General features: G+C 42.8%; 2 protein-coding genes across 2 annotated transcripts; both read right to left on the bottom strand.

Annotated features, from left to right (window-relative positions):
• Positions 1 to 173,689: 173,689 nt before the first annotated feature.
• LOC102571831 (tigger transposable element-derived protein 1-like) lies at positions 173,690 to 177,059 on the bottom strand. Its single transcript, XM_019479719.1, has 3 exons — positions 176,015 to 177,059; positions 175,626 to 175,930; positions 173,690 to 173,761 (listed from the first exon to the last, which is right to left on the bottom strand). The coding sequence occupies exons 1-3, from the start codon at positions 177,057 to 177,059 to the stop codon at positions 173,690 to 173,692; spliced, it is 1,422 nt and encodes a 473-aa protein (XP_019335264.1).
• A 77,996-nt stretch (positions 177,060 to 255,055) lies between these two features.
• RYR2 (ryanodine receptor 2) lies at positions 255,056 to 1,130,471 on the bottom strand. Its single transcript, XM_059715710.1, has 104 exons — positions 1,130,199 to 1,130,471; positions 882,314 to 882,433; positions 849,051 to 849,155; positions 790,077 to 790,151; positions 789,184 to 789,262; positions 787,323 to 787,435; positions 763,713 to 763,812; positions 758,011 to 758,107; positions 738,592 to 738,666; positions 728,269 to 728,425; positions 708,646 to 708,810; positions 697,165 to 697,286; positions 689,106 to 689,289; positions 686,083 to 686,218; positions 683,781 to 683,876; positions 665,726 to 665,844; positions 665,265 to 665,398; positions 661,530 to 661,771; positions 651,175 to 651,367; positions 647,316 to 647,532; positions 644,699 to 644,803; positions 639,088 to 639,191; positions 628,641 to 628,724; positions 604,595 to 604,754; positions 597,660 to 597,755; positions 588,502 to 588,649; positions 570,424 to 570,632; positions 567,864 to 568,038; positions 549,338 to 549,546; positions 542,914 to 543,263; positions 541,122 to 541,236; positions 540,231 to 540,391; positions 539,626 to 539,785; positions 539,269 to 539,355; positions 536,480 to 536,706; positions 528,955 to 529,756; positions 528,310 to 528,510; positions 527,082 to 527,187; positions 524,077 to 524,220; positions 513,815 to 514,088; positions 507,870 to 507,984; positions 507,044 to 507,176; positions 503,947 to 504,050; positions 503,109 to 503,244; positions 499,131 to 499,317; positions 498,280 to 498,385; positions 495,239 to 495,359; positions 491,605 to 491,774; positions 489,112 to 489,332; positions 484,976 to 485,066; positions 476,647 to 476,787; positions 474,529 to 474,692; positions 470,929 to 471,007; positions 470,220 to 470,309; positions 466,636 to 466,773; positions 455,538 to 455,615; positions 452,183 to 452,258; positions 448,698 to 448,824; positions 444,949 to 445,064; positions 438,471 to 438,535; positions 436,877 to 436,998; positions 434,193 to 434,242; positions 426,368 to 426,428; positions 424,870 to 425,108; positions 421,609 to 421,690; positions 419,561 to 419,691; positions 414,666 to 414,986; positions 412,818 to 413,058; positions 412,341 to 412,428; positions 408,013 to 408,105; positions 403,814 to 403,984; positions 402,951 to 403,010; positions 396,257 to 396,391; positions 382,536 to 382,648; positions 381,130 to 381,226; positions 373,152 to 373,255; positions 372,173 to 372,224; positions 371,979 to 372,032; positions 370,291 to 370,314; positions 355,081 to 355,180; positions 353,795 to 353,874; positions 352,138 to 352,214; positions 347,371 to 347,444; positions 333,474 to 333,554; positions 331,214 to 331,302; positions 326,220 to 326,348; positions 323,455 to 323,559; positions 320,924 to 321,005; positions 318,260 to 319,563; positions 317,793 to 317,860; positions 316,274 to 316,421; positions 314,739 to 314,825; positions 313,007 to 313,225; positions 310,743 to 310,873; positions 307,797 to 307,839; positions 306,465 to 306,598; positions 291,295 to 291,355; positions 288,562 to 288,708; positions 283,885 to 284,019; positions 270,763 to 270,919; positions 267,648 to 267,712; positions 266,317 to 266,417; positions 264,688 to 264,739; positions 255,056 to 258,208 (listed from the first exon to the last, which is right to left on the bottom strand). The coding sequence occupies exons 1-104, from the start codon at positions 1,130,244 to 1,130,246 to the stop codon at positions 258,113 to 258,115; spliced, it is 14,955 nt and encodes a 4,984-aa protein (XP_059571693.1). The 5' UTR covers positions 1,130,247 to 1,130,471; the 3' UTR covers positions 255,056 to 258,112.
• Positions 1,130,472 to 1,153,433: the final 22,962 nt, after the last annotated feature.

Genomic DNA, 1,153,433 nt, shown 5'->3' with positions numbered 1-1,153,433 from the left:
TCTAGTCTCTTTTTATGACCAGGTTACGAAACGCCTGGACACAGGAGGAGGGGTGGATGTCGTATACTTAGACTTCAGGAAGGCCTTCGATACGGTATCCCACCCCATACTGGTGAAGAAGTTAAGACGCTGTGATGTGGATGACTGCACAGTCCGGTGGGTGGCGAATTGGCTAGAGGGTCGCACCCAAAGAGTCGTGGTAGATGGGTCAGTCTCGACCTGGAAGGGTGTGGGCAGTGGGGTCCCGCAGGACTCGGTCCTTGGACCGATACTCTTTAATGTCTTCATCAGCGACTTGGACGAGGGAGTGAAGTGTACTCTGTCCAAGTTTGCAGATGACACAAAGCTATGGGGAGAAGTGGACACGCCGGAGGGCAAGGAACAGCTGCAGGCAGACCTGGATAGGTTGCACAAGTGGGCAGAAAACAACAGGCTGCAGTTCAACAAGGAGAAATGCAAAGTGCTGCACCTAGGGAGGAAAAATGTCCAGCACACCTACAGCCTAGGGAATGACCTGCTAGGTGGCACGGAGGTGGAAAGGGATCTTGGAGTCCTAGTGGACTCCAAGATGAACATGAGCCGGCAGTGTGACGAAGCCATCAGAAAAGCCAATGGCACTTTATCGTGCATCAGCAGATGCATGACGAATAGGTCCAGGGAGGTGATACTTTCCCTCTATAAGGCGTTGGTCAGACCGCAGTTGGAGTACTGCGTGCAATTCTGGGTGCCACACTTCAAGAAGGATGCGGATAACCTGGAGAGGGTCCAGAGAAGGGCAACTCATATGGTCAAGGGCCTGCAGACCAAGCCCTACGAGGAGAGACTAGAGAAACTGGACCTTTTCAGCCTCCGCAAGAGAAGGTTGAGAGGCAACCTTGTGGCTGCCTATAAGTTCATCACGGGGGCACAGAAGGGAATTGGTGAGGATTTATTCACCAAGGCGCCCCCGGGGGTTACAAGAAACAATGGCCACAAGCTAGCAGAGAGCAGATTTAGACTGGACATTAGGAAGAACTTCTTCACAGTTCGAGTGGCCAAGGTCTGGAACGGGCTCCCAAGGGAGGTGGTGCTCTCCCCTACCCTGGGGGTCTTCAAGAGGAGGTTAGACGAGTATCTAGCTGGGGTCATCTAGACCCAACACTCTTTCCTGCTTATGCAGGGGGTCGGACTTGATGATCTTTTGAGGTCCCTTCCGACCCTAACATCTATGAATCTATATGCATATAAATCATATTTCTTATTAAAATCATCAGAGTGCTTAGGAGCTCCAGTGAGTAAACAGCTACTTGGAAAAGAATACAGTGATGAATGAGTGCAGGTACCCTGAACTAAAATGCAGGACATGAAGAGGAGAGAGCCTATGTCTTAAAAGTTACTCCTGCACTCTGAGAAATAGGATCACACAACACTGCTGGTGTCAAAACAGGAATGAGAAGAGAGCAAGCCAGAGAGAAAAGTCCAAAATATCAAATATCAACAACAGATAAACATATTTAATAACTTGTTCTCAAATCCTGAAATTAGTAGGATGATGTTAAATAAGCTTTTGGAGGGATTCTCACATTGCAGATTTAGAAAAGAAGGGTGTATCTGAATTAAAGATGGAAAACATGAGTTAGCATGCCTGAGAAAAATACAGCAATCAATATGATTTGAAAATGGGCTTTTTTCTGATCATCACACTTTCTCATTATTTCATCTTGCAAGCATCTGTTTAATAACCTGGATGTGTTAGATATCCCTGGGAAAAACAAATATAACCTGCAATCTATAAATAACAGGAACTACAATAAAGCTCATTTCCAGAGAAACCAAAATTGTAATAGGATGTATAAAAGATATAATCATTCTCAAGTTTTCTTTTAGTGCAGTTTATCTGTGCCATGAAATTAGTACTTATATTACATGAAATTAGTGCTTATAATTAGGGGGATTCAAAATTTATATTTTGGAGTGTAACAAAATATAGGCTACTTTAAAATTAGAATAGGAAATTGTTCAGGCTTAGTGATGTAAGGAGGAAAGAAAGAAAAAAAGGGTTGTATGCCTTCCTAATCTCCTCACAGAAACCTAGTAGTACTATATACCATTTGGTGGGCACAACTACAAATGGCATGTTTAAATACAACTCCATCAACTGAACGACTTCATTTATTGAAACCAGAACACAACATAACAAGCATTGGGTCTTCTTCATTGCTACTCTTCTATGCCTCAAAGACAGCAAGCACGTTTTATTGATTTGGGACAAGAGGTGCCAGTGATCACTTTATCTCAAACAGGAGACAGGCTTAAAGAAAAAGGTGCATGGAAAACCCTGCCGTGAACAAGTACGGAATAGCCTTTCTGCATGTGGTAGGAGAGTTGGATTTCTTTCTCATATCCATAAAGTAGATTTTGAATGATATCTTCAAGAAGGGGAAAGTCTTTTACATTATGGGCTTCATTTTGTCATTGTTTTAAAACTGTATGATGCAAATGTGAATGTTCACCAAATATGTAAAGAGTTTCATATTCTTTTTTCAGTTGTTGTTCAAAACCACTTGGTCTCATTGATAACTTGGAGAATTGCTTGCCACTAGATAATTATGCATTTTATAGCTATTGGCTTCCATCAGTTTATGGCCTTCTGTTATTTATAATGAATTCTTAATTCAATACCTATTATAGTACTTAAAAAAGGAAGCTTACTAATATGAATAGCAGTTTGCAATGGTTTGCATGAAGAAAAATTCTTTGCTTACACTTTTTCCCTTTCTTTCTCTCAAACTACTTTCTTTTCAATACTCTGCTTTCTATTTTGAAATATTTCCTTGAAATATTTCCCCTCTTCAAAAAATACTAGGGAAATACACAGGTCCATCTAGCATACTCTATATATGCTTCTTTTATCTCCAGAAAAATAAATTGTCTTTTTTTTTTCCTATGAAAAACAGACAATTTAGAACTGAATGCAAATTAGGCAATTTATCTTAATGAATTCATATTTTAATGTTTCTCTGAGGTCTGACCTGACCTTTTCTCGGAGGTCTTCTCCCTATTGCAAGTTTAAGTGCCTCCAGTCACAGGATTAAGAGTCAGCAAGTGAAAAACACATCACAGCAAGCAAAATTGGCCCTCTGATATTCAACCCTGCATTGAGGTACAAGCGTCCTCTTTGCTAAGCTAGGTCACAAAAGCAGTAGTGAAAAGGGACATTTTTTAAATGAAAACATTACACAAGTTTCAAAGTGTCAAAAGCATCACACACTAAGTTAAATGGGCCAGATTTTAGAAATGTGTAGGGCTAGATCCAATAAAAGGTTTAGGCATCTACAAGTTAAATGTAACACTGATCTCTTGGATAACCTGCATGCAAAGTGAAATCCAAAACCAGGACTAAAATATGTAGTCTCCTGTCTAGAATGAAGTGTTTCAGAAAGACAGTCTTTTGCTCCTGAATAAATATATACAAACATGTTGGTTTAGAACCTTTCAATAGCAAATGCAAAGCACAGTGCTGAATCTTAACTCTCCTTTCTCTGGAGCTTACTCGCCTGAATCAGGGCTGCAGGGAGCTGCCTCAGTTCTGTCCCTCCCATAACCTGCCCCCCCACCGGTAAATGCTCAAAGCGGTGTTTCTCAACCCATAGGTCATAACCCAAATATTGGTCACAAGAATATATGAAAGGGTCATGAATAAACTTTAAAAATGGATTCTACTTTAAAGGAGATGTTTACAAAGGGTTTCTGGTACAAAAAAGGTTGAGAGCCACTGCTCTAAACACTTGACTACAAAGCTAAGCTCCCTCCTGCTTTGCTTTCCCTCCTGCAGAACAAAATCCAAAACCCAAACTGAGATGTGTAGAGTTAAGTGTTTCAAAAAGACAATCTTCTGCTTTCAAATAAATAATACAAATGTTAGCCTAGAGCTGCCCATGGCCCAGTAGCAAACACTGCTGAATCTTGCTGCACAAATGGCAGTTTTATAAAAAGGGCTATACAGTGTCTCCATCTAGAGATTTATTATCTATAAACTGGTGGTTCAGGTGCTCTTTCAGGATTTAAGGGATGTGGGTTTGAATCTCCACAGCTATAATTGGGCTCTCATCTTCCGGGTAACTGCAGCATTTTAAAAATAAAGCAGCTGTGGCTGCACTTTGTTAAAAGCCCAGTTCTTTCGATGTGTGTTATGCTTGCTAAGAGAATACCCTACACACCTACTGGATTGGGCCCTATCAGGACAGAGGCAGGAATGAATCAGGTGCTGGGACAGCTGCCAAATCAGGCTGTCCTATTAGGCTAAGACAGTTCTGGGCATGCACAGAAGCAGAACTGAGTTCATCTAGGGAAATTTCAGACTGAATGGGGAGGTAGCTAATGAGACAGCCAATGGTTGGGTGCTGTGTTTTGGGGAAGGGCAGGAGGAATGGGGGTGGGGAAGGAATGTAGATTGAAATCTAGGATTTGGGCACTAGACCCCCATCTATTTTATCTCAAACAGTGGTGCCCAACCTTCTGGATGGATGGCATGGGTTCAGTCCACAGGGCAAATCCTGCATAGGGTGGCACATGGGGCTGTGATCTGGTGTGCTGTTCGAGTCCTGCACTCACATGCCCAGATCCATCTATGGAGCAATTCTGTTGGACCAACCAAGAGCCAGTGCAATCTAATGTGCAGGGTCATGCTATCCAGACCAATGGGCTCCCCATGGGTCCAGAAATTCGGCAGCATGGGTGTGGCAATTAACAATCTCACCACCAAATTTCTCCATGTGCTGGATCTGGTGCACCACTGATCTCAAGTTACCTGTTATGTGTCAGAAACATTTTTGCTACTTAAGCAGATTTTAGATTCTATTCTTATTTCTAGACTAAACACTCTTAAGATACACACCTATATGAGGTATGTCAAACATACAGGCTGTGGGCCATATCCAACCCACAAAGTCATTTCCTGTGGCCCACAGGACTCCTAGAGGGGCAATGAGTTCAGGGACAGGGTGAGTGGGAAACAGGGCCTGCTATAGTAATTGGGGCTGCAGGGCCCCATTGGGTCTTTGGCAGCCAAAGGGTAGGCAGCAACTGTGCCAACACCATGCCACTCATCCTGCCACTTCTGCTGCCTGTTCTGTTGCTACTCACTCCACTGCTGCTTGGTCCAACCCATGAGGAGCCCCGTGGTCTGGATCCAGCTGGGCCATGAGGTGAATTTCACACCTTGACAATAGATTCTTTTGTCATTCCTGGTAGTGTATCTCAAGAATCCTTGGGAGTTGATAAGAATAAAGTCAGGCCATATTCCCAGTGGTGGCAGTGGGGGCAGCGGTGGCAGTAATTCCTCATGGTCAAAGATGATCATTTTCTACTGGTCAAGTAAAGGATTGTAGATGAGTCTTTTCATGGCTAAGAAGGCTGGTCCTAGAGCCACAGACTCTCTAGCAGATGTCAAAGGTAGTGGCTAAAGGGACAGTTGGACTATAGATTTCTCGGTCTTGTTTCCTTCCCTTCCATTTCTGTTGTTTTTCTGCCTCTAGGGTGAGATTTTTTTTCTCAAAGTAAGACATACCTTCTTTTACAAGGCGTTGCCATGTAGCCTTGTCCTGGGCTAGTTTTTCCCAATTTGTGAAGGTGTTCCAGGCTTTTCAGCTGGTCCCTGTAAGTCACCCAAGCTTCACAGCCATAAAGAAGAGTTGGGGTTACAACAGCTTTGTGTAATAGGACCTTTTTCAAGTCCTGATGTTGCGATTGTTGAATGCATGATGATACAGTCTTCTGAAGGCACAGCTGGCACATCAGAGCCTCTACTGGATTTCCTCGCTGATGTTAGCCTTTTTGGAGAAATGGCTGCCAAGTTCAACATTTTCCACCTCCATCACTGAGGGTCTTTGCCAGGGGAGTCAATTAGCCTGGAGCAGGCTAGTGAAGCATCTTTGTTTTTCTGATGTTAAGGGCCAGGCACTGATTTGCATGTGAGAAGCTGTTAGAGGCCATTTGTAGGTCCTCCTCAGTGAGCACACATGCACAAGACACTTAACTATGCAGTAGTGTAGCTGACTGTGTAGTAAGCATGTGAAGTAACTGAAAATCTAAGTAAAAACAAATCCTAAAATACTTATCTCAGGGCAGCGTTTTCAGGGCCCTGTGCCTTAGATGTGTCAAACTCCTTTCCTTAGCCATCTCCAAATTTTCACATTTAAGGAATGTTCACCCCTTGTGCATTTAGGTGGTTACTAAAGTCCTGATTCTCTGGCTGAAGGATCAGCTCAACAAATCCATTTCAAATCCTTTTTTGCTTTCTCCCCAACCCAGGGTTTCTTTCTCCTTTGCTTGGCTTGACATGCTTCTCTGCCTTTTAAACCTTCTTTCCAGTCCAAATCTTCAGTAAATCTCTTTTAAAGTGATTTACCTCCCAGTAGGGATGCCTCCTGGACATTTTTCCCAGACTAGTCACTGGAGGATAAATGAAGTGAGTGAAGATACTAATGGCAATACTTTCCAGAAGTCTCTCTGCAATATGAGAAAAGGATCTACCATTTATATTTTGTTTTCCTTGTGAAAAAAAGGAAAACATCCTGTTTTCCATCTCAGCTAAAATTCATAGGCTGAAAACAAATTCCAGATATTTGTCTTTAAAAATCAGTACACGCCATTGTTCTAAGACTATTCTTCCAGAGACTGACAATTATAAGAAAGCTGAAGTTGAACAAGATCAGCTCTTCTTCCCTTCAGAAAGATCAGTAACAGCTTACTGTGAAATTGGATGGAGTCTCAGCCCCTTTGTGTCAGAAGAGATGACTGGTGTTCCCCATTAGGCACTGTCTGGTTTGATAAACCTGACAAAGCAATAGCATAACCAAGCAGATCAGAGATTGCTCTTAATCTCACAATAGCAGGCCCCAAATCAAGCATGGGTAACTCCACTGTTCCTGAGATAATCTGATCATACTCGCCCCATTAGAGAAGTACGATAAACATGTTCTTCAGCAAATTGAGTAATAACTCACTAGCACCAAGTCTTCAGGGGGTTCTCTGTACTTTCATTTAATACCCATCAAAGTATGCCCAAAGTAAAAGACACCCTTTAATAGGCCCTTGATTTATGAGACCATCGGCAGCTAAGAAATACTATAATGCCTATTTGCAGTTTCAACCTTAAGTTAACACTCCTTAAGATTCCAAGGATCACCAACACACCAGAGAATGTTTTCTTCCATCATTTTACAGTCGTAGAAAGATTTACTAACCATAGCCTTTAAAAAAAGGTTAGGATGTCATTGAAGCTGTGATGGTCCAGGAAATGTGCAAGAAGCAAGGTTTTCTTGGTGATAACTTTTATTGGATGAACTGCATAGCTGAAAAAGATGTTAGACAAGTACCCTTCTTCACATCTGAGCCCAGACACTAACAAAGTAGCTGGTAATTTTATTTATGCTAACTCAATATCTGTTACCTATATTGCTACCCCTTATTCCACTTAAAATTTTGTTTTCATTAAGTCAACTGTCATGGTCAAAAATAAGATTTATATGTCTTCATGAAGAAATTATAAATGGTAGAACCCTAGTTACCTACTATAACTGTTAGTTAAATAGACAATGAAAAGAGAATAGAAATTAATAGCCCATGTTTCTCCAAATGAGATAAGAAACATGTTAGGAAGCACTGACCCCATGAAATTAAAGGCATGATCCTTTTCCATTTTATATTCATTGCTTCAACTAGTATGATCAGCAGTCATAATTCTAATCATATGAAGCAATTTTAATCATATTTGAAGGGAAAAAAGCAATAGCAAAAATTCACTACAGCTGTCTTGGTTTAAATCCTCCTGTAATAAATGTGTCTTTTATAAGGAGTGCATCATACTATAGTCAATTTTGCAGTTAAGTGATAATCTTTACTGCTTTCTAGTAAACAAAATGATAAACAGCTGCTGTGATTGATTAAATACTGAAGCAAAGCTGAGGCTGTAATCAAATGCAAAAATAAGTTTTTCATATACAGATGGGTAAACATTTAAAATACAAGAACAAAATAGGCCAAATTAGAAATATTAAAAACTATTTGTGAATTCCAAACCAGTTTTTGGGACACCGTTTATGATCTTGGAGCATGAGAAATAGAGAAAGAAATACAAAGATTTAGCAAGGAAACAATGAACATAACAATAGCAAGATATCTTTAACCTGGTTTCCACATGGAGTCTGGAAGAAATTTTTTCTCCCCTTTTGTTGCTACATGTGTCAGGGGGTGGGTTCACCTTCCTCAGACACGTCGGGTGTTGGCTGCAGCCAAGGCTGGACATTTTGACTGGGATTAGTCAATGCTCCTACTGAGACTGAAACCAGGAGGTCTTGCTCTTTGCTCAGGGTTAGACCAGCTGCCATATTTGGCACCAGGGAGGAATTTTACTTGATGGTAAGATTGGTATGGACTGTGGTGGGGAGAAGGGGTTTGCCTTCCTCTGCAGTGGGGAGCATGGCCCTCATCCTGGGATCTCTAGAGCATATTGTTAACAACCTTTGCAGCAACAGGATGTTGGATGCTGTAGTTCCCCCCATAGGAATGTAGGGTCGAGCAGTGTGGTAATGCTCTCTGGTGATCACCAGGCTCCTGCCTTCTCCAATTCCTGGAGTCCTTTCTTCTCTCTCACTCATCTGCCACATCTTGGATGTTATTTGAAAAGTAAAGGATTGGGCGGCAGTCCAAATCTCCCAGGGAAACCACTTATCTAGACCCTCTACCTCACTCTGTCTTGGTGCCTCTTAACACCAGGTGCCTTAAGGGCTGGGTTTCTGGCCTCCTATCTCCCCTACAGCCATGACCATATCTCACTGGTGTTACTTTTCAGCCACCTTCCTGTGTTGGGGCCTTGATCTTCTTAAATTCTGCCCCCTTTCCCTCACTGGGCTGTTTAGCTTATGTCCACTGTCCTGGACCCAGCTTCTGGCCTCCAGCCCTTGTCTCACCTACTGTGTCTCTGTGCCCCGATTTGGGCACTCAAACCCTTGGCCCCATCTCTGCCCTGCTCTGGGCACTGCTGGAACCTTCTCCACCCCAATAGTTTAAGCTTAAACCACCAGTCTTAAACTACAACAAAGGAATGAGCCCACTGGCTATAACTAAACTGAGGGTCTAGTTAAAGTTCAGGCCTTAACTAAACCCTCTTCTCACTGGGTGAGTTGACATTGTAAAGAAAAAGTCAAGCTATCACTTTAACACAAGCAAAATCGTCCCTGCTCAGAGAAGGGTGCTTCTCACTAAGCTTTAACCTCCTTCAGGCATTTCCTAACCCAGGTCTCACCCTGCTCACAAGGCTTCTGTCTACTGCCTGAGTTCCCCAGTGGTTTCTCTCTCTGGCATTAACAACTCTCAGGCAGGGCTCCCAGGCACAGTGTCTATGCTTGCACCCAGAACCACTATTGTCTGAACTGGGGCAGAGCAGCCTTGGGCTGGCAGCAGGCTTGAGAGTTCAGATCTAGGCTCCAAGTGGCAGCCTCAGCTGGCAGAGAGGCTGGCTGGGGCATGACAGTGCCCTAGACAGTAAAGCCATGTGGCTAGGTGGTAGGTAGGGGCCTGGTCCTGCTGCCTAGACTGACCAGGTGCAGTTTATGCCTGGGTCAATGTTTACATGAGAATTTAGGTGCAGTTTTTTTTACCCCTATGAGATAGTACTGTCCCTGACCGTACATACAGTGGCAAAAATTAATTTTCTGCAGTCTAATAGCATTGCACGTGTAGACTGTGATACTTTATACCACAGAAAATTAGTCTACTAAACAGTTACACACACGTGTACATGCATCCAAAATTTACTATTCTGGGCTAGGGGCAGACATTCAAAAAGCCTGAGCCTGAATTGATTCAATCTTTGCAGGTTAGTCTAACTTGGCTACGGTGAACCAGTTTGCAACTGCACAGACATCCCATCTGGACTGAGAAAACGTACGCACATGCCTGCAGTGGCTCAGGCTAGAAGCCTGCTACCCAGTGAGGGAGCCAGCAGGGAGTTGATAACATAGCGTTTAGCACCCCATTAAGAAAAAAAAGCCTCTCTCATTAGTTCAAGCTCTTTTTAAACAGCTTTTTCCAAAGAAGAAAGGGAGGGACATTACCAGCTGACCTGTTAATCAGCTCCAAAAGGCCCTAAACAGGCACTGTCATGTTTGCCTTTGTCCTGTCTTACACAGATGCCTCTCAGCATTAGCTAGCATGCTGGCTATGGTCTGTGCTGGGTGGGGGATCCCTGCTTGAGCAGGGAGTGGCAAGGTGGGGATGGGGCACAGGGAAGTCATGCAACCCTGCTGTGCCTGCAGTCTCTGCCAGAGCTCTTTTTAGGGAGCAGAGGAATGGGGCCAGCCCTGCTCTGAAGCAGACAGCCCTGCCCAGGGCTGCAAAGCATCTGGGATGCTGGTTTAAGTTAAACCAGGAAGGGGTCTCGGACAGACATTGCATAAACCAGTTTGACCCAAATCAGTGAAATCTGATGCTACATTCAACCAGGTTCATCTCAAACTAGTTTATGTGCACGGAATGTCTGTTCTGTTACAGGTTTAAACCAGTTTCTGATAACTTCAGTCGATTTATGTGTAATATCTGTCCTTAGCCTTAGCGTTAAAACAGCTACTGCTTTCCAACATGGTATTAAGCTATAGCATGGCATGCATTATCAGCTACTGGTTCACAAGAACTGGGTTGAATGAAGCATAAGCATTAGGTAGCAGAACACTGTAGCTGAAAAATCTGGTTCTAGCTGAGGTATGTAGGAGAAGGATAAAAATCTGAATTTCTGGCTAATCTGAATAAAATGATCTATTGACTATTTTTGTATGTGAAAAATGCTCTGCCCTAGAGTCCAGGCTGATGCACTAATTATCCAGAGCCACCCTTTTCCCACTAACTGAACCTTCTATAAGTGTTTTGAACTGATATCAGCATGCAGGCCTTTGCTATACTGTTTAGATCACTTACAGTAAAGTGTTCTTCACTAAATCTCATTCTTCACCCACAAGGAAAAAAAGAGTAACATATAAAAAGCACCATGTTAATACAGCTATTCCTTCTGAATCAGGCTTTTTACAGCATAATGCTCTGGAAATGAGTTTTTTTCCAGTGTGGGGAGGGGTGGTTGATATAACTTAATAGCTGTATGGGAAAGAAAGCTGACATATATTTAGGACACAGACATATATTTAGAATGCCAAAGGTTAAGCACTTTAAATGCATTGTTCCTTGCTGGGTCCTTTTCTCATTTCCTCTTGATGGGCTTGGAAGACTTTGGGAAGCTGCTCCTGTTCAGACATAAACATCCTTTGTGATTCATTTAGCGTAACAAAATTTGCCATAATGTCTTCCATTCCTTCTCCTAGAAAATTATATTTTCTGTTTTCAACAGAAAATAGAGTTGTCAGCCTGCAGCCAGCAAGTAAAAGATCAAAATTCATTAAATGCTTTTCTTGATCTTCCCTAATAACCAAATACCACCTTAGCAGCAAGCCAGAAACAGAGGACAATCATTTTCCTGCACTATAGGAAAGGTTTCCTTTTCCTCTAACCATCAGGTTGAGGTACAGCACAGGATCTAAGGAATGAATATCCCTTTTTGGTGTGAAGAGGCATAAGTAGGCATTTTGGCACCCTGGGCAGAAATGCTGGAGACTGGGAAAGCAGGGGCATTACTAAACCCCAGAGCCTTACAGTGCGCCTTGGTAGACTCTTACTATCAGAACCCAGGTTTGGTGCCTGACTCACCCACCCCTAATTATGCTACTGCAGGTGTAGCCAGTTTTATGCAACAACTTACTGAAAAACCCAACTTCTGCTGGGTATCAGTTGTTTTACTGTATTATATTCATTCTTGATCTACCAAAGTAGACATTTTAACACCTTTTTCACTACATGAAAAAGACAACTACAGCAAAAAGACAAACAGATTTTGATTGTTAATTAGTAATTTGAGAAGTTGCTATTTAATTCCTAAAGTCATAGTGCATAGTGCATAGTGAAGCAGCAAAATATGAAAAATGCAATTATTTGCTGTATTTGGCAGCTTGGGAATGTTGAGTTAACAACATAGCAATTGACAAATGGATTTACCGAACATAATTAACTTTCAATGAGTTCTCTCTTTTGGTGCATAAGTAATTAACATATAATAATGGACTTATTAAATCTAAATAATGCTTTGTTGCATTAGAGCTTAACTGCTGCTCAAAGTAGTATTGACTTGCCTACATGGTTTGTAAATAACTTACTACCTCCATATTTTCCTCAAATATTATTTTTTAGGGGATAGTAAGGATAACCTCTTCTCCTGTAGTTTAACTGTTCCTCCTAAACTTTGCTGTCATCTAACTTCTTTCTATGCCATCCCCATGGATTTGCACATCTCAACAGCACTGTTTTCAGAAGCATTCCTATATTCAGTAGGAGCTGAGGAACTCTGCTGAATCCACTGTTTTTTCTACACTATTAAGCCTGTGACAGCAGCATCCTGTGATGGGAAAACATTGCATAGGTTTCTGGCATATCCAAGAAATGAAAATCCAATTGAGGAATATTTGGAAAGGTAGTGCTATAGGGAATTGCATTAATTAAGAAAGCCAGAACTGTTCAGCACTGTAGTTAGCTGCCTATTAGACAGCTGTTCTTTGCCAACCAAACCCCTTGTTAGCTAACTCTGGCTATAGAGTTGAACTCTTCTACCACTCAACAGCTGTCATATGGTTCTCAGCACATGAAGAACAAAATGCCTACAGCACTACTTCAATATCCATTTCAAGTTATGCAGATGAATAATCTTATCCCCCCCCCCCACCATTCCCACCAAGTCCACCTAAAAGTAGGAGAGGAGGAAGGTATTCCTAGACACTAGAACAGAAATTCCATTTTCCAGTCAGCCCAACATGTATGTTTGTGTTTTCTTAGTAAAAATAGAGAGAGAATGAGCTCCTCTACAAAATGGGATAATTTGTTTTCATCACTCCATCATCTAAAATATATTTTTGTCATTTGTGACAAGGCACTTAGCACACCTGTCACTTTGAGAGGAGAGAAGGGTCTAGAACAGAGGTGTTAAAATCCAGCCTGCCAGGCCATTCTTTCTGGCCTGAGGGGTCCCTAAAAAATTTAGAAAATATTTATCTATTCCTGGCTGCCTGTCAAAGATAACAGGAGCCAGGGGCAGTAGGACCCAGAGGGAACCTACAGCAGCCCAGCCCTGCTCCACCCCCAGGCAGTTCCCTGCTTTCCTACCCCTGCACTGATCCAGCACCATGTGGCTCCCAGCTGTGTTGCCAGAACGGGGAGCACGGGGCTGTGCTGGTACCCCGGGGGAGGGGGGTATGTATAGGGAGTGTGTATGTATGTGTGTGTGTGTGTGTTCATAGGGTGAGTCCCACATACACACCCCACCATACACATGCACCCACACCCCCTCACACTGCCATACACACAGCCTTCCACATCCACACCCCCTCACACATCCCAGCCATCCTCCCCCACACACAACCTCCCACAAACCCCATTCTTACCCACACCCCACATATCCACACACATGCATACACATGCTGCCTCACCCAACACACATCTACCCCACACACCCCCCTCACTCCTATCCACCCCACACAGGCACACCCACATCCTCCCCCACACCCCACAAACCTATACCCACCCTCTCCACACACTATACAAGAGTAAGACTTCATTTTAAACTATTATATACAATCAACTCTATATACACTATACAAATGGATGTAAACCAGGACAAAATATTTTTTTAAATCAAATTAATGAATGTTGTAAATGTTCACTTTTTAGAATACAATTTGGCATTTTTCTGGTTCTGAGATGTTAAAACCCCTTGCTAAAAGGAGTATATCTGGGGGAGAGGGAAGAGACTTCTGGCAGCAAAAGTCAGGGGTTAAGGGGCAGGATTTCCAGTCACAAGATGGTGACCAGGGGGCGGGGCACCTGTTAAGGGACAAAGCTGCCCATGCAGCCCTCAACAGCTTACCAAAATTGATAAGCGGCCCTGTGCCTGAAATAATTGCCCATCCCGGTCTAAAAACAGCTCAGGCAACCATCAGAGAAGATACATGACCAGAGGGGGACTGGGCTTGAGATATTGAGATATATATATAAGCCCAGGGCCTGAAGTAGGCAGGCAGTCTTATCCTGAAAATTGACAGGGAAGGAGCTCCTAAGCAGACTGCTGAGAGAGTGACTCTGGCTCATAGCCAGTATGCATGTGGGCACACAGCCTTAAAACTGGGAGTTCAGCCTTTGGGCTGGCAGAACAGCTAGCATGCAGCCATTGGGCTGAGGAACATCTCATGGTTTGTGGAAGGAACTAATCAGAAATAAGGAGGTCCCAGCTGGCCCATGGAGAGAGGAGCCAGAAGGTTAGAGGGCTGAGAAAGACAATAAAGGGCTGGAGGCCCTTGGGAGAAGGTTGGGCCAGATCTTATTGGCCTAGGAGTGGGGCCAGGGGTCAGGAAGGGCTGATGGCTAAGTATGGCCACAGCCAGAGGCTGGTAGGGCTGGGATCAATTATCTGCGGACTGGGGCCAGGATCTAAAGAGAAGGACCAAAGGCCAGGAGAGCCACAGCTGGAGACTTGAAGGGGCCAGAGTGCCCACAGCCCAGAAAGCAGCTGGTGTAAGGATGAACAGAGCCAGGTACCTGTAGCCCATAGGGATGATTATGATTTAGTGTGTGTGACAGCTGTGAGGCTTAGGTGTGGCTATAAGATGAGACAAGCAGGCCACATAATTAGCTATTAAGGTGGTGAGCAGTGACGCTGGCACTCATGAGTGAGATTTGGCATGGTGAGCCTCAGGAAGCCTCCTGTTTCCAAATACTGATATAGCAAGGCGTGGCTGGTAAGTAGAAGGGGAGATCACCAAAGAGGGAGTTAAAAACATTGAAGGTTGAGGGGTCTCCATGGGTGTCATGGACACCCCTGGGGCAGGGCCCCATTATACACTACATTAGTTCACATTTTCAAAGCCTGGAAAACAAGATTATAATTATCTAAGGCTTGGTCTTAGTATTACAAAATCCAGACTTCAATACTACTGAGATTTTACAAGCAACCTTCTGACTTCCTTTATTATCTCCATCAGAAAGAAAAAACTAAACCAAGTAGATGAACCCAAACTGGTTAATGGAGACTATTTTCCAATCCTTTATATATGGCCCAAAACAGGCAACACTGGCCAGTTTCACTTTGTACCAAACATTTTATGATACTTTTCTTTTCACAAGCCAATATTATATACAGCAAAATACTTTACTATAGCCATAGGATCAAGGAGGAAGCAGAAAAGGATTGTGTTTCTCTCAATTCCTTCTCTGTACTGCTTTTGGAGACTAATATTTGAACAATATCCTTTAGATTGAGAAGCTAAAAATGGACTGTCTCAGAACTGATCCAGTTTGAAATATGTGACTTTGACTCTTTCAATTAGAGAGACTGAAATTGCTCTTGTAATCCTTTCACTGTTTAGAAGTGGGTTTTGTTATACAAAATGGAAAGCAAGACAAGAAGCCTCCCATTGAATACTCAGCATTCCAGGCTCTTCCTCCTCTTTTTCAGTGCAAAACCATTGTTCAAAGTAAAACAATCATCACTGGAATGATTTTTTAATCTGAACATGGTTCTTCACGTGATAAAAGCAAGTAATGTATTGCCACTCAGAATCAATATTTCTATATATATTCTCTACAGTCAGAGAATGCAGTGGTGAATTTAATCCATTATAGCCTTTTCTTAGCAGGTGTTTTAGCCCATTTCAAGATGGAGTGTGTTTCCTAGGACCCAATATCCAACAATTTACTCTAGTAAAGGTTCCTTGTGTATCATTTATTTATTTTCTGTAACTTGCTAGATCTATCAGATGACTTTGGCCCAATATTCAGGTTTTTGGTTTTTTTTAAGTTTGCAAATGTATAACCAGGATAACAATATATCTTACGAAATGCATTGTGAAGGGATGATTTGTCCACATTACCATCACTCTACTTCTCAAAGTCTCAACAAAAACAATATAACTAAATCCTGCTAATATTATTCAAATCAATAGTTCTATTGACTCCAACAGGATATTCTGAGTATAGTTCTTCTGCACAAAATATAATATAAATAATTAAAGAAATTTTAAATGCAGTATATTTAATACAATTTCAGAAACAACAGTATCTATATTTTGGGGTTAGGATAAGGGCCATTTAATCACATGTCCCATATGAGCAAATGCCAATGAGCCTTTTAGTAGCATGAAACAAAGAAAATCCCAGAGGGTGCATCCACACATGAAATTAAGGTGAAGCAATAAACTCCAGAGGTGTTTGAACTGGAGTAAACTGCTCCCAGGTACAGCATCTACATGTGCACCCAGGATAGCAGCAATTTGAGCCAGGGTGGAGCAGGCCTGGGCTAGCAGGGGCCTGTGCATAGAGGGGTGGGGGGAAGGGTCATCCCCAGGCTTTGGGTGACAGCCTCAGGTAGCAAAGGGCCTGGCTGAGGCACAATGGTGCAGAATCTGCAGAGCTGTGTGGCTAAGTGCAGCCAGGAGTCTGGTCCCCAGTAGGTCATCATCTACACATACATTTCAGTGCAGTTAATTACTCCCCAACAGTACTATCTTATGGCACAGTTAATTAGTCTATTGCACCCTAATACTGGCACACATGTAGATGGTGACACTTTACGGCATAGCTAATTAGTCAACTGCAGTAAAGATCATGTGTAGATTAACCTAGTAGCAGTTTAAGCCATAAATTTTGGTGTTCAGAAAGGGCAAAGTGGAAGTGCTGGGAAAATTAGGAGTATTGACTTTCCATCAATCTGAGATGTCTAGAACAATGGACAAGATGGGTACAAGATACCAAAACAGTGCCCAAATCATCCTGGTAAACAGTAGGGCTGTGTGAAGCTTTGGTTGCTGATTCAATTCAGAGGAGATTCGGCCCAATTCGGCAGATGAATCTCCAAATCCAAATCGAATTAGGAGACCCATTAATTGGAAGCCTCCAATTTGATTCAGAGAGATTTGGAGAGATTCAATTATTCAGCCATAGACACAGCTTTATATGTTTTTTCTACATACCTCAAGGTACCAGGTGGCTTGTGACTGCTGAGATGGTGGGGCAGATGGAGTGTCCCATGGGAGTGATCCCCAGCATGCTTGGCAGCAGACCCAAAAGTGGACCAGAAGCACTTCTGGTCTACTTCCAGGTCCACCAGGGAGCGCACAGAGGACCCCTCCCCTTTCCTCACAGCTCAGTGACTGGTGCCTCCTGGGCCTGAAGGGGGGCACCTGGGGTCTCTCCACAACTGATTGCTGAGCAAGGGGAGGTTAAGGGGGTCCCCTATGTGCTCAACAGCAAACCCCAACGTGGACCAGAAGTATTTCTGGTCCACTTCCAGGTCCGCCAATGAGCACGCAGGGAGGGGGGGCCCCATACTCCTGTGGGATGCTCCATCTACCCCATCATCTCAGCATTCATAAGCCATACCTGGTACCTCGAGCTATGTAGAAAAAACATTTAAAGCTGTGTCTATGGCTGAATTGCTTATTCTCTGAATCAGAATTGAATCTTCAGATTCAGATTCAGCCATATTGAATCGGGACAGTGATCCAAATCAGCGAATCAAATCACTATCCCCCTAATTGGGCCAAATCCAAATCTGAATAAAATATGGCCTGCTTTGCACACCCCTAGTGAGTAAGAACTAGGAGGCATATGTTGTAAAGATAAAGTTGTTTTGATCTTGTTTAAAGGGACCTTGGGAACTGTGTATACTTTTCACTGAGCTAGGGGCCATATTTTATGTTGGTGATATCTCTCATAAATGAACCTTGCTGACACCATGCTTGATGTATGATGTTAATGTCTGACTGTGAATTATAAAACCCAATGAGTCTTTCTTACTAAGAACTGGACTATATGCTCTCTTTGTTGCAACTAATGAGGTTTCTTCAGTATTAAGGATATAGTATCACTGACAGTATCCTGACAGCATGCACACAAACCATCCAAAAAGAGGGACCCTGATGTGACTGGTACTACTACACCCCTGCCCACACCTAACAGGTGTCTGATAGCTGTACAGTCTAAGTCACTAACGACACCTATAATGGGACGTGCCAGGCATATTATTATAAGACCATGATTTCAGTTTATAAAAAAAAAAACTCTCACATGTTGATCGCTCAGGTTGATATTTACCAAGCTGGATGCCTGCCTCAAGGTAAAATTTTATGTAAAATTTCAGTTAAATGACATTTCAGCCATTTCAGAGAGTGACATTTGAGAAAAAGATGCTGTTCTTGCCAACAAACATGCTTCCAATTCTTCATTCAGAAGCTTCAGCATCTCCAACCTTTAAATTAGAGACCTATCAAGCAGGGTTGGCCTGCTATTCTTTATGAAAAGTCATCTGTATTTGGCCATGTTATACGCATCACAACAATTTCTATTTACAGTACACAGTAAACGTGGTATGTTTGGTAGCTAAATTCACTGAAGATTGAGTCTGTACTGAGGATACTCTATTCCCTGATGGATCCTACATGCAACTACAGTAAGCACATCCATCAGCCCCGCAAAAAATAAAGATCATACTTCATACTAGTACTTCTACGAGGATGGACTTTTTCCTACATGCTCTCAATGCTAGTCCTGCTCTCATTCAAACAGTGAAGGGGAAAAGAAGGAAACACAAAGATGATAAAAGACCTGGGTGTGCCCAAACATAAGAGGAGAAGGAAGTGGACATCTGCACAGAAAGAAAGAAAGCAAGTATAAGCCAGAGATGGAAACAGAAGTTGTCAAAAATGGGACATAGGAACATCATGGACTTTGTAAACCTACTCTTCTGGAATTGAACCCAGAAGTCCCAACCCTCACCATTCTGATGTTCAGCAGATACTTTGCCTGTGGGTTTTATAGCTGTGTGTCATGCCCTTCTTTTGGCTGACCCACAAAGAACTGTAGTGGGCAATTACTGTCCATTAGGTCAAATAACTTAGGTCATCTATTGGCAGAAAAATCTAAACTTTACTTTGAATCCAAGCTGACAGCTAATAAGATGCTACGTTGTGGAATTTGGTTTTTATTCTTTAATTTACATCTAAAAATTATGCCAAAATATTGCAAAGTTACTTAAACGGTAAGAATGCCAGAATTAAGATTACTTATGCAACCTGCAATTTGTCCTTCTGTGTATATAAATTCCAGTACAGTCTTGACATTTAATGATTACATGCAACTTGGGTAACTGGGACATCCTGGGTTTCTGGGATGATCAAGGTCAGTACATAGATTATGGAAACTGGGACTACAGATTCTGAAGCAGCCCACCTAAGAGGATACTCAGAAACTGGGAGCTCAGGTTGCTGACATGACCAGGAACCCAGAGAGCTAGGGTTCAGGGCTTTCAAATTCTTTGCTCTCCATCAGTCTGCCAAAGAGCTCAGTCCACAAACTGGTGGGAAACTAAGAAACATGCTTACTAGGCGCAGATTTGTGAGAAATGTGCCTGGTTTCCATTTTATTTCTGTCAAAATCCACTTGCTGCAAAGGCACATTGGGAGCATTTTTCTCTCAGACAAATGCTGTTAGAAAATTTCCAACCAGCTGTAATAACTAATTATATGCTTAATGAGGCAGGAGTACTGTAGGGAAAAAAATAATATGAAAACATGTAATTAAAGGATTTCATAATGCATATGAACATAGGACTTAATTGAGGTTACATAGACAAGCTTAGTTTGGGATTTTCTTAACTTTTCTGCACTCCACATTGGAACCTTAAAGTTATCTTCATGTAAATTGTTTTGTAGATTATTATCTTTACTGTGTTTGAAGAAAATATAGTTAGGTTTCATACATTAAGCTTTAGATATTATTTAGAAAGTGACTTTTCACTCATTCATTTCACTGAAATTAATTTTTTAAGTGCAGATGATAAAAGTAATTTCCATTTCCACATGGAGTTTCTAATTTATTTCTCATCCACATTAATTCCAGAAGCTCAGTGCCATTTTCAAAAATGGGAAATCTGGAAGGGAGGGAAGTCTGTAAAAAACTAAAGTACTCAAAAACTCTTTCCCCACCTTCTTGATCTTCATGGAAGAGTTTCTGGCAAAGTTTTGTCATTTTATTTAAATATTAGTCTGACTTCTAAAGTTGTACATTTAAAAATCCCATCTATCCAATCTACTCCAAGAAATGGTAAAGATATTCCACCTCTAGCCAGGCAAGGTTTAGAATTGGTCACTGAAAGAAAGAATCTAGTATTATACCTCAGAATAGTCATTAGCAGCAAGGAATCACAAACAGTAAATTAGATTTTCACCATTCTTTTATTCTCATAATTCATTTGTAGCATGCAAAAGCATTCTAAAAGTGGTAGTACAAATAACGCTTTTTTTTTCACTGAACAAACAATGAATATATTGTATGTAAGTAGAAATATGGCTCTTAACTCATAAAAACTCACCCCCTATCCTTCATATTGAAGATCTGCATTTCAATAGATATGACAATTTAGATACATCCTATTCCACAGAGATATTTGCCAAAGGGCAAATATCTCTGTGGAATAGAGGAACACTGGCAATAAACTACATACTCGGTCTAAGATTTGCACCCATCAAAGGGCAAATATGTGTTCTGTTCACTACTGATCTAAACCATGTTGCTTACAGAAAACCACATAACTTAGAGCAATTTCTGCCTTGGACTTTTTGAATGTCTATACCTAGTCACTATGTTAAAAGAGTTAATACAATTTGGTTTATACAGTATACTCTCATAATACAGGATCTTCATTACCCGGGGCATTCTAGTTACACTTCTATGCCACTATTCCCATTCAAATCCATCTTTCTTAAACAAGGGTAACCAAAATTGTATGAATGACTCCAGACAAAATCTTGCCAGGGTCGTTATAAGTCTTACATCTACCATCCCAGTAGGAACCTCAGGGGAAGTTATGCCAATATCTGCCAATGGTTCTCAACCTTTTTAAATTCAAAGTACCCCTCATTCTCTGTTAGTTTTTAGATTCAAAGAACCCTTCAAAATAACTGTTCCATAACTTTTTTATGAATTAAGTGGCATCCCATTAAAAAAATAATGCATTTATTACAGTGCTTACCTGCTTGGAGAGGGGCCAAGAAGTGGGGGCAGGGGAGAAGCCATGCAAGGAGAGCCTGAGCCTTCCCTTATCTGCTTATCTGCTGTTAGGTTTGGGAAACATTTCATTTTATTTATCTGAACTATTGAGGGTTTTTAATTCACATGTAATCCTTAATCAAATGCAGAATAGACAACACATTTTTTAATGTTTTGCTGTTAAAATATAAGCAATAGTTACTGTATGATCCTTTTCAGTACTTCAAACTACATTATATTCAAAGTCAGATATGCTCTCTTTGGAAATGAAATATTTTACTGGTCCCATGTATTTTCTTGACAATCTTCCCAGAGCCTCCTTCCCCATGAGAACCTGTAGACTTGTATCTTATTATTCTATTTTTCAGTTGTCTTTAACCCTGTGTTTAAAACTCCAGTTTAGCCAGCCATTTATCTGATAGGATTTTATTCAACATTCCTGATTAGCTCTTTTGAAATGTACCTCTATAAATTCTCAAACAGAGAGCTTAGCCATAAATCCAAAGAAATTGTATTATTCTTGGTATTAAAAAGTAAAGTAAGAACATGAAACACTATCTCAAAAGAAGGTTAAACAGGGCTTGAAGAGTGTAGTGTTTGATTTTTCTTCTTCTTGCTTCAGGTACTCTATTACATTCCCAGACATTATCTTCTGTTCCTTACTTGTATATTATTTATTTATGTCTTACTGTAATGCCCAGAAACCCCATCTGAGATCAGAACCTCATTGTATAACCCCACTGTTACAAAACACTGTAAGGGAACATCTCTATAACAAAGAACTTATAGAGTTTAATATACGACAGCCAGAAAGTGTGAAGCGAAGGACTGGAACAGAGAGGTCAAGTGCTGGGCCAAGATTACACAGTGGCTTGTAGCTAAAGGCCCTACCCACGGCCGCTCCTAAACATTCCTCAAAACTTGGTTTAATTAACTGATTGAATATAAGAATGAACCCCATCCCTCATCCCCCCCCCCCCCTCAAAAAAAGCCATCCTTGGATAACAATTTAGCCACAGTGTCACGCCAACATAATATACATTAATGCATCCATTGAGACATTTGTTCATTTACTAGAAGAGCTAATTTTTATCCGATTTGCTATGGGCTGGTTCAGGTTAACAGAACATGAATAAAATACTGCATTCACATGGTCCAGGATTTTGTAAAGGGGTATGTGGGAGCAGCAATGGACACTGCAGGGGTTGCTGAACCCTCTCTTCCCAGCCTCTGCTGCTTCTACAGCAGCACTGACTGAGACAGGGGGTGTCTTCTCCACTGTACCTCCTCTGGATCCACCAGCTCCTCAACCTACCACATCTCCCCCACATTCATATTTATGAATACCCCTGTTTGTTTTGCATAAGCATGCCCACAACTGAGAAAAGACATATCCTGGGCACACATCAAATGGCAGCTACATCATATTTTTCAGGTTGTAGTAAATATGGAATGGATACGTTGTGGCTTTACTATGGCACTCCTTAGCATGGCTGAAGTTGATACACACATGCTCCAAAGGCAAGATCCTATTCTGCCTACTAGGGATCTAAGTGACCTTAAGCACTAGATGCAATTCTGTTCCACCCTGCTGAGAGGTGGATAAGGGGCCTAAATGACTCTCAGTGGGCCAGTCATGGGGTCCAAGTGACTTTGAGGAAACTGAAGCCTTGTTACAAGCTGCAATAACGTCATTATTCTATGGCCACAGTTTTACTGTCTTTACCTTGTGACAGTCTCACTTAAGTCTCCTTGTGAAGTTGCATATAAAGATACTTTCAGTGGTGGGTTTGCCATGTACTGTGCAACATCTTCAGGATTCAGACTTCCTACAAGATAGATCAAGCAAGGACATACCTTTCTGACAGGGTGGTTCCTTTGGCACCACATGCTCTGTACTGTACTAGCTAATGCCTCCATACTTACAGATGGACCAGAACTCTGGCATCCTCAGGATCCCATGAAATAGCATCTTTAGAGCACATGACATTAGTAGGGTGACTTGCATCCTTGGGCAACCAGGGTCCCCTGGGGAACTCTGCTCCCCCCTCACTGGGCAGCCCCTTCAGTAGCAGCTCTCTTAATGGGGTGATCACCAGTTGTGCTCTCAGAGCTTATTTAGGCAACACCCCCAGGATGCAGGCTATTCCACGGAGCAGTGGCATTAGGTAACCTTGAGGGTGGCTCTAGGACAGTGCTGCCCTGCAGAATCCTGGTCTTTGTTGTGTGTCCAGTCCAACCTTTCTATATGGTCTTCTCCCAATATTTTGCACAGGCCACTGCTTCTGGTGTTGGTGTTGCCAAATCTCGTGGGGTGCACTGTGGTGCTACGGGGCATCTCAGGAGATGATCCATGGTTTGCTTCTCCTGATTGGTTGTGTAGAGGCCCCATGATTTCATGGTAAAGTTGCATCTTCTGAGACTGATTCTCAATCTGTTCAGGCTCCACTATATGTGCCATTTGTAATTGGAGCTGGATGCTAACCCCTCCCTGAGGGTAATTCTGCACCAACTCAAATCAACAGCTTTATTGCCTAGTTTCTCCCATTCCTTTTGTCAGAAGGTAGTCCTGGCTGATTCCAGTGATGTGGTCAATGATATGGTAGAAAATAAAAAGCTTTTTCTTGGTAAGAGATGATGGTATACTTGTTCATGTGCATATAGCGGGTGGCAGTTGTCCTGGTGTCATAATGGGATGCCAAGTGGCTGAGGACTTATTTTGGGATAGTGACATTGGAACCCCATATTGGAATGCAACACTGAGCACCCAGACCAGAGGGCTCAGTGTAGGGCAGCACTGTGGCACACAGGGCTGCATGAGGGGTGTCTTGCTGTTTCTGGGAGTACCCACCATGGAGGGCTTGTTGAGGGGCAGTGATTGGGTCAATCCCGCTCTAGAGTCTCTGGACCTGGAGTTCATTGTGGGGATGGAAGTCCTGGTCTGGGGCTGCCATCCTGGGCTAGGCCCAGGCAGCGGCATAAATAACTTTTTACTCTGGACTAAACCTTTCTGTGACCTGAGGTATGTGGTAGGGTACCAAGCACCAGAGATCAGTGAGAAGGAAGGCATGGGTTAGTTTTACCTGTCCCAGACATGCAGAGACCTGAGCTCCTGCCCTTGATGTGATCTATACCCACCTCCTACAGGGAAGAGAATAATACAACTTTTTAATACCAAGAATAATACCCATGCAGAATGAAGCTTTTCCCTTTTCCCCTCCCTCCTTTCCCTCTCCTCCCCCAGTTTGGTGGCATCAGGCTGTTCCCTCCTCTGCCCCTCCTGTCAGCCAACATGGGGCTTCCCCTCCCCACCACTTACTGTGCATAAAAGATTAAAAAGTCTGAGAGTTCAGTGAGGAGTCAGTGTTGGAGGACACCAAATCCTAGACTGCAGCTTCATTCAACCTCCCAGTACAAGAAGGCTGCCTCATTAACTCTGTTGTTAGCTATAGCCCAATAGTTTACCTGTAAAGGGATTATATTGTGTTTTTCCATAAAAAAAATCAGTTAATCCTGGTTCTCCTGAAGTCTCTGTCTCCCTTTTTCCCTGTTCTACTCATTCACTCTTGAAAGGGTGAGGGAATTCCATGGTGAACTTAGGTGCTTAGAGATGCAAATAGTAACTGTGAGAGTCTGTATCCACTGTGCCTATCTCACTAACACAGTGACCCCCAAAGGGTGTGCCATGGCACATTCATGTTTGGCAAGAGCAACAGAAGTGTGCCATGAGATTCCCGTGTGAGGAGGTAAATGCTTTCCTTCCCCATCCAACACACTGCACCTGTCCTAGCTACTCCAGCAGTACCTGCAGCTGCTCCTCTGGAGACTTCTGCCAGTGCTGCTGCCTTCCCCTACCCTTCTTATCCCAAGGCAGCCCCTGCACTGGCCCTTTCCACACTCTGAGAAGCACACTCTGCTACAAGCTGATGAGTGGACAGATGCAAAGACAGAGCTACCTTTGCAGCTTGGCTCATCAACTGTACTCTTCTCATGTTCCAAGGGCTAAAGCATGCCTAGAAGAAAGAGAAAGGAACAGAAACAGCTACCTGTTCCCCTCTCCAACTTGCCCCCTTTGTACCTACCCACCCTCAGTCTCTGGACACTACTTTACTCTGGCCACAAACATTTCCTGCTCACTCCTTAACCCCCCACAATGCTTTTGCCTTGGGCTCCCCCCTCTCTTGCCCATTTCCCCTCCCAAGCCTCTACCTCCCCCCTGCTCCTCCCTGCTTACCTGTACTCTGGTGCTGGCAGGCTCCATCCCTGCTCCAGTCTGGACACACAGCAGGGCTCCAGCCCAGCCCCATAGCAGCACTGCAGAGCTGGCACTGCTGCTAGAGACCTGGGTTGGGGCCTTGCTCCATGCTGCAGTGGGGATGGAGCTTGCTGGCACTGGAACAAAATAAGGGGTGCAGGGGACAGAAGTGTCACAGAGGCAGATGGGAGAAAGGGGTGGGGAGGCGACAGTGGCCCAAGACTGCAAGGGAGGAGCAGAAGAGGCTGCACAGGTGATATGGGGGAAGGCAGCAGCTGTGGCTCCAGCCCTGACCAGGGGTTGGATCTGGAGCCAGAGCCACAGCAGCTGCCTGCCTCCCAACCCTCTCATATTCAATTCTAAGATGAAGGGCTTTATTCCCTCCATGTTAAATAAAGAAAAAAAATCCTCATCTTGGTGTTGAGTAAATACAGTGTATGAGGAAAGCTGGAAAGAACTTGGATTAATTTAATCAAGAAAATAAATGACTGAGGGGAGATTTGATAACTGTCTTCAAATACAAAAAAAAGTTGCTATAAGGAGTACAATAATTGGCTGTGTTTTGTCCCATCCTCTGTAGATACAAGTAAAGGGCTTACATCACAACAAGGGAGATTTAGGTGAGATCTAAGGAAAAGCTTTCAGATCCAGAGTGATTAAGCAATGCAACAGACTATCCAGAGACATTGTGGAATCTCTGCTACTGAAAGTTTAAGTGCAGATTACACAAGCATTTGTCTGGTATGGTTTAGACTACAGGTTGCCAGCCTGTGGCACATGCACCACAAGTGGGCACACAGCCTCTGTATGTGGAAGGCAGCAGACTGGAAAGGGAACAAGTAACAGGTAGGGCAGAGAACAAAAAGCAGAAACAGGGGATCAGAGTGACACTAGAAGAGTGTGGTGCGAATTTGTGACATGCCTGCCAAAATTTTTGCACCCCATGCCATTGGTTTAGACAGCAGTAATCTTGATCATAGATTTAGACTGGATGACCTCTTAAGGTGTCTTCTTGCCTTATTGTTTTAAGGCTGGGGAAAGAGCTTTCCGGAAGTAGGTGTTAGGTGGCATGTCTACACATGCAATTAATGCAACTGAATATACTTCAGCTCAGTTTGAGCTGGAGTAAACTAATCCCAACGTCACCACCTACACATGAGTTTAAGCACAATAATTTACTGTGCTGCCAGATTCCAGCTGTATCTGACAGGACTATCTGGCAGTGCAGTAAATTAGTTTACTGTGCCCTAATTGTGGCACATGTGTAGGTGGTGATGCTTTACTGTGCAGCAATTTAGTCTGCTGTGCAGTAAAGCATCCCATATAGATGCACCCAGGAAGATGGACATCATTTTAGTCAAATGGTATAGGGATCTAGAAATATAGGAGTGAGAGAGAGAGAGAGATCAACATACCAAACATAAAGCACTTTGTCAATAGTGGAAGGGGAGCCAACTTCCCAAGATTTTAAAAAGCAGATAGCAAAAACAACAGGGAATGAAAGGATTAAGATGCACTAAGGTCCAGGGAAGACAGGAAAAATATGTTGAGGTGACTATGAAAGGCAATGGCTGGATCAGACAGATGGAATGGCAGCCTGGAAAAGGAGAAAAATAAGGGAAATTACATGTTTTGTGATCTACCCAACTGGGTAAAAAAAGAAAAAAAGAGTGAGAGACTGACTCTAAGGGTAGGAAAAAAGGTGGACCCAGAAAAAAATACATACTGAGCCAGCAAATGATCACTAGCAAATTGCTACCAGGAGACTAGCAATGAAAAGTTAAATTGCCTAGCTTGACTCTATTATTAATGCTAGTGCTATGCGTCAGCTGGTAGCATAATCAACAACTGCATCTGAATACTTAGTATGCAATGTAAGTGATCTCCTGGATCATTCAGTTAGGGACTCCCCAAATTCACATTAACATAATGCACACTAACTATACCCAGGGAACCATTATGAAATGTTATATCTATATACTGCAATCCAAGGACTCCCCAAGCAGGAATTATCAGGATACACTGTAAGGCCTTCATTGGAGCCGTTTTAGCATATTGTATCTAAAATCTGTGGATTAAAAACTCCCTTAATAATCTCTATTGTGATTAAATGTAGCAGCTACTACCTTTAATGTCAGTCATCTATGGGTAATGGAAGAAACTAATACTCTTCCAATGGGATTGAAAAAAAACCAAATCAAACTGAGGCAAGAAACACAATCACTATCAGTGCTACTCAAGGTTGTAATGGAATCAGGTTTCCTAGTAAGATTTAAATGAGCAAACTGTTTTTACATTACCATAAAACAGTCAGTTAATCAAAAAGATAATCTCTCAGAAATAAAAACACCTATTGCAAAAGCCCTCAAAAATGTACATTCAAACAAAATGTTTTTCTTCATTCTCCATCTATTTTTGCGGGGAATGAGAGTCCATGCTTTTATTTTGGGAGCAAATGTTGCACCACACCTCCAAAAGGTCTTTTTGAATTGTAAACAAATTAGTAAGTGTGGTATTTTGCATATTAAAATTATGGTATGATTGTTACTTGAAAAAAATGTTCTTTTTTTCATTCATTTAATTACTTCCAAAATTTATTTTGATACTTTTTCCAAAAATTTTCTAAAATTTATCCCTAAAAAAGTGAGTCTATTCAGCCCATAGTAAAATGTGAAGAAACTCTTTGCCTATTTAATTAAAACTAATTATTAGTATTTTAAACACATCTATAATGCTTTGATAACTAGATCATGTTGTACAACTATATACAGTTCCTTTGCTATAAAAAACACTACACCTCAATGCTTCAAGTATGCAATTAGGAAAAACTCCAAAATGGAAAGCAGCAAAGAAATTAAGTAAAAACACGAATTCTATCTAGTTATATCTAGACTAGCAGTTTACCAAAGTTATCAATAGCGCATGTTAACTGATGGTATTGCAACAGTGGGAGATCCCATAAAATAATTTTCTAATATAATAAAAGGCTTAGTTTGTCTGTGCTTCTATCTGTATATCTGTCTGTCCATAATACTTCTGGCCAACTGCGCATGCACCGCCGAGAGGGCAGGTGGTGATTAGCTGAGCAGCCTGTGCTGCATGGGCCCAAGTCTGTGCCACTGCCAGGGAAATTTGGTGGTGGGGAACACGCCCTGGCTGTCAGAGTGACAGGGCTTCCCCCTGCCCCTCCACGTCTCTGCCTGAGGGCAAAGGGGGTGTCACGGTGATGGTGCCCAGACACACCCCAGAACAATTGGCAGGGAGGAGGAGGCCGTGGGCAGGGAGAGAGGGGAGCAGGGAGGCAGGTGGATATGGGCCAGGCAGACCCAGAGCAGCAGGGGGGAGGGGGAAAGCAGGGTGGGATCCAAAGCAGTGGGTGGGAGAGGGGATGGAGTGGGGCCAGACCCAAAGTGGCAGGTGAGGGTGAGTGGTGTTGGACCCAAAGTGGCAGTAGGGGAGAAGCAGGGTCAGAAGTGAAATGGTAAGGGGGAGTGGAGCAGGGCCTGAAGCAGCTGGGGGAGGAGGGCTGGACCAAAGTGGCAGGGGGAGGGGGGATGGAACGGGGATGGATCCAAAGTGGCAAGGGGGTGGGGGTGGAGCTGGGCTGGCCTGACGCAGTGGGTGGGGAAGGGGGAGAGCGGCCTGGACCAAAGCAGTGGGGGCAGGAGCAGGGCCAGACCCAAAGAGGAGGGGGGAAGGGAAACAGGGCTAGAACCAAAGTGGTGGGGGGAAGAGGGGGAACAGGGCCGGACCTGAAGTGGCAGGGTGGGTGGGGCAGGGGTGGACCTGAGGAAGCAGGAGGGAAGGGAGGAAGCAGGAGGGAGAGGGGGAGCAGGGTCAGACCCGAAGTGGTAGGGGGGAGAGTGGGGAGCAGGTTCAGACCCAAAGCAGTGGGTGGGTAGGAGGAAACAGGGCCAGATCCAAAGTGGCAGGAGGGGAGGGGGGGAGCAGTGCTAGACTGAAGTGGTGGGGAGGGTGGAGTTAGGTCAGACCCAAAACTGCAGGGGGAGGAGGGAGTGGTGGGGAAGAGGGGGAGTGGGGTTAGACGTGAAGCAGCAGGGGGGAGGGGGAGATTGGGGCCAGACCCAAAGTGGAGTGGGTTAGGGGGGAGTGGTGGGGAGGAGGGGGAGAGGGGTCAGACCCAAAGCAGTGGGAGGGAGAGGGGGAACTGGGTTGGACCCAAGGCGGGGGGGAGGGGGAAGAATGGGGTTGGACTTGAAACAGCGGGAGGGGATAGGGGTAGTGGTAGGGGTAGAGGAGTGATGGACAAGGAGTGGTGGGGTGGGTGCGGGTATAACGGGGCTGGACCTGGAGCGACTGTGGGTGGAGCAGGGTCGGATGAGAAATGTGGGGGGGAGTGGGGGGAAGGGGCTAGATGCATGGTCCGTCCCTGCTGCCCTGCTCCCCCGATCAGTCTTGATGGGCAATTTGCTAGTACTAATAATAAAACTACAACCAAGCTATCTTGGATACATCCATTCAATAACCTTAGGTTTCAAGCATTCTGTTTCCTCATGGTACTAGCAGAAAAACCATTAGCTTTTACTTTGGTCATAAAAATAAAAGTCAAGTCTATTCTAGAAAAAGTAGCTATAATAAATCTTATTGTAGATGTAGCATACACCAAATGAGTGTTTTGGGGAATGTAGTTTTTACAGGTTCACTAAGCACTGAAGCAAACATACCTTAACGCCAGTTTAACTGCATATATTCCAGGGCTACTTCTTCCAGTGAAACCCCTAACAATCATACACTTAGCTGATACCATTATACAATAAAATGTTATATTAGAAAAAAAAGTGGAAAAAGGCTTCAAAAGAAAAATTGAATTGTCTTGAATACTGTAAACATCTCAACTTGCACTACCTCTATCTTTTCTGCCAGTGAATCTCACCCACAGTAGTAGATCACACTAGCAGATCATAATGAGTTTCTGAATCTCATTATATTTTATTTAGTATTTAAGTGAAAAAGGCTAGTGCTGAAGAAAGTGCTGCTAAGGCAAAACATTCAAGAACTCAGTCAAGGTCCCATAACTCATGATTTTTTAAATATTATGATTCAAGATTGGGTTTTATATTTTCATCTGCTTTTGGATCATTTAAAAGGTCATCATTTTAGGTTATTTTATACAGCATGCAAGGCTATAAATTTGCTTCCAGTATCTGAGACTTTAGCCTAAAAAAGGAATCAAGAATCAGTCCTAAGAATCCAGATAAAATGAGATGGCAACCTTGAAAAGGGCAAATGTTACATGTTGATTTTAGGTGGAGCTAAAATTTTAGGAGCTCTTGATCCCTGGATTGTCCACACATTCATACCTGAAACTAGTTTTAAGTACTTGTTAGGTGGCTTAAAGTTATGCCACTCCAGCCTAGGTTTATCTATAATTCATGTTCCCTATCTCATGTTACACTAATGTGTAGCCAGTCTAGGCTACACATTAGTGTAAAAAACCCACCTGTCTCCCCTCACCCGCTGGCTCTGATCAGCCCTCTTCCCCCCACCCCGCAACCCTTCTCAACCCCCTAGATTCCTGCTCACTTCCACTTGCCTGCTTACTTGTGGCTGTCTGGGCTATCTGATCCCAGGGAGCAGTCAAAGAAGGGTTAACCCTCCTGCCCAGCAACCTCTGCTGCTGCTGTTACTCTCTGAGCAGATCTCAGCCTACAGCAGAGCAGCAGCCCAGCAGAGGCAGGAGTAGGGGCCAGACAAACAGGAGCCTGGGAGGGGAGGGGGAGGGAGCAGGAGAGAAGCCTGGAATGGGACAGCAGGGGATTCTTACCTTTCAGTCCTCCAGGCCCCTGATGGCCTGAATGTGTGATTGCTCCAAACCAGAGCTAGCACCAACACCCATCAACATTTGAACAGCTCACAGTGTAATGTATAACAAGGCTCCCAGAAAATATCATGCTTCAGTCCCAGCAGAAGTTCCCCACATAAGTACATTTCATAGTAATAAAAATCATTCATAAGTGCAAGCTATTTAGATCCTTTTTTTTCAGCCACACAAGTAATTTAGGAGACTAGATCCCATGTTAAAAGTCACTTACCCTAAATCTCATTGGAAGTCAGTGGGATTCCTTGGAAGCAATGGTCTCAAACATACCACTTATTCATACCGGAATGGAAGCACCAAACCCCAAAATGTGGTGGTGAAGTCACTCCAAAGGTATCCCCAGGGTTCCTCTTAAAACCTCTGGAGGATGCCACCAGAGAAACTTTCCCATGTGCATTTCCAGGTCTTTCATGGTTGAATGGGAGCAGGTAGATGAGGTGTGCTGAACTGCATCCCTCCCCAGCTCTGAAGTGTCTAAATCATTTATAGGGCAAAAATTTCAGAAGTCCTTAAATAACTATCAAAAGAGAAGCTCTATACTGAATTCCTGATCAATAGTCTATAGCCAGACCTACAGACCGCAAATATAATCAAAGAGAAATATTTTTATATTACAGAGAAACAAAAATTAGGCTAGGGGAAACTTAATGTCATGTGCTATCACAGAAAGTGATGCCTCAACTGTATGACTTGAGCTGAGACATCACATACAGAAGTGGCTGTATCTAAATGAAACAAGAATTTCACTCACAATGGTAGCCATGCTTCCTTTCTAACATTCATAACTTCAGTACTGGCTTCTACGAATGAAAACAGAAACCTTCTCTTAGTGTACCTTCCCTTTCTTCGTCATGTGCCCAAGCATTATGGCTCAGCTGATGATATAACAGTGACCCCACTTCTTCCATACCAGTTAGAGCAGTTGGTTATTTCAAAGTCTGTGGCTTCACTGTCACTCTCCCTAAACTTCAACAGGTGATCAACAGAGGAGATATGCTCTTCAGCCATCGCAGCCCCAGTGTCCTTCTGGAGCCCTCATTAGTACTGAATAGTAGGACAGATACTAAAAATATTTTTCTTCAACATGACAGAACAGAAGGCTATAAAATTACTTTAAAAATAAAATGCGGTCACGGTGATACATCCAATAATGTGTTTCCTCCAGGCTTGACTACAGGAGGATGCTATATACCTGTTAAGGTTCAGCAGTATTAACCTAACTTCTAAGCATCATAAACTTCCACAAATATATCAGCATCATTCTTCAGATGCTGCGTGAGTTCATCAATGACTAGTTTCTGTAAGGTTATGTACCTAAGAACTGCTGTCTAGGCCTTTGTTTGTTTGGCCTAGTTTTAATGAATTAGCAATGATGCTTCTTCTCTCTTCCCTCAATGACTATTATGTCATCTAATAGATCTCTTCTGGAATATTTAGTTTAAATATTCCTTTTCTATATTTTGACCAATCAGTCAAAATTAAAACTTTGCAAATAATGTCTACCACTTCTGGTTCTTCCCTTTCTTTTTCTGGAACTACAGGGACCTGTTTAAAGATCCATGCACATAAAAAGTGTGTGTGTGTGTGTGTGTGTGTGTGTGTGTGTGTGTGTGAGACAACTGTTGGATACACACACACACACACATATACACACACACTGATGTTTAAAAAAATCATACAAATATGTTTTTTACATTTGCCTTATTCTTCATAAAACGACAAAAACTCACCAATATACTGATATACTGAAATTGTGAATATTGTTTAGAATTGACTGGTGCCAAAAAATGAACATAACAGAATACCTGATATCCAGAGCAAGCTTCTTAGACAGTTTTTTGGTCTAATACTAGATGTAAGTATGGATGTGCTGCGAAGTGCCTAACAAGGAAAATGAATGATGCACTGTCTGGAGAATAACATACAATGTAAAGCCATCAAGGGAATCATAAACTAATAAATGATATTTGTCAGATGATTAAAACAAAAGCCATCTGAAGAACATCAGTGGAACCATATCAATCATCTGATTTAAGACTATAATTCAAAAATTGGCTTTGCCTAGATTACAAAGTTCTGCTGGAACAGCCAGGTCAGCTACAGGGTATGAGAAGATCATGCCCCCTAACTGACATAGGGGTTCCAAAAAACCTGCCCTCACCTCATCTGCAAAAGGGATACATCTCTGCCAGCAAAAGAAAGCTGCTGCCATTCAGGGTGTCAGATCACCCTGGTGGTTGAAAAACTCCGACTGAAAGAACATTAACACCAGTGGCCCGGCCTTTGCAGCAGTGCTACTGAAGTTGAAGCTGAAGTGGCTGCAGCTCACAAGCAGTTGTTAAACCAGAGCTGTCCAGCTGGAGGTGTGTGGGCTCCATAAAGCCCTTAAAAGAGATGAACATGTGGCCCTGAGCTCCCACTCAAGGCCATGCTCCCCACATCACTTCCCTGCTGCTGCTACGGGAGCCTACAGGTTTCTCCACATCCTTCAGCTTCTCTTATTTGCCCCCCACCGCAGGGGACTCAGTGGTGGGGTGTGGCTCATAGGGTGGAGGGAGCCCACGGCCAGGGAATTCAGCAGGACTCGGGAACTCTGCTCTGCACGGTGCAGCTCTGGGGGTCAAAGGGAATCATATGGAAGAGCACAAGGCTGCCGGTGTAGTCTGAAGGGGGAATGGGGAGGGGGCATGCCATGTGGCATATGGCTGGGGGCTTACGTGGCTCTCGACCACTCAGAAATTGGATAGTGCTGGGCTAAGTCGTTATGAGGCTGAAGCCATTGCAAAGCAGATATAAAATACTCACTTTGTGATTTGATAGCATTTTTACACTCAGTTTTCAGAGCTAAAAATAAGCATGGCAATTACAGAGCAATGTGTAATCTGGCCCTTAAACACTTTGGAACCATTTCATCCATGCCATTGGTTGCATTTATGTAACAGCTTGTTCTGCTGCCTGATAAAAAAAAAAAAAGAATATCAAGATTGCTCTTGGGGACTTAATGCAGCATTTATAACACAAAAGTTGGCTTCAGAAGCATGCAGGAATATAGCAACTTCTGATAGAGATCAAAAGTATCAGGAAAAAAGCAGACTGCTGCTATTGCTACTTAGCTTAAATGACAATAAAAAGAAAGATGACTGAAATTCTCAAGCCAGAAGGCATTAAGGCAATAGCCTTGAAAGAAAAAACAAAACACCTAGCTCCAGATGGTTGTCACTTCACAGGCCCACCTCAATGGTTTGTGACATGTAGCCTGAACTTGTGCCAAGCTTTCAGCAATAGTTTTCAATGGTCAACCCAAATCACAAAGGCTGTTTCTGAACATCCATGGTAGAGTGTCAAATATGTCCTTAGAGTCTCCTTCCTTGTGGCTACAGTACAGCATAGCAAAACACACACATCTATCAAATACTTTCAAGGGAATTTAGGAGGTCTAAGTATTATTCCCCCTACAGTATGAGATGCACAGAAAAAAACAAAAACAAAAAACAACACACCTGTGCTACTAGTGATTCACCATATATTATACACCCATACAATGGCATAATATTAAGTATCAGTATGCCTTGTCAAAAGATATTCCTATTTTATAGACATTACAGGAACTACCTGAATACATTTATTGTACATTTTAAAAGACCAAAAATCTTACCTGATTCATGAAAAAAGAGAAAGAAAAGTTTTACAGAGACACTACCAGGCACAGAGAGCAGCAAAACAATTTTTTCCCAAATGCTCCACCAGCAGTAGTGCTGGCGGGGGTAAGCATTGAAGCAGTTTTTGCCACAAGGGTGGTAGACTTGCAGTATCTCAGGGTCCTTAAGGTGATGTGCTTTAATTGAAATTATAGGGATTTCTATAGTCTACATACACAAGAAAGAATGGTCAGGATATATCCATGATTCTCTCCTTTCTTAAACTAAAGGCACCTTTATTAGACTGTAGGCATTCCTTCAAAACTGACATCTTTTTGCTTTCACTTGACTACGGAAGAATAATAAATCAATTCTGTTACAAAGAACCAAGAAAAACTGCAACAGGTCAGAATCTTTTTAACTCAATGGATTCTGTTTGAAACCTCTGTGTTTTTCTTGTGAACCATGTGTAGGTATTTGCACACCTAGCAGTGCTAATATTGCATGGAAAACCACAGCGCTCTTACAAAAATTTTATGGCATCCTAGGATGCCACCGCACTTTACATGGGAGTCACTGGGCTACAAAGTGGTCACTGCTCTTCCTGGATTAGGTTCCTCTCCTTTTTCTACCTCCTTCATGGCCTTTCAATATGTTTTTGGCAATTACTGCATTGTATTACATTTCACTTAATTATATTGTAGTTAATCCTGCTTCAAGGCTTTTTCTGGTCACCTGAAGGAGCCATAAAAAATTCCTTCCCCCATACCCTCAAAATCATTATTTTTGATTTGGGGGTGGTTGTTTGCTTGTTTGTTTGCTTCCATCTCCCACTAATGCAGATTTACCACAGCTACAGATGAAAGGTTAGTTCATGGGCACATCCAGACAAGCAGGAGTGTGCACTTTGCAGCACCTCAAAGGCTTTTGAGTCAACAGAAAATGCACATGGCATGTGTCAAAAGGTTTTCCATGCTGCATAGTTGCATCACAGAGCCCAAATTAGATACCAGAAAACCCCAGTAGCTAAAAAAATGCACCAAAAAAAGGGGGGCAGCACATATAGCTGAAGTGTGCACTACCCAAAACCAGAACCTGACTGGCCAGAGCTACACCCTGGCTGCCGGCCAGGCTCTGCACACCCAGATCACCATTGCTGCAGCCTCATGAGGCCTGCAAGATGCCAGGAAAGGCTGCTGGGGCCAGCCCAGGTGCTGGACCCAGTCTTTCCTACCCCACCCAGGGGAGCGTGCATGCAAGGGCATTCCCTGGAGGCAAGTAGCAGTGGCACTACTAAATGCTGCTATTTGTCCCCAGGAAAACACATGTGCATGTTCATGGGGATGTGCCCCATGAGTGCTCCTAATAATGCAGAAGGACATCCTAGATGCCTGGTCAGTGCCCTTTAATTTGCCTATTATTATTATTATTATTTGAATATAATGCATGCAACAGCAGAAGGAACCAGGGTGCAGTCTGTAGAGCTGTGCTAATTGTTAATTTGGACTACAACTCCCTGAAACCCCCAGGGCCAAGGGGCAAGGGAAAAGGGAAGAGGAAGCTTGAGGCTGGAGTAAAGTGAAGAGAGAGCAGTGTGCACATGGAGCCTGGCCAGCCCAACATAGAGGAGTGCACAGTGGAGCTGGAGAACTCATTGTCTTGGTCAGCCAGGACTGTGGACTGAAAAAGCTGGACTCAGACTTAGGGGCAGCTGCAGGCTGATGTCTGAGTGCTATGGGAACTAAAGGCATGTTTGGGGACACCTCCAGAGGCTAGGGGGAGGGGAATTAAGGTGCTGAGTGTATGTTATCAAAGTGTTGATGTTTCTTTACCTTTTACCTGTTCCTTCCCTTTGGTCCATGGGCTGGTGACCCTAACCCCTATGATTTTCTATATAAAAGTGGAAAATCTTTGCTTTTTGTGCCCGTTTTTGGGGCTGCAGGGCTGGCATATTATAATTATTTTAACTATCAGTTGAAGCTGGGGCACTGCATTTAAAAGCCACTGGATAGAGTGGATAGAGAACAGGGAGGAAGTTTCTTCCCCACCTCGAGAATCAAGAGCTGGACTCAAGAGTTGTGCCCTTTCAGCCCAGCATCCATCTCATTGCACCACACTCCCTCTAGCTGCTTCTTCTCCTTCTGGCCTCACATATCTCCCTGTCTTGGCTGCTCAGGGCCCCAGCTTCAAAAGTAAAGTTGGAGAAGTGACTGGATAATACTTAAATGTGGTTAACATTTGTGCAGGGACCAGGACTCCCCCACCGAGATTCAGGACAGACTCAGGAGAGACACCGCCATGCCTAGGGTCAGGGAGGATCAAGTTAGTGAACTTCTGGAGGGGCTGGATGTGTTCAAATCAGCAGAGCCAGATGCTCTCCACCCCAGGGTTCAAGGGAATTGGCAGGGGTTATTGTGGGGCCCCTGGCACAGCTTTACGAGCACTTGTGGTGCTCTGGCCAGGTGCCAGATGACTGGAAGAAGGCCAATGTGGTCCCCATTTTCAAAAAAAGGAGGACCCAGGCAACTGTAGACCCGTTAGTCTTACTTAGATCCTGGGGAAGCTCTTTGAGAATATTATCCAGGAGCACATCTGTGGGGGACCAACAGGGGGGATGATGCTCAGGGGCAACCAGCATGAGTTCATTAGGGGCAGGTACTGTAAGACCACCCTGATTGCCTTCTATGATCAGGTCACAAAATCATTGGATGCAGGTGATGTGATGGATATAGTCTTTCTGGACTTCAGGAAGGCCTTTGACACTGTCTCCCACCCCATTCTCATTAAAAAGCTAGACGACTGTAGCACTGATGGGTCACAACTTGGCTGAGGGGCCACACCCAGAGAGTGGTGGTGGACGGATCATATTCAACCTGGAGGGATGTGGGCAGTGGAGTCCCCTAAGGCTCAGTCCTTGGGCCCGCACTGTTCAGTTTCTTTATTTGCGACTTCGAAAAACACCCTGTTCAAATTCACTGATGACACCAAGATTTGAGGCAAGGTGGGCACACTAGAAGGGAGGGAGAGGATACAGCTGGACTTGTACAGGTTACAGGGGTGGGCGAATGAGAGTAGGATAGGATTCAATACTGACAAGTGTAGGGTGCTGCACTTGGGCAGTAAGAACCAGCAGCATACCTACAAGCTGGGGAACTCCCTTCTCAAAAGCACACAGGCAGAAAGAGATCTTGGAGTCATTATTGATTCCAAAATGAACATGGGCTGCCAATGTGGGGACACGGTCAGTAGGGCTAACCGCACCTTGTCATGCATCCACAAATGCATCACAAGCAGGGCCAAGGAGGTGATCCTCCCCCTCTATGCGACACTGGTCAGGCCGCAGCTGGAGTACTGCATCCAGTTCTGGGCACCTCACTTTAGGAGGGATATGACCAGCATCGAGAGAGTCCAGAGGAGGGCCACTCACATGATCCGGGGACAGCAGGGCAGATCTTATGAAGAGAGGCTATGGGACCTTAACCTTTTCAGCCTTCATAAGAGAAGGCTGAGAGGGAACCTGGTGGCCACCTATAAACTTATTGGGGGTACCAGCAGGGAATGGGAGAGACCCTGTTCCCTCAAGCAACTCCTGAAGTAACAAGGAATAACGGCCATAAGTTGTTTGAGAGTAGGTTCAGGCTAGACATTAGAAGCAACTACTTCACAGTCAGGGCAGCTAGGATCTGGAATCAACTTCCAAGGGAAGTGGTGCTGGCTTCTACCTTGGGGGTCATTAAGAGGAGGCTTGATAATTACCTGGCTGGGGTCATATGAGCCCAGTATTCTCTCCTGCCCAGGGCGGGGGTCAGACTTGAAGATCTATTTAGGTCCCTTCCGACCCTACATCTATGACTCTATGAAAACATCCTGCTAGAAAGCTTGAAAGATACAGATTGAAGGTCTTGATAATGAGGAGGAGCCTGAAATCTGAGTTTCTTGCTTCCTGAGTAAGCAACCCAACCATTTGGCTACCAGTTCTGCTGTTGGGACTAAAACAAGGCACATCCCTCTCCCTCAGCAGTGCCTAACACCCAGTAGTCATGACCTTTTGTCCAGCTGCAGTGTTATTACCTACATGGCTACACTTGGTGTGTTTACGTACCTGTGTACCTGGCAGGTGCCTAGGCTGTCTTTTGCCCTCCAAGTGACTGGTTTCTATAGTTAAACCACTGATGCAAACAGATACAGCCGATTTCTGAACACATCTAAACAGTCTAAAGTAGTTTTCTGTATGGCAAGTTATGCTTTCAGTGATGGATTTCACTAGAGAGTGAAATTGTCATGGAACTATATGAACAGTAAATATCAGGAGATTCCCTGAACCATATATTCCTCATAAGATTCCTCATAGTCCTAGAGCCTTAAAAACGCTGCTTTCCTACAGAAAATACACTTTTGACACAATAATTCAGCATTTTTCAAAGGCATGGGACCTGGCTGTAGGTCAAATGGAATGCTAAGAAAATACAGCATTGTGCTGTGAAATCTGCTTACACTGGTGTCCCTTGACTCTAGAAAAATCACCTCCAGCAAGTATAAACCTCCCTCGTCAGCCATTAGTCTCTCTCTGCTGAGAATACAAGTGCAATACAAACACTTGTCTCCAAAGAACAGGTGTGAGCTAACCAGCTTGTTTTATATAGGTCTCCAACAGACTATTTGTTCCAATATGAAAAGGAAGGAAATGAAGAGATACTTTGAAAAGAAGGTGAAACAGATGGGACAGTATAGCCTACATTTATCCGAGCGTCCACAAAGAAAGATGAGTACCTGCTGTTTAAAATCACTTCTAAAAATCAATGCCACATGCTGACATGTGCCACTGCTTTTTCTGGAATCAGTCAGTCAAAGATGTTTCCTGACATGGCCACTTTACTTTCAATACTGACAAAAAACCCTGCTGTTTTCTCTGGAGGAAAGCTTCTTGCCAAAAAAACAAAAACAAAAAAAATCAGCCAATATGTCTAAAGTCCTCCATAAGCAAAGCACTGCTGCCTAAACTGACAAAGGATGCTATGGTTTCTGATGCAAATTCAATTTCAGGAAAGGATTGTGCATAATGAAGAATGAAGTCACAGAAAAGTCACCTCTTGAAATGTGTTGCCTTTGAGGAAAGCTAGCTAGATATTTATGTTTCTCGTATTTATGTTATATATGTATGTTATGTTATGTATCTTTGAGGTTCTCGCACCATAAGTGGTGTGATGTTGTGCCTTATATTTTGTGAACTCTCATGTTTGCAAAGCAGTAGATGACTAGAGTCATAAATTTAAAACTTTGACTAGGGCTGTGCTGAGACCCCCTTTTGGAATTATTCACCTGTTGTTTATTTTTATTGTGGCTTATTTATTGTTCACCTATACTTACCTATAGTTTGTCTGTTGGCTATCTATGTTTATTTTGGGGTTTACCTGTTTCATATCAGATACTTACCTGTGACTTACCTGTATCAGGAGCACTGGTATAAGGTTTTATAGCATTTACCCAAAGGGTATTGTTATGTTATTTGCTTGGCGATATCTATCTATCTATCTATCTATCTATCTATCTATCTAGATGCAAATAATATAACGATAGATAGATAGATAGATAGATAGATAGATAGATAGATAGATAGATAGATAGATAGATAGATAGATAGATCCAAGAAAATAACTTATATAAATAACTAGATATATCTAGTTAGTACATATGTTTATGTCTATGTTTCTTTTCCTTGTGAAAAGTTAATGTAAATAAATTTGTATATAATTAAGTTCCTTGACTGTCCTGACCTGGTTCTATAGGGGCAGAAGGAAACTGAGCAGTCTGCAGTTCCCCCACAACACACCTGCCAGCTAACAAACATATACTGTATGTATATGTCCCAGCGGAGCTGGAACGCTGAAGGAACCCTGGGGAAACAAAGAGTCCCACTTACCTCCCGCAGAGCCGGAGGAGGCACGCGCGCCGAGAACGCCGGCGTGGGTGATCAGCCGGGCATTTATCCGGCTGCTGCAGAGCAGCAGGGGCGGAGGACGCTTCCCGGAAGGAATAAAAAGCGGCCCCGCCAAGGCAGCGGGGTGGCTGATAGGAGGAGACCGGAGGAGCGAGCGAGCGAGCGAGCTCCTGCGAGGAGGGGATCAGCTGCCACACTGAGCGGCAGGGAGAGTAAGGGGCGGAGCCAGAGCAGGCTCCGAGAGAGCTAGCAATGCAACCGGCAGCAGTGCTAGTGGAGGAGCCGGCTCCGCGGTTGTCGGCAGAGCCATTGAGGGTACCGGCTGCATCACCGGCAGCAGAGCCGGAGGAGGAGCTGACTGGGTGACGGGAAGCAGAGCTAGTGAGGAAACCGGCTGCATTGCAGGCAGCAGAGCTGGTGAGGTAACTGGTCGCGTCATAGGCAGCAGAGCCAGTGAGGAAACCGGTTGTCTCACAAGTGCCAGGGTCGGTGGAGGAACCGGCCGCATTGCAGGCAGCAGTGCCGGTGAGGTAACTGGTCACACCATAGATAGTAGAGCCAGTGGAAGAACCAGCTGCATCACTGGCAGCAGAATTGAAGCAGGAGCCGAGGTGGAAGGGCCGGGCTGGTGCCCCAGTAGGCTGTACACCAAGCCTGAAGACCTTTTTTTGACGGCCAGCAAGTCAGGGGCAAGAGGGTGGCAGGCCGAGGACAACGTGGAAGCCAGAGGAGGTAGAGCTTAAGGTGGTGAGTGGCCGGGGTGTAGGAGAGGATGAAGCCCCGAGAGTACCCACTGGGAAACGCGTCGACCCTGGTGGCTGCCCCAAGGGAGGACCTCCCCACTGAAGTTCCATCCAAAGTCGTGGCAGACGAGTTAAGGGGTCCTCCTGATGTCAGCAGGGGTAACCTCTGGGGTCCACCCATAAGCCCAGGGCACACAAGATCTTGGGCCCAGGCAAAGGTGGCGTGGGAACACCTATTAGAGCGGAGGCAGGCACAACGTGGTGCATTGGCTGGGAACATGGAAGACCCGGACATGGCGGCCTATGCCAATGCCCAACCCGTGCCTATGACCACAGCTGATGTTCTTGGGCAGAATTTTCAGGCCCTCACCCAAATCCTCAATTCCCGGCAGCAGATGTTCGACCGCCAGCAGGACTGGCTCAGACATAGCCAGGTGTCATTCAAAATGCCGAAAATGATGAAAGATGATGACCCCGAGGCTTACATAGAGGGCTTTGAGCGCCACGCCCTGATGACAGGCCTTCCCCAGGACTACTGGGCCAGCCAGTTGGGTGCCCTGGTGGTTGGTAAAGCACAGGCTGCCTATCGGGCCATCCCGAGGGATGAGGCCTGAAACTACGAACATGTAAAACAGGCGATACTTTATCAGCTAGAGATCAGCCCTGATCACTATTGATGCCTGTTCTGGGCCAGAAAAGGGCCCAATGAGAGACGGCCCCGGGTACTACTGCAGCTGCTAGGGGACCTTCTTGACAAATGGGTGAACCCCGTGGGGTCCGAACACAAGGACCTGGCGGATCAAATCGTCCTTGAGCAATTCCAGAATGACCTGGAGGAAAGGACGCAGCGCTGGGTTCAGCAGCACTCCCCACGGAATTGTGAAGAGGCTTTGAAACTGGCAGAAGCTTTCACGGCTGCGGAGGAGAGCTATCTGAGGGAAAGGAGGAGCCCAGGACCAATGCCGGTGTTGCTGAAGGAAACAGAACGGCAACGCCCCCCTATTTGGGGGGCTGGCAGGGATGTAGTGTGTTTCTGCTGTGGGCAGAATGGGCACCTCTCACGAGAATGCCCCAGCCAGCCCGCTGAGCGGTGGGTTCCGGCTGACAAACCCAGAGGCTTCCCTGACCAGCACCGCGGCCCGGAGGCAGGTGAACCCATGGATTGTAGTTATGCCAGCTGTGAGGGAAATGCAACATGGAGCCGCCTGATCTGATAAGGTCCGTCAGCAAGTGGGAAGAAAGGTCCCACCGGTGATGGTGGCCTGCCTCCATGGCGAGCTTGAGCGTGTAGGAAAGCAGTGGGTCCAGCTGCGTGTCATGGAACACCAGGGGGAACTCCTGGTGGGGGTGGTGCCTAAACTGGCATGTGAGATGTTGCTAGGCAGGGATTGGACACCCATTTACGACGTGCTGGAGCGGGTGAGAGACATGGAGCAAGCACGCAAAAAGATGGGGAATTGTGAAGGATGGTTGGGGGAGTTAGAGGAGGACCTTGACGCCACTGCGGAAGCCATAAGCCTCGACCTAGATAATATCACCAGCAGCAGACAGTTTCGGGAGGCACAGGTCGAGAACCCAGAGCTCGGAACCCTCTGGAGACAAACCCAAGGTGCCAGGGATGAGGCCGAATCATCATCGGAAGAGCACCCCCGTTTCGAGGTAAGGAATCACCTCCTCTACCACATACTGGGGCATAGTTGGGAGGGTCCTGTGGAAGTGCAACTGGTGGTGCTGAACCAATTCTGCCAGGTCATCTGGCAATTGGCCCATGCGAGCCCTGTAGGAGGCCATTTAGGGTGAGATAAGACCCTGGCGAAGGTGAGCCGGAGGGTCTTTTGGCCTGGGATGGGGGAGGAGGTGGCTCGACGGTGCGCGGCCTGCCTGGAGTGCCAGAAGACCCGGACCGAACGTCCAGCCAGGGCACCGCTACAACCAATGCCAGTCATAGACACCCCCTTTACAAGAGTGGCCTTAGACGTCATGGGACCTTTACCCCTCAGCAGCTCCAGCCACCAGTATATTTTAGTTATGGTGGACTATGCAACGCGTTATCCAGAGGCCATCCCGTTGCGGGCAGTAACTGTTCCTCGGGTGGCAGAAGAACTAATAAAGTGGATAGCAAGGATGGGGGTCCCGAGGGAAATCTTGACCGATCAGGGCAGAATTTTCATGTCGGGCATCATGAGAGTGGTGTGTAAAACACTGCAAATCCGGCAGATACGTACCTCGGTTTACCAACCTCAAACCAATGGGCTGGTAGAGCACCTAAATGACACCATCAAGAGGGTATTAAGGCGTTGCATTCAAGGGGACCTTTGGAAATGGGACCTACTTTTGCCTCTGGTACTATTCACTCTTAGGGATACCCCTCAAGATTCCTTGAAATTTTCCCTGTTTGAGCTGGTTCTGGGGCATCGACCTCGAGGCTGGTTACAGGTCCTACGGGAGGAGTGGGAACAGGATAGCAGGGTGCTACAAAATCCGACGGGGGATCGCCAGGAGTTCCAACAAAGGATAAGAACAGCCCAGGACATAGCTTGTGAAAATTTGAAAGAAGCTCAGGCTCGACAGAAGGAAAAATACGACAGTAACGCTAAGGAGCGAGTTTTCAAACCAGGACAACGAGTGCTATTACTGCTCCCTACATCCACGAGCAATTTTTTAACACAATGGCAAGGCCCGTTTGAGATTCTCTGAAGTGTCGGGCCCGTGGATTATGAAATACACCGGCCCGGCCATCTCCAAGAGAAGCAGATCTTTCATGTGAACCTGCTGCGGGAATGGAGAGAGTCAACGGGCTGGGTTACCTTTGTAGAGAATGACGAAGAGGATTTGGGGCCCCAAGGGTCAGGACAAGATGCGACATCCCCTGAAAAGGTAGAACAGTTAATTGGAGTGGGGGAGGACTTGTCCGAGCCACAGAAAAGGGAGACGCGGAAGTTAATACGCGAATTCCAGAATGTTTTCCGCATAGAGCCAGGATGGTTCCAGGGTGCGATTCATACCATTAAAACTCCACCGGGGGCTATAGTAAGGGAGAAGTGGAGGCCCATTCCCCACCACTTGCTAGAAGCCGTACGTGAGGAGGTGAGCTCCATGTTGAGACTAGGAGTGGTAAGACCGTCCCGAAGCCCTTGGAGAAGCCCACTGGTTCCCGTACGCAAGCCGGATGGGTCGCTTAGGCTGTGCGTTGATTACAGAAAACTGAATGCTCTAGCAGTCTTCGATGCATTCCCCATGCCTCAAGTAGACGAACTGATAGAAAGGATCGGAGAAGCCCAATATATATCGACTCTGGATCTCGCCAAGGTGTACTGGCAAATTGCAGTGGCCCCGGCAGATCGGCCAAAGACAGCCTTCGGCACACCCTGGGGTCTCTATGAGTTTGTGAGAATGCCCTTCAGGCTACATGGAGCAGCAGCGAAGTTCCAACGGTTAATGGATTGGCTGCTGGCCCCCCACGCCGGGTATGCAGCGGCCTACATTGACGATATCATCATATACTCGCCTACCTGGGCACACCATAAGCAGGTCCTCAGAGCTATACTATCAGAGCTAAGACAGGCTGGTCTCACAGCAAACCCACAGAAATGCACCTTGGCCAAAAGGGAAACTAAGTATTTAAGGTTCCTGGTTGGCAGGGGCACTATCAGACCCCTGGCCGACGAAGTGGAGACAGTGCAAAATTTTCCAGCCCCCCAGAATTGTCGCCAGCTACAGTCATTTCTAGAGCTGACCAATTACTACCAAAGATTCGTACCTCACTTTTCGGAGCTGACAGCCCCCTTGATGGAGGCATTGAAGGGGAGGAGGAACGGGACGGTAAAGTGGACAGAGGAGATGGAGCAGAGCTTTGGGAAATTAAAACAGGCACTCTGTGAAGACGTAATAATGCACACCCCTAATTTTAGGAAAACTTTCATTTTGCAGACAGACGCCTCTGAGACGGCAGTGGGGGCCGTCCTCACTCAGGAGGAGGCGGGAATCGAGAGGCCGATAGCATACGATAGCAAGCTGTCATCAGCAGAGAGGAGGTATGCCACAATAGAGCGGGAGTGTCTGGCCATCCGATGGGCCATGGACCATTTCAGATACTATTTAATGGGCCGGGAGTTTAAGTTAGTAACGGACCATGCCCCTCTCAGGTGGCTAAGCACCGCTAGAACCGATAATGCCCGAATCACCCGATGGGCATTGGCCATACAGCCTTATAAATTTCAGATTGTGTTCAGACCAGGAAAGTCGAACACAGTGGCGGATTTCCTGTCTAGGTGTGACAGCAAGAATTTGGGCGAACGGATGGAGCACCGGACGGAGAAACCCGCCAACCCACCAGGTATGACTCAGAGAGGTAAAGTGGAAGCGCCCCAAGGCATCTTGAGGGGGGTGTTGTGTCCCAGGGGAGCTGGGACGCCAAAGGAACCCCGGGGCAGCAAAGAGTCCCACTTACCTCCCGCAGAGCCGGAAGAGCCGGAGGAGGCACGCATGCCGAGAACGCCGGTGCGGGTGATCAGCTAGGCATTTATCTGGCTGTGGCAGAGCAGTGGGGGTGGAGGACGCTTCCCGGAAGGAATAAAAAGCGGCCCCGCCGAGGCAGCGGGGTGGCTGATAGGAGGAGATCAGAGGAGAGAGCTCCTGCAAGGAGGGGATCAGCCGCCACACTGAGCGGCAGGGAGAGTAAGGGATGGAGCCAGAGCAGGCTCCAAGAGAGCTAGCAATACAACCGGCAGCAGTGCTAGTGGAGGAGCCGGCTCCGCGGTTGTTGGCAGAGCCATTGAGGGTACCGGCTGCATCATCGCCAACAGAGCCAGAGGAGGAGCTGACTGGGTGATGGGAAGCAGAGCTAGTGAGGAAACCGGCGGCATTGCAGGCAGCAGAGCCGGTGAGGTAACTGGTCGTGTCATAGGCAGCAGAGCCAGTGAGGAAACCGGCTGCCTCACAAGCGGCATGGTCGGTGGAGGATCCGGCCGCATTGCAGGCAGCAGCGCTGGTGAGGTAACCAGTCGCACCCTAGAGAGTAGAGCCAGCAGAAGAACCGGCTGCATCACTGGCAGCAGAATTGAAGCAGGAGCTGAGGTGGAAGGGCCGGGCTGGTGCCCCAGTAGGCTGTACACCAAGCCTGAAGACCTTTATTGACAGCCAGCAAGTCGGGGGCAAGAGGGTGGCAGGCCGAGGACAACGTGGAAGCCAGAGGGGGTAGAGCTTAAGGTGGCGAGTGGCCGGGGTGTAGGGGAGGACGGAGTCCCAAGAGTACCCGCTGGGTAACGCATCGGCCCTGGTGGCTGCCCCAAGGGAGGACCTCCCCACTGAAGTTCCATCCAAAGTCGTGGCAGGAGAGTTAAGGGCTCCTCCTGACATCAGCAGGAGTAACCTCTGGGGTCCACCCATAAGCCCAGAGCACACAAGATCTTGGGCCCGGGCAAAGGCGGTGCAGGAACACCTATTGGAGCGGAGGCGGGCACAGTATACAATATATGGAAGTGATGGAATGGATAACATAATAGGGGTTTGCGAGTCCAATTATTTATTGTTTGTGGTTATATCACTTGATCCAACAGTTCTGAACATTATACTGTCTGACTCCAGCATCTCAAATGACAGTTCGACATAGGATGCCTAAAAAGGAAATTATTTCAAATAAATATGTTTATTACTGGCACTTTTAATGCATTTCAAAGGACAGCACTTAGATTTTAAGCCTGGAGTCCTTAACTATTATTTATGGCTCTGGTATTTGTGTGGAGGTGCGGAAGAATTGGACATTTGAGAATATTCATTATCCTTCACAGTAAAAAATGAGTGCATGTGTGTATTAGAGAGAGATTGAAGGGGGAACATGGTCTGCAGTTTGAAGTATTGTAATTATACCACCTTTCTCCTTGGTATGTTTCCTGGAGTGCTGCAATTACTGAGCAGCCAGTTCAAAGAGAAAGGTTTTTGCTGCAGGAAATGAAATAATTTCAAATTAAAGAAAAGGGGAAAGATTTAATTTAATCGGTGGGGCTAATACAACTTTACACGACTAAGAAAAATTAACAAGAAGGGGCAATAAAAAAAAGAACATCTAATTGGCAACAATGGACTTGTGCCTGTTCAAGCACTTGGATTTTTGTGCATGATTAAATCTGAATAGCACATTCAAAGCATGAATAGCAACATCAGCACAAGTGAGGGATGGTCTTTAAGAAGATTTACTATGGACAAGCTCCTTAAAATCCAGATGCCTTTTCAGATCACCTCTAGCCCGTTTTCTACATTCCACTATTCTTCCACTCCCTGCCATTCCAATTCTTGCCATCACCCTCCAACAGTAATCTCTGTGGCTGACCCTTCCACCACAGGCAAGAACTGGATACCAGAGTAGCATTTCTTTCTTTCTTCTTCCCCCCACTCCAAGGTTTCTGTGCCAGACATGTTTAAGAAATGGGAATTAATGGTAGGTGGCAGCATTATGGCAATAAAAAAGTACTGACTCTTCCTGGAAAATGTTTATATGCTGAATTAGGAAAGCACATAAAGGCCCTTCTGGCCCAATGACAGTAAATAGTATGTTAAAATCTAGTCACCCACATGACATCAAAGATCATTAGCTTCTTACAATTTCCCTAGTTCTTTATATTTCTTCAAGTTAGTCTACCATGGCATTTTCATAAGTTTACACTCAGCATTGGTCTAACTCTGCATTTATTTGAATCAAGTAGGAGTTTTACCATAATTTCAGCCAGAGCAGTTATAACAATGCAAAATGTTTTTTGAAAATCCTTACCTTTAATGGATTATATGCATCTTGAAACTGCATCTGTTTGTCAGTGAAGTTTTGGCCCTGCTTAATTCAATGTATTAACTCCCAGCGATTTCTACATGGCCCACATTTCATCCTAAGTGTATAACTTACTAAATGAATAAATTACATTAAATGCTCAAGCACATGGGGAATTTAGGACTCTAATTTCAGGTGGCACTGACTTGGGGTGGGAGGGTGGGGAATGCAAAATAGGAGGCATCACCGCTGCATAGGACTCCCAACCACTGCACTACTGCCCAATGGTGGCTGCCGTCCTGTATGCCATTACAACCCAGAGCACAGAACTGCCTACTTATGCCTCTGGGTTGAGGAAAAGAATTGCAGATTTCTTTCAGTTTCTTTGTTTCCAAAATTTGCTTAAATATGCTAAGATGGGAAAATGTTTGAGAAAAAAAAATGAAACCTTACCTTAACATTCTAACCTACCCTAAGTTTTAGGAAGAATTTGAGAAAGATCTTGTTTAAGATACTGACATTTTCAAATGAGTTTACTCCGCTTCAGAATTTTGGCCCAAGATCCAAACTGAAAGTGTTTTAGTATATAGCATGACTAGAAACTGAAGCACATGGAATCTGAAGAAGTTCATTCTTATATATTTTCCTGTTTTTGGAGATGCACCAAGACTGTAAAGCACATATAAGAATCCAAAGTTTTGGATGCATATACTTCTTTGTTTTGCAGAGGGAGGGGGCTCCTTCCTGAAAAAAATCTAAAATTTTCACAGGTGTGTCACTATGATTTCAATGTGTGATCAATACAGACTATGCATCAAGACAAAATGAATCCTAATTTTTCCAATTTCTAAGTGTATTTTGTTTTATTTTTCTCCTTGACATGAACATGCAACTGTGGGATGTGTTTTTCTAAAACACAAAATAAGCATGTTTGCAAAGATATGAGTATTGTACACATCATTGTACAGTCTTAAATAATGGCATCTTTTTAATTTTACACTCTCTCACTTCACAAGAACATACCCAAAGATGTTCATGAATCATTATTTTGCACTGGTTAATCCAGATTTTCTAGAACTCCTTGCAGTATCATCACACAAGAATTACAGTAGTAATCTGACTACAGTACCATCAACTTTTAGATGCGTTAGGATTTCCAAGCATGCTGAGCAGTGTTCAAAAAAGTCCTCAGGGCAGTGATGGATGGTTCAGTTTCTATAAATGTTTACAAGCATGGATACCTCTCCAAAACATATCCAAATTACTAGAAACATTTTGAGGGGATCCATGTTACTTTATTCAACATTCCAATCCTTTTGTGAGCAAGCTCCTCGTGCCTGTCTTCTGGTTGGTTACCTCTGGGGAGTGGAGTGGCATGTGCCCATTTGACACTTCCTATCAAATTCTTCAGCTGATGGGATATCTATGAATCTCTGTCCTCCTCTCACCCAACAGGTCTCTTTGAAAAGAGCTGATTGGGTGGCTCTCACTCTCTCCTCCATCCTCCATTAGCAGTAAGTAGGTGATAAGATTCAACATCCACCTTAATGGTTTCTAGGTTTCTTTCCCCTTCAGTCCTCTACATTCCAAAGATTTATAAGGAATTCAAGTGTCATAGGCTTAGGGTTATCCATGTAACACTGAAACAGTTTTAAAAAATAAGAGATACTTAGATTAATAACTTTATGACATTCATTTTAGATACAAGACACATACCAAGATGATTCTACTGTATCACAGTACAACATAACAATGTTATACAACATTGTGTAATATTGTATAGCATTGTACTATATTGTGTTACATTGTAAAACATTAACAACTCATGAGATAGTAAAGTTAAATTCAAAATGTTTCAGTCAAATTATATATTCTCAGTTGGTCAAATTCTTACCTTTGGTCATACTCTTGCCAGTACAGAAAGTACATGTGAGAAATGAGAGGGAACAAATTGCAATGCAAACCACTTTTCAGAGCTGGGCCTATGAACTGCACTTCATCAGCCTCCTAGGTAGTAGGTACAGAAACTCATGGACTTAATATACACAGTGGAGTTCTGGCACACTGCGACCTGCCAAACATCTGACACCCCAGGCACTTCTGCACTTTTACCTGCACTGCTACATCACCCTTTCCTCCCTACCCCTCACCCCAGTCTGTCTCTCCCCCCCGACGCCTCCATTTCCATTTTCACTGACTGGCTTTCTTGCCTGCATTTTGGGCCAGGCCAGCCTCTGGCTTCTTTACTATTCCTTCCATTCAGGACCAACTGCAGGTACTTCCTCAGCCTGACAAAGGGGTTTTCAACCCCAAAGCTGGCATCCTGGGCAGCTAAGCTGAGCTCACCGGGAGCCTCACAACTGCACTGCAACAACCAAGCATCAGGCTTGTCAAAGACGTGACAGGTCTTTGCATGTTTGTGCATTAGCTGGAGGTTATGGTGCCTGCCTTTCACCAAGGGATCATTGGTCCTGGTATTTACGGGGCTGCCACACCGGCAGCAGTCCCACCAGGCCTCCCTACCCTGGCAGGGTGCAATTTTAGTGGTCGTGTCCAGGACCTGGGGCCGCCTCCTTTCCCATAGCCCCAATCCCATACCTCCAAGTTCATCCTGGCAGGTGAATGAGGTCAGCAGGGACATGTTCTTCCCCTGCTGGCTGGTGATGCAGTTAGTGCCCCCTCCAGCTGAGAGTGGGGCACTACTAGGCTTTTAAAAAACTCAAAAAAGGAAATTGGTACAGGCAGAGTGAGGGTAGCACTCAGTCTATCTGCAGGTGGAGCTTGGGGAACCCCAGCAGTGGGAGGTTCACTTTTAGGAACACCAGCTGCTCCACCAACGTAGGATCCAAGGAGGTGCGGTGGGATGTCACAACATCCCTAGCAATGCTGAACACCCTCTCGCTTGGAACATTGGTTGGTGGACAGGACAGGTGTTGCCAGGCAGCTATGGCCAGATCCTGCCACATCTGGCTGCAGTTTACCCAGTAGGCCAAGGAGTTGCAGTCCAGCAGCTCCACATCCTCAGTGAGATAGGTAGTCACTGAAGCCTCAGTGCTACCTGCCTGAGGCTGGGGTCTGGTGCATTTGGACCCCAGCATTGAAGCCATGCCCATGGCCTACATTGGCAGCAGCTGGCATGGAGGAGACTGGCTGGTGCTGGTGCTGTTAGTGCTGGCACGGGAAAGTGGATCCCCAGCTTCCACATCCCCTCGCCTCTGCACCTCGGCCTCCCTGACTTTGTTGATCAGCACCTGCATCCAGTGATCAAGGGTTTGGGGACTGCCAGTGCACATGTTCTCCTTCACCTTTGGGTCACACATGCCAGCCATCATGTGGACCGTACTGGACCACAAGGGATCCAGCCAACTCCTGATGCCTTCCTTCAGCCGCCTCACCAGTGGCTGTACATCGGGTGACAGCAGCCTGCGCCAGCCAGGAACATTGATGCCCTGGAACTACTTCATTTGGTTCTCCAGTTTCCTCACTATGGGGATCACCTGGGTGAGGAGGGCATTGCCAGTGCTAAGGGTCTTTGTGGCCTTGAGGAAGGGCTTGAGGACCAGCGAGATCTGGGAGATGGTACCCCACTCAGCTCTGTTCAGGGGGCCACTGATCCCAATCTCCCCAAGCAAGGCCATCTCCTGGATGGCTTTCTGTTGCTCCACCAGCCTTTCAAGCATCAGGTATGTGGAATTCCACTGAGTCTCCATATCCTGCATGATTTTGTGCTGCAGGATGCTCAGCTTGGCCTGTTTCTCCTGCAGCATCTTGCCCCCCTTGATGCTGTGGTGGAAGTAGTCCACCACCTTCCTGCATTTCAAAATCAGCTGGCTTGTAGCAGTAGTTGTGGCAGTGCCATCACCAGCAGCCCTGTCCCCCTCCAAGGCATCCTTCACTATTGGGTGCAGCCTGTGTACCACACAGCAGATGTCAACAAAGTTGGTATCATGGACAGCCTTCACCATAATGGCCCTGTTGTCAGTGACCATGAACCCATGGGTGAGCTCAGCCTGCCCAATGAGCCACCCCTGCACCATGCGGTTCATGGCCCCCATGATCTCCCTTGCCATGGGGGACTCATCCAGCAGCTTGGCTTGCAGTAGAGCCCACCGATGGTCTGACTGATTACACCAGTACCCTGTGAGGGAGAGGTAGGCATGATCACCACCCCAGCTGCTCCAGATGTTGGAGGTGAAGTGCAAGGCTACCTTTGGCCCTGCTTTGCGCAGCTCCTCCCTCAAGTACTCCCTGCATGCCTCATACAGAGAGGGCACCACCATCCTGCTAAAGGTGGTGCATGTGGGCACTTTGTAAAATGGGGCCAGAAGTGCTATGAACCACCTGAAGCCTGGCCACTCAACTAGAGAGAAGGGCTGGCTATCCAGAGCAAGCATCTCCCCAATGCTCTGGCTGATCTTGTTCGCCTTCGGAATGCACCCCGCTTTCTGTCCACCTTTCTGCCACTGGTCCAGGGCGGCCTGCCTCTGCTTTGGGGGGAAAGGGGGCTTTGGAGCAAAAAGGGGGCTTCCCTTTTGGCACACTCACACTGGTGCCAGGCTGAGCAGGAAGAAGGGCAAGGGGGTGATGCCTCCTCAGATGCAGCAGCATCTCCATGGTGGAAAAGTGTCTCACACCCTTGCCATGGCTCATGTGCCTTTGGCAGTGCTGGCAGATGGCAAACCTGGGATCATCTGCCAGCTCAAAATGCTCCCACACTACACTACTCCCCCACTTATGGGTTGAGGGTGAGGATCCTGCCTTATCCCACTCCTCAGCAGGCTGAGGCTCGACAGCAGGAGGAGCTGCTTCAGCTGAGCCACTTGCCTCCACAACCTCATCCTCCTCCGAGATGCTGCTTTCCAGAGAAGACCTGGGTCTAGGGGTGTGGAGCACAAACTATGATTCCCCCTAAGTCCCCAGAATTGCTTGAGCCAGCGCACTCAGCATCCCTGGTTCCAGCTCCAGCTCCTCCTCTGGCAGTGGGAAGCTCACACTGAGAGATGAAATTGCAGTGGAGGAGCCAGTGATTCCACTGCTGATGCCTTCTTCTGAACTGAGTGGAGGTGGTGCATGTGCAGGGACGTCAGGTGCAGACACTGCTCCCACCTCCTTGCTTCCACTGGCAGCACTGATGTCATGGCTGCTTGGGAAGAGAATGCATCTGTGTTTGGCGGATGGGGGCGCTTGCAGCTTTAGCTCTCCCCCTACCCCCTCTCCCTTCCCTGCCAGAAGACCTGGCACCTGCCTTTCCAGCATGCTTCATATTGATCTTTCCTGTGCTGTAAAAGGTCTCTGTGTGTGTGTGTGTGTGTGTCAATCCTTTTGTATTGTGCATTTTATTCCCTCTGTTGTGTGCGTGCACTGGACTCTTCTTTGATTGTTTGCTTCAGTGTTAAAAGTTATGTAAAAATTGTTTGCTGTCTGTCTGTCTGCTGTCTGTCTGTCTTCTTCTCCTATGAATATCTGATTTTTCTTCTTTATATTGTGTGTCTGTGTGTCTCTGCGTGCCTCCCTGCATAGTGATGGAATCACACTGGCAGGGAAAACACAGCTTTCTTTTTTCAAAGTTAAAAAAAAAAAAAAGAGCAAGTATAAATTCAAGGAAATGAATTGAATAATAATAGTAATAGTAATAGAATAGCTAAGATAAGATAAGATAAATTCTACCCAATCCTTTCTAACAACAAAAAGGAGCAGGTGAGTTCAACTATTGAGTAAAGCAAGCAAGCTGAAATGCTTGAGTCTGAGGGTTCCTTTCTCACGCAATTCCTGAGAGGGAACAAGCTAGGAAAAGGCACAGCATGCCTCCAAACAGAGGCTTTTATGCTGTTTCTAGGTCCCTTCCCCAGGCTCTGTCATTGGAAAGGCAGCCAGAGAGAAATCCTTCTGACTGGCCACCTACTTATGTCAGTCTTCCCCACCGCTCCCCCCCCTCCCTCCCACCCTCCCCCTTCCTCTTCTAACTGTCACTTTCAGTGTCCAAAGCATCCAAAGCATTTCCAAAGCACTTCAGAAGCTCCAAACCACTTCAGAATTCTTAACTGACCCTGCACTTCACTCCAGGCATGCTGCTTCAGACGCCAAAGTGTCCGAAGCAGCCCCAGATCTGAAGCGCGATCCAAAGCCTCACACAGCCTTAGTTGGTACACACATCTGCCATGATCCTACAGTCTCCCAGACTCAGAGGTATGTGAAAGCACCTATAAGTTAGTACACAATTTGCAGGTCTAACTTTAAAGACAGTTGGAACTTTTTGTGGCATAATAGGTCATTTGTACATGTAGCTAGTTTAAAGGTAATTGCATAATTAATGTGCAGTGGCATATCTTTCATCAGTTTAGAAGGTACTTATGGCAGTTTAACACCCTGTAACTAATGAATGTTCTTGTTTTCAATTCCTTTATGACATTTTTAAGGTAACCTGTGCCAAAGCCCTTAAATACCCAGCAAGTGGGACAGGTGCTAGCCCTTAAGAAACTACACTCTCACATTAGAAATTAATATCTCAGGTCAGAATATGGCTGTAATATGTTGTTTGTTTTTATATTTTCTATATACACCCCTGTCATTAATTAAATCTATTGATCCTGAGTCCCATCTCATACTTATTCTACACATGTGCAAGCCTAGAAGGCCAAATTAACTGTTTCAGTCTACTCCAGCAATGAAAAACAGCTCTGAGTTCAGATTTAGTGACCAACTAAATAATGTTTATAGCCTGTAGCCTATGGTGCCATCAGCTGTAGCTAATGAATTTCAAATCAGCTGTACCTAATGAATTTAAAAGAGTTACTATCAATTCACACAGTGGGGAATCAGTATTGTATCCTTTGTGCTCCAGCACAGTCATGTAAGGTAATATAGCTTTGTACAAATCAGGGTAATATAATCTTTATACAATGACATTTTAACATGACATGTCATTTTTGTTCACACAATGTTTTCTAAAAAACACAGTAAAGGCCACAGGGTGAATTCATAATACTAGTGAAAACAAACACTAAACTCCAATTGACTTCAATGGGTCCAAGATTTCATTCTTGTTCCAGAATACAGACCCATTTTTATGGAATAAAGACTCACAAAAGGCTATGCAAGCCCCCCTAAAATACAGACAAAGATGATTTGCACAGCTTTTGGGAGTGTGTAGTGTGGGAATTAGTAAATGTTTTAATGTGCTGGATCTGACCCTACACTCAGCAGACTTGCCATTTGAGAGCAGGTGGGACTGTCTACATGTGCACTATGCACTTTTCCTAATGCGCATTAAATTTAGTACCTCCGGGCACTTTTACGTATGCTTTAGGGGGCAGTAGGGGCAGTGCTTTAATTAGAGCAGGTCTGAGAGCCACTATAATTAAGGCACTTCAGTGTCTCATGATTCAGTATCCCTGCACTTAGAAATGGTGGCAGGGGTGCTTGAACTAAAGCTCATTCAACGAGCTTTAGTTTAAGCACCCCCGCCTCAATTTTAAGTGTGGGGATGCTGATACATGAGACACAGGAGGCTACTGGAGCATGGTATTTGCCACACTCCAGTAGACTCAATTAACTGAGCATTTTAGTACCTCACATTGGAGGGTGCCTGTACATGAGTATGGAGGTGCATCAGAGCAGACTCGATTAAGGCATTAGGCTGCTCCAATGTGCAGTAATGAATACACTTGTTTTTTAAGTGAGACTTAAATTCACAATAGTCTATTTTATTGCACATTAGTGTAATAGCACAATTTTTAATGTGATGTTTTAATGTGCAGTAAAATAGTCTACTGCACATTAAAGTACACGTGTAAATGTGCCCTACTTTATCTAGTAATATCTTTAAGGAGTTTGAATGTTGCTGCTTGCTGATCAAACAGAGGTAGTTAGCCTTGTTAGTCTGAAATCAGGCAGAAGGCAGGGCATGGTGGCACTGTAAAGACTAACTGATTAAAAGAGGCATATGCTTTCACAGGTTACATTCTACTTCATCAGATGACTCTCTAAACCAGAGGGCTCCTATACATGCGCACAAAGACTGCTCCAAAGCACTGGAACTCCGGCACATTAGAAGAGACTTGATTAATTGAGTCTGCTGTAGCACGAAAATTGTCGTGCTCCGGCAGCCTTTTACACCATGTAAAAATGCCATAAGGTGACACCTTGCCTGGCCTTCTGCCTGCTGATCAAAGGAACAGAAGACCAAGCGTAAAAGCTGAACTCAAATAAGAAAACTCTTAATGTAAGGGCCTTGTTAGACCTTACACTGTAAGCTGCACAAATGTTAACCACTGTGCCCACCTCTGCTCTAGCAGGCGTTGTTGTGCGGCCTTAGCCCGGACTATCAATCTTGCCTGTCCTGGGCTTGCAAGCGGACCCCAAAGGCTACCCTGGCTGATGTCCGGGGATCCCCTTAACTCGTCTGCCATGACTTTGAATGGAACCTCAGTGGGGGGGTTCACCTTCGAGGCATCCTCCAGGGTCATCATGCCTCTCGGCGGGCATCACGGGGCTCTGACCTCCCCTACACCCTGGCCACTCACCACCTTGGGTCACAAGTCTTCTGGCCCTTTGGCATCCGTGGTTCCACTCGGCTTCTTCCTCAGCCTCCCGTGGCCCTCCAGCCACGAGTCCCATTGTCCCTGGGGCATGGTTCAAGCATGAAGGCTTCAAGGCCCTTGGACCTAGATCTGACTAACCTGTATCCCTAGTGCCCTATTCCAACCACCATGTGATGTATCGTGCGATCCCCCCACCACTATGACTGCCGAAGAGATGCGACCAGCGGACCTGGAGGCCACAAAGGAATAAACAGTGCCCTTAACCTATGGGCCCCGTGTTTTCCCTGTTCCTAGGTGCCCCAGCCCCAGTTGCTTACCCCATTCAGGTATGGCATCCCGGCCAATTCTTCTTGGGATATTGTGGGCCCATCCAACGCTTAACTGTCCCTGCTTGGGGTCTTCTGCCACACTCCATGGCTATCCCCGTTGGGATTCCCGTCAGCCCTGCCCTTGTTACCTCCTCTCCGGGGCTTCCCTGCCAGCTTGCCAGTCGGCGTCCCTGCAGGCTTGCCAGTTAGTGCCTCTGCCAGTTCTGCAACTGGCTTCACTGCCTCTGCCTCCGTCAGCCCCACTGCCAGTGCTGCTGCCGGCTCCGCTGTTGGCTTCTCTGCCGGTGCCTCCATAGCCTTTGCTGTTGGTGCTGCTGCCGGCTCCACTGCCGGCTTTCCTGCCGGTGCCTCCACAGGATCTGCTGCCGGCTTTTCTGCCGGTGCCTCCACCAGCTTCACTGCTGTTGCTGCTGCCGGCTCCGCTGCCAGTGCTGCTGCCGGCTCTGCTGTCAGCTCCACTGCCGGTGCCTCTGCCAGCTGCGCTGCCAGCTTCTCTGTCGGTGCCTCCACAGGCTCCGCCCCCTCGTCCCAGGCTGTCCAACGCAGCAGCTGTGCCCCTCAGGGTGTGGGCTTCCCCATCAAGCCTCCGCTCACCAGCCGCCTTCCTGTGCTTCCAGGGCCGCCTTTTGTTTCCACTGGGTGGTGTCTCCAGCTGACGTCCCCTGGCCCCAGCTGAATATGAACGTGGCTGACGAGCCACATGGGCGGTTTCTCACTCCTTTCGGCCCCTGCAGATGGTAAGTTGGGGCTGTCTTCTATTTTGGGTTGGGGTTCTCCTGCAACCCCTGCATCCCTGGGACAACCACCTTAGTGTTGTTCTGCTTATTGGAGCAGTCACACCTTAAGGGGAAAAACCATCTCTGACTATCCTTGAGTCAACTATGACTTATCATTAGAGACTTAATGAGTAGGGGCAGAACTAGGAGCAGATCCAAAGCCAAAGTTTTTAGTTTAGACCCTGCCACTTTTCTTCATGCCAATGGGCCATCACAGAAAGACCATTCATTAAGAACTATAGTTCCCTGACCCAGCTTGTAGCTCTGAAGAGCCTGAGACTTTTTGGAGTTCAGGTGGCACCTGGCCAGCTGGCAACCCAGGTGGGGCAGTGCAGAGCGGTGGGCTCTGGAGAAAAAAAAAGGATTTGGGGGGCTTTGAGGGCTGATGGGGTATACCCAGAGAGTAGTGGTGGATGGGTTGTACTGAACCTAGTGAGATGTGAGCAGTGGGGTCCCCCAGAGCTTGGTCCTTGGGCCCACACTGTTTAACATCTTCATCAGCAACTTGGACAAGGAGGTGGAAAGCACACTGTCCAAATTTGCTGATGACACTAAGATATGGGGCCAGGTGGACACACTTGAAGGGAGAGAGAGGCTGCGATTAGATTTAGACAGACTACAAAATTGGGCAGATGAGACTAAGATGGGGTTCAACGTAAATAAATGCAGGGTGCTGCACCTTGGGAGAGGGAATCCACAGCGTACATACAGGCTGGGGAGTTCCCTTCTTGAAAGCACAGAGGTGGAAAGGGATCCTGGAGTCATTATTGACTCCAAGATGAACATGAGCCGCCAATGCCAGACTGCAGCCAGCAAGGCCAGCCATACCTTGTTATGCAAAGATGCATCTCAAGCCAGTTCAGAGAGGTGATACTCCCCCTCTATGTGACTTTGGTCAGGCTGCGGTTGGAGTACTGCGTCCAGTACTGGGCGCCGCACTTCAAAAGCGATGTGGCCAGCCTGGAGATGGTTCAGAGGAGGGCCATCCACTTGGTGAGAGGGCAGCAGGACAGGCCCTATAAAGAGAGACTGAAGGACCTGAACCTGTTCAGCCTCAGCAGGAGAAGGCTGAGGGGGGACCTGGTGGCTGCCTACAAGCTCATCAGGGAAGATCAACAGCAAATAGGCAGAGCCCTTTTCTCCCCAGCACCACCTGGGGTGACAAGGAACAATGGTCATAAGCTGATGGAGAATAGGTTTAGGTTAGAGATCAGAAGGCAATATTTTACAGTTAGGGTGGCCAAAATCTGGAACCAACTTCCCAGGGAAGTGGTCCTCACCCCTACCTTGGGCAAATTCAAGAGGAGTTTGGATGATCACCTGTCTGGGGTCTGGTGAACCCAGCATCCATTCCTGCCTGTGGCAGGGGGTCAGACTAGATGATCTGTTCAGGTCCCTCCTGACCCTAGCTACTATGATACTATGAGGGGCACTTCAGGAAACAAAACTATGTGAATTAGAGATAACCCTGCCCTGGAGCGGTATAACTTTAAACTGAATAACAAGTGCTTTAAACCACTAAAAGCTGTTAATGTACAGCCAGTCCAGGGGTTAAAAGCTCCAGAACCTATCTAAACTTACTGCATAACAAGGCCCAAAGTATCATTTGGAAAGCAAGATTTACTTCTATAGTGGGCATTAATCATTTACTTCTATGTAAATCACAAGGTTATGACTGCTTTCTTTTAAGATATGGCAGGTAGAAGGCAGGACAAGGTGGCACCTTTAGACATTAACTGGTACAGAGATGCATAAGTTTCTATAGGTGACAGTCTACTTCATCAGATATTTCTTCAATTGCTCTCTAACCTGTAAGATACGAAGGGTTAAACCTATTTCACCTTTATGCACCTAAATAGCTGGTGTGTAGTTTTAATCATATTTAGCTTCATTCATCTATTCCTCCCTTATGAGCATTCTTAACAGGCTGCACTTTGCATGTCTAGATTTCAGGGAGGAATAAAATTACCCTTATATGAACATAATGTTATATAAATGCCAAACCTTGGATTGCAAGAAAATTATGACTGAGAGCAAGGGCAGGATCCCACCTTTTAGCCCAGTATCTAGGACCTTCCATTTAGAGTTGTTGACCCAAGTTCTAACCCTCCAATCTCCCATCATCCTGAATCTCAGTAAAGTGCTTTAACAACTAGGCCACACACTAGGCATTGTTCAGGGTATGCTCTAGTTCTCCTCTTGAAGATGACCCACTAAGTTTCTAGAGAGGCAGATAACTGCAGTCAAGAAGAAAAGAATAAGTTACAGGAAAAGAGGCTTGGTGACCTGGACATTGCCTTAACCCCATTAGAGCAACAGCTACCCCAGTGCTGTTCATCTGTGTTAAAATGATGGATGGAGGGGCCTCTGCTCAATGCCTAGTCCACAGCCTCGTGCTTCAGGCACTTTCCTAAGGCACTTCCTGGAGGGTTAGATTCAAGTCCCTTCTGGGTAATTGGGGCAAGTGCCCTAATCACTAGGCTAGTAGGCTAAAAGGTAGCAGTGCACCATAATCCCTTTATTTGCCGCAAGCACAGATACAGTGTGTCTACATGTTCATTAATGCACAGTAGTTACTGTGCATTTAGTTTAGTACTTGCTTAATAAAGTACTAACTAAATGCACAGTAACTACAGTTACTATGCAGTAGCACTGGCATTTTTTTGGTGAGACTTACTACTCAGTAGCCTAATAACACTGTGCAGTAGCTTATTAGTACAGTTTTTGACCAGCACGCCACTGCAGTTTTATTAGGCTACTGCGCAGTATGTGTCTTGTGTAGATGAACCTAGAATGATCCTATCATACCACAGATAGAAATAACAACCAAATTAAGTCCCAAAAATCATCATTATGTGGTTACGTAAGTGTTATTTAGGTGTGTAAATGTGAAATTAGATTTAGCCCAAAGAGTTATGTTTACCATAGCTAAGCTGAAGGCCAGGTAGAGGTGCACCTTATAGATTACTCAAATGATCTAAAAAAGCTCTATCTGAAACAGGCTCACCTTCTGAGATCTCTCAGTCACCATTCTGCAACTCACCTGCGTGCTTAGAAGTATTCCTAAAAGAAAAGATGAACAATTAGAAGTTAATCATGGAAATTCATTATTGTTTGTCCATATGTGCACTGAAAAAAAGGGGTTGTGTCAGTAGATGTCCAAAATTAATTAACTATGCAGGGCAGTTGTTACAGAGCATTAGTGTGCTCATTTCTAAGTACTTTCAATTATTTTAACAAAAAAGGACATAAACCTTCTCACTAGCCCTTCTCCAACCCCCAAACATTCATTTTTTGGAGTTAGTAGGATTTGGCTCATTTCTCCAGTATTCTGTTGTGTCCTTGGTCCTATGTTTCTACTATGAGAATCCCTGCTCTCCCAGTAGAATATAGGAGCATGCAGGTATGCATTCAATTTCTACCAGAGGAAAAGTGTCACCCTAAGAGAAAGATCTTTTAGGTTGACACCTGAAAGATCTCCCTTGTTAGAGAAACTTTCTAACAGAAAATGAGCATGTATACATTCCCTTCCTGGTCTGGTCCAGGAGTGGAAGAAAACAGCAGGGCAATGGACCTTAGCTGCCCAGGTTGCCCTGGCTGAGGACAGGCTGAGAGGATTGTCTCACTGCTCCCTCTGCTCCACACCCAGAACCTGGAAATAGAGTGAAGGAGGGTGATCCCCACCAATTTACCAGACCTTTATCTGGGGAAAGTTCAGGGAGTCTTTCTTCATCACTCCACTTCCCCTGGAGGAGGACCTGCTGCTCCACATTCTCCCTAGACTGGTCCAGGGTCTTGTGACGACACAGAGGACAGGGGAAAGGGGGTGGCTGTAGGCTTTATGCCTATACTGCTTCCTTCCCCAGAATTTATGAGATATTGCCACTGCTAGAAATGAATGTCTGTCCATAGCCCTTTTCTCAGTTTTCACATGCTTTTCTACATGCTCCCATGGGTAGTAAGAGGAAATTACTAAACTGTTTGAAGAGGCTGTTGGTGTAATACATTCAAACACAGCATTTGAGGTACAAATCTGAATTAAAATGGCAGCTGAGCTTCAGGTCCCAAGGTTTTTTTCTTACTTGGAAACAGTAGTGTAACTAGGGCAGGGTGACTGAGGCAGCCACTCTGGGTGCCAACTTAGGAGTGGGGTGGAGAGCATAAAAAAACCACTGCCATTTCAGCTGCACATCTCACCAGTGTCATGACAGCAACCAGAAGTCACTGCTGCCTCATTTCACATCTGCTTGGAAAACTTTTCCCTCTTACTACTTTACCTTCTCAAAGTATTTTGTCTAGATACTTTATTTCAATTCAGGGTGAACACTGTCATAATCTTTTCCTTCAAAGTAGGGATTTCCATCATCTGCTGTAGATTCCTCTCTGGTTCCTGAAGTGATTGTAAGACTATTTCTTATAAACTGTTCAAAGATTTTATTTTCCACTAGAGTTCTGGATGTGGGTAGCTCATTAGCTTTCATATTCAGGGGTTTATGACTTGAAATAGGCTTTCTTACTTGGAGGAAACATCAATATTAACTTAATTATCTGTCATTCCTGTCAGTATATCCCCAAAGATTCTCAAACTGTACCTATGGTATGTAGAACCAAAACTTTCATGACATGGGAACCAAATTTCCTGCCCATTCTTGCCCATGTTTTCCTAGGATTGTTCTCCACTTCTCTCCAGGTATTGATGGCATATCTTAAAACAGGGTGGACAACCTGCAATATAAGGCAGCTTCCGTGTGTGACCCACAACAGAGTAGGGAAGCAGCAGGCAACACGGGGGCAGATAATGTGGGAGCAGAAAGCAGAGCAGCAGATTGGGTAGGATGTACAGGGAAGGAAGAGGAACAGATCAGGCAGGGAAAGGAAATCAGACTGGCATTCAGAAAGGGTGTGGGGCTTAATTTGTGCCAGGTTTCTTAAAAACAGTTGGCTCCCACTGGCTTAAAATGTGGTGTTTCCTATAACTATTTGGAGTTCTCTAATTAATTCAATCTTTGTGTCCTCAATTTAAACACTTGTGTGTCTTCATGTCATAATGTTGCATCTGAGTCTTTGAATATGTAACATCCTCTTCTTATAATTCTGCATCATGACATCACCATATCATCAGAATGTCCATGATACAGTTTCAGAAGGAAAAGAAATATTGTTTGATTTATTGTTTTTTTAAGTTATAACCATGGCATACTAAACCAGGGTGGAATCACCTGTACAAGCTTGAAAACTTCCTTTAATCTATATCAAGACAATCCCACTAAAATCAAAACAAAGTGCCAGTAGAAATTTACAAGCTGAATACAAATTGAAGCACTACCATGAACTGAGTACAACTGTACTATTTTAAAATATCACTTTACAATCACTATTCAGAGTACATCTATAATGTGGTGGTCCAGAAATAATTTCTCAGTAACTTGTGTATCAGATTTGTTCAATTATGAAGACTATTTATGCTATTGGTAACTGTCAGCCCTGCAGTCACATGCTAGCATCTGAAAGGTCAAGCTTTGTTATTTCTGGCTTCAGAACAAGCAGCAATGATGATTATCCTCCAGAAAAGAGGTCAGTTAAGAATTCTTTTCATTATGTAAGAGGCTGGATCCCATCTAGCTTACTCTCACAAAGCTGAACTGACCCTACATAGTGAGTCAGAATAAATGTAGCAAAAATCGACTTTTTTTTTGTCTATGAAAAAATGATACCTGATCTACAAATGGGTAAAAGTCCTGGTTGTATAGCAATATGTCTGTTTTCATGGTTGAATTTCTGATACCTCATCATACCAATAAAAGAAAGAGTTTTATAGATTTTTATAGATAGAAAGATTTTGTCTGTCCCTAATATGGGTGTTCAGGGCAAAACACATCACAGTCACTCTAAGAGTTTCCTTGTAGGGAAGAAGAAATTTCAAGAGGCCATTTTTACCAATGAAAAGCCATTTTTCAAATTGTGGAGCTGGTGCAAAGGTGCTAGAGTATTCTGGAGAATCTGGAGTAGTGGGCAGTAATAAGGGATTTATTTCAGGTAAATCAGGGACTTCATTCAGCATAGGATGATTAAAGCCATGTACTGACATTCCCAGGATCTGATCTATAATCACACCACCTACTTTAAGTGGTGTGATTGTATATCAGGTAATTGGATATCAGGCTAATTGTAGAGACATTCACCAGTACTGGGAGCCTGTTCTAAGTAAGTCAGGATGGGGGGCAGTGGCAGGTAGGATCTGGGGGCTGTGGAGGGGGGCTAGCATAATCAGGGCAAAAGTTCTGCAGGGGGGTTGATGGGATCTGGTTGGGGGCTAGTAGGTTTGTGGGGGGGTGCAGTTGTTAGATCTGGGAGAAGTTTGGCAGGTTTAGGGGTTAGTGGGGCTGGGGGTTGGTGGGTCCATGATGGGGTTGTCCATCTTCAGGTGAGGGGGTCAGAGGATTAAAGATAGCCCAGTGTGTGGGAAAAAGAAAAGCACAGCCCCAGGGCTGGGGCAAGTGCCTGGGCCTTCCCAGCCCTGGGGCTGCACCATGAACATGTACACATGTTCCTGGAACCCAATCTACAATTCTACCTCAGTTTAAACTGCATGATCGTAGATTAGGTCCTGCATGTGCACATGTTCTCCAGTGCCAGGAGGTGTGCCAGGAACACAATCTAAGTAAGTTGGGAGTCTGGGAGGTCTAGCAGGTCTAGCAGGTCTGCGGGGGGAAGAGGGTGCATTAGTGGGGCCATGGGAGGGGTTGGAAAGTCCATGGAAAGGTTGGGGGGTCTGCATGGGGGTTGCCCATCTGAAGCTGTGCTGGTACACCTATTCTTGTTCAACTGGGCACAAATTAACCCAATCTACATAGTTCTCCACCTCATTTTTTGGCCCAATTTAACCTTCCCAAACATTTGCACAGTTTGGCACTTAGATAGACAAGCCTAGCTAGCGCAATCCAAGTGCAAGGTATGCACTAAGTTAGATTAGGCATCCATTTTTTTGCCTGATCTAACCTCCCCAAACACGCATACAGTTCAGCACTTGGGCTGACCTAACCCTAGTTAAGTCGATCTAAGTATAACATCTGCACATGCCCCAAGGTGACTCTATGTGACTATCGGAAGCTACTTGTAAGGTTCCTGCCCTGCAATCTGAATAACTGGGTCTGCTGTGTAAACCTAAGTCAAGTTTCTGTCCTGCAGCCCTTGTAACTGGATCAGGCATACTTCAGAAACTAATCAGGGCTAGCTCACCCCCAGCCCCTTCCCTCTGATTGACTCTGGGGCTGCTTATAAGGAACGTTCCAGCACCTGAGCTTTGCTCCAGAACTGCTGCTCTCCAGTCCTTGAGCAGCTCCTGCCCCAGCCCCTTGGACATTGATTCCAGTTTGATCTCAATTTGCTCTCTCACCCCCAGATTCTGGTTAGTTCCCTGGCCTTGTATTTGGGTTTAGACTCCTGGTTTTGGCTCTCAACCCCAGTTTGGAACTCAGGCTGCCCTTCATTGCTCCTAAATAATTGCTTACCCCTGCAATCTCCTGGGTTCCCACCCTCAGCTTTACTGTTTGGCCTGACGTCCCTGTGGACGATGACACCATCTGACATGCAGTCCAAAGCTTACTGGCAGAGTCATAACACAGAGAGTGGTCATATTTGAGAGAAGAATGGCAAACTCTTTCCCCAGGGACTACACAATTTAATTCTGCATTGTTTGTACATTAACGCGAAACAATCAATTGCTTCAATATTTTTATTTAAAAGGAACAAATCATTCTATTCTGCTTTCTTTAGTTAGTGAAGCTGTTATTACTCCCTTACTTAGGCATGTCATATGCTAGGTAATATTCAAGCAGACAGTCTCTCTGATGTAGTTTTCTTATTATTTCTTCCTTTGTTAAATCAAGAAAAAAAGTAAGTGTTTTGAACTATTTTGAAGTGTGTGTTCCTTTTACTCACTTTGCACAAGTTACTCACAGAATTGGTGTTACAGAAGTTAATGGGGCTATTCATGTAAGTTCTAGAACTGCCACCAAGCCCAGGTTTTCAAAAAAGCCATGCCTCAGCCTGTAGCCCCACCAAAAAAGGATGAGATTTTGAAGAGCATGTACATCTGGGATTCTTTCTTTTTTTTGTCACCTTCTGGTTTTTGAGCCTCTAGGGCATACCTAAATCACATATCCAGGATTTTCTTCTCAAACATGCAAAAAAACCAACCAAACAAAATTTGACATGCTCACCTACCCACATGATTCCAGGAGCTGGAGCTTCAAGAAACACATTATATATTGCAAAGCTCACAATCAAATTGATAAAGTTGGCAGCGCTGCAGTGATCCACTATATGAATATGGTAGCAAAAAATGGTTGTTGGGGATTTAAGTATTAACCTGGAAGCAGAAGTGACTTGAAATTTATTTTCCCAGAGATTATCCATGCCATCAAATTTAGTGATCCATCTTGCAAATGAACAGAATAAACCAGCCTTGTTTACCATTTTTAAAATTGTATTTAACACTGTAAGAGAATAAATGTATACCAAAACATGCTCACTTGTTAACTAATTGTACTAAACTAATTAAACCTGAACAACACAATGAAGGACCACAATCAACACCAAATCAATAAATCAGTAGGTTCAAGTAGTCAAATCCATGAATAAATATGGCAGGTAAACAAATCAAATTATAACGCTGACACCAGAAGAATTACTTTGTCTTATGTTTGTCTTGGGGAAAATTAAGCCACTTCTTTTTCAGCCTAAGTCCCCAACCATATTTTAGCCAAGTCAGGGGATTGAGATCACTAGTAAAGATTTTGGGTAGTCATAGGACCTAATGTGTGTTTTGTCTTAGTTCCATGCCAAGGGAAATTGCCCACTGGAAATGTTGAGGATCCATAGAATATGTTAATATAGTATGCTGAGGTGAGTGATTCAAAAACTCTATTTTCCCATTTCCCCCTTAATTCTGATTCTTATTGCATATAATTGTCCTGGTCCTTACTACAAAGTAGGTGATATTGAATAACAGTGGGCACATCTACATGTTCATTAATGCATCATAATTATGGCATATTAAGTTTAGTACCTGTAATCATAGGTACCAACTTAAAGCATTGTAATTAGAGCTACTGTGCATTAACACTGGCACATGCTTTTTAAGTGATGCTAATGCACAGTAGACCAGTTCTACTGTGCAATAGTGTGATTTTTTTAATACTATGCTAATGAGAAGTAGAATTAGTCTACTGCTCCATTAGCATCTCATGTAAACATGCCCACTGCTTTTAAACCAGAAAAATCTGCTCGTTTTGAGGTTACATTAGCATTTTCTCTTAGGAAACCTTTAAACGCATCCTTCAGATACATACAAGGCATATCTACACATGCACTTTAATGTACATTAACCTTTTTTAATGTGTATTAAAACATCACTAAAATGTGCTATTTAATGCACTTTAAAATAGGCTAACGTGCATTAAGCATCACTTAAAAACCATGCTCTTCAGTTAATGCTCATGAAAACAGGCTAATGTACATTTTCCTGTACACTGTCCTTTTGTTAAAACAAAGGTGTAAATAAAAAGATTGAACACTATCTGTTTCTTTTCTTGTGATTTTTAACTCAAGTGATTCTCATCATTTTTTTATCTGGAACCAGTCTGTGGAGGTTTTCTTGGAGCTCTTATTGTCTCTCCAGTCTCTCCTACGGTTACAGATGAGGCTGCCATCACAAGTGATTCAAGCCTTTTGCCTCTTCTTTTAAATAACCTCTCCAAGGAAAATGGGGGCATACAGCTGGAGGTGTATGTCTCCACTTCATGCTGTGACAGGCATGACAGAGTGACAGAACCACTGTTTTTTCAATATGCTATTTGTTTTCTAGGGACTGATTTCTATTTAATCTACCTCAGGGACCATTTTCCTAATTAGGAGCCATTTAGGTGAATCCAAGAGTAAAATATGGCCACTGTAGAACAGTATTCTTGAAGTGGCTAATCTTTAAGTCACCATAAAATTTTCCAAAAACAAATGATCCTTGATTCGATCTTAGCCAGATCACCTCTTGGCAAAACTGGTTAACTGTGGCCTCAACCTTACCACGATCTGCTGGATGGGGAATTGACTCTGCGGCAGGACCCAGAGGATGGTGGTTGATGGAAGCCAATTGTCTTGGTGCATCCCAGTGGGGTCCCTCAAGGCTCTGTCCTAGGGCTTATACTGTTTAACATCTTCATCAATGATGTGGACATTGATGTCAAAAGTGGACTGGACAAGTTTGCCGACAGCACCAAACTCTGGGGTAAAGCATCCACTGAGGACAGGAGGGTGATCCAGGCAGATCTTGACAGGCTCATGAAGTGGGCGGATGAGAGCCTGATGGTGTTCAACACTGAAAAATACAAGGTTCTCCACCTTTGGAGGAAAAACCTGCAGCATGCTTATAGGTTCAGCAGTGCTATGCTGGTCAGTACTAGAGATGAAAAGAACTTGGGGGTCATTATTGACCACAAGATGAACATGAGCCTTCAATGTGCTGCTCCAGCTAGTAAAGTGAGCAAAACACTGGCTTGCATCCATAGATGCTTCTCAAGCAAATCCCAGGACATCATTCTCCCATTGTACTTGGTCTTGGTGAGGCTGCAGCTGGAGTACTGCATCCAGTTTCGGGCTCCACAATTCAAAAAGGATGTAGAGAAGCTTGAGAGAGACCAGAGGAGAGCCACGCACATGATCAGAGGTCAGGAAAACAGACCTTATGATGAGCGGCTGAGAGCCATGGGACTCTTCAGCCTGGAAAAGCACAGGCTCAGGGGTGATCTGGTGGCCACCTATAAGTTTATCAGGGGTGTCCATCAGGATCTGGGCATCTGTTCACCAGAGCGCCCCAAGGGATGATGAGGTCGAGCAGTCACAAACTCCGCCACGACTGATTCAGGCTGGACATAAGAAAGAACTTCTTTACTGTCCGAGCCTCCAAGGTTTGGAATAGACTGCCACAGGCACTGGAGGTAGTTCAAGCACCCACTTTGAACGCCTTCAAGATGCATTTGGATGCTTATCTTGCTGGGATCCTATGAGCCTATGATCCCTGCTGGCTTCCTGCCCATGGGGCAGGGAGCTGGACTCAATGATCCTCTGGGGTCCCTTCCAGCCCAAACGTCTATGAATCTATGAATCTATGAATTTCATCAAATGACCATTTACTGCTATTCAGATGATCTTTCAGAAACATGAAAACAAGATATGAGATCTCAGCTTTTGGGCCCAGATAAGAAATATACTCATCAAAAATTATTTTTTTCATAAAAATAACTAATAATCTATAAAAAACAGATTGTCTGCACGTACGCATTTCTTCTCCTGCCAACTACTTCACTGTTGTCAGCATTTTTAAAAATATTTTTGACTTTTTTCCAACAAAGAAATAGGGAATGGATTATGAACTCCTCAGTTATTCTAAAGACTTCTGACCAGTGGTGTAACTAAGTGGGGATGACTAGAGTAGCAACCCTAGGTGCCACCTTTGTGGGGCAGGGTTGCAAAAAATAGCCACTGCTACACCAATGGCTGACCATGACGTTGTCATTAGCACAGCAGCAGCTGGCACTGATATGCCATAGCTACATAGGGTGTGGAGTGGCTATGCTACACCTCTGCTTTTGACCTCAAAAAAACAAGAGGTCAGGTTCAATTCCAACTATTAGTCATGTAAGTGAACTGAGGCATCTAGGTGTGATTCTATTCCACCTTATTCAAATACCTGAAAAACAATGCAAAAAGAGATGTGAAGCCTCCTTCTCATAGGTTTTTTTTTTTTTTTTTATGTTGTAAGGGTAACAACACTGGATGTTACAAAAGTAGATTCATTAATGGACTTTCAGAAAAATATTTTTGTACAGCTATAATCTAATTATCTGATGTACACACTGCAAAGGAAAACCCTTCATAACAGTCTATGCCTGTAAAAATGACAGGCATATGGTAGGGCATGGTGGTACCTTAAAAACTAACTGGTTGAGAGAGGTATGAGCTTTCATAGGCAACAATGAGGGTTGCAATCATCTGTTAATTTACAGATAGTCACTAAAAATTCAAGTGAAAAATGCCTCCCCTTTCTAGCTGCCACTGCTGCTGCTTCCCATCCGGTAATATTGCTGGGTTGAAGGCTGGCTTCTTGAGGAGTCAGTGGGTGTGTCTACACATGCAATTAATGTATGCAAAGTTTACTGTGCAGTAAAATACTGCACAATGTTTTCCATTAAAGCACATCTACAAATGCACTGGTCAGGAGAAAATTTGCTCCTTCACAGGAGCAGTTCAGACCAGAGATACTCCTACCTTGTTCACCTGCCATATGGCAGCCAGGGGGAACTGTAGGCTTCTCTGGGTGCCAGCCCAAATTGGCAGGGGACACCATGGCACAGGGAACAGCTGTTTCGCAGCCCTGTGCCCCAATCCGCTGAACAAGGCAGGGAGCTGGAAACCTGTCCACTCCACTGCAGATGTTTCCCACCTCCATTCCCCAATCCACCTGCAGCTGCTTCCCACCCCCCTGCCCTGACCCACAAATTGGGGCAGGAAAACAGCTGCGGCGGATGAGGCAGGAGCACAGAGTATGAAGCCCAGGATCTATGTCCAGCAGGATGGCTGGAGTACAGAGCTCAGGTGATCAGGATGTGGGTGTGTGAGATGGGGGGGTGGGGACCCCTCCACACACACCCCATGGTGCACAGCCCCCACTATTGGCCGCAGCAGCAGGTGTGGTCCCTTGGGGCACTCATGACTCACTCAGGCACAGCCACCCAACAGCACATGGCTCTAGCCAGTTCCAGGAGCTGCACATGACAGCAAGGAGAGGAGCCAGGCCAGACCGCCTCTATTACACAGAGCTTCTGGAAATCGCACCCCACTGGGGGAAACCCTGCACAATGTAGTTTGTTGCCTTCCATGCTCCTTGCTGCTATGTGCAGATCCTGGGACTCCACTGGAAGTGGCACGGAGGCCTGCCCCTGCTTCCCACAAGAGTCCCATCAGCTACATGTGGTGGCAGGGAGTGGGGAAGGCAGCCAGCTCCATTGCACAGGGCTTCCCCTTGGTGGCACATGAGTCTCAGGAGCTGCATGTAAGCCCCACACAAAAAGGCAGGCTGGCCTGACTCCACTTCTTGCCACCACATGCAGTTCCTGAAACTGGTTTGAGCTGCACACCACTGGTTGGCTGCACCTGCACAGGCTGTGAACACCTTGAGGGCCTGCTGCTGGTGCCATGTGGGGGGCTCTCCCACCCCGCACCCTCCCTCACATCCCACAAACCCCACACAACCACACCTTGCCCATATACCTCTCAAACCCCTCACACACACCACACCCTACACCCCCATAAACATAGTTATATCCCCTCAGAACCTCACACAACCCCATACACACACCCAGGTACATTCCACATACAATATGTGAATCAGACTTCATTTTTGAGCTATTATGCAATCACCTCTATAAAGACTACGCAAGCACGCAAATCAAGACAAAAATATATCATTCAGTATAATATGTTATCTGCACACCTCTAAAACTGATACCATACCTATCATGAGTCTTAATGAAAAATGAGGAAGTTTATATGTGTTGTCCTGGGGGGTCAGGCCAACTCTCATGATCTCAATATTGCACTGTTAGAAAGGAGGGTGTGACATAATCGCACATATACAAAATACACACAAATCAATTAGGTGCATACACACACTACCAGCTCAGGCACAAACATATCCAAACCAGCCTAGGCACATGCATACCTATCACTGATTCAAGCACATACACTATACACCTCAAAAGTTAGACACAGATCACTAATTCGTATATCACGCACACAATGCCGTATATATATATATATATATATATATATATATATATATATATATATATATATATACTCTCTCACACACACACACACACACATACACACACACACACACATATATATATACATACATATATGCACACACTCACACTAGCAACTCAGATACACACACATTCAAAATAACCAGTCTAGGTTCATGCACACCAATCATCAGTTTAAGCCCATACACGCTACACACACCAGATTTAGACAGAATCAGTTACCAACATCTGCATATTCAATACACATACATGAATTACCTATTCATATAACACACACACACACACAATGATATCTGTATATGTATATATATATGTGTATTCACTAATTTACACACATACCACCCACCTACACATACACACAGGTGAGTTCCTAAGTTGGGTGTTGTGATGTGTATGTATGCATGTGCTTGGTGTACTTAGGATACCTGGGGAAAGATTAAGGTAGAAGTGTAGGGAGCTAAAGTTACTGGAAATGAAAGTCACCAGGACCAAGATAAGAACCAGTACACTAGAGGGGCCTGGGCTGAAGAACTGAGGCTCAGAGGTAACTTTAGGTTAATAGATCTTAATTGATAAAAAGACAATGCCCAAAGCCTGCAGAACAGGAAAGCATGCTGGCACAGAAGCTAGGACTGGAGCCAGAGCTAAGGAGGAGCTGAAAAGGTAGGTGGGGAGAGGGGAAAATTTGGACTAAGGGAAAGTGTGGATGTTAAAGAGGGGCTTTGGGTATGGGGAGCCAGAGGATGGCTCCAGGGCAGCTAGAGAAGTTGCAGGGAGCGGCAGTAGGTGCTGGAAGCTGGAGCAACGCTCCAGCTGCTGGCTAATAGAAGCTAGGAAGCTGCAGGGGCGGTGGGGGCAGGGATTACAGAAGGTGCGGGGGAATCCTGAAAACAGAGAGACAGACAGCAGAAAATCACAGGAAAAGCAGCAGGTGGCAGGGCAGCAGGAAAGCAGAGAAACGCAGCAGAAAGTCACAGGGAAAAGGCAGCAGGAGCATGGGAAGGCTGAGAGGTGGCAGAAAAGGGGAGATGGAATTGGGAGGAGATCAGGAAACTAGCAGAGAGAGTGGGGACTGGAGCTGAGAGAGAGAGAGAATGAGGCTGGAATTTAAGATAGGGAAGGGACTGGGATTCAGTAAAACATGACCCAACTTGAGGTTGCAAATGACAGTGGTTTTATTGAACAGGGGAGATGGTGACAATGTCAAATTGGTTCCCTTGCACCCACGCACACACACACACACAATGGCAGCAGGGGTTAGAGAGGCTTGGTGCAGGGGCTGAAGTCTACTGAAGTCCAGGAGGAGAGAGAGTGTCCAAATTGTAGGAGGAGGTGTGCAGGTAATATCTACCTATCCAGGCTGGAAGGGGTCCTTGTCCAGTAGATGTTGTCCAAAGTGGGGTTGCCGGCAGGGCCTCTGGGTGGATAGATGGAGGGCCACTGGTCCAGATGGAGAGGGTGTCCCACTGGGTCTGTCTTCACTGCCCCTTTTTATGGGGACAGACCTTGTGTGACCCTAGTGACAGGAGGCAAGCCTAGGCAAGGGTCAGCCCCCGGCGTACTGAGCATGTGTGCTCCATGCAGGGATGTGCAGTTTCAGGTGTCTGCAATGGTGAGAGTTGTTGGTTCTGCAGGGTCCTTTGTCTTTCAAATGCTGGTCTTATCTCTGTTCCTGGATGAGGTCCATGGTTCCTGGGTGAATCAATGCGAGGTGATGGCCCAATCATTACAGACCATTCAGTAGAGGCCTGCTACCATTGTATTTCAATCATTTCCAATCACACTCATTCATCGGGGAACCAATTTACATGGGAGGGGTACGTGACACATACAGTTGCAACATGGGATGCCCAGGCAGAGGACAGAAGATGGAAGCTTGACATATAAAATGGAAAATTAACATGACTTTGGTTCACTTACAAACACAGGCCTAAACCATACAATATCCATATGAAACAATAAAAATCAATACAAAAATTATAATAATACAATATACAACAGTAAGAAGCAATACAAACCTAATAATAATACAATATAAAACAGTGGATATCCAAAACCAAAGACTTGCTACCAAAATAAAAATGTTTAAAGCTTATCCTAAGTCTGAGCTCACTTATACTTATCTATAGGAAATAGAGAGGGAGAGAAAGGGTCAGAAATGGTTGGGGAAGGGGTGGGAATCCATTTTAAAATAAATACAATTAAAAAAAGGAAAAAACGGGGGGGTTTGCTACATATGTATAAAACCTTTTTATAGTTTCTATCAGCATAGCAGGTAAAATTAGGAGCAGTACATGCAGAAAAATACGCATAAAGCCAAGATTGTCTGCATAGTCAACTTCTGCATATTGACCTGATTTTACTATAGTAATTCAAAACCACAAAGCTAACTCTTAATCCCTTAGTCAAGGAAAATGAGAATGTTGTATAGTTGGTAATTTATGCTACATATCATCTGTGTAAGATATTTAATACAATCCCAGTTCAACAAATATTGCCTTCCAACTAAACTGGCGAATGAATGTCAGCATGTGCCCAGTTTCTATGTTTAGTTTGTCTTTGAGAAACATTGGCTGTTGTATATTCTCTTGTTAGTGCCCTACCCTGCAGTAAGCAATTTATTCTAACAATGAAATGATTTAAATGCACACCTAAGAAAACAGTAATAATTTTGTTACAATGACAGACCAAGAGCAATCTTAATTTCATTTCCTATTTTTAACACACTTCGTCTGCCTGTTGTCTTTCTGTGGATCAGTATTTACCCATATGATCACAGAGTGTCAAGAGAAAAACAGAAAAGCTTGATCTTTCCTGCGGGTTTTGGCTGACAACTTACATTCTGAGCACAGCTTGAATCAGAACACATTTGGGATCTTATCTTTCTTGGAGATAAAAATTGCCTTTAGTTGATTGAATGCAGCTCTAAGGATGTTGAAATAACACAGTGGCAGTCACTCTAAATACAGAGGCATATTAACATTTTTCTGCTTGCTCACAGTATAATATGCTGCCATTCTTTAAGAGTGAACTCATTCCTACGCAGCAAAAGCACATTAAACTTGCACTTGGATTAAAATGGTTCTCTTTTTAAGCTAAATAGGAGGTATAAAACTTAAATTTACTAAAAGGTATTACCCCTCCCAATTAATAAACAGACGAAACTGTAATATCAGGCCTCATTGAGTATCCTTTGGTTGTTTAAATGGTTTGGTTTTCTCTTTTTGTGTGTTCTCCCTCTTTTTATAATTTAACAACTACTGCATTAGAAATCCAGGCCACAATATCAGACACAATTGTTTAATGTAATGATTCATATTTATCCAATAATTTTTCAAATACAGAAAAGCTTTCTAGGTTGTCAAGTGTTCAAATGTCTCAAGAATGAACAATGTATTATATGGTACAGAAGGGCTCTTAAGGAAGAAGAAAATTGATGTTCTCTGTGAATTTGGTTTCCCAGCACTACAATTTTTAGGCTCTGATCCAGTGTTTATTAAGTCAATAAGACTCTTAATGAATACAATGGGAATTTGATGTGCCATTCAATGAGTTTCTGTTGCTGTTGTATTTTTTATTTTTTCTTAATTCTTGGATTTCCCTACAGAAATCTTTTAATCAGTATCATACAAGTAGATTACAACTGCAAAGTATAAGGGCCAAAGCTGTGAAATACAGATGTAAATTTTCTAAAATGTCACACTGTGTGTATGCAAATCTGGTTTGGGTCAAGCTCATTTCCAGAAAAGAAGTCTCAAAAGATTCTCATAACTTGGATTACATTAGCAGTGCACCTGCAAAGATAGGGAAAAGACTTGCTGTGTTAACACAAAATGCAACAAGCTTCATAACAGTTGTAAATTGTTGTCAAACTTTCTTTCATGTGACAGACATTTGGGCTAAAATCCAAGACCCTAAAATCAGAGTATTGCCATTGACTTCAAAGGGACTTAGGATTTCATCCTGGATACTATTTAGATGTGTATCCAATAAAAATGAGTGAATAGGTTGGTACTTATTTTATGCCAACTGAACACCATTTTATCAAATCAAACTGATTCTGATCTGATCTGAGATGAAAATAGTGTTATTTATATCTCTCCATATGAAATATTTCACACTGAATCTAAAAGTGTGAGTATCCAGGTACTGTATTAAGAGGGTTTGAATCCCCTTAGGGTGAGGTGGCCATAGATCTCAGATTTCCCACTTTTGGGGCATATGCTTTTGTCACTGGGCTATGGGAAAAAAGTGAGCACCATTGTCATTTTCTACTGAGCTGCATGGAGTCTCAGAATCACTCATGCACTCACCATGGTCTGTCTCCACTTTAGCAACTAAATACGCAGGCAGATTGGATTGGATTTCCAATCTAGTTAGGATCACAACATATTTTAGACAAAAGTAAGGTGTTTAGGTGACTGATCCCAATTTTTTTTGGTATGCACAGCAGCCCAGGTATAGGCACTTAGAGATGTTTTTGGGTCAAAAGATCTGGGCACCTAAGTATCTAGAAGGATCAATTTAGAGAGTCCTTGATGACTTGGTTTTATTCCACTTAAGTCTTGTTTGGTGTCTTGGAGATTGATCATCATCCAGCCCTATGCTTGGAATTCCGAACAAATAGCAAATAAAATTGCTAGATTTATTGTTATTTTCTTCCCTAAGATCCTTGTCTATTTTTCCTTAAAAAAAATCAAGGTTTAACTTGAAATTTCATAATTTGCCAATTAAATAACTACAGATTAATCTATTCAAATGTTCTCTTCCTTAAATCTCGCTCCACAGCTTCCCTTCTTTCCTTGGCCTTCCTATTACCAATGATTCTGCATGGAAGAGGGTCAGGACCACAGTTATTTTGTTGTTAAGCATTCTTTGCCTGTATGTTCCTCTTCTAGTTAGAATCCAATGAAGAATGTACAAGTGATGGGAGGAAACAAAAGGAACAGTTGTCTAAGATGAACTAAATGGTATAGTCTGTAGTCGATTTTTCATTTAACAGCATTTCATATCATGCATGGGGATATATGTGGACATTCACCTGCACTCTTCAAGTGCCATTTTAATGGTTGGCTATTCAACATGATAATTATTAAGATGTCTACATCTTCAGAGAGATTTCAGAAAAGGATGCAGAGTTCTGCCCAATAGATGTCATTAACCTATGAAATCCATAATTTTAGCTGTAACGTACCTATACATTCTCCTTGTTTATGCAAAGGCATGTGGTAGGCTGATGGTTAAATCTCAGTGCTGTTACCTGTCTATTTTGCAGTATCTCCCAGAGGACTCCAGCTGAGTTCAGTGTCAGTCTCATTGTGCTAGGTGTTCTACACACATATAAGAAACTAAAAGATAGTTAAAAGCCAGACATAAAAAAGAAACATGAGAAAAAGGAAAAGAACATATTACAGAATAAAGTTTATCATGGAGCTACAGGGCTGGATTCTCATATATACTAAGGCCCCTTATGCCTTTCTGGTAGTGGGAAATGGTTTCAATATGGCAGTATATTATATTTAAACATACTTTAAGAACATTTTATACTGCTGGAACTCTAAAAAGGAACACAAAAGGAATACAATTTTGAGAGACCTACCCAGAGCAACACAGAAAAGCAGAAGCAGAGCCTGGAATTCTATCTAGACCTCCTGGCCATGTCCACACAAGCTTGGACAGAAGCAGTGGCACACCTTGTGCTGCTGCTATTTGCCCCCAGAGAATGCCTGTGCCACGGGCCCTCTGAAGCACGGCAGGTTACCCAGACTTGGGTAGGGGACACTGGGGCCAGCAACGATTACCTGGGGTCCTGGGGGCCCCAGGAGGCGGCAGCTATGGCATTCCTGCAGCTGGGAGCCTGGCCAGCAGCTAGAGCATGGCTCTGGCAGGCCAGGCTCCAGTTTTGGGTGGCACATGCTGCTACCACATGTGCTGCCTCCCTTTTTTAAGGCACAGGTTTTCTCGACCCTGGGATCTCCTGGGGTCAACCCCCCCCCACCCACCACCACCACCACCACACACACACTGCAAGGTAGGAGCTTGGCAAATGCCTGCATGTGTGGTGTGTGGCACTGCAGTCAGGTCTGTGGTGTTACATACTGCATGTCCATGTTTGTCTGGATGTGACCCCTGTATCCTAATCCAACTCCTTCAGCACAAGATCCAAAGTATTAATTTAGATTATCCATTAGAACTGATGTTTTTAAATAAGTTATATTAAAATATTTTAGAAGATGTGCAATGGACCGTCTTACAAAACATATTTTCTTTAATACTGTTTTGGACAAAATGTGTTATCATAAAAAATGCAGACAGTCTTGTCATGAAGAACTTCTCAAGATGGAAGTTTTAGAAGCTTAAAGACTTTTTTTACTAGTTTGTTTTAAATGATAAAATTAATACAAGTAACTTGTCTATCTGTAGTGGGTCATCAGACATTGTCTTATCTTTTAAGTATACTCAAAAGCTAACAAAGGTCTATCATAAATAAGTGATCTAATAGGGGATCATGTTTGACATTTAAAGCTCTCCAAAGGTCAAAGTAGACATTGTTTCAAGAAAAAACCATGCACAGAAAAGCAGAATAAGTTTTGTCCCCTAGGACAAATATAAGACAAATACAAGAACCTGCTGTCCTAACTACCAGCTCTTTCTTTATTCATATACTGAGTATACTAAGGAGGGACCATGTAGGTAATGAAGGATAGACATTCTGGCCACATCTACATGCCAGGTGGACTGCACAATTGTTACTGCACAGTCATTTAGTCCTTGCATAAGCAAGGACTAAATGACTGCACAGTAACCAGCATTACTGCACAGTAGCATCCGCACACATTTTTTTTCAGACACTAATGCACAGTAGCAATGAAGTATTGTGCAGTAGCTTGTTACTATTGCACAGTAGAATCCCATCACAGTTAGTGTCCACCAACACTACTGCATAGTAGTATTTTGTGTAGACGTTCCCTCTGTGTACTAAAATTGTAGTTCATTCATATAATGTAGAAATGGTTAACCACTGTCCTCAGTACAGTCACCAATTCTACTCACCCAACCTGCGTCATCCTACAGGCACATTTGTCCTTTGGATATTGAACAGAAAGTAGAGTTGAACTTACTTAGAAAATATTGAAATTCCATGTCTCTGTTAAAAGAAAGCTTCTTTCAGAGCAAAAGGGAAGTTACTTCTAGATGAAAAGGTTCAGAAAATAAAGGAAACCTGGATTCTGGTTCATCTTATTCCACTTCTTGTTAACTCAGAAGTGTACTTTTGGATAGTAAACAGGTATAGGTATAATCTGTCTCAAGTTTCAGAGGAAGAGAAAGGAGATGAAGTCCTAATGAAAGCAAGAAAAATTAGATTTTACCTCATAGCATTTCTAGGTTTCATTTACATGAATTAAGGTTTCTGGAAATCTTATCAATTTTTCTTTACTAGTCATTTTTATGTAAAGTGTCGCCTTAGAAGCAGAGTAAGGAACCATAAAACACAATTCCAGAAACCTGATTTCTTTTTCTTTATCCACCCTGCCAGCATACCAGTAATGCCCATTGATCACAATGAGAGTTTTTCATATACCAATGGTATAGACAGGAATGCTGGGTCATTTTCCTACTTAAATACTAGTATGCTGTGTAATCTTGGGCAAGCCATGTAGCTATTCAGTTTAACCATGGGTAAAACAGTTGTAATAAGAATACTTATCTAGGTCTTGATAAAGTGATGATAAAAGAATTAGTCAATTTTGGGAGGAAGGGATTGTAAGCATACTGGAGGGCAAGTTCAGAATTGAAAATGATCTTTGACAAACTGAAGAAATAACTACAAAATAATATAATAAGTGTAAAATAGGTAGGAACAATCAACTACACAAATACAAAATGGGGAATGGTTGATTAGATATAGCCCTAGAGTTTAGAATAAACTGTAAACTAAATGTATGTCAATGTCATATTTTTGAAAAAGCAAAAATCTTGCCAGGATCTATAAAGTGGAATACTTTATATAAAACACACAAAGGTCCACATTGCATTGGTAAGGACTTAGAACTGGATCTGGTTTAGGGCACCTTACTTTAAAAGCAATGTGGACCTGTTAGAGAAAGTCCAGAGGACAGCAGCAATAAAATGATCACAAGTCAAAAAACATGAGCAATAAAAAAAGATTGAAAGAATTGTGTTTGTTTATTCTGGAGAAAAGAAAACTGAGGGTACATATGATCAGTGTCTATAAAAGGTGACCACAGAGATTATTTACTTATCTCTTCGGCCATTGCTCATAAAACAATAATAGGTATAAATTGCCACAAGGGAGCTTAGGGTTAAACATTAATGAAATTTTTCTAACATATAGTTAGATGGATTAGATCAAGTATGGAGGTTGTAGGATCTTTATTACTGGAAGTTTTAAGAAAAGCTTGGACAAATATTAGTTTAGAATGGTTTAGGTAGAGTTGGTCCTGTTTTTGGTAGAAGGTACAATAAATGACCTTTTCCAGAATTATTTTCTATTAATGTACAGAAAAAATATCTTTGATCATGTTCTCATCCATCATTTTTAAGCAACAGGCAAAAGGCAGGATGATATTTTAATAAATATTTAGTCTCCATGTCCAATGACTGGAATGTGAATGGAATTTAGTTCAGCTCACTGAGGTACCTCATTATAATGAGCTCTCATAACGATGCCAAGAGAAAAGTTCTTTAGAAAGACAGCATTCACTTTAATAAAGTAGTAATTTTTCTATATCATAATAGTGAAAAAGTCTACTCTTGCTGTCAGGATTGTTAAAAGCACGAGATCATTATAAACAGGATTTGTTATGATGAGTTTGTAATGAACATTTGAGTTTCAAGTCTGGTTCCCTTATGGAATGGCATACTGGGCTACATTAATGGGAGCACTGACAGCAGATCGAGGGAACTGAATATTGCTGTCTATTTGGTATCTGCAGTACTGCGTCCAGTTTTAGGCCCCCCGCAACAGAAAGGATGTGGACAAATTAGAAAGAGTTCAGCATAGAGCAACGAGAATGGTTAGGGGGCTGGGGCACATGGCTTCTGAGGAGAGGCTGAGGGAACAGGGCTTATTTCGTTTGGAGAAGAGAAAACTAAAGGGGAATTGAACAGCAGCCTTCAACTACCTGAAAGGTGGTTCCAAAGAGGATGGAGCTGGTCTGTTCTCAGTGGTGGCAGATGACAGAACAAGGAGTAATGGTCTCAAGTTGCAGCAAGGGAAGATTAGGTTATATATTAGGAAAAACTCTCTCACCAGGAGGGAAGTAAAGGACTGGAACAGATTTCCCAGAGTTTATGAAATCTCCATCCCTGGAGGTTTTTAAGACCTGGCTAGACAAAGCCTTGGCTGGGATCATATAGTTGGAGATGGTCCTGCTTTGAGCAGGGGGTTGGACTAGATGACCTCCTGAGGCCCCTTCCAAACCTATTTTTATATGATTCTATAATTTAGTATCCCTGCTTGCCTACACTTGACCTGATAAAGACGGTTTTGCATTTAAAAGCTTGTCTATCCCAACTACTTAGTTGTTCCAGTAAAAGATATCACCCTAAGAAATCCTTGTTCCTTGAAGTGTTTTGAAAGAGCTCCATTTAGTGCTGGGGACAAAAAGGGAGACATGCTTCAAATGTCACCATAATGGGGAGATGGTCCGGTCATCCCTTTAAAATACCTCACAGGATAGAATGCCTCCATCCCTGCACTCCAAGAAGACAACACTGAACGGGAGAGTGGAGCATGTTGCATAGGATATGGGAAGTAATGAGGTATGATCCTTAACTGACAGAGCTGTGCCTGCAAAATTCCTTGTTGCAAAATCAGTTATGGTGTCAAAATTGTGCCGGTGCTGGTATAGCTTATTTCACTCACTCACAGAGTGGTTGAAATAAATTGTACCAGTGGTGCTCAACCTTGGGCCTGTGGGCCAGGCCCAGCCTGTGGACCCTGATCATCTAACTTGTGGCACTTTCCATGGGTGTAGAACAGCGGTTCCCAACCCTGGGTCACGACCCAAATGAGGGTTGCAGGGGTAACGCTGGCGGTGCCGCACAGAAAAGACGAACTGCTCCACGAGCTGGAAGCAACCTCATCCCTACCCCCAGGCCCCCACCACCGCCACTTTCTGTTCCCAGCAGTGGGACAGAGAAAATAAAGGTTGGAAACAACTGGTCTAGAAATGTATTGGTGTGGAAACGGTGACAATGTTAATTGAATCTGTCCTGCTGCCTTATTTCTAGACCTGTGGGAAGTCCCATGGGCCACATTATCTACCCCTGCATCACTGTTTCATGGCCAGGTCCAGCACATGGGGTCAGGTTGACATATGGGATTGCACCTATTCCTGCACAAGGAATCTGGGCAGCAGACTAACCTTGCAACACTCATCCAGCCATGCAGCCAGAAGGTTGAGGACCACTGTATTATATCACTGCAGCTGTATTACAAAAGTGCTCCTAGTGTGTATCCAAACTGTCTCAAAAAATGTTAAGGGAAAGAAAATTAGGTAGGTGTGTATGTATATATATATATATATATATCGTAGCGAGAGTCCATTGAAAGTCTCCATAAAACAGCAAGGGTATTTCTGGCATATTTCTTCTCCAAGGCAGAGATAGTAATGTTGTATATGAAGAGTGAAATTCCAGGTTATTAGGAATACCAAATATCCCTCTCAGTCCTGCTTTAAGGCCGACTGCCATTTTTACATTAAAGAAAAATTATCCATCTCAAGGTTTATTCTTTCTTCAAAACATCATTAGTTTCCTATATTTGCTGTTGTAATAGTCCAGAAACTACCACAAATCCCCTTGCAAAAATGTTAATCTCCAATGTAAATATGATATTTAGCTTAGAAAAAAAATTAAGAATCTGATGAAAATTACTTTAGATATGTGTTCGAATAGCAAATAAATAACTATTTGCAGTGAATAATGAGTACTAAACTGAATTACTAATGAGTTAGTAAGCCATTTGATAACAAGATTTGGTTAATGGGTTTTGCATTCCATTTCAGAAAAAAGAGAGTTCAGAGAATGTATTTACAACTATCAATCTTGTACTGTATAAGCCTTTTCCAAAAATTATCATAGTCATAGATTCATAGATGTTAGGGTCAGAAGGGACCTCAATAGATCATCGAGTCCGACCCCCTGCATAAGCAGGAAAGAGTGCTGGGTCTAGATGACCCCAGCTAGATGCCTATCTAACCTCCTCTTGAAGACCCCCAGGGTAGGGGAGAGCACCACCTCCCTTGGGAGCCCATTGCAGATTTTGGCCACTCTAACTATGAAGAAGTTCTTCCTAATGTCTAGTCTAAATCTGCTCTCTGCTAGCTTATGGCCATTATTTCTTGTAACCCCCAGGGGAGCCTTGGTGAGTAAAGCCTCACCAATTCCCTTCTGCGCCCCCATGATGAATTTATAGGCAGCCACAAAGTCACCTCTCAACCTTCTCTTGCGGAGGCTGAAGAGGTCCAGGTGCCCTAGTCTCTCCTCGTAGGGCTTAGCCTGCAAGCCCTTAACCATACGAGTGGCCCTTCTCTGGACCCTCTCCAGGTTATCCACATCCCTCTTGAAGTGCGGCACCCAAAACTGCACGCAGTATTCCAGCTGCAGTCTGACCAGTACCTCATAGAGGGGCAGTATCACCTCCTTGGCTCTGTTTGTCATGCATCTGCTGATGCACGATAAAGTGCAGTTAGCTTTGCTGATGACTTTGTCACACTGACAACTCATGTTCATCTTGGAGTCCACTAGGACTCCAAGATCCCTTTCCACTTCTGTGCTGCCAAGCAGGTCATTTCCTAGGCAGTAGGTATGCTGGACATTTTTCCTACCTAGGTGCAGCACTTTGCATTTCTCCTTGTTAAATTGCATTCTGTTGTTTTCTGCCCATATGTCCAACCTGTCCAGGTCTGCTTGTAGTTGTTCCCTGCCCTCCGGCGTGTCCACTTCTCCCCACAGTTTTGTATCATCTGCAAACTTGGACAGAGTACACTTCACTCCCTCGTCCAAGTCACTGATGAAGACACTGAAGAGTATCGGTCCAAGGACTGAGCCCTGTGGGACCCCACTGCCCACGTCCTTCCAGGTTGATACCGACCCATCCACCACCACTCTCTGGGTATGACCCTCTAGCCAATTTGCCACCCACCGGACTGTGTAGTCATCCAAGTCACAGCCTCTTAATTTGTTCACCAGTATGGGGTGGGATACTGTACCAAAGGCCTTCCTGAAGTCTAAGTAAATGATGTCTACCCCTACTCCTGCGTTCAGGTGTTTTGTAACCTAATCATAAAAAAGAGACTAGTCAGGCATGATCTACCTGCTATGAACTTGTGCTGGTTTCCCCTCAGCATAATTTTTCCTGCTGGGCTCTCACATATATTAGCCTTAATAATCTTTTCAAAGACTTTGCCAAGGATGGAGGTGAGACTGACTGGCCTAAAGTTGCCTGGAACCTCCTTCCTCCCCTTCTTGAAAATAAGGACCACACTGGCCCTTTTCCAGTCCTCCAGGACCTGCCCGTGTGCCATGAGTGCTCAAATTTTCTTGCCAATGGCTATGCAATGACATCAGCCAGTGCCTTCAGTACCCTCAGATGGAGCTCATCCAGGCCTGATGACTTAAATGCATCCAGTCCTTCCAAGTGACTCTGCAACATCTCAGGGTCAGTGCTTGGTAGTCTGGTGCCCTGCTGTTGCCTCTCTATAATCCCATTGTGAGACTTGTCTTGTCCCTCGTTTAGGAACACTGAGGCAAAGAACTCATTGAGGAGTTCCACCTTGTCCCTCCTGTCTGGCACCAATTGCTTTTGCCCATTCAGTAGTGGTCCACTCTGGGACCACTGCCCTGGGCCTTCCTTTTACTCCCTATATATCTGAAAAACAATTTTTTGTTATCCTTAATTTGGGATGCCATCCTCAGCTCCATGGTAGCTTTGACCTTTCTAACTGCCCCCCTACAACTGCGAGCTGAGCAGGTATACTCCTCTTTAGTAATCTCTCCCTATTTCCACTACTTATATGCCCTGATTTTGGCCCTTAGGCTGCTCTGGATTTCTGTGGTCAGCCAAGAAAGCCTCTTGTCCCATTTTCCCCTTTTTTCCCGCATCGGGATCATCTCCCTCTGTGCCTGAAGGATCACTTCCTTAAGGCACAGCCACCCTTCCTGGGTTCCCATCTCGCCAAATCTCTTACTCTGCAGTGCATCATCAACTGAACGCCTGAGCTCACTGAAGTCAGCCTTCCTAAAGTCTAGCACTTCCACCCTACTAGTTACCTTACCCACTCTACACCTTATGGTGAATTCTATTATTTGGTGGTCACTGTCCCCCAGGTGACCACTGATCTGTAGGCGTCCTACCATGTCATCCCCCATTGCCAATACCAGGTCCAGTAAAGCATTCCCCCTAGCAGGACCATGTACCTCCTGCATCAGGTGGAGGTCCTGTACACAAGATAGGAACCTGCATGAACGGTGGGAATTTGCTGTCTGCATCATCTCCCAGCAGATGTCAGGGTAGTTTAGGTCCCCCATGACTACTGCTTCCCTAGTCTTTATGGTCTCCGAGAGCTGCCTCAGGAGTTCCAAATCTAGTTCTTCCCCTTGGTGTGGGGGTCTGTATCAGACCTCTACTACCAAATCCCTTTCCTCTTGACCTCCATGTATCCTAACCCACAATCCTTCTACTTTCTCCTCCTCCAATTCCATTTTGATAAGGGTCAATGTATAACACTCCTTGACATAGAGCGCAACCCCTCCCCCTCTCCTCCCCACTCTATCCTTCCCATACAGATTATAGCCCTCAATGTGTACCGCTCAGTCATGGGTAGAGTCCCACCAGGTTTCTGTTAACCCCACTAAGTCGTAAGTGTTTTCTGCAAGCAGGAGTGCAAGTTCATCCTGCTTGTTCCCCATGCTACTAGCATTAGAGTATAGGCACTTGAGCTCTGTGACTGGTGCCTTTGTTGCCCCCCTGGCTCTGATGCCCAATGGGCCCCTTATTGCTTACCTGCTTATTGCTTACTTGTGCTGTACTGCTGGATGTCCCATGGATTTCAGGTTCCTGATGTTCTCCTTCTTCTGCCTCCCTGTCCCCTGTCTGAGGTAGTTTAAAGCCCGACGTAGGAGATCAGCCAGACTGTTGGAGAAAAGACTTTTACCTTTTGCTGAGAGGTGAAGTCCATCATGCCCCAGGAAGTCCCTTGCCAGGAAGTGTGGATCGTGGTCCAGTAAGCCAAATCCTGCACTATGGCACCGACTCCTGAGCCGTAGGTTGACCTCTCTGATGCAGGTGCTGTGATGCCTACCACGACCTCTGGCTGGAAGGATGGACGAGAAGATGACCTGGGCCCCCATTTCCCTAAGCCTGGCCCCCAGGCTTATCATCACACCTCTATGAGACATTCTTTCAATTTGCATGGTAAGGACATTATAGGTACTTGACACACAATTAGTTAAGGTAATGAGGTCAGGCCAGAGCCCTGGACTCAGCCACTCCCAATCAAAAGATCATAACTGAGTGACACAGTCATGGCAGCCATTTTGCTGAAGCCTCAGGCAACACACCCTTACCCATTCCAGCCCCTAGAAGCCAGACCCAGCCCACATTATCCTTGTTTGGACAAAGGTAACAGTTTTGGGCTTGGGACCCTGCGTGCACTTCTTTGCTGGTCTTCTAGTTTTGACTCCTGGCTCTGACTCTGGCTTCCAACTCCAGAAAGTCCATTGGCATTCCCAAATACTAGTTTCCTCTCATGATTTTGGTTTGACCTCCAGCTGTAGCTTTTGGTTTCTGATCCTTGTTAACCCATGGCTTACCTTGTCTATGGCTTTGGCTTCTGGCTCTGGCTTGTCCTGACTTTGGCTATGAATACAGTTTATCTTATGAATCCAGTTCCAACAGCAGACCCCTCTGGATCCCCAGCCTCCTGGGGACCCAGTTTAGCCTACACCTGCATTTTGGCTAACTAAACCCTAGGCTAGACTACCTATGCTCTGGTGCATAACAGTTAATATATGTCCTAACACATTGCCAGCAGCTTCTTTTTCTCTGTTCTCATTCCTTCCTCCTCTCCTCATGCCCACAGAACTCTGCTCCCATACTAGAGTTTCTTTCACTGGTTTTCCAAAAGTCTAAACCATACTACATTGCATTCTAAATGCCCCTTTAGTAGACAGGAAAACTTCCTATTATTCTGTAATTGTTTTGTCATTCTATTGCTCATACTTTGATTTACAAAATAATTTTAAAAGAATTTAACATTAACCATAACTGGTATGATGAAAAAAACAATTTATATTTCACGCCTAGTCAGCCTTGAACCTTGATTGCAAGTGGGTCTGTTAATTTGGGCCTCCTTTTGGGGGGAAATCAAGCATCTTCTTCAAACTATTCACATTCAGATCATTTGGATGCATAGTCAAGCTACCCAAGATGAAGCCTTAGAAATCTGAGACCAGATAGATCATTCAAAATAACTTTTTTTTTCCTTATTTACAAAGTCACCTCCTTTCTAAGGCTGTACAGAACTTCAGTTGCTGGTTCAATTTGGAGGAGATTCAGCCCTATTCAGCGGCCGAATCTCTGAATCCAAATTGAATCAGGAAACCAACATAAAGGTTTGAATCAATTCAAAGCCTCCAAATTCATTTGGAAAAGCTTAGGAGAAGATTCAGACAGTTCCCACTCACCACTGCAGGGAGCTAGACAAGGACTCCATGCCAGTAAGTAGAAGGCTGGGGTGGGGGGGGGCAGGGGGAGGCTGGAGGAGGAGGAAGGGGGCCATGGGAGGATCCCTGACAGGCCCCATCCACTGCCTGCTCCCTCAGCCCCACTGAATGCCCCACAACCCCTGCCTGTTGTCCTAGCCTCATCAATGGCTGCCCCACCCAGTCCCAGTATCCCAGTGCTTTGAAAAAAAAAGCCCCACACTCACCGGCTGCTTCACCTCTGGGGACTCATGGCAGAGCCCCCCTACACAGGGCAGAGGGAACCACCTCCCCCTACCCTCCACCTGGCAGGAGCCAGTGACTGAGGGGCTTTTTTGTTTGTTTTTTTAAGTGCCGGAAGGCTAAGCCAGGTGGGGCCACCATTGGTGGGGCTGGGAGAGTGTGTGAGGCATGGGGCTGTTTGATTTGGAGATTCGGCCAGTTCAGCGGTGGCCGAATCTCTGAATCAGATTTGGCCAAATCAATTCAGGGCAGTGATTTGAATCACTGAATAGAATTACAGTCCCCTGAATCAGCCAAATCTGAATCTGAAGCGAATACTAGCTGGTTTGTACAGTACTACTCCTTTTCTATTGACTTCAAGGGCAGCTTACAATATCCATCCCTCCCTGACTGATATCACCCTCAGATAAAAGAGATAAATTTCATCTGCAAATATTGCTTTTCCTCCTTAGCCTCACTGGAAACTAGCAAAGATTTGTGCCAGCTTTTCCATGTGAGACCACTTATAAGAGAAGAATTCATTTATCATATTTCCAGCAGCATGTCAGGCTTGCTGCAGCACACTACACAAAAGATTAATTTCTTTTATTTTGCATTAAGAAGTTACTATAAATTTCATTGAAAAGAACCATGCAAGTCATCACAGCTCAGTATCTTCCAGAGAGCACTGATGGGATTTTTTTTCATCTTCATTCAGCTACTACTGTACCTACTTTAAACAAGTTTTGAAGTTGGCAAGCTTTTGTTTTCCATAGAAGCATCACTTCTATGCCTTTTTCTGCCTCCAGACTTGATAGAGAAGTTTAAACAGCTTTTCCAAAAAACTGTGCCTTGCTTTTTTTGAGAGAATCAAGGAAGACATTTGGCCCAGCTCTTTTCCTCATTCTGTCACCCCAGTGTGCTGCTGAAAAGTTGCCCTAACAAAACGCATACAAACAGAATCTCTCAGTGGCATAAAATGATAATATATAGCCACCTTTATACATAAAATGCATCTCTGGACAAGAGGGTATAGGCTGGAATCTCTAGGGAAATATTCAAGTCAGTAAAGATTAGAGTAGTGCTAAAGATGCTCTAAATTATGCTGAGAATCAGTTCAGTCTCTCATTGGCTAAAGTCTTAACCCACAGCTAGAGCCATGCTGTGGCTGCTGGACAGGCTCCGAGCAGCAGGAGCACCACTGCTGCAGCCTCAAGAAGCCCCAGAACACCAGGTAAGGCTGTTGGGGCAAGCCCAGCGCTGGCCTGGTCCTCTCTTACCCACCTAGTGTAACCTGCCATGTACCGGAGGGAGTGTGGAACAGGCATTCCCCGGGGAAAACTAGCAGCAGCACAAGATGTCCCATGACTAGTTGTCCCTGGGGAACCAAATGTCCACACACATGTGGACATGGCCAAGGGCAGTACAGCCAAACCTAGAGATTTAGCTCATGGTAGAGCAGTCTCCAGCTCCCAAGAGTCAGGTACTGCAATACACATCTTCTGCCAGCAAAATGGGGTCAGAGGAGGGGCAAGCTGAGGTGCTCTAGGTCAAGATACAAGGGGGTCGTGGGGAGAGGGATTTAATGGTGGGGGTCTACTACAGACCCCCCAACCAAGGGGAGGAGCTGGACCAGGAATTTTCCGGCCAGCTTGCAGAGGCACTTAAGGCAAGGGATATAGTTGTCATGGGTGATCTAAATTACCCAGACATCTGCTGGAAGGAGCAGTCAGCCAGGTTGGACCATTCTAGGAGGTTCCTGGCTGAGATACAGGACCTTCACTTAACCCTGGACGTGCACAGTCCCACCAGAGGAAATGCCCTGTTGGACCTGGTCCTGGTCACAGGCGATGATCTGGTAAGGGGGCTCCAGGTCCTGGACCACCTGGGTGATAGCGATCATTGCTTGCTGGAATTCATCATCCAGCGCAGGGTGTCAAGGGCCTACAGCAAGGTGGTAGTCCTAGACTTCAAGAGGGCCAACTTCAACAAGTTGAGGAGATTGGTGGGAGAGGTGCTGGGTTTCTCGAGGGCAGGGGAACTCAGTGCCCAAGATGAGTGGTTGTTCCTTAAGGAGACGATACTCAGGGCCCAAGAGGTGACAATCCCAACAAGAAGCAAGGGGGGCAAGAGTGCCCAAAAGCCTCCCTGGCTCACCAAGGAAGTCTGGGAATGCCTGGTTGCCAAAAAGGCGGCATACACCCAGTGGAAGGGGGAGACTATCTCCAAAGAAAAGTATACGTCCACTGCTCAGGCCTGTAGGGGGGCTGTTAGGACAGCTAAGGCGGACATAGAGATAGGACTAGCGTCCATGATCAAGGATAATAAAAAGTCATTTTTCAAATATATAGGGAGGATGAAGAAGGCGCCAGGAAGCGTGGGGCCCCTGCAAGATACGTTGGGCAATCTGGTGGTCGTGCCAGAAGAGAAGGCAGACATCTTTAACAAATTCTTCACCTCCGTTTTCTTGGGCAGGGACTGGGACTCCCCCACCGTGATTCAAGACGGACTTGAGGGGAACGCCCCAAGACTTAAGGTTGAGGAGGACCGGGTTAGAGTGCTTCTGGAGGGCCTGGACGTGTTCAAGTCAGCCGGTCCAGATGCTTTCCACCCCAGGGTGTTGAGGGAGCTAGCAGGGGTTATTGCAGGGCCCTTGGCACGGCTTTACGAGCGCTCGTGGTGCTCGGGCCAGGTGCCAGATGAGTGGAAGATAGCCAATGTGGTCCCCATCTTTAAGAAAGTGAGGAGGGAGGACCCGGGCAACTATAGGCCCGTCAGTCTTACCTCAATCCTGGGGAAACTCTTTGAGAAGATCATCAAGGAGCACATCTGTGATGGGCCGGCATCAGGGGTGATGCTGAGGGACAACCAGCACGGTTTCATTACAGGGCAGGTCATGTCAGACCAACCTGATTGCCTTTTATGATCAGGTCACAAAAGCATTGGATGCAGGTATCGCCGTGAATGTAGTCTTTCTGGACTTCAGCAAGGCCTTTGACACTGTCTCTCACCCCATCCTCATCAAAAAAACTAGGCAACTGTGACATTGATGCCTACACAGTCAGATGGATTGCTAATTGTCTGAAGGGTCATACTCAGAGGATGGTGGTGGACGGGTCATATTCAGCCTGGGGGGAAGTGGGCAGCGGAGTCCCCCAAGGCTCGGTCCTTGGGCCCGCGCTGTTCGATTCCTTTATCAGCGATTTGGACGATGGGGTGAAAAGCAACCTGTTCAAATTCACTGATGATACCAAAATCTGGGGTGAGGTGGGCATGCTAGTAGGGAGGGAAAGACTGCAGAAAGACCTGGATAGGTTGCAAGGGTGGGCTGACAAAAACAGGATGCGTTTCAATACGGACAAGTGCAGGGTGCTGCACTTGGGCAGTAGTAACTGGCAACACACTTATAAGATGGAAAACTCCCTTCTTGAGAGCACGGAGGCAGAAAGGGATCTCGGAGTCATCACTGACTCCAAGATGAACATGGACCGACAATGCGAGGTCACGGTCAGCAGGGCTAACCGGACCCTATCATGCATCCACAGGTACATCTCGAGCAGGGCCAAGGAGGTGATCCTCCCCCTCTACACAACACTGGTCAGGCCACAGCTGGAATACTGTGTCCAGTTCTGGGTGCCCCACTTCAAGAGGGATGGGGACAACATTGAGAGAGTCCAGAGGAGGGTCACCCGCATGATCCAGGGACAGCAGGGCAGACCCTACAATGAGAGGCTACGGGACCTGAACCTGTTCAGCCTTCACATGAGAAGGCTGAGGGGGGACCTTGTGACTGTCTATAAACTCACTAGGGAGGACCTTGTTTCCCCCAGCGCCCCCTGGGATAACAAGAAATAATGGCCACAAGTTGTTGGAGAGTAGGTTTAGATTAGACATCCGTAGGAACTACTTCACAGTTAGGGCGGCTAGGATCTGGAACCGACTTCCAAGGGAAGTGGTGCTGGCTCCTACTCTGGGGGTCTTTAAGAAGCGGCTCAATGCCTACATGGCTGGGGTCACTTGAACCCAGTTTCTCTCCTGCCCAGGCAGGGGGTCAGACTTGAAGATCTACAAGGTCCCTTCCGACCCTACTTCTATGATTCTATGAAACTATATGCAAATAAACATCTCCCTCCCTCTGCCAACATCCACAATAAAAGCTCACTAGACAAGTTTAAATGCTTTGTTTTCTCTAAGCATTTATCTTTTATTTATAGCTTTTAAGGCAAAAGAGAGTATTATCATCTCATCTACCTTCTTACTGACTTCTTACATAACACAAGCAATAGAATTCCCTGAATTGATTCCTGATTCAAGTCCAGTTGTTGTATATATATGGTGTAACATATTTCAGGGAAAAAAACATACAATCTTGATTAAAATATTTCCAGTGATGGAAAATCCATCACACCTCTAGGGAACCTCTTCAGCTAGCTAATTATCCTCAACATAAAAAAAAAAACCTGCCCTATTTCTAGTCTGAACTTGTCTCATTTCAACTTCCTGCCATTGAATCTTTTAAAAATGTTATCTATTTGCTACACTGAAATCCTTTTATTGTTGATTTTGTTTGTCAGTGTCCTCCCTGGCTCATGGGTGGCCAAGTGGGGACCATTTAGGGACTGAGGTGCTGACCAGGGTCAGGGAAGTGGAGGATCTGACCCATGGGGCAAGTGGAGGATCTACTGACCCCAGTTTGCCAATACAGTGCCAGGATGTGGGAATCAGACTAGGCCCTTCTGGAAGCTTTAGGCTAGCCTTGACCAGCCTGTATTGGCATGCTAAAATGAAGACCCAGGTTTGAGGTTGAATCCTGACAGCCAGGCATGTATTTGTAGCATATGCTTAAGGCAATTCAAAACTATATCTAGATTGAACTCTTGGAGCTTCTCACTATCAGGTACATTTTCCCAAATTATCATTTTTCTCATGATTCTGACATCAAAACTGGACAGTGTAAATGAGTGGTGGTTTAATTAGAACAAAATACTGATGTAATATAACCTCCTGGGTCTTTTTTTAATAGTCCACTGTTCATATGGCCTAGGATCACATTGAGTTATTGACCAATGCACTCACCACTCATGTTCACCTGATTATCTGTCATGATTCCTAAGTCTCTTTTAGAATCACTGTACCCCAGGGTGGAGCCCCCATCCAGGAGATGCAGTCTGCATTCTTTATTGCTAGATACACCATCTTACTTTTGGTTATGATTCTCTAACCTTTCAAGTAGTCAAACACTATCCAATATGGTCAATTAATTCACTTCACAAATAAAGCAATTTCAACTTGATTGATATCCCTCTGGAGTTTCTGTGAAAGGAGTCTGAAATGAGTATCTAACTCTCTGGGTTCCTCATGCACTTTCAGTGAAACCCAGTGAATGTGAATTTAATTAACTGTGATATTTTGCTAACTCACTTCAGGCTTCTTAAATATTATCAACACAATTAGATCCCTCAGAGACATTAAAGGGCAACATTTTGGGCCTTTGAACATAGAAAAATCTAGACCTCCTGAATAAGAACATGTTATACTCTGGTCTTTAAAGTTTGGAAAAATGTGAAAAATATGGGAAAGAAAGCAATAACCACCCTAGAGAAAAAAGGCCAATTTACCCAGTCAGATTGCAAGACTGCATTATTTGCAAGCTTCGGTCACTGAGGAGTGACATGTTTGGCAATTGCTTTAGTTTGCATTGAATGTGCCGCTATTTTCAGAAGTCATAGGAACAAAAATCTTAAATTTGGAGGTTACACTCAGATGGGTTACACTAAGCTAATTAAGAGCAATTCTAACAATACAAGTTAATTACAGCAGCCAAAAGAATCAAGGTCAGGCAGTTGGATCTAAAAAGAGTCTAGTGTAATGGAATTGACAAGTCACCGACATCACGGGGGCATCTACATGAGATGCTTACTGCAGGGTTGCCTAATTAGCTCCACATTGGGTTCATCTACGTGACATGCTACAACGACATAGCATCAGCAGGCATGAACCGTGATGCTGATACTATTGTGCAGTAGCTCATTGCTACTGCATACTAGGGTCAGAAATGACCCGTGCACTGCTGTGACTGTGCTAAAGCAAGTACTAAATGACTGCGCAGTAACAACTGAGCAGTTAGGCACACATGTAGACACACCCAGTAAAGCATCTGTCTACACGTGTGAAACTGTTTGGCTGGAGTAAACTAATTAACAATGTCGTAGGTTAGTACTGGCTGATACAAGTACTATCCTATGGTGGAGTTATTTAATCCACTGTACTGCATGTGCAGACAGTGACAGGGCTGGCTAGGGCATGAGGGTGCTACAGTGTGGGGGTTACCTGCTGATTAGCCCAGAACTGGAACACTTTTGTGCCCCAGCCAGCCCCTCTGCAGCACATTAAGCCAGGTCAGAGCAGCCCTAGGTTGGCAGGCTGACCCCCGGGACATTTTGCAGTCCTGGGCACATGTGTAAATGCTGCCCCTGGGAGCAATACATTTTGGCATGAACTGTACCAGAGTCTATTACGTCACGCTAATTTAACATATAGATGAGCCCCTTGTCTCCCGAAGTATTCCAATGCACTAAATGGAGCTGTAAATTAACTCATTTGTTTTTTATCAGATTTCTTACAGGTGAGATATTTTTCTTATCAAGATGTTGCAGAAATGTCCTAACAGCTAGGACTTACGTAAGTCAAGATACTTACTGACTTATATAAATGTAGCAGGTTTTTACTTTGGCAAATTGCTGATTAAAAAAACAGAAAGCAAACACAGCTCTTCTGTCTCGCTTGAAACATCTGCAAATATAGAAGCCTTTACATATATTAACAACACATATTCTACAATCTTAGAATGTTAGAGGTAAAAAGAAAGGAGGAAGTGAAACACTCATGATCTGTAAATGATACAATGGGCAAAAAGTTGCTATTTCAAGTTGAATAAGGATCACTGGCCACATTTCAGTTTGGTATATCTTTGTCCTCATCATTTTTGTCCTGCCTCCAGCATATTTTAAGGACCAATAAGGTCTTTAATAGTGGCTGGGGTGGCATAGGCGCTAAGTCACATAGTTGATAGTCCAGAGGCCCCAAGTTTGTAGGCCATAGCAGAAGTGCTCAGAGTGCAGCCCTGTCAGATTCCAATGACTGAATTCTGCAAATTCTAAATATCTTGTCACAGGGACATAAAAAAGGAAAGAAAGGTCTTTAATTCTGTCCCAGAGGACAGATACATGAAGATATTGTCACAAACCCACAATATTTTGAGGTGTTTGTGGAATATTATGCATGTTTTCTTGAATTTGTTTTACTCATGTAGCATACGTAGTTTCTGTATATAGGTAGCAACAAACCTATTTAATCTCATCAGTGTGTATGAATTGTCATATTAATGTAATTTTTGTGTCATGCTTTGGCAAAGATTGTCTAGTAGGACAATCGTTAAGTTTCCTCCCCTATTCACACTTGGGAGAAGTAATTGCTATGAATTAGCTTCTTATATGGGTAAGTTTAACACCTAATCAAATAGACCCTTGAGGACCTGGTCTGAGACTCATGAGTCAGGCCCTTCCAGACAATGATCAATTTACATTTGAAAAGGAGGGGACAGTTGCAACACTGATGCTCAGCTATTCCCAGAAGGACATTTCTCATAGTGGGGAAATTAAGTGAGAGACAGTATCTTTAGCATATTGTATTAGTAATCTTTATGTCTGAAAAGGTATACATAGTTTTTAGGTCATAATGAAATCAGAAGAGAGTTCTAGTCTGGTAAACAAATACATCCTTGGAGGGAAGGTATTCAGGTTGTAGCCATGTGTATCGAGGAGAACTTTTACAATCTTTGCTCTCTCCTACGCCAGAAGAAATCTGCCTGTGTCCGCAAGCTTGCAAATTAAGAATTTTTTTTGCAAATCTAGTTGGTTCTAATAAGAGGTATTGCCTCTTCCACGAATTCTGATTCCTTTGGAGGGAAGGAAGTTATATACATATTAATGGTCTCTTTAAGAATCTAATGGATGATGTATGGAAATGACCAGATTAGAAACCAATTTAAATTTTGCCTTGACCGCAAATGTTTGTCTTGGATTTTCTGGGCATAAGGTGCTATGGTTCCTCAGCTAAATGGCTAGGTAATCTGGCTGGGAGCAGAAATTTCAGGGAGCCCTGTATCAGGAAGGTCAGTGGCAGGAGCAGCTTTCTCTTAATATAAGTGGAAACTGAATTTTTAGGTTTAAGAAGCAGGGTAAAATCAGATCAGTGTTCTAGTATTTCCTTTTGTTTCTGTTTACACTTACATCTCTATCTGTATCTCAATATTTTGTTACTGATTTCTTATGTTTGTACTTGTATTTATAATAATTATTTTTGTTATCTTTTATATATTACTTATTGTCAAAGGATAAGAGTGATTTCAGAGTATTTGGCCATAAAGGTAAGCCTCTTCTATGGAAGAGGGATATCCAAAATGTCTTATTACATGGCCAGACACTGGTGTCTGCTTAGAGCAGCAAGACCTAAGTGAGCCAGGTAAAGATGGGGTGCCATCAGTCAGGGAGGTGACCTTTGGAGCATCTTTATTGGTTCCCTGTGCTTAAGTAGCAGACAGCAGAGAGGACAGTTATGGCTGAAGGACACTCCTGAAGGTGTGAGAATGCCCTAGGAGTGTATCTCAAAGGTGCATCTGACCACATCTGGGGGCAGGGTGTGACAGATATAAATATACCTTAAGTTGCTGAAGGATAACTTTTGAAAACAAGATGAGTCCTGCCGCTTGAACAGAGACTTATTGCTAGGAGCTTAATTTTGTTTTCCCATTTCAAATCAGATGGAGCATAAGACTAAAAGAACAGAAGTAGAAACTCCGTCATTCAGATCAGATTGTTTGGCCCTTATTCAGGTGCACAGCACACGGTAAGGTAAAGGAGCAGCTGTCTGTTCTCCTCACAGGAGGGCTGGCCATGGCCACACCCTCCACTCCAGACAGTGGTAGAGAGCACACTACCACTGTTCTAAAAGACTGCAAAAACTCTTGATATACAGACAAATTAAGAATTTTGTGCACTAATAAAATCAGCTCTCAAAAATTACTCACAAGCTAGCTTAGAATTACAAATACCATGTCTGTTGGAAATGAGAGGGGGAGTATCCTCCCCCAGGCAGTGTCTAGAATGAATGTTATTGTAGCCAGCAAATAAACTAGGACCCTTGTAGCTCCATAAGTGGCAGCTCTATTAAGTGAGACAAAAAGAATCTTCCCCTGGGCTAGTCCCAGGGGAGCTCTATTAAGCTTGTCCCAGCTGGAAGTGACTCTATATATGCTAATATGTTGTAGCTAGAGGGACTTTATTTATTAAAATAGTCAATCTCTCCCAAACATGGAATTTAGCTTTAACCCAGGAGAGCTAGTAGCATAAAATGCTTTGAAGAAGGATTCATCCAGGTCTTCAGCTGGCGTAAATCCAAATAGGGGCACTAAAATCATTGAAGCTACGCTGCTTTACACTGTCTGAGAACTTGACCCAGGTTACCAAATGAGCAACCCAAAGGGAAGTAGGGGGCAACATCTGTCTTGCCTAGAGGATTCCACCAAAACAGGAGGACTCCCAGTTGTCAGAGTCAGCTTAACTGATTCCTACACACGCCTCTCACATTTATAGATATGCTGGAAGTGACAATAAACCTATTTTCTATGGGAAGCCGTGGGAGTTGTAAAAGCTCAGTCTATCTTTGAAAAATAGTCTCAATTTCCTAAGTATATTGCCTAACTTTACATATCTATGTTATAAAAATTTGGCCCAACCTGAGAACCCAGGTTCACTTAAGTACTGTCAGTTACACTTATCTCCTTTGCTGAGCTAAAGATCAATCCATCATTTAAGTCTTTCTGGACTCTTTTTGCTACTGACAATAGAGAGGCCAAAACTTTCCTACCTATTTAGCCATTTATTTCTATCCTCAGTGACAAATCTGTTGTAATTTCACCTTTGTTTTGGATAAAGTATTATGCTAAGTGAATAATCTCCAGCTATGACCTTATTCTCTTAAAAGGGAGTAAAGCTTGGTTCTCTGCCTACACATTTATTGGTGTCTCCAGATCTTTCCAGGGTAAATTGATAATTTCACATTTAGAACAATGAACATAGTAAGAAGATTTTTTGTAAGTGATATGCAGGCAATATCAGAGCGCAGGCCTATAGGATTCTGACCCCAAGTTTGCTTGGTCTTTTCTGAGCAGAGAAAAAAATGGTGATATATTTTGCTAGGTCAGATTCAAGACTACCAGAATTCTGTGAGTAGCAATATCATACTACCCTCTCCATCTATGCCTGTTTTGCAAAAGAAAACAAAACAAATTACCCTCCTTCTTAAATGCAAGATATGAAGTGGTAGCTGCTGATAACATTTTAATCTCAGACAGAGCCAACCCTAGAAGGTGTGCAGGGCCCAGGGCATATCAGCCTGTGCAGAGAGGAAGGGGGGTGGTAAGTGGCCAGAGTGGGGGGGGGGGAGTCTCAAGCATCCGGAGCACAGAAAGACAGTGAGAAATGTTGAGAAAAAAATTCATGGCAATAAACCCATTCTGTTGAAGTAAGTCCCTTTACCATTAACTGTTGCCCAGTTTTACTGTGTGTGCGCGTGTGTGCGTGCGTAAATTAAGTTTAAATGCAGCCAAGTGCAACAATCTGTATAGGCTCCAGGGACATAAAAACTAAGCTACAGTGAGAAATGTTTTTACTCAGATATTTTTAAATCAACAACAATATGTTCACCACTAAAAGTTTGTGAGAAACTTAGTGAATATTGTCTTATATCTATAGAAAGGGATGCCTTAAATGGATTCTTGTAGCAACTAAAAACAACTCAGCTCTTTCAACCTGTTACTGAATTGTGAAGACAGGATTGCAAGCTTTTGATTTAGTCTATAAGCTCTTTGGGCAAGCAGGGGGCTTTTTGTTTTGGGTTTGCCTCATGCCTAGCATAATGGGGTTCTGGTCCATGTCTGACACTCCCAGCCACTCCTCAATAATCATGCAGTTATTGCTCATCAAAAGCTCTCCCAACCATGCCATTGGTCCCATAAGAGAGATCACCCACAAAAATCCTTCCTTCTCTCATATTTTCTGGAGCTACAACATTCTAACATCACTATAAAATATCAACCTTTTCCCAGGGTCTTTTACAAAAATTATGAGCTTAGGTACCAAAAACTGTGGCACAAGGTAAAATTTGACAAATTGTAGAGGTATGGCTCAGCACTGGTTTTTGTCAGTTGTAGAAAATCATGCAAATTCAAAATCATTTAATGTTTTTAATTATAGTAATAATTCATCCTAATGCACACACTGAAAGAACACTTATCACTGTAGTATCTGAACACATCTTAGAAAGCTTAAAATTGGCTCAATTATTTTTTTTTCCCCCCAAGTAAGAAGAGCAGGTATAATACACTCCCCTGCTGCCCACAGATGGAATAAAAAGCTTGCTGAGTTCCCAGGATTTCAGAGTTGCTGAAAAACCAGAATAAAAACATGCATCTTAGCTTTCTCCCGGAATGTGGCCAGGTTCAGGCTTATATGGATTCCCAGTATACGCTATGACAAACCAAGCTTTCTGGTATTTGCAAACTCAGAGACAAACACAGTAGGTGAACCACAGACTTCTGCCCTTAATGAACAGACAACTGAATTTCACAGCACTCTAACAGAAGTCTCCAAACTGCTTGCTTGTGGAACACTCACAAATGGTTAATAAAGAAATAGTTCCTCTTTAACATCCAGCTGCTAAATTCTACTAAAAGAAGCTAAGCTGTATTTAATTATTACATTGATATTTTAATATAATTGCTAATAATTTTCCATAGAAGCAATCTGAAGTTTCACACGAATATATATTAATGATATATGTGAGAAATCACGATCCATTGAATGCAAGTTACCCATAAGATGGAGTGGACCACACCTCAATGAATAGATCTATCAGAAAATAATTTAAATAACTCCCATCCTAATTGTAAAGCTGCATTTGTCATATCACATTCACGTCCACAGCAACAGATGATCTCACAAATGCAGAGCAATGACTTTCACTGAAGCAGAAGGAGCAGCTGGGCTGTGAAAAAGCAAGCTATTATTAGCACCTTGAATATCTGACATAGCAAAAGGAACATGAACAATGACTGCTCCAAGGAAATAGCTTTCTGTAATGATACTTTCTTCTTGCAAGCTTACTTCAGAATGAAGTAAAACTTGAGTATGAAGTAAACTCGTTCTAAAACTTTAGGCCTAGTTAGTCCCTTCCAATTGCCATGAGTGAAACTACTCAAGTAATTCCTACTGCAAAACTGAAAAAGTACCTCTATTCCAGATACCATCCCATAATACTACAGAATCCCTTTCATAGTGTTTCCTGCAGTCAGCATTCTGCAGGGCTTTGGAAGAGGGGAGAAGGGAGGAATGATTCTTTACAATGATTCTTTCTTCCTATTCAGGTAATAAATATCCATGGATAAATGAATTTTTAAAGTGGACTTAACCATATCGGAGTCCTGGCATCCTTCTCTGAGACTGGCATTGTGTGTAGTCTTTAGAAAGAACATCTCAACAGGTGAATAAGGGAGCGTAAAAGGAGAAGAGGAGTATAGGTAATGAACCAAGGAACATTTGAGTTTCCAGGTGTCTGGAAGGAATACTGTTTCAACTGGGCCATTCTCCTGGCAGTTTAAAGAATTTCATAATTTATCACCATTGGGATCATGATCCCTACATTTCCATAGGTCACTGTGCATCAGAGATGGACCTTGTATGGATAAAGCAGCAGGGAGGACAGCTTGAAGCATCTATGTTGCAAGATGTATGCTTAGTCTCATGATCAACCTTCCTGAAATCTTTGTTAAAGTACTACACCTAGACTGTTCAGAGAGCTTAAGAAGATACCTCTGCTTTTACCAGAGCATTTGCAGATAGTTTTATAAAAGAAACTCGTCCATGTGATGGAGAGGTTGATAAAACCAAGTACCAAAAACAATTAACTAAATAAAACCTGTTCAAGATTCTCTTCTTCTTAAAGATGCAAGAAGTCCTACACTTACGAAGGGTTTGCAGGAGACCTTGTGGATTCTTGTATTCCTCCTGAGAGGATTCTAGCCAGGAGGATACATCCTGGTCCTTGGTTATTTCAATTAACTAAGAAAAAGCAAACAAAAATGTTTACTGACTAGAATTTCCTGTACAGATAACAATCAAGATATCTGATCACGTTTTACACAGCAGTAACCTTTTGCCTTTCAGATCTCTTTCCTTTCTTCTTGCATAGTTGTCTTAATTTCAAGATGATCAATGAGGCCAGAACTTTAGCAGCACTTCAAATGTAATTTTTGTAAGATTCAAAAACTATTGGTCTTCTCTGAATGATAATACTATTACTGTACTGGGACTTTGGATGATCATTTGAACTTTCCCTAATGCCTCAGTTGAATAGTTTCCTTTCTGCACATTTCATGTAATGTAATGTAACATAATGTAATGTAATGTAATGTAACTACAGCACATTGGAGTAGATTCGATTAATCAGCTCGCTGCAGCAGCCTGTGCATCTCATGTATCAGTGTCCCTGAACTTCAAAATGGCAGTGGAGGCACTAACTAAAGTTCATTCATTTAGTGAAAGCACCTCCACTGCCATTTTGAAGCCATTCAAATTAAAGCACCCCTCCCCCCCACCCCTGTAGCACATGTCAAAATACCTCAGGTTGTTCTCTACTTTCACTGACATTCATCCATTCATAGAGCCTTGAAGGTAAATTTGGGGAAAAAAGATATCCTCCATAACTACCGAATTGACAAGTTTTTGCACAGGTTTTCTGTACTCTACCGCTCTAGAGTCTGGTTCTCCACTGGTTTGCATCTTATGCAGTCACTAAAATTATGTAAAGCTCTGCCAAATAAAACTGGTAACTTTTACACTCATTTTGCATATATGAAATTAACTAGACAAGGTGGAGAACTAAGCCCATTATGTGTGCACTTTACTCTCTAGGTTTAATTCCTCAGTAGTTATTAATACAGAAAAGTGACTAGAGCATAATTCAATGAGTAAAACTACCATATTTAGAGATGACAAGTAAATTCTCAATAGTGCTTAAGGGCTAGATCCACAAAGTTATTTGATTTTCCATTGAAATCAATGCCCCAAAGGTGGTTAGAGGGCTAAACACCTCTCACATAAAGAGCTTAGTTGTTCAAGGTTTATCTGAACTGTACAATTCAGTGTAGTATAGAGATATCTGGACTAGTTCCATTACAGTAAAGTACCCAAAGTAGAACACCACATTAATGTAGCTAATATTGCTTCCAGTACTCAGGCTAGCGAGGACACTTCTATACCAGCACCATGTTGTGGAGCAGAGAGCTACCCTTAGGCACATTTGATAAATCTGTGCAGAAAATAGATAAGTATTACTTCTAGTAAAAGAGATTAAAATATCTATCCAAAAATAGTAGTAAAATAGGTAGTAACATTACATTCCAAATTCAGAATTGATCACAAGTTGCATCTTACTCATCCACAAGGTGAAATAGAGTTCTGTCCCGAACGTAAATCTCCTCTATAGGATTGCATCTGATCTAAGAATGACAGCTACCTCTGCAGTAATAACAGGATTTCTTTTCTTATTCATAAGTTTAGCTTTGTTGGCAAATGCAGGTGTTATTAGATAAAAGTTTTATACACTTAGGCCCCTGCCACACGTTATACTTAAGATGTGATTAACCAACTAATCATGTCTAGGAATCTACTCGATTTGTGATTTTGCAATTTTCACAGGAACTGCAAAAACAGGCGGTTTCTATGATCACTGCAAAAATTGCATTCCCCACTGGAAGCTAGTGGCTGCAGTGGCCCGGCATCACAGCCTGCTGGGAGTAGGAGGGGACTCCAGTGGCATGAAGGGCAGCAGTCAAGATGGTGGTGGTGCGGCCTCCCCCCCCCACCCCCACTGATTGGCTCAAAACATGAACGACACATGCCCCCGGTGCCTGGGGGGGCATGGTGGTGGTGGAAGCACGGTAGCAGTAAGCACAGAGCTTCTGTAGACACCACTGTCAGTGGCAGTAGCGGCCAGTGGCAATTGCAGACTGCCTGCAGACAGCACCAGCAGTGTCAGCAGTGGTGTGCTGAGCAGCAACCACCTGCAGGTGCCACCAATGGTAGGGCACCTTTTTGTAGGAGGCACACCGCCACACTCAGGGGGTGCACATGCACCCACATCCACCCCTACACATCACCCCTGGCTCAGAGGGCTGTTATTTGTGCAGCCCCACCACTTTCTCCCAATCAGTGGCAAGGGCCAGAGCCATATGAAAGGCCACCCTCTTTATCAATCAGTGGCGGGGGGGGCTTGCTGCAAAAGGACTGTGAAACTGGTGCCAAGCATCATGAACAGCACACAATTTCTACTTCACCTCCATGCACTTTAAGTAGATCTCTAACCATGTCTTAAGTTCTGACCCAGCTGCATATTTAATCAATTAATGGTTGATAAAATGAGAAATAAGTCACAAAGTTATTTTATAAAACGTGTGATAGTTTTGTGAATTATTCCTATCATACCACCATTAATTCAACATGTGGCCAGGTGCTCCTTTGTAGCTGGGAGTCCCATCAGCTAATGGGGCTCACAGCCATGAGGGTGCTCTATGACATGGCTAACAACTACAGGGGCACTGTGAGGCTTGCAGCCCCAGGGGAACACATGGGGTGCCCCTGTAGCTGCAAGCTCCATCAGCTGTGGGCTCCTCACCACAGGACTGCATGGGGTGCACATACAGCTGCAAGCCCCATTAGGTGACTGACTATATGCTTCTGTGGCTGGAAGCCCACAGCTGATGGGGCTTGCAGGAGCTTGCTACCTGACAGTGCAGGGGGAGCCCAGGATCATGATCCCAGGCTCCCCCTGCACCAGCACTAAGGTATGATGGGATCTGATACTGGATCCCACAATCATGTTTCATGCAATTCATGTGTGGGACAGCAGGAGCCATGGCTGTGTGGATAATGCATCAGATTATGCCTTTACCTATATGTCTGGCAGAGGCCTTACAGAAGCATGTTAACTAATTCTTACAAAAACTTAAAAAAAACCCAAAACTTTAAGTATAATATAGGTTAGTTTTCATGTAATATCCACCTATACTAACCTCTGAAAGAAAGCCCAGTTAATGTGTTTTTCCAGAAACCTTAACTGTTCCACATTGTAGTAATAATTGTAGTGATAATCTCCTCCCCTCTATACATAACTTCAAATGCTTCTAACCAGCAAACCCCCACAGTGCATGTGCCATATTCCTTCATTGTGCTGTAATACAAAACCTATCTTTCAACCTCAGAAAACCAGCATGCATGCTGCTTGATATTTGTGCCTTGGTGAAGGACCAAGAGCACAATTCTGGAGCCACCATTAGGGCATCCAAAACATTTCATGCAGAGACAGACTTAATACAGATCTTCTTTTTCATCCTGTCACAGCAACTGCATCTCTTGCGCATAGTTGTAAAAAATTGTGCATGTAATCAAGGCAAAATTCACTCCCTAAAAACTGAAGTCTACAAGGATGAAAGCTGTTTCCATTCAGGCTAAAGATGAATTCTGCCTCTTTTGTATATATATAAAATCTGCAGATAGAGCTAAAAATAATGTAACCTTTATTTAATCCTTAATCCCCTTATGCTATAGATATGTCTTCTACTTTAAGTGGCGTTTTGTATTTTTATAAACTTTAGCTACCAGCAGACTGTCAATAGATGACAAGAGTTTATCAAATCTTCATACTAACTTAAGTTCAGTAATCACTGTATATAAACACTGGGAGTGCATCCAGACAAGTGCAGCTGTGTGGTATATGGTGCCGCAAACACGTCTGCAGCACCACATACCGCACAGTCTGGTATTCTTCACGCTGCAAGGCTGTGCAGCTCATGTGTGTGCTGCTTCATTTTGGGTTTTTTTCCCCATGGTTTTTTTTGACCCCTGGATATCCAGGGGTTAAAAAAATGCACAGGGGAAAAAAAAAATTGGAACAAGGCAGGTGGATGGGAGCAGGTGCTACCCCACTCACACAGGCCAGGTCCCATCAGCCTGCCTTGCTCCCACACAGCAGCAGCAGCACCTGACTGCCCACCTGCCTAGCAGAGAAACACACCATGCTTCTCTGCCTCCCTACTGGACTCTAGTCCAGGACTTTTGACCAGCTGGCAAGGACTGGCCTGTGGCATCCTGGACTGTCTCAGCCAAGCCAGGATGCATGGTCACACTATCCTTACCCAAACCATCCAATACAATCTATAATCTAAACTCTACATAAGACTACCATCAACCCTAATATAACACCCTAACTTGCCACAGGTAAAGCAGGGGAACTATGGTAGCCAATGTCCTGCTTCTATGAAGTGTTGTCAATATGCAGTAAAAGTTCTGTTATCCGGCATCTTACAAGCCAGCATGCTCCACTAACAGGCATGCCAGCTTGTAAGATAAAGTGAAACTAGAAGTGCCACCATGGCACTTCCAGTTTCTCCGAACCAAGCTCCCACTGCTCGGAGCAAAGCAGCCTGCTCTGCCGAGCCCCCACAGCTTGGGGGCATAATAGGCTGTGAGGGGCTGTGCAGAACCCACCTCCCTGTCCCAGCAGGAGGGGTGGAGGGATGCCCCGACGCGGCGTGAGAAGCGGCAGCTGGGGCCTCTCAATTAACTGGCATATTTTGTTATCTGGCATCCCCCTTTTCCAGGGGATGCCAGATAACAGAGCTTTTACTGTATATCCAAAAGATCCCAGATAGATGGCCATGCCCCCCACTACAGAGGAAGGCAAAACCCCCCATGACCCATACTAATCCAACCGTGGGTTAAAATTCCTACTTGAGCCCAAATATGGCAATCAGTCTGCCCCTAAGCAAAGGGGAAAGACCCTTTAGCCAGGAACCTCTGACTTTGGTCCCAACAGCAGCCCTGGCACACCCTAGTCAAATTCCTCAGCCTTGGCTGTACCCAATGCCTCTGAGCAAGGCTTACCATGACACTTGTAGCAGAAAGGTTTTGCATCTGGATTAGGAGCTATTCCTAAAATTCCTCTGCTCCAACCAACTGTTCTGGGATTCAAGGAAAATAAAGATCTTTCCTGATTCCCAACCCCATTCTCTCTCAACACCTCCAGGAGGCAGTTAATTCACACAGCCATCTCCAATGAGGTGAGGAGGATTAATAGAACAATTTTTAAAATCACAAAAAAATCAATTTATTTTATAAAGAACCAAATCTGGAATTTTGTGACACTCCTTTCTGAATCCAGATTTGAACACATTAATAGATCCCTATCGCCATACTGAACCAAACAAAACCTCAACATATGAACACTCCTGAAATTTAAGCTATCAGTTCTGAATCAGACTCTAAACTTAGTTTTACCCCTGATATTTTTTCACCATGAACTATCAAGTACAATTTATTTCAAGAATGTTTCCCTGTCAGAAAAATCTTATTCTTCTGAAGTTACTATTTAGTAGAGTTATGACGTACTATCCACCATATTTGACTACAGGCACAGACTCCTTTAGCTCATGAGCCTATAGTCCACAGAATGCACTGCCAGTGGAGACAACTCTTGTCTATTCCTTCACTGAAGCAACTAGTTAAGATCATTGCAACAGAGAATCTGCCAGCTGTGCAGGCTGGGAGCGATCCGCAGCCTGTCTTGCGCACGTGGGCTGTGGCCAGCAGCCCGGGCACGCGGGGTCGGAGAAAACCGGTGGCGAGCTAGAATTAGTTACGGATGCTTAGTGGTTGATTCAAGATTGTTTACTTATACCAAAGATGGTCGTGGTGTAGGCTGGACAGTTTTCCAGGCACAGCTCCGCTTAAATCCTCGTTTGAGGATTACGACAAGCTCAATCTCCTACGGAGTTGTCGAAACTCCGTGGGTCCGTCTCTTTTTGCGCGCAGGGAGGGATACGTCTAGGAATCTATCAGCGATGGGGAGAGGCCAGAGGCTGATCAGGCCCCTGTTGCCTTTTAAGAAATGCGTTGGGTCCGTAAGGATCCGCAGCGCTTAGAGATCTTCACGCAAGGTGAAGGTTTTTTCTCTCTTTCTCTCGAACTCCAACTCCGACTTGGGCGGAAACCACCCAAGCTCTTTATACAGCTAGCAAGCCAATCGCTAGCCGCCACGTATGCATAATTTAATGTGAACCAATAATGTGGCTCGAATTTCAATACAAATGGCGGGAACTCTTTGCTCCGAGCATTTGTTAGATGCAAAAAGAAATGCACCCTGCAAAGAAAGCTACAAGTTGGCGGGAATTCTCTGTTGCACCGGGGTTCTCGTCTGCAGCAGAAAACTCCACTTTGCAAAGAAGCTGCAATTTAGCTGGAAAATAATTTAGCAGTGCTGAAGCAGACACAAAACACAAAATCACAACTTTGGGTTGTGACACCAGCAATGAAGAATGTCTCAGAGTCACAACATAGTACATGATGGTAGGTAGTAGCCATTTACTGTTCACAATCTGTTCTATAGAAGTAAAACCTGTGATTTCTAGGATTTTAGTAATATAAATTAATACATACTGAGAAAAACTGATTCCCAGTGTAAATCATTCATTAAGAAAATGCAGTCATTCTGGTGAAACATAGCAATTGTTCGATAATTCACTGTAAGCATTTCTTGAAGTGAATGCCTTATCCAATTTTTTTAATAAAAAGGTCCACAGTAATTTTAATGGGTAGGATCAGTGTCCAGTGTTATGTCTTACCCATAAGGCAACATGGATGCTGAATAATTGCAGCAGTACCAATTTAAAATCACCTAATGAAATTTCCATATACCTTACTACAACACCTATTCTTGAAAGGACCCTATTGAAGTACTGACTGAACATGATGCTATCCATTAAGGAATTAATCTTTTCCCTCTGGTGTCAATGGGAATAGCCTCCTGGTGGCTACTATTACCCTCAGTAGTGTAAGATTTTCATACTTGTTTTCAACTTTTTTTTCCAATTCAATTTACGTGATTTTGTTCTAATGCATTCTGTTCTATCCCATCCTTTCTCATTTCTCCTAATCAAAGATATGGCATAGTACACCAGACAAATGTTCTGTAGAAAATTACAAAGAAACCTGCCATAAATTGGAACCCCTCTCGAGACAGATGTCACATATATTGCACTGAAGAAACCAATAAATGAGCTGAAGTTTCAAAGAACTGAAATGTTCCAGATGAAAAGTACAGCACAGTAGGCAGACAAGGTGAATTCTCTTGGAAAGCATAATCAACAGGATCAGAGGATTTTGCTTCACAGATCAAACCAATGGGTTGTATTACCTGCCTCCACTAAAGAACAGTACCTGCTATTTCAGTGGAAGATGATGTTCTCCTCCCACATAATTCACCTAATCAGTGCCGTAGTTTGCCAGAGTGAAATTCCTTCCATTTCTTTCTGCTAATGCCCTGAAGAACCAGATTTGATTTCCCTTACATTACTCTGTGCAACATCACTGACAATAACGTTGTTTGGTCATTTCTTTGAATCCTCCACAAGTATTTGATTTGAAGGTTTCCTGTAGCAATCTATTGCAAAGACTGATTATGCACTGTATGAAAAAATTACACACTTGTAAAGTGATGTATTTGTTATTTGCACACCATGTACCTGTGGGTGTGGTATCACTGGTTAATTTGCAGAGCCATGTCTCACCTCCTACCCACCAATCAATCAATGATTTAAAAAATAAAACAAAACAAAATTCTGTCATAATTTTTTTCCTTCTTTCCGTCAAATATAGAATTACCAACATCATCAAAGCCTGGTAAGACGCATCGTAAACCTTAAAGCTTATACTGCTAGTATCATAACTCCAAATTTGCTATTTGTTTAAAAACAAATTAAAATATCACTAACAAACAAATTCTGAAATAAATGATCTTTTTCCTCACCTACTAATGCTTAACAAAATACTACTTATCCTGTATGGAGCTGTAAAGTATTTTCCAACCAAGGATCACAAGAAGCTTTACAAATGTGAGTTGGAGAGCCTGATACCAGAGAAAGATTTTTTTTTCTGGAGTGCAAGCAATGAAGTGTTACACTGAATAAATTCAGCTTTTCACTCCTTTTGAGATATAAGGAATGTGCCAGAGAAAGTTCTGAGATTTCTATGAGGCTGCTTACAGCTCACTCTTTGAATGTGCCTGGTGTATCTGCACAAAAACACAACGGCAATTGTCATTCTGGCCATTCTGTAATTTGCATGTAAATTAGACTTATCATTTCAAATTTTTAACTGAAAAAGTCTTCAATTTTTCATGCCTCAGTAAATTCATGTGGCATGTGTCATCCCCAGTAACCAGGAAGAAACTAGTCTCTGAAGTTATAAATATTTTGCCTTTACATAGGACAGTGAATCTTCTTTTTCCTTTCTCAAGTTTTCACTTTGTATTCCTTTCCCTAACACATACCCTGTGAAGAGAAAGCGACACCATCAAGTCATAAAAATATATCAAAAGACAAAAGATTGCGTGGACCAAAATAATATTTAAAGCAACTAACTTCTGTAATAAGCAACTGGAAAATAACGATTAGTTTTCTAATAACCAGCACATTTCTATTAAGTGTCAACATCTTTTGCAATTTTGTGGTTGACATATCCAGGCAACTTTTAATTCTTGACCTTCTTTTTTAAGATTTAAAATGGCTAAAATAGTGTGGCATCTTTATATTAAATAGAGGGGCATGAAATAAAATAGATGATTATGAGCCTGAATAGGTCGGAAGCAATGGTACAATAATAGCTTTTATGTCAGGAGTAATTTTTAAACAGACAGCCATATCTGGAGGCACTCTCTATCACTTCGGTCCAATCTGTTGAAGGTACATCCATCATCCAACAAAATTGTTATAATACCAGATGTATGTTCTTCCCATTTACCCTGCAGAAAATAAAAGGCACTGATAAATAATATAGAAACCTGCCTCAATGGATGTTAACTCCTTATGTGCCAAGAGATCAAAATAAAATGGTCAGAGGCCAAAAAAGTTTTTCTTCCATTGCTTCAATATTTTTCCACAAAGTGAAAGAGGAAGACCTATGGCAATTACTAGGGCTTTGCGAAGCTTCAGGTGCTGATGCGATCCAGAGGAGATTTGGCCTGATTCGGCAGCTGAATCTCCAAATCCACATTGAATCAGGAGACCAATTAAAAGGGCTGAATAGATTTGGAAAAGATTTGGAGAGCTTCTGAGATTTGTCCAGTCTGCGCTTACTGCTGCAGGGAGCTGGACCCAGATACCATGCTGGTAAGTAGGGGGCAGGGGAGGTGGGACTAGAGATGGGGGGAAGGGAACATGGGGGGACCCTTGCCAGGCCCCATCCCTTGCCTGCTACCCCCCCCCCCCGAGTGCCTCCAACCCCCACTTGCTCCCCCAGGCTCCCCCCCACCAAGGCTGTCCTGCCCAGCCCCAGCTCCTGGCTCTTTAAAAAGAAGACCCCACTCACCAGCTGCTGCCAGGTGCGGGGGCAATCCCCACTGCCCCACGCCACATGGAGAGCTCTGCCATGAGCCCCCATCCCCCACATGGCTTCCCTGCCTGCCCCAGCTTCTGGCTGCTTAAAAAAAAAAAAAAAAGCCCCACACTTAGTGGCTGCTGCAGCAGCCATGGGGGCTCATGGCAGAGCCCCCCACACAGCATGTGGCAGTGGGAGGCAGCAGGAATCCCCCCTCCTGGCAGCAGCTGGTGGGTGCCAGGCTTTTATTTTCAAAAAGTTGGGAGCTGGGGCCAGGCAGGGCAGCCATTGATGGGGCTGGGAGAGTGGGCAGGGGAAAGGGGCGATTCAGAGATTTGTCTGAATCTCCAAATCAGATTCGGCTGAATCGATTCAGAACAGTGATTCAAATCACCAAATCGAATCGCTGTGCCCTGAATCAGCCGAATCTGAATCCAAAGTGAATATTAGTCGCTTTGCACAGGCCTAGAAATTGCTCCATAAGATGCAAGGAGGAAGTCCTTTCAGTAGGTGGGCATGATTTTCTTTTCTCTTTCTTGCTAAGGAAGGTATTAAATAAAATATGTTTGCCTACATGCAAAATGTGATATATCTTAAAATTAAATGTCCATCAATATACATAGAATGGCATGTCTAACACCTGAGAAAAAGTATAACTGAAAAATACCTACAGTGGAAAAGCTAAAGTTCATCCAGGGTACCAACTGATTGCATTGAAGAGTATGACAGTGTGGACTGGATAGCTCCAGGCAAGGAAGGGATTAGAGAGAGCTTCTGGGCTGGGTTGGCCCCATACCAGTATGACTGCAGCCAAGGCCAGGCCTGGAGAAATGGTAGAAAAGGGTAGAAGCAGGGTCAGAGAGGGAAGGAATTTCAGTGCTGCCTGAGCCTGGCTTCAGTTCAGATGTCCCCTGAAGAGAGAACACTGGATTCCCAGATCAACGTGGGTATCTGTGGGTAGACTGCAGCACAGGGTGTGGGGAGCTGCCCTATTGCCCAATTACAGAGACACCGGGGCACTAAATGCTGTACAACTGTAATATTTTTTTATAGAAAAAAAAAAAAAAAAGAAAGAAAACCAAAATGTATGGCTTTTTCTATCTAAGTTGACATTTCCTATCATTATAAGTCTCAGCTTTTAAATATAATTTAGGAAAACAATAATTTATCAATATTTATTATGTATTTATTCTGTACACCAAGAACTTCCCAAGGAAAAGGACCAGGATTCTGATTTGTATCACCAATTTGTCATCCTAATTGAAACAACCCTGTGTACTCCCAAAATGTTGGCTGATGTAGACAAAATGTATAACTATACCCTTTTGTATTAATAATATTATATATTTTGTTATTAATAGCATATAACACACAACATAGTACATAATTATGTATAATTTGTATTTATATAGCCTTTTCCACTGAAGCATATCCATCTTGGAATTTCTTAGTATGTTAACAAATTACCACTCATACTATCTTGGGGAAGTAATGCCAGTTTTACAAGTGGAGAAACTGACTCATAGAGCAGGCCTACTTTGTCAGACTTAAGTGCTTAAAGTTCCACAACTGAATAAAAATGTCATTTTTTAGACATGAAAGGAACCTGCATCTCTGAGTGAATTCCTTGAGACTCAAACCCTCTGATTATCAGATAACACTTCATAGGTCTAGTATGAACACTTTTTCAAAGGGAACACTGATCTCACACTGGGCAGTTGGTAAAGGTCCCAGTTGAAGTCTCAGCAATGTGCAAATGTAACCGGTAGAGCCACTGGATGTGTGGGTGTTTCTAATATCCCAAAAATAAATTGACAAGCATGGCTTTTTCCAGTCAAACTGTTAAATCTGCTCCCAGATTAAATGTCCACCTCCACTGGATGTGTAATAACAGCATTTCCAGGAGAGACAGCCAACAACTTTTCTCAAAGACAGAAAAGTGTGAATAGTGGAGGAAGTTCTGGCTCTTTCCTGTGCTATAAAAGAAGTGAGAGAGACAGGAGCACAGATGAAACAAAGCATAAGCCATTGAGTGAGCATGCAGAAGTATAAGTGACAGATCAAATACCCGAGGCAATATGACGAATTCATCCTTCCCTGCTTCCCAGCCAGTTCCTTCTACTGGACAGATGTCCATATCGCAAAAAATGTCCCACAGCTAACAGTCTGGAGAGAGAGAACAAAACATGAATGAACCTGGAGGATGAATTATCTTTTTATATGTGGCTCTTTAGATCAATAGTGAAGTCTGCACTGCTGCTTTCCAAGTTTTAACCACATTCTCATTGCTACAAAGAAAGGTGCTGCCAATCAAATATTAAATTACATTTTCCCACTATATATGAACATCTTAGTAGGTGGTACAGTTGTTTTTCTGATTATCTTACAAGAAAAGAAATCATAATCTCTAAAGACAAAAGCAATCTTTTAAACCTATAGTTCTTCAGCCAACTATAGATTTTTCATTACTCCAGGGGTAAGAGCAGACTCTTGAATCATAATAGATTAATTTGCTTTCAGAAAATTGAAGGGGTGCTGGAAGAAAAATAGAATTGTGCATGGAGGGAGCAGGGTAATTTTTAGTAGTAATGTTATTGTCTTTACTTTCTGTTCTATGGAGGAAATAGTATTTTGAGGATTACCCTGAATTATTTTTAAAAAGCATATTTGTTTTGCCCTGCCAGAAAGACACTGCAAATATCCATTTTTCATTAACAGCATTTTAATATACTATGCAGTATATTCCAACTAAGGTGTTTATCAATTCAGTGCCAATGTGGGAGATTTTAATGAGCCAAGCCCATAGTCTGTCATAGATTACATCCATTCATTATCCAATGCCTTGGCCAATTTGAGTCTCAGTTCCCCAAACAATCTGCCTCCAGCTGTTATCTGAATTTGTCCTTGTTTTCATCAGTTCTGAAGAATTTCATAGAACAGGCTGAGAAATTGTTTCACATTGTTGGGATAGGCATGGATAGATAATAAAAAGAAGGCAAAAATTGGTTAGGCTTTGTTTTAGTTAAGCCCTTATGCATGGGAAAGTCCATTCCTATTCCTACATCCAAAGAGCCTTAAGATCTTTATACACATGCTCCAGGAGTGTGTGTGGGGTGGGGGGAGGGCACTTAAATTAGAGCGGCTCTGTGAGCCACCCTAATGAAAGCACACTAACTGTACCATGTATCAGCATCCCTGCACTGAAAAATGGTGGCAGGGGTGCTTTAACTAAAACAAGTTCCACTTCCCAGCAGCTCAAGCATGTATTTTTGCATTTGGTTAGTCAGAGAGAGAAAGGGGGAGAGGGAGAGAGAGAATGAACTCATCTACAAAATGGGACCATGTGATATATTTTTCATCATTCTATCCCTCTAACTTCCTTAGCCTGATGAAGGGTTTTTGAACTCGAAAGCTTGCTTAATAACTATTCTCCAACTATTTGGGTTGGTCTAATAAAAGATATCAAATTCACCCAAGGAACCTTGTCTGCCTATCCCTCTAATATATATTTTTGTCATTCCATCAGTTCACGTTTTTTAAGCTGTTGCAGGATGGGTCCTGGAGCAATCGTGGCATCCCTAGGGCCATCCTAATCCCGCCTGCACTCCTGCTGCTCCCTATAACCTCCCGTTTGTTTCATCTGCCACACCTTGATGTTACTTTATTATAAATTGAGAGGCTACCCCTGAGTCCTGGAGTGCTCTCACTGTCCTCTGCCAATCTAACCAACCCCTCAGAGCCTCTGGGTCCTTGGATCAGTAATCTAAACTACTCTGTTCTCCACAGGTATCTCTCTCTACCCAGGTGGACCTAGTGTGTGGCTGGAACTATGAGCTAGTAGTCACCACCTATGGGCACAATGGCCCTTATTTAAACCTTAGGGCTCTTGATCTTGGCTTTCTGCTGCCCCCACAGCCATGTCCATGCCTCACAGATGCCACTCGGACACTGTTTGCCTTCCTGTATGGGCTTCAGCCTTCTTTGCTGTAGCCTACAGGTTGACTGGTTGCTTAGGCCCAGTAGTTTTGACACGGGCTTTTCAGTTTCTCCTCTTGTTGGTCTCAAGCCACCTCTATTGCCCCCTCTGTGCTCAGGCTCTGGCCCTCTTGTCTTCTTCCTGCCCGTGCTCTACACCCCTGCCCCTGACAGGGCTCAAAACCTAGCATGCCCCTCAGGTGTCCCCATCTCCTCTTCCTACCCCTACAGCCACACCCTGTCCTCCAGTACAAAACTAGAATAAAAATACAAGCAACCACTTTAAATTCAAAATCCCTGCTTTGGGTCATCATACTACTGCCAAGCCACCTTCCCACTCAGACTCTTTCAGTCCTGGCAGTACCTGCCGTGGCTTGCAGGTCTCAGCCCACACCAGCCTGAGCTGATAGGAGCCCCTCTCCCTGCATGGCTCAGGGGTGCACTGCCCTCCATCTCAGGGGCCTAGACTTACATCCTCTGCGCTCCTCCCCTTCTGGTCAGGTGCTCTTCTGACCAGCTGCAGGTGAGCCCCCTCAGCCTCCAGGGAAGCTTACAGCTGTTCCTCCAGCTAAACTATAGCAGTGCCCTTGCTTCCTAACCAGGGTGCTAGGCAGCTAGTCCCACAATAGGCGCTTGCAGCCTATGGGCCCCTAGCTGCCTACTCCCCTGCAACTAGCCCAGAATCAGGTGTCTTCCCCCACCTCAGGACATACCTGCCACAGCTTCTCTCTTAAAGCAACAGGAACCTGGAGAACAAGATCATAATTATCCAAGTCTTGGTCTTAGTTTTGCAAACCCTTAGTTTCCATACTGAGGTAAGCATCCTCCTGATGTCCTTAATTATCTCCATCTGAAAGAGAATATTAAACCAAGTGCATTAAGCTGAACTGGTTAATTGGGACTAGTATCTTTTCCTTTACAAATTACCCCAAGCAGGCAACAGTGGTTAGTTTCACTTTGTACTAAACATTTCGTGTCACTTTTTTTTAAATTCTTCTGTATTCAAACCAGTTTCTACTTGATAGACTGCTCTGTGCATGTCTTTTCACAGTATCTGATAAAGCGAGCTCAGGCTCCTGAAAGCTTATGCTATATGTCTCTGACTTAATTAGTCTATAAGGTGTAAATCTACTCTGACTTTTGCCTTTTTTCTCAAACCACCATTCCTAGATCAGCCTGGGTACCTGTGGGTTGAATGTAGCACAGGGAGTGGGGAGCTGCCCCAGCACAGGGACACTGGGACACTGAATGCTGTACAACTGTAATATTTTGGTGTAGAAAACAAAACAAAAAATAAGAGAAAGATACAGCAGACACAGTTAGCCTAAATTTTCTCTTGAAACCATTGCAGCACTCACAAAATACCAATCAAGCACACAAAGCAAACAAAGTCTCACCTCTCACTTTTATGTCCAGACCTGGAGTTAATTCAGTGGAGATAGAATCTGGAGAATTTATCTGCAAAACTCTAGTGAGTCTCTAAAAAATGTATGCCAACTGCAATTTTTCAAAGCCTTGTAATTTGACCAAATTTGGACAGATTTTCACTTAGACAGCAGTGGCACATCCCTGACACAAAGGTCTACCAAATTTAGGATTGCTCCTCCAAAACATGGATGGGGTTGGGATTTTCATTTTTCACCCTAGACAAAAAAATGTGGACCTTCATTTTCAGAAATGACTGACCCATTTTGCTGATTTTTTTCAGAATAATTCAGCCTGAGTCAGAAACCCAGCAGGGACAACTTCAGACCTCCAATAGTAAGACTATCCAGTTAAGAATGCCCCATGACTCAGTTGTTTCACAGTTGGTAGGGTCGGAAGGGACGTGAGCAGATCATCAAGTCCAACTGCCTGCCATGGCAGGAAAGAGTACTGGGGTCAAATGACCCCAGCAAGGTGTTCATTTAGCCTCCTCTTAAAGACCCCAAAGGTAGGAGCCAGTACCACTTCTCTTTAAGTTGGTTCCAGATCCTAGCTGCCCTGACAGTGAAGTAGCACCTCCAGTTGTTGATTTCAGTTGTTGGCTGAAATCCCCTATTCCTGTGTGGATGAATTATGGAAGAATCCTTTTCTACATGATATCATGCTATTTAGTCCACAGGACTAAGGTTAATACCTTGTAAAAAACTAATATTGGGAATTCAGTTCACTGAAGTCTACCTCCTTTACTTAGTCTGGATGGAGTCTTCCAGCAGGTTAATAGGTAGCATGGGTCTGTCTTTCAGATGAAATGTTGACATTGACATCCTGACCACCAATGGTCATTTAAGATCCTATGATACTGAACTTTTATCAGTGAAGAACTGAAAGCTTCCATTTCTCAAAGGGTGACTGTAATAGTGTAGTCTGTCCCTTTAGGAAGGACCAGTCCTGTTGAGAGAGTTCAGCTGCAAGGCATTTGGATAAATAGGGACTATCCTTCAAGGAACTATAAAAAGCTTCCAGAAGAGGATACTGGAGAGGAATTCAACTGGTTGATGCCAGAAGTAGCTAGGCTGCTATGCTGGCAGCCAGAGCCAGAAGATTCCTCCTGGAGTGCCTGGGATGAGGCATAAGGATTTGGTTTTGTTTTTCTACTTTTTGCTTGTGTGTATCTTAAGGACTGTGTCTTCTCAACGACTGACTGAGAAGCTCCTCGGGGTGGGGGGCAGGAATATGACTACAAAAGCCAGTAGGTTCTATTTATTCCTCCTGAAAAAGAAGCGAGGAAGATTTTCTCATTCACCAGGATCTCACCTGATATGATTTTTTTTCCTCAGGGCAAAAAAAAATGCTATGTTTTACTGTACACTTCTTCTTTGTGAGCTTTTTCTCACTTAGGCACAGATTACTTTAATTTAGAGCAGGGGTGGAGGAACCCCTTCTGACCATTTTTCTGTTTTATTGGGCAAAACAATGCTATGGTTTGCAGCCAAAAATTCAGAGAATATGCAATCTTTTTACAGTCATATGGCTTCTTTCTCCTTCCACTGCTTCCCTTCTATGCATTTGGAAATGTGAACATGTATGCATGCAAACTGACCTCGAAGTACAACATCTAAGAAGATTTCATTTCAAGAGAAAGTAACACTTCCAAACATTGGAATTAAAAATGTTATATGCTTAAGGATAAACCATGAATGTTGTTTTAGGGGGGAGTTACTGTTTGTTTGTTTTAAATCTGACCTTTTATTTGTTGTCCACTTTTTTTGCCAAATCTCACAGAAGTCACAAGAGGTGGATTGCTAACACTGGCATCCCAATAAAGTTCCAGTTTCACAATTTTATTTTGTTGACCTAAACTCTCTTTCTGATGTATCTTTTGGAATTTGTGTTCAATTTCCACCTCTGATCCGAAATGGTTATGTTGTATTGTTTATACGTTTTCAAACCTACGCTAATCCAACTCAGAATTGAATATACTTCAGTCAGTGATGTTCACAAGATGCTGCATACAGCTGGTATATTTTGACAAACAAACTTTTTGCTGTCAAAATATGCTATCCCGCCTCTGGAAGCCAAGCTTGTTCACACAACGTACTGATTCCAGCAAAGTTTTCAATCGGAAGTTTTCTGAGGTTCTCTATGAATATGAGTGACCCAAATTAAAAATATTTTCCATCAAAAATACTGGTTTGATATAATTCTAGTTTTAAAAATAAACAAATAAAGCTGTTGGATTCTTTCCAGCACAGAAAAGAGCAAGTTTAAAACCTCCAAAATTAACCCTAACTAGAATTGTCCTCCAGCCAACTTCAAAGCAAAATAAATTGGAAAAGCAATTCAAGCTCATCTCCTAAAAACTAGGTCAACTAACCCTTCAGAATGTCTTGTCAGAAATGCAATACTGAGACCCAAAGAAAAGATACAAAACATATGCATAACTAATTTAAAATAAGATAAAAAGTCATGGAGGGACAATGGGACTACAAAGGAAAACTCCAGAGAAAATACTTGGAAGCAGTATTTATGATGCAGTAAAAAAAATAAATAAATAAAAATAAAAAAAAAAAAAGGATGAAGGCTCAAAAGCACAAATGTTGATAAGCCTACAACAGGAGATGAAATAGCTGCTCTGCTTCTTTATATCAAGAAAAATGTCACATTTTTTCTAGTGAAAACCCCCAGTAATACACAAAAGATACATGATGGTACCAGTAGATGAAATTAATGATTTGGGTGTTCATTTTGGCTTACGTAACTATCCAGAATTATTCAAATTATCTGGAACTTTCAGGCTAAATGCCCAGATGCACTAAGGTTTTCAGGTATCTACATCACCTAAATTTCTATAGCAATTAGGTGCCCAAATAGGACTAAGGCACATTTGTGAATCTGGTCCTAAGAAGCATCTCATGCCCCTTCATCTTCCACTGACCAGGTGCAACAGGTGTCAGTGCATACACCCCAATAATTGATGCAGATGATAAAACAAAGGAAGAATTTTATTCTAATCCAAGTCAAATCCTGTTATCGGCCCCCAAAGAAGATAAGATAATTTTTCTTCATGATTTCAATGTTAGAATAGAAAGGGACTCTAAGATATGAACAGGAACACTTGGAAAGGAAGGGATGGAGAAAGATTTCATTCAAATTGGCTCTCCTGAGAAAGTGTTCAGAACAAGATTTCATTGTCACAAACTCCTTACTCCATCAAAGTAACAAAGGGAAGACATGACAGGGAGTTTGTACACACCACAGGGGTTTACTTCGATTTCATTCTCCCTTAATTAAAGTGGTGGGTCTTTAAAAACACCGTTTCAATTTAGGGTGGAGTAACCCCCTGTGCCATGTACACAAAGGTCAGGCCCAACTCTCACTTGCCTCTGGAGGCAGGGAGGAGAGGGTAAACTGCCAGTGGGCTGAGCAGTCCCTGAGCCGGGGGTGAGGGGAAGCTGGTGCCACCTGCAGTGGCAGCACCCTCGCAGGTGGCACCTGCCTGCAAGCACCCAGCCTGAGCAGTCCTGGAGTGCACTGCAGCTGCAAAAGGAAGCACCGGGCCCCCGCGCAGCTCATACAGGCAGGCAGGCAGGCTCCAGGGTGAAAAAAAAAGATCAGGCTAGCACCTTTTTTTTTTCTTCAGTGGAGCCTGCCTTCCTACGCTTCCAGGGACTGCCCTGTACAGCCCCTGAGATGCACAGGGCCTGGTGCTTCCCCCTGCGGCAAACGAAACCACCTCAGAGATTCAGAGATATTCAGGTCGGAAGGGACCTCAGTAGGTCATCGAGTCCTACCCCCTGCCCTGGGCAGAAAAGAGCACTGGGGTCAGATGACCCCAGATAGGTTCTTGTCCAGTCTGCTCTTGAAGAACCCCAAGGTAGGGGAGAGCACCACCTCCCTTGGAAGCCCATTCCAGACTTTGGCAACCCTTACTGTGAAGAAGTTTTTTCTAATGTCCAACCTAAATCTGCTCTCCATCAATTTGGGGCCATTGTTCCTAGTTACTCCAGGGAGTGCCCTAGTAAATAGAGCATCTCCTATTCCCTGCTGCCCTCCACTGATGAATTTATAGGCAGCCACAAGATCACCTCTCAGCCTTCTCTTGTGAAGGCTGAAGAGATCTAGGTCCCTCAGTCTCTCCTCATAGGACCCTGCAGCAGGCCTCTGATCATATGAATGGCCCTCCTCTGAACCCTCTTAAAATTCTCCCTCTTGAAGTGCTGTTCCCAAAACTGGATGCAGTACTCCAACTGTGGCCTAACCAGTGCTGCATAGAGGGAAAGCATCACCTCCCTAGACCTGTATGTCATGCATCTGCTAATGCATGATAACGTGCGGTTAGCCTTGTTGATCACTTTGTCACATTGATGACTCGTGTTCATCTTGGAGTCAACTATGACTCCAAGATCCCTTTCTACTGCTGTGCTACTGAGAAGGTCACCTCCCAGCCTGTAAGTGTGTTGCTGGTTCTTTTTGCCCAGGTGCAGCACTTTGCACTTGTCTTTCATAGATTCATAGATGCTAGGATCGGAAGGGACCTCAATAGATCATCGAGTCCGACCCCCTGCATAAGCAGGAAAGAGTGCTGGGTCTAGATGACCCCAGCTAGATACTCATCTAACCTCCTCTTGAAGACCCCCAGGGTAGGGGAGAGCACCACCTCCCTTGGGAGCCCGTTCCAGACCTTGGTCACTCGCACTGTGAAGAAGTTCTTCCTAATGTCCAATCTAAATCTGCTCTCTGCTAGCTTATGGCCATTGTTTCTTGTAACCCACGGGGGCGCCTTGATGAATAAATACTCACCAATTCCCTTCTGTGCCCCCGTGATGAACTTATAGGCAGCCACAAGTTCGCCTCTCAACCTTCTCTTGCGGAGGCTGAAAAGATCCAGTTTCTCTAGTCTCTCCTCGTAGGGCTTGGTCTGCAGGCCCTTAACCATACGAGTGGCCCTTCTCTGGACCCTCTCCAGGTTATCCACATCCTTCTTGAAGTGTGGCGCCCAGAATTGCACGCAGTACTCCAACTGCGGTCTGACCAGTGCCCGATAGAGGGGAAGTATCACCTCCTTGGACCTATTTGTCATGCATCTGCTGATGCACGATAAAGTGCCATTGGCTTTTCTGATGGTTTCGTCACACTGCCAACTCATGTTCATCTTGGAGTCCACTAGGACTCCAAGATCCCTTTCCACCTCTGTGCCACCCAGCAGGTCATTCCCTAGGCTGTAGGTGTGCTGGACATTTTTCCTCCCTAGGTGCAGCACTTTGCATTTCTCCTTGTTGAACTGCATTCTGTTGTTTTCTGCCCACTTGTCCAACCTATCCAGGTCTGCTTGCAGCTGTTCCCTGCCCTCCAGCGTGTCCACTTCTCCCCATAGCTTTGTGTCATCTGCAAACTTGGACAGAGTACATTTCACTCCCTCGTCCAAGTCACTGATGAAGACATTAAAGAGTATCGGTCCAAGGACCGAGCCCTGCGGGACCCCACTGCCCACAACCTTCCAGGTCGATACCGACCCATCCACCACGACTCTCTGGGTGCGACCCTCCAGCCAATTTGTCACCCACTGGACTGTGTAGTCATCCAAGTCACAGCCTCTTAACTTCTTCACCAGTATGGGGTGGGATACCGTATCAAAGGCCTTCCTGAAGTCCAAGTATACGACATCCACCCCTCCTCCTGTGTCCAGGCGTTTCATAACCTGGTCATAAAAAGAGACTAGATTGGTCAGGCACGATCTGCCTGCCACGAACCCGTGCTGGTTTCCCCTCAGCATAATTTGTCCTGCTGGGCTCTCACAAATGTGAGCCTTGATAATTTTTTCAAAGACTTTGCCAAGGATGGAGGTGAGACTGACTGGCCTATAGTTGCCCAGGTCCTCCTTCCTCCCCTTCTTGAAAATGGGGACCACGTTGGCCCTTTTCCAGTCCTCCGGGACTTGGCCTGTGCACCACTAGTGTTCAAATATTCCCGCCAGTGGCTCTGCAATGATGTCGGCCAGTGCCTTCAGCACCCTCGGATGGAGCTCATACGGGCCTGCCGACTTAAAGGCATCCAGTTCTTCCAAGTGACTCTGCACCATCTCAGGGTCTACGCATGGAAGTCTGGCGCCTTGCTGCTGCCTCTCTATAACCCCAGTGAGAGACTTGTCATGCCCCTCGCTTAGGAACACTGAGGCAAAGAACTCTTTGAGGAGTTCAGCCTTGTCCCCCCTGTCCGTCACCAATTGTTTCTGCCCATTTAGCAGGGGTCCTATTCCTCCCTGGGCCTTCCTTTCACTCCCTATATATCTAAAAAACAATTTATTGTTCTCTTTTACTTGCGTTGCCATCCTCAGCTCCATGGTAGCTTTGGCCCGTCTAACTGCCTCCCTACAAGCACGAGCAGAGGACGTATATTCGTCTTTGGTGATCTCTCCCTGTTTCCACTTTTTATGTGCTCCCCTTTTGGCCCTTAGGCTGCCCTGGATTTCTCTGGTCAGCCAGGGAAGCCTCCTGGCCCCTTTCCCTCTTTTACCTCGCACAGGGATCGTCTTGCTTTGTGCCCAAAGGATCCTTTCCTTAAGGCACAGCCACCCTTCTTGGGCTCCCATCACTTCAATTTCTTTGTTGAAATACATCCTATTTCATTCTGACCATTTTTCCAACCTGTCCAGATCTGCCTGGATCCACTCCCTACCCTCTGGAGTGTTAACTTTGCCCCATAATTTCATATAATCTGCAAACTTGGACACAGTGCTCTCCACACCCTCACCCAAGTCACTGATGAAGATACTAAATAGTACCAGTCTAAGGACCAAGCCTTGCAGGACTCCCTTGCCCCCATCTTTCAAGGTCAATATTGATCTGTCCACCACCACTCTCTGGGTGAGACCCCCTAAGCCAATTTGCCACCCACCTGACTGTAACCATCTACATCACAGCCTGTCAGTTTATTTACAAGAACAGAATGCGATACCATATCAAAAGCCTTTTTAAAGTCTAGGTAGATAACATCTACCTTAACTCCTGCATCTAAGCATTTTGTGACCTGGTCATAAAAGAAACAAGGTTAGTCAGGCAGGATCTACCTGCAACGAACCCATGCTGATTTCCTTTCAGCATTATTTCCACTGGTGGGCTCCCACAAATGTAATCCTTAATGATTTTTTCCAGAGTTTTCCCAAGGATGGAGGTGAGACTAACTGGCCTATAATTTCCTGGTTCCTCCCTTTTCCCCTTCTGGAAAATAGAGACTACATTATCCCTTTTCCAGTCCTCTGGGACCTGACTGGAGTACCATAAGTGCTCAAACACTTGTGCCAGCAGCTCTGCTATGACACTGGCCAATTCCTTCAGCATCCTTGGATCAAGTTCATCTGGGCCTGCTGATTTAAACACATCCAGCCTCTCCAAGTGCCCTTTCACTAAGTCTGTGCTAACAGTTGGTGGGCTGGTGTCCCCAGCGGGGACACATAGGGGGTGCCAGTGGGGACAATTCAGTGCTTGAATCTCCCAAGTATTGATCTATTACTAAGAGTGCCAGTGCACCCCCTGATCAGCCACACTCGCCACTTAGGTGATGGACAGGGGAGGCAGGCAGGAGCGCTGATGCCCCCCCTGCAAGCGCCAGCCAATCGCTGCAGCCCTGAGCAGGCAGCAGGCTCAGGTTGTCCAACCCAGGCTCTGGGTGGTGGCGTCAGGCTGGCTAGGGCATGACCCCCATGTGGCTGACCCCCTGAAGCCTGCTGCCAACCCAGGTCTACTCCACGCCAGCTCAAACTGCTGTGGTCCTGGTCACCGTCCACACATGCATTTCTGTGCAGTAAATGACTCTGCAATAAGAGAGTACTGCCCCCAAAAGATAGTACTAATAGATAGTTGTAATATAGTTCTGTGCCCTGAAAGCCTTGGAATGATAACATCAGCAATGTCTTCAGAAAATCCTCCATATCAGCTGGAAGGACAGAAGCATAAATGCCAACATTCTGGGTGAGGAAAACACCATCAACATTAAAGCATATTTTGAAGACACCAGAGCTCTTGGATAGCACATGTCATAAGGATGCCTGGCAACTGGTTCCTAAAACAGGTCCTACATTCTCAACTCACCAATGGTCATCCCTCTAGAGGTAGGCAGATGAAGAAACTCAAGGACACCTTGAAGACCAGTCTGAAGAAATTCAATATTAACATCAATACTTGGGAGATTCAAGCACTGAACTGTCCCCAGTAGCAATGTGAAGTACATCAAGGCATCAACCATTTTGAACTAACTCACCTCACTATGGAGGCAAATAGGAAGAGCTGTGACCCAACATCACCAGGATCCATTCCTTCATTCTGGAACTGTATGCCATGTCTGCAGTCAAATATGCAGATCTCAGCCTGATCTCTTCAGCCATCTCCAGACTCAACAATGAATTCCCTATCTACTGGAAGACAGTCACGCTTGTATGAAGGGACTACCAGTGAGGATAACAATACTGACCTAAGTACATTAGAACAAGAAAAACAAACTGGGAAGTTAACAATGTTAAATTAAGAAACAGTCTTAATACTCTCACTTTTGTTTATAGAAGAGTAAAATGGCATAAGGCTGTGTCTTTTGAGACCTAGATTTTCGAGACCATGAGAACCATATCGCTTGACCATATGGGCTCTGAGAGCTGTCTGTAGAATTCCAGGTCTAGCTCATCCTCCTGGTGTGGTCGTCTATAGTAGACCCCCACTACCAAGTCCCTTTTCCCCTGACCCCCTTGTATCCTGACCCACAGTAACTCAGTTTGGCCCTCCTCTGATCCCATCCTGATTATAGAGGATGTATGTTGTTCCTTAACATAGAGAGCAACACCCCCCATGCCCTTTTCCCCCACTCTATCCCATCTGTACCACCTGTAACCCTCAATGCCTACTGCCCAATCATGACTAGGGTTCCACCAGGTTTCAGTTAGTCCAACCAGGTTGAAGTTATCGCTTGAAAGCAGGAGTGCAAGTTCCTCCTGCTTGTTCCCCATGCTCCTAGCATTAGCATAGAAACACTGAAGCCCCCTAATGGGTACCTTTGATAACCCCCTGTCCTGATGTCTATTGGGTCCCTTAGTGTTTACCTTAGTGCTTACCTGGACTGATCCAGTGCATTGCTTGTGGCTTGCTGCTCCTGGGTTCTCCTTATGCTCCGCTTCCCTGTCCCCCAATGAACCTAGTTTAAAGCTCTCTAGAGGAGATCAGCCAACCTGTAAGAGAACAGAATCTTACCTTTAGAAGAGAAATGAAGAAGATCTTGTCCCAGGATGCCTTTCTCATGGAAGTGCGGATCGTGGTTGTAGAAGCCAAAACCCACATGATGGCACCAACACTGGAGCCGCAGGTTGACTTCCCTGATGCAGACATCCTGATGCTGATGGCCACCACTGACCAGAAGGACCATAAAACCACGTATGCCCCCGACTTCCTAAGCCTGGCCTCCAGAGTCCTGTAATCAATCATGATGCCGTCTGAACTACTCCTGGCCGCATCATTCGTGCCCACATGGACAAGGAGCTTGGGATAGTAATCAGAAAGCTGGATGAGGTCAGGAATCCTCTCCATGATGTCCTGGCTCCTGGCTCCAGGTATGTAGCAAACCTCCTGTGCCATGGGGTTCAGTCGACAGACAGGTCCCTCCATGGGGCTTATCATGAGATCTTTTATTTTGCTGAGTCCCAAAGTAATTTAGTGTGCATTACACCACCGACACTTGCAAACAACCCACCGTTAGAGCGCATTAAGCTGCTGACCCATGCAAACAGCTGCACCATTAAAGCAGTGCAAAAGGGCATTAAGCCACTTTAAAGGCCAGTTTTGTGGTGTGTACAAATGGCCATAGATGCACCCCCATTGAAAATACTGGCATCTGATTGACTACTTGACAGTGTGACCAGGACTGTTATCTAAGCTATGAACAGCACAGATGACTGCTGGATTGATTATCGTTTGATATATTCCATAAGTCCATTCATACAGCTTCAAAATGACATAATCAAAAGAAGCAACCAAGAAAGAGGTTCAATATCAAGTGCTTGAAAGAGCCTGCTAAAAACAATCATCTCCAACATCTTCTTGTGCGCCCAGGACTGCAACAGTTTGAACCTGGGTGGAGCAGTCCTGGACTTCCTTCTTGGGGCAGGGGAAGTAGCTCCAGGAAATATGGATGGTTGGGGGAGGCACTCCACACACCCCAATTCCAAACCATTAAAACATGAGACCTTCTTTATTTTACTCCCTCTATTTATTTTAAAAAAACATTCTTTTAAAATTTTATCTTTTTATTTTATCCTTCAGTGGCTGACTTCCTTCATTTCACCACCCAGCCTCTATTCCCATTACTTTTCTACCTCCCATTTCATTACCCACCCCCATGCCATTTACCTCTCCACCTCTCAGCTTCATGTCCCTCAACCCATGTATCACACACCTCAACCTAAAGCAAGGATAGAAGCCTCTCCAGCTCTCTAGTCAGAACTCACAGTTATAGCTCCTAGTCCAGCCCCTTCTCACCAGCCCTCCAGTAGCAAGTCACAGCTGTACAGGTTGCAGACAATCAGAAAAAGATTTTAGCCTTAAGGTGTGGCTGTTCCATATTCAATCTAGCACTAACACAGATAAACATTTGAGCAGCTCAAAGTGCAATGTGTAACAAGGCCCTAAATAGGGAAAGAACTGGGAGATATGATGAGAGAAGTAACAGGTAGAAAGGAAATATTTGGAATAAAATCACTGTCCCGGAATTAAAAGGACTGAGTTTTCTTTCTGTGTGAACACTGAAAGGGATTCAGGGACCTGAGGAAGAAAATGTTCTAGGTTTGTGTAGGCAAAGCTGAAAGTTACTAAGAAACTAGGAGAAATCTCCTGGAATCACAATTTTGTTGCTGAACATCTTTAGATTTTGGATGATAGTATTCTGGTTATTTATTTGAACTATGGAGGAGAAGACATAATCAAGAGCCTGTAGACCTTTACAAAAGACCTGGTGTCTTGACCAAGATGAGAATAGAGGGTTGTGATGTGAAAATACACTCAATTTTTACAGGAATGTATAAAGCATAGTTTCAGTAAAGAACCATATTTACCCACATACCACCCACACACTTTTCCCCAAAAAATTAGCCTTCCAAAATTAATGCCAATTTAAAGTGCATTAGCCATTTTTAAGGTGCATTAAGAGTGTGGGTCTATATGTGTGTGCCCTTAATGAATCTTAAAATGGTGATTTTAGGCTATTTGCACCCAAATTTTGATACCTGTAAAAGCTTTAGTCACATGTCCATCCACACACCATGTTAATAAGCCTTAGCACATGCACATGTAGACACATGCCTAAATCACCTTAATATGCATTAGGCAATGCACATTGAGTTTAGGCACACGTAAAAGCATGTGTAGACATGCCCCATGTGTCTTAACCCACCGTTGTGGTTCAGTGGTAGATTCTTTGTTTGCCACACAAGAGAACTAGGTTAAATCCTGGATGCACTTAAAACTATAGCCATTGAGACATGCATATCCGAATTCAGTCTGACCTTTGGATTCTGTCTCAATGACATTTGGATACTGCCTAGGCATCTGCATCAAAGGTCCTGGTGACTTCTCACACCTACACCATGATCCAGAAGGATTGCCGGTTGCCTTCTGTACATGTCTTCTATACATGCCTACTATACATGTCTTAAGTAGGGATGCTGATTTTCTGCCCAGAACAGTAGCAATGGTATTTCTATTTGGGCATCCCTGAGGGAGTCACTTGACTTCATGGATCATTATATAATCTATTTGGTTCCTGCTAATAACTCTTTCCTCAGCAAATGTTAATGACCCACGCACCATTTTAAGGGACTTAATGATTCACTAATCAACCTATCCCTCCTTTAGCACTTTTACTGAAGTAGTTGCAATTTAGCTACTCCTGGTCTCTCTTCTCTTATTTCACAGCCCTAAAGACTCTTTTAGCTGTTTTCAAAATCCTAGATCTGCCCATGGAGTCAAGTCTTCAGCAGCAGCTACAGTTTAAGCTTTTGGCCAAGAGCTGCTGACAGGGTTAAAACTGTAGCTTTTGTCTGAGTAGGAAAGGAAGGGTGAGTAAGCTGTAGATTAGTCTCTGTTCCTGCTGTATTCAACCACAAATGTGGAAAAACCTTTTTATTTAAGCATGAGCAGCATATGGTATGCAAGCAAATATGATAATAGACTGTACAGACAGCATCAGAGGACACTGTCTACCATCCATAAGCTTTAGCCTCGACTAGTTGTTGCTTGGCATTAAATCACTTCTAACTGCTCTGCCAAGGGTTCATTCTGGGTAGTCTCTCACTGAGGGTTGGTTGTTTTTGGGGGGGTTTTTGTTGGGGGGGGTTGTTTTGGGGGTTTTTTGTCCAAAATATCACCCACAATATATTCTCTTGTCAGAGAATTTGGTCTGTATTTTCACTTTCTTTATATATTCTCATTTCAAAATATATCTCTTTCACTCTTCATAGAGTGCATTATTTCTCACATTTCTTTAAAACAATTTCATAGTTACACTCCTTTGCCTGAGTGAATTAACTGAAAACTAGTAATTACATCAAGTGCTTCAGCCACTGCCAGAAATAAAACTATCTCACGATTGTCTTCCTTTGTCTTCCCTTCACTTCAGGACACAGAACATAGTGCTGTTTAAAATCTCTCCATGCTATTGTCCTCCAATTTTCTAGAGAATTTCAGTTTTAACTATTTAATTCTTCCACTCAAGTTATTTCTTAGCCCATTTTATTCCTGATACACTACATTGTTTAGCAACCACTGAAAACCAAGGAGTTCAGCTGAAGTTTGCTTCATTCTCCATTTGAGTTCTAACTGGTCAGCATTGGGTCATATGAGCCTCTACACACAATACAACACAACACAACACCCAGCTCTAACTGGCTCATACCAGGGCCTTTTAAAGGTGTTATTTCCCCCAAACAACAAACAACAACTGCGCACCAGAATGAACGCACACTGGAAATCTATCAAAGACAGAAATACCCAATTACCGGTGGGGGCACATTTCTCACAAGAAAACCACTCTCTCTCCAGTCTCTCAGTCCTGATCCTCAAAGGAAACTTACACAACACTTCCCAGAGACGAGCCTATGAACTCCATTTCATCAACCTGCTGGATACTAAAAATCATGGACTAAATATAGACTCTGGATTTTTGACTCATTATAATCTGCCTGACATCTGACTCCCCAGCCCAGCCCCTGGCTTCTTTACGTTTCATCCCATCCAGGAAGAGCACACACCAACTGCTGAAACTTCCTTAGCCTGATGAAGGGTTTTTGAACCCGAAAGCTTGCTTAATAACTATTTTCCAACTATTTGGGTTGGTCTAATAAAAGATATCAGATTCACCCAAGGAACCTTGTCTGCTTATTTCCCCCAACACTTTTGTTTTAAGTGATTTTTTTTCTGTATGGGTAATAGACATAATTTCTATCATCAGCTTAGTTTTTAAGAGCTAAATATGGATCCATTTTTTTTCTGAGCTGATGTAAAACTACTGACTTCAATCCCAAGGTGGAGGTGTAAATATTGCTCCCAAGCTATTCTTATATTAGCATACAAGAGCTCCACACCTCAATGCAAATTAAATTTGTATCAAGTTTGACAGAAATTGAGTTAAAATTTGAATCAATTTACCAACAGGAAGGAATTAAAAAAGACAATCTGTAATGCATACTATTTAATATAATTGCAGTCATGCCTCATAAGAAACCTTTTAATTTTGTACATATGTATTTTCAGATATGCAGTCCAATACAGAGCTTTAAACTGGATCTAAAGCTATCCCCTGACAGCATTATTCACATCAGCAGATTTGCATGAATACATCCCAAAACAGAATTTAAATGTTTTTAAAGTGCCAAGGTACTGTATTTTTGTTTTAAATCACTTTACTGTGCATATAGCAGACTTTTTTTGTGCGAAAACATAATTTTAGTGGCAGCGCCATGTTGTAGTCTGATAAGATTCCAAATATAAGATCTCATTTGAAATCCATTATGTTCTCTACATTAAACTGCATTTTTAACAGGATCTAAGCACTCATTCAAAGCTGGACTACTGAATAATGCATGTTTCAAAAAGCCTGCCATAGACTATTTACATGACAGTGGCTAACAACTCATATCAAGCAAGCACTCTGCATTTTTAGAAGTCTGTGACACGTAGACAATCTGCAATAGTTTTGAAATTGCATTCAGGGGCAATCTTCTGAATGAATTTAGTTTTGTCATGTCACTTTTTCCTTTTTTAAATTTTTTTGTTGCCTTTTTTTGCTTTTTCTCCATATTTCAACTAAGGTAAGGGCACATGAAGCATTTGCCATGAGTTAAATAAGAGCATGAAATTATACTTGGTCAGCTGCTCTATAGGAACCGCCTTTGATCATGAATTCTTACCTCATGTAACTGAAAGCTCACCAATGAAGCTACTGTGAGTTGGCCCAGTGAATGAGGAGTAACTTATGTGTTAGCTTTCATTGTGTGTTAACTTACACAGTAAGTTATTGTGTGTTAGCTGCAGGTAAAAGCCTGCACTCAGACAGATACCACAGAGTAGCTGAGCCATACCAAATCCCCATGGTAATGACTTTGTATGCCCATACCCTTGTTTAGGTAAAAACAAGGAAGTTAAGTAAGATTAAAGTATGTTAAGAGTCTTATTTAACCCAATAGAAAGAGAGAGAGAGAGAGAGAGAGAGAGAGGGAGAGATCAATCTGTGTGTGCAGTGGCGATGAGTAGGAGGTGCACGTGCACCCCCTGAGAGTGCTGGCGCACCCCCTGACAGGCCGTGCTCTCTGCTTAGGCAATGGGTGGGGGAGCAGGTGGGAGTGCTGGTATCCCCCTGTGAGCTCCAGCTGGGGAGTGGGGGTGACAGGTGAAGTACCGCTGGCACTTTTAGGAGCACCATGGCCACTTCCCAGTTGGCACATTTGGCCACAGGGGCCAGCAAGATTGTATGTGTGCATATATATATTTCATTTACAACTATTGATCCAAACTCTTTTCTTTTTTAACCACATTAATCATTCTCTTGTCTCTCTCTGAATGCATCCACCTTAACTATTATGCCCCTGACTTTGACCTTTCCTATGGTAGAATTCTATGATTCTCCAGCCCTCAGTCTGGTTCCCTGGGAGCACATCCATGCTGCCTCTATAGTGAGCCCAGGAGCAGCACCAAGAAGCATGCCCTTCCTACTTGCTCCCATTCAACATGTAACAAAACCCAGAAATTAAACAGATCAGTCACTTTAGCATAGCTCAGAGCCCATACCAAGTACAACTGAGACAGAGAGCCTGAGAGCAGCTGTGGGCATGTGCTCAGTGCTGTTCTGAACAGGATACATTGCATTATTTCTGTGTTTTGGCACCGTCTGCGTTAACGTAAGTGGGCATGGTGTGCTCCTCAGTGGTGCATCTAGGCTTGACACAGAGCAGCATATACATGTGCTGATAGCACTCTCATTTACCAACTGTGGTACATCCAGAGGCCCAAATGCTTTCAGCTGCTCCTTTGGATCTTCTCTTTGGAGAAAGGACTAGTGAGGGATTCAAATTTGCTTCCTCAGAACAGAATAGTATTCAATCTTAGTAAGAGTCAAAACATATAACTAGAAAAAGGGCAATTCACACAACAAATTGGTAATATTCCCTATCTTTGCTAAAGATAGAATCTGCCTAACAACTTAAGCAGCTCTAGCTACCATCCTTGCAGGTTCTCTTTGTTAGTCTACTCCCCTCAAGCCATACCCCGACAATACGTTCTTCCTGTTCTTTATGGATAGACTTCTTATTAATTCCAAAGCTCTGTGTTTTAGGTTTCCCACCTACATTGCCCAAGGCCCCCGGTGCCAAGCCAGGTTATTTAAACCAAAATATCCAGGAGCTAAACTTCAAAGGTATTGACCCCTTTATTATCTTGTTGAGAAATGGTGATTGAGTTTTCACAGATTCACACAGAAAGTTTAGGGCTGGAAGGGACCTTGTGAGATCATTGGGTCCAGCCACCCAGAATTCAACAAACCCCTCATACCCATGTAGCAGACACCACAATAAACCAAAGCTAAAACACATTCAGCCCCGAGTTAGGTGTCTCTTATCAAGAAGCAAAGAGAATACCCAAAACAGTCTTTTTTTTTTTTTTACTTGGTATAATTCGTTCATCATCCTCCACCTGAAATGAAGAGGGAGTGAATAACCAAGAAGCTATGTTGGGGAAGTTATTCTTATCCAGCTAGGGTGTGCTCTTCCTGTCCTCCCCGTCCCACCCCCTTTTTCCCCTACTGCCAAATTTGTCAGTAAGCAAGGAGGTAAAGGACAGAGGGTAAGAGGGCAAGCAGTAGTAGCATTCACTCACTAGTTCTGGAGCTGTGCCAATGCAGGCAGTGGCAGAACCCACGTTGACAAGCTGGTGAGCTCAGAAAGCTCATTGTGCATGTGCTGAGTGACTGATGGCTGAGTGCTCCCCCTTGCATGCTCCTGGATCTGAAAGGAAAAAAAATCTGAAAATGCAGCCAAGGTGAAATAAATAACGGGTTGACAAGCAGCTAGCATTGTTATAATGATGTCTTATTCCTAGAAGTTACACCTGTTGAAACAGAAGTGGAAACTCTCTTTGTATATGCTACGGAAGGGGAGTGATGGGGAGGAGCTGTGCAGGATTGCTACTTACGCAAACCAGAGATGACAGAGGGAGCTTCCTATGCTATAGTCCCTGGCAGCAGCATATAGAAATGTTCCAGAGCTTCCTTCCATATGAAGCCCTCCTAGGTATTCTCTCTGCAGGACCTGACCTCCCCAAGAAACCTCCAGGGCCAGTGGGTTCCTTGCAAGTATAGATTGCCGAACTATAGACTCATATAAAGTCCCGCAGGTGAAGACTATGGCTTTGCAACTGGCTGTTGCTGCTGCTTCTTTGCTAGCACTCCCCTTTATCCCCTGTAATCAAAGATACAATTCAACTTCAAGATGTGTACTAACTCCTGCAACATCTGCTGTTGTTCAAGCCCTAGTAAATCCAGCCCTTCGGGTTCTTTCAAATCTTATGCACTGCAGCCCAGATTGGAGTGATCATATCACTGAACTTTTTTATTATATTATGCCACTCTCAGGGCGGTACTTCCTTTCTTGAGGGGTTAACCAAGATGCCCCTGTCCTAGAGTCCCCATCACCCAGGAGGTGGCCAATTGTGCCCTGAGAATATAGTCGCACTCAACAGAAAACTGCTGAGTACTGTTTTGGATTAAGGCTTCACAATTTATTTCCCATTTCTGGCCTGAATTCTTCAGATTCCTGCATGTAAATCTACATAGCTCTTCAGCTTATCACATAAACCAGGTATCAGAGCAGTACCCCTGATATGTCCACAGCTTCCATCAGACCAACTGGATTTCCTTCTGCCATTTTCAGGATTTGCCTACAACAATTTGGACCATGCCTCTACACTAACTAGAACTCCATCTCTGTTTTCACCTAGTTCTGTTGCAGGGGTGGACACTTATTTGGGCCCACAGGCAACATAGGCAGTCTGGGGAACTGTCGTGAGCCAGTCAGCATCCCTCCTCCCCCAACAACAGCCCAGAGCCTGTGTGCCCTGAGACTCCTCCCTGCCACTAGCACCAAGCAGCCGCTGAGCACACAGCCTCAGCCTACCGCACAACCGCTCGGGACTCACCCCAGCCAGAGTGTACTAGATCTGGACCAGCCAGGACACACGTGCACAGCCCCAACCCTGGGCTGCCCCATGCCTGCTCCAGACTAGTTTGCCCACAATGAGATGCAACAGCAGCAGCAGCGGCAGCTAGGCAGAAGCTACTGCTGGGCATGGAGGAAAAGCAGCCACCTCTGCCTCACCACTGTTGGGTCCTTCTTGCTGCAGCTGCCCATAGCCCATGCCCGATCTTCCTTGTGGCTCCTCTCCACTGCCCCTTTGGGTGGCCCAGAGGCAGCACCAGTGGTGGCAGCAGTGGAGAGGAGCCACCACTGTCTAGGATGCCTAGAAATCCAGTCCAGACGCAGAGCCACCCTTGCCCCACTGCATACCCAAGGGCAGCGGGGCACACCACAGGCCAGACAGCACCTGGGCTAGATGGGACCGAGGGATCTGCTTCAGGCCAGACAAAGCACCACTATGGGCTAGATTCAGCCTGTGAGCCATCTTTTGCCCACCCCTGCTCTGTTGGACTCCTCTCAAATCTCCACCTCTCTGAAACTGGTGAGCTACCCAGAAGAAATCCATCAGGAACTGTAAAGATAGTTGAAACATGCCAAAGATTCATACAAGAACTTTGTGGTCTGATGGCTCAGAAGTACCTAGTTTCTCTGGTGACAAAGTGTGGTTGTTATTTCAAAACTTTAAGTCTGTTCACCCTTCAGCTAAGCTTGATCATCAGTACCTGGGATCTGTTCCAAACCAAGACACTGATTAACTCAGTATCATGTCAATTACATTTTGTGGAGTCCACGAAGGTCCACTCAGTTTTCCCTTTGTGCTTGTGTTAGCCTTACCAATACAACCCCTTTCTAAGCTATTCCACTCCTACCTATCATGGTCCAAGGCCAGGAGGAGCTCTTAGTCAAACATATCCTGGACTCTAAAGCTGCACCCACATAAGCATGAATGTTTGGTTTCCCAGGGACAGCTAGCAGCAGTGCACCTTCTGCCGCTGCTAGTTGTCCCTGGGGAATGCCTGTGCCATGCACCCTCTAGCACACAGCAGTTACCCCAGATGGGACAGGGAAGTCTGGGACCAACACTGGATTAGTCCCAGCAGCCTTACCTGGGGTTCTGGGGGCCTCCTGGGGATGCAGCAGTGGTGATCCTGCTACTTGGAGCCTGGCTGGCCACTACAGCATGGCTCCAGCTGGCCCAGCTCCGGTTTTGAGCAGCACATGCTGCACCTGCATGTGATACACTGCGCTTTTTTTGCATGGGGTTTTTGACACCCCCTGCCCCGTGCTGCTCCCTTACAGCACAGAGAACACCTGAACATGCAGTATGTGGCACAATAGATGTGTCTGCAGCACCACATACAGCACAGCCACACTCATCTAGATGCAGCCTACAAGGTCACATAGCAGATTCCTCTTTTGGTTGACGGGGAAGGCCAGTAGACAGATCACAGAAACTGAGTATTTATGCATTCAGTATGGTGCAAGCATTCCAGTGTGCTCATTCTGGCATGCTTGGTACAAGGGCACTAGAAGGCACCCTTCGCAAAAAGGGGTTATGTGATGAATGATACTCCAGTTGTCATCCTTTGCATATGCAGTCCCTTGCATACTGCTGTGCTTGTGGGCAGTTAGTTACACCCCAAATGCAACCTTAAAAGCAGCTGTCTCTATTCACAACAAGGCTGTAAGTGAGCTTTGTCCCCTTTGTTCCTCACCTTGACTTTGACATTTTATGTGGTTACCTGATTTTGTTTTCCCAATCCTGGCAAGGTCTGTGATGTATTAATATCAGCTTCCTGACACTGGCTTGACATGCAGCTTCCTAATTCTGGCTCTGACTTGTCCAAAACATCATTCCAGATCCTTGAATTTGATATCTGGGCTGTAGCTTGACCACTAACTCCAGACCCTGGCTGTGACCCTGCCCCGATTCCTGGCTCTGGACTTGGGTGCCAGACCCCACGCTTGAATGCCCATGGCCTAATCATGACTATCTACTCACAAGCCCAAAATGTAAAAATGTTGATGGTAGTCCCTTTGCATACAAATATTGGGTTTAGCTGTTGGCAAAAGTCATAGTAATGCTCATCTTTGAAGGAAGATCAGGATTTTAATTTCCTTCTTCTCTGAGTATAAATCATTTTAAAGGATTTGCTGGATATGGTTAGTTTACTAATTATTTCCCTTTATGTAACAGCTGATCCCTGAAATCATACTAATAGCCCATTAGCAGCATTTAATTAAGCAAAATTAATATCAACACATTATAAGGGGAGTGAATTTGTTATAGGGTTGAGTTCCAAAAAAAATGGTTTAATAAGAATTTACATGCAGCTTTGGTGATTGAAGTTAGCATTTGTAGCAGGTGATCTCGTGTGAAAGCTATTTGCAGTGCTGCAGAAACTTAACATTATGGTCAGTTACAATGTACACCTTATTTTAGAGCCATGAATTTATGAGCTTGGGAGTTGTTAAACTGGATCACACCACTGGTTTATCTAATATAGTATCTCATCTATGATAGTGATTCCCAGGACAGGGTTTGTGTCCATCTTTATATTTCTACTTCTTTTAGCATAATCGGATTTCAGTTAAACTCCAATTTTTAGCATTTTATTATATTATAAAACATGAACAAATAGAAATTTCAGGGGAAAGTATGACACTCCCAGAACATTCAGAACCTAGTAGATTTCCTAATGTTAAAGTTCCTCTCTAATTTTAAACTATACATAGTTTACATCATGAACATGAGGACTCATAAATATAACATTTCATATAATTGCAATAATATTCTTATTAATCATCTCCATTCCTCATGTAAAAACTTACTAAACTCTTAGCCTCTAGGAAATGTGGCAGTGAGTTTTGCAGGTTAACATGTTGTTCGTTTGAAATATTTTGCTTTTTAATACCCATAGCATGTGTATCCTTGCTCTTATATCAAAAAAGATAATATATTATTAACTTGTTTTTTTATGTTGAAAAACAAACATATATGCCTTGTCTCCTTCCTTTCCATCAGTTTTTAAATTCATGAACCTTACTGCATTGCCACTGAAATTCCCCTTTTAATGTGTGGTAAAGGACTTTTTTCAAAGACTTTGAAAGACCCAAATAAATTATTTCTAGTGGCTCTATAGTCTATAATAAATGATAAAGAAACAAAATGGACCTTGCCTTACTATTTGTTCTCTAAAGTGACTGGCATGCTTTGGGGTATTGTAAAACTAATAATAAATCCACTGGTTTGACGACTGAATAAGATCAATACAACTTTCAGGGGTGTAAGGAGAACCAGGCTATTCATCATTATGAAATTGTTGCCCTGAGGGGTCAGGCCAATGCTCAGGACCTCAATATCATGCTGTTAGACAGGAGAATGTGGTGTACAATTGCACATGCACACATAAAAATCAATTAAGCACACATACACTCACTAGGTGCATACACCCCTACTAGGCATACACACTCACACTAGCAACTCAGATACAAACACGTTCAAAATAACTAGTTTAGGTTCATGCACACCTATCACCAGTTTAAGCCCATACATGCTACATACACCAAATTTAGACAGAATCAGTTACCAAGACCAGCACATCCAATACACATACATGGATTACTAATTCATATACCACACACACACAATGATATCTATATATGTATATATATGTGTATTCACTAATTCTCACACATACCACCCACCTACACATACACACAAGTGAGTTCCTAAGTTGGGTGTTGTGAAGCGTGTGTGTGTGTGCACGCGCGTGCGTTTGGGATACCTGGGGAAAGGTTAAGGTAAGAAAGTAGGAGTGTAGGAAGTGAAAGTTGCTGGGAGTGCAAGTTACCGGGACCGGGATTAGAACCGGTAGACTAGAGGGGCCTGGGCTGAAGAACTGAGGCTCGGGCGTAACTTTAGGTTAATTGATCTTAATTGATTAAAAGACAATGCCCAAAGCCTGCAGGGGAGCAATGCCGGCACAGAGGCTGGGACTGGAGCCAGAGCTATGGGGGAGCTGAAAAGGTAGGTGGGGAGAGGGAAATGGGACTACGGGAAAGTGTGGGTGTTAAAGAGGGGCTCTGGGTGTGGGGAGCCAGAGTATGGCTCCAGGACAGCTGGACAAAGGCTCTGGGAGCTGGAGAAAACTGCAGGATACCCATGAGAATCTGGGAAGCCGGGAGAGGGGGAACTACAGAAGGTGCAAGGGAAGCCTGAAAACAGAGAGAGGAACAGGAGAAAATAACAGGAAAAGCAGCAGGAGAGACCTTTCCTTCTAGCAAAGCCAGCAATTAAGCAACTAGGCAACAAGCGATCTCCCCCAGCCTAAACAACCTACTCTATACCCTTGGTTAGATAAAATACTTTTTCCAAACATACAACGCTGTTCCCAAAGTATAAAAAAAACATATAAAAGTGTCAAGGGTACTCATCACTGATAGGTGGCAGAAAAGGGGAGATGGAATTGGGAGATCAGAAAACTAGCAAGGAGGGGGGCTGGAGCTGAGAGAGAGAGAGAGAGAGAGAGAGAGAGAGAACAAGGCTGGAATTTAAGATAGGGAAGAGACTGGGATTCAGTAAAACATGACCCAACTCAGGGTTGCAAATGACAGTGGTTTTATTGAACAAGGGAGATGGTGACACAATGTCTTATTGGTTCCTTTGCATCCACACACACAATGGCAGCAGGGGCTAGAGAGGCTTGTTGCAGGGACTGAAGTCCAAATTGTAGGAGGAGGTGTGCAGGAAGTATCTACCTATCCCAGGCTGGAAGTTGATCCTCGGTGGCCAGTCAGGGTCTCCTTCAGCTTGGTGTTGTCCAGGGGGGGTCGCCGGCAGGGCCTTTGGGGTAGGTAGGTGACGTGAAGCTGGTCTGGTCTGGGTGGAAATGGTGTTCCCACTGGATCTGTCTTCACTGCCCTTTTTTATAGGGGCTGACCTTGTGTGACCCTAGTGACAGGAGGCATGCCCAGGCAAGGGTCAGCCCCTGGCGTACTGAGCATGTGTGCTCTATGCAGCGACGTGCAGTTTCGGGTGTCTGTAATGGCTGGGTACAATGGTAGAGTTGCTGGTTCTTCAGGGTCTTTTGTCTTTCAAATGCTGGGTTCTTGTCTCTGTTCCTGGATGAATAAATGTGAGGTGATGGCCTGGTTGTTACAGGCCATTCAGTAGAGGCCTGCTACCATTGTATTTCAATCATTCCCAATCACACACATTCATCCGGGAACCAATTTACATGGGAAGGGTACATGAATCATACAGTTGCAACACAGGGGATGCCCAGGCAGAGGACACAAGATGGAGGCTTGACATACAAAACGGAAACTTGACACGACTTTGGTTCACTTACAAACACAGGCCTAAACCATACGATATCCATAAGAAACAATAAAAATCATTATGAAAATGATAATAATACAATATACAACAGTAAGAATCAATACAAACCTAATAATAATACAATATAAAACAATGAATATCCAAAACCAAAAAACTTGCTACCAAAATAAAAATGCTAAATCTTATCCTAAATCTAAGCTCGCTTATGCCTGTCTATAGGGAATAGAGAGGGAGAGAAAGAAAACTCAGAGATAGTTGGGCAATGGGAGGGAATGCATATCCATCATTTATTTATTTATTTATATTTCTATATATATAGAAAAGAAACTGGGGGTTTTGCTACAAAATACATTTATGAGAAGCTGGCATGGTGATGAGTGGCTGGCAAGACTGGCATCATCACATTTTAGAATTTAATTTTTTAGACAAATTACACATTGCTTGCATCTTTTAAATTGGATAGTCCTGCAACAATGTAACCTGAAATTCAGATCACCTTTACTGTTACACATTACAGTATTATTGATAAATTAACCTACTAGAAGATTCTCTTCTTATAAGAGACTACCTGAATTAATTCCGAGAAAATGAATATACGTGCCAGGTTCCAATGGATCTTTTCCAGTAATTTTCCAGTAGTTTTACTGCATCTTTTCTAGTAATTCTCCCATTTTAATATGTAAATGATTTTTGTGGAAGAAAAATCTAAAAATTTTAGAATTTAACATCCTCTGTCGCAATTCCTTCACAAGAGCAACAACTGTTTTGCACATTGCTTATAAAACTGATTGTACATTCTTGCAACTCTGTACCGGATGTTCTATGAGCATTGTATAAGGAAAACAATGATTTTAAATGAAAGATCTAGAAAATACATCATTAATTAAAGAAGGCATCATTGACTATCTTGAGCAGACTTACTAACAAATAAATAGCTTTCATCTGTCACTCCACAGAACATAAATTTTAGAATATTTCCAATGCAAACAATTGTGTCAACCATACTATTTTAACTAAATCATAGGCTGAAAAGGTTTATACCCGATAAGAAATAGGATTGCCCTGAAGCAGGGGATGGACTAAGTGGACTTCCTACACTTTAAATCAATGTATATCAAAATAAAGGGGCACACAGAACCTTCATCATATCAGCTAATGCTTCACTTTAAGGTGTGATCTAAGGCCCCTGAAGTCAATGGAAAGGCTCCCATTAACTTCAATCTAGCTATGACTAGGCTTTTCCTCTTTGTTAAGTCTCTTTTCTCAGTAGTCCAATTGAGTTGTTTGCTCCACCAGTGTAGTTCACAAACCCTCATCTTCACAGGGGGCTAAGGAAACTAACCCTGTGAAAAATCGGAGTTCTATTGTATTGCTAATAGTGTGTCCCAGAAGTATTTCTATTTGAAAACAACATATTTTTATCTCACGCTATTCTCAGGCAATGCTTCTTTCACGAGGATGATAAAGATCTTGCACATATATAACACTTTTCTTTCAAATAGTTACTCAAACTTTACTGATTGACATAGTGCAGATAGAAATCACACTTTGAGGCCTACTGAAATGTAGTTACAATTCCTGTTTTATAGCAAAAAGAAATTGAATAAAATGGAAAGGCAAGTTAAGTGACATTTGACACACAGAGTTTAGTCTATTAAAACATTCTCTCTTCTCCTCTATAGGCTACAGAGTAGCTGAACTGAGCCCTGTCATCTTTGTCTATACAGTTTCTTCAGTTCAATAAACTATGTATTATGGGGCAGATTTGTCTTGATTCTCTACCAAGTGTCAGACTACATGTGCTATTAGCATGGAGCAATAAACTGGTGCATATCACTCCAGAGTTTATTGCTTCTGGGTGCTGCGCTTATATATGCACCTGGGACTGCATCACGTTGAGCTGGGTCAGAGCAGCCTCGGCTGGCAAGGATTCAGCCTGCCAGCCCAGGGCTGCTTGGACCCAGCTCAACATGCTGTGGAAGGCTTGGCTGGGACCTGAGGGTGCTCCAGTGCAGGACTAGCCAGTAGGCAACTCCCACACTGAAGCAGCCTCATGCCCCAGCCAGCCCTGTCAGCATTTACATGTGCATTGCTGTGCAGCAAATAATGCCACCACAGGATAGCACTTGTATGTACAAGTACTAACCTATAGCAGCATTTATTAGTTTACTGAAGCCAAATAGGGCTGCATATGTAGATGCAGAAACTTTATTGTGGAGCTAATTAGGCAGCTCCACAGTAAATGTGTCCTGTACCTACTGTGGCGTGCAATCTCAGCAGTGACTAAGGAAAACATATGCCTCCTGAAGATTAGAAATATATAAGCTGCTGTTTTGCTTTTATTACTCTGGGGTGGCTGTGTGCCATGCTGATCTCCTAACATAACTTAGAGCAGCCTGAAGGTCTGGGCTAGATTTCAGTGCCATAGCATAAACCAAAAAGCCTGCCATTAGCAGAACTGTTAAGCCTGCAACCATGTTTTCATCTCTCCAGTTTCCTCACCCTCAAGATTGGCAAAAGCTGAGTTCATCAATTGCACAAGCTCACCAAGCCTATGGTGAACCTGTAACAACTAAAGTTAAGATGAAGTTTTTGATCTTGTAGTCAGCCAGAAAAAGAATGTAACAAGACATCACTTTGCATGGGTATGAGTGATGTACGAGTTGAAGCATGATGATAAGGCTTAAGTCAATAGACATAGGGGGATTATCATAAACCATGTATATGAATTTGATTAAGTAAATAAAGCTAGTAAAATGGTAAGGGTGTGGAGACTGTAGTCAGGTACCTGCAAGATTGCTAACGTAATGTGCTTCTGTCCCATAGCACCTAAAAGGCTCTTCTCAATTCCCTTAGAATAAGACATTTTGGCTGCTTGCAGATCTGGGGGAAAAAAAAGGCACTTTAACCTCAGAGCACTTCCGCACCAAGCCTAGCACATTCCCAGAAGAGGCATGGCGTTAGTTGGACCCAGCTTTCCCAATGTCTGTAGAGATCGGGTTCTTTAGTGGGACTTGTTGGGCAATTTTATCTAATGGCTGATAGAATCAGCTTGAGCACCAAAAAGCCCCACTGAAGTGCCCGATCAATACTGCAGAGCATGTTCTGGGGGGGTTCCACATCTGTCAGCACCCCTTAGCAAGGTCACTAATCCATTGCTTATTAATTTATTGCATTTCTACAGTGGTTTGCTTCTCCTTGTATCTCAAACCCAACCATGCTTTAAACACAACTGCTTGGATAACAGTAAGGGCTGGAGATTGTTTTTAAGTCTTACTTTTTTTTTTTTTTTAAGGAGTTCTAGCAAAGGTCTGAATTTTCCATTTTGACTCCTGTCACTTCAAAACCTGCTTTCATTCACTTACCTCTTCTTAAAATCTACCTGGAGCAGAAGCTGATTCCCAATTCTGTTTCTTCTCCCTTTTATCTGACAAGATTTTATGTTTAGCTTCCTTTTCTTTTAAAGTGTTTTTTGTTTCAAATTATCTCCTCAAATGAAGCTGAATTTTTATTGTGCACTCTCATTCTTCAATTTACTTGTTCAAATCAGCAATCTGTAGCTTTGTGACCTCTGTTTCTTCTTCCATTTTCCCATATATGAAATATTCTGTCTGCTAAATGAACATTCAGACATGATGCAGTCATTCTTTAGTCTGAGGGGCTTCTTAAAAATGCCAACTCTACTTTGTCATCCTGTTTCCATCTGACAGTTTCTTCCTGCTTTATCCATGGATTATAAAGACGCTAAGGACTCCAGCAACATATGAACTAACTTCATAAAGCCATGGAAAATATGACCGTACCCTTTATTGTACCGGTGTGGGTACTGTTTATTCACAGAGCAGTGACTAAAACATGGATTTATTATTATGTGCTGACCTGGATTTTACCTCATCTTGAAAGTATAAAAGGTTACATTCAATTTGATTTCTGTTGCAACGGGCAATGCTACAAAACGGCAATATGGTAACTGGGCTTCTTCATCAAACCTACTGAAAACCCCTCAAAGAATATTTTTTCTCCCCATGTGGCAAAATTGTAATGAAAGGCCTGGATAGCTGCCCAGCAAAGGATTATTTAATACAGTTATAATCAGCCAAGCACTATACAGTAAAGGTATTCAAGCAAAGCTAAGAGTGAAGCTGACTATTAAATAAAAACCAATCAAATAATACAATCACAGGTTTTATCTCTGATCATTTACTGTGGCACAATTTTAATTAAAAACACTTAACAGCAATAGTCAACCTCATAACTTCACAAAACAGGACATATTAATTACATCATGTTTTTGCTTTCATAATTTGTCAATAATTTACAATTGTCCTATAACATATTGCACCAAATTCATCCCCAATCTAATTTAATAGAAGTTTGTAGATCTAAATGAGGAAGGAATTGGGTAAATTGTGAATTAAGCACAATACAGCACAGATAGAAGAGTTACTTTTGTTTTAACAGATATTACAACTTAATGCCGTTATCTTACAGTAGCCAATGTATAGTATAATGTTTCAAAATCTTTTTAAAAAATAAAAGGAAAGAAAAATGGGCACTCATCATCATCATCTTGCTGAGATACAACAGCATAAAGACATACCTTTATGTGCCATGGCCCCTCTGAGTGCTAGATGGAATAGCCCATCCTAAGGAATCCCAGAAAGATTGCACCAAATATTATGAAATAAGGCATTGTGAACCAACTGTATCAACAAAAACACTTCTCTCTTGGAGAGAGGCAGCTGGCTCCATGCACCCTGTCCCACTCCCACCACCATGGATGGGCCTCAGTATACAAAAGGTTGGGAACCACTGATGTAATTGGTGCAATAAAAGGTATCACTGACAAAATGACTTGCCTTTTAGGCTAAAAACAGACATTACACAAAAGCCAGTATAAGTGACTGGAAATCAATTTAAACCTGTAACAGAACAAAACTGCAGTGCACATAGACCAGTTTCAAAATGGTTTCAGATAGACCTGAATGGATGTAGGATCAGACTTAACTGATTTAGGTAAAACAAGTCTATTGAAATTCTGTCCCAGATCCCCTCCAAACACAAGTTAGGTCTCAGTTCCCCAGTCTCCTAGGATACATTGCAGCCCCTCCGCTAACCCTCACTTGGTGGCATGAGCTAGCCTCCACCCCTGGTTGTCTCCTCCACCCTGGCTGTCACAGAGCTGAGCCCTGCCAGTGGTGACAAGAGGGGGGACACAGACATGGCCCCAATTCCACCCACCCAGGTTCTGCACAGTGGGAGAAGCAGGGCAAGCCCCTCAAGATGGAAGCTTTCTCCCCTGCCAGAATGCCCTAGTCCTGCTCCCTTAACAGCACCCTGCCTTGTCAATCTCAAAAGCTTTTCCTTGCCCACTGCACTGTGCAGACCCTACCTGGGGAACCAGAATGGGGATCCTTTCCCCTTCCACCTGCCCCCCACTGTTGCTGGAGGGGGGGGGCTGAAGCATTTGCAGCCCAGTGGCACTGGGAGATATGTGCAAATACCTCTTGCCTTCTGACCTGGGCCGGTGCAGACATCTGATGAGTTAATGTGTATTCTGTTCATTAACAGTCCAATCTGCACAGTTAGAGAAAGCTGCAAAGATTGAATCAATTCTTCCTTGGGCTTTCTGATCATCTGTACTTAGCCTTAGAGAATTACAGCCACTTTAATTCTGAATTGATGCGTCTACATGGGTATTTTAGGAACTGTAATTAATCCACTTTAAAGTTAATTAGGATTAATTCCAGCATGTCCCCAAAAGACAGTCTTTAGATATATGCACTTTATATTTTACCTCAATTCTCAGGAAGGCAATGGGAAAGTATCAGAATGGAAATTTTTATGTTATTACATTACAGTCATGTAGTCAGGAATTGATTACTATAACCAGTATTGCTTTGTTGAGCTAGACATATTATCAGTCTATGTTTGCTTTTCTTCTTCAGTATGTAGGCTAACTTTACTGGAAAAGAATATGCAACTGGGAACAATGATTGCATTGTACTGAAATGTGGGCCACTTCCTGCCACGAATTTGAAGACAGGTTTTTAAAAAAAAAATGTCATGACTAATGCTATCATCAATCCTCATAGTATATTTGTCTGTGAAATTGCATTTTCTGGCCTGAAGTTTTTATTCTTTCATTACTGCTGTGCCAGGGTTATTTGGCTCAAGAGACTGAATTTTATAAACAGTTCTTAACATATTCACAGAGTCAATAGGGTCGGAATGAAGGACAGTTAAGTCCATGTATATATAAAATTCAGCAGTTTAACCTGTCTAAATTTGCTTTGTTTATTATAAATTAATGTTATTCATTGTGAGTTTGGATTTGTCTGCCATACAATTTTCTAAGGTAATATAATGTTTTTATGCAAACAAGGGCACATTGCTGGAAATCAGGTTCATACAGTCTACTAAACTTTAAATGAATGATTGAAATGGCAAAAGCAACTCTGTCCCAAGTAGAGTTGGATCAGAAAAAAGAAACCTGTCATAAGAGTGAATAGAAATTTAAAACTATTAGTACATTGTGGAGCAGTAATTAAGAAAACTGAGAAGATTCAGTTGTATAATCACTGACACAGAAAGAATCTGAAAACCTCATTACAGAACTGTATGGACTGGGTTAATAAGACTATGGCCTTGAAATATTATTCCCTCATGCTTTTCTGTCAGAAGATGGCAGAAGATAGTAAAAATTTTCATTTATGATTTGAACTAACTGTGGCAACGTGGGACTCCCCGACTAGTCACAGTGATAGTTTCCCCACTCGTCTTTGGGCACGTCCCCCACCCAACTCTCCTGCCATGCCTTGTTGTTAATTAATTAAGTTGTTAATTAATTAAGGTGGGAGGCTGCCCATTATTGCTCCAATGCCAGGGGGCGCTATCTGTGGCTCCGTTCCTCCCTTACACTGCAGCCCAAGTCTCGCAGATGGCATCCAGATGACACAATGCTCCTGGCCTACAGCCAGACCAAACTTAGGCCTCGTCAGGCCTCAGACACACTCACATTCATACTGCCTTCCTCTCACTAGGGCCTCACATACTCCACCCTCTCATAGGGTCTCTTTCTCGCATTGACAACGTATACTGCCTTGCTCCCTCTTGGAACAGGCCCCTTATCCCATAGGCTTTAATTAGTTTGTAACTTGGGTGGCAGACATACTGTCTTTTGGGCCTCTCCCACGACCCTCACCAGGCTAGTGGCCAGCCAATTACCCGGCCGGGTCTAAGCTTGCTCTGGTCCTTTCCAGGGCAACTCTGAACACTCACTCACTCTGGGCTCTCAGCCTTCTGGTTCTTCTCCCCACCACAGGAGTCACTCCTCTCTGCCCCCTTTCTAGGGCCACCCCTCACTGGGGTGTTCTTAACTCACACCATGACTGGTGTTCTGGGGTCTCACAGGGACTCTCACTCCCCGCCTGGAGCAGCAGGTCATTGTGCTCAGCTACAGGTCTTGCTTTTGACCCACACTCAGTCTGAGAGAGAGGGGTGAGTCCTGGCCCTGGTAAGTCCTCCACCACTGGGAGGCTGAGTCCCCTTCACTTGGTGTCTGGTCCAAACTACAGCCTCAGGTATCCAGAGACATACATAGAGGCCTACTCCCCTCACTAGGGCTCCACTCCAACCCCCTCACTGGGGCCATGGGGCTTCCCTCCCCAGTGCGCTTAGGTGGCCATAGCCATGCCTGGCCCCAACTACCTTTCCTCAGGGTCCTACACCCCACAAGGCTCAGGTGGCCACAGCCATGCCTGGCCCCACTTTCTCTGATGTTATATAACCCACCCAAAAGGTCAGGGCTAGGATTAAAGCCCAGGACCAGGAGCCTCCTAGCCATCCCCTACAGCTCCTGCCCTTACCTCCAGAATGATACATGAAGCCTTGCAGTCAGGCGATGTTGCTGCTGGGGCTGCCAGCAGTGAACTGCCCTGTTTATATGGGTGGCCAGAAAAACGGCCACCACAATCAAGCACCTGATGGCTGCTTGGCTCCGCTCTGGAAGTGTCAGGCACCAACAGTGCCCTGCCACACACCTTCTCCCTTTCAATAGTTCCTTGGGGAGGTTTCTCCTGCTGCTCCTCCAAAGCAGGCTCCCCTCAGAGCCTATGAAAGCTCTCAGGCGGGGAGCACTTCAAAGGTGCTCTGCCATACTAACCTATGCTGGCTTTCTTGTAAAGGAAAAATTGAGGGAACATGACTGAGGGCCATTTGGGAATTTAAATGTCACTAAACAGGATAAATAGACTTTAAAAAATGCTCAATTAAAGTATTAAAATTAAAATAGTAGTGGCCACTAATAAAGTCCAAAAGAAAATTGTTTACAGATAAATGAGTTTCTATTGCTTGTCTTTGATTACCTTAAATAACCATTACAAAGCTGAAGGGCAAATGCACATTTCCAGGGACAAATTTTAGATACCTTAGAAAACTATTAGACCTTGATATCCTAGGTGATTTCTTAAAGAGCTACATGTTATTAATCCCTAGAAAGAAATTGTATAACAAACAGCAAAGATTTTTTTAAGTCAGTTTGAAAAGAAAAAGTGTTTCAGTGGCTTATTAAGTGAAGAGAAGTGATGCCCAGAAGAGACGGGGCATCACACTTTCCCACAAACCCCACAACCACACCCTCCCCTACACACAAACACCACATCCACCCACACTTTCCTTCACACCCCTGCCCACATACACACGCCCAGGTGCTTCTGGGGAGAGCCTTATTCACTGCTCCATGCACACACCCCACCACATACATATCACATAAACCCCACCCACACCCTACCCACCCCCTCCACATTCCCCAGACCCCCACAAACCCACCCACACACATACCCATACATCCCCACAAACACCCCCCACAAGTCCTCCATACCCACTGTTGCGGGATGGGGTCCTGCAGGATGGCCATGATCTCCCCCTTACCATACCAGGTTGGCCCAATGGGCACTCTCTGTTCTCACCCACCACGTCTTTGATGGTATGAATGATAGGGAGACTGCCTTTAAGTCCTCTTGGACATGGTCTTGATTTGATTCTCTAGACCCCGTGGGTTTCTGGACCTCTAGTGGGTCCTGCTCAAAAATAGATGTCACAACGGGTGTTTCAGGGCACCCCAGCCTTATGGGCTATGCATGGCTCCAACCACCCCTTTACCATGCCCCAAGCCTCGCAGATGGTACCAACATTGTTTGGTCTGGGCCTTGTTGTAATTTGGCCCCTTTGTCCTCCCTGGGCTCTCTGCAGCCCTGTCTCACTCTGCACGTCCCTGGCACCTGAGGTCTGTGCACCCCAATTGCTGCACCCTCTCTGGCACCTGGGGTCTCCACACTTCCGTGGGCCCTCCTCCATCCCCTAACAGCCTCACCCAAACCACTGGTCTTATACAACAATAAACAAAACACAAGCCCCTGGGCTGTAACATAAATTCAAGCTGCCTGGCTATAACATCATTCAAACCCTATCGGGGAATGCTCCATCCCTCAACAGTATCAGAAGCTTCTCCTGCAGTCAGGCCTCTCCCCTTTGCTTGCTTTGGGAGAGCTCCTTCCCCTTTGGCCGCTGGCAGGGAACTGCCTTCCTGGCCTCAGTCCTGGGGTTTATATATGAGCCAGGCCCTGCCCCTTCCGGTCAGCTGACCGCTGGCAAGTGTGGGCCACTATCTCGTTCTGGCTGCCCTGGTAACCAGCAGTTGGGGCTTCCAACTCACTGCTAGGGCTCTCCCCCTAGCAGTTTCAGCTCTTTAAGAAGCAGGGCACCCTAATGCCCTGCGACACCCACCTACCCACATCCACACACTCTCCCCACACACACACACACACACACACACACCCCCACAGCCCCCCACAAACCCTATACCTGTCCCTCCCCCCAACAAACTTGCAATATACAAGAATAAGACTTTATTTTTAGATATTATGTAATCACCTCTATATACACCACACAAACACACAAATCAGGACAATTTTTTTTTAATACAATTAAAATATGTTATTGTCCATGTTTGATTTTTAGTATATAATTTGTTTTCTTTCCAGTTTCAAGATGGTAAACCTCCTTCCCAAAAGGAATACTCCTGGGGGCAAGGGGAGGGACTTCCGATGGCAAAAGTCACCAAAACACAACAGTTCACCAAAACTTATTAAGGGTCCCTCCAGTCAAAATAATTGCCCACCCCTGGTTTGTACTGTGCCACCCTGCAACCTCAGAACCTGACACAAGCAGCAAGTGGGAGTTCCCACTTTTATATAGAAAATCATAAAATCATAGGGGTTAGGGTCACAAGCCAAAGGGATGGAACAGATAAAAGGTAAAGAAACATCAACACTGTGGTAACATACGCTCAGCAGCTTAATTACGCCCCCTTCCGCACACACACACACACACACACACACATACACACCCACCCACCCACCCCTCTGGAGGTGTCCCCAAACAAGACTTTAGTCCCCAGAGCACTCAAGCAGCAGCTTGAGGCTGCCCCTAAGTCTAAGCTCAGCTGCTTCTGTCCACAGTCCTGGCTGACTGAGTCAGTGGACATCTACAGCTCCACTGAGGACTCCTCTGCGTAGAGCTGACCGATTTCCATGTGCATGCTGCTCTCTCTCGCCCCCTTTCTCTAGTCTCAAGCTTCCTCTTCCACTTTCCCTTGCCCCCCAGCCTCTGGGGGTTTCTGGGAGTTGCAGTCCAACTTGATATTTAGCACAGCTCTGCAAACTACCTCCTGGTTCCTCCTGCTGTTACATACATTACATTCATATTACAATACCTTTCTAAGGGGCTGTATAACCTTGACAAAGTGAAAGGGTTGTATTTACATGAACAATAGATTTGCTGCCAGAGTGAATTCCCAAACACAGGTAGAAAAATAGGGACAAGACTAAAGAAGAATCCACTGGTCCAGAATGCTAGAAGTTGCATGTAAAGTTAACCTTCTTATCCTCTAGAAGCATGATTGTTATAAAACTCTCAAATAAAAGACAAAATATGTTATTAATACATAATCACAGCTATGGAAAAAGAAAAGAAAATTAGGAACACTGAATATTTTGAGTAGGCCAGAAACCCTCTGCAATTAAGATTATGATTTGTATTATGCAGCCTTGCAAGAGAGAAGATGGCTGGGGAATGGGTTTCTGTAAAGTAGCTTGTCCACTCTTATATAGTGGAGAAAAAAATATAAGACATGAGCTTAAAAAAAGGTTTCATAGAGAGTAAAATACTATCAGCAGTTACTGACTTTGAAGTGATCAATAAATAAATCTTCTCTTTGAGAATAAAAGAGAAATGGCAAAAAATTGACCATAAGCATGCTCCCACTGAAGAACAAGTATTCAATGAGGAACTTGAATTACTATATATTTGTCTTCAAAACATGACACTAGAATTCTCATCTGTAACTGCAGCACTAAAGACGCAGTCAAAATAAAGATGCATGAAAAAGTAACTATCGGGGATGAAAGTCTTAATTTATATTTATAACATATGACAATACAATGTGATTTCACTGCTTTGAAGAAAGGCACTGTATTTCTTCACAAGAATTTTTACAAGTATAGATCAGTATCCAGAGATGGAGTTACTATCTGTCACAACCCAAGGGTGTGATTTTGTTTGTGCGCGCTTCGGCACTGCTAAATTATTTCCCACCACTTGGAGCTTTCTTTGCAGGGTGCATTTCTTAGTTGCAAGGAGAAGTGCACGGTGCAAGGAGTTCCCACCACCCACATGCAAATTTGTGTCCCACTATTGGCCAGTTCTAAATTATTCCCACATGGCAGCTAGCGATTGGCTTGCTAGCCGTATAAGAGGCTTCAGCAGTTTCTGTCCAAGTTGGAGGACTCCACAACTATCAGGAGGAGGAGAACTTCACGTCTCATGAAGATCTCTAAGCGCTGCGGAGCCTATCGAACCCAGTGCATACCTTAAGAAGGCTATAGGGGTCTGATCAACCTCTGGCCTCTCCCCATTGCCGAACGATCCCTCTACGAACCCCTTCCCTGCGCGCAAGTTCCACGGAGCCTAGCAAACTTTGTGTGAGTGTATCCAGAGCTCTGTCCGGGTTCGAGTCCTGCAGGTTTATCTTCCCGTCGCCGAAAACCCATTGCGATGTACTCTCGTGTTTTGCATCTTCCCGTCGCCGAAAACTCCTTGCAATGTACTCTCGTGCCCTGCAGGTTCAAGTTTTGTTTTGTTTTGTTCTATAACTGCAACTCAAGCAAGTTTTCCTGCCTGCACCGCGACCATCTTCAGTGTAAGTAAAATAATCTTTAATCAACCGCTAAGCGTCCGTGCCTAATTCTAGTCCACCGGCCTGCATTCCCCGACCCACGTGCCAAGGCTGCTGGCCACAGCCTGCCGTGCGCCCCCGAGAACCTGGGACCGCTCCCGGCCCGCACACTATCAATCAGACTGACCATATGCTTATTGATTTAAGACCCAAGAGTAGCATCCCTAATATTAGAAGCTTAGGGAAAGTCGATTGTTACCCAGACACTGTCTTGTAAGAACGGTTGTGGGAGTTTTGCTACAATAGAAAAAAAATCAAACAAAAGAACTAAGCTATAGATATAATAACTCTTTAAGGAATACAAATAAAGAATATCAGAGACTAGTTAAAGGACAGTTTAAGGCTTTAGAAGATTGTTCTATGAAAGTTACAGAGGATGTTGAATAGGGAGAGATAAAAAAGAAAAAAGGATTGGTGGAGGAACTATAGGAAATAATACTAAGGTATTAAAAAAGACAGTTTATGAAAACTGCATGTAAAGCAATTTAAAACTGAAATGCAACAAGGGTTATAATAAGGTGGTCTGGCCCTTCAATTGGGAGCAGACAGCCTGTGGTAGAAGCCCAGTTGCAGGCTGCTAGATACTCATGGAATACCTGCTGGCTGTTAAAAACCTCAGAGAGCAGAGAGAGAGAACTGGGAGGAAGCAGTGGTTCACAATTAGACTGAAACCCAGAGAAACCTACTACCAGGAACCGGCCAGAGCAGAAAAGTTTCTCCCACAGTCTGAAGAATGGCTAGAATTTAGGTATTCTTATTTGTTTGAAAACACAGCCCTTAAACAAATGACCAGTTGAAGAGTCCCCTCAGAGGAAACCCATTTAAAGACTTAAGGTGCAGACAGAAGTGCAGCTCCCCAGTGCACCTCACAGAAAGCACCATGAGTTAGACCAACCCTCCTGATCCAACAGATGTTCACTGATGGATTGGGAGGGTGGCTGATCAAGTGTCACTTTGGAGCTGATTCAGGGAGAAAGATTTCATATCTGCAGTGTCTGTCCCATAACCCTGTCCCCCTCTCTAAGCTCCTGCGCTCTCTCAGGATGGGAGGTGGAAGGCAGAGGAGGGAGGTCCATTCTGGGGTTTGCCACACCATGCTGGAGTAGTAGAGAGTGGGTTGGCATCCCCCCACCCCACCCTTCTCATCAATGCTGAATAGAGGGACAGGATCACTTCCCTTGATCTGCTGGCAATGCTTTTACAAATGCAGCCCACTATGCTGTTAGCCTTCTTGATAACAACAGCACACTGTTGGTTCATATTCAGCTTACTGTCCACTGTAACCCCCAGGTCCTTTTCTGCAGAGCTGCTGCTTAGCCAGTCAATCCCCAGCCTGTACCTGGGCATGGGATTGTTCTCTCCTAAGTCCAGAACTTTGCACTTGCCTTATTGAACCTCATAAGATTTACTGTAGGTTGAATATTGCCAATTCATCTACTTGAGAAAAGGTGGGAATGTGTTCTGAATACACATATTTTTATAGATTTTAAAATTATATATTTGTCCACAAGGCCAAAATAAAATAATTTAAAATCCTTGAGTAAACTGGTGCGGAGACAAAAATAAGTGTTTGTGGCTTAGACAACAGAGTAAGAATAGAGAGGGTAATTTCAGCCGATCTTGGCCTCCAAGGAATTAAAGAAAAGAAGATGTACTTTTTCTAATGTTTTTAACATGAGTATTGAAGAAGTAGTAAAATGTTTCCAATATTCGTAGGATATTGTAAATTTAAATAGTTTACACCAAAATTTTGGTTACAAAGATGACGTGGCTTTCATAGGTAAGACCATAAGACGTAGGAAAGGATGGTAAGACAGGCCAAGGGATTGGCAAGAAAACTGAGACTTCAGGTTACTAAAGATAAACTAAAGAAAAAAATAAATACATTATTGTAATCTGATAAGAAGACCTTTGGTAAATCCATATAACAGGAAGTAATCAAAGATATCAGATGGTAGACAATTTATACACATAGAAGCATAAAATTCAAATAAAATTTGATGGGAAACTAAATTGAAACATGGGATAATATTATTTTTGCCTATAGGGAATTTGTATTTCCAAAAGATTATTGAGATAAACTGTGGATATAAAAGACTATACTGAGGCTTAATGCTTTGATGGAAGTGAGACCTGAGTTCATACTGAAAAGAAAGACAGACAACTAATCCTTTTAAATAAAACCTTGAGATAAATTTGGCATTCAGTAGAGGAGAAATGTGGAAAAGAAGGCTCTGAAGACCAACTATAATGAAGTATAGCTTTTCCCAAAGCCTGACAAAGGGACTTTGATTCCCGAAACCTTGCAGAAAAGGACAAATTTCTTGCCATTTTCCAGTTGGTCTAATAAAAGATATCATTTTGGAACCAAGAGTTCTAGTTTTTTGTATGAAATCCTAGGGCACTCGTACACATGACTATCATCACGGTGTTCACATTACAAAATGTAATTTGTGTGGCTTAACGGCATCACGCATTACGTGTGTGCCAGTTTTGGGGGATTTAAATGACTTTTCAATGTTGCAAAGTGAAATGATGCAGCTGTCAGCTCATCCCCCAGCCATGGGAGACATGGGCAGGCTCCACAGAAAAAAAGGATCAGGCCCCTCAACGCTTCTGCCTTCAGTAGGCATCTGGCTGTTATAGGCCCCTGCTGAAGGCAAAAGCAGTGAGGGGCCTGATCCTTTCTTTTTTTCATGGAGCCTGCCTGCCTCTCCCATGGCTGGGGGGGTGAGCAGCCAGCAGGCTGAGTATTCTCTGAGCTGCAAGGGGCCCTGGTCTGTCCCTCCATGGTGGTGGCAACCACCAAGGTCACCTGGGCAGGCCACTAGCAGGCAGATGCTGCCCCAGCTCGGAGGCAGCACCCGGTCAGATCCAAATCTTCCCTGATCCCACCGAGGCTTCCAGCACCCTGTGCACTGTCCCTGCTGCCTTCCTGCTGCCTGGAACTACCTGGGAATGGGTAGGTGGGTACACTGGTAGCCAGAGAAGGCAAGGATGGTGCACAGGGTGCTGGGATCCTGGGCAGGCTCAGGGAAGCACAGGCTTGTGCACCATCCCTGCCATCTTCTCTGGCTGTCAGCAAACCCAGCCACACTCCTGCTGCATCCCTGCACTGCCCCAGGACCAAGCCAGCCCATTCTCAGGTGGTCCCAGATAGCAGGAAAGTGGCAGTGCACAGGGAAGCCCTGGTGGGCTCAGGAAAGAGTTGGATCCAGCCAGGTGCTGCCTCTGAGCTGGGGCAGCACCCAGCCCACTAGCAGCATGCCTGGGCAGCCTCATGGTGGAAATACCACCATGGAGGGAAGGATCAGGCCCCCCCACAGCACAGGGGCTACTCAACCCACAAGCAGTTCACCCCGTGGCCATGGGTAAGCCCCGGCTATAACCAAAAAAAAAAAAAAAGGGGATTGGGCACCTTGGTGTAACATGATGTAAAAATTGAAATGGTGGGTTTCAATTAAAACCTCATTTCAGTTCAGGGGTCATAAAATAAAAACTTGGGGATTAAACACCTGTCACATGTACAAGTGCCCCTAATGACTTCAGGGGGCAGAACATGGGCAAGGCAGGCTAGATAAGCATCTCTTGAAAGGCCACTCAAATGCAGTTCAGGCTTAGGGTGACCAAGATCAATTTTGAAGGGGCAATCCTGATTAAGATTTAAGGGTGGTTAATGTGAATTACCAGCAATGGCAAAAACATGATCCTGACAGAAAGAGGTGGGGAGAGTTGTAAGAGTGGCCGAGGACCTGGTAGGGTCTATGGATCCAGAGAAGAAGAGTAGTAAGAAATGAGTTTGTATGTCAATGAGGAAGGGAGCATCTTTTGCCCTGTGTTGTACTGCACTTAACCCAATGAAATTTTTGTTCATGACTGTGGCTTCTATGTACTAAAATAAAAATAACAAGTATATAATAATGATAACAATACAATGAATAAGAATGAAAGAATAGGTTCAGAATATTGCAATGTTCAAATTAGTCAGCTGTAACAAAAACAATTACTAAGTAGAGAATGTTATTGAAATTTTGACTATTTAAAAGAAAATTAAATATGGTAAAGGGAATCATTCAACTATTATCTGTCATATTAAACAACCTGACAGGTTAAGCACTTTGTAGATCATTGCCCTGTATTAGTATATCAGTGGCATTTAACGATAAAGATGAAATAAATGTTCAATGCTTCACAGTAAGCTATAACCATTTATGTTTTCACTGTAAGTTATCTAAAATGCCTTTTCTTTGCACAGCTATTTGTTTTTTTGTGGAAAACGCAGGGTAAATTGCTGTGTATGATTCTTTTTTGCAGTGCAGCTTCATCAATTTTATAACTACAATGCTTTCACAGTGACACTTTAAGACTTTTAATGACAGAATTTACTTCACTCTCTGAAAAGGCTTTCAAAGTGCCAGAATACAAACACTAGCCACCCTTGTTCCTGTCACCATATATCATCCCAGGGAAATAAATATTGTTATATACAGCTTTCTTTTATGAAGATGATTACTGTGAAAGTTCTTTCGTATGTCAGAGCTATAAGCTATGCAGAGACTGTATGACTGTGCAGAGCCTGTGATTTCACCTCTAGGAATGCATTGGTTGTTCCAACTTTATCTTTATAGCATGCTACAAAGTCCACCTTCTCTCCCAAGGGTTTTGCAGAGACGGGAAAATTATGTAAATGGTTATGGGTGGATGATGGCAGGAGAGATCATTTCTCTTTCTGATTTTCCTGGGTTTTGCTGGTTGGAATTAGATGGCATTGCTGACACTACAATGAGTAATATTTTGATGACTGTATTGTCAATAATCTCAAGGGTGCCTAGAGCAAATGGATATGTGCTCTTATTTATAAATCAAGATAAATAAATAATAAGCTCTATATGGTTGCCTCAGGTTGTTATTTTTTTTCTTTATCAGCTGATTGTGGATTAAAGAAATAAACACTGCAAATCTTATTTCTCTGTAATTTGAAATCCAGAGACCAAATAATCACTTCAAGTAGGAAAAAAAACTGTTGGAGGCCTAAGATCAAGATAAATTATCTGACTCTCCTGAAATCCCATGCAGACACCTTCCCTTCTGTAAAAGATATCTATAACCACATACAAAGAGCTGGAAGCATAACTGTCTCTGCACATCCCATGATATAATGACATTTCATAAGGTTTGCCAAAGGCAACAGGGCAGCCAAATGAAAGGCTTATCACTCCATCCTTTTTCTTGAATCCCTTTCTGACTCCTCATAGATTACTTCTGAACTGTAGGGGCACATCTACATGTTACCGTATGGAGACATTGCTACGGCACCATGCTTTAGTACTTCCTTTTGGAAGTACTGAAGCATGGCACAATATGGGCAGTTACTGTGCCATGCATGTGGTGCACAATTAGATTTCGCCACCACAGCGCTGTAGTGGTCCGCTATACCAGAGGAGCACACTGCTATGGTTACATAGCTGCTGATCGTGTGTAGATCCACGTGATTGCTACGTCGCTGTAGTGTGCCATACAGCAATGTAGTGCATTGCTACATCGCTGTAGGGTGATGTATAGATGCACTGTAGGAATACAGACTGTGAACTGTATCGGACTCGGTTTATTTACTTTTGGAGGATAAACAGCAGGAATCAAAATGGTTTCCTTGGAATCAGTGGGCCTGATTCTGGTTTCACTTGTTCTGGACTTATAGCAGTGTAGCCCCTTTTCTCTTCCCTGGAGACGTATCTGCTTTATACCCCTGTAACAGAGAGCAAAAGCAGACTCTATTCATTTTTAACTTGGTACTTAAACAGAAAAAAGTAAAGAGAAATCACTGTTTACTGGCTAACTCTCAGATGTGGGTGGCTTTACTATGCTTAATTCATTTTTTATCATTTTATACAAACTGAGGGATTCCTTCAGTGGATTTTGGTAATTTGTATCAGTGCTAGTAACATGTGAACCACCTTAACTCATGTTAACAAATTTCATTGTATAATAATAGTACATTTGTGCGCAAACTTATACAACAACTAAGCTGTGACCCCTGCATACATCACACAAGCCATTCAAAGTAACAATGATATGAAAAAAGAGAAAAGAAAGAAAGAAAAAAATTACTGCCAAGTTACTGATTATATTACTACAATTTACGTATGCTTTTGGGGACCAGTATCAGCCCAGCTGGTTTTTAAATGACACATTTTTCTTTTGGGCATCTCTTCTATGCTTAGCTAATTGGCAGAAAGGAAAGAAGAATTGTTGAACCTCAAATTAGCCTCCTCTGATAGTATGCCACATCTGTTTATTTGTCAGTGTGGTAATGCTTTAAGAGTGCTGAATAATTTGTTTACAATAAACAAACGATTAATGTTAAATTTTAGCAGCCTAAGAGCATCAGGAGAATAACAACATTCCAGGAGCACGTATGGACTATGCAATAACCTTTGCAGATCATTAGTCAACATAACACTAATGGTTTATCTTTGCTGCACTGTTAAATCAAATTTTGCCCCAAATCCAAAGCAATGATGCTTTGAAAGAAGATCACTAACTAAAATGTATTAACACGTTTGTTGCTCTTGGGTCCAGCAGTCACATCAGGTGTACCTGCACATGCACTTTACTGCAGAGTAGACTAATTAGCTTCACAGTGACTGTATCTACACATGCAAATAATCTGGGAGCAGTTTATTATCGAGTAAATTACTTGTGAGTAAATTCTCACGGGCAGTTATCTACACATGCAGGGATGCAGGACCAGATGTGCTGCTTCTAGCAGTAGACTGCTCCCGCACCCTGTGGCCCTACAACAGGCCCCCACACTAGTCCCTGTGGACTCAGTAGGCCCTTGCTAGCCAGTAAAGAATCTCATGTAGATGCTCCCAGTAAAGTGTCACCATCTACACATGTGCTGGTATTAGGGTGCAGTAAATTAATTGACTCCACTATAAGACAGTTCTGTTGGGGACAGTTGTATCTTACAGCAGAGTAATTAACTGCACTGAAATGCACACGTAGACACTGACCTGGGGGAAGGGGTCAAAAATTGCTCCCTGTCAGCCCAGTCAGCCAAGGACCTTCTCTGACCTGGCTCAAATTGCTAGTGTCCTGGGCACATGTGTTGATTCTGAGCCAGGGAGCAGTTTACTCTGACTCAAACTGACCAAGAGTTTATTGCTTTACTTTAATTGCATGTGTAGATGCATCCAGCATGGCATTTACAGAGAACATCCATGCTATGAATTGACAAGAGACCCAAAAATGGTTGTCTCATCTCATAATTAGAGATTGTCTATACTGGAAATGTACTGAAACAGCTATTGTAGAATAAGTTCTGTGGATGAAAGGAACTTTTAGGCTAGAATTAAACTGCCCCCAACAGAGAGTTATTCTGCCCCACATAGAATTTTAAATTGCCACACAACCTCATTCTGGAATAACTTTCCCATAAAGGCAGATCCCTGGATTATAAACTCATCTGGCCAATTAAATATTTTGTTCTGTTTGTCAGTGCTTATAACAAAAGAGCCAAAGGTGTTACCTTATGGCTCCTGCCACAGTATTAATAAATAATTAAAAATAAAAACCCTTAGCCTTTACCATATTTGAAAATAACATATAGATCTTTATTGCTCCTATAATAAAAGATGCAATCTTTGAAATGACTGAATGAAGAGTCCTCCTTGGAAAAATCAGAGCTCTACTCAAAATGATTAACTAGTGCTATACCATACTACTGTTTCTCATTGACATATCATTCAACTATTCCTTATGGAACACCCTAAAAGAAGTTAGTAGAAAATTGTAGATTGTTGAAGCCATATTTTAGATTTAAAATCTAAACTAGAGCTACGTTTGAATAGCCTGGATACAAGCATTATAGGGAAGTTACGGTTACCTTAGAAATATGTTTTACAAATGCCAGACATTCATAATAAATAAAATATAAATCTTGACATTTAAGAATATAAGACCAGAGAGTTAAGGGAGGCAAGCAATGTTAATTCTTTTCAGCGATGCCATACAATAACCAATCAGACTTATTAGGACATACCCCTTTCTAGTCCCAGAGTAGATTAAAAAGATTTCCTAAGTTTTCCAAGACCCATTTGATTTCTTTCTTCCATATTTTTATGCTTGTGATGTCAGTTACATTGGTTAAGTATATCTCACAGTGGCATAACAAGGACAGGGCAACTGGGACATCTGCCCCAGACACCAACTTGGGGGGCAAAGGTGGCTGGAAAAAAATGGCCGTCACTGCAACTGCCCCAGGACACAACTACATTGTTATGCCTTCAATATCTCACTCCTTTCTGGCACATTAAGAGGACTGTGGGAGAAATTAAGGGGAGTAAAGGGAGACAGTCATTCATGAAGGATAGCATTGCATCACAAAAAGAAAGGGAAATGAAGGAATACTGCTCTTTCAGGCTCAAGGAAGACAACTAGAATTTATACTTTAGAAAGTTTGACTTCTTAGAAGAATGGGAGTTCACATGGTCTTGCTGAGCTGCATTCTCACCTTTTTTTTGCTGTTCCCTCAAAGCAAACTAAATCTTTGAATTACCTTTTTTTTATTAAGTTCACTTGTATCTAAGGCTCAAAACCCTGCTTTGACAAGAAACCAAACTTTCACTATCTCCCTTCCTTCTCACATGTACACCATGAGAGTTTCCATTTTTGCATCAGACACATGGCATGATCAAAGATTGGCTTCTGCTGTATAGCAAGAAGCTGGCATTCAAGAGGATGCAGCCTTGCTGTGTTGGGTGGCTTTGAATTTTTGTTTGTTTGTTTGCTTGTTTCCTCCTTAGTCAGATACCAGTCTCAACTGTTTTTCCAATTGGGAAAACAGAGGCTGAATGAACTATACAGCTCCAACAGAGAAAGTGGTAGAAGGACAGGAATCAATTAATTGCAATTACAGAAGGCAAATGAAATTATATGAAAACTCAGCCCCACACCAAGCGTTCTTCCCCAGATTTGTGGAAAATCTCATGTCTTTCTTTAAAGGAGATGTGTAAATTAAGGCATTGTGGCTGAAAAGCAAGACCTGCAGCGGCCCCTCATTCGAGATGCAGGCCTTTAAAAAAAGGAAACATTTGATTCAAAGATGTAAGGGGATGTCTCTTTTTTTCTAGAAAGGAATACCTTCCATACACCCTGGGCCAGGAAAAACTCTGCTTTCTCTCTCTCCAGTTGACCAGCAAGGGAAGTTCAGATGATACACATTTGCAACTGAATTCATAAACCTGCTGGAATATAGCCTCTTGTGAAGGCCAGGAATAGCTGTCAGATAGTCCTTCTAAGTAATCTGGAATAAAATTATGTATCATAAAGAATCTTTGTGTCAAAACATATTTACCCCATTCTACTACTGAGAATTAAAATTCAGAGACACATACTCTCATGTGCTATAAGTTTAATCAGTGGCTTAGTTCCAGCTCCACTGCATCTATTTTCCATGTTGTCAACAAAATTCTTACTGCAAAATAAAAGTTTCTTTGCCTCCTCCTCCCCCATGCCCTGGAACCAACAAATGATACAGCAAAGACAGGATTGCAAACTGTGAATGTGTAGCACCAAACAAAAGAAAGACAGGAATTTTAAATTTTTTCCATGCATAATAATTTTTTAATTTAACAGTTAGATTTATACTACTACCTGTAAACATAGTTCTTCATTTAATAATGCATTGGACAGTAGCACATCGCTTAAAATTTTCTGAGTTGACCAAATCAATTTTACTTTTAAGAATTTGTTTCCAGTTTTCAAAAAGTCTTGGCACCAGCCTCCTCCTCCTCCTCCTCCTACTACACACACACACACACACACACACACACACACATATATTCTATTATCAAATTAAAACAAAAGGAACAAATCCTGTATCTTTTCCTCAGTTTTTAATCACTCAAAAAGAGTTTCTTGAAATCAGTAAAAAATTGAATGAAGATTTGGCCCACTGTTAAAATGAAATTAAGGTGAAACACATCTTATTATTTTCCCTCTGTCGTAGTAAACCCACACATTTTGAAATTGAATGCATGAGCACTTTCAGAAAAGCTAATATTCCTACCTCAATCTGGTAAATGTGTTTCACCTCAGTAGATTCAGTTAGAAGAAAAGCACTCTCGATGGGTCACCACAATCTGAGCTGGAGTACAGAGTAATTTATTTCTGTTCATTTTAGGTTTGATTAGACATCAAGAAAATGAACTGACCTTCCCACACTCACTATATTCTTCAGTAAAGGTTTCTAAACTGTCAGGTAAAAGTACATAGGGCATTTCTACCAAAATGAACATAGCTTAGGAGCTTTCCAATATTAATTTCAATAGGAAATAATAGACAATCCAGAAAAATATCTTAAGCAGAGAATAATACTAATCTTAACTATAATGACAACTTGGGGTCACTTCCTGTTTATAAAATAATAGTTGGCCATGAACAAAGAAGAATAGATCTGCTGACCATGGAGGGGAGCTGTGGGCAGGTGAGGCCAGTGCCCGGGCAGGTGCTGTGGAGGGCCACTGTGCTGGAGGCTCCTGGACAGCTTGGCCCTAAGCGCCACCCACGGTGACTGTTCCTGGTGCCTGGGGGGCTCCAGTGGCCAGGCCCCTGCAAAGGGGACAGTTCTGCCCCACTCGTGCCATGCCTGGTGCACAGAGGCTGAGCTCAGAGCTGGGAGCCTCCCAAGCCTGGTGTCCTGCTCAGCCAGGCAGCATCCCCTCATGGGCAGGACAGCTGCGGTCCATCCCTGTGGAGCTGCATTGGCCAGGGTGGGCCAGGCCAGGCTCCACCTCAGGTCCCCCTGGACACCCCTGCCTGCCCACCACAGCTGGAGTTTATGGAGCTCTGGGGCAGCCCCTGGTGCCACCCCCATTTGGGTGGGATGGAGTGTCTGTCTGCCTGAGCCCATCCCAGTTTTGTTTTTCTGGTGTGCCGGCACTCCAGCACTTTACAAGATAAACATTGTGGGGTTTTTGGCTCTCTGGTCAAAAATGTTGCCTACCCCTGTTCTAGATCCTTACTCACATCCTTTCAGAAATGTAGATGACTTCCCCAATGAAAACTAGAGGGAAGCTTACTGCAATAATCAGTGAGTGAATAATGCAGTGAAAAATTTAACAGAATGGTCAAAGGGCAGAGCCCACCCAGTTCAACATATCACAAAATTCCTGAATATCACAGTCCACCATATCTCCACTATGTTTACCAACATTAACTTGTGTCCCCCAGAGCTCTTTAGATGTTTGTTTCCCTATGCAATGGCACATACATATTGGAAGGCTTTGAGCACTATTTCCATTGCTGATGATAAGAGCAAAACTTTCTGAGGTTAAACAACAACATTCATGGCTGGTAAGCAGCAGGTGGAGAAAAAAGCAGAGAGACTCAGGTGTTCTAGGGACAACAGTGATGCTACAAACCAGAAGAAAGCAGCTGGAATATAAATAGGATCAGATGCACCAGCGAGTAAAAGAAAACAGATGAATTAGTGACCTGCAATTCCACAGGCAGAGACCAAGAAATAAGAGGACTAATTATACAAGGATGCCTATCAAAACAATTTATGATACAATCCACTAAGACTTTTAGGTAACTTGTCCAAGCCCTGGAGTTCTTAGTGCTTAACAAACAAATCAAGGAGACACCTTCCCTATAGTGTAGATCCATCCACAAAATAGTGCATCTTCGTTGCACTAGATACTTTTCTCTCAGTCCCTCCTGCCTATCATTTTCCAAATGCTCTAGGAACATTTAAGTCCTGAAACTACTTCACATACTCTAAAAAATTATTTTCTAATGATCCTCAGGGACTTGTTGCACAGGAAACATATGTTAAATACATATACATATGTTAAATATGTAGAATTTTATTTGGTATTAAAGTTAAAACATGTTCTTAGCAGACACATAATAATATTCATTATGAATCCTAGCAGGCACATCTCGTGTTCCATTGCTAGAAGACTGGCAAGCAAGCATCCTGGCATGCCATGCTGGAGTGACTTTTTCTCAGTTTTCTGACAGAAGCTGAAAACAACCAAATGCAGAAGACATCCTCAATTGGCCAACACTCTCACTGGTGATATGAATTCCCAAACCTTTCTGGCCTGGCATGGGATATCTAATCCCTCTTTGACTGACTGTCCCAGCTGGGATCAGAGCTCCAGCATCTTTCTGGAGATGATGAGTAGCAGAACTGAACAAGGTTTCCCTGATTAGTCTAATCAGCACGCACGCTGTGCTTCGGCAGTGCAATCTCCTGTCCCTAGTAAGGTGCTTCTTTGAGGCGCATGATGCTGCCATGGGCATCACACTGGCCCAGTTGCAGTAGGCCCAACACGATGCCTTGCAAACAAGGGTGCTGCTAGTCCAGTATTGAATGCCACCTTGTCACTGCTCAGAATTACCAGTGAGCTCAGACTGGTAAGAGCATCTCGCACTTGGAACCTGGGACAACAAGCAGTGGTGGCAAAACTTTCTGGTGTCCCATGGCACCTTTGTGCTAAGCTGGCCTCCCTTCTGCTACACCATGACTTTGGGCTTCTGTATCTTATGTCCATCAAGAGATGCATGGTCCTAATTATTTGGAAGTAGGTGAACACTGGCAGCCTCTGTTCCATCACCAGCTAGTTCAGTGTGAGGTAGAAAATGGTGGCAGTGCACAAAGTCTGCAACACCATACTTGAGAAGCTAGGGATTCAGCTCATCCAGCTCAGGGACCTACTGGAGGTTATCACTGGGTTTGGACAAGTGGGCTTCCTGAACTGCATGGGGGCCCTCAGTAGAACCCATACATCTATTCTGAGTCCTTCTCACTGTGCCTTGGATTACATAAATCATAAGGAGACTCTAGGGAGTCATGGGCCACTTCACTAATATGAATGTTGGGTCATCAGGCTGGGTACTTGATACCCATACATTCAGGAAATCTGTTTTACTAGATCAGGTAACTCGCCACCTGGATAAGGAAAATGATGTTAACGTCAAATACTTGGATTTCAAAAAGGCCTTTGACTTTGTCCCCCACAGTGTCCTCAGGGTAAAATTGTCAAGTTGTGGGCTCAACAACTTAGTGGTCCAGCGGCTGAGAAACTGGCTCCAAGGTCGGACCCAGAGAGTGTTAATAGATGGAACCGACTTGACGCGGTGAAAGGTAGTGTCCCTCAAGGCCCAGTACTCAAACCAGAGTTTTTCAACATCTTCATCAACAATTTGGACATGAGTGTGGAAAGTGTACTGGCAAAGTTCACAGATGACACCATCTGGGTTATGGGGAGGCACAGTCATGCTGAAAGACAGGTTGAGGGTACAGGCTGACGTGGACAGGCTTGTACAGTGGGCAGATTTAAACCTGATGATGTTCAAGACCAGAAATGTAAAGTGCTCCATCTGGGGGGAAATCACCCACAACATATTTACAGGCTCGGTGGTGCAACATTAGCCAGCACCAGAACAAAAAGAGACCTGGGGGTCACAATCAAACATAAAATGAATATGAACCACCAGTGCAATGCTATCGCTGGCAAAGCAAGCAACACTCTGGTATGCATCAACTGTTGCATCACAAGCAAGACCAAGGATGTCTCTCTCACACTCTACTCATTGCTGAGGCCACAGCAAGAATACTGCATCCCATTCTGGGTGCAGCAGTTCAAGAGGGATACGGATAGTGTCTGGGCCAAAACAGCACTCCCAAATGAGCATCACTTCCAGGCTGTTCTGATCACAAAAGCCTTGGCAGACAATGTTCTGGGACAACCTTCTGGCACACATTTGCGATCCCTTTCATTCAATGCACTGTACCTTTAATGTGCTTTTCTAAAGTATTTCAGCCATGAAAACAAAAGCCGTAGCACGAGCAACTGTGATGAGCTTAAACCTCATGACATTGTGAAAACTAAGAGCCTTGTTACACCTTACACTGTGATCCACATCTGTTGATTGGTGTTAGTACTAGCTTGAGTCTGGAGCAGTCACACTGCAGGCCAGGAGTGACTTGGAGGACTGAAATGTAATTATCTGCACCAGCTTTCCCAGTTGCTCCCCACTCCTCAGGGTTCCCCCCTGCTCCCTCCCCCCACTTACTTGTGGCTGCCTGTTCTGTCTGCCTCAGGAGAGCAGGCAAAGAAGAGTTAATCTGCTTGCCCAGATCCTGCTGCCACCACTTGGACTGCTGGTTTTCTCAGGGGTGAGCCTACCCAGACAGCAGCAGCTACAGTGGTGGTTGAGCAGGTAGATTAACCCTTCCCTGCCTGCTCCCCAGGACAGAGTGTGGGCAGCCACAGGTAAGTGAAGGGGAGTGGAGGGAGGCAGTGAGCAGGGATCCGGGGTGGCAGTGGACCTGATCTGAGCCAATGGAGGGGATGGTTTACACTAAGGTGTAGCCTAGAGTACTACACCTTACTTTAACATGAGCTGGGTAACACACATAGGTGCTGAGAACATAGGGGCCCAAGGGCCATGGCCCGCCCTTGGGAAGAAGGTAGGGTGACCACCCATCCATAATTGGGCAGGACAGTCCTGAAATAAGAACATCAAGTCCCGTTCCCAGGTTTCATGACTCTGGGATAGCATTTGTCTCATATTCCAAGTACTGTGCAGGGATCCAGGTTTTCTGTTCACAGCAGAAAAAGGTGGAAAATGGAGTGTTTCCCCTTGCAGACTGACAGAGTTCTTCTCACAGGGAGTGGGATGCAGGGGGTGTCACATGCATGTATGCGTGTGCACACACTTGCAAGCTGCCAGGGAATACAGCCCCAGGCAGTGGCACAAAGAAGCTCCTCCAGCTGCCTTCAGGTAAGTCGGGGGGAGCACATCGAGGCCCTCCACAGTCAGAGAGGGATTGGGGCAGGCTCTGGGCCTGGGAGCACTGCTCAGCCAGAGCAGTACTTGGGGCCCAGGGCTGGGGTAGAGAGCGAGACAGAGCCATGCTGGTCCAGGGGATGGGGGCGGGGAGCGCTCCATGCTGCTGTGTGTGCTCCCAGGGAGGGGGCCATGGGGTAGCATGTGGCACCCAGGTTTCTGCATGGGGTGGGTGTGCGGGTAGAGGCAGGCTACCTGCTGTGGCCTAGGGGCACCCCACCCTGCTGCCCTTCCCCCCAAATCCCTGCACCTGCCATGCCAACATGGCAAGGTGCCCCCTGCCCAGCTAACAGCTAAAGGGGTAGTGGCATGGAGTTGTGCCCCCCTCTGCTGCTAGGTGGGAAGGGGGTGCCTCACCATGGCGATGCAGCTGGCACAGGGCTCCTGGGAGAAGCACAGCAGGTTGGGGAGCCCCAAGCCCACAGTGGGCAGCCTGTATCTACTCCCTCCCTCCCCCCGCCCCCCCCCATGGGCTCCACTGAGCTCTGTTCTGGCTATACCACTGGGGGAAGGACGAGGACATCATCTTAGGACCCCCCCAGCAGAAATAAAAGTTGGTACCTATGGTAACATGGATCAGAGGTAATCCTGCCCTGAAGTGCCATCACTTTGAGCCACATAAAGGGTGCTTGAAACTAGTTTCAGTTGTTAACATGAGGGACAATCCAGGGATTAAGAGCTCCAGGAGCTACCCAAAATTGTGTAACATGGCCCTAAGTGTATAATTGCAGTAAATGTGGGGTGGGGTTGTTTGGGGTCCAACCAAGTCACTTAACTACTGTGTACTACTGTTGACTGGGCAGGTCCCTGGGAATATTGTGGCATGGCCCTGGGAATACCCTTCCCCTCTCCCCACATACCACCATCTGAGCCAGATGGCTCAAAGGAGCTCAACAGATGTATCTCCATGGGTAGGTGCAACTCCACACTGCTGGGTGTTAACTGGATGGGGCAAAACCATGCTAGGGTCCATCTTCCTGCTTCATCATCGAAGTTCAGATACATTTTTTTTGTGGTGCTGCCCCCCTACTGCTGACGTGCAGGCATCTGGGAGGAGGTAGCATTCTTTTTCTCCCCAGGGGGGCCACCCCTGCTGTGGCATTCCTTATAACTGTTGCTCAGACCTCCAGTCTCTAATTGGCATTCTGCCACAGTGCGGGGATGTAAAGCTCTGGGCAGCCAGGATGGCTGGAGTATGGGGAGGTTTCCATACAGCATGCCTGGCCAACATTCCCTTGCTCCCACTGACTGTCTGGCAGCAGTTGCTGGCCAGGAAAGGGTGGAGAAGGAGGCAGCCAGTCTCCATGACAGCATAAGCTGGCATGAGGCTGGTGCCATTTCTTCCAGTTGGGTTGGGAAAGGTAGGCGCTACAAGTGACTGCAGCCTCATGGTCATGGCATAGACATACTCCTCTACAGCAGTAGTGGCCTGATCCAGGAAGGGCTGGCATGACTCTGCAATGTACTGGAGGGCTGCACGGGTCTGGAGGGCTGATTCCTGAACCCTTTCTGAGTCCTCACCAGTCCCTGCACTACTTCCAAGAACTAGCACTCATGAGTTGCAAAGGAAGGCTGAAGAGTTCTTAGCAGTTCCTCTGACTAGTCCTGCCAGCTCTCATAGGCAGCAAGCCAGCTGTCAATGATGTTGGCTCAGCATACGAAGGACTCCACAGGCTCTTCTAGTATCTGATCTTGCTGGTTCTGCTGACATTTTCAGCTATGGAACATTGTCTTAGTGGCAGTGATACTTCATGTCCTTAGGGAACCACCCCAAGCTGTCCCAGGCTGGAGCAAACTCTGAGGGGTGTACAAAGTAAAATCAACCTTGAGTGTGTTTCCATAGTTAACAAATACTTTCTCTCACTTCTGGAATTCCCACAGATATGCTGACAGATGTGCAGGCAACAGTTCATTGACAGCAAAGCAGACCTTGAAATTGTTACAAGCTTGTAAGATACGAGCAAAAGCTGATGAGTCTCACTCTCTCTGATCACTTCCACAGACAGCTTGACAAAATGCCATGGTAAGCACTCTCTCAGGTAGCTACTGACTACCCTGATCCTTCCCTCCCCAGAGGTTCCCAGAAATAGGTGGGAATAACTCATTTAGAAGTCACCACCTCTCATTCAAGAATCACACCTCCCCATGTTAACTTGTCTATCCCTATCTCAGGACATGACTTCTCTGGTCAATAGCTCCTGGGTAAGTGTGTCCCAGAAGTCCAGAGCATAGCTCTTTGAACTTACAGGTGGCAACTCCACAAGATATACCCTGTTGCTCCTGTGAGTTCTTGTGCCAGCACCTGCCATAGAGTCCTGGAAGGGAATAGCTCATTATGATGGCTCCTTGGGACAGGTAGCTATTCCATGGAACAGACATGGGTATTAGGAAACCTTCCCACCCCTGCTTCATAGCATTTCCTGTCCTCTTAGCAGTTAAAGTAGCATTGACATTTCTCATGCTAAACTAGGGATCACTTCCTCCCACAAAAGCTCTCCCCTGAAGAATGATATCCGACCCCACAACCTCCCTCAAAGTTTTGAGCCTGCTGTTGCCAAAACTATGAGCTGTGAGGGGCATCCTGAAGGATGACAGCTGTCACTACTACCCAAAATAGCTGCAGCCAGTATTCCTAGGGTGATGGAGGTGGCTGCCATGCCACAACCTGAGTGATGACAGTGTTCCCTGGTGCTGGACCTGTCCATGGCTTGCTGCCATAAAGAAGCATATGGAACTGCCATCAGCCATACCAGAGTTTTTATGGGATGGAGATACAAGGTAGCATAGGGCTATGGCCTATTTTATACCTCCCCTCCTCTTCTGGCTTTAGTCCCTCAGCCATCCCTCTACTCATGCTCAGAGGTGCCAAATCCTTTAATTGTGTGTTTCTGTGTTGGTGCCCCAAAAAGCTGCCATTGGGGTTGGACTCTGGTCATCTAGGCAAGAGCCCTACTGATACCACTTCTAGGTACTGGCACATGGAATTTGACCAGCAGTAACTGTTATCAGGAGACCAGGAAAGATATGGCCTCCATACACCTGAAGAAGTTGTACATAGGGCATCTGGGAGGGGGATGGACTGTGAGGTAGGGCAGGAAAACCTAGGATTGGGGAAGGTGGATTAGGCAAATTGGGTTTCCACTCAATGCTTTATACACTTGAATTAACTCATAACTAGGGTTAATTCTAACTGGCCCAGCCAATGAGTGCCTTAGTTGACCCATCAAGCCTTAACCATTGGCTTATAAACAAAAGCATGCATGCGCCAACAATTCTCAACGTTTCCGCATTGGGCAGAACACAGTGACCCCTTCCTTCTGGTAAATTCCGGGCATAGGGTCAATCTGTACTGATTGCCACCCTCCTCACTTAGGCACTTCCATAAGCCATTCACCACCCCCAGAGTTTTGAGTTACCCTGGAGTCATGCACCATCAAAAGAGCTCAGAGCACTCCATGAGGTGCTTTTTCCCTCGGAGTTGATGAAGCTTACCAGCAGCTGGTGCTGGGTGTCCATGTCTGCCCTCTCAATGAGGGTCTTGTTTGAATTGTCACTATCTTGTACATCCTGTGTCTAGGTCTGGGAATAACTCTACTGAGTGGGTGTCCTCTTGCACCTGCCTGGCCATTTTGGTAACAGGTGGTAGAGAAGGGATTCCATTATCATTTTCATCATCAGCATCATGCCATATTGGGCCCATGAGTGTGCAGTGCATGCTGTGGTGGGAAGAAATGGCATGGTCCTCCTTGAGGATCCTGGACAGATCCCCATGGAAGGGGACTATGGTCTTCTCTGTACCTGAAACCTTGTTGGCATTCCTGCCCCAAATGTACCGTGACTTCGTGAACTTGACTTTCGTTTGAATATGCTGCTAGTTCTGCTGGTGCCCCAAGCTACAATTTCATAGATTTCATAGACATTAGGGCTGGAAGGGACCTCGGAAGATCATCAAGTCCAGCCCCCCGCCCAAAGGGCAGGAAGTCAGCTAGGGTCATAGGATCCCAGCAAGATAAGCATCCAGTTTCATCTTGAAGGTGTTCAATGAAGGCGCTTGAACGACCTCCGATGGCAGGCTGTTCCAGACCTTGGGGGCTCGGACAGTAAAGAAATTCTTCCTTATGTCCAGCCTGAAACAGTCTTGTAGTAGTTTGTGACCATTCGACCTCGTCATCCCTTGGGGCGCTCTGGTGAACAAACGTTCCCCAAGATACTGGTGGTCACCCCTGATAAACTTGTAGGTGGTCATCAGATCACCCCTGAGCCTGCGCTTTTCCAGGGTAAAGAGCCCCAGGGCTCTCAGCCTGTCATCGTAGGGTCTGCTTCCCTGACCTCTGATCATGCGCATGGCTCTTCTCTGGACTCTCTCAAGCTTCTCCACATCCTTTTTGAATTGTGGAGCCCAAAACTGGATGCAGTACTCCAGCTGCGGCCTCACTAAGGCCGAGTACAGGGGGAGAATGACGTCCCGGGATTTGCTTGAGAAGCATCTATGGATGCAAGCCAGCGTTTTGGTCGCTTTACTAGCCGCAGCATCGCATTGCAGGCTCATGTTCATCTTGTGGTCAATGATGACCCCCAAGTCTCTTTCTTCCATAGTGCTAGCCAACATAGCACTGCCGAGCCTATAAGGATGCTGCAGGTTTTTCTTCCCAAGGTGGAGAACCTTGCATTTATCGGCGTTGAACACCATCAGATTCTCGTCCGCCCACTTGCTGAGCCTGTCCAGGTCAGCCTGGATCATCCGCCTGTCTTCTGGTGTGGATGCTTAGCCCCAAAGTTTGGTGTCATCTGCGAACTTGGCCAGTCCACTTCTGGCTCCAGTGTCCACATCATTAATGAAGATGTTGAACAGTATGGGTCCAAGGACAGAGCCCTGGGGGACCCCACTGGTCACCGGACACCACGATGAGTGACTTCCATCAATTACTACCCTCTGGGTCCGACCCCGGAGCCAAATTTCCAGCCAGTGGATCCTGGAGGACCCAAGGCGACAATTGGCCAGTTTCTCCAAGAGACGATCATGGGACACCAGATCGAAGGCTTTTTTGAAGTCAAGATATATGACATCAATCTCATCTCCCTTGTCCAGGTGATAGGTCACCTGGTCATAGAAGGAAATGAGATTGATCAAGCAAGACCTACCCGCAACAAACCCGTGCTGGCTATCCCTTAAGATGTTGGCGTCGGCCAGTCCATTAAGGATGGCCTCTTTAATAAACTTTTCTAAGATCTTCCCCGGGATAGAAGTCAGGCTGATGGGCCTATAGTTAGCCGGATCCACTTTCCTCCCTTTCTTGAAGATAGGCGCCACATTGGCCTTCTTCCAGTCTTCGGGCACTACACCAGAGCGCCAAGAGTTTTCAACGATCCGCGCTAGAGGCTGGGCTATGATGCTCGCCAGCTCCTTGAGTACCCTGGGATGAAGATTGTCAGGGCCGGCTGACTTGAAGGTATCCAGCTTCTCAAGATGCTCCTTCACGAAGTCAGCATTAATGGAGGGCAGGGGATGACCCTCATCCGGACTTCCCGGCCCTGTAGCGGGCATGGGCATCCCATGGGGCTGATGAAAGACTGACGCAAATTACCTATTTAATAGGCTGGCTTTTTCCTGGGCATCAGTTGTCAGCTGCCCCATCTGGTTCAGCAGGGGTCCAACATTGCCCCTGCTTTTCCTCCGGCTCCCCACGTATCTGAAAAAGGACTTTTTTTTGTCCTTGATGCTCAAAGCTAGCTGGAGTTCAGTTGCAAAAATCTGCTCCATGATGTGCTTGTAGACCACATGGTTTTGTCAAATGCCCTTAGTGGCCTTGGAAGTGGTGGTAATGGTTCTCTTCTCACCCCCAGATCATGGTATGGTCCAGCACCTTGCCACAATTCCAGTTCACAATCTTTCTGCAGGAGTCTGAGGAGGACAGTTTCTGGCTTGGTTCAGTTCATGAAGGTAGGTGATCACAGTTTGCACTGAAGCACTCAAGCAAAATGGCAGGCTTTGGTGAAAGATTTCAATGGGCGCTTGGGGTGGTGCCATGTAGGCTAAGGTCATACGCCACTCCAGGGCAGGTGGAAGTGTCACCTTGGAGCCATTATGACCCCATGGGTGCCAGCACCACCATTCCCCCCAGGCAGTAGAGTTCTGGATGGTAGACAGACCAGCCCTTGGAATGGGAGTAGGGGAGCTAAGAGCTGAGGTGCTGGAGGACCACAAATTGCTCATATTATTGCCATGATGTAGGCAGACAGTAACTGAACACATATCACATATTTTTTAATATGATCTTAAATATCCCTTGCCCAAAAAGTCATAAGTTTGCTATGATGCAAGCTCACTTAGCAAATGTTTTACTGCTTGAATGCGTTGCTGTTCACATTTTAGGTGCATTTAACATATACTAATCGTCCCATGCAACATGGCCCTCTGCAGGATAAAAGGGCTGTGCGAAGCTTTGGGTGCTGATTCAATTCAGAGGAGATTCGGCCTGATTTGGCGGCCAAATATCCAAATCTGAATCAAATCAGGAGACCAATAAAAAGGTCCAAATCAATTCAAAACTCTCCAAATCTATTTGGAAAAGATTAGAGAGCTTCAGAGATTCAGGCAGTCCCTCCATACGTGGGGAGAGGGAGTGGAGGAGGGCCGAGGGGATCATGGGAGGACCCCACCAGACCCTATCCCCTGCCTGCTCCCCCAGCCCACTCTCCCTGCCCCATCAATGGCTGCTCCACCTGGACCCCGCTCCCAGTTCTTTTAAAAAAAATTAAAAAGCCTCACACTCACCGGCTGCTGCCAGGTGAAGAAGCAATCCCTGCTGCCCCCCACTACCCCGTGCTGGCCCCCATCCCCCACCTGCTATCCCAGCCCAGTTGATAGCTGCCTCACCCAGCCCCCACTCCCAGTTCTTTAGAAATGCCCTGCACTCACCGACTGCTGCAGCGGCCATCGGGGCTTCTGGGGGCTCATGGCAGAGCCCCCATGCAGCACAGGGCATTGCCCCCCCCCCTCCCCCGACCAGGCAGCAGCCAGCGAGTGTGGGGATTTATTTTTAAAGAGCCAGGAGGCTGGGGCCAGGCAAGGCAGCCATTGATGGGGATGGGAGAGTGGGTGTGGGATGGGGCCTGTTCGATAGGGCCAAATCGATTCAGGACAGTGATTCGAATCACTGAATCAAATAACTATCTCCTGAATTGGCCAAATCCAAATCTGAAGTAAATACTAGCTATTTTTCACAGTCCTACAGGATATCATCCCTATCTACTGCTGACTAGTTTTATTTCCAAGTTAATGATCACATTTCTCTTAAAATCCATTTTTCCCTTTCAGTTTTCTTCATCAGCACATTCTACTTCCCCTATATCACAGAGATTTCTGCATCTGTGAAAAGATTCCCTTGTAGGAAACCATCTGATATTATTTTCACATATTCATTTCATTGTCCCTAACCTTAATGTGGCCATTTGGATGAGTAATGGGGAGTAAGGAATTTCCTTCACCTGACATGTAACTGTTTGGCCTTCCAGATTGTAAAACTAGCTCTGGAGTACAGATAGTAAAACATGTTTCACTTTCAATACTTCTATTCTTCAGCAAGTAGAAAGAAATCTGCAGTTTCCCTTCAAGTGCTCAGTTTAGACCTAATGTTATATGAAACTTGTGTATATGCCAAAAAATTGACCAATTTCTGGATGCCTTATTATGCCTTCTTCATTCCTTTTGAGTGCAGCCTGTACTGTTATAATGTTTGCTTTCCCACATCTTCTGTGATAGCTTGAACTTCTGTGTAAGGGAAAAAGGGATTTGAAAAAGCTTACCCACATAATAAAGTATGTTATCAAAATCAGTAAGCTGCTGCTTCTATCCATTACAGAAAAGTTCTCAACATGAAAAGACGGTAATGATCAGGCTATTCAGAGATTAATGTAGCAACCATTGTGGAAGAAATTAGAAAACAAAATCATTGCTCCTGAAGCAGCCTTGTTCCCTTCATCATCTAATATAGATACAGCACTGAAATCTTGTTGCCTTAGGCAAACTGGAAAATGTCCACTCTTCTCTCAGTCAGTGGTTACTCACAAACTAAATACTCACTGAATAGTTCCTTGTTCCCTAATGCTTTGCTATGCTAATCCATTGCCAGCTATCTTGACAGTGGAGTGCAGGTGGTTTAGGGCACGTGATCATTCTGTCTTTTTTTATTTGAGGAAAACCGAATTACAACTTTGAAAAACAATTTATAGTAGGATCAGACAACGTCTCTGAACAAGTTAACTACCCTGTATTACTCCTTACTGTTTGATCTAGGATACAAACATTTGCTTAGTGAATCGGTTTAAGAAAATAGCTAGATGTGACTGAGGGCATTCGTTGACACTTAGAGGACAGCTCTACACCTATGCTTTACTGCAGAGTTGACTAATTAGCTCTGTAGTAAAGCATCACCATTTACACATGTGCCAGTATTAGGGCACAGTAGATTAATTAACTGCATCTTAAAATAGTACTGCTGGGGACAGTACTAACTTAGGGTGCAATTACTTACTGTGTCAAAGTGCAGATGTAGACGGTGACCAGGGCTGACCATAACATAAGGGGGCTAAAGTTGGGGGGCTGCCTGCCACTGAGCCCTGCACTTCAGCACCCTCATGCCTCAGTTAGCCCCTCTGCCACCCAACACTGGCACCCAGAGCCTGGGGCTGACCTCCCAGACCTCTGCCAGCCCAGGACTGCTCTGCTCCAGCTCAAAGTGCTGTGATCCTAGGCACAGTGTCTGCACATGCATCCTGAACCACAGCTGTTTGAGCATGCCATTAAGATGCTGTGATAAACTCTGATGTAAACTGTCTCAGAGTTTATCACATCACCTTAATGACATATGTAGATGCACCCAGTAAGTGTTAAATAGGAGTGGTATTCCACTCCAAATGTGTTGAGCAGTCACAGAGTAATGTTTACTACAATCTCTAACACGCACAGCTTGCTGTTAGAACCCTCTGGAGCTGTGGAAACCTGCTTTTAACTTAATCCTAGAGGAACCTGACAAGTGAAAGATCCTCCTGACGTGTGGGTTTTCCTTGTTCCACCTGCAGGTATGGCACAAAAGAGGGGTCCCCAGCTGATGTCATAGCTGTGTGAGGATTGCTGTTTGCTCATATTATCTCTGTGGACCAGTCCAATAAGAGATGAACATGTGTTACGAGCAGTCCTCAGACTTACGACACAATTGGTTCTGAAAACCACGTCTTTAAGTCGAAATGTTGCAACTCAGAACACATTTTCCCATAGGAAACAATGTTATAAATGGGCGATTGGTTCCTGAACAAAGGCTTGATACCCTATTTTCAGCCAGAATAATGCAGACTTTTGTACAGTACTCAAGTATATAAAATAAATAAATGTAGCTATATTACTTGTCTATATGTATTTATTTATGTATTTATGTTGTAAATAGCAATCATATTTATTTGAAAGGACTTTGAGGTGACTTTACTGGACTTTTTGAAGGGTTCTTGGCTGGAGTCTTCTCAGGAGCCTTTTCTGCTTTCTTAAAGAAAGTGCCCAAGGAAGTTTGGACAGATGTTCTCTTCTTTTGCTTGTAACTTTCTCTATAACAGCTGTACATGCTGGATATGCCCCTATTCACTGATGCACTGCATTCAATGTCGGGGTCATGTTCCTCAAACAGGGACATAGCAGCTTCCAAATGTTGAAATGCCTCAGCCAACACTTTTGTTGTCAAGACTTTATGAGGACTAGTCTCTTCAACAGTGGGTACATCTTCTTCCTCTGCCACTTTTTGCTGTTCCAATTCAAATAGGTCCTCATTGGTTAATTCTTCAGAATGGGATGCCAGCAATTCATCAACATCTTCTGGTGCAACGTCTACGTTGAGTTCTTTGCCCATTTCAGCAACATTTTTGGTCACCTCTTCAACAGTGTCTGTAAAGCCTTGGAAGTCAGACACAAACTTAGGACACTATTTTCTCCAAACACCATTCAAATGTGATAGCTTGACTTCATTCCATGCCTCACCAATGTTCTTAACTGCATGGTAAATGTTGAAGCCCTTCCAGAATTTCTTCAGAGTTGGTCCACACTCCTTCTCACTTGCTCTGATGGCCTGGGCAAATGTGCACCTAAGATAGTAGGCCTTGAAGGATGCAATTACTCCCTGGTCCATAGGTTGCAACAATGAGGTGGTGTTGTGGGGCAGAAACACCACTTTGATGTCAGGATGCATGTCATCAAGGATGGTTGGATGACCAGGAGCATTGTCGAGGATTAACAATGCTTTAAATGCAAGATTGTTTTTGATGCAATAATCCCTGACACCTGGCACAAAATTATGATTAAACCAATCCTCAAAAATGTTCTTATTGACCCATGCCTTAGATTTGGATTTCCACATCACTGGGAGAAATGCCTTGGAATGTTTCTTCAAAGCTCTGGGGTTTTCTGAACAGTACACAAGTAAAGGTTTAAGTTTAAAGTCACCTGCAGCATTGGTCCCAAGCAAAAGAGTGAGCCTATCTTTAGCAGCCTTGTACTCTGGCATGGATTCCTCCTCTTTGGCAATGTAGGTTCTCGATGGCATTTTTTCCCAAAAGAATCCAGTTTCATCAACATTAAAAACTTGCTGAGCACAATAGCCATTTTCTTCAATTATTTCAGCCAATGTCTCAGGAAAAGCATGAGCTGCCTCTTCATCAGCACTGGCAGCTTCACCCGAGACCTTGATGTTATGTAAATTGGCTCTGGCTTTAAAATACATAAACCACACCTTACTTGCAGTAAAAGGCTCAGTGTTAGAACTCTCCCCATGTTGTTTCTTTAGATCATCATAAGGACTCCTAGCCTTTTCCTGAATTATACCTAAACTCACAGGAGCACAGCATTTATTTTGATCCTCTAGCCAAATGATTAACAGTTTCTCAGCCTGAGCAATAAGTCCAACACACTGCTTAGTTATCGCAGTTGAGTGCATAGGAGCTGAGTCCTTAACATGCTCCTGAATTCTTGCCTTGTCTTTCAGGATGATCACAATAGTTGTTCGGGGGATATCCAAAGCTCTACCCATTTCAGTTGGGGGTCTCACCTTTTTCAGACCTCTTAATTATTTCCATTTTTGTTTCCATAGTAATTGTTCTATGTTTCTTAGAAGAAGAAACATCACTTCCACTGGATTTATGCTTTTTTGCCACTATTATGGGCAGTTTGGAAGAAGTATGGAAACAGAACAGTGCACGGGCAGCTCAGTGAACTTGTTGTAAAGTACTGTACTGTACTTATTCTTTATTCAGTACAGGTACAGTAGTGTACCATAGTGCTGTAGTGGTAGCAGCAGCAGTGATGATTGATCACCAGAGGATCTGCCTAGCAAATGGTTCCCAGATGAGCGGCACACTGATGCTCTGGCCACGTGTCCAGAAGGGCATGCGGGGGGAGCATGTGCACCCAGATCTGCCCCGAGCACAGCCCGCCCCTCCCCAACCAGACCAGATCTGGGGTTCACACATCCCTCCCCCACCCCATGCCCTCCTAGACAAGCACTAGGAGTTGCTGGACAGGCTGCAGCTTCTCCTGCAGACGCCCAGCTCAGCCCCAGAACTGCTTGCCTCGCCCCGGTCAAGGCAGCTGGAGGAGCAGGCAGACGAGCCGTGGCTTGAGCTGCGGCTTCTCCCACAGCCACCCGGCTCAGCCCTGGATCTGCCCCCGGCAGGGGCAGCTGGGGGAACAGGCAGATGGGCAGCAGCTTGAGCTGCGGCTTCTCTCACGGTTGTCCAGCGCAGCCCTAGCACTGCCTACTTTGCCCCAGTGAGGGCAGCTGAGGGAACAGTCAGACAAGCTGCAGCTTCTCCCACCATGCAAAGCCACCACGCCCAGAGCCCAGCGCAGCCCCAGGTAGGCAGTGTTTGTCCCACCCCCTATTCCAGCCCCAACCTCCCCACCCCCCCCGCAGGGGCCCTGATCTGCCCCTCCCCCCAATGGCCCTTTCCTTCCCCCTCCCCTTCCACCAACAGACCTGTATCCAGCATTCAGTGACGTAAAGTTGAAACCCATGTTGGAACTTCGAAACCCAGGTGTCATTTTACAAACATTGTAACTGCAGTTCTTCAGAACTCGAACTGTCGTAAGTCAAGGACTGCCTGTACTTAATACAATCTGGAAATACTGTTCAGACAGTGTCATAACTTTGCCACAAAAAAATCACACTTAGTATGTGTTTTGCTGCTTAAATGTGTGTATGTTTGCATTTTAAGTGCATTTAATGCACTCTAAGTATAACATGCAACATGTCCCTGAGTCATTAAAGGAAAAAATGCAAAAAGAGTCACTAAGCTTTATAAGTCCTTTGCCTACCAACCCCAATTCCTATAAGACTTAGATCACATAATCATAAGCTAACAAGATTGGACCCTAGACTCCTAGCAGTAGTTAAATTCATTCCTATATTTCCCTCAAAGGAACAGAATGAAACTACATCATGGCTTAGAAAAAGTGGCTGCACTATGTTTAAAAGATTCACTGCAGCCCTGAGGTAGGGAAACCTTAGATGGTTTTTCGTAACCTTCACACACCCCCAGTACTAAGCTGCTCTGGGAGACTGGAAGCTGTACATAGCTTGGGGGCCCTGGACAAACTCCTGCGGTTGTTTTAAGCACCACAAGACTGCTCAGATTTTTGGCAGAAGTCCCTCACCCTGATATATTAGCCCCACCATAAAGCCCTGGGTTTCTTGGGAAAGGGACCTTCCAGATAGTCTTATGATAGCATGTGCAGATATAGGATTTTGTAAAGGGGGTGCAAAAGCAGCAACTGGTGTTGCAGGGATGGCTTCACACCTTCTCCTAGTTTCCCTTCCCCACAAGACTGATTAGACCACACTGCAAAAGCAGCAGCCAGGAACTCAAGTCCCTGAATCAGGCAATAGTTTCCCTCCCCCCACACCACTTTCAGCACCCTCTCTCCCCTCCACTCAGCGACACAGCCCCTCCCAGGGGTGACTGGGGACTCCCAAGTCTTGGGGGCACAAATTGTGGGTGTGCCCAAAGCCCCATATCCACTCCTATACTTCTGTGCCACCGGTTACGCCCCCCCCCCACCCACATGCCACCGACCTGCACAGCAAAAAAACTACCCCATCCTGAGCAGTGCTGAGTCAATGTTCCCCCTACCAGTCACCTGTGTCCTCTCCCCTCCCAGTTTCCCTCACTTGCTGTCTCCAGTGTCAATATGGTCCCTGGATGACCAGGGGTAGAGTGAGACCCAGAGCCACTCCTGCCACACTCCAGCAGGTCTACACAAGGAGCTGGACTCAACTGGGAACAGCAGTCGTGGTGGCAAGTTAATTCTTCCTTCCTGCTAAGTCCACCTAGGTGTTTTCTGCCAGCCTAAGACTAGACTCAGTAAGAAGGGATTTGTCCATGATTGCCACCACTGTCCCCAGCTCAAAGCACCAGGTTGGAGCAGGGCAGGAGCAGCTCTGGAGAAGCCTGGTCAGCTGGGGGCAGTGGTGAGCAGGGAAGAGAAGGAATGGGAGAAGAGGGGATTTGCCACTGAGCATGGAGAAAAAGAAAAATAATTCTTACCTGCTTCAGGAACTAAAAAGTCTGCAGCTGCTGCTCCTGTGGTGTGATCCAAAAGGAGGGAGAGTAATGACCATGCCATGGCACCCCCCTCTGGATCTACTCCTGTATGATAGAGTTTTAAATCGTGTGCAGCCGGGAAATGCAGCCATTTACAGAGAAGACTGGAGAAGTCTTCAGCTCTTACCTCACTTACAGGGCTAGAGAGAGGCTGAGGACTGATGGTGCCAATGGTTTTGTCTGACTGGACACTTCATTGAAAAAAATCATATTATTACATTAACCTCTTTTTCTTGTAATATCTATCAACTCTTTCCTGCAGTATCTGTCAACACTTAAAATAAGTAAATATCCACAAAAAAAAGTTCTGAAAAAGTCTGAATAATTGGGTAAGAATAAAAAATTAACACACTTTTACATTTTGGAAGTAAAGAAAGAAAAATTCATACTGAAAATACAGAACAAATTTTAACAGTGAGGGGAATCAACCATTGGAAGTGCATGAAAAAGAATGTCAGTTTTTAAATGAAGACTTAATCCAGTCTGTCTTTTAAAAAAAATTCTTGTTTTCCACGAGCAAAATAAGGATAACTTTGGGTAGGGATTACTGTGTGTAATTCTAAGACCTCTCTAGAAGATCAGACCAGGTAATCGTACAAATCTATTCTGTGTTCTTTGAATCCTTTATTGACTCTATAAGAACCTTTTACCTTGAAATTCATCACGTCTTGTAGAGATTCCATAACTATCCCTCACTGGAAATATATAATAATAATTTCTGTGCACGTCTGGAAAAGATCATTTTATATATAATTTATAACATATATAATAAAATAAACCCACTCAGTAAAAGAGATGTTAAGCTGTATAGTCCTATTATATAGAAACAAAATATAAAAGAAACATAGGATAATGGAAAAGAAAGCTCAGACAGAAAGAATAGCTGAATTTTATTCCTGGCTCTCCCACTGCTTTATTGTGACTGTGGGCTAAACACTTAACCTACCCATTTTTTATTATGTGCTTTGAAATCTACATATGAAAGGCTTTTTAAGTGCCAAGTATTATAATGATTAAAGTCAAAAGTAATCTTGCAGTCACAAAACAAAACTGCAAACAAATTGGATCACACCTTCAAACAGACTATCTCCTCCCATTTGGTTGCTGAAATCCAATGCACGTCGCTCAGCAGCTGTTGCAAAATATAAAGCTAAAGAGAGAAAAAGCTGAAGTATCTTTTTATGCTCCATTTAGGCAAAGGAAGTTGCTTATCTCTTTTGAAAAATAGGGTCTGGTTATATGGGCATCTCCAGATTATATACTTATCTTGCCAGTGGCTGTGATCTTCATCTGTACTAGGGAATTTAACCAGTATTATGAATATTTATACTCAATAATTAAATAGCGGAGATAATTACAGAGCCAATGGGGAATTTATAGAGATTGATTGCTACTTTATAAAAATGATTTGCATTCTAACAGGTGTTTTATTATAGCGTCTGTGCAGCTTTCAGATGCAAGCACCTGGAACACGCTCTATGGCTCCATGCCACCACATTCTTCTTCCAAAAAACTGAGTATTACAAAGCAGGATATTTGTCAGGAGGTGAGAGAGAGGAAATGGCACATAATTATCTTCACTAGCAAGAGGTTTGTCTCTATTCTAATACCCTCCCTATTAAATGTAAAAGTGTAATGATGCCAGGAAAGCAATGTTGTGTGACTTCCATTTTGCCACTATCCAAGTCACTCATTCAGCGTTACCTTGGGCTGTGGCTGCCATGCCGAATGAGGTTAACGAACTGTCCACTGTGTTTCTTTCCCATTCCTAACATATGGGACAGAACAATGCAGAACCACTTGGAAGAAGCAGATGGGGAAATCTGTCCAAGTGAATTAATCTGTATACCTCAAAGAGAACAACAGGTAGTATGCTCTATCCACACTTTCAATCCAATTTCTGAATATTTCTTCTTTGTTTCCCATAGTCTTCAGAGATTATTTGCAATTTTTCAACAATTGTTTGCCTATTTCTCTTCCATGCAATTACTTTAAGATGTTCTTACTGTCTGTCTAGCTTTTCAGACCGCATCCTTCAATGCACCTCTGAATATGACATCAAAATTAATTTATATTGATTTTTAAACTAAACTTTAGTAACATTTTTCTTTACTTGTTTATATGTTTTGTAACCAGGAAAATCTGATAGGTTCTTTTTCACAGAAAAAGAAGAAAAAAAACACAAAAGAAAAAAAATGTTATGATTGAAGAGAGAAATATGAATAAGGCTGCCAGCAAACTTCTCTTTTTTGCTGGCTGAATCACTATATCATATTTAAATATTCTAAAATTTGAATTAGTAGTTTATGAAGGTTGAATTAGGATCCAGAAGTACAACAGTCAAGGTAAAAAGTTCTTGGATTTCCAGTTTCTGCAGGCAGATTTTAGACACATGCAATTTGGATCCAGATTTGGAAAGTATTCTTGAACTATTGATTATATTCAAGTTTGGGTAGGAATGTTGTTGTAACCATGATAGTTCAGATAATTTGTGAGAAGCAAGGGTTTTATTTGTGATGCTTTTTACTGAAATAACTTATTAGAAGAGATGTTATACAAGCTTTCAGGCTTTTCAGGTCCAAACCTGAAGAAGGACACTTTAGCCATATACACACATTACACTTATACTGGTATAAGCGATCAGAAACTGGTCTACACCCAAAAATGGACAGAAGTTCAGTGCACATAGACTGGTTTTAAAGTGGCAGAACCCTATCTAAGCTAGAGCTGGATCAATGTGGTATCAGACTTAAATGATTTATGTTAGACCAGTCTATCGGACTTCTGAACCAGATCCCATCCTGACTCAAGTTAGATCACTGTCCTCTGACATCCCAGCCTGCTTTCTGCTCTCCCGCTAACTCTCTTCACAGGGAGGTGTGCTGGAACTCGGCTCAAGCTTGGCTATTCTCTCTGCATCTTCAAGTGTCTAAATACTTTGAAAATATGACCTACCTACCTATCTACCTACCTATCTATATGACTTTTTCCTCTTTAAAACAGGTGGAATAGTATGTACAATTTTCCATCTTGGAAAAGTGTTTTGATATTCTCACATAAAAAGCCTTATGAAAATTTAAGTATTTTATTATCATCATTATTCACTTCTTTTGCCATTGAAGGCCAGTGATTTTATGAGCCTGACCTATTTTCTAGTGATGGCAACCTCATATGCTTCATCATATAACCAATTATGTTTTTAATCAAGTTAATCAGAAGCACCATGCATTATATTGCAAGTGAGTCTGTCACTTAGGTAGAATCAACCATACGATAGCAAAGAATAATTACTGTTTATTAAGACTACATTAAACTTTTCAAAGAGCAGTTTTATAAGGTCCCATAAGGTCATATATTTGCTACCATCATTAATCTTCTCTGGGTATCTTTAATCAGAGGACTCCATAAGAGTCATTAAATATTATGTTAGTCCTTAGCTCCTTAATTAGAATGCCCAGATTAATTTTTTTAAATGAACATATTATCAAAGGAATCTCATATACACAATTATTCCTTGCTTCAAGCCAAGGATGACATTTAGAATAAGGTCCCCTTAAAAAAACTCTATGTCCTTTTTAAGCATAATTTTGGACTCTGTGGGGAAAACATCATACAATCATGAAAATGTGATTCTACAATTTAAAATGTGTTTTAACAACAAGAGGTCATGAGATATGCGGCTTATTCTAAAGGCAAAACAAAGTACCAGAAATCAAATATGTAACATTTAATTTTGTCAGTTAAACTGCATAAGTATAAAGCAATAAATATAAACTCCTTATTTAAAAACAAACCAGAGTGAATGCTACAATGATGGGCATGCTTAATTACAATAGAAGGACAGAATGAAGCCAAGTCTCATCAGGTCCAATTATACTGGAATTCACATAAAAATCTCCTTTCCAATTCACTGTAGTTTTCTTTCATTGAACTCATCTACTATATTCCTACCATTTGATTGGCACTTTTGCAGTGACACGCTCTCAAACACTAAGTTTAAACAGACAATTAAAATAACAGCCTTTTTTTTTTAACCTAGATCAACAAAGATGCCTGAATCAACGTTCCAGCAGATTATGGAGACTTCCAGGAGGAAAGAAAAAACTTGAATTCAAATACAAATCCTAAAGTCTTCTCATATATTCATATGCAAATAAATATATTGCTTTCTGCATCACCTAGTAAGAATTACAAGCAGAAACAATTATGAAAAAGTAACAAAGAGCTTCAAAATATGAGTGGGAAATCAACTAAAGAGTAAGAAATGTGCTCTCTTTTATTTTAAGGCTAGTCATTATGAACTATACAAACTATAGGCTATTATATAATCATATAATAATAAGATGTATAAAAAAAAGTACTAAAATCAAAAGAAAACCTGTCATTTTCCCCTCATGATCTATAAAGGTACGGGCACATGAACCATTTCCCATGGCTAAAAGGGGACAAGCCTTTATTGAATATCTGCTACTCTATGGTAATTATGTGCATGCACTTATCCCTTGTTAAGTGGAAGCTAAATAGCATTAGTGTCACCCTCTGTAGCTATGTCTATACCACTTACGGTACCAGAGAGTGTTATACTGAGACAGGTCATGCCCATTCCATATAAGCTACTTTTCCAACCAGGAAATAGAAGACTTAGTATGGCATTGTGTGTCCCTTAATAAGCTCTTTCTTTCACTAATCCAGGGGTTTTCAACCTTTTTGGATCAGTGTACCCCTGGTGACTGGCCATGGAGCAGTGTGTGCTGGCAGCCAGACCTGGAGTGGGGTGGGGGGGCACACAGCTGAACGCGGAGCGGCAGCAGCCGCCACATGTGAGCCTCCCCTGTTCTCCACATCCGGCCAGGCAGGCAACACCTGCATGGCAGTACACCATTCCTGCCTGCCAGCACATACCCAGTAGGGCCTTCTCAAGTACCCTCAGGAGTACTCGTACCCCTGGTTGACAACCCCTGCACTAAGCTATACTAATTGAGCATGACAGAATGATACCATAAATGAGCAGTTGATAATTATACTACAAACTAAGCTGTGATGGATTAGTTTCTACTTACTGCACTTACTCAAATCCAGACCAACTTTTAAGTTTCCAAGTATATAAGCTTGGAAACAACTTCTAATTTTCCAAGTATAAAATCTAATTCTTGGATGGCTGTCTTAAATTCATCTCATCCACCACTGTGGCCAGAAGCAAACATCAGGGAAAATAGTGGCAGGCTAGCAGGCAGCCTACCCCCTGCCCCTTGTCCTGCCCACCTGCATCCCCCATACCAGGTGTCCCCCATTGGTGCCTGCCCTATGACTACTTTTCCCCCTTCAGTCTCCCCCTGCCCCCCACCAGTGCCTCATCCCCCAGCCACTTGCTCACCCCTGTCACCCGCACCCACCATCTCCACCCTGGCTCTGGCTCCAGCTTTGGCTTGGGACATGGAGCATATGGTGGCTCCAGCCCTGTCAGGCAGCACCAGTAGCTGTAGCTCCAGCCTCAGCTCCAGTCCCAGATTGGGGCAGTAGCTGGGGACAGGCCCACAGCAGCTCCCCTGCCACTGCGTAGTCTCTCCCATGCTTTTCTCCTCCTCATTGTGTAGTTTCCTCATTGGTCGTCCACAGGTTGCCCACTGTGCAATCTCCTCTGTGCTCATCCCCCTCACCCTCTCCACACTGTGCAATCTCCTCTGGGTTGGGGGTGGAGCCTGCCCTGGGTTGTACTTGAATCCAAAATGAGGTTTCTTTTCCCACCATGTTGACTGGAGAAAGGAATCTTGTCTTGGATTTGAGAGATTATGGATTGGAGTTAAGAACCTGGACAAGGGCAGCTATTGCAGAGCCACTGGTATAAAGTCCCACCCACTTTCACCTTATAATACATTGTTCCTATGCTCATACTCAAGGAGCAAAACAATTAACAAATGCATGTTTAGATATGAATATCACAATGGTAATAGTTACCTCATAAATGTTTGAAAACTATTTTCTCCTTTATTACTCTTCTCAACACATGAATTCAGCATCCCGTGTTTGTATCCTCCAGTAATTATGTTAAAACAGTACACATAAATTCATGCAGCTCTCCAACGTCCCCTCTTGTGGACTGAACAAAGAAAATGATTCCAGTTTGCCACCTCTTCCTGGTACTTTCATGCAAAACTGCAGAAAATCAGTTCAACTTAGGATCAGAGTCTCTAAGTCCTTTGAAGTATGGCCTATCTTCATTTTGTATTGAATTGAACTGAGCATATTATTATCACTTGGTAATTAATAAATTCTTTGTTTTCTAGAAATGTGAGGAGGCAGAACCATCATGGCAGAAGATCAGTTTTGTACTCTTGGGCTAGGGACAGACATTCAAAAAGCCTGAATTGAATCAATCTCTGCAGGTTAGTCCAACCTGCCTAGGCTGAACCAGTTTGTAACTGGACAGAAATTTTCTCTGGATTGAGGAAATTCAGTAGCACAAGCCCCACCCTGCTTCTTTATACTGTCTGCAGCAAACTGACAGGCAAGCAAGCCAGCAGGGGGCTGATAACAGTGTTTATCACCCCATCAGTAAAACAATAGCCCCTCTCCATTAGTTCAAACTCTTCTTAAACAGCTTATCAGCTGACCTGTTGATTAGCTCCAAAAAGCCCTAAGGGGCCCCTGTTCTTTCTGCCTATCCCACTGAATTTGGAGAAACACACACAGATACCTCTCAGCATTAGCTAGCATACCACATGCCTAGTGTCCATGGAGCTGGGGTCTGTGCTGTGGAAGAGCGGAGGGAGGAATGGGGAATCCCTGCATGAGCAGTGAAGGTGGGTAGGGCAGGGGGAAGCCAGGCAGACCCCGCTGTGCCTGCAGTCTCTGCCAGAGCTGCAGCCAGGGGAGGGGCCAGCCCTGCTGTGGAGCAAAGAGCCCTGCCCAGCCTAGAGAGCGTGCCAGGATGCAGGGGGACTCTGGCTTATCTTAAACCAGCAAGGGTTCTGGGACAGACGTTGCATAAACCAGTTTGACCTAAATCAGTTGCTACATACAGCCAGGTTTATCTCAAACAGGTTTCAGCCATTTTGAAACTGGTTTATATGCACTGAACTTCTGTTCTGTTACAGGTTTAACCCAGTTTCTCATCACTTAAACTGATGTATGTGTACGGTCTGTCCCTAGCCATGATAAAACATTTTCCTAGAACTCCCTACTTGTAAATTAGGTCAGAAATTTTATAACAACTGCCTCAGATTAGATTTCAGCCAAAACTACAAAGTGCAGCTGCAGGGGCAAAAATAAGCTCGTTTTAATATCTGTAACCTAAGAAATTCCATCTGGGTCAACATAAGAATTGGGTAAATGTTCCTACAGGCCAGTATTTCATTATTCAAGCCTGTTTTCCCACATTTAAGAGAATAGAAAGATCAATGTTTTATGTTCACTTTGTTACTATCTGGAGCAAACTTTACTTATTACTGTCTACCCTAGTCTCTCATTTGTCTTCAACAAAAGTCGGAGTTGTTCACAGGAAGGGAGATCTCAGGTGTTAGACAGTTTTCACCATTGTCAATGATAAAAAAGTAGGACAAAATATTTAATCAATAACCTGAGTTATTTATGGTAGCCATTAGAAACCCATATGTACCTATCTTTGTTCATACCACTATAAAGGTACTTGTTGACAATACCTACTTTTTATGAGAGGCTGCTTAACAGTACTGGTATAACAAGGGAAAACTTAATGACATGTGACACATTAAAATATGCTTACAGGACCATTGATTTATTCTGTGACCCAGGGACCACCAAAATTATAGTTTTTAATTTCAATCAAATTAAAGGTCATTCAAATTTTTAATGACAAACTGCAAAAAGCAAGATATCCCATATGTGTAAATAGATGTTAGTTTTCTGGGATACATTAGACATTGGCAACCTTTTGGCAGTGGCAGATGCAATTAATGCAATTTGGTCCAAAAGCTGGCCATGCTTTGTAACCTGGCTTCTGTCACTTCCGCCACCACCGCTTCCCCACTGCTGATTGCCATTGATTTCTCCACTGCTTCTTCCCCCATTGCTGATTTCTGCTGTCATCCTGGCATGGCAGGGCAGATAAAAAAATCTTCACAGGTCAAATCCACCCCTCAAGCTGTAGGTTGCCAACCCCTGGGAAACATCATGCTGAACTTGTCAAAAACCATGAATGTTTGCTGGGTAATGCTACCACTTGCTCACAGATTAGAAGATTTGCCAAGTGCAGAATGAAGTGATTAGAAAAATCATAAAACACAAGAGTCAAGTATCATCAGAGGATTTAATAGTACATGGTTTTGGGCATTGCCAAGTACATTGTCCAGAATATTTTTTTGTAATGGATAGGATTGCCAAGAATTATTATGCTGGATCTTTTGCTTCTGGCAATATATTTTGTGTAGCTTCTTATCCTATCATTATTCCATGTCAGCCACTATTGCAGAACTGCCCCCTGAGTTTTAAAGCTACACTAGAAAGCTATTATTATCTAATATTCTTGGTTATTATAATAAAGGAAAAGTCAGAAGGAATGCTGAAATATTTTTCTCCAAGAAAAGTAATGATAATGAATACATGCACTTTCTTACCTTACCTTGCCTTGTGCATATGTCTTGTGAAAAGCTTCCTCTTTTTGGATCTACTTTTACCTACCAAAACACTGAAGATGAGATTTAAAATTTTCAATTACTGTGCTTATTTGATTTTTTTTTCTAAATGAATTTAGTAATTCTGAGCAGCAAGGAGTTTTTTTTTAATATCTTTTACTGAACCAGTCATATAGTTGGGATAAAAGTAGACAAACTTTTGAATGCAAGGCATTTTTAAGACATGAATATGGAATCCCATAGAGAATGTGGTTTTTTGCCAACTTAGACACAAAATTAAGATATAATTACAATTCCCTTGATGAATGCTCCAGGTTAACTCTAAGTCATCACTAGTTTTGGTGATTAACTGCTTCAATTCTTTTGTTTTCCTGGATTCAGAAACAGCAGAACTCCCCTCCCCCCAAAACATCCACACCCACACACACCCATGCGCACGCACATATGCATATGCACATGCATACACCCACACCCATGCACACTAAACGTCCCCTTTCATCTCTTATCTAAACATAACCCCCTTTGTCACCTTACCGTAGTCAGTTAACAAAGGCACACCATTATTTCAAAACAATTCTAACTGGATGCAGTTCAATTTTTCTTATCAAAAGGCAAGACAACAGGATACAAGCATTACTTTCACCTGCTAGTAGCAGTTTCCAAAAAAGCAATCAGCATGTGGCCTAACTTAATTCTAGTGGCCTTGATCAATAATGTTTTGTTTTTATTCTGCTTTCACAGGAACTCTTGCCAGATGTGGCCTGAAAAGGGGCCTCAGACCCCTAACATCTGTTATTTACTCTCTGCTAGTTATTGATTACATGTTGAGCACTTCTTCTAATTATCATGCATGCATTCTTTGCACAAAATGAATTCTGCTGCATATGGACAAGCTAAAACATATTACTATTTAGAGGCTCCTTTAATGCTTTGCCTCTGTCTCTATGCACTTTAATCTTGCTAAAAATACATGCATGTGCATGCCATAACTAAGGCTCAAGCTAAGGCTGAAATTTGCACCTGTCATTGCAACATTTCTGTTACTAGTCAGTTCTTCCGCCTACAATTGATTATCTTCCATTTATCCATCAAAGCACATGGGCAGCATTGACAATGAAGGCAGAATTCTATTTCACTTAGTGGAGGACCAAAGCTCAGTTTGTGCACTCAGCCATAGAAGCTGGCGTGTCCATATTTTGGCACGCTGGAGTCTTCCTCTGCCTGGATGCTTTCTGGGCACCAGTCTCAGACCATGTCCTTGTCCTATTTTCTGGTCTAGAGGTTTCATCACTGCCATTTGCAGGTGCCTGGCCTGAAAGTAGAGGAGGATAAACAGGAGGTCATTGTTTTCCTCACTGCTGCTCTGATTATATGAAGAATTCCTCAACAAAAGCAGCAACTTGTAAGGCCAGCCAGCCAGATAACTGTCTCATTCATCCACCAGACTCTCAACTGGTAAATTTGCTCTCCCCTGTGTTCCTTAGGGACACTGAAAAGTCAAGGGCACACTTGGTCAGCCATGGGGCAAACAGGCATACAGCAGCCATGGGGTACAGCTAGGGTGCCATATAAAGCCATAAAGCCATATATAGCCATAAAATACAGCAGGCTAATTAACAGCAATAGGGGTGGTCTTCTGAGTGTTCTCTGTTGCATTTGGACCCCCTAATATCCCTTTCTCTATAGTCACAGGACACCAGCACACTGGTTGATGTCACGCTAATCAAGGGGTGGGCAAAATGCTCCTGGCCAGTCTCCATGGAGACCCCGGGAGTATGGGCCATAATAGTATAAGGCCATGCACATGCATGGCCACAGAACAAAGGGCTCCACTCTGGCCTGGCCCCACATTGTCATGGCCCAGTGCAATCATAGCCCCATGCTTCTGGGGTCTCTCTCAAGAGTGACTAGGAGTGGCATGGGCAGGTCACGTGGTTGGGCAGGGAGCTGCTCCAGAGCCAGGACCAGGATCTTGGGGTAGTGACAACACAGGGCTGGGGCCAGGGCACAGCTACGATCTGCTCCCTACATGCCACTGCTTGTGGAACTCATGCTCATTGCAGAGGCATGCAGGCAGCCGATCATGGCTCTACCCTGGCCCCACCCCAGGATCCCAAAGTCCTCCAGCCCAGCCCATCTGTCTCACTCCCAGCTGCCCAGCTGCACACCCTCCCTGCATGGGTCCCAACCATGACAGTGGTTGCAGGGCAGACAGTCAGGATGCCCAGACAAGTGGGACTGGGTCCAGTGGCAGCAGCCAGAAGGAGCCATCACCATGAGAGCTGCTGGGAAATAGAGTTCACTATGGACCAAACTTTGCCCACCCCAGCCCTAATCTATCTTACTCCACAGAAGAGATGGAACCTGTTCATTGCTGCGCGAAACAGTCCAGTAGTCTTTGCTTGCCTCTTGCTGCAAGAGATGGTGGTCCCTGATGATTTTGACTCATAGAGAAGGCAGGCATAGTATGAAGGGCCACAAGTGTGTTTGGCTCTTCCCTGGAATGTCAGGGAAAAACTGATGGTGTACTTCATTAGCTTAACTGTCAGCCGACAATCACAAAGATTGAAAAAAGGTGGCTGGTATACTGCTAAAAATGCACAGCTGGAGAACGCAGAGGGGGTAAGCATCCCCCTCCCTTGCCCACTTATGCCTTGACAGGATCAGCAGACAGCTGCTGTGAAAATAACAACTGTACCAGCGGTATGCTGTGTGCTGAAGGATTCTTTTAGGGGAGAGAGTCTGCCACCACCTCCTCCACCCGTCCTCCCTGCAGGGACTCAGGACCTCAGCCTACCCTGTGACCCTTCCCCTCCTGCTGTGAAATTACCTTGGGCTGCACACCTTGGGTGTTCACAAGGGTGGGGAGGCCACAGGGATTTCAGACTGACTTTCAGCATTTAGAAAACAGTACAATCAATGCTGTGGAACTTGAACTGCCATGGTGGCCTGAACAAATTATCTAAGCAGCAGACCTAATGATTTATAAGCTACTTTGTTTCTCATTTTCTTGATCACTGGTTTGCAATACTTTCCCTGTAATAAAGTACCATTATCTGTCCCTAATGAGTTGTTTGCATGGGGGTGAAGGCCATTCCTACTTTCTCAGGGTGGAAGCTAAGTCTGCACAGTGACCATTAAAGTTGCTCCTCCAAAAAATACCATTTCCACTAATTGCCCACTTTGCCAACAATAGTATCTTTTACCTAGACTGACCATAAGAAAATCCAGGACATCCAAGACACTGCCCCTCCCAGCCCCCCACTCTCCTAAGTCAGCAGCGCTGCTGCAGGCAGAGGCAGGGGATAGAGTGGCATGGTGTGCAGGGCAGGTGGGTGCTCACCTGCCTTCCTGCCATGCCATGCCACTCCAGCTCCCTGCCAGACTGCGCCACATGCCCTGCATTTCCAGGATGCACATTTTAATTCATACCAGGCAGCCATGACCAGCCTCCAAAATCCAGGACTGTCCCAGTGAAAATGGGATATATGGTCACCCTACTTTTAGCACATCACACTCTGACATAGGATGAGAAGACATGGGAGTAGATCATGGGGGAGCCGTCCCCAAATGCAGCCATGTGGTTGCAACTCAGTCCCAAACTGCATTTCCCCAAACCTCACATATTACAGCCCCAAACCCATCTGTAACAGTGACCATCCCTGGGATCTGTCCTGTCACAGGCTAATTCTTGTGGGGCTGCCCCAGGTCCATGTGGTACGCTGAATGTTGCGGGGTGGCAGGAAGTTCCAGCTCTTCATTGTTCAAGTCTGTGTCCATTTCAGAGTCTGCACAGTTCAGGCAGAAGGCCAACTGAATCCAAGCAGCTGAGCAGGATGAACTGATGAGCCTCAATCTGGCTCATCACACAGGTTGCCACACATACCTGTGAGGGCTGCATGTCTTCACCCTCCCCCCCACGTTGTGTTGGAACCCACAGCAGACTACTATATCCACTGTTTTTTTAGACCATGTTGTTGACCACAAAAATACAGGGGAGTTCCTTGTAATGGATGCATATGACCTGCATGCACCAGTGCAGTTGCTTTCCTCACAAACTACTGCCTCACTACAGCACAGAGGCCAGTCACAGCCATGACCCTATGTTGCCATTGCCCTGGCAATCCACGGATAGAGCAAACATGTTTTAGTGGATTGATCAGAGTACCCACTGATTCTCAATCTCATCACAGATGGCAACAAGATCCATTACCTCCTCCCTGGCCCAGTTACTGCCATTTCTTGTTCAGGGCACTAGACTCATTGAAGTGAGGGACCATGGGTGGAGGGAGGATGGTATGTGGGGGCATGTATTTCCTGGATGGTTTTGATGAGTCCTGGAGGTGGTGGTTTTCAGTGGTTGCAGGCCTTGATGCTGTTCTTAGGTGAGTAGTGAGAGTGAAATGGCTGGCAAGTCACTGCATATGGCATTTAATAGATGCAGCATCCACCTGGAACCAGACACCTCTGGGCAATAAAATTATACCATCAGGGCCAGCAAAGCTAGACAGAGTTCAAGGGGGGCCAGGATTAGGGCTGAAATGGTACATTGTGGAGTGTCTGAAGGTTCAACTGGTTGGGCAGCCCTGCAAGAATATTCTGGGATTCACAAATCCCTTGTGATAGAATGGGATAAAGTGTTAGTACTTCTTAACGTGCAAACCTTTTGGGAGATTTGTCCCATGACAAGTGGCAAAGACTGCTGAACACTCATGCTTTGTTCCACAAGAAACCATTTATCTCACACAGCAGACATTCACAGCCCACATGAAATGCAGGCCAGGGGATTTCCATGAAATGCTGAATTAACTAACCTTAATCAGAGTGTAGTAGAAATATTTTGCTACCAAAGAGGGGTGGGATTCTTTCAGACCTGAGTTATACTGGCAAAGAGGCTTATTGTCTAGCGTCACTAAGACTAGAAAAAAGGATCCTTTGAAGGGGAGAGGGTGGAGAGGAAAGGGGGAGCTACTATAAGTTATGTTGGCTGAAGAACCCTTTTGCAGGTACAAACTGTTTTCTTTTGTGCCCTTGCTACATACCTATACTGGCAAAGTCTTTCTAGTACAGACAAGGACTTAAAGGTTGCAATCAATTCTTCACAGTTGCATTGCAGCCAGAGGAATGACTACATAAATTTTACCGTATCATCAAGGTATCTCAAGTCTGTTTTGAAGAGATAATTTAGTTTCCATGCTAAGAGAACCCATTTTTTATGCTCAAGCTGCTTAAGGTTTCCACTTAGGGCCCACTCTAATCAGTCTCACAGAACTGTAGCCTAACAATATTATTAGAAAGCATTGAAAGTGATCATCCTTAGAAATGTTCATATACCAAAAGTTGGAAATTCTAGATTTTGAAAAAAAGTCTCATGTATGTAACCAAATGTTTCACCTTAGGGATCATGAGCCAAGTATGAAGACAAAGTTTAATTAGGATTTTCTGTGAGGTTCTTGTGCTAATTTGTGAAGTGCAAAAAAACCCTAACATTTGAATTGTGAACAAATTGTGGACACAAAATGGCAAAACTGTAGGTCATTTCCATTTCAGGCCATAAATGTTAGGGCCAATTTTGCACATTTTATGTTAAGCATTGCAATGTCTAATGTTTAGACAATAGCATCGCCATGCAATAAAAAAAATCCTATTTTTGTGAAACTGAAATAATTGTTCTGTGCCTTATAAACAGATAAAAGTGGAATTCAACATGGGTTGTATACAGAAGTTACATTTTCTTTTGTGCAATTAGGCCCCTGACAGCACTCTGTAGCTGTAACACAACAAACTTTCATGAGTGCAGAGCACTTTTAAAATAGCCGATCACACAAAATTTGAACCCTCATTTGATGTAGTATCAGAGAGAGGCACTCCAGGGCAGTCTTAGGGAAACTACAGGTTCCCTGAGAGTATTAATTTTGGGTGATTCTGCCCTCATCCCATGTGGCTTTGCAGGGCTGGGCAAGCATGAGCCCAGCCCTAACCCTGGCCTGTCACAGAGAGGAGACAGAAAACCAAAGAGTCACCAAAGAGTTTCTGCTAAGCCAAGCTGGTTGCTTGCCACATTTGCTATTCTCCGCGCACATTGGGATGGTTTGTTCTTGTGCCTTCAGTAAAGTTTCTTTAAAATACAACCAGCTGACATTGACTCCTTTCCTGCTCAGACTGGCCTCCCAGGGGATCCTGCCCATCAGTTCCCTGAAGGAGTCAAAGTCTGCTTTTCTGAAGTCAAGGGTCCATACTCTGCTGCTCTCCTTTCTTCCTTTTGTCAAGATCCTGAACTTAATCATCTCATGGTCACTGATGCCCAACTTGCCACCCACTTCTACATCCCCCACCAATTCTTCCCTGTTTATGAACAGCAGGTCAAGAAGAGCACAGTCCCTAGTTGGTCTCTCCAACACTTGCACTACAAAGTTGTCCCTGACGCTCTTCAAAAACTTCCTGGATTGCCTATGCACTGCTGTATTGCCCTCCCAGCAGATGAGGGGGACTTCAATCATCCTGACAACAGGTCTAATCTCCAGTTTCATATGGTGCGCTGAACAATCTCTTTTACCCAATAGCTAGTAATTAAAGAATTCAAGGGGAATGTAGGAGATATGCATTTATTTCCCACCTCTGCCTGAAGGGATTTGATTCTATATTTCTCACAGTAGGGCTCTAACAACCAGGCTCTTTTGGTGTAAGTGAACATACAAGGAAAAATTAAATAGCCATTGGGCAAGGAGAAAGTTCATGTAGTTACTAGAGCACAAGAAGGAATGAACTATACTTTACTGTTTGGTGCTTAGAACACTCAGCCAGGGAACAGAAGACCCAGCTGCCAGTCCCTGCTGCACTGAACATTTAATATAAAATACTGAATATGAGGTGAAGCAGAGACTTACGTATCCCTCTTACTAGTTAGTGCCCTAGGCACTGACAAGTAAGCCCCTGAGTCTCTCTATCACTCAAACCCCAGGTTAACATTTCAGACGTATTTCGTGAGGAAAATGAAAGAGTAAATCTGTTCTTTTTCCAGGAAAATAAATCGTTAGTCTACTATCCAGCTATACTCATTTGCAGCTGCCTCCTAGACCATTAATGGTCCCTCAACAGTGCTATGCTTTTACATGTTGTAACACATTTCAGGCATTGTAGGAACATTAACTCATTAATCCACCTATCATTTCTATCTCTGCTTTACTGAAGGGGAAATTTGCTAATAGACTGGCTGCATTTTCACACAAGAGTCAAGCAGAAGTCAACGTCAAGAGAGCTAAATGCCCTGTGCACTAGCAAGTAAATAATGCTCTCTCTCCTGACTAGTCTGCTCTGGCTACCACATTGTAAGAGGGGATTCATCTAGTATAATGAATTAGCAGCCAAAAATCAGACAGCTGATAATTACACACAAGAATTATGATGAAGGGAAATATAAGGCAGTGGACAAACTGAGGGAAAAATAACAAGTGAAAAACTACATTTTAAATGTCAAACACCACACTAGGGGAATTTGGCAATGGGACAGTGACAGATGCCATTGAAAGAATGAGCTCTTTTGAAGATAAAGAATCATCAAAGGAAAGGAAGAATGGTTCCCAATTACAATATAATTTTTACACACATAATCTGTCCCTTTGAAGCCACTTGAATAGTGCTAAATTAAGTTTTCTTTCTGTGTTAATGAAGTTACTAGGGATCAGAATATCTAGAAGTAATTACAAAAATAATCTCCAAATGGATAGAGGCAGCATTGTACAGGGTTGTTTTTTTTTGTAAGATAAGTGCCCAGAACATATTATATAAGCATGCAAGTAGTATCCTCCATTTACCCATGATCCCTTTTTAAGTGTAAGCCCCTAAACCATAGTATGTCAAAATACACAGCAAAAATGTTGCTGATATTCCTTTTCCTAATCCTCCACCAAGAGAAGGGAAGGAGAGAAACTTAAGAAAATTAAACAGGAGTAAAATGGGAAAAAGCAATATATAGTTGTGACAATCATGAGCAGTCCCTCAATTGGAGGACAGTCTTCCAATAAACAAGGAAGTCAATTGGTGAGTCAAGAGATGGCTTAGAAGGACAGTCCACAATCCTCATGTTCAAATGGAAACTGGTAAATAGTTAAATAGTAAATTGGTAAATGGTAAATAGCTCTGGGAGGAATTAGTGAGTCCTGGCAATATCAGGTCACAGCTCTTTTTCTGAAGGGTCCTGACGTGCACAGTTTGGGAGAGCTTCTCCTGCAGATCTCTCCCGCCCCGTGCACATAGCAACTAGCTCTGTGCCCAGCATGGCTTCCCTGTGGCTGGCCAGGGCCTGTTCCCATCTGGGTCAGGTCCTAGCTAGCTCTGGGCTGTGCCCCTTCCCCATAGCTATTTCCCAGCCCTCTGCCCCAACTGAGCATCGGGCCAGTGAACTAGACAAAGTCCCCTCCCCTGCAGGAGTTTCCCAGCCCTATGCCCTGATTGGGTAACTGGGGAACAGGGCTGAGAAGAGTCCCCTCCCCCACAGCTCTTTTCTAGCCCTGTGTCCGGATTGCCAGATTGGGGCATGGAGCTGGGAAAGAGCTGGAGCAGAGGGAACTCTTCCTAGCCCCCTGCCCCAATCACCTGATCAGGGCATGGAGATGGGGTCAGCTGCAGGATAGGGGCAGGCCCCAGCCCCCTATCCCCATCTACCAGTGGGGCAGCTAGCAGTGAGCTCCTGGCTGAGCAGGGATTCTCTGCTCAGCTGGGGGCAACCAGAACTTGCCCATGGGACAGCTCCCAGCCACCCCCTGGCTGAGCAGAGAATCCTGGCTCAGCTGGCGGCTGGCCCACCCGTAGCTCGTCAATTCTGGTACTGCTCAGTTTCTCACTCCTGTGGGGAGCCAGGAGCCACACAGTGCCAGGATGGCAGGGGTGGGGGGAGAGTAGATAGAGACCCAGTCCCTGTGGTGATCGGCTCCCAGCTACAATCACAGAGATGGGGCCAGGAGTTGCCTTCTGCCAGGGCAGAGGGACATTGTCCTGGCCTGGACTCCAAGTTCAGAACCTACCATGGCAAACAGGCAGCTCCTGGGGGAGGGGATTGTTCTTCTACCCCTTGCTACCTAGGCTATCTGGGAGCAAATTTTCTCCCAGTCGCCCATCTACACATGGGCTACTGTGCAGCCACTACTGTGCAGTTAATTTGTTAACTGCATCTGCAAGTAAAAAATTAACCTAGCCTCAGATTAGGCTCCAGGAACAGTGAGAGATATGAGGATGAAAGCCCGCTGCACCCACGCTCTCCTGAAGCCTCCCAGAGACCCGCCCCCAGCAGCCGCGGAGCCCCCCACTGACCCCCAGCACAGCTGGAGGTAAGCAGGGCTCGTGTTGGGAAGGGGTTAACCCCTAGAGAGTGGGAGGAGGTGGCTGAGTGGGAGCCGGGCCAGGTCTTGCCCCACCCAGGCCCCTACTTTGCCCAGCCACCCAGGGAGCCACACAATTGGAGTCACATAAACAGGCTGTGCAAACAAGCACACTTGTCTGCCGGTGCATGAGTTAGTGTGGAGTTTGCGCAGGAGGGTGCATGGGAGGCCCCAAGGCCCTGCCTGTGAGCCCCCTAGTATAGGTAGACTCAGGCCCAGCCCACCTACCCACAGCATGCCACAGGTGGGCACTCACTGCACCCCGAAGGTCCCCTCGGGGTCTGTGGCCACCCCCCACCCCCAGTGCCTCAGAGATGGCCACCCAGATGGAGCTCATGGTTCCAGGCTCCACGCAGACAGAGCCCCTGGCTCTCATCTGTGGGGGCTGCCTGTCCCTTTTTCAGGCTCTGGGGCCCGGGAGCATGGCTACCTCCCCTTGTGGGGTCTGCTCCCTTTTGGAGTCTCTGGTGCGCCAGCTAGAGGAGCTCCAGGCCACAGCCCAGAGACTGCATGCCAGCAGGGACTGTGAGCAGGAGATAAACTCCTACTGCCCAGCCCTTCTCCCCTGGGAGCTAGAGGGTAGACCACAGTCTCCCTCCAGGACAAGGGAGGACTCCAGGACTCCCATTCTGTCCAGTCAGGGGGATGGACCAAGGTGGTCAGGGGCCCTAAGGCCTGCTGCACCAAGACCCTGCTGGAGCTCAGCAACAGGTACAAACCTCTTGCAGCCCAAGCAGAGCCCGCTAAGTTGCCAGCTCCCGCAAGCAACACAGGCTTAACTGTAGCTACTGCCCCCATTCTACCCAAGACAAAACACAAAGTGTTTGTCGTGGGAGACTCCATCCTGAGGGGGACAGAGGGGGTAATCTGCCACCCCGACCCCTAGCCCGGGAAGTCTGCTGCTTCTCAGGGGCCTGCATCTGAGACATTGTGGAGAAGATCTCTAAGCTCCTCCAGCCCACAGACCACTATCCCATGCTCCTTATTCATGGGGGCATCAATGACACAGCTCAGAACACTCCCAGCTGGGTCATGAGGTGCTACAGGGATTTGGGAGTGGGGCTAAAGGGTCTGGGGGCACAGGTGGTGTTTTCTTCAATCTTCCCAGTCTCAGGGTATGGGCTGAGGAGGGAGAGGAGGATCCAGGTAGTGAACCAAAGACTGCAGTGCTGGTGTCATCGGGAAGGCTTTGGCTTCCATGACCACAGCCCACTTTTTAGTGAGAGAGTCAGCAAGCTGCTGGGAAGAGATAGTCTCCACCTCTCTCTGCTGTGGAGGAGGCTCTTCTTAGCCAAACTGGCTGACCTGCTCCACCAGGCTTTAAACTAAGCCCGCTGGGGGACAGAGGGACTACCGCCACTGTTGGCCCACTGAGCAACACTTGCAGGACAAGGCACTTAAGGGAGCCCACCCCTGCCCCGGCCCAATCTGTGGGCAAGGCAAGCACCCCCAAGGGGACACTTGCCTGCCTGTACACAAGTGGCAGGAGCTTGGGGAATAAGCAGGAGGAACTCATCCTCCTGCTTAACACAAATAATTACAACATCATAGGGATAACAGAGACCTGGTGGGACTCCACCCATGACTGGACCACAGGTATAGATGGCTATACTCTGTACAGGAGAGATCAAATAGATAAAAGGAGCAGGGGTGTAGCTTTCTATGTTTAGGAAAGCTACGCGTCCCTGCAAGCTAATATTGGTGACCAGGGTGGATGACTGGAGACCCTCTGGGTTAAAATCCATGGGGAACATGGCACAGGGGACACAACGGTGGGAGTCTACTACAGACCTCCCACCCAAAGTCAAGAGCTTGACCAAGAGTTCACCCGGGAACTGGCTGAGGCCACGTGCTCCAGGACCATGGTTGTCATGGGTGACTTCAACTACCCAGATATCTCGTGGGAGGATCACTCAGCAAAACCTGAGCGGTAGCAAAGCTTCCTATCATGTGTGGATGACCTCTACCTGAGTGGTAAAGCACTGCTCGACCTGGTACTGGCAACTGGGGATGACCTAATCAGCGACTTAGTGATCGATGGGAAGCTGGGTGACAGCTACCACGAGCTGATCACCTTCACCATCCACCATAAAGCTGGCAAGTCAGTCAGCAATACTGAAGTCCTTGACTTCAGGAAAGCTGACTTTGACAAGCTCAGGAGGCTTGTCAGTGATGCCCTAAGGGACTACAACCCCAGGAGGATGGGAGTTCAGGAAGAGTGGTTGCTCCTCAAGGGAGCGATCCTCAGTGCACAAACTTATTTTATTCCATCTCGGAGAAAAGGCAGCAAGAGGGCACAACAGCCCCCCTGGCTCTCCAGGGATCTAGCAGACCTCCTGAGGCTAAAAAGAAAGGCCTACAAAGGATGGAGGATGGGATTCACCTCCAAGGAGGAATATTCTGCTCTGGTCCGGTGCTGTAGGGAGCAAACCAGGAAAGCCAAGGCTGCAACTGAACTCCAACTAGCTTCAAGTATCAAGGACAATAAAAAAGTCCTTTTTCAGATATGTGGGGAGCCAGAGGAAAAGCAAGGGTAACATTGGGCCCCTGCTAAACCAGATGGGACAACTGACAACTGACACCCAGGAAAAAGCCAACCTATTAAATGGGTAGTTTGCATCAGTCTTTCATCAGTCCCATGGGACGCCCATGCCTACTACAGGACAGGGAGGTTTGGGTGAGGGAGATCCCCTGCCCTCCATCAATGCTGACTTCATGAAGGAACACTTTGAGAGGCTGGATACGTTCAAGTCAGCCGGCCCTGACAATCTGGACCCCAGGGTACTCAAGGAGCTGGCGAGCATCATAGCCCAGCCCCTGGCACAGATCTTTGAGAACTCCTGGCACTCTGGTGTAGTGCCTGAAGACTGAAAGAAGGCCAATGTGGCGCCTATCTTCAAGAAAGGGAGGAAAGTGGATCTGGCAAACTACAGGCCCATCAGCCTGACCTCTATCCTGGGGAAGGCCTTCGAAAAGTTTATTAAAGAGGCCATCCTTAATGGATTGGCTGATGCCAACATCCTGAGGGATAGCCAGCATGGATTTGTTGCGGGTAGGTCTTGCTTGACCAATCTCATTTCCTTTTATGACCAGGTGACCTATCACCTGGACAAGGGGGAAGAGATTGATGTCATATATCTTGACTTCAAAAAAAATCTTTGATCTGGTATCCCATGATCACCTCTTGCCAAAACTGGCCAACTGTGGCCTGGGGTCCACCAGGATCTGCTGGCTGGGAAATTGGCTCTGTGGTCGGACCCAGAGGGTAGTAATTGATGGAAGTCAATTGTCATGGTGCCCTGTGACCAGTGGGGTCCCCCAAGACTCTGTTCTTGGACCCATATTGTTCAACATCTTCATTAATGATGTGGACACTGGAGTCAGAAGTGGACTGGACAAGTTCAGCGATGACACCAAACTCTGGGGCAAAGCACCCACACCTGAAGACAGGACTGTGATCCAGGCTGACCTGGACAGGCTCAGGAAATGGGCAGATGAGAATCTGATGGTGTTTAACACTGAAAAATTCAAGGTTCTCCACCTTGGGAGGAAAAACCTGCAGCATCCTTATAGGCTCAGCAGTGCTACACTGGCTAGCACTATGAAAGAAAGAGACTTGGGGGTCATCATTGACCACAAAATGAACATAAGCCTTCAATGCAATGCTGCAGCTAGTAAAGCAACCAAAATGCTGGCTTGCATCCATAGATGCTTCTCAAGCAAATCCCAGGACATCATTCTCCCCTTGTACTCAGGCTTGGTGAGGCCATAGCTGGAGTACTACGTCCAGTTTTGGGCCCCACAATTCAAAAAGGATGTGGAGAAGCTTGAGAGAGTCCAGAGAAGAGCCACTCATATGATCAGAGGTCAGGAAAACAGACCTTACAATAACAGGCTGAGAGCTATGGGGCTCTTTAGGGTTGATCTGATGGCCACCTATAAGTTTATCAGGGGTGACCACCAGTATCTGGGAGAACGTTTGTTCACCAGAGCGCCCCAAGGGATGATGAGGTTGAACAGTTATAAACTACTGCAAGACTGTTTCAGGCTGGACATAAGGAAGAAATTTTGTTATTGTCTGAGCCCCCAAGGTCTGAAATAGCCTGCCATCAGAGGTGGTTCAAGCACCTAAATCGAACACCTTTAAAAGAAATTTGAATGCTTATTTTGCTGGGATCCTATGACCCCAGCTGACTTCCTGCCCCACGGGCAGGGGGATGGACTCGATGATCTTCCGAGGTCCCTTCCAGCCCTAATGTCTATGAAATCTATGAACCCTGCAGTTGACTAACTGACTGTACAGTAAGTATTGGCACACGTAGACGGTGACACTTTACCACACAGTCAATTTATCAACTGTGCGGTAAAGTGTCTCATGTAGATGAGTTTAATGAGTCCAAGCATTCCATACACTTCATAGAAACAAATCAAGGGTGACCAGTAGGATTTCAAATGAGTGGACACACATGACACAATTATAAGCATACCAAAGATCAGTAATGGAAGTGTTGGGTTTTTTTTAGAACTTTCATAGATTCATAGGTGTTAGGGTCGGAAGGTACCTCAATAGATCATCGAGTCCAACCCCCTGCATAAGCAGGAAAGAGTGCTGGGTTTAGATGACCCCAGCTAGATGCCTATCTAACCTCCTCTTGAAGACCCCCAGGCTAGGGGAGAGCACCACCTCCCTTGGGAGCCCGTTCCAGACCTTGGCCACTCTAACTGTGAAGAAGTTCTTCCTAATGTCCAATCTAAATCTGCTCTCTGCTAGCTTGTGGCCATTATTTCTTGTAACCTCCGGGGGCGCCTTGGTGAATAAATGCTCACCTATTCCCTTCTGTGCCCCCGTGATGAACTTATAGGCAGCCACAAGGTCACCTCTCAACCTTCTCTTGCAGAGGCTGAAAAGGTCCAGTTTCTCTAGTCTCTCCTCGTAGGGCTTGGTCTGCAGGCCCTTAACCATACAAGTGGCCCTTCTCTGGACTCTCTCCAGGTTATCCGCATCCTTCTTGAAGTGTGGCGCCCAGAATTGCATGCGGTACTCCAACTGAGGTCTGACCAGCGCCCGACAGAGGGGAAGTATCACCTCCTTGGACCTATTCGTCATGCATCTGCTGATGCACGATAAAGTGCCATTGGCTTTTTTGATGGCTTCGTCACACTGCCGACTCATGTTCATCTTGGAGTCCACTAGGACTCCAAGATCCCTTTCCACTTCCGTGCTACCCAGCAGGTGTAGATAAGACAAGATAACGTTAAAGAGATTCCCATCTATGAGATACTGGATGCTGACTCCAAATGAAAGTCTATCAGCAATGAAATGCAGAATAGTGACAATATAAATGGAAAAGAGTGTCAGTGCAATCACAGAGCCTTGTTTGACTCCAGTTCTAATGATAAAGGGAGGCATTTCCAAACCAGGACTGCTATTGTTGTGGTGTCATGAAGAAGTCTGATCATGGTAAAAATTTTTGGCAGTCATCTGAATCTTGTCAGGATATTCCATAGGGCCTCTCTCTGTTGAATGAATCAAGGACTTCTAGTCAGATTAGTAAAGGTCATGTAAAAATCTCAGTGTTGTTTGTGGCACTCCTGCAGTTGCCTACTGACAAAAATCAGATTTATTGTACCTCTGAGTGTTCTGAAACCACACTGAGACTTGAGCAGAGTTAATTGTTGAGTTAACTAAGGAGAATGTTGGAAAGGATTTTTCCCCTTACAGACAGGAGTAAATACCACAATAATAGCTGCAACCTGATCTATATCCTTGAATATGCTAACAATTTTGGTATCTCTTAGGTAACTGGGAAGCTGTGATTCTAGATTTTCAGAATAACAGCATATAGTTAGTGAGAGAACCTTGCTTATTAATTTCAGATGGCATTCCATCTGGACCACATGCTTTGTTGTTTTTCATGCACTTAATATCTTTCAAGTGCCTTGCTGCTTCAATTCTAGGGAAGAAAAATCAGCTTCCCTGCTTAAAAAATGCACCTGCTTTTGGAGTGCTGTTTTTTTTGAGAAAACTGTATGTGGTACATGAGTAAATATGATATATTGTCACTACTGTCTCACATGGATTGCAACTGTGATGTGATGCAGAGGACTGTGCGCCATCAGCGACCTTGAGAGTGACACTGTCTGAAGTTTTTGTACTCCTTCTAGGGTAAGCCATGGTTGATAGTGAGTTTTACAAACTAATAGTAATCCAAATATCAAAGTCCTCAATGGTGTAACAGGATGATGAAGAAAGGTAGATGAAGGCTGCACTGTGACCCGATTGATTACATCATAGTACGATTACATTATTTTGATGTCCATATCAGCAGAGCTATGACCAGCACAGATGACTACAGGCTGGATCATTGTCTGACATGGTCCATCATGTTCATTTTCATCACCTACAAATGATGTAAATAAAAGAATCTATCAAGGAAGGTTTGATATCGAGGGCTTGAAAGATCCGGCTAAGAGCTATTATATACAACAGTGCCTAAATTGTCTGACCTCCCTGACAATCGTGACACAGTGTGCATCTACACAAAGTGCTTACTGCGCAGTAGCTTGTTACTACTGCATAGTGGCATCAATGGGCACAAGCTGTGAAATGATGCTACTGCATTGTAGTAACAAGCTACTATGCAGTAAGCATTACTAGGCAACCGTGCTGTGATACTACTACACAGTAAAGCTGATTACTGCTCAGTCATTCAGTACTTGGTTATGCAAGTACTAAATGACTGTGCCGTAACAACCATACAATCAGAGTCTCATGTAGATGCAGCTACAGAGAACTTCAAAAAAAGACCTAAGGCATGTAAAGAATCCCTAGGCTTCTCCAAGACATATCAAGAATGGTTTGATGAGAATGATAGGGACATTCAAGTTCTCGCTGACAGAAAAAAAGAGAACCCACAAAGCTTGGCAGAATCATATCAACTTCAAACAGAAGCAAGGCATTTCTCACCACTGTAAAGCAGAGACCCAGAGAACAATTTAAGAGCAAAAGAACAAGTGGTGGGAGGACAAAACAAAAGAGATTCAAAAGCTTGCCAACAGCCACAACATGCATAGTTACTCCAGTACAGCCAAAGTTGTCCATGGGCCAGCACACTAGGAGCCTTCCCTCTGAGGTTCAAGGATGGAACAACACTCCCTAGAGGCATCTCCATCATCAATGCATAGTGGAAGAAGCACTTTCAAGAGCTCCTGAACCAAGATTCAGATATTGAAGACAACACCATGAAAGTCTTTCCACAGTATGGTCCACCTTGTCCATACTCTAATGGCTTCTAAAACACTGGTGGGGTCCAGTATTAGAGGTGCCAACTCTAACTGAAACTATTCCAGGAGATTTTTTCCCCCCAACATGATGTAATGTCATTAATTTAATTTTCTTAAAATATCCTATTAAAATTTCCCAGATTGCTTTCAATAGTCACTGGGAGATTGATGCCGATTCTGGTAGACTCCCAGCCAATCCAGGAGGATTGGCAACCGTAAGTGTTAACCCACTCCTAGTGTTGGTATGATAATAGCATTTTATTATTTATAGGAGGCTGTGTTCTACATGGGAAATATGCTAGGAAGCCTCCCCTGAGACACACAACCTGCTCACAGTGTATTTTGAAGTTGGTTAGAGTTAAGATGTAAATGGAAGAGCTGCTGGATGACATGGTGGCATTCAGATATTCCATGGCAGTTGCACAGAGCGCTCTGGGCAGATGTCAGATAAAATGTTGATTCCTAAAGGTTTTACAGCACTACCAAGAGACAATTAAGTTGACAGAGATTAAAAAAACCCAAAACCTTAAACGTCAAGGGGCCTTTCCAAAGCCAGCCCTTAGATATGATGTCTCATGACACTGAAAGGGCCAAAAAATAAATAAATAAATAAATAAAAGCACATATCAGCTGAATGAAAAGGTCAGTGCCTGACAGGATATGCCAGGGACCATCATCAGCATGCTGAACAGTAGATGAATAAACACAGTGTTACTAATGGTGTGTATCAACAGATTTCACTCAACCTAGAAAGGCTAATGAATTCATCTCCCTCTTCAGTGCAGGACACAGGATTATCTCCTCCTCCGTTCAGATACTTGCTTCTTCCAAGCAAAAATTCTAATTTTGTGATGCTCTTGTACAGGAACTTCATAGTTTTTTAGTCTTGCATCAGTGAGACCATTTGCATGTCCTGTAGTAACACTTTGTGTGACTGGTCTGTCCCAGAGCTCTATTGAGGCAGCTATAAAGCTCTAACTAGTCTTGCCAGGAGACTTAGTATCCTTTGGCCAATATATATATAACTCCTCCATGTCATTCGCATTTATTTGCCGGGACACGTGCTCCAATGGTGGACTTCCAGCAGAGCAGGGGCAAAAGATGCCTACTTCTATGACATTCCTTTTCTGGAAAAATTACCCACTACTGAGGGCTCTGGTGTATAGAGTCATGTAACTGATAAAGATTTGTTTTAAGGAGTCTGCTAGTTTGCAGAAAGTTCCCCTAGGAACAAGGTATGTAACTATCAATCTAACATGCATGTGCACGTGCTCATACACACATGCTTACATACTTGGTGCTTCAAAAAGCCTATTTTCCAAGTACAAGTGAAGTTAATAAGTAGGATAAATTGAGACAGAATTATATTTATGAAAATCAAAATAATTCAAAGAGAAGTTACTAGATGTGAAGAATACCACAAATATGCAATGAAGAAAGAAGACAACTTTGAGTTAAACCCCCCCCTAGTTAAAATGGACAGTATAGTCTGCAATTAAATTGCGTATATTTTCTATAAATGAAACTGAAGTGCATCAGGAAAAAAAAACAAAACATGGCTAGCAGTAGTAAAGGCTAAAGGAAAGCATTCTTAAGTATATAAAAAAACAGAGTTGCCAGTAAGGATAAGAAAGTTTAAAAAAAATAATTAAATCTTCTGTACCATATTTAAAAAGCAGCAGGGTGTATTTATATCACAAGGATGACAAGTTATTTGGATATCCATTATTAACTAAAAACAGTAAACAGTAACTAAACAGTTCTGTTAAATAGTACTGTTTAAATCTTATAGGGATTTAAAAAGAAATTAAACCAGCAAGGCTAGATACAGCACATACAGACTGGATAAAGTTGACTAAGATGATCTCCAGCTCATTTATACTTTGTTAATGAAACTTGGAATACATGAAAAATTCCAGAAGGCTGGAAGATTTCCTGCAATTTTTTTAAAGGACAGGATGCAGCAGCATAGTGATGTGCCAAGGTCCCCAGGGCACAGGGGCAGTAGCAAGTTCCGGTTGCTGCCAAGCTGCCAGCATGATTGCAATTAAAATCACGTGGCGTCACTCCGCCTCCACCAGGCTGGTGCTCAGGGCAGTTGCCCTGGTCATCCTGCCCTAGCTGTGCCACTCGCAGGAGGACCTGAGTATCAATAGGCTCATTAGGCTGGTTGTAATCACAGGCCAAGTGTTTGGACACATTTGACTCAGTTAACAAAAGAATCAAAGGTTAGTTAATAGTTGATCCTGGAACACATTTTTTTTTTTTTTTAGAGAAAATTGGTCTTGTCAAACAAACCTAACTCCTTTCTTTGATAAAACTACAAGATTGGTTGAGAAAGGTAACCACATAAATGCAACAGACTCTTCTAAGGTGTTTGACAAAGGGTCTATAGAGATTGGGACCAGGTTTCACACTCTTCAATATTTAATCAGCAATCTATAGGTAAGCATAACATTGCTACTGATAAAAATTGCAGCTGAAAAAAAAATCTGCAGGACTGTAATGAATGACAATGAGAAAGTGCCCTGGCTTACTTGGTAAATAAATATGGGGGCATTCAACAAAATGCAATATGATATGGCTTAAATCAGTGTTGTGAGTCTATAAGCAAGCAATGCAGAACATATCTATCAATTTGGGAACTGTATTCTAGATAGTAGCGACTCTGAAAAGTATTTTTGGGAACAATGAACAATCAAATAAATGTGTTCTCAATGTGACATGATGTAAAACAAGGTTAATGTGATCCTGGGATGTACAAACATGGAGGCAAAGAGTAAGGAGGCATTTTTTAATCCTGTGACACTGATACTTCATATATTTCTGACATTCATTTAAAAAATATATATATTGATTTTGGGCAGGTTGTAGAAAAGAACCACAAAAATTATTGAGAGTTTGAGAAATTGCCTTACAGTAAGAGACTTAAAGAGTTAATCTTTCCAATTTAGGACAAAGCAAACTGAGAGGTGACTTAAATACAGTGCATACATATCTTGATGAGGGGAAAACACTGAAGGGATCTTCAATTTAAAAGATATAGTGTAACAGGAAGTTTGTCAGACAAATTCAAGTTAGATATAAAATGTAATTTTTTAACACTCAGGTTGATTAACCATTGAAGAACCTTAGTAGTTTGTTCATTGCTCAATGTCTTCCAGTCAGGACTGAAGAATTTTTTTTGGAAGATGTGCTTTAGTTCAACACAAATTATTGAAATCGGTGCAGAGATGAGTGGGTGAAATTTTAATGGCATATATTATGCAGAATGGCAGACTATGTGATCTGTATCTATAATTTCTTCTAGCCTTAAAACTCTATGAAATCATGCATGAATATAAAACTGGCATAATCAGGAATTAAACAAAATTATCCACTTTGCTCTCAGGTCCTCACAGACATGGAATGCTACAAACTCGTGTATTTTTCTCCATAGTGTCAACCATTTCTCTGAACAGTTGTGAGAGAGAATAGGGAACTCTCATTCCCCAGAACCCAAGGTGCACCAATGCATGAAGTCACAGTCCTCAATACTGTGAAATGAGACATGTAAAACTGCAGATGCGATGGGAGGAAAACGTTTATGAAATCTACAGCAAGCATTGTTCCCAATCTAGAATTATGCTTAGCACTTTCCCCATTGAGAATTGGTAGCTCAATTCCACACAGAAGGGAGAACAAATCTATCCCAACAACCCTTGTTTTGGATTCTTTCCAAGAACATTTTCACTGTACAGTGAATCAGCTTAAACCAGATTTATATTGCATAACCATCAATAGGTGGGAGCTAAATGAACCATGAAAGACGACTAAGTAAAAATAAGTAAATTACTGACTCTTGTTTTCTCTTTTCTCTTCTTATGCTTTTTTTCTGAAGCGTGACAAGGATGTCTATAACTGTAGATATATTTAATTGGCTTACACTTGAAGGTTTAAATGGAAATTGTTGGATAAGATACTCTGCATACTCTGCATACAATTGACGTTTCTAGGGGGGGCAAAGCTATATGATTCTCTATTGATGCTGCACATTTATTGCAGCTGTAAGTATGTGATAACACTCAGACCTCAGGGGTTGCTGTAGGTAATAGTATATTGGAAAGGGTTGTGGGTTATTTGTTTTTAATTACCTTCTCTTCTTTCTTGTCTGAGATTAATTATACTAACTAGCAATAGCACATATTTTTCTTTGAAGTTTTTGCTCCTATGAGACTTTAATATCTGTGTGCATCTTAATTTAAAGATATTGATTTTGGCAAAGTGAAATGCAAGCAAATATGCTTTTATTTTGCAATATCTATATATTCTATATCATAAAAAACAATGCAGTTTAATATAAAATACAAATACTACATAATAGCAAGGAGAGAGAAAGAATGACTATGTATAGAATAAAGAGAGAATAAATAGGTTCAGATGGGGTTTAAAACAGATAGCCTGTCAATATTGCAAAAAAAGCAAAGAACGGTTTTTCTAGGTAATAGAAGTTGCAAAGGAGAAAGCTCTTTCACACTAGGAAGTAAGATTGTCTGAGGAGATAAACAGCTTGGTGTTTTAGACATGAACAGGAAGGGAGGGCAGTGGGGAAGTCTGTTAAGTAAATTGGTGAAGTCCATGAAGAGCTTTTAAAACAAGGAGAGACCACTTTAATTTTTTTTTTAAATGACAAGTGAGGAAAGACTGATTGTTTAGGCACTGCCCTGGGATTCTGGAAATCATATTGTTTCTCATCCTTATACATCGTATTTGATCTTGGGTAGGTCACTTTTCCCTCCTCTGTGCCTCAGTTTCTCAAATGTGCTCTGGGATATACATGCATTGTTTGCAAGACACTCAGTGATACACACCATGTTAAACACCAAAAGCTAGATTCTGCTAGTGAAAGAGCAGAAATAAGTTTGGCCAGAGAGGCTGGAACCCAAATTTTCTCCTCTCCCGTTGGTGTACTTCTCATTGGGCTAGTTTCATACTCACATTTGCCTCCTTATTTCTTGCTCTACTAGTCTTGGACTCCTGTTTGCCCAGTGGTCTACCTTCAACAGGAGTGGTGGAGGGAGACCATAATGAGTTTAGTCCATAATCTGGAGGCAAGAACACTGCCCTGGGAAGAGGTTGAGGTAAGCTTGAGTCCTCTCAGTGTGCAGAAGGACTTACACTCACATTTCCAGCTTCCTCTATGAATAGTTTATACACTAAAACATCGGAGCTCAACTTATGGTCTGAAGTGACTAGATCTGGCCCACCTCATGGAGGATGAATGGCAACAAGCTCAGCCCAGTTCACCCAATTTCCTGCCTGATGCTATGTCATTGGTTCCTTCTGCAGCCCTTCCTGCTCTCTTCTTTCCCTCACTCCCACCCCACCCCCCCCCCCCAGCAGACAGCTTACTTCCTCCTTTTCTCTCTTTGGGTGTCCTACAGGGTCCATCTGAAAAGCCTGGAACATCATCACAAGTGCTACCTCTGGAAGAAATCTCTCCTTGACCCCTCCCATATGGCAAAAGAGATTTTATGCCTAGTAAACAATGCCTCCCCTATGGCAGGCATTGTTTGCTAGACATAAGATCTCTTATTCTCCCCCTCCCTTCCTTCTACTCTAACAGAGCAGAGTGGTGGTCCATGGTATAGCCAGGTTGCAAGCATTCAGACAGCCACTCTAAAAGGCTGAGCTGCACTGCACTAACCTATTAGTGGTGGTAGTATTTTGTACCAAGCTGCATCCATCCTCTCCTGATCAGTCACTGGGCATGCTCTAAGTAACCAAGGACTTAAGCACACTTTAGGTGCTTCCTACACTAAGTTGTACTAGATCAGAACATAAATGAGAGTTAGTTGCCTAAGTGGCCAGTCTGGATTGTGTCAAGTCATGTGCAATAGCCCAAGATCTTTTGGGATGCAAATGGAGGCCAGAAGTTCATCTAGTCACTTAGGTAGGTTTGCAGCTTGTAAAGTAAGAGCAGCTAAGGTAAGAGCACGGGATGCAGCTGCAGCTCAGATGGCGCTTCCCACCCATGGTTCCTCTGAGGTGTCACTCAGATGGAGCCCTGCCCCCCTGTCTGCAGGGGTGGCCTGGCGGTGACCCTGCCATCAGGGGAGGGGGGGAGCCCCCTCGCCTGTCCTTCGTGAGCAGGTGAGGGAACTCCAGGAGGCAGTGAGCAGGCTAAGGGGGATCAGGGATGATGAGGCTGTGATTGACAGGTATTTCCATTCCTTACAGCTCCAGATGCCCACGGGTGAAACTCCACGTGAGGAGTCTGCAGCAGGGGAGTGGAGGACAGTCACTTCTGGATCCAGGAGGCGGGGCCTGGTGTCTGCTTCTCCATTGTGTGTGGGGAACAGATACGGGGCCCTGACAACCATGGAGGAGGCAGAGGAGGAGCATTTTCCTGCAGAGGAGGTGATTGCTGTAGCCCCTACCGGGCAGGTTGGGGGATCACTGCTCAGGCAGAAGAAGAAATGCCGAGTGATTGTGGTGGGTGACTCAATCCTGAAAGGCATGGCGAGGCCAACCTGTCGACCAGATCCTATGGTGAGAGAAGTCTTCTGCAAGCCTGGAGCTAATATCAGGGACATCACTGAGGTGATTCCTGCTCTCATTAAGCCCTCTGACTACTACCCCATGGTCCTCATGCATGTGGGAACCAATGATGCATCTAGGACCAGCCCTGACCACATCATGAAGGCCTTCCATGAACTGGGAGACAGCCTCAAGAAGACTGGAGCACAGGTTGTATTTTCTTCCATCCTTCCGGTTGGCAGCAGCCAGAGACGCCAGAGTGCCCGCATCAAGGAAGTCAACCTGTGGCTCCAGAGTTGGTGTCTTCAGGAGAGCTTCAGATTCTACAGTTATGACCAGCACTTCCAGGGAGAAGGCTTCCTGGGAGAAGATGATCGTCATCTCTGTCCCAGAGGTAAGTATCTAGTCGCCCGCAAGCTGGCTGATCTCCTCTGAAGAACTTTAAACTAGGCTTGACAGGGGTCGGGGAACCAGTGGTTGAAGAGAGCCCAGGGTTGGTAAACCACAAACAAGATACCAGATCACACCAGGTAAGCATTAAGGGGTTGGTAAGCCATAAACAAGGCACCAGACCACACCAGGTAAGTAATAAATGGAACCAGCAGCGGGAAGGAGAGGATCCAGGCACACTTGTGCCCCGCACGCACGTATGGCCCCTTTACTTACCTACTGACCAGAGGCAGAAGCAGCAGCAGCAACAGAGGAATCAGCAGCGGGGGAAGCAACAGCTGATCCCCCGAAGGTAAGTGGGGCAGAGGGACCCGGCACAGCTGAGCCGGATCCGGAGGGGAAGCCTCCTGGGTCCCTTATAGCTGAGCCGGTAGGGAGCCGTGCTCCCGAGCCGTGCAGCACGAACAGAGCGCGCAAACAGGTGCGCTCTGTAAGAGTGTGGTGGCATTTGTGCAGGCGTTTGCGCCGGCAGGCAAGCAGGAAGGGCCAGGAGGGAGACTCCTGTAAGGGTAGAGCGTACACACCACACAGATCTAACAAACAGCAGCTTATACAATGGTGTCGACGAGGAGTGCTGCTAGGGCCTCTGCCCAGGGGGCCAAGCCCACTCAGGGCTGGTCTGAGGCCTCCACCCAGACTGAGCCCATGGGGGAGCTGGTGTCCCCCTGCCCCCTGGCCTGCGGGGGATCCTCAGCACGGCCAGGGGGGGCAGAGATTGGGGGCCTCCACACTTTTCTGGCAGGTGCCCATCTTAGGGCTCTCGAGGCGCAGGTGAGGGAGCTCTGGGAGGAGGTTCATAGATTCATAGATGTTAGGATCAGAAGGGACCTCAATAGATCATCAAGTCCGACCCCCTACATAGGCAGGAAAGAGTGCTGGGTTTAGATGACCCCAGCTAGATGCCTATCTAACCTCCTCTTGAAGACCCCCAGGCTAGGGGAGAGCACCACCTCCCTTGGGAGCCCGTTCCAGACCTTGGCCACTCAAACTGTGAAGAAGTTCTTCCTAGTGTCTAGTCTAAATCTGCTCTCTGCTAGCTTGTGGCCATTATTTCTTGTAACCCCCAGGGGTGCCTTGGTGAATAAAGCCTCACCAATTCCCTTCTGTGCCCCCGTGATGAACTTATAGGCAGCCACAAAGTCGTCTCTCAACCTTGTCTTGCGGGGACTGAAGACGTCCAGGTGCCCTAGTCTCTCCTTGTAGGGCTTAGCCTGCAAGCCCTTAACCATACGAGTGGCCCTTCTCTGGACCCTCTCCAGGTTATCCACATCCCTCTTGAAGTGCGGCGCCCAGAATTGCACGCAGTATTCAAACTGCGGTCTGACCAGCGCCCGATAGAGGGGAAGTATCACCTCTTTGGATCTATTCGTCATGCATCTGCTGATGCACGATAAAGTGCCATTAGCTTTTCTGATGGCTTCGTCACACTGCCAATTCATGTTCATCTTGGAGTCCACTAGGACTCCAAGATCCCTTTCCACTTCCGTGCCACCCAGCAGGTCATTTCCTAGGCTGTAGGTATGCTGGACATTTTTCCTCCTTAGATGCAGCACTTTGCATTTCTCCTTGTTGAATTGCATTCTGCTGTTTTCTGCCCACTTGTCCAACCTATCCAGGTCTGCCTGCAGCTATTCCCTGCCCTCTGGCGTGTCCACTTCTCCCCACAGTTTTGTGTCATCCGCAAACTTAGACAGAGTACACTTCACTCCCTCGTCCAAGTCGCTGATGAAGACATTGAAGAGTATCAGTCCAAGGACTGAGCCCTGCGGGACCCCACTGCCCACACCTTTCCAGGTCGAAACCGACCCATCCACCACGACTCTCTGGGTACGACCCTCTAGCCAATTCGCCACCCACCAGACTGTGTAGTCATCCAAGTCACAGCCTCTTAACTTGTTCACCAGTATGGGGTGGGATACCGTATCGAAGGCCTTCCTGAAGTCTAAGTATATGACATCCACCCCTTCTCCTGTGTCCAGGCGTTTCATAACCTGGTCATAAAAAGAAATGAGATTAGTCAGGCATGATCTGCCTGCTACGAACCCATGCTGGTTTCCCCTGAGCATAATTTGTCCTGCCGGGCTCTCGCAAATGTGAGCCTTGATCATTTTTTCAAAGACTTTGCCAAGGATGGAGGTGAGCCTGACTGGCCTATAGTTGCCCAGGTCCTCCTTCCTCCCCTTCTTGAAAATGGGGACCACATTGGCCCTTATCCAGTCCTCTGGGACTTGGCCCGTGCACCATGAGCGTTCAAATATTCCTGCCAGTGGCTCTGCAATGATGTCGGCCAGTGCCTTCAGTACCCTCGGATGGAGCTCATCCGGGCCTGCCAACTTAAAGGCATCCAGTTCCTCCAAGTGACTCTGCACCATCTCAGGGTCTACGCATGGCATTCTGGTGCCCTGCTGCTGCCTCTCTACAATCCCAGTGAGAGACTTGTCTTGCCCCTCTCTTAGGAACACTGAGGCAAAGAACTCATTGAGGACTTCAGCCTTGTCCCCCCGTCCATCACCAATTGCTTCTGCCCATTTAGCAGAGGTCCTATTCCTCTCTGGGCCTTCCTTTTACTCCCTATATATCTAAAAAACAATTTTTTGTTATCCTTTACTTGGGATGCCATCCTCAGCTCCATGGTAGCTTTGGCCTGTCTAACTGCCTCCCTACAAGCGCGAGCAGAGGAGGTATACTCCTCTTTAGTAATCTCTCCCTGTTTCCACTGTTTATGTGCCCCCCTTTTGGCCCGTAGGCTGCCCTGGATTTCTCTGGTCAGCCAAGGAAGCCTCCTGGCCCCTTTCCCTCTTTTTCCTCGCATCGGGATCATCTCCCTTTGTGCCCGAAGGATCATTTCCTTAAGGCACAGACACCCTTCCCTGGCTCCCATCACTTCAAAACTCCTACTCTGCAGAGCATCCTTGACTAATCGCCTGAGTTCATTGAAATCAGCTTTCCTAAAGTCTAGCACTTTCACCCTACTAGTTACCTTACCCACTCAATGTCTTATGAAGAATTCTATTATTAGGTGATCACTATCCCCCAGATGGCCACCGATCTGTAGATCCCCTACCATATCATCCCCCATTGCCAATACCAGATCCAGTAAGGCATTCCCCCTAGTGGGACCGTGTACCTCCTCCGTCAGGTGGAGGTCCTGTACACAGAATAGGAACGTGTGTGAATGGTGGGACTTTGCTGTCTGTGTCTCCCAGCAGATGTCTGGGTAGTTTAGGTCCCCCATGACTACCACCTCCTTAGCTTTTATGGTCTCCGAGAGCTGCCTCAGGAGCCCCGAATCTAGTTCTTCCCCTTGGTGTGGGGGTCTGTAGCAGACCCCTACCACCAAATCCCTTTCTCCTTGCCCCCCATGTAACCTAACCCACAATCCTTCTACTTTCTCATCCTTCGATTCCGTCTTGATGAGGGTCGATGTATATTGCTCATTGACATAAAGCGCAACCCCTCTCCCTTTCTTCCCCACCCTGTCCTTTCTGTACAGCCTATAACCCTCAATATGTACTGCCCAGTCATGGGACGAATCCCACCAGGTTTCTGTTAGCCCTACTAAGTCATAGGTGTTTTCTGCAAGCAGGAGCACTAGTTCATCCTGCTTGTTCCCCATGCTCCTAGTATTAGTATATAGGCACTTGAGCCCTGTGACTGGTGCCTTTGCTGCCCCCCAGCTCCAAATCCCGAGGGACCCCTTATTTCTTACCTGCTTATTGCTTACCTGTGCTGTACTGCTGGCCGCCCCATGGCTTGCAGGTTCCCAACATTCTCCTTCTTCAGGCTGAGTTGTCCTTGTGGGTGCCACATGGTTTGGTGGTCTACAGCTTCCCCCGCCTTCATCTTCCCCTCCCCCCAACGAGCCTAATTTAAAGCCCACCGGAGGAGATCCGCCAATCTAGAAGAAAACACACGCTTACCTTTGGGGGACAGGTGAAGCCCATCCCAACTGAGCATGTCCCTCATCGTGATGTGCGGGTCGTTGTCCAGGAAGCCGAAGCCTGCCTTGAGACACCATTGCCGAAGCTGCCAGTTGGTCTCTCTAATGCAGTTCTCATGCTGTCTTCCATGTCCGCTCACTTGTAGGACAGAAGAGAATACCACCTGTGCACCGGTCTCCCTCAGCGCGCCGCCCAGAGCATGGTAGTCCATCATCAGGTGATCGGGGCTTCTCCTGGCTGCATCATTAGTACCCACATGGACTAGGACCATGGGATAGTAATAGGTGGGCTGAATCATGGCCTGGATTATTCCCGTCACGTCCCGAATCTTTGCTCTGGGCAGGCAGTAGACCTCTTGTGTTGAGGGGTCCTGGCGACAGATGGGCCCTTCCGTACCTCTCAGGATGGAGTTGCCTATGACAATCACTCGACACTTCCTCCTCTGGGGCCGCTTGTATCTCTTGACCTGTGCCTGAGTCTGCATCCCCTCCAAGAGAACCAGCCATAACCCCCCGCCACCACCATCACCACCACCACCATGACAACAAGCAGCAGCAGCACCAGCTTGACAGTCTCCTCCACCCCCATTTCACTTCCCATGCTGAGCCTTCCAGTGCCAGAGGAAGAGCTACAGCTGGATCTGGATCCAAGTGCCATAGCAAGGGAAATTCTGGGGATGGAGGGGGAATCATCTGAGTTGGTGCTCCACACCCCTGAAGTTTCCCCTAGAGCCAGGTCTCCTTCACCAGAAGGCACTTCAGAGGAGGCTGAGGTAGAGGTTGTGGAAGCAAGCAGCCTAGCTGAGTCCACTCCTCCTGTTGCTGTGCCTCTGCCTGCTAAGTGGGGAAAATTGCAGCATCCACAGATGCACCCAGACCCCAGAAGTGAGCAGGTAGTGTGTTCCGGGATTATTCTAAGCTGGCAGATGATCCCACATACGCTATCTGCCTGCACTGCTAAGCCAAAACCAGCCAGGGCAAGGGAACAAAATAAACACATGAGCACCATGGGGATGCCGATGCATCTCAGCAGGCACCACCCCCTTGCCCTTGCTCCTCCTAAGCCTGGCACCAGTGGGAGCATGCCCAAAGGGAAATCGCTCTCTTCCTCCACAGCCCCCATCCCCCCAAAGCAGAGGCAGGCCACCCTGGAACAGTGGAGGAAAGGTGGACAGAAAGTGGAATGCATTGCAAGGGTGAGCAAGATCACCCAGAGCACTGGGGAGATGCTTGTTGTCAATAGCCAGCCCTTCTCCTTAGTTGAGTGTGCAGGGTTCAGGCAGCTAATGGCACTTGTAGCCCCATCCTACCAAGTGCCCACAGGAACCACCTTCAGCAGGACAGTGGTACCCTCCCTGTATGAGGCACGCAGGGAGTACTTGAGGGAGGAGCTGCACAAGGCAGGTCCAGAGGTGGCCTTACACTTCACCTCAGACATCTGGAGCAGCTGAGGTGGAGATCATGCCTACCTCTCCCTCACAGGGCACTTGTGTGACCAGTCAGGCCATTGGTGGGCTCTCCTTCAAGCCGAGGTGATGGACAAGTCCCACATGACAACTGACATCATGGGGGCCATGAACCATTTGATGAAGTGGTGGGCTCATTGGGCAGGGTGACCTACCCACGGATTCATGGTCACCAACAATGGGGCCAATATGGTCAAGAAACTCTGTGATGCCAACTTTGTTGGCATCTGCTGTGTGGTACACAAGTTCCACCTCATTGACAAGGATGCTTTGGAGGAGGACAGATCTGTCAGTGACGGTGCCAGCCCCACCAGCAGGTTCATTTCCAAATGCAGGAAGGTAGCAGGCTACTTCCACTGGAGTATCAAGGGGGGCAAGATGCTGTGGGACAAACAAACAGAGCTGAACATCCCGCAACACAAAATCATGCAGGGTGCGGAGACTCAGTGGAACTCCACATACCTGATGCTTGAAAGGCTGGTGGAGCAACAGAAAGCTATCCATGAGATGGCCTTGCTTGGGGAGATTGGGATTAGCAGCCCCCTTAACAGAGTTGAGTGGGATACCATCTCCCAGATCTTGGTGGTCCTCAAGCCCCTCAAGGCCACCGTGACCCTCAGCTCTGGCAATGCCCTCCTTAGCCAGGTGATCCCTGTAGTGAGGGACCTTCAGAGCTAAATGGAGAGCCTCCAGGGTATGTTCCTGGCTGGGGCAAGCCACTGTCACCAGACATGCAGGCACTGGTGAGGTGGCTTAAGGAGGGCATCAGGAAATGACTTGAACCCTTCTGATCCAGTACAGTCCACATGCTGTCCGCTGTGCGACCCAAGGCTAAAGGGCAGCATATACTGTGCATGGAGGTGCTGGTGAAGAAAGTCAGGGAGGGAGAACAGAGGCAGCAGGGGAACATGGAAGAGGGGGATCCACTGTCTCATGCCAGCATGTTATCCACCAGCCAGTCTCCTCCTCCTCCCCCTGGTGAAAGGTGCATAGGAGGTACCATAACCTCCAGTCACCACACGCATGCACACAGTCCTGGCAGCAGAAAGTGCAGACCCATCACATCATTAACAGGCCTGAGGCTCACTGGTTGTAGTGGGGTTGTGAGGCTCCAGGGGAGCTCAGCTTAGTTGTCTGGGAAGCCAGCTTTTAGGTTGAAAAACCCTTCATCAGGCTGAGGAAGCACCTGCAGTTGATGTGTGTGCTGCTCCTGGATGGATGGAATAGTAAAGAAGCCAGAGGCTGTCCTGGTATGCAATGCAATGAAAATGAAAATGGAGGCATTGGGGGTTAGGGACAGGCTGGGGTTGGGGGGAAGGGAGATGTAACAGCACAGGTAAAAATGGAGAGTACGTGGGGAGTCAGGATGTCCGACAGGTTGTAGCGTGTCAGAATTCCACTGTCTATATTGAGTCCATGACTTATTGTACCTAGGAGGTTGATGAAGAGCAGTTCATAGGCTCATGTGTCAAAAGTGATTTGTAAATTCCATCTGAGGATCAGGGATGAGAGATTGGAGACAGATGGTGTTCTGTTCTTGTCTTTGATAGATTTTCAGTGTGCGCTCAGTCTAGAAGGCAGTTGTTGCTTGGTGTCTCCACATATTTTCCATCAGAGCACATGTGTGTGTTGCCCGAGTAATAAAACTGTTATTTTGGAACCCTGAGTTGGGTTTTTGTTTTACTGACCTGCTCTAATCTCTTCTCTCTGCCACTCTGACCTTTGTTTGGTCTCTCTTTCCCTCTCTCTGTCATCTAGGCTCCCTCTCTGCCACCTCCAAAACCCCAGCTCTGCTCTTCTCTAAACCCCAGCTTTCTCTCCCCTGCCTCCTCAGCACCTCCCAGACCTCCCTTCATTCCTGGTTGTCTTGTCTCTGCCCCGATGCCTCCACTTTCTCCCCTGACCTTCTCTGTGTCTCCGCTCCATTCCTGGTTTTCCCATCTCTGCCATGATGCTTCTCCCCGCTCCCTGCTGACTCCTGGCTCCTCCTGGCTTTTTGATCCACAGCCTCTCTGGCTATCCCTGGCTCGTTTCCTGACACAGCTCCCAGTTTCCCCCAGTACCCACAGCTTCCCTGGCTCCCCAGATTGCTCCTTGACCCAGCTCCCAGTTTCCCGCAGCACCTGCAGCTTCCCCCAGCACCTGTAGCTTCCCCAGCTCCCCTGCTTGCACTGCACTCCAGCTCCCAGCTTCCGCTGGCACCCCAGCTTGCTCCCCAACCCAGCTCCCAGTTTTCCTCAGCATCCACAACTTCCCTGGCTCCACCCCCAGCCTATCCATCTCCCTGGCTTACCCGCTTCTGACCCAGTCCTCCACCTGCTGCCTCCAGTCCCCAGCCAGCTGGTTACCCAGCCCCAGTCTTCTCCCTAGCTTCCTGGCTTCCACTCCAGCCCTAGCTTCACCCATCTCAGCTCCACAGTTCCGCCTGGCACTGCTCCTCAGCTCTGCCACCTCTCCCCAATTAACCTAAAGTAACTGCAACCCCAATTAACCTCAAGTAACCCTGAGCCCCAGTGACCCTCAGTAACCCCAGGGCACATTAACCTCAAGTAACCCTGAGCACCAAGTTACCCCAAATGCCCCCTAGTGTTCACACACAGCCACAGAAGTGTGTGTTTGTGTATGTGTGTGAGAACTCATAGTGATGTATGTGTAGATTTTGTGTGTATATAATTTCGTATCATGCCCTCCCATCCAACAGCACAATATTGAGATCCTGAGTGTTGATCTGGCGCATGTCAAGTCAACAGTCTCTTACCCCCTGATGCCTCCATTTCCATTATCACTGACTGGCTTTCTTGCCTGCATAGTATGCCAGCCTCTGGCTTCTTTACTATTCCTTCCATCTAGGAACAGCACATACACCACCTTCAGGTGCTTCCTTACCCTGATGAAAGGTTTTTCAACCCAAAAGCTTGCTAAGATATATTACTGTAACTATTCACTTGTTCTGCTAAAGGATACTAGATTAGATTGACCCTAAGAACCTTGTCTGCCAGTGCCATGTCTTTAGACCAACCCCCCTTTCTGAATCAGGCAAGAAATGACAAAGTTATAGGCAGTTTCGTGTTTCCCCATTATAGTCTATGGGCGAAATGTCAAAACAATGTTTAAACAGGAAAACAGTTTCAGCGAAACAAAATGGAACAGTGGTCGTGAAATGAAACGAAACAAAATGAAATACTGCCCCACTGAAATGGCAAAATGGAAGTAAAAGTGAAACAGTGCTGTTTCGCACAGCCCTCCTGTGAAGTAGCCTAATAATACTCAGAGTAGCATATTAGCATACGTCTGTGCTGTGATGCACTATTGCATAGTATTTTTTTGGCTATTGCGCTATCAATGTCTCATGAAGACATGCCCTCTGGCACCTATGTTTTTCCTAATTCCTGTTTCAGTACATACAGTGCATAAACATGACTTTGAACCTGGTCCTTGAAGCTTTGAGCTGTCTTATTTCTAAGCTACTTTCTCAGAGTACAAGGATCCCTTCAGCTGATAACCTTGTTTAGTTCAGGTGGGGTAATGCAATGTGACACCTGCTACTAAATATAAATGTGTGTTCCAATGTCCCTTTTAAATCCCTTTTTCTTTTTTGATTGTGAATATTGAGTGGGGGAGGAAAAGCAGGGGAAAGAGAGACTGAAAATGTGTAAGAAGATCAAAACATAAGGAAGCTGGGGGAAGATTTCAAGAGAGGACATGAAAAGAAACCATACGCAGGAGAAAATGATGATAGGAGGACTAGAAATAACCCAAAACATTATTATTTGACCTTGCAATACTTGGGCCCCAGTTTAGCAAAGCCCTTCAGCAATGCTTATTTTTTTCTCTACTCAGCAAGTACATAAGGCCTCAAAAATAACCAAATGCTTACATTTGTTATTGTTCTCAGTGAAGTCATCTGCTGTTTTTAATATATCACTTGAACAACCAATTTTACTCCTTATGCTTTCTGTGGGAAATGTGTTCATCCCCCAATTAAATTCAGCACTGGCTTCTTGTGAGATCCTCTGTATTTCCAGTCTTTACAGACACAAGAGATTTAAACATCAAAATTGTGCGGGCCGGGTCGGGCCCCGGGCCCTTTTCGTTGCTCTGCACACGGGCTGTGGCCGGCAGCCCGGGCAGGCCGGGTCGGAGAGGGCGGGCGCCGAGCTAGAATTAGGCACAGACACATAACAGTTGATTTTAAGATTGTTTACTTACACCGAGATGGTCTTGGTGCAGGCTGAGAACTTGCTTGAGTTGCGGTTACAACAGAAAACACGAACACACGTGGAGTTTGCTAGGCTCCACGCAGACAGAACTCTGGATGTCCAGGACAAGCGCGCATAAAACTCGTTGATACGTCTTATAGAAAGAAGGTTCTGTTCGAAGACGGGAAGAGGTGGGCGGTGGATCAGGCCGCCGAACTCCTCTGAGCAACACACAGGGTTTCTATTACCCTGCCGCGCACACCCAGAGTCCCCACGAGATGGATGCAGAGTCCTCTTTGGCTTGGGCGGAAACTACTCAAGCCTCTTATACGGCTAGCAGGCCAATCGCTAGCCGCCACGTGTGAATAATTTAGCACTAGCCAATTGCGGGACACAAATTTGCATGCGAAGAGCGGGAACTCCTTTGCACCGTGCATTTCTGTGTTGCAAAGAAAATGCACCCTGCAAAGACCTCTGCAAAGTGGCAGGAACTCTCTCCTTTGCATGCGGGTTCTCTGCGCAGCAGAACTCCTCCGTGCAATGAAGCTGTAAACCCATGGGGATAATTCTTAGTGCTGAAGCACACACAAAAAATCAGACCTTTGGGTCATGAAAAAAATGAAAAGCTATATGATGTCACAGTAGTATTTACGCCTGATATAGTATTCTCAAAACAATTTCCTTGTGAATCCCACAAGGGTTATCATTCTACAGTAGCAGCAGTTTTACATGGGTCTGGAATATGAACTCTGTCTAGAGCTTTATAAGGAAATCACAAAGGATTTGTCTAAATGTATAAAATCCTGGCAATGTGAAGTTGTCACTATTTGTACCTGTGCAGTTTATATGACTTTATAAACTTTACTGGTTTTTCCTATTTGATATTTGTTATTTGTGTAAAAGCTTGGCAAAAATATTTTGTTAGTAAATACATTTTTATTGTTACCTGGATTTGGACTTGTAAAAGCAGGGATGACCTTGTTGTTAAACAACTCCGTTGATTGTCTAACACCATGGACAGGCCTTCGTGTCTAGTGCTAAGAATTTCACAGTGAGTTCTGTGCAATTCTTAGTGCTGAAAAAACAGCTGGGGCATACATGCGCTCCATCTCCCTCTCTGGAGATCTACATAGGGGAGCTCTCCAGACAGAGTGGGGGCCCCCTAAAGCATAGCATTTGTTGAAGAACTGCACAGCCAACTAGTAACAATTGATGTAAACTCCAATAACATTGAGGAAAATTGGGCATCCTTCAGAGACTCTTTCTACTCAGCTACATCCAATATCCTCAGTCCCACCACACACAAACATCAAGATTGGTTTGATGAAAATGATACTGACATAGGGAGACTACTGAATGAAAAACATTGGCTCCACAAAGCCTGCTTAGAAGACTGAACTTCAACATCTAAAAAGACACCCTTCAACAAACCAAGAGGATTGTCCAATGCAAATTCAGAAAGATGCAAGACTCATCGCTGAGCAACAAGGCAGATAAGATTCAGTCCTATGCAGATAGGAATGACGTGCAGAACTTCTATAATGCTCTGAGGACAATCTATGGGTCATGGTCATCAGGAACTTCTCCAATACTGAGTGCTGATGGCATTAAACTGTTCATTGATAAAGGAAAGATACTACAGAGATGGTGTAATAGAGATCTTGGGGCTCCCTTTTCCGTTAAGGTAAGAGCAGCCCAGACGGAGCACTGCAAGCTAGGCAGGGTGCAGCAGCTGCAGGTTGCCAGGGCAACAGGGCAAATGAGGCAATTAACAGGCACTTGCAGGCAGCCCAGGCAGTCTGCTGACTGGAAGGGGGCAGAGCCCTGGGAGCATATAAGCCTGGTGCTTGGACTGGCAAGCTAGGCTAGCCCTGCCAGCCACAGGGTTAGGAGCTCCTGTCCAGGAGAGCTACCCAGGGATACTAGACCGATTGCTTTGCTGCCTGAAGGAACAGTGAGGCTTGGGAAACTCACAAGGAACCCAGGCTTGAAAGTATGCCAGCATGAGGGGTGAGGGAATATGTTCCCCTTTAAAAGGGCAGTGGGCTGCTTCCTCTTTATATATATGTTATAGTCCAGGGGCTTAGTGTTTACATTGCAGTTTACACCGGTGGTTTGGGTTGGGACTGTAGGAGCAGTATACCGAGGTCCCATTAGTACCCATGGGGCACACAGTTGCCTTGAGCCCTGCCAGGGGCAGGCTCAAGGCTCAAGTGACTGCTGAGCACAGAGAGGGGTAGAATGCAAGGCCACAGAGCCAGACACAGGCCAGAGTCCTGGTGCCCGAGATGGGTATGACCAAACAGGGATCATGAGCCTGGTGCCTAATAGAGGCAGAGTCACACAGGGGCCTGGGGCCCGGCAGACAGGGAAAAGGATCTAGGTGTCCAAAAGAGCCAAATCAGAGCTAGTGCCTCAAACAAGGTCCAACACAGTAGGCCCAAGCTAGTACATCTAGCTAAAGTAAAGGTGCAGAGGCCTAGGAGGCCAAAGCCCTGACAGGACAGCATCACTATAACAACACCCACAAGGCTTGGGGCATGGTGTAGGAGAGAATGGAGACACAAAATTAGGCACTAAGGCTTTAGGTGCCCTGTGAGGTACAGCCAATGAGAGAAGCCCAGCAAGGTGCCTGGGATGACAGCAGCTCAGTGAGGGCCTGAGGCCTAGGAATAGTGTAGTGAGATGGGTAGGGTGTCACAGAACCTCAGTGGGGGTTAGACTGGGGCTCACATGAAGACCCATGGACAGCCTCCCTTTTCATATTGGTATTATTATTCCATCAAGGCATGATGGTTGAGAAGGGAAGGCACCCTAGGGGCAGTGTAGAGCATGGTCACAGAAACACCAGTGAGTGTCACAGCCACCTCTGTGACCCCAACATGCTGCAGATGGGCATAATACTTCAACAACATCTTCAAGCAACAATTGTCTATTAGTGAGGAGACAATTGATCAACTGCCCTTACTAGACATTAACATACCTCTTGCTGATCCTCCAGTGCTGACTAAGACTGTGAAAGCAATTAACCTGCTGTCAAATGGTAAAGCACCTGGAGCAGATGCTATACCAGCAGAGGTCTACAAGACTGGAGGCTCATACATGGCTTTGAAACTGACTGAACACTTCCAGTCAATGTGGACTCAAGGTAGCATACCCCAGGAGTACAAGGATGCATCTACTATCCACTCGTACAAGTGGAAAAGCAATAGGATTTAGTTTAATTGTCTTGTGCAACACATTGAACATGGGCTTTTGCCTGAGATTAAGTGTGGTTTCAGGAAAGAATAAGGGACCATAGACATGGTGTTTGCAACTCATCAACTTCAGGAGAAATGCCAGGAATAGAACTCCAGCTTGTACATTACCTCCATTGACCTGACAAAAGAATTTGATACAGTCAGTTGGGAGGGCCTTTGGAAGATCATGGCAAAATTCAGTTGCCTGGAGAAATTCATTGCAATGGTTCAGCAGTTCCGTCATGGCACGCTTGCTCATGTCATGGATGATGATGAGTCATCTGCACCATTCCCAGTCACCAGGTGAGTCAAGCAGGGCTGTGTATTGGCTCCAACCCTCTGTGGTATGATGTTCTCCACCATCTTTACAGGTGCCTTTCATGACTGTGACATTGGGATTAATATCAGTTACCAGACTGATGGCAAACACTTCAATTTGAGGAGGCTGCAGGTGAAGAGAAAGTTACAGGAGATGACTGTTCATGATCTTCTGTTTGCTAATGACTGTTCCCTGAATGCCAAATATGAGTTTGACATGCAACCTAGTATGGACCTTTTCAAAACCTTTTCAGTTTGTGATAACTTTGGTCTCACAATCAACACTAAGAAGACAGAAGTGATGCACCAGCCTGCACCAGGAAAACCTTATGTAGAGCCTACCATCACAGTAAATGGCCAAACCCTCCAGGCAGTGTGCAAGCTCACCTATCTCAGCAGTACACTGTCACATGTAGTTTACATCAATGATGAAACCAAAGCCAGAATTGCTAAAGCAAGTGTGGCCTTCGGCAGACTACATGCAAACGTGTGTGAGCACAGAGGCATCAGTCAACAAACAAAACTGAAGGTTTACAAAGCCATTGTGTTGCCAGTCCTGATGTACACATGCAAAACCTGGACAGTGTATAGAAGCCATGCACTGAAGCTGAATCACTTTTACATGGGCTGTCTGAGGAAACTGATGAGGATAAGATGTCAAGACAAGGTCCTAGACACTGAGGCTCTTACACAGGCATGTATTCCAAGAATCCACACTCCGTTGATGAAATCACAGATGAGATGGGCAGGCCATGTCACCAGGATCCCAGGTGAGCAACTGCCAAAGAAGATCTTTTATGGTGAGCTAAAGAAGGTTAAACTTCCTCAGGAAGACCAGAAGAAAGACTTCAAGGGCTCCTTCAAGTCATCCTTGAAACATTTCAACATTGACCCAAAGTCTTGGGAAGATCTCACTCATGATCATTACAGCTGGTGAAGCCTTATCCATACTAGAGCTACCATCTATGAGTGGAGAAGAACTGCTGAGGCAGAGCAGAAGATAATATAGTGTAAATCTCACAACAGCAGCATTTCCGCTGTTGATCAAGCAACTCAAAGCGGTGTCTCCTGCTCAGTGTGCCATAAACAGTTTAAAGCACAAATTGGCCTGATCAGCCATTCACACATTCACAGAAACCAAGCTAACCAGTGATATCATGGTCATCTTCAAATTTGAAGGATGACCAGTAACAACATTCTATATTAACAGAGCAGCCACAGTGTTTTGGTCCTGTTTTGTTTAGGGTACTACAAAAAAAAAGGGTGTGTACCACCAGGGAAAGAATAGATAATATTGGAAAAACAATATTAATGATTATATAATTAAATATTTAGATTAAAATGAGTATCAATCAAAAGTTAACATTTCTATACGATAACACAAAAGTTAATTCTGAGATTAAAGTAATAGATTATTAGGGTTATATCTTTTATTGAACCAACTGTGTACTTGTGACAGTTAGAGTTAAAAGAGACACTAAATATCTTTAAATACTGTGTGCTCCAAAGAATGGTTTTGTTCACTGTCTTGTTAATTCATGGCATACTTAAATGACATTTAAATGGAAACACTATTCATTCATCTTACATAATTATAGATTATATTCATTCAAAACTAACTCACAATGGAATGTAAAACATTTTATTCATTTAAGGCCTGCATACAACCCAAAAGCTATACCTTAACTTCACTGCAATTTCTATTGAGCAAGTCGTTCCAGACTGAAACAATTTTCCGAAGGGAAAAGTGCACAACCAGCTCTTCACCACACAAACTGAGTATCATTACTATATTTTACTTCCAGTTGTGTTTCTGAACTCAAAACATTTCATACTTAAAAGTTATTAATATGATCAATTTTGGTTCAGCACCATGGAGAGATCCTTCTACTTTCCTCAGCTGAACAGAAATGGAGCGCATACCAATAACCATGATACTAGCAAATCTGCTCTCAGTGGACACATTTGCAATCTGTGAATTTACACCCAATACAGAAGTTGATTCAAGAATTCTTGAATGCAAAAGTATCTGCTTTATCCTTGATCTTCAGGAGAATTTGTGAAAGCTGTCAATAATTCTAGGCTTATATTTTATTTGCAGGTATTGCAGCTCTGAAGGGCAAGCCCATAACAGTATTTTGAATGCTAATTAACTCATTACATTAACTCATTACACGTGCTATAAACAGTTTCATGCTCTAAATCTTGGAAATATATGAGAGGTTGTTTTTTTTTTTTTTTTCCAGCAGTAAGCACAGCAATTCATTAAACACAGTAAGTTGCACAGCAGCACTTCAGAAAACCATGATACAGTACTCCAGCGCCTTTGTCAGAGCCCAAACATATTCACATCAGCCTTATAAAAATCCAAGGAATGCTTTATCAGAACATAAGCACTATTTATGAAGTTTTCAATGCTACAAAGGAATCTGCTTCCACTGTCTCAATATGTTGTTAATCATAGAGCATCTAATATCTAATCACATGGACTTGATTGAAATGGAGTCGATGTTTGGGCTCAGAGGAAACACTGAGTACATCTTCAGCTTCTTGACATATGAAGTGTAATTTGCAAGAGGATCTAACTAATCCCAACAGAGAAAGGTTATCACTCAGGGCCTTGTTATAGGTTGCAGTTTGGGCCAGAGGGGGATGGGGGTGGGAAGCGTGTTTACGCTAAGGTGTAGTCTAGCATGGCTGTACCTTAGTGTAACATAAGATGAGTAGCATGGATCAGAAATAATCTTGCCCTGGAGTGGCATCACTTGGAACTGCATAATGAGTGCTTCAAACCAGTTTCAGGTGTTTTCATATAGACAACCCAGGGGTTAAGAGGTCCAAGATCCAGCTAAAATTAATGCGTAACAAATAGGGTTACCATATGTCCAGGTTTTCCCAAACATGTCTTCTTTTTTAGGACCTCTGTTCTTTGTCCAGGTGGGTTTTTTTAAATCTGACCAAATGTTTGGGATTTTGCTTTGCTCTGCTTGTGGGAGCAGGAGGAGGGCAATTGGAGGCAGCAGGGAGGGCTCAGAGGGTAGGAGGCTGAGGGTCAGGATTCAGGAGCACCAGGAGGGTGGACAGTGGGTTGGGAGTGTGGGGCACTGGCAGCACCAGGGGGCTATGGTCAAGAGTACGAGAAAGGATGGTAGGGGGGGGGTTGTAGGTCTGGAGTGAAGGGCACTATCATGGCCCAGGGTGGCAGAGTAATGCAGTTTAGCAGGGGCACTGACAGTGCAAGGATCAATGGGTTGGGAGTGAGTGGCAGCAGCAGGGCTGGGGTGGGGGCTGTGGCTTGGCAGAGGGGCTATAGTAGGGACTGGCATGTCAGTGCCTCCCCGCCATCATACCCCACCCCCCAGGCTCATGACAGGTGTCCTCTTTTTTGGACCTGGAAATATGGTGAAATATGAATATTCATATAAATTGAAATTAATATTCTGGATCTGTAGAAATAATATAAAATAATTATTTGCACCATCATATTTGTTATCTTCTATCAAAGTCTTTCTTAAAGATTCACACAGATTATGGAATACAGGAAAATTAATAAGAATGATTTATAATGAATAATCTTTTTGATTCATAGAAATCATGAATCATATAAATCATAGAAATTATTAATAGAAAATTAGAGTTGGAAGGGACCTCAAGATGTCATATAGTCCAATGCTCTGTTCAAAGTAGGACCATCCCAGTGAAGGTTTTTTCTAGCTGCATCTTAAAAACCTCTAAGGACAGAGATTCTCCCACCTCTCTGGGTAACCTGTTTCAGTGTTTTCCTACCCTGCTAGTGAGAAAGTTTTCCTAATATCTAACCTAAACTTCCCTTGCTGCAACTTGAGACCATTGCTCCTGATTGACTGTTTACTCAGTTGTTTACTCTGTAGCTTATGAGGTTACTAGATTTACTCGATTGTTTACTCAGTGTGAGTTTTTGGTTCACAGTTCATGATTTTATCATAGTTTTTTCATTATATGGTTTATGATTTTTTAAATTTTTGTGTCTGCATACAAGATTTAAAAAAAAGGCTAAGATAACCAGAAACATCTAGAGGATGAGTATTTGTACTTAGCAGCCCTCAGTGACTTCTTCATTTCTAAAGAAAGTCAGATGCAAGACAAATAATGGCTCAAACAAAAAAATACTTAAGTAAAATGTAAATGAAAAAAGTAAACCTAAATCACTAACCACTTAAAACTCTGCATTCTGAATATTCTCTGGGGTAGAAAGAGGTAGAAAAAATATCAGTCTGAATATCCAGCCCTGAATTTGAAAATGAGTGAATTCTTCTTTTGGTAGTATTGAGGTGATGTTGTTGCTGTGACAGTTCTGGAGATATACAAAAGGCAATAATTCTTATAGGTGATATCTTTTATTGGACAAACTGTATGGTTGGTATAGAGAGGTAAGCTTTCAGGTATTGTAGTACCCTTCCTGAGCACGTCTACACAAGCGCGCATGTTCCTCTTGCCCCTCCTCAAGCCCCTTTGAGGTGGGGCAACAGGCACCTGTGGGAACAAAAAAATGTTCACCATGCTGCAAACTTGCAGCGCAGGAAGAAAATTTGACCCCTGCATATCCAGACTGGGTCCTCCATAGAGACACTCTGGCTGCCAGAGAGTCTCTATGGTTGGCCCCTCACCCTGGTGCTGAAACACATGGCAGAGAGACCGTGTGTTTCAGCATCTGGGCTCTGGTGCCAGTGAGTAAGGGATTGGGGGGAGGGCTGAAGGAGGGGGAAAGGGACTGTGGGGGGGGACCTCCGCCACCCTGCCCACTCCCCCAGCTCCCCTCCCCCTGGCAGCCCCCCAACCCCTGCTGGGGCTGGCCCCTCCCCCCCCACCAGCCTCCCCCAAGGCCCTGACCCCTGCCGGGGTTGGCCCTTCCCCCCACCAGCCTCCCCCAAGGCCCCGACCCCTGCTGGGGCTGGCCCCTCCCTCCACCAGTCATCACCAGCCCCCCAACCCCCTGCCATGGCCAGCCCCTCCCCCACCAGCCCCACCAAAGTCCCTGACCCCTTCCCTGGATGGCCCCATCCCACCAACCCCCCCATCCCTGCCCCCCCACCATACTTAAAAAAATAAAAACAAAAAAAAAATCCAGCACTTACCGGCAGTTGGGCTGCCATCTGTCTGACTGGGGCCCCGTCTGCACAGTGCAGGCAGAGTGACAGCCCCAGTGGCCCCAGCTCAGGCCCTGCTGCCCCCCACCAGTCCTGTGCTGCCTGGGGGGCTCTGCCAGGAGGCCCTGGAGCCCCCCCCCACTCACCCACCTCTGCTTCTAAGGTAAGCAGAGGCTTTTTTATTTCATTTTTTTCTGTTCTTTTTCGGGGGGGGGAGAGGTTTAAGTGATGGTGCCTGGGGTTGTGGGGGTAGCCATGGGGGCCTGGGGGTGCAAGTTGGGGGGTGAGGCTGGTTGGGGCAGCCATCGGGGGGTCAGGGGAAGCAGGGATGGGGCTGAGTGGAGCAGCCATTGGGGTGGCTGCAGCACCTGGTGGGGGATGGGGCCAGGTGAGGCAGCAATCAGGGGGCTGGGGTGGGGCATGTGGGCCTTGCAGGGGGGGGTGGCAGCCCCTGTGGGGGCCATTTGGCCCCTGTTGGGGGGCCATACACCTTGTGTAGGGGCTGAACCCCCTGTTGGGGGGAAGTACCCCTTGTGTGGGGGATAAACCCCTTGGGTGGGGGCTGAAACCCTTTTTTAGGGGCTGAACCCCCTGTTCGGGGGCCATACCCCTTCGGGAGGGCAGCAAAATATATATTCATGAATTCATTAAACCTGCATTTAGAGTTCACTTTATTATTATGATAAGAGACTTGCTTTAACACTGTAGATATATCAATAAAACATCCAACTGATCGCTGTCTCTGTCTCACTCTCACTTCTTTATAGTGGAACATGGATTTGGGGGTATTGTACAGAGTGACTTAGGGATTTTTTTTTTTAATCAGGAATTTTTCAGTTTTCCAATAGGGAACACCTGAATTCCTGCTAGGGAGGCCAGTGGCAGGACCCTGCTTGCTCAGAGCTGGCACCTTGGACCCAGCTGGTTGTGGCTGACCTCCTGGCCAAATGGGGCCAGGAGGACATGCTTTGACAGTTCAAAGCAGGCCACCACACCCAGAACATCTTCCGTGTGATAGCTGCCCAGATGGCTGGGCAGGGGGCACAAATGGCTGTAGTGCCACACAAAGGCCAACCCTGCAGCCGCATCCCACTGGCAGCTGGCCCAGACAGGCAGATGCCTCTACTGGCTCTGCAGTCCTCATCTGAGTCTGGTAGGTGCACAGCAGGTCACAGCCAGACAGCAGCCCCCACTGCCAGACTGCTGCAGTGTGTAGAGGGGGCAGGGAACTCTTGGGGCTGCTTCAGCAGTCAAGCTGGCACAAGGGGTAGTGTCCCCAGGTACCAGTTGGCTGGGACCCAGAAGCTCCTGAGAGCTAGTCGCCTTGAGCTACTTGCCAGGGCGGCTTTTTATATTGCTGGGGCCAGGACAGGGCAGCTCTTTATACTGTTGTGGACAGCACAGGTGCTGGCCCCGGGCTCTAGCTCCCCCTGGCTGAAGATCTAGGAGGAGCCAGGCAGGGTTATTTTGCCCCAAGTGGCACAATTCGCTCCACAATAAAGTGTATGTCTGAGCAGATGCGCTGAGGCAAAAAGCCCTGGCTCAAATTTGCACCACTTCTATTTGAGCTGCTGCAAGCGCACGTGCTTGCATGTGTGGACATGCCCCCTGAGGCTTCTTCACCTTCCATGGATTTTTGCATGAGAGATGTATTTTTTGTAAATGGATGTACTATTGTCCTTTGAAAAAAAAGTTTAATTTACCATTTTTATCATCACTTACACTATTCCAACCTTGCTATAAGAATATCAATGTAACCAAGAGATTATTTTAGTTCAATAGTTCACTGTTTTAAATGTTTTTCTGTTATTTATACAAGGGCAAGGCAGTTAAAATCCAGTTAAAACTAGGAAATGTTTTGGTTTGAATTATGAGCTAACACCAGTTTAAATCAAAAGTAACTTCAGTGGAAGTCTAAATGTATATCAAACAGTAGAAAATCAAAATCAAGGGCTGTAATTTTATAGTTTCTGGAAATACCAACTGTTTAGATTTCAAGATCATGCTTGTCTCAAACATAAAGCCTGTCCAATAAAACTCCCTATGAATTTTTAATGCAAGATCACTGCGTGATGTTCTATGCAATGTACCATGCCTTGAAAAGCTCACAACATGCATTAGCTAAATGTTTTATTGACCATTTAAGCTGGCTATCCATTTCTGATATAGCTAGAGACAGAACTGTGATGAGTAGTGAAGTGCTAGGTCATGGGATATCTCCTGGGAAAGCAGGGAGGTGAAGGCCATGACAGCTGACAGAAGACAGAGGAAAACAGAAATGAAATCAGACTGTCAAAAGCATTACATAATAACCTTCTTTTTTTTTTAATCTTTCAAATGTTACCATCAAAGGCATAGCTACAGATCTTTTTAAGGAGGCAACAAATTGCTGTCTAAGCTTCAGCTGTGACTGTCTCATTTGAAAAGGGTATGTTGAGATATTACCTTGCAGGAAAAAGCAAGACTTTCTTCTGTAAATTTCTGATGAAATATTGAGGAAATGTCCATAAATTTATAGGTGAATCATAGATTATGGTAGGTGTTTTTTGCTTCACCTTTCCTCCAACCCCTGCCATTCCAAGAACACAGAAATTGACTTCAGGTAAAATTTTCAAGAGCACCCACATTCCAGATCCAAATTGGTCAACTTGGCCCTTAACTGGCATATAGTTGGACTTTAGGCATCTATGCCACAGAAAAAACAAGCTGGATCCACCCTGCCCCATTGGCATAACATCCCTCTGGTGCCTAGTTTCGTAAAACTCCTTAATTTCAGCCAGAAAACAACCTTAAGCAATTAGACAAAGGTTTCTCTGCATGCAAAGAAACAATGTAGTTTGAGCAGGTAGGCATTTCTAAAGTTTGCCAAAGAGCCTGAACCATTATGTGCCTCCAGAGCACACTTAATTTACACTAATAGTGGTAAATTAAGTACAAGGTTCAGCACCTTCGTGGTTTTTATATGAAAACACAGTTGGAAGCAATGGCATGTCCCTCTTACATAACAGCCTCATTGGAACATTCACACAGCTTGTGGAAGACCTCGGTTCAAGTCCCTCCTTACCTTGAAGGGATTCAAACCCACCTTTCCCGTTTCCAGGGTATCTTCAGGAAGTATTGTAAAATCTCCCTCTTCTGACAAGCCATTTCATAATACAACAAAAACATACCACTGACATACTACCATCTACCCCTAAATGTCCATCCTGCCAGACAAAGCAACAAGAAAACAATACAAACAAACCCTGAAACAAATCAAACTTTTATACATCAAAATAAAATCCTACCCCAAGCAGAGTTTTTAAATCCACTAGGGACATCATTATTGTTATTAATTTTACATGGCATTTGCTCAGATACTATGGTGATGAACAGCAACAAAAACCCCAAAATAGGTATCATGTGAAATAATAACTTTTAAAATTTAGAGGTAGTTGAACTATTTTTCTTTAAAAGCTTAAATAGTTAAGTATGAGAATGGATTTTCTTTTCTGAATATGTTCTTTCCTAGAGGATGAATATCATCCTTTATATATTGTACTGCTGGCGCAATTAAGAACACCATAGTATCATAGTATTATAATGCTTGGGGTCAGAAGGGACCTAAACAGATCATCAGGGCCGACCCCCTGCTCTGGGCAGGAACGGGTGCCGGGGTCATATCACCCCAGCCAAATACCTGTCCAGCGTCCCCTTGAATATCCCCAAGGTAGGAGAGAGTACCACCTCACTTGGGAGCCCATTCCACAGCTTGGCAGCCCGAACTGTAATGTAAAGTCTCCTTATGTCCAGCCTGAACCTTCTCTTTAACAATTTGTGGCCATTATTCCTAGTAACCCCCAGTGGTGCCTAGGGGAACAGAGCCTCCCCCAATTCCTGCTGGTTCCCCCTGGTGAGTTTGTAAACAGCCACCAGATCCGGGCTCAGCCTTCTCTTGTGGAGGCTGAATAGGTTCAGGCCCTTTAGCCTGCCTTTGTAGGGCCTGCCCCGCTGCCCCTTGACCATCCGAGTGGCCCTCCTCTGGACCCTCTCCATGCTAGCCACATACGTCTTGAAGTGCAGCATCCCGAACTGGACATAGCACTCCAACTGTGGCCTGACCAACGCCACACAGAGGGGAAGGATCACCTCCCTGGACCTGCTTGTGATGCATCTGTAGATGCACGACAAGGTGCGGTTAACCTTACTGACCACTTCCTTTCATTGGTGGCTCATGTTCATCCTGAAGTCAACAATGACTCCAAGATCCTTTTCTTGTGTAGACAAGAAGGGTGTTTCCCAGCCTATAGGTGTGTTGCTGGTTCCTTCTTCCTAGATGCAGCACCTTGCACTTGTCTGCATTGAATTCCATCCTATTCTCATCCGCCCACCTCTGTAACCTGTCTAGATCTAGCTGGATTTTGTCCCCGCCCTCCAGCGTGCCCACCTCACCCCACATCCTGGTGTTGTCAGAAAGTTTGGACAGCGTGCTTTCCACACCCGCATCCAGATCGCTGATAAAGATATTGAACAGTACAGGCCCCAGAACCGAGCCCTGGGGAACTCCACTACCCACATTCCTCAGGGTCGAAAATTACCCATCCACCACCACTCTCTGGGTGCAACCATCTAGCCAATTTGCCACCCATCTGACTGTGTAGGCATCAATGCCGCAGTCACCTAGTTGTTTTTTTTTTATGAGAATATGGTAGGAAACCATGTCAAAGGCCTTCTTAAAGTCCAAGAAGACAACATCCACCCCAACAGCCTCATCCAGGGACTTTGTGACCTGATCATAAAAAGAAACCAGGTTAGTCAGGCAGGACCCTGCTCTCAATGAACCCATGTTGATTGCCCCTGAGCATTACCTCCTCTGCTGGGGCCTTGCAGATGTGCTCCTTGATAATTTTCTCAAACATCTTCCAAAGGACCAAGGTAAGACTGACTGGCCTATAATTGCCGGGGTCCTCCTTTCTCCCCTTCTTGTAAATGGGGACTGCATTGGCCCTTTTCCAATCCTCTGGTACTTGGCCAGAGCCCCACGAGTGCTCATAGAGCTGTGCCAGGGGCCCCACTATGATCCCCGCCAATTCCCTCAGCACCCTCAGGTGAAGAGCATCTGGACCTACTGATTTAAACATGTCCAGCCCCTCCAAAAGTTCCCGAACTAGGTCATCCCTGACCCTAGGCATGGTGGTGCCTCCCCTGGGTCCATCCGCAATTCTAGTGGGGGAGATGTCCTGGTCCCTGTTCAGGAATATGGAGTCAAAGAATTCATTAGAGGTCAGCTTTTTTGTTTGCTACAATCTCCAGATTGCCAAACCTATACTGTAGGGGCCCCACGTTACCCGGTGCCTTCTTCTTACTTCCTGCGCATTTGAAAAGGGACTTTTTATAATCCTTAATTCTGATCACTAGCCCTAGTTCCATCTCTGCCTTGGCCTTCCTAACACCCTCCCTGCAGTCACGAGCAACGGAGGTGTAATCTCCTCGGTGATAGCCCCTTGCTTCCACTGTTTGTATGTCTCCTTTTTTGCCTTCAGGAATCCCTGGATGCCTTTGCCAAGCCATGTGGATTCTAAGCACTCCTGTCCCCCTTGGTGCGCATTGGGACTGAGTCCCTTTGAGCTCGGAACCATTTGTTTCTACATTCCATAAAAGCTCACTCCATCCAAAATTTCTTTCCACCTGTGACTGGAAACATCCATTTTATTTCACAACCTTTTTTATAGCCCTAGGTATCCAAGAAATAACTCTTAAAGTCATATTGAAACACTTTTCAAATGTAAATCAAAAACTAGAATACAGGAAGGAGCTAAGCCTATAGAATTGGGCTGCTTAGCAGATGTGAAAAAAAACAACAAAACAGGGCTTTACTTTAAGCTCAGCATGCTCCCACATCGAGCACAGCACATGCCCAAAAGAGGTATCGCATTATTTGGACCAAGCTTTCCCAACATCTGTAGAGATTGGACACTTCATCAGGGCTTGTTCATACTTTTATCTAATGGCTGATTGAATCACCTTCAGATAAAAGCACCAAAAATTCCTGCTGAACCACCTGATCTATACATACACTGCAGAGTCAGGTCAAATGAATACACTGCCTCTTCCAGTAAAGTGCTGAGGAGAGCGGGGGGGGGGGTCCCACACCTATAAGCACCCTTGGGATGTGTCCAGATGAGCAAGTACATGCCTGCTGTGATGTCTCAAAGCAATTTGATATGCTGCAAGAGGCAAGCTAAGAATGAAAAAATGTTCCCTGGGCTGCATATTTGCAGTGCAGACTTTAATTGTGATAGTACGAAATCCTGGTATCAAAAAACAAACGAACAAACAAACACTGGAAAAAAACAGTGCAAGGCACACTCCTGGATTATGCCCAGAGACAACTGGAGGCTTGATCCTCCAAAGAAATGCTCTGGCATCCAACCAGAGTGTCTCTATGTCTGCCCTGTGCCTCTGCTGCCCCAGCATGCTGCCACAGCCTGCTGGAGCAAATAGGAGCAGGGAAAGGCTGCAGCAGTGGATCAACCCAGGCTCTTTCCCAGGTAAGTAGGGACATGCATCTGGGGAGGGACTCTGTGGGGGTGGGGGAGACTGCTTAGGAGGGGTGGGCCTCCCCCTCCCACATGGTGCAGAGCCCCCCACAGCAACAGCTGTTGGGGCACTCATGCCTGCTTCTGGCAGAGACTACCTAGTGGCACAGAACAGGCTCACACACAGCAGCTGCACACAGCCCAAGCCCAGCCTGGCCCATGCACCCTCAGGCAGAACTGGGCCAGCTCTTGCTGCCACCTGGGGTCCTGGCATCACATGCAGGGGTGCACACTCTCAGGTAGGGCCAGGTTCTGCCTGTATGGAGTCAGCCTAGCCCAATGGTGCATGGAGCACATGGAGGCAGGACCTGGCCCACCCAAGATTCTGCGGCTTCTGCCTGTGATGCCAGGACCCTGGTGACAGCAAGACCCAGCCTGGTTCTGTATGAGGGCATATGGCAGTGGGCCAGGCCTGCACCCTGCCAGGAGTGGACATGAGCACCCTGATGGCCACTGTTGCTGCTGTGGACAGGAGCTGTAAGATGTGTGGGGGGGAGAGGGGGACCTACCCTTCCTAAGTAGTCTGTGTCATCCCCATACAGTCCCCTCCTCCCCCATAATCCATGACAAACCCCACACCTCCAAACCACCCCCACAAACCCCCTACCCACATACCCACCTACAAACCCCACACCACCCCAAACTGCCGCACAAGCCCTACACCATCCCCACAAACCCTACACCTACCCCTACATCCACCCACAAACCCTTCCCACAAACGCCACACCCATCCCCTCTCCACAACCCTTCTCCTCAAATGCACCCCCACCACACAAATCTCACACCCTGTGTGCCCAATCACCAAACAGGATGGGACAGGACCTGCAGGCAGGAGCCGTGGCTGCAGGGGTAACTGCCACACTGCAGCCCTGCCCCATGTCCACACGAGTGCTGGGACATGTGGCCCCACCCTGGAGGCACTCCTGGTCCCAGGAACCGTGAGTGAGAGAGAGATGGGGGTTGGGGATGGAGGAGCTCTCTGGGTAGGAGGGGCCCCCAAAGCTCGGCTTAGAGCCCCCCTAAAGCAGCCTGCACAGGGAGAGGCCACCCTGGAAAGGAAGTGGCTTACCCACTCCAGTCTCTTAGATCCACTTGAGGGCTTCCCAGTAATGGCATGGAGATCTCTGGGGCCTGGGCACAGGCACAGGGAGCAGAACAGCAAGGCTGGCACTGCTCAGAGCCACAAAGCAGTGGGTGGGACAGCTGCAGCAGGACTTATGTCCTGGTGCTGGGACAGAGCTGCTGCTAGAAGGGAGCTAGAGGGGACAGGCAGGGGCTGCAGATCAGCAGTGATGGGCGCTGGGGGTGCTGTGGGTTGGGAGTGAGGACAGGGGCAGGACACTGGCATATCAGTGCTGCTCAGAGCCCCACGCCCTGGTGAGCAAAGGTGTGGCGGAGCACAGGGTGCTCCTGCCACTTGCAACCGGTGGGTTGCATAGCCCCGGTGAAAGGGGGCGGTGAGAAGCCCCAGAGAGGGGGCAGTGATTTAAGGAGGGGAGGAGTGTGGCGGAGCACAGGGTGCTCCTGCCACTTTAAGGGCCTGGAGCTGGCAGCCTCCAGGTGCCTGATTAGGGCAGCCATTTTGGGGCCTACATAAACCAGGCAGTTTGGCTGCAGGAGGTCAGGTAGCAACATTGCCTGGCCTTAGGGCTGCTGTGTATGACCCGGGGGTAAGGGGGAGCTGCAAGAGGTTGGCAGGAGGCTCCTGGTCCTGGGCATGACCTGAAACTGCACCCTGCCGGGAGTGGGTGGTCTGGTGGGGCTCTCAGTGGCGCGGGAGCCCCCAGGAAATGCCAGGCCAGTGATCACCCCGGTGAAAGGCGAGTCGGGGCGCCTTAACCCCTAGCTCCCACCACCACCGGGTAGGTGACCCCTGTGTTGGGTGAGGGCCGAGAGGGCCAGTGTTTGTGAGGGGCCCAGAGAGGGCGGACCCCAAGAGTGGGAGTAAGGTGGGCGAGGTGCCGCAGTTGCTCCTACGAGGAAGGGAGTAGTGGCACAGCGAGGCCCGAGGAGTAGAGTGAGTGGCTAGAAAGACCCAGCCCGAAGGGGAGAGTCCCCTCGACTGGCCTGTGCTGGGGCCAGGACCAGTGAGGGTCAAAAGGGCCGGGGGCCCACTGCGAGGGAAGCCCAAGAGCCGGGGGCCTGGGGTCCCGACTGGCCTGGAGGTGGGCCAGGGCTAGGTAGCCGAAGGTTCCGGGGGAACCACACCCGAGAGGGGAACAAGGCTTCGGGAGGGTGAGGTAGCCCAGATGACAGCGGAGTGGCCGCCTGTGTAGCGAAGATCATAGTGGGGTCTTGCATGGAAGATTCTGGGGCCCAGTGTGGGGGCCGGTGAGATGTTGAACACCATGATGCCATCTGCGAGGCTTGGGCTGAGGTATTAGGGGAGGTCGGAGCCGCAGAGCGCCCCTGGGCATCGGGGCAGTCGAAGGGCAGCCTCCCACTTAATTATCATCGTAATTGAACTGATTATCATCAAAGGTGTGGCGGGCGAGATGAGCAGGCGGTTGCCCAGAGACAGGTGGGTGGGCCATGAAGAGCTCGGCCCTGAGTAGGCCTGCTGTCACGGTGACAGACGGGCGGGCCACAGAGCTCGGCCCCGGGAGGCCCCCCTGTCACAAAAGGGTTGGGGCAGCTCTCATTTTTCTATGATTAAAAAACCAAAAGCAAATGCCAAAATGTATAGATATTTAGAATTCATTTTACTATGATGATAGAGGTGCTGGTAGACTTCAAATTGCTTTAAAATTGTAAATATAGCAATAAAACATTGCCCAACTGATCTCTTTATATATAGTGGCATTTCATTTTAATCAAAGAAGAACACGGATTTGGTGTATTTTAATGAGAGAATTTTTATTTTTTTTTATCAGAGAATTTGCAATTTTTAAACAGGGAACACCAGAATCTCTGCTGGTTAGGCAAGTGGCAAGACCTGGGCAGAAGAGCCTGCCTGGGGCTAGCACCAGTGACCCAGCTGGAGGACAGATGAGGTGACTGACCTGGCCATTTGTGGCCAAGATGACACACTTTCACAGTTCAAAGCAGGCCACCACAAGGAGCACAATATCTGGGCAATAGATGCCCAGATGGCAGAGTAGGGGCACCAGAAGACATGACAGCAGTGCCGCATGAAGGCCACCTGGGCAGCCATGGCCCACTGGCAGCTGGTCCAGAAGTACAGGAGGCTATGCTACAGTGCCCATACCACAGCCCAGGTGGCTGTGTTCCCCATCTGGGTCTGGCAGGCACGTAGCCATGAGGCCACAGGTCCAAGGGGGCAGATGCTGTCACAGGTGACAGCAGGTCACAGCCAGGCAGCAGCTCCCACTGCTGCAATGGGCAGAGGGTGCAGGGGCCACTCTAGGGTAGGGATGCTTCAGCAGTCCAGCTGGCACAAGAGGCTAGCTATTGTCCCCAGATACCAACTGGCCAGGCATCAGAGGATTCTGAGGGCAAGTAGCCTTGAGCTGCTCTCCAGGGCAGTTTTTTATACTGCTGGGGCCAGCACAGATGCTGACCCAGCTTCTAACTTCCCTGGCTGAAGATCCAGGAATAGCTAAGCAGGCTCAGTTTGCCCCAAGTGGTATAATTTGCCCCACACCAAAGTGTATGTTCAGACACATGTGCGAAGGGACAAATCTCCAGCACAAATTTGCGCCGCTGGTATTTGAGCTGCTGCAAGCGCATGTGCCTGCATGTGTGGATGCACCATTGGTATCTCAGAATACACATACACATACCATTACCATATAAGATTTTGTTAGCAAACACAAAGGTATATGGAACTGGAAAAGACTGCTGAGTCATCGAGTCCAGCAACATGTTATCAGAGGTGTTCAGGTCAAATAAGACCATTTACAAACACATTTAACTCCACCTTGAAATCGGTTAGATTTCTTGCCCTCCACCACCCACTACCAGTGGAATACTGTTTCATAAGCATGTTGTTCTAATGGTTTAAAAACCTCCTTCTAATATCCAGACTTAATTTGACACACTACACCTGCTTTTTTTATGTGCCAACTTTTTCCTTCAGTATAAGCAGTTCTTGTTCCTCCTTGATGTTTCTTCTGGGATGTATTCCTAGAGACAAATCAGATCCCCTTTCATTCCAAAAGACTAAACGAAGTAAAATCTTTTACTCTCAAACCCCCTGATCAACCTAGTAGCCTTCCTTTACACCTGTACATCTTGAATTCATCTTTACTGATGCGAACTGAAAACAGAAGAACATTTCATAAGCATATATCTCACTCCACTGTTGCTTCATCAGCTCAGCATTTAAATAGTCAAATTTGACAGCTAAAGCAATATCACTAGCTTTAGTGATAACAGCTTAATAATGGGATTCTTTATAGTCCTTCTGTTACCACAAAGATAGATGTTCTCACCAGATTTACTGTCTCAATGGAGGCCAGATTTTAGGATTTGAAATGAAGGCTGGTGCACTATTTAGAAATTGCTTGCCTTTTTTGGACTGTAAGAAAATTACTGTAATTATTTAAATTTACTCATTAGAACATCTGGAAGATGAGAGAGGGCACTAAATCTCAGGCCTTAATCTCCAGTGTGGCCCCAGGAAAATACATCTGATCTATGACCTAAAATTTTATGTGCTTTTTCCATTTTCAAGAGACTGGGTTTGTTAAATTGTGCAAGTCTAGTGCATACAAGGGAATGCTAATTAAATAATTAAAATACTTGGAGCTTTCTAGAACCTTTTTCAAGCAAGTTAATTACTCATTTGAATAGCCATTCAAGATTCTGCTCCTAGATGAAATGTATAAGAGGCAAAAATTACTGACTGGCAGTAACTGAGGCATGTACCAGGTCATATTTCATTCATGGAAGTGTAATATGTCTCAAAGGGCATGCCTACATGAGATCTTTACTGCGGGGTTACCTTCTTAATTCTGCAGTAAAGTCTCACCATCTATATGTGCAGCCCTATTAGGTTGCAGTAAACTAAAAAACACCACTGTAGGTTAGTACTTGTCAACACAAGTACTATCCTCCAGCAGCATTATTTAATGTGCTGCAATGCACATGTAGACATTGTTGGCTGGTTTGAATATGATGGTGCTTCAGTGCAGGGGCTGCCTGCTATTTAGCCCTGCACTGAAGCACCCTCGTGCCCTAGCCAGCCCCTCTGTAGCCCCACTGAGTTGAGTTGCAGCAGCACCAGGCTGGCAGGCTGACCCCCTGGGCGCCCTGCCAGCTGGGGCTGCTCCAACCCACCTCAACACGCTGTGGTTCCAGTGGCATATACAGCACCTGGGAGAGAGAAATTCTGGCACAAATTGCACCGGAGTTTATTTGTTCACATTAATTGTATGTATAGATGCACCCAGACTACTGTAATATATGCAAAATGCTAGTTATACAATATCTCATACTTTGGGTATCCTCCCATATGCTTGCTATCAGTGACTGAACCAAATCTATAGGTAGCAGATTAACAGGGAACTAAAATTGCATGAAAATGCTTATAAAATTTTTCCTCCTGTAAGAGGCAAATATTTAGAACATGAGCCACCAATGCAATGTCACAGCTGGTAAAGCAAACAAAGCCCTGGCTTGCATGCACAGATACTTCCCAAGTAAATCTCAGGATATCATGCTTCTGCTGTACTTGGCCGTGGTGAGGCCATAACTGGAGTACTGCATCTAATTCTGGGCTCCACAATTCAAGAAGGATTTGGAGAATCTTGAGAGAGTCCAGAGGAGAGCCACACACATGATCAGAGGGCAGGAGAATAGGCCTTATGAAGAGAGGCTGAGAGCCATGGAACTCTTCAGCCTGGAAAAGCACAGGCTCAGTGGGGACCTGGTGGCTGCCTATAAGTACATAAGGGCTGTACATCAGGATCTGGGAGAACATCTGTTCACCAGAGCACCCCAAGGAAAAACAAGGACCAATAGTCATAAACTCCTCCAAGACCATTTTAGGCTGGACATAAGAAAAATTCTTTACTGTCTGAGCCACCAAGACCTGGAACAGACTCCCTTCAGAAGTGGTGCAGGCACCTACTCTAGACTCATTCAAGAAATGCTTGGATGTTTATCTTGCTGAGATCCTTTGACCGTAGCTGACTTCCTGCCCCTGGGGCAGGTGGCTGGACTCGATGATCTTCAAGGTCCCTTCCAGCCCTAACGTCTATGAAAAAAACCCAACAACCCCACCCCAGAACAATGTAATTTAGGTCAGCACCCTTCTCAGGCAGGATTGTCCCTGACTAAAACATCACAGACAACCTGCTCTTGAAAACTTCCTAAGATAAAGATCCTATAATTTCTCTAGGCAGCCTGTTCCAATGCTTGATCACCCTCATAATTAGAAATGTCCTCCTAGTCTCCAAACTAAATTTCCCTTGCTGAAGCACTGCTCCTAGTCCCCTCCCCTATGGGCACAGAGGAAAAGCCATCTTATCTGTAATCACCCTTCAGGTATTTGAAGACTGATCAAATCCCCCCTCAGTCTGCTCTTCTATAAACTAAATAACCCTAGCTCTTTCAACAAGTTCTTATAGGTCTAGCTTCCTAGAACCCTAATAATTTTTGTTGCTCTCTGCTGGAGTCTTTCCAATCTGTTCATACCCTTCTTCAAGTGTGTGGCCCAAAACTGAACACTGTAGTCCAGGAAATAGTACTCACCAGTGCCAAATAGATCAGAAAAATCACTTCTCTTCATTTGCAAATGACACTCCTGTTAATACAACCCAGTATGCTGTTGACAGTTTTTTGCAACAAGAACAGACTGTTTACTCATATCCAGCTCATGCTTCACTGTTAGCCACTCATTCTCTGCAGTACTGCAGCCTAACTAATCATTCCCCAGCTTCTGTTTGTGCATGCAATTATTCCACCCTAAGTGCCAGACTTTTCACTTGTTTTTGCTGAATTTCATCTGGTTGATTGCAGACTATTTCTCCAGTCTATCCAAATCATTCTGGATCCTAGCCCTGCCCTCCAGGGTGTCTGTAGCTCCATCCAACTTGGTACCATCACAAATTTGCTAAGTGTGCACTCAGTCTCATCTCCAAATCATTAACAAAGATGTTGAACAGTACCAGACCCAAGACAGATTCCTGGGAAAACTAACTCAATACCTTATTCAAACTAGACATTGAGCCATTATGACTGTGCAGAGCATGATGATTCAACTAGTCATATAGCCACCTTACTGTACTTTCATCTGCTCTGTATTTTCTTAGTGTATTAATGACAATGCTGTGCAAAGCAAAAGCCTTACTAAAGTCAAGGTATATCACATTCACCGTCTCACCCCATCTACAGAGCCTGTAATCTTATCATAGAAGGAAATAGTCAGACACACTTTCTTTTGGTAAATCCATTCTGGCTACTCCTGATCATCTTGTTTTCATCTAGGCGCTTCACAAAGAATTCCTTGAGGACCTGGCTCCATGATCTTGCTAGGTATCCAGGTCATGCTGACTGGTCTATATTTCCCCAGACATTCCTTCTTCTTTCTTAAAAAATAGGCATTGCATTTTCCCTTTTCCAATCATCTGAGACCTCACTTGACCTCCATAAAAGTTCCCAAAGATGATAGCCAACGGTACTGAAATGTCCTTAGACAATTCCTTCAGTACTATAGGAAGTACCCCATCTGGCCCTGCTGATTTGAAAGCATTGAGCTTCTCTAAGTAATACTGAATCTATTCTGAATCACTGTAGAAAGTTTGTCTCCTTCCCTGTCTTTGCTGCCAACTTCACTCATCATCTGCAAGCTGCCCCTGTTTGTAAAGACAGAAGTAATAAAGGAATTAAACATGTTAGCCTTCTTGGCATCAGCTGTAATTGGTTGTCTTCTGCATTCCTTTAGGGATCTATGGTTTCTTTAGTCTTCCTTTTACTGTTGACATACCTGTAGAATCCATTTTATTCCCTTTAATGTTCCTTGCAGCTGCATTTCAAAATGTACCTTGGCCTTCCTTATTTTCTTCCTGCATTCTCATGAGATACTCTTATATTCTTCCCTGGAAATATAACTAAATTTCCCTTTTTTGTAGGATTGCTTTTTGAGTTTCAACTCAGTCAAAAGATTGCTCTCTAGCCAGGCAGTCCTCCTGTTGCACTTCCCATCCTTCTGTCACTTTGGGATAGCTTGCTCTCCTGGATTCCTTTACCTTTGTTGCCTGAAGACTTGCCTCTCTGGTGATCCTGCCCATCAGTTCCCTGAGTTAGTTAAAGTCTACTTTTCTGAAGTCCACTGCCTGAATTCTTCTACTCTATTTCCCCTCAAGAGCTTGAATTCTATCATTTTGTGGTTACTGTCACTCATGTTGCCTTCTACCTTCACATTTTCAACCACTTCCTCCCTGTCTGTGAGCACTAAGTCAAGAAGAGTTTTTCCCACTAGTTGGCCTGTCTACTATCTGTATCAAAACGTTATCCCCAACATACTACAAAAAATTTCCTGGACTGCTTGTGCAGTCTTTACTAGATTGTATAGCTCCCTAGACCCCAAAATCAGGCTTTTGTAGTCTGAATCAAGCATGCTTTTACAAACATATTAATTGCATTGAGTTAACTGCTAATGACTTAACTTGAGACAAAAGAGTCTGGTGTACATAAACGCCAAGTTCAGGAGGCACAAGGTAAAAAAAAGTTACTTGAAAACTTCCTGCATTTCTGTGCAAAGGATAATCACATTCCAGTTCTTGAAAGGATATTGACTCATGCAGACACAAGTAATTAAACTATAATTTTATGGATCACTGTCTCCCTTCCTATAGGCTCTACTTAAGAATTCAGCACTGGGAATTCACTAATTAACCCAGATTTGCATAGCATTTAGATGTTAAGGGTCAGGCAGGGCGAAGATTCAAAGAGAGATAAAACATTATTTCCATCTACTTGGAGATTAGTCATAATAGCCTGTGAATCTCTAGAGGTATCCTGGGGGATCTCTATTACCATTTCTGAAAGCAAAATCTGAACTAGGAAAAAAAAAGAATTTTGGATATTAGCAGGCCAGTTAAGGAAACAGTATTATTTTCTTTTCCAGAAATAATCCAGAAACTCTGACATTTCATATAACTGTATTAAAGTACAGCTATGTATATTACAAAGTAATTATAAAGGAGAACATAAAATTGGTTTACTAAGGCAGATGCAGCAGCAGGTAAAACCTTGATTTGAGTTTCTTTATTGTTATATTTCAGACTTGTATTTCTTCTTCAGACAAAGTTATCAAAAAGGACAGAGGGGAACTGGGTAAATGTTTTTATCCTCATTTACACACAGAATAACTGAAGCAGGAGAATTTTGTGACTTTCCCAAGTTCACAGAAAAGCTACTGAAAGACTGTAAAAGAGAACTGTCAATTGCCAGATCTCCTGATCCACAGTCATTTCAGTAGATTGCAGTTATCAGAAATATTTGAATCTTAATGATTGTTTGGATCTCTGTGGAGAATATTGCAAATCACTCTAGGTTAAAATACTATAGTGATAAATAAGGCATATTGAATGACTTATGATCCCTGCTTTAGGCAGGTTGTTAAGGTTAACACTCTTTATGTGTAGGCTGTAACTGAAAAAAAAAAAGAACCTTTTGGCATTATACCTTATAGTAAGATCTAACTTAATAGTAACAGTTGCAGCCCATAAATATTTTAGAATAATACACACAACTGTTTTAGAACTACAAAAGCAGGCAAATCACCTATGAGAGGTCACTGTCTCTAATGTGCTGGAGATCTCTTATTCTTTACTGCTTACAACTGTTCTGTTTAGGTATCTTATCAGTTACCCTAAAAGGAGACAAAATCCATTTCTCAGGAATATGGCAGTTGCCTTCTGTATGTTCTAATCATACCATCAACAATTTCATAGTCACTAACGGATCCTCTCTTTTCATTAATTTAACAGAAGGGATCATATAGCATAAATAAAATTATACTACTGAAGAATCCAATGAGTTGTCAGCATTGGGAAAATAACTTTCAACAATCCTTCATCTCATGAATTTTACTTACTTCTCCTTATACAAAGTATTCTAAGCCATCTTAAAACAGTAATGGTAAGCTGCAGTCTGCTACTAAGGGACACAGCCAGCAATGTAATCAAAAGAACAAAAATGGCAATTATCATCCTTTCCCTTGTATTGAAAAACAAGGGGATAATATTCCTTTAGAGCTGGCCAGGTTCAGTTTGGTGAAGATACTGTATCACATGATGGAGTAAAACTTCATTGGATCTCAATTGCATTAGTTGCATTGAGACTTGGGCTACAAACACAAGCTATAAAAATGAGAATGTTTATGGATTTCGTTCAGAACCAAGGAGATCGCATTCTCTATAAATCGCTTCAATTGAATAATCTCCTTAGAGACAACTAAAGTATGTCATGGATCTATTTTTCTCTAACATCTGCAGTACAGGTTCTCAGGGTCGGTATTTCATGCAAGTTGCATAATAATTTTATCAACCCATTTTCTCTTTGTAAGTTTTATTTTTACAAAAATAACTTAAGGCTGTCCTTTCCATTACTGTTGCTTTAAAATGGCATGTGGGCAAAACTACAATAAGTAATTTCATGACTAGAATAAAGGGTATAAAACATCACAACAATATCAATATTTATTAAGTGCTGTAGTCACACTTTACTGCATTAGGTATTGTCTGAGTCCAATCTGAATGTATGGATTTCATGCCTGGATAGATTGGGTGAAAAGCCCTTTCTTGGTAAGACCATTTTAGATTAAATACATCTTCTTGTCAGCAGCAAGCGATTAACAAGAATCCATTATTTTCATGCAGTGGTGCATTTATATTTAACTCATGGAAACCAGAGAACAATAAAATATGCATTAAGAAAAAGACTTCCATGATATAGTTCTTTAAATAATGCTTCAGGAAGTCCTTTGAAGATATCACACCCTCTCACCATTTCTTCATGTCTTAAACATCTTCTGTTAATATTTTCAGGAGTAAGTCATCTCCTTGAAGGAGAAGACATTACTATATTGCCTAAATTAAAAGGTGTTTTTTGTCACGTAAAGGAAACTACTGAATTCTCTGTTGTGCTAAAACTCCCTTATGCTAACGTAAGTTATGGTAAATGAGGGTCCAAAAACAGCTCCATGGGAAAGTTCCCCTGCAGCCCTTGGAATTGCAGCTCTTTTGGAGGAGAAAGAAAATTTATCCTAATGAAAAAAGTGCCTGAAAAGTCTCCTCTGTGAAGCGACTGCAAAGGGGCTCTCAAAACCCACTTCTGAATAGTCCAGTTATAACAAAGTTTATACAGAAAAATGACCAGCTTTCATAAGTGGCCAGAAACATTGATGTTTTGCCCCTTCGGAGAATAAGGAAAAGTTCTGTTTTATTAACTATATTAACAACTCCCAACCCTCTCCATCAAAATCCTGTCCCCTTCTCACTATAAAATTAAAAGAGTGCCATTATTGCTTGTTCACATGCACTAGCTTTCTTGTTTCTTTTCCCCTGGTTACTCCACAGTCCCATTCCTGCAGTGTAGCAATTAAGTACTCCTCTGAGCCATAAACAAATTAATGACTTACAGATCTCTAGAGACAGCATAGTGCTACTCTGAAAATGTTTATAGAATAGGTAGTTTGTATATTTGTGTTTAAAGTATATCAATTATTTCCATATCAGGTAATTGTTTAAAGGTAAAAGGTCATCTTTTACGCTAAAAAATAATATTTATTATTGTCTGGGCAACAACCTAAGTTCTTAAAGTTAATAGGTTGTTTCAGTTTTGCACTTCATTCCTACTAATGATATAGGCTGAATTTGGCCTTCAGCTATACCCAAGGAGGCCACTGTCTTCTAACTATCCTATTGATGCCACTTGTGAAAACTAATGCCTTCTACAGAGGAGCTCTGGATAAAAATATGAAAAAGTATCATATCCTATACTGCTAAATCTGCAAAACTTAATTTTTCTTTGTCACTTAGATCTAATGAAAAGAGAAGGTAGCTGAGTGCAGCAGACTCGCACATATACTCAAGCAGCAGCTCTATAAAATGAGAGATGGTCAACTGAACTCAGAGAGATGGATGGCTTGAGCTTTTAGGTGAGGATGTGCAATTATGTCCTCTAAAAAGTAGTTCTTAAAAGAGTAGCTTCTTAAGTTACTGATTAGATTTTAGGAAAAGTAGCAACAGAGAGGATCAATATCTCTATTTCAATATGTTTGAGCTGCCATAGGTACTCAGACAAAGGAAATTCACTTATATGATTTAGTCAAAAAGACTAAAAGATTATGAAATAATGTGTTACGTAAAAGAAAACCAACCAAGCAAGAAAGAGAAACCACACCTTATATATGAGCTCCAGGTAGAATTTTACATTCCTGTTTTGAATACAGGTGGCAAGGTAGATTAGGTAGATTTGCACTTTATAGACTAACCAAAGTATATCTATAAACACAAGCTTTCATGAGCCAAAACTCTCTTCATCAGATACTGTGAAAGAAGCTTCAGTCCGCGAAAGCTTGTTACGCGCACACACACACACACACACACACACACACACACACACACACACGTGTTGTGTGTGCTTGTGTGTCTGTTATATATATATATATATATATATATATATATATATATATATATATATGGTCCATCTACACATGTGACTAAGGCGCAATGATAAACTCTGGTGCAGTTTGTACCAGAATCAGCTGCTCCCAGGCACAGCATCTATACACGTGCCTGCGACCACAGCAATTTGAGCTGACACAGAACAGCCCCAGGATTGGGGGTCAGCTCCAGGCTCCAATGGCAGTGTCAGGCAGCAGAGGGGCTGGCTGAGGCATGAGGGTGCTGAAGCGCAGGGCTAGGTAGTAGGCAGCCCCCCCACTTTAGCACCCTCTTGCCCCAGCCAGCTCCTGTCACCATCTATATGTGTATTTCAGTGGAGTTAAGTACTCCACCATAAGATAGTACCATCTCTGACAGTACTATCTTATGGCAAAGTTAATTAATTTACTGCACCCTAATACTGGTGTACATGTAGATGGTGACACTTTACTGCAGAACCAATTAGTCAACTCCACAGTAAAGCACACATGCAGATGCACCCATAGAGAGAGATTTTATATGTAGATAGATATATGTCTATATCTACTTTGGTTAGTCTATAAGGTGCAAATCTACCCTGCCTTATCCTTGATTGAGTAACACAACTATGTCACTCTGCTCTTGAATACAGGAGACACCCAGGTAGTTTATTTGGGAAACCATTAATCTAAACCCATAAAAAATTCTGGTTTAATCTCAGCATTCAGGAAGATTTCTTTTCATCTTCTCTGGTAAATGAAAGGATGACTTACCTCCATAGATGCATGAAAAATTATATTTAGTGAGATGGAAGAGTTGATTCCCATGATTGAGTTGCAATCTGTTTAACCTAGGTGAAAACTAGAAAACCTTCTCACCTGACCATATAGGAAAACCTCACTCTTGCAGTTTTGTTTTAGCCAGGAAATTCTTCTGTTTGTGAGTATAGTATGGTCAAGAGGCAAGATATATTTTCCTTTCTAACTTTCAAAGAGACAGAGAGAGAGAGAGAGAGAGAACCAGTTTAAACTTTCATAGCCACACACAACACAAACAAAGCTAATTATAAAAATGTGGGGATTTTAATCAGAATTGAAAGACAAGCACTTTTTCTAAGACTCTTGAGTCTGTATCTGCTCAGCTGATAAAGAGGATATGCTGAACAGTATTGTTCCCCTGTTACCTTGTCTTCTTGCCTGGCTACTGTCTTCTATTTACATCATAAGTAAGCCTTTAGGACAGGGACTCTCTATGTTTGTATAGCAACTAGTCCAGTTGGTTTGAATTCATTTGATCTCTTACGCTCTACTCCTCCTCTTCCATAAATACATAAAGCAAGCAAACAAATAAACAAATATGAAACTATTTTAATCTTGAATATGTAAGCTATCTGCTACTGCAGTTAATTAAAGATCTTGCCTTTACAGGAAGAAGCTACCATTTTGTTAATGCATGACTTTGTGAGAGATTGTTCCCTTGTACAATTTTCAACCATGGTCCAGTCTCCATAGTCTCCAAATATCTACCCACTGGTTCTCAAAATGTTTCATTGTGCAACCCACAATACAGGTAGGCAGCCCCCCCCCCCCCCCACCCACACACACACTTTACACCACCATTAAATTCAATTAATTCAATTCAGATGTGAAACTGCTCAAGGGAACTAATTCTACAAATCAGTGGAGCTAAGTGAATGGATCTGTAAGACATCTTGGTGACAGAGTAAGGTCCAAGAGTAGAATTTATCCTGAATTTGTGAGGCCGAGACCTTTCTTGTCACGTGTGCAATTAAAAAAAAAAAAAGAAAAACATCATTAATTTGGGCAGAAGCAAAACTCATTATATGTTCAGGGCCTTACTCTATGCGTGCAATCCCCAACATACCAAGGAACATCTTGCACCCTAATTATATCTCATATGGTTTGCTTCCCTCCATTTATTTTGCTACCTCAACATTTTCCACATTCTAATTCTCCTTCTGGTTTTCCTAATTTCTCCAACAGTTAGTTCAATTTGTGCTGCTGCAATCCAATTTTAACAGTGGTGTGAAAAAGAATAATTAAGCTCTTTAATCAGAACCTTTCATTCAATTTACATTTTCAGACTTCACAATCCAGCACTATTTGCTCACCTTCTTTAAATGGCTCTCAAAGCCCTCACAGCTTAATTTATTCCTAGCAGATGTCCTTGTCATGGCGGGGTCCTACAGGAGGGCCGTGATCTCCTTAAGGCCCCCTTCCACTGTGCCAAGTCGGCCCAAGGGCACCCTCCAATTCTCGCCCGCCACGTCTTTGATGTTTAAATAAGTTTGGGAGGCTGCCTTATGCCCTCTTGGTCACTTCTCGGTGTTGATTCAGATCCCGTGGTTTCCCGGACTCTTCGTGGGTCTCACTCTATGATGCGTGCTTCCTGGGCACCCTAGCCTTATGGGCTATGCGTGGCTCCAACCACCCCTTATACCATGCCCCAAGCCTCGCAGGTGGAATAGACGTTGGTCTGTCAGGTCTACACTCGCCCTCTCTCGGGGCCCTCTCCGTAGCACTGCCCTCTCTCAGGGCTCCTCTGCAGCGCTGCCCTCTCTCTGGGGCCTTCTCAATAATGCTGCCCTTCTCTCCAGGGCCTTCTCCACAATACTGCCCCTTTTTTGGTAATGCTGCCCCCTCTTCGGGCCTTCTCAGTACTGCCACCCCTCTCCTGGGGCTCTCCGTGCCCACACTGGGCCTTCTCAGGAATGCCACCCCTCTCTGGGGTCCGCCGAAATGCTACCCCCTTCTCCGGGGCTTGCCGCACTGCTGTCCCCTTCTCCGGGGTTCACCACGCCCGCACTGGGGCTTCACAACCGCCCCTCTCTGGGGCTGGGGTCTATGCACCCTGTACGCAGTGCCCTTACTGGCGCTGGGGTCCCCACACTGCTATGGGTCCCCTATGAGGCCTCCTCCCTGCCCCCTCTTCTGGCCTTCTCAAACCACCGGTGATACAACAACAAAGCAAAACACAAGCCCCTAGGCTATAACTTAACTTAAAGCTGCCCGGCTGAAACCACATTGCTCAAACGTCCCAGAGCTGCCATCCTTTACCTGGCATGGGCTGTACCTGCGGTTCTCGCATCTTTGCTCAGGGAGCTCCTTTCTCTCCGGCTGCTGGCAGGGACCTACCCCTGGCCTCCTGCCTGTGATTTATATAGGAGCCAGGCCCTGCCCCTTTCAGTCAGCTGACCTCCTGCGTACCCTGGCAACCCACAGCTGGGCTCCTTATACCCTGCTAGGGCTCTTTCCCCAGCAGTTTCCCCTCTTTAGGAACAGGGCACCTCAGTGCCCTGTGACAGTCCTCTTTCTCAAGTAACTGCAGACCCTGGGAGGTATCCACTTTGGACCAACACGGTAATGCAATTAGCACTGGAAGTCACAGAGTCAACGGACTGGAAGGGACCTGTAAGATCGAGTCCAGTCCCCTGCCATAGGCAGGAGGTTAAAGAGCTCAAGCTAGCTCAATGAGGTGCTTATCCAGCCTCCATTTGAACACCTCCAAAGATGGCTACAACACCACCTCTGCTGGAAGTGTGTTCCAGCTTCTAGTTACCCTTATGGAGAAGAAGTTATTTCTTATGTCCAGCCTAAATCTGCCCTCTGTTAGTAGTTATACCAGGCATTAATTAGGCCTGAATTGTTTGTTGTTTGTGTCTAAGTGTATGCACATGTATGTGTTTGGATTTTTACTTTGGGGAAAACAAGACTCATTTGTCAAATGTGTTTGGCTCAGTTCTTCCCATCCATAGACCACCTGGCCTTATGACTCTCAGAATTTGTAAATGTCGACTGAGCCATGATGGTATCGGTATGTACAAAACTCTTAAAGTACCAAACTTTGCAAGTTGTTTCAACCCCTGCATGTCCTTCATTCAGCAGAAAAGGTTTAGCTGCCACAGATTTTCAGCACCTGTGAAGAAGAGGCCTTTGTACAAGTGCTCATGCCTTTTTTCCTGCAACAAAAATCTATACAAAAACAAATAACTAAATAGAAATAAATAACAACAGGGACTACAAAGAAAGATGTTAAACCTAGGAAGTCAGAGAGAGGAGATAGCAAGGTAGCTATGGGTGTTGTTAGATGTTACACCTTTCCTATGTGCTAAATGCTCTTAAGATGGAAATGTCTGCATAATAAGGCAGAAAATGTTAGCTAAGTGGGATATAAACATCTCAGAGTTATGCCTCTTTGAGTGAGGACTATTTCCAGGTAGTATGATGGAGCTCATCTTGTAATAGCATCGGTCTGCCCCATGGGGACAATAAAGCAACTTGTGGTCCTCCAGCACCCCCAGCCACTCCCCTCATGTATTGTCCCAGACTGACAGAGCTGAGCAGCCGCAGGGGATCCAATGAGCAGGCAGCTGCAGGAGAGTCAGGGGGAAAGGGGGAGAGGATGGGGAGCCATGGAGCTGGCAGCTGTGGGGGAAGCTCAGGAGTCATGAGACAGCTGAAGAGGTGGGCATCTGAGGGGTAGACTGGGCAGCTCCTAGCCATGTCCCTGCTAGGAGCAAGTCAGAGAAGGTACTAACCCTTAATGTGTTCATAGCACATTCATACTTTAAAACCTCATAACATGCCATAGAGTTATGATGTGTGCGTGTAATGTCTGACAACACCCTATGAGTTTGTTGTGGAGCTGTCAAGGAAAGGAGTATTATCCTTGGAAGTATCTGTTAAGGAAAGCATGCAATCATACAGTAAGAAACAATCTTTGTAATGTTATCCCAGGTGCAACTTCGTCTGGATTACTATATGCAAGCGTGCTTTCTTGTTTAGGGTAGTTAGAGAAAAGCAAAAGAAAATACATAGGGAAACAGAAGAGTGGTTTGCCTTTCGGAGGTCCCAGGCAAATTTTCAGTAATAGGATTCTGCTCTTTACTAGGCAACCATCCTTAAGTTACCATACTAATAATTCATCCAGGACCCCTGGGGTCCTTGCACAGTTTGCACTAACCTTATGCCAGTTCAGAAGGGAACAATAAAAAATGTACAAAAAAAAGGTGGCTAAGACAATCAACCCTAAGTCAAATGAGGTGTCTTTTTAGTCATGAGGATCCAGCAAAGGAGTGATAATTCCAATAACTGACTTAGATGTACAACAGATTTAATTAGCAAATAAATACTCCCTACCCTCAGAAATGCAGGGTGCTGTTTCTTGATACTAGAACACCAGACATTAATTTGTACAGCATTTATCTTAGCTAAGGAGCATGATACAGAGAAGTGGTTAGCTGTCTTAATTTGAAGTCAGTCAGATGCAGCTGACAAAGTATTGTATTGCCTATGAACACTCATGCCTCTCTGCCTAGACAAGATACACTACAATCTAGAAAACATAAAACTGGAAAATGATCATAGCCTACACATTGTAGTGGAAATATAGAAATTATTCACCATATCAGTAGATAATAGGATTTGTAACTACAGAAGGAATAACTGACGCAAGAATAGTTATGCTGCATTCTTTTATGACACTGCCACTTCAGAAGCTTGTCCAAAACTCTAAGAAATCCGTTTTTGGACAGAAATAGCTTGTTACAAACCACTGAAGGTAGCTTTCCCTTATTCCTTGTATTAAGGCACAATACAGTACACGGCACTGGCTTCATACATTCCCACCCCTTTCCTGCATTTGACAGACTTGCTTGAAGAATATCTTTCTTGAAAAAAAGCATCAGAACTAGTATGAGTTACTGGAAATTCACAATTAAAAAATGAAAACATAACACTTAGGCATCTTGTTTTTCCAATCTCAGCTTTATAAAAGTTGTGAGTGAAAAATTTAGGGTCCCAGTGGTAAGTTGTATGCTCATCTTTTGATTAATGGAGCAGGGGCCACAGATAGAGTTCAAGAGATTTGCACACACATTCCACAGATTCTGCATGGAAGGTACCTTAGTCCAGCCACTGAAATACTTCTCAGTTGCCCAAGTGCCACTGGATCCTGGGCCTGCTTTACCCCTCCCTGCTTTGGTAATATACATCCATTCTTGCCTATTCTAAATGAAGTGATCTTCATTTAGAAGCAAGGAGAGGCATCTGCCTCTGTGAAGGTAGTATCTGGATTCATTCGATAAGTAGAGGCTTTTATAATTAAAAGAGAAAACACTCATACCGCTCATCAGATGTCCATCAGGGAGAAAACCTTTCTGTCCAAATCCAGACGAGGAATGGAATACACTTTCAGCAGCACAAATTTGTGCTGCTTTGTACCACAGCCCATGACCCTACACATGCCCTTTGCTGCGGGCCATACTCAGCTCTTCTTGGCTCCTGGCTGGGCTCCACATGCTGTGGGGAGGGGCTAGCTGGGGCACATGGTGCTCCAGTGTTCAGCTAGCCAGCAGGCAGCCCCCACGCTAAAGCACCCTGTCCCCCAACCAGCTGGGGAGCAGCAGGTGCAGCACCCCGTCTCTGCATGCTGCGGAGCCCCCAGGCTGTGGCACACTGCTCCCCAGCCAGCTGAGAAGCAGGGCACATTTTAATTTGCAGCATGGGACATGTTTTAACGTTTGCCACATGTAGCTTGTGGTGCCACAAACCACACTTGCCTGCACGTCTGGATGTTAATATTGTTTCACGCACATTGAGTACTATAGACTCTTGGATTCAAACACAGAATACTACAGCAGCTGTGTGATGTGGAAAGTCAAGATTAAGTAGACACAAGTGGTATTCATATGTCTGTCTGCAAAGCTCACGTTAATCTTCATTTGAACCATTTTTTAAAACAAACACTTCAATGATCTTTGAAAATAATTAAGCATCATTACCTAACACTTGTATGTAAACTCTGAAATAACAAACTAGTACTTGTAGATATGTGATGGTAGAGGTGATAGTGAAGAAACCTTGTTTGGTAATGTCACATGTTGATATCTAATATGGATATCTAATATGGAATTCACATTCCAAAAGTTATCCTTAATCAAAATTAGTCTTAGAAAAAAATAATTATAGTAAACATTATTGTATAGGGTCCTGCTAAGAAGAGATGAACTGAAGCCTAGATTCTGAATATCGCAATTCTTGAGGAATCAATATCTGAACTCAGATCCAAAGCCTTCTGGTCAGCAGAACCACCCAAACCAGAATCCGAAGTTCAAATCACAGAAACCCAAAAAACAGAACAAAACAAACAAACAAAAAAACCACAACAAAAAAACCAAACAGACCTGAAAGCAAATTTCAGAATGGCGCACACATCTATAATCTGTTAAAAACTGAAAGCCTGAACCTGAAAAAACCTCAAAGGCTGGAAGACATTGAGATAAATTAAAAAAAAAAAAAAGAACTCCCCCTTCTTCCCCTACCTGGACTTTCTCTTGTTATAAAGACTATTAATAAAGAAAAGGATTACTTCCCTACTTCTCTTCTATAATTGAATATTCCTAAAGATACTAGTTTGCTTTTATAACCAGATGAAGTTTTGGGCTACAAGTAAAAAATGGAGAAAGGAAGCTACACAGAACACAGGAGAATAACAGTATCAACACGAAGAGAGCAAAGTAATCCTGTTAACCAGAGTGGGTAAATTAAATTAGGGATTAATTGGTAGACTCAGTAAGAAAGGGCTCAAATGCTAGCAAAATCACCTTGCTTCCATTCTGAATCTCTCTTTTTATTTGTAAGACTGGCATTACAATTGAAAAGGACTCAAAATGGAGTGATGTATATACATCATTGGTGTTTCATGATGCAACTGATGGAATCCCTGAATGGATATTGCTTCAGCTTTGATTTAAAAAATGGTCTAACAAGAAAATCTTTAACTCCACTATTGATCACAGGTGGCAGAAATGAAAGGAAGAGAAAAGGAAAAGAAATCAAAACTACGGTCAAGTTCATAACATATACATTGTTGGCTGATGACACTGGTTCCAAATGTACAATAAAGCCCACAACACTTTATTACTATGAATATATTTGTGAATGTTTTTTTCTCATGTTGATCAACTTGCTTCTGAAGGTTGTTTTTCTTTTTTGTTTTAAACTTGCATAATAAACATGCAATGAAACATTTCTTTTTAAAGTGTTTTTTTTTGCAGTCGTCTTGTTGTCATACAAGGATTTCATAAAGTTGCAGTGTTGCATCAGAGCATTACCAAAATAAGAGCGAGAGCTAAAGAGGAAGGTAAATGTGAATTTAACGTGATGAGAATAACCTACTCTTGTCCTGAGACACTCCAGTCTTATTAAAAAGGTGTGCACAGTCGAACCCCTTCCTCCCAAAACTACTAAAACACAAAATAATATTAACTTGGAAGAAAAGGGAGGACAGAAAGAAAAAATAAGATGTCATCATGCACTCATCTTCTGCATAGCTCAACCCACATATAGTAAGGCACTATTTCCCCACAACTTAGTGTCCACAACAATCTTTTACAGTGCTCTGTGAACTATATAGTTCCTTCCAGAATGATGAAATAAACAGATTGAATGAGTGTCGCTACCACGTGACCCCATGTGTGATCTTATAGTCAAGGGTGTCTTCTGGCAGTCTTGGAAATAAACCATCTCAAGTCTCTTTGTGTATGTGTGTGCATGTTATGCATGGGGATTTTTTTAATGTTTTTTTTTTCCAGAGTTTCTGTTTTAAATTGTCATTGTTCTTTACTCCTGTGTTCTCAAAGCATATACACAAAAAACTAAAAGCACAGTCAAATCATTGAGAAGACAGCATTGGTGCTCCAAAAAGCACGCAGCTTCTGAGATTTAAGAAGTCTGCTAAACATTCCCAAAGGAGTTGGAAAATGCATGGATGTATTTTCAAGTGCACGTCCTCATCTGTTCTCAGTTGAGCTGATCTTCGTACTGTTTTCGGAAGCAATCGCCAGCAGGGAAAAACTCCCAGCACCGTTCTTGATACATTTTCCATACATAGGATTCCTGCAAGAACCAGAGATTTAAATAATTAATCTCATTCAATGAGAGTGCATTAGGTACGTTTCAGCTTTTAAAGGAATCTAATATGCTGCTCCACTGTTCTGATTCAATTCTTATTGATTTGCTGTGTATCAACCTGGAAGTGGTAAAGTACACTAATAACTCCATTCATCTTGGATGACACTTTTACGTTTCTATCTCCTGACTGAAATATATAAATGTGTGCAAATATATGCTAATGAGTAGTTAAAAGGGATTCTGAAACAGCTCAGAGAAATCATCAATAAAGACTAAAATATTTGCTTGCTGTTTCATGTCTAAGAACACCTTAAATCTCCATTTTAGCTGGATGCAACACATCATAGATAAAAACTAGCTTTTTCATGGTCTTTGAAGGAATATTAGGTAAATTTCTGTATCACCCTTTTCAAAACATGTCTGTGATATTAAGAAAAGAAAACAATATAAGTTTTTAGTATAACCCATAGATGAGAGTAGTTTTCTTAAGAAGGCTTTTCATCTTGGTAGTTTTGTTCATTTTGTTCAGATTATGGCACAATGAGAACATATCAGATTGTTGCCTACTTAGTGGCAATGTTTCATGTAAGTTTTTAAACATGTAAATTGCATCCAGGTCCCATACTAAAGTGTGCTTAAAAATTTGTGATTAATTAAATGTAGAGTATGATGTATATAGAAAAAGACATATTCCTCCCAATTCAAGAGTTATCAACTACTCTCAGATAGATTTTTCAGGTTTAGGTAGATTTACCATTTCATGACTCTAGGGAATGCACATCAATGTAGGTTAGTCATTTTCAGTTCATTCATTAAATAGTTCAGGAAAAAATGGAAAAAAATTCTCCTTCTGAGCAGCTTTGATGAAGTTAAGGCAAGCTTTGTAAACAACTCCCTTGCCTGTTCAAATGCAGCAGAATAAATAATGGGCAGAGGGTGATTGGGGTGCCAGCCCCAGTAGCCAGCATGCAGCCAGCTGAGCCACCGGTGCTGGCAGCATCTGATGCCCTGTCTGGCATTGCTGCCAAGGGGAAGAACTGCCCAGTTACATGTCTGTTCAAAACACTACACGTTGTTTGTTTAGATTTATATTAGGACAGTGTTTAGCAGAGTGGGTCTGTTGGTCAGATCTAGTCTGTGAGCCCAATCTGGCATGCCCGGGATCAGTGCCATATACCTAATCATGGGCATGGCCCCACCCTGGATTAGGCCTGCCATCCCAGTCCCTCATGCACTGGGTTGGGCCCCACTATCCCAGCCCCGGCCTTACATGTGTGGAATTGGGCCCTGCTACCTCAGCCATGATGCTGTGCATGTCAGATTGGGCTCCACCACTCCAGCCCAGCCCTGCACATGCTGGATCAGGCCCTGTCACCTCACCCTTCCTCGATACCCATGCAAGGCCATGTTATCTAGTCTGTGGAGTTTGGAAATATGCCAGAGGAGTCCCAGTGCTAATTGCCACTGTTTGCCCCATCAGATTTCCAGAACTTTGGGAAAATCCACTGTCTGAATAACACAGCTCCATGGACTAGATATGGCCTGGGCATTGAGTACCCCTGCATTAGGACATTGAGAAAAATGACTTATGTGATTCATAGATTCATAGATGCTAGGATCAGAAGGGGCCTCAACAGATCATCAAGTCTCACCCCCTGTCTAGGCAGGAAAGAGCACTGGGGTCAGATGACCCCAGCCAGATGCCTATCCAGCCTTCATGTGATATGAAGCATTACAATGGCTTTTATTAAATCTGCTATAATCTGTGAAAGTGATTGTAAAAAAAGGACAAAGATAACTGTATCTAAATGATTCATAGAAGAAAAAAAAATGTTGGCTATTGACTTTGACATTTGTTGGTACACTTTGCTCTTGAATCCTTAACCTAGATTTTATATAGTAGCAGTCAGTCTTTCAGTCTCAATGTACTCCATAGTAGCTAATGAGATGCTGGTAGCTTCTCTCTATAAAACACTGTGAGACTTTTGGGTTCAGTGAGTAAGTTAAAGGAGAAGTAGTAAGAACAGTTACTGTGTAGGAAAAAGTTTGTGGCCTGTTTTATGTCTATTTTCTAACATCAGCTAATTGGTACTCAGATCTTCCCTGCTATCTTTAGGCATGTGAAACAGGGGGCTTCTCAGGGCCAATCTCCATGGCCCGCCCACGTGTTCTTGGGCCAACCACCTGCCTTCTCACCCGCCACGCCTTGATGTTAATTGATTAATTAATTGATGTCAATTAAGTGGGAAGCTACCCATTTTGCTGCCCCAATGCCAGGGGGCACTCTCTGCGGCTCCTTTCCTCCCCTATACCGCAGCCCAAGCCTCGCAGATGGCATCTTGATGTTCACATAATCACCAGCCCCCACACTGGGCCCCAGAATCCTCCTAACAGGACCCCTCCATGATCCCTCCACCCAGGCAGCCTCTCCGCCTTCATTCAGGCTACCTAGCCCCCCGAAACTATTTTGCCCTCTCGGGTGTGGTCCCCCCGGGACCTCTGGCTACCAGCCCTGGCCCACCTCCAGGCCAGTCAGGACTCCAGGCCCCCGGCTCTTGGGCGTCCCTCGCGGTGGGCCCCTGGCCCTTTTGACCATCCTGGTCCTGGCCCCAGCATGGGCCAGTTGAAGGTACTCTCTCGTTCAGGTCGGGTCTCTAGCACCTCACTCTCTTCCAGGGTCTGCCCTCTGGGCCCTTCACACAAACACAGGGGTTACCCACCCGGTGGTGGGGGCTAGGGGTTAAGGTGCCCCGACCTGCCTTTCACTGGGGTGGTAACTTGCCTGGTATTTCCTGGGGGCTCCCGCGCCCCTGGAAGTCCCACCAGACCACCCACTCCCAGCAGGGTGCAGTTTTAGGTCATGCCCAGGGCCAGGAGCCTCCTGACCATCCCCTACAGTTCCTCCCTTACATCCAGATGATCTCAGCAGCCCTCCGCTCTAGCAACCGAACTGCCCTGTTTATATAGACAGACCCTGACTCAAAACGGCTGCCCTCATCAGGCACCTGATGGCTGCCAGCATCAGGCCCTTAAAGTGGCAGGCGCACACAGTGCCCTGCCACAGCATGATACTAAGAAAATGCCTACAAATAATCCAGAAATAGTCCACCTTTACATTACCGTTTTAATGCATACAAATGCACGAAAAACTACACAAAAGTTACAGTTATTTATTCCTTTTTTAGTTGTTCTCACTTTTATGAGGTAAATACAAAAAAGCTCTTAGTCATATATATGAAACTTTAAGCTGAATAAAAAAAGCCAGTGCCCCAATAATGCCCTGCTACATTGCCCCAGTGGTTTTATTTGGTCCTTGATGCAAGAATAACTTTATGAGTTGGTGTAACCTAGGACCATCATGAACTTATCACAAGTAGCTGGTTGGAACAGTCAGTGGTCACTGGTATGCGGTATGTTCTAATCTTTACATAACCCATGGATTACTCTTTGCCAAGGGAATTTCCAACTGGCCACTTATGTCAGTTATATGTCTCCAGGTTGCATTGCCATTGTAGTGAGTACACAAACCATTTTCATGGCCCACAAACATGAGCAAAATCCATGAAGCCATATGTTCTCCTGTTTTAAAAGATAATTTACTGTTCAAGGGGTCTATTCTCCACCTGAGGGACACTGGTTACACCAATGAATCACTGCATTCATTTTAAATAATGCACTTTATATTTTCAAGGGTGACTCCTCTGCCTGTGAATAATATACTAAAATCTGAATGACAATATTTAATTGTAGAAAATCCCTATATCAGGCATATTCAATAGCTCAGAGTGTTCTTGGTTCTCTTTCATTTAATGAAAACCATGCATAACTTCCTAGACTGAAATAAATACCAGTAGCTATACTCTAGCTTCAGTAATTGCAGCGGGTTAGTGCACATGATAAGTAACGCCTACCAATGACACAAACACAAGTAGTATTTTTCCATGATAGCAATTAAAAATGATGAAAACAGGAGTTAAATATCTTAGTGTAGTTTAATATGCAAAGGACAAAATGACTATTCAGAAATAGCAAAAAAAAAAAAAAGAAAAATCTTCAGTTGGTTAAAACTAGAAAATAAGATGTACAGACAAGAACATAATTACAGCAGTTCGGTATATCACTCAGGTTTCAAAGAGGACAGCTTAGACAACCATACAGTGCAAATGTGTTGTATCCCAGTAGTGCATGGCAGTTTGTGATTTGTTTTTGCTTTTTACTGGAAATGTTCTGCAACTACTAAACATTTTACTGATCACTTACACAGCTCTCACCAGGAAAGATGCGTGTAAGCATGACAATTTTTTTTGCTAAAAATTGTACCGAAAAGAGGTTCAAGGTAAAGGTTTGGAGAACAACAACAACCACAAAATGGAAAAAAAAAAATCTTAGATGCTTTTCTTTCAAAGATTTTGACTTATACTTCCACAACATTCAAGCACAAGCTGCTGCAAGTTGATTCATCATATATATTTTTCCATGGAATTAAGACCATTATGCTCCCAAATTGCCTCTAGCTACATCCAGTGGTTTAATGCACAGCTGTGCCTTCTAATGCTTCTGTAGAGCTTAGTGCAACTAATACAAAGTAAATATGAAACCATAGTTCTCATCTGTTCAAAAGTGATCTGGAAGTGGTATACAGCACTGCAAAGTGTCTCTGGGCAGCTACTTGTGCTTGACTGCTCCTGTCCATGTGGCAGTCCTGTTTATCATGACAGTAATGGCAGTGAAATCAGTAGGATCGTATAAATGCCTTTTCCACCTCAGGGGAGAGAAGAACACAGGAAGCATAGGGATTGATAGTCCTCAGCAATCAAGACATCTAGCCTTTTTTAGGTACAATTTTGTGAAATTTAGGAAATTTTAGTTTTCTCTCTCCTTTTCTTACAAGTATGCCACCTCCCTGGTTTTCAGGTGTATTTGGACTATACACAGTTAATGGACATACTACTGCAAGTTATGTAGCTGTAACATATAATGAGAAAGTTCCCCTGCCTTTGTTAAATATGTGAATACTCAAACAATTCAAACATGACAATGTCTCTATATTAACTGTTATTACTCAAGAAATAGATCTTGGAATTATTGTAGCTAGCTCTCTCAAAATGTCAGCACAGCAGCTGACTGTGGGGCACAATTTATATGCTTAAATTCAAATTCAAGATTGTTGTCCTCATTTTAAGATGCTATCTTTACTATAACTGCCTCTAATTCTTATAAACCTGCCTCTAATAGATAACACCAACTTTCATTATTGATTATAATTACATGGAAGGACACAAAACTTAAAAAAAAATGGAAAGCCCTGACTTAACTTTGATGTGAATTTTATATTAATTTCACATAACAGAGTGAATGCACAAAAATGAATGAAGGAGGTGGGAAACAGAGACATAAGAAAATCAAATGACTTGATTTAATGTTTTAATGGAATATTCATGTATAGTAGGGCTGTGCGAAGCTTCGGGGGGTGATTTGATTCAGAGGAGATTTGGCCCGATTCGGTGGCCAAATTTCTGAATCTGAATAGAATCAAGGGACCAATTAAAAGGTCCAAATCAATTCAAAGCTCTCCAAATCTTCAGAAAAGATTTGGAGAGCTTCAGTGATTTGAACAGTCCCCGCCCACTGCAGCAGGGAGGTGGAGCCCAACTTGGACTAGTAAGTAGGGGGTGGGGAAGAGGGGCTGGAGGCGGGGGGAGGGGCCCATGGGGGACCCCTACCAGGCTCCATCCCCTCCATGCTCCCCCAGCCCTCCCAACCCCCACCTGCTCCCCCAGCCCTCCCATGGCTGCCCCGCCCATCCCAGCTCTGGCCCTTTAAGAAAAAACAAGAAAAACACTGGGACTCACTGCTCCTGCTGAGGCCTCAGGGCTTTGAGGGGCTTATGCACAGCCCCCATCATGGTGTGGGAAAGTGGGGGGCAGCAGGGATTGTTCCCTGCTGGCAGGAAGAGTGAGTGTGTAGTTTTTCTGTTTTTTTGTGTTTCTTTTTTTAATTAAAGGGCTGGAGCCGTGGTGGGCAGAGCAGCCGGGGGGGAGGAGGGAGGGCTGGGACGGTGGCGGGGGGTTAGGGGCTCATGCAAAGTCCCTCACGCAGCTTGGGGCAGTGGGGGGCAACATGGATTGCCCCTCTACCCAGCAGTACCTGGTAAGTTAGGGCTTTTTTTCCCCCCAAAGTGCTGGGAGCTGGGGTGAGCAGGGCAGCCATTGCTGGCTGGGAGAGTGGGTCAGGGGTGGGCCTGGGTGATTCAGCTGAATCAAATTGGGACAGTTATTCAAATCACCAAATTGAATCACTGTCCCATGAATCAGCCGAATCTGAATACAAAGTAAATACTAGCCGCTTTGCACAGGCCTAATATATAGTTACTTATAGTTTTATCTTTAGACATTTTTGTGGAGCCAGCTTTAAGACTGCAAGGTAAGTTACTGATCAGAACCAGGTTTACAGTGCTTACTTACCTGTCCCGTGTGCTCTGTTTCATCTTTGTTAATGAGATACATCAGAAAAAACCTACAAAACAAAGAGAAGCTTGTCAGAAGCAAAGCATGTGGGAATATAAAGGCAACATGGACAGATAGATGGATGTTCACCATTACATTTTATAGGTTAATAAGAATTCTGCTAATACATGTAAAACAATGTTTCATATACAATATTTATATATACAAAAACTAAATAGAGCCTCTAGATAAATTGACTGAAACACTGTAAGAGACTCATTATGGTTTCATAAATCCATCTTGCAGCTGAAATGCTTTTCCAATGCCCTTGGCAGAAGTATTATAGTTACAAACATTTTCTTGACTCAGACAAGTAAATTGGGTCTAATTGTAGACACTAGCATTGGCAAAGAGTCATTATGACTTCTTCCATGAGTAAAGGCATTACTAAAACTGTTAAGGATAGTGGATATTTTCTTAGACCTTGTCTAGAAAAACAGGCAATACTAATGATAAAGATATAATAGCAAAGACAAATCAGAGAGAGGCCGGTAAAGGGCAATGAAAATGGTTAGGGGACTGGGGGACATGGAGTATATTTTCCAAGGCTTTTTAAATACCAAACAGAAACAGCTGAAATTCCTTCATGTGGAACTATATTGGCAGCAACATAAGTCATAAGTACGGTTAGAAACTTTAAAGCAATGGCACAGACCCCAGCCACGTGACTTAGCAGATTAACTGAGAGTAGCAGTAGGTGCTCATTCCCTGTGTGGACCAACACTAGAGAGGACAGACACACTTTGCCAGAGGATTTCATAGATTTTTGCTGCTGGCAGTGGAATAAGGACACTTGAGGATCTTGGATTCAGAAACTGGGCTCCTTTCTTGACTCTAGAGAGCAATGTGGTCAAGTGCTGTTGACCTGTTTGCCCCTCTTCATCCAAAACATGACCCTTAATGTCCCTATCCATTTTAGTGTGTCTCTTTCCTCCCTAGCTCCTTATTCTGGACTTCATCTGGACTCCATCTCACCCCTATTTCCCTACTCAGACAACCCCCTCTCCTCCCATCCAGGCTCCTACTTCCATTCTATCTACTTCTCAGTTCCTTGTCTCAGGGGTGCTCTTGCTCAAGAGTCCTAGTCTCCTTCCACATCCCTATAGCCATGTAGACTGGGTGATATATTCATTCCACTTTTGCTATGAAATAAAGTACATTTACTCCATAGTAAATATAAATAGTTTATAAAAACAGATAATCTTCTTGCTCTCAGTTCCTATATTCAACACCACAGTCAAAAAACACCTAAAAGCTGCAATTGAATGGAAAGTCGTACTCATACCCTGCTACTCTGGCCTGAATTATGTTCAGTGCATATAGAACATTAAAAATTTAGCTACCAAACTCTAACAAGTCTCTGCTGTTCATGTATGAACTGAAATTTTTCAAAGCCATGGAACTTGGTAAGATTTAGTTACATTTTCCTGGGAATAGAGTACAACCTTGACACAATCGTGATCGAATGCCAAATTGTAAGCCTTTGCTTAATTGCTGTTCCTCCCTTGTATTACTGACCTGGCAAATTAATTGTGGGGGATGATGGAGGTCATGAGTTACAAAAGAATTAGTGATTATTGTACTTACAGATAGTTGGCCAAGTTGTGCTCCTGTAGTGTGTGTGTTTCAAAGCCATGCGGCACTGTATCAAAGTAGTCATTTCCTATCCCACAAATAAAGCATTTGGTCTAAAAAAATATAATAGAAAATATCCATGTAGCTTCTTTGAGAAAATCCAGGAAGCATGCAGTAGAGATTCCAATACAGCATGTAGAACAAAAAGCTTTTCCTTTAAGGACTGAGACCCGAAAACACAGCCAAACACTTTGAATGGATATTTAATTGCTGTCACAATCACTTTGAGCTGTTTGTTAAAAAATCTTTGGCACCAATAACTGAATGAGAACACATCAGGAGAAAGAATGGCATGAATTAATCAAAGCTGAAAAGCAATTTTTCCTTCCTGTGCTCTGAATGTAGGGGTCAATGTAGTCCATAACAATCTGTACCTCAATGGTAGTTAAGTTTACCCAGCTGAAATTGAATATGCTCTCAGCTGAGATTACAAAACACAGAAGGTACTTGATACCTTCCAGAATTCTGACAGTCACAATTAAATAAGAAAAGAGAAAACCTGAAGGTACAGCATACTTTCACCTAGGTTCTACAAAAAAATATGCACCTAAGATTACCCATAACACTGATGTATTAATGCTGAATATTGTGAGCCTCCACCTGTATGCTTTGAGATTCAAATAGCCGCTAAGATCACATTTTTATATGTAGCTACAGATAAAACTTTTTTCTTAGAAACTGAAAAAGCCTTAAAGTTAACACAAAAAGACATACAGAAATACATGTGTAGGTGTTTTGGATCAATGTTTGTTACTTTATCAACCAGTAGCTATTCCCCTTTCAGATGAGAGAATATTGAAGTCACAGGAGTGGGGAAACAAGTCTAAAATATGCCCTGAGCAGAACATCAGTTTTGATAAACTACGACTGTGTCCAGCATGATTCTAATCAGTGCTGCCAGAGCACAGTTCCAGCACATCCATAATTTCCCTAGGAGTATCTTTATGGAGACTAGAATTGCATATGTAGGCTTTTAAAGGATATAGTTAATATCTGATTTAAAAAAAAAAATCAATCAGTCAAAAATAAAATGAAAGCCTATTACAGCGGATCAAACTCTTAGTTCTATTTCTGTGGTTTCATGAGGTACAAATGAGAGCAGAATTCTGCTCAGTGCTCTGCACAACAGCGCACCTTTTGTAGTAAAGCAAATCACATCCTCTCCTGTCAGCTTAAAAACTATTATCCCCTGTATAGTTCACATTTTGATAATACTTTCACGTAGCTGATACTTTTCTGTAAGTGCCTTGCAGCTCAACAACAAGGAGGTTATAACTTCTTACCTCCATGTCTTCTTTAACTTGCTCTTGTTGGTCTCTCAACTCCCCAAAAGCATCAATTATTAAACCTGGTGTTTGAATAAAAATGAGACTTAGCATTCCTGGGTAGAACTGGGAGGAAACCCTAAAAGTCAAGGCAGATTTCTGACGGTGTAAAATCAAGTAAGTTTCATGCAGAGCTAGTACGTAAATGCATTTAACTGATCAGAAGAGACAAAGTGAGCACTTGAAACCTGGCTGACAGCAATCTTTGATTTTGTACAATGTATTTTCAGCAGGTTCTTGAACGAGTGATTTTCTGTTTTAGGTATAAGAGGTTTAGCTAAGACTATTGTATGGCAGGTTAAAGTAGGCCAACATTTATGCAGCAATGGGGCTATTAATACTGAGCATTATACTAGTATATATTTACAGTGTTTGCAGATTTATTGTATGAATGCTAGAGAAAGAACTAGGGGCTATGTGCATGTTGTTATCCCCATGTGTGTCATTTAGTAATGGAGTGTCATTAACAGCACTCCATGGAAATCATGGGCCATTTTTTTACAGAGACAGGAAAAAGAAGAGGAAATAAAAGCTGCACTAAGGTCAGAGACCTAGATTACAAAATTAAATGTTGGACTCTTCCATCATTTATACTACTTTTAAGTCAGCACTAACTCTGCTGGAGTTGAAGAGCTGCACTGCTTTAACACAGGTAAAAGCAAGATGCATATTGTACCTGATTTTTAGAGTAAAGGCCTTTCAACTATCGCCAATGTCATAGCAAAGGGATGTCAGATAAACATTTTAAAATTAATTTAGAAATCAACAGCCAGACAGTGCGGATGATAGAACACAGAGTTAAAGCTTCAATCTCAGTGAGCTAGCTCTCATCCATACCTCGTTAGTCTACAGGCATTAAGTAGTCAACTTGACAGCTCAGTTAGTAAGCAGACAAAGTGACACTGGGTACTATATTACTATCAGCCTTAACAGCAACACCTCTATCCTAGAATCCACCTACTTTGGTATATCCTTAGATTAATACTCTTAGTTCAAGGATTCCAAATGAATCATATGTATCTTCTCTTTTTTGATTTAGGTTAGCATTTACAAGAAAGGCAATGGTGAACATTATGGTATGGACACACACAACACTTATAATGGTCTAAATTCTGTTTAAATCAGAAGAAGATGGACATACAGGGCCAGTAAACTGGTTTAAATCTGACTGGAATGATTCAAAAGTGTACCTGGAAAATCAAGTACTGTTTTGAACCAGTTCAGTGTTGTGTATGATGCATGGATTCACCAACGCCATTTATACATATACCTTTTAGTTCTTGGACACACTGGCAACCCACCACTTCAGAGCAGATTTGATTAATCAAGTCTGCTTCACATGGGAGCTGACACACACTGCACTGCACCGCTTGCAGTTGTATAAGCAGTGAAATGTGCATCAGCATGAAGAAACAGCATGAAGAAAATAGCACATTTGAACTAAAGCACCTCCAAGATGTTTTAGCTCAAAAGCACACCACTGCCAATTTCTTTGTGCTGACACACATTTTGCTGCTTATACAATTGCAAGCATTACAGCACTGGGCACTTTTCAAAGCGGCCAGTGCTGCGGCGCTTGCATGTGTAAAAATGCCTCAAGTGTTCTCAGACATAGGCCCAGTTGGTCCTCCAGGCATCCAACACTGCATTACTCTTCCTCCCCTACAAACATGCTGCTGCAACTGGCCACTCTGGTACATAGCCATAATTCTACTGTCCCCTCCTCTTCCCCCTCCCCACCCTGCATTTTTTCCCCTTTTGTTGGCACTTTTAATCCATGAATTCCCTTAGCTTCTGTTGAACAGGCAATGTATCTTTATAACATCCATGTTTGTGCTCCCTCTCAGCTCAACTGCAGCCCCTCATCGTGCCCCCCAAGCATCTAGAAATCAAAAGCATGGGTCTCAACATTCCCCTACCCAAATCAGACAAGCACACTGCAGACTTTGGTCAACTGCAGGCTATTGGAGTTTATTCAAATCATGTTTAGGAGAGAAGGGAAAGCAGAAATGTGAAAATGTCCACAGCCACAGGTCATCTACCACTGGGACCTTGAAAGCGTTGATGCAAGCACTCCCACCAGGAGATCCCAGTGTCAAAAAAAACCTGCTGTTAAAAAAAGCAGCATGGCACATGTGGCAGCAACATGTGCCGCCAGAACTGGAACCTGGCTGGCCAAAGCCACGCTCTAGCTGTTGAACACGCTCCAAGTAGATAGATTGCTGCTACTGCTGCCCCAGGATGCATCCACAGGGAAGGCATCCACAGATGATGGTCCCAGCCTCTCCTATCTTACCTGGGACATTTGCCCTGCACCAACCTCACTTGCAGGGGCATGTGCAGCAGCAAAAAGAAGCAGCTCAAATTTGTGCCGCTGCTATTTTTGCCACAGCAACCACACACCCCTGCATGTGGGGATTCATCCTATAAGTCACATCCCTTTTTTGATAATTCAAGAGGCAAAGAAAAGGAGTGCAGGTACATCACCACTGCTTCTTTCTTCTACTGTGTGAAGGCTCTGTCCTGTACCCATCACCCTAGTATCTTAATACCTTAGAAGTAGGCCTCCTAGAATGGATCCAAAAAAGATAATGGCTAAATTGGATGATAAACCAAGCTCCACCAGGGATAATTCAGTTGAATTACTTGGCTTTTTCACTGCTGGATCATTTCTACATCTCGCTCTTACTACAGATCCAAGAAAGGGACATTTTCATACACACCTTACATCTCTAGACTCATCATGTGAACAGAAAAGTCAGAAAGAAGAAGCCACTACTGCTTTTAGCAAAATATGCAAAACTTAAAGCACTGTAAGTTCCAATGGACTTAAATGGAAATATGTGCTATCAATCAGTTTATCTGGATATCGTCTCTCTCTCTCTCAGTTGACCTTATTCTTTCACTGATGTGAAGTTTTGCAAAACATACTTAAGGATTCTTTTTTTTTTTTAGTGACATTTTGACTTTTTAGCTCTCATCTATATCAGATAAGTAGAGTAATGACTGTGGCATTAAGATTCTAGTAGTTTCAAATATACTGTCAGTCTAATCATGGGCTACAAATCTATACCTTGTATGATGGCTAGCAAGATGACAATTACAAAGAAGAAAAAAGTGATGTCAAAGATGATCCGATAGATTTCATATTCATCTCCTGCTGGATCCTCAATTTCATCACCAATTCCTCCACCTGCACGCACTCCAACATACATGTGAAACATGTAGCACTGGAAAACACAAAGTAAGAGTTCATTGTATTAAAGAAAATGCTTTTCAAGATTTCTCCTACTGATTATTTTATTTGTAGAGCATCTAAGAGCCACAACTTCATTTCAGGTTCCAGATTGTCAGACACTGATAAACACACAGGTTAGGGACAGAAGTTACGCATAAACTCATTTAAGTGATTGGAAACTAGTTTAAACCTGTAACACAACAAATTCAGTGCACATAAACAACTTTCAAAATGATTGAAACTGGTTTGAGATAAACCTGGTTGGATGTAGTATTAGACTTAACTGATTCAGGTTAAACCAGTTTATGGAACTTCTGTCCCAGATCCCTTCCTGATTCAAGTTAACTCACAGTTCCCCAGCACTGCAGGCTGTTTTGCAGCCCTGGGCTGTGATGTCTGCACCAACAGACCAAGGCTGGCCCAACCCCCAGCTATCAGAGCTGGGGCAATAAAACCTCAGCTCCCTAGCCTGCTTCCTGCCTGGGTCTGTCAGCCCAGTGAGACAGGGGGGGGACAGGGCAGGAAAATGAATGCACAGACCCCACTAGCCCCAGGCGATGCAGCAGGGGGATGAAAAACCCTGGTGGTGGGGGATTTTTGTTCTTCCCCCCCACCCCTTACAGCCCAGTGAGCCTGGCAGGGATTGGCTCAACTCCACTGTCTCCTTAGCCTCTGTCTTCTAGGACAGAGGACCAAACCCCTCTCTGCTCCACTTGCTTGGGGGGGAGGGTCCCACCTTTTTCCCACCCTCTTCCCCCCACCCCTCTTGGATGCAGAGAGCTGAGGAAGTGGCAGGGCTGGAGTGATCCCAGAACACCTTGAGCTGTGGTGGGGGGAGAGGTGAAACCCCACCATGGGTACTTTTCCTCCATGCAGAGCAGACCCCAGCTGTGGGGGTCAGTGTGGACAAGGGGTGGGTGTATTCCTCCCTTGGAGGCCAATGGCTGGGGAATGGGCAGGCTGGGATGAGCCCAGCCCAGCTGGGAAACTCCCCATTGGGTGCTTCCTCCCCCCAAGAGACTCCAGCTGCCAATCAGGCCTCAGGCTGCTGGCTCAGCAGCTTCAGGCAGCCTTGCCATGAGGGGTGATGCATGTGAGCACCCCCAGACTCCTGGCCTGGGCCACTGAAGGCTTCTGCCTGTTTTGGCCACCCAAACACTGAACATCAGTTCAGTTTGTTACCGCTTCAATCTAAGTAGCTTAGAAAAAACTGCAAAGATAGAATTGATTTTGCCTTGGGTTTTTTGAACCTCTGTACTTACCCACAGAGACTGTCTCTATACTGAAAACCTTTTGGTCCAAATAAACAAGAATAAAAAGAGGAAATTTCATTCTTGTGTTTATTTAGAGGAGAAGAATAAAGGTACTAGGGGAATGAAATAAAACTAACCAGTCACAAAACAAAATTACTGGCAGAGCTGGAAATAAAAAACAGGCTCTTAACAGTCAGTGTTCTATCCACTCAAGTATGCCAACTCTTTTTTCCTTTCTATATTTGCATATACTACACTGGGAGTTGCTAAAGATTGAAATGGCAACATTTCCTGTTTTATAAAGAAAGATCCAACATCCACTTGCTGCGAGTCAAATGGCATGCTGGGGCAGTATGGTTAAAACATACATTTCTCAAACTCATACAATATCCTCAGTTACATCTAAACAGATTTATATATGGTTTTGCAGTTGTTTCTACAGGCAAGAGCACTCAAAGGAGCAATGTGGCTAGTATCACTTCTAGCCACCTAGACCCACCCCAAAGGATACCCATCAATTTTACAGATGGGTCACCTGAGACTGGTGTTAAGTATAAGTTTGGAGCAAGGCATGAATTCATATCCTAGATTCTGTAGCAAGATAACTTAACCACTCGACTGCTATATCCCTGATATAGTACTTCAATTTTCGGAATAAAATAATGGTGAAATACTTACAAATTTTGGAAAAATTTATGTTCTTAGATTTTGTATAGTTGGGTCTGGTGAATTAAGCATGGGGTGAGAATGTAGGCACTGCCCAATACTAATTCAGGCTTTGCATCCATACTATCTCCATTTTTAATAAGCAGTAGCCTGTCTCCCAATTAAAGTGGTGGTATTATATTTACCTATATCATAAGGGTGATGATATTTACAAAGTTGTCTGAAAAATAAGCTCTCATACAGGGTAATGGTTACTTCTATAATCTGCTTTCTTTTAAATCAAGGGGTGTTTTTTTCCTTTCTTCTTTCATCATGTTTAGGGGATCAAAGGAAAATAAAAATACTACAGGGATTCTGTTAGAAGAATATCCTGTCATTAAAGACTCAGTGAAAAATTACAATACATTAAGATTCTGAAAAGTGCTTAATAATGGTAATATGGTGCTCCCTATTTATCACGTTACATTGGTTTTGTACAAATTTGCTCAGTTTAATACGTAAAAGATTTTTTTATGATTCCCAGCCTTTCAGACTCACACTTTTATCTCTGGATTAGGCTGGGCTCTTTCCCTTTCTCAAGTAATGATGATTCTTGAGGCCAAATAATGTCTTTGTCAGCTACTGTCTGAAAGCCATATTGTAGGTGTGTGCAGATAGAAACTGAGGACATTACATGGCCCCAAAAATCTTTATTTCAACTGATGATTGGCAAAAGAAAATACTAGCTTTCAAAGTCCAACCTCTATTTTAAGGGGAGGAAAATAGAATTTTATTTGTAAACAGTAAAAAAAGATATCAAACCAGTGATATGTAGTAAATATGGAGCCTCAGATGTTGTTTCTAAGAAATCATTTTTAGAGTAGAATCATATTTTAAGTGAATTAACTGAATGCTTCTAGAATGAGAGCTCTGAAATCCTTCACCTTGAAAAAGTAAATCAGGACAGAAAGCACTCCTTTTATAAAATACTCATTTTATTACTATTCTTAGTACGAGGACTCTTGAGAAAAAAAATCAATTGCAAGAGGAGGAAAAAATAGCATTGGGAACTGTACACTATACTAACCCACATTCAAAGAGGCAGGGAGAGAAAACAATTATTATACCTAAACGAGATAGAAGAGGGATTTCCAACCTGATTCAATGACCCTTACTTCCTATTAAGTACTGCCTTCTGGAGCCGTTGCATTTTTAGGAGGCCAATTGCATGCACAGTGGGCACAGCTACATATGCTATTAAAGCTATAAAGGCTTGCTGTGCAGTAAGCTTTCCCTGGGGGCCCCCTAGAGCAGCCAGGGGGAGCTAGCCAGGGGCTGGCAGGGAGCACGGGAGCTGGCCCCAATGTGCATGGGGCCAGGAGAGCTCTACCAGCTGCAGCAGCAGCCATCTCCTGGCCCTGTGCATATCAGGATGGGTCCTGATGTGCACAGGGCCAGGAAATAGATACCATTGAAGAGCTCTTCTGGCCTTGTGCACATAGGGACAAGCCCCATGCCCAGTGCAGCTTTCTCATGCAGCTGGAAGCTCGTCAGGAGCTGTCACACTCCAGTGTTTTGTGTAGATGCGTCCAGTGAGGACTCGACGTAAGTACACTGCAACTAAGACAAAATGCTTCTGATTTTTTTCCACCGCTGCTCAAGCCCCAAAACTTTGCAAATGCACCAAGAGAATTCACAAAAGTTCTCTGTTAGATGACTCTTCCTAAAAGTGTAAAGTGCAGGGAATGGAGTGGGAAATTAATTTATGGCCCTAATCATTTTACTATCTGGGCAACTTCCAGTAGTGCATTAAGTGATGCCATTAACATCTGTCACATGCGGTGCTTTTTCTCACTTATCTTCTCCCAATGTGAGAAATCATACATGCATTATAGTGTTTAGCACCTTTTCTTCCCCTGTCATTTGTCTCTTTTGAAAATGAATAATTGATTCATACTTTTTTCAAATAATCCATTCTGTGACTAGGATTAACTTTTTTTTCTTGTACTATGATCAATCCAAATTGTGTCAACATGGCAATAATTAGAAATATAACACCCAACACAGTAAATTTTTAAAAAATCAGTTTGATTCAATTATCCAACTTAACAATAAAAACAGAAGCCACTTTGCATAATGTCGGATGGCAGAGCTTGCCATATAACCAGAACACTGAATTTGGGGCTCTCCTAGTCTGACATCACATTTGTAACTTGGTCCCACTTTTCTCACAGCATGGCAACAACAAAGCCCTTTCTCAGTGTGAACTAAATTTGGCTTCAAAACCATGTTTTGGGAATGTGGCATCTGTGGAAATGTCCCCCCATGGGCTTCTTTTGCAACTAGTTCTATAACTCTTTCCCATTTGCAACTTTCGCAAACATGGAAAAAAAGGGCTTAATTGTGGTCTGGCAATTGGACCCTTGTGAAAGGTGGTGCACAGATGTGCTATATTAAGAGTAATTTAGTAAATTATGCCTCGCAGAGATACCTTCCCTTCTCTGCTCCCCAATTGCTCACCTGGCACTTACCAGTTGAAGGTTCGTATCCCATCTTAGAGGATCCTTAGCCGAACTGATACACTGGGAGCCTGGGAGTCTGGGTTCTAGCCATTCCCCACATTTTCCACCCATTTGCATGACTGGGAAGGCATTATATGCCTTCCCACTTAATTACTGCTACATATTTAGACCCAACTTCTGGTAAGATCATTTAGGACCTTGGTGAATCTTACTCCTCCTTACAGACCCACCTAACCATGCAGGCTTGGCCCGCTAATAATCAGTCCCATTAATAGTCTATTCTTTTGATATAGTGAGTGTCCTTTGGCTGATTTTCTCCTTGTATGCCTCTCACCCTATCCCATCCCATCTCTGCCATCCCTAACTCCTAGCTTAGTTTAGTGTTTCTTTAGTTCCATCCTGAAATTTATTGGGAACTCAAAGCAAAATTCGTTATGTGTAGCAGAAGTCTATATTCAGAAGAGCTACAAAGATATTGTATTATCAGTTACAGTGATTATAGCTGCAACTAGATATTTTCTACTGACTAAATTATAAACACGTCAAAACAAAAACAAAGCAAAGAGCTCTTCTACTTCCTAACGGGTAGGAAGAATACTTAGTTAAAATTAAAAAGATTTTAAGGTGCAGACTGACAGCTATTGTGGACTGATCTTGTGCACTTACAAACCAGTAATAACTTTATAGAGTAAAACTACTCTGGATTTATGCTAGTGCTCTTTTTTTTTCTTTTTTTTTTAATCCACTGCGTATGCCATCCTTCCCAACAAAAGTTTAGAGCAGCTTGCAGTAAGAGAACAGAACTTAGAAAAAAGAAGAGTGAGAAGAGAACAAAGCAACTTAAAAAAAGGGAACTAGGAAATCACTATAACGTAGACACCCACTAAGCCATATCTCAGCTTACCTTTGTTTGCTGCCCAAATTGGAAAGTCTTATAGCACTTGGGCACCATTAGGCCTCAAGAGCGACTGAGTTTCATAGTTTCATAGTTGGTAGGGTCAGCAGGGACCTGAGCAGATCATCAAGTCCGACCCCCTGACATGGCAGGAAAGAGTACTGGGGTCAAACAACCCCGGCAAGGTGTTCATCCAGCCTCCTTTTAAAGACCCCCAGGGTAGCAGTCAGCACCACTTCTCTCGGAAGTTGGTTCCAGATCCTAGCTGCCTTGACAGTGAAGTAGCACCTCCTGATGTCTAGTCTGCATCTACCCTCTGCCAGCTTGTGACTGTTATTTCTTGTCACTCCTGAGAGTGCTTGGGGGAACAGGGACTCCCCCAATGCCTGCTGGTCCCCCTGACTAGTGTGTAAAAAGCCACTAGATCCCCCCTCAGCCTTCTCTTGTGGAGGCTGAACAGGTTCAGGTCCCTTAGCCTCTCCTCATAGGTCCTGCCCTGCTGACTCCTGATCATGTGGGTGTCCCTCCTCTGGACCCCCCCCCCATGTTGTCTACATCCCTCCTGGAGTGCGGTGCCCAGAACTGGATGCAGTACTCCAATTGCGGCCTGACCAGTGTTGCATAGAGAGGGAGGATCACCTCCTTGGTCCTGCTTGAGATGCATCTGTGGATGCACGACAAGGTGTGGTTGGCCTTCCTGACCGCGTGCCCACACTGCCGGCCCATGTTCATTTTGGCATCAATAATAACTCCAAGGTCCTTTTCTGCCTCTGCACTGACGAGAAGGGAGTTCCCCAGCCTATAGGTATGCTGCTGGTTCTTCCTCCCCAGGTGCAGTACCCTGCACTGGTTAGTGTTGAAACCCATCCTGTTCTCATCTGCCCACCCTTGTAACCTATCTAGGTCTGATTGCACCCTGTTCCTCCCTTCTAGCATGCCCACTTCTCCCCACATCTTAGCGTCATCTGCAAATTTGAACAGGGTGCTTTTTACCCACTCATCCAAGTTGCTGATGAAGATGTTGAACAGTGCAGGCCTGAGGACCGAGCCCTGCGGAACCCCATTGCCCACATCCCTCCAGGTCGAAAATGACCCATCCACCACCACTTTCTGGGTGTGGCCCTCCAGCCAAGTAGTGACCTATCTGACTGTGTAGGTATCAGCGGCATGGTCTCCTAGTTTTTTAATGAGAATGGGGTGAGAGACAGTGTCAAATGCCTTCCTAAAGTCCAGAAAGACTACGTCCACCACGACACCTGCATCCAAGGATTTTGTGACCTGGTCATAGAAGGCCACCAGGTTGGTCTGATAGGACCTGCCTCTAATGAACCCATGTTGGTTGCCCCTAAGCATAATCTCCCCTGCTGGCCCCTCGTGGACATGCGCTGGGATAATTCTCTCAAAAAGCTTACCCAGGACTGAGGTAAGACTGACTGGCCTATAGATTCCTGGAGTTCCAGAGCTAGGGAACAACTGCTGAGAACGACCCCCCTGGACGCATCCAGATGCGTGAGCACATGCCTCTTGCAGCGTCTCAAACCGTTTTGAGATGCTGCAAGAGGCACATGTGGAAACAAAAAAATTTTCCGCATGCTGCAAATTTACAGTGCAGGGGCAAAATTAGATACCTGGATATCCAGGGGTCAAAAAATACCCTGGAGACAAAAAGTGGGGCAGGGCACAGTCCTGGCCAATGCCCTGAGGCAACCAGAGGCTTGGTCCTCCACAAAGATGCTCTGGTAGCCAGCCAGAGCATCTCTACGGGTGGCCCTTGCTCCTGTGCTGAAGCACACGGGGCAAGCAGCAGTGCAGGCTGCAGGAACCTGAACTCAGTTTTGCGGCAGGTAAGTAGGAGGTTTGTGGGGCTTGAGAAGGGGAGGAGGGGACCACGGGGGTGGGGAGGGCCACTCAGGTCCAGAACCCATTCATTCCCCCAACTCCCCGTTAGAACCTCATGGCACAGCCCCATTGTGCAGGGGGCAGCAGGGCTCCGCTCCAGCCACCTGGCACCCGTGCTGCTGAATTGCGTGGGTGCTGCCCAGCTCAGCAGGGTGCTGCGCACTTTCTTGCAGCTCCAGGCCACTCAAACTGAGCAACACTGAGCCCTGGGTGGCAGCTGCAGCACCCACAAGCTGCCAGACAGTGTGCAGTGACCTGCCACGCTGGGCCGCACACCCACTTGATGCAGCAGCTGCAGCACGGGTGCCAGGTGGCCAGGGCCAAGCCTTGCTGCTCCACACCGTGTAGTAGGACTGTGCCATGAGGCCCCAAGCACTGCTGCTGGTAAGCTGCTGGTGGTGTGGGAGGCTGGAACTGGGTGGAAAAGTGATGAAGGGGCAGGAGCTGGGGTGGGGGAGCAATCAGGAGGCTGGAGTCAACCAGGGGAATTCCTGAATCATCTCCAGCCTCCTGCTCATTCTCTTGCTCATCTCCAGCCTTGGGAGGGCTAGAGATGGAGCAGGAGAATGATCAGGGGGCTGGGGATGAGCAGGAAAATGAGCAGGAGGCTGGAGACCAGCCCCTGGAGATGAACTGGAGACATTCGCCTGTTCATCTCCAGCTCCTGCTCATTCCCCTGCTCATCTCCAGCCTCAGGAGATGGATCAGAGGAATGAGCAGGAGTCTGGAGAGGAGCAGGAGAACAAGCAGGAGGCTGGAGATGAGCAAGGGAATGTCTCCAGCTCATCTCCAGGGGTTCATCACCAGCCTCCTGCTCATTCCCCTGCTCTTCTCCAGCCTCCTGCTTGTTCTCCTGTTCATCTCAAGCCTCCTGAGGCTCTGAGCCCTGCAGGGTTGGGGGGAGGGGGTGTAGCCCCTGTGGGGACTGGGACCCTGCAGGCAGGGCAGTCCATGTACTGTGTGGGGTGGCTGTGCCCTGTGGGGGGCAGGAGACCCACTCCTCCTAAGCATCCCCCTACACTCACAGTACCCCCGCCACACCTACTTGCACACTGACCTGCATTCCCCCACATCCCTCCACACCCACCCATACCCCCCCAACCCCTGTTGCCATCTCCCTCCATCAAACTCCACACCCCCATTACACACCCACCATGTGATAATGAAACCAAAAGCAAACATTAAAACATATAGCTATTTAGGATTTATTTTATTATGATGCTAGAGACACTGGTAGGCTTCCAAATTGCTTTAACATTATAAATATAGCAATAAAACATTGCCCAACTGATCAATCTCTCTCTCTCTCTCTCTCATTCTAATTGTGGAAGAGCATGGATTTGGGGGTATTTTAAAAAGTGACTTTGGGAGAATGCTTCAGCAGTCCCCAGATACTAATTGCCCAGGCCTCAGAAGCTCCTGTCTATTTGTATCTTCCAGAGATCATGGGCCCACCTAGTTACCTAATAGACCCCACTACTGTGTGGGGTCAAAGTTTGACAGATACATCTAATTTTATTTATTTATTTTTTTTGTGGGACAACTAAGGAAGAAAAGGGTAGGAGTGACATGGGGTATATAGGTTCAAAATGTGAAAAGAAGTTTGCTGGAGGGGGACACTGGGCAGAGTCCCCCAGGCCACACCCACCAGTCCACAAAGGCACCCAAAGAACTGGTGGATGCCGCCCACTGGTGCTCTGCTTGGAAACGTGTATAGACAAGGGAGAGGAAAGCAGCTCTGCAGTCTCCGGCCACCTTCCCAGCCAGAGCTTCCTTCCTGGTCAAGTACAGGTCCCACTTGGCCAGGGCCAGAAGGAGGTTGACCAGGTGGTCCCAGGACTTGTGGGTGACCACAGACAAAAAGGTGGGGTGTGAAATTCAACCAGAACCTCAAGTGGAGGTTCTGGAGATGGAGGAGCTGCAGCCTGGCATACTCGAAGGTCATTTGGCAAGCAGCCCCGAGCTGCTGTCCAGGGCAGGTTTTTATACTGCTGGGGCCAGCGCAGGTGCTGGCTCCAGGCACTACCTCCCCCTGGCTACAAACCCGGGAGGAGCCAGGCAGGGTTATTTTGCCCCATGCGGCATAATTTGCCCCACACCAAAGTGTATGTTTGGGCACGTGCGTGGAGGTAAAAAGTCCCAGCTCAAATTTGCACCACTTCTATTTAAGTTGCTGCAAGCACATGTGCTTGCATGTGTGGATGCTCCCCCCCATGGGTTTTTGACAAGCAGACTTGGCATATTGCTCTTTTGTGTGCTCTTGCCTGTAAAAACAAGTGTAAAACAGTATATACATCTGTTCAATATGCCAAGTCTGCTTGATAAAAGTCTGCTTGATAAAGTCTTGCAGGAGGTTGTCCTCAGCTGACTTTAGGGATCATGACAGGAAATCAGGAAGAAAGGGGTCCCTTAGGGCCTAGACTGTTTAGGGCCTTATAGGTCAAAACCAGCACTTAAATTGTTCCCAGAAACCTATTAGAAGCCAGTGCAGATGCTAAAGGATTAGAGTTATGTGCTTTTGGCAAACCACCTCCTGTCAGAAGGTGGGGCACTATGTTCTGCACCAGCTACAGCTTATGGTCAGTTTTCAAAGGCAGTTTTGTGCAGAACACAGTGCAGTAGTCTAGACTTCAGGTTATGAAGGAATGGATGATAGTGAACAGATTTGAATCTGAAAGAAAGAGATATGGACTTCTCACCAACTGGAGATGGTGAAAGGCACTCCTAGCCACTGCAGCCAACTGAAGATCCAGGAGGATCCAGGAGCACCCCAAGGTTGCAAACCAAAGTGACAAGGGAAGGCTGAATCCCATCAATGATAGGTGTCTGAAACCCCCGCCAAGTCAAGTGGTCTGCCCACCAACATCACCTCTGTCTCATCTGTATTCAATTAGTTCACCCACATCCAGTCTCCAATTGCAGCCAGACTCAGGCATTTCTTCCTCTAAGTTCAAATCAGCTCACAGCTACATGGGTATAATTCAGCAATAAGATTATTGAAAATAAATTATTTCAAATAGTTTGTAACAGGATTATGCCAGTGCACCCAAGAAAACAATTTGGAGCTAAGGCACTAAGCATTTGGAGAATGTGAGGTTATTTCTTCTGTGATAGGGGCAAACTCCCAGGCCTTATCTCAGTATTGGTCTGCCTCCTGTCTCTGGGCAAACTGCCTGCCTAATTCATCTGCCATGCCTTGTTGTTAATCAATATAGACCTTAATTAGGTGGGAGGCTGCCCTTAAAGCGCCCTGATGTACAAGGGTAATAAGTACATGCTCAGACCGCCCCTTAACGTGCCCCATGCCTCACAGATGTTATCCAGAATGTCAATACTCAATACTGGTCCGACTTGCAGCTGGGTCAAATTCAGACCTCCATAGGGCCTCTCACATACTGCCCTGTTCTGGCCTCACTCACTCCATCCCACCCTCACAGAGGCCTCTAGCATACTGCCTGTTCATGGACCACACACACTCCCTGCCCTGCTCTCTTGAGCAGCTCCCATAGGCCTTCAGCCTTGTCCTTACACTCCTCAAGTAGCCCTGACTCAGCCTGTTGGGTCCCTTCCTTGGCCCTCATCTAATCAGTGACTGTTTGATTAACCAAACTCTGGGCTGACTCCACCCCTAGCCCATCACTGGGCCATACTACCCCTTCCTTGGGCCAACACTCTACCCCTACTCTGGGGCCCCGGGGTCAAACACCCGCCTCAGCCTTAGATGCTTCCCTCTGAGTGTACCTAAACCTAACTCCACCCTCTCATTAAGGCCTGGGGTCTTACACCCCTGCAGGCTCAGGTGCTCCTCTCTGAGCATACCTGGCCCCCACTCCTGGGTCTTACACCCATCTGGGATCAGGTGCCTCTTAGTAGGTGTACCCATCCCCACTGCTCCCACCAGTAACCCACCAGATGAGGGGGGTTAGGGTTATTGAGGTGCCCTTTCCCACCTTTCCCTGGGGAAGTTAGCAGCCCAGGCATTTGAATGGCACTGCCCCACCACAGGCAGTCCCACCAGACCTCCCTGACTAGCAGGGGGCAGTTTTAAGTTATGCCCAGGCCCACTGGGCCACCTCCTTCCCCATAGCCCTAGCCCTTACTCCAAGATGTTTCTGGAGCAGTAGCTCAGCCAAATGATGTTTTTCCTTAGCTGGCTGGCAGCAACTGCTGCCCCAGCCCTGAGAGCTGGGCTCTAAAATGGCTGCCCTAAGCAAACACCTGCTGGCTACCTGCTCCTGTCCTTAAAGTGACAGAGCACCAAAGGTGCTCCATCACACTTCTTAGTGAAATAACTGCATGTAAATCGATATCAATAGTTGGTGCTAATATAAGGAAAGATGAACCCAAAACCAAAGCTGCAGCATAGGATAACAGTAATAATCTTACTATTATTTCATTTTAGCACAGGAATCTGAGACTTAAGTAGACAATGAAAGAAAAGAAAGATGCAAGGAACCCACCACAACAGAAGCAGCCAGATGTAGTCATACAGATAAATAGCTCTGTAGGTATTGGAGAAGCAATCTTTATGGGGGTTATCAACACTGTCTCTAAGAAAGTATAGCAATTCCTCCCATGCGCTCTCCCTCCTCTTTGTCTCTCTCAGAATGCTGATGGATTTCAAAAATTGATGGACACACACTACCTGCCCCAACCCACCCTTTCTTCCATGTACCCAGTGCTTGTTACTGTGCTGTGATTACTTCTAACACTTGTGTTCATGAGCCAAATGTTGGTTCCATAGAATTCAATAGAAGTTTTTCCATTCACTTCTATGGGAACACAATCTTTCCTTTGTATCCAAGTGTCTCTTTTCCCTCTTCTTCACATTAGGAGCTGCTTGCTATTTTGTTCTGAAAAGTCATACAAGGAAGTATGCTTTTCATCTTATACATAACACAAACCATCATTATGCATTACTCAAACCTGCAATTTGAGGATTATTTTTTGTCTCTTGCCATACATTCAGATCATATCTATTGCTTTTCAAAGCTTTGTTCTTTTTTTCTCTGATGGCCCCAGCACCAAAACTCTTGAGTAGGACATTAAAAAATGAACATTCTAAATTATTAGTTATTGAAGAAGTTAAGGATCTTTAAAATAACAATTATTTCTATTCAATTACAAAGTCTTTAACACTGTTAGGATTTGTTCATGGGGAAAAAATGACTGTTAATAACAATTTTTAAATAATTTTAAAGAAGGCTGAATCGCTTCCAAGGGCAATGATACCACAGAAAGAAGTTAATTAACCAACTGGTGCCAGTGCAACTCCTGGATTTTCACAATTTTTAAAACTCAAACAGATACATAAAAAAGAGAGAAAAAGAAAAATAAGAGCCTAATGTTAGTTTTGTACTTTCGAAAAACTTGATTATATTTTACCATAACTAGACAACTCTCTTAATGACCTCATAACCTCTAGGATTTAGAAGCATTTATATCCACTTTTGAGAAAGCCCTGTGCAGTGAAACAGCTTTCTGATTTTTGTTTGTTCAAAAAACCCACAGCAAAGAATATTGTCCTATTTCTTTCCTCTCATTCTTTAATACCTGCAGAACAAATTTAAGTCCCAGAAGGTTATGTTACAGTCTTTTTCCCTTTACTTTTCACTGATCTTCTTGTGGTCATCAGCTATTCCTTTGGCTATAGGCAAACTGAGATACAATTGTGTGAAAGGGAGCATGAAATAATAACAACAACAATAGCATGAAATACAGGAAAAAACAGATTGAAACTTACTGTTAGCATATCATCACATTTCATATCTGGCATATCTCCATCTTCACTCTTGTTGTAGAATTTACGGAAAAAATTGAATGCTACTACTGTGTACAAGTATACTACTACTGCCAATAATCCCACTGTTAAGACAAGCTAGAAGATAAAATTGTACAACAGATACGTTAACACTGTGAAAGCAAGAAGTACCATTTCCTTTGTTATAATAAAAAGAGAGAAACAATAAACTATTTACTGGCTAAAACCAAATTGTCTTATTCTTCCTCACCCCTGGCATTTCAAAAATAAATGGATGCTTTAGTTTAATGCAATGTCACTGCATTTTATGCAAGGTTAGAGCATTTCAATTAGCTCATTAATGTTAAAATGGTTTAAGATTGAGGCACTAGGAAAATATTATAAATAAGCAACGATGCTAATTCATATATGACATACAGTAAAGACAGATAGTCTTATTCCCTATGTAAAATTCAGGATAGCTTACCAATTCATTTCAGTGCAACTGGGTGCCTCTACATGTGCACTTTACTGTGGAGGAAACTAATTAGCTCCACAGTAAAGTGTCACAGTCTACACGTACACTGATATTAGGGCATGGATTAATTAAATCTGCCATAGGATAGTACTGTTAGGCACAGTACTATTTTATGATAGAGTACTTATGTGCAATTATACATGTGTAGACCATGACAGGGGCTGGCTGGGGCAAAAAGGTGCTAAAATTCAGGGGCTATCTTCCAGCTAATTATGCACTGTAACACCCTTTTGTCTCAGCTAGCCTTTCTGCCACCCACAAACTGTGCCAGAGTTTACTGAATCACACTAATTGCACATGTAGATGCACTCACCGTTATTAAATATTCAGTGTTTACAACATCTTTGCTTTTGTGTTTGAAATGTTAATAAAATAAAGTACCTCATGAATGTAATGTTTTGAAATGGAAGGCAAATTAACTTTGCTCTGGAATCAAGGCTTTAAGCATTCTTTAAATTTAATGAATAGGTACATTTAAGTAGTATTCCTTGACCATTATGTAAATTAGAGCTAATATTTGAAAGTATTAAAACTACACATCAGAAGGACAATTATGAAGACTTAACTTGCAAAATTGGGTGGGCCTTTGCAATTGCATAGGAAAGTGGCAACAAAAAGTTTTTTACTCAGCCTCATGACATTTTAGTAGCAACACTATTCCACTTACATCTTAAGAACCTTAGGCAAAACTACATATTTATTTTAGCATAATAGTATAACCTCTTAGATGGTTATGTGATAAGCAGGCATCTTAGTTTTCTCTGAGAAAAAAACATTCAAAATTTTCCAATTTAAAAACCAACCTCAAATACACATTTTCCCATGATTAAAATGAAACACCACTGTATATATATAGTGGTGTTTCATTTTAATCATGGAAAAATGCGGATTTTTTGATTGGAAAAAACCAGGATCCCTGGTGATAAGAGCTATCCCTCAGCTCTCATTTGCTACAGCACTAAAAAAATATTGCCTTGAGCCTTATTGAAAATATTTTCAACTGCCCACAGCTATTATCTCGAAAAATAACTATTAGCACATTACTTTCATAACTGACTTACAAAGTTCTTAATTACTGATAATACCCTCAAATGTTATGTTCTTTACTTGTAAGGGATTCAATCCAGAGCTATTTATCTGGCCGAGAATATCTACCCATTTATAGATTTGTGACCTGGAGACTAAAACTTGGCCCAAGTATTCTGAATGTAACTCAGCTCTGTGCTTCTAAATAAGCAATTCTCAATCAAGAAGACAGAACGCCTTAAGCTGTCACAGGGTCCTTTATATGGTGCTGTGGGGTGCTGTGCAATATTAGCACTTTTAGGTGTTCAAGGATCAATATAACACCACTCCAACCCTATTACTCTGTAGTATAGTAAAGGCTATATTATAGGCATCATTATAAAAACATAAAACCAATTTTAATATAGGTTAAATTTTACATGTACTAATTTTGACAACAGGTGGTCACAAATCTAGGGTGACCAAATTCTCCTTTCAGTTATATGGCTGATCCAGATTTATATTTGACTTCCTGTTCTATCAAAACATAACAGCTAAGATGATAAATTTATTAAATAATAGCAAGTGGTATCAGTCTTTTACGTACAATTTCCTATTTTACATGCCACATCTATGAGCATGACTTATCACATGCATTTAAAAAAAAGAAGTAACTGTATGGTGACATTGTAGCAGCAGTATGAACAACCTATATCTTTTTAGAATACAGCACTAATGCACTAAGGCTTCAGTGTTTTTATAATACCTGGGTTCTCTAGTACCTGTAACATACTAGTAACTCATGGATTATCTCTCCACCATAGGCCAAGGTATATTTTTGCTTACACTATATTTTTAATGGCACATGTTGGAGAGGGTTCATTTGTATTGCTGTTTGAGATTCCTAGTCTGCTGTGTAAGCCAAATTTAGTTAATTACATAAAAAACCCACTCAATTGCTCTAGGCCCTTGTAACAATACTGCAGTAAATCAGCTTGTCCTTTTGGAGTTGCTTCTGTTGTATAATCATCTGTCAGAGACAGAGTTCAGCTCCCAGAAGTCACTGCAGAAGCTATGAGAATTTATTCACATACTTGTTTTAACAGTTGCTTTAAACAAATTTAACTCAAAATTACAGTAGCTGCTCAGAGTTGTATGAAACCTACAGCGCTTGGAATGTAGACCCATAAAAGGGCAACTACTGCATGACAAATACTTGAGATTTGGAGTGGACATTTCCTCATTAAATTTTGCCCTCTAAACATGTTCTCCACATATTTCTTTGCAGGCCTGAATACAGAGAAGCTACTACATATAAGCTCCATATCATTCTATATTGTCCACACAAAAAGATTGTTTTACCCACCAAACGAACTTCCTAATCCAAAAAGTTTAAGACAACAATAAGGAGCAGTTATTCTTTACTTGCCATTTCCCAGGTAAGTCAACCTTCTTATTCTGTGGACCATTCCATAAAAAGAGATCTTCTCAAGGTCCACTCATAGTTCCATAGTAGTTAGGCGTCAGAAGGGACCTGAATAGATCATCTAGTCTAACCCCCTGCCACTGGTTGGAGCACACACTGGGATCACATGACCCCAGACATGTGTTCATCCAACCTCTTTTTGAATTTACCCAAGGTAGGAGCAAGGACTACTTCCCTAGGAAGTTGGTTCCAGATCCTAGCTACCCTGACAGTGAAATAGTGCCTCCTAATCTCTAACCTGAACCTATTCTCTAGCAGCTTCTGGTCATTGTTTCCAGTCACCCCAGGTGCTGCTGGGGAGAATTGGGCTCTTCCTATTTGCTACTGACCTCCCCTAATGAGTTTGTAGGCAGCCACCAAATCCCCCCTCAGCCTCCACTTGCTGAGGCTGAACAGGTTCAGGTCCCTCAGCCTCTCCTCATAGGGCCTGCCCTTTTGCCCTCCAACCAAGCGGGTGGCCCTCCTCTGAACCCTCTCAAGGCAGGCCACATCCTCTTAAAGTGTGGTGCCCAGAACTGGACACAGTACTCCAGTTGAGGCCGGACCAATGTCGTGTAGAGGGGGAATATCACCTCTCTGGACCGGCTTGAGATGTATCTTTGGATGCATGACAAGGTGTAATTGGCTTTGCTGGCTGCGGTCTGGCATTGGCAGCTCATGTTCATCTTGGAGTCAATAATGACTCCAGGATCCCCTTCCACCTCTGTGCTCACAAAGGGGGAGTTCCTCAGCTTGTATGTATGCTGTGGATTCCTTCTCCCCAGGTGCATTCAACATCCTTGAAACTACCTTACTTCACTCCCAAAAACTTTAGGTCAGGTCTCAGCTCCATGGAGAACAGTTTGATAATCCCTTTTCTAAACACATCTACACATGTACTTTAATACACATTAGCCTATTTTAATGTGCATTAGTGTCACAAAAAAGTGTGCTTTCACTGATGTGCATTAAAATAGGCTAATGTGGCAAATGCGCCTTTTTCTAGTACCTCACAATGGAGGTACTAAATTTAATGTGCATTACCAAAAGCACATTAATGAACATGTAGATGAAACCTCTAGATAAAATATCTGATTAATCTCTTTTCAATGTTTCTGAAGAAGTACTTGGGCCTTCCCACCACATACTTTGGACTTATTGCATCTAAGTAGGTGATTGCCAGTGAAAACTCATGCCTCTCTGAACCAGTTAATCTTTAAGGTGCCACCCTGCCCTACCTTCTGTCTTTCTCCAGTATCTATCTGAAACAACTTCAATATTAATAGACTGGAAGTCAAGTTTCTTACCAGTAGGGAAGTACAGTTCTGAAACAACCTGCCATTCAGAGCAGGAGAGAGGGGACATGGTAAAAAGCTAATTACTTTTAAGATGGATCCTGATTATTTTATTAACAGGATTATCTGGCATGGTTGCCTGAAACAGCAGAAGACTGAAATCAATGACCAGGAAGTGATGATAATGACTATGATTTCATATCCTAGAGACCAGTTCCTCTACTGACATAAGTCTAACTTCATAATTAGAGTATATATCTACTGTCACAAATAGACAACTGATTTTACTAGTCAGGTTGAATTCAAGCATTGGTGGAAACTAGCTATGCACTCCTTTAACAAACAAAAAAGAAAGAAAGAAAGATGAAGCTTGATACCTGTTTGCCATTGTGGGTCACTGATGAAAGGATGGTTCGTAGTGTCTTGAATCCCATTGCAATATCAAGGAGATGAGCAGCAAAGAAAAAATTGTTGTAATGACCTAGGACTGACATGGTCATGTACCAGGCTAGATAAAGGAAAGACTAGGGGAAAATAAGCAAAGAGAATTACATTATCAAAATGGGAAATAAAATCCATAGTCTTTATGTCCAGCCTTTGTTTTCTTACAAAGCCAAAGAAATATATTTTAATGCCACTCTATTGAGTTTACAGCTGTGTAATACAGTTATGTTTGCTAAAAGCTTGTTGGGCATTAATGAAAGGACATTTTTGTTAGAATATGGATGAAATAATAATGTTTCAACAAAGATGAAATGGTTGACAGGAAAAGATTCATTTTAATGTTTTTTTTTTCATTTAAACCATATAAAATTAGTTTTTAAACTACTGAAACCCTTCTTTTCAACATTTAAAAAAACTTATTTAAAATATTAAATAAAACATTTTGAGACTGTTGGCTTGAAATATAACAGTTGAGTAGTGAACTATACACTAAAAAAATCACAAAACATTGATATTGTGTGCCCTTTGATGTGATTCAGTACTGGAACTTTTTGATATTTTCAGATTTTTCAAAGGTTTGGAAAAGTATTTCCTTCTCAGCTCTTATGTTTGCATATCTGTTTTTAAAGAAAGCATACTGGGTTTCTAACAACTGAGGGGTAGTCTGAAAACAAGCAAAACACATGGTAGTTTTGCAGCATACAGACAAACTAAATTAGAAATAGATAGCATAAGCTCTTATGAGCCCAAGCTCACAAAACCTTATGCTATACGTCTCTGATTTAGGCTATATGCAGATGTTCCTGGGACCCAATCTACAATCACACAGCTTAATTTTAAGTAGCATGATCATAGATCGGGTCCCCACTTGTGCATGTCCATGTTAGTCTGAAATCAAGCAAAACACATGGTAGTTCACTGGTGACAGGAGCTCTGCCAGGAATGCAAGTTGGTGGGGACCGAGTAGTGGGTCCACAGTGTTTTGGTGGGTCCCCGAAGCGTGGGGAGGGTTCGCCATCCAGGGGCACTAAAAATAGCCCAGTCAGAGTTGGAGTTGATGGTAGGAAAATCACAGCCCCAGCGTGTGCTCTAAATATGTACGTACAGTCAGTAAATCGGGCTAACCCATGCCCAGTCTAACTTAGTGGACCTCTCAGGTGCACTAGGGTAGATCACGCCAGGCATTTTTTTCCTGATCTAACCTCCCCAAATGTATGTACAGCTTGGCACTTAGATTAACCTAACCCTACTTAGGTCCATCTAAGTTTAGGGTCTACACATACCTTTAGTTGTTCTATAACCTGCCAATCTAGCTTGCCTTCTTAAAATAAGTGGACATTTATAAAAGGAGTATTATGGGTTTATTGTTATTCTGTTTGCTGTTATCATAGACGTTAATAGCATCAATAAGTGTTTCCAACTCTAGAGTCCAACTGTTGCATCATAGTGTTTTATATCGGCAAAAGAGGATCTTATAACTTTACTCAAGAGCCAAGCAAGAGAAGCAGATAGAATGTAGGGGGAGAAATATCTATCTTCATAATGATAAAAGAGGTAAGGAAAAAAGATGAGATATACACAAGTTAATGGATGTGTACCAGGGCTTGTTCATCCCAGGAGAAGGTCCTACAACTGCCCTAGTATACAGTCCATCTCATAACATACAAACCATCACCTGCTGTTTTTATAATACTTATCTCCTTCCAGTTGTGAAGAGTAACCTTCCAACCCTCTTTTCTACCTCTTTAGACCTTGATTTCTAATGGCCTTCAGCATCTGTTTAACCTGGGCTTCCCACACACCAGGTTGTTTAATCCTTCAGGACCCTTAGGGGAGACATGTTCCAATATACTTCTTTTCCTTGCAAGCCTTCAGCCTGTGAACTCTGGGGGATTATCATCGGCCCTCACAGTAAGCTTCTTCATCAGGTTCTTCTATACCCAAATCGGGCTTCTGTCTTTATCCCCCAAATTCGCCCTGATTCTTGGTTGCTTCACCCCAACCCTTATTTCTTCTACAAAGAGACATGGGCTCCATTTTGCAGGGATGAAACCGGGCCCAAATCCTTAAAGTCCAGCTTATCTTATGACTTGATAAAATATTAAGGTCAGATATATTTAAAAAGCTATTTTTTACAAATACAGAAGAACAGAAAATAAACTCCATCCTGTGCCAAATCCTACTTCCAGTTACATTAGTATAACAAATATGATCATCTATGCTCATGTGCAATAAAATCAGCTTTACATCAGCTATGCTCATTTTCAATTGTTCCAAGCTTCAAATATAGGAATGTTATTTTAAACATGACTCAAGTTAATATAAACACCAATGTACTGCAGTACATATATTCTTTTCTTGTTTTCCCAAAACTGATTGTTGAAATTTTCTGTGCACAGCTGAAGGGCACAACAAAGCAACCCAGAGAATGACCCCAAAAGAATTAATTGAAATTAATTGAAGTAAAGAGAGCTTCTATAATAGTTTCTATGTAATTATAAAAGAATTCACAGATAAAAATTAAAATAGGGTAGTTAGACTTAGAGTAGTAAATTGCAGGTTACCAATAGTATAAAAAGTCATAAACTCTCATTAATTTTTTACAAACTCTTCATGATTAGAAGACTGCTTGCTGCTTTATAGTTCAAATACTGAAAGTAACTTACATTGTCAGTGAAAACAACTCCCAATTTCCACATCTGATACTTCACGTCAATGGAATTTAGCCTGGAAAAAAAAGTGTATGTTTATAGACAGACAAATAGAGTTGAAGGGATGGGAGGGAGGAAAGGGGGAGAGAGACAGACAGACAAAATACAATGAAGAAATGATAAAGTAATTGGTCTACAGCAAAATCATTATCCTGTATATACTGCAGTTGACATATTTTACTATAGATAAAACAATATCAGAGCATGCTTGTAATTTATGTTGTTATTGTAGGATGCTCCATCTGAAACATGAGCAGGAAAATATTTAGCAAACAAACCTCATGGAGCCTTATCAGACTGAAATCAGGAATGTGTATTCTTGAAAATGAAAATGGCATAAGGCTATAAAAATGAAGGTGGGAACTAGTGAAAAAAAGAGAATGGGAGGGTTCTTTCACTGAAGAGAAATAATTCAGCACATTTAACAAGGAAAACAAATGTTCCCCAATTACTGTGGACTAAATTGTGCCCTTTGGGCACATTATGAGGCCCTACTGAAGACAAGGAAGCAACAAAGAAAAATCTATCCGAGAATTACAGTGTGCCTCCTGGGGCTCCCTAAGTACAAAAAATTCTACACACCTCCTTATGGGTGCCATCTGTAAACCCTCTATGAGGCCATCCCTTTCTTCCTATCAGTACAAATTAATACATGAGTAGCTTTTCCAGTATCTCTCCAGCCACCCCCACTCTTCCCACCCCCCCCCCCGGTGCCATTACCTCACTGAGCATCTGGTGCCATAAGGAGGAGTAATGATGCAACAATCTCTAAATTCCTCTGAGCACAAGGTTTATGGTTCTGTCTGGCCAGTTTTAGGCTGCACAAAAGCATAGGCAGTTCCTTACCGCCTTTCTTCAAAAGCGCACACTCAAGTGAAGGGTAGTCAGAATCTAACCTGTACACGTAGGCTGTATTCCTTTCCTCTACTGTTCATCTATTTGTTTAGTTTTTGTGACGGTGGAGACAGTGCACAATGGGCAGGAATCCTGGTAACCTTGCCCAACCCTAAGGGGACTGGGCAGAAAGTCCAGGGAGAGAGGGAATACTTACCTGGAAGGCAGGGAGAGCTGGGACTAAGGCAATTCATGGCACTGCTGTGCCAATTTTTGGGTACGCTGTCAATCACACTAGGCAGTGCATGGCTGATGATGTCAGCCACCGGCACCACCAGGGAAAATTTAAAAGGCACTAGCAATGCCGAAGAGAGGGGGCAGGCAGCTGCCACTGGGCAAGAGGCTGCGGCAGAGGGTGCCTCAAGATGCTGAGACAGTGGGGCACTCAAGTAGCAGGGACCTATAGGAGAAGAGCAGGAAAGCCCCAGCAGACTGGCATGGGGATTCAGGCTCAGCCCCACTCAGGGGCTCAACCCACTCAAGGAGAGAAAGATATAGAATAGAAAAGTCAAAAGAGATCATATAAGCAATTTATAGCTAGTCCCTCCATAATGGAGGGCCAGTGTCCTGGGGGTCCCTTTAGCCAGGACCAGCTCCAAGCATAGTACCCAGGGAGTGGCGGCAAGATGAGTGGCCATAAAGGCAGCAGAGTGGATCTGAAAGGCCAAAGGTACTGCAAGAGATCATAAAGTATTGACACCATCAGTTAGCATGTGGACAGGATGTAGGGGAGGCAAAGCCCCAAGGTCAGCCGCATTCAGACTGCAAGTACCCCTAGTGGGGACACATTGTTACACCACTGAACCCTTCCTTAAAGATTTTGATAACATTAAGACGTGGCAAAAGAGTTGGGGGAGAGGTCCTGCTTAGGGTGCTCTCGAGCTCAGTTGATGATAAAGAAGTAAGAAAGTCTTCCAAGGATCTTAATAGTGAGTCCTCAGGTGGCTCCATAGCCCAATTCTAGATCCATATGTCTTGTTGCAGTGAGGACAGAAGTTTTCAGGAGGGATGGGCACTGTGTTGCCACGTTGGATGTTCTGATGTATTTTTCACCTGTTACTCTTTTCCTCTTCTACCTGTCAACAACCTGTTTCAAAGTGTTGACATCCTTCCCAAAAAGTCTTCTTCTATTTTGGTCGGTCCTGAGCTAGGGTCTCCCAAGTGTTGATGTTAATGTTACACCTCTTAATGTTTACCTTTAGGGTGTTTTTGAAGTGCTTTTTTTGCCCTCCTCTACTTTGCTGACCTTCTTTCAGCTGTAAGAAAAAGATTCTCTTTGGAAGGCAGGAGTCAGGCATGCAAACAACATGATGTGTCCAACGAAGTTAGTTTTGGATGACCATGGCCTCAGTGCTGTTGGAATTTGCTTCAGCCAAGATGCTGATGTTTGTGCATCTATCTTTCCAGCTAATCCAAAGGATCTTGTGAAGGCACCATTGGTGGTACTTTTCCAAGCTCTTGAGATGTCTTCTGTATGTAGTCCAAGTTTCCGAGCCATACAGCAGAGTTGGAATAACAATGGCTTGATAAACCAAGAGTTTCATTTCAGCAAGGATGTCATGATTTAAGAAGACTCTCTTACTCAGACATCCAAAGGCTGCGCTTGCACATTTCAAGTGGTGTTGTACTTCTGGGTCAATGTCTGCCTTTGCTGAAAGATGGCTTCCAAGATAGGCGAAGTGATCCACATTCTCCAGCAATTCTCCATTGATATGAATGGAGGTGGGGTTTGTTTCTCCATTTGAAGCAGGTTGGTAAAGGACTTGCGTTTTCTTGATGTTTAGAGTTAGGCCAAGACTCTCGTAGACTTCCGAGAATACATTACAAATGGTTTGGAGGTCCTATTCAGATTGAGCAAAGACAGTATTGTCATCTGCATACTGGAGCTCCATTATGGATGTTGTCGTGATCTTCATTTTGGATTCCAGTCTGTTTGAGGTTGAAGATTCTTCAGTCCATCCAATACACAATTTCAATTCCAGGTGGGAGCTTTCTGTAAACAAGGTGCATTGTGGTGGAGATAAAGATGGAAAACCAAGTTGGAGGGATGATGCAACCTTACTTCACTCCAGTTTTCACCTCAAATGGCTCTATTTGACTCCTGTTACTGAGAACCCTGGCTGACATGTTGTTGTGGAGAAGGCTCAGAACACTGATGAACTTGTTTGGGCAGTCAATTTTGGACAAGATTTTCCATAGGGCTTCATGGTTTACACAATTGAAGGCTTTAGAGAGGTCAATGAAGACCAAACAGACAGATCCATTTTGCTCATGACACTTCTAGATTTGAAATGCTGTAAAGATCATGTCCACAGTTCCTCGAGATGGTCTGAAGCTATTTTGAGATTCTGGAAGGATTTCCGCACTTGGGAGAAGGCGGTTAGCGAGGATACAGGCAATGACTTTCCCAGCAGTGGCCAACGAGATGCCTCGGTAGTTTCTGCAATCAGCTCTGTCCCCCTTCTTGAAGATAGTAACAATCATGACATCCCTTAAGTTGGCTGGGATTTCTATCCTTGTTCCAGATTTTAAGGATGAGGACATGAAGCTGCCACGTAAGCTGTTCTCCTCCTCCTCTGAAAACCTCCACGGGTATTCCATTAACACCAGCTGCTTTGTTATTCTTCATTTTCCACTCCCGACCTGTACCAGGGTAGGTGGCAAACTGAGGTCTTCTCTAATTGCTTTTTGCAGAAAGTTGTTGATCGTATCTTGATTGACAGTTGAATCATGATTCAGAAGGTCCTAGAAATGTTCTTTTCAGAGAGCATTGATGGATTCACTGTCTTTTAGGAGTGTTGTTCCATCCCTTGATTTTAGAGTATTAAGGCCTTGAGTGCCAGGGCCAGAGACAGCTTTGGTAGCATTGAAGAAGCCACGAGTGTCACAGATGACAGCAAAATGTTTGATTTCTTTTGATTTCTGAATCCACCACTCATGCTTCAGTTCTTGTATTCTCCTCTGCACCTCTGATTTTGCTTGTTGGTGTGCATTTTTCTTGATGGCAGAGTTGATGTCATTCTGCCAGGCACAGAAAGCTTCTCATTTCCTGTTGATGAGACCTTGAACTTCAGTTTCATTTTTGTCAAACCAGTCTTGATGCTTTCTGGTCTTATTCATAGATTCATAGATGTTAGGGTCGGAAGGGACCTCAATAGATCATCAAGTCCGACCCCCTGCATAAGCAGGAAAGAGTGCTGGGTCTAAATGACCCCAGCTAGATACTCGTCTAACCTCCTCTTGAAGACCCCCAGGGTAGGGGAGAGAACCACCTCCCTTGGGAGCCCGTTCCAGACCTTGGCCACTCGAACTGTGAAGAAGTTCTTCCTAAGGTCCAGTCTAAATCTGCTCTCTGCTAGCTTGTGGCCATTGTTTCTTGTAACCCCCGGGGGCGCCTTGGTGAATAAATCCTCACCAATTCCCTTCTGTGCCCCCGTGATGAACTTATAGGCAGCCACAAGGTTGCCTCTCAACCTTCTCTTGCGGAGGCTGAAAAGGTCCAGTTTCTCTAGTCTCTCCTCGTAGGGCTTGGTCTGCAGGCCCTTGACCATACGAGTTGCCCTTCGCTGTACCCTCTCCAGGTTATCCGCATCCTTCTTGAAGTGTGGCGCCCAGAATTGCACGCAGTACTCCAACTGCGGTCTGACCAACGCCCTATAGAGGGGAAGTATCACCTCCCTGGACCTATTTGTCATGCATCTGCTGATGCACGATAAAGTGCCATTGGCTTTTCTGTATCATATGATATTTTCACAGGGTGAGAGAACCGCTATCTTGAGTCCTGCCCAGTGCTCCTCAACTCCTTCTGGGTGCTCTGTTGATAGCATCTCATTCAGGAGTTGCTGGAATTCTTTCTGCTTGAGTGGGTCCTTCATGTACTCAATATTTAACTTGTGCCTGATCTGCTTCCTTTGCATTCTTCATTTAGGAGCAATCCTAATGGACATGCAGAAACAGATGAGGCGGTGGTCAGTCCAACAGTCATCAGCGCTAGTCATGGCTCTTGTAAATCAGGACATCCTGGCAACCGCGAGCCCAAACAATTATGTAGTTGATCAAATGCCAGTGTTTCGATCTAGGGTGTTTCCAGGACATCTTGAACTTGTTCCTTTGATGGAACAGGGTATTTGTGATGACAAGTCCATGTTTTGTGCATTTCATCAGGAGAAGGACCCTACTAGAATTTGAATTCCCAATACCTTCTTTTCCGATAGTACAATTCCAAAGTTTTGAGTCTCTTCCCACTCTGACACTAAAATCTCCAAGGATGATCTTATCTTCCGTTGGGATATTTGAGAGGATGGTGTCAAGTTCTGAGTAGAAGTTCTCCTTCATGATCTCATTGGCATTAAGAGTTGGGGCATATGCTCTCACAATTGTTGCTGTTGGTTTTTAGTGAGTTTTAGATGGAGAGTTATAAGGTGTCCATTAATGTCAATTGGGAGTTCTGAGAGTCAGTTCACAAGTTCATTTTTTATGGCAAAACTAACTCAATGTGCCCCTGAATCTTCTTCTGTTCTCCCTCTCCAGAAAAAGGTGTACCCTCCACCTGCTTCTTTCAGATGTCCTTCTCCAGCACATCAAGTTTCAGATAGGGCAGCAATATCAATGCTGAACTTCCTCAGTTTACAAGAGATGATTGCTGTCCTTTACTTGGGGCAATCACTATTTGCGTAGTCCATTAAGGTTCATACATTCCAGGTTCTGAAAATCATTTTTGCTTCTTTGTGACTGTATAGAGGTGATCCAGCCAGGAACTGATTGAAACAGACTATGTTTGGGGCACCTTTTCTAGCCCCCTCCCCAAGTGGGGTGAGCAGAGTGGATCCTAAATAGGACTGCTCAATCGTGGGTGCAACTGCTGAATTGCTCTTACTGCCTCTGTCCTCAAACAAGACGTCTGAAACAAGCACCCAACACGTACGTGCCAGTCCATGACTAGGAACTTCCAGATCTCATAGTCCAGTCCCCGTCACCATTCACCAATTGCCATAGGACTTTCCTGTTGTGCAGAGGAGATGTATAGTTTCTATAAGGAAGATGCCTATGCATGACTTCTTTTAGCGTGAGGATGTTGTTGCACGTCAACAAACGCATGGTCCTTGACAGATAGAGATCTAAGTCCAATGGCATGGAATCCAAGACAATTGGAGACCCTTGATCTGCTGCAGCCTTCATCCACCTTCACAGCTGCTGAATAGGGAGTTACACTTTTCTTCCACCTGGTCTGCCATTGAGGTTTTCTTGGATCGCTTTTAATCAGGAGACCTCCCCCTCAACCTTGCCGCCATGGGTAACCCTACCAGGAGCATAAAGCTCCCAATGGCATTGCTCTCAGGATCATTGGAACATGCAAGCCTCTCCACCATCACAAGAGGGCAATCTCCAGAAAAAAAATAAAGGAAAAAAGGAAGAAACAAAACTGTCATGTCACCGCTCAACAGGTAGCCGAGCTCGGATACCTGTTGAGCAGTTATGTGACAGCTGTGTTTCTTCTTTTTACCTTTTTTTCATTCTTTAACTTTTTAAGACACAGGGCAAGAACTGTGTCTTCTGTGTATGTAGAACTCCTAGCCAAACTTGGATGCTACTGTGGTTTTAGTAGTAATGACCCCGTTAACACAATAAGTGAAATATTTTAAAAACAGACACCCAAAAGAAGAAAAATTTATACAGAAATTTATGTCCATCAGTATTTTGCTAAAAACTATTTCCATAGAATTTTCTGGTTAGCATTTTATTGGCAATAAAAATGACTGGATAATTCTCTGAAGAACTTATTCCCTTGTTATATAATACCTTGTTGCTGGCCTTCCTTCACCTGCCCTTCCCCTACCACCTTTGTTCAATTGGCTAGGTGGAGAGTATCTGTACATGATATTTTCCACTTTTCTCTCTCCTCCCTCCTCCATATTTCTTACTCAAACAGACCTGTTTTCTCCATCAATTCTGTAAAAATATCCCAAGACTTGAAGCTACATTTTTTCCTTCTATAAATACACTTTTTTCTTTTTTGGTAAAAGGGATCATGGAATTTGTTGAACAGACAAGATGTGTATCTGCATCACCATGGCATCTTGTTTATAGGCTGTGTATCTTTCCTTTAACTTTTTAGACATTTGCTTGCTTTTTTTAAACATTAACCACTTAAAGAATGTTTTGCCATCAAATTATTTGAACTCCTGCAGGAATTATATTAAATTGCCACATTTATCCACATACTATGCATGACTTTCCCCCCCCAAAAAGCTTCCCAAATTTGGGGTGCATTTCTTAAGCAGAGAAGGTGATTTTCTGCCCCAAATAGAAGCACACCACTTTGAGTTCTGCTCCCCCTGGAAGCAGCAGTGGTATTTCTATGCAGGAAGCTGAGGAAGTTAATTAATTTAATGGTCCACTGTTCTTCATTCTGTGGGAATTTACAATCATATCTCCTTTTTAATGGTCTTGATGTTCCACTAATCAAGCTAACCTTTCTTTGGGTGATTTTACTACCTGCTAGTTGTTCTTTGTCTCCCTTCTCCTATTTCACCTCCTTGGAAACTCTTTTCGTTCTTTCAGAATTGCAGATCTACTCATGTAGACCACCCTTCAGGAGAAGCTAGGGTTAGTCAGGAAGCAGAGTGAAGATTAGACTGTCATTGCTCTTTCCAGCTGCACCTCTGGAAAAATTTTTTTTTTTTTTCTTAATTAAGCCTTACGCAAAAACAAAGGTCTTATTTGGTGTGTGGTATGCAAGAAAATCCAGTATTATTTATACAGCCAAACAGGCCAACCACCTCTGCTCAAAGGAGTTTGTAACCTATTGCAGCTCTATTCCTTTTCTTCTAAACAACACTGATCTTTAAAAATGGTCTACACCAGCATTAGGCAACCTTTTCTTGCTATGGGCCAGAGTGATTATAGTCAAAGACATGTGGCCAGGCACCTTGACCCTGTTGCTGCTACTACTGCTTGTCCCTGTGGTAGCATGGGGAGAGTGACTACAGTTGAAGCCCCTGCTACTGAAAGCCACTGGAACCCCAAATCCATGGGCTTCATCCAATGGTTCCATAGCTTGAATCTGGCCTGTGCGCCATAGGTTGCTGATCCCTGGCCTAGACAACAAAACAAATCACATATCATCACAACACTCATTTTCTGTGCGTCTATTACTCTTATTATATTATTTCTATGCGTCTATATTCTATAGGCATTTATACACATGTTCCAGGGGGGTAGAGGATGCTTAAGTTAGAGTGGCTCCATGAGCTCTAACTAAAGTGTCTTTAGTGTCTCCTATATCAGCATCCCCATGCTTAAAAGTGGCAGCAGGGTTACTTTTAACTAAAGCTCGTTCGACAAGTTTTAGTTAAAGTGCTCCCGCTTCCATTTTTAAGTGTGGGGATGCTGATACACACGATGCTACAGTCTGTTGGTGTGCAGTAATTACCATGCTCCAGCAGACTTGATTAATCAAGCCTGCTCTGATGCACTGTAATTACAGAACATTGAAGCAGCCTCACTTCTCATGGATAGGTGCCCAAAGGCATCTACTCCCACGTACTCTTATTCTCAACAAATAGTGCCCTGCTACACCATTCCCTTTGCTCATTTTCCTGGAATGACTCATGTAGTAAGAAACTGCAACCTGTGATTGAGAGAAACATAATGTTCTCTACAGAAAAAAATGAGAAGTTTAAATGACCAGAAACTAACTGTAAACTCTATTTTTAAGATAATTCTACCTGACTTTTTTATTTTGTATGAACTGTAAACAGGTTGGACATCGGTACAATGAATTTTTGGAGGCAAGGTTGCAAAGGTTAAAAAATGAGACTGGACCACAGATTACTAGAGGTATGATGATTCTGTCAGTAATTGTTTCTGAGTCAACAGTGATTAAGATTCATTTATTCCATCCAGGGCAAACAACATCATTGCAGAGACTGAAGCCTGAGGTTTCAACTGAGCTATCTCCCTGGTGACTCAGAACATGGTCAGCATGTGACATTTACTGCCTGATTAGGATTATGATGATGATATTTATATAACACAGAAATTACACCAGAGAGAAAAAATCTGCAGCCTTTATATAACAAGCTTCCAGGTTTATTCTCAGCTGTATTTATAACAAAAGACTGAGGAATCCTCCATTTAAATTCACGTGATCAATTCTTTATAATATATTATAGAAAAGAGTCCTGCTATAAAATGAATTTAAACGGTTAGGAAAAACAATAGAGAATGGCTTCTCATTCACATATCACTCAGCTACATTGTCAGGAAGTAAAATGAGATAAAACCCCACCAAAATTGCTTTACTAAATCTTACTAAGAGTGGCAAATATTTTGATTTATGGTGACATCTCCCCTCCCCGTTTAATCTTCCATTTTCACTTATATTGCTAAATGTGTTCTTACTAGTTTATTTTGCTAGTTCATTATTATCTTTGTCTTATAATACTGAACACTAGTGACTATGGAAGGATCCCACGGCTGCAGGTAGATGGGTGCCACAGTCCCTAGTTACTCTGCAAAGGTTCAATAGAAGAAAAATTCACATATATTAAATTACTCTACTGTTTCCTTATTATCTATTTCACTTTCTCCTCTTTTCTTTTGCATCACATGCATTATTGATTCATTAACTCATGCCTCTATGAACCAATTAGTCTCTAAGGCAGGGGTGGGAAAATGTAGCCCGGAGGCTGGATACGGCCTGCCAGGTCATTCTATCTGGCCCATGGGGCCCTTAAAAAAATTTAGAAAATTAATATTAATCTTCCCTCAGCTGCCTGTCATTCGGCCCTTGATGGCTTGCCGGAACTCAGTAAGTGGCCCTCTGCCCAAAATAATTGCCCGCCCCTGCTCAAAAGTGTCACCCTGCCACCTGTCTGACTTAAGACAAACTTGACTAATAACCTCACAGCTAAAACAGTGATCCATGGTCTCAGTATGTCATGTCTCAATGTTCTTTTCTCTAGCCTTGACAAATGCAATTTTGTCCTACTGATGTCCATCCAGAAAGCTGCTGCTAAAATTGATTTCCCTAGTCCATTACTTTTAGCACATCATCTTTTTCTGTACATCCATCCACTGTTGCATCAGGCACAAACTGGCTGTCTTTACTTTTAAACCTTCACAGCCTGACCCATTTCTAACTTTCATTCAGTAGAAAGAGATTGAGTCCCACCTCTGATCAGTCCATGATGTCAGCATCTACTCCCCAACTGCTAGATTTTCAAATATGTACGTGTGTGTTTTCCCCCATGCTTTTCCTAATAACTATGAAGAGCTTTCCATCACTTTCTCAAAGCTATTTCATTATTCACAATTAAATCTCTCCTAATAACTCTTCTTTTCTGTGATGTCCACACAAGCCTTAACAACAGTAGGGTTGTTCATATACAATAGCTACTGCCTATCAGGCTGATCAACATTGTGTCATTGCTTCTTAGTGTTTCCTTGTCTGTATCAATCAGTTCCCTCTTGTCTTAGACCAAAATCTCTTTGGAACAGGACCCGTTTGTTGTTCTGTGTCTGCACAATGCTTAGTACAATGGAACCTTACCCTGTAAGTAAGGATCCATCAGTGCTATGAGAGTACAAACAATAACTAATAAGATTAAGAAAGATATTCTTGTAGAGTACTGACTGCTTCCATACTCCAGAGAGCAGAAGACACATTGTCTTGACCAGTCAAAATTAAACAATGCAGTTCATTTGAAATCTGTTACTTAGGAAGTTAAAATAAAAAGCTATATGAGTCAATATTATGTTTAGAAGTGTACATTTGAATATAACAATACTGTCTCACTCAGTATCTGGTCCACAAGCTGCACGGCGACAGAGATATCACCATCCTAAATTGCATTCCTACCATGAGAAAGGGGACAGAAGAGTAAAGAACCCCTACTCTCAAGACACTGTATTGTAGGGATAGAACTCATTTTCACTCCCTGAAAAATATAAAATACACTGAAACCATAACCATGGATAATGGTGAAAACTTGGTTAAAAGGTAAATTATCACAAAGGGGTAAGTATGGTACAGAAGGCCATCATACCCAATACTATAATTTAATATCTGACTGTTCCTGTAAGTCACAGAAGAAAGATGCCTTTCTTTTAAACTGTTTTGCAGAAGGAAGGCAAAATTCATAGAACCTGTAGCTTTTCCCAGTAATGTAAATATTGTGATTGTTTTTTCTTGAAATCTAATTCCTAAAAAAGAGAAAGTGATACAAAAGGAACATGGTTTATTTTTGCAGGGAGAGATGAAGCTCTGATGATTCAGATATCTAATCAAGGGCAGATTAGAAGACTTATACAATAATAATAATCTATTTCAATACCAAACTCTTTGGGTCATTTGTAACCTTATAATTAGGCCCAATTAGAATGGAGCACATATTTGGGCAGGATCAGGAGACAAACTAGATTGAGGTTCCAAGTTCTAGGTTCTCCTGACATCATTCTAACTTGGGGTGAGAAGTGGGAAGATGTAAACTGTGCAAATCCACTTCCAACTCTGTCCTGCACCTGCTCAGCTGTACTGGATGGAATTTACTATGAGAATAGGAACAGCATCAAGCACCTACTTACTTCCTGGCAAATTCTGCAAGTGGAAGTAACAAGCTGTTGTCCGGTTCATGAAGGGTGTGGAAAGGCGGACTGCCTGAGCAAAGCAGCGAGCAACTCCTTCAACTTCCTTCTTCTGCATGGGCCTGCAAGTCTGGCTCTCAACAGCAGAACGAAATTTAAGGAATCCTTATCTTAAGACCCTCAACTATAAGGGGCTGTTCTTTTATATAAACATCTTAAAGGTAAGGACAATTGAACTAACCCTGATGATTTAAGAAAGTTATTATTCAGACTCCAGAACCATCATATTGAACTGGGCTCTTCTGAATGAATACACCTTTCTAACATCCCTTATTTTATTCTTCAAATTACCTACCATCTAAAACAAAATGAGTGTCCCAAATTTAATGTTTTTTAATGTTCACCTTTTTTTTTAATGATAAAAATAAAAACAAATCAGGAAACAGATAAGAATTATTTATCCTATGTGAACACATTCTAAAGCATTTTCATTTACAAAATTATGAAATGCTATTTTTGCTTTGTTTCCATCAGTTTGGTTCTTTATACAAACTTCATCTCCCATTTGGCCCTTGGAAGGTTTCCAGATCCTTGAAGCTCTAATACTGGATGAAGATTTTAAGAAGGAGAAAAGCAATAGGATTAATTTTTTCTTCAGTCACATGTTGCTTTATCCTGTCTGCCTTGAAGATTCCACTGGATGAATAATGTAGAGACTATGCTTTAGAAAGAAAAACCTTAATTACTTTGAGATGCATGAAAGAAATGATAAGTGGAGACCAAGCAATTATTTTTTTCTGATGCCATTCTGGAATGTGGTTCAGGTATCTGGGGTTATAACTGGGGTTGGTCAGTGTGCTATTCTATTTGGTTTGTGTTTAGACGACCTCTTTGTATTTGAAATTTCTAAGTAAGTTTGGGGAAATGTTTGATTGCTTCTAGTCTTTCGTTCCTGCACTTTTATCCTTTTGATATGTTAACAAGTAAAGACCCTTATACCTTATAACAAGCTGGAAATAATTCTCTTCCACCACTTTCCTTTCTTAAGAACCACAGTCATCACACTCATTCTTAATATTGTCCTTAATTAGAGAGTGAAATGGCACTGTAAAATTACAGAGGAAGTTTTTACAATATTCTCTCAATTAGAGAAAAAGTAGAGACTAAATTAGTTATGCCGATGAGTTTTTTTTAGAATCTTGAGGATAATGGTTAGACTGGTAATTATAAAAATAGTTCTGTGACAGTTCAGTACAATATAAGTGGCAACTTTCTAAGCCTATTACAAACTAAAACCATAAAGGAAAGTGTGAAGATAAATATCTGCTTGAAAACTTCTCAACTACCTGAATGAAATTATCTAAGCTATTTTTGTACACCCCAAATCTTGGGATACAGATAGAAATGACTTTTTGTGTGTGATCTGGCCCCTAAAAGCACTCTACAGCTGTGCAGCTGTGTCATAACATGAGTGCATGGCTGCAGAGCACTTTTAAAATGGCCAATTGCATGAAAACATAACCCTCATTAAGTCAGGTAGTAAATGAAGACACTCTAGCTGGGAGTGCTTTAGGGAACTTGTACATCAGTGGTCACCAACCAGTGGATCTCGATCCACCGGTAGATGTCGGAACCTCTGGCGGTAGATCCTGAAGCCTCTTGGAGTCAACCCAAGGCTGGGGTGGGGGGGGTTGAGTGCCCATGTGCATGCGTCCCAGCCCAGCAGGTCAGCCCACGGGGGAGGGAAGGAACAGGGGCTAGATAGAGGCCCCCGCAGTGAGGGACGGTGCCACAGAGCCAGGAGCAGGGGTAAGTTGAGTGAGGCCTTGGCCGGGTGGGACTTCCCTGCTGGGGAAGCCTGCCCCCAAATAATTTTTTCTCCCTCTGCTTCAATCTGCCCCCGTCCCCCCCTTTTTTTTTTTTTTGCAACAAAGAGCACACTGTTGGCACATATTCATTTTAAGGTCTACTATAACCCCAGGTCCTTCTCTACAGTACTGCAGCCTAGCCCATAACTCTCCAGTCTGTATTTGTGCATGCAATTATTCTCTTCCAAATGCAGGATTTTACACTTGTGTCCTTGTTGAATTTCATCTGGTTGACTGCAGGCCAGGTGTCCTGTCTATCCAGGTTATTATGAATCTTAGCCCTGACCCCCCCCCAGTGTCTGCAACTCCATCCAACTTGGTTTCATTCACAAATTTGGTAAGCATGCACTCAATCCCATCATCCAAATCATTAATGAAGATGTTGAACACTACCAGATCCACTTGATACCTCCTCCCAACTAGACAGAGAGCCATTAATGACTATTCATCGAGCATAATGATCTAACCAGCTATGTATGCACCTTACGGTACTTTTCTCTAGTCTGTATTTCCTTAGCTTCTTAATGAGTGTTGTGAGAGACAATATCAAAACCCTTGATAAAGTTAAGGTACAACACATTCGCTGCTCTCCCTTCATCCCCAGAGCCTGTCACTTTGTCATAGAAGGAAATAAGGTTGGTCAAGCATGACTTGCTCTTGCTGAATCCATGTGGGCTGTTCCTGAGCATCTTGCTGTCCTCTAGGAGCTTCACAATGAATTCCTTGAGAACCTGATCCATGATCTTTTCAGGTATCCAGGTCAGGCTGACCTCAGATCCTTCTTCTATTTCTTAAAAAGGGCACTTAGTGATACTTTAAACACACATTAGCCTATTTTAACGTGCATTAACTAAAGAATATGGGTTTTTTAGTAATTCATTAATGCATATTAAAAAAGACTAATGAACATTAAAACACATGTGTAGACACATCCTATGTTTGCCCTTTTCTAGCCATCCAGGACCTTGCCTGACCTTCACAAGTTTTCAAAGATGATAGCCAATGGATCCGCAATTACCTCAGCCAATTTCTTCAGTACTCAGAATAAAATGACTCTGGTTATTCCACTATCTAGAAGCTTGGCTTTTCCACATACTTCTGTCTATCTTTCAAACAGAAGGAAATTATGTACTTCAGACAAAACAAGTTAGGAAATATTTCAAAGAATAGACATCTACTTTCTTAACATTCTACTACACTTATGACAGCATCTAATACCATCATACAATGTTTTTAAAAGTGGAATATATGGTGTGCATATTGTAAGCCATTTTTTTTTGGCTGATTCAGACATAATGGACCCTCTAAGGAAAATAATGGAATTCCTAGCCCTGTTATCACTATGATTCATTGCATCTCTGGGAATATTATTCACTCAAGTATTAACATAACAAAATAAGTACATAGCTATAAAGTGAAATGCAGTCTTGTGAATCATGAGTGACTGGTGCTTCCTGAATCTGGCGGGGCACCTGCAGAAGCTGTCAACGGCAGCAGCCCTGTCAGGCAGGGCACCAGCCCTACCGACAGCATCAGTGTCAGCCATTGGGGGGGGCATGTGCACCCCCATGCACCCCCTACCAGTCACTTAGGTGTGAATTCCATATGCTATGCCTCTTTATATCTCTGTCTGCTCTTCATTACATTTTCTACAACATAAAATCAAGAACACATTTCTGAATAATAGTTTAAGAACAGCCATGATCCTCAAAGCTGAATGAGAACATTTAAATGCTTGATCTTAACAGAGAAAAGAAAATGGAAGGAGGTACATACACAGCAGATAAGGAGCTATCTTTCTTTGGTTTCTTTTTTTCTCTGGCATCACTAAAATCCAGAGCAGCTTTGTCCATTCCTAGCAACTCGCTGATTCTGTCACGGCCATAAAACTCACCATACTTATCCATAACCTAAAAGATAAGAAGTATATAATTCAATAGAGTCAGGAGGGGAAAAATATGGTTACTTTTTCCTTACTCTGATTTCTTTTTAAGAATAAACTTATCTTGCAGTTAATTGCTCTACTTGTATTTAGTAAAGCTGGTTATTACATTGGAATATTTTTTAGAAAAAGGAATACCTTTTATGTAACAATGTACATGAAAAAAATGTTGCTTTTTTAACTAACTCTAATATTTAACTTTATAAACACATTTTGATGAAACGGTTATAATATAGAAAATATATATCGTAACAATAGAATATATAACAACATATATAAATAAAAGGAAACAACATATTAGAAAGAGTTACTGATTTAGATGAATCCATATAACATCCCAAAGTATCAGTCCGCTATCCTTAATAATGTTCTAGAGCTTTCATGAATGCCCCATAACCTGAAGTAAATTTTCAAAACTCTGATTTCTTTGACATCAGCAGAGATGGAATGATAAGCTGGAGTGAAAAAGGAGTTAACTCTATCCCAGCAATATTAACATCCCTTTTTTGGTGTTTACCAAACTGCCTAGAAAGATTTTTTTTGTAGTAAATAATAAAATATTTAGGAAGATCAATTTCATTACAGGGAATTTGGGAAGACTGACAATGATGTTTACAAGAAACTAATTCCAGCATTCATAATGAAGGCATTACCATTACTCCTTAATATTTTCTATCTTTAAATGACAAATCTTCTCTAAACAGGAGTGTGTATGAGTACACACAAGAGTACACACATACCCACACATGCATATAACTTAATATATAGAATGCATGCAAGTATGTATATGTCTGGGTATATACACACAATCATATTGCATGCCCAAGATTTCATAGGTATGTGCTGAATACATGCATTTTATGAAAGAATTCAAACAAGCTGTCTCTAAATTACATTTAAAAATCTTAAAACCAAATACCTAATATATGCATTCATAAGTACAGATGTGTGCGTGTGTGTGGGTATGTGTGTAGTTGCATACACAAATAAGGTAAGTAATCTGACTTGGTATAAATTGGTAAATACAATAATGAATAATTTATATTCAGATAAATTTCAAGGAATTATGCCATTCTGTAGCATACCAAATATTAAAGCAAAACTCAAACTTAAAAAAACCCAGCCTAAACTTCAAAGTCTACTAAAATGTTTTTAAAAAGTATTACCTTTCTTTTAACAAATTTGTCCCAATAGTTGTTAGGAAATGACCTGAAAAATTTAGATAAGAAATGATACTTTAGAACAATGTTCTCAACCTTTTTAGACTCAAGGCACCCCTCATTAAACTAACCATCTGGGAAAGGGAATTGGCAGGAGGGGCAGGCAGCAGGAATGACAGGCATAGGCACAGTGGGGGCAGGCAGGGAAGCAAGGTCGGGGGGTCTGGCCCCTTGCCCTTCACTACTGCTTTCCCTGAACAGCTGTGATGGGGCTGTGGATTTAAGATGGCCCTCCAATAATTAGACTAGCTACATGGAAAATTATAGCAAATTTAAAATGTTTTTAAATTTAAAGTCACCTGCATTTTGAGTAAATATGGTATTATTACTGGTTAGTAGTGATAGTGGTGGTAGTAGTAATGGGTCCCATATACATGCTCTGGTACGTTCTAATTAGAAAGCATCAGAGCAGACTCAATTCATTGAGTCTGCTCTGCATCCTAATTAGAACACTCTAGCATTGCTGCAGCATCACGTGTATAAGCCCTGGAGGGTTCGAAAATGGTCAGTGAAGTACTGTAACTAAAGCTCACCAAATGAGCTTTAGTTAGAGTATCCTGTGGCCATTTTTAAATGTGCAGGGGCTTAATACATGTGATATCGTGCCGTTTTAATTAGCGCAGCTCTCTGGAAACCACTATAATTAAAATGCCCCCACCCCCAAGCTTGTGTATAGGGAGTCAATGATGTCAGTAGTAGTAATACTGTAGTTCCTATCGCCATTGCCCTGGATCTCACTGGGGCAGGCACTATACAAACACTGAAAAAAAAAAAACAAAAAACAGTTCCTGCCCCAGTGAGCTACGTCTTTGACTAGAAAAACAGATGGATACAGACAGGGGGGATGTAGTGAGAACTAACAAAACAATACTGGTAAGCATAATGGGGAGTTGTATCAGTGCACTACTGCAACAGCATTTTTTTTTTATAGCTACTAGTAAAAGGAAGACTTTTGAAGAGAGGCTGAAGGAGGCTAATGAGGTTATGCTGGGGATGTTTACAGTTGGATTCTTGTGAGCATGAAGGATTACATGTCAAAAAAATTAAAGATGCTTGTTTGAAAAATCTAACAAGCGGGTAACAGAGATAAATTGTGGGCCAATTGGAGATGGAAGTTGACAGTCTGATACTGAATGAAAGAAGACAGGTGAGATTGGGACAGACTATGCAAAAAATTAAACCATGGGGCAAAGAAAAAGATGCATGTTTAAGATAGTGACAAGCATCTGTGAGACAACACAGAGACACTGAGTCAGTGCTGGCAGGCCAGTGTGTTTCTCCTTGTTAGAGGTGGGCCTGGCTGGGCTGAGGGTGATTTGTATCTTAATCTTTGCTTTCTAGGTGTTTTGAAACTAGGATCTATATATGTAGTCATATTACTGCTTTTGCCTTTGGCTATTCTGTGTGCCTTCTGTCACTGGGGAATGAATAACTATAGCAGGCTCTGAGTAGCTGGGGGCCACAGACCATGCCACATGCCCCCTCTTCCTTGCTGCACTGAACAATGCCATATACCCTCACTCCCTGCCATGCTGTGCTATGCTCCCATGCTTCATTCCCCATCCCCCATAGCACCATATGGCAAGTTACCCCTGCTGGGCCATACCAGGTCACCAGGTCCCCCCAAGTGTCCTGGCTTCCTCAGCCCTGTGGGCCATGCCATGCAAAGGGACAAGGAAAGAGGCAGGAAGCAAAAGCTGGATGGGACCCCAGAGACCCAGGTGCCAGCAGTAGGAGAGCAGTGAAGAAAGAGATGCCCAGACTGGGAGACCAGAGACCACACTTTAACTTCTACAGGGCAGATGCAGCCTGTAGGCTGCTGGTTGTGACAGTCCAGGTTTGTTTTGAAGATGCTGTTTTGGAAGTTGCTCTAATCAACTGGTTGCCCAGACTGGCTTACCAGGGGCCAAACAGAGTTGGGTCTGGCAAGTTAGCATAGCTGAGAAATAGTAGGGAGCTAACATCCAGAGACCCAGTTGGAGCAAAGTTGAACTGTGTGGATCTGCTCAGAATAAGGTGTGGGAATCCAGGCCCTTCTCCTAAGGAGATCATCTGAGAAGTCTACAGTGGTGTAAAATTAATGTAATACTGTAAGGCAGTGGTTCCCAAACTCTGACAGATGCCTCACCGCCAATTTAAAGTGATAAAACCTTGAGTACCACCATGTTGGGGGTGGGGGGGAGGGAGCATAGGTTATGTTGGGGGGTTGTGTATATGTGGGGGGTTGTAGGGGCAGGGTGTGGGAATGTGGGATGTGAGGGTGGGTGGGGGGGTGTGCAGACCCCCTGCACTCACCCCACAGTGCAGCAGCAGGTGGGGTGCTCAGGGCACAACTCCAGCCAGTGCTGCACATTGCAGCAAGGGGCGCATCCTCCGCTGGGTATCACCGGCGTTCCCCTCACTCTCTGAGCATGGGAGGGAAGCCCCATGTGCTGGAGTCAGCTGCCTTCCCCACCACCCAAGTGCCCTGTGCACCCCCATCTGCTGCTCCCGTGTACCACTGAGAGGTTGTCTGTGTACCACTGGTGGTTAAGTGTACCACAGATCGGGAACTGCTGCTGTAGGGCAACAACAGGACATGTTAAAGAATACCATATGTGTAAATGAGTACCATAGTAGCCAGAAAGGATTTTATTTCAATGTTTTTTTTCTCTTTCAGAAAAAAAATAATCATATTAAAGATTCTAGCCTTCAGAGCACGGAAGGCTAAAAATGATGGTATACATTAGATGCTATGGATACTTAAAGATTTTGAATTCCTCTGCTGCAAAATTAAACCTCATCAGCATTGTTCACTTCCTACAAACATGATAGATAGATAACTATTCAAACTGTGTCTACTACAGAAAATTCTTTACACAATTGTAAAAACTACATTAAATATATACTCACTGTGTATTGATAACAAGTCTATCCCACTGCCCTTTAATATCATCTTCTGATGGTTGTTCTGTAATATATAACCCATCAAATTCTAATTTCCTTGCAACTTCTTTTTCTCGCTTAAAAATAACCAGTGGAACCTGCAATTGAAAAATCAACATATTAAAATTGAGTGAAAAATTTCTGACAGCTCTGAGAACTACTCTTTTAAGAACAGCTGGTTGCTGGGAAAAATGAAGTTCAATAACTCTCAGAAGGAAAAATTATAAACTGTTCCATAGTCACAGTAAATTATAGGACAAGTTTTCAAGCAATCAAGAATTTGGCTGATGCCAGCACAGATCATTTTGTACCATTCAACCTCTTTATAATAATGAGGTCATAACATAAACCCTAGGACATTCATTCAAATGCAGGGGTAACTCTACAATAGCATAGAAGTAATATAAGGGTTTGCATATCAGCCAGAAGAGCAGAGCAGAAAGGATATGCTTAAAAAACGGAGCTTATATGCAATGTTCCCAAAGATTGCTGTGTGGCATTATTACAGCCAAACACTGGTAAAGGCTATGAGGTTAAGGTAATTTGAAGGCTGCAGAGAAAACAGCATCCAGAGCAGCAGGGGGATAAGAGCAATTGAGAAGATGGCTTAAATCACTTTTGCACGCCCTCCCCTTCAACTGTGTTCTGCAGATTTCTCCTGTACCTGAGAACCTAGGCTGTAAGGATCTAAAAATCCTATCTTAGAACAGAATTGCCTTGTGAGAGCCGAGTTACAGTCTGAAGATATGCCTTCCATTGGGGCTGGATGAAGCTGATAGATCTTCAAGTTGTATTTGAATGGTCTTTCCTCTGGTAACAGTTACTGACAAAGGCACAATCTGACTGCATTCATGTAGACTGTGGGCTGTTTTATTCAATTATATTTTGAAAAGTGATTCTCCTAAGCTTCTTAAATTATTTCTGAACTCCTCAAAATGCACCCATTCTGCAACTGACTTCTTATCACAAATGGCAGCATACAGCAAGACACTATTATGTTGAAACTACAGCAATTAATACTGTATTCATTAACACTGATGGTACTTACACTATATATACTAACTGTAATCCAATTCTTATTTCAAGATGTTTAAATAAAAGAAATGAAGTACATTTAATTCAGTCTCAATCTAAAAGCAATCTCTGGACACCAAAACATCACAGACAACAGCAGAGGAGGGTTTATTATTATTACTATTTTAAAAACAATTTTCCATCAGCCAAAGGCAGAAACTAGAAATGTTCTTTTTTGAGGAAACGTCTTCTCTTCAGGGTCTTGGAAAGTGGAGAAGTGGGAAATCATTACAGCAAATAGCTACTTCAATGGGTTTTTTAATTCATCTTTAGCCAGAGGATAAATTTAAAAAGTTAATTCTCAAAGAAGTTCCACACATCTCACACAGAAAAAAAGAAAATCAAGTCTCAAAACTAGGATTTGGAGATAGTAGTCTGCATACCAAATAACATTCACTCATGGAAAACATATTTTAGCGTTTACTAATCTGTGGAGGCACTGAACTACTGAGGGAAATCAGCCACTTTTGACTGCAACATGTGATCATTTGTCTCAGAGGTAAAAGCAGATTACATCTTTTTTGGCCAAGGAAATATAGCAGTCATTAACGACAGCTGGAAAAAATAAGGCTGAATAATTTCCTACAGCATAAAAAGAAAAATGTTATCGATACACCTTCTTTGATAGTGCAGTTGTTCTGTTGTCTTGTGTTTCTGCCAAAACAAGACTGCCAGACTAGGTGAAGGATAATAAACAGTGATTTTCCATACCCACTGAAGATCAGTGGAGATCCAGTAGAAATACAACAGAGCTCTGGCAATACACTGTTCTCCAACAGAACTGTTGACTATGTGCAACACTGCCAGTTTCCACTGCTCATATGTATCCTTTCCACTTGCATGTGAAAATCACATATAAGACCTCTTGCAAAACACTGTGGCATGAACATACATAGCTACTGTGGAGTCTATGAAAGCATGCTAAAGGTTACAAAATCTGCCTTGCTCACAGGACAGGCTATCCTTTCTGAATTCGTGTGGGGTTTACCTTACAACCAGCTAGTGTAGATAGGATATCCGACAGACAGTGTTTCTCCATATAATGCCTCACCCTACTGATGCAAAATCTCAATAATTTTGCCCCACTACATTTCACTGGGGAAGGGGGGGCACAGAGACGTGGGACACAAACAATATTCAACTCCTTGGCCTCTTACTTTCAAACAGTAGTATCCAATGATGCAGAAAAAGGAGATGACAGTGTGTAGGATAGCCAAGATCCGCAGCGTGGGCTCCATATACCCACTGCTTTCTTCAAGCACGTAGTGCACTGTGATAATCCTGTGAGAGCCACTTTCTAGGCTGTTTAATTTGGAATTTTCACCAGCATGTACCACATGAACTTCCTTTTCTTCTGTCACGGAAGAGGTGGAGACCTGTTCAAAACACTTAAAGTAAGTGGGACAAGTATTCATTTGACAGGTGTTTCACATTTTTAAAGGCTGGGTACCATAAATCAAGAAAGTCAAACTAGGGGAGGCCAGAAGAGAATTGTCTGTGAAGAAATCTTCACAAGAAATCTCCATCCTCTCCATGATATTGTACTGAGATGAATGTTTTGCCATCCCTCACCACCCCAGTAAAACTGCCACAAACTTGACTCTCTGCCTGGGATCCATTGGAGGCCAAAACCATCTTGATGGAAGCCCTATACCTAGACTGTACCTCTAGCTATGCTGGTTGGAATCTCTGTGCATGTCTAGATGAGCACAGCCGTGCAGTACGTAGAGCTGGAAACATGTTTGCAGTGCCACACACCGCATGCTCTAGTGTTCTCTGTGCTGCAAAGGACATGCTGCCTAAGCATGCACTGCTCTGTTATTTTTTCCCTGTGGTTTTTTTTTTTGACACCCTGGATATCTCGGGGGGGGGGGGGGGGGGGGGGGGGGGAACAACCTGAGCAGCGCACACTCAGGCAGCATGCACTACTGAAAAGCAGAGCTAGGCTGCCCAGAGCCGTACTGCGGCTGATGGCCACGCTCTGCCAGGCAGGATCACTGCTGCTGCAGCCCTGGGAGGGCCCCAGGTAAGGCTGCTGGGGCTAGCACAGTGCTGGCCCCAGCCTCCCCAACCATGCCCATGGTAACTTGCTGCATGCCAAAGTGCACATAGCACGGGCATTCCCCAGGGACAAGCAGCTGTGTCACAAGGTGCACCATTGCTATTTGTCCCTGGGGAACCAAATGTACATGCTCGTCTGAATGTGCCCTCTGGCAGAAAGACTATGCCAGGATTTGGTTCGGGTCTGGCAGCATCCATTTACCCTACAGGGCTATCAGTGAAAAAGTGACTATATTAAGTACACTCCATATCTTCTTTTAGGCTAGTTTATACATCCCCTCAACTAATTCCACTCTGCCCCTGCCAACTCTGGGTTATGCGGAGATTGCTTTTTTCAAGGAAAAGGGGAAAGAAGACTCCATGGACAGATTCAGGAGCCACTATGTACCTGCATGTTTTCATTTGATATCTTAAATAATTAACCTTTATCCTATACTCTCTCTCTCTCTCTGCATGGGTGGGTGTGTGGGTGGGTGGGTGTTTTGTTTTGTTTTGCTTTGAATGAAGAAACATATTTGTATAGATCTGAACTTTATTTCTTCTAAGTTAGATTTCTGGTATATGTAGCATATTTTGCATTAGATTTTTCCACTTTGGACTTCTAGAAAAAGCATCTAACAGAAATGTGTACAGAGTACAAACTTAATAAGATTAGAGATCAATACCTTTGAAATATGAAGCAGACACTGAGCCCCTAAGGCTGTGTAATCTTTGGCTAGTTTTAGTGGGAATTTAGATTGTTACTTTGGATATGTTACTTCCTACGTCTTTTGCATTAATGCAATTATTCATTACCAGGACAGAATAGTAATAATATGATAAATTTACCTTATAGAAGAGCAAGATGAAGTTGATGGCAAAAGCAACAAACAAAGCCAACATCCTCATGTTATAAAAATTACGAGCAAAATAGTTCTGAAAAGAAATATAATAAAACAAATAAAGCTTGTTTGTTTAGGAATAATTTTATATATCTGATTTCTCCACCCATGTTAAACATTAAAGATTATTTTTAAGAAACATGATTTTATTAATTAGAGAGCTTTACTATTAAGCCTGTTGCTCAAGAATGCTTCTTCCCTCAATCCCCTCCAAAAATTGCTTGAAATGAAATAAGTGAAGGGTTGACTCAAAGCCTAGACTTTCTGAAAACTGGAGAAATGTGGATAACCTAGGGTATGTCTGTCATGCAAACAACTTATAAACCACAAAGAAGGAAGGGCTGGGATCTCAGGAGCTCATCTAGTCCAACCCCCTGCTCAAGGCAGGATCATCCCTGTCCAACTAGGTTAGACTAGTGTTTTTCTAATCTGTTCTTAAAAAGTTTGGGACCAATTAGTTGAGAGCTGTGTGAGCAAGGTACAAGCCCTGGGTACTAAAACAATGATCCCCTCCCCTCCCACCCCTAGGAGTCTTTGCTGTGCCAGGCTGTAGCGCAGGTGCACGAACACCACAGTAGAAGCCAGGGAAGGGCAAGCAGAAACAACAAGGGTCTTTGACTCTTGGGGAAAGTAAGACTAACCACCCTCCTCCTCCTCCTCCCCCCCCAGCCCTTGTCCTCCCTCCAGGGTGCAGGGTTTTGCCCAACATAAAAAATCTTTTACATATGCCTCTGACTTACCCACTCCACTGGCACTTGCTCCCCACACCCACCAAAGTGCAAAACCTGCCTTGGACTCCAGAAATGGAATCAAGGAACAATCTGTCAGTCCCATTAAGGGTATTAGCAAAGCTTTTTAAGCATGTCAGCTGCTCACACTCCTTCTAACCCTGAGAGGCCAACAAAACATATTTGTAAGGGAAGACACTGCCATGCTTCCAAACTCATCAAACATTTCACTTAACTCTGAAATCCCACCCTTCTAATTTACCTTTGGGCTGCTTACCTATTGGGAGTTGAATCACAGTTGTGAACATTTGTGAAAAAAGTATTTGTGCAATGTTTCCCATGAGAAACATGAAAAATACCTATCCTTTCACTGCAGCCACAAAACCCTGTATTTGCATGTGCAAAGTAAGTAGTAGCATGGACAAACACCTATACACAAAAAATACCAGGTTTGGTGGACATAAAACACTATGTGTGCACCTCCAAAGCATACCTTGTCCCCAGCTTTGAAGTGGATCCATGTTTTTTTTCTGCAAATGCTGCATTTGCCTAATACATTCAGATTTTTCAGTATTATTTTAATTATGCTCTTCCTTTTTTTTTCCTTTTGGAGTACATCAGACATACAAAAAACAAGTGAACAAAATCAGAGAGCTAGCTGCACAGGCATCTTGTTCAGGACTACATGACACGTGCCTGGAAAACATGCCTAATCAACCTGCAAGTACAACATCTAATGTAAAGAACATCTTACAAGAAGTTTCTGTTGATATGCTATGATTTTCTTCCAAAAGGCTGATTCTTGAACTTCTGGTTCTCCGTATCTGTGTGTATGAAGCTGTCTCAACTTCTGTTTCCCTTTCTCATCTTTAGTTTTCTCTTCCTTTTCTCCATCTTCACCCCTGAAAAAATAAAGGAACCACAGTTTTTGGCAGAGTCACTAAAGATCCTAAAATATGTTATATATGTATGTGAGTCCATAATCCTACTGTACACTAATCCACTCATGGAGCCCAATTAGCTTTGATGCAGGATGAAGGAGAAGGAGAAAGAGAACTTCTTCCTAGGTTCAAAAGCACTTAGGATATTTTGTGAAGGATTCCCCATCCCCTTGGTAGACTCCTCTTGTAAACTGCTGCAAGGACACCAGGTTCCCCAGATCCTAGCACTTCCTGGGTGGCCAGCTTCTTAAGCTGCCAGGACTTTCCCTACCAGCCTACCAATCCAATGAAAAAAAAGTCTTGCCCTGAAAAAGCAATGCTTGAATTACCAATCTTTTGTTCAAGTTTGGAATTAAAAAAAAAAATGTGAACTTTTTCACAGGTTGAAAACTCCCATTCCCAGTTCCTAAATGGCTCTAAAAAAATGAGTTTTCAAGATGGAATACGCTGCCTTATCGGGTTTTTAGTTCTGAGACTAACATGAGAATTTCAAAATACAGTTTTTCCACTGCTGATCATTTCAATGCAAATGTCACCTATGGCTTTTATCCCACCATCCCATACCCATCAAATGCCCTAACTGTTCTCTACCCAGCCTAACCTCCACCTTTTCTGTGAGATGGAAAATGTCATTTATCACACAATAAAAATGTCATTTATCACACAATAAAATATTTGGTACATAATCAAATAAAGTGCATTCAGGACAGGAATCATTAAAAAAAAAGCAGATATGAAGGTTTAGACTTTATATTTTAACTTAAATTGAGCTCCTGCAAAATTTTCATATCAGTGCACTAGAGAAAATTGGGGGTGCTGAAGCAGAATTCATGTCTAGATTTAGGTAGAGTATGTGGAGCCTTGAATACAGAAGTTCTATATACTATTGGGAATCTCAACTTGGCCTGGAAATTTAGCAGTCACGAATCTGGGACTGCGTGGGGAAGGGAAGTAAGTAGCACAACCCCGTCTGTAAATCCTAGTCATCAAAAGACTTACCATGAAGTAGCAATACTAAAAACACTGCCTGTTGTTTGTGGCATCATATAAATACAGTGAACATGACTGGAAAAATGGACTGGGAAGGATGGACTGAATCAAAGAGTTGCATAAAACCTCTATATCATTTCAATTTTTATGTTGGCTTCACTGTATTGGAATGTGAGCGCTCCTTTGTCAGTCTCCAATTGGGGAGGATGACAGGTAAAGAAAATCCTACATTTACTGTGAGATGTCTTTCTGACACAATAATAAAAGGGTGATGCTATAAGAGTAAACAAACCTTATTTTTCAGTAAAGCAATGTAGGCTTATGGCCTAGAATTATACATACTCTGCTTTTTCAGGTTCAGATTTAGATTCTTCCTTCTCATCCTTTTCATCTTCTTTCACCTTCTGTTCCTTGAGTGAGTCAGATAAAGAAAATGCTAAGCAGTATTATACAGTACAAAACCTTCAAAACATGGTTAAAGGCAACATGGTCACAGTGCTGAACATTAAGGTTGCCTTTTTAACTGATGCCACACTAAGTGAAAATGACACTTCACTTTGCATTTATAAAACACATTTTGATTTTGATTTAAAAGCAAACCAACAAAACTTATACACAGGTAAGACTTTGCGGCTTAAATTTTGTAACCTCCTAAAGACTATGTTTTGACAATTCAATGTGATTTTTTATTAAGCACAGCACACTTAAGAAAAGAAGCCAAAGTTCACAAATATAGTTGCAAGTTTTAATTGAAGCAGGCAAGTGAATTTAAGTGAAAATATTGCAAGTAAATGGATAGAGTTTGTTACCTGGACTTTTTCTTGCACCTCAGGTAATGGGAGCAATGAAGGAGTGCTCAATAAATCACTCAGACCAGCATTTGGGTTGTGAGGGATCAGCTTATACTGGCCTCCTTCTCTTTTCAAGTCCAAGCCAAATATGTCTGAGAGCAGGTCACCATCATCTGACAAAGCTGTTAGATCTGTCAGATCTTCTGCAGGCAGTGCAGTTTCTGTGGGTTTCCTCTCTCCTTCTTCCCCTTCCCCACGCACTTCATCCTGAGTGGGATCTGGCATATTAGCTAAAAGTTCAGCCACCTTGATCTTCTTAGCCCCTTCTACTAGGCTTCCACCAAGTAATAAACTGTACATGATGCGAAAGAAGCCCCGGAAAACACTAGATGTGAAATGGAGTAAGCCCATCAAAATACTCCAGTAGGAAGAAAAAAAAGCCGTAACCATATCCTTCATGGTCATTTTCTTCATTTTCTTCATCTGCTTCTTTAGACTCTTCACACTGAGCATTTTCATGAGAGTCATTATGTTATACTTGAGGGCTACTAAAGCTGACTTTACCGTCACAAGGGAGAAAAAGCCCATTCTAGGGTCCTGTTCCTCCAGCTTATCTTTCTCACTCTCTTCTTTATTTGCTGATCTCTCACTCAAATCTGATTCAGAGATCTGAGCAGCCAACTGCATTTCAAAGATGGTATCCTCACAGAAATTAACAAAAAGCTCCATCTTTTCTTTCTCTCCACCTTCATTTACTACATCAAATATAAACTGTCGTTTTGACTCTTTAACCTGAGGCTTCTCCCACTGAGTCCGACTTGACTCACTTATTTCAAAATAAACTCGCTCAATGCGCTTTGCACTGCCCATGATTTCTATGCGCCCAAGAAAGGGCTGAAAATAATTCAGAACGCTCTCTGCTAGCTCAAGGAAAGTCTGCAAGCGAGTGTCATGGGGCATGTGCTCCGACAGGTTTGTTAAGAGAACAGCAACGTTGAAACCAATGTCTTTAGCGGGTTCGTGGAACCGTTTCACAAATTCTTCATAGTCCAGAGTCTCATTCTCATCTGGCTCAGCACAAGACAGCAGAAACTCTGTTTCAGATTGGGTATAATGCTTATGGCTTTCCATTGCCTTTTGAAAGTCCCTCTTTGAAATTACACCTTTGCCATCAGGGTCATATTCCTTGAATGCATCAGAAGAAGTTAAATCTTTTAGTTTTAAGAACATATCAAAAAACTTCAGAATCATCTCTACGTTGTTGGACGATTCTACCAGCATGTCAACCATTTGCTTGCCGATAGTTCCATTCACAACATTACCTGAAGATGGTGAAATTCAATTAGTCATCAGTGGTAATGTTTAACAATGGGTAAAAGAATAAGAGAGTAAATAGACCTGAAAAGGACCTCAGAAGGCCATCTAATTCAGCCCTCAGGTCCCAGCTCTATCATCCCTATCTGAACCATTCGATACAAGTGTTTGTCTGACTTGTTCTTAAGAACTTCCCAATAGAGAATCATATGGTAAGATTTAAACATTTCTGACCGACAGTTACATTCAGAACTTCAGTGTAATAGTATGCAGATTAATATCTATATCTAAAAATACTATGCTTAAATATGGAGAATCAATGTCAGAAGTAACTGTTAACATTTCTTTTAGAAGAAGAAAAATATCAAGTCATAAAACATCTAAGACTTCCTTCACATTTCATAGAATGCAAAATAGAAGATTTAATTTAGGAATGACACTGAGGATATGCTTACACTGAAGTTACCCTAAGTAGTATGGAGTCTATACTGTACACATAAAAAGCTAGTTTTAAACCAGCAAGACCAGGTACATGTATTAGTCCAGCTGCAGCAACAGGGAACTTAGCACAGGCTATCAATCTAAGTTTCCTTTCTTCTTTTTGCAGCCTCTGTTGACCTCTATACTACCACAGGTAGACTGCTACCAGTACCTGACCGAGCGAGTTGAAATCAACCCAAAGTGTATACAAACTTCCAGATTCTTCTTGCCATTTCTCTCAAGAGCTTAGACATGATATGGATATAAACACAGATATCAGGCTTATAGCGAAGAAATGGCATTGTGTTTGCTTGCACAGAGCCCTGGTTCCTGATCTGGACTGTAAAGGCTTATCACAGAATAAGTAAATAATAATACAATGTCACACACTTTCAGATTGAGTTGAGGTGACTGCAGATGCAATTATTAAACAGAAAATCCCTTATACATAGACTGGACCTACCCAAGTGAAATCAAAATTTGTTCTTTTTACGGTTTAAAGTTGTTGTTGATACAAAAAGTGTCATGTTACATGCAGTATGTTACAGTTGTTAGCACACTTTAAATAAAACTACTCACGCTACTTTCTGTAGCCAGAAACCTAGTTTCAGATCTAAACAACATCTCACCTGAACCACTACAGTAGCCACATTCATGGGAACAAAAATAACCAACTAATTAATATAGATCTAATTAATTCTTACATGACTCTCTAGTGCATATAGTTTGTGAATCCTGAAGGGCCAACAGCTATTCTGGTAATTAATACATCAACATTAAAATAATAAAAAGGAAAGAGGCAGAGATTCTACTGTGAAACACATAAGCAGGAAAAAGGCACTATTACAATATTTGCAAAATAGAGTTTCAAAATAAATTCAAAACTACCTTCCAGCATAGACAGCAGCATGACCACCATATCTTTCTGTAGATCCATTAACTCTTTCAATAATTCAATTTGACTGGAGTCCTGCAAATAAAATACACTTCAAATAGGACTATTTTTGCTAAGGCATTTTTTAAGTTCCATCAGAAACAGTTTACTTGCTTTCAAGTACAAGGTTAGAGAAAAACAGATCGTTTTAACTACTTAACATCTAGTTCTAATCAGACTTGGAAGAGTTCCAGTGTATCTATGGTTTGAAACAAAGACTTGACATTTGGCAGGGGTGTGCTCCTGAAGTGAAAACGCCATATGTTGGAACCCACCCAAACCCAGCAAAGTGTAAAGCCTCTGGAAATCAGTCCTGCATGTCTTCTGAAGACATGCCTTAAAGGAATACTCTTTAAAATATCCCGATATCATATCCACAATAGGCATGCTGAAGGCTCCACAGATTTCCCTCTGTACTAGATGCACAAAGCTACTGAATGTGCTTCCTAACCCCAAGAGCTTGAGCTTTCACTTAAGACAAAGGACTCTACCAGTAAAACCCACACAGCATTAGATTTAGTCCAGTCTCAGGGATATATCTGAATTGTTTTCATAATCTTATGCACTGTTTATGGTTCTTATGGAATCACAAATACTTAAGGTTGGAAAGGACCTTACGGGTCATTTACATCTGTGCAGTAGGTCAGACTAAGATGTATTAGCTCTAAAACCTTCCAGACAAATGCCCATCTACCTTCTCTCCAGAAGGGGAGATTCCAGTTTCCCTAGGCAGCTTTTCCCCTTACTGTGCTCTTGCCATGGTTAGGAAGGTTTTCCTAAAATTTTTATCTAATCCTGCTTTGCAGCAGTTTAAACCTACTAAGTTGCATCAGCCCATTGTTTTTTCTCTTCTTTATGGCAGCCTCTCAAACTGCCATCATGTCCTGCATTAATCTCCTTTTCTCCAGACTAAACACACCTAGTTCTCTAAACCTTCCTTGTATGGTTTTTATTTCAACCTCTTTATCATCTTTGCCGCTTTCTGTTGGATTCTCTCCAGTTTTTCAACCTCTTTCTTAAAATGCAGAGCCTAAAACTAGTCTTCTTATTTTCTGTTATTAACAATCAAAGCCTCATAACACTTTCATAACAGACAGGGAAAGAATCGTTCTCCCATTTTATGTAAGGTATAATTGAGAGACTCTACAAGGTCATCTCAAACAAAAGTGAGACTGTAAACTTGTTGTTATTGTAAACTCAAGCCTCATCCACAGCAACAAGGATCAATGTGCCAAATCTGTGTGTGTGGCTTATCTGTATGCAGCCACAAGATTGTTTTTCCATCCTGAAACAGGAAGGAAATCCAGAAATCACAGCCGTCAATTTTACATTACTGCATGGCAAACAGATGGCAAAAGTTTGTGTCAAATACCTCTTGAGTAGCTGGTCCTCATATAGAATAAAGGGATGCTGCTGGTATCTGTCACCCTTTTAACTGAACCACAGCCACCTTGCCTCATTCAGTGCAAAGAATGGACAAACAACACATGAAGCAGGAGCTTATAATAAGACAAAATATGCCTTCTAGTCATTAAGGAACTAGGCTGGGATCGGGGAGGATTTTATTCCTATCACTGCCAAAGTACACCCACATGATATCAAAGCAGCAGATTTTTTCAGTTTTTTTCATTCCTAAACTAGGAATTTCTGGTAACCCTGGTAACTTATGAGCTATTTGTAATTCTTATTTCTATACTTCTTGTGCTGTTCTGTTTATGAATATGGAAAAGCTGCATTCACTACAATGCCACCTCTTGTGAAAAATATCCCATTTCACCAGGAATGAAAAATATATGTAATACTAATAAGGTCAGCAGAACTCAGAAATCAACCACCACTCAACAATCAAGTCCCAGAGGTAAGGGAAAAAGCATTCAAGAGAGACAAGTTTCTAATGAGTGCAATGCTTAACTGGGTATTTAAATCACAATAAAAACAAATAACTAAAACATCAAAACTTGACACTTCTCAGTGCCATACTACTTAAATGATTAAACAATAATGTTAACAAAAATAATTTGTAGTTGTCTGGTATGCTTCCTCTGACAAAACTGTTTTAGAAATTATTTAACAAATACTTTCAGTTCTATCACATCCAGGTGAGGTAAGAATCTAGATATATTGAACTATTTTATAGATGGGGAAATTAGGCACCAGAATGGTTAGCTGGTTTTCCCAAAGTTACAGAGGTGTCATACATAATATTTAAAAAAAATAAGGGTTTACTTGTCTCTTCTATGTTCAGAAACTTGGGCCAAGTCTCTAATTTGTATTTTTCTTCAAATCAGTTTTCCCTCTGTGGGCCAGCTATCCACAACCATGAGAGTTCATAGTCTAAATGTTTTATTTTGCTGTACTCCTTTAAACATTGCACTGTTCAGTTTCCCTTTACACTTAAGAAAATAATTTTTGTCAGTACAAATTACCTTCCTTAAAAAGTGATTAAGATAAAAAAGAGAAAGCAAAAGAAAAAAGAGCATGATACCTGAGATAACTTCATCTGCATGTGGGCAAATACATGAAGAAAACCAACCACTGCATCCCACAACCTGCTGTGCGCCAGACTCTGCTGATTCCCAGTGCATGGACCCTATTGAGTAGACCAGGAGAAGAGAGAACAGGGCTTATTTTTAAAAGAATTACATAAAAGAGTAAGAAAATAAAAGAGTAAGAAAAAGAAAAACAATTAAATTGCTAGCGGAGAACTGCCACAAATGTAACTGCTAAGGAAACTAAAATATACACAAGATGACAATCTTCTCTAATAAACCATTAATAATTAATAATCAGAGACGCAAAAATTAATTATTTTTTGTTTTTGTTCAGCATATTTCTGTCACAGATAATATTCTATTACTTTCTCAAAATCAGATTACGGTCAACAGATACTGGATAAAAATCTTTACTAAGCAACATGAATAGAATGGTATGGTTCAGTTGTCTAAATCTGTTGCGTGTATACATTTATATATTGTGCATGTTCACTAATATTATGTAAACTAAGGCTATCACAATTAATTTGTATAAACACAAAAAATTAAAATATCATGAGGATTTCAATGTGCCTAAAAATGTTCCATCTGAGGGACCATATTTCAAATACCTTGTTGCCAGAAAGAAACATTGTTAAGATAAATTAAAATAAGTCATTTGAATCTTTACTTTCTTCTCATACCAACAGAAGTCCTTTATGTCTGTAGAGTTGCTCCCAATTCACAATGTAAGTAGAACCTGACTTTAGCTTTGGAAGCATCAATTTACAGGATAATTTCTTATGACAAATAAACAAACAAAACTATGTATGTTTGTTAAAACTACTCCTTGGCTGATTAATAGACTTATTATTTCATTTAAGCTATGGACAAAAGTTACGCATAAACTGGTTTAAGTGATGAGAAACTGGTTTAAATCTGTAACTGAACAGAAGTTAAGTGCACATAGTGTCAAAATGGCTGAAACTGGTTTAAGATAAACCTGGTTGAATGTAGTATCAGGCTTAACTAATTTAGGTCAAACTTCTGTCCCAGACCCCTTTCTGGTTCAAGTTAAATCAACCCCTCCCCCCCCCAGCATGCTTTGCAGCCCTGGGCTGGGCTGTGCTGACTCCTCCAAAGGGCAGGGCTGTCCACACTCCTCTGCTCCCTAGCTGGAGCAGTGACGGCTGACTCACTGGCCTCACTGGCTGGCTTACTGCCCCACCCCCACCCCCTGCTGGGGTCAGAGGCCAGGGAGGAGGGTTAAACTCCCCTTCCCCCAAGTACAGCGCTGCCCTGCCCTGCTTGCTTACTGCTGGCTGCAGCTGTGGACTACAAATTCCAGAGGCACCTAGAAGCAGGAAGAGGAAGTGATGAGCAACCCTGCAGAGTCCTGCTGCTATGACTATGGACTGCAAATCCCAGAGATCTCAGGGGGAGCAGGAAGAGGAAGCAAACACAGTCAGGGTGTGTTTATAGTTCTTCAGAGAAAGAACTATTCTTATTCAAGCTTTTGTGAAACAATGTCACTACCTTTTTTCGCATCTACTCCCCTCCTCAGCCTGGCAGCCATCCCCTCCCCTCCCCCCTTCAGCAGGGAAGTAGGGGAAATTCCTGGAGGGCTTCTCTCTTCCCTTCCCTTTGGCCGCAGCTGATAGGCATGCTCTAGCCCAGGCATGTGGCTGCGCATTTCCTCAATCAAAAGTAATTGCCTGCTTATTTGCTTATTGGTTCAAACTTTGTAGCTTAGACTAACCTGCAAAGACTGAATCAATTTAGCCTCAGGCTTTCTGACTGTCTGTACTTAGCCTTATTGTAGTTTTAAACAGTAAACGTTTTTTACTTGAATCTTAGCTTCCATAATCAAAACATGAAATAATTGTTAAAATGAAAGTCTCAATTTTATATAGAACTACTCAATAGTGTAACAGGATTTTCTTCTCACTTCCTTAAAAAGACTTAACAATATACAAAGAAAATTACACTAAAAACTTGTTATTAAAATTGTAAAAGTCAAGCACTCAAAAACGTTAGGGAATATGTAAATCAAAGCTTTTCCACTGGACCTCTGCTTCATTTGGTACACAGAATGAATGGCTCTCAGGGAATGAGATACAATTCAATATCCTTGACTTCATTATGCAATGTATGACTCCTTTATTTGCTGCACACCTTCCAGGCCCTGCCCTGAATACAGAATTATTAGTTTCCTCCTGCGTTTGTCAATAGTGCTCATCACGTCTTGTCAGCAGCAGCTTCGTATTTACTGTGAAGGGAGTACAGGTCAAGCATGTCTCTGTAGATCTCAGACATGTCAGTATAGCATAGGTATTTCAAGAAGGCTACTAATATCATGTTCCATTTACTAAACACAGCTGCATTCCACAATAACTTTAGCTTTCAGGAGGATTAAAAGTGATTAAGTAGGATTCTTTGCTATAGTCTACTCTTGAGATGGCAAAACCTAAATTATGGAAGTGAGGTCCTGTTGAAAAGGAATGGATACAACCTATTATTGGATGTAAAAGGAAAGGAGAAATCTTGGCTACAAAAAGAAGAGGTGAAAATTCAGTGATAACTGAGTATCAGTCTAGCCTTCTCAGGCTGCAATAAAAGTAACAACGGCTTCATCTATTTCAAAACTTCATTCTCATACTAGTATGCAAACATTGGTATAGCTCCTTAGTATAACTGTAAAGATACCTACATTATTCCTGTATGCTAAAACAATGATTATCTTCATAATTTAATGAAAATGACAATGTAAACAATTTACCTGAATATACTCTGTGAGAGTATTAAAGACCTGTTTTGCAACTTGAATTGCTTTGGAGAAATTACGTTGTCCTTGCTCATCAATAACATCCTTCCCAGAATAATACCAGTAGAAATCACTAATTGATTCCTATAAAACAGATGAAACAGCACATAACAGATCACATGTATACACAAATTATCAGCCTCTCCTTAGTTTTATAGTATTATTCTGAAACAAATTTTAAGAGTGAGCTTTGGGTGTGAAGAAGTGTTCGCTACAGCTAGTCTAGGTTTTGATGGCTTGCTTTAAGCCACCAAAACCTAGACCACAAGCACTGTGTACAGCTGTTCACCACTGCCAGGAGTAGCAGATGCAGCCATTTGCCACTGCCAGGAGCAGCATGGGGAGCCCAACATAAGTAACTTAGGATGGGGGAGAGGTTGGAGGGATAGGAGAGGGGGGTGGGGCTGGCAGGTCTGCTTGGTCAGAGAATAGAGTTGGGGGGGCTGAAAATAGCTTGTCAGGGGGTGAGAACAGCACAGCCATGTGGCTAGAGTGAGTGGCTAGGTTTTCCTAGACCTGGAGCTGTGCTGCAAATGGATGCAGATATTTGCAAGGTTGGGTTAACCCCTTACTAGACTGGGTTAATCCTTTCTCAAATTAAGTTTGCACACCTTTTGAGGTGTACTAACTTAAATTGGGTGTGCCACCTTTTGGCCAAATTAAACCCTCCGAACACCTATGTAAGTGAGCATTTAGATCCAGGGTTAGGTCAATCTAAATATAGATGGGAGCAAAGTTTTCCTTATATTTCTATTCACATGGATTTAAAATCATGCTATAGTCGCTCTTGGGTATCATCAACATAATGCATTTTCTACCTCATCTCCAAAGGAACCCACAGAAAAAAAAAGAAACACAAATCTAGCTTTTGACTAGATTAGCTGGACTTTCTTCACTCCAATTCTATAGTATGACTTCTTAAACTAGGATAGTCATCAGAAACACTATACTGAAAAGTGTCTTTGAACCATGTGCATGTACACTGTGTGCTCAGCACCTTACTAAATCACAGGACCAAGAATTCCCAGAGAATGGATTCGTCCTTCCATTTCTTCCAAAGAAAGCCCATTTTTTATTTAATCAAAAAGTAACTACACAATAGGAAAAGTTTATTTTCATTAGGATTACAAATGTCCCTACAGCTTCTACTGAATTTACTGGTCCACAAAAGTAAGCTGGTAATAACAGTGGTAGCAACTGAAAAATGATTGATTTTTGCATTGTGGACTTTTTAGAAACAATAAATAAAAGTCGAAAAGGAAAAATTAATTGGCTAAATAAAAAAAAATTAGCGTGCTGTGCAGTGAAGTGGATTGTCAGACAGGTGAGACAAACATGTAAAATGATGAATATGTTTACTAAAAACAGACTATGTGCTTCATACACTTGGTTCAGAAAATGAATTAGATACTTTCATTACCTTCTGATGTGCTACAACAATGTAGAGTTTTCATATTTAAAGAACAACAAAAGAATTAATGCTGCAGGGTTCAAGTTTCTCAGATCATGTCTTGTGTTTTTTAGCAATTTAAATAGCAGGCAGTTGTGTATCAGGGTGCTTACAGGTGGATACAATCAGGAGATTCATTCATTGGAATCATTCTTATCACAGTCCTGACTGCCCTTTTGCCCATGAGCCCCCAAGAAACAGAATTTTGATAGCACCACTTGAAATGAAAGTTAATGATAAAAAATGCCTCAGAAGATCCATGAGAAAAAGTACTGTGGACCACAATGAAGGTATCTGTAATAACTACTACTGATGGAATTAGAGAATTAAAAGAGGTGCATTTCAGTGTACAGTCCTTTAAATTTCCCTAAAGACTTTCAAAGAAGTACTCCAAGGATGCACTTATGTAAATTATATTTTTTAGTGAATATTGATGTCACTCAGTGTTCCAATTTTCTCATCCAGAGCTGGATAGAAAAGTGTTATGTATTTGGGACAGATCATGAGATTCCTCAGTCTGAGAAAATGCTCCACTCACCTTTGTGAGTGTTTTTCAGAAACATTACAGCTTCAGAAATGTATATAAATGTTTCTTTCGCAAACACAGCTTTGGCTTAAATTAAATTTGTGAGAGCAAAAAATAAGGACTGTTCCCTGAGCAGGTTATCATGATGCACTTCTGTCCCCACATCTTTGGATAAACTGGAAGGAACTGACTGCATGGTCTAAGATTTCTCAAAAGGATGACAGATCATAGATCTGCATCAGTTATTATTCAATTACTAGCACTCTTTTCTTGCTGCCCAAGAGATGATACTGACATTGTTAACTTGGTGAATATTTTGTGCTACAAGAAGGATAAAAGGTAGAGGCAATGTAAGTCATAGTCATATGGAATTTGATCTTTCTGACACAAGTGTGCAGTTTCCTCAAGCCTGTGATGTGATAAAAGCAGTAATGCCTCTGGTAGAAGGCTTTTATTCCCTTTATTTATTTAGGTACATAGTTCTTCTATAGTTCCCATTTTTAATAAGGAATCTGCCACTGCTCCAAGCAGTATCCAGCAGAAGGGACCTGGTCAGGATGCAGGGCAGAGTATCAGAGAGTAGAATTTCTCGAACAGTGTTCTTACTCAAGACACATACATCTGATCCATGCTTGTAAAAGGGAGACAATAAGCACATGCTGCCACCAATGACCAAAATAGTCAATGCTTCTTTCAGGGAAGAAATTTTCCCTTCTTCTGTCAAACAATTGCCCAATCAGTACTGAACAAACCCAATATTCAGTTCTTTTTATCCCTAACTCCATAGGATTACACCATATTTATTGGGCAACATCAGATCATGGTTGAAGAAAGTTGCTTAAAGCTTAATTAGAGATAGACATAATGGTAGCAAAAAATGCATTCTAAAGACTCAGAGCTACTGAAGACATGCACAAGAAATTGGCCAGTTCAGTCTGGAGTCTGAGAGCATACTTAAATTCCTCCTACAAAGGCATCTGCAAGTTACACTTTCTACTATTGCTGGTTATCTAGAAGACTCCATCTCATCCTGGTAGCAGATGAGTTAACCTTCATTAGTCATATCTTTGTCACTGCTCAGTGCACCTGAGCCTTCAGCATCTGTGTTATGCAAAATGTTACAGAAAGTACCATGTTTTCTTGCATACCACACACCTTTTTTAAAAAAAAAAAATCAGCTGCTGGATATTGAGGTGTGTTTTGTAAGTAAGGAAATATGGTAATAGCAGCTGCTGATGCAGGAGTCTGTTGGAGAAAAGAGAAAATAATGCTGCATGTGGTGTCCAGGGGGTGGCACAGTGACCACATCAAACCCTCTCTTTTGCTCTCTGCTCTGGTTTCCTACAGATTATATTAAGCCAGGCCTCAACCCCTTTATTCAGGCTATTCAATGGTCTGGGACTTGGTTGTTTAGGAGATGATCTAAAACTCTGGGATAAGGACTGTGGTTGATAACCTCTGTCTTCTGGCAGAACAGAACTATTTTTTTACAGTAAGAACAAAGGCTAAATGTGCAAGAGGTAGAACTGCCCATGATATAAGCCCACTATTGTGGAATGGAACTGAGAAACATCTACAACCCTCATAATTTCTTAGACTTTTCCTCTTCTATCATAAATACATCACTATACCTATGCTCCTCTAATAAGAAAGGAGAATAAATGATGCATGATGGATGTTAATCCTGCCATTTAATGGCCTAGTAATGAAAGGAGCGATGATTTTATGATAGGAAGTATCACTCAAGGATCTGAAGGAAAGAACCTGTTTGTGTGTTTGAACTGTATTATCTTGAGCATTTCACAACCTACATCAACTCCACATCATGATAAAATGAGGCAAACAGTTGTAAAAAGAAGGGCAAGGGAAAAGAAAAGAAATGCAGGTTATGACTAAGCAATGAAAGATCAAGGCTGGTTAGGTGCCTGGGAGCAACAGAAAACCTTGGCTTTTGTTTAAAGAAGGGGTTTTAACCATGTGGCCCTCGGAGCCATCTGGCCTAACAGGCTACCAAAATTGGGGGGGTTTGACCAGCAAGGGGGTGGCTTAACATAGAATCCAGGGCCCCTGGGCCCTGGTAGACATGGCCATCAGTAGCAGGAGGGCAAGAAAACTGTGCTTTGCTCGCCCTAGAGTCACTGGTCCCACTACCTCTTGTCCTACTGCTGCCAGTCCTACTACAGCAGTCACCAGCCCTGCCACTGTCCCCACCAGTCCTGCTGCTACTGTCCCATGTCCCAGGTTGGATCCCATCTATGAAAGAGCTCTACAGTCTGGATCGGGCCCAGAGCATAGGGTAAGTTTCACACTCCTAGTTTAAGGATCCTCTTTTTCATATTAAGATCTTCCTCAGTAAGGCCTCTTAGCTAGATTCTCTCTCCAATCTCATGAAGGTCAGTGGGGAAAAAAAAATCAGATGAAGTGAACTGCTTCTGCAGAAAACAAAATAATTCCAGAAATTACACCATAACTCTAGTTTCTTCTTCAAAATGCCACTGATTGGTAATTTCCAAGACTTCCCAAACTAACAAACCATTGCTATTACAGGAAAGATTGTGTACACTGGACTGAGCCTCTCAAATCTAGATCTTTTAAACCAAGAAGTTTTGTTAATGTATCTACATCATTTAGAGGCATAACTACAATTCCACAAACCTCTCGCTGAAGCCTTTTTCTACCCTGTTTTTGCTTCTCAGGGAGATGACTGAGTAAAGGGAAAATTAAGTGCAGAAAGCCAGAATTGCCATCCGACCAGCTCAAAAAACCTGTTTCATATCCTCTAACTAGTTTCTTTATAAGCTAGGTGGTAGACAGTCAAATGTAAGAGTATTGTGAAGAAAATACATGCCTAATACTGACTTTGTCCTCTTACAAGCAAAGCAAAACAAAATATACTTATTGCTAGCCATACTTGATATACGCAATTTAAAAAAGCCATTTATTTAAATTCAATTAATAGAGAAACCAATTTACCTGAACTCTCAGTAAGTAGTCCACAGTGGAGATGATAATATTGACAGTTGTGTTGTTGCCAGTCTGAGTTCTCAAATAATTCTGAAAATCTAAAAATGTGATGAGTTAGTTAACAATTATTTAAATCTCAAAATATCACAGACTTACTCATTTTAATTAATTGTGATAACATTCATTGGTAAAATTTTAATTTAAAGGATGAAACATCTTTTAAACTTCTTTCCAGGTTTACATACATGTTTTAATCCAGTGAACAGTTTATATATTCTTAAGTGACATCACTTAACTGGGGACAGTGTGTGTGACAGAAGTGTTAGTACCTTGTTTCTCCTGTGAACCTAGCATAAAACTGATAATGATCTTACCAACTGTATAACAGCAAGGCTCAATTAACTTCAGTGGAGTTACTCCTGATTTACTTATGTAAATAAGAACAGAATCTAGTTGCACCATTATCGCATTCTTGATGACAATTATATCAGTATCTTCAACATCTACAAACTGATTTTTTTATATCATCATTGAGTATATAAGTGAGCGTATTTAAAATTACATTTTAAAAAAATTGGTGTATTATCTAGCTTTTATATGTGGTGAAACATTGTTCTTTCTTCACCAAAAATCTCCCATATACTCTTTGGGTAATGTTTAACCCTCTAAATCACCTTCTGTGACAAACAGATCCTTGCATACATGGTCAGGTTAAGTCTACACCATTCTCAGATGGTGCTAGGGAATGTTGCCACTAAAACAGGCCCTGCCCACTCACTCTCATGCCACATACACGAGATGAAGAAACAAATTTGTGGGTCCACTGTCCTAAGCATACTCACAACACAGTGGTTCTGGCCATAGGCCATACCGAACAGTCTCTATTTATCATTTTTTCAGCACTTTAGCATTTGCAGAGCTGGAGCTAGAGCTGGGTGGCTGGCAAGTTTCCTAGAGGTTTTCTGTGACCAGAGGTAGACTTTGTTTTCTATTTATTTTAATCTTTCATATAGACTGAGGTGGGAAATTATTTGGGCCCAGGGACCACATAGAGAGTTTTGATCAGCTGTGGTGAGCCGGGTCAGCACTCCTCCATCCCTTGCCACCACAACTCACCAAAACTCCCTAAGTGGGATAGGGGCACGGGTGGATAGGAGAACAGTATTCAGGAGCGGGACAGGCAGGTGAGGCGAGAAACATGTGGCGGGGTCATAGGGCAGTGACAGCACGTGGCCAGGCTTTGAGCAGAGCCATGATCCTTGCATGCCCCTGCCCTATGGGGGGGTGGGTGTGGATGGGGTGTCTGGGGGCAGGGCATGTGTGCATGTGCGTGACAGAGGGGCTGTCTGGGTGCTAGGTCCTGGGAGCCAGCCAAGCATGAGGGATGGGAGGAGAGGGCAGGGGCCATGTGCAGTCCAGGCAGTGTAGTCCGTGGCTGCTCCCACGGCACTCAGCCTGGGGCCAAGACCTGCCTGGGGCAGCTCAAGCCACGCTCCAGCCCACACCTGGCCAGGGTGCACAGCTTACTGGCAGGGCTGCTTCTGGTATCGCTGCAGCCATGTGTGGACTGCTCAGCTCCCCACCTCCAGCGGCAACTCCTCCTCCTGCTCCTGCTGCTCAGCTCTGGGCAGGGAGGAAGTGTCAGCTGGGTGGCTCCTGCCTTAGTGTATGAGGCCACAGCTCCGGCTGTGGCTGAGTGGGTGGAAGATAGCTTGGAGCTGGAGGCCTGCATGCTGGGACAGGACCTGCCAGCTGAAGCTTTCCTCCCACCCAGAGCATCATAGCAAGAGCAGGAGAAGGAGCCGCTGCTGCAGGCAAGGGGAGCTAAACATCAACCAGGTAGCTGCAGCCACACTGGGAACAGCCCCTCTGGAAGCTGTGTGTACTGGCCCAGACTGCAGCCAGCAGGCATGGTCTGGAGTGTGGCATGGGCTCGCCCCCATGCAGAGAGCTGAGGGGAAAACCATGGGCTGGATCCAATCAATTGGTGGGCTGGAACCAGCCCACAGACTATATTTTGCCCACCTCTGATATAGACCATGCTTCAAGAATCGTAATTTTGTGTGCATTATTTTCCTTCAATGTTTAAATGAATACAAAAAACTGACATTTTAATTACCCCCCAAATATTTTTTCATCATGAACAGTTCAACTGCTGAAGCACCTTTCATAGTATTTCATTAAGAGTTGCCAACCCCTCAACACTGATGAACTTTTATCCCTGGTTACTGTCTCTTTGGCTTAGCTGGCTGGCAGGTTGCCCACAAACCTGAATTGTGTCCTTCACAAAGCAATTGGAGAAAGCGGAAAAGGTCACAGGTGAATTCATCATCTTGCATCACCTTTTCTCCTGTGGAAAGGCCAGATGGAAAAGCAAATTATCGCAGGCTGACAAGTAATTCCCCATGCCCCCCCAAACAAAATCTCCATACTTAATCTGAAGTCACCATGAGAGAGAGAGAGGAAGAGAGAGAAAAAAAAAAAGAAAGAAAGAAAAGCATTTTATAGCCACTATTCTATCCGAAGCCCATGTGTTAAGTGCTTGGCAGATAGGTGCTATCCTTTTCCATCAGAAAAGAACATTTAAATTTTGAGACAAATTTCTCTCTATAAAATGTGGCAGCATGGGCTTGGCAACATTTTAGAGATTATACATTATTTCAATTCTTTTTTTGTTCTTTTGGGCATGAAGTCTGCATCATGTACAAAGGTTAGTATTGAATTTACTTTGTTTGCATGTGAGACAAAATAAGGCATGGGAAATTAATTATTGGGAAAAGAACCACAAGTTTTAAAAAAAAGGTCAAATAACTCAACAATCTTATAGATGTTTACATTCTTCGAAAATACTTTGGATTAGATTTTCAAAGGGACCCTAAAAGAAACAGGCATCCAATTTCCATTGAAACTCCCTTGAGGTTTGGTGTGTATATCCCTAAAATCTGATTAAGCAAAGCACTAAAGCACTTAAGCAGGAAACAACTTCAGCATAACCTTTAGTGATCAATTTTTTTTCTGTACACCTTCAAAAGAGTTCCAGGAATGCTTACCAAAAGCTGGTACCCTGAAGTGTCTTACCTTTCAATTACTTCACCACTACACGAATTATAAGAGTATACAGAGTTAACTTGAAAATTGAAGTGTAAAAAGGGAGGCATTAGTTGATCTAAGAAAGATCAGAGATCAAGAAAGGAAAATTGAAGTGGGATAGAAAAATGATATAAGCCAACCAAAATATATTGAGGCTACTGAAAATGAATCATTACTGGCTGTATACAAATATTTTTGGGCACACTGGCAACTTGGCAAAAAAATCAAAGATTGTAAGAGACTACTGAAAACATACAACATTTTAATGTGCAACCATTTATTATTTGTGCATGACAGCATGAAAACAAAATACAAATGGTCTGTAGATTGTAGAAATATTTTATACTAGTTCTAAAAGACTGCTTAAAAAGTGCAGATATTTTAGACTGGTACTTAAACTTCCATATCCAGTGTAACATCAAGCATTATCTTTTTCAGTTGGTGAAAAGAGAAGAAACCATGAGAGTGAAGTAAAAATATAAAAATGTCTCACAGACTGGAAATATTTGAATAATAGACACTATATGTGCATTTAGATATAGATTTAAAATGTATAAACAGGAATGTGATCAGATGCTACTGCACATAAAATTATGAATGATTACACTTACAAAAAGCTGATGGACTTACCAATCCGCAGTCTGTCACTTTCAAAGTGAGAAGCTTCAGTATAATGGTAGGGTTAGGAAGCAAAACCATTTTGAAAACTAATGTGAACATTACAAGTATATAAAATGATTTCACGCATTTTCCCTGTTGGCCCGCAAGACATTTAATTGGTGACAAAAGCAAGTATCACCAAATATAGGTAAAAATGAGGCAAATAGTTTTCAATAAAATGGGTAAACATTGAAATGCTTTTCTTTTTCTTAATCTAGTTCCCTCCAGTATTTTTAGTGGGCTGGCAAAAATGCATACTCCTCTTCCTACATGAGTCAAGCACTAATGTCATTTAACATGATTAGTTTTTGTCTCAGACATAAATACCAGATTTATAGCTTTTCAATTACGCAAGGCTGAAAACCCTTACAACTAATTAAACACTGAGGCATAAATGACTTCTTTTGGCAGAAGTGATTAATGCCACCAATGCCATTAATATAAGTGCCTAGAGTCAATGAGGCAAAGCCTAGAGGTTCTTCAACACGCAAGTACCACATTCATCAATACTACTACACAAGGTTCAGCCCTGCAAAATGCTTAAATGCTTTGCTAGACTGGGGCTAAAGTATACAGCGTCTTGTCAAACTAACAACTTCATTCACAGAATTCAGCAGAATTCCTCACACACTGAAAATTAAATGCATGCTTAAATGCTTTGCTGAATCAGAACTAAATCACTCACCACCTTGCAGCACCAAGGACAGTGTCCACAAAAGCTCAACTGCATATATGGATCCTGACCCTGCGCAGTTTTACATGCAGCTATTCACATAAGATTCCAGCAATTTCATGGGGATCAATCATGCAATGAAACTTATACATGCACAATTGATCACTGGTTCAGGCCCTTTAAGGACTGAGCCATACATTTCTTGAATACCCAGATCAATCGCTTACTTCAGTGGTAATTTTGCATAAATAAAAACACAAGATCAGAAGTATTATTCAACTATTAAAAAAATGCATACTTCAGCATTCGACTTCACCCATACTATTACTGTTTAAATCCAACTTGTTATCTTTTAAATAGAGCAACATTTCTGAATTCCTTTTCTTTTCTATGCTCTCTCTCTCCCTCTCTTTTTCTTTTTTAAAATTCCTATATGGATATGTTCTTTTTTTTCTACTTTTTTGTTTAACAGAACTTTATCTTAACATCATTATGTGAAGAGCTGACTGACTTCAATTCGAGCAAACTTCCATACTTCATGTGTTAGGGCACAAGACATAATCCAACATGTGTTTAAGTTTTTTACTACTTAGGGATATTTTCCAGATCAGGAGCTTAGATATTTTTAGGGGTGTGCAAAACAGGCCGTATTTAATTCGGATTCGGCCTGAATCAGGGACAGTGATCCGAATCAGTGAATCAAATCACTGTCCCTGATTTGATTCAGCTGAACCCGAATCTGAGGATTCGATGCTGATTCGGGCAATCAGTGATTTGACCAGAGACACAGCTTTAAATGTTTTTTCTACATACCTCAAGGTACCAGGCATGGCTCATGAATGCTGCGATGCTGGGGCAGATAGAGTGTCCCACAGGAGCACAGCAGGGCCCTCCATATCGTCGGCGGCGAATCCATTAGTGGACCAGAAGTACTTCCGATCCACTTCCTGGTCTGCTGGGGAGCACACTGCCCCCCACCCCCATCTCCCCCTGGCTCAGTGATCAGCCACAGGGGGAACCCAGGTGCCCCTCCAGACTGAGGAGGCACCAGTCGCCAAGCTGGAGGGGTGCAGGAGGCCCCCCAGTATGCTCCCCAGTGGACCTGGAAGTGGACCAGAAGTGCTTCTGGTCCACTTCCGGGTCTGCTGCTGAGCACGCTGGGGAGCCTCCCACACTCTTGTGGGATGCTTCATTTGCCCCAGCATCTCAGCATTCATGAGCTGCCTGGTACCTAGAGGTATGTAGAAAAAACATTTAAAGCTGTGTCCATCTCCAAATCTCCTAATCTTTCTGAATCTCTCTGAATCAATTTAGAGGGTTCCAATTCGATTCAGAGACATTAAAGGCTCTCCTGATTCAATTCAAATTTGGAGATTTGGGGCCAAATTGGGCCAAATTTCTGCTGAATCGAATCAGGGACTGAAGCTTCACGCAGCCCTAATTTTTACATGTGGTGAGCCAACATCTGACTGCTCCATAGAAGTGATATGATCAGAAGACTGGTGTAATGAGAAGGCTGGGACTGACGAACTGCTGCTGTTCTTCTGTCCCAGCCCCTGAGGTTCAAGATTTCCTCACAGGTTCAAAATTCTGGTGTGATGGGAGGGCTGGGACTTGTCATTCTGCCAGCATGGGGCTGCTCCAACACAGCTCAGTGTGCTGCAGAGGGAATGCAGGCAGCCACATCAGTATCTACATATGCGTTCCTGCGCACTGAAGAACCCTGCCGCAGGATAGTAATTATAGTTACAAGTACTAATCTATATCAGCATTTATTAGTTTACTGCAACCTAATAGAGCTGCACAAGTAAACACAGAGACTTTACTGAAGAGCTAATTAGGCAGCTCTGCAATAAACATCTCATGTAGATATGCCCAGAATTGCTTACCACTATCTAAATAAAACACACCTTCAGTGCAAAGTAGTACAATCAAAATGAAAAAAGGGGGCTTTAACATAACTACAGTACAGACTTTGGTGGAGGCTGTCAATAGTATTTAAGCTGAAGTGCTTTTTCCTTTTCATTTTCTACAAACAAATACTATTGATATTGAATTTGACAATACAAGTTGGATTACACTCTGGCCAAAAGAATAAGTATGTGCTTAAATAAAATACATGCTTAAGTCCTGTTTTCACAAAGCTTAGTTTCTAACATATGCATTGGTGAATCAGAGCCTAAATGCTTTTTTGGGTAGAAAGCAGGGAAAGTGCTTTTGATTTTTCAAGATTTTAGTAACTTGCACACTAAAAGTTACAAGTTGGGCATTTCATTCAATATCACTTTAACTGGTATTTCATAATCTCTGATGAACTACAAGTGGGTTGCACTGATAAGCACATTCAGAAATGCTGCCTTTTTCTTATTTGTTTTTTTCAGGATTATCCTGCCTTTTCGTATAACTGGACCTGACCAGCCACTGAAAACCATGCAAAATGCATTTATTTCAGCAAAATTACTACAAACTGGTCTCAAAACCCCTCCAAATCAGTGTCAATAGTATTTTATTCCCATTCATACAACATCAAGGCTGTTAAGAATCAGGCCCATTGCTTTCTTTATAAAAATCAGTATTGATTAAAAAAAGGCAGCATGTCTATACTGATTGGAGAGAATATACATCTTACTGCCAAATCAAATTTCTGAATCTGTTGCATAATGACAAATACTCTGTATTAAAAAACAAACAAACAAAAAAACCCTCAAAAACATTCTAAGTAACAAATGCTGTTAACAGTAGTAGTGTTAGATGTTCAGTTTTCAGGATGAAGATGCCATTTAATGACTGCAGAAAGGTGTCCCCATGGAGACTGTAAATTTTGCCTCTAGAATTCAGATCCATTTCTTTGCATAAAAAGGAAAAGCCTCCATTATTGCGTAGGCAACTTAAAGGCCGTGTGGCATATTACCTTTAAGACATGTTAACTGTGCTTACAATGTGAGTGTCTGAGAATTCAAGCAGTAAAACACATGTTAAGTGTCATCACAGAGCAACAAAGGTAGGACTTTTCCTGCAAGGAGTATCTCCAGCTTGTATTACATAACATGTGTTGAGCTCATTTGTCACTGCTCCATGGAGGTGATATGATCAGGAGGACTTTCAAGTGGTGAGGAGCCTGGGACTGACAAACTGCTGTTTATCAGTCCCAGCCTCCCCACATGTCCACTGCATCAGAGCAGGTTCAAGACTCTGGTGTGATGGGAGACTGAGACTAACAAATGGCTGTTTGTCAGTCCCAGACCACACTGCACGCTGCAGTGCACCAGTCTTCAATGGCTGTGTTGCTTAGGACATGTTTTATTTAGATCATGGGAAGCATTACCGTGCAAACGCTCAGAAAACTTTCTAATGCATAGTAATGCTTACCATGATCTAAGTAAAACAAGCCTTAAGTATAACTTGGCACGAGGCCCTAATGCCAGCACAAACAAACATTTATACATATACTTAAAAATATACACACCTCATATAATATGACTTAAGGAGTTGAGTCACTCCTTAGCTTAGTTTCAATTGATTGACATGATGTATATATACTAAAGCACCTTTGATTAGACATGTGACTATTTGATTAAAATGCTGCCATTGCCCATGCTGCACATAATGATATGACTACATACACAAATGGCTTTATGTCTGCAGTTTGTGCAAAATTGACTGTCCGAGTCTGTGATGTATTGAAACAGAAATACTGTTTGCAGTAAAATGAAGATAAGAGTGAATGAAATGAGGAAGTGTATCTCCTTGAAAGTGCTTGAGACCCAGTTTAGTATTTCTCTTTTATCCCCCATTTTGAAACCCCCCATTTCTATTAATATTTGAATATATTTGTGACATTACATATAAAGCAGTTGCACGTAAATTTAACATTCACAAAGGCATAAGGGCTCAGTTTCGATGACTGTAGAATTGTCAAATGAATGCAAAAATTTATCAGAGCAACAAAAGTAAATTTATTCCCATTATAAGATTCCAGTATTGCTAGGGTATGTTATGAGTATTATAAGCACCAGCACTACACATTTTATGGAAAGTGGCTCGCTGAAGATCCAAACTAAATAAGAAAGCAACCCTTTTGCCACTGACCCCCATACAACTGCAACTTCTGCTAGCATAGGCAAGCTTCTCTTGTGCTGGTGTACAGAGCACTCTTAGATGGAGACACTACTATGGATGGAAAACATCTCTACAATGCAAGCTGAAGTGACCAACTCTGGCAAGGAACAGGATGCACTCAAGCTGTCTGGGAAATTCACTGCTGTAAAACATCTGCATAACAGCTTCAGTTGGCTTAGACATATTGCTGTTATGAATGTAGTTTCAGGATGTATACAACTGCTCCTAACATGAGCACCTATGATCTCCAAAGACCATCCAACTACTTAAGGCTAACTGTGCCACCCTGCCCTGCCTTCTGCTAGAGCAATGTAAAGGAACTACAGGGTAAATAAGAATCAGGCTAGATGAAACTAAGCTCCCCACCATGTTCATTTTTAAAGTGCCATGAAAATCAGCTGGTTTGGCATTTTATGGCATGATAAATTGATTGAATGTGTGACATGTTACCATTAATCATGTGATAAATGTAACATCTGCCAGAGGTGTAAAGAACATGCTTAAAGTAATTATATGGAACGCATGAAACTAACACATCTGATCTGAAAGTTAGCAGGTGGTTGCCTCTGCAGTGTTGAGACCCATTTACTTATTTTCCTTTATTCATGGTTATTTATATTTAAAACTATTTTCCTCTGTATATCTCTCTGTCCTATCATATCTCTCTGTCCTATCATGGTCCTAAATAGTCCTGTGGACTATTTGCTTCAAAACTAGTTCAGGGCTAAACGTTAGAGTTACCTCTCAGGCTTTCCAAGTTTAGACTTAATAAAAAAAGAATTTCAAAACCAAAGACAAATAGAAATAATTCCTGTATACAGTGAGCAAAAATACCTATAATGCAAAGAACTGCTTATTGAGAACTCAGCATTCACCTACAGTGTTTATATTCCCTAAGATACAAGCATATCTGTTCTTAGGTATAAAAATACAAAAATTTAACTGAATGGAAATGAAAAGAAAAATGAACTGAATATATAAAAAGCACAAAATTATAATTATTTTGAATTTAATCCTCTAGATGTCATTTATAAGAAAATCTGTTTATTTTAGACAAAGAATCATAGAAAATTAGGTTTGGAAGGGACCTCAGGAGGTTATCTAGTCCAGTCTCCATTACTTTTAGCTTGACAATGTCCCTTAAGGACATACCAGTAGATTAGTATATTAAGCACTTATATTTACATATCATCCTCTAACATAACAATTTAGCATTGGTCTTACATATATATCTAAATATCTTTCAGTTTTATAGCTTAAAAATCCATGCATAACTAGAAACAAAACATCTGTAAATATAATTGTTGGAAATATGATTTTAGCAAAGAACATTTGTGCTTTGAGGTCACCGAATATTTTGCCTGTAAAGATATCACCTATTGTTTAGATGTTCTTTCCTTATAAAGGTTGTAATGGGAAAACAAGAATTTTGCCTCTTATAGAGATTAAAAAAAAAAAAAAATCAATAGCGTCTTATACAAAGAAAAAGAGCCACAAATTGTTTAAGGGAATTAAAAAAATGTACCCAAAACTTGTGTTCAATTAGTAAATAACTTCTCCAAAATCTTAGAAATATTTTTTCCAGTATTTCCAATTATTTTGTGTGTGTGTGTGCATGTGTATACACAACACACCGATATTTAATAGATATAAGAATATGAAGATTAACATCAGTAAAAATAAATAAATAAATCAGAGAATTGTGGAGAGTTTATATTTTTACGGATACTAATTTGCAATACTTTCTTTAAATGGCTCAAGGCAGAAGCAGTGCTCAGAAAAGAGGGCTAGAAGGAAAATCTTGGCTTTCTTTTCTAATTCTTTTAAATGACTGTATGTGATCTTGGTTCAAGCTTTTAACCTTTTTGACTGGTATAAACTTTCTGTAAAATAAGTATAATTATGGTTACTTATCAGAATAAGAAACCTTATGAGTCTTATCTTTATGAGCGAGTCTTAATTGTTTGTAAATTAACACTAAGAGAGGAGGTATGTGTCTTAATTGTTTGCAAAGAAGTCTAAGTTCCTCATTTTCAAATATTATTATTGATAATATCCAACAGATGTTAGAGTTATTACTATTTTAGGGATCTTGTATTTATATGAACATATGGATGTCAATAGCTTGACCTGGATTTTCTTTTGTTGTTGTTGTTTATCTGCGGTTTGATGCATTTAAACATACTCTACTAGGAACAATAGCTTTATGAAAACCATGTCAAAATGGATCTAGGAGAAGCTGAGTTTCAAGCAGCAGGTAATTTTCACAGAAGTTGCTTTACCAAATGATTATGAACCACATTTAAGAAAAATCATTTCAATCCAAAAACTAATTCAAGTTTCTTTGTGAATTTTTTTAAAACACATTAAGTGTCCTACAACAGTAAGATAATCAAAGTGTAGATGAAACATCTTAAATGCATTCCAAAATCTGTCAAGTAAAGTAAGGGCTTTGGAAGGAGAGAAAAAAATTGCACTTTCAAGCTTATTACAATTTATGGTGAGATAGCAAAGACTGAGATTTAAATGAAAAATGAAAAGCCATCATATGAGAAAATGAACATTTGTATGTGTCTTTGGTTTTGAACCTTTTTTGTAAAAAGAAAAAAAATCAAAACAAAAATACATACAGAAGATACAACATTGAGTACATCACAAAAACAAGTAAGAAACACATTTGCTAAAGAACCATCAGTGTTTTTACCAGTGGGGGTTCCAGGATTTTATACAGAAAGATGGTACTGGCAAGAGAGTAATTGGAACAAGGTACTTCAATGGGGGCAGTACAAAAGGAATAGTTGGAAAAGAGCAATACATCTTACCAACATAGTGACTCACTATAGGGTATTCTGTCTAATGCCAGTGTTGATATCAGAAAAGACACTGAACTTTGTATAGCACATCACAATTAGGCAGTAGGGGTGTCCAAAATGGGCCGTATTCTATTCAGACTCAGATTCGGCCCAAATCAGGGACACTGATTCAATTAGTTGATTCAGATCACAGTTCCGATTTGATTCAGCCAAATCTGAATCTGAAGACTCGATGCTGATTTAAAGAATCAGCGATTCAGCCATAGACACAGCTTTAAAGGTTTTTTCTACATACCTCAAGGTACCTGGCATGGCTCATGAATCCTGCAGGGATGGAGCGTGCCACAGGAGTGGGGGAGGGGGCCCATATGCTCAGCAGCAGACCCACAAGAGTGGACTGAAAGTATTTCTGGTCCACTTTCAGGTCCACCATCATGTGCACAGGGGACCCACCCCCACCTCCCCCTGGTTCAGTAATTGGCCATGGAGGGACCTTGGATGCCCCCACAGGCCCAGGAGGCACCAGTTGCTGAGCCAGGGGGAGGGGAGAGGGTTTCCCCATGCACTCCCCGGCAGACCCAGAAGTAGACTGGAAGTGATTCTGGTCCACTTCCTGATCCACTGCTGAGCGCACTGCCCCCCCCCCCCCCCCCCCCCCGGCTCCCATGGGTCACTCCATCTGCCCCACCATCTCAGTATTCACGAGCCACCTGGTACCTTGAAGTATGTAGACAAAACATTTAAAACTGTGTCTATGTCCAAATTATCAAATCTCTCCAAATCAATTCGGAGGTTTCCAATTTAATTTGGAGATATTAAAGGGTCTCCTGATTCTATATGGATTCGGAGATTCAGTTGCCGAATAAGGCTGAATCTCCACCACATCGAATCAACAACTAAAGCTTCACAGAGCCCTGTTAGGCAGGGAGTTCTGACTTCAGGGAGAGCAGGTTCAAGTTTATAGTCAATAGCAGCAAGTTAACAAGTAATTAATAACATTTTACATCAAATGCAGATCAAATAAGGAAATGCTTCCAGTGTGCACTCTAGATTTCAGTCCATTTAGAATGAACTCTGCAATCCTGAATCTTGGAATAAGCATCTCCCTTCAGGTCCCTCTACCTTAGCGCTGACACTGTTGTGGAATAACTGTTCAGGATGGCTGGTAATCACGAGTTCAGCCGTTCCATAAAAAAATCTAGCAGATTTGGAAATCATTTCCAGAATTAGCTATATATATATATATATTTTTTTTACAGACACACTGTTTGGCTGTGCATAATGCTGATGGGTCCTGGGATTCATATAAAATTACTTTCAATGAATTTACTTGGATGTACCCAGTGACAGATGACTTCTTAGTGTCTACTGGACACACATTTTCTCTGTTGTCACCAAAAATATATACTGAAGGGGACAAATATCAAGAATAACTCATTACAATCTGATATAATCCTGAAAAAAGGAGAAGTGATAGAGCTTTAGTGGTGTTTAAAGTACCAGATAGTTTGGTAGGTACCATAGTTAAAAAAAAAAAAAAAATCTCTCTAAAAACATCCCCCCCACCCATCTCAGAAGGTGGCCATTGTTTTATATATCACTATTTTAACTAAAGATTTCCATTGCTGTAATGATATTCAAAAGGTCTCGGAGCCTAAATTTAGACTTTTGCTAGTCTCCCAGTTAAAGAGCCCCTTTAAGAGAATTAAAATTCCAGTTCCCCTTTGTCTCTTCATCATTTCATTTTTGTGGAGGCTTCTCTCTTATGTATGTACAATATTCCTGCTTTCATGTTTTAAATTCTCATTTTCTTACTGCTCTAGAGTTTTAGAATGATGTAACCTACTACTTGTTTCTTTTCTTAATCTTATTCTAGAGGATAAAAAAATGTGTGCACCAAACAGTTTCAAAATTTTCCAAAATAAGGAATAAATACTTCTATTTTTTTTAAAAGTTAAATTAGAGAAGTTTCACTGATCTACAGCATCAGTTCATAACTGTGTAATGTAAACCTAGCTAGTGGCACTTGTATATTGGTTGTTGTAATACCCCATTTTGACCCACCCACAAAACCCACTCTGGATCCACCACTGATTTCCTGTGATTGCACAAGTCAATGCAGCGATAAAGCCACATTAAATACACAACATAAATACTACAGGAGGACTACAGCACAAAGGTTTATATAAATATATATGTATACTTTTTTTAAACATCCAACCATTGCAGATACTGGGCCCACTAAATAAAAGAACCATCAAACAAAAATAAATTAAATAAAAAAAAGCTTGCTGCTCTTACATCTAGTGTGCCAGTTACTGTGCAAATCCTGAGAAAGGGAGGAAAAACAAAGAGGTGGGGAAAGTTGACATAAAAACTGAAAAGTTTGGTTCACACAATTATAATAGTAATAGAAAAGAACCCACTAGTTTAAAAGCCTTACAGGAACAAAAAAACTAATGGTGTTCAGGAGCTGTACAGTGCTGACACAAAGCTAACGACAGGAAAAATAAATAAAATAAAAGGCAGTTTGATTTTAATAATTACCACGCTCATGAGTGATGACTGAGGAAGGGAGGACAGGACATTTAGTTCAAAGAAAAGAAAACGGGGGAAAAAAAGAAAAAAAAGTTGAGAATTTGTTTTTAGCAAATACAAGATATATTCAGTATTGTTTTTGGCAAATTAGTTCTGTAAAAAAGAGAAAGATCAAATTAAAAAAATAACCAAAACAAAAAGCCCTAAAATGAGGAAGCATAAAAATATCTGACATAAGAAAAATCATTTAATGCTGTTAGCAAAGAGTTACTTATACTTGCATGCAAAATTTGTCATTCCTAGTAATATAAGCAGCTGATTTAAAAAAAAAAAGTCCATTTCAGAAGCTAACATTATGTACAATAATTTATAAGTAGATATTAAAGAAAATTATGTCCAGAATGTCCAAACATTCTGGAGAATAATTTGCAGTGAAATATGAAAGCAATGTTCAAGCTAGTCTATGCCTTATAAGTCAGAGCAAAATACTGCTCAAGCCACAGGTGTGGGCCCAAAGTTCACCCGTGGAAGTGCTCAAATGAGTCAAGCATGCAGGATTTATTAAACTGTGGGAGCATTTTTGGAGAAAAAGTAATTATGATCTGTCTTAAAGGCATTCAATCAAATTAAACAATTCATGGTTTTGATTTGATGCAAGCACCAAATAACTTATAAATATGCTACGTAAAACAATTACAAGCACTGTAACCAATGAAAGGGGCAGTGCAACATGTATGAATTCGGAACTTCAAAATACAACAACGGATAGGCAGTCAAGCTTTTTTTCCTTGTTTTTAAGAATAAAAACCATTGTAAAGGTTTATTTAACTGTGGGATTTAAACAGAGTACAACAAAGAGTATACTTGAGAAAGAGGGAGAAATGTGGTTTACTAGTTCTATTATTAAGGTAAAAAAGTAAACCTAATGGTTCCAGACAATCACACTAATAGGATGACAGAATCCACTGTGAGACAGAAGAAAGAAATTGACAATGAACTTGACAACACTGAGGGTAATAAAGTCAAATTGGTTCAAAATCAAAACTAAACATAAAACAGCATATTTCCCAAAAAGACAAACTGAACAGAATTACTTGTAAAGAAGAAACTTCCATAGAAACATCTTCCAAACTGCAGTTGCAGTTCCTATAACCTCTGATGTTTAATTTAGTGCTTACTAAATTATATAATTTTTATTCAAACCGCAGACAGGTTTACAAATCAGTCAGAACCTTTCATTTTATTTTATGCTAAAACTGGTTATGGATTTCTGAAACCTTTAATGTAGGGCCTTGTTACATGTTAGTTTTAGACAGTTTCTGCAGCTCATAACCCCTGGATTGTCCATAGATTAACACCTGAAACTAGCTTGAAGCACTCTTTAGGAGGCTTAAGTTTATGCCACTCAGCTTAAATTTATCTCTGATCTGTGTTACCCAGCTCATGTTATACTAATGTGTGGCCACCTACCTATCCCCTCCAACCCTGCTAGCCCGGATCAGATTTGTTGCCCCCTGCACAGCCCAGCACCCCAGTTCTCCGTTCACTGCTCCTCTGCCACCCCCCCCCCCCGGGAAGCAGGCAGGAAAGGGTTAACCTGCCTGCCTGGCCACTGCTGCCCCTGCTGTCTGGGCTGGGCTCTGCTGAAAGAGCACTGCCCCACAGCCTAGCAGTGGGAGCAAGGCAAGTAGGAGCAAGGCAAGTAGGATAATCCTTCCTTGCCTGCTTCCCCAGGACAGACAGCCTGGGCAGCCACAAGTAAGTATGTGGGTGGCAGGAGAGAACCCAGAGGGGCAGGGAGAGCCCCAGGGAGGGGGGGCAACCAGGGAGGCCTCAAGGGGCAGGGCAGAAACCTGGAATGGGGGCATGGATTCTTACCTTTCAGTTCTCCAGGTCCTTGCTGGCCTGAACATCTGACTGCTCCAAACTCAGGCTAGCACTAAAACTGATCAACATTTGAGCAGCTCACAGTATAACATGTAACAAGGCTCATAAATGAATGCTGCTGTTTGTTACTGGAATCTGCTTTCAATTTTACATGTAATTTCTTTCACTGCTTCAGAATTATATAAAGCATTCTTCTGGGATGCTCCCTTACTTTCAGAAATGTAGTAGTGATTTTTTTGGTGTTTAATTATCAGCCATCTGAAGGAATCATATCTTAACTTCAAACTGATATTTCAGTGTGGATTTACAGGGACCCTTATCTAAACGGCTTGCTTCAACGAGGATGAGTGAAAGGTGACAGATCCTTTTTGGTAAGATAAAAATACCTGATCCCTCTTCTGTCACCATGCCGAGGCCCTCTGCTTTGTTCTGACGTTCAAAAGCATTTAAGTCAAGAACACTGTAATGATAAAAGGAAATTCAAATAAATATTTTGACACATTGATTTTTGAAACTATGGGACTGACAACTGGAAGGATAATTATCTTATTAGCTGAAGAACAGAGAATAGTTCAGATGATAAGTGAAACATGTAATGCCACTCGAGCTAGTAACATTTTTTAAAATAAAAAACTACTTTACAATGTTGCATTTCTGGAGTAATTAAAGTAATATCAATGACAAGACTTACACTAGACATTATAACTGAATTTGTCTGTAATGTTGACCATCTAGTTTGTTCTGTGTACTCCTTACCTATAAAGCAAGCAATTTCTAAGCCTATTAACTGGATGGTTTACATATAGAAATTTATAACAGTGTCAGTTATGGACTAAGACTTGGCTGTTTGTCAGATCAAGGCAAATATGAGAAGTAGACTGGCAGGAAAAGGGTTTGTTACTCTGATGAGTTCCAGGTAACGGTATTATGTGGACCAATTTGGGGCCACCAGAGTGAACCTATCCTTTCCTGAATCGATTTTCTTGAGTTTACACAGAATTACAAGGATTGTAGGTTATGTATAAAATATATCCCACATCCATGGAATTAGAAACATATATCCCTTAGAACACAGACTCTGTAATCTGCTGGAGCAAAGGTAGTAGCATTTCTCACAGAGGCATGGTCACAGATTGCTCTGTGCGAGTAATGTCCCATAAACCAAGCATAAATATGATAACTAAATCCATATTTGTCTACTTGTGGTTGTCACAGAAACATCTGCTGAGATAATCTGCCAGTATACTCTGAAAGTCTACAAGGTGGACCACCAATATTCTTATGCTCTTCCTTAGAAAAATGGCCTCTGTATCATGGATAAAATCTAGTGCTTCTGCCCTTTCACATTAAGCATTGTAGTGTGTTGTACATAATTTTTTGGATGCCTTGACCTCTGGTACTGGATTCCCCTGAGCTCCAGAATACTGAAATAGAGATAGGCCTCTTAATGTGACAACAGGCATTGTTTGGTAAACTTCTCATTATGAGTTCTCCACTTCTACTTCAAAGCATTAGTCACTACAGATATAGTAGGGAGCACTGAAAAGAATGGAACATTTTTCCACACCTGCTGCAAATACCTCTGCCAGAGGATTTCAAGACTTCTTCTGGGATGTGCATCTTCCACTTATATTGTATACATCTGGATACTAAGACACCTTCAGCCAGCCCTGCAAAGGGTATATTCCCATGGCTGAGCGCCTTGTCAGCTGATGGGACTCCCAGCTGCAGAAGCTTGCTACTCGCCGGTGCAGGGGAAAATCAGGATTGAGATCCTGGACTCCACCTGCACTAGCAATAAGGCATGATGGGATCTGATGCTGGATACAACAATTATGCCTCCTGCCATGCAAGTATGGCATGGCCAGAAGCATGATAGTGGGGATTCCAAATTGGATGCCATTGTGCCTTTACTTACATATCTACCAGGTGCCTTAGTGGCTAGGGACAGAAATTACACATAAACCAGAAGAAGTGATCAGAGACCAGTGCAAATCTGTAATACAACAGAAGTTCAGTGCAAATAAACCACTTTCAAAATGGCCAAAACTGGTTTAAGATGAACCTGAATGGATGTGGCATCAGATTTAACTGATTTAGGTTAAATTGCTTAACTGAGCTTCTGTTCCAGATCCCCTGCAGATTCAAGTCAACTCACAGTCTCCCAGCATCCCAGGATGCTTTCCACCTCCCCCCTCACTTTGCACTGTACAAGGTAGCCAGCTTAGCCTTGGCCCAAGCTGTCTGCTCCAGTGGAGCAAGGAGGTGTGCTCTAGTGTCCCCAGCTTCTGGTCTAGGCCACTGCAGGCATGTGGCTGCATTTCCAGAATCAAGAGTAAATGTCTGTTCCCTTACTTATTGGTTCAATCTACACAGCCAAGACTACTCTGTGAGGATTGAATCAATTCAGCCTCAGGATTTTTGACTATCTGTACTTAGCCAGTGTGGCACACTTGCTCTCCTGAACAAACAAAGCTATGAAACTTCAACTTTGGGAAACAGTATGTGCAGTGCAGTGAGGACACTTCTCAGGATGCTGCTGCTTTGCCCCATACAGACATATCAATGGAATGTCTGTCATTCAGGGATGTGAGAGCCCACACATGATGAACCTTGGGGATTTTTGATCAGCATGAGGTGATATTCTCAGATTAGGGTAAAAATATTAACTAACCTCAACCTACCTTACATGCACACACCCTAACTGAAGTTAGTTACAAAGTGCTAACACATCTGCAAGTCAGCTATCAGCTGGGACAATAAAAAGAAACTGAGGGCTGGAGAACAGAAATAGGAGTATGGCTCAAAGGAATTTAGATTCAGATTCAGCCAACGGACACTGCAGGCTAAAGAGTTCAACTCTCTGTGTTTTGGAGCATATAGGTCAGAAATGAAACATATAAAGATAAGTACTTGAAGAACAAAAAAAAAGTCAATTATATCTTTTTCACGGGAATGGGAGGGGAGAGAGGGGGGGAGAAGAGGATTCTTTTTTGTTGGCCACCTCTACTGTCCAAGCTTCTTTACCTCAAACAGTAAGACCTTGAGGGAAATGTAGTACTAGTAGATTATCTGAACCCCCAATGCTTCTTATCTTCTGCAAATCAGAAGCTGAAAATGGGAGTCTATGATCCATCATGCTTTTATTTTTTTTGGAAACATTTACTTCTGTGTGTTTCCACTTGTTAGTCTATAGGATCCTGACAGCAATTGTCAAGGTACAGCTGCTAATTTCCAGTTCCATGACTTTCCCCAGGCAAGAAAAAAAAATCTCCCAACGCATCAAAACAAACAGCTTCATTCCTTTCTATGCCTTCAAAAACCCCATTAACCTCCTTCCTTATGCAGGTCTTCTTTGGAAATTTGGATAAAAGACCTTTATATAGCATCTTGAAAGCAATCGAATCTGCAACAAGTCATGGACTCATCACTGATAATGACTTACCATACATACTTGAATAGAAGATGACCCTGGTTATAAGACAACCCCCCCGCAATAATTAAAATCTCTAAACTCTGAAATTAAACATCGCTGTAGCAATTTTCATATAGTACCCACGAACTTAATTTATCCAGAATTGATGCAAGGTACCTTTTTTTGAAACTGCTGCAAGTTTTAGCACATGTAAACACACTTTAGAGCAGTGCTTTGGTACCAACTTATATGTAGTACAAATTATGCATGATAGTATTCCAAAGTCAAAGGCTCATGATTTACCACATGCTTCATTGGACTGGAGCCCACCAGAGTCAACAACATTTCAAGCCATGGTGACCCCACAGCTCAGCACTGCTCAGTATGTGTGTATACTCCAGGTTATCCCCGGCTTCCCCAATAAAGGATCCTTGTGCTAATTAGCCTCCACTCATGACTGGAACCAGGTGTTCTTATCACAAGTCCTGGGATCCTCCAAAAAATTATATGCAGAGGAGGTGCAGGGCAACCTGTCCAGTTTCACCTCAGGGAGGGTAGGGCCACACTAATCACATGTCCCAGGATCTGAGGGTATGGTGGAGGGATTCTGAGTGAACTGTATGCAGTGTGGTGGTTCACCATGACTTGGGGAAAAAATGGTGTGGAGGGGGACTGTGTTTAATGGGCACTACCATATTTGTTACTCAGATGGGCTAGACTAATCTATTCTTGTGGTAGGTGCCTAATAGCATGTTTTCCCAATGTGGACCATGTGTTTTATAGTCATGCTCAGTGTTGGCTGCATTTATTCAACTTCATAGCTGGTTTCCATTGCTGAACATATGCTATATTTGGCAGCAACATAATGACAGACTATGTATTTAGTGAGATTTCCTTGTATACCATTATAAGATGAGGGGCTTTTTTCCCCATGCCAGGGGCGGAGGGGGAACCTCATCTTTTATTCAAGTAAATTTGGTACTACTAACTCGGGTCATCAATAAATGCATCAGCCAATCACAAATGTCAAAAAATGATGAGAGAAGAAACACCACCTCAACCATCACCTCAACTCATATTAAATCCAAAGCACATCTGCCATCACACCTAAAATCTAATTATATACAAAGCATATCAGATTTCAGGTACAAGGAGCTCCTTCCACAAAACATCTAGAAGCAGCTAAAGTTCCAAGAGGCCTAGATTGCAAACCTGAGTAGAAAATAGCAGGCAGATAGTTCTGATCTGATTGCTTTCACAACCTGCAAACATAAGCTTTTACTTATTATGACAAAGTGGAGGGGGCAGAATTGGGCCACTTAAATCCAAGAATAAAAAGCAGAAGGCCACAAGAGTAGCAGCTTCTTAATAGATATGGAGTGGGGCTCTCTCACATGGGAGTAAAATATTAGAAAAGGCTATGTATTAAGCTTCTTTCTCTCCCTTTTTTAGCCATTTCAGCTTCCATTATTCTTCCAAAGTTTCCAAAAAACTTTTCCTAACCTCCTGTTGCAACAATTGTTGTTTCCCTGGGTATTTTACTGGGAAAAGTTTGATTTGATTTTTTTAATTATTTAAAAAAGTTCCAGATATTGCTGTAAGATATTGTTGAAAACCTGGGGATATAAAGAAAACTGCCGTGTGTGGCATGCATACTGTTCGTGTCCCATCAGGTAATTCTTCCAACATTACAAATCCTCTAGCAACGCTATTAATAAACACATAGATAATTTCTTACCTGCAAAACTGCATAAGACCAGCAAGGCTCTGAAAGAAACCCACATCCTTTTTGTCCTTGAGGTAGTCCAGCATTTTCTGTAGAAAACATAAACCACATACTCAATGAATATGTTATCTGCTTTCTACATTGCTTATTATGCCAGTTGAAATGATGATGATGGCATATATGCATTACATAAAAAGGCTCACTGAGAAATATCTTGCTACCATAAGTAGGATGGATTTTTTAATATACACCAACCCTTCTGAAGAAGGCCATCATATTTTAGACTTTCCTGAAAATAAAAACAACACTAACCTCAGCATATAGAAAACTAAATACAAAATTTAGAATGTAAAATAGTTTTCTCTTGTTCACTCTTTACAGTTTTATGCACATACACAAACAAGTTAATTTCCTAAAATACAGAACGGAAGAGAGGAAAGGTTGTTATTTTATTTTTTTAAAATATCTCTGATATTATGGTCATAGGGTTGGGGTGATGTGACGATGATGTAAGAAATGAGACAAAATAGGCAGACTAACTGCTATAAAGGAAAAGACAATGCAAAAGCACACACACAGATTGAAAAATCAGGTATTGTGGCATCATTTTCAGAAGTACCAACATTCAGAAGATGGTTATTAAAGCAATGATTCAACACTAAACCAATATTAATTCAAGCATGTATAGGCATTTTGAGGATTCAGATTATTAACAATTATTTTTTGTCAATCTTGTCTAAGGAGGACTGACTCCAAAAAAGGATAACTATTTTTCAGTGAAGCACTACAGAATGTGATCAGAAAAGAAAGTGGCACCTGTGGCTGGAAGAGGTCCTGGACAGACATAATACTGGGATTGCTTCACTGAAGCATTTGAAGCACTACAAAAATGTAGCACTAGAGATGCAGACAAACACAACACACTCCCCCAACTGCCAAGCCCCTGCTTGGAGCACTTCCATTGTGCTCTCCAGCCACCGAGTACAAGAGGGGATTGCGTGGACTGGAGGACCAGGAAGGAATGCAGCTGAGCCTGCTACAGCCCTAGTTTTCCTGAACATTGTGTCTTTGCTTCTCCATCCTTAGCTGGAACCAGAGTCAGAGGGACTTGTAGGGATTCATGATCTTCAGCTTCAGCAGAACTCATTAACTGCTCACCCCACTTCCTCTCCTTCCCCTCTTGGATGGATGGAGAGAGAGAAGAGCTGGAGAGAGAAGAGCTGTGGGATGCTGGGGTAAACAGGGATGGGGGGAGTTTCCATGGACCCTATTACAGCCACTTGCAGCCCCCCCCCCCCCCCCACACCCATCACCTACCATGAGAAGCTCCTGCTCCAGGAAGACCCTACCACCTGACATGGAGCCAGGGTGGCTTAAAACAGGCAACAAGGAGGCTCCACTAGGGTCCACAGAGCCTAGCTATTAGGAATACACAGAAGGAATACACAGAATAACAAAAGATACTCTAACTAGAGTACCAAAATGAGACTTTCACTGCATACTCCTCTGTCCTGGGGAAGAAGTGTGAGGACAAAGACCACCTGACAAACATTAGTCATATTGCTTAATGCACTACTGGAGGATATTAGGAAATCATGGCAAGGAGAACAATAAAGAACCTATATAAAACAGTATAAACAAATGAATGGCATATGGTCAAACACTATACCTGTTGAACTGTAGAGTTTCCTCCATTTAAGATGGCAATTCCAAGCTTTAGGGTAGCTGCAACCATGGGACCCATCTCACCTTAAAAATATGAAACCAATACTTTTCAGATCATATTTAAATGGAGACAAAACCTATTCCACTAACTTATCCTGTCTTAAGACATGCACCGCATGCACTGATTTGAATAACAATATGTGGGAACAAACCATTTAAAATAGTCTCCCTTGTAAAGTAGATGCATCTGTTCTTTACCATCCTTATTGTGTGACTTAGACTTAGTCACACCACAGAAAATGGCAGCAGTACACTTTTGAACTAAAACACCTCTGATGTGTTTTAGCTCAAAAGCATGCCACTGCCATTTTCTCAGCACCTATGCACATTTCACCACTTATATAACTGCAAATGACGTAGCTCCAAGCATCTGGCACAGAGGTGCTTGCCTGTGTAAAAATGCCCAGTTGGGATACACAGAATAAAAAAAGATGCTGATTGCACAAAAAAAGAGAAGAAAAAACAAAAGACAGGAAGAACTGTGTTCAAAAAACATAAATCACTCTTCAATCATGACAGCTTCAAATAGTTGGTTCTGAGGTTGGACTCACAATTTGAAGTTGACTGTCAATTTAATTAGGTGTTCTCACTGTATGTATCTGTGGACAAACTTTTGACACTTCCTTTTGACAGTGAGGTGAAGTATTTATAGCATCTGAAGAAAATTATAATGGACAGCTTTGTTTAACAAACAGTGCTGTGGGAACAGAGCACAGAAAGGAATATGGAATTGATGAATGACTGGTGCAAGGTGGTGTCTGGCTGACCAAAGCCTAAAGCTGTGTTTTAGCAAAGAACATTGCTGAGGAAGGAGATGGAAGAACAGATAGTAAGTGGGGATGGGTGAATTTATTTGAAAAAGAACTAAAACAAACAAAGGTCAGAGCCTGTTTCAAATGCACAGACACATAAAACCCTGCAATTTGGGGGCCTCGCTTTGACACTGCATACTCTCAACACACAACTATGACCACCTAAATACCTTTCTTTCACCTCCACAATATTTGGATTCCAGGCCTTGATCAGAAAAAAGTAAGAAGTTAACTTGTGAGGAATCACAGCCAAAATTTGCTGGATAAGCTTCCAAATAAGCATGCAAAATTTGGATGTATACTTGAAGAGGAACACAAACAACTTTTTCATAAAAATTTACAACTGGTTTACCTATTAGTAAGTACGATTTTTTTAGAAGATAACCCCAAAGATCATAATTTAAGTGGCAGGAGTTACCTTTGCTGGCACTGATAGTTTGAAGTACCATCTCCGCAGCACCCCGATCATGCAGTCTGGCTTGCTGGTACAGAAGTTTTTGCTTTTCCATTTCCTTTTCCTGAACACAAATCCCAATCATTTAAATTAAGGCCATCAACGGCTATCAGCTCTCCAAAGATTTTTTGTTCTCTCTTAGTATATGGGCTCTATTGCAACATCATAGACCAACTGAACACAAAAAATGGTACTGATCAAATACTTAACACATGAAAGCAATCTTTTCCCTCTGTATTTTTCTTTCTATACTTTTATTGCTCGGTTTATCTGGAATGAGTTGTCTCAATTGTAAATATTTAGATTAGTTCAAAGCCTATAATTCATAGTATATGTACTGCATACATTAAACTTTCAATTTTATGCTATGGTTTTGTAAAACCTTATATTATTCTCTTAATAATCTTCTACATAGTGACTATTACTTGATACTGCTCAGCACGTGGCTCTTGAGTTACAAGTTGTCACCGAATAACAGAACAGATCATGGAGAATTTTTATTTTTCTGAAATGTATAATTAATTTGCAGTAGTATATTTTGAGTGTGAATCTGACTCATAAGACAGTATAGGTTTTCCCAACCCACATCATTCCCCCAAAATATATTCAATAGAATATATTGTGCCTTTATATATTGCATTCTCTGGTGGCAACAAACAATACTGCATGGGGCTGCTTGAGCAATGGCTGACGTTTGTTCTCTATAATTCAAACTACCACTGAAAACATAAAGAGAAAATAAAAAGCAAACATAAAGGCACAGGTCATTTTAGATGCTTTCACAAGGTTAACTGAAGTTTGCTGGGGAATTGAGAAAGACTAAGCAGTATAAGTTGCAAAATGGAAGTTGCATAGAGCCCTATGAGAGCGAGTCCATCGGATGATGTGGTAGAAAAGCTTAGTCAATGGGACATGACACAATCAATTAGTATCATGTCCAAAAACACAATGGCCAAAACATGTATGACCTAAGAGCAGAAACAGCTGCAGCAGAGGTAGCCAGAGTGACAGCTTTGCTGCCATAAACTTTCCATCCAAAGTACAAAAAAATAGACACTGGAAGATGGAAGAGGTTTAAAAAATGAAGGCTTGCTAGATACAGAATATGAAAAGTAAAAATAATCAAGAAGAGGGGAACAGTAGAAATGAATTTAAATGAATGAGAAAAAGTAACCTTTAAATTAAAGCAAACCAACACAGACATTTATGCTGTTACCAGAGAGTTCTCGCCGAGGCTGGCAAATTTGTTTCTTAAATCTTTGATAATATCGTGCTGCGGAAACAAAATTCATCAGGGTTTTTTTTTCACACTATTAGAGCTCCTGTGGTTAAATTTTATGTTTTTCCTTAAATTATGTGATAAATCTAAATGGTGACACAAAAAAGGAAAAAAAAATATGGCAGCTTTGCTTTATATGTAGCCATGCTAATATCTGAAAGTTTTGCCTTCATGTTTAAACCTCTTCCTGTGGATTGAAAAACAAAACAAAACTACAAAGACACACACATACACACATCACCAAATAATCATTACAACACAGTTTCAGTAAAACTGCAATAAAATATTTTCATCTGCTTCAGAGGTCACTTAAAACTGATAAACATTTTCCCTATTTTTGTTTTGTTTTGTTTTTAGACCCAACAATCTTTTATTTCTCTTCCATTGCAAGATTTATTTACTTTTGCTCCCTGCCTATATCAGCCATAATGGATTTAACATCAAGTATTTTTAACTGATGGTGCAATGACAAAAGCTTATTAGCTTTCTCACCACTCAATCATTTGAAGATCAAGAAAATGTGTAGATATAATACCAAGAATTGCACAGCAAAAGAGAAGTAGGAAGAAACTCTATTAAAAGAATTGAAGACGTGCTGGAGAGAAAGCTATTTCAAGGAGTTTGTGTGAAATTATGCCATTTAGATAATCACCAGTGACCATATGGGGCAGAAAACAAGCAGTGGATCAGTCCTTGGATATCAGCTTCCACATCTCTTATTTCCCCTTTTAGCCTGGCTACATTTTCTGCTTCTCTTTTTCTTCAACCAATACTTAAGCATTTGTAGATACTGGATGAGAAGGTCACATGGTAAGAGTCTTGCTTAATGACAACCTTCATGAAATTGCTGCTACCATAGAAAATGTACTTGACCAGGGACCTGTTGCTCAGATATTATCACCTCTATTTCTGATATGTGCAGACTTCTACATATTGTCACCATTGCAGCTCTAGGACTAGTGTCTGTACTTAACAATGTTTTCTCAAGCTAGTAGCAAGTAGAGAAGGAATTAGTTTGCTATTTAATTTGCTCTCACATTATTCTCATAATGGCAATAATTTTTTTTTATGCTAAATGAAAAAGGTGATGATGAAAAATCAGAGATAATGTTGGGGCAGGAGGCTAGAACATGGACAATAACAATAAATCAGTTACATCTTGAATGGGTATAACTGAACACATGAACTATGAACACTGAGAACTATGAACATTGAGAACTATGAACATTGAGCCTGAAGTGTTCTCACTTCAGGCTCTTTCCTGCAAGGCTCCGTATGAGTTAGGAGGTTTCCTCAATTAACTTCTTTAAAAGCTGAGTCTGTTGAAAACTCAATTTCTGTTTCAGCTTGACTTTTTAATACATGAAAAGCATCCACATGGCAAAACCAGATGCTAAATCTGTTCTGCATTAATGTCTCCATTAAAAATTCATCTTCAAACACTTATCATGTTGCAGTATCCAAGATATACAATTTTTACATATACATAGAAAAAAAATAATTGCAGTACATCAAAATAATATTAGTTAGGAATTGCTGGCCCAGGTTGATGATATTTTTATTATAAATTCTCATGTGTCCTATGCACAAAGAGATTTTTTTAAATCACCTAAACTTTGCAATTTTATAAATGTTTTCTCTGGCTATGGGTATAACCAAGATTGATGCTGTTACTTTTGCATTGTACATTTGCTGCTTCTTTGCATTATGGAACAGAAATTGTCAAAAGGTTGAGATGAGCAAAATTAGGATTTTGGTTAATCCAAACACATATTTTCTTTTGTAGAAATATATACACACTTGAAAATAGCATGAAGAGTTTTGGCTTTTGCACAGTGGTCAGTGACTTCCATGTCATAAGAAAGTAATTATAATTTCAGTCACACCAATCCTGGAAGAATGGAGTATTGCTCCATTTACTCATTTTAGTAGTCTTATATATTTCCAAATTAGGGTGGGGCAGATGCAGTTAGTCTATAGCAAAAACTGATATTATTGCATAAGTTTTTAATTCAGGGCAGTCTTTAGGGCTAGGGACACATATTACACATAAACCGGTTTAAGTGGTCAAAAAATGGTTTAAACCTGTAACAGAACAGATGTTCAGTGCACATAAACCAGTTCGAAAATGGCTGAAACCAGTTTGAGATGAACCTAGTTGAATGTAGTATCAAGACATAACTGATATGGCTCAAAACGGTTTAGGCAATCAATGTCTGTCCCAGACCCCTTGCTGGTTTAAGATAAGCCAGAATCCCCCAGCATCCTGGCATACTCTCTGGGCTGGGCAGGGCTCTCTGCTTCACAGCAGGGCTTGCCTCTCCCCTCTGCTCCCTCAGTATAGCTCTGTCAGAGACTGCAGGTACAGCAGGGCTTCCCCCCACTGCTAGCTGGACAAGGAGGAAACCTACCCCCACCTCCTATCTCCCGCCATAGGCATGTGGTATACTAGCTAAAGCCAAAAGGTGTCTGTGTGTGAGCATCTCCATTTTCACTGGGACAGGTAGACAGAATAAAGATGGATTATGGCTTTTGGAGTTAATCAACAGGCCAGCTGGTAAGCTGTTTAAGAAGAGTTTGAACTAATGGAGAGAGGCTATTGTTTTGCTGATGAGGTGATAAACCTTGTTATCAGCCCCTGCTGGCTTGTTCCCCTGTCTGTTTGCTGCAGACTGTATAAAGAAGCAGGGAGGGAGGTTGAAAAGCTCCGTACCATCAACAGATGCATGCACTGCACACCCTGTTTGCCTCAGAGTGCTAGCAGGGGGCTTGGGTCTGGTAACACTCCTGCCCCTTGAGCAGCCAATGGGAAAAAGCCTGGGATGGTGCAGTCAGACCTCCCTAATCAGAACATCCTGCTGGAGCCTGGTCACAGCCCGCTCAGCTCAGCACTGTGGAAGGAAGGGAGGGTTGCTCTAGTGCCCCCCGGCTTCTAGCCTGAGCCACTGCAGGCACGTGCCTGAATTTCCTCAGTCCACAGAGAATGTCTGTCTGGCTACAAACCAGTTCAGCCTAGCTAGGTTAAACTAACCTGCAAAAATTGAATCAATTCAGGCTCAGGCTTTTTGAATGTCTGCCCCTAGCCTAGGAGGACAAGTTCTAGGCCCTAAGTTGTTTGACTGAATTATAAAAGAAAAGGAAACTACCTTTACTATGAAAAAGATTTTTGCTTTACCTTCTCCCTTATTCGTGCTTTTGGTCATTTTAGTGTTTGTTACTCAGGCATCCAGTTAATCATCAAGGAATCAGCACATACAGAGTAAAAGGTAAGGATTCTGTTTTCAGATAATATTATTCTCAATATGCTCTTCCTTGGATCACATACATGACTGAAGTTTACAACCAACTGAAGAATACAATACAAAAGTTGATCAACAATTTCATTTTCAGTAGTCTTCTTTCAAGTTATCATCAATGGAAACAGTCCTATTGTCCTAACAGTCCTATTGTCTTAAGATGAATGAGACACATTTTCAAAAATAGGGTAACCGGATGATTTCAACAAAAGATATAAAAGATGTATTTATGCATAGCTTATGTACACTTTATTCTTCCACAGTTCTCTGGCTGCCAGGTGAAGTCTTTATAAAAAGAGTTGCTAGAAAATGACTGAAGAGAATATTTGATGATGAAAAAATTTTTGGCAAAAAAATCTGAGACCCGATAAGATGGAGTTCCGAATTGTCTTATCATGTAATATAATCCACACTTACAAAACATGGCTCTTGGTTATTTTCTCTAGTAGCACCCCATAGCTGCTATACCATTGAGAGGCTTGAGTCTCCTTCTGCCATTTAGCTTAGACCTGTAGCTCAAGAAGTGAAGGTTCATGCTCTTAGAGCCAGAGGGCATGGGTCAAATACCCAGAGAAGACCAACCAGGTGTGTTTTTATAAGAGCAGGAGCTAGGCAACAATCTTCTACAAACAAACAAAAACAAACAAACAGAATGTTCTATTTCATTTTTAGAAGAAATTATGACCACAATTTGAAAGACCAAATAATGAGATGGAAGTTTAGAGAGACTAAACTATGGCCAGGTACACACATTACACTTTTACCAATATAAGTGATTGGAAACTGGTCTATACCTGTAACAGAATGTAAGTCTGGCGCACAGACTGATTAAAAAATGGCAGAAGCCTGGCTAAGATTTGCATACACCCCCTCCCAAAGGGTGAATGTGTTCTGTTCACTACCGATCTAAACGACGCCACTGACAGAAAACCACGTAACTTAGATTTGAAAAGCCAGAGGTAGAATCAATATCTGTACCTAGTCCAAGAGAAGGCAAACAGAATCAAACAAAACAGTGACATTAACTTCAAACCTATTATGAAATGATCATTTCTCCTTTAATCTATCCTCAAATTATCTAGGTTCTACTTTATTCCCTGTGCTGCAGCACTAAAGGAGCTATGCTTCTCTCTCCCAGATTGTATATTAGACACAAATGTAGAGAACAAATGGTACTACATGCCCCTACACAATATATGTCACTGAATGCTTTGCATACATAAAAACCTGCAGGTCCCTAATGCAAAATTTGTGGGTAACTGTTTACATTTACTTTAAGATAATTTGTTCTGTAGAGTGCAATGATTTCTATTCCCAAAACAACCATCTAGAAATGCATCAACTCTAAAGAAAAGTACACTGGGAAAGGAAATGAACCAAGACATACAAATTAGGCATAGAACTGTTCTGGGGAGGGAATTTATTTTATAAAATAAACTTTTCTATTCTACTTGAAAAAATAATTTGGCCACTGCAGTCTCATAATCATAATTCTGTTTCAGTTAACAGCTTAATTCTACCATATCCAGGTTTTACCTAGTGAAAAGTACATTACTGAGTAGTGACATCTAGCTGAGTTGATGCATCTTTTCTAGACTGGAGTCCTGTTAGCACAATACAGAATATCATAAAGCAAGAGGATTTTTTTAAAAGAACAGATTAAAAAGTATAATTTGATACTGCTATCGGGTTTTCAGATACAGACACATATATCATTAAAGTATAACTAATTTATCTTGAAAAAGATCATCAGAAAAGTATTTCTAGTAATATAAAAAGCAGGACTTCCTCTTTTGCTTGCAGAGCTTTCTCTGATTACACTTACCAGTGCTGATAATGCTGATTCGCCGGGTTGCAAAATGATAGTCATTAAAAAGTAAGCAATTACAAATAGTTTATTATAGTAAAATCCCTGTTATCCGGCATGAGTGGGGAATACCAGGTGCTGGTTAGGTCAAAATTCCAGTTATCTGAAGCAGCACAGGGTGGTGGGTGGCAGCAGCAGCCACTGTGTGTGGAACTTTCCACTTGCACTCTCCTGTCCCAGCCAGAAATTCCAGCTAATAGAGTATTCTGGTTTGTAGGATGCCAGATAACAGGGATTCTACTGTATAGAGCAAATTAGCTAGCATATTCATATGTACAGGCATATGACATTCTTCATCTGGAGTACTGCGTCCAGTTTTGGGCTCCACAATTCAAAAAGGATGTGGAGAAGCTTGAGAGAGTCCAGAGAAGAGCCACGTGCATGATCAGAGGTCAGGGAAGCAGACCCTACGATGACAGGCTGAGAGCCCTGGGGCTCTTTAGCCTGCAAAAGCGCAGGCTCAGGAGTGATCTGATGGCCACCTATAAGTTTATCAGGGGTGACCACCAGTATCTGGGGGAACGTTTGTTCACCAGAGCGCCCCAAGGGATGATGACTAGGTCAAATGGTCATAAACTACTACAAGACCGTTTCAGGCTGGACATAAGGAAGAATATCTTTACTGTCTAAGCCCCCAAGGTCTGGAGCAGCCTGCCACTGGAGGTGGTTCAAGCGCCTACATTGAACACCTTCAAGAGCAAACTGGATGCTTATCTTGCTGGGATCCTATGACCCCAGCTGACTTCCTGCCCTTTGGGCAGGGGGCTGGACTCGATGATCTTCCGAGGTCCCTTCCAGCCCTAATGTCTATGAAATCTATGAAATTGTATGATGCAATATACAGAATGGAAACGGGGTGAGATATTAGGCACAATACGCCCATAAACTGTTAGCAGTGCAAATATCATGAATAAGCATATGCATGTGTGTGGCTGGAAATGAGAGTGGTATATATGTACAGGAAAAAAAAATGCTAAGTTACTAAAATTGAGAAGAAAGCTTTTAAGTCATAAGCATGTCTTCCTTTATACTCTTTTTAGCACATTTCTGACACTAAACACATGATGATGATGAAATAAGATGTGGCTAATAAAGGTATTTTAGCTACAATGAATACTTTTATCTGTTGTCCCTTGATTGCTTTTGTGGAACCTAATCTGTACTAGTTACAAGTAGCTATGGGAAAAAAGAAAAAACTACAACTAACTCCATGGGTATTTAGGAAAAAGAAAAATTGGAGAGGGGAAAAAAGTCTTCCTTTCCTAGCATAGGAATTCAGAGGAAGCAGAGTTACAATCATGTAAATCAATCTCAGCTTCTCCATTCCCTACCTTTTAAAATAATTGCACTGAAAAAAAAGTCCTTTAATGCTGCATGTTGCTTCATCTATATTATGAATAAACAGGGTAAGTATAGATATCTAACAGAAAAGACTTAAAACCAAAGAAAATACTATTCTATATTCTCAAAGCATTAAAGCCATGCTAAAACTACACAGGACAAAGGCATATTGAGTTAAGTCTGTCACCATATATCTAATTTTGTCTTTTTTTCTTCCTGTCATGTCTCTCTGTAGGCTGCATCTTTATTACTTTTATCTTGATATTAACGTTGCCCTGCAATTGTTAACTTCATCTCCATCAATTTGAATTGATGCTGTTTTGTTTCATGTTGCCTGCTTCTATATATTTGTATTGTTGAAATAATAATTTTGATGAAAATACTTATTCTTAGATTGATGAATTTTATTGCAAACATTTTCTAAACAGAAAGAACACTCTACCAAGTATTTCTAAAAGACATCTTCACAGTTTCCAATATTGTTTTCCTAAAATGTTGAAAAGATCGATTCCCCCAAAGAACTTGCTATACAGTATATTATTCTAAATTAATCTTTTTTTTTGTTTAGACTTGAAAGGAATGAAGATATCTTTGAAAAAGTTGGAAATTATGTTTTTAATACTTTGTTAATAAAGTAATTAAACATACTTAAACTGATGTACCTCAAGCTGAGGACCAATTTAGCAGATTCCAATCTGAATGGATATGGAATGGTTAGCTTAATCTTTTTCTTCCATGGTAAGGTTAAAAAAAAAAACAACTCAGGGAGAAGCAATCTGTTCACAAGATAATTATGGAATTATTGCATTACAAATAACCAGGAAACAATAAGGAAGTTACAAAACAAATCACTTGGTTATATATCATACTTGTTTGTCTCCCTGAGGGACAATTTTTTCCTCTTCTCCGTGAGTGTTCAGGGTCCAACTAAAAACAGTGAACAACTTGGTTCTTCTGTGGTAGCAAAACCATACAGGAATTGGGAGCTGTTATCAGGGTAGAGGCAAAAAGGGCCATTCCATGCCCCTACTACATTAAGTTTATGGGAGACAGCTCAGAGGTGCTACTGCATGGAAGAGAAAGCAGTAATATGCATATTATCCACTATTGCTCTAAGGATTTGGCTCTAAGATTTACATAGAAATTTTAGGGTAAGATTTCAACATTTCTTTCACCGAATATAATTTGATCCAGAATAGAAAATGCTTGGAACAAGTTACAAAGTTGATGTTTTACATTTTCCTCAAGGGCATATCAACTGTTCTCACTGAGCAGCTGGGTTCTATTGTGTGGGTCAGATGGTAGGGACAGCTAAATCTGGGTTCAGATTCTTCAGATGGAAATTGTTGTAATATTGTTTTTTCTGTTAATAAACTTAAGCCCCAAGATTTTGATGAGTGTCATCCTATAGAGTCTGCAAACTTTATTTGCTCCATGGTGGTAATGCCACCTACTCACAAACAGATGATCATGTGGCTATATAATTTATATTTTCCCTTTTTCCATATCCAGTGAAATACAAAAGTGTCTTTAACCTCACTACTGGATACCCTTCTTTCAAAAGATAATGTTTTTCAGGTGAGGTCTGTATGTAAACTCTCAGGCTTCAAGTTAACAAAGCACTTATGCAAACTATTTATTCCAATCTAGCAAAAATTTAAAAAAGAGCACACATTTAAGTGCTTCATTACTGAAGTCCCATTTGGCAGATAAGGACAAATCAAAGCAGGTATAATAACAAATAAAATTTGCATTCTGGGGTATCCCACATGTGGGAGCTCCACACCTGATGCCAGTTGGAACTACACTGTGCTAAATGTTTTCAGCACATATCCCCTTGACTTGTATGGCGACATTATATGATATATGGATCCAAATGTGAGAATTTCAGAAACTATGGCCATAATAGGAGAAATAGTCCCTATACACTAACAGTCCAAAAAAGAAATAAAGGTGGAGTGGGTTAAGTACTTCCCCAGTTGTTACCAACAAGCCACTTAGAAATAGTTGGGAGAAAAAGACTGCATCCCAGACTACAGTATAGCAGATGGTGAGGGTGGGGTTGCTTTAAAGATGCTCTGCGGCTAGTACTAGGAGTACCTGTATACATCATTGGGTGGTAAGAGATGCTGATAAACACAGAAGATAGGAAGTAGCCCAGGGAAGCAGTGATAGAGCCTTAGGAATGACCCTAACCCATTTAACATTGGGCTCCTTGGCTGGACCAAGAGAAGAAGATGAGTATGGGTTCCCTTTGCTCCTGTTCTGTGCCAACTCTGCCAGAGTACACACTCTGAAAGTAAAAGGCCAAAAAATTGATGACACTCCAGCTCCAGTTTGAAGAAGGCCATAGGCTGTGCACATCTAGTCCAGTAGACTTTTCAGTTTGGGGTTTGAATGTTGTGTTACTATGGATCCAAAAGGACTGACACCTGATCAGGAAAGACAAAAGCAAGGGAAGATGCCAAAAGTGTTTTTGTGTGAATACTAACCCTAAGAGGTGCACTATGGGCACTAACTGGACCCTCTGACAGCTGACTTTGGGCAAACCTCTTAACTGTTTTCCAGACTAGTAATTTTCACTTTATAAAAATAGCTTCGAGCTATTAAGATTGTGAAAAAATCCTTCAGAAAGTAACCGGTGCATAACCAATGCAACTGTGAGTGTTTGTATATGAAGAAAGCATGAAACCATAGCTCTGAATTATAAACTGTCCCATTAATATCAATAGTTGCCCACTCATGCCAAAATTAAACAGTCAATGATTTAAATATTTAATACTTCACTGGTAATCAAAGCATAATAAAAAGCAGGCAAATATATTATTTGAAATTTGTCATATCTGTGACAAATCATGACAACATAGTCCTCATGTACCTTGATACTGTTTCTCATAGGAACACACTGCTGTGCTGTATCCAGAATTTGCAAGAAACAGTTGAACAAATTACTGAACCAAAGTGATTTGAATAAAATAGAAATTTGAGGATAAAACAGTAAGCATTTTGTATCTTTTAACTGCTAGAGGTAAAGGTTTTATCAGGAAAATAAATAGGGTTGTGCAAAATTTCACCAGCTGTTTCGTTCTGACACTGTTTTGACCAATTTTGAGGTAGAAACAGCAACATCAGAATGAAACAAAGACCATCAAAATAGCCTCAAAACAAAAAGAGGCTGGTTGAAACATTTCAACCATAGGCTGGGGATGGAAAGTCAGTCCAGCTGGGCTGGCTTCCCATCCCCCTTGCTAGATCATGCCGGGGCAGAAGGCAATCTTTGTGTATGCAAGCTGGGTAACTATGCATATAACCACCCAGTCTGTGAATGCAAATATACATGTTTTATGCTTGGATAGATCCAGGTTAAATTTTAGGGGTCGCTTTGGAAATGTCATAGTAACTACTATTCATTTAAACATGGATCTCTTTAGGATTTGTCAGGGGGGCAATTTGTTTTTGGTTGGTTGGTTTAGTTTATTTTGCATAAAAGGAGGGCGGTTCCATGTTAGGAATGGGAATCCTTTTTTTCCCCCTCAGATTGTGTGTTAATCCAAGTTTGTAATATGTCCCCCTGCCCTTAAGAGCAACCCCAAAACTGAAGGAACACCCTAATAACTTATTCTGTTAAGTTATCCTCTAAAGCTGACTTTCAACTGGTCTTTTCCAAAGAAGACCTGGAAGTTCTGGCGAGAGAATTTTAGAGATGGTTCCATGTTCCTGATGACTGGTGAAGGCCAATGAAAAAATACCTTTAAAGACTAGTTTGACTTTTCAGTTCTTCTCCAAGAAACAACACAATTATCTGAAATTACTTGAACCTGGAACCTGCTCTTCTCATTATTCTTAAGAGAAACGTGTCTGAAGGACACAGTGTATGGTCGCTCTCTTTATGTTGTGACCACAGGACATTGTTCTGGATGATTTCTAGCAATGTGGATCCTATGCTATGAATTTAATTATTAGTTTCTAATTTTGAAGAAATCAACTACCATAGTATCATAGTAGCTAGGGTCAGGAGGGACCTGAACAGATCATCTAGCCTGACCCCCTGCCACAAGCAGAAATTAATGCTGGGTTCACAAGACCCCAGGCAGGTGATCGTCCAACCTCCTCTTGAATATGCCCAAGGTAGGGGCGAGGACCACCTCCCTGGGAAGTTGGTTCCAGATTTTAGCCACCCTAACTGTAAAATATTGCCTTCTGATCTCCAACCTAAACCTATTCTCCATCAGCTTATGACCATTGTTCCTTGTCACCCCACATGGTGCTGGGGAGAAAAGGGCTCTGCCTACTTGCTGTTGATGTCCCCTGATGAGTTTGTAGGCAGCCACCAGGTCCCCCCTCAGCCTCCTCTTGCTGAGGCTGAACAGGTTCAGGTCCCTCAGTCTCTCCTCATAGGGCCTGTCCTGCTGCCCTCTCACCAAGCGGGTGGCCCTCCTCTGAACCCTCTCCAGGCTGGCCACATCCCTTTTGAAGTGCGGCGCCCAGTACTGGACACAGTACTCCAAATGCGGCCTGACCAAAATCGCATAGAGGGGGAGTATCACCTCTCTGGACTGGCTTGAGATGCACCTTTGGATGCATGACAAGGTATGGCTGGCCTTGCTGGCTGCGGTCTGGCATTGGCGGCTCATGTTCATCTTGGAGTCAGTAATGACTCCTAGATCCCTTTCCGCCTCTGTGCTTTCAAGAAGGGAACTCCCCAGACTGTATGTATGCTGTGAATTCCTTCTCCCAAGGTGCAGCACCCTGCATTTGTCTACATTGAACCCCATCCTATTCTCGTCTGCCCACTTTTGTAGTCTGTCTAAATCTAGTTGCAGCCTCTCTCTCCCTTCAAGCGTGTCCACCTCACCCCACATCTTAGTGTCATCAGCAAACTAGGACAGCGTGCTTTCCACCTCCTCGTCCAAGTCACTGATGAAGATGTTAAACAGTGCGGGCCTAAGAACCGAGCCCTGGGGGACCCCACTGCTCACATCTCGCCAGGTTGAGTACATCCCGTCCACCACTACTCTCTGGGTGTGCCCCATCAGCCAATTTTTTACCCATCCAACTGTGCAGGCATCAATACCACAGTCACTTAATTTATTGATGAGGATGGGATGAGAGACAGTGTCAAAGGCCTTCTTAAAGTCTAGAAAGACTATGTCCTCAGCGACACCATCATCCAAGGATTTAGTTACCTGGTCATAAAAGGCAATCAGGTTGGTCAGGCAGGACCTGCCTTTGATGAACCCATGCTGATTGCCCCTGAGCATGATCTCCCCTGCAGGCCCCCCACAGATATGCTCCTTGATGATCCTCTCCAAGAGCTTCCCGAGCACCAAGGTGAGGGTTACAGGCCTATAATTACTTGGGTCCTCCTTCCTCCCCTTCTTAAAAATAGGGACCACATTAGCCAGTTTCCATTCCCCCGACACCTGGCCAGATGACCATGAATGTTCAAACAGCTGGGCCAAAGGCTGTGCGATGACCCCTGCCAGTTCCCTCAACACCCTTGGGTGGAGGGCATCTGGACCTGCAGATTTAAAAATGTCTAGCCCTTCCAGAAGATCCCTAACTACATCTGCACTGACTGAAGGCTTGATAGAGCTATCCTCAAGATTGTCTCTACCTCTGGTAGGTGGGTTATCCCGGTCCCTGTTCAGGAAAAGAGGGAACTGCTTCTAAACACTGTTTTTGTCTATTAATTTCATAGGTAGGGACCTACCTAAATCACAGTTTTAGATTTCACAGAAACAATGGAAAATAGCATTGTTTGTGATCACTAGGATATCTGGCATTGGCCACAATTTTCCACAAAATCAGCCAAAAAAAAAGCAGTAATGAGGTGGACTGAGTGAAGATGCCCTCTGCCAATCAGTGGTGAGGGATCAGGCAAATAGAACAGTAGTGATGTAGATTGAATGAATGCACTCTCCACCAATCAGCAGTGAAAAGCCCCTCTGCAAATTGACAAGGCTCGGGGCTGCAGCAAAATGCCTGTGAAATTAGATCTGTGCACAGCAGGCAGGCTGCAAAAAACCCATTGTCTCACCATGATGTAGGTAGGTCCCTTTTCATAAACTTTTATAACGCTCTGTTGGTATTTCAGCTCATCACAAAGCATATTTTATCTGTCAGCAGCTTCATAAATACCTTTTCCAGATAAAATCTAACAGAAACAAATGTATCCCATGCCAGGATAAGTGGTTGGACGTGTGTGTGTGTGTGTGTGTGTGTGTTAATGTATAGGTTGCCTGGAGCACAATGAACAATTACAGTTGTGCATGCCGAGCCGCAATCAGCCAAGCATGTTTGTGTGAGCCCAGTGTACATCAATCCTGACTGCATGCACAGCACATGCTTGCACCTGTCATGAGAACACTAGTCTTAAAAGAAGTCCCTAAACCCAAAATACCTCTTATATAAAAGGTCTATTTTTCAGCAAGTTTTGCATAGCTAGATAACATTCTTAAGGGATATCAGTTAACAAGGAATTCAAAACCTGTAAGAAAAACTTGAGCTGGAGTTCAACTTCAAAGGCTTCCTTTTAAAAATACATGATGACAAACCAAAGACCATGTAAGAAATTCAACAGGCCAAAAACTGAAATTTCAGACCAACTGGCCACAAACTGTTAGAGAAAAACTGAAACAAATGCCCTAATTTACGCCTGTGTTAGAATGAAACCTTAACTAAGACACCCAGTGCCCCCATAATTAAGGTTTAAGATTATGACAAACTATTTTCACCAAAGTTGATAAAACTATTTTTAATCAATTCACCAACATCACTTAGTCTACAATTCTAGATTTAGATTGCATTTAGTGAAGAAGTTTGGAAAGAATGCTAATCTAGTTTGTAGGAATTGAAATCATACAAAAATTGACAAATCCATGATATTATGCTGGGTTAAACACTGGCAATGACTCTGTGGGCTGACACAGCATCAGGTTCCTTGGCTGAAAGTATGGCAAAGTTGCAGTACATTGAAGAAGGAAAAATGTGTCTGTATTTCCTTCCACTCCATGAAAGAACAATTTCAACTACATAAATAAATTGCCTAGTATCTGAAAACTGGATACACAGACATGTCCAGGGATGAAGTCACCAATCACTGTTAAAAAAGTACCACTGATAAGAAATTAAGTTGATTTAAAATAGTCAAAGTTTACTGCATTTTTCCTAGAAAGGAAAAACAAAACATAGTTTGACATATTTTGAACAATTAAACTTGGAGTTTAAAGAAGACTTTATTCAGATGAGAGATTTTGTGAAGATAAGTCAGGCTAGAGCTGAAAACATTGCAAAATAATTTCAGGACCCTTTAGATAAGATTATCCAAGATGTTGGGTCTAAAATGCATAAAATTAGACCCGGACAAATACACACACATTTATTTTTACCTTGCTGCGTTGGGATCCTGTGACCTTAAAGAAGGGTGAGGACAAGAAGTGAAACAGCAATAAGCAAAGGTGTCCAAAATATATATAGCAGATAACTGATTGATCAAATGGATACACAGAACTTTGTTTAAATAATTGGTACATCTTTTAAGAAATAATCTTAACAGCTATGGATAAAAAAAAAAAATCCAAAGAAGGTAAGATCCTCTCTCTCAGGATAGCTTAAATCCACAGAATCAGTAAAGAGATAATAAGTAATAATTTAGATACTAATGTGGCATAATAAATTAATGTTAATATATTTTTCCTGCAAATCCCCTTCATTGAGTCCCACATTCTCTTTTTTAAAGTTTCTATGCAGTGGAGCCATACATACAACCATTATATGTGAGCACAATAGCAAAAGTTTAGCAAAACACAGTCATTTATACTCCTTGCTTAGCCAATGAAATCACATAGCCCAAACCAAATCTAATCACTCAGGCCTGGAATTTAAATTCAGATGCTTTATCTGTGCAAGTTTGAGACTTATAGCCTTGTAAGTCAAATATCTGACAAGTTAGCTGGACTAGGATTCATTAGTAAAGCTCTTCTAATTCTTAGGCACAGCCAAATGGGATAGGGCAGTAGCCTTAAAAAAGTCATCATTGTATCATATAGACTATAACCTGTCTGATATGTTAAAAGTGGACAAACTGGTTAAAAGCATTCACTGCAAATTCAAAGACTCTGCACCATTTTCAAGATTCAAATGTATTCACTTCCTGACATATCAATGAAAGGATAATAAAAACATTCTGTGTCTTGTTGTTTTAGTGAGGATAATATATAAAAGTAGTAGCCATACATTAATTTTGTAGTATGATGCTTCTGACTAAGGATCTGAATATTCTTTTACAAAAGTTAATGAATTTAATCTTACAACATCCCTAGAAATTAAGGAACTATTATTATTCCCATTTCCCTGACTGGAAAAGAAAATCTAAGATCCCACAGGAAATCCATGACAGAACTAGGAAGAAATCCAAACAGCTAATTCTTCTCATTAAGTCACAAAACCATCTATACCCTCACATAAAGCATTCATCAGTAAGAAGTCAATATTAATTTACAATAAATCTGGTGTAGTGACTGAATTTTCCCATATTTAGAACAAAAAAAATAACTATACTAGTAATAATATGTGCTTGGTGTAAGTACACTGACATTTTCTAAATAAATACTGCTTTTTATACTATGAAACAAATAGTTTGATTCACTGTTTTTGTATTGATCATTACTGCAGAAAACATTATTCTTTTAGTATTTCTTCTCTATCCACACTTATGAATTTCAAGAAATCTTGCATGAGACAACTATCTCTTAACAGATATTGAAAATAATTTGCAAACATAGTAAGTCAGCTGAACTGTTACTGGCTGAGAAGTTAGCTGGTGAAAAATGTAAGAGAGACTTAGTGTTACACTATATATATAATCTAATTTAAAATGATGTACCAGCACATCTTTTCTTTGCATTTTTCTACTGTCATTCTGATAACTTATATTTCCCAATCCAGCTTCTGACATGCAGTTCATAGACATAATAAGCTGCAGTAAGCCATGAAGCAAGAAACATAAATGTCAGTTAGAAGCTATGAAAAAAATGTCCAATATGAGACAAGAAACAAAAGGAAGCTCCAATCTTACTTCAAAACTCTTCACTTCTTCTTCGCCATCATCATCCTCTTCATCATGACAGCTCTGAAATCATGTAAAAACAACACAATTACTCCTTTTTATTTTCTAATAAAACACAGCCCCAGCTTAAGATACAGAAAAGAACTCTCAGTCTTTCCCATGCTCTATTAACAGGTAAATGAAAAAGTTGGTGGAAAAGTTACCTTAGCCATAATATCAGCATAAGCCATATACAGGAAATCTTCTTCCAATTTGCTGTGGAAAGGATGCAGAGGGGAAAAGTGGGAGAACAGGTTATGATCACTGATATAAAAGCTGCAGTTCCATGAATAATTAAAAAACTCAAATAACTTTTCAGAAAAAAAAGCCCATAACTGGACAAATGTATAATTCCAAATGCAGTTTGCTTAGTTATTAAGTCATTTGTCTTAATTTTTTATATTGAGAACCTTTAAAAAATGTTTTAAAGGCTTTTCTTCTCCCTTGACAATTTCATAAGGGTCTTTTCAGGGCAGAAGGAAATGACTAAAACAATCTAAAGAATAAAATTAGCTGAGATAAACTCTCAGTTTTAGCTAGGAATGTTACTATCAGTTTTTGAAGAAGAGATATGCAGTAAGTCCTGAATAACTAACGGGACCTTTTCAGATAGTATCCATAAATGTGCCACCGGAATTCATAGCTGCATTTGTTTGTCTGCAGAAAACACTGTGTTACTCTCTTTTTAAAATACCTAAAAGTATCATGTTTTTTCACATGCAACACAATTTTTCCCAAAAAAACACCTGCATGTTATATGTGAGAAATATGGTAAATGGAGAAATATGGATCTGGTGTTATGGGCAAATATAAAAGTAAATTCTGCATGGGTCTCAAACGGATCAGAACAAAGAACAGGCTCTGGTTGTTGTTATGCAGTTACTTACTACAAGGCAAATTGTTTTTTAATCCATTCTTTCTTTCAAAAACAAGGTGTGCATTATAGTCCAGGGTGTGCCAGATGCAAGGAAATATGGTACGTTATGACCCCTTTACAACTCTGCAAGTACATTCTGCAAGAACTTACACAGCCATGCTTTTTGCATATCAAAGACACTTTGTGGCCAATAGATGCAGTTTTAAAAACAGAACCCACTTGAAAACATGAAAAAAAAACTTAGCAGCCTCTCAGACTGTCCCTACCATTTTTCAGTTAAGGCTGTTCGACTGAATAGTAGGATGAGCTGATGAAGAGGATCGACTCTTTTAATGCTTTCCTCTTCCTCTGGTGGCTCCTCTCCAGGTCTCTTGAAGAAAGAAAATTAAAACCGAATAAGAAAATGCTTGTAGTTATTGATTATAAAAGCTCTCTCTTACATTGCCAAAGTTGTCTTAGATATAGAATAACCAAATACAGAATTAGGACTTTCTGAATGTATGAGTGGCTAGTACCAAACTGGTCCTAGAACTACGGTTTTGAAGTCCACCAACATGTAGAGCTGGTAGAAAAAGCCTGAATGGAACCTTGACTGCGCTTTTAACCAATCCATGAAGATTTACAAAATCTAAGAGGATACAGTTTCATAGAATCCTAGAAAAGTGGGACTAGAAGGAACTGCACACAATACTCTAGATCAGTGCTTCCCGACTTTTTCTTCAGCATGACCCCATTTATGACTGCATTTCCTTAGCATGGCCCCTCACACACAACCCGCAGCCCGCCATGTGCCCCTCACTCCCCACCCATAGTCCCCTGGCCCTGCCAGTGTCCCTCACTCCCCACCCGCAGTTTCCCACACTCCAGCCTTGCTGTTGCCCAACTCATGACTCGCAGTTCCCTGCCCCACTCCAGCCCTGCCGGCTGAGGCCCCAGATTCAGGATGACAGGACCAGAGCCAGGGCCCATAGTCCCCTACCTCCCCCAGCAGCATCCAGGCCCTGGTTACCATCCACAGGAGGTGGCGGCTGCTGCAGCCAAGGCAGAACATGGAGCCTGCTTTCCCCCCGCCCCAAGGGCAGCATGGCTGAAGCAGAGCCTGTGGGGGCAGGAGGATGCACGCTGCCCACTGCAGGCTTGGGACTCCCCACCCTGCTGCCCTCCCCCAACAGCCTCCATGGCCCAGCAGGTGGGACCCAACACAGGAGGGCAGGGAGGCTTAGCGCCGCTGCCATGAGCCCTACACTAGCCACGCCACCATGATGAGGCACCCCCTGCCTGCCTGGCAGCAGCGGTAGTGGCAGCATGGAGCTGTGCCCCACAGTGCTGCTGGGCAGGCATGGGGTGCTTTGTCATGAAGGCTGGTTAGGCTTCATCAAGAGCCTCACCAGTCTGTTGTGGAGGCCCCAGGGGGAGGGCAGCAGGGCAGGGAGCCCCAAGCCTGCAGCAGACAGCCTGCATCCCCACAACCACCCTGCACATAAATCTGGGGAGCACATGCTCTCCTTGCCTCTCTCCCCAGGAGTGCACGACCCCATTTTTTATTGTTGCAACCCCAAATGGGTCATGACACCAAGGTTAGAAACTACTGGTCTAGATGAAGCCTACCCAGTACCAAGTAAAGAGGTACTATCACCTCCCATGTCTTTTACTTAATGCTCCCATTGATGCAGTCCAAAACTTCATTTGCCTTCTGTGCAGTTGTGTCACACTGCAGACTGATTTGTGAATTTGCACAGTTGGGTGTTTGCTAATGCTATATCAGTTGTTTTATATTAACCAATCTCATATATGTCCTCCATTTTAAACTCATCTGTTTATAAAGCTAAATCCTTTTCTGAGTTATGCTACGTTCTGAACCAGAATCCTAATGATGGTCAAGCACTTATGCTAATAGGCTTGCCTACACTTTAGTGAGTACAAGACCTAGTCTTGTATAACATTACGCAAGACTTCAAAATATGTTTAGTAATGCATTTTCTCTTGTACCAGCCATAGATAACTTGGGTTTTGTGCCCTATTACTGCTCTTAAGGATGCCATATAGATACCATTATGATTTGCACATCTGGCATATCAGTATTTCTGTATTTCTGCTTTTAAGATAAGCAGAGAGGGTTTATCTAATGTTATGGAGGTATATATTATAAGCAAGTAGGGTATAAAAAGAAAATGTGCAAAATTATACGCTGAAATGTCTCCAATTAATTTGCTGTAGTGCCAAAACTAACAAAACATTAGTAACATCTATTTTATGTCACAGACTGATCATGGCCTTTATAGTTGTTATTGATAACCTAATTCGGCAGCACCAAGTTAGTTTTGCAGGCTTTTTTCAAATTACAAAAACCTAAAATTCAAGATACAAAGTACCCTGTTCCTCATATAAGCGATTTCTAGAACTGGGCTACCATCTCATACTTTACAACTACTGTTTTCAATGTTAAATGAGGTAGTGGCCTGAAGACCTTCTCTCTCCCATTAGATACCACACTACAATGTATTGGGCCTTGTCTGGTTCTTCATTAATGTAACAGTCTGTGCTTCAGAAAATTAGTGTTCCCTGCAGCTACAGTTTCATGCTTTAATGGAGTCCAACTAACCATGTTGCTGTCTGTTCCTGACTGATTTTTTGCTGGGCAAATGCAGCTGCTGCTCAAATGGTTAGCTTTTCCCAGAGTTTTATGATGGGAGGGGGTATATCTAGCCACAAGTGGTAGCTGGCGTTCTCTGATCAGCCCAAGCATTTCTTAATGTAGAATTTCTCTTTCATGTCTCAGATTCTACATTGACCCACATAATTTTCTTCTGTGCTTAAAAGAGAATATATTTGCTTGGTTATTTTTTGCCTACATTTTTAATTAGAGATTTTTTTTCTTTTACAATAATTAACTAAGGGTGGCAGTATCCAAGAGTTTGGACTTTGAAAGTACATTAAAATTGCTTTAATCTCCCTTAGAGCTCTACAGTAATCTGCATAACTTATTTTTATTTAGTAGCATAATATTTCCAAGAGCAAGTTTCTTTCTGTAAAGCAGGAATTCACAAAACTATGCTGTGGATGAACAGTTCAGGATTCCATTCCATCCACTAGATGGAGAAATGGATTTAGGCACGTAAGTGTGATTGTATTCCAACCTGTTTGACTACCTTAAAAGCAGTTAATGCAAAAGATAGGTCCTCCTCCTCACTGCTTTGTTTCTGATTCACTCTGAAGGGTGAGATGGTAGCATGTTACACAGGAAGATCCATTAATGGTTTTTCTGCATCTGAATAGGCTGGAATAGAATGCAACTTAGGTGCAAAAATCCACTTAGAAACTGAATAGGTGGAATAGAATCTCAAACACAAAATATGGACTAGTAGCTCACAAGGTATGGATTTCTCTTGTTTTCAACTTGTTAACCTATATTAAATTCAAATAGAAAGTACTTTCAATAGACAGGTATGATTGTTCACATAAATAATTATTTTTGCCATTGAGATATTATTTGATCACAATAAGAAGGCATTGACAATATGATGGAATGAGGAGGAGAATAGAATATCTCCTTTGTGAATATTCTAGTTTAGTTTAGATTACATACCAGTATTTTCATACTTTTCTTCCCTTGCTCTTTATTATTAAATAAATTAGCTAATCATTCATCATTTCCTGAGACATACTTCCTAAATAAAATTATAGTCCTCTGTTTCTAACAGTAGGGCAAGAACTCACATCATGACTCAGCAACAACAATTATTTCTATTTTTAAAATAAACTATGATCCTATTTTCAAATGCCTGAAAGTAAGGGGAAAACAGAGATCCCACAGAATATAGATGGGATCCTGCTTCTAAAAAAGAAAATATTTCAAAATTACTCAAAAGAAACAGTTGTTGCCTAGTGACCTTTCAGAGAAAGCAAAATTTCCTACATTTACAAATTAGTGGAGAAATTAATCAGAAAGATGACAAAAGTCTTATGCCTCCAGAAAGATGACAAAAGTCTTATGCCTCCCCTGAAACTATTTATGACCTCAAATAAATTCTGATTCTTTGCATAAATGTGAATCACACAGGGAAAGACACCTTTTATACAGTAGACTGGAAACCAGAAGTAGCTACATTTAATAAACTTTGCTAAGGATGCATCCACATGTGCTATTAATGCGACTGAATAAACTGCCACAATTTGCACTGGAGTTTATTGCTCCTGTGCACTGCATTTACACATCAGACTGCCAACCTTAGGCTGTTCTGACCTGGCTAGCTGGCAGGCATTCCCTACACTGAAGCAGCCTCGTGCACCAGCCAGCCCCATCAGTATCTACATGTATGATGCAGTGCACTAAATAACACCACCACAGGATAGTACTTGCGTTTACAGCGACTAACCTACGGCAGCATTTATTAGTTTCCTGTGACCTAATAGGGCCGCACATGTAAACACTGAGACTTTACTGTGGACCCAATTAGTCATCTTCACAGTAAATGTCTCATGTAGACACACCCTCTGTAGATTAATGTGAACTGTAAGGCTTTTTAAATTAGCTTATCCAAGCTGTTCCTGTATAGCCAGGGGGAAAAAACCCAAACACAAATGTTGTACATTCCTACTGATGTGGTTACAGTCCCAAAAGTAAAAGATATGAAATTCCTTAAAGTAATGCTTTGGCCATGTAAAAGCAACAAGAACAAATTCAGAAATTGTTTTTTCTTTTAAAAAGCTAAGTGCCAAAATACCACATTAAAGCAAAAAAAGGAAACTCAGCTAGTAAAGGGTCCTGTATTGAATCAATAAATAAAGCAAAAACAAACAACAATAATAATTTGCACTCCAAGGATCCCAAAATGTTTATGGATGAAGTCAGCCCCTTGGTTTTTAGTTCTCTCTCTCATACAGTTTTAAGGATGAAGAAACTGGAAAAAATTGAGAGTTTCTGGTTTATATATACTGCATCAGTTTATTTTCACCATTGTGATGGTATAAAGGGCCTGAGATTGGTTAGATGAAAATTCTATACTCAAAGGACACAAATTTTGGCTTCTACACTATCATCTCCTGGCCTTGTTGGTACAAAGTCTGTGACCAAACTGCTGCTGCCTTCCAGCTATCCCCTGCTGCCATTCCTGTTCTTTAGGCCATAGGCTGCTGGTGATTGGTTGTTGTGTAGAATAGAACCAGGAGAATGATCAGACAAATGGTTGATTCACTTCCATCTTGTCCCCTCAGTAGTACTTCATACTGATTTAATCTGGATCCAAGCAGTTAGGTTAAGTACAGAAGTTACACATAAACCATTTTAAGTGATCAGAAACTGGTTTAAACCTGTAACAGAACAGAAGCTCAGTGCACATAAACTAGTTTCAAAATGGCTGGAACTTATTTAAGATAAAGCTGGTTGAATGCAGTATCATACTTAACTGACTTGGGTCAAACCAGTTTATGAAACTTCTGTCCCAGACCCCTTCCTGGTCCAAGTTAAATCAGTCTCCCAGCATCCCAGCATGCTTTGCAGCCCTATGCTGGGTTGTGCTGTCTGCTCCTGAAAAAGCAGGGCTGGCCCTGCCCCTAGCAAGAGCAGTGAAGGCTGGCTGACAAGAGGGAGGGGGAAAGCCCGGTTGGGGATGTGGCCCAGTCTGCGAGAGTGGGGGAGAGGGACTGTCCCCCCAGCCAAACCCCAGCTTGGGTCTGGGGCCAGGGAGGGACATTAAACACCCCTTCCCCTGCTCAAATTTACTGCTGGATGCAACTGTGAACTACAAAATCTCAGAGGCATCTAGAAGCAGGAAGAAGTGATGAGCATCCCTGCAGAGTCCTTCTGCTGTAATTCTGGGCTGCAAATCCCAGTGGCCTTGGGGGCAGCAGGAAGAAGTACTGAACACAGAGCCAAAAAGCCATGCTCTAGCACCCCCAGCTTCTCCCCTGAACTACTGCAGGCATGTGGCTGCATTTCCTGAATCAAAGGTAAATGTCTTTTCATTTGTTTCAATTTAATCTCTGCAGTTTAGACTAACCTGTGAAGACTGAACTGATTCAGCCACAGGCTTTTTGACTGTCTGTACCTAGCCTGAAGGAGCAGGCACCTCACTTTTTATATAGGTGCAATGCCTATTCATAGAAACTTTAATTTAGCCCATTTGTATTTCTGCAAGTTAAATAAGTTACACATGCTATTATCCAGAACCAGGAAGATAAATATAATAATTTTACAGGCTTACAATGTCAATAACTATGCCTGGATAACGCAAATTAGAATTACAGTTATGTCTTATCATAAAGGGATAGACATGGTGGTAATCATACCTCTCTATTCAGCACTGGTTAGGTCTCATCTAAATATTGTGTGTGATTATGGGCTCCGTATTTTAAAAAGGATGTGGAGAAATTAGAGAGAATCCAGAAGCAGGCAACAAGAATGATAACGGTCTTGGAAGGCAAGTCATACAAGTAGAAGCTAAAGCAGCTAGGCATGTACAGCTTGTGGAAAAGGCACGTAAGAGGGGACATGATAGCAGTCTTCAACTACTTGAAGGGTTACCATAAGAAAGAGGGAAAGCACCTTTTCTCTTCAGCTGCAGAGAATAGGAAGCAGACCAATTGCTTAAAGTTGCAGCAAAGTAGGTATAGGCTAGATATCAGGGAAAGCTTCTTCATTGTTAGAACAGTGAGACAGTGAAATAGACCACTCAGGGTAGCTGCAGATTCTCCATTACTGAAGGTGTTCAAGAAGAGGTTGGAAAAACAAGGACTGGGGATGACCTAGGTATAGCTATGCCTATGTTCTGCTATGGATATTTCCCATATTCCTGGGCTTTCCTTGTTGCTGCATGGGGCTGGAAAGGAATTCCTTGTCCCCTCCACCCCTCCTGCTGCTACATGTGTCATGGTTTATCCCATGCTTAGATTGGTATGGACTTGTGGGGAGCTTTGCCTTCCTTTGTTGCTGGGGGCATGGCTCTCTTCCTGGGATCTTTTGAACATATATTAACAACTTTTACAGAAGCATGATGTTAGCCACCATGGGTCCCCTGCTTTTCCTGTGGCAAGTTAGGATGTTATGTCTGGTGTTGCATTAAGGTTGACTGTGCAGTTTTTCTAAGAGGTAAAAAAAATTGTACAGGACCATTTGGATAGAGATAATCCTGCCTCAGGTAGTGAAGTGAACTAGATGACCTATGGAGCTCCCTTTCAACCCTACTTCTCTATAATTCTATGAACAATTCTTGGGCTTTTTCAAAATTGTTAAAAACTATTAAAACATCAAAAAATGATTTTAAGACATTCTTTTCAGACCTGTTAACATTAGACTACAATATTCAAAAGGAGAGAGATTCAATTTTGTTAAAATAATTCATTGAAAGCTGATTTAAAAATTCGTTGTTTTAAACAATCTTTTGTCGAGAATTTTCTTACTAATATTTATTGTAGACAGGTAAATGCACTGTTACATTTTTTTTTTTGTTCTTACAACTGGTGTCCTAGAGAGTAAGAATTGTAATCTAATTAGGAAATCATCTTATTTTCACCTTAAAAATTGAATGCATTGCTTTAAAATATAAAAAATAGCTCTAGAGAAAATTGTCTTCAACAAAATTAATTAGTTTTTAAAACAGATAGAAACCAATTATCCTGACTACTCATATTAATCTCTGTGAGGCATTTGCTGATCATTTTCCTTTTTCTTTAAAAGTATGTTTTAAACTTTATTTGTTTCAAAATAGGCTTCTTATACCATAAATTCGAAACTACTAAAACAACTTAAACATTTTTTTTTTTTGTTAGAACAGACCAATGTGTCTCCCTACTTTTTGTCTGGAGGGAACCTTTCACACAACGTAAAAACTTCCATTGACTTCAGCATATACTGGACAGACCTTCAGGAAAGCAGGTGATGACTGAGCTGCTGCCCCTCACTCAGACCCCATATGTATCTGCCAGGGAAACAATTGTGCAGGGGATAAGAACACAGGGCCTCTTTAGAAAAGGCCTCTAAAATCCAACAGGCTTAGGAGCAGGGCCTATAGTCTCGACTGCATAGGTTAAACAATACCTCCCTGACAGGATGATGGGATCTTTTTGGAGATTTCCTCTCCTTAAGATCTCTTCTGTGGATGTTTCTGAGAGTTGTATGACCTGGGCCAATAGTAATACTTTGGTTTTATATGTTAATTTTTTTTTACACAAATTCCTGTCTGTCCAAGAATACATGTAGATATAAGCTATAATACAGTCCCACAGCTCTCTGAACCAAAGACATACTGCTAAGTCTTCTATCAGTTTATCTTCAAAGTAATGTTCTTCTGTTTCAATCCAAGACTTTTCATAACCTTGAAGAAAAAGATTGACAGCTCGATGCCTAAAAAAAACAAACAAAAAAACAGATTTAAGATAAAATTATTAATCAATTTTTTTAAAATGTGCAATGCAATTTTCTTTTTTCTTTTTTCTTTTGGTAGAAAATCTTCCAATCTTTTTTTTGAAATGTTACCACAGGCCTTACACATCCAAGCCACTGCCACTTTCTAGGAGCCAAATCACAGACTTACCCTAGTCAATTATCATGGCATGTGTACATTGGGGAATGATGATGAAGTCCCTTATTTCCTTTTGGCTCAGGCAGAAGACTAATTATTTTTTTATGGAACTGTTACAAGCTACATGCTGTACAGATCATACACACACATGCCAAAAATATTTTTAGCTGGAGAGAGATAAAAATGAACAAAGAAAAAGAAGGAAAACAACAAAACCCAAAACTAAACAAAGAAAAAAATGTTTTGGGACAAATTTAGTGCCTTTCCTTCACAGCTGCTGAGATCCTCTGGGCTATGGAAGCTGAACTTCTGAACTAAAAGCAGGGAGTACAAGATAAGGCTGGGAAACTATCTTGAGCATACACACTTCTGACCTAGCAGAGATCTGCTCCTCTAAAGACCACAGCACAGCAGAGCACAGAGAATAGAGCAATGGTGGCTGAATATTGCCAGCCCACTTCCCAAAGGGAGAGTGTTTCAGTGTCTGCTGCCTTCTGTGACTTTAGTTTCACAACTGGCTGATGGCCTGAGAAGATATTTACTCTTCCTTGTCTTCTTGCAGTTGCACTTGCCCACGTTTTGGCTATGTAATCCACTTAAGCATAAATGTACACAAATAGAAAAGAAAAAGTATATAAAGAGGACTGTAACAGAATGTTCCCCAAAGGACAAATAATACAATGGTCATCTTTTTCACGTAGCAGCTCTATGGCTTATTATAAAAACAACAAATCACCACATATTTTACTTGCTAAGATACAGCTCAAAAACACTGTTATTGACACTTTGGCCAGGTACAGACATTACACTTCTACCCATATAAGTGATCGGAAACTGGTCTATGCCCGTAACAGAACATGAGTTCAGCACACGCAAATGGCCTATACCCACATAACAGAAGTTCAGCACAAACAGATTGGTTTCAAAATGGTGGGACCTGCTCTAAGATTTCCATGCCCCCACCAAAGGGTGAATGTATGTTCTGTTCGCTGCTTACAGAAAACCACGTAATGTAGATCAATTTCATCTCAGGCTTTTTGGATGTCTGTACCTAACCTGTGTGTATTTTAGCAAGCCCACACACACACACACACACACCCCCTTCCTTTGGACAAGCTCAATCATTCTTACCTTGGCAGATTATATAATGGTGCCATTCTAAAGCAGGCTACTACAGCTCTCTTTCTCTGTTTGGACAGCAATTTGTGCCACACTGCCTTTTTGGACCTCTGAGGATGCTCCACCTAGTATACAAATTACACAATGAAGAATAAACAGTATGTCTTTTATGTCACTGCCTGATTTTTAATAAAACAAATAAACTGGGCTCGCTCAGAATGCCAGTAGCATAATTGGGGTAGGAACTGGGGTGCCAGCCCCAGTTACCAAACCAGAGCAGACACAGGATGGAGTCTTTGCTGCTGCTGCAGCATCAGCCTGTGTTCGGAGAGCGTGTGCTGAGAACCTGCCTCAACTGCAGTAGCACTGGTGCAAGCAGGTAAGCATGTGCCACCCCTGTTACCAAAATTTAAAGTTATGCTTCTGGAGAGCTCCACTCTGATAAGATGAGAGATAAACGAGCAATCACAAAAATTGTGTTCCCCATAGGATTCAAGTAGTCAGACAAATGTTATGTAAAACTCATGATAAAAACAAATCAAAATGAAAATTAAAATATTTTATCATCAATTTTCTGTATTTCTTCACTTTTTAAACACTACCCAGTTTTCCTTTATTGCTACTCCAGCAATCAGGCTTTTTTGAGCGTATATCGGTGTTCTTAAATAGTCTTGGAATTCAATGAAAAAAATGTCCCTATTTTTATACTTTGGCACATCTCTTTCTATCCTACAGGTGCCACACCAATCTTCTTAATTAGCTCATTTTTAGTTAAACTAATAAGCTGATACTAATGGTGCACAATGTGCTAGATTCTCTCCCACCTATTAGGCATGCAAGTGGAGGTGGGACAGAATCTAGCCCTAGATTCTACACGTAGGTGCTAAATGGGATCTTATTCCATCCTACTCAAGCCCCTGAAAAGTGTTAACTAAAAAAGGTGGTGGATCCTCTTTTACCTCCTCCTCACTACTTTCTCGTGACTCAAGGATGGGATGTTACAAAATGGACGCAATATAGATTTTTAGCACTCAAGCAGGGTGGAATACAATCACACATAGGCTCCTAAATTTGCAAGTGTGCCTAATAGAGGGAATAAAATTTGGCCCAGTGTGGCTGACAGCGCTGAAAAGAAATGAACTAAAACACATGTAAATGATGCTGTCCACCCTCCTTAAGGCTGAAAGTCCAGGATGAAGATAAGTTGACACAAAACAGCCACTTGGGTTTGTGAGTAATAGAAACTAATATATCTTCCTCTGTGGCTTATCAGTTATATTTGCTCTTAAAAATAGTTCATTCTCTTCAAATCTATGTAATCCTCACTCAAGAATCAATCTTTTCTCCATGGACCACCTGTTTCAGACATCAGGGTCATAATGCTTCAGTGTGCCACAGAGTTAGCAGTCTTCTCTCTCACACATTATCAAAATGGACAATGAATGTTAAAATATCACCCTCAAAGAAGATATTTCCTTCATAATTAAACTAGCCATGCTACTTTAAATATATAACAAAGATAATATTTGCAAGGGCTTCAGAGAAAGCAGCCATCAGAGTAACTTAGTCACTTAGTGAAACAGTCAGAAAAAAATCCACAAACATACTCCTAGGAGCTGTGAATACAATTACTTAATTAAACAGTCAAGGAAATTGCAGAGCATTCAGTACAAGGGAGAAGAATTAATCTGTAAAAGGTTAACATCTATAATGTCCGCCAAAAGAATACATAAAAATGAACCCAAATCGTTATGAGGAAAGGTACAAAACAAGCAACTATATATCATTTATGTTAAGAGCAGAAAAACAAAACAAACTCAAAGTGTATTATCAATATGTTAGGCAAATCCAAATGTCAAATTAAAGTAATTAGTAATATCTTCACAAATGGCCATAACATTTTCAATACTTCCCCAAGGGAAAAATCTTCGGACCATCTTAGAAGATATCTGGAAATAGTAAAAATGGAAAGCTTACATGTGTGTAAAAGAAAAAAAAAACTATCTGGTCTTGGCTGATGCAATGAAGAAAGCTGTCAAAAAATTGATCAGACATGGAAAAACTCCTTGGGCATATCCACGCATGCAAGCACGTGCGCTTGCAGCAGCTCAAATAGAAGTGGTGCAAATCTGAGCCAGGGCTTTTTGCTTCAGCACACATGTCTGGACGTGTACTTTGTTGTGAAGCAAATTGTGCCACTTGGGGCAAAATAACCCTGCCTGACTCCTCCCAGATCTGCAGCCAGAGGGAGCTAGAGCTCAGGGCCAGTACCTATGCTGACCCCAGCAGTATAAAAAACTGCCCTCTCCTGGCCCCATTAATACAAAAATTGCCTTGGCAAGTAGCTCAGGGCCACTCACTCTCAGGGGCTTCTGGGGCCCAGCCAATTGGTACCTGGGGACACTACCCCTTGTGCCAGGTGGACTGCTGAAGCAGCCCTGAGAGTTCCCTGAACTCTCTACCCACTGCAGCAGTCGGGCAGTGGGGGCTGCTGCCTGGCTGTGACATGCTGCACACCTGCCAGACCCAGATGGGGACTGCACAGCCAGTAGAGGCATCTGCCCTTCTGGGACAGCTGCCAGTGGGCTGTGGCTGCAGAGTTGGCCTCTGTGTGACACTCCTGCCATGTGTGCCCCCTGCCCAGTCATCTGGGCAGCTATAGCCCAGGAGGTGTTCTGGGTGTGGTGGCCTGCTTTGAACTGTCAAAGGAGGCCAGCAACAGCCAGCTGGGTCCAAGGTGCCAACTCTGAGCAGGAAGGGTCCTGCCACTGGCCTCCCTAGCTTGAATTCTGGTGTTCCTTATTAGAAAACTGAAAAATCCCTGATAAAAAAATCCCAGTCACTTTGTAAAATACCCCAGAATCCATGTTCCTCCACAATTAAAACAAAAGACCACTATAAAAAGCGAGAGAGAGATCAGTTGGGTCAATGTTTTATTGATATATCTACAGTGTTAAAGCAATTTGGAAGACTACCAGCATCTCTATCATAATAATAAAATGAACTCTAAATACATGTTTAATGAATTCATGAATATATATTTCTCTCCCCCCCCCCCCCCAGGGCTGCAGCCCCCCCAACAGAAATAAAAAAAAGGAAAAAAAAGGAAAAATAAAAAGCCTCTACTCACCCTAGAAGCAGGGGCTCTGGGGCCTCCTGGCAAAGCCCCCCTTCCGCCCCCCCCCCCAGGCAGCACAGGGCAGAAGAGCCCTGGCTGGGGCTGTCCCCCTGCCCTGTGCTGTGCGGGAGGGCCACAGTGACACAGACAGCAGCTAGAACTGCCAATAAGTGCTATGGGGTGTTGTTTATTTTTTTAATTATGGGGATGCTGGGGTGGGGGGGCAGGGATTGGGGGTTTCGGGGGGATGGAGGGGATGGGGCCGGGCAGGGCAGGGATGGGGGACCTGGGGGGCAGGCAGGGGTTCAAGCCAGGCAGGAAAGGGATTGGGGTGGCTTGTGGGGTGGGAAAGGGGTGGGGTCAGGCACAGCAGGGATTTGGGGGCCCGGCAGGAAAGGGATCAGGGGGCCTGGGGGGCAGGTGGGGGATGGGGCCAGGAAGGAAAGGGATTGAGGATGCTTGGGGGGCAGGCAGGGGATGGGGTCCAGCAGGGCAGGGCTGGGGGGGGGGCTCGGGGAGTAGGCAGGGCCAGCTGGGATCCCCCCATCCAGCCCCCCCAATCCCTTACCAGCACTGAAGCCCTGCTGCTTCAGCACCACGGTGAGGGCCAACCACAAAAACGCTCTGGCAGCCAGAGTGTCTCTGTGGAGGACCCAGCCTCTAGCTGCCCCACTTTTTTTAACTGTTGTTTTTAGACCCCAGGATATTCAGAGGTCTAGTTTTTGCCCTGCGCTGCAAAGTTGCAGCAGGGGGAACCTTTTTCTGTTTCTGCACGTGCCTCTTGCAACGTCTCAGAGGGTTGGAGATGCTGCAAGAGGCACATGTGGGCTCATCTGGATACGCCCCTTGTGGACTATGAGACAGAACACTATAAAAATAGCGGAACTCAAAAGTCACATGATTAATATTATTCATTATGATTTAAGAAATGGAACTATCAGTTTCATTGAGGAAGACAAATTTACCTGAGAGCATTTCTAATAGCTTGAGGTCCCTGTCATGAGTGGCAATACATGCAGGATTAGTACACAGCCATAACCTATTTGGCTATATGGAGTTGGTTTTGCCTGCTCTATATGTTTGCTTTTTTGATGGGTGTCAATTTACTACGGGTGATATGTCAGTGTTAAACATGTGTTGTGCATCTTCATTAATTTTAAATAGAAGAAGAAATGTGATTTCATTCCATAGAAATGTCAAAAGTAACAAAGGGTCTTGCCTTATGTGGCTATTTTTTGTAGTGCAGGCTTTATTTACATATTTTATTTGTCTTCATGAATTTATAAACATGTGGTAGTTGTGCTTTCACTGTATGGGCAATTTCCGTGCAGCCTTCCAACCTTTGGAGGAATTAGGAGAGATTACTGTTCTTTATGCTAGATTTTCTACACATACTTTGTAGATATACACAGTGGAGGATGGCTTTCTCTGTTGTTGGCTTCTGGGTGAAAATAAAACTCCCAAACTGAACAAAACCAATTTTTATTTTCTTAAAACCAATTTTTATTTTTCTTAAGAGTATAAATGCTTACATTCAGAGCAAACAATATGGTTGAAATTAAGGGAGAAAGGACATTTCAGTTCAGTTCAGTTTGGGGCTCCTGGCTCACTACAAAATAGTTTGCAGTTACTGAGACTAGGCTTTCCAACTGATGACCCCTCCACAATTTCAAGGTCTGGAAAAGGCATCTAACTCCATGCTTGGATTTGAAGGATCAAAAAAAAATGGCTCTTCTAAGCTGCTGTTTTTCATTGCTGGATATACAGGAGCTGTGACTAGGGGTTCTTGAAGCAAAAATAGTGGTCCCAATAGGAGGGGCTTCTTCAAAATCTGGAGAGCCAGGGCTATACAATCTTGAGGCAGATATAAAACAGTGCAGCTCTGTGTTCCTCTGTCCATTTCTGTAGTCTCCCAGGTGACAGCAAGGCTATACCTCATCACCATAAGCTTTTTTCCACTAGCTCCTCAGTCACAAAGAACTACTTTTCCAAGAGTTCCTCGGTCATGAAAAGACCTCCCTGTCCTTTTGCTTCTCAGTCCTGAGAAACCTGTTCCTGAAGCCCTCTTCTCTCAAAGTCTTGCAATAAGTCAGCAAGCATTTTTTTTTGTTTTGCTTGCTAGTTTTCTAGATGTTCGTCTGTGGTTAGTACTGATGTCCTAAGGAGCTAGAAGCCTCATGTGCAGACTCTGCTAAAAAAAAAAAGTAAACCAAGAAGCAGTTATTGCTCACCATGCACAGAATGATGGACTGCTGTTTTATTGCACTGCCTTTTATATTAGAGGGGCAGAGATGAGGGGGCTGATGCCCCAATAGCATTTTTAAAGGTTATATAGGGGGATAGGATAATGCTTCATGTGCCCATCTGTTTATTGCTATTCTTCTGCAGGTAGCCCTAACATTGGAAGGCACATCCATGATCCATGTGACCAAACAGCAATGCAATAACTTTTAACAAGGGCAAACAGAATGATACTTACCTGTCTCCTTTGCAGTGCTGCTGGCAGCCTGAGTGCACTCATGGGCAGCAGAGCGTCTGGCATTGTGGACAAATGTGGACTCTGGGGCTGGGCATCCAGGCTCTTCTCACATGGTCTCAGTCAGGCTCCTGTGTACTGAAGAGCTGTCAGATTCATCTTCATCATGCAGCCTTTGGTTTTCTTTTGCATATCAGCTGCTTCCAAGATGAGGTGGAGGTCAATGCTGGTACGCTGTGCCAAAAAGCCTCACCAGCTCATTATAATATTGACAGATGGCTTGGGTACAGCCAGAGGTCTTTTTGTACTTAGCTTTCCTGTAAGCCATCTCAGATCCTTTGTTTTAATGCAGCACTGCATGGCATCCCCCTGGGACCCTGCTTGGTCATCACCTCAGAAAACTCCCCTAAAACCATCTTTATTTCTAGGTTTGCATTTCAGAGATCCCTTCTACTTCACCTCTTCCCAAATCCATGATCACATGCAAGGAAGCACAAAAAGGTGGCATACCACAGAGATAATAAGTAGGTCTGGCGCTAGGTCTGCTGAATCCTGGGTCATGCAAGCAAAATGGACAGAACCTGGACGAGTGCCAGCATGTAAATAGGGAAGTGACATCCAGTATTTGTGATCCAGATTAACAAAGAGCACACTGATAAATATACTGGCTGGCTGGGACAGACAGTGAAGCCGAGTGGGAAAGGAACTGCCAAAATAGTTCAGAGCATAAAACAATCTCACAAACATTACTACCATGTAACATTGTGGGGTGAAATTACTGATGATTCCAACAACAGTATAAACACCACAGTAATTTATGAGTTATGTTGTACTAAGGCACTGAGTCATGTGAATGCAGTTCTTTCTATGTAGGTGTAATTTGTTTTTCAGTAGAAAAACCACTCTTGTAGACAAACCCTGAGGCACATAAAGAAGAGCCCCAGCAAGGCCAAACAATGAAACAATATAAAATTAAAAGAAAATAAATTAGGAAATGTGAAACCTAAGATACCCTTCTAGTTTGTTTTGTTTTTTAAAGTGAAATTAATTTGTTGCTCAATGGTAGATGTGGGTCTGAAGGACAAGACAGAGACCTGAAGAATGATTTCAATGCACCCCCCCCCAAAAAGGATATGGATTTGGGCTTTACTACTGCCCTACTGTTCCGAGGGTAATGTATCCAAATGTTCAAAAAAGTGGTGGCCTTAATAGGAAGGTCCTTAAACAGATGCTTAATGTTAAGCACATGAAAAGCAGTTCCATGACTTCTACCGGGATACTCGTGGTCAGAAATTGGCCATATAGGATCATAGGAAAGTAGAGCTGGGAGGGACCACATGAAGTCATTTAGTCTAACAATGGGCAGATGTAGAATTTTGAAAAAAGGAGTACAGATGGTGTGGCACATCACATATAACACCACATTTTTCTCCAGTTCAACAGAAACTGGAAGCTTTACTAATATGCTAGGGGTCTACCACTATAATATTTAGTTTAAGATCAAAGCAAAGACAAATATAAATGGATTGGAATGTGCATTAGTTTGCTAAATTATATATTAAATTAAAAAAAAAACAACAAACTAGGCAAAAATAATCAAAAGATACTGTTTCATTAGGCCTGTAGTTGTCATAGTTAAATGCACATCTCTCATTCAGATTCATAACATAAAAACTAGCCTTCTTGAGTGTCCTGACTGTGCCTCCAATACTTGACTGTCAGTGATTTCCACCCCTGAGTTAATATTACCACACCCAAATTAAGGTTTTTAGCTAGAGCTAAAAGCAGTCTGTAGGGCTGTAAAAAAGAAGAGAACGTTACCAGGAATGGGTAACAAACAGCAAAACTGCAGAAGAAAGGATAGTTTGAATAATGGTACATCAAGACCATTAAAAAAGAGAGAGGATCGTTAACACCTATGGAGTGAAGAGAGATTATCAGGAATCAAGTAGATTATGAGCCAAGAAGTCAACTCATTTCCTCAGTGCTCCCTGAAAATAAGTGCTGCTGTCACTGCCAGGTTTCAAAGTTTGGTTGGAACAAAAATCAAAGGAGCGGGTGCAAATGCCGAATCTAGCCCCCTGCTCAAGGCACAATCATCCTTGATTAATCTATCCCAGTTGAGCATCTATGTAATCTGCTCTTGAAAATTTTCAGGAATGGAAAATCCACAACTTTTCTACATAGCTTTGCCCAATGCTTGATAACCCTCATAATCAGAAAGCTCTTTCCAACCTAAGTTTCCTCTGCACAGTTTGAAGCTACTGCCCCTATTCCTGTCCCCTACAGCCACAAAAAGTCCATCTCCTTGCTCTTCATAAGCACCCTTCAAACATTTAAAGACTGTTATCAAATCTGCCCACCCCCCACTTTCTCTTCTCCAAAATAAATCATATTCTTTCAGCCTTTCCTCATAAGTCATGTTTTCCAGGTCTCTAAGCAATTTTCTTGCCCTCTGCTGGACTCTTTATAATTTGTGCACATCTTTCTTGCAATGTGGGGCTCAAAACTGGACAAAGTACTCTGGGTGAATACTATGGCATGAAACCTCACCTTTCTGCTCAGCAAGAGATTAAGCCCTACAGAGCTGCAGCAGAAGGCAGTGTAAATAATTTAATGGCTCCCAATGTCTTTAAAAATCAGTGTAATTTTTTTTTCTTTTTGTAAGGAAAAAGGAACAATAAAAAGGGATCAATACCTATTCCTAAATCTGCAGGGAAAATAGGAGGCAAAATATGTAAGTAAATTAGATCAAGTACAATACCTTCTGAAAATGTGTGTCTTCTATTCAAAAGATAAATTAATTTTAATATCACCTCATTCCTGGAGACTAAAAAAATGCCATGTGCATCTATATTAGGTGCCGCTAAATAAAATAAAAGATATTTCTGGAAAACAGAAATCAGCATGTTTTAAATGAAAGGCATACTAGTGAATTACTACCAGAAGAAACAGTAAAAGAAAGAGGGTATTTTTTGAAAAAGAAAATAATCCATAATAGCCATAAACACAAAGACTAACTTCAGAAACATACCAAAAAATGCATTCTGAGGGTTAGATCCAAGTTCACCTCTTTCTGCAACAAGGATTCAAGGAACGGTGCTTTCAAAGTGATCAGTCCTTGCAAATGTACTGCATTTACTGAAGTCTATATGGTTATCTGTAAATTTCCTGGACAGAAACAGAGCAGGAGATAGCTACCCACCCTGCTGTGCTTTTTAAGTAAATGTATCTTTACATACCTCCTCATGCCAGATCTTATAGAAAATAGCAATGACTGATATGGCTGTTTAGATGCAACAGATGCAAGAACCTACCTGTCCTGCAGGGCCTAGACAGCCCTCCCTATTTGCATGAGTTTAGGGAATAAACTATTGAAAGGCTACTCCTGGAAATTCATCCAGGAAGGGCAGAGGCAGGGAGCTACAGTGGGTACAGTTTCATGCACATGGAGAAGAGTTTCAGCTGGATTTACCAAAATTACCCTAGGACCCAGATCCCAAACTGCAGGGATGACTCAATTTCTGGGGGACAAAGCAGATTAATTCCTTGCCTCATCCCATCAGCCATGGGAACCTGGGAAACAAAGAACCTATCTGGAGGGTGTAAGCAGTGCCACAGGTATGACCTATGCCACAATGAGCAAGAGCTCAGGCCCCCAAAATGCTGGCTGTTAGGGTTAGACAGCTTGACCTTCAGCATGTCCTGCTCAGACTCTCCTTTTTTCCTGCCATGCCTTGTTCTTGGATATTGTTGGGAGGGTTTCTGATTATCAGTAGGAGTTTGCACTGGTCGCGCACAAAAGCGCTATGTGGGGCTCCATCTCCCCTCACACCTTTTCCACATACCAACTGAGTATTAGGATGTTGTTCAACTTCCTTCCCAAAGAAAGGTGCAACCACAGTGTTGCTTTGCTAGATGCTGTTCATAAGATTTTAGAGAGAACATCACCAATTCAGATCACCATTCAGCCTGTCTAATTTTCTGTCTAATCAGTCAATTATAAATAAATGATAAGCAATGAAATAAAAAATCTCCATAATTCATTGGCATTTAAGAAAATCAGTCTGTTCAATTAATTCCAATAGGCAATCAAAGAGCAATAATCATTGAAATCACACTGTCCAGAATTCATTAATCATTAGGAAAATCAGCATGACAAATTAATTCTGACAGGCAATCAAATAAACAATAATGGATGAGATCAAAATGTCCACCACTCATTAATCATTAAAAAGTTCAGTCCATCCAATTAATTTCATTGAACAATTAAATAGCCCTCAAGTCATTAAAGACCAGGGCGTTCTCCCATATGGAGAGCCCAGAAGCTTACAAATTGGGGCCCCTGCTTTCCCTGCTGTTCAGCCACTTCTGTCATCCCTGCAAGGATGCAGGAGAATTCTCTAGCTCTTACCAGGCTCCGATGTTCCACCCAGGTACCAAAAGGGGCATTTCTAGGGGCTCCTACCCTCAGGTTCCCCTTTGGAGGGCACGACCTGCTTCCATAGAGGGACTTACTAGAAACTCAGCCAGCAGCAGCAGAGCTGTTCAGCTGATATGGCAACCTTTTTCTTTTTTAACTCTCCTGACTGGTGGCCTATTAACTTCATCTCCCTCCCTCAACATCTCTTCTTTACAGTTCCACTCTGCCTGCACTTTATGCCCCCTTCTTTCTCTACTCTTTTCTATTCCCTTAGCCCTTTTATCCCTGACCCCCCCACATCTTCAATGTCCTTTTTCTGATATTTTGTCTTCTTCACTCAGCTAACATTGGTCTCTTGCCCTGTGTTTTGTGCAGGACCTAGCACAATGAATTTGCCACCTTGGTTACTAAGGATATTAATATGTACACTTGTCAGATCATCTGGGTTAAGATTCTGTAGACTGGGGGCTCTTAACTTCTGCCATCCCCAGAGATGTGAATGGAATAATAGGGGACTTCCTTCTGATTCTTCTAAGTACCATTCATTAACGGCTATCCAGCAGTCAACTTAGGTCCAATACCATCCAGCAGTGCGCAACCCTGTTCACTAAGAGAATCTTATAATCATACTCCAAATATCTATGCAAGCTGGTGACTACTTCTCTGACATTTCTGAGAAAAGAAAGAAAATACACAAACCTAGAGCAAAAGCCACAAAACAAGTCCCAAATGAAAAATATTTAACACCCAGGTAGAGAAGATTACAAAACTGCAATTGTGAGAATATGAGCAATTGCAATCCATGCCATTTAGAAATATTAGCCACTTTTACTTAAAATTTCACAGAATTAATCAACCATTTAAAAGATAGCAATGCACATTTATCCCAGGGTGGTAGTGGAGGGAACAAAGAAATAAACAAACATCTGACGCACATCCAGACAAGCGCGGCCATGCAGTATGTGGTACTGCAAAAACATCTCCAGTGCCACATACCCTGAGGTGTTCAGGGATCCAGGGGCCAGAAAAACTCACAGAAAAAAAAACAAATGGAGTAACATATGCACGGGCAGCACGCGCTGCTGAAAAGTGGAGCCAGGTGGTTGCCAGCCAGGCTCCGCATAGCAGCAGCGCCACAGGTGCAGCCCCAGGAGGCTCCCAGAACCCCAGGTAAAGCTGTTGCGGCCAGCACAGGGCTGACCCCAGGCTCCCCTACTGCCCGTGTAGTAAATTGCCATGTGCTAAAACACACATGGCACAGGCATTCCCTGAGGACAAGTAGCTGCAGTGCAAGGTGCACTGCTGCTATTTGTCCCTGGGGAACCAAACATTCACACTCATCTGGACATGGCCCTGACTGTCTGAGGAATAAAGATATTGAGGCAACGGCATCAAGCCTCCGCTGATGGAAGGTTTAATAGTTTTATAATTCTGGATTGGAGAAAATCCAACAGACATCTTAGGAAAACAGACTGAGAAATGGAAATCCATAATACCAGTTCATACTAATTTATCAGAGTATAACAATTCACCTTAGTGAAATGACTCAGTTAAGACAAGTTCATCATCAAGAATAAAGGATCCATGGAAAGTACAACAAAATGCCAATGGTGAGAGTCCTCATTATCTGAACCTCCTTTTCTAACAAACTGCCAGCATTTACCCTGGTTTTATTGACTTTCAAACACACCCATAAATAAAAGTGGCAAAAGTGCAACTGCGGGGCGGGGGGGTGAGGGGGGAATCACCTAATGACAGCCAAATCAGGCAGGGGAAGGGGAGGAAAAGCAGAGCCCTGACACTGTGCTATGAACAGCTGGGCTTTTCCATCCCTGGGACCATGCTGTGAACATGTACATATGGTTCCTTGGACCCAATTTACAATCATGTGGCTCACTTGAAGCCACATGATAATAGATCAGGATCATAGATCAGGTCCTGTGCATGTACACATTTGCTGGTACTGGGAGCTGTGCCTAGAATGTGATTTAAGTCAAGATGGGAGTAGTTAATGGGTTCATAGGAGGGGTTTGGAGAGGGTGTCCATCCACAGGTAAGTTGGTACACATGTTCAGGTAAGATCAGGTACAGGTTAACCCAATCTAGGTAGTTCATCTAGTAGGTGAACTAAAGTTAGATTGGATGGGCCATTTTTTGCCTGATCTAACCTTCTGGAACTTTTGTACAGATCAGCACTTAGATCAACCTAACTGTTGTTAGGTCCATCTAAGACTAGAAATAGACACCGCCAAATGGAGTAGATCAGCTGTGCCATGGTATGTCACAGCATAACTGATCTGCTTTACTGGGCAAAACATATGTTGCCTCTTGTCCTGCCCTTGATGGTGAGGGACAAGGGGCAATGTGATCTCCCTACTTTCCTCACTGCTCGAGAACCATGGGGCTGGCTAAGCGGGGAAAGTACCACAAGGAAATAGATGTCCACAGCAATAAAGTGGCAGAGTCTATTACTATCTTTTGTTGTGCCACTGATTTTCCTGTCATGTGGCACAATGAAGGGTAAAAGGGCATCTATTTTCTCAGCATTTGTGTCACCTTAAAAATGTTTAAAGTTGGACAACGTCTGTTTTCACTCTAAGTGTAAGGTCTGCAAGTGGGTGAACTAAATTAGATCAGATGGCCATTTTTTTGCTTGATGAAATGTCCCAGAACCTGTGCACAGTTCAGGACTTAGGTCAGCTGAACCCTAGTTGGGTCAATGTAAGTGTAGCATCTGTATGTTCCCTGAGAGAAATGAAAGACTGTAGCAAAAATTATGGCAGATGGTCAAACTAGCACTTATAACTGCAGCTTCCATCTCTGTACCAGCCAGAGTGAATTTAAAACCTACCTGTTGATTCATACTTTGCTGTACAACTGATTATCAGAACATAGTTAGTGTTGCCAAGCTTTCCAGATGAGCAAGGGTTTTCTTCCTTTTAAACGTGGACAGTACAAGCCATTTTCTACCTTTTAAATGTGGACATTTTTTCTCGGGCTCATTTTGTAAGTATACTTCAACATTGTTCCTTCATTAAATGTCATTTTTAAAAACAATTTACAGTAATTAGATTGCTACAACTACAATATGACATTTGAATAGCCAGATTTAATAATAATAATAATAATAATAATAGCAACAATGCTAACAACAGCAGCAACATAACTTGTTTTCAAATTGTCCAAATATTTGCTATTAAATTGTATATTTTATTATTTAACCTAGTCTTCTTAAAAGTATGGCAAACCAGCAGCAATAGAGATGGTACACAGAGAGCTAAGTGATTACATGATGCTAGCTAAATGACACTACAACAGATTTAAAATTTCAAAACACCTGCTTTCAGGGGTATAGGTTGTAGCTGTGTTGATCTAAGGACATAAGCAGACAAGGTTCTTTGGGTAAATCCAATAGTCCTTTTTGAGACCAACTCAAATAGTTGGAAAAATTCTTCTTTGCAAGCTTTCAGGCACAAACACCCTTCATCAGGCTTCTGACTACTTTTCCAGTTAAGCAATTGTTGATGTTGAAACGAATAATGAGAGAATCACGAAGTTTTCTGTCTATTAAGGTAAGGGCCACACCATAAGAAGGGTTAAACCCAGGGAGAAAAAAACATTATTAAAAACAAACAAACAAAAAATTCCTCAGTTAATACTGTGACATATTACCTGCAATTCTAAACACTTTTTGCTATGAAAAAGAAAAGTCTAACCTGTTCCAGATGAAAAAGTACATTAGCTATATCAAGAACTCTTTCCACTGTCTTCTCTGGATCAGAGGTATTTTCAGTCCTGTTTGGTAAATCTTTGTAAAGGGCCATCTGCCATCTAATGGCAGGATCCTCAAGCTGCAGGAATAAAAGAATTCACATAAGATCTAAACAAGCACTGAAACAAAATGGTACAGCAGTTTATTAAGTACTAATGAGGATGCTTCTAAGGCAGCAGATGATTTTGTTTTGTTAACCCTTTGCTTTTGAGTGTCCAAAATGCAGCAGTTGAAATTTCTTTAATGTGGCACTGTTCATTTGAAAGCAAAGGAAGGATGCATACATATAGGGCTACTTGAGGAATAGCTTGTTGAAGATGTATTGCACACTTAACGAGAACTACAAAGGCTTTAAGGAAAGAAGGAAGCCTTGTTGGGGGGGCACTAGACACTGCCAACATCAAAGTAGAAAAGCATTTTTACAGAAGATATACAGTAAGCTACTATGTAGTTTTCTATGTATACTAAATATACATTTTTATATACATATGCCCTATCATTATACTAAGAACATTCAAATTGCTCTTTACATTTGGGATTCCTACAACTATACTGGTTTTCATTACGACTATTTCTAATCTTTGCATATTAGTCATGAACAAGATTAAAGATTTCTGACTTATTAGATTTATTATCTTGATTTTTATCCTTCTTATCCTTACTGACAAATTTCTAACATGACATCAGTGATCCAAATTTCACTGTCTGCTAGTAAAAAATATAAAATGTTAAGAAAAGAAAATTAAAAATGCCACATTTATTACTGTAGCCTGGTTGCATAAGGCAAAAATATTCCCTTCAATATTTTCCTATATAAAGTTTAAAGGGAATAATTGTCTGTATTTCAATTTTATCAAATTTAGTAACTGAACTTTACTTTCAATCAGGATGTAGCCTTTCTAATAAACCTCAAAGCTAAGAACACTGTGCTATTACTGTGATCATTTTTTATGCCAGTAGCATTGACAATAGTAAAGCAGCGTGAGAAAATGGATCTCACATCTTACTAGGAACTCTGAGACCTGAATTTTGCTCCTGATCCACCCATTGATTTTGTGTCCCTTTAGTCAAGCCACTTAGTATGCATCTAAAATGGGGATAATAATGCTTATTCACCTCAACAAAGCACTTTACAATCTATGGATTAAAGAAGTGCTGAAAATTACTATAAACTTACACAGTCAGTCAGTAATAGCTTATTGCACACTAGAAAGCCAGGAATAGCAGGTATCCTTTCTACTTTTAGGCTTTTCCATTTCTTAACAGCTTTCATATCCACAGTCCTGGTGTGAGTATTTGATTGGATCATCATGAAAGGATAATCCACAAAGGACTTTTTAATCACAGGCAGCGACATCTTTTGAACAGAGGGCCCACCACTTTCTAGTAGGGCAGAGCTTTTCTGTATATGTAGCTTTCTATGGATGTGAGTGGCAGACACATCAAGGCTTGAATTAACATGATTGGAGAAACATTTTGGTGACTTGATCTTCATCCGTGTCAAAATGAAAGTGAATTTTGTCATCAGTTTCTTGAAAAAAAAGTTTTGGTACTGAGTAACAGCATGCAAGGAAAGACAGAAACAGGGTGAAGACAGGAGAAGACAAAATGTAACACAAAGCAAAACACTTAACTAAGATGGTTCTCAAACCATGCAGATTACAAAAGTGAAATGATTTAGACAATAAATGACATTTAAATGGGAGGCAAATACAATGGACTGAACAATGTTATAGTGAGTAATGAAAGCGACATCCAACTTACTGACAGATGTTCAGGTCCCTAATCTAACTCATGGCGCTTTACATGAGTGAGTCACCATGACGCAACAGATGTTCAATTGGGGGAGGAAATAAAGCCTGCCTGCAGGCAAGCAAAGCACCAAGAAGCAACCCCTTTCCCCAGCCAAGAAGCTGCCCCTCTCCCCAGCCCCACATCCCCTCCTCCCCACCCCCCGACTCCTTTCCCTCAAGCCCAGGGCTGTCAGCAGAAGCCAGCAGCAGGAGCTGCTAGCTGGGGTTTGCCTGGCCTGAGCTGGGGGGGTGGGGTGATGGGGAAATCAGAGCCCCCCCAGCTGGGGTAATGGGGGTGGGGAAGGGCCATGAGGCATGGGGGCTCTGCACCAGCCCAGCCCTGATAATGCCAAAAATTAACTTTAGGGAACACAAGTTCCTTAATGTGCTTTAAAGCAGAACACCTTTGTCTGATACCTCATTTGAAGAGGATTATTTTTTCTGTGATTGGACACTTAAAAAGCACTCTGCAACTATGCATGTGCCATGGCATGGCTGTAGATCATTTTCAGGGGAGAAACTAGAAAAAAGTATCTACTACTTTTAAAAAAAAACCTCTATTGTTCCAGAGGAAGTTTCCCAGAAAGCAGTTGGATAGTCTGGCTTTACGAGAGCCAGGTGAAACTAGCAACTTCACGCATACAGGAATGTATTTAAGTGCCAAGGATCTGAGTTATAAATAAAAAAAAAGTTTTATTGTTTAAAACTGAAAATACACTTTAGTGCAATTAGCATCATGCCATCCATTCATATGTTTTATTTAAAAGTATATATTAATGAAATTATAGCATATATTTTAACCTAACATCAATGTTTAACACATTACAGGGCTTGAGGATTCACAAAAAATGATCCTTTAGACCACAGGACACAAAAAGTTAAGAATGATTTTTTTTTTACATTTAGATATTATTTTAATCAAGTTGCAATCCAAATGGTAAATGTCCATTTTTCATGTGTGGGTTTGAAAATGAAACATCCAGTGGCTAGAGAAGACAGATACATATTCATTTAGAATATTAGTTATATTGAGCATAGGATTGCACAAGTATAATCTACATGGCATCCTCTGTTTTATAAATTTACACTTAAAATGCTTATACTTCAAGGGTTTTTCATTGAAAAAGCTATTCTTCTAGTTTAGATTTGATGGAGTTATTTTTTTTTTATTCACTAAGCCAAGCTTGGATTTCTTTAGTCTGAAAAATCAAGAAATTATTTTATTTCCATGTGTTTTAAACAGAGGACACTGTGCTGCTGAACACCAGCAGACTTTAATCTAAGGAAAAGAAGTTTCCTCAGTGAAAGCACAGGCACAGGTCAAGGTATTATTAAGTGTCATTATCCTAAGGCAGTGAAGCAGTAACAGACACAAACATCTTAATGGGGCCATACAGAATACAACACAGAAGAAATTAACCGGAAATTGAACAAACAAAAAGTACTTAAAATGGTAGACTGAGTGCTTAAAAGCAGCATGAAATGAGCAAAACTTAAAACTGAATGGCTTGCAGAATGACAGGGTGTATGAAGAGAAAATGTCAGGATGGAAGTACCTCTTCTCACTGGGGAAACACACTGCTCTAGCTTTATGCATAAAAGTATGTAGTAAACAGGCATATCTGAAATCTGCTGAGTACATTATTTAACAACAGCTGTGTATACATTTTACAAAAGATCTCCATAGCATTTTTTCCCTTTTTCTCCAAACTGGCCTTTTTTGAGAACTAGGGAATTTCCTATTGTAATAGTATCATTTTCTATGTTTAAACTTGCAGGAGGGTCGGTAACCTTGCACAGTGACTAGATATCAAACCTTTCCAGGACACTTGCAACATTTCATGAGTATTTAATTTGTATTAAGTTAGTATTGGGGAATATATTCTTGTGTGCTTTCAAAATCCACACAATCTTGCATCATATTTCCGTACTCTACAAACTATATAGGCCAAAGTTAAAATCACAGAATCATAGCAAGTTAGGGTTGAAGGGGACGTCAGGAGGTCATCTAGTCCAACCCCCTGCTCAAAGTAGGACCATCACCAACTAGATCAAATATATTGTTAGAAAGAAAGATTTCAGGTAAAATTTTCAAAATCACTTAAATGAGTTAGAAGCTTAAGCCCCCATTTCCAAAAAATAACTGATACACTTGGTTACCTAAAAGCAGTTGTAACACATAAGCAGCAACTGAAGGATCAGTACTGATGAAGAGAGACATGACCTTATGTTTTGCCAGCCAACCATGTGGAGTGGCCAAAAAACAATGGTTGTTAGTGGCAAAAAATTAGGTGGCATCTACTCCCACAGGAGGAACTACATTTCCCAGACTGCCCTTCACTGGAACACTGCTGCACCTTTCTCCTGCTGGGGCTGGATCTGGAGAATGGGAGGGTGAAGTACCCCTCGCTCTATTATGATCAGGGATCCAGGTTTTCCGTTTCCTATGGAAAAACAGAGTAAACTGAGGACTTTACCTTTAATTAGAGGCAAACATGGATTTCTCATATTATCAGAGAAACCCATGGATTTTGCCATTTTGCAATGAGCTCCCTACAGGCTCACAGAATTCCAGCCTGCAGGGAGCTGGGAGGAAAGCGGTGAGACAGGGGGCACCACATGCATGGACATCACATGGCTCCAGGCAGACTGCAGAGCACCTCCAGCAGGTAAGCGGGGTGGAAAGAGGGGGATTGAGGCCCCTGTAGGGAGGGAGGGAGCTGGGCAGGGCTGGGGATGGTGCCCAGCTGGGCAGTGCTTGGGGCTTGAGGCCTGTAGCTGCAATGCACAGCAGTAGGGCCCCATCGAGGAGCAGGATGGGGCCAGGGGTGGCTTGCGTGTGGGAGGGGAAAGACCAGCTCCCCACTGCCACACAATCCTGGAGTGCAAGGGGGACCTGCTTCTCCCAGCTCTGTCCGCGGGGAAGGCACAGGCTGCAGGCGTGGGCTTCCACCCTGCTTCCCTACCCAGGGCCTCCGCAGCCCAGCAGGCACAACCTGGTGTGCCAGGGAACAGTGGGGCCACATGGGGATCTCCTCACCTCTGTGAGCTCACCACTACCCTGGCAATGCACCCCCTGTGCATACCACTCCTTTGAAGGTTGCAACCCTGCGCCATTGCCCTCAATGCTTCCCTCCCCCAGGGCCTCCACAGCCCAGCAAGTACAACACAGCGTAGCAGGGAGCACTGGAGCCATTCAGAGAAGCTGATCACCTCTGTGAGCTCCGCACTGCCCTGGCAACGCACCTCCTACATGCAGGGATGTACTGAGGGCAGCAGCACAGGGTTGCACCCCTCAAAGCAGCGGCACATGCAGAAAGTGTGTCACCAGGGCAGCAGGGAGCTCATAGTGGCAAGCAGCTTCTCTGCACGGCTTTGCTCTTCCCTGCTGCACTGGGTTATGCCTGCCAGACTGCAGAGGCCCTGGGGATGGGAAGCAGGGCAAGAGCCCATGCCCACATCTTGCAGCTGCCTCAGGCACAGATCTTGGGGGCACGGGTCACCCCTGCCCCCCTCAGGAGTGTGTACAGCAGTGGGAAGCCAGCGCCCCTGCCCCTGCAGCAGGGGGGAGCAGGGGCAGGGGGCTACAGATCAGATCCATAGCCCTGGCAGCTTGGGGCCCTCTCCTGCAAGGCTGGGGGAGCAGGGGCTGTGGGTGGAGGGCGAGAGGCACCAGAAAGGATATGTGGAGGGTGAGAGGCACAAGCAGTGCTGAGGGGCTGTGGGAAATCTTTAATTTTAATCATGGATTGTGGGTTTTTAATTAAAGAATTTGCCATTTTTTAATCAGAGAATTTGTGATTTTATATCAGGAAAAAACAGAATACCTGATTATGATGTCCCTCTCTACTTCAGGAAGTGCACAGAGCTTATGCTCCACTCACCCACCTATACTTATGCTACAGTCACCGTGCCTAAAGTCACTTTTGAAAAAATGATTCAAGGTTTATAACATCATTTGGATGGTTTTCAGAATGTACCCCATATCATTGCATCAAAAATTATGCAAACACTAGTATTTTCTCTTCATCAGAGTTTGCATTAAAATAATCAAATCCTTCCAAATCAGCAGGCCTAATTCTCTATTCCTTTAAGTGATGCAAAGTGAATTTATGCCACTCTTGGGCCTTTCACGTATAGGTCCAGCTCCAAACACAATTCAATGCATTTCCAAGGCTAGTCTACCACAGAGCAATTTGTAGCTTCTCCCTTGGGACCATAAGGCACAGCCAGAAGGGATGGAGTTCATTGCACTCTAGCTATAAGTCCCTCCTAATACATGGACAGGGACAAAGTAGAGTCATTGTGACAGTTCTTTACCACTCCAGGGAATCTTTCAGGCTGAAAGTATCCCCCCTAAGGGCTAGCTCTTGTGAAATGATGGTCCTTGAACATTCTGCAGATTCTGGCTCCAATACTGGAAGGCAAGTTAAATATAAACATGCTGTTTAAATCTCTTGCTGCTGTCACTGTGAGCATATCACATCGTCTTACACTGCATCATTAAAGGTGTCAGTGTGATAAAAATAAGGCATACCATAAGGGATTTACTTACAGGCCATGTGTTTTATCAATATAACTACAGCAGCTAGTAATTAATCTAAAATTTCTGACAGAACATTTTCAAGTAGTCATTTTGAACAAATTAGCTCAATTTTTTGTGATGTGTAATTTAGGAATAACATGGAAACACAAGTCCTTTATTTCCTAAGCATCTGCCGAGAAGACAACGAAACTTGACAGAGAAAGAGTATTACAAGTACACACTGGCTGTCCTGAGTAATCAAAATATTTGTTAGTTATATGGAAGAAAATGAAGCAGCATAAATACTGCATTTAAATTACCTTGCCCTGCAAATGAAGATTACTACGGATAATATCCCGAACTTCATCCTCAGTGTCTTTCTGTCAAGGAAACAAACAATGCATCATGCACACTTTATAGAGCACATAGTTAAATAAAGTTATTGCCTGTGTTAAGACTAGATTTTTGTCTGGTCCTGTACTGCATTAAATGGGAGGTTAAACTAAGGCTGTAATGTTTATTTTACCTGGCTATAGGTAGACATGTCCTAGCTCTTGGTTATGATCCCATCATTCATATTTACATTTAACCATAGTAATTCAGCACATTGAACAATAATCTATATTATCACAATTACCAATACACCCTTTGTCCAAATAATTGTCATTATAGATAACAGAAGGATCTCTTTGTTGCCCTCGCACCACTATACAGTGTATGGTCCACCCTAGAATTGAGATTTCTTTTACTTAAAATCCAGCTATATTTTAAATCTGTTTAGTGCAGTTTTCAGAGGCCCATTTCCTTCTATGATGAAAAAAGGAATATTTTTCAAATAACAACTTATAAGACCATTAGGTGTGAAATTTCCCAGAGGCTGCAAAAGTTGCTTCAACAAAACATACAACCCCAGGAAAAGAGTTAGGGTAAACCTCACCTTTTAAAATATCAGATCTGGAATGTTATGAATACAGCTCCAAACTGAGTTCTATTTAAACCATTTCAGGACAAAACAAAATACAATTCCATGCTCCAAACTCAATGTTAGTCAGATAAATGATTGTTTGGGCTTTGGGACAGCAGAGAAAACAGGGAAATCTCATGTCAAGGGCTTCTGTTACAGGAATACAGAATATTTACCCCAGACCTTGGAAGAAACAAAAAGCAGTCTTAATTCACCTACCATGCTGAATCTGGTTTTAGCCAGTGCAATTAACTCCTGGTCTCCAGGTGCACAAATATTTAATCCAATGGGCAGTAATCTCTTCAGTGCTGCTACAATGAGAGAAGTCTGTGTAGAATAGCGATCACCCTTTCGCTTCATTTTCTTTCTCTCCTGATCAGAAACAGCTGCCTATTGAACAGAGCAATCAGAAACCTAATGTTAAATAATTGTCTCTGCACAAATAATTTTGCTTATATTTTTGTACCGGTACATATTTCTGACAATTTATCACCACCTATCCAGCTGTTCCCTCTCTAGCCAAAATCATTCCTCAGAATAGCACGGTTTGCTTGCCACTATAAGTCAACACCTTTTCTCAGTAACTGCCTTCTGATTTTATCACATTCTCTGTTTTCTCTTTCCATATCTGTGTCTCTTTCCCTGTTCTTCAAGAATTCCAGTTGTCCTCCTACCTCTTTCCCGTTCCCAAACATGACATTTCTGAGTTCCAACCCCTGTATGGCCCTATCCTGCATTAAATGTGAGGTTAAGGTAATGCTTCAGTGGTCTACCACTGATGCCCCCTCTGTCTTTTTTTTTTTTTTTCATATTATTGTCATTTGTTCCTATAACTCTTTTGTCTGTTGACCCTGAACTCTACATTCATCCACTCTATGATGCTTCCATGATGTACACAAAAAATTCATTTTGTGATTAAATCACCATGGTTTAGAACAGCACTAAGTTCCGGTTTGAAAGGCAGCATCAGTGAAAAAAAAATAGGTAGGTTCTTGGAAACACATAAAGAGGATCAGAATTTGGTCTTTTCAGTTTCCTCACTATAGGAAGCTTTAGAAATTAATTAGGTAACATTAATTTCACACTTCGAGTGTGTTAGTGTTATATAAATGGTGAGTAGAATTTTAATAATAATAATAAATCAAGAAGTGGAATTGTGATGGCTTTTGTTTAATGAGATTTTGCAATGTAGAGAAAAACAAGGACATATAGAAGCCAGAAAGTATAGATGTCTGGCATTTCAAAGAATTATGTGCATTGTGAGGTTGGACATACACAATTTAAAGGAAAGAGTTCAATAGCCTTCACCTGTTAAAAATTAATCCACATCAAGAGTATCGTGGAAAAATAAGCCTTCGGGTTTTTTTGTTTGCATAACTTTTTTATTATTTGAAAATGCAACTTGATTAGTTCAATTCCATGTTAACTTGCAGATTTGGGGGTTCTTTTAAGTCATATTTATTTAACTGGCTAGCAAGGATACTTAGACTAGAACATGCTGTTTTGCCCAAATTAAGATGTTGACTGAATGAAAGTTAACATTAAAGATGAAAACCATGGCTTCCCATTCCATTTGGTCAGAGATCATACTGGCATATTAACACACACTGATGCTCCAATAGCATCATAAATATGTTGTTCCCAAGAAAACCTTTTCATACTTTAAACAACTGTGGCTCCAGTATAGCCAGTGTGGTGGCATAGATGCAACTGAGAACAGATTTTGGCCCAAAATTTCTGAGTAAACTTGTTTACCTTCAGCAACTTCGCTATTATAATTTATGTTTTCTGTTTGGGTTAATGTATGGCTGGATCTAGGATTTTGAAAAAGAGGGTGCAGATGGTATGGTCCATCATCACATAATACAGTGCATATTTTTCTACTACAAAGAAACTAGAAACTTCACTAATATGCTAGGGGCCTAGGACTATATTATTCTGTTTATGATCCTAGCAAAAACAAACATGACTGGGGGGGTCCTCACTGCCACCTCCACAGTAGGGCAGCCACTTGGTGCCAGGGGAGTATAGCTGTTAACCCCCAGCCTGGCCACAGACAGACCTGCACCCCAAGATGTGGGTCCCTCAAAACACTCCACCATGGCCCCAAAGTGCCCCTCACTGCCCTTTGTGCATTGCTCCTGCCCCCTCAAATGCCCCCTGGGGGGATTCTGTCCCCTGTTATATTACACATCCTCCCCATTGGTTAGCCCCACCCCATCATGCCCCAAGCTCCATCAGACCCCACCATCCCCCTCACAGTCTACTGAGACCTATCCTGCCACCTCAATGCCCCATGAAAGCATTGCATCCTGCACAGACCTGTCCCTATAAACCCTTAGCCTCACCATCCCCTCAAGCCCCTCTGAGACCTCACCATCTACAATCCCTTTTGCTCACAACCCCCCTCACACCCCATTTTGCTCAGCAGGCCCAACCAGCTCACTCAGCCCCAGACCCAATCTGCCCCTTACCCCCACCCACATGATGACCCACAGCCCATCCTCATCCCACAGGCTCTCCTCCCTGCAAAAGCCCCATGGTGCCTGTGGCCCCCATCTGGCCCCTCAAAGTTCAGGAAGTTCCTTCTACTTATTTCCCCCACCCCTCTTGGGCACCATAACCTGCAGACCCTCCTCCACAGCACTGCACAAGAATGTAACTGCCCCCTCCGGAGTGCTAGGAGCTGGCCGCCACTGCCTCAACATACAGGAACAAACAGGGAAGGATCCACTTCAGCCACTTGTAGCACCTGACCTGAGGCAATCAACCCCTTTGGATCTGCCCATGCCCAGCTTCATGCCAATCTGGTTGCACTCCTGGTTCAGCCTCTGCCATCTCCTGCAGTGAATAACCTGGGAAGGGTCACTGAAGTAATTTATCTTTTCTCCTCACTTTTGCAACTCCTTCCTGCCTCTGGCCCCTGTCGCACTACACAGCTTGGCCCATCTTGAGCCCTGCCCTTCACCTCCCTGTCACCAATGTATTGTGGGTTCTACCTACCTCTTAGGTAGAAAGCCACACATTCTAGTTTCCTAGATAGCAGCACACCCAATTGGGCACCCTGGGGGTGAGCAGAGAAGCCTTACCAGGACTGAATAACAGACTAGAAAAGAGTAGATAACTGAATTTTATATTCGGTGAAGTGGGACAGAACCTGAAGGAGGTCATCAAGAGGCATACAAACAAGAGGAAGAGGCCTTGTACCAATGGATTAGATTAATGGTCCATCTAGTTTGGTAGTCTGTTCCCCTGAAGACTCTACAATGGGCCACTGAGAAAAATGCCAGACTTCCAGAGATGCAATTCTTTGGGAGGAAAGGAAAAGGTGAAACTTTGGTTTTTTTTCGTGTCACCATCTAACATCTCACCATCATGAACTGACATAATATGGTGCCCTCACCACCACATAATGTCAATGCATTAATCATTTCTCATGCCTGCTTCATTTGTGCCATTTCATTTTTGCTCACCAATAAAATCATGAGAGCCATTCTGGTAAAGATGGGTTTTATGTATGTAACATCATCTGTGGTATGCATGTTTGCAGTTGAAGTAGTCATAGAAATGCACCTGGAGTAGAAACTTGTAATGTCTGAGGTAATTTTTACTTCCTACAGGGTTTCATTCCACAACTGTGGACTGAGCCCTGTAAAAGCCCTACCTGCTGTACTGATGTAGTGTTCTTCCTGACCCCCACCAGCTAGTGATTAACTTACATCTTGAATGTCATAGATTTACTTCCTTTAGGCTATGTCTATGGAGCCTTTTTGAGCTCTGCTAGGCACAGACTCAAGATGGTGGAGGTGAGGCAGTTTTATGCCACTTTTCTAAATTCCTTCCCTCTACCCTTGCCAAGATTGTGCCCAGTTTTCATGACCATTCTTGTGTCTGTATATTCATAACTACAGCTATTCCTATACATATGGGAAACAACACTAGAAATGGGAGAATATATTTTTATATCAGCAAATGGTTAAAGAATATGTTTTAACTTTGCTCACTGCAGTAGACACATAATATATCAGGGACCCACAATCCTACCTCATTTCTCTACCAAAACTCTGTGGACGTCCACAGTTTGGACTGCAAAAATATTCCAAATCAAGTGTAATATCAGCTAATTGGTCTAAGTCAACTACCGTTCAATGTACAGCATGTGACAGAACACACAAAGAGCTTTTAAATAGCCTTGATTTTTCCAACCACTCCAGCTAAGCCATGAGAGCAGCAAAATATGACATGTATATTACTGGGGACATCTTAAATGGCAGGATCTGGAAAGTTCCCAGCAACACCGAATTTAAGGGATTATAAAAACTGGGCCTGCCTTTATGACTTAACAAAGCTGAATCATAAAATTGAACCCTTATAAAGTTATTGGGGCAGCAATACATAAACACTGCATTCTAGCATACCTTGGACATCTTAGATTTGGTGTCAGTAATAAGAAAAGACATATTGTTGATTTCATTCTGTACCACAAAGTTCTGTTCTTCCCTTTTGAAATTCTGAAATGTTACACAGGAGATTTCAGTTAAAAGCACTTTATTAATATATGGGGAATCTGTCTGTACAATCTTAGATAATATATATGGGTTAATGGCAGCTCTAGATGCTACAAGGTTATAGACTGTAAGATTGTAATGGATTATCAGGAATATACTGTGATTCTTACACTCTTTACATTAAATAAAAATCAGATGATTGCATATTTTGAGCATGTAAAATGAATATATATATACACACACACACACACACACACACACCTTGCATCTATGCTAGGCAATATTTTTACGCTTGAAGGATTTTATATATCTTTGAATAGCAGATAAGGAAAACAGATACTGGCAAAGAACCCAAAGGAATGATATATAAATGGGATTCAAAATATGAACTAAAACTTTCTAGACAGATGCTTAGAAAGCTCTTCAGAAACGGTAGCTCAAAAGAAGAGCATGAAAGTACATGAATGCATTTAGTGCCTAACAATTCTCAGTCATCCCTCCACCCACTGACAAAAAAATAAATGCATTAGTAAAGATGGTCTTAGCTGTGAAAGGTGCATTGTATCTTTATCTGACTTATTTCATTGCTAGTGTGTCATGGTTCTGATGAGCAATAGTTAGAGTACTGTCACCCCACTGCAAAACAGCAGCCAGCCCCACATAAAATATAAGACTTCCAGTGTGGATGCTAGAATGCATTTGGCTTAAAATTCACTCCCTGTGAGCATTCATGAGAGAAAAATTTGTTCACGCAATGATAGATGCTAATGTTGCCAAAGAAACCTCATTTAAGAACATATGTGAGTCTTCTCAAAATATTTTAATTTTATTCTCCTAGATATAATTATAAGATATAATTGAACTGTACAGATAAATTAAAACATACCAAGGCAATTACTCACATTTTGGATTCATGAGACAGCAATTTAATTACAGAGCATTAAAATAAAAAAGTATATATACTTTGGCTATTTTCATTTGTTTTATAGCAAACATTGCATTTGAAAAATAAAAGGTTTTTTTTCCAAATATGCCATTTAGTGTGCATAACACAACAACAAAGTATCTAGCTAAATTTTTATGCCCTTGAAGGTATGAAGCTAATTAGTTATGGCACTGAACATATAATTACCTTTTCCATACTCCACTGCCTACCCTACAGGCAAATAAACTTTTTAAACTTCATAAAAAAGCCTTTACATAAGCAAACTATGGTAGATTATTACAATGAATTGTAAACTAATTCACTTGCAATTTCAAACCTGAATTAGATCATGTTAATGATTGTTTCCTCCCATTTACACTGCAGAATGCCAATGGTAAAAAAAAACAACTAACAACATTAAAATGAGATTTAAAAAAAATAGTTGCCTTGATATAATATATTACTGGTAAATCCATCAGTCTTAGGCTTTTCTATAATGAAAATTGTAATATCTAAGGTCCCAATCCAGGAAAGTTCTTTGCATACAAGAAATCCCATTTAATTAGCATAGCTAAATTTATGAACACTCCTAAGGTTTTCTCTGGATCAAATGCTAATTGACAAAATGGTAGTTCACTGCACAGAGTGGTATTCTTATTAGACTATTTACTCAGATTCACAGAAAATACTTCTAAGTACAGAAATACTGTATAACCACATCATTAAAAACCTTATATGACTGATATTACAGACAGGGATCATCTAAGAAAGATGACAGCTCTTCACTGAGTATGAATTTTCTATATGTGCATAGTCTCTCCTTATTGCAGATTAGGGCTGTGCAAAGCTTTGGTTGCCGATTCAATTTCGCAGACACTTGACCCAATTCGGTGGCCAAATCTCCAAATCTGAATCTAATCAGGAGACCCTTTAATCTCTTCAAATCAAATCGGAACTCTGTCTAGGCCTTGCTGTAATTGACCCCCTCGTCCTCTCTCCGGGCTCTCCACAGCCCTGTCACTGGCGCCTGGGTCTGTGCACCCCAAAATCCCATGCCCTCTCTGGCACTGGGGTCTGCGCACCCCAAATACCATGCCCTCTCTGGCGCCGGGATCCCCACGCTGCCATGGGCCCCCAATGAGGCCTCCTCCTTCCTCAAATAGGCTCACCCAAACCACCAACCAACTCCCAACTGACTGCTAGGGCTCTCTTCCTAACAGTTCCAGCCCCTAAAAGGAGCAGGACACCCTAGTGCCCTGTGACAGTGCCTCCTGGGCCTGGGGAGGCACCTAGGGTTCCCCTGCAGCTGATTGCCAAGCCAGGGGGGTACAGGGGAGTCCCCCACGCTTGGTGGCAGACCCAAAACTGAACCAGAAGTATTTCCAGTTAACTTCCGGATCTGCCACCAAGCACACAGGCAGGGCCCCCCCAAGTGCACTCTTGTGGGGCACTCCTCTGCCCCACCAGCACAGCATTCATGAGCCACTCCTGATACCTCGAGGTATGTAGAAAAAACATTTAAACCTGTGTCTATGGCCAAACCGCTGATTCACCGAATCAGCATTGAATCTTCAGATTTGGATCTGGCCGAATTGAATCAGGACAGTGATCCAAATAAACAAATCAATATTCAATTCGGATTCAGCCTGAATCGGGGGGCAGAGATTCGACTCATTGATTTGGATCACTGTTCCCTGATTCAGGCCAAATCCAAATTGCATACAGCCCATTTTGCACACCCCTTCTGCAGATTTCCTCTAATTTTGCTACTTTTTACTCTCATGTACACAGAGTGAGCTGCATTCTGTTTGGGCTCAGGTATCAGTGAAGTTGATAGCTTAGTTCTTAATGGAGAAGCTTTTGCTGTGGGTATGCAAGCCAGAAGGAATATAGCTTGAGATCTCAGAATGAATTTTGCAGGGGTGGCAATAGGAAGACATCACTTGATTGGTAAATTAGCAAATATGAGCCAGAAGTCACTGAGAGGAAAACATTAATTCTACAATGTCACATGCAGAGTTTCTTTTCAAAGTATTACCCTAATTTAAAATCTGATGGGCAATTTGTCTGTTCTGTGCACAGAACTCTTGTGAACTTCTATGAGACATGTTCATGTAGAGCTGCTAAGAACTGCGCTTAATAACTAAAACGCACTCCTTTAATTTTTATAAAAGAATAAATTCTAAAACTAATTAAATTATGTGTAAAAATATATTAAATGTGTTAATGAGAAATTAAAGAAATCTGAAGTAGTACTGATCACATTGTCTTGCTACAGGTGAGCTATATGTTCTCTACAAAGAACTTCCAGACTTCAAAACTGTGATAGACAACTCTTTTATTAAAACTGCTGCATCATAACTGCCTATAGGTTAAAGGAGGCAGAATATACAGTTATATTCTGTGGTAAGTCACAATTATTTAAAGTAATTCAGTAGCTATATATTAAGGTCTTAAAGAAGGGAGCACATGAGGAAATAATTCAATGGAAACATCGCACTGGTGACAAGGACTCGCTAAAAACTCTTGTGTTATGAAATAAATAGGAGTCGACATACGGAAATTCACAAACAGTGTTACTTAGCTGCAAAACAACTCTGTATTCCCCAACTTTGCCAAAACCTTGGATTTAATAGGAAACTATCAGCCATATATTTCCATCACTATATTTGCTTTCCTCAAAAGCCATTAAAATCATTATTACTAGCAGTAAACCAGAGACCCAAACTCAGAGAATTCTTAGGCCTCACTTCTCTCAGGTGAAACAGACTAGATACAATAAGTGACATGATTAGTGTTTTACAAAGAAAAAAAGTGCTACATTCATCATCTGAAGTACTATATCTGATTAATAGAGAAACAATAAATAACTAGCTGAATAGGGAGTGCATGTTCGAAACTCAAGGCAAGTAAAAAGGAAATGCCAGTGATGATTTATAAGGAAAAAGAATAAATTATGTAGAAGTCTGTAAAAGGAAACACATCAAGTCAGGCAACCAGAAGTGAACATGGCCTACTGTATTAATTCAAGGATTCTTACAAATTAACCCATCCTTGAATCATTCACCCAGCATTATGATCCACTGTGCTTAACTTACTGTTTAACATTGTGTGCTGACTCACTTGAAGAGCTATATCCTCTTCATTTTACCCAATTAATGCAACAAAAAATGTGATAATGAAAAAAGGAAAGGATAAAAGACAACGTATCCATTTCATTTGGTTCTTAAAGGCTAGCCATTGATCCTTAAACAACAAATCTACCTGTCATAACAATTAATGAAAAACAAAAATTGTAAAAAAATGTACTTACATGGGACTTTGACCAGTAAATGAATACATCAGCCACCATACGGAACAGTTCTTCTGCTTCAGGGTTCGGTTCTTTTAGCCATTTTGCCCTAACATTTGATAGGGAGGGGAGGGAGGGAAAAGCCTTTAGTGATGAGCCTTCCTGGCTCAGATAATGTTTTGCTTTGAAATAAATATTCAACATTATATTATAAGAAAAACAAAACAATATGTGTCTGTTTTAATCTTTTATGTTGTGTGCTTCTGATGATCCATTAAGATTAGGTAAAATGAAAAAAAATATACACACATATTTTTGAAAACTACAGTTAACTACCAGCAAGGTCTCTTTAATTTCACATTAACACTTTTAGGGTAAAGTCATTTAAAATCAGTGCCAAACAGATCAAAACACACGACAAAGCATCAAAAAATGTACCAAACTGAGTTTTTTGGTTTTTTCTTTAATAGACCCACTCAGGTGATTATTTCCACATACCTGTTATAATCCACAAATCTGATCAACAAAGGGTAGAAGGCATAGAGGTCCCTTGCCAAAGTGGTGAACTCGTCTAGGATGAGCAGTTCAGCCTCAGACATGTCACCTCTGCCTTCTGCTCTTAGATGTTCTTCATCTGATATAACCATTGCTGCTTTCTTTTTCAGTTTATCCATCAGTGGTAGAAAGTGGGTCTTTAAGAGCTGGGGCTTCGCTTTGCTTATAATCGGCTGGGAAAACACTATTTAAGGCAATTGATATTATAGTATATACCTGATCACAAAATATAATCCAAACCTTTTCCTTCTCAATACTCCCATCTCTTGTAATTTAATTTTAAAAAACAGTATGATATCCTGGCCACAAGGATAGCAGTAGAAGTTTTCCATTGAATTTGATAAGGCCAGGAATTCATAGCATGGGAATTCATTTCACAACTGTTGAAACAGCCATCCAAATTAATCAAAATTACACTAGCCTTATTATCGTAAGATATTCCATATATTCTGTACACTAGGGGTGGCCAACCTATAGCACGCATGCCAGAAGTGGCACAGGCAGCTTTTGTGTGTGGCACACATGAGCCTGGGGAAGGGACAGGGAGCATAATGGCACATAGGGCAGGAAGCAGAAGCAAAGCAGTAAAATCAGGCAGGAAGCACAAGAAGGGGGCAGAAAGCAGAGAAGAAAATCTGGCACAGGAAGGGAATAGAAGTAGCATTTGAGAAGAACACAGGGCTAATTTGTGGCAAGCCTGACAGAAAGATTGGCGCTCACTGTTTTACATCATTTTAGCTTGGGGAAGCAAATTTTCGTAATCTCTTAAACATTATGCAATAACAGGTTAATAAAAGCCCTTCCTAAGCCCCTGGATCTTCTCTCATAAAATTTTTTGCCTCAACCAAAAGGAGAAAATAAAGGAAATGTCATCAGGGAGCTTCTTCTGGTCATTTTCAAAAGTACTAGATAAATATTTGCATTTTTGACAGTTAATCAGGACTGAACTGAGGCTCTGAAAATTCTGAGGTACATCTATTACTTTGTCATTTACAGCATATTTCCTGTAAATCTAATCATTTAAAGGTTAATGCAGTAAGCCAATTTGTTCGCATAACCCCACAATTCTTGAACAGTTGATTAGAGACCATGTCTTAGGATGGTGTTTCACCATAAGTAGCACTCGGGGTCTCCAGTTCTGACAGAAAGTGTAGGGCTTCTATGAACTTAAGTAGTGAAAACAATGAAGATGGCTATAAACATTGAAAAAAATCGTGTGATGATTTAATTTAGAAGTTGACTACAAACACAACAGAGGAAACATTTCCCAGGATGCAAAATCAGTATTTGAATTGATCTTTTCAGTCTTTTTTAATGTGCTGTTAACCCTCTGAATGAAACTCAATGTAGTGATGATATCCTACCTGACAGTAGGGTAGGAATTACTATAAGTATCAGGCTTTCAATTAGGACTTCTATATAACAACCTACTGCTTGTAAATTGAAAGCTATCAAATTCAGATAAAAAAGTGGCCAAGTTATACTGCTTTATTTCAATAAACCACATATTACACCCACATATTACAATATGAAGTGAAAGAAATGTATTAAGTTCAGGATAATACACAAGTTATTTTAAAATATGCTTTCTGTCTTTTTAAGAACTTCTGTTTTATTCACTCCTTGAAGCAAGCTTAATATTATGCAAAAATTATTTAAAAAAATAAGGGCCTAGTTGTCTTCCAACTTAATACGAGTTAGGAGAAAAGAGTTAATATGGCATTATTTAGCTGAAGTCAGCATGAAGTAGAATAAGAACCATGCCCTAATTGTTAATGTCATAATATTTACCTGCTAATCTCTTCATCCAGGCTCCTTCATCAATACCAAGGTTGTTATATATGATTTTCAGTATATTGCCCAACAGAGTGTTCATGTGCTCAGATGTCAAGCCTGTACAGCACATTTCAGCCTTTTCAGGATTATTTTCTGGCCCATGCTCCCACCAATGTGACATGTAGCTACACAGCATAGGCAGTATCACTTCCATAATATGTGGCATTTGGGTGTACCGAATACCAGACTCAGCCAATTCCACAATTTCTTCCATTAGCTTCTCCAGGGAAGGAATATTTGGACAAACTTCATCCACACTAGTTGGCAAGTCGAGGGCTAGGAAAAAAAATAAAATAAATTGCATTGGACAAAGAAAATGTACCTAAAATATATTTATCTCCACATGTCTTTTCACCCCCATTTATTTGCTTCTCTTTCTACACATATCCGTTGTTTGATAATACTTTAAGGCAAGATAAAGGGTTCTTTTTCTGGAACTGAGTAGATTTTTATGTCAGATTTTACAAAAGTCTCATTCTCTAAAATAAAAGTAGTGTATTTACTAAAGCTTCAAAAATGAAATTATTGCAGTAAAATTAATTTAAGTCTCAGTGTAAATTCTTGTCTTTTTTTCAAAATTCTACATTTTTTCCAAGCCGGGTTTCATAGTTAATGCAAAGTAAAACTGCAAGTCCTTCATAAATGGATCAGATGAACACTTTTATCTACTTCACAGGTTAGAGGAAGGAGAAGAAAGTGCAGGCTATGGGAGACGAAATTCTTGGATTCTATTTTTGTCCACAGTTCAGACACTGGTGAAAATACTCTATGGTCCCTTTTTTCCCCTCCCAGAAAGGGCCTCAATCTGGCCTCCATTCTTTTGTTTTGCTGTCGAGATGGTTGCAAGCACAAATGCAATCACTTGGAAGTCTAATGCGCTGATGTGTATTGCAGCCAGGTAAACAGATATTCAAATGTCAACACATCAGTGCAATTTGTGCATGTAATTTTTTGTCCCCAGATAAACTATTTTTCGAACTTAGGTTTTCTGTAACACATTTTACCTATTTTATACACATATTCAGAAAACTTCATTACATTTTGGAAATTTTCAATAAACATAAATTCAAGATTCATAAATTCAAGGGACAGGAGGATCTATGTGGTCAACCAAAGACTGCGGCGCTGGTGTCGTCTGGAAGGCTTTGGCTTTCATGACCACAGCCCGCTCTTTGGTGAGAGAGGCAGCGAGCTGCTGGGAAGAGATGGTCTCCACCTCTCTCCCCTAGGGAGGAGGCTCTTCTCAGCCAGACTGGCTGACCTGCTCCACCGGGCTTTAAACTAAGCCCGTTGGAGGACGGGGGGGACTACCGCCACTGCTGGCCCGCTGAGCAATCCTTGCAAAGCCAGCGGATCATGGCACTCAAGGGAGCCCACCCCAGCCCCAGCCCTGGTAAAATCTGTGGGCAAGGAAGAAGCCCCCCAGGGGGCACTTGCCTGCCTGTACACTAATCCAGGAGCCTGGGGAATAAGCAGGAGGAACTCATTCTCCTGCTCAGTGCAAACAATTACCATGTCATAGGGATAACGGAGACCTGATGGGACTCCACCCATGACTGGACCACGGGGATAGATGGCTATACCCTGTACAGGAGGGATCATGTAGAGAAAAGGGGCGGGGGTGTAGCTCTCTATGTTAAGGAAAGCTATGCGTCCCTGCAAGCCAATATTGGCGACCAGGGTGGACGGCTGGAGACCCTCTGGGTTAAAATCCGTGGGGAACACAGCACAGGGGACACAATGGTGGGAGTCTATTACAGACCTCCCACCCAAAGTCCTGAGCTTGACCAGGAGTTTGCCCAGGAACTGGCTGAGGCCGCATGCTCCAGGACCATGGTTGTCATGGGTGACTTCAATTACCCGGACATCTCGTGGGAGGATCGCTCAGCAAAATCTGAGCGGTCGCAGAGCTTCCTCTCATGCGTGGATGACCTCTACCTGACTCAAGAAGTCTATGGGCCAACGAGAGGCAAAGCGCTGCTCGACCTGGTACTGGCTACTGGGGATGACCTAGTCGGCGACCTAGTGATCGATGGGAAGCTGGGTGACAGTGACCACGAGCTGATCACCTTCACCATCCACCGAAAAGCTGGCAAGTCAGTCAGCAACACGGAAGTCCTTGACTTCAGGAATGCCGACTTTGACAAGCTCAGGAGGCTTGTCAGTGAGGCCCTAAGGGACTGTGACCACAGGGAGAGGGGAGTTCAAGAAGAGTGGTTGCTCCTCAAGGGAGCGATCCTCAATGCACAAACTAAGTCTATTCCATCTCGGAGGAAAGGCAGCAAGAGGGCACAGCAGCCCCCCTGGCTCTCCAGGGACCTAGCAGACCTCCTGAGGCTAAAAAGAAAGGCCTACAAAGGATGGAGGATGGGAGTCACCTCCAAGGAGGATTATTCTGCACTGGTCCGGTCCTGTAGGGAGCTGACCAGGAAAGCCAAGGCTGCAACTGAACTCCAGCTAGCTTTGAGCATCAAGGACAATAAAAAGTCCTTTTTCAGATACGTGGGGAGCCGGAGGAAAAGCAGGGGCAACGTTGGAACCCTGCTGAACCAGATGGGGCAACTGACAACTGACGCCCAGGAAAAAGCCAACCTATTAAATAGGTACTTTGCGTCGGTCTTTCATCAGCCCCATGGGACGCCCATGCCCGCTACAGGGCCGGGAAGTCCGGGTGAGGGTGATCCCCTGCCCTCCATTAATGCTGACTTCGTGAAGGAACATCTTGAGAAGCTGGATACCTTCAAGTCAGCCGGCCCTGACAATCTTCACCCCAGGGTACTCAAGGAGCTGGCGAGCATCATAGCCCAGCCTCTAGCGCGGATCTTTGAAAACTCTTGGTGCTCTGGTGTAGTGCCCGAAGACTGGAAGAAGGCCAATGTGGTGCCTATCTTCAAGAAAGGGAGGAAAGTGGATCCGGATAACTATAGGCCCATCAGCCTGACTTCTATCCCGGGGAAGATCTTAGAAAAGTTTATTAAAGAGGCCATCCTTAATGGACTGGCTGACGCCAACATCCTAAGGGATAGCCAGCATGGGTTTGTTGCGGGTAAGTCTTGCTTGACCAATCTCATTTCCTTCTACAACCAGGTGACCTATCACCTGGACAAGGGAGATGAGATTGATGTCATATATCTTGACTTCAAAAAAGCCTTCGATCTGGTGTCCCATGATCGTCTCTTGGAGAAACTGGCCAATTGTCACCTTGGGTCCTCCACGATCCACTGACTGGAAAATTGGCTCCGGGGTTGGACCCAGAGGGTAGTAATTGATGGAAGTCACTCATCGTGGTGTCCAGTGACCAGTGGGGTCCCCCAGGGCTCTGTCCTTGGACCCATACTGTTCAACATCTTCATTAATGATGTGGACACTGGAGTCAGAAGCGGACTAGCCAAGTTCGCAGATGACACCAAACTTTGGGGCAAAGCATCCACACCAGAAGACAGGCAGATGATCCAGGCTGACCTGGACAGGCTCAGCAAGTGGGCGGATGAGAATCTGATGGTGTTCAATGCCGATAAATGCAAGGTTCTCCACCTTGGGAAGAAAAACCTGCAGCATCCTTATAGGCTCGGCAGTGCTTTGTTGGCTAGCACTATGGAAGAAAGAGACTTGGGGGTCATCACTGACCACAAGATGAACATGAGCCTGCAATGCGATGCTGCGGCTAGTAAAGCGACCAAAACGCTGGCTTGCATCCATAGATGCTTCTCAAGCAAATCCCGGGACGTCATTCTCCCCCTGTACTCGGCCTTAGTGAGGCTGCAGCTGGAGTACTGCGTCCAGTTTTGGGCTCCACAATTCAAAAAGGATGTGGAGAAGCTTGAGAGAGTCCAGAGAAGAGCCACGTGCATGATCAGAGGTCAGGGAAGCAGACCCTATGATGACAGGCTGAGAGCCCTGGGGCTCTTTAGCCTGGAGAAGCGCAAGCTCAGGGGTGATCTGATGGCCACCTACAAGTTTATCAGGGGTGACCACCAGTATCTGGGGGAACGTTTGTTCACCAGAGCGCCCCAAGGGATGATGAGGTCGAATGGTCACAAACTACTACAAGACCGTTTCAGGCTGGACATAAGAAAGAACTTCTTTACTGTCCGAGCCCCCAAGGTCTGGAACAGCCTGCCACCGGAGGTCATTCAAGCACCTTCATTGAACACCTTCAAGATGAAACTGGATGCTTATCTTGCTGGGATCCTATGACCCCAGCTGACTTCCTGCCCTTTGGGCGGGGGGCTGGACTCGATGATCTTCCGAGGTCCCTTCCAGCCCTAATGTCTATGAAATCTATGAAAGATGTAAGCATAATTAAAGGAAATTTTTTTTATAGGAGATACTGTAGACAACTACAATCCTAAAATTGCCAGAATGTATATTGCCCATATGTACTGACATGCACTAACATTTCCTTTTAAAACTACTGTAAACACCAAGACTGAAAATGAGACATAAGGAACTAAGCTGCTAATTAAAATATGTCTTGCTATCATGGAACATACCTATAAACTTTATATTGCGACAACAAAGGTGGGGAATCCAAAAATAGCTCCTTAATTAACACATTTCTTTATTTTGCGACATATCAACATGAGATCTTAGGGTGAAATCCTTTTGATGCACCAAGTACAAAGTTGTAAGCACTATATTGCCACATAAAAAGTGAGGCAGACTTTTAAAGGAACCAAAAGCCCTGAGTGTGATAGGAGTAACCAAGCAATTTAGCAAAAGAATACAACAAACCCGTAATGGAGGATTGCTGTAATATAAAACAAATGAAAGAAAGCAAGGAGTAAGATAACTCTATTTTGTTTGAAATATAGTTTTTAAAATGCCCACATGTGAGATTCTGGATGTACCTGCTCGGTCTCTTGCACATTTGGTATTGTAGATAGAATACATATTATGTTTATTTAGATGAGTTTCCAAAAAAGCCACAGGGAAGGCACCAGCAAAAGCAGCTAAGCATTCTCCTAGTGCTGACCGCTGCCTGCAAGTTGAGAAATTCTCAGTGTTATTTATATATCTTTGATTAAATATATCCAGAACTAGTTCAATGTCATTATCTTTACTATTACTATAAACTGTGATCTTCTGGAAGAAAGAATCTGCTACATTATTATAACTGCTAACACAGCAACAGAAAAATCAATGTAATGGATATCAAAATAAAGCAAACTTCCACTATTACATGAAGACGTTAAGATATAAAATGTCAAATGTTTTCTACTTATTTGCCAAGAGCTACAGGAGAACAAACAAGAAAAACATAATACCAGTATCATAATAACGCCACTACCATTTTCCATTCAATTCCAGATAATACTGACACCATATAGTCTTGTACTAAGAAAGTGTTACTGAACAGACGCATAGATCAAGAGGCCAAAAGTTATTACCATCACATCTAAATGATAACTGTAGAGCATTTCCTTTTCATGCAATTTGATGATAACTGTATCCAAGAGTCCTGAAAGCCCAAGTCTGTATCTAACAATAATACTGTTGTTACTTATTTCTTAGGGATTATGCTCACATTAGTCTACTAAACTTTCCTCTGTACTCTTACATTTTCAAGTGATCAACGTTTACTTGACAAATTTACTTGGCAATTCAAATTCAGTTACTCTGATAAAAATAGCAAACAGCCTGCCTCTAATACATAGGATTTGTGACCAATCTAATAGACTTCCTCCTCCCAATGACACAGCTTGATTCCATCTGATCTGAAAGAAAATCTATTAGTATGCATTGTCTGTGACACGCCTACCCTCAACCTCAGATGTTTGATCAAACAATCTTGTTATTTATCCAATTCTGGTAACAAATACAGTAAAATCTCTATTATCCTGCATGAGTGGGGAATGCCAGGTGCCGTTAATATAAAAATGCCAGTTCTCTAAAAATACTGGAGCTGGAGGGGAGGGACTTACACACAGTGGCAGTGGGGTGGGGTGGGGGGGTGGATGGTGGAGGTGGGGGGAAGGGTTGCACACAGCAGTGGTGCAGGGTGGTGGATGGCAATATGGCAGCAGTATGAGGTGGTTGTACATGGTGGCAGTGCAGAGTGGTGGATGGCAGCAGCACAGCGGCAGTGGTGCAGTGCCAGTTAATAGAATATGCCAGCTAGTAAAATGCTGGAAAAAAGGGATTTTACTGTACTGCCATTGAATTCCTTTTCTATGACTCCAGTCTCATAGCTATGTCCTTGCTTATTCCTTCTCCTTATTCTTTATTAATGAATAAGAATGAAAAGAACATGAATTTCACATTAAAATGTTATACGATTTCTATGTGTATTAATATTTGTGGGCTATTGTAGATGAAAGGAACAATTTTCGTATTTGGTATATAAAAGTGAACCTACTATTCCATATAAGTCAAATATATAAAAAAATCCAATTTAGGAATATTCACAAAAAAAGTGCAAGTATTTTTTCCCTAACTGGATAGTAATTATATTCAAAATTAATTCTATTTGCAGCTGCCTGTGGTAACATCAAAATATACCGGGCTACATGAATTATGTTATGAGCATAAAATTAGATATCAATGTTTTGAGGACAGCAACCATTCTTAGTGAAAGAAGATTCGCATAACCACTTTAAGCAAATGATTCCCCTTGTATTGGCTTATAATGTCCCATTTTATGACGGATTTACGGGCTACTAAAGAATAACTTGTCAGCATGTAAAAGCCCTGTGCCAAAGCTCAATAATTAGTGAATTAAGAAACAAGTGTACAAAGTTCATGTATGTTTCCACCAAAGAAATAATCTTTTTTTCTAGGTGGGGGGTGGAGAGAGAGATATAGGGGCAGAAGGGAAAGGAAGGGACATTAGAAAAAATGGTATACAAGTAGGCGTATGTAGGAAGCTTGCAATTACGTGAATGGGTTTTCCTCTTACCGCTCCACATAGATGCTCTTGCTAGTTCCAAGAGCATATAAACTGGCCAATATTCTGTAACAAGATACTTGAACATCTTCCACTAAAGGAAAGGTGAAGGAAAAAAAAAAAAAGAGAGAATTTTGAATGCTCTTCATTTTGGTAGGCTTAAAATACATAAGCAATCTCATTATGTTTGACTTGATAATCTGTGCAGAAATGAGTTTAAATTACCAAATATCATCCATAGATATTACACAGTAACTGCCATAGCTTATAATATAAAACTTCATTTTAATATGATAAGCAATATAAACTGAGAATAGTATCATATCTAATATGTCATTAGTGCTCTAATTTTCTGTTATTAATGGCCCACCATCCTTGTGAGGATAATGCGTAGTTACACAAACTGAGAATTAGTTAATTAAATAACCTGAGTACTACATTTTAGTGAATCGTCTCTGATTGCTTGCAGGGCTTAAATAGCAGGGAATTGTCAAGGCAAATTGCTAAATTGTTAAAATAAGTAAAAGGAAAATGTATTACGGAACTAATCCATTTAAGATTCCATTTTTGCTTTGTAAAGTACATTACAATAGAAAGATACTCTTGTTCGAGAGATGTTTTCATTCTTCACATACTTAATGAAATTATCTCAGTTTAAGACACAGCTATAAGTTAGCTAAATGATTTACTGATCAGTCAGACAAAGGGAATAAAAGAATGAGCCGCCCTTTCTTTTTTTAATCAAACCTCTTTCTTTTTTTAATTTTAAACATTAAAAGTTGGGATTTTCCAATTTGTGGTTGTAAGTACCTGGATTGCTCACTTTCAGGAAAAAAAACTTTAGTTTATCCTACATCCAAAAAATAACAACATTCTAACTTCCTCTAAAGTTTTACTACATTTTTTTTCAGTTCTCTTCTCCCCTCTCATACCCCCTTTCCCCTCCCCAGATGATAGCAATGAAACATGATAGAATTCCATTCTTTCAATCTAAAATTAAAGTGCTAGGGCAACCACCTCGGGTACATACAGGCATTACATTTAGATCGACCTAACCAGGGTTAGGTTGATCTAAATGCTCAGCTGTGCAGAGGGCTTAAATTGCTCAAAAAAATGGTGTGCCCAATCTAAGTTGATCACCTAAATCAGAGATCAAAACTGAATCGAGTTGGTGCACTCAGAGATTGAGACTGCATTAACCTAATCTAATAAAGGGTTAACCCAATTTTGTGAACGCTTGTACGAGTTTGGAGTGCAGCCTCTGAGTTGGAAAAGCCCAGCCACTTGCCCCAGCCATGGGGCTGCATTATTTCCACCCCACCCACCCTGACTGGAATATTTTTAACCCCCTAAACCCTCCTTTCCATACCAGACCTCCTCCCTACCATGGACAACCCACCAACCCCCCACCCCCTACCTCCAGTCCCACCAACCTTCTCTCTTGGATCACAGACTGGGTGCAGCAAATGACTGTACACACCCTTAGTGTCAGTGCCTGTTATTTGTTCCCCACCCTATGGGTCTGATCTGTGGAGAATGTCTGAGCTCCCAACATAAACTGGCTTCATTTTTATCAAACTTTGTCCCCAGAGTCAGTAAACAAAGTGGCTATCACAATGATGGGTATTATTATTAAAAACATGATGTGAAGAGAAGTGTAGGTATGCAACAGAAATAACCCATTCCAATGACATATCATTGGTTCATTTAAACTATGGCCATTTCCTCAACCAGTTTATACTCTTAGGGGGCTCATGCTAATTGAAGATTGAGTTTAAGGGTATGACATATTTCCACAGCTTCTTGGCTTACGATGATATTCTAAGCTACTGCTCCCTGCCATACTTTACAACAAGAAACAATGTAGTATGAGCAAGGGTTTACAACCTAAGCACATTTATATTTGGCAATAAAAGTTCAACCTTCAGATAACAGTTTTTCATGTAGTTGGAAAATGCAAACAGCACAGACCTTGAGAGTTTTTGTTTGTTTGGTTTTCGTTTTTTTACCAGGTCCACTGTTACTGAAAGAATTACACAAAACTTCTTCCAATCTAGCTTTGTGGAAGCAGGATGACAAAACTGGCCAAAAGAATGCCTACAGAGATTCTAAGACATGCAGAATTGAAATACTTTGTGAATTGTAAGGCTAGAAATAGATGTTGCTGAAAAAAGCAGATCAGCTGTGCCACAATGTGTTATGGCACAAATGATCTGCTGCACTGGGCAAAACGTGTTGCCCCTTGTCTCACCCTTGATGGTGTAGTACAAAGGACAATGTGATCTCCCTACTTTCCCATGGGTCTGGCTGAGTGGGAAAGCACATTTGTTTGGCATAGGTTTGGCTTTGCAGAGAAAGTAGGGTTTTCCCTGCCAAGTCAGACAGAGGTAATATATGTTTGCCACAACAAAGAGGCAGAGTCTCTTACCACCCTTTGTTGTGCCACTGTTTTTTCTTTCATGTGACATGACAAAGGGTATTGCTGTCTATTTGCTCAGCATTTGTGTCACCAAAAAAAAAAAATACAACTATGGCAGCCTCAAGTAATGAGGCTCAACAAATGAGACCTCAAGTAACATCTGTTTCTACCTTTAAAGACACCACAAAAGTACACCTTTTGTTCTTCACGGATTAGGTTTTTAAAACAAAAGTTCTGAATCTGTATAATTTCTAAACTACACAGGATAGTGTTTCATAAATACCTCCCAGACACGCACGGATCAATCAAAAAATCATGTCTGTCATTAAATCAAGGAATGCAATCCTGCTTCAAGAGGCTGTCTTTTGTAGATACTTTCATCAAGGGGACCTCAGAACTCCAAACAAACATTAATTCAACTCGACAACATCCCTTTATATTAAACCCCCCTTTTACAGCTTGATAAACTAAGCCAAAGAGAGAGAGACAGAGAAAGAAAATTGTGCAAGATCATGTAGCAAGACTGTATCAGAGCCACCAATTAATTCCAGACTTTGTATCTCAATTCCTAACCACAAACTCAAACTCTCCCTTATTTCAGGAAAAAAAGCTGATGACCTTATTCTCAACTTACAACTCTCACTTAAATCAATGACAACTTTACATGGTTAAGAACAGGGATTTATCTTTGTACAATAGAACTGAGACTCTAATAATCATCACTACAAGACAATAAAGCAGCCACCCACAGGTCAATGTGTGTTATTTGTACTCCCCATGGAGGGTGTGAGACTACCCAGCTCAAGAAGCTGGCACTTTAGTACAGGCTGCTTTCATTTCTAAATAATACATACATATTAAATCTTCCCCAAATTGATGCTGTCCAATGTGTTCAAATAATGAAGAGAGCACTGGCAGGAGAGCCACTGTGGTGTAGTTAATGATTTGTGTTACTCCCTTTGGCTGGTTTCTGGTGTGTGTAAACTGGCCTTGCTTAAGATTTTCCATTGTTTTCTCCAGATCCTCTGCAGCATTATCCAAAAATGCTCTCAGTGCCATTTTAACAGACTCCAGACCAGTTTTCATCACAGTCCTGCACATTACATGTAAGAAAGAAAAATCATATTCTATTAGAGAAATACAAAACAAATCCTAGTTCTGGCTTATATGAAATAGTTTATATTCAAGTTTTGTGCATCTATTTCATACTCAGTAAATTCTTTTTTATTTAAAGAAAGCAACCCATGGTAGCACTTTGTACTGAAATTCTGTCACAATAAATTCTGCCACAATAAATTCTGCAGATCATACTGGGCCTTTGATTGTTTTTACATTGAAAAAGTTTCTGAACATAAGGTTTTAAATGTTTCATAAAATAAGGAATGAGCAAACCTGCTATTCTTCAGAATAGGGAATGTATACCAATTTGAAGCAGCGTTCCAAAATAAATCATACATCACAGTCACATTTTTCATATCAGAAATTAAAAATTATAATGGGTTGACTTAAAGTTTCCATTAAAATCCATAGTAGGAACAGAAAAAAAATATTATTAGCTATACGTTTGCTATATAGGTGCAATCAAATCTATACCATGCTTCAATTCAGCTTAATTATTTTTAAACAGAAACATGTGGCTCATTAAATTGATTGTAGAGGTTTCAGTCTTAGGAAAGTAATAACTATAAGACATTTCTCATTAGATTGTAGAAGAACTTGACTGTCCTTCTGGGAAATTTTGGAAAAGCTTTGTAGATCTGTCAGTGCTCAGCAAAGTGCATAGTTTACCCACCCCAGGGAAAGCTTTAGTCTGCACTCAAAATGGGCAGCTCTCCCAGGTAGAAAGCCCCACAAAAATCAGTTCAGAGTTCTTGTGTACAGACTGGAGGGAGTGAAGGTAATATTCAATGGAGAGCCTAATCAACTTCCCAGTAAAGACATGTTTTTAAAACAGTGTATTTCATTCCATAAGCATTCAATATGCAGCTTCTCTGATGAGACTTCAAGCAAAAGAATAAATCAAATCCAGTATTTATGGCAGTTTTTGAGATACTTAGCTGCTTCAAACAGGTCAAGAAACAGCCAGTAATTTTTGGTCACTGATGACCTGATCCTGACTAGAAACAATAACCTAGAGAAAAAATCTCTGCCTCACACTACCAAAAACCTTGGTTACCAAGGTAAATGAGTCCACATTTAACATGGGAACTTTTTCTTCCATCAGGATACTCTTTTTCTGATGTCAAAAAGTGTGTGGCCATATATAGATAAACAGCTTTAAAATCCTATACATTATATGCTCAGTTATTTTCTACATTTTATTTATACTTTAGAAAATATATTCATCATTACCTTGCATCCAAGGTCTGACCCAGTATGTGAAGACAGTTGACTATTGAAGTTGCATCATTTCCTAAACAGGAAGTAAAATGACCTATCAATTAAGCTGAATTTGCATTAAAGCTTTCCTGTTTTCTTTTTTCTTTTAACTGCATTTGTGATTTTACAAGAAATGGTAACCAAAACAGCAAAAAAACAATTCAACTTCTGCATAATCTCAACAGCCAAGTTAAAAACATGCAGTTTGTTTTCTTAACCTGTTTACACAGATGCAGTGACTGGAGGCACTAAAGCATCTCTTATCAAAGAGCTGAGGCACTCAAAGCATCTCATCAAATCACTAAGGCACTCAAGAAGAGATGTGGTCTTAATTAGAGCTGCAGTGCATCATGTGTGTTTTATTTCAGTTTTGCAAATATAATTTTAATTGATTCATATATGAGCAGAGGCAATTTTCTCTCTCTCAGACAGTGAAAACTATTTAGATCTGTTAACTTGGTCCTGCCCCACTCATGGAGAGAGACGCATTTATATAAGACGGCACAGAAATGTTAGACCTTGAATGTTGTAGCTAAGCTGAAGTGATCCACAATTGGATCTTTCAAATCACTGATATAGCTTTCTGAAAAGTTACACAATTCTATCTTGCTGTTTCTACATCTAACACTTAGTTATAAACTGTTTGATGATAAAGTAAAAAAGTAACTAAAGCATCTCATGTAGACATACCCTGACTCCCTTTACATGAGCTAATCAGGTATTTCTCACAGCATCATTGGCTAACCGCCAAGAATTTACCAGCTTCTTAAGCAAGCTTTGCAGCCTGCACTGAGTTTCCTGCTTCTAGAGCTAGGCTTTTAGAAGTTCCAGAGATAGCTAGTGCTAATTTAGCACAAACATGTCCATAGGCACATCTACACAAGACGCTGCCTGTGTAGCACCAAAAAATACTGTGCAGTATCATGTCACAACATGGACAGTGCTAATATGCTACTGTGAAACATTATTAAGCTACTACACAGTAGCGTCACCTAAAAAACATTTGCCAGCACTGCTCCAGTTGCTCTACATTTATTTAGTACTTGCTAATACAAGTACTAAATAAATGACTGTGCAGTAGTGTCTTATGTAGATGTGCCCCATGTCAACTATGGTCCCTGAACTTATTGTAATGTTGATATGCACTAAGATGTTGTCTTCAATAGACGCCACCCTATTAAAAAAAAAGAAAAAGATGTTTCACCAGTTAAACAGAGGGTTAACTGTGGTCATATGCATAACTCATATACACCCTCCCCTATTTAGTATCTATGAATTCCCTCCCTACTTAGGAAAGGCCACTTTCTTTATTTTTGACACTTATAAAACTAATTAATCTTTAATAACAAAACAGTAGATTGGTAAAATACTTTAATGTAGGTTACAGGAAATATTGTCATGAAATGTGATCAGTGCCAACTATTTTCTACTGAAGATATAATGAAAAATAGTTCTTTTTAGTGAAAATAATGTCAAAATAAAAAAGATGCCAGAGAAGAGGATGCAGTGGTGGCATTTGAGAAGTTTCCCTTCTGTGACTTGATCTGAAAGCAAGAAAGTGTTAATAAGAGTGTGTTCTATTTACATTTACAGTTAAAGTCATATGTTTACTACATATCAAATAGTTTCTATGAAGACAGTAGACAGAAGGCAGCAAGTATTTTGGGCATGGAAAACTCGTCAATCTTTAGGTTTGTCTTTCAGAAGATATATTTGAGTGTTCTTCCTGAGAGTAAAATAAGGGTAAATCCATTGAGACATGCAAACTTGACACTGAAGTGACGTTAAAAGATTGACAAGGTAACCACAGCTGAAAGATTCTAAATCAAAGCTCTGGACCTGAAACAAACTTATTCACATGTGTAACTTGACAACTGTGGGACTAGAAGCTTTTGCTAGAACTGGGCTTCGAGTATAAACTCCAAGTTTAATTCATTATAAACTAATCATAGGCTACTTGCAAATCTCTACCATAAATATACTAAACAGGCTTAGAGAACATGGTAGTGAGAATACTGATAATGATCTGTTAACACTGCTATTCATATCATTTCTGCTGTTGCTGGTACGATATATTTTTAGGAAAAATCTCTACTGTAAATAGAGATTCCATTAGCAACATTTTGGCAACAGGAGGGGTAGATACATTTGTTTAAGAGAAAGATTAAAAAATGAAAGAAACTTTAAAAAGCACAAAATACACAACCTTTTTGATCACTACATTTTCCTACTTCTGATTATAAAATAATCTGTATATTTTGGAGAACTGTTGCATGTGCTTCAGTTAAATAAGTGAATATCAACCAGCTTGTGAGGAAACCCTGGGGTGCCACAAGATCCTCTGAAGGGTGTTGCAGAAGGTGTGAAGAGAAAAGTGAGGTGTGACTATAATAATGAGGTGTGAGGATATAAGCAGGTAAAGGCAGGCTCAGGGTCTCCTTGCCAGGCCGCTTCCCATCCGGCACTGCCTAACCCCTCTGCAAGAAGATAGGCACTGAAATAAATAAATTCGTTTTGTAAGAAGTAAATTAGTTTTTTTGGAATGGGGTACTACTGAATTTACAGAAGTTATGGCAAGGTACCTCAAGTCAAATAAGGAGTGTCTTCAGAGTAACAAAGGGTCTAAAAATGTTGAGAACCACTGAATTAGACCTTTACTATCTTCCCATTAATAAAGCAGCAGCAGAAGGCAGCTGTTTTCTCCTCACAACTATGATATTATAAACAGGTCCTGGTATCCCAAATGTTTGATAATGTGCTAATTTAAAGTTGTTCACAGATATGAAAAAGCATCCAGAAATCCATCAAAACCATTTTGGTGTGGAAATGAGAATGGAAACCTTACAAAATAATGGTTCCTGGTTCTTCCTTGTTTTGTGTTGGATGAAAATACTGAAAGAAGACATTTTCATGATGTATTTTGGAAGTGCCATCTTTGTTTCTCGATGTAGCCAGAAGGACAGAGATGCTGATGTTTTAAGGTAAGTACAAACAGTAAAAAACCACAAGACTGAATGATTCAATCTTTCCAGGTTTCTGTAAACTGCTTAGATTGAACCAATTGTAAAAGTGAACTGATGTCCACTTTTCAAACCTGAAAGGCAACCAAACTCCTGCAGTGGCCCATACCAGAAGCCAGGGGGTGCTAGGGCATGCCTCCCAGCCTGACAGTCACAGCAAAGAGCCAGGAGATGGGCAATTCCCCCAGACATGTCCCCTCTTCAGCCTCAAGCCAACTGGCATGACAGAAGGGAAGAGGGTGGAAGCCCCCAATGGGGTGTTTTGCCCTTTCTTCCCCATGCTTGGAGCTGGTTCCCCTAGCCACAACCCCTCCTCCATCTGGGCCAGCTGAGGAGGTAGTGTGAAGGGAACCCCACACCCTGCACCAGCCTCCCAGCTGGGGTCTCTCTGGTGTGAGGGGAAGGGGGAAGCCCCAAGTAGGGAGTTCCTCCCTATCCTGTTCCCCTCACATCCCCCTCACCCAGAGCCGGAGCTGGGTCAATCACCTAGACATGTGCCCTCCTTGGCGAACTGGGTGGCTGAGGAGGTGGGCGGGATGCCCCCCTCTCCAGCTCTGGACCTCCAGCTGGGTTGTGCTGAGTGCAACAGTGGCGACATGTAAGGGATGCACGGGGGTGCATGTGCACCCCTTGACCAGTCACACTCACCACTTAGGTGATGGGCAGGCAGGAGCATGGGCAAGCAGGAGTGCTGGTGCCCTCCCCCCTGCAAGCGCCAGCTGGGGAGTGGAGCACCAGTTGGTGGGATCGACTGAGGGGGACCCCCCCCCCCCAGTAATTTGGGATCAGCCACAAAATTGACCGGGAACCCCTCCCCCCAGTCACTGACTGGTCACTGGGGGAGGCATGTGCCCCCCTGGACTAAGGCAGAACCAGTCACCCATGGGGTGGAAGGTGGGAGAGAAGCCAGCAGTGGAGGCTACTTCTCCCTCCTCCACTCACTCCTCAGCTGGGCTGCTGACATGGCCAGGTGAAGCTCCAGGATTGGGCAGGGGGAGTATAGCCCCCACTGCAGGTTTCCCTGCAGCTGGGACCTGGGGTGATCTCCTGGCCATGCTCCCTCCTCAGCCAGCAGGCCAATGAGGAGGGAGTGAGGGGGGCATAGGACCATCCCTCCCAGCTCTAGATCTCCAGCCAGGCTGTGCCCAGCATGGGGGGGGGAGGGGAGGGAAGGGAAGCTTGCAGTGGAGGCCGTTTCCCCACCCCCACTCCTCCTCAGCTGGCCTGCCAGCTAGGGAGACAAGCATAGCCAGGTGATTGCCCCAGTTCCTGGCTCATGGGGGGGGGGGGAGTGTTAAGCCCCCACTGTGAACTCCCCCACAGCTGGCAGCCAGAGCAATCACCCAGCAATGGTCCCTTTTTGGCCGGCAGGCTGGCTGAGGAAGGACTGGGAGGTAAAATGGCCCCCCACTGTGGGCTTCCCCCCATGCTTGGCACAGCCTGGCTGGAGGTCCAGAGCCAGGTCCACCCCCATGCCCCCTTCCCCATCCCACTCCATCCTCAGATAGTCTGCCAGCCTAGGAGGGGGCATGGCCAGGTGATTGCCGCAGCTCCCGGCTACAGGGAAGCCCGCAGTGGTACCCAATCTGAGAGCTGAGGCAAGCACCCAGTCCAGGTGGCCTGTCTAAGGAAGGGGGGGAATGGCCCCCTCCACCTGGCTCTAGGCCTCCAGCCACAGTAAACCTGGTGCAGGATGGGGGGAGCCCGAACTGGGGACTTTACTCCCCCCACCTGAGCTGGAAACTGGGAGCTGAGGTGATCACCGGGCGTCACCTGGCCTCCCCAGCCAGCAGACGGGCTGAGGAGGGAGTTGAGGGGGGAAATAGCTGCCCTATCCCTGCCCCTCCCCCTATTCCTGGCCCCCAGTTGGTTTGTGCCCAGCATGTGGGGAATCCCACAGTGGGGGGTTTACTTGTACCCCGGCTGGAAGCCAGGCCAATTCCCTTGGCAGAGGAGGTGGCAGGGCTGGGGGAATCCGCTGGGCTCTGGGCTGCCTGGGATTTTACAGCTGGGGGTGGGGCTGCCCTGCTTTGCTGGAACAGAGAGCATAGTCCAAGGATGAACAGCATCCCGGGGTGCTGGAGCATTAATAGTTAAGTTGAATTGGGAGGGGAACCAGGACAGAAGTTCCATAAACCAGTTTGACCTAAATCAGTTAAGTCTGATACTACATTTAACCAGATTTATCTTAAAAGAGGTTTGGCCATTTTGAAAGCAGTTTCTGTGCACTGAACTTCTATTCTGTTACAGGTTTAAACAAGTTTCTGATCACTTAAACAGTTTATATGCAACTTCTGTCTCTAGCCTTAAAGAGCTAACTAATTGTTCTGAATGTCATAAAAGCATTGGGTTTCGACCCAATATGCAAAAGAATACTCCATATTATACTGTAACTGACACAGAGCATGAGAAATTACCATAACTCAGTTACAGTAAAATTGCCAATTACTAGGTGACCCACTGTAAAATACTGAAATTAATGGACTAACACGACAGCTCCTTTCCTTCTGATCTGTGTACCCTAGACACATGCACTCATTAATGCCTGTAATTAAGAGCAGAATTTGGTTATGAAGAGAAGAGGGAAGAACAGTGAGAATTCCGGCCTTTCCATTTCTTTGGCCTTAGTGCATTTAGTTGTTTTCATTGTCTTTCCACTTTTTATGTTTCTGTGTCTTGAAGAGTTAAATTTCAGATGACCAGGATTTTTTTTTTTAAAGTGAGATTAAATACTTGAAAGTCAGTCTCTAATTATATGATTTCTACTGTTCTTACAAATTGTATCACAGCAATAAGAGAGTTTAGCTACAGTTGATGTTTTCCTAACAGCCCTCCTCCTACAGAGCAATGCAAAACACGTTCTTTTAAAAAAACAACACAGAATCTCCATTATAACACAAGGACACATAAACATTCAAATTTACTGGGCTTTTCTGTCTTTTCCATTCTGTTACTCCTGAACAACCCGCAGATTCAAAGTCAGAGAGGGAGTAACAACAGTTGAACTGCAAGTTGTATTAATTTACATCAGCCACATACATACACTCGTTTAAAAAAAAAAAAACCAAACTAATTAAAAATTTGATTTTTATAAATTCTGAAACCTAGATACAAAGCATACCATGATATTAGAAATGAAGAATCCAGTATAAAATTGTGGCTTATATCAACTACGTTTTAGTATAAAAGCATGCATCTCCATATGCCATTAAGGCAACATGATAAACTCCGGCACAGTTTGTGCCAGAGTTCTACCTCACAGTTCTGAAATGTTGCCAGGTGTTGGCCCTATATATTCAAGGGATTATATTTGCTGTTAGTTAACACATGTAAATTAACTTGAGTCAAGAATAAACCCGCTTTCCTCCTGAAGATGTGCCAATAGTAATGAAGCCTCAGCTGCATCCATCTCCCCTCCAATTCCTTGGTTCCTGAGGAACCCTCTCTGGACAATCCAAAAATGGACAGGTTAGGAACCAGGGTGGAAATCATTTTTCCTTTAGACTGTATATGGAAACGGAATGCAGGCTCAGTTTTTTAGTCAGTCCTAAAAGATAATCCAAGAGATTAATCCATAATACTACCCCTGAGACTATTTATCCCAAATGACAGAAAATCACATAACTTCAGAGCTGAACCATCCATCAAATCATGCTGTCACTAAAAGGTTTCAAAATAAACCAGTAAAGATTGAGACATTTTTTGGAAAACCAGTTTAGAACTTATCCAGGGGCTGAAGAGCAGTTATGTGACATGCTTTACTAACATACCACAAAAAGCTGCAACAACCTCTCATTTGGGGTATGTAATTCCATTTTTATGGTAGTCTTTTAGAAGGAGCGCTACACAAACTCTTCCCACTTTGCTCATCACAGATGCCTGCAAGCTCAAAACATGATGCCAAACTATTTTCCATATTTTTTTTCATGTTATTGATTACAAGAGTTTATAAGCTGTTGAAATATCACGGTGCTTACCAAATAGGTACTTTCCCTTCAAATGAAATGAAATATATCAGAACTCGGTTATATCTGTACTTTCAATCAAACTGGAATCATCCAGATAATTATCCAATTAGATGTAATGTTCATGGATGATAAAGTCTGCACTGCACCTATTACAGAAGATACATGCACAGGGACACATTTTCAAATAGCCTTCTATCAGCATGACATAAGAGAAGGCTGCAGAGAGTGAGTAACTGTTACATGGATCTGGTATAACGTATACACTTGACAGACTCCAATTAAATAATTTTCACAAGACAAAAGTTAAGAAAACCCAGCAATTTATAATAAAACAATATCTGAAACAGTAGACATGCGGATCTGGAGTCAAGCAGGTTTGGAAATATGGAAAAATTCCATAGAACATCAGATAAGCATTTCAGCCCACTACAGCTGTTACTTAAGTGACTTCAAGAGAGAAAAATGTATTGTTGTGATAGTAATTTATTGTCCCATTAGCAGACCAATGTTGAGTTTTCTATAAAACAACAAACACCTGTCTCTATACGCAACATTATTCATTCTAGTTTTTGGCAGGGATAAGGGTTTGGGAATCATATTGTGACATCCAGTAAAAGACTTCAACGACTACAAAAGTTCTTTACTCATCTAAAAGCTACTGTGATCTACCAGCCTAAAGATCATTAGTGGTCCATGAAGACCATGCATTCAGCCATGCAGCATGCAACAAGGCAGCACATAACACGAGGCAAAAAAAGGCAAAGAAAACCAAGTGATGGCCATGCTAGTATTTGTCAAGGGTCTCCTTACCAAACAGTGAAATCCTATGCCTGACAAGAACTCCAAGTTTGCAGAACAGGCTGAAGACAAAATAAAAATAAAAGAGAAGAGAGGGGAAAAGAAAAAAAAGGAGAGGAAAGAAAAATAACAGCTGATATATGAGCAAGAAAAAGCAACATGATGTCACGCAGAAAGAATCAATTTTTGGAGCAGAATGTGGGACAGGGTACTAAAGAAAGAGTTTTAAGGGCATCTCTTTAACAAACATGGTTAAATAAGCACATATTATAATTAAACAAAAAACTGAAAGCAAAGCTAATTAATATAAAAGCGCCCTATGTGAAAACCCAGAAGGAAATAATCATTGAAGCATCAAAAAGTAAAATGCAGTCTGTTCAATATATTACTGAAAAGTAAATATATGTATATGTGTATATATATATATTTATACATATAAATATATATATAAATATCAGATTAATTGAAGTGCCTGAGGATAAGTGTTTAATTAGACCAATTTGGATCTCATTAATAGATTAATACCCTTTTTTTTTTGTCTTTCATTCCTTAGCGCACACAATGAGAAATAGAAAGTTTAAGAGATTAAACCAAAAAATGGACAAGACTAATGATTCTAGTTTATATGTTTGCATTCATTTTAGCACCAATGACAGGTCAACAAGTTGAGAGCAATGGATAATGATGTTTTATGTTTACTCACAGAAGGGAAAGCAATAGTGCAAGCTTCCCCACGCTGCCCAACCCTTGTGGATTTAGCCTTGGTCTCCACCTCTACTGGAGAGACTATTTCACTCTTCTTGGCCCAACTCAGTCCCTGGCTTGCTTCTCAGAATGCCATTGATGTATCAATTGAATGCAACTGTGGTGTGCATTTTCCTCTCTCTCTCTCTCTCTCTCTCTCTCTCTCTCTCTCAAGGAAAGTACCCTTATTCGCTAGGAAATTGCATTAATAGCATCATCTCATTTTACTAAGGCCATCAAAATCACTAACAACCTAGGACAGATTCCAACCAATGATATAAAAGTGAAAGACCCTGCAGAACCTATCATCTAGCCTCTGACCTATCCAATTTTCAATGGACAATTTTTCAAAAATGTTATCATCATAAAAAACCTTCATGTTGATTTAAACAGTAAGACATTGAATAGCTTTCATTCCATCCTCTCATACACGAATGCAACTCTCATTAACTTCAATGGACGCTGTGCTCACATAGAAGAGGGTGGAATCCAACACATGAAGTATTTCTAAGTTAAGTAGTTTGTCTAGGTATTAGCCAAAGTGCCAGTACTTGGGCTCATCAAAAGAACCAACCCTACTCCATTTAAATACTAGAAGGGACTGCATGCTACATTGGCAAGTCTTAACAGACTTAACATTACATTAAAGCCCATTTTGTCAGAGGTTGATCTTAATTAGGTTACATCCCATGGTCCCCTGTAAAAACAGTTGGGTGCAAAGGAAACATCTTGACCCACATGCTCACAATTAACACATCATTTGTATTTGTCGAAGGCCACATGTTTTTACTGAATATACAATGGCTGCTTTAGGTGCCAAAACAAGAACTGCGTTACAGCTAGAAAATGGATTATCGGTTCAATATTCTTTGGTTACATGAATGAAAGCAACTACTGTTAAAAAGAAATGGTGGAAACTTTGTTCAATAGCTCAGTTTTTCTCTCCAAAAAAAATCTACAAAAGACCAGGCCCCAAAGGAAAAAACAAAATAAAACGAAACAGAAACATTTTGTATTTCTCTGTAAAGTCCATTGAAATCTTTGGTGATTTGGTTAGGTGGTTCATAACAACATTTCAGGGAGATGTAATTCCTATAGCACTTGAGTCTTTAGGATCACATTTTAATTTTGCAAGTCAGGAACTTGTTGGTATTTTTTTAAGTCTTTGAAGTTTCCCAAATTAAACACTTGAAGACGAGATGTCAGATTAAATTAATCTGATTATTGATCAGATCATTAATCTGTTCTAGTATGATATGTATTTTGCCTTCACATTTAATATGAAGTTTTAGTTCCTGCTCATAGAAACATGTAAATGCAACATATCTATGTAACCCAGCTTGACTGTGTATAATATGTGTGTAATATGTGGGTAATATGTAGCAGTTCAAACTTATCACTGCAGGGACTTGGTTCAAACTCTTATGTTAGCCAAGATGCCAATCATTATGTTAGCATGATGCAAGCAGGTGCTGTCTAATTCCTATTCAATCCTTTAACTGAGTGGCCTTTTAATTAAATAGTACTAGACAAAACCAGTAATGCTAATTTCAGCAGGAGTCTGAGTAAGAGATAGAAGAAAAAAAGATATCTAGAAGACAGTCAATGCATGGGGAGAAGGTCAGGGTTGATATTTATTTTTATTGCTATTTTTTCCAGCACTAAGAAAGCAACACCCCAGAAACATGGCAAAAAATAAATAAAAAAGTTGGGCTGGAAAAGTCCAAGCCAGAATTACAAAAAAACCATTTAAAATCTTTATTTTTTCCTATGGCAAAAATGATATATTCTCAAACTCTGTAACAACGGTGCTACTTCTGCAATAAATCTGCATGCTGAAAACTATATTTTTCTGACAGCATAAATTTTCTGTCCTCATCTCACAAAATGACTCATTGTCAATATGGGAGAAAACTGCTCTCTATATTATCTTTTTTTTTTTTTTTTTTTACCTTGTCACCATTTCTTTCTCCTTGTTAGAGGCATGGCCACCAGTGCTGAGAGGCCTGCTTGCTGCAGATAGGAAATATAGGCGATGGTTTTTGAAATACTGATCGATTAAAGGGAGTACAACCTACAATACAGTGGAGAAAGACAGACATGGTCATCTCAGAGCTTCAAGGCTGCCGTTTTTTATATGTAACCTAATGTATAATGCCTTGTATTCAAAAGTTTGTCTAATGATTCCTGCCATGCAGTTGGTCCAATAAAAGATATCAACACAAATAAATCCTTGCCTCTCACATAATTCCTGAGCCTGGCTACAACATCACTCTAACACAACCATAGTTTATGTTACTCATAATATGCAATGCATATACAATGTAATAATGTTTTCCATTCTTAAATTCTTGTTGCGTCTCTCTCTGAATGCTGTTTCTTTTAAAATCCCTTATATCTCCTTAAAAAATACTTAAAACATCTTGCAAAAACAAGGCACTACAATGAATTTCGGCTTTACTCCAGCAATTTTGTTCCTGAAATTTTCTGGGAGGAATGCAAAGGAGAAAAGTGTTAACATCATTTAAAGATATTTTGCAATTTTACGTTATGCCCCAAAGGTTATTTATATTAATAAAACATACACAAGCATTGTCTTTGACATGGCTGCAATGTGAAATAAAAGAATCTGCGCCCACCAGCTGGTAACGAAATTCAGCATCCAAGTAATCAAATTCTTCTCCCAGGAAGCATCCTCTCTTGTCAGGCCCCTTATTTGCCCAAAAGCAGCTTGAACCCTCTACCTGGAATTTAAGCACTTCCAGCCCAGAAGGGATTATTGTTTAGTTCCTAGTGCTGATCCATCAGCCAAGTGGGAATTCTAAATAAAAAAGCCAAGAAGATAATTCCTCCTCTCTAATTTGGGGCATAATATAAAAGAAAAAAAGCAAAATGAGCTCCCCAGGGGCCGATATTGCAAATGGGGCTGTACTGTGTGGTAGTACTCTATAGCATGAATACTACAATTTATTGTCAAGGAATCAGGGTCAGTTAATACAGCAACACCTGTCTTTGCTTATTCACTAATGAATTGAAAAGACACCTTGAATATGCATGCACCAGGTGAGTTTATAAGTACCAAGGTATAAGCAGATTTTCCTAATTTAAAAGATAACCCCTTTCTGGCACAACCAGATACACCAAGATGGTTTTAAAACAAGGAAAGAAAGAGATAAGGTGACATTGAGACAGATCTAGCTGTATTTTTTTCATGTAAGTAGAGCTTATATTAACTGCATGATGACTATAAAAAGATAGAAATTTACCCTGGCTCACTACTGGTCAAAGCTAGTAAAGGGGAAACATAGGAAAGATTATGAACAGGAAGAAGGATAAATTATATACCATGAAGGAAAAATATAAAGAGACCTGAAAATTATTTGTAGATACATTTTATGCTATAGTATTTTCAATCTTTGTAGCTTTTCAATGATCAATACTGCAACAATAACATTCAATACATGAACAAGTGTAAACATAACAAAAAAAAATGCATCTTAACAAGCACTTTCTTCACTGAAAAGGAACAACAATGAAATACTGTACTTTGGCAAAGAATTTGATTTCTTGCTCATAAGGGAAGTGTTCTCCTTTGCCTCTGCTGCCACCATCTGTGGGTAAGAAGAATTTAAGATGCACAATGAAAATTGAAAGTGATAGTATTCTCTCATAAAAATGTATACTTTAGAACAAATAAGTTTGGTGTTCTTTAGAGTTGGATTTTAATATATGACAGATATAATGCATTAATTACACATGTATTTTATAAGTGATTTATGCAATACAAGCTACAGTAAAACTAAAAAGAATTGGCTGAATATTGAGGTAGTGTATATCAAGAGAATTTTCCAATGAAGCGATGTAAATTTATATTATCTGATTCTTCGGCTCTAAAGTTGTATCTTTGCAATTGCTAGTAATTTCTTACAAAAGCACTATTATACATAATAACTTTCCCTTAAAGACTTCTTCAGTTAAAAAATAATTCCACCCAGTATTTGGAGAAACTTTTTGCTGTAGTCAACACTTTCCTTATCCAAACATGCCCATTTTAGGAACAAATCAAGGACTTATATTTTGAAAAGTTTAAACCTAGGAAAAAAGTAGTTACAAAGCCATTTTGACTATGCTTCAGTCAGGGATCATGCAGCCATCTAACTAGATTACTGTTGCCTCCTGTTGTGGCTCACTTGTTCAGGAGCAACCCACAGCATGAGGCACAGTAGCTGAGCGTAAGTAGGGCAAAAATTATAAGAAATACATGAAGAAGTAAATAAGAGAAAATATTTTTCCTCTTCCCCGCAACATAACTGAATTCTCCAAAAAAATTAAATTCTGCTTAGGGAACCTAACACCTCAGAAGAGTAGAGTAATTACATAAATGAAGAAGCAAGTTTTTGATTGAACTAGATTTTCCCTGTAGTTTACAGAACTGAATTTAGATTCCATTCTATGTCATTTTGCTGTTGAATGACTTTAATAAAAGTGTCCAATGGAAAATAAACTCACTTCAGTTGCCATATTACAATAAAAGTCAGATACCATTTTGATATACAAATATGTTGCAGTCTTCAAAATCCCAAGAGCATTTAGGACTGTACATTAGGGGCATGCAAAGTTGGCCCTATTTGATTCAGACTCAGATTCGGCCTGAATCGGGGACAGTGATTTGATTCATTGATTTGGATCATTGTCCTTGATTAGATTGGGCCGAATCCAAATCTGAAGATTCAATGCTGATTGGGAGAATCAGCAATTCAGACAGACACAGCTTTAAATGTTTTTTCTACATACCTCAAGGTACCAGCACGGCTTGTGAATGCTGCAATGTTGGGGCACATGGAGCATCCCACAGGAGTGCAGGGGGGCCCCTCTACATGCACGGCAGCCAACCTGGAAGTAGACCAGAAGTACTTCTGGTCCACTTCCAGTCCGCTGGGAAGCATACAGGGCTTCCCCCTCCCCACGCCCCTGGCTTGGCAATCGGCCATGGGGGAACCCCGGGCGCCCCCTCAGACCCAGGGGACACCAGTCACTGAGCCAGGGGGCATGGGGGGGGCCCCATGTGCTCCCTGGGGAACCCGTAAGTGCTTCTGGTCCACTTTCGGGTCTGCTGCTGAGCGCAAGGGGGAGACCCCTGCATTCCTGTGGGACACTCCATGCACCCCAGCATTGCAGCATTCAAGAGCCGACTAGTACCTTGAAGTATGTAGAAAAAACATTTAAACCTGTGTCTATGTCTGAATCACCAAATCAGGGTAACATTAAAAATAGAGAATTAGGCACTATGGTAATAGCTAGGGCCCGGTTTAAATTGCAGACCTAGATAGCAAATGTCATAACCTAATTGTGGTAGGGGCCACCATTTTCATGCCCAGATCATGGCACCAGTGATCTCTGCTCCCCACACCCGTCCACCATGCAGGGACAGGGGCTGAGGAGAGGAAGGGAGGGACACCCCTCCATCCCCTGCAGAGGGGCTTCCCTCTCACTTCCACACCCAACATGGGGCACGGAAGGCATGGAATGCCTCCCCCTACCCCCTAATGGGCCCCTGCGAATGGTGGAGGGGATAAGTGGGGTGTGAGGGAGGGCCGGGCCTGGCAGTACCCTTGCTTTCCTGGCCCAGCAAGTCAGCCCCTCTCCACTGGCCACTGCCACTTCAAACTGCCATCACCTAAGGGGCTCTAGTCCCTTGCGACACCCTCTGCCCGTGGACTGTGTAGGGGCTCCTTGGGCAGTGAGCTAGCCCTTTCCCACTGGCCATCACTGCTGCCTTAAGTCACCACCATTCCAGGGGCTTTGGCCACCTCATGCTGCCCCCTGCCCATGGGCTGTGGAGGGCCTGGGAGGGCAGTGGCTTCCCCACTCTGGCACCAAACAAGGCCAGGCCAGGCCAGCACACAAAGATGGAGCTGGGGAGGAGGTCACTACCACCACTGCTTCTACCTCATGAAGGCCAGCAGGGCTTAGGAGGACCCTGGCAGTAGAGGGAGGAGGGTGCTATTCTTCTCCTCCACCCTGCTGCTGCCGCTCTTCCTGCTGGCCAGCTATGTTGCTCCTCTCTTTAAAATTGCACCCACCCCCACTCCTTCCATGGTGTTGTTATAACAAAATGTCATGATATGGCTGTTTGCTGGGGACTTCCCCCACAAGTAGCTACATGGTAGCGTTTTGTTGCAAATCACATTTTTCATGAAAATCACTTAATTTTGTGATTTTCACAAAAAATGTGAAATCATGATTTAAAGTAGGCCCTGGTAGGCACCTACAGGGAGGCCCCCTGTATACATTACAGGAATTGTGCAAATAACTGGTTAATTGCACAATTTCCTGGAAGCCAGCTACACATGCAAAGTAGCTATCACACAATAAGAAGCTCCAACCAGCTATCAAGTTAGACCTCAAAAATATGTACTAACTTTACAACTGGTTGCTATCAGGCTTTAGTTTGCATGTGTAGCAGGATCCCCCTTGCAGCTGAGGGCCCTGTCAGTATGCGTGCACTATGTCCAGTATAAAACCCCCCAGATCTACAAATTGCAGCAGCTGCGGTCCCCAGGTCCCAGGGATTTTACATGCCTCAAGTCCTAGGGATCATGGCAGCCACAATCCGCAGGGTCCGTGGGTTTCACATGATCCCCAAGGTCTGCAGATGCAAAGAAACCCCAGGGGCCAGAAGATCGCTGCAGGGGCAATCCCCCTGCTGGGGTGTGAGAACCCTAGGGCTGGAGGTTCCTCATGATCCTCCAGCTCCAGGGGTTTCCCACACCCCTAGGATGGGGGGATTGACTGTCTGGCAGTTCTCTGGTCCCAGGGGTTTCTTGTACCCTCAGGCCACAGATATCACTGCAGTGGGAATCCTCCAGCCCTGGGGATGCATATGGCACTGCTGCGGCTGGGAGCCCCTCAACTGAAGTACATTGGACCCCCAGCTGTGGGAGATTCCTTCTTACCAGTGCAGGGGGACCCTGGGACTGCACTGGCAATAGGGCACAAAGTGACCTAATATGCAATCCCACAATTGCGCCTCATGCCAGGCTTCTGTGGCATAATGGGGCGCAATTGTGTGAATTACACATTAGATCCCACTGCACCTTTACCTGCATGTGTAGAGGGGGCTGAAGACACAGACCTTAGAGGATACATGGACTCACCTGAAAAGACACCTACAAACAAGGTGGGGGGGGGGGGGTGTCTTATTACTAATTGATGTTGGGCTGTCTACTGATAGAAATGACCAGTATCTGTTCCATTTAGATGCTATTCTAATCCAGTCTTATTTATACACTGTGATTATTTCACCCGTGTTATGCATATATTATCCTTTCCTATTTAAATTATATCGTGGATGGGATGGATTGTTTGGAGAACTGAGTCCAATCCTTTGCTAAGGAAGGCAAATACTTAAGTCTTGTCAACAAAATTATGTAGCGCAGACTAATGCCACATACAAGTGTTATGTTTCTACTAAGAGAATTGCTCCTCTCCCCATAGAAATTGTTAGTGTATGGGCATTTATTCAGCTTCTTCCAGAGATAACATTCCTCCTCCATGACAAAGATCTTCCATCTTGAAATGAAACCTGGAACATCTCCCTGGTGAAACAGCTTCTCTGGCTAGGATGAATGACTGTATGCCAGAGGAGGCCAAACTATGGCTTGCAAGTTGCATGAGGCTTGCCGGCATGGTACTTGCAGCTCTCCAGAAATTGGCTGAAGCCACGCCTACTTCTCCCCAAGGCAGCTCCGGGGGACAACGCAGCCCAGCACGTCCCGCTGCTCTGGCTTTCCCCATGGGGAGCACGCCCCAAGCCCACCCTCCTCCCTCCCAGGCTGCTGGGGTGGGGGCTGCAGCCATGCTGCTTACCCCGAGGCATATTACCTGTGGGGAAAGCCAAAGTGAGGGGGTCACCTCCACTCTGGGTTGCATTGGTTAGAAGTGGAGTTGATGTTTGTAGGTTTAAATTATGGCAAATGTGTCTAGAGCATATGGAAATTAGTTCTTTCCAGTGTATGTGCAAATAAAAAACTAAATCAATTCTAAAAATCTCCTAAAGCAGCTAAGTGTGGTGAGCTGCAATGAAAGAGCAAGTATCTCTGCTCCTTCATTGCTATCTGAAAGTTGGGAGAGGAGAAACCACTTTCCAGTTTACAAAGAAAATGTTCGTTTAGGGTTTTGGTTGGTTGGTTGGTTTGGGGAAGGAGATAGCTATGTTTTCTTTTGAGGGGAGGGCCAGATAGTGACCAAGGAAGACAATGCTACCAGGTTCATTAGGCAGCAGGAATCTGACATTAAGTTGTATGAAGTTGTAAGCAGGAAGCTTAATGAAAGTTTACGATGGATTAAGTAGCTCTCCTGGAAAGTGGGAGAGAGGGGCAGGTAAGAAAATAAGAAATTCTCTAGATTGCTGTTTATCAGTTTGCTTTATAGTCACTAGCTACAAATAAATATGTGGGATAAAGAACCGCTTTAGTTTGCCAGGAGAGTGGTATTCCAGTCCTCAGTCTGGCTCTGCACAAATGTGTCCTTATAATTATTATTATAAATCTGCAAGATAAGGTTTAAGCTGTGGAAGTTATTACACAAGCAGATGGAAACTTTTTGAGAACTTGGAGAAGTTCTACCTGATATACACCCCCAAGTAATGCTCAATCCATATTCATAATACTAACTTTTACTATACCATTCTATTGATGCTTCCCTAAAAAGTATAATACTGACTAAGGTCCTTGAGAAAAAGGGTCCTTCTCCAAGGGCCTGGAGCAACAACGTTTGTATTGGACTGGAGCAACAACACGTTTGCACTGGCCTGGACACACAACATGTTTGTGTCACAACCAAATTAAGTAGTGCCCATGTCACAAAAAAGTAAAACCATTCAAAACAGTTTTTTTCTGCACTAGGTTAACTAAGGGTTAACAATAATGATAGTAACCGCTTTTTTTTTTGCTGCGCATGTCAAAAAGAAATTTATAACTGCGACACTAACAGAGATAGAACTTAGCCTTCTGTGCTGTACATAAATCATTATAACTGGTCAGAAGAAACAGGGAGTAACCCTATGATAACACCCTAGCAAAGACCGCTAGATAATTGGCGATTCTAATTAAATTTATGACGTGGCGAAAAGCAATTGGCTATTACACAAATAAAACCCGTCTTCACTTCCGTGAAGAACGGGAGACCTCCGCACACACACCTGAAAAACCTCTGAACGTATGCGTGAGAATAACTGACAAATTGATCGCTTGTCAGTCTCCCCCGTCTCGACCTTATCAGACGTAAATCAACGACCTGCCGGCCCGACTTTTTTCTCCGTTTATCTGCCCGATCAACGAACTCTTATGCAGACCAACATACGACCTTCGAACCTTAAGGTGTAACTAACCAAGTATCTCTGACCTCCGCTATTCACCACCTTGATGGCGTGAGTAAATAATCTTGCTTTGCAACTGATAAGCGTCCGCCTAATTAATTCCACTCCAAGCATCACAAGTACCCGCCTGATGGCCTTCTAAGGCCCCGGACCCTTATCTGCCCGGGTGGGAGTCAGGGAGAGCTGCTGGCCGGCTGCCCTGGGTCTCGACAGTTTGCACTTTTACCTGGGTGCTTAAAGCAGCAAAAATATATTACACTGGCTTATACAAAAATAAATTACTAGAATCTGGAATAGCTACCCTAGGAAAAACCCAGGGGTAAAACTAGACCAGTATAAGTTACAGTAGTGCAGAAGTCATGTGTCTGGAGCCCTGTTGGATCATTTGCTAAGTGCAAACATATACTACCTAATAACAAGGTGCCATCCACTTCAGCAGTTACCCCTGGATACCTGGCCATCTACCTGCTCTGGATCTAAGTGTAATTTATATAAGCATAAAACAATTCAACATAAATACTAATATTAATATAATATCCAGGCCCCAATACATGACATTTTTGGAAACTGGTTGTTTTTTAAATCTTAACTATAAAGTTCTTCAATTAATAATATTTAATAGAAATGCAGTTAAAGGTACTGTACCAAACTCCAGTATGTACTGATGTGCTTCATCCACATATCTTATGAGCTGCTGAAGGAAACTGTAGGCAAAGCGTTTCTCAATGGAAGGGGTGTCTAACTCCAGATCCTTTAATCCTCTAAAATAAAAAATAAGTTATTTCCCATACACACGAAAAGGACTGAAAGCATCCATAATTCATTAAATAGCCCAAAGCTACCTACTCTGATATTCCTCAAATTTATGTTAATATGAAACTGATTACATATTTGGAACCCAATTTTCCTTGATGTCTCACAAAGTTATCCTACTTATGTTTTGGTCAGTTACTTACCAAAAATGTAGGCTCATCAAATAAAAAGTATGTAGAAGATGAGCACTTTACAAATAATGCTATTCTTACAACATTTTATGCTTCTTTCCTTATCAAATACACATTACTTTTTAACATTGTTCCCTATATGCTTTGACCCTTCTAAGGATAAGCAGTTTTGAAATGTCCCAAGTCAGTTTTTTGTCTTGGTTGAAAGAATCAATCAGGAAAATTTCCCAGGTCCTCAGATCATGGATGCCCCAGTGGGCTAAGTTAGTGCAAATCATGCAATGTGTGCATCTTTTTAAATCTTTTTTCTTGACATTTTTGCTGAAATGGCATTACGATTTTTCAGCAGTTCACCCTTTTTATGTTGAAATTCATTCTGGACATCTATGTTCTATCAGCCAACACTCCTCGCATCTCCCATCCTCCACCCCAATAAACTTTAATTTCTACAGATACTTATAAATACATACATTTAGTACAGAGAATAGTTAGCAAAGTAAAGCTCATGTCCTGTTTGCAGAGACAGGCAGGGTTTGAACATCTTCATCCTTAGAAAACCATACTTGACCTGAGACTTTCACCGGAGCCCAAGTAGATTAAGCAACCACATCCCACTGAATTCCAATGGGATTTTGGTACAAAATTAGTAAGAAATATTCTATAGCGTTGCATTTTGCTTGACACTGGTGATGCTTGTTCTCAATTTCAAGATGGCAGATTCCAGAATTAGTACCATTTCCCAACCATTGACCTGCAGGTGATGTCTTTGTGCTTGGAGAACCATAGCCCGTGAAAACTATTAGCAGAACATTCCATTATATTATTCAGGGGTTACAAGACTGATTTTGGTGAGGTCATAGATTAGAAAGTTTTCCAATGCATTTTGCCTGAGCTTATAATCATAGAATCATGGAATGACCGTGGAAGGGACCGCCAGAGGTCATCTACTCCAAACCCCTTCTCAAGACAGGATCAACCCTATCCAAACCCTCCAAGTTCTTGTCTCCATTCAGAAAACTAACAATCAGCCCCATCACACAACTACAAGATATATTTCCTAGTAACACCAAAAGCACCCTAACCTACCACAGGTAAAGCTGGGAGGACAAGGGCTGTCAGCTTTCTGCTGCTGCAAGGGTTGTTCATATGCCCTCAAGAGTTATGTTGTATGTCTGAACACTGTTGACTGAGTTCATCCAGTAAACTTAAGAACATCTCACTGGCTTGTCATTTTGTTTCAAGCCACCAGGATTTGTTGACTTACATAGCAGATTCTTACTAAGGAATCTTTTGGGGGTGATGACTCAGATGGAATGGAGGCAGGGAAAATGCTAAGTACACCATAACCACCTAACTTTATGGAGCTGGTTCTATTTAAAACAACAGCTGGTGTTGCGTTGTTTCAATGTCTTTAGGTTTAGTGAAAGTGCAACCAGGCATCAAAGGGGCAGCTCCAGGTGTAGACTAGAATTGACAGACATGCAGTTTAAACAAACAGTAATGTCACTGCAAAGGAACATATTCTAAAACTCTCATACCAGAAGAGGCCAGAGTAGAGCTAAGAGAGTACTCATTTGAATGGGTATGCCTGGTAAAGCAAACTGAACTTGTGGAGTCAGGCCTTCTTCTTGAACCCTTAGATGGTAGCTACATCACTGGGAAGTGTTTGGTGCCTATTTTAGCAAACTATATTACATATTCCTTCAGACCAGGTACAATAAAAACTGTGAAAATAAAAAGACTTGCTTCCCATGGGGACTAGGTAATTGCTGGAAATGTCATAAGGACTACAATGGATTCCTTGGGACTATTACTGGATTACTCAGGCAAGTGTGTGAAATAAACTTGTCTGCCTGTGTTTGCAAGAGACATTAGAAACAAAGTCAAGGCCAGGATCTGTGGACAGTCCACAGGGCACTGATCTACAGGCAGTTAGCTAAGTCAGCAGCTAGGCTGACAGCCAGGTCAGAGTTGAGATTTAGGATTTGAAAAACACTCCATTATGTCACTCATGGCTTATATGACTGAGCTTCAGGGGTGAGGTTATCTGTTCTCAGTCATTTAAGATTTGTTGACAGATGATTCACATTCACCTAATGCTATTGTTATTCACTAGGGGAAAATTACCCTAAGGCCTGCACCAAGGTAACTGTGAGAGTTAAGATTCAGAGGGATGTGGGATGGACTTAGTAGTCAAGACAAGGCATGAGATCTCTCCTATCAAAACTGCTTGTGAGGCAAGACTTCCAGTGAGACATCAAGCCAAGCCACGGGAACAAGATCTGGAAAATATGAACCCTGACGTCAGTGGAATCTCTTCTGGATACCAGGTGCTCAGAAATCACCCGAAGGAGCTTTTGTTACAAAATGCTGAGCTCCTTACAGATGATGGATAGGGCTATGCAAAGCTTCAGATCACTATTCAGATTCAGAGATGATTCAGATCATTCGGAAGCCAAATCGACGAATCCAAATCGAATTGCTGGAAGCTTTAGGCTTTCCGAATCGATTTGGAAAAGATTTGGCGATTCAGCCATTCGGCGATTCCCCCAATGGGGAATCAATGAAATATCTATAACTTTGTTGTCTTTTTCTTTATTCAGATAAAACTTGCAAAGATGGTAGCCTCTGGTGAGAGCATAATGTATGCCAAGTTTCAAGGTGATGGGTGTAGGGGTTTTTGGGAAACTGCACCTCAAAGTCCTGAAAGCAAAAAACTCGTGTCGTGTGTGTGTGTTAAGCCACAAGGGATGAAAACTGCAGGGCTGGTAGCACTTGCTGGGGCCACAAAGCCTGCCAAGTTTCAAGGAGATAGGTTTAGATGTTTCTGGAAAACTGTACCCCAAATTCTTGAAAGCAAAGCTCATGTCATGTGTATGTGTTAAGCCACAGCAGGGTCAAAACTGCAGGCGTGCTAGCCCCTGCAGAGGCCATAAAGCCTGCTAAGTTTCAAGGAGATAGGTGCAGCTGTTTGGAGAAAACTGTACCTCAAGCTGCAGACAAGCAAAACTCATGACATGGATGTCAGTGTGTGTGTTAAGGCTCAGCAAGGTGAAAGCTGCACCTTAATACACATAAGGTCACCCTATTTTTAGTTAACTTTTACAGGAATCCACTTTGCCATGAGGATGCAGCCTTATCTTGGAGAAAATATAGAGTCACACTGCCCAAGGAAGAGTGCACTGAGGGAGGCTCACTAAGAAAGGCGGAGCATCCCCTGAAACTCCCCAGTTTCCAGAGACTAAAATTCTGCCTGTGCTTTACTTTAGATTGGAGTTTGGGGAAAAATCTAAATCTTTTTCTATTCATGTAAGGGCCAGGACAGAATCTTGTCCTCAGGGACTTAACACTGATGCTTAGAGCTCATTTTATCTCCTTTCATATAAAACAAGAAACTAGGGAGTTATATCATCCATTGTAAAACTAACCCAGTATTGTATTTCAGTTTACCTGGAGACAATGTAGCCATTGATCTGCAGAAATTTCAGAATATCCTGTGCTTTCTCTCTGTCCTTTGCTTTCTCTTTGGCTGTCAGTGTATCATAGGGAACTAGTAGAGGATGGTTGCCTCCTCCTACTAAGGAATGTCAAGAAAATAAATGAAAGATTAGTTATAAAACATCTGGTGAGATGGCATTTCCTTGTTTATAACAATGCTGTGATAAGTATTTAATAAGGCACTCTAAACAGCAAGATGATGATAATTTCTTCTTTACCCTAAAACACTAATAATTTACTTCTCTGTTTCTTTACACAAACCATTTTATACAGCTTGTGTGAATATACTTTTAAAGTATATTTATAAATATGACTACAAGCATATTTGCAACAAACTCATGTACTACAAGCACCTGTATATATCATAATAGGAATGGTATAATTTTTTTCTTTAACTCTATTCTGCTTGGGAAAAAGTACTTTTACAGTTAATTTATATTTTTCAGAACATACCTCCCTCATTGCTAAAACTAGTTTTGGTCTAGTTAGTTTTTCTTAATTTTTTTTCCTCTCTTATCTCTTTACCCTTTTCAGTTTGAGAATGAAAATGCCCACTGTTACAAGTCATAGTTTTTGTACTGTTTCAGGGCCTTATCACGTTATACTTAAGATGTGTTTTATTTACAGTGTAGTAAGCATTACTGAATTAAAAAGTTTTCTGAGCATTCTTACAGTAATGCTTACTATATTCTAAATAAGACATGTCCTAAGAGCCAAAGCCACCGAAGAATGTGGTATACTGTGAGAGCTGGCAGTGACAAACACTTGTTTTCCAGTCCCAGCCCCTGCATAGCACTGGTGTCTCCTTATCATATTACCTTCATGGAGCAGATAGACCTTAGGTCACCACACATTATGTAACATGATCTGGAGATACTCCTTACCAAAAAAGTCCTAACTTTGTTATTCTATGATGTCATTTAATACATGTTTTTACTGCTTGAACACTCAGACACTAGCAATTTAGGAGCAGTTACCTCATCCTAAGTATAACATGTAGCAAGACCCTCATTTAGCTTTAAAATAATATGAGAACATTATTGGAAGAAATGCATAAGAACACTAGTTAAGAAACTTCTTTCTTTTAGAAGCAGCAGTTTGCTTTTTATATTACCATGATACCAACAAAGTGTTCTATACAGAATTTTAACAGCACTGATTCAGAAAACTGATCTTTCTGCCCAAAAAATTGTGATGGGGGAAAAAAAACCCAAAATGCAAAACATTAAAGATTAAACTTATTGACACTTCAATGACTACAAATAGTTACTTTTTGATGAAGGTAAATTTATATGTTAGCCATTACTACTAAACCTATTTGTTTAAAAAGCTATGATCTTTGAGGTATTTTCTGGAGGTGAGAATATGTCAGTTCCTACTATTTATTTTTCATCCAAAGTCACCATTCTGTCACAGATCATAATTATTTTCCATGGAGCTTATTATAAAGTTCCAAAGAATAGCTGTTTCTGTTAAAGAATAGCCAAACCCCCAGAAATCTGAAGGAAGCAAATAACCTTTGGAAAATACTACTGACACAGGCAGACTACCAAAGGAAACCATCTGTAGGCAGACAAAAAAAACGATGCAAGTCATAAGACTATAGAACAACCCATTGAGTTTTTCATCATTAAGTAGAGGTTATGCATTTTAGGGCAAAAGACCACTTTTGCCATCGCAAGCAATCTCCAGTCATGTAAAGTATGTACAAATGTGAAAAGAGTTGAATAAAACACATACTTGTATTAGACATGAAGAAAAAAAATCAGGAAAATAATTCTTTAGTTCTGGATTGCAAACATTTGTGCACAAGTTGCACTTGAATTTCACAAGCAGTCCCATGTAAATCAATGGGCTATTCATGCAAATCAATAAATATGCAGTTAACTTCTTTTTCTTTGTGTTTTTCTTTTTTTTTATGTTAAAATTATATATTTTTCATGATTACGGATTTTGGAAAGAGCCATATTTCTAAGAAAAAAACTGTTTCTAACATGAGTGCATTGAATGTATTTGGCCATTAGGTGACAGTAGTAGATCATAATTTGAAAGATCTTTCTGAAATAGGAATGTAAAAGTTATTCAAGACAATATAAATCTACTGTACATACTTGACCTGTATTTGCAATTTGCATTATTTTGGTCTACTTTTCAGCAGCAAAACCAATGCACACTTTATATCAAGGAGAACCCTAATTGACGCCTCTTTTCCATTTGCCAGACCACATACAACTGACTCAAAAACACACACTTCATAAGACACTGCATGCCTGTAATTCTTTTAATTCAATGATCCTCAAACTTCTGGCCCTGCAGGCTAAATGAGTGGTTTCGGACTAGTCCATGCATTGGATCCCCCATGGGTTGGTCCACAGGCCAGATCCAGCATGGAATTGGTATGCAGGGTCAGTCAACAGGTGCAATCTGGCATGCCAACCTGGCCCCACATACTAGATGCAGCTGCACAGTAACCTCATGCACCAGCCCAGATCCAGCTACAGAGCAACACCATTTATCAGTGTGGTCTGCAGCTCTGGAACCCGTGGCAATTAAAGCTGCCACTGCTCTCCCACTGTCAAATTTCTAAACCCATGGGGAGCAATGTGAGCTGGATGACAAAGTCCCACAAGCTGGATTCAGATCAAAGGTTACAGTGTGAGCCTCAATCGCTGCTCTGATTTGAAGAGTGTATAGAGGTTGGTGTTATTAGCATCTACAATATAACATATTGGTCATCACAGCTAACAGTTGAATAAAAATGTGATTTACAGCTTTAACTTTACTTAAAGAAGAAAATATAAGAAGTAAGAGTCAGTAATATTCGCCATCTGCATTCAGAGAGACGAAAAAGCACACTATGCTCTTTATAAAATAAAGCATCTACTCTAGGCTTACTTTGTCAATCTCATGTGTAATTGATCTGTTTTACTGTTAATACACTGCTGGTTCACTCAGCAATTTAGAGCAATGCAAAAAGCATGTCAAATCCCTGTGAGCAAGAGTTTCAGCACATATTGCAAGGGAAAAAAGTAAAAAAAACCAGTATGAGTACTGAATTTCATCCCATTTCTATTACACCCACCCTTAAGTTCTTTCAGTTCTTTCTTTATGATGTCCTGATCCTCCTCTTTATTGATAATGTCACCCAAAATTATGTCATCAGCATCTATTTACCCAGCTATCAAGCTATTAAGCTTTAACTGAGTTAGCCTTGCCCTTTCCTTCTCACTTCTTTTTTTTTTTATTATCCAAGAACAATAATTATGTAAGTTGAAAATTATAAGTGGGACCAATTTCCTTCTCTGGACAACTGATATTTTGGTCAATTTTAAACCACAGTTTTATTTTTACCTTGATATTCTTCAGGTTTATCTGTTAAGCTCATAATTAAGACAGGCACTCATGCTTCAGAACTTAAGACACTGCACTAAACAAACCTTTTGCTTCCAGTTCCATCTTCTTTTTCTTCGCCCATATGTTATGATAGTTCTCAGCCATCATTTCAGCCATAGCCTTAGGGAAACAGAGAACTTAATGATTTATGTTATAGTGATCAAACTCAAACAAGATTTTAAGGTTCATATTTCTTACCAGTTTTTTTTTTTAATGGCACAATGTATAGATAACACATTAAATTGCATTTAAATGTTTCACTGAAAAGGGTCACTTTATTGAAAGAGTAAACTGAAAAAATGTGGATGCAACATTTAACAACCAGTACAGTTTCTTTATTCTGCAAGGAATTCTTCTCCCTTTACCTTACCTGAGGAGTAAACACACTTGCTTTGTATAAAAAAACCCTAAAACAGACTGGGAATTCAGAATTTATCTATCCTCAGACAAGGAAGCTCTCTACCCCTACTTGGTACCAGGCCAGCAACAAGCTGGCCTGTGCCTCTTACACGGCTATTTTTGTCAGATTGGTCCATATGACTGTGGGACTACCGTCATAGTTTCACTTCTCATACCTTTCCTGGGGGATCATGTGGACCTTTTACACAGCTAGATCAAATTGGTAACTTAGAGCCAGCCAGTGTTCATCTAGAACACTCAAAACCTTCTCCAGTTTAGCATTTCTAAATGCTTAGCTCCAAGTTTAGAGTAGAAGTTTCTGCTATTAAATCCTAAATCCACTACCTTGTATTCCATAGTACTGAATTCCATCCCATTTCTATTACACCCACCCTCAAGTTCTTTCAGTTCTTTCTTTATGATGTCCTGGTCCTCCTCTGTATTGATAATGCCACCCAATATTATGACATCAGCACCTATTTACTATTTACACTATGAACATTAAGAAACATATTAAACAAGATTCACCTGATTAATCCTGGGAAGTTCCACTAGTAATCTTTTACTTAAATTGCATTAAAAACTTTAAAAAAATTATTTCAAATTGAAATACAAATCACTTTTAAACCACCAACAAATGTATTGTAGAATGTGCAGGAAAACTACATCCTGGCATAGAATAATGCAAATGAAATTATTTATCAGAGAGCAAAAGTACACTCCAAAGAACAGGTAGCTTTAAGTATGATTTTGGAGAAACTATTTTCTTCTGCTCATAAGAAAAGTCAATGTTGACTTATAACTGACCAAAGTGCTGTCAATCAAGAAAAATGATAAATGGCACACAGCAGACCATAAGTTATAGAAGAACAAGTATAAAACTTTGGTTCCCAAGGTCCAGGGTTCTAATGTCAATCATAATTCTAATGCTAGTTATTTCCTATATATCAACTTATCTTAATTTAGGGTTACCAATTTGTAACATGATTATAATTATGCTTATACACAATATAGAAGTATTGTAAACTTTATGTTTATACATTTGTTCAACTACATAAAACCCTATATAATAGTTCATTATTGTTGTTATAACTCATAGAAAAGTAGGATTGGAAGGGACCTCAGAAGGGCATCTAGTTCAAATGCGTGCTCAGAGCAGGACTATCTCCAGCTACATCATCCCAGTAAAGGTTTTGTCTACCTGGGTCTCAAAACCCTCCAAGGATGGAGCTTCCACCACCTCTCTGGTTAGCCTGTTCCAGTATTTTCCTAGTCAGAAAGTTCTTCCTAATATTTACCCTAAACTTCCCCTGCTGCAACTTGAGACCATTGCTCGTTGTTCAGTCATCTGCCACCATTGAGAACACGCTAGCTCCATCCTCTTTGAAACCAACCTTCAGGTACTTGAAGGCTGCTATTAAATCCCACCTTAGTCTTCTCTTCTGCAGATTAAATAAGCCCTGTTCCCTCAGCCTCTCCTTAGAAGTCATGTGATTGAAACCTCTAACAATTTTCATTGCCCTCTGCTGGGCTCTCTCCAATTTTTCCACATCCATTCTGTAGTGAGGGGTCCAAAACTGAACACAGTACTCCAGATGTAGCCTCACCAGTGCAGACTAGAGGGTAATAATTACTTCCCTTGATCTGCAGGCAATGCTCCTACTAATGCAGCCCAGCATGCCATTAGCCTTCTTCAAAACCAGAATATACTGTTGGCTCATATTTAGCTTATTGTCCACTGTATCCCCCAGGTCCTTTTTTACAGAACTGTTGCTTAGCCAGTTGGTCCCCAGCCTGTATCAGTGCATGGGATTGTTTCATGTTAAGTGCAGGACTTTGCACTTGTCCTTACTGAACCTCATGAAATTCTTTTGGTCCAATTTGTCAAGGTCAATTTGTCAAGGTCTCTCTGAGTCCAAGCCCTACCCTCCAGTGTATCCACCCAGGTTGATATAATCTTCAAACTTGCTAAAGGTGTACTCTATGCCATCTTCCAGGTCTCTGATGAAGATACTGTACAAAACCAGCCCCAGGACCAACCCCTGGGGCACTCCACTTGATGCCAGCTGCCAACTAGACATCAAGCCATTGACTACTACCCTCTGAGCCTGATGTTCCAGCCAGTTTTCTATCCACCTTTACAGTCCAGTCATCCAATCCAGACTTCCTTAGCTGGCCTGTCATAGGAGACCAATCTGTAGTGCCCCAGATCCTCCTACTTTTTCTTAAAGACAGGCAGTGTATTTGCTCTTTTCCAACTGTCCAGGACCCCTCCTGATCACCATGAGTTTTCAAAGATGATGGCTAGCAGCTCTGCAATCACATTGCCCTACTCCCTCAGCACCCTTGGGTGCATCCCATCTGGCCCCATAAACTTGTACACGTCCAGCTTTTATAAATAGCCCCTAACCTGTTAGCCACATGGTCATAGAGCTGACAACCAAGGCTGATAATATTTTGATACAAAATAGTAGCTTTGTATAATATTTACTTTTTGTTTTTTCAGAAATTATCACTCACTATTCATTCTAAAAACCTGATGAAAGATTAAAACTCAAATTCATACTCAAGAGCATTTTTATTTTCTTTATCTAAACCACAAGGTGGTTTGTCATAAGGATGGCTCATGGCCCAGCATGAAGAGCAACAAGCCTTTTTTTTAAGCATATTCATTGACTTTGTAAATAAAGGTATTTTAAAAAATTTTGACACTCCAAGATCTTTTACACAGAATTTTCATTGAAGTCAAAGAGGTATTCACAGAGCGGGTTTGTGGAATCAACTGTGCCCTTAATATCTGAAGCCTTGCCACTTTAATGGTACCTTTTGAAATAAAAGACAGATCAGAGAACAATGACTAAGCAGCTAAATATCAAAGGACAAAGGTGAGACAAAAAATAGCATAAACAAAGTATGACAAACTTTTTTAAGGAAACCCACTGACTGAAGAAAACTTAAATTTCAAAAATATCTAAATAAGTTAAGTGTGAAACAACTTACATGCAGATCTCTGGAGAGAGTTACATTGCTCATGTCAATTGCTCGGGGGCTGTAACCATGGGCAGTGTCCACAGAAACCTAAATGGTAAATGTAAAAATGAATAAAACAATAAAAATACTTGGTATTAGGATTTATGTCAACAAGGTATTGCAGGTAATGGAATAACTAAAGGAAAATCAATGTGAATACAATTAATGCAAAGCACACATATACCTACGGGGAAGGAAAAGAAAGCAGTTGACAGTTTAGTATTACTGCAGTCAGGTAGTCAAAATAACACAAAATAATTAAAGACAATAAAAAAATACACCTCAATTGGGTATAGGTTGAATAATGTAAATTTAAGTCTGGTAATTACAATGTAAAGTCAGCCAACTATTTCCAGGGAAAGGTCACAATCAAATAAATATCTCCTTTACTAAAGTGAAAATGTACTTGAACATTGTTAGCTCTCTACAAAAACCCCTACCCAAGCTCAAGTTTCTGTCCTGGTGCTTGGATCCAAAAGCTGCACCAGTTCCACTCCTTTTCTGCCTGGAATCCCTCCACTGGCCACGCTGAGGGCTCTGCCTGTCTGCAAGCTCCAACAAATACCTGGGAACCTCGACTGGTTCAAGCTTCGCTGAGTGGTGAGACCCCAACTCTCTCTCTCTCTCTCTCTCTGACTTTTGCTTTCTTACTCCAGGCATAGCTTCTAAACCTGACTTTTGCTAATCAAATTTGAGCTAATACCTATCCCCAAATACTTAACTGAAACTATGTAATATTGTAACTCTTTTGTCTCTCTTGTATGTCTATTACTACTGGTATCATCATAAGTTTTAATATACTTGGCAATAAATAACTTTTTTGGTCAAGCTGGTTGCTATAAACTCTCTCAGAACCACACTTACTCTTCCTTCCCTTTGACGTCCCCATTTGCTCTGCAGCAACGCTTTTTTTACCTAAGCCAAAGATCCCCATAATGCCTAAAACTATGATGGGGTCTGCTCCATCAAAACAGCTACTACTAGGACCATTGTGACAACTCAGCACATCCCAATCTCTTTTGAGGCACATGAGGGTATCAGCTGAAAGTGCTGATCAGACCCAGCCTGCTCAGACACTGTTAGCATTCGTGTCTAACTGCATTTATTATTGTCCTGCTGAAATAAGGGATGAACTGAGTTCAAGGCACATGAGGGTGTCAGCCTGTCAATGATGAATAGTCTGGCCTGACTCGGATGTGATTTTGTTAACCCTTGTGCTTCTGTCTGTCTGCATTTTCTTGTTGCCCTGATGAACTGAGTTCAAGGCATATGAGGGCGTTAGCCTGTCAATGTTAAATAACCCAGCTTGGATCAGGTGTATCCTGTTAATCTGTGTGTGTATGTGCGTATACGTGTTTGACTGATTCGGTGGTTGGAGGAACCCAGCCCCACTGAAACTGAGTCCTGCAAGTCCTGGGAGTTCATAGTATATCATAAACTGAATATGAGCTAACAATGTGCTCTTGTTTCAAAAAAAGCCAACAACATAATGGGTTGCTTTAGTAAGATGTGTCACTAGCAAATCAAGGGAAGTGATTCTTCTACTCTGTTCAGCACTAGTGAGGCCTCACCTAGAGTAATGTGTCCTGTTTTGGACCTCACACTTCAAGAAAAATAGGGACAATTTGGAAAGAATCCAGGGCAGAGCAACAAAAATGATTACCAGCCTGGGAGACGAGACTTAATGAGAACGGGCTAAAAGAACTGGGGTTATTTATTCTGGAGAAGAAAAGATTGAGAGGGATTTGATAAGTCCTGAATACCTTTTAATACCTGAAGGGCTATTACAGAGAAGATGGAGATGGGCTTTTCTCTGTGACTGCAAGGGACAGGACAAGAAGCAATGGCCTCAAGCTTCAGCAGGGAAAAATTAGGTTGGAAATGAGGGGATACTGTCTGAATATGAGGGTGGTCAAACACTGGAACAGTCTACCTAGACAAACTGTGGAATCTCCATCCTTATGATTGCAAGAGCAGGTTGGACACTCAGCTGACTGGGATGGTCTGAGTCAGGTATGATCCTGCCTAGAACAGGGGGCTGGAGTAGATTACATTGTGAGGTCACTTCCAGCCCTATTTTCCTATGATTAATTAATTTGACTTGTTACATGGGTAATTCATAGATTCATAGATGTTAGGGTTGGAAGGGACCTCAATAGATCATCGAGTCCGACCCCCTGCATAAGCAGGAAAGAGTGCTTGGTCTAGATGACCCCAGCTAGATGCTCATCTAACCTCCTCTTGAAGACCCCCAGGGAAGGGGAGAGCACCACCTCCCTTGGGAGCCCGTTCCAGACTTTGGCCACTCTAACTGTGAAGAAGTTCTTCCTAATGTCCAGTCTAAATCTGCTCTCTGCTAGCTTGTGGCCATTGTTTCTTGTAACCCCCGGGGGCACCTTGGTGAATAAATACTCACCAATTCCCTTCTGTGCCCCCGTGATGAACTTAAAGGCAGCCACAAGGTCACCTCTCAACCTCCTCTTGCGGAGGCTGAAAAGGTCCACTTTCTCTAGTCTCTCCTCGTAGGGCTTGGTCTCTAGGCCCTTGACCATATGAGTTGCCCTTCTCTGGACCCTCTCCAGGTTATCCGCATCCTTCTTGAAGTGTGGCGCCCAGAATTGCATGCAGTACTCCAACTGCGGTCTGACCAGCGCCCGATAGAGGGGAAGTATCACCTCCTTGGACCTATTCGTTATGCATCTGCTGATGCACGATAAAGTGCCATTGGCTTTTTTGATGGCTTCATCACACTGCCGGCTCATGTTCATCTTGGAGTCCACTAGGACTCCAAGATCCCTTTTCCACCTCTGTGCCACCCAGCAGGTCATTCCCTAGGCTGTAGGTGTGCTGGACATTTTTCCTCCCTAGGTGCAGCACTTTGCATTTGTCCTTGTTGAACTGCATCCTGTTGTTTTCTGCCCACTTGTCCAACCTATCCAAGTCTGCCTGCAGCTGTTCCCTGCCCTCCGGCATGTCCACTTCTCCCCATAGCTTTGTGTCATCTGCAAACTTGGACAGAGTACATTTCACTCCCTCGTCCAAGTCACTGATGAAGACATTAAAGAGTATCGGTCCAAGGACCGAGCCCTGCGGGACCCCACTGCCCACACCCTTCCAGGTCGACACCGACCCATCCACCATGACTCTCTGGGTGCGACCCTCCAGCCAATTCGCCACCCACCGGACTGTGTAGTCATCCAAGTCACAGCCTCTTAACTTCTTCACCAGTATGGGGTGGGATACCGTATCAAAGGCCTTCCTGAAGTCTAAGTATACGACATCCACCCCTCCTCCTGTGTCCAGGCGTTTCATAACTTGGTCATAGAAGGAGACTAGATTGGTCAGGCATGATCTGCCCGCCACAAACCCGTGCTGGTTTCCCCTCAGCATAATTTGCCCTGCTGGGCTCTCACAAATGTGAGCCTTGATAATTTTTTCAAAGACTTTACCAAGGATGAAGGTGAGACTGACTGGCCTATAGTTGCCCAGGTCCTCTTCCTCCCCTTTTTGAAAATGGGGACCACGTTGGCCCTTTTCCAGTCCTCCAGGACTTGGCCCGTGCGCCACGAGCGTTCGAATATTCCCGCCAGTGGCTCTGCAATGATGTCGGCCAGTGCCTTCAGCACCCTCGGATGGAGCTCATCCGGGCCTGCAGACTTAAAGGCATCCAGTTCTTCCAAGTGACTCTGCACCATCTCAGGATCTACGCATGGAAGTCTGGCACCTTGCTGCTGCCTCTCTACAACCCCAGTGAGAGACTTGTCGTGCCCCTCACTTAGGAACACTGAGGCAAAGAACTCGTTGAGGAGTTCAGCCTTGTCCCCCCTGTCTGTCACCAATTGTTTCTGCCCATTTAGCAGGGGTCCTATTCCTCCCTGGGCCTTCCTTTTACTCCCTATATATCTAAAAAACAATTTCTTGTTGTCTTTTACTTGGGTTGCCATCCTCAGCTCCATGGTAGCTTTGGCCCGTCTAACTGCCTCCCTACAAGCACGAGCAGAGGAGGTATATTCATCTTTGGTGATCTCACCCTGTTTCCACTTTTTATGTGCTCCCCTTTTGGCCTTTAGGCTGCCCTGGAGTTCTCTGGTCAGCCATGAAAGCCTCCTGGCCCCTTTCCCTCTTTTGCCTCGCTCGGGGATCGTCTTGCTTTGTGCCCGAAGGATTGTTTCCTTAAGGCACAGCCACCCTTCTTGGGCTCCCATCCCTTCAAAACTCCTACTCTGCAGTGCGTCCTTGACTAATCGCCTGAGTTCATTGAAATCAGCTTTCCTAAAGTCTAGCACTTTCACCCTACTAGTTACCTTACCCACTCAACGTCTTATGTTGAATTCTATTATTAGGTGAGATTACAAATACTGTTCTTTCTTTTTAAAATTATTTTATTTTTGTATGTCCATGAAATAATCCGGTAGGATGTAGATCCTGGGAAAATGCCTCCTCCTCCACAAGAGGCGGAGAGTTTAGTAGGAAAAAAATCAAAGGCAAATTGCCATCAGAAAGCAAATGGAAAATTGACCAATTGTTTTCTTCTGTTCTCTTTCAGTTACAATAAGCATGGGTGCCAATTGTAACACTAGGAGAGAAAAATATTGCCAAACAGAAATATTATTCTAAAAGATAGATCCTCCTTTAGATTCAGCACGCTGATGTAAGAAAACTGAAATTTAAAATCTGTGATTTGTGTTCAAGAATTTAAGATGATCAATTGTGACATTTAGATACTAAGAGCTAAGATACCCATTTATGCAGATAGGGTATACATGTGCTCCAGGAGTGGAGCTGCTCTAAAGTGCCCACAGTGTCACGTGTATCAGCATCCCTGTGCTGAAAAATGGTTGTGGGGGCACTTTAACTAAAGCTCATCCAATAAGTTTTAGTTAAAGCACCCTTCTCACCATTTTTCAATGTGGGGACAGTGATACACATGAGACTGGAACTGCTGGAGCATGGTAATTACAGTATGTTGAAGCAGCCTCACTGCATGTGTACAGGCACCCATAGAGTGAAATCCTAAACCTGCTGAAATCAAAGATACAACACCTACTTACACTAGATTTGCCCCCTGAATTTCAATCTGTGGATCTTAATACTGTGTTGATCATACTGCTGAAACACTGTCTCTCTTTATAGCAGTGGTTCTCAACCTCATTAGACTCAAGGCACCCCTTGTTAGACTTACCACTCAGAAAATGCCAACTCTTAGCTTTAACTCAATTTTTGACTATGGAAAATAATACAGCAATTATGATGTTGTAAAAAATTCATAAAGAAGACAACAAATAAGAGTATTTTGACACTAAAGATCCCTCTTTGAAGTCTCTGAGTTTATCTTGTGAATAATGTGTATGTAGGTGTTTGCACACCTCACAGTGCTAATACTATGTGACACCCCATGGTACCCCTAAAGAGATCTCAGAACACTCTTGTTGAGAATTACTGCTTCATAGATTTGCATATTTTAAGGCCAAAAAAATCCACAACAATTACACAGCATGACACAGAGCAGCATAGAGGACCTCTTCCATTTTGAAGATTGCATCTAACATGATTTTCACCTTAATGACATTTATATCTTTCAAGAATTGTTTTATTATATATTTATGTCCCAGAGTTAAACAAACCCTTTGCAGGGTAGCTTACTGATCCTTATGTCTATTCTTTCATAAAATCATAAAAAAGTAGAGTTGGAAGGGACTTTAGGAGGACATCTAGTCTAACCCACTGCTTAAAGCAGAATCATCCTCATGTAAACCATCCCAGACAGCACTATGTCTAATATAAAAACTTCATGATGATGTATTTAGAAATACATACACTTTTATGGCAACTGTCTGAAAACATATGCCTTCATTTCTCTCTGATAAAGAACTTACAGTTTTTCTAAGAACTGCAATTCAAGAAGAACTATATCAGCTACCAAATGGGGATAGTAATTGATAAAATATATTCACATTTCCTCAGCTGGAGCTACACATATGGAAAAAAACCTAAGTTCCTTGTAATCCTTATTCATCCTGTAATTCCTTGATCATAACTGCAGTTCTAATATCTGTATAACTTTAGTCAAAATTATATAGATTTACCCAGCTTCATTTGCTCAGATTTCTAGCTCCTTATTAACATAAAAATCCTCTCATGTCTAGATTGTATATAAAGATATATGCTAATGTAAAGTTTCTAAATTTGAACACCGCAAAAAACAGGAAAGAAAGAATTTAAGGCAGAATTTAATAGTGGCCTTCATTCATGGTCCTTCCAGGTTGTAGTTTGGACCTGCAAGGCATAAAAAACCACAGGGGTCCTAACAGGAAAGGTATGAGGAAGAGGCAAAGCTCAGTCCAGTCCCTTACCCTACCTAAGTGTCTGTGCTAATTGTGCAGAGGCAGAGTGATGAGGGAACATGAGAGAAGGGTGTTTCTATATCTTGCTGCTTGCCGATGATTAGCTAATGCACGTGTATGTGTGACAGAGAGAGCGAGTTGACTGTCTCTCACAGCCTCTTTGTCAGATATAAAGCCCTCAAAGAATACAGTGTCCCCTCAGAAATTGGTCACTGCCCACCCCTTAGCACACACACAGTTCAGATTGTTTGGTGACCCATTGTTTCTCAGAGGTCTAGCCTTATACCATCTTCAGCCCATCAAAATATGTTTTTGAGTAGCAGGGACCAAAAACCTGGGAACAGAAAAGAAAAGGGAATTCAGGCTAAATAAAAAGTAAATGTCTATAAGGGAAGTGATAGTTGTAGAGGAGCAGGCAGAGAGGATGCCTATGAGTTCAACCCACCTGGCTTAGCATTATAGGATAGCAGGCTATTAGACATTTCTGAAGACTATATATTATATTAGAACTCACCTCTTTCTCCAACTGCTTTATTCCAACAGTTAATATTAAAATATTCCTTGGTTTAAGAACTCTATCTGGTCATTATTTTCGCTTGATAGTCACAGATCTCTGAAGCAGAGCTTCAGGGATCAAGGGGCATTTAAGTCAGTTACGTTGAATAAGCCCAGAGACAGATCAATGAGTGGGACAACTGAATGATTTTATCCCAGAAGAGGCTGTCTGACATATAAAAGAATGGAATCAAAAAGACCAAAAAGGGGTCTAATGTGCACATAGCCCTGCAACCATGAAGGGGACAATACCAAATATTAGTTATTTGGCACAAGCCACTGTAATGGACCCAACCAAATGCCTGATTGATGTTGACTTCTTAGATTTGGTTTTGGGTAAGTGTGTGTGGGGGGGGGGGGGGGGGAAGGAAAAGGAAGTAGCCTTTCAATTTGGCTAAATACAGATATTCAAAAAGCCTGAGTCTGAATTGATTCAATGTTTGCAGGTTAGTCTAACCTGCATAGATTGAACCAATTTGCAAGTGAACAGACATTCACTTCTGATTCCAGAAATACAGCCACATACCTGCAGTGACTCAGGCCAGAAGCCAGGGGTGTGGGGGGTGCTAAAGTGAGCTCTCCCCTCCTTTCGCAGTGGCCAAGGGAAGCTGAGCCCAGCCTGGCCTGTGCACAGGGAGGGGGGAACTATGCTCCCGGCAACTCCTACCCCACAATAGCCAGTTTTCTCCCTCTGCCCCACAATGGGGCCCAATGCTGCACCCCTCCAACCCTGAGGCAGCACCACACAGATCCCCCCACCTCTGCACCAAAGCGGAGGAGGAGGGAGAGACCCCACTGTGAGCCCAGCTCAGCCACTGAGGCAGTGCTGCACAGAGCCCTCCTCCCCCTGCCCCGCAATGGGAGTCGGGGTAAAGGGGAAGAACCCTGCCTGCCACAGCAGCTCCCTGACAGCCTAGCCTGGCCTGGGTGTGGGGAGCTGGGAGCAAACTGGGCACACAGCTCTCATAGCCCCAGCCTGAAACAGCTGGCTAGGAAGAGCCCTTCCTCTGTGACCTGGCCTAGCCCTACCATCCACCCAGGGCAGGGGCTGTGGGGCTGAGCTGGGGAAAGCGGCAATGGGGGCAGGGCTGGGAGGGGTGGCCACGTGGCAGTGGCACTAGGGAGGTTTTGAGGGGCTATGGCCACCCCAATATTCACCCTATGAGCCCTACCACCACTGCCCGACCTGCCCCACTCCCACCTGCAGTGCAGCTCACCCTTCTCCCCCCCCAGGAAGAGGCTTGAGGTCTCTGGGATACCATGGGGGTTCTGTCTGTGTCAGGATCCTTGTCAGGCATAGCCAGACACCAGCCCAGCATGGCCTCCTGAGGCAAAGGGGCAGGGAGGGGGTTTATTCCCCCCACCCTCCCCTCTCCTCCTGGGGGACCCAAGCCGGGGTCTGCCAGGCTGGCGCACAGCAGCCTGTCAGGGGGCACTCCACTTGTGCAGAGAAAAAAGGCAAAGGCAGCAGCCAGGGCTGGCCGACCCCAACTGTGGTCCCCAAGTGGTCCCCTCCTTGCCCATTCACTTTAGTAGGCAATGCCAGGCAAGCATCTGGCCATGCTCTCACCTCTGCTCCGGCTAGAGATCGGAGGGGTGGGGCCAGCCCTGCTCTCTGGAGAAGTAACACAGCCCAACCCAAGGCTGCAGACCATGCTGGGATGCTAAGGGACTCTGTTTTAACTTACACCAGGAAAGGGTCTGGGACAGAAGTTCCATAAAGCAGTTTGACCTCAGTCAGTTATGTCTGCTACTACATTCAGGTTTATCTTAAACCAGTTGCAGCCATTTTGAAACTGGTTTATGTGCACTGAACTTCTGTTCTGTTACAGGTTTAAACCAGTTTACGATCACTTCTGTCCCTAGCCTTTAAAACTGTATCCCTGCCCCATATTTGTTTTTCATTCTCCTGCATGCCCTGGTCAATTTTCCTTTGTGAATACAGCATTGATATATTTTGTTACTATGCAGAACAAAGGCAAAACTATATAAAAATATATTTAACATTATATCTAATAAGCAAAATTATTTATATGTTCAATATTAGCAAACTGTTACCATAGAAGTACCTTAATTTTCATATGTCCAGAATACTGAGCCTTTAAAATCATAATATTAGTGGTATATTATAGAATTGAGTGTGATAATTTTCTTTGACTTTTTAAGAAGAAAAGGATTTAAACATACACCTTTACAATGATTTTTGCTGTGTGCTTGTACAGCCAAAAGGCTCAGCAACTCTGGAATTCTGTAAAAATACTGGAACAAAACCATATCTGTATATGAAAATAAAATTGATATTTCACATTTGCATAATTTTTATAAATAACTATAAACAAATTCAAAATATCATAAACTACATTTTTCAATCTCTAATAACTGTTAAAAAATGCATCTATTAGTAAATTAGATGGGAACTGTTCCTACAATGAGCTCAAACCTACAGAATAGCCAGTAAAAAAGTTACTCGTTTTAAGACAAGTGTTTTAATACAGCATTTCCATATTTTTATACCACAAGCAGTGTTTTTTCTCCCTGATTTCAGTAACATTTTGGAACAGATCTTATATACACTTTCATGTTTGGAAAGTGGCCAGACATGGAACATTAAACTGAAACCAAGATTTTTTTTAGGACATTTGAGAAAGTGAAAAAAGAGGTAAATAGTGGTCTGAGTTTCAGATATTTTCTTTCAGACCAGATGCAAGGAAATAAATATAATATCAAAGGGACTCCAGGTGACTAATCCACTGTTCTACATACCCATTACCTTGATTAGATTTTGTGGCTCCCTTGTTCCTGTGGGTTCTTTGCTTGTATGCCTCTCACACTGTTCCCCCTCCCCACTATCCCTCTCTCCTGCTTTCCCACCTATTGTATTCTGATCAACTCACTCTATTTCATACTGTGTTCTGTGTCGTCTTTTCACATCATCTGCTTAAGTGAATTCGGTTTCACGAAAGCATGTGAAGCAAAATTCTGTTTTTTATATATATATATATATATATATATATATATATATATCTTATTTAGTTAGTCTATAAAGGTGCATATCAACCCAACCTTCTGACTGACTTCAGACTAATATAGCTAACTATCTCTTAACTTTGGCCATGTGCAGATGAAATGAGGTGCACGTGTGCATGACACATTAAAGCGGGTTAAATGCTTTTCCACCTTTTTAATGGTGGTGGTGTTTGTACGTGTCGGTGGCGTATTGCTCAGTTATTCCAGTAGCTGTAGCAAATTCAACAGCATAATGATTTGGGGCACAGCAAACCAAAACTCCTTCAAGGAGTTTTAGTTTGCTGCCCTACAGCTGTGGAGCAAAGCACTGTACTCCATGCAGCACAGGGGCTCTGCAGGAAACACATGCAGGCAGCCTGGCAGCAGCCCGGGAAAGCAGGCTCTGCCCAAGATTTTTTTCTCTGGAGCCTGCCTGAGATGTCTGGGGGCCCAATGCTTCCGTCCATGGCTATAGTGCTCCCCAGGAACACTCGAGCTGGGTGCCTGTGGGTGGGTGCCACTGGGGAGAGGTGCCACCATCATGTAGGAAAGCACCAGCCCTCTCCCCCCACCTTCCCCCAGCCCAGGGACCACTCTGCCCACCGCCAGCTCACCCTCCCCTCCCTGCCACCAGAGAGGCAGGTAAGTTCGGGTGTGTACACAACATGGGGGTTTAAAGGGCCCTGAATTGAAGCAGTGTTTTTAAACACCGCTTCAATTTAGGGCCTTTGTCTACATCTTTCAATTTTAAGTGAATGCTACATACAGGAAAACGGAGGGTGCACAAGAACTTCCAAAGCAGATTTTAACTCATGCATTTTAAATACACAATCCTATTAAAAGTACAATAATGAGTACTTTTAAGTATGGAAAACTACATTTTATCTTTAAAAGGGGGCAGAGAGGTGCTGCTTGGGATTTTGAAGCACCTGTTATGATTTAACTGTTCCAGCTGCATGATTCTTAAGCATACATGAGAAACAAAACCACTCCAATTTTAGCCCTCTTCACTGAGGGTTAATATTAGGACAATTTAGCTAACTTGTATGACTACAGAATATTGCTTGTATCAGTATCCTATGATACTGATCAGTATCCTTTGTTGGATTTGTTTATACCTTTAGTATTTCAGTAAGCACCTTGAAGTCTGACACAGCACTCACTTGACTTGTCTGAGATATGCGACGTGTCCGGTTATAAAGAGCCATAGTGTCTCCTTCCCTTGTTCTTTCAATTCGCCATCCCCAAGCTAGCATAGTTTTCAAAGACTCCTTGATGGGCCACCGATAAATTTCTTTTTCCTAGGAAAAGCACACAGGAGGTGAAAGGGAAGCGACTGTCTTGTTAATTATGCACCACTCAATGGAGTAAAATCTTCCAGACAGGTGTGAGAACACCACTACATTGTGCTGCACCTCAAATTTATATCAAGTGAGACAAACTGCAAATCTAACCTCTCTGTATAATGACACAATTAAGAAATGATGCATGGATGAGGAGGCCAACAAAAAAGTAAGGAAAACAGTGCATCTTTGAATGACTCACTGGGTACATCTACGTATGTTGCTTACTGAGGAGTAGACTAGTCTACATGTCCACGTGTGAAGCACTATTAGGCCGGAGTAAATTAATTTACTCTGCCACAGAATAGTACTGCCAGATACAAGCACTATTCTGCAGCAAAGTACTTTACTCCACTGCAATGCTGTGTGCAGAGGCCAGCTGTGGCAGCTTGATTTGATTTTGGAGCAGACATGGGTGCTGCAGTGTGGGGGCTGGCTGCCAGCTAGCCCTGCACTATACCACCCTTATGCCCTGGCCAGCCCCTCTGCAGCATATTAAGCTGGAGGAAGTGGCCTCAGGCTGGCAGGAGGACCCCCAGGTCCTCTGCCATCTGGGGCTGTGCTCAACTGCTGCGGTCCCAGGCACTTGTCAAGATGCCACACCTGGGAGCAATAAAGTTTATTGCTTCACACTAATTTCAGTGTAGATGCCCCCACTGAAACCAAATCATATGGAAACATGACAAATGAATCTTTCAGCTTCATTTAAAGGAGTTATGAAGAGGAAATATGGTCCTGCAGTACTTTGCATATCATAGGTCTGATCCTATGAATGACAGTACTTTGTGCATACTCCATTATCACAAAGCCCACTTTGGCCTTGTTACACCTTACACTGCGACCTGCACAAATGTTGATAGATGTTAGTGCTAGTTTGAGTTTGGAGCAGCCACACTGTAGGACAGAAGGGGCCTGGAGGACTGAAGTGTAAGAATCCATTTCCCCCTGCCTCCTTCCCCCATTCGGGGCTTCCCCCTAATCCCTAGGGCTTCCCTAGTTCCTCCTGCCCCCAGGATCCCCCTCCCACACACACACACACCTCTTGAAGTGTTCCCTTGCCTCCTGCCTCCCCCCTGGCCCTGGGGCTTTACTTAATTTGTGGCTACCTGCATGGTCTGTCCCAGAAGAACAGACAGGGAAGGTTAACCTGCCTGCCTGGTCACCACTTGCTGGGTTGCTCCTCTTCTGACCCAGGGACCAGGACCAAGACAGGCAGTTTAATCCTTCCATTTGCTCCCCTAGGACAGACAGCATGGACAAACAGATTGTAGACAGGCAGCAGCAGGGCACCAGACAACCAAGCGTAGACCCTGAGATGCTGCAGAGGCACTTGGAGGAACTGGATGCCTTTAAGTCGGCAGGCCCGGATGAGCTCCATCCAAGGGTACTGAAGGCACTGGCTGACGTCATTGCACAGCCACTGGCGGGAATATCTGAACGCTCATGGCGCACGGGCCGGGTCCCGGAGGACTGGAAAAGGGCCAATGTGGTCCCCATTTTCAAGAAGGGGAGGAAGGAGGACCCAGGCAACTATAGGCCAGTCAGTCTCACCTCCATCCTTGGCAAAGTCTTCGAAAAAATTATCAAGGCTCACATTTGTGAGAGCCCGGCAGGAAAAATTATGCTGAGGGGAAACCAGCACAGGTTCGTAGCAGGTAGATCATGCCTGACTAATCTAGTCTCTTTTTATGACCAGGTTACAAAACACCTGGACGCAGGAGTAGGGGTTGATGTCATTTACTTAGACTTTAGGAAGGCCTTCGATATGGTATCCCACCCCATGCTAGTGAACAAGTTAAGAGGCTGTGACTTGGATGACTACACAGTCCGGTGGGTGGCGAATTGGCTGGAGGGTCGCACCCAGAGAGTCGTGGTGGATGGGTTGGTGTCGACCTGGAAGGGCGTGGGCAGTGGGGTCCCGCGGGGCTCAGTCCTTGGACCAATACTCTTTAATGTCTTCATCAGTGACTTGGACGAGGGAGTGAAATGTACTCTGTCCAAGTTTGCAGATGACACAAAGCTATGGGGAGAAGTGGACATGCCGGAGGGCAGGGAACAGCTGCAAGCAGACCTGGACAGGTTGGACAAGTGGGCAGAAAACAACAGAATGCAGTTCAACAAGGACAAATGCAAAGTGCTGCACCTAGGGAGGAAAAATGTCCAGCACACCTACTGCCTAGGAAATGACCTGCTGGGTGGCATGGAAGTGGAAAGGGATCTTGGAGTCCTAGTGGACTCCAAGATGAACATGAGTCGGCAGTGTGACGAAGCCATCAGAAAAGCTAATGGCACTTCAGCGTGCATCAGCAGATGCATGCTGAATAGGTCCAAGGAGGTGATACTTCCCCTCTATCGGGCACTGGTCAGACCACAGTTGGAGTACTGCATGCAATTCTGGGCGCCACACTTCAAGAAGGATGCGGATAACCTGGAGAGGGTCCAGAGAAGGGTCACTTGTATGGTTAAGGGCCTACAGACCAAGCCCTACGAGGAGAGACTAGAGAAACTGGACCTCTTCAGCCTCTGCAAGTGAAGGTTGAGAGGTGACCTTGTGGCTGCCTATCAGTTCATCATGGGGGCACAGAAAGGAATTGGTGAGTATTTATTCACCAAGGCGCCCCCGGGGATTACAAGAAACAATGGCCACAAGGTAGCAGAGGGCAGATTTAGATTGGACATTAGGAAGAACTTCTTCACAGTTCAAGTGGCCAGGGTCTGGAACAGGCTCCCAAGGGAGGTGGTGCTCTCCCCTAGCCTGGGGGTCTTGAAGAGGAGGTTAGATGAGTATCTAGCTGGGGTCATCTAGACCCAGCACTCTTTCCTGCTTATGCAGGGGGTCGGACTCAATGATCTATTGAGGTCCTTTTCGACCCTAACATCTATGAATCTATGAATCTGTGACAAGTGGTTGGGGGGCAGTGAGTGGGGACCTTGGGTGCTGGGGGAGGGGAAGTCAGTGGACCTGATTCAGGTCAGCAGGGAAGGGAGGTGCATGGTGTGCTTACACTAAAATGTAGCCTACCATGGCTGCACCTTAGTGTAACACAAGCTGGGTAGCACAAATCAGAGACAATCCTTGCCCTGGAGTCGTGTCACTTTGAGCTGCCTAAAGAGTGCTTAAAACCAGTTTCAGGTGTTAATATATGGTCAATCCAGGGATTAAGAGCTCCAGGAGCCACTCAAAATTACCATGCAACAAGGTCCTTAATTACCAGAAGTATCAAGAAGCTTTGTCTGTGCCAAATTCAAACCAAACAGACTAAAACCAAAAATATGGATTTTTACAGGATAGGTAAATCAAATACACCAAGAAACAGTGACCACTTGGCCAGATGCCTATTTTTCCAACCTAACAACAGAAAAGCTTTTAGAAACATCTGAGTAAAGAAGAAAAAAATCCTCACCTTTTCTGATAGTAATTTGTATTGTTTCATTAAAGGTTGCACCTTTGCAGACTCAGAATACATTTCACCATAAATCCAACCATTAGCAAACTGAAAAAAAATGGGAATAGGAATAGGAGAGAAGTATAATTAGAAATCTTATATTTATTTAGGCAAAATAATTGGGATAATGTGTCTACCAGGACTATTTTATTTCTTAAATCAGAATCTTCTTTTCCTCTGTTTGACATTCCCTCACAAACCTCTCTGAATATACAGACAGCAGAATTAATGAAGTATCACCTTTCACACTGAAATATCTAGACTTTTATTACCTCACAATTTTAACATTTATTTTAAGCAACCCATTTAAATATATTTTGTTTACTGTTCTTCCACAGAGAATAGATTTTGACACAAAGTCTGTGGTGCTCACAAAGATGCAAAATACTTTTATAAAATTAAAAGTAAAAAAAAATAAACTTGTAAGCTAATAAAGGAAGAAACAGTGATATGGCAAAGCTGTGAATGGATCAATGCCATTAACAGAATGCCTGGAAAAGCAACCCTTATGAAGGACATAAGAATGCATTGTTATTCATACACAATTGGTACAATGTGGTACAATTGGTACAACTACAAAATATGACTGTACAATCTCCAGAACATTAAACAGATTGATTTATAAATTCTTAACTTTGCCTTGATGGAATATTAGTAGAAATATTACCTTTTCCATGGACCATTTATCATGTGAATGTTCTGCATATTTATTAATGAAATATTCTAGCTTCTCAGGAATAGTACTACTGGAAGGAAGAAGAAAGGTGTCACATTAAAATTATTGCACATTCAAAGTAAATGTCTTTTTCAGAACAATTCTGAAAAATGATTAACATGGTATACAGCTGAGTGAACAGGATTGTTGTGCTGGGTTCCTACTATACAGACTGACTCATGATTACTATGGAGTAATTTACTCTGCATTTTACACTAATAAATTTATTTGACTGGAAGGAGCAGACACACAACCACCTTTTTTAACAAGCTATCCCCAGTCAGCACTGTTAGAAGCCTGGGCGCTAAGGAACAGAGAAGTAATTTTGCAAAGGGCAACCTGAGAATAAACTGAGGAATGGAACAGACACATTACTAGTACAAGTATACGTAGCTACTCCTCATTTTCTGAGGGGTCACTTTATCTTAGAATGGAGTGACTTGCATTAACACAAATCTGTATACCATATGTAAGGGTCTACCCACCTCAAGGAAGCAGGCAGCTGATTTCACAAGAAGATTGCAGGGCCAGTCACCATTTTCTCTGGCTGATCGCAGCAGACACCCTATGTCTCTGCTTGGCCAAGGGGCCCCAGCAGTCCTGTCCCTCCCTGCATATTGGCAGATGGCCCAAAACTGTGGCTGTATTACCCTGATTAAACCCAGGGATGCCATTAATCTACATATTATTAAGTGTGGATTAATGGCTTTCCCGGGCTTAATCAGGGTAATTAAGATATAGTTTCAGGCCGTCCCCAATCCAGTCTTCAATTAAACTCTGCAAGTGCATCTCAGGGTGGGTGGTGGGTAAGGGGCCAGGGGCAGTGCAGCCCCATCCTCTTCCCATCCATTCACCAAAAGGTACAGGTAAAACCATCACTGGCAGTAAGCAGAGCCAGGTCTCCACGGACAAAGTTGCAGCTGCTTGCAACCTCTGTGTTTCCTGCTGCAAGCAGCCCAGGCTCTGTGGCTGATGGCAGGGGCCTGCACCCAGGCTGGCTATGGCAGGTAGCTAGGAGGCTGCAAGTGGCTGCACTGGGCTCTGTGGAGCCCCAGCTCTGCTCATTGCCACCAGCAGGTGCATGAGCACCTCAGGGCAGATGGCAGAGAAGGAGCTGAGGGCAGTGAAGCCATAGCCCCTTCCCCACTATCCACCCCACATGTGCATCCACCATCAACAACGAGTTGGACTGAGGCTCTGCAGACACCTATGCAGTTGCTTGCACTCTCCCCACCACCTGCTGTAAGCAGCTCCTCCCCACTATGCTCCAAGACTGCAGGGCTTCCTGCCCTTTTCTCTATTTGCTGGTAAGTTGTTATGTTGGGGTTTTTTCCAGCAAGCCTGCCAAAATCGTGGCGCCCACCGTTTTTTGCGGGAAATGCCCGATTTCATGTTTTCTGCAAAAAATGCAAAATCGCAATTTTGGTAGATCTCTAACCATACATTTCCTACACTCACCTCAGTGAAGTAAAATCACTCTGTAGTACATAAGTCATGAGTCTGCACCTTAAGCACACTTGAAGTATATAATGTATGTGAGCAATGGAAACAAAGGACACAAGCAGTGGGATTTTGACTGCCTTTTCAAAGTGTATAAGTTAAGGGAGAAAATTCCTTCTGCCCACTTCTTCAATGTTGCCCCACTCTACAAAAACAGCTAAAACAAGAGTAGAACACTTCGGAATCTTTCAAGAAAAAAGGTGCTGCATCATCATTGAGTTTTATATTTTCAATATTAGGCACAGGGGTTTAGCATCTCGCCTCTACTACATTTTCATGACTGTCATCATCATAGCCATTTACTTTATAGTTCCCAAAATATGGTAGGTACTTTATAGAACAATAAAAAAAGAAAAAAGAGGTTGCTACATCTTTAGGCTGAAAAATGTCTTAAAATGTGCAAGGGTGTCCAAGGAACAGTAATTCATGCTGTCTTTCATGTTTTAGAGATAACAAAAGACCCATTTTATGTTGAGGGAGCACACCCTCTATTTGTTAGCAGATGACACCAATCTGGGGGGGAGGGAGGGAGGGAGTTGTAGATATGCTGAAGGGTAGGGCTAGGTTCAGAGTAACCTAGACAATTTGGAGAATTGGGCCAAAAGACATCTCATGAGGTTCAACAAAGACAAGTGCAAAGTCCTGCACTTAGGAAAGAAGAATCCCATGCACTGCTACAGCCTGGGGGCTTACTGCTGGGCATCAGCTCTGCAGAGAAGGACCTGGTGGTTACAGTAGACAAGAAGCTAGATACGAGTCAACAGCAGGGGCGGGCAATTATTTTGGGTAGAGGGCCGCTTACTGAGTTTTGGCAAGCCATCAAAGGCTGCATGACAGGCAGCCAGGAGCAGATAACTATTAATTTTCTAAATTTATTAGGGGCCCTGCAGGCAAGACAGAATGGCTTGGTGGGCTGTATCCAGCCCACGGGCCACATTTTGCCCACCCCTGGTCAATAGTGTGCCCTTGTTGCCAAGAAAGCTAACAGTATACTGGGCTGCATTAGTAGGAACATTGCCTGCAGATCAAGGGAAATAATTATTCTCCTATATGTTGAGGCCATATTGGGAGTGCTGTGTCCAGTTTTGGGCCCCCTACTACAGAAAAGATGTGGACAAATTGGACAGAGTCCAGTGGAGGGCAACACAAATGGTGAGGGTGCTGGGGGACATGAGTTATGAGGAAAGAGTGAGGGAACTGGGCTTATTTAGTCTTTACAAAAGAAGGCTGAGGGGGGATTTGATAGCATGGGTGACTGGTGCCACCTTAGTTGGGGGGGAGGGGGGGGCATGTGCCCCTCCAGTGACCAGTCAGCGACCAGGAGGGGGTTCCCCCACAGGTGATCTCGCTGGCCAGGAGGGGTCCAGCCACGGCCAACCATGAGGTGGCCAATTGCTGCGACTGATCGCTGCAGCCACTTCTGGGAGTGGCTGCGGCTGCTTTCAGGAGCACAACAGTGCTCTGCTCCCCAGCCAGTGCTTGTAGGGGGAGCACCAGCACTCCCACCAGTCCCCCCGCACCCTTCGCCTAAGTGGTGAGTGTGGTCTGTCAGGGGGTGCACTGGTGCTCTCAGGGGGTACATGTGCACCCCCTACATGTCACCACTGTTTGATAGTAAACTTTAAGTACCTGAAGAGTGGTTCCAAAGAGGATGGAGCTAGACTGTTTTCAATGGTAGAAGATAACCAAAAAAGGAGTAATGGTCTCAATTCTCTGCAAGGGAAGTTTAGGTTGGATATTAAGAAAAACTCTCACTTGAAGGGTGGTAAAGCACTGGATAAGGTTACCTAAAGAAGTGGTAAAATCTCCATCCTTGGAGGTTTTTAAGGCCCAGTACAACAAAGCCCTGGTTGAAATGATCTAGTTGGGGGTGGTCCTTCTTTGAGCAGGAGTTTGGACTAGACAACCTCCTGAGGTTTCTTCCAACCCTAATTTTCTATGAGTCTAATTAAAGTGGGGATGGATGAAAGAGTGTTATTTAATACAACATTCATTTAACAAGCCTTCACAGCTATTAATGGTAAAAACAGCTATTATAAAAAAATGCCTTACTTTGATGTATCAACAGGTTGTGGGTTAAAATTCCCATCTGAATCCATTGAAGATTGTTTTTCCATCATACTGACATAATTTGATTCCATGTAGTCGGGTGGTAGAGCCCCTGCAACTGCACTCAAGCAAGGCAAGGCCAGTTTAAATAGCTCTTGTTCATACTTCTGTGGAATAAACATGGAATAAAACAACACTGGTGAATGGATATCAGGCGCATTATTGGAGAAATTGATCTAGTTGTACACGAAACCAATCTTGCACAATGTGAAATCAAATCTCTTTTCTTAAAATAAAAGAAACTGTCTCAGCAACAATCAAATATAACTTAATATTGAAGCTATAGTTACGAGTGAAGCATACCACCATGGAAATCAATATGGAAAAATATCAATGGAGGTTTTTAAGGCCCAGTACAACAAAGCCCTGACTGAAACGATCTAGTTGGGGGTGGTCCTTCTTTGAGCAGGAGTTTGGACTAGATTACCTCCTGAGAACAAGACTGGGTGCTTACAAAGTCCAAAAAATAGAAAAAAATGAGGACTATTCAACACTTGCTCAAGGACGTAGATTTGCTATACACCAAATGGTTTATAATCCTAGAGAGAACCTAACTAGGTCAGGCAGCAGAAAACAAAACAAAACAAAAAACGTTCCCTCCTTCACACAGGAAAAGGAAAAAGAACCACTGCTTAATGTACAAGGATATTATCCAACTGTTGCTCAGTTAAGGCACAGATGAGACTTCTGGGATAGTTAAATAGTATTAAAGAAAAACCTATAACATGTTAAAAAGTCCTAAAGAGAGGTTATTTATTGGAACCACTATATAATAGATATTTTACTACTTATACCATACAATATACAATACAGAATCCTACTAATTCATACTCATTGATCAGTTCTTTGAAATGAAAAGTCTTATTTATATGAACAAGAATTATAAATGCTCCCCTCCTTGGGCTACAACAGCCTGAGTTTGATGACCTTCTGGGCGCATTCAAAAGCACCCCTCTTTTTTCCAACATGTCAGACAGAGAAAATAGGGAGGTATAGGACCCTAGGAGATGTGAGGGGAGAAGGATTAATGTTTACTGAACTAATAATTTCACTGGGTTAAGAGATTTGGTGTTAACCAATGCATTTTTTTTAAGACTGTCAAGACATTGTAAATGTCATTCTACCTGATTGCAGGGTAGCAAAAACATAGATTAAAAAAAAGCAGATTTAATTAGCAAGGCCATTTAATATAAGGTGTATATCAGTTTGCTTTTTAAAGGGATTATAATAGTTATCATGGAAGGAGCATATTCTTTGACAAACTTATATCTAAACAGTTTAAGGATCTTTTAGGTATAAATCTATGATTAGCTACTTAATTCTTATATAATACAGGGCTTAGTCTGTCTCTCTGTAACAGTCTTGGAGTACTGTAATTGCTTAGTCAAAAAAAACAGAGTGCAGAGCGCTGCCATGACGGAAGGGATAGAGCAGCACTGGCCTCAGTGCCCCCACCCCCAACTCTGTCTCCCTTATGGTGGTGCTCCGCCACCTCCGAGGAGCAGGGTCGGAGGGGGAGTGGGGAGACCAGCAGTGCTGGAGGCAGCAGTGGTACGGGGTGCTGGCAGAGGGGGACAGAGGGGCAGAGGGGAAGAGTGGGGGCAGAGGGGGACAGGGGGGTCAGAGGGGGAGCGGGGAGACCAGCAGTGCTGGAGACAGCAGTGGTACAGGGTGCTGGCAGAGGGGGACAGAGGGGCAAGCTGCGCCCCCATCCCTCTGCTCCTGGGAGGCAGAAGCAGCATGGGGTGGTGAGTGGCAGTGCTCCATCCCCACCTGCCTCCCCCCCACCCTCCCCGGTCATTCTTGGCAGGCAATTCATTAGTGTATTATAATAAAGTACACACTTATATTAGTGCTCCCTATCTATGCAGTGCTTTTGTTAAAATTTCATATTAATTCTCATGTATGTATTTTTATTAATTAATTTAGAAGAATTTATAATAACTAAATATTAATTTTGGTATAATTAATGCAGTCATTCTACCACATTTCAAATAAGTAGGTTTAATATAAATGCTCTTCATTCCTTTGTGAACATGACAAAATAGATATAAAAATTACCTTTTGAGACAGGGCATCAAAAATTCCCCAGAACAATTTTCTGGATAAATGAAGTTCTTCTTCAGAGGCTGCACCAAAGTTGCCCCATCCACCTGGCAAACAATAATATTTCCAGCATCTTTCATAATGATTTGTCAGCAACTAAAACAGAAAATAGAGTGAAATTATAAAAAATAGTATAATGTGTTCTATTTCTTTCAACCTAGGATTCAGCCAATGTGCAATTCCCCCGAAATTACTCACCAGAACAATACATTTTCAGGGGCAGCATTTCCGAACGCACTAGTCCCCATGGGCATTTTTACATGTGCTTTGGGGGTGGGGCGCTTTAATTAGCATGGCTCTGAGAACTGCTCTAATTAAAGTGCCTGCAGACAGAGCCGACCCAAGAAGGATGCAGGGTCTGGGGCAAATCAGCTCATGTGGAGCCCCACCCCAACCCCCGCCCCAATTCCATGCGCCCTGGATGTGAAGCCACCGCTGCCATTGGCAGCAGCACCAGCGGCAGGGGCAGTGAGTGGCCAGACTTGAAGCCAGCAGCACAGAGTTGCCACGACCACTCTGCCCAGCTCTGTGGGGCCCTCCAAAGTGCAGGGCCTGGGGCAATCGCCCCGATTCACCTCCCCACCCCTCCAAGGACGGACCTTCCCTCAGAGTTTCATGCATCAGCCAACCCATGCTTCAAAATGGTGATGGGGCACCTTAACCAAAGCTCATGGAATGAGCTTTAGTTAAAGCATCCACTTTGAAGCATGGGGAGGCTGATACATGAGATGAGGAGGGTGGCTGGAGCGTGCTAATTAGCACACTCCAGCAGACTCAAGTCTGCTCTAACACGCTGTAATTTCAGCAGATGGAGCAGCCTCCTCACACGTCTACTGGCACCCTAAAATACTGTATGTGTTTAAACCCCCAGAAGGAAAGGTATTATTAATAAAATATAAGATATAAAGTGATATCTAAAAATTTTACAGTATTCCAATTCTGAAAGTTAATTTGGGGTTTTTTTGTGTGTGCTTTTTGTTGGGGTTGGGGGTTTTTGGGGGGGGGGGGACGGAGGAGTTGCAGTTTTCAGAGATTTAATTTCTTAATCATAAGTAACACCTATTTTAACATCTGGTGTTGCTTAAGTAAACTCCATGCTTCACTGAAATCAGCAGTTTCTTAACTTAACTGCAATTAACTTAACTGAAATAAAGATCTCACCCAGAGTCAGCATTCTGGGTTTTATTCTGGACACTGTCAATGAGTGACCCAGGTGTCACAACCCAAGGGTGTGATTTTTGTTTTGTGTGCTTCGGCACTGCTAAATTGTTCCCGCCAAATTGCAGCTTCTTTGCACGGTGGAGTTTTCTGCTGCAGAGGAGAACCCCGGTGCAAAGGAGAATTCCCGCCAAATTTGTAGCTTTCTTTGCAGGGTGCATTTCTCTGCTGCAGAGGAGAGGTGCTCATTGCAAAGAGTTCCCGCCATTCGTATTATAATTCGAGCCCCATTATTGGCTAGTTTTAAAATATGCACACGTGGTGGCTAGTGATTGGCGTGCTAGCCGTATAAAAAGCTTGAGTGGTTTCCGCCCAAGTTGGAGGACTCCACGAACACCAGGAGGAGGAGACTTCACGCTGTGTGAAGATCTCTAAGCGCTGCGGATCCTTACGGACCCAACGCATTTCTTAGGCAGGCAGCAGGGGTCTGATCAGCCTCTAGCCTCTCCCCGTCACCGAGCGCAATCCTGACGTAGCCTTCTTCCCTGTGCGCAAAAAGGATCCACGGAGCCTAGCAAACTTCGTGTGAGTGTATTCAGAGCTCTTTGTTTTGAGTACTTTCTTCGGTTGGTGCAACGGGCTCGTGGTTTAGAGCCTCCAACCAGATGGGCTAGAAGAGTGTTCATGGGAAGGAACTCTAGTCCGCCTCTCTTCTTTTCTACCTGCAACTGTAACTCAAGCAAGTTTTCCTGCCTGCACCGCGACCATCTTAAATAATCTTTAAATCAACCATTACGCCTCTGTGACTAATTCTAGCCCGTGCGTGCCTTGCTGCCTCACGGTCCTCTCCGGCCCCGCGTGCCCGGGCTGCTGGCCACAGCCCGCATGCGCAAAGACGGGCCCAGCCCGCCCCCGGCCCGCACACCAGGCACTACTGGGGTTGAGGGAGGATGAGACTAGACTAGAATGTGGTTTTAACTGTGCTGCAAATATATTAATAGCTCTTGGAACTATTTGACAATAGCTCATCCAGTGCAGTTATCCTTTACCCTACAGTCATTTGCTCTAATGGAGGGCTATTGTCAATTTCTTACTCCTCCCCCAGGCCACACGGTATGAGGCTAGAATCACCCTACATGATGATTAGGGCAGATGGACTCCATGCATTAGGAGCCCTAAGCCTCTTCCCTCTCTTCTTTAAGGCATGCATTCTCCTAAATTGCTTATAATGACAAGTTATCAAGAAAATAACCCATTGAACAAGTGTCTGCATGGAGTACCTTTTAAGTTGCAACATCATACATTTTAGTATTAACCTACCCACAGCCAAAAAAAATAAACAATTAGCGGTGGAGGGAGGGGAAATTTCTTTGCAGCCTGATAGTTGACTGACATTATGCCTACAAAGTGGTTTGAAAACCAATCCTGTTCTAATTCAAAGAAGGTGAGGTAGGGAGATTTTCCTCAGGGATAGAATGACAAGTTTCTTAAATACTTAACTAAAATTCTTATTTCTAGTTTGGTGTAACAACATGTCAGAGAAAAAGCATAGGCTAACGAAGATTAGATGATTCCGCGGAAATGAAATATTTTTCATTACAGCCTGAACTTGCAAGAGTGCTATTTCAAAACTCTTTTCCCAAAACGTATTTCAGTATGTGTTGGTGAGACCAATCTTTGGTAAAGGATAAAGTCCCTAGAAATAAGGTGTTGCATCTCTCTCACATCTGGAAGTAAGGACTGTCCATACATGCAGCAGTTTCTGTTTCATTGTTCTGGATTAAGTGCATTAACTTTGAAAGTTTCTTACGCTAACACAAACAAAGCAATTTCCAAGAAAGAAGATACTTCTGTGGAGACTTTTTTTTCTGTCAAAAATTAATTCTGTTTAGCTGTAAGATTACACAGTTATAGTCTGACAGTTCTTAGAGCAGAAATCTAAATCAGCATATCCAAAAACCAATGGCTATTACAAATAGAATGGAGCCATATGGAGTATCATAAGCAATGCCCATTTGACTCTTCTGAGAATACTTCAGAAGTAAGAGTCAGAGGCAACTCATTTCCCAACCCCACTCCTAGAGGAGAGTGAGTATTCTATTTTGAAATCAAAGACTTGAGTGGAAGTATGCAAACTTTCCCAACTGTACCACAACAATCCAATCTATTGTCAATAAGAGCAATACCAAAGCCACAACGAATAGACCTCCATATTTAAGGATCCAAGAGTATCGTCTTCCTGCTCAGAATGCTGGCTTTACCTCAACTATTCCCATAAAATAACCCCTCTTCCTAAAGCCCACCTCCCTACCTAGCAGGGACTCTCTTCTAGGGTTGTGCGAAGCTTCAGTAGCCAATTCGATTCAGAGGAGATTCAGCCTGATTCGGCAGCCAAATCTCCAAATCTGACTTGAATTGAGAGACCCATAAAAACTCCAAATTGAATCAAAGCCTCCGAATCAATTCGGAAAAGATTTGGAGATTTGGAAGGCAGACATGCAGGAAACAGAAAGGGAGAAGAGGGTGGGGGAGGGCAGGTGGAAAGACTGTTCTGATACTGACATCCATAGCTGGCCAGTGACTGTGATCTTTCTCTGACTTCCCTTCCAATCACAGTGCTCTGAGGGAGGTACATAGAAACAACATATGAGGCTGTGTTTCAACTCATCTGTGTGCCTTTTGTGAGCTGTCTGTCTGTCTTTCTGTTGCAGCAGCAGCATCTGAAGGGCTCTGGCTTGGTAGCAGATAGTCTCTTGCCATCAAGTTGTACCTAATCCTTTCTTATTTACCCTTGCCTACAATCCCTATTGTTATCCATTCCTTTCAGCCTATTCTTACCCAAAAATCTCTTATTTGTTCTTGTTAGCATTTTTTCTTTCCCTCCCACAAAAAGAAATCTGTGTTTTCCCTGACAGTGCATCAGCACAGGGCAGGAAAGCACAACATATATTACACACAGACACACAATCATTTTGCAGCACACCAAACAACATGAGGCATGCTAGAAAGGCAGGTGCCAGGTCTTGTGGCAGGGGAGGGAGAGGGGGCAGAGGGAGAGCTGTTGCAAGTTCCGTCCCCCCCCCCCACCCGCAACATAGACGCACCCTCTTTCCTGGCAGCAAGGAGTGTTCTACTGCTACTGGGAGCAAGGAGGTGGCAGCTGTGTCTGCACCTGCAGTACCACCAGTAACACCAGTAACCACAACCAGCAGCAGCATGACATTCTCCACTCCAATTTCAGTTCCTAAGTAAGCCTTCCAGTGCCAGAGGAGGAGCTGGATCTAGAAGTAGGGGGCCTGAGCGCCATAGCCAAGGAAATTCTGGGGAAGGAGAGGGAATCTGAGTTTGTGCTGCACACCCCTCAAACTTTCTTTACAAGCAGGTCTCCTTCTCTGGAAGGCACTTCAAAGCAGGCTGTGGGGGCAGGTGGCTCAGCTCCTCCTGCTGTTGTGCCTCTGCCTGGTGAGGAAGGGGATAAGGCAGGATCCTCACCCTCAACCCAGAAGCAGGTGGGTAGTGTAGTGTGGGATCATTTTGAGGTGGCAGGTGATCCCAGGCATGCTACCTGCCAACACTACCAAGAGTAGATCAGTTAAGGCAAGGACAAGAAACATTTCACCACCACAGCGATGCTGCTGCATCTCAGGAGGCAGCACACCCTTGCCCTTGTTCCTCCTTAGCCTGGCACCAGTTGGAGTGTGCCCAAAAAGAAGTTCCCCTCTTGCTCCAAAGCCCCCATCCCCAAGAAGCAGAGGCAGGCCAGTGGGACCAGTGGGAGAAAGTGGAGACAAAGGGGGACATGTTTCCAAGGCAAGCGAGGTCACCTACAGCATTGGGGAAATGCTTGCTCTGGATGGCCAGCCCTTCTCCTTTGTTGAGTGGCCAGGGTTCAGGCAGCTCATGGTGCTTGTGGGCCCATCATACCAAGTGCCTGCATGCACCACCTTTAGCAGGACAGTGGTACCCTACCTGTATGAGGCATGCAGGGAGTACTTGAGGGAGGAGATGCAGAAGGCAGGGCCGCAAGTAGCTTTACACTTCATCTCAAACATCTGGAGCAGCTGGGGTGGAGATCATGCCTACCTCTCCCTCACAGGGCACTGTCAGGGCACCAGTGGGCTTGACTTCAAGCAGAGGTGATGGGAAAGTCCCACATGGCAAGAGAGATCATGGTGGCCATGAACCACATGCTGCATGGGTGGCTCGTTGGGCAAGCTGAGCTCATCCGTGGGTACATAGTCACCAACAAAGGGGTGAATATGGTCAAGGCAGTGCATGATGCCAACTTTGTTGGCATTCACTGTGTGGCACACAAGTTCCACCTCATAGTCAGGGATGCCTTGGAGCGGGACAGGGCTCCCAGGGATGGCACCATCACCAACCAGCTCATTTCAAAATGCAGAAAGGTGGTGGGCTACTTCCACTGGAGCAACAAGCAGGGCAAGATGCTGTGGGAGAAACAGGCAGAGCTGAGCATCCTGCATCACAAAATCATGCAGGTTGGGGAGACTCAGTGGAACTCCACATACCTTATGCAGGAAAGGCTTGTGGAGCAACAGAAGACCATATATGAGATGGTCTTGCTTGGGGAGATTGGAATCAGCAGCCCCCTTAACAAAACAAAGTGGGATACCATCTCCCAGATCTTGGTGGTCTTCAAGCCATTCCTTGAGGCCACTGAGAGCCTCAGTGCTGGCAATGCCCTACTTAACCAAGTGATCCCCATAGTGAAGGAGCTTGAGAATCAAATGGAGAAGTTTCAGGGGATCAGTGTTCCTGGCTGGGGCAAGCTGCTTTCACCAGAGATGCAGTCACTGGTGAAGATGCTGAAGGAGGGCATCAAAAAATGGCTGGATTCGTTGCAGTCCAGTACAGTCCATGTGCCAGCAGGCATGTGAGAACCAAGGGTGAAAGGGAGCATCAGCAGCAGCAAAACCTTCTATCACTGGACAGAGGTACTGGTGAACAGTCAGGGAGACAGAAGGGCAGAGGCGGGAGGAGATGGAAGAAGGGATCCACTGCACCAGCCAATCTCACCCACCATAGCCGATGCCAATGTGGTCCAAGGGCACCAGACCCCACCATCTGGTAGGAAGCTCAGAGGCCTCAGTGGCTACCTATCTCACTGAGGATGCAGAGCCACTGCTATGTGACCCCTTGGCCTACTGAGCAACCCACAGCTAGATGTGGCAGGATCTGCCCACTGTCTTGTCCACCAACCAGTGTTCTAAGAGAGAGGGTGTTCAGCATTGCTGGTGATGTTGTGACACCCAACTGCACCTCCTTGGATTCTCATTTGGTGGAGCACCTGGTGTTCCTGAAGGTGAACCACTCACTGCTGGGGTTCCCCCAAGCTCCACATGCAGACAGAGTAAGTGCCACCCTCCTCACTGTGCACCTATTTCCTTTCTTTGGTTGTTTTCACTACCATTTAATGCCCACTCTCAGACCTGGAGGCAGCAGTTTAGTTTTTTATCAGAAAGCAGAGGAAGAACATCTCCCTGCTGAGCTCCCATGCCAGGATGTACTTGGAGATATGAGCTGGGGCTGTGGGGAAGAAAGAGGCCCCAGGTCCCGGGCATAACCTAAAACTGTACCCTGCCAAGTTCTGGAGGCCTGGTGGGACTGCCAGTGGTGCAGCAGCCCCAGAAAATGACAAGACCATGAACCTCCCTGGTGAAAAGTGGGTAGGAGGCACCTGGTAACCTCCAGCTACCACACACATGCATGCACAATCCTGGCTGAGGAAAGCCCAGACCTTAAGATCTTTGAGAGGCCTGAGGCTTACTGGTTACAGTGGAGTTGCAAGGATGAGAACAGAAAGGTGGCTCAGATCTGACCTGAAGTACCCTCAACTGGTCTGTGCTGGGGCCAGGACCCAAAGGGGGGGATTGAGGGGCCAGTGGCCCACTGTAACGAATGCACAAAGCAAAAGCTTAGGATTCTGACTGGCCTAAAGGTGAGGCCAGGGCCTAAGGGGGAGCCAAAGTTCCCAGAGAGGGGTGAAGGATGCAGTGTGCAAGGTATGGGCCTCAGTGTACGGAAGGTATGGAGCTGCGGAACAGATGTCACCTCTAGACATCAGGGGCATAAATGGACAGCCTCCTGCCTGGGTATAATCTGAATCAGTTTTCCATCAAGGCGTGGCAGGAAAAATGGGTGGGTAGTTAGCCCAGAAAAGGTGGGTGGGCCAAGATGTAACTGGCACCAGGAAGGTCCCCTGTTACAGGCTACCATCCCTGTTACATTCATCCCACTCTGCCTTAACACACACAAGGCAGACAAGGTTCTTTGGGTGATTCTGATACTTTTTATTAGACCAACTGAATAGTTGGAGAAAAATATCTTGGCAGGCTTTATGGTTTAAAAACCCTTTGTCAGGCTGAGGAAGCATCTGCAGCTGGTGCTTGTGCTTTTCCTGGATGGAATGAATAGCAAAGAAGCCAGAGGCTGGTATGCAGGCAAGAAAGTCAGTCACTGAAAAAGCAGTGAGATGACCATGAATCACCCGACTCCTGGAACTCTAAGGCTAAATTCCAAAGATTCCCTAATGAGGCTGTTGCCCAAGTAAGGACAGAAAGATCCCTTTGTGGAGAAGATCTGCAAACAATACCAAGAAGAGATGGTGAAATTCTTACACTTGAAGACAGCCTATAAGGTAGAAATAAGAGGGGTTTCCACTAACTTTTCAGAGAAACACACAGAAAACAGGTCAATTTCCTTAGAGAAGAAAGACTGACACATGGAGCCTCAGCCCAGCCAAAGTTCCTATAATATTATTCTATTTACGTTTCGAAATCAGCCATCTGTCCACCATTTTTTCATCTCACTTCTTTCTACAAAGGGTTGAAGAAATGGCAGGATTTTTAACAGCGAGCCAGAGCGATTAGGCATGGACTTTATGTTTTAATTTGGATGGAAGTAAAAGTAAAACAGAAATATGAATTACTGGTTGAAATATATAATAATGTATTGTTTTATTTTTTGTCAGAGGGATATCATACTAGTAGGCATCTATGTAGGAGGGAAGCTAGGTCTTATATTAAAAACATGACACTGTAGAAGAAGATTCAAATATATCTTTATCACTGATTCAAATACACTTTTACTATACAACTTCACTTACCTTAAGAGGCATCTTTGCATGCTCATTTAGTAGAGGAACATCAAACACTAATCTCCTCAGCAAGTGTTGCATCATGGAAGGCCTAAGCTGGCTGCAAGCAGACAGATAGTTTCAAGGGAGTGTACAAGAAAAGTCTATGTAATAAACAGATATTGCACTGAAACGACCACATAGAAAAAGGACCCATGTCAGTTTGTCTACACCTCCAGATTTTCCTGAATCTAGAAAGATATTCAATTTTGTGAATGATACAGCAGTTTAAAAATGTGTGGGACAATGACAGAAAGCAAACAATATAAAATGCATATTAAGGAAAACCATTAGATCTTCCTATGTGTATACAGTGTGGACCATGCAAATGATACAAATATTTGGTGCAAATATTAGATCTATGATGGAGAAAAGCCAGTATTCTTCTACTGCATTTGGTGATCAGTATGCATATTGTAACAGACAGGAAATTATATAATAAAAATCTCTTATTGAATGGTGCCCTAACCTGACTGTTACATATGCTAGGTGTTGAAACTGTCCCAAGCAAACATACAGAGAGTACAAACCATTAGCTGGAAGGACAGAACAAAAACTAATTCAAATATAGCAATTACTGTGTTTTCTTGAATACAAAATGCCCACAAATAAGACACACACATCTATTTTGAAAGGCAGAATGAACATCTCTCCTTGAAAATATCAGTAGGTATACTATTTTCCCAGGGAAAATACGGGCAGCTGCAGTAGTGGGAGAGCAAAACATTATGGCTGCTCTAACCCCCTGACTAGGGACAGAAATTACACATAAAGCTGTTTAAGTGATCAGGAACTGATTTAAACCTGTTACACAACAGAAGTTCAGTGCACATAAACTGCTTTCAAAATGGCCAGAACTGGTTTAAGATAAACCCGGTTTAATGTAGTATCAGACTTAACTGATTTAAGTCAAACTGGTTTATGGAACTTCTGTCCCAGATCCCCTCCCAATTCAACTTAACTCACAGTCCTCCAGCATCCCAGGATGCTGTGCACCCCTAGACTGTGCTCTCTGCTCCAGCAGAACAGGGCAGCCTTGCCCCCAACTGTAAGTGGTGGAGGGTGGCTGTTCCAACCCAGGCAGACAGGAGGCAGGAGGATTCCCCAGCCCCTCCTTGACAAGGGAATTGGCCTGGGGTTGGGGAAGTAAAGCTCCCGCAGTTGGCTTTTCCCCTACTGAGTACAGTCTGGCTGGGGGTCAGGAGCTAGGTGGAGAATGACAATTTTCCTCCCCACTCCCTCTCCTCAGCCAGCCTTCCAGCCAGGGATGGAGTGTGACTAGGGGATTTCCCCGGCTCCTGGCTCAGGGCGGGGGAGTAAAGCCCCCACTGCGGGCTTCCCCACAGCTGGGAGCCAGGGTGATCACCTGGCCACATACCTCCCAGGCTGGCTGGGAAAAGGCTCCCTCCCACTTATCTGTGGACCCCCAGCAAGGATGTGCCCAACACAGGGGGGAGGTAGCCTGCAGCAGTGACCATTTTACTGCCCACTCCTTTCTCTGCCAGCCTGTTGGTGGAGGAGGAGACATGGCTGGGTAATCGCCACAGCTCCTGGCTGCAGGAAAGCCCACAGTGAGGGCTTTACTTCCCCTGCTCAAGCCAGGAGCTGGGGTTATCACATGGCCATGCCCACTCCTTGGCCAGCAGACTGGCTAAGGAGGGAGTAGTGAAGGAAAAAAGGCTTCCACTGAGGCTTCTTCCCCTCCTTGCACCCAGCACAGCCTGGCTGGGGGTTCAGAGCCGGGTGGAGAGAAGGCATTTGCCCCCACCACTCCCTTCTCAGCCAACCAAGGAGGGAGCATGGCCAAGTGATTGGCCCAGCTCCCATCTCTGGGTCTGGGGGCTTCCCCCCACAAGTGCCAGGGACACCCCAGCTGGGGGGCTGGTGTAGGGGAGGGTTCCCCCCACATTCCTTCGTGAGCTGGCTGGAGGCTGAAGAGGAGGCATGGCTGGGGGAATCATCTGTGTCCAGCTTTCTGCAGTGGCCAGCAGGCTGGGAGGCATGCTCTATCACCCCTTGCCGCCTGGTATAGGGCACTCCAGTAGTCTAGTTGCCTTTCTGGTTTGAAAAGTGAACATGCTCCTGACCCAAAGTCCCCTGGCACCCCTCACTCCCAAGACACAGCCACCCCAGCTGTGTCAGTGCCTCTCACTCCTGACCCACACCCCCTGCCCCCCCAACCCTGCTGGTCCCCTTCACTCCCGACCTGCAGCCCCCTTGGTCCTCCCAGCCCTGAAGCATCTCCCAGCCACTTGTCCCTGCTTACAAGGACACAGGCCACCATGCTTGTGGCCCAGCCATGCATCTCAATGCTGCCCCCGGAGGGCCCCCTGCCCCCTTCCCCTGCTGGAAGGGCAGGCACTTCTCACCTACCTCCCCTTCCCTCCCATCCCTTGCTGCAGACCCAGCACCCAGACAGCTTCCCCCAGTGCTGGCAAGCACCTGCCCTCCCCCCCGACACACCCATCCCCTCCACACACCCCCGCCACACACACAACCTCACACCCCAGACAGTCCCCAAGCCCTGGCCCTCCAACCCCTACCCCGCATAGACTTACCTGCATGCAGCTGCCAGGGCTGCTCCCACCACCCTGCCTGGCTGCATGCCAGCCACATTCATGTGTACATGTAGACACATGTGATGCCTACTGCCTCCAGTCACCTTCCCCCCACTCCCCTAAGCCCCAAGCAACATCTTGTTAGGGCAAGCCAGGAACTACTGGGAAAAACTTCAATGTTGAGCAAAGCAAAATCCCAGACATTTGATCATAATTAAAAAAAACACCCGGATGGAGATTGGAGGACTCAAAGAGAGGACATGTCTGGGAAAACCTGCATGTACGGTAACCCTAACTGTGCCACCCCTGTGCAGCATATACAGAGTTATTTTCTCTCTCCCCTAGCAGAAAGTCAAGCTGCAGAACCTCCTATTACTGTATTTTCTTATTTAAAACGCACACCCCTATTTCCAGCAGATTGGGGGGGGGGACATGTTGTATGCAAGAAAATAAGGTAAACTATAATATAAATATGATAATTTATAGAATAAGTATGCAGTATAAAGAATTGCAGGGCACTACTTTTATTCCCTATCAATCTCAAAGGAGTTTGTATTATTGTAGTGTGAATCAACATGTGCTGTTTAAAATACCATTGACAAGTGTCATTCCTATGCTGTGCTAATAATATATTAATAACATTCAGAAGGGGTTAAGTGTTCTAAAGTGCACAAATCCCATTGATGTAGTCCTAAGTGCCTAATCAAATTCTGAAAATTAGATTTTGATGCTTTGCAAATGTTACCTAGGAGCCACTACGTTCAAGACTGCATAAACCCAACATGGAAGAATAACATGGTAGGTGGGTAAAGTGTTCTGACGGTGAGGAGGGAAGTACAGAGGGAAAGTGCAGTTTTCAGAAGCACAGAGCCAGAGAGGCTCCTCTCTCACTGCCAGAAAGAAGGCTGCTTCTGGTAGGTTTGCTTTATTTACCCTGGTTTGGGTCTCTCCCAGAAGATTAAACACTGTTGGGACAACCTGAACATGGAGCTGACTAGCCTAGCTAAGGAAGCTGGATAAGTGACCTGCTTACAGTGAGCTTATACGATATTAATGGGCAGTTTAAAGTTTAACACATTCACAGAGAAATCTAACCTTTTATATTAATTCAGCAATGAACCAATTGTACTAATCTACAATATTTAAATGTTTCTAAAAATGACACCATTCTAGATTCACAATTCTGTACTTATGGAGCTTTATGTATGCAGTCCTGTCCCTTTGTTACTTGCTGAGATTTTATTAAGAAGTGCCTGTAATAGAAAAATAACTGAGACTACATATATTTTTAACTATTATCTATAGAACCTGAGTAAAGTCAAATATGTATTTCCTTCTCAGCCTCTCGTGAGCTAAGATCAAGTTATTTTTCTTAAATGCTAGTGAAAAAAAAAGGAACAATCTAGAATGTAACATATTATATTAACTAAAATGCATAGCCATGCTACTGATAAAAGGTGACATGCAGTCAGGTATTCTTTGTTCAGGTCCTGCAAATATCACATCTCAACAGATCATATTTCTGTTCAGTCAGGAATTTTTGCTTACCCACAAATGGAGAGTAAACATTCTTCAATGGAGTCCCTCTGAGCTTTGGTAAGAGAGCAGCCCTTTGAAAGTCTGTATACAGTATGCAATAAGGAATCTATAAGAGAAGCATGGTGCTCTGTGCCAGCAAAAAGAGGAGCACATCTGGTCAACAAAGGCAACACTGCAGTGCAAAGGTATCGATTCAGAGCTAAAGCCATGTCGGTAGCACTCAGAGCAGCCTATGAAATAAATTGGACAAAACTTAATTGGAGTTGTGGGGTAAGTACTGTTATAGCAGAAAAAAGTACTTCTTTTCTATTGTTGCTTTTATGGAATGGAGGAACTCATGCAAAAACAAAGTGGGTTTTAGCCAAATTCCTTCTTATACCTTTACTGATCTCTCCTTAGATGCCTTTAATACTAGAGTACCATACAAGTTCTAAACTTATGTACAGGGGACAATTATTCACAAATCAAAACTACACCTGACCTGCAGATCCCTGGCAGATCTTTTTTGTATTTTGGGGGGGGGGTTTTAAGTCTGCACCCACTGGCAAAAAACTAAGTCAGTGCCTATGATTACCCTCCATTTCTCAAAAAAACTACAAATTAATTATTTCTTTTCTATAAAATGTCAAAATAGATGTAGAAATCTAGAAACACAGCACAGTACTATGTGACTGAATATGCATATATATATGGTACACTGGTGGTTATTAAACATTTTAGAAACAAGATACCCCACCATAATATTTCTGAATTTACCATTTTTTGACTGTGGAAAATACAGAAATTGTTCTGTTGCAAAGAACTCAGAAAGACCACAACAGGTCATGATATTTTTGATACTCTAGATCAGCGCTTCTCAAAGTGGTGGTTCGCGGATCAGCCACCGGTCGGCGGTCCACAGCAAGTTGCCAGGAAAGAAAGAAATATATTCGCTGGTCCACAGCGAGTTGCCAGGAAAAAAAGAAATACATTTTTCAGAAGCATAACATTGATATGTCATAGCGCCAGAGTTCGTATGTTCCAGCACTCCAGGTGACGTCACATCGTGCGAGGTGAGGAAAGAGAAAGAAACAGCCGGTCGCACATTTGTGTAGCGCTGTTACATGCAGTTGCTGCCACCGGCTGAACCGGTCCCCGGTCCCTGACCCACTGGAAAAAAAATTGCCAGTCCGCCACATCAGATAATTTCAGAAGCACTGCTCTAGATTCCTATTTGAAATTTCTGGGTTTATCTTATAAATCATGTACAGACATTTGCACACTTTATGGTCCTAACATTGTACAATACTGCATCACCCTTAAAAAGATCTCAAGGCACCCAAGGATGCCACTGCATCGTGGTTAAGAATCCCACTAATACATGCTTTGGTACAGTCTCCCTGTGCAATCTCCTATATTTAGTCACTTACTACTTTAAAAAAACACAACGAAAAGCCCTTTTAATTTGTTCAGACATTTTCTAAAAGAAAAAAAAATAGTTACAGTATTTTATCTGTTTTAAAATAGGATTTATACATGCTGTTCTATATAATTTATGGAAATGATCTGAACTCAAGTTGCAAAATTCAAATATTATCCTGGGCATTTTGATATAGAGTATTTGCCAACTTTTAGAAAGATGGGCACTGCTTGCAAATTCAGACTTAGATTTGTATTTTAAATACATCCCATATTCAGGCACAAGATAAAGCTCACGTGTGCACATAAGGTATTCAATGTAGCTCTTTTGGTACTACTCAGTGTAGAACCGCCTGGAAAAAAGCAGGACTTCAGACTTCATGAATGTGCATTAAGGATGCTGAACATACGAAGTTGATGTTGATGAGTGTCCCTCTTCAGCCTAAGTCTCTTCTGCTAAACCTACAAGCCTAAACCTAAAGCTGAAACATCCATGAAAATTCACTTCTGAGGATGCATGTTCTTGATGTCTATAGAAAGCCTGTGCATCACAGCCTCAGTCCATCTAAGCCTAACTTAGCTAGCACTGAACTAAAGGAAACCTCCACAAATGTGGCAGTTAGAAACTTATTTTTTTATTAAAGTAACTTTACATAGGAGAGAATTCCAATGTGCCAAAATGCCAGAAGTAAGTTGCCTAACATCTGTGCTCTTTCCTATTGCTAGAGTAACTGTACATGGGCTTTATCTTGTAACTTCGAACATAAGCAATCTGAAGATACATTCTCAGTCACATGCCCCGTAAACAACTGATTTTAGATCCAAGATCAAGGGTTCAGAAGACCTCTTGCCAAAAAGAGGCACTGTCTCTCTCATCCATGGGCCTAAGCTCAAAGCTAGAAATTCTCTCTAAAACAAGCATTACTCTAGGGAATATAGTTTTCAAGATGCTCTCAAAGCTTGACAACACCAGAAAGTCCAATCAGTAAGTGCAAATATCAAGGGGCTACTCAGAAAAAGCTGAAACATACTTTCTGTTGTGCAGCAATTTAGATACCCCTTGACAAGATAAAGAAACAGAAAATCAATTGGTTAAATTTTTACCGTGTCTAAGGAAGCAGCAGCACGGAGATCTGGCAGAAAGCCAACTTCAAGCAGATGCAGAAGGAAATCCTGGTCCTCAATTCCATAGACCCTGTCAAGGAACAAAACCATGGCTGCCTTGTGATCTGGGCAAAACCCCGCAGACATGTCAGGTTCCACCACAGTACCATCTAAAAGGAAGAAATAAGACTTCAGTAATAGGGATCAACCTACACAGATATACTAGATCACCATATTACTCCTTGTGAGGAGTATTGTTAATACTGGAACATTTTTACAAGTGATTTTATTATGCAATGTTCATATGTAAATAAATAAAATGAATAAGTCAACTTAAATCCTGATAAATTAAGTGTTCTTCTCATTTATTTTGATACTGCCAAAGCAGATGACACTTTTAGCCTATAAGAAATAATACACAATACATTAAAGTGTTGATTGAACTAACATTCCATAAAGGGAACAGATAGCCAATAGCAGAATAAATCTGAATAATGATCTCTGAAATATGGCACTGGTAAGAATGCCTTTAATGTGGGAAAATACTGCAAAGAACAACAGATCACATGAAGATGATGATCTCAGAAAGGACAATTTATCAGAAGATCTTAAAAATATACAGAAATTCTGAGCTATGCTTAAGACCTCTTTACAGCTATAGAAAAGAAAGTACAAGTAAAACCATATAGTTGAAAACTAGAAACATTTCACTTTTTGATACTTTGTGTAACCCAAATAATCCTTTGCGAGTCTGAGTGCCTGTTTAGCAAGTGCCATTGAGGTATTGCTTCAGTCTGTAACATATCAGTATTATTTGAAAGGTAAATTAGCATTGTTTTAAACATCAAGACTGTATTAGAATTACTCTTCTGCTGAAATGACCCAACTTGTACGTTTGCACGTGCCAGTATTATAATGATACAACTAAGAGGGAGGTACAGGCAGCCCTCGACTTACAACATTTCGCACTTACAACGTTTCTAAATTGACACCCTGTTTCAACTTTCTGACATCAGTTTCGACTTTACAACGCTTGATCTGATGACACAAGTGTATCATCAGAACAAGTCACTGTGTCACCCATCTCCCTGGAGAACATCTGTCCAAATTTCCTTGGACACCTTCTTTAAGAAAGCAGACAAGACTCCAGAAAAACCTGCAGCCAAGACTCCTGAGAAGAATCCAGCCAAGAACCCTTCAAAAAGTCCAGCAAAGTCACCTCAAATAAGTCCTTTCAAATCAATATGATTGCTATTTGCAACACAAATATATTAATGTAGCTATATTACTTATCTATAATTGATTGAGTATAAAATTCTTGGTTATTTTTGGTGAAAATAGGGTATCAGGCCTTGGCTCAGGAACCAATCCCTCATTTATAACTTTGTTTCCTATGGGAAAGTCAGTTCCGAGTTACAATGTTTTGACTTAAGACGCGGTTTTCAGGAGCCAATTGTGTCAAAAATCTGAGGACTGCCTGTACTACCAAAGAGGAGGTATAGCTTTCCCTTTGATTCAAATGCTCAATTAGGACTCACTGCAGCAGTGAGCTTCCTGTAGGCAAACTCATGGGCCAACAAAAAAACTCAATAACTTCTAGCTGCCCAGAAGGAGCTCATTGTTAATCAGGCATTACATTAAGTTGTATTAACAACAGGAAATTGGATTCATTTACCAGGCAGAGATGGAGAGTTAATTTTATTTCTTTTTTCCCCCCCACTAAAAAAAGAGAGAGAGAAAAATGCATTTTCCTGGATTTTTCAAAAGCTTTAACATATTCTTTGTGTCTGTTTTTATTATTTTAAAAAGAAAAAAGCATAAACCGAAACCTGTAAAACCACAAACCTCTAAAAACTGAAAAAAGTTTCCCTAAAACAAAATAGTGAAATGAAGAATAACTATTTATCTATTTGTTCTCTAAGTTGGGGAACAAGCTCAAACTTCTTGTGATAGCATCAAAACACTAGTAGTGCTTTTCTTTCATAGATGTTAGGGTCGGAAGGGACCTCAATAGATCATTGACTCCGACCCCCTGCATAGGCAGGAAAGAGTGCTGGGTCTAGATGACCCCAACTAGATGCCTATCTAACCTCCTCTTAAAGACCCCCGGGGTAGGGGAGAGCACCACCTCCCTTGGGAGCCCATTCCAGACCTTGGCCACTCGAACTGTGAAGAAGTTCTTCCTAATGTCCAGTCGAATTTCTGCTCTCTGCTAGCTTGTGGTCATTATTTCTTGTTACCCCCAGGGGCGCCTTGGTGAATAAAACCTCACCAATTCCCTTCTGTGCCCCCATGATGAACTTATAGGCAGCCACAAGGTCGCCTCTCAACCTTCTCTTGCAGAGGCTGAAAAGGTCCAGGTTCTTTAGTCTCTCCTCGTAGGGCTTGGCCTGCAAGCCCTTTACCATACGAGTGGCCCTTCTCTGGACCCTCTCCAGGTTATCCACATCCCTCTTGAAGTGCAGTGCCCAGAATTGCACGCAGTACTCCAATTGAGGTCTGACCAGCACCCGATAGAGGGGAAGTATCACCTCTTTGGATCTGTTCGTCATGCATCTGCTGATGCATGATAAAGTGCCATTAGCTTTTCTGATGGCTTCGTCACACTGCCGACTCATGTTCATCTTGGAGTCCACTAGCATGCTAATTAGCATGCTAATTAGCAAGCTCCAGCACAATCAATTCATATATAGCTTTGTAACACTTGTACCAAATGTCTGCACTACAGGAGATGAAATGCTTCCAGTAATATCACTTAATCAGACATATTAGTGTTGTATTATTCTGAGGGTCTATACTACAAGAGGGCTCTAAATAAATGGGAAAAATACAGAAATTATCTTTAATTTGCCAGCAATGACAATGATAAAAACCTGACATGGAATTTTAGTTGAAATGGTTGAACTAAGAAAAAAATTAAAGGATTACTTCTATAACTGCTAGATAGAAAGAGCCTTCTCTCTCCATTAAAAAAACAAAACAAAACCCAAAAATAGACAGACTTGTTTGGCTAGTAAATAGTAGAAACCATTGAGGGCACAAAGGAGTTCCTTGAGGCAAAAGAGTGCCTTTACAACTGGGGTATGATATAGCCCATGGGCTGAACCTGGCCACTAGGCTCCCAAGAGGCAAGATATTGGTGGCAGAGGAGCAGAGGCAATGTTAATTACTACAGCAATTAATACTGCTGACACTTGTCCTGCCATCACATTTCTAGATCTGTGGGGCACTCCATGGGCTAGATGACGCAGCCCCATGTGCCATACTGGGCCCATGGACCGGCCCTGTGTCACTCATCCAGTTTGTTGTATAGGCACTGGCACATTTCATGCTAGTTATTTTGCTTAACTCCTTGTTTTTGCTAGCCTGCTCTAGCATCCCAAAGGGCTTAAATATTCTCACTTTGTTGCTCTTCCTTAGGACAACTCTGGTCTCAATGATGATCTCACTGAAATCAGTGGATCATTATCCATCATTATCTACAACATCCAAAAATGTAGTATGAATTTTGTAGTACACATTAAGAAAACATTAATTTCCAGTGGATATGAAAGGAAATATTGATACAAACATCCAACCAAAATCAAAAGAACAGAAGGTGGGGGAAGAAACATCTGAACAGCCATCTTCTTACCTTTCGCTATTGTTGGCATGTGGAAAGGAATGCTAATTACACCCACCAAGTCTTCCAATGGAATCAAAGACCGCAGTATTGACCTGATCCTAATGGCTTCCCCTTTGCCGGCATGGATTAGCTAAATGAAAGCATAAAATAAAAAGAAAAAGGATTAAACATTTTACCCCCACACCTGCATCTACCTTTGCCTGCACCCTCTAGAAACCTTCTGAGGTACATATTTTTAAAGTATATATGAGTCAGGGTCAAACTACACTGAACAATATACATTTTGCACAATTTATATTTTATTTGTTGTCACATTGATTCAAATTGATAGATTCTAGAAGCATGGAATTTTTGTTATTTGGGAAGAATGATCTCATTTTCAATATTAAATGATGGGACACCTGGGGAACAATGCAGGGTGCGCACATGTAACAGGCCTAGTGCAAAAAGCCCCTTGAACAGGTAATGAGCTTAGTTATCTTGTCATTGGCTCCACTATCCCAACCTGGTCCACAGCTCTTTCAGGTGGCCAGGAACTTATAAAAAAAATCAAGGCACAGTGTTTCTATATCTAACAAATAATAATAGTAATATACCTCTCACATCAGATAATTTATAATAAGGGTGACCTAAATATTTGAGGACTGTACAAATCTGACATTTAGTTCAAGTGAATCCAGAAATATTTCTCAATGCAAAGAAGCAAACTTGCAAAATTTAATGTAATTTTGACAGAAATGGTGTCAAATTATGAATTCAATGTTAAAAAAAAGAGTCTTAGATAACCTTTCCTAACCCCATCTTCATTCATCTATTATTTCTGTTCATAATTCACAATCCAATGTACCAAAAGAATTAGGTAAATAATTCGGTATAGGGGTAATTCTGTTAAATTTACTGGGACTACTCCTATGCAAAAAAAATCCTATACTCTTTGAAGAACTAGATGTTAAGTTTGTAGGCCCTTTGAGGTTTTGAGGCAGAGACCATCTTTGTATAGTAATATGCATTTGTTCAAGGCCTAACATTATGATTCCCCAACCCTTGAGTAGTATCTTCAGTGCATCAAGGTGAAAAACTACTTTCTCTCTCATAACAGAACTGATTCTTAGTATTTTGATCAGACAAAATATTATTTTTCCTTTTCTATGAATCAAATAATTTGTTAAAAATATATATACCAAGAGAGTAAAAAAACGCTGCTTAAGAATTATTTTACAATCATGCAAAAAGAAGGAAAGTTTGAGTAGTTTGATGGGCTAGATGTTACCACACTGTGCTCCCACCTGAGAAAAATTGAGCTCACAAACAACTTGTGGACCCTCCCAAAGAAAGCAATAGAGAAATTAATGGACTGTTTTTTGTCTTCTGAAAGAAGATATATAAGCTTCCTTCTACGCTTCTATTCCTTTTTCTTTGTTATGCTTTTCAATTGTTATAGAAATGCAGAGTGGATCAGTATTAATGACAGGAAAAGGAAAAACAAGGGGATCGATCTCTGGCATTCTTTCAAGATGAAAACTTATAGGCCCTTGTACAACATAGTGCCCTCTGAGAGTACAGAGGGGTGTAACAATCAGGAGAGGATCCAAAGGAGGTGTGCAGCCACAGCAGCAACCCCCATTTCATCCCACACCATAGGGGCAGCAGCCAAAGCAGCAGCCAAAGAGTTCTGTTTAGTTCCAAAGCAGGTAAGACTCTCCCACCCTGCTCTTGACACCTGCTCCTTTCCCCTCCATGCTCAGTGGCACCTTCTTTCCATCCGTTCCCCCTGTCTCCTGCCCACTGGATGCCACTTCCTGACTGATCTGAGACAAAGTGGGGCTCCAGAGTTATTCCAGCCACAGTCTAGCTGAGCTATGCAGGGAGTCAGACTCAGCCAGGGACAGGGAGGTTCCCCTTTCCTTCCGTGTCCCCTGGGAGATTCCCCACCAGCTCAGGGATGGAGAATCTGTCCGCTGCCACTACTGTCCCCAGCCAAGCCTAGGTCCTTGCACAGCCACTCCCTGAAGCCCTGACTAGAGCAGGGAAGGGGCAGCTGACAGAGGCAATGGCAGGTGGGTCTTTCCTTCCTGTGCCCAAAGGCATAAGTAGAGGGGAGAGGGGGAGAAGAAAGGAGGTCCCACTGATGGGGTGCCAAGAGCAGGAGGGGAGATTCTTAGCAGATTCAAGTCCCTGGATGCTTATACTTCATTGTAGTCTGTGTGGTCTGTTTGTGGCTGGAAGCAGAGGGTGCAGCCACCCCTGCAACACCAGTCACTGCTCCTTCACCTCTCTTTCCCAAATCCTGGATCTGCTTATGGTAACACTTGAAACATTTCCAAAGGAAACATACTGGGAAACAGTTTGAAAAGGAAACCTTTCAGGCAGGAGATAGAAGTATGTTCCCTGTGCCATTCCCTAGCTGTAACATTTTAAAATACTGCAGCCTCCTCTAGCACCAGCCAAGGGGTGTTAGAGTAGGATGCAATGACCTGCAACTCTGCTCTCAGTCCCTTCACTCCTTTGTTTTTTGACAGGGATGGTAGGTAGAGGGGAAGGGAGAGCAGAGAGTCAAAGAAGAGGAGGAGGTTCCCCAAGCCTCTCCTCCCTGCCGTGGAGATAAGAGATAGAGGGGATTGGGGCTGGAGGTCCTAGCTCTGGCACAGGATTGGCAGGGGAACTGGAAGGGGATAAGCCTGACTCCAGGTCCCATGCAACTCCTACGTGTTGCCCCCATTCAGGTGTAAACACAAGTAAAACGCTTCAAATAGTACCTCATTTCAAGAGGTACTAGAGGTACTATTGCAAAACGTTTCAACTACGTCTGGAATTCTGATTTGCTATGTAGCTTCTGAGGGCAAAATTTGCCTATATACAGATTTTAGGAAATCCTTATAGCCAATATTCATCTCTCAGTTCCTTAATCATTTTCATCAAAATGATCTCATGTTTAAATACTGCACTGACATACCATTGTTTCAAAATAGTAAAAAGCCAACTGTCTAGACCACCAAGCTATCAACAAGAAAGTAGCTGTACTGGACAGTATATGAAGAAACAAGACTTACGTGCATTTCAGGGGCACAGCGTCCTAAGAGGTCAATCAAAGCAGCATAAAATGTCATGATGGCATTTCCCACGTGGATTGTGTCATCTTCTTGTTCTTCCATCTCACTTGTGTTTATTTATTTGTTAATGGAAACAAAATAAGAAATATAAAGATGTGTAAGGCTTTTACATCAGCAATAAAATCAACAGAAACTGGGAGGGCGAGGCAACAGAATCTGCTCACAATTACAGCTAAATCCTGGGTGAGTTCACTGCCTTCAGATTGCCATGAGATTAATTTAGAACAAAACTATACTGGCATATCTAGTACTTTTTATCCTCTATTTTTGTAGTGTTGCAATTTCAGGTATATGTTTCAACAGAAAATAAGTACCTAGAGAACAGAGGTCTTCATGCATTTTAATGCCTGAGGTACCTAACCTAACACAATGCTACTTTACATCCTCCTTTTTAGTCATGTGTAGCAGGAGATTCCACTGAGCCCTCTAGTATTTGGAGGGAACATCTGGGAAAGTACAGACTACATGCAGCACCTATTTTCCTTCAAAACAGGAGTCTGATTCCTACTTATCTGACTGACAAACAGCAGGAAAGAATCCTAAAAGAAAACCAAGATTGATAACCAGTTGCCTGGTTGGTAGCTCCGAGTTAAGGCAGAGACGGTGGCAGCTGGCAGAAGACACACTTCCTATAGAACTTAAAGAAGAAGGGAAGGATATTTTCTTCCCATGCAGTGAACTAGATTATGTGATAATAGTTTAAGAACAGACTAACAAAAGGCATAATGAATTGGACAAATGAGATTAAGCAAAAAAAGCATAGGTTAGTTAAATTGCTCTCTTGCACTTACAGGGTTTTACAAGATCCATTACTAGGGGAAGGTCCATCTCTGGTAGGATCTTCTGATATTTTTATAGCTTCCTCCATGGCAGCAAGTAAACCATTGCCTCCTTCACCTCTCAGTGCTGGACCAAAGCACTCGGGGCGACGAATAAGCAGCCTGACCACAACATTAGCATTCTCTTCAACACTCTCTCCTATCATATGAAGGGTGGGGAAGGGAAAGGGGAAGAATGACAATTCAAGATAATATGAATTCAGTACAATTCTGAGAAATGATCAGATAAAAGACCATGATGAAAAAGCATCATGTCTACATCAGTACAATGTAGAATGTAATTAAACACCAAAGACAATTTCAATTATGCTCAGTTACATAATAAACAAGAAGAAGTATGACATTTTGTAATACCACCGAGAAGAAGCAAAGATGATTAGTATTTTCATATTTAAATCCTTTGATTCTGGCTGCTGTTCATTTTAAAAAGTATAAAAAGGTTCTCTATTGTCTTGATTTCCACATCATTAAAATTTACTTGATATTGTAAAATCAGAAAGAGATAAGAAGAGCCAGATTAAATATTACTTTCACCATAAAAGTGATTAAATAAAAAGGACATATGAAAATAATGCACATGCTATACAGGTACTCCTCACTTAACGACCTACCTGTTTAACGACCGCACGGACTTACGACCAGCTCTCCGAGCAGTCGGTATTGTACGAAACGTATTGTGGAAACGGCAGCGTAGCGTCTCAAGCCAAGGCACGCAGTATCGGGGGCGGCTCCTCGCTTATCGACCAATTCGCTTAACGACCTAGTCGCAGGAACGGAACTCGGTCGTTAAGTGAGGAGTGCCTGTACACCTATGCTGAAGTTTGCACTCGTGTCAGAAGGCTGTACATGTACCAATGAAGCAAGTAAATACTGAAATCTGGCCCTATATGTAATAGTGTCATGAGGGCAGGAAGAGTACGGTACCTGCCCTGGGTGCTAACTGGGTAGGAGTGCCAGAATCGCTCTCCAGGGGTCTTTGCCATAGCAGGGGGTAGCCCCATGCTGTCCTGCCGGGTTGTAGGAGCAGGACAGTGCCACACCAAGCAGTATATCTAGAGAGTGAGGGGGGGGGGGGGTTAGTGGAATGAGCAGAATTGTGGGAGCCTTTGCCAGAACAGGCATAGTCCTGCACCCAATATATATGTATTGGGGGAGGTGGGGCAGAAAAAGGAAGGAGTGAATGGGGCACCAGGGTCAGCTCCCAGGGACCCCAGTCACAGAGCTCCTGATGCCTGAGTCGAGCTGATGTTGCTACTGCAGCAGCAACAGCATTCCCTTCCACCCCAGTCTATAGTAGTCAGCATACCCCCAACTTAACCTCAAATATGCAATGAGCTCACTATGCCTCTGCTTTCAATGGTCCTAATAATAGTGTTTTGGCCCTAGTCCACCCTGAATTTTGCCACATGGGTAAAATTTTGGAAACCATTTAAGAGTGGAAACAGATATCACCTTCATGCCACCGCAGACATTTTTATGGTGGCAGAAAGCAACAGCAAATAGATGTCCATACAGTTTTTGGTGCCACAATGTGTCTGCGACAAAGGGTATTAATAAACTGTGTAGCTTTATAGCTTTGGACATCCATTTGCTTTATGTCAGGAGAGCATAGGCAGTCAGACCTGCTTGAACGCTGCAGTCACCCTGGTCAGGCACTCTCTGGGCTTGAGGGGACTGGTCCTGCATCCCCAGAAATTCCTGCACAGAATCAGCTGCTCAAGCCCCTGCCTGGCTTTCCATGCTTCTAGATACATGCCCTGGCAATCTCTGGGGTGTCTCTGGAAACATGAAAAGTTGGGGTACCCAGTTTCCAGAGATGAGCCCCCCAAAATTACAGGGAGTTAATCTCTGGAATTGGGGAACTCCAACTTTCCCCACTTAAAAAGAAGCACTTCTAAAGGAGATCCCGGGGGCATATCTCCAGAAGTGGGGAAAGCCAGGACATTCTAATGCAGACCAAGGCTAGTACTGTCAGTCACTGATTGGTGGCCACACTGCAGTATCTCAGCTTTCCCCACTTCCAGAGACACATCCCCAGGATCTCTAGGGTGCATCTGTGCAAGTGGGGAAAGTCAGGGCCCCTGCTTCCCAAGACATGCTCCTGGCAATCTCCAACGTTCCTGAAGAGTGCTGAGGCTGCATCTCTAGAAGTGGGGAATATCTTATATGTTGTGCCACAAGTACAATGGGTGGGACAACAGTTGATATGTTTCACGCATTAATATGGACTCTTCCTGGCACAGTTGATCTGCTTCATTTGGCAATATCTATTTCTAGTAGGTGACTAAAAAGTGCTTAGGTGCCTAAAATTCATTTGAAAGCCAACAGGATTTAGGTTCCTAATTCATTAGGTTCTACAATTCATAAATTGTAAGGGGCTGGAAGGGACCTTGCAAAATCATTGGGTCCACCCACCCTGCACCAGGCCCCCTCACTAATACTCCAAGTCACTTTTGAAAGGGGCTTTTAAATGCTTAGGCCAACTTAAAATTGAGTCTGTATGCACCTCCAGTTAGTTTTCTAATACAGGTAGTCCTCGACTTAAGATGTTTTGAGTTACAATGAATGGCACTTATGCAGTTTATAAATTGACACCATTTTGAATTTCTGAGATCAGTTTCAACTTTATGACACTTGGTTTGCTGGCATTGCATTGCATCAGATAAGTTTGCTTCGTTACCCATCTCCCTAGAGAACATGTTTCCAAACTTCCTTGGACACTTTCTTTAAGAAAGCAGACAAGACTCCAGAAAAACTTGCAGCCAAGATCCCTTCAAAAAGCCCATCAAAGTCATCTCAAAGAAGTCCTTCCAAATCAATGTGATTACTATTTACAATATAAATACATCAATGTAGCTGTATTACTCATATAATTGATTTAGTAGAAAATTCCGGTTATTTTTGGTGAAAATAGGGTATCGGGCCTTGATTCAGGAACCAATCCCCCATTTATAACATGGCAAAATTGGTTCTGAGTTACAACATTTCAACTTAAGACGCGGTTTTCAGGAATCAGTTGTGTCATAAGTCTGAGGACTGCCTGTACCTAAGTTTTAGGCTCCTTTTCCAGGAGGGCAATTCAGTTTGACCAGGTTAGTTGCCTGGATCCTTATCCAGTCAATGGGGAAACTGAGGTGCCTCTGAAGAGAGATGAAGTTTTAGGTGCAGAGAAAGAGTGAGGAGATGTAGAATGACAATTGAGGGTGCCTAGAGGTAGGCAAAAGGAAATGCTAAACACAAAAACATGTCCAAAGTCTTGCATCTCTCAGAAGCTTAGGCACTGATTTCTGCTGAATATTAAGGGCCTCCAGTCATTCAATCTCCAAATATTTAGCCCTGTGTCTGACAATACGTTCTTATGATCAGTACTGATATGTTTCATAATGTGTCACTGTCCTTCTAATGTAGTGGTGGCACTCACCTTTTGTCCAGTAGCCTAGTGATTACAGCATTTGACAAGGATATATGAGACTCACTTATTAGAATCAGCTCAACCTCAGGGGATTTTAATCCACATCTCCCAGTTCCCAAGAGAGTGGTCTAACCCTTAGGATATACAGTAGGGCCACTGGTAGCCAGAAGTTCAAGAAAGCAAGTGAAAAATAACATTCTTTAGTCCAGTATCTATAGCTTTCTTCTAGAAGTGAGAGTCCTGGGTGCACCAGCTTCAAAAGAAGACAGTGAGAGAGCCTTCACTACTTGGACACTCTCTATGAGTTTCTAGCATAGATTCATAGGGAAAAATGTACAGCCAAAATGGAGGACATCATGAATGTTGTAGCAGCTAGCCAATTTGGATAACTCTTTTGAACTTCAGTAGAGTCCTGTTTGGATGCCAAAGGACCAGTATGCATATTAAATGACAGATTTAACATTGATAATTAATAGAGTTTTAAGAAAAGTATAAAATTGATAGGGTCCTAAAAGTACCATTGCAAAAAACAGCAAATCGAAGAAAATCCAGATATCTTTCTCCTTCAACTGGATTCCATCCAATGTCTGGATAGCCCTTAGAAATCAACAAAGGGCAGCTTTGCAAACCACATCCAGCCAGATAGCGAACTACCTAAAAATAAGTTAACATGAAAAAACAAATTATACTAAAAGGAGGAAAGTCACAACTTCAGAAGAAAGTTTCCTCATATACAGTCCACAAACTAAAGCAGTCCTTATAAAAACTTCTTATGGTCTTATCTTGGACAAATCTGAAGAGCAATATTTCATCTTCATCCTTCTCCTTTGGCTACCCATGATACTGTCAACCATAATACATTTCTGGAAGTTTCATCTCCCAATTGTTTTCCTCCTGCCTTTATAATCATTCCTTCAGGAGGTTCCTAATTCTACTGCAACCTTCAGCAAAAGTCCCAAATATCAAAATTCTTTAACTGATTCCTCTTGTCCTTCTTCATTGTATCCTTATTTGAAAACATATCTTCAACCATTTTTTCACGCTGACCACTCACAGATCTACTCTTCCATTTTGACCAGTCTCCTGGCCAAAAAAACCCCTTGGTTTGTCTGTTTGACACCTCGTTGTGGGTGTCCAGCAATCAATTTAAGCTTAGGGTACCAAAAATGGATCTTTCACTTAACACACTTTCTATACCCCTATGTCCAGTCTTCATCCATGTCATGCTTTTTCTTCCTGCACAACATTTCTAAAATACAGATTTTCTCGTCCTAACTAGTGGTGGCAATGCCTTTTTTCCCCCCTCTGTTTATATTTTCACTGCCAACAAAAGACTAGAAAAAGATGGATACCAACCTTTTCCAAATCGGGTTCCCTTAAAGCTAGTGCAAGTTCATTGTTATCCATCACAGATGCTGCTGCAACATCTAGAGGGGTTGATCCTCGCATAGAAGGGGATGCTGTTAAAATAAGTTAACACTTAAAACAACAATTAGGTGCATGCAGCTGAAGTTCAGCCATTACACATTTATGGTAGCAAATATCCATTCAGACACAATGCTTTATTTTATGTGCTCATATTTTTTAAATATTTTTTTAATTTACAACTTCCCAAGTTTGGTTTTATGATCATAATTTTGGTAATTTGTTCTGTTCTTAACACTGGAAGTTAAATGTATTATTTCTAAATTAATATGGTACAGATTTAACAGTTCTCATAGACCCCCCCTACACATGCAAGTAAAGATGCAATAGGATCTAATGCATGATTCACAAAATTGCACCTCCTGCCATGCCACATATGCATGGCAGAAGGCACAATTGTGGGATCACATATTAGATCCCGTTGTGCCTTATTGTCAGTGCAGAGGGAGCCCAATCCTAGACACCCCCTGCACTGGCAAGAAACAAGCCCTTTGTGGCTGGGAACCCCATCACTGAGGAGCTCCCAGCCACACAGGCACCCAGTGCTCCCCATGGCTGAGAGATCACTGCTGACGCAGTCCTCCTGCCCTTGGCATTCCAAGAACCCCTGGCATGGGGAGTTTGCTGCAGTGGTGATCCCCCCACCACAGAGGTTTCATGAACCCCTGGGGTGGGGAGATCATAGCCATGCCCTGCAGCTGCTGGGTCCCGGCACCAGGAGGAACACTGAAGGGAACCAGCAACCATAGCTGTGGGACTCTGGGTCCCAGCAGCTGCAGGCTGCTGCCAGGACAGAGTCCACAGCTCCTGGGGCTAAAGAGTCCTCACCAGTTGCAAGACTCGCAGCCCTGGCTGGGCAAGGTGCACCCTTGTGGCTGGGAGCCCATATCTGATGCGGCTTCCAGCTGCAGGTGAGACCCTGCTACATGTGCAAATTAAAGCTCGATAGCAACCAGCTATAAAGTTAGTGCACATTTTTTAGGTCTACCTTGATAGCTGTTTGGAGCTTCGTGTTGTGTGATAGATACTCTGAACACGTAGCTGGTCTCAAGCTAATTGTGTAATTAACCAGTCCATTGTGCGATACCTGTCATGTGTAGTGGTCGTCATAGTACTATGACTTCATGAAAAAGGGAAAATGGTTATTTGTACTCCAAAATTAAATTGTGACAATGCTTCTGTCCTAAAACAACATTCTAACAAGGAAAGTTTAGATTACATACCAAAAAAGACATGTAATTGCCTAAAAACCACTTTAGGCAGAATTCAAGTACTTAAGTCCAAGTAAGCAATCTACAAAAAACAACCTAAACATTTAGGCACCTGAGAGTCCATACACAACTAAGTCTATATCAGAAGAACTTACTCAGGTCTCTAAAGTGCTGCTACTGCAGATGTCCAGAACTATGGTCATCTTGGCTGCACTGACCATTTCAAAAGCTACCTTGTGCTTAACTGCATTTGCATTCACAAAATAGGTGCTCCTATACTTAAGTCTTTTCAGGGTATATCCATGCTTCAATAGCAGCTTGCCTTGACCAGAATATTTATGAGAAAGTCCCACCCCACCTGTTCCAGACACAAAAATGTGCCAATGAAACTTCTCCAGGGTTATCCTTATCAAACCAGAGATGAAAGTTGTACGAATGGCTGCACATGGATGACCCCAGAGCAACCTCATTTGTATATATATATGAAAGTTTCAAGCAGGAGTGAGTGTACAGAGCATGCTTGGGAACAATTAAGACATATCCTGAAGGGTTCAATTTGATGGAGATGCTCAAAGCACACTGGAAACACACTGGCAGCATTGTTAACCACAAAACACAGCAGCCACAGCCACTTCCATTCAGAAACAAAAGATGGGGGAATAGGAGGAAATGGTAGTACCCATACTAGCCCATACTGTTGGCTGGATTACCTATCCAGAAAGTGTAAGATCTAGGTTATATGCCCTTCAGCATGAGGAGCTTCAAGTGCAACTCTTTCACATGCTAAGAGCATGTCACATAGCCAGACTGAGAGAAAGCATGAGAACAAGGTCCTGTCATCCAGTGACAAAGATATCCAGCTAAGACAGGGGGAGACCCAGTTTCTGGTTCCCCACTCTCAACACCCTACAAATTTAGCCAATGACTGTAATACAAAAGGCAATGGCAGGAACCCTCAGAAACAGGAACTGGAACCCAAGTCTTTCCCTTCCCAAGCAAAAGTCATTACCACTGGACCATAGTCAGATGCATATTCCTGCTTGCTTTCCCTTGGGACTCATGAATCTTAAATTCCTTGCTGCACAGTGTCTCAACTTCAGTAGGAGACATGAAGAGTGCCCGGTGGTTTGGTCATCCTTCAAAGAGGTGCGAAAAGCTAGTTTGAAGCCTTTTAGGATAAAGAAGGTCAGTAACCTTGGGTCTCTGCATTTCTGAGTGATATAAAAGTTTAGGAACTCCACCCAGCATCAGCCAGATCCTTCAAAAACTTAATTCAGAATTCACTTACAAGCAACTTCATACAAGAATGAAAGCACCACCATGCCCTTCTATCTGCACTTGCCTTGGCACTGCCTCCTGAACAAGGTGGAAGAACTTAGCCAGTCTGGGCAAGGACAGCTGGAAAGATCCCCAAGAAAGGCAACTGCAGGCACTTAATTTTGCCTTGCTAGTCATAAATTAGAGCTTGCCCTTACTTGAGGTACAAAGTGTAATCCTGCATTTCAGGATCAGACTTTCCTGCCTTTCTTCTACGTAAATACAAGTAAAATTCCTGGCTACACTACCTCCTCTTGGGTCTTTGCCACTTCAATCTCCTCATAATTGGTAGAGCTCAACCATTCAGCTTTAATTTTACTCAATCCTTAAGATTGAGTAACTCTAGGTATGTTAGATTCTTTTCTTTCAAAGCCTTTTTTTTATATAGAAGTATTGCTCGAAGCAGAAGGGAGTGGGATATGTTAGTTTAAATCAATGAAATATTTTCAAGGTTTATATATACACAACACATTTTAGATACAGTTTATATTATTACTTACCAAGTCCAACACTGCTATTTTCCAACAAATAACTAAGATGATCAAACATAGCTTTTTGATTCTGCCTGCTGATGCGGCAAAAATAACATAGAAAACGACAGCAGTTTGCCACCATCTTAGGAAATGTGATTTCCTTAAAATAATAATAATAAAAAAGGTTAATAAAAAGATTGTTAGAACGAATATATATATATATATAAATCAGTATATGCTTAAGCCTTTATCATATTAGTCTTCATTAATTTAAATTATACGCCAAACCTGCTAAGTAACCTTTCCACACAGGCCTCACTGAAATCAACAGAGCTTGGCATAAGTGTATACCCTCCTTAAATCTCATAGCACAGATCAAACTACTGCTTTAACAAGAGAAAATACACCTCTAAAGATGAGATTCAAACACTGACATATGCACAGAATTCAGTTCCAGAGGCCAATTCTGTGGTCCTCTATAATTGGTGAGTGGGTGGGGTGTGTGGGTGTGGGAGTGGGTGTGAGTGAGAGAGAGAGAGGAAGGGGAGAGAGAGAACTGGAAACTTTCAGACAAGAGTCTCTTGACATCAATACCTATAAAATATAGTAGGTTACAGTAGGATACTTATCTTATTCCATAATACTATAAGGACAATAATTAGAAGCGATATAACATTTTTGAGGTGGTATACTGCAGTAATTCTGTCCATGTAGAACTTAATTATATTTTTTTCCAATAAAATGAACATGACTGAGGGCTCTTAGCACCTCCAGTAAGCTCAGCACCCTGTAGGAGTAAGGTTTAAAAGGCTAAATGCTAAATTCCCAGTCTTCTACCAATGAAATCCTTTACCTTGGATTCTCCTCCTCCAAGTACATTTACCATCACTTCCATAACAGTCTCATGCATTCCTAAAGCTCTCATAAGATTAGGATGTTGATAAAACACTTTATTGTTCATGATGTCTCTATGGGGAAACAGAATAAGAAATGGATTATAATGTACTGTTCACTAAAAAAAAAACCATTTCATTTGTTTTTCTATCACACAATAACCACAAATCTACCTGTGTGAAGAAAATCCCTACTTCTGCATTCCTTACACAAGGTGCAACTCCAAATTTCAGAATTAAATTTACATGGTTGCTGATCAGGAATTTTTCAAACCAGTTTTTTGTTTTGGTTGGAAAATGTTGATTTATTGAAACCACAATATTTGCAGGAACATACTGGTTTTGACACAGCTTTTGTCATAAAATGTTTCCTAACTATCATGCCAATTATATCTCTTTCCTTTAGGCATTTGTCTGCAAAGACTGCCATCAAGATCAAGGAAAGAATTAAAAACTAGATAAAAAAGGGAACTATTACCTGGACATTGGGAGGGTACCTAATTCTCTGACACACATTTTTCTAAAGGTAGTGGAGAGAAGCAGAGGATTCCCATCTGGTTCTGCCTGTGGAACCATTATATTTTGCCATTTCTTTTGATATGTCATATTATTTTGGGGACCTCAGTACCAGGCTGCTAGCAGACACCAAGATTGAGTCATACCTCTACAGAGCTCATGGTAAGAGGAGCTGACAGAGATTGTTGTCTGTGCTTCTGAGGTTTTCTCCATCAACATTAGACAAACTACAAAAGTGGGCAGATGAGAATAGGACGGGGTTCAACGTAGACAACTGCAGGGTGCTGCACCTTGGGAGAAGGAATCCACAACATACATACAGGTTGGGGAGTTCCCCTCTTGAAAGCAGAGGCAGAAAGGGATCTTGGACTCATTATTGACTCCAAGATGAACATGAGCCGCCAATGCCAGACCGCAGCCAGCAAGGCCAGCCATACCTTGTCATGCATCCAAAGGTGCATCTCAAGCCGATCCAGAGAGGTGATACTCCCCCATCTATGCGACTTTGGTCAGGCCGCAATTGGAGTACTGCATCTAGTACTGGGAGCCGCACTTCAAAAGGGATGTGGCCAGCCTGGAGAGGGTTCAGAGGAGGGCCATCTGCTTGATGAGAGGGCAGCAGGACAGGCCCTATGAGGAGAGACTGAGGGACCTGAACCTGTTCAGCCTCAGCAAGAGGAAGCTGAGGGGGGGAACTGGTGGCTGCCTACAAGCTCATGAGGGGAGATCATCAGCAAATAGGAAGAGCCCTTTTCACCCCAGCACCACCCGGGGTGACAAGGAACAATGGTAATAAGCTGATGGAGAATAGGTTTAGGTTAGAGATCAGAAGGCAATATTTTACAGTTAGGGTGGCCAAAATCTGGAACCAGCTTCCCAGGGAAGTGGTCCTCATCCCTACCTTGGGCAAATTCAAGAGGGGTTGGATGATCACCTGCCTGGGGTCTTGTGAACCCAGCATCCATTCCTGCCTGTGGCAGGGGGTCAGGCTAGATGATCTGTTCAGTTCCTTCCTGACCCAGCTACTATGAAACTATGAAACATTACTTTGGGCTGATATTCTAGGCAAAGAAATACTTGAAAGATCCAGGAAAACCCTCGTTTTAAACAATGAAGGCATCCAGTATTTTCATCTATTAGAGACAATTCACTATCGCAAGATGTATATTGCTTAAATGTAATTTCTAAACAATTATTGGTAAGAAAGGAGTTAAATGTGGACTCAAACACTACTCAAAAGTCTTCACCAGCAGAGGCTAGACAGCTGTCAGTGGGAAACCCAAGAGGAAGAGAATCTGATTGTTATAACTAGATGGAGTTCAAGGTATGTGGGAGAGGTCTTTATTTATCCAGAAAGGTAGAGAACTGAAGTGGATTAATGCTGGAACAGGTGAGAAGGATGGTTAAGTACAAGTTGATTTAGGAATTCATAATTCCTTGAAGATGGGTTGGAACAAATGCAAACATTTTAAATTTTGTTAGTACAAACCAATTCATAATATAACCTTTAATCATATACTTCAGTTCACAAGATGGCCTGCCTGGTGCCCAAGGCTAAGTACAGAGTATCAAAAAGCCTGAAGCTAAATTAATTCAGTCTTCACAGGTTAGTCTAAACTGCACATATTGAACTGATAAGCAAGTGAACAGACATTCATTTTGATTCTGGAAATGCAGTCACATGTCTACAGTGGCTCATGCCAGAAGCCAGGGACACTAGAGTATGCCTCCCTGCTTGGCTGAAGCAGACAGCTTGGGTCAAGGCTAGCCCATCCACTTAGTGAGGAATGAATTTGCAGGGAAGTGCAAAGCATTCTGGGATGCTGGGGGACTGCAAGTTAACTTGAATCTGGAGGGTATCTGGGACAGAAGTTTAATAAACCAATTTAATCTAAATCAGTTAAGTCTAATACTACATCCATGCAGGTTTATCTTAAACCAGTTTTGGCCATTTTGAAAGCAGTTTATGTGCACTGAACTTCTCTTGTTTTACAGATCTGAACTAGTTTCTGATCCCTTATACCTGTTTATGTGTAAAGTGATTTACATCGTATTTGTTTCCATATTTAAGGCACTTTAAAGACAGGTCTACACATGCCTGTCCTTAATGCACCTTAAATATAACAACTTAGGGTGACATTTGATACCTGCATAAAGCAAGTATAAAATTTAGGCCCAATTAGTTAAGTTGCCATAACCCATGTGTAGACACGGTACAGCCCCTTAATGCTATGTCATCTGCGCCAGTGGAGCTCAGCTGTTGGGTCCATGTGCTGCTGCTGGGCGCTGCCAGGGAGAAAAAAGTAGAGGCTGGTGTTGCAACTGCTAACAGCTCCCCCACACCTCTGCCTTGAGGTGGGTTTGCTGGCTGGGCCATGCATCCCTGAAGGGGTGGGACACCAGGATTCAGGCACCTTTAGAAGCCCAAGTTGGAGCTCCTGCCCAGTACAGCAGGCAGGCTGGGATTGCATTTGACCCCAGCGCCTGGCGTCACTTTCTCCTCTCCAGCCACCTCCATCACAGGCAAGCGCTCAGCTTCCCTCCTGGTGGGATGCTGCCCATGGAAGAGGCAGCATCAACTCCTGGGGGCTCAACTTAGCCCAGCCCAGGAAGGCTGGATGCAGCACAGACAGGGGCTCAGCCTTGGATCAGGCAAGCAGAGCAGGGAAAGCCTGGGTGCTGGAGGCAGATGCAGTGCTGGGTGCTGGGGTGCTGGAGGCAGACGCAGTCCCAGACTGCCTTGGCTGAGCCAAACAGAGCACCCAGGATCTGATGCCACCTCTCCCATGAGCAGTGTCCTGCCAGCAGGGAAGCCAAGCGCTTGCCTGGGATGGAGGTGGTTGCAGCAGAGAAAGCAGCACTGGGCCCTGGGCCCTGGGGTCAGACACGGTTCCAGCCCATCTACTCTACCAAGTGGCAGCCCCAGTGTGGGCTTTTAAGGGTGCCTGAATCCCGGGTGGGCAGCAAGGCGTCTTGCCCCTACAGGGCTGAATTGCCCCACAAGCAAGATTACCCTGAAGCAGAGGCATGGGGGGACCACTAGGGGCTGCAACACCAGCTGCCGCTTTTTTCTTCCTGGCAGTGCTGGGCAGCAGCACGTGGCCCTGGGAGGTGGGCTTTGGTCTCATTCACCAGAAATGGAGAAACAGGGAGTGGGGGTTAGGGCCCACCTGTGCAGGGAGCTGTCCAGTGTAGGCTGCAAGGGCTTCCATGCAAGTGAGCCGCATTAAGGTGCCTTAAGGTATCCACATGTAGACACGCACCTAAATCACCTTAATGCACCTTAGGCTAAGGCGCATTAAGTTAGGGCACACAAATTCATGGGTAGACATGCCCTGTACCTGTACATGATACCCCATTACTATGTGTGTGAATTTGTACACAGACACGCACTTTCTCACTGGTAATGGACTTTCTCCCTTGCTAAAGTTGCAAGTGAGATATGCCAGCTCCTTGAAGTACCTCTGTACATAATAGTTGTCATACATACATGCTAAGAACCTTGGGACTAGAGGTAGTCTATAGGATAGGTGCTATACAGCATGATTCTCCAAAATTTAAATATATTATCTTTATACAACTTGAGCCATGAAGTATTTCTAAGTGTAGAAATCATGTAATAGCTTGCGCTTTCAGGAAACTCAAAATAAAAGGGTAAATTTAAAATATATTATGTGACAAAATATTTCTCTTACCCTTCCTATCCAGGACATTTTGCAAATAAGCCTATACTTAGTTTGTTTATTTATAAAATGATGTATCTGGATATGCTTGCAACTCACGTTTAATCTCATTGGTTACGTCAGGTCATAAAAAGCACAACAGCATTGAACACATACAGGATATCAAAACTTTGCTCTACTATATAATACATTTAGTATTAATGATGCTTTCCTTGATGTAAACTTGCAACTTGTATTTTAGGCTATTTCTTACACAATGTACCCATGCAATTAGAAGAAATGCTTGTGGCCTACTTTGTTGTTCAAATAATAAAACGTTAACTATACTAGGAGGGCTCAAAAAATTAATATATAAGGAATGTATATTCCTTATAAATATACAAAAGAATGACTTCATTATGAAGAACAAAATATATGTGTAATTAGTCCCACACAAAATCATCAATTTCAACTGATGAAGTTGTTCTACCCAGGTTAATCCCTGTAGGGATGTCCTGATTTAAGTAAGCATATGTTCTCATTAATTTTTAAACAATTCTTGACCCTCAAGCCTCCACTGACTATCATACTCTGGAGGAAAGCTGATTTCTGCTCATGAAAGTACATGGTAACAAAAAATAATACCATCAAATATTACAAAATTCTCTATAATAGAGACCAAATGCTGGAGGTTTAATCATGCAAGCTGAGCTATATTTCTTTGGAAGCACTATGCAGAATCAGAGCCAAGAGCACTGCTAAAGGAATAGTTGCAACGAAAAGATCAGTGCATTTCAAAGTTACTATCAATGGCATTTCTGAGAGAGAAAAGCTTTCAATGTTTCCTAAGAACTACACACCATGTGGAAATACTTGGATTTTTTTTAACAAGGACCTAAAAATAATTAGTAACACATACCCAATACACATAAAAGGAGTACTCATAGAAGCTGGTGCTTGGTAGATGATATCTGTTGCAAGGTCTGATGGTGGACAAACAAGGGGCATTACTCAGATTGATTCAAGACAAACTCTTGTTCTCCTCTCAAAATGATACCATTAGCATCATGGTGGGAGTCTAGGCAATGCTGCTTCAGCAAAAGGTAGAAAAAAACCCACCTCTGATTCAAGCAACAAACTAAAACAGAATGGAAAATCCATTTTCCTCTTTTAGCAAATTCAGAAACAACCGTGATTTGTACCTGCAGTTTGAAGATTATCGGAATACATTGGTTTAATGAGTAAGATCAGGTTTCCCCTGGTACCTGATGCCAGCAGCTGAGAATCTATTAATATCTCACAGATAAATGTGTTTCCTGTAAGCTCAAGTGGAAGAAATCTGTTTTTAGGCATTAGGGCTCCTAGGTTAATCCTCACTTATAGCTAGGGTATTTGCATGTGCAGGCAACCTGAAATCACTCAATTAATAGAATGTGCCATGTTAGGCCCATAGTAACCTTCAAAGTTTCACTGTTCCAGATATAACAACTCATATATTACAGGCTCTTATACTTTTCTACTATCATCTGCTAACAATGTGACAAAGTATAGGTCTTAACACTGCAAAAGACACCATAAATCCCAAACCAAACTTCTCTATTTAGCAAACCACAGACAGATATTATATTCATATTCAAACAATGTATTTAACCCAGGTGATAACAATAAGACAAACAATATGGGAATATGATTTATAAATTTAGTGATATGGTACTCCAATGATTTACCCTAATCCACGAATCATGAGCTTTTCTTCCTCTTTCCCCATTCGGACACTGAGCAGAGAACGGATCTGGCCCAGAGATGCTAGCAGGTTGATAGTGTCTTCTACTGATACACTATTTATGGTGTACGTCTTTGGTAAGGTTCGAACCAGGCCACCAATACCATCATACTGGCGATGCAGCAAAACAAACATGGCCCTCACTAACTCAGGATCCTCTATTACCGACTCCTGAGCCCAGCGTACCATTGTGTCTGAAATCAGTTGTTGAAGAGTGGCTATAAAGAGAATACATAAAGAAAAATGTTTGCATTAATTGTTCATTTATACCTCTAACAAGTCCCTCTAAATGTATTTTACAGCATATTTTAGAGTTAACTGAGTTTGGAAGAAAGCATTTCTTGTAATTAAAGGGAAAAAAAGAAATAACATTTTGCAAGGAAGAAGGCACTTTTGAAATGAAAAGATAACACTTCTGAATTTCACAAAGTTTAAAAAAAGAAAATGAAGATATATAGAATCCTCGCTGGGCAATGACTGTATACAGCTTTAACTGATAAATACTTGTTCCATGAATGTTGTAGAAACAGTTTGGAAGTTTTTATTATGAACTAAAAATAGAACATACTGTCTGGTAGTCTATATGAAATATGAATGTTAGTTATATGAATTCTACAACGTGCAAAATGGAGTAATTCACTTTAATAATTCACAGTATCTAAAATGAAACATCTTCCAGTCAACAGAAGCAGAAGCCTCCATGCTCACACACTGCTTTAGAAAAATCTGATTAACAAAGGCCGCTGGAAGATATGACATTTTTGGCAGAATTCATGTGTTAACTGCACCATAAATTATAACATGCCTCATGTTTATCCAAATAAAGGTATCATAAAATGGCAAAAAATCAAAAAAGATGTTCTATATATATTGGAGAACATCTTTGCATCTGAATTGTATAGTACCTTAACTTGAATACGAGGCATGTGCTGTACTCCAGACTGGGCTGGATGCTTGTCACTACTGGCTGAGGACAGCCCCACTGGCCACGTCTAGACAAGTGCAGACACGTGGTATGTGGCACCGCAGCCCTGTCTGCAGCACCACACACCACACAAGCAGGTGTTCCCTGCACTGCTGCCTTGTAAAGGGGGGGAGGAAGGGGCGGGGAAGGGTTGACTGCAGGATCTCCAAGAGTCAAAAAATCCCATGACAAAAATGTGGTGCAGCACATGTGGAGGTAGTGCACAACACCCAAAACCAGAGCCTGGCTGGCCAGAGCCATGCTCTGGCTCCTGACCAGGCTCCCAGCTGCAGAAGCATCACAGCTACAGCACCCTGAGGCCCCCAGGACCCCAGGTAAAGCTGCTGGGGTCAGCACAGTTGCTGGCCCCATCCTCCCCTACCCCAGCCCAGGTAATCTGCTGCATGCCAGAGGCTGCATGGCACAGGTATTCCCCAGGGACAAGTAGGAGCAGCACAAGACTTGTCCCTGGAGAAACAAACATCTATGCTCATGTGGACATGGCCACTGTCTGGAACCAGAATGCCCCAGGGCTAATGATTTCAAATTGTAGCAAAACCTACCTCCAGTTTTTCTTTTTTCTTTTTTTAAATGCATTCCTTCCCCTTCCCCAACCATTTCTGACTTTTTCTCTCCTTCTCTATTCCTTATAGATAAGTATAAGGGAGCTAAGACATAGGATAAGCTTCAGCTTTTTATTTTTGGTAGCAAATTGTATTTGTTTTGTTTTTTCTCCTTCTTTATATTGTATAATTATTGTATTTATATTGATTTTTACGGTTCTATATTATTGTTTTACTGATACTATACGATTTAGGCCTACATATATAAGTTAGCATAAGTCATGTCAAGTTTCCATTTTGTTTGTCAAGTCTCCATCTTGCCCCCATGCCCTGTTGTGTAAGTATGTTGTAACCTATGACTCTACCTACCCCTTCTATGTAACTTGGTTCCTGAATAAATGGAGATGAATGAGGGTGCTTGAGAGACAATGACAGTATGTCTAAAAATAGCTCCCTCTGAATGACCGAACCATCAAAACGAATACCTGGACCAACGACCCAGCCCTTGGAAGCACCCTCAGCATTCAAGAAACAAAAGATGAGGCAACCCACCACTGTGCCAAGGCTGCACATGCTCAGTAAGAACACTTGGAACCCTCTGGAACAGGACTGGCCTTGCCCCGACATGCCCTACCCATAGGGGATCAGAGGTAGTCTGCCCCATAAAAAGAGGTAGTGAAGACTGACTCCTTAGGACACCCTCTCCATCTGGACCAGCACCACACCACCTATCCACCCAGAAGCCCTGCCGGCAACCCCCCTCTGGACAACACCTGCTGGACAAGGACCCCTTTCCAGCCTGGATAGGTAGCTATCACCACCCACCCTGTCTTCAGTCAAGGACTTGGACTCTGCTTCTCTTCCCTACCTGGACTCCAGCCCTTCCACTGAGTCTCTTTCTCCTGCTGCCATTGTGAGAGCTTGTGTGTGCGCGCATGTGTGTGTGCGTGCATGCGTGAACCAATAACTTCATGGGGCTGTGTAGTGTGTTGTCTGTTTAATAAACCTGTTATTTTGAAACCCCAAGTTCAATATTTGTCTGTTTTCTGACTGTTTCCTCCTTGCCACCACGTATCTGCCCCCCCAAGCTCCCAGGTTTCTGCCTCAGTTTATTTCCTGGCTGTCTCCTCCTTGCCACTGGGCTTTTTCCCTTGCACCAGTGACCTCGAGTAACCCAGGGGCCACTTGACCTTAAGTAACCCCAAGCCTCAGTTCCTCAGCCAGCTTCTCTCTAGTCTACTGGTTCTAATCCCAGGTCCAGCAACTTTCACTCCTTATACTTTCTCTCTCACCTTAACCTTCCCTCAGGTATCCCAAGTACCCCAAACACACACATAAATACTGTACCATTCAAATTAGGAGCTCACCTGTGTGTATATGTAGGTGGGTGGTATGTGTGTGAACTGGTGAATATATGTCATCATGTGCATGATATATGAATTAGTGATCCATGTATGTGTACAGAGTGTGTGGGTATTAACAAATGATTGTTGTCTAATTTTTGGTGTGAGTAGTGTGTATGTGCTTGAATTGGTGATAGGTATGCATGTGCCTAGTCTGGTTTGGATGTGTATGTGCCTGAGTTGGGTGTGTGTGTGTGTGTGTGTGTGTGTGTGTGTGTGTGTGCATGCGTACCTAATTGATTTGTGTTTACATATGTGTAATTGTGTCACACCCTCCTGTCTAACAGTGCAATATTGAGATCCTGAGAGTTGGCGTGACCCCACAGGGCAACAAAATCACCTAATTGCCTGCATCAGTCCCAGGTCTCAAACTGGACTTTCGGTCTGGCTGAGGCAGTGAAGATAATCAGCTGATTGTCAGCACTAGGCTCCAGACAGCCGCAGGTCCCAGAGCTACCCTCAACCCATTTCAGAATCTCTGGGAATGTGCTTGGGTAGCCCCAGCTCCTGAACCAGAATCCGGGCTGCCCATCCCCAATCCACTCAGCTGAGCATGGAGATCAGGAACAGGGCAGCCCTGGAGTTTGGGACAGAGCCACTCCCTGCCTGGTCTGCAGGGCTGGGCTGGGGGCAGCTCCATAGTGGAATTCTATGCCCATGCCAAACAACATGCATCCTGCCATGTGTCAAGCTGTGTCCTCAAACCCAGGGGCCTCAGTCTGTCAGCACAGCTGCTCATCTTGGCCTGCTACCCTGTAGCTTGTCATCCAGGCTGGTCAGGGCTGGCCTGAAGCCTCCATTAGGAGTTAACACTCTGCCCACTTGGTCACCAGTGGCCAACTTGGTAACCCTTCACTTTCCCAACATCAACCCCTGACCTGGAACAGGTCCAGGCAACAGGGCTCAGTCATACCCCCAGACTGCTTTACTGGTCCTTCTGGTATGAATTTTTGCACATTAATTATTATCCTTAAGTAATAATAGTATTGAATTGATAAACCCCTATGAGTGTATGAACAAATAAAACTCAATATTTGTGTTTGTTCCCTGTTTGACATAAGTAAATGAACTTTGTATGCCCTGTGTACGTGAGTGTCTGTATGAGAGGGTGAATGGTTAAAAAATGGTAACTATTTGCATGAAAACAGAAGAAGATTTAACTGATTGTGTAAGCAACAAGGTGCCAATGTATGAGTTACCAGACAGTAAACTAATTAAGCTAATTAATGGATGGCTGAAGAATTTGTCTGTGATCAGGTGCAAAGAAGATAGTAAGAAGAAAGAATTTTGCATATCCTGCCATTTGAACTACACAATGCTTCAAGGCAGAGATATCAACTACACGATACTTCAAGGCAGAAATACCAACTTTACTAGAATGACCTCATTGGACATACCAACCTTACTGGAATGACCTCAAATTGAGATAACCAGAAGAAATAACCTCTAATTAAAAACTGAGCATGGAAAAACCCCAATGCTGTACAAAGACTTGAAATCCCTATAAAAGTGAGATGCAGACAAGTCAAGATGGGGAATCCACTCTTTGCAACTTCCTGGAGCACAGGCGTGTCTGTATACCCACGCTCATATCCTGGATTGGCCATCCAGTGATAACTTCTGCTGGTAAGTATAACATCTTACTGGAGTGGTTTTGTCTACATGTCTGTCTACGTCTGTTTGTATGACTGGTGTGTCCAAGCTTATGTATCTGCTTCATGTTATCAATAAACACAGCATTTTGCTTTATCCCTCTTTATAATGCCTCACTCTTGATTTGAACAACTGGCAATTTAAAGTAACACCAATCCACCCACCCCACCCATCAGTACCAGCTGGGGAGCCCCAAGAATAAGATCCCTCTGCTGCCTTTTCCCCCCTCCCATTCTGAAAACAGTGAGCACTGGCAGAGAGCTGTGGCCATTGTTAAGGGAGCCTGGCTGCAGGCTCGCAGCCAGCATCTAGATTTCCCGCCCCCCCTGGAACCAACAGTGAACTTCTGTTTGGTCTGGGATAACATTGTAACTCAGCACACTTTGCAAAAATCGTTCTGACTTACAGGTGGGAGCTGCATTTCTGTCTGCACCCAAAGAATGCATCCATTCCAAATTAGAGGTGCACTGATACATCAGTCCCATATCAGATCAGCACCGATATAAGGAAAATTGACTGTATTGGCAATCTGCTTTTTTTGGCTAATAATGCCACTGATAAATGCCCTGTGCATGCACACAGCCCCAGTGAAGCACACGGGCAGCCAGGAGCACAGCCCGGCAGTGTGGAGAGCAGCTGGGTCCAGCTGGTAAGTCTGTTGTGAGGGAAGGGGCATGGGACAGCAGATCGAAGCCCCCACAGTGAGGGAGGGAGTGGGGCTGGGGCTGGGGCAGGGACAGGTGCTACACAGCTGGGGTGGAGCAGGGGATGTTGTTGTGAGCAGCTCATCCAGGTGGCCTGAGGAGGGGGGTGGCTCCCACTGCTGCATGCACTCCGTGAGGGCATGGGCGTGTATGCCCCCGGATCTGCAAGCATAGTGACGATGGGCTGCTGCTATGAGCTGGGGCCAGGGTGGCACCAGGCTCTTCCTGGCAGAGGGGCTGGGGCAGGGTTGCACTCAGGGTGGGTACCAGCAGCACTGAGAGAGGTGGTTGGGGGTCTACAGAAAATTTTGGGGTGGCTACATCCCCCCCATAGTCACCCTCTCAGCGCTGCTGCCACCTGCCATGAGTGCAGCCTAGCCCCGCACCCCATTGGGACGAACACAGTGCCATCCCAGGCCCAGTCCACAAAAGCAGCCCGCCCTTGCCCCATGTGCACATCCCCATGCTGTCCCAGGGTGTGCGCAGCAGTGGGAGCCACCCCCACTCCCCACACCTCTCCTCCCACCCCCCCCCTTTGCAACTAGCCACTTGTGGCTCCATTCCCTGTTCCATCCTGGGTGTGCAGCACCTGTCCCTACCCGACTCCATCCCTCACTGCGGGAACCTCGATCTTCCCCCCCACACCCCTTACTCCACAACAGACTTACCAGCCAGATGCCACTCACCACACTGCCTGGCTGTATATCAGAATCAGATCAGTATCGGCTGATATGACTCACTAAAAAATCAGCCTTTAGTATCAGCCCAAAAATTCTCTATTGGTGCAACCCTATTCCAAATGGCTCAGAATTGTTCCCTATTGTTTATATTTAAGCATTTCTCATGAAAAAAGAAAAACTGCAATCATTTTTTACAAATGAAGTTTCTGATGAACTAACCAAGGAAAGCAGTATAATGGCTGATAATGGATGAATGTTAGTATTTTGCTCATGTCAGAAGGTTAATATTGTGCTACAGATACCACGGAAGATGTGTGAGAATTTTGCTCATTACATACTGCAGTACCTTTCCTTTGTTTCCACATGCCAAACTGTATTCGGGCAAGCTAAATACTTTATTTCCTCATTATTACTTTTTTTTTTATCTAAGTAATTGCTGCAATGCCGTAAGAATGCTATGCTATCAAGAATGTGATGGGGAATTTGAGTATTTCTCTTGCCAGTTAGTTCATTGCCTTATAAGTAGCCTGCAGTTGTAGAAAACATGGTTGATATAAAGTATGTGCAAACAAAATCATAGCCTTCAGAATCTGTGTGCAGAGATCAAAAAAGGCTTATATGGGAATGATAGAGATTTGGTTAAATTATAATATTCACCAGGAGAAAATTATTTTATCAGAGTTTATAGAAAAGTGAGTTTGAATCAAGCACAGGGGGAGGAAAATAGTAATAGTCTGTATGTCCAGAAGAAAAAAAAGTCCAGAACCAAAATACTAAAGTACTCTATATTAATTATCTAATTATTCAGTCCAGATATCACAGTTTAAGCTGTTATAACCTCTAATATTCCTTTCGAACAGCATCGCTGTTTGTTTTTATAAACAATTGGTATGTTTTGACTAACACATCAGATGAGATTGGAAAAAAAAGGATAAAAGGAACAAAACGTAACATTTCCCCTGTTTGTGGTATGAAGCTGCATGAATAAATTGTCCACTTGTCTACACTGTAGCACCTGTCATGCTACATCCCAGCTGCTTGGTCAGCATTTAACAGCAGAACAATGTAGTGTTGTCCAAGATAGCTCTAAGCAAGCTAGCTCAGTTACACAAGCAGCATAGCCACAGTAGAAGGGGCTCATTTGAAGGCTAAAAACCAAGTTAAATTAGCTGATGCAAAGTTCTGTTATGATGGCTAGACTGCTTCTGAAGTTATCATGGATAGAGACTTAGCACAGAATCATAGAGAAGTACAGCTGGAAGGGACCTCCAGAGGTCATCAAGTCCAACCCCTTACCTAATGTAGGATCAACCCTATCCAAAACATCCTATGGAAATCCACTATCTAATTTCTTACCAGACCTACAGAGTCAACCCTGATAAAAGCCACAAAACATAACACCCTAACCTAGTAACATCCTGCTGCTGCAATGTTGTTAAAATACACTCAAGAGATCCAAGAAAGAGGACCATGACCACTTCTAGAGAAGAAGACAAAAACTCCATAGTCCATACCAATCTAGCCATGGGGTAAAATTTATTCCTGATGCTAAATATGGCAATCAGTCTGACTCTGAGCAGAGCGGCAAAATCCTCTAGCTAGGAAAACCCAGGTTGAAGTCCCAGCGAGAACATTAGCATACCCTGGTCACAATCCCCAACTTTGGCTGCAGCCAATCCAATGGTTCTGAGGAAGACTTAAAAAACAAACAAACAAACCCTGAGCAGCAAGAGAGGAAAAACAATCCTTCCTGGCCCTACATGGCAACCAGTAAAGCCCAGAAGCATGGGAGATACCCATAGTAGAGCATAGGCAGAGCTTCTTCTAAATCATCCTGGACCAATCCCTGTCCAACCTCTTGAATGGGAAATTCACAACTTCCTTAGGCTGTCTATTCCACTGCCTTATTACTGTTCTGCAGTGCAGATGTTTTTCCTGATATCCAATCTAAACCTACTTTGCTGCAACGTCAATCCATTGGGCTACATGCTGTAGCAAGAGAGAAAAAGTGTTTTCCCTCTTCTTTATAGTATCCAATATGAAGATTGTTGATGTGTCCCCTATGAAGTGCCTTTTCTGCAAGCTAAACATACCTATTTCCTCTGCTCATATGATTTGCCTTCCAAGTCCTTTATCATTTTTGTCACCTGCCTCTGGACCCTCCCTAACTTTTCCACATCCTTTTAAAAATGTGAAGCCCCAAACTTCACACAATACTCTAGATGAGATCCTGGGACCATGCACTGCACTGGAGTCTTTCTACTTTCACTGCTTCCAGAAGCATGCCCCAGAATCTCTGGAGCACATATCTGGAAGTGGGGAAAGTCAGAATACCCCACTTGCAAAGATATGCCCACAGAAATCTCTGTGAACCTTGCACATAATACTCTAGATGAGGTCTGGCCAGTGCTGACTAGAGGTACTATCACTTCCTGTGTCTTGTACCCAATGAATTCCAAAACTGCATTTGCTTTCTGTGCAGCTGCCTAACACTGCAGACTCATACTGAATCTATGATCTATCAGGATTCCCAGATCTTTCTCCACAGTGCTGCCATGCAGCCAGCTGTCACCCATTTTATTCTTCCCAAAATTGTAGCACCTTGTATTTTTCAAGACTGAACTCCATCCTGTTAAGTTTCAACTGAGATTTCTAATCTATTGAGATCCTTCTGAATTGCCCTCCCATCGTCCATGTTCAAAATCCTTCTTAGTTTTATCTCATCTGCAATCTTGCTCAAAAAGTTTTTTTATGTCAGTATCTGAATCATTAATAAACAGACTGAACAGCACTGGGCCAGGGACAGGCTTCTGTGGGACTTCAGACAAAACCTCCTGTCATTCTGACACAGATCCATTTATAATTACCTTTTCCTTGCAAGTACTGACCCGCTTGCCATTCTACCTTATTGTAGTTTTGTCTAGACAACATTTCTCCAATTTGTTTATGAGACTGCCATGTGGGACCTTGTCAAAAACCTTGCTGAATTCCAGATTTACTATATCCACAGCATTTTCTCCATCCACTCAACTACTTAGTTTATCAGAAGAAATCAAGTTCATAGGATCATAGGAAAGTAGGACTGAAAGGGACCTCACAAAGTTATCAAATCCAGTCCCCTGCAGGATCATCCCTGAATAAACCATCTCAGCCACATGTCTGTCTAACCTGCTCTTGAAAACTTCCAAGGATGGAGATTCTACATTTCCCTAGGTAGCCTGTTCCAATGTTTAATCACCCTCATACTCAGAAAACTCCTCCTAATCTCTTACCTAAATTTACTCTGCTGCCACTTGAGGACATTACTCTAGTCTTGTCCCCTACAGCCACAGAGAAAAAAAACCTCTCTCTATAATCATCCTTCAGGTATTTGAAAACTGTTATCAAATCCTCCCTTAGTTATTCTGTCTCAAGTGCAGGCCTTTGCACTTGTCCTTCTTGATCCCCATCTGATTGACTGAGGACCATTTTTTCAGTCTACCCAGGTCATTCTGGAGCTGAACCCTGCCCTCCAGAGCACTGGTGCCCAAGGTTTTTCTCTGGTGGGCAGTGCCTGGTCCACTTTACATTGAGCTATTGGTGATTCAACTAGTTTTTTGTCCACCTTACATTGTTTCCACTTAGCTTGTATTTCCACCTAGCTTGTTAAGAAGGGTCAAAAAGCTTGCTACAATCAAAGTATATCACATCCACTGCTCTCTCCTCATCCACTGAGCCTATCACCTTATGGAAGGAAATTAGGTTGGTCAGGCCTGACTTGCTCTTGGTAAATCCATGCTGGCTGTTCCTGATCATCTTGTTCTCCTCTAGCTGCTTCACAATTATTCCTTGAGAGCCTGCTCCATGATTTTTCTGGATATAGAAGTCAAGCTAACTGGTTTGTAGTTCCTTTGATCCTCCTTCTTCCCTTTCTTAAAGACGGGCACTATACATCAGTTTGTTTGACACAATTTGTTCTTAGTAAATCTAAGCTGGATGCTTGTGATCAGCATGTTATATAACAATAAACTTGTAACAGCCAGTGTAAGAAATGTGCTGACAGATACCATTGGGAGTTATTACATGTGCTGAAAACACCAGCTAAGCCTGCTTTGAGTTAGAGCCATCAGCTTAAAGGTGCACAGATGCTTCCCTAAAAATCCAAGTTGTTCTGGCAGATTATATATGAAGAGCTGTTAGTACTTCCCTCTCTCCTTCCAGAACCAGGTTACACTGGATGTTGATTTAACATTTACTTACAGGGTTTTTTAGAATGATTATCAGTGGGTTTCTCAGTTTGTTTCTTCTTCAAGTATGTCATTTTTTCGACTAAGTACAATAGACGACCTCTGATGGTTAAATCACTACTTCCATCCAGGGCTCCATCTTCATCTAGTTCAATTCCTGGAAATAATGAACACTGAATCATTAAATGAATTAAACAAATTACAGCTATGCTCCTTGTCCAAATGTGCAAATATAATCAAACTGATGGGTTCTGTCTTGCTTTGTTAGCTAAGTGCACTACAAACAAACCAAAATTTACTATTCCCTCAAATGCTCTTTTTGGCAGTACAGTTTAAAGGTTACGGTTCAGATCTGGGGCTTAGGAATCCTACAATACCTGGCTCTGTTGTTTACATACTGGATAAATGCAAGTTAGTCATCTACAGCCAGATTCACATAGGTATTTAGACACCCAACTCCCTTAGCTTCCATGTAACTTTATTCTCGTTATTTTGAAAATAGGAAAAATACTTGTCTCCCAGATGATTTTGCATCTTAGCTGATATTTCAGTGCTTTCAAACCATTAGATGAAAAACAATACCAAAGTGAAACTACTGATACTTTCTGATACTCTGTCACAACAAAATTGAATTGACCATTTTCATAAAGCTGTGGTACATGATATATTGAATTATAAAGAAATAAAACTGTATAAACGCATATCTTATACTGATGTAAGACTTGTTTTTCATTTGTATTGCTCCAAATAAGTAATAATGAAACTGAAACCATCATTTTGTTTCAAGACCATCATTAATATTGTTGCCTCACAACTCTATGATTTTAAAATAAAAAGGCCACTTTCATTTTATCTTGCTGGGATCCTAGGATCCCTGCTGACTTCCTGCTCCTGGGGCAAGGGGCTAGACTCAAAGCTCTCCCAAGGTCCCTTCCAGCCCTAATGTCTATGAAATCTATGAAATCTATTTAATTTTTTTAATTCAGTTTTAATCTGAGTTTTTAACATGAACGTCTCTTCTACAGCGTATTTCTACCTCAGATCTGGTAATACTATTAAATCTTTTGCTCTTGTTCATGGGAAAATCCCGGTTTTTTTGTTTGGATTTTTTGTATTCATCCATTTGGAAATGGATCCAGGTTTGGTTCCAGTTCTCTTTAGAGACCGTTTTATTGTACTTTGCCCTGAGGGAAAATCAACAGTGAACTAAAAATGAATCATCAATAGCTTTCAATTTTATACAAAGTGATATTGCATAGAAACCTCTCCAACCAAAGTAATTAGCAATAATGAAATTGAAATATTTCAGTAATTAGCATGCAGAGGTGCTGTAGAGTTACTGATGCAAAAATCTGTTTCCCCCAGTTGCGCAATTCCCAGCTCTGCGGTTCCAGTTGTCCAATTTGCAGAATATCAATGTAGTTATTTCTCAACCTATGTACAATATGAGAAGCTCCACATTCTGAAGAGCTGACTAGCTAATTGCAGCCCTTAGAGATGCATAATCAATGGTCTGTTCTTCTGCAATAACTGTGCTGTGAATATATAAGTTCATGTGTTCTGTCTTTATTATGCCTCTTCTAGCCTCTGAATAGGCACTTTTCAAGCTGTTTGACAGCAAGAAAGCTAATGGAGACACTGGATTATGGAGACACTTCTGGCTTCCTCAAACTGAAGCAAACTCCAAATTTTACACAAAGGAGGGGAATGAAAAAAAACCTGAACAGAATGCTTCTGAGATAAGACATTGATACTGAAAAGGAATGAGAAAGCTACAGAAGTCAACCAGGAAAATGAGAGAACAGAGAAGAAAGCCCCAATCAATTTTCAATTCTTTAATTTCAGTTTTACTTCCTGCCACCTGACAGCTCATTTTATCAAAGCTTTTTTCCCTCATTCAAAGGGGGAAGAAATGTCAGAATAATAAGAGAGAAGTCCTTTTTGAGGTGCTTCTGGTTAACTTCAGACCCCAGACTGGAAGGAACTCCATACCATACTGACAGGTTCAGGACAGTTTCCTCCGGGCTAGGTGAGGGTCCTAGTTAAGAAAAAGTATAATCATATATGTCAGCACCAGCATCCTCCTTCTAATTAAGAGAGAATATAAGAGTGAAGCAACTCAATCAATACCTCCATCTGTTAATTCTTAGCAGGTGGCTCCTTTTATAGATGAAGTGGCTAATTTTTTTGTGTTCAATATGTGACTTGGACAGAGCAAGGGGCATCCATAATTTGAAACTAATGAAGTGCTGTCTGCAGCATTACCTTGCTAGCTCCAAGTTGACTAGATTAAAATTTAAATATTTCAGCTCTGCAAACAAGTTTAAATGTGCGAAAAGATTCTGCTTTTTAAGTTTTGTTCTGTTTACTTTACACTTACTTGCATTTAAAATTGAAGCATTTAAATATCAAAAGATCAGTTAAACTTTGCATTATTACCTGAAGCAAGACTCGGGATTTAAGAATTTTACTTGCCCATTTTGATTCCGCCAAAGCACCCTTTTTTTCCTTTCACTTTCTTCAAATAAAACCCTCTCCAAGATGTCTGGTGAGGATGAACAACTGAAGTCATAGCTGCCCTTTTATTGTGGTTAGTATGAACACAGTTAATTTGATATGACAAGAGTCACCTAATGATTAATTAGAACCTACAGGGTGGGTTCCCACAGTGAAGGGGTGGGAAGGTAACAGAGGAGCAGCAACTGCTAGTCTTGCCACAGGTCAGGAGTAGTTTTCTCAAAAAGCTAGTGAGCTACATTTAATTTACTATTCTTTGAGTAGTTTGAGTAGAGTTCATTTATATAAAGGGAACCTTTCCCCTTTTGAAATAAAATATGATTTATTTCCTTGTACTCTGATCAGAGGAGAGAGTTTCATTTGTATCATGACTAAGAAATGTATTTTGCATTATCTGACTTTCTATCTGTCTGTTTATGATAAACAGTAACCTATAAAGTGCCATTGTTTTATTTATCTAATACAATTTCAGAAATGAGAGGTTACAAAAACAGAGCTTACCACAGTGTGTCATTAGGTCTTCATGAAAATCAAGAAGTTGATCTCGAATTTCCTCAGGGCAGGGACAATCACTTTTATCATCCTTAAAGTTCAGAAGCATGTTTATCTGAAAATGAATTAGTACCAGAAAAAGAAATTAGATTTTCGGGAAGTTATTCAGGGACCCTGTGGTGGGTAGGAAAGAATATATAATGCCAGGAATTTCTGGAATCCAAATACTACTCAAAAGACTTACACCAAATGTGAATATTTTGGATATCTTTTTGTTTACTATGCCTATAAAACTGTGCAGAAAAGAAACACTGAATCAAACATTTTTAATAACAGCCATTCTTTATGTATTTATGAAAAATCCAAGCATTATAGCAATTATCTTTTCTGAAGGGGAAAAATCTGATGCTTAAGTAGAAGAGATAAAAAGGGTAATTACCATGTTTACTCAATTTCATGTCTAAAATCAAATTATTGTGGGATCATCTTAAATTCAAAGTCATTTTAGAATCAAGTAAACATGGTAATAAGAATGGAAAATGAATAATAACAACAATGAATGGTCAGAGTAGAGTATTAAAGTACTCCAAATTTCTTATTTCAACTGTGTCAGTAATGAACATTGCAACTTCAGGCAAATTATCTGGTCTCTCTGAATCTGTTTTGCTGTGAATAAAATTTACAAAAAATGGCAGTATAAAGTGCCAGTTAATAAGTGTCTAAGTATCACACTGATATCTTCAGCTGAAAGAAGAATATTTGCATATGCAAAATATTATTGTTAACAAAGTACTTCCTTTGAGAAGAAAGCATATATTCCTATAAGGTCAATGAATACAAAGGCAGAAGCCTAATAAGGCTGTGCACACTAAGGGCTTGTCTATGGTGAGAGACTGCAACATGCAAGGACAGTAGCTAATACAAATTAACAAACACTATGTGTCATCAGTATGAATGTTAACAATCATGTCAGTCAATGATAATTATTTCCGGTGCGGAACCTAGAGATCATCATTGCTAACGCAAGAAACTCATTATCTATATTGAGAGTTTTAAATAGAAGTTAACATGGTCTAAAATAATCTGATTTCCCAATGCAGGAAAGCTTGAGACTCAAATGAAAATCTGATCACTAGGACACTTTCCCTGGACTGGATTCCTAAATTCCTCCTTTGACTCCACCACCACTCTTACAGTATGGAACAGTGGGTAGTACTAATTATAAATTTCTGTTTACCTGCTCTTGAGGTGGAGACCGAAATTCTTTTGTTTTTCTGGCTGTCAGTGCAGCAGACATGTTTAAGGCTTGCATAACTTCATTGTAACGAAAGCGCTGATTTTCTTGAAGCTTAGCTACAAAATCATCAGAAAATGCTACAATGGCTTCTATCCGATGACGTATCTGGCAGTCGCACAGATATTGCAGTAGGTGACACATCTGGGGAAACACAAGCCACAAAAACATTCAAATTTATAAAATATTCTTAGGAAACCAATAACATGGTAAGGATGGAGAGTTTATGTTAAAAGTAATGCCTGTATTATCAGATGACTGAAAGTAAGCTATGATATGCTCATGCTTTCACAGTAGTAATACAGCTAGTTATGTTCTTTACAAGTTATGGGTTAAACTAAACATGCATAAGGTATAATATAACTGTCTATGTATACCCTTAATTAGGTCAGTTGGTGCTCCAGAAAGGTTTCATAAATGCTCCTGTTACCATTGGACAATGACAGGACGATGCTACATTATATAAATAACAGCGATTACATTTCAAAACACAGTGTAAACAAGGAATACAGATATATGCTGCCAGCAACAGTGTTTAAGATAGTCACATAAGTTAGACTAACCATTGATATGGTAAAACCTCATTACCTGCAATTTTACAGGTTCAGGAAGTTTCATTTGAAGAAGCCCTTCCTTCGGCACTTGCTCTCCTCTGGCTTCTTCCTCTCCTCCCTCTGGCTTTAGCTCCTTTGTAGTCAGCTCCTTCTCTGGCATTTCATTTTCATCCTCTTGGCTTGTGTCTTCTTTGAAAACCCTGGGCTCAATCAACTGCAAGATGTGCTTCAGATCCCCATTATGGAAGACTCCCATGATTAACAGGGTGTAAAAAAGCTTGATGAGCGGGACAAAAAGAAACTCTGTAGAACCCCCTACTGGATCTCTAACATGGAGGCTGCCCTCTTGAACAGCTTCAGTCAGCATCTCTATAGTTTTGGCCTTTAAGATTTCCAGAGGGAATTCAGGGCTAAATTGATAGCACTCACTGCTAATGCTTACAAAGCTGGGAGAAGAGAACTGCATCCTGGGCCGCAGGGAGGTGCTGAGCCCTATACCAGGGAGGCCATGTTTTTTATTCTCATCAGGAAACAGAGTAATGCTCTTGGTCTCATCTGTCATCGGAACAATAAATTCATTATTCATCATTAATCTGGCAGTGGCATAGGTGTTGAGGTGGATATCAATAAGTAAGTCATAATAGCCTGTACGTAACAAGCCTGGCATATATTTGTTCTCAATGGCATACAGGAGCTGAGATTCATCCACATGGCTGCACATAGCATGTGCTACCCGGTTGTTCCCTAAAGCACAAACAGCTGAATACAATCGAAGAGCATGATAGTGAAATTTCAGCAATTCCTCTTGTTCTGTCAACTCTAAAATATCTATAGACCTGGAGAGAAGAAGGGAAAATATAGTAAGTTCCATATCAGGATAATAACTAAGAAAACAGGACAAAGGAGACAAACATCATACACAATTCTACTAGGCTAGGGACAGACATTCAAAAAGTCTGAACTGATTCAATCTTTGCAGGTCTGTCTAACCTGAAAAGATTGAACTGATTTGCAAGTGAATAAAGATTCAGGAAATGCAGGAACATACCTACAGTAGCTCAGGCTAGAAACCAGGGAGCACTAGAGCAGCCCTTCCTTGTCTTTGGCAGCAACTACAAGGCTGAAGGGAAGCTGATGGAGGCATGGCCAGGCCTCCTCCCTGCCACAGGCTAAGTATGATTGGAGAGGGGTTTAAACCCCCACCCTGGCCTTTAGGGACCCCAGCCAAAGTGTGCCTGGAGTGGGAGGGGCGAAGCAGCCCTTATCAGGCTTGTCCCTGAGGCCAGACACTGTCTGGGGCAGTGCCTCATGCGAAGCGGGGTAGAGGGGGAATTAAACTCTTGTCTCCTGCTGCTGGGCTGGGCTTTCACAGAGCTGCAGCTCCCATGCCCAGCCAGCTGCATCCCCATGACAGCCCTGCCCAGCCTCGGCACACGAAGCTGGAATCAATCTGGCCAAGCAGCCCCTGCCCAAGCTGCAGCCTACTGGGAAGGGCCTGGTCCCCATGGCCCAGTCCCAGTTGGCCCTTCCACCTCTTCTCAGCAATACCGCCTGGCTCAGCTCCACAGCCCCAGCCACTGGCAGGGCAGGTGGGGCCGTGCCAGATGGCTTTGGCCATATTCCCTCCCCTGCCACTGGAGTGGGGAGGGAGGGAAATAACTGATGGGCTGCTCCACTGCTCTACCCTGGCTGGCAGACCCGGGTTGTCAGTGGGAATGGAAGGTGAAATTATATCCCCCTCCCTCTCTGTTTGCTTCAGGCTGCGGATGGGAGGGGCCTAACAAGGGCTGCTACACCCTGGGCAAGCAGACCCTGGATGTGGTCCCCCAGTGGAAGAGGGGAGGGAGAGGGGAATAAGACCCCTCCCTGCTCCCTTTGCCCCCGGGGGCCATGCCAGCCAGTGTCCGGCCACACCTTGCTGCTGCTCCAGCTAGAGAACAAAGGGGTAGGGCCAGCACTGTTGTCTGGAGCAGACAGCATAGCCCAGCCAGGTCTGAAAAGCATGCTGGGGTACTCTGGTTTAAGTTAAACCAGGATGGGGTCTGAGATAGATGTTGTATAAAATGGTTTGACCCAAATCAGTTAAATCGGATACTGCATTCAACCAGGTTTATCTTAAAGAAGCTTTGGCCATTTTGAAACTGGTTTATGTGCACTGAACGTATGTTCTGTTACAGGTTTAAATCAGTTTCTGATCACTTAAACTGGTTTATGTGTGGCTTCTGTCCCTAGCCCTAATGAGCAATCTGAGCATGCTAACACTGCTTTAAACGTCAAGTTTCTTACTTCTGATTTTCACAGGCCTAAATCTGCAGTTTTAGAAAGACGCTGTTGACATAAAAATTTTGGACCAAGACCTGAAGTTCCTTGGATTTCCCACCCCCACAACTAAATCACCAATTTGGCAGCAGCTGTGCAAGGTTTAAAATTGTAGTTTTTAACTGATCAGGATTCAACTGCGACTCTGGAAAAATCTTTTTTTTTTCATTCTGCCTTCCCAAAACAATCTGCATGTCTTATTTAGGGGCATATGGTATTCAAGAAAGTGTGGGTATTCTTTGAATAGAAATCCAATTGTCTTCACTGGGAGCTGGAGCAAATGAATTTATTCATTTACTGTATTTATTTACATAAGAAACAATAATTTAGATAAGTGAACATTGAAAGAGTTTTGTTTTAAATCTACATTTCATTGTCCTTGTTTATATTATTTATTTCCTTTTTCATTTCAGATTGGATAATGAAAGTTGACTAGTCATTTTAAGTTTTGGACTATTCTTATTACTGTAATTTTCATTTTTTAGACAATTTTACTGTGGTGCTCTCACAGTTAGAATAATGCTTCTCATGTCTGGGTCTCAAAAGACTGCATAGGAATATATTACATTTGTAAACACTTGTTACAATTCGATCTTGACAGCATTAAAATCATGGAACTAGATATATTCCTTTAATAAAATATATTTTTTCTTTTATGTTATAGGGTCTTTTTAGTATTGCAGAAGATCAGGGGCTTTATTTTTAGTTTCCCTTTTCATTAAAAACAGAGAAAACATATATCAGTGAAGAGATAAGTAACAGATCTTGCAAAACTTCATAGGTTTGAAAAACAAGAAGAATGCAAATTCAAAGAAATTCTAGTTCACTCCAGTTCTTACTCTAATCTGTCCGTTTTAAAATTATTTTGATAATGCAATCTGATTTTAAATTGAGCTAATCACTCAACAGGCTAAATCCTACCTGAGTAGAAGAAAGTAGTTAACTGTGTTAATCTGAAGTCAGGTAGAATGCACTTTACAGACTAACCATCTCAAAGATGCATAAGCTTTCAAGAGCTTATGCTCTTCTGAGGATTTCATTAAGTTAGCTCAAGCTCATGAAAGCTCACGCATCTCTGATTGAATTAATTTATAAGGTACATCTTTACCCTGTCTAAATCCTTCCTACCATGCCAAGAAGCAGCAAGGAGGTTCCACAAGGTTAAAGACAGATGTCCTACTCTGCTTCCATCATTCCTTTGTCCTCAAATCCCAGCTAGTATAGATATGGGTGTTGTGGCAGAATGTGAAAGTCATCACACCCCTTTCCCCAATTCCAAACCTGCTCCCTGGTGCAGTGTAGCCAAGTCCATTTCACTCCATCTGAGACTGTTCATAGCCATGAAAGAAGCAGAGCATTTTTTTTAAATCTACTTAAACCTACTGAAGATATTTGTTTTATGGTAGGGACCACTATGCAATAACTCTCACTCAGCATATCCCATGCATAAATATTAAGGTAATATGCTCAAAATATAGTCATATCCAAGTTAGTTTATTCTGGTGAACTCTAGCCTTGAGAATCTGTAAAATACACTACTGTCAGTTATTTCATTAATAAGTAGTTCACAAAGCCTAGGGACAGAAGTTACACATAAACTGATTTAAGTAATCCGAAACTGATTTAAACCTGTAACAGAACAGAAGTTCAGTGCACATAAGCCAGTTTCAAAATGACTGAAGTTGGTTTAAGATAAACCTGGTTGAATGCAGTATCAGATTTAACTGATTTGAGTCAAACTGGTTAAAGAAACTTCTGTTCCAAACCGCTTCCTGGTTCAAATTAAATCACAGTCCCTCAGCATCCCAACATGCTTTCCTGCCCTAGGCAGGATTGTACTGTCTGCTCCAGCAAAGAAGGATTGGGGAGGAGGCAGGGAACGCCCCTCCCCTCCCCCCCAAGCAAACCCCAGCTGGGATCTGGGGCCAGGGAGAAGAGTTAAATTTCCTTTCCCCTGAGTACAGAGCTGCCCTATCCTGCCCTGCTAAAAACTTACTGCTGGCTGCAACTGTGGACTACAAATCCCAGAGACAACTGGAAGCAGGAAGGGAATGTGATAAGCAACTCTGCAGACCTCTGCTGCTATGAGTCTGGACTGCAAATCCCAGAGTCCTCGGGGCAGCAGGAAGAGGAAGCAAACACATAGCCCACACTGGCTACGTGCCAGAGAGCCATGCTCAGAGAGCCATGCTCTGGTGCCCCTTGGCTTGTGGCCTGAGCCACTGTAGGTATGCGGCTATGTTTCCTGAATCAAAAGTGAATGCCTGTCCAGTTGTTTCTCAGTTTAATCTCTGTAGTCTAGACTAACCTGGCAAAGACTGACTCGATTCAGCCTCAAGATGTTTGAGTGTCTGTACTTAGCCAAAAAGGAGTACAAGAATATGAAGAAACAGTCAAAATGACCTCCCTAAAGCTTTGTGATGCTAGGTTTCATGGTGCCACTAGTAGCTTTCTACATGTGTCTCACTTTTGCAAAATACTATGCAAAGAGAAAAATGAAACATCCACTAGCTGCATCCACTAGCTAACAGTGATATCCACAGAAGTAAGGTACTTTCAGAAACATAACTTACCTTCAAATATAATTAAATTCTAATTAATGCTGTCCCTTCAACTCAGTTCACTAAATCAGTAACTCAATCAGAATGTGGTTCATAAGACGAGATTCTATTTCAAGTCAGAATCTAGTGTTTTTAGCTCTATATAGCGTACTCAACAGAACCTGAGATGACTCTGAATTTAAGACAACCCCCCCATAAATGTTCCATGTATAGAACCTAATTATAAAGTTGTTACAATTTCCCATGTTCACAATCTAATTGATGGAGGGTCATCTTAAATTTGTCCCCCCTTCCCTCCCCCCAACACACACACACTGGTGCAGTGGAGAACACAATGGGAGGGGAGCATGCAGTGGAGGGCTAGGTTGTGGGGGGAAACAGTAGAGGACTAAGTGGTAGGGAAATAGATAAAAGTAAAATAGTAAAGGAGGCAGTGGGAAAGCAGACAGTAGGAGAGTAAGTGGTTAGGAAAGCAGTGACAGGGCAGGCAGTGTGGGGGAGTCAAAGCAACCTGACCCCTGACCTTTGCTTTCCAAACCTCACCCTTTGCTGATTGTTCCCCACCAGCCCAACCTGCTGCCTGTCACCCTGGCACCTTTTCCCTCACCACCTGCCCCCCCGCCCCGCTACTTGCCTGCCCATGCCTGCATCCCCTGGCACCTATCCTTCCCACCACATGACCCGTCATGCTGCCTGCAACCCTGCCACCTCCTCACCCCACAGCCTCTGCCCCAAAGCCTACCCCTCCCTCTCACTTATTCTCTCGTTCCATCACTGCTCCAGCCCACTCTATCCCAGGGCATAGAGCATGAGTTAATTCAGGCCCAAGCCCAGTAGCAGTGGTAGCAGCAGCTCTGGATCAGGTTCTAGCTCCAGGGCCTAGCCAAAGCTGCCACTGCCACAACAGGCAGCAGAGCCCCAGCAGCCACCTGCCCCTTGGTCACTTTGCAGTTGAATCTAAGACATAGGGCTTTCCCCCCCTACATTAAATGGGGGGGGGGGGGAAAAACTTATCATGGATTCAAGTCAGTATTATACATACACAGCAAGAAAAAAAATACTGATTGTCCAGGAGCAAGTGTTTTTGATACTTGCCTGAGGAATGTCTATACTACAGAGTCTGTGCCACTATAAGCAATGTCAGCAGAGTCCCATAGCTCAGATGCAGCTTAGGACAACAGTAGTTTGTCAGTCAGCATAACTATATCATCCCTGAGGTAACAAAAAAAACCCTCTAGGTAAAAACTGAGGATTTACAGGCCTAGCTACATCAGCTCAAGGGCATGGATCTTTTCCAAGGGTTGGAAGTGACGTTAAGGGTCATCTAGTCCAGGGACAGGCAATTATTTCAGGCGGAGGGCCACTTACCCAGTTTTGGCAGGCTGTCAAGAGCCGCATGGGTATCCCCGCCCCTTGACAGGTGCCCCACACCTTGTGCTACACCCCCTGGTCACAATCTTGGGAGCAATTTCCCAATGTCTTTGGTCCCAAGACATTGGGACATTGGTCCCATGTCCCAGGGCCAGCACTGGTAGGGCCTAAAGCGAGGCACAGGCTGGCAGGGGTCTGTGGAGCTGGTCTGGGCTGCACCAGCAGGGAGAGGGGAGAGCTGGCCTAGCTCCATACAGCCCCTGCCAGCTGGGACCCTGCGCTCCTGCCACCCTGCTTTGGGCCCCACTGACACTGGCCCTTGGACACCGGTGCAGGCCCCATGCTCCTGCTGGCTCCCTGCCCACTCACTCCCAGTGCCCCCCAGCCCCACAGTACACACAGGGGGCACTGCATAGCCCTGACCCCCTGCTTGCCGGCAGGGAAGAAGCTGGTGCTAAGCATGGGGAAAAGTGGCCCCTGCCTGCCCCATGGCTGGCACTCCCTGCTACAGTCACTAGCAGTCCACGTGGGGCTGTCCTGCGCAGGCACAGGCAGCCCCATGCAGGCTTCAAGCAGCTACAGTGTGGGGCACCAGCCACAGGGTAAGTGAGGGGCCACTTTTTCCTGCACTCAGCACCACCTTGTAACCCGCCCCACGCAGCTTTTCCCTGGGCCACTTTTCCCTGTGCTCCTTCCTTGCCGGGGTCCTTCTCTGCCCTTCCCCCCGCCACCTTCCCCCTTACCTGCAGTTCCGGCACAGGGCAGTTGCATGGTCCCAGGCCAGAAGTCCCCCTGGGGCTTCCAGCTGGGGGGGCAGGGCTGGGCAGGCCCTGCTGTTGTCGGAGCCTGCCAGGGCTTCCCCTGGGTCCTACTGCCCTTGGTTCCTGCCATTTTGACAGGAACTGATGGCAGAGAAATATTAATTTTCTAAATTTTTTAGGGGCCCCACAGGCCAGATAGAATAGGCTCGCGAGCCGGATCTGGCCCATGGACCATATTTTGCCCACCCCTGATCTAGTCCAACTCAATACCCAAATGCAGACTGAGCCGATTCTAAACAATCCCAAACAGAGACATGTCCATCTTCTCCTTCAATGAAATGAGATTCCACAACTTCCAAAGGCACCTTGTTTTACTGTCCTACTGTTCTTACAGTTGGGAAGTTTTTCCTGAAACTTAATCTAAATCTGCTTTGGTGTTTTCATCCCCCAGGTGACGCAGCAAGGACAACAGACCTTTTCAACATAAAGTAAACCTGACTTCACAACTCCTACCTGCTCCCACTTCAGTTTTACATATAAAGCTAACCTGTTTTCTTCTGGAACATGAAGAGCCATAAACTGCAATGGATCCAAGCACTGTATCATCCAGCCTTGACGTTCACTGACACGAGAGACATCAACCTTGAGGAAGTGATTTGGTACTCTGCTCCACAGCACATGGGTCAGAAACTGGACATGGAGACGTGGGGGACACTGAGGCACTGGGTTTTTGTGTTCACTTTTGAACAAGCCAGCAGACAGTGGCATTACATTCTGGAGGGTTCAAGACAGAGGAGCTAGTCAGTTTTATCACCTCTATAAGACAACAAAGTATATAATAGTACCCAAGACGCACATGTTGCAAACAGATGTAAAAAATCAATGCAAAGAAAGGCAACAAACATAGTGCAGGAGGAATGCAGCATTTTAAGGAGCTTTCAAAAGACTGGGAGCCTTCTAATTAGGGTCCAGACAGTCTCAAAGCCAAATAACTTAAAAAAAAGACCTACAGCATTTCCCTAGGAGGATATTTTAGGCCCGTGTCCCTTCCCCCACCTACACATTACAGGTATTGCAGAATTAGCTGTTTAATTGCACAAATAACTAATACCAGCTACACATGCAAGTACCTACCATGCCATAAAAAACTCCAACCAGCTATAAAATCAGACCTTGAAAACAGGTACTAACCTTGTAACTGGTTGGTATACAGCTTTAATTTGAACGTGTAGCTGGGTCTCCCCTGCAGCTAAGAGCCCTGTCAGCTGACTGGGCTCCAGCTGCAGGGGTGCATCATGCCCAGCCTGGGCTGAGAGTTTCACAATGGCCCCTGATACACTAGTCAAGAAGCAAGCTCCCACAGCTGAGGGACAGAGCTGCCGTGAACCCCCTGCACCAGCAATAAGGCACAATGGGATCTAATGTGCAATTCCACAATCATACCTCCTGCCATGCACATGTGGCATGGCAGGAGGCACAACTGTGTGGATCATACATTAGATCACATTGTGCCTTTACCTGCACTTGTGGAGAGGCCCTTAGGATGTCTAAGCCTTAGTCTTCTTAAGTCACCCCAGCCTTCTTCACCAACCCTGATGCATCATGTTTTTATTCTTCCAACCCGTTTTTGCACAACTCTGCTTTATACCTGTGGTTTTCAAACATGGGGTTCCATGCCACGTCATCAGGGGTTCCATAGCAAGATTGGGTATAACAGCAAAGAAGGCCAGGAGGCAGCGCGCTGCCACTTCCAGGCCAGATCACCTGGCTCTGCATTAATCTTTAGCATAGGATTAGGGATTCCATAGCAAAAGAAGTGAAATAAAAGGGTTCTGTGATGCAAGTTTGAAACCCATGGCTTTTTACAAATGAATAAACTGAATCTGGACATAAGTACAAGGATGGATACATTTCAAAATTAATGGCAGAATTTGATATTTGTTAGTGTAAATAATATAGTCTATGTAACCCATATACACAGGATTGATCAGAGGCAAACTAGAATACAGATAGCCCCAGAAAGAACTTGTCACCATGATGCCATGTTATCCCAGAGACAGTATAATTCAGAACTTGCATCTCACTGTCTCAGGCATCCATGGGCACTAGAAGAAGTTAATGTGTTGTGCTTTGGGTGCAATCAATAAGAGGCAAGCTACAGATCTGTCTTCTGCAGCAGCAAATCCAGATAACATTGACAATTTTTAATTTCAGGGGGGGAAAAACTAGAAAGACTAGATTCTGGTCTGGCCCTACAGCCAGGCAAAGGAACAAGGCTCCTGTTCACTTTCTGTAGACACCTATATTTGACATATCTCAAAAGAAAAGACAATAGATTGAACAGGCACTACATATTCTATACTGTCTGTGGCACACAACGGGTACTTGGCCTGGGAGTAAGTAAGCCCACCATTTCTCCATCTGAAGAAGGCCTAGTTAAAGTAAATGGCTGGTAGACGGATATGGAGTATATAGCAACATTAGAAATGGTGTATTAAATTTTTCCCAGAAATATAATAGTTGGAGAAGTTTAGAGAGAAAATTGCCATTCTCTAAGTCAGTGTTTGTTTCTGATGCTCCTTTGGCTAGGCACAAGATTCATGCTGCACAAGATTGCTTCTAGCATTAATGTCCAAAGTTATTAACGTTTGGAAATTCACCTAATAGATAGCAAATTTAGTTATATAAATATGTACATAAATCATAACTGTTCTTTACTCTAGAATGACACAATCTAACCAGGTCTAGGAAATTAAACAATGAATGTTATAAACTGACTAAATGTACAGCTGTGACAGATAAAATGAGAATATTGCCACAATGTGAATAACACTTGGTACAGCTGCACAGACTGAAGTGTGTCACTTCATAAGCATTTCAGAAAAGAAGATTACACAATGCTTGTACTCATTGTGTAATAATATGTACAATGCTTGTACTCATTGCTCCTAATATGTTTATACAATAGATGTTTTGGTTTCAAAGAAGCCATGATACTATTTGCAGAATAAGTAGTGCATTTTTTAAGATTGACACGAAGTTATTTATAGTAGTTTAAAGCAGTAACATGGCACTAAAACTGACATACATAAGAAATAAATACTCCATGTAAGGTTTAGAAATCTTTATCTTCTCAGTTAGAAGACTACAAAAATTGTTTTCTCTTGTGCTACATGATATGCTTTGTTCAATGTAGAAAACTCACTTGCAACAACAAAAATATGGCCAACGCCAAGAATACACTGAATTCAGCAAAACAAGAACAACTGAGGATTATCTAATATAATGTATATTAACTAAACTAACAGAAAAACAAATAATCACCACCTTACTTACCTTTATTCTTCCCAATTCAAACTGGAAAACATTAGGACTTGTAGCTTGTGCAAATACTGCAGGAAATAATTTAGTACTTGGTTCAACCTAAATCACGAACAAACAGAAATGTGTAGTAATTTAAGACTGCTAATCCATTATAAATTGACAAATCTAATATTTTCATCACAAGCACTTAAATATAAGTTGCTGAATGAAATGTTAGAAGATCATACTTGGTCAACATAGGGGAGGGACAATCACGGTGCCAATCAGGGGCAATAAAGTTTCCTTCCTTTTTTATTAACAAATAAAACTAGTAAAATTCAGTCTAGTGCCTCTTCTCATGGAAAAAAGGTAAGAAAATAAAGTATATACCTGATAGTAGGTACTAAGTTCTTTGCCATTAGCAGTGAAGGTCACCAGACCACTGGCAGCATCAACCAAGCAACCAATCTCCAGTCCATTATTGTTGCGGCCTTGTCCAGGGCTCATGCTCTCTCCTGCACATACCATATAGCAGTTGCTGCGTTTGATGCTGAATTAGAAGAGATAAATTTATAGACATAATGTCAGCTTATAAAATAAACTAATGCTGTAGCCTGCTTGTTCAAAATAAATAAATTGCACAACCATCAGTCTACAGCTGAATATTGTATTGGTCACCATTAGTGAAATCCTAGTCCCACTGAAGTCAAATACAAAAAACTCCCAGATCTCAATGAGATACAGATTTCACCCCATGGGATTTTAAAGGATTAAAAGAATAGAAGGACTGTTAGGACTAAAAGAAGTATGAGCCCAAATCCTAACAAAAAGTCTGATATAGAACTGAAGTTCCAGTAGTTTAACTTATTGTTTCTGACCAGGAGTAAAAATACAACTCCACTGAATCTAATGGAATAATTCAAAGTTTGCACAATTGTTGGATATTTAAATGCATATAACATAATTTAATTAAAAAGAAAAAAAATAATACCAACCTCTCATGAACCTTTCCCTTTTCATCCCCCAGTGTAACAGTAACAGTGCGAACTCTGTCCAAGTCAAAGGTTGTATCATACTGATGGAAGTCAGATGTAATCCAGCCCACCCAGACATTTGCAGGTTCTTGCCCAGGAAATATTCTCACTGAATAGTAGTACTGTCAATAACCAAGCAATATCCCACAGTGTTAATATTTGGTTTCCATGTTATCATTTTGATTCAGAATTAAACTGGTTGCTTTAAAATGTGTTATTTTACTGTTTCACAGCCTTATCTTTTATGAATACATGTATCCTTGTTTGAGCTTCATTCAGTAGTAGAGCAACAGAAATATATCAGTACAAAACCAGGCATACGCCACAAAAACAGTAAAGATAATATAATAGTAAAGTAATTAGTTTCACAAGATGTACACATAAGAAGTGGGATGTAGGTCCATATCACATTCAGTGAAGGAGTAATACACTTACAGCTGTACTACCATGGCTCCAAATGTTGAAAAGCCAATAAAGTCACCAATTTTAAGGAGCTGCATTGTGAACCACAATAAAACTACCATTAATTTAACAGGGATTTCCTTGTTCCAGACACCAAATCAGAACAGTATTGTTACCTACCAGTAGCTGTTATACTTGAATATCCTGTGTTTAAAAAACCTTAGTCAGTTGTTTTATAACAGGGCTATGTGAAAAATTAACACAGAATTGCTTTTGAATTTTGAAACAACAAGTAGTTGGGTAAAAGCAGAATGATACAACATGGGTAATACAGTACTATGGTGAAAACAGGCTTGGAGACAAAAGGGAGTAAAATCAAATACAAATGCATTCACTTAAACTCCCACTTCCAAAATATACTGTTATTAAAAAAAAATAATATTGCCGTACCGTAGAAGTTTGCATCAAGTAATCATAATCATCTCTATCATCTGCTAAGACATCCTCAGTGAGCCGTGCAGAGTGGCTTGTACTGTAGTCTGGCTTTGTCCTTCTAAGCATAAACCTGAAATACATCAAGTTACCAAGGACCACGTAAAATCACAAGAGGCTTCTATTTTGAGCAAATTAATAGAAATGCACAAGAATTTCTCATTCATCAATTATGCCTAAAAAGTTAGTTGGATTTGAATTGTTTATACCACCCCATGGTAGCATGCACACTGTATAAAAGACCCCCAAAAGGAGCAACTGTAAAAGCACCCAAATGATTTAGAAGCTTAAATCCCATTTTCAAAAGACACATGGAGGCCATAATTTAATTGATTTAATTAACACTCAGGCTCACATGTGCCTAAAACGAACCTATGCCTTGGTTCTGTAGGTACCTAACATTCTGCTGCTGAAAACCATGTAACTTAGGTGTTTTCCCCAATGAGTGTATTTAAATTTGACCTGGTTAGGCCCTAACAATCTCTGTACAACCTCTGAAGGGATTTGGGCAAATCTGAAGTGGAACTCAAGTTTGGTTGCCCAGGTTGCCCTACGCAGAGAAGGGGGAAAGTAATTTAGAAAGCTCAGAGGCACCTAGACATAGGAAGCAAAAATTATAAAGAAGAGGGTACGTCCAAACTGTTCTGACTCAGGAGTTTAGGCTCCTGACCATGCTGCACCTCAGGCACTTCCATTCAACTATGATTCAAACATGGTAATGCTGGTTCCCAACTCTTGCTCAACAGTCTAGTAATCAGAAAACCCACCAGCAATATCCCTGGTACCAGGGACCACTAGGTTACAGAGACTGGTGCTTAGGTAGAGTTTTGAGACTTCCCAGGACAAAAAAGAATCACAGAATTAGGCAGAAGTTATGTATATAAGTGCTCCACCCGAATTACTTCTAACACCTTGCAGAAGCCCTTACATAAATTCTCAGGGAATTCCACAGTTCAAAATGAGGACCGCCTGATGATTTTACCTGCCAAATGCATGCTGGCTCTGCTAACCCAGTGCTTATGTGAACAAGTCTTTGGATTTAAACAGCTAAACACAATCTAAGTGTTGCTGAGGCACTTAAGGAACCAGTTTGAATCTGGCCCCATAACACATTAAAAAATGGACTAAGGTTTCTAAATTACTTTGGTGCTTCTGAAAACTTTATCCATGGTCCCAAACAGTTTACTATGTAAATACCTGGCATGATACAACAAACAAATGTGACAAACATATAAAAAGGAATAGAAAGAGAAAGGTTTTAGGTAGTTCCTCAGTTTAGATATTTTATCGTGGGTTAGGTAAAGATTTTTATTTGATTGAGAACACATGAAAATGAGGGATATGAAAGAATGAATATCCTTGCCACATGTAATGAGGACACTAGAGGGGGAGTGACTATAAAAAGTTCTCCAAAATTTATCTAAATATATTTGTTTTTTTCTGAAATTCTTGTGAAAATGGGTTTTTCATTTTACTCTGGACATTTCTTGGTCATTCTTGGAAAATCCCTCTGTACTTCTAGAGTGCTTTTACTTAAAGATTTCAAAATCTTGCAACCTTGAAGACAGATGTTTTTAAAGGATGAAAATGAGGAACAGGAGGTTAAATGATTTGCCTGTCTTTGCATCATGACTCAATGACAGAACTGTGAATAAATTAGGGATAAACTTTATTAAAAATATGGAGAAGTAAAGTTAAATCAACTGCATTATGACAAATCAGAGCAAATATGTTACTGTATGTCACATGCCTTTGTTTAAGGCGTGAAGGTTTCTCTTGAGTGTAATCTTTATGGTTATTGAATTCTGGTTTTGCAGCTTCTTTTTCTCTTTCTACCCGATCAGGCACCAGGTGACCATGAGCAGTCTTCATCAGAACTTCAAAATCAGAATCAGCATCATAATCTTCCAAGTCATTCTTTGGGCCAAAAAGACCAGAGCCTGGTAACCCTCCTGCAGGTGTTTTGGAGAATACTTCTGCACATTCGATAGGCATGCTCAGGCGAAAAAACATAACATCTGTTTTGCTGTTTGAACCGAAGGACTTCTTTGTGACCTTCAGACAGGGGCAGCTGTCTATGGTGCCATCTATTCTCATGACCTATCAAATGAAAAACTCATTTATTTTCATATTAAATGTATTTTCCCTAAATGTTCAAGATTTATTTTTAGAATAATACATACAATGGGGCAGATCCATTAATTCATCTACCTGCATAACAATCTGTCATCCTATCCTTAGGACTGAGTTACAAAAGAGAAGTGATGAGGAGGAGAAGGACCAACTTCAGTATTAGCAGCTTTTCGGGAACTTGTGCAGAGTGGAATAGAATCACACGTAAGTGTCTAAATCCACTCCAACCAAAAGGTGGAATACAATCTGGACCAAGTTGTTTTCAGATATAAAATAACTAAAGACACTTAACAGTATGACAAGGTCAATCTCATTAAAGTCAAAGTTACCATGCACTATATAAGTAAAAAACATGTGAATATAGTGGCACAAGTAATAGATTTAATTCTTTTAGTATTGATAAACTGGGTATTCAGTCAAGATTGCATCTCAGCCACACTACTCTATAGCATCATTTCAGACCTGCCTATTATATCTAATAACTCACAAATGCAAGGCACAAATCTTACAATTCATCTTTTTCAATATACATTCTGATACATCAGCCAGAACATAGATATATTTTCACTAAAACGTGCCTTTTAGCAATCTGATGAAAAGTAGATGCAATTTTAATGCATTATGCATTTTAAAAATGTACATATTTTTGCACTGTTTCATCTAACATAAGCTGACAACTAATACATTTACATAAACTGAAATGTCCCAATGAACATTTGATTTTTGAATATTTCATTGGTTTTGTGCACACAGGCACAAAAGATTGAGGGGAATTTCAGTTGTAGGTACATATCCAAAATAATCAATACAGACTGTGCAGAATTCTGAATTATTTTTAAATGTGGGATAGAGAGACAGACATTAAATCATATTAAAACTGAAAAGAAATGTTACTAGAAATTAGAAAAAGCAAGAGTTAAAATTGCATGGACACCTTAACATGACTCCTTTGTGCAGATGATTGATAATATAAAGTAAAATTTTCAAAAGCATCTAAACCTATTCTACCTTGCTCAAGTCTCTGAAAAAACAATTAACACAAAATTTCCATTCACCATGTTTTGTGAATTAGCCTTAAGGGAAAGATGATGGTGTGTTACGGAAGTAGTCCTGTTAACATTTTTTGCAGAAACTTAACCAGGGTTGAATATGACCACATTGAGGTGTAGTAAGGTATCTAACAGATGGAATAGGAAATAGTCCCTTAGCTTTACCTCCAAACATTTGAGAGCTCTGTTTTGCATGCTTCATTCCAATTTAATAGAGTCTAATATATTCACTCTTGTAAAGATCACTCACTCACAAACAGAATTAATTTTTGTGTTCTTGTTGAGCTAGAACTCTGACACTTGGCATACTCATTCATTATAGGCTGCTGAGTCTGACAAAAAATCCTAAATTTGACTTTACTGTTACATCAACAAAAAGTCAACAATTGTTGTTATTGATCTTAACCACTAAAGTATCCTAACACAAGCACTAGCAGTACCAATTTAAAACAAAATATATTAATTAATTCTCTAAGGATATCACGTTAGATGTGAGGCTTCTAATGGGAAAAAATCCAGAAATACTTGAAAAAGGAATTAAAGCAACTACAATATTTTCAACAGTAAATATGATTCATGGACAGGGCACAATTGCTTGCAAAATTAAAAAGCATTAATTTTGAATATTAAAGCCAAAGACCAACGCATAAATAAAAAAGCTAGCTCTCACACTAAATATGGCATTTCTACAACTTTTAACCAGACCTGAGGGAAATTTTTTAAGTGTTTACAACCCATTTTCTGCAGCACGTTAAGCACCTCAGCTCAATTTTTTCATGGTATTTAGGCATTTTGGAGGTTTTGCAACACTGCAAGGCCCGAGCAACTTAAGTAATAGTCCCATTTTCAAGAGTGACTTATGATTTCTCTAAATGGGGATGTTATCTGACATTTAGTTCAGGCGCAGTAACTGCTTCTTCAGCCAGTTGCAGTCTCGCTTCAGTCAAATCCTTGCTTCCACACAGTGCTTTTCTGTGAATTAAATATTCTTGGTGGCTGTCCTGTGCCCCTTTATCCCACTGATGGGCCCTGTGCATTGTGGCTGCTTGTGGAGGACGCTGTTGTTAGATAAGCTTGATTTTTGCAGCCCTATGTCTGACAGTGGGCTGTGCTGCAATCCTGGGACAACCAGCTGAAGGTGCAGAATTTCACAATGACCAGAAATACTTTTCTGGAGCCCTTTGTGGAGCTCATCATAACTTTATAGCTACACTAGCTGGTCTGAAGTATTCAGGCAGCACTGTCTGGAAGCTGGCCACCCCCAATTGCTACTAGTGAAAAGTAAGCACATTTGGTATGGACAGAAACTGTTGAAACTGTTGGGATGGAGGCATCAATTGCATTTTCAAAACTGGCTGCAAGGTTAGGCAAGGCTCAGGAGGTCATTCATGGCTTTGACATACAATGTTTCCACACTGCATGGGGGCAATTGATGGAAGTTATTATTCTTATTTGTTGCCTGCCAAAACAGGCCTTTGTTCTGTACCAGGCCCATATGCATGACTATTAACAGGTTCAACAACATGACCAAAGACTATTTAATTCTTTTATTAAAATAAAATTTAATTGTTCACAAGAATGATGCCTGCAGGATAAGATACCTTCCGCATACATATCCTCACAACCTGTATCTGAATGTTGGGAAGAGATTAATTCTGGTTTATAGGCAAGTTCTCTTTGTGAAATCAGGGCTAGTCCTGGAGTTCTCACTATTCTGATTGCCTTCTGCACTGTCCACAATAAACGGAGGCTTTGGCTGTGCCATTCCAGGACAAAATCCTGCCCAAATCCCCATAACATGGATGGCAATAGTATAGAATTCAGATTTTTTCCCACAGCTTTCTATGAAGCTCCTTTAGCTTCTTCCTCTTTTTCTAGCACTGTGGGTTTCCTAGATGTGATCCTTTTGTCCACCCTTCAGCAACATCTCCATTTACATCCTTATTCTGATGATTTTTGTAAAGGCTTCTTGGACCTCTAACTCTCATTAGAAGAGGGGAGATTTCCAGGAGCTCCACAGTCAAGGACAGCACATGCAGCAATACAGTAGTATTGTAAAGCTATCATGGAATGATGATTCTAGCTTCCAATGATGATACAAGTGGAAACATCTTAATTCACCAGCAGTCAGGTGGTCACAGGTTAATATGATCCCAGAGCAGCAGAGGGCACTTATACCAGAGAACTGACTGAGGCTGCACGTGCACATGACATAGTCATCATGGGCAATTTTAACAATCCACACATCTCCTGGGAGAAACATTCAGCCAAGCTGGAATGATTCTGATCCTTCCTGACCTGTGTCAAGGAGCTCCTCCTGACTCAGGAGGTGCATGCACCAACCAGAGGTGACGCTCTGCTAGACTTGGTCCTGGCCAAAGGAGATAACCTGGTGACAACTTAAATATATATGGAAATCTGGGCAACAGTAACCATGGAACCATCAGGTTCACTGTCCGACATAAGTCAGACAAATTGGATAGCAGGATTGAAGTCTTGGACTTCAAAAATGCAAATTTCAACAAGCTTAAATCACTAGTAGGGCAAGTGCTGCAGGACCAGGGACCAAAAGCAAAATATGTACACGAAGAGTGGTTGTTCCTTAAGGACACAAGCCTTGAAGCACAAAGGAAGTCAATTCCCATGCGAAGTAAAGGTAACTTGGGGGGGGGGGGGGCGGAAGCCCTCTTAAGAAAGAGGCTTATAAACAATGGAAGCTTGGGGCAAGCCCCAAGGAGGACTATTTCATGACAGCCTGCATTTGCAGAGAACAGATAAGACAGGCTAAAGTAGCAACCGAACTTTGATCAGCAATGGGAATCAAGGACAACAAGAAGTCCTTCTTCAGGTACATAGGGAACAGGAGGAAAACAAATGGGAGTGTGGGGCCATTGCTCAGCAACTCAGGAGAGCTGGTTACCAGCACCCAGGAGAAAGCTGAACTCATGAATGACTACTTCACCTCAGTCTTTCACTGGACCAGGGGGAAACCATGCCAGGTAGACTACAGAATGAGCACAATAGGAATAATCGCCTTCCTACTATTTCCATAGAATTGGTGTATGACCAGTTAATAAAATTAGACATATACAAGCCAGCAAGACCAGATGATCTTCATCTGAGAGTGCTGAAGGAGCTGGCTGAAGTCATCCACAACTTGTGGCGCTCTGGAGAAGTCCCTGAGGACTGGAAGAGGGCCAATGGTGTGCCCATCCGCAAGAAGGGCAGGAGGGAGGACCTGGGTAACTATAGGCCAATCAGCCTAAATTCCATCCTAAGGAAAATCCTAGAAAAGTTCATCAAGGAGTCTATCTGCAATAAGTTTGCAGAAGATAAGATCCTGAATGACAGCCAGCATGGCTTTGCTGTGGGCAGGTCTTGCCTTACCAGCCTCATCTCCTTCTATGACCAGGTAACTTGCCACCTGGACACAAAAGAGCAGGTTGACACTGTATACCTAGACTTCCAAAGGCTTTTGATTTAGTATCCCATGATGTCCTCATGAGAAAATTGGAGGATTGTGGGCTTAACTCCAAAACAGTCGGGTGGGTGAGAAACTGGTTTCAGGATATGACCCAGAGAGTCATAGTGAATGAATCTGTGTCATCCTGGTGAGAAGTGGGCAGCAGTGTCCCACAGGGGTTGGTGGTCAGTCCAGTACTTGTCAACATCTTTATTAACGATTTGGATGTGGGGGTAAAGAGCTCACTGGCCAAGTTCACGGACAACACCAAGTTATGGGGATGTGTGGTCATGCTTGAAGATAAGCTACAATTACAGGCAGATCTAGACAGACTAGCAAGTTGGGCAGATCAGAACCTGATGAAGTTCAACGTTGAGAAATGTAAAGTGCTCCACCTCCGGATGAGAAACCCCCAACACACCTACAGGTTTGGCGGCACCAAACTGACCAGCACCACGAATGAAAGGAACCTGGGGGTAATAATAGACCACAGTATGAATATGCGCCAGCAGTGCGATGCTGTAGCCAGTAGGGCAAATAATACTCTGACATGCATCAATCGATGCATCTCCAGCAAAGCCAAGGAGGTGGTTCTTCCGCTGTACTCAGCACTGATGAGACTGCAGCTGGAGTACTGCATCTAGTTCTGGGCACCACACTTTAACAAGGACGTGGACAAGATTGAGAGAGTCCAAAGGAGAGCCACCCATATGATCAGAGTCTTAAAAGGTAAGCCATACAAGGAAAGGCTGAGGAATCTGGGACTCTTCAGCTTGAGGAAAAGAAAGCTAAGAGGGGACCTGGTAGCAGCTTACCATTACACTAGGGGAGTACATCAAGGGCTTGGTGAGCAACTGTTCACCAGGGCACCTGATGGGAAAACCAGGAATAATGGCCACAAACTCCTGGAAAATTGATTCAAGTTCAACATTAGGAAAAACTTCTTCAGTCAAAGTGTCCAGACTGTGGAATAAGCTCCCTCCAGAGGTGGTGCAACCACCTACCCTGGAAATCTTCAAGAGGAGACTAGACGGTCACCTTGTTCGGGTCACCTGACCCCCAGTTATCTTTCCTGCTTGGTGTAAGGGGATGGACACAATGATCTTCTGAGGTCCCTTCTGGGCTTACAATCTATGAATACCAGTCAGTCCTGGTAAAGTGTTAAGCACTGTTGGATAGCAACTGTGGAACTGCCAAACTAATGCAAAGTGGAGATGCATCTAAATGAACATTAGTCAGCAGTAACTTATTGTGCTGTGAATTTCACGCACTTTCAAATAGGAGTACAGAATACGCATTACCTGACTAGCTAATTTACTCTAAAAACTACATTATGTGCATTTCAATACAAGTTCAGTTTCCTCTTGTAGACAACCCTAAGACTCTTGAGTCGCTTATGAAAATAGAACTTATCCTAAGCCTCTTAGACCTTTTTGAAAACTCACAAACAAGCATACACAATGTAAATGTCTAAGTGTAAACTTATTTAATTAAGACAAATTTCTGAAAAATTATTTGGAAACACGGACCTCAATGTGTTCATGATTTGGTGGCACTGGTAGAAACTGAGGAAGTCTCTTGCTCAGCCACATGGTAATGTCTCTATTTGTATTCACCGCAAAGGGTTCATAACCTTCTTGTAAGCCACAGATAGTGAAATATTTCAAGGTGCTGACATCTTTGCCAAAGTTCATTCTTCCCACTTGAGACGAACCCAGGCTGCACACAGGTATAAATCCTGCAAAAAGACAGAGGAAGACACATAAGCAATTTCTGTATCACACATAAGAGTAAAGTATTTTCTTAGTAAAATTCATTTAAGGTTTAAAAATGCCCGAAACCTAAAAGAATAAACTCCAGTAATTGGATCCAATATGCTAGATCCACAAAATCTTCTGATTATAAACCTCTCTACAAGGAGCACCAGACAGAAATGATACTTTAACCAATTCACTTTAAAGAAACACCAGGAAATACTGAAGGGACGGGACCTGAACTGGAGTGATTAGGAAGTGATCAATTATAAGAAGAAATTCCCTGCTGGTAAAATCAGAATTGCCAACTCTCACATGTTATCACAGGTCTTATATTTTATGTTTCTTGTGAAGTGAACCTCCAGAATCATGTGATTTTGAAAAAAACCCAACTTTCATTAAAAATATATACAATATACTTATTCCTTGTCCTAATGTTTATGAAGAACTACTTGTAAACATGTTCCATATGTACCTTAAAGATTAATAAAACAGAAGTTTAATAAAATAGATATTATTATTATTATTGTTTTATGTTAGTTTCATGGTACTTTGGGATGCATGGTTTTGAATGCTGAAGGTTGGGGCCATAGTATACTGCAACTTCACTGAGTTGTGTAAGTTGTCTAAGTGGAGACTGTTGCAATATTGGGGAACAATACTGGAAAAGGATAGGGCTGCAGTTGCTACATATCTAAGCGATGATCCCATTCAGTAGTATATGAAATTCACCCCTGTTCTAAAAGTCAACATAAGGTTTGTGTAACACTGAAAAAATTATATCCAAACTTTGTTCAGGATAGGTGTATTCTGTTATTTTTTTTAAATGATGAAAACACATGTTGTTTCCTTTCCTCTTTCTTCTACTTCTTCTTCTGATCTTCCATTCCCATCTAAGAACAGCACAGCAAACTTATTTCAGCCACCAACTAACAAAAACAAATAATGCTCTTTACATACAAGTATAACTTCACAGCCACAGTTGTTACTGCTATTTGGTTTAACTTCCAGACTTCAACACTCCTTACATTTTATTATAAATAAGACATATTCACTGTCATGTATATGTGTGTTAAGCACAATTAATATAAATCCATAAATTACAAGCCACAGATTCCAATTGGTAGATTCAGATCTGAATGTTTATATTTATGGCACGGTCCTTAATCATAAGAAATCAGCTTCTCACACATATAATGCATATTGCTCAAGTCAGTATGTGCATTCTGCTACTTCAGATTTAGTGTTAATATATATCAACTACTTTCCAAAAGTAAATTTGTATTACTGTGAAAAAAATGTTAAACCATATATAACTAGAATAATTATATTACATAAACTGTGTGTGTGTGTGTGTGTGTGTGTGTGTGTGTGTGTGTGTGTGTTAAGCTAATGTTTGCCAAGAAATTCAACTTATTAAGAAGCTAGTATGCATCCTGCTGAGTTCCAGGAACCATGAACATTGCAACTGTTTAAGCAGAGACAAAAATCACCACTATGTCTGTAGTAAGTAGAGAAATCTTGATGCTTCATTCAGGAAGAGTAGCTCTGGTGAGCAACTCTCTCTGGAGTCAGTCTGAGTAGATCCAGGAAGGGTGTTCAGGGAAGCACAGATCACTAGAATATAAACTCATCCATTGTACATTTGGTGGGAAAAAGTCAATTAGATAAAAGTGTATTAAGGATATGCTGGCCAATCTAAGGGTGTCTATACAGATGCTCAAGGATGGGGGCTGGGGCGTTTTAACTAGAGTGGCTCCTGGACAACCACTCTAACTAAAACACTGCAGCATCACATGTATTTAGCTCCTGTGTGTTTAAAAATGGCCAGGGACACTTCATCTAAAGCTTATTTGATGAGGTTTAGATAAAGTGGCCTGTGGCCATTTTAAAACACGCAGGGGATCAATACACACGATGCTGCAGTGTCTAATTAGAATGCAGAGCAAACGCAGGTAATTGAGTTTGCTCCAACACGTTCTAATTAGAATTCTGAGGAGCACATGTATAGGCAGCCTGATATCCTACCCTTTAGTTTTCTTCCTTACTGAAGTAAAGCATTTTAGGAGCTCTCAAGATGACTGGGAAAATATAAATATCAAATATACTGCGGCAGAATTGTACAGTACTGCACAGATATGCCAGAGGGAAAAGAAACAAAAACATATCTTCCCTTCTCCTCGCCACCCAAGTACAGTAATTAGGGGTGAGAGTCCAAGGCATGAGCCGCAGGCACACAGGAATCAAGCGCCAGATTTCTCTTATCCTCCTCGGCCCGTCCTCCCCACAATAGCATCCCAAGTTAAGGATAACAAAACATTGTTTTTTAGATATATAGGGAGTAAAAGGACGGCCCAGGGTGGAATAGGACCTCTACTAAATGGGCATAAGCAATTGGTGATGAACAGGGGGGACAAGGCTGAACTCCTCAATGAGTTCTTTGCTTCAGTATTCCTAAGCGAGTGGCAAGACAAGTCTCTCACTGGGATTGTAGAGAGGCAGCAGCAGGGCACCAGACTACCAAGCGTAGACCCTGAGATGGTGTAGAGGCACTTGGAGGAACTGGATGCGTTTAAGTCGACAGGCCCAGATGAGCTCCATCCGAGGGTACTGAAGGCACTGGCTGATGTCATTGCACAGCCACTGGCGGGAATATTTGAACACTCGTGGCGCATGGGCCAGGTCCCAGAGGACTGGAAAAGGGCCAATGTGGTCCCCATTTTCAAGAAGGGGAGGAAGGAGGACCCAGGCAACTATAGGCCGGTCAGTCTCACCTCCATCCTAGGCAAAGTCTTTGAAAAAATTATCAAGGCTCACATTTGCGAGAGCCCAGCAGGAAAAATTATGCTGTGGGGAAACCAGCACAGGTTCGTAGCAGGAAGATCATGCCTGACTAATCTAGTCTCTTTTTATGACCAGGTTACAAAACACCTGGATGCAGGAGTAGGGGTTGACGTTGTTTACTTAGACTTCAGGAAGGCCTTCAATATGGTATCCCACCCTATACTGGTGAACAAGTTAAGAGGCTGTGACTTGGATGAGGGAGTCAAGTGTACTCTATCCAAGTTTGCGGATGACACAAAGCTGTGGGGAGAAGTGGACACACCGGAGGGCAGGGAACAACTACAAGCAGACCTGGACAGGTTGGACATATGGGCAGAAAACAACAGAATGCAATTCAAGAAGGAGAAATGCAAGGTGCTGCATCTAGGGAGGAAAAATGTCCAGCATACCTACTGCCTAGGAAATGACCTGCTTGGTGGCACAGAAGTGGAAAGGAATCTTGGAGTCCTAGTGGACTCCAAGATGAACATGAGTCGGCAGTGTGACGAAGTAATTAGAAAAGCTAACGGCACTTCATCGTGCATCAGCAGATGCATGACAAACAGAACCAAGGAGGTGATACTTCCCCTCTATCGGGCGCTGGTCAGACCGCAGTTGGAGTACTGCATCCAGTTTTGGGCGCCACACTTCAAGAGGGATGTGGATAACCTGGAGAGGGTCCAGAGAAGGGCCACTCGTATGGTTAAGGGCTTGCAGGCCAAGCCCTATGAGGAGAGACTAGGGTACCTGGACTTCTTCAGCCTCTGCAAGAGAAGGTTGAGAGGCGACCTTGTGGTTACCTATAAGTTCATCATGGGGGCACAGAAGGGAATTGGTGAGGTTTTACTCACCAAGGCGCCCCTGGGGGTTACAAGAAATAATGGCCATAAGCTAACAGACAGCAGATTTAGACTAGACATTAGGAAGAACTTCTTCACAGTTCGAGTGGCCAAAGTCTGGAACGGGCTCCCAAGGGTGGTGGTGCTCTCCCCTAACCTGGGGGTCTTCAAGACGAGGTTAGATAAGCATCTAGCTGGGGTCATCTAAACCCAGCACTCTTTCCTGCCTATGCAGGGGGTCAGCCTCGATGATCTACTGAGGTCCCTTCCGACCCTAACATCTATGAATCTATGAGTCTATGAATAGAAGACCACTGCTGCTGAGGGAGGTACTGGTGCAGCCAATAGCCAGGGGATTCACTTTCTTGTCTGCAACCACTTTCTTTACCACTGACTATAGAGTTTATCATTGTCACTCAGCATGAGAATTGGTGCAGCTACCACATTAACCTCATCATTGATGGCTGTGATGACAGACATCTCCTCAAGCCTGGTTATTCCGTGCTGGCCCAGGGCACAAACACCATGAGGTATACCTGTACTCCACCCCACACACACATCCCTTAAAGACAAAAAGCCCAATAACAATTCCTGTTTTTTATGAAAGCAAGGCTATCAGTTCAACAACAGGACAAGCTTCTTCCAGGTGAGAAAGTAACAGCATGGTCTTCCCCCAAGCTTCACAATTACTAACAAGTCAGTTACAAGTATATGAACATGGTTTATTCTGTAACAGAGGGATGCATGGGGTATCCTTCTTGGGAACTCCAAGAAGTGGTAGGAATTGATGAGTATCACTGACTTAATATTTTTCAGAAGTTTCAATGCAGTAGTATAATCACTCTCAAAGCAAGGATGTCTAAATACCTGACACCAAACTGATACAAATGACACTTTAAAAAGTTAATCTATATGTAATGTAGATATGCAGTGTTTTCCATATTTTGATTGCATAATTTAAATGTTTTAGTAAATAACATGAAATGTTGACTGCATGTAACATTTGCAAGACAGTTTAAATTTCTGCCAGAGCCCTATTAGAGAGATTAGTGATAGTATATGTGAGGTATTTAGACACTTTGGGCCAGATCCTACTCCATCACTCCTGATACTATTCCATCTTGTTTCAGTCCCTAAAAATCTATTCATGTACCTTTTTTTGTAACATGCTGTCCTGTTAGCCTGAAAATTAAATCACAAAAAAGCAACGAGGTAGAAGATCCATTCAACTTGTATATGAACAGGTTTTCGGGGAGTTGAGGACAGAGCACAGGATCACACTTAAGATTCCTAATAGCTGGAATAGGATCAAGGACTTTTTGTCATTTTACCTAAGAAAGATAGTATGACTGTATTCTTTCATTGTCATGGACAGGATTTTGTCTTGTCCAGAAAAATACAAATGATTTTTCGCTATTCTCTCTGGAGTAAAAAATATACAAGGAATAAAGCTCTAAAAGTGACTCAAAATAGGAAAGTATAAGACTTTAATCTATTTCATACTTATTTGACAAAATTGAGCAACACGGTTTTCTGCAATGGTCAATGTTTCATGTAAGGAAGCAAAAGCCTCTCTGTATCCTCAGCTTGATATCCTATATACAGGAGACTGTCCTTTACTACAGCAATCAGCTCAAATGTGAAAGAATTTAGTTACACATAATACATAGTAGTGACAGCAGATATTATCAGCAGAATCAGGCAGGCAAGCAGGAAGAGTAGAGCATATAAATAGATAATGAAAATGCATCCCAGCATCCCCCAGGAGATAATAATCCCTAACAACTGAAGTGAATGATAGGTGTACAAGAAGGCACACTGATATGTCAGATGTAAATGTTTAAAAACATGACTAATATTTACCTTATCTAAATGGACTTGTGCCTACACTATTAATTCTTTTATATGTGTGTATGCCTGCCAGATCTAAAATAGCAATCTCATGGATGCACACTTCGGTAGAAATTTAGCAAATAGCTGCTTTCCAACACAAGTATGTGGATGAAAGCAACATGAACTGAAATTAAATTAACCTTACCTAATATTTGTTTTTCAGTGATACATTAGTAAATAAATCTTACTTACATATTACTTAAAGTAAATATATCTTAAGTACATATATCTGAAGATGAAGTAGATTATGCTGGAATTAAAGTGGGACAAAACTAGGGGACCCCAGCCCAGACAAGGGCTTATCAGCCAAAACCCCCTTTGCCCTCTAGGGGCCGCCTCCCTGTCAACTTCTAATATCAAAGTGTAGCAGGTGAGATAATAGAGTAGGACCCTAAGGGGCCAAAAGGGGCAACAAAATGGGGCCCACGGTGGTGGCAAGGTGAGATGGCCTCGATGCCCCAGCACCAAGCGTGTTATATATGGAAATACAGAGTAGAAGAATCATTCTGAATAGTCATCAATGACTCAATGTCTAGTTTGGAGGAGGTATCAATGGGGTTCCCCAAGCATCTGTCTTTTCTCCAGTATTGTTTAATATCTTCATTAATCATCTAAACAATGGGATTGAGTACACATTTTGAAAATTTGCAGATAACGCAAAATTGAAGACAGTCTAGGTAGGGCTTCAGCTAGGATCCTGAATGATCTGGATAGAATGGAAAAATGGTCCGCATTCAAGCAGATGTAATTTGGCAAGGACAACTGCAAAGTCCTGCAGTTGGGATGGAATACCTGCATACAGAAATACAGACTGGCTAGGCTGCAGTATAGAAAAGGACCTGGGGATTACAGTAAACCATAACCTGAAAATGGTCCAACACTATTTTAATTTCAAACAAAGCCAACAGTATCCTGGGTTGTATTAGCAGGAGGTGTCACTTGCAAATCAAGGAAAGTGATTCTTCCACTCTATTCAGCACTGATGAGGCCTCATCTAGTTTACTGCATTGAGTTTTGGGCTCCACGGTTCAAGAAGGATTTGGAAGAGCCCTGAATAGGGCAAAAAAAATTGTTAGGAGCCTGGCAGGCAAGACTTATGAAGAAAGGCTGAAAGAACTAGGGTTATTTAGTATGGAGAAGTTATGACAGTCTTTCAAATACCTGAAGAGTGATTATAGAAAAGATGGAGATAGGCTTTTCTCTGTGGCTGTAGGAGCCAGGACAAGGAGGAATGGCTTTAAGCTGCAGCAGGAGAAATTTAGGTTGGAGCTTAGGAGGAACTTTTTGACTATGAGGATGGTCAAACAATGAAGTAGGCTATCTAGAGAAACTGTGGAATCTCCATTCTTGGGAATTTTCAAGAGCAGATTAGACAGACACATGGCTGGGATGGTCTAGTCTAGGATGATCCTGCCTGGACTACATGACCTTGTGGGGTCCCTTCCAGTCCTAATTTCCTATGATACTATCATCCTATTCTTATTAGACTATGTTTAAAATTAACAGTACATATTTCTGACACTTAAGCTAATGAAATAAGTGGCAGAGTAGTAGGTCATTAACCCTCTAGCATAGGATGTTATCCAACTAACTCCCACAAATTTGGAAGGTTTCTTCTCAGCCTGAAAAGAAGTGTAGTCTTGTGACTACAGACAATATTATCAAGAACACAAATCTGACGCATTCATTCTGAAAGGCAGCATCTTATATGGAGGAGACATAAATCTACCATAACAATCACCCAGGGTCAGATTCAAGACCTCACCTACCCCAGGAAAACTATAGTGTTTTCCTGTATAGGTGACGCTGAAGGACATTAGAGAATTCCTCATGTGCAGAGACTTGGTATGGCCTTGTTAGATGGGACACTTAGCATAGGGTCAAGACTGTGGTAGCATGGGAAGGCGGGGACTGACAATCATCTGTCTGTTGGTCAAAGCTCCTGACTGCACAGAAGTCTTGAGGGGCTTCGACAAACAGCTGATTGTCAGTCCCAGCACCCACCTGTCCACTAGCTTCTGATCCTATTTACTTTGCGGATCAGTTGGACATTAGCTCATCATGTATCAAGTAATAGATATACTTCACCAGAAAAGTCCTAACTTTGCAGAGGCTTAGCATGTGCTTACATGTTGAATGCTCAGACACTAGTGTTTTAAATGCAGTTTACACATGCTAAGTGTAACCTGTAACAACCCCTTAAGTTATTTCCCCTTGCAGTTACACACATCGGTGTATGCCGAAGTGGGGAGAGAAAACTGCCTCTGACAAAAGCTCATATACAGTCTTGTAAACCTTTCTATATTAATCACAGGCTAGAGGCTGTGCCATTCTCTGGAGCAGGAGAAATATTTGGATCCTTCTAAGCACAAAAAATTGGTTCTCACACTCCAGGCTTTGCCTTTTATGCTGAATATTCTGAGAGAAGCAACACACAATACTACATCTGAGTTCTCTTCTCAGCTCTCTCAGAAGTGATCTGTGCAACCTTTTTGTTTTCTCATGTTTAAAATGGGGGAGAGGATGAACTCAAGTTCACAGTAGAACCGGTCATCTCTTTCTCATATTCAAAACATTCATTCTTAATGGTGATGTGACAAATTGTGCTATGGTGCTGGTGCCTACACAGAGCTCCAAGTCTTTTCTCCACTCTTCTGTTGAACATCTGCAAGCAACAGACTAGATTCTGTCCTTAGGATAACTCCCTGGCCCAAAAAGTTTAGTCTCATCTGCTAGAACTTGTAGCTCCAGCAAAGGAAGTTTGCCAGCTTATGCAGGTGTTCACCCTTCAATTAGCAAAATATTATAGTCTGTCTCTTTCACAGAAGAAACTTATCTTCAATTACCGATTACTCTGAACATCACCTTTTCCACAGATAATCAGTAACACATATATTCTTCGAACAGAAAAAGGAAGGAAGGAAGGAAGGAAGGAAGGAAGGAAGGAAGGAAGGAAGGAAGGAAGGACATTGTAACAGGGTTCATCTCCAGGAGTGGCCATGATGCCCCTGGAGACCCCCTTCAGCCCTCACCCATCTCCCGTTGGGCAGTCACTCCCTCTCTCACCCACCATGCCTTGGTGTATTTAGCTTCTAGATAAAGAGAGGTTGCCTCAGGGTTTCCCAACCTTGCTCTTTCAATCATGATCATAGGTGTCTGTGTTTCTTGCCTTAAGGGTCAATGATGTGGCTTCAACCTCCCCTTTACATACATTCATGCATTGCAGGTGATGCTCCTTCCTGTTGACGAGCCTCTGCTGGGCTATGGTCACCCAGCCCCAGTGCTTGCCCCTCTTGAGCGATGGGCTCCTTGGCCCCCTTGGTCTCCATTTGTGACCCCTAGTCTTTGGCTCTTCCCTCTGAGCCTTGGCCCCACTACTAGGCCAGATGAGACTCGAGGGCTCCTCTGGCCACACTAGTCTCTGGCTGTGGCCCTGCTCAGCCTTCAGCCCATCTCTGGGCCCTGGCCCCACTTCATGGCCAGTGAGACCTTTGGGCTCCTTGGCCTTGCTGACACTAGCTCCTCCTGGGCTCCAGACCTCTAGACTCTCACCCTGTTGACATGGGCTCGGGGTCCCCCTGGCCCCACATGCTGCCCTTGCTCTTACTTGCCCTTCTCTGTGCACTTCCACCTCCACCCATGCCAGACTTCAGACCCCAGGCCCTCTCTACTCAGCCCCTCCTAGGTGCAGGCTCTCTCCCCCTGGGCCCCAACCCCTCTATTCTTCCAGTCTCTCTCTCTCTCTCTCTCTCTCTCTCTCTCTGCCAGCTGGGATCTCCTTACCTACCTTTAGCCCCTTCCACCAGTTTTGCTTTTCCCAGCTCAGATGTTAAGGCAGGAACCTGGATGTAGCCCTGCTGCCCAGGAGCTCCTTCCCCTGTGGCACTGACTAGACTCCATGCCCCACTCAGGCCCTGGGCTTGTATGCCCCAAGCCCACCCCCTTCTATAGTCAGGTGACTGTCTAATCAGCCCCTGGCACACCTGCATGTAACTATAGGTTGGGAAACAGAATGCAAGAAAAAAAAAATCTTATCCTGCTTTTCTTACTAGAAAGTAATGTCTTTTCTCTGACCAATGAACCATCCTCCTGTCAATCTTGTCCAAGTTTCTAGTCAGCAGCTTCCCTGTTTGCCCTACAGGTTATCCCAGCTTTCCATAGCTGGGGGGCCTAGATGTACACTCTAAGGCCAGGTATCCCTAGACAAAGGTCCTCCTTTAAAGGTATGACTTAAATACCTTGTTTCTCTATTCAACATTCAGGGAATATATGTGGTTTGGACATGATTTTCTCCGTCCAGATAGCCCTCTGTCTGTTTTATCAGGGGTTATTTCTGATACAATATTGTCTTCAAGTAAGGCTGTAATATTTACATCCTTGTCTAGGATTTCACCTTCCACGCAGACACACTCTTAATCATATTATTTCAGCTGTCCCTTATTCAAGCAAGCTACAGATGCTGTCTCAGTGAGAAATTTTCTTTTGAAATGTACTCCAATTCTTGTCTGTGTACCTTGAAGCATATCTCTTGAGATATAATGAGTCGATGTCTGGGGCTGATGCATCTACTCAGGTACACATGGAGAGTTATGCTACCTTTCTGTGTGATGAATATGCATATCAACTCCAAGAGTGTATATTTCTAAGGAACGGGTTCGTCTTGGCTGTGTGAATAGCTTTTGTCTGGTGTGGGACGTTTCTGACACTTTACTCAGCAATAACCTCCCTTCCTGCATCAAGTCACACTGTAAAAATATGAAAATGTAACCATACCAAATATAATGATTCATATAAACATAAAAATGACAAAATGGAAGGTAACTTAGCATTAGCTGTACACAGATATCAAACACCACAGAATAAATCTGATTTGAGGGATATCTATACATTTTGGGGTCCACTAGTACCCTAAAATTAATCTTACATATCAGTGAATCCATGAAGGGTGAATATAATTTAGAAACAGAACCAACACAGAGAACTTTGGGTACTCTTCAACTCAAAAAAGAGGTCAAGTAGAGCTCCTTTCTCTTTTATCCAAGGAAAAGAAATGGATACAGGAGCAAAAACTTAATAACATTTCATCAATGTCATTAACTCCATATATTACAAAAATAGAAGGCAAAGAAAGTAAAATAAATCCTTTTTAAGCTATAATTTTTCAAGCACAAGAGTGTACTCTAGGGAGCATGAATTCATCTGTCAATCTACAAATCCCTTGTACGTAAAGACAGAAAGCACACCTATTTTGACAGACAAATTCATCCACCAAAATGTGTTGATGCTCACTTATTATAACAACTTATTTACAGTCTGTGAATAAGCCACAGCAAATATTTGCGGACAAATTGAATGAACTACACACATATAAGGAAAGATAGTTAAAAGTGTATTTTCATAACCCCAGAAAAGTCTTTTTAATCTCTACAAAGTGTCTCACTAGAGAAGGAAACCAATGCCATTTCCTAACAGAAAGAGAAACAAGGCTGCAGAGAAGCTACACCAATGTACTTAATCCCAAGCCCAATGGATATAAAACTCCACTGGGTTTTTAATCAGTCTCCTCCTCCACCCTATGGAATACTCACAAGAGTTCTCACCACTAATAAGTGGTGCCCATTTTTAAGATGGAGAGAAGGGATGAGCCAGGTAACTTTAGGCCAGTCAGTCTTACGGCTATCCCTGGGAAAATACTGGAAAAAGTCAAAGAGCGTATTTGTGAAGGCCAGCAGGGGAAACGATGCTGCAAGGAAACCAGCACAGGTTTGTCACAAGTAGATCCTGCCTGACAACCTTTTTATGACCAGGTCACAAACTGCCTTGACACAGGGGCTGAGGCTGATGTCATCTACCTGGATTTTAGGAAAGCATTCGACACAGCTTTGCATCCTATTCTCATAGGTAAGCTAACAGGCTGTGGAGTGGATGCCTACAGAGTCAGGTGGGTGGCTAACTGGCTTAGGGACTGCACCCAGAGAGTGGTGGTGGATGGGTCATTCTCGGCCTGGAAGGAGGTGGGCAGCGGGGTCCAGCAGGGTTCGGTCCTTGGACCATGGTTATTTAATATCTTCATCAGCGATTTGGATGAGGGTGTGTAGAGCACCCTCTCCAAGTTCGCAGATGATACCAAGTTATGGGGCAAAGTTAACACACTAGAGGACAGGGAGCAGATACAGGCCAACCTGGACAGGTTGGATCAATGGGCAGAACAAAATAGAATGCAATTCAACAAAGATAAATGTAAGGTATTCCACGTAGGAAGAAGGAATCCCCATCACACCTACTTGTTGGGGGATGACCTTCTCAGCAGCTCAGAGGCTGAGAGAGATCTTAGAGCCATAGTTGACTCCAAGGTGAACATGAGCCAGCAGTGTAACGAGGCCATCAACAAAGCCAACCGCGCCTTGTAGTGTATTAGCAGATGCATGACCAACATATCGAGGGAGGTGATGCTCCCCCTCTATGTGGCATTGGTCAGGCCACAGTTGGAGTACTGTGTCTAGTTTTGGGCGTCGCACTTCAAGAGGGACATGGAGAATCTGGAGAGGGTTCAGAGGAGGGCCACTTGCATGATTAGTGGCCTCCATGAAAGACCTTACGAGGGGAGGTTGAGAGATCTGGATCTCTTCAGCCTTTACAAAAGATGGCTGGGGGTGACCTTGTAGTCGCCTATAAGTTTATCAGGGGTGGACAGCAGAGAATTGGTGATACACTGTTTACCAGAGCACCCCAGGGAGTAACTAGGAATAATGGGTGCAAACTAGTGGAGAGTAGATTTAGATTAGACATTAGGAATACATTTTTTACAGTAAGGGTGGCCAGAATCTGGAATGGGTTTCCAAGAGAGGTGGTACCGTCACCTAACTTGGAGGTCTTCAAGAGAAGGCTTGACACCTGGCTGGGGTCATCTGACCTCGGTCCTCTTTCCTGCCAGGGGCAGGGGGTCCGACACGATGATCCATTGGGTCCCTTCTGACTCTATAATCTATGAATCTATGGGACTATGGATAGGAATGTATGGGTGGGACTTGGGTTTTGTATTCAATGTATATCTTTACAAGGAGGACGTCATGGTCAGCATTCTATAAGTAATTAATAATATAATGCTGACAGGAATCACAAAAGTCCATTGCCTTTATGTGACTATGGAAGTATGAACCTTGTGTTGCCTGACGTCTTTTTTGAAACACAAAGCACTTTTTTGAACCATACTGCATATCGAGATGCAATGAAGCATCACCTTGATCTACATTAGATTCTTAAAATTCATGATTGTGTTTTGATAGAGGTATGATCATACAGCTGGCCAGCCAAGACCATTTTATTAACTGGTATATAATCATTCAGAAAAACAGAATAAAACATACGCAATGAATAACAACAAATTTTTATTAATTACTTCACTATCAAATCTGGAAGTTTTATAATTAGTCCTAACAGATTTATTTTGGTTTGTAGGAGTGTGTGTGGAGGTGGCATAACATACTGCTGCATTTTTTTCAACCAGCATCATGTTGAATTATTCAAAACATTTCTATCAGACATTTCTTTTTCCCCTAGGATTTTTTCCTTGCAGCCACTCACAGGATTTTTGCAACTATAGCTATTGAAATACATGCTTAATTCCTGCCACTAAACCTAGTTAGAGACTTTAGACCTAATCCCAAACCCTTTGAGGTCAACAACCCTTTCATTGATTCTAGTGGCTTTGAATTAGATCCTTTGTAAAAGCCTGCTCTCAGCTCCTCTGCACTGTTCAATTTTATTCACAATTCTTTAGATGGCCAGAACTCATAAACAAAAATTTAATGCAAGCACTAATATGTCCACCAGAAATTAAATACTTATAGGTAAACTAGCAGTCCACAATCAATGGCTTTGAAATAAGTAAGCAGATATCTTATTGTCTGCACTGTAATACTGTAATGTTGTAGAACCTGCTTAATTGAGAGAGATCTTGTCTGAGAATGCCCATAGAAAACTGCCATAGCTGATGTCTGTTGAAGCCTTTAAAAAACAGTTCTCTCCAACTCTGAACACATTGCTGCCCCCTGTCAAAAGTGGGCCAGGTCTGTTGATATATAAGGCAGTCTGTAATGATTACTTGTATATTCATACTTTGGAAGGGACTGAATTTTTTCTTTGGAAGCTTTACTTTCCATTTTTTATTTGTATGACCCCAAAACACTATGTACAAAAAATCTTAACAGAAAGTTAGATGTTAAACAGATGAGATATCATAGGTGTTTGTTCTGGTAGGTTGTTTTTTTTTTCTTCCCAGTACTGATCTTGCCATTATTTTTTAGACATTATTCACATAATAAATTAAAGTTGATGCATTGTGCACAAATACCTAGTGGAAGGGGGACAGGGTATACATAAACACTAGGGTTATGTGAAGCTTTGGTCCCTGATTCGATTTGGTGGAGATTCAGCCTGATTCAGTGGCCGAATCTCCAAATCCGAAGCAAATCAGACCCTTTAATCACTCCAAATTGAATCGGAACTCTCCAAATCAATTCAGAGAGGTTTGGAAAGATTTGGTGATTTGGACATAGACACAGCTTTAAATGTTTTTTCTACATACCTCAAGGTACCAGGCAGCTAGTTAATGATGCAATGGTGGGGCAGATAGAGCTTCACATGGGAGCATGGGGGGCTCCCCAGCACGTTTGACAGCAGACCTGGAAGTAGACCAGAAGCACTTCCAATCCACTTCCAGGTCCAGTGGGGAGCACGTGGGGGCCTTCCCCGCTCTGCACCCTCCCAGCTCGGCAACTGGTACCTCCTGGGTCTGGCAGGGGCACCCAGGGTGCCCCCATGGCCAATCAAATCAGGGACCAAATATTTCCAGTCCACTTCCAGGTTTGCTGCCAAGCACTCGGGCCTGCACCCCCCCCACCCCACCCCGCTCCTGTGCAACACTCCATTTGCCCCAGCATTGCAGCGTTCACAAGCCACGCCTGGTACCTTGAGGTATGTAGAAAAAACATTTCAAGCTGTGTCTATGTCCAAATCACTGATTTTCCGAATGAGCATCAAATCTTCAGATTCAGATTCGGCCAAATCGAATCAGAGACAGTGATCGGAATCAACTAATCGAATCACTGTCCCCGATTCGGGCCAAATCTGAATCCGAATTGAATACAGCCCATTTTGCACACCCCTAATAAACACAACTGTTTGATGGGAAATAGAGGTACACACACTCCTGAGTTGATAAGATTTAAAGCACACAATCTCTCCATAAGAAGCTATGTTAGGTTATTCAGGAACAGCTGCAGATAGATACAAAAATGACTCACTCTTAAAATAAACAGATGCTACCAAGCATCCACACTAAATGCTGTTGAAGACAAAAATAATCTGCTAAAAGGGTATCTGCAAAAAGAAGAAATTAAGTCATAATTATGCAGCCCAGTTTTTAATGAACTTTAATTGCGGTAATGGTATGATGCATATCTGTGGATGGAGGAAAATATGTATGTGATAACTAACTTAAATACTGTTAGATGGCCTACCTCTTCATTTTCTTGCTTCTTTGGGTCCATGTCAGGAATAATATTTACATGGAAACTAACTGCTTCACACCCTTCTGTACATATGTCTTAAATATATGCATATGCACATGCACATATCATACATTGAACTTAAGTATTAGACAAGTAATATACATTATCTGCTTTACATTTTCTGGTCATTGTACCGTTACCATATGCTCAGATCAGGATAGACCATCTGCTATTGTAATGAGCTACTTCATATTAACTACAAGGCCAAATCCTTAAAACAAAATCAGAACAAAAGGTTATTAAAAAATAGAGCAGTAAGTAATCCCATGGGCATCGAGCATCCATAATTTTAGAAATCACAACAAGAAGATCAAAAATTAAAAAAGGTACGTGAGGGCCCAAAATACTTTGTGAAAACAGTTAAAGGCTTTGCAAACTGGGTTTAAAAAATGTATAGGTCCAAGGGCCTTGCTACACCTTACACAGTGAGCTGTAGAAATGCTGATGAGTGTTACTGCTAACTCAAGTTTGGAGCAGTCGTTTCAGGACAGCAGAGGTCTGGAGGACTGAAAGGTAACAATCCCCCCACCTTCCCCACCTCCCATTCTGGGCTTCCTCTCTGCCCCCCAGGGTTCCCCAGGTTCCTCCCCACACCTGGGGCTCCCCCCTGCATCTTGGGGTTCCCCCCATCCACCCACCTCACTTATGAGTGGCCATCTGCACCATCTGTCCCAAAGAAGCAGGCAGGGAAGGGTTAACCTGGATGCTTGGCCCCTGCCACTGCTGCTGATCAGCTGCTGCTCTTCTCCAGGCTGAGCCAGCCCAGAGAGCAGCAGCAGGGGCAGCAGCTGGGCAAAAAGGTTAACACTTCCCTGCTTGCTCCCCCAGGACAGACAGTTCAGGCTGCCACAAATAAGTATGGGGAGGGGGCAGGTGGGGCAGTGAGCAGGGATCTGGGGTGCTGGGGAGGGCAGAGGGGGTAGTGGGCCCAATCCAGGGCATGTAACATGAGCTGGGTACCATGAATCAGAGATAATCCTGCCCCGGAGTGGGGCAACTTTGAGTCGTGTAAGGAGTGCTTCAAACCAGTTTCAGGTGTTAATATACGGACAGTTCAGGGGTTAAGGGCTCCACCCAAAATTACAATGTAACAAATCTCTAACTCTTTAACAACACTCAACACAAAGGCATTTGGAAACAGTTGCTTTCTTTTATTTTATCTGTCTGCAAGTCTGTTGCCATTGTCATTTGTTCAAATAAACTTACGAGCATTTTGACCAATCTCCTTTTAAACTATGTTTGAAGTCACCAACATATGCATTTTCCTATAGTAATTTTACCTTGGGATCACTTGTTAACCAGCATTATCAACACCACAGTCCTGAAATTAATCGACTGCATGACAATTAAACATTCCCACCACTACCTTTGCAGTCTGTTGCATCAGGCCTGTTACTACATTATGTACATGTACCCCTACATCAGGGCGGGCAATTATTTGGGCCCACAGGCCACACAGGCAGTTCTGGGGAGCTGGCATGGGCTGGTCAGCACCCTGCTCCCCGCCACAACAGCCCAGAGCCCTTGCGCCCTGTGGCTCCTTCCCACCACAGTCAACACCGCACAGCCCCAGCCCTGATTCCAGCCCACCCCACTTCACAGCCGCTGCAGTCAGAACAGACCAGCTGAAACCCACATGGACAGCCCCAAACCCAGCCCACCCTGCACCTGCCCTGGACTGCCCACCCACAATGAGCAGTGGCAACGGCCAGGCAGAAGCTGCTGCCCAGCATGGGGGAAAAGCAACTCCTCCCCCTCACTGCTGCTGGGCCCTTCTTGCTGCAGCCTCTCAGAGCCTGTGCCCAGCTGCCCTGCAGCTCCTCTCTGCCACTGTCACTGCCACCTGTGGGCCACCCAGTGAGGGAGCAGTGGCAGTGCAAAGGAGATGCAGGGCAGCCTAGGAGTGAACTATGGGAAGCTGCAGCAAGAAGGGCCTGGCAGTGATGAAGGGGAGAGGCTGCTTTTCCCCCATGCTGAACAGCAACTTCTGCCTGGCTTCCACTTCTGCTTTCACTGCTCAATGTGGGCAGGTGAGTCTGGAGCAGGTGTGAGGTGGGCCATAGTCAGGGCTGTGTGTGCAGGTCCCAGCTGGTCTGCTCCGCCAGGCCAAGTCCAGAGTGGGCACAGGGTGGATCGGGGTTGGGGCTGTGTGCACAGGTCCCTACCAGTACCAACATGGGGAAAGCAGCAGGAGCTGGAAGAAGCTGCCACTTGGGCTGCCTGGAAAGGGATTCCAGCTGTGCAGCCACACCAGCCCTGCTACATGCCTTGGGGGTGGCAGGACACACCACAGGCCAGACAGCACCTGGGCTAGGCAAGACCAAAGGATGCACCACAGGCCAGACAGTCCCTCCATGAGATGGTTCCAGCTTGCGGGCTGTATTTTGTCCACCCCTGCCATATACACAAAGACAAACCTTTTTTAAAGGCTTTTCAAAAGGACATTTCTGCCATTAAAAAGTCTCCCATTCACAGTAATCCTGGAGTTAGAAGAAGGAAAACATGTGGATTTGGGATTAAGTGATTTATGCCAAGACTCTCTGCTTCTTCCTTTACACAGTAGGAAGAGAAGGACTTTCCTTTCATCAACAGCCCAGGTCTTAAATCATTCTGGCAATCCTTATCATGGTTTAAAATATTTTTTTAAACACATTTGCTAGTGGTGTGATGAAATTAGCACTGATTGTGTAAGGTTTCCTGCATTTTGAACAATGGTGGGATAAGATTGATTTTTTTATGGCTTATTTATGATATTTCTGCCAATTTAGCTTTTCACCTTGGAAGTAAAGGAGGGAATGTAAAGGAATCACAGAATCCAGGACAGTAGCCACTGACAGAATAGATACTCTTACCATGAATAAAAGTTCTACAGAAAAATTCAAAGTCAAATGTTATAAATGCAGTGGCTAATGATCAACACCATCATCACATTTTATATGATACTTGCTATTTTATTTCCATGTGTCTTAACCTTTCTACTAAGGTAAAAAGAGTAAAACAAGATCAAGGTTTTTAACCAAATAAACTATTTAGGTAGTTTTCACTTAGAGCTGCCTTCTCCTCTGTAAATACATGCTTCTCCTCTGTTAGCTCATGCACAACGATGAATGTATCTTTAAAGAATGTCAGACAATACAGCAACAACATCACAGCAGAAAGTGTGAAAGCACTTACCATCACCAACCTCAAAGTCCTTGAATGCAAGCTCTGATCCAGAGTCATCAAGCAGGATTTCACCATTCAAGGTGAACATCATGGTATGCTCATTCATGTCAACCATGCATCCCACAACATCCCCTGCCAGCCAAGAGCGGCCAAAATGCTCATTTCCCTGGTGCCACCGCTGGGCCTAAAAGTGATTTAAAAGAATTTCAGAAAATGATAGAGACAATGAATGTGTTCCTCTCCCCATCAGTGATATGACTACCAATAAACACCGTCAATTAACGCAGTACTAGAATTAATACTTTCAAGCATTTCATTTCAAAACAATGGCATTTAGTATTGAAAATAGACTTTTATTGTAGAAATCTAGCAATTATTTTGTACAAGCACTCCTAACATTACTATAAAATTGCTATTTCATTTTACTAGAAGCACAAGACCAAGAAACAGTTTATTTCTATGAAGTAACTTCATGAAAAGCCTGTAATAAAAATAATATAGTATTGATTACAAAGTCAAATATCTCCTTTATACTCCTTTATATGAAAATTACTTTTAAAACCTGTTATTTGTATTTGGCATATAAGTTCAGTTTGCAATTTTAAATGTATTCTGAATATATTCGAATGTGTTTGTTTACATTTATGAAATGCGAGAGTGATGTTCTCCAGTTACCAGATCCTGAAAGGGGTACTGAGCACACAAATATTGTTCCCGCTGGTTTCTTTGGAAACTGAGGGCATTCATTACACCCAGGAGTCGCAGAGAACTGACACACAAATGTAACTTTCGATTAGTGCCCTTTGTGGCAGAGCTTTGAGTACAGTTGAATCGAAATAGATAAGATAAATCCTCTACTAAAACTTTTATAAATTTTATAAAGCAAAGCAATACCACTGATATACCATTCCCCATTCACCTATTCCATAAAGACTAAATTTTCATCCATTTCTTTCTCTGAAGCTTCAGAATACAGATAACCCTTTCTACACATCCTGAAGGTCAACGTACTCAGTCTTCCTAACCAAGGATGAAAGCGACCTCCAGAATTAAAAGGCCTGCTGCTAAACAGCCTTGCAAATTGCCTGGGACCAGTTATTTTGGGCACCCCAGCTGATTTCCTCTGCAGTAGTATTATAAGAGTGGTATTGTGAGAATTGCCATTCTCAAAAGGCAGTCTAATACCATTAAGGAATGTATAGGTCAAAACCAACACCTTAAATAGCACTTAGAAATCAGTTGGAAACTACTGTAGGTCACATAGGATGGGTATATCTCGTTTTCTTCAAGAATTACAACTTAAAACATGGGAAAATTCACTGCATTCATGTTAGTCAAACAAAAAATATTACTCATCTCATTACTGGCTTACAGATGGCCTAAAGGAGTACACAGCTGTTGTGTTAGCTCAATAAAGTTGATAACTTTATACTTAAAATAGGATAGCACACAGCATCCTCTTATTCTAAACTGCTGCAAAGAAAGTGATGAACTTGGGATTTAGGAGACAGACTGATACTCAGTATTCCACTAATGATAGGAGGCCCTGAATAGTTATTTAATTTGATCAAATGTGTAAGAAATGCAGTGTTTCAATTAACCTTTAAGGTATCTCAGATTACATCATACAAAACTATCAAATAAAACATAGTAATAACAAAATAATAGGACTGAGGTAAGGTTGGCTCAACAATAGACATGACTATTCCTAAAACTAAGTTTGCAAAGAGTACAGTTAAACTTCTGTCAAGTATTGTAATAATAAGTCAGCTGAATTCAGTCATCGGATACAAAATATATATAACATGCATTTTGTACTAAGGCATGAGTCACCACCAGTATAGGTAGCAATTACTGTCTGGGCAGAGGTTTCACATGGCTTCACACTAAAATGATACGTTTAATTGCCACACTTGAATGAGTCATGTTATTCTCCTAAAGGATAAAAAAAATGCTGACTTAACCGAATGTCCTACTTCCCAATATATTCGTACATGCTTCGATTTCAATTCCTCATTGCCCTTTTAAACTGAAGTTGGAGCTAGAAAATGCTTTGTTTTATCGTAATTGTGCTTAACTGTGCTAAACAGTGCCAAAATTTGCACTGAAAATTAAATCTTCAGCATTATAATTTTTGCACCCCTATAACCTTACATCAAATTTTGCCTAACAAAAATCATTATCTGTTCACAGATATTTCCCACAGGCAATGCACTACAGTAGGAACTGGACGAAATAGGTTCTAGTCCCAACTCTACAAATGACCTGACTGGACTTTAGCTAAGTCATTTAACTTCTCAATGCCTCGAATACTCCTTCAAGGAAAGAGTTATGTAAGCACGAAGTATTTGTCTAATGAATTATATTTTTAATATTATTCTTCTTTCTCCCAGTCCTTCAAAGAGGAGTATAAACATTATCAAGTTCATATAACAAAAGCTGAAACACAGAATATGAAGTTAAACTAATGGCAGATGGAATAGGAAGCAAAGTAAATAACCTTTATTAACAACTTCATTACTTTCAATGAAGCAAATCATTAGATTTGCACATACTCTACTACACAAACCTTGAAACCATCAAAGACAAAAGCTTGTTCATCTGCACCAAGTTCTTGATCTGGTAGGCAGCCTGGCCTGGTCCAGCCAACCCTCATGTCTCCCGCAGTGACTGCCTCAAACTCAAAATACCACTTGCCAGACTTCACTGCATAGGTTTTCTCTGTGCGGAAGATCCGGAACTTTTCCATTATCCCACTGTACACATCTGATCTTGTAGCTGTAAAAATTAAAACACATTTTGTTCATCTGATGACAAAATCAAATCAGTAAAAATAAAAGGAGATAATGAATATGCCCATATAGCATCTGTGCCACTTAATTTTCTTAATAAATATTTAGAAATAGCAATGGCCCTCAGCAAAAATGTACACTATTCCACAATACCACATAATCAGGGCATGAAGACACAATAAGTCAGGTTTTGTTTCAATGATTGATTACCTTGAGTGTTAAGGAAAAAAACTGTGTCTTAATTTCAAGAGGAATGTATCAAACTATTGAATTTTCTTATGCTTTTGTTTGTTAATGATTGCTTTTATCTGAAATCTTCTCTTCATTTAAGTAGTTCTAGGCTGTGGTCAGGTTGCATCTTAATCTTCTGTTTGAGACACTAAAAATATAGAGTTCCTTAAATATCTCTTTGTATATTAAAAACTGAAAAGCATAATACCATTATAATAATATTTACTTACTATAAGGAGATCAACCCACAATCCTGTGTATGTATATAAGGACATAATTTGAATTGTGTAATTTAAGGATCTACAGAATTTGGGGGAGAGGCAGGAGGAAAGAAACATGTATTTGCATGATCCTATAACAAAAATATATACCAGAAAATGACATTTCAAAATTAGTAAAAATTATGTCAATTTCTGTCAAGCAGAAAGAACAGGGGATATGAAAACAGTACTCCTGTAAAATGAAGTTAAAGGGCATTTCTTATTATTACAACCCTGACAGCTTTGAGGATTCAGTCTGCAAACTACTATCCAAGGATATAAAAAAAAGATGATTTTCTTTTATCAGTCAATAGATACTTTGAAAATATTGCTGGGTACTGAAATTGTACTGTATAAGTAATGTATAAAGTTTCAGTTTAATATCCACTTACTATTTAAGCAGTAGTAAAGATACTGAGTTTTACTAAACATCTCTCCAGACTACAATGGCAGGTAAAGTATAACACACAAGTTTATCAGCCCATGGATTCCACTTCAACAATTTATTGTAAGTATCATATTTCTTAAAAACTAACATGGTTGCACGCAATTCTCTCAGGAGGAGCTCAGCATGAAACACTGTTTAAAAAAACTTCAGCAGAAAAGTGTATTCATCCTATTTTTCCCATGGACCTCATTATGCAAAAGATATCATCTTGATCACAATGGATACGAACACTAGGAAATGATTAGTAGTGTACTGCACAAGTGAACCATTGCTTCTCATACTTCACTAGAGAACTGTGGATTAAAGTTTATGGGAATTTAAAAGTAACCTTCCTCAATACATAAAATGTAGTCAGAACAGCTACTTAAACACAAAGAGACAAGGAAAAGGTGAGAGGGGCCAAAACTTATATATTTCCCTTCCTCTGTTCTTTTGACAGCTGTACTTAGAGCCAGATTCCATTCCACCTATTCAGCGAGTAAGTGGACTAAGTGAGAGTCTATTCCACCACGCTTCTATTACTGCAAAACCCAGTTACTGCAAAAAGAGGGTGGGTCCTCCTATTACTTCTCCTCACTGCCTTTCTGGGAATTACATAAATATGAAAGACAAATTAGTTTATCTTTCATCCTTTTGTATTCATAGTTTATGTGACTACTAAAATAAGGTTTTTAAAAGGAAAAAAAAATATATATGTGCAGTCAGTAATCTGGGTTTTTGGTTGTAGTCATTTTGGAGTCTGAGGAGAGATTTCCTATGCCTGAAAAAGGGTGACTGCAGTGGCGATGTGCAGGGGGTGTATGAGAGTGCGAGCGCCGGCTGGGGAGTGAGAGTGCCAGACAGCACTGCAGCCACTTCCAGGAGCGCCGCAGCTGCTTCCCAGTCAGCAAGTTTTCCTTCAGTTGGCAAGACTGGTCACAGGGGGACTCCCCGCCTCCCCCCCAAGTCACTGATTGGTTGCTGGGGGGGGGCATGTGCCCACCCTGACTAAGGTGGCTTATGGGTGACTGCCCCCAAAAGCTAAGAACTTTTTTCCAACTAGTTAGTTGGGCTAATAAAAGACATCATGCCTACTCAAAGAACTTTGCCTGCATTTGCACAAATCTAGTTCCCCATTCTAGCTCTAGTATTTTTTATTTTTTTTTGCAATTTTTTATCTGTGACAACACACTGTTGCACATAGTCAGTTTATGGGCCACTATAAAGCCATCTTTTTTTTTTTTCCAATGCTATAACCTGGTCAGTCATTCTGCAATTTGTATTTGTGGAATAAATTGTTCCATCCTATATGTAGGACTTTGCATTTGTCCTTACAGAATTTCATTTGATTGATTTCAAACTATTTTTCCAGTTTACCAAGGTCATTCTAAATCCTAGTTTTACCTTCCAGAGTATATGCAACTCCACTGGCTTGGTGTCATCCGTAAATTCACTAAATTTGCATTCAATCTTATCCTCCTACTCATTAATGAAGATGTTAAACAATCCCAAATTGCATTTGATACCTCTTCCATATCTTGAACTCTGACATTTCATAGTTGCCTTCCACCTTTAAATTAACTAATTTCCCTCAATTTGTTCGGAAAGCAGACCCTCTGAGTCTCTCTCTGTCTCTTCACCCCATGCTCACTACATCCTTTGGCCTCTACACATATTTATTCCTTTGCCTTCCTCTTTAACCTTCCAAAAACAGAAAACTCAGAAAATAAGCCTACTTGGTTTTCTTTGCGCACACACAAAAAGCCAGCACTGACCCTGCCTTCTTCTCCAAGTATTGCCTTCCAAGTGTTGCTAACTTTGCACTAAACTTTTTGATCTATTAAGGATTTTTTAACAATTTATTATGGGTAATCCTGCTGAACGATCTAGTGACATTTATGATGATTTTACAAGTCTCTCTGTAAAGACATCTAATATTTTTTTTGAGTTTGTCTGGAAATTTTTTGTCTCAAGAGTTGGGAATACTTTCCCTTCCCATTTCTTTCCCTGAACTATAAATATATTAAATATCCAATCTTTAGTTATTTCCCTGAATGCCTTGTCTTTTCCAGTCTGACTTCTGTTTACCTTACTCTAATGAAACTGCGCTCTCTCCCGTTTTTTTTCTCTTCCTAAAAGACTCTTTCTAAGGGTGTCTGCTCCATCATAACTTTCTTTGATTTCTATGATCCACTTTATACTCTATGATCCCCTTCGTAGAATCAGATGAAGTAAGCTGCTGCTGATGAAATTTTATATACCTCCATTTTAATTAGTTCATAAGGCTCAAATGTACTCTGTCCTCTGCTTGACTTTATATTAACATTGATAACTACCTCTCCCTCTTCATACCATCATTCCACCCTCTTCCCAGCTCTCTTAACTCTGGATAATTGTGTGGCAGGTCACCAGGGGGTGCTCCTGCGTGGAGCCACCCACCTCACTGCGCCCAACCACTTTTCAGGTTCCGAGTGCCTCTCTTGGGGCACCTCACATCTGGTTGATCCCCTTCCTGGAGCATACCTACAAGCCTGGGGGTAACACCGCCACCACCCAGAGTCTGGACTGATCTGAGACCTGTGCCATCTGAGAAACACAGGCGTAGTAATCCTTGAGGGTACTTGACTCACTGCAAGAACTTGGGGTGCTTCCTTCAGTCTGAAGCACAAATAGTGGTCTCCCTTAGTCAGCCAAACCGAAGGGACCCCAAGGCCTAATCTAGACCCTTTCTCAATAAATCTCCCATGGAGATACAAAGGAGAAATGTATTGGTTACAAGGAGTAGGTTTGGAACAGGGTACAGGGTAGAGCAATATCAGAGAAATACCTTAAAGCAAACAGTGGCATGGTAGCCTTTGATCACACATCTGAATTACTGCAAGCTATATACCTTGTTAGATCTCAGGTAGCTTACTCACTAGTATCATCCAGGAGCCAGTGAAGATTCCCTCTGGAGGCAAGCAGTTCATTCATCATGAGTTTCAAGAGAATGTGGATTTCAGATGGTCCAGCTTCTCTCTGTGAATTTCATCATGGCTGCTGCCCCTCCTCCTGGGCATTCCTTTACTTTTATAGCCCTTATGATCTCATTTACCTGATCCAATGAAAGCCATCAATGGTTGGCTGCCATCCATCCAATTTGAAGTGCATCACTGGTTGCCATGTAAATCGACAGGGTCTTTAGCCCCCTCCCAGTCATGTCAGCTGTGACAGCTGAAATTATGTCTGTGTAATAAAGGGGCTTGCTGAAGGCTTTATCAAAATTAGACCAAGTGTTTTTCTGTATTTGTTCAGATATTAAGCTATATGTTGTTGCTAAAAACCTAATTAAAGTTTAAGATGTAGTGAGGCCTTGTATAAAGTAAAGCCTAGTAAATTTAGCAAAGCCTTGAAGTAGTAAGGCCCTGTGGCATAGTTAAAATTACCTTATCAAAGAAATGCAAGGCTTGTATGGCTATTGGTCAGTCTAAGGACAGTTGAAGTAAAAGGAATCTAAGTGGTACATTATCAAAACCATTCAGAAGCTTTAAATTGGCTGGAATATCTGGAAACCATTCAGAAGAAAGATACAGCTCTGTGAAAAGGAGTAGTTAGCTGTCACCTGGATCAGTGGGCCTGTGGACCTCGAGGAGCCCAAGGACTGTATTCCAGGGTCCTTCCCAATACCCTTCGGACAGCACTGTTCAGGGACCCTGACTTCGCTGAACTTTGTGGAAAGAGAAGCTTGCTGTGTATCAGGCATCAGAGGGGACTGCTGATAAGTTGCCAACGTGGATTGCTTTTGTCTGTCATTGCTTGTTTTGTTACTATGCATAGTTGTATTTTTGTTAAGTCAATAAAACTTTCTTTCCTTTCTACCCCCGACCATACTCTCAATCCCAAACCCTTTGCAGGCGGCTGGGGCAGTCAGCATTGCTTAGAACAATAGGGAGCTTAAGTCCTGAACTGGTATGTGATACCAGTCATGTAGGCAGATGGAGCAGGCTTCCCCCTCCCTCAGAAACGTATCCAGCTCAGGCTACAACTCAGGGTTACCCGAAGCAGATGGGACCAGAGGAGTCTGCCCTCTGCCGTGAACATGGTAACTAAAGTGTCAGATAGTAGAGTTTGGGGAGAGACAGAGATGGTATTCTGTCACAGATCCTACACCTGGGTTCTCAATTTTCTCCGTCTCTTCCTGTGTCCCCTATATTTGCCCAGGGAAGTACACAGGTGGCTCTGTCACTGGCTGTCTCCCTTTCTTACATAAAGTCTTTACTTTTGGTCATTTTAATCTGCTTCCCCAGCAACAACTTTAAGTTCATGACTTACAAATCACCCTTATCATTCCTGACTTCTCTTCCCCACTATCAGTCAGGTATTGTAACTGTGTCCGATATGTCTTTTCAGATGGTTCACTGTCAACTTAAATGTGACACAGCAATGAAAAGTGTTTATAAATCCAATAATCACATTTTACCAAAATATAAAGGACACCCAAAGCCCAGAAAGTAAAACAGGAGAATCAGGGCCTTCATCTTATTTCTCTAAACCTTCACTTTATACATAATGATACCATTTTACTCATTCATCCGGCCTGTCACCTGGGACTTATCCTATTGCTCCTTCATATTTCTTCCTCCTTTTCCCCCACCCACATCCAGGCAATCTCTACCTCCTGCTATATATCTTTGTATACCATATTTCTGCTGACCCATAATCAACGAACACATTTGTGCAGGCCCAGCAGGGGAAACAATGCTGAGGGGAAACCAGCTCAGGTTTGTCACAGGTAGATCCTGCCTGACAAACCTTCTATGACCAGGTCACATACTGCCTGGATGCAGGAGCCGAAGCTGATGTCATCTTCCTGGACTTTAGGAAGGCCTTCGACACAGTTTCACATCCTATCCTCATTGGGAAGCTAGCAGACTGCAGAGTGGACACCTACATGGTCAGGTGGGTGGCCAACTAGCTTAGGGACTGCACTCAGAAAGTGGTGATGGATGGCTCCTTCTCAGCCTGGAGGGAGGTGGGCAGTGGGGTCCCGCAGGGTTTGGTCCTTGGACCGATATTATTCAATATCTTCATCAGCGATTTGGACGAGGGTGTGGAGAGCACCCTCTCCAAGTTCACTGATGATACCAAGTTATGGGGTGAAGTTAGTACACCGGAGGGCAGGGAGCAGATACAAGCCGACCTGGACAGGCTGGATCTGTGGACAGAGAGAAATAGGATGCAATTTAATAAAGATAAAAGTAAGGTACTCCACCTGGGAAGGAGGAACCCCCAGCACACCTATAGGTTGGGGAGTGTCCTTCTCAGCAGCTCGGAGGCAGAGAGGGATCTTGGAGTCATAATTGACTCCAAGATGAACATGAGCCAGCAGTGCAATGAGGCCATCAACAAGGTCAATCACACCTTGTCGTGCATTAGCAGGTGCATGACTAATAGATCAAAGGAGGTGATGCTCCCCCTCTATGCGGCACTGGTCAGGCCACAGTTGGAGTACTGTGTCCAGTTTTGGGCGCCACACTTCAAGAGGGATGTGGAGAATCTGGAGAGGGTCCAGAGGAAGGCCACTCGTATGATTAGTGGCCTTCGTGATAGACTCTATGGGGGGAGGTTGAGAGAGCTGAATCTCTTCAGCCTTCACAAGAGACGGCTGAGGGGAGATCTTGTGGCTACCTATAAATTTATTAGGGGAGGTCAACGGGGAATAGGGGAAGCGCTGTTTACTAAGGCCCCCCAGGAAGTGACTAGGAATAATGGGTGTAAACTAGTTGAGAGTGGATTTAGGTTAGATAATAGGAAGAAATTTTTCACAGTAAGGGTGGCCAGGATCTGGAATGGGCTTCCAAGAGAGGTGGTGCTATCACCTAGCTTGGAGGTCTTCAAGAGGAGGCTAGATAGTCACCTGGCTGGGGTCATCTGACCTCAATCCTCTTTCCTGCCAGGGGCAGGGGGTTGGACATGATGATCCATTGTGGTCCCTTCTGACTCTACAATCTATGAATCCTTTACTATCAGACCCTATAGATAAATTCTCATATAAGACCTTCATCTCCCATTTCATTTACTGTTATGTCTTTCAGCCTGCCCTCCCTATAAGAACCAATGCTGCCCTCCAGTCTGTACGCAACACTTCTGCTAAAATTGTCTTTCTCCCTGCTGTTTTTACCACAGCAATGGTCCACCCCAAATGGCCACTGTTCAAATCTCTTCACTGCCCATAGGCTTAGGTTCCTTTTCTGCTCTTATCTCTGTTCATTCTTCCATAACCTTGTCCATCCTATTTGCAATGCCAGACTCAGGGCATCCCCACAGTTACCCCATAACTTTTTCTCACATAGATCTTTACAAACTGAATTTTCTATCCATGCAAATGAGTATGCCCAATTGCCTTTCAGCATTCAAATCCTTCATGAAGAATCCCAATACCAAGAGATTAGCTAACAACTACTAGCATTGTTAAAATAAAGAGAAGCTGGGAATATATTTTCATTTTAGACTGAGTAATTCCTTAGAGTCTGTTATACTGGTACAGCAGATATGATCCTATGGATTCTACTGAAAACAAATAGTGATAAACAATGAGGGTACAGCTGAAGACACTTCATTTTGTCAACCAACGCTAGAAATGATGATGAAACAAAAACAGGATACCACTAGAGGGCTCTAAATTCTTTTACAATACTTCATATCATTAAAATAATGAAAAAGAAGATTCCTACAATATATTTGCTCCAAAAGAAACAGAATATTCTATGTCAGATAAGAATTCCTAAATCAATCCCTTGACATTTGTAAGGATGACAAATGTAACACCACAATTTAACTTTCTAAGATTGAATAGTTTCTGAGATTGAATAGTTTTATTTTAATTCCAGATAAGAATAAAGAAAAAAGAATCGAAAGAAAAAAGAAACCAGACTACACAGTGACACATTTTTCCTAGTCTCTGCTGTGCCTGCTTCTCCCCCAGAGAACCAAGGAAAGGTACAGCGATACCTGAAAGCTTGTCTAAATCTATCCCAACCATGCAATTGTTTCACAAAAACTCTTGCCTCTTGCATATTTCTTGGATCACCATAGCTACAACATCAGTTGAAAACTACCAAATAAGAATAAAGGAAATTCTGCTAGAAGATTTTCAAATACCTTGAAAATATTACTTAGAAAAATGCAAAAATATTTTCAGTTTGTATTTGTTTCTGTTTTCCAGAGTTTAAAAAATGTGGATGATAATCTAACTGTTTAACTCAACAGCACAACAGCTGAACATTTTGTAACTAGAAACATTTGGTTTAGCACAAATATAAAATAATAAGGGTCACTCCTAGAACACCATATGCCTGAATATTAGGGCAAAACACCTGTCGCAATTTTCATATGCAGGGGTGTATGTGTGCGCGTGCATGCACAAACAGCAACTGCAAAAAACACACACCCAATGAGGAGAATCTATAGCTCCAAAAAATAGTAGTGGATCTAGAAAAAGGGTGAGGGTGGTGGAGGCCACACATACTTTGGCTGTCCTGCACATGCACAGTGATCTCTGAGCTCACCATCTGATCAGGGCAGGTCTGGATGGAGTCCCTGTTTTCATATTACTTCAGAGCCCTAGGGTTGAATACCGATGCTGTCACCTTTCTCCTTCCTCCTCATCCCCACTTAATTCTGCAGCATGGAAAGGAGGGGGATGAACAGCAGTGACAGTACTCACCCCCTGGGCTGCGGAGCCACGTGAAAACAGGGGCTCCAACCAGGCCCCAAGTCAAAAGTTCACATGTGACACAGCCAAAGGCAGGTGCCACAGCACCTCTGCACCCACTCTGGATCCACCCCTGCTAACAGATACCATGGAAGGATTTTCAATGATGGTGTAAATTCCCAAATTAACATTGCCAAGTTTCTCCCTTTTGCAATGTAGTGTTATTCATAAAGGACATAAGCAAGCATAGATCCACCTGCCCCAATTCTTATAGAAGGAAAATGGGAAAACAACAGAATGTGCCAATAATTCTCCACAATACCTGCCAGTAGTTAGCCATGGCCCAACTCTGTAGAACCTGAGTCCACTCTTAGTTTTGAGTGCAGGATTCTATATCACCAGTTCTTGAAGAACTTCACACCAACACAGGCAGTGCTTGTTTTTGCACATATAGTGAGCCCAATATACTTTGAATAAAAAAAATATTCATGGAGGTGGGGGTGGGTTGAATAACAAGAGGATTTTATTTCTCATCATTTAACATACTCCTACAAATTCAAGTGAATATGAAGGTATTTTGAGCAATTCTCTTCACCCCCAATAGGCTCATATGTTAGCTGGAAAATAGTTATCCATCTATAATTTCTTTGACAGCAGTTCTACGTCCCACCTATTTGCAAACTCTACTCCTTCTACAAGTAGAAGAAATACATGTGCGTCAGTCAAAAGTGAAACTATAAAAATAATCTCTCCCTGAGTTTTCAAGGCCTGCAAAAAATAACACACTTACTTACATGTAACACTATAATCCTCTATATAGCAGGGTAAATTACTTGAATTAAGTGTTGAATTACCACAGGAGAAAGGAGCGATAAAATAACACTGATGTAAATTATACCAATGCTTATATATATCCACAGCTTATCTCAGGGTAGCTGCTTGCTCAGGCTAAATAAGTTATACTTACTGCTAGGGTTGTACAAAATGGCTGTGTTTCGATTCGGTTTCAGATTTGGCCGTTTTGGAGGACGCTAATTCATTTTGGTGTTTTGGATCACTGTCCTGTTTTGTTTCAACCGAATCTGTTTCAGAATATCTGTTTTGAATGGGCTCCAAGCTCCGCACAGGCCTACTGCCTAGCCAGGTGGGGCTTAGGGCTAGAGGCTGCAGGGCCCCAGCAGGGAGCAGGACAGGGCCATGGTTGGCTTGCCCAGGGGAGGGGGAGGGCTGCTGCTCTCCATGCAGGCAAGGAGATGCCTGCGCAGATCTCTGATCCCTGTCATACCAGGCTGCAAGGCAGGGAAGCAGTGCAGAGCAGCAAACAAGCCTGCTGATCTCCACCACATAACTCAGCTCCGCAGGGAGCAGAACTCTGCACTGAGGGTCTCGTTGCCACTGCTGCCCACCCCATGCTGTCCTGGCAACGTGGGGCTGCACAGGGCAGGCAGCAGCGGCGAAGAAACCCCACGGATCTCTGCACCCTGCAGAGCCAGGTCACGCGGCAGGAACCATCACTGCCCTGCCATGTGGCCTGGCTCTGCAGGGAGCAGAGATCCACACGGGGTTCTCCTTGCCCCTGCTGCCTGCCCCATGCAGCCCCACATTGCGTGAGGTGGGCGTAGAGCAGGCAGCAGTGCTGAGGAGACTACTGGCACAGATCTCTGCTCCCTGCAGAGCAGAATCATGTGGCAGGGCAGCAGCAAACAGCTGCTTCCCTGCAAGCCCAGCTCCGAAACTCCGACATTTTCCAAAATATTTCCAAAACATTTCAGATGCCTCATTTAGTTTCAGAGCCTTCTGTTTTGATTCGGATTCCATGTTTCAGGTGCCGAAACAGCACAAAACACTTCCAAAACATCACACAGTCCTACTTACTGCCCTGTTTCCTCATAATGAAGTGCTGTAATAGCCATCTAATGAATACATGTCTCTTAATTCCGCTGCTTATTAGGGCTGTGTGAAATGGCACTGTTCTATTTCAACTTGTGTTTCAACAGAACAGCATTTTGTTTCAAATTTTGTTTAGATTCAAAACTGCTGTTCCATTTCATTTTGTTGAAACAGAGACGCTGTTTTGACATTTCACCCATAGGCTATAATGGGGAAGCTTGAAACAGCCTCTCTCAACAGGCAGGCAAATCAGGGCCTGCAACCCTGGGAGGATTGTGGGTGCTGTGCCAGTCCTCCCAGTGTTGCAGGTCCCTGATCTGCCAGCCAGATGAAGGAGGGAAGCTGGGTGCTGCCACCTGGGACCAGCTCTATGATCAGGGCTGAGTTCCCTTCCCCAGCCTGATCCGAGAGCTGGGGAGGGGAACTCAGCTCAACTGGGCTGAATTCCCTTCCCCAAACCAATTGACGCAGCACAGGGGAGGGGAACTGAGCGATCGGGCTCATTTCCCTTCCCCAGCTCAATGGGACTGGGGAAGAGAACTGAGCCTCATCGCATGACCCCTGCAGCCCTCCCAGGGTTGTGGCCCTGATCTGCCGGCTGGATGAGAGAAGCTGGGTGCTGCTGCCTGGGACTGGAAGTGTGCTGGTGCTGGTCCCAGGTGGCAGCACCTAGCTTCCCTCATCTGGCAGGCAGATCAGGGGCCTGCAACCCTGGCAGAACTGGCACAGCCCCTACAACCCTCCCAGGATTGTGGGCCCCGATCTGCCTGCCAGATGAGAGAGGCTGTTTCAAGCTTCCCCATTGTAGCCTATGGGTGAAACATCAAAATCACATTGAAGCAGCATCACTGTTTTGACTGTTTTGACACTGCTGAGACCTTTCGAGTTGCTCCCCGCCTGCCCAGTAGTGGAGCACTTTAACAGGATGAACCCTAGTGCTGGGGAGGAGAACTCAGCTGGGCTGCTTCAAAACTTGAAACAATTCAAAACTTTCAAAAAGTTTCAACTGCCCTTGGTTTGTTTTAAGGATGTTTCGAAGCCCTTCATTTCATTTTGATTTCACTGTTTCAAACTTGAAATGAGTCGAAACAATGTTGAAACAAAACAGCCAGCAAAATTTCGCACAGTGCTACTGCTTATCTGTCCATTTCAGACGCTGGTGGAATTTGCTTCTATATACAACACGAATGTAAATTACATTGTATAGATATGTTTGTTGAATTCCTCAGAGGGCAAAATGGCAATAGTCAATTCTCCCTGCATTTACCATTTTTAGTTTCAGGATTTCTACCTTACATGTGTGTGTCAAGAGTCAAATCAAGGCTTTAAATGCTTTAATATTGTAAACTGGGTTTAGATAATGATTTACAATGACATCCCATAATTCTCAGCTCCAGAAATGCTGTTAATTCAAAAAAGAAATAACTCCACCCTAGGTCTGTGGAAAAATTAGTAACTAAAACATGTCAGTTTCATTCAATAATTCTACAGCAGAGAGGGGGTACCTCTCTACTCTTCTTAAAGCTCTACTTCACTGCAAAAAACTTAGTAACAGCTAGGCCACTGGTATACTGAAGTCGCTGCCCATTCTCATGCTATTACTGTCTCATCGTTTCATGTTATCGCCCCCACTTGCTTCTTGTCTTACATTTTATATGCATATGGAAGGGGACATATGATTTTGTTCTGTGCATATACAGTGCCACCAGAGTCCTGGTTGATAAACAGACTTCTTAGGGACAGAGTATTGAAAAAATATTCACTTTGAGTCCTCATGCACTCTCCTAGCACATCATAGCTGACCAAATCACAATAAAAACACATACAATTTTAAACCTTTAAAGTTAGTGTAGTATTTAATTTAATGTAATTTACTGTTTAATAAACATTGAGAATAAAGCAGTGCTGTACAGTATTTATAAGAACCTCTTTCCATGTTCCTTGGTGCTTGTAGTGTCAAATGAAAGGACACCTTTCAAACACAAGACATTTAAAGCCTAGACAGTGAAATTTCAAAATTATATAGGCCTACTCATTAATTCTCCCTTTTTGGTGAAGTTAGTAATGTCTTCACATTTATGGTGCTGGGCTTTTCTATGATCACAACAGCCAGTTTCCTCTTCATGATTTCATGCCATAAAACTCCTTACAACATAGACTTAACTTTAAGAATGTGCTTAATTCCTATCTACCCCAGATAATGAAGCTTCCCAGATGGAGTATTTATGATTACACAAGAAATCCAAAGAAAATTCTGATCCACATTCAGATTCATTAGACCCCAAACATTTTAGGGTTTAGGGATCTGTGGACATAATGGGGGCCATGTTTTTAAATGTAAACATGTTTCTGTAACTCAGCATCAGCAAGATTAATATAAGTATTAGAACTCATGCTATAGTTATGGAACCATGGGAAAATAGGTTGGAGAGGTCAGAACTCCTTTGCTTGTCTACATATGAGTGGTGAGTCAGGTCTGCCAGAGGAAAACTTGTCAAAAACTCATGCCCCTAAGATGCAAAAACTGGAAGCTGCCTTATTTTACTATATAATAACGGACAAAGAAACATTGACTGATCCAATTCAATACCATATTAGAGGTCCTCCAACACAGAAATGAGAAGGCAGGTTTTAAATGTTTGATACTTAGCTCAGATAATATGAAATACAGATTCCCATTTAGCTGTGACTCGCATTTCCCTATTTCCAAAAGGTTACTGAAGAGGTGTATTTAGTTATTGCTGTTACAGTTTCCTTTTTATATGCATGTGGTTTCCAGAATCATAAGAAAGGTAGAGTACCAAAATGTTCCTATTCCCCAGTTCATTTTTAAGATGTCAACAATGATAAAAAGTATGGCTTTTATAAAAAAGAAACAAAATGCACACTTTTAATGACAATTAAATCATATTTTTTATTGATGTATTGTTAGTTCTTTACTTTCCTTCTGTTTTATTGCCTGAAATAGCTCAAATGGATTCTTTGTACTGCTTCTCTAAATAATTTCCTCAAGGTCAGTAGAATTTCAGATTTTGCAGAGGCATTTCTTCAGTCAAGAAATGTAACACTGATAATACTCAAAAATGCTAAAAATATAACTGGGCCTCATTAAGCTCTCTGTTCTGATAGCAACACAAATTCAAAAAAAAAAATGTTTGAAACTAGATGATGCTATATTTGAGCAAACTTTACCAGCTAATTTATTGAATTCAAGTGGTACAACCAGGCTACCCACCTTCATCAGGATTTACAGGCAGGAGTTTTTGAGAACTGGGTGGGTGGAGCAGGTGGAAAGCAACCGGAAGCTGGAGCCAGAGCTACATGTGCTGGGCAGGAGCCTCCCACTGAAGCTTCCCACCCACAGCGATGCGGTGCAGCAGGGGCAGGAGCAGCACTAGTCGCAGCTGCAGCTGGAGGCAAAGGAAGCAGAATAATCTCACCAGTGCCAGCCAGCATGCAGCCCAGCCCAGCACAATGTGGTTCCAGCTGCAAGGTCAGGGACCATGTGGCATGGCAGGCGACCAGCCCGGCCTGGCCTGTCCCCTCTGGACTGTGCTGTGTGGATCTGGGTCCCAGCCTTGCAGTGGGGAACTGTGTGCTTTTGGGATGGGCTGAGCTGGGCTTGCACCCTGCTGCACCATGTGGTAGCCAGCTTCAAGACTGGGACCCACACAGTGCAGCATGGAGCCAGCCTGGCCTGGCCCATCCTGACTGCAGCTCATGGATCCCCACTGCAAGGCCAGGACCCATGCAGCATGGCACGGAAGAAATGGGCTGGGCTGGCTCCATGCCATGCCACATGGGTCCCAGCCTTGCAGCCGGGAACCGCATGCCACAGACAGAATAGGCTGGGCCAGGCTTGCTCAATGCCACGTGGTGCAGTCCCCAGCTTTGCAGCTGGAAATGCATTGTGCTGGACCAGGCCAGGCTGGCCCCATGCCACACCATATGGGTCCCAGCCTTGCAGCCGGGAACTGCACTCTGCAGCCAAGACAGTGTGGGCAGGGCAGGCTCCCCACCTCCCACCATACTGCCACAACACACACCCATACCCTACCACAGACCCCAAACACACTCCCCCACACCATAACCACACACCCTACCAAAGCCCACACACACAGTCCCACACACCCCCATCATAACCCTACACACACTCCCACACCCCCACCATATCCACACACACACACACACACACACACCAACACCTTCCCAGACACCCCACCCCACCATACCTCCAAACACACCCACACCCTCCCCACAGCCCCCACAAACACTCTCAACCTCCCATCCCTTCCATATCCACACCCACATCCTCCCGTACACCCCCATCCCAACCACATACCCCAAGCCCATACCCCTCCACACCCATCCCCTCACCCTCTCCCACACACCACACTCACCATATCCACACCCCACATACACCCCCCACATATACCCCCTTAGCGCCCTACACACAATATATAAGATTAAGAGTGTATTTTGAGCTATTATGAAATTGCCTCTAGATACACTATGCAAACGCACATAAATCAATAATTTTTTTTTTAAAATAAAATTAAAATTAGTTATAGTAGAGGTTCAATTTCTTTTTAGCATATGATTTCGGGTTTTTTTCCAGTTTCAAGATGGCAACACCCTGCCCAAAAGGAATACTTCTGGGGTAAGGGGAGGGACTTCTGGTGGCCCAGGTCAGCGGTTAGGCGCAAGACTGCAGGTCCCAAGGTGGCAACCAGGAGGTGGGATTACCATTGGGTCTCTTGACAGCTCACCAAAACTTGTTAAGCAGCCCTCCCTCCAGGTGAAATAATTGCCTTCCCCTGTTGTAAATGATAACCATGGAAATGATGCAGGGAATGTCCTCATACTCTCTTTCAAATGAGAGCACTCACAATTCATCAGCTGTCCTTTCTACTGGCTCCTAGTTCTGAGCAATTTTCTAAAAATTATTATAAAACGGTATCACTAGAGTTACAGTTTCCAAGATTTTGTCACTTATCTGCTTGTCTCTGAGATTAGCCCTTGCATTTGGCAATGATTGGTGTGAAACACTGGTCAACAGCCAGTGTTATGAACCTGACTATAACTTTAAAATCGTAAAATTTGCATATTCTAAATCCTGAGATTCTTGCTTAATTTTCACCAACATTTTTAATCAGTTGTTCAAGGATTTAGATCTGCTTTGAGGGCTTCATGTTGATGCTGAGTTGATGCTTGATGCACCAATCCTTCCTTGCCCCTAACCCCAGTTCTTGGGGAAACACAACCATGAAGCTAAAGAATTCATGCCAGTTGATAAGCAAAGCCCAGTGGCATGGGAAGGTTGATGGAGGCACAGAACATATATTCTCCTCTTCATTTCCATCTCAGGGAAACAAGAAAGAGTGGGTGCAGTGTCCTCAGCTGACCATCAGATGAAAACTTCATCACTGCCTCAAAGAACAAAGCTGAAGGCAGTTTTGGGAGTAGTCCCACTGCTTGCAACTAGCAAATAAACTGAAGAATGAGAACTTCCCTCAGGCTGAATAGATAGTGGGTGCAGACAGAAACACAGCTTCTCAGGCTAACTCCTGAGTTGGATCAATCCTCCCAAGCCAACATTAGCTGTTGGGTCAGAAGGGTGGATCATCAGCTCCAACTTGGAGCCAATCGAGGGAGAGAGGCTGCATCTCTGCAGCCTCTCTCCTCTAGCTCTGCCTCTCCTCTTGCAGCTCCGGTGCAGTGTCCGGATGTGAGCAGTCCAGATATGAGCGGAGAGAAGGAAGGGGAAGGAGTTTGTTCTGGGAGTTCCCCAGCCACACTGGAGTGGGGGGCAGGTGGATTCGATCCCCCCACACTGAGGGGTCTCCAATTTACCCACCTCATCTTCCAGCACTGACTGGGCAACCCCCAGAACAAACATCTTCTATTCCCTTCCCACCCCCACCCCCCGCCATTCTGAAAACAGCATGGAGAGCACAGCTAGGCTATGTCAGCCAAGCCCTTCTCCCAGCACACACAGACAGAAATTAATGAAGGAGCTCTGTTTTTGAGAGCCTTCATCTGCATTCAATGAGGGCTCAGATTGCCATGGGATCGGGCCCTTTTAAAGTGGTCTGCAGTCCTACACTTGTGTTTGGTCATAGCTGTAGACCACTTTCGGTGGCTGGATCAGGCAAAAATTGTCACATCTGTCTGCACCCACCATGCCAGCGTATTGGTGAAAAGGGCATGACTTCAAGCCAGTGGACTTAGGCTGGGTTAGCCCTTTTAACCATTAAATTGATCAGAAGCCAAGGTTAAAAAAGCCCAGAAACCAAAGAATAAGTAGGTAAAAGAAAAACTTAAATCTTTTAAGAAAAACTTATACGAAGGAAAAGGACACAGTCAAAATCTAGCACAATGCTCTTCCTGCTACAGGATCAGAAGGAATAAAATGACAAAGGTGCAGCATTTGTTAAATGCCCTGACCTGGTTGGATCAAATGAACATGGGCTCATGACTGTACATGCTATAGATCCATTCAAATAATACTCAACAAATACTATTTCCCAAATAATGTAAAGATATTGATTGACCTTTTTTTATACAATTATAAGGACTAAAGTTCGCTCTAAAATATTTCTGATTTCCTGAGTTGAAGTATGAGTGCTTCCTGATAAAAAATATCTTGATTACATAATGGTGTAGCAAGATGTAATTTATGCAGGTCAGACTATGATTAAAATCAACAGGAATGAAGGTAAACCAGCACAGTATTTCCTTTTTATATGACTAGAACAGCACAAACCAAAACAAGTGATCGGCATCTTACATTTACCATGAACATACATGATTCTAAATATGAAACTGAAAGCATTTAGCATATATACCTGGACCTCTTCTCTCATAATATTTACTGATAATTGTGCAGACAAGAATGCTGCATTGTGTTCAGATATAAATCTGATCCATACAGAATTTGTGGGCTCTGATTTTGTTTTTTGTTTTCAATAAATGGACTTGAAATATTTTTTTCATTTGTGTTCAAATTCAGTGCCAAATAGGAATATAAAATGAGCAACAATTAGCAGTAGTTAACATGGTAGAATCATTATCAATTCCTAAAATGAAGCTCCCAGTTTTTAAAAAATGGTTCAAATTTCTCATCTGAGGTAAAAAGAGAGACAGAGAAGACAATGAGGAGGCTGAGACTAAATAGAAAATATATAGTGCATAAGGATTTAATGATACAGATTATTTCTGGATGTAATGTTCTTATCTGGATAACATTTTACCGGACCAATCAACCTAACAACAAGCCTACTGCCTGCACCTTTATAATTATCTGTTGAAATCTACATTGGTTCTTGAGAGGAAAGAGAATAGAATTATGTACCGTGATCTTGATCAGGGGCTTCAAGGTTGTAACCATACCCAAGAAGGGTGCGTACTGCCTCCCGGAGGCTATCTTTGTTTGATTTCTTGGTACGATCATCCAAAAGAGCATATGGGACAAGGCGGGGGTTCCGGCGATTCTTCACATCCTACATGGGGTAAAGGATTAAAAATCACCACAGTGTTGGAGACTATGCTGAAATAAAACTTTTTTCAAAAAATAAAATGTTACTAGAAGATAAAATGTACTATAATGACTATTTAAAAATTAAAAACAATAAAGAAGGAAATGAGAACTTGGGTAATGACACAGGAATAGAGTACAGATTTTGTAGAGGAAGTTAAGTTTTTTAGAAACATGCTAACATTGAATTTAAAAAAAAATTCACAAATATCCACATTTAATGGAATGGCTTAAGTTTTTGTCCATTTCCCATCAAATAAGTAGTTTAATAGAAACACATTCACATAAGCCAGCTATGAAACTCAGGGTCAAAAAGTGAATAAACTACAAAAGGTTAGAAAAAGGATGATCTTCTCCGCTTGTCCTGTTTGTAAAGCAACTAGCACAAAGGGGTCCTGATCTCCAACTCGGGGTCTCTGGGCATTTGCTCCAGGATGCAACGACAGGTGCTTTAATTACCAAGTCACACTAATTAAAAGCATCTGTGCATTACTTATCAGCATCCCCATGCTGAAAAAATGGTGGCAGGCCACTTTGAACTAAAGCTCATTGAACGTGTTTTATTTCAAAGTGCCCTGCCGTCATTTTTTTAACACTGAGATGCACAGGGACACTGATACATGTGATGCAAAAGACTACCAGAGCACATCAATTTCCATGCTCCAGCAGACTCGATTAATTGAGTCTGCTCCGATGCACAGGATTTCCAGTGCATTGGAGCAGACTCCCCACATGTGTATAGGAGCCCTTAGGCACTTTGGCAGTACAAATGGATAGACAATGCCATTGGGCATTTTGTCCAAGGAATGGGGAGCAGAATCAGACCCAAGTTTACAACTTAAAAAAATAAATAAATAAAATGCTGCTTTTATTGTGAAATATTCAAAGCATATATCTTTTTCTCCAAAGAAATTAACGAAGTTTTCAATCATGCTACAAATCTGAATGTAAAGGCCCTTCACCCAGGTTGGTGCTCTACTTCTGGAGTTTTATTTGTGTAACACAAGTTGATTACATGGAGATCTCCTCTTCCACTGGAATGAATGTACTTGGTGAGTTTTTTTAATTATTTGGGATTTTTTTAAAACATAAAATTGACTATGGCTTGTTGTTGCCTTTTCCAATGTTATTTCAACTGCAAATGTTGCTTAGGTGGTTTTAGCACAATCAGTGATGGCATTTTTTAGTTTTATAATTATTTGCCTTTCTAGGTTTTCATCTTCTCACTTGACAGCAGCTGTAGGAGGTGGCAAGAGCAGTCACAGAAAAGTTCTCTCCACATCCTTACTGAATGTGTGGAAAAAAAGAAGGTTTAATATGTCATAATATGCTGGCTGTTGTTTTAGGAATAAAGAACAAAGATGCTGAGTGTTTTCTGCTGCTGAGCGATGCCAACAGCTGAGAATATGAACATTTCAAAAAATTCTGTCTTTGTTAAAAGTAATGTAATGATGTTCTTCTATTACATAATGGTCCTGATTTTCAGAATTCGTCAATTTCTCCTCGATATAGCATTTTTTTTCCTAAATAAAACCAAAATATAGCGTATAGTAAGAACAAATACTTGCAGATATGATCCTTCTCTGGTAAGTAGACACTTAAGTGTTCTAGGATGTCTTTTTTAGCCTGAGAAAATGCACCCTCAGTTGGTTGCTAGTGAAAGCAAAAGAACTGGTCTTACCTGTGAATTTTCTTTCCAGGACAAGCCACTTTAAATACTATTTTATAAAAGAATGGCATAAGTATGCTAAATGGGCCATCAGAAAGATAAAGGCAAGGTACACAACATACCAGGAACAAGAACTTTAGAGCTCACCCAATGAGAGGAGCAGTGACAAAGCTGATAGATCACTTTTCCTGTATGGAGACCAAACAGTCCTTTTCCCGGCCTTCTATTCTACTGTTCTCAAACCACACTCAATCTGACTTCACTCTTTTGCAGAAGCAATATATGGTAGACAAGTGTTCCAGAAAGTGGTGCCTTGTTAATCCTTACTAAGTCATTTTCTTATCTGCACAAAGTTATGTTGAATTGTCTTACTAGGAAAAAAGCTACTGTTTCCTGTTGAAACTGTTTGTGAAGAAAAAGAAAGCAAAAGCTTGTCTACCTTGTAACTTTCCTTTCTAGAATCACTGAGGTTCTGTTCTTTCATCAAAACATTGCTGATGCAAAAGTAATTACTTATTTGTTAAGCAATTTAGAAGAAAGAAAGGAGTAGATTTTCTTCAGGGAAAGTCCTACATTTCTTGACAATGTTCTGCTGCCAATGGATAAGATGACAAGTACTGAATGACTGTTATACAATTAGTTTTTTTGAGTTTCAGAAGCCATATTTTGGAGAGTTCTTACTAAACTAATTTTGATTGGTCTAAGTTACTGTTTGACTTCAGTTACTAGACACAGGAGGGGAAGACCTATGATAAAGGCTGACTGATAGGAGGTGAACCGAGAAATTGAAGAACAAAAATCTGAAGTCATTTCTGATAAACAAGGCCTATGTATTTTATGATATATCTTCATATTCACAGTGCTTTAATGAAACATAAAAACAACATTAGTCATTTAGACCTGAATTTGAGCTTGTTGACAGGGAGAAAAAAACATGGGGACTAGAAAAGTGCCACTAAATATATGCAAGGAAAAGAATATAAGAATACAGTGGGTCCTAAATTAGCATAGGTATACAGATATGGCAGAAATATGTATTCCAAAGACTCATATTAGACAATCAGTGATCCACACTAATACTATGATAGCTGTTAGAAATGAGAGGATATCACAAAAAATGCATATAGACACAAAGCAGACCATTTATGGGACCACTATAACTTCCATTACAGACAATGAATCAGGACTGAAACACAGTAGGAAGAGATAGAGACGTGTATAAGTGCATGCATGCATGCATGCATGCACGCACACTATGGATATATGGAAGACAGACAGAACAAGCGGTATATGATTCAGTGAGTACTGCATCATGTAGAGAGACAGAGACCACATTAAGGTAAAAGTGAAACCACAAGACTGTCTGCAGAACACAGACAATAGCTGCACAGAATACCGCAATAATAAAACAGCCAACTTATTCAAGCAGCTGTAAGAATCTTTTAAAGAGATTCAAAAAAAAAAAATAATGGTCAAGGTTGTACACTTACCCCTAAGAGACATGTTCTGAAGTGACACGCACTAATGTAGTCTTTAGTACTACAAAGTAGGAAGCTACTTATGTTCATTATATACAATTAAGTTAATGCACTGTTCTGCTCTTACACTATGCTGTGGAATTTAGTGATAGTACAGGTCATCAGCTAAGTGTCTGAGGAGGAGAAAGACACAATTTGGCACACCTAACAATGCCTCTCAAAGAAGAGTAAGTAAAAGGAATAAATTATAGATATATGTAATAAGAGAAGCAAGAGTGACATGGATAATCAATATGATCACTATTTCATTGACTTCAAATGTCAGTGTATTACAGACATGTATTCTTCATGGAAACCAAATTTTTCATTTCCATAGCCAAAGATGCTGGAATACACCAAGATGAATAATTGATTGTCAGACACCATCCATGGCAATTTAAGGCACATACTGTCTTGAAAATGGATCTTATTTCAGTATCAAATATGATATTTCCTATGAAGGATTATGTAGGAGTTAGCTCCTTACCCAGGATGATTTCTCTACTGAAGTTTTAATACCTTCATCCCTGCTGAAGAACATGGTATAATTAAGTAAAGCCAGTGATTTTTGCCTAACCTCAGATGTAAGCAATATGATAGAAGATACATCAGGCTAGTTGTTAAACCACTATCTTTATTCATCACTCGTAGCTATATGCAGTGGCATGGAGACAATGGCAAAAATGGATTATGACTCTTTTGAAGAATAAACAACAGATAGGATCTTGCTCCTGGATAACTGAATAAACATCTCTACTAAGTAATAGTCCTATCATAGCTAGATACTTTGGTAAGCGACCCACAGAGCTAATGTATTTCAGGACTCTTCCTCGTGATCCAACAAGACCATGTTGTTTCATCCAGTTACATGAACACCATTAGAAGGGATCACACAGAACAGAGGCATTGAACATGTATTCCATTACAGAGACGTGATTACACAACAGCTTATTTCATGCATCTTTCTAAAGGCACAAATGCCCTCTGTGCCATTAGCATGTTAAACACCAGGACTAGGGACAGACATTCTGAACCTGAACTGATTCAATCTTTGCAGGTTAGTCTAACCTGGCTAGGCTTGAACTGGTTTGTAACCAGAAAGACATTTTCTCTGGACTCAGTAAATACAGCACATGCCTGCAGTGGCTCAGGCTAGAAGCTGGGGGGTGCTAGAGCAGCCCTCCCTTTCCATCTGCAGGGAGCTAAGCTGAGGGGGGGCATAGCCAGGTCTGGGCAGGATGTTCCGATTAGGAAGGTCTGCCTGCACCATCCCAGGCTTTTCCCCACTTGCGCTCAAGAGGCGGAGTGTTGCCAGATGATACGGAACTTTTCAATCTCCCCCCTGCTTCTTTGTCCTGTCTGCAGCAAACTGGCAGGCAAGCAAGCCAGCAGAGGGCTGATAACAATGTTTATCACCTGATCAGCAAAACAATAATCTCTCTCCATTACTTCAAACTCTTCTTAAACAGCTTACTAGCTGACCTGTTGACTAGCTCCAAACAGCCCTAAGCAGTCACTGTTTTGTCTGCCTGTCCCAGTGAAATTGAAGACCTGTACACATCTGCATTAGCTAGTATACCACATGCCTAGGGTCTGCGGGGCTGGGGTCTGTGCTGTGGGAGATGGGAGGGAGGGGGGCATTTCCTGCTTTAGCAGTGAACCATGGGGGGGTGGGGAGGGGGAGGGCAGGGGGAAGCCAGGCAAACCCTGCTGTACCTGCAGTCTCTGCTGGAGCTCCAGCCAGGGAGCAGAGGGGAAGAGCCAGCCCTGTTGTGGAGCAGAGAGACCTGCTCAACCCAACGAGCATGTGAGGAGGCTCAGAATGTCTGGCTTATCTTAAACCAGCAAGGGGTCTGGGACAGACATTGCATGAACCAGTTTGAGCCAAATCAGTTAAGTCTGATACTACATTCAACCAGGATTATCTCAAACTGGTTTCAGCCATTTTCAAACTCGTTTATGTTCACTGAGCATCTGTTCTGTTACAAGTTTAAACCAGTTTCTGATCACTTTAACTGGTTTATGTGTAATGTATGTCCTTAGCCCCTGGGTTTGATTGCCAGCAATGCACAGTATGCCTGTGCGTGATACATAGAAGGAAAACAGGAGACTTTTTTTTAAATGTTGTCTAAACCTTTCTGATTCAGAATAACATTGTATCTTGCACTTCACATACTTTTCTCCATACCAAGGATGTAAATATTACAATATGAACATATCATCATAACTTTGGTATTCCCATTTTGCCTAAATTCTGTAATTAGCATACACATACATTTCCTATAAGTATATTACTTCTAACCAAATTGTATTGCTACTGCCACCAATGTCAGTAATACATGCAAGTCAAACTTAAAGACTCCTAAGACATAGCACACAAGTTATCTGTGTTAATATAATGCTATAAGAACAATTTATTTTATTTTTGAATCTTGTTGGGTTTGGGGTTTGTTTGTTTTTTGGGGGGGGGGGGTTAAACTTACATGGATTTTTTTTGTATCCTACTGCAATTGTATGCCTGAATTTGTTCATTACAAAATGGCTTAGTATTGACATAACAATATAAAAAAGAAAAAAAAAGTGCAAATACATTTCTAAAATAAATATCAGCTAAAATTTTAAGCCAAAAGAAGCCAGTGACTAAATATGTTCTTCTTATACTGTTAGCAGCATTAGCATTCTGTTCACCTCTGTCAAAATAGTTAACTGAATGCCTCAAAGTACTAAAATATCTGAGAGCCACAAGGGGTAGAACTTGATACTCAATTTTTTTTTAATCTATTCACTTTTTGTCTTTCCATTGTTTGTACCATAAATATATATCATATGGTTATCCAGCTATCTAGCTGCTTTATATTTATCATGAAGATCTTTAATCATAAATTAAACTAAACTTTTAAAAAAATGAAAAAATACAGAATAATGACAACAGCATTTTATACTTTCAGTTTTCACTGAAACTACACAAATAGTCCAAAGAACTATTATTCTTAATAAGTCTTAGCAAAATTGTAGTTGACCATGTTAAAAAGTGCCTCAAATTTATTAATCTCAGAAAAGAAATAAGATTACTAAAATTCCCCTTTAGGGACAAATTCTGCCTTTGGAGAAAGATATATGCAATTTCCATTGCCTCTACTGGAAATTTCAAGAGCTTACAGGTGACAGAATATTTTATTAGCTGCCTTCAAACTAAAGAAATGTACTATACAAAACTATAATTAGCAGCAGTAGAAATAACATAAAAATTAAAAGGCATGTGGTATTCCTTACAAGAATAGAACTCAACTTTATATACCTTAACAATAAGGCAACATTATTTTCTCAAGGCTTTGTTACACATTATACTTTAACCTTCTCATATGTGGATTGGTGTTACTGTTTGTTTGAGTTTAGAGCAGTCATACATTCAGGCTAATAATCTTCTCTGGCTGTCCCTTATTTACAGAGCTGTGACTTGCCACTAGAGGCCTGGTGAGCAGGGGTCTGATTAGGAGCTACAGCTGTGAGTTGTCACTAGAGGGCTGGTGAGCCAGAATAAGCTTCTATTCCCGCTCTAGGTTGGGGGGTGTTGGAAAGATGGGCTGATGGGGGTGGGAGCCTGAGGCTGGAAGGCAGAGCTTAATGATGAGGACTGGATAGTAAAATGGGAGGTAGACAGGCAATGGGTGGGAATGGCATCTGGGGATTGGGCGCTGAAACGAAGGAATTCAGCCACTAAAGCCACTAAAGGATAAAATAAAAGCAGTAAAAAAGAGAATTTAAAAAGAAATAAAGGGTAAGTAAAATTAAAGAAAGTCTCATGTTTTAATAAACTGGGATTGGGTAGCCCCAGATCATGGGGACACTGCCACTGGTCCTGCCCCAGAAGGGAAACCCTAGCTCATGGGGATCCCAGTTTGCTACCCTACCTTGTTCCCCTCTTCCTCCTGGACTGGTCTGTGCCCTTGCATTCAGGGGGTGGAACCATTTGTCCACACAGAACAGGAGGGTGGTGGGAGGGGACACTGCATCCTGGGATGCTGGTGGACTGACACTTGGACAGCTTATCTCTGAAGAAGGCTACACATTCATGGAACACAAGATGGGTAACATGGATCAGAGAAAAACCTGTCCTGGGGTGGGAAGCATCATTTTAAGACACCTAAAGGATGTTTACAACTAGTTTACATGTCTTAATGTGTGGATAACCCAGGGGTTAAGAGCTCCCTGAATGGCCTAAAATTAATGTAGAACAAAAGAGGTACAAGTAACGACCCTTTAATTTTTTTTGGAGTGGGTGGTAGAAGGGGGGAATGTAGGTTATTGCTCTTGGTTTTGTTTTTTGCTTGTCTGTGTCATTCACCTGCATGTCCCTGTTAATGCTCCTCCTCTTCTCAGCAAGAAGAAAGCTTGATCAGATCAGCATTGAATGGGTAACTCCTAGCAAAACACATTGTCCACAGGCCCTGTCTACATGGAGCACAATTTGCAGCACTAGTATTTTGGGCTCAGGGAAGCTAATTTATTTTGACTTACAACATGAAGAGTAGGGGAGAACAAGAATTTTTAAATGCCTAAATACAAAGAGATATTCATCCGCTACTTTTATTTTCTGCAAGAAAAGCTACACTCAATATAATGTATACAATTAAACCTGAATTTCTGTTTATAACGTAAGTATAACATAAATCCTACTTTTCTCCCATATGTTGGGCCATAGGAACTAAGGAATGGCTGTAGGTCTAGTCAGCAGGGATGGCAAAAAAACAACCCAGGAGACTTTAGAAAAGCCTATGCGTACTACAAAGTTATACTCCATGAGTCTCCATTTGTGCTAGTGCAGACAGGGGCCTTTGGAGGCATAGGTGGCTAAAGGTCATATCATGGCCAATGTATTCACGTGCGTGTGGCTTCATCTGCCAAATCATATAAAGAAAAGAGAAAATGGCTGCAAAGAAACTACAAGAGAGAGTGCAGCCAAGGTTTGGCAGGAAGGGTCCCACAACCCCCAGCTCCAGGAGACCCAAAGTTCAAAACCCCAAACATTTTTAAATCATGAATCAGGAGCCCAAAATACCATTAAATGAATCTGAAGTTCTTTTTACTTGCCTTCTGAACTTTGATTCTTTAGGGATCATGTTTTCAAACTAACCGCCACAACTATAAGGGCTAAAAACTTACTTTTTAATGAAAGCTGAGGTTCTCAAGCATTCCATGACTCTTGGATCTAGGCCTTTATGAAAAACACCAAATATCATAAAACTAGGGACACAATTATAAGAATTGGCAACAATGCAAACCCCATTTATTCAGGAGGATTTAGCAGTAAATGCAGTCTTCCAAACTACAATTCTATTTTTACTCATTTTGATCACAATCATTTTCAAGCCGAAGTTTGGTGAATTATACAACACAGAGATGAACAGTCAGGGAATTCCAAGCTAGGGTTGAACCGCATAGAAAGAAAAAAAAATTACCCTTAGTGACTAACCAAGGACTTCAGTGGCATTATACCAGGGCATATTTAGTCTGCTGCTTGGATCTAATTGCTTTATCTGTTTCAGATCACATATGTACAACTTCTTCAGTTCAGAGATGACCAACATAAAAACAAATGTTCTCCCTTAAAGGGACACTGTCAAGTATTTTCATATTCTTTTTAAAGTTATTTTTCACTTACCATCAATAATAGTTAAGTACGTTTTATAAGCTAAAATATAGAAACATATTTTTCCTACCTGATTTGTGTCTTTTGCATTTATATGGAGCTCAAGCTAATATGGCTCTGCCTGGTTTACAATACTTACTTGTTTGTGATCAGTGTCATCATTGATGTCAGCACAGTTCTGGGAACAGGGTTTATTAGTTAACTTGTGCTCTCTCTGCTGGCTGGCTGGTTGGCTCTGCAGCAGCGGAACAAAAATACTGCATATAGTCATGCAAAAACAGTTGCTATCACTTCTTAATAAAGTCCTGGTAAATAGTAGTGGAATTAGGAAAAAAAAACTATGAAGAGTCAAGAAAGTATTTCCTCACCATACTGTAATAATAAAAATGGGATATATTTAGGGTCTATCCTACTTGACAGTATCCCTTTAATCTGTGGCAGTTTTAGGATCACAGAGCTATAGAAATTAGAAGTGGAAAAGATTTATTTAGGTCACCCAGCCAGTGCATAATTGTTCACAACTATTCCAGTCTTTTATCCAACCTACTTACAAATCTCTGTAAAAAAATGGGGCCTCCTTTCCAAGGGAAACTGTTCCACTCAGCTACTTGATTTCACTGTGTGCAGTATCAGAAAGCATGCCATCACATTACCTTACACAGTACTGTAACATGTCACAGTAATATGATGGGATGACAAAATGTAGCCCATGACAGAACCCAGTGTGGAAGCAGAAGCATATATTAAAACAGAAACGGCTAGCAGCTGGCCATATGGTATGTATGTCAGAATTAAATAACGAGAAGCTTCTTTTTCTTTTTTTACTGCCTACAAAAGCACCTTGCCATTTTATTCTCCTCTATTAGACATGTAATGAATGGTATTTGTTACTTAAATACTGTAATTAGCATTGGTGATTTACTTCTACATGTTTGCACCAGAATAAAAGAGACTAGTTTTTCAAAAGAGAAGTGATGGAAGGCACGGGGAGGGGGACAGGATGGAACATAACACCACTAATTCAGAGATAATTTACAGCTGGCCCTACAACAATATGTCACTAGTGTGTAAGGAGACCATCTTTTTTCTTACACCTGATACCACCATAATCTGGATAAAAAGGTTAAGAATGTACCCCATCCCAGAGGGGGTACATCTTGAGCAGAATGCAAGTATAGCTATGACAGTGCCCACATGACCCTAAAATAAGTCTATAAGGCTAGGGACAGACATTCAAAAAGCCTGATCCTGAATTCAGTGGGAACACATAGGGAGTGCACGGGGGGTGCACATGCATCCCCTGAGAATGATGGTGTACCCCCTGACTGGCCGCGCTCACCGTTGCACTCCTGGAGCAGCCACAGCCACTCCCAGAAGTGTCCACAACCACTTCCGCAAATGGCTGCAGCGATTGGCTAGAGTAATCAGCTGCCTCACGATTGGTCACAGGGGGACCCTCCACCCCACTCGCTGACTGGTCACGGGGGGGGGGGGGGGCACATGTCCCCCCTGACTAAGGCAGTACTAGTCACCCATGTCTGAATTGATTCAATCTTTGCAGGGTAGCCTAAACTGGCTAGGCTGAACTGGTTTATCTAGACAGACAGACATTCTCTCTGGTCTGAGGAAATTCAGGCACATGCCTGCAGTGGCTCAGGCTAGAAGCTGGGGGGTGCTAGAGCAGTCCTCCCTTCACTTCTTCAGGGAGCTGAGCTGAAGGAGGTGTGGCCAGGCCTCCAGCAGGACTCTCATTAAGGAAGTCTGCCTGCACCGTTGCAGGCTTTTCCCCGCTGGCTGCTCAAGAGGTGGGAGTGTTGCCAGCCCCCAGCCCCAGGCTAGCACTCTGAGGCAAGGGGGAGGGGGTGCAGTGCATGCATCTGTTGATGATACAGAGCTTTTCATTCTCCCTCCCTGCTTCATCATACTGTCTGCAGCAAACTGATAGGCAAGCAAGCCAGCCAGGGGTGGGGGCTGGTAACAGTCTTTATCACCTAATGAGCAAAACAATATCCTCTCTCCACATTATTTCAAGCTTCTTAAACAGCTTACCAGCTGACCTGTTGATTAGATCCAAAAGACCTAGGCGGTCACTGTTTTTTCTGCCTATCCCAGTGAAACTGGAGAGAGAGACACACACTCAGACACCTCTCAGCATTAGCTAGCATACCACAGTCCCTGCTGTGGCAGAGAGGAGGAAGGGATCTCTGCTTAAGCAGCGAGTGGTGAGAGGGTTGTGAGAAGGGGGCATGGGAAGCCAGCAAACCCTCCTGTGCCTGAAAGTCTGTGCCAAGCTCCAGCCAGGGAGCAGAGGGGAGGGGCCAGCCCTGCTGTGGATCAGAGAGCCTCTCCCAGCCCAGACAGCATGATGGGATCCTGGTGGACTCTAATTTAACTTAAATCAGCAAGGGGTCTGGGACAGACATCACATAAACCAGTTTGAGCTAAATCAGTTAAGTCTGATACTACATTCAACCAGGTTCAACTCAAGCCTGTTTCAGCCATTTTTAAACTGGTTTATGTGCACTGAACATCTGTTCTGTTACAGGTTTAAACCAATTTCTGATCACTTAAACCAGTTTATGTGTAATTTCTGTTCCTAGCCTAAAACATGTTACAACCAAGGGTGCTCCACTCAGCAGGCTTCATGAACCAGATCTAATAAGGGAGTCAGGTATAATGGGTCAGATCTAATAAGGGAGTTAAGCAGAATTCAGGCACTTGAATCCTGAAAGCATCTGCCTAGCCACCACTTAAAAGCCCAAAGTGCCTCAGATCTGTACTTTAAAGTTCCTCAGGTGCTATGAGTCATGTCTCTGTATAAGTGCAGAACTGCCCAAACCTTAATAGACCTGGGCAGCTTGGCACCTGTTTTTAACCTATGTACCACTGGGATACAGAAGATCTGTTCCTCTGCCTATTTCCCCTGAGTGAAGAGCACTTCTAAGGCATATTTGAAAACCAAGAAGCCAGAGGTGGTAATGGTGGTGTCACCGCTAGTTCCTCTTCCCCCTATGTGGAAAAATCAGGAAATGGGAGCCTCAGGTTTTCATGAAGAAACCAAAATAACACTTCAACAAAAAAGATGGAGAGTTCCTTCAATTCTGAATAGCCAGTAGCCTGGTGGGTAGGACACTTCCTTTACAGGTGTGTTTGACTCCACTGAGACAGTGTCCCACTTTTGGGGGTAATTTCCCTAACCACTAAGGTAATACATAAAAATGGGTGCATTTGTTGTTGCTGCCTCCTATTCCCAGTTTATTATTAAAGAAATAAGTGACCCCTGGGTAAGCAGGCTCTTGACTCCTGAGAGAAGAAGGGTGCCTCCCTGAGCTCTGAGCAAGGCTTCAGAGGATCTGCCTTTGCCCTCAGCTGTTTCCTACAGTCTTGTTCTAGGCAGCTATACAGTGAGCATGCCACTTTTAGAAAGCTCCCTAGTTTGAATGCCATTCTGGGGCACCAACCTCTCCCAACAAATGTATGGGGAGCTCCAGCACCTGCCACCAGGTCCTGGAACCCATCCTGTGGGAAAGATGCCTAAGCGTGTCAGGGTGTATTTACACAGCACAACACAGCACCATGTAAAGAGTGCTAAGCTAGTTCTGAGCAAGCTAGAAGTTGTATACTCAGGGCTGGCTAATTAGTTTTCATTACTAAAAAAAAGAGAGAGAGAGAGAGAGAGAGAGAGAGAGAGAGAGAAAGAAGTTATTTTAGCCGATACAGATCACAGCAGTATCATAGCTATGCTGCTTCTGGTATCAGAGCTAACTTGTTCAGAATTAATCCCATACTCTGCGCAGCTACAAATTGTTACAGACAATTTTAGAAAGCGATCCACAAAGGTACTTAGGTACCTGGATCCCACTGATACCAAGTCCTTTCTTGGACCTAACCCGATGCTTTCCTGGAGTGCTTTCTGGGACCTAACCCAATACCTAATCCCAGGGCACTTACACTTTGAAAAGCCTTCATTAGCTTTTAGAAGCCACAATTTAGTTTTACAACTGATAGTTTCTGTACCCTATTTTCTACAAAGAGTCTTCCAAAACTATTTTTCTGCAATAAGAGCCGAAAGAAATGAAAAGTCTGAATAAGATGAAGAAACAGTGGGAATGTCTACACGGTCATTAATGCACCTCAGTTACTGAGCATTAAGTTTAGTATTGGGATAACCAAGTACTAAATTAATGTGCAGTAACTCACACTACTGTGCAGTAACGCTGATGTATAGATTTTTTCAGACAACATCTGCACAGTAGCCTAATACTACTGTGCAGCAGTGTATTAGCTCAGCTTTCGGTGAGCACACTACTGCACAATGTTATTAGGCAACTATACAGTTGGTGTCTCATGTAAACACACCCAATATCTGCCACCTATTGCTGCTCTGCCTCTTCTCCTCCTTCACAACCCAACAACATAAAAAAAAAAAAAAGATTCCTCAGCTGGTATCACTTAAACTACCTTCATCAATAGGCATCTCACTAATTCAAAAATTATATAATTTAATTGCAAAGTTTACTGTAATAAATATGGCAAAATTACTTATGTTCTTTCTACACAAACTCAGATATTCAGAATAACTTCCCTCAAGACCCAAGGAACTTTAATCATTATATATATTAATTACTTTGGATTATGGGCTTAATTTTTTCTAATACTTTCAAATACTGGTTTGAAAAGCGATTAGCAAATTCTGTATACACACATATTACACTCTTAACTTCCTATTAATCACCACATTCTATTTGAATTATCAAATTTCATTTTAGAAATAGTGAAGCTACCATTGATTCCACTGAAGTTATAAAACCCCAATTTTCACTCATGTTGAAATCCCCTCATTGTCAAGGCTCTGCACTGTAATCTTTTGGTTTCTAGCAGAAATAGAAATTATGGGATGAACAGTGCAAGTAATTGATTGCATTCTGTAATCTAGTAGGACCTCGTCATTGAGCATTAAGGGCGCACATCCAAACAAGCGTGTCGTGCAGTATGTGGCAATGCAAACACATTTGCAGTACCATATACTGCACAGTCCAGAGTTCTCCACACTGCAAGGGCACGCTGCACGGGCGTGCGCTGCTCTATTTTGGTTTTTTCCCCTGAAGTTTTTTTTGACTCCTGATACCCAGGGGTCAAAAAAATGCCTAATAAAAACCCTGAAGCAGCACACACACAGGCAGCATGCGCTGGAATCGCTGCGGCTGCAGCTCTGGGAGGGCCCCCAGGAGCCCAGGTAAGGTTGCTGGGACCAACAGTGCTGGCCCCAGTCTCCCCTATCCCCATCTGGGGTAACCTACCATGTGGCAAAGCACATGGGGCATGGGTGCCCCCCAGGGACAAGAAGTGGCAGCACAAGGTGCACTACTGCTACTTGTCCCTGGGGAACCACACACGTCTGGAAACACCCAAAGAGGCTGTCTTTCATCTGGGAAAGGAATGTAATGCTCTCCTAAAACCTCAATGCAAAATAGTGGGCTCAAAATAACAAATCTGATTTTCCTACATGTCAATGCAGAGAACTCTTACTCCTGTACTCTATTAGAAAAAATCTTTCAGAAATATAGACACCTTTGAAGTCTATTTTACTCTACAGTCACAGATGCAACATTACAGACAAATTCCGTCCTGTTCTTACCAGTGGACTTACACTACTGCTGAATGTACCCCTAAATGTCTACTCAACTGATACAGAGACTTATATAAAAGATATCCAAAAATAGACAGACCTGCCTTGGCCCAATTATCAAACTGTTTTATAAAATATTTTAAAAGCTCCAAAGTGAATGTTATAAAATAAAATACAGTAATGGAATGTTCCAGAAAAGTTATATCATATATTTTCCCAACAAAAGCATCAAAATGTGATGAATGGAATTTACTGACTAACTTAAATAAAATTATAAAAATAGCAGATTGGGGTTTTTTTGACACAAGACACAAAGCTTTATTAGAAATGGCACTAAGTTTTGTTCTTGCACAAAAATCAAATCCCAGGTGTGCCAAACTGCAACGCATAATTTGAATTCTTAGCAAAACAAGAAGCAAGTTTTGCAGGCACAAAATGGTTGTGATCCTACAAAAATACTGTTTTGTTTTTGCAAAAATTATGATATTTCATGCCCAGTGCAAATCTATGAAAACATTTTTTTTTCCCTGAGCATGGATTTTTCTATAGTTTCACTGTGAAATGCTACCATACTTTATTGCCAGATGGGAAAATTCTTATTCCTGGTTTAAACTGACACATAAGCACAAAAGGACCGGAGATATATTTACAATTAAAAAAACAAAACAATATACTGGTTGTCATAAAAAAAAGTTATAGCTACCACAAATTACAGTTGTTGTTTACCCACCAGTTTTTTATTTATTTACTTTTTCTAAGGGAGAGATAGGCCTTGAGTTTTGCTGCTTGCAATCCACCATGCTTTATTTTTACTTTACCTTGACACACAATGAAAATTCACCACCAGAATTAGCTTTAAGGGAAACAAAAAAGCAGAAGTCTGACATCATGGGGACCTTATTGCCCGCTTACTCTTAGTGGTGGTCCTCAAAAATCAGAGGCAATGAGTATTGCCATAGTAATTGGGAATAGTTTACATTCTTGCCACACTGTTTTACAAAAAATTGTGCACCAGATAAATTAAAGAATTTGGTCTCCAGGGACTCCAGGTCAGTAAATGTTTCTCCGATATAAATCATGCTTTGAGAGGGTCATTATATAGTACCTTTGTAAGCACAGGGGATTCAAGACTTAATCTGTGGGCTTTAGACAGCATGGTATGTGTCACAAACTTTCTTCTCCAGAAGAATACAAAGATAAATCTGAAATTTCATTTTGGTTACCAAGGAGCATACTCTACTTTTTACAGATCAGTTATTTACTGTCACCAAGTTTAGCAGTGGGAATCTATTAAATACAAATGTAAACTATGAAGCCAGTGGTTTTCCCTCTGGACTGGATGGCTAATATTCATTCAGATGCTTTGTTGGATCTTACATCCCATGTTTAATTGCACACCACCTCAATATGTGACTAAACCTGCAAGTACCCAAATTTGCACTTACCTGCTGAATACCGTATGTCCAACCCTGCCTGATACGGTCCCTTGCCCACACATTATGAGCATTCTCTGCTAATTTATCCACCATAGCTTCCTGAGAGGGGGTCAGCTTGATAGAGCTCAGATCCATGGGAGTAGGCTTGTATCCACTTGACAACTGGTAACTGTCAAACAATGTAGAATTTGCAGTTGGTCATTTTTTATCATCACATTTCTGTTAGAAAACGTTGATAGCAGATATTATGGAGATAAATTATTCTAACTGTTGATAACAATAAAAAAAATAAGCATGTAACATTTATCCAGCTACAGATATTGAACACTATAAGAGTAATGCATAGAAATTTGGCTGTTTCAAATTAACTATATTTGGATTGAAAGAAGCAGTTCATTTCCTTAAGTGCTATGAGTAGTTATAGAGGTAACTCAAAAGGATCTCAGTGCAGAAAAGCTTTGATGCATATATTGTTACAGTTCTTTACATGTTTACAGCTTTGAAAAAACTTAGTGCTTATTACGAACCTTAGAGGCCTCTGGGTTAAATATTATTTTATGATTTCTGCAGAGAGCATTATTTCTGAACATTTCACACACTGTTAATCCTTCCCTATGTGGAGGCCCAGTTCCAAGGGCTTTCAGAGAAGTATTGTGATGCTTATATTCCAGAAAGCAACTCTTAATGACTGACAACCTGGCCAATGATTGACCTGTGTTCCATTTATTATGCTTAGCAATGGTAACTGAAAAGTCTGCAGTGGTCAGATCCAAGTTTCTTGATATTGCTTTAACCCTGGTAAATTTCCTTACAGGACAGATATGGGTAAACAATATGCTGGTTGCAATAGTTGATCATCCATGCTCTGCAATAACTGCTAAAGTTATAAATGGTTGAATACCTAGATAGGTCACTGGTCTGGAAACACCACAATTCATTCATATTCATGATCTCAAGTAGCCAATAAAGGAAAACTGACTATAAATAATATTCTGGCATCTTCAAAGTTACCTTATTTGTAAACTGTCTGCAATAAAATACCAGCTCATAAATTAATCTTTTGATTTCTATTCAATTTAAGACAGAATATTACTAAATAGATATATACATATGGACACTCTATTTATGACTAGATCAAAATGACACAGGAAACCAGAAATGTTAAAATATGAATATAGTTTAGTTAGTCTGATCAAACAACAAATAAATATTTTTTATATTACCCAATGGTATTACAACAAATAGCATGTACCTTGTGTAAAATAAAGGTAGACAAATAATTTGCCCTTATCATTTGTTTTTTGTTCATAAGACTTTTGTGGCAGGCTAGGATCCAAAATTACTGATTTTAGACCTGTGTGTGTTAATCTTCTTTGGATCAAGGCCTACTATGAAAATCTGCTTAGCTCATTACATCTTTACATATAAGATTCTTTAAATCTAAGGTATGATAAAGTCTCTCTACAAACACAGGTAGAGTAGTTAGTTTCTCTTTAATTTGACTGTACAGTAATCAGACTTTCAAAAGGCCAAAGTGAACATCAAGATAGCATTAATCTGATCTGCTGACAAAGCACAAAAAATCAATTTTGGAGAACAATTTGGGGGACAGTTTTTGCTGTGCCCTCTTTATGTCATAAAATTACCTCAAAACATTAACAGACTATTTTGCAAATCACTGTAACGTTGAGAAAGCATCACTTTATAATTTCAGACTGGGTGAAATGCAAAAAATGTTCAAAAAAAAATCAGGTCATATTAAATTGGAATACTTCTATGCTGATGGTTACAGCACAGTTTATATGTAGCCAACACTAACAGGCCGATGCTGCTTTTTTACCTGTCACTTAATCACAGCTCTTCAGATTTGCCAGCAGATCTAAGGGGGTCACAGCAGCTGATCCATCAATCTACATTTATATCCTATTTGAATAATCTGAAGGGAGTGCTGAGTAAGGCTCTATCAGCAGCATCTCTCTGTGATGCTCCCGCCCATAGTTCAGCCTATTTGTATGAGGTGAACCATTAAATAAGATGTAGCACAGTAATCTTGGATCAGCCTGTCATTTTCTTTAAGGACTTTCTTCTCACAAAGCCAGTTAAACTCAACAGTCAGTTAAACAAAGAGAGAAAACAAGCTGATTATCAACTGAGATATCTTTCCAATGAACACAAATGAAACATGTACACATTTTGGTCAGAAATGTGGCCGTCTGCCAGAAAACACATTTCTAGCTTCACAGAAAAGGTACAAATCTTGCCTGTACATAAAACTGATGATTATCATGAGAAAATAACTGAAACAAGAATTAAGACATGGTGGGCACATACAGACATGTAATTAATGCGAATCAGTAAATACTGGCACATATCGCACCAGAATTGATTGCTCCTGGGTGCCGTGTTTACACGTGCACCCAAGACCGCATCACACTGAGCTGGGTTGAAGAAGCCCCGGCTGTTCTGACCGGCTTCAATGGGCTGCAGAGAGGCTAGCTGGGGCACCACAGTGCTCTGGTGCGGGGCTAGCCAGCAGGCAGCCCCAGCACTGAAGCACCCTTGTGCCCCAGCCAGCCCCATCAGTGTCTACATGTGCATTGCTGTGCAGTAAATGACACCACTGCAGGACAGTACTTTTATTTACAAGTCCTTACCTACGGCAGCATTTATTAGTTTACTACGACCTATTAGAGTTGTGTAGATGCAGACTTTACTGAAAAGCTAATTAGGCAACTCCACAGTAAATGTCTCATGTAGACACATCCAGTTTAACTAATACTGTTACGTTTTGTATAAGTCTTGTTTAGGCTTGAACTCATTATCAATTCACCTTTTTATCCGAAAATCCTAAAGCACTTTACAAAGAGTAATTAGATTTCACACTAATCCCCTAAAATACCTGCTATAAAACTCATTTAACTAAAGAATGGCATTGCATAACATTTTATAGAGCAGATAAACATTCTTGAGGGGGAATCATCACCAAGAAACATCAATGTCAGTCTTCCTCCATAATTACAAAAGCATAAAATATTACCATATTCCAGCTGTGCAAACATTCCAAAAGCAGCAGTACGTAGTTATAAAATGGGGACCATAAAGTTATATAATGAATCAATTAACATTTCCATGGCTGTTATCTCCCACATTCTAGCTGACTAATCTTTTACGAGGGTGGCACACTTTGCTTCTCACAATCATACCCCTACTCACCAAAAATAGCCAAGCAATTAAGTCTTTAAAAGGAAGATTATAAAATATTCTTGATTGAAACACTAAATCATGTGTCATTAGTATTTAAATAATCTTCCACAGTTACTATACTCACTTCTGACTGTTATTTTTTCATGAAAACAAATCTCCTGTATTATGGATAAAATAGGTGTGGGTACAAAACAGCGAAGGTATCCTACTACAGATCCAAATGAGGGAATTCAAGCGTCCTTCTGAACTTACACTGCAGGAGTTGCCTCTAATTGTCCCAGCTGGAGAGTCAAGGTGACCAGATGTAATACTAGTTACCTCACTCCCTCGTGTGCTGTTGGGTACAGAAATTGGCATTCCTTAAGCATGATAGCCCAATGGGCTACTTAGGCTTAGGTGGACCTTTAACCTTTGTATAAAAGGCCAATGATTGCCACGCATATTCCAATAAAATGAAGGAGTCTGAAGGGCCAGATCTGTAAGAACAGCTGAGTTAGTTAGATAATCACTTTCTCAGCCCATAAATTAGCTCTGGAATACCAGTGTAACATTTTGGTATGCAAAGCAAAGGTGACCATGACCAGGGCAACAGCAAAAAATTATGGAACATAAAACTGTGCGGGCCAGGCCCCGATCCCGCCGCCAAGTGCGAGTCGGGAGGGGCGATCCATGGCCCGTCTTTGCGCACACGGGCTGTGGCCAGCAGCCCGGGCACGCAGGGTCGGAGAAAACCGGTGGCAAGCTAGAATTAGTCACAAACGCGTAGTGGTTGATTGAAAAGATTATTTACTTACACCCAAAGATGGTAGTGGTGTAGGCTGGACAGCTTTCCAGATGCAGCGCTGCTTAAATCCTCGTTGAAGGACTACGACAAATTCTTTTCCACGGAGTTGTTTAGGCTCCGCAGGTTCGGCAATTCTTTCCCACGGAGTTGTTTAGGCTCCGTGGGTTCGGTTCGGTTCCCTGGTCCCCCGGAGTTGTTAAGGCTCCTTGGGTTCGAAAATTGGATTTACAGGAAAGGGATACATCTTGGATTGCGCTTGGTGACGGGGAGAGGCTAGAGGCGGTTCGTTCTTTTGTTTCCCCCTCCGGAGTTGTTAAAGCTCCGTGGGTTCGATTGTTAAGCGTCTATTGCCTGCTTGAGAAAAGCGTTGGGTCCGTAAGGATCCGCAGCGCTTAGAGATCTTCACACTGGGTGAAGTCTCCTCCTCCTGATGTTCGTGGAGTCCTCCAACTTGGGCGGAAACCACTCAAGCCTTTTGTACGGCTAGCAAGCCAATAGCTAGCTGCCACGTGTGCCTACACTTAGAACCGGCCAATAATGTGGCACGAATCTAAATACAAATGGCGGGAACTCCTTTGCAACGTGCATCACTAGTGTGCAGCAAAGAAATGCACCCTGCAAAGAAGCTACAAAACGGCGGGAAAGCCTTTTGCACCCGGAGTTCCCCTCCACAGCAGAGAACTCCACCATGCCAAGAAACTATAATTTGGTGGGAAAAATAGTTTAGCGGTGCCGAAGCACACACAAACAAAAACCACAACTTTGGGTTGTGACAAAAACAATGCCATCTCTGAGCATAAGTGATGCTTGTAGATGAAGAAGGTTGCTAAGCTCCAACATATAGGTCTCTTTCTGGATGAGTTCTAACTGTATCCATTAATCAGTGCATATAGACAAAAAGAAGCAACAACAACTAACAGATATGCCTTAAGCACAGAATGTTTCCTGTTTTATAACCCCCCGCCACCTCCCGCCCTCTGCAAAAGGGTTGTTAAGAGTTCCAGAAATTACTTTTGGTACAAATTAAAATCCATAGAGAGGGTTTCAGAGATAGGCAAAGGATATGTCATTACCTTCAAATTGAAAATATTTTTTTTGGGGGGGGGGGGGAAGGGTATAACCAACACCTTCAATATTGGTTTACCAGTGATTCATGAAATTTGTTAAGCAATAGTTACTTGCTCTGTCACTTGAATTGACTTTGGAGACCTGAGGATTTGTTTTGAGGTGGCTCAGTAACAGTGGGTCTCAAATACCTGGAAAACATATGGGCGTTCTGTTAAAGACTTCTACCTATCTATACAGGTAGTCTAGACTAACGGTCAGGAACTTAAGCCAATGGGCCAGATGTGGCCCACACAGCCATTTTGTTCATCCCACAGAGGCAGGGGCCTTCTGCTGCATTTTAGCAGCAGGGAGACTTTACCCACGCAGTAACTGGCCAGCAGAGAGAAGCAGCAACAGCCTAGCAGGGTGGAAGGATAGGGAGTGGAGCTGATAACTGTATATATGCTGGCACAGGCCAGGTTGGAAATAGCCTTCACTTGAAACTAAGCTCCAAAACATTGATGACCCTCTTGGTGTCAGCATGTGCTATTTGGGTGAAACTGAATATTTTGCTTGATTACCAAAAAATTTAAAAATTACTGAAATTTGGCAGAAAAGCTCTTAATGATTCAAAATCAAAAGTAGTAATGTGACCTTATTTCAAACCAAGTTTCTCACATAGACCCAGCTGCCCCATAGGCCACTGCCCCCCTTAAGTAGGGGAGGGGGAAAGGAAAAAAGAGAAGAAGGATGTGGCTTCCAATGTCAGAGGTAACAGAAGAAGGGGAAGGAAGGAAGGAAGGAAGGAAGGAAGGAAAGGAAGAGGAACAGAAATTACCTCTGGTAAGCAGAGCCTGACTAGAGGAGGGAGGAGGGAGAGAGCTTATCTCTGGTATATATCACCTACCTAGGGGATTGGGGAAGTAAAGAAATGAGGGAGACAGCAGCCTGTGCCACAGGACGCAGGAGAGGAAGGAAGAAGGAAGGGCTTCAGAGCGCATCAATGGCCAATGCAGTGCAGGGAAAGGGCTGAACCAGGCTGAGCTGCTTGCTGCTGATCCTCTGTGCCATGGATCAGATTCTGTCACTTTAGAGGCTGGATTCAGTTTGTGGGCAGTAGATTGAGCACCACTGCTATAAAACATTTATTTTAATTTATTTATATATTGCATTTAGATCACAATGGTTGATATCAAAATAAAACATTTTGATAAGGCGATTTTGATGTTTCTGGGGGTTTCTTCCCATTCCACACAAAAAAAGATTGGAAACATTAAGTTTTTATTACAATTTGAATTATCAAAATTTCCCACTGGCTAGAAATGTTGTCTCTTGGACAGCTGTATCTAGTTTTAAGAAATAACTGAGTCATGAAGCTTCTTACTTGCTAGAAGAAAAAAACTGTTATTTTTCTCAGCGGTTAGAGATGACAAAGTACCTTAAAGTCCATGCATTTACATGCTATGCTACTATTGATATTTTAGATTGTATGTTGTTATGTTATTTTAATTTTTTTTTAGCTACAGTCTTCTCAAAAAGGTTTAATTTCAATCAGATGCTGACTAAATTTGAAATTAACAACAAGGGATTATGAATACAAAACTGACTAGAGAAAGAATAAGGTAAAAATATTTAGATTAGCTGCATTTATTCAAGTACTCAAGGACAAATTACATCAAGTGCTGCTATCTGAAGCATTCTCTGAACCATTAGCAATTATCTACTGAGAATGTATTGATGGGTGAGGTCCCAGAGGACTGAAGAAGGGAAAACATAAACACTTCTTTGAAAAAGGAGGACCCAGGGAATATATAGCCAGTCAGCATAATTTTTATACAGGTTTACATCACTTTATGCTGTACATACATTCCTGGAAAACAAGTCATAAATCAAATTCTTACAAATTCTTACAAATTCGAACTTTACAATGTAATGAATAGGGATATGTTCCAAGACCTCAACTGTACTGACCCCCAGACCCATTTTTACCACTTTTACCAGACAATTTTGGTCCTCACTAACATCAGACAAGCACAGGGCACCATCATAATGGGGATGGCAACTACAGAGACACACTGCAGACAACGAGCGAGGAGCACAGGTCCACACAGGAGACTATATTTTGGTGCGTTTCACTCCCGCAATGCACGACACAAAGCAGCTGACTGCAGGCTTCCACCACACCGATCACATAAGAGTGAATGTACCTTGCATATAACAAATTTTGGGTATAAAAATGGTTATCGTATAAGAGCGAGTTTGCACATACAGAACCCGCATAAAATGGGGGAAACCTGTATTAGGAAAGATACAGGAATAAAATTTTAAATACTCAATATATAAGTACCTAGGGTTATGTGCACGTAAGTCACTGATTCAGCCCACAGACAGGAGGCTTCAGCAGTGTTTGACAGCAGGTGCTTCTCGTATGGCATGGGAGGGTGACTGAGAGGAGAGGGGAGGAGGTGGCAGCAGGCACCTCTTCCCCCATGCAGGGATAGCAAGAAGCAGCAGCAGTCAGGTCCTAGCAGCTGCCTTCCTACCTCTGACCCAAGCTGGGTCATTCTAGCCCACAACCTAAAAAGGCTGCCAACGACTAACCTAGAGGATAAGAGATTGTCAAGAATAAATCATTTAAAACTATTTAATTTCCATCTTTGCTAATGTAACTGGTTCAATATGTAGAAGGAAAGTAGTACATGTTCTAGGTGTTCATTTTAGTAAGGATCTTAGCACAACTCCACATAATATTATCAAACTAAAGAAATATGGTCTAAATCAAATTACTATAAAGATGGGTGCGCTATTATTAAAATGAGTGAATAACCATACTCATACAGCAGGTAACAATAACTCATTGCCAAACTGCAAGGCCATATCAATTCAGCTTCTGCAAAGGTCTGTTCTGGATCTCGTGCTAGCTAATATTTTCATATTGATATGGATGAGGCAACAGAGATTGCTGATAAAGTGTGCATGTGACATCAATCTGGGAATTGCTGCCAGAATTTTGATGTAAAGAATTGAACTCAAAATTAATTTGATAAATTTCAAAAATGGAAATCAATAAGATGAAATGCAATACAGGCAACTGCAAAGTACTACTCTTAAAAAGGAAAATTCTGTTGTACACAAACAAAATTGGGAAAAGTGACTAGGCAGCAGTACTGCAGAAAGGGAACTGGGGATTAGAGTATGATGTTGTTGCAAAAAAAAGATGTCAGTCTGGAATGTATGTTTAGTATGTCATAAGTAGACCAGGGAGATAATTATTTTTCTCTACTTGGCATTGGCCAAGCCTCAGCCGGAGTACAATGCAGTTTTAGACACAACACTTTAATAACGATGTAGACAAAATAGAAAAAGTCCAGAGGGGAGCAAACAAAAATGCTAGAAGATTTTTAAAAAAAACAATATTTGAGGAAAGGTTGAAAGAATTGGGTTTGTTGAGTATAAACAAAAAAGAGAAACTTCAAGTAGAATATGATAATGGAGTTCCAATATTCATAAGGCAGTTATGAAGAAGACGGTGATGAATTGTTTTCCATAAGCACAGGGGTTAGAAGTAGCAGTACTTGGCTTACTCTGCAGCAAAGATTAATGAGTTAAATATTATGGAAAAAATTCTAGATTGAAGGGTGGTGAGGCAGATGGAGCAGGTGCTTGTTCAGAGCTAGCTTGGGTGTTTCTCTGTGGCAATGCATGCCCAATATACCAGCTATGAATTTTAGTTAGCAAGCAGTGGAGAAGTATGTTAATGTAAAATAATAATCTTCTCAAAATGTTTTTCCAACTGGTGTTGTGACTAGCAGTACTGGTTAGCTTGCATTCACTACCATCAATGGTACAGACCACTCACTACTGAACACTAATAAACAAGTACGCTGCCCCAGGCAAGGCTGTTCATTAGGGAAAGTGGCAGCATAGTGGGAAGAAACAGGCTGTGGAGGCTTCCCACGGTTGGGTTTCTGACAAAACTATTCCTGGAACATGACACAGGAGCAGGTCGACCAGATACATTGGAGGCCTTTCCTGCCAGAGCACACAGCCATCATGTGATCATAAACTTCTTAAAAGTTTGTTATGTTTGGGACAGCAAAGGAGAGAAGAGTCGAGATGGAAAGAGGGAGAAGGGAATATACAAGATAGAGGTAGGAAGCGCATAAGGAAAGTATGCAAACTAGGTGTATTTCAATGGTACCAGGCATTTTTGCTTTGTGCAGTTATGTACAATTCTTTCATAAATGTTAAAAGAAATTAGACAACTGTTGTTTGAATCACTATAGTAAAAGTGAAGTTTAGAGATGTAGTATGAGGGGTAGAAAATGAGTATGTCTGGGATAGGAAGGACATTCCAGGCACACGTGGAATTCTTACCTAACAGGCTTAGTCTCTCCACATTCCTTTGTTTTTTTATTGAAATAGTTTCCCCAGAAGAACATACTGTCACAACCCAAGGGTGTGATTTTTGTTGTGTGTGAGCTTTGGCGCCACTGAATTATTTTCCCGCCAATTTGTAGCTTTCTTTGCAGTGTGCATTTCTTCTTTGCAGCTAAGAGGTGCACGTTGCAAAGAGTTCCCTCCATTTGTATTATAATTCGAGCCCCATTATTGGCTTGCGTTAAATTATTCACACGTGGCGGCTAGTGATTGGCTTGCTAGCCGTATAAAAAGCTTGAGTGGTTTCCGCCCAAGTTGGAGGACTCCACGAACACCAGGAGGAGGAGACTTCACACTGTGTGAAGATGTCTAAGCGCTGCGGAGCCTATCGGACCCAGCGCATTTCAAGCAGGCAACAGGGGTCTGATCAGCCTCTCGCCTCTCCCCATCACCGAGTGCAATCCTCGATGTATCCCTCTTCCCTGCGCGCAAAAGGATCCACGGAGCCTTGACAACTCCGTGGGAGTGATCCGAATATTGTCTGAGTCCTCAAACGAGGATTTAAGCGGAGCTGTGCCTGGGAAACTGTCCAGCCTACACCGCGACCATCTTCGGTGTAAGTAAACAATCTTGAATTAACCATTAAGCGTCCGTAACTAATTCCAGCGCCGCCTGCTTTCTCCGACCCAAGTGTACCCGGGCTGCTGGCCACAGCCCGCCGCGCACCCCCGAGGGCCTTGGACCGCTCCCGGCCCACACACATATATCCAACAGCAAATGAATCAAACTATTAAGATCACAACATTTTAGTGAGCTTTATATTAGGCAAAATGAATTAGCCTAACACTGGTGCTTCAATGTTAGTTCCTATTTAATAGACTCCTAAGCCTACATACTAACAGCTATAACAAAAATTGTTTGTATTGTAGTTATTAGCCGTAATCTATAGATGATTTTCTTGTAAATGACTGTGCTTGTAAAACATTACAGAACAATAGGTCAGAACTAAAGTTTTAGCTATGCAACTACTAAAAACGTTTTACATTTAAATAGGTGAGAAAAATCTTTAGAAATCATTACCTCTTTTCATTCCATCTTTACTTTTTAAGCCTCCTTTAACTTCAGCATAGTGCAATGTACTTTTACTTTTTCAGATTAATTTTCTCCTCTTAGTGCTTGTTTGTCCTAGTTAAGTGTGGTATAATTGCCTGAATACCAATTTATAAAGCTTTAGGAACACAAGTCTGTAACAAAGATATCACGCAATCTGAACTAATTTACTGGAAGTACAAGTGGCATCACGCTGACGGATAAGTGAGAAAAGCAAGATGTCTTAATTATTTTCTGCCCAACTATCTTTTTGGATCTGTTATCAGTAATACATCTTCTTATATAAAATTTATCTAAACTTAGAAGGCAACAGAATGGATTCTTTGGTTTAAATAATTTAGCTGTTTCTGGCAAGTGTGCCAGTTTTATCTAGCTGCTGATTTGTGTTCATCAGCTTGTATTCATGGGTTAAATTTGTGCCTAAATTTAATTGTTCACTACACAAATCTCTTTCAGTACCTTATCAAAATTTCTTCTGTTTGAAGGCAGCCCCAATTTGATTTTAAAAGAGTATTTGAAGTATTCAAGACCTCAAATTCACATGAAACAATTTTGTTTAAAAAAAAAAATCAGAGATTCAGTTATCCCAAATAAATGTCTTCATTTTAGCCAAATGGCCGATTAAGTAAAAATAACCAAAACACGGTGGCACGTCAAAAATGTCTCTGATAAAGATGCTCACTTTAAAACAATAAACTCTATTAATCAATCTTTTTAACTTTTATTAGCAAGATAATGGAGAAAGAAGAAATGTGTAAGTAGGAATGCTTGAAAAGATAAAAAAAAATGAAACAGTGTGATCTGTTCTATTATAGATAGAACTGTGTGCATATGTGCAATATTTTGGGGGCTAGTGTGTTGGCACACACACATGTGCACACTCACGTGCACTTAGGTTCCTTAAGGCATATGTGATCCCCAGATATCAAAGCCTTTAAACAAAGGTTGGTATCACTCATTTTATAACAACACTTTTCTTTTTGAGTGTTATTGCTATATAGTCACATGTCTTCACAGGCCACCCTGAAGAACAGAGTTTTTACTGCTGATGGTTCAAGAGTTACATTTACATATCCAAATAGGGATATTCTGAATCAGCCTTCAAGTACAAAGACCTTATTTAAATGACAAATTGTCAGAAATATTCATTCCCACCTGGATGTGGCAAAGTATTAGTAAATGGTTCCGTTCTTAGTCTGAATAACCATTCCAAAAGGGATTTTTAAAGAAGAGAAAAGTAAGAGTGTTAGAGAGAAAGAGAGGAAAAATAAGGAAATAGGACAGAAAACATGAGCAAGTAGAAAAGGAATTAAACAGTCAGCCTGGCTCAAAAATGGAACACTGTCATGGGACTCAGGACGCCTGGATGCTATTTGTGGCTCCACCGGTAAACCTCTGTGTGACCTTCAGCAAATCACCTCACCTCTCCAGGTCCCCCTTTCTTGCCTTTTCTCCATCTCATCTATTATGAAGGATAGGATTTGAGGACAGGAAGTGTCAGTTGGTTATGTTTTTATACACTGCCTTGGACAACAAGACCCCTGTACCCACATCCGTTCGATTAGGAGCTCGCGTGCCGCCTTAGCCCGGGCTCGGGATCTTGTGCCCCCAAGCTTCGTTGGTACGCCCCAGGGTTTACCCCGGCTGGTATTAAGGGGGACCCCAGAACTCGCCTGCCACGACTTTGATGACTCTCTCAGTGGGGGGTCTTCCCTTGGGGTATCCCCTGGTGCCGGCACGCCTCTTCGCAGGTACTCTCGGGGCTCCGTCCTCCCCTACACCCCGGCCATACGCCACCTCAGGTCTTCCTGTCCTGGCCTCTCACCCGTCCTTGTCTCGTCCTCTCTCTCGGCTCGGTCACCCTAGCCCCTACCGGCTGTCTTCGGGCCGGGTATGCCTCTCCCAGTTGGAGGCTGCTGCCCTGATCCCTCCTTCCTTGGGATGCAGCTGTCCTCTCTGCCTCCCCCAATAGTCTCAGCCGCTGTTACCCGCTCCGTCGGCTCCGCAATACCGGCTATAGCTGGCCCCACTCTCGGGGTAACTGCTATGCCTCCCGCTGCCTCGGGTGTTGGGTTCCCCACTGGCTGCTGCCCCGCCTCTGGGGGTGACTTCTCCCCCTGTCTCTTCCCTTCTGGGCTCTCCGCTGCGCTGCTCGCAGCCTGCTCCGCAATACCGGCTACAGCTGGCCCCGCTCTCGGGGTAGCTGCTACGCCTCCCGCTGCCTCGGGTGTTGAGTTCCCCACCGGCTGCTGCCCCGCCTCTGGGGCTGACTTCTCCCCCTGTCTCTTTCCTTCTGGGCTCTCCGCTGCGCTGCTCGCAGCCTGCTCCGCCTCTACCCGGCGGCGTCCCGCACTCCGCGGGTGGCGGCTGATCCCCTGCTCGCTGGGGCTCCGCGCTCCAGCTCTCTCCCTTCAGCCGCCCCGCTGCTTCGGAGGGGCCGCCTTTTGTTCCTCCCGGCCGGCGTGCCCCGCCCCTGCCGCTCAGCCACAGCCGGATAAACGCCCGGCTGATGGCCCGCACTGGCGTGGAGTTTCTTCGGGTCTTCCGGCCCTGCAGGAGGTAAGCAGACCCCTTGGCTGCCGCGGGGGTCTCCCAGTGCCCCTGCTCCCCTGGGACAACCCCAATCCTAGTTGGGGTTTTTAATTGTTAATTTCATACTACTATGTAATGATAATAAAGATAGTGGGGAAAAACATGATTCCTCCTGATTTCTAAGTTGGTCTAATAAAAGGTATCATCTCTGAACCAGGAGTTCTAGAGTTTTGCATTTATTTTTGTCTCAGACCAACGTGGCTACAAAATACATCCCTGAAACATGGAAGATGCCATAGCCAATTTTGGATTTAAACTTCATTGCTGAACAACTAGAAAGATTTCTATACTTCCCTGTCTGCCTGCCATCTGACACCACCAGGGAAGGAATCCTGCCTGATATGCACAATGAGCAACTCACAAAGACACTCTCATGGACCCAGAGGAACAGATTACCATCTTCAGCTTTCTCTGTACAAAAATGAAGTTGATTTCCTACCTACAGGGACTTCTTACCATCTTTCATTTTCCCTGTGCCTGATGAAGGGCGTGTGAGCCTGAAAGCTTGCTTTTTTTTTTTTTTTTTTGCAATTTCTTAGTTGGTTTAATAAAAGGTATCATCTCTGAACCAAAGGTTCTAGAATTTTGTATTTCTTTTGGTTCCTCCTAAGGGAGAGAAGGTTCTTTGGGTAGACGTGATACCTTTTATTGTCCCTCCTGAAGTATTTCTGGACTTTCAAAGGATAATCTGCTAAATGTTGGTCAGTCTTTCAGCACTGACATCAACAACTTTTAGGTCATCTGGACAATGGCCCAACTGCATAATCTTAGTCCACTTCTCCGTGCATTGGCAATGAACTACCCAGTGGCACAAAAAAGCAGCTAATACATCTCTTCACAAGAATGGACTGGATTCATCTTTTTCTAAAAAACAAGGAATAAGGAATATCTTCTTTCTCACTTGTTTGGAAAAGGTAAGTATGGTAAAAATTTAAAATAAAAAAGTTTTTACACCAATCAAGGATTTCATGCTGTTTCTATATAAGGTTTCTACAGTACAAAAATACATGATTGCATACCAACAAACATATACCTATGCACATACAATGATTGTGCATAAAAACAATTTACAGAATACACACACACACACATATACACATACACACACACACACACACACACACACACACACACACACACACACACATATACAGGTTTCCCTCACCAACCATGGTTTTACCAGAGTTTTGAATATCTACACTTCAGAGAAAGGGTGCGTGTGTGTGGGGGGAGGGGGGTTCAGTCTGAAAAGGCCCCCAAAGGCCCCCTGGCCCTGCTCATGCCTCTAACTTCCCCCCCACCACAGCCCCCACAGCCTTTCTGGTACCCCTCATCCCCACCCAAAGCCCCTGCTCCCCAGCCCTGCTGGTTTTGCCAACCACAGGAACTTTCAGGAACCTAACCCCTATGGTTGGTGAGAAAAACCTACATCTATTCTATAAATTTCTATATACAATTTTACATACATCACAAATGCAGGATTACACCAGTGGTATATTTTATTTTTATTTCTGAAAATCAAAAATTTTATTATCTGTGTGTGCTTCTAAACATAACTATTACAGCACCTAAATAAACTGCAGAGTTTCTTGCTCTGGTGTTCCTGGGTGTGCCCTGTGAATATACACCCAGGAGCAACTAACTCTGGAGCAATAAGCTCCCCAGGTTATTCAGGTGCAGCACACAGAGCCCGGGTGGAGCAGCCCCAGCTGGCAGGGGGTCCCAGGAGTTAGCACGCCAGCCAGCCCAGGGCTGCTCTCCTCAGCTCAATGTGCTGCAGAGAGGCTGGGTGAGGCACAAGGGGGCTTCAGTGAAGGGCTAGCCAGCAGGCAGCCTCCAGACTGAAGCACCCGCACTGAAGCCTTCCCCCCTTCCCCCTCCCCTCATGCCCCAGCCACCTGGGCGGCATCTACACATGTGCTGCTGTGGAGTTTTTTACTCCCCTGCAGGTTAGTACTTGTATTTTACTTGATAATACTGTACTTGGCCATCTTGACACAAGATGTTTACTTCACAGTAGCTCATTACTACTGTCCAGTAGCATCACCAGGCATGAACCATGATGAGATGCTACTGCGCAGTAGTAACAAGCAACTAGGGACGTTACTGAATAGTAATTCCAAGTACTGCGCAGTCATTTAGTACTTGGTTACACAAACACTAAATGACTGCACAGTAACAACTGTGCAGTGGGAATCTCATGTAGACATGCCCCTTGAAAATGAGTTTACCCTAGCCTAATAGGGGTGCATGTGTAGACATCAAGACATTTACTGAGCAGCTGATTAGTCAACTTTATAGTAAATATCTTGTATAGATGCATTCTGTGTGACTTACTAAAAATACCATTTATTCCAAGGAAAACAAATGTTGATTGTTTCTTTAAAGGAAAAAAATTATACATCATGCCAGTGAAAAATAAATGATATCTGTGTACCTAATTAATGACAATATTTTTCTTGCTTTAGTTATAACTGGCTGAACTAATATGAATCAAATTAAATGAAGGTAAAAAGTCATTAGGTTGTGAATGATTTACAAGAGAGATTTGGCATATTATTCCCAAATTCAGTAGATGTTGGCTGTAGACTCCATTACTAAGCCCACTACTCAATGCCTCATAAAAAGGGTGAATATTTCAGATGACTGAACAGAGAAATAATAAGAACATGGTTGCTTGTGTGTTTTCAGAAAATGAATAAAGAGTGAAGTTTTAAAGTAAATAGTTCTTGTTCACCTTCTTCTTAATTTATTCTTCTTTGATTTCTTCTGTAAATGACCAGATATTTCCTCTCATTTAGTCTCTCAGTAAGGAAAAGCAGGCTTAAAGGAAAACTGCAGCGAACAGCTATAATGCCTAAGGAAGCTGGCAGCCATTTACTTAATGCCACAATGGAATCTAATCCCTGATCCCAACAAACATGCCTCCTACCACCTGCACAGCAGGAGGTACGAATGTTGGGATGGGGGAGCAGATCCCAATCGCATAACAGCCAACAAGGAGCCCAGGATACGCATTTGTAAGTGTTCTACAGTACACGGTGAGTCAGTTAACTCCACTTCCTGGCTGCTGTAAACTACAGACTCCCCTCCATGACATCAGTATCAAACAGGCTCTTCTAGATCCCAAAGTCCCAGTGGATGCCTAAATTATGTGTGAAATTGGGTCCCACATGCGGCTGTTAGACACCCCCAGTGTATGGGGGACCCTAGGACCAGGGAAAGACTCCCCATGCACCCTAACCCTTAACAACCACAGTGTAACCAGGGAGCCTCCCTCTGATCTCAGGGTCCTGTGCACCAGGGATGTTAGGAAGCCATGTGCGCAGCCACCTGTATGCACAGTTATTATATGTTCTTTTACTTGAGCTGGGGGTCCCTGTGGCCAGGATGCCTAAATTGCCTTACCTTTAAAGTGCAAGGTTTTTTAAAATGCTTTGTTCCACAGCTCTGAGAGCAGCAGGACAATGCAGGAAAAACTGCTAGAAACAGAACTGCCAAGTTCCCAATGGAGGGAGCCCTTTGGTGCCCACCCTTATGCCAGCCACGGAATTTTACAACCCACTCCCACAGCAGCTCATTTTCAGCATCAAGACGAGGGCCGTCTCAGTCCCCATGCTCACCACTTTCTCAATGCCAAAACTGACAATCAGCTGTTAAATTGTCTACATGTTTAATATTGTATATAATACTTATTGATTTAACAAGTTTTAAGGAAAATGAATCACATACCATTATCCAGAGCTCAATTTAAGAAACAATGCATTGAATTAAAAATTAATTTTCAAATGAGTTGTTAAAAATATTTATCACACTTTCACTTGAACAATGAGTTGCATAAAGAGCCTTTCAGGAAAGTTGCCATTTTAATGCATCTTCCCAGCAAGAACAGCAGACAGATCATGCAAATTAAATTAGGAGAATGTAGATTCTATTCATAGGCATGGGAAAAGTGTAATGCATTCCTTTTTTTTTAATCTAAATTAGAAAAAAAAGGTTCATTATTCTAAACATGTTGTCTGTTAATGGAGCATAAACAACATTTACTTCATTGTCTGTAAGTATCTTCTATTCTCTTCCAATTCCCTCACCTTCAACTGGTATGACACATTTTATCTCAGAACTTCCCCAAAGACGGGCCACTTCAGGATCTCTGGCAACTACCATGTACTCGTTTGGACATGATGAATATATAGATCATGGAGTCACCATATTGTGCACTGAATCTATTCCGGGCCACATAGGCAGTTCTGGGGAACTGTCACCACCCCCTTCCCCTCCACATCAGCCTCCTCACCTCTGCCCTCCTTGCCTCAGCCCTTCTCTTGCTGCAGCTGCCCAGAGCCCTAGGTTATCCTACATTTCTGCTCCACTGCCCTGCTGGGCAACCCAGAGACAGTGGTGACAGCAGTGCAGGCTCCCAGTGGCTACAGCAAAAAGGACCCAGCTGCAACAAGGGAGAGGTAGCCACTTTTCCCCCATGTCCAGCCACAGCTTCTACCCAGCTGCCACTGCAGCTGCAGCCACTTTTCGTGGGTGGGCAGTCCAGAGTGGGGGCGGGGCAGGGTTGGGATTGTGTACACAGGTCCTGACTGGTCTGGAGCTGGTTTGTTCCAGCTGGGGCAAGCCCTGAGCGAGCATGAGGCAGGCTGGGTTCAGGCTGGGGCTGTGCATTAAGGTCCCTGTCAGTACTATGGGACTGGGGCCAGCAGCAGTGGCAACAGCCAGAAGGAGCTGCTGCCTGGGCTGCCCTAGAAATGCAGCTCAGCCATGGAGCTGCTCCAGCCCCGCTGCATGCCTGGGGTGGTGGGACACATCATGGACCACACTGCGCCTGGGTCAGGTGGGACTGAGGGACCCAGTGAGGGCCAGACAAAGTCCCTCTGTTGACCAGAGCCAGCCCACAGGCTATATATTTTGCCCTGCTCTACTTGCATGGCATAGAAGTCATTATCCAAGTATTTGTAAGACCCATAACAGAATTTCCATTTAGTATAGGGTTAGACAACCTCCATATAAAATAACTGAAAATTTTAATAGTTCAGAAACATAAATGATTCAGATATAATTTAAAGATGAGAATACCAGCTTTATCCTTATGTCATTACTGACACCCTCCAACAATGACAACAAAATAAGTAAGTTAAAAAACATGATGTCCAAAGCCTTGCAGCAGCCTGATCTTATTAAAGTCCAAAAATTTTAAATATCCCTGAATTAGGTATATGGAGTCTAAGAATTAGCAAAGTAATTCAGGCCAAAAACCAAAAGGAAGTTTTACATGAAAAACCAATGCCGGTTACATCTACATCCTGAATTCAAGCAAAAACCTGTAGAAACATATAGAATAGATGTATGATGCCTTTGTTTTTTATCAGAAGAGCTGATAAAAAACAGACCACCCAGGCACTTCCGCTCAGTCTGCAACAAAGCATGGAAATGTAGCAACATAGCCAATTTAATGTATCCTTGGAGTATGTGTCAAAAAGCACACCTAAGATGGAGAACCTGTCTGGCACTGGGTATGGTTTTATGGCTGTGCTAAGTTACCCTGCCAAATTTCTAAGCTTTTATGCTTCTGTGCAATGGAGTGCCATCATGGAAGTATTTTACATATACCCATAGTGTGTTCTGGGGTGCCACAAAATCCTCCTAAGGGTGCCACACATTAAGCATTATTAGGTTTCCAAAGACCCACACATGATTCACCCAGAGACTTCAAATAGGAATCTTTAGTGTCAAAAAATTCTGGCCTGCTGTGGTCTTTCCAAGTTCTTTGCAACAGAAGAACTGCTCTTTTATTTTCTTGTGGTCAAGAAATGTGTGCAAAAAAATGAATACTACCATCTGGCATTTTTCAAAGGGTGCTTCAGATCTAAAAAGGTGAGAATCACTGCCATAGTGGAATAATCAGACAGCACACAATGTCCATGAAAATGGGCCTCTCTCAATGTGGTAATAAAATTTCTATTTAACACTTGCCGCTTTAGATAAAGTGGCATGGGAAGAATCCACCAAATGTGAATAAGTAAATTATGATCATCACACTATAATAAAACGTGTCATACAAACTGTTGCAAGATCTCAAGGAGCTAATGGAAAAACACTACAGCACATCTAGGTACAGTATCATAATTTTCTCTTAAATTGACTTAGCCATTGTGACAGCTTTATTGGCTAGTCTGCCAACATCCATCCACTTTTAAGTCTAAATTATTACCGATGGAAATGTATATGCTTGTCTGTTTAAGCTACATTAATCATAATCTAAAACATCACCACCCTGCTGTCCAGAATCATTATAAGATAAAAGTACATGAAGAACACTACTTAAAATAATTAAATATGAAAAATAAATAAATAAAAAATCAACACCAACATAACTACTTTATATTACTTTGGGCTTCACAATGAAATCTGCATGTCAGGCTTGTAGCCTTGAACTCAGAGGCTTTGACATGGTCAGCATGACCATCTATCCCAACCCACTATGCTGCTGCCATTGCTGGAGGCTGTATGATGCCTGCCGTAAGGCTCTGTTAGTGCCTGAGTCCCCATACAGTCCCTAATATGTCAGTGGCTGGCTCCCATCACCTCACCTTCCACTTCTCCTATGTAAGTCCAGGAAGAGGAACAAGAAGTGTCTGGGAAACCTGACCTAAGACTGTACTGGAAATTCTGCTTGTTTCTTGACTCCTTGGTTTCCTGTTTCTGCTTGCCCTTTCCAACTCTGGTGTGAACCCCAACCCAGTAATCTTGATTTCTGATTGGCCCCTAGGCCTGGCTGCCCATGTCCCAACATTGATACTTCATAGCTTGACATTAAGTGTTCAAAGGGGTTTTTAAAGAGTGCATCTAAGGCCCCCAGTAGATATTAATGTAATCATGCAATTAATATATGAGGAATTTTATTTCGGATCTCAAAGATGGTCAGATCTGACATAGCAGGATGCATGGTTTTTGGAACCTGGAATAAAGTTTCTTAAATCCCAATGCCTATCTGCCAATGCTCAGGAGACCCAGTGCTGGGGAGAGGCTCCTCCATGCTTGGCCGTGTGGTGCACCTTTAAACTGGGTTGTGAATGAAGAGCTTGGGACCATCAAGCAGCCCAGAACCAGGAAACCTGTCCATGATGCTGAGCTTCCTGTGTGCCCTTTAAACTAGGGGAGCCTGGGATCAAGGAACAGCTCCAAAGTCCTGGGTTCCTCATGTGTCTGGACCTTTAAAGGCTGGCAGCCTGTCCTGATTCCCTGGCTGCCCACATCCCCTTTAAAGTTGCCACTGCATAAGAAGCTTGGGACTGGGGAGATGCTCCTTAGTCCCAGACTGCCCCTGAACCTGGAGCTTTATTGGGCTGCCCTGGCAGTGCCGTTGCCATTGCTACCAAGCAGCAATGGGGACAGGGCAGACTGCAAGAGAGGGAGAGCAGCTTTGGAGGTGGAGAGGTGGATCAGGGTAGAGCATGTACCCACCTTGTTTTCAAAATAAAGAGAAATATAAACAAGTCACAAAGAGTTCCACACTTAAGAAGTAATATATTTGTGGTTGAATTGCCATTTTATCACATGATAAATTTCAGAGGAGAATTAAGGATTTTGGGGGCCCTAGGCAAGGAGAAAATTGGAGGCCCCCTCCCCACTGCAGGAGCTCTCCAAGCTGGCCTGGCCCCTCCCTGCAGCACCGGACACAAACTGCCAGGAGACAAAAATGGCACCAAGTTTAAAACCACGGCTTTCACTTCTCTGGTGATGAGGATCTTGGAGGTTCCCGATTGGTAGTGGCCCCTGGGCTGGGGCCCAGCTGGCCCATCCATTAGGGACATTGAATTGATTTTGCAGTCATTTGTTATTTCTTTGAGCTCTGCCTCACAAATCTGAGTCAAATCCCCCTTTGAAATAGAGTTTTGTTGGTGTTAAAAAAATTAAATCCCCCTACAAAACTGCAGTACAAACTGCTGGCGTAAGCTTATGCTGAATGTAAAAAAGATGGTTATGGGTGAGAAAGGAAGAAAGAAAATGAAGCCCCCAGACTTCTGGCTGTCATACTTTCTTTTATACTATGCATTTTTTCTATATAAAATTACAAACTAATTCCTTTACTCGACTATGTAACATCCCATTGTTAAAGAGACACGCGAGCCAACCAAGCAGAGTCTATGCTAAAACTGTATCATATTACAATGAGAAAAGAATTCTCAAGCCAAACTTCATACTACACTAGTTTTACATCTGCCTAATATTTACATAAAATGTTTCAGGGGGATATTTTCCTTGTCATTATGGTTACAGAAACAATGCTATCTTTTGATTGAGCAAAAGATATAAAAGGACATTATAAAAAACTTACTGATTTGGCAAAAGCTAACCTGAATGTACAGGTATAACCAAGTTCTATCATCAAATTTTAAAATCTACGGATTTCTCTCATTTTCTGCCACATTTAGTGCAAACACATTCCTTGCTCATTCTGAGGTCCATCAAGGACTGGAATATATGTAATATTTCTTGTGATTAATAATAAGCATTCGGTTCTGTTAGTTATGTTTCCTACTAAGAAGCTAGAGCCACATTGTGAATAAATAGTCAGTGGGCACATCTACACAAGACATTTACCATGGAGTTCCCTAATTAGCTTCCTAGTAAAATGCCAGCTTCCTACAGCAGAGTTTGCTTGGGTTTATTTAGGAAAATTTTTCATGTCCCAGGACAACTCAACCAAATCAATTCCAAATCCACGTGAATCATTCAAGAACCACATGTGGCCCTGCTACCAGCAAGCATCCTCCACCCTCACCTGGGGCTTCAAATACTTCCAAATCCTTCGGCAGGCATCCTACATGCAGGCCCAAGCCTGGAGGCTTGGGGTTTTGATGCCCCTGAGTTTCGCTTGCCCTCAGCCATATGGCCACAGGAGCAAACTAAGGAGGAGTTTCCCATTTCCATAAAGTCAGTATTTACTCATTCGCAACACATGTGTAGATGCTGACAGGGCTGAATGGGGTACAAGAATGCTTCAGTGCAGGGGTTACCCATTCGGTAGCCCTGCAGTGAAGCAGCCTCATGCCCTAGCCAGCCCCTATGCAGCAAGTTGAGCTGAGTCAGAGCAGCCCTGGGTTAGCAGGCTGACCCCTGGGATTCCCTGCAAGCCGGGGCTGCTCTCTCCCAGCTCAACATGCTGTGGTCCCAGGTGCACATGTACAATAAGCTCCAGTGAAAACTGTGCCAGAGTTTATTCAGGCATGCTAAGTGCACATGTAGATAAGCCCAGCGGTGTTTTAGTAATGTCATTATAATAACTATACTTAGTCTCAGGTGATATTTCATAGAATCACAGAAGTAAGGTCGGAAGGGACCTTGTAGATCTTCAAGTCCAACCCCCTGCCTGGACAGGAGGGAAACTGGGCTCAAGTGACCCCAGCCAGGTAGGCATCAAGCCGCTTCTTAAAGACCCCCAGGGTAGGAGCCAGCACCACTTGTCTTGGAAGTTGGTTCCAGATCCTAGCCACCCTAACTGTGAAGTAGTTCTTACGGATGTCTAATCTAATCCTACTCTCCCACAACTTGTGGCCGTTATTCCTTGTTATCCCGGGGTGTGCTAGGGGAAACAAGGTCTCCCCCAAACCCTTCTGGTCCCCCCTAGTGAGTTTATAGACGGTCACAAGGTCCCCCCTCAGCCTTCTCTTGTGAAGGCTGAACAGCTTCAGGTCCCGTAGCCTCTCATTGTAATGTCTGCCTTACTGTCCCCGGATCATGCGGGTGGCCCTCCCCTGGACCCTTTCAAGGCTGTCCACATCCCTCTTGAAGTGGGGTGCCCAGAACTGGACATAGTACTCCAGCTGTGGCCTGACCAGTGTCACGTAGAGGGGGAGGATCACCTCCTTGGCCTTACTTGAGATGCACCTGTGGATACACGATAAGGTCCGGTTAGCCCTGCCGACCGTGACCTTGCACTGTCGGCCCATGTTCATCTTGGAGTCAATAATGACTCCAAGATCCCTTTCTGCCTCCGTGCTCTCAAGAAGGGAGTTTTCCATCTTATAAGTGTGCTGCTGGTTACTACTGCCCAAGTGCAGCACCCTGCACTTGTCAGTTACTATAAATATGATTACTATTTGAGTTACTATAATACTATAGTATAATACTATATATAATATAATATAATAATAAAATATATTATAATATATAATATCATATAATAGTATAATACAAAAGAATAAAATAATATTATTTGAGTTACTATAAATATGAACGTGAATCTGTTGGGATAGTATGTTTGGGCTTATGCTTACTATATTATTATTTGGAGTAAAATACATAATTAATGGGGCATAAAAGGTATATAATACATTTCAAAGTAAAAATTGTACTGTCACCACTGATTGGCACATGTTGGCTTCATCTATTCTGTTTGTTGTACTTTGCATTCATCTTTATATTGTATGAGGCAGCAGTCTTAAAATAACCATAATGTTAAATGACATTTCAATTAACGATTGATCTAAAAAACAGGTACTTTCTTCTAGCATTTTTTTTGGGTTTGGTTCACTACCACTATATGTCTTAATTTTAAAAAGACTTTTTGACATATTTCAAAATTGTCAAAATTTTACTGAATGTTACTTTTATAGTGAAACAATTTTATTAACCATTTCTCCTCTTCAAATCCTATAACTCCAGTGCAAGTGCTATCTAAAAAGGAATGCCAGAACCATTAATTGTCAGTCAGTTTAATGAACATTATAAAAGTTCTTATCCACTTCTATTTTTCTGCTTGTCTAAACATTAAATCTTAGGTTTTTTGTAAGGAATTTGTGCTGTATAACATTTATATGTAGGATTCAAAGCCCTCTGTGTGTATATGCAGATGTGTATTACATATGTATAAAAACAAAATATTCTCATATTTTCATACAAAAATATACTTGCATGTCAACTTACTTCTTAGGAAGTTTAACTTTTTTCACTTTTTCTTCGGCATGTTCATCTGTAATTCCAACATGACAACCTAATGCTAAGAGGGTCCTGGAAGGCAAAAATCACAGTAAATCAATGTAAAGCTTTATACATTGCTATCTGTTCCTATACAAGATAAGAATTATAAAACGATGTGCCTGAATTTGATAACCTGAAGGTTTCTTTCACTCCTTCATTCTTAAGTTCCTATATACATAATAGTGTACCACAAGGAAAAAAAATAGATCAATGACAGCAATATTATAGCATTTAGTCTTTATGTAAAAATCTTTAGTTGTTATACACATCTTGGCAGTATTAGGAAAATTACAATTTAGCAGGACATTTCTAAGTAATCAATTTAAAACATTAGAACAGATTGTTATTAAAATGGGAGTTTTATATGGGATAAAGATTTCAAATATAGACTAACAAACAGTAACTAAACAAGTTGGATAGAAAAAGAGCCTCCTCTCCACCTTACAGCCTATTTCTTTAATAAAATAAAAAAGACACTATGCTTGTTTAATCCAAGACATTTCTTGCATACATGCTCCAGAGGAGACTCTTCATGGTCAGCAAATTAGTATAGCAATACTCTCTTTTGGGTGAAGTAAGTATAGATAATTAAGCACTGTTGTATGCTGACTCATGGATTGGTTTTGCCTTATAAAAAAATTCCCACATAGCATACTTCAAAAGATATCATGACTATAAGCTGTCATTTCTTTAGCATTTCCAGAGACTTTTATAGAGTCAATTAGCAATTATTATTTTTTCCATTAACTCACTCTCAGAGACTTTGTGTGTCACAGACCTCAGTAAAAAAGAAAAATTATATTTGGCTCCTTCTGAATCATGCCAATATTCCTCCTTTACTGGGCCAAGGGCCAAAGGATGAAATAAGGTCTTTTTTTTTTCTTTTATCACCTGAAGAGTATACTACCTCTACAGAGAATTCAGATTCTGGCAAATCCAAATAAGTGGGTGAGACTCTTCTTTTGTCTAAGATAGCTTCTACCTTCACTTTAAAATGGGTTCAGTAGGATTATCATCTGTGCAAGAAAGCAGCTGAGTCAACAGTGTATTGTTAGAAAGGTTAACATATTTTCCTATAAGGTGGTTGGATGTGTCCAGGACATGCAAATTAATAAAAAAAACAGATACATAAATGGATTTTAGGTGGGGACCACAAATTTATTACCTTAATACTGGGTAAGGGCGATGTATATCCATCCATTTCACACACCAGACATATAACTGGGTACAGTGTAGGTTTACATATAAAACCAAGGTTAGACCTTCCTAACCTAACACAGGACTCAGTTCCAACCCTCCCTACCGGGTGCTTTGAGGAGGTAGAGAGAATAAGTGGGAGACGTAGGTTATAAAGACTTTAGTTTTCCCTCTGAGGTCTCATTTATCTGTCAGAGCTATCCCATTTTTCCATTATCTGAACACGAACTGCAGACTGACAATTACCCATTCCTACCTTTTTAACAGTTAATTCTTTTATTCCAGACGAGGCTTTCTGATACTTCAAGGAAGTTGGGGGTAGGAAATACTTAATGTCAGCCAATTTAGTCCAATGGAGGAAAAAAAATCTTCTTGATTCCCAAAACTAGACCCATAGTATCCTGGAAATATGGTTCATTCAGTTCAAGCCCAGGAAGATGATCTGGGGCAACTGAAGATGAAAAAGGCTAGAGCAAAGCACAGAAGCCTAAATTATTGTTGGGGAGGCTGGGGGGAATCAACTGGAATAAATCAGTTGTGACTCTTCTCCCCTGAGCAAGTAATGAGACACAGTGGGCATTAGTAGACTAATTAGCCACATAGTAAACATCTCAGCATCTACACGTGTCCATATTTTACAAATACTATTCTGCTACAGAGTAAAATACTCGGCAGCAGCACCTGTGTAGATGTTGCCCCAGCTGGCTGGGGCACGAGGATGCTTCAGTGCAGGGGCTGCCTGCTGGCTAGCCACATGCTGAAACTCCTTCATGTCCCAGCCAGCCTCTCCACAGCACAATGAATTGGGGGGAGCAGACCTGGGCTGGCAAACATATCAGACCCCCCCGGCCTTCTGCCAGCCAGGATTGCTCTGACCCAGATCAACATGCTATAGCCTTAGGCACGTGTGCAAATGGCAATAAACTCTGGAGTTTATTGCTCACAGGCACACATTCAAACAGCATACCCATGAGCAACAAACTCTGGAGTAATAAAATCTGGATTTTATTGCTTCATGTTAATTAAACATGTAGATACACCCAGTAAGAACAGACAGGGAATATCTCTGCTTTGTGGTCTGCTTTCCCCTCGTTCCTAGTATCAATGCTGCTTTCCCCTGGTTCCTAGTATTCCTTTTCCTTGACCCTAATAAGGAGCACAGCCTCCTCCCCACCCTTCCTATCTGGGAAACACAGTTCAATCATAGTTTCATCTGGCTCATTAGGGGTGGTGAGAATGCTTTAGTTCTGTACCAGTCAGATCAAAACTTGGCCCCAGTGTGTGGGTGTTTATATGCATGGCTTTGGTTGAGACTGACTGAGACAGAGCTCAGGGGTATAAAAGTTTGACTGAGATGCTATTTTTGCCACCATTCAAGAAGGGCAGAATGCAAAATTTTGATTGAGGCTTATCTCTTGTTTATAACATTCTTGCTTTGTTATATGTGTTGCTGCTCAGGTTGATGAGCCATAGGCTCCAACTGATTCTCATGCAGGTCTTATTTTTTAATGTTCATATAAAGTGAATTGCATGGTTGTTTATTATGAACCCAGACTTTATAAGTTACCTTTAAATAAGGAATTAAGACTATTCTATTTTTAATAGGCACATTCTCATTTAAAAAAATTGCTGCATTTTTATCTGAAAAAGATTTTCCAAAAGTTAAAAATTGAGCTTTGCAAGAAAACTAATAAACACTCCCCTTGGGGAATATCATTTTTAATTACTGCAACACAGTATAAGACTGGATGATTAATAGATTCAATCACTACTGGCCCTCAGCAAAGAAATATTAAATCTAAGACAATGGGCTCAAATTACCATGTGCAAAAATGTTCCAGAGATCTCAGTCAGAGAGAGAGACTTATTTGTCAACCAGCGAACTATGTGGAGTTTACAGATATATTAGGTCCATAAGACACAGACACTCCATTTTTCCAAAGGCCAACAATATAGATCCTCAGTAGAGGAAACCTGAAAGAAGCAGTATACCTGCCTCTGATACCATCTTCTTCATCCACAATGATGGGAAGGTGGCAGAGGCTGGTGGAAGGTAGCAAGGTGGACAGAGATGAACTCTGTTGCACCTAAGTTTCCACTGATATAAATGATCTTAAGCCAATAGGGAAATCTGAGCACTCTCTCTCCTTTTATAACTTGCACCAGGACAAAGAGGACTTGAATCAAGGAGAAGGTTGGGTAAATTTGCACCTAATAGACTAACTAAATCAGAGTTGCATAAGGTTTCATAAGCAGTGGCTTACTTCATTAGATGCCATGAAGGAATGCAGGAAGCAGAACTTCTCAGAGCTTCAGAAACTCTGCTTCTTGCAGTCCTTTCACAGCATCTGATGAAGTAAACCACTGCTTACAAAATCTTATACATCTCTGATTTAGTCAATCTAATAAAGTTCAAATCTACTGCGTCAGGCCATGACCCTAAATCTGGGGCCTCAGCATGTCTGGCACAGGCATTCATCCCAGTCTATCACTTCCCAAAATGAACTTTGGAGCTGACAGGTGTTCAGAACAAGATATCTGGATATAACCACTCACCCATTCTCTGCAATCAGAGTGTCCAGCCAGGGCCAAATGACTCTCAACCCCTTCCTGTAAAATCAGTGACTTGGAAGAGAAAGTGTTTGGGCAACAAGGTTCAATCTTGTGCCCACGCTCCTCAGCCTTGGTTTATACCTCTACCAGCTATCTGTCAAATGCTCTGGCTACCCAACCCAGTTTTCCCATGGACCCAAAGTCTGGTCTGAACCTTTGGCTCCCTAACCTGATTCTGGTTTGATTTCTAGGCTACCCAACCCAGCTGACCTCCTGAACTCATTCTCTGCTCAACCCTCTGGATCTCTGACTCAGTTCCTCAATACAGCTCCTGGCTTTCTGGCTCCCCTATACTCAGACTCTGCGCATTTCCCTCAGATCTTAGTTGCTTTTTCTGACCACAAATGACCCCCAAACCTGGCCATCCATGATCTGAAATGACACCCTACCTCATTTCTGAAAAACACACATAACTGTCTCTCTTTGATAATCATAACTGGAGAAGTGGGAACTGGAGCTTTGGAGTCAGATTTTAATTGCCCTTCTGACAACAAATAGATCCACTGAAATCAGTTGGAGGCCCCTCAGAGTTAGGTGCTAATTCACAAAAGTAACAATATTGAAATATGGTCCTAAGCATAATATGACACATATAGCCATCACACACAATTGAGTCTATAAATGGAACTGGAAGGAAAGTAAACCAAAGAATAACAACCATAAAAACAGGATGAAAGAGGAACTGAAAAAAGAAATGTAAGCATGTGTAGGAATGGGATGAAGTGTAAGTAGTGTATATACTCAAAAACAAAATGTGCCTTTTTTTTCCTAATTAGTAGGGGTGTGCAAAATGGGTCATGTTTGATTCAGATGCAGATTCAGCCTGAGTCGGGTACAGTGATTCGATTAGTTGATTCAGATCACTGTCCCAATTCAATTCGGCCAAATCTGAATCTGAAGATTCGATGCTGATTCAGCCAGTCAGTGATTCAGCCACAGACAAAGCTTGAATGTTTTTTCTACACACCTTGAGGTACCAGGTGTAGCTTATGAATGCTGCAGTAGTGGGGCAGATGGAGTGTACCACAGGAGCGCAGGGGGGCTCCCTGCATGCTCAGCGGCAAACCTGGGAGCAGACTGGAAGTACTTCCAGTCCATTTCCAGATTCACCATCAAGCGCACTCCCCCCCCCGAGCCCCCAACTCAGCAGTCAGCCACAGGGCGACCCTGGGTGCCTCTGCAGACCCAGGAGGCACCAGTTTCTGAGCTAGGGGGGTTGGGGGGGGCCCTCTGTGCACTCCCCGGCAGACCCAGAAGTAGACCGGAAGTGCTTCTGGTCCACTTCTGGGTCTGCTGCCGAGCACGCTGGGGGATGCCCCCTGCGCTCCTCTGGGATACTTCATCCACCCCACCATCTCGGCATTCAGGAGCCATCTGGTACCTAGAGGTATGTAGAAAAAACATTTAAAGCTGTGTCTATGTCTGAATCATCGAATATTTCCAAATCTCTCCGAATCAATTCAGAAGGTTACGATTCAATTTGGAGAGATTAAAGGGTCTCCTAATTCAATTTGGATTCGGAGATTTGGCCACCAAATTGGGCCAAATCTCTGCCAAATCAAATCAGTGACGTAAGCTTCGCATAGGCCTACTATTTAGTATGGAGGGGAAAGCCTCACCTTACATTTGCTAACAAGAAAATCTCATTAAGTACATGTTCTACCATTAAGCTGCTGCCAAAAGCAACTTTGTTCAGTAATGGAAGCCAACTATGAAGTTGATTAAATGCATCGCACACTGAGAATGACTATAAAAACACATGGCCCACAGTGGGAAACATGCTGATGGAAACCTCCCACAAGAATAGGTTAACACAGTCCATCTGAATAAAATGCACAGTGGTGCCCAGTACATGCAGTCCCCTTCAGCGTTGAGTGCCCCTTAGCATCAACTGTTTTCAAGTCATGGTGAGCTACTACATTGCGTACATTTTTAATTCCTATTCTGGCCCAGATTCCCACAAGTGAAAGAACTCAGCAGGGAGCAGCGTACAGCAAAATAAGTTTTATTTTTTGTTTCTGCTTTGGGTTTGTGTTAACTCGGATTTGGCTCTGACTATAGGGGCAGTTGGAGGCCACAGGGATACATGGGAGGCCCTCTGTGCTTTGAACCCTGCAAAGATCAAGGATCCAGAGGAATAAGATAGTGAGGAAGCAGCTCTGCAAGGGTCAGGAACTTCATGGGCTGAGTGAATTGACATTAAGATGTGGCCAAGGGCCCAGAGGCCCCAGTGAAGGGAATTAGAGTAAGACTTGTGACACATGGGCATAGCTATGAGAAAGGATGGAGGCCATGAAGGGATGCCCTAGGAGAGGTGCTATCACAATGGATGCCAGGGATGCACCCTGAATTTGGGGACCAGTTCCTGAAGAAGGCCTAAGAGGGGCAAGTGCTCTGAAGGGTAGCCTGCCAAGGACAGGTGAAAGTGAGGGCCCTGAAGGTAGCCTGTTGGTGAGAGGAAAGGACAAGCAGATGGAGACAAAGAGTGGGAGTCCTGCTCAGGTTAGGGCTGGATGATTAGGCAGATTGGCAGCCTAATGATGTGCAAGGTGAAGCAAGGCACAAAAGACCAAATCCAGGCCTCTGAAAGTATACAACTAAGTGTATAGGCAGACAAGGTTCCTTGGGTGAATTTGATATCTTTTATTAGACCAACCCAAATGGTCGGAGAATAGGTATTAAGCAAGCTTTCGGGTTCAAAAACCCTTCGTCAGGCTAAGGACACTGCAGCAGTTGCTGCGTGCTCTTCCTGGATGGAATGAAAAGTAAACAAGCCAGGGGCTGGGCTGGGCTGGGGAGTCAGTTGCCAGGCAGACTGTAATGTATCAAAAATCCAATGTCTGTGTTTAGTCCCTGATCTCTAGTGTCCAGGAGGTTGATGAAATGGAGCTCAGAGGCTCGTCTCTGGGATGTGTTGTGTAAATTTCCCTTGAGGATCAGGACTGAGAGATTGGAGAGAGAGTGGCCCTCCTGTGAGAAATGTGCCCCCACCGGTAATTGGGTATTTCTGTCTTTGATGGATTTCCGGTGTGCGTTCATTCTGGTGCGCAGTTGTTGTCTGGTCTCTCCTACATATCTTCCATCAGGGCATTTGGTGCATTGGATGAGGTATACTACATTCCTGGAGGTGCAGCTGTAAGATCCTGGGATGCTGACGGCTCTGTTGTGGGGTGTAGTAATAGTGGAGGTGGTGGAGATGTGGGGGCAGGTTTTGCATTTCTTGTCATGGCACGGTCTGGATCCTTCTGGTGTGTTCTGGGGCTGAGGAAGTTTGCTTCTTGTGATGAGGTTGGCGAGGTTCGGTGCTTGTCTGAAAGCTAGGATGGGTGGCTCTGGGAAGATCTTTTTAAGAATAGGGTCTTTTTCTAATATGGGTTGCAATTTTTTGAGGATTTTCCGTATAGGTTCAAGGGATGGGTGATAGGTCATAACCAGCGGTGTGCGATTTGTGGGTGTTTTTCTTCTGTACTGCAGCAGTTCTTCACGTGGTATCCAGGTAGCTCTTTCAAATGTGCGATCTACCTCTCTGGAGGAGTGTCCTTGCTGGGTGAAAGCCTTTTTAAGATTGGTGAGGTGGCAATCCCGGGTGTTCTCTTCAGTACAGATGCGGTGGTATCTGAGGGCTTGGCTGTATACCACAGCTTTTTTGGTGTGTTTCGGGTGATTGCTGGTTTTGTGCAGATATGTGTGTTGGTCTGTGGGTTTTTTGTATACTGTGGTCTGTATTTTACCCTTCTGGATACTGATCATTGTGTCTAAAAAGGGGATGTTGGTGCTGGAGTATTCTAAAGAAAGTCGGATGGAGGGATGGTGACTGTTGAATTTCTGGTGGAACTCAATTAGAGATTCCCGGTTCTCACTCCAAATGATGAAGATGTCATCGATATATCGTAAGTACAGCAAGGGTTTGATGGTGCAGTTCTTGAGGAAGTCTTCTTCCAGGTGGCTCATAAAAAGGTTGGCATACTGTGGGGCCATTTTAGTGCCCATAGCTGTTCCCATCGTCTGGAGGAAGTGTTGATTATTAAAAGTGAAATTGTTGTGTGTGAGGGTGAAGTGTATAAGCTCAGTGATATCTTTGGGTCTGTATTCTGGGTTGTAATCTTGTTCCTGTAGATATGTAAGGCAGGCTTGGATGCCATCCTGGTGTGGGATGTTGGTGTATAGGCTGGTAATGTCCATGGTGGCTAGGAGTGTGTTGCTGGGAAGGTGGTCTATGTTTTTAAGTTTCCGTAGCAAGTCTGTGGTGTCTTAGACAAAACTTGCTCTGTGGGTGACAAGCGGTTTTAGGATGGATTCAACAAAACCTGATATTTCCTCAGTTAGGGTCCCATGGTTGGATATGATAGGTCTGCCAGGGTTCCCTTGTTTGTGGATTTTAGGGAGCATGTAAAAAGTCCCTGGGTTAGGTAGTGGGGGGATCAAGGTCTGTAGTTTTTCTTGTAATCTCGGTGGAAATGATTTGATGGTATTGTTGAGTTTTTTGGTGAAAAGGGGAGTAGGATCTTCTTGTAGTTCTTTGTAGTAGGTGGTGTCAGAGAGCTGTCTGTTGGCTTCCTTTATGTAATCCTCATGGTTTAGGATGACTATGGCTCCTCCTTTATCTGCTGGTTTTATTACTATTTGGTGGTTAGATCTTAGAGATTCTATGGCCTTTTTCTCTGGTAGGGAGAGGTTGTTGTGGTGGCGCGTGTTGCTGATTATTTCATTGTTTATTCTTTCCCTGAAGTAGTCAATGTAGCGGTCAAGGTTAGGGTTTCGTCTACTGCGAGGTGTCCAATCTGATGTTTTTTGGGGTTTTTTGGCATTGATCTTTTCTTGAATGTTGTCAGAGGATGAGTTGTCGTTGGGAGTGGGTTCAGCGTGGTCATGGAAATATTCTTTGAGGCGCAGGCGTCAGAAGAATTCTTCTAGTTCTCCACATTGAAGTATTTTATTAGGAATTTTTATGGACAGAAATGTAGGCCTTTAGAAAGGACAGATTTTTCAGTTTTGGTAAGCGTGTGTGTGGAGAGATTGATAATATTTGTGGGTTGGTTGCTGCTTGCAGTTTCATCAAGTCTGAGGTTGGAAGGTCGTAAGGTGTTGGTGTTGTTCCTCTGATGGTTGTTTTGTGGCTGGGGAGCTTATTCTTGGAGTAATTTGTCCCATTTCTTCTTTTTATGTAGGATGAATGCTGTAGAAAGTTTTTCGTAGTCTCTTTGTATCTGCTGTATATGGTCAAGGAACATGCATGGATTTCTATCTTTTAAGTTGTTGTAGTGTATGACGATTTCCTTCCTGAGTTGGTCTCTTTTGGAGTAGAGTAGGTGAAGTAGATGATTTCTAATTTTCTCTGAAGTTCTTCTGCATAGCTGTGCAGCATATTTGGAGTTGTGTGTAGTAGTCAGGGGATTGTAGATGTTTAGTCCTCGGGGAATGAAGTTGTGTTTCTTGCAAAGGCTTAGAAAATATATGTCGCTGTTGAGTCTGGCTTCTTTCTTTTTCATGTTGTACAGTTTCCTTTTCAGACGGCTGAATTCGATATCTTCCATGTTGCAGGGGTTTAGGTTGTAGCCATGTTGGTCTAAGGATATAACTAAGTGTATAAACTTTTATATCGAGGCATGTTAGGTGAGAAGTCGAAACCATATTGGGGGAGCTGAAGCAGGAGAAAGGATGTAGTGCAGTCACTACAGGTGCCACAGCAGCCTCTCAAGGTGGACCCTGTTACATGTTAACTGATTTGGGGGGGGGGGGGGGGGGGGAAGAGGTGGGGGATAAAGGAGTTTTCAAGCTGCACTAAAAGTAGTTTCCAATTCAAATCACTACAGCAATAGTACTAAATAGAGTGGATTAATGTACTATGCTTCCACTTCTGCAGACTTGCAGAAATGAAATGAATCTGACAATCTCATTCAAGTGCCTAGAGAATTAATGTCTATATGATAAAGCCACCAAAGTACAATGCAATTAGCACTTTGGAATGTCCCCAGTAAGGAGCAGGCCAGTGATTAGATGCCTTAAAAGAGCAGCATGGAGACAAATGCTACAGAGTGATCTTCCATTTGCTTAATCCATTGGGCCTATAAATTTTAAGTAATAACAACACTAAAATAAAATAAGCAATATGCAGTTATATATAATCAACCACTTTGTTTTTTCTGAGTTAGATTAGGGAACTATAGACCGGGGCCTGAAAAATGTAGGGAACACTAATATTTGTGACCTAACCCAATACTGAATGGGATACTATTACTGTTCATTGAATGTTGCTAGAAAACCTTCCGCATTTCAGATTCTGAATCATGCTTCTATAAATTAATCCACCCCTACTCCTCTGCCCAAAACTGTAGGCAAAGATGGTGGCATCATCTCTTGAAGTTTGATAAATTAAAGCAGTTATTTTAGAATAAGAAAAATCAAAAGTTAGAAATGGAGTGTTCCCTCAAGTGCTGTGAAATACATATTGAACCCACTTCTCACTCCTTGTGCCTTAGTTAAAAACAGAACTTCCCCATCCAAAGAGGAGATTATTATACAAATACAAGGAAAGTGCCATGAAAAGAGACTTAATTTAAGACTGTAGTTTGTAGAAACTTACTTCAGTGTCTCAAGTGACATTTGTAAATTATAATTTCTTTCCTGCTCTGGCAACTTTGAAAATTCCACTAAGCATGGGTGCTGTCTTTTGTTGTCATCTCTCACCTGCAGGATAATAAGAAAGTGAGTTTAAATGAACTTTAAAAATTACAGTTATGTTTTTAAAACACAAAACAAAACCACTCTCCTCAAAACAGAAAAGTGCTTTGGTACAATTTGATGTTCCTGGAGTAAAATTACAGGCTCAGCTGAGGCAGATTTTGGTACTCAGTCAAAAAACCATATCTAAAGTGAAATATAAGCACATTTTATTACCCAGTCCTTCAAAACAGCACACAGAAAGAAGCAGCTGAGACTGACTTAAAATTATTATTCAGAGGTCACTTCAACCTTGAAGGTAGAAGTAGATTTTAACAGACTGAGCCATAAAAAGTTCAAATATTTTAGAGACTGTTTTTAATCCTTTTTCAATGTAGCATGTAAAAATTTGTATATGATACCCACTAGCTAAACCTATGTGCATAATACTGAAAATCATGCCATGCAAGCATGGATAGTCAAAAGACAAATATCCCCTCTAAAGATCACTCAATTTATGCTTCTTAAAATGATTAGAAGATGGTCAGCAGCATATCAGCTGGCAGAAGTATTCAGAACACATGCAAGATTGGCATATTAATTTATTTTGATTACAGTGATGCTAGGGAGTCAATAAGAGTCATTTACTAAACCCTTCAATTTAAGCAGTCAATTGTGAGTACATTTTCAGCTTTGCAAATCGCTTGAGCACATGATAATCACACCCTCTCAGTTAGTCTTTTTCCATTAGAAAAAAAGGAATAGAATGCCTGTGTACTTCAGTGGGCTATTTTGAGGTTTGATTAGTTAGTTTACTTTGGAATTATTGGATAAAAGTAGTTGTATAAAAAGTATAATAGCATGTTGACTGAAAGTACTTTTTAAATCAAACTTACTTCAGGTTTTTTTTCAAGCAAGTTACAAGGAATACAGGAACTTAAACATTCTCTTTGGCAGTTCAATAACTTTGTTAATAGAAATTTTAAAAATATTGCTTATGTCCAAAATGAAATATTTGATACTGAAAGATGCCAGTCTTTGAAACAGACATAAGTATGAGAAATGTGTCACTGATAATACAGAAACATTTGGGGGAAAGCGGGCGGGGACCTCTTGAAAAAAGCTTCCTCCAGCAAAATCTTTGGCATCTAGCCCTAAACAGAAAGATGATTCTCAGGACAGCATGGACCATCCGTACAAAGCCTCTCTGCCCCTACACTGTGTTCACTTAGCAGGATGGCTTTATAGGTCCTACAACAGCAGTGGCTTCCTCTGTTGCAGCCATCTCTGGGATTCTTCAAGAGCGCTTCAACTAATGCAGATGAGAACTAATTTTCATGGTCCTGATGGGGGCAAACAATTTGCTTCTTTTAGTGTCACCTGAAGTACGCTCCAGTGATCAACTTCTTCATCAGAAAAGACCAAAGTTTTAAAGAAAGATTTATGTAGCATCTGTTATGGGGTGACTGAGCATATGGAAATGGAGAGCTTCATGCAGAAGCTCCTTCTGCATACAGATATATGATTTAATTAAGACCCTCAGAGTAATTTTCTTGATTTGAAGTTTTCCACTTTTTATGTTCAGTTTTGTTAAATAGCTAGAGGTAAATAATAGTTGAGGAAAGGACTTAGACTTGACCGCTGGTGAGTCAATTCCAGTTCTGTTCTGTAATCACTAAATGCCAAAAAACCCGCAAATTAGCTGCTATCTGCCTCATGCCCAGTTCTGCTTTCAGGCTCTCATATTCAGACACCCATGCCAAGAACTTCTCTAATGATGGTTGAATGGTGGATACTTTTTTGGCACTAAGTACATGCAGAGTGAGGAAGAGTGCATGGAGTGCATTTGCACAGCAAGATGTCCTAGCACAGTCAAAAGCAGCATAGATATGTCAACAGATGTTTATAATCCTTCTACGACCTGGAGGACTAGTTGTCTACACATATGGTAGCTGTGCAACTACACTGCATGTTTGCTTTAGGTAGAGAAGCAGGAGGATTCCATTACCTCAGAATATGGCCACATTTAAAGCCAATTTATTCTGAATTTTTGGTCGTAAATGAAAATGTAGCCCTCAGTTCTAGATGATGTGTGATAAGTAAAATTATGCCACTGTCTGATCTTTTATCCAACCCCTAAAATGCATTACAACCTTTCATATTTAATAAGAACATTTTAATTAGCATTTTTTTTCTCAGAAGTGTGACATTATCTTATCAATGTGATAGAAGAACGTGCAACAGGAGACCAGCCTGCCCAGACAGCAATCACTTCAAAGAGTTGAACCTCAAAATGGAATCTCACAATAGGTAAAAGCTTGGTCACAGTACTAGAGAAGAGTTTAAGAGTGGGCATGCAGGGAGAAAATTAAGAACAAAGCACAATTTTAGGTGCAGCTAGCAAAGGCATAAAAGGCAAGAAAGTGGAAATCTACAAGTTTGTCAAGAACAAGAGAAGGGCAAAGAAGCCACAGGTTTTTTTATGGAGATGCAGAGAAGGCTGAAGTATTTAAATCCTGTTTCATTTCAGTCTGCACAAATGGAGTCAGCTACCAGATGAGGGCAGCTGTCTGCAAAGATAGTGAAGGAGGTATACAGCTCAGAATAGTGGAATAGATTGGAGATTACTTAGAAAAGCTAGTTTCTTTCAGGCTCTCAGGGCTAGATGGGATGCAGCCTAGGGTACTGGAAGAATTGATTGCAGTAATTTCACAGCCATTGACTATTCTCTTTCAGAACTCATGGAGAACAGGTGAGGTCCCCAGTGACTAAAAATGGCAAATACAATGTCCTCTTAAGAAAGGGAAGGAGGAAGATCTAGTGAATTACAAACCAGTCAGCCTAACCTTGATACCTGGAAAGATAATGGAGCAGGTCCTCAAGGAATCCATTGTGATACTCCTAGAAAAAAATGGGGATCAAGAACAGCCAGCATGGATTAATTCAACAAGTCATGCCTAATCAATCTTGATAAAGTTCAGAGGATGGAGGAAGAGCAATGGATGTAATATACCTTGACTTTACCAAGATTTTTGACACTGTTTTCAGGACATTCTCATTAACAAGCTAAGATACACACTAGACAAAAGAATTGAGTAATGTTTCCACGTTCCATTGAGCACGACGATCCAACAAGTCGATACCAATATCTCAATGTCTAGTTGGGAAAAGGTATCAAGGGAGGTTCACCCTGGAATCTGTCTTTGGTGCAGTATTATTTCATAACTCCATTAATGATCTGGATGATGGGATAGACTGCACACTTAGCAAAATTGCAGATGACACCAAGTTGGGTGGAGCTGCAGATGCTCTGGAGGGCAGGGCTAGGATCCAGAATGACCTGGATCCACTGGAGAAATGGTCTGAAATTAACCAGATGAAATTCATCAAAGACAAGTCCAAAGTCCTGAACTTGGGGTGGAATAATTGCATGCACAAATACAGATTGGGGAGTGATTGGTTAGGCTTCAGTACTGCAAAAAAGAGTCTGGGTGTTACAGAAGGCCCTAAACTGAAAATGAGCCATGTGTGTGCTTTCACCGCAAAACAAAGTATACTGGGTTATATTAGCAGGAGTGTCACTTGCAAATCAAGTGTTCTTCCACTCCATTCAGCACTGGAATGTCCTTCCCTGGAATACTGTGCCCAGTTTTGTGTCCCACACATCAATAAGGATGTGGACAATTTGGAAAGATTCTAGCAACCAAAATGGTTATGGACCTAGAAGGCAACACTTATGAGCTGAGGTTGAATAAAACTACAGGTATTTAGTCTGGAGAAGAGAAGTCTGAGGGAAGATTTGATAACGGTCTTTAAATACCTGAAGAGTGATTATAGAGAGGATGAAGATGGATTTTATTCTGTGTCTGTAGGGGACAGGAATTGGAGTAACAGCCTCAAGAGGTAGCTGTGGAATTTAGGTTGGAGGCTAGAAGGAACTGTCTTACTGCCACCAACATTTAAAGACTTCAGATCTCAGAAATGTGTTCTACTCATCTGGTACCAATGGCACCTCCAAGGAGACATGATCAGACCATTTATCCTTTTGTACTTAGCTATTTTTAACTTATTTAATGGGGCTAATAATCTCTACCTACCTCTATAAAGCTGCTATGAAGATCATGTCATTTATTTTTTAAAACTACTTAGACATTTTACTGAAATACAAAGTCACATAATACTTGTTCTAAAAAAAGCAATATTTATATATATTTTAAAATACTTTTATTTAATTTTACAAATGAAAGATAGGTTTGGCTCCTCAATTAACCAGATCTAATCTGTCCTCAATTTCTTAGTCTGATCTGACTGCTAAATTGTTGAAATTTATAGTAATTAAAACAATCTTTATCAGATGTATTGGCAGGAAGCTGTACCAATAATTTTTTGTGACTTCTAAACAAATTGTCTGGTTCATCAGGTTGCATCAAGTGCAATAAATTTTCCTTATATTTTTATGTATTTTCATAAACTGAGAAAGCAGAAAAAAATGACAAATCCAGATGTTACAGAGATTACAGTATTTTTGGTGTTATTTGAGCGTAATAAGAATAGGGATTCCTTTACTGACGCAGTACTGCTAGTGAAAAATTTGTTTTCCTATATATATAGGACCCAACTATTACAATTTATTGTCTGTTTCTCTGAAGAATCCAAATCTCTATAGATTAGCATTTCCTTCCATAAGTAGGTCTGCATAACCACTGCCATTTGTATTCTACATAACTAGCTTATGTGACTAAGTATTGTTCAGCTGACTTTAAAATATCCAATAAATATTGTTGGGTGGATTTGCATTTTATGAAGCCAGAAGACAGATTTTCTCCCCTTCTATGCATCATGGAAAGGAGCAGGAAAATAGGTATAAAGACTACCTAAATGACACAAACTCTCCTGCCTTGAGAACCTTCAGAAGTGCTTTTTCATGGCTGCTGTGAGACACTACAACACTGTGGCTAAAGGAGGTTCATGGTAGGCAAAGGTGTTAGGGTGAGCCAAGGAGTACCTGCCTTGAACAGCCTGATCCTTGGACAACCCATAAAGTTTCCCAGAAGAAATCCATAATAGCTCTAACCATATGTTAAAAAGTCTTAAACCTGTTCTATGTTGCACCCCACTGCAGTAATCACAGAGGTATTTCACAGAAAAAAAACACTGTGCTGCTCCAACCACCCCACTCTTTCCCTGACTGTATGCTTTCCAAAGCAAAAGCAAGGTGAGGAACTAGAATCAGCTATAAAAATAATGTCATCAGTTCATCAGAAAGTGAGAATGAATCAGCTAGTTTGTTTCTAATCCCCACATAGCCAGGCATTAAAACACAGCATAAAGTGGTCTTAATGGAACCCAGGATTTGGACTAACGTCTTTGTTTTAAAGACATACAATTACAGTTGAATTCCAAGAATGTTCCACTATAGCCATGGAGGAAATCCAGTCTGATCAAAATGTCACCATCCTAGACAATGAGTAGAACAATGGTTTACCAGCTAAAGAGTGTGAGATGATGAATGTGAACATTTAAAAGGTACATACAGGGCCATACTGCCATCCAAGTTCAATTTTATTCATGACCCAAAGTTCATGGATGTTCTCTGCTAATTTTTCTCTAATTCTTTCCAGGTGAGGAGGTAATACAATCTAAAGAGGTAAGAAAGAGACATGATCAAATAAATTGCACTACTATACCATCCAGATATGTACTTTCGCAACCAACTTTATTAGTATATCTAATTAGAATAAAATAAGTTAGGCATAATAAGGATCATACATTTTTTACTGATTAAACTAAATCAGAAGTTCTTTGCACTTTAATCTTTACATTTATGTAAGGGTAACCAGGGAAAACAAATAGCATTAATTGTATTGATATTTATATATTTTTATGAATATATATAAATAATCTGTTTTCTTCCAAAAATGACAGGCCAAGCTCTCTTCAAAATCACTTAGGTTCTGATACTTTGGTGATGTTTCATTTTTCAGTGAACTGGATAAGATATAGTAGTTGAGAAATGTAGAAGTATAAAGTCTCAACAGCTTACATGTTACAAAAACACTTCTTTATCTTTATCATCTTCCTACAGCTAACATTTGGAGGACATACCAAGGTCAGAGCAGGAGTGGAAACATTCCTATGAATTTCAACAGGAATAAAAACAACCACTTTAACAGTGAAAAACAAAAATAAAACAATTTTGTTTTGTAGTTACTGGGACAGATTGAAACATTTTTTTTGTGGGGGGGGGGATCACAAAAGTTTCTAAATTATTATTCCTTAAGGAAAAATAAAGCTGCAAAAGAAGCAAATTGTTAATGCAAGTTTTATGTATATCATTTGCCGTCAAGAGCGAGATTAATTCTGTTCTCAGTTATCTTAAAATCCCAGTGAAGAAAGATTACTGAACCTGTTTCACTCAGTGCATTTACATGCACTATTAATGTGCCTGAATAAACCCCGGCACTGTTTGTGCCGGACCGTATTGCTTCCAGGCGCAGCCCCAGCTGGCAAGGGACCCAGGAATTCAACCTGCCAGCCTGAGGCAGCTCCACCCTAGATAAACATGCTGTGGAGGGTCTGACTGGCATGAGAATAATACAGTGAGGAGCTAGCTGGCAGACACTTTAGCACCCTCATGCCCCAGCCAGCCCTGATCACAGTCTATGCTTGCATTTTGGCAGTCAATAACTCCACCACAGGAAAGTACTTGTCCCAGACATTACTATCTGTTACAGTAGAACTTAAATTACTACCACTCAAAGATGGGACTGGGCCAGGGAGGTTATAAAGATTGCACCATGGCACATCTGACTGATTAAAGCTCAAGCAAAGCTTTATTGGTTACACACAGCAAACCAACAATGGACGCCTATACATGTGATGGACACCTCTCCAATGCATGCTAATTAGCATGCAAAACAGGTATTTGAGCCAATCTGGGGGTCATCCAGAAGATTCTAGGAGTTCTGTCTACTCATGTTGAGTAGCTGCAATGTATTTTCCTCTACACAATCCCTTCCTTAACAGCTAGGAGACACCTCTCTGTTGCTGTCAAGTCTATCCTGTATTGAAGTTAATTTGTTTATTACAGCCTAATAATAGTGCATGTGTAGAAAGTGACACTTTACTATGGAGCACTGCGGGGCAGGGCTGTACTGCTACCCTGTGTATCCACAAGTGGCAGATAGTGGAATGACCCTCAGAGAAGGTTACCTGTGAAATAAGCAGAGGTAACTAACAAATTAGCAGTCATGGACCAAGCAGTGGCAGCACCACCAAGATGTGGTTAGGACACTAGATGGCAATGCTTTCCCTCCTGAAAAACCACATATATCCTTTGAAAGTGCTGTGACATGGCAAGCACAGGTCCCCACTAACATAAGCCTGCCCAGTCCCCAACCATGGGTCTACAAGTCCTTAACAGTAGAGCAGGCTGAAGGAGATGTTACAAGCTCAATAGCTGTGAAGGTGGATGAAGGCAACAGAATGAGTTTTGTTGGTCTCATTGCCATTGGATCAGGGTCCCAGTCTGTCAAGAGCCATGTGGAAGCTGATGGGCAGCAGTGTTCTACGATAAAAGAAGTCATGCAGAGGCATCTTCCATGAAAACAGCTTTGGAAAACTATTGTCCTGGACTGTGAGAGATTGCCAAGAAACTGCAGAGCTAATTAGTGAAGTCCACAGTTAAGTGCGTGTGTAGAAGTCCCCGCTGAGTCTAACATGGTCTCCAGCCTTTACATTTAAAATTCTATAGCAATAAACAGTTCAATAATGACATAGTGGCAACTGCTGAAATGCCACAACTAACTCAGACCTAGCTGACATGAAGTATGAAATAAAACAAGCATTTACCTGAAGATGTGGAATGAACTGTACCAAACACAACGTAATATGAGCAACAACTGACTAAGGCACCAGCCTGTGGCACCAACTTAGGAGGGACACAAGAATGGCAACCAGTGCCCCTGCTGACCCAACTGCAGCAGCCAGCCAAGCCCCTGTTACCCAGAACACCAACCCTGGCTGTTACACCTTTACCAGAAGGAAAACCCACAAGTTTAAGACAAGGTGCAAGCTTAATAAATTTAAATCTAACAAAACTGCCTGCAAAGTCTGCAACTGAGCAAGAATGCAAATATTTAAATCTTTTACCTGACTAGTATCTACAGGAATTGGTGTGAAGGCTGCTTGTGACAGAGAGATGGTTGGACCCAACAGGTCTTTTGTGCCATTGCGGTCTTGTTTGTATTCTCGACTCTGTTCTACTTTTAGCTTCTCTTTTGGCAGAACAGCTTCAAAGCAAGGAGCATACCCAGGTGGAGGGAGGAATTTGAATTCTCCATGGCGGCCTCCAAGTAGGAAACGTACCCTATTAAGAACAGAAGCAATATATGCAATTACAACCCAAAAGGTACAAATATAAGGCTAGCCTTTTTTACCTCAGCAACAAACTAAATGTTGCATTACATTATTTCCTTTCAAATGTACCTTAACAATTAGCGTTGGAATGTTGGAGGAAAGGGGAATCAAAGGGACAGGGGATGCTTCACAATGCAAAACTAACCGCATCTTTACTGAATGATTTTAGAGAAACGGGGAATGATGCCAAGGAATTAAACAATAGCTTCTTTTCATCCAGAAATGGAGAAAGAAAATATAATCAAATAAGCCCAACCCCAACTTTTGAACCCCCTGAATTCTGGGAGATTTGATAAAATTAAACCTAAAAGCTCAGTAAAATATTCTTTGCTCTCTACAATACCCTATGTATCCTTCCAGGACACAATAAAAGGAGCTCTCATTTTATTATTTATATTAAGGGTTTTCTAATATAACAAAAATGTGGAATAACCCATGTTTATTCTAAGTTAAATATTGCAAGTCCCATGCACAGATGCTCATAAAACAATAATGATGAAGCTGAGAAATTAACTTCATATCAAGTTTTCTGGCAAGGGCAAAACTTAGCCATATTCTAGAAAAACTAGAATATCTTTGATGTAATAGAATTTTATCTATTCTAGTTTTAACATGGCCTTCACTATTGTAGTAGCTAAATACCTTTTAGAAGTGCATTTAACATTGTGTCTCAACTTCCTCAAAAATGTTGTTTTATCTGCATTTTAAAGAGAAATTGTGTGATTGGAGTACAATAATATATATCTATCTTATCAATTCTGTATAGTGTTTATATTATCAAAGGAAGTTTGAAGTAGTCCATTTGACATCTGAAATGAAGGATGGTACATTTTCTGAAAGTTTTAATTCATATTGGAAACTGGCTAACGTGGTCCCAATTTTCAAGAAGGGGAAGAAGGAGGACCCTAGTAACTATAGGCCTGTAAGCCTCACCTTGGTGCTCGGGAAGATCTTGGAGAGAATCATCAAGGAGCACATCTGTGGGGGGCCTGCAGGGCAGATCATGCTCAGGGGCAACCAGCTTGGGTTCATGAAAGGCAGGTCCTGCCTTACAAACCTGATTGCCTTTTATGACCAAGTAACTAAATCCTTGGGTGATGGTGTCGCCGTGGACATAGTCTTTCTAGACTGTAAGAAGACCTTTGACATTCTCTCTCACCCCATCCTCATCAATAAATTAAGCGACTGTGGCATTGATGCCTACAAAGTTGGATGGGTAAAAAACTGGCTGATGGGGAGCACGCAGAGAGTAGTGGTGGACAGGTTGTACTCTACCTGGTGAGATGCGAGCAGTGGGGTACCCCAGGGCTCAGTCCTCGGGCCCACACTGTTTAACATCTTCATCAGCAACTTGGACGAGGGGGTAGAAAGTACACTGTCTAAGTTTGCTGATGACACTAAGATGTGGGGGGGAGGCGGACACACTTGAAGGGAGAGAGAGGTTGCAAATAGATTAAGACAGACTACAAAAGTGGGCAGACGAGCATAGGATGGGGTTCAATGTAGACAAATGTAGGGTGCTGCACCTGGAGAGAAGGAATCCACAGCATACATACAGGCTCGGGAGTTCCCCTCTTGAAAGCACAGAGGCAGAAAGGGATCTTGGAGTCATTATTGACTCCAAGATGAACATGAGCCGCCAATGCCAGACCGCAGCCAGCAAGGCCAGTCATACCTTGTCATGCATCCAAAGATGCATCTCAAGCCGGTCCAGAGAGGTGATACTCCCCCTCTATGCGACTTTGGTCAGGCCGCAGTTGGAGTACTGCGTCCAGTACTGGGCACCGCACTTGAAAAGGGATGTGGCCAGCCTGGAGAGGGTTCAGAGGAGGGCCACCCGCTTGTTGAGAGGGCAGCAGGACAGGCCCTATGAGGAGAGACTGAGGGACCTGAACCTGTTCAACCTCAGCAAGAGGAGGCTGAGGGGGGACCTGGTGGCTGCCTACAAACTCATCAGGGGACATCAACAGCAAATAGGCAGAGCCCTTTTCTCCCCAGCACCATCTGGGGTGACAAGGAACAGTGGTAATAAGCTGATGGAGAATAGGTTTAGGTTAGAGATCAGGAGGCAAAATTTTACAGTTAGGGTGGCCAAAATCTGGAACCAACTTCCCAGGGAAGTGGTCCTCGTCCCTACCTTGGGCAAATTCAAGAGGAGGTTGGATGATCACCTGTCTGGGGTCTTATGAACCCAGCATTCATTCCTGCCTGTGGCAGGGGGTCAGGCTAGATGATCTATTCAGGTCCCTGCTGACCCTAGCCACTATGAAACTATATCAGAGTTTGTTCCATATTCTAGGAGTGACCCCTTCCCACCCCCGCAAAAGCTGGTCTTTTGCATAGATAGCCTTTATATTTACAGTAGATAGTTACACTCTATGTAGGTAGTAGGCCCACTAAGAGCAGACCTTACCTCTAAGTGCTAGTATTGTTTTCAATTTACAGTCCAAATCATTCATTTTTTGATGGAGAGGACTGAAACCTTGAGTTTGATGTCATTCTATGGCATTTTGGTATAGTTAGCACACTGGGTAGTCCAGGATAAAAAGAGACAAGCTACTGCATTTTGTACTAACTGAAGATTCCTGGGGACCCACAGCTTTCTTTATATGCATTTAGGGAATTTATTTATATAAATATATAAATGCATTTTTCTTTCTTTATATGCATTTGTGCTCCAGCAGTTGGGATGGGGGTGCTCTTAATTAGAGTATCTCTGAGAGCTGCTCTAATTAAAGTGCCTGGAGCATCATGGGTATCAGAGTCCCTGTGCTGAAAAATGGTGGTGGGCATCGAACGTGCTTTAGTTAAAGCAACCCCACCACCATTTTTCAGTGTGGGGACACTGATACACATGATGCTGGAGTCTGCTGGACTGTGGTAATGACCATGTGCCAACAGACTTGATTAACTGAATAATTACAGCTCCGATGTGCCGTAATTACAGTGCATCGGAGCAGCTTCGCTGCACATCTATAGGCGCCCTTAGAGAGCATTGCTGCGGTAGAGTAAGAAGAAAATTCCAAGGCCAGACCAGCAACTACCAGAGTAAAAATTAACCTTAGATGACAGAGCATGTTACTTGAAGATGCTATTATATGAAAATTCGGCATTAGCAAGAAATCCCAGACACCGCTAAACTGCTGATTAATTGACCAGTTGTAAGATGTGCATTTTTAATTAATACAGACTGGACTGAGGAAGATGTATTATTTATTGGGCATGTGTTCACATTACAGATTTTTATTTAAGTAACATTTATTTATTTAATTTAAAGTAAAATTAAATTTGGTTCAAAGGTTGGTCAGACAATGAATGGTACTAAGATGTACTGATGACTCAAAAGGAGAGGAAAAAGTTTTCAAACCTTACACTGAATATACCACTGTAATATCTGAAGATATTAGCATTCTGAAAAATAAGAGACAGATGATCTCCTCAGGAGTCCCCTTGTTATTTGTCCATAGAATAGGCAATGTGCCAAGAAGGCAGAGTTCATTCAAAAAAGGGAAATGAGTGTGAAGGCATTAAGGGAATAATTCAATATGTTTACTGGAAATACAGACTAAAGAAAACTGTAATTGATGCTAACTTTATTCCTGCAGAGAAGCTGACAACTGGAAAGAAGAGCCCATCTATGTTGAAATTCTCAAACATTCCTTGAACTGGCTGACCATTAATCCGGAATGAGATGCTTGGGGCACTCAGATCTAAGCAGCAGCTGACCACATCATCAGTTTTTAGCAGATGCTGATTGGGAGAATTTACTGTCCGGGCTACACAACCTATGGAAGAAAGGAAAAATATTCAGAACAATTAGAGAGACCCATATTGAAAAAGTAGTTTCACAAAAGCCAGAAAAAGATAAATATATGAGAGTGCATGGAGTTATAGACACCTGTACCAGAATGTCGAATCATTAATTTTAAGTTTTAATAAGATGCAGATGAAAACATACTAGGATCTATATAAACACTGGCAACGTATAGGGGGTGCACCCCCTGAGCTTGGCAGTGCACCCCTGCAAAAAGGCACCACTGGCAGCACCTGTGGATGGTAGGGCTGTGTAAAGCGTCAGTCCCTGATTCAATATGGCAGAGATTTGGCCCAATTTGGTGGCCAAATCTCTGAATCGAATCAGAGAACCCTTTAATCTCACCGAATCAATTCGGAGACATTTGGATAGATTCAGCGATTCAAACATAGAGACAGCTTTAAATGTTTTTTCTACATACCTCTAGGTAGCAGGGGCTCTGAATGCTGTGGTGCTTGGGCAGATGCAGTGTTCCACAGAAGCACGGGAGGCCTACCTAAAGCGCTCGGCAGCAGACCGGAAATGGACCAGAAGCACTTCTGGTCCACTGCCTGGTCCACTGGGAAGCATGCAGGGGGGCCCCCCAGCTTGGTAACTTGTTCTTCCTGGGTCTGGGGGGCCCCCGGGGTCCCCCCATGGCTGATTGCTGGCCTGGGAGAACACAGGGGGGCCCCCCAGCACACTCCCTGGCAGACCCAGAAGTGGACTGGAAGTACTTTTGGTCCTCTCACTTCCGGGTTCACTGCTGAGCACAGTGGAGAGCCCCCCATGCTTCTGTGGGATGCCCCAGGTGCCCCAACACGGCAGCAATCACAAGCAGTGCTGCTACCTGAAGGTATATAGAAAAAAAAATTTTAAGCTGTGCCAGTGTCCGAATCACTGGTTAGAATCTTACATGGGCTTTCTTACAATGACTAGACTACTAGTATAAATTTCCAGTGCTGACTACCAAACAGTTTAGAAATATAGAGACCTCAAATGATCATTAAGACCTTCCCTTAATATTGCATACTGTTTAAATATTGTTTGAAAATTTCATCTTTTTTATTTAGGAACAAGTCTGAAATTTTGCTTTGACTTCCCTTTTAATGTACTTATCCATTTTTCTTTTCTTTCATTTCATGATATGTCAGTATTCTTACATGTTTAATCGCATAAAAATTATGGAAACAGAAAAATGTATAAATTGGAAATCAACATGAACAATATTTTCCCAAACTAAAGATTACATAGTTTTACTTTGAAACACTGTTTCCCTCATGGGAACTTCAATACTAATGATATTTTATAAAAGATTTAAATTTTGAAGAAACCAGCATTTCTGTTGAAAAAACATTGTTGACATTTTCAAAAGCCTCTACTCCCTAATGACCCAGCAGCCCCCAGAGAACATTCACTGAAAGGACAGCTATCAAGAAGGTTGGTTTTACAAATGCATATTCTTTTATTTTTCTTTTTACTGGTTCCACAGAGAAATAATCATTTTTACATAAAGTTATCACATTTTATATAAAATTAGAAAATGATGTTTAGTTTAATCAACAAAATAATTATCACTAATATTATTCTGCTGTCACCAACCCCTATAATACATTGTGGAATGTAACCTAACAAAATGTTCAAGAAGGGAAGGTTTCATTGTCCAAGGTAAGGGTAAACTTGTTCATTGCAGAGTCTTTTGAAAATACAGAACATTAAGTACAATATTAAAGGCCAAATCATCAGATCCTCCCACACGTTCTGGACTATGGTACTACTCCCTGATTCAAGGTGTCATAATCAAGCCTCATACACACAATGTTAGCAGTAATAGAAATCAACAAGCACTTTCTCACAATACCTATCTGTGTTACTTTTCCCTTTCATTAACCCTGAAAACTGTTGTTCTCCTTCCCATTTATAGCATGGATTGTATTACATTTCTTATACAATTTCTGATTCTTAAGGAAAGCTACCTACAGAAGAACGTGAAAGTAGGAAAAACACGTTCTGACACTTAATTTACAATACAAGATACAAGAAAAAAAACCATGAAAGAAGTAAAAAACTTCTGAAATGGCCCCTAAAATTCTAAAATGAGTTAGCAGTGCTAAAGTGATGTTCTGGCTGTGATGGTACATGAAGTATATGAGAGGCAAGAGTTTTTGTGAGCAATATCTTTTAGTGGAAAAACTGCATGGGTGGGATAGATTTGACAAGCTTTCAGGTATAACAGTACGCTTCCTCAAGTCTAAAATGGGTTGTATGTTACGGACAGAATATCTGTTGTTTTACTATGAGAGCCATCTTTCATGTTTTTCAAGGACTCTATTTTTTCTACCTTTTCAAAAGGACAGATGAAAATGAATATAAACATGATGGCCAATAAATATTACTTTTAGATTATAATATTCAGATTCTTATCTTTTCAGAAAATATATCTTCCCCGTACCTCAAAGAGATAGAAAATGTTCCCTAAATTCCACCACACACATGCTCAGGACACCATTAACTGCTACTACCCAATGAAGTTTAGATCACCCTACCACAGTTTTTAATTCCTATGGGAATGCACCAAAACCAGCCCCCAGATCCTGGGAGTCATGATCAGCTCTCCATAATTATACTTCTCTACTTTGCCCAGCAAAGAGTCTGCCCTTAAAAATCCAGATGGTCAGCTGTCATGACTTTTTGCAAACCATTATCTTTATTAATTGTAAGTAGGCAATACCTGCTAAACAGAACCCCAGTTAGTAGAAATAATGAACCACCAAAGAAAAACATTTCTTCAGTCCCTCCCCCTCCAAAGGACTTGAATTCAAGAGTGGGGTTCACTTCTGAATTCCCAGTTACAGAGCCCCATTGGAGCCATGTGTTGGCAATATGGAAAAAAATGACGGCTACTCTAACCCTGTGCCACTGCTGCCTGCCTTGCTACCACTGGTGGGTCCAGCTCTGGCCTGGTGGCCTGGATGGGTTTGTCACCCTGTGTTTAGTAAAGATCAAGGGGTTGGGTTTTTATGTTGTTTTTAGTTTGGGAGGGACTTGGGGGCTCTGTTTTGTTTACAGAGTGTGAGGTTAAACATTTTCCAACGGGTTTACTAGTGGCTACATGTTTAAGGGATGATACTGCTGGAGTTTTGGGGGGGTTATACAGACATTCTGAATCATCTTTGGACTTTTAAAAAAAAAAAAAAAACAGGATTTTTTTCCCTCGTCATGACAAAGGGCAGCTTCAGTTAATGTATCTTTATTGAAATAATTCATTGCACCATTCTGCTTTGTGACTAGCAGGGATCCTGGTTTTCTCTGATTTAAAAAAAATCCCCAATTTTCAGTTTAAAAAAAGTAACCCAAAATCCACATTTTTCCTTGATTAAAGTGAAACACCACTAATATACAAAACACCATTAATATATATTAGTGGTGTTTCATTTTAATCACAGGAAAATGTGGATTTTGGGTTCCTTTTTTCAAAATGAAAATTGGGGATTTTTTTAAATTAGAGAAAAGTAGGATCCCTGGTGATTAGACTTTGTCAAAAATATATACATGCCTATTCAGGTACTATATCCAGTATGAGACAGTCTCCTCAGTGCAGAGAAAGATGCATAACATGATGAACCATCTGGGCTGGTTAGTGATGGTTACTCAGGGACCTGTGAGTGTAACTTGATTACATTAAATATGGGCAAAGAAAACAGACCAAACCAATAATTAAACATACAAAAGTAAGAGCTTCAAAATGGCCAGTTTCCCTGAATGAGGAATATTCTGTGTGATAATGACAAAGGAGAAAATTTTAGACAAAATATGAAAAAGTGGAAGTTCTTCTTTAAAAAAAAAAAAGAGATAGAGTTTACTAGATAGCCAAAAAGCCAGTATTTCATAACCAGGAAAAAATAATTGGGTTCAGAAATGAAAGTAATCATGAGAAAGATACAATTTTACCTCAGTATCCAGAGCTGATAGGACTAATACATGAATACTGCAAGCAGTTCTGGTGACTATATTTTTAAAAGGTTGTTTTAAAAAAAGAGGGTGCTGAAGTCACCCACCAAAACTACTGCAGAGCTAGAGAAAATATCTGAAAATGAAAGGCTGGAAAAGCTAACGATGCTTATTGTTGCTGGGCAGAGCAACTTGCTGGGTGCTTGCCTAGAGTGAAGGGTGATTCCCACCCAAAATGGCCTCAGCCCATGAGAGGAAGCAGCCTGGGAAGGGCTGGTGACAGACAGAACTCACCTGCAGGTGCTGGCGCTGAAGCACAAGAGCAGTGCACGGTGCCGTCACACTGCTTTAAACTACATACTCCCCGTGCATAGGAGGACACTATACAGAAGGCGTGCCTGGAAATACAGAGAAGCTGGGCGCTGGAGGCAGCAAAAGACAGCGGGGTGCAGAGCGGAATGGAGACAGCCTAGAGAATCCCCTTGGCTCTGACCCGGCCAATAGCCTGAGCTACCAAGCCAGGTGAAGATAGCAGAGGAGAGACCTCTGACTCCAGTAAGCTTGGAAGTAAGAAGCTCTGGGGTCCGACAGGGGAGTCGATCGAGGGAGAACTCAGAGGAGTTTTCATTCACAAGGAACATTAGCCTGAAGAGCTAAGGTGACAGTGGTATCACAGAGTAGTGAGGAGCAGCCTAGAGCAGAAGTGTGAATGTGAACCCTGCATAGTGCCAGACCAAGGGCGCGGCGGAACAACGATTATTTCTGGTCTTTGTTATTCATGTTATACACAAGGTTTAAAGGCACTTGAAGCATGTACACCTGAGTCAATATATAGTTATAATTGAGTTGAATTTATATTTAGATTGGACTTTAACTCTGCCGATAACATTATTGATACAAAATTGGCAACACGGATGTGACCCTAAAGTGGGGACCATTCATGACTGTGGAATCAGAAAAAATATATGCCTTAAACTTTGATTATTTTAGTTATAAGATGACATAACCGCTTTGTGTAGAATTGCTGGCTCGGTACAGTAGAACAGATAAGGGCAAGTGTTTGTTCTTTGTAACTCTTCTGCAAATGCTTCGCTCACCGCGGCCTTGAAGGTAGAAAAAAAAAAAGTATGTACAAAGTAGATTTCCAGGTGCAAGAAGGAGGTTTGTGAACTAACCCTATCTCCCCCATAATTCCCATCCTGATAACAGCAAAGAAATAATGAAGTAATATTATAGCCGCTTTTCATGCTAATTTCACTATATGATCACGTGAGTTGTAAGCGACTGTTAAAAAGTATATAAGCCTCCTGATTTTGCTCTTGGGGGGGGACCCCTTCCAAGTGCTTGGGAAATCCATGTCACTTTGGAACTCCCCCTACAGCTGTAGTTTCTTTTGAATAAAAGCTTCTGCTGACCTGACCCAAAAGTACTCTGTGTGTGTTTCCACGACATGACTTTGTTTATAATTTCATTGTGACAGTCTCATGTATGGCCTATGACTGACAATTACAGGGTATGCACCTGATTCTTCATTGAGAAGCATCACCCATCTAACATCACAGTTGGCATATGGAAGGGGTGTATGGGAGGTGGAGCCCCCAGAAACACACCTAGGAGAACCTCCTCTCCCCCTCACCTGAAAGGAAGGAGATCTCCCATTATTGGAGCCTCCCTGTTCAGATATTTTTCTTGATCAAGTTGTGGTGGGCGAACAAAGTTGTTTCATCCCTTTTGTGGGAAAATACTCCTAAGACCCAGGGGAAAAGACCAAACAAAAGACACTTCATGTAGCAGGGGGACGTGAACAGACATGTGAGTCATTGCAATATCCCCCCCCCCCCCCCAACTGGGTCACACTTATCAAAACAAAGACTGAGAGGTGGCTTGATTACAGTGCATAAAAGCCTTTCCTGGGCACCACAAGGGCTCTTCAATGTAGTGAAAAAAAGCATAGCCAAGAACCAGTGGCTGAAACCTGAATTAGAAATCAGGCCCGATTTTTTACAAAGTGATTAATCAGTGGAACAATATACTAAAAGGAAGTGGCAGATGTTTTATAACTACATTCTAGCAGGAGGGAGCAAGAAGAAAAAGTCCACCATGGCAAGATACAACTTCAGGAAGGGAAATTACACAAATATGAGGAAGTTAGAAATAAGTTAAAAGAGCAGTCAAAAATGTAAAAAGCCTGCAGGTAGCTTAAAAGCTGCTTAAAAATACCAGATTACAGACTCAGGAAAGTAGATCCCTCAAAAATGGCATCCTTCAAAAAAATGAAAGGTGTGCTGAATGAGGAAAACAGGAAAGCTTACCAACTCCAGCAGGTCAAACATAAAAGCAAAAAACAGCTGGCCAAAAAAAAATTTGAGTAATGTCTACCAAAAAATGCTATAGTTTGTAATAAAAACTGCTTTTTTATTACTCTTATTGGAAGCTAGTGAGAGGATTGGAAGGACCATTTGATGATCGAGGTATAAAAGGTGCACTCAGGGATGATAAGACTGTATCAGAGAAGCTAAACAAATGTTTTGCGTCAGTGTTGACTGCAGAACACACTGTGAAAATTCCCATGCCAGCTCAATCCTTTCTAGTAGATGGGTCTGAAGAGTACACACTAACAAGTCACCTGGACTGTATGGCATTCACCCAACAGTTCTGAAGGAACTTAAAGGTGAAATTGCAGAACTGCTGGCAACAGTATGAAACCAATTGTTACAAACAGTCTCTATGCCAGAAGACTGGCAGGTTGCCAACACCAATCTTCAAAAAGGGTGGCAGAGATGATCCTGGAAACTACAGACCAGTGAATCTCACTTCCTTCTTTGGCAAGTTGGTATAATCTATAATAAAGAATAAAATCAGAAGACACATGGACAAATCTGTTCTGCTGGGAAAGGCTGATATAGTTTTTGTTAAGGAAAATCCTGCTTCACAAAGCTGCTACATTTCTTTGAGGGTGTCAACAAGCAAATGGACAAGGGGGGTCCAGTTAACATAATATACCTGGACTTTCAAAAAGCTTTAGACAAGGTCCCTCACCAAAGGCTTTTTAAAAAACTGCTTTGCCATGGAACTGGAGGGAATGTTCTTCTGTGTATTGAGAGCTGGTTAAAAGACAGGAAGCAAAGGATAGGGCTAGATGGTCACTTTTCAAGATGAACGGAGGTCAAAAGTGGAGTCTCTCAGGGATCTCTGCTAGCCTCTATCTTGCTCATTTTAATCAGTGACCTCAAAATGGGGCTGCACAATGAAATCTCCAAGTTTGTATATGATACCAAATTATTTCAGGTAGTGTCAAACTGATGTGGGTTCTAGGAAATAGTTGCAGCTATGACCCTGACTCTGCAAAGGGGCTGGAGCCCAAGCCACAGAACCCGCCTCCTCCACTCCACTACCTTTGTACACAATTCTAAGATTAGGGGTTTTCCCTATGTTAAATGGAGAAAAATTTGTCTCAGAATCAAGGGAATATGGTATTATTACTATTTAGCACTTTTCTAGGATAGATTAGAAGACAAGTGAATTTGTTTTTCAGGATTTAACACCTTGGGGTCATTCCAGGCCTGAAGGAAATTTGTTTTATTTACTCTAGGCCAATTGTGTCAAAGATACAGTGGCCCACAGGCCAGATGAGACGCATGGAGCTGCTCCATCTGATCAGCCAGACTACCAAGTATCCATGGCATTTGGTGCCATGGCTGGTGATGGGTGGGACCTACCATGGAATCTAGGGCTCTGGGGCCCCAGTGGAAATGGTCTTCAGAAGGAGGGGATGAGCAATAGCTGTATGACAGCCCTTGATGCATCCTGCAGCCCCTGGCCCACCACTTCTTGCATGCTACTACCAGGCCAAATGGCTGCCTGATTTGTACCTGTTTAGCCCAGTATTACCACAGTGGCTGCAGCTGCTGCTGCAGTGACCATCCCATGTCCCAGGTTGGATCCATCCTGCAAGGTGGTCGCATGGGCTGGATCAGTCCAGGACCCAAGGTGACTTTGACACCCATGCTGTAGACAATACTAATAAAATTGTAAAGCTACAGAAATCCTGCTGAGATTTGAGATTTTGAATCCCCAACCAGACTGCTGGATCAATGCACAAATACTGACAACCTAAAGAACATATGCTTATTTATGCCCATGCTGTACAAAAAAAAAAACAAAAAAAAAAAAACTGTAGACAGCAAACCCTAAATTGGCTTATTGAGTTTTGTCTCTCATTTATGACTCCAGAAAGGCATGATTTTGGCAGAGGCCAGAAAAATGATTTTATTTTATCTAGTACTAAGTCCCAATTCACAAGAGTAATTTTAAGTACAAGGCCTAATTTGGTTAGTTCATTGTAATCTTCATCTCTTTAAACAGCTCTCAGATGTGTTCAAGTAAGATTTTAAGTAAACGAGATTAACTTTACTATAATCATTATTGTGCCAAGAGAAGTCTTATTTTATATATATCAGCAAAGTGACTGCTACTAGCTCCCAGACTAGTTGTTTAACCAACATTGTCTACAGCATGGGTGTTAACCAGCTAGTCTCCCTATAATTTTGATTAGGAAGCTGTTTTTCTCTTCTTGAATCACTAGAATGAGAACAGCTTTCCTCCCTCCTGAACTTTCTTCAGATGCCCAAGCATCCAACCATGTTGTCTCCCATCTTCAGAAACCTCGATACATTCAAAGTAAACTATTTAAGGGGTTAGATAAAATATGTTTATTTCTGCTTCCATAATGGCATTGCATATATGTTGCCACTACTATTCCTAACCGAATTTATGACTCAGTGGGAGTGTCTACACGTGCCACTACGGCACTGTTGTTACTGCACCGTCATTTAGTACTTCCTTTTGGACTCACCAGAGGCTGAGAATCCAGGTCTGGGAATACAACAAGCCTCCCAAGCAAGGAAGTTAACCTAAGTGTGGGGAATGAAGAAGAGCTGGACCATATGAACTGAAAGATAAAAAGTGGGGCAGAGACAGAGAATGGGGCTGCCCTGAGCCTTGGAGGCAGTCTAGGTCAAGCAGCTGCTCAGAGGGGCTGTGAGCAAGGCTTCCCTTTTGTTTGTTTCTCTGTTTTGTTTGCACAGAGGTCTCTTCAAAGCCTCTGAAGAGGTGAGGGTGGGGGGTGAAGCCTATCAAGCCAAACTAAGTTCAAACCTAGTTTAGTGGAAAATTAAAAATGGTAGCTCATTTTGTAAGCTTTCTTTGCACGTACAACAAGCTTCACAACACAGAGGATGCATGTGAAGAAAGTCATAGAATAGAATATAAAATGGACGCTGTGCTGTTCATAGTCTTTCTTAAGCAAAGTGTTATGAAAAACATCTTTTCTTTCCATATAATTTGCTATTGCTTAGAACAGAGCTTTTGCCTAAGTGACAGCAAAACTGAATAGTCCCAGTGTGCTGGAGCATATCCAGTGTTTTCCCTACCATTAGAACACAATGCCTCTTCAGTAGGAATAGGAAATTTCATTTCAGAATAATAACATTCTAGGACAATGACATTTTTAAGATTGAATATCCAACAGTGTATGCCAGACTTGGGTCACCAGAATGACCTTAACACTCCTGAGGCACACATTCAATCTAAAGTCAACCTAAACTTAGGCAAATAAAATATTTATATCTTAAAAAGGAGCCAGAAACCATACCTTTTCCTATCAAGATTGATTCAGTGAACAGAAACCTGGAGAGCTACTCTTAAAATGTATAAAACACAACTTTCCTTCAACTTTCAAAGAAAGTCAGTATTCATCACAGACTGACAATGGATATGGTAGTATATTATACAAAGTACCTGTTAGCCAGTTTTTTAATCATTTGCTAACTTTTGCATTGAAATCAGCATTTCAAAAGTTTAAAAAAAAAATACGTATAACCTAAATCTCTCATGTTGTTACAATATCATAAAGAAATTAGAAATCCAGTGCTGTAAGAATTCTTGTCATTTCCACACCTTTGAAGTTTTAAAGCGTATCTGTTGGGAGAACAGCTAAAACAATGACAGCCTCTGGCTGAGACAAATTATGACTCCATCTATAGAATTTGTATTAAATTGTCTTATAGACATTGTTTTTATAGAGCATGGAATGTTTTCAGATTAATGCACACTGCCATACATTTCATTTTCTGCTGAACACCACTACCTTACTGGAAATGGCATTCTTACATCCCTATACCCAGATGATAAACATGTTTTACCTGACCACAGATGAAGACCGTCAAATCCATAAGAATAGAGATCATCACCAACACCATTTCCACCCCATTCTGCGCCTCCTCCAGGGTACGGTGAATAGCCCTCAGTTGAAGCCCAGCCCACTCGTAGATGAGTTGCTTCTGCTGTTACAAAAGGCTCCACGTGGTCAACCATAAGTTCATAGTACCATTTTCTGTACTGGGCAGAGCCTTCACTGATCCCAAGGAAGATGTTGGGTCTCATGCTTAAAACAAAAGAATCAGAATGGATTTCCATGAAAACTCATCTAAAAACATGCTAGTTATGCACTTCTTTTTCTCAGTCTTGTTTACCAGTGACTGGAGGCTTGTTTTTTAATTGAAACAGAAGAACAAAACTTCCTAGGAAGTTCAACCAAAGTGTCAGCTTCAGTAATTAAACCAGTGCCAATGCTGAAATATCAACAACAATTAATTTGCTTTTTAAGTACAACTATCAGCAATAAAAGAAAACTTATGCTATTTACAATTTTATACCCTACAACTATATTACAGAATGTTTACTAAAATACTGTGCTGTAAAGTAGAGTTATAATTTAATAAATTTATTGCAGCTTTAATGATTGGTCTTGAAGTTAGAAATATGTAAAATTCAGTAAGTCTTGAGTCTATAAGTCATTCCTATACATTAGCATGTTTGAATTGCTAATGATTTAAAAGACTTAAAAAAAAATGTTAGTGAGAAGCATTACTCTGCCTACTGTACAGGTATCTAAAATGAGGTACATAAGTCCATTTGTAGATTCATAAATTTTAAGACCAAAAAGGACCACCAAATCTGATCTCTGATAACAGAAATACCTAATATCAGATATCACCATACAGTTACTTGTAGATCATGGTGAATCATAGCTTAATCTGCTCTTAGATAAACTAAACAGAATTCTTAAATTACAGTTTGCTATATGTTGAATCATTGTTATAGCTCTTTTCTGAATCTTCCAATTTGTCACTAAAGACAAAAGTTCTTTAATAATTAACTTATAAATGCAGCATATAGAAATAATACCTCTTGTGTTTACTTTCTTGGTATTGCTATATATTCAAGGATCATATTAAAATGTCAGAGTTGCACCATTAATTTTGGAAGTTCAGATTCAGTTGATTGTATACCACTGCCTCTAAATCCTTTTCAGCGTTACTCCACTGCAGAGTAACAGTTCTGATTTTATAACTGTGACTTGTCTTTTGTTACTCGATAAATGACCTTCCAATACAGAAATATTTTTTAATACTTCTGTATTTTATGCGTCACGATTTAAAACTTTACCCTCATTCCTGTACTAGACATATACTATTGTCATATGACATATGCCAATAGCACTTCAAAGACATCCTGAAGGCAAACATGAAGAGGTGCAACATCGACAACAACACTTGAGAGACCCTTGCTCAGGACCAACCAAAATGGAGGTAGGTTCTTTGGGAGAGAACTCAACACTTTGAAACAGCTCATCGACTGGAACAAGAGGAAAAGAGGAACAGGCAAAAAGAACATCAGAACATCCAGTGCAGCAGCACAATGCCCATACCTCCTGGAAACACCTGTCCTCACTATGACAAGACATGTGGATCTAGAATTGGGCTACAAAGCCACCTGTGGACTCACTATTAAGTTTCTTGGAAGATAATGTAACTCGTTCACAAGTGATTGTGCATCATCATGCCATTGCCAGGATTTCATTTCTTCCTGATACATTTAAAGAATTACTTCTTAGAGTTCTTAACATAGATTTTTCTCATTGTTGATACTGTGATAGTTTGTTGTAATATTTTAGGTTTACATATGTCTGCATTATAATAATGTTGAATGCCCAGTTTCCCCAACTAGGTTGTGCTCTGGGAAAGATAAAGTTAATTGTGCTTCTAGCTGAGCTGTAGAGATTTCTCTAAATGCTCAATTAAGAGACAATGGGCCATCAAGCAACAAAAGGCTAACTGACCTGTGCTGACACACAAAGTGGACTCCAGAAAAGCACCAGGAGAGATTCCTTGCTGTTTCTGGAGCCAAAGAGGCCCTTGAAAAGACAGAACTTGACAGAAGTTCTTGAAAAGGGAGATGCCAAGATATAAGGAAGTAGGGAGGTAGGCAGGAGGAGAGCAGCTTGAGACTTTAAAACAGTGATTCTCAAACAGTGTGCAATGCCACCCTGGGGTGCCTTGAGATCCTTTCAAGGGTGCTTGGCCATGCCACAAAATGCTAGCACTGTCAGGTTTTGAGACATGATTTACAAGATAAACCTAGAGATTTCAAACAGGGCTCAATAGTGTTAAAAAACGTTCTGACCTTTTGGGGTCTTTGAATTCTTTGGAACAAAATTCTTTGCTCAATTATTTCTCTGTAACCAAAAAAAAATGGAGTGAAAACAAAGAGCTGGAATTTTCTGAAGGGTGCCTTAAGTCTAATAATGCAGGCTTTAAGTCTAACAAGGTTAAGAATCACTGAGTTAGAAATGAGGCAGGTTCAAGGGAGGGTACAGTGATACAGTTGGAGGACTACAGGACTAATGAAATAACACCTTTTGATTATATTTGCCTAGTTGGTTCTGTTTTTATACACACTACATGATATAGTTAATTAATGCACATTCTAACAAAGTTATATTTGTTTTTGCTTTAATCTTAGCCCTATGCCCCTACAATATTAGTAAATCTGTTTCCCTCTTTTTAACTGGAAAAAATTGTGTTGCATTATATATGATGATGTATCATACCATCTGCACCTCCCTTCCAAAATCCTAGATCTGACCATGGTTAGAGAGAAGAGCTAGGGCTGCTTTCCCCCCAAATAGAGTTTACTTGGTCTTCAGGGCAGAATGACTCCGGTTATTGTATTTCTCTCAGGGAAAACCACAGATAATGACAGAGGGTAAAGGAATAAAAGCCAGGTCTCAGACTCCAAAGATCTAGAGGTTAACCCATTCTAGAAGCTACAACTCGACTGACTTTAGGGGATAGTTCAAGCAACTATACAAGGCTGGGCATCCCAGGTAAATGCTGTCTTGGGGAACCCAAGGCAGATACTCTTCAAATTCCTATCAGCATTCCTTAATTACCAAATTATATTCATTCTATTAGCATCCTAATATTATGCGTGCCAGTATTTTTTTGTTTTGTTTTTTTCATTTCCCCCTCAATCAGGTAAACCAAAGAAACCTTTTTGCATGATTGCAGAATTGTGTTTCCTGGAAACTATAATTAAGAATTATTAACTAACTCCCACTTATCATTTATATTTCTCCCTAATTTTTTCTTTCCACTCTATGCCTATAGGATGCACTTAAGTAAACAAAGCAAAAAAGCAGCACAGCTGAGTATAAAACATTTTTTTTTTTTACTTGAAAAGCCAGATTCCTTCCTGTTCCAAGATGCCTGTAGTGTAGGAGAATGAGATGCATCAGGAAACTGACTATGGCACCCCAATTGCTAGAATGCTTGAATAGTGGTCTTGAGTTCAGTTACTGCAGTTTAGGATTGCCTTACCTTGTAACCTGGCTATGGCCCCTGTAGTAAATTATATAGATGAGTACATTTCATATAGTATTTAGAAACCATATTATGCAAGTCAATGTATTGTCTTTAAAAAAAAAGAAACTCATAATGGCAATTATTTTGCTGAGTTAAAAATATGGCACAGGTACTGAAATGCTATTGGATTTTCTCATATATATTTAGGAAATCATTGTTTTTGGCCTTTACCTGCTCACATGGTTGACAAGGCGTGTCTGTAGGAGAAGATCTCTTCCTGGTAGGAGGTTGTCACAGATTAAATGTTGGTTGGACCGCACAGCTACTCCATGGCATACACAGAGAGAGCACAAGACATCTAAAACCTATAAAAGAAATTCAGTTCGCTACCAATTTTTTCATATTGCATTATTAGAAATCAGCAAATCTGCACATCAGCAAAAAGACTGATACCTCATCTCTTTGCATGTGATGCAAACAGAGAAGCCCAAATGAACAGTGATATCTATGTAAGAAAATACCCTTTATCTTATTAAGAAGATATCTGCAACCCCTTTTCATGCAAATTTAAATTTAAATATTAATATATTATTAAATAAATAACGATTTCACTTTGACTAGAAACACCGGACTTCTCTTATTTACTTAAGTTTATCAAATTACAGTTAAATTATCAGTACTATCTTGCATACCTTATGGTTTCTTCCATGTTTGTCGAGAAGGCATATAATTGATTTAATATGTCCTTCCTTAATAATGTTTAGAGCTTCTGGGCTTTCCACCAACACACAGTGCAAAACCTCTAGAATTCCTGAGAACATAACAAACAATAATTGTTTATTGGTTTTATAGCATCTTAACTGTGCACAGAAACTGCATTTACCTACAGTAAACTGTTTTTAGTATACCGTGAACAACAGCAAAAAGAGGTGTGTGGATGTTATTGATTCCTCACAGAATAAGTGGATTAAAGCAAAACTGGACAGGAAAACAGTGGACTTTGGTCCCTGAAGATGTGCTCAGTATTAAAGTAAATGCTCAACCAAAAACTTCATTATGAAAAATTCCCTCTGATTGAAAAGGACAAAGATGTCTTATGTAGGTACAACACATGGAATATGCTTATATATTTTTAGTCTTTTCTATTTTCTTACAAAAACAGATTCTCTGCAACATTTTTGGTGTCTTTTAAAAATTTGCAATTAACAAGGGACCAAATTTGGAATTCTGAACCCAGCCCAAAGCTGAAGTACAGACAGATGTGAAATTCTCAGCAGAGCAGCATGCATCTTTGAGGGAACCTGCTAGCTCTCCAGGAGTAAGATGCACAGAAGCACTTCATTCTTTCTGCATATATCATTGCTAAGCAGGGACTGAACACTGACAATGTTAAGAAATACAGTCAGCATGAAATTAAGACACTTGAGGAATCACAAAACACTAAATCACTTGTAGACTCCCAATTAACTGTAATTACCATCCCAATAAAGCAGCAGTATTGCCATTAAGAACCATTTGATTTAAATCAGTTCCCTACGATGGTGCATTAAGATAGGATCCCATGTGTACTTGGTCCAGCCTCCGCTGCTTCTGGGGCCTCCAGATTTGGCAGAAACAAGCATCAGGGATGCTGTTAATTGTCATCGGCTGCTGCTTTTGCTGCCACCATGACAAAAGTCACAGTACTGAGGGCAGGACTATTAAGCAGCTTTAATGTAGAGATCTGTTCTTCAGCCTCTTCCCTTGATTCCAACCCATGGCACCAAGGACTCATGATGATTCTTATTAAGTTGAGATCCACATTACTGATCTTGTGCTTCATGACACACTTCCTCTGAAAGAGGGGCAATGGTAATGTCATAGTAACTATTCTCACTCTAGTATGGAAGGAAGCATCAGTCAATATTTCTCTGCAAGATCAGCTTGATTAGAGACATTAGGATTTTTCTTGTTCTAAAATCACATGGAGTAAGGGAAGGAGGAACCAGACATTAAGTCAGAACATATGGAAAGAGAAGGCACCATGGAACTTCCAATATCTTTGACAATCAGAAAGCAGAGCCCTATCATGTTTGGTATTAGAAAAGGAAAGGAAAAAACCCCTATGTCTACTTCTAGAAAGGGAAAAAACAGTTTGTGACCCCCTAGAAACCAGAAGTGAGGATATATCATTTTCAGAGTAACCAGGAAGAAAGGGTCCAACCGATGCACCTATCATCAGTACGGGCTCTTATCACCACTCTTTAGCTGCTACATACCCACCTCCCAAAGAACAGCAGAACTTCACCAGCCCTGTACAGATAAGAGTATCTCACACATTCCCCATCTCATATGGTGTGCAATGAGCTTATCCAGCAATGAGCCAAATACACCACCACTTCATTTACCCTCTCAACATACTGTATTTATGCAAGATGATATGCACTCTTTCCCCCCACCCCAAAAAATGTTGCTGATAATTGGGGTGTCTTAAATGAGAAAACAAGCCTCTCAGAGAAGAGAAGCAGAAGGGCTCAATCATGCAAAACCTACACTGCCTGGCCTGTCTTCTCAAGCCAGTGGGCAGCCAGCAGTGCCTGCCGAGTCAGCTGAGGGCCCACCAGGCTAGAGAAGAGGGGCCAAACAGTTCAGCTCCAGCCGATCCAGCAGGCACTGCTAGCTGAGCTGAACTGCTTGTCTGCTGTTCTCAAGCTAGGTGGGCAGCCAGCAGAGTCTGCCACATACTGCAACTAGGAAGTTAACAGAGCAGCCACAGGTTTTTGCCCCTGCCATCCCCAACCAACGGCAGATGCATGTTTACCCTTAAAAAGGCCATATGTAACAGTATGTTCAAGGAAAGATCAAGATGTTTTTAATTCATTCCACCTTCCAAAAACAAAGTGTGTGCCTTAATCAGCGGGCCTGTAGCAAGTGAGAAACTGCAGTATCTCATTCTATGCACAGCCAAGAGAAAAAAAACTTATAAATGTTTTCTCTGTCAGAAGCCCTGAACTGTATGTGAACCCTGGTAGGATAGACAGAATACTTTGCATTAAGAATATGAGGCATATTCTACTCAGAGATATTAAAACTTGTTCATGTGAACAGATGCACACACTTAAAAAAAACTGTCCTTACAGTTAAGAATAACTTGAGGGACTAAGGGTCACAGTTTCTTTGTATCATTATATGAAACAGTCTTTATCGCTGCATTTCAAAAAGATGACAGGAAAGATTTAATAAACTTAACACTACCCTTTAATTTCTCTCTTATAGCTATAATATAATTAATAATGGAAAAACATGCAAATCTATGCAAAGAGACAAAGTGGCATTCAATAATTTCAGATAAATTAGACATAGAAACACATGTTGTTCTAGGATATACTCAGTATTATCCATAGAATATTCTTTCCTAGTGGCTCCTGGTACATCTGATTCCAGAACTCAACATTTTCATGCCAGGGTAACAGACAACTCAATAAAGATCAAGTTGCCACCACCTACTAATAGTAAGATAATATCACTTAAAGCATGATTTCTCCCCAAAAATGATTCTGAAAAACTGAAATCAGAGAAAGATATTTTCAATATTTCAATTCATTCCATCATACCAAACATAATGCTGTCAGGATATCATTTGATCATATAATGAGAGTTTAAACCAGGTTCACTTGCTTCATTCCATGAACGTCTTTTTCAAAACCATATTTTAAAGATTTTCACAGAATGAAGCAAGTGAACCTGGGTCAATTTCTAATTATTAGGGTTGTGCGAAGCTTCAGTCCCTGGTTCAATTTGGTGGAGATTCAGCCTTATTCAGTGGCCAAATATCCGAATCTGAATCAAATCAGGAGACCCTTTAATCTCTCCAAATCGAATCGGGACCCTCCAAATTGATTCGGAGAGATTTGGAGATTCAGACATAGACAGCTTTAAATGTTTTTTCTACATACCTCTAGGTAGCAGGGGCTCATGAGGCGCATGTTGAGGCGCATGGAGTGTTCCACAGAAGTGCGGGGAGCTCCCCAGGGCACTCGGCAGCAGACCCAGAAGTGGAGGAGAATCACTTCTGGTCCACTTCTTGGTCCACCGGGGAGCACGCTGGGCCCCCCACACACCTCTGGATTGGCAACTGGTGCCTCCTAGGTCTGCGGTGGCACCCAGGGTCCCCCTGCAGCCGATCACTGAGCCAGGGGGGGAGCACATGGAGGGCCTCCCCACACTCCTTTGGGATGCTCCATCCACCCCAGCATTGCAGCAATCATGAGCCACGTCTGGTACTGTCATGACCCAAAGGTCTGATTTTTTTTTGTGTGTGCTTCGGCACTAAGAATTATCCCCGCAGGTATACAGCTTCGTTGCACGGTGGAGTTCTGCTGCGCAGAGAACCCGCGCGCAGGGAAGTGTTCCCGCCACTTTGCAGCTATCTTTGCAGGGTGCATTTCCTTTGGCACAGAAATGCACGGTGCAAAGGTTTCCCGCTCGCCGTATGCAAATTCGCGCCCCGCAATTGGCTAGTTCTAAATTATTCACACGTGGCGGCTAGTGATTGGCCTGCTAGCCGTATAAGAGGCTTGAGCAGTTTCCGCCCAAGCCAAAGAGGACTCCGCATCCATCTCGTGGGGACTCTGGGTGTGCGCGGCAGGGTAATAGAAACCCTGTGTGTCGCTCAGAGGGGTTTGGCGGCCTGATCCACTGCCCACCTCTTCCCGTCTTCGAACGGAGCCTACTATAAGACGTAACGACGAGTTTAATGCGCGCTTGTCCTGGACATCCAGAGTTTGTCTGCGTGGAGCCTTGCAACCTCCACGTGTGTTCGTGTTTTTTGTTGTAACCGCAACTCAAGCAAGTTCTCAGCCTACACCACGACCATCTCGGTGTAAGTAAAATAATCTTAAAATCAACCGTTACGTGTCTGTGCCTAATTCTAGCTCGGCGCCCGCCCTCTCCGACCCGGCCTGCCCGGGCTGCTGGCCACAGCCCGCGTGCAGAGCGACGAAAGCGACCCGGGGTCAGACCCAGCACGCACAGGTACCTCAAGGTATGTAGAAAAAACTTTTAAAGTTGTGTCTGTGTCTGAATCACTGATTCTCCGAATTAGCATTGAATCTTCAGATATGGATTCGGCCGAATCAAATCAGGGACAGGGATACAAATCAACGAATCAAATCACTGTCCCTGATTTGGCCTGAATCTGAATCCAAATTGAATAGGGCCCACTTCACACACCCCTACTAATTATATGATCAAATGATCTGCTGATAGTATTTCTGCAAGTACCATGCCTCATTCAGTGTGCAGGATGAAAAGTGGAGTGAATGGGGACAGAAGCCCAACTAAGCATAACATAATAGTGTTTGGGTTTTTTCCTTTTAATAAAGGAAAGAAAAAAAGAATGGTGAAGGAAGAAATTTTGAAGAATAAATGAATGACATATGCTAAACCAAGCTGCTACACCCAAAGGCCGCTTTTCTAAATAACAATGTATTACTATAGCAGCTGCATGTACACAGCTGTTGGATCTTCAAGCCTTCCAGACCCCCATTTCTTCCCAGGAGTAAGTGTCCTATATTCATAAAAGAGAAATTTGAATGTACAAGTTGGCCACACATCTATTGAAATACGATGATTTGTTTGTAATAAAAGCAGCTGGACCCATTCCTCTATTTTAGGGCCTGCAGAATACTGATCCAAGTGAAATGTATTTAGTCTCATCACACTTCCACTTAATATAAACATAAATGCATAAAATATCATGAAAATAAATCCAATGCAAATCCCAAGCTTAGGCCATTACTTTTTACACAGAATCCAAGGGTTGAGAGAGAGCTTAAGACTAGGTAAAGACCTTCAAAAGCCAAATGCAGAATCAATCTAAGTAGCACGGTTTTCTGTAAGTGGTGTAGTTTACAGCAGTAGTGAACCGAACGCACGTTTGCCCTTTGAGGGGTAGGGGCAAATCTTAGATGGTTCCACCATTTTTAAACCTGTGTGTATCAAATTTCTGTTACCAGTATAGACCGGTTTTGTGTGCCGAACTTCTGTTCTGTTATGGGTATAGACTGGCTTCTGATCACTTATACTAGTAAAAGTATATCGTCTGGACCTGGCCAAAGGATCACTTAGACTTGTCCAAGAAACAACATGAATTCCTAAATTACCCCTATCAAATGTTATTAAGCTTCTACTTTAAAATCTCCAGTGAAGGAAATTCCACAATTTCCCTAAGCAGCTTGTTCCACTGTCCTGCTGTGGCCACAGTTAGGGAGTTTTTCCTGAGATTTAAATCTACTTTGCTGCAATTTAAATCCATTGCTTTGGAGCCTACTTTCTGCAGCCTGGAAGCAGAGTTATTCTTCTCCATCTTTATGACCTTTCAAAACATATAAAAACTGCTATCATGTCCCTCCTCAATCCCCTTTTCACCAAACTAAATATAACTAGTTCATTCAGCTTTTCCTCATACAGTTTGCATTCTAACATCTTTGTCAATCGCCTCTGCATCTTCTCCAGTTTCTCCACATCCTTCCTAGCATGCACAGCTCAAAACTACACACAATACTCCAGGCCGATGCCTAACTAGCTCAAAGATGAGAAGTACCATTCCCTCTCATGTCTTACATACAATACTTCTGTTACCACAGCCAAAATTGCCACTGAATCACACTGCTGACCCATGCTGAGTCTGTGATCCACTAAAACATCTAGATCCTTCTTAGTAATGTGCTACCTAGGTATTTATCTCCCATTCCTTGTTTTAGCATTTGATTTTTCTTCCATAACCATATGGTAGATGGAGAAAAACATTTTGGGGTGAGGAGGGGTGCTGAATGTGTGCACATGTCCACCCCATACCTGCTGCAGCTGCTAGAAGCTCTAGACTGGACTGCCTTGTGGCCTTACTGCTGCCTGTTCTGGGGGGGCTAAGCCCAGTTAGCACCCCCCTTCTGCTACCTATGTCCATAAGTGCAGCAGATGACAGCTGATAGTGTTGAATTTCATTTTGTCATCAGTAGATTAGTTCTCCAATTTAGTTTCATTCTGAATTTTACTTCAATCACCCAAAATTTTTGCAACCACTCACAGTTTTGACATCTTCACCTGCACAAACAATGGTATAATACAATCAGGTTTTATTAGTCTTGGAGAGAGAGGGTTTATTTTAATGGTTCCTCAAGTAGCTAAAAGAGAGGCCTTCAAGCAAAGCAATTTTCACTCAGACAAAAAAAAGGCACTTCAAGAAGTCATCCAGACCAACACCTTCCTCAAGTATTGTCACTCTCTAAACTTTTCCAGACAAGTGTTTATCTAACCTAGACTTTATAACTTCCAACAGTGGACAGTTTACAGCCTCTCAAGAGGAAATCTGTTTTAGGGTTTAACTACTCTCATAGTTCTTCCTACTATCCAAAGTCTCCCTTGGAATTTAAATCCATAACTACATCTTCTGTCTGGTACAGATATAGAACAATTGAACACTCTCTTTACAACAAACCTTTTCTGCATTTGAAGACTGCTATCAAATCCCTCAAGTCCTCCCTGGAGTAAATAATCCCAGTTCTTCTCACCTTTCCTCATACATTCTATTTCCTAGACCTTCAATTATTTTTTATTACTCCTCTCAGGACTCATTCCAGTTTGCTCATGTCTTACTTGAAGTTCAGTGCCCAAAGCTAGATACAGTATCCCAGGTGAAGCTTAATCAAGTACTGAATGAATTGGAAGAATCACTTCATGTGATTTGGATATGCCAATCTTCTGAAAACACTATTTGTTTTTTTTTTTTTTTTTAAACAATAGTAGATTCATGACTTGTATTCAACCAGTGATCCACTAAAAACCCCAAATCCTTTCCTCTGGTGTTGCAACCTAGCCAGTACAAAACAGGAGAAACATAGAATAAAAATGCGTGTGTTAAAAATAATTTCTACTTTATTTACTCCAAAACAAGTCAGCTGTTTCCTGAAATCATTGTTTGGAGGGTAAGAGATTTTCAATTTACCATTTACACTTTATTATACTACTGTACCTTTAATTTCTTTTTTAAGTGTTAATTCCAGCTGGAGTTTAAGAGTGAGATGCTAAGATGGTCTCAATTTATGCACTGAATAAAAACTATAGCATTGGTGCTGCATTGATCACTATCTTCTGTGATGTTTCAGAGCAAAAGTGGTCCAGCCAACACCTTTTTAGTCAGACAAGTTCCCATTATTTGTGTTTTTATTTTTGCTTCAACAAAGATGTCAAGATCAGGACAAAATAACCATGAGTTTATTTTCCTGTATCAGTTTCTGGTGCATTTACATGTGGTGATTGTGTTTAATCTGATTTGTATACTGCATTACTTATATGCCTACAAACACATGAACAAACATACAAACAGTGTTATATATACTAATTTTTCCAATTCTACAGCAACTTTCATTTAGGAGCAAAAGAAATTAAATATTAGTCCATATAAACCTTGCAACACACCCCCAACTGGCATGTATGGGAAAAGTGAGGTACAGGATAGTTTAGACACCTCCACATACTATGAAGCAAATCACTGAAAGGGCAAGTCAAAGAAATAGCAACTGTTGCTTCTCAATTCTTCATTCTAACTACCAGATCCCTCCCTGATCAGGAAAAAAATAAAATGGAGTTTTCCTAGTATTTTTTGGAAGTCTTTAGTACACTATTTTTTACTTGAGTCTACCTCAAAACAGAAGCTGGCCCAGAGTATGGTAGCCTGCTTATTAATTAGTGCATCTTCTCGTGAACACATAAGTTGAGTGGTCCATACCCTATTATGTTACCAAGATTTATATGTAAATATGTTAGCTTGATTTGATCTATTGTAACTGATTAAACTTTTGGCTAGTGCTGAGAAGCAAAAAATTAAATTGATTTTTTTTTAAGTTACTTTCCCCAGGTTGTACAAAGCCTTTGACTTGTCCTTTTAAAATACATAATCTATTTGAAAAGAAATAAAAATTAAATTAATAATGTGATACAGAAAATTAAATTATTTAAAGAAAGGGCTGAAAACGTTGATATAAGTTCCTCTGCACATCTCTTCACATCCACTGTAATTTCCATAAGCTCTACTGTTTATTCATTTAATACATTTTTTCATTCAAAATTATACTACAGGTATTGATTATACCAGCACTTATGCTAACTGCTGAATTTGACTCAGGGCCTTCAAAGGGTATTCACCTGATAACACCAGAGATATATTAGACCAAGACAGTAAATTGAATTGTTTTTCTCTTCATATTGGCATGAAAAAAAAATTGCTTTTTATCATAAAGTGCTGAAAGAGCAAACAAACCAAACCACTGTTCAACCTTCTCTCTCACTGGCATGTTTCCATGAACAGTGATTGCTCTCACTGAGAGCAGGGTAGTATGCAAGCTAACTTTGATTAGAGGGAAACATCTGAATAATTTATCAAGATGTGCCCTATATGTATGCTTAGCATAGCAGAAACAGGTACTGATCTCTTCAGCTGGGTGAGTAACCCACCTAAGGAGAAAGAAAAGCAGCTTGGGATTCATAGAAATTTGAAAAGCATTCTTAATTAGAATATGAATACAATCATTTTAAAAACATTTATATTCTGAAACATGTTCCAAACCTTGTTTTTTATCATAAAAAAAATCAATCAAAAATTGATAATATTGAAGACCTTTCTGTTTGATCTGCCATAGTAACACCCTGTTGTCCTGTTCTATCCCAGAAACACCCTGAGCTTCAGTATGGTAACTAAGGATGTGGACAGATACAAGACTTAAACCATTTTAAGTAGTGTTTAAATTTCAGGCATCTGGGCATATAATCCAATTCATAGCTGCTATCTCCTGGAATATTTCAAAAGTATATGTGGAAAATCAAGTATTATTTTGAAAAAGTCCTCCTTGAACCAGTTCTGTGTTGCATGCAGACACCCAGCTTTCCATGATTGGTGTCTGGTCAGCCCTCCAGGCATCTCACGTGGCACCACTCCTCACCCTCACTCCCACCCCCACTGCTGACCCCTGCACAGCAACTGGCTACTTTGGTAAAAAGCCAGAACTGCACTGCCCCAACCTGTATTGCCTGCATTTCACCCAGTCTGTGCCATGCCAGGCTGATTTGAATGGTGAGGGTGGTCAGATGCACAGGGAAAGTACCCCTGCTTCTGAGTTCCTGTAGTGTTGGGTGCTTTGTAGGGGCTTCCCAATTTTTTTGTAGTTTTTAAGCCACACTTTCCCCCAAGTTGGTGGCAACAAACCAGGCTTCAGGGCATCCTAGGCTGACTTGGGGGTTGCTAGGCAGATGGGAGGGCTACCCCAAGTTCTGCATTCGCAGGGGCTGCCCAAGGTCTCTACAGTTTTTAAACAACACTTTTCCTCAAGCCATTTCACTCAATTCCTGACAACTGATGCGGAAATCTTGGGCCACCCCCCAAAGCACCCACAACTCCAGGAACCCAGAAGCAGGGGTCCCACCTCTGCCACCTGTCCCCTTACAGAAGCAAGAAAACTCTCTGAGGCAGGCAGGATGAGTCACAGCAGGGATCTGCGTCAGGATATATGTCAGTTGGCCAGAATGTGCACCCTGTAACATAGTAAGAAATCTTTTTAGATTATCAGGAGTGACGATAAACCCAACATTGAAATCAAAAGCCCCGATTCATAGCAAGAAACAGTGCTTCATGGGAAACATTAATCCAAACATAAAGTAAAGATGATAATATCATATCATCTCCACTATCCAATTTTCTGAAATAGCCAGCCATTGTAAAGTGGCAAGCACAAGTAGTACAAACAGTTTTGCAGCAGAATTTCTTAGCAACAAAAAATATATTTTATTTCTGTTAAGCCCCTAGCACAATCAAACCGCACATAAAATGAGTACTGTTTTACACACTACTATTCAGCAATAACTGCATCAAAAAATCCTGCTTACGCAAAGCCTATCTACATAGCTATTGAATACCACAGTTCTACAAAGCAACCCAACTGTTGTGTCTGGATGATCCAGTTACAAAGCAAATCCTGTGTTTATCTTGAGATTCCAGGAGCTAGAGGTACAATACCTTATTTCTACAGCAGCAACTCCAAGCGTATTCACCTAGATCAGGGGTGGGCAAAATGCAGCCTGCGCGCCAGATGAGGACCACCAGGCTATTCTATCCAGCCTGCAGGGCCCCTAAAAATATTAGAAAATTTATATTTATCTGTCCCCGGCTGCCTGTGATGCAGCCCCCGATGGCTTGGAAAAACTCAGTAAGCGACCCTCCACCCAAAATAATTGCCTGCTCCTGACCTAGATGATGCCTTCTGCAGAATCTCCAGACATAGCAAAAAGAAGCTGTACAATAGGCCAGAGAGGGGCTAACCAAGATTAAACAGAGAGGACATTCCTCCTTTGCTACAAGACCCATAGACAGGAAGGAGTGTGCATCCTGGGCCAAAGCAAGCACACCATCGCAGAATCAGAAAGACAAAATTCACCTCCCCCCAGTACCTGGGCCCAAGATTAACAGCAATATAGGGATAAATTAGCCTAAAATCTAACTTGAAGAATGGAAAATACATCCATAAATTCATGGGGGATTATTTGATTTAGAAAGGAAACCATGAAATGGATTGTAAAAAATAAGGAGGTTTAGGGTGGGTAAGTGGAGTCATGTGTGTGGTGGAGGGTGGGGGGGAGGAAGGAGGAATTTTGCATGCTTGGGGAACTTCCTGTGGGTTTTTTCCCCAAAGAGGCTAATGCTAAAAGGTAAGGAAAAAGAGTTGGTTGGAATCTTTGTTGTTTTACATTGGTGCATCCTCCATCCCCCACTTCTTATGAGCCCACTATAAAATGCAGTATCTAATAGCATCACTGAATGGAAAGGGCCCATAGATTCCAATATCCCATTCCAGTTCCCAGACAAAAGGAGTATTAGACTTCTAAATGTGGCAATCACTTACTGGCATCTGCTGGCAGTGAGGAAAAATAAAACAGGTGGAAGTATTCTTGAAGAACTATTCATAGCAATTTCAATCACCCCCCGCTGCATGGCTTGTCAATAGTTGGTAAACATTGTGACAGCTGATCCTAGCTCCAATAGGGAAGACTGTACTAGCACTGACACTGATTGTGAGTATACTCTGTTGGTGTCAGTCAGTACATCTCAGGGACAGAGGTAAGTGATGCATGTACACGTCTCATGATGAAGCTAGGGGAAATATAGACAAATTATTTGCCTTATTTAGCCACGAATATGTTTGCTTCCCTAGCTGGTGATGATCTTTTGAAGGCTACTGAGGCAGCAAACTTAATAATTTTTTATCAGGCAATGGTCTGTGAATGACAGAGCTAATCAAGGCATTCGACAATGGAAGCACATCCTTGACGTATGAATATCAAATCGAAAGGCAGATGAGAACAAAGTGCCTGTGAAATGCAAATGTCACCTCCTCATTTATTTTCAATTTTCTACCATTCTAAATGTCTGTTGAGCACTGTAAAACATGCAGGGCACAAGGGAAAGAATGTTCTCCTAGCATTTCTACATTCAGTTGTCTAAAGACTCCAGTACATATGAAGATATGGCAGAGAAGTAGTGTATTGGTGGGGTAGAGCATGGGACAGAAAGTTCCAATTCTCAAAGGACATCTGTAATCAGTGAAAGGCACATTTAAAAGGCAGATGATCATGCTGCTGCCTATCCATAAAGCATTGTATTGTTTCTGCCACAATAAATAGTGGGTATTATATTATTTTTCATATTACCTCAGAATGCCACACAATAGCAGACAGCTCAAAGAACAGGAATGGTCTACCTCCTACGCTCACACTAAAAGAATAACAAGGATATTAAAACATGTGCCAAACAAATATACTTGGAAAGAAATCAAGCCACTTTTCCCACAATTGGCTACAAGTGTTCTAGCTGTTTGTCCCTTTTCAGCCTGCAAAGCTCCTGAGCCTTTAAACGGTGCAGATTATAGCACAACAGTGAGTAATGCCATTCAGAAAACATTCTTAATAAAAGCAGCTCCAAAAATACATACATATTTGTGTAAGAAAAGGACGTGCTTTGAGAACAAGTATGATCATGGTCTGTATGTGTGCGTACTTACGTACATACACACGCAGGACCACAGATGTCCCAATTATTTGTCCACATACTGAAAGTATGACCAACACTTGACACCGGGCACATCTACATGAGACGCTTACCACACAGTAGACTAATTAGCTGCACAGTAAGCATCTCACATCTACATGTGCAGCCCTATTAGGCTAGAGTAAACTAATTTACTCCACAGCAACACACATGTAGACACTGCGCTGCCTGACTGGGGTGTGAGGGTGCTTCTGTCTGGGGGCTGCCTGCTGGCTAGCCCTGCACTGAAGCAGCCTTGAGCCCCAGCCAGCCCCTCCAAAGCACAATGAGCTGGGGGTAGCAGTCGTGAGCTGACAGGCTGACCCCCAGACTCTCTGCCAGCCAAGGCTGCTCCACCCCAACTCAATGTGCTGCAGTCCCAGGAGCACATGAATATGTAGCAAAACCCCCAGGCTTTTCTTTTTTTTTTTTTTTTTTTAAAAACTTAAAAATACATTCCCTCCCCTTCCCCAACTGTTTCTGACTTTCTCTCTGCCCTCTCAATTCCTTATAAGTAATTATAAGTAGACATAGGTAAGCTAAATTCTTGTATGCTGTTATTGTAATAAGCCCCTTTTTAAATTGTAAATAATGTTCTGTTATGTTTGTATGGATTTTTATTGTTTTATATTGTATTATATTGTATTCCTATCATTTCTGCATCGATTTTTATTGTTTCATATTAATATTGTATAGTTTAGGCCTGTGTCTGTAAAGTTAACCAAAGTAATGTCAAGTAATGCCAAGTTTCCATTTTGTAATGTCAAGCCTCCATCTTGTGTCCCCTGCCCTATACAATAGGGCATGCCCTGTTGTATAGTATGTTGCAACGGTGACTCATACCTACCCCTCCTATGGGAATTGGTTCCTGAATGAATGGGAATTAATGAGGGTGCGTGAGGCATAATGGTAGCAGGCCTCTACTGAATGCCCAGTAACAACCAGACCATCAACTCAATGACCTGATCACTGCTTTGCATCGACTCACCCAGGAACAACAGACCTCACCCAGGAACAGAGACAAAACCCAGCATTTGAAACATAAAGAACCTACAGGAACCAAACATTTGGAAGACGAAGACCCTACAGAAACCAGCAACCCCACCATTGTGTCCCACCAGACATTGAGGACACCTGGATCTCCACGTATGCATCTGAGCAGGACTTGCCCTTGCCTGGGAATGTACTTCCCATAGGAGACACAGGTAGCCCACCCCTAGGGGTGGTAAAGTGTGACCTTGGGACACCCTCTCCATCTGGACCAGCACTACGCCATGCCACCTATCCACCCAGAGGCCCTGCCAGTGACCCCGCCTCTGGACAACACCTTGCTAAAGAAGACCCTGACTGGCCATCAAGGATTCTCAGGCTAGGAATAGGTAGCTATCACCCACCTTCTTCCTCCAAGCAAGGGACCTGAACTCTTGCTCTACATACTTGGACCTCAAATCCCTCTATTAATCCTTTTCTTTTCTGCTACCATTGTACGGGGGTGGGAAGCATGAGCGTTTGTGCATGTGTGTGGGAACCAATAACTTTGTGGGGCTGTGTAGTGTGTTGCCTGTTTAATAAAACAGTTATTTACAAACCCTGAGTTGGGTTTTTGTCTTACTGACCTCCTGGCCCTGCTCCAATCTCTGCTCTCTGCCCCTCTAACCTTCGTTCTCTCTTTCTCTCTCTCTCTGTCATTTTGGCTCCCTCTCTGCCACCTCCAAAACCCCAGCTCTGCTCTCCTCTAAACTCTGACTTTTACCACCACTTCTGCCCCACCACCCCTTTACCTCTTGCTCCACTGTTCCTCCTTGGTGCTGCCTGGGTTTCCTCCCCCAGCTCCACCACCCACTCTGCTGTCTCCAGCCCTGGCTTTTTCCCCTCGCTTCCACCCCAACACCAGGTGACCCCGAGTAACCCTGGGGCCAAGTGATCCAAGTAACCCTGGCACCAAGTGACCCCAAGTAATCCCAAGTGCCCCCTAGTTTTAAGACACACAGCCACCACCAAAGTGCATGTTTGTGTGTATGTGAATGTGTGTGTGAACCCATAGTGTCATATGTGTACCTTATGTGTGTATATATAATTCTGTATCATGCCCTCCTGTCTAACAGTGCAATATTGAGATCCCATGTGTTGATCTGGCGTGTGTCAAGTCAACAAAGACATGCACCTGGAAGCAATAAACTCCAAAGTGATAAGCTCTGAAGTTTATTCACAGGCATTAATATGCATCTCTAGATGCACCCGCTGAGTGTTGTGCCAATTTACTTCCTATCCTGAAGTAACTTATAGGTCCTACACACCTCTCAATGCTACAGTGCTTCAATACTATTGCTGATCTCCCTGCTACTGCTCAACTCATATGGAGTGCCATTATGAGTAAACCTGAATATGCCATTATATGTGCTAAAATAAGACCATCACACAAAAGATGCCATAATTTATTAAATAAGTACATGTCATGTTTCAGGTATTTAAGCACAATAATCCTGTTATAGACAACTGTAATATAACCTATATATAAGACATTTCTTCATAACCCAACCCCATGAGTGTTTGGAGTAAATCCTTGTGCATGAGGGTTAATCTACCTTCTAATCATTTATCTTGTCTCATTGAACTATTATGCTTTAGAAGCCAAATTGCACCCAAAAGCCTAAGTTAAAAAGGTTAATATGATGAAGTTAACCAAAAGTTAGAAAGTATCAGAATTAGTTTCCAATACAGTTTCAGTGCAGTTTCAGTGCAGATTTCTGGTGCATAGATATTATGACAGTCTTTAATTGCATGGCCACATACTACTACTTTTTCCAAAGGGCTAGGCTTCTTTTTTTTTTTCCTATTATCAGTTTAAAAATCAAATTTCTAAACAACTTGTCAACAGCTGCAGACCAAAAGCAGTTGTGGCTTTCCTTTGCTAATGATGAATGGCTTTTGCCATTGGTGCAACTTGTGCTTTGGTGATGGGAGGAAATGTGGGCACAGACAGTTTAAGCAATGGCAGGGGAAAGAGTCCAAAAAGCTCAGAAGTTTCAAGGTAAAAAAGCACTACCATGTGTATATCTTTTTCAATTTGTTTTTATCCGTTTTATCCCTTTCTTAATTAAGGGAGTTGAAATAAGCACATCAAACACCTTTGTCAGGGAGAAGAGATATTTAAATTAAACTCTGTGCTCCTATTTGGGAGATAATTTAATAGACTAGTGCATGCAAAAAAGTGTTATAAGAAAAGACAAAGACCTATTGCACTGATTACTTCTAATATAGCTTCCCCAGTTCACCTGATTCTTTTAAGTTATTCATTAAAGAACTCATTATCTCAGATCAAACATATTTGGTTCCATTTTGCACATGGAAGTAGGCTTGAGCACAACTAAAAGTGTGAAATAAATTACCATAAAGAAAGTGGATATTAAGGTATATATTATTTTCTTATGATAAATAGTTTTATCTAAACCAGTGCACCATGGATAAAACTACAAGTGAAATAGAAAGGTTATAGTATTTTGTATTTATTTTGTCATATAAGCAAAGCATTTCAGTTCAATATTGTGGCTGTCAATATGAAAACCATCCATGGAAAACAGTCAAAACTCTATCTTAAATGGACTTAGTGACTCCTCCCAAAATCCCAGTCCCCGGATGCTACCACCCAGCTACCAGAAAAAAAATCATCCCAGCACATTATCAGGGTAAGCAGCAGCAAAATTTAAAAATTTATATTTAAAACAGAAAAATCAGTTTTTACAGCAGCAACTTAAAAGAGAACTTAATCATCAGTTCCTAAATCAACAAACTCACTTCTGACCACTGACATAGGATACATTGCACAAAAAAAATCTTTTTATGGTACTTGTCTATCATCCATCTACTGAATCAAACTGAACAAGGTAGAAACTGGCAACAAACGAGACATTTTTCTATCAAACTTTTAAAAACCGTAGCTTGATAATAAGCGAATCCTATTTTTAAAAAAAAATCAGTGGGAGCCACATTTTGCAAGTGAAATATGTATCTTTTAAAGTGGTCCCCATATTCCCAGGGCATATTAAACTTATAAAATACTTACCTTGTAATATTTACTTTAGCTTATATATCAAGCTACCCATATCAATGGAAACAAGTTACTTACCTGGGAAAACTTCTACACATATTGTTTAAGTCCATGGAAAATATGCAAACCAAAACCAAGATATTTTGAGGATATGAAAAAATAATTAAAATATCAAAACAAGAATTCAACATCAAATTTAAAATAAGATTTCATTTGACTTTAAATATGCTGACAGAAATAACTATCCCAATATTCAAAGTCAAAAGATTGAAAAATGAATGCTTTTTGACACAAAAATGAGGATCCAATAGTTTGAGCCATCTGACAGCCTTACATTTAATGTGCATGTTATCCTGGAAAACAACATACAACTTCTGAAAGTATCATACACTACAAGTGCTACTTTAAAAACAGAGGTTTGCTGTCATATCATTCTGATTAGAAGCTATTCATGTGCCAAAGCATTTTGAAGTAGTTTGTGTATCACCGAGAGTGTCTTTTCATAAGAAAGGTACTTTCCATATAGCTCAACGGAAAAATCTTTACACATAAAGATAGTGATTTCTGTATAACTTTCTGCAGTGATATAAATTCACCAGTGTCTTTGAGTTGTTGGATGAGTGATTTGAAGCCTATAAACCTTGGGAATGCCTCTAATCTGAGTCAGTACAATAACAAAGGTTTTATCATCATGTGAGAAATGTGAGAATTCTTTAAGCCTTTAGAAAATCTTCTTTCCAGGCTAAGTGAGACTAAATCAGTCACTAGATAGGAAATCTTCAAGGAAAATTCAAATATTATAAGAAGTGCATTAATGACTCAGAAGGTGGCACTCTTCTCCATATCACAACTAACCCAATGCATTCTTTCAAGACAGAGACAGAAAGCAACTGATAACAAAAAGGCAATCTTTTAGATGAGCTATATTTATTAGAAGAAACAGAAGCATTTTTCACAGGAGCAATGGGTATATTTTGACTCCAACTATAATGTATATAATTTGTTAAATGTTATATAGTTACGTGTGTGCACATTTACTGCACTAACACAGAGAGAATGAACATACTTAAAAGACCACCACAATTATTTAAGAGAGATACACAGTATAAATATAAGGCATCTACTATTATCTTTAGTTTGACTGAATTTCTAGAACAAATGCAGATTTTGAAAGGAAGGGTTAGGTACTAGCACTAGAGGTATAGATGGTGAAAAGGGCATCTTAAAAAGAAATGTAAATGGAAAAGTAACATTTTAGATTTAGATCTTGTTTGCTTGTATTGCAGAATGGCAATGATAATATAACCAGATGACAAGGCTCAGATGTTTATTTTTAGTCCACATTAAATTCCAAATCAGAGAGACTCAAAAAGAAACACTGAATTCCAATGTTGATCAAAGGATAACACTGTGATGGGTAGAAATATGAGTTTCATGACGTCAACCCATCCTCTTATAAGCACACATGACCCTACTCAACGGAAAAGATAAAAATCTTCAAAATAATATGATTAAATAAACACTTTGTCAGTTCTGCATAAGAAAAAAAACTGTCAAAAACAAGTGAATAGATTACTGAGGAACATACCAGAGGAGGCTTCTAGTCTTTCTAATCTGCTGATCAACCAGTCAAGAGAACCAGAAAATTGAGCACAGTTCTTGCGATTCCCTCTAATCAGAGCCGCTAGTATAAAAAGAAAAAACAGAAAAAAGGAATCATAATTATTAGATTACCTAGGTCAATTAACAGTTTTATGAATTATGGGGTGAACCATGACCCAGTCAATCAACTGGATGCAATTATCTCTATTGAAGAAGTAAAGTTTGTTGGATTCCAGTGCCATCAAATTAAACTTCATTTTAAGTATTTCACTTTATCTAGAGCAGGTGTTGTCAACCAGGAGTACGCATACCCCTGGGGGTACTTAGAAAAGCACTAGGGGGTACACATGGGTGGGTGGGGACAGAGCACCACCATCTACCACTCTGCACCGCTGCCTCCCAGGACCAGGGCCGGGAGGAAGAGGGCAGCAGGTCCCCTCTGTTGGCCACACAGCTGCCACCCAGCCAGCTGGCCAGATGCAGTGGTGGGGGAGCTTGCATACAGCAGTGGAGGAGCTTGCATGCAGCTGCCACCACCACCCACCACCCTGCACCGCCACTGTGTGCAAACCCCTTGCCCTCCCCCCCACTCCCTGCTCTGCCAGAAGTGTAGCCAGAAGGGGTACACTCCTTAAAAAAGGTTTAAAATCCCTGATGTACAGCTTATGATTGCTTCCATAGATGCATTCTTAAATATCAAGACTCTTTTTCAACATCATAAAGTATAAGTCCACTGCTATTGTCATAGAAATTTCCCTGGTGCCTTGCTGCTCTACTGATACGTACTGATAGGAGAGACTGGGAAGGGTGGATGAGAACACAAACATACAGGGTGACTAAAATTTACCTTGAACTGGTACAATCAACAGAATACATAATTTAATGTTCAGGAAATGATAGTTAGGCTTTTGGACAAGGCAGTGAGAAGGAACGGAAGGAGGTTGTAGAAGTCCTGCCTTTTATGCCCTTAGTTGAAAGCAGAAGGACACTCACACTGTATGCATTGCCAATGGGTTTTATTGACAAAAAGCTTCTGACTCAAGTGCATTAGACACACACACATACCGGTAGCAAATATGTATTTGTACAGCACTCACAAAAGAACCATTTTTTCTACCTAAAAAGTGTGTCAGGGATGAACATTTCCCTCCGGTGCGTGGAACAGTACCAATTCCTGTCCTTGTGCCAGCTTCCATACACAAGTCTGCCAATGCATGATTCTTCACCTGAAACCACCTTACCTATTTTGTACAGAAGAAATTATTGAGCATGCAGAGAGGCAGTATGGTCAACTGGCTGAGGAGACCTGCATTTGGATGTAGATCTGCCATTAGTTCACTGTATGATGTTGGAAGGTTACTGAATCATCCCCGTTTCTCAGCTGCTTGCACACGTTTCTAAGCACTTTGGCAGTTACAGACAAGAAGTGCTAAGCTTTACTGTTGTGCTTATTAATCACGTTATATTGCTTTAGGATTGTTTATGTTAATTTGTTTACATTAAGAACTATGTTTTGTCTTCCAGGCTTGTGACCTCAGTATGATGTAAAGCTAAGTCTGCAGAGGTTAAAAGCCAGTATACCACCAAGCTATCTGGTGGCATGGGGAAAAAAAGAAACCAAATACCTAATGGTCTGTAGGCAATCTATGTTTCCTTATTATCATGTAACAAACTCACTGTAAAAAATAATGGGCCTACTAAACCCTCATTTATAAGCAGTCCACTGAATCTGTTGATAATTTTACTGCAGGTCAGGTAAACACCACAACTGATCAAGAAGCATAGAGACAAGCTTGGGGACTGTTTTGGCAGTAATAAAAAAGGTACATAAGCCAGCACTTAAAACAAAGATGCAGAAGAGAAGCATCTCTAATGTTACAGAATTTCTTAAAACATGAATCTTAATGATTGCATAATATTGGAAAGTCTGAAATGACAGCTTTACATATATACTTGAGTTCTGTTTTCTGTCATAAGACTCAAGTTTTTGTAAGGCTTCAGGCTTCCCTCCAAAACCTCAGGCCTCTCACTGCTGCAACTATGAAAGTAACTTTGAAGGGAAAAGATCAGTTTCTTGAATCCAAGACTCATTTGTTTTGAGTCTCTGAGTTATGCTATTATTCTCCATCTAAAAGGGTGAGTTTATTTTATGTACTTGCATTATATGGCACTAAAGTATTTTTACACCAGAGGATCTACATAATATCAATACTTTTTCATTTCAGATATTCTTTTCAACAAAATGTTTTTTAACTTAGCAAATCCCCATCACCCACAACGTGTCTTACCTAATAACTCATACAAAGAGTTTAGAATAGATTTCCAGGTCTCTCCTGCTTCCTTCCCAGCTACATCAGCAAAGTGAGCTGCACTGCTGTAAACATGTAAGCGATCAATACATTCAAGAACAAGGTTGATCATACCCTAGAAAGATAAGGAGTATTGTCAAAGAATAAGGTATGCCTAACATGCAAAGATATGCAATAAAGACTAGGGAAAAGATTATGACAAAGAAGTAATACATTTGAAACCCCAGAAGGCATGCATGCAACTAGAACACTAATTTTAAGGGAAAAGTTATTTAAAAAATAATGAAGAATATAATTAGTGCTTTGATACTTAATATATTAATCATATGAGACTCTCAGAGTAAAACAAATACCTAAGTTCCACACCAAAATATGATATATGTCTCAGGTATCTGGATGTATCTTAATCCTAAGCAAATGAATGGTGTCAATGAAGGACTGCATATTCCTTCACTGACATGCATATGCTTAAATATATGCCTGAATCTTCACACAATTCTTTAAAGAAGGATTGAGCTGATGAATTTATTATTACAGTACATATGAATTACACTTAAAAGGAACATATGAAGTCCTAATTTAGAGAATCTGACTGCTCGCCCAGTGCCTGTTTTTTTCCCCTAATCAACATGTGAGAAAAAGGCCCTCAACTTACATTTGCATACAAGGAAACCTCACTAAACACATTGTCTGTCATTACACTGATGCCAAAAGCAACATGTGCTCAGTAATAGAAACTAACTATGAAGTTGATTAAACAGCCAACCCTGAGTATAACTAAAATGCATGGGCCATATTGGGCTAACATACATAGCACAAGCATAGGTTAGTGAAGACTTTCAGAATAAGATATATTGCAGTGCCCATTGCATTCAGTTCCCCTCAGCACTGGCTCTCTCTCAAATCATGGTGAGCCACTACAATGAATACATTTTTACTACTTCTTTACTCCCATAGCTGAACTGAGCCTCTCTTTCCCATTTTCAATTATTCCTGTTTTTTCACCAACTTTAAGGCTAAGGACAGACATTCAAAAAGCCTGAGCCTGAAATGATTCAATGTTTGTAGGTTAGTCTAACCTGGCTAGGCTAAACCAGTTTGTAACTGTACAGACATCCCCTCTGGACTGAAGAAATGCAAACACATGTCTGCAGTGGCTCAGGCTAGAAGCTGGGGGGGGGGGGGTGCTACAGCAGCCCTCCCTTCCACAATGCTGGAAGGAGGGCATAACCAGGCCCCGGCACGATGCTCTGATTAGGAAGGGGTTCCCCGCTCCATTGTGAATAACAGAGTATTGAGTTACACAGCAGGGAGTTACACAGGGAGTTGATAACAGAGCATTTATCAGCCCATCAAACAAAACAAGTCTCTCTCATTAGTTCAAGCTCTTCTTAAACAACTTTTTGCAAGGAAGGAATGGAAGGACATGACCAGCTACCAGTTGATTAGCCCCCAAAAGCCCTAAGCTGACATTTTCCTGTCTGCCTTTGTCCTGTCTCCCACAGCACAGACTGTATCCAGAATGTGGTACACTAGCTAATGCTGAGAGGGGTCTGTGTAAGGCAGAGGGTAAATGCTGCTTGAGCAGGTAGTGGTGAGGGGAGGTGGGGGAGCAGGGGGAAGCCAGGCAGATGCCTGCAGTCTCTGCCAGAGCTCCAGCCAGGGAGCAGAGGGACAGGGCCAGCTCTGCTGTGGACCAGAGTGCCCAGCCCAGAGAGAATGCCGGGATGCGGGGTGGCTCACTTAAACCAGGAAAGGGTGTGAGACAGACATTGCATAAACCAGTTTGACCCAAATCAGTTAAGTCTGATACTACTACATTCAACCAGGTTTATCTCAAACTGGTTTCAGCCATTTTCGAACTGGTTTATATACATGGAACATCTGTTCTGTTACAGGTTTAAACCAGTTTCTAATCGCTTAAACTGGTTTATGTGTAATGTCTGTCCCTAGCCCAAATGTCTGGCAAACATCAAAGGGGGCCCCAAACAGTTTACCCAGAATTCCTCTGTTGCCCCTCTCTCAGCCTGTTGTACATGATTAGCATGGTCCTGACTGCCATGAAGTAGAGCTGGACCAAACTGCCCTGCACCTCATTTGCATATATATTTTTGGAGGATCCCATGACTTATGCCAAGATCACCTGGTTCCAATTGTGTGTGGGGTCTTTTTTTTTTTTTTTTTGGGGGGGGGGGTGGTATCCAGGGTACACACACACATACTGAGCAGTGCTGAGCTGTGGGGTCTCCATGGCTTGAAATGCTGTTGACCCTGCTAGGTCCCAGCCCAATGAACTATATGGTATATCATGAGCCTTTGGCTTTGAACTAATAACACATAGGTTGCACTATGTGTTAGTAGGTATTCCCACCTACAAGTGCAGCACAGGCCCAGAAAAGACAGCATCTTAATTGGGCCTGGCTCTGCAGCATCTGTATAGATTGGGCGCTTTAGTGAGGCTTTTTTGGCACGTCTATGTAATAGCTGATTGAATCAGCTTTAGCTAAAAGCACCAAAAAGCCCAACTGAAGTGCCCAATCTATATAAATGCTACAGTGCCAGGTTGAAGTAATGTGCTGCTATTTCAGGTAGAGCACTTTTATTTTTTAATGTCTGCAAGCAACAGATATGACCTAAGTGCATAAGGCTATCCAGTGAAAGAATGAGAAAGCTACCAGCCTCTCCTGGCAAAACAGAATTGCCATCCAGATTCATATATAGCTTCTCATTCACAAAATGAAACAAGTACAAATCACCCTAGATGAAATAGGATTATATTCTGAAGTGAGATGCCTACTTTTTTGAACTATGAAAGAGAACTTAGACACCTGAAATGTGGACTAGGATCTGGGCCTAGATATTTAGAAAAATGGAGTTTCCCATGTAATATCTACTATATCCACCAAGCTATCCAGCTTAAAATCACTGGAAAAATCAAAGCTTGTAAAAAAAACTATTAGCACACACATCACTGGAAGTATATGAGAAAGAAAAAAAATTACCTCTTCCTGGAAGAGATTCTGTCGATTTTTCAATGCTCTTAGCCTGTTTTGTTTGTCTTCATGCTCTAAATGCTCATCAGGTGGGTGAAAGTAGCCAATCAGGTCCTGAAGGCTTAGGCTGACTGACTCAATAGGCAAGTCAACCGTGGAAGACTTTGCTTTCTTGCTGAGAGCATCAAGGCCCCTAAAATGAAAAAAGTCTTGAAAATTACTAATTTGTTATAAAAAATTAAATATTTTAAAAGAAAATCTGGGTTCCTGACTGAAGGTTAAAAAGAAGTGATGTCCCTCCAAGAGTCTAAATGCATTTTCAACAGCCTCTGTCATCAAGGTTAGTGTCACTGTCCTTTCAGTACTCCTTCCCCCTACTACGAGCCAGAGGCACTGGAAAAAGGAGCTAGTAAAGGAGACAGGTATTAGTTTTACTATACTTGAAATACCCAAAAAAGACCCTCTTTGGTTTTCCCCCACATTTGGGGTAATGAAAGAAAAGCAAGGGGCAAAACAAAGGAAGACTAACTTGTAAACCTGCTCATCGCATCATCCCACATTTCTCCCTCTAATGAGGAACTAGAACTGTAAAACACTTCTGAAGTTATTAATCTCTATAGGCACAGAAAGAATAGGAACTGAAGAATAAAAAGGTTTTTTTGATGAGAATAGATAACTCAATATTTAAATATATGTGGAACATGTACATGCCTGACTTACAACGCCCATGTTCCTTCTCCCATAGAAAATCACTTATTTCAGCAAGAGTGAGATTGTATCTTATTAGACTTACCTCTTCACTTTCTATGTAGCTCTAAAGACTTGTTTTACCAATATGCCTGAAAAAATACCCAATTTTCATCATGTGAGCAGTTCCACTGCAGCCAGAATACGCTCACTGTAAAGACCAATGCATGGCTAGGCAGCTTATTGAATAGGATTTAATTATGTGTTTAGATAAAACAGTTTTACTAGATTTCCTTATTTTATTTAAATAAATAGAATGAAAACCCTGTTTGTAGAATGCTAATTAATAGTACTTAATCTATTTACTTCCCCACGCAGAAGAGTGGCTAAGTACAGACATTCATGGAGCTTAGGGGGAGGTTAGATAACATTAAAAATGGTCATCTGATCTTACTTAGTTTGCCCAGGTATGGACCTTACACTTAGATCGCTAGTCACATGGACTTAAGTGCAAACTGTACAGAAATTTGGCACACATAGACCAGTCTAAAAATGGCAGAACCCTGTCTAAGATAGACCTGGATCGATGTGCACTCAGGTAAGATTGATCTAAGTTAGATTGATGAATCAAACTTCTGTACAGTTCCCAGCGCAGTCCCAGGGGTGGAAAAAGTCAGCCACTGGTCTCAGTCCTGGGGCTGCACTTCTCCTACCAACCCCCTGTCACAGGACTATTTTTAGACCCTCACCCCCTCATCCCTTCCCCGCCCTCCCCCACTTGTGGACTGGCCAGCATCCCCCCAACTTCAACCCCCAATCTAGTGAGCCTAAAAAAGTGCAGTGGTCCCAGGAAGCAGAATAGGCCTTCCAGAAGGCCAGAGAAGCCTTATGCCACTCCACAGTGTTTTATACCTCAGAGTTCAATGAACCATGTATTGTACAGGCTGATACATGAAATATGGCATTAAAAACAGTATTATGTCAAAGGAAAGAGGGGACGAAGTTTCCCATTACTTATATAAGCCGGAAACTACACCCAAAAGAAAAAGCATATGTCACGGGCAGGGTCCTACAGGAGGGCTGCGATCTCCTTAAGGCCCCTTTCTCCGTGCCAAGTCAGCCCAAGGGCACCCTCTAATTCTCACCCGCCACGTCTTTTATGTTTAGATAAGTTTGGGAAGCTGCCTTATGCCCTCTTGGTCACTTCTTGGTGTTGGTTCAGACCCTGTGGTTTCCCGGGCCCCTTATGGGTTATCACTCTATGATGGGTGCTTCAGGGACACCCTAGCCTTAAGGGCTATGCATGGCTCCAACTACCCCTTATACCACACCCCAAGCCTCGCAGCTGGAATAGACGTTGGTCTGTCAAATATACACTCGCCCTCTCTGGGGTCCTCTCCGTAGCTCTGCCCTCTCTCAGGGATCCTCTGCAGCGCCGCCCTCTCTCTGGGGACTTCACAATAACACCGCCTTCTCCACAATGCTGCCCCTTTCGATAATACTGCCCCCTTCTCTGGCGCCCCTCAGTACTGCTGCCCTCTCTCAGGGCCTTAAGTGCTGCCCCCTTCTCTGGGGCCTTCTCAGGAACGCTGCCCCTCTCCTGGGGCTCTCCGTGCCCACACTGGGCCTTCTCGGTAAAGCCGCCCTGTCTCAGGGCTTTCTCAGTAAAGCCGCCCTGTCTCTCGGCCCCACCACACTGCTACCCACTTTCTCCGGGACTCACCGCACTGCTACCCCCTTCTCCGGGGTTTACCGCAATGCTATGTCCTTCCTCAGGGTTCACCGCAGTGCTACGCCCTTCCTCAGGGGCTCATCATGCCCGCACTGGGGCTTCTAAATAGTGCCCCCTCTCTGGGGCTGGGGTCTATGCACCCCGTACGCCGTGCCCTTACTGGCATTGGGGTCCCCACACTACTGTGGGTCCCCTATGAGGCCTCCTTCAACCCCTAATAGCCTCACCCAAATCACCGGTGTAACAACAACAAAGCAAAACACAAGCCCCTAGGCTGTAACATAACTTAAAGCCACCTGGCTAAAACCATGTTGCTCAGACATCTTAGAGCTGCCATCCTTTACTCAGTTTAAGCTGTACCTGCGGTCCGGCTTCATCTCGTATCCTGGCCTAGGAGCTCCTGCCTCTCTGGCTGCTGGCAGGGAACTGCCCTGGGCTCAGCTCCTGAGCTTTATAAGAGCCAGGCCCTGCCCCTTACAGCCAGCTGACCGCTGGCAGATGTGGTTCGTTTGCTGACTCCAGCTGCCCTGGCAACCAACAGCTGGGCTCCTTATTCACTGCTAGGGCTTTTTCTATAGCAGTTTCTCCTCTATAGAAGCAAGGCACCTCAGAGCTCTGCGACAGCATATTCTACCTTTGAGAAGGAACATTTCACCATCAAGTGAGTGATAAAGATGTTCCAATATTATTTGTTAGGCTGAAGGTTCACCTTGGATCATGCCCCTTTATATTGGTTGCAGTCCATGAAAAAGGACAATGCAAGACTGACAAGATGTACACTAAAGCAATTATACACATGCTCCAGGAGGTGGGGGGGCTTTAATTAGAGTGGCTTCAAGAGCCACTCATAGATTCATAGGTGTTAGGGTTGGAAGGGACCTCAACAGATCATCAAGTCCGACCCCCTGCATAGGCAGGAAAGAGTGCTGGGTCTAGATGACCCCAGCTAAATGCCTATCTCTCCTCTTGAAGACCCCCAGGCTAGGGGAGAGCACCACCTCCCTTGGGAGCCCATTCCAGACTTTGGCCACTCTAACTGTGAAGAAGTTCTTCCTAATGTCCAGTCTAAATCTGCTTTCTGCTAGCTTGTGGCCATTATTTCTTGTAACCCCCGGGGGCGCCTTGGTGAGTAAAACCTCACCAATTCCCTTCTGTGCCCCCGTGATGAACTTATAGGCAGCCACAAGGTCGCCTCGTAACCTTCGCTTGCGGAGGCTGAAGAGGTCCAGGTGCCCTAGTCTCTCCTCATAGGGCTTGGCCTGCAAGCCCTTAACCATACGAGTGGCCCTTCTCTGGACCCTCTCCAGGTTATCCACATCCCTCTTGAAGTGCGGCACCCAAAATTGCACGCAGTATTCCAACTGCAGTCTGACCAGCGCCCTATAGAGGGGAAGTATCACCTCCTTGGTTCTGTTCGTCATGCCTCTGCTGATACACGATAAGGTGCCATTAGCTTTCCTGATGACTTCGTCACACTGCCGACTCATGTTCATCTTGGAGTCCGCTAGGACTCCAAGATCCCTTTCCGCTTCCGTGCCACCCAGCAGGTCATTTCCTAGGCAGTAGGTATGCTGGACATTTTTCCTCCCGAGGTGCAGCACTTTGCATTTCTCCTTGTTGAATTGCATTCTGTTGTTTTCTGCCCACATGTCCAACCTGTCCAGGTCTGCTTGTAGTTGTTCCCTGCCCTCCGATGTGTCCACTTCTCCCCACAGTTTTGTGTGATCCGCAAAGTTGGACAAAGTATACTTCACTCCCTCGTCCAAGTCGCTGATGAAGACATTGAAGAGTATCGGTCCAAGGACCGAGCCCTGCAGGACCCCACTGCCCACACCCTTCCAGGTCAATACCGACCCATCTACTACGACTCTCTGGGTACGGCCCTCTAGCCAATTCGCCACCCACTGGACCGTGCATTCATCCAAGTCACAGCCTCTTAACTTGTTCACCAGTCTGGTGTGGGATACTGTATCGAAGGCCTTCCTGAAGTCTAAGTAAACGACGTCAACCCCTACTCCTGCGTCCAGGTGTTTTGTAACATGATCATAAAAAGAGACTAGATTAGTCAGGCATGATCTACCTGCTACGAACCCATGCTGCTTTCCCCTCAGCATAATTTTTCCTGCCGGGCTCTCGCAAATGTGTGCCTTGATAATTTTTTCAAAGACTTTGCCTAGGATGGAGGTGAGACTGACCGGCCTATAGTTGCCTGGGACCTCCTTCCTCCCCTTCTTGAAAATGGGGACCACATTGGCCCTTTTCCAGTCCTCTGGGATCTGGCCTGTGCGCCATGAGTGTTCAGATATTCCTGCCAGTGGCTGTGCAATGGCGTCAGCTAGTGCCTTCAGTACCCTCGGATGGAGCTCATCCGGGCCTGCCGACTTAAATGCATCCAGTTCCTCCAAATGCCTCTGCACCATTTCAGGGTCTACGCTTGGTAGTCTAGCGCCCTGCTGCTGCCTCTCTACAATCCCATTGAGAGACTCGTCTTGCCCCTCACTTAGGAACACTGAGGCAAAGAACTCATTGAGGACTTCAGCTTTGTCCCCCCTGCCCATCACCAATTGCTTATGCCCATTTAGTAGGGGTCCTATTCCACCCTGGGCCTTCCTTTTACTCCCTATATATCTAAAAAACTATTTTTTGTTGTCCTTAACTTGGGATGCCATCCTCAGCTCCATGGTAGCTTTGGCCTGCCTAACTGCCTCCCTACAAGCACGAGCAGAGGAGGTCTACTCCTCTTTAGTAATCTCTCCCCATTTACACTTTTTATATGCCCCCCTTTTTGCCTAGTTCACTCTAACTAAAGCACCCAGAGTGTCACATGAATCTGCGTCCCCATGCTGAAAAATGGTGGAAGGGATGCATTAACTAAACGCATGATGAGCTTTACTTAAAGCACCCCCACTGCCATTGTTCAGCATGGGATACTGATACACATGATGCTGGAGTCTGCTAGAACACAGTAATTGCCATGCTCCAGCAGACTCAATTAATCGAGTCTGCTCCAGCATGTTGTAATTACAACATATTGGATCAGCCTCAATGTACATGGATAGGCCCTCTAAGCTTGCAATCATACTATTTCTCTATGAGCACTGTCCAAGGAGACAGAACATCAATGCAGACTTCTTATCCTGAAGACATGAAGTAGAGGACATCCCAAAGAAGCATGTTCCCGCTAGGCTAAGGAGGAAAGTGAGGAGTCAAGTAATAGAAAACTCCTGCCCTGGTACTAGAGGAAGACAGGAGGGCAGGCAGGACCAGCAAAGACCCTTCAAATAGAGGGAGTTCATGGCCTGGAGAGGGGAATAAGGGTCTAGAGACCAAGAGAGGTCAATAACCCCAGCTGTGTGCTCAAAAGAAGAGGGGAAGGTGTGTAACAGGGAGCCAGAGATTCATGTTATTTAAAGGAGGTAAAACACAGCCGACCAGCCTGCTGTGTAGGTAGATAAGCATCAGGGACAAGGGGTGCATGCAGACCTAAGCTGAAGCATGGAAGACAAAACTGCCCATTAGCCCAAAAGGTGAACATTTGTGCAGTCTAGTGAGTCACTTGACTCAAACAAGGCAGCGCTTCAGGGTAGATAAGCCAAATGCCTTGGAAGCTGGGGGAATGCATTGCAGGGAGCTAAGCTCTCCAGAAGGAGCAACTGCGTAAGATCCCCTTACAGACACTGAGGCACTCCAAAGGAAGAGCAGCGAGAATCCAGGGGATGTGTGTTTACCCAGAGTCAGGGAGGTTTTCATTGAAGTGATAGCTTGCCTTTTTTATTTTCTAATGCACTTTTACCCAAAGTGAGGATGTTTTGTCAAAGCGACAGCTTGCCTTTATGTTCTAGATCAGCAGTTTCCAAACTCTGACAGACTGTGGACCACCAATTTAAAACAATACAACGTTAACTACCACCAGCAAACTTTTGTCATATTAAGTAATTATAATAAATCTGTTAACACATACCACTGACAGGTTGTCTGCGTACCCCTGGCGGTACTTGTACCACAGATTGGGAACCGCTGTTCTAAATTTTACCAGCGGACTGAGTATAACTAAAAGGGGTTGAAGAGAAGCCACAGGATACCTGGGAGGCATGCTGTTTTAATCCTTGGCAGGGCTGGGCATAGGACTGGCAGGCTAAAGCCAAGAGGGCCAAAGCCTGAATGAAGCAAGACAATATGGAGGTGGCCTAAAACCGGGAAGGGTGAGAGCAGGAGGCTGGAGCCTGGGAAGGGCAAGAGCTGGAGGCTGGAGCCCAGAAAGGGCAAGAGCTGGAGATAGAGGCCAGGGGCCCAGAATAGGAGACCAGGGCTGTAGGCCATGTGTTAGGAGGCCAAGCTAGAAGGAAGTGGGCCAAGGCTGAAGCCCCAAAGACTTTGAGGCCTGAGAGGCCAAACATTGCATTGGAGCAAGCTGCTCCACTAAGGTGATAACCAGTACCATCTGCAAAGCATGACCATGGCCATAGGGGCACTCAGAGACCACGAACACAGCTCTTAGGGCACCCAGTGTCCAAAGGCACAAATAGAGCCAGAAAGGGCCACAGCAGATTGGACAGAGAGCAGCTGGACAGTGGACTGAATGTCCTCTTGGCTTCAAGCAGCCTCCAAACCTTTTTTTGTTTAAACAACATCAAGGCATGGCAGATGAGCAGGAGGAAAGGGCTCTGAAGGACCAGAGGAGACAGGAGTCATGTTCCCAAAACAGGGTGCTATAGTGCCACTCAACATAGGCCCTGCCACGGGGTGCCTAAAATGAACCACCGGTTCTGGGCCTCAATTGCAATAGTCTGAGGTCTGGCTAAAGTACCTAGAGTTCAAACTTGAACTGGAGATCTAATTGAAGAGGAAGGGAAAAATAAGTGGAGACATAAGAATTAACTATACATCTACACAATACATCTAAAATATTTCTTTCACATCTTCACAAAAAGATTTATGAGGGCTCACTTTAGGGCAGCAAATTCACAAAATTTTGAGATTATATTTAGTCACAAGAAATAAATTTACTCTCTCCTGTTGACTACAAATAAATCACTTAAGTTTGGCATGAAGTTTGGCCATATAAAATATATTGACCAAAAATGCAATGGCACTCAGTATTTCATGATCATAATCTTAACTAGTGGAAGAAATAACAACAAGAACGACAATAATACATAAAGAGAAAAGATGCTTGTAGTAATTTGTGTCCATGGACAACAACTGTAGAGTACCTACACTCTTTTAAGCAACTGATGAATGAATTTCGTTTTCCTGGCAAAAACATCAACCTGTGATATTAATCATGACATCTTAACTATGGTTAGAAAATTAAGAGCTTGCTATTTGCCTATTAAGCACCTCTCTGTAGGTAAAAATCTGGCAGCTGAAATTTCTCTATACAATTAGTTTGAAACAAAATTCTTATGGCATTTTTATTAATTTAAATCAAGGCTAAAAATAAAGGAAGATTGGAAAATGGAAAAAAATGACTAATTCCACTCAAGATTCTCTTTCACTGATTACAGATAAAGAATTACAGCAAAGATCTGGTTTGACAAATACTGGTCTATACTTTCTCTATACTAAGCCTCTTACTGTCCTTGTAAATAATCACTGGGTAGAACACAAGAAAAGCCAAGACAAGAAGAAACAGCATTAAAAACTTACCTTATAAACCTGTTGAAGAGGAAGACTGTGCTACGGATAACTCTTGCTGTACGGGACTCTTCGTGCTGAGATCTGGACAATGTCAAACCATCATCCATGTGGCCTTCATGATGCATTATAGCCTGTAATGGCAAGACAAAGAACACATCTTTCAAACCATTACACCATATGTCTGAGAAAGCAATGGATTAGAAAAATGACCAAGATGAATACAGCAAACCCAATTGCATTAAAATTAGATTGCCAGTTCCATGGCTTTCTCTGAGGTACCAATTATAAAGTCTTTGGTTTCTTTGCATGCATGGTCAAGTTTTGGTTGTTTTAATTAGTGCCATATCTATGATGAGCAGAACTATCCCAAATATCAGTTTTCCCCCCTTATCCACACAGATAAAACCCTTTAAAGTTCAGACATACACCAAAAAGGACTTGATACTGACACTGATTCCAAAGAGTTTCATTTGCCCTCTTAGCTTTGTTATAGAACATTAATGAGACTCTAAATTTAATCAGAGCAGGCTATTGTGCATGTTATCTAACTCATTCTTAAGCATAACCTTTGTAGTGTAAATGTTCCAGGTCATTTTTTTATATTAAACAATATTATACATAAATTGAAATTCCCTGAGATACACAATTGCTTCTATAAAATTTTAACCATATCAGATGTTACTGTTTCCATGACTTTTGTTTAAAAATAAAAAGAGAAAATAAAAGGAAACAAAGTATCTGACAATAAAGTCACATTCAATTACTTATAATTTCAAACAAATGTGGTATTTATTTAATAATTACTTCGTAATCTCATCTTGTATACTCATTTTTATGCAAAAATACCAAGCTTTTATGTCTTTGATTCAAGGATTTACCAGTCTAAGAGCCTGTTCCTCTGACTGTTTAGTTACGGAGAAAGAATGTGAACAGTGAATAACTACTGGCGGGACAAAGAAGATCTCAAACTCAAATGTATATGCACCACGGAGGAAGACAGAGCGAACAGAACAAGCATTAGGACATTTTGAGAAACAAACATATTTTAAGCAGAAGCCGAAGATTTCTTGCTGCAATTTACTGAGAAACAGAATGAAAAATAATTGAAGTACAGAAAGTGAGACAGCGTGAAAGATAATGAGAATAGAAATAAATACAAAGATTTACACATCACTAGACCACAGGTTCCATTCACATTTTCTCCAGTCTGGGATGTAGTATTTGCAAATCCTACAGCAGGGGCAAGGGGAGGCAATTTTTTAGCAGGCAGGCCACAAATTAACCTTGCACCCTCTCCAAGTGCCACTCCAATCCCCTCTGTTGCCCAATCTGTTGCTCCGCTTTCTGCTTCCTAACCTATCTGTTCTTGTGCTGCCTGTTCCCTCCCCGATCTGACACAACACACACACATGCTGTTCATGCCATTTGTGACATGCATGCCACCGGTTGGCCACCCCTGCCCTATAGCATGCACATTTTAAAGGGGTGACTGAAGACTGGCTTGATACCTTTCTGGTTCATGCGCGCAATTTAAAAAGGGCCTGGCAACGACAAAAGCCACACTTGCGTCCCGGCTCTGGTGTGAGACGCATGGGTGAAAGCCCATTGCACCCCCATGAGCTCAGGGACCCCCCCAAGAGACCCCAGGATCCCCAATGATCCCAGCCTGCCCACAGGTAAGCAGGGGCATTTGGTGGGAGGGACGTAGCCCAGCAGGGAGGCAACTCAGGAGAGCCAAGGAGGGTCACGCCTCCCCCGGCTCCTACTTGGCCCAGCCCCCAGGAACCCACACAACCAGGCCACTGATGCATGAGACAAGGTGGGGGGGCACTTACCTGTCCCCTCCTTCAGTGGGGGGGAGGGACCCCCCTAGCACCCCCAGAGCAGTGCAGCACCAGTGGGCCCTTCTGTACATATGCTGTTTTAAAAGGGCCCGGCAATGGCAGAAGCCGCACTTGGGTCCCAGCTCTGATGCAACATGCACAAGTGAAAGCCCGCTGCGCTCCCATGAGCTCAAGGACCCCCCTGCCAAAAGACCCCAGGATCCCCAGTGAGCCCGAGCTTACCTGCAGGTAAGCAGGGGCCCATGGTGAGAGGGACACAGCCCAGCAGGGAGGCAGCTGAGTGCAGCCAAGGAGGGTCACAGCCCCCAGCTCCTACTTTTCCCAACCCCACAGGGAGCCACGTGACAGGAGCCTCGTGAATAGGACGTGCAAAAAAGCATGCTTATGTGCCCAGCGCATGAGTTAGCACACAAGTCTGTGCAGGAGGGCAAGCAGGAGGGCCCAAGGATCTGCCAGTGAGCCCCAGGGAAAGTAGTCCCATCAGTAGCCAGACCACCAGCAGCACAATGTGGATGGGCACACACCACACCCCACGGGTCCCCCTCTGGCATCTCAAAGGCCTCCACCCAGATGGAACCCATGGTTCCAGGCTCCGCGCGGATGGAGCCTCTGGCTCTCAGCTGCGGGGACTGCCTGGCATGTTTCCAGGCTCATGGGACCGGGAGCATGGCCACCTCCCCTTGCAAGGTTTGCTCCACTTTGGAGTCTCTGGGGCACCAGATAGAGGAGCTCCAGGCCGCAGTCCAGAGATTGCATGCCATCAGGGATGGTGAGGGGAGATAGACTCCTACTGCCAGGCCCTTCACCCCCTGGAGGAAGAGGGTAGACCAAGGTCACCTTCCAGGACAAGAGATCACTCTGGGATCTCCCATACAGTCCAGCCAGGGGGTTGGACCAAGGTGGTCCAGGGCCCCAAGGCCTGCTGCACCAAGATCCCCTCCTCTCTGGGGCTTTGCAACAGGTACAAACCTCTTACAGCCCCAGTGCAGCCTGCAGATATGCAAGCTTCTGCAGGTAAGGGAGGATCATCCATCCCTACTCTCCCTAAGATGAAACGCAGAGTGGTTGTTGTGGGATACTCCCTCCTGAGGGGAACTGAGGGGGCAATCCCTGGGGGTCTTCAAGAGGAGGTTAGATAACCATCTAGCTGGGGTCATCTAGACCCAGCACTCTTTCCTGCCTATGCAGGGGGTCGGACTCGATGATCTATTGAGGTCCCTTCCAGCCCTAACATCTATGAATCTATGAATCTGCTGCCCTGACCCCCTAGCCCAGGAGGTCTGCTACTTCTTGGGGGCCTGCATCTGGGACATAGCAGAGAGAATCCCAAAGATTATCTGGCCCTGCAACCACTACCCTATGCTCCTTATCCATGTGGGCATCAATGACATGACTCAGAGCAATCCCAGCTGGGTCATGAAAGACTACAGGGCTCTAGGAATGGGGCTTAGGGGGTTGGGAGCACAGGTGGTCTTTTACTTGCTCCTCCCAGTTCTGGGTCATGGGCTGAGGAGGAAGAGACGGATCGAGGTAGTCAAACAAAGACTGTGGTGCTGGTGTCATCATGAAGGCTTTGGCTTCCACGGTCACAGTCCACTCATTGGTGAGACAGGCAGTGGGCTGCTGGGAAGAGATGGCCTCCACCTCACTCTGCTGCGGAGGAAGCTCGTCTCAGCCAGACTTGCTGACCTGCCTGACCAGGTTTTAAACAGTGCCCACTGGGGGATGGGGGACTACCACCACTGCAAGCCCACTGGGCAGGTTTTGTAAACTTATCAGGCTAAGGCACTCAAGGGAACCCACATCCCTACCCCAGCCCCAGAGCAATCCATAGGGAAGGTAAGGACCCCCAATGGGACACTTACGTGCCTGTACAGCAATGCCAGGAGCTTGGGGAACAAACAGGAGGAATTGGTCCTCCTGCTAAACAAAAAGGATTACAATCTTATAGGGATAATGGAGACCTGGTGGGACTCCTCCTGTACAGGGCATAGCTGTCTATACCTGTGGCCCAGTCATAGGTGAGATCATGTGAAAAAAAGGGGCAGGAGGGTAGCTCTCTATATCAAGGAAAGCTACACGTCCCTGAAAGCTGACATTGGCACCCAGGGGGGATGATTGGAGACCCTCTGGGTTAAAATCCATGGGGAACACAGCACAGGGGACACAATGGTGGGAGTCTACTACAAACTTCCTAGCCAGGATCAAGAGCTTGACCAGGAATTCACCACAGAACTAGCTGTGGCTACGTACTCCCAGTGCATGGTTGTCATGGGAGATTTCAACTACCCTGACATCTCATGGGAAGAGCACTTGGCCTCATCCAAAGGGTCACAAAGGTTCCTTGTGTGTGGATGAGCTCTATCTGACTCAAGAAGTCTATGGACTAACAAGAGGCAAAGCGGTACTTGACCTGGTACCAGCAATGGGGGATGACTTATTCATTGACCTAATGATCGAAGGGAAGCTGGGAGACAGCAACCATGAGCTGATTACCTTCACCATCCTCTGTAAAGCTTGCAAGTCAGTCAGCAATGCAGAAGTCCTTGACTTCAGAAAAGCTGACTTTGATAAGCCCAGGAGGTTTGTTGGCAAGGCCCTAAGGAACCTTGACCCAAAAAGGGAAGGGAGTCCAGGAAGAGTGACTGCTCCTCAAGGGAGTGATCTTGAAAGCTTAAGCAGTGTCTATCCCGTCTCAGAGAAAAGGCAGCAAAAGGGCACAGCAGCCCCCTTGGCTCTGCAGGGAACTACTAGAGCTCCTGCATCTAACAAGAAAGACCTATAAAGGATGGAAGGTTGGATCCACCCCAAAGGAGGAGTACTCTGCATGGGTCCAGACCTGTAGGGAGCGAACCAAGAAAGCCAAGGCTACAACTGAACTCCAAATGGCTACAGGTATCAAAGACAATAAAAAGTCCTTTTTTAGATATGTGGGGAACCGGAGGAAAAGCAAGGATAACATTGGACCCCTGCTTAACCATATGGGTCGATTGACAACCAATGCCCAGGAAAAAGCCAACCTGCTTAACAGGTATTTTGCGTTGGTCTTTCACCAGCCCCAAGTGACGGCCCTGCTCAATACAGTACGGGACGGCCAGGGCAAGGGAGAATTGTTACCCTTCATCAATGTTGACCATGTCAAGGAATACCTTGAAAGGCTGGACACCTTTAAGTCAGCTGGCCCAGACAGCTCATACTCCAGGGTACTTAAGGAGCTGGCAAGCATCATAGCTCTGCCACTGGCATGGATCTTCAAGAACTCGTGGCGCTCAGGTGAAGTGCTCGAAGATTGGAAGAAGGCCAATGTGGTGCCTATCTTCAAGAAAGGGAGAAAAGTAGGTTCGGGGAACTATAGGCCCATCAGCCTGACCTCTATCCCAGGGAAGATCTTGGAAAAAATCATGTAACAGACCATTTTTGACAAACTGGCTGAAGGCAACTTCTTGAGGGATAGCCAGCATGGAGTTGTTGCAGGTAGGTCTTGCCTGACCAATCTCATCTCCTTCTACGACCAGGTGACATATCACCTGGACAAAGGAGGAGATATTGAGATCATATATCTTGTTTTTAAAAAAGCTTTCGATCTGGTATCCCATGATCATCTCATAGAAAAACTGGTCAACTGCAGCCTCGGATACATCACAGTCCGCTGACTAGGGAACTGGCTCTGAGGTCAGACCCAGAGAGTGGTAGTTGACAGAAGTCAATCATTGCGGTGCGCTGTGACCAGTGGGGTCCCCAAAGGCTCTGTCTTTGGGCCTATTCTTTTCAACATCTTCATTAATGATGTGGATATTGGTATCAGAAGTGGACTGGCCAAGTTTGCTGATGACACCAAACTTTGGGGTAAAGCATCCACACCCAAGGACAGGATGGTGATCCAGGCTGACTTTAACAGGCTGAGAAAATGGGCAGAGAAAAACCTGATGGCCTTCAACACTGAAAAATGCATGGTACTCCACCTTGGGAAGAAAAATCTGCAGCATGCTTATAGGCTCAGCAGTGCTACGCTTGCTAGCACCGCGGCTGAAAGGGACTTGGGGGTCATGATTGACCACAAGAGGAATATGAGCCACCAATGTGATGTTGCAGCCGGCAAAGTGAGCAAAACTCTGGCTTGCATCCATAGATGCTTCTCTAGCAAATCCCAGGATGTCATCCTCCTGCTGTACTTGGCCTTGGTGAGGCTGCAGCTGGAGTACTGCATCCAATTCTGGGCTCCACAATTTAAAATGGATGTAGAGTGTGCGGGCCGGGAGTGATCCGGGCCCTTTTTTGCGCCGCGCGGGCTGTGGCCAGCAGCCCGGGCACGCTGGGTCGGAGAAAGCAGGCGACACGCTAGAATTAGGCACGGATGCGTAATGGTTGATTCAAGATTGTTTACTTACACCGTAGATGGTTGCGGTGTAGGCTGGACAGTTTCCCAGGCAAAGCTCCGCTTAAATCCCCAGTTTGAGGACTCAGACTGTACTCGGATCACTCCTACGGAGTTCTCAAGGCTCCGTGGATCCTTTTGCGTGCAGGGAAGAGGGATACGTCGAGGATTGCACTCAGTGACTGGGAGAGGCTAGAGGCTGATCAGACCCCTGTTGCCTTCCTTGAATACGCTGGGTCCAATAGGCTCCACAGTGCTTAGAGCAACCATCTTGCTCTCTCCAGATGGTTGTGGAGTCCTCCAACTTGGGCAGAAACCACTCAAGCCTCTTATACGGCTAGCTAGCCAATTGCTAGCCACCATGTGGGAATATTTTAACACAAGCCAATAATGGGGCTCGAATTTTAATACAAATGGCGGGAACTCCTTGCAACATGCATTTCTATGCTGCAAAGAAGAAATGCACCCTGCAAAGAAAGCTCCAAAACGGTGGGAAAATAATTCAGTGTTGCCAAAGCACACACAAAAACAAAATCACACCCTTGGGTTGTGACATCCCCCCTTGCTGAAGGCACAGCTGAATTATGCTGTACTTTCATTATTCGAGTGATCCAGAGTTTTGTCACAAGTCATCAAACAAACAAACAAACACACACAAAACTCGTCAACATAAAAGTTCCTTCTCCTGGGATCAAATTAAACAATAACAAACACAAACACACACATAATTAGATTCATAACAAAAACTGCACGATCAGGACTTCAGTAGGCGTCATGGCGAAGTCGCACGTCAGGCCCTCACTTCTCGGTGATGTTATCCTTCTCGGGGCTTTTCTTCACCACGCACTCTGAATTCCGGATCTGTAAACAAAAACTCTCCAAGAAAAATAAGTTAACGCATCTCAACATATTTACAGAATTTTCATGGAACTTTACTATTATTTTTCTATGGTACAAGTGGTTGCTACTCTAAACTATCCTTTTTCATACACTCAACTAGATGAAATCGTTGAGGAGCCGTCGTCTAACTCTTCTAGATAATGGAAACCTAACTCATAGGCCAGTTGCCATTGGCCTGCGTCTCCTAAAATCCGAAGTTGCCGCTTATTGAGTCCAGAACGCTGTAGGAGAAATCCAAACATGTATCGCTCTTCTGGTGTTCTCTGTGGCAATGATGGAAGATCGGATTTGCGGTGTCTTGTGCCTTGAATCTCGGTCGGGTGTCGATGGTCCCGATCAATAGATAATCTTGGCTCCATTAGGATACGCAGTCGTGACAACTGACGAAGGAGATTGCTTATGGGTTGGTTCACCATTGGGTTCAACAGAATCCGGAGGACGACGATGTTCTTTAGCCCATAAATCTCAAGACAACTATCTAGGCTGTGAACAGTTACTGGAACGGTTCCAGGGTCTTGTAGATGACGATGAGGCCATGGTCTTGTTCACTGGAGTGATGTCAATCCCAGCGCACATGCTCTGGGGTTCCAGGCACAGTACGAGACTCCGATGATTGCTAGCATGAGATGTTCTGCGCCGGTACTTTCTGGCCGTCCATCATGCCATGCGTGGGCTTTTTGACCGATCAGTCCTGCAACAAGCGCTGGCAGTGGAATAGGCCAGTGAGCGTTGACCACTATCATGTCGATGTCAGTGGCATGTCCTCTACTCCACGAAGCTTGTCTGACCAAGAAGCGTGCTTCTTCCTGGTTTAGCAGATCGGATCCAAGTTCCACGACTAAACGTCCCAACCATACAGCTAGAGTTTCTTCAGGTTGGATTCTTGATTCTCTGCACAAATCCTGTAGTTCAGTTCTGGTGCGAGCATAGTAGACAGTAGCAACTCGGTTAGTCGTTGTTGTAGACTGAACTGTTCTGCGGGAGTCGCTGCTGCTGTTACTGCTTCAGGCAGGAGGGGCGGATGCGCTCCTCTGCTCGATTCTCCCTTTCGTCGGCAGGAAGGCGTGGTCGTCAGAGGTGGTGATGCGTCGCTGGGCGGGGTTGCCGGAGACGACGTTGCATCGATGGGCAGAGTTGCTGACCGAACTCTCACGGATTCCTCCGAAGCTTCACCCTTCTTTTCTGGTTCTTCCACATGGTCTCCCTCTTGCTCGGCGCCATCTTGGGCTGGCGTTTCAGGATCCCTTTTCTCAGCCGCTTCTTTGACCGCCTGAACAGCCATACGCAGCTGGGCCTTCAAACTTAAATTCTTATTCATTAGATCAGTAATTGTACGGAATGTTGAACTCAATTCTCCCCCCTTGTCGTACTGTAGGGCCACCCTCTCATCTGCGGCGCGTTCCTCCGTCTCCAGATCTTCGCGGAGCTCGGATGGAAGCTCGTGTCCCCTTAATCTAGATGCCACCATGAAAGGGGAGAACCAGCCGATTGGCACCGGTTCTTCACTCTCCCGAGCATATCGTAGGCAACGTGCACACTCCCGGGTGAGGGTTGGGTTCACTGCGCCCGCCGGGTTGACTCTGGCGAGAGACACAGTATCGAGGGGCCTGAACAGGACCCGCTCGTCGCTCATCATACACCCGAATGCCGCGGGGTGCAAATACACTTCCCTGTCTCTCGGGGCTCCGTCTTCGGAAGCTCCCTCTTCTCCCTTCAGCGAAAGGCGTCCACTGATACATCTCTCACCCGTTCCGCCCGCCTGGTGGTAAGCGATATGCACCTCCAGCTCCATAAAACTTTTCACTTGGTGTTTTTCACCGCGCCAAGGGCAGTTCTTAACTAATTCTAGCTCTAGCGTGCTTCCTCCTGATCCCATCCTCGTCGCCATGTGCGGGCCGGGAGCGATCCGGGCCCTTTTTCACGCCGCGTGGGCTGTGGCCAGCAGCCCGGGCACGCTGGGTCGGAGAAAGCAGGCGACACGCTAGAATTAGGCACGGACGCGTAATGGTTGATTCAAGATTGTTTACTTACATCGTAGATGGTCGCGGTGTAGGCTGGACAGTTTCCCAGGCAAAGCTCCGCTTAAATCCCCAGTTTGAGGACTCAGACTGTACTTGGATCACTCCTACGGAGTTCTCGAGGCTCCATGGATCCTTTTGCGTGCAGGGAAGAGGGATACGTCGAGGATTGCGCTCGGTGACGGGGAGAGGCTAGAGGCTGATCAGACCCCTGTTGCCTTCTTTGAATACGCTGGGTCCAATAGGCTCCGCAGTGCTTAGAGCGCTTCACAAAACGTGAAGCCCTCCTCTTGCTCTCTCCAGATGGTTGTGGAGTCCTCCAACTTGGGCAGAAACCACTCAAGCCTCTTATACAGCTAGCAAGCCAATCGCTAGCCGCCACGTGGGAATATTTTAACACAAGCCAATAATGGGGCTCGAATTTTAATACAAATGGCGGGAACTCCTTGCAACATGCATTTCTATGATGCAAAGAAGAAATGCACCCTGCAAAGAAAGCTCCAAAATGGCGGGAAAATAATTCAGTGTTGCCAAAGCACACACAAAAACAAAATCACACCCTTGGGTTGTGACAGAGAAGCTTGAGAGAGTCTAAAGGAGAGCCACAGGCATGATCAGAGGGCAGGAAAACAGGCCTTATGATGAGAGGCTGAGAGCTATAGGACTTTTCAGCCTGGAAAAGCGCAGGCTATGGGGCGACCCAGTGGCTGCCTATAAGTATATAAGGGGTGTACATCAGGATCTGGGGGAATGCCTGTTCACCAGAGCACCCCATGGGATGACAAGGTCAAATGGTCACAAATTCCTCCAAGAACATTTCAGACTGGACATAAGGAAGAACTTTTTTTACTGTCCAAGCTCCCAAGACCTGGAACAGACTGCTGCCAGAGGTGATGCAAGCACCTACTCTGGGCTCCTTTAAGAGTCAATTGGTTATGTATCTTGCTGGGATCCTGTGACCCCAGCTGACTTCCTGCCCCTGGGGCAGGGGGCTGGACTCGATGATCTTCCAAGGTCCCTTCCAGCCCTAATGTCTCTGAAATCTATGAAATATGGTATTAAAAGAGGTCTGCCAGTTTGGCAACCTTTTTGCTAAGCTGCAGTCACCCTACGTTTTAATTTTCAGTGTACAGCATTATATAGTGCAGCTTTGAAATTGGATGCAAATTCAGATAGATTATGATGAAAATCAAGAAGAAAGATTATAATTGACCATGTGAGATGCAGCTAATATTAAGATGAGGTTCTTAGAGCACCTATACACGTGACAAAGCTCTGCTCAAACATGTGCTAATTAGCATGCGTCACAGCCAACTCAATCAAGTCTGCTGTGAGTCTGCTAGACCATTTGAATTAGTGCGCTTCAGCAACCTCCGCATTGCTTGTATTCAGTGTACCTACATTTCAAAATGGCGGTGGAGGTGCTTTAACTAAACCTCATTGAACAAGCTTTAATTAAAGCACCTCTGCTACCATTTTGAAGCACAATATGCTAAATACATGTGATGCTCCAGGCACTTTTAATGAGAGTTGCTCCCAGAGCCAATCCGCTCTAATTAAAGTCCACCCTGCCCACACACACACATGCCAGAGCACATGTATAGATGCTCTTAGAGCCTGGAAGGTTCACCATAACTAGTTAATGTATTTCAAGTTGCGTTACTCCAGGCATACCCATAGCTGCTCTACCTTTGTACCTCCATGATGTAAAACACTCGCAGAAAATAGTGCTCTGTGGATGTGCAAAATGCTATTCTCAATAACTACTCAATTACATCTAGGCTATTTCTTCAGAGACACCTCAGGCATTTTTCCTCATTGAGAATTAATTTCATGCCAAGTTAGAAATTTAAAAGGAAGCACAAATACAGCAGCCAGAAAATGTCTGAAATGGTGAAAAGCATTTTTTCTCTACTTTTGTTCAATGAGATTAAATGTTATTTGACCATGGCTATCACCCTTTAAAAGGAAAAAAATAGTTATGGGATGAAAAGAATTAAAAATTTTAGCCCAAAGGATGATATTTTCATTAAACTGTCAAGCTTCTGAAAGCAGAGACTCTGAATTAAAATGCTTCCTCAACCATAACTACAACACACAGGAAAAAAGAATATCTTATATGGGACTGTTACTATTCTTGTAACTTTATATGGCTCTTCCTTCTAGCAATTTAAAAATATTTGCAATAATACTTTGTTTGATTTTCACATGTCTAGAAGCACTTTACATTTTTGTATCAGAATACAAAGGCAGGTGCAAAACATTTGGGATAATGATTTTATTTCACATTTTTCTTCACACGTTGTGCCCAATTATCTCTGAATAAAAAACATACTCTTATCACCCATCTTACCTTGCGTTGCACTGATCCCATCCTTACAGACTTTGCATCCACAGACTGGTATGTGAGCCACAGGCCCGTATCTATGTGTTGTATATAACATACAGAGTCGCCATATTTTATTTCAGGTGCTCCCATTCCATCCACTTCTTTTCTTATCCCTACATCCAATTTTTCCTAAAGGGAAAATATAGATATACAATTAAATAGTAATACCAGAAATAAATATTGAACGATAGATTTTTTTTTCTTTGATAGGAATTGAAAGAAGATTGTGGGTTTGTTTATCCCTCTAGTAACAATCATTAACTACTTAGCCAAATATCTATGGGGGACAGGAAGGAGATGGGAGACAGAGATGCACATAATCTAAACGAAATCCAGTTAAGTGTAATTGAAAAACATATTTTGATATTTTATGACATGATTGCTACTTCATAAGCTGAATATACCTATCTAATTCCACTGAATCAAGTTGTTCTACATTAGTGTAAAGCTATATAATCAAAATGAAGAATCAAATCTTACATTGGTTTACTGGATTTCAGATCAACTAAACTATGGTCTCTACAGAGCATTCCTCAAATGTGCAGATTCTGCTTACCTTATTCAATCTGCCAGAGTTCCCTGCAACCCAAGAAGGATGTAGCTCAAAGTATGTCAATTTAATAAAGTAAAAAAGTTTTGTTCCAGTACCACAACATAATCTCATAAAGCAACACACTGCATTTAGTTACAAAGCTGAAAATAAGTAACACAAAATAAGGATCCCCTCATTGAAGTGGGCTGCTGTCCTCAGTGGCCCTTCTTTTCACCTCTCTCAACCTGAGATAGAAGGAATCCCTTTCCTTTATTCCAGTGATGGAATATCTTTAGGCTCAAGACACCCCTCAGGAAATGTCAGCCATGAACTTTCACTTATTTCTTGACTACAGAAGAACAACAGAATGGGGATGCCCAACCTCTGGCCCACAGAGCCACGTCATCCCCTCACAGAGGTGGACTAGCAAGCACCAGGATTCAGCCATGCAGGATTGGAAAATATACTCTTTATATGCTGATATATATGTTAATCTTGCTCTCTCATGGGGCCTCTCTCCAAACTTCCAAACACTCCCTTCTGTTAGAGATTGAGTCTTGTTGTCCATGAAGCCTTCCCTGCATGAAGAACTGTAATGAGGACTGCCACTAGAAGGCTTTTTCATATGACATAGCACAGACGTATTTCAGCACCACTAGGAGGATATCTCCTAGCAAGTGATGCACCACATTCAACTTGCTCTCTGCCCCCAGTGCTGGTTTTGGAGTTTTTACAATGACTCTTTAATGCAAAATGCAAAAAGAATGATAGAAGACATTACTGTCGATCAATCTGAGTTATGAGTAGGCATGTTCCTACCCTTCTTTGCAAGCTAGATGTGTGAGTAAGAAATGTCACAAAAGAAGTATGATATATAAGTATAAGACATTTGTTAGTGGGAAACATGAGCCACTGTCCCATAAAGTCAAGTGGGCTAGTGACAGCGGGCTAAAGAATACTGAATATTATATGTATATATTCTTGCTTTTTGTAAAAGAAAGGAGTCAGACATGTTAAGGTTTGCTAATACTCATCTATCAAGCTTAGTCCCAGATCTTTGGCCAGGGACCCTCTTTTAAAAAGATCCTTCATCTCTAGCTCCAGACTTGATATTAGGGGCACTGCTATCTCTACCTTCTTAGGCACCATCAGAAGGCTTTGTGGCTCAATGGCAGTGTAACAGACCATGACCATCCACTTCCAGACGGCCTAACAGTGAATGAAAGGACCCTGCTTCAGTAGTTCCACAGTCCCATTCTGCCTCCAGGAAATTCTCTACCAGGCATGCTAGTATTTCCCAGCAGGGTACCTACTGGCAGCAGATCCATTCCTTTGTCCCTGATGACAAAATCTGACAAAACTGATCCAATGCTACAACCTCTGAGGACCAAATTTCTGGCTTTAACATGAAAACAAAACCCATAGATATAGAGGGCCTTGTTACAAATTATGCTTAGGCTTTTCAAAGTGGTAATAAGTGTTAGTGTTAGCTCAAGTTTAAAGGAGTCACACATTCAAGCTAAAAACCTCTAACTTTTCTAGACCTGCACAACTGTGACTTGTCCATAATAAGCAGGAACCTGGAGGACTGAAAGGGAAGAATCCCCACCCATCCCTCATCCCCTTCCATTCCGGGCTCCCACAGCCCCCTGCCTCCTGGTGCTCCCCTCTTCCCTCCCATTCCTGAGGCTCCCCCCTCCTGCCCCTCAGGGCTCCCCCACTGCCTCCCCACCTCTCAGGGCTCACCCATGTCCCTGTGTCCCCCAACTCATTTGTGCCAGTGAGGTCCAGGAAGAGCAGACAGGGAAGGAGAACCCGCCTGCCTAGTCACCACCACCAAGTCACAGCTGCTGTCTGGGCTGAGCCCAGCACAGAGAGCAGCAGCAGTGGCAGCTGGGCAAGTGAGTTCCCTTTCCCTCCCTACTCCCCTGGGACAGAGCTGGCAGCTACAGGTGAGCCAGGAGATGCAGGTAGGGGAGGACAATCTGGAGCCCTGGGGGATGCCTGTTCCAGATGAGCAAGGAGAGGCTATGGACCCAATCCAAGCCAGCTATGGATGGCAAAGGGGGACAGCAGGCCTAATCCAGGCCAGCAGGGGATGTGAAGGGTGGGGGGGAGGGGCGGCAAGCGATGGCAACCCAACCTGGAGGGTAGAAGGGGCAACAGGCCCAATCCAGGGCAGTGGTGGAGGGGGAGCGGGTTGCATGTTACACTAATATGTAGCTGAGAGCATGAGTTGGGTAACACAGACAATAGATAAACCTACCCTGGAGTGGCACAACTTTAAGATGCTTAATGTGTGCTTAAAACTAGTTTAATATTTTAATGTGTGAACCATCCTGGGGTCAAGAGCTCCCTGAGCCACCTAAAATTAATGTGTAACAAAGTCCTAAGTCACTGCTACAAGCCAAGAGCCTGAGACATTTTTCTCCAGTAGAAACAGTTGCCAGTAGCCTTCCTTGCTGAGCTCAAACAATTTACGATAACCACTTTCAGTGCTCCAAAGCATTCTGCCAAAGTCAAATCTGTAGCACATTGTGAAAACTCAGCTAACCCTATTTGATGGCAGCGCCCCTCAGGACTATTACTTGGCACCTGCCACACATTCAAAAATGTCTAGGATAATCCAGGGTTTCCCTGCATCTTACTGAGATACCCTCCTCATCCAGGGTAAAATACACTATGTCAGAAAACCTTGAGTCTAGGCCAGTGTTATCTGTTAGGCAAAGAAAAAACTATTCCTGGCTTTCCTGATTATTTCTGCTAACACTACCAAGGATGTTATTTGGTGCTGCTGCAGCTACTGCTATCATTTTTCCATGAGTCATTTTACTTAGGCCTTTGGATTCAATCTATCTTCAGGCTGCCTGTGCAGTGCAGTAGGGCCTCTCCACCTAACCTGGAGAGGACCAGTGCATTGCCTAAGTCTGTGAAGAGCACTTGTCTGAGGGCATGGTATATTTTCTTAACACAAAAACTCACAAACAACACAAAACAAAGCAAATTCCTTGACCAACATGGATTGGAGTCTATAAAGGCCTTTCTTCTCAACTACCTTAGCCCTGAAAGAGACCACACTCCTTCCCTCAATTCCTCAATGAGTCATATCACAAGCAACACGCCATTAATCTTTTCCTGGCAGTTTCACCCTGTCACAATAACCCTTTTGAAGAGATTTAAGAGACAAATTCCTGCATATACACCTATAACAATTATTTGGAGAGACAGCTTGTTTATAAAGGCTGACAAAAGTAATTTGAGAAAACAAACTCCAATTTAGTTCTGAATTTGTAATGCACTGCTTAAGAAAGGAAGGAACCATGTGAGTCCTATCACAAAGTTCACAAATATAACCAGATTTGTATGTCCTACAAAAATTATAAATTCATTATGAAATTCTTGAGAGAGAAAACCAGCAAAGTTCATGCAGAATTCTGGATATAACTTTCATCTTGAGATGGGATGGGGACCGACTGGCTAAGCAGCAGCTCTGCAGAAAAGGACCTGGGGTTACAGTGGACAATAAGCTGAATATGAGCCAAAAATGTGCATACTGGGCTGCATTGGTAGATGCACGGATTGGTAGGACACGCCAGAGGGCAGGGAACAGCTGCAGGCAGACCTGGATAGGCTGGACAAGTGGGCAGAAAACAACAGGATGCAGTTCAACAAGGACAAATGCAAAGTGCTGCACCTAGGGAGGAAAAATGTCCAGCACACCTACAGCCTAGGGAATGACCTGCTGGGTGGCACAGAGGTGGAAAGGGATCTTGGAGTCCTAGTGGACTCCAAGTTGAACATGAGCCGGCAGTGTGACGAAGCCATCAGAAAAGCCAATGGCACTTTATCGTGCATCAGCAGATGCATGACAAATAGGTCCAGGGAGGTGATACTTCCCCTCTATAGGGCGTTGGTCAGACCGCAGTTGGAGTACTGCGTGCAATTCTGGGCGCCACACTTCAAGAAGGATGCGGATAACCTGGAGAGGGTACAGCGAAGGGCAACTCGTATGGTCAAGGGCCTGCAGACCAAGCCCTACGAGGAGAGACTAGAGAAACTGGACCTTTTCAGCCTCCGCAAGAGAAGGTTGAGAGGCGACCTTGTAGCTGCCTATAAGTTCATCACGGGGGCACAGAAGGGAATTGGTGAGGATTTATTCACCAAGGCGCCCCCGGGGGTTACAAGAAACAATGGCCACAAGCTAGTAGAGAGCAGATTTAGACTGGACATAAGGAAGAACTTCTTCACAGTTCGAGTGGCCAAGGTCTGGAACGGGCTCCCAAGGGAGGTGGTGCTCTCCCCTACCCTGGGGGTCTTCAAGAGGAGGTTAGACGAGTATCTAGCTGGGGTCATCTAGACCCAGCACTCTTTCCTGCTTATGCAGGGGGTCGGACTCGATGATCTATTGAGGTCCCTTCCGACCCTAACATCTATGAATCTATGAATCTATGTGTTGCCAGCATATTAAAGGAAGTGTTTATTCCCTGTATTCAGCACTGGTGAGGCTGCATTTGGAGTACTGTGTCCAGTTTTGGGCCCTCTACTACAGAAAGGATGTAGACAAATTGGAAAGAGTCCAGTGGAAGACAACATAATGAACATTTTAAAATGCACAGTTGTTTGTAATAGGAAGATATGTGAAAATACTGGTTCAGGATTAACCACATTAGGTACTATTTGTCCATGAATAAATGACAAGCTGATTTGTAGTTTCTGATTCTTAAATTGTCTTTATGATGAGACATTGACTCATGCAACTCTGCTGTGTTTCCAAATCCCAAGATTCCCTTTCCTCAGTTTGACTTCTCACTTAAAACTTTCTTAGGTCTTTCTCCAATAGAAAAATATGGAACTTTTCTCGCACAAAATGCAGGATTTGGAAAACTGGCTCAGATTCTGATTTCTACAAACATACTTTTAAAAAAAAGTATTTTTACAATTACAATTCTCAAATGAATATAGCTAAGAAGGGCAGGAGAATATGCTATATTAAGCTTAATACAATAAGGTGTTATAGTTCTACTGCACTGTCTATTAGGAAATGTATATTAAACCATGATCTTAATGAATCATTTTTACATGCTAGATAAGAATATTAATGAAAAATTGAATTTAAAATAATATTTAGTATATTATTTAACCAATATTAAATTGTTGCTAACGACATGTTAGAACATGTTTGATGTCACGGCCTCCGTTTCAAGTACAGTTAATTCATACCACTGGCATGTTGGCAAGGTGAATAGCAGGAACCCAAACCAACCTAACCTAAAGCAATAACATGCAACAAAATGAATGCGATGAAATTCAATTTATTTCTCATGGAAATAATTTACATAAATTGTAATCTGCATAAAAAGGGTCATCAGTTATTTCCTTAATAAATCATCCTCAAATACATGTTATTTTCTAACTCTTACAGGCAGCATAGGGTGGCATAAGGGAACAGATAGGCTTGAAGAGCATGGGACTCAAGGATAGATTTGAATAGCTGGTGGAGAATAGGAAACTGGAAGATAGTTGTAAGAGAATGCAAGAGTATGAAGTGAGTCAAATGGCAGAAAGGGGTCTTACAGGATAAAAACATACTACGCTGAAGAAAGTGGGGACTAGAAAATATTAAGCGATAAGATTGGGGCAGGGTGATGGCCTTTCAGTTAAGAATAGAAGGGTCAGAAAGCTAACCTCATGATCTACTGTAACAGGGGTCGGCAACGTTTTTGGCCAGAGTGCCAAAATATCTCAGCCTTGACCCACATCTCTGAATCTCTAGCTGGGCTCTGTGGTAGTGGCAGCTGCATGCATACCTTGAGATACACAGCCGGGAAGGGGCCTGGGGCATGTGCAGGTGCTGCCACCACGGAGCCCAGCTGGGCCTCCAGAGCCTGGTGCAGCTCTTTGCAGCCTCCTGACTGCTTGTTGCAGCTGGCCCAGGCTCTGGGCAGCTGCTGCCAGCCACAGAGCCTGAACTACTTGCAGCAGGGCCTGCAGCCTCCCCATCACTGGTGGCAAGCAGCCTGAGCTCCACGGCTGGTGGCAGCTACTCGAAGCCTGGCCCGGCTGTGGCGTGCTAAGCAAAATGGCCTCCTGTTCCAGGCTCCAGCATGCATGCCAGGGGGGGGACGACTTGCTGACCCCTGTACTATAAAATGGATCATCATCTTGAGCATCTTGCCACTGCCTCCAATACTTCACTGCATAGTGAAACATCAAGACCATTAAAAAGGATAGAGAGTCATTAATACCTGTGGAGTAGGGAGATTAACAAAAATCAGGGAGATGATAATGAGTCATTATTATCATATTAAATGAACCATGATAGAGCCAAGTCAATTGACTTTATCAGCTTTACCTGAATGGAAATGCCACTGCCCCTTCCAAACAGTTGGTTTTAAAGTTTGGGGGGAGCAGGAATCAAAATGGGGAGGAGGCAGGTTGCAACTGCACCACAGCGCCCCTCCCCCCCAATCCACCCCTATTAATCAGTAATGGTAAACAACTGAAGGAAAATTAAAATCATTATGTTATGGCTTTGTAGTGGTATGATGTAGACTTCAAATAATGGAGGACTCCAGGCTACTGTCTCTTACACTATAGTTTGGTGACATCTTCGCATTCTATTTTATCCAGAATATATTTTTTATATGTGCTTAACTTTATCAGAAATACCTTACTGATATCCTACGTTTAATACACTGTCAGAACAACATCTTGTAAAATATACCAAAGGTCTAATTTATTTACCAAATTTATTTAATCAAATAGAAACACCAGGGACTAAATTCACTACCTCATCCTGTGTTATTTGTATTACTCTCCAGTGATGTAAAGCAACGAGACATCTACCTTAACAGAACAATTTCACATACAGTTGTTCAAATAGAATTTCCCAAGTTAAGCAAGATTAAAAATTCCCTCCAAAAGAAAATGAATATAATAAAATATGTCTTATTCTGTGTATGCTGTTAAAAAGTACAGAATTAGTATTTTTAATTGGTGCAAATGAATTAAAGCAAAATGTATTATAACTGTATTTCAATATCAGCATTGGAAACTCATGATTTACCCTCCCTAGAGTCTTGCCACATGACACCCTAGCAATGGTACACAAAAACAATGTAAATTACAGTAATGAAACTTACACCAGGATCTAAAGTGAACAGAAAACCACTCTGCTACAATAGGCACTTTTACAGCACCTCAGCACTAGCTAGCAAAGGAACAACTAATAATCTGTTTGTCTATAGATCAGCTAACCATAAGGAAATCTGGGACACTGTGCCCACCCTCCACCCTCTGCATGCTCTCAAGTCAGTGAGGGAGGGGCAGCGTGCTGGGCCTGCCTGCCCAGTTGCAAGGTGTTTTGCACCTCTCTGACTCCCAGGCAGATTGTGCTCCACACCACTGCATTTTTGGGATGCCTGTTATAATTCTCGACAGCCAGCCAGGACCAGCTTCTTAAATCCCGCACTGTCCCAGCTAAACTAGGACATAGCTACAGAAAATGAGTAATACAGGACAATGCACAATTTTCCTTGCCCAGAGTACCACATGCTAGTAATAGACACTGATGTAAGTTTCTATGTCAGCGGTTCTCAACCTTTTTTGTACCAGGACCCATTTATAAAGATCAATGGCCAGTCCTGACCCAGCACCCCTCACTCCCGACCTGCTAACCCCCACCACCAGGGCCCAGCTCCCAGTCTGGGGAGTATGGGGGACCTCAAGCAGCTCCTTGCAGCCTACAAGGGAAAAGTCTTACTTCCCATGTTTTTCTCCTTTAAAAGAAAATCAATTTTTAAAGTATGTTGATCTGTTGTTGAAGTTTGTTCACGACCCTTTCATATATTTTTGCAACTCACTTTTGGGTCATGACCCACAGGTTGAGAAATGCTGCTATATGTAACACATATCATGTATTTTTACACTGATGTGAAGCTGGGTTCTACCAAGGCAAGCGTGTGTTCAGGTATTACACCTTAAGAATCTATTTGACTTTAATGTTTCTATATAGTGCCTATGCAACATTAAAAAAATACATTTTGCTTTTCCAATTTTACCCCTTATTTTCTCCTTCACAGATTTTGGCAGAACTCCTTTAAGACAACATTCTTTAAAATCTAACTGAATAGTCAAATTTAAGATAAAATATTCATAAAATGGAAGAAAATCATATAAATTAATTTCAGACTGTTCAGTGTATTGAAAAATATGAGATCTATTTTTATAAATTCAGGGAAAGAGGCTTTTTCATGTGGAAAAAAACCAGAAGAGAGAGCAGGATCATCTTTGTTCAAAGAAAAGATCTCTTAAATATGTTTCATATCAATGCTTTTGAGTCCATAAGAAGTAAATAAGTTAGTCCATTACTGTCAGCTGATCATTATTTTATACATTACAATGGGGTATTTAGACATTTGGACACAGCATCTGCCCAAGTAGGGCTTAGAATACTGTCCCTCAGTGGGAAGCTCTACAGCTACTGTCAAGAATCCAGCAATTAAACTAATAAACCATGAAACCCCAGATTTATCAAGTGTGACTGGGAGCAAGCACCTGATTCCACAGAGAGTTAAGAAATATAAACCAGCAGTCAGAAGTGCATGTCAGTATCTATTGGTAGACACTTTCAGAACAGGTGGGATTCTTCCCTTACCCCCTTGGTATATTTTCAGTCAACAGATGCTTCAGCTACAATTTCAGTTTGCACTATTTACTTGAGAGAAGCTTTATTTCTCTCTTTTAAATGTGTTTGGAAAAAGAAGAACTTGAAAAAGACTGTTACATATATGGTTTATTTTTACTCTTCTTCAGACTGCAAGACAGTCTCCCTGTTACAACAGCAAAACTAAAACTGAGCATGAGGAGAAATGGAAGGAGTGGTCATGTTAAGCATGTATAATGTCCTTCTTGGGAGAGCCCAGACAATCCTTAGAAACACAGGAGGGAGAAGGAAAGCTCCCATACATGAAGATTTTGAATAATTTCAGGCCAAATATTTAAATAATAATGTCTACTAAAATTTTACTTTCCAATTGCCAATACTGGATAAAAAAAAAATTCAACTTCTGGAAACTTCTTTTTGATTTTTAAATGGACTATCATTTTGCTTCCACAATTCTGATGCCAATAGCTGCTATACATGCCAAACACACACAGCAATCTTGAATTTGTAATCCTCAGTTAATAGTAGATAGCTATACATTTCCATAGATAATGACAAGATGTAGTAGAAGCCCATAAATAAATATACGTTAAAGAGTTAAAGAATATTGAGTTTTGTTTAGGAAATGTGTTGTAAGCCAACCTCAAACAGTTCCATGTTTGAAATATTATAGAAGAAAAGAAGGGAAAATGGAGAAACACTTAGACATAGTCTATAGGAGAAATAAGTTAAAGATAAATCTCCAGATCTGAACAACAACGAGTTTGACGACGGCACCAGAATAGCATGGTTTCAGCAATAACTGCTCTATATGTAGGTCCTCTTCAGGCAGAGGACAGAGAAACTGCTTGTGAACAAAAAATAAAAGCAACCGCTGTGTTTACTCTAATATAAGATGATCTTGAATGTAAGACAACCCCACAATAATTAGATTCTACACAGAGAAAATGTATACATTTATTATAATTTTCCATGCATGAAATGTAATTATTGGAGGATCATTTTAACTTCTTCCCCTTCCCCCACTACTGCAGGCAGTGGAGGGAGAAGTGATGAGGGGAGCAGTAATGGAGCAGACAGTAGGGGACAAACAGTGGGGGAGCCAGTAAAGGGTGTATGTGGGGCGCTAGTGGTAGAGGTCAGGCAGAGTGTAGGCAGTGAGGCAGGCACAGAGAGAGGCAGGCAAGTTACCCCCTGCTACCTGCCCTCCCACTAACTCACCATTGTGCCTGCCCCACCCCCACAGCTCAGGTTGCCCCAATTCTCCCTTCCCCTTTCCCCTCCTCCTCTCCCCATGTTGCTTCTGCCACCTGCAGTCTCAGGTCCCCATCTCCCTTCTTCCCATCTCCTCTGCCCCAAAGTCTCCACCTGCCGCTCAACCCCCACCTTCCCCCCACCCCAATCTTTTGCTTTGCAGCTGCTGCAATCCAGGGCATAGGGAATGGCTCCAGCCTGCCCCATACCAGCAGCACAGAGCCAGAGCTGTTGTTCCAGCCCAGCTCCATAGCACCACCAGCAATGAGGGAGAGACTTCTCCCTCCATGGAGCAGCAGTGCTGGCTCCAGCTTTCTGTTATGGGGTGGGCGGGACCCATGCTCCATGCCTTGAGTTGCAGCAGGGATGGAGCTGCTGGCTCCGAGCAAACATAAGCAGGAGTACAGCATAGGGAGAGAGAGGGAGAACCAGCATCGTGGGAGGGGGGAAAGACTGGGGGCTGCAGGGGAGTAGTGGTAGGGCATGCAGATGCAGTACAAGCTGTGGGGGGAGGGCAGGTGGCAGCTGTGACTATCTCCAGCTCCAGCATCAACCGCAGGCTGGGGTCAGAGCTGGAGCATATCCCCACCCTACCCCCACTGCCTCATGCTGGATTGTAAGGAGAGGGGCTCCGCCTCCCCCCATCCCCGCTTGTTAAATGGGGGGGGGGGAGGGACTCATCTTCTAATTGAGCAAATATGGCACAAAATTTTTAATAATCTGAATTCATCTGAATTCTGTTTAAGTAAACAAGATTTGTTATCACAAAAAAGCCAACTACAAAAAAAAAATAGGTATGTAAGGGCTTAACTGCTAATCATGGGCTTGAACTCCAGGCATGGATTAGGCACCTAAATACCTTAAACATTAGGTCCATCGTATTAATACCTTAAACAACATCCATAATAATAACAGGTGTACTGTCTGTCCAGAGCACTCTGATTGGTTGGCTCAGCAACCAATCACAACGCTTACTGAAACAAGCAATCAGAGTGCTCCAGACAGACAGAATAAGCATGTTATTATTATAAATCCTGAGGTATTTCAAACAGATATCCAGGTAACTCAGAGCTAGAACGAAGCACTAGGGCCCCACGCCACAGAGCCAGAAGGCTCTGCCAAAGGTGGGGGGGAAGCAGTGAGGGACCCAATCATTTTTTTCTCCCCCACAGCCTTCCCACCTCTCCCACAGCTCTCAGACATGCTGGTGGGCCCTGAGCTTCAAGGAACCTGGTGCTTCTCTCTGCAGCAGCACCAGCCCCCACGACTGCTTGGGTAAGGTGCCAGCAGGTGAGTGCTGCCCAGGGGGCACCACCACCATGGGGGGGGGCAGGGGGAGTACCAGGATCCCCTGCAGCTCAGGGGTTGCACAACCTGCTGGCAGCTCACTCCCCGGTTGTGGGAGATGCACACTGGGGGCTGCAGCCTGGTGGTGGGGGTCAGCAGGTCGGGAGTGAGGGGCACTGGGTTGGGACTGGCCATTGATCTTTATAAATGGGTCCTGGTACAAAAAAGGTTGAGAACCGCTGACACAGAGACTTACATCAGTGTCCATTACTAGAATGTGGTTCTCTGGGAAGGAAACAGTAGGGTGTTGTCCTGGATTAGTCATTTTCTGTAGTTATGTCCTAATTTAGCTGGGACAGCACTCAATTTGAGAGGCTGGATTTGGCAGGCTGTTGAGAATTATAACAGGCACCCCAAAAATGCAGTGGTGTGGAGTGCAATCTGGCTGGGAGTCGGAGCAATGCAGGGCACTTTGCAACTAAGCATACAGGCCCAGAATGCTGCCCCTCCCCACTGACTTGCGAGTGCACAGGGGGTGCAGGGTACAGGCAGTGTCTCAGATTTTCTCACGGTCAGCCTATCTATAGACAAACAGATTATTAGTTGCTCTTTTGCAGAGGGAAGCACTAGAGTCCCCCCGCACCTCAGAGGTTGCGTGACCTGCCGGCAGCTTGCTCCCCAATTGCAGGAGATACAGGCAGGCTCTGAGAGGAAAAAAAAAAAAAAAAAAAAGATCAGGCCCCTCATTACTTCTCCCCCACCCCCTAGCAGAGACTTCCTGTGCAAGCTACTGCCAGGTTGCACAACCTCTGAGCTACAGGGGGAACCATAGCTTCCCTCCACAGCAATGGAGCCCCCCAGGGATGCCAGGAGGGGTGCTAGCTGTGCAGGTGCAGCCCCAGCTTGCAGGCAGCACCCACTGGATCCAATGATGCACGAGGCACTGGAAGCCAAGGTGTGCTCAGGGAAGACTGGGCTTGGTGGGCTTCCACTGCCCCTTACACCATCCCTATCACCTTCCTGCCATGTGGGACCACTTGGGAACAGGCTGGCTGGCCCAGGAAGGCAGCAGGAGTGCAGCTGGGTGTGTTGGAAGCTGGAGAAGGTGGCAGGGATGATACATGGGGCACAGGAAGCCAGCCAAGACCAAGCTTCTCCAAGAACTCCCAGGCTGACAGCACCCCATGCACCATCCCCCACTGCCTTCTCCAGACAGAGCCCTTGCACACGTGAGGAATATCACTTTAATTTGTTACATAGCAAACTAAAATACATGGGATGTATCCATAAGCGGTGGAAGTGGGGGCTAATGGGGCTTAGCCCCCACAAACGCGGGGCAGCGGTAGGTCCGCAAGAGGTGGGGGAGGGGAAAGAACCATGGGGAGAGGGAGTGGGGCTGGGGCTAGGGGAGGGACATGCTCTGCACAGCTGGGGTGGGGTGGTGGCTCATCTAGGGGGCACACCTGCTGCTGCTATGCACACCCTGGAAGGCATGAGGGGGCATATGCCCCCAGATCTGCACGGGGCAGAGCAGGCTGCCACTGTAGACTGGGGCTGCACCAGGCTCTTCCCACCAGGGCTGGGCCAGGCTGTGCTCAGGGCGGGCAGTGGCAGCACTGGGATGGGGCTAGAGCCACCCCAAAATTTGCTGTAGCCCCCCAAAACCTCCTTCCCAGCACCACTACTGCCCACCCCAAAAGCAGCTTGGCCCAGCCCCACCAGGTACAGCCCTGGCCCCAGCCCGCAGTGGCAGTCTGCTCTGCTCCACACAATTCCGGGAACACATGGCCCCCATGCCCTCCCAGCACACATGCAGTGGCAGGAGCCACCACCCCCTCCCTGTGCCCCCTGGATGAGCTGCAGCTCTATCCCGCACCCCACCCTGCCCCTGCCCCAGCCCCACTCCTCTCTTCACCCCACATCTCTTTCTCCACCCCACGCCACTTCCCTCACAGACTTACCTGCTGGGGGGCGCACGCAGGCACGCATAGTCTACCCCTCCAATTTTTTTTTCTCCTTCTGCTTATAGATGTTTTAGTTTGCTACATTAAAAAGTCATCTAAATTGAAATACACCACCAAATGTGTACACTGTTACAAAACTTAATCGTAACATACCAATGAACTTGTGCACCGTTACAAAATTAAATCACTTAAAAGGGCAATTAAACCACTGAAAGGGGAAATTTCCTCGTGTGTACAAGGGCCCTTAGTCACATGTACAAGGGCCTTCTTATTCTATGACTATAAGCAAGTCACAAGGCCAGACTTTTGACAAAATATGTATTTATATTGCTAAGCCTGTGTTTACACATGGACAGCTTTAAGCAGTCTTCAAGGGTGAGAAGTTTTGATTCCACTGAAGTATGCAATCAAAGGAGAACTAAAAATTCTGTATTTAAAGAAATACTTTTGCAATAAAAATTTAATCATGAGTGTTTTGCAGGTTTCAGCTAGTAAGATACTTAATATTATTATAAAACTGAGTTCTTTCAATTTATCTTCTGAGTCTATGGAGTGCCCTGGGATCACATTTTACGGCTTTACTTTGAAACCATGAAAGCTAATAATGTCCTTTCTAAAAGAAATGAAACATCAAAGTCACATGCTTCAAAACAGTTAGAACTCCAAGATAAATGCGCCAAAATGCCTGGGTTTGCAATGCGATTTGGGGAGCTGGTAACCCTACAAATGGAGTCCCTCCCATTTCTCAGTTTGATCATTTAGAACTAACAAAGCCATAATAGCACCCTGGAATGGGGTACCTACATGCATTAAAGGAAGCAGTAAAAGGCATTATCTACTGGGAAGCAGCTTAACTAGAGGTGGGCAGAAGAGGTACCAGCCACAGGTTCCAACTTAGGACAGACGTGGGAATCATCCTCCACTCCTGCAGAGTCTGTGCCCTAGCAGCAAGAGCAGTCCTACAGGGTATATGAACACCCTGCTGCTGCTTTAAGAGCAAATGCCAGGCCAGGCAGAGCACATGGTGGCAGTGGCAGCAGCAGCAGCACAGCTGCAGACTATTTTGGAGTTCCCAGCATGGGTAAGACTTCTATACCTTGCACCTTTACCTCCAGTCTCAGATTCCATGTGCCCATCTCCCCCTATCTCCTCCTCTCCTGCAGGGTTTGCCCCAGGAGCAAACCTTGCTTAATGTGCCTCTGCTAGTGGGGTAAGTAGAAGAATTTGCCACAAACACAGGAAATATGTAACTCATTCTCCTGACATACTGCCCATGATGATGCTCACAAGTGAGAGTAGGTGTGATGACCCTGCCCTACCAAGGCTTATTCCTTCTGAGATAACTAACTAGCATAAGCACAACAAGCCTTTCAGAACTAAAAGAAAAGCATGTTTTTTATTCTTTCATGACCTTTCAGGGGGAAAGAGACTCCATGTAGCTTCTTTACTCTTCGAAAGAACTCTTTCTGAGCAGCTATATGGCCATGCTTGTTTAAAGAGTAAAGATATCTATTAGTAATGAGTTTTATTTATTTCTTTCCTCCTGCCCACTAGGTCTGTTGATTGCCAAGTCTATTTCACAGCAAAAATTGACACCATTTTAACAAGTTCTGAGAATTCAAACTAATTTACTGGTTTCATTTTCAGCAACTAGGTGCAAAAAGATACCCGGCAGTCTCTCTACAAGTTCTTCCAAATGGTGTATTTCACATTTCTACAGTGAAAATGAATTTTGATGTCCACAAAATTAACATCAAGTCAGGTTTCATTTCCCAATCTAACTTCTCCTTGTTAATCCATATTTAAATTGCTATTAAGATTTTTTTCACTTGTCTAAGCTGTTAAATAACATATGGCCCATTTTAAAACTTACATTCTTTGTCAAGAATAGATTATTTCAATACACTGCTATATGCAGATCTGCCCATCGATCTTCTTTCTCTCTACTCTGTTCAGCATATAATAGAGAAGGGCTCTTAACAGTTAAATCAAACCCTCATGTTTTATTTGAAGTAGGGATGCTTCAGAAAGTCTACTACATGTGGCAGAAGGACAGTATTACATATTTTGTCACATTTTGTAGATCTTCAAAATATTTCCAGAAAGAAATAAGTAACCAACCCAGCTTATGGGAAGATGTTTAAGAAAATTGCTGGTCTGGTCCCCACTATAAGCTTTGAACCTTTTTATGCTATCTCTTCAGAAACATGTGTTGAATTGAACATGTTCAGAATATACCGTGAAAGCTGGACATGTATTTTCCAGATAGGTAACACAACAAAGAGCTGTAAGAGTCAAGGCCAGCACAAAGTCTAGCACTACTTATGTCTTGGCAAAATGTTTAAATATCTGTAGGCCAAAAAGAACACCCATAAATGGGCAAAGTAAACCCAATGTGTCAATCAAGTCTAATTACACTCCTTTCTCTATTTTAGCGGTTCTTACTGTTATTGTCAATTGGTTTCTGTATATCCAATTTCTAGAGCAGAGATCAACAACATACGGACTGCAGCTCATTCCAGCCTACCAAGTCACTGGATCCAACCTACAGACCCGGAGAGGAGAGGAGAGGAGAGGAGAGGAGAGGAGAGGAGAGTCCTTAGCAGCATTCTGGCAGGGGCACCTTTGTCCATACCCATGTGAGGTCTGTGCCACTGCTAATTCTTCCTGCCCTCCCACTATCACGTCTGGCCCTAGCATGGGCCTGGGAAGAGCCTTCCATCACCAGAATGCCGTTCAAGTCCCCCAGTCTGCCTCAGATTGGAACCAGGTAGTTTCAGCCCGCAGTTTGGAAAGGGTGGCAGATGCTGTTATAAAGAGATTTAACCTGAAAATACCTATCAGCTTTGGAAGCCCTTGTAGTTGTCTAATGCAAAACAAGCAGCAACCCAAACATACAATCACAAAAATCATTATTGCCCTTGTCTATATATTTTCTATATTTCAGTGACATTTACCGTATTTTTGCACATATATCCCGCAGGGTATACACGATTTTACAAAAAAAAAAAGGATGTGTGAGGGCTATACGGGGGTGCGGGCTATCCACAGACTTTTTCTCCATGGGGGCCGGGGCTGGGGCGGGCTGCACCGTCACCGTGGGGGCCGGGGCCAGCTGCACTGCCACCACGGGGGCCGAGGCCGGGCTGTGCCGCCGCCATGGGGGCTGGGGCCGGGGCCAGGGCGGGCTGCGCTTCCTACCCGCTGGGCCCAGACAGGCTGGGCTGCACCGCCGCCACTGTCACAGGGGCTGGGGTGGGCTGCGCCGCCCCCCCGCTGGGCCCAGGCAGGCCAGGCTGTGCTGCCACTGCTGCAGGAGGCGGGCCCGGTCGGGCTGTGCCGCCTCCCTGTGTATACGGGGCCTCGCCCTCCATCTCCTTCTTTCCCGGAGGCGCAGCCACCACCTGCCAGGGTATGTAGTGGACACCCAGTGGTGCCTCCGGGGCCCAGCAGGGAGGCGCCGCTTGGCTTGGAGTCCTCCCCTGGGGGTGCGAGGAATACAAGGGGGTGCAGGGAATACATGGGTGCGGGGAATGCGTGGATTATTTTTCAAAAATGCAATTTTCCGCGGGTTATACATGGGTGTGGGTTATACCCGTGTGCGGGGTATATGCGTGAAAATACAGTAGTTTCTTCATTGGGAGAAACTAAATATCCAAACTTGCAGGCACCAAATGTTTGGCCGACCGCCCAAATAATACATTTGCTTTATGAAGCTACTTTCTCTTAAAATACAACCCACATGTTAAAGGAGCTGATGGCACCGTTACTGTCTAAATTGTTAACAACTCCTAGCTTAGTATAGATTTTGAGTGTGATAACTTGTTAATGGGCTAACAATCAGTAATGGACAGCACAGCACTGTGCTATCCCTAAAGCAAACCACAGAGGAGCCTGCGTCTAAGGGAATCACTGTCTCAATTCTATTCTCCCCACAGCTCCAAGGAAGCATCAGCTGTTCCAGACATATTCCATCTGCAGCGTGCACTCTATGTCCCATCAAAGTAATTACCCAGAGAGGCAATGTTTGTGTATTCCTCTTCATCTTCTAACAAGAAATACAGCAGCTAAGGTGTCTTATTCCCCTATTCAGAGGAAACAGTACAAGGTAGTAAGGCTCTTTCTGTTCCCTTGAGTTGGCGTACAGAGGATGGCCGCAAACTGGGCCTTCAGTATTAGCAGTAATGATAAACTCCATTTAACGAAGAAAAGGATTAAAATGTGGTATTTAGTATGTGGCTTCAAAAAAATTCTAAACTTAGCTCCTCTTTCAAATAATTTCTAAAAAGTTCTTCCTAACTAAAAGTTCTTCCCAGTTATTGAGGTTTCCTAAATTCTAATAGAAAAACTAAAGGAAACAGCTCTTTCAATAAAATGGATCTTAAAATCATTAGTTACTAGCAAGAACAAAAATGCATCACTGAATGAGATTACTTATTGTGCAAATGAGTTTGCTAGGCTATAGCCTTCCAAAACATGTGTCTTCCACTGAATTAAATTGGATTTCTAACTGTGAAATGATCAAGGGATCAGACCACAAAATCCTTAATGCTACTCTAGTTCTCTTACACAGCATAAAGGTACTAGAAAAAACAAATGAGGATCTTACCCCAGGAGCATATTTTCAGGGCCCAGTAGCTAGCATCTTCTATAAAATCTTTCATTTATACCAAGCTATTGCATATTCCCTAGTATGTATTTTGCATAAAGAGGACTGAATTCTGTTGTCTTTTTTTCTTCCTCCTTTGGTGTTAAATCACTGCACTGTTTCCAAATATCCTTCTAAGTAAGAAGGAAAAAGCCCACTGTCTAAGCACTAAAACAACACGAATATCAGGTCCTCTCCTCAGATGTCAAAGTTATAACAATAAGGTTATATACCTGGCTTCAGCTGCCCATTAATTATTATTTATGACTTTGCATGCCTGCTGAAATTAAAGAATGACTAAGGTAATCTCCATGTGTATGTTAACAAAAATTTACAGTATTTGTGAGGGGTTTTTTAAATTAAAAACAGAAAAGGGTAGGTTGGAGATTAGGAGGAACATTCTGACTATGAGGCTGGTCAACCACTGGAACACTCTACCTAAAGAAGTTATGGAATAACTCCCTGGAAATTTTTAAGAGCAGACTGGACAAAGCTTGTCTGGGATGTTTAATTAGGGATGATCCTGCCTTAAATAGGGAGCTGGACTCAACTTTGTGAAGTCCAGACCTACTTTCCAATGATCCTATAAGTAACAAAATCTGAATAACTAAAATTTACGATGATATCACAATTCAGTTAGATATAAATAATTTTAAAAAATTAAAGCAGCTATCAGTGGATTATGTTAAACTGCACACATCACACACTACACAAATAATGTACATCTCCCTAATTTGAAATCATTATTAGCATATGCTAAAGTGATTGAAACATAATCCTTACTACCATAATTGTAGATTAAATAGCACCAGGATAATATCTAATTTAACAAAACTGATTCCCTAATTTAATAAAAAGAAAAAATGAATAACCATTTTTCATCTTATCCATTAGAATAAAACAATGAAATAACTTCTGTATTCACAGGAAAATTGTCAAACTGGTAAGAAGAGATTTCAAAAGTAAATAACATCATGTACACAAAACCAGGCAATGTTATTACAGGCAAATAACATAATTGATACTAAATGAAAATGTATTCATATTAGTCTGAGTTTCCTGATTTATTAGTCAATACATTATTTCCTATCAATACAGAAACTAAGAAGGATTTTTTTAATTATATTTGACAGCACTTTCACTTGAAACATTTTCTGTTTTTTTACTTACTGTATCATAGTTTTGTTCATAAAAAGATAAATCAAACAACACCATCCCATGAATATTTATTTTGTACCTTGGAGGACCGAAAACAAAATGCAGTAGATTTCACATCAGCTTGCTCTTTGTCTGTGAGAAGGAGACTCTTGTCATCCAGGAGGCTCAGATACTTCCCTGTTGTTATATGCCTTAGTCTGAATGGCTGTCCCCATCTGATGTGGCTTCCACTCCACCTAAAAAGACAAGTTCAGAGGAGAAATCTTAAACTCAGAGGAGAAATCTTAAACAAAATACAATGTTCAAAACTGAGACCACTATTAAACATTCTGAAAGTTCATTGATTCAGGGTAACTGCAAAATCATCTTAATGTTACCAAAGATGCCCAGTCTTCCTTCCCAATAATTAGCAGAAAAAGCTACTATTTAGCTATCTCACATAGACTAATTCCAACAGCCAAAAGGAACAACCCCTTCCCATACTTCAAGGTAAAGACCTTTTGGGAGAGGAAGCTGCCAACAGCTTAGTGACCCCAAAAAACCCATACACTAATAACCTAATAATCATTCAAAAATTGATTTCAAGAACTAGTCGATCTAATAAATAACCCATTGAACACCAGAGAAGAGATACCTGCTCTTATAAAATATAGGCTGATATCAAACAACTCTCCTCCTCAATATTTTATTATCCACTTAGAACTAGATTTTCCAAGCCACCCAAAGCATTTTCCCCTGCAGGGGTTTGTACAGTCTGTGTAGATATTCTCCTCAGATACAATATTCACAAAATAATACCAGAAAAGAACAAGCAAGCAAAGGCCTACATTAAGTCTTCAAATTTTGGAAGAAATAGAAAGGAAAATGAAGTATTCCAACTCAGTTCATTGGCCTTTCTATTAAAATATAGAGACAGAAAGGTTTTAACTTTCTGCTTCAGACTGAAAGCATGAAAAACTCGTCTATTCAGAACAATTTCTAAAGGACAGTCCAGCTCAGAGATTACTATGTAGGAGAATCTCCTTGCCATAATTGAGGTATTATGTGATGCTCAATCTATCAAAATGTTCTCTCAGTAGAAGCTCTTTAGGGAAGGGCATTATATTTTTCTCATCTTTGAAAGGTGCCTAATACCAAAGGCCCTCATCATGAACCAGTATACTCTAAGTGCTTCTGCAATACAAATAAATATTATTTTTTCACTTCTACTTTACTATGAAATAGCCCAACATCATCAATTACTGTTGAATCTAAACATTGCATTACTGCTACCTTTGGTTTCCTCTTAAACTTTAAAACCTTAAATTTTTTAAATGATGCCAGGAAGAAAATTCCATACCACATCAAGAGGAAGACAAGGTTCTTTGGGTGAATCTGTTATCTTTTATTAGACCACCTTAAATAGTTGGGAGAAGATCATCCTGGATGCCTGGGATCACGAACAGTGGCTCTAGACCTTCTGCATGAGAACAACCATCTTCATGGAGATCATCGCCCAGCTTGCCCCCCACATCATGCACCAAGATGTTAGCACGAAGCCGTCCCTCATTCCAGAAAAGTGGATGGCCATTGCCACCATGAAGCTGACTACCCCAGTAGTCTCTGCTATGTCACCAACAGTTCAGCACTGGCACATCTATGGTCATGGAGGCCATCCAGGAAGCGTGCCTCGTCATCTGAAATGTCCTGGCCAACTGCTTCATCCACCTCATCAACCCATAGAAGGTTGCTGACTAGGGCTGCACAAAATTTCAGCAGCCATTTCATTTTGGAGGTGTTTGGGGCTGTTTTGGCACCCAAAACACCAAATCTGAATCAAAGCAGAAGATTCCAAAACAGATCCGAAATGAATCAGAAGGCTCCAAAATGTTTTGGATGTGTTTTGAAGAATTTCAGAGTTTCAGAGCTGGGCTTGCAGGGAAACAAAAACTAAGGAGAGGGTGGAGGGGAGGGGAAGCACTGCTCTGATATTGACATCTAGCTCCCGGTTTGATTCCCCAGCTATCTGATCTCTTCCCCCAGTTCTCTAATCCTTTCCCCAGCTCTTCCCAGGGGGTGCAGAACCCTGATCTCTGCATGGGGTTTCAGCAGGCTGCCACTCAAGCCAACCACCAGGAAGACTGTGGTGCTGTTGCTGGCCCCAGCCTGCAGCAGCAGCCTGCTGAAACCCTGTGCACAGATCAGGGCCCTGTGCCCCCTGGGAAGAGTTGGGGAAACGATCAGAGAGCTGGGGAATCAAACCCGGGGCTAGGGAATCCCTGCTGCTCGACCTGGCTCCATAGGGAACAGAGATCCATGCTGGGGTCTCCTTGGAGCAGTGCGGGGCTGGCAGCAGCAGCAAAGAGACCCCACTGCAGATCTCTACTCCCTGCAGAGCCAAGTCGCTTGGCAGGGACCAGCAGGCTTGCTCGCTGCTCTGCACTGCTTCCCTGTCCCATGACCCTGCATGACAGGGATCAGAGATGCACGCAGGGGTCTCCTCACCTGCATGGAGGGCAGTGACCCTCCTCCTCCCCTGGATGAGCCACCCATGGTCCCATCTTGCTCCCTGCTGGTGCCCTGCACCCCCCGGCCCCAAGCCCTGCCCGGCTGGGAAGGGCTCTGCAAAGCTTCCTTTGCAGCCCATTCGAAACAGAGTCAGAGGAGACTCAGCGGAGCCAAATCTCCTAAACAGATTCAGCCAAATCGAAACAGAACAGTGATCTGAAACACTGAAATGAATCGCTGTCCTCTGAAATTGAAATGGCTGTGTTTCAATTCGGTTTTGGATTTGGCGCACAGCACTATTGCCGACTTCCACTGTATGGGCTTCCCCAACTAAGTGGGGCCATGGACAGCACCACATCCCCATCCTCTGCTTGCCCCAAGGTGCCAAAGCATCATCAACTGCAAGGCTTACTAATATATTGTGCTCCAGGGTAGACACCCTGGAGCACAATGTCACCCATTGTCATTCATTGTGCTCCAGGGTAGACACCAGGGCCACTTTACCCACATCGTCATTAGCTGGGAGGGCAGTGCCCATGGTGCCCATGTCTTCGAGAGCAAGCCCCTCCACTGATGTTGGGGGCACCAAATCCACACAATGGCAGGGAGTCCATGTCTGCAAAGCCCTGGCTGACTCTTCTTGGTCCTTGGGCAGCTGTGGGGCTTGCAGGGGGAGGCAACTGCATGGCAGAAGGCATCACCACAGCAGAGGCAGTCAACTCCTGGTGCTCCCTCATGGGATCTTCAGCCTTTCTCCCTGGGCCCAGAGGGCCTGGTCTCCCCCTTAGAGGACCCTAACCCTAAGACCCTCAGCTACACCTGAGGCCTAATTCACATAGCAGGACCAAACCCCAGGCTGTCCATCCCTGCCATGGCTGAGGCACTCCTCCACAGTGGGCCCCGGGCCAGGAGAGGGGCCACAGGGAGTGGCAAAGCTCCCTCCTAGCACCTGTCACATGGATGAATTGAGACAGGAGGGTTCTGATGCCAGCCACTCTCCCAGTGACAGTCTTCCCTGGCAGGCTGGTGAGCTACACTCACCCCCCAGCTCCCACACCCCACTAGGACTGTCCTGGAACTGCTTGGGGGACATGCATACATGGCATGATTAGAAGGTTTGTGGGGGGAGGCTCAGATATAAGGGCAGTGTCATAGACAGCCCTGCCCTGGGGCCCCAGGCACCCTGGTCTTGCTCCCCACACCCAACACCATGGGCTATGCCAGGTATCTTTCTGCTTCCCCTGACCACAGTTCACCAGCTCCCTTGTCCCACTCCTGCAGCTCCCAGTCAGGGTTTGGTATAGACAGTTAGCCCTACCTGGCACCCAGGGGTCCCTCCTGTGGAACCATTACTCCTGTCACCCCTAGAGCAGGAAACTCTCTAGAGCAGGAAACAGCATGCTGTTGGGGGCTAGATGGCAGCCTCTCTCTGCCATCCCCAGCTTGGGGGACTTATGAGCTCTCTGTGAGAGGCAGCACTGGTGCCAAAAAGGAGTGTCGCTGCAAAGCAGCCCAGGACCCTATCTACAGATGTCGTGTCCTGGCACTGGACTCTGCCAGGTCTGCAGAGGTGCAGGTTGACTCCTCAGAATGGTGGGTGGCCATCTCAAGCCCCCGTTCCCACACCTCAGCAGCCCAGGTATGGGCATCCTCCAGTCAGAGAATGTCCTCCTTCACATCTGGAGTCTCTCCTCATGCCACTCCTGCAGCTCCTAGTGCCACGAGTCAACTGTGCATACCCAGCACTCAGAGGCAATGATCAAGGCCTGCAGCATTTTCTTGCTTCTTTGATGCCCTCTATGGACAACCCTCAAGCACTCTGCAGCTGTGGGGCCTCCTGTCCTTGAGCTGGCATTGCATCCTCCATACACTATCCACTTGCACAGGTGATGTTTTTGTAGTTTGAGAGGGGAGACATAGAGCCCTTGTTTGAAGTTGCAACTTCTGCTGATAAAATGAAATATAAGGACAGGAGGTCTTAGAGCCTTCCAGCACTTACCTGGGTACTCATGCAGAAATGACAAGGTAGCTATGCTCTATCTTGGCCCTTTTCCCTCCTCCCTCACTCAAAGGTCAGGAGCCACAATGCTGCTCTCTATCCAGCACAACAGAAACTGGGGTCCCAGCTGCAGTGCAGGTGTGCAGCAGGCCCCGCAGTAGTGCTAGGACAGGGGGGCTGTGTCCCTCTCCAGGAACTGGGGAAGGTACCTATTCTGCTCCCTCTGAGGGTCTGGGGACCTGGGTACTGTAGGGACATGGACCATCCCCAGAGTGGACAGGGACTGACCACTCTAGGGAACACCAGCAGAGTTCTTAAACCACTCCCTCCCTCCAATCCTTCCCTTACAGGAGAGACATTTCAGCACAGTGTCCATGCAGGAGTGGTACTTTGCTCCCAGCATTTCCCTGGTGAGACTCAGCTGGGCTTGGAGAGATGACTTTACCATTATTCTGAGGGGAATGCCAGCCAATATGCCCTGCCTATGTTTAATTCCCAGTCCAAGATGTGATGGCTGGAGGAAGGAAGGGAGGGAGAGGGGTTGTTTGGAAAGGGTTTTTTTTCTTGTTCCTGCTGTACTATAACTCCAGTGGTTCTCAGATACCAGTGTTACCTCCTGTCTCTGACTTCAGTGTCTTCTCTGCCACCTGGCCTCATGGCATTACCAACTGCATCCCCCCACATTTCTCCACCCATGCACCAAGACCCACCCTCCTACACTTCTCAGCCATGACAGCCTGGGCAAAGGCTGTAACTGTGGGGGTGGTCTCTAGTGGTCACTGGTCCCCAAGGAGCTGGGTGAGGGCTGGGAGGGAAAAAGCGAGTGTACTGGGCCTGGTGACCACCTTCTGGAGACAGGCTTGCATAGAGGGTTTTGGGCTGGCAGGGCATCATAGTGCCACTACATGCGTGCCCTATTGGCTGTGGGCATGACTCTCCTGCTCCCGTAACACCCTCACCTTCCCTCCAAGAAGCTTCATGTTTCCCCGGTGCCTGGGTCCCCATTACGGCCACATGGAGAGGGGTACAGCCATGCTGTCCCAGAGAGTATGGAATTCAAGATCAGTGCCAGAGTCTTCAGCAGAAATGTGGGGAGGGCTGGCTATCAGTGCTGTGGGTCACGCTGCAACAGCCGCTGTTTTAGTAGTTGTGAGGCTGGGGGCACTCTGCACATCTGGAAGGGGGCAGTGAGGTGTCAGAGGAGTGGGAGTGGAACGCCCATGGAAGCTGTACTGGGAATGATGTCCCGAAGGCTACATGTTTGGCCATGGTGTGTTGGGTCAAGGACCAGGGAGGTATTCCTGTGAGGTGGAAGCCACAGCCTCAGACTCCAGGTCCTAAGCCTCAACTTCTGTGGCATCAGAGCTTTTCCCTTGCTACTGCACACTGTGCTCTAGACAATGCCAGAGATGTCAAGGGAGCTCAGGTACAGCTGCAACTCCACTCCCAGGTCCTGTGGTGATCTGGGGACCAACACCATTGGGCTAGTCCTTGGGGGCCACTGCCACCAGTGGAACTTGAGCTCTGCTCCTGGGCACCCAGTAGTCCCACTGTCCCAGAGCCTTCCTGCACCTCCTACTGTAGTGAAGTCCCTTCTAGCAAGTCCTCCACTCCCCCAGTTGTGTCATATGAGAACAGGGTGAGAATAGCCCTATTCAGGTGAGGAAGCGGACATACTCTTGGCTCCAGACTTTATGTCGGCATCATGCAGGCGCTTGTGTTGGGTCTTAATCCATTTAATCTTGGCCTGGCACTGCACCCAGTCCCCATTGTGGGCCCGCACTTGTATCTGTTGAGCAATGCACTTGAACACATCCCTTCTGTGGTGCTCTTTGTGGAGCTGGTAATGGGTCTCTCCTCTCCCCAGATGACAGTGAGATCCATCAAATCCCTATAGTCCCAATTTTGTGACTGGGGTGGGTAGTGAAGGAGGATGGGATGGGTTCTTCCATGGTCTGTGGTAGTGCCCATGGGGCACCAATGTCTGCAGGTCAGTAAGGGTCTGGCTGCGAGATGGTGGATAGGTGGATGGAACGGTGGGTGCATGTAGATACACATCCCAGTGCTTAGCTCTGCCTCCCATTCCAGCTGGGTGTGGCCCCCGCACCATGGGTGACCAGGGCTTCACAAGCCATGCTACCACTGTGATCTAAAATTTTCCAAGGGCTTCCAACAGACACCCCTATGATGCAATACACCACACACCAACTTGGAAATTTCCACTTTCATCTACCTGTAACAAGGCAGCTGGTTATGCCCCACTTACTCCTGAAGATTCCAGGGGCATCTGCCTGCTTGTGCCAGCCTGCATGCACAGTGCCCCCCCACTGCCCCAGCCCTAGTATTTCAGGACCCTGTAGCTGTAGGCCAAAAAAGCCTTACATCAACTTAAGTGTACATGGCCTGGGTACCTGCCAGCAGTGACCCTGCCAGCGGTGAGTGACATGTCACAGGGTTGCCTACATGCAGACTCTGTCCCAATGTTCTGTCCCCCAGCTCCCCAACTGGAGAGCCATGGGTGAGCCACCTGCACCAGCTCCCATTTAGGAGAGGGGGGGGTGTTTATGTTGGGGTCCAGGTCACAGGACCTAGCCTCTGAGATCATATCATAGCAAAACAGGAAGGGACCTCAAGAGATTATCTGGTGCAGCTAGGGATCAAATCTGTGACCTTGGTGTTACTAGTACCAAACTGTAACTCACTGAGCTAAATGGCTGCTCTGTGAGTGTCAGGGTTAAGATGGCTGTGTTTGAGCATGGGGGCATGGCAGGATGCTAGGGTCAGGTCCATGGGGGTGTGCCCAAGGCTGGGCTGAGTGCTAGTGCACCCCCCTAAAAGGGAGGGTTTGTGGGGTGCAAAACAGTCTGGGATGCCAGAGGACAGCAATGTAAACTTGAATTGATAGGAAAACAATACAAAAGCTCAAAGCACTGGTTTAACAAAAATTGATCCAAACTGAGCATCTCATACCAGGTCTATCTTAGACCACTTGCACCATTTTTAGACTAGTTTGTGTGTGCCAAACTTCTGCATGGTTATGGGTTTAGATTGATCTATATTTACTTAGACCAATCTAAGTGTAATGTCTGTACATGCCCTATATTATTATATTTATACACCAGCCTAAGTCCTGCACAAGGCATATCACTAAGTCATTTTCACTGTAGGTTACATATAACACTTTTATGTTTTTATTTGATCAAGTAAAATATCTATTTGTTTAAGTACAACTTCATAAGTACTGGGTGTATGTGTGTGCGAGTATGCGAGAGACAAAACCTTAAAAACACATTTGGCATGTTTTTTCAAATGTAAGTGTTACAAGCTGGTTTCTGGTTAGCAACTAAGCCTAGTAAATTTCAGGTTCAATTTCTGGAATTTTTTGGTTCTGGAATAAGATTTCTGGAAGTTTTAGTTGTTATTTTTAAACAAGCTAAAGATACCACATTTTTTTTCTCTCTCATCTATTATCTTCTCTTAAGTGGCACATAATAAGGACATTAGACTCTTTTTCAATGTGGTGTTCTGGTGGGAAGAGAGAAAGCATATTCATTTCCTAAATGCACTTCCTTTCTTCATTTTTATGTGACACAGAAAGCACACCAAAAACACACATTTGTAAGCCAACATGGATATTCCATTAATCAATCATGTAAAGAGCCAGAGTCTGATTCACAGTTACTGTATTTCTGCAGATAGGCCAAAAAGGTAAAGATGGCTTAACAGTTTTGCACCAACATTAAGGGTTTACCTTGCCCATGCTCTAATTTATAGCAGACTCAGACTGTTCTAGCTTATTTTCTTCTTAACCTGACCTACCTGAGACACTGAAGACCAGAGAATAGCAGAACCATATAGCTGATCTGTAACATAAGTAATAGAACTTGCTAAAAGGCTATGGACAAATGCAACATTTAACTGACTTAAGGGGGGAGGGAAGCTGCCATATAGGAGTCTGTATGAGCTGTAACAATGTAATGCTTATGTCTACATACTCCTGTAGCAATGCAAGCCAGCTAAATCACTGTCATCCTGAAAAAGGGTTAAAGTTACAACAGTTTTGCTATATTTGTGTCAGTGCAAGAATGTGCAAGTGTAAGTTTGACTCGTATCTTTTGAGATGAATACAATTATTGCATCTGTCTGTACCTACTGTTTAGACTGACTGGCAAAATGCATATCAAACTCAAAACCTTCAAAATTTATTTCCGATCCATGATGCACATTCATACGTCTTTCCGCACAACAAATTTTAGAGAAAAAGTTAGCACTGGGATTTAAGAAATTAAATTGATTTATAATTTGTAATTTTGCTCAAAGTCTTTGCTTACAAAATGGTATATCCACATTATTGTAAGAAGTTTAAGCTTTTGGTAACAGTAACATTACTTGTAACAAAAGACTACTCCTGTCAGTGCTGACTTGTATGACAGACTCTTCTGACAATTTGTCTTTGGTCACATATCTTCAGAAGGTTAAACCCATAGTCTGTATACATGCTGCCTGTTGAGCTGCAGATATATGACAGTCTTAACAGAAGCCTGTAGCTTTTCAAATCCTAACATGATCCACTGCTCTTATGCCAGACGACACACGCATTGACAGTGAAACATGAATAAGAGCAAAGCAGGCAGAAATTTTTCTACTGTTTGTTGTATTGGTGTCACTCATTATGCTCAAGGTCAATTTTGATGCAAAGGCAAATAAAGGAAAAAAAAAAACTTCTCCGTTGTCCTGTCAATGTCTTTTAACATTACCCCATTAAATTACACACACACACACACACACACACACACACACACACACACACACACACACACACACACACAGAGAACAGCATCATTAGAGTGTAACCTTTCCCCGTAGCTGCTACCATTTGTTTCTAAAAATATTTATTTGTCACTCAGAATTTTACCACAAACACAAAGCTGTAATAAAATTTAACTGAGTCAAACTTTAAAGGACATTCCTGATTATTACTGTCATGGGTATATAAGGCACAAGTCCTGGCTAACACTCCAATTTTACATCATTCATTTTGCAATTTTTTTTTTTGATTCAGACTTTTTCTAATAAATTTGCTTCTTTTTCATTTAAATGACTTGACTCCAAACTCAGTGTTGTGTAGTTGGGTAATGTAAGAACTTGAATAAGGTTATCTTTATAAAAATCTGAATACATTTAAAATAAAACAAAAACATGAAGGAGTACTTGAGTTAGTTTTTGTTTTGGGGTTTTTTTTTATCCATCAACAAGTCCAATATAGGGAGAAAATAAAGTAGCATAATATCTGGTTTTATTAGTTATCACAATGAGGAAACTGTTTGTAACAGTAAATGATTACAGAATCTCACACACACACACACTTCTCATATTGAAAGGTTAGACCGTGGCTGTGATTCAGGAAGGTACTGAGGTATGGTGCTAACTTTAAGTACACAAATCAAAGTGACTATCCATTTGCTAAATCATAGTTCCTAAGCTCACCCTTAGTTCTCACCACAATCTAATATGTCAGGCAGCAGCACCCTCATAACATACTATGCTTCTCCCAATAGGTTACCACCTGCCTTCATTTGAAAACACTGTAGATGGATTCACAAAGCCCTGAGAGAAGGCTGCTTAATACTGATAAGAGAACATAGCCAATTCTACTGTGCCCAACAGTGCACAAACATGGTTACTCTGCTTCCAGGCCAGGAAGGGGCATGTGCATCATTTTTGAGGACTCCGCTGCCTGGGCCTGGTAAATTTGCAGTGCAGATATAGCCTTATTGCGCTGTTGGTTTGGGGACTTATTCTCCTGTCACTTAAGTCATGGGAACTCTGACATTTACCTACTAAAATTAATCATAAACTTGTAGCAATAGCAGTTAACCATATGATATTTATTTCTCTAAGAAACTCCTTACTTACGCAACTCTTAGAGTCTCTAGTCGCCAGAGGGAACGAGCATGAATTGACACAGCACCACCTTCATAGTGGACGGTTCTGTAACACAAACAAGAGTTTACACTGCATTTTCAGCTCGTTCGTAGCTGATCTTCATCTGTCAACTTGCTCACTTAGCAGGATTTTTAATTTCAATATGTCCAAGACAATCCACTTGTTGCCAGTGGTTATTGTACTCAAAAATAATATCCTGTCAATTAAATCTTGCAATTCACTTCTCATGCAAATTCTATTTTTTTAATTATGTCTTTATGGCACTTCATTTCTAATGGTCACTTCTATACAGTGTTAAGAATATAAATAGCTCTCTTGCATTGGTTGTAAGCATCGGTATGCAACATAAGAAAGCACCTGAAGACTGAAACAGTTCATGGCAAGAAACTGGAAACGGAAGGAAGCAGGGAAACAACATGGTATGATCTTAAGAGTTGTACTCAACTCTTAAGATCATACCATGTTGCTCATTACAACCTATGTGCATGAAATCATCTTTACCTCACAACTTATATTATAAAGTTATACAAATATTTTATTAAACTGAGCTGTAATTTTATAAAGCTCCATCATGCTTGCTCACTTTATTATGTAATTTTTGGTTTACAGCTAAACCAATCTAGTTTTCAAGACTAGGGGTGTGCGAAGCCAGCAGTATTTGATTTGGATTTAAATTTGGCCCTATTCAAGGGACTGTGATTTGATTTGCTGATTCGGATCACTTTCCTAATTCGATTCAGCCAAATCTGAATCTGAAGATTCGATTCTGTTTTGGAGAATCAGCAACTCGGCCACAGACAGCTTTATATATTTTTTCTACCTACCTTGAGGTACCCAGGCATGGTTCGTGAATGCTGAGATGGTGGGGTGGATGGAGTGTCCCACAGGAGTGCAGAGGTGTCCTCCACATGCTTGGTGGTGGACGCAGAAGTGGACCAGAAGTATTTCTGGTCCATTTTCAGGTCTGCTGCTGAACATATGGGGGACCGCCCTCCCCTTTCCCCCCCAGCTCAGCGATCAGCCATGGGGGGGACCCCTGGTCCCCCCCAGACCCAGAAGGCACCAGTTGCCGAGCCAGGGAGTGGATGGGTCCCCTGCACACTCCACAGAAGAGCTGGAAGTGGACCAGAAGATGCTTCATCTGCACCACCATCTCAGCATTCACAAGCCATGCCTGGTACCTCAAGTTATGTAGAAAAAATAATACATAGAAAAAATAATATAATGCTGTGTCTATGGCCGAATTGTTGAATCTCTCCAAATCAATTCAGAGTCTTCTGATTCAATTCAGAGAGATTAAAGAGTCTTCTGATCCGATTCAGAGATTCAGCTGCCAAATTGGGCTGAATCTTCTCCAAATTGAATCAGTGACCAAAGCTTCACACAGCCCTACTACATACAGATAATCAAAAAGCCCAAGGCTGAATCGATCAATCTTAGCAGGTTAGTCTAAGCTGCATATATTGAACTGATAAGTAAGTGAACAGACATTCACCTTTAATTCCAGTAATGCAGCCACATGCCTGAAGTGGCCAAGCCAGAAGCCAGGGGGTGCTAGAACATGCCTCCCTGCTCTGCTGGAGCAGACAGCTTGGGTCAAGGCTAGCCCAGTGACACTGAGAGGGTGGTTTGTGGAGGAGGTGCAAAGCATCCTGGGATGCTGGAGCACCGTGAGTTAACTTGAAGCTGGAGGGGATCTGGGACAGAAGTTCAATAAACCAATTTAACCTAAATCAGTTAAGTCTGATACTACATCCAGACAGATTTATCTTAAACCAGTTTTGGCCACTTGGCAAATCCCAACTGCGGCCTGGGGCTAGAGGCCAGGGAGGGAGGTTAAACACCCATTCTCCACACTCAAACTTATTGGCCGTGACCATGGACTACAAATCCCAGAGGCACGTGGAAGCAGGAAGAGGAAGTGATGAGCAATCTTGCAGAGTCCTGCTGCTGTAAGTCTGGACTGCAAATCCCAGAAACCTCGGGGGCAGCAGGAAGAGGAAGTGAACATACAGCCAGAGCCATGCTGCAGCACAAAGTACTTCTGGCTTGAGCCACTGCAGGCATGTGGCTGAATTTCCTGAGTCAAAGGTAAATGTCTGTTCACTTCTGCTTTAATTTAATCTCTACTCGTTAGACTAACCTGCAAAGACTGAATCGATTCAGCCTCAGACTTTTTGACTCTCTGTACTTATCCCTGTTGTGTTACAGATTTGAACCAGTTTTTGATCACTTATACCAGTTTATGTGTAATTTATGTCCCTAGCTCAAATGTTTGAGAAAAATTAAAAGCCTCTGATTTCTAAATTTTAACATATGACCACCCCTTTTTCACTCTTCTCAATACTTTACAAAGGTCGGAGATATGAGTACTTTTTAAATACCAATGGCTTAGGGTTCACAAGACCATTGCATAATTTATCCTCAATGGGATCTAATTGGGACTTAAGTACAACTTATATGTCAAGCTGGTAGCAACATCAAAACTAAGGCACTTCTGTGTCCTGTCCAGAAACAGAAATCTAGGTCCCTGGGCAACTTTAATAAACTTAGCTACCTAGGGACACTTTCAAAGTTAGGTGACAACTGAGCAGGGAGTTTTGAGAATTACAATTTTAGATCAAGGCACCTTTAGCAGATGTTTAGACACCTATGCCCTTTTGTGGCCATAGTCTAGAATGATAAAAGTCAAAAGAGCAAAATTCAACAATTAAAGAGATTATTCATAACCAGAAGCAATAGGATGGTACTGCATATATTAAACATTTATTAAACAGCAACAGATTATATAAGAAATTACAGGTGTGCTGAAATGCTGGTTTGAAGAAAATGAGGGAACTTAAAATGCTAATGGGAGACAAATAAAGTGTGCATAAGAGAGGTCATGTTAGAATAAGAAGATACAACCAAAAGACAAAGCTAAAATGTTGAAAGAATTACAGAGAGGGAGGTATGTTCTCAGGCAACCATAACAAATTAAATTTTAAATTAAATTAAAAAATATGCCTCCTTACGTTATCAGAAAATCACAGATATAAACTATCCCTTCAAGAGAAAGATAGTGTCCTCTAAGTGTGCATATTAGGAAAGGCATAGAAGTGTTTTTACACAGCATGTTAAATCTAGGTTCTAATGAAGTTAGTGAGAGTTTGCCAGAGATGTCAATGGGAAGAAGCTTACAAATTTTTTTTTTTAAAACAGAATTTTGGATTAATTCAAATTAGGCTTAGGGCAATTTATTTGTTTTTCTGCTATTGTTAGATCATGTCATGAGGTTCTAAACAACAGGTCTAATTTTAGGGTGTAGCTAAAAGTAACATTTTCTCACACTCTGGCCCCTGAAAGTGCACTACAGCCATATTATAACACGTGTGAGGCTACAGAGCACTTTTTAAATGGCCAATCATGTGAAAAAGTAACCCTTATTAAATCAGGTAATAAATGAAGATGCTCTAATTTAGAGCTCTAATGGCTGGAAATGTTTCTTCATTTGGAAAAGATTCACATTGATATCCTGTACGCATTTCTGGACTTGCATACAGTTCCCTATGAGGGTTACATATTATGCCCTGAGTCTGCCACAGGGAAGAGACAGAGAGTCTCCTCGTGTGCAGCCACAGAGGGAGAGAGAGAGTGTAGCCATTGGGGTGGAGGGTCCTGGTCAGCACTCCCACCCCCGGGGAAATGGTCCCCAGTGCCCAATAGCACCGCTCAGGGGGTCCACCCCCAAGAAAGTCCCCCTACACAGGGGAATGTCTGGCAGCATGGCCAGCTGCTAGTGTCTCTGGACAGGCAGGGGAGGAGCCTGGAGACACCAGCTGGCCCAGCTGCCAAGCTTCCAGAGTAGACTACAGTGCCCCCTGCCTCCTGGCCTCAACCCATGCATGGAGGCTCTGAGCCCCCACCAAACACCAAATGTCTGATTACTTTTAATTACACTGTAACTTTAAGTGCTCTGTCTAAAGTGCTTAAATTTACAGATTGATCAATAACTTCTATAAGCACCCTTAGAGTCCTTAATCAAGGCAAACTCCCATTGCCTACTGACAACATAACCTGAAGATGGTTTGTCCAAGTAAAGACGGGGATGATATTTAAGTATGCAAGGCAAGATTTTCAGTTTGTGTATGTTGTCATGGTTGCAGAGCCTTCAATAGAAATATGACACTGTACAATCTAAGTCTAGCCCTTAGTTATTGCTTCTTTTTTATTATTATTATGATGCCATTTTTATTGAGACTGTCCCATTTATGAAAACTTGAATCATTTGGCTCATCATAACAACTGGTTTTAATCATTTGGTTCATCCTAAAAACTTTTTTTTTTTTTTAAATCAAATGAAATCTGTAGGTATTAAACCAACTGAAGCTCATTTATGTCAAGGCAAATTTCTTCTCTAATATATAAAAAAGACGACATGGCAAGCAAAATAAATCTCTGTCTCATATTTCAAATTTACATCTTAAGACATTTAACTGTATTTCAAGGCACCACATTTTCACATCACTGTACTTTGAACAACTCTTTCAATACAGTAAGACAGACAGAAAATATTACATCGAAGTTATAAGACTGATCAGTAGTCCTGATGTAATGGCTGGAAATGTTTCTTCATTTGCAAAAGATTCACACTAATATCCTGTACTCATTTCTGGACTTCAAGGCCTGCAATTTCTACATAATTCTTAAAGTGAAAAGCAGGAATGCAACAGCATTACAGCTGGAAGGGTACCAGGCATTTTTTACTTTTCTATTAGTTTCATTTTCCTGTAACATAATAAATATAATAATAACCTATGCTCCCTTAATCAGGAACCATAATTTTATACATTTTTTTTGCAACGTGACCAGCACAATGGGAGACAGATGCTGCTCTAACATAGCCATGAAATAATAATGGGTCAGTCATCACTCATTCTTTAAAATCAGAAAATATTAACTAAGCTCTCACTTATTTCCAGACAAAACTAGCTGACACTTCACAAAATTTAAGACTGATATTTTGTATCTTTGGAATTCTTCCTTTCAGGTAATTTAGAAGCTTTAAATGTTATTCAGTATTCTCAAATCGGTAAAAATGGGTAAAAGCTTTTGGAAGCAAAAGCTTCATTTTAAAAAAAAGACTTGATTTTAAGACCTGATACCCTGCAAATTACCAGGGATAAAATAATTTCTAATACCGGAAAGCTCAGAATTTGTCATTAGTTTCCAAATCTGCAAGTGCATTTTTGCCACAATTGCAAATAGTGAATATAGGTCATTGTCTAGCAATAGTGAATACAGCACTCAAACCAGAATAATCAAATACCATTTTAAATATTTAAAATTAAAAAATATGTAGATAGGGAAACTGAAAGAATAGTTCCTCCTTGACTGAACTGATTTGTTGTACATCCCCTCCTCTCTGCTGTGATATACTGAAGGCCTAAACTACAAGCTAACGTACATGCCAGAGTAATCGCATGGAATGATCACATGGGAGGAATATGTATGCTGTTGAGAGAGGAAACTGAAGTGAAAAATCTCTCAACTGTGCTGTTTACCTTCTACTAAAAAAAAAAAAAAAAAATCTGGCATATTCTCACCCATTTACTATGAATAAATAATGGTGTACTGGGGTACTTTTGTTTCTACTCTGGTTTTCCAATGACAATACAATGGCTTTAGGTTGATACACTGCAAAATGAAGCTTACTGCTTCTCCTTTGAAGGACATATGAATATGGAATGTCATAATAAAAAGAAAACTATTCCCAGGGCACCATCAGCTACTATGATAGGCAGAGAAAAATAACTGATGGATTAGCCACATAATGAAAGGTTATTAACTTAACCAATGTTATTTCTCTAGCCAATGTGATCTTAAAAATGAAACCAAAAAATCTCCAAATCTAGAAATTTGCTAGAGTTCTATAGGTACAATAAAAAACCAAACAAACCATGTACCAGGAGTTGTGGAGATGTTGGTGATGGAGGGGTGAAGAGTGGAGAGGAGAGTGTAAATATAAAATCAAAACCTTCACAAATACGTGCACAGATGGACAAAACAACATGTCATCTAATAAAATTACCACATGCACATGGTCATCTCGCCTAATTGACAATCAGTGGAGCAGCATGGGGAAGACTACCCGCACTGCTGTAGCAGAGGACTCATTTAGCATCTATAGCTAGAGACTCCATCACTACTTAAGCTGCTGTTTGATTTCATAGAAAAGGTGGCAGGAAATCGCCAGTCCAACGCTTTTGCTTATATCATATAATAGCATAATACCCAAAGGTTAAAAATCTCCTATCAGTGTTATCTCACTGAAATCAACAAAGTCACAAACAGGAAAAGAGTTAGGCCTGAAACTGAACATGTTACACAGAAAACAGATTTATCTATTAACAGGAAATCTAATTTTCCTTTACAGGCAAGCCCTGCTTAGCGCTCTTAATTGGTTGGTTCCTGAAAAAATGAGCATTAGGCAAAACCAAAAGTATTTGATGACCCAAGATGGCGACCACAAGCATTATAGCAAAATTTGCTGAGCACCAAGTGAAAACAGGTATCAATTTAAAATGAGCATTATAGCGAAATAGTGCTAAGAGAAACAGCGTTAAGTGGGGGTTGCCTGTATTATCTTTCTACACTGAAGCCATTAGAGTACAGTAAATATTAGTGACCTGGGAACTGACTATAGTAGAATTTACTTTCTTTCTTTTTTCGTTTTTTTAATACAGTTCCATATTATTTCTTCTTCTTTTCATTTTGGAACTGACAACAGACCAGTGTCCAGCTATGTTTCTGGCCTATTAATCTTTAGTGTGGTTGAGAGTTGGCCAAACCAAACACTGATTTCTAATACCTGAGTAAGCCTGTAGCATTGCCTTCACCTACAAAGAACCTTTTGCAGATGAACACTGATAAAAAATGGAGAAGCTTTAGATTACTAAGTGCAGTAAAGAAGCACATTAAATGCTATGTAGTGCAGAGAAACTTGAAAGTTACAGTAATATATCATAAGATTATTAATAATGTAAAGAAAAAAGAATGCCATCAGAAAATTAAGGACACATCATAAACCTTGCTCCTTCCCTTCTGAGGGAAAACAGAGAACATAAAATGCATACTTCTTTTCTCATAAACCACATACCATCACCCATACTCCTTTTCTCTGTTTGTGCATCAAACAGTTTAACTTTATTCTCTAAGTTCATACTTCCATGCCCTTCTTTATCTGTAATAAATTCGGAGCCCTAAATTGTTTTCAGTTTATCTTTATTAAAGCTTTAGTCTTTAGTAAAGTTCAGTTCGTCTGTGTAATGAAGCTGTCTTGTGTCTGACCTGTTGCTGTATATTAAACCTAACACAACCAGCTCTCCCTGACTGTACCATTAATCCTTTTAAGTTCTCCTAATACAAACAGTCACTAGGGCCTGAAACTTGCTAATATGTGTTATAGTTTATGTACTGCAATTACAGCACCAATGACAGCTCATCCTTTTCTGAGTTCTTCAGTGCTCTTAATGCAAACAGTTCTTGGCTCTTACTAAACACAGTAAGTGACATTACTAGAACATGAAAGTGTCCAAAATTAATCATGTTCCCACTTGATTTTTCTCAGAACACTTTTGGTTACCTTTGTGAAATGTAAGGTAGCGGTTTGCACTGCTTGGCAATCGTTAACTATCAAAAAGAATGTTAGACACCTGACTATCAACTCTAATTGCAACAATAAAGTAATTCATGTGGGTTAAAAAATAGATTACTTTATATGCCATGTCCCTAGACAACCACTAGCCAATTCATATTCTTATTACAACACAGTGGAGCAGTGAAATGACTTGGCAACTGCACCTATGAAATTCATTGCCTGAAAAGCAGAGCACTAAATGAGGTAGTCTACATGATTTTTATATTGTTGAAACTAACTCATTTCACTAAACAGAAAAGATTCTGCTATGTGGACAGAATTGACTAGAATAACTAAATGACTTGGGAAAAAAACAGTAAGTCACAAGCACTAAGGTCTTAACCAAACTGATCACCTTTTTATTAAGTAGTTGTAATTCTTTTAATTTGTATACGTAACAGGATGTTCTTGTGTAAATTAATAAATATGTATTAATAAGTTTTTAAATTCTCCTTCTCAGAAATACAATGGAGTCCTAAAGCAAAGCATCAAAGCAAGCATACTGCCTAAGCAAAAGTAGCTAGAAGCATTGTGTCTACAAAGATCAGGAGCAAACATTAGCCAGACACTGCATACGCCATGACCTCACCTCACTTTGAGACATGAGCCACCGCTTTTCCCTTTAGAGTCAAGCCTCACAGACATCTTCTGCTCTGGCAGAAAAAGGTATCACACTTATCATGACACAGTCAAGACTTCACCTTAAGTAGATTAGATATCACAATTTAAGAAGGCTGTCTTTTTAAGAGTAACACGGGTTTGTTGCAAATTTGTAGCAAAGTCCATGCATCTTATAAGGTACATTAATGTCCTAAAAAGACAGATATCTGGCGTGAGGATAGAATCATTAATGACTAAAGTATGAGTTCAGAAAATGCAGACCTCTCTGGGACCTATCCACCAATACATACATACACAAAACCTTAGAAGGAAAGTACACACACACACACACACACACACACACACACACACACACACACACACACACTTTAATGTGCAGCCATACTTAAGATTAATAGTCTTCCTTCAATAAAGATTAAAATATAAGGAAACATAGCTGGAGACTGATCTGTTGTCAGTTTCAAAATGAAAAGAAGAAGAAATAATATGGAACTGTATTAAAAAAAGAAGAAGTAAATTCTAGTATAGTCAGTTCCTAGGTCACTAATATTTACTGTACTCTAATGGCTGCAGTGTAGAAAGGTAATACAGGCAACCCCCCGCTTAGGTCCCTTTCTCTTAGCACTACTTCGCTATAACGCACATTTTAAATTGATACCTGATTTCACATAGTGCTTAGCGAGTTGTTATAACGCTTGCAGTTGCCATCTTGGGTCATTAGAAACAATTGCGGTTGCCATTTTGGGTCATCAAATACTTTTGGTTTCACTTAACATTTGCTCTTTCAGGAAAATATATATATTCACTTTATCACTGGATTTACAAACTAATTTAGTAACTTTGCCCCATGGCTGGTGAACAGCACCTGTGTGTGAAATGCAACATCAACAAAATTGCCACCCACTGGCTCATAGAGAGACATATGGACTACCTTATATAACTACTGTTTAAGGAGAATTTTGGATGTGGTCTTAATTGGACTTAACACAACGTTTGCATACCAGAGCTGTCTCTGCATGTACATTATATCCCTTTCTCCTGTGCTATGTCTTTCTTGTTTACATCTACAGCAAGAACTCTTACGAAAACCCAGTGCCTCACACTTCAGTCCTATTCTGGGTAACTTTAATTAGGTAACTTTCAACTTGCTCTGGAGGGGGTTGGAGGGTTTTAATAACCTTTAGTTAAAGCACCATTTTGGAATATGGGGATGCTGAATACATGAGATACCAAGACTGTGGGAGCATGCTAATTAGTACACTTTAGCAGACTCAATTAAACAAGTCTGCTCCAACGCATTGTAATTAGAGCATGTCAGAGCAGGTGTCCTGCACATCTACAGGTATCCTATGAGAATACAAATAACCATACAATAATGGTAAGTGAATTTTAGATCCAACCTAAAAATATTTCTTTAAACATAAGCAAGTTCAGACGCACCTTCCTGATTTAGATTTCTTTTCATTCACTTTATAAAGCAAAAAGAAATATAAATGCACAAATATCATATTCTACATTCATGAAAAGTTCCATATTTTGGAACTCAGAAAAAACAAAAAGTTAAAACTCTTATGACAGCATTAACATGGTCACATTGTAACATTTTATGATCTACTTTATTATAAATAAGATAAATCACATTAAATTTTACAGTGAACAAAAATAAAGGAACATCTGTAGTGTGACTGAATAAGTATTACTAGAGGACCTTAACATTTTATTTCCTGACACTTGATTTAAGCTGTACTGTCCTAGCTTACTATTTCAAATTTTAATTTTAATTAAAGGAATGAACACTTTTAAGTTACATCTCACTAAGAGTTCAGTCATTTTTCTCCACAATTCTACATGCACTCTAATAACAATAATTTTAGACATGCCCTTGATAACAATGTGAATTCAGAAATGAAACCATGCAACTCTAACATAGAACAAAAAATTCACTGTCACCATTTCAATACGAAAAAAGCTAAACACCACATAGAGACTGTGGCAAGCCACTGTTGGTGCCTACTGCTTTAAGGGCTGGGTCAGGCATCCAGTAGGTGCCTGATGGTTGCAGCTATTTTGTGAACCTAGTACATAAAGTCTGCAGTCTGTTGCTGCCAGCCAGAGTAAATGAGGGGCAAGGAGCCCAGAGTTTGGGAAGGAGTGTGGAGCCTAGTGAGACGCTAGGAGCCCAGAGTGTGTGAGGGGCATGGAGCCTAGCAACAGGTAAGAAGCCCAGAGGCTAGGAGCCCTGACTGTGTGTGTGTGGGGCAAGGAGCCAAGTATGAGTGAGGGGCATGGATTCTAATGAGAGAGGCCAGAGTTAGGGCCAAGAGCACTGTGTCACCTAGATGCCATCTGCTAGGCTTGGGCTGCAGTATAGGAGAGGAATGGAGCCACAGATAGTTTTCCCTGGCATCAGGGCAGTCTCCCGAATTATACCAACAGTTTATGGAAACAACAAAGTCGTGGCAGGAAAGACTGGGCAGATTGCCCATAGAAATAGGTGGGTGGGCCAGCATGAGAATGGGCCCCGAGCTTGCCCCCTGTTACAGAGACCCTTTCAAGCCACTTAAAATACAAGCAGTTACCAATATCTTCTGTGGTAGACTATTAAGAACAGTTATCCAAAAATACTTAATAATAGTTATTAACAAATTATTTAAGTTGCAAAAGAAAGATGTGGATGGATACTCTAGATTTAGATCTCCCCCCACAAAAAAAAGTATTAGGAAAGATAGTAAGAACACTTAAAAAATGCATGTTTTAACTTAAGTACATAGGGTGGACTGAAGTCCCACTGGCATCAGTTGGACAATATGTGTTTAAAGTTAAGCATATGTCTACTAGATCAGAGTCAGAGCTCAGTATTTGGTACAGTCTAGCCTACACTTCCATATTTTAGAAGCAATATGACAGTATGTCAGTCTTACATCAGTATAAAAATATGATCATATAAATCATTCTTTCCACCCTTTCTATTCCAAGCTATTCTGTTGTTAATTACAAGCCACGCTAGGTTTAACAGTTCAAACTGAGTCTGCTTAAGACTACTTCTGAGGGGATGCTCATCTTTTGGACGGATTGAGGGAAACTAGCCTGTTGACTTATTTTCTATGACTAATTATTAAGGCTATTAAAATGTATTTTGTAGGCACTTATTTCACTTGGTTCGTGTACAAAAATACCACTCCAAGCAATACACTCCAACTTTATTGCACTGGGTTTTATTATCTGAATTATTCAGAATTGTCAAAACCCGTAAATCAGCTTTCTGAGAGAGTTCTTCCATTCTACAAATATTTCAATATAGTTTTGAACAATTTCTAATGAGACACATATACTACCCAAGAATAATACAGCCATCTCCCAGCAGTGATAGTGACAGCACCATATGAAGGATAAAAATCAGCAATACAATGTGTTCTTTTTCTTTGGTATTTTATGCAATTGCACCTCACTAGTCCAGGCCCCTAACTTTCGCAAAGGTGTCAAGGTCTCTGTGGATAAGCTAACACCTACTGAGGCTGGGGCCATCTTCTCAAAAGCAGTGTTTCTATACCAATACCTGCTGCCCCAGACAACACAGCTCCTGAGAACACAGGGGAAATCAGAGGGTCTAAGCGTTCAGTCCAAATCAAGAGGTCTAGATTGTAGTTTTAGCCCCTACTCGTGAAGCTGCCTGTTTCTCAGAACTGTTTCAGTTCAGTAAGGGAGGTTGATGTCATTGACTCTTTGCTCTAAAAGTTAAGCCCAGAACACAAAAGGACCAGAACACATGACCACCTGTGCTGGAAAGGAAGCTTGCTGACTTTATAAAGGACTACAGACTTCCCAAGAGCAAGTGCCCAAGGTGGATGCCACCAAAGGTGACCTTTCAGTGGGGATAGGATAATTTATTGTATTTCTTGTTATAAATATTTGATTTGAATATGTATGGTCTGGGAGGCAGCAGGGGAGTGAGGGGGCGGGTGAAAAATGCCATGACTGCATATGGGAGAGAGAGAGAGATAGGTATGGGAGGGACATTAATCTCACTCTTTTTACCATGACCCTCCCCCACAACCTCTGAGTAGCTGAGATGCAACTAATACTGTGGGGTGGGGGTGTGGGGAGGGTCATGGCAAAAAGAGCAAAATTAAAGGTGCCACTGTGCCACATACTTCTGCCACAATTTAGGTAGGTCCATAAGTTGGAAAGTAAGGCTAGGTTGGGCAGCAGGGACATTCTCCTAAATTAAAAGTGTGTGGGGGGGGGCAGGAACGGGGATGGTAGGGTGGAATTTTTAACAAAAAATGTTGGGTATTTGGGGGAGTTTCTCTTATTATTCTATCTTATTTTAATAATTCTATGAATCTATGGATTTAATAAATTTAATAGGTTCTATTTATTCTATGAATCTATGAATATATTATTCTGATTTTTATAGGTTATTTTATCTTTTATTATAAACAGCTCAGAGCCCTTTTTGGGAAGGGCAGTCAATCTAATAAATAAATAAGATTATGCACACTACTGTACCAAACCTCCCAGGATCTCTGGAATTCATGGTAACTCATGCTGCCAATGCTCCCATGACACCAGATTTACGAACCTGGAGGGAGCCCTGCAGGCTGGATTCAGCCCACAGCTGGATGTTGAACTTTACTAGCTTAATATATTACTGCTGCTGTTTATTATTTGCGTTGCAATGTCCAGACAATAGCTCTTGTGTTATATGTGCTCAGTGCTGAAAAACATTGTGGTTGTCATTAGCGTTTTACTGGCTATATTCACTGCCACTCTCAGGAGCATGCCCAAACATCCAGCTCCTGGCCGTAGAGAATATCATACAACATGCAGGTTGCTTGTGTTATAATTTTGTGGTAAGCTTTAGAAACCTACTACAGTTAAATTCCTATAACCATGTCACAAATGTCCTATTTTAAAAGCTGTCTAGTGTGGAACCTTCACACTTAAGTGATTTGATAGAAGGCAACAATATCCCACAAAACTTGTATTTTAGACCTGTCTAATCTTTTGCCTATTTGAAAAAAAGGTTTCAGAGAAAAATATAGTTTTACTTGCAATCTGAGAAAGTGAGATACAGAAATTGGTGGATATGAATACTAATACCATTTTTACCCTGTCATTTTGCTGAGATGACCTGCTTTTGAAGACTTCCTGAAACAAATCCAATTTTAACATTATAACTAAGATCTGCCACCCATTTAAAAAAATTGCATGAAGAGATAACACGCAAATCAATCAGCTCTCTTGTCAGCTCTCTTGTATATACTTTCCATACAAAATCTGGAGAAATTAAATATATGTGAATGAAGGTAACCACAAATAGTGGATCTTGATCAGACCACTCCTTACCAAAATTTTCCAGAGCTTTCTAGTTACAGCCTTGTCAGTAACTAAATACCACGTGGCAAATAAAGTACTTAAAGTTTTCAAAAAAGGAACGTAGGATCCACAGCAAGTCACCCACAGATTAGTGCATCATCCTTTCAGAGGTCAGGATAAAAAAAATTTACTCCATAATAAGAAATAAGTAGAGATTTTATTTTCTAAACAGAAGAAATGTGAGGTATGAAGTACTTATATCTAAAGCTGTAACATAGAAAGTAACTTTATGTGACATTTTAGGAGTAAAACCAAAAAAAGGAAGCCGATAAGAGATCTTCAAAATGGGAAAGGGTTTTCTGCATTCTACCAACAGACCTATAGGAATTTACAAAAGTCTAACATAGGGTGTTCGTCAAATTACATAAACAGTGCTTCTCAGTGTTATTCACGTAACATGACTCGGGAACCAGCAGCGGGAAGGAGAGGAGCCAGGCACACGTGTGTCCCGCACGCACGTGTGCCCCCTTAACCAACTGACTGACCGGAGGTGGCAGCAGCAGCGGAGGAATCGGCAGCGGGGGCAGCAACAGCTGATCCCCCAAAGGTAAGTGGGGCGGAGGGACCCGGTGCAGCTGAGCCGGATCCGGAGGGGAAGCCCCCCGGGTCCCATATAGCTGAGCCGGAAGGGAGCCGCGCTCCCAAGCCGCGCAGCGTGAACAGAGCGTGCAAACAGGCGCACTCTGTGAGAGCGCGCCAGTGTTTGCACAGGCGTTCGCACCAGCGGGCGGGCCGGGAGGGCCAGGAGTGGGACTCCTGTACGGGTAGGGAGTAGACACCACACAGGTCTACAAACAGCAGCTCAGAATGGTGTCTACGAAGAGTGCTGCTAGGGCCTCTGCCCAGGGGGACAAGGCTAACCAGGGCTGGTCTGAGGCCTCCACCCAGACTGAGCCCATGGGGGAGCTGATGTCCCCCTACCTCCTGGCCTGTGGGGGCCCCCACACCTGTCCGGCAGGTGCCCATCTTGGGGCTCTGGAGGCACAGGTGAGGGAGCTCCGGGAGGAGGTTAGCAGGCTGAGGGGGATCAGGGAGGCGGAGGATGAAATTGACAGATATTTCCTTTCCCTGCAGGACCAGGCACCGAAGGAAGAAGCAGCCCGGGGAATGCCCTCCGCAGCAGAGTGGCAGACGGTCACAGCCAGGACCGGAGCAGCTCGCAGAGAATCGGTACCAGCTTCTCCAGTTCGACTGGAGAACAAGTACGAGGCCCTGGCAATCCTGCAGGAGATGGAAGGGGAGGAGGAAACCCTTGGGCAGGAAGAAACACCACATTCTTCACACTCCAAACAGATCAAGAGATCCAAGAGGACCCAGAGGAGGAGGCGACGAGTGCTCGTCATAGGCGACTCCATCCTGAGAGGTATGGAAGGGCCCATCTGTCGCCAGGACCCCTCAGCACGAGAGGTATGCTGCCTCCCTGGAGGAAAGATTCGGGATGTGACGGAGGTAATCCAGGCCAGGATCAAACCCACCGATTACTACCCCATGGTCCTAGTCCATGTGGGTACTAATGATGCAGCCAGGAGAACCCCCAATCACGTGATGGCGGACTACAGTGCTCTGGGAGGTGTGCTGAAGGAGTTCGGTGCACAGGTGGTATTCTCTTCCATCCTACCAGTGAACGGACGCGGAAGACGGCAGGAGAACTGTATCCGAGAGACCAACTGGTGGCTTCAGCAGTGGTGTCTCAAGGCAGGCTTCGGCTTCCTGGACAACGACCCGCACATCACGACGAGGGACATGCTCAGCTGGGATGGGCTTCACCTGTCCCCCAAAGGTAAGCGTGTGTTTTCTTCTAGGTTGGCGGATCTCCTCCGGCGGGCTTTAAACTAGGCTCGCCAGGGGGAGGGGAAGATGAGGGCGGGGGAAGCTGTGGACCACCAAACCATGTGGCACCCACAAGGACAGCCCAGCCTGAAGAAAGAGAGCATTGGGAACCTGAAAGCCATGGGGAGGCCAGCACTACGGCACAGTTAAGAAATGAGAAGGTAAGAATCAAAGGGCCCCTTCGGACTCGGAGCAGGGGGGCAGCAAAGGCACCAGTCGCAGGGCTCAAGTGCCTATATACTAATGCTAGGAGCATGGGAAACAAGCAGGATGAACTAGCGCTCCTGCTTGCACTAAACACCTATGACTTAGTGGGGCTAACGGTAACCTGGTGGGATTCATCCCATTACTGGGCGGTACATATTGAGGGTTATAGACTGTACAGAAAGGACAGGGTGGGGAAGAAAGGGGGAGGGGTTGCGCTCTATGTCAATGAGCATTATACATCAACCCTCATCAAGACGGAATCCAAGGATGAGGAAGTAGAAGGATTGTAGGTTAGGCTACATGGGGGGCAAGGAGAAAGGGATTTGGTGGTAGGGGTCTGCTACAGACCCCCACACCAAGGGGAAGAAAGAGATTCGGGGCTCCTGAGGCAAATCTCGGAGACCATAAAAGCTAAAGAGGCGGTAGTCATGGTGGACCTAAACTACCCAGACATCTGCTGGGAGTCGCAGACAACAAAGTCCCACTGCTCACGCAGGTTTCTAACCTGTATACAGGACCTCCACCTGACACAGGAGGTACACGGTCCCACTAGGGGGAATGCCATACTGGATCTGGTATTGGCAACGGGAGATGACATGGTAGCGGACCTCCAGATCGGTAGCCATCTGGGGGACAGTGATCACCTAATAATAGAATTCACCACAAGACGGCGAGTGGGTAAGGTAACTAGTAGGGTGAAAGTGCTAGACTTTAGGAAAGCTGATTTCAATGAACTCAGGCGATTAGTCAAAGACGCACTGAAGAGTAGGAGATTTGAAGAGATGGAAGCCCAAGAAGGGTGGCTGTGCCTTAAGGAAACGATCCTTCGGGCACAATGCAAGACGATCCCCGAGTGAGGCAAAAGAGGGAAAGGGGCCAGGAGGCTTCCCTGGCTGACCAGAGAAAGCCAGAGCAGCCTAAGGGACAAAAGAGGAGCACATAAAAAGTGGAAACAGGGAGAGATCACCAAAGATGAATATACCTCCTCTGCTCGTGCTTGTAAGGAGGCAGTTAGACGGGCCAAAGCTACCATGGAGCTGAGGATGGCATCCCAAGTAAAGGATAACAAGAAATTGTTTTTTAGATATATAGGGAGTAAAAGGAAGGCCCAGGGAGGAATAGGACCCCTGCTAAATGGGCAGAAACAATTGGTGACGGACAGGGGGGACAAGGCTGAATTCCTCAATGAGTTCTTTGCCTCAGTGTTCCTAAGCAAGGGGCACGACAAGTCTCTCACTGGGGTTGTAGAGAGACAGCAGCAAGGCGCCAGACTTCCATGCGTAGACCCTGAGATGGTGCAGAGTCACTTGGAAGAACTGGATGCCTTTAAGTCGGCAGGCCCGGATGAGCTCCATCCAAGGGTGCTGAAGGCACTGGCTGACATCATTGCAGAGCCACTGGCGGGAATATTTGAAAGCTCGTGGCACATGGGCCAAGTCCCGGAGGACTGGAAAAGGGCCAACGTGGTCCCCATTTTCAAAAAGGGGAGGAAGGAGGACCCGGGCAACTATAGACCTGTCAGTCTCACCTCCATCCTTGGCAAAGTCTTTGAAAAAATTATCAAGGCTCACATTTGTGAGAGCCCGGCAGGACAAATTATGCTGAGGGGAAATCAGCACGGGTTCGTGGCAGGCAAATCATGCCTGAACAATCTAGTTTCTTTTTATGACCAGGTTACGAAATGCCTGGACACAAGAGGAGGGGTGGATGTCGTATACTTAGACTTCAGGAAGGCCTTTGATACGGTATCCCACCCCATACTGGTGAACAAGTTAAGAGGCTGTGACTTGGATGACTACACAGTCCGGTGGGTGGCGAATTGGCTGGAGGGTCGCACCCAGAGAGTCATGGTGGATGGGTCGGTGTCGACCTGGAAGGGTGTGGGCAGTGGAGTCCTGCAGGGCTCGGTCCTTGGACCGATACTCTTTAATGTCTTCATCAGTGACTTGGACGAGGGAGTGAAATGTACTCTGTCCAAGTTTGTAGATGACACAAAGCTATGGGGAGATGTGGACACACCGGAGGGCAGGGAACAGCTGCAAGCAGACCTGGACAGTTGGACAAGTGGGCAGAAAACAACAGAATGCAGTTCAACAAGGAGAAATGCAAAGTGCTGCACCTAGGAAGGAAGAATGTCCAGCACACCTACAGCCTAGGGAATGACCTGCTGGGTAGCACGGAAGTGGAAAGGGATCTTGGAGTCCTAGCGGACTCCAAGATGAACATGAGCCGGCAGTGTGACGAAGCCATCAGAAAAGCCAATGGCACTTTATCGTGCATCAGCAGATGCATGACGAATAGGTCCAAGGAGGTGATACTTCCCCTCTATTGGGCGCTGGTCAGACCGCAGTTGGAGTACTGCGTGCAATTCTGGGCGCCGCAATTCAAGAGGGATGCGGATAACCTGGAGAGAGTCCAGAGAAGGGCCACTCGTATGGTTAAGGGCCTGCACACCAAGCCCTACGAGGAGAGACTAGAGAAACTGGATCTTTTCAGCCTCCGCAAGAGAAGGTTGAGAGGCGACCTTGTGGCTGCCTATAAGTTCATCACGGGGGCACAGAAGGGAATTGGTGAGTATTTATTCACCAAGGCGCCCCCGGGGGTTACAAGAAATAATGGCCACAAGCTAGCAGAGAGCAGATTTAGATTGGACATTAGGAAGAACTTCTTCACAGTTCGAGTGGCCAGGGTCTGGAACGGGCTCCCAAGGGAGGTGGTGCTCTCCCCTACCCTGGGGGTCTTCAAGAGGAGGTTAGATGATCATCTGGCTGGGGTCATCTAGACCCAGCACTCTTTCCTGCTTATGCAGGGGGTCAGACTCGATGATCTATTGAGGTCCCTTCCGACCCTAACATCTATGAATCTATGAATGACTCTATGTTACAACAGAACAGAGTTTATAATAGTCTTTAATTATACACTAATTGTTCTGCGTAATCTCTGCCCTTCTCTGCATACAAGCACTACATGAGGAGCAAACTGGTGTGGAGTAAGATGGTTAAGTAGTGACTCAGAGGAAAGAGTCACACGCTGAACCACCGTTATCACTTTCTGCTGTATTCTGGGTTTTCTCTTAGAAGATTCTATGGCTTCTTGTACAATCTTATTCTACTATCTCCCAAAGTACTGTGCACACCTACAAAATAGAGTAGCAGTGAAACAACTGACAAAGTTCATCTACAGATCTCTGCAGACGTTAAAGAAACAGACCCAATAGAAACAGGAAGTTAATTCTGTCACTCAGAACATCACTGTAGCTCAATGTTAGCACAATAGAATTTGAGTATTTATATTCCCACATTTGGTTTCAAGGTAAGCACGCAAGTAAAGAGATGTCTCAAAATCATGAATGCAAAGGTTGCTAAATCACTCAATTTTTGCTCTGTGTTCCCCTGGTATTTCAGGCAATTTTGCTTGATATTTCTGAATGAAGTCCAGGACTCTAGTTTATTGCGTTTGCACCTGCAAAAGAAGCAAGTTTAATGGAACTGGAAAAGGAAAATGCAAAGGAGGCTGTTAGTTCATATCAAAAGTGGATCTCAATGGGATCTCTTTGCAAGATGAGTGATACTGGTATCAATTTACTGTAATAAAATATTGTTATAGCAGCAACAATCAAATTTAATTTAATAAAATGTGTTATTATTGTATCCATTCTAGGCTCAAAGACTTACCTTCGCAGTTCTTCTCCATGCTCCCCTGATGGAACAGTCAAGCATTCATCCATATGACCATGCAATAACCTCAGCACATCACCTCCTATCAGATACCCTTGAATAAAGATGAGAAAATCATGGATACTCATCTGAAGTGAACCGCAAGAAACACACTCAAACAACACTGAAGGCTCACTTCCCAGCTTGCCTCCAGTGTGTCCACACCACAGCTGAACATGCAGAACTGGCAGATGAGGTCACCCACTTACCCAATACTTAGGAACACATATCTGCCAAAAAGCACAAACACATGTGTATGAAATGTAGATACTATCACAACCTATATGGAATTGTGAAACTAAGCTGAAAATAAATCCATAATAGCCTAACATAAATCTGAGTTAGAACATCAAGAAATTTAAATCTTTCCTTTCCTTTTTCCGGGCACAAAGTATTAAAAGCTAACTGAATTTTACAAGATCCTATCAACATCTTTTACCAGAGCGTGATAGGATAAGACAAAAGTTCAGTTGATTTTCAGTTTATTTCAATGAGGTTTGTTAGGTATGACAAGCTATACAAGTATTGCCAAAGTGCAATAAATTTAAAGTGTAATCCTACGTTTATCCTTGTTACTAGGTATTTACATCAAGATCTTCAGCTCTAGATTACCTAAGAATTTAACTGTCTTGGTCTTTATATGGCATCATGGGAGAGGAGGTTGGGGGTATGGACTATCATTAACATCCTAATGCACCAAATCTTTGCATTAGATACTTTGTCCAGAGGAAGAACTTGATTTGCCACCTTATGGAGGCAACCTTGCTTTTGTCTCCCCAGCTGCAGAGCTTGTACCTAACTTTTAAAAAGGTAACATAATTTGGTGCAGGCACTTCTAGCAAAGCCCATAGCCTGTGTCCTTGCCTGGACATACCTCATTGCACTGCAAGCTTCCCCCAGAGCCATGCTGCAGCAGTGGTAAGAACCCCTTGCCTGCTTCTGCAAGAACATCCCATTGTCCTCTGGAGATGCTTGGTCTTAACCCCAAGGATTTCCCTCTCAACTTAGTGACTTATTTTTAACATACATTTAAGGGGTCAAAAGGTACAACACCTATTTGAACTTCTTTAATGTTTTCCCTTTGAGGGACAAATGAGGAGGTAAGTGAAGGTTCTGAGACAGCTCTCCCTTACAAGAAATTCTGTTTTCAAGAGTTAATCTACAATTTCTTCACACTTTCAAAAATGAATTTGGGAGCCTTTTGGTACAGAGCCAACATGGAAGAATTCAGCTTAAAAAGAATCCACTACACTGGATGAACATTTCACAATAGGAGGCTAGAAAGGAAATAAGGGTGCTTATACATAAGCAGGGAGGCTCCTCCATTGCTCTGGAATTACAGTTAATTGAGTCTTCTCTGATGCATCTGGCAATTACTGACTCCAACAGCCTCCCACATCTCCTGTATCAGCATCCCCATGCTTCAAAATGGAGGTGGGGGTGCTTTATCTAAAGCTCAGAGCTGCTTTTATTAAAGAGCCCCGCCACACACACACACACACACACACACACAGACACTCCCGGAGCATATGTGCAAATGCTCTGTCTAATTTCAAAATACAAAAAGTTTGTAAGGCTACAGATAATACAGCCACATTACCAAGCAATTACTGTGGATGGAATTTCAAAAATAAATAGTAATAGTAGTACTTCAGACATATTTGAAAACTTACTATGTATTAAAGAAAAAATCCTTTTAATCATTCCACTCTAGAATAAAACCAATCATTACTTGTAAGTTTCAATATTGTGTTAGTATTTGGTTCTCTTTTCCTTTTCTATTTAATTTTAAATTCTTTTTGGCTACTTGTTGAAGGCAAACTTTTGACTCTTCAGTAAAAGATTTTAATGTGTTAATTCATTAATAGCTAATGACTACTTTTACATATTTGAATGCAGTGATATGAAGTTATGTTGGTGGTGATGCAGACATATGTTGAGAGACCTTCGCTAACATTTCTCCCCTAAGGTCAGGTATGGCACTGAGCAACACTCTTTAAAAGTTCCCTCCTGCAATTTGCAAAATATTCCTTTGTTTGATCTCCGTCTAAGATTGACTTCCATTAAGAAACTGGTTTTTGCTTCAGACAGGTATGTGAAAGCAATCAATGGACATACTAAGGCCACATTTTTCATTTTACATTTCGTTTTCAATTTCATTCCATTTAGCCTAAATTTCTAGTAAATTCCTAGTCCATATTATGAATTATTATTTTTAACACAGTCATTTGTATGTAACTGAACCATTTCAGGAATCTATCAAAGATAACTTTCTATTTGTATCTACAAATTGACATAAAATGGTAAAGGTCTAAACATGTATAATAGCCAGTATTAGCATTGATTCAGAACAAGCATTCTCTGGAATTATGTGCAAACATTTTGAGATCTTTGCATATAAAATATTTCAATGACATTAGCAAACAAAGTGTTGCCTCTCCACTCTGGGATACCACATATCTGTGTTTTAGTTATAGATAAACTGAAGCACAAACATTAAAATAATTTGCCAAGATCAGACAGAAAGACTGCACTAACTTCAACATGATTCTTTCCTCCCAGTGAAACGCTCTTAATTACAGTAACCCTTGCTGGGTTGGCTGTAATAAAGTCTTCGCTCCAAATCATTTCTGACACTAGCCAGCTGATCTCCTTGGCATGGGAACATTTTGTTTACATAGATTACCATATTTAACTTGAGTCCACGATGAGTTTTTCCCATCCACCAACATGGGGAAAAACAAGCCTCACCTTGGAATCAAGTACCAACACTCCATGTCTTCCCTGGCCCTGATGTTGGCCTAGGGTCAGAGCTGGAGCCAACAGCAACCCACTGAGTGTGAGTCAGGGGCCAGGCCTTGGGTCTGGGATGGGTGCTAACCTGGGGTGGGGATGGGAAGCAGGATGGGTGGGGCTGAGGATGAGGAAGAGGCAAGGATGGGGGGGAATAGGTCAACAATCAGATGACAGATGGGGCTGTAGACCAGGTGGAAATCAGGACAGAATCAGGCAAGGCATGGAAGGCCAGTATGGTCAGGGATTGGGTAAGGGAATCAGGAGGGGAATAGGGCAACAGCAAGGGGGGAATCAAGTCAGGGAGCAGGGGTGGAATGGGACAGCAGTGCAGGTCAGGGGGATGAGGCAGCAGTGCATTACTGCCAGATAACCCTTACCTGCTCTGCTCAGAAGTTCAGGTAAGGACATGGGGTAGAAGCATGAGCTAGAGGATGTGACAGCAGAGCACTGGGGGGTTCAGACTGCAGCCCACTGGGGACTGGGTGAGGGATGGGGCAGCAGCCTGAATGGGGGTTCAGGCAGCTGCAAGGGCTGGGGTGGGTAAATATGCAGCAGAAGCACAGGCTGGGGGGGCAAGTGGCAAGAGGGACGAGGGACAGGCAGTAGGGGCATAGTCATGAGGGGAAGTGGTGAGGGAGCAAGGTGTGACAGTCTGACTGCCTGCCCTTCCTCCCCTATCCTGTCCCCGGTAGTTGGGAACAAATTTAAGACAACTCTTTACTAATTAGATCCTATACATGGAAAAATAACACATGTATAATTTCCCATTTATAGAATCTAATTAGTCAGGGGAGGTATTAAATTCAACATTGTATTGGATTTGGATAAAGATGGTAAATCAATCTGGTAAATTTCTGTACCTATAAAATAGGAGAAAATGGAAAATTACAGTAGTTGAAGCTTCCAGCTTCACTACAAAAATGCATATGAACCTTTGTGCGTCTGAACACCTGGGTGGTTGCTACTTTTCAAACAGAAGACAAACTACTAAGTACAACTCTACCCTGCCACCTGCCAGATTTCAGATTAAATGTAGGAGAGAGGGCTAATTCCCTGTCCTACATTTCAATCCAGCTAGATTTAGCAGATAATTGCTTAACAATTCATCATAGCAGAACTGTTAAGCAATCCTTAGTCTCTAACTGTGCAAAATACTTCCCTTTTCCCTAAAGAACAGTAAAAACATACAGGACAGGTATTAATAACAGTATTAATCAAATCATAAACAAATGAATAGGCAACAACTTCCAAAAAATCAGTATTTTAAGAGTGTCAAGAAACAATGTAAACTGATAAGGTGTTTTTGTTTTGGATCTTAGAAGAAAAATCCTTTCCCCCCAATGGAAAAATCAGAAAGTAGGGATTTTTTAAATTTTATTTTAAGGCCTATCAATACAATATTTATAAAAATTATTTCAAAGTAACTACTTTATAAAAAGCTAGGAATATTTGAATTTCTGGCCCTGACAGATTTCTTTCTTTTTAAAGAAGAAACCTTTCACCTCCATTCTGCCACAAAGGGACTAATGAGTCAGAATGTTATAATTCAGAAATTCTTTGTCCAATTCACTACGAGAATTGAAGAAATGCACAGAACCTAGAAAGAATTTACCATACTACCGTATACAACCTATCCCAAATCTTGTCTTTTTCCCCTAGCCAAACATCTCTTAGCTTTTTCTGAATGAGCCAGCCCTGCTCTTGACTTCTCAGGCTTTTCATCTGAGTCCCATTCCCCTGGCCTATCAGATGCAAGTCTGCTTTCTGGACCCTTCACCCCAATATTGTCTCAGTTCAGCCATTTCTCACCCATGCCCAGTACTAGTCCTCATGGCCTAACCATTCCAATTCTTCCACCTTCCAAACCCAGGGAGTCCCAGTTCCCTTGAACCAGGCTTCTTGTCTAATCTGACTCCCTCCCCTCCCCAGCTTCTAGTCGCATCCTTTGCCCACATGCCCTACTGCCAATAGCTTCCATTCACTTTATTACATAAAGTTTACATAATTAAACAAGAGAGGTAGGTGATAGGAGTAAATTCTTGCACAGCTAGATGTCTATCACCTTATTGTAATAGGAGTGAGTAATACTTTAAAGACAACATTTAGCTGTTTATAAATTTAACATTTTGCAGAGGGGGCTTAGATTGATTTTTGTATCGATCCCTACCACCTAACCCTCTTGTTTAATCATGTAAAAGTTACAGCATTTCTATTTTCGGTTAAACATGTGATAGTGTGATGGGTAGAAAGGCATTAGCATCACACATCTGAGCTAACTGAGCTGTATCCCAAATTCAGGCTTATTAAACAACACTACACCAACACAGAATATATGCATTACTGTGTATTGAACAAGGCAGTCTAAGCAAAAGGCTCTACTACTCGAGCTAAAGGACCTAGATTCTTAGTGAGAATCAGAACCAAACCCACAATCCTCTAAAAATCATTAGGGAGAGAAAAAGAGCCACACTTTAAGCATGGGTTAAATATTCTCCTTATTTATTGTAGCTTTTAGGTTAACATTATATCGTTATTTTAATTTGGGCTACAAGCTATTCTACCTGCTATTATAAATATTAACGTGTCTTCAGGGAAAACAATATTGTACTTAATTTTTATCCTGGAGAAAGACACATGTAGGAAATTATTATTATACCTTACAGCACAGTTTCTACTACCATATTCAAAACAAACTTTTACATCCCTTTGTAAAAGTAGATGTAATATTCTGATCTAATATTCATGTACAAGAAGTCCCACAGCTACAGTTCAGCAATGAATGGCAGTTTATTATGATTCCCTTCCCCACCCTTAAGTATTTAATTCATATCTAGAAATTAACTATAAACACAGCTCAATCTTACCTTGGGCCACTTCGCTTCCTGAACTGATTGGTGCTACACTCCAAAGTGTCTGCTGGAAGGCTGCATCAACATGTAAGCTACCATTGCCATAAGATAAATGCTAAAACAAGGAAAGAGACGGTATTTATAGCTCAGGGTATTTACAAAACATTTTTAGAATGTAATAAAATCATTAATTTAATAATATTCACATAAGTAATAGTTTCCATGCACTTTACATGTCAGATTTATACATAACCCTTTTTGCAGGGATGCATTTGTGACTAATATAGAAGAAGTAAGATGAAGAGACTTCCTTTTTTTTTTAACATTTCTTTCATTTATTTAATCATTATATCTGGTGCCTATCAGTTTATTTCAGAACCCTCAATTCTTGATATAAAAACATCAGTCCCTATTTTAGGGTAGGCCAGATTTGATCTGAATCTGCAGAGCATGAAAAATGTGCATTACCAGTTACCACAACCATGAAAGCAAAAAAGTCAAAGAACTGCATCCTAATAAATGATGTGCCTTCCTTCAATGACAGAAGATGTGCAACTAGGTAATTATACTAATCAAAACATGAGGGGTCAAGGAATTTTCCATGACAGTGAGAAAAAGACAATCCTTCTAAAGAACACAAAAAAGGAACAAGAGTTCACCAATAATAACTATAAGTGAGAACATGCATTATTTTTCAAGATCTTTATAAACCGTCTTACAATTTTATTTGGCAGTAGCCTAGATCACAAATGCATCTGATGACTTTATGACATATAAGAATGAAAGGTGCTTCAGGTGCTTGATCAATATTCAATACTATTAGACTAGACATTTGTTACATATCACCAGCTGACTATACAGAACAGAATAAAACAGAACAGACAGAATTTACAGACAGTTACTAAATGGGAGGCAGCAAGGCTGATGATATTTTATTACCTATTTCACCAATACCAGTTTGAGGGTATGTCTATACTGTTATTTAGGGTCAGCACTCAATCAGCCCAGACCACCCAAATTAATCCTCACAACCTCTATCTTACCTTCTGGCCCACATCAAATCCATCTACACTGTGCTTTCAGTTTCATGAGCAAAGAGCTTTTTAAGGAATCAGTCTCATCTCTCCTATATCAGGTTCCAGGTACGAGCAGAAAAGAAAAGAGGTAGGATGTCCAAGGGACAGAAGGCAGAGGAAGGATGCTGTGAGATTGCTGTTGGCAGACATCCTGTGCTGGTAGTCTGCTCCTCAATCCACATTGCATGGAGGGAAGAGTAGATGAAGCTCCACCTCAGAACTGAAATAATCAGATCTTCCAGAGTCAGGCTGAACTGTGCTAGGGTCAATCTTAAGCATACTCAGAAAGTATGTGAATGAGAGGCCCATACACTTGACCTTATATATCAGCGTAGTTATATCCTGAGTGTTCAGACTGATGGTTACTAGGGCTGTGCGAAGCTTCAGTCACTGATTCAATTCAGAGGAGATTTGGCCCGATTGGGTGGCTGAATCTCCAAATCCAGATAGAATCAGGAGACCTGTTAATCTCTCCAAATTGTATCGGAAGCCTCCAATTCAATTAGGAGAGATTCAGAGGCTCAACTATTCAGCCATAGACACAGCTTTATATGTGTTTTCTACATACCTTGAGGTACCAGGCACGGCTCATGAATGCTGAGATGGTGGGGCACATGGAGCATCCCACAGGAGCATGGGGGGATCCCCTGCATGCTCAGTGGCGGACCCATAAGTGGACCAGAGCTGCTTCCGGTCTGCTTCTGAGTCTGCCGCAGAGCATGCAGGGGACCCCTCTGCTCCCCAGCTTGACAACTGGTGCCTCCTGGGTCTGGCGGGGTACCCAGGGACCCCCGTGGCCAACTGCCAAGCCAGAGGGACATGGGAGGGGGAGGTGTCCCCCACACGCTTGACGGCAGACCCAAAAGTGGACCAAAAGTACTTCCAGTCCACTTCTGGGTCTGCCGCCAAGAGCGCGCTCCCATGGTATGCTCCACCCACTCCTCCATCTCAGTATTCACGAGCCATGCCTGGTACCTTGAGGTACATAGAAAAAAAACATATAAAGTGGTGTCTGCCCAAATGGCTGATTCTCCAAATCAGAAAAGAATCTTCAGATTTAGCCAACTTGAATCGGGAAAGTGATCTGAATCAGCAAATCGAATCACTGTCCCCCGAATCGGGCTGAATCCGAATCAAATACTGCCCACTTTGTACACCCCTTATGGTTACCTTTTCATTTCTGCATAGGGGTTTGGCACTTGCAGATTCCTGCTCCCTGTTTAACACAAACTTGGTAGGCAGTGATATACCACAAGTCCTTCAGGCCCCCTTTCACAAATCAGTTATCAACCAGGATTCCATTCCCTTTGCCATTCTACATCTGCTGCATTGGTTACCAGGTTTGCTCAGTATCAATGTTATGCAGCTTCAGGTGCTCACTCTTAAATCTTCCAGGAGCATAGCTGGTTATAAAGAGCCATTGGAGAAGAAAAAATTTGCATGCATAAGGGTAGAGCCAGAAAACAAAGGAAAATACTCTTCTGAGTCAATTAAATGAATGACGAAAGACTTTCATTCTGTTTACATTAAAGAACATTGAAGACGTGGCTAAAATAATTGAAATAATTAGTCTATATTTGCATTAAAAAGAAAGATGGATGGATAAATGATTACGTACAACATAATGATGCTTTGTGCTCTAAATCAGGGGTCAGCAACATATGGCATGCAAGTCTGATCTGGCCCACAGAGCCACTGGATCCAGCCCACATACCTGATTGGCTCTGGCACTGTTTAAGCAGTGGGCGAGTGAGGTGGTAGTGGGGATTTGGCTACACTGCAGCTGAGCAGCAGACAGTAGTAGCAACAGGGGCATCTGGGACCTTGGACCTGAGCCAGGTTATTCCAGTACACCGCTACAAAACCTTGTAAACCCCCACTCTAAAACAGAGTACAATTTTCTAGGAAACTGTTATTAAATGATGCCAAGGCTCTTTCAGTAGTATATTTCACTTCTACACACAGTGAAATGGTCCAAAGAGCCTAGGTACTAGGGACATGTGCTCACTCAAATATTTCAATTGCAGGTCACCATCCTTCTGGATCGTGCAGTCTTTCTTTTGGGCCATGGATACAAAAATATTGGCTAATCATTTAATTTGTGTAAGACGCACAGAAACAGATTCCCAGAAAGGAATGAAGCCCAACGGATTCACACAAATCTGAGAGACAGCCACCAGTGACAAGAATCATGCCTGTCCTGGGAAACTGAGGGATGGCTATTCATGGATGTGTATGTCCTTGCTATAATATTGTGTGATCTGTTTTGCAAAGCTACTATACATCCCTGGGATAAGCAACTTGTCCACTTACTTCTCTCAGATTTTATAGCCCTTTACACCCAATGAGCACCCTCCTGTATCTGATTCTTGTATCTGTAGCTGTTGAGTAACCAATGAGTACCCTTTTGTATCTGTATCTGTTTTTGCTACTTTTCCAAATAGCGCGAAGTCATATTTTGTCAGATCAAACTTTCTAATTTTAAAGTTTGTAGTTTATTAACTTCAAAGAGTTTGCATCCCACACACTCAGAGTGAGTTTCATTAATATTCATTTTGCATCTCTGGAAATGGTGTAAGAGCTACTAATGAAACACTGAGAAATGTAAATTCTGTAAAGTACTTGGATTTTAAAAGTGTATTATTTGCTTTATTAAATAACAGTTCTTCATGTGTAGTAATATTTGACCACTTTTGATAGAAGTATATTTCAAATATTTGGATTGTAACCATGCTTCGATATCCAGGTGACAGACATTGGAACATCCTAAACTATGTTACCTCGGGCTAGAAACAGACATCCCCAAATGGAGCAGATCGGCTGTACTGGGATGCATCCAGAGACAGCTGATGCACTTAACTGGGCGAAACACGTCACCCTTTGTTCCACCCCTTGATGCTTCAGAACAATAGGCGATGTATTCTCCCAGGGCTTGAGGGGCCTGGTCCTATGCACCCTGGGAATTCCTGTGCAGGATCATGACCCTCAACCCCAGGAGTGCCTGCCCAGCTTTCCCTGCTTACAAAGACATGCTCTGGGAAAGCCCAGGGCATGTCTCTGTAAGCAGGAAAAACTGGGGTTCCCACTTGGAAAAATGTGCCCTGGGGAACCTTGGAGCAAGTCTCTAAGTGGGGAACCCTGGCTTTTGCTGCTCATAGAGATGTCCCCAAGTTTCCCCAGGGTACATTGCTATAAGAGGGGAAGTGCTCCCAGGGCTTAAGGGACCCAATTCTGAACAGATAGTTAGTCCCACAAAGCATACAGATGTCCACCACTGAATAGCAGCACAAATTAATAGCACCTTTGTCACAGCCACAAATTCAGGGCATTTGTGCTAAGACAAGGGGCATGGACACCTGTTTGTTTGGCCTTTGCTGACATAATTTTTTTTTATGGTGGCACAAAGACAATGAAAGGCAATGTCTTATTCCACCCTTCAGTGCTTATCTAGCTACAACAGAATCTTAAATACAGGGAGATTAATGTAACTTTTACATTTTTTATATATTCATTGTGTCTATATTACATACAAACCTCTGCTACTCTACCTTAAACAGACCAGAGACTCAGAAGGGAGACATTTAAAACAGACTGATGCTAATGGAGACACTTTTGGTTTCTGTTCTATATCACCTTCAGGATGAAATTATTAGCACTATACAAAAGTAGGAACTGTACTGGAGGTCAAAAAATCCTTTCCAACCACATATTTTAAAGCTACATAAAAATGCAACCATTGCAAGTCTACCCACTGCCATGCCACTGAAATACATCGGGTAAAAACAACTAATGCAACAAGACCATCTCCTATTTTTTCCACAGGATCTGAATCATTCAGTGAATAGAAGGGTTGGTGCTCAATGAATAAGCAATAATAATGAATAAAAAACTACTCTATATTTTGTTTTCTCCTTGTTTAGTATGGAATACTTTTGCCTCATCAGCTACATGTTAATCAAATCCCACTCTAAATGCAAAATTGCTAATTCCTTTATGGTCTTTTCCTGTGCTCTCATCACAGCACTATTTGAGTGCTTCACAAATATTAATGAATTCATTTTGACAAACCCCATCATAGTAATATGATATTATTATTTCCATTGTACAGATGGAGAACTGAGACACACAGCTGTGTACTTCCTAATGTTTCAGAGAATTTAACAGTTTATAGTACTTGATTTGTACAGAGAACTGTCCCCGCTCACTTCAGCTGTGAATGTTCATTATTTCTGTAAATCAGAACTCAAGTGGCCACCCAAAAAGTAAGGAATAGATTTAGAGGCTACCTATGAAAAGTCTGGTTTAAGAAGCTTACTGGTATCACAGAGATAGGGTTCAAAACAGGGTGGCACCCAACTAAACCCTGGCACTTTACTTTGGCTTGTTACAGTTCCCTAACATGTTCATTGGTCCCCAGAAATGTAATTAATGTTACAACACTGATTCATTCCTTGAGCAGCATCCTCCAGAAGGAAATGTGCATTGCCACATAACTGAAGATGTATCATAATGCAAACACACCCGGAAGCCAAAATGGACCTGTACAGTCTTAATTTCGTCACTTACAAGCAGTTGACTTTTTAAACCTTAAACTTCTTTTAACGTACACTTTAGGGGGATTTTTTATTTTTTGTTTTTATTTAGCATCCTGAAAAAATAGTAAGTCTCTTATCATGTAGAACCACATTGGATACCATACAGTCCATCAGCTAATTAGACTGACAGCATTTAGAAGGTTATTATCCCATGCGCAGGCCATAGGACATACAGGAAAATAGGACACAGATTTTGTCAGTAGGCCTTATCATACCTGTTATTTATTTGTTGACTATGGAGAAATGGTGAAAGCAGGAGCCCTGGACTCCATTCCTTATTTTGAAGAGGGTATTGTATAGTGGTCCTTCAGCTTTCACCATACCCAAACACAGTGCGTTCAGCCCTTTGTCTCCACCTAGGCTAACCTTGTCTTGCTTGTCCCTACAGATCTCCATGGCTCCATGCTCATACCTCTCTGGCCCTCACATGTCATCCAGCTGCTCTGAAACCCTTGCGATCCTTGCCCAACTGTCCCTGCATCATAGCTCTTGGGACCCATTTTCCCCCATTTGTCCCTTATTCAGATCCAGCTCCTCACTATACAAAGCCATTTCCTTCTCTTTCTCTACAGTGCCTGGATACAGTGATGCCTAGCACTATAGAGACATTGTGGCAAGCAGATGTCTTTTGCTATGCTATAGCCCTACACATTCAAAGGAGTATGAAGGCCAGCTCAGCCTTTGCAGCTCCAGAATGGAGCACACTTATTACATCAAGCTTCTCTGGATAACTTGTCCAAGTCTCACAATAGCGCAAGCATGAACAGCCTTTCAGAATATCTTAATTTGGCCATATCTACAGTGATTTCCACAAAGAGGACAAAAGTCATATACCTGACACAATATGCACTCTGCTGCCAAATTTCTTACTGCAAATAAGTAATATACTACAACTTCTCAACAAAATAACGTATTTTTCAACAACAACAAAATTACATATTTCTCTTTCACCTCATTTTGCAAAACTGTGGAATCATTTCTGCTGAACTTCAGCTTGAAACAGTCACCCACTACTGAAACTTCAACCAAAATGATTTGATAAAGTAGTAAGCAAGTGAATCAGGGTCTGGTGACCATGACAGATGGCATAAGGCAAACCTAAAAATAGGCACTGATAACTGTGCCTCCTTTAATAAGACAGGGATGAAGCCTTAATAAAGTTAATCCATCATAGTGTTTAGATCACTAAAGAAAAACATAATATTTCATGAACTTATGTAAACTCCATGGCCTACATGTGATTTCTCAGTGACAACCCCTGAGATTGACATCTCCCTTAGCACAGCAAGTTTTCCAATCATATGTAGCTTCATTCAATGCAACACATAGTGCCCTAAAGAAAAATAATCTTGTGCATTCAGAGTTTCTGAAATGCTTAGCCATCAGACAGTAATCTTTGCAAGAACCCTCAAGCTATGCCTCTAGCAGCACATTCACATTTACAAAACAACGGCTGCAAATGACTAGATCATTTATTTTAAATTCAGTGTTCAATAAGCCTATACTCAAGGCACACACAAACACTGCTGAGAGAGGTACACAGAGCACACTTTGGAAGGAGATATCTATGTTTCAATCCATACATTCCCTTCACCTGGGAAAAAATGCTTGAATGCACCTAATGTTTCTGTTCTGTGGAAGGTGTTAGTATGCAGAGAGCGGATTATGAAGAAAACAAAGCTTGCTACAGGCTTCCTTGAAGCTAAGTCATGTCAATACTGACATCTCATCCAATGGTACCTGATTCTGTGTGCACTTTACATTTTTCTGCCTCTTCTAAATAGTGAAAACAGGAAGGGAAAAAAATGGAGGGGGCCACTCTCCTTCCAGTACTATTTGAAAACTACATAAAAGTTAGGCTGAAGCTAGTAAAGCCACTATTACATTGAAGGAGGAGAATAAAGAGCTCATGAGACTAGTATGCTAATAGCAATGGCTAAAAATATTCTACCAGTGACTAACGCCTCCTAGAGTGCTTGAGGACTGCATTGGAGACTGCACAACTGCATCTTTTTAGGAAGATCAATGTCAGACCTACAGCCTTGGCCTGAACCAGTATGGCTGTCTACCCAACCTGCTACCCTGCTGCTGTTCCCCAAAAGTGGATAAGGCCTGCCTAAAGCCTCCATCAGTGCCCAAGTCTCCACCTACTCTAACACCTGACCCTCCACTTTGCTTACATAAGACAGGGAGGGGGACAGGAAGTGTCTCAACAACAGGGTTTTCCTGACTTGGGATCACATCTCTGATAACAGCCTGCTTTCTGAGCTCCTGATTTCCTGACCTGCTCATTTACACACTTTATTTTCCTTTTGATCTCCTTATTTCCTGACTCAGCTTGTTCCTCTGCTCTGGTTGCCCTCTCTGACTCTGTTTTGAACCTGAGAACAGCAACCTTGATCCCAGTTTGGATCCCAGGCTTGGCTGCCCAGAGCCCAGCACTGACAGTAGAGTATTCAGCTGCTACAGGCAGTAGAAGACAGAGATCTGCTCCAGCTCCTTTGGGATGTCTAGAAACACTAGTGGGGCCATCACCCATGGCCCTTTTTAATCTTCTCTCAGAGAATACAAGTGAGGGATACAGATCTTCCATGTGCCCTTTTTCTTCAATTCCATACATGCTATATCAGGACACAGTATATCAATCTAAAGGAGTACTGACCCTTTCCACCATAGGACAAGGAGGTGGATTTTCATTACTCGGCTAAAAAACCTCAAGAATCACAAAACAATGTTATATGGTGTCTTGAACAGAACTCCCTCAGAGAATCTGTATATCCGAGAAGAAATTTGTGGGTACAGAAAGGAGCTGCACAACTCTGTTTAGGTCTTTGTAGCTAATCTGATAAAGGAGAAGCCCAGTATGATGTCAAATGACTGTGGCCATATTTACTCTAGGCAAAAAAATCAACCACATAGCTATGCCTACAGCTAGTTAGTCAAGAGTTTTCTATTTACTCTGCAGAGGGAAATGGAAGGGCATGTGATTTTCAGGCAATTTACAATTAAGCAAGCTTCAGGAAAAGCATGAAACAGAAAATCAGCTTAGTGCCTTGGCAAACAAAGCCACCAACCTACCTATTCGCCAAGTATAATTTTACTTCTGATTAAACTTGTTTAGCCAATGCAGTGAAAATACACTCAATAAATAATACTGATTATGGGGGATGCTGTCAAAACAAATGGTAATATTTGCTCATAAAGAAGAGGAACAGAGAGTACACCAGAAGCCTTAAAACTGCAGCTGTGTAAAGCATTCAAAACGCAACCAAAATCTTAAGGTCTGATGCAAATCCTAAAGTGATAGAGGGTCTAACAAAAGGTCTATTTTGAGTGAACCTGAGATTGCAGGGGAGGGTGGGGGACACAAGTCCCCTTTGTGATTAAGGAAACAGTTGAACATCTGTCAAATAAGACAAAAGCCTGTAGGTTACAGTTCGTTTAACATTTTTAAAATCCTGGAATTTTTGGACACTTTTTGGCTAAGTACATAAAGCCAAAAAGTCCAAGGCTGAATTAATTCAATCTTTGCAGGTTAGTCTAAGCTACGTAGACTGAACTGATAAGCAAGTAAGAAGACATCCACTTTTGATTCCAGAAATGCAGTCACATGCCTGCAGGGGCCCGGGCCAAAAGCTGGGCAGGCGAGGGAGGACATTTGAGCATGCTTGGGCCAAGGCTTACCTGAACACCCTGTGAGGGGAGGGTTCATGGGGGAGGTGCAAAGTATCCTAGGATGCTGAGGGACTGTGACTGAGGACAGAAGTTACATATAAACTGATAAGTGATTGGAAACTGGTTTAAACCTGAAACAGAACAAAAGTTCAGTGCACATAAACCAGTTTCAAAAGGGCTGAAACTGGTTTAAAATAAACCTGGATGAATGTAGTACCAGACAAAATTGATTTAAGTTAAACCAGTCTATTACACTTCTGTCCCAGACCCTCTCCAGATGCAAGTTAACTGTCACTCCCACAGCATGCCAGGATGCTTTGCACCCCACCCCCACTGCAAGTCTCCCCTCCCAGGGTGGGCAGGCTAGTCTTGGCCCAAGCTGTCTGTTCTAGCCAAGCAAGGCTGGCACTGCCCCTGGGCTGTCACAGAGTTGAGGCAGCAAAGCTTCTGCTACCTAGCCTGCATCCTGCCTGTACTGTCAGGCCAGCAAGGGGGAGGAGGGAAGGTGGCACAGCAGAGTACCACCCCACCATCAGCCCTAGCCCCAAAGTGGTCTACAAGGATTTCTCCCTCCTGCAGCTGGACCAACATGACTCACTGAGATGCTGGGGGGATGAGGGGAAGAACTCCCCCAACCTGGGGCCAGCATCCTCAGCCAGGGTCTGCCTATTTGGGGTAGCCCCATGCCTACGCCCAGGTCCTCCCTGCCCCACTCCCCCACCCCTCCCCCGCAGGTCTGGACAGTTGTGGGAGCACAGGACTAGCTGCTCAGCATCCTCCCCTGCCAGTCTTTGATCTGCAGGAGGAAGGGGAAGAACCCCCCCACTGCCAAGCCAGGGCCTGCTCCCTCTCCTGGTAGCCAGAATTGGACCCCCAGCCCCTACCCTCCCCAGCACCCCTGATCCCCACTCACCTCCCATCCCCTGATTACCTGTGACTGCCTGCAATGTCTTGTCCCAAGAAGCAGGCAGGGAAAGGTGAGGTCTGCTCTTCTGGCCCAGATAGCAGCCAACAGCAGCAGAGGCTAGCAAGTAGTCTTAACCCTTCCTTACCTGCTCCTTCAGACAAAACAACATGGGCAGCCACAGGTAATCAAGGGGCAGGGGGAAAGTCAGTTGGGATCAGGGTGCTGGGGGGAAGGCCAGTGAACAGGAGATGGGGGCAGACCCCAACTTGGCACCTGGACTGGGGCTACTTCCATTCCCCAGAGCAGGTGGAAAGCAGGGGGTTGGGGGCATGTGCTCAGCTAGAAACATAGAAAATTAGGGTTTTCATAGATTTCATAAACATTAGGGCTGGAAGGGACCTCGGAAGATCATCGAGTCCAGCCCCCCGCCCAAAGGGCAGGAAGTCAGCTGGGGTCATAGGATCCCAGCAAGATAAGCATCCAGTTTCATCTTGAAGGTGTTCAATGAAGGCGCTTGAACGACCTCCGGTGGCAGGCTGTTCCAGACCTTGGGGGCTCGGACAGTAAAGAAATTCTTCCTTATGTCCAGCCTGAAATGATCTTGTAGTAGTTTGTGACCATTCGACCTCGTCATCCCTTGGGGCACTCTGGTGAACAAACGTTCCCCCAGATACTGGTGGTCACCCCTAATAAACTTGTAGGTGGCCATCAGATCACCCCTGAGCCTGCGCTTTTCCAGGCTAAAAAGCCCCAGGGCTCTCAGCCTGACATCGTAGGGTCTGCTTCCCTGACCTCTGATCATGCGTGTGGCTCTTCTCTGGACTCTCTCAAGCTTCTCCACATCCTTTTTGAATTGTGGAGCCCAAAACTGGACGCAGTACTCCAGCTGCGGCCTCACTAAGGCCGAGTACAGGGGGAGAATGACGTCCCGGGATTTGCTTGAGAAGCATCTATGGATGCAAGCCAGCGTTTTGGTCGCTTTACTAGCCACAGCATCACATTGCAGGCTCATGTTCATCTTGTGGTCAATGATGACCCCCAAGTCTCTTTCTTCCATAGTGCTAGCCTACATAGCACTGCCAAGCCTATAAGGATGCTCCAGGTTTTTTTTTCCCCAAGGTGGAGAACCTTGCATTTATCGGCGTTGAACACCATCAGATTCTCATCCGCCCACTTGCTGAGCCTGTCCAGGTCAGCCTGGATCATCTGCCTGTCTTCTGGTGTGGATGCTTTGCCCCAAAGTTTGGTGTCATCTGCGAACTTGGCCAGTCCACTTCTGACTCCAGTGTCCACATCATTAATGAAGATGTTGAACAGTATGGGTCCAAGGACAGAGCCCTGGGGGACCCCACTGGTCACAGGACACCACGATGAGTGACTTCCATCAATTACTACCCTCTGGGTCCGACCCCGGAGCCAATTTTCCAGCCAGTGGATCGTGGAGGACCCAAGGCGATAAGGTTGGAAGGGACCTCTGGAGGTCATCTAGACCAACCCCCTGCTCAAAGCAGAACCGTCCCCAACTCAATCATCCCAAGGCTTTGTCTAACCGGATCTTAAAAAACTCTGAAGAGGGAGAGTCCATAACCTCTCTAGGGAACCTGTTCCAGTGCTTTACTACCCTCCTAGTAATAAAATTCTTCCTGATATGTAACTTACAATTCCCTTGCTTCAACTTGAAACCATTGCTCCTCGTTCTGTCATCTGCCACCACTGAAAACAGTTTAGCTTCATCCTCTTTGGAACCCCCCTTCAGGTAGTTGAGGGCTGCTATTAAATCCCCTCCCAAAGTCTTCTCTTCTCTACACTAAATAATTCCAGCTCCTTCAGCCTCTCTTCATAGAGTATATACCCCATCCCCCTCACCATTTTTGTTGCCCTCTGCTGGACTCTGTCCAATTTGTCCACATCCTTTCTGTAATGGGGGAGCCCAAAACTGAACACAGTATTCCAGATGTGGCCTCACCAGTGCTGAATAGTGGGGAATAATCACCTCCCTTGACCTACTGGCAAAACACCTAACAATGCAGCCCTGTATGCTGTTAGCCTTCTCAGCTACAAGGGCACACTGTTGGCTCATATTCAGCTTGTTGTCCACTGTCACCCCCAGGTCCTTTTCTGCACAGCTGCTGCCCAGCTACTCAGTCCCCAGAGTGTACCGGTGCATAGGGTTGTTCCATCTTAAGTGCAGGACTTTGCACTTGTCCTTGTTGAACTTCATGATGTTGAACCTCAATTTGTCTAGGTCACTCTGAATCCTAGCCATCACCTCTGACATATCTTTACTCCCCGCAGTTTGGTGTCATCTGCAAACTTGCTGAGGGTGTACTCTATGCCATCTTCTAGGTCGTTAATAAAGATATTTAACAAAACTGGCCCCAGGACCGACCCCTAAGACTAGAGATGTGAAGGCCTGGAAAAAAACAACAGAAAAATTCGAGGGAAAAAAACATTTTTTTCCACTTTTCTTCAAACACCTTTTTCCTTTTTTTGCAATGGAAAAATTGGAAATTTGGGGAAAAACTGAAAAAACCTCTTACAAAATATTTTCTTTTAGAGTGGTGAACTAAATCCTTTTTAAGACAAGGTTTTCAAATATTGTTTATTACAGCTGCCCTGTACTCCCTCAGTAAGATTTCTAACAACTTGATAATATGAAGGTGTTTTACATAAAATAAACTACAGTATTAGATCATTACAATTCCTTTATATGGTAGACGTGCTACAACTCTCAAATCCGAGATGCGTTTCTTCCCCCAGAAGGTGCGGCCATCTGCACAGGAGGGAAGAATGAAGGATCCATCTTTGCTTGTGTATTTCTGCAATTCCTGCAGCCTTCGTTCCTCTGGTGACCGTTGATCTACAGTTTGTTGGAGACATAGTAATGTGTCCTGTTCCCGAGTCATGACCAGGCCCCTCAACCTGGTCACTTCTGCCTTCAAAGGACTGGGAGTGGTTACTGGCAGCTCCCTGCTACAGGGAAACAAGCAGCTTATTGCCCTTCTTGCTTCTGTAAAGAAACTGCTAAAGTCCTGGTGCGAGTAGCCAAGCCCCGGAGGAAAAAGAAACTTAAAGATTTTGGTGGTGGAATGGAACCTGCCTCCGCCTGGACCCTGTGACCCTGAGTCTACAGAAGTACCTGACAAACTACAACACACAGGAGCTGAAAGTTGACTTTTTGTTTATTGAAAGGTAAGAGTTTCAATTTCTTTGAGTTTGGTATATTAAGCTATACTTCAGTTAGTATATTTTGATAATTTATATAATTCATAATGGAGTTCCTACCAATCTGAACTCCAGAGTTCAGAGCAAATCACCCTCCACCCTGATGTTAGCAGTGAGTAAGGCCTGAGGGAAGGGGTGATTCACAGTTATTTTACTGAGGAGGGCTTCCCTCCATCAATTACTAAATTTTTCACATGCTGTAGCTTAGTGTTTATATATGTAACCTAGCTATTGAACTACTACTTTTTTCCCCTCAGCAACATGGTGCAACCATCTTCTAACACATGGAAGCATTTCCACACTGCACCTGCAAGTCATTCTGAAAAAATACCTGTTATTTTGCAAATACGGTTGAATTAAATATGCATTTCCAGGTGCTACCAGGATGACCAAACACATCCTTGCATGAAGTGTCTTGCAGACATAAAAAAAATCCTTCATGAGTGTAAGGTAGATCATGATGACAGTGGAAGTAGCACTTGCAAACATTCTTGACCCCTCCTGCTTCTTCTGTCACATCGGCATCACAAAGTGTTGCCCAGTCAACATCATCAGGCAAACAGATACCTCAACCGACTGTATCCAAAAGACTCCCAATAACTTCATTTGTAGACAAGATGACACCTGAAGAGCAAGAAAAAATTGACCAAGCTCTTGCAAGAATAAAATATGCTTCTGCGACATCATTATCAATCACATTGGCAGGCAGCATTTAAATTATTAAGATCATCATACCATTTGCCCAGCAGACGTTCTTTGAACAAGCCTCTTCTAGAGTCAGAATATGAACGTGTAATGCAATCTGTGCGCAAAAAAAAACCAATGAAGCATTCCATCTTGCAGTTCCTCCTGCATCTAAAAAGAAAGGACTACAAAGGATGAAGGATGGGATCCACCTCCACGGGGGAATATTCTCCACGGGTCCGGACCCACAGAGAGCAAACCAGGAAAGCCAAGGCTGTGATGGAACTTCAACTGGCTACAAGTATCAAGGACAATAAAAAGTCCTTTTTTAGATATGTGGGGAGCTAGTCGGAAAAGCAAGGGCAACATTGGGCCCCTGCTAAACCAGATGGGCAGCTGACAAGCGACGCCCATGAAAAAGCCAACTTGCTAAATGGGTACTTTGTGTCAGTCTTTCACCAGTCCCAAAGGACGCCCCTGCCAATTATGCGACAGAAAGGCCTGGGTGAAGGAGATTCCTTACCCTCCATCAATGCTCACCTCGTGAAGGAACATCTTAAGAGGCTGGATACCTTCAATTCAGCTGGCCCTGACAGCTTACACACCAGGGTACTCAAGGAGCTGGTGAGCATCATAGCCCAGCTCCTGACACAGATCTTCAAGAACTCCTGGTGCTCTGGTGAAGTGCCCGAAGATTGGAAGAAGGCCAATGTGGTGCCTATCTTCAAGAAGGGGAGGAAAGTGGATCCAGCAAAATACAGGCCCATCACCCTGACCTCTATCCTGGGGAAGGTCCTAGAAAAGATTAACAAAGAGCCCATTCTCAACAGACTGGCTGATGGCAACAACCTGAAGGATAGCCAGCATGGGTTAGTTGTGGGTAGGTCTTGTTTGACCAATCTGATTTCCTTTTATGACCAGGTGACCTATCACGTGGGCAAGGGAGAAGAGATTGATGCCATATCTCTTGACTTTGAAAAAGCATTTGATCTGGTATCCCACAATCACCTCTTGGCAAAACTGGCCAACTGTGGCTTCGGCTTCTCCACAATCCGCTGGCTGGGGAATTGGCTACGTGGGCAGACCAGAGAGTGGTGGTTGATGGAAGTCAATCATCGTGGTGCCCTGTGACCAGTGGGGTCCCTCAAGGCTCCGTCCTTGGGCCTATATTGTTCAACATCTTTATTAATGATGTGGATACTGGCGTCAGAAGCAGACTGGCCAAGTTCACCAACGACACCAAACTTTGGGGTAAAGCGTCCACACCTGAGGACAGGAGGGCAATCCAGGTTGACCTCAACAGGCTCAAGAAACAGGCAGACAAAAACCCAATGGAATTTAACACTGAAAAATGCAAGGTTCTCCACCCTGGGAGGAAAAGCCCGCAGCATGTTTATAGGCTCAGCAGTGCTACACTGGCTAGCGCTTTGGACAAAAGGAACTTGGGGGTCATGATTGACCACAAGATAAACATAAGCCATCAATGTGATGATGCAGCTAGTAAAGCAAGCAAAATGCTGGCTTGCATCCATAGATGCTTCTCAAGCAAATCCCAGGACATCATTCTCCCGTTGTATTCGGCCTTGGTGAAACTGCAGCTGGAGTACTGAGTCCAGTTTTGGGCTCCATAATTCAAAAAAGGATGTGGAGAAGCTTGAGAGAGTCCACAGGAGAGCCACACACATGATAAGAGGTCAGGAAAAGAGACCTTACGATGAGAGACTGAGAGCCATGGGACTCTTCAGCTTGGAAAAGCACAGACTCAGGGGTGATCTGGTAGCCACCTATAAGTTTATCAGGGGTGCTCATCAGGATCTGGGGGAATGTCTGTTCACCAGAGTGCCCCAAGGGATGACAAGATTGAATGGTCACAAACTCCTCTATGACCATTTCAGGCTGGACATAAGGAAGAACTTCTTATTGTCGAACCCCTAAGGTTTTGAATAAACTGCTGTTGGAAGTGGTTCAAGCACCTACTTTGACCAACTTCAAGAGATATTTGGATGTCTATCTTTCTGGGGTCCTGTGACCCCTGCTGACTTCCTGCACTTTGAGCAGGAGGCTGGACTTGATGATCTTCTGAGGTCCCTTCCAGCCCTAATGTCTATGAAATCTATGAAATACTTACTTATGGGTGGACAAATGTATGGAAAGAAGGAATCATAAGCTTTGTGATAACAACACCTCGACCAGTTTTTTATAAAAACATTGAAGCATGAGAGAACAGACATACTGCAAAGTATACCACTAGTAAAATATGTGAAGTCCCACAGAAGACTGGGAGTGGTAAAGTATTTGCTTTGTTGACTGACAATGCAAGTAATATGAAAGCAGCTTGGAAGATCATGATGGAAAAAAATCCACATATTACTGCAACAGGATGCATTTCCTATGACCTAAACTTGCTTCTAACTGATTTCATGAAGTTAGACACACTGCAAAGGTTCTAGAATAGAGCAAAAGAAATTATACAATATGTAAAATCTGTTCATATTGTAACTGCAATCTCTAAGCAGGAAGAAAAGAATAGGAAGAATAAAATGGTGACACACAAACTTGGTAGTAAAACTAGATGGGGTGGGGTGGTGATATCATTTGAAAGTTCACTAAAAAACAAAGCAGCTCTTCAAGAAACAGTGATAACTGAAGATCTTAAAGTAGTCCAAAGCATAAGGAACACTGTACTTGATGAGGATGTCTGCTGGCTCCAGCTGCAGAACTCCCTGAAGATTCTAAAGCCAATTTCTTCGGCAGTCACTGCACCTGAATCAGACAGTACGCTTTTGTCAGACATACCTTACCTATGTCACAACCCAAGGGTGTGATTTTTGTTTGTGCGCGCTTCGGCACTGCTAAATTATTTCCCGCCACTCGTAGCTTTCTTTGCAGGGTGCATTTCTAGGTTGCAAAAGAGAAATGCACGGTGCAACGAGTTCCCGCCATTCGCATGCAAATTTGTGTCCCACTATTGGCCGGTTCTAAATTATTCCTACGTGGCAGCTAGCGATTGGCTTGCTAGCCGTATAAGAGGCTTGAGCGGTTTCCGCCCAAGTTGGAGAACTCCGAGGAGAACCCTGCAAGGGAGGACTCCACAACCATCTGGAGGAGGAGAACTTCACATCTCGTGAAGATCTCTAAGCGCTGCGGAGCCTATCGAACCCAGCGTGTATATCAAGAAGGCTATAGGGGTCTGATCAGCCTCTCGCCTCTCCCCATCGCCGCCTGATCCCTCGACGTACCCTTCCCTGCGCGCAAGTTCCACGGAGCCTAGCAAACTTCATGTGAGTGTATTCAGAGCTCTTTGCTTCGAGTTACTTTCTTCGGTTGACACGACGGGCTTGCGGTTTAGAGCTTTCAACCGGATTGGGCTAGAAGGTTCACGGGAAGGAACTCTAGTCCGCCTCTCTTCTTTTCTGTCTGTAACTGCAACTCAAGCAAGTTTTCCTGCCTGCACCGCAACCATCTTCGGTGTAAGTAAAATAATCTTAAATCAACCACTAAGCTTCCGTGCCTAATTCTAGGGTGCCGCCTGCCTTCCCCAACCCAGCGTGTCCGGGCTGCTGGCCACATCCCACTGCACGGAAAACCCCTGAGGGCCTCAGACCGCTCCCGGCCCGCACAACCTAATGGCCCAGATAAAGTCAACTGTGTTTGGCAATGTAAGTATATCTCCACCTACGAGTATGGAAGAAGGAAAAGTGAAAGACTTTGTTCACAGGTGGGAGGAATTTTGTTGCCAGCCAATTCATACTGCTGCAAGTCTTTCAGACCCAAGATTCAAAGGTAGAAATGTTAGTGATGATAGCATTTCTACCGCATTTGACTGAATTACAAAACAAGCAACACGCTTAGGACTTGATGTTGGCAAGGTACTTTCTAATGTTGCAAAATACAGAATGTGGTCAGCTATTTGGTCCAGGAGTGCAATCTGGGACTCTGCCAAGCATATTCCTCCTGCAACATGGTGGCAAGCCCTTTGTACAACACAGCCTCTGACTCCAGCATGCCGGCTTGTAAGGTAAAAGCGAAACCAGAAGTGCCCACCGTGGCAAAGCAGCCTGGGGCAAAGCAGCCTGTGCTGCTGAGCCCCCACAATAACAGTTCTTTTCCCCTTTCTCTTCTGCCCCCCTCCCTGTCCCTTGCAGTGGGAGGGGCGGCAGTGCACCAGATGCGGCAGGAAAGGCAGCCTCTCAGGTAACTGGCATATTTTGTTATCCTGCACCCCCGATTCCCCATGGGTGCCGGATAACAAAGCTTTTGCCATACTTCTCACATGCTTCAGATTCCTCCATCTTCTGCAGCATGTGAAAGAACTGGTCTGTATTTGGAAATATACACACCAAATCAAAAAATAAAATTACCTCTGAAAAAGTAGGGAAATTTGCTTCAATCCCTGCAAACTTTCAGTTTCCTGCAGTCCATGAAGATAAAAATGAAGGTTCAGATTCAGAACCAGAAAACAGTGATATTTCAGAAACTGAGTCTGACTGATTAGACAAAGAAACTTGTGAGGCTAATATTTTCAAGGATACATTTGATTGTTTAAAAGTCATATTGGTTTCATGTGCTAAATTTTGTCTCCAGTCTTAGAGAGATTTTTTTTGTGAGCTCTTTTTCTAAAAATACGAGTTTCTTCTATTTTTGGAGACTGCTGACTGTATGGAGGACACTTTCTAAGTCAAGATAATAATAACTTCCTTTTTTTACTCCAATGTTGATAGTTTCTATTTTCAACTTTGTACTTTTAAATTTCATAAATATACCAAACATTACAAGTTTATGTGCTAATCAAGTTATATAAAACATATTTTATGTTCTTAAAGTAATAGATAGATAAGAAAATAAATATTGCATATATTTCATTTTTTCCCCAAATTTCCTTTTTATTCCATGAAAAAAATGGGGAAAACATGGATTTTTTTTCCCATGGCTTCAACATTTCCTGAAATTTTACACCTCTACCTGGGGCACGCCACTTCATACTACCTGCCAACTAAACATTGAGCCATTGACTATTACCCTCTGAGCCTGATGCTCCAGCCAGTTTTCTATTCACCTTACAGTCCATTCATCCAGCCCATACTTCCTTAGCTTGCCTGCAAAAACGTGGAAGACCACCAAAAGCCTTGCTAAAACCAAGGTAGAACACATCCACTTGTCTCCCTGCATCCACAGAGGCAGTCATCTCATCATAGAAGGCAATCAGGTTGGTCAGGCATGACTTGCTCTTGCTAAATCCATGCTGACTGTTCCTAATCACCTTCTTCTCTTCCAAGTACTTAAAAATGGATTCCTTGAGGACCTGCTCCAAGTTAGCCTCAGCTTGGCCTGCAAGCTGGAAGGTAGTTTCCAGTGCTCTCTGCCTTCTCGCCTGGGTCAGTGCAGGCTTCTGCCTGCTTTTCCAAACTGAAAACTGGATGTCAGTTCAGTTCCTTATCAGTTCCTTAAGCAACTGAAATAAAAATCTTACAACGGTAAATGCTAGGCTGTCTTAATATATCATCTGTGCTATCTGCTCAGCATCATCCTGATACTGACTACACAGATTTATTTTCAGGAGGAGGTGTTTCCCTGTATCAGGCCCAACAGGGAGATGCAAGAAACCTGGCATATACAAGGAACTGAAAATAAAAATGGTATTGTTGCCAGAAGACCTTCCCCATTTTCATAAGCAGTTCTTCACTCACCCTAGAAAGGCAACCCATGACAGTTTTTCTGTACAATAAAAATTCCCTGCACTTTAGTAGGAAAAGTTTTGGAAAGGACTCTTCAGTCTAAAATAATATTTAAAAAAAACCTTCAGGGAGAAGGTTCTCTTTCTAATGAGAACAAAATATTACTTTTTTGCATTATCAGACATTGTCATCTTATATGCAAAAAAAAAGAAGCCTTCAGACATTTTAGCTACCTTAGCTAGCCTTATTTATGGATTTGCATAATACAACTGCAGACCAGCATTATAAATCAGTACAGCAACTATATGCATAGAAATTGTTCCATAGTACAGAAAATCTACAAATGGGAAAAACAAACTTCCCAAGTTTCCAAATTAATTTTTTTCACTTTTCTAATTATTTCTCCATCTGAGTATCACTGGCTTCTTTCCTGATATCAAAGTTATTTTAAAGGGTAAGGATGGCTTGCTGCTCTCTTAAATTTTGCTCCATCTTGCATATTCTTCTTCCATTTCATGTTCATGAGCATGGAATTTGTTCTGAGTGATGTTTAAAAGATTAAAAATTCTGTGTCGTCCAGACACTTTATCAATCTGAAAAATACAAAAATTAATTAGATTTCTAGATTATTAAAAACTAGCATATTTGAAAGCTCTGTGGTATGCTAGTAATCATATTATATTAAAAATGCTTCTGTGCAAAAACAAATTAAAAAATATACACAACTTGGTGCATCCTGACACTGTTTAGCTTTGTGCATGGATCTGTACTGCAGCAAGAGAAGATAACCTGGTCCTGGGTCCAACCTTAAGGACTAGTTATAGCAAAACATCTTTTTGATCTCAACTGAATAGGTTCTACAGAATCAAATTCCATCCCTGACAGTAAGTGGCCAGAGCAAAATTCAGATCTTATAGCACAACTACACTCAGCTCTTATACGATGCTTCTTAGCTAAACATCTTAAAGCATTTACAAAAGAAACAGTATCCTAGCTGCTTATAGCAAGGATACTGGCACTCATATCACTGAAGTGACCGGTATAACATGACCTAAGAGGTGAGCAGAAAAGCTGGAACCCATCTCAATTGGTCTCCAGTCCCTTCCCATTCCCACAAAGTTCCCCATAGTCTCTGTCACAGAAAGCAGCAACAGATTCCCTGGTACCTCAAGCAGGTTATCAGAGACACAGCAATGAAGGCTCATTTAGTTTAGATAGAATTCCTTGAAGCTGTTATAGTAAAGAAAATATCTATTCTGCATACTTTAATTTGTTCCTCAAACCAGTCTGCTGTTATACTTGGACAATGATGCTGACCACCAAGGGCATTCTGATCATCCAGGGGGGAGGGGGAGAGAGAGGCCATTGGGCCGTGTTCTTCAGAAGGAACTTGTCTATGCTCAGCATGTTGGAAGCCTAACTACACATCCAAAATAGTTCAATCGCTGGCTCAGTTCATTTTTATTAGAGCATGGAGAGGTTGTTATTTCTAAGTTCTGGCTAGAGTTTGAACAACACAATCTTGATCCCCAGCATCAACTTTGGAGTGTGGGGCAGGAAGCAGAAGCTGGAGGAGAAAAAGGGAGCCAAGAGAGTCCAGCAGCTGCAGCCAAAGCAATAGCAGGAAGCAACCAGTGGGCTATAAATTAACTTCTCACAGACTATGGTGCAGCCCACACGCTGCGAGTTGGATATTAACTCCAATGAAAGTACTGTGTAAATAGTAAATAATTTTCTTAGTGATATTAATACAATATATTTTCATGAAACCTTAACTTATTAACTGTACTAACATGTCCATTTCAAATCTGGTTTTGCATTGTGTACAAGGGGCTTGCTTAACTGCCATTCTGAAATCCGGTTCCTCCTCCTACCAGACAACCTAAGTAACTGACATATGATAAAGAAAAAATACTTAATGTCTAGCACACGTTGTTTTACAGTGAGTAAACAAATGGGCAAGATCAGGGGACCAAATGCATCAGCACATGAATTTGCTGTATTTTTTCTAGAATAAAAAAGTTATGAATTGTGAGCACATAAGACATTTAGGTATAGAAAACCCATTGTACCAAAGAAAAGCATTTCCTGTTGCCAAGTACAGATGTTATTACTTTTACTGGTATAAGTGATTGGAAACCAGCCTATACCATCAGACCCAGCCTATACCATCAGAAGTTGCCACACAGACTGGTTTAAAAATGGTGAAACCCAGTCTAAGGACCCTCTCCCAACCCTACCCCCAGGGGTGTGTTCAGTTCACTACCAATCTAAAATATACCACCTATGGAAAACCACATAACTTAGATCAATTCTACCTCAGGCTTTTTGAATGTCTGTAACTAGCCTGTATCTTACTTCTTGTATGAGACCACCTTGTATGAGATAATTTCCAGAGAGACTGACTTATCAAGATAAAAAGTCCAAATACAAAATATTGTTATCATTATTAATACAGTAATCATACTAACAATAATAACAACAGTCACCAAACACTTTCCATTATAAGATCCTGTTTTCAACTAAATACAACATTGCCAAAGTAGAATTTGGGCTGAAATGTTCTGTGCTAAGCCACTGGCTTGTTTACTTTTCATTCCATCCAGGAAGAGCACACACCAACTGCTGAAGCTTCCTTAGCCTGACGAAGGGTTTTTGAACCCGAAAGCTTGCTTAATAACTATTCTCCAACCATTTGGATTGATCTAATAAAAGATATCAAATTCACCCAAGGAACCTTGTCTGCCTATGTCCTTAGACCAACATGGCTACAATCCAAACCCCTGTCTCAGGTTAAGTATTTTTGGAAATGTCAAACAAAGCAGTTCAGCTGTTTCCACAGAGTTAGAGAAAGTTATGTTGTTTCCTCATATTAAAAAGTGTCAGACCATTTCATTACAATAAAAGCAGGAGGTACTTTGAGCTAATAAAGCAAGTAAGATATTTCAATCAATATTAAGCAGCAGCTATCTTCATTTAAAAAAAAAAACAGAATAAAAACAAGGGATTTCATATTACACCATAGAAGCAGTAGAAGAAGAGCACACCTGTTCAATAAATTATATAACTATAAAACATTATAAAATAGCATTAAAATGAAAAACTCATGCAAATTATAGATGTAAATAAAAAATTAAATACAAAAAATTAAAAAGGTTTTCTGGAGTTGATTTTTTTTCAAAATATTTCAGTTAAATTTCAATTGAAATGCATTAAGTTATTCCCCCATGAGTTTTGACTAATAATCTCCTTTTAAATAATCTTTCTTTAATTTGCCAGTTTGTTTTGCAACATTAACATTATAAAAATACATTGAAAGGATAGGCTACACATACACACCTGCACATCCTTTTTATTCTGGTGCAAGATTTCATTTCCTGCTTCAACTTGCTGTTGAATCTCACAACACTGAAATACCCTTAAAATCACCTCAATTTCACAGTTAAGTTTGAGTCATCTTTACTATGAATTCATAATTAACTGTTTAATTCTTATAATAAGTAGTAACTTAATGCAAGAATCAGTCATATCAACGTTATAATAAATACCAATGTCACTATTCCAGATCCTTGAAGTCTTAGTTAACATATTATCTAGATTGAACTCTTAATTCTCAAGTAATTTTAACAGTTGAGATTATGTTATTTAGTCTATTATTTAGAAAAATAATTTGCAAACCAAACTCTAACATATTATTATTTTTTATGATTCTATTAATTCCATCTCATTTCCTAGAATATTTCTTTTCTGTAACACAAGCACTACCTAGGTAGTCTTGCAGCACTTACCAAGTATCTTTCTGAGGAGATGCTGACTAAGATGAGGTCATCTCCAACACGCACTTTTTCTCCCTCTGATCGTTGTTTGGAGGCAGGGTGGATGGTCCACCAGCAGGCCTCACCTTTATTTCCATAGGTGAAGGAGAAACAGTAACAGAAACAGAATGCTTAAGATTGCTTTTGTTTTCAGTTTTATTTTTTTAATTTTTTTTTACTAATCTCTATGTAACTTAAGACTTTATATATAAATTCATGTTGGTTTTGTTATGCCTCCCTATCATACCTCTGAAGCACCTAAGTGCCCCATAGCGTTAATAGAAAGCCTAATGCAACCCCCTACCCAAACCTATTGCACCTTGTAGAAGTTCTCAAGTCTCCCATTTTGGGAAACAGAAAGAAGATAATCTGGGCACCTCCAGAAGGCAACCCTGTTGTGCTAAGGAACACGCACATGTGTATGTATGTGCCAAGGACATAAGTGATTTTTCTCTCCCCTGATGTCTAAAAATCTGAAAGAAGTCAAAATACCTACAATACTGCAACATTAATATTAATAGTAGGGGTGTGTTGATAAAGATTTTTTTGGCCAATACTGATGGCCGATTATTAACCAGCAATATTGGCCGATGCTGATCTGATAGCCGATATGCAGCTCAGCAGCTTGGAAAACAGCATCTGGCCAGAAAGTCTGTACAGGGGAAGGGGTTCTGGGGGAGGAAAGGGGCATGAGGGGGTAGAATGAGGCCCCCATGATAAGGGAGGGAGTAGGGCTGGGGCAGGGGCAGGATGGAGCTGCAGGGTGCCAGGAAGAGGAAGGCAGCTCTCTGCTGCTGTGCACATCTCTGGGGAGGCATGGCAGGGGCATGTGCCCTCCAAATTTGTGCATAGGGCAAGGGCTCAAGGCCAGGGACTGCACCAGCCTCTTCCTGGTGGGGGGTGGGGGCTGGGCCAGGGCTGCACTTGGGGCGGTGGTGGTGCTGGGAGGGGTAGTTACAGGGAATTTGGGGGTGGCTGTAGCCCACCCCATAGCCACCCCTCCCAGCACCACTGCTGCCTGGTCTGAACACAGCCCTGGTCCAGCCCCCTCACCAGGAAGAGGCCAGTGCAGCCCCTGGCCCTGACCCACAGCAGGTAGTCCATCCTCACCCCGTGCAGAAATCTGAGGGGCAGATGAGCCACCCACAGTGCCCCCCAGATGAGCCACCCATGGCTCTGTCCCATACGCTGTCCTGCCCCAGTTGGGCTGTGCCTGCCCCTGCCCCAGCCCCACTCCCTCCCTCACTGTGGGATCTTCAATCTGCACACCCCCCACCCCACCCCTTCCTCCCCACAGACTTACCAGCTGGATGCTGCTTTCCAAACTTCTGGGCTGCATTCCTGGCTGTGTGCATGCTGTGACTGCACACATGCATGTGGCATTTATTGGTAACATTATTGGCTACACCGGCCAAAAATAGCCGATTGCCAATAGTGTCAATTTTTCTTTTATCGGTGCCAATCCAACATGGACCAATATATCATTCCACCTCTAAATAACAGTAATAGAAAACCAAAGATTTCAAAGATGCACTAGGTAATGATTCTACAGTAATACTAAATTCTTAATCCTTTATATTCTATACTTTTAACAGCCTAAAAAGACACAAAAAACATCAAACTACATATTCTGTAAGGAAAAAAATTACACATAAAATACTGCATGTGTGCAACAAAACCAAGGTAATGTTGCTGAAGAACCTTAAGTTTTATTTTACCAGACATTTAAAAAAAATAACCTGCCATCACGTCTCTCTTAAGTAGTTTCTTTGCAATTATAACTCATTTCATCTCCTGATTAGCCTCAAGATAACCTCAGTGACATTATATTTACCTGTTGTGTCTTCTTGCAATCCCACATCAAATGCCAATTTATCCATTGATGATCGAGAGGTGGAGAGACAACAAAGATACTACCAAGAAAAAAAAACAGGTACGATTTATTCAGCTCATATCTGGTTTTTATTCTGAACAGATAAGGCTGTAAACTTCCTATTATAGAACTGTATACTGGTTTCTGGAAAATCCTAAGCATTCTATATGGAAGTGTAAGTAATTTAATTGCTTCTTGATCAGAATAGGCAGGCAGACTGACAAAGATAAATATTCTGAAGGAAGCTGTCAATCTTTATCTACTGCATGTCTGTTAAAATAGGAAAAGCAAGTCTGCAAGTAAGAGGTATTATTGACATTAAAGTCCAGTTATTAGATTTTTATATGCATGTTAATCAGTTTGGAACTCATACAGCTTATTAGGCAATTGAAAATATCATGATTTAATTCTGAATTATACTACATCAAGAAGAAATCTCCCTGTTCAGTGTTTAACTTATTTTTGCATTGTCAGCCAGAGCCAGCTGTAGAGATGCTGCAGTTTATGCAATGCAGACATCTGTCTATTGAGGAAAAAAAAAAGAAATCAACTCATTTAACACAGGCGGATAAAGATATTAATCTTTCAGTATCAGTGTCAGCCAAACCTGGATTTCAAAATGTGTCTAGAAATGAAAGATTCTGTTTCCTGTTACAAGTCTTCTAACTTTTGTGGAGAGTAGGTATCTTTGAATGGCTTGAATAGTGAAACACTTCTCTAATGTGAATAATAACAGAATAATTTGAAATGGCCATAGTTAGAATATTATCAGCTTTTGTTACCATATAACCAAAAAAAAGTATGTACCAGGACTATGATCAATTCAGAAACGCAAAGGCTAAATTCATACATACCATGCCACTGTATGAATGGCGCAGTAATATTGCATGTCCATACAGGAGCGTTCGATGACCCCCACCTTGCGCAGTCTGTATAAATTAAAAAAACAAAAATGATTTATTGCCATGTTGGATCAAAATTTGGCTCTTCTTTGAAACAAAACAATAATTAACTCCCCGCCCCTGAAGACTCTAGCATAGTATATAATATGATATATGATATAATAATATGAACAAGATAAGGTACAGAATTGTATGTAAGATTCACATTATTTACAGGCACCTTCAACCCATTGTGTGGTGTAAAATAGTTTATCAGCATGCTAATTGTGTCACATCTGTGAGCTAATCACATCTGTGACTCGTGAATAGGAAATGGCAAGAAAGAGGAGACATGCTATAGTTTAACAAAACTTAATTCAGGGAAGTCCTATCATTGGTACAAGAAAACAGATTAGATGATGATCCCTTCTGACCTTATAATCAATTAATTTGAATTTTAAGATGCCATGCTCAAAAACTCTCACCATTGGCCTAATCCAGTTCCCACTGAAGTTACTAAACAATGCTGGACATCTGTAAAACCAATCATGTTTGGTTCTCCTCTTCCTACCCAATAGTAAGATTTGAAAATTGCTTCCTGCATGTATCTCTGATACTACTGCACCTGAAATCAATTCCTGGGCTCTTCACTGACAACAAAATATTGACAAATTGGAGGAATGTCAGAATACAATACCAACAATATGACTAAGAAGCTGGAAAAAAATCACAACTGTTAAATATATAATTGGTTTAAATTGACTAAGAAGGTGGGGCAGATCTTTTCAACAGATTACAAACGTTTAAAGGATTTAAGGACTGGAGGAGAAATAAACTGTTTAAGTAACTAAAAGGAGCATAGCTAGGAATGTAATGAAAAGAGCAACATTTGTAAAGTTACTGTTAGCAAATAGTAATAGTCCATGGGATCAATTGAGATGTGTACTAGGCCCCTAATGGAAATGAGGAAAGTTCCAGTGGTTGAAACCATTAAAATAAGACTAGGTAGAAACAGTAAATTTATTCCAGAGGACAATCCTACACTGGTGGTGTTGGGAGGGGTGGTTTCTGGTATCATAACAGGCCTTTTCGAACACTTCTATAGGTTTGTCTATGAACAGATATTGCACTGATAAAACTTGTATCAATTTACTTAGGTCATACAGCCATTTCAGTTGAGGGCTTTCATGCACTTGGGCTTACACTACGTATGTTCCAATGTTTATTTCCAGTGCAGTTTGCAGACCACAACCCAGACCAGGGCACAGCAGTATGAAATGCATGCCGCAAGAAGCCCCCTGCAGGGTATTCCTGGCATATGTTTCACAATGTTGTGCCCTGTGTCTGGAAACAGGGGTACCCTCAGGGGTTCCCCTGCTTGCGGACACACACCTAGATAATCGCCCTGCAGGATTGGGCCCCTCCAGGCATGCAGCTATGCACCCCAGAATGCCCCACCAGAGGATTCCTGGCACTCATTTCACACTGCCACACCCCACATCTGCAAGTGGGGGGAGATAATCTTCCCCACTCCAAACCTGAAGGCAAAATCCAAGGCGTGTGTCTGGAAGCATAGAGGGGAAGCCCATAGTGTCCCTGCTCCATGCCTGCAGATGTGGGCCTAAAGTAGGGAGACCAGGCACTTGGAGCCATGTAGCCCAGTAGCACCTTCTCATGGCAGCTGTTGCCATAATCAAACAGATGTCCACCCTGAAAATGTAGCACAAACTATTACTATAAATTATTGTGGCCACAATTTGGGGCATTTGTCATGTGACAAATATAGATGTCTGTTTGCTTGGGTTTGCTTGGGCATCAAAATTTTCATGGTGGCTCAAAGGCAACATCCGTTTGCAGAGTGATTGGAATTACAGCTGATAAAACCAATTACGTTGTATTGTGAGCCTCTCAATATTACAGGCTTTTAAAATATGGTCCATATAATCTACAGTAAATGTTCAAAGGTCCCACATATGCCACAAATGCTAAATTAATATTTTTACAGCACCTAACCATTTTCTTTCAGTGAGAGCAGTTATAAAAGTACAAGGAGTACTTATGCATTCCTTAAAGTTATTCAACAATGTTTTCCAATACAAAGTCAACAACATACTATATTAAGTACTTCAGATGTTGCCTTTTGTAATGACAATGCCATACAAACACTGGATTAAACCTTAATATTTAAAATATGGTATACTAACAGTGAATTAAATAATAGTAGTTCTCTATAAAAATCCAAATTAATTAATTATTTGCAAAGCAAAATTGGTACAGCAAAGCTACATTTAATTTATTACTGTCAAAGGATTAAAAATGCTAAGAGGATCTTAAAAACTACAGCATCTAGAAACAGAACAGAGATGACTAATACAGTCACTAAGACCTAAAAATAGGAAAACTCCTGCCTTTTCCCTTTTAGAAAATCTCAGATTAATGGCTAAAGCTAATTAATTCACCTAATATATACCATTTGACTTTAGGAACTGTAGTTGTAGCTAGCAACATTTCATTACTTTGTCTACCTACAGAATATGTCTACATGTGTATTTACTGCGCAGTAAACGGTTTTAGGCTAGAGTCTACATGTGCTGCCATTAAAACACAGTAATGCTGTGTGTGGACTGACTTGGGACTAAAGTGTGGACAAGTCAGTTCACACACACATTGTTAGTGTGCTGTAAAGGGTCTACACATGTTACTGTGCAGTAACTAATCGGTCATGAATTTGATACTTGCATCAGGTATCAAATTACACCCAATTCAGTGTAAATTGCCATAGTTACTGAACAGTATGGGTGTGCACATGTAGATACATGCCCATATTGCACAGTAATTTTCAGTTTACTGCACAATATCCTAAATTACTGTGCAGTAAATATGCACATGTAGACATGCCCACTGAGTAGATAAAGTATCTTCCATTTACTAATTCTATAAGTGCTACTGCAAATGATAATATTAAATAATCCTTGCCAGTCCACATTTGGTGGACTCCAAATCTTATTAATTTAGATCTCCAATTCTGGTTCAACTGATTAAAGAAAAACATGGCACTTGACCTGCCTATAGGTAAATGCTGGAAAAATAAACCATCACTGACCAGAAGTATAAATATTCAGGTACTAGATTCTGTGCTAGACCCACCTCTACCAGAAACTGACCTAGCCTTCCACTGAAATTGCCACAACATATAAAGCTATTTGCTTTAACTTCTTGTGACATAGGCTTATCCTTCAATTGCTAAATAGCAAATTTCTATCTACTAAGATCTATAGACCAACAGACTAATATAAGTATTTAGTCTGAAGTGGCACCTTGATGAGGGGTTCATGATGCTGTTTGTACTTTTCTAACATATAACAATGTTCCCAGCATCCTGAGATAAAGCAAGTTGGAGATTGCATTAGGTGATCTATATGAAAAGATGAGTACTAAAATGAGTTGTAGGAATACACATATATATGTATACATATGTATGTTTAGTTCAATTAACACTCTTTTCAGGTTTAAAACAGAGTCTGCATATAATTAAAAGGCCAGATTTAAATTGTACTTTGAGATTCAAACTTCATGTGATGTGTAGAGCCAAAATCCTGAAACCAAACATCTCTGATTTTAAAGACTTTTTCCTAATTTTTAGAGATGTGAAGGCAGCAAAAGTGTGTGATTGTATTTCCACCATTGTTACACGCAGGTGTCACCTCAGATTTGACCTATTCTAAAATTGGTGATGAAGTAAATAGATAATTTGCATTTGGAAAGAATTAAACATATTGTTGCCTTTTAAACATTTTGGGTCTGGACAGGCATTCATAAAGCCCAAGCCTGAATTGATTCAAACTTTGCAGGTTAGTCTAACCTGCAGAGACTGAACCATTTTGAAAGTGGATAGACATTCCCTTTTCATTCTGGAAATGCAAGCACAGGCCTGAAGTGGCTCAGACTAGAAGCCTGGGGGTGCTACAGCAGCCCTCCCTTCCCTTCCACAGGGAAGCTGAGTTGACAAGGGTGGGGGAGAGGAGGAGGGCATGGCCAGGCCACAGTAGGCCTGAGTAAGACTGAGGAGGGGTTTAAAACCCAACCTTGACCTGCAGGGTTCAGAGGGTAGAAGAGGGAGTGTGATGAGATCACTGTGTCAGGGGAGGAAAAAAGGAGGAGGAGGAGGAGGAGGAGAAAGCTCTGCCCTGACAGCAGCTCCCTGACAGCCAGGAGCAATCCTAGCACATAGCACTGCCTGGCCTGGCCCCAGAAGGGAACTCTTCCCACTCCTTCCTCTCCCCCACTCCTGTAGGGCGGGGGGGGGCTCTGTTCAGAGATGGAGAGGGACTCTTCCCTGTCCACGTCCCCACCCTGCCACAAGGGGGTGCAAAGGGGGGCTCTGCAAGGCTGTCTGGTCCCAGAGGGGAACTCTTCCCCCTACACCTTCCCCACTGCTGCAGGTCAGGGACACAGAGCCGCCCCCCCCAACCCGGCAGCAGTGGAGGCAGGGGGAGTAGGAGGAGGGGGAAGAGTATCCCCAAGCATGGAACAGAGCTTCCCTCCCCACCCTGTGGTGGGGGGAGGAGTGGGGGGGAAGAGTCCCTCTCTGGGGCCAGGCAACCCCGCATAGAGCCCCCCTCCCTGCCCCATGGCAGTGGGGGGAGAGGAGGGGTTAAGTCCCTCTCCAGCATTACACAGAGCCCCCCACTTCCCCTCCCTAAGGGACGAGGTGGAAGGGAGGAGGGAGAGAGGAGCAGGCGGAAGAGCCCCCCTCTGGGGCTGCTCTGCCCCAGCTACAGTCCCCCGGTGGTGGGGAATTAAACCCCTCCCTGCCCCCTTAGTCTTAATGGGGCCATGCCATCCGGTCCCTGCTGATGGAACAGGAAAAGAATTAACCCCCTCCCTGCCCACTTTGCCTTAACTAGGCCATGCCAGCTGATGTCTTGCCAGGTCCTATTCCTGCTCAGGCTAGAGAGCAGAGGGTTGGGGCCAGCACTGCTCTGCAGCAGACAGCACAGCCTAGCTCAGAGAGCATGCTGAGATGCTGAAGGACTCTAGTTTAACTTAAACCAGGAAGGGGTCTGGGACAGACATTGCATAAACCGGTTGGAGCTCAATCAGTTAAGTCTGATATTACATCCAACCAGGTTTATCTCAAACTGGTTTTGGCCATTTTGAAACTGGTTTATGTGTACTGAATATCTGTTCTGTTACAGGTTTAAACCCATTTCTGATCACTTAAAACAGCTTGTGGTTATGAATTCTGCGCCAAGGTTCACAACTTTTTCCTATGTATGGAAGATTCTCAAATATTATTGATGAGAGAGACAAAAAGACAGTACCGCTTCAAAAAGGGGGATTACTCATCCCCGGAACCCCGAGAAGCTTCTCATTCCAGAAAAGGCAGGGGGGAAAAAAACTTATGGGACTCCTGAGACTTGAAAGATACTGTCTTTTATGCCCAAAGTGCTTTCCTGGCCCTCATTTCTTGTGCTTGGAGCCAAACCCTGAGGTAATGAGTTCCTGAAAATTTATGGAGGGTGCAAAGTAACTTGGCTCAGCGATGTGCTGCATTATACCATGGTTACCCCCCCCCCCAAAAAAAAAGTCAAAGGCCCTGTTTTCATCTTCAGACAAATAAGTGGAGACCTTCAAATAATCTACAAAAGTGCAACCACTACATATATTATCTTATGAGAAATATCAAATAGGCAGAATAAATTGCCAGCACAAAGTAAAGTCCTTATGCTTTACTTTAACAGTATGATAGAACTACTTGTATATGCAAGTTTTATATACTAAGCTCACCCTATTACTGTAGCATGATTTAAGAGTTACAAAGGTAATAAACAGAAAAAAGGCTTCTTTCAAAAGATGGAAGACAAATCCTACAGAAGAAAATAAAAAAGAGCACAAGCTGTTAATCAGATGTAAACCCATTATAAGACAAGCTAAGAAAGAATTTGAGGAGAAACTTGCTAGACACACACACACACACACACACACACACACACCAATAAAAAATTATTTAAGTACATTAGAAGCCAAAGACCTGCCAGGGATCAGTTGGGTCTCTGGATGACTAGGGTGTAAAAGGAGCACCAAAGATTGAAGGGGCCACTGCCAAGAAACTAAATCAATTCTTTGCATCTACCTTCACTGTGGAAGATGTTAGGAAAATTCTCTCACCAGTTCCACTCCTCTCTAGAGACAAGTTAAAGGAGCAGATCCAGGTTTCAATAGATGAGGTTGCAGAGCAAATTGCTAAAATGAACAGTACCAAATCACCAGGGCCTGCTGGCATTCACCCTAGGGTCTGGAAGGAGCTCAGATTGGAAAGTGCCAAACTCCTATCTGTAGTATGCAACCTATCTCTAAAACAGCCTTGGTACCAAAGGACCGTCAATGTGATTTCTCACGTCTTATAAAGGCTCTAGAGGGGACCCAGGAAGCTACAGGCCAGTGAGTTTAACTTCTGTTTATGTAAAACTGGTAGAAACAATAATAATAAAAAAAATATATATTGTTCAGCATATAGATGAACATGACTTTCTGGGGAAGAATCAACATGGGCTTTGTCAAAGGGAAATCATGCCTCCCCAGCCCACAACAGTTCTTTGAAGGTGTCAATAAGCAGGTAGATGATGCTGATCAAGTTGACAGTATATTTGGACTTCCAAAAATCCTTTGACAAAGTCTTCCCATCAGAGGCTCTTAAGTAGTCATAGGATTACAGGGAAGGTTCACTCACGGACCAGAAATTTGCTTAAAGGTAGAAAACAAAGAGTGAGTATAACTGGTCTGTTTTCAGGATGGAAAAAAGTAAACTATGGGATATCTGTGTTGGGTCCGGTGTTATTTAACACATTCATAAATGATCTGAAAACTGGGGTGAGTAGCAAGATGGCCAGATTTGCAGATGACACAAAAGTATGCAAAGTGGTAAAGATGAAGGCAGATTGTGAAGAACTGCAGAAGGAACTGGCACTATTGATCAAATGGCCAACTAAATGGCAGAGCAAATTCAATTTAGATAAGTAAAAAGTGATGCACCTGGCCAAAAAAACCCCAACGATACCTACACTATCTATGATGGGCTGTATATTAGTTGTTACCACACAAGAAAGAGATCTGAGAGTCACTGTGGACCATTCACTTAAAAGACCAGCTCAGTGATCAGAAGCCATCAGAGGGGCAAACAAAATGTTAGGGACTATAAACAAAACAGAAAATATTATTATCCCCCTGTATAAATTTATGGTGGGTCCACATCTTGAATACTATGCCCAGTTTTGGTCCCCACAACTCAAAACGGATACAGAAGAACTAGAGAAGGTACAGGGAACAGCAACAAGGATGATTAGTGGTACGCAGAGGCTTTCATAAGACAAGAAACTAAAGAAGCTAGCCCTATTCAGTTCAGAAAGAGAGACACTTAAAAGTGGACATTGAAAGATCTACAAAATACTAAAACGGTAAAGAGAAAGTAAATAGGAATTTATTATTTACTATCTCTCCCATTACACGGACTAGGAGCTATAAAATGAAGCTAGTAAGTAGTAAGATTAAAACTAACAAAAGGAAATGCTTTTTAACACAATCTGTAATTAAAATGTGGAACTCATTGCTACAAGATGAGGAGGCTGACAGTTTAGCCAGATTCAAAAAGTATTGGATAAATTCTTGCAGCCAAGGTGCATCAGTAGCTATTAAGCATGTGAGTCAGGAATACAATCTCACAACTTCCTAGGTCCCAAATGCTGGAGGTGGTAAGCAGGAAAGGAAAAGTAGAAAAAGCCCTGTTCACTCTCTTTTTCAGTATTACTCTCTGCCACTGTGATACAAGATACTAGGCAAGATGACCCCATTAAATGGTAGCTCTTATGTTAGACTTTAAAGTCACTCACTCTGCAGAAAATGATAGCTAGTGAGCAAAAAAACTTATAAATATATATAGATATCTATAGATATTCCTTGACTGAAATTAAACTCAACTCAAATTTAAGAGTTTAACTGAGAGGTTAAACATACTAGATACTAGAAGAATTAAGACAAGCTGTCAGTCAATTTCTACCCTGTGCAATACTGAAGATCAAAAACAAAGTACAACTAAACTAGTATAAGTATCAAGTTTTCGGATTACTCAGTGAGCCAAGCTTCTTCAGAAAGACCTGTTTTAAGAGATATAGTTCAAGGACCTGGGAATATTAATCAAAACACTGATGCTAACTGCATCAGGCAGCTAACTAAATGAGCTGCATGCATAATTTTCATTAAGAACAAGAAGATAGTTTTTAGTCTCCGTTAAAGGGACTGGAATCATTGGTAATAATCACAAACATTTATGCCCAATGGTCTGATTCAAGTTAAATGGTCTGATTTTGATAATACTGATCTGCTAGAAAGCAGCATGAATAAGCCTATTAGCTGGAAGCACATTAAAGATGTGAAACCTGACCTCGTGATTAACATCTCTGTAAGTAAATGTCTATTTTCCCCAACACCAGAGATCTTTGAATAAAAAAGATAATCAACAGCACGTTAGAATATTGATTCTCTACTTACAGCATTGTATATAAAACAAATATATATATTTACAATGGAAGTGCTGTGTCAGCCATAAATAAAAACCCTATTTTCAAGCACTCATAACATTCTGGAAAACACTCCCCCCCCCCCCAAAAAAAAAAGAAATATCTCATTCTTCTTCCTTAGCCTAGGGATGATTTTGACTCTATCTCCTTTTCCTTTCCTTCATTTGTTAGTGTGTTGTCTTTAAAAAAAAAAAAGAGAGAGAGAGACAGATTGGAGGCATAGGGGAGGAGGGATTAATAAAAATCCACTTAGCTGTTTAAAAGCAAAGTAAGTGGAGAAGAGGGATATTTTTCACAGGCTAAAGATTATGGGGAAGTATTTTTAGTTACTGCACGATGTGGAGAATGTGAATCATCCTTGTCATTTGAGGAAGAGGCTCACAGATAAGGAATACGACAGACAGCTCAGTGGGAGGAAAAGATGGATCAATAGAGAAGAGTTGCACAGGGCAAATTCATCTGTTTTCCTTAAACTCAGCCCTGGAGGGGAAAAAAAGACCACTGCATGTTTTGCTTAGAATGCTCCCCTGCTCAGTGGTGCACAGGATCTGCAAAGTCTTCTGGGCCATTTCAGCATGTGCAGGAATCAGCAAGCAGTAGGGCTATTTCTTCATTCCCCATACATCGTGCAGGAGTTATCTGGAACAGTCCTACACTGATAATTTAGAGGGTAAAAACTGAGTAGACAAAAGGTGCCTGGAGAAGAATTAGTGAGCATATCAGCAAGAAGAAGCAGAGACTAGTCCAGCCTATAGCTGTTGATATAGAGCCAAGGGATAGAGGAATGTGCTGTCGATCCAGGATACAAGTATGTATGCCTTTATGATGTACTGAATTATCCATTTTAAGAGACTATCACTTGCTACAAGGAGGATAAATAACTGAACAAATCCGTGGCCAGACAAATTGAAGACAGATTCCCATTGACAGTACATGCATTCGGGGAGGTTAAGGGAAGGTTAGACTGAGGTAAAAATAACCATCCAATCTAAGGTAAGCTCGGGGCTAGCAGAGGGGCTTAGGGGAATCATGGGGTATTCAGAGTTAGTGGAGGGGGTTGGGAGATTGGGGGGTCTAGCAGGGTCTGCAGGGGAGTTGCTGGGATCTGGGCAGATTTAACAAGATTAGAGGGGCTAGTGAGGTCAGTGTGGGGGGTCAGAGGGATTGTGGGGGGGCAGACGTTCTCCAATCCTGCCAACCCCCCCTCCAGATTTCTCCCCCCCACCTCCGATGACACCAAACTGTCCCCAGTCCCATAAACTGTTCCTAGGGCCAGTTTTACGGATGCTCACCAGTCCCAGGAGCTTGACTGAAGTCAGTCAGGTGCATGAAGGTCAAGGCAGATCAGTAGGGTGCACCCCACTTGAGACCAGGGGCGACTTTTAGTCCCCCCTGACCTACCCCACCCCTAGATGAACACACCCTTCAATAAGCCAACTCCCCCAATCCCACTCACCCTTTCCCCTAACTGATAGACTTACTTCCATCAGCTCCTAGACCCAGCGAATGCCAATAAAATTGGCACCAGAAGCACCTTGCAGGTTGTGGGGTTGTCAGGCTTGAAGGAGGGGGGTTGGCTGGCCCATGATGGGGGGCTGTCATTTGTGGAGGGAGGGGCCAGGGGGCTAAAATAACCCAGTGCCAGGAAGCGGTGAACATCAGGAAAAGCTCATCCCCAAGACTGGAACCAGTGGCTGGGAACTGGGGCTGCACTGAAAACTGTAGATAAATTGAGATAAATCAGACTCACTGAACCCAATCTAAGTTAGACTACCACAGAGACAGGGTTAACTTGGATCAGGACAGCCATTTTTAGAATGCTCTAACCTTCCTGAATTTCTGTATAGTTCACACTTAGATGAAGCTAACCAGGGATCTAAGTATAAGGTCTACACCTAGGCAAACTATGATCAGGTGTCCATTTTTAAACACAACCTAACCTCCTCTTATGCACCCTGAACATCTGCACCTAGCCTGAGAGGTTATCAATCTGACAACCAATACATTTTGCCTGACTCAAAGAATACAAACTAAATTTTTCCAGGGTTCAGAATACTTTTTCAAAATATTTAAAACATTACTTCCTTCAAAAATGTTAAAAAGGCTTCCAGAATTAGAGCACTCAAATGCCAGGAGCATTTACTAGGAGGATATGAGGGGTACAAATGCCAACCCATAGAAAGACTAAGCCATCCTATTATGGATATCAGATCTTCCTGCCAGCATTCTAGGTACATGGAAAGCAGAATGCATCAGCCTTGCTTGCAATATCCTTCGTTATGTTTTTTGGAATGTTTATTACCTGGGGATTGCTTGAAAATGTATTAAATACCAAATCCTCCATTATCCTAGTCCCATTGATTGTGTAAGGCCTAACTGAGAACCAAAGAACCTGACCCAGAGTAAACCAGAGATAATATAAAAAATAATGGAAGCATCAAATGTAGAAAATAAAATCATAAAATGCACCAGATAGTATCTTTTCAAATTCTACAAACATGCATTTTAGTAAATGTTAGAGAAGTTCTTTGTTTTACCATTTAAAAAAAAATTGGACAAATATCTACTGCTGTTAAAGCTCTTAAAATACTATCACGTTAGTTTGTTCACTAGGCCTGCCAGCACCCCTTCCTGGTCATTAAAAAACCTAACTTAAGTTAGTATGATTTCTGAAACCAAAACTTTCAGAAGTCCTGAAATGTTGATGTTTACTTCTAAAAATAAATAAATTGGAAAACCAATTAATTAATATATATGAAATACAATACTAAACTTTTAGCTTGCTTACCTTCATCATAAATTTCTGCAGAGACATGGGGAAAAAAAGAGAAAATATGAAATAAGCATTTGGTCTCAGATACTTAAAAATGTGATTTGTTTTCCTTAACATGGTGAGCAGCATACAGAGAATTACAAATCACATTTAAAAGCAGTATTTACCTCTACACTTTTCACATAGTTATAGCACCTGCTAGAAAGCAAAACAGATGCTCAGAATAACAGATCGTAACTTATTGGTACAATAATTTTCTCAACTTTCTCTATTACATTAAGTCACACATCACATTAAATAGTTACTAGTGTCTAAAGATCAAAACAGTGCAATTAAGGTAGGTATTACACTTGATATATTTTAATATGTACTCTACAAATGCATGGTACTTCAAAATAGTTTTGTACAGGATTATGAAGCAGACAGAAACAACTGGACTATTATGTGCCTATGTTATTAAATATGCAAATACATAATAAACTAAAAAAAAAGTCTACTGATCTCTCATATAAAGCATTTCTAAGAAATTATTCCAATGCCATACACACTGTGATGCCACAGAACTGTGGAAAACCTTTGAAAGTTAATTTTTATACAACTTTTCAAGGATATAAAAGTTATTGTACATATAGCATACTCAACAAATATGTCTCTTAATGATGGTCTAGTGGCTGGGCTTTTGGTCTTTTCATCACCTCAGGCATCAGCTCACGGTTTTTTGGATTTTTTTTTCCTTGGGGGAGGTGGGGTATGTGGTACTTCACCTAACATGCAGGTTACTCTGAAGTATGACAGTAATTCCAACTGAAATCCTTACTGATTGTGTGTGTGTGTGTATGTGCATCTATTAAAAAAATGCTGGTCATTCCTCCCTTTGTTCAGTGGTACTATACAATCCTTTTAATGCATCTTAAAACTGAGGTTGTCTGTGGGCATTGAATAATAGATTTGATTAAAAATTATAAACAATTTGATTATTTTCTGTTCATATAGGAATCATCATACTGGGATATTTATAGGTGTGCAATACAGCTCTGTACAGAAGTTTTGAACATTGAATATTTTTCAGATGAGATAGCATGTAAAAGTCCTAAACATTTGTCACTGAAGATCCTGGGAGACTTTCTGAAAAAGGTGGAATATATCCCAATTTGATTCCAGTTTGGATAATCATTTTGTATCTACCTAAATCCCCTATCATCTACTACATATGGCATTTTTGGTACCAATCCAGGAAGAGAAGCAAAGCCTATATAAAAGTGGTTTGCTTCAGATAAATCAGATCTATTTCCAGATCCAGATCTCAAAATTCTCTACCTCAAACAGCCTAGTCTGTCTCCTAGTTGACTGTGGCTACTAACAACATAAATGGAGACATCCCAGATATTCCCTTTGTAGGTTTTGGGCCTACTAGAGATAAGCAATATAATGAACCATTGGCCAGTGATCTGCCAATAATACCAGACCTCCAACATAGCCATCTGTACAGAAAAAAAAAAGCTATGGAAGTTCTCTCTAATGACTACAGGGGTACAGAGACCCTTTTGGTTTCTGGTACCCATCTGTGAAGCTAACCCATGGCTTTGTGGCTTCTTGTAGCATTTAGGGCAATATGGAATTGGGCCTTTAATCCCAAAAAATGTCATGTAGTATTTTTATATTGCTGTTTCTAAAATTTAACAATTCACTACATCATCGTCTATGTGACAGTTATTAGATTAGAAATCAATGTGACATTGATTAGAAAAGAAGTGCTAGAAAAATACTAGTCTCAAGTGTGTTTTAAACTATTTTTTTATTGCAAGTTAGCTCCAGGAATTAAGCAGAAGAGACTGTAAAATGGAAGTGGATAATATGCTACATTCTAGCAGCAAGCAATCATTAATTCCTGGTGTTGCATAGGCCAGCTTGAGAAGTTCAAGTCTATACTACTGCACTGAGTGGTAAAAGGGAAAGGATTCCAAAGATAAAATTAGAAAGATATGTCTAATGTTGCATTAAAAAAAAAAAAAACAGTGCTCACTTCAATTCATTTTTGTAGAGAGAAATACATTTAGAAAACCATCACATTAATTTCCCTTAAGCATATGAATGGGAAATGAGCTGCAGTCCAAGCCTATCATTTTACACAATACAATTAAATAGGACTTCCAGCCTTGGTTAAAATGATACCTTTCAGTGTTGGTGTTTAAAATAGTACTTCCATATTAAACATAACTTGTTAAAGAATTATTTATCTGGAGCTAATGTGGTTGTATTACCTTCCCTAAATTGTCATTCAAGCCATCATGGAGTACCTGTGGTCACACTTTATGATATTGCTTTAACCCAGGAGTAGGTTAAATTATTTTGATCAGTGAGCTACTTAACCACTATTGGTGAGGTCTCAAGGGCTGCACACACAAAATATTTAAGATATCATTTTAACAAATTATAAATAAAAATCAAACATTTTCTATAACATATTTTATTTCAAAAAATAAATTTGTCCTGATTTATGTTTTAGTGAGTAGTGTATATAGAGGTGATTGCATAATATCTCAAAATAAAATCTTACTCTTGTATATTGCATGTGGGGAGGGATATCGGGGGGTGTATGTTTGGGTGGGTGTGCAGGGTGTGGGGGGTTGGGTGTGAGGCCACCCACCTGCTAGGTCCCAGGAACTGGCCAAGGGTTGGGGGCAGGAGGGCAGGATGAGGGGCAGGGGCACATGCAGCAGTGCAGGTGGTCCACCCCCCCTCACCTCCCGCTGCACATATGTCCCACGGTTCCCCCCGCAGTGCTCCACTTTGGGCCAAAACCCAACTGCTCCTACCGGCAGCAAATGATGCCATACTCCCATCCGTACCTGCCCTACACCAGCTGATGGCACCACCCCAGCCAGCACAGCTGTCCAGCAGGACTGTTGCCGCTGCTACTGCAACCACCCAGGTACTGCTCAGCTCCCCATTTCTCCAGGGGCTCGTCCGCCTCCTCCTGCCCCATGTAACTCTGCCCACCTGGCATAATGAGCATGCACCTGCAGGCAACTGAGAGGGTGGAAGGAGCTGGAGCCTTGTGCACTGGAGCAGGAGCCACCCAGCTGAAGCTGCAGCTTCCCCCCAGCCTGGAGCAGTGAAGAAGGGACAGGAGGAGGAGCTGCTAGAGGTAGTGGGCTTGAGGGAGCCTAGCAGTACCCAGGCAGCTGCAGTACCAGTGGCAGCAGCCCTGCCAGGAAGCTGTGCGCACTTGCTGGGGCCAGCGTGGGGCCAGTGTGGTGCCAAAGCTACCGTGGAGCTGAGAATGTCATCCCAAGTTAAGGATAACAAAAAATTGTTTTTTAGATATACAGGGAGTAAAAGGAAGGCCCAGGGTGGAATAGGACCTCTACTAAATGGGAATAAGCAATTGGTGATGGACAGGGGGGACAAGGCTGAACTCCTCAATGAGTTCGTTGCCTCTGTTCCTAAGCGAGGGGCAAGACAAGTCTCTCACTGGGATTGTAGAGAGGCAGCAGCAGGGCACCAGACCACCGAGCGTAGACCCTGAGATGGTGCAGAGTCACTTGGAGGAACTGGATGCGTTTAAGTCGGCAGGCCCGGATGAGCTCCATCCAAAGGTACTGAAGGCACTGGCTGACATCATTGCACAGCCATTGGCGGGAATATTTGAACACTCATGGCGCACAGGCCAGGTCCCGGAGGACTGGAAAAGGGCCAATGTGGTCCCAATTTTCAGGAAGGGGAGGAAGGAGGACCCAAGCAACTATAGGCCAGTCAGTCTCACCTCCATCCTTGGCAAAGTCTTTGAAAAGATTACCAAGGCTCACATTTGCGAGAGCCCGGCAGGACAAATTATGCTGAGGGGAAACCAGCACGGGTTCGTAGCAGGTAGATCATGCCTGACTAATCTAGTCTCTCTTTATGACCAGGTTACAAAACACCTGGACGCAGGAGTAGGGGTTGACATCATTTATTTAGACTTCAGGAAGGCCTTCAATATGGTATCCCACCCCATACTGGTGAACAAGTTAAGAGGCTGTGACTTGGATGACTACACAGTCCGGTGGGTGGCAAATTGGCTAGAGGGTTGTACCCAGAGAGTCGTAGTGGATGGGTCGGTATCGACCTGGAAGGGTGTGGGTAGTGGGGTCCCGCAGGGCTCGGTCCTAGGACCGATACTCTTCAATGTCTTCATCAGCGACTTGGATGAGGGAGTCAAGTGTACTCTGTCCAAGTTTGTGGATGACACAAAACTGTGGGGAGAAGTGGACACACTGGAGGGCAGGGAACAACTACAGGCAGACCTGGACAGGTTGGACATATGGGCAGAAAACAACAGAATGCAATTCAACAAGGAGAAATGCAAGGTGCTACACCTAGGGAGGAAAAATGTCCAGCATACCTACTGCCTAGGAAATGACCTGCTTGGTGGCACGGAAGCAGAAAGGGATCTTGGAGCCCTAGTGGACTCCAAGATGAACATGAGTCGGCAGTGTGACAAAGTCATCAGAAAAGCTAATGAATGGCACTTTATCGTGCATCAGCAGATGCATGACGAACAGAACTAAGGAGGTGATACTTCCCCTCTATAGGGCACTGGCCAGATCGCAGTTGGAATACTGCGTGCAATTTTGGGTGCTGCACTTCAAGAGGGATGTGGATAACCTGGAGAGGGTCCAGAGGAGGGCCACTCGTATGGTTAAGGGCTTGCAGGCCAAGCCCTATGAGGCGAGACTAGGGTACCTGGACCTCTTCAGCCTCCGCAAGAGAAGGTTGAGAGGCGACCTTGTGGCTGCCTATAAGTTCATCATGGGGGCACAGAAGAGAATTGGTGAGGTTTTACTCACCAAGGTGCCTCTGGGGGTTACAAGAAATAATGGCCATAAGCTAGCAGAAAGCAGATTTAGACTAGACATTAGGAAGAACTTCTTCACAGTTAGAGTGGCCAAAGTCTGGAACGGACTCCCAAGGGAGATGGTGCTCTCCCCTACCCTGGGGGTCTTCAAGAGAAGGTTAGATAGGCATCTAGCTGGGGTCATCTAGACCCAGCACTCTTTCCTGCCTATGCAGGGGGTTGGATTCGATGATCTATTGAGGTCCCTTCCGACCCTAACATCTATGAATCTATGAATCAGTGGGTGTGGGGCAGGTGTTGATGGGAGTGCAGTGTGGCCTATTCTGGCCAGGAGCAGGCAGGACTCAGCCTCATGGTGAGTGCTGCGAGGGCAGCCGCAGGCTGGATACCATCAATTGTTGGGCCAGATCCAGCTCACAGACCATATTTTGCCCACCCCTGCTTTAACCGAATGCTTCAGGTCCTATTCAAAGTCAAAATGCAAGGGTTTGGGGGGAGGGATCATGTATTTGTATATGTTTGTATAATCATATTTATTTCGTAAAGTATCTAAAATCATTTTGCCTACAAAAACATAACGTAAGAATATTAAGCTTTACATCGATGACCTCAGTGCACACAGGAAAAGTCTCATAGAACATCCCAGTCTTCTTATGATGTATTAAAGATTTTAAACATGTCACCCAGGCAGCCAGGGCTTGCAACTAATCACTTCTAAAGGATATTAATAGTTAAATTATATTGCATACCTTAATATTAATCTTCTGCCATTTCAACCTGTGCCACAACCATGGTTTACTTATTCAACTCAGCTCTAGAGACAAGTTTTTTTGGTTTTATTCAATCCATTTCAGTTTCATTCATAAGCCAGACTGTCTGTCCAACTCAGTCAAGATTTCTCTGAGTTCTTTAGACAAAGATTCATGTGGGTTATGAAAGTAATCAGTTTAGAAGCTATCTATTTCAAATGTACCTTAAGATTTATTTTCAGTGATGTGGAAAAGCCTTATCTTCAACATAAAATTGAGCCAAAGCAAACAGCCTAGCTCAAGCCTTTGAGGCCTAGTGTTTACTTTCAGTAGAAGAGATTTCCCCACTTGATTTTCTGTCATGTATTTTCGGTAAAACCTTACACCATGGAAGTCAATGGGACTATTGCCATTAACTCCTGCTCTTTAAAACTATATTTTTCAGTATTCAAAATATGACTTTCTTAAATGTCAGAGGGATTAGATACAAAGAGTATCTACCTTATTATCTGTGGCCCCTGCCACATCTTACACTTAAGATGTGATTAACCAGTTACTCACACCTTAAGTTGTGACCCAACCACACATTCAATCAATTAATGGTGTGATAAAAAGAAGACTAAGCCATAGAGTTATTCCACAAAAAATGTGCAGTAACTTTGTAGCTAGTTCCTATCATGCTATTAACTGAACATATGGCCAAACCTGGGAGCCTGCCACTTATGTGACACCCAGCTGCAGGAGCACATGGTGCACTCCCATTGCTGGGAGCCCTATCAGCTGATGGGACTCCCAGACATGGGAGCACGCCATGCACCCCTGCAGCTGGGACACTGCAGCTGATCCTGCCTCCTGGGAGCCTGAGTCAGCTGATAGGGCTCCCAGCCATGGGGGCACATGGTGCATCCCCACGGATAGGAACCCAGATCAGCTGTGGGCTTCCAGGCTCAGGGTCAGATGGTGCACCCCCAAGGCTTGGAGCTCAGATCAGCTAATGGGTACCCCGGCTATGGGAGTGCATGATTTTTCTTCACAGCTGGGAGCTCTTGCCAGTATGGGGGAAGCCTGGGATCATGATCCCGTGTTCCTCCTGCACCAGCAATAAGGCATGATGGGATCTGATGTGTGATCCCACAAGCAAGCCTCATGTAGCATAGCAGGAAGCACAATTAAGTGGATTACATATCAGATCCTATTACCCCTTTACCTACATGTCTGACAGAGCCCTAGGTCTCAGCACACAACAGCACTAACCTGAATAGAGATACCAGATTCTTGGCAAGACAGGGCCCCAAGAAGCTACCACTCTTCACAATCGGACCTGCTAGGTGTTGAGGGCTTCTGAAAATTTAGCCACTGCCCATACCAACAGTGGACATGAGGTTTGTTTGGTTTTTTTTTAATGAACCCCAAATGTGCATAATGTGCACTTCTAACAATTCAGCTACTAACATTGAATGTACATGAACCTCAAAATGCTAGAGTATTACAGAAAGAAATGCACGTAGGAAATTCCAGGACTTCCAAACAGACAGGATTTTTTTTTATTCTACATGTTTTAAAGGCCTTTCAAAAATTAAAAAATGCAAGGAAGGATGGAGGATATTCTTGCATAATATGTTATTCTCTTTCATCTTGTTCTGTCACTATTTACATTTCACCTTGAAAAATACAGGAAAATTCAGCTTCCCAAAGTATGGTAGTGATTTATTTGAATAAGATAGATAAATCATGAAACATTTCCTCTACACTCCTCTGCTCTACACACTGAAATTTTTTGATAGCTTGCATTTCCATTCAAAATATGACATGCAATACATTGCATCAACTATGTAAAGACGGACTGATTTCTTTCTAAGTGAGGCATTTTCAGTTTCTTATAAAGTTATCAAAGGTTAGCCTTTTTAATTGAAATATGAAATGATTGCTCTGAATCAGGACTTTCTTTCTTGGAAATTTCATCCGCAATAGCTGAGCTGTTTCCAAACATGAAAGAAAGATGCAAGAAAAAGGAAACACTCCTGTTGTTAATTTTTGTGATTTTTATAAAATGTTTTAAGGGCCTCAGAAATGTTGATGGGAACTGATTTATAGTACTTAAGCACATGACCCAGCTTCATATTGAGCACTGTGTAGCTTTCTGCTGTTATCTATGCATTTCCAATATAACTATCAAGTTGTGTCACCTAAATACTCCTTCAATTAATCCCAAGGATACTCACAGGAAAAATCCATTCTACAGATAGACCCTATTGGCTCCCCTTAGTGACACCATAGAATTGTTAACGGAACTTAAGGTGCCCTAAAGGGGAACGTGTTATAGAAAAATGTCATGGTGATAGAAAGCTAGCACAGTTGGTTTTATACCACTGCTTCCCCTAGGCAGAAAACATTTCATTTTACAACATGGGGGAGATCAGTGGCCAAAGTAAAGCAATGTATGTGTAATCTAGGTTTCATCAGGACTAAATTCATTCCCAGTAGCATGAGCTGTAAAATAGCACAGATCCATTTCTCCCAGTCTACCCACCCCAGCCATACTAGCTAGTCACAGTTTAAGATCAAGCCCAAGATCCCTGAGGTTATAAGGAGGGAAGGGGAAGACAGAGTTTGCAACTTGAACTTCATTTTTATTTATAGGAAATGATTTATATTTGAAAAAAGATGCCTGATAGCCAACTTATTCCTGTATTTGCATATTTAAATTACAAGAAAACCAGGTAAGTGGCATTACAAATAAGATACTTAGGATTGTTTCAGTTTTGTCAGGGGTCGGCAATTATTTGGGCCAGAGGGACACAAGAGAGTTTTAGTGAACTATCATGGGCCTGGTCAGCACCCTGTCTTTCCGGCACAACAATTCACCAAAACTCCCTATAGGGATGCCTCCCCTTCCCCCAACAACTCACCAAAACTCCCTATAGGTCTGTGGGCAGGCTAGGAGTGGTGTTTGGGAGTGGGATGGGCAGGAAAGGCTGGGATCACAGGGCTGGACCTGGGCCCAGGCCCCAAGCCACAATCCGCTCCATTCCCATCCCTGCTCTGTGGGGAAGAGAATGTGAATGTGCATGTGCATGGGGGTGAGGGGGGGTGGGAAGCTTCCTGGGCACTAGGTCCCAGGAGGCACCAGGGAGGGGGGTGGGGGTACATGCATCAGAGCTTGCCTGGGCAGTAACTGGTCCACAGCTGCCCTCGTGGCGCTCTGCATACAGCCAAGCCCTACCTGCTCCCACCCGGGGTAGCCCACACTGTGCTTCTGTTCATGCCTGGCAGCCCAGTCACGGCCCCAGCCAGTGCACAGCTTCCAGCAGGGCTGTTCCTGGTGTCACTGCAGCCAACTGGGTGCTGCTCTGCTCCCATTACCTCCAGCTACTCCTCCCGCTTATGTCCCTGTTGCGCCACTCTGAGTGGGGGGAGCTTAGGCTGGGTGGCTCCTGCCTCAGCATGCAGGGCTCTGGTTCTAGCTCCTGGCTGTCTTCCACCATTTCCATTCATCTGACATGATAAGCAGCCACCTGTGGGAGGGCAGAGTGGGTGGAAGGCAGCCGGGAGCTGGAGCCGCAGCCCTGTGTGCTGGGGCAGGAGCAGGTTGGCTGAAGCTTCCTGCCTGTCCACCCAGAGCAGAGTAGCACAGGCAAGAGTGGGAGATGCAGTAAATACATGTCCCTAATTGGGCAGGACAGTCCCAGAATGGGATCATCAGGTCCCAGTCCCGGGCTGCATGACTCTGAGACAGCATTTGTCCCAGATTTGCAGTGTCATATGGAGACCAGGAAACAGCAGGTTTACATTTACAGGCTAGCAGCATTCCTACCTGCAAGGGGATCTGAGGCTGCCAGGAGTGGGATGCAGGGGGTGCCATGTACATGTGTGCGCTTGCATGCTTGCACATGGCCAGGAATACAGCCAGGCAGTGTGGAGAGCATCTACCTGCAGGTAAATGTATTGGGGGAGGTGGCAAAGGGGGGCTGGAGAGGTGCAAGTTAAAACCAACATGGTGAGGGAGGGAGTGGGGCAGGGCCCAGGACATAGTATGGAATGGACCGATGGGTGGCTCGTCCAGGGGCTGCGAGGTGGGAGGTGGCTCCCCACTACTGTGTCTACCCCCGAAGTAGAACATGGGGGAGGCATGTGCCCCCCCAGATTTGTATGCAGGGTAGGGGCAGATGTGGTACACAGCCTGGGGGCCTGCTGAGGGCTCAGAGCTCCCCACCCTGCTGCCTTTCCCTCAAGAGCCCCACACTGACTGTGTGTCCTCTGCCTGCCTTGCAGCAGCAAAGATAATGGTGGCATGGAGCTGTGCCCCTTGCTGCTGCCAAGAAGGCAAGGGGCACAGCCAGCATGAGGCTCCTGAGGCGAGGGCAGCAGCATGGGAAGCCCCAAGCTCACAGCAGGCAGCCTGCATCTGCCACTACCCGACTCAGTTCTGCTCCGGCCATGGCATCATTTTGAAAAGGTGGTCACCCTAGTGAGAGGAGCCACTGCTGGAGGTGAGGGGAACAAAGCAGAACCTGGCTGGCTACAGCCACATCAGGAACAGCCTTGCCAGGAACTGTGTACACTGGCTGGGGCACAGGTCCGGGCTGGCAGACCTGCCCTTGCTGTGCTGCTGCAGGCAGGTGGGTGGGAAGTTTCATCCAGGTAGCTCCTGCCCCATTGCACAGGGGTCCAGCTCCAGCTCCCGGCCGCCTTCCACCCACTCTGCCCACCCATGGGTGGCTGCTCATCATACCAGGCTGGCAGAGTGGATGGGAAGCAGCTGGGAGCTGGAGCCAGAACCCTGCATGCTGAGGCAGGAGCCATCTGGCTGAAGCTCCCTTCCCCCCACTCAGAGCAGCACAGCAGGAAGAGCCACAGATAGAGGTGAGGGGAACACAGCAGCATCCAGCCAGCTGCAGCTACATCAGGAACTGCCCGGCTGGAAGGTGCTCACACTGGCTGGGGCCCAGGCTGGCAGGCATGGTCAGGAGTGCAGCACGGGCTGCCCTGACAGGAGTGGGCAGGACTAGGCCCCATGTGAATTGCTGCAGGGGCAGCCATGGGTCAGATCCAGTCAGTTGTTGGGCTGAATCCAGCCCGTGGGTTGTATTTTGCCCACCCCTGATTTATATGGTAAGTCATGTCCAGTATATGCTCTACTAACATCTAGGCCAGGATTCAAGTTGTATCAGTTTCATCTTTGATTTAGGCACCTGGCTTTGATGATGGCCCACTTAAATTGCCAGCATCCATCACAGAAGAGATTCCAAAGTCCTCCCGCAACTTAAGAACCCATAATCCTTCTAAATTCAATAGAAAAACTTTGGAAACGCCCAAGAGCAATTCAGGTTTAGGTCCTTATGGGTCAACCCAGAGAATGAGATTCACCCCATTAACTTCAGCACCTAAATTTGATCTAAGTCTCATTTAGGTGCCTCAAGAACCAAGGTGAATCCAGCATTTGATTTGCATTGCCGGAGCTTTGTGAAGCACAAGGCTAAAATACTTTTGTACAACTGCATTATAATTTTCAAGGGCTATATTCTATTTCACCCATGTCTAAAGTATAGCTGCTGGCACAATCTTGATGTACATGCCCGGAACGAGGGACACCTTCTAGTTTACCTGTACTATTGTACTTCTATCTGTGTAGACACATACTTTTAATGGGGAGAAAATAAGCTGCTCATGTGCCCCTAGAAAGGAATTTTACTTCCTTCTACAGGACCACAGCTCAAGTGAAATTACTTACAGATCTTCAGAGATAGATTCTTGGTTATACAGGATGCATGTGTGGCTCTCCATTCATTTCAGTGAAGACCTTTTACCTTCTGCTAAGATGCATTCAGTTGCTTGGAATCCTGCTCCTCTCTGACCACATCACACATACCTATCTTAGCAGGACTAAGGCCCTAAACAGATAGATGCCCTAAGCATGGACAATAGCATAAGGATCTTCCTTCTCTTAAAAAAAAAAAACAAAAACAAAAAACTACTGGTTAGAGCACTTGCCTAGGAATGGAAAACCCAAGTTCTAGGCCTCCCTTGGTGTGGGACTTTGAATCCACACCGTCTATAACCCAGCAAGCTGGTTTAAACCCCAAATTATTGCTGCAAGCATCTTTGACCCACCTACCCTCATCTCTAGAATTTGGCCCACTAGACAGCCAAGAGTCACGGAGCCAGAAGGAGACCAAGCAAAAAGAACTTGTCCCCTAAAAGAGAAAGTAAATCCTGAGATCCTGATCTCAAAGCTCTTCCTTTATTGTGCTCAATAATTCTGTAACGTCAGAAAGTATATTGGGAGTCATGTCATTCTAAGTAATGGCACTATAGTGGGTTACATTTTAGTACCAGAGGCAGAATCTGGCACAGTGGAATTGCATCTGTGCTGTTAGGAAGGGCTCAGAACTGATCGTATGGGGTGATCGGAGACTAAACAGATCACCAATCCTTAGTAACTTCACCCTTCTATGTAAGCACCTGGATGTGTGGTAAGAGGTGTCACAGAAGGGTGATTTCATTGTAGACAGTTAGCTGATGTCCCCTAAGGTAAGAATGCCTAGTGACAGAGGGATGGAAAAAGCAGAGCGCTTCATATGCGAGTTTTCTTTTTCCAAAATCAAAATTAAACACATTGAAGTTTGCTACAATCATTCACCAGGCACTTTTTTTCTTCTTTTCCTTAACAGCCACACCCTTCTTTCTATTAGGGATTTGGTGTCATATTTTCCAAGAGGTCTCTCCCTTCATGGGTTACTACTATAATGAGAAATGCTGATAGAAATCTTTCTGACCAGTGCAGTCTGAGCATCTAGTCCAGCCCCAAGGGTAGGATGTTTTAAGCAAGTGGAACCTGCTCTCTGCTCCCAGTGCTACTTACACAGCTTTCCCAATGACTCTGTAATGCAAAATACACAAACACTGGAAGCAAGAGCTTACTTCCTCTCTGCTAAACCAGCATCTTCCTTCCTTAGGCACAATCAGGCTCCCTCTTGTTTCTTTTCCTCCTGTCCCCAGGATGCTTGCCTTTTGGCTGCCCAGTGGTCTAGCCTGAGACCACAATTATACTGTCATACCATAATATTAAGTGTACAGTTATGTTAAGACATAAGTACATGATTAAAAGAGGTCATAAGCATAACTCAGTTGTCACAGAAGGCTATAAATATATGAGTAGAAAGCATTATAGATAGATTGCTTTAATGGTCACACAGAAATATTTACTTGTTGGTTTGTATAATTGTTTAACTATTGGGTTATTTATAGCTGCACCTATTGGTCATGTAGTTTAACTCTTTAAGCCACTATATGAACAGAATGAAGGACCAATGAATCATAAAGTTCTTCAGTAGATGTTATAGCCAATTTTTCAAAAAACTCTAACCTCTTTCTATTTGTATATGCATGAACACCCACATGTACACACAAACACCAACAACTAATTGTGCAAGTGTTATAAATGGTAACAAAAAATGCTGGATAAATTGTATCACATGTTGGTACGTACACCCAGCTCAAATTTCTGTAAGACCTGCTATTTACAAGTCAGTATTCAAGATCGGCCATTAGCAGAAGCCCTAAGACCCAGGATCTTGAATCTAACAACATGACCTACCAGCTAAATGACTCAACTGTTTGAGCTAACTCCTTATATAAGTCATAGAATCAAATGATTATGTATGTGGTGCAGTAGGGACAGATAGTCACATGTTATAGGGAACCACAGGCAGACAAATGAAGACTACATTTAAAAAATTTGACCCTCATAATTTAGGCTAGTTCAACACATTTAGGAAGAAATTAAGTCTTAATGCAAAATAGAACATTTTTATTAAGAAACTTATTCCATAAAGTCTCCAAGTAATTACTGTGTATTCTGTAGCAGCTGTTCATGATGGGCAAATATTCAGGATGCATAACATTTGCAGCTGGATAAAACAAGGCATTACTTATCAATACTGATAATTATCTTATTGCCATGCATTGTAGAATTAAAATGTGGACGCTTGAAAACACAGTGAGGGGTTACAGGATGCAGTTACAACATTAGACCGCAAGGCTCAAAGTTGTAAGGCAATAGCCATGATTATGATAGGCTTCATATTGCATGTAATTACAAGAGAAATAATCATGAAAAAAAATCAAAGTTTTTCTTAGTGTGATTTTTGATGGGATATAATTTAGAAATTACCAGATCCAGCCTGGCAATGTATTAGCCTTTTTTGAGCCATGCAACTTAATATGTTATGTTACACAGGATAACAAAACAGACAGATTAGACTCAATGGCAAACATGGAGTATTTGGAATTAAGCGAGTAAGAGACAGAAGCACGTACCCATTTTTCAACATCAACTAGCTGTGGAAAGAAAAAGCAATAAATCAGTAAACTATGTCTTTGAATATAATGTTCCACAGTTTACTTTAATGTTTCACTTTTTTTGGAATGGGTAAAAGCTATTCCCTCTCTATGTTCCTTCTTCTTGCATATGCCAAAAACTTTCTTTTTTAATATTAGTTCATGAAATATAATTAACATTTTAGAGGCCTTAAAACTCCATCCAAAAGTCAGATTACAAGATTAAGACGAGTTGAATGAAACCAATATTATATTCTACAAACGTTGTCTACACGTTCTAAAAGCACCAGACACTCACACTAAAAAGTCTATGGATTCACTCCTCCTTATATTTAGCCACAAGAGAAAACATTTCAGCTGAGATGTTCCAATGGCTTTAGCCCAAGGTTTGTCATTTTAAGTATTAATGCAAGATAAAGATTGAGAAAGAAAAGATGTATCAGCTGAAATATAGTGACAGAAACTAGAAGTCAATATTTGAATACTCCACCACATCAAAACCAGTTTTGTACACACAACATAAGAACTAGTGTAGTATCATATGCGAGTCTTTTATTCCTAGTAAACATTAATCTTTCATAAATGGAGACTGAAAGTTCTTCTCTATAGAAAGGAAGAACAGCTGTAAAGGGACAATGACTTAAATTGTGCACAATTTGTGTGTCAAAATATGGAGGCATAATGTGCGTGTGGGTAATTTCATAGATGCACCCACTTGAACGCATGACACTACATACTGTGGTAAATCCTTCAGTTCCTACTGTGGCCAAATCCTGCAGCCCTTCATTCTTGCTCAGGAAAAAATATCATCATTCAAGCATATTATATCCACTGCTTATTTTAAGGGAATTGCCCAATTTGTACTGTGACATAAGTACTGGAATGCTTCCAGCAATGGCTGCTGATGTGAGAGCTATCCTAGTAAAATTTGTCTCTGTAAGTTGCAATATTGATATCCATGCTGGTGGATCTCTACTCATTTCATAGTAAGCTTTAAGTTTTTTCTGTCCCTTTTAATAAATATTAGCAGGGGGAGATATCAGTATTCAGAGTAAACATTTTCTAAATGGGAGCCTAAATTTATGGTGTTAGGTCTCTGCTTTAGACACTTAGGCCATAGGCAGACATAACATTTGAAGCAATCCAAATAGCATGTGTACAGATGTGCATGACCAAAGAATTGCTTTGAAGATGGCTAAGTACTTGAAAATTGACCCTCAACAAATGAAACATCTCTGGAGCACTTCCTGAGAAGTCTTTACATTCTGTGTAGTGCAACTGGGGAAGTAGGAGGTGTACTTCTATAAACACAGACAGGGATTCAGTAAACATAGACACAGTAGCCTGGGTTCAATAAACATCAACATACATGAATGAGAAGAATAAAAAATAAACTTTTTTGGAGCAATAGGCAATCTTTACAGACCCTTTGTCTGTCTCTACCTCACCTGAGTGACACTCTCCAACTCCCAACTTCTGTAAGTAAGGGAATGTTTCTAAATTATAACTTTTAACACTAATTATGACTTTCATCACTGCAGGGGCATGAGAAGGCAGAGAAGGAGAGACTCGGTCCTCCAGTAGACTTTAATACTTAATAAAAGAACTATGCTGTCTTGAATTTACTAGGGGAATAAATGCTAGGATGGTAATGTGACTATCTATGTGAATTGAAAGTACAATACTACATCTTGTGAAGAGAAAAGTCTCCCAACTTCAAAAAAAAAAACAAAAAAAACAAGAATTCCCTTATTGGAGATATTTTGTGTTGACTGAATTCCTTTAACGGATAGGAAGTATGATAGGAGTTTAAGATGAATAGAGCTGTAATAGTAGAATGAGGATCCAGCATCATGTTCTACTGGAATAAGTTTGATGCCACTGGGAAGTATTTAAAGTTGAGATATCTAGAAAAAACCAGCAGAGAACATTACACTAAAGACACCTGACCTCTTCTTTGGATAGTTTTATTTGTATAAAATCAAGTCCTCATGGAAAAAATCAAGGTGCACAGATGCATCTGGTAGAAGAAGAAAATTTGGTTTGTTGATTTCTCTTAGGGTCCAGAGCAGTAATCACTTCATGCAAGCATTCATTTTAAATGTGTTTGGTCCCAGATGGAGGACTAGTTTTGTAGAAAACATTTTCCATGTGCTCCAAAAGATTCAATTTCAGGTTAACTGGGCCTAAAAGCTGTAGCCCGGTGACCTTATTTGATTAAAGCTATAGATGATGCTTTCTGCTCTCAAACTGAAAGGGCCTAGCGTCAGTCAGACATCTAACTCTAAATAAGGCTATTTCAGAGACTTGTAAGTAACTTAGGGGAGACCTACAAACCCATATCTTATTCCACCCACTGTTTATAATATGGTTTTCTCTCCTTGTACTTCATGGGCTGCTTCAATTTATTACGTAAGTTATTTCTGTCTATAGAATCTAACAGGATTCAAATTTGTAAGTTTGATTTGTCTGATCCCCAAAACCAAAGCTCCACATATATGCAAGAAACAACTCTGAATCCCACTCTTTTCTGTCTCTTTCTGAGGAAAAGCCCTTGGGCCAAGTAATTTGTAAGGTGAGAGAAATAAACCTTGCAGTACTGCTCTATTCAGTCAGCACTGCTTACAAAAGCATTCAGAGACAATTAGTGTATGAGATGACAGTTCACATTAGTTTGTATTTTTGTTGTCTGATGCCACCTGATCATTTTGTCCTCCAAGGAAGGGACTGATTTGAAACCTGTCTGGAGCTATCTGCACATGAAGGGCCTACATAGCAAGGGGTCTGCTCTCTAAGGTAAAAATCTTCTCCAGTTAAAAATGCAAAGCCCGTAACCATGTAGGAAAACAGTGTTGTTTCCCTTCCATTATGACACAAGTTAAATTTGGACTGGCACACCAGCCCCATATCACACTCTGTGACACAGGCAGTATTCACGCCTTCGGTCAATGACCCAAGTGGAAGGCAGTGGGGCACCTAAGCTACCTGGTGAGAGGCCTTGCTGCTGGTTCTGGCTCTAGAGATTAAGATGAAATTGTCAATCTGGCACAGTGTCTTACTGGCTTCACTTTCCTCATAGGATGAGGAAGAGAGGGCTGCCTGGCATAGAACCAGTTCCTGGACTGGGGAAGAAGGACCAAGGCAACCCCCTCCAGCCTGGGATGCAAGGGAAATTGTACTTTTCCTTACAGCACTGTCTAAGCTCAAGGAGACACTCAACATAGAGGTAAAGCAAGAGACACAGGCCTCTCCTTTTCCTTCTGGCTTTTCTTAGCACAGCCCCCTTCTCCAAAACCTGCAGGAGAAACATCCACTGAAAACACCTCAGAATGTGAAGGAGATCTCAGGTGACAAATTTCCCCAAAACTGAATGGCACCCGGACATGGCTGGGAATTAGAAGACATATACTGGGAGGTCTGGTTGCACCACCGATCATAGTCAAAGCAGAAAAAAACTGGAGGGAATTTCAGGATATGGGACAAACCCTTGCTTGCTCATGGGGACTGACAAGTCTGGTTTTGACTCTAAGCTGAAGCAGGCAAACTGACGTATGCATTGTAATGGATGCACGGACCTTAGCATGAAAGCTATAAACAAGGTATAAATCCAATCAACTCATATTCCCCTATATTTTCAAGAAAGGTGAGAGTCTGGCAGTGCTGAGAACTGTGTACTGTATATAAGTGATGTATTTCTGAAGAAACTGACAGCTGCCATGCTCAGTTACATCTACTGGCTGAGAGTCTCAAAGCTGATTAAATATATTAAGCAAAACTCCAAAAATAACCAATTATGGGAACACTTCATCCCAACGGACAAGGACTTGAATGGACAGATCATTCTTGTATTAATCATCCTTATCTTGGGATTGCACTGCTGTTTGATTAACATGTGGTGAGAATAGTACTACTGATGCCCTTGAACCTTGTGAAATAGCCTTCCAGCCAGAATGAATTCTGACCAGTGTTGGAAAAAGAAGAGATATAGGACTAGCCTTTCAGCAATTATTGTGGGACCCTGCTTTTATAGCAACCTATTCCACCAAAAGCAAACTTTCCAAGAAACCAAATTCCAGTTTTTGTTGGAAGACCTTCAGTAGTAGTCATTCTAATGGAGATGTTACCTTTGAGTAAGCCATGAACCTTTCATACCCAGTGCCAGATTTAGACTTAAGCTACAGTTTAGGGTCTCAATATGAGGGGCCTCTAAATAAGAACAAACAAGTGACTCAATATCAAGTTTTAAAATAATCAGCTGGTAAATAAGGGAGATAAAGGAGATATGGGAAAATGACTCTCTGAATATGGACATTTTCGTTCTCATATGACAAAAATATACATACATTGGATTATTTTTATCATATGGGGTCTCAAATTGGACATATTTTAGGGCCTCAGCATGCCATAATCCAGCACTGTTTATACCTCTGATATCAAGGTGCATCTCCTTAAAATTGTCAGCACTGATCCACTTAGCTGCATATGGCTTCCACACTGGATCTCCCCTACACCACACACAAAGTAACCACAATAGTTCTACTTGGTACAGGGCCTTATGCATCTATGGAACTAGATTAGATTTGCCTATTTGTGTAAAGGCCACCTTCACAGTAAAATTAGACAACAGTTTGCTGTCTAGTGATGTGGAAAACAGTGTCTTGCTTAAACAAGGACTATAAGCAATTAATCAAACATGATTGGATGAGTAGCTGGGAGTTAATAAATTCATAATACAGTTTACCTGGGACACAGTTTTAAAGTGGTAGGTAACCATGTAAAGAATTTGCCTGAAAAACTAAATGGTCTAGGAGTGGGAGTAGAACCTGTGAAATTAAAATTTCAGTCCTTTCATGATGGGAAAATAAGTTATGATTTGTATGCAAGTCCATGTACAGTGTGGGTGATCAAATGTTTACATTCTGTTAATAAGGCCTGACATGGATTAAAGACTATGCAAGTCTGCCAATATTATTCGTAGCGGAAAAGGCACAATGTCCTAACACATTATAATTAAAGCCTCTTATTAAAACCTAGCACATGAGTTTTACAGATGGTTGGTTTCTGAGTCCAGTCCCTCTGGTGCAAGACCACTTGACACAGACAGTATGTGCTTGGGCCTGAAAAAGGAAAGCATTTAATCTTTCACCAGAATACCATCATACCCCTTTAGAAGCAAACAGTAGATTCTTGGAACTGAAACTAATGTTGCTGCCACACGGGGAAATTCTATTCTCAGGTCCAGAGGGCATACCCTGACTCTGCCAATTTTGTTCTACTGAAACATTAAGACCTACTGTCAATGACAGTAACCATGCCCCTAGAATCTACAAACTCCCCTAGGGGAAGTAATGTTCATTAGGTTACAAATTGATATAACCAGGAGTAACAAGATAAATTATGAAAAAAAAAAGTTAGATTAAACAATATGGGAAAATCTGGTTTTCTTTAGTTAAATTACAATGCCTAGTGAGAGAATAACTGAGTTTGGTATGCAAAGGAACTGAGTTACATTTTTCACCATTGTACTCTGAAGTCAATAACTCTGACAGCAAAGGTTCAAGTCATCTAACAGTTAAAAATAAAAGTCTTTAAAATTATGCCATATAAGTACTTCAAAGTGGATTACCAGTAGTTGGACCTTAATTGCTAAGTGCTTACTTCCCCCATCCTTGTGCTCTCCAGCAGGCTCTGTGGAGCTCACACCAGAGCAATGAGGCAGGGGGGAAACACTAGAGAGCAGACGATCAGGTGCATCACTGAACACTAGAGGAAGTGGCTTTGGCTGCCCTAAAACCATCAAACATGAGCAAAATTTATCAGACAGATTTAGCTGATCTTTTCGCTGACTTGCCAGAAGAGGCAACAGAGGTGAAAATTCAGAACAGTAACAAAGAGGTACCTTGACCTAAAAAGATTGAGAGTAACTGGTATAGAGACTAATCCTTTCCTTAAAGAATTATGTATTTGGTGTCATTTTATTAAACAGTATATTTCAGCACTGGTATGATTCCCTTTGGCAAGGGAATGGAGTATGTATATGTTTTGGGGAGAAAAAATTGTATGCATGCACCTTCCCAGATGCAAGAGTGAACTGTGCTGCCAATTTGAATACAAAGAAACAGGTGTGACAACCCAGGTATCAAAAGTTGGGGAAACACTGCCACAGTTAGACTTCTCTAAGATCAAAGGAAAGCATGTCACACTACTCCACATGCCCAGCCTGCCAAAATGGACATAATGTAGCCATCTGAGTGTGCAGCCAGAAGTGTGCCAGTAAACACTCCCCCCGCCCCCCCTCTTCCACACTAAGGTAGTTACATTACATCCATTTGGAGAAGTGGGTGTACTGAGCAAACAGCATGGTGTGTTTCATTACAGATTCCCTAGAATGATCCTGAGTTGATATAGACATGACCTCAGATTTCTTCCTACCTAACATACTGGTACTCCTCACTTGACATTGCCCCGGCTAACATACTTCTGTTATTACGTCGCTGATCTATTAGTAGTAGATAACTACTGTGACGTAACTGGATTCGCTTAACATTGTTTCACTTAAAGTCACATTTTTCAAGAACATAACTATGATGTTACGAGGAGTAGGGGTGGGCAAAATATGGCCCACGGGTTGCATCAAGCCCATGAGGCCATTCTATCCGGCCTGTGGGGCCCCTAAAAAAATTAGAAAAATATTTATCAGCCCTTGGGTCCTGTCAAAAATGACAGGACACATAGGCAGTAGGACCCAGGGGAAGGCTGGCAGGCTCCCACAACAACAGGGCCCACCCGGCCCCACCCCCCCCAGCCAGGGCTTCTGGCCTGGGAACTGCAGGTAAGAGGGAGGGCAGGGGGAGTGGGAGGACCCCAGGCAAGGAAGGAGCCTGGGGAAAAGTGGCCCAGGGAAAAGCTGACTGCAGGGAAGGAAAAGCAGCCCTTTGCCCACCCCATGGCCGGCGCCCTGCACTGCAGCTGCTCGCAGCCCACATAGGGCTGCCTGTGTCTGCTCTGGACAGCCCCACATGCACTGTGAGCAGCTGCAGCAGGGAGTGCCAGCCATCGGGTGGGGGAGGGGCTGCTTTTCCCAGTGCCAGGAAGAAGCAGGGAAGGAGCCTGGGAAAAAGCTGAGCACAAGGGGAGGGAAAAGCGGCCCCTTGCCTGCCCTGTGGCCGGTGCTCTCTGCTGCAACTGCTCTCAGCCTGCGTGAGGCTGTCCAGAGCAGGCACAGGCAGACCCGTGTGGGCTGCGAGCACCTGCAGTGTGAGGTGCCGGCCACAGGGCAGGCGAGGGGTCACTTTTCCCCGCGCTCAGCACCAGCTTCTTCCCTGCCAGTTGGCAGGGGGTCAGGGCTGTGAGCTGCCCCCCACCTGTACCACAGGGCTGGGGGGCACTGGGTGTGAGTGAGTGGGGAGCCAGGAGGAGCACAGGGCCCACACTGGTGTCCCAGGGCCAGTGCTGGCAGGGCCCAGAGCAGGGTGGCAGGAGCTTGGGGTCCCAGCCAGCAGGGGCTCTATGGAGCTGGGCCAGATCCCCCCCTCTCCCTGCTGGTGCAGCCCAGCCTGGCTCCATAGACCCCTGCCAGCCTATGCCCTGCTTTGGGCCCCACCAGTGCTGGTCCTGGGACATGGGACCAATGTCCCAATGTCTTGGGACCAAAGGCATTGGGACATTGGTCCCAAGATGGTGACCAGGGGTTGGGGTACCTGTCAAGGGGTGGGGCTACCCATGCAGCCCTCGACAGCCTGCCAAAACTGGGTAAGTGACCCTCCACCCAAAATAACTGCCTGCCCCAGATGTCAAGATTAGAATAATCGTGTCCAGAATCTGGACCAATCCAATACTACTAAAACTGATCTGCAGCAAGCTCAGAACTGGGAAGCAAAAGGGCTTAAAGTTCCCCATTAAAATCTGGTTTAGTCTATAAAGTGGGAAGTGACAGTCATGAACTAAAAATCCATTATAGCTTTAAATACAGCAACCAACAGTGTGAATTTGAAAAATTCTTCATGTTGCACAATACTCTGAGCATTAGTTGATGTTTACAGTTCTGAAATCCTCAAGAGGTTTGCATCCCATCTTCAGTTTAAAACCTCTAAGCACTTTCAGTACAAAACATTTCAAAGTAGTCTGCAGCAGACTTTTAAAAATGACACTTTATAGGGGAGATCTGTTGGTGAGAGAGAGAGCTCAGTAATACCTATCTAAGCATCCCAGTACATAACAGAAAATTCTTCTGCCTCAACGATAAACACTTTCCATTTGATAGAACTTATCCTTAGACCATGAAGATCACAACCTTTATGTTGCTGCTCCCTCTTCCTCAGCAAACAAATATCATCAGGAATCTAAGTAAGAGAGTTTATGCTGCTATTGTACACAAGATTCTTCTCACAGAACATTATTTCTATAGAGAGAAAAACTCACCGGGGGGGGGGGGGGGGGGATTAGTAAATTTTTTAGAAAACGATGAGTAGAGGTCCTATCAGACACAAAGAGCATGTTATGTGTAGTTTCTCCCACAAGCTGTCCAAAAGTGTGTAGAATGCAGAACCAGCTGGAATGAAAGGAGCAGGTGTTTCAGTTGCACACATGGAGAAACATGCATGTTTTGTTAAAATAAAGATCTCAAACAAAGGTGGAAATATCCACTGTGCACCACTGAAATGCAGCCAGTAGCGAAAAGTAAACATTAGGCCTGTGCTGGTCAGCAGCAAATCCAATTCGGCTTTGGATCCAGCCACTTCTGATGGCCACAATCCGATCCGGAGCTCCGAACCGGGTTTCTGCCTCAATCCAGCCAAAGCGGCTCTGAAGCTTCGGAGCCACCTCGGAGATCCGGCCATAGGGTATAATGTGGAATCAATGAAATATCTATAACTTTGTTGTTTCTTGTCTGATTTGGATGAACCCTGCAGGGATGGTAGCCTCTGCTGAGAACTTGAAACCTGCCAAGTTTCAAGAATATTGGTGCACGGGTTTGGGGGAACTGTACCCCAAATTCTTGAAATCCAAATTCATGTCATGGCTGTGTGTTACACCACAGGGGGGTGAAAACTGGAAGGGCTGGTAGCTGTTACTGAGCCCACAAAGCCTGCTAAGTTTCAAAGAGATAGGTGCAGGGGTTTGTGGACAAGCAAAACTCGTGCCATGGATGACACTGTGGGTGTTAAGGCACATTGGGGTGACAGCTGCAGGGATGGTGGCCCCTGCTGTGACGCCTGCCAACTGTCAAGGAGATCAGTGCAGGGGGAGTCTGGGGCCCTGCACCCCTAGCTGCTGACAGACAAAACCTGTGCCAAGACTGTGTCCGTCTTGAGGCAGTTGATTGTCTGTATTGATTCTTTCCTCTCCTTAGCCTGGTTTTGCAGGTGCTAATTGAGGCTCATTAAGCCATTATGTATCTAGGTCACGTGTATTGAGTTGGTCCCCAAGTCCCTGGTTCCTGAGTGAATCATGATTGATTGGTAACTGGTAACACAGTAGCTTAGCAGCCAGGCATGCAGTAGTGTCTCCCATGCCCCAAGACAGATAGTCAGTCCCACAAGCACCCATGTCATGAGTTTTGCTTGTCCATAGCTTGAGGGGCAGTTCCCCCACAAACCCCTACACCAATCTTCTTGAAACTTGGCAGGCTTTGTGGCTTCAGCAAGAGCTACCACCCCTGCAGTTTTAACCCCCCTGTGTTGTAACACACAGACATGACAGGAGTTTTGCTTTCAACAATTTGGGGTAGAGTTCCTCCCAAACCCCTGCACTGATCTTCTTGACACTTGGCAGGCTTCATCCTTTCTGCATAGTCTACCACCCCTGAAAATTTCAGCCAAAATTGGACAGAAAACAACAAATTTATAGATATGTTATTGTTTCCCCATTATACCCAATGGCTGGATCTCCAAGGCAGCTTTGAACCGCTTCAGGAAGCCTAACGAGGCCAGCGCTTTGACCCGGATGTGCTGCTTTGGACCCTGAAGCGTCTGAAGCTTCTCTGAATCCGAAGCCTCGCACAGCCCTAGTAAACATTACTAATCCAGTGAAAATACAGGCAAAATTTAGGTGAGTGAAATACAAAGACACCAAATTTGGTTACAACACCATGGATAGCACATATTCAACTGTAAAAAGCAAAGGGGTATTTTACATGAGTATAACATAGGCTACGTGCAAACATTTGGTTTCTCCTGGAAGAGTTGTTGCTCTCCCAGTAGAAACCACAAGTGTATACTTGGTTCAAGATTTTTCTCCCAGAGCAAAAACAGCCACTTTATGATAAAAAATAGCTCAGAAACAACCAGGGTTAAATAGATCCCAAGAGAGTTTCTCCTGGGTGAGTGAATTTCTGTACAGATACCTTCTGAGAGAACCCACAACACAATCCTCCAGTATCTCAGCATTCTTTGCTCCCATCACCTCCCCACAGGTCCAGGCAGTGGAAATGCATAGTGGGTGCATGTGCACCCCCTGAGAGCACTGGTGTACCCCCTCACAGTCAGCATCCCCTGCTTAGGTGATGGGCAGGGGGGGCAGGTGGGAGCACTGGTGCCCCCCCCCCAAGAGCACCAGCTGGAGAGTGGGGCCACCAGAAGAAGTGCCACTGGCACTTACAAGCATGTCCCTGGCCCTTCTGGGCAGCATCCCCTCTTAGAGCCAGCTTAGAGGGAACACTGCTTCCAGGTCAGTGTGCACAACCAGCCATGGGGGGACCCCCCCCCAGTCAGTGTGATCATCCATTCATGGGGGTCCCTTCCCCCCCTGGCCAGTCGCTGACTGGCCGCTGGGGGGGGGGGGGGGGACCAGTTGACCATGGGTCCAGGGGAACACTATGTCACTCAACTGCCCTGTGAACTGCTGTCATCTGTCACCAGGCAAACTGGGAGCCTCAAGAGCAGGCAGAGATGCATGCACAGGAGTTCAGCATTCAAATGTCTCTTCTGGGTTCTCCAGGTAAATTTTTCTACCAGGAATTCTCCCAGATATTTTGAACTCATGTATGTAACCACAGTTAGCAACCTGATTTCAGAGGTGTTGAGTCCATCCAATTCTAATTTACTTCAACATGAATGAAGAGGAGAGACTCAAAATTATATTGAGCCACAAGACAGCAGTTTCACAACACAGCCAAAAGTATCATTCCCCTCATACCACCATTCTGTAGTCTTTTTCTCAATGTTCATTTAGAGGAAAGATGAAGGAAGTCACCAATACTTTTCCTGTAACTAGTGGGTTTTCCTAGAAAACTAACTTTCAAATACTGAGCAACCCTCACTATTGTTTGGTCTGCATTTTGATCAAATAACAAACCAAGTGGTACGTATGAGCCACACAGATATAAAAGGAAATTAAAAAGCCAATTTAATCTATACATTTTTAGGAGTTTTGGACCTCCTTCTTCCAATCCCAATGTGCAATACTGAAGTTCAATGTAAAATAGTAGGGCATCCTACCAAGCGGTAAAGTACGAGGTCTGCTGATCACCTACAAATGTGTTGTTTCATCAAAAGAATCTAACTAAATAAATGTCCATATGGTATCAACCTGGTGTAAAGGTGAAGGATTCAGAATATGATTTCTAGTACTGGCTTCCTACTGTAAGGGTCTAGATAATAGAAAGTCTAGCCTAATGGTTATGCCAGTGGTTTTTAAACTTCCTAAAACCACCAACCACTTTCATATCACTTCCTATGCCATGGAATCCCTAGCCCTATCCTAAAGACTGATCCAGAACCAGAATGTCTGGGCTGGCAATTACAGTGTACTGCCTCTCCGCTGACTCTACCACTACCTCCAATCTTTGTGGAACCCTGATGATCCAACACAGAACCCTAGAGATCCACAGAACACAGTCTGAAAACCACTGGGCTATTCCACTAAGAGAAGGCAAGAGCCATGTACTGGGTCAGCGTTCAGAAGCCATATTGCTAAATCCACAGAGAAATCCAGGGGCAGATTCCACAACACAAACTAGATTACAGGTCCAGGAATCAGATACCAAGTTAATAAATCCAAGGGATAATCCACAGATCAAAATCCAAGAACAGAGACAAGCAGGGTCAGGAACCAGGAAACAAATCCACAGGGAAATCCAAAGCTGGAGTTCAGGACAGAGCCAAAACCAGGGTCAGGAACCAAGAAAGCAAGGAAGTATAGGGACCAGGATGTTTTGCCAAAGCAGACCAGGGTCAAAACTGTTGGCTGGCCTGGAAGCTGTTGCCACAGGTAGGAATAAATGGGGAGACTGAGTTCCCAGAAGCCAGTCAAGAAGCCAAGTGGTTAACTAGATGGGACAGAGCTTGTCAACCAGAGACCCAACTTAAGTATGGCTGTCCAGGTAATTAGCCCAGACTGAGCTGCCTGTGAGGGTCCCTGATGCATACAAAGTAATACAGCCTCTAGTTTTGAGGTCTAGTGTTACCACCAATGAGCTTAAAATGTACAACCAGTAAGGAGTTGGCCTAGCAAAACATTCTTTACTCTACTTTTCCCTTTACTTGTTAGTAAACACATTAGTGAATTTATAAGTCACACGGAGGGCATTGAATACTGGAGTCCAAATTCACCAAAAGGCAATGTGAGGTACAGATCACAATAGTGCAGTCCTCCTCAAATTGCTTTTTTCTAAATCATTATCTAGCAATGACAGGATAGCATATCGGAACTCCCTGCTTACCTTCCCTGTGTGGGCCAGCAGGAAATAGACAAACATACCACTGATTTTACCAAAGCTACCAAAATCCTCTTGAATGGTAACAATTTTCAATGATTACCAAGCTAACCCAAGTTTAACATGGTGATCTTCATGTAAAAGGGCTTACACATTACACACTCCATTGCTCAAGGCCTCCATGCACTAACATACCCTTTTTTCTTTCAGGTATACCCATTTAGGCTATAGCACATTCTCCTACTGCAGATATCCAGCTTGCCAAATAGTTCAGAACTTAGTAACAAATAGGTTTGCATTTATAATTTACATTTTATATGCACATGATTAACATTTTTCCTATCTATTTTATTGTTTCACCCACCTTTAAACTGGAACTACAATTGCAGCAATGATGACTGAAATATTATCTCACTTTACTTGTTTCTATAAGTATCTTTTGGTGTTCTAATGAAGTTGTGTTACCTGTAATTACTTATAATACTTCAGTGAGATGCAACAGATAGCCTAGTTCTATATGGCTATGGCTATACAAACAGATAAATGTGTGCCAAGTCAGGGAACCTTAAGGAAAAAGCCCAAAGAAAACTGCCTCAGACCAATCACAGCACAAATGAACAGCTGTCCTGAGAAGAAATGTCCCTGCCCTGTTCTGTGAAGTTGGAAGATACCCTGATTGGAAACAGGAGAAAATTTCCCAGTTTAGGTTTTATTCGCTTCACTTGAAGGGGTTACATCATGTGATTACACCTCTCCAAATTCCTCCCAGGCAGTTGATGGTTTTCCTGGGATATCTAAAATGCATGGCTTTACAATAATGGTATATTAGAGGAGCTTTCTCTATCAGTGGAAAAAACACTAGCAAAAATCATGTTTTGTCAGGTTTTTTCATATGGGGTATATAGAACGCAATATCAGGTCTAACCAGCAATCCACTTAGGCCAATATTGTATCTATGACAGAAGCAATTTGCACAGAAAAGTGCTAGTATGAGGACAGACACCCCAAAGTAGGCAATTATGGCGTAAGTGATTTGTAGAGAAACTTTCTCTGAAACTCTTGTTCATTAAGTTGAGATATGCTTAGAGACACAAGAATTTAATGGTTTTAATGTTTCCAGTCCATCTAAAGGAACCAGGGATAAAAACTGATGCCAGTAAGTTCCTAATACATCATAAAAAACAAAAATAAGTGTAAAAACAGACAATTCTTAACGCTGTCTTCTAAAGGTTGATCTTTTAAGGCCTGAATGTGAAAGCTGCTGACATCAGTGGGAGCTGTGTGTCTACAGCAACTTAAAACAAAATAGAAGAGTACAGCTGACAAAATATTCCACAATATATATTATTGACAAAATTTAGTCATCTATCAAGATGGCTTTGAGCCATCAAGTTGCTAATCTGAATAGAATGTTATCTAAATGTCAGGATGTTTGGATTCATGTTTCCAACAATTACCTGAAGGCAATTTAGCCATTTAAAAATATATATAAACTACAAATTATACCTAGAAATGTAACCATCGAAAAGAATTTAATTCCTTTCCTCAAGTGATTTAGGTTGTTCCCCCCCCCCTTTTTTCTTTTTTCTTTAAAAATACACTCCCTCCGCTTCCCCTAACCATTTCTGACTTTCTCTCTACCCTCTCTATCCCTTATAAGTGATTACAAGGGACACTAGGTAAGCTAAATTCTTATACTCCCACGTTGTAATAAGCCCCTTTTTATATTATAAATAGTGTTCTGTTATGTTTGTATTGATTTTACTGTTTTATATTGTATTATATCACATTCCTATAATTTGTGCATTGATTTTTATTGTTTCATATTAACATTGTATGGTTTAGGCCTGCAATGGGGGTTGGCATGAGTGATGTCAAGTATCCATTTTGTGTGTCAGGTTCCCATCTTGTTCCCATGCCCTGTTGTGTAAGTATGTTGTAACCTATGATTCATACCCTCTCCTATGTAAATTGGTTCCTGAATGAATGGGATAAATGAAGGTGCTTGAGAGACAATGGCAGTGGGTCTAAAAATAGCTCCCTCTGAATGACCAAACCATCAACTCGATGACCCAACCATCACCCTGTATTGACCCTTCCTGGCTCAAGATTTGGAAGACAAAGGCTGCTACAGAAATCAGTCAACCCACCATTACAGACACCTGAAACGGCATGTCCTTACCTAGGAGTGCACATGCTCAGTGCACCAGGGGTTGACTCTTGCCTGGGCATGCCCCTGCCACGAGGGTCATAGGAGGTCTGCCCCTATAAAAGAGGGCAGTGAAGACAGACCCAGTGGGATGCCCTCTCCATATGGACCAGCACCATGGCATACCACCTGTCCACCCCAGAGGCCCTGCTGGTGACCCTCTCTGGACAACGACCCTGACTGGCCATCAAGGCCCCCTTTCAGCCTGGATAGGTAGCTATCACCCCCACCCTCTCTTCAACCAAGGACTTGGACTCTGTTTCTCTTCCCTACCTGGACTCCAACACTTCCAATGAGTCTCTTTCTCCTGCTGCCATTGTGCGTGCGGGCAGCAACCAATAACTTCATGGGGCCATGTAGTGTGCTGTCTGTTTAATAAACCTCTTATTTTGAAACCCCGAGTTGGGTTTTTGTGTTTCTTGACTGTTTCCTCCTTGCCACCACTTATCTGCCCCCTGATCTCCCAGCTTCCTGCCTCAATTTCTGCCAGAGACCAAGAAGCTTCCCAAGGGCTCTCTGGTCTTGCTAAGTCACAGCCACTCTATGATGAGAGTGGGGCCACCACAACGTAAGTCCCAGCAGAGCTCTGTTCTCAGAGCAGAGCCATTGCTTCAGTTTCAGTGAGACCAGAGATCCCAGGGGTAAGCTGATTCTGAGCTACAAGCCTCACGTCCATCCTCCCAACCTGGCTGCTGTCTCCACACCCTGGCTCGCCAGAGTCTCTAGTAGCAAGTCAGTCATGCAGGTCTGAACCAAAATGAAGCCTTCACTTGTGACTGTTGTAAAGCCATCACAGGGTCACCTGAAAGTAGGGCTGGAAGGGACCTCATAAGGTCATCTAGTCCAGCCCCCTGCTTCAAGCAGGATCATCCGACTAAATCATCCCAGGTAAGTCATCTGTCTAAACCAGGGGCTGACAATATTTTTGAGGAGTGGAGTGCCAAAAACACCTGCAATCTCAACTAGTAAGATGTTGGCATGTTGATGGCAGGGGAGCCACAAAGGGCCTGATCCTTGTTATGGCAGCACAGCCCCTGCCCCTTCTCTGCCCCAAGGTGCGCATGCATTCGCCACTGGTAATGAGCTGGACCAAAGCTCTGCAGACCAATTTTATGACTTTGCAACATTACACAGATTTCTAGCATTATACATGAAGCCTGTGCCAAAGCCCTTAATTAAGCAAAATATTCCCGGAGTCTTTCTTCTGTAAATGCTTTGAAGAAGCTTTCTTTAAATTATGGTAACCCCATGCATTAAAATGAAATGGCTATTGTAAACAATTCTATGTAGGATAAAGCTTCAAAAGTTCTCAGTCTTCTCTGAATAACCCCCATGTTTTTAACAGAAAACACCTGTCAACAAAGAATAAAATGTCCACACATGTAAATAGATTGTCAGCTCCTATTTGCTGCTGTACTAGTGGAAGTTATCTATAGCGTCATTATGACATAAGAAACATTTTGCATCATCATCCAGAGCACCTACGTAGCTAGGAATAGACTAAAAAAAAGTCATTAAGATTGAGTGTGAAAATCTAAGTGAATTAAGTTTGCTGTATATTGCAACTGTAGTCACATTTAAATAAGCATGCTCAGAACTATTATAAAGGAAAGAAAAAACAAGAATTGAGTTATTTCATTGCAAGTGTTACATCTCATCAAGATAAGCAAACTGCCTTTTTCTTCTTAGGTACATCATTCCCTTGTAATAACTTGGTACACAGAAAAGTCTTTTGTCTCTGCACATCATGCCCATACACAGTTATGGTACCATCACCTCTTCCCCTCCTCACCCCTATCTACTGTTCTCACCCATTTCTTCTCTCTCTCTTGTGATATTCTGTCATTTTGGTTTAATGTCCTTTCCAAGAAAAATTGTTCTTTTATTTGGCTTCCTTTCTCTTGGCAAGTCCCCTTGCCATACCTCTGCAGCAGGGTATCATACTCAACAGGCCCTGCCAACTAAATGATTGATGTGAGGTCAGTCCACAGGCTGGACTAGGGCCACAGACTGGCTCCACACAACAGACCCAGCATACATCACACATCTCAAATAGTCCTGTGTGCCAGATGCAGCATGGACTGACCCCAACCCAGTGCAGCACCAGTCCAGGGTGCCTGTTGCATGCTGCATGCAAAGCCAGTCCAGGGTGCATAATGCATGTCACACCTGCACCATAGCAGCCTTGCACACTGGACCTGGTGCATGGGGGCAGTTGGTGGCACTGGTCCATGGGCTCAAATAGGCACACAGGCTGGTTCTGAGTGCCAGATGAAGCATGCTGGGATGGTCTGGTTCTGGCACTACATGCAGTATGCAACCTGGGCTGGCCCCAAACAGTTGCCAGAGTTGGTCCATGCTATATGTGACATATAGGACTGGTCCAGTACAAGACCCACCAGCAGTACTAAGGATAGGGCTCCCCGAGCTGTCCACCCTACAGCAGGCAGCTCAGGGTGCTGGTTTCCATGGGGCTGCACCTCATGGCCTTCAGTCACTTGGAAGAAGGTAAAGTGTAGGCCAAGGAGCTGGTGGAAGAGCAGTGATAGTGCTTCGGCTAGGGAGCAGTGGGGTAGAGCCAAACCTGCTCACTAGAGCAGACAGCACAGTCCAGGGCTGCGAAGCATCCTGAGATGCTGAAGGACTGAGTTAACTTGAACCATGAAGGGGTCTGGGACAGAAGTTCCATAAACTGTTTTAACTTAAATCAGTTAAAGTCTACTACTATATCCAACCAAGTTTACCTTAAACCACTTTCAGCCACTTTGTAAGTGGTTTAAGTGCACTGAACTTCTGTTCTGTTACAGGTTTAAACCAGTTTCTGATCCCCTTAAATCAGTTTGTGTGTAACTTCTGTCCCTAGCCATAATGTTAAAAATATTCTGATCTGTTGTTGTCCTTCATAGTTTTTTGCAACAGAAGAATTGCTCTATTATTTTTCTGTAGGCAAAAAAGTGAAAGCTAAAAGCAGACATTTTCTGAGGGCTACTTTGAGTCTAATAAGGTGCCTTGAGTCTAAAAAGATTGAGAACCACTGATTTAAAAGTGCTTAGTTGGTGCTATAGCAGAGAGGTTTCCCTTTGTCTGCAGCACAAAAAGGGTCCTGTCAAGAAAAGATGGCAAAGGCAGGAACCAGGTTTAGGATTAGGGGGCATTTATAAACATACTTTTTGTCCCATGACATGCCGGGAGTCCATAAAGCCTGCTCCACTCACGAGCCAATCCAAACTGTGCTGTGCCGCATGCAATATAAGTGGTGAAATGCATGTCAGCGTGCAGAAAATGGTGGCAGTGCACTTTTGAACTAAAGCACCTTCTATGTGTTTTAGTTCAAAAGTGCACTGCCACCATTTTAATCAGTGCTGATGTGCATTTTGCCACACACACAACTGGAACTGTCGCAGCGCTGGGTGCCTTTCAAAGCCTTGCCTGCTGCAGCGCTTGCATGTGTAAAGATGCCCAGGGTTACTACATAGTTGTGTACTATGGCTGTCATAAATACTACTATTCAGCTCCTCTGCCTGTAATAGCAAATGGGGATTTGTCAAAGGGAAGTTGCTGACATGGAACTGAAATAACAAAGATGACAAGCAGAGAAGCAAAAACTTTATAAAATTTAAGTTTATTGTTAGTGTCCCATTGGACTGCTACCAGTTCTGTCAAAGCTTACCTGCTGTAATTTTTGCCCTTTGGAAAGGATGCTATTCCTATTAGACACAGGAAATTTATCTTAAATACTAAAAACATTGTAATTATACTCATTGTTTGTGGTAACAAGATCAAGAAGCATGACTGTAACAGGAGCTGTAAAATCAATGTCAGCTCTAAGGGGCTAGGGACAGACATTCAAAGAGCTGGAGCATGAATTGATTCAATCTTTGCAGCTTAATCTAACCTGCATATATGGAACCAATTTGCAAGTGAATAGACATTCACTTTTGACTCTGAAAATTCAGACACAAGCCTGCAGTGGCTCAGGCTAGAAGTCAGTGGGGAGGTGCTAGAGCAAGCCCTCAGCTGCAGGGAAACTGAACTGAGGGAATGGGTGTGGCCAGGCCTGGGCAGGCCTGAGTATGATTGGGAAGGGGTTTAAACCCCCAGCTTGGCCTGCAGGGACCCCAGCCATGGTCTTCCTGGAGGGGGAGGAGGAGGCAGCCCATTCAGCAGTCCCCAGCCCCCTACCCCCCGGTCATGCACCAGCTGGCAGCAGGAGCAGGGGTGGGGCCAGACCCCAGGTGCCTGAAAGGAAGCTGGGGTTTAATCCCCACCATTGCAGAGGGGGGCAGGGCAGGGCAGGGACTAATAGGTTCCACTCGTGCACCTGGAGCTGTGCACCCAAGGCCATGGCAGCCATACACCAATAGCCTAAGGGAAGTGGGGAGCTTAATCCCCCCATTGCAGGCAGCAGTGGCCCGGGGGGGGGGGCATTGACATGATACCCTGGGCTGAGTCTCTCTGAGGAGCAGCCAGCTGCCCAGGGGAGTGTCAGGGGAGTGGGTATGTGACCTGACTGCAGAGGTTGAGGGAGCTGAGGCTAGTTATGGAGCCTGACTCACCACTGCCTCCTGCTGTGGCAATGTGGCCCAGGCTGAGGTGACCTGAGGGGGTGGGGGTCAGCACCTCCCACCTCCAGCCCCATGTGGTAGCCACAGTTTGTAGGTGGGCTGCAGCTGCAGCACAGCTCCCTGCCCTCCTCCCTCTCCCAGCAGTAAAGTGAACTATTGTGGCAGCACTGGACATTCGGGGTGGGCTGCTGCGGGCCATGGGCATGGACTTTGGAGAGGGAGGGGGGACACAATGGACCACCACAGCCAAGTCTGGCCCAGCCCCATGGCCCTCACCTCTGCCTGCCACAATGGCTCCCTCTGCCACCACTGCCAGGAGGAGGGGTGGGTTGTGGTGGACCAGTTGCTCCCTACACTCCTGGGCCATGGGGACAGGCTGGACTGGGCTATGGTGGTCCATTGCCTCCCCCCGCTGCTGTCCATGCACCTGGCCTGCAGAAGCCCACCCCAAGTGCCCAGCCATGGCCCAGGAGTGCAGCAACTGGCCCATAGTAGGCCACCCCTCCCTCCCCCAGTGACAGTAGAGCAAACTATCATAGTGGGTGCAGGTGAAGCACCTGTCACCCGCCACCTGGTCATGGCAGCTCCAGGCACTCGGGGTGGGCTGCTGTGGGTCAGTCACTGCCTAGGCCCCTGGGGCACAGGGCTGGGCCAGACCAGGCTGCAGTGGTCCCTTGCCTCCCTCTGCCAAGGCCCATGCCCCTGGCCCACAGTAACCTGTCTCAAGCAGGCAGCAGGTATGGGACCAACTCTGCTTGGCTGGAACAGACAGCCCACTCCAAGGCTGCAGAGCATGCTAGGATGCTGGCAGACTCTGATTTAACTTAAACCAGGAAGGGGTCTGAGACAAAACTTGCATAAACCAGTTTTGACTCAAATCAGTTAAGTCTGATACTACATTCAACCACATTTATCTTAAATCAGTTTTGGCCATTTTGAAACTGGTTTATGTGCACTGAACTCTTGTTGTGTTACAGGTTTAAACCAGTTTCTGATCACTTAAACCGGTGATTTACTCCAACTGTCACTGGTCAGAGGCTGCACCTCAGTGAATACTTTTCACAGAAGCCAAGGATAGTCCTGAGGGAGCTCATCAAACAGCAAACTGTCAGGGAGCTGCCTATGGAGCCAGAGGCTGTAAAAGGTTGTTGCATCTGCTTCTGGATCTTCCAGAGGTACAGTTCCTTTGTCATGTTTCAAGTCCCTCTGAAGTATGTAGGATAACATGTGCTAATACTTTTTCCTCCAGAAATGGCTATGTGCATGCATAGAGTAATTAAAGGTAATTCAAGGGAAAAGCTGGTACAGCAATGCAAATTGGAAGGGTGATATATAAAAATTACTGGGCTACCTATTTTGATCTAGGAAAGGGGTTTTCAACCTGTGGTCCACAGACAGACTATGTCTAAGGGGTCCACAAAAGATAACTATGATCAATCAAAAGTAGATATATATCCACATTTATAATTAAAAGGGGTCCGCAACTCCATTTGAAATTTTTTAGAGGTCCACAAATGAAAAATGGTGAAAACCACTGATCTAAGACAATCAGATCTGTGCCAAATGAGACATCTATTTACAGCGAAAGAAAGGAAGAGAAAAAAGGAAGAAAGGTAACATTTCTCTTTGTGACATGTACAGACAGCGCTCTCAAAGCTCTACATTTTATTTTTTTTAAATATAAAGAACAAATCCTCATACATAAGTAGGTGTGTGGGGGATGTATCTACTACCTTTTGGTCAGAAAGATTAAAGAAAGAAATCTTCATTCCTGACCTATTCTAAATCTCACAATTAGAATAACTTAATTATCAACAGCCAAGGCATAAAATACTTAAAAGCATTCCTCTTTCATAGGCTTGTTTTATTTTGTTTTGAGGGGTTTTGTATTTATTGTTATTACTGGGACAAAAGGAAAAAATAGAAAATTCTCCACCAGTATCCAAAAAGGCAACCATTGAAGAACAGCCACACCTCAAACAAAATTCTTTGTCTACAAACAAACAGCTATTAGATATGAGGCAACGTGTACTCTCAACCATTCTGTTGTCTCCACTGATATTATATATTTAATGAAAAGTGAAGCTATTTCATATTGCAACTGGAAGCTACTCCTGTGTTCTTTTTATTATAGGCTTTTATGCACAATTCTATCCTCAGGCCTTTAACAACATTTCAGAGTTGTTCAGTGACAAGTCCCTCAAAATACTGCAAGACTAGACTCCAACACATCCTCCAACAGTAAAGAAATGGAATGAAGCAGTCTCCATTCCTTCCCAGATTCTGTCCTCTTCCGTTCACCATGCCAAATTGTGTGTCTGATGAATAACTACCTATTTCACTGTTCCCAAACCCATTATGTAGCTGGTTACACACTGCTCCCCCTCCACCCCTCAAGGACATGCATATCCATACTTTTAACCAATGTGCACAGGTTACATATGCAAATATTGATGCATGCACATAGCCCATAATCATCACAAGGCATTTTAAGATGGTGAATCCTGCAGGAAGAGTTAGCACTTAATTATGCCTTAAAAAAACTGTTAGGAAAATTTGGCATTCAGGTTTTCCGGGGAAGTTTTTACATTTCTGGGGAAACAGCCGATGTTGCACATCCTCAAGGAACATCACAGAAAGAACATATGCCCTTAGGGAAAAGACAAAGGTGACTTGAAATCCCCTCTGTGCTCTATCACAACAAGTTGTCCAACGCTCCTCAAGACTACTTATTGCTGAAGACTCCCCTGACACTCTCTTGACCCACCCTCTCCTCCCCCCAACCTGACTACAAACACTGTGCAGAGCTTGCACATTGAGAATTTTACAGCCATTCCAATGCTTCATATGAGTACTATATGCCATTATAGTGATGAAAAATTTGAGGTTCCCTGAATATCTAAATTCATGTGCCATTTATCCCAAATGTACCAGGAAGGTGCAACCTTAGTAGATTTCTTGTTTCTCAAAAATGCTTATTGGTGTTGTAAACACTTCATACAAAACAAACAAAATAATTCTGTACATAATTATGATTTCAGTTCAATGTGACTGAATCATTTAGCTCAAATTACAACAGTCATTTAATCTGTCATAATCCCTTGGTTTTTTGGAAGTACTGAATTATCTACATAATGTCTAATATATACAAGGGCCATGTAGAGATGTTCCTAGGATCTGATCTACAATACACAGCTTTAAGCAGTGTGATTGTAGATCAAACACCAAGTGTACAGATGTTTTCCAGAACTGGGAGACTGATAATAATAAATCAGGGTGGAAGGAAGGGGATGGGCAAAGGGAGGGGGGAAGGGGTTGGCAGGATTGGGGGGGGGATGGTTGGGGAGGCTAGCAAGTCAGTACAGAAATAGGAGTAATTGTTGGTCTAGATTTGCAATGTACCCATGTTCAGGTCAGACCAGGCATGGGTTACAGTAGACTAATCTATGTAGTTCACTTCCTAGGTAAACTAAAGTTAGATCAGGCCAGCCATTTTTTACCTGATCTAACGTTCTCAAACATCTATACCAAGCGTGGGGGCAAAATATGGCCCACGGGCCAGATCCGGCCTACGAGGCCATTCTATCTGGCCCACAAGGACCCTAAAAAGATTTCAAAAATTAAAATTTATCTGTCCTTGATTCCTGTCAAAAATGACAGGAGCCAGGGGCAGTAGGATGCAGGGGAATTCTCGACGGGCTCCCGCAACAGCAGGGCCCATCTGGCCCCACCCGCACAGCTGGAAGCCCCAGCAGGGACTTCTGGCCAGGGACCACGTGGCTGCTCTGGCACGGGAAGTTCAGGCAAGGGGGGCAGGGGGAATGGCAGGAAAGGAGCTGGTGCAGTGTGGGGAAAAACAGCCCCTCCCCCGCCCCATGGCCGGTGCTCCCTACTGCAGCTGCTTGCAGCCCATGTAGGGCTGTCCTGAGCAGGCACAGGCAGCCCCACGCAGGTTGCGGGCTGCAAGCAGCTGCAGCGCGGGGTCCCAGCCACGGGGCAGGGGAGGGGCTGATTTTCCCCATGCTCAGCACCAGTTTGTAACACTGCCCGGCGCGGCAAATGGGGGGGCCGCAGCAGCTGATGCCGGTGCAGCCCCAACAGGTGAGCCCAAAGTCGGCGTGGGGCCCAGGCTGGAAGGAGCAAGTTACAAGCTGGCACTGAGCACATGGGGGGGAAAAACAGTCCCTCGCCTGCTGCGTGGCTAGTACCCCACACTATAGCCGCTCGCAGCCCGCAATCCACGTGGGCTGCCTGTGCCTGCACAGGACAGCCCCACACAGGTTGCGAGAGGCTGCAGCAGGGAGCGTGGGCCATGGGGTGGATGGGGGGCCGCTTTTCTCTGTGCTCCACACCAGCTCCTTCCCTGCAGGTGAACAGGGGGTCAGGGCTATGCGTTGCTCCCCACCTGTACAGCAGGGCTAGGGGGGCACTGGGAGTGAGCGGGTGTGGGAGCACAGAGCCCACACTGGTGTCCCAGGGCCAGCACCAGCAGGGCCCAGAACAGGGTGGCAGGGGTACAGGGTCCCGGCCGGCAGGGGCTCTATGGTGCTGGGCCAGCTCTCCCCTCTCCCTGCTGGTGCAACTCAGCCAAGCTCCACGGACCCCTGCCACCCTGTGCCCTGTTCTGCGCCCCACCGGTGCTGGACCTGAGACATTGGTCCCAAGATGGTGACCAGGGGGTGGAGCACCTGTCAAGAGGTGGGGCTACACATGTGGCCCTCGACAGTTTGCCAAAACTAGGTAAGCAGCCCTCCGCCCAAAATAATTGCCTGCCCGTGATTGATACAATACAGCACGTAGATCAGTAGGTCAATCTATGTGTAAGATCCACACATGAGTGAACTAAGAACAGGCAGCCATATTTCCCTGATCTAACCTCCTAATTTGTGTACATTTTGGCACTTACATCAATCTAACTAAGGTTAAATCCACCTAAGTGTAACATCTGCAAATCCCCAAGAGCTACTTATAATAGCGTGAAGGCTGAAAAGTCAAGAACTCTACGTTTGAAAATTAAAAGAATTAAAACAGTCTTTGCAAACTTATTTCAGCCCACCCATTCAAATGCACTGTGTGAAACAGTCTTTAATTACTTATTCCGAGCATAATTCAGATGCCCAATTTAGTACACAGGATAGACAGTGCGGCTTTAATATTTTCTTTCCTCTTCGTTCTATAATATGCAGCACATGTCTTACTTATTGTACGTTATTCAAACGTTTTGCAAAAGATGGAATTAATTTCCTAAGAGGTTATCTGGAACCCTCATCATAATAGTGGCCAAGTACGTCAACCATTAACACATTTATTTTCATAGCATCCATTCATCTGAGTGGACATGTTTTTCTCCCCATTTTAAAAAGGAGGACCTAAGGCACAGAGAAGGGAAGATCAAATTTGGGTACTTAATGTAGACTATATATAGGCCTATGCAGCATAAGCAGTGAGTAAAAAACAGTACTATAACCTGAATCAAACAATGCTATTCAAAGCATAACCACATTCCAGGGAAAGTGTGGATGTCAGGCGTGGACATTTTCAGGGAACCTAAGTCAAAGCTGCAGAAATATGACTGAACAGCAAGTCAAGGGCCTTTATCCTAAATACTCTGTATTACAATTGCATCCTAAAACATTCATAACTTAAGGTGATCAAATGTATTAATAGTTATTTTGCCATAATAAATATACTTTTGCTAACACATTCAAATGATTATAGCAGTGTTGCCCCATGAGAGTTGGCAATACTGTTATAGACACAAAGGCAGCCATGAGGATGGAAAAAGCCAAGCAGCCTGGTCAGGCCACAGGCCAGTTAGTAAATAACTGACCAAGGCCAAAGGGTAAGTCATAAAGGAGATAAATCTTTCTGTCTGCTATCTCAAAAATATAAATTTCTATTGATTAACAAGTTCTTAATTAAGAAAAGATTAGTGGTTGATTAATAGGCCGGGGTCAGACAACCTAAAAATAAAGAATCTTAGCTAAGTTGATCCCTTGACCCCTTTTCCCAGGGCCACTAAAATCTGGTTCCATCCAGTTCTAAATGTTCCAGTGAAACAAATACATTTAAATAAAAGCAATCAGAGATCAATCATTAGCATGTCAAATCAACCATCTATAAATATTAGGCCTGGGGCAAGGGACAACGTGGACCTTTTCCAAAGCCCAGCAGAAAAAAACTCAGCAAGAGTCTCCAGGAAAGCAGAGACTCCTGGCCAGCTGACCTGTTCTTCCTGAATCCACTGCTGCATAACCATGGTCTTTATTACTACCACTAAGTCTTTGCTATTTGTGTATCCTAATAAAGTTTTTGAGGTGAGACTAGAATGGTCTCACTGATCTATTAATCTCACTCCTAACCACAAGTCCAATCCAGGGTAACACCAGGATCTGATTTTTCCAAGCTTTTAGCATCATACAGGATTTTACTTTTTCAAAGCACAGTTCCCATTGACTTGTTACTTCTGCAAATCAGAGCCCAGGTTTCAAGTCAGGCACACAGAAAATGAGGAACACACAGCTGGTGACCAACTGTGAACAGTTTATTCCATCTGCCTTGCCTAGCACCACACAGCAACTCTGAGGACACAGGCTACTGGCAGTGGAGGCCAGTTCAGGTGGTACTTGTCACTGGCCAAGATGGGATAACAGCGGCAGGGATCTGCCTGAGGTACTGCTGCCAGTGGTCCAGCTCTCACTCGGGGCATGGGCTGCTGCCACAGGAAGCCCAGAACCACAGCCCACTACAGTGGCAGTGTTTCACCCATAATACTGCTGGGGCTGCATTGGGAGAAGCCACCATGGCCAGAGCTGGGGCTCTCAAGACCTGTGGGTGAGAAGCTCTCCTCCACAGGACACACAAAAGCTGGCATCTGCAGCCCTGCCCCTCGTTTACCCCCAGAGCAGGGGGAACAGAGGGCAAAGCCTCCAACTTGTTCCCCAGCCCAGGCAGTCCTGGTCTGAGGAAGAGGTGAGAAGCATTACCTTTTGCTCCCCTCCCCTCTTAGACCATGCCTGGAGGATTGTGGCAGCAGGGTACAGCCTCCCCATCTGCTCCTCATACTGGGGATTCTGATCTAGTGAGTGAGCAGGGACACCTTTCCTACCCCAGTTCCTGGTCCCCAGGCTTTAAAATGCCATCCTTGCTGCCCAGATGTGCAGCTGGGACAGCATTTAAAGCCCAGAGGATGACCAGAGGGGTTGTCCTCCAAGGCTGTGGGAAAGGTTGGGTGTTCTAAGCTGCAAGGCTGATAAAGGGAGGGGTTTGATCTGTGACCACAGTAATGAAATCCAGAGTCACATACTGCCTCTCTGGAGGGAGAGAGTTGGAAAGCTCTGCACCCTGGGATACTGGAGGGCAGCATGAGAGCTTCTGTCATTAGGATAGAGCATCAGAAACTATTTGATGCAATTTATACCTCTTAACAAAAGGTAGAAATTTCTACCAAACTAGTTAGTTTTAATCTGGTAAAAAATGTTTGTACACTAAGAGTTTCTACCATGAATGCCACGTGCCCCTGGAGACTGGGGGGACATGGCAAGCTCCCACAGGTGGCAGCGGTGCTATCAGCAGCAGGAGCGTGGTGGCTGCAAGCAGGGAGCTCCCGCAGGCAACCACAGTGCCATCGGCAGTTGCGGGGGGAGGGGGATGGCGAGCACCACCCAGCGGTCAGCGACCACCCACAGACATCACCAGCAGCATTGGGTGCACCGCCACACTCAGGGGGTGCACGTGCACCCACATGCACCCCCTATGCATCTCCAATGGTTTATACCAGTAAACTAGAGATTCCACTGATAGAAATGTAATGTTTGTACACACCTTCTGTAAAAATTTATGGCCTCAGATATGCAAGAGGTAAAATTACATGATCCAGTGGTCCCTTCAAGCTTCAACATTATCTATGAAACTTCTTGGTTTGCCATTTTTTATATGCAAAATTAACCACAAAAAACATGCTAAAATAATTTTATTTGCATTCAAATAGAAGAGAAATGCTATAATTAAAGTTGCCTGTGCAATCTTAATGCAAATTTCTTGTGCCTATATATTACAAATCAATGCCTATTTTATAATCACTCAATTCCCCCCACCCCACTCAGTGCACATTTTGTGCATGTTCCCTACTACTCTGTGCATTCTGTGCACAAGACAGACCTGCTCTAGAGATACATTTAGGTTGCACAGAGAAAATAACAGCTTTTTGTAGGACCTTAGCCTCATTTCCTGCCAAAACAGTGAAGTATGTCATGAACAGCAATCTGGGTTTTCTGTTCACCATGCTCATACCATGCTTTCACCTTGAAGGAGAAAATTAAGGAAATGGTAGCAGGTAAGTCTGGCAGGGGGTAGGGGGGGAATTGAGGCCCCCATAGTGAGGAAGGGAGAGAGTTGTGCAGGTCTGCGGATGGGGATACTGCCCAGCTGGGGCAATGCATGGGGACTGGGGCCCAGGGCCCGAACATACAGCCACAGGGCCCAGGCAGGGAGCAGGCTGGAGCTAGTCCAGGGGGAGGGGCGGGGGGCTGCCTCCCCACTGTTACACACACTCCCGGGGGGGGGTGAAGGGGGCATGAGCACCCCAGATTTGTGCATGGGGCAGGCAGTAGGCTGCCCACTGTGGACTTAGCACTCCCTACTCTTCTTCCGGGGCCTCTACATCTCAGTGGGCAGGACCCAGTGCAGAAGCTCACTGCCACCACGAGCCCTGTGCACCCATGGCAAGGTGCCTCCTGCCCACCCAACAACAACAGGGGTGGAGGTGCAGAGTTGTGCCCCTCTCAGCTGTCAGAAAGGCACTTGCCATGGTTGTGTGGGGGTCGCAGTGGCAAGGAGCTGCCCCGCCTGGTCCCACTCTGCCCTGCCACACTGGATCCCAGCTTCTGGGCTGCAGAGGCCCCAGAGGGAGGATAGCAGGGCAGGGAGTCCTGAGCTCAGAGTGGGCAGCCTGCATCCACACACCCCCACAATGGGTTCCACTCTGGTTGTGCCACCCATGGGGAATGGGGAGCCAGGCTCTGTGCTCTGCTTTACAGCAGCAGCTGCCACCTCCTGTGGGTGACATCCAGGGTTTGGGCACTGCTGCAGGGGGCTGCAGACCTGCGTCCTTGGCCCCATAGCCTTGGCAGCTGGGGGGCCCCTTCATCAGGGTTGTGGGGGGCAGGGGGTTGTGGGAGGGGACTGAGGGGCACCAGCAGGGTCAGGGGGCTGTGGGTGGAGATTGAGGGGAACCAGCAGTGCTGGGGGGGGGGGCTGTGGATGGGGAGTGAGGAGCACCAGCAAGGGTGGGGGGCTGTGGATCAGAAGTGAGGGGCATCAGCAGGGCTGGGACACTGTAGTTAGGGAATGAGCGGCACTGGTAGGGCTCGAGGGATGTGGGTGGAGTGTGAGGGGCACCAGCAAGGCTAGGGGGCTGCAAGTTGGGAGTGAGGGCAATGGTATGAGTAGGGCACCAGCATATCAGGGCTGCTCAGCACCACAAAGCAGTGTGGGGGAGACAGCCACAGCTGGACCCATGTCCTAGTTAGCAAAGGGGGTGGGGGGAGCTCTGATTTTCTATGATAAAAAACCCAAAGTCAAACGTTACAATTTATAGGTATTTAGAATTTTTTTATTATAGTGATTGAGGCACTGGTAGACTTCCAAATAGCTTTAAAATTGAAATCTATCACTGTGTTCAACAGATACCTTTATATATAGTAGTGTTTCATTTTAGTTACAGAAAAACACAGATTTGGAGGTTTTTAATTAGCAAATTTGTGATTTTTATCAGAGAATTTGCTATTTTAAAACAGAGAAAGCCAGGACCCCTGGTTATGAATGAGGCATGGGAATACAAGAAAAAAAGCAGCTGAATGTTGCCCTGAAGAACTGGATTCCAACAGAATGCGTGTGTGTTACTAGGCATGCAACTTAGACCACACTTTTCATGGGTGATCACATTGTCCTCCGCCTTCAACTTTTTTTCTGTCCCACACTTAAGACCCTGGGATCTAATCTACAGAAGTGCTGAGCTCTCAAAGCTGCAACTGATGTTCAGAGAACATATGAAGTGCTATATAAGGCTGAGTAAGGCTGAGTGCAGCATCTGGTTTTAGGAATCTCAGCTTTGGCACTCAAATTAGTGGATACTTCTGATCTTAATCATTCTGTGCCTCAGGGGCTAATCTGTTAGGGAACTTTTTACATGTGCTCTGGGGATGGAGTTTGGGGGGACAGCACTTTAATTAGAGCAGCTCTTAGAGCCAGTGTTATTAAAGCACCACAACATCTCGTGTATCTGTGTCCCTGTGCTTAAAAATGGTGGGAGGGGTGCCAACAAGCTTTAGCTCAAGCACCCGCATCACTATTTCAAAGTACAGGGATGCTGATGCACAAGACTCAGGAGGCTGCTGGAGTGTGGTAACTGCTATGCTCCATCAGACTCAATTATTCAAGTCTGCTCCAACATGCTGTAATTACAGCACATCAGAGCAGCCTCCACGCTCATGTACAGGCACCCTAAAATGGCAAAAATTATTTTGTCTCATTTCACAAGGACATTGTGAAAGCACATGAAGTATGCAAATACTACAGTAAGGAGCACTATAAAAAAGTTCATCCAGAAAAAAATTAATGCCTTCAGAGCAGATCTTGCAAAAACAAGGCATGGAGATGCAAGTTGGACAATGAGGAGGAAACAACATTTCGAAATGTTTCCATTTGATGACTGAGGTAAGGGTTCTCTGGAAAAGACAGTATACAAAACCACATTTAAATATTGTAGCATATTGCTTATCAATACGAGACCTAATTCAGATTCCACCAGCCACTTAAATTTTGGAGTTTCCTCATTTTTTATTGACTTCGTAAGATTAATAGTTTCCTTTTTAATTTATTTGTGTATGTAGTAGGGCACATGTGCACGCATACACATACACACACACACACAAGGTAAAAGGCAATGTCCCTTTAAACCTTTACCATAATACTGGAACACTGACTTATGATTTCTCCTTTTCAATCAATTATAAAATGAGAAACAGGAGACTACACACAGCAATCAACCTGTGGACTTCAGTGCTTTGATATACTATGGGTGGATTTCAGTGGTTACATAATCATAGGGCTGCTGAAAAAAATACATAATTATTTTATATCTGATCATTAGTATACAGGGGAACTGTCAGCGTTCCACAACAAAGCAACCGCTGCCTAGGGCTAGGAAGAAACACTCTCAAAAACAGAGTATTACATATATTGTTCATTATGGAGTTTCTTGCACCTTCTTCTAATGCATCGGATATTAGCTTCTGATTAAATCAGGTTGATGGATTCAGAGTGTTGGATTAGATGAACCATTAGTCTTACCAAGTATGTAAAGTCCTGTGTAGGGATGTATACACAAAAATATGATACCCGATTCCATACAGAACCTCATACATATGAATTATGAATGGAAGAAAGGCCAAGATCACTGGAGGTCAACTTTCAAATTTATTTAAAACATTGAAAAAATAAATTATTGTTCTTTTCTTAGTCCCTATGATCAAGGGGTAAAAAAACCTCACTGGAATATTTTCACATTGTATTACATTATTGCTGATGTTCCTCTTAAATGGAAAGGTACTGCATAGTATTTATGAGCTATCCATAATCAAAGAGTTCACCTGGTAACACAAGAATAATTTTTTTAACACCATTTCCTTAATGCATTCTAACCTAGCTTGTTGGAATGAAAAGTAACAAAAAACTGAGAAGGCTTCCTTTTACAGGGCCTCTGTATTGCGGACAGCACACTAGAGATACTTGAGTCTAGTTTATAAGAAAAAATTCTGGAACTCGTAATACTGCCTTTTCTCAATCAAATGAAAGGAAACAAGGTTATTACAATTAAAATTTGGCATCACTCCTGAAAGATAGTGCTTCGGATATACACACATAATTACTTCCACTTGTAAAGTTTAAATAAAAGTATATCATTTGCCAACACTTGAAACTCACAAGTTCACAACAATTACTGCAGCTAGAAAACAAGCTTCCTAAAAGTAGAGCCTATAAATACCTAGAGCCAGCAGACTCTGATATAGCTGCGGTGTACCCTTCTTACATCCCCCCAGTAAAGGGTCATACACTTTCATTTCCTCCAAGTACCCCCTTTCTTGGGGTTCTGGTTTATTAAAAGAACCAAGTTAAAAAGTCAACTTACACACTTTCTTCAGGCTCCTGCTGTGCCCATTGATTCTTTCCCAAAACCAAGGCACTGCTACCTTGCACACCCTAAACTTCCTATTTTAAAAGGTTACCCCTCATAGCATTTAGCTCTAGGCCAACCTTTCCATTTACCTGGTGTGGAAAATCCCTCTCTAGATAGTCTGTACCTCTTGACTCCTTCCTGCTACCCACTAGTGTCCATCCAAAATGCTTCATCTGGGCACTCTGGAAAATTGTTACTAACCTACCCTATCCCCAAACAGGACACCGAAACTCAGACTTGCATTCTGATTCCCTGTCATATGGCCTCTGGACTAAGTAGTAAAATAGTCACAGGTGCTGCTAAACACAAACCTGCCTTAAAGGACAGCTCAGTCTATAATAGTCACTATATTCCCAATAGAAAAATTGCAATAAAAAAGTAGTTGTAAACATTAAAGTGTTTATTACTGGACTTAAATATGACTCCTTTTCATATTGTCATGGTCATTTTGAAATCCTAATGGGCAAGGGCACCATTTATTCTATTAGACTGGTACAACATACATTTGCTCCGTGGCTCTGCATGCTCCTTGAATTTGCCGCCAGTGGTATTCCTTCCATACCTGTCCCATACCTATGTTTGTTGGGGGCAGTGTGGGAAGCCACAAGGATATATCAGCTGAAGTTCTCAAGTTCTAGTCTGTACATATTGCCATCACCACTTTCTCACTACAACATTTTTGAGCATCCTTGGTGATTGCAGTGGCGGTGGGGGGTTGGTAGCTCCTGCTTTCTTGGTACATGCCCATGCTACATACTTTTATTTCTAGAGTAGACTTTCCCTGTGAACTCAGTTCGCTCGTATTTACAATAGCTGCAAACTCATGAAGGAGTGGTCCCCTTACTGGGAGCATGGATTTACTTAATCTAAGAACATGCGACATTGATATAGTAGTTCTACTTCTACTGCAATTAGTCCTTGGAACAAATGCTCGGTGACACCACATGCTCTGGACAATGTATGGGGATGTTCCTGGATTTTGTTTCCTGACTGTCATTCTTAGGCTGAATGCTTGGCGTTTTGTGTGACTGATTGCTACATATTAGTTTCAAGCTTGCTCTCTAAAGGTATTCCCAGAGCCAGCAGGGGTCTGCTACTCCTTTGCCAGATTTCTTGAATGACAGATTTGCTGCTGATTTCTATCTCTGTTTTGTCTCTGCATGTAAGTTCTGTGCCAAAAGCTCAAACTCCTTGTCACTCTTCCTCTATGACAAACAGTTTATAGGATTTTGCCCAGGAGTATGGCATTCAAATTAAATTTTGCAAAGGATGTGTTGAGAACAAAGCTACGTAACTGCAAGCTAAAAGAACTAAACAATTTACATAACATTATTTATGCAACCATGATTTATTTGTAGATATTTATCTGTTACCCAAACTTAATATTATTTCTGTTTCTTTCTCTGCTCCAGAATGGAAAGATGGCAAATTTCCAAATTCAACTAAAACTGCTCATTAATATGACAATCTTCAGCTTTAAAGCTGAATTATTTGATGTTTTAGTTCAAGCCACATAACATACTGTCATTATGTCCAACCAAGACCCAAGCATGCCTGTTTCCACATTTAGAGATTTCCCACCATTTTTATTTTATACACGGATTCTATTAATATGAGGTTAATCTGCTCTATAGCAACACAGTCCTGTCATTTGGATAGCGACATAACTCTTCAGATGGACAGATTTAACTATTTTTAAACATAACATTAATTTTGCTATATTGATAGTAAGACCTTATAGTAAGTACTCTCTCAGTAGCCTTAAATCATCATTTCTATAAAGAGCCCTGATTTGTGCTGACACCTGATCTTGAGAGATGCTACATACCCATAACTGGAAGTTGAAAGTGCTCAGCACATACCAGGATTGGGTCTTTATACTGCACTGAAGGAGGAAACTAAAATGAAACATGAGGAAGGCACCTGTCCTGGTCTCAGAAGGTTGTAGTTCTATGAAAAATGCTATAGCCCAATGAAATCAAGAAGCCTAGACCTCATAACTTACCCCTTCTGCTTTCTCTTCAGTGTTTGCCAGCATTTCTTGAAGAGCCCGCACTGACAAGGACTGTTCCAGCACAAAAGTACAAATGGAGAGATCTGGTGGAACATTCTAAATGAAGAAAGAATGAGATTACATGAGTGAGGTGTATGCCATCAGTCAAAAGTTGTTATAAATCAATTCCTAAAGCTGCCACATTTGTTCTACCCTTGTTCCCCTACCCTTAATCATTCAGGTTCAGTAAGAAAATGCTGCTTTTCTTCTGTACCACCCTTTGCTACCAAGAACCAGTGAATAGAAATATCAGTTTCAGACTTTTTCCAAGAAAATCAGTTCAATAGTTAAGCCATGTTTAGTAGAGTGCTACTCTCCAGTGCCTTCTTTTAGAAGACACTCTTCCAGCATCTTCCCTCTCCCACTCCTTGCCCACCCCAGGAGCATGTTGCACCCTATACTCTGTTTCTCCAGCAGGGAGCAGAACATGTTCCTGTGCTGCAGGGAAACACAGGCTGACCATTGGCAGTCTGGGTCAGCCAATCAGGACTACCCTATGCATTTCTGCCATCTGTCACCAGGCAGACTAAAAGAGCCTGCAGAACACCTTGAGATGTGTGCACAGGGGCTCTCCCTGGCTACACAGTGTCAGCACTGCAAACTTCAGGACCTCAGCATGAGGTTGTAATTAAGTTTTTCTCCCAGGAGAACAAACCTGGAAGAACTCTCCCAAATTACTTGAATGTGTATATGCAGCCCCAGTCAGGCCACTAGTTCAATGCAGACAAATGTAACTGTTGAAACATTTCAAATGTCTTTGAAATGCTTTAAAGGAGAAACTACAGAAAGACGCATTGAAACAGGTACTACTACTGTTCAGAAGTGTTTCAAAATGTATCACTTTCTGTTATGTACAGATGTGATGAGCACAACAAAGGACCCTTTGCTCCTCCAGCTTTGCTCACCACCCTAGAGGGAAGATTATAAACTGCTGTAGTCAGGGGGCACACCAGGGGCTATGTATATGTCTGGTGGCTCATAACACAACATTTTGAAATATTTCCAAGTCCTTTATACTTTGAACCACTAAGTATTACATCTGTCTGAATCCTAATACTACTAGACTTTTCTGTCAAGTATCTACAATGCATTCCATTTATGGGAATAGTATTGGAAGGGAGGAAAAACATATGCTTACTCATTAACTACAAAATAGTCTGCACTAAGTTTTTTTGCATCTCATTAAGGGTCATTATCTTGTCTCTCAGAGTACCTTATACCTCTGACAGCAACCTTGAAATTGATAGAAACTGGCCAGATTAAGGCTGCTTTAAAAGCCTTTGCATTGACAGCTCCTAGTCAGTATCAATAATGATGCAGATAAAAGGAGTACAATTAGACTGCAAAGTACACAGTGGGGCTAAGAACTCCTATGCATTAAAAAAATATGTACTTAAATAATATGCAGATAACCAATGTTTGCTAAAATGTATTCAATGGGCAACAAATGGGACTGGACTTTCATTACGTAGTTAAACAAATTATGTACTTATCCAATATACGCATAAGTGGAATATGATTTACAAAAGATAATTATTAAATGCTTAGAGTGAAGACAAAGACGCAGAGAAATCAGAATTACAGACTAGCATGAAAATGAGCTGTTGCAAGAGAATAATATCTACTGTGTTTACCTGAATAGAAGAGTCCCCCTCCCTCCCTCCCAATTAGCATAGGGAAAAATTCCCTAGCCTTCTATTTGTATACAACGAAACCTCATTAAATACATTGACTATCATTAAACTGCTGCCAAAAGCAGCATGTGCTCAGTAATGGAAATCAACTATGAAGTTAAGTGCAGCCAACACTGAGCATGACTATATAACACACAGCCCATAATGATGGGAACTTATCACAAAAAATAGGTTTTGTTTGATTTTGGTTTTGTAAAAATATATGTCTATACACACACACATATATATACACACACTAGTAATTTTTCATCACATACCTTATCTCACAAAACAAAACCCATTATAATACAAGCACCCATGGACCCACACTCCCACACAACTGCCCAGTGGCCTCCCTACCCTGCTCACACTGTTCCTTACTCCACAACCTGGTTAAAAGGTTTAAAGTCTCAGTTTATTTGTTGTCACTGTCACTCCCACTGGAGGATACGCTGCTGCTGTCCTCATCACTGTCTCCAGGTCCAGCTGTCTTGTCATCCTCTTCACTGTCACTGTCCATTCCCCCTCCAGGGGGATCTTGGAAGTTCCTGTGCCAAGTGGCCTTTTGCCAGGTAGAGTTGGCTGCATCCTCATCGTCCTCTGCTACCAGCATCTCCAGGTTTGTGTCTGTACATCAGGAGGTTCCTGGATTTCCACAGGGCACTCCTGATGCAGGACACAAACTGATCAAAGTGGGCCAACAGGTTCCCCTGGTGTTTAGTCAGGTACCCGCACAGTGCTGCCTCTCTTGACAACTGTCCAACCCCTGTCACCACTTTGCAGAGCTGCTTTACCTTTTTCCACCTCTCCTTGGCATATGAGCAGACCCATAGATGGTGGTCAATAGTCTTTGTAGCACCTTGGCAGGTTAGTGGAGGCCATCTGAGTAAGATATATGGTAACGCCTGTTGTCTATGGTCACCCTCAATGCCAACTCTTTTTAAAGTCATGGTAAGCCACAACACTGCATACATTGTAACTTCTTTGTCACTCCCACAGCTGAACTGTGCCTTTCTTTCCCATTTCTAATCACTCCCGTTTCTTTACCAGCCTTAAATGTCTGGCAAACACAACTAAAAGGGACCCTTCCAGAACCCCTCTGTCATCCCCTCTCTCAGCCTACTGCATATGATTAGTGTGGCCCCACCCTCCATGAGGTGCAGTCAGACCAGGTTGCCCTCATTTGCATAAAAAATGTTGAAGGATCCCAAGACTTATGACAGGAACACCCAGTTCCAGTCATGAATGGGGGATTCCTTTTCACATGGATCCTTTGTTGGGGGTGGGATGTGGAATACACACAAATATTAAGTAGTGATGAGTCACAATGGCTTGAAACACTGTTGACTCTGCTGAGGCCCAATCCATTGAACTATATGGTAAATCATGTGCCTTTTGGCTTTAGAGAAATATCATGCATAGTTTGTGCTATATATAAAAAGGTACAAAAGTACTGCTTAAAAGTATGTTTATAGAGTATCTGTGATAAAGCGTGCATCATTTTTAAAACAGGTAAAATGCATCAATTCTGGGTGAATTGCCAATATGCAACTTACTACAGGTATATTTATTCCAAGGTCAGTGTTTTCAAATTTGCACATTACTGCCACATGCCCATGGACAGCATGGTCTGAAAATTAAGGATGGGGAGAAGGGGCTGCAGGGAGGGAAAGTTGGGAGGGCAGAGGGCAAGGATTTATTTTCCCTGCTGTAGCAATGGGAGGACAAATTCAAGACAGATCTCCAATAATTAAATTCTGTACCTGGAAAATTATAACATCTATAAATTTTCCATATACAAAACCTAATTATTGGGAATGATCATACATTCAGGGTCATTGTATATTCAAGTAAATACAGTAATTTACAACGTAACAAAGAACAATTAGTCTGTACGTGGGGGATTTTTCATATGTTAATCTGTGTATTTTTACTCCTACTTCTACACCTTGTTTCTCATCTCCCATCCTTCTTTTTTCTTCCTTTGTACTTGCTCTTTTCTTCAGCATGAATAATTTAGTTTTAGTAATATAAAGATTTAAAGTATCATGTACTTTTTTTCCTATTGTAGGATTGTGCTTATTGAACTTTTCTGTAAAAGTTTTTTTTAATAAACCTTTAAATAAAGAGATCTTGCAAGTATAAAAACAATTTCATTTTCTCTAGAAAGAAAGCACCAATATATTTGGAACTGAACCTAAATCCTAATAGCTCACTATGCACTTATTATCACCACTAACTTTAGAGCAATATTTGTCTGTCTAATAAGTAATACTCACTTAATAATGTACATTACCTTCTGTGATTTAATTTTTTAATAAACTAACACAAAATGCTGTTTCATTTAAATGTTATTCAGAAGCAGGAGTTAAGCAAAGGCCAAACCTATTTACTTACTTTATAATATTTATTTAAATTATTTTATTGACTCATTATGGTATAAGGCATGTATTAAAACTATGCATTCAGTTAATTTTTTATTTTTTTTTAAACAGATGTCAAGGACAATATCCTCCTTCTCCATTAATTTCATTACCACTTACTTCCATGGCTTTGCACTAACTACCTAGTTATTAATGGGTATCCTTTATCCTAGTATTAAGTGGGGTTGAGCAGTCAACTTGTGGGGGGAGAAGTGAAAAGTAGCAGCCTCCTTTACTGCCAGCCCAGTATCACCATCACCACTGCTAACAACCCAGCCTCTGCCACTGTTATATGCACCACCACTATCCATGGTGTAGAACTGGCCACAGCTACACCTCTAACCCTCCACAAAATTTTCAACAAGCTTGTTCTCACAACATCCCTGTGACATGGTTCCTCTAACTTTGCTGAGACATTCAGAGTATAATTGTGCTTGATGCTGCACACCCAGGTGAGGACCACTTTAAAAAACCTTCATAGCTTTACAGTGTAGTCAAGTCTCAAAGAACTGAATTGCCTGGACAAACCTAGCCCTTGATATACCCTTATCAGTAAAGATTTGTGGCCACATTTATTCCTGATCTCCACCCCCACTGCCTACAAAAAAAAAAAAAAAAAAAAAAAAAAAAAAAAAAATTACCACATGCATTGTGCTTAAAAATCATTTAACTTGGGGCCTGCTAGACTACTTTCTCTCTACTTTTCTTTTGTTGATATTTACCATTTTTCTGTGTTTGTTATATGAACATCCTTAACCTCTACTTCATAAATGTTTTAAGTTAACTTTCCTCTTATAGTGCCCCTATATTTTAATATTTAAATTCCCTTATATTAAAACCCTTGCTTTCTGCAAGTCCATTCATAGAAGCTGACAAAGTAGGCTGTCACCTTCAAAACCCTATGCCTCTCTCAACCAGCTAGTCTCTAAGGTGCCACCCTACCCTTTCTTCTGCCTTTCCTCTTGTGGATGTTGTTGTTTCATTTCTTCAACTTCTCTTTGTTCATAGTTTTCTCCTGAGTCCATAGACATGCATATAAACACACAAGCAAGTGCACAATAATCTGAGCAGATATCTAGTAAAGATTATGGTCATTTGTCATTAAGGGCTGCATTTCGCCCCATCTGTAACTCATTTTAAATCAAGATAAGCTCTATTTCAGCCACTGAAGTTATTCCAAAGTTATGCTATTGTAACAACAATAGCCTGGCAACATAAGAGGAATATCATCTCTCAAACCAACAAATAATGTCAGCAGTGTTATGTAAAATGTTGTCAAACATTCAGAAACATTACCATTTCTTTCTTGGAAACAAGACCTGAGATTTAGAACATTTTATTATACTATAAAAGGGAGAAAGATTTTTACAATATGCATTTGCTTACTTTATTTATAAGTCGTTTAATATATTTACATTTACTTCCCTGTATGTATGCATACTGAGCAACTGCTTTCTGGAACATTGTTCCCATGCACAAATTCCAACCTATCATAGACGGTAGTCAGTTTTCAGGCACAAACACCACAAATAAACAGCAGAGATGAATGGGGTTATTATCATTTTCTCCTCAGAAAACAATATAGCAATAGTATAAAAGAATGACACTAATTTCAGAATTAATTTTAATGAAGATGTCAGGCTAAATATATTCACATAACCAGTTTAGTCTAATAGGAAATTGCAATAGTATACATTTTTAAAAGGCTATTATCAGAAAATGGTATAAATTTGCAGGCTTTAGGAAATAAAGGTTTATGGGTTTGGCAGCGGGAGTTAGCTTTATAATTTATACTATGATTTCCACCTATCAGTTTTCTTCTGCAGTATGAGGCAAGCACAGATGGAGCTATTTTGACATTACTACAAAGAAGTAAGTACCCTTAGCAGCACTAGAACTGCCTCTACTATTGATAACAAGTTACCTAGCCATTAGCCATCACATAGTAGCTGTTCCAACAGCTTCATTCCAAATCCACTAAAGTCAAGAGAAAGTCATTTGGGCTAGAGACAGACATTACACATAAACTGGTTTAAGTGATAAGAAACTGGTTTAAACCTGTAACAGAACAGACATTCAGTGCGCATAAACCAGTTTAAAAATGGCTGAAATCAGTTTGAGATAAATCTGTATGAATGTAGTATCAGACTTAACTGATTTAGATCAACCTGGTTTATGCAATGTCTGTCATAGACCCCTTCCTGGTTTAACTTAAACCAGAGTTTCCCAGCATCCCAGATGCTTCGTAGCCCTAGGTGAGGCTTTCTGTTCCAGCCCAGCAGGGCTGGCCCTCCCCTCTTCTCCCTGGCTGGAACTTGGCAGAGATGGCAGGCAGAACAGCATCTGCCTGGCTTCTCCCTACCTTTCCCCCTCCCCACTCAAGCAAGGATTTCCCCCCATCCCCTCTCCCACTGCATGACTATAGCTAGCATGTGGTATGCTAGCTAATGCTGAGAGGTGTCTGTGTAAAGCAGACAGGACAGTGTCCACTTAGGGCTTTTTGGAGCTAATCCACAGGTCAGCTGGTAATGTCCCTTTTGTTCCTTCCTTGGAAAAAGTTGTTTAAGAAGAGCTTGACTAATGAGAGCGGCTTTTACTTTCCTGATGGGCTAATAAATGCTCTGTTATCAACTTCCTGCTGGGCTGGGATGGCCAGGAGCAGCGAGGTTGGGAAGAATCCCTCCCTAATCAGAGGTCCTGCCAGGGCCTAGGTCCACCCCCTCCCAACAGCTCAGCAGTGTGGAAGGAATGGGAGGGCTGCTCTAGTGCCCCCCAACTTCTAGCCTGAGCCACTGCAGACATGTGCTGGCATTTCTTCAGTCCAGAGGGGATGTCTATATGGCTACAAACCAGTTCAGTCTAGTCAGGTTAGACTAACCTGTAAAGATTGAATCAGTTCAGGCTCAGGCTTTTTGAAAGTCTGTGCCTAGCCCTATCCGCTTCAACAGATTTTGGATAAGACATTTAATGGGTTAAAAAGAACCCTCCAATTATGTCAGGGTGACATAAGGCTAGGCAGGAAGGGAAGTAGTTTTGCTTCAAGTAGTTGAGCAGAAATGAGGGAAGCACCTTCCCCTTCGGCACCCATTAGCAGAATGCTAGAAACCAATTTATTTCCAAAAGCATGGCTTCATACTCTTTAAGCACTTCCTTTCTCAGTAACCAACATCCCATGCTGCTGGGACAGTGAGAGAATCTTGCTAAAAGAAACAGAATAATGCCTATTAGCAGGATTCATCAACTTTTTTGCAGCAGCAGGCCTGCATGACCCACCTTGGGTTTGAAGTGGGCCAAAGCTAGGACCCAAATGCCACCAACATTTCTCTGAGTTGCCCAGACACAGAATGGGCAAAGTTCCCTGTTCCCTGGATACAGCACGGGACAAAGTCCACAGCTACCAAAGCCCCTTGCTACCAGTTGCTCGCAGCTATTGAGCCAGTTGTCTATTCATCTTGTAGTAATTTTGCTTATCCCACCTTTCTCCAATTTGTTTACAAAAAGGCCACATGGGATGTTATCAAAAGCCTTGCTGAAGTCCAGATATATTATATCCACTGTGTTCCTTTAATCCATCCAACTAGTTATCTTGAAGGAGATCAAGACTGGCAACATTTGTTCATACATAAATCAAATACAGTCTGCTTGTGAACAGCCTTTCCTTCTCCAGATGCTTTGCAGATGGATTTCCTTACAATATGTTCCAGTAATTTCCCAAGTATTGAAGAAAGGCTAACTGGTCTATTGTGCCCTGGGTCCTTTTTTTTTTTTTTTTTTTTTTTTTTTAAGAAGGGCCCTGTGGTTGGCCTTTTTCTAGTCCTCTGCCTGTCACCCATCTTTATAAATATTATTGCCCTGGAGTCAGAGATCTCTACTATTAGTTCCTTCATTACCCTACAATGAAGTTCATCAGGCCCTGCTAACTTAGATTCATTCAGACCTATCAAAAGCTGTCCGACTTTGTTTTATTATTATTATTATTATTTACCCCTCAGCTTTCTTATCCAATGAATGCATATCGCTGCCTGGTTTCACCCTTTTTTTTTTTTTTTTTTTTTGTGAAGACTGAGGTAGAATAGCTGTTGAGCAGCTTGACCTTCTTCTGTTGTCAGTTTGCCATAGTTATTTAACAGTGGACCCACAGCTTCCTTGGTCTTTTGTTTCCAGCCAACATATTTATAGAACCTCTTCTTGTCTTTAATTTCCCTACCAGGGAAATTTTTACCTTTGTTTTACCTTTGCCTTTGCTCATGTTTTACCTTTGCCATCTTGATTTTGTCCCTACAAGTTACTGTTATTTCCTGCTGTGCTTTCTTGGTGACCTGCCCATATTTCCATGGCCTGTATGCTTTTCTTTTGCATTTGAGACATCCTACAAGCTCCTCATGCAGTCACACAGGTCTTTTGCCATTCTTCCTATGCCTCCATCATGTTGGAATAACTTCTTGTTGGACTTCCAGTACTGTGCTCTTCAGAAGCTTGAGCCCTAGTGAGTGCCTTTATCCTTCCATGTGTCTTCCTATGGCACCATGCTTTGTACAGAGACACAACCCAAAGGAATGTTTCACAAGTATAAATTTAGCTCTACCTTTGCAGGCCATGATGGTTCCTCCAAGATGGAAGGGAGGATATCCTTGTCACTAATAAAAGAAGGCCCTCAGACTTCAATTCTGCCACTCTGATCACTTCCACAGCTCTGGGACACAGGCATTATCACACACTAGCCTTTCTGCCTTTCAGCAAAACTGGATGTGGTGGCCAGAAATCTGGACAAAGATTCAAAATAATTTCCTCTCATTTAAATTGTTCGTTAAATTTGGAATTTACTACAAAAATCTTCACATTTTTCTAAGTATATCTGGTAGGAAGACTTACTTTTTAAGCTGACTTGGAAAGAAAAATTGTTCTTTTGGGTTTCCAGATAGCAAACCTTTTAGTTTTCAGTTTATCTTTGGCTTGGATTAGGAAAGAGTAGTAGAGGAGAGTTGGGAAAGAACATTTTCAGTTTCTCTCTCTTTAAGAGGCTCCTTCCACTTTTACCTTTAATTCCCACTCTCAGGGGCTCTTATTGATGACCTGTGCCTATCGTGATACTAAAAAAAAAGTTCTAGCACAAATTAATTCAGTTTTCATTTTCCTTCCTCTTCTGGATTACTCAAAGTTTAAAAGAAAAATGTGGAAGGAAAACCTGACACATAGAAGGCCCTTCTTTGTGGCCTTCCTTTTCTTGGCGTGCATGTGTGTCCTACTATGGCACAGCAAAGTCAGGTACATAAAGGAAAAAAAGAAGAAAGATTAAAAAAACACATAGTACTTTCATAACACTATGTTTTGTCTCCTGCAAGAGATTTCACAGCCTCTGAGTCCAAGCCTAGAGAAAGATGGTTCTTTCCAGAGTCTTCACGATTTGTATAGGGATACCATATTGATAAGAGATCCACTATAAACTCTCCCTCCTTTATGTGACCATGTCACAAATGTGTTTAGATGCTTCATTTAAAAGGAACTGAATGCCTCTAAGTCTCTCAAACTTCCATGGCAGGAGGGGCATTCAGCTCACAGTATCAGGCATTTAATGAATAAAGTCCAATTCACTGAGTTTTGAAACCAGTGGCCGCATCCACACAAGACACTTACTGTGCAGTGACTTGTTACTGCTGTACCGTAGCATTGCAGAGCATGAAGCATGATGTGACACTACTGCGCAGTAATAACAAGCTACTGCGTAGTCAGCATGACCACGAAGCCCTGCAAAGATGCTACTTAGTAGTAACACTGGTTATTATGCAGTCATTTAGTATTTGGGTATGTAAGTACTAAATGACTGCTCAGTAACAACTGCACAGTCGGGATCTCATGCTGATACGGCCAGTGAGTCGTAACATTCTGATAGGTTGTGCATCAGGCACTAAATGAACAAATTTAGAATTATATCAGGAAACATTTTGCTACAAGCTGAGTACCACCCACCATTTCATCCCTAAGGGGCCACACAATGTCAAACACCAATAGTCAGTTGAAAATTTACAATAGTTTAATGGTCATATTGAACCCTTAAGTTCACTAAGCTACAGAATTTATATCCAAAGAGAAGGTCAATGCTCTAAAGCAGATGCCTTACCAAATAAAAATACCATATGGATCAGTCTAAATCTTCTCTTCTGCCACAACTTTCTTATTGCTTTCATATTTGGTACAATATGTTATTGTGGGGGGCTGTGTGGGAGAAATGATGGATTTGGGGTGGGTTAATCAGAGAATCTGCAGTTTTTAATCAGAGAATTTGCAATTTTTAAATAGAGAAAACTAAGATCCCTGCTCATGAGTACAAATGCAAGACTAAAGAAACTTCATCCTCACCTTTAAAAACTGTTGAGCCCAAAGGAGTAAGACAACCTTACTTCAGCACCATATGTGTTCCTAGTTATTTACAAACTCCTTGTGCTGTTGGGCATTGATTCTCAGCCAGAGCATGGCCATGGCATCTTAGGGTGCCATGAAGTCCTTCTATGGAACTATCCTCTCATAGGGGTGCTACAGCTAAACATTGCACATTGACCGCAGAAATCCGGTAAGACAGGTTTCCTGGGGGCTGCCCCTGATGCCTTAATCACTTCCTCAGCCCCTACATATGCTACCAGGTAAGGAGATGTACCTCCCATGGCAAAGAATCCAGGAGAGTCCCATTCCACTTGATTCTTTCCCCCCCATACACTACTGGGCGCAGGGCTGCACCCAATCTGCCACAGCAAAGACTCCTAGGGGGAGCAATTCTGGCACCCCCTGTAAATCAGCACTCTGGGCAGATGTCCCATTCATACCTCTTAATGATTATACTGAATCGCAATTTCTTAAAACTTCAGTTTTCATAGTGTAGTTTCTTTTTTTCCCCCACATACCAGAACTCTCTGTTTCCCTTTGCATCCATAAGGGGTAAGTACACAGTGAAGTATAAAGGGCTGTAATATCAAAACTTTATCCAGATCTAAAAATTGTTAAGGCATATCAGCACTGCAAACAAAGCATCTCAGGATTTAGAAGAATCTATATTATCTGTGCCACATCTCAAACAGCCTTATAAACTATCTAGATTATTTTCACATTAAATGTATGCTCATTAGCACTCCTGTTCACTTCAGACCACTGAAAGAAACTCGGATGTTTTTGAGTCTTTTCTTTGAGCCATGCAGGTCATCAGTTTAAGTGTATGCTGATTAAGTAAATTCTACTGAATTCTATTAATCTTAGCTGAACAATTCACATTTCCATATCTTTCAGCTTCCTGGTATTTAGGCCAAACAATTAAACCACATTTCCTACTGCAGAATCCCTTTATAAAAAATTGTTTTCCATGTTTTGAAAAAGAAAGCTAGCTCTAAAAAAGACGAATAACTGATTCATTAACAGAAGATATATCAACTTCAAGGACATAATGAACGTCTTTTGACAAGACATTTACAGTGGCATTGCCTAATTAGCTCTGCCATAAACATCTCTGCGTCTAAACATGCAGTGCTATTAGGATAGAGTAAATTAACTAACTTTGCCATAGGTTAGTACTTGTAACAAGTGTTACTTGTACTTGTAACAAGTGTTATCCTATGGTGGAGCTTTTTACTCCACAGCAACACATGTGTAGATACTGACGGGGCTGGCTGGGTGTATGAGGGTGCTTCAATGCAGGGGATGCCTGCTGGCTAGCCCCATATTGAAGCACTGAAGCCAGCCCCTCCATATCACATTGAGCCAGACTGGAGAAGCCCCGGACTGGCAGAGTGAGCCCTAGAGCCTCCTGCCAGCCAGGGCTGCTCCAACTCGGGTCAATATGCTGTGGTCCTGGATGCACATTCAAACGTGGCACCAGGAGCAATAAACTGACATGATATGCGCCAGAGTTTATTGTTGCGCATTGATTGCATACGTAAATGTGCCTGGAGTCACTGGCTTTCATTTCTAGATAGATTAGCCCAACAGCAAAGACGGAATCCTCTCCTTTTCCATTTTCCAGATTGTGAGCATTGTTTGCTTCCCAAAGACAAGGATTCTATCAGGATGACCACAGAAGAAAGTTCAAGTTTTTGGAATTTAAAGATGGTTTCTATAGTCTATAAACTGTGTATACTATAAAGATAACAACATAAGGGAACTCTGATTCTGTTTTTTTCTTCTCATAGCCCCCTTTAAGTCACATGACACCTATGGTCACAACTATTGCTTTCTCATTTCTCAGTAAGTCCTTTGGCCTGTTTACCTGAACCACATACTTTACTTTTTAACTTAGTCCTTCATCTTTTCACTGAAATTTAACATGTGTGCACCAACAAAACAGAATGATTTCACTTTGGCAATTAGGTTGGTCTTTGAAATGTTAGCATAAGATTGACATGGCCTGGGGATTCATGTGCTTTTGACATTTTAATTTTATCTAATAAATCAAAGCTATCTACTTGGCAGCAATGACAATAGTAGGACTGCAACAGGAGAAATTATTAGCAGGCTCGACTGAACATCACCTAGCGGTATATCACTACAAAGCAGTACACATGTTAATTTTGAAAGTAATGTGGAACACTATATGCTAATTAATCAAAAACAAAATGCCACAGGATTACCCCAGTATTCAGCAGTTCACAGGAATATATAACCAAATTACCCAAATGTCTTAACTGCATGTTATTAAGTGGATTATACTTTAATCTTCTCTCAAAAATAAAATTTTTATGCTCATTTTGATATTTTTTAAAAAAATCACGACTTTGGTATATCGTGCAAGGAAATTTTTTGTTTTTATAATCAACACAAGTCTGTGTGGAAAAGGTGGGAAAGTTTTCTAATAATTTTATCATCCTTGTGCATGTCTCAGTTTGGCCATTTCTATATGCTGTAATACACTGACATAGACTTCAGCTCTGGACCAGACCACCAGTCAAAGGTGTTAGCTTTTATCTACTGGAAGCTAATTTTCACATTAGGGAGATGCAGGTGGAATGGTGCATCAATCCATAACACAAAGTTTATTTTTCCTTCAATAAAAGAGAAACTAGAACCTTTACAAAGAAGTTAGGGATCTAGAGCTTTATTATTAAGTTTAAGATCCAAGCAAAAATAAACATAACTGAGATGGGAAGGGGGACTGATTGCCAGCTCCAGGCTAGGACAGGCACCAGGTGCCAGGGCAGTACAGCTGTTACTCCTCCCCCCCTCCTCCCCCCTGGCCACAAACAGAACTGTTCCTTTAACCCTTACCTGAGTCCCCAGACACTACACAATGGCCCCAAAGTGCCCCTCACTGCTCTTTTATGCATTGCCCCTGCCACCCCAAATGCTCCCTGACTCCATTATGCCCCCCGTTATCCTCCATGTCTCCATGCTTAGCCCCACCCCTTGTGCCCCAAATCCATCAGACCCCACCACCCCCTGCACAAGTCCTAACTTGCTCTGTCACCTCGCCATGAACCCACTACATCCTACACACTCATCTCTATCATAACCCAGCCTAACTAACCTCTTATCATTCCCTTCAAAACTCACTGAGCCCTCCCCTGACTCTGAGGATTTAAACCTCACTGCAACCCCTCTCACCCCCTGGCCCCTCTCCTTGCTCCATACCCCACTAACATCTCATTCATCCCCAGGGTTCCCAACACTCCCTTCAACCCTAAATCCCATTTGCTTCTCACACTTCCCCACCCTCATAATCCCCCAAGCCTCTCCCCATTCCACACCCCTCCACCCTACAAGCCCTTCCCCAAGATACGTCTGTGACCTCCCCCCCAATCCAACCCCTCAAGGCCCCTGGGAGACTCTTCCTCTCAAAATCATTCCCAAAGAGTTTGCCCCACCCCTCATAACCCCTGATCATGGGGCAGGTGGGGGAAGGTCTGTAACTGCTCCACCACTCCCCACTGCCTGCCTATAGCTGCTCTCCACTGCCCTCCACCCTCAACATACAACAACAAAATGGGATCATAGGTGGACTTGCTTCAGTTGCTGGCAGTGACCCTACCTAGGGAGATCAATCCCTTTGGGTCAACACACATGCTCAGCTTCATGCCATTTTGGTTCCACTGATGATTCAGCTTCCCACTATCTACTGCAGTGAATAACCCAGAGAAGGTTCACTGCAGTAACTTACCTCTGCCTCACCTTTGCAACTCCTTCCTACCTCTGACCATAGTACTACAGCAACTGGACAAATGGGTTTGCCTGCAGTCCTGCCCTTCCCATCTCTGATCCATTGTAGGTTCAAGGAACAAAACCACCCAGTATAGGTTCCTAGGTAGAAGTACATCTTTATTAGACATGCTCGGGGGTGAACAGAGAAATATTACCAGGACTAGATAACAGAAAGATAACTGAAGAAAAGTCTGCTTAACTAGCAGAAGATCAAGGGTTGTTAACACCTATAGAGTGAAGAGATTAACAAGGATCAACTGGATAACCATGATCCATGAAGTCAGTTGACTCCCTCAGTTCCACCTAACTAGAAATGCAACTGCCCTAGCTGGGCAGTTTGTTCTAAACTTGCAGTGAAGCAGGGATCAAGTTGGGTGTGACTGCACCTCCAAGACCTCCCACCCCACAGATCCACCCATGGCAATTTTCATTTCATATCACAGATTTGGACAGAAGAATTCAAACTTTCATTTAAAAAAAAAAAATCATCTGTTTTAGCCCTTCCAAAATGTTCCATATTAAAAATGATTTAACATCAGTCTGCTGTATTTCCAGAGAGTATAAAATAATATCTCAGAAACGAAGCATGAACTGTTCCACCATTCTACTCATTGGACATCAACTTGGAAACACATCTGATGAAGCATGTTGCTGCCTATACAAACTCATGCCTCCTTGAAACACTTAAATCTTTCGCCCTGCCCTACCTTCTGCCTGACTTCAAACTAGCATGACTAACCACCTCTCTGAAACACAATGACAGAAACTTAAATTTGCAATACTGACGGGTTTCTCATAAACTTCCAGTTATACTTACCCCTAATTGTTACTGAAAGCAACAGTAGATTGTGAGGACTGGAAAAAAATGGGCTATTCTCTAGGGCTCAAATGAACCAATGAGAGTTTAAGTTCTTACTAAAAATATCAAGTCATCTCTGACCTTGGCCTCAAAGAGAAGGGAAGAAGGAAATCTATCTTCCCTATGACACTAAAAGGTTCAAGTGTTTCTTAAGATCCACAGTCCCAGGTTCTCAAATACCAACTAATGACGACACAGATGGCAAAACCTTTAGTTTCTCTTGAAAGGTACAACAGTGTGCTTGGGCATTTACAATAAAAATAATCTGTAGTGCAATGAAAATTTAGGAAGGATATAAAAATAATAAATCAATTTTATAAGGAAAATAAATAATGCATATCATACTACACTGAGTCTATTATTCATTCTCATGTTTAATTCAATAAAAAAATTAAATTTAAAGCCAATGAGACAAAGTCTGCAGCCTACCACAGCGAAGCCCCACAGAAAAGCTAGGCTAAGATGTAGGTCTAATGCATCCTTGCTATAAGAGATGTGTCTTGCTTATGAATATGAAAGTTATATTGTATATCTATATTGTGTTTTATTTTCTAAGGTTTCAGCTTTTTTTTCTCACTATACATAAACTGGGGACAGGTTCATAGAAACATAAGAGGGGGTGAAAAACACCAACTTGCATAAATGTGCTAGAGAAGTTGGCAGACAAGGTTCCTTGGGTGAATTTGATCTCTTTTATTAGACCAACCAACTAGAGAAGTTGTGCACTTACTGTTTCTGGTATACAAAAATATGCATGTTCTTTGCCCAGTTTTCTCTGAAAGATATGCCTTTGCTTCCTACTTGAAAAGCTGAAAAATATTACTTGCACCACAAGGATCCAGGGGAACTTAATCACAGACTCTTAGAAGAGTTCTTGGAAGATTAAAATGTTATTCATTTTTCTGCCTTTAGATTGTAAGGCTACTGTCCTTTAAGAGGTCTGTACAAATATAGCCATTTGGTTAGAGAGAACTGGCTACGAGCAGTTGTCCAACTGTTGGCAGGATCAATGGCTCCAATCAGTACCAATAGAGTAGAGCAGTCTCCTAGTTATTTGGGGTGTGCGAAACGGGCTGTATTAGATTTTGATTCAGATTCAGCTCGAATCAGGAACAGTGATTCAATTCACTGATTCGGATCACTGTCCCAATTAGATTTGGCCAAATCTGAATCTGAATATTCGAGAATCAGTGATTCGATCATAGACAGAGCTTTAAAATGTTTTTTTCTACATAGCTTGAGGTACCAGGCATGGCTTGTGAATGCTGCAATGGTGGGGCAGATAGAGCATCCCACAGGAGTGAGAGGGGCCCCCCTGCATGCTTGGCAGGAAACCTGGAAGTGGACTGGAAGTATTTCAGGTCCACTTCTGGGTCCACTGCTAAGTGCACAGGGGACTGCCCCACCTCCCCGCCCCCCTGGCTTGGCGATTGGCTGTGAGGGGACCCCAGGTGCACCCACAGACCCAGGAGGCACCAGTCACTGAGCCGACGGGGGGTCAGGGGTCCCCCATGTGCTCCCCGGCAGACCCAGAAGTGGAGCAGAAGTGCTTCTGGTTCACTTCTGGGTCCGCTGCTTAGTGCACTGGGGACCCCTCCAAGCTCCCATGAGATGCTGCGTCTTCCCCAGCATCTCAGCATTCATGAGACACATGGTACCTTGAGGTATGTAGAAAAAACTTTTAAAGCTGTGTCAATGTCCGAATCATCGAATCTCTCCAAATCAATTCAGAGGGTTCCAATTTGATTCAGAGAGATTAAAGGGACTCCTGATTTGATTTGCATTCGGAGATTCATCCACCGAATTTCTGCCAAATCAAATCAGCGACTGAAGCTTTGCGCAGCCCTACTAGTTATCCCTGTCCTTTACTTTATTAAAAGTCTAACCTGTTTCTGAAATGGTTCCTTTGCTGAGTCCATGAGTAGCACACACATATCACCAATTTATTTAACAAACACATTGGTTTGCTAATATGGAGACACTACATGAGAAATCTGTGTGCTTAACACTCAAGTTACAGGCTATATTCAAAAGGTGCCACAGAATATTACATGGCCCTAAGCATCATGTGCATTCCAGTACAAATTGTCTGCCTTCTCCACCAAGGAGTCACCTAGAAGAGTACCTCAAAACAAAACAGAAGGAAACAATGAGACTGTAGCAGGACCGGGCCCCAGCAGTGGCCATGACACCTGCTGCTGTTTAAATGATTACTGCCTCGCTCTGTTTCTAGGTATCCTTCTTTTCCACTTTCATCCACTATGCCTTGATGAAATTGTTAGAAGGAAGCTGCCTGAGGGGTCTAGTACACACCCTCATCCTTCCTTCACCACTGGATTCCACACACCCCCCAGCCCACCTAGCCCAAATCTAATCCTTTGCTAGGTGGGTCCTTCTAGCCCATACATACCTAGGGCTCCTGTTGCCTTATAGGCTACTCATGACCTCCAACCTCCTCTACAGCTGTGCCCATGCCTCACCAATATTGTCAATTCCCACTTAGGTGGGGCCCTCAAGTCAATATCCAGCCATTTCAGGCCTCTAAACCCTTGTCAGGACCTCAGTTTTCCCTGCCTCTATACCCTTCCTCTAGCTGCCCCCTCTCTGCCTAAACCCACTGCATTAGGCCAGGATCCTGAGTTCCAGCATAGGTATCCTCAGCTCCCTGGCTGAACCACTACACTCCTCCTCATAATGGGCCCTACTTCCCTGTAAGCTTGTTTACACATCTACATCTTGTTTGCAGATCTGAGAGTCTCTTAAGTCAGCCAGGAAGTCCCCTTCAGCCCTCCTGGCTAGGAGCTCCTTCCCCTGCCACTTGCAGGGCCAGCCTGCCTTGCCTGCACCAATGCACAGGCTTTATCTGCCTCCTAAGCCCTGCCCCACCTTAGTATGCCGTACAGTGACGTAGCATGTCATTACATAACCATAGGGTGACATGTAAACATGCCCAAAGAAAGTCAATCTACCCTTTCCATTATACTGCACATGCTTCCATTTAGTTTACTTTATATTGTATAATAATAGCTGATATGGAACACATGATATTCCAAATCCATTTTGATTACAGGAAGCAAGTTGAAAGGGGCTGTTAGGACACATACTACTACTGTACAGGCAGCCAGGCTTCTGGGCCAAGGCAGTGGAAACTATCATGTTCTTTCTGAATTTAAGAGGAATAGTCATTTACACAAGTAGCAGAGCTGTCTGCACATAGAGAGGACAATACAGGATAGCGCAAGCACTCCAAAGGAGTTTAAAAAAAAATTGTTGAAAAACTTGAAAGCATATTTAGAAAAAAAAGAAAAGATGAATAATGCCAAATGGCTGGGACTGTTTTTTCTTAGGTTTCTCCTAGATACTATTTGTTGCAGTGGAAGAACATTTTGCATCAGGAATCCAAGAACAAGAGTTTGGGGTTTTTTTAAAGAAAAGTTTTAAAATAATGAACAATATTCAAATAATAATCAGGCATTTCTGGATGCATCACATTACTAGTATACCTCACAAACAGTTAACTGCCCTCGGTTTCCCTTTTCATGCATTTTGTCATGCAGCAATTGCCCACGAAGGCGCACACAGCCATGGCTTATAAATATATCACCATCTACCATGATTGTTTTGTGGCGGTATCATCTTTAGGAATCAAAAATAATAAGCACATGGCAGTCTTTGTATAGCTAATGTCTCAAGTCAGAGCTATGACTGAGTTTCAACAAAATGCAACATCCTCTCTAGGTAATAATCAATACTGGAGTGTAGCCTGCTCCTGGACAGTAACACTATAAAATTGTCAATAACATTATTAGTTCCCTAAGAATAGTTCTGTGGTCTACAGAGATTATTTTCAAGCAACACACAGAAGCTTCCAAAGGAATCAAAGCTTAGAGTCATCATTAGACCTTCTTGCAGCATCCACCAAAGGATAGGGAAAAAAAGTTGCATTTCTATAAATATGGTAACATTAGAGAAAAAAACACCATACTGGATTTTCCCATTATTCATTCTTGTGTAATGGATACTGCAATGGTTAACAGGCAGTCTCTTTCACACTTCATGTTTCATTAGATATAAAATTATTCTGCCTTAAAAAATCTCTTGCTAGTCTTCTCACCGAAGTATTGTACTAGGCCAGTTTCTCATCTTAGTTTAAACCATTTCTGCCCTAGCCATCAACATATCAGAGACCTTAGCACTTTCCTTGGTATAGTAATAATTTGGCTCTGCTCTCTTTTCTAACAATCAGTTCATGACTTAGCCATTTAATACATCTTAAATTAGTGAAATTATGTAAAACTATTTAAAACTGATGGTTGTTATTGATTTTTAAATAATATTTCCCAGTATAATTGTCTCATCATTCTCCTGTTGCAGATATTATACTCTGCAACTAGAATCAGTCAAAATTTGGGGGAACATCATTTCAAAAAAAAAAAATTTCTAAATAACTGATATCATTAAAAGGTATTCAACAGGGGGCAGAAAAAGGCTGGAAGAGAAGCTAGATGGTTTATAGCAGCAAGCTATGGCCCATGGGCTGGACCCAGCCTCTAACAAGATTGGATCTGGCCTGAGGCAGCTCAGGGTATTAGGAGCATGCCCAGGGTTCTACTGCCTGTTGTTTTCAAATTTATTCCCTCTGCAGTAGTAGAGGTAGTGTCTCCTGGGTCCTACTGCCTACCTTTTTTAACCTATTCCCTCAACAGCATCTGCTGATTGGCTAGGAATCTGGACAACATCAGAGGCTGGATCTTAAGAAGCAGCCTCCAGTGGCAAAAGGTTGCCAACCTCTGGTTTATAGCACTAGCATGGAAGGGAGAAGCCTCCAGTTCAAGGCACTGAACCCGAATTGTTCAAGGAATTGTACCTGAATAACTGGTGACAAACTTTCATAGATGCTAGGGTCAGAAGGGACCTCAACAAATTGACTCCAACCCACTGCCTAGGCAGGAAAGAGTGCTGGGGTCAGATGACCCCAGCCAGATGCCTATCTAGCCTTCTCTTAAAGACCCCCCAGGTAGAAGAGAGCACCACCTCCCTTGGAAGCCCATTCCAAATTTTCATCACCATTACCATGAAGAAGTTTTTCTAATATCTAGCCTAAATCTGCTCTGTGTCAGTTTGAGACCATTGGTCCTTGGGTGCCCTGAGGTGCCCTGTTGAACAGAGCATCTCCAACCCCTTGCTGTGTCCTCCTGATGAATTTGTAGATGGCCACAAGATCACATCTCAGCATGATCTGCCTGCTACGAATCCATGCTGGTTTTCCTGCTGCATTATTTTTCCTGCTGGATTTCCAAAAATATGATCCTTCATAATCTTTTCAAAGACCTTTCCAAGGATGGAGGTGAAACTGACTGGCCTATAATTACTTGGATCCTCCTTCCTCCCCTTCTTGAAAATAGGGATCACACTGGCCCTTTTCCAGTCCTCCAGGACCTGACCCGAGCATCACAAGTGCTCAAACAGCCGTACCAGTGGTTCTGCTATGACACGCCAGCCAATTCCTTCAGTACTCTCAGATGTAGGTCATTCAGGCCTGCTGACTTGAACACATCCAGTCCATTCAAGTGACTTTGTACCAAGTCAGTGTCGACAGTTGGTAGGCTGATGTCCCTCTGATGCCCATCATCTAGGGACCCATTAGGAGACTTATCTTGAGCCCTGTTCAGGAACATTGAGGAAAAAAAATTGAATAGCTAAGCCTCTCTGTCATTAATTGCACCTCCTTGTTCAGTAGGGGCCCTATGCTGCCCTGCTCCTTCCTTTTACTCTCTAGATACCTAAAACAGACTTTTTGTTGCCTTTAATTTGTGTTGCCAGCCTCAGCTTTGTAGTTGCTTTGGCCTTTCTAACTGCCTCCCTGCAAGTGCGGGCCAAGGGGGTATACTCCTCCTTGGTAACTTCCCCCTGCTTCCACCACCTGTATGCCTTCTTTAAAAGCATATAAACTTAAGTGACCCTAATGCATGGCTGGACAACATGTAGCCTGCCTGCTTCATGTAGCCTGCCTTAATTCTTCCATTAAGCAAAGAAAAGATTGGAAAAGCAAAACAGGAAGTGCTGTGTCTTCGCTGCATAGCTGTTCATTACATAGCACATACACTTGAGCACATATGTCATTCTGTTTCCTACCTATAAGAATGCTAAGAGCTTACATCCAATCAGAGCAGACCCCACTTGTGGTAGCTCTCCATTAGAAAGTGCACCTCACAAAGGCCTCTGAAGTCCCTTTCAGCCCTACTTTCTTATGACCTTATAAAAGTTTGAGTTTTGCACCTCTGCCCAAGTGTAAAGGTAATTATACTGCAGGTATTATCTTTCTTTATTGATCAGCAAAGCTTGGATTCTGAACTGCAGTCCTCAATGTTAGACATCACTACACGTAGGAGATACAGATGGAGAAAGCTTTCATAATACCACTGGTTCTGTGGGCTTCAACTATCCAGGTGCTTATTTAGTCCATTCACAAATGCTCAATTTGTTTACAAGACTTTCCCTTTCTCCAACATACAATAAGAAACACTGCAAAGTTCAATGGGTTATTTTGGCAGGGAAAGAGGAAGATTAGATAGCTGCTGTCTCCACTGGTATCAGCATTCCATTGTAAAGTTACAGGCTTCAGCTCTTACAGTTGTGAGTTGTCTCAGAAATTCAATTCTGGCAATCATCCACACTAGCTGAAATTTCTGAGTCTGCCATGAACCAGCACTAAGACCAAGACTGTCAATACTTAAACACGTGAAGTTCTAAAGACATAGATTTGTGGCTTTGATGCCCACCAGGTTATACATCCCCACCAATCAGTTTGCAAAATATGCTTCCAGGTGAAGAATTGTTAAATTAATTCCAGTTTATATCATTTAAAAGGGCTGAAGAAGAGCTAGAATACCACAAGGAAAAGAAAGAACAATTTGAGTTAGCAATCAGGAGAAATAATAATGCTCATATAATGCGTCTCAGCAATAGTTTTCAAAGGTTTTTTTTACTACTTGATGAGTATTATTTTCTTTTAACTGATAAGGTAGAGATGACAATTGAAGAATACAGAAAAGGTTGGAAACATTAGGGTGGTTTGTGTCATGCACATCTAAATAATGTATACCATGAACAATGTGTGCCCCCGGCAGCTGGGAGAGCACAGTGGTGGTGGTGGGAGCATGGCAGCGGTAAGCGGGAGCTCCTGCAGCCGCCACCAGTGCTGTCAGCGGCGGGAGGGGACACGGCGGTGAGCGGCGACTGCCTGTAGGCACCGCCGACAGTGTTGGTGGCACCTTTTTGTAGGATGTGCACCACCACAGTCAGGCGGTATGCACCGCATGCACCCCTATGCATTGACCCTGATGTATACCTATACAATTTTTAAATAAAAGTGCACTTCAAAGAAACATTCTAGTAGCAGAATTAAAAGTTTCTAAGGAATTTAGATTTAACTCTGACATTCTGTAGTTATACATATTATACAACTGTTGGATCCATAATTACCTATTATTCATTATTGTCTGCCTATTTTAATGTGTATCTGCATTTAATGGGACAGTCATTCTTTATCTCATGAACCTTAACATAGACACATTTGAACTTACATAGTATGCTCATCTGAAGTGTTGGGAGACTTACATATAGCTTGCTTTTGCTTAGTACACTTTTATATCCTAATACCACATTTACTTGAATCCAAGATGAAGTTTTCTTCCCCCTCCAAATAACATGAAAAAAGTGCCTCACCTTAGATTCAACTACTAGCCCAGGGAAGGCAGCAGCTCAGTTCTGGCTTTAGCTCTGGGCTCAGAGCATTAATGCACATTTAGTTTACTTGCTTAAAGAAATACTAACTAAATGCACAGTAACTTGTGCTACTGTACAGTTTTTTTCTGACGCTTACTGTGCAATAGCCTAACAACACTGCAGTAGCATATTAGCACAGTTTTTGACCAGCATGCTACTGTGCAGTATTATTAGGCTACGGAGCAGTAAACATCTCATGTAGACATGCCCAGTATGTTTCAAATTAAAGTGTACAGTATTAAGAATATGTCAAGGATCCAAAGTCTCAGAGTTTCAGCTACATTTTCATCATAGATAAAAATTTAAGTGCGTGTTTTAGAGCTACTCTGTGGGTGCATCTACGTGTACGCTGTACTGCAGAGTAGACTAATTAGCTCCGCAAAAAAGCGTCACCATCTATATGCGCACCAGTATTAGCACCCAGTAAATGAATCAACTCTGCTATAAAATAGCACCCTCAGGGACAGTACTGTCTTGCAGCAGAGCAATTAACTTTGGTGAAACGCACGTATAATAAGTGACCATGAGTGTAAATTGCACCCAGTCAGCCTAGCCAGCCAGGGGCCAGACTCCTGCCTGCTGCCTAGCCACACAGTTCCGCAGGTTCTGTATCCTCATGCCCCAGCCAACCCCTCCACTGCACAATGCCACCAGCTAGAGCCCATGGCTGACCCGCCATGTGCTCTGCCAGCCCAGGCCTGCTCTGTCCTGGCTCAAATTGCTGCTGTCCTGGGTACACATGGAGATGCTTTGCCTGGGAACAGCTTACTCCAGCTCCAACGGCTCCAGAGTTTATTGCTTTGCATTAATTGCTTGTATTAAATGCAGCCTGTATGTACTATTAAAATACATTCTGCTAGAAGCCCCTGAGAGAAAACCTGTTGAGCTCTATGGGGAGAACTCAGAAGAGTATGTGACTATGTAACTTTTCATTCGCAGTTCTGTGACAAAACAAAGTGCCAAACAAGACTTGCTGACATTGTACTACATCTATCAGACACTACTGTTTTATTTTTACCAGGCAATTGCCACACAGATGCAGCAAAAATGTTTCTTTGGTCTATGACTTCAAAATCATCTTAGGTTGCTCTACTCCTTGTATGATAAAAGTTGTGTTAATAGCTTCAGAGCAGCTACAGTAGTCTGGAAGTAAAATCATCTATTTCCAGTCCCATAACAACATCTGTCCCAAGACTCTTTGGCTTTGTACTAACTAGACAAAAATCCAACAGGATTTTCCAAGTATTTATTTTGAAAAGAGTGTAAAAAAAATCCTTGATACTGTTAAACAGATTGACTTGATTTATGCAGAACATCAAAATATAATGAAATGCTAACTACAACTGTTCCTCTTAAAAGGAGTAGTACTGAAACGATTAGATCTTAATTGAAACCTAAATCAGACAAAACTGTTTTTTGTATGCATCAACTCTCTTACATCATGTTCCTGTTTTCATGGCATGATCTCAAATCAAGATTCTCTAGCATAAGAGCTGTGTTTCATTTGCATTTTGATCCATAAATTCAGAAACAATAATAGGACGATGCACTTATAAGCTCTCCCACTGGGTCCACAGGAGCCAGTAGTGTCATGCTACATCCTTCTCTCCAGTCAATCAGTCACCCCTTCTCCTCTTCCTCAAGCTGATCCTCAAGCAATCCTTAAAGGCATGTTTTCTGTCCCATGCTAACCCAAGCCAAGCTTCCTCAAGTTTAAGACTGTCAGAGAAGAAAAGGGATTAGGACAGTTATGTGTACCTGCTGCTTGAGTCTTGGTCTTCCTTTCCTAAAAGGTATATAGCTGCATATACGATACTAGAAGAGGTTGATTGGATTGTCTGCCTCAAACACATACAAATGTTTGAAAATAGCAATTTTTGTCCATAAATTTCTTGCAAGCTGCATTTAGCTATATCCCAAACTTTTTATAGTTGTGAAAGTGAATTATCCAGTACAACTAAGAGCCCAAACCCACTGTAAGGTGCTACATTCTGAAGTTGGTGGGTGCAACAGGATGGTGTCAAAAAAAAGCAGCAACAAGCAGCAGAGGCAAGTTGTGCAATATCTCACAGATGAGCACTGTGCTCTCTATACTGGTTTTTGCGTAAGCTGCTCTTCTATGACTGGTTATACAGTGACTAAAAGAACTAACACTAAGGAAAGATACCAGAGCCTATATTTTAGCTCTAATTGTAGATGTTTATGATTGCATGAAACAATTTGTTAAAATTAATGAGTGCATTTTAGCTGATAACAATAATGTCTGTGTATGTATACAGTCATAGATTAGTTCAATACAAATGAGCTAAGGAAGCAAAGATTGCTCCTAGGGGGTTCATCTACACGAGTTATTAAGGCAATGAAATAAACTCTGGCGCAGTTTATTCCAGAGTCAGCTGCTTCTGGGCACAGTGTCTGCATGTGTACCCGGGACTGCAGCACTTTGAGCTGGGACAGAGCAGCTCCGGGCTGGCAGGGGCCCCAGAAGTATATACAGAATATACATGCTGAATCCTCAGTTGTAAAAACAAATAATCAAATGCAAGGAAAAAAATGGTCCTAGAAATGTTTACATAAAACACTGCTAATGTAATATATATTTAAATATCTGAAATAATTGCTTTCTGTTACTTCAGTTATAACATCAACAAGTGCTTTGCAATCAGACAAGTAGTAAAGCTAAAAGAATTCACTGAGCTACTGTCAGTGACAAGTGAAAAAAGAAAATCCTGGAAGTGAGAAAAATTCTGAGATTAAAATGGTAGAGAGAGAAAAAGGAAAGGAAAAGCTTGTCTGGCTTGTTAAAATGAAAATGAAAAACAGAACCAAAGGTATGGCATATAAAGTCAACAGAAAATTAAATCTTTCTTAGGTGAATAAAGGAACACTTTGCATTAAGTGTATTCTAGACTCAGCATTTAGGTCTTATGCACATTACACAGCAATTAATATCACCTGACTTAAGGCTCTACAGCAACACTCCTCCAGAAGAAGGAGGGAGATCCTTTCTGCCAGGCTTCTCCTTTAATCTTTACTGTTATTTTATGAAGTATGTACTGTCAGTTAAAAATACTGCATGGAAAATTTTCTATTTCAGTAACTAGGAACTGGAAGCAGCCCAAGAAGATTTTGTTCATCCTATGCTTCTTAACAAACCACAAAAGTGGCCCTGGAAAATTTTTGAAACAATGGCAGATCATCAGTGAATCCAAGGGTAAACTTTAAGGCTAAGGACAGACATTACACATAAATTGGTTTAAATAATCAAAAACTGGTTTAAACCTGTAACAAAGCAGATGTTCTGTGCACATAAACCAGTTTGAAAATAGGTGAAACTGGTTTGAGATAAACCTGGCTGAACGTAGTATCAGACTTAACTGATTTGGGTCAAACCGGTTTATGCAATGTCTGTCCCAGACCCCTTCCTGGTTTAACTTAAACCAGAGTCCCTCAGCATCCCAGATGCTTTGCAGCCCTAGGCAGGGCTTGCTGCTCCAGAGCAGGGCTGACCCAGCCTCTCTGCTCCCTAGCTGAAGCTCGGGCAGAGACTGCAGACACTGCAGCGTCTGCCTGGCTTCCTCCTGCCCCTCTCCCCACTCACCACTCCATGCTCAAGCAGGGATTCCTCCCTCCCCTCTCCCACAGCATGGACTGTAGCCAGCATGTGGTATGCTAGTTAATGCTGAGAGGTGTCTGTGTAAGGCAGACAGCTCAGTGTCCACTTAGGGCTTTTTGGAGCTGATCAACAGGTCAGCTGGTAATGTCTTTCCATTCCTTCCTTGGGAAAAGCTGTTTAAGAAGTACTTGAACTCATGAGAGAGGCTTTTGTTTTCTTGATAGGGTGCTAATAGGGTTATCAACTTCCTGCTGGCTCCCTCACTGGTCAGAAGCAGCGAGGGGATTGGGGGGGACCCCTCCCTATTCAGAGCATCCTGCTGAGGCAAGGCCATGCCCTCCCCTCAGCTTAGCACTATGGAAGGGAAGGAAGGGCTGCTTTAGCACCCCTGGCTTCTAGCCTGAGCCACTACAGGCATGTGCCTGCATTTCTTCAGTCCAAAGGGAATGTCCGTATGGCTACAAACTGGTTCAGCCTAGGCAGCTTAGACTAACCTGCAAAGATTGGATCAATTCAGGCTCAGGCTTTTTGAATGTCTGTTCCTAGACTAACACGCAAATGGTGAATAAACAAAATAGCCAGGAATGACTATTAAAGGGATAAGTCCAAAATGCCAATTTTTATGTAAAACTTATTCAAGCTAACTAGATATCTTCAAGCTACAAAACTAGTTTGCAAGTTTCATAAGAGCAGGTTCTTGCACCTTGTAGAAAGGGAAGAAAGGCCCAGTGCTTGCTAGGATCTTGGGAGAGAGGAGATTTTTGCAATGGTGGACAAATAATTCAGTTTTAGAGCTAATGAGAAATTTTTCATTACACAATTTTCCACTGTAAAATGCTCTGTCATAGCCAAAACTTTCTGCAGAAATATCAGTTTTAACCAAATGTTCATTGCATCTAGAATGGAATTCAGAGAGAGAGAGAGAGAGAGAGAGAGAGAGAGAGTTTCCCATTATGACAACTGCCCAGGAAGTAAGAAACTGGTTCAAGAAGCTATTTTGCCTGATCTGGAATGGGGGTATCTAGATATTTAGACCCGCATCTGCTATATCCTGGGTTGTGCCCTCCCTCCCCACCCACCCTCACCTCCTCTACTGAATACTCCATTATTTACACCAGAAGTAGGACATCCCCAAGAAGGGAGATTGAGAACCTACTAGTAAGAGAACTCCTTGGGATACTAGAAAAGCTCCTTGTTCTTCAGAACATGTCTTAAATTTAAATTCTTCAACATCTCAAAGGAGCATTTTCACTCCTAGGCTACTGATTATTCTGAGATAGGTAGGTTTCTCTGTTCTTTCATGAAAAGTTTTGAGAGACCTCAGTTTCCTCCCACCGCATGAAGAAAGCAAATATATAAACCTCAGTACTTTTTCATGAAACACAATTCTTGCTTTTCAGACACACTTATTCATTTTCTTAGTGTCCCAGTCTTCCTTTGTATAAATGGAATAATCATGGTTCCCTGCCCCAAAAAGATCTGTCAGAGTAAATACATTAGAGTTGAAAGACATTCAGATACTATAACAAAACAGATTTATATAAATATTTTAGTCTAACGTCTGGTGTTTTCTGAAATTTGTTTGTCTAGCAATATCTCAAACATGGCTTGTAACCTAAAACTGTACCCTCCACTTCCAAATAGTTTTTAAAAGTCTAAACTATTTTCACTTAAGGTTTTTTACCTATTTAAAAGGGTTTTGTTCTGGTTTTAGGAATGAAGTTTAACAGTCAAAATCAAATCTGGTATACAAATATGCCTACATCTGCCTTCCAGAGTGTTTCCACCCACTTATAGCAAGGCTGAACTGAGCCCAGTACTTATGGAGAATAAGAAAATAGTATGTGTTTTCATTACTAAAGCACTTGCATTTCAATTGCAACACATGATATTTGCTTGTATCAAAATGGGAAATGTGCATTCAGGAGGACCAGAGTGACTCAGTAAATATATAACACCTTCATGTATGCTGCAGCTCCAACTATATATCTAAATAAACTAAGTAAAGTAATGCAACTAATACAACATGAAAGCACATGTGAATTTATTAAGAATTCTCTTTAAATTGCTAAATGAAATATGTCACAGAGATAATTACAATAATTTATGGAGCACAAAGGACAGCATTGTTCCTGGTGTTAATACTGTTGGTGAAATCCCCAGAATAACTAGATAGCACTTGGATTCCACTAATTAACCAGTACACAACAAAAAATAAAACACTTTAATTGGCCTTTAACTTAATAGTAGCACCCCTTGACTACCCACATATATGTATAGGTACATGTCTAGGTCCATTTCAGTTGGTTTAAGAAAAGATATCAAATTTACCCAAAGAACCTTGTCTACCTAGGTACACATATACATTTGATGACATACAATGTATTCATACACACATGCACATACAGAGAGATACATATACAAAGAGTCCAAATTTAGTTGTTTAGCTTACTCATACCTTGCACCTATCAATCAAAAAAACTTTATAGCATAAACAATTTCTATCAGTGGGAGCCAAAAAAATTTTTTACCACCTTGGATACTGAGAATTCACACAGTACTACATATAAGATGCAAAAATGGAAGACAGGTACAGAAAAGTCTAGACATAAGGAAGAAAATTAAAAGTTGGATTCCATTAGTTAATTCACTGGTGTAAGTCAAAAAATAAAACACTTTAGTTGGCCTCTAACTCAATACATAGGGGCCAAATTGTTTACCTTATTCACAATTGAAGGAGAAAAAATATTTCACATGGAATATTGTTTGTTGGGTTCCTGAAGAAATTAAGATTTTCAAAAGTCTATTACAGAAAAAAATAGGAAAGAGCTGGGATACATGAAGGAACCAAAAACAAAAAACTTTCCACCTTCTTCAAGTCATAATTCTGCTATTTAAAAAGTGAATCAAGTGGAAGCCTATAAACCAACTGTAGTTCTGCACCTGACCCAGCTTTCCATCAAATTACTGGCAAAACCCTCAAGTAATAGAACAGCTCAGACTCAAAGTCCCCAAAGTCTACTTCCCACACTATCAAACAGATCAAGGAAAAAGTTAAAAACTCACTTACCCATCACACAACATTAATAAGTAAACATTTGAGGATAAATGCATTACTTCATAGTGGGGTTACAAATATCATGCCAAATGAGTACAAGTAAAGTCTTTACAATACGCCATTATGCTACACATATGTCCTAAAAGTTTTAACATCTTAATCAATATCCACCATTATGCAGCCAGTGGGCATGTCTACACGTTCATTAATGCACCGTAGTTACTGAGCATTTAGTTTAGAACTTGGATAACCAAGCACTAAATCAATGAGCACTAACTGGCGCTACTGCACAGTAGTGCCAGTGCATGGGCTTTTCAGCGAACTACGCAATAGCCTAATACTACTGCGCAGTAGCATATTAGCATGGGTTTTGCCCTGTGTGCTACTGCACAGTGTTATTAAACTACTGCGCAGTTAGCATCTTGTGTAGATGAACCCAGAATGTCTTAGTTCTAGGAGTCCAAAATGCACAGAGCTCTAAGGAAGAGAAGAAAATATATATATATACCTAGAACAAAAAAATATTTGTTTAAATTATTCCACAGACAGGGGGTTGTTTTTTTTTCCTAATCTTTAATCAAGAATATTATTTTATATCCCGACTATTTGAGAAGCCAGAAAGTCCTAGTTCCATAAATCTAAAGTACAGGGAGCTCAAAAGAGAAAGAAAAATTATAGCTATTACATTTCAGAAACCTCTAAAAATAAGATCTATGGTAGATCTTCTATAAAATCATAATGTTGTGAATTTAAGGTTAGATAGTTCACTTTCTGGCAGCAGAAAAAACAGGAGAAAAAACCTGTTTTTTGCCATAAGTATAGAGGATTTCTCTGCTCTTCTATTGACACAAAGAAAATGCTTCTAGCCAACAGTTGAGAAGTTAGGAAAACTCAATCATAATACTGATCTAAGACCCATTCTTGCCTCCAGACTGATATAATTTTCAGAGGTATATTTAGGACAGGCAGAACAACTGCTGAAGGAATATGTATTCCATATTTTGGATGAAAGAAACATTTTTGAAGGATATTACCAGAAAGAATAACCTTATTTGCTTTTCTAGACAGTGTGCATTACTTAGATCTTAAGAAGAATGACTCACTTAAGAACTCTAAGTTTACTGATAAAACTATTTTCCTATATCAGCAAGCTTTTTTCATCAAAATAACACTCTAGCTCAAATACAGAGAAATAGAGCCAAATGGCCATTGACAAGAACTACAGTTGGCTAAAAAGAATGAGGAAAAAATTATTATAAAATGGTGACGACTTTTGCCAACATTTTGAAAAAAAATTAAATCTACCACCTCTACTGCTATAAGTATCTGTAAAATTATCCACAAAGGAAAGGCCTGGCCCCTTTGCTGCTACTTCCTGACACTTAAAAGAGGATTGAAAAGTGTCTGTCTGTTGTTTACATTAGAAATCTATGCTTGTCTACTCAATTTTTTTTCCTTCAAAAATGTGAAAAGCAGCTAGAGAACTAGTTGTGTGATATCAGCAGTACCAACAAAGTGAAACAGGAGATATTTAAGCCTTGATTTCATTTATAGCCACCCTTGCACTTCTTTTATCCTCAAATTGTGTGATTGCCAGTGTTTTGACAGAGCTAAAATGTTTCAAAGGATAGTCTGGATATACCATCCCCTGCCCCATCATATATTCTAATGAAGTTACATCTTACATTAGATGTGACCCTTAGCTGCTTAGAAGTTGGACAGTACTGTTACAGTAAAAAATACTTATACTTGTTCTTTCTGTGCTTGGCTTGTATTGATCTTCCAGTTCCCTTAACTCTTCATCCCCCCTACCCCCCCCGCCTCGAGCTCATCTAAGGGCTTGTGAGCCTTCAAACATTAAAACAACAGTGGCCTTCCCTTTCTTATGGAAGGTCTTATAAAACTAGCAGGATAGATGTTGGCTCAGTCATTAGGCACCAGGAAAAGATCAGAGCAAAGAGGAGGAACTGAAAACTGCTTTGAAATTTATTCTGTTTTCCTTCAAGGCAAGAATATATAGGCAAAAGTCTATCTGTGTGTGGAGACTGATGGAGGACTGGAAGTTTAATATCCAAAATTACTGAGTGATAATAAACTCATTAAAGCAGACTAGCTTTTCTGGCCTTAGAGGCAGCCAGCACTACACTTACTCCCATTCTGACACATTTTTATTATTAAAAAGATTCACTTAGAATGGAAGAGCCTGAATGAATTCATCAGTATCATTGCTATTATAATGAATCATTAATATTCCAATAAATGTTTTATTATGATGAATAATACATACAAAATGATGAGGCACTGAAAACAAAGTATTACTTTGAAATGTATGGAAGCCAATATATTTAATTAATAGTGACATTATAGAAGTTGGCAAGCTAAAAAAGACCTACCTAATTTCTTTGTAGAGATCTTACCTTTCTGATGTCTTCTATGTATTTAGCATTTATTTTTTATAAACATGTATGTATTTAGTCATAACTATGCTGTGTGTTTATATTGTATCCGAACAAACGCATTTATAAAAAGGAAAACAGATGCAACTTACTTAATCAAATGCTCATATGCTATAAACAGCAAGCCCAGATCTGCCCTCAGATGCGTCTCTATTTTAGAGAGAACTACCAACATGTATGAAAGAGTAAAATGGAAGCCGTTTTTTAGTGCTAACCATCATAGTAAATAATCTTTTAATTAAGGACATTCTATATTACGCCATATCTTCTCGCATATCACATGCCCCAAAACAAGATGTGCTGTGTTGGAAAGGCAGAATGAAGAAAGAAAGGTTTTCCAGTCGTGGCTTAATGCTGACTGCAGGAGACCCTGACCCAGCCTGTAGTGGCTGTGTCTGAGAGTTAGCACTATAGCAAACCCTGCCCTTTCCCTTCTGAACGTTGACAGAGGGAGAAGCCTAGAAGCCACCTTGTAGTGATGTTGCAACATTTCTATTCCTCCAGGTTTCTACTTCAACAAAGTAAAATCAGTTTCCCTGCTTAAAATAATGCCCACCACCCTTCTATTTTAGAGACCTGATTTTTGGGAGAAAGAACTGTGCGGTATGTAAACAATACAGTAATAGCATCTTGCATACACAAAATAAATACATGAATTTAATAGTTTAATAATAAATAAATCATAATTAATAATGTAATATTTAGCCTAGAGTTGTACTATTTTGGAACATTAACTCAACTTAAAGCAACAATTATACCAAGGCAAAAAACCCAAAATCAAGTCTTGCTCTTATCATTGATAGGATAAATATCCTCTGGTGTGGCCTTAAAGCCAGAGTAAACAAATGCATCTTTGCACTACACAACACCAAATTTGTGAACTGGCAAATAACAGAAAAGCACAGATGCCTGAAATGAGCTCCCTCTGCCAGATGGCAATCAGGGGAGCTCAAAAGAAAGTGCACTTCAGTAATCCAGCCTGCACATGACAAAAAAATGATTAAATGTTGCAAGAGATTAAAATGTGATGTTTGGGGATATATTTGATTTGTCTATGCCCTTAGATAATTTGTTGACTAGATGTACAACGAGCAATTTTGTACCAACAAAAAAACCCAAAACTCATTAATGAAATTTAAAACACCACTGTATCAGACAGGTTGCTATACCTTAGAATTTGAAGTGGATTCCAGAAAACAGAGTCTGTTGCCAAATCCTTCTGCAGCAAGACACAGTTTCTGTTGTTCCTTGTGAACAGTTGCAGTGCACTGCAGAACCACTTCATCGTCCTACCAAACAACAAAGACAAAAATGGAACATGGTCAAGGTTTTGATCCAACAGGATTCTGGGAAGCATTTATAAAGTCATAGCTGAAATCATGCATAAATAGCAACAGAAGTTAAATGCCAGCATAGCTTTCATTCTCCAAAATGCAAATTAGGAAGATTCAACACCCGCTAATTACAATAATGTGCTTAGGTATATGCTTGTATTCATATGTCGGTTGATTTTGTACACTGTTGAATCACATGTCAGTGTTAATATATAAAACTGATCCAAAACAAAGATCCAAATGATTAAAGGCTCCAGTCTTCCCACAACTGTAATGAAAGAAAAGTTGCTATTGACTTTAAAAGAGTAGGTAGATCCGCCAAAGGAATCTGCCTCCAAAGTGGATGGCTCCCTTTATCGGACTCAAGCCTCAGCAATGACATGGTATTGCAGTAATAATCTCATGTTCTAGCAATATTGAAAGAACTATATTACAATCAAAATAATGTATATATAAACCTGAACACTTTGGTAAAACCAGATTTATGAAGCAAAATGACAAGTGTCCTATAATAATTTAAATAGAGCTGATTATGAAAAGGTTAGGTTTATATCAGGCACATAAAATGTACCATAAGAAAAATATATGTTGTTGATGCCACTGGAAGCAAAAGCAGGTAAGAAACTACACAACAATGCTTTCAGAAGTTTAAAAAAACCTAAACAAACTAGATGCTTTACTTTAAACTCCGCACACTTCAGCACACGTTCAGAAGAGACAGCACTTTAGGATTGGGTGCTTTAGTGGGGCTTTTTTGCCACTTTTATCTAATAGCTGATTGAATCAGCTATTAAATAAAAATGCCCAAAAGCCCCACTGAAGCACCTTATCTATACAGACACTGTGGAGCCAGGTTGAACTAATGAGCTGTTTCCTCCAGTAAAGTGCAGTTTGTTTTTTTTTAAATGTCTGCAAGCAGCCAAAGAAACCATAAAAAGAGTGCATCACAGCAGTTTTTAACTTCAAAAAATGCTGTATATCTTATCTACATAGGGACACTAATTAAGTTAATCAAAATTCATAAGTGTTGTGAACTGAAAGGGAATTACACAAACAACAACATTAAAACCCTTCATAGAATGTCTTATTCAGAATGCATTCAGTTGAACTTGATTTACTTTAGGTGAGCAGGTAAAAGATCTAGTTTACTTTACTGCTAAAGCTAAGCTAAATTAAGTAAACTTTATTTTAGTTATTAAACTTAACTGCATTAAAGTCCTTTTACTTCAGAATAGAAGGATGCCCTCAGATGTTTAATGCAATTTAATATACTACTTTAAAAAGTTAATTCATATTAGCATAGGAGTAAACTTTAACAGGATTAGAGTGGGGGAAAAAGAATGGTCTTATCTGCGATACTGATACATTCTGCTCACTGCTCAATCTTCCATTCATTGGCAACAATCATACACACATCGTGCAACCAAGAAAATCTAACCCCTTGGCATTAGTCTTTATAAATTCGAGATCCAGTTACTAACGCATTTTATGTGACAGCATGACACTGACAGAATTCAAAAACTTCCTCCACTATCTCCAAAAAAAAAAATCCAACAGATAACAAAATAACTTCACACATAAAACATCTCAGATGTCAAATATCTAAAAGTTAGGACCTTTCTTCTCTGTACTCTACAATCGATATTTGTGAAAATGGGCCCCTTTCAGTACTTCAGAGCAGCTTTTTCTGTAAAGGCAACAATATATTCCAGTAAAACCTTCGTTTTATAAAAGATTAAAATAAAATTTTATTTTTAAGGTTTATTTGAGTTGGTATCAGACCAGAACCTGAAGACTTCCATTTCTCCCCTGAAAGAAAAGCTAATCACAATTGCCAAGATGCTGCTATCAGTGCCCTCCCACTCTCTGTAACGATCTATGATCCTACCAATGGATGTCACAGAGCATGACATTACTGTGGCCCAAAAGAGGAGATGATGGGAGGTCTATGTTCTTTTCCCAAGTGCACCACTGACTTATGGGCTATCTCTGGCCCTCAGTCTCCTCTAGCTTGCTTTGTACACTGATTTGAGATAATATGGGATGTGTTATGTGTATGGTCATTGCAAATATTTGGCAAGGGGAGCAAACCTCAAAAAAGGTTTCAGCCTTAAAAAAGATTAAAAAACCAAATAGAACACATCATTTCTAGAGTCCTTTTGCTTCAGTTTTCTCATACCTTCATTACTGCCATATGACCCATACGTATGTTTGTTGGGGAATGGATGGAGTTAGTTACATGACATAGTAAACTTTTCCCTGCACACACAAGCAATATATTTGTTTTACAAATTTTCTCTGATTTTGCAGCCTTATAACATACAACACACATCCTACCATATTAACTTAGTAGCTCAAAAGTAAAGCATAATACGGTCCAAATCTTAATTAATCAGTTTCTAATACCCATCATCACTTGCACTCTCTAGGTTGCCAGGAAATTTTTGCTAAAGCTGAACTGTCAATGATAAATATGTTTTGCAACAGTTTGTCTTCATTTTTACATAGATATTCATTAATTTTCATATAGGAGATGCTACACCATCCCAGCACTGCTGAGCCTTTCATCTTAATCAGCAAGGATGATTTAATAAAACACACAAATGGTAAAAAAAAAAAGGCAGTGTCTTTGTCAGAATAAATCAAAGTCAGATTTAGTTAATTATACTACCCAGTTCAGAGCGACTTCTCGTTCTTCTGCACTCACTCCGTTAGAGAATTCAACGGACCTTGTAACACACATTCTAGGCAGCTCAGGGAGCTCTTAACCCCTGGATTTTCCACATGTTAAGATGTGTATACTACTTTTAAGCACCCGGTATGTGTTTTAAAGTTATGCCACTCCAGGGCAGGTTTCTCTCTGATCCATGTTACTCAGCTTGTGTTCCATGAATGTGTGGCCACTCTCCACAAACAAGCTGCCTGAGTTTCAGTCTTCCAGCATCCCAGGAAGCACTGCCCCCTCTTCCCACCATCCTGTTCTGTGTGGACAACTTTCCACCCCCTGAACTCTACTGCCCAGGAGGTGGCACTAGAACCAAACCAACTCTCCATCCCCCTCCCTGCCCCTGGTGTGACCTGCCCAGGCAGCTCACAGGCATAAAAACCAGTCTGGGAGGGAAGGCTAGGGGGCCACACTGGGGTCCCTGTGAGCTGGGGTTTCCCTCCCAGGACAAGGACAGTGTCCCCATGAGCTAAGGTTACTCAATACCAGTTTATTAAAACATGAGGCTTCAATTTAGTTCTTCTTTACTTTTTTTTTTAACTTCTTTTTACTTTATCCCTTTGTGGCTTCAGTGGCTTACTTCTTTCATTTCACCAACTAGCCCATTAAACTCCCCCTTCCAGCCTCATGTTCCTGTCCCCACCAACCCATCTCTTCAACCACCCCCACTTAGAGCTTGGATAGGAGCCTGCTCGCCAGCCTTCTAATGGAAACTGAGAGCTGTAGCTCCTAGTCAGGGCCCTGCTCGCCAGCCTTCTAGTGGAAACTGAGAGCTGTAGCTCCTAGTCAGGGCCCTGCTCGCCAGCCTTCTAGTGGAAACTGAGAGCTGTAGCTCCTAGTCAGGGCCCTGCTCACCAGGCTTCTAGTGGCAAGTCACATCTCTGCAGGTCAGAGACATTCAGAGAAAGTTTTTAGCTCAAACATGCAACGGCTCCAAAAGTGAGCCAACAATAACACCGATCAACATTTGAGACACTTAAAGTGTAATGAGTAACAAAGCCTAACATTCTGCATTGGTTCATGTTTAAAGGAATCATACAAATCTGCACTTCTCCTGCACTGTAGACCTGGATTAAGGAAAGTAATTGTATTGTATTTCTACAGACTTGAAAACATTATCTAAGTATGGCAACAATGCCCATCTGCAGATTATGATCTGCTCTCTGATTAATAAGTTCCTATGCCAATAATGCTAAAATACACCCACCCCTCCTTTATGGTGGTACTTATGAAGTCACCTGCAAAAAGACCTTTACCTTACAATTTGCTCTCATGTAAGGAAAACTTCTGTATGCTTTATCCTTACTATTCAATGGGCACACATTTTTTTTTATATTCTTAAATCTTTAATTAGGAAATTTCCCAAGTTCATTCTTTACCCTCTATTACTTTCTGAGCACTTTTACAACCTATCTGTTATGTATATGAGGTTTTGTGTCATCATTTTATCTGTCAGTCACCTGTCAGATTAAAACTGGTAAAAGCACCTTATGTCTCAGATGACTATAACTGTATCCTTCAAAAGTTAAGCAATCATGTCTTATTAGATATTCCTTCTCCTAATCACATCTATGTTACCCTCCTGATTTGCCACTTTAAAGTCATCTGGTGCAGGCTGTAATAGCTGACAAGAACACTTGAATGAATAACTATAAGAATTCCAGCATCCCAAATGTTTTCTGGCCAATGGTCCAGAGTCATCAAATACCATCTTTCTCCATAAGCCCTCTATCCTCTAGGGAAAAAACTGCCCCCAGGTTAAAATTCTTCTCTCCTGTCAGAATCTCATAAATCGAGATCAGCTAAGCAGAGCTGAGGCAAGAATTGTGTCCTTCATTTGAACTCCTGGACTTTGCTTCACTTGTTTTAGATTGAGAACTAGGCTGATCGCTGCTGCTTTTCCATAACAAGTGTTGCTTAGCAATGCCCTTCAAAAGTAAAAAGGTCAAGATTAAGTGTTTTTTAACAAATATAAATGTTTACTTTTTTATAAGAGCAAGATAAAAAGGAAGCTGCAAATATCTATGATTCAGTGAAGCCAAATACAAATAGACATTTATTTAAAAATTGAAAATTGTCCCTACTGGAATCTTAATCAGTTTTGAAACAGTTAGGGCCAAACTCCTCAACAAAGTACACATGGGGAAAATGTTCATAGATGTTAAATATCTGTCTAGGTTTTTTTGGTCACAGCTATTATACTTGCTTAATATTATGTGTGTGCAGAAAACAGCAGCGTGCATATATCACATTTCACAAAGTAAGCATTAACATACCTTTCATAGGACTACAATCTCATGAGAAAATAGAATCCACTTCTATAACAAATTACTGAAATACCTATTCTGTTTTTCCAGAGATGACATCCAAACCTCCAGCAAGTTGAAAAGCAGTTTAAAAACACCAGGAAAGGCCTTGAAGAGGACATGAGAGAAGCAGCAGACACACCCAACCTCAGATAATATTCTTATGGACATTTTTTCTCTTATTCTTGCTTTACTTGTACAACCACCATTTTGTACACAGCTGCCACCCTAGAAAAGTCTACCCATTTCCTGCAGAGATGGAAACCTAGAAAAAATACTATTTTTATTACAGTGCTTAGGCTTTGCTATTGTTGCCACATCAAAGACTATTGCTTTCTTATGTCTTTTTCCTTATTTTTGGTATAGGGGAAAAAGGATGCCAAGGGAATGAGTGCAAGTAAACTGGTTACATCCTTCATAGCAAGCTGAAGTACAGCTCATTATCAGATCTGAAGGGCAAGCACTAAGGTAAGGCCTGGTTTCAAACATAATTTTACATACCCCACACAGAGGTAAATCGTATTGGAGAAGCTGCCCATTTATTTAACAGATTTACACGGTTGTCCCTTAACACTGTAACGTGAGAGCATACCAACCATTAATCTGATGAAGCAGTCTGACAAAGTAGGTTTGCTGCCAACAACCGCTAATAGCTCTCTGAACTAGTTAGTCTCTAAAATATCATCTTGTCATACCTTCTGCCTGAGTGATTAGAGACTAACATGTCTTAGCACCTCTACCAATGGTTCATATATTCACTCGCACAACACTTCTGAGGAGGACAGAAGTTTTGTTACTTCTATTTTACATATATGGGGAAAACTGAGGCAAAACAGGATAAATTAGTTATGGCCGCAGGCTTCTCTGTGAACTACAGGAATTAAACTGAGGTGTCCAGTATGCCACAACTTAACCATATAACAACCCTCTTCCCAAAACTTATTAATGAAGTTGCATGCCCAGTAAAAAGCAATATGGGATCAAGCTATATTGGTGTCATATTATCTTAGTCTAATGAGCATGGTTCAATTGTGAGTAATTTATTAAGCTAGACTAGACCTTGAATGTTTGCCAAGTTTCAATCAATACATAAAATGATAATGTCTCTTCCCACCAAAGATGTTCTACTTTGTAATACTCTGATTAACAGCACTCTTTGGTCTTCCAGTAACTTCTTGAATTCTAGAATAATTTATGATTTTACAGTGCCTTAATTAAAATAAACATGTGCTTCTCGATATGCATTGCTTTGAAAAAAACCCACTATTATGTTGTATTTACCACAAAGTCATTTTATTTGTTTTTAAACTCTCAAACCCAATAAAGTAATTTTCTGTAGTGCAAATAGCAACAGGTAATAGGATCTTAATGTGAAATGTCTCTTCATTACAGCCTACTTAATTATTTCCACCAAATGTTTATAGTTGACAGAACTACTAAGATAACTGAACGATTCAGGAGAGAAAAGACAGTCACTGCTAGAAAGTAGTCTAAAAACAAAATATTGCTGGTTACTTATCAGACGACATGGCTAACTATATAACCAAAGCCACACACTGGAAGGCCAGATTGATGAGAGGGGAGCATGGGATTGCTGTAAATAGCAGAGTATTAAAGCATCCAGTCAGCACTGGCCTTTAATAAGTCTTTCCTTCATCTGCAATCCTCAGAATGATTTAACTGTGTGCGCCAATGTAAACTCTCCCGATTACATCAAATGTGTACAATTCATTCAAGTAAAGTGTGGCTGATCACTCGCATATAGATGTTGGCATGTGATCCTTTATCATCAGGGCATTGACTAGCTATCTTCTTCCATGAGCAGCATTTCTATTATTGTTCAGTTTTAAGTCACAGCTGAGCATGAATGATTTCTTTAAAATAATCATAGTATCTGTCTTTGGCCCTTAAAGGCCCTGAACATTGACTCTCTATGTGAGTAGTCAGACTTGACTAATCCTTACCCTCTGCAGTATGTCACTTCTATTAAAAGGATTACAGCTGGCCGACTGAATTCCCACAGGTCATTGCTCAATGGGCTCATTCAGTAGACATACAAATTCCAACCCCACTATTTCTTTCAGGCATGGATGGAGCTGTGGTGTGGAGACCAGCACAACTGCACTGTGCACATTGCTACGTATTGAATTTTGAACATTCGATGCATTCTTTTTGCATTACACTTTCCCCTTTTCTTTCTCACCATTTAGAAGTTCTGCCATTCCTCTCATAGCTCCTAGATATGACAAAGGTTACTAGACACATTGACAGATACTTATCAGCTGTGTTGATTTGTACTTATACAAACACATTGTCAGTCACTGATCCATCTAGGTATGTTGCATACTTCATAATAAATAACAACATGCCCTACATATTGCCTTTCACCCATATATTTGCATGCATTACATATATCATATAATTAAGTCTCATGACAACCCAATGAGGTAGGGAAGGAACATTTAGTGAACACTTCTCTGATAACTAAAATGCCCACACTGAAGAAAAACACAGTAACCCAGTGCAGGACAAGAAATGAGGGTTATCATATGCAATGGAGACCACAATGGTAATACACGGATCCACATCAAATCCATAGTACAATGTCCCTTGTGGGCAACCTGAGGCAGTAGGTCAGCAGGGAGTCAGGAAGAACAGCAATGCTGATTGACTCGGTAGCAATATTTTCCCCGACATTCTGGTGCTTATTGGATTCCCACCATCCCAGTGCAGCTGGATTTATCTTGTGAGAGACCACAGGATCACAATAATAAGTAATATTTATGCAGAACAGCTAAAGTTGCTACTTAAGAAAACTTTCTCAATAAGCAAGCTCAAGCAAGCTCCAGATGCCATCACCATCAGGTGGATGTAAATTAGTTAAAATAGCACTCAAAAAGGTGTTTTTATTCATGATAATTGCTGTTAAACCAGAAGGATAGCTCAATTGAGATCCCACAGACTTCTGTCCTGGGCCTGATTCTTATAGTATTTTAATTAAGGATTTGAAGGACTGAACACAGAGTTCACTTTTAAACTGTATAGATGATGCCAACCTCAGAGGGGCACAAGTATTTTGAAGGTCAAAATCAAAACTCAAAATCAGCTTGACACATTGGAGAGAGGGCCTGAAATCAAGTGTAAAGCACTGTACTTGAGAGGGAAATCATATGCATAAGATCAAAATGAGGAATATCTAGCTAGGCAACAATATAGCAGAGTATATCCGGGAGTAACAGTGGATCTCAAATTGCAAATTTGCAATTTAATCACAAACTGAGGGAACAGTATGATGCAAACTAAGTTTCTTATGTTGGAATGTATTAACTGGATATTGTTAGAGCTTATTCAGCACTGGTGAGATCTCAGCTGTGATACCTTTTGAAATAACCACTTTTGAACACTACAGGCACTGACAGATGGGGGTGGGTGGGGGCGGGGTGGGCACTTTACTGGAAGTAGTAGTGTGTTACTTTGACCTGGCTCTGCAGCATTTGTATAGATCAGGTGCTTCAGCAGGGCTTTTTGGCACTTTTATCTAAAATGGATTCAATCAGCTATTAAATAAAAGTACCAAAAAAGCCCCACTAAAGCACCTGACCTATACAGATGATGGGAAAGCCAGGTCCAACTAATGCAATTCCTCTTCTGGGCATGTGCTGGCTCAGCGGTGGAGAGTGCAGAGTTTAAAGTAAAGCACTGTTTTTATTTTTTTCCCTACATCTGCAAGCAGCCTATTAGGGCTGTGTGAAATGGTGCCGTTTCAATTCAACGTCCGTTTCACTGTTTTGAAGAGACAGTGTTTCATTTCATCATTTTGTTTCGTTTCAAGGCACTGCTCCATTTCGTCTCATCAAAACTGTTCCGCTGTTTCAACATGTTTCAATGTTTTGCCCATAGGCTATAATGGGGAATCATGAAAATGCCTAAAACTTTGTCATTTATTGCCTGGTTCAGATGAAAATTGCAGGGATAGTAGCCCCTTCTGAGGGCATGAAGTCTGCCAAGTTTCAAGGAGATAGATGCAGAGGTTTCTGGGGAACTGCACCTTAAACTGTTCAAAGCAAAACAAGCAGTGGCAGCCTCCTGTCATCTGGCATGCAGATCCAGCACCCCCAGGAGGATTCGGTCAGTGCTGGGAGGGCAGAATGAGCTCCATGGGGCTGGCGGAGCTGGTCAGAATGCAGCACCAGTGGCAGGAAAGGGGAGAGCCAGGGCTGCACTCTACCTCCTCCCACCAGGCTGAGCTCCATGGGGCTGGTGGAGCCAGTTGGAGCACAGCACTTGCTCTCCCCTGCCTTCCGCCACCGGGCTGCTTTGAAACGTGAAATGTTTCAAGTGCCCTCATTTCATTTTCAAGCTGTTTTGAAGCTTTTTGTTTTGTTTTGATTTTGCTGTTTTGAGCTCAAAATGCATCGAAACAGCTTTGAAACAAAACACCTGGCAAAATTTTGCATAGCCCTACAGCCTACAGGTTATAACAAAATTTAGACAACTTTGGAAAAGTCCAGAGGAAAGTAACAAGAATGATGAGATGTTTAGAAAGCATGGCACCCCCAGCATCCCAGCATGCTCTCTGGGCTGGGCAGGGCTCTCTGGTCCACAGCAGGGATGGCCCCTCTCCTCTGCTCCTTGCTAGAGCTCCAGACACTGTGGGCTGCTTCCCCCTCCCACTCACCACTCCCTGCTAAACAGGAATTCCCCCCCACTTCTGCCTTGCTGAGGAGGTGTCTGTGTATTAGCTAGTAGACCACATGCTGGCTACGGTCGTGCTGAATCAACAGGCAGAATGAACAAGTAGCTAGTAATGTCCCTCTGTTGTTTTCTTAATTGGCAGATAAACACTTACCGATTCCCTGCTGGGAAAATTATAGCATCCTGCAGGAGCCTGGCCACATCCCCCTCAGCTCCATGCTGTGGAAGGAAGGGAGGGCTGCTCTAGCACCCCCCAGCTTCTAGCCTGAGCCACTGCAGGCATATGTCTGCATTTCTGGGATGTCTGTCCAGTTACAAAACTGATTTAGCCTAGTCAGGTTTTACTAACCTGCAAAGATTGAATGAATTCAGGCTCAGGCTTTTTGAATGTCTGTCCCTAGCCATAAATAATTGGGTGTCTTTGGTCTGAGAAAACAGAAGGCAGATGAGAATATAATAAGTTTCTCAGTACACAAAAAGGTTGTTATAAAACAGGGGTGCTCAATCCCCAGCTCACTGAGCCATAGCATCTGGCCCACAGGGCTCTCCACAGGAGGGGAGGGAAGCAGTGGCAATTAACACTGCCACCACCTTTCCCCACACCAAATTTCAAAATCTCACATGGCCAGATTGGCCAAGGATGTTGCTATGGGGATGTATCAGGGCCCAGCTGCTGTTATGTGATCAGATTGGGGCCCAGCCAGGCAATTGCCATGCTGCCAAATCAGGCTCTGGCTGCATGCATCCCACATACCAGATTGGCCTCCCACTGCACAACCTGATCCGGCCCTAGCCATGCCTGCTCCACATGCCAGATTGGGTCCACTGGCCAGAATACACACACACACACACACACCTTTATTTTGCTGGAGGCCTGGCGCCATCCCCCTCTTTCTGCCACATGCTGGGATAGGCTCTGAGCACCCAGCAAAAATATATAATTTTTTTTATATAGTGTGGATATTAGGAAAATCTTTAACCACCAGGGAAGTAAAACATGAATAGGCTATGTAGGGAAACTGTGGAATCTCGCTCCTTGGAGTTTTTATTAAGAAACAGAAGGCAGGGGATATTTGTACCTTTTAGACTAACTATATCAAAGATGTATTAACATGAATTTTCATGAGCCCGAGCTCACTTCATGAGATACTGATGAAATGAGCTTGTGCTATACATCTCTGATTTAGTTAGCCTACAAGATGCAAATCTACCCTGCCTCCTGCCTGACTTAAACATTTGCTAGCTATGGACCACATATACTTGATAGGACCTCAGTGGAAGGAGTTGAGCTAAGCCATCTCCTGACATCCCTTCCCATCCCATAATTCTTTGTTAAACAATAATTTATGGGCCAAATTCTCCTCTCAGCTGCATCCATAATAAATCTGAAACAACTTGCAGGATAAACTAATCCAGCACAACTCCGGATATGGACAAACATACATTTTATCCATATTAAAAGGGGGGGGGAGCTGTTGCTCAGGAGCACACAGCAACTGTTATGATCGAATTATGTCTTCATGATTCTTTAGTGATACGAGTGAATTAAATCACCCTAGCTTTGCCCCTGCATGAAGCAGGGTTAAGCTGGAGCAGCTCTGCTTCACTTGTTTCTCTACAGAATCATGTATTGTAGCAGCTTGTATCAGTATCATTTAATAGTTGCATCTGTTGTATCCATCTCTGCCCTCAGGAAAGAACTGGGCTTTTTGTTGTCTTTCAATTTGACTCTCTGCATTACAGAAAATGAGGATATTAAAAATATTTTTGTATTGCAGTGCAATGGAGGTGTGCTGTATCTTCTCACATGATGCTGCAATGTATTCTGATATGGTTTCTATTTTCCTTTACTGATAAATCAGTGCACAAAGCCAAAAATCAGTGCAGTGTTTGCTAAGGATAACACAGCAAATTCCTATTATTTGTCTACCCATTTCTTCTGATGTTATGCAAATAAGCAGACAATACTAGTAAGTAAAGTGGGAAGAAATAAAAAGTAATGAAAAAAACAGACCAGAAACAGGTAACAAGTGGCACTGTATTTTAAGTGGCTCCACACATTGTTTTTTGTCAGCTCTTAAGAATCATTGGCAAATAAACCCAGTTACAGCAACTACCGTTCAATCACATCTTACACTTCAATGTATCCTTACACTTCACTGCCTGTGAGAGAATAAGGAAAAGAAAATCCCACACAACCAATTAATGCCACAGAAGAAACAATTTAATATGACCAATACCAGCAATTTATGAAGAAAACATGCTACATATTACTCAAAAAGTGCTTATTTATTAAAATAGTGGTGCTCAAATCCTGGCCCATGGGCCAAATTCAGCCTGCGGCACTGCACCATCCAGCTTGCAGGGCTCCCCACTGATCTGGAAATTTGGGACAGAAGAGCGCTGGCATCTCTTCCCTGCTGCCTAATTCCAGATCCATGGGAACCCTGGGCTGTGTGTGCTGCATGAGGCCCCCAACCCCAAAGCTCAGGACTGGAGCGGGTAGTGCCAGGCCCTTGGACCTAATCCTGGTGCACGGGGATGGGAAGGGGTGGTGCCAGGCCTTGGAGCACAATCCCAGTGCATGGAGCCAGGAGGGAGTAGTGTCAGGCATCTAGGGCCTAATCCTGGTGCACTGGAGGTGGGAGGAGGTGGTGCTGGGTGCCCAGAGTCCAATCCTGGCATGTGGCAGTGGGAGGCAATGGTGCCAGGCCCCCAGCAAATGTTAATTGATTAGATTGGAAATTCAATAGATGACATAGTTCAAACGCACTGCAGTATTACATTCATACCAAGCCAAACAAATATTAAATTATTATATATATTAAAACATAAGTAACCAATATAGGAATATCTTCTATGCAAGGAAAGAGAATCTACTGTAATATCTTTTCTTATTGTGGATGCAATTAATTGGAGTTTGACATTGATATTAACAACACTAGGATTTCACTTTTAAAATCTAATTTAGGTGATTTGGGAATGTCCACCACCATGGTATTTATACAAAAATGCTTTATCATACACTAGACTGACCGACAGACTCTTAATAGCTATAATTTATTTTAAAAGGTTTGCAATCCATTCAAATTAGAACTTTTTCCCACAAAGGAACACAGTAGTAAACAAAGAAATGTATTAAGAATTAGATCTTTGTTTCAGTCTGGCTTCTACTGTAGCTCTTGACAAAACAGTTGAATTTCGTACTTGCTAATTATGACAGAAGTGTGATCTCTCAGCTAACTGGCATTCAATCGGCCACTAACTGCAATATTTGTATATAGTGCTCAGTAGGAAATTTCCTAGAACATTTATTTATAAAAACACTGTCAGAACCATCATGTTGTGCATAAGTATTAGCATATGCTTCTACGTGGTGTAATAAGCCTGTGAGTGAAGATGGAGGAAAGGCAGCAATGCCTTTAAGGCTAGGGACAGACATTACACACAAACCAGTTTAAGTGATCAGAAACTGGTTTAAACCTGTAACAGAACAGATGTTCAGTGCACATTAACCAGTTTGAAAATGGCTGAACAATGAGGCACAGAAGGCAAGGCAAGAGAGGTTGTTAGGGTACCAGAGAAGGAAGTTACCAAGGCAAGCCACCAGGGAATGAAATCATGGCCAAGGAGACTGTAGGCCTGCTACAATGGTGCTGTTACTTGTTTCCCCTCCTCTTCTATTCCACCTCTCTGTTAGACTCATTTTCTATACCTTGTCTTAGACTACATGAGATACAACATGAGAATGCTGTTTTTCAAAGGAAAAAAAGTTTAAATTTCTGTTTTCTTGTTTGAAACCATCTTTAATTCGCTCTGTTCAGATTTGCCGTGGAGCAAATTATTTACCTTTTCTGTGTCCCTATTTCCCCAGCTGTAAAATGGAAATGATAATAAATACCTTCAAACAGCTCTTTAAAAACTGACAAATAGATGTACCTAGTTTTTTTACAACTAAATTATATTAAAAATCAGTTTTTATTACAAATTGGGTGGCCATATAGATTTACACAAAATTGATTTCTGTAGCTAGCATCCATCAACAGAACATTTAAGGAAAGGCTCATGTCTGTAAGACAATTAGCTGTGGACAAAACTGCTTGATTCAGACGTACCATGCTCTCAAGTTAAAGCAACTGAATGCTAATCTAAATGCTAATATATCTGTGTTGCCAATTATGTACCACAACTTTCCATACTAAAAAAGTCAGTTTTCTTAAAACCCATATCCCTAATTAAGAAAAAGTTTGATATTAATATAGGTAAAATGTGGAGAAACAACAAAGCTAAATGTTTTGAGCTTATTATTAGCACAAGCAGTATTAAAGTGAATATGGGTGATGTACAAAATATTTAGATGCCCTCCTGAGATGCTTCCAACCATAATTTTACATGATTCTATGATATGCTTTTAAAAAACATTCTTTTTTCTAGAAAATGAACATCCACATGGCTTCTTACACCAAAGTAATTACTTCACAAAAATTATTCCAGAATACCTATTTTGGCAACATTTCTAGCTATAGACAAACTCTAAGTAACACCTTAAGATGGTAAGATAGCTGAAAAACACTGATGAAACAACATTATTTTTTCTCTACTCACCTTTTCATTACAGCTGGAAATAGCAACCAAAAACACCCTTTAAAACAGAATCTTCTCTCACCCCCTCCCTTCCACTTCATGCTCAGTGCCATGTCCCATATCTCCCTCCATTCCCACCCCCCACCCACCCGCTGCTGCCACTATCCCCAGATAATCTGGAAATAGGAGAAGGAGAGAGGACACAGAGTCACTTCTTTCCCACTCCAGCTGGGCTGCATGTAGAGTCAGGCTCAGCTAGAGATAGAAGCAACAGCAGGTGTGTTCACTTACACCGCAGCTGCTCCTGGCCTAGCAGGAACACAGGGAAGACCAGGCAAGGAGGAGGGATCCACCTGCTGCCACTGTCCCTGGCTGAGCCCTGGTCTGCATGGAGCCTGGCTGCCATGCGGAAGGGGAAAGATGCTCTTAGAGAAGAGAGGGAGGCAGAATGCAATAATGGAGTGCCCTGGACCTTCAATCCACTCCCCACAAACCGCTGCCCCCAGGACAGCCAGAGACAATGGCAGTGATGGGCAGGGAGGGAAGGGAGGTGTCACTGAGCACAGAAAGGAAGGGATAGGGGAATTTCAACTTGCTTCAGGGACTTTTTTTTAAAAGTCTCCTGCTGCCATTCCTACAGTGTGGTTGACTGAAAGGGTGGTATGTTCACACTTTCCCCTATCTGGATCCGCCGCTAGAAATGCCAACATATTGAAGGGGAAAAACACATCTAAAGAGTGTGACAGAGTGGAATACGTCTGTATCAAATTATACATTTTGTTTAATTGTATAATTAAGGGGGGAAGGGGAGGGATATGTGGGAGGGATAGATTGGGGCTGGGACAAGCTGCCCAGCCAGGGCGGAGGGTGGTGCATTACTCAGGGAGGGGGGGGTGTAGGATGTGGGGGCTTTACTCTGCTGCCACTTGCCCAGTCAGGGCAGGTGGGGGCGGGATGTGGGTGCAGCTCACTCCAGTGGGCAAGTGGCAGCAGAGCATAGCCCCTGCTCCTAATGCTGCTGCGCCCGCATTCTGTGCCCTTCCCCCCGCACCAGCTGGCAACCAGTGGAAGGGCAGGGTCCCTGCTTCCAACGCTGATGCAGGCACAGCACTGCTGGGAGCAGGGGCTATGCCCTGCTGCCGCCCAGAGTGAGCCATGTCTGCATCGTGGCCCGCCCCCCCCACTGGCTGGGCAAGCTGCAGCAGAGCAGAGCACCCCCAGTTCCCCCCCAACCAGGACAGAGGCAGGGACAGCTGGAGGAGCTGCAGGAGAAGCAGTTCATGGTCTCCAGGCACTTTAAAAAAAGAGGAAAAAAAAAAGGCCCTGCACTCACCGGCAGCTGTCACAATTCACGAGTGCAGCACAGCTTGCCAGGGCTGGGGCAGCTCCACCAGTCACCTGGAGCCCAGCACCACCCAGCCCCAGTGACCCCAGCTCCCAGACAGCATGCAGCACTCTGCTGAGCCAGACTGCACCTGTGCCATGAGGCAGCTGCCACACAGGTGCCAGGTGGGGGGGTGGCAATCACCGTTGCCCGGTGCTGTGGTGGGGTGGGGAGAGTCTGTCACAAGGCCTCAGAGGCCCTGATCCCTGCTGCTGCACCCAGTAAGTGCGTTTTTTTGTTTTGTTTTTTAAAGGACCAGGAGGCTGGGGCTGGGTGGGGAATGGGACCAGGCAGGACAGCCATGAGGGATTCTCCCATAGCTCCCCCCCACTCAGGGAAAGGCAGGCACAGCTGGAGAAGCCATGGAAGAACCTGCAGCCTCCCAGCTGTACCTACCTCTCCCCAACTGATCCAAATCTCCAAGTCAGCACTGCATCAGCACCGAATCTCCAATTCTGATTCAGCCAAATCGAATGGGGACAGTGATTCGAATCATTGAATTGAATCACTGTCCTCTGAATCAGCTGAATTCATATTGAATATTTCCCTATTCCCACAGGCCTAACTATCACCACCGGCTATCAAGACTGTCACCTGGAGCCATCAACTTTGATTGCCTCTCACCTAATGGCCCATCCCCATGCAACAATCAACTTTATATACAACCTCTGGCAAGGGAGGCCAAGAATGAATAGACAATCTGGAGTTTTTCCAATAGAGCACATGGCACAGAGGCCTGAGTTAAGTGGAATGCCAAAGAGCTAATTATTGCCACGTTATATGTGTAGAAGAGAGAAGGGAGGACATATATACCCAACTTCAGATTCGCAGGATATGTGCACTCAGAAGAGAGGTAGATGAGCTAGATTCTATTTTACCTACTGAACATCTAAGTGACTTTAGGCACCCAAGTGTTCTACTCCACTCACGTCCTTGAAAATTGATTAATGCAAGGGTATCAAACTCACTCCTCAAACTGAATCCAGACCTCAGGGTCCTCCTGGTCCAAATCCAGACATGGCCATGGTAGTGAAAAGAGAAAAAGGGTAGGTGGCAGCAGCAGTGGCCATGATGTTTCATACAACTGTTACCCCTTACCACCAACAAGCATCAGAAACAGGGCTCCATGTCCCAGATTTCAGCAGCAGGCCCCACTTATCCTTGCTCTACCCCAAAATTCCCAGCCCCACTGGGCACGACATGTCTCCACAGAAGATATCAGGATGCATAGGTCGTAAGTTTGGTACCCCTGCATTACTGCATCTATGCTTTTAATAACCACCAACTGATCCTTAAGACTGAGCCACAAAAAAAAACAAGGTGGCCTTAAGTAGGATAGAATAGAATTGCACTTAGGTGCCAAAATCCCCTGGGATGCCTAATAGGTGGAATAGGACCTGGCCCGAGTAATCTCAGGACTCAAAGAAAACTGTTAGCTCTTCAGTGCCTTAAAGGTAAATTCACTGTGATTAAGAAACTCCTTTGACACTCCTTCTCCTCTTCCTTCTCCAGCTAGATTGTTCCTGAGGGTGTTAATGGAGTTAAACCCAGAGTTCTCACAGGTAAGGCAAAAGTCTGAGGAAACACAGAAGTGAGAGGAGGGGAAATGAGCAGTCTCAGGGTGTAGACACACAACAACGTTACTATACAGTATTTTAATTTTACTCTGCAGTAAATTTACTCTGAAGTGAGGGCGAGACATGCAATCTGCTCTCCCAAGCAAGCTGCCCAAAATAGGCATTATTATTAAGTGGCATGAGGGCGAGTTGCATTTAACAAAAAGCTACCCTAAAGTTAAACAGACAGTCGTAGCGGGCACACAACAGACACCAATGTAACTTTCTCTGATGTAAACGTACTTCCATCTCCCTCCAAAGTGAATTTATACAAGCGATTATGCTGTGCGTGGCATTTCAGCTCCACTTTTTCAGGAGTAAACTGAAAGTTGTCTAAGTAAACATGATGTGTACCCATTCACTTACAACCCAGTTTTAGGAATGAGAGTACAGCAGTTCCCCATATCCAAGAGAGAGGGCCTGAGTTCAAGAATGTGCTTTAGTATCCCAGAGTCAGAAAGAGTAACTAGATTCTATCAAAGCCCATCTGGCATGGGAGCATGTGGGATGCAATGCCTAGGCTGAACTGCAACAGACTGAGGACTGTATACTGGGGCATTGGATATCTTGTAACAGCTGGTATGCAGCTAATAGAAGAAAATTCTCCCAAGTGTCTTTTCTTGTAAGAAGCCAAAAAAAGCTTAATCTCCCTCATTACCTATTATTGCTCAACTTCTTTTAACCTGTGTCCACATTGTAACCTGGTGGCCCATTCACAATCCAATTATACAGGGAAAACTCAAACACAAAACAAATAATCAATGTGGAATTATAAGAACCAATGTCAACTTTTAAATAGCACAAACACAAATAATTCAAGAAATCCTGAGTTAAACATATTATCCACAGAAATACTACTAAACATTATTAGTATTTATAAATGTTACTAAATATTTTAGTATTATTAGGGTGGGAGAATCTGAAAAAAGTCTTAAGAGGCCTTTAATTCAAATAACAATCCTAACATTTCTTACAAAAGGTATCGCTTCTCAAGAGAAATTGCCCAAAATGAAAGACAGAGGACAATTAAAAAGTAAAATAAACCTTAGTAATCTTCTTCCATGCAAGACAAAATATTTCCAATTTGGCTACATGGATCCAAGAGCATGGCACAGAACACACCTTAGCCCACACTAATCTTTCTCCCCTGAAGTCTCATCCCTCCACCTGTATATCTAGGCTTTCTCCTTCACTAGCTCAAGTTTCAGAACCTCTTTTTTCCCTGCGTTTCTTTTTCCAAAGTTTGATCATTTTTTTCTGCTGCTGAGCATCACCCATTATGCATAAGCATCCAGCTCTCTTTTCATTATTGCATTATGCCTCCCTCTTTTTGACAGCATCTTTCTCCTTCATACAATGCATCTCCTCTCCTCCACTCTATCTTTCTCTGGTAGTGTAGCTTGGGAGCAGGATGTAAAATGGATTGGGGGGAAGGGAGGGAGGATTGGGGAGAGGGGAGGGAAAAGTGGGGGTCAAGCAAGACACCAGCTTCAGGTGCCAACTTAGTGGGTTCAGCAGAATGGCACCCCAGCCAAAAGAATCCAGACTCTGGCAACAGCAGCAAACTACCCCATGTCACTACTGTTGCGATAACAGTCAGATGCATGCACAATGATGCTGCTGCTGCAACAGCAAAAACCAGGACAGGAAAATCCCAAAGCAGCAGTAGGCAAGGATTTTTATTTTTTTACTCCCTAGACCAGGTAAGACTCCTCTGCTCACTCCCCAACCCCACTCTAAGCACCCCTCCAACTCTCAGCAATACCTCCCCTCCTTTTTCCCCACCTGTTGCTCTCTGGCAGAGTTTGCAAACCATGCTACTTACACTTCTGCCATTTTCCACTATCTTTGCCTCTTCCTGTACTCAATGACTACCAAAGAGAGTTGATTAAAGAACTACCTAAAGTTCCTGGCTGCAAGTCTGCTTTAAAAGAGAGTTTCTTCAGTAGAATCTGATTCAAGTGATTCTCATAAGTAGAATGAAAATCTTCCAACCTAAGATATAATATGTGCAAAGCTCTAGTTATTACCAATATTAGTCCTGAGACTAGTCTTAGTCTGTACCCTTTTAAGTGAAAGAGAACAGACTTTTAAATTGGATTGGTGGAGTCAGCAGCAAAGGAAGAAGAGTAAACCTTTGAAATTATCCATATGAAATTCCCTGAAAATCCTTAAAATTACATGGTTGGCAGCTTAGTACAGTTATGTTTGAAAAGCAAGTACCATAAAAACTTCACATCATTACTAAGAACTATGATATTATGTATTATGAATCATCAGTTGCTATCCCATTTCAAATTTTTAATCAAAATAACTCAAGATAAAATTTAATATACTTCTTTCTTAATTCCTATATAAAAATCAACCTGGAAAAGTAAGATAAGGAAAACAATAATAGTACTCTACACGTCATAATGTGTCACAGGATTTATTTTTACTTTCTTTTCTTAAATTTTCTACAAAATGTAAATTTTTTCCCATGAATTTTCTTCCATATCTCCAACTCCATTCCATTATTAGCTCGAAGTGCTTTGCTTGAACTATGCAAGAGACCCATAATACTGTAGCTTCTACTAGTACAGCAGCTTTTTCCAAAAAAGTTGATGATGGCTAAAATAGACCGTTTCTGCAATAAACAGACTGAGGGCCCCGGCACATATTGCATTTAGGATGTGCTTAAGGTGTAATTGTGCCATGGTAATGCAACCACACCTCAATGCCAATTATTGGGGTGATAATATAGCAAACACAAAAAAAATCCGTATTCACATTTGTATCACACCTTAAATTGAACATGTGGCAACCCATGACAGATTCTGATGCTCAACTGGGTGGCAATTGTGCTTTTTAAAATGCCCTGGGCACTCAGACACAGACAGCAGGCAGCAGTTCCCCAGTTTCTTGGTCCCAGGACCTGGGGAGCTCTGAAAAGCAGGCTGAGGCAGCTTCCCAAGGCTTCCCCATCAAAGACTTTAAACACTGTGCCTGGAGCTCTGGCCAGGCTGCCAGAGTGTAGAAAATAAGAGGCTTCTGGCAGGGTTATAGTCTCCAGCAAGGCAAGCTCTTTGGCTCCCTCCATGCTGGGAGCCTTTGATCTCCCACCTCCTGACTGCCCAACCAAAGCTGCCACTGCCAGGTGCAAGGTTTTGATAATCAGCCGATTGTCAGCCCAGCCCAGACAGCACCTACAGTCAGCTAATTAACAGCTCATCCCACTGAGGAGCCAAACTGGCCTTGGTTCTGTTTTGGCCAGAAAGACAATCAGTTGACTATCAGCTTCAGCCACAACAATAAACATTTTGGTAGCTCCAGCTCCAAATCACACCAGAGCCTGTTTGAGTCTGCCATGTGGTCTCAGAGCCCAGAGTCAACAATTAGTTCCTCTATCAACTTGCTGGTGCAGGGGGGAGCCTGGAATTATGATCCCAGTCTCCTGCACTGGAAAGTAAAAATGGTACAATAGGATCTGTTCCCAATAACTGCACCTTCTGCCAAGTACATGTGGCATGGCAGGAGTAGTAGTCACTGGGATTAGATCCCATTGTGCCATTAAATAAACATGTGCCAGGGGTCTTAGAGGCACAATGTGTCCTTAAATACATGATGTTCCACCTATTTTTTTTTTTTTAACCACCTGGATACTTGTGCCGTTTCCACTGAAAAGTAAGACTAAGCCACATTTTCAGATAGTCTGCCACTTTCCAAAAGATTTAACTGTTGTATTGGGTTTAGTTTACCATTTAATATTTTTTTTTAAGTTTGCTATAATTATGTAATGCTGGCATGTAAACGTTTTATCTAATGTAACGTCATCAAAACGAAAAATCAGATACATCTTTTATTATGGTATTGCTGCCACCTCACCACAGTACTGCTTTATTTTGAAAATTCTATACAAGAAAAAAACTTGCAAGAATGCGAAATATGCAACGTCAATTATTCAAAGATCAAAAACTTCAAAGGGTATTTTATATATATACAACTTTAATTCTGCTCCGTGCTTATATGTAATGTTCCCATTAACTCCAATGGACAATGAATCAAGCTCAAAATGCAGTCTGCCATATGTTAATCACATAGCACTGCGCACATTTTAGCATGCTTATGTCATTCATTGTGCAGCTGGAGGTTGTGGCAACGAATGAGGAAAGGGCACAACAAACATTTTAAATTAATTTATTAAAACAAATGAACACAACATAAAATACATCTTTCTTCGTATTTTGCTTTATATGTGTTATTTCAACCACATATCACATCTGTGAAGAAGCACTACCCTCACAAAAAGATTAAGGGCCAGACCCAGTTTGGTCACACAGGTGCCTATACTTGGGTGTCAGAATGCCCCAAACTTCAGTGCCTTGCCTCTCCTATAGGAGAGGCATAGGGTGTTGTTACACATTAATTTAAATACACGTTAATGGTCCTTAAAACAGGTATGTCTACATATTAGGGCAGGGAAATGTGCTAAGGGTCCTCCAAGTGGTTTAGAGATAATCTTCTTCCATTGAGGATTATCTTTAACTCACTTTGGGTAGTTTGGGTTGCAGTCATATGAGACCACTCCACCAGCCCAAAACGAATTGGGACAGTCCTCCAACATCTCAAGAGGCACCACTCCAGGCCACTCTATCGTCCCCCACAGTGGGGACAGCAGGGGAGCATCTAAAGGTAAGATTCACCCCCCTTCCTCCCCATTACAAGCACTTTCCAGCCCCTGGGACTCCCCGTCCCACCACTTTCCCAGAGCTCCTCCCCTGTCCCTTGGAACTCCCTCTCTCCCCACTACCACCTCTAGAGCTCCCCCTCTGCCCACCCCCTTTCCCCCCACCAGACTTCATGGCTCCCCTGCGACTCCTGGTGCTGTCCTGGGGGAGCAAGCAGGGACAGAACCTGCCTGCTGCTGCCACTGAGCCACACCTGCTCTCTGGGCTGAGCTCACTGTCCCAGGGTGCAAGCAGGGAAGGAGAACCCACCTGCAGCTGTGGCCATTGCTACTCTCTGGTCTGGTCTCACCTTAAGGAGCAGCCGCGGCTTAGCGGTAGGTGGGTTCCACTTCCATGCTTCCTCCACCAGGACACTGCCAGAAGCTGCCGGTGAGGCAGGAGACATGGAGGCAGGAGTGAGCCATGAGCGCCAGGGGGTGGGGAGTCCCAAGAAACAGGGAAGAAGCCCCAGGGGTAGAGGGAATGGAGGGGGGGAAGCAGGGGGAAGTCAGTGATGGGTCTGATCTGGGCCAATGGAGGGGCGGGGGGCTTGACTAATCCAGGGGATGCAAGTATCAGGGACCCAAATTGTAGGGGGGGCAGAGGCTGACAGGCCTGATGAGACTCTGTTAGGCCCCCACTGCCCATAATCTGGGCCACCTACTCTGCCCCTGAGAGCAGGCAAGCTGGGCTAGCACAGGGGCAACTTGGCTACATAATGCCTAATGGACAAAGCACTCACTCAGTAGGGGATCAGTGTTTTAACATACCCTCAGGCTGAGCTAAGATTCAAAACTACATTACTTCCCACAGGAATACCCTTGCCACCAGGGTACAAAATACATTATGTAGGGACACCCTCCATCTTTCCTGCTGAAGCTGGGATACCACGTGGCCAAGAGTCATAGGGAAGAACAAAACACAATGGCACCTAACTGAATCCTAGTGGTTAGCAAACTCAGCTAGCAAAGAAGGGGACCTGCATTCTCATCCCAGCTCCTAGGATTGTTTGTAAAATGCATATACATTCTTGAGAACAAGGACCAGAATCCAATTCTGTCTCTCACTTACCAACTGAGTGTCCTAACCACCAGGATACAGAGTCCAGCTCTTGTCTGCATGTTTTCCTTCTGGCCCCAGGATCCCTGAATTGCCAGTGATCCAGCGTCAATATGACAAAGATGCCTACCTCGACATTCTTCTATCTGCTGGCGGGAAGAAATTACTAAACCTGCTTCTAGGGAAGCAGATGTATCCCTAGCGAGGAATTCAATGTTATTCCATAGTAAACATCCTGCAGGCCCAGGAAATCCCCTGTAGAACAGGTGATATTCTAGAGAACTCTAGTATCTCATCTTGTTGTTGTAATAGTCTCCACAGAGGCATCTTATTAGTTTCTAGCCACATTGTTTCCTATTCCCTGCCAAAAGAATTCTCCCTAATTCAGCCATCAAATTATTTTTAAGGCTACAACAATGTCATGATGATCTACAATACCAGATCTCTGACAGTAGAGAAAATGTATCCCAGGTCATTTAGACTGATAATCAGTGCATGACATGAAGATTTTTGTGTCTGTCAAATAACAATGCCTGCATATGAGGCAAAAAATCTTTATGTACCTCTGTAACACCATCATGTTACAAGGCAAAGCAGAGCTTTTTCTAGGAATTGTGTACTAGCATAGCTCAAATTCTCTGAGTAACAACATGTATCTCAGCATAAAGATTCTACAGCTGCCAGAACAAAATAAAAGAGTCTTAGTGGACCCACATACAGCAAAGGAATAAGCAAAATTCAGCGAGTGGTTCTATGACATTCAGTTAGATCATCTTTGGTGGTCTGTAGAGTATTTCCCCTTCAATCACATCGCTGTTGAAATTCACTGAGCACTGCTGTGCAATCTCCACTGTCTGTAACCGTCTACAATATTCAATACTCTTATTAACTCAACAAATTTACTGTTCTCTTGTGACACCAACAAAGCATGCCAAACCACCGACAGATTTTTATATATGCGTAAAGCTATATTATACAAGTTTATCCTTCAATTGTGAACCATATTTGGATCAACAAGAATCAATGTGAAATTAGGTTTCCGTATGCAATGGCTGTGTGTGTGTTCCTCATTGATTCCTACTATACATTATGTAAATAATCACAATTTCACTTAGAATTACTCATGTTATTATTTTTCATCGATTATCTTAAGAGCCCTACTTCCTGGAAATGCCAATTTCAGTTGTCAGTTTCTAGTGATATTATCTGTCTGCAGGCATTGTTAACCTTTTCTAGGCAAAGGCAAACCTATTATTTGACTTTGTTGACAGAGATATGGCAGAAGATTGTTGCTATAATATACGTTTAGCAAATTAAATGAGAAAGGAGAAACCAGCTGCAGGTATAATTTCAGTTTTTTCAGTAGCCCAACTAAAATATCCAGTCAGTTGTAATTCCACTTTGTTTAGTAATTCAATTGAGGTATATTATCCCTGGAATTATTTTGATATACCAGATCTAAGATGGGTCTACACTGTAATCAAAGGTGTGACTGTTCATACTAATCTTAACCCTAGCTGGTATAGGTAACAATTTTAGCAAAGCCTCAGAAACACAGACTTCAGCAACAGCTGGTAACTGTAGTATATACACAGCATCCCTTAATAACTGCAATGAAACCTGTGCTGTCATGTCTTCTCTGCTCATTGTTACCAATTCTCACTAGATCAAAAATACCATGGGCATGCATCCCCATGCCACTTCATAAGCAAGTCTCCCACTTGTTGGACAAGTGACCTAAGAAACAGGCCATTGGGCTCACTAGGTAGAGACATTCAAAAAGCCCAAGGCAGAATTGACCTCAGTTGCATGGTTTTCTGTAAGTGGCACAATTTAGATTATTAAGGAACAAAGCACACATTCGCCCTTGAGGCGGGGGGGTAAATTTTTAAACTAGTCTGTGTTCCAAACTTCTGTTCTTTTATAGGTATTGACTGGTGTCGATCACTAATACTGGTAAAAGTGTAATGTCTGTACCTGGCCCAAAGGGTACTCCTCCCCCTTTTTTTTTTTTAAACCAGACCACAGTTTGGGGACATACATACAGAGCTATGTGCTTGCCTTGCCACAGCAGAGTCTACTGTGCATGCTCAGCATCTATGTGGACACTCAGGGTATGTGCAGATATTATACTTAGATCAACCTAACTAAGGTAAGGCTGATCTAAGTGCTGAACTGTACATATACTTGGGGAGTTTAGATCAGGCAAAAAATGGTCAGCCTGACCTAATTTAAGGGGTTTAGGTTGTAGCCGTGTTGGTCTAAGGATATAGGCAGACAAGGTTCCTTGGGTGAATTTGATATCTTTTATTAGACCAACCCAAATGGTTGGAGAATAGTTATTAAGCAAGCTTTCAGGTTCAAAAACCCTTTGTCAGGCTAAGGACGCTGCAGCAGTTGCTGCATGCTCTTCCTGGATGGAATGAAAAGTAAACAAGCCAGGGGCTGGGCTGGGCTGGGCTGGGGAGTCAGTTGCCAGGCAGATTGTAATGTATCCAACAGAAGCATCCCAGGATCTTACAGCTGCACCTCCAGGAATGTAGTATACCTCATCCAATGCACCAAATGCCCTGATGGAAGATATGTAGGAGAGACCAGACAACAACTGTGCACCAGAATGAACGCACACCGGAAATCCATCAAAGACAGAAATACCTAATTACCGGTGGGGGCACATTTCTCACAGGAGGGCCACTCTCTCTCCAATCTCTCAGTCCTGATCCTCAAGGGAAATTTACACAACACTTCCCAGAGACGAGCCTATGAGCTCCATTTCATCAACCTGCTGGATACTAGAGATCAGGGACTAAACATAGACATTCGATTTTTGATACATTTTAATCTGCCTGGCAACTGACTCCCCAGCCCAGCCCAGCCCAGCCCCTGGCTTCTTTACTTTTCATTCCATCCAGGAAGAGCACACACCAACTGCTGCAGCGCCCTTAGCCTGATGAAGGGTTTTTGAACCCGAAAGCTTGCTTAATAACTATTCTCCAACCATTTGGGTTGGTCTAATAAAAGATATCAAATTCACCCAAGGAACCTTGTCTGACCTAATTTAATTCACTTGAGAAACTGCACTACATATATCAAGCTAACCTATGTCCCCAATTTAACTAAATGTGTGTACATGTTCAGAGCACAGACCTGGGGCTAGGAAAGTCCAGCTCACAGCAGCCCCGGGGCTGTGCTTTTCCTACCCCAGCCACCCTGACTGGGCTATTTTTTTTAACCCCTGATGGACAACATCACCCACATGGACCCACCAGCCCACCTGATCCTGCCAACTCCCTACCCAGACCAACCAAATCCCCTTCAGACCTGCTAGTCCCCTCCCCAAGCCTACCTGCCCCTCCCTCTACCCCAGCTTACTTAGATTTCATTACCAGCACAGCTCCCGCTACCAGCAAACATATGCACAAGTTGTTACATGTCCATACTACATGTGGAATAAAATATTAAACTGCGTAATTGCTTCAAACAGCAGTTACATAGCTGGGTAACTGCCATTTGGGCGCTTAAACTGAAAAGGATTTCTGCCCCGAGAGTCTCATAAATCACTGGAGAGTTTTATCTTCACAATTTGTCTACGGAGAGAAGGAATTACCCTTATTCTACAGATGAGGAACTGAGGTGCATGGTAAAGGTCAGACAGATAATTCCCAGCTCAGCCACAGACTAACTCAGGTGTCCTTGGCATCTGTTCTATATAATATTCACTAACACATCCTTCAACAAGTTTAACGCCATTCCTATTTTCAACAGCACGTAAGACTGTAAGGAGTCTCCTGGGCCATGAAGCTCACTCCTTTGCATTTACAGGCACTCATTAACTGAAGGATTCCTCAAAATCACCACTTGAAACCTTCACCTATAAGTTTAAGGAACACAATCTGAAACACCAAAAACACCCTATATGTAAAAGCTGGGGGAAATGAGGGCACTGCCACTGCCTTACCAGTGCAACAACAGAGTCAACTGCAGGCTTGCCAGACTGTATGCAGCCCACAGAGCCACTTTCTCCAACCTGCAGAGTTTCCAATAGATCCAAGAATTCAGAAGCAGTTCAAGCAGAGGCAAAGAGTCTGGGCCTGTGGGACCCTATTGGGGACAACCTTTGGTGACAAGGGAATGAGTAATGGCTGTGCTGCTGCCATTTGCCTGCCATCACAAGGTCAGGGGGAAAAAGTGAGTTTGACAAAAAGTATACGCAATTCCAAAAAGGTTCACCGAACCTAATACAGATACATTCATAAAATGCTGATCTCTTAGTTAGGGTTATAATTATTGTAATGGCAAAACAAAACAGTAGACTTCATAGTCCCTCAGTTCTCTGTCTAACAAACATATACACAGTTAGGGCAAAAGACTCAGGAGGCTAAGCACATTCACTGAAATCCCTTGATATCAGTACAATGGTCTCTGAGCAACAGACTCACCTCCTGTTGTGCATTTGCTTTCGTTTCTTAGAGTAAAACCAAAGAAACATTCTAACATCAAACTTTTTTCAGAGTAACACATTATCACTACATCTTTCCTCTTTCAATTCAAAACGGATCTAACTTAAGAGATTTACTCCTCTGTCACACATTTCCCAAACATTATTTTCTCCTTGCTATAAGAAGTCTATCACACCTTTGACCATTTTTCTCACTTGCTTTCTGAACTGTCTAGTTCTTCCTGAAGTATCTCATAAGCTACTATTCTCTATTCCTCTTATTTACCTGTGACCATTCTTGACATAAGATTTGCTCCCTTCTCCAGATTTTTAACCAAATCTCTAAACAGTATGCCACTGACATACATTAGTGTAAAGATGCAACGGGATCTGATCCCAAATCCCAACAGTTGCATCTCCTGCCATGCCACATATGCATGGCAGGATGAGTGATTTTGTAACCAGGGCTCAGAGCCCAATTGGGCTGCTAATGCAGCAGGCGCCAAGGATCATGCTCCTGGTCTCCCCCAGCACCAGCAAGTTGAAAGTCAGATGCCTGACAATTAACTGATTGCCAGCTGGCTCCAGAATTGCACCAGGACTCAAACTGGTCCTGGTAGTGTCCCCAGGTCCAGCCAACAATCAGCTGATCATAAGCTGACAAAGGCTGCACTACAGCCAATACAAGTCCCAGAGCAGTTCCAGATCCAGCCAACAATCAGTGGATCGTCAGCGGGCAGCGACCATATTGGGGCCAATTAGAGCCCTGGTTCAGTCCTGGAGCCAGCCAACAATCAACTGATTGTTGGTCAGTGGGTACCACACCAGGGCCCCACTGAGTGAGTTGAAGACCCCAGTGCAGTCCTAATCCTGCCACATGTTTAGTTTGAAGTGTGATGGAAACCAGACACAAAAATGTGTAATTTTTTGTGTAATATTTTTGTGCCTGGTATCCTTTTTTGTGGAACCATTAATATCCTAAACATGTGGCCAGCTTACTATTAAAGATGTAATTAACAAACTAATCGCATCTAAAGTGTACCATCTGCCAAGGGCCTTAAAAGCATACACCCATGAATAATTCTAGTTGGCATGTCAACACTGTATTCATTTTTTGATCAGCTTGAAAGGCCACAAGCGAGACATCAGACTGTTATAAATTTTCTCTCGGTACTTTTATGGTCTGGTTTTGAAATGGTCACCCAAAGATGTACCATATTACAAATACACTTAGCCAATTCAGTCCTGACAGCATAGTGGAAATCCTTAGAAACTGTATGATAGAGCATTTTTAATCCAGAAGAAAAAAACATTTCCAAGCCAACTAACCAGTCTCCAAAATCAGATAATCTCTCTTGCTTATGGCTTTAGAATTTCCTTCCCCTGTCCAAAATACTATTAATTAGGGCTGTCAATTAATCACCACTAACGGGTGCAATTAAATGCAAAAACAAATTAACACATTAATTTTTTAATGCGCATTAATCACTACTGCCTGCTTGGCTGTAAACACTGTGGAGAAAGTGGCCCCTCCCCCTCACTGCTGCCTGCCTGGCCCTGCGTGCTAGGGAAATGTCCCCCATTCCCCCTGCTGCTGCCAGGCCTCACACACACTCACACAAGGCCAGCAAGCAACCAGGCAGGGTCATGGCACCAGATTCAGCAGCTGGATGCAGGTAACGACCCAGATTCAGCAGCTGGATGCAGGTAACTACCCAGACATCTTGTGGGAGGAGCGCTCAGCCAAATCCGAGCGGTCACAAACCTTTCTCGTGCGTGGGTGACCTCTATCTGATGCAGGAAGTCTACGGGCCAAGAGGTAAAGTGCTGCTCGACCTCATACTGGCAACTAGGGATGACCTAATCAGCGACCTAATGATTGAAAGGAAGCTGGGTGACAGTGACCATGAGCTGATCACCTTCACCATCTGCCGTAAAGCTGGCAAGTCAGTCAGTAATACAGAAGTCCTCGACTTCAGGAAAGCTGACTTTGACAAGCTAAGGAGGCTTGTCAGTGAGGCCCTAAAGGGCCACAACCCAAAGAGAAGGGTAGTTCAGAATGAGTGGTTGCTCCTTAAGGGAGTAATCCTGGATGCGCAAGCAAAGTCCATCCCATCTCGGAGGAAAGGCAGCAAAAGGGCACAACAGCCCCCTTGGCTCTCCAGGGAACTGGAGGACCTCCTGCATCTTAAAAAGAAGACCTACAAAGGATGGAGGACTGGATCCACCTCCAAGGAGGAGTACTCTGCACTGGTCCGGACCTGAAGGGAGCAAACCAGGAAAGCCAAGGCTGCGATGGAACTCCAGCTAGCTCCAAATATTAAGGGTAATAAAAAGTCCTTTTTTAGATGCAGGGAGCCAGAGGAAAAGCAAGGGCAACACTGGAACCCTGCTAAACCAGATGGGACAACTGACAACCGATGCCCAGGAAAAAGCAAACTTGCTAAATGGGTACTTTGCGTCAGTTTTTCACCAGTCCCATGGGACACCCCTTCCCACTATGAGTCAGGGAGGCCCAGGTGAGGGAGATTCCTTGCCCTCCATCAAAGCTGACCTTGTGAAGGAACACCTTGACAGGCTGGATACCTTCAAGTCAGCCGGCCCTGATGGTTTACACCCAAGGGTACTCAAGGAGCTGGCAAGCATCATAGCTCAGCCCCTAGCATGGATCTTCGAGAACTCCTGGTGCTCTGGTGAAGTGCCCAAAGATTGGAAGAAGGCCAATGTCATGCCTATCTTCAAGAAAGGGAAGAATGTAGATCTGGCAAACTACAGGCCCATCAGCCTGACCTCTATCCTGGGAAAGGTCTTGGAAAAGATTATCAAAGAGGCCATCCTTAACAGACTAGCTGACGGCAATATCCTGAGGGATACCCAGCATGGGTTTGTTTTGGGTAGGTCTTGCTTGACCAATCTCATTTCCTTTTATGACCAGGTGACCTATCACCTGGACAAGGGAGAAGAGATTGATGTTTATATCTTGACTTCAAAAAAGCCTTCGATCTGGTATCCCATGATAAACTCTTGACTGAACTGGCTAACTGCAGCCTCGACCTCACCACGATCAGCTGGCTGGGGAATTAGCTCCGCGGTAGGACCCAGAGGGTGTTGGTTGACAGAAGCCAATCATCTTGATGTGCGGTCACCAGTGGGATACCTCATGGCTCTGTCCTAAGGCCTATACTCTTTAACATCTTCATCAATGATGTGGACATTGGTGTCAGAAGTGGACTGGACAAGTTTGCCAACAACATCAAATTCTGGGGTAAAGCATCCACACCTGAAGACAAGAGGGTGATCCAGGCAGATCTTGACAGGCTCATGAAGTGGGCGGATGAGAACCTGATGGTGTTAGACACCAAAAAATGCAAGGTTTTCTACCTTGGGAGGAAGAACTGCAGCATGCTTATAGGCTCGGCAGTGCTACACTGGTTAGCACTACAAATGAAAGGGACTTGGAGGTCATGATAGACCATAAGATGAACATGAGCCTTCAATGTGATGCTGCGGCTAGTAAAGTGAGCAAAACGCTGGCTTGCCTCCATAGATGATTCTCAAGCAAATCCTGGGACGTCATTCTCCCATTGTACTCGGCCTTGGTGAGGCCACAGCTGTAGTATTGTGTCCAATTTTACGCTCCACAATTCAAAAAGGATGTTGAGAAGCTTGAGAGAGTCCAGAGGAGAGCCACATGCATGATCAGAGGTCAGGAAAACTGACCTTATGATGACAGACTGAGAGCCATGGGACTCTTCAGCCTGGAAAAGCGCAGGCTCAGGGGTGATCTGGTGGCTGCCTATAAGTTTATCAGGGGTGCTCACCAGGATCTGGAGGAATGTCTGTTCACCAGAGTGCCCCAAGGGATGACAAGATCGAACGGTCACAAACTCTGCCGCGACCCATTCAGGCTGGACATAAGGAAGAGCTTCTTTACTGTCCAAGCCCCCCAGGTTTGGAATAAACTGCCGTCGGAGGCGGTTCAAGCACCCACTTTGAACGCCTTCAAGACACATTTAGATGCTTATCTTCCTGGGATCCTATGATCCCTGATGACTTCCTGCCCCTGGGGCAGGGGGCTGGACTCGATCTTCCAGGGTCCCTTCCAGCCCAAATGTCTATGAAATCTATGAAGTGTATGGGGACCACTGGTTGGAGGGCCAGGTCTTAGGAACTGTCTAGGGTGTATGTGCACATGCGGGGGGGGGGGGAAGGGTGCCTGCTGGCACTGGAGGCAGCTACCTGGGTGCCTGGGGCTATGTCAAGCAGGGTGAGGCACCTGCTGTTCCAGTGGAGGAATGGGGCACAGGGGCCCTTTGAGGGCGATGGGGAGCTCCATGGCCAAGCCAACAGCACAAGGGCTGGTGTCCATGCTTGCAGGGGCTGGGCAACTCCAGCAAATGCTGTAGGGGAAGCTGAGGAGAACAGGGGGCTGTGGGTCAGAAGCACAGGGGTTACAGGTCAGGAGCACAGGGCACTGGCAGTGCCAGGGGGCTGTGGGTCAGGAGTGTGGGGCACTGGCTGTGCCAGGGGGCTGCAGGTTGGGAATGAGGTGTACCCCCAAAAAGTGTCCTCTTTTTTGGAATTGGAAATAAGATAATCCTAGTTTTGACCCTTTTCACTTACTGTACTTAACCACCAGGCAGAAATTAGCACAGTTGTATTCTGTTCTTATAGCATTGAGTTGTAATTGAAATCAATATATTTAAAAATATGAAAAAAATATCCAAAATATTTATAATAAATTTGGATTCTATTATTGTTTCACTGCATGATTAAAATTGTGATTCGCAGTTCTCCTACTGAGTATAAGTCAAGTCACTTCCTTCTATGTATGCTTCTCCTAATACTTCTTTTAATCTTATTCATTCAGACTGTAAACTGTTCTAGCTAAGGACTATTTCTTGCTTTGGCTGGGGCTTCTAGTATATATTAATAATTATAGGTAGCCATATAGTACAAAAGGAAGGATCATACCACAATGTGCAACATTTCCCTACCTGATATATTTTTGTTGCAGGTATGGTTGGGAATGACCATAAATCCTAACGCATTTGATTTTTTTTTATTTATTTTTTTGCCAAATGTGTACTAACTGAGGTTCAGATGTCTGACTCACAGCAAAAGTGAATAATACTCCAAAAATGAAGTTTGTTGGCTAATGTTAGAGTTAGTTAAAACTAACAACTAGCAGAGCATTTGGAGACACATTTTGGACATAATTTCCCAATTTTAAGAACCTCACTGCCCCTAGCTCTGGCTGCTTTCTACTACTGCTGCCAGTGTTTGGTGACATGGAGGGGCATTAGTGTGCCAAAAGTAATGAAAGTGATGTGCTACTTGGGAAGGAAGCTACTAGAAGAATAGAGGTTCAGAAGATAAAGGGGAAAGAAGATACTCAGGGATTCTTCTGTAAACTCTGTAAGTGACAAGATTTAGTTCTCTTTTACCTCTATTTTCTCTCAAGTTATAATTAGTCCCATTTAATTATCTTGAACTAGTTAAGGTGACAGTCTCTGTCTGCTTTCATATAGACTTCTTCAAAAAGAAGAAAACTCCACAGTTGCTGAAAAGAGGCATTAAGGAGAAAGAGATCCTGGAAACTAGAACCTCCCACCCCTCAAAGTCTCTCTCAAAGGGTATGGTCAGAGGGATCCTCTCCCAGTGAGCCATCTTACCAGCCAGACTGAAATTCAGCAGTACAAAGGGCCAAACAAGAGGTGAAGATTGGCTTTGGTGTGGATTACAGCTGCTAAAACAAAATTCCTGTCACTTGACAGCTTCTTCAGCTGAATGCCGTGACCAGGATCCATTCTTTTTCTCAATAATGTCTGTCAAGCTCCTGAGCCAATGACATCAGAATAACCTGTGCTGTTAAGCCTCAACGAATTATTTATTTTTTTACTTCCTGAATCAGGTTTAGCTCTTCTGCAATCCCACCAGTCCTCAGCTTTACCATAAATATGCTACAGAGCATTGTTCAAGCAAGGAATCTCAGGCTAAACTGACAACTACTCTCAACATCAGCCAAAGTCAAATTTTAGGAGTTAGGTCATCGTGTAGCCTGGGTATACCCGGGGGTGTGCCCTGTCCTCCAATAGCAGTGGTAGAGGTCAGGTGGGGTGCTGATGGAGGGACCAGCTACTAGAGCAGTTCCCTCTCCTCTTTACAGAGCCAGGCTGAGACTGAGTGCTTAACTATATACAATTTATTACTTAAGATAAAGCATGAAATATTTACAGTAAAGCTTAGCATATGACAATATATATAATATCTCACAATTCACAAAAAACATATAACTTACAACGTATATAATAATACATTGAACAAGATAGTTAAGATTACAACACAAACACGTATGGGGAATCAACTTATATAACCCAAATAAGTTAATAATATTTTCTAGACCTACCAAGTAACAATACAAATATACATATTGAAACATTAAGAACATATAAACCATGTAAACTTCCTTAAAGAATACCCATAGCTATATAGACCTTGATACAACAACACTTACCCAAAATAGGGAGTGCACTCAGTACCTCCCTAAGGGGTTTCCTTGGAGCCCCTGCCCTTTATGTCCCTGAGATGTGGACACACCCCTCCCACAATGAAGGGTGGAGATGGCAGACCCTTCTGTCCCGTGCCTGCCTCCCCTGTGGGGCCCCAGCAACTCACACTTCCTCTCTGCAGCAGCCAAGCCTTGTCCCCTAGAAGCCGATCCCATGACAGCCTCTCTACAGCGATGCCTTTAGCTCTCCTCAAAGGCCTGGAGGCCCCCACTGGACAGTCCAAGGCTCTCTCTCTTGTGGGAGGCTGAACCCTTACAGGCTCTGGTTCCCCAGCCTCACACTAAGGGTCCTCCCTTTCTCGGGCCCTGCTCTGGGCAGCAGGGCTCTTTTAGTTAAAGGCAGAGATGCACTGCAGTGCTCTAGTCCCTCGGCCTAGGGCCAGAGCTAACCTAAGCAGCCATGAATTGCTCCCAGGCAAGTCCTCCATGAGCCGACCCGTGCACCGGGTGAGGCCTGAGCAACTGTGAGCTTCTCTCAGGATGGATTCTCCATGTGCTGATCTGCACACGATGTGGGGCACAAGCAGCCTCAAGCTGCTCCCAGGGCCAGCTCTCCATGTGCTAATCTACACGTTGACTGCCCAGCTGTTTGCCAGATTCACAGGCTCAAGCCAAATAGAGCGGATCCCAGAGCCTGATCCCCATGTGCCAATTCACTCACTGCTGAAGCTCAAGTGGCGTCCCAAGGAAGGCCGTCTCTGGAGTTCCCCTCTGTCCTTCATAGTCTCCTCAGCGTGCTGAGCACACTCCCCTTTTATACTCTTCAGGGGCTCCATCCCCGAAGTTCTCTGGACCTGGCTGGCGCAGTTCCGATTCAAGTCCAGCTGCTCCCTGCCCTATCCCTTTGTAAAAAAGGCAGGGCATTGCATCCCTTGTGCTGCCTCCAGATTGGTGGGTGGGCTCCACCAATCAAACAGCAGACCCTCGAGCCAGGGACTCAGCCCAGGACATCATTCTCCCAATGTACTCGGCCTTGGTAAGGCTGCAGCTGGAGTACTGCATCCAGTTTTGGGCTCCACAATTCAAAAAGGATGTGGAGAAGCTTGAGAGAGTCCAGAGGAGAGCCATGTGCATGATCAGAGGTCAGGAAACCAGACCTTACGATGACAGGCTGATAGCTATGGGACTCTTCAGACTGGAAAAGCGCAGGCTCAGGGATGATCTGATGGCCACCTATAAGTTTATAAGGGGAGTTCACCAAGACCTGGGGGAATGTTTGTTCATCAGAGCGCCACTAGGGATTACAAGGTCAAATGATTATAAACTCCTGCAAGACTGTTTCAGGCTGAACATAAGGAAGAACTTCTTTACTGTCCAAGCCCCCAAGGTCTGGAATGGCCTGCTGCCGGAGGTGGTTCAAGCACCTACTTTGAACACCTTCAAGAGAAACCTGGATGTTTTTCTTGCTGGGATCCTCTGACCCCAGCTGACTTCCTGTCCCTGGGCAGGGGGCTGGACTCAATGATCTTCCAAGGTCCCTTCCAGCCCTAATATCTATGAAATCTATGAAGCCCAAACCCTGAAAAGGTAAGCCTACTACAATCACAATTTCAGTTGCATCAGAATACAGCAATCTCATAAGTTTGCCCATAGTGTGCACATCTACGCATGCAATTAATGCAACAGAATCAACTCCAGAGCAATTTGAGCCTAAGTACACTAATTATAACATCACCATCTACACGTGCATTTAAGTGCAGTAATTTACTTCACCATCAGATACTATCTGTATCTGCCAGGACTATCCAACAGCACTGTAAATTAGTCTACACTAGCATGTAGCATGCATAGACAGTGACACTTTGCCGTGCAGTAAGTTAGTCCACTGCACAATAAAGCACACGAGTAGACACACCCAGTCTAACAAAGATTTTCCTTGTATTTAGTGTTATTGTAAAGACAGGCCTTAAGAAATTAGAAAAGGGATACTGGACAAGCAGTCTGACCATAATCATATATTTATACTATATCTACAGTAATGCCAGTAATGTTGAGTTTAAAGTGAAAAGAAAGCATTTAAAGGGACAACATAAGCTCAAATTTAGCTTGAAATGTGACATTTTCCCCTAAGAAAATGATCAGTAAGGAGACCTAAATAAAGCTAGGTATTTTTATTATTCCTCTCAAAAAAATTGCAACAATAAATGCTCTCTTAGCACATAAGAATATGGAAGTGAAAATTAACAAAAACTATAAATAAAAAAAATCTAGTCTATTTTCAGTGTTTGAGATAAATTAAAACAAGCAGCATAAATAGTAAAGTGTTTTTTATTTATGTCAGTATTAAAAATTCAGTGTCTTGTTTGTAACTAAGAACAGAATTGTTTTGTTTAAAGAAAAAAAAAAGATCTTCTAGAGTCCCTTTGAGTAACACCAGGAAAAATTATGGATTGTAGCAAGGCCATATGTATTCTGTAGTTGTTCAATTTGCTTTTCTAGTAGATTTCTTATAATTTATTTTAATGTTCTTGATCTCTTAGAAACAAGCGCAATCATTTTTGCACTTGTATATCTCCAAGGATTCTATTAAATAGTCTTTAGCCAGGGAATCTATCTTTAGTTCTAAAATGTGCTTCAAAACTTAAGCTTAGTTTAAGCTCTAGCTGTCATAGATTCATAGATGCTAGGGCCAGAAGGGGCCCCAACATATCATTGAGTCTGACCCCCTGCCTAGGCAGGAAAGAGTGCTGGGGTCAGATAACCCCAGACAGATGCCTATCCAGTCTTCTCTTAAAGACCCCCAAGGTAGGAGAGAGCACCACCTCCCTTGGAAGCCCATTCCAAATTTTGGCCACCCTTACCACGAAGAAGTTTTTCCTGATATCTAGCCAAATCTGCTCTCTGTCAGTTTGTGACCATTGGTCCTTGTTATCCCAAAAGGTGCCCTGGTGAACAGAGCATCTCCGATCCCTTGCTGTGTCCCCCTAATGAATGTATAGGCAGCCACAAGATCACCTCTCAGCCTTCTCTTGCGGAGGCTGAAGAGGTCCAGGTCCCTCCGTCTCTCCTCATAGGGCTTGTCCTGTAAGCCCCTAACCACACGAGTGGCCCTCCTCTGGATCCTCTCAAGTCTATCAACATCTTTCTTGAAGTACGGTGCCCAAAACTGGATGCAGTACTTCAACTGTGGTCTGACCAATGCTGCATAGAGGGGAAGTATCACCTCTTTGGTTCTATTTGTCATGCATCTGCTGTCATGATTGTGAAGATAACCTAGAAAACACACACCTAGTATGTGTTCATCTTGGTGGGTAAAATAGTTATTCTGCACTAGCTCCCCATGTAGATACTCTTATTTTGCACTAAAGAGAGTTTTTTTGCAGCTTAGCTTAACCTACTAAACCACAGTGCAGAACAGAACTAGCCAGTTAGTGCTTAATACCTATTTTGCTTTAAAATATCCTCACAGATCATTTTCCAAAAATGTCGCCAGTAGATAGGCCCTAAACCAGTGGTGGGCAAAATATGGTCCGCGGACTGGATTTAATCCATGGAGGGGCTTTGTCTGTCCCATGGCAGATACCTCAGTCCCAGGCACATCCTGCCACCCCTGGGTGCACAGCAAAGCTAGGGTGGCTCTGTGGCTGAACTCCATTTCCCAGAAGCCCTGGAGGTAGCAGTTCCTTCCAGCTGCTACCACTGCCAGCCCCAGCCCCATAGAGACTAGCCAAGACTAGCCCCATAGGCAGGTCCCAAGCCTCAGGCTGAGCACACAACCCTGGCCCCAGTCCTGGCCTAGCCTGAGCATAAGGTCAGGGCCCCTGCAGAACCTACTCCGGACCTGCCCACCCTAGCCACAATGAGTGGTGGCAGCCGCAATGCAGGGCTCCAGGTCCTACTTTTTTCTGCCACAGCTCATCATGGCTGGGGCAGGCAGGTCCAGAGTGAGTGCTGCAGGGACCCTGATCCCCCACATGCGATGGGCCAAGGCCAAGACTGTGCAGGCAGCCTGTGCCAGTCTCCATGGGGCCGGGGCTGGTAGTAGCAACTCTAGCAACAGCCAGAAAGAGCTGCCACAGCTACCACTGCCTCCATGCCTGGGCTGCCACTGCTAAAGCTGAGCAGCAGCTCCAGCCCCTCCTTGGGGTTGAAGGGTAGCCCAGAGGTGGCACTGGTGCACAAGAACAGCCCAGCCAAGACAGGCAACAAGCACAAGAAATACCCAGGTAAGAGACAGGGGCCCAGATGGTCCTGGGATTAGGGGGGTGGTGCATGCACCTTCAGGAGGCCTTAAATGCCTCTACACTAATGCTTGTAGTATGGGGAGCAATCACGAGGAACTTGCCCCCCTGCTAGCTAACACTAACCCGGACATAGTGGAACTCACTAAAACTTGGTGGGATCCAACGTGTGAGTGGGCAGTAAACATCAGGGGCTATAGGATGTACAGGAGGAATAGAACAGGGAGGAAAGGTGAGGGTGTAGCACTCTACATCAAAGAGCAATACACACCCTCAACAAACAGCACTGGGTCAGAGGAGGGGCAGACTGAAGTGCTCTGGGTCTGTATACAAGGGGGTCAGGGGGAAAGGGACTTAATGGTAGGGGTTTACTACAGGCCACCCAACCAGGGGGAAGAGCTGGACCAAGAATTCTCAGGTCAGCTTGCAGAGGCACTTAAGTCAAGGGACGTGGTCATCATGGGTGACCTAAACTATCCAGATATCTGCTGGGAAGAGCAGTCAGACAGGTCTGACCACTCACATAGGTTCCTAGCCAAGTTACAGGACCTCCATTTAACCCAGGAGGTGCACAGTCCCACTAGGGGAAATGTCTTGTTGGACCTGGTCCTGGCCACAGGCAATGATCTGGTGAGTGGACTGCACGTTGTCAACCACCTGGGTGATAGCGATCATTGCCTAATGGAATTCACCATCCAGTGCAGGGTGTCAAAGGCCTGCAGCAAGGCAACAGCCCTAGACTTCAGAAGGGTGGATATTTCAATCAGGTAAGGAGACTAGTCAGAGAGGCACTGAGGTCCCAGAGGGGAGGGTCATTCCTTAAGGAGACGATCCTCCAAGCCCAAAGGGTGGCAATGCCAACATGGATCAAGGGGGACAAGAGTGCTCAAAAGCCCCCATGGCTCACCAAAAGCATCCTTGAACATATCAAAGCTAAAAAGGAGGTGTACACCCAATGGAAGGGAGGGGCCATCATCAAGGAGGATTATACCTCCATTGCTCAAGACTGTAGGGGGGCTGTTAGGAAGGCTAAGGCGGAGATGGAACTGAGACTAGTGACCCGGATCAAGGATAACAAGAAGTCCTTTTTTAAATACATAGAGGGTAAAAAGAAGGTACTGGGTAACATAGGGCCCCTGCAGAATATGCTACGAAATTAACAAAGCTAACCTCTTTAACAATTTCTTTGCCTCCACCTTTTTGAGCAGGGGCCAGGGCATCCCCCCTCTGGGATCCCCGATGGACCCAGAGGAGGCGCTGCCAGGCCCAGGGTCAGTAAGGACCTAATCAGGGAACTTCTGGTGGGTATAGACATGTTCAAATCAGCAGGTCCTGACTATTTCCACCCCAGAGTGCTGAGGGAATTAGTATAGGTCATTTCGGGACCCCTGGCACTGCTTTATGAGCACTCGTGGTGCTCTGGTGAGGTGCCGGAGGACTGGAAAAGGGCCAATGTGGTTCCCATTTTCAAAAAAGGTAGGAAGGAGGACCCAGGAAACTATAGGCCAGTTAGTCTTACCTCAATCCTGGGTAAGCTTTTTGAGAGAATTATCCTGGCACATGTCCATGAGGATCCAGCAGGGGAGATTATGCTTAGGGGCAAAAAACAGGGGTTTATTAGAGGCAGGTCATATCAGACCAACCTGGTGGCTTTCTATGACCAGGTCACAAAATCCTTAGATGCAGGAGTAGCAGTGGATGTAGTCTTTCTGGACTTTAGGGAGGCCTTCGACACAGTCTCTCACCCCATTCTCATTAAAAAAACTAGGGGACTGTGGTGTCAACACCTACCCAGTCAAACAGGTCACTAACTGGCTGGAGGGCCACACCCAGAGAGTGGTGGTGGATGGGTCTTATTCGACCTGGAGGGATGTGGGCAGTGGGGTTCTGCAGAGCTTGGTCCTCGGGCCTGAACTGTTCAACATCTTCATCAGTTACTTGGACGAGGGGGTAAAAAGCACCCTGTTCAAATTCACAGACGACACTAAGATGTGGGGGGATGTGGGCATGCTAGAAGGGAGGAATGGGCTGCAATTGGACCTAGACAGGTTACAGGGGTGGGTGGATGAGAACAGAATGGGTTTCAATACTGACAAGTGCAAGGTACTGCACCTGGGGAGGAGGAACCAGCAGCATGCCTACAGGCTGGGGAACTCCCTTCTCGTCAGTGCAGAGGCAGAAAAGGATCTTGGAGTCATTATTGATGCCAAAATGAACATGGGCTTACAGTGTGGGGACACAGTGAGGAAAGCCAACCATACCTTGTCATGCATCCACAGATGCATCTCAAGCAGGTCCAAGAAGGTGATCCTCCCCCTCTATGTGACACTGGTCAGGCCGCAGTTGGAGTACTATGTCCAGTTCTGGGCACCGCATTTCAGGAGGGATGTGCACAACATGGAGAGGGTCCAGAGGAGGGCCACTTGCATGATCGGGGGCAGCACGGCAGGCTCTACGAGGAGAGGCTACGGGACCTGAACCTGTTCAACCTCCACAAGAGAAGGCTGAGTGGGAAATCTAGCGGCCATTTACAAATTAGTCAGAGGGGACCAGCAGGCATTGGGGGAGTCCCTGTTCCCCCAAGCACTACCAGGAATTACTAGAAATAATGGCCACAAGCTGGCAGAGGGTAGATTCAGACTAGACATCAGGAGACGCTACTTCACTGTCAGAGCGGCTAGGATCTGGAACCAACTTCCAAGAGAAGTGGTGCTGGCTCCTACCCTGGGGGTCTTTAAAAGGAGGCTGGATGAACACCTTGCTGGGGTCGTTTGACCCCAGTACTCTTTCCTGCCATGGCAGGGGGTCGGACTTGATGATGTGCTCAGGTCCCTTCCGACCCTACCAACTATGAAACTATGACCTGGAGGGATGTGGGCAGTGGGGTCCCCCAGGGCTCGGTCCTCAGGCCCGCACTGTTCAACATCTTCATCAGCGACTTGGACAAGGGGGTGAAAAGCACCTTGTTCAAATTTGCGGATGACACTAAGATGTGTGGAGAAGTGGGCACCTGGAGGAGAGGGACAGACTCCAACTAGATCTAGACAGGTTACAGGGGTGGGTGGATGAGAACAGGATGGGATTCAATACTGACAAGTGCAAGGTACTGCACCTAGGGAGGAAGAACCAGCAGCATACCTACAGGCTGAGGAACTCCCCTCTAGTCAGCACAAAGGCAGAAAAGGACCTTGGTGTCATTATTGATTCCAAAACGAACCCAGGCTGCCAATGTGGGGACGCAGTCAGGAAAGCTAACCACACCTTGTCATGCATCTACAGATGCATCACGAGCAGGTCCAAGGATGTGATCCTCCCCCTCTATGCAACACTGATCAGGCTGCAGTTGGAGTACTATGTCCAGTTCTGGGCACTGCGCCTCAGGAGGGATGTGGCCAGCATTGAGGGGGTCCAGAGGAGGGCCACTCACATGATCAGGGGGCAGCACGGCAGGCCCTACAAGTGGAGGCTAAGGGACCTGAACCTGTTCAGCCTCCACAAGAGAAGGCTGAGAGGGGATCTGGTGGCCGTCTACAAACTGGCCAAGGGGGACCAGCAGGCTATGGGAGAGTCCCTGTTCCCCTGAGCACTACCAGGAGTAACAAGGAATAAAGGCCATAAGTTGATTGACAGTAAATACAGGCTAGATATCAGGAGGCACTACTTTACAGTCAGGGCGGCTAGGATCTGGAACCAACTTCCAAAGAAAGTGGTGCTCGCTCCTACCCTGGGGGTCTTCAAAAGGAGGCTAGATAGACACCTTGCCAGGGTCGTTTGACCCCAGCATTCTTTCCTGCCCATGGCAGGAGGTCAGACTTGATGATCTGCTCAGGTCCCTTCCAACCCTACCAACTATGAAACTATGGTGGTGGCAGAGGCCCGGGTGCAGAGACAGCAGAGGCTCCTTCTGGCTACCACCACCACCAGCCCCATGGAAACCAGCATGGGCCCAGGTGCCGGTTCTGGCCCCAACCCACATGAGGGGTCAAGGTCCCTGCAGCACCTGCTCTGGACCTGCCTGCCCCAGCCATGATGACCGATGGCAGCAGAAAAAAGTGGGACCTGGAGCCTGCGCTAGGGTTGCCCTAAGACTCCTCCCCACCGCCACCACCAGCACTGCCTCTGGGCAACCCACACCAGCCCACCCACACCCATACCAGCTCATCACCCACCCATGGCCCCATCCTACATAGGGAGTTTGGCAAGCTGTTGCATGGGGGTGTTGCTGACCCAGCCTGTGACAGCTCCCCAAAACTCCCTATGTGGTCCACAAGACGAAATAATTGCCCACCCTGCCTTAAACCAATGAACCATTGCCCTCAGTCGGAAGACAGACAGTTTAAAAACATCTGTATGAGGTGTGAACTGTATTATTAAGTATTCTACAATTGCATCTGATGCATCTAGTTAATGTGCCATAAACCCAACTGTTACTCAAATGTTATCTATCAAATGTTTCAACTGTCCCCTGCCCTAGTGCTGAGGCTTCCGGTTTACTCCATGGCAATTGTCTTGATTTTGCTGTGCTCTGTCAATTCAAAAAAAAGAGAGAGAGAGAGAGAATCTGCAGTATCCTGAAAATATAAGCACATTCAAAAACACGTATCACTACATTTAGCATCAGAGAAGCAGCACGAGGATTACCAGTCTCACTGCACCACTGCTTTTTCATATGCAACTTATTATATAAAAATCCTTATATGTCATATTTTAAATAATAATGTTATATTTTAAATAAAGTTGCTATAAAAATATTCAGCCTGCTGAGCTCAGGGTCTGCTGCAGAATTTAGGTCTGGCTTATCAAGAATCACACAAACTCATAGTTCTAAATAAGAGGGAATCACCCTGTGCTTTGAAAAATGCTGCAAACTCGTTACTGCCGTGCCAATACCTTTACGAACTCCAACCAAAAAAAAAGCCAACAACCAGTTATGAGAGTTAAAAGTACATAACTGCAGAATATTGTGTCCTTGTCTTTATTTTTAAGTTTATGGAAGACAATAACATTCAAATAAAAAATTAGTAATTTGAGATTAAAACCTTCCAGGTACTAGCATAATATGCTTGTCTGATCACATCTGCATAAGAAAACAAAGTAGACTGCCGTAGAAGACTAGGATATTATATATAATGTGTGTCCAGTTATTAATAGAGCATTTAATAAGCAGATCCAGTGCATTCTGCGCAAAAGCAGTCTTGTAACATAATAAAAATGTATGGCTTACTAAAAGATTTCCTTTTTACCCCTCTCTGCAGGGTACTCTTAATTTTTAATCATTTCTCTGGAGTCCTTCAGAGCATTACTGCAGAGCTGAATGCTTGACAGAAAACTGAAAAACTCCACTAGCACACTGTATATTGCGGCAACTCCTAACCAAGAAAGATTAAGGGGCCTTCATATACATTATAAAATGGTTTTCTAACACTAGGTGCCTACACCTACAGATAACTCTTCACAGCTTCTAGTCAGGTACAGTGTGCAGACAGGCAGAAACTGCAGTGAATTCAAGCAAAAAAGTGTTATTCTAGAACTGCAAAAATATTTGTCAAGCTTACAAACATGAGGCAACATAATTTTCAGATGCAATGTGTTTTCTGCTTCTTCCACAGAACACACACACTGGCTGTCATAAATGAGTCAGGGAATGGAAAACTGTCACTGAAGAGGTATTATAACAGCAGGGTACCTTTCCTTTGTTATTACTCTAAATCTCATTGAGGTTTTGTTTTTTCTCTTAACTCATAAAGTCACTTACAAGCACAAATCCAAACCTTATTAAATCACATATTTTTATTTTTTGCACTTTTTTAAATAATCTTTTTCTATATATAGGTTTTCTGCCTCTCAAAAGAAACAGTATAAAGAGAAACTCTGCAACAGTCTTCAGATCAACATTTGTAGAGTGAGCTTAACTTTGCTGTATTCTATAAAATACTTTTGTTTTGTTCCATCACACGTATCAAGTCTAGACCAAACAGTCAAAAGTAAAAATCTGTAAATGCAAGCCTTCCCTTAATGTGCTAATCTCAAACTATTTTCAGCCTTTCACCTGGTAGGGAATTCTGTCATCACTTTCTGTATTTACTGACACTGCAGTACTAGGAATGCCATACCACAACACAAACAGTATTTTAAGCTTCACTTGATCAAACTACAGGATTCTCATTGGAACGTTTTCCCTGAAAAGCAGTCACAAGCACTGCTAACCTAGGCAGTAAGGGTTCTGACAGATACAGGAGGAAAAAATGTGCTTTACCAGAAGCAAGAGCACGTTACTTTGACCCAACTCCATGGCATCTGTATAGATCGGGTGCTTCAGCAGGGCTTTTTGGCACTTTAAAAGCTGATTCAATCAGCTATTACATAATAGCACCAAATATCCCCACTAAAGCTCCCAGTCTATAGAGACACGAGAAAATTAGGGTGGGACTAATGCACTCTCTCTTCTGAGTATGTGCTGGGCTCAGTACAGGAGCGCGCCAAATTTAAAGTAGAGAGCGATCTGCAAGCAACCTAAAACGTAAATAATTATTTTTAATATTAAAATAAAATATATTTTAGATTTTGTATTTGTTTTATTATAAAATATTAAAATATGTTCATAAACTGGGGTTACCTGTTAAGTTCCCTGATGCTTTCATTGCACTATTACATTTATTTTTAGTTCAAGATACCAGTAAAAAAGAACAGAATATTTTAACCACAAAAAATAGATTGAGAATAATGGTTAAATCTCAGTTCAGTATCAATCCACTGAAAAGTTAGTTGAAAATGTAGCTTCTTTAAAATCTAATTTTTTTTTTTTTCTTGGATATATTTGGTGACTGAAGACATGCATCTCACCAAAGGTTAAAAGAGCAAACTTAATAAATGCATAATATTTAATCCACAGGAAAAATAATAAAAATATAGTCCAAATGACTGAAAATATATTAGCTTGCATCTCCTAGTCCCAATAATATTGATTCATTCAGAAATAGGAAAAATTCATAACCTACACAAATACTTACATGCTAAAAACTTTCATGTATGCATTTAACTCCTAATGGGACCTGTAATTACTTTCAATACTTGCCTTCGAAATTAGGGCTACGTATCAAGTTAATTTAAGAGAGATGTCAGTCGGAGACAATAGGTCATCTGGACACAAAAGGGCTTGAGAGTCATGAGTTTGGTCCTGAACTCTTACCTCACTGTGCTGCCTCAGGAAAGGCATTTTTGCATTATAATGGCAATAACAAAACTTCATAGAAGGGTTTCAAAGCTTAATAAATTAAATTTGTAGAGGAATTGGAGATCATTGTATTGTAGCAAAACCCACAGTTTTTCTTTTTTAATACATATACATGATAGATATGCATTCCCTTCCCTTCCCCAACCATTTCTGGCTTTTCTTTCTCTCCCTCTCTATTTCCTATAGACAAGCATAAGCAAGCTCAGACTTAGGATAAGCTTTAACATTTTTATTTTGGCAGCAAGTTTTTGGTTTTGGATATCCACTGTTTTATATTGTATTATTATTAGGTTTGTATTGATTTTTACTGTTGTATATTGTATTATTATCATTTTCAAATTGGTTTTTATTGTTTCATATGGATATTGTATGGTTTAGGTCTGTGTTTGTAAGTGAACCAAAGTAATGTCAAGTTTCCATTTTGTATGTCAAGTCTCTGTCTTGTGTCCTCTGCCTGGGCATCCTCTGTGTTGTAACTGTATGATTCATGTATACTTCCCATGTCAATTGGTTCCCGGATAAATGAGAGTGATTGGGAATGACTGAAATACAACGGTAGCAGGCCTCTACTGAATGGCCTGTAACAACCAGGCCATCACCTCGCATTGATTCATCCAGGAACCACGGACCTCACCCAGGAACAGAGACAAGAACCTAGCATATGAAAGACAAAAGACCCTGCAGAACCAGCAACTCTACCATTGTACCCAGCCATTACAGACACCCGAAACTGCACGTCGCTGCATGGAGCACACATGCTCAGTACACCAGGGCTGACACTTGCCTGGGCATGCCTCCTGTCACTAGGGTCACACAATGTCTGCCCCTATATAAAAAGGGGCAGTGAAGACAAACCCAGTGGGACACCCTCTCCATCTGAACCAGCACCATGCCACACCACCTATCTACCCAGAGGCCCTGCCGGTAAACCCCCTCTGGACAAGGACCCCTTTCCAGCCTGGGTAGGTAGCTATCATCCCCCACCCCCTCTTCTACCAAGGACTTGGAGTCTGCTTCTCTTCCCTACCTGGACTCCAGCCCTTCCACTGAGTCTCTTTCTCCTGCTGCCAGTGTGTGTGTGTGTGTGTGTGCGCGCACACACACCTAATTGATTTGTGTGTTTGTATATGTGCAATTGTGTCACACCCTCCTGTCTAACAGTGCAATACTGATATCCTGAGAGTTGGCCTGACCCCACAGGGCAACAGTATAGTAGCAGAATATAAACACAAATGCAACATAGGCCATGTTAACAGACTGCTTTATAAGGAAACTTATGTAAGGTTTACATCACCACTGAAAATACAGTTGGGTTGTGAATGATTGTGAACATGTCAAATTCCTTCCAGAATGGACTGTCATGTACCATCACTGCCCACAATCTTAGCAAAGGAACACATTGACAGAAGTCAAGGAAGTAATTTGGCAAATTAGCTTGAAGCTGCTCCATGTGAAGAGTTTTATATTCAGAGTCAATAGCTAAACAATTATCCTGGTCACTTATAATGCAAAAAGCTCTGTATCCTCAACCATGAAGACAGGAACTAGTCTTTATAGAAGAGGCAGGTTTTTTCCCTGCCCTGCCACAACAGCATCCACCTGGCCACCCCCAATTCCTTCACTAACCAACATTCATATCCCTGGGGTGGGCATTGTTTTGGCTGAGTAAGAGTCTGTACTTTTATTGCAGCCAGTAAACCCAGTTCATGGACTATCCATCTCTAAAATATTCTTCCAGGCACTATCCAATAATTAAATGGAGCAGAGGGATGTGATGAGAGTTGGGCATCAAAAACGCACACTACTGAAGGGTTGTTGATGGAGATCTAGAGCACTTGCTAACTTCCTGGCTCTCCTAAACAATGACAACAGATTAATGCTCACTATTAGGCAAAATGGAAAGAACATAAAAACAATCAAATAATGTAACAGAGATACTGCTATTCTTTGTAAAAAAAAAAAGCTCAGTGCTACCTTAGTTGTAGCAATCAACATGGTTTCTCTCTCATGTGGACTTAAGGCAATGAAGCTGAGGTAACAGAATTGTTGTGAAGTTAAGAAATGTTTAATACTTGTAACAACATCACAGCACAGAAAGATGTTTGCTACAGCAGAATCTTGGGAAATCTGATAAGTGATAGGACAATTTGGTGCCTATATACATGATGATTTTCACCACTTAAAGCATTCCAAAGCCATCACTTAATACACAGAGGCAACTTTAGAACTTTTTTTAAATGGTGAAAGTCACTGCAATTAAACCCCATTGTATGCAATTAAAAGGTAGGACGAACAGTGGTAGTGTGTGTGTCTCAGCCTACCTAACTCACTTTTACCGCATATGTATTTAATTGGGGCTTTCCCGCAGACTCGGGCTGCATTGGGCAGTATCTGGTGCCCCCTGCCTCCTGCTCTACAGAACTACAGCAAGTCATGAAACTCACACCAAGCCATGGAACGTCTATTAAGTTTTAAGCCTCTGTATCTAAGTGTTTTAAGTAAAGCACAAAAGTTACAGTGCCTTTGGAAAGGCCTGTGCTACAGGTGCATAGCCTCCGCCCCCACCCCCGTTAGCATCACAGCCTGCTGCCCAGATTCACTAGAAGTCTTTTACAGATACATTTTATTGTGAGATCAGTACCACTGCAAATAAGAACCCATAATTCAGTGTTTTTGGTTTTATTTGGCCCCCAGTCCCCAATAATTCTACTTTAGCAGCAATTAGACATAAAATGTTTGCATTTCCCATCTGTCATAAATTTCAGCGGTATTTATGGTTACCTACAGCTTTTCATAACCCTGGTTAAAGAGGCTATCGATCTCAATACCAGAGATATAAAACAAAATAAAACATTAAAAAAACCCACTTGGAAAATTAAAAATGTATAGCTCAACTGCAACTGGAAAAGGGCTGTTTTTTGCACATTACCTTTGCTTACATATATGCTGCGCTATGCGCAGAATGTATGTCAATATTAATTAGTGTTTTATTTTCACTGTAATGTATATTTTTACAGGAAAACTACAAAGACAATAAAAAGCCAAAGGAGAGCTAAGCTTGCAGAATTTCTAGGTCTCCTGCAATGAAAATATATAGCCCTTTTAGGGCATTGTCACTGAAGACGTGCAGTACTATTAAACCAGTGCTTCCCAAACTTTTCCTCAGTGTGACCCCATTTATAGCTCTCCACCCACAGCCTCCCACCCCCCAGGTACCCCAGGTCCAGGGCCCATAGCTTCCCCCCACAGCAGCACCCAAGCCCCAGCTGCCACCCATAGTGTGTAGCCAGAGTAGAGTGCAGAGCCCTGCTCTCCCCTTGCTCTTCCCCCACTCCCACATTCCCTCCCCCATGGGCAGCACTACCCAAGTGGAGCCCATGGGATGGGAAGATGTGGGCTGCCCACTGCAGGCTTGGGGCTCCCTGCCCGGCTGTCCTCCCCCCAGGTGCTCCACAGCCCAGTGGGCAGGACCCAGCACAAGGAGGAAGGAGCACCACACCATGCTGCCATGGCTGTCAAGCTGAGGTGCCCCCTGCTCACCTGACAGCAGAGTGGGCACAGCTCATGCCACTGCCATGCCTCACCTTAGCTGCCACAGTGGTGCCACACTCCCTCTCACAATGGGTCCCACCTGCTGGGCTGCAGAAACGGTTCCTGCTCGGAGCTGACCTGGCCTGGCTGCAGTCCCGCACACTGGTATGGGTGCAGACTTCTCAGGGGGCACACTTTTATTACAACCCCATCTGCTGATGTGTTGACCCCATTTGGGGTCACAACCCACAGTTTGGGAACCATGGTTTAAACCAATTTAAATCAAAGAAGCACCAACACAGCTGAGAATCAAAATAAATCATCAGTAATGAATAAACAAGAGCCTCTATACTTTAGAAATATAATGCCAGAGCAGGTTGGCTATGAAACTATTAAAAACTAATCAGCAGTATACATCTCTGCTGTTGGAAACACAAATCTGTGAAGCAAGGGAAAATATACATTAAAGGAGAGTAAGAACCTGATTCAGAATAAAGAAGAAATCCTCTTTAAGATTAATACACACACATGAAAAATCTCTGTAAAGGTAAATATTTTTAAGGAGTAGAATGGTATAATAGAATACAACTAGAAACCAGTGTCTTAGTGCTCCACCACTGAAACCAGTTGGAAGCCACTGACTTCAGTGGAGAAAGATAAGCCCCTAGTTTAAATAACTACCTGTGATCTTGGCAAAGGAAGTTTTGATTACTAATTTAATTAAATACCTCGGAGAGGATCTGATTATCTTGCAGACCGCCAAAGAGTTCTGATACAAGTGAAATGCATCAGAGCAGGTTATTACAATCAAGCAGCCTCCTGCTGGTTATTGAAAAATGAAATAACCACTGAGCTCATAAGGGCTCACTCTTACAAGATACACAATGCCCTCTATTTCATGAGGGTGAAGTTACACATTACACTTAGACCCTACTAAATCTGCAGAAGGTTAACTAGTTGTAAAGTCAGAACATGCTGTGAGCAGTTGCGTATTAAGGGTTAATACTGTTTCTTGCCTGCTGCCGCTACCCCATTGCGCGGGTGTAGCCTGGCTCAGCAGGGCACCACACAGCACCGTGTGCTATCTGGAAGCTCTGGCTGTCACCCGGGCCAGCATCACTCAGCTTTAAGCCGCCCCAAGCTGCCAGACAGCGTGCGGCACCCTGCCGAGCTGGGCTGCACCCACACAAGATGCAGCACCAGCAGCACATGCCAGGCAGCCAGGGCCAATCCCTGCTGCCCCACACTGCTCCCTGCCTTGTGGCGGGGCTGTGCCATGAGGCCCCAATGGCCGCTGCTGCAGCCAGGAAGTGCAGGGACACTGGGGCCAGGCAGGGCAGCAATCAGGGTCTGTGACCAGGCAAGGAAATGATGGAGGGGATAAGGGAGTGAGCAGGGGCTGGGAGTGGGGCACGTGAGCTATGTGGGGGAGGGGGCGATAGCCCCTTTGGTGGGGCTTGTGGCCCCTGTTGAGGGACTTTGGCCCTGTGAGCAGTTTGTGAGCTGTGTGGGAGGGAGGCTGTGCCCTGTGGGGGGCAGGGATACACCCCTCCTAAGCAGTCCCCACCATACACCCTCCCCACACCCATAGGCCCCCACACTCCACCTATGAAACCCACACCCACAAGCCACCCCCACAAACCCCTCACCCAAATACCTGGCTCTGTGAGTTAGGAGTGAGGCAACTAGTGTGGGGGGCAGACTGTAGATTGAGAGTGAGGGGCAAGGGCGGGGGCAGGGCACTGGCATATCTGGGCTACACATTGCTGCACATCCTGGGGAGCAAAAGGGGTAGGGGCGGCTGTGATTTTTCTATGATAAAAAAGCCAAGAGTCAATACCAAACTGTATAGATATTTAGAATATATTTTATTATGATGATGGAGGCCCTGGTAGGCTTCCAAATTGCTTTAAAATTGTAAATATGTCAATAAAACACTGCCCAACTTATTTGATCTCTCTCTAGATACATATGCATGTCTAGTGGTCTTTTGTTTTACTTGTGGAAGAGCATGGATTTTGGGGTATTTTAAAGAGTGACTTTGGGATTTTTTTTTTAATCAGGGATTTTACCATTTTTAAATAGGCAACACCAGAATTCCTGCTAGGGAGGCAAGTGGCAGGACCCAGGCAGAGGACCCTACTGAAAGCTGGCATCCAGGACCCAGCTGGAGGTGGCTGACCTCCTGGCCACTCCTGACCTCCTGGTCATCACCCTGAGAGCATCTTCTGGGCAATAGCTTCCCAGATGGCCAGGCGGTGGCACACATGGCAGTAGTGTTGCACAAAGGCCAACTGGGCTGCCACATATATATATAAAATACATTCATACATACATATATATATATTTTTTTATATACTTTTTTAAAATATATACTCCATTCCCCTGCCAGAGAATATCATATATCAAGGCGAGATGTACCATTAAAAAGGTATCAAACATATCTTTCTTTAAGGAAAGGATTGGTCTCTACTAGTATTTCTCAAGCTTTACAGACTCATGGCATACTACCTTAACTTTTCTGAATTTTGCAGTACCCTGCAGGTGAAAATCACCAAGATAGTTCTAAACTCAGAAAAGATACAGAGCCTGTAGCTAAAAAAGTTGAAAAATCACTGATCTAGCTAGTGCCACTTAAGAGCAACAAGGACAGGACCTCACCTTTCTGTACCCTGATCTTTCCTCTGTCTGCCAATTCCCAACTTCCAGTCTGTACCTCAGGGGATGAGAGCAGCCCCTACTGCTGAGGCTGCTCCAAGTCTCATATGCTGGTGCCCACCTCCATAACCACTCTGCTGGCCATGGGAGATGGGAGAAGTGAAGGGGAGAAGCCAGGATACAAAGCACAGCTCCATCTGTGCATCTACCCACCCGTGCACTTACAGCACACACTGCTGAGAGTGTTGGGAGATGGGGGGTCAGCACAGGGATTGAACACAGGGGCTGCCTGGAGGCAGGGAAGCGAGGGGGAGGGCAGTTGGGGTAGTGGCAGTCCCCAGAGGAGCAGCTGAAGGTGCCACTAATGTAGCTGGGGGAAGCACAGGATGCTGGACAGGGGAGGAGAGCATTTATCTCCTCACAAAGGGGCATCTTGAAGCATACTTTTGTCACTCCTCTCATGGCACAGTAACATGCCACAGTAACCTGCCACAACATACCCTTTAGGAATCACTATGTTAGGATAATCCCACATTTTAGAGAAAATGAGGCATTCAGGAATAGTATAAGGATTTATATGGAACATAACAGTCTCTCTCCTTTTTATACCCAACCTAGACTTGCTTCAATGCAATTCAGAATGTTTCAAAATCTAGAGAGGAATCCATATTCCATATGACAGCAACTACTATAAGTCAAGGAGGCAAACCCACATTCATAACTTCCCAAACAACTCCATTTTGAGCTGAAATGCCCAGGTCTGGTCTTTTCCCTAAGGTAACATTCCTGGAAGTTTTTAGTCCTTTTGCAGTTCCATGCAATGAACAAGTACCTATTTTCTCATTTAGAAACACAAATACAGTAAGAATTACAGTACAAATAGCTAATGACTGAAATTGGAAATTAGACCTAATCCTCTTTAAGGATGGGTGGTTTTATTTGGTATGGAAAATAACTTTAATTCATAAAGTTATAAGAATTTAAAATTCACCATTGAGATTTATCAGTAAAAAAAGGGCTCCATGCAAATAGGCATACCTGCTGCAGTGGAGCTGATTCCAGGACTTTGCATGCCTCACAGGCAAAGCTAATGGACTTCCATGGGCTGTACTGCACAGACATTATATATATATATATATATATATATATATATATATATATATATATGCGCAAATTAAGATATTGCTCCATCTGCCTACTCCTGTGAGGTACTGAGAAGCCCTGCAAGGTGTTAACCTCTGTGGGAATACAGAACACTCAGCATATTGCAGGAAGCAGTCAGCGCTTGGCAAAATCACTCCTAAGTCATGACTGAAAGATCTGGCTCAGATCATTCTGAAAATAGTGATCTTAATCTTAAAAGAAGGGCCTAACAAAATGCTTACAATAATAAAACATTCAGTTTATGAACATTTATCTTTTGTTCTTTTTAGTAGCACAGAAAATCTGTTCAGGTGTCCACACCTGTTTCCGTTTCCTGGTCTGAGCTAGGCTTCCAAATAGTTCTCCAAAGCATTTTAGCAAAGAAAATGGAAGGGAGGGTGGGATAAACTAGTATCAACTATAAAAATAAAAATTTATATTCCACTTGGATGCCTGTTCCATCTCTTGGTAATCAAGAGACATCAGTTACACAGCAGAGCTTTTATAATAATCCATTAAAATACAGATATGTGCACAGCTTATTAATGATTGTTTTCCTTACTAAAATGTTGATTTAAGCATAACAGCGAAACACTTCTGAGAGATAATACAAGAACACATGGAAATATATTGGGGGAGAAAAGGTACAGTCAAAAGGCTTTGAATCTTTATGAGCTATTTTTGAATACTGACTAGTGTGAATGTGTGTGCCCTTCACGTGAGTTAATAGACTTTCTGAGCAGAGCTAATTAACTCAGGTATCACATTACCCACATCACACTAAGGTGATTATATTGTTTCTAGTACCTACAATAGCTTATTCAGAGGTAGCTCCTTATTTCTGCAGTATTGCATAGGACCAGGAGGGCATAATTTCAGTGTCCTCCTGTCAGCAGAAAGTCTCTTTAATACAAACTTGGCCTCATAGGATCTGTACAAGACCTTGCCTACCTACATGAATCCAGGGGTCTTAATGTGGTAAAGGTCAAGTCTTGGTCTCATGGATTAAGTTCAATCATATCAAGATTCTACCATAAATTAGCACTACATCTTAAAATAAGTTGTCAGGGGAAAGGAGGATTGTTCTTGTTTTCCTTTTTCCTGTTTCAAATAAAGAAAAATAATTTAACTAACATTTTCCTTTTTTTTCAATGAAACGTCCCAGGCACTCCCATCATTTCTTTATGGTTCTTCTATTTTCTTTCATGTATTCACATATTTTGAAAATATGAGTATTCTGTATTGTTATTTGTATTGAAAACATCCATATTCTGTATTGGTGCACATCCATCTATGCGTCACCTGTGTGGCTTCTCCATAAGCAAAACATTTTCTAGGAAAGCCAACCATTATCTTTTCCAATTCTCCTTATGCCCCCAGCTTCTCCACCACAGAGAATTCAACATTCTTGTTCTCATCTCCACAGCTCCACATAGCTCAGAAAATTTCCTTCTTTCTCAGCATAGTCTTACTAGGTCTGCTTTACCATCATCTCCCTCTAAACAAACAATATTATCTAACTCACTTCTGCTTATAACTTTGTTGAAATGAGGAAGAAAATATGGTAAACAAAGCACAATCATTTTCAGACACCAAGTTAGATGACCTGTATTAATATTAGAGAGGAATTTAATCGAAGTGAAGCAGACAAACTTCCTAAGGAAAATACATCACCTGAGCACAGCTGGTGCTAGAGGGCCAGAAGAAGAAAGAGATTTCCATTGCTAGTGAAGGTATTCCAAGTAGAACTGAGCACAAAGTCCAGACATGCAGATGCTGAACATCCTTTTCCAGCAGTGAGTAACACCACTATATGGGTAGCTGTTAAACATAACAGTTGGTGACTCTGTAGTCTTTGTGTCACTCATGGCATATTATATTAATCAGCCAAAGAAAGAATTTGCATATTTGTGAATAATCTTCAAACGAACACAAATTCAGCTATCGTTTCTAAACTGGCAACTCATAAATCTAACTTCCTACTGCAGACCTATCTCCTTCTGTCCAAATTTAATCTCAGTCTGTCCTTCTGACATCTCATGGATGACCAGATGTCAGATTAAGCTCAACAAGGCTAAAAATAAAGCCCATAATCTTTTTTACAAACACCCCTTAATCTGTCACTATAGACATAATGGCAATCCAACTTGTTACTCAGACCCATGATCTGCATGACCATTTCAACTCAGACCTCTTTCTAAATCCCCGTTTCCAGGCTGCGTCTAAATCTAAATTCTGTATAATATCCCTGAAATACTGTCTTCTCCATACCCGTATACACACGCATTTGCAAGTACTCTCACAATCCTAAAACTCTTGCCCACGCTTTTGTTGGTTTGCAGCTTGGTTACTTCAACATCCCTTTCTTAGCCATGATAAATGCAATCTTGTCTGGCTCATATCTATTTCAAAACACTGTTACAAAAGCCATTTTTCCAGCCCATCACATTGACTATGTCATACCTCCCTTTGCAACCTTTTTTCCTACTCACTTTGCCCACCCATTTTGCTATTGTTCCAGCCTTCTTTGCTCACTCTTTCAACTGTTGCAGATGTGCCCTGCTTCTCCTAATTGGTTCCAGAGATGAGAGGCAGAGACCAGTTGACTTAGCTATTTAAAGTGAGGCCGCTGGTGGCTGGACACAGTCCCTCTGCAAGTCATCCCACCCCTACAGCCAACTGAATGTAGGACATCTTTGCTGAACTACAGGAATGTATAATAAAGCTGCAAAGTGGGTGTCACTTGAGATGACAATTGTCAGCTCTACATCTAGCAACTACAATAAAAAAACAATACGGCGCAGCCATGTAAGGACTATAGCAGACTGTTTTATACTATACAGCTTTGAAGCACAAGAATTTTGCTTACATTTTTTAGTCTTTGAGGAGGCCACATTTTTACTGTTCAAGGTTTTTGTTATTTTACAAAATGAAAAGTCTAAAGCTCACTAGTGATGCAAAAATGGTCATTAGTAAAATTATGTTAATAATTTTTATAAAATTAAGTTGTTATAAACTGGCTTGCACCTTTATTAAATTGCTAAATCTGAAGTTTTTATGTATTACTAAGAAAAATATTTGTAGCTAGGAAATATTTTATAGCAAAACTTTGTTTATTCCATAAGTGTTTAGAAAAGGAGATGCTTCCTTTAAGATGGTTATTTGAAAATGATTTGTATTTAAATGAGGCATACTATAAAAACTATCTAGTGCTATTGCTATATAAATAGTAGTAAGTTTTATATGTAAATATAGCAAGATCATTTATTTAGTGTCATCGATGACTGCTAAATAGGAAGTCATTTAAGTTTAGAATGATTACATTGAGGAATAAATAACAGTTTAAGTAACTTCCCTAACAGACCAAGAAAGATACGAGTCATCCCTCCTCAAACTAAGAGAAAAATCCATGTTTTCTTTGAGAACTAAGCAAAAGGCTCTGTTTTTGAATCATGGAAGTTGAAAAGGATTATTTTAATGCCAAAAAAATTGCGTCAGGATTTATCTGAAACACACATTAACTCCCCAAAACACACACACAAAAGTCTAAATGCAAGAAAATGTATAAAAGAAAATACAAGAAAATCTAAACACAATAATCCAAATAATCTAAATACAAGAAAATGTTAAAACACCTAACAATGTAAATTATCTCAGAATTCCCTTCACAGTAATAAAGGTTGTTATCATCCCCTGAAAGGGTGATATATCAGCTAATAATTAAATCCAGCCAAATCCCAAGACAGATGCATTTTGCATATCTGGCGAAACCATTTTGAAAGACTTTCTTCTCTCCCTTTCATAAGGCAAACTGCAGAAGCCTTCTACTCCCTTATCCCACGTTTACTAGTGCTTCCATCTTAACACTACCAACTCAGCTCAGTCTACTTATCTCAACTTTTTAAAACCTATGAGTAGCAGAAAGACAACGAAAACTGAAGGTTGTCAAAAAGCAATACCCTTCATCCACAGCTCTGCTACCACCGCATAAGAATATCACCAAAGACTTCAATATCACGTAGAGGAGAAAGTGTGCCAAAGCTCTAGTAATGAATTCTATTTAATGTTTTCTTGTACTGATTGAAAAAGTAACACTGAAATGTTTTTCTAATTGGAGATGATTTTATCTTAAATAGAAAAATAACTTAGATCAGTGAAGTGTGGGTGCTTCCAACCCACCTTCACTGCAGGCCACTATTCCTCTCCAAGAGCAGAAAGAGAGAGGAAGGGAGAGGACTTATCTTGAGTAAGCAGCACCTGGCCAGGGAAGTGTGAAGTGAGAAAGTAAGGGACATAATAAGCATTATTTGTCATAGGGTGGGAGAAAGGGAGAGAGCAGGGTGGGTTGCAGAAGGGATCACACACACAGGGCACAGCAGGGAAGGGGATAAAATTGGCCAAAATGTTTGCTGTGAGTCCTCTATGCCATGGGCCAGATCTACTCTCTCTGGGGGCTAGATCCGGCCCAGGGGCTGTATGTTGAGCACCGCTGATTTAGATTACATATTCTTGGAGAAGAGTCATAACCATCACAGAGGAAAGCAATGGATTTAATTTGTATTTAATTTTTTTTTTTATATACATATACACATACACACACACACATTTAAATACAAATTAAATCCATTGCTTTCCTCTGTTATGGTTATGTCTCTTCATATGGTTATGTCACATATGCGTGTGTGTGTGTGTGTGTGTGTAAAGTACACATGCACCCATTCACATCCACACTTTCCTGACTCAAAACAGCCACTTCAGTAGTTTCTTTTAAGTAACTGAATTGAACGCTTTCTCTGGTTCTACAGGATTTAGAGAAGATCACTTATATTTGCTCATTTATAAATTCTTACTTAATTTTTGATAATCAAACACAATTTTAATCAGAATTCTATTGCTCATACAGGATATTGACAATATACTAAAATAGGGCTCACTGTATTCTGAAAAATATCCTATAAGCTTGATTTTATCTAGAAAACTCTCCAGTCACCAGCAGCCTCGCTCCTGATAGTGTAATCTTTTGTTAAACCCCACCCAGAAAGAAACATAAAAAAGAGATTGTAACTGAAGTAATACTCAGTGTTTGTGTTTAGTTTTATTTTTTCTCTTCTTCTCTTTTATTTACTAAAAATAATCACAATTGATTAGGATTGATTGTCTTGTCCTTTACCATGTGCCCACTAAAATATGTCAGAGATTCTCATTTAACTAAAGTGCTAGGAGTTGTATGCAAGAAAAAACAATTATTAAAATGTGATTTGTCATGTTTGTTTCTCTAGGCTACAAATAAGATGAAAGTACTTGGTACTCATCAACTTAAAAACACTTCTTTCTGTCCCTCACAAGAACACACAAAAATTTGAGGGGAAAGGAACATTTTTACAAAAAAAATTCATTTTGCAGGAAAGCCTTTTTCCATCAAAAAATGTTAAAGAGAAGTTTTTCACTGATCTCCAATATTAATACAGAGCTAGAACATGGACCCCCAGTTTAAAAAAAAATGATCCTCCATCTGGTTCTCAAGAACTAAAGACGATTCATTGTTGGCCCAAGTTGTGTTGTTATCTTTCGGCATGCTTTCATAACTCCATGGCGTAGTCCGGTGAATCATTCTTATCTTTAGATCCACTAAATGCCACTGGTTTTAAAATGTTCCATTTTCATCATGTTTTAGGATGTATTTTAAATTCTGGAATAGGGTACTTTATTTATTGCCTGCAAAAAGGGCTGCAATTTTTAATCTGCATAGGTGAACGAAGCAGAATACACTCTACCACTGATTTTATTTTGTATGGCCTAGTTATGCCTTGTAAGCACCTTTCAGAGTTGATGGAAATATAAGGATGCACTGCTTCATGGAGATGTTTTGCTTCCAAGAGAGAAACTGCTTCCTGGAGTGGTCTTGTACATAGGGGATTACACAAAAACTGTTAATCTCTTCAGACTGTTAATCTCTTCAGGCTGTGCACGGTGAAAAGAAAGCTCTTTACTGCTTCCCCCAAACTGAGCACACATAGAATCCAACTTCATACCACCTGGCTGTTTTGCTCAGCTGATAAACATGGCAGCATAAGCTAAATGTTATAATGGCATACATCTTTGTGTGTCTAACGGAAGCGCCTAGCAAATTTTAGAGGGAAACGAACAAAGTGAAAAGATGAGTTAAAAATTCTCTAGCAACGAAATTGCCACAGTTCTTCCAGACCGTTTATATTATTTCCAAGGTAAATTTATTTGTCTCAATAAATTCGCAATCCCTTTTATCAAAAAAGGAGTGAAAGGAGTGTTACTGAGAATGTAAAGTTGTGTTCTATGCCACTATCACAGTCCTGAAGCTGATATTAATACCACAGGCAAATCTGAAGCTGTACATGAAAAAATAGAAATTTTACTGGAAGGGGGGAATTAGCAAGGTGAAAAAGAATAATGCACAAAATTCACAGGAAAATAGTCACATATTATTATTTTTGTATTTATATATAATATTAGACAGTTCTCACTTAGGCTAAACTCCTGTGATGTTCAGTGCCTGGGAAGTTTGCCTTAAAAAGGAATGCAAGATTTTGCTAAATATAATTAAATTGCATGAACTACTGTAATACAATAACAAGATTGCTTGAGTTCTATTGAGTCCATAAGTATAAAACAAACTGGCTACGCTGTAATCTTATACAGAAATGGATACATCCAGTCATAATAACTAGCAGTTATGTAGCATTTTCCTTTCAAAGCACTAAACAAACAGAAGATCAGAAAATTATTTGAAGGTAGCTATACTAAGTAACAAACAAGAGCCTTGATTCAGCAAACCTTCACCTGTGCTGGCAGACTGCAACTACTCTACCAATATATAGGGGGTGCACATGGGTGCACGCGCACCCCCTGCACGTGGTGGTGCACCCCCTGCCACTCGCCACCCCACCACTGACACTCCTGGTGGCATCTGTGGGTGGCCTGCAATTGCCCCTGGCCGCCGCCGCTGTTGCCAGTGGCACCTGCAGGTGGTTGCCAACCCCTGGTTGGTGCTCACCACCCCCAATCCCCCCGCCACTGACTGTACCAGTGGCATCTGTGGGCGCTCCCGCTCACTGCCGCCAGGCTCCCGCTGCCGCCAGTGCAGCCGTGCCTCCCAAGTCACTGGGGGCACGCGCTGTTCATATACTCTACAGAGCTTCACTTAAATTAACCAAGTAGATCTATTTCCAGGATTGAAGCTATTGTTAGTAATAACAGCATCTTACATTTAACTAGCACCTTTCACTCCAATACAAAGTAAAATGCAAAATCACTTCTCCCGCTTCCATAATGCATCAACTTCAAAAAAGGAAAAAAACTCAACCTTTTTAGGAAAGGAAATAAAAAAGTTTTTGTATGTATTGCTATATGTGGAATTTAAGTAAGTGAAGGCTTGTAAGTAGAGTGTGCTGTTGTAGGTATGATGTCCAGGGGAGTAAGATTTGTTAGGCAGTATCTTTTTACTGGACCAAATTTAGCACTGGAAAAAAGATTAGGCAAACTTTCAACACAAAAAATGACCTTTCTTAAGGTTGGGAAAGAGGCAGATGCAGCTTAAGCTAAATACAAGTTAGAACAATTACTTTTGTTTAACCCCATTTTGTAAATGAAAGTGATCACTTAAAAAGTGAAGCGGACAGTAAACCCGTGGAGCAAAGGGAAATAATTAGGAGTAATTACAAACCAAGTAATGAACAATTAAGACAGGGAAACCCATTTATTTAAAAGAACAAGACCACTGCAAAGAGAAGACAGCCATTATCACCTGTGGAGCACAGAGGTTACAGAGTAAGTTATGAAAAGCCATAAAACCACTGTCTATGGCCCCATCTAAACATTACACTTAAGGCATGATTAATCAGTTAATCTTGTCTTAAGTGGCCACCCAGCCACATGCTCAGACCATTAGTGGTGTGGTAAAAGAGAGGAATAAACTACAAAGTTGTTCCATAAAATTTGTGCAAAAAGTTTGTAGCATGGCATTTATTAAACATGTGGTCAAGGGCCACTGTGGCTGAGAGCCTCATCAGCTGATTGGAGGTCCCAGCTAGGGTGGGGGGGAGGATGGGGGGGAGTGGGGGGGACAGTCCATGTGTATTTCTAAACCTGGGAGCTCTTAGCTGACAGGGCTCCCAGCTATAGGGGACACCATGCATCCCCACAGCTGGGATACCACAGCTGGATGGTCCCCATCTGCATCCCCAAGCCTGGGAGACACTAGCTAAAGGGCTTCCAGCCCCATGTACCACTGTGATCTCCCAACCATGGGGGTTCATGGGCCACAGGTGCTGCATGGGGCACCCCAGTGGCTGGGATTCATTGCAGCCTCCCAACTGGGGTGCTGCCATGGCTGTACAATGCAGCAGCTGTGGTCTCCCAGCAGGATTGTGCAGGGGGTGCCCCTGCAGCTGGGAGATCACAGCAGCTGTTGTCTCCCAGTTGTGGGGGGAGGGGGTGGTACAGTGCACCCTAGTGGCTGGGAGACTTCAGCAGCTGTGGTCTCCCAGCTGCAGAAGAAGCATGGTGCACCCCCCATGGCTGGGAGCCCTGTCAGCTGAGGGGGCTCCCAGCTGCAGGACCTTGCTTCTTTCCAGTGCAGAGGGAGCCCTGAATCAGGCTCCTCATGAACCACCAATAAAGTGTGATGGATCTGATTTGCGATGCCAGTCATGCCTCCCGCCATGCACATGTGGCATGGCAGGAAGTGTAATTGTGTAAATCACACATTAGATCCCATTGTGCCTTTATCTACACATGTAGAGAGGGCCTGGGTAAAATCTGTGCTTTTTTGTACCCAGATTTCTACATCTTTGTTCTCAGGCTCTTCTGAAAATACTCAATAGGTTCCCCTCAGACCCTAACTTCTCTAGTGATCTGTAGTACCCCTACTTCAAAGAGCCCCTTCTGTCTGGTCAGCTCACGGGAATGGGGCTTGTCAGAGTGCCATCATCCCAAACAACACAGCACACTGTTCAGCTCCAAATGAACTGTCTTTATTATGTCATTCTAGCTCCCTCTGTCCTCCCTGGGACAGTTCCTCCACTCTGTCTTCCTTGGGACTATTCTTTACTATCTCTAGCTCCACGTCTGGGACTACCTTTTCTCTCTACTCCCTAGTTCTCTCAGAGCTTCACTATTTCCCCGCAGGCACAGTCAGCCACCTACTGGCAGCAAAATTGTTATAAAAGCTCATCCAATAAAATAAAACAATATCATGGGGAAGCAATCAGGGAGCAATCTTGGGGCCCTGCTGCTAGGCCCAGGCTGCCATCTTCCCCTGGGATGAAAAGGGGATCTAAATGGCCTACTTGTGAACTTATTTATAGCAACTATTTACATCAACACAGGCTCACTGGGCTCCTCCCTCAGCATTCTCCACCAGTACAGCAGGCCAGAACTCAGCCCACTTAGCCTCTTTCATCACAAGCATATTAGCTAGATTGGGGTGGGCCAGATGCGGCCTGTCAGGCCATTCTATCCAGCCTGTGGGGCCCCTAAAAAATTTAGAAAATTAATATTTATCTGCCCCTGACTGCCCGTCATGAGGCCCTCGATGGCTCGTCAAAACTCAGTAAGCAGCCCTCGGCTCAAAATAATTGCCCACCCCTGAGCTAGATACATGCCGCAAGAGATGTTTTCCATCTACTGAATCACCTTCACTGTTATTGCAGTGACATTAAGCAGTTATTGCATTAGAGTTAAGCCCATGTAAGGACTAGTCAAGATCTGATTTCTCTTTAGCTTCTGGGAATTATGAAGAATACAACCCGAGGCGGCCTGGCCTCAGTCAATCCTACATATCTCTGGAGAGATTTCCCCCTGAAGTCCCTTCTTTGCTGTTTAATTTCACTTTTCCTCTCTTTTATTTAAATCACTACATGAATGCATATAATTGAATAAGCATATAACCTATACCCCTATATATAACCTACACCTCTGTATGTGAATGCATATAACCTACACCCCTAACTGAATAAACATTTTGGGTACAATAACAACTTTGTGAGTTTGACTCTTATTTAGATGCAGCACTTCAAGTATTAAGCAAAACTAACACAGGGACAGAGGAAACATGTTCCTTCACCAACGACTACCAAGTTATTAGAAAGAAAAACAGACATATAGCTGATGTCTTTTTATAGCACCCCGTGCTCGAACACTTTAAACCATTCTATGAAAAGCACTCTAGAAATAAAGGGAGCAATTTCACAAAGGACCTGAGACTTCTGCTAAGTAGGAATAGGCCTATCTGAGTCATACCAGCACATACACAGAGCTTCTGCTCATCCTCATCTTTGTACCCTCTGCTGAGTGGGCCTATGTTGAGCATATAGGTGCAAGATATGAAGTATTTGATGAGGCAATAAACTATAAATGCTTCACTCTAACAAAGATTTAGGAATTCTGGACAAAAATTTTAAAATCCTAATTTCTAAAATGAGTCTCCTAAATCCAGATTACTGTCCCTGTGTATAAATTACTTCATTTCAAAAAGCAATGAACACCCACAAATCCAACTGCAGTCAGTGGGAGCTGGCACTGGTCAGGACCTTTTAAAATCAGGTCATTTTATGTTCAAGTGCCCAACTACAAATTTGTCAGTGTAACTGGAGTCACTCAGGCGTGACAATTTGGTCTCCTCATCTAAATATAAATTAAATGCTAATTTAAAAACTAGAGTGATGAGCTGGTAACTATCCTTGGAACTATTTGAAGAGTGATAAACCAAGCAAGACCAGCTTTGAGGGCCACAGGTCCTCCTGTGCAAAGCCAAGTGCTACAGAAATGCATACCCTACATCTCCATTTAATTTGCTGGCAAATTATCCCATGAAACTTCTCTCTCATCTAAGTGTACCAGTACATCCTCAAAGATCATTTTTCAAAAAAAAAATCACAAAGTCAAAACCCTGTTTTTATTCCATCCACCTGTCACAGCAAGTCACTGACCTCCCTGACTCTGAGAAGGCAGTGGTTGATCAGGCTAGCCTCACAGCAAGAACTCATTAAGGACATATATCATCTCTGTCTGGCTCAAATAGATTAAGTTTAGAAGATAGATTATTTTGGGATGAGTTGGCCTTTATGCAACCAGCTGAAATCTAAGCCAAGTCAGCATTAAGAGGGTACATGATTTTTGCTATCCAGTAGCTATGCTATGGGGTATATATATTAAATGATTTCAGGGATATCTTCTCCACAGCACAAATATTCACATGACAAAAAGGCCACTACAATTGTTAATAGTTGGTAACCTCATGAAACAGTCCCTGCAAAGAGACAGAAGACAGACTCAGATGAATTTCAATACTCTCCAAACATCCCTGTCAGCAAAATAAATAAATAAATACTTAAGAAGATCTCTTAAAACTTGTCTTGTTCACATAGAGAAAACAGACAATTATTTAAATGATAATAAAGTCAAAATGAAATGATTTAAAGGTGAATGCATACCCTCTTAATGCATTACCTACAGAACATAATAACAAGAATCAGTGAGGAGGAACCCTTTTCCCAGAGAGATGTAGTGGCACCTGGAAGCTTTGTTGCAACACCTAGAGCTAACTAGCACCCAGAGCCACAAGCACACATCACAAACATGGATCAGTGAGTGGAGATCAGACTTGTTGGACAGCTAATGTACAGATAAGGTGCATATTAGCGAACTGCAGAGGATCTGAAGAGGCTGAGAAAAAGGTCAGAAGGTAAAGGAAAGCCTGACTTCTAATAAAAAATATATATCATAGACTTGATTGAAGAATTAGAGTAATAAGTAGCAACCAGCAGTCTCAAAAGTATATCATGGAAATGTATTTATTAATTCTCTCTAGAAAGCCCAGGTAAGAGCTGACTTTTTAACAATCTCTTGGTAAATATTGCTCCTGAGAGGAGAGATGCTGAGATCTAAAAAAAAAAGATGCGCACAGACATTGCAAAGAACTGGGTCTAGCCAGGGGGGGAACCATAAGAGGTATAGGGGGTGACTACACCCCACTTTCCAAGTGTAGCCCAGCCACTCCAGTTTCACACAGCCCCAAATACCTGGGTCCCTTGCAAAATCCAGACAATGCCACAAGAGCAGCAGCCAGGGACTTTTAAGTACCAAAAACAGGTAAAAATCTCCGCCCTCACAAGAAAGAGACCCACCTGCCACTCCTGCTGTCTCCAGCTGATGTGGGGGCAGGGAGAGTGCCAGAGCCACTTCTGCCCTGCCCTAGCTGGGGCTGCAGGAAGAAGCTGTGCAAGAAGCCAGGCTCAGCGGTGAACAGCAGGAGCAGAGGCAGGTTTCCCTTCCCTACCCAGTCCCCCTAGTTTTTCCTGACAGGTGCAGAGAGAAGAAACCCACCCCTGCCACAGCCAAGCTTGATTCCCATGCAGCCACTCTCCACAGCCCCAGTTGGGCTGGGATAGAGACAGTGGCAGAGGGTGGGACAATGACAGGGAGGTGGGCGCAGGGGGTGGAGAATGGGAGAGAAGTGGAGGGGGTGTGCCACAGAGTACAGAGGGATACCAAGAGGGTAGGGGTATATTCTTACCCAATTCCCCCACCAGAGGGATATTTCCTTACCAAATCCACTCCTCTCTAGGAACAAAATCAGGGAGCTGACCCAAATTGAGGTTTCAATAGATGAGGTTACAGAGAAAATTGATAAACTAAACAGTAGCAAATTATCAGGACCAGATGGCAGTCACCCTAGGGTCTGTAAGGAACTCAGATTGGAAACTGCCAAAATACCTAACTATAATATGCAATCTATCACTATAACAGCCTCAGGACCAAAGGATTGAAGGATTGCCAATGTGACACCCGTATCTAAAAAATGCTCTGGAGTGGACACAGGGAACTGCAGTCCATCAAGCCTAACTTCAGTTCCTGGAAAACTGGTAGAAACAATAATGAAAAAAAAGAATTGTCCAGCATGTGGATGAACAAGATTTTATGGGGAAGAATCAATTTGTCAAAGGGAAATCATGCCTCAAAAACCTACAAGGGTTTCCTTAGTGTGTCACTAAGCAAGTGGATCAGAGTAATCCAGTTGACAAAATGTATCTGGACTTCCAAAAAGCCTTTGGCAAAGTCGCCCATCAAATGCTCTTAACTAAATGAGGTAGTCATGGAATTACAGGGAATGTCCCCTTATGGATTACAAATTGGCTCCAAGATAGCAAAGTCTGAGTGTAACCAGTCAGTTTTCAGGGTGAAAAGAAGTAAACAGTGGGGTCCCCCAGGGATCTGTGTTGGGACCAGCACTCTTTAACATTCATAAATGAACTGAAAAAAGGTAGTGACTAGCAAGGTGGCCACAATATGACACAAAATTATTCAACGTGGCAAAGACAAAGGTGGACTGTGAGGAACTACAGAAGGATCTAGCACTAAAGCAAATGAGCAACTAAACGACAGATGAAAATCAATGTAGTTAAGTGTAAAGTGATGCATCAGGAAAAAAATAATCCAAACTATACCTGCACTGCGATGGACTCTACATTAGTTGTCATCACCATAGGAAAGATCTGGGAGTCATTGTGGACAATTTGCTAAACACATCACCTTGCTGCTCAGCAACCGTCAAAAAGGCAAACAAAATGTTAGGGATTATTAAGAAGGGAATTTTAAACAAAACCAAAAAGATCAATATGCCCTTTTATAAATCTCTGGTGCATCCACACCTCCAAAACTGCCCAGTTCTGGTCCCCACACCTCGAAAAGGATATAGAAGTAGTAGAGAAGGGCAACAAGGATGATTAGGGGTATGGAGGGGCTTCTGTATGAGGAAAGCCTAGAGAAGCTAAGCCTACTCAGTTTAGTAGAGAGATGCTTGGGGCGGGGCAGAATAAGGGTCTGCAAAATACTAAACGGTGAAGAGAAAGTAAATAGGGATTTATTATTTACTCTCTCTCTCTCTCTCTCTCTCAGTATAAGAATTAAGGGTCACAAAATGAAACAAGCAGGTAGTAAGTTTAAAACTAACAAAAAGAACTTCCTTTTCACACATAGGGCGTGTCTACATGTGCCCCTATGGCACTATTGTTACTGTGCCATCATTTAGTATTTCCCAAAGGCAGACAACATCTGGTGGCAATTGTGGCAGGCCAGTAGGGGGCGCTCCTGCATTGAGCCGCCCACCTCACTGTGCCTGACCACCTTCCAGGCTCCGAGTGCCCTCTCTGGGGTGCCTCACGTCTGGCCCACCCCTTCCCTGGAGCACACCCACTAACTTGGAGTTTCCACTGCCACCATCCAAGGCTCTGGACTCAATTCTGGCTCTGCGCACCTTGGAAAACACAGGCCTGATCGTGCAATGGGTACTAGACCCAATACAGGCACTTGGGGCACTTCCCCAAGTCAGGGGCCAGACGTGAGGCACCCCAGGGAGGGCACTCAGAGCCTGGAAGGTGGTCAGGCGCAGTGAGGTGGGCGGCGGTGCGCAGAGCCAGAATTGAGTCCAGAGCCTTGAATGGTGGCAGCAGGAACCCCAGGCTAGTGGGTGTGCTCCAGGAAAGGGGTCGACGGGACGGGAGGCACCCCAGGGAGGCACTCGGAGCCTGGAAGGTGTTCGGGCGCAGTGAGGTAGGCGGCTCAACGCAGGAGCGCCCCCAACTGGCCCGCCACAGCAATGAGTTGCACACTTTTAAGTTGCACAGTGGGCACGTCTACACGAGACAGTAAAAGTGTACTTGGTAATGCACAAGACATAATGGAAAATAAATAATGATATTCATGTCATGTGGAAGATGATGCTTGTATCTGATTTAGCACTTCCTGCTTCATACCTCACACTAGTGGAAGCATTTCAAATGTATAGATCTCTGGGTGCAAATATCTTACCCACTTCTGACATTATACAAATAACATCAAACATCAAAATGGCAAATAGCAATGCAGTCGGTCAGTCAAAAAAAAAAAAATTAATGCAATGCTAACAAGCCAAATTAACATGGCAAGGAGGATAGGGAAGAGTCAATCAACTGTAACTGAAAAAAAAGAAATTACCTCTGCAAATGAAACATATTTAATGGTCCTTTAAAAAAAGAGAGAGAAGAGAGGAGGCACACAAGCGCAGGGGGAATCAGTGTAACACAGCAGAATACAAATGCTGGCGGAGGGTAAGAACTATGAACGCAAGCAGTGTCAAAACACAAGTATGAACCAGGATGAGGCTCAGAGAGGTAGTAAGCCATGACACCCCCCTGGCTGGATCCTAAATGGGAGGGTCCAAGCTAAAACTCTTCATCGAAATGGGTGATCCTCTCTTGCCCAAACTATAAGATTAGACCTATTATTTTGAAGGCATTAAGATAATGAAACCTCTCCAATTAGTCGAGCCACTAGAAGGAGGCAAAGACCCACACATTGAGTAACGTGAATACCACTTAAATATACACAAACACAAAGTATGTGCTGCAAACATTTTTTTTTTTTAAAAGATGGGGCAAAAATTAATCTGAAGTCATTCTGTTTTGCAATTTTTTTAAATGTTGAACTAATAAGTAACAAGTAAGTATATTGGTAAATGCATAAATTCTCCCATCTGACACACGCACACACATGCCCTTGAAATCTGTGGGAGTTATACCAACTTGTTAGCAAGGAATCTGGCAATCGTTAAGGATTATATACTCCATTTAACACTTCTAACTGTCCTACAGACTTCAGTAGGATGGCAAATGAGGGCAGAATTTGGCCTGACAAGGCTATCAAAATTTAGCTTCTTATGCCAGCATGTGAGTCTTCTATTACATGAAAGTCCCTTGACTGGTTGCAAGATAGGGAGGAGGAGGAAAACTTTTACCTCTAGCTACTTAGAGAAACCCAGCAGATAGGGCATAAACCAACACCTCAGAAGATTTAGGCTGTATTCCAAAAACGGGCTTTATCCTGCTGTGTCCTTAGGAAAATCCCCTCATTCCTCTGTTTCTGTATCACAGGGAGGTTTACCTCCTTTGACAACAACGGGATATGAAATGACCATTTACTATGCAGTGGGCCATGTAACAGACAAACTAAATAGAAGTTTTAAAAGATTTCCAGATAAAATGTAATGTACCCCCCAACCTTTTTTGGGGTTTTTTGGTTTTTTAGCTACAACATGGCAAACAATATACTGATGTATTTTTTTTAATCACAGAAAACTATCTGTAATTCTATTTTCGGTGCAACATTAATAGGGGTAAGAATGGTACAGCATGTGACAGTCAAATGGTATATTACTGATATTGATTATAGTTTCTAAACAGTAAACCTCATGAACTAAAATTTTAATCTGATTCAGGTTCTCTTAGCTTTTAAAAGCCTTAGAATATCGGTATATTCAAATGTATATTTATTAAAATATTTGTGGAAAAATTTAAAAACCTAATTAAATTGTTTGCACTACTGGCTGTTTGAAAAAAGAAACTTACTTTATGTTTTCAAAATAAGGACTGTCCTAGGTTGTATCCAAAGATACTGCAGAAGGGGATAATGAACTATTTCCCCCTAGTTTCAGTTTATATTCCTTTAGGTCCTCTAGTCTTACACTTCATCATTATAAGTCAATATGATAATTAAATCTACATAGATAAAACTGTAACTACATTCCTTATTTCTAAACTAAATTTAAAGGGCTCATATTATGCTTATCATATTCCTATTGGGTCATTCTTCCTTTCTTTTGACCAGACCCTAATATATACCCCAACCTTCAAAGTAGCCACCACTCCCTCAAGCTTTTCTGCTGTCACAGAAAAAAGGACTAAAAGAGAGATCTACTTGCTCATTGCACTGTGTAACCTAAAAAGATGTTTTTACTTAATTTCCTTGTTATTCCATTAAATAAAAGGGTGAAATCAGAAATACACTTCTCTTTAGAAAAAGACTCACATTATTTTGCCACTTCTAAGACATGTATCCTGAAGACAAGGTAATAGAACATAGCATCAATAAATAATAATTAATACACACTACTACTAGTGTTTACCAAAAATGTAAATAAAATTGAATAGGACCAAGCAATGTAGGTACAAGCTAACAGATATTCCTGAATTTGTTGCAACATGAAGCTCTACTGGTAAAATAGTCATAAATATTTCAAAGGTCAGGCTCATGAAAGACTGTTAAAAATTCTATAAGGTCAAATCTTATCTTCAGTATAATCATAGATTTCACTCATCTCAGTCTTCTCTGTGAATATATGATACAAAAAAAATTAGAAAAATGGACTATAAAGTACAAGCAGCCTTAGACCATTCATTGTTCCAGTTTAATTTATTGTTAGACATAAGAAACCTCTCTTCATGCAGGTGCATTTAACACTACAATTAACAAGGTCCAGAATATGCACCATGGTAAATTGCTTTGCTTTACTGGTCTCTTATTTGTATATAATTAAGTCCACCACCCAATTATGTAAAGATATGAAAAGTGAAGCAAATTACTGCAAAAAAATTGTGTTTTGAAAATAATATTAGCCCACAGACCAATAGTTTCTCAGGATACAATCACAAACTGAAATTCATCCCTGACCATAGGGCTGATTCAGCAATCCAAAATCCCATAAAAAAGGCAGGACCAATCTCAAGAAATTCTGCTGAGGTAAAGGAGTTCTCTGAGTAGTGTAAAGTTGACCCTAAAACTGTACACCACTTGCATTGTCAACACTTGGGACATTGTCAAGTGACTGAGAAAGGGACATGGACAAAGTTCAATATGTTCCAATTATTGCTGATGTCCCATATGGGACCATGACTGTCAGAATATAAATCAGAGCAGCCCTGAAGAAGAATAGATACATGGAGGTGATAACAAAATTAAAAGCAGAGGGCATTTCCATACTCACTTACTACATTAAATACAATTAAATATGCCCAAATATAACAATGCTCTAAGCATTTTAAGTAATTGCTATAGCTGCCAAAAGAACGTTAAGGAATAGTTCTTAAGAGGCAAGTTCAGTCCCTGAAAAGATCTAGATTAAGATGTATCCCATATTATGAAATAAAAAAAAACTGGTAACTAAGTCATGAACATAACGGTATTTAGTTGCTTGTGTTGTTTAATTTTCAAGTAGCATTTGCTTTTAAAAGGGCAGTGCTCCTTGCGGTGCTAGACTTCAGCCAGAGAACTTGCACATATTTTCAGTAGCAATGTTTAGTTTTAGTCTTTCAATATTCTTGCAATCCTTTCGTTACAGCTGTAAAATCAGATAGTTTTGATGAATGAAAAAAGACACCTACCTGGGCTGTATGAATCCAAAATTCATCCCAAGACCTTGTTCTTATTGCTCTTGAAAAGTGACAGTCCCTTGTGAAAACACATACAGTCTTTGGTAACCCTGACTCCAGCACCTGCCTGCTTTCTGCAGTCACTAAGGGTGCTTATAAAAATGACATTCTTGTATGATTGGGCCCCTGAAAGCACTCTACAGCCATGATTTAACACACATACACAGCTGCTGAGCACTTTTTAAATGGGTGTAAAAAATTAACCCAGGTCAAATAAAGTATTAGACTAAGGCATTATAAAGCAGAGGACCTTTGAAAACTTGTGTTCCCTCCAGGGTTAATTTTTTTCATACAGGGGTGGGGCTGTCGGTGGGGAAGGGAAGTGGGGAGGGAGAGGGAGCAACAGCATAGAGCTGCTTTTGAATTGCCAGAGCTAGGGGAGGGGGCAGGGTGGAATGGAGCCCCCTCGTCTCATGCTCTCCCCAGTACCCTGGCCAGATGCAGGACACAAGGGGGCTCTGTTCCACCCCAGCCCCCTGCTCAGCTCTAGCTACTCAAAAGTAGCCAGCAACTTTGTGCTGCCACTATCAAGAGACCCTGGCCTGGCTTGGCTCCCCCTCTCCCCCCTGCCCAGTAACTCAGTCAGGGGGTGCCCCATGAGGCAAGGGAGCTCCATTCCACCATCCCCCCCTCCCGCTCAGGCCATTCAAAAAACAGCCAGCAGCTCCTTGCTCCTGCTCCCTCTCCCCCTTCCTCCCCCACTGACAGCCCCAGAGCTGGGGGGGAGGCAGGACTGGGGAGAGGGATGGTTCAGCAGCCTCCTCAAACTAATGGAGCACCCCCAACCTGCTGGCCAGGGCCAGTGTAGGCAGGCTCCAGTCTTCCCATCCACCCCCAACCCAACAGGTGAACATCTGTTAAGCCAGGAGAAGGGAGGGCTCTAACTTTATGTAAAGCACCATAAGTAGGGCAGGGCCCTAGACATCTGTAGACACCATTAGAGGAATCAATGTATGGAACACAAAGATTGGCTTCTTTTGTCTTACAGCTTCCCTTTGCATTCACCATTTTATTATTTTTCTTACGTCCCTTTCTGGTATCTCACTATTGTCTCTTGCTTTATTCCTAGATTGTAAACTCCTTAGAGGAGGGACTGTCCTTTTGCTAATCCCCATGGGGCTCTATGACATGGACTGCTAGGGACTATGACAATATAAATATTTACTTAATAATATAACATGCTGAACTATCATTATTGAAAGCATGCAGGGCACAGTGAGAAAGAGGGAATTTGTTTCAGTTGTACCAATTTTGGTAGAGGTGCACTGACACACCACAGTCCATATCATATCAGCACTGACAAAAGAAAAATTGACATTATTGGCAATTGGCTTTTTTGGCTGATGTGGCCAATTATGTTGCTGATAAATGCCATATGCATGCGTGCAGCCACAGCATGCATATGGCCAGCTCAGCAGCTTAGAGAGCAGCTTCCAGCTGGTAAGTCTGTTGGGAAGGGGCATTGGAGGGCAGATAAAGGCCTCTGCAGTAAGAGAGTTGGGCTGGGGCTGGGACTACCTAGCCAGGGCGGGGAGGAGAGTCGCTTGTGGCTCCATCTGGTACACCCACCTGGAGTGCAGCGCCTGCCTGCACCTGCCTGCACCCACCTGGTGCAGCGCCTGCCCCAGGCTGAGCCCCACTCCCTCCCTCACCACAGGGGTCTCAATCTGCCCCCCGCCATGCCCCTTCCTTCCCCCACCCCTTCTTCCCCCAACAGACTTACCAGCCAGACACTGCTCTCCAAACTGCCGGGCTGCGTATCAGCAATTGGATTGGTATCCGTCAAAATGGCTCGTCAATAAATCAGCCATCAGTACTGGCCCAAAAAATCTTTATTGGTGCACCCCTACATTTTGGGGCATGTAGTTTTAAATTCTCACAGCTTTATTCACCTGAACATGGGAGTTAAGAGCAGTCAGTACTTCCCAGTCTTATGACACTACTCAACCTGGTTTACAATGGAGGTGCACTCATCCAGTTCTCTTTCCCCCCTGAGAGCAAGCAGATTGGGTAGTTCTGGGAGAGTAGATAAGGCAGTAAAGTTTGGCTAGTTCTGCCTCTGTTCATCCTAATCCCCAGCTAAAGTACCTGACCAGGCAAAATGGAAAGGAATAAATCATACAAAGCAAGGAAACAGCAAGAAGAAATTCTGGCTGTGAGCTATATGCTGCCATTTACACAGAACAAATTGGAAAGTTAGAATCTAGCCCTGAAAGAACAGCAGCTTCACAAGAGGGATAGAAACACAACCACAATCCACAAGACAGTAATAGCTACATTATATAGCTGTAGGGTATTTCTGCTTACTGCCAATATAAAGAGAGAAAAATACATTTAGCTTTATTATGCAGGAGGAGTAACAGGCAGACAGACCTAAGGGCATGGTACTCAACAAGTTAATTACAAGAGGGGATATATGGCCCCTGGAACACATTTACTTAATGGCACACTGGAATATGTTCTCCAGTCCAAACAACTGTGCTACCTGCCATACCAAATGTGCCTGACAGGTGTTGCAGTTTTGGTATGGGGATCAGATGGTCATGACTACTTATCAGTGCAGGGGAAACCAAGAATCAGTTGATTGGTAGTCTCAGCCCTTGGCCTGCACCAGGGCATCAAACTCACTCTGTTGGTGTTAGCCCTAGAACTGGAAAGAATTTGATACTGGTGCAGTCCCAGGGCTGGGACTGCCAAATAGCTGATTGTCAGTCATATGAACATAAGAACTGCCGTTTATTGGGTCAGACCGTAGGTCAGGGCTTGGCAATTATCTGAACCGATGGATCACTAAAGAGAGTTTAGCTAAGCTGTTGTGGGCTAACAGCCTCCCCCATTTGCAACAGCTCATCAAAACTCCTTAAGTGGCTCTCTGGCCCAAATAATTTCCCAACCTTAATCTGAGGACAAAGAGCTGAATTGACAAAGGTTAAGGGAACCTAACCTTTGTTCTCCTCTTCTCTGGCAGATGGCTGGGCTTGTGCTGTTCCTACAAACCACTTTGGGCCACATGGGTGCAGCTGGCATGGCTTCTGCCTGACCTGGTCACATGGTGGGGACTCAGAGACAGGCAGGAGCTGTGCTGGGGTTGGGTAGAATCCACACCAACTGCTCCACCTGTACCCATGTGACACAGCCCTAAGTGGGACGCAGGAACACAGCACACCACCACATTAGCGGTGCCCATGTCCCTACCAGATCCCAGCCTGGCAGGGCCTAGACTAGCCGTTGCTCCAACCCTCTTCTCCCAGAACCCCCTGCCCCACCAGCTTCAACTCACTGGGGGCCAGGCTGTCTGGTCTTTGAACAGCTGTAGGGTCAGAGCTGTGCATTGACAATCTAGCAAAGCAGAAGCCTGGCCAAGAGCTCAGCACCCCCTGCTTTAGCACAACCCTCCCCTCCCCCAATCTTTAGATTCTATATATGGAACACATATACATTTGTTATACTTTTCCATTTATAGAAGCTAATAATTGGAGGGTCATCTTAAATTCATTCCCACCACCACTGCAACATAGAAAGCAGTAGGGGACAAGCCGTGGGGGAGACCATGGAGGGCAAGGCAGGGAGGGCAGACAGCTTGCCCCCTGCCTCCTTTCCCCTTTCCTCTTATCCCCTCTATGCCCCCCACAGCCTCAGGCCCCCCCACTCCCTCCACTGCTTTCTCCCCACCCTGTTCACTCCCCCCAGCTCCTCCAAGCCTCTGCCTTCTTCCTGCCCCGCTTGTCCTCCACATCTCCAATCCCTTACACTTGCTCTAGCACTGGCAGGCTCTGTCCCCATTGTAATCTGGGGTACACAGCACAGCTCCAGCCTGCCCCACAGCAATGATATGGAACTAGAAAGCAAAGCGGGGAGGGGTGCAGAAGGAGGGCCCCAAAGGAGAGATGGGGAAAAGGGGGTTGGAGCAAGGAGGCATAGAGGGAGATAGGGGACCGAGGCTGCAGCATGGAGAGGCAAGGATTGCAGAGGTGACAGGTAGCAGCTGCAGCTCCCATGGTGACCTAAGATTGGAGCTGGAGCCAAGATAACAGTAGCTGCCTGCTCACTCCTCCACTTCCTTGTATTCAGTTCCAAGAAGAGGGTCTTCCCCCCCCCCCAATGTTAAATGGGGGAAAAAAAACTTCATCTTGGAATCCAGTAAATACAATATTACACATATTTTGTGGAATAATTATATGGCTTATTTTCCATTTTATCATGCGATTAATTGCTGGAATGTATTGATGGTTACTATTTAAGATGCTATTGACTGGTTAGGTCTGCCAAGGGCCTCAGTAAATTAACAGGATGGCCAGGTGTTTACAGAAATGGACTACTGTTCAGGCAATCTGGCTTCCATCACTGGCTCTACCACCATCTGAATTTGGGCAAATTATTTCCTCCCTGTACTTTAATTCCCATCCTAAAAAAAGTCAGGAAGAGAATACTCTCCTACTTCATAGTACTGTTGCCAGTATAAACTGATAAATGATCTGGCTGTGCTCAGACACTATAGCAATTAATTACAATTTTTTTTAAAAACCTAAAACGGTATTTTCTTATTAAGATTAGCCTCATGGATGCTCTCTAAACCATACCTGCTAGCCATCTACATATACTGCTAATCACCAGAGGAAGTTCAACTCACTCCCAGAAGCCCTGCTGGCCAAGGTCAGAGCTTAAGTTTGCCCAACCTGTTTAAAACTCATGCAAGTATAGTAAATGCACCAATAATAATCCCAGAATTCCCAGTTCCTGACTACTGGGCCTCCCATGTACCTCTTGTCACTACCACCTGCATTTAGAGCCAGAAAGAGAAACAAGTAAAAGGCAGATAACTAATTTCTGCAAGAACTCTCCTCAAAGATTCCTGTTTTTCTAGGAATCAGTATGCCCACTACTTGCCTCTCCTTCTGTACTTTAAGTCCTGTTGCCACAAGGTTACAGAAGAAAGGAAGGGTGGCCCGTGTGACTCTTCTCTGGGTAATCCCAAAATATCAGTATGGACAAAGACCATCTGACCTGACCAACAAATCACTTCATAGTACACATCATAAAAATATACTTTCTCCTATGCAGATACCTGGAAGTCCAAGAATGAATGCATTGGGAAGTTTAGGACACTGAGATATTCAGGATAGTACACATTAACAAATGGCTTACAATTTCATAACTGCAATCTGAATCAGCTTTTAATTTTGATTGTTCCGAGATTTGTCTCTTTTAAATTATATGCAGTAACAAAATTCTTGTCTCAATATTTGATATTATTCTACTATTAAAGAGCCAGAGGAATTTCTTTGCCATTTTAATGTCAAACATGTTTTCAATATTTGGTAGTTCTTTGTTGATGCTGAAACAGGGTTCTGTAGACATGAAGAAAGGATGGAATAAGGTTTATGAGATTTATGACAGCAAAACTAAATCACTTTTTCAGGTACAGTAAGGAAGTATTGTAGATAGACACTTGAACGGGATTCTCAGCTGCGTATGCAGGGACAGTAATTGCAGATACAAACTGAAGCAGATTCAGATCCTTAAGAAGAGACTAAAATGGAAATCTGGGAACATATCCATGCTATTTTATTTATCAGAGAAATAATCGCAAAGGTCAAAGCTCTACACAGGCCTATGGTCCACTGGCTTAAATGCTGGAATGACGTTGTAGCAGTGATGATCCAAGAATACGCAAGTAGAAACGATAAATTTCGGGGGTTATTTTTTTTTTTTTTATTGGACCAACTGAAGGTTTGGGAGAGATTTTAGACAAGCTTTTGAGGCCCCAGGCCACTGGACTAATTCAGGGAGTGATATGGCTACAGTCGCATCTTTAACTCCCTAACTCAAATGACCAAGATGCATTCTCTTGGCAAGAATTCAGAGCAGGGCTTGGACTTGCACCAAAAGTAAATTACATAACCACTCTGCCAGCATGCTCCACAGAAAAACACAACTTTAAAGAAAAAAAAAATCACATTCCATAGAAATCAAATATCAGTCAGGTTCATCTAAAAATTGGAGGCTAAAAACTTTTTCCCAAAAATATCAGAACAGAGTTACCTGTATTTTTACTATAAATTTAATGGTAAGATAAGTAAGATAATCATAAGTAAGATACAGAACAGTTAAACTTTCAGCATATTCCATTTCATACATCTCTCTGGTTATTCCTATTTTGTCTTCTTAACATACCCACATATTTGATTTCCTTAATACATTTGATATGGCTTCCAGCATCACTCATGATAGTGAGAAACATCCTCCTCAAGAAATGATCTCCTGACATCATCTCAGTTTATACTGAATAACTGCAAAAATGAAGCACGGTGCTGGCATATAAACTGCCAGAGAATATCTGATTTGATTACATCATATAGAAACACTTCTTTTTCCTATCTTAGGGCAAATCTTACTGTATAGCAAGAAATGTTGCCTAAGTTCTTATATCTTCTTGGTATAACTATGTACATATGTTTGTGTTGTACAATGGCTATCTTTAAAAAAATAAACCTTTACTATTTTATGTATAAATACTACACTGTGGTCTATATTCAAAAGAAATTACTACAGTATTCTATTTATGTTGTCTGTGGTAATTTTTCAATGGGTGGTAAAAACAATATAACCATGAATAAGTATAGCATATTATACAGCTGTATGGACTCAAACCCAATTCAAACAGAAATGTAGGGGGTGAAAACAGGATGCAAGCGATTCCATTTGTTTTTAAATATTGTGGTTTTTCACAGGAGGTTTTAGTAATTAATATACATGACCAGATACAACTACATTAGCAAAATGCTTACATGGAAGGAGACTGTCATTCTAATAAAAAGAGGTATCTAAATCAAAGACAACAAATAGCATATTCCCTGTACTTTTTGACTGTTGCCATACATATAAGAAAAATTCTATTACAAATCATGGATTTGTTTGCAAGTTCATAAATTATGCATTGTACTTCAATGCTGGACTTAGAAGGAGCTTGCCAAGCTATTTTTCCAAGATATTACTAGAAAAGCTAGTCTGCCACTGTCTGGAAAAGAATAATTCAATGTTTTTATTTGAAAAGGCTTTGTGTTGATCTAGCAAACACTATACTAGTTCCTCAAAGGATATTTAAAACTATTATCATCAGCAATATGAGGTATATAAAGCAATGCTGAACAGCATATGAAAAAGCATACATTATAATATGTACAAGCAACATATTTCAAGTTGATGAATCCATGTTTGTACCTTGGGCCACAGTTTTACAGTCACTAATTTACTGCTGTAGATTTGAATACCCCCAGGCTGAAGAAGACATTAACCCTGGGAGTCCCACTTTCTAACCAAATGCTTCATGTGCTAGGCTACTATAGAAAATGTAGGCACCTTTTCCAGCTATATTTAACTAAAATGTAAATTAAATGCATTTCTCATTGTTACTCTAATAGTAATTGGTGACAGCATGATATTTAGTCTTAATTAGAGTTAACTAACTTCTAAAGCGTCTTGAACAGTCAAAGTACATGCAAAGCCTGCATACACACATGCAAGTGACCTGGGAGAATTCTCCCACATTTGTTTTCCTGGTTAAAAAAAACAAACAAAAAAAGTGTATCCAGAGACCTGTGAACAGATTTCTATGCTGAGCCCCTGAGGAGCAGAAAGCTTGCAATGCTGACACTGCACAGAGGATCACCATGCATACATCTCAACATAGTTTTCAGGCTCCCCCAGTCTGCCTGGAGAAAGGTGGCAGCAGTATGCAGGATAGCCCCTACTAGTAGACCCAAACTGGTCAGGGTCAATCTATATCTCCATTCAGTACAATGTGGGAATTATGAAGAAGGCACATTTTACTCTCTACTCAACTAAAGCAATAGAGTTCTGTCCAAATAATATGCTGTCTCCCATCAGGGGAGAGAACCAGAACAAAACTGTGGGATGCTAGAGGACTATGCTGCAGCCATTTTCAGAAGAGAAAGTGTACAGACATTCACTCTAGTTACCCCAACTTATTTTCCTCCCAAAGCAGCCATTTTCTCTGCTTGAAAAATCCTGAACATCTGTGTACTCGTGGTTTCTATTGGAAGAGCAGCAACTCTCCAAACACAAACTGATGTCCATATATAAACTTAAGCAAAATGTCTTTCTGAGGAACCTTTAATAGGTAGAAAATATATTTAGGGCCTAATTTTGATCCTAACAAGTTAATGCAGATTTTTTTTTGCTGATTTCAATGAGATCAGAATGCATGTGTTAAGAAGCTACAATTTAAATACATTAGAATTTAATTTTTTCAGAATTTATTAACTTTAAGGAATGAAGGTTTATTTCTGTTTGCTAACTGTTTACTATCAATAATGATGTTTATTATTAAAATAATAAGTCCTATAAGATTCTGAGGAACTTTACACACTCGTATAAATACTTTTAATGTAAAACTTAAGTAAGCTCTTTAGAGATTTAGCAAGGACACATTCTTTTTTAAGGACTATTAATATATGTTGAGGACAATCTTCTGGCTAGGTGTTTTGAGTTATTTTTCCTGCCCCTGAAAAAAATAACAGCAGTGAAAATGTATTTTAAAAAAGTATCTGCTCATTGCCCCTCCAAATTCTTCACATGCCTAATAGATCAGGCCCCTCCAGTTACTTAGGCCTCAATTGCATCATATTTGGACTGCAAAAAAGAGGTGCTTCCACACATGGGTAAAAGCCTAAGTTTTTAGACTGCAGAGATCTTTGAATATCTAATGTAGATGCCTATAAATCATGGGATGTTATTGGGGAAAATGGTTAAAAACTTTTAAGGCAATATAACACTGAAAAACAAAATTAAAAAATCGGACAGAAAAAAGAAAAAGTATAATGCAAAAAAACCCAAAAAACCCCAACAAAAGCAAAACAAAAGAAAACAAACAAAAAACCCACAGAAGATTGGGGAAATTTTGTATGTAAAAACAAGATCGGAATCAGGTCTCCCTGACGGGGTGGAGAAAGGGGATCTTAAAAAAATTCTTAAAAGAATTCCAAACCTATTTAGAACTGAAAACAAACAGACTAGTATCCACAGATCTCTATGCTCTCCCCAACACAAATGGACCTAAAGATATTTCAATGATTTGAAAGATGGCATAGAAAGCTTCTTGGGCAAGTTTGTGGATGACAAAATTGAGAAGGCTTAAAAACATGTTGAAACATGGGAAGGATCTTCACAGATTGGAAAGCTGAGCTGAACCTAACAGGATGGGATTCAATGTGGACAAATACAACATGCTATGCCTCAGGAAAAATAATCAAAAATGAATACAAAATGGGTGATATGTGGTTGGATGGCTGCATTAGGATCTCAGAGTCTTGGTAGATCACAGACTCAGGATGAATCTGCAGTGTGATGCAGATGGTTAAGCTTGATCTAGAGTGTTGTGGGCAGTTCTGGGCTCCACATCTTAAAAAGGACATGGAGGAGTTAGAGAAGGTACAGAGGCAGGAAACAAGGATGATTAAAGAGCTTGGAAAGCAGATCATATGAGGAGAGATTGAAAGTGCTAGGCATGTTCATCTTGTAGAAAAGGCACTTCAGAGGGGGTGTGACAGCAGCCTTCACATACTTGAAGGGTTGCCATAAAGGAGTGGGAAAACATCTTTTCTCTCTTGGTGTAGAAAGCAGGACGCTGACTAATGGTTTGAAGTTGCAGCAAAGCAGGTTTAGGATACCAAGAAAAACTTGTTCACTGTTAGGGCCTTGTTACACCTTACGCTGCGAGCTGCACAGATGTTGATCAGTGTTAGTGCTAGCTCGGGGTTTAGAGCAGTCAAACCTTGAGTCTAGAAACCTTCTCTGATTGTTCCCCACCTACACAGTTGTGACTTGCCACTAGAAATGTAGTGAGCTGAGACAGGATTAGGAGCAATAACTGTGAGCTGCCATTAGAGGGCTGATGAGCCAGGACAGGCTTCTATCCCCATTATACAGCCAGAGGTATGAGGGATCCCAAGACACTGGAGGACTTCAACTTGGGCAGCACATCTGTGAGGAGTGGCCACTCCTTAACACAGACTTGCAGACTGTCACAGGTCTGTGACAGTGCAGGGCTGGGCCTGGGGCAGAGCTATGATGCAATCCCTATATACCCCTGCCCCAGCCCCAGCCTTGGCCCCACAATCCCAGGGTCTCCATGGATACTGCCCAGAAGCTGCACAGACAGGGTGTGCAGCCAGGCAGGGAGCTGTGCCCAGAGCCAGGATCTTGGGGTGGTGATACCATGGGAGAGCAATGATCCACTCCCTGCATACCCCGACCCATGAAACTAGCACCCGTCATGGCTAGGGCCCCACCCCATGCTGTAACTGTCCCAAGATCCTAGAGTCTCCCCGGCTCCCTGTCTTGCTCCTGACCATGGCCCCATCCCAGCCACCCAGCTACATGCCCTGCCAACGCAGGTCCCACCCCTGGTAGTGGGTGCAGGGTGGACAGGATGGGGTGCCTGGGCAGTGGGGCTGGATCTGGCTGTGGCAGCCAGAAAGAGCCATCATCACCAGGGCTGCTAAGAAACAGAGTCTGGCCATGGACCAGATCCAGCATTTTGCTCATCCCTGCCTTAATGAAACATGAGCTGGGTAGTGTAAATCAGATAATCCTGCCCTGGAGTAGCATCACTTTGAGCCACATAATCAGTGCTTAAAACCACTTTAAGGTGTTAATGTAAAGACAATCCAGGGGTTAAGAGCTCCAGGAGGCACCCAAAATTACCATGTATCGAGGCCCTTTGAATACTGAGGCAGTGGAATAGACTGCCTGGGGAAGTTGCAGACTCGCCATCACTGGAGGTGTTGAAGAAGAGGTTAGACAGCAACTGGTCAGTAATGATCTAGGCATAGCTATGCTTATGTTCTAGTACAGGTATTTCCCATGCTTCTCGGCTTTGCTTGTTGCCCCCACTTCTCCACACACCCTTTCTACACGTGTCATGTTGTTTTTAAGCCTCCCTCAGAGGCAGTGGGTATTGGCTGCAGCCAAGGCTGAGGATTTTGAATGGGATTTTGCTCAGGGTCAGACCAAACACCAAATTTGTGGTCAGGAAGGAATTTTACTCCATGAACAGATTGGTATGGACAGGGCCTTTCTCTTTTGCCTTTCTCTGTAGCTGGGAGCAAGCAGGGAGCATATATAAACATTTTTTTTTAAGGAAGTAGGACTCTGGCTGCCATGGTTCCCCTGTGTGACCTGTGGCAGGTTAGCGTGTTAAGTCTTGCATTGTGTCACAGTTGATGATAGTCTTACTCAAAGTTTAGGTTATGGGTTGTACAGGATGGTGTGGACAGAGATGATCCTGACTCAGGCAAAGGGTTGGACTAGATGACCTCTGGAGGTCCTTTCCAGGCCTACTTCTCTATCATTTCTATATAATTCTAAGAGTGCATGATATTGGAGAAAAAAATCACGGACTATGAGAAAATCTAGAGAAATCCCTCCAGCTAAATTGGGCAGATACAAAGTACAAATGTTCCAGATATAAAGTACAGATATATCATACTCCACTCTAAAGAAGAGACAAGAACTAAAATAAACTGAAACCTGCCTTTCAGTTTGGTTACATTTTGAAAATTACCTGAAGCAATTTGGGTAGAGAAACTTAGGTGAGGTTTTCTGTATTAAAAGAGAGAACTTACTTTTAAAAAAGGAATGGGGAAGGGGAGACATGCACAAAATTTGAGATAGGGTGTGCTCTGGGGAAGGAACTGGCTTGTTACATGGCTTCCATAGGCAGCAGAAGGCCAAGGCTAACAGGGCTAAGCCCCCCCCAAACATGGGGCAGCAGTGGCAGCACAGAGGGCTGCAGGGCAGCCCAGACACAGGCTCTGGGTGGCTGCAATGGGGATGCACACAAACACAGACAAATAGCCACAGCCTGCCGCAGCCTGGATCATAGCCCAGCAGCTGTGGAGCACTGTCCACCACTGCAAGCGAGTCTGTAAAGGGAAAGGGGCATAGGGGAGGCAGACTGAAGCCCCCACAGTGAGGCAGGGAGTGGGGCAGAGGCTGGGGCAGGGGTTGGGGTGAATGGGGCCCCAGGGCAGGTCATGAGATGGTCGGAGCCTGGGCAGCATGTCCAGAGGTGCAGGGAGGGCTCCCGCCACTATGCACACCCCAGGAGGGGCACGGGGGACACATGCCCCTCCTGGATTTGTGTGCGAGGTGGAGGTTGGCTGCCACTGTGAGCTGAGGCTCTGTGCCCCGCTGCCACAGGAGCTATGCAATGCTGTGTCCCTGCCACCACCAGACTATGCCACGTCCCCTGCCTTCCAGGTGGCAGCAGCCACATGGCATCATGTGGCTCCTGAAGCAGCAGCAACCTGCAGAGCCCTAGCCCACAGCAACAACCAGCCTCTACCTCATGCACAAATCCAGGGGGCACATGCCCCCTGTGCCTCCCCCAGGATGCACACAGTGATAGAAGCCCCCCCTCCCAGTCCTGGATGAGCCTCCTGCACTCTGACCACCCACCTTGGGGCCCCACTCACCCCAGCCCCTGCCTCTGCCAGACTCCCACCTTCACTGTGGGGGCCTCGATCTGTCCCTTCCGCTCCACAGATTTACCTGCTGGGTGGTGTGTGTGTCTATGTATGTATGTGCATATGTGCCTGTGTCTGTCTGTGTATACTGAGCCTCCCCAAAATAATATTTTCACCCTGCCTATGGTGGCTTCCTTCCTCCCTTGAAGCTAATCCCTTACATCCATCAAGTAATGCCATGATTTCACCCATAGCAGCAATCAGGGGATCTCTAAGGAGGTCAACACACCAGAAAGTCAGTTTACCCACTGACTTTCTTGGGGGCAATGGTAAATCTTCATATTTTAGGGATTGGGGAAAGAAACAACAGGAGGAACCATTTGGGGATCCTGGAAAAAGAGAGGAAGAGACTGGGAAAATATAAAGCATTGGTAATAGTTTTGTGGTTAAAGTCAAAGGTGCTGTTTACATTTGTGGAAGGGGAGGGAGGAATATGTTGGGGAGAGGGATAAATATAAAAAAAGTTTTGAAAAATTCCTCAGAAAAGAAAAGGCTTAATCCTACTAACAGAATTTTACATGGATACAAAGAGAAGGTAGTAACTAATCAGGTAAAAACTAGAAATGCACAGAAACCAGTTCAACAGGTAGCAGCCTACTTTCTCATGCAGTCTGATAAACTCTGATTTTAAACTATAAATATAAAGCATCTTAACAATAATGTTAAATAAAGGAAGGTGCTACAAGCTGTCAAAGATGAAGCACCAGATTTTTGCTTCACCCACGAAGCCTACCTCAAAGAGTAAATACATAAAAGGCAAGTGGTTCCACCCTCCATATATATCTTTAGGTAAATCAAATAAAAGGGGAGTTGCAGTTATCATAGTAAAGCATATACCTTTTCAGCTAAAGAAAAATAAAAAAGGTGAAAAGGTAGATATATACTTGTTCAGGGAACTATCGGTAATAAAAGATTAACTTTAGGGAACATCTACACACATAAGCAGGACTGGATGTCTTCCTTTAAAAAGCTCTCTAAATTTAAGAAAAGTTGAGAGAAAGAGAGAGAGATATGTTGTGTTGGGAGACAACCCTAAAAGTAGGGTCTGACAGAAGTATAGCAAAGGATAGAAAATCAGGCACAGCACTAAGATTATTAGTAGATAATCAGGGACTTCGTGATTCCTAGAGATGTTTAAATCCAAAAAGAAAAAAAAAAATCTTTCTTTTTTCCAACACCACATAAAACTGTATACATGAATAGATATGATCTTGATTTCTAAATCATTACATAATAATGCTATATCAGCAAAATAAAGTGAAATTGTCTGGTCAGGCCACAGACCAATACAGCTGCTTATGAGATACTGGGAAAATGCACCCATAATAAAAATCTGGCAGTTTAATATCCCCCTTCTATATGACCAGAAGAGAGTTCAAACTATTAGAGAGGAAATAAATTTGCATTTTTCTAAGAATAATATAAATCACATTTAAAATAACATTTTATGGGATGCAGTCATTAGAGCCAAATTAATAAGTAAATGTCTCACTTAAAAAGGTCAGAAAAGAAGAAATGCAAAATCTAACTAGTGAGGTAGACTTAAAAAATTACATTAGACAGTCACAGAAAGTATATAACTAGAAATGAGAAACAAGTTAGACTTGTTACAAACTGAAAGGGCAGAAAAAGCACTTAGTTATATAAAACAGCTATATTATGAAAGGGAAACAAAAGTGATAGACTATTAGCAAATAAATTTTTTTTAAAAATAGCTAGCAATAATATTATACTATCTGTCTGGAGAGTTCCAAATGATTTAGCAACCAACACAAGAGCCACACGTGAAGCATTTGCAAGTTATTATAAGAATCTTTATTCTTTACACCCAGCAAATCCTAAACAAATACATGAATCCCTAATTAAAGCAAATTTGCTTAGATTAGAATCTGAGGACCAAGGGGTTTTAGAAGAGGACATTAAACCAGAAGAGATATTAGGCATAATTAAGTCCCTCAAAGATGGTAAATCTCCAGGCCCAGATGGGTTCTCTCTGAAGTTTTACAGATTCCTTACAGCAGAGTTAGCACAATCATTATCAGACATTTTAAATTAGATACCGAAGGAGAAAAAAAATCCTGATGCCTGGAGAAGGACATATTGTAACCAAGCAAGGATCTATCTACTTGTGACTCATACAAACCTATATCTTTATTAGTATACTTAAGGAATATTTTTTAAATCTGTTAAAACTGAGGAAAAATAGTTGGGTCTTCTTTTATTTAAGACCACAATAGGGTTCATAATGAATAGGCAGTTGACTCATAATAGCCACAGTCTTTGCTCTGATTTCTCATGCAGAATCAACTGATGAAACCCACCTATTTTTAATCACTGGATGCTGGACAAGGTTTTGCTAAAATAAAAATAAAAAAAAACAGTCTTTAGATGCTTTTGGACTAGGACCAACATTTCTCTCTGGTAATCCATATGCAGCCATAAGAGTAAATGAACACTTTTCATAGCCTACTGTACATAGTCAGTCTACATCTTCATAGTGCAGTGGTAACAGCACCAAAATCCATGCATGAGTCTCAAAAATACCATTTTTGTGTTTAGAAATCTGTCTTTTAAGGCACACAATAATAAATATAATTCTGCCTTTTAAAATAAATATAATCTGAATCTTCCAATGTTTCTGGAAATAAACACATGTTGTATAGTCCTTCCAGTGTATAGACAGTGGCTTTTTTTCAATTTTTAAAAATGAACAAACAAGCAAATCTGTCATATTATGGTTTTTATTTGACAAATAATTAATATGAGTGGCAATAAGCAGTTTTATAACCAGAGGTTATAAAACTCATAGAGATGCTCAAGTTCCTCTCATAGAGATGCTGAAAGAGAGAAGTCATGATGAATGGATACATTCCAGAACTGTCTGCAACAAACAAGCTTCACTGTCATAACCTGACAGGTTTTGTTTTCTGCTCCTTGCTCCAAACCAGGTGGGACCCACACCCATGTTTTAATGAAGGTGCAAAATTGCCCTGAAAACTCTCTTGGAAACTGATCTATTAATAATAACTGGTGCTTTTATAGATCCTTGAATGTTCAACTTGCTTTACAAGAAGAGTAAGTCTTCATAATATCCTTATAAATTAGGCCAGTGTTTTAGCCACATATTAAAAATGAGACAACTGAGGCATAGCTGTTAATGGACCAAGTCCTGAGGAATGGTCAGTTTTTAAGCAATAACTACAAACCTCAGAATTTATTAGTCTTTAGTCATATGCATGGAATGATCATTCCTTTGTCTGGCTTTGTAGTATTCCTTAACAGATGCATCATTGCATGATTAGTGACCATAATTGGTCTACAAAGCACAGGCTGGCATTCCAGAGATTTTTCCTGTCCTTGGTGCTGAAGTTCCTTCTTTTTTCCCTTTCCTAACACCATTAATACTACCTTAACATTTCCTACTATAGTTTTCCATACGAGCAATTGCTATAGTTACCAAAGGGCTTGGATATGATTATGAAAGTGGGGAAAAAGATGATCCATATCTTGAAAAATGTTGGTAATCCCTGTCACAAGAATACAGTAGCACATAACTAATATCACTGAACATCTAATAGATTTCAGTATTCTGATAGGAATAGATGACACTTGACACATTTTTAATGCATTTTAGGCTTGCAATTTTCTATTTCAATTTGTGTTGAATTTGGCATACCACTACTGGAAGGAAACTTTCAGAGATCTTTTATTTGAAAAACCCAAGTGAACATAAAACCTTTAAAAAGATTTATCCATCTCCCATTGCAATCTTGCTCCATAATACAGAGTGAAACTAGAATGGATAAGTATACGCATACTGTTTACAGTGCAAAATAATAGCAATTTGGTCAATGCAACAACAGATGGATTGAATCTACTCTTATTAAAATAAATGGCAATAATCTCAAGACTGTACTCTTAAATTCATGCATTATTGCAAATGTAAATATAAAATAAATAAGTTTGAAATTAGTCCTTATATCAATTACAATTCATCCTGCTAGGCTGCGTAATATTTTGTTTTAATTAGTATACAAGCTATATATTTTTCTCTTTAGCTAGGCATACAATATACTAGTTGTGGTAGATACAGAATCTGTGACCAGAAGAATTTTGCACCCTCAGTAAAACATGGGTGTGGGTTCCACCTGGTTTGGAGCAAGGAGCAGAAAACAAAACCTGTCGGGTTATGACAGTGAAGCTTGTTTGTTGCAGACAGCTCTGGAATGTATCCATTCATCATGACTTCGCTCTTTCAGCATCTCTATGAGATTGAACTTGACTTCATACCTATTCTCTACCTCAGTCTATTAGCTTCATTTTAAAGCCCTGACACAAAGTCCTCATTTTGCTGACACAACTCAGTAGTGACAGATGCCCATGATCCTATTAAAAATAATTGTGGAGGGCTGTTCCTAGAATAAAATGAGGTATATGAATGTCAGGTACTATAAGATGACACAATAGCTGCTTATGCTTCTTTATTTGTACTCCAATTTCCTAGTGCACCCTGTAAGTCAGTCTATAATGTATATACAAGTAGTAATAGTAAGAGCTTCCTTGTTGAACTGCTTTTGATGTCAATTTAGTCCTAATGAAAAGTGTCAGGTAGTCAGCCTTACAAACAGAAGTCTGTTTATGCAAGTACAACCATGGAAAAACATGAAAATTTCTCTTTAGCACTCAACACTGCCTTTGAAACTCTAGGAGTAAGACCATTGAGCTCTAAGTTCTTAGCATCTGTAAGACCACCATGCAAAACATTAACTGAATCCAGCTGCAATGAGTATTTTGAGGAATAGGGGCCTTAGATTTCATAGAGATTGCGACTAAAAGGGACCTCGCAAGGTCATTGGGTCCAGCCCCCTGCCCAAAGCAGGCAGGAAGTCAGCTGGGGTCAAATGATCCAAGCAAGACAGGCATCCAAGTGTTTCTTGAAAGAGTCCAGAGTAAGTGCTCGCACCACCTCTTGGGAGAGTATATTCCAGGCTCTGGGGACATGGACAGACGTTTTTTCTTACATCCAGCCTAAAATAATCTTCCCAGAGTTTGCAACCATTAGACCTTGTCTTCCCTTCGGGTGCCCGGGTGAACAGACATTCTCCCAACTCCTGATGCACATCCCTTACATACTTATAGGCAGCCACCAAATCCCTCCTGAGCCTACGCTTCTCCAGGCTGAAAAGTCTCATGGCTCACAGCCTCTCCTCATAAGGCCTGTTCTCTTGTCCTCTAATCATGTGTGTGGCTCTCCTCTGGACTCTCTCAAGCTTCTCCACATCCTTTCTGAAGTGTGGAGTCCAGAACTGGACACAGTATTCCAGCTGCAGCCTTTACCAAGGCTGAGTAAAATGGGAGGACAACTTACTGGGTCTTGCTTGAGATGCATCAATAGATGCAAGCTAGGGTTTTGTTTGCTTTGCCAGCTGTGACAATCACATCAGTGGCTCATATTCATCTTGGAGTCAATCATGACCCCCAAGTCCCTTTCAGTCATGGTGCTAGTGAATGTAGCACTGTTGAGCCTGTAAGTATGATGTGGGATTTTTCTCCCAAGGTGGAGCGCCCTACATTTCTGTGTTGAATGCCATCAGGTTTTGATCTGCCCACCTTGGAAGTCTGTCCAGGTCGACTTGAATTGCCAGTCTATCCTCTAGTGTGACCACACTTTCCCATAATTTGATGTTATCAGCAAATTTAGCCAGTCTGCTTCTGATACCTGAATCCAGATCATTTATAAATATATTAAAAAGTACTGCTACAAGTATGGAGCCCTGGGGGATGCCACTGATCACCATGTTGACACAGTTCCATCAACTATCACTCTCTGGGTCTGACCACGGAGCCAGTTCCCCAGCTATCAGCACATGAGGTTGTCAAGGCCGCAATTCCCAAGTTTTACTATGAGGACTTCCAAGTCAAAGGCTTTTTGAAGACCAAATAAATTGTCAATCTCTTCTCCTTTGTCCAAATGATGTGTCTCCTAGTCATAGAAGAAAATGAGGTTGGTCAGGCAGGACCTACTTACAATGAAGCCATGTTGGCTGGCTCTCAAAATATTGCATTCCATTAGCCTGCTGTTAATGGTTTCTTTGATGATTTTTTCTAATATCTTACCAGGGATTGAGGTCAAACTGAATGGCCTGTAGTTCCCTGGATGTTCCTTCTTCCCTTTCTTGAAGATAAGCACCACATTGGCCCTCTTCCAATCTTCAGGAAACTCTCCCGAGCACCACGAGTTCTCAAATATCCTCGCCATTGGCCACACTATGATGTCAGCCTATTCCTTAAGCACTCCTGGGTGAACTCCATCTTGGATTTCTGAATGTCCAGACTCTGAAGGTGTTCCCTCATGAGATCTTCACCAACTATGGGTGTGTGTTCACCCATACCCTGGCAATCCTGCATTTTGTTAGGCAGGGTGATCCCCTTCGGCTGTTTGAAGACCGATGCAAAGTAATCATTAAGGAGATCAGCTTTTTCCTGAGTGTTGGTTGTTGGCTGCCCCATATGGTTGAGCCCTCATTTGAGTCCAATGTTGCCCTTGTTTTTCTTCTGACTACCTACGTATTTGAAGGACTTTTTTATTGTCCTTTTTATATTGTCCTTCCCATAGCCAGTTTTAGTTCGGTTACAGCCTCGGCTTTCTTAGTTTGTTCCCTATAGGTGCGGGCCAGTACTGAATACTCCTCCTTGGTGATATTACCCAACTTCCATCCCTTGTAGGCTTCTTTTTTCAGATACAGGAGTTCCATGAGTCCCCTATTTAGCCACAGGGGTCACCCAGCCCTTTTGCTTCTTTTCCTACGGGTTGGGATAGACTTCCCTTGTGCTTTGAGGATCACATCCTTAAGGAGTAACCACTCATCATGGACGCCCCTCTCCATCATGTCCTGGTTTCTCAGGGCCTTGGCAACCAGCCTCCTGAGCTTTTGAAAGTCGGCTTCCCTAAAATCAAGGATTTCTGCATTGCTGACTGGTCTGCGAGCTTTGTGATGAATAGAGAAAGTGAGCAACTCATGATCACTGTCTCCCAGCTTCCCTTTGATTCTCATGCCACTCACTAGATCATCTAGTACCAGATCTAGAAGCGCCTTACCTCTTGTTGGCCCATAGACTTCTTGAGACAAATAGAGTTAGTCAATGTAAGTGAGAAAGCTATGCAACTGAGCAGATTTGGCAGAGTGCTCCTCCCATGAGATGTCAGGATAGTTGAAATTGCCCGTGACAACTATGCACCGAGAGCGTACAGCCTTTGCCAGTTCCCTAGTGAATGAAAAGTTAAGATCTTCTTCTTGGTTAGGAGGTCTGCAGTAAACTCCTACCGTTATATTGCCTTCACCATGTTCCTCCTGTAATCTAACCCAGAGCGTCTCAAGTCACCCTCCTTGGGTGCCAAACTCCACTTGTAGGGAAGTGTACTGCTCCTTCACATAGACAGCTACACCCCCACCCTTTCTACCAACACAATCCCTCCTTTACAAGGTATAGCCATCTATGCTTGTGGTCCAGTCATAGGTGGAGTCCCACCAGATCTCCATTATTCCTCTGAGATTGTATTGATTTTTGTGTAACAGGAGGAACTGGCCCTTCTGCTTGTTCCTGAGGCTCCTGGCATTTGCGTACAGGCAAGTAAGCCTGTCATCGGAGACCCTAGGTTTCCCAGCACTTCCAGAAGAGTCCCATCCCTGAGCTGGGGTAGGAATGAAATTCATTGTCCTGCATGATGTACTGATTCTGCAATTGACGCTTGGTGGGCTTGAATGGATGGTTGTCCGCCAATCCCCTGGCAAACTTAGCTTAAATCCCCATCGAGTAGGTCAGCCATTCTGGCCAAGAGCTTCTTCCCCACTGCAGTGAGGTGAAAGCTTTTCCAACAGACCAATGCCTTTACCTTGGAAGTGCGACCTGTGATCAAAGAAGCCGAAGCCTTCGTGATGGCACTAGCACCGCAGTCTTCTGTTCACCTTATCAATTTGTCTTCTCTCCTGCACCTGTGACCCATAACTGGGAGGATTAAAGAACAAACTACCTACGCTCCCAACCCCTTGAACCCTGCTGTCACTCAACCCGGCTGGGATTGCTCTGAGCCTTGTCATTTGTGCCCACATGGATGAGGAGCATGGGGTAGTGGTTGGAGAGCCAGGCTAGTTTTGGTATCCTCTCAGCTACATCCCAGATACAGGCCCCTGGGAGGCAGCAGACCTCATGGACCAAGGGGTTGGGGCAGCAGATCGCTACCTCTCCCCCCAAGAGAGAGTGGTCCATGATGATCACTCTGTGTTCCTTCCTTGGGGGGGTTGCAAGTTGCCTTTCTTCCTCAAGTGCTAGAGTTGGCAGCTCAGTTGGCTCTCCAGGTGCTGCAAAGAGTTTGTACCTGTTGTGAAGATCCAGGGGGGTGGTGACCCTGATGCAGTGTGCTTTAGGGCCAGAGACAACCATCGTCTAAGTGTCCCCTAGCTGGACTTCACAGGAGCTTCTCTTGTCCACCCTTGTCCTGCCAGCCATCCTTGCACTCCTCTCTTCATTCTTCAGATGAAGAGTCTGGCAGCAAGAGCCGATCTCCTCTTTGCCATCCCTGATGGCACACAGCCTCTGCACCACTTCCAGCACTCCAGAGACTCCAGTGTGGAGCAAACCTCACAAGGAGGTGTCGTTGCTCCTGATCCCAAGTGCCTGCAGTCATTCCAGGTAGCCCCCGCAGTCGAGCCAGGGGCCCCAACTGAGTGGAGGCCAGAATCAAGGGATCTGTCTGGGTGGAAACGTAAGTGGTACCAGAAGGGGGAGGTTCCAGATGCAGAGGGGATCTTTGGGGTGTAGTGCATCACCACCGTCACATTGGCTACTGCTGTGCCAATCCTTCTCGTCAGGCTCACCGCCTAGAGCCTCATGCCCCTCCTGCTCACCCGCCTGCATGAACTCCTGCACTAACTTGCACGCTGGGGTCCAGGGCACTCCTGTTTGCGGGGGGGGCGTGACCCTCCTCGGATCCTCTCAGCTGCCTCCCACTCCTGATTAGTTCCCTCCCACCGTGGACCCCACTTACCTCCCAGCTCTGTGCTGGAGGCTAAGGTTGGGGTCCATCGGAGGGGTCCACCGGGGTCTTCTGCTCTCGGGGGCATGATTGACTTGCACCCATGTGTCTCTGCATGAGAGCTAGGCCCAAGTGACCCACATATTGGGTCTGCCTCAGAGCAAGGAACTCTAGAAGTAGTCCAAAAAACTCCAAAACAAAATCAAAACACTTAGAAAGTTTAATCTAATATGGGCACCTTCCCTAGTAGTGAATAGTTGAGGTCATCTCACATTTTGCACCAAAATTCTAACACAAAGCATGCAATATGGGATCAAACATATTGCATGCTGTAGACAAACATAGAGCATGTATTTTGAAGCATTTGGTAGGAAAGTCAGCCTAATCTTATACCAGAAGAATGCCTTGAAAGCAGTGTTAACAGACAGTCATGTGTACAAATAACTATCTGGATATGCAAAAGAAAGGAAGGTGACCCCAATGACAGTGCTATTTTTAGGCTGACTAAAGAGGCTGCGAATTGTCCAGTTCACTACTACACTAGAAAACTAAAACGTCATAGGTCACTGCACTTCCTTATCTACTTGATTCCTTTGGTATTTATAAGAAGCTTTTCTTTACTAGTTTAGTGTTTTGGTTACAGCAGAAAGAAGAGGTTTGCAGATGTTACTAAATATCATAATGAAAAGTGCAGTGGACATGAAATGGATATGAAAGCATAAAGTATATGAAGCACTAGGCCAAATTGACAATTTCTGCAATGAGAAACAGAATTACTTTGTTTATACAGTATGAATGATTTTTGTCCTTTACAGTTGTTAGTCTTTAAAAAAAAAAAAAAAAAAAAAAACTTAGCAATCACTGCAACTAATGCTTGAAACAATTAAATAACTTTACTTCAGCATTTTCAGTATTCATATTATTCCTACTGGTCCATTTAGGAAAGTATAAAGGAATTTTGCTGATATTGAGGTAATTTTATCCATTTAAGGTAACTGGCAAGTTGCTAAAGGGGTCCACCATAATTTAACTGTAGCAAGGTAATTATAAGCTTTTCCTTACGCTTTTCCTGACTTCCCTTCCTTATTTTAAACTAGTTTATAAAACAGTAAGTAACTAGAGCAGGTGCTTTTTAAATGTATGTAGATCTCTACGTTTATTTACCTTTTGTGTAAATGATATATTTTAGTAGAGATTCAAATCTATCATCAAAAATGCAGTGATTGGAAGTTGCTTCTTCTGTGTTAGTCCTTTGCTTTTAATATAGTAGTTTATATTTCATTGCATATAATATGTACTAATACATATGTATTGTGATCTCTTTTGAAAACAGAATAATTATTGTAAAGGCAGATGTACGAAACCTGAGTTGTGCAAGCTGCATAAGACCCCAGCTACAACGCTGTATATCATTCAGCATTTTGCTGGACTAATGTGATTGAAAATTGTATCATTAAGATTACTACATTTTTAACTTCATTTATGTGATGCTTGTTTTCTAGGATTAAAAAAAAATAAACTAATGGGTACAATATAAATAGTGAGATTAGCTGGAGTAATAATTTACTAAATAATAGGCTCTATTGCAAAAGGTTAGTTCATATACACTTTCAGTCATACATCTGATAGCTCTGTGAAACATGTCTGTCCTATTCTTGAGAAAATATAAATAATACCAGGCTTGCTCTAACAGAATCTAATAAAAAACAAACTTCATGCACTGGTTAGTTCTGCAGTTGTGTTATATAGATTTTTTTCTTAAATACAACTTCCTGAATCACATCTAGCTGCACTTAATGCTATCATCACTGTTTAATGCGTAGTATTAAGGGGCGCTTTAATTAGAGCAGCTCTGAGAACTGCTCTAACTAAAACACCTCAGCATCTCATGCATCAGCATCCCATGCTTCAAAATGGCAGCAGATGCACTTGAACTAAAGCTTGTTCGACAAGCTTTAAAGTGCCTCCACTGCCATCTTGAAATGCGGATTCACGGATACATGAGACGCAGAGGCTGGCTGGATTAATCAAGTTACATAAATACATTTCAGGAACCGTTTGAGTCCTAAAAAGAACTTCAAAATCCATCCTGGAAAAAGCAGACAACTCCGATAAGAACAACATATTTACCCCATTGCTTGGGACATCTCCTTCTGCTCAAAGTAACTTCTCAGGAAAAACACACCCTTTATATACACAGCTGCACTCTGAAGTTTTGTAAACACTCCTGCTTTAACAGAAGCAATTGTAATTACAGTATGTCGGAGGAGCCTCTGCGCTCACATATATGCACCCTAACTGTCTTGAGGGAAGCTCCACCCAATACAGAAGACAAATCTATCTTTAAAAAAGCGGGAGAAAAATATCAGGAAATAAGGGATGCTCTACAGATACAATCAGTACTTAAAATATTAAAAAACATTTCATAAACCTTAGTGGAACAGTAACAAATATTTTATACCCAATTTTTGTCTCACTTTGCCTTTGTCTCAAGTTTTTCATGCATCTTATTGTCATTACTGTAAACAGCTGATATCAGTTATGTTTACCACAAAACTGTGGTCCTAGACCAATGAAATGTATGTGACAGAGCATAATCCTACATCTTTTAAAATTGCTGCTGCTGTTTATGCATTCAGAAGTTTGGGTTCCTGGTCCCATGCTGGTGCCTCAGAAACTCCAGAGTTAAAAGAACTCATTAGGTTTGATCTTCTTCTTGAAAGGCTGTTGCACATAGTTGCGTAACAGAAAAAATAATCATCTTTCACTGATGAGAAGGACATGTCTTGCATACAGGCACAGTGTGTGCACTTTATGTTCAAAGAGCCCAAGTAGAAGGCTGCCTTAACAACCACAAGTCTTTTTTTTTTAAACTTAAAATTTCATTTATTTTGAGCCATACCTGTTTAATTTTTCATGTTCTCCTGGTCCTCTCGAAATTACTGCACAGGCTGCAGCGGTGAGCAAAGGAGGGAAAGGGGATTCTGCCAGCCCTGCCCACTCTGCTCTTAGGGACCTTCAGACAAACAGGAAACACAACTCCTTGCCTTAAACTGGCCCTGAGAACTTTCTTTTCTCTGCCTGAATACTTCTCTAAAATCCAAGTCAGCAAGGGAATTGCCTCCCTGTTGGCCTAGGGATGATGTGGCTTGCCCTATCATGACTTCAGCTTACACTAATTGCTGATTACTGAAAATGCATGTTACAGGAATTCAAGCCAAAACAAAAATTTAATTTATGATACATCTATTAACATTTTCACTGAATAGTAGCATGAATGATCATTTCTTGCATATGTTTTCTATGATCAGAAAATTTATATTTTTATATATATATTTATATATTATATAAATATATGTAATCCAATTTATAATATGGTTAAAAAATATGAGAACTGGTTATTGAACAATACATGGTTTCTCTAATTAAGGGGCATCAAACATACAGTCCACAGACTGGATCTGGCCCACGGAGCTAAGATGGAGCGTGAAGGGGTTCTCAGGACTGATTCCATGCACCAGCCCAAGCCCCATGCACTGTGTGTGGAGCGTAAGGTGGACCTGGCCCCATGCACCTTGCACACAGCACAGAGGGTTAAGCGCAGGGCTTACACAAAGTTGATGCTCCACTGGACCATGAGTTGCAGGCTGAATAGGGGCCCTGGACTGACTCCCCACCATGAGCAGTGCATGCCCCATGCCAGTCCCATAGGCTGTGTGCACAGCAAGCCTAGGGCTGGCTGGACCTGGAACTGCAGGCACTGCACAGGGATGTAGCCCCAGTCAAGGACACAGACTAGACCAGCAACCCTAATCTGAACCAACAAGGCCAGATTAGTTTGACACCCCTACCTGCTCTAATTCCCTACAGTGTAGTATACAAGAATTTCACTGGCTTTCACTTTGATAATCCATAAACCTGCCCATTTCTCATAAATTCCCCATCACCTTCAACCTGCTGATCAGCAGAATCTTGGTAACAGATGTTGTAACAAAGTCTATTATTTCTAAGACTTCTATATGTTTATAACAAATGCTGAAACAGGCAGAGGCTAAAAACTACAAAGTGCTCCAGAAAGTACTTTGACCAATGTATAACATACTGACACTTCTTCCCAGTTAGTCTTCTCTTTTTTCCCCTTCACTGGCTTAATCTCAACATCACCACCCAAGGCTTCCTACCAGCTGCTCTGGTTCTGATTCATTAGGAAATCTGCCAAACATAAGCAACTGGTTTTAAATACAAAATGTAAGTATTTTATGAGGCATGAAAACAGCCTAAAAGAAGGACCCCAGCATTACCTATGGAAGTGGAACCTGGCATAAGCCCTTTCCAGCCTATCAATCAATCAGTCTTCTTGCTTGCCTTCCAGGCAATCATCATGAATTCTTTTTACTTGAAACCTGAGATTTTATTCTGTATTTCAGTTTTTGGTAATATCCTATATTTTCATAATTTTTCCCAACTCAGCAGGTGGTATAGCTGCAAGCCATATGTAGACCAAGGACAGTTTTGCAGGGATGGCCCTTAAAATCCAGAATGATAAAAGCTAACAGATAAAATGGACAGGTTTAATGGTAGAATTAAATCATATTCACAAATAGGAAGTCTGTTTGCTCTAAAGGTCCATACTTTTATATATTCTAAAATTTCCAACTGAAATTCTCTTAACTTCCACATTACAGCTAGTTAAAGTTTTTGAGACAACTTTCTTTCTACATGCTCACTGCATCTCTCTTCTAGGGAAACCAATATGATTTAATAATCTTTATCATTACCAAAGAGATAAATAAGATTATAAAGTATTAAACTCTTATCTTTTTGAAGGTTTTCTGATGGTAGAAAAACATTATAAAAAAGGATTTCTGAAAGATAAAGCATATGATTTGAACACCAAGACCATAAGATAAATAAAATTCATATAACAAATGTATTGTTTCCGACTTCTTTAAGTTTGATACACGTATGCTGAATTTATTGTGAATACAGCCATTGCAACAGAGAAAATCTGTAACAACTCTCAAAGACTGGAAAGCCTCACTGAGGTCAGTGATGATTATCATCTACTCCACTCTTTCTTGTTCTTGTTAGAATTTGGTACCTTTACTACAGACTCTAATTACAATGACTACCTCTGTTCAAATTTTTCCCCCTCCACCTTTCCGGATCTTTCCATTCCTTCCTCCATGTCGAATGTCCCCGTTATTACCACACCACCTCATATCAACACATCTGCTCTGCAAAAAAACCCTTTCTTTTACCAGGACCCACACAATTTCAGCTAAATCCACTGTGGCAACATATAGCATTACATTTCTACAAGGATAATTGCCTCTCTCCAAGTAGAAATTGCCAGTGTACAGGGATTCAGTTCAGTTTCTTGTGGAGGAACCAGGGTTGCCAACCCACGAATTTCTGTTTGTTTGTTTTTTTAAACTGACATTACAAACATGTGTCAGTAAAAAAGTTTGCCAACTGTCAGTAAAAAAAAAGTCTTTGGTTGGCAACCCTTCCCTCTCCTGGGAAGATTTCTACTGCTCAAGTTTCCCATAATTTGCAGTAATAAAAATGAATGCCTGTCCATGGCCTATGTTTCCCCACCACTGTCATTCAGACTAGTCTATCCTCTTGAGTGTAGCTGGTAACTTTTTTCTTTGTAGTTTGTGTCTGCATATGCATGTTATACATAACATTTTACATTCTCATTGATTTTTTTTATCATAATTGGCCTTGATTTTTGTGTATGGGCAACACTGCTGTTTATCCAGAACTTATTGGGTTTGAGCTTCTCATTTTAAAAAAAGAAAGAAATATTCTGTGTCTTTCACTATCCTAGAAATCAGACTTAATAATCACAATAATGCAGACCTCAATTTATGAACCTATGATTTATAGTATTATTATTGTTGATGTTATTTGTATTTATTTGATTAGAGGACAAGCTCCCTCCCCACATTTAACAAAGGGAAAAGACCTTCCGGTTACAATCAAGCACAAGGGGTTGGAGCCAGAGACACCACTTGACTTACCACTGCTCTGCACTCTGCCATTCCTTCTCTGCACCCCCAGGTTTTCCCACCCATGCCACTTCTCCCCTTCTGCTACACCCCTCCTTAACTCTGCTCTGTCGGCAGGCTCTGTCCGTGCTTCAGACTGACCCCATACTAGTGGCATGGAGCCAGCACTACTGCTCCAGCCTGGCCCCATGGCAGCAGTGCCAGCTCTGCACTGTTGCTATGGGGCCAAGTTGGAACCATGCTCAACATCCCAGGCTGTAGCAGGGATGGAGCCTGCTGGCATAGAGCAAAGATAATCTGGGGGGAGGTGGGGTTGGAAGGGCAGATGGGGGGGGAGACTTCACAGGCAAAGGATGAGATTGGACGGGGGGCAGGGACCTAAGTCTGTGAGGGGCAGAAGCAGCATGGAGGGAAGAGGGAGGGGGACAGGGGAAGGAGGAATCAAGGCAGCATGAGGCTGTAGGGTGGTAGCAGGCACAAAGGGGCATCAGAGGGACAGGCAGCAGGGGGCAAGCTACCTGCCTTTCTCACTGCCTGCCCCCTATCACCTGCCTTGCCCACTCTCTCTCTCTACCCCCTCCATCACCTCTCCCCCCACCCCCTGCTGTGGTTGGGGGGATGAATTTAAGAAAGTGAAGCAATTAGATTTAACACATGGAAAATTATAATAAATTTATCAATTTTCCATGTGTAGAATCTAATTAGCGGGGGTCATCTTGTATTCAGATAAATAGAGAAACAGATTTTATCCCTCTGGTTAAGCTCTAGATAGCTCTGAAGCACTGTGGTTACCTGACAGGAATATACTGATATCAGTTTGCATAACTGAACTCCTTTTATCCTAACAAGAAAATACTTGTAGAACCAGAAAAGAAAAAGGAAAAATGTACCTGCTCAGTACCACACTTAATCAGATTCCAAAGAAAAGATAAAAGCATTTGACTAAGGGCAGGAGTTTTAATGCAAAATTGTTTGCACTTCAAAAATATGTGATGAATAATTTACCAGGAATTTGAGAGACTCAAAAAAAAAGTTCTTACTACCCAATGACTCAGCACCACTTATATCACTAAAAAGCATATATCCTAGCTGTATGCCCCTTAACCTCACTCAGCAGTGAGGCTGAAACCAATAGATGACATATGCACTTTGTTTTGACATTTTGCATCAACAGGTAACAACTCCTGAATTCCCTACTCAGGTTTGATTTGATACTAAATTGAACAAAACACTTTTGACATCAATAGGTGACTGCCTAGAGAAAGGACTAAGTAGAAATTTAGCAGATTTTTCAAGATTAGGAACTGAGCATTATAATGGAAAGAAAAAGCCAAGTAAAATCACTGTCTTCAACTGAAGAAAAATATGGTGGAAAAACTACTAAAAAACAGTGTATTACTGCCCTCTACGTTCCAAACAGCTCTTTTCCCCTCTGCTAGGTTTAGGCTCTTATTCTGGCTCCACTCTTTCTGCCATTATTTTAAGCGGCAGTTCCTCTGTTTTTATTGTATCATCTAGCTTCAAAGTCTACCCCCTTTTCCCACCTCAGAGATTCCTTGTCTATTTTCATTTAGAATGGTCTAGTGAGTTAAATAGGAGGAACCATGGTTTAATGCAAGGGTCAGCAACCTACAGTCCCCATGCCAGACCCAGCCCATGAAGACACTGGATCTGGCCCAGGGTAGCAAAGGAGATTGGGCAACATGCAGCAGCACTGAGCCGTCCATCCCCACTGCAACATCCTCTTCCACAGTGCTCTACTGTTGCTCTCTCATGCCTGTATGCTGCCTGTTACCACTAGGATTCTTTTTGCCAAAGACTCCCAAGGATTGACACAGCCCCTCGTCTGATTTAGTATCAAGTGAACTTGAATAGTAACCCCTATTCTTTATTATAAGTTTCCTCCCTGTAATACAACCCGACAAGTGGTTCTTTCAGACATTACAGCAGCAACCTTCGGTGGTATTGGCCTCAGATCATCTGCTAGGTGTGCAAGATGTTTGTTTCTGGCTTTCTCACAGTTCAAGCAGAAATTCCATGGTTGCCCTTGCCTCCCCAGATTAACAACATGAACACAACACTGTCCCTTTGCTTGTCCACTACGTTTGTAAAGTTCGCATCCCAAGTTGTCCAATCCTCAAGTTTCTTACTGTAGCAGGGCACTAAGGTGCCTGCTACTTGTAGAGCCAGAATAAATACTCAGGTGCCGGTTGCTAGGGTAACCTGAGGGAGCTAGTGACCCACACCTGGCTGGTCAGCTGACCAGAAGGGGCAGGGCCTGGCTCCTATTTAAACTCCAGGGCTGGGACCAGGCAGGCAGTTCCCTGCTGGCTGTCAAAGGGGAAAGAGTGCTGCCAGCGTGAGTATAGAGAAGAGGCCTGAATACTCGAGCAGCCTGAGATGGTGAGAGATGGAGCACCCCTGGTGTCGTGGGAAGAATGTTAGAGCCAGAGGGCTGAGATTTATGTTATAGCCTAGGGGCTTATGCTTTGTGTTTACTGTTTGTAACCAGAGGTTTGGGTGAAGCTATTAGGGGTTGGAGAAGGCCTCATAAGGGGACTCACGGTAGTGTGGGGACCCCGGCCCCAGAGTGGGGGCAGCACTGTGAGAGGCTGCAGAAAAGGGGGCAACAACTGACATAAGTCCGAAAGGGCAGTATGGGGAGTGTGCCGACTCCGAGTGCCTGGTAAGGCAAAACAAGAAAAAGTCACGTGGAGCCCGAAAGCCCAGTGGAGTGCCATTGAGAGCCAGGGCTGCGGAGAGCCCAATGGATAGTACAAGACCCGAGATCGAAGATCGTCCGTTCCATCTGTGAGGCTTGGGGTGTAGTACAGGGATGGTTGGAGCCACACATAGCCCGTAAGGCCACAGTGCCCGGAACACCCATTATAGAAACAGGACTAGTGACAGCAGGAGAACCATGGCCAAGAGAACAAAAGGCAGCCTCCCTATAAAATATACTACATCAAAGTCATGGCGGGCAAGAATTTGAGGGTGCTTGTAGGCAGCTTGGCATGGTAAAGGAGGCATCAGGGGAGAGCACAGTGACCTGAGGACGCCCTCCTGCTACACTTACCCATCTTTTTAGATAAGGTACTCCAATCTTATTCCATTTTTGGTTTTCTTTCCTTTTAGGTTAAGTGCTGTACCTGGTTCACCCACTGTACCAATCACAACACTCACTGCCTTTTCCACTGCCTTATAAGGCACTCTATACAGTTTCATTACTTAGTTCTAGGAAGGCCTAGACTCTAGCCAAAAGCCTTAGCACAACTCAGTTTGCCTACTACACTGCCAATCCAATAAAGACTATGCTCTTCAAAAGAGACTTGCTCAACTTATGATACATACAACTCTGTAAGACAAGAATCACAGTTTATTACAGCTGTGAACACACACTTTGGAAACCAGTATTTGTACTACTAGAGTAGACAGTAAAACTGTAAACCAAAGCCAATCGCATTACATATTTCTGATAGTCTTTACATACCTGTTGAAATTATCACAGTGACTACTAACTTGTTTTTATTACAGGAAACTTGCATAACAATTGTGTGGCTATTTAAAAAAGGATTTTGATTTGGCAAAGTACTCTTTCAGAAAATACATCCATAACTTTAAAAAAATTCAAAGACAGGGAAATATATTTGACTTTTGTTTTTATTTAACAACATACCCCCCAACAAGAGAAGCGGATATCAGTCAGAATTTAGGATCTAGAAGGTACTCTTTTTCAAAATTATTTTCTACATTGTTTGTTAGTAGATGTTTATAGCAGCTTTGAAATACAAATTGGTATCTCTTTCTGCATAGATTAATTGATCTCACAATAATTTGAGGATGAGGTCATGAGGAAAACCTGTTCAGAATATAAAGTATTGTGCCAGGGTAACCTGGAATAAAATGTCAGTCAGAGGTTGAATCAACCCTGATAACAATAACAACAAGAATAACAATACAAGAATAATTAAGGGACCATCAAGGGACCTTATGAGCTATGAGAGAGGAAATAAGCAGGCATTAAGTAAAAGTGATTAAAAAGTAAATAACAAGGAACACAAGGTTGTGCTCCTTCAAACTCCAGATAACTCCCACTAATTCCAATGGATTATCTCTAGGATTTACATAGGAACTAAGATATAACCACCAGTGCTTCTCAAACTACAACTTCATTCTTCTATTTCTTGATGGCTTGGCCCTAGGGCCCTTCCTGGCTGTGTGCTCCAAGGGGCTTGTGCAGCTGCCACCAGAGCTCTGGAGCCCAGCTGGGGCTCAGTGCAGCTGCTTGCAACCTCCCAGCTACCTCCCACAGCCAGCACAGGCTCTAGGCAGCTGCACCAGCCAGGCTGCAAACAGCTACATCAGGGTCTGAAGTCCTGGCATGGCTCCTTGGTGACAGCTGCATGCATGCCTCAGGGTGCACAGTGTGGAAAGCACCAGGGCAAAGCAACCCTGGCCCCCTCCCCCACTGTCCACCCAGAGGCACATGTGCACCCACTGCCACCAACAAGGATTGGGCCCCTCACAGCTCATTTGCCATCTGCCTCTGGCACACCACATGGAGGTGTGGGTTGAGGTTGGGGTGTTTGTGTCATTCCAGCCAAAAATGTTGCTAAACCCTGAGCTAGAAAGAGTTCTGCAGGCTCTGAAGGAAAGTTTCATAAAACTGTAACCTAACCATAGCTTCAGCTGGTGTAAACTGGCAGTCTTCAATTGGCCTCCACAGAAATGCATCGGTTTACATCTGCTGAGGATTTAGCCATTAGCCATTTTCATTAAATGGAGATACATTTGGTTTAAGCATGATGGAGACAATGGGTGCCTATACACTATCTGGAAGGCTGCTCCAATATCCTGGAATTCCAGCACATCAGAGAAAACTCAGTTCATTGAGTCTGCTGGAGTGTGGCAATTACTGTGCTCCAGCAGCCTCCAACACATCTCGTGTATCAGCATCCCCACGTTTAAAAATGGTGGCTGGGGCATTTGAACTACAGCTTGTTGGAGCCACGCTTATTAAAGTGCCACCCATGGAGCACAAGTAAAAGCGCCCAATAAAATCATCTGCACCAATTATTGGAAGGATGATAATTATACATTTTACAGGCTTCAAACACTGCTCATTTCTAGAGGTGGAAATTTCTGAGCAACTTCCACTGCTAGAAATACTTCTGGGAGGGGGATCAGTACAACCATTCAGCCAGTAGCCACCCCCTCTACCCTGCTATCCATGTCTTTTCCATACCAGGTTGACCCAGGGTGGGCCTAGAAAGCAGCGAGGCAAACCCTAGTTCATAGCTGTTCCTCCATTCCGCCTCTGGCAACAGGACAGAGTGAGGGGGCAGCAGGCAAATCCTTGTCCACTCCCCACTGGGGACCCCATCTGGGGAGCTTCACTCTCCTTCCCTCCCAGGCTGGACCAGGAAGGGACTGGAACAAACAGTGAAGCTCCCACCTATAACCCAGAGTGGGGATCCCCAGTGTGCGGAATAAGTAAGAGACTTCCCCCACTATTTCACTCCCCTCCCAGCCCAGACCAGGAGGGGAGCATGCAAGTGTTCATTCTTGAAAAAAAGATTTTCATGCAAGAGAGATCTTCCAAGTTGACTTTCTCCTAGGGGCAGGGGGGCAGATTTCCCCCAGGAGAAAGTGAATGAGCATTTGTATGTTTATAGTTTCTATCATGAGAGCAGCAACTGTCCCAGTAGAAACCTGATACCTGTATCAGCCTCTATCTTTTATCCCAATACACTAGTATTAGTTTTCATGAAATTTCAGAGCTGAGCTGTATTTGGTAAAAGACGTAGAAAAATATGGCAATTTCAGCTTTGGTAAGGCATTAAAAAGTGTTCCTTTATCTGTGTATAAGGCTTGATTCATTTAACATACATATTCCAGTTTTATGCAAGTGTCATTCAGCTAAACTTAAAGGCATTAAGCTGCCACAGAACTGGACTAAATGGCAAATCTGGTTCAGTCAGTACAGATTATTCAAATATTTGAGAAAATGCAATCTGAATAAGTAAAATATCAACTTAATAAGAATAATACACTTTTTGCAGAATTTCAAATAGAATTTATATGTTGTCCCTTGCTGTATAATATAACTGTAACACTGAAAATTACAGCCAAAGCAATTGCACAAGTATGATCTACAAAATGTATGAAATGTGAGGTGTTCAATTCCCCTCATAACTCACTCTCTTACTAGAGTTTATGTGGTTTTTGACTGGATTAATTGGATAAATTCTCTTTTACACATGGTAGAACTTAATCAAGTAAACATCAAAATAAAACCTAAGGCAGTTTACATGAGGCCCACAGTTTCTCCAAGTAATTTTATAACCTTTTTTAAAATCCAAGGATCAACAGCATTCAAGCATTACTAAGTAGTTTATATTAAGCTAGCAAAATAAGCATTTTATTAAAAGGTTATGAAACAATGACGTCTGACCAGTTGTACATGGTGATGAGGTAGAGTAGAGTAGACAATGAAGTGTAAAAGCAGGAGAACTGACTGACAGTATTTTGTTAACACGGAACCAGATTTTGCCACTCATAGCACTGCCTCACTCTGCACATAGTCCCAATTTTTCTAGTGTATATAGCCACGTGACCCATGTGCTACTTGCCATGAACGTGCATGGTAAACCCATAGTTTGCAGAATTACAAAAGTTATCATTAGTACAGGAGATGAATGTGGTAAAAGGCTTTATAATTGATATGCTGAGCAGTCAGGTTCATAAAAATATCTATCTTTTTATGTCCACCCATAGCATGCAACTCCATGATCTTTGTACCAAGAATGCAAGCACAGACTGAATATATACTGTGTAAAATGTACTATTTTTTGTTTTTTTTATGCAGGCATCTTTGCCTTATTCTTTGCCTTGTTGCTAAATGTAACAGCTCACCAGCTTTCACTGTATGCTTCATTGGCTGGCACAACTCAGCCAAGTCCTTTCCCAAAGTTTAATCCTGCTAAACTGTGGACTGCCTTGAACATCTATGTAAACACTGACATAAATGAGAATAGGACATATTCAAAACACTGCAAGATCGCTCACTTTCTATGCTAAACACTATGACTAAACTGTAGCATCTTGAAGTTTGTCGGCCCTATTAAGACCACCTCAAGACCTTATACATCAACATTAATACAATACTATACTGTTCATGATAGCACACCAGTTTGATATATAGTAACATTAAACAATGTTTTCTATGTTATTTTCAACTTGTTTTTTAGTCTAGCCTCATTTATTCTTTTATTTGTTTTTGTGCCCAATATATTTCTCTCCGCTAAACTACCAATGAGAATTCACTGAACTCTTCCTGGAAAAAAAAAAAAAATCCCTAGCAATGCAGAATACATGAACACATCAGGGATCCAAACTCTTTGCATTCTTCAAATGCGTTCCCTTGCATTTAACTTAGTTAAACTTCCTTTGTCACACCTCCTCTTACAATGGATGAAATCCTTCCCGAGTCCCTCATCATCCTCCTAAGCTCTGATTTGTCAAAATTAAATGTATCTAAAGACTGACTGAACTGCGTGGCCCTTAGGGAATCTTTTCATAGATTTTATGCATTTACATCATTCCAAAAATTTCATCTTCAAGATGTTTACTGTGTCACATGCTTGTTATTTGAATGGAGTGTTTTTTTCATAGATGACTCAGAACAGGCACCACAGCAACTGGTATCTCCAATTTATATTTGTTGGGTATTTAATTTCAAGGGATTAGTCATTTGCTAATTCATTACTCAGTTTATTAAAGATCACATTATGTAACAGATGGCAGGATTTTACTAGACATGTACTCCTCACACAGTAAAGTACTGTCTCCAAGGCTATGTCCTGTTTCCACTGAATTCAATGACAAATCCTCCACTGGCATCAAAGATGTAGATGAGTGCCTGGATAGGAAGTGACTGTCAAGGAATTTGAGACCCACGGGATCAGGGAAAGATACGGTATGTAACCCTCATCAAAAACACAGATTTAGAAGGAAATCAAATCTTAACTTCTTAATAGTCTCTATGTAGTACGTCTTCCTTCTGGATGAATCCCTGCTCCTCCTTTTCCCGGACTCCCTCAACACCCGCCTGTCACTAGCTGAGCTTTATCCTCTCCATGAAAAGAGTAGTAGCTAGATGGGAGCTAAACTGAGGACAGGAGCTGTTTTCCCGTCACCTGCAACTCCAATGACATAAGATATTTTAGAATTAAGAGGGAAAAAATGATACTACCAGACTTCTAATTTCAAAGTCTTCCTGTGCATTTTGACTGTCCTTTTTTAGGATAATCTATGGTAATTAGGTAACTGCAACATTTCCCCTAAAGTTTGAAGTATTGTAAACCATAAAAAAAATTCCCTGTGCCAAGTAATTTTCAAGAAACTCCCCAACCCTTCCATATCACACAGCTGGGAGGAGAAAAATCTCAAAATAGTGCACCATTCCCTTGCTTTAAAAAAAAATACATAACCCAAATTGAAAAGTAGCAAAATCATGAAAGCACAGATTATGCACACAAGAAAAAGGTGGTTTGCATTCTTTTATGTATCCATGGTTGCTGTGTACGTTTTCATTGTTCAGAGTCCCTGAATTTGAAGAATGTCTGTGTGAAAAACTATTACAGGCAATTTTCAGTATTAACCTCCCTACATATTTGACATTTCGCTTCACTTGTTCACTAAAAAGATTATAAGGTTATTTTAGGGTTAGTTGAGGAAACAGTTGGTACATTTACAGACTCTTAAGCAGAAGGTCAAACCAAAAAATCAGAATATTCCTCTCATTTTAAAACGTGTGAATCTATTTGCTTACTTGGAACTCAGACTCGTATATCAAACATCCCATACATGCTCCACTAATGCCAGTTAAGCAGTAAATCCATTCTTTTGCTGTGATGCCCCCTAGACAGACTATTAACAGATTAGCAATCACTGGATTTTAGACAATACAGGGAAGAGCAATACTGTGGGGTTTACTGATTAACAACTTACATAATGCCCCACACCCATATTTATGAGTTGGTGACTAGATATCAGTTATGTTACCAAGTTTCTGAACAACTAATAATTAAAAGGTTTCTCAGAGAAATTCTATTTATGGGTGATGGCTATTAGCATTGCTTTTTGCATTCCTCATTTTTGATGCAATATGAATGCAATAATTTTAATTACAACTTCTTCAAATGGACATGATGCGGCTAACAAAGCAAATAGTGGGGCACAGCAGTACAATACTACATCTGCTTTTAATTTTGTAAAGCTCTGTTTTGTAAAAGTTATCCAATGGTAGTTGTTGATGTTTTCATTCTCTACCTTGATGTTAGTTTATAAAAGAGATAGGATCTTTAAGACCTATTTATGTGCATCTCTCTCTCTCTCAGTGAGTCTGATGGACCAATAATACAGCTTCCCTGAAACATTGCTCTTATCTACAGATGCAGGATGGTAACTTTTTCTTTTAACTAGCTACATTCTCTGCTTCTGATTCTTCATGATATGTTCTAAGTGGATCTCTCCTCCTATTATTTACAAGCAAGTATCACCACAAAAGGATTGGGCTAAGTTACATGGTGTCAGCCATTACTAAACTGTATCTTTAGTTCTGTCATTGACTTGTAACAATAAGCCTATAAACCTGTATATTTTCTATGCCAGCATATGTCTACATAAGTGTTTTGGTCATTCTACTCCGCTCCCCATCCAATTCCATAAACACTGTTCCAGCTAGGAAGAAATCTGTTTTGTTGTTCACATCTCACTTCTCACTTGTTAAACCCAGCTATTTGTTTTTGGGGGTTTTTTTCAGGTGGAACTCCCAATATGAAGCTGTGGATTGAACTGGCAACATGTGGTATGTGCAAGACACTGGCTCTCCCACAAGCAGCTCTCCTGGGAGTGATTCAACCCTGAATGTTCCCAGGTTATCTTTCTCGTGGAGTTGTCATTTGGTTATCTTTCTCGTGGAGTGGTCATTTTTACTCTGGAAGAAAATGCCTGAACATCTGTACACATGTGGCATCTCCTGGGAAAGCAGCGACTTTCCCAGGAGACGCTGAATGCCTGTATGAGGCCATGGATTGCCACAATATAGTTAATTCAATTATGCAAAGATTTTTAGAAAAAGAATACATTGCATGCCAGAAAACCTAACAAATAGGACATCACTTTAAATACACTATTTTTTTCTAATAAGGTACAAGAATGTTAAACAATGTTGGATGTGGTACTTTATAACTACCACTTTATTAACAGCTAATTTTAAATCAATTTTGTTTCATACCCAAAGTATGAGGATGATGGGCTAAATGTTGCTCTTAGGCCACATCTATGTCATTGACTTACCACACCTAGCAGTGCTATGCTGAAACACTGTTGTTCAACACATTGCCTCCTGACTCAGGGCTGGATAACTTCATTCCTGGGACACTTGAGCTAATTAGCTCTGCTCTTTAGAGCACTGGTCACCCACCTTGTAGACCATCAGGCCACAATTCATGTTGCAGCCATGGCTATGGGTCATGCTTCCTTCTGTAGTGACACCCTCTGCAGTGCCATGGGCACCTACTGCTGCCTCCACTGCTTGCCACATGTGGAGGGAAAACTATAGTAGCAGTAGTAAGAGGGGCTTGCAATAGGGAATGAGGGAGGGACAGAAGGGGCACTGGAGGCAATGAGCCTGCAGGGGGGTAGGAAAAAATCAGTGGTACAGCTTAGGGTGGGGAAGAGGAACATGCCAGGCTGAGCTGTGTGCCTCTAAGCCCCCTGCTGCTGCAATCCATTTCCAAGTACTACATGGGCCAGATCTGGCCTGCTGACCATAGGATTTTCTTAAGAGTACAAAACTGAAGTATGATGTCTGATCACAATATAAAATGAACACCGCAGACTTAAAGTTTTACTCTCAGTTTATCTTGGAGTATTAGGGATCAGAATTTACCTCAGGATTTTTCGCACTACACACACATTACTTTGCATAGGGTATATCTAGAAAATAAAGTGTCTGCTTTGATATTGGATCATGCAGACTGTGGTCCCAAGGTTAAATTTTCTCTATTTTCCAAACATCTGAAGAAATATTTTCTAGGGTTATGATAAAAGCACAACAGCTGGTCACCCTGCAACATGGAAAAAATAGAAATATTGCACTTTACAGCAAGAGTTTTATAGATACCACTGATATACATTTTCAAGGATGCTTCATTTTATCAAACCTTTCAGTTTCCTTTGTTCTCTTGTCTAGCAACACACTTTCTTTAGTAGGTTTTCTTTGCAGTGAAGTCTGTCTCTGAATGCCTCAGGCTGTGACAACAGTTTCTTCTTGAATACAGCTTATTTGATCTAGTTTTTCTAGTAAAACTGAATTCCTAACAATACAATCAGGCATGGGGAAAAACATTTTAAATTTAAATTTTACTTGTCTATTAATCTGCACAGAAGTATCATTACTATTTGACTACTATGTTTTTCATAGAGAGCAACTTCATTTTCTACTAATGAACTCAAAAAATAAGTATGCTAATTTAATGCTTTCTGCAAGAGAAGTGAAACACTCTAGTAACTAATGGTTAAATTAACTAAGGGATTTGAAGCTTCCTTTATGGTGCACACAAGCAGTACAAAAAAAATACTTACCTCCAGACCACATAAGCAAAGGGATTGGGTGTGGCAGAGGGTGCATGTTAAGATACTAGTCATCACCAGTGTTCAGAAGGGGTGGGTGTTACTTTACAAGCAATCTTTTTTTTTTTCTATGACTCTGGATCCTTGAAGAGCGTGAGAAGAAAGCAAGAAGCCGCATCAGCTAGCACTTACCAGAGGGGCATTACCAATATCAATGTCAACGGGGGATGACATGGTAGGGGACCTACCGATTGGTAGCCGTCTGGGGGACAGTGATCACCTAATAATAGAATTCACCATAGGATGTCGAGTGGGTAAGGTAACTAGTAGGGTGAAAGTACTAGACTTTAGGAAAGCTGATTTAAATGAACTCAGGCGATTAGTCAAGGACGCACTGCAGAGTAGGAGTTTTGAAATGATGGGAGCCCAAGAAGGGTGGCTGTGCCTTAAGGAAACGATCCTTCGGGCACAAAGCGAGACAATCCCCATGCGGGGTAAAAGAGGGAAAGGGGCCAGGAGGCTTCCCTGGCTGACCAGAGAAATCCAGGGCAGCCTAAGGGCCAAAAGGGGAGCACATAGTGGAAACAAGGAGAGATCACCAAAGATGAATACACCTCCTCTGCTCGTGCTTGTAGGGAGGCAGTTAGACGGGCCAAAGCTACCATGGAGCTGAGGATGGCATCCCAAGTAAAGGACAACAAGAAATTGTTTTTTAGATATATAGGGAGTAAAAGGAAGGCCCAGGGAGGAATAGGACCCCTGCTAAACGGGCAGAAACAATTGGTGACGGACAGAGGGGACAAGGCTGAACTCCTCAATGAGTTCTTTGCCTCAGTGTTCCTAAGTGAGGGGCACGACAGGTCTCTCATTGGGATTGTAGAGAGGCAGCAGCAAGGCGCCAGACTTCCATGCGTAGACCATGAGTTGGTGCAGAGTCACTTGGAAGAACTGGATGCCTTTAAGTCGGCAGGCCCGGATGAGCTCCATCCGAGGGTGCTGAAGGTACTGGCCGACATCATTGCAGAGCCACTGGTGGGAATATTCGAACGCTCGTGGCACACGGGCCAAGTCACAGAGGACTGGAAAAAGGCCAATGTAATCCCCATTTTCAAGAAGGGGAGGAAGGAGGACCCGGACAACTATAGGCCAGTCAGTCTCACCTCCATCCTTGGCAAAGTCTTTGAAAAAATTATCAAGGCTCACATATGCGAAAGCCCGGCAGGGCAAATTATGCTGAGGGGAAACCAGCACGGGTTCGTGGCAGGCAGATCGTGCCTGACCAATCTAGTCTCTTTTTATGACCAGGTTACGAAACGCCTGGACACAGGAGGAGGGGTGGATGTCGTATACTTGGACTTCAGGAAGGCCTTCGATACGGTATCCCACCCCATACTGGTGAACAAGTTAAGAGGCTGTGACTTGGATGACTACACAGTCCAGTGGGTGGCGAATTGGCTGGAGGGTCGCACCCAGAGAGTCGTCGTGGATGGGTCGGCTTCAACCTGGAAGGGTGTGGGCAGTGGGGTCCCGCAGGGCTCGGTCCTTGGACCGATACTCTGTAATGTCTTCATCAGTGACTTGGACGAGGGAGTGAAATGTACTCTGTCCAAGTTTGCAGATGACACAAAGCTATGGGGAGAAGTGGACACGCCAGAGGGCAGGGAACAGCTGCAAGCAGACCTGGACAGGTTAGACAAGTGGGCAGAAAACAACAGAATGCAGTTCAACAAGGAGAAATGCAAAGTGCTGCACCTAGGGAGGAAAAATGTCCAGCACACCTACAGCCTAGGGAATGACCTGCTGGGTGGCACAGAGGTGGAAAGGGATCTTGGAGTCCTAGTGGACTCCAAGATGAATATGAGCCGGCAGTGTGACGAAGCCATCAGAAAAGCCAATGGCACTTTATCGTGCATCAGCAGATGCATGACAAATAGGTCCAAGGAGGTGATACTTCCCATCTATCGGGCGCTGGTCAGACCGCAGTTGGAGTACTGCATGCAATTCTGGGCGCCACAATTCAAGAGGGATGCGGATAACCTGGAGAGGGTCCAGAGAAGGGCCACTCGTATGGTTAAGGGCCTGCAGACCAAGCCCTACGAGGAGAGACTAGAGAAACTGGACCTTTTCAGCCTCTGCAAGAGAAGGTTGAGAGGCGACCTTGTGGCTGCCTATAAGTTCATCACAGGGGCACAGAAGGGAATTGGCGAGTATTTATTCACCAAGGCGCCCCCGGGGGTTACAAGAAATAATGGCCACAAGCTAGCAGAGAGCAGATTTAGATTGGACATTAAGAGGAACTTCTTCACAGTTCGAGTGGCCAAGGTCTGGAACGGGCTCCCAAGGGAGGTGGTGCTCTCCCCTAGCCTGGGGGTCTTCAAGAGGAGGTTAGATGAGCATCTAGCTGGGGTCATCTAGACCCAGCACTCTTTCCTGCCTACACAGGGGGTCGGACTCGATGATCTATCGAGGTCCCTTCTGACCCTAACATCTATGAATCTATGAATATTGTAACACATTCTGTTTTATTTTATTTAAAGCTATAGGTTGAAGCTGGGCCAGAAGGGCACTGGGAAATGCTCTAGACAGAGGCTTTGCAGTAATGCAGATCGACAGACAAAATAACCTTAGAGACGGTACTTTTTCCATATTCTAATATGTTTCCTTTGTTGAATGTTAGAAGAAAATGACGATCATTATGATTCTTTAGCAATTTTGATATATCGTCCTTTGGGGAGCAAAGAAAGAGAAGTAATGCAAATTGGCAGTATGTTCAAGTAAAATGTGTGGAAAAGAGAACAAGGGAATGGATCTCACTTTACCTTCCCCCTGTCTATCCTTGAGTAGTAAGTCAAGTAATCCTGCTCCTTGCATGTTGCCAGTCCTGCTGGTCATGTTAACCCATGTTGTCAAATACAGTATAGGCAAAGAAGAATATTATGTAATACTGCATTGACATATTCAGTGAAACTTTAAAAAAATAATTCAAGACAGCAAATGATTTTTGAACAGCCTATATAAATATTAAATGCTGTCAGAATTGTGTTTATCAGCGTGATGCAGAAGTAGCTGAGCAACCAAAAGCATAACAGGGAAACTTTCACCTGAAAAACTCCCACTCTACTTAGCAGTTTCTTCATACATCTTTCCTTGCTGGTGTTATAAATATGAAATTCTCAAATGCACAGGAGGGGATAAAACACAAAACCAACAAACAAACAGCAGTTTTTCCACAACATGAATTTCATGCAGCTGCAAAGCAATGTGGAGATTAAAAAATTTGGGTGGAGGCTTTACCACTGAAACATTGATTAGAGTTGCAGGAGGAAAAAAAATAGGCAAACAAAACACATTCTCCTCTTTCCTTGTATTGGCAGTATGTATGAAAACATGTGCATTTGGCCAGGACCCAAAAACCTCTTTTACACATGGTGCTTTTCCCTATGCTGGCCTGAAAGCAATAAAACTACCCACATCTTCTGGCTTTACTCTCTGGAATGCCGCAGTGGAATGAAGGCTGGCTTATCAGAGCAGGGCTCCCGGGAGACTTAACGATGCAGGCTGCATCGTCCGCAGCCTATTATCACTGCAGCCATTTGACACAAATACATTCAGATGCCGAACATTTGCTGCAGGCCTGGGCTGCAGCCACTCGATACTATATAATGTTAACTGGAATAATGCAGGCTTTCCTTATTTCTTCATTTAAAAAAAATAATTGAGATAACAGGTCTCCCTTAATAAAAACACAGTCACATACTTACTGTGCAAATGAGATACCTTATGTATGTATACACATTTATGTACTTAATATATGAATGATGTACCACTTATTTGATACAGTTAAGAAATATGTTTTAATATAAACTGGAATAGTTTTATTTCCATTCTGTGTGGATTTTGATTTTTAAAATATCCTGTGAAGTAAAGTAACGTGAGGAGAAACAAAAACAAGCCACTGGCACATTATTATGGCATTTAATTTGCCAGGTGTTCAGTCCCGGGTCACCTAGGGCACGTGTATACCCCTCCGTGATGGCACCAGGCAGGTCTGTGCATGCTCTATGCATGCCACCTCCCAAACAGAATGTAGCATAGCTTCTTTAGTGCAGTACTACATACTAGGCTCTGAAGAGGCACACTAAGGAGGCTATCTACTTCCCGTGTGAGAGGAAGTGTGCACAAAGCAAGTACAGCATGCTTCAGCAGAGACCTGTAATTGAGTGGTGTAGATGTTAAACTTTAAAAAATATTATGCCTTGTTTCTGCTGATGTTTACATTCAAATGCACAATTTCAGAGTATAAATGTCCTCAGGTCAGATCTTGGAGCACTCAGATTTCATTTAGTTAATATTACTAAAGATGCAGCAGGTGTTTGGTCCTGTAAGCACTGCTCATTCAGGTGAGTAATTCACTGATCTAAATGCACCAAAATCAACTAAAATATCCCTATGTGTTGCAATGGATTTTGGAGAAGGGCCTAGAAGCAAATAGCCTACTTTAAAAGAAAAAAAAAAAAGTAAGAAGTACTCTCGTTTCTATGCACTGTTGAATCAAGTATGTAAATTGGAAGGGCTATGGCATGGCAGTCCATCAATATTTCATATATAGGGCACTTAAAACACACATTATTAATGCATCCCTACTATGTTATCAGGTTTTTAGAATCATAAGCAAGTAAGGCTAGAAGGGACACCTGAGGAGATCATCTAATCCAGGGCTGTCCAACTGGTGGCCCATGGAGCCATATGCAGTCCACAAGGGGTTAACACATGACCTGCAGGCTCCCACGAACCAGCCACTCTTGCAGCCTCAGCCACCAGGGTTTCCAGGCACCCCTTCCCTTTTCTGGTTCCTGACCCCTCTCCTAAAGGCAGGGTAGCAGAGCAGGAGGTGGCCAAGCTGCCCTTGCCATGCACAAGGTGAGGAAGGGAGGCAGAACACAAGTACTGCACACTTAGTAAAGGAGGAAGCCAGGCAGCCTGTACTGTATGCTGCAAGCAGGCTGCTTGTGTAACATATGCAGACTGGAAGGGAGTGGGGGTGTTGCATACATGATGGGGAGGAGTTGGGCTGGCTGCTCTGCAGGGCAGGCTTCCCATATGGCATGTATGGGTAGGACAGAGCAGCTGGGTTGTGCAAGCAGAGGAGGCAGGCTGGAGGGGCTGAGTGGACAGCCCCTGCAGCATGCAGTCCCTGGGTCTGTAGCCTGCACTGTGCCCCTGGGTACTCAAAAGTTGTACATCCCTGATTTACTCCAAGACCCTACTAAAGGCAGGTTCATCTCTGTCTAAACGAACCTAGACAAGTGTTTGCCTTAACCAGCTTTTAAAACTTTCTAAGGATGGAAATTCCACAAATTCTATGGGCAGCCTATTCTAATGCTTAACAGCACCCTGATGGGGAGAAAGTTCTTCCTACTATCCAGCCTAAATTCCCCTTTCCTGCAATTTAAGACTACTGCCTCTTGCCCTGTCCCCTGCAGCCATCCGGTCCCCATTTGTCAACATCCTCCCTTAAGGTAGCTGAAATAACATTTTCCTCTCCTCATTCTCCACGACAATCAAAATAATCCCAGTTCTTCTAGCTTTTTCTCATAAATCATGTTTCCCAAAACAAAGCAAAAACTTCTAATGAAGTACTTAGGCTACTAATATAATTCTAATATTATAAAAGTCTATATCTGTCTGTCTGTCCATAATGCTTTATTCATGCCCTGACTGGCTGACAAACAGCCAATCAGAGCTCAAAGAAGCGTTCTGACAGAAGGCAGCCTACCACCATAATGATTGGGAACATAGGGGATGGAGCAGAGGGGCAAGGCCAGCCCCCCACCACCCTGCTCCCTGCTGGTAACATGGGGGGGTGGGAGTGGGCCTGGGCCCAATGCAGAGAGGGGAAGGGAGTGGTCCCAAGCAGGGGAAAAGCCAGCCTGCCATGGCAGGGGGTGGGGGGGAAAAAGCAGACCCAGCCCGACTGGCCTGATGTGGCAGCGGTTGGGGGAGGGAAGGAGAGGGCCTCTCCTTCCATCCCCAAGCAGGCTTGACGTGGGGAAGGGGAGGAGCGGGCATACTGTGGCATCAACAGTGACTGTGGGGCCAGGGGAGAAGAGGACCCGGGCCCAATGTGGGGGGAGGTGGGGAACAAGCCTGAGCCAGGGGAAAAGCCAGCCCACTGTGGCAGTGGGGGGGGTGGGGAGGGGGGAAAAAACAGTGGGCCCAGCACAGCCCAACAAAGCAGCTGCAGGGGGGAGGAAGGAACGAGCCTCCACCCCCACCCCTGCTCCCCCGCATTGGCCCAGAGTCTGCTCCTCCCATCCCCCTACCAGCACCGGGTGGGCCCGGGCCCACTGCTCCCCCCCCACCCCTCCCCTGCAGTTGCCCTCAGGCCCAGTCCTCCCCAGCATCGGGCCCAGGCCTGCTCCTCCCTTTCCCCCACGGCTGCAGTGGGGAAGGGGGAGCGGGCCTAGATGGGGGTGTGGCCTGGGGCTCCATCCCCACCCGCTCCCTCCTCCCCACATCATTTTTGACAGGCAATTGGCTAGTATCTTATAGAAAAACAAGGCACTTGTCCAAACATCATGCCCACAATTTTAGGTAAAATGCCATGCAGGTGGACAACCAAAGGTCAGAAGCAGAGCAGGACAAAGGCTACAGAATGAAGACAACAACAACAGTAATGAGTCCACACTTATCCCTTTCAAGCATGAACACATCCTGATGGCTCACTTAAAGGAGGGTTTTTAATAGTCATTTTAGATTCACATTTTGTGATTGTGAAAGAACATGAGTGTACAACTCACACTTAAGCTTCTGAGCTTAACAGACAAGGACATAGGAGTGACTTGAAGAGCAAGAATGATAATGACATTCTAGGATTAAAATAATAATTGACAGTACAATGCAAACAAGTTTCTTTTGCAATTATTAAGTACTTACAAAATGGCTAATTTGAAATGAAAACTTCACAACTGAACAAGAAAGAAGCAAAATTCAACAGCCTGCCTGACATCTGACACCTCCAGGTAACCAACCTGCTTCACCCTTTGACTCTGCTTAGTTTCGCACACACAGAACAGTTTTGGGTTTTTTTCTTTTTAAATGGACTTTTCCAGCCAGGGAAACCTTACCAAATCTCAGTTACCCTGTGCAAGATGAAGCTTCTTTTCTACCTGGGAGAAATTTTACAATCTCTGAATTCTCCTTTGCCTGAAGAAGGGCATTTGGGCCTGAAAGCTTGCAAAGAAATATTTTTTTTTTTTACTATTTAGTTGTTTTAATAAAAGATATCGCCTCTACCCCAAGGGTTTTGTCTGCCTAGGTTCTTTCTTAAGCACTTACTCCTTTCCAGATTTAACAGTACCACGCTTGGGGGCAGAGGGGAAGGAATATGCGGTAGGGGGAAATCGCACATAAATAGACGACAAGACATTTTTCATGAGCGTGCAGCAATTCATATTAATTTTTTGCTGTGCTTTCAATAATGTTTATTTTATGAAATTATATCACAAAAGGAACTGGTAAGGAGCTGGATGACAAGCTTAGTGATTATTAGAAGTAGGTATTAGAATGCACACTGATTTGGCCTTTTAACAGACAACATTAAAAACCTCAAAAACTAACCAAATTGCAACCAGTTAAAATGGAAGATTAGGAATACAGGTTTCCCTTGTTTTATGCGGGTTCTGTATGTGTAAATTCACTCTTATGCAATGACCTTTTTTATACCAAAACATTCGTTATATGCAAGGTGAATTCACTCTTATGCAATCGGTGTGGTGGAAGCCCACAGTCAGCTGCTTTGTGCAGTGCATTGTGAGAGTGACATGCACCAAAATATATTCTCCTGTGTGGATCGGTGCTCATCACTCATTGTCTGAGACACGTGTTTCTGTAGTTGCCATCTCTATATTCACTACCACCCTGTGCTTGTGCGTACTGCCTGCTGTTGGTGAGTACCAAAATTGTCTCGTAAAAGTGGTAGAAATGGGTCTAGGGGTCAGTACAGTCAAGGTCTTGGAACGTATCCCTATTTGTTACATTGTAAAGTGGGTTCCCTTTATACAAATTCAAGTTATGCACTGTTTTCCAGGAACACATGTACTGCATAAAGTGAGGGAAACTTGAATGGGATTCTCCCATCCACTCTACTCCAGCCTTTACCTCTGCAACTGGCAGAGGAAAAAAAGAGAGAAAACAAAACAGTGCAAACAGACATAAGCATAAAAGAGGTCATTTCAAAATTAATATTGCATGCATTTAACTGCTTTTGCTGTTGTGTGTTAAAGGTATGTGCTTGAAATAAATTAGATTTTTATAATGATATTAAAACCAGAGGCCCCTTCCAGTTCTTTGTTCAGTTTTATAAAATAAGGTATAAATTTGTCCTCAAAATAGCAAATGGTTCATCATGAAAACAACAAATACAGCTAGGATATTTACAAAAAGGCACAAGCATCAGACAGATAAATCTGGAAGACTATTATTACAAGGGTTCTTGTCATAATAAATTATAGGAATTTGTATTGGGTTAGAGTTAGACTCTCATAATATTATATGAGGCATAAAACAGTTCCAAAAGTCTGTCAAGCCAGTGCAATTCTCACTTGCATTCTCAACCCAGGTTATTTTACCTTGAGAATTTATTAAACCTCTAAGAAGTTTTTAGGTCTGTTTTGCTAAGTTCACATGGGGTCTGATTTGAAACCTGCTAGGTCAATCATTTCCACTGATTTCTTTGCACTTTGAATGAAGCTCCCTTAAGTTCTGTTCATACTTGTTCTTAAAATGAAACGTGGTCTATTGGGGGAATGATATAAAGGACAAAGTACAGAATACAGAGCATCCAGAGAACCAGACTTCCAAAATGAAGGTAGCTCAAGTGATTCAGATCTCAAACTGAAGTAAGTCAAGCCTGTTCAGGTTATAACACTCAACATAATCTGATGTCTATTTATTAAAATACTGTCTACCTCCTTACATTGCTATCTGTATGAATTCTCAAAAAACTGTTCAAATACGAATTCAGCTTCACAACACCTTAAGAAGATATATAAATTTTGCAGTTTACAGATGAGAAATTGAGGTATAGAAAGGTGTTCCCTGATCAAGGTCATACAAAAAGTCAAAGCATACCTGAGAACATAACCCAAATTTCACACAAACTTTATTTACTCTCTGCTCTAATACTTGATTTTACTCTAGAGTTGGTATCTAGTTCTAATGAGGCTCTGCAAGGCCTTATTTTATCATTTGTCTTTTTCTGCCCTCATGTTCTTGACCATGCATCACTGAAAAGCACATCTCCAGTAGAGAAACTTGCTAAACAAACTCAAATGTAGCTTTGGCTTCTAGAGTGATTTTAAACAGCAGGATTCATCAGTTAAAAGTTGGAAGGAGAGGCATTGCGATTATCTAGCCTGACCTTCTATGTAATGCAGATCAAAGGACTTACTTGAATTAACTCCCATTTAAATCTGGAAACACACACACACACACACACCAAACTATTAACATTGGAACAGTATATACACACACACACACTTTTCTTAAAAAAAAAAAAAAAAAAGCATCAAATTTTGATGTAAAATGTATTTAGCAATGGGATACCCCACCACAGTCCTTGGTAAACTATTCCAACAGTTAATGGGGCAGTGGGGAAAGGCACAATTCACAGCATCCAAGTGAGCTCACCAATGCTTCTGGAAAGGGAAGACACAAGTACAAAGAGCAAGGGCTACATTTATATAGCATTCACTCATGCTGCACTGCCTACATGAAGTTGATTAGTGCAAGATCTGAATACGGAATTCAACTCAAGGAGTTCTTCTGTGTTCTAATGGGCACAGTGTAGGCTATACAATAGGAGTACAAGCCCAAGGACACTGTGTACTTCTGGGTCCAGACAGCACTACTTCTCTTAACCTTTGCTTGAAACTTACTCAAAATTATATTAATGACATGTTCTTCCATAACTAGAACTGCAGGAATATTTTACTGAGGACAGTATCTGGAAGGCATAGCAAGTACATGATCAAAGGATCAATGAAAGCAAATGATAAATGTGAGGAGTCTCAAAGACATTAAGCAAGGTTTGGATGCCATTTCATTGACAAATTTCTCTGCCATTCCTGAAGAGCAGGATCCACTGATTCATGTTTAGATATAGAGTAAAATATTTGTGTGCACTAGCCTGTGAATGTTTTGTGCAGTATTATTTGCTAGAGGCAATCCCTGACATCACATTCAGATACGCGAAGAGGGAAAGACGGCTAGAAAATGCATATCTAGTAGTATTAGTAAGCAGCATCTATCTGTCTCACAAGACAATAGAACTGTGCTGAGGCATCAGCTTCCTGAACATCTGTGGGTGTGGTTATATAGCCCAGTTCTTGAATCACAGTCCCTTCGGCACTTATAACATTTAAAGAAATTTCTGAACATGCTGCAAGGTTCTTCCTGAGGTTTCTTCCTTCCTCTATATGTTGGACTCTTCTTTCCTCAAAAGACTTCATTCGATGCTAAACAGACTGTTTCCAAGTGCGTCGATCCTCAGCAATCTTCTCCTAGTCATTTGGCTCCATGTTCATTGCTTTCATCTCTCTTGCAAGCATTTTGAACCAGAGATAAGGTTGCCTGCACAGTCCTCTTCCTGTAAACAGTTCTCTATACAAGAGATCCTTAGTTGCATGACCATCATCTATTCTCATGACCAAGCCATCCAAGTCAAGGCTGACTAAGGAGAGCATGGATGAGCAGAATATTAGCACATTCCAAGACCTCAGCATAGGCAACTTTGTCCCAACAGGAAATTCCTAGAGTGCAGCAAAGGCAACGGAAGTGGAAGCTATTTAGGCATTTTTCTTGAGTAGAATATGTCACCCTCCCCCTTTACTCGGCCTTGGTGAGACCGCAGCTGGAGTACTGTGTCCAGTTCTGGGTGACACACTTCAAAAAGGATGTGGAGAAGCTCAAGAGAGAATCCAAAGGAGGGCCACACACAGGATTAGAGGCCTGGAGACCAAGACATATGAGGATAGGCTGAGGGACTTGGGATTGTTTAGCCTGGAAAAGAAAAGACTCAGGGGGAGCTTGGTTGCAGCCTATAAGTATATCAGGGGTGTACATCAGGGCTTGGGGGAGCATCTATTCATCAAGACCCCCCAGGGAAGAACAAGAAATAATGGGCACAAGCTGATTGAAGATCACTTCAGGTTAGACATAAGGAAAAACTTCTTTACAAGTCCAGTACCGAGGGTTTGGAACAGGCTCCCCCCAGAAGTGGTACAGTCACCCACCCTGGTGATCTTCAAAAAAATGTCTTGACGCCCATCTTGCTGGGGTAATTTGATCCCAGCAGTATTTACTGTTCACGTGCGGGGGGGGGGGGGGGGGGGGCTGGACCCAATGATCTGTAACGTCCCTTCCAGCCCCTAACAACTATGAAACTATGGGGTCCAGGATTTGCTGCCATACAGAAGGGGCCTGATCACACAAACATGATATACTTTGATCTTGGTTTTAACAGGCAGTTTGTTGTTTCACACTCGTTTGCTCAGCAAACTCATGATACCTGATGCTTTGCCAATACGGGTACCTAGTAATAGTTAGTAAATTATGCTATATTGGACTTTCCCCTGTGATTTCCTTGTTAACTGTGGGTTTGGCAGATTTGGAACCATACTTCTTTAGAAGTTTCATTATATTAATCTCTTCTAGTCAGGTATTTAATCAGCTCTTCCTGGAAAAGTGTTTGTTTATGGCATGTAGTGTTCTCACAATGTCAAAAGGATTTTTTTAATGCTAAGGAGGTTATAGCATGAATACAATTACAGAAGAAATACTGGATGCTGTAGACTAGCTAGCTATATGTGAACAAGAGAAAAAGCTATGGAGTTTGCCCCTTCTTTTTCTTATATAAATGCATTTTGTAAAACATTCCGATTCTTCTCCTATGTATGCTCAAAGAGTCCTGCCTAAACAATGGTCCTTACGAACTCCCACAATTAAGCATAATGAATAGATTCAATAATACGGCATGTTGAAAGGAACATTACAGAGAAAAGAATTACATTTAATGTTTGGCGATTCCCTCTCTTGCACTTCCTTACTGATGTAGGTGACAAAAAATGTTTAAATATTTTAAAATACTAGTTTAAAAAAATATTGAATTTAAAGCAGTATTTGCAAAATGCACTTTCCAGTGTTCTACAAGCAATATATAAAAGTACTTTTTTACCCAATGCATAACAGTAAAGGAAATTAAGGGTTATCACGAAATTTTTTTGACTAATATGTCAAGTTTTCTCACCGTGCTGCCAAGTTTTAAACCTGTACTATAGTTACTGTCTTCAAAACTTTATATTCTATCTTTCTATCAATTCCAATTATTGCTGGAACTCTAATTACATGTTAAAATGCTAGCCAAAAGTAAATTTGAATGCACATGCAGCAAGATAGTCAAGACAGCAGCTAAAACACACTAACTCAATAATCATTGTGTACAGTAGTTAGAAATCCAGCACTAGGACTGCAGTGTGGATGTGAACTGAATACATAAAAAGTGGAAACAGGGAGAGATAACCAAAGACGAATATACCTCCTCTGCTCGTGCTTGTAGGGAGGCAGTTAGACGGGTCAAAGCTACCATGGAGTTGAGGATGGCAACCCAAGTAAAAGACAACAAGAAATTGTTTTTTAGATATATTGGGAGTAAAAGGAAGGCCCAGGGAGGAATAGGACCTCTGCTAAATGGGCAGAAACAATTGGTGACGGACAGAGGGGACAAGGCTGAACTCCTCAACGAGTTCTTTGCCTCAGTGTTCCTAAGTGAGGGGCACGACGAGTCTCTCACTGGGATTGTAGAGAAGCAGCAGCAAAGCGCCAGACTTCCATGTGTAGACCCTGAGATGGTGCAGAGTCACTTGGAAGAACTGGATGCCTTTAAGTCGGCAGGCCCGGATGAGCTCCATCCAAGGGTGCTGAAGGCACTGGCCGACATCATTGCAGAGCCACTGGAGGGAATATTTGAACGCTCGTGGCGCACGGGCCAAGTCACAGAGGACTGGAAAAGGGCCAATGTAGTCCCCATTTTCAAGAAGGGGAGGAAGGAGGACCTGGGCAACTATAGGCCAGTCAGTCTCACCTCCATCCTTGGCAAAGTCTTTGAAAAAATTATCAAGGCTCACATTTGTGAGAGCCCAGCAGGACAAATTATGCTGAGGGGAAACCAGCACGGGTTCGTGGCAGGCAGATCGTGCCTGACCAATCTAGTCTCTTTTTATGACCAGGTTACGAAATGCCTGGACACAGGAGGAGGGGTGGATGTCGTATACTTGGACTTCAGGAAGGCCTTCGATACGGTATCCCACCCCATACTGGTGAACAAGTTAAGAGGCTGTGACTTGGATGACTACACAGTCCGGTGGGTGGCGAATTGGCTGGAGGGTCGCACCCAGAGAGTCGTCGTGGATGGGTCGGTTTCAACCTGGAAGGGTGTGGGCAGTGGGGTCCCGCAGGGCTCGGTCCTTGGACCGATACTCTTTAATGTCTTCATCAGTGACTTGGACGAGGGAGTGAAATGTACTCTGTCCAAGTTTGCAGATGACACAAAGCTATGGGGAGAAGTGGACACGCCGGAGGGCAGGGAACAGCTGCAAGCAGACCTGGACAGGTTGGACAAATGGGCAGAAAACAACAGAATGCAGTTCAACAAGGAGAAATGCAAAGTGCTGCACCTAGGGAGGAAAAACGTCCAGCACACCTACAGCCTAGGGAATGACCTGCTGGGTGGCACGGAAGTGGAAAGGGATCTTGGAGTCCTAGTGGACTCCAAGATGAACATGAGTCGGCAGCGTGACGAAACCATCAGAAAAGCCAATGGCACTTTATCATGCATCAGCAGATGCATGACGAATAGGTCCAAGGAGGTGATACTTCCCCTCTATCGGGCGCTGGTCAGACCGCAGTTGGAGTACTGCGTGCAATTCTGGGCGCCACACTTCAAGAAGGATGCGGATGACCTGGAGAGGGTCTAGAGAAGGGCCACTCATATGGTTAAGGGCCTGCAGACCAAGCCCTACGAGGAGAGACTAGAGAAACTGGACCTTTTCAGCCTCCACAAGAGAAGGTTGAGAGGTGACCTTGTGGCTGCCTATAAGTTCATCACGAGGGCACAGAAGGGAATAGGTGAGCATTTATTCACCAAGGCGCCCCCGGGGGTTACGAGAAATAATGGCCACAAGCTAGCAGAGAGCAGATTTAGATTTAGATTGGACATTAGGAAGAACTTCTTCACAGTTCGAGTGGCCAAGGTCTGGAATGGGCTCCCAAGGGAGGTGGTGCTCTCCCCTACCCTGGGGGTTTTCAAGAGGAGGTTAGATGAGTATCTAGCTGGCGTCATCTAGACCCAGCACTCTTTCCTGCTTATGCAGGGGGTCGGACTCGATGATCTATTGAGGTCTCTTTCAACCCTAGCATCTATGAATCTATGAACATACATTGGCTCAAATCCACTCCTGTTTTGATGGATAAGTAGTACTTACACAACTAGCTTTAACCATTTAAGTGATATTTTGAGCCATTTACAAAAATATTTAGACCCTACTCCCCCTGTACAACTCACCAGCTCCTCCTGATCATCCCTGAAGGGAGAAGGACCCCTCTTCTTCAGGGCACAGCCCATTTCACTAAATCATACTCACTCTAGTTTCTCTCTTTCTGGCCCTGCATATTTTCTCCTAGTTTCCTAGTTGGCCAGCATCAAGTGGGGACTGGCAAATGCTCAGGGCAATAAGCTGGAGGTCAGAGCACCTTTGCTGGGAATGGTAGAGGTAGGTTCAAACCTCTGCTGGGTGAAGGGACCTCACAACCATGGTCTCCCCCTCCCTGGGCAAATGCCCTAATCATTAGACTACTGAACTAATGATGGGAGGGCCCTCTTTCTCCTGCTCCTCATCCCCTCCCCCACTTACGCATCAATAGATGGGGGCTGAATTTGGAGGCAATATTTAAAGTGGCAAAAAGATACCAACAGCCATTTCAAACAACCTTGTATCTTCATTTTAAGTCTTCAAAAACTTATATGGCATGTCCACACATGCAGGCACATGCGCTTCCAGAAGCTCAAATAGCAACGGCACAAATTTGTGCTGGAGATTTCTGCCTTCACACACGTGCCTGAACATACACTTTGGTGTGGGGCAAATTGTGCCACTTGGAGCAAACTGACCCTGCCCAGCTCCTCCCAGATCTTCCACCAGGGGGAGCTAGAGGCTGGTGCTGGCCCCAGGCTCTAACCCCCCTGGCTGAAAATCTGGGAGGAGCTGGGCAGGATCAGTGCTGGACCCAACAGTATAAAAACTTGCCCTGGAGAGCAGCTCAGGGCTACTTGCCTTCAGGAGTTTCTGAGGCCTGGCCAGTTGGTATCTGGGGACACCACCCCTTGTGCCAGCTGGACTACTGAAACATCCATAATCTAGAGTGGCCCCTGCACCCTCTACCCACTGCAGCAGTCTAGCAGTGGGGGCTGCTGCCCAGCTGTGACCTGCTGCCACCTGCTACAGCATTTGCCCTCTTGGACCTGTGGCTCCATGGCTGTGTACCTGCCAGATCTAGATGGGGACTCCACAGCCACCTGGGCTGTGGTATGGGTACTGTAGCAGAGCCTCCTACACTTCGGTTTTTTTGTCATAGAAAAATCAGAGCTGCCCCTACCCCTTTTGCTCACCAGGATGTGGAGTACTGAGCAGCACTGATATGCTAGTGCCCTGGCCCTGCCCTTGCCCCACACCTCTCAACCCACAGCCCTACTAGTGCCCCTCACTCCTGACCTGCAGCCCCTGCCTGCCCCCACTAGCTCCCTCCCAGCCACAGCACTGTCCCAGCACCAGGACATGGGTCCAGCTGCAGCTGTTCCACCTGCAGCTTTGTGGCTCTGAGCAGTGCCAGCCCTTGTTCTGCTCCCTGCACCTGTGCTCAGCCCCCAGCAATCCCCATGCTGTTCCTGGGAAGCCCCCAACTGGGTGCTCGCGGTGGGGGGAGGAGCTGATCTAGGGGGCACTGGGGCTCTAAGCCCAGCTCTGCCAGCCTCTCCTACCCAAAGCACTCCCCGCCCCACATTCCCGACCCCCATCTCTCTGTCTCCTTCACCCGTGCCCCTACTGCCACCTCTCCCGCTCCCCCCAGGCCATCACACATCCAAGAGGTTCCTAGGACCAGAAGCACCCCCCCAGCTGGGGCTGCATGTCTCAACACTGGTGTGGGCATGGGGCAGGGCTTCAGTATGGAAGTTGCCCCTGCAGGCACAGCTCCTGCCAGCAGGTCCCATCCTATCCCATGTGGTCAACTAGGCACACAGGTTGTGATCTGTGGGGGAGATGTGGGGTTTGTAGGGAGGGTTAGGGGGTTTATAGGTAGGTATAGGGTTTGTGAGGATGAGGGGGAGGGGGGGATGGACTGGTCAGGAGGAGTAGGTCCCCTGCCTGCCCCCTACATGGCCCATAACTGCCCTGCAGTAGCCATGGGAGTGCTCAGGGCCTGCTCCTAGCAAAGCCTCCCCACCCCCACCCCAGCACGGTGCAGTATGGCCCTGGCCTCCTGGCACCCAGCACCACCTGTGCCACATCATGTGGGTGCAACCTGGTCTGAGGGTGTATGGGTTTGGACAAAACCGATCTACTTTTGCTGTCACCTGGGGTCCTGGCACCACTTGCAGGGGCTGGGAAACCTCAAGCCAGCTCCCTGGAGGCAGGACCTGGGCTGGCTAGAGGGTGTGCGGCCCCTGCAAGCAGGTCCAGGTCACTGCTGCAGCCTTGCCCTGCTCCAGTTTGCCCTGTGCACTGAGGCAGAATGCTGGAGTGCTGGGGCACGGGGCAACCAAAGATGCTCTGGCTGGCTGCCAGAGCATCTCTCTGGAGGACCCAGTCTCCAGTTGCTTTGGGGCACACTACAGGACCGTGCCCTGAGCTGCTCTTTTTCACTGGGTTTTTTGTTTGTTTTGTTTTTTTAATACCTAGATTTTCAAGTATTGAATTTAGAGCCCGCTCTGCAAATATGCAGTGTGATGAACATTTTTTTGGTCCCAGTATGCCTGCTACGGTGCCTCAAACTGTTTTGAGATGCTGCAAGAGGCACATGCTCACTGGTCTTGACGTGTCCATATGATCTAAAAAATTTTCATTTTTAAGCACAAGGTGAACTTCTTTAAAGTTTCAACAATATACAATGTGCAATTAGAATTATGCTGCCATGAAGAAAAAACTGTTTTAATTTCTAAGTCTTCCTACTTTTGAAGTACTTTAAAAAACAAACTTTTTATCTAGCTATTCCAGAGTGAAAGCATCTGAAATAATAATAATATAATAATACATTTTTTAAAGTATTTCAGCACCTAGAATCCCTAGATCAAGGACTGTCACAGAATGCTCAAAATCTGCATATCAGACAGGATGCAAGATGTGGGAAAAAAAGAAAAGAGGTGGAATGTAATAGAAAGACAAGGCTCAATGAAACTAGAGTCTAGCAGGAAAACATTTTCACTGAGTAAACAACTTTTTCAGCAGATGCCACTCTATGATCTAGTATAACAGTGAACGCATGAACAACAGGGACAAATATCCAACACTTATACATGTTTCCCCTGCAACAGCCAAAACCCGATGATAAACACATACAAGTCATTCTGTACCATCAAACCCTATGACTTGACCTGGCCAGGAATTTTCCACAGGAGCAATATTTTGAAGGAAAACAATTTATGCAAGAAACAAAAACACCTTTTTCCACAGGAAAATGTAAATTTGTCACAGAATTTTGATTTTTTCACTGAAAAATTTCCAGATTCCCTAGGCCACCAAGTGGAGAATCAACTCAGGAGCCATACAGCTCAATTTCCAGGACTCTCTGGATTGTTGGGCTCCCAAGGTTCCCTAGCTGCTGCAACCCAGCTCCCAGACTCTATCACCACCCCTCCACCCCCACCCCTAATGTCTCAGGAGCCATCTTGGAACATCTAACTTTTCTTTCCAATTTGGAAGGGAACCTTTTTTCCAGAAATACACATTTTTTGCACAGGATAGAAATTCCAGCTCTACTCAAATCCTTGATCAGATGCTCATCTGTGAAACAGGAGTAATGCTTAAGCACTTTCTCAAAGTGCCTTAAAAACACTGGAGAAAAGAGAGAGGCATACAAGCGTGTAGAAGTGGAGACAGGAGGTTATCTGAACTCAGAAGTGCTGTTGCCATTCCCCACTGCCAAACTTTAGCTACCAACACTCACCACTATTTGCTGTTTGAAAGTGGGCAATGAACATGGTTTGGATATTGCCCTTTTGTACAATGCACCATGGTATTCTGCCAGCATAGTGTGTGCAAAAGAGAGGTATTATGTTGCCATGGGTGATCAGCACTTCTACCCTTTGCTATTCCTGATTTTTTAACACAGCTGTAAGCCGATCTCTTCTATTCTGTAAAAAAAATTCACTGCCTTTTTTTAGAATTGTTAAAAATATATTGTACATGGTAATCTGATTAGTTGCATGTTCTTGTCCATTTTCAGTTAGGCAATTCTAACTCATTTGATCTACTCTCTTTCCTCCATATGAAATTCTTTTCTTGAAAACCTGCTCGTCAGTGGAAACTTATCCATTAAATGTAAGAGAATTAAAACCTACCTTCTCATCAAGAAGATTGTCCCATATATGGAATGAATACTAAACAAAACAGTCTTGAAAAAGACGACTTTTGGTATCCATTATTAATGGGTGAAAAACAAAACAGTGATGAAAACAGTAATTGATATACACAGTATACAGTAACTCAGAGTTAAATCTAAGAAAAAAGCAGCCTGCTGCTTTCCTTTTACCACTACAGCATTTGGCTCTTTTAATCTCACCTATATGGCTTAGGCCTACCATTCTCCAACATCTCTCTTCTCCCTCCCATTTTAATTTAAGGAGATTATGAAAGTAACCCAAAGACAAAGTTATAAAACTTAACTCTCTTCTGGACAATACTGAAAATAAAAAGGGAAAGAGTGTACAGTTAGGTTTTTGATGTACCACAACAGAAGTACTCTGACCCGCTACTGTCTTATTAGAGTGATTTCCTTAAGGAGGACTGAGTACAAGGACTGAGTACATGCCAGACATGCATGTCTGATCTCTGTGGGCACCTATACATATGACCAAACTCTGCTCCAACATATGCTAAGTAGCACGTGTCGGAACTGACTTGATTAAATCGAGTCTGCTGGAGCGTGCTAATTAGCGCACTCCAGCAGCCTCCATGTCACGTGTATTCAGCGTCCCCATGTTTCATATTGGTGGTGTGGGCACTTTAACTAATGCATGTTGAACGAGCTTTAGTTAATGCGTTTCCACTACTATTTTGAAGTGTGGGACACAGAATATGTGTGACACTGTGGGCGCTTTAATTACAGCAGCTCTGAGATCCGCTCTAATTAAAATTGCCCCCACCCCGTCACCCTGGAGCACACATATAGATGTCCTGTGTTCTCATCTGATTTCACAATGTAAATAAGGTTAGGTCTGCTCTCCAATGGGAGGGAAACATTTGAAGTTGGGGGGGCTAAGTAGAGCAGGTCCCTGCAAGGTCAGTTGTCAGCTCTATGGCTCATACTCTTTTCTCTTAATCAGAACAGTCATAGTGGGTGCTGTGCTATTATCACTGGTGTCATTTTTTAAATGACACAGAAAACAGTGTCCCTGACCACTTGTGATAGAAAAGATCCCACACTACCTTTTTGTCAGAAGAGAAATGTCAGCCCTCAGTGACACTTCACTAACTATATTCTTTTTACCCATAGGATAATCGCATTCCTGTCCAACCATTTCACTTGAAGTGCTGAACAGTGCTTTTGGTGTCCTGTTAAAGAGCCAACATATTCCACTTGAGGAATACATGTATGTGTAGGCATAGTTAGATGGTATGCATATCCAGGTGGCAGTGGGTAAATTCTGTTATCATTTAAATGTTAATAGACACTCTTAGGAGACTCGGAAGAGCAGTCCCATCTAAGTTATCTCCTTTAACCAACAAACTGAGAATTTAACTAGTATTAATACTCAAACTTGTAGGTTGCATGATTTCTTGAGGCAGAATCCATAATAAGAGCTTGTTCTGAAGTAATTTGAAAGAAGTCCTGATTTGAGGGAAAAAAGTTCTGAATGTCATTTACTCTGTTGGAAACTTTTGAAGATCTTTATATAATATAAATAATTTTATACAAATCTCACACAGTTTTAAATAACCAATTGTTAGTCAGTCTAACTAATTTGAAAACATTTAAAGTCTCTTATAAAGCTCTTACTGAAAGCAAAGTTTTGTGTCGCTATGTAGTTATTCAAATTTCTCAGCTGATTCTTATATAAAATCAATGGCATGACCTCTGGTTTATTCCTGATTATTGATTAGAGAGAAATGAACCATACTACCATATCTTACTCTGTTCCTTTCTCCTATTCTCTTCCCTGGCACTTACACAAAACTTTCACATTCTGAAGACTTTCTTTTAACAGTGATACAGTATCATAATACATCTTAATTTGTGTCAGCAACCAAAAAACTGCATTTTCACAAGGATACTAAATACACTAAACTACTATTATTAAACTGTTTTGTTCATTTATTTTACTTATTTACTTACAAATGCTTAAAAGGAAAAATATCCAGGAATTTTAAAAGCAATGTATAAATCTGGTGAAGCAAAGACACATGGGGAATTTCTAAAAGTTAACACTCAGCAAGCATCTGACCTGTTGAAGATGCATAGAGATTAAAGAACTGTTGAGCATCCATGGTCAAATCTTAACCTCTGCTCAAAGGTGTATGGGGGCTTGATCTTTACACTGCACAGAGGTTCTGCTATCCACCGACTCTCTCTACCAATTTCATAGGCTACACGAGGAGGCAAAATATTCATTGTGATGTTCTTCTGGCATCACCGTTCAGTTGTATCATTGCTCAGAGCTATAGAGTTGATGTCTCTGCTTCCAGCCCTAAATCTTCCTTAAAAAAATACCTTATGGATCAGTAGAAGTAAACATTTGGGTTTTTTTAAACAGCTATCAGGATGTTCTGCAAGAGTAGAATTTTTCTAAACACTAATGAAAATTGGCAAGGCTTTTAAGAGGGTGGTTTTGTGTGTTTGATTGTTTTAAGTTCTGTTCTTCAAGAACGAAACTTCAGATTTGGTTCAGACTGTACAAGCTGGCAAAAACTTGTACCTTTGGCAAGTATAAGATTTCTTTTGGTGAAATTATTTACTTAAAGTAGTCAATAGAATGAGAGAGATGGAAGAGAGGACAGAGAGAGGAGAGAGGGAAGACACACCAGTTACTCTGCATGCCAGTTTTTGCAAAGCTCAAGAAGTCCACAGAAGCTCGAGGTAGATTTTCCTACTTGTCCAGAAGTAACATATGGAGCTTTAGGGCTAGGGACAGAAGTTACACATAACCCAGTTTAAGTGACCAAAAACTGGTTTAAACCTGTAACAGAACAGAAGCTCAGTACACATAAACTAGTTTCAAAATGGCTGAAACTGGTTTAAGATAAACCTGGTTGAATGTAGTATCAGACTTAATCGATTTGGGTCAAACCAGTTTATGAAACTTCTGTCCCAAACCCCTTCCTGGTTTAAGTTAAATCACAGTCCGCCAGTATCCAAGCATGCCTTCTAGCCCTGGGCTGGGCTGTCTGCTCCTGAGAACAGGGTTGGCCCCACCCCTCTGCTCCCTAGCTGGAGCAATGAGGGTTGGCTGACAAGGGGAGGAGGGGAAAGGCAAGCCCAGCTGGGGAATTAGCTCAGTCTGCCCCCTTTCCCCTGGCAAATCCCAGCTGAGATCTGGGGCCAGGGAGGGCCAGGTTAAATACTCCTTCTCCAACTCAAACATACTGCAACTGTGGACTACAAATCCCAGAGGCACATGGAAACAGGAAGAAGTGATGAGCAACCTTGCAGAATCCTGCTGACGTAATTCTGGACTGCAAATCCCAGAGACCTGAGGGGCAACAGGAAGAGGAAGCAAACACACAGCCAGAGAGCTGTGCTCTAGCACCCCTGGCTTCTGGCCTGAGCCACTGCAGGCATGTAGCTGCCTTTCCTGAATCAAAGGTAAATGTCTGTCACTTCTGTTTCATTTTAACCTCTGCATTTTAGACTTACCTGAAAAGACTGAATTGATTCAACCTTGGGCTTTTTGATCATCTGTACCTAACCTAGAAGTACATGTGACACAGTGAGCTTCCTGTTATCCATATTTCAGTCATATGGAATTCCTAATGGTGCATGGATGATATGCATGACCTGCAAATATTCCTTAGGAAGTGAATAGTCAACAAAAACATTTGGTAACTACAAAGCAGAAAAATGTGGTCCTCAATACAGCCTTCCTGGATTAGAGAAAGGCTTCCAAATCTAGGGGTCACAACACCAGGAAAGTTGTCAATATGTTAAGAGGTCAAAACTACTCTGCCCTTCCTGCACTACTAAATGAGATGGAGTTCCAGCAAGATAAAATTTGAAAATATATTTCTAAATCTAACATGCATACATATTATCTATAAAAAGCAGTTCAGTGTTTCTTGTTCTGTTTGTTTTTCCTCAGACAATAGAGTTACTAAAACATGCTAGAATAGCATCTCTGATTGCATTACAGTACTTTTCCACTAAAAAAAATCCTATTTTTCCAAGTTACGAAACTGCATGGTGGCTAGAGATTACAAGAAAAACTACAGACCTTGATCCCCCCCACTACCTAACCCAGGGACTTTTTACACGCTCCCTAAAATCCACAAACAAGGGAACCCTAGCAGACCTATCATATCCAACCATGGGACCGTAACTGAAGAAATATCAGGTTTTGTTGAATCCATCCTAAAACCGCTTGTCACCCACAGAGCAAGTTTTGTCCAAGACACGACAGACTTGCTACAGAAACTTAAAAACATAGGCCACCTTCCCAGCAACACACTCTTAGCCACCATGGACGTTACCAGCCTATACACCAACATTCCACACCAGGATGGCATCCATGCCTGCCTTACATATCTACAGGAACAAGATTACAACCCAGAATACAGACCCAAAGATATCACTGAGCTTATACACTTCACCCTCACACACAACAATTTAATAATCAACACTTCCTCCAGATGATGGGAACAGCTATGGGCACTAAAATGGCCCCACAGTATGCCAACCTTTTTATGAGCCACCTGGAAGAAGACTTCCTCAAGAACTGCACCATCAAACCCTTGCTGTACTTACGATATATCGATGACATCATCATCATTTGGAGTGAGAACCGGGAATCTCTAATTGAGTTCCACCAGAAATTCAACAGTCACCATCCCCCCATCCAACTTTCTTTAGAATACTCCAGCACCAACATCCCCTTTTTAGACACAATGATCAGTATCCAGAAGGGTAAAATACAGACCACAGTATACAAGAAACCCACAGACCAACACACATCTGCACAGAACCAGCAATCACCCGAAACACACCAAAAAAGCTGTGATATACAGCCAAGCCCTCAGATACCACCGCATCTGTACTGAAGAGAACACCCGGGATTGCCACCTCACCAATCTTAAAAAGGCTTTCACCCAGCAAGGACACTCCTCCAGAGAGGTAGATCGCACATTTGAAAGAGCCACCTGGATACCACGTGAAGAACTGCTGCAGTACAGAAGAAAAACACCCACAAATCGCACACCGCTGGTTATGACCTATCACCCATCCGTTGAACCTATACAGAAAATCCTCAAAAAATTGCAACCCATATTAGAAAAAGACCCTATTCTTAAAAAAATCTTTCCAGAGCCACCCATCCTACCCTTCAGACAAGCACCGAACCTCGCCAACCTCATCACCAGAAGCAAACTTCCTCAACCCCAGAACACACCAAAAGGATCCAGACCGTGCCATGACAAGAAATGCAAAACTTGCCCCCACATCTCCACCACCTCCACTATTACTACACCCCACAACAGAGCTGTCAGCAACCCAGGATCTTACAGCTGCACCTCCAGGAATGTAGTATACCTCATCCAATGCACCAAATGCCCTGATGGAAGATATGTAGGAGAGACCAGACAACAACTGCGCACCAGAATGAACGCACACCGGAAGTCCATCAAAGACAGAAATACCCAATTACCGGTGGGGGCACATTTCTCACAGGAGGGCCACTCTCTCTCCAATCTCTCAGTCCTGATCCTCAAGGGAAATTTACACAACACATCCCAGAGACGAGCCTATGAGCTCCATTTTATCAACCTGCTGGATACTAGAGATCAGGGACTAAACATAGACATTCGATTTTTGATACATTATAATCTGCCTGGCAACTGACTCCCCAGCCCAGCCCAGCCCAGCCCCTGGCTTCTTTACTTTTCATTCCATCCAGGAAGAGCACGCAGCAACTGCTGCAGCGTCCTTAGCCTGACGAAGGGTTTTTGAACCCGAAAGCTTGCTTAATAACTATGCTCCAACCATTTGGGTTGGTCTAATAAAAGATATCAAATTCACCCAAGGAACCTTGTCTGCCGAGAAATTATTCATGTATTAGTCTGTGACAGAGGAAAATTACTAAAACTGACATCTCTAGCCATGATTAATGAAACCTTGCTAGTGGGACAGTAACAGAGATACAGGATCAAGTCCTTATACAACTTCTTGATTAACAACATCAACTATATGACCTGCTTTAAAAAAAAAAAACCAGCAGCTGCAACAATAAAAAACCTAAGACGTCTGATGTATGCCCATTTTCACCAAATTGGCCCAAATGCAAATCATTAACAATTTTATAATAAATCATGGCCCAACAGTAATAGAAATCTGCAGCCAAGTGAATTGTGACATATTGTACACAGAGAAAAATCTTCCTGACACAGCAAGGAATCTACTTAATCATTCTAACCATACAGGACAAGTGATTTCTTAATTACTGTATTGCTTTTAGCATTAGCTTAATTTGCACCCGGTCATGAGGGCTCAATCCCGCCAAAGGATTTTCAAAGGCTAGCCTTTATCCCAGTAAAGAGTTTAGCTCTAAATGGACCCAGAAGAGCCTGCCCTTGAGAATCCACCTTACTCTATGTACCAGTCTTAAACCCAGCTACAATTTATGAATCATTGACAGCCTGCAGCAGAAAACAGTTTGCTAAAATAATATTTCCTTTCAGGTGTTCCAGAAGCACTGCCCTTTTTCTGCTGTGTTCCTTTTTTTTCAAATTAGAAAACAAGTTGTAGGGTTACCATATTTCCAATTTCAAAAAAAAGAGAACACCTGCAGGGGGGAAAGGGGTATATGATTGGGAGGGCGACTTCCAACGTGCAGCCCCCTGCCTTCCCAGTGATCCTCACTCCCGATCTACAGCTCCCTGCTCCTCCTGGTGCCCCTCACTCCTGACCTGTAGCTCCCTGCCCCACCAGCACCTCCCATTCCCAACCTGCAGCCCCCAGTCCCGCCAGCCCTGCTGATGCTCCTCACTCCTGAACCGCAGTTCCCTCATCCCCCTGGTGCCCCTCACTCCTGACCTGCAGCCCCCGCACTCCCAGCCCTGCCTATGCCACTCGCTCCCAACCCACAGACCCCTGCCTCCCAGCACTGCCAGTGCCCCACACTTCTGACCTGCAGCCCCTGCTCCTTCCCAGCCCTGCTGCCCAAGCAGCTTGCTCACACATACACACACACCTTCCAGGAGATGCCAGGGCCACAGGCAGAGCATGTGATCTCTTAACAGCCAATCAGCTTCCCCACTGCCCCCAGCCCTAAGCAAAAGCAGAAGAGGAGCAAACATTGCTTGCATTTTAAAAAACACGCCCAGACAGAGGACAAGGGACCAAAAGAAAAAGACGTATCTGGGAAAACCCAGACATATGGTAACCCTAGAAGAGAGAACTATCAGTCTCCTCCTTCTGCTTTGGTATTTTGACTGCATCTAGAATATCCTTTCCTTTTTTTTTCTTCAGGACTAAAACTTATCTATTAAACGTATGTATATTTGGCACATCATCATCATCATGGTGCAACTCCTATATCTATTTACATTATCGTGCCCTGGACCTTAATCTGTCTCTAGCTCATGTTACTAAAGGTAAAGCAACTAAAATGCATAGTAAAATATAATCAGTCTTTTTTCTATTCCTTCCAAAAAAAGGGAACACCAAAATCATTCTATACATGAACTAGTCATATTCACTAATCTATCTACAAGAAGTAAGGCTTTCTGGTCAGAGGACAAACCCTGGATCAGTCTGAGAATAGAACACTAGGCTTTTTCCTGCTAATTTATATTACTGTACCAATGTGGAATAGTCTAGGACCAGACATGTATACATGAACAGAAGAAAAGGAAAATATTTGCAATTTTTTCCCATTTAAAATGTGGTTTTACTCTGAAAAGTTACTAAAAAAAACAGTATCTTTTGAGTCCATATTTGTTTCATCTTGAGTTAAGCATTGTGCTTGCTCAGTACTTCTGAAAAAGCAGCTCCATGTTGACTCAAACTGTATATTAAAAAAAAAAGTAGTCAGTAGCCACTTTGTGCTTTAAATAAGTTAATAACCACACACACACACACACACACACACACACACACACACACACACACAATTACTTTTTCCTAAGAAATGCACTGAGTTACAAGGATGTAAACAGAAACAGAATGTTCAAGCAGAGTAGTTTGCAAGAGGGAAAAGGGCATACTCCCTTGCAGTTAATTTTTGTGTATACGAGTCATGTCTCCACCATGTCAGACTCTGCTAGAGAGTGCACACTGCCATAAAAAGAGCCCCTCCCACCCTATCCTGTTCCATGTCCACTGAGTGCCATACTGGAACCAGGAGCTAGTGAGCAAGATCCATTTTCATGGCAGCATTTCCTAGTTTTGTCCAACACAGTGTTGATATGTCCTGGTGTTTGGTGCAACTTAATGTATTCCTAAAGCAGAGGAAGGAGGGAAAAGATATTCCTACTGCAGCTCCTCTAGAAAGAAAGATTCCAACCTTTTGCTTGGTCTAACACAATGAAGGGTCTCCAGTAACATGAGCAGAGCTCCAACTAGATGTTTGCTTAATATGGGTGGAAGAAGGGGAAGAAAGAGAGAGAAAGAGAGAGAGAGAAATAGGATGCCCCCACTCAGAGAAGCAGAAGAAAAAGTATACTCATGCATCAGAGGAAACTCAAATAAGATTCACTCTGGCTTATGTCAAAGAGACAGAAGAGAAACAAAAAAGGGAGCAACCAAGAAAACATGTCAGCTATCACAGTGTGCCAGATTTTTATATATATATTGTCTATCACCTTTATTTTTCATCCTACTTACCACCGAACAACTTCGAGGTAAACAGACTTTTCCAACTTTTCTCTGAGCCTAATCTGTATATAAAATGAAGTGTTCCACACAGATTTTACTGCACGTTCAACTCTCCTATGAAATATGAACTTTCTTTTCTACCCAGGAAAACTTTTACAATCTTATCTCCTATGCCTGAAAAGGGTGTTTATGCCTGAAAGCTTGCAATTAAAGAACTTTCTTTGCCAAAATCTAGTTGGTCTAATAAAAGATATCACCTCTACCATGAGGCCCAATTGCTTTATTTTTCAGAATGCATTCACTAAAGAAACAAGACAAAACCCCTAGAAAGAAATGTTCATTAACAGAATCACAAGAATTGCTGTAAGGAGGATGCAAGCACAGACACACAAAGTGTGACTGGGATCTAGTGAAAAGCCCCAAAGATTTAAGATAAATCTTCTTGTTCAGTTCATTTGGTTTTGTTTTTTAGAATTGTTTGTCCAACTTTAAGTGACTCATCCTATACAAATGGTCAAAGAATTTGTTTATAGGAGAGAAAGATCTAGAGATATTTGAAAATACAGTTACGTACCCATATGAAACAGAACCAAGAAAAATGAAGGCCAAGAGAAACAGAAATGCAAGCCTGTGTTACAAAACACCTTCCGTAGACTAACCTACGAACTTCCCTTCATAAATCGACTGGATACAAAAAAAAAAACATGGACTAAATAATGACAATGGATTTATGGCACATTAAAACCTGCCTAACATCTGATAACCCAAGGTAACCTCTCTACGTTTTACCAGCTACATTCTATCTCCAGATCACCATTCCCCCTCCCCTACCCATCTACCTCTCCCACATTTGTCGTCTCCCATGGCCTCTGATCCTTACTGTCACACATTTGCATTTTCACAAACCTGCATTTTGCACATTGGCTTCTATTCCAATTGGCTTCTATTCCATTGGCTTCTGGTATTGGCAACGGGGGATGATATGGTAGGGGACCTACAGATTGGTAGTCACCAGGGGGACAGTGATCACCAAATAATAGAATTCACCATAAGACGTCGAGTGGGAAAGGTAACTAGTAGGGTGAAAGTGCTAGACTATAGGAAAGCTGATTTCAATGAACTCAGGCGATTAGTCAAGGACGCACTGCAGAGTAGGAGTTTTGAAGAGATGGGAGTCCAGCAAGGGTGGCTGTGCCTTAAGGAAATGATCCTTTGGGCACAGAGGGAGACGATCCCAATGCGAGGAAAAAGAGGGAAAGGGGCCAGGAGGCTTCCTTGGCTGACCAGAGAAATCCAGGGCAGCCTGCGGACTAAAAGGGGAACATATAAAAAATGGAAACAGGGAGAGATTACCAAAGAGGAGTATACCTCCTCTGCTCGCACTTGTAGGGAGGCAGTTAGATGGGCCAAAGCTACCATGGAGATGAGGATGGCATCCCAAGTAAAGGATAACAAAAAATTGTTTTTTAGATATATAGGGAGTAAAAGGAAGGCCCAGGGTGGAATAGGACCCCTACTAAATGGGCAGAAGCAATTGGTGACGGACAGGGGGGACAAGGCTGAACTCCTCAATGAGTACTTTGCCTCAGTGTTCCTAAGTGAGGGGCAGGACAAGGCTCTCACTGGGATTGTAGAGAGGCAGCAGCAAGGCACCAGACTGCCATGCGTAGACCCTGAGATGGTGCAGATTCACTTGGAGGAACTGGATGCCTTTAAGTCGGCAGGCCCGGATGAGCTCCATCCAAGGGTACTGAAGGCACTGGCTGACGTCATTGCACAGCCACTGGCGGTAATATTTGAACGCTCATGGTGCACGGGCTAAGTCCTGGAGGACTGGAAAAGGGGTCCCCATTTTCAAGAAGGGGAGGAAGGAGGACCCAGGCAACTATAGGCCAGTCAGTCTCACCTCCATCCTAGGCAAAGTCTTCGAAAAAATTATCAAGGCTCACATTTGTGAGAGCCCGGCAGGACAAATTATGCTGAGGGGAAACCAGCATGGGTTCATAGCAGGTAGATCATGCCTGACTAATCTAGTCTCTTTTTATGACCAGGTTACAAAACGCCTGGACGCAGGAGTAAGGGTCTTCAGGAAGGCCTTCGATACGGTATCCCACCCCATACTGGTGAACAAGTTAAGAGGCTGTGACTTGGATGACTACACAGTCTGGTGGGTGGCGAATTGGCTAGAGGGTCGCACCCAGAGAGTTGTAGTGGATGGGTCGGCTTCGACCTGGAAGGGTGTGGGCAGTGGGGTCCCGCAGGGCTCGGTCCTTGGACCGATACTCTTCAATGTCTTCACTTCACTCCCTCGTCCAAGTCACTGATGTACTCTGTCCAGTTTGCGGATGACACAAAACTGTAGGGAGAAGTGGACAGGCCGGAGGGCAGGGAACAACTACAAGCAGACCTGGACAGGTTGGACATATGGGCAGAAAACAACAGAAAGCAATTCAATAAGGAGAAATGCAAAGTGCTGCACCTAGGGAGGAAAAATGTCCAGCATACCTACTGCCTAGGGAATGACCTGCTTGATGGAATGGAAGCGGAAAGGGATCTTGGAGTCCTAGCGGACTCCAAGATGAACATGAGTCGGCAGTGTGACGAAACCATCAGAAAAGCTAATGGCACTTTATCGTGCATCAGCAGATGCATGACGAACAGATCCAAGGAGGTGATACTTCCCCCTCTATCAGGCGCTGGTCAGACCGCAGTTGGAATACTGCTTGCAGTTTTGGGCACCACACTTCAAGAGGGATGTGGATAACCTGGAGAGGGTCCAGAGAAGGGCCACTCGTATGGTTAAGGGCTTGCAGGCCAAGCCCTATGAGGAGAGACTGGGGCACCTGGACCTTTTCAGCCTCCGCAAGAGAAGGTTGAGAGGCGACCTTGTGGCTGCCTATAAGTTCATCACGGGGGCACAGAAAGGAATTGGTGAGGTTTTATTCACTAAGGCGCCCCCGGGGGTTTCAGGAAATAATGGCCACAAGCTAGCAGAGAGCAGATTTAGACTAGACATTAGGAAGAACTTCTTCACAGTTCGAGTGGCCAAGGTCTGGAATGGGCTCCCAAGGGAGGTAGTGCTCTCCCCTACCTTGGGGGTCTTCAAGAGGAGGTTAGATAAGCATCTAGCTGGGGTCATCTGAACCCAGCACTCTTTCCTGCCCATGCAGGGGGTCGGACTCAATGATCTATTGAGGTCCCTTCCGACCCTAGCATCTATGAATCTATGAATTCCATCCAGGAGAACACAAAACAACAGCAGACTCTCCCTCTGCCTGAAAAAATGGTATTTGTGCCTGAAAGCTTGCAAAGAACATTTTTTTTCCAACTATTTAGTTGGTCTAATAAAAGACATTACATTTACCAAAAGAAACTTGTCTGCCTATGGCCTTAGAACAACTGGCTAAAACCAACACCCCCAAGGAATGCAAGCCAGATTTTTTACATGTAAGTACCTAACATTAGACACCAATATTCATATTTTAGTGCAGCATTTCTGAAATCTAAAATGCCTATCACACCTGCCTTTGATATCAGTAGGAGCTGTAGATGTCTGGCCTCTCTGAAAAAAAAGGCTTTAAATGCCAAAATGCAGATTACGATATCCAATTCTGAGCATCTCTTTTCCACCTCAGTTTGAACATGCTGACTATTTATTCTAATCAAACATGGTGCCACTTAGATTGCAATGGATGAATGGATATCAAAACAAAAAACTTTAGGCAGCATGAGAGTGGCAGGGTGAGTGAGGCAGGAGAAAATAAACCCCCACTTGCATCCTTCCCCTTACCTGCATGGTGACAGACGCTCTCCTTGGCAGACACAAAGACAGCTGGTGCTGCAAGTGCCATGGTGCTGGGCTTGTGCTTCCAGCTAACCAGGTGGGATCTGCCAGGCCAAATAGCATGGTGCACAGCAGGGGAAATTTTGGTTGGGGAGGGAAGTTCTTTCGGCTAGAATGTGGGGTTGTGGGAATCCACAGCCCCAGGTACCTATAAGCCCCACAGCCATAGTAGGCAGCACATGGGTTCTTCATCAGAGACACCGAGCAGCAGCTGGATGCAGAACACCAGCTGGATGCAGAACACCATCCCCAGTAACTTAGAGGCCCCAGTGGGAGGATACAAGAAGATACTGGAACTGAAGAGCGAGATTGCTGAACAGTAAGCAGGACTCAAATAGGAAATAGGTGAGGCAGCCAAGCTGCCCACATTTTGTGACTGTCATAAAAAATGGACTGTCAGGGATTCCAGGCATGAAACCTGGGGCCCCTTGCATAGGGATTCTGCTCAGGAAAAGCTTAGTAACCTGTTGCCTAACCAAGGTCACAGCAAGAGCTGGAGTTTGAACATGGACAGTCGCACAGAGACCTGAAGCAGGAGTGTAGGGGTGGAAGAGCTCTCAAAATAGAGCCCATAAGGGTCAAGCCAACAGGCATTTCTTTTGGTGGCTAGTAGAACCTAGAAAAACTAACCTTTTTCTCCAAGCAAAATACTGCCTCCTATAGGAACCAATTCTCCTTTCTTTTTGTACATCAAATTCATGGCAGGTAAAAGATTAGGCAGAAAGCAGAATTTCCTCGTGGAAGAAAGTACTGTAGCACCTGCACCCTTCATGGGTCAGTGCTGTGATAGTGAGACATGCTAAATGATCCAAAATTAATCAAACAAAATTTAATTAGGACAAATGCAGAGTTCTATACTTAGGACACAAGAACTGCATGCACAAACTGGGGAATGACTGCTTAGGCTACAGTCCTGCAGAAAAGGACCTGGGAGTCATAGTTGATTGTAAACTGAATATGAGACAACAGTATGCTCTTGCTGGGAAAGAAAGCAGGAAGGCAGGCAGGAAGGCAATGGTATACTGGAATATATTAACAGAAGCACTGGTGTGGCCTCACCTGAAGCAGTGGGCCCAGTTTTGATCATCACACTTCAAGACAGATGTGGACAAACTAAAGAGAGCTCAAAAAGGAGCAACTAAAGCGATTAAAGTTCTGGAAAACATAACTTGCAAAGAAAGGCTGGAAGAATGGGGATGATTTAGTCTGGAGAAGAGAAAATTGGAGGAGGATTTGATAATAGTCTTCAAACATCTGAAAGACGGTGATAGATTATTTTCTGTGGATGCAGATGAGATGAGGAGTAATAGTCAAACTGCAGCAAATGAAATTTAGGTTGGCTATTAGAAGAACTCTCTCACTATGAGGGTGGCAAAGCATTACAACAGATTAGCTAGAGACATTGTAAAATTTCTATCTATTTCTAAAAATGTAGACGCTTTTCAGAACAAGTTAAACACTTGATTTAAACAGAGTTGATAATGTCGGGGGGGGGGGGTGTTAACTAGATGACATCCTGATGTCCCTTCCAGCCCTAATTTTCTATGATTTTATTAATAATTCTCAATAGCTTGGCTTTTAAGGACACAAAGAACTATGAGAAAAGGGAGGGTAGAGGTTTACACATACAGGCGCACACATTAAGATGGAGTATAAGAGGCATGCTTTTAAAGTGAAATACTAGCATTCTAAGTATGTATTGGGGCAACAAGAAAAAACTATTTTGAGAAAATAGAGAGCATTTTGGTACTACGTGAAAATTCTCTGCGACTCAAAAGAATTAAACACCCTTGTTCCATTAATATTTTCTAATTCACCCATGCCTTGACAATCTGTTTGACAAACACTAGTTTTGATTTGGAAGTATTCCCTTATTTCCCCATCACTTCAAGAGCTTTATGGGGGGGGGGGGGGGGGGGGGGAGGGGGAAGCAGGGCAGGCAAAGAGAAAAGGAGATATATTAGCTCCATAGGTGCTTCTGTTGGATCCGGAATGAAGGAAACAGATCTCTGACTTGCATCAACAATTACATGAATCAAAAGATGAGATTCTAGTAATTGCCCTCCCAAACCAGTCCTGAAGTCACTGTAAGCACAAAGAGAAAAAGTGATCTGCAAGATATCACTGTACAAAGAATCATCTGATTTGAAGTAGGAAGATGAACTAGATGTCAGGCCGTGGCTTTGAACCTAGGTCCTTGACTTGCCTGGTACAGTCACTAATCCCAAGTCTGCCACTTCCTTATCTGAGGATTGGGGTGGAATAGGTGATCAGAAATCAATATCTAGGCCTAGCCACCTGTCTACTTCCTGCATCTGGAGTGGCAGCCAGGGTCAGCTGATCCCTTACTCTTCCTATAAAAATCCCTGACCTGGAAGAGGAAGCACCTGGGCAACAAGGTTCAATCTTGTGCCCAGACTACCTCACCCTCAGCTTGTGCCTCTACTGGCTCTTTAACAGATTCTCCAACTACCCAACCCTGCTTGCCAATGGACCTTAAGTTTGGCCTGATCCTTTGATTCCCTAACCCAACTCTGGTTTAATCTCTTGGATACTGGATCCAGCCAGCCTCCTGACCCTGTGTTCTGCCTGACCCTCTGGATCTATGACTATTCCCCAGATGGGTCTTCTGGCTTCCCAACTCAGACTCAGAACACTCTCCTCAGCTGTTGGTTGCTTCTTCTGACCCTGGGTGATCCCCAGACCTGGCTGCCTGCCAGTCATGGCATGACACTAGATGACTCCTTGACTTCCTGCCCTATTTTCTATTATTGATTATTTAATCATAGTAGCTATGACATACCAAATGCCAAATTAAGAGCCATCCCAGATGTACAGAAATCTAGATATTTACCAGAGAAATTCAACAAAACCATAGCATCAAATAAAAAACAGTCCTGTTTTGGATTTCTCCCACCTCCTTCCATTTCCCTGCAGTTTCTACCATCCATCTCTTGATCCTCCAACACAGTCCCTACAGGTGCAATATGTTGGTCCATGTTGTATCAGCACCGATAAAAAGAAAAAAATTGATATTATCAGCAATTGGCTTTTTTTGGCTGATGTGGCTGATAACATCACCAATAAATGCCACATACATGGGTGTAGCCACAGCATGCACACAGCCAGCCCAGCAGCTTGTAGAGCAGCGTCTGGCTGGTAAGACTGTGAGGGGGAAGGGGCATGAGGGGGAAGATCAAGGCTATCATGGTAAGGGAGGGAGTGGGGCTGGGTTGGGGCTAGGGCAGATGCTGCCCAGCCACGGTGGGGCAGGGTGTGGGAAGCAGCCATGAGCAGCTTGCCCAGGGGGCTTGGGGTGGGGAGGAAGGGACAGCTCCTGCTGCTGCACACACCCCCAAGGGAGGAATGGGAGTCATCTGCCCCCCAGATCTGTGTATGGGGAGAGGGCAGGATGCCACTGTTGGCTGGGGGCGGCACCAGGCTGCCCTCCCCCTCCCCACATCCCCCAAATGAGCCACTCAAAACTCTGTCCCCCCACCCTACTCTGGGTGGCAGTGCCTGCCCAAGCCCCATTCCCTTCCTCACCATGGGGGTCTCAATCTGCACCCCACATGCCCCCTCCCCCCTCTCCCTCTTCCCCTCAGACTTACCAGCTGGATACTGCTCTCCAAGCTGCTGGGCTTGCATATCAGCAATCATCCATCAGTACTGGCCCAAAAGATCTTAATTGGTGCACCCCTACCAGTCTCTCCTTTTCCTCTTGTTTTAGCTCATTTTAATACAATCTTCTCACAGCCTTCTTTTCCTCCCCTCTCTTTGAGTTTCCCTTCCCACCTTCAAAGAAAAACCTCCCAAAAATCTTTTCCTTCTGCTTTTCCTTCCTCTTTTTTTCTCGATTCCTCCATATTCACCCCACTCCCACCAAGATCACCATCTCACTGTCTCCCACAATGCACTTTCCTTATCACCTTCTTCCACAAGAGAGCCAGCAATTCTGTGCCACTCAAATGGCCTCTCTGCTGTATTCTACTATGCCTCTCTTCTGTACCTTGCCCAAGTCGTCCTTCACCAAGGTCATCATCTTAAGGATTTAAGATTAAGTTTATCTCCTGCTTCCCTCAACCCAAATCCACTCACTCCCTTGCATCTTTCTTTTCTATTCCCTCCCCCAACAAGAATTTGCCTTTCCCCAATTCCCACTCCTCTTCTGAATGTTTCCTACTTCTGCCTATTTTTGGGTCTTCTCCTTCATGTCTAGAAAATGATACTTAGAGATTTGTTTTTAGGAACTGGCTTGTAGGTAAATATTACATTAGAACAATAGTCCAGAGGAACAGTAAGGGTTAATTGGTTTCTAAAGGTCTGTTTGTGACAAAGTTTCATGTTTTCAGCCCAGCCTTCAAGGCAGACACTGCCTTGGGAAGCTAACAGACAAGCAGGCACATACATCCTGGGAAATTGAAAACACGCAAACGTAAGGGACCCTGCAGGTTTGGCATTAGGTCACAGTGCCCAGCTGCAAAGCCCCTGGGATTTCCAGACCTGGTAGAAGAACTAAGTTTTAGGCAGGGCTACCCAAATTAAAACACCAGTAAATGACCAAATTAAGATGCATGCATGCGATATGTTTGGAAAACAAAGGAATATGCTGACAGAACAGAACATGGACTGTATGAAAACCACAGGGAAACCAATCAACAAAAATGGCAGCGGGGGCGGGGGGGGCGGTATCCTGAGGCCAGCCCATCTCACCCACCCCACAGCGGGGAAGGAGCTGAATGGGCATCAGCCCTTGACCTCCAAGACTGCTGACACTCAAACAAAGAATCACAGGATGGCACTGACATACTGGCCAGACATACCATCCCCCTGTGAGAAGCCTAGAACTGGTAAATAAGTACAATGAAGGGTGTGGTTTGCTTCTTGCATTACTCTAATCTACTCTTATCTCCATGTATCAATGAAATTTACCTATTATTGAATGGAAGAAGTCATGGTCAGTCTGGAACAAGATACTAGGACTGCCTTGTAAATCCAATGCCAACACTCCTACAGATTCCATGGATAAATGGAATAGTCTTAAACCAGGAGTTTCCAGGCCCTTGACAATATACCTTCTCTCCAGGCTCCCTCTCATCAACCTTTGAAAGCATTATAATCGCTAACCCAATGATCACAGGATCATTAAGGCACCAGAAGAGGTTTGAAGGTTTCAGTCCTCATGAAACACACCACTTTCTCTGCTGACTTCATTCGTCTCAGTCTTCAGCGAGTTACAGACAGAAGTTCTCCAGCTATAATGCCATATGGCTCAGGTGAATACCTCTCCACATGTCTTTTTTTTTTTTCAGTGAGCAAACCCACAGTGAAAGAGGCTTTTCTAGTTTCCTTTTTGACATAAGCAAATATTTTGAAAGCAAGAGATTTAACTCCTAAAAAACTATAAATTGCAACTAGGTACGGTTCTGGTGGTACCTATGCACATGCATATCCCCCCACCCCACCCTGAAAACCTTCCCTAGTTTTTATATACATATACATAGATCAATAGATAGATTGATCTCTATATATAAAATCTGAACCTAGTCATATCTACAGACAAGACAAAAAAAGCACAGCAGCAGTATCATAACTCAACGCATCAGCCTAAGGCTATTTTGTCTTTCCCATAAAAATCAAGAGGAATCAACATCTAGGCTCCATCCTCAGAAGTTTTTGCAAATCTAATAGAACTGAGGTCTTCCCCTTTGAACCAGCATCTCAACTGAGAAATTAAAACTTTTTGTTCAGTTTGTGCCCAAACTGAATACTCAGAGGTATGTCTTGGGGGGAATAAATGTTGTTTTTTATGTAGCACTCAAAACCATGAAACTAATGACAAATTACAATGGAATTAGGGAAGAACTTAAAGGCTGGATTTATAATAATAAACAGAGGCTCAAGTGCACTCCAGATGTAACTGTTTTCTTTGTATTCTTCACAAGACTCTTTAAAACTCCTGTGACATCCAATATTGTACTAGGCAAGTGGTCGTGTGGTTATCAGAATTTTCCTAAACCTATCCTCTAATAGTCCTAACCCTCTAATTACTGTACTCAACACAATTAGCTCCCCCATCTTGTGAGAAGAACCAGTCCATACAAGAGAACAATCCTCCATAACTGCTGAAAAAGGAATCTGAAATAAAGGAAGCAGCTGCCCTGGGCTCTAATTACAAAGAATTAAGGCATGACTTAACCGGTTTCTTTAACCTGGACGCATAAGCACTTCTTAGATGTTAAATTGGTTCTTCTTGCCTTAGGGCTTTGGTAAGTCTTTAACCACAAGAACTATTTTATTGATGAATACAAATATGGCTACAAGAAAGTATATATTATATGCCATATTTACTTGAATAAAAGAAGACAACCCTGATTATAAGACAACCCCTCAATAATTAGATTTTTATATATGGAAAATTTATAAACGGAACAATTTCTTAGGTAGAGAATCTAGTTATTGGAGTTTTACTTTGAATTTGTATCGCTCCTCCCCACCCCCTTCCCAAACAGTTCAGCAGGAAAAATAAATCTGTACTCTACTGCTCCTCAACTTTTTCCCTGTGGCAGCCCCTTCCCCCTCTCCTTAGCGTCATACCCTGCTCTGACTGAGCATATGGAACTGAGGAACAAACTTGAAAACAATAACCTTGAAATGAAACATGGCTGTAGCAATTTATATAATATGCATACACTTAATTCATTCAGAATTGTTCCATGTTACCTTTTCTTTTGAAACTGCTAAAAGTTTTAGCACAGGTACTCCATAAATATACTTTTGAGCAGCACTTTGGCATCTACTGATATGTACTACAAACTATGCATGATATTAGTCCAAAGCCAACTACCACATAGTTCAGGGGTTTTCAACCTTTTTTTGTTGGTGTCTGCCCAGTTGAGAAGCGGGGAGTTCCCCAGCCTGTTGATGAGTTGGGGGGAGGGGGTCCCACCAGCAGCCAATCAATGAGTGGGGGGGAGGGGGTGAAGGGTGCCCAAAGTGCCAGCAGCAAACCCAGAAGCACTGGCAACGAAGCCATAATTGCCGGCAGTGAAGCCAGAAGTGCCCCCCGCTTCTCTGCACCACTGCTGCCTGCCCCCTGGGGGCTTCCCAAGATGACATAGTTCATCAAGCTGGGCCATAGCAGAGTCAATGGTCCAGCTCCACCTCATGAAAAGCAGGGTCACACTAATCATAAGCAATGGGTTAAGAGGGAGTGACAGGAATTCGGGGTGAACTGTTTAAGGCCCCATTTCAAGATGTTTGTCAGGCATTTAAGGCTGGTGAAGAAACAGGAATCATTGGAAATGGGAAAGAAAAGCATGGCTCATCTCTGGGAGTGAAAAGGAAGTAAAAATGTATGCAATGTTGTGGCTCACCAGGACTTGAAAAACAGTCAGCACTGAGGGGGACTACACTTAATGGGCACTACGATTAGTCAAATGGGCTACACTAACCTATGTTGACTCTTTTTCAAGTCCCTGTGATCTGCACTGTGGAAAATCAGGAACCTGCTCATAAACAGACACTCAGACCCCACAGTCAAGGACTGTATTAAAATGGGACTAAGTGAAATGTACTGGTACTACAGGAAGAAAAAAGAGGATGACAGGAAAGAAATGGCAGACCTCATCTGGTGGAAAGGGGACTGAGAGTCACCTGAGGGTTTTAAAACTTCACCTGAAGCCACGTTGTCATGTGGCATGTTTCACATCACATTAAGCCCAAACCTTTTTCTAATAGTCCACAATCAAGTTAGTACAGTACTGTTGAAAAGACATGATATTTTTTTTTCAATTAAGGTAAGGAAGTGTGTGTATATCTTAAATGGAGCATTAGAAAATTTTGTGATATGCCACTCTAGAGAAAAGAACACCTTGGGTGCTGGTTTTTCATGGTTATGATTTTATGTTTACATATCTTACTCCTGTTAAACTTAGAGGAAATATAGGATGTAGGGGAACAGGCAGTGTCATGTAGTAGATAGGCACTGGATAAGACTTAGAAGGTTTGATTTCAAGTTGTGCCTGTACTCTACAGTAGGACCATGGCCTAATCACTTCATTTCTCCAAGCCCAATTCCTTTCCACTGTTTGTCTATCTTGACTATTTAAATTTTAAACTCTTCAGGGCATGGACTTTCTTTCACTGTGTTTGCACAAGCACCAACACAAAATGGCACTTATCTCAGTTGAGACTTCTAGGAACTAATGGAATACAAATAATAATAAGAAAAAATAGTGAAAGAAAAAGGGTTTGGAAAGAAGGGAGAGAAATAAGAGAAGTAAGATGAGTTTGCTCATCTGGGTTTTTTTTAGCATAGGACAAGCAGTAGAATTTTCAGACTTCTGAAAATAAGAAATTTAGCAAGCTAACACTTTACAAGTAGCTTTCCCTGTGTAATTCTTGGAACAACCATATATTATGTAGCATATAAAACTATTAAAATAAAGCAGAGCTGCTAAGCAAAACACCTTATCAAAATGATTCCTCTTAGCAAAAATAATACATATCTATCTACCCAAGAAGTTTATTTTCCAGTTTTCAAGGACATTTCATTGCCTCTTGAACACACATGGTCTTCAGACACTCAGTACATTCTATATTTTACACTGAAAGTGCTGTACATGAGGCAAGATGCCTGTGTTTTGAACAGAAGTCTCTTACCTTTCACATTAAGTCAGCACAAAGCATGCAGAGACAACCAGTTGCATGCTAAAGAATTAATAGAGGAAAAGAGATTTTGTTCAGGGATTTTTTTTTCTTTATTAGAAGTCTTTGGAAAGGTCAGTCTGCTGGACCAAATTCCATTGACCCGAGTACAAAAGGAGGGCAGAACTAGCTGCAGATAAAAGTTCTTTAAATGAGACAGTACAACCTAGCTTACAAATGGCAGTTTGGTAGTATATGCAACCATGCCTTTCAACCCTGAAAGATTTTAATTGAATTCAACATTCTACTGAGAGTTTTTTTTGTTGTTTTTTTTTTAAGTAAACCACCTGTGGGGGCACATTCCTCCCAAGAAAACCACTCTCACTCTCTCCAGTCTCTCAGTTCTACTCCTCAAAGGGAATTTACAAAACACCTTTTGCAGACAAGCCTACAAAGTTCACTTCATCAGCCTACTGGATACAAAAAATCATGGGCTAAACATAGGCATTGGATTCATGGCACATTATAATCTGCCTAACATCTGATACCCCAGGTAACCTCTCTACTATTTACCAGCTATATCTTATCACCAGGTCTACATTCTCCTTCCTCCCCCCTCCCACACCTGTTTCTTACCCAATGAATGACTTAATATGCATTTTCACTGACTGACACTCACATACTGGCCTCTGGCTTCTATTCTATTCCATCCAGAAAGAGTACAGAACAACTTCAGATGCTTCCTCAGCTTGAAGAAGAATGGTGTTTGTACCCAAAAGATTGCAAAGAAGAATTTTTCCAACTATTTTAGTTGGTCTAATAAAGGATATCGGATTTACCCAAAGAACCTGGTCTTACTAAAAAATGAACCTGAAATGTGAATTAATTACAATGTTCAGTTGGCTAGATTCATAGGAACTGGTATAAGGAGGTTTAATTTACCTTTTCTTTACCTTACTTAGGCCCCTATATCCTGAAAGCGATTCCCACAAGAAAGAACAGGTGGTATTGCAGCCGATTGCTCTGCTTAAGGTTGTGTACTAAAACTAAACAGCTTTTAAATTAAATCCAAACTTTGTAGGTGCTTCACTGGCAATTCTGCCCAGAGGTTGATGTACACTGGGAACCTTCCCTGAACCACTGTTACTTTTGTACTGATTCGCCATGAATCACCAGCAGTTTTTCCACTTCCATCACCTCTGCCCAGCAGACTTTCCACTGCCAGATGCCTCCACCACCACAGTTACGTTTTTAGAAGCAGACAGAGACATAGGGGAAATCTTGGCCACAATTTTCTACTGCAGATGTATTGGAGTAAAAGGTGAACTAACAAGGTTTGTGTGCTCCTAAAGGTAAATCTGAATCAGGCTGAGAGAAGTGTGTGTGCATGGTATAAAGATATTATTGAACGAATCTATTCATTTGAGTACTACGTTTTAAGTATTTTGCTCCTGTCTTGCAACCTTGTTTCACCTCTTTCTTCAAATGACATACAATGCAACAATTTGCCACTATTCTAAAAAACATGCACATGTATGTGCAACTCAATAGTAAAAACCCATAGTAACTGTGTATTGCACAACTAGTACTTATGATGTATCATTTATTTAGAATGTACACATTATTGATTTAATGCAGTAAAGGTATATTTTCCATAGTGCCATAACAATGAAGTTTGATGCCCAGGGCAAAGCCCACAGCAGCAGTTCTCCCTCACCCCGTGCACAGATCCAGGAGGCACCCCCCCGCCCCGCCATGCTTGCCTGGGAGTGGACAGAGTTTCCATGATCCAACTAAATTACAGAACCATATAGATTTTAGCTATAAATATCCAGGTATATAGCTCAAAACTGACTGACTAATTAAGACAGTTATTATTAATGTACTCCTCTGTATCTTTCTTAATTCTCTCACATATGAGCTAAAAGCACTATAATCAAGGCCTGAATCATCAGCTGAGTTTGGAACACTTGCCATTTTCTATTTTAAGATGTTTGTGTCACTATGAGATATTTTGGGACTCAGAACAGGATCAGAAGACTTTTCATTCCACTTTTGGTCTACTGTAATGTCACTGATGGTCTTTAAAAAAAATCCCATTCAGAAAATCCTTTACACAAGCCATTTGTTTGTAACCTTTTCTGGTGTTTCAGATTCCTTATCATTAGACATTATGATTCTGAACACTCTGCTATCTCAAGCAAGGTTCAGTTAACAACTCTGATAACATCCCCTCAGTAAATGCAGATAAACTATAATGTGTCCTCTCTCTCAGAGTCTGGAAATTCTCCAGATGCACTTTCTATTTTAGGACACTCGCTTTCATTAGATGGGGTATACTGACACACTATAATTTCAGGTCTAATGGAAGCCTGTATCCAAAATTCTAAAGGGGGCTCAAATGATATAGTGTGGCCATGAAAATGCCATATAACATTTTTACATTACATATGGTTTTTGGCGATAGGGTAGAGAGCTTGAATGAACAAATCCAACACTTTTGTAAAACCACTGCACTTCATAATGAAAGCAAAAAATTGCTGAGAACAGCTCTTGAATAGCAAGCTCCCAATGAGACTCAAACGTTATCAACGTTTGTTCTTGCCCCTAGAGATTTCATAAATATTTAGATAATTATAAAAATGGCTTGTGTCATCTTAGCTATTACAATATTAGCATAAAGGTCACATATCCCTGTTTAGTTAAAATATGGAATTTTAAATTGAATGTATGTTTTCCTTTTGCAGTGCTTTCTAGTTTCACCAAGTATAAGTCTAACATGCATACAGAAAGATACACCATTTAACAAGTATTCTGCCAGATTCTGTACGAGCTGCCATTTCTGGGATGATGTGGTCCCATGTCAAATACAGTTCCTGCTGGTTCTATCTTGAGGCGATAAAAGCATAGGTGACATCTACAGGGTCTGAAAGCAACCATCACAACCACTTTCCCATACAAAGAGAATCAGCATTGGTTACACTGCTACCTACTCATCTAGTAGCAGCTGGGAATCCAAAAAGATATCCAGATTAAAAATGCAATTAACTGATGGCTGAACCACTCAGAGCCAGAGGAACTGATGCTATTCCTTGCTTTCCCCTGCCAATTAATATCACTTCAGTCTTACTGTCATCCAGATAGTTACATCATCCAGATGTCAGCCTAATCTGAATGCTATAACCAGGCCAGGTCAGGTCATCAGCATGGCAGTTCTCATAGCCCCACTAAACTTTGTAGCAACCCTTTAGGCAGACAAGGTTCTTTGGGTAAATCCAGTACCTTTCTTAGACCAACTCAAATAGTTGAGTTGGTCTAAGAGAATATCTCGGATTTACCCAAAGAACCTTGTCTGCCTATGTCTTTAGACCAACACAGCTACAACCTACACCCCAGCAACCCTACATACACTTTAAAAAGAAAAGTAACTGTATGGGTCCAAGGCCTATCTACCATGACAGCAGCAGCCTCAGGGCAAAGAAGCAACTGCAACCAGCCTTCTCTGATAAGAACACAAAAGTAGACGTGAACCCTGGAGGTTGGGGGAAAGTGATGGATATCTTCCTATTTTTCTAGCTGACACACTGGAACAGAAGAGGTGGCACAGGATTGTATTCAGAGTTGTGCTTAGAAAGAAAAGAACCATGAAACACTTGAGAAAGTAGAATCATAAGCCTTTCTGACAAACTGCTTTCTACCTATGGAGGCTGCTTGAAAGAATATATTTCTAAAAAGAGAGAAAGAGAAACAGAAAGAAACACTTCCACAAATCTTTTTCTGGTTCAAAAAAGTTAGATAATATTTTACTATTTTCTTCCTGATCCAAATAAGTCACCAGAAAGGAACAGACCTTGATTTCAGAGCCCTAGTTAATGCAAGTATTTTAAACACTGCTAGCCTCACACACACACACACACACACACACACACACACACACACTCACCTCTCTCTCCCTTCAACCATGCCTGCTCATAATTTATTCTACCATGCATCACTCCTAGAAGTGGTAATATTATTTTACTGCAAATAAGCAGTGTTGCGTGGAGACATTTAAATAGTGTTGTCTCATTCCTGACTGCTATTATATTTACTGAAACCTGGTATAGAGAGGGGGATAAACACTGTGATCCATAAATAAATTTTATGACAGAATTTCAAAAGACAGCATATTACTGGAAGGAGATAATGGCCAGATAGTGACTTTATGCTATTATTTTAAACTTAAGGCTGGATGAAGTAATACATTACTAGAAATATGAGTGCCTCCAACCACTATTGTTTTCTGGCTTTTATGTGGTTTCAGACGCTAATAGAAATTAACTGTTCCATCTCTGACAAGCAGTATAATACTATTTAGCATTGACGCAGGCTGCTAAAAAATTTGAAGACCAAGGTTTTTTAATGGTTTCACTGTATTAAGAGAGGGGAAGGCTGCAATTAACATATCACTGTTTTTACTTTTGAAAAGCAAATGTGCCATAAATGTGTGTGTGATGACACTGAAATCACCAAAATATTTTCTTTCCATTTTTTAATAGTCTTATGCACTGATCAATAAATATGTAAATCCACTGAGGCTTACATTTGCCTATTGCTTAATCATACTTTGTGTCAGAAAGGAATTATCTTGTAGCCTCTGCAAAAAATATTTCTTTGATTTTACAATGAGATTTTACAGTTTCTTCCCTTCCTTAAGACCCCAATTCAGTTACAAAACCAAAGCATGACTCAAGACCAAGCCTCATAAATCAATGGGATTGAGGTATCCTCTTTAGTTGAAGTGCCTTTCTGAATAGGGAACCAAATTTGTTGAAAGTAAACATTTTTTTAAAAAAAATAGGTTTCTCTAACGTATCTGCTATCCCTCATAGTATATTTAACAGCTTCTGATGACATCTGCTGTTCTCACCGCTTCTTTTTTTAAAATTAGGTAAGTGTTTCAATACAGGTTAAAGAGCTTAATTTCAGTGTCCTAATTTTGCAACTGCTGCCCTAAAATCTTAAAAAGACGATCTCCTCAAATAGAATCAGAATAAAGTGCTTTAGGAAAACAAAATGCCACATATCCATATTCAAACATTAGAGAAAGCACTAAATGAAATGAAATACTTCATCTTCAATTAACTATAAATTAGGTTCTGCATAATGATTCTATGCGAATTGCTGAGGACAAGTCTAACTCATCCACAGGCTTGCAAACACATGTTGGAAGCCAAGAGCGCAATTCAGAAGGATCTTGGCAGATTGGAAAGTTGAGCTGGAACTAACAGGATGAGTTCAAAGCTGACAAATGCAAGGTGCTACATCTCAGGAAGAATAATCAAAAATACAAATACAAAATATGTGACAACTTGCTGTATGGCAGCAGTACGGAGAAGGATCTATGCATCTTGGTGGATCACAGACTCAATGAGTCTGCAAGGTGATGCAACTGCACAAAAGGAGAAAGTAGTTTTGGGCTGCAAGATATGGGAGGAGATCATGCCTCTATTCGGCACCAGTTAGGCCTCACCTAGAGTACTGCGTGCCGTTTTAGACTCCACATTTAAAAAAAAAAAAAAAAAAAAAAGACATCAAGAAGTTAGAGAAGGTCCAGAGGCAAGAGGCAAAAATCATAAAGGGCTTAGAAGGCAAGCCATGCACAGAATAGTTCAAGGAAATAGGCAGGCTCAGGTTGAAGAAAAGGTGCTTAAGAGGGGACATGATATCAATCTTCAAGTATCTAAAGGGTTGCCATAAAGAAGGTGGAGAACACATTTTCCCTCTTCCTGCAGAGGGCAGGCCATGGACTAACAGCTTGAAGTTGGAGCAAAGTAAGTTTAGATTGGACATCAGAAAGTTCTTCTCTGTCAGAACAGTGAGACAATGGAAGAGACTGCTTAGGCCCTAGGAAGTTGTGGAATCGGCATCATTGGAGGTGTTCAAAAAGACTCAATAAGCACTGGTCAGGGATGATCTCAAATTATATGCTATACTATAGGTATTTCCCAGGCTTCTGGGCTTTGCCAGTTGCCATATGGGACTCAAAAGTAATGTCTTTACTCTCTTGCTGATACATGTGTTGGCAGGCAAGTGGGCTTCATCTTCCTCAAAAGCATTGGGTGTTGGCTGGGGCCAAAGCTAGGATTTTGACTACAATGTGCCAATACTCTTTCCGGGACTTCAAGACAGAGGTTCCTGGCTAGAAGGTGTTGTCCCTCTGGCTCAGGGTCAGACTGACTACCACCTTTAGGGTCGAGAAGGAATTTTGTCCCACAGTCCCACTAATATGGATTATGAAGGATTTTGACTTTATCAAGAAGGCAGGGGTGGCCCTCTTTCTTTGATCTCTTGAGCATTTTTAACAGCCCTGGCAGCAGCAGAACACTAACCATTGTTGCCCCCCTGCTTTATCCGTGCCAAGATAGGGTACTAGGCCTTGTGAGCACCTACACACATGAAGCAAGGCTGCTCTGATACAGCACACTGGAGCAGACTCAGTTAAGTAAGGGTGGCAATTACTGCACTCCAGAAGACTCCAGCATCACATGCATCAACATCCCCATGCTGAAAATGGCAGCAGGGCAAGCTTGCTGAAAGAACTTTAGTTATAAGCACCCCTGCTGCCATTTTTTAGCACAGAGACACTGATACATGCGATGCTCCGTGAAAGCTGTTCTAATTGAAGTGCCCCTTCCACTCCTGGAGCATGTGTATAAATACCCTGTGTGGTTTTATGACAGGAATATGTGTAGTTTAATTGTGTAGTTTAGTAACAGGTTAGACAAGGACTTATATCAGATGGTTTGGATAGGGATGATGCCGCCTTGGGCAGGTCTCTTCCAGTCCCACTTTTCTTTTCTTTTTTTTTTAAATGAGTCGAGTGAGAAAACTATTTTATATTTCTGAAGTGGGGCAGAAAATCAAATATGTTCTTTTTCATAAATACAACACTATTTGCAGTATCTGTTACATTGGAGCAGGTTTGCTAATAAATTTGAATTAGCAAAAATAAGGCTAAGTATTTATTGTTAATTAATTTCACCTAGGGAAAGGAACAGGGAAGGTTCACATTTTCAAAAGGGACATGTCCAATGAGAGACAGCTACAGCCTGATTTTTTCAGAGGTGCTAAGCACCAGCTGCACCAATAGGACCTCTGCATGTTCATCTGAAAAAATCAAGCAGTAGGTACTGAGCAAGAGAGTTTAGCGTATCGGATCTTAAATGTGGATATTAACTTATGGATGGATTTACCTTATCTATATTTCTTAAATATTTAGAAAGAGGATCTTTAGTCAACACATACTGTAACCGTCAGATAATATATGTACCTAAAATTAATGTATTGGAAAGCAATATTCAGAATAGGAAAGTGATTTAACTGTTTCAATCTGTTGTATAAAATAGGTTGGGAAAACTGTGTATATGCCCTCGTATAAACAAAAAGAAAAAAGCCCATACACCAAAAATTTAACCCTCCCTCCCCCAAATAAAGAGGAGTCTGATATTCTGATAAGTCAAAATTCAGCTCCAGAAGAGGCATTTACATGCCCTGTGGAGGTGCCCCATGTCCATGTTTCAAACACACAGCAGTCTGTCTGTGCCTTTTTTACATGCTATATTTATGTTGTAATTACTGGTAATTGTGCCATAAATGTCAAGGGTAGTATATTTGCACCCAATTTAAGGCACCATAAAATGGCAAACCAGCCATAAATATGTTCCACATACAATATTAAACATTGTTATGGCTGGCTTGTACAGTGTCTTAAATTGAATATGTAGCATATCCACATACCAGAACTGTCAGGGTGGATGCCTGACAATCTGCTGATTATCAGAATCAACCTGGACAGCCCCAGGTTTCCAAGAGGTTGTACTAACAGTCTTTTTGGCATCAGCCTGGGGCAACTGCATATTTCCAACAAGCCTGGGGCAGCCCCTGACCAGTGCTGACAATCAGCTACTTCTTGGCACACGGCATGCCTACATGTGCAAATACAGTGCCTGGATAAACTGTGGAGCTTATTTCTCCAGAGTTGTTATTCCCAGGTGGGCTTTTTGAACATGCACCTGTGAGCAATGAACTGTGAAGCAATAAGCTCCTTAGTTTTTTCAGGTGCAGCACGTGAAGCCCACATGGAGTAGCCCTGGCTGGCAGGGGGCCCAGGAGATCAGCCTGCCAGCCCAGGGCTGCTCCAACTGGGTTCAGTGTGATGCAGAGGGGCTGGCTGGGCATGAGCATACCCAGAAGAGGCATCACATTAGTTGGACTCAGCTCACTCAATGTCTGTATAGACCAGGCACTTTAGTGGAAGATTTTTTGTGCTTTTATCTAATAGCTGAAGCCAGAGCTGACCCTAGGGAGGTGTGGGGCCCAGGGCAAATCAACCTGTGCAGGGCCCCCTTAACACTGCACGGGGCCGTGATACCCCTGCAAAGGGGGGGGGGGGGTCTCTGTGCTTCTTCCACAGTGCAGGGCTGAGCTGCCAGATCCAGACAGGCCACAGCTGCTCCACCCAGCTCCATGGGGCCCAGGGCAATCACCCCAATTTGCCATACCCTAGGGTATGGCAGTCGCCCTGATTTGCCATACCCTGCCACTGCATACATCCTGGGTGGGCATGAGGGGCATATGCCCCACAGATCTGCATGCAGGGTGAGGGCAGGCTGCCAATGAAGGCTGGGGCCAAGGCAGGGGGGGAGGCTGGGCCAGGCTATACTCGGGGCAGATGGCAGCGATGCTAGGAGGGATGTTAGGGGGGCTATAGCCACCCTAATTTTCACTGGATCCCCGCTCCCAGCACTGCTGCAACCAGCCCCTAGCACAGCCCAGCCCTCCCGCCCCTCTCCCACTGGGAAGAGTCTGGCACTGCCCCAACCCCAGCCCACAGTGACAGCCCACCCTCACCCTATGTGCATTTCTGAGGGGCACACTCTCCCAGTGCTCTTCCAGGGTGTGTGCACTGGTGGAAGCTGCTCCCCCACGCACCCCCTGAATGAGCCAGAGCTCCATCCCATTCCTCACTCCAGCTGGGCAGCGCCTGCCCCTGCCCCAGCTCCAGTCCCTTCCTCACTGCATAGGCCTCGTCTGCCCTCCCACCCACCCACCCCCGACACCCCTTCCTTCCCTGCACCCTTTCCCCCACAACAGACCTACCAACCAGTTGCCACTCTCCACACTGAGGGGCTGAATATTGGCAAGCGGATGGGTAACAGTTGATATGACTTGTTAAAAATCAGCCATCAGTATCGGCCCCAAAAAAATCTCTATTGGTACACCCCTAATAACTATATCACCAGAGACCCCCCCCAAAAAAAATGTTTCTACTATACTATCCACTGTACGCTAATGTAATGTAAAAAAGACGATCCCTACCCCAACATCTTACAAACATTGAATGTGGCCAGAAACTTCAGAGGATGATAAACATGCAAATGAAAAAGGGAAGGCAAAGACAAGAAAACAGAGAGACAGATGCATCTAACATACTAAATAGCAGTCTCAGCATACCAATTGCTTAGCCCACTGATGATTATACTGTCAGCACTGTGACAGAATAATCTGAAAAAGAATAATATGGTGACTTTACAGATGTTTTATAGGTTTTATCTATCCCTTATGTGCCACTGTTTTGTAATCAGAATTCCCATTAACTTCAATGGGCATTTGATGCAGATCAATGGAATGGCCAGGCCATAAATAGATAATGGACAATGTTTTAAAGGAGGTTTATGATTAAATTCTTGCAGTCAGGCTGTTCTAACCAACTCTACTGTCCAATAAAAGTGTCACACTGGTTATGTTAGCAGCAAGTTCCATTTAGCTCTTCAAAAAAAATGGAATTTGGTTGCAGATCAGAGAAGAGGCTATAAAGAAATTTAATTTTTAGAATAAGGAAATTCAAACAATTGGTTTGATGCACACTTTTCTGTTAGCACAGGACTGAAAAAGCAAAGGGTTCCAAGTCTGTTTACATTATGTACAGAAGAGTAGGTCAACAATAACTCCATTAATTAAAATGATTTACAATGATTTAATTAAGACAAAATCAAGCCAAAGATTTTTAGTTCCTGATGAACCTGGGAGAAAGGATTAGTTACAGAAATTTGGCCAACACCTAAAAGTAAAGATTTAGTCTGATAGGGAGGTTTCCTATTAGCACTGTATCAGAGCATGTCAATGTCAGGTGAGTTGATAGTCTGAAATAAAATGATTAGGACCAGATAATTTTACTGACATTTTAAAATTTGGCTATTACATATGTATATCAAATCAATTTGCAAAAAGTAGTCACTAATTAAGTTCTGAACCTGCTCCCATTCAACTCAAGAGCAATATTTACATAGATTTAAATGGATAGGATCAGTTCCTAAGATTATTCCAATTAATCAACTAACTACACTCTATCAGTTTCTCTGATATTTTTGTCTTATTTTGAACATATGCAAAAGCAACAAATGCTTCTCATGACAAGAGTCTCATAAGTACATCCTGAATCATCCAAACCCCTTTGAATAGAGCCTGTTAATAAAGTACTTCAGACATCTAAATTCATTCTGAGAAGTGAAACTGCAACATCTTGTAATGCATTAGACATGCTAAAACAGGATCCATAATATAAAACCACACTAACCCTTACAGTTCCTATATTAAATACAGTAAAACTTAAAAGAGAACAGTGTTTTATACAACAGCAACAGTTACAAGTTAGTGAAACAAACTGCTTTCTGGATAAATCAAGAGTAGGATGTGTTAATAGTGATGTATTGACAGTCCTTATATTTAAAGGGGTTTTTTTGGTTTTTTTTTACACCAGGAGGATGCAACCTACTGTATGATTTAATCTTTTCTGTTTTCAGAATAGGGAAGGGCAAAAAAAGTTAAAATTTTCAAAGAGTTCTTTATGCACAATGGAATGTATATGTATTCCATAAGACTGAAAAATTCGTGATCTAAATTCATACGTGCTGGAATGCCTGGACTCAAAAGGTAAAGCAGCAACTTCACATTTAATTCTGAAGCACAACATCTTAGTAACAGTGAAAGACAGGGAAAGCTCCAAAAGGGGTGCAGTGGCACAGGTGTACTTCCCCTTTTAGGTTTGACCACAGCACAAAAGCCTCTGGGGACTTTTTTAAATTCCTAAAGCAAGTGAAAATCCTCCATCCTTTTCCCTCCATACTCAAAGACACCTCCTCTCCCCACCACTTCTCCCACCGCTTGCTTCTGCTTTCTCCATTGTCCTAGGCTGCATGGAAGCTGGGCTCACCTGGGCATGAGGACAGGAGTGGGGATGGGTGAGGGGTTTCCCTTTCTTTGTCCCTGCTGCTGGGAGGACCAGGCAGAGAGGGGGCACTAACTCCCCCTCAGTACTGTTGCTGCCGTTGCAGTCCCCAGCTAACTATAGGGTATCCCCACACCTGCAACAGTGGAGAAAGCAGCACTAGCAGGTAGAGAAGGGGAAGGAAGAAGAAAGGAGAGGGAATGCCTCTGAGAAGGATGGGAAAGAGAGGGGGGGGTTCACCTGCTTTAGGGACTGGGGGAAGGAGGTGGTGGAGGAGGCTGGGAGCAGGGGTGCAGCCACATCTGAAGTGTGGGTTGCTGCTTCTGCTTTTCGCTTTGGGAAATCCTGGATCCACACTTGCTGAAAGATTTTTTTTATTTTTTTTTTTTAACTTTTGGTTTTCTTTCATTTTTCCACTAGCTTTTGGAAGATCAAAATCTAACTATTTTCTTAATGGATCTGTCTCCTGGAAACTTTAATGAGTAGATTGTGACTGTACTTCTTTTATTAAAATGGGGGCAGAGATGTCATCTTCCAAGTCTGCAAGCAGAATAAGAATCTAAAGTTTTAAAATCAATATAGTGAGAAAACTTAGACCAAGGAAGCAAATCCACTGTCTGACTAGGTCTTGAGCTTTATTATTATGCTAACGGTAAGTTCTGCTATTTAAACATGACAGATATAGATATGGATTAGACATACATATATATTAGATTATATCTCATCTGGGGAGAAAGATCTCATTTTGGAGTAGAATATTTTCTACAGTAATAGCAACTAATTTTGATAGGTATAGTCCTTTCTCGTTTTACATCCCTTGGGTTTGAGACTGTTGTCCCTTTAGGTGTATTTTTCTCCTTATACTTATAGTTATTAGTTACCAGAAAAATACTCAAATTACATTACTAGCTATAGCATCAGTTAGTATAGAACTAGTGCTTCACAATTTGTCTTTTAATCCCCAAAACCAAATCAAACTCTCATTGTTAGATAAAACTTTTTCATGCCTTTATAAGGAATTAATATTTTAAAACAACCACAGAAAGAAAAAAATGCACACTTCTTTTATCCTTACTTACATTCAGACATCACAAATGCAGCTGACAATGCCATCTAAACCTGCTTAATATATGGCATAAGTATAGCACAACACTTCAAATTTATTAGCTGATGTGCCAAGTGTGTTTTGTGGCAATGGAAATGCAACTAAACCATTGGCACTAAATTTGAATAGCTTTCCTCATTTTCTTGATATCATTATCAAAACACACATATTTGTCTGTTTGCTTCATCTACAGATAATGAGGCATCTGAATTTGCATTTGCAGCTTTTGAGAGTCCCTCTGCTCCTTCACAAGAAAAGGAGATAGCTGGATACAAGGGAAGACACTGACTTTTCCCGCTCTTGGGAAAAGTCCATTCCACCCCTACGTGCAAGACAAAAAAAAATGTTTTTAGCCAAATGGATCATCTTTTTTCTTCCAGAATATTTCCTATATTTTGTTTTTAGTTTTCTCTCTCTCTTCTCCCTGCCCTTTATACTTTCTTCCCTGCTTATTCTCTCACTTTTCAGAACTGGATTTATTTTCATTCTGTACCCTTCACACAGGCTCTCCACTTTTTAACCCTGATGTTGCCTTCCTTTTCCCTACCCTACTTTTTCTCTCTTTGCTGTCCCCCTTTATCATCATGTTCCAATTCCAGTTTCATTGGTTCTGTCCATATCATTTTCCCATTTTCCTCCTTCTCTCTATTCCTATTGTTCTTCATCCTTCTGTACAAAATCTCTTAACCAATAATGGAAGTTTGGGTGCCTCTTCCCAATACTCATTTTCATTATTAATCATTAGAACCCGTTAGCTAAGTACATAAGTAAAGCTAAGTAAAAGAACAGCTAAGTAAATAGGTAAAGTTTAAAAAAGTAAAAAAAGTAAATAAAATAAATAGATGTTGAAGTATATACATGTATTTTCTTGAATATTAAGTAAATTAAATACATATATACTACTCTCCAAAACAACTGTATTGCTGAAAGAATGGTTTTCTATCCTAACAATACTTAGTTGTATACAATTTAAAAGGTTAAAGGAAAAATTAATCAGATGCCTTAGAGTTCTTAAGCTTCTTTCTATTGTTTCCTAAATCTGGGTCATACAGCCCTACATTTCCTTCACTACAGATAACAACAGTACTTAAATCTCTTCCACAGCTTACCTGCCTGCCTTGGAGAGGAGAGTGTGAGGAGGCTAATGCTGTCAAATCCATTACAGTATTAAATTATTCCCAACAGTGGGGACCCTTGTGTAATGATGTTACACTTCAGAGCTTACTTCCCTTATGTTCCAATAGTAGCTGGAAATGGGGGCTTGTTCTGTGCAAAGCTTCTATCATATACTGTTAGATACCATGCTTTTCCTTCTAAGTCAAACTATAGGCTGATTAAGACATGTAATGAAATGGCAGAACTTTGTCTTGTAATACTTTAGAAAATACATATTGAAATGATCCATAGTCCAAGGTGGCTTTCCTCCCATTGCTGTTTATACTCTCACTCCACCTTTAATCCCCACCAGACAGTGATGTGAGAAATTCAACCACTGCAAACTCCAAAAAGGACAGCCTACTCATAGCTGCCAGCAGGGATTTGACTGGAACTGTACTGCAGAGATCTGCAGTCTGTTTCATCAAATATTCAGTAGAGCAAAGCTTTCAAAGCCAAATAAAGGTCTTATTTGCAGCTTTTTCCCCTACAACTCTCTCTGTTCCTATGGCTTTGTTGCCATTATAACAATATTTTGTTGCTTTATTTTTTGGAAATATTTTTTTATTACAAGGCTTAAAAAAAAAGGTCACCCATAGCCAAAATCTCATGTTACTTTATGCCATCTATAAACCCCAATGACCAGTGATCTGCTTTTAAGGCACATAGCAGAAAGATCGGTGAAGTCTAGAAGTCAGAAACTGAGTGTCGGTAACTTAATGAGAATGTAATGAACTCTCTCTCCTCCCATCTCTGTGAACCAATAGAAGAAAAATGGAATTCTCTCAAGCTAGTGCCAATTTCAGCATTGCAGTTAAGTTCAAACTGGTACCGGAATTACCTATATAGCAAATAGACCCTTGGTGAAGATTTACTAGTCCAGACAAGATGTATATTACAGAAAGAAAAAAAAACCCTCTTAGCTCTTGTTAACATTTTAGATTGTTAAAACTGAAAGCTATTAAAACTGCAGTGTTATTCACAATCGTGTTTACTCCTAAATTATGTTTAATGTTTTTAAATCAGACTGAAACAAATGAGGAACTAACATGTTCCATTCTAAGAAGGGTTATATATGCTGCTACCACAGAAGACGACTCCCTGTGGAACAGAGATTAGCCCAACTCAAAAAAGAAACTTCCATCTGATTAAATAGTAGCACTGCTACCAGAGTATTTGTTTTAGGGTAGGCAACCAAGGCAACTGCCCAATGCCCACCAGGTTAAGTTAGGTTATCACAAGAGTAGCAGTACACCTACAGACTGAGGAAGGAGCCACAACTTAACTTATGCTCCAGGGCAGTGCTGAGCTCTGGGCAGTGGCTGCAGCACATAGGGCAGCAGCTGCAGTTGGGCTGCTAGCGGTGGCTGGGCCAGCAGCAAAGAGCTGCTAATTTTGCATGCACACCTCAAAGAGGGACCCAGGGCCTGTGCTCCTGTTGCCCTCCCGTTAGTTCTGCTGCTCCCCAGCCTGTGACGGTCCTGAGAGTGTAACAGTAGCTCTTACTGCTGAATTCAGATGCACCCTGTCACCAGTCCTCTGATGTAGGATGAACAACACCATTTTTTATTAAGACTGCGTATTGAGTTAGAGAGGTTGCAGCAGATCAGTTCAGAGCTACCTCTGTGCACATACGCATGCCACATAGCTGGACCATTTACTAGTTTCAAGATCCACTATGTCCCTGTTATATATTATAGGTATTGTTAGTTTTACCTGCATGTCTCAAAATACTAAAGCAGATGCATTTCACACCAATGAGTAAAAATCTTTACCTGAAGCACTCTGGAAGGATGGAGTCATGCTCACTATGAGTAACAATAAAGAAAATCACTTGATATGCCAGGTCACTTTCCCAAGTGTATTTAACTTGAAATTTCCCTTTATTACACATAAGCCCCAATTTGTGCGGTGTAATCCAACTTGCTAAATAAAGAGGAACTGATAGAGCAGCTCCAACTAGTCTGCCTTCTAAATCTATGGAAATCAGAGGCTGACGCAATGTAGTCCTACACCTTTAAACTAATGAACTCATGACAGCACTCCAAAAAACTACTATGGCCATTTTAACAATTTGACCTTTGTCCTTAGCCTTACCTGAATTCATCTGTCATTGATAAAGTAAAAACGTGGAAAAAAATATGTAATATTATTTCTAACAGCAACCCCCAAAAGATTGAACTGCTGTGCCTTCAACATTGCTTTAAAAATCTAAATCATATTTAGGGTGCCATTTTTTTTATTTTTTTTTAATAAAAGCAAGCCAAGAATTATGAAAATTTTCACTCACTTGTTCCACAGCATGATGGAAGAAGGTCTACTGATAGACAAGTAAAAATTTTAAAACTTCATTCCACTCTCTACACCAAGGGCAGAATTCTATTTATATGACCCAAGGGCATCTTAAGATTAGTTGGGTGATTTGTAATTAAAATGTAGGAGTATCCATAACAGAAATAGCAACTTGCTAGTCCTATAATAGAGGCACTTACACATCCAGGAGTTAACAGAATTGTTAACCTGCATTGAGTAACTCAGAGTTAATCTGTTCTACAGCCATATTTTGGTCATCCACAAGATGAAAAAAAAAAAAGAATTCTGTATAAATCTACAGCTACAAAGAAAACTTTATGTACCTGTCAGAACCCAGATCTCCTCATTTTATTTCTTCACTCTATAACCTGTCCTTAACATTCACCAGCTTCCTGGACAAAGAAAAATAGGCTATATTTAGAATTTGTCAATACTCAATCCCAAGAGGAGGGTGGGGGGCACGTCGAGCTCCCGCAGGTGGTGGTGGGAGCGTGGCAGCGGTAAGCGAGAAGTTCCCACAGGCAGCCACGGCACTGTCACGGGGGGTGGTGAGCACCTACCAACAATTGGCGACCACCCACAGACACCACTGGCAGTGTCACTAGTGGCCAGCAGTGTCTGTGGACCACTGTTGCGGAGCCGGGGGTGGGGGTGGTGACTGCCTGCAAGCACCACTGGCAGTGCGTTTTGGCACTGGGTGCACCGCCATGCTCAGGGGGTTCATGTGAACTCACATGCACCCCCTGTGCATCGCCAATGCTCAATCCTCACCTAACATTGAGAGCCACTGTACACATTATGATTATATCTCCTCATAACTCCAACCCAAGGAACAAAAGACTAGACAAGAAAGTGAACCATGATACTATATAAGTAAGTTCAGAACGTTTATCTTTTTACTGGCTAATCTTATAACTAGAAGCTTAAGAAAATATACATGGAATTGAATGGGGATTATGCCAATACCATATACAGAAAAATAGAAGTTCTGTAGAAATTAAAAGCTCTAGAATGCAATATAGAAGAGATCTTTTATATAGGCTTTTTTTTAAACTATTACATACAAGCAGAATCTTTAATGGGGATATAGATCTATCTTAAGTTCTGTAAAATGTGTCAAATTTAATTAAAAGTTGAACAATCTTTGTTTGCTACGGGTTGTCTCAAGAGGAACCAGCCCACGACTGTCTAAAATACTTGCTATTTATTTTAAGGTTATTGTAGAGTTTTTCTGATTCAAAAGAATAGCCCCAAACACTGTGATTGCTTCATTACCAGCGATTGCAATTTTCTCTGCTTAAAACTGCAAATTCTTAGATTTAAAAAAAAAAAAATCACAAATTATCCTATTAAATCCACGTTTTTCCATGATTAAAATGAAACACCACTATACATATAGATGTCAGCTGAACACAATGTTTTATTGATATGTTTACAATTTTAAAGCAATTTGGAAACATACCTGTGCCTCAATCATTATAATAAAATAAATTCTAAATATTAAGGGTGCACCGATAAAGATTTTTTGGGGGCTGATACCAATAGCCAATTTTTAAGGAGGCTTATTGGCCAATACCGATCCGCTTTCCAATACACAGCCCAGCAGCATGGAAAGCTGCATGCAGCTGGTAAGTCTGCTGTGGTGGAAGGGGAGGGGGGAGAGAAGGGGCGTGGGGGGGCAAATCAAGGCCCCCACAGTGAGGCAGGGAGTGGGGCTGGGGCAGGCACTGCCCAGTTGAGGCACAGTATGGTGCAGAGTGCAGCAGCGGTTCATCCAGGCACCATGGTGGGGGGCAGAGCTGCTCCCACCTCTGCACAAATCTTGGGAGGGTGTGGGGGGGGGCATGTGCCTCCAGATGTGCATGGGGCAGGGTGGGGCCCCATGTAATCGCTCTCCCAATATTGCCACTGCCCACCCCAAGTGCAGCCCAACCAAGCCCTTCCACACACCAGGAAAAGCCCAGCGCAGCCCCTGCCCCAGCCTGCAGTGGCAGCCTGCCTTGGCCCATGCAGATCTGGGAGCACATGCCCCCCATGCCTCTGGGGTGCATCTAGCAGCAGGAGCCACACCCCCCAGATGAACCACTCACCGCTCAGTTCCACACCCTGCCCCACAACACCCCACCAGTGCAACGCCTGCCCCTCCCTCAGCCCTACTCCCTCCATCACAACTGCACACGCACCCCTCCCCACCCCTGCTGCAGCCTCCAGAAGCCTGCACCAAGGCTGCCTTGCAACCCGGCTGCCTTGCAGCCCTACCGCTGCCCCATGTTTGGGGGGGTATAAGTCCCATAAGCCCCACCCTTCCACCACCTATGCTAGGGCCTCTACAACCCAGCAGGCAGGACCCAGCAAGGGAGAGCAGAGCAGGACCAGGAGGCTTGCTGCCATTGCTGTTGGGAGCCCCGTGGCACCAGCTGCACTGTCATGGTGAGGTGTCCCCTGCAGCAGCAGGGGACACAAGTCAACACTGCCATCCCCACTGTTGCTGGGCGGGCAGGGGGAGCCTCGCCATGGTGGCACAGCTGGCACAGGGCTCCTGGTGGCAGCACCAAGCCTCCTGGCCCTGCTCTGCTCTCCAATGCCAGGTCCCACCCACTGGGCTGCAGAGGCCCTGGGGGGAGGGCAGCAGAGTGGCGAATCCCTAGCCTACAACAGGCAGCCCACATCATCCTCTGCCCCACATACAAGTCTAGAGGGGGCACGTGCCCCACCATGTTCTCCTCCCCATGAGTGCACATAGCAGCAGAGAGCCAGCTCTTCCCCCCCACCCCGCACTGCCCACCAAATGAGCCACACATGACTCTGTCCCATGCCACAGCCCCGGGTCCACACACTGCCCCAGCTCAGCAGCACCCCCAGCCCCTAATAGATAATGATCTTGTAATGAACAGGGATCCAAGTTTTCCATTCACCACAGAAAAATGCAGATTACATGGATTTTCTCCTTCAAATAAAAGCATACAACATCAGTTTCCCTATGTCTGAAGAAAGGTACTTGTACCTGAAAGCCTGCAAAAGCTTTGTCCCAACTACTCAGTTGGTCTAATAAAAGATATCACATCTACCCAAAGAACATTGCTTGTCTATTGAGGTAGTTCACATTTCCCACTCATGTAAATGGAAGTTATTCATCCATTCATGGTGGATTAGACCCACCTATTTTAATAGGAAGTGTTGTATTTATGGAAAGTAGGCAGGTCTACTAACTTCAAAAAGTGGTGTATGTACCAACACTGAAGGATCCATATCAATTTGGAAATCAAACCTATATTTTAAAAAAAGGGAGGAAGTGGGGAGGGAGGAGATAATTTACAGACATTACTCTAGACAGGTTTTTCATTGACCTCAAAAATCCAGGACTGACTGACATTTTGGGCAAAAATAAAGAGTTGTGATTGGTATGTAATGTGCCCTTTTTAAAAGGGAAGTTCTGGGGACAAAAATACTGCCTACAGAATGCACACCTCCCACCAGTTTTCTAGCCTGCAGGTGAGGCGTTACCACTGATACACTGCTTCAGTGCTTCCAGCAAGCTTTCTGTAGCCCACCATCGCTCCTGATTTCTTTGGGCAAACTGATATACCAGGAAGCATACAGGAGGAACAGATGGGCTACAGCTGTCCCCCTTTGCAACAGTTGGGCACAAGGTGGGGTGCCATGTTGGCTTAATGGTAAAACAAATGAATCCAGTACTGAATTGTCCTAGTGCTTCCTGTAGTAGTAAGATGTGTTCCATTTATTAAATATACTGATGCAGGAGTAGCCCAAGGATTTTTGCTGCCCTAGACAAATGAAATCTTGGTATCCTCCCTTGTAACATACCTGGGACATGGTAGGCACTGGACAGAGCCCCGGAGCAGTGGCTCAGCAATGCCAGAGATACCCTGCTCACTTCTGCACATACCCAGGCTCCCAAGGCAGCCTGCAATAAATGCTTATTTAAGAGGTGTGTGCATACCATTTCTGCCACCGCCTTCAATTTGTCACCCTACACAGCCACCTGTGTTGTTTGGCTAGCTACCCTAGCGCTGTACTGATCTATGTAAAAACTCCCAAGTATACATCCATATTTTGCTGTCCCTCTCCAATATTAGTTCATCCAAAACAATGGGGGAAAAGAGGGAAAAACCCACATCATAATCTGAAAACTCCTACATTGTTTTTCAGCAATTATGGTAAAGAGAAGCAAAAGTTATCTACCTAGATTCCTGTTGTTCGTGAATCACAGATATATTAAAATTCTTTGGACACATGCCAGAAAAAAAAATAGTCAGTGAAACACAAGCTAGACTTCTACATTTGACAAATGTAACAAAAGATGAAATTGCAGCATTCCACATTATTAACATAATCTCCATACAATTTACTGACAAATGAGAAAAAACATATTGTGAAAAAGTCTTGGGTTGACAATACTTAACCTTACCATCCTTTACTTCATAATGAAACAGACTCCCACTCAAATAGTCAGTGTGATTTCTCACTTCCCAGGGCTTTTCGTGAAACCATTACTGCTTCTCAACATTTCAGCCCCAAATTTATTTGCAGTTATAAAGATTTTCAGAGTAAAGCTAATGAAATGTGCACATTTTTATAGATTGTGGTTTCCCAGAATCCACAGCTATTAACCAGACTCTCAGTGAAACTAATAACAAACTTTTAGAAATCAATATATACATGAGTACATTGCATATGAATCATGAAAAGAAATATATTCATTGAACTACTCAAACTTTGGCATTTAAAAATGTACAGTACATTTATACTGGTTCAATAAGTTACGGTATTCAATAAGCATTTTGTGGCAGGAGCAAGTATAACTGCAATCATAAAAAGAAAGGTATTTTTAATTATTTGTAAACAAATGTTAATGATCTTTGTTGTCAGAGAGGCTACGTTAGTTCTTTTAAGATTTGTATCATACACTTCTTAATGCATACTATTTGAAAGGATAGTTCTGGAAAGGATACTGCCTACAGAATGCAGAACTCCCAAAGTTTTCAAGCCTCCATAGGGAATATTCCCATGGATCCTCTGCTTCAGAGGGTGCAAAAAGCTCTCTATGAGCCACCCTTGTTTCTGCTTAAAGAGTTGGGCTTAATGTTTAGGTAGGCAAAATCCCAAATCAATTTTAATGCATGTATAATCACATTCTGCATAACATTCATGCTGCAGATGAATCTGAGTAATCTGGTTCTGTGGCTATTCATTCCCATTCTGTCCTTGCAAAAAAGGCAGGCAAGCTGACATGCCAGTCATTCTTCAGTTCTCCAAGCAGAGATCCTCTCGTCTGAAAAACTTCCCAGTCAAGTGATAGCTTACGTCAAGTGCAAGTTCAAATAATAGCCCTAAAGAAAAAAATAACATGCAAAACAACTACTTCTGCTTAAAAGAACTTCCAGTTCAGAATGAAAGGTTGTAGGTAGCAGCAACCTATGACCCAATAATAGGAAGAAATAACCTGACCAATCACCATTATTATCACAATACTCTGTATCAATAAAAAGGTGTCATCTGCTGCAGCTACTGTATCTAACCTGTAGTACTTAGTAAAGACATATAATGAAATCAAAGTGTTATCCCTCCAGATCTCAGTTACAAAAGCCAACTGTCTCCTGGACCAGGAACTAGATCTGCCCCAATGTTCCTGAGCATTAATATCTCAGTACAGAGTGGCTGAAAAGAAAAATTATTTTTTCTTTCCACCATTCAGCAAAGGTGTTCCAGGTTTCATAACACAGTGTGCTAAACCTCCTACAAGTCTAGCAGGAGTATCAATTACAGAATTTTTAGGCTGTATTAAGAGCCAAATTGCCTGGTACTTAAACAAACAAATCTTCAACTGAAATCAATGTGTTCTGCATAATTACAACCTATAGATTTTTTTTCCTTAAGCCTTTGGTTTCTGTGGGTATTTGTGGAGAAGATGATTTCGAAAGGATAGATTTCTATTCATAAATGCAAGATTAGGAGAGAGATGTCTCTCAATTCAAATTACAGAGGCTAACGAACAGATATGGGATTTAACTGCTACCTACTATATAAATATTTATACCACCATTTTTAAGGAAAATAATCCATCTCTTTTTATGAAATTTATTTTAGAGGAATTGTGCATCTAGTGACTAGAGTAAGAGATCAGAAACTATAATTCCTGGATTCTCTTCCCAGCTCTGGAAAACTTTCATTTCTCTGCCCTTATTTCCCCCCCAAACGACATGCAATCTTATACAAGCCTGTTTAAAAAGAACAAAAAAACAAAAACTCTAGAATGGAAGAGATTGAATAAAAAATTAAAGATACTGAGCATTGCAGTCAGTTGACACTGATATAGTTTTTTAAAATAAGAATTTTTAAATTCAATGTTGGCATAATAGATAAATAATATTTATATTCTTCATATTGAACAATAAACCAATAACTGTTGGTTGTCTGTAGTTTCCAAATTATCTCAAATGTCAATAATTTTCTTATATGTTCTCATATAAAATTGTTTTGGATGGTGGATTTATTTGGTGTTGCTACACAAGCCTGAAAAATATATGGAGGGAAAGCAGGAGGAGAGAAGTCACCTCTGCTGTGGCACCTCAGGTCAAGTGCAATGCATGCAAGTGTCTATTAATAAATACTGTTACTATTAACTAATTTGCAAATTCTGATGGTATCTGCTTCAGGTCCCTGCACCCTCTTCCACTTCTGTACAAATCATTACTTCCTCAGCCAACAAGCATTTCCCACTCTTCAGTGTTGTGACACTCTCTTCTGTTAACACTAGCAGCAATATTTCATGCCTCTCTCACAAGTGGATAGTATTCTAAAACGCCCAGAATATTAACTAGGGGAGGGAGGAAAGTGGCATGATTTATAATACATTGGGTGCGTCTACACAAGACGTTCACTGCAGAGCTGACTAATTAGTTCCAAAGTAAAGTCTCAGTGCCTACACATGCAGCCCCAATAGACTGCAAACTAATAAACACTGCCCTGGGATAGTACTTGTCAACACAAGTAGTATCCTATGGGGGCGTTATTTAGTGCACCACAACACACATGTAAACACCAACAGGGCTGGCTGGGGCACAAGGTCACTTCAATGTGAAGGTTGCCTGCAAGCTCCCAGCCAGCCCCTTCCTTAGCACACTGAGCTGAGTTGGAGCAACAACAGGCTCGCAAGCCAACCCCCCGGGGCCTCGTCCCAGCTGGGGCTACTCTGACCTGGCTCAACATGCTACAGTCCCAGGCACACGTGCAAACAGTGCCAGCAGCAATAAACTCCAGCTCTGAGCGCACCAGCACATTTCCTCAGCTCTACAGTGAGGCTGCCATAAGTCCTCTTCTTTTCCCCTGCTGCTGAATTCTCCATTGGAGATGGAGGAGGGATGGAGGTGGGGAGAGGGGAGGAAACTAAGGCAGCTGTAATCCCTTTGACTCAACAACTGTGGATATCCAAAGGTCAAAAAAACCTTCTGCGCTGCTCCCTTGCAGAGTGGAGAACAACTGAACTTGCAGGTCTGCGGTGCCACATACCACATGGCCGCACTCATCTGGACATGACCAATGAGTCAATACTTTTTTCTCCAAGTTTCATAAAATAGGGTAAATAAATTGTATGCATGTGTTTGTGTGTGCACCTTACAGGTTGTTTAGTGCACCTGAAAGCAAGTCCTTTATTGGATGTAGGTTAGATATTTTGAAATAAGATTCATATATGAACACTGCTTGTTTGACTTGCAAGAGATAGTCACTATTTACTTTACCAATCTATTATCCAAAAATAAATTCAGTATTGTATGTAAATAAATGCTAATTTACACAAAGCTGTTTGGGGGTGATAAATATACATAAACTATGCCTACTAAAGTTGGAGGAAAAAAAATATTTCTCATGGCACTCTCCTACAGGAAAGAAACAGAAATGATGGATCTGGTAGAAAAGGTGCAGCTGAGATTCAGTCCTAAACACAGTTATTCATCTACACCTCACACAAAGAAGTGTACTTAAGCAACATTTTCCTGGAGACCAAAAGATTACATTGTCTGTTTTAACAAGTCTGCATAGAGGCCTCGTCAAATACATAGTTTAAAGAAGAAAAAAAAGCAGCAGCTCATCAAATGCCTTCAGTATTATGCAACTTCCAGCTAACTCAGGGATGCTGTAGATTTTCAGCAATCTCTGGTGGCCTGTGATAAAACAACAAATGGATTACATCCATCCATATATTGGATATAGGTTTTCCCCACCCCCATCTGTAATTCACATAAAAATGATCATTTTGTTTTTGTACATGTAATGCCAATTACTATCCTGTGTTAGAACCACTGTTCATTTTATTTAACCATTTCATTATACCATACCTGAGGAAACAGAAGGAATAAGGAATTAACTGAATAATATGCTTTTGACAAGAAAGCTATAACATAATTAGGTTGGTCCATAAAGATATGCATCTTTAGATAAGCATAGATAAAAGCACACTTTTCGGCTGCAGGCTGCAATGACCCACCTCAGATCAGAAACACCTAGGCAGGCAGTAAGACCCACTCACAGCCAGCATTTCTTAATGCAGCAGCACACGAATAGCATCCTCAGTCAAAGCCCCTTAGTGTCAAGTGCCAACAAAGCCCCACGTCCATGGGCCAAAGAGAGAAGCAAAGATCTAAGCCAATGACCAACTGATTTAGTAAAAGGACTAGTCATTCTAGCCTCATGGGCTAACTATAATTATTCAACAAAGGGATTCTTATAGTGTCCTCTGAAGCAGGCTTGTCACTGGTCTAATACAACACAGCAATACCTATATTCCTCCATACAATTTAGTATATGCCCATATGTTCCCTAAGAAATTAAGATAGACTGCACAACAGCACATAACTTGATACTTAAATAAGACAGTGTCATTCCCCACTACTGTGCAGTCTTGAACCTGTCAATTATACCCATGCAAAACAAACAAAAACCCTGTCAAATCAGTGTTACACACTTAGTTCCCTTCGGGCAGGTGTGCACAACACTTTAAAGTGAGTTAAATGCTTTTGCACCACTTTAATGGTGTTTATGTTTTCACACGTTGGCGGCGTATTGCGCAGTAATTTCAACCACTGTAGCAAATTTGGCGATGTAACGTGCCTTAAATGACTTGGGGCACAGCAAACAAAAACTCTGAGGAAGAGTTTTAGTCTGCTGCCCTATAGCCACAGAGCAAAGCACCAGGCTCCAAGCTGCTCAGAGGCTCTGCAGAAACCCTGTGCAGGCAACTTGGCAGCAGCCCGGGAAGGCAGGAATCCCCAAGATCTTTCCCCACCACCCAGAGCCTGCCTGAGCTGTGAGGAGGCCCAGTGCTTCCCTCTGTGGCTGCAGTGCCCCCTGGGACCACCTGAGCCGGGTGCCTGTGGGCAGGTGCTGCCTGGGTGGGGTGGGGTGGGGAGGTGCCACTGCTGTGGAGGGAAGCACCAGCCCACCCCCACCCCCCACTGCAGCCCAGGGACCGCTCCACACACTGGCAGCTCGCCCTCCCCTCCCCACTGCCAGAGGCAGGTAGGTTCAGATGTGTGCATGACACAGGGGTTTAAAGCACCCTAAATTGAAATGGCATTTTAAAAACCTACCACTTCAATTCAGGGCCTCCATTTTGTCTACATATGCCTGTAGGTGGTAATGATTACAGCCAGGTAAAAAGCAGTGAAGAATTAAGGCTATTTGCATTATCAAATGGATTTGAAAATGCAGTTTCATTACAAGACTCTATTTTTCACACAATGCTAAAAACTGTCTCTGTGTAGTTAAGCAGCATTCACTCTAAAACCTAAGAAACATGTCTTCAGCTGAATTGGCAAAATAAGCCATATGGATGACAAAAATAGAGGCAGAGCCTGGCTATCCCAGAGAACAAAGAAGGGCAGGCCCTGATTCATTACTGCATCAATAATGGTACAACAGCAGGAAGAGAGTTAATTTGCTCCTTCCCTAATCTGGGATTGTAGAGGACAGCTCAGAAGACTTCCCAACATGGTGTCACATCTACACTGCAAGGACTGCTTGAACAGAAATGCCAGGGCATAAGAAGGTTCCATCCTTTTTTTCTCTTCCACTATAAAACACTTACCCAGACCGCACATACTAGCAAGAAGTCAAGAACAAAAAATGCTGGAGTTGACTCTGTGGCTCCCCAGGTCTCCTGCCTGTCAGCATGCCCCCTCCCCACCCCACCTCCCTTTGTCTACTGTGGCATAGGTATATTTATGGATGGGGGAAAGGTTTACTGATCTGTCACAACCCAAAGTTGTGATTTTTTGTTTGTGTGTGTGCTTCGGCACTGCTAAATTATTTCCCGCCAATTTGTCGCTTTCTTTGCATGGTAGAGTTCTCTGCTGCTAGAGAGAACTCTGGTGCAGCGGGGGATTTCCTGCCGGATTGCAGCTTCTTTGCAGCGTGCATCTCTTTCTTGCACCGTAGTGATACACGCTGTAAAGAAGTTCCCGCCATTTGTATTAGGATCCGCGCCATGTTATTGGCCGATTCCTAATTTAGGCACACGTGGCGGCTAGCGATTGGCTTGCTAGCCGTACAAAAGGCTTGGGTAGTTTCCGCCCAAGCCAGAGGAGGGAGGAAGAGGGAGAGATTCTGTGTGAAGATCTCCAAGCGCTGCGGACCCGGCGCGCCTCCCCTAAGCAGGTAATAGAGGCAATAGAACCGAGCCTACGGAGCTTTCGCTTCTCGCCTCTCCCCATCGCCGAGCGCAATCCTAGACGTATCCCTTTCCTGTAACTTCGGACCTGCGGAGCCTAGCAAACTCCGGGGAAAACTTATCGGACCCGCGGAGCCTGAATAACTCCGGGGAAACTTTTCGAACCCAACTTTACCGGACCCATGGAGCCTAGCAAACTCATGGGAGCAATCGATTTGTCAGAGTCCTCCAACGAGGGTTCAAGCGGGAGCTGTGCCTGGAAACCTGTCCAGCCTACACCAATGCCATCTTTGGGTGTAAGTAAATAATCTTTTCAATCAACCATTACGCCTCCGTAACTAATTCTAACTCGCGTGCGCTAAACCGCCCCACGGTTCTCTCCCGCCCCACATGCCCAGGCTGCTGGCCACAGCCCGTGTGCACCGAAGACGGGTCCGGTACTTCCCCGGTTCACTCCTGGCTTGCCCATGGCGGCCAGAATGGGATCAGAATCACCACCGCGCATGGTGACGAGGGCGGGATCGGGGCCCGGCCCGCACATGATCATGGTGGCATAAACTCAGATCACAGAACATACCTAATTCAACCCTTGTGCGCATGCACACACACCGTCTCCCAAAAACAGATTTAGCAGTGTGCATTGTAAGTTGCTTTTCCAGTGCTCAGACACCATCTTTCCTGGCCACTGCTTTTCTCTAATTAATTGAATCCTTAAAGGGGAGCTCAGCACAAGTCCACAAAAACAGTAATACCTATAATGTGCCTTCTTGATATTGCTGTTCATTTCCAACAGCTTCTTACAACTGCTCCCATTATTCTTCTAGACAACACAACATTGTGTTTTACAATTATACTCCAAGCACTAGGTAGAACAGGGGCATCAAACTCATACATTCCTACAGTGGTGGCAGACTAGTCTCCCGACTCAACTGGACCCACAGACTGACCTCACATTTGAGCCTATTCCAGCTGTTGTGGGACTGTGCTACATGGCTCTGTAGCTGCTACCACCACCAGACCGTGCCACATGGCCACAGAGCACCCATCATACACAGCACAGCCCCAAAGCTGCATGTAGCTGCTTAAGGCTGTGCTGGACATGACGGTGGCTCCATCACTCCATGAGAGTTGTGCAGGGCCATCCAGGACCACCCACATGCTGCCTGCAAGTAACTCTGAGACCAATGCACAGCACCAGATGATATGGCTTCGCAGACTTTGGTACCCCTCACATAAAAGAATATTTCCTAACAAGTCTGAAAGATGAGTAATTGGTATCCATGCTACCACTATGCAGAGAAATATCAATATTTTGGGTGGACCAACCTTAATTTGATCTACTTGTACATGTACCATTATGATGCAATCTTTAATTACATGAGCAGTTCCTACTTTTTCCCCACAGGACCCATTCATCATGCAGTGCACAAGATGGGCCCCTATTCAGTGTTATGTACTACACACCATTCTACTGTTCTCTGCATTTGTAGTCTCATTTCAGGTCCCTGCCCTCCAGGTCATCCTGAATTTGGCAGTGAAAACACTGCTTTGAAGTCGAGCTACGTACAGACATTCAGTTTCTTCTGGGAGAAACCATGAGCACACAGATGTTCATGATTTTTTTCTTCCAGAATAAAAATAGCTATGCTAGCTGAAAAATAGCCTGGGTACAACCAATTTAAATCATTCCCAGGAAGGTTTATCCTAGAAAAGTGAACATCTGTACACATTCTCTTCTGAGAAAAGCCACAGCACAGTCCTTTAGGACTCCAGGGTGCTCTGCTCCCATCTTCCAGAGAGACGGTGTGTGGCTAACTGGACTCTGCTGCACCAGAGCAAAACACATCCTCTTCACAATCCCATATTGTTCTAAAGAGAGACACAAGCAGACTCAGCAATCTGGGGCAGCCAATTAAGGCTGCCCTGTGCACTGTTGCTAGGTGGACTTGGGAGCCTGCAAGTATGCTGAGACATATGCACAGGGGCCCCCTGGCTGTGCAGCATCAACATTGCAAGCTCTCTTCAGGGGCTCAGCATTCAAATGTTTGTTCGGGCATCTCTGGGTAAGTATTTTGACCAAAAGAACAAACCCAGGAGAATTCTCCCAGGTCATGTGAACATGTGTACACAACCTCATAAGCAGAACAGGGACTTGAATCTGGACACATCCACACATATATTCACTGAGCAGCAGCTATGCAAGACAGTTTAATTTGATGTCATTTATAAGGAAGATTAAATCTTAAAAGTTCTAGGCTAAAATTATAACAGTTCAAAGATTACTGTCTTTGCCAGAATGGGAAGAAATAGTTTAATTGGCCCAGTAAGCCAAAGTAGCCTTTCCAGTAAAATAAAAGACTGGATTATTGTTAATTCACACAACATTTGATTTTTTTTGAGTTTTGAAGAACGGTGCCTTTCCTAATATCTTGTTACTATTATGCTGATGCAAATTTAACTATTGCTGTCAGAACTAAACAGTTTAATTTGTAAATCAATTACTAATTTAGACACCATTTTAAAAATAGTTATATAAAAATATTTACAGGAACTTAATTGATTTTTTTAAGTCCTTAATTATGTATCCAACTAAATTTAACCCTCACAGAATAAGATTTTTACAGAGAAACTTACAAAATCTCTTAAGGGAGATTCATGTATACAGAACGTCAAGCTTACTCTATTGTGCTTGCTGATGAGTCTACTGACAGTTCTATAACTAAGCTTTGGTACACTTCTGATTTGTGCAAGATGGGAAAACTGTATTCTTCTTGCTGATGTAGTAGATTTAGGATAAGGAACAGGTGACAGCTGACAACTAAGCATTAAAAGCAAGTTTAGAAGTTTTGAGAAGTCCATGGAAGAAAAGCTCTAATCAAAACCGACTGGCCAGACTTCAGACAATACTGAGGTCCTCAAAAGATATGGAGGCCAATTAAGGTAGATGCAGCATAGTAAATCAGCCATCACCCTAAACTTGAATTATGGCTATCAGTGAACATTTCCCCTTTGTTAAAAGAAATCATTTACTTGGCAAGATATGTGCAAATTTTACTTTTCAAGTCATAAATGGCAACAGCAGGCTCATACTCTTGTCAATGCCCTTGAGACACCTGTCAGCTGTACAGCAGTCTGCACCATGTTCAGCAGATTGCTAATCAGACAAGAGCAAGGAAGGCAATGATCATAAATTATCAGCTGGTTGCCATGCATTTGGACTACACTGTAGAAACTAAGGTAAAGACTAAGGTAGTTTAAGTTATGGACATTTTTGAGGTGGTAAAGTCACATAAATACAATGTGTTACATTGCAACTCACAGCCATTTAAGCCAATCTATCCAAGAGCTTAGTCTAAAGGGGAAGCAACTGCACTAAAGGGGTTGTAAAGGCAAATTTAAGTACCTAAAACAGATGCTACAAAACATGAGCATAGCTGCTTTCCATTTACATCAGGCTAATTTTTATTGGTTTGAAGATCCACCAAAAAGAAAACATTTTAATGGAGTTGGTTAGCATTTGACAGGAACATCAAGCTGCCTTAGAAGAGCATTAGATTACTGGTGTTTTATGTGATAGACTCCATATTTCAAAGCAAAAGGACATTATCCATAATATTATTTATGGATTTCAATTGCCATTTGAATTTGAAATAAGCTATTATAATTTCCCAGTTAGGACTTGCAGTCTCTGAATAGAAGTGGCAGTGGCATTTTAATTTTTATTAAAGTGATTACGAAGCTAAGTAAGTGTCAACTATGCTGATAAAGAGAGAGAATTAAAGTGAAAAATCTTGGCACAATAGTCTAAAATAAAAGAATTCAGAAAAACTGGTGTCCCGTCAAAAATTGAAACGACCATATTTTCTTGACAATTAAATTTGAACTCTTATCTGCCCATAGATAAGCAATTAAAGTCATTAGATTGATACCTATTTCAGAGTTGATGAGAGCAAAAAAAAATTTATCTCTTCTGTTTATTGTGCTTCATGGGCCTAGAACCAAATAGTAACCAGCCAGAAAACTTAATATAGGTAATGATTTGTACTAAGAAAAGGAGCAGAGGCAGAACAAATTTCTCAGTGTTGTCAGTGGCATCCAAATTAATCTATACATTTTCAGTTCCGATGCAGTGGTAGTATGGGACCACAATAACAGTGTTAGCTTGAGAGAGCTAAATGGACTCTTGTCAGAGTACATCTAAAAATGGCACTTCCTTTGCATTCAAACTTTAAAAATGCCAAATCTGATTTTGCATCCTCTTCCTCCCTATTTTCAGTAGACATTCTAAAAGGGAAAATTCTACTTGAAAACAGAATATACTTCATTATCCTCCCTGAAAAATAAAACATGGTGGCAAAGGAAAGATACTCGGATATAAATAATTTGAAATAAACCCTGTGTTTACTGTATTTAACCAAACCCATGATGGCTTTGAATTTAAGAGTACCCGCCCAATAATTAGATTCTAGGCATGGAAAATTAGGTAGGTGTTAGAATTTTCCATGTCAGGAATCTAATTATCAGGGGGCTATCTTAAATTTGTTATCTCACCCCTGCCCCTTCCACTACTCAAGCACAAAATGGGGTAAAAACAGAAGCAAAGGGGAGATGGGGGGGAAGTGGTGAGGAAAGCAGGAGTGGGCAGCCGGGGAAGAGTGGAAAGCAGGAGTAGGAGAAAGCAGGGGCAAAGGAGCAGGCATCCCGACTTTCATCCCTTGCCCCACTGGTGACTATCCCTCCAACATTTACACCCCCCCCCCCCCCCCGCTTCTGCTGCTTTCCTTGCTGATCAAGGCACAGGTAGAGTCCCAGAAGCACAGCTGTCCCCCACTGCAGGGAACTCAGCTCTGCAACACACAGCTTTCCCCTCCTCCACCGTGCTCCCCTCCCCCTTCCCTTTCTTCTCCCCCACCCCCATCTCCCCTGCTACCTAGAAGCAGTGGAGGAGGCAAGCAGCCAACTGTGGCAAAAGCACAGGTTAGGGTCTATTTAAAAAAGCTGGATGTGTACAAGAGTCCATGGGGCCAGACATGACGCACCTGAGGGTGCCAAGAGAGTTGGTCAATCTGATTGCAGAGCCACTAGCCATCATCTTTGAAAACACATGGCAGTCAGGAGAGGTCCAGGACAATTTGAAAAGGGCAAATATAGTCCCCATCTTTAAGAAAAGGAAAGAAAGAAGATCTGGGGAACTACAGACCAGTCAGCCTCACCTCAGTCCCTGGAAAAATCATGGAACAAGTACTCCAGGATCTATTTCTAAGCACTTGGAGGAGAAGGTGATTAGGAACAGTCAGCATGGATTCACCAAGGGCAAGTCATGCCTCACTGACCCGATTGCCTTCTATGGCAAGACGACTTGCTCTGTGAATGTGGAGAGAGCAGTGGACATGATATATCTTGACTTTAGCACAGCTTTTGATACAGTCTTCCAAAACATTCTTGCAAGCAAGGTAAGGAAGTATGAGCTGGATGAATGGACTGTAAGATGGGTAGAAAACTGGTGACAGAAAAGAACCTGGGGGTTATACTGGACAATAAGCTGAATACGATCTTACAATGTGCCTTTGTTACAAAGAAGGCTAATGGCATACTGGGCTGCATTAATAGGAATGTTGCAAGCAGACTGAGCTAAGTGATTACTGCCCTCTATTTGGCACAGGTGAGGCCACATCTGGAGCACTGTGTTCAGTTTTGGGTCCCCCACTACAGAAAGGATGTAGACCAGTGGTTCCCAATCTGTGATATGCATACCACCAGTGGAATGCAGACAACCTGTCAGTGGTTGATTTATTATAATGTATTTCTTATAATTACCGTATTTTCACGCATATGCCCCGCCTATGGGTATAAGCCGCACCCATGTATAACTGGCGGAAAATTGTATTTTTGTGAATAAGTCCGTGTATATGCCACACCCGTGTATTCCCCGTGGCGGCGTATATACAGGGAGGTGGCGCAGCCCGGCCCGCCCCGGCAGCAGCAGCACAGCCTGGCCTGCCCAGGCCTAGTGAGGAGGCTACGCAGCCCGGCCCACCCTGGCCCCAGCCCCCACAGTGGTGGCGGTGCAGCCCAGCCTGCCCTGGCCCCGGCCCCCACAGTGGCGATGGTGCAGCCCGGCCTGCCCGGGCCCAGTGGGGAGGCAGCGCAGCTGGCCCCGGCCCCTGCGGCAGTGGTGGTACAGCCTGGCCTGCCCAGGCCCAGTGGGGAGGCGGTGCAGCCAGCCCCAGCCCTGGCCCCCACGGCAGCGGCAGTGGCTGCCGCCGTGGTGGTGGCATTGCAGCCTGGCCTGCCCGGGCCCAGCGGGGAGGCAGCGTGGCACAGCCCGGCCCGCCCTGGCCCCAGCCCCAGCCCCCATGGCAGCACAGCCAGCCCCGGCCCCCATGGCAGCGGCAGCAGCAGTGACAGTGCGGCCCACCCCAGCCCCGGCCCAGCAGGGAGACAGCGTAGCCCACCCCGGCCCCGGCCCCCCGCAAGGAAAAAAAAAACACCGATAGCCCGCACCCCCCGTATAGCCCACCCCCATCAACTCTTTTTTGGAAACTTGCGTATACCCCGTGGGATACATACGCAAAAACACGGTACTTTATATCAAAGGTTCCCAACCACCAGGCCACAGCCCAGTACTGGGCTACGACATGAGCCCCTTGCGTTGACCCCTGTCTGTCTGCCTGTGTGACCAGCTTCCAGGCTAGCAGCAATCACGTGCTGGGCAGCAGGGCAGCTGTGGGAGGGAGGCAACCAGCTCCAATTTTTTGTCATATGAAGCATTAGGGTTTATGATGGTGGTACTTGAGGTTGTATCATTTTAAACTGGTGGTGCGCAGTGTCAGAGGTTGGCAACCACTGATGTAGACAAACTGGAGAAAGTCTTGCTGAGGCCAAGCAAAATGGTGAGGGAACTGGGGAACATGACTTCTGAGGAAAGGCTGAGGGAACTGAGTTTATTTAGTCTATAGAAGAAAAGTTTTTGTGGGTTTTGGGTTTTTTTTGAGGAGGGGGTTAATAGCAGCCTTCAACTACCTGAAGGGTGGTTCCAAAGAGGATGGAGCTGGACTGTTCTCACTGGTGACAGATGACAGAACAAGGAGCAATGATCTCAAGTCACAGCAAGGGAAGTTTAGGTTAAATATGAAGAGAAACTCTCTCATGAGGTGGGTAGTAAAGCCACCCTGGAACAGGCTACTCAAAGAGGTTGCAGTATCTCCATCCTTAGAAGTTTTTTAAGACCCAGGTAGACAAACCCTTGGCTGGGATGAGATAGTTGGGGATGGTCCTGCTCTGAGCAGGAGGTTAGCTAAACCTCCTGAGGTCCCTTCCAACCCTAATTTACTATTATTCTATGACCCACCCAACACCATTGTAAGGTAGCTTTATGGCTTCAGCTTCTCTTTGTGTGCTTCATGAAGACATTTAACAATACTCCCAAACATACAGCATGAGGCAAACCCCTTCAGAATATCTTCCACATTTTCTATTTACTACTCCAATAGTTAATGAATTGAAGCATCTTCAACATAACTAGCAGTGATCAATACCAAATGTTAATAGTGCAGATGGTACTTTTTGGCAATGATTTCTAAACAAGCATCTTTCAACTTCATTGACTTTTTTGTCCTACTCTATTGCAAAATCATAATATAAATGTGAACTGAAATTTATCTCAGTTATGCAAGTGAAATGAATTATAAATCAATACATTTTAACAGCAAAATAGTTTAAATGCACCATGTAACTCAAGCTTGTATGTCTAAACAGCTGCACATATACATACATTGGAAAGATGATGCAACATCCATTATCTAAATTGAAAAAAAAAATCACCAATGTTGGATTGCATCCTAAATTAATAAAATACTAAATTTAGCCATAGTTTAGCTACTTGAAATTACATTGGAACCCAACTAATATATATAAAATCACAACCTGGTATCACTATAGCATTCCTTCTGCCTGACTCAACGTAATGAGTCATCAGTAATATAACATTTGCTAGTAATTAAACCACCTTTATTGGAAATAAATTCACTGAAAGAACTTACTCCCCTCCTTACCCCTCCACCCCCCTAAAAAAAAAGTTGCCACTGCAAGATGACTAGTAACTAAACATAATAGACTCAGGGCATGTGCCCACAAACCAGGTACTATGAAGGGGAAAGGCCTCAGGGATTTACCATACCTCAGTTACTGCCTGCAGTAACCTACCCCAGCTTCACAGGCTACCATGATCTAAGCTTCACCTAATCACAGGGTAAAAATGAGTATACACAATTATCATGGAGCAAATAGCATGCAATAAATCCCCTGTCAACAGACCGACTTCTCATTTTAGTGATCAGGAAATGAGATACAACAGCAGAAGGCATATGCAATTTTAGGTGTGAGAGAGAGGCTATGGTCATGTATAGACAAAACGAGGCATGTGTGCATGACACTTTAAAGCAGACTAAATGCTTTTGCACAGCTTTAATGGTGTCCGTGTTTGCACACCTCGCAGCGTATTGCACATTAATTCCAGTTGCTGTAGAAAATTGAGTGGCATAATGCACCTTAAATGACTTGGGGCTCAGCAAACTAAAACTCATTCAAAGAGTTTTAGTTTGCTGCCCTACAGCCATGGAGTGAAGCAGCTCTGCCCAAGAAAAGCGACAAGCCTAATCTTTCCTCCTCCACCCCACCAGAGCCTGCCTGCCTGAGCTACGCGGGGGTCCAGTGCTTCCCTCCATGGCTGCAGTGCCCCCTGGGACCGCCTGAGCTGGTTGCCTGTAGGAGGGGGCTGCCTGGGGCCACCGCTGCTGAGGAGGGAAGGACCAAGCAGCCCAGGGACCACTCTACCCTCTGGCAGTTCACCTGCCTCTCTGGTGGGAAGGGGAGGACAAGTCAGTGGGGTGTGTGCACAACACAGGGGTTTAATCATCCCTGAACTGAAGCGGTGTTATTTAAAATCCACCACTTCAATTTAGGGCCCCCATTTCGTCTAGACACGACCTATGAATTTAGGGTCCAATCCTGCAAGGTGCTTAAATCAATCAATCAATCAATCAATCAGTGAGAGTTCTTGATGTCAAAGGGCATATGTACACATGCGCTACGGCAACAGTGTCCGCAGGTGTCTACATGTGACCAGCAGCTATTTGGCCATAGTGATGCGCTCCCCCAGCATAGTGTGCCACTACAGTGAAGTAAAAAAATAACCATGAGCTACACATACAGGGCAGTACAAGCTGTTACTGTGCCATGATTTAGTGCTTCCAAAAGTACTCTTCGCCACCTAGGAGACTTGTGCCCTTAGAATTTAAGAGCTTTTTATCAACATTGCAACTGGTGAACTGTGTTTATACTTGAATAAATGTGTGTATTATTGTACATCTGGCACTGTGTTCAATTCAGAACATTATATTAATGTAATATAATAGCTTGGGTAGATATGGTAATTTTAACAGGGAGCCCATGACCCTGTTACGGAGAAAGACCGTACAAGGAAACTTACCAAGCACTGTGATCGGCTGGGGAGATGTCATCATTTCTGCCTGCGCCGGGAACATCCGTGGCACCAGAGAGCAGCATTTTTTTAAAGTATCAATTGACTGAGTTCCTATAAGAGGAGCTGTACTTGTTCAGTGTTTCCCCCAGACGGGGAGAGGAGCCAGACCCCGAAGTAATCTTCAGCAACGGAGCCATTTCATGCAGAGGCATGAAAGCAGAGAGGCAGTGTGCCTGAAGAAAGCCACTATCAGGTAGTGTGCTGCACTGAAAGAGAAGTTTGGTAGAGACCCTGAGGAGCAGATGCCCACAGCTAATTAGAGACTTTTGTTGACACTTACTAGGTATGGACATTTTCTTTAGAATAGATTATGAAATTTTGCCTGGCTGTAAGTTAGATCTCTCTGGACTGAGAGAAAAAGTAAATAAAAAGCCAGCAGCTTTCCAATTAATAGTTTGATTTACAATTCTTTTCTATTATAAGAGAGAGAGAGAGAAAGAGATGAGAGGAGAAACAGGGTGTGTGGGCGAGAACCCCTAGTTTTCCCTGAGAGTTACATCCAAATGCACAGGGGTGTTGTCCAGATAGAGGGAGGTTTTGCCAGTCTTACCCAGTGGCAGTGCTCCCAAGGAAAAAGAGCCACTTGGGTATCAGTTGAGATCAGAAGCTACCCTCCTGGGTACTAATTTTAACTCCCATCAAAGTCATGGCAGGCGAGAGCAAACAATACAATGAAAAGCTCTGCCAAAGTATGTTATCTCTGATTGATCCAGGACACCCATTCACAGTAATGTTCACTGAAACATCAATATCCATCATGACTAGATACCACTAGGGGATAGGCACACCACAAAACACAAAAATTAGATTGCTAAAGAATGCCATTTCAGCATTTTTAATGAGAGTGGGTAGCTCATCTCTGGAAGTCAGAGCATATTCTTCCCATTGGCCCTGAAAACCATGATTAGCAATACCTTGTACTATGTACTACACAGTTTCTTGCATTAATATTCTAAAAAGTTGGAAGCAATGGAATTTATGATCACTTCATCAAAGGTGTCCTTTACATGAGCAATAATATGGAGAAAGGCAGGGATATTTTCATGTACAAAGCAAACAGGTAGGCAGGATAATATGATTACCAGAGCAGATAATACGCTGGGGCCCCACAGTAATAAAGGGCCCCACAGTAATAAATGAGAGCTTCTAAGAAGAAAACAAACAGTGACTGGGTTTCTACTAGAATCTGAATTTAATCTATTAAATGATTCACTATTTATTTTACCAACAGTATTGAAAAGGTTTCACACTGGTAATGATATTAATACCTTTATTATTAAGAATCTACATCCTGAAACTGAAAAGACTAACCCTACTAGGCAGTCATTTTGCTCCCTGGTCAAATGGTAGAGCTCATTAGTTTCCACAGAACCAGAAGCAGTTTCATATGGGCCATGCGTAGATGAAAAAAAGAGACGTTTGTGCACGACACTTTAAAGCTGGCTAAATGGTTTTGCACCGCTTTAACGATATCAATGTTTGCACACCTCAGCAGTGTATTGCAGCCACTGTAGGAAATTCAGCAATGTAACGAGTCTTAAATGACTTGCAGGACAGCAAACCAAAACTCTGAGGAGGAGTTTTAGTTTGCTGCCCCTACAGCCACGGAGCAAAGCACCAGGCTCCATAACTCTGCAGGAAGCCCTGCAGGCTGCCTGGCGGCAGACCGGGGAAGCAGGCTCTGCCCAAGGAAAGCAGCAAGCCTGATCCCCCCTCCACTCCACCAAACCTGCCTGCCTGCCTGAGCTGCATGGGGGGCCTGATGCTTCCCTCCGCAGCTACGGTACCCCCTTGGACTGCCTGAGCCAGGTGCCTGAGGAAGGTGGCCACCTGAGGGGGAGGGGGTGCTGCTGCCACAGAGGGAAGCACCAGCCCCCTCCTCCCTGCAGCCCAGGAACTGCTCCACCCACCAGCAGTTCCCCCTCCCTACCAGAGAGGCAGGTAAGTCAGCAGGGTGTGTGCACAACACAGGGGTTTAATCAGCCCTAAATTGAAGCAGTGTTTTTTAAAACCCACTTCAAATTAGAGCCCCCGTTTCATCTACATACGCCTATCGAATTCACGTCCTTCTCTTGAAAAATTAAACCTTTTAAATACCAAAGACATTATTTAGAATTGAAGTATCTATTTTTTACCATCATTTATTGTTCAAATGTAGTAGTAATGTAAATGTATCATCTTCCATATTAACCTGACACAAAGACATCTAGCAAAAAAATGGGAAAAAAAAGTTTGCATGACCCTTCAACATACATGTATCCCATTTAAAGGTAATTAATAACAACTTAAAATGTACAGCTCAGTGGCTTAAAGAAAGGGAAGCAACAGAAGAATTTATGTAAGAACACTGAATGCCAAACTGACAATACTTCCCCAGTCAGGGAGGCAATAACTATGATAAGCAATACTATAAACACACTGCAATGAATGTGTATTGTGTGTACATTTCTAGCTAAGTATTTCAAAATGCTTTTCAAATTTCAGTTAACTTAGCCATGCAGCCACCATGTAAAATGTGCATTATTATCCTCATTTTGCAGTCACAGAAATAACCCAAAGTTGTTGCTATCTGAAATCCTGTAATTTTTCAAGCAATTTTGTGATTTTTCAAGCTTAACCCATGTTTACTCAATGGGTAATGGCAACAATACTGAAAAAATAAACATTTTCCTGGACCCTTGAACACTTCTGAACACAGCCTTCAATGAGAAGTAAGATACAAGGCCGTTGTCTCAGATCCCACAAAGTTCAAAGCTGTCCACTACTCATTTCCATATAGTATATCCCCCTGTCTAATAAAGACCCTTGTTTACAGTGTACCACTCCCCCAAAAATAGATAGAGGTACACCAATACATTGGTCCCTTGTCAGATCAGCACCAATATAGGGAAATTACCAGCATAAGAAATTGGCTTTTTTTTGCCTGATGTAGCCAATAACGTGGCCAATAAATGGCCCGTGCATGCATGCAGTTGCAGCATGCATGTGGCTAGGAGCGCAGCCTGGTGGCTTGGACAGCAGCATTGGCTGGTAAGTCGGTTGTGGGGGAAGGGTGGGGAGGGAAGGAGAGTGGGGGGGCAGATCAAGGGAAGGGAAGAAGTAGGGCAGGGGCAGGCACTGCTCAGCCAGGGCGGGACAGACAAAAGACAGAGATGCAAGTGGCTTGTCCAGGGGGTGAGGGGGCTCCTCCTACTGCACACTCCCCAGGAGACATGGGGAGCATCTACCCCCGGATCTGTGCACGGGATGCACGTAGCAGCAAGAGCTGTGCCCGCCCCCCACCCCACACCCACTGACAGTTCCCTCCGCAGCTGGTGTTGGCTGTTCCCAGGGCCGCAATGCAGCTTGCCTGCACTTACCCCAGCCCCTGCTGCAGTGGCCCCAGGAGCAGCTGATGCCAGCTGCCTGTACCATGGAACGGTACAGCCCAGGGGCTAGGGTGAGTGGGGATAAGCGGAGCCCTGGGGGATTTGAGGCGTGGAGCAGCCCAGTGGCTGCAGGCAGCTGGCACTGGCCACTCCTAGACCATCTGCAGCAGGGGCTGGGTTGAGTGGGGCGCCAGCCCCACGGCCTTTTCCCTTCCCCCCCACAGACTGACCTGGTTGGGGGAGGGGGGAGCATGCCTATGACAACTGCATGAGTGAATTTACCTCATGTATAAAGAATTTTGGGTATAAAAAGGGTCATATACAGAACCTGCATAAAGCAAGAGAAACCTGTACGCTAAATTAGAGCTGTGTAACTGACAGCCTGAGGGTCCCCAGGCTCTCACCTGGCATCTGCGAGAGCAGCCAGAGTTCTTAGGCTCCCCCTCCATCCTCCAGAGGTGCTTCCTGCTTCTGCCGTACATTTGGGGAGGAGGGGCGGCAAGTGATATGAAGAGCAGAGGGTGAGTACAAGGCTGCACACAGGGGGGTTCAGCAATGCAACAGGGAGGAGGGAGGGTGAAGGGGGTGGGGAGAAAGATGCTTGCACACCTGCATAGCACAGTCTCCACAGAGCCTGGTGCATTTGGCTCACTTCATGCTGTCCCCACTAGTGAGGTCCCAAGAAGCACATGGTCATGAGGGGCTTAGAAGTTGGACAGCCCTATATTAAAATTATCTAATTATCTCACTACCCTGCCAAAGATAATTCTGAGATAAGTACCTTATCTCCTTCTAAGACAGAATTACCAAAACCACACTTTTAAAATGTGTGCTTTTAAAACTCCATGGGATTTTCTCAGCTGTATTTCAATCTCCCCACCTCTTTTGAGAGAATAATGAAAGTAACATTATTGAAGGGGCAAAGAACAGGTGCTTGTGGTACATATATAGACTAGAAAATTGTAAGTAAGCTTGAATCTGGCAACATGCATTTCCAATCAGAACTCCTTATAAGCTCTTTGCATGTACACCTGCTTCTACTGGCTGCAGCATCCTTTCTTGGGGCAACTTGCCAGAAGCTTTGCCACCTATGATCCATTTGCTGCCTAAACTCCTATCTCAAAAAAATCTTTTTCCAATGTACCTTCTAACTAGGTGCATCAGACAGCACAAAAATACAACTATAATACAGGAATTTCATCTTTTGTTTGAAGTTGGATATTTCTCTTCAGTGTTTGCAGCAACCCACAGACTGAATCACAGTATGAAAAGCAAAGTAAAACTGACCAGGCCCCAAATTACTTGTCCAATTACTTTCATGTCATACAAAAAGCAAACTAAGACAAATACTAGAGAAATAAACTACCATTTTAAATTTGCCCCTTGTAAATAAGCCAATGTTATTATTAGAAATATTTTACAGTAAATTGCTTTTTACAAATAGATACTATTTTTAAACTTGATGTTCCTAAAATTGCTTTCCAGAAATAAAAATAGTTCTTGATGAGAAATGCACTCACATTGAGATGACCTATTAGGAGTCACATTTAATAAACAAAAAGGATGTCAGTGTGGTAAGAAAGGGACAATGTGCACCAGTAATGCTTTCCATCTAACTTAAGTAGATAAAAAGTTTACTTACTAGTAACTTTAGTCTTCCAAAAACTTTTCCTGCTCAGTTAAAGTTAAACATATGCAGCCTGGTGGTGCTGCAGAAGCTTCAGATACCTCCTGGATACTGTGCTTCTTGAAGCTACACTTATAGATCCAAATGTCTAGACAACTCTAGGAGTGAGCCAGATCTCCCCAACTGCCCCAAAGCCTTCTGCAAAAGCCAACATTTCTGATAGAACTTTCCCCCAGACATGAAACAAGACGGATAGGGAATATAAAACTGAAGAACAGAAGCTACTAGCAAACAATCTCTTCTTATTCTGTGAAATTTGTTTCTGTATACTGTTTTACAAATATAAAAAAGGGGTTTTTTTCTGAAAATTGTACTGTTCTATAACAGCTTTTTGTGAAAAATATTTTCTACTTTTAATAAAATGTTGATTTTTTTTTAAGTTTACTCTCCTTTCCAAGTGGTCCAGTGGAAAACAAAAAAAGAGTGAATGAAAAAAAGAGGGCTGAAACAAGAGAAAGGAAGAATTGGGAGGGTGGGGAACAAAAGGAGAAATGAAAAATGTAATGGAATTCTTTGATAAAAACTCATTTCAAAAGCCAGGGAATAAAGAATGACTGCAAAAAAAAAGTAATATTCTTAACGAATTCTACTGGATGGAGATGGCAAAAAGTAATGTTAAATATTCAGTTTCTGCAGCTGACAAGAAATTGTGAAAGAACCACAATTCAAGGATAAATTAAATTCTAAGTTACCTTACCAGAGATATTGATGATGGAGTACAGTAGAAGCTTTAATTATTTGAAGATACTCTATGAGTGAATACCTATGCTGCCTTAACAAGAAAGGAAGTCTAAAAGTGATCATCCTTTTAAAACTGAGACAACAGCCCCAGACTGCTATTTGTTCATGCATCCGCCAACAAAGCGATGCATCTGCTGAAATAAAGCTTGGGGTTAATCAGAAGTTAAGCTCCTATTTAGATGCTCTGCAGCTATAATTTAATCCTCTTTTGGCCCATTAAATGTGCACTCTCTTAGGGCAGCAGGAAAAGATATCTTTACAGTATCAGGAAGACAAACCTCTAATAATAGCAAGCTGATTAATTCTACACAAGCTTCACATATAGTAATATATACATTATACCAACATCAACAAAGCCAATAAACCAATTACTGAATCTGGATGCCATGCCATTTTTTGTTACTGTTTTAATGGGTCTTTACACCCCCACCTCAGAGTGAACTACTCTGATAACCTTACATAATGCATTTTACCTGGGAGTCACCTGCCCAAAAGAGTTCTCGCATATTAAGCCTTCCAGCAGTGATTTGTACTTCAGGCTGAGTGACATCCCCATTTGGCTTAAATATATTCAGGTTCTACCTTTGTATATTTTTCCTCATGTAAAAAATACTGAAAAAGAAAAAATGTAAGCCTAAGGTTTTGCTGGCAACATCCCTCTTGGTGCTTCTGTCTACACACACACAAACATTCAGTAACTACTTCAAATTTCAACTTTATCGGAAACAGCTGCTAATAATGTTTATTTTACATGGTAACCAAAGCTAACTATTACAAACCCTTTCATTTTTCTTCCAACGTAGTAAAATCTAAGTTTCTGGGTACTGCATAAGCTAGGAAAAGAAATAAAGGAGAGAGCTGACTTTTGGAAAAGCATACTCTCACTTTATCTCAAGAAAATTACAAAAATCCTGCTTCATATGAAACTTAGTGATGGTGACCTCCAAGTGGCAAGGAGAAATTCAGCTGTTTTCAGCCCACAGGAATGTCTTGGTTGTTGAAATTTAAAAATAAATAGGATCAACTATAATTACCAGGAAGTACTGTAAAAGTTAATTCCTCAGGCTGATATTTCATATTTTTCACTATCTAAACATAAAAAACTACAAACTCAAATTCAATTGCTACTGTTTCCTAGGCTACATACTCCTAACAAACTGATCACATTTTAGAAATTAATTATCACCACTTGAAATATTTTATCTAAAAATTATCCAATTTAAAAAAATACATTAAGGGAGTTACTGGTCCTGAGACCCAAAAGCAATTTAGTATTTGACTTCTGACTTTGAGTGAAAAACCAGATTGAATTGTGTCATCATGAAATATCCTGCATTTTGTTTGCCTACTGTCACGGTGCGGTGTCCCCAGGAATGGTCATGATGTCCCTAGGGCTCTGTAACCGTGCCAGTTCTGCCCTGTGGGCACCTTCTTTTCTCGCCTGGCACATCTTGTTGGTGTAAATAATAAATAGGGAGGCTACCCATGAGTTTCTGTGTGGTCACAGTCCTGTTGGACCCCCTTAAGCCCTGTGGGTTCTTGGACCCCTTGCTAGGTCCCACTCTAAGTTGGTGGGGGTCCCACCCTAAGCTTTATGAGCTAGATGCATGGCTCCAAAACCTCCCCTTTGCCCCACACGCCATGTCTCTCAGGCAGTATATAGATATTACCTCCCTAATAAGGTCTAGGCCTAACTCGGCCTCTTGTGGTCACTGGGCTCTGATGCCTGTCACTGCACCCCTCTGGCACTGGGGCTCTATACAAAAGTGTACTCCAATGAGGCCTCTTCCTCCCCCATTAGCCTCATCCCAGTCCACCCATGCAAATAACAACATAAATATAGCCCCTGGGCTACAACGTAACAATAACACTGGAGGCTACACTCTGCCCCTCTAAGAAGGCAAGCTTCTCCCTCAGTATTGTGTGCCTCCTAGCCCTGGGTACTTTAGGAGCCCCCAGAGACCCATTAGTCTTACAAGCAGCAGATCAGGCAGCCAAACATCTCTGAGTAATTCTTTCCTGCAAGAGCTCCTTTCCCTGGCACCTGCCAGAGGACCAATCCCCCTGCCAGCCCCTGCCCTGGGGCTTATATGTACCCAGGGCCCTGCCTCCTTCCGGTCAGCTGACCATGTGCAGGTGCCAGCTAATTCCCTCATTAGCCTGCTGCCACGACAACCTGCAGCTGTAGAGGTCTGCCAAAGCTGCTGCTGCCCAAAAAGGAGCAGGCACACTTTAGTGCCCTGCGTCCCCTACTTTTTCAGGGCTAAAATTATTGCTAATTTTTTCAAAGGCTCCCATGGTTTATCTATCTGATGTGGTACGAGTACATTTTTTCCATGCAAACATATTAGGACTTGGGTCTCCTACATACTGAATGCCCTAACTCCTCATGTCTTGGCCATGTTCAAGTGTATAAGTGAGCCCACAAATGTGTGCATGGGTTGGTTCATGTATGTGTGGACACATATATGCCTGGACATATAGGTGCATACATATCAGCTTACATTAGTAAATGAATGCCATTCTAAGATAAATGTACAAGATAGCAGATTACAGTTATCCAGGTTCAGTGTTTGTGTATTAGTATAGATAACTTTGTCACTGAGGCCTGAATCTGCATGCATCTAAATTGGCCTCAAAGCTCCTACTATGTACTACAGGATTTGGCCCCTTGTAAAAATGTAGCTGGCCATTATCCTTTAGTTTTATAAGTAATATGTCAGTATGTATTTATGTAAAAGTTTAATTTCTATGTATAACTTTTATCATATTCACATTTTGATCATGAAAATGTTTATGTTGCAAATAATTTTGTTCCCTTAACATGTTTCTAAAAAGCATAATAGTATCAACTGGACCGTGTTGCCTCAAGGGAAGCAATTATTCCACTCTATTCAGTAGTGGTGAGAACTCATCTAGAGTATTGTCAGTTTTGGGTACCTCACTTCAAAAAAAGATGTGGACAAGTTAAAAAGATTTGAGAGCAACAAAAATGACCTGACGTCTAAGAAACATGACATTCATAGATGTAGGGTCGGAAGGGACCTTGTAGATCTTCTAGTCTGACTTCCTGCCATGGGCAGGAGAGAAAACTGGGCTCAAATGACCCTAGCCAGGTAAATGTAGAGCCTCCTCTTAAAGACCCCCAGGGTAGGAGCCATCACCACCTTCCCTTGGAAGTTGGTTCCAGATCCTAGCCACCCTGACTGTGAAGTAGCACCTTCTAATGTCTAGTCTAAACCTACTCTCTAGCAACTTATGGCCGCTATTCCTCATTACTCCAGGAGGCGCTTGGGGGAACAAGGTCTCTCCCAAACCCAGCTGGTCCCCCCTAGTAAGTTTATAGATGGCCACCAGGTCCCCCCTCAGCCTTCTCTTGTGAAGGCTGAACAGATTAAGGTCCCGTAGCCTCACCTCATAAGGTCTGCCCTGCTGTCCCCGGATCATGCGAGTGGCCCTCCTTTGGAACCTCTCAATGCTGTCCACATCCCTCCTGAAGCGCAGTGCCCAGAACTGGACACAGTACCCCAGCTGCAGCCTGACCAGTGTTGCATAGAGGGGGAGGATCACCTCCTTGGACCTGCTTGTGATGCATCTGTGGATGCATGACAAGGTACGGTTAGCCCTACTGACCATGTTCTCGCATTGCTGGCCCATGTTCATCTTGGAGTCAATAATGACTCCAAGATCTCTTTCTGCCACCGTGCTTTTGAGAAGGAAGTTCCCCAGCCTATAGGTATGCTGCTGGTTCCTACTGCCCAAGTACAACACCCTGCACTTGTCAGTATTGAATCTGATCCTATTATAATTTGCCCACCCCTGTAACCTGCCCAGGTCCTGCTGTAACCTGTCCTTCCCTTCTAGCATGCCCACCTCACTCCAAATCTTTGTGTCGTCTGCAAATTTAAACAGGCTGCTCTTCACCCCATCGTCCAAGTCACTAATAAAGAAATTAAACAGTGCGGGCCCAAGGACCAAGCCCTGGAGGAATCCACTGCCCATTTCCCTCAGGGTCGAAAATGACCCGTCGTCCAACACCACTCTCTGAGTACGACCCCTCAGCCAATTTGCAATCCATTTGACTGTGTAGGCATCAGTGCCACAGTCACCTAGGTTTTTAATGAGAATGGGGTGGGAGACAGTGTCAAAGGCCTTCCTGAAGTCCAGAAAGGCTACATCCACTGTGACACCTGCGTCCAATGATTTTGTGACCTGATCGTAGAAGGCAATCAGGTTGGTCTGACAGGATGATGATGATGATGATCATCATCATCATCATAAAAAAAAGTCTTAAGAGCTGAGATTATTTTTCTGCAGAAGTGAAGACGGAGGCTGGATTTGATAACAGTCTTCAAACACTTGGTTATAGAAAGGATGGGTGAGTCTTCTATGGCCACTCGTAACATGGCAAATATTAAATGTGATAGGATAAGTAATAACATTCTTCAACTTGCAACCAGGGAAATATAGGTTTGGTATTAGGAAGAAATTTCTCCCTATTGAGTGGCTATTGAAATAGGCTATCCGGAGAGGTCGTGGAATCTCCATCCTGGGAAATTTTAAAAAGCAGATGCGTCAAACGTTTCTCTAGGATGCTTTTCGACAGGGACAATCATGCCTCGAGCAGGAGGTGGACTAGATCTCCTGGGTTCCCTTCCAGCTCTGTTTTTCTAAGATAAAATAGAAGAAGTGCAGTAAAACACACAAACAGCATTTGGATGTAGGAAGAGGAAAAGTTTTCATGTCTTGCAGAATCAGAAAGGATATTCTAGAGAGCAATGTAAGAAAAAGAGTTATAGTGGGAGATGCTTTGGGGAGTTTTGCTGTATGTTGAACTGGCAGAGCAAAAAGTACAATGGGAAAGCAGTAGGAAACAAGGGAGTTATTTAATTATTATTATTGATTGCTTGTATTACAGTGCTGCCTGGAGGCTTTAGATGTGATCATAGAATTGCACTACTGCACAAGAAAGTGAGTGACAGTTCCTGCCCAGAGGAGCTTACAATCTCAGCTAACAAGATATGCAATGGCTATGAGGGGAAACTGAAGTACAGAGAAATGAAATGGGTAGGTCAAGGACACACAAATATATTGGACTGAAGTCCACTGGACATGACACCAGGCTGTGTTGCCACAAGATAAAAAATTTAACTGATCGTAAAGATGAGAATGTGGTATTTGAACATGATATGAAGAGACTGGAAGGTAGAACAAGGGTCTATGGATACACGGACAGACGACAACAAAAAAAAACCACAAATAAAAACAAGAAGTTTAGCTACAGCATACTTAAGAAAATCCACAATACAAGCATTACTATTAATAATAAAGATGGCTAGAGAGGAGATTATAGTTACTGAGGCAGGATTCCCAAGTGTTTGATGTATTGGTATAAATTGTTCCCTGGTCTTTATCTGTAATATTTAGTTTATATAATTTAAAAAGTACATTTCTATCTTGTATTCATGATGTACTGAATAAAACAAAAAAAGCTGTGAAGCAAAAAATTATCTTCCAGAAGCCACTATTTAACAGAGAAACAAAGAAATTATAAATAAGCATATGGAAAAGAAAAAAAACCAAAACTGCTCTGAAAGGGAAACTAGAGTCATATAATGGCTATGAAATTTAAATCTCCAATAGAGAAAAAAAGCTAGCAGAATCTGGGAGCTGACATATTCATAATCTAGTTCCATGCATTGGTGGGTGGAAAGTCAAAGGGCTCTAACCAAATGCTGGAAAATCTGAAAAGACATCTGGATGGCATCTCCATAACAATATATAGATGCATAAGGCATTCATTACTTATTTAGATATTAACTGCTCTTAAGTGTCAATTTTGAGCTGGAAGCCAATTAAAAAGGTGCTCTGGTTCTCTGAGCTGTTAAAATACTGTTAAGACAGTAGTCTCAGTTAAATACTGAAAAGACAGCAGTTCTCAACCTTTTTAGACTCAAGGCACCCCCTCAGAAAATGCCAGCTCTTAGTTTTAACTCCTATTTTTCATTACCAAAGTATAGAGCAATTTTCCAGTTGCAAAGAACTCACAAAGCACAACAGGTCGGAATGTTTTTAACACTATGGATTACTTTTTGAAATCTCTTGGGTTTATCAAATTGCACACCTAACAGTGCTAAAATTGTGTGGCACCCTCTGGCACCTTTGAGAGGTTTTCAAGGAACCCTGGGTGCCACGGGACCATGGGTGAGAATCACTGGTTTAAGATACGGTATTCTACCTAATAGAAGTTGGACTCATTAAGAGAACACCCAAGGGAAATCCTCTGCTTTTTGCCATGCTAATGCAAGATGATTTTTGTTAATAAATTAAATTTTGAAGTGATTTTCTTGCATACGTCTACAAAGTGTTTTCCTGTTTTGTAATAGGCTAGCTACTGTTTTATTATTCCCTGCCTTTTCCATAGGCGCATTCCAGATAGTCTACATTTTTCATGTTAAACTAAAGCTTGAAATTGTTCGATCTTTCATTCTTACCTTGTTTCTACCCATTTTCTTGCATACAACATGCATCTTCTTTCGAAAAAAGGGGCTGGAAATTTCAATGCATAATATATGTGAGAAATATGGCAACAGCAGTTTTTGTCACTCCAGATAAAAATAGAGGTAAAATCTGTCTGGGAGGAGACCAATGACCAGGCATGGCTCCCTAGCTGCAACTCAGTTAGTTACTACAAGGAAAGATTTTTCTACTGCATTCAGTCCTTCAAAAACAAGGTTCAAGGTGGGTGTGTTATATGTGGAAAAAATAAAGATATATTCTATAACTATAAGGGATAATAATTAAAGGAAGTAGTTTGCCCTGACTATCTTCAAGATGTATACAGTAACTGTGTAACAGAGGGAGATCAAAAGGACAAAACTTTAAGCAGTCTTCCAGCATGCTATCATAAACTCCAATAGTTCCAATATACGTAGCCATTTTGAATTTCAAAAGATTTCAAGTATGCACAATTAAGGCAAATTCTTCTCGTTGATTTAATGCATACCGTACTCATGAGATCCCATCCTCATGGCTAGTTTTCTTTTTTTTATTTATCCAAGAGCATTCAGAAATAAAATGACTCCAGTCACAACTGTAGGTAAAAGTTCTGTCAGGCTGGTCAACAGAGAATATATTGTGAATATAAAGTTAATTATGCATTAATTATCAGCAGATTCAACAAAATGTAAGCTTAGATTCTCACGTGCATATTCCATACATTCACATCTCTCAAAAACATTTTCAAATATGCATGATTTTGTCACATCCTAAATAATTTTCTCTGGAACAAGGAAGGTAGCCCAACAGTCTGTATTGTCATGCCAAATTTCATTTTTCAGTCCATGGCCATTTTGACTGTAAGGTTAGTCTAAAAAACTGGGGTGGAGATTAGCAGTAGGAAGAAAATGGGGGGGGGGGGGGGATCAGGGGGAAGGATTTTTTAGTCTACCTATGCCAAAAAACAAAATATCACTAAACTATTTTCCTTCTATCTTTCCAAAAGAAAAATATTCATCTTTAGAAGGGAACTAAACAGAAAATATTGAGAGGCAGGGAGCTTAATGTGTAGTTATACAGCTTTACGTACAGCTGTCACAACTGCTCCCATTATAATAATACACATACACACAAAATTCTTCATTTGTTTTATATTCTGTGATCCCAGCTAAGCATTGTTTCCAAAAGAAGCAAAACGTCGTCAGATAGTAATAATACTCCATATTTGTTCTGACTGTATTTACAGCTTGGTGACTCAACCCTTGATCAAGGAAAATTAACATGGATTTTAGTGGGAGTTTTGTTTCAATTTGGAGTGCAATGCTTCTCCCACCAAACTGAAAACTGTTTACTTATAAATAGTTAGGTTAGAAGTCAGTCTGCTATGTCTCACAATATAAAGCACAATATTCATTACTAGAGAAGATTTTACACAGTGGAAGAAAATTCATCTCTGCAAATGTAGCATATCACTTCACCATTCTCTAGAACACCTAAGGACCCCAGTTACTACTTAGTCAAAGACATTGCTACATTTCTTCATTTTGTCTTAAATCAAAGCTGACTTTCAGTCTTCCAAGTTGTCTAACTTTGTATTTACAGAGTTTTTCAGAAATTAACCTTCTCCTTCAATGGTAACCACCATATTCATTGCCTTTCCAGTACAAAGAACAAAGTTACAAGAGTTTTTACACACATAGTTGAAAGTTTACTATTAAATAAATGCCATTGCTTTGACCTTTCTTTCATTATACCCTCAAGTAGTAGCCACTGAAAATCATACCTATAAATTTATTCTCTTTGAAATGAAAATAATGAACAAAATTATTATAATTTATATACTCTGGTAAGATGAGGCAATGCCCAAAAAAAGACAAATATTAAACATTATTGAAAAAAAAATCAAGTTTTTCTTTATGCTTGTTACTGTTCCACAAACATACCATTCTAATTGTTACACAATCTGTTTTAATTTCTTATACTATTGTTTCTATATTATGCAAAAGTACAATATGGGCGTGTCCAGACAAGCCCATATGTGCCATTTACAATATCTCAAAGCAGTTTGGGACACTGGGAACAAAAAAAAGTTCCCCATACTGCATATTTGCAGTGCTGACTCTAAATTTGATACCTGGAAATCCAGGTATCAAAACAACGGCTTTATAGGTTTCCATGCTTGTTGCCTCTCGGTGGCTCCAGGTCAGAGGTGACCATTATACAACTAGATATTATGGTTTTTGTTTTCCACTAACTACCATCCCTGAAAACTCAACATGAAATTCAAAACTCAAATTGAGTGCTTTCCTTCTTCATGCATCAACCATAAAAATGTCTGCTTTCATTATAGTCCACTGTGTTCATCATATGCTCTCAATAGGTGCATCTATACCTGCAATTAATGGGCCTGAATATAACCTGGGTCAATTTAAGCCAGAATAAATTAATCCTGACATCATCATCTACACATGTTTAAGTGCAGTAATTTACTGTGGGGTAGGATAGTACCTGTGTCTGATGGGACTACCTTAACCTGGACTAAATTAATCTGCTACTCAATAATGGTGGAGCATGTGTAGATGGTGATGCTTTACTATGCATTTAATTAATCTAAGGAGCAGTAAAGTACACATGTAAATGTGCCCACTGACACCTAATAGAACAATTCTTCTCCTGCAAAGAGCTCAGAAAGACCACAAGTCATAATGTTTCTGAAACTATTCATTCCTTTTTGAATTCTCTGGGTTTATCTTGCTACAGCATCCTTGTTGAGAATAACTGGCCTATTGTATAATAAATATTTTTTTAAATGCAACTTTTTAAATGCAATTTTTTTAAATACCTTAAGGTTTTTGGGGGGTTTTTTTAATACTTTAAGGTATTTTTTTAATAATGCATTTTAAATAATATTTAATTTTTTTAAAATACTTTAAAGGCATTCTTCAAAGAAGAATCCTATTTCATTTTCATTCTTGGAGGAATCATGACCCTTTTTTCTCTGTGCCACATTCTCACAGATTATAAAAATCTAAAATGCTAAATATTTCATCATTATGTCTCTCCTTTCCAGTCATCTCAGTTTTTCCTGCTTGACTAGATGGAAAGGGGTGCTACTTTCGTAGGAAGTAAATGTCCCACTCCCAGTAAAGTGGTTCCCTGTGATTCAGTTATTACTCAGAATAGCTTCCTCCCATTCAGTCTAGCACTGATGCCAGTTATCAGGGAATTTCAAGCTGCAATGTCAAGGAAGGAGAAAGCAAGACTTTATACACACTTGAACAGTCAACTAAACTTATCAGAGCTTCTGCCACCCAATAACTTAAGAAGTTTGCCCAAAAGATTTAAAATTATTGCCTGAAATCATTCTGAAATAAATTTAAATGGCTGGCCTTTCTTTAATTGGCCTTGCTAGAGTTTGTGTACAGGAGATGAACATAAATCTGCCTCAAAGGGAATCTAGTTCTGTTTAGCCTTTGCACAACAGATGGCTTTTCTCTTTGTTCAGATGTTTTCCAAGTGTACTATAGAAGTGTGCTTAATTTGTCTCTGCATAACGTACAGCAGATATATTCAATTAATAAGGTAATTAGCAAATACTTTTCTTCATGACTGCAAATGTAAGTTTCATCTCAAGAGGCAGACCGTACACAATACAATACCAATTATGGGTGTCTACTATATCATGGACAAAGAAGAAGCAGTAGACATTTATTCAGACTTCAAAAGAGGTCATTGGAAAAAGGCAAAAGGTAAATAAGGGACCTAAGCAACATAGGATGGAAAAATCTGTCGAATTTTAAAAACCAGAGGGGAAAAAAGAAGGACTGAGAATAAGTAGTCAGTTATTATCATGGTATGTGTAAGAGGATGGCTTCCTCATCAGGTCTCTGCCCTGCTCCTGGGGTAACTGCCCGCTTTGCTCCCCTGCCACTCCTTGATGGAAAAGTATAAGAATTGTTACTAAGGCGGGAGGCTACCTATTACTCACCCTGCTGACAATACCCACCTAATAACTGCTCCAACCTCCCCTCCATGGATCCCATGCCTCGCACATGTTACTCTGATGTTACTTCTCCAGCCTATGGCCGGAACAAAGCGGGCACATGGTTGTAGCTCTTCTCTACAGCCCTGGAGGACCACTCACATGCCACCCCTCTCTAACCAGGGTTCCATTTACTTTGCTGGCTCTCACCCACCCTCTTTCATACTGCCCTCTCTCAGGGCCACACTCATCCTGCCCGGCCTCACCCAGCTTCAGGCTTAGCTCTCCTGGTCTTAGTCAGCCCTGGTGCAGTCTGTTGGGTGTCTCCTGCTACCCTCACCTGAGCATTGACTGAGCGATTCTACAACTATATGCCCCTTTCACTCCTGGCCTCCCACTGAGCCACTATGCCTCTACTGGGCCTCCTCACCTGCCCACACTTATGGGGCCACTCTAATCATTGCCCCTCTCTCAGAGTCTCACTCATGCCCCCCCGTCTTTACTCTGTCACCTGGGCAATGGCCCCAGGTCCCTCCTCCAGCCTGAGCTCTGCCTCAGGGCTCCTTAATGAGCCTGGGCTCCCCCTGCTCATTAGAACACCATAAGGGATGTGGGGCTGGGGTTATAAGGTGCCCCAAACCACCTTTCACCAGGGAGGTAACTGACCTGGCATTTCCTGGGGGCTCCCACACCACTAGGAGCCCCACCAGACCACCCTTCCCCAGCACGGTGCAGTTTTACATGTTACCCAAGACAAGGGGTCACCTCCACCCCATAGCCCCTGCCCTTACCTTCTGATATTCCCAGAGCAGCCTCTCAGCCTGATGTTACCTCCTTCCTTCCTGCAGCAAACTGCAGCCCAGCTCTGCATCTATTCCCACACATATATGCATCTAGCCAAACAGTCATTCTACTCAGGGAAACAAATGAGTAAAAGAGCTTCCTACAATAATTCTAACTGGGCACATCACCACATGTGTAATAAATGTGCCTGAATTCTCTGTGCAGAAAGTTCAGGCAGATTAAACTGTACCTGGGCACATGTCTGCACATGCACCTGCATCAGAAGCAAACTGAGCCTGACAGAAGCAGCAGCATCCAGGGCTGCTCCTACCCTGCTCTGGCCCCCTGCAGCAGCCAGGGGGAGCTTCAGGCTCCCCTGGGTGCTACTCCCCAGATTGGTAGGAGGCACAGGGGGGTGGAGGGGGAACAGCCACAAACTCTAGTGGGTGGGGGAGGAGCTGTGCCTGGCTCCAGGGGCAGTAGAAAGCTGAGCCAGGCAGGCAGAGCAGGACAGTTACAGCCCAGTGTCTTGGGCTGATAGATCAGGGGGCATGGTTCCCCCCTGTGCCTCTGGGGGCTTGCCCTCACACTGCCCCAAGTGCCTTGGAGCATCATGGCAGGAGGAAAAGTTGTTGGGGGCAGTCAGTTCAAAGGGAGGACAAAATTTGCTTGGCTTTCCTCGCTTGATCCCTAGGAGCTGGGCAGTTGCAGCTGCCTCCACCTCTGCTCAACTGTTTCCTCCCACTCTGCATCCCTGGGGGCCAAGGGGTCCCTGTTGGGTGGGCGATGCACATCCCACAGCAGGAGGAGGAAGAGGGATAGGACAGAGGATCCCGGGGGAGGTGCAGCTAGTGAAAGCAATCACAGCTCCTGACAGGCTGAGATGGGAGTGCATCCCATGGAATAAAGTTAGTTTTGGGGAAAGGGTGCATCCCTCACCCCAGCCTATCAGAAGCTGTGGTCACCTTCACTAGCTGCACCTTCTCCGAGATTCTCTTGCCTTCCCAACCTGCCCTCCCTCCTCCTCCAGCTGTGGGACAAGTAGCCCCCCCTGGTATGGACCCCTTGCCTCCCAGGGGCACAAAGCCAGAGGAAACAGTTGAACAGAGGTGGAGGCAGCCCCCTGGCAGCTGCTCCTGCTCAGCTCCTGGGGACTGAGTAATGGAAGTCAGGCAAACTTTATCTCCCTTTGCACTGACTGCCTGCAACCCACTCCGCCCCCGCCGCCCCCCCCCCCCCGCAACACCTCCTTCCCCTGACAAGAAGCTCCAAGGCACCCAGAGCAGCATGAGGGCAAGCACCATAGAGGCACAGAGCAAGGGGCACAGCTCCCCACCACCAGCCCAGGACACCGGGCTGTCACTGCCCTGCCCTGCCCTCCCAGCCCAAAGCTCTCCACTACTCAGAGCTGCTCCCAGAGCTGGGGACAACTCCAAGTAACAATTGTGGCCCCCTGCTGGCTGGGCTGACCAGGAGCAATTTGCTCCCAAGTCAGCATCTACATGTGCTTCTGGGTGCATTAATGTAAAGCACTGTTTGCTAGTACCTGTATCTGTTGGTCCTAGCAAACAGTGCTTTACATTAATCTACTGCAAAAGTAATTCATAGATGCATAGAGGCTGGAAGGGACTTCGTGGATCATCAATTCCAGTCCCCCTGCACTAGGCAGGAAAAGACAACTGGGGTCAATTGACCCCAGCAAGGTGACTGTCCAGTCTCCTTTTGAAGATTTCCCACCACCACTGGAGAGAATTTATTCCACAGCTTGGATACCTTGACTGAAGGAGTTTTTCCTGGAACTGAGCCTGAAGCAGCCTTCCAGGAGTTTGTATCCTGGTCTTCCTCAGGGGTGCTCTGGTGAACAGCCGTTCACTGAGTTCTTGACTACTCCCCTGATGTAGTGGTAAGCCACTACCAAGTCCCCTCTCAGCCTTCTCTTCTGTAGGCTGAAGAGCTCCAAGTCCTGCAGCCTCTCCTCGTATGGCTGGTCTTGCAAGTCCCTGATCATACAGGTGGCTCTTCTCTGGACCCTCTCAAGTTTTTCCACATCCTTGTTGAAATGCAGCACCCAGAATTGGACACAGTACTCCAGCTGCAGTCTCACCAGTGCGGAGAACAGTGGGAGTATCACTTCCTTAGTTTTGCATGAGGTGCAACGTTTAATGTATGCCAGCATATTGTTTGCCCTGTTGTCCACAGCATGGCACTGCCAGCTCATGTTCATGAGATGTTCACTACCCTTTGTGCATGTGTAATTGCTGTGCATGTTTAGACAGTGATGCTTTACTGCACATTAGGTTAATCTAATGCACAATGAAATGCATGTGCAGGTGCACCCACTGCAGCATTGGCCAGAAAAGTCAGGAGAGTTCGCAATGGTCGCAACTTTCTTAAACATCCTGATTGTTCTGCTTTCTTTTCATGATTTGCTGATGGCCTATTGGGGAGGAATTAATTTCTCAGAACTATCTAAGTTCCATTATCATCTAAGACCTCGCATTCACAGTTGGTCATTTCAGTCCTCCCTCTAAGCCAGGAGTATCAAAGATGTGACTTATGGGCCAGATCTGGCCTGTGGAGCCCCATCATTTGACCCCCAGTCTTGCCCATGAGTCCAGAGTTGACCTAAATAAACAGTGCACATGAAGCCCACCAGGCCAGCCCTGCATGCAGGGTCCAGGACAAGTGCTATATGCAGTGCCCACTCCAGCTGACTTTGGACCTACACTGCACACAGCATCTATGCAGTGCTGGTCCGGGATGTAAGTTGAACATGGAGCCTACTCCAGGTGGTTTAGGATGTATGCTGTGGTATGTTATGTCACAGGCAGAAGGAGTCTTGGTTAGTTGCTAATTTCTTGTGTGGAGGGAAAGGAACAGAATAAGCAGCATGCACAGAACAGAAAGAACCAATGCTGAGCTCAAGATAGCATAGAAAAAGGAAAGGAAACAACATTCTGAGGGGCATAAACTAGGTTTAATTTCAGAACCTGGAAACTAGATGAAAACACTGCTACAGCTGCAGGTCTCAAAAAAGACCCTATTTGAGAATATTTTCAAGAAATTAGTGCCATGGAGTAAAAAAAGGAACACATGCCAAATGTAAACAGTGCAACAAAGATGCAAGGCCTGGTAGCACAAATTAACTGACATTATGAAAAATGCTTCCCAGAAGGCAAGATTCCCAGAAGGCAATGAACTTGAAAATGCTGATGTGGATATCTCTGAACCATCAGGAAAAATTGGTTAGTAAACTTATTATATTGAACTATTCTTATGGATTGCCGACCACATATTACATGGCTAGTAAACAATACATTTATGACAATGTTAGATATTTAGGGTGGATTACTTATGAATTTCAAAATATTTGAGTTCAAAATCTAATGGATGTGCCAGTTTGTATTTGTGAATTATAAATTATTAATGTTCCTCCTGCACTTCTGGAATGAGTTTTATTGCTCAGTGTAAGCAAGTCTACAAGCCCTAGGTTCCTGCACAGAATAAAGTTTTAACACAAATTAATGAAATTTTAAAATAAAAATTTTAAAGGGTGGTAAAGTAGACGGTGCCAGGCGGGCAGGGTGTTGGTCTGGGAAGACTCTGAGGGGAGTTAACAGAGAACCAGCCTGGGACTGGGTGGGTGATAAACTCAGGGTTGTTTCAGTTATCAGCTAAAGGGGCCATTGTCTGGGAATTGGAGAAAGGTGTTTTTGGGGAGAGGAGACAGTATGCATTTCTTTGCAGATACCACAGACAGCTGGAGCAACAGAGAGCTTCTCTTCCCCAGTTAGGCTCTAGCAGACAGCAGGACTTTCTGAAGCAGCAGCACCAGCCATGGTTATTGTGCTGCCAGTGTGAAGGAGAGCTGATGTCTCATTAACCCTGTGTGCTCCTGCTGAAATTCACTGGAGTCTCAAGGTTTAAGCTGGGGAGTTGCACTGAGGATGTCTTTGATTCAATTTGTACAGAGTGTTTTAGTTCACTGATACCCGTCTTCAACAATTAGATTATTGATATCCTGTTCTGCTATTAACCTCATTCATATGTTGCCTGTTTTGTAAACAGTTAGACTGTATGTACTCCAGTGTGTGGGGAAACCACAAGAAAGCACTCCATGGAGAGGTGGCCCCAACCTGAGGGGCTGGGAGGTTGGCCAAGGCTATTTGACACCACAGGACTCTGAATCTGGATGTGGCCATGGGTAGCACTGTGGCTAGGGTTACATGATGATTTATTGAATATTTTCCTTATAAAACTGGCTTCGGAAAAGTTATATAAATTTAAACACCAGTTAAAACTTCTGCTGCAGGCTGGGCAACATTTAAAGTAATGCACTGAGTACTCAGCATGAGTGACTTGTTTCAGGGTCCAGCTTAAACATAAGAAAATTATGAACAGTCATCATCTGCACTGTCTGCAACTTCAGAATCGTCTACTGGTAACACGAGCAGTACTGAAACTAAACATACCCGAGACAGGGAATGAACTATATCCAAAAGAGACTTTCTTCATTATTAAGTAAACTATGAATGAGTTCCAAATCAGGACCAGCAAAGTCTAGCAATACAACACAGATGAAAAGACTGCTTAGTTCATTCATGCAGCAAATTCTCCCTTTCATCTTGACCAGAAAAAAATATTTCACTGACATGGTTCAATCATTATGGCCATATTTCACACCACCAGAAGAAAAGAGTGCTGGACGGCTTCTAGATATAGTGTACAAAAAAGAACCGTGTGGGGCAGAGCTGTACTGCTACTCAGCATGTCCACAGGTGGTGAATAGGGGAATGACCTTCAGGAAGGTTAGCTGTGAAATAAGCAGGGGTAACTCTGATGAATAAGCAGTCACAGACCAAGCAGCAGCAGCACCACCAGGATGTGGCAAAGATGGCAATGGTTTCCCACCTGAAAAGTCACATATATCCTTTGAGAGTGCAGTGACATGACGAGTACAGGTTACCACTATAGTAAGCCCGCCCAGCCCCCAGCTATGGGTCTACAAGTCCTCAGCAGAGCAAGCGGAAGAAGGTATTAGAATCCCAATGGCTGTGAAGGCAGATGAAAGCTGCAGCAGAATGATATCCCCAGTTGTTTTGATCTCCTTGCCATTGGATCAAGGTCCCATTCTGTCAAGTGCCGTGAGGAAGCTGATGTGCAGTAGCTTCTCCACAATAAAATAAGTCACACACAGGCATCTTTCACGCCCTTTGGTGTCCAGATGGTCTGGAAGCTCCCGGTCATGAACTGGCACGAGGGCAGTAGCTACAAAAAGGTCATCTAGCACATGGATGAGACAGGAGTGCAATTTGGCAGATGTTACTGTGACTGAGGAGCCCCCCTCAGGACCTATGAGGTCCCTACCAGCCCCTAACTTCTGTGAATCTATAAATCTGATTTGCTCACCCCACATGGAGAGGGGCTAGAAAAGGTACCCTAAACATAGCCTGTCTAATACAGTAGTCTGTATTTCTTCCCAAATGGATATCCACCACAGGTTTACCGAAGTCAAAAATACCAGTGAAGATGCACCATTATTTTCAGGACCCGGAACTTCAGGACCCGCATGGACAACCCTAATAGCGAACGCCCAGAGTAACACACTGCAATGGTGGCCCAAGAACTGAGGTGACAACATCAATATAGCTGCACTGAGCAAGACCTGGCAAGTGGGATATGGGCAGCTCAAAGAACATGGAGGCAGCTATATCTTCTTCTGGAAGGGTAGACAGGAAGGAGAACACCAACTTCACAGAGTTGGTTTTGCCATTAAGAATGAACTCATAAGCCAACTCAATGAGCTCCCTATCAGAATTAAAAAACGCCTCATGACTCTCCATCTTAAACTGGCAGGGATTCAATATGCCACTGTCATCAGTGCATATCCCCCACCTCTTGATGCCACTGATGAAATCAAGGAGGAATTCTATGCCAACCCTGACCAAGTCCTTTCTAACATTCCATGCATCTCGGTGATTTCAATACCAGAGTTGGAAGGGACTCCAACCACTGGCAAGGGAGGACTAGAAAAGGTCAACTACAACGGCATTCTCCTCTTGACCAAATGAATGGAACGTGGACTCACCATCACCAATACCCTGTTCCACCAAAAAAACAGGCACAAGACATCATGGCAACACCCATGATCTAAGCATTGGCACCCAACTGACTGCCATCATCATCTGTGCCTGGGATCACAAACATGTCCGCATCACCTGACCTATGCCAAACCTATGCTGGACTGATCACCGACTCATCTGCTTGGTTATATAACTCAAGCTGGCTCCCAAATGATGGCTGCAGCAGAAGCAATCCCGACAGAAGATCAATGCTGAAGGACTCATGGATCCAAGCAAGCGAAACCTCTTCCACCAGTGCCTCTATGAAAAACTGGTGAATTCCAATCAACAATAGGACAATGTCAGCAGCATTTTGGGTGCCCTAAAAGCTACTGATATCAGTGCCTGTGAAGAGATACTTGGATTCTCTACCAGGAAACATCAAGACAGGTTTGATGAGAAAGACTGGGAGGTAAAAATGTTGATTGACCACCAGTACAAGGCCTTTTGTGCTTGGCAAAATGACACCAACTCCAAGCAAAAGAAACAAATCTCCAACAAGCCCAGGCAGAGGTCCAAAGAACAAATGATGGGAAGACAAGGCTAAGGAGATTAAACATCTAGCTGGCATCCATGATATGTGTGGCTTCTTCAGTGCCACCAAAGCCATCTACTGTCCGAGAACTCAATGACCATCTCCCTTGCTGTAGTGCACGCTCACTTGGAAACAGACTTTCAGGCAATCATCAATATCTTTACCAAGGCAGACAAGGAAATGGGATTGATGCTTAACATCCAAAAGACTAAGGTCCTTGTAGAAAGGACTCAGCCAAGCCCTGTACTCACTGGGAAGATGACTGCCAGTGTGCTCCCCAGGCAGTGGATCCCCAGATGGGCTCGCAGAAATACAGTGAGCCAACAGCGTGTTCTGCTGTGTCATCTCCTGGACCGGACAGGCAGCCAGCAAGCAGCATGCTCTCCCCGGCTCAATGCCCAGGCCAGGGAGAGACCCAGAACCCCAGCTCCAAGTGGACATAGGCCCCAACCCAAGAAGAGAGCAGGAAACTGCCACAGAAAGCACCACCTAGGGCCTAGAAGCCACAGGTGCAGGAGCTCATGAGCCCCTCTGGGGCTCTTAGCACCTGTCGGCAGCTCCAGGACATGTGGGAGTCAGCAGGGGTCCAGGTTGACCCAGACCAACCTAGAAATCCTCAAATAAGGTTGCATCACCTGTGTGAAGGGGTGTGTGTGGGTGGGGGAGGGGGGACCAGCATAGGTACTGGTTAATGCCACATTCCTCCACTGGAGCTGAAGACCTGGGACCATGGACCAGGACTACTCCGGCTTTCTCAACAGAACCCTGACTGCATCTCTACCACAGGAGATCAGGTGCCTTTAGGGGCTGCATGGGCATTTGTGATACCATGGTTCCTGATTGCCCAAAGGGTTTGACTCAGGATGGATCAGCCTGTTTGTGCTGGGCTCACATCAAGGGCAAGTCCTGAGGAGAAAGGCTACCTGGAGACAGGTGGCTGAGATATCCTACTGGGCCAAAGGAAAGCCTGAAGCAGGCATAGATGTGGTTATTTAAGTTATATTGGTTTATTCCCTTCTTTATGTGGGCCAGACGCTGCAGACAGAAGAACTTTATCAAGACTAGAGGGCTCCACCAAGGTGCGTGGACCCCCGGCGATGCAGTTTCCTTCCATCACTGACTCTTATGCCTAAACAATGAGGCCAGATGCCCGGTACAGCTAAGTGTCTATTCTGAGCACCAACAAGAATACCTGAGTGGAAAGGGCTGGGGAAGGTGAAGCCCCACAGAAGACTCTCAGATGTCTAATGTCTATGAAATGTCATGACCCACACCAGTCTCACCCAACCCTCTCCAGCCAAGTACCACCTCCTAGCACCTTTTTTAGTTACACCAAGTCATGGCAGGTGAAATATGAAAGCAGGAGAGTGAGACACCCACTTAGCATGCGGCACTCAGGCCCTACCCCAACGTAGCTGCTCGGCCTGGGTCCCTCTACAGTCCTCCACAAACAAGTTCCTAATGAACAGACCCCAGTTCCATCAATCCATGATGCATGGTGAGACTCTGGAGAACGCTATTTCCCATACCTCAGAAGCTCTCTCTCACAGAAGGCTGACATCAATGAAGAAATCCAACACTGCCTCAAATGTGCAAGTACAGCCTTTGGACACCTGAATAAACAGGTGTTCAAAGAGCAAAACATCAGATCTGAAACGAAATTTGTGGTTTATCAAGCAGTTGTTATCCCCACCTTCCTGTACAAAGCTGAGACATAGACTATGTAAGGACACATCTAAAGTTGTTGGAGAAATATCATCAACACGGCCTGTGGAAGATCCTCTAAATCCAGTGGGAAGAGAGAGAGACACCAACATTAGCATCCTCCTGCAAGCAACCACCACAAGTACTAAGGAAATGATCATCTGGATGTCTGACTGCAGGCTCCCAAAGCAATTTATGTTCTCCCAGCTCAGCTAAAACATACATTCAAGAAGAAGGCAGAGAAAGCGCTTCAGGAATGTCCTAAAGGCCAATTTTAAAAAATGCAACATCAATGGCAACTCATGGGAGACTATCACCCAGGACCGCCCCAAATGGAGGAAGAGTCTGCTGCATGGATCTCAGTACTTTGAAACAACATGACAACAACAGGAGATGGAAAAGCAGGCGTGGCAGAAACAGCATGTCACATACCAAATACAAAATCCAGTGCCACCTACCTCACATGGAAACACGTGTCCAAGTTGCAGCATTGTCTGTTGATCCTCAATAGGCCTCATGAGCCATCTACGGACACACTGATAAGGCAGTCATGGAAAACAATCATCCTTGTCTGCAAGGGATTGCCAAAGATGAGAAGAGTTGAACAGTTTGTAACAATGTTGAAAGGAAAAGAGTTAATTTGAGTCTCAATGGATGGAGCAATATACACAACTATCAAGTAAAATATGCTTGTGTGACAACAGAAGACAGGATTATTTATCCCACAGAAACAAGGGATATACCAGGAAATGCCCATACTGCAGGATATTGAAAAGAACTAGCAGTAAAAGCTATAACAGACTGCAAGCAAAAGTTCATGTGACATATGTAGCCTTGTCACAGAAAATGTTGCCAATGTAGCAAAGATAAGGATCTTAGAAGATAATAATGAAGCAAACCTGAAACATATAATATGTGGATGCAGTGCTCATTTGAAGCGTCTTCTACCCAGAGATTTACAACTCCAGGAATAAAGAAAAATATTGTTGAAGTCACCAAGTACTTCCATAGCAACCAGTTTACTTCAGCTTCACTGAAGAGAACGGGGGACCCAAGCTATTTCTCCCTCAAGTTGTACACTAATTCAGTGGTTGACTGCTTTCAGGTATTTATTAAGAACTGGCCTATTCTGATGACCATCTGTGAAGAAAATGGTGTTGAAATTTGGAAAGAACTTTAAAGAATAAACATTAAAGCAAGAAAAACACAACAGCAAAGTTAAATTGCAGGCAGTTAAGAAGTGGATAGATCAAGCACTTACTCCACTTCATTTTTTTTGCAAATTTCTTAACACAAAATATCAGGTAGATACCTAACTGCTGAAGAGAAAACGCTTTTATTTCATGAGCATTTACTCATCGCCCTTCAGTCATGCCAACCATAATAAATTTCAGAGCTAGAGGTGAAGCATTCAAGCAGTACATGGTTGTTGACAAAGTCATGCCACTGAATTGGTGGAAGTCACTACTAAAACACCCGAAAGCAGTTTGCTGAAGTGCTAAACCAGCTTTTACCAGCAGTAGCTTCTTCTGAAGGTGCAAAAAGAATATTTTCTTCATTTGTACTCATTCACCCAAAGCTGAAAAATTGATTGGGAGCTGAAAAATCAGGAAAGCTTATTTTTCTGTTTCAGTCTATGAATAAAAAGGAGGAGGAAGAGGAGGAGGAGATTTATAAGTGTAGCAGATTTTGCCATTTTGATTGGTGGAGCCCATCCACCAATGAGAAGGCAGCAAGAGGAGTTAAATCACACCCCTTTCCTGAGGGGAGGGAGAGAGGAGATCTCCCAGTCTGACTGTAGACTGCAACACTGTCAAGTCCGGAAGACTTCAGGGGCGGAGCCCTGGAGCATATAAAATGAGCTGCATGCCCAGCATGAGGGAGACACATCTGGGACAGAGAAGAGAGAAGAGCAGGGCTTAGAAGAGCTGAGGAGAGCTGCACAGCACAGTGAAGCAGTAGCCCGGAAGCACCCCTGAAGACTTGTATCAGCGAGGAACAGTGGACGACTCCAGTGGCTAGGCTCTCAGTGTACAGCATGGCACACGGTGTCCAGACCCTGGGAGCTGCGTGAGGCGGCTCGGTCTGCAACCTCTGGCGTGCGGCCAGACGTGGTGTACAGGCCAGGGCACAGAGCAAGATCTTTGGAGCTCGTGGGCGGCTCAGGTCCCCAACCCCTGGCATGAGACTGGGAGCTCAGTGCAGGAGGCGCTGCATGGAGGGTCCGGGAGCAGACCGAGCCTGGTGCTGCAGAGGCAGCCTGGGCCTCCAACCCATAGCAAAAAGTTGAGTCCAGGAAGCCAGACGATGATCAGGCTACTGAGCCAGTAGACAGGGCCAAGCCAGAGGCCCCAGAAGACCTGTATAGCAGAGACCCATTTCAGGGGACAGCAACCTCCCCCCACCCCCAAAGCCCACCACAGGTGAGAGAGCAGCTTGGCATAGAGGACAAGGGCCACCTTCCAGGCCTGGGAGGCTTGAGTTGCAGGGAAAAAAGGATTCCCAAAGGAGATGGGGAGTCCCCCCTGGTTAGTTAAGGTCTCCTGAAAGTGGAAGTCCCACTGGGAGGGCTCCCCTTAAGTTACCAGCTTCCTTGAAGGGCTTGGGAAAAGCTCTAGAGCACTGGGGTTTCCCCTTGGGATTCAGTTCCTTGAGCCATAAGTGGTGTGATGTCATGTCTTATATTTTGTGAACTCTCATGTTGTAAATTAGTAAATGAGTAGAGACCTAGGGCTCTGCTGGGACCCCCTGTTGCCATCATTTCATTTGTTGTTTATTTGTATTTATTTGTGGCTTATTTATTGTTCACCTATACTTATCTATCATTTATCTGTTGGCTATCTAGGTTTATTTTGGGGTTTATCTGTGACTGGCTTGTATCTGGAGCACTGATGTAAAGTTTTATAGCATTTACCCAGAGGGTATTGTTTATGTTATTAGTTTAGATATTATACACACACATATATGTATATACACCCATGTTTCTTTCCCTTGTGAAAAGTTAACTATGTACAAATTTATTTACATTAAGTCCCCTGACTGTCCTGGCCTGGTTCTATAGGGACAGAGGGAAACAGTTCTGCAGTTCCCCCACAGCACACCTGCCAGCTAACAATTGCCTTCAATTGGAGAAGGGGAGTATATATCCAAGTACACCTGAGCTACATGAGTTTTTAAAATTTAAAAGAAAGGGAATAAAACATTTTAGAACATATTAGGCAAGTTGGAACTTAAGCTCAAATGACTTGCACCTAGACATTCTAGAAATTTTTCTACAGTGGCCTGATATAATTGGTTTAATTCACTAACCACAGTTAGTGGTGGGATTCTTCTGCATCTGTGGTGGGATTCTTCCCACGACTGGGCGGTACATATTGAGAGTTATAGGCTGTACAGAAAGGACAGGGTGGGGAAGAAAGGGGGAGGGGTTGCGCTCTATGTCAATGAGCAATATACTTCGACCCTCATCAAGACGGAATCGAAGGAGGAGAAAAAAGAAGGATTGTGGGTTAAGTTACATGGGGGGCAAGGAGAAAGGGATTTGGTGGTAGGGGTCTGCTACAGACCCCCATACCAAGGGGAAGAACTAGATTCGGGGCTCCTGAGGCAGCTCCCAGAGACCATAAAAACTAAGGAGGCGGTAGTCATGGGGGACCTAAACTACCCAGACATCTGCTGGGAGACACAGACAGCAAAGTCCCACCATTCATGCACGTTCCTGATGCAGGAGGTACACAGTCCCACTAGGGGGAATGCCTTACTGGACCTGGTATTGGCAACAGGGGATGAAATGGTAGGGGACCTACAGATTGGTAGACACCAGGGGGACAGTGATCACCAAATAATAGAATTCACCATAAGACGTCGAGTGGAAAAGGTAACTAGTGGGGTGAAAGTGCTAGACTTTAGGAAAGCTGATTTCAATGAACTCAGGCGATTAGTCAAGGACACACTGCAGAGTAGGAGTTTTGAAGAGATGGGAGCCCAGCAAGGGTGGCTGTGCCTTAAGGAAATGATCCTTCGGGCACAGAGGGAAACGATCCCGATGCGAGGAAAAAGAGGGAAAGAGGCCAGGAGGTTTCCTTGGCTGACCAGAGAAATCCAGGGCAGCCTGCAGACTAAAAGGGGAACATATAAAAAATGGAAACGGGGAGAGATTACCAAAGAGGAGTATACCTCCTCTGCTCGCGCTTGTAGGGAGGCAGTTAGACAGGCCAAAGCTACCATGGAGCTGAGGATGGCATCCCAAGTAAAGGATAACAAAAAATTGTTTTTTAGATATATAGGGAGTAAAAGGAAGGCCCAGGGTGGAATAGGACCCCTGCTAAATGGGCAGAAGCAATTGGTGATGGACAGGGGGGACAAGGCTGAACTCCTCAATGAGTTCTTTGCCTCAGTGTTCCTAAGTGAGGGGCAAGACAAGGCTCTCACTGGGATTGTAGAGAGGCAGCAGCAAGGCACTAGACTGCCATGCATAGACCCCGAGATGGTGCAGAGTCACTTGGAGGAACTGGATGCCTTTAAGTCGGCAGGCCCGGATGAGCTCCATCCAAGGGTACTGAAGGCACTGGCTGATGTCACTGCACAGCCACTGGCGGTAATATTTGAACACTCGTGACACACGGGCCAGGTCCCGGACAACTGGAAAAGGGCCAATGTGGTCCCCATTTTCAAGAAGGGGAGGAAGGAGGACCCGGGCAACTACAGGCCAGTCAGTCTCACCTCCATCCTAGGCAAAGTCTTTGAAAAAATTATCAAGGCTCACATTTGCGAGAGCCCGGCAGGACAAATTATGCTGAGGGGGAACCAGCACGGATTCGTAGCAGGAAGATCATGCCTGACTAATCTAGTCTCTTTTTATGACCAGGTTACAAAACGCCTGGACGCAGGAGTAGGGGTTGATGTCGTATACTTAGGACTTCAGGAAGGCCTTTCATCCGGTATCCCACGCCATACTGGTAAACAAGTTAAGAGGCTGTGACCTGGACGACTACACAGTCCGGTGGGTGGCAAATTGGCTAGAGGGTCACACCCAGAGAGTCGTAGTGGATGGGTCAGTATCAGCCTGGAAGGGTGTGGGCAGTGGGGTCCCGCAGGGCTCGGTCCTTGGACCGATACTCTTCAATGTCTTCATCAGCGACTTGGACGAGGGAGCGAAGTGTACTCTGTCCAAGTCTGCGGATGACACAAAACTGTGGGGAGAAGTGGAGACGCCAGAGGGCAGGGAACAACTACAAGCAGACATGGACAGGTTGGACATGTGGGCGGAAAACAACAGAATGCAGTTCAACAAGGAGAAATGCAAAGTGCTGCACCTAGGGAGGAAAAATGTCCAGCATACCTACTGCCTAGGGAATGACCTGCTGGGTGGAACGGAAGTGGAAAGGGATCTTGGCGTCCTAGTGGACTCCAAGATGAACATGAGTCGGCAGTGTGACGAAACCATCAGAAAAGCTAATGGCACTTTATCGTGCATCAGCAGATGCATGACGAACAGATCCAAGGAGGTGATACTTCCCCTCTATCGGGCACTGGTCAGACCGCAGTTGGAATACTGCGTGCAGTTTTGGGCGCCACACTTCAAGAGGGATGTGGATAACCTGGAGAGGGTCCAGAGAAGGGCCACTCGTATGGTTAAGGGCTTGCAGGCCAAGCCCTATGAGGAGAGACTGGGGCACCTGGACCTCTTCAGCCTCCGCAAGAGAAGGTTGAGAGGTGACCTTGTGGCTGCCTTTAAGTTCATCACAGGGACACAGAAGGGAATTGGTGAGGTTTTATTCACCAAGGCGCCCCCGGGGGTTATAAGAAATAATGGCCACAAGCTAGCAGAGAGCAGATTTAGACTGGACATTAGGAAGAACTTCTTCACAGTTCAAGTGGCCAAGGTCTGGAATGGGCTCCCAAGGGAGGTGGTGCTCTCCCCTACCCTGGGGGTCTTCAAGAGGAGGTTGGATATGCATCTAGCTGGGGTCATCTGAACCCAGCACTCTTTCCTGCCTATGCAGGGGGTCGGACTCGATGATCTATTGAGGTCCCTTCTGACCCTAGCATCTTGAATCTATATGTTCACAGTTCTAATACTGTGACAGTTAATACCAGTGGGTGCATCTACATGTGGGCTTTCCGGCGGAGTAGACCAATTAGCTCCTCAGTAAAGCGCCACCATCTACACGGTGAAGAAATCAACTGCACTGAAATGCAAATGTAGACATTGACTGGAGGCATAAATTGTGTCTAGTCAGCCTGGCCAGCTAGGGGCCTGCTCCACTCCAGCTCAGATTGCTGCTTTCCAGGGCACATATGTAGACTTCGCACCCAGGAACAGTTTATTCCAGTCTGAACTGCTCCAAAGTTTATTTCACATATAGATGCATCCAGTGTTTAATAAGTTATTTCGCTAGAAATGTGTACCATATTTGATTTTAGAAAAATTTGTATTCAAAGTTTTATTTCATAAAATTTGAAATGCTATTGTGTGTGTTTAATTAAGTTCAATTTTCTATCTTAATGCATCTTGATACAAATATGAACAAAAAGTTACTCATCTAATGAATAAGAAATATATATTTCAACATTTTACAACATATTAAAATGCAGGATTCCTAACAATAGAAATATGTTAAGCTATATATTTTAAAAAAGAGAGAGAGAGAGAGTGTACACGCCTAGAAAATATATGTACCAAGCCTACTGTAAAAACTGTATTTAGTTGTAAATCAACATGTTTTGTTATATGAACCACTGAAAATACACCCTTTAAAAATATATATAAAATGGGAAAGCTGATAAAAATCAATTTTTTAAATCAGGCTTTGAGCTTGCTGATTTAAATTGACTTGAGTTACATCAATCCACCCTGGGAATACATAACAGAAATTTTCCTTAATATCCAAGGAGAGTCTATGAACATCTAATTGTATAGGTCAATTTAAATAGAAGTGCATTGACCCCTATATCTGAGGGCTGATTTTTAAATGCAGGTTGCAACATACTGTGCCCCAAACTGATAAACTGCAAAGAAAAGTTGTGTATTCATTTCCACATTTAACCCATAATGACAGCACTTATTCATTTTGCTTAGCATTAAAATATTCACGTTGTATTTATTATTTGTAATCTGGTAACGGCCAGTCATATAGACCTTTTCAGAGGTTGGGCACATCTGCGTGAGATGCTTTGTGCCAAAGTGACTAATTAGCTCAGTAAATTTCCAGTGTCTACACATGTACCCCGATTAGGGCACAGTAAACTAATAAATGCTGCCATAATATAATATTTGTAAACATAAGTAGTATCCTACAGTGTAGAGGTGCACCAATACATTGGTCCCATATCGGATCGGCACCGATATGGGGAAAATTGACATTATTGGCAATTGGCTTTTTTGTCAGATGTAGCCAATAATGTGGCTGATAAATGCCCTGTGCATGCATGCAGCCGCAGCATGCACATGGCCAGAAACCCAGCCAGGGGCTTGGAGACCAGCATCGGGTTGGTAAGTCTGTTGTCAGGGAAGGGGTGTGGGAAGGAGTACACCGAGGCCCGCATGGCGAGAAATGGAGTAGGGCTGGGGCAAAGCAAGGGGTAGGCACTGCTCAATTGAGGCAGGACAGGGCACAGGACGGAGCCACAAGCTGGAGGGCACAGCTCCCGCCACTGCATGCACCCTGGGAGGGCACCAGGTGGTGTAACCCCACATCTGTGTGCGGGTGAGGGCAGGCTGGGGCTGCACCAAGCTCTTCCTGGTGGGGGACTGTGCTGGGCTGTGCCCAGGGCAGGCAGAAGTGGTGCTGGGAGGGGGCCTACAGGGGCACTACAGCAAATTTTGGGGTGGCTACAGCCCCCCCTGTAGTCACTGCCCAGTGCCGCCACCACCCGCCCCAAATGCTGCCCGGCCCAACGCCCCCACTGGGAAGAGCCTGGCACCACCACAGCCCCAGCCAGCAGCAGCAGCCCACCCCCACCCCATGCGTAGATCTGAGACACACACCCCGCCATGCCCTCCCAGGGTGCACACAGTGGCAGAAGCCACACACCCCCTGAACAAGCCACTCATGGCTTATTCCCATACCCCATTCCCAGCTGTGCAGCACCTGCTCCAACCTAGCCCCACTCCCTCCCTCACTGTGGGGGCCTCGGTCTGCCTCCCCCATGCCCGTTCCTTCCCCCCCACCCCTTCCCCCACAACAGACTTACCAGTCGAACACTGCTTTCCAAGGTGCCAGGCTGCATATTGGTAATCGGATTGGTATCAGCCAATATGGCTCATTAAAAATTGGCCATCGGTATTGGCCCAAGAAATCTTTATCGGTACACCGCTACTACAGTGCATTATTTAGTGCACCACTATTTAGTGCAGCATACATGTAGATATTGACAGGGATGGATGGGGTACAAGGATGCTTCAGTGCAGGGGCTGCCTGCCAGCCAGCCCCTCACTGAAGCACCCTCATGCCCCCACCAGTCCCTCTGCAGCACACTCAACCAGGCTGGTGCAGTCCTGGACTGGCAGGCTGGCCACCAGAGCCTCCTGCCAGCCAGGGCGACTCTGACCCAGCTCAATGTGCTGCAGTACTGGGCACACATTCAAATGGCATGCCCGGAAGCAATTTATTCACTCACATTAATTGCATGTGTAGACACGCCCAGTCTGAAGCACAAGCCCAGCTCTTCCAGCCAATGACAAATTTACATTGTGAAGGGATAAACCTGCAAAAATCACACCTGGTTATTCAGAGAAGGTCTGACCCTGGGGTAAAATTTGTTCCTAACATCTTAATCTGTACAAATAAAGCAGAAGTGACCCTGGTGGCCAATGTGCTGTTGCAATGGCTGTTGAAATATACTCCAGATTCATCAACGGTTCCATGTCTAGTTGGGAGAAGGTATCAAGGGGACTTCCTAGGAGTCTGTCCTTGGTCTGGTATTGTTTAATATCTTCATTAATGATGTGGATAATGATGTGGAATTCAAGTGCACACTCCAAAAATTTGCAGATGACACCAGGTTGGGTGGAGCTGCAAATACTCCAGAGAGTAGGGCTAAGATCCAGAATGACCTGTACAGGCTGGAGATATGGTCTGCAATCAACCAGGTGAAATTCTTCAAGAACAAGTTCAGAGTCTTGCATGTGGAACAGAAAATTTGCATGCACAAATACAGACTGGAGAATGAGTGGCTAGGCTACAGTACTGCAGAGACGAACATAGGGGTGACAGTAGAACAACACTGAATATGAGCCAACCATGTGCTTTTATTGCAAAAAAGGCAACAGCAAATTGGGTTGTAGTAACTGGAGTTCACTTGCCAATCAAGGGAAGTGATCCTTATGCTCTGTTCAGCACTGGTGAGGCCTCCTTTAGAGCATTGTGTCCATTTTTGGGCCCCACACTTCAAGGATGTGGACAGTTTGGAAAGAGTCCAGTGCATAGCAACCATAATGATTAGGGTTCTGGGAGGCATGATTTATAAGGACAGGCTGAAAAAACTAGGGTTATATGATATGGAAAAGAGAAGTCTCCTTTGCTAAGTCTCCAAGTACCTGAAGGGTGATTGTAGAAAGGGTAGAGATGGGCTTTTTTTCCTGTGGCCATAGCAAACAGAACTAGGAGCAATGGACTAAAGCTGCTGCAGAAAAAATTTAAGCTGGCTATTAAGAGGAATTTTCTATGAGGAAGGTCAAGCATTGGAACAAGCACTTAGAGAAACTATGAAATCTTCATCCTTAAAAGTTTTCAAAAGCAGGTTATAGAGACACTTGGCTGGCATGGTTTAGTCAGAGATGTTTCTGACTTGAGCACGGGGGCTGGACTAGACCTTATGAGGTCCCTTCCAGCCCTACTTTCCTATTATCCTAGAATATTTTAGCATAGAGCTAATATTTCCTATAGAACTTGAGACGATAAACTGTTGGGTTTTTTTAAATATTTTACCATATAAAACATGCCCCCCAAATTTAATACACACCTTGTTTTTAAAAAGACAGAATTAAGAAAAAAAAAAAGGAGTAATCCCACTCTGGTGCCCACCTCTGGTCACCTCCCAGCCTACCCCTGAAACATGTTCAGAATTCTGGCTATACAGAGTATGGATAGAGCCTAATCTTCAGCTGACTCACCCTCCCCTTCCTGCTTAACTAACAGTGAAACCCTAACTGCTGCTGAGGAACTGATGTCTCCAAAACTGTGAAATGGGAGAAAGGTGAGACCAGGAGCAGCTATCAGATAGCAAAACTGCCCTAAGAAAGGTTAGCTTGACCAATGGAACAGTGGAACAGCAAGAGCCTTTAAAAAAGAAATACAATTATTAATACCTCTGGAGTGAAGAACGATGAACCATTAAATCAACTGATTCCCTCCACACAACAGCTGATGCATTGTGGAGCAGGAATCAAAGCAAGGTGCTTTTATCCCAGTCAGAAAAAGGAAAAATACTCCTTGAATTCAAGGATACTTCCACTATGGAATATCAAAAGATTGGCTTGTTTAAACAATGTATATGTGAGTGCTACTCAGAAAGAAAAAAATAGTCATAAGAATCTTTAATAAACGTAAAGCTCTGGAAACTGAAATATCAACCAAAATGTAAGAGTCACTACCAACCCTCCATAATTTATTAAACATTTCAAACAAAATTGCACCTGATGCAGATGCCAACAATCATGACACCACTGGTAAAGAAAAAAAATGTATCTGTTCCTAATAAAAACATTTTAATTTCATTAGTGTGAACTGTTAGTTGTTTTTTAGCATTATACATAGTATTCTGAGCCCTGTTTTTTTAATTTCTTACCATAGAAGAGAGATTATATTTTTTAAACTCTACTCCAAACTCCCACTATAACATAAATTAATACAATCACCTTAACTTCAGCAATAAAAAGAAAATGGTGTATATTAGGAGATCAGTATTAAAAAAAGTGAGAGAGAGGCTGAATAGCCCCATTCCACATTCCTTTCCTCTCTGTGGCATTGCTCCTTTCTTGGAAGAAGCAGTACTACCACCCATTCTAAATCAAGTATCTTTATAAGCAACAATGCAACTCTCCACAAAAGTGAAGGAAATAAGCTACATAGCAACTTTGAAGGAAAAAAAGAAATTCAGTTCTATAGGCATGCAAGACTGCTCGAAAAAGAGGACCAAGTAATATGCATCCCTGAAAGATTTTGAAGGAAACCCAAATGCAGTGTGATGAATATTTTAAAAGTAAAACATATGCAGAACTAAGCCTTTATAGTACACTTGCATAAGGACAGATCTATAAATATGTGGCACAATACACGAACTATATTGACAGGATGTGAGCTAGAACAGGACTTTTATCATGCAACATTAAGGGCGCAATGTGTAACCAGCCATTGGCTCAACACTGTGACATTAGAGGAGGTCATAGCACTACTGTTAGCAATCTGTCAAGACATCAGACATTAGCCAGGGTGGGGGAAAATGGGATCAGGATGCAAAGAGTTAAATATTGCTGTGCTTACAGATTTTTTCGTGGCAAGTTCTGTGTACATTGTAAACAACTCATCTAATAATTAATAATTCCCAGAATTTACTTCACAGCTAATCTGTTATCTAAAAAGTGCATAATATCCAATAATTTGTTGTTGCTATTGCTGTTACAGTTAACAGTTGTCATTTATACACATACTTTTTCATCCTGCAACATGCCGGAAACCCACCGATTTACCAAATCTGCTGCACATGCAAGCTGATATGCACAACTGCACACAGTGCAGTGCGGTATAAGCAACGAAATGCGTGTCAGCATGCGGAGAATGGCAACAGTGCACTTCTGAACTAAACAACCTATATGTGTTTTACTTCAAAAGCACACCGCTGCCATTTTCTCAGCAGTGGTAGGCACTTTGCCGCTTCAACAACTGCAAGCATTGCAGCGCCCGGCGCTGTGGCACTTACATGTGTAAAAATGCCCCAAGTGTGCAATAACGTGTTTTAAGTTGTAGGCACAATCTTGTAAAGGGATGAGAATCTTCAACTGGCATTGACGTGAATGAAAATTAAAAACGTCTAATACATCAGCACTACTCCTCAGAAGTCATGTGCCCTGCCCCCCTAACCATTTTCATTGCCCTCAGCTAGACTCTTTCCAATGTGTCCACATCCATTCTGTACTGGGGGGCCCAAAACTGAACACAGTACTCCAGATGTGGTCTCACCAATACTGAAGAGGAGAACAATTACTTCCCTTGATCTGCTGGCAGTATTTCTACCAATGCAGCCCAGTATGCTGTTAGCCTTCTTGGCAATAAGGGCATACTGTTGACTCATATCCAGCTTATTGTCCACTGTCAGGCCCCCAGCCTGTACCAGCGAATGGCATTCTTCTGTCCAAAGTATAGGATTTTGCACTTGTCCTTGCTGACCCTCATTTCTTTTGGCCCAATCCTCCATTTTGTCTAGGCCACTCTGAATCCTAGACCTACCCTCCAGCATATCTACTACTCCCCAAACTTGGTGTCATCTGCAAACTTACTGAGGGTGCACTCTATGCCATCTTCCAGGTCATTAATGAAGACACTGAACAAAACCAGCCTCGTTCATCCAAACCAGACTTCCTTAGCTTGCCTGTGATAATGTGGGAGACCGTATCAAAAGCCTTGCTAAAAATCAAGGTATACCACATCTGCAGAGCCAGTCATCTCATCACAGAAGGCAATCAGGTTGGTGAGGCATGACTTGGCCTTGGTGAATCCATGCTGACTGTTCTTAATCACCTTCTCCTCCGCTTAGAAATGGATTCCTTGAGGACCTGCTCCACGATTTTTCCAGGGACTGAGGTAAGGCCGACTGGTCTGTAGTTCCCCAAATTCCCCTTTTTTCCTTTCATAAATATGGGCACTATATTTATGGGCACTAACCAGGGGACAGGGGTTACAGGAGGACCCCAGGCCAAAGCGAAAAGAAAGTCCCACTTACCTTCTGCACGGTCCGAAAAGCATGGAGAAATGCGCGCGGCGAAACCACCCACACGGTTCATCAGCTGCGCTTATATTCAGCTGGGGCCAGGTGATGTCAGCTGGAGACGCCACCCGGTGGAGATAAAAAGCTGCCCCGAGGGCACAGGAGGGCGGCAGGTGAGCGGAGGCTTGAGAGGGAAGCCCACACCCCGAGGGGCACAACTGCTGCGTCGGGCAGCGCAAGAAGCCAGGAGCGGAGCCTGGGGAGGCTCCGACAGCGAAGCCAGCAGCAAAGCCGGCAGCAGAGCCTGCAGCAGAGGGAGCCAGCAGAGGCACCAGCAGCAGCACCTGCAGCAAAGCTGGCAGCTGCACCGGCAGAGGAGCCAGTTACAGAACTGGCAGAGGCAGCGACGGGCAAGCCGACGGAGGCGTCAACTGGCAAGCCGGCAGGGAAGTCCCAGAGAGGAGGTAACAAGGGCGTGGCCAATGGGAACCCCAACAGGGATCGCTGCAGGGTGCAGCAGAAGACCCCAAGCAGGGACGGATCAAGCAGCAGACGGGCCCCACGACATCCCAAGGATAATCGACTGAGACTCCATACCCAAGTGGGGCAAGCAACCAGGGCTGGGCACCTAGGCACAGGGGAACCATGGGGCCCATAGGTTAAGGGCACTCTTCGTGGCCTCCTAGCCCACTGGCCACATCGCTTCAGCTGTCACAATGGTGGGAATTGCACGCTACGTCACAGGGTGGTTGGGATAGGGCGCTAGGGATCCGGGTTAGTTGGATCCAGGTCCGAGGGCCTCGAAGTCTTCACGTCAAGTCACAACCTGGAGACACTGAGACGCATGGCTGGAGGGCCACGGGAAGAAGTCGGGTGGAGCCAAGGACGCCAAAGGGCCAGAAGACCTGTGACCCAAGGTGGCGAGTGGCCGGGGAGTAGGGGAGGTCGGAGCCCCGTGAGTGCCCGCCAGGAGGCGTGACAACCCTGGAGGCTGCCTCGAAGGGGAACCCCTCCACTGAGCTACCATTCAAAGTCGTGGCAGGCAAATTAAGGGGATCCCCTGACGTCAGCCAGGGTAGTCTTTCGGGCCCACTCAAGCCCAGGACAGGCTTGATCGATAGTCCGGGCTAAGACCACACGGAAGCACCTAGTAGAGCAGAGGCAGGCACACAGCCCTCTCCCAAATGCTGTGACTTTTAAAAAATAATGGCCAGTGGCTCTGCAATCACATCAGCCAACTCATTCAACACTTTTGGGTGCATCCCATCCAGCCCAATGGATTTGTATATGTCTGGCTTTTCTAAACAGTCGTTAACCTGTTCTTTAGCCATGGTTGGCTGCTCACCTCCTCCCTAAACTGTGCTGCCAGGTGCAGTGGTCTGGGAGCTGACCTTGCCTGTGAAGAGCGAAATGAAAAAGGCATTGAGTACTTCAGCCTTTTCTGCATCCTTTGTCACTAATTTGCCTCTCCCATTCAGCAAGGAACCCACACTTTCCCTCATCCTCCTCTTATTACTAACAAACTTGTAGAAACCCTTCTTCTTACCCTTCACCATCCTTTGCTAGCTGCAACTCCAACTGCCTTTTGGCCTTCCTGATTTAATCTCTACATGCCTGAGCAATGCTCTTATATTCTTCCCTAGTTGTTTGTCCAAGTTTCCACTTCTTATAAGCTTCCTTTCTGTGATTTAGCTTACTAAAAAGTTCCCTGCTAAGCCAAGCTGGTCTTCTGTCATACTTGCTAGTCTTTCTGTACATCAGGATCGTTTGTTCCTGCACTCTCCGTAAGACTTCTTTCAAGTACAGCCAGATCTCCTGGACTCTTCTCCCCCTCAGACTGGCTTCCCAAGGGATCCTGCCCATGAGTTCCCTGAGTCAAAGTCTGCTTTTCTGAAGTGCAAGGTCCTCACTATGCTACTCTCCTTCCTTCTTTTTCTCAGGATCCTGAACTGAGTCATTTCATGGTTGCTACTGGCCAAGTTGCCATCTACTGTTACCACTAAATCCTCCCTGTTTGTGAGCAGCAGGTCAAGGGCAGGGCAGTGTAGCAGGAGGTGGCCAGGGTGCCCAAGCAGGGTGCACAGCAGGAGGTGCCAGGGTGTCTGCGCTGTGCAAGAAGGTAGGTGCCAGGCTGCCTGCACTGCAGGTGGGCTGCCCGTGCAGCCAGGAGGAGAGAGGGGAGCCAAGTTGCCCACGCAGCATATAAAGCATGGGGGAGGGTGCACACTGGGCTGCCTGTGTGACAGGGTCAAGTTGGGGAAGGAAGGAGGCCACCCTTGCGATGAGTGGCCCCTGAGGCTGCAGTTTGCGCCTCATGCATCCCCCTGGAACCTGGAAGTTGGACAGCCCTGCTGTAGATGATATCACTAACATGATACAGATTATGTGGACTATTTTAAAAATACTCTTAAAATGCCTGTTCTTTTACAAGAAGAGTATTTTGCACATGATCCAAGAAAATGCAGTACTTCAGGAGACCTCCAAGACCATAAAGAGGTCCCATTATTAGAAGAGGCATGTTATACATTCTTCCACTACACTGATAGTTAGAATTGACTCTAGGGATGCTCTTGAGCCCACCACTGCCAAATGTCCACCCTGAGAAAACCTTAAAACTTAACTCCTGGCAGCAATCCAAACTATTTCTAGAAGCTCAGTAATATCACTCCAATACCCACCTCTGGTCACTTCCTAGCCTACCTCTGCAGCATGTTCCGAATTCACCTGGGCACGGTAGGCCACAAGCACAGAAAGGCCAACAGCAGCAATCAAATGCTCCTGACTCCTAGAGATTCTGTATCATATTTCAAGTTTCTGCAGCCCATACAGAGCCAAGGCAGAAGAAGAGACTAGACCGATTCCCAGAAGGATGCTGCTCAAGGAACAATAAGCTTAAGGTGCATGGATGTTATGGGGTTCATAAGGTAAGACAGAGGGAGCAGTAGCTCACATTATTTGGAGGGTATTATTATCTAGGGTTGGAACTAAATATCAGAATAACCAGTTTAGAAACGTCTATTATTACACTCAAAACCCTGAGTGACAAATTAATTTAAGCATCCAGGACATAATTTAGAGTTCAATTTTAAAAAGACATTGTGTATTGCTATACAGTACTAACTGTGCCAAGATGCAGAATGTCTTTAAAGGTACCCACTAAAGGCAAATGTTTATGGATAAAGCACATAAATGGACTTCAATATTATGCATTCAAGCAAAGTACAAATGTACAACAATACAGTTTTTTGTGCTCTGCACTTTCAAGGCATGCCTCTGCTTTTATTAAAGTCAACGGGAGCTTTGCCATCAACTTCAGTATGTGCAGGATCAGACCCATTAAGACTATGGTCTGCCCTGGATACTATGTAATTTACCAACATCAAGGAATATTGTATATAATAATCAAGGTCAGATAATGGCCTTTAAACTCCTCCTTTGAAAGAGCAACTTAAAAATTGTTAAGTAAATAAAAAAAGTAATTGATAAAGACTATCCAACTGGGTCATAGAGTTCCGTGGATGCTGAGTAGTTCATTCTATTAAATAAAATCAATTAATTTCAATAAGGGTTGCTGGCAGAATTGCTGGCATGGGGTGAAAAGTCAGCATGTTACTCATAGCCACTATGTGTTAAGCTTTTATAACACAGAAAGTTGTTATAGCGCCAACTATCACATGATACCATCATGGGTGTCTTCCTAGCCTTTTGCTAATGGAATATTCTCTTACAGTGAAGTTAAAAAACACGCTACAAAAATTTGCCTTTCTACATTTTTAGTTAGGTTATCAATTTCTCAGTCATTAGAAAACATATCCAACTAGAAATTTCTAGAGGAGTTTGACAATTTTCTTTGATCCTAAAGGTGAACAATGTTGTTACAAGCCCCTTTTTACCATAAAAATATTAGATTCCCCACCACCTACAGTAAAATAAGTTACTGTGAAACAAGATGGCCACTAATATCCGTGGCTATATAACTGTAACAAAACCCTAGGATGTCAGGGTGCTCCCAGAGATGCATGCTGAGTTTGTGTAAGTTTATTGGTCCCCCACTGTGCTGAATGGCTATGCCCAGGCTATTAATCTGCCAAGAAATCACAATTTACCACAAGCACTTCAAGAAAGTAACAGAAAAACAAAAGGGTTAATTACAAGGAAGAATAAATGGTATAAAAAAAGAAAAAGCGGCCAAGTGCTTTGACAACAGAGTATGGTAAAACAAATCTGACAAAAATCCTTACTACTGTATGTTCAAACTTTCACATCGCCCTTGTAATAATCCCTCAGTCTCAGCAGCTGCTTGAACCAGAGACCACCATTCCCTCTCTCCTCACAGGGAGCCCCTAATGGTCAATGCCTAAAAAACATTCCTCCCAGCCTCGGCACAGCACCTACCTTTAGGGAAGCCAGAGAATCCTCTAGAGTTTCTGCCTGCGGATCTGTTGCAATGACCTTCAACTAAGAATTTAACTTCAAGATGTAGCTCCAACTATAATTTTGTAACAGACAGAAATTGTCATAAAAACCATTCACCAATAAAATAAGTCACACATGTACATTGAGCAGATATCATTTTATAATGTTCAAGCCACCACATTTTTTGTTATCTAAACAAACTCATTTATTGATTGAATTGATCCACGCTTACTTATTTTGTGAATTAAGTAAAAAAAACAAATGCAGCACAGCTTTCCTACTTAAACAACGTGAATGCCATATAGAGAAAACAAGTCTTCCTCTATTAAGTTCTGAAGCTTGAGCCCTCCTAATGTACAGTATTAATTGGACTGTCTTAAAGGATTAGAGATTTAGAAACACCAAGAATTCTAGCCCAAACAATTCTCAGATTGGGGAAGAACGCATCTCTGTGCCACTAGCTATTGCAACCAGTTAACTTGGCCACGTGACGCAATTCTAGAAATGGGTGAATTTCATCCAGCATGAAGAACAATTCTTGAACACAGCTCTTGGTTTGAGTGAAATTCTTTGTTACTGTTGTTCTTGGAAGTTCTAAACATTTGTATTAACATGTGGAAAAGAATATCATATACTACAAAGCATAAACAATGCTGAAAAGAAAAAAACCCCAGTATCTCCCATTTTGCTTCACTAATGGACACACAAGGAATTCACAGGAAAAGAGGAAATCATACTTGTTACTCTCAACTACGTGTACTTCTAGATAGACATATTAATATTGCATAGGAAGTGCTATACTGAGTCTGATCACCAGCCATCTAACCCACGATTCTGTATCCCACAACGGTACAGAAAACCTGCTGATGGGAAGAGTGTTTATGCAGAGCCACTCAGATTGATCAGTCCCCTGCCTGTGTTCCCTTACAGTTAACAGCATTCAAAGGCCTAATAAATCCTACTTCATAAATTGCACCCCAAACTACAATGTTTAATACCCACTAATTGATAAAACCCCCATTAATTTGTCCCAATCTTCTTTTGAACCTGGTTTTCTTCCACAACATGCTGTGGCAATGAATTCCACAAGTTAATTACATGCTGTGTGAAAAAGAACTTCCTTTTGTTTCTTTTAAATTGCTTCCTAATAATTTCATTGTTATCTCCCCTAGTTCTAGTATTGTGAGACCGGGAACATGGGCAGATGTTCATTTGTGCTGCTACAAATGTCTCAGCACTTTGGGTGCAGCAGGGTCTGGCGAAAGCCCCTGCTTTCATGCAGCTTCAGAGCACAGGGTTTGAGAACTGCGTTGTTTACCTTTCCCCTCCTTCCCCCACCCTGCTGAATTCAGCACCACAAGAAAAGAAAGGGCAAGTAGCCATGTCAGCAAATTTCACCCAGCTCTGGAGCCCAGGAGCTGAGTGCTACTAGTACTCATCCCCTCTTTTCCCCAGCTGCTGAATTCAGATGGAGAGTGAAGAGGTGTTCACTACCAAACCCCTTGGATCTACCCTTGTTTCCAACCCCGTGGCAGAGAGGCTCTCTCTAGCTGATGTGACATGGGCAACAGCAGAAGATAGCTTCGGGGAAAGAAGCAGTCCCCAGCTGCCTCCAGGGGTGACACAGCATGCTCTCCTCACCTCTACCACCACCCCCCTGGGTTCACAGATTTCATAGACATTAGGGCTGGAAGGGACCTCGGAAGATCATCGAGTCCAGCCCCCCGCCCAAAGGGCAGGAAGTCAGCTGGGGTCATAGGATCCCAGCAAAATAAGCATCCAGTTTCATCTTGAAGGTGTTCAATGAAGGCGCTTGAACGACCTCCGGTGGCAGGCTGTTCCAGACCTTGGGGGCTCGGACAGTAAAGAAATTCTTCCTTATGTCCAGCCTGAAACGATCTTGTAGTAGTTTGTGACCATTCGACCTCGTCAACCCTTGGGGCGCTCTGGTGAACAAACGTTCCCCCAGATACTGGTGGTCACCCCTGATAAACTTGTAGGTGGCCATCAGATCACCCCTGAGCCTGCGCTTTTCCAGGCTAAAGAGCCCCAGGGCTCTCAGCCTGTCATCGTAGGGTCTGCTTCCCTGACCTCTGGTCATGCGCGTGGCTCTTCTCTGGACTCTCTCAAGCTTCTCCACATCCTTTTTGAATTGTGGAGCCCAAAACTGGACACAGTACTCCAGCTGCGGCCTCACTAAGACCGAGTACAGGGGGAGAATGACGTCCCGGGATTTGCTTGAGAAGCATCTATGGATGCAAGCCAGCGTTTTGGTCGCTTTACTAGCCGCAGCATCGCATTGCAGGCTCATGATCATCTTGGGGTCAATGATGACCCCCAAGTCTCTTTCTTCCATAGTGCTAGCCAACATAGCACTGCCGAGCCTATAAGGATGCTGCAGGTTTTTCTTCCCAAGGTGGAGAACCTTGCATTTATCGGCGTTGAACACCATCAGATTCTCGTCCGCCCACTTGCTGAGCCTGTCCAGGTCAGCCTGGATCATCCGCCTGTCTTCTGGTGTGGATGCTTTGCCCCAAAGTTTGGTGTCATCTGCGAACTTGGCCAGTCCGCTTCTGACTCCAGTGTCCACATCATTAATGAAGATGTTGAACAGTATGGGTCCAAGGACAGAGCCCTGGGGGACCCCACTGGTCACAGGACACCACGATGAGTGACTTCCATCAATTACTACCCTCTGGGTCCGTCCCCAGAGCCAATTTTCCAGCCAGTGGATCATGGAGGACCCAAGGCGACAATTGGCCAGTTTCTCCAAGAGACGATCATGGGACACCAGATCGAAGGCTTTTTTGAAGTCAAGATATATGACATCAATCTCTTCTCCCTTGTCCAGGTGATAGGTCACCTGGTCGTAGAAGGAAATGAGATTGGTCAAGCAAGACCTACCCGCAACAAACCCGTGCTGGCTATCCCTTAAGATGTTGGCGTTGGCCAGTCCATTAAAGATGGCCTCTTTGATAAACTTTTCTAAGATCTTCCCCGGGATAGAAGTCAGGCTGATGGGCTTATAGTTAGCCAGATCCACTTTCCTCCCTTTCTTGAAGATAGGCACCACATTGGCCTTCTTCCAGTCTTTGGGCACTACACCAGAGCGCCAAGAGTTTTCAAAGATCCGCGCTAGAGGCTGGGCTATGATGCTCGCCAGCTCCTTGAGTACCCTGGGGTGAAGATTGTCAGGGCCGGCTGACTTGAAGGTATCCAGCTTCTCAAGATGTTCCTTCACGAAGTTAGCATTAATGGAGGGCAGGGGATCACCCTCACCCGGACTTCCCGGCCCTGTAGCGGGCATGGGCATCCCATGGGGCTGATGAAAGACCGACGCAAAGTACCTATTTAATAGGTTGGCTTTTTCCTGGGCGTCAGTTGTCAGTTGCCCCATCTGGTTCAGCAGGGGTCCAACGTTGCCACTGTTTTTCCTCCGGCTCCCCACGTATCTGAAAAAGGACTTTTTATTGTCCTTGATGCTCAAAGCTAGCTGGAGTTCAGTTGCAGCCTTGGCTTTCCTGGTCAGCTCCCTACAGGACCGGACCAGTGCAGAATAATCCTCCTTGGAGGTGACTCCCATCCTCCATCCTTTGTAGGCCTTTCTTTTTAGCCTCAAGAGGTCTGCTAGGTCCCTGGAGAGCCAGGGGGGCTGCTGTGCCCTCTTGTGAACTGGGGCTGTACCTGACAGTGTCAATTGCTGCCAAAGACCAGAACCAGTACGGGGCAACAGCAGAAACAAATATTCCCCTGGCCAGTCACAGGGCCCAAACCATATACAGGCAACTCTTAATCGGTTCCCAAAAAAACAAGCTTTAAGCAGAATATCATTAAGCAAAACTCATTTTCCCATAAGAATTAATGTAAATAAATATAATTCATTAGCCAGGCACCCAGCAGCAGCAACATGAGCATCTGGTAGCTCAGGGACAGCTTGGCCAGCGCTATGCCGCTGCCGCCTACCTGGGCTGCACAGGCAGTGCTGTTGGTCTCCCCTATCCTGTGCTCACTAAAATATGCCAGCACTGCAGGTTGATACAGTATCTAGAGATGACATTCTAAAAATCTAATCCACTAATACTTTTATGTTAAAATTTAAAAAATAGTCCTATGCCAGTAAACATTCCTGAATTCAGACTTGGGTACATTCAATAAAGTGTCATCTCTTTTAATTACTAGATAGGTAGAACGTGAACTGAATATGAATCATGTAAATTCCCCACATGCTAGTTACTCATTTTTCTCTGTCTCCCCATGCCCAAGAAAAAAGCATTTTACCTCCTTCTACTTGCAATTAAACTTCCAATGAGGTCTTCACCCCTTTTCACCACAAACCAGTATATTTCTGCTGCATAGTTAAATCTAAGATGACCCTGAATTTAAGACAATCCCCCCCTAATAATTAGATTCTATTTAGGTAAAATTTATAAATTCTATACCTGGAAAATTATAACAAATTTAAGTATCAGAGGGTTGTCTTGAATCTCTCCACTCCCTGCCCCCCCAACCCCTCACAAAGCTAAAACAGGGAAAGCAGTAGCTGGGTAAGTCAGGTAGGTGCAGATGTCAGGCGACCTGCCCCCTTCTTCCCATAGCCTGCCTGAGCCCCGACCACCTCTCCACAGCCTCTGTCCCTGCTCATTACTCCACAGTATCTGCCCAACCCCTCTCCCCCAACCCTCTGCCTCATCCAACCCCTTACTATCAGACACAGCTCAGCCTCTGTTCCCTCCTAGAGCGCAGCACATGGAAGCACAACTCTTGCCATTCATGAAATAGTGGCTGCACTGCCAAGGTAGGCCAATCAGTTTCTATGTGCTCCATAACTGGGAAGGGATCCAGCATGAGCCAGAGCCAAGCTAAGCCTGACAGTAAGCAGGGGGAAGGGCTGGGGGCAAGGCAGAAGGCTCCTGTGGGTCTGACTCTGGCCCTAACTCAGACTCAGGGACAGAGTCAGCCACCTGCCCCTGCCTGCCTCTCCCCCCCCCCACCCCCCCCCCGGCCATTCCACTTTGTATGCAAATCTAAGAAGAGAGGGTTTTTCCCTTATGCTGATTGGGGTGATGGGGGGGGGGAGCTCATCTTAGATTCAAGTAAATACAGTAATAACCACTGAAATAAGATGGCTTGACCAGGAATGACACACCCCAGCACGCAGTTCATGCCTACTATATTTTCTAGATGTAACGAGCAAGAGAAGGAGGAAGAAAATGTGAGAGAATGCAAGGCTGGAAAAAAAATCTACCTAAAATTTACTAGGTAAATGCCAATACAAACCACAATGAAGACTTGATTTTTAGGGAAGAATTAGAATAATCTATCCCTACTGTAGTTGACTGGTTGTATACTTGTTATCTCCTGGATTGATAGTTATAAAGCCATTGTTTAAGATAGTAGTATGGGTCTTTTTCCTGCGGGTGATGGTAGTGTTTTTGTTGTCTGTATTGTTCTTTTCTTGTTCTCTTCATTTCCTGTCTAAATTTTACAAAGGGAAGAGAGATTCACCACACTGCCTAAAATGATTAAATCCATTTCCAATGATAAATGTAGGTTTGAGTTCATTCATACTGTTAATTCATACTTTTCAAATGCTTCCTCAAATTATTTATTCTATGTATAAATATTATGAAATATGCATTTGTTTTTAATTTCTTATGACTGATTCCAATAGGAATTGCATTTTCCCCAAAATGTTTTATGTCTGAATCAATCTTATATAGCCGATTGCTCTGTTAAGCTTTTAAGGTTTGAATACCACATTCCACAGAAGACTGTTTCCACATTTCTAGTTTTCTTACATCTCAGAAGCAATCCTTACTTGAGTGAATCATCTTTATTCATGCAATTATTCTGAATGTTTTAAGTCTGTCACCTACCAATGTTCCAGATGCCTACACACAACAGAAATGCTAAAAAACCTAAATCTTACAAAATAAGCCAATAAGACTTTAGAGATGCTTTGTCACACAGTTAGTCTATAAGGGTCATCTGTCAGCATTAACAAATATCATCCCTTTAAACCAGTTTTTTCCAAATCTTTGATATCTGGGGGCCCACTTTTTTCTGGATTAAAACTGGTGGCACACTTCACTTATACACATAAATGGGGAGGGTGTGAGGTAATTTTTTCTTCCCCAAAACATATAGCATATTCCATTCCCGTCAGAGGCAAATTGTAGCAATGCTGAGATGTACTGTTAAACACACACACACACACACCCCCCCAAAACACATTTTTTAAGCAAATGATTAGTCTTTATGCCAATGCTCCCAATCTTTTTAGCCTCAAGGCCCACCTCTGTGAACTTTTCTGAGTTTTGCAGCACCCCAGTTGAAAAATCGCTGAGATAGACTTAAATTCAGAAGAGACACAGAGCAGGGCCTTGAAACTAAAAAAGTTGAGATCATCGCTGATCTGGATGATGCCACTGAAGTGCAGCAGAGGTAGGAGCTCACCCTGCTGTGCCATGCTCTTTCCATGGACTGCCAGCTGCCAACCCCTGGCCTGCTCCTCATAGGGCAAGTGCAGCCGCCGCTGATGAAGCTGCTCCTGCAGAGCTTCACACACCACCCCACAGCCCCTCCTACCAGCACTGGGAGCATGAGAGGAGTGAAGGGGACAAACTGGGCTGTATAACTCAGCTTTGTCTGCCCACCCACCCACTCTCAGCAGGATGTCCTGTTGGGAGCATGGAAGAGGTCAGCACAGCAGCTGGCTATGGTGAGCAACAGCAGCAGCAACAGTCCCCAGAGGAACAGCCACAGGTACCACTGGAGTAGATGAGGAAGGTGCAGGGTGCCTGATGAGGAGGAGAGCATTTACCTCCTTACATTTGGGGAGCCCGCAAGATATTTCCATGGCACACAAGTGTGCTGCAACCCATCCTTTGGGAATCACTGCCTTAAAACCTCATCTACTATCCCTCTTCAAAAAAAGCCTGGGAGAACTGATCAGCCTCGTGGCATGCCCTTCTGACTCAAAATTATCTCAGACCTGCAGAGAGACAATAGGAAAAAAGGAGTTCCAGTTTAAGTGCTCCATCTCTGCCAGCCTCCTCCCATTTAAGGGCTTGATCCTGTGCCACTGAAAATATTATATATTTGTTTACACTGAATAAAACAAAAGAAGCAAACTCTAAAGCAAAGGGCTGCAAGATGAGCATCTCAGCTTTTTGCAGTGACATCTGCAGCACACAGAAAGAGAGACTCTCTCAGATAGCCAAGAACCAATGCTTTTAAGGTTCAACAAATTGAAATCAACATTTTGAAAAGTAACTGGAAATGAACTGAAAGATGGTGCAGATCTCAGAAGAAAGGACATTTCTAATCTTGTGGGTGACTGAATTAGGCCTGGCAGTCTAGTTCCATGAAGAATACCAGGCTCATCTACACAAGACTTTTAATGCCCATTGGACTAATTCTACTGTGCATTAGCATGGCTGGCAAAAGCTATGCTAATATGCAGTAGATTAGTCCAATGGGCATTAAGTGTCACCCAAAAAGTATGCACCTGTACTAATGTGCAGTAGTGCCAATTAGAGAGCAAAGTCAGTACCTGTTATTACCTAAATACAGTGGTAGTACTTCCATGAGTAATGATTTTCAGCATCACTCTCACATTAAAAGAAAAATTATGAGATACTTATATCAGCAATACATAAAAAGGAAAGGTTTTTGATCTAAAAGGCTTGCCTGTTTTATGTCATAACTAAATATTAATTGCAAATAGTTCAACAATTTTTTAAGCTAAAAAACCTGTCTCCTCAATGAACATGAAGAGAGCGATTCTTCATTGGCAATTTTATTTACTGGCTTTTTTTTTTTTTTTAAGCTTTTATGGTGATTTTTCTTATTTATCAAATAGTCAGAAATAGCTCTGCTTGCAGTATGAAATGACTTTTTAAAAATGCTTAATCATCATTGGTTTGGATTTTAAATAGTGATAGAGAATTAGTAAAAGCTGGATTCCTAACACAATGGAAGGTCCAACATGCTGAGATCTACTCAGAGGCATTTTAGTTAGTGAACCATTTAACAGAAAACCTTTCACACCTACTACACTGTAGTAGGTGAATGCACAACATATCTGAGGAATTTTCCATTTCAGTCAAAACAGCCATCATTTATATGCAATATATCCAACTGGTAAATGTCACAAAACGTTATCCCCATTTACAGACATTTATAATCAGTGTGTTGTTCCTAAACATTTCATGGACTAAGCATACTAAATAAAGCCAGAAAAACGTGAAAAGAAATCGTAAAGACTTCCACGTGCCATTCTATAAATGTACCTTCTCATTAACGTATATACTCATGCTCTTCTGTGATCATGTTGTACTATAGATCTTGCATGCTTAAACAAGCACTCACTGTGAATGCCACTATATGCCATTTTTCATTCACTGGCAGAGACTTTTGGTGTTTCTTTCAGATTTTCTCCTCCATCAACCATTACCTCTAACTGAACCGTACACTACACATCTTAATGTCGGATCTATCTTGGAATGCTACAGTTATGCAATGTCTCTCTTAACTAGCCAGCAAACTGACCTCTGAATGTCTAGTCACCAGTGACATCTTTGCAGTAAATAAACGTCATAGGAAAGTAAAGTAAAAGAGACCTCACAAGGTCATCTAGTCCAGCACTCTGCTCAAGGCAGGAGCATTCCTGATAAAACCATCCCAGCCAAGTGTCTGTCTAACTTGCTCTTGAAAGCTTCCAACGATAAAGATTTCAAAATACTCTAAGTGCTTGTTCCAATGCTTGATCACCTTCATAGTCAAAAAATTCCTCCTAATAGCCAACCTAAATTTCCCCTGAAACAGGTTGAGACTATTGCTCCTAGTCCCTATGGCCACAGATTGCACATCTCCATACTTTCTATAATCACTCTTCATGCACTTGAAGACTGTAATCAATTCCTCCCTACATCTTCTCTTCTCCAAACTAAATAACTCCAGCTCTTTCAGCCTGTCCTCATAAGTTTTGCCTGCATTTTGGCTGCTCTGCAATAGAAACTTTCCAATCTATCCATATCCTTCTTGAAGTGTGGGGTCCAGAACTGGACAGAGTACTCACCACTGTTGAATGGAGTGGAATTGCTTCCCTTGGTTTACAAGTGACACTCCTGCTAACGTAACCCAGTATACTGCTGCTTTTTTTGCAATAAAAGAGCACACTGTTGGCTCATGTTCAGTTCATGGTCTACTGGTACCCAGGTCCTTCTCTGTAGCATGGCATTCTAGAGAGTCATTCCCCATTCTGTATTTGTGCATGCAATTATTCCATCCCAAGTGAAAGATTCTGTACTTGTCCTCGGTGAATCTCATCCGATTGATTGCAGACCATTTCTCCAATCTATCCAGGTCACTCTAGATCCTAGCCCTAACTCTCCAAAGTATCTGAAGTTCTACCTAACCTGGCATCAACACACCTGGATCTGGTATTTTCTTGGGACCGTTAAGGAAAAAATTAAACTATCATTTTTGTGTGACCTCAAGAAGCTTTGAATTTCAATTTCTAGAGATGATGAAGAGTTGTTGCATTGCCTGCAACGCTAACAGAACCACTTTCTGTGTTTCCAAATTACCCCTATTTCACACTTAGGCCTCAATCAGATACTGTAAATTATAGCAAGCATCTGCTGCTCAGATAGAGGAGAGCACATTTAGTCTTTCTGATACACTCTTCAAGATTATCTCATGAGTAAATGTGTGTAGGCTTAAAATCCTTGCATAACTAACACCAAGTTAACTGTTTAATAGCTATCTATATATTAAAATATACTTGCACAATAAATATTAAGTCAAATTATTTGCATGCATCTTTACCCCTCTACTAATAAATAAGTGCTTCAAACAAACAAAAAAATACAGAATATTCTCAAGGTTACTGTAAGACCAAGATAGCTAATGGGCCCTTAACCATCTCTGCAAGTATTTAAATAGCCCCATCACTACAGTCACTGAACACCTTATCAGGGAGTGCGTCAGAAATGAATTCTTCCTGCCCATATAAAGAGGTTTAATTATCTAGCTTGTGTTCAGGCTGCTCCTAGCAGTTGCAATGTTAAATTATGCTGATTATCAGATATAATGAGTATGAACCATAGAATTCTCTTAAGGAGTTTTAATTCTATACTAATGTTTACTGGAATTTCCACAACATTGATAGATATTGAGAATCAATAATCAATCCAGCCATCCAATATTTACCTCATAAATTAAATAATCCATCCATAGTTTGGGTTGACTTTGTACCCCTTATGTTTTTTCAGTACCTCCAGTTTGAATTGGTATTTAATGGCTTTGGCCAAATCACACGTTTGTAATAATGGAGTACAACAGGGATGGCAGATGCACCAGCACCTAGAATAATATTCTGGCCCACATATAAACAGAAGAAGGGGAGGGGAGAGAGAGAGAATCTCTTCCTCTGACAAATCCCTCCATACAAAAACCACTAATCTACTGCTCTATAGGTTTGGTTGCAGGGAGGGAAGACACATGGCTAGAGTAGATAATGGAGCCAAATCAGAAATGCCAAATATATCTTTACTGTCCGCACGGGAAGATTCACAAAGGAGTTAATGCAGATCTTCCGTTCCTTTTAGGAATTCTCCAAGAGAACAGTTTGGCGCAGGCATTGATAACCTCTTAATCCACCAAGATGTCCCACTGTGCTCTCTAATCACAATATTTTTCCCAATCTTGAATGTGAATAAGTAAAATATAAAAACACTAATGAAAGGAACATAACATTAAGCTCTCCCAGCATAGCAACATATTTGCAAAAAAAAAAAAAAAAAAAAAAATCCATGTGTTTTATTAAACAAGGAATTATAAATACAACTATAAATCAGTGAGACAATGACAAAATGAGGAAAAGCAAGAGAGTTCAAAAAATAATATAATGATCTATTTAATATTGTTCTATTTAACCATTGATTAATCTGAACGTTATATATAACGTTATGTTACAACCAAAAGTTGCTTTGAGTCGCTGTTGGTCTACCTTACTTCTTTTTGAGGGGTCATTTTTTTTCTTCTGAAGAAAACAAACATTGTTTAAAATGTTCAATAGCGTGGTATTAACAACAGGGAGATAATACTGCGACAGGTCTAGTTATTTGTAATGGCAATTTTTGACATTTTAAAGGCAATCAATCTAAACTACCATTCAGTTTTCAGTTTGACTAGGTAGGCCTTTCCCACTGATTCTTTGATCCATTAGTATGATGCATATGGCTCATCAGGCAAATAAACTCTCCAAGAGGTGTTCCACTTTGAAAGCACAAGAATACTACCATCATAGTAAGCAAATTGGAAGACTCAGACATGATTTAAACACTTACATTTATAGATCTCATAATAAATGGCAGAATACAAGCCAGAGACAGCAACAATGGAAAGAAAACCACATATACCCAAGTCTGGTCTTACATTACTAATGAGAGAATTTTCCGAAAAGAGTTAGCTTTGGTAGGTAGGACACGTGCTGTTTTCTTCTTCTCAGGCAACAACAGAGATTTAGGAAAGGGTTTTTTCAGGCTATTGAAATAATGGAAAAAACTAACCTCACAGTTTAAAATTGATTTGCAGCCCTATACCATCACCAAAATAAAACGAACCTTTTGACACTTTATTAATTTTTTGCTCTAGCTTGACATAGGATTTTTTTTTAAGTTTTGACAAAATCAGAACATGGACTTGCAAGATACCATGCTTGAAAATGGTTTTACTTTTCTCCAAACATTACCAACTGTTGTTTTAGCTAGTTATATATTTCAGGAATGGTCTTAACTTAGAATACCACATTCACCATATTCTTCTCTTCACAATCAGGAGGGGGCTTTTTTAATATTATGTCAGGGATCCTCACAGTGCATGCAGATATCTGCATGATTTCTACAAACAACATACACCACTGAAATCTGTAGTACATACATGTACGGCTCAGGGAAGGGTGGCATGTGCGACTGCCAAGGACACCATGATCAGGTGGGCGCCATGTGTGCACGTGCCCTGCCCAACCACTCGTGCCTCAAACCAGGCAAAAGCCGTTGAGGCTCTTTGGTGGCAACTAAACCTGGAAGCTGGGGAGCAGAGCCCACCGCCCCCCCGCCCCAGCCATGCCCAGAGTTGATTGAAGCCAGCCAGCTGGGGCAGAAGGAAAAAACAAAACAAAACGGGTACTGGTAGCAGTGGTGGCAGGTGCTACCAGATAACATGACAGATTGGGAGAAGGGTGCAGAGGGCTGGGCTGGGCCAAGGCAAGAAGGTGGCATGGCTAGGCGGCTGACTTGTGCGCTAAAGGCTTCCCCATCACCAACCTACTGGGGCTGGAGGCCAAGCTGCAGCCTCACCCAGCCACTGCTACCACTGCCAGGATGAAGACACGGGCATGGGTGGCCAGGCAGCACTGGGTTGCAACACCTTGTCACTGGGGTTGGGCTTCATGTGCGGGCAGCCCTTCCTACTGCCCTGTGCCAAGCCCCCATCATTCTGCACCAGGCCAGCATCTTGGGTAGGCAGACACACACTACCTCATGATAGCCCATGGGGTCCTCTGCTACATACAGCTGCTGGGGCATGTGTACCTCTCATGCACCACCCCCACCACATACACACCCCTATGCACACAACACCGGTGGCTTGGAGGGGGACACCAACATACAAGTTTGCCCACAGTGCCATTTTCCCTAAGGTCGGTTCTCTACATGTATTTTTTGAAAAGGCTATGTACTAATCAGGGCCCCTGGGTCACCTTGCCATTTCCCTCTTCCTCGTACTGCTCTATGGGGCAACCTGGCAGTCCAGTTAGCTGGTGCATACTTAAAAAGCTCAGCCATTTACTCATTTCTTTATATGTGACCACCCTGCAAAAAAATTAATATCAGTACCTTTGTTTCTACCCCTTTTTTCCAATCTCTATTCATTTTAACTTTTTTCATGGTACAAGGAAAACAGGTCCTGGCTGAACAACTCCAACACATCAGATGTGTTTTTCTTTGACTTCTACTTCAGTTGGAAAAAAAAAAAAAAAATGAATGCACCATTTCCCTCATGCTTAAAATAAAAAAAATCACCTTTAGCCAGAAAGGAGGCATGGGAAAATACTTCCCTGAAAAAGTTCTGAAATTCCTATCCACTCTGTGCAAGATCAAGCCCTTAACTTGTTCAAAAGAGAGAGATCTCTACTGTGATTTCACTTCCACACTACTGGAATAAAAAGAACAGCCATCTCATCTCTGGGGCTTAACTTCCCCAGAACTGCTGCACTAAGGGATTCACCAGATAAGTTAGTAATGAAATCTCTTCAACAGTGTCATTGCTAGAGGCAATCCATACTGGCATATTGAGGATCTTTCCATGGATTTCTGTAGTACTTTTCAGAACTAAGCTTGCATTTGGAGAATAACAAGTATGGAGAGTACATTCCTAAACACTCTGCCTGTAAACAAAAATGAGGGCTGAAATCCTGGCTTCAATGAAGTCAATGGGAGTTTGCTATTGATTTCAATGGGACCAGGATTTTGCTCTGAAGTTATATAAGAGAACTTAATTAATTCATGCTGATTGTGAGACCCATTCCACATTTATGTATTTTACAAATTAGTAGGCAAAACAACCACTTAAACCAGCAAACTATATTGTAAGATATATCCGGTTGATTTGACAAGAGCAGTTTAGTTTTAATTATTTGTGCCAATACCTCATAATGTAATAGTAAATAAACTGTGGTATATTTTTGTGAAAGGTAATGAGGTCTTAGTAATGATACCTCATTTCACATATGCTATTAAATATTTGCAGAGAAGTGGACAGAAACTGTTGCTTGTGTGTGCAAATCAGCTAAGCAAGATTGAGAGGCACACACTGTACCCAAGATAGGTACATCACTGAATTATTTTATTAATAAACACTTAAAAAAAAAAAAAAAAAATCAGGAAAAATTTGAATCCCTCCAACAAAAAATCAAATTAATTTTAAAATTTAGCAGTTTGTTTATATGTAAGAAGACTGGACAAAAAAAACACCCTGCAGTTTGTCACGTGAGTTTTATTAGGAAATTCAATAAAAGTCCAGCTTTGAATGATTACAAAGATGCACAAACATATATAACACTATTTTTCTTAGCCAGGTCAGGGAACTTGGAAATATTTTAGGTGTGATTTTTAAAGATCATCATAAACTAATTTTTATTTCCCTGCTTTACTCTGAAACAAGCTCTGTCCAACTCTATTTCAAATAAAAATCTGAGCTCATAATCAGAGTTGGTACTGCAGTGCAGTGCAGTGCTTAGGAGGAGGAAGGGGAAGATGCTGCAACGTTAGCAATGCCATCCTTCATATGTGCTGCTGAACAGTGGTCCTTTGTGCTCACCTCTTCAGGATATTCGAGAGTCCTATATTAAGAGCCACAAGTGCTTTTCTAAAAATGAGCAGAGGCTAACTAAAGTGTTTTGCAGTGCCCACTCCCCTTTCATAAACCTGATTCTAACATTTAAAGAGTCTTCTGACGCATTTTGTTCAGTACATATTAATAGCTGTGTTTTAAGAGATGGCCAACGTAGCTCCTAAAATCTAAACTTATGACAAGCTACTTCACGATGGCTGGTGTATGGAAAGCACTACAAAAAAATACCGTAATTCACTTTTAGTCCCTTCCACTACAGTATATACTTAGAAACAATTCTGCTTATATTTATTTTTCTTTCTATTACCTGGAACAACTTACATAAAGACGTCCTCTAATCTCAAGTGTCCCTACTGTTCATTTCCGCTGTTATTTCCAAAATAGTTACTGTGAAAGGCCCCAGTACAAGGCAGTGCTTAAACACATGACTTCAATGGGATTTAAAAATAGGGTGAAACTCTCATGAAACATAAGTCTTTTCTGAATCAGGGCAAGAAGATATTTTGACATCACAGAGCAGCACACCTCATGTTATTGGGCAAGCTTTGTATATTAAATTCAAATCTAAATTTCCTACCGCACAAAACTTGGGGCTCTCTTTCTATCTTGATGTCACAAGTTGACTCCCTGGGCTGAGGTGACAGAACTTTATTTATACTTGAAAAGTGAATCCCGCATTATTGTTAACGCTGCATTGAAATATTTTTTTCCACCATGCCCCACAGTTTACATCTGTCATACATATTAAGAACCTCTGTCACATTTTAACTGGTTGAGAGCTATGCAGAAGGATCATGACTTCAGGTGGGAAATGAGATGGAACACATTACTTAAAAAATAAATAAAAACCTATTTCATTACTAGTTACACTTTAAACAACATTTTAAAAAGAGTACAGGGCAGAATGTTAGAATTTCATTCTCAAAAGAGAGAAACTTCATTACCCTAAGAGAAAGACTGGTTGTTATATTTTCCACCCATTTCAGGCATATTGACCTTTGGCAATTTGCAGGCTGTTGGAAGGGGCTGCAGCTCTGTTGGTTTCATAGCCATATGTCATGGTTGAACCCACGGGTACATCCATCTGAAAAGAGAGCCTGGCTCGTTTTTAAGAAATGCTACAAAACTAGGCATCTACCCAAAGCTGTCCCAACTGCTTTCCAAAAGGATCCTCAGATTCAAAGGTTAAATTGCAACAACATTATCACTGACTCCTAAACATACAATTGCCCTCAAATTTAGTTTATATCATAGGCTCACACCAATTCTGGAGGTGCCAGAAAGTCTGAGAGCATCTTTATCCGATAAAAAGCATAAAATTACCTAGTGTCTCTTGAAAGTTTGAGACTGATTTAAGTCCACTGTCAGGTAACAGACATGGTCCACACAAAGGTCTTTCCTATGAGGGGTTTCCCAAGGAAAATAAGACTTTCCATATATCTATTATGGAAAGAATCTGCCTAAAGGATTTTCTGTTCTCCCTCCCTGAAAGCCTGAATTGATTTTGCTGCAGCCAAATGATATGTCCAAGTAAAAGAAAATCATGTCATTCATATAGGAATTATAACCAATTTATAGTTTTGCTTGCAGATGTTTTAATCTGTACACTACATTCTCTTTTCTTTCTTAATATAAAAAATGCACCAAGAAGGTACTTGCATTTGCAGGGAGGAGCTACAAGAGCCTCCTAGTCACTTCCACCCCCATGCCTGCATTTCAGGGGGAAGCCAGTACATGGCATCTGGTGCTTGGCACAAAAATGATCTCTCTTGTATAAGAGTATTTCCAAATGGAATATTCAGCAACGTAATGAGCCTGAATTCTGTCCATACTAAGGTGCAAAATTTATAGGACTCCTGAACATTTCCTTTGGGCTAGCCTAATGGGACAGAAACAGCATTCCAGCCCACATTGCAAGAATACTTGGAAAAAAAAGGCTTGCTGCTTCCAAAGACCTAAAGAAACAAGAAGTTACAGCTACCTCTTCAAAGGTGATTTATCAGAATCAGCTAGTTGCCAAAAGAAACACAAAATCCACAAGAGAAGCAGATTTGCAGGAGGGCTTGCATTCAGCCATCTTGGCCAAAAAAGGCACCAAACAAGCGAGAGAGAGAAAACTAGACACAGCAGGGTGTAGAAAGGCACACACTCTAAAAATAAACTGTATATAAACTGCTTAATAGTTAAATGTAAATAAATATTAAAATTTTAACGTGAAAAATTACTTGCACATAATAAATTCCCATGCTACAATAAATATATCTTTCCAACCCCAGTTGAAAAAACAGCCTTTCCCAGGAGTTTAGTAGAACCTATAGAGAACAGCATGTGCAAAGAATGGCAGTTTAAATGTAGTATTTCTCACAGTTAGCCCCAAATGAACATCATAAAACATTTCCCCCCCCCCCAAGATCATAGATTGGGGTCCTTAAGTGAAAGAATGTTTTATCTACCAAAGCGTTAGAGTATCCCTCTGTCCCTAATGACTAATTGTCTTTAAAAAATGCATACACATCCATTATCAGTTAATAATCAGTTTGCAAACTGAGTATTTTATCAATGCTGCATAAGCAGTTACATGTATAAAAGACCCCGGGGGAGATTAGTCCACAAATTCAAACAATGAACACAAAGGCAAAAACTGCATTCAAAGTTTTATAAAACAAGTGATTTTCCATCTCTCTTCAGTGAAATATTCCCAATTCAGTTAAACTAAAATGTAGAGGGTAGTGGGAAGACGGATGAACTATTAAGGCAAATCACCCCACAAAAACAATTTTAGATGGGAAATTCCAAACTTCACAGGAAACTGGAAATATATCTTAGGCCCTTTATATTTCAAGTCTGAACCCCAACACCAAAAATTTCCCACTGCTCCAGTTTACTACCTTCTTCAAGGTCATTTTTATTATCAGAGAAACATTCTAAGGATTCTTACACAATAATCCAATGCTGAGATTGCCAGACCTCTATTACCAGCCTGACACACATTATCAGAAGTGCTGTTTTACGTAACGTGCTGCTGCTGTCAAGTGCTGGAGTTTAACATTACTCTATATGTGCAGCCTGCTATTAGTATGCACACTGCTTCTGTTTCCCTATTAAGTATTCAGATAACAACATCTCCATGAGCTATGCTTAACATTTAAACCTGCAGTAAGCCTGTAAATACACAAGTCTTCCAAATATTTAGATCAAATTTTAACAGCAGGAAACAACAACCAAACTCACACACATTGTGAAGCCATATCTTCTTTCTGAGAAAGATTTAAGGGGGGGAAGAGGGGAGGTCTTTTTTTTTTTTTTTTTTTTTTTTTTTTAAGATATTTGCTGGTACTACACTATGTGCCACATAACCCTAAGGCAAATAAAAGTTTATAGCTTTGCCATGTTGGAAGAGCAGAGGCAGAATGACCATACGCTCAACATACGCTGCTGTAAATTCAGCTATATTTAAGGAACAGCTTTATTCTTGAAGGTTTCCGGCTGGAAGTAAACAGGGTACATCCAAACCAGCCTCCACAATACTGCAAAAAAAAAAACCCACCCCAATCTGAACATGCACCAGTTACACGGCTTCCTTTTTCCTTTCTTGCTTTGCTACACAAGCAAGCCACGAAACGTTTTGAAAACCAGACTGGACTTGGAAGAAAAAAGAAACGTGGTCTAAGCAGTGTCAGTGTGGATGCATGTCTCGTGGAGACAGATTCCCCCCCACGCTTCAAACTGTGTGGGTCTGTGTGGGGCAACTGGTTAGAGAAAAACTTGCCAGGCTTGGCCATGGGCACAGCACTAGCAAGAGGGGTCAGGAGAGTGGAGAAAAGCAGCACTCAAAAATAAAACTGAACCTGCGGTCCTGATCCAGGCTTACCCGGGTTTTAAAAGCCAAAAGAAGTGTGCGTATGTGTGTGTGCGTGTGTGGGGGGGATATAGGGAGATGGAGGGTGGGGGGATGCCTTGCACCAACCCCTCCCCTGGGAGGACAACACCTGCAGCTGGGGGGGATCGCATGATTGTATGCATCTTTGGCGAGCAGCTGGCAGGGGGAGGCGCGGGGCTGGCTCTGCAGGGCCGGGCGGAGGTGGGTGCCCTGCCCGGGGGCGGCAGGAGCCGGCGCGCACATGGCTCTGCCAGCCCGCCGCATCGCCCCCGGCCCCGGCGGCTCGGGCGTGCAACCCTCGCAGCCTCCACGCCGGGGATGCCCCCCGCCCAGTGCAATGCAGGCTCCCGCCCCCACTGCCATGAGCGCCCCCGGGGTCCCCCGCCGCGCTTACAGTCCGCAGGAACTGGATCTCGTCCTCGCCCTCGCCCCCCTCGGCCATGGCGCCCTCGGCCCCCGGGCGCTGCGGCGGCGGCGGCTGCCTGGGTGCCCCGCGAGACAGGGAGGGGGGTGCAGCCCCGGCCCGGCCGGCTGAGGGCTCCTGCCGCTCTGCAGCAGGTGACGGCTCTGCCCAGCCTCAGCAGTCGCCACCTCCTCCTCCTCCTGCGCGCCAGTGCCTGGAAGAGGCAGGGAGAGGGGGGAAGCGATTAGCTGGGCAGGGAGGAGCTCCTCGGCTCCCCCCCGCTGCAGGTGATCCGCAGCCGGCTGCTCTGCGGCGCAAACCTGCGGGCCGGCGCCCCTTGCCGGCCGCTCGGCGCACAGCCGGCCTCTTGGCTCCGCGCCGGGCGCAGGGGCGGCTGCCCAGCTCCCCCGGGGCCCGCACGAGCCCGGCTCCCTCGGGCTGTCCTGCCTATTCATCCCCAAACCCCGGTTTCCTCGGACTGTCCCGCCTCTTGAGCCCTAACCTGGGCTCTCTCAGAGGTTGTCCTGTAGCTTCGGCCCCACACCCAGGTTCCCTCAGAGGCTGTCACAGCTCCTAAGCCTCAAGTCCAGTTCCCTTAAGTTGTCCCACCTCTTCAGCCCCCGAACCCAGGTTCCCTCAGAGGCTAACATGGCTCTTCAGCCCCAAACCCTGTTCCCTTAGGCTGTCCCACCTCTTGAGCCCCAAGACTGGCTCCCCTCAGAGGCTGGCCTAGCTCTTCAGGCCTTGGCTGTGTAGCACTTGCTTCTAGGAGTGGGATCTAGGCTCCTAAGTCCCCCAGGCACTTTTTTTTTTAACACACCTAGCAGGAGCCGGTGGGGGCAGATGATAGACAGATGGGATGATGTGTGGGTGGCAGGGTGGGGAGCAGGTGGCCACCACAATCCCAGCTGCTCTGCCTGTGCCTTCACCTGCCCGGCTCTGACCTAGGCGAGCTTGCAGGCTGTTGTTAGAGGGTCTTGTTATACTTTAGGCTATGAGCTGCAAAAATGTTGATGGTATTGGTGCTGGCCTGGAGTTTGGAGCAGTCACACCCTTAATCTACAGCGGTGGTTTTTCAACTTCTGGTCCTGGGTGGTCCACAGACTATGTCTAAGAGGTCTGCAAAAGATGACTATGATACCTAATATCCACACTTACAATGCAAAGTGTGGTGAATACCCATACTCACCATGCAAATTGGTTCATACCTCCATTTGAAATATTTTAGGGGTCCTGCTTTATGAACAGGGAAGGTGCGAGAGATCCTGGGATACTGCAGGACTCAACTTGGGCAGCACATCTGTGAGGAGTGGCCACACCTTAATGGAACAGGAGCTGGGTAGTGCAGATTGGAGATTCAGGGGTTTTGTGCTCTGGTTTGGCGTAACTTTGAGCCACATAACGAGTGCTTAAAACCACTTTAAGGTGTTAACATGCAGACAGTCCAGGGGTTAAGAGCTCCAGGAGCAACCAAAATTAGTGTGTAACCCCTTAGTATTTCAGGGGTTTTGTGCCTTGTGGTCCTGCATCAGAGTCTAAAGTAGTGGTTCTGGGCAAGCAATAGCCCCCAGATACAGAATGCAAAGGCCCAGGAGGCTCCTCCCAGCCTCATGCCCCTAAGTAACCCCCCTTTCTGGGTGCTTCTAATTTATTTTTAAACATAATTACAGCATGAATGTGTGCATTTATATTGCACAACCTTCTCTGTTTCGGGTGAACTTTAATCGCCAGAATCAACTGAGGGATGCGGTGAAGTTTGGCTAGTGTAGGAGAAACTGAAGGCAGCATCTGAAGGAGGTTTGGAGACATGAAGGAAACAGAAAGAAAATGGAACTCAAGCTCACTGAAAAGTAGAAGCCTAGAGATGGCTGCAAGCTGACCTGAATAATATACTATTTTATGTAGCGGTGCAGTTGATAATAAAAAATATGTATCAATAAGTTAAGCAATTTAAATATGAAGGAGCATTACTTACTAATAATTTGGTGGGGGGGTGGGAATTAAGACATGAATACAGAGTGGCAATGCCTCCCACTTTTCTTAGCAGAGCTTTTGGTTCCAAAAAAAACTCCTGAGAAAGACCAAACTTCAGATAGATGAGGCACTTACAAAGCTGATTGTTTAAAGTGGCTGTGGAACCTGGCTGTTTAATCATCTTTTTTTCCTTGTTAGCAAACACCTTTGACAATACAATATCAACGTGAATATTTGGGCAAGGGAGGAAGAACAATGTGTGTGAACAGATGATCCAATCAGGAAATGCCAATGGCTTCACTGGGCAGACCATGTGGTTAGGGTGACAGAAGACAGACCAGCTAAATGTATCTTGGAAAGCCATTTCTATCGTGTTTGACCTTGCAGAAAACCAAGGGGAAAATGAAGGGATAACACTGAGCAAAACATCAGACTTTCAATGCTTTACCAGCAATAAAGAAAATATACCTCTGACAGAAGAATGTGGAGGCAAAATGTGAGAAGAGCGAAGGACCTCTGGGGGTTTATAGGGAATGCCATGGAGTTATATGAATGACCTCAACAGTTAACACAGCTTAACTGTTTCTATTCTAACCTCCTGTTTTAAGTAGCAGCTAACTATTCAAAAGATTTTTACCTTTGAGACAGATATTCTTCAGGCTTAATCTCTGACTGAATGATATTTTTAATAAGTATTATAAAAATGGTTTATTTCTTTCACTATCCTCCTACTCTAATGAATAAATTTTCTCAATTGTTATAACAATTGCTTCAAAATATCTAGGTATTGCAATCTGCCATAGGAACAGTCAGTTTTTGGCAGAATTGCCTTTTGACTTTGAGTTTTGAGACATTAGAAAGAAATCCTACTGTATGTATGTGCATTCAACACATATACTTTTTAAATGCATTCTAGGCCAACAGCAGCATTATAGTGAATGAGTAGGGGCCCCCCTCTCATAAATGCACGCATTAATGACTGCACTGAATTCATTAGGACTGTTTGGGGTTGTAAATTTCCTCCCATGTGTAACAGGACTGGGACCTTCCTTAAATCATAGTACATACAGAACATTCCCTTTCACCAAGTTGAGCAGCAAATGAGGCAAGTACCCCACTTCCTGCAACTCTGCTATGGTACTATACCATTTACAAAAAATAGAAGAATAGAAAACCGTTCACAATGTCATCAACAGAATGAAATGTTTTGCATTCTTTTTAACAAACACTATGCCAAAATGAAAATAGTAGCTAACATCAAAGATTTTTTCCAAATAGCTTGTGAAAAGAAAGTGTTTAATTTAACAAAGTGCATTTAGTATATTATCAACAGAAGCATAAAAGAGCCAGAAAACACTAGCTAAGACCAACAACTGGTTTTGTCTTCTCAACATCACCGCATGCAGACCTATAACACAAAACCACACGTCTGTTCACTGATGTACAGAATATGCAGCCACTGTGTCTGAAGTGCACTTCTTTAGGACTGGGGAAAAAAGCAGATATAGCCTAAGCAAGATAACTTGCAAGCTGGATCCAACCCATGGAGACACTCCATTCATCTACTAGCAGGCCAGGAAATGTTGGGGCACAGCCAGCAGAAAGCAGGGCTGTTGCAGAATCTGGGGCCTTGGTCCCTATTGGACATGGGCATCTGCAGCAGTGAGGCAAATGAAGGTTGTGTTGACACAGGGTCATTAGCCCCACAGATACTTGGCCCGTCACCACTGCAACTTATAACGCATCGATTGACACACAGCCACTTGCTTCCATTTCTGGCCTCGCCAAAGCTACCACTTGCCCCACCACCGCTGCCTCTGTTGCCACAGCCACTAGCCCCACCTCTGCTGCCTCCATGACCACTGCTGCCCTGCTGCGGCCACTGACCCCACTGCATCCACTGCTTGTTCTGAAGATCTGGCCTGCAAAGAGCCCTACGGTCCAGATCTGGCCTAAAGCATGGGTGACTGACACCCTTGGCCTAAGGTAAGTATCAGGCAGAACAGTGACTTTTGTTTAATCCCATTTCATTATGTAAATAAAAATGGCCGCATAAAAAAGGAAGGGGGTAGTAAACCTTTGAAGGAAAGAGAAGTTGTGAAAGATGAGGTGGTGTAGTCCTACACTTCTTTGATTCCTCAGCATGCTTGGCACAGCACCAATACCAATAAGACTTATTGCATCTGAGCTCTCCGCTTCCCCCTATCTGCACCCCCACTCCTTTTTCAAAATACTAGATTAACTACTGGCTTCAGATCAAGTAGAGTTGAAAGAGAATATTTTGTGTCCAAGACCTTTTCTAACATCTCTCCCAACTGTGCAGTCAATCCAATAAAAGTTGTTGCCAAACAGATCTTGTTTCTCACATACTTTCTGGAGTATCATCACTACAGCAGCACTACAACATTATTACAGTACACTTTTGGGCAACACTAAAGTCTCCTGAAGAATGGAGTCTCTCATCATCACCAGCCTCCAAAAACCGAATTACTATGATGAAATATGATAGTGGCAATACCAGAAGTATAGAGGGTGGATGAACATCATGGCTATGTCTCCACAAGCAATTGTTGCAGGGAATAAAGCACTGGCACAAATTCATGCTGCTGCTTTTTCCCTTGGTGCATGCCCCTGCATGTAGGGTTAGCTTGGGGAAAAGTGCTCCAGGTGAGGTAGGGACAGCCCCAGAAGGCTTACCTGGGGTCCTGGAGGCCTCCTACACCTCCAGTGGTGGCAATCCAGTCACATGGAGCCTGGCCAGCAGCCAGAGTGTAACTCTGACCAACCAGGCTCCTGTTTCAGGGGGTGCATGCTGCTGCCACATGTGCCATCCCACTTTTTTTTCTGCACACTTTTTTTTGACATTAGGATTTCCCCATATCTAAAGTCAGCTCTGCACTACAAATATGAAGTCCGGAGAACCAAATCACATGCACAGGGTACATTTTGCTGTGCCTCAAAAGCCTTTGATGTGCCACAAATGTACAAGCACGCTCGTGTGGACATGGCCATTGTGTGCGGGAGGAAAAGAAGAAGAGAAGGCAACAAGGATGTAGGAGGAGTCAAGGGTGATCAGGGATACAGGAAAAAGAAAGAATTTTAGTTGGAGGAGCCAAATAAATAGCTTGTGTTGTCAACCTGAGGTGGTGAGAAAACTTGTTCCTGTGCTTAGAAGCATTAGCACTTGAAGGACTCCCCCAGTGCCACCATCTTAATTCTCCAGAATGCTACACAGCAATGCTGTGTGGAGTACTTTATTCATCAGGGTCTTCTCTTCCACAGGTGCTGTTTCTCATGTACCAGAAACCAAAGAAGCAACATCATGAAGAGACCTTGCAGCTTCAACTTTTTCTATTATTGGCATTCCTCCTACCCTTCCACACCCACTTTTCAACTGGGATTTCCATTTGACAGATAACAAGAAAACATGCCACCTTTGCTCCTGAATAAGATGGATATGAGTCAATAGTGTACCTTTATTGCCAAGAAGGCTAACAGTATAATGGGCTGCATTAGTAGTAGCGTTGCCATCAGATCGAGGGAAGTAATTATTCCCCTCTATTCTGCACTGGTGTGGCCACTTCTGGAGTGCTGTATCCAATTATGATCCCTCTACTACACAAAGGATGTGGACAAATTGGAGAGATTCTACTGGAGGACAAGAAAACTTGTTAAGGGGCTAAGAAACATAACTTATGAAGAGAGGCTGAGGGAATTGGGCTTATTTAGTCTGGAGAAGAAAAGATTGAGGGGGGAATTAAATAACAGCTTTCAACTACCTGAAGCATAGTTACAAAGAGGGTGGAGGTAGACTGTTCTAATTGGTGGCAGATAACCAATTAGACAGGACAAGGAGCAGTCGTCTCAAGTTGCAGCAAGGGGAGTTTAATTTAGATATTAGGAAAAAACTTTTTTACTAGGTGGGTGGTGAAGCACTGGAATGGGTTACCCAGAGAGGTGGTGGAATCTCCATCCTTGGAGGTTTTTAAGGCCCGGCTCAACAAAGCCCTGGTTAGAATGATCTAGTTGGGGATGGTCCTGCTTTGAACAGGGGTTGGACTATATAACCGCCTGAAGTTCCTTCCAACTCTAATTTTCTATGATTCTATGATAGCTGCATAACCAAATTGTCCCCTCTTGCCATAACAGAAGGCTAGAGAAGGAAGAGCTTCCTTCAAATGTCAAGCAGCAGTATTGTGTTGACCCCACAGCATGCCAGTGACTACAGGCACTTGTTTCTCTACAGTACCTGCTTCAGGCGTGCTGTATAAGCAAGGACGCAGCACCAGAGGAACAGGGTTTATGAGAAGCCTCTGCCCCAGACAAACAATACGAATCAGCAGTAAGCAGGGCCAATTCAAATGCAACCTTCAAAGCTATGTAAGGATGGGGCTGCAAGCAGTCTTGTGGACTGCATGATTAGTCAAGTACCTGACCCTACAGGGAATCCAGATCAGGGGCTGAGCCTCCACCAAGGGCTTAAACTCCAGGTGCATGGGGCCAATATTCCTAAATCAAAACAATACTAGTGATCATTGTCTAGGTCAGGAGCTTAGCCATCCAAGAACAATTGCTGCAGGGTGCGAGGCATTGAGCTTATATACTCAGCTCAGCAGGCTCTGCAGCCAGTCAGCTCAATGATTGCAGTTGCTGCTGCTTTGGGGCTGAGAGGGTAGACTGACTTCTAACACTTTGCTAATGTTGTTAAATATGCAGTGTGTCCAAATTAACACAGCTATAACATTTTCATTTTGCAAATTTTGTGAACTAAAGTTCACACCCTTAATATCACATGAAAATTATGTGCATGGCTGTATCCATATGCCAACGCTCACGATGTAGTAGCGTTAGAGTAATGTTGTAGTCCTGATGACCCAGGAATTATGTGAGGCAAGGATTTTTTGGGGGTGAGATCTTTTATTGGACTAATTGCATAGATGGAATAAAGTTAGACAAGCTTTCAAATGCAAGATATCCTTAATCAAATCATGATGATGAAGAATGTCTTGCATTCAAAAGCTTGTCCTTTATTCCAACCATACAGTTGGTCCAATAAAAGATATCAACCCCCCCCCCCCCAAATTCTTGCCTGTCACTCATAATGATCATCTATCTAAAACCTATGTCACATTGTAGGGAAAATGCAGCCAAAGTGCAAAGCCTATAATAGCAGTCACAGTGCAAAGGACCTACTTTCATCAATTTCCAGTAGCATAAGAGGAATTAAGAAACTTTATTTCCTGCCTATATCAAATTACCCTAGTATGTTAATTCCAGATTCTTAAAAGGAACTATGTAGCAAGGGTAGGGTAATCCAAACAGACACCCTCCATGCCTCCTCATCAGGTGTCTGATCACAGCATAGTGAAAAATAGCAGGGGGGAGGGTGTGAGAGACATCCACAGGGGTAGTGGACACACAATTAGCAGAAGACCTTTCCTGTGTGGGAAAAAAAGTCAGGAACTGGCTAAAATATAATGTGCCATAAAACCAGTATTAGCTTGTCTAACTTTATCCCAACTACATAGTTGGTCCACCCTAAGAAATCCTTGCCTCTCACATCATTTTGGGACCATCATGGCTACAACATCGCTCTTACACTACTGTAACATTAAAGCGTTGAATAGTTTTGAGTTAGTAGCTGTATCTTGAAAATGTAAAACATTAAATACGTTAAATGTATTTCTATTAACTCTCACATGAACAGGTGCTGTGCTCCATGCACAAGGATTTACTTTAGTATGTTACCTTTGAAATAAAATTTAATCTGTAAAATTCTTTCCTTTAGCCATATGGGGACTCCGACGTTACCTTGCTAAAAAGCAAGGAAGTGCATAATTAAGGCTAAAACTAGACTCTGAGTCCCATACTACATTTCACCTAAGTAAAGAAAAGTTCCCTGAGAAATTAGTGTTCCACAGCGAAGAGCAGTTTTCCGAGGAATCCCTTGTCATTCTGACTCTTGTTACATCAAGTAAAGTTAGTGAAGCCGTCACAAGATACAACCTGGGATGTGTCTGAGGCAGAACATGCAACTCTGCAGTTTCCTCACCCTAGATAGATTTCAGAAGCCTTCTGAGGCATCCTTCAAGAAGAAGCTCAAAGCTTCTGATTCCCTTTACATACGTCATTACTAAAGTACATGAAAGGAGAATCAGGAGGCTTTTGTTTCAGTTTCTGTTTTTGCTATGCTCTCTGTCTTCTTTGAGTTTGTTACCTTTCTGCTTTTTTTTTAAAGTTATTTTCTGTTAATTCCTCCAGAAGCATCCTGGAGCAAGAAAAAAAATAACTCTTTGTATGTTATATTTCTTAATGCATATATAGTATACAATAGAGGGACATGTAAGGGTGAAATGTTAGGCAACTCAGAATATTCTGGCTTCTGTTGGTTTGTGCTTTTCTACCAGTTTTATATAACAATCTTCCCAATCCTCAGTGGTGCCTTTAATAGCACATGCATGTATACATGCTCTTTTTTCACCTTGCTGTCTTTAAATTCAAAGCACACACTGGTTTGTTTGCCAAATGTCAGGGAAGTTGTGGGGGCTAATTCTGATTCCAGTAACAGCTGATGCTTATCAGAAATGAATCCTTTAAAGTCAGTAGGGTTGCACTGATATACAGATAGCAGAAGAGCAACATCAAACCTTTGGTGTTTTTAATAAGCAGTGGAATTCTTAAGACTTGTGCATTAATCTAAATGATGTATACTTCAATTCCAAGACACAGGCCAAATTTTATGTCCATTAGATCAAGCAACAGAATTGCTGGGTCTAGTAAAGAACTGGGAAAAGCTGGGAGGAATTCAGGCCATTATTTATTTTTGTCTAGTTTAATGCTTTGCTATTCATCAATAAATACTATAGTATGTAAGTGCCATATCAGACTAGGAAAACTTCTGTCCAAAAAAGAACAGTTCTTCTTTCCAGGCCATGATGCAATATCAGCAGCTCTAGTTATTTTCCAGAAGAAACACTGGTAGTCTTCTGGGAAAAACATTGGTAGCCCATAATACTACTCAGTTCCTGGAGGAAGGCCAGTTACTGATGGAAAGATTTATCTATCTCAAAGGCAACATGGTTCAAATGCTACCTATTTTCACAATTCTATTTCAAAGTAAAACACTGTATAGCACAATCTCATTTTGTTCCCAGAACAAGAAGAGTAATATTTTTTCATGGTTGCTTAGACAACGAATAAGACACAGGAGGGATAAGAATCAAGGTAAAAAGCATAAATGCTAGTGGGTGCATCAAACTTCTGTAACTGAAAGAGGGCACTCTCTTTCATAACATATACTAATCCTACATGGGCAACAATTGACCAAATGTTTTGTCAAATATATAGGCTGTGTAGGAATATCCCAACAATAAGAATGCTACTATTACCAAAGTAAAATGAAAAAGATTTCTTGCATGACGGTAAGAAAAAGTATTTAAAACCTTGAAAGACTCGTTATGTAAAAGTTAGATGGGTTGTCAGTATGCCATTGACTTAAACATGTCCAAACATTCTCTTCATGCTATTAGCTTACGCCTCCTATTCTTAGACATTCTATGGGAGAGACTTTGTCAGTAGTCAAAAATAATTTACAGAAGCTGCCGTAAGTGCTAGTTTGGAAAAAAAATGTAATTCCATTATTGGTAAACCATTAACTCTGGAAACCAGAATATGGAAGGGCGTGTGTTTAACCCTTCACATCCAGGTTATAAAATAATTATAAACAACATAGATCTCTCCTGTCTTCGACAAATTTTTCACTTGGCAAATGTAAAAAGTGAAAATTAGTTTAAATGTTTCAGTCTGATCCTATGCTTATTTGAGTAAGTTTTGTCTTTGAAGCGAGTGGGGCCCACTGAAAAGAGTTTGGTTTTGGTCAGTTTCTTAGGGTGAAAGCTGCCAGATAAACTTCACACAAAGATACGTAAATATGGAAGCTGATTCTCAGATTAGCTTTATTTCTAACACTATCTCATAACTTTATCTTTCCACAGGCTGTTTCACACATCCTCTGGGCCTGATAAGATATTTTTCCTGTGCAAAAACTCCCTTTAAAATCAATAGGTCTTTGGTTGTGCCTAAAATGCTAGCTTTGTCCCTACATCTGTAGACAGCATAATTTTTATTTCAAATCATTTTTAGGGATACATACCAGCACAGAGATTGCTACAAAGCCTACACTAGAAAGCACTTGTTTTTTTAACATGAGTGCCTGTTCCCTTTTGTGATTTTTTGCTTTTCATTATTATACTGTTGTGTTGGTGAAATGTCAAGGCTGACATGACATTTCTGTTTAAACCTTTATTTTCAGTTGCCTAGATATTGTGAGGAGGTATATTCCCTCTCACATTAGCCACAAGCTAAAAGTGATTTTCCCTGAGCGCATACTAAATCTGACAGTAATTGGTTGCTTAAAAGTAGCTGAACACAAGACCATATTCTTCCCCCAAACCCCACCCCCACTAAGCTAGGTTTTTTAAAAATATGTACAATTTGACAATCAATTAGTTGTTAACGTGGAGTAATATACTTTGCTCCTTGTTCCCTTTTTCACATTTAAGTTTTAAAGGGATTCATTATTCATCTTTCTGAACTCCCACAGTTCTTATATACACCCCCTTCCTATAGCTAAAAAAATGCAACCTGCAAATAAATATATTTTACTCGCACACACTTGGAGCTCATCTTCTATAATTCTTTAGCTACAAAAATTACTGCAGAATCTACCTCTTGTTGCACAAATTAACCAAAGGCTTTACTTATAAAACAATATGTTTGGATTCCTTATGCTCGCAAAGAAAACTTCTGTGCCTAACATACCATTGTGTCATAGAAAACTTCTGTGCCTAACATACCATTGTGTCATGCCAGTTTTCTATCTGGGGTCAAGTCAGTTCCTCTAAATGCACAGTGAGTCTAAGACTTGGCTGATACTATTGAGTTCTGCTGGCAGAGCTAACAATGTAGCCCTCCCGTAATACTACCCTCCCACAAAAGAGGCCTTCTGCTGCTTTGGTTTCTGTCATTAGGGGCGGTGATAGAGTAAAGCCAGCAGAAAAAGTCCCTCTAATGCCATATGCCATGCCTTCAGCAGCAGGCTCTGCCAGCATACCCAAGGCAGCAACCTCCTATAATGAAGGCAAGCCCTAAGTTAAGACACTATTGTCTGATTGACCCTTCAGGCAGCCAGAACAATAGTGTCAATACATGAAAATGAGTGGTTGATTCTGCTGTTTAATGAAAACAATATGCACTTGAGTATTATTAATTCCTTCGCTGCTTTTTGCTGCAGCAAGAACATCCATTTAACATGTTATTGCCTCCGCAGATAGCAAAAGGCCCAGTATCTCCTCATCAACTGCTAATGCTGCCATTTTTGCACCAATGATATTGCATAGCTTTATGTACCATCAATACTGGAAGCTGTGGCACACTGAAAAATGAATGGCAAGCAAGAACATAATAAAATGAATCTGATTAAAAAAAGGGTCTGAGTGGAGCTGTATTGATTGCACTGAATATTTAATTTGGTGAAGATTTTCCTTTTTTTAATCTACCTTCTGCTGCCACTCATTGCCAGTCTGGCACTCAGGAGTTTTGCAGAAACAGAAGGCTTTGGCATTAAACATTTCATAGATGAGGTGTCCCTTTTAATGAAGCGCTACAGAGGAATGTCATGCACTTCAGAACATGCTAAAGATTACATGAGTTCCCTGCCCAAAATTGCTTATAGCCCAATATAAATTGGGAAGATACCAGGTGGAGGGGTAAGCAGGCAGAACAACAGTATGGTTAAGCAGTTGCTTATGAGGATTTTGTATTTGTCCATAAAGGAGTGAAGTTTATTCTGCTTTTATTTTCTTAATTCTAGTTTATTATTTTCACACTGCTGGAATGTGTATTCCTGCATTCAATATATCTTTAATTACCTTTGTTAATTATCAGTTTGTATTTCATATGAATACAAGCAGTCCTCGGACTTACGACACAACTGGTTCCTGAAAACCGAGTGTTAAGTCGAAATGTTGTAACTCGGAACCAGTTTTCTCATAAGAAACAATGTTATAAATGGGGGATTGGTTCCTGAATCAAGGCCCAATACCCTATTTTCACTAAAAATACCCCAGAATTTTGTAATTGATCAATTATAGACGAGTAATATAGCTACATTAATGTATTTATATTGTAAATAGCAATCATATTGATTTGGAAGGACTTCTTTGAGGTGACTTTGCTGGACTTTTTGAAAGGCTCTTGGCTGGCGTCTTGGCTGCAGGTTTTTCTGGAGTCTTGTCTGCTTTCTTAAAGAAAGCATCCAAGGAAGTTTGAACAGATGTTGTCCAGGGAGATGAGCGATGCAGCGAACTTGTTCGTTTGCATGGCGTCACATTGGATCAAGCGTTGTAAAGTCGAAACTGACATCATAAAGCTGAAACAGGGTGTCAATTTATAAACGTTGTAAGTGTGAAACATTGTAACTTGAAATGTTGTAAGTCGAGGACTGCCTATACTCTTAATCCTAGTAAAAACATAGAGTTGTTCTTTATTCCCCTGGAATCTAACCATTCTGAATAAAATACTGCATCCTGCCTTGCATTTTTCCATTCTGAGCTCAACACCCCATCATTATGTTAAAGTCCCACTATCTCTTCAGTTAATTAAACAGGGAGGGATAGAAAATGTCTAGCAGGTGACTGGGTTATGTTCCCAGCTCTTTCACTGGCTGTCTCTGGGGACCTTATACAAGTCACTTTCCTGAACCATTGGGACATAGACATACTCATTTCATGGGGGAAGGGCATTCCTGTGAGGCTAAATTAATGCTGTAAAGCCTTTTGAGCCCAGAGAGGAAAGCACACCTGTAGCATGTACCTATTGTAGCTGCTTGTTCTAGTTATCAAAGCAAAAGCTTCTATTATATACAGCAAAAGTTATTCATAAATACAGAGTCAGATTCACTGTTATAACAAAGCCTAAGAACTGGCTGTAGGAACATTGTTGATGCAACTGAATTCTCAAGGTGGGGTGAAGCTGGCCATGGTATCACTCACTCCTCAGCCCACAGTATGGGTAATCTGGTTGGAGTAAAAAGGGAGAGAGAGCTCTAGCTTACGCTAAGGGTCAATCCTACAATAAAGGAACAGCAAGTGTGGTTTAAAGCTAACTTTGGTTTTAATCTTGTTCCTACATTGTGTTGTTCATAACAAATAGATAATATATGCCATCAAGTTTATCTTCACTTCTTCCCAACCCTGTCTGTTTTGGATCCCAAAAGAGGAGAATCTCAAATACATTGGATATGCTTCCTGTTGCACATTTTCATAACTCCACTGGAGTTTCAATTGACAGACTGTACTCCTAGCCATATAGAATATGTGTACATTACAACTGTGATGTCTGAGCATCAGTGATGCTGGCAACTGACATCACTATTTAGCCAACAACGGAATAGGAATAGTAAGAGTTGGTGCTATTTTCTACTTCAGGATTCTCATCCTGGGAAATATTTTGATAATTTACAAAATAATAAAGAGCCATGGGGGTGGGAATGAGAGATGGGCCTGAATCAAAATCCTAGATCATAAGGCTCCCAACCTCTCAGAAGAAGAAGGAAGATTTTAGGAAAACTGGCTATGGATTGAACTGTGGTCCATCTAGTTCAATCACTGTCTCTGACAGTGTTCACCACCAGATGCTTCAGAGGAGAATGTAAGAAGCCCACAGTAAGCAAGGGTAAGCTGATTTCTTCCCTTCTCCAATCCTGCCTGCTACATTAGATCCTAGCATAAACCCTGAAACAAAATGTGATGTCCTTCCAAACACCTTATCATTAGTCATAATTTTGGATATCTGTGAGATAAAGGTCCTTTCTTTTTTAATCTCGCTAACTCCTTAGCCTCAGTGATTTCTCGTTACACAAGAAATCTGAGTTCCACAACACTGTCTGAAAAATGCAACATTGGAAAAAATATATTCCACTCTTTAATTTTATTATCTATTCCCTTATTCTTGTTTTACAATACAGGGAGAACAGAAGCTCCCAATCTATCTTCGCTATTCCATTTACTATTTATCTGTGTTTATTTACCTTGCTATACTATTTGTTTTCCTATATAGGTAAGCAATCTAGTCTTTTCAGGCTCTTTATCCAAGACTTTTCTGTGCTCCTAATCATTCTCAGTATTATTCTCTCAACTTCTTCTAGTTCACTATTTTTTTTAATGGAGTGCCCAGTAGTGCACACAGTACTCTAGATGATGATGAACCATTCAGTTATAAAATGGTGTCATAATACCTCCTATATTATTTTCTGTTCTGTTCCTGTCTTAGAATGAACTACTGGGTTCAGAAGATTTTCCGTGCTTGAACAAAGGACGTACTCACTGTTGTTTTTACTCTTGCAAAGCTTTATTTAAGGATACTCACAGAGGCAGGCGATAGAACAGAGCAGAGAGGACGGTTACTTCACATTGGCCTTAGGTGGCAGCTGCCACCTCGCATGGTTCCCCTGGGCCCGGAGTGTCTCGATCCCAGGGGTACGATAGCCTGCACCGGGGCTCTGTGCAAGTCGGAACTCTTGCCAGAGCTGAAGAACTCGTAACTTAAGAATGTACAGCTTATATAGTTTGGAGCAAATAACGTTATCTCGAGCTAGGGATTTGGTTATCTCAAGCTAGGAATTTGGGGATGAGTTGTGATCTAACACACCTGGTGTTTACTACATTCTACTGTATTGCAACATTCTACTATCTAAGTTCATAGTTTGGTCACGCTCACAGAGTAGGAGGTTACGTGCCGTTTCACTAGGCTACTATGGAATCAGCATGCAGAACTCTTGCTATTAGCATTAGCAAAGCTCTTAGTATTACAGTTCCCTACATGCATCCCACATCTTGCTTGATTTTTGGACTGCAACTGCACATTGTGCGGAATTGACACTCCTGAGTTGAAACAACTCATTTAGAGCTACACGAGTAGTTCAGTGGATTATTTGCCCACCAATGTATCTTATTTTGCACTTAACATGACATGTCATTTGCCATTATTTGGCCCATTCATCTAGCTTGCTTAGCTTCTCTTTCAAGTCCACACATCACTTGAGGATAGGAGGGTGATCCAGGCGGATCTGGACAGACTCATGAAATGGATGAGAACCTGATGGTGTTCAACACCAAAAAAATGCAAGGTTCTCCACCTTGGGAGGAAAAATCTGCAGCATGCTTATAGGCTCAGTAGTGCTACACTGGTTAGCACTACAAATGAAAGAGACTTGGGGGTCATGGTTGACCACAAGATGAACATGAGCCTTCAGCGTGATGCTGCGGCTAGTAAAGTGAGCAGAATGCTGGCTTGCATCCATAGATGCTTCTCAAGCAAATCCCGGGACGTCATTCTCCCGCTGTACTCGGCCTTGGTGAGGCCGCAGCTGGAGTACTGCGTACAGTTTTGGGCTCCACAATTCAAAAAGGATGTGGAGAAGCTTGAGAGGGTGCAGAGGAGAGTCACATGCATGATCAGGGTCAGGAAAACAGACCTTATGATGAGAGGCTGAGAGCCCTGGGGCTCTTTAGCCTGGAAAAGCGCAGGCTCAGGGGTGATCTGGTGGTCACCTATAAATTTATCAGGGGTGCTCATCAGGATCTGGGGGAATGTCTGTTCACCAGAGCCCCCCAAGGGATGACAAGATCGAACGGTCACAAACTCCACTGTGACTGATTCAGGCTGGACACAAGAAAGAACTTCTTCACTGTCCAAGCCCCCAAGGTTTGGAATAGGCTGACGTCAGAGGCGTTTCAAGCACCCACTTTGAACGCCTTCAAGACACATTTGGATGCTTATCTTGTTGGGATCCTATGATCCCTGCTGACTTCCTGCCCCTGGGGCAGGGGGCTGGACTCGATGATCCTCCGGGGTCCCTTCCAGCCCTAATGTCTATGAAATTTATGAAATCTATGAAGTTGCTCACTGAACATACTGGTCCAAACTAACGTAAATAACTTTATCACCTGCAGTTTTGCTACTTCAGTCTTTTTTTGTTTATTAATGAGTTAAACACTGGAAGCACATGAAACATGAAGACACCCTGCTATTACCTTTTCCCAAAAAATTGACTTTTAAATCCTATTTTCTGTTATGCATCTCCTAGGCAGTTATTGATCTATTATAACACTTGCCTTTCACTTCATGAGTGTTTAGCTTCTTTAGTAGCCTCTTCAGAAAGATATTATGAGAGAAGCAAGTTTTGGTATGAATACATTATGTTACCTGTTTCTCCATTATCTAGTACTAAATTGACACTTTGCGGTTGTCTTTGTACAAAGCAGTATTTCCCAGCCAGGAAAAGTCCAAAAGCTGGAGACGTTTCTGATCCAGATATTGATTCCTTTACCTGCTTCTTTGGTGGTCACTTATCAAAGAAAGATTAGGGCTCTGAGTAGTTCTTCTCCTCTTTTAGGTTGGGGATCTGCAAATTATGCATTTATCTTTTGTCTTCTACACATTCATTATTTATAGCAGGTATCTGACTTTTCTGATACAAGCAGAAGCTTGGCTAATTTTGTATTATGACAAATTGTAGTTATTTAGATTAAACTATGGATCCTGCATGCTTCGCCCTTAGCACCCAGTCATCAAGTCTCCCCAGCAACTTAAGCACATTCTTTTCCAAGGGTCTACCCTAGGATCCTACCCTAGGATCCTTCTGTACACAACACTTGCAGAAAGCTACTCAGAGGCTTTGCAAAGTAACTGGTTAAAGTAAACCCATACATTATTTATAGATTTTTAAAATTAGATCATTAAGAAAGAAAGAAGGAAAGAAGAAAAGAAAGAGAGAAGGCAAGAAGTTTCAAGACAGATTTAAGAGCCTTTTTGTTTTTCATTAAGACTTTCAGGAGCCCCAGGCAGAGGCGTAGCTGGACAGTTCTGCACTCTGGTCATCAGTGGTGCATAGAAGCAAAAGCTACATACAGGCCACAGATAGCAGTGGAGGCTGGACCAGCAGTATGCGGGCTGCTCTTCCTGAATTCCCCCTACATCGACACCCAGTCATCATCATTGATTCTCCACTGACCTCTTTAGTAAATTCCTTGTAGCCTGAACTAGTCCAGCAATCAAAGGTCACGAGCTCAAAGAACTTTGCATGTCTTGAATTTGCAACTCCACTTCCTATAAACAAGCAGGGATGGACTATTTTTCTTTAGGACCTGGGCTACACTATATAGGTTTGCAGCAGAACACACTTCCCACTGTAGTGGCCAAACCCATTCTTTCTGCTTACAGAGCACAAGCAGGTCTTGAATCAAAAGGTTTCTGCTGCTATTCAGCAGCTGGCACAAGGCCCAGATAGACACACCTCGGTCTTCTGCCTGCTGCCATGACCTCATTTAATGTGCATTCTCAGGGTTCATTCTAGTACAACAGATGAAGTGAGAGCACCATACAGGTGTACGCACAGCTGCTAACTGCCACCAGAACTTCTAATGCTAGAACCAGCCTAGTGTCCACAAGACCTAATTGCTTTCAGGTGCTCCTATTTGAACAGAAGGCTGTTCAGGTTACCCATTCTTCTCCATTCATGGGCTAGGAGAGAGAGACAATCCCTGGTAGCAAATAGCTGATTCCACTGAGACACTGAATGATATAGACATTTATAAATCCCGCAGTACTTTTATGTTGAATAGAGACAGATTTCACAAATCATAAGAAGAGGTTATAAAACAGAAATAAATGGTTTTACGTAAAAATAATCACAGCTTTATTATAACCCAACCCACTAGGAACTCTGGAGTTCGATCTCATCAGAATCTTTCAGCCTTGATCACTTACCAGCTCCTTTACAGACTTGCCTTTGAATTTTATGAGTGCCTGACTGGATCTGTAGTGCTTCCCCCTGCCTCTGTGTCAGACTACATACCTGGGTAACAACTAGAAAAGGGGTTAACTTCCTGAATGTTGGTGGTTATACAAGTCTTCTGCATCCTGCCATGTGGGCTGCAGGTTTCTTCCAGGCCTACTACCATCTTCTTCTTAATTTCCATAGGTAAAAAGAAAGGATTCAAAGCCAGATTAACAAAAGATTATAGGAAATTTGAGCTGGATGGGGCCTCATGAGGTCACACAGGCCAGACCCCTGTTCAAGGCAGGATCCTCCCTGACTAAACCATCCCAGCCAAATGTCTGTCTAACCTGCTTTTGAAAATTCCCAAGGATGGAGATTCCACACTTCCTCTAAGTGCCTGTTCCAATGCTTGACCACTGCATAGTCAGAAAATTCCCCCAGATTGCCAATCTTAATTTCTTCTACAGTCACTTGAGGCCATTGCCCCTAGTCCTGTCTCCTACAGCCACTGAGAAAAGCCCATCTCTATCCTCTGTGCCATTCAGGTACTTGAAGATTGTTATTAAATTCCCTCACTCCTTCAGTCTTCTCTTCTCCAAACTAAATAACCCTAACTCTTTCAGTCTGTCCTCAGAAGTATTGCCTCTCAGGACCCTAATCATTTTGGTAGCTCTGCACTGGACTCTTTCTGATCTGTCCACATCCTTCTTGAAATGTGAGGCCCAAAGCTGGACCCAAGACTCCAGATGAGGTGTCAGCAGTGCTGAATAGAGTGGGAAAATCACTTCCCTTGATTTACAAGTGACATTCCTGTTACTATAACCCAGTATGCTGTTGGCTATTTTTGCATAAAAAGCACATTTTTGGCTCATGTTCATTTTATGGTCTACTGTAACACCAAGGTCCTTCTCTGCAGTACTGCAGCCCAACCAATCATTCCCACTCTATATCTGATGGTAAAGCATGTAGTGAAGACTAAATGTAGCTGGCATTTTTCCACTCAGTTTTTGATCTTGTCTACTTGACCCGTAAAGTCAATGACAATGTTTCTGTATCTCTCCTTTCACTGCATTCATCATTCCGGTCTGTAGTCACTGGCAGTGCTTAATGATTTAAACAAGTGAAGCCCGTTAACCTTGCATATGTGACATAGAATTTCTGCTCTTTATGCTAATAAAGCTGCAATTTTACAGTTTGTCAGGTTGATGCAATTTAATATCAGAACATATTTTTTCATGCCCCCATTCTACCCTCTGAAATAACTATGGAAGATAGAAGCAGCTCATTGAGGATGACACTTTGGCTGTGGCTCTGGTAAAATTCTTAGGCCAAATCCATCACTGTCAAAAAGGAAGTGTTACTTCACAGAAGCTGAGAAGTTGTATCTATTTCAATAATGCTCCTTTTGGGCCTTTTCCCTTTAAAAGTTGCAGTGTTTTTTCCTGAATATCAGGAACTCCTTAGTGCAAGAGTTCCACTGAGGGCAAGATGCAGAAAGGAAATTAGGCACCTAGGGGACAGGTAACTGGGGTTGTATGAACTAAAATGAGTTCTAAAATGCATTGTGTATTAGTTGTGCTTGCATAGACAAAATGGGCAGGTGGCTACACTGAACCTGATTCCTATCACGCTCGGATGTTCATAGCAAAAGATGAAGATAAACTTCAACCTTGCATGATAAGGCAGTTGCAAAACTTTCTGTGAGGCTCATTAAATCCTCATAAGTGAGAGTATAGGACCTAAACAAATACAATCAGGAAATGTTTATCACACTGTGAATTAATGGAGAGTTCCTACAAAGAGTGTCAAATAGTTCCTAGAAATGAATATGATCAGAAAATGGTTGGATAGTTTGTATAATGTCCTGACTGAATCTCACCTGACCTTGCCTTTTGATTCAGCAGATAAGTGAAAGCTACAGGGGAGTAACTGGAGCAATGTATGACCCCTAAGAGCCTAGACCTCCCACTTCCGGGGCAAGTACTCTATCCATTGGACTAGAGTTGCCAGCCCACAGAGGAACATCTTAGGGTGGAAACAAACATTTCCTTTTGTCACCTTTGTGCTGGCATAAAAATGTTTATGGTGGCACAGAGTGACAGCAAATAGATGCCCATACCTTTTGTTGGGGCCACAATGGGAACATCTAGATAAGCACACATGTGCACTTGCCCAGAGACAAGTAGCAATGACACATAGTTGTGCCACCTCTACTTGTCCCCATGCATGCACACTCTGGGGTGCAGAAAGTTGTCCCAGGTGGGGTAGGGAAGGCTGGGGCCAGCACCTGTGCTGGCTCCAGCAACCTTACCAGGGGTCCTGGGGGCTTCCTGGGGCTCCAGCGGTGGCAATCCAGGTGTGTGGAGCCTGGCTATTAACTGGAATGTGATTCTGGCTGGCCAGGCTCCGGTTTCAGGCGATGCACACTGCCACCACTTTTGCTGCCCTGCTTTTTTTTGATATGGGGTTTTTTTGACACCAGGATCTCCTGGTGTCAAAAACATCGCCACACCAGCATGTGCAGCACATGTGGTTTGCGATGCTGCAGACGGGTCCCTGCTTTTGATCATGTCCCTTGAATGCTAAAAAGAGATGCCCTTTTAGGCCTGAAAGCCACATCCTTCTATGTACAGTCCCTCTTGACCACTAAAGTGAAATTCTGCCTCCCTGTGTTGCAGGAACACTGGGCACACAATTACAAACAGCTTCCTGAGTCTTCACCTGCCCAGTGTGCCTTCATGGCAACATGCTCCACAGGATCTTTTAGTTATCTATAAGTAACAGACTGGTAATGGGCAATCAGCTGAGATATTATGATGCTGCTTTATAAACAAGATGAGGGCTGAATATACATACAATTACAGCATATTCCTAGAGCTGCTTGCTATTTAAATATGACATAACATGCAAGCAAAGTCTCCAAGTCTATGTCAGATATGCATCCTATTATTGACAGTTTTTCTCCTCTAGCTGTCCCTTGCATTCTCCTTTCCTTTTCCATACTTCAGGTGAATACAGAACATGATCTGCCTTTGCTTTTCTAATCATTCTATCCTGCCCATCCTATAGCAGAGATTCTGACTTACATACAACACTAGAAATACTGACACACTTAAAAAAATTGGACATAAAGATTTCTAATTTTGTTCCAAACAGTCATAATTCTAGCTACCAGAGAAAACATCACATTAAATAAATAATCCCTGGTTTGTCTCTGTCTTATGTAAGGGATTTTGTAATTGCCCAATTAATGCTTGTTTTTGTAGCAACCAGTCATGATCCCTGGCATTAACTGTAGCTCTATAACTTGGCTTCCTCTGACAGCTCTGCCTAAATTGCTCACTAAAGTTGATTAAAAGTTCCTAATTCTCCACCATCTCAGACCATGTGTGGTTATGTACACCTGTGTGAAGTGGGGGTAACTCTCCCAGACAGAATGATAAGCATTTTTATACCGGCATTACAGGGATGTACATGGCTATGCACAGCCCAAGGTAGTGGGGACTTTTACATGTGATATCAATATTAATGCAGTTTGAGTCAACCGTGTTGGAACACATTATCATGCCATCCCACAAACAGTTTCATGGTTTCATAGTTGGTAGGATCGGGAGGGACCTGAGCAGATCATCAAGTCCGACCCCCTGCCATGGGCACCAGCTCAGGTAGTGCTACTAGCACACAGCTTGGGGCTGACTGCAAATACCATCCAAGAATACTTAAACAAGTATCTGTGGGAGCATGGGTTAATCTTCTAGCAGTGCCCAAGCAAACTAGCTGAAAGCTATCACAGGTTTGCCTAATGCCAGGTGCACTTGCTGCAGCACAGACAACCGGAAAGTGGGCAGTTTTCTCAATATAACAGACACAGAAATAATAAGGCACAAAGAAGCTGAGGCTTTTATTTTTTTCCCACTCAAGATGCTTGTGGCCCAATTTTAAGTGTTGCTAAGCAATCACAATTCCAATACAGTCACTGTATTCTGAAAGTAGACCTCACCTTCTAGGGTCAGACTCTTGCTATCTTAAGTTAGAAGTTACTTTAAAAAAATTGGGGTTTACATGGCATCACCAGAGCTGATGGCTGCATGAACCTAAACTTTTATGGGAGAGACGGCACAATCTACAGATATCATTGGTCCTTAACCTCCTTGACTCCCCCAAAAACATTTCTCGTTTATAGAATGTGTACCCTGTGCAAGGGGACTAATTTGAAAAGCTTCTTCCCCAGAAGAAACTTGTTGGAAGATCCTCATTCAGAACAGCTCAAAGGTGGCTACTGCAGGGGGAAACAGATCAGGCAGAGGAGGAAAAAGACAAAACAACCCCTGTGAGCAGCAAGGACTTTGAGTTAATCTCAGACATCAGAGTTTTAAAATCTGTTATAGAGGCGTGGTTTGATAAAATCAAACCAGAGATAAGAGAAATTGGGGGCAAGGTCAGAGACATGGAGATAAAAGGTAGAAGAATATCTGCCATCAGCAATATATCTGCAAAATAAGATTAAAATCGTTTTAAAAAGAAAAGAAAAGGAGGTTGCAGAGTAAACTGGGATTATAGAAAATGATGAGGAAATAATAACAAGAAAAAAGGACTCTGAAGGTGTGGAGTAGGGAGACCCAGCATAATATTTAAAACAGGTATTCCACTTCTTCCTACAGATTAACATAAAGGCAATTGTCCCTGTAGATAGAGCACACCAAGCTCTCTACACCTCCTCCCCCCATTCCCAGCAAACCAAGGGACGTGATATTACATTTGCTCCGTTTTGAAAAAAAACAGTAGATTCTGAAGAAGGTTAGAGAGACTTCTCATCCTCATCTAGGAGGATATAAAATACAAGTGTTCAAGACTTGTCATAGGCAACATTTAAGAAGGAAGGAGCTCAATGAAATTACAGCATCTCTTAGAGAAGCAAACATAAGGTATAGATGGGGTTTTCTTTTTAAAATTACCTTTACATGTCAAAACAGCAGTATTGTATAAAGGAAAAAAAGAAGAGAAAGTCTTAAAATCCTTTAGAAACTAAACTTAATGGAAAGCCCCATGAAATCTCAGCCCCAGATTGACACAGACTGCAAGAAGCAACCCTATAATACTGAATGGCAAACCCGTAAGCCCAGGAGAAAGAAGATACCAAAGTATAAAGACAAGGACACTTGAAGAAGTCACAACACTAGAGGTATTCAAGAGGATTTGAGTGAGACTGAACAATAATATGAGGGGGATGAAAAGAAAAAGTGGCAGGGGAAATATCACAAAAAAAAAAAAAGATTTAAAATAGCATTGTTGGGCACAAGAAATAATTAGAAAATGGAGAAGTACTTTAATTCTAAAGTTAAAAGCAAAATGTTAGGAGTGGGGGAGAAGTATAAATAAAGTTTAACATGGGAAGAGATTGGGGGAGGCCT

Source organism: Alligator mississippiensis, chromosome 1 (assembly GCF_030867095.1).
Source record: "Alligator mississippiensis isolate rAllMis1 chromosome 1, rAllMis1, whole genome shotgun sequence".
Classification (NCBI taxonomy): Eukaryota; Metazoa; Chordata; order Crocodylia; family Alligatoridae; genus Alligator; species Alligator mississippiensis.
This window is presented reverse-complemented; position numbering and strand designations above follow the sequence as displayed.

Coding starts and splice junctions, on each gene's coding strand:
- LOC102571831 (XM_019479719.1), bottom strand. CDS start 177,059: ATGGGTAGAGCTTTGGATATCCCCCGAACAACTATTGTGATCATCCTG. Junction 175,931..176,014: donor CCATGCAGTTAAGAACATTG/GTGAGGCATGGA, acceptor CTGACTTCCAAG/GCTTTACAGACACTGTTGAA. Junction 173,762..175,625: donor ACATTGAATGCAGTGCATCA/GTGAATAGGGGC, acceptor TCCCTTACACAG/AAGTTCAAGCTATCACAGAA.
- RYR2 (XM_059715710.1), bottom strand. CDS start 1,130,246: ATGGCCGAGGGGGGCGAGGGCGAGGACGAGATCCAGTTCCTGCGGACT. Junction 316,422..317,792: donor TCTGAACCTGAAAAAGCAGA/GTATGTATAATT, acceptor TTATTTTTTCAG/GGGTGAAGATGGAGAAAAGG. Junction 258,209..264,687: donor AAACAGAGCACACGGGACAG/GTAAGTAAGCAC, acceptor TGGTTCTTGCAG/GAATCCTATGTATGGAAAAT.